Source organism: Crocodylus siamensis, chromosome 2 (assembly GCF_052110815.1).
Source record: "Crocodylus siamensis isolate JL-2025a chromosome 2, ASM5211081v1, whole genome shotgun sequence".
NCBI lineage: Eukaryota > Metazoa > Chordata > Crocodylia > Crocodylidae > Crocodylus > Crocodylus siamensis.
The window spans coordinates 151245673-152399105 of record NC_143396.1 but is presented as its reverse complement, the minus strand read 5'-3'; the positions used below and the strand labels follow the sequence as shown (position 1 = coordinate 152399105).

The window sequence follows — 1153433 nt, the reverse complement described above, 5'->3', positions numbered from 1 at the left end:
CTACAAGAGTGTAGGGCCGCCCCCCGCATGCTCGGTGGAGAACCCAGCAGTGGACTGGAAGTACTGGGTCCACTGCCGAGTGTGCTAGGGAACCAACCCCACGCCCCACGGCTCAGCATTCAGCCATGGGGAGACACCAGCTGCCCCGCAGACTAAGAAGGCACCAGTTGTTGAGTCAGGGAGGGGGGGATCAGGGCCACCCCCATGTGCTTCCTGGTGAAGTGTATCTGGTAGACTTCCGGGTATGCTGCCAAGCATGCTGGGAACCCCTCTCCCCCAGCATCTCAGCATTCATGAGCCACCTGGTACATTGAAGCATGTAGAAAAAACATTTAAAGCTGTGTCTATGTCTGAATCATTGAATCTTTCTGAATCTCTCTGAATCAAGTCAGAGGGTTCTGATTCAATTCAGAGAAGGGTAATGGGTCTCCTGATTCAGTTTGGATTTGAAAATTCAGCCACTGAATCAGGCCAAATGTCCGCTGAATTGAATCAGCAACCAAAGCTTTGCACAGCCCTAGTAGGCAGGTGGTTGGGCTCTGAATCTGGCCCTGAGCTTGGGTTGGGGCCAGAGTCAGACCTACAGCAATCTCTTGCCCCTCCCTCCACTTGTCCTCTGCAGCTTCTGTCCCCCCTCCCCACTATGTCTCCTTCCCTCCCTTACTGTCAAGAGCAGCTCAGCTTTGGCTGGGGCTGGATTCCCTGTCCCCTGCTCAACTAGTGAATAGCACTGATGCTGCTGCATGGCCAGCCGGGGCTAAGCTTCCACATGCTGTGCTCTGGAAGGGAACAGCAGCCCAGTGGTCCAACAGTGTCTGACAGTGAGGGAAAGGAACAGGGGAGCTAAGGGGGAAGGGCAAAAATTATGGGGAGTGGAAGGGGTGGGGCAGAGGTTGCAGGAAGCGGATGACAGGTTGTCAGTGGTGCCAGGGCAGGAAAGCTGCAAGGGAAAGAAGTTGGGGAGGCAGAGCGCAAGGGTTCCACCTGACTTCCCCTCCTTCCCAGCACTGCTTTCCCTGTTGTAACAATGGGTGGGAGAGGGGTGCGGATGAATTTTGGACAACCCTCCAATAATTATATTCTATATCTGGAAAGTTATAACACATTTATACATTTTCCAGATGTAGAATCTAATTACTGTGGGGGGTCATCTTAAATCCAGGGTCAATTTAGATTTGAATAAATATGATACTTAAATCATTAAAAAAATGAATGTGAACAGTATGTGACAGTACTACATGAAATATACATCTGGACCTGATTCTCCAGTGATGTAAATCAATTTAACTTTACTAGAGTCAGTGGAGCCAAATGATTTACAACTGGAAAATTTGGCCCACATCCTGTACTATTTGTTGGTAGTTAGATGGAGTTTTTTATTTTTGTAATTTCTTCTTTCAGTGTCTGCCTCAAAGATGTTCAAATTTTAAAACAAACTAAAAGCAACAACCTTTTCCTGCATTTATTGTATTTATTACATATCTCAAAAGAATAGCTAATAAACTGATGTTAAGAGTCCTAGTTCCAGAAAATCTTTTACCAAAAGTATATTTTATATAACATGCAAGAAAATAAATCTTTCAGAATCTGATATTTTATACTCTGTATACAGATGTGAAACAAAGAATTAGGGAAGATCTGTAGATTGAGAGCAGAATGCACTAGGCAAAAGTTTTATCATATCATTTTCAGGAAATAAGTAAGATCAGCAAACCAAAAGCAAAAAGAAATGTCTTCTGACACTTGGTATAGTAGCAGAATGTCAGTCAGGATTACTGCTAAACATTTTAAGATAAAGTTCTCCCTATTTCTTTCCCATTGTTTTTGGAGACTATTTTTCAGGTTACAAGGGATAGTTCCACCTTGGAAATTGGTGTTTTATCTATCAAAGACTGTGCTTTATTAATATACCAAGCACCTATTGTAATAACACTATATTAAAAATGCTTGGAGCTTAACATATTTAAGTTCTCATAAAATTAACTAATTCATTCTTGCCATTCTACTCTGAAATACAAATATTATCATCACCATCTTGCACTTGGGAAAACGGAGACACAGACATGGCAAACATTTAAATGCCTTTTACATTGCCACATTGAAAATAAGTGCTAAAGTAAGAATAAACACTCAGGAGATTCTTATGACTTTGCTCAGCATATAGTAAAAGGAGTCCAAAACACTTTAAACAGACACTACCATTATTATGTAGACTTTTTCTGGGGATTAGGTAGGTAACCAGCAAAGTTGCAGCACACTTGCACAGCAGCACAGGGATATGAAAATGTTGGTCAAAGAAGCCATGGCAAACATGAAAAGTTCCATGGGAGTTTTAATGGCTTTGCAGGACAGACAGGACTTCAGTTTTAAATATCTGATCTGTAATCATCCATTGGATGCTGGGGGACTTTGTTTCTTCTAATTTGTTTCCAGACCCTCTATGTCTAGCAGCAAAAGCATGCATGCATTACTGAGCTGTCTATCATTACCTATTCATAGGAAGCTGTGGGAGTCAGCTGCTCAGTCCTCTGTGTATTCTTACCTTTCATTAATGTATTCTTAAATTGCTTGGAAGTTTATTTGCAGCTGCCGTGTCCTTGTGCTTTTCCAATTTTTGTCAGTGGGTTTGTAAAATTATATGACAGTGGTCACCAAAGTTAAAATTCTTTGTAACGCATTTCATTAGAGCATTTTGATATTGTTAAAGGCTGTTAAGAAAATCAACAGCCTCGGCTTAATGCAATTAAGGTTTCATAGGTATGGTGATTTTTATGAACATCGCTTGCTTAATGCGATTCAGAACATTTTATAAATGTTATTAAAGTGTAAGTTACCAGTGAACAATTCAAGGAAAACATTGACATTAAAGCACACACCAAGTTCTGCTAAGTACTGTTGATTACGTAAATCCCCAAATACTTCACAAATGCTGAGATGTGTTTTTGCTAAATAAATTGTAGTAATTGCACTACAGTGTGAGAGACTAGTTTGTTCCCCTTCAGAATGCTACTGATATATGGCCCATGTGATATTCCTGACCGCCTGAGGTTTTAAAATCAATGTAGAAATGTGTATGTATTTCTAGAGCTCATGCGCATTCTAGAAATAGTCCCAATGAGAACCCAGTTTCCAGTTAAATGGTTAATGTTTTTTGGAGCAGATTACTCAAGTATGTTTTTAAGGTTCTTCTATACTCAGAAAATTTACAAGATGGTCCTAGCTGATCCAGAGTTAGCACTGGTAGAACCTTATTACATACAACAAGATTTGTTTTCAGTCCTTTTTCACCCAGATCTACTAAAAATCTAATTGCTATAGAGGGGGAAATGTGTTATGCTGCCAGAGCTTTGTCTACACAAGGACTCCTACTAGTTTTCTCTGTGCTAGGGAAGATGGACATTTTGGTTTTTGTTAATTCCCCAGACAAGATTTTTGAGAGTCAGGACTGCAAGATTTTTAATTCCCATTACTTTTAATAATTTATGTGAAACAGCTTGTAACAAGCCTTCCATTTAATATAGGCCAGTATCCTGAAGTCTTTACTCAGGCAGGATTTCCCCTCTTCCCCCCCTCCCATTTTTCTGTAATATACATTTTTTTAAAACTTTAATACAAGCAGATTACCTCCTTGTTGTGGAATTATTATTTCTATTATTGTACCACCTAAGAGCATCAGTCATGTCAAGAACCACCTGGCATATCTACACATGTATTAAGGTGCTTTTCCTAATGCACATTAAATTTAGTACTTCCAGTGTGAGGTACTAAACAAATGTGCATTAAGCTGCCTTATGTTGGCACTGGATATATGACCCAGATACCTTGTTCTGGGCTGACCCAAATCCTCAGACCAACTATGACCTCTCCATTTGATAGTAGGAAAATTTTACTGATACACAAAGATAACAGGTAAGAATAATGCAAACAATTCTATATCTACCAGTCCTAAAGTTGTCATCAAATGGAGTACATTTGGCCAGTACACAAGCTTCACCCTGAGGTTCTCTCTTGAATGTCAGATGTCAGTAGGTTGGAGGCAGAGGCCCACTTCTACCCCGCAGTAGGGTGGGTGAGACAGGCCAGCGGTATGCCTTCTGTCCATGGTGGCCTCAGGTTCTTCCCTCAGGGACCCTTTGCCGCTCGAAAATCCCTCCTTTTTGTGTCCTTTTTTGTCCTCTGATGACTCTTCATCCCTGGGCATTGTTAACTTGTTTTGCTGTGACCATCATACTATCCATGTTCTGTTCTGTCAGTATATTCCTTTGTTTCACAAACGCATCACATGCACACATCCTAATTTGGTTGTTTACTGGTTTCTCTTAATTTGGTTCATCTCCCAAAACTCAAAATCCCAAGGACTGTGCAGTTGGGCAGTATGACCTGGAGCTAATGCTGCAGTCCTCTGGTATGGAACAGTGCAGTACATGTCTCTAATTTCCCAGCCTGTGTCTGCTTGCTGCCTGCCTGTCAGACACACTGGGCCTTGAAGGAAACTTTGTCACAAACAGGCTTTTAGAAATCAAGTAACCATTGCCATTCCCCTGGTCCATTGTTCATATCTACTTTACCTATAAGCCAATTCCCAGAAGCACACCTCTAAATACCATTTTCTAGCCATCATCTTAATGTGCAGTAACAAAAGTACACAGTTTTTAAGTGACACTTAATTCACAGTGGCGTATTTTACTGCACATTACCGTAATAGCAGGTATATTTACGTGACACTTTAATGCAGAGTAAAATAGACTACTGCACATTAAAGCACCCATGTTGATGTACCCACTGTATTCCAGACACTGTGCAGATGGAACAGATTGACAGTCCCTGCCCCAGGGAGTTTACAGTTTAAGAGTAAGACAAGAAAATGTGGATGCAGACAAACGGGATTACAAGAAAACCTAATTTGTCTTGTTTAATTTGTCTTGTCAACCTAATTTGTGACAGTCTCAGCATACCAGCCATAACTGAGGGGCAGGAGGTTGACCCGGGCAGTAGCCTCTGATATTGTCTTTGGGGGAAAGACAAAAATGCCACAGCTGGTGATTACCTGTGCTAACAGCAGTACAGCAGCCACCACTGTCAGTGGTGTGGAGCTGTTCTGTTATGCCTTTGATTCCAGTACCCTACGTGTTATTGGTGTGTGTATCACAGCCAGGGCAAGCTTTTAAATAGGGATTTGTAAGAGAACAATGAGCTGAATAGTTCTTAATGAGGGAGAAACCTGAAAGAAGGTGCGGGGGGGACTGTTTGAATATTTATCAAGTAGCTGAGGATGACTGGCATCATGGGCCAAGTAGAGGTGCAAGTTGATCAAAGTACTGAATGAGAGGGGAAAAGCCTAGAAGGGCCTGGAAAATGAAATGGGAAAAAAAAAACCAACAAGAAACTTATTTGATGTGATAGAGATGGTGGAGCCAATGGACGGATGGTCTGGGCTATCCAATTTATTTGGCCAAGTGAGCTGGATGTGGACCATGGGGCTTCTTATGGGCCAGATGACCCACCTCTGAGTAGTGGTAGCATGACTTCTTGAGCTTCTGTGCTGGCATGTCTCAAACTCAGGAGTGAACACTAATGCTTCTCATACCCCCTCTCCCCCACCTCTTTTTCCCCTGCTGCTGATTTTATTCACCAAAGGAGACTGAAGACCCCAAATTTGGTTTTGAGCTAAAAGGTGCAGGTGTGAACAGTAAAAAGTGTTCAGCTGCCATGTTCTGGAGGTGTGCCAACACAGCAGCTTCAGCAGCCATGCCAACAAGCCCCGTGGGTCACAGATTTAACCCCTTGTACCACATGAAGCCTGTGGGACAACCCTTGTCTAAGTCATGGGGTCTCTGGGGTAAGTGGTAGTGAAAGATCCCATATTTTCATCATTGGAGATTGAAGGAATCTACACAAGTAGGACACGGGAAATGGTGTTTCAAGCTTCCCTAATTTGTCCCTTAATCTCTCTGTGCCAGACCTAGAGAGAAAACTAGGATGGTGATGAAAGCTTGGTCTTTTCACTCGTTCAGTTGTCATCCTATTTGCTCAGATTGGCATTTTTACTTCGGAGGCTGAGGACTTTTAAGAGCTAAAAACTACTTGAGATCTAACTCATTGTACATGCAGTCAGTCCAAAGACTACTCACCAGATGGGACTGACTTAGAGTCACTTACTAATGTAGGCTAATGTGGGTCAAATTTGAACCAGTGACCTAAGGTGAAAATATTCTAGCAACAGTCCCCTGAGACATGCATTGCTCTTTCCTTTGCTCATAGTCATTAACCAGAAATCACATTTTTTTCATCTCCTCAGTTCATTCATTGTGTTCTAGGATAAATACTGGAACGAGGAGAAACAGCTAACTAAAAGTGCCCGAATTTACTCTCATTGCCTGAAGCTTCATATTAGTTTTTCAAGTTTGCTTTGTTGCTTATCTAAATGCTAGAAGAGGTTTGTTACTTTTAACCAAAATGGGAAATTGCTACCAAAGAGCAATTAATGTTATTGCTAGTTTTTCACCAGCTCAACAGAAATTACAATTAGCCAGATTCACTGTGTGAGAAAATGTCCTTGAAGCCATTCTAGATTTGCTGTTGGGTAAGCCTGGTTTTACCTTCAAAAACCCAGAACTTCTCATGTGCTGCTAGAGCTGTCACTGAATGTGTCCCGTGCAGAAAGATGAGGACAAAATTGAAGTTTCAAAGTTCCCTCTCTGTTTTGCATTTTCCCTCACTTTTTACTGGAATTGCTCCATACTGTTATGCAAATACTGCCTTCCACCCCAGAGGGGGCTGTACTTCAGTGGCAAGTCAATTCCTGAGCAGACAGGAAAAATTATGGCTTTGCCCCGAAGGGCATGCAGTTGCTCTGGATGTTTTTGTCCTAGCAGCAGTCATGGCTTTTTCTCTGTACTCACTCTTCAATGTATTTTCACCCATTTGAAGATGGCAGAGATGCCAGTGAATTGTGTTGCCTTGAAACCATGCTGTATCAGCAGCTTGGTGCAACCCCTGTGTACCCAATGCACCCATATGCATAAACCACTGCACTGTTATGCCTTAAAGCACAAACTAATCCACAGTCAGTAAATTGCTTTGAGATTGTAAATTGCTTTTGGATCCTTTGGGATGAAAAGTTCTTTAAAAATATATTATTATTAATAACAATAAATTATTGTTAAGGTAGCTTTGTTGTATTGCTTCTTGTGGAGTGAGGTGAGTAAGCAGTTTTCTGTGATTAAATCCAACACAATGTAAAGAAACAGCTAATGACTTTATCACTGGCTCAGCTGACATGCCTAAATAGGACATTTTGCAATTGTGTATGTCAGCACACATGTGCATATGCATATGTGTACACTTGCCTGCTTTACTTCCTTAAAAGATAATGTCACAAACTGTCCAGAACAAAAGATGTTTGTGAAGCGCCTGCTGTACAAGTAGGAAGCAAATTCCTGAGCTGCATAGCTAACTCTGCAGCAGGGTCTGAGCAGTGTCGTTTCTGAGGCTGAATTGTGGTCTTTGATGAGAGCAGGCTATAACAATGCACTCTTTGAGAGCCTTGCTAAATCTCAGTTTAGTTGCTGAAATGTTTCCACAGTTTATTTTTCTAGGATCTCTTCCATGGCTGCTTGCTCATAAAGACCTGGCTGGGGAAGGAAACTGGGTAGGAACTTTTGAATTGGCCTCTTGTTTTCCCAGCTCTGTTGACCCGTAGAAGGGGTTGTGGCACTTTTGGGGCCTCCAGTTGTTCATTTGCAACAGCTTAATCGATAAATTGTTCCCAGTTAATGAATAATTAAAAAATCAAATTCTGATAATGGATAAGACAGCCCTGCTCAGGAAGTGAAAATCCAGAAGCTGGACTGGTGAGAAATTGAACATGTAGCTCCCTCCCTGCCATGCCTTAGCTTTGTCTCTTCATGCTGTGGAGCTGAATTGTTTTCAGGAGGAAGCTGATATACAACTTCTTAAGTGTAGTATCCTGAGGTAGAAACCAAACAAGGCTGTAGCTAAACTAATGATGTGAGTTTTCTTCTGAGACGTTCTTCCGCCCCCTCCCCACCCTTAACAGAAGACAGAAGCTGCTTAGAAAAAAAAAACCCTATGTACCTCTGTCTTTCCCCGCTTCCTCCTAGTCTTTAAATTGCAGGCATATAAAAAAGTGGCTGACAGATTTTTGGATGCAAAACTCCCTTTATGATGAGCCAAAATCTGCCTAAGTCCTCTCTTTAACTACATAAGAGCAATTATGCTATTGTAATAGAGAGTATACTTTAGTTCATTGAATTTAGAAACACAAGAAAGTTGCAAACTTGACCATGATCTTCTTTATACCAGTACAAATCCCTAAAGTTAGTGGAGTTGCATTTGTCAAACCCTGTGAGATCAGAATCAGGCCCTGTAACTACTACAGTATAAAGTGAAATTCACTTTGTCCCATTAAGAGGGAGAGCACTATTTTAGGGGCTTAAAGGGTACAGACATCCTCTGTAGCGGGATACAATTTATCCACAGTGTTTCTTAAACAGCTGTGTTCTGATTCTGAAGCAGTTACATAGTCAGGAGTTGTACAGAATCCTCTTTTTGCAATTTCATAAAAAACAATCAACTAAGTCTTTAACTTTTGTACCAAAAAGATGCTTGCCTCCTTTTTCAGTCAGAATAGCTTGAGCTTGTTATTGCCATTTTAAAAGAAGAGGGACTAGCCATTATCCTGTAATTATTGCCTTTATAGCAGCATGTGATTTTTCTTAAACTATTTTTTTCTTTCCTGTCGTTGACCTTTAAATATTAAAGAATGCAGTATGTCAAAAGACTCCCTGTATAACCCAGAAGCCTCGGTGATACTTAAAATTCATTCCAGGTATTTTAGAACACAGTTATAAAGTGAGCATAGCAAAGGTGTATTTCCACCATCAACAGCAAAAATATTTACCTAATACATTTATTACAGCAAGGTAAAAGAAGCTGATCTACTTAAAACTTAAGATTCAGGAAAATAGAAAAGCAAGGGATAAAGCAATGGTAGATTGTTTATTTTCATTCAGCATTTATTTTCATTCTGTTTTTACAGTGAACAAAGACTACACGGGATCTAGAAGTCTTGTTTTCTGACACAGAAATGGAATGAGCAGGGTAGTATAGAGAGAAAGAAGAATGGAAATTGTGGTAAAAAATTGTAAAATGCATTAGTTCCAAGTTTTCCAGATTAGACTAATCCTGAATCATATAAGCAATGTTGACAAAATCCTGCAGTTGGTGCAAAAGTTGTATTCACAGGGCTGTAAGGTATAATAATAGGGCTTGGGTCAATTGATAAGGCTGAGAAAAGAATTCCCCCTTTTTTTGTTTTTCAAACAAGTTAAAATATGAGACTGGCCACACTCTCAAGTGAAAAGGAGAAAAGGAGTAGCTGGAGGGTCCAAAGAAATGAGCATGTGTTTGCATAGTGCCTACCAAAGGGGTCCTCAACATGATCATGCTGAAGATAATGCCAGTACTACAGATATGGTAACTGTGAAAAGGAAGGAGAATACTTCATTGTGGACTTATCTGTTTGATGAAAATGTTCAATAGAAAGTGAGAAAAAATAGATAAGCTACAGCAGAAGTTTAAGAAAGTCTGGAAAATGAAAAATGTTGGCATAATATCAGTTATTTTTGGTGTGTTGGGATCTTGTGCTGGCAATATTAAAGCAGGATTGTGTTAGAGATTTGAATCTCTGAAGGACCAGGAGTCTTTCAAAAAGCAATATTGATGGACTCCTCTTAAGTACCAAGGAAAGTTTAAACTCACTGATGTCTTGGTCTAGTCTTGGTAGACTTACATTAGTGATTATGTTCCCTTCAAGATTTTACATGGCTGAGGATATAGGTTATAACAACAATAACAACTACAATCTCCACCATTATCCATACCTTGACATGCAAACTAACAAATGAATGTGCAAAACTGGTAGTTGCAAACTTATGCTCCTAGGTAGTACAAATACCTCTTTTTCATGTTTAAAAAATTCCTGTACATTTTTGCTGGTGCAGTTATATAGCCCAAAGGTATTAATAGTTCTTGTCTAGATGACTCACTTCCTATTGGACCTCATAAAATGTGTGAAATTAGTATTCACATTATTTTTCTTTTTCCAAAAAAGGAGTGGGCTGAGCTGAATTGTGTAGGGTATAGCCAGAGTCATCTCTAGGGTGCAGCAAATCGGGGTAAGTGCCTCAGGCCCCACGGAGCGGGGTGGAGTGACCGTGGTCCCTCCCGCGGGGCCTGCCTGGAACTGGAAGCTCAGCCCCACGTTGCGGAAGAAGTACAGAGACATCCCCTCCTTGCGGGGGTACCACAGCCCTGCGCAGTGTTAAGGGGGCCCTGCACAAGCTTATTTGCTCCAGGCCCCACACCCACTTAAGGTGAGCTCTGGGTATGGCAATGATAGTCTGATTTGTTTAGCATCAGAAATGTGTAAATTATGAGGGTTGGGGTTTTTTTGCAGAATTAATGGATGGAATCGCACACTGAAATATGTCATTCTATTAAAATAAAAGGGTTAAAGAATGATGAAAGGAAAGTCTTCCTTAACTAGACCATGTACCTATTCGAAGATTCATAAGAAGAAAGCTTTATGCATCTTTTACATAACGATTTTTATAAACTTTCAGACAGCAGCTTGATTCATCACCTATAGTCTTAAATCCTTCCTGTTGCTGCTACACTTATCTGCTAATGTGAAAGGATAGGGATGTAAAGGAAGAGTGGGGAGAGCATTTTTGCCTCATACAAGGCACGGGAAGCCCCTTCCATGCATAAATACACTGAGATGGGAGTTTGACTAGCTGGCAAGCCTTCCAACCACATCTCCAAGGGGAAAGAGTATGCATATGATACTCAGGGGAGCAGTTAGAAATTCTGCTGAATCTATTTTGAATTACTTGAGGCATACGCAGAAGGTAGTAATAGTTGCCTAGAGCTTAGATGCAGTACTCAGATGATAGACACCTTAGAAATACCATAGGCAGACAGGCAGGCAGATAGGTCCAGTCATAGAGTCATTAAACACAATCATATGCTTGCATTGGCAAAGCTATATAAAGGAATATGCCTAAATAAGCAAAACTGCTACTCATTTACCTCTTGAATGGCAGAGCTTCTATATTCAGCTTCATCAAGCTGTTTGTTTGCTTGGAGAGCAGTTCACATAGACAACATAAGAGCTTTCTTGCATTCTACTGACTTTTGATGTAAAAAACAGAGAGAAAAGGCAAAAAGCGGTTAATAAACTTCCTCACTGCAGTTGTTTGGTTAATGTCAAGTACCACAGTATAAGCAAGGGAGTAACTGATTAGGTAGGTTGTCTGAAAAACAGGAAACAGCGTGCTTTTTAAGTTGCATGTTTTGAAAGATGATGTCAATAAGAGTAACAAATGCTTAGTTTAAGAAAAACTTCCTTATAAACAGGTATAAATAATCTGGATAGCAAGGTCACATGTAGTAACCATTATTTGTGGGTAATAACAGGAATAATATAGAAAAATAAAAGCAGCAAGAACCAGCAGAATTTCAATTTTGCAGGTCAGATTCTCTGTTAGGGTAAATCAGCATATCTGCATGCATGTCAGCGGGGCTATGCTTTCATTACACTAGTTTAAATGTGTAATAAGTCCCTTAAATTGCACCAGGCAAATAGAAAATACAATTTAATGTAACATGCAATGGGGAACTTAATAATGGGGAAAGGTTGCAGTAATAAATAAACAACTCAATAAATGTAGCAATTGTGGTACAAAACCCCCCCAAATAACCCAGAATTGTACTGTGGGGTTGTGACAGAAAAAATCCTTAAAGCCATCCGATTAGAGCCACTGGATAAAAGTAAAAAATGGTAAGGGGACTTACTGATGGAGTAGGAGAGTCCAAATTAAAAGAAACAATGTTGTTATTAAAGACACCGATATTAGACTTTGTCTACAATATAAGGTTTGGGTTTGCTCAATTTTGCATAGGCAGGCAATTATTACCCTAGGCTATGGACAGAAGTTACACACAAACCGGTTTAAATTATTGGAAACTGGTTTAAACCTGTAACAGAACAGAAGTTCAATGCACATAAACTGCTTTCAAAATGACCAAGACCAGTTTAAGATAAACCTGGTTGGCTGTAGTATCAGACTTAACTGATTTAGGTCAAACTGGTTTATGAAACTTCTATCCCAGATCACTTCCTGGTTCAAGTTAACTCACAGTCCCCCAGCATCCCAGGATGCTTGGCAGCCCTGGACTATGCTATCTGCTCCAGTGGAGCAGGGACTGCCTTGCCCCTCTGCTCCCCTATGCACCTGCCTGCATCTGTCAGAGGCTGGGGGTGGGGGAGGGGAATAGACCCCCCCAGAACCCCCTAGCCAGGTACACAGCACATGGGGGAGGGAAAGCCCTTGTGGTGGGAGCTTTGTTACCCTTGGCAGCCCTCTCCCTTTCCTCCTACCCTTTCCCAGCTGGTGATTGCTTCTGTGGCTGCCATAGGAGGGAGGGAAAAGGAGTTGCCCCAGCTGGGAACCTGCCCATGTAGCCCAGCATGGGAGCACCAGGGAAGCCCCCACCTTCTGGCGGGCTTCCTCTCACCCCTGCTCAGGGTCCCCCAGTGTGGGGCAGCCCTAGGAAGCTAAGGGGAATCTTCCCTTCCTGAATGTCAGAGCTGCTTGCCTTGGCCCCTGTGAGTCTGGCAGCCTCAGAGACCAGGGGGAAGAATTTTTCTCCACTCCCTGAGGTTGCCCTGGGGCTATCCCTGAGACTCACAGCAGCTAAGGCAAGCAGCACTGGGGTTCAGGTGGGGAAGAATTCCCCTCGGCTGGGAAACCCTGGTTAGGGGTGAGGAGAAGCCTCTAAGGCAGGTGCTCCCTGGTGCCCCCATGCTGGGCTGCAAGGGCAGGCATCTGGCCTGGAGAACTGGTTCGTGCTCCTGTGGCAGCCACTGAAACAATCAGTGGCTGGGAAGGGGGGTGGATTCTCCTCTGTTCCTCAGGGATGTCTGGATTGGGGGCTCCTTAACATCCTATGGGGGGACAGCAGGAGGTTGGGAACATATAGTGGGGAGCCAGTAGAGCTCACTTGGCTGGGCTGGCAATGGCCAACAGGCTGGGAGACATGCTGTAGCATCTGCTGCCTACTGGCCTGAGTCAACGCAGACCTCCCCCTGCCTTTCCCAACTGAAAACTGGATGTCTGTTCAGTTGGTTATTGGTTCAACCTATGCAGCTTAAAGGAAGCTGCCTATATTGAATTGATTTGCCCTAAGGCTTTTGACTGTATGTACTTAGCCCTAGAGACAGTGTAACACATAGCATCCAGGACATATTTTAAGCCTGTTTTTTTAAAAAAGAGAAAAACTAAGGAAGAGTGTTTTCCTCACTGAAGAACAATTTAACGTGATCTAAAAAATAATAAAAAACTGATAAAGTTGAACCAAATAATCTGGTCACAGTGTCTTTGGGTTAAAAAACAATTCAAGTACACAGGTAATGCCTAATTGTTGAGAAATTAAGAACAAACAAATTAAGAACAGATCTGTTCTAATCAAAGGAATAAACATGGAAAAAATGCTGAGCAAAGCTATCAAAGACAATAGTATAAATGAGTCTGAGGGAGACGAAGAAATGCAGAAAGAGACATTTATGGTGAGAGGGGGGAATTGAAGAACACAGTAACAAAGCAATGCAGTGAAAATAAGATAAAAATGAAGAAGACAGAATTTTGTAATCCCAGTGGTCTTTCCCCAAGAGGTAAGACCCGGAATATAATTTTGACTCAAAATTATAATTCTGGGTGCAAGAAACTCTTTTAAGAAAATTATGGTGAAGGCTAAATAGTTATTTTTTCTTTTTACATTTAACTACCATTTTATTTCACTTTATTTCATGTATATACAGACCTCATGCTAAAAAGTAGTCCATTTGCAGATGCCCAGTTTATACATATTGCTGTTGCCCCATTGACTTGAATAGAGCTATGACAATTTACAGTAGCTATTTGGCTGCTTGCATGCACATAACTCCCACTAAAGTCGGTAAAAGTATGATAGGTTGTGCCCTAAGAATAGATACGCTGTTATTGTGGTGATTGGGCCAGCCATATCAATAATAACAGAAGCAGAGTTTTTGGTTGTAGCTGTGTTGGTGTAAGGATTTTAGCAGGCAATGTTCTTTGGGTAGATGTGACATCTTTTTATTAGACCAACCTTGGAGAACACACATCACCAGCAGAGTCTCCCTATGCCTGATGAAGGATGTTTGTGCCCGAAAGCTTGCAAAGAACTTTTTCCCAACTATTTAGTTAGTTTAATAAAAGCACATCTACCCAAAGAACCTTGCCTGCCAATAATAACAGAACACACACAAGGTAGCATTCATTGTCCACACACTTTATAAATACTAGGTTAAATCTTTCCCACTCATCACATGAGAGTAAATCCATTTATTTCAGTGAGCCTGCACACCAGAAATGTTACTCACTTGAAAATTTATCCTCTCAAAGAAGGAAATGGAAGCGGTCTCATTTTGATACCACAGCTGTGTACTTCAGAAGCAGCTGTTTTGCCCACTGGAGCCCCACAGGTGTAGGACAGATGAGAATCAAGCCCTGACCAATATTAACCTATCTGAGGCCACACAGGCTTCATTATATAATTGGGTCATATAAAGCCCATAGCAGCAGGCTGACTTGCTGTGGTATTTCATCCCAGTATGTGCAGCCCCCCAACTGAAATCAGGTGTAGTCTTCTGCACTGAACAGCAGCAGGTGCCAGTCCCTTTGCACACTTACTACATTGCTTCTAATAATTCAGGGTGAAAAATAAAGCTAAATGTGGCTGCAGAATTAGGTGATCAATAAAGGACTTTTGGCACCTGGTCCCAGATGGGAATCCAGAATCCTAAACCATGTGGCTTAGCTCCCAGTACAGTACAGTGGGAGAGCCAGAAACCTTGGCAAATTGATTCATAATAGTCAGTACATTGAGCAGGGAGCTATCTGAAGTTGGCAAAGTTAACATACAGATCCCTGCAGCTAGTCAGGATAATCTCTGAGCTTCGGTGACTTTTTATATCCCCACTCTTCAGGTGCCTCACTCAGGGCTCTGAGTGGGGTGCCTTCATCTACTGGATCCATAGACATGAACCTCTTCTAAAAGGAGGTGCCTATGCTCCTTTTGCCAGAGAACTGGGAAGGGCGTATTCCTTTCTTTCGATACATGTGGGAATGAGGCAGATGGGGTGCTTTTATTTTAAACAATAACCACATAGAGTAGTCACCAAAAACATGGGAGAATGAGGGAATTCAGGGAATTTTCACCTCCTAGGAACATGCTTTCTAACCACCAAGCTACAGACTATCTGGGGTGGGTGGCTGGGGGGGCATACATTCCAAATTTCCTGTTATCATTATGTAGAAAAGGATTCAGTATTCATTGGCCCAGAGAGAGAGAGAGAGAGAGTACAGAAGGGATGATTCTGTAGCATGCTTGTTATGGTGTTCCCTTAGGAGGGAGGAGTTCAACTCTCTGCTTCCTGGGCTGTTTCTCTATTTTACATGAAACACTGGGCTAAATACAGAAACAGTCCTGTAAGTGGAGTCCTGGGTATGATAATTAACTTGCAATTGGACAGTTTAGCAAGTGTGTGCTATAGGACAGGAGCAGTTCTATCGTAGTCCATCAGCAGTCTTTTTAATTAGTTCATATGTGTAATGTTTCATCCCTAGGCTGTGCAGTTATCAAGCATACATTGAGTCACTTTTAGGACCTAGAAATTGCTGGCTCTTGGCCTCATTTTCCAAACATTGAGGCTTCCATGGGGCAATGCCCTGTTTTATTTGCAGCCATGGTGTAGGCCATTACTTAATTTATTTACATGGTCCATATAATAAACAGAATATCAACAAGAGTAAGTCCTATATTGGGAAAATCAAGCATAAATATCAGCTGCTCCAACCTTCAGAAGAAAGCAAACACAAATCTGTGGTTTAAAAGAGCCATTATTTTCCTCATAAGTTTTAATTTAATCAATACTCAGATGATTTCTAAATCTTCTTTTTTCAGTCATTTTCTAGTAAATTAGAGGCAGGGGGTACAGAAATACCAAGGAACTACTCTGTTTTTAAGATCTGTACAAATGACATTGGATGGAAGTAGTTATAAGCTGGTACTTTGCCAGACGTTGTCATTCATGTAACAGACATTTCCATCACCAGTAGAAGGTCTTATAATAATATATTTCGAAATTTAAAAAAAAGTGATTAGGAGGACATTCATCACTTTGAGAGCATTTTCAAAGGAAGTGTCAGACTTGTAATTCTAGACAGCTTCAAAGAAGGATTCCTGAAAGAGGGATTAATAGGAGAGAAAAACACAGTCAACACTGTTTATGTTCTGTCCTTGCTCCTGTTAACTCTTTTCTTTTCCTTGCATTGTAATTGTACTCAGTCCCTGTGATTATGCAACCTGGGTCCAGTTTTGCAGTCCTTATTCAAGCAAATTTGTCAGTTAACCTTAATAGGAATGTTGCCTTAGTAAGACTGTGGAATCAGGTTCACTCCTCTCACCCTTCTGATTTTAATTTCATTAACACTAGTTTTATACTTGAAGAAGTTCCACTCACACGAAGTTACAGCTGTATAAAGCTGGAGATCAAAACTGGGTCCCTACTATACTTTCAAGTTAATGTTTGATGCATCCTATCTGTAATGGAGGACAGTGGACTTCCCCATTGAGCTGAAGCTGCTTTAAAATCTATCACTGAATTCTTAAAGAGCTGTTGTATGTAGAAAAAATCTGACCCTGCTCCTGTTGAAACCAGAGGTCAAAACTGCCATGCTCCAATGTACAAGCTTATACCAGCACAGATTTTGAAAACAAAAACTGTGTATCTGCATTACATTTTTAAGGCCCAGTTCTATTGCTGTTGAAGTCAATGGGAGTATTACTGGCAACTTCCCTAGAAGGGTGATTGAGACAAGTATATGGAGCTATTCTTAAATATGTGATCCTTAGGATAAAGTGTAGTTGCACAGAGGTATTCACCTTCTGAGAATATGACCCATAAATGTACTTGCTTCTTGCTTCTTCTGTACTTGTTTTTCCAGCTACTCAGTTGGTCTAATAAAAGATATCACATCTACTCAAAGAATTTTGCCTGCCTATGTCCTTAGACAAACACGGCTACAATAAAAAACCCTTGCTTCGTCAGTTTACATCAGTGTAAGGAAGGAGTCAAGGTCCTTAAATATGTAATGGAATCTGTCACTTTTTTCTGGATAAAACATTTGCACTGAATTTTGTTCATACTAAGTAGCTATTATTGCTAGTTAGCAACACTTTCCTCCTATGGCTCTACCAGTGGACCTCAATCATGATCTGTAGCATGCATGCCACTTCAGATACAGGCCTCTCAAGTGTGCTTTCCAGTTATACAGTGACAAATGTCCCATAGAAACAGAAATGAGACTCTTGGACCCATTTGCATTCAGGAACAAAGGCAGGTTTTGAACCCAGGTTTCCTTTGGTCTTAGATACAGTAATGCACTAACTCACTGTACCTTCAGTTGAATGGAATATCTAACACTCATTTTCTTGTCACTTTTTGGTACTTCAGAGTTGTATGTAATGCTTGTTGGTGTCACAAAAAGAGTGGAAAACTAGTTCAAGTTTATAATACAGATACCAGTTATTAGAAATGTATGATGCCTGGAGACAACCTGACCCAGGGTACTATCGGTAAGACTACATTATGTTTTTAACTTTAGATAACTGGTAAATGAAAATTGCTCTCCAGCATTTCAAAGAGGAACATGTTAGAAACTATCAGCTAAAAGCTTTCTGCCTGACAGCATTAATTTCCTATTCACTTCATTAAAAGGACATTTTTGGTGGGGCTTGTAAATTACAGCATGCTCCTAGCAAACTAATAGCTTCAGGAAAAAACATGTAATAGCTCTCCTTAATCAAAATAAGGGCAAGTTGTTGTTTATCCAGCTGAAGAGCTGGGGATTACTGAAGCTTGCTTTTCAGTTTTTAATGCCAAAAAATTCCACGGTTTTTGAAGTGTGTAGAAGATAAGCAAGAATATATTTCAGTTAAAAGCATACATAGCCAGTTGTTTGTTCCTAACTTGTTTACGCTCTTCTTTCCTAGTTGCTTTCTATGCCAGCATCCCTTTTGATGTGTGTTCACCTGCCTTTCTAGTTTGACACATGCCAGCCAAAAGGAAGCAATCAATAGCTAGATAAAACTCTGCTCATGTATGACACTGTACAAGTTAATATAGTTTATTTGGTTAAAGGTGGCATTTAATCCCTCCCTCCTGAAACAATTCTTCCTTATCTTGCTCTCTGGATCTGTCCAGTTATGGCTGATGCTATATCTGTGCTAAGTGACAACTATTCGATTTGGCTTCGGCCAATTCAGAGGGACAGTGATTTCATTTGGTGATTCGAGTCACTGTTCCGATTCGATATGGCCAAATTGGATCTGAAGATGTGGCGCTGATTGGGAGATTTAGCCATAAACTAAATAGGCAGCAGTCCTCGACCGCAGTGGACACAGCGGTCCAGCTGGTAAATCTGTGTTGTGGGGGAGGGGGCAGATCAGTGCCCCCACAGAGAGGAAGGGATTGGGGCTGGGGCTGGGGCTTGGAAAAGCTGCCTAGCCAGGTTGGGGAACATGGAGAGGGGGGCTCCTGCCACTGCATGCCTCTGCATGCCGCTGCTCTGGGAAGGCATGGGAGCAGGCTTGTGCCCCCAGACCTGCACAGGGTGAGCTGGGCCGTGCTGCACTCCAGGAAGCTAGCCCCCAGCTGCCTGCTACTGGAGTGCAGCCTGGGCTGTACCCGCCCTGCACAGTGCATTGGAGCAGGGGTTATGGAGGGGCTGCAGCCACCCTAAAATTCCCCATAGCCCCTGCCGCTGGCCTCTCCCGATCCAGGTACATGTGCCCACTACCGTGCCCTGCCAATGCTCATTCTTCCAGGACACGGCAGCATAAAGCCAAGTCTTGTCCAGGAGGCACGGGGAGGCTGGACCAGCTTCTGCCACTGAGCACCACTTGTCTGAGGCAGTGCAGCCATTTTGTCCCATGCCTCCCTGCCCCAGCTGGGCGGGCAGCAGGAGGGCATAGCCCCTGCTCCCAGTGCCTTCCACCCAGAGTAGACTGCACCTGCATCATGCTACGCCCTCTCCTCCCCTGCCTTGGCTGGGCAATCGGCAGCAGGGCATAGCCCCTGCTCCCAGTGCTGCAGCACCTGCATCCCATGCCCCATCACCCTGGCTGAACAAGTATCAGCTTGTCTCACCTCCAACCCCAATCCCTTCTTCACTGTAGGGGTGTTGATCTGCCTCCCCCCACACCCCTTCCCTCCCCCCTCCACCCACCACAACAGACTTACCAGCTGGAGGCATCTGTGTCCAGCGTGGTTGAGGACTGCTTCCTGTTTAGTCATACTTAATGTACAGTAGCCTATTTTACTGTGTATTACTGTATCTGCATAGTTTTTTGCACAACACTAAAGCACAGTAAAATAGCTACTGCACATTAAAGCACATGTGTAAATGTACTCACTGAAACCAAAATGGGTGTTAGATACATAAATATTTGAGTGTCTTGGTATTCCTGAGGGGATTTCAGGTTCCCTAAGTCCTTTAGCATACATTTTATAAATCTGTCCCTTCTTCCTGGTACCATTTTTCTGTTCAGTTTGGCCCTAACTGTTTTTCAGCAGGTTCTACATATGTGACTTGGAGAATCTCTTTATATTGTATTGTCTCTGTGCTTTGCAGCTCAGAGTAATATTGCTTTGCATTTATATTGTACTTGAAGTTATCATAGCACTTTAAAAGCATTAATTAAGTCTCCCAAGACCCATTTATTACAAAAGTGTTATTTTCTTAATTTTAGAGATAGGTAAAAATAAAGCACAGTGAGGTTAAATAGCTTTCCTAAGATCACACAGCAAATTAGTAGCTTAGAAATTGGTATTCTTGCCTCCCTGTCCCTTCCTTTGTATTTCTGTATTGGGTTATTTTGTCTCTCAGTTCCATGCTATGTGAACACCTCACAATATATAAAGTTGTTATGCAGACAATACCCTTGTGAGGTAAAGGTTATCCCCATTTCATGGAGGGATAATTGAGGTACAGAAAGGCCCAGAGTGGATTTCTTTTAAAAGGGTTAGATGTCTAAGGCTATAAATAGAAATAACCAAATGAAGCAGATCAGCTGTGTTGGGATATGTCCTGGGGCAAAACATGTCACCCATTTTTTCTGCCCATTAATCTTGTGGGATAATGGGCAATGTCTTTTTCATTTCCAGAAATAAACCGCCCCCCCCTGGAATCTCTGTGGTGCATCTCCATCAGCAGAGAAAGTTGGACTCCCCATGTCCACAGACGTATCCTGGAAATTGCCACTTACAGAGACATGCCCCTAGAGATCCTACAGGCGGGTCTTTTTAACTGGGGGGGGAGCCAGACAGGTGTTCCTGAACCTTGGGGGACCTGATCCTGTGCACCGGTTCCTGGGGCATACAGTACCAAGTCCCTGAGAGTAACTGCCTGGGGTAGTTGGAGCATGTGGGCAGCTCTGGACTTCCTGCACTCTCCTGCCTTAAAGAAAATAGAAGTCTGTTGCAATAAAGCAGCACAAAATATTACTACCTTTTGTTGTGACCAATTGACACAACAAAGGGTATAGATGTCTATTCGCTTTTGCTTTGTGCTGCCATAAATATTTTTATGGCAGAACAAAAGTGACAAAACACAATGGCTGTTTCTACTCTGAGTGTGCCAGTAAGAATCCACAAGGCATTTTTGACAAGTTAGTATGGCTATTACATTTTGATTTCACTTGACTAAGGTCAAGCAGATAGTCTATAGAAAAGGAGGACTTGAACCCTGGTGTTCCAAGGCCCAGGCAAATACCCTAATTAGTGGGCCAGGCTTCTTCACTTTAACCATTTATCAACACTTCTGCCATATTTACAGAAACTCATAATGAAAGCCCCCAAAATAAAAATGTATACCCTGATAAATGAGAAGTGGTGAGCACATTTGGAGAGGACTGAGGGGGAGAGGGCTTTGAAAGGCTATAACTTTCCCCAGTAGTAGCTTTTGTCTCAGACAGGTGGAGTGTAACATGTAGTATTCTTGTCTACATTGCATTCTGCATCTGGCTAGTTACTTCAGTTACTTCTGGTTTAGAGTCTCCTGGGCTTTCCTGAATTATTTACTTTAATGTTCCTTCTTTTATTGAAAAAGATTATCTTACAAACTAGATTATATATTATGGATAGATTTTAGTTTAATCTATTTTTGATATTTAATTCTTATTTTTTTCACTTAAATTTTAATATCAATTCCCCTGACCACATAAACACACATGGGATTTCTCCTTTTATTTTTATGGTTGCATCTCAAGCACAGATTCTTTCTTTGTCCCCATTTGATTGAAAGAATGGAACAATTCTGCAAACTATTTCTCAGTCTTGGAATGAGCTTTTATTCCCCACAAACCCCATTCCTTTTAGATGGGGCCAGATCCAAAACCCAGTTAAAACAGTGGGACTGCTTCCGGTGACTACAGTGAGCTTTGGATCTGGCCATTTATATTATTTTCTTACCATGTTATTTGGACACATCACAGTCTTTAATGTATATATCCTCACTATTCTCTATGAGGTAAGGAAGTACTATAATCCCCATTTTAGGGTCTCTAGATTAACCTATACTAAGCTGCTTTAAAAGGAAAAGGAAAACTGCTAAATCATCCAAAATTTGACCCTGATTTAAGAACAGTTAAAGTTAGAACATTTTTTCTACAATTATCACTGCTGAATCAAGCAGAAGTAAGTTGCATGGTAACATCTTGTATAACTACATTTGATATTAATTTGATTGTTATGTCTGTCTGTACCAGTGGTATTCAACTTTTCTAGACTTAAGGCACCCCTCTATAACTTTTGTGAACTATGCAGGACTCTATTAAAAAAACTAATTTATGCTTATCTCCTTGCAGAAGGGCCAGGCAGTGGGGGTAGATGTGCAGGAATTGCCAGTTGAGGAAAAAACCCGAGCCTGCCCTTATCTGCTTATCTCCTCACACCACCTGTGGCACCCTTCAAAGGATCTGGATGAAGGGGTGGGAAACACCGTGTCCAAATTCGTGGATGACACAAAAATATGGGGTGAAGCTAACAGCCTGGATCTGGTTCCTCCTCTCCAGGGTGACCTAGACAGGTTGGAGAAGTGAGCAGAGAGCAACAGGATGCAATTCAATAAGGACAAGTGCAAGGTGCTGCATCTAAGGAGAAAGAACTGCCATCATACCTATAGGCTAGGGGGCAACCTTTTCTGCTCCACTGAGGCAGAAAGAGATCTTGGAGTCACTGTTGACTCTAGGATGAACATGAGTTGTCAATGTGATGAAGTAGTCAGCAGAGCCAATCGCACCTTGTCATACATCCATAGGTGCTTCACAAACAGGTCCAGGGAGGTGATTTTCCCTCTCTACATGGCACTGGTCAGGCTGCAGCTGGAGTACTGTGTCCCGTTCTAGACACTGCAGTTCAAGCGGGATATGGACAACCTGGAGAAGGTCCTAAGAAGAGCCACTTGTCTGATTAGAGGCCTGCAGGGAAGGCCCTACGAGGAAAGGCTAAGGGACCTTAACCTCTTCAGCCTCTCCAAGAGAAGGCTGAGAGGGGACCTTGGAGCAGCATGCAAATTTATAAGGGGAGAGCAACATGAAGTAGGCGACGATCTGTTTACCCAGGCACCCCCTGGAACAACAAGGAACAATGGCCATAAGCTACTGAAGAGTAAGTTTAGACTGGGCATCAGAAAAATGTTTTTCATGGTCAGGGTTGCCAGGATCTGGAATGGGCTTCCAAGGGAGGTGGAGCCCGGTGCTCACCCCATCCTTGGGGGTCTTCAAGAGGAGACTGAAGAGGCACCTGCCTGGGATCACATGATCCCTGGTTTGGTGACCCTTTTCTTGCATGCCAGGGGCAGGGAGTCGGACTAGATGGCCCACTGAGGTCCCTTCTGACCCTAGAATCTATGAATCTATGAATCTCATGGCACATCAAGACACAGTGGCACCTGGTTGAGAATCACTGATCTATACCCTTACTGGTGAGGAGCTAAAGTACAGAGGTGAGGGCTAGATTCATAAAATATTTAAATGCTTGAAGTTGAACACAAGCAGGATTTAGGCTCCTATGTCCAAAAAGTGTGGTAGTAAAAATTGTTTTCTAACCTTGAAGACAACTGAAGTCCCTAGAGACCTGAGTGTCTGCATTGTACAATGCAGTATTGTGTACAGATATCTGAGTTAGCTCCAGAACTGGAAATCGTATAGCCCTGGCAATAGTCCTAGGCCCAGCCAAATTACATAGAAAGCTACTTTGATGTTGGCTACACTGATTTGGGGATCCAAGCTAGTATCTGTGAATGGCCGTTCACCGTAGCAGGCAGACATACCAGCTTGCTTGGAACTAGCATGGGTATTTCTGTGCAGCACTTCAGTGTGCCGTGTGGGTGTGCCCTCAGTTTTCACCACTAAAATTCCTCCCATTCTGAACACAGAGACATGCTGGCAAGGAGGAGGGGGACATTGCTAGGTGAAACCAGCTGCAAGCTCCCAGCCAGGAGCTAGATTCCCTTCCCCCACTGGAGCCAACAGTGAAGTTCTGTTTAGTCCAGGGGATCATTGTAAATCAAACCTTCCTGCAAAGTGTTCTGTTTACAGCAGGGAGGTGCATTTCTTTCTGTGCCATAGGTGTTTGTTGTCTACATCAGCTGGGGGACCTGATCTGGTAGGTGTAGTCAGGGCATACTTATAGGGTGAGATTCCACACAAGCACCTATAATGCTTAAAGTGAAAGGAAATGCTCACTTTTAGTAAGTATCCTATTAGTTAGAGCTTTCACCCAGAATGTAGGAGACCCAGGTTAAATCCTAGTTTCTCTCTGCAGGATTTAAAATCTCTACCACCAGGCTGTAGACTGTTCTGGGTGGGGCACACTCAACTCTCCCTTATGCAGAAAAGTAACAATTAATTGATCCCAAGAAAGGGAGCCCAACCCTATAGGCTGTAGTCGGGGCACTTACCTAGGAGAGGAAGACCTGGGTTCCAGTCCTTGCTCCAAAGCCAGTTTATGCATTTGACATGAAACAATCATTGGCTAAAATACATTCCTTAGACAACTAAGGTGGTATCTATGTTAGCCGATGCATCTGGTTGCATTATAGGATGTGTTTATGCTGCCAGAACTATCATGTACAGTTCTAGGGCCCACATACAGCTTTAAAATGTTCCTAAGCTTTACCACCCATGGGATCAGTAGGCCTGATCTTATATCAGGTGTAATTGTAGAATTCCAGCACAGCCCATGAATCAGCAGGTCCAGCTTGCTTTTTTGTGCAAGACGGATTTAGTCCCTCACTTTTCTAAGGATTTAATTTCCTGCAGGAAAATTACTATTTTTCTTTCTCTTTTATTTTTTGTATGTTCTGTCAGTAAAAGGCCACTTAATGTCCTCAACAAATCACTGCAAGAGTTCAGGCAAAAAGCTTATGAACGTATGTTTAGTCTTTCTGCTAGACTGAAAGGGGTTTAGGTTTCCACTGATTGACCACTGAGCCCCTCCCCTTCTCCCCCCTACTCCACTTCTCTAGCCCAGATCAATGTCAGTAGTTAAATGGATCAGTTATTTGAAAGCTGCCTGTTGACCTTTCCTTCATGATTGATTGCATGAAAAGTGCACAGGAGTGAAGTTTCCAGCAAGAAGAACGGTTGCTGCTGACTGCTTTCTCTCACCACTCCCAGTAGGCCACTAGGGTTTCCCACAGAGGAATAGGCTGCTAGCATACAAGTAGGACCTGAGTGTGCTCTCAAGTAACCATAATGAAGCTGAAAGCCACATGTAGTCTTCCTCAATGGCCTAGAGGAATTATTTATGAAGAGAAGCAAGGGTTGAGTGGTTTACTGGCCTTCAAAACACTTCCTGACCTGATGTCTGGAATTGGAGGAGAGTCACAAGAGCCCTGTGTGAGAGTTGCCTCAGGGTGCTGGCCTGTATATTGCCGAAGTGAGGAAAAGTGGCTGGAGAGGGGAAAACTCAGGGCATCAAATGTGATCCCTAACCTTCACAGTTACATTTACATCCTTAAACGCACATAAAATGCCTTCAAGCCCTCAGAAAGAATTACCTTTTCTAGCTTTCAATGGGGATTTAACATATATAAACAGCCTACAGTGTCAGGTGCATAGAATGGTCTTCGTAAAACTCTTCTCCATTATGCTTTCTCTGCCTCAAACTAATTTTGTCAGAGCCTTAATTTGCTTTAAATCTCCTGTAACCAATTCCATGGTAACAGGTTTTGATTAGTGGCATACGGAATGCTGTAGCTGCTGGGGATTGTTAGCATTATGAATAATAAACCTACCTCTTAACTCTTAAAATAAAGTTTGATAATGCAGTAAGCGACGTTCTGTTTGCATAGATGCAAGGAATAGAAATTACTCTAAATCGAGAAAAAGGAAGCTGACGGATGGTGATTATGTTCTTTGTATCGCCCAGTTTTAGGTTCTCCTGCTGGATCGGTATCTCAGTTCATGATCTCCTTTTTCAATCACTCACTTAATAAACATGTGACAACACCAACCTATTGTAGGGCAAGGTGTAACAATGGCCTCTATGCTTAATCCATATTTTACAACCTGGCAATGAACTTTGAGTAATGAAAAGGTTCATAACGTCATGTTTGATTCTGATTATCGGAGAACTGCTCTGGAAAGAGCACAGTGCAGAATGGAGAGCTAAAGATGAAATAGATTAGGGGGAAATATTTCTGTCAGCCATGGACAAAGTATAAACACCTTGACCCAACAGATAAGGTTGATAATAAAGGCTAGACAATTGGCAGATATGGAGGTGTCAGATGACTTAACAGTTGGAAGGCAGGTATTTCATTTCCTACCATTAGTTGGCAGGTCCACTTCCTTCTCACATGACCTGATTGTAACTTCTTGGTACTGTCAGCCCTCTTTTCAGTGGGGTGATCATAAGTATTTGCAATAACCAGAGACAAATGGAGGAGGGATCTTAGGCAGACTTCTGTAAATAATGTGTGAAATATCTGGTGCAGAAAGAAGAGTTTGGCAGCCAGGCAAGTCTCAAAAGGGCTTTGTCATCTTGGGTAAAAAATAACCTGTCCTATGATAGAGGGACTGAAGAGGGTTGGGGGAAGTGAGTGAGTCCTGGGGTACACTTTTTCCACATGAGTGAGGAGGAGGTCATAGTGGGGTGTATGCTGGGAGGAAATGAAGACGAAGTCAGGGTCCTTAACCACGTGGGGTCTCTGGGTCAGAGGCAGGCCCTGCTTTTCAATTTCTGGCCATTTAAACCAATGTAACCTGGGTTTTACTCAATGTGAAAAGTTTCCTATATAAAGCTTTGCTGAATTGGTTAAGCAAGGATAATTTTTGTGTATGGGTAAACCTTTGATTACCCTCTTTTCTCATTTTCAGGAAAGGAGGAGGTTGGCAGATATTGCTTTAGGCAGGTTTTCTACTCCCCATACTCTCTGGTCCAACTTCCAGAATCCCTATCAGGACTGTTATAACAGGGATCCGAGTTTTCCATTTCCCACAGAGAAATAGGGAAAAACACAGATTTTATCTTTTAACCAAAAGCAAAATGGGGATTTTTTCATTTTAACAGAAAAATACACAGATTTTCCTCTTTTGCAAATATTTCTCTTCGGGCTGGCAGAGTTCCAGCCTGCAAGAGGCTGTGGGGAGCAGGGCGGTCAGATAGGGAGTGCCATGTGCATGTGCTCACTCACACATGCACATGACCACTAGGCAGCCTGGAAAGCAGCTTCTGCAGGTACGTCTAGCAGGGACAGGGATCGAGGCCCCCATAGGAAGGGGGCGAGGGAGTGAGATGGGCAGGGCTGGGGCTGGGTCTCCTGCCTAGTTCAGATAGTGTGTAGGGCTTCAGGCCCGGGGCTGGAATGTGCAGCCACAGGACCTCGCTGGGGAGCAGGATGGAGCTGCAGGTGCTTCACCGGGGAGGTGGGAGTGGGACAGCTCCTTGCCGCTGAGCACACCTCCCATTGAGGCGGGGGGACATGTGCCCCCCAGATTTGTGCACAGGGCAGGGGGGTATCCAGGTTGCCCACTGCAGGCTTGGGGCTTCCCACCCTGCTGTCCTCCCCCTGAGGCTGCCACGGTCCAGAGGGCAGGACCTCATGTGGCAGGGCAGAGCAGGGTTCTGTGGGGAAGGTCCTTGCCACCGTAAGCCCCATGCCACCCTGGCGAGGTATCCCCTGCCTACACAGCAGCAGGAGGAGTGGCAGCATGGAGTTGTGCCCCTCGCTGCTGCTGCTGCCCCTCCCTCACCATGGAAATGCAGAGCTCCCAGTGGTGGCACTGAGCTTCCCCATCCAGCCCCATATTGCCCTGCCACTCTGGGTCCTGGCCACTGGGGAGCTGGGCAGTGCTGGGACGGCAGGGAGCTGCTGGGAGGGGGCAGGAAGTTGTGGACCCAGGTCCCTGACCCTATAGCCTTGACATCTGGGGGCCTCCTCCAGCAGGATTGAGAAGTGGGGGACTGTGTGTGGGGTGTGAGGGGCACCAGCAGGGGTGGGGAGGTGTGAGGGGTGCCCATGGGGCCGGACATGGGAGGTGGAGTGGGACAGGACACGGGGGTCGGAGTGGGGGCGCATGACCCCCACCCCCCGCAGAGCAGTGGCACCAGGGAGCATTGGGTGGTGGCACTCTGTCCCTGCCCACCACCCCCCTACCCCTGGCGTTCATGACAGGCAATTTGCTAGCGTGTGTGTGTGTGTGTGTGTGTGTGTGTGTGTGTGTGTGTGTGTGTGTGTGTGTGGATATAGATATATAGATACAGTGGTATTTCATTTTAATTATGGATTTTGGGGGTTTAAATCAGAGAGTTTGTGGGGTTTATCAGAGATTTTGTGATTTTTAAACAGTAAACCAGGATCCCTGCCTATAACTCATGCTCTGCTCCTCTATGAACTGAAAAATAGCTATAGCTATTCTTATAGCATATTTTTTCCCGCCATGCTTCCCTTTAAGTCTGGCCCATGTTTAGCCTGTCCTTGATGCAGTGGTTTGTCGTAGGTCCAATACAGAGCTCCTCCACTACCATTATACTACTGGGAGAGGCCCAATATGCAGGTGCAGTTCCTAGTGGTTTCTTCCAGTCCATTAACATCTACTTTAGGATGTCAGAGTGACATAAAGGGGGGACTCAGTCTAAGAGCTGGGCCAGCCAAATTATAGAAAGACCATACATTTGTTTATACATCTGAAAGACATTTATACCAGGTTGCAGCCACTTATTCCCCTTCTTTCCCCATCACTGAACAAGTTAATAGCACCATGCACCAGTGGAATTCTTTCGCAGTTCCTTGAGGCAGATATTACCCTGATTAGTTGTTGTAGTCTTCTAATTAAGAGTAAGCTGCTGCCAGCTTGGAGCTTGCATTGGCACACTTCCACTCTGGTGCCATTTGTAGATGGCATATCATGACAATGAGCTACTGGTTGCCAATCTGAGTGAACCACTGGTGCTGTTAAGCAGTGTCTAGGGCCTGTTGTCCCTTCCATATCATCCACTAAATGAGCTAATAAGAGACCAGGAAGAGCTGTTGCAGAGTTAATAAAAAAGAATTGAAGAGATCCTAGTGGGTGGTAGCACTTCTCCTGGTCTGATTCCAGCCTAGATTGATAACTGAGCTGTTACAGAAGAGTAAAGGATCAAATAGTGCATTACTGAACTAGAGGGAAGTAAAATTATTTCTATGAGATAAGCTCTTTCTCTATTACAATAGAACTGAAGGAGCTTCATCTTCCCCTACCCAGGGAAAACAAAACAAAACAAAACAAAAACCAGCCCTGGCAGCTGGTCAGCTTGCTTGCAAATACAATTTAAACCACCTGTATGCTAAGTATGCACAGCTGTATGTTTCTGTGCCCTGCTGATCCATCTGGAGTAACACATCACATGACAATTGCTTTACTTAGAGCGGGTTGGTTGAGAAATGCATTAGACAAAGCAAGTACTTAGTGTGGTTAGGAAACAGTTCATCAGCCAGCCTCACCAAGAGAATCTTGAGTGTGGAAAAAGATACTGGTACCAACTCTACATGCATCCTGCTGTAGGACAAAAAAAAAACCTCACAGAGAAAGCTGTTGTTATTTAATGTGACTTTTTAAATATTGAGGAAATCTAGGCAATGTAATGTTCTATTAACACTCAGTGACTGGATTCATGCTACAGAACAGCAAACATGGCTTTTAGCCATTCTGCCTGGGTCACTGTGCCAATGTTAGATTACACAGGAGAGTGTCTCTGATCTAAATTAGTTTAATAACCAAAAAGAAAATTACTTCCTCCCTCAAGACTCTCCATTTTTTTTGCAGCCTTTCTTGTAGTTCATGAGATCTGTTGTTTTATTCCTTTTTTACTTTGTCCTGTAGAAGAAGAATATGGCATTCTGCTAAAATCTGTATGATGAATACTAACGTGCTCAAGGCCGTTCATCTTGTCAATTAGCAAAAAGGTACAAGGAAGTTTTGTAACTACTCACTGTCCATGAGCAGCATGTTCAATACAGAGCCAGACCAGCATTCTTAGGTGGGGCTACTTGTTTTGGAAAGATGGCGCTGAAGAATTAGCTGGGCATGATCTTGGCATTCCTGTTCTGTGAAAATGTCAAAATTTCAAAAGTGTCCCTTTTTTGCAGGGTGATGGGATGGGTTACAAGACCATTCCATATTTTTAGTGTAAATGACAAGTATGAGTCACTCCAAATTAGCACCATGGTTAGGGCACTCATATGGGACATGGGAGTCCTAGATTCACATTTCTACTCTGTCTTGTTTAGATCAGGAACTTGCAAGAAAACCGAGGGTTAGAAGCAGTATCCTGGGCCACTGAGTCTAGTCCTTTGCATTCATAGGTAACCATTTATTTCAAGGGTCTTAAAAATTGTCCACTGTAACCCTTTTTGCCATAACATAGTCAGAAAGTATGATATAAAACCAAAACAGTAAGTACCCAACAACATGCTACTGTTTAAAAAAAAGGGGGGGGGGTAGAAGACAAGAGTGGTACGAATGCCCTGCCCCTGCAATGGCAAAGTTAATTCATGTTCAGATGATCCTAGGAAGAAACCCAGGCTTTATACCTGACCCTCATCTCTTCTGTCCCCCATGACAGCCTTAATAGGCTATTGCCTGTTCTAATGTGGGTTTCTCTCTTTAAGCCTGAACTTGAGAAACTATTTATCCCATGACAGTTTAGGCAAAATAGTAATATCCCTATAAAAAAGTTTTGGTTTAAAGGAACCAGCACTTCCAATTAAAAAGGAAAAAAATCATCTGACCATTTCTAACCACACTCTACAGAGAATGATATGATGTGCTCCTTCTGCATCAGGGGCTGCTAAAAGCATTGCCAAGCCAGGGACATGGAGCTACATTTATACCTGAATATATATTTCCCTGCAAGACAAAACACTGTCACTGAAAAAAATGCTGTACTACAGACAGCAGACATTGGGGAGCAATCCTGATCACTTAACTTTCAGCTCATAGCCACCTTCCACTCCACCTAAGAACTCTTCTGGGCAGCAGCAATAGTGAAGCTTTGCCAATCACAAGTAGAGTTATATTTAAGACCTGCCTCTCTACTATATTCCTAGAGTTTTTCTTCTTTGCTGTAGGAAGTTAAACAAATATTAGTGGCGCTCGTGCTCAAAACATGGATACTATAGTTTTTCATGATGAAGACACTAGTATCTATGCCAATGGCGGTATCCTAATGTCACATAACATCTACAAACTTGGCGGCCACATACTTCTACACTATTAGAGGCTGTACAGCAGGGGCAGAGAAAATATGGCCCAGGGGCTGGATCTGGCCTGCAGTGCCCCCCAGAGAATTGTACCCTGCCCAGCTCTTCTGCCCACGAGGGTGGGAGCGAGGCACCTATATCCAACCTAACATACACTGTTATGGTTCATTCCTACCTTCATGGGCAGAAGGGCATGGCCCAGCTAGCACCAGGAGGGGCTGCTGCTGTTGCAGGATTCCCCAGTGTCTTGCTCCCTCTGGGCAGGGGGCGGAGATAGGGGCAGGGCTGCAGCTGGGCAGGAGTGTGGAGCTGGGCCTAGCAGCAGTGCAGAGCCCATGCCCAAGGGGTGGGGGCAGTGTGGACCTTGGCTGGGTAGCATGTGGGTGCAAGGGAGGGTGTGAGGGCCAAATACAATGGCTCTGAGGGCCACATTTGGCCTGTGGACCAGAAGTTGAACACCTGTGATTTAAGGGAACTAAAGGCTAAGTGAGTAAGGCTCCAAAAGATGCAAGAAAGCACTCTCTCTTGCAGAATTACATCTGACTTGAATTCAGTTCTCTGTTCCCCTTTAAATTTACTGGGATCACACGTGATTTAATGGAGGGTATAATTTAGCTTTATTTACTTAAAATCACTTGGGGGGAGGGGTCTTTTTTTAATCTGAAGAGAAGGTGCCACCCCAGAAATACTTTCAAGACTTGAAATATGGATAAAAGGTTACTGTTTAGAGTGCAGAGAACCAACACGAGGTGCTGCTAATCTATCGGCTTTGTCAATGTATTTATCATAAGCATTTGAATTTTAATAATTAATCATGATAAAACAAAGGAGAGTTAATAATTTAAAGTCTACTAATGCAGGGTGGTACAGCTACTTGGAAACACAGTTTCTCTTAAGTTTCGCTTATGTTAATTTTAACCAAATGTAATGTCAGCTCTTTTAATTATCAAAAATGCTCTGGTACTGCTACTGCTGGCGAAGACAGGGTTAGTTCCAATAAACCCTTAACACTTCAAGAAAAACAAGTGGGGAAGGAAATAAAATCCGTCAGTCTAATCATAGTTTGTGGTACCTCATACTACGCATATCTGATACTACTTCAGGGCTTTATTGAAGAAAAAAGAATCATCAAAATCATAAAATAATGAATATGTAGGAAATACATATTGTGACTTTGGGTCTTCAGTTTACAAAAAAAATGGTGTAAAATCCTGATCCACTTGAAGTCAACAACAAAATTCCCCTTGACTTTGGTCCAAGATTTTACCTACTATGTATTTTTAAGCTTGGAGATTCTTATTAACACTGCAGCAGACCATATTTTTTCTTCCTTTTATTTCATAGTAAGACTGATAATATTTTTCTCTCATTTTTCTTTTACAGTGGTGATACCCATGTTATATTTTCGCAGAGTTTAATGTACACAACTAGGACACAGTAATGTTCATTCTTTACAGAAGTTTGGAAGTAAGTCATTTGATAAAGTTATTACAGTGTCCACTGTGCTCCCCAACATTACTTATTAGCAGAAATTCCTAGAATATTGGAAATATTGAAGTATCTGTTTAGTTATCAGAGGTACTTGGAAAGTTTTTAAGGGTCACCACAGTCGTTAAATTGTTATTTTAGCAATTTTATAAAGCTCCTTGATAAACAGAGGTTGACATTTCTAAACAGCACTGTTCTATTCACCATTATTGCAGTTGAAGGCAGCCATTGGAGAGGAAACACCTCTGGTGCTACTGCTCAGGTTACACAAATCAGATGATTTAACAGACTTTCCAGTGTTAGCTGTTTAAAGAGCTGGTTTTGTTCCATGGTTGGCTGAGGTTTCAGAAGGGTAAAGTTCTCGACTTGGGGGGGGTTGTTTGTTTGTTTGTTTGTTTGTTTTTTGGGTGTTTTCTTTTCAAAAGTTGGGCATTCATATTGAAAAGCACAACATGTTTTTAAAGGAGAAAAAAAAGAAGAATGGTAGGTAGTGAAGCCTACTGTATGCTGTATTCACATTTCAGTGCGTCTCAGTACTATATTAATTTTAAAAATTGATTTTTTATTTTTTTTTAAGAACATGCAGAAGATTTTTAAGGAGAACTCTGAACAGTGCGCTTCTAGCCACTCTCGTATCTAAAAGCATGTGTGATCTCTTTTGTGTGTATGGCTTTTGTTTGGCCAGACCCCAGAGGATTTTTACTTTAGGGTATTTTGTCACCATAATTACCATATCTCACTGTATTTTCCTTGGTATTTTTCCCTACTGCTATTTATATTTGTCATCCAGCATGAATGTTTGTCATAACATTTCTAGCTTTGTATTGTGTGTGGTTATGGTGCGTATTCCTATCATGATTTCGTGTCATTATATGGCAACAACTTCATTACACATTGACACAACACTGTTGTGATGTAAGCATGTGTCAGCCTATACCATGGTGAATTTTCATTATGGTTTCATGATGGCAAGATGCCCAAAGTTGATTAAGAATCTAATTGTAATCTGGGGTAGGCTTGCAAAATGGGAGACAGTCTCATGAAAATTTCCAATGAATTTATTTCTACACCACCTACCTTTGCCGAATTTCCCAGGCTGAGGCTGTTGTTAATACTTGGGCATGAACTAACCAGCCAACATGTGTATTGAATTATAGTGTATTTAAACATCTATCCAAGTACAGACAAAATATGTCACACTTTACTTCTCATCCACTCAAGGAATCTCGCATCTATTATCTGGTAGTACAGTATTCTGTCACATCTAGACAGTATATTTGAATGACAGCCCACAACCCAAAAATCCAGTGTGCAGTCCAGTTTAGTGGGATGCAAGCTAGTATGCTTATTTTTTCAACCTACTCTAAGAAACATAATGCTTCTGATATGAACAGAATGTGTTTAATAGGAGAGGAAAAAAACTGTATCTATCTTACAGTAAATCACTTCTAGCTTCTGGCCACCTTCTGAATAAAAAATATCAACATTTCCAAAAATATATACTCTTTTTCTTTCTTTGTGCATTTAATGATAGACCAGTGCTTAAGGCTAAGTACAGACATTGAAAATGCCTGAGCCTGAATTGATTAAATCTTTGCAGGTTAGTCTAACCTGCATAGAGTGAACCAATTTGCAAGTGAATAGACATTCAATTTGATTTTGGAAATACAGGCACATGCTGCAGTGGCTCAGGTCAGAAGCCGAGTGGTGCTAAAGCAAGCCCTTCCTTCCCTTCTGCAATGGGCAAGGGAAGCTGAGCTTGAGCGGTAGGGGGAACGTAGCCAGGCCCCAGCAGGCCTGTTCATGGATTCAGACTGGCCATGTGGGATGTGTCTGCTGCTTCCCAGGCTGGCTCAGAGGTGCTGGCAGGCCCACAGCCCAGCAGCCTTCCACTGCAGGGGCTTGTGTGACTGCAGCTGCTGCCACTGTCACATCCCCTGCACAGTACTTGCTTGTCACAGGCACCATGCAGGGGACATGGCAGCAGCACCTGCAGGCACATGAGGCCCCGTGGCAGGTGGGTGCTGGGCTCCAGGCCCATTGGTGCCTCTGAGCTAGCCTGGGAAGTTGCAGGCACATCCCACACCACCAGTCTGGCTCCCAAGTTGCTCGCCTGCAGCTGCAGCAGTGTCATCTCTGCGCCAGTACCTGGCCATGCTCCCGCCCCAACTTGGGTTAGAGAGCATAGGGGTTGGCCCAGCCCTGCTCTCTGGAGCAGAAAACACACCCCAGCCCAGGGCTGCAGAGCATGCTGGGATTCTGGGGGACTCTGACTTAAACCAGGAAGGGGTCTGGGACAGAAGTTCCATAAACCGGTTTGACCAAAATCAGTTAAGTCTGATACTATATTCAACCGGGTTTATCTTAAACCAGTTTCAGCCATTTTGAAACTGGTTTATGTGCACTGAGCTCCTGTTCTGTTACAGGTTTAAACCAGTTTCTGATCACTTACACCAGTTTGTGTGTAACTTCTGTCTCTAGCCTAAATGAGAATGTCAGACGTTTGTTAAATGCACTAAGAACTCAAATTTTATTTGAAACGGGTTTCTAGACCTCTATCTTTTTCCTTTGGATCACCAAATCCTTATGTTAACTGTAACACTAAGTGATTCCGATTTGTCTGCAGAGGTAATTACACATGTTATTTTCCTGTCATTATAGTTTATATTGTAATTTATTCACCTATCTATAAGGTCACGTATGGGTCTGAAGCAAGATTGTTGATCAGATAATACCTTCTATCTGATGGCTACAAGAATAAATAGCTTGATAAGTCTCTCATAAACTGTGGTTCTTATTAATGGTTGTTAGCTTCTTTTCTTACAGCTAGAAAGCAATATTTCCTCTTCATTTGAAGAGCTAAACATTTTTTGTATCAGATTCTAGATAAATCCACATAACTTGTGGAGGGTGTTGTGTATTTATTTTTCAAAAATTGAGATTAGTTTTGGAGCTGATACAATTAGTTGAAAAGTATAAATTCTATGGAGAAACAAGAAGTCACCTTTATTGTCAACCATTTGTCACTGTAATGTATATAAAACTCCAGATTTTTTTCTATCCAGCCTTCAACTTACTTCATAATGTCAATAACTCTACATATATCTTCTATACAATATACAGACAGGAAGAGAAATCAAGTCTAGCTATTTCATGATTTATTGTAAAAGAAGTAGCTATTACAGTTTGATTTCTGGCCAGCAGAAAGCCCTTATAGTTTAACTGTCTGTACCTAGTAAATAATATAAGCATTCTCAAGACAGTCTACCATTACGAATACATAAAGTGAGCAGCATCCTAAAAGCTTGCCTTGCTGTTGATCAGTTAAAATTGCATCTTGTATTTCAGCTTTGATCACTTTTTAACTATTAAACACTGTATTTATTCCTATTCTAAGACAGCAAAGCAATAAAATAACCTATTGAACATGGCTTAAAAAAATGACCAGCCTTGTGTTTAGTAACTGACACACTCACTTTAGAATTCAGATGAATCATAGCCCCAAAGCATATATGATAATGTTTCTTTTTTTCCATTTACCTTTGTGGGTTATTCAGTGAAGCACTACCAGTTCGTCCCCTGGGAGGTGCAGTACATATAATACCATCACTCCTGTTCCTTCTGCAGCAATAGAAAATACACCCTAAAATCTCCGGCAGTGGGCATGATAGGAGAAAAGGAAAATCACCCAATTCTTCAAATTAGCATAATTGCTTAGTGCTCCTATGATTTCCTGCCTAGTGCAGGGGGGCTGGACCCAATGATCTTCCAAGGTCCCTTCCAGCCTTACAATCTATTTGTTCAGTGTTTGTTTCCCTCTGATTCTGGAATTCAGGATTTGTCTTTTGTATATCAAGTACTATAATTGTATGAAGTTATAAAGATATCTTTCCTTTTTCATGCTTTAAGCTAGCAGTTTTGTTCTGCTTCATTTAGTTATTGTGTGGTAGATGGGTACAGAATAACCATGAAACATAGCAATTAAATGAGTCAGATAAAAAAAAAATCAATTCATTCCTTTTGAGAGTTCATCTATTTTATTTTCATATGGCAAATAATGTGCAACAGGTATTATAATAATAATAACACTAGTAATACTATTACAAATAAAACTGTCCCCGTCAATGTACATTTTATGTTAATAGCCAAGAACAATATACTGCTCTTTGCTCAGAAAGAGCAAAGTTTCCCTTGACATTATTGGGCGCTGCATTCATGGATTCATCATTGAGGTCTGATGAATACAGATAATAAAACACAGTTAGTGTTTTCTAACAAGGATGTACAGCTACCCTTAATGCAACTATAAGTGTTTACCAGTAATCTGTAGTAAACCACCATTTTGCCTTTCTGTGAAATAAGGAATTTTTTTTTTAATTTGTAAAGACTATGATAGGATTTGTTTTGGGGGAAGCAAGAGCAAAAAGGATTCTAATATTCTGCACTATTGGAAAATCAAAGCTTAACAACATGATATACTAGTGTATTAATGTTATTTCTCATTGTTCAAGGCCTCACTCAGCATCCCACATTTTCACATATAGGACATCCCTGAACATCAAATGCAATCTGTTTTTGATATGCTTACTTTGCAATATGGTAAAAAATAGATCTGACATACCAGGTCTGGAACTACATGCTAGGTCTGGAGCCATGGCTTGATCCCACCTGCTGGCCTGAACTGGCATGTTGGATTTAGGGTTGTGCACCAGGCCCAACTCTGTATGCCAGTGCTATCTTGGGCACTGGGTGTAGGGCAGTGTTCAGGTCCTGCTGAGGCCTGACCTTACATGCTGGCCTGAAATGGCACACTGGGTCTAAAGGCTGCATTTCATAGTTTCATAGTTTCTAGGGTTGGAAGGGACCTGAGCAGATCATCGAGCCCAACCCCCTGCCATGGCAGGAGAGAGTACTGGGGCCAAACAGCCGAAGCATGTGCTTAACTTTAAGCCTGTACTTAAATCATGACTTATGCAGCAAGGCATCTGAGTATGTGAATGGTATTTAAGAACAAAGCCTCAGTGCTGTAAAACGCTTAGAGACGTACTCAAATTTAAACAAAGATTGAAGTGCTTTCCTGAGTAAGCATATTTTCTTGAAATAGGGCATATATGCTTTTCTGAATTGGGATGGGCTTGAGTGTGGTTGATATTAGGTACATCCAATATATTGGGTATGTGCTTTGAGGAACTGGGACCTAATAGAGCACATAAGCTAAATTATGTAAAGTAAACCATTTTGTAAAATTTCTTTAGCTTTAATAATTTAGACTGATAGAAAAACAGGTAAGAAATTTAAAATACATATGGTAGAACAAGTGCTCAGCAGGTTTACATATTCCTAGTTCAACTGACTTCTCTGGCTGAGGATTCAGCTCATTATATTTATTTTGACAATGTCACTTCAGCTTGGTTATCTTATGTTATTCAAGCTGGATAATACATTCCAAAGTACAATTTCTGCTACATCCTCTTTCTCCATGTGCATGGTGATTAAGAAGAAATTTAATAAATCAATGCAACTCCCACTGAAATCAGTTTGTCAGTAAAAAAAAAAAACTTACTGAATTAGACTCAGTAAAGGAATCATAGTTTCATTATTCATAAGGCAAATCCTTCCATTTTGGATTTGTGATAAGGTAGAACTTGGGGTGCTCCTTGCTAAGTATTACATTGTCCTTCAAGCAGAGTGTAGGTAACATCAACTGTTCTTTGCATCCTAGATCAATAGATATCAAAGACAAATGTAAGGCTATCTGTGTATAATTATTTGCCCTCTTGTGCCCTTCTGTGAGCTCAACTCGGTATTTTCTCTGTGTGTCACAGAAGAAGTATAATTTCTAGGATATATAAGATGCTGTTTATGGTACATTAGACAACTGATGATGATAAGAAATGTACTGATACTTATGTTTTAGGCTGCTTGGTCTAGTTCAGTCCTTGTGATTTTCCTTATTGTAGAAACACCATAATTTAAATGATAGAGTATGGTACAATAGTAAATTCTTATTTATATATTTTCTATGAAAAGAATTAACTTGTTCATATCCCCCCCATACCCCTTCATATGATTCATATGCATTCACCTCTTTTGAAAATTCTCTGTGCCCAGAAAATGGAGTCATTTCTAATGTGGGTTAGGGACAGTTAATAAATTTCTGCTTCTTTCCATGAACATTTTTATTAGAGACACTTCCCTAATAAGATATATTCCAATTTAAATTCAGTACTATAAATTTTTCATGGTAAAATGTCTGAACTGATGATGGGGAGATAGAATTAAAAATGCCAGGTATTCCAAAATGCATCTATTTTAGGAGTACTGAAGTCCGTTGGAGATGTTACACCAGTGTAGAGAAACTGTTTAGGGTAAGTTTTATCTTGTTTACCTATTGACACATTCTTTCCATAGTTGTCTGTCTCCACGAACACTGTAAGTACCAAAGTTTAAAAAACAGACAAGTCAGATCTGTCACAGTCTTTCACATGATTTACTGAAATTTCCCAGCCTGTCAGTAAAAGTAGGAAATGTATCAGTGCTAAATTCATCTTATGTGTAGTTTGTCCCCTGCACAAGTTAATTGAAGTGTTTACTAACTTGCATGGGAAAGAAGAAATTCCTCCCACACAGCACGGAAGAAATAAGGTCCTTCCCTTTGTCCTTTGACACTTAAGATCTACTGGGATCTTGGAACTCTACAACATCACTGTTGCCTTAAATGTTGACCCAAGGGAAACATAGGATACATCTGCACTGCAGTCATAGAAATGTACCAAAGGAGTAGAGTGAATTAGCATGTGAGTTCTGTACTGCCATTGCTAGACTGCTACTGATACCTGGGATGGCTAGTTTGACATTAGCTTAAGTCACTCTATTTTATATCACAAAGGACTAATTGCAGTGCAGACATACCAACAGCTGCTGTAGGTGCTATGGCTACAGTAAAATTGAGATCTTATATGATGAAGGAGATGGAATGGGTATTGTGTATTCTAAATATTAATTATATATTACCTTGTGGAGTTTTTCCCTGGGGTCTTTTTAGATGGCGGAGGGAAAAAGAACATAGAGGAGCCACACAGTTTCCTCTCCGCCTACACTGCACTAGAGTACCACACAAGCCCCACACCAGGTCTTCAGCGGAACAGGGTGGGGATAGCATATGTGCAAGGAGAAGATTGTGGAACATCTCACATCTACTGGGTAAATGCCCCTTGATACTAAAAGAGACAAAAGGAACATCAGGATTTTTCTTGGGATGCAAATACTTCAGCACTAGTCTGTTTATTTAAAGAGAAGTTTCATATAGTCCTGGATGCAAATTGCACTCTTTCCTGCCCATGCAGGGGGTTGGACTCAATGATCTGTTGAGGTCCCTTCTGTTGAGGTCCCTTCTGACCCTAGCATCTATGAATCTATGAAGCATTTTTTCACTCATCTGTGGCAGAGATAGTAAATAAAATCCACTTACGTGGAGATATCACTACAGAAAACAATATGCTATGAGCTCCTATGGTCTCTCTGTTATTATCATTCTTTTAAACTAATTTTCTTTTCTTTGTCCTCCTTCTGAAGATCACAGTGAAACTACTGGTGCTGTGTATTTTTCTGATTCAGAGTGCTTTCTCATCAGCTTTTCTCTGTCTCACTGTCACCCATATACCCTGCTTTAAGCCTCAGAGTAAATGATATGAAAGAGGAGAGAATGCATGATTCCCTGTTGTAGTATTGTTTATTATGATTTATTATTTTTGTTACAGTAGTGCTTAGAGGATAGGTCAAAGACCAGGGACTAATTGTACGACATGACATACAAACATGTAGTAGAAAGGCAGCTCCTTCTCCCAAAGTCTTGGTTAATAAAATGCATCTAATGGAAAATACAGACACATGTTTGTCTTTAGGGGGAAAGGGACAAGGTTTTATACAGACTACCATGTACACCATTGATATTAAGATTAATTTATTTCCCCCAGATTCCAATTTCTTATTTTATTTCAGCTGGATGGTAGCCCAGGTGCCAAAGCAAAGATGTTCTGTCTGGTTTATGGTTCAGGTTGCTGTGCTTCCTTCCAAGCTTTTCTACTTTTTCCTCCAGGCAGGCACCAATTTTTCTGCCTTTCATTTCTCTTAGTATAAGTGTACCCATGACTTGGGGCAGCCTTGGCTTTATTGATTCTTCATGACTTGTTCAATGGTGATTATAAAACAGCATCATGCTGTTCTATGGAAACCTTTCTTGGCTCAAACTACAGCAGACATGTCCAGGCATTGGTTGAATTTGCCATACTGCTATCCAATGAGCAGTATGGCAAACTCAACATGGCTGTCTGCCACTGTGCCATTGGAGCGACTGGAGTGTAGGGTGAGGAAAGGCTGTAAAGCAAAGAATGAACTGGAGACCCAATGACATACAATGTGAGGAGAATGAAGCCTTGGGACCTTGCCTTAGAACAGAGAGAAATAGGTAGCCATGTTAGTCTGAAGGTAGGCAAAAGGCATATTAAAGGTACACCTTATAGGCTAATGGAATCAGAGATGCATAAACTTTTGTGAACCATAGGACCTATATTCCTATTTGAAGAAGGTGAAATGTAAGAGGGGTGCCTGTACTTGGATGCAAATTGCAGGAGAAAAAAAGAGGAGAAGCAAAAGAAAGAGTCCTTTCTGAAGCCTTGGGCATATTGCTTTCCTTGGGAATGCAGTAGCCTGAGTTATTTTTCAGGGTAAGGAGCACAGGCTTTTGCAATCAGTGATAATGTATCCAAAGTGAACCCCTTAAATTATGATTTTACTTCGAACTCCTATAAAGCAGCTGTCTCATGAACTCAGTGATAAATCACAGTCAGAAGCCCACAGTGGTGATGAGGTGAGGAACAAAAAAATCTGGAAAAGAGAAGATGAAGACAATGGAGGAAGCGCTGATTTGATTTTGATAGCTGCTAAACAAAGTGGGCTGACAAAAAGCATTAATGCCCCTTTCAGCTCACTCGACAGGAGGTCAACTGCCAAACAAGAGAGGAAAGGGCCTGGGTGAGTTATTTGCTGGCTAAAAGACTGATGACTTATTATGCCTGAATGGAAGCAGAGTTGCCTGCCAGTGGATATCTTAGTGTACCAGAACAGAGGCCTGGGCATTTACTCCCTGCAGGAGGTCATGAAAGGAAAGCAGCAAAGGAGTGTTGTTTGCAGTGGACTGGCAACAGTTGGCATGTGGGAACCGCTACAGCTCCCTGCTGATGCTCCAGTAGATTTCATTGTGGTCATCAGAAAACACACTATTCTTGTCTGGGGCACGGCAAGGGGGTGTTTACAGCTGCTGTGTGCAATAGCAGAGATGTGGTCAAGAGCTTAGTGAAAGTAATTCTGACATGGCCTGTTGAGCAGATATTTAGCACAACAATATCTCCCCATCACAACTGCATTTTTTTGATGATGTCTTGAGTCTATGGGGAGTGGAGAGGGAAGAATCTGTTTCTAAGGAACTTGCTAATGGTTTTGGTGATTGATCATTGTTTTTCTTACACAATGAACATGAAAACTGGTCGAGATATAGTTTGCCTTATATTAAATCATGTTAAAAAGCAAGGGGAGGTAAGAGGTGAAGGCTAAGGAAAGAGATCAGTAACATAGGTGGTAGGTAGGCCTGGAAAGAGAAGTAACTGCCAATTGATGGCACTTGTGTGAATTAAGTGTTTATGTCTTTCTCTTTCTTTACACATAAAAATACTCATGCTTGGTTTTTCCTGCTTTACCTTGTATACCCATGCAATAACTGCATCTGATCCAAGTCTTTGAAAAAAGTCTCCATTTTGCCTATCATTTTTTTTAAATTGGGTCATCATTGGTCTATAAAGGCAATTCAACAGGAAAACACTGCCCAAGGATCATGGTGTCAATTTGGACAAGGTATAGCTGTCCCTTTATAATACAGGGAACAGAGAGCTGTGTATTCAACGTTTTATTTTCAACAATGGCCATTTGAGACCACTAAAACTGGATGCCTTCTGCAGTGCCAGTTCTTTCTTCTGTTTTAGAATTTCTGTAGTTTTTGACTTGGTCACATGAAAACTGCATCCAAATGTTGTAGTTACTAACATGTGAAACTCAATTACAAGACATTAGACAACCTAGCTGATGTTAAGTGGCACTCAACTGATGGGCACAGGAAAACCTAAAAGAAGAATGGTATTTCCTTTTCATTTTTACATCTTATTCCCTCACTGGATGCTTTCACATTATACACTATGGAAAATTGTTGGCAAGCTGTTATATGTGAGCCACATTATCTTAAGGAAAATACTAAGTATTTCAGCAGGGAGGAGAGTCAAACCGCTGACTCAAATATTACAGGGGTCAGTGTGGATTCAAATTACTCTGGCCCCAAAATAAGCTCTGTCCTTCAAACTTTGCCTCTTAGAAAAGAAGTTGTTTCTGGTTTTTGTAGGAGAAGCAAATGTGTAAGTTACAGTATATAGTTGCTGTTTGCACATGGATTGCATGCGTCATATGGGGGGGGGTCCAAGGACTTTCAGGGACAGAAACTGTTCTTAGGTTTGCCGTTAAAACCCATAAGGTTCTGACAGCTCTTGTGTACATACCTGCCTCAGATCATTTGAATATGACAGCTACGAGCACTGAGGAAAAAAAACCTGGATGGATCTTCTATCACCACCTGCGCTCACCAAAATAAAACAAAATACAGGTGCTCTTATTGTGAGCTATATGAATGCCAACCAGAAAATGTGACTCAGACAGCACCTGCACTTCAAAAACATAAATGATGCTGGTCCTAATTTCCTATTAGAATTGTTTTTATAGAGTTACACTCGCCCTACAACCTGCCTTATCATCTCCCCTTCAGTCTTCAGCACCTTTTTAGGAGTATGATAGACAAATAGGTTCCACATATGTGCAGAATTGTTGGCTCTCAAGACTTATTTCCATTACTTGTGTCAGGACAGCACCTAATGATGTATGAAATCATCCTGGCCATGAGACATTTTCTAAGCAGTCTCTTCCAAAACAAGCAAGTATTCTGGGCCTGACAGGGTAGTGAAAGCTGCATAGCATGAGGAAGGCCTTAGCAAATCATATATTTGAAGGCTATTAGTGGCATTTCTGTTTTTTCTTCTCATATTTGGTCCATTACTACTGTTTGTTTTTTAATTACTCTCCCTAGCTGAGGTATGTGGCTTTTTGCTTGTTGTAAAATATGCAAAGCAATGCATAGAATACAAGGAAATACAAGGAAAAACAAGATACTATATTGCATTGTTGAATTGTTACAATTGTAAAGATATGAAAAATGGATAGCTGAAGGTACAGATTTAAGGAAGCATTTTTGAGCATGCTTTAGAAAATTCCTGGGTATCAGCCCATTACCCAACATTGAACCAAGTCTTGAAATTTTCTACCTTCAATCCATTATTACTGTGAGTTATTATTTGTATTACAGAAGCACCTTCAGGATACAGCTAAGATCAAGAACTTACGGTGTGAGGCATTATGCGTACAAATAGTAAAAGATGGTTCCCATTTGGAAGAGCTTAAAAGGACAACATACAGAAAGGGTGGGAGGAAGGAAGTATTTTTATCATTCTATAGATGGAGAACCTGAGAGGCACAGAGATTAACTGATGTGCCTGAAGCCTCACAGGATTTCTGTGGGAAGCTGGGAATGGATCACCTGACTCCTAGTTCACTGTCTTAGACACACCTTTTGAAACAATCAGTGACAATGCACTAATTTGTCATACCAAAAAACTGAAGCAGTATTTTGCTAAATACCTTGTAGTGTTCTTAAACGAGGATGCTTGAGAATTGTCACATGGACAGTACCCTGAAGCTCTCTAAAGAAAATAAATAGGAGAGTAACAGGACAGCTGAGCACCCAAAGTGACCACTCAACAATGCAAAATGGGAATCTTTACTGTAGCGAAAAAGTCAGCAGCTTCAATAAGCACTTAAATAACATTTTTACCCAACGTATCTCAATACCTTATCTTTGCAACTAGGCTGCATAGTTTTTTAGCGTAAACTTACTTATGAGATTTCTGGTATTTCCTGCCTATTGATTACCAAGAACAGTATCTAATTAATGGCATGTGACAGGGGCACAAGCCTATGGTGTTGACTTATAGGAGGTGCTAACAATGCTCTAGTGAGGTTGGAGTGGCACTTAGAGCAACATGCAGGGGTCAGGAAGGGGGCAGGTAGGTACCTCCAAATCCATTGTTGCCAGGTTGATGACACTGGATGCATCTACACAAGATAATAACTGTGCAGTAGCCTAATAACACTGTGTAGTAGCATGCCAGGCAAAAACTGCTAATATGCTACTGCAGAACAGTATTAGGCTACTGAACAGTAAGCATCACTAAAAGCCTGTGCAGTGGCCCTACTGCACCATAACGCAAGTTGCTGTACATTGATTTAGTACTTGGTTATCCACTTAATGTGCAGTAACTATGATGCATTGTCTAGACATGCCCACTAAGTCAGGGAAGTGGCTGTAAAGGGCAGCATTTACCTGAAGCATCTCTCACAGGGCTACTGAGGCTTGTGCTCAGGGTGCAGATCTTATCAGTAATACCTCTGGGTAGGAAATATCCTGAAAATAGAGTTTTACATTTTATTTTGACATAACTACATCTGGCTGAACTTTAGAAAAGGAATACATGTAAATAAAATAAATATGATGATGAAAGGCAACTCAGTTGTTTTGAATCTTGTTTAAGGTTTAGGTGTAGTTCTGGGGAGAATTGCAACTTAGCTGTTATATTATCAAACCTGTTCTGTACATCTAAAAAACATGTCCTAGTTCTTCTCTTATATAAGTTGGCAAATCAGAACAACTCCGCTGAAAGTCAATTAAATTCCCCAGTTGTAAAACCAGTAAGAAGTTAGAAAAGAATCATCTTCATTATCATTGTGTGACCTCTCTGGTTATAATCCATAGCAAAATAAAAATGGACTCAACATGAAATGTGCACATGTACAAATATGTTTCACTTGAAATGTAGTAATTTAATCTGGGGGAAGAAAATAATTTAATTACAGGTGCAGTCCTTACTGGGCATGTCTACACATGCTATTACTTCGCATGAATAAACTCTTATTCTTACTCTTACTTTAATTTCTTCTTACTCTTATGAATAAACACTTATTGCTCCATAGTTTATTCATGCACAGCACATTGAGCCGGGTTAGAGCAGCTCTGGCTGGCAGGAGGCCTGGGGGTCAGCCAGCCAGCCCAGGGCCACTCCCCACAGCATAACATGTTGCAGAGCAGCTGGCAGGGGCAGAATATACGTCTGTACAGAGCTAGCCAGCAGGTAGTCCCCACACTGAATCACCTTTATGCCCCAGCCAGCTGGGAAGTGTATAGTCATGCACTGCTGCAGAGTTTTTTACTTCACAGCAGGATAGTACTTGTATTTACAAGTGTTACAAGTACTATCCTGCTGCAGAGTAAATTTGTTTACTGTGGCGTAATAGGGGTGCATGTGTAGACACTGAGGCATTTACCGTGCAGTTAATCAGTCCACTGTGCAGTAAATGTCTCATGTAGACATGCCTTCTAAGAAGGAATAGTATACCATAGAAAAGGCAATACAGAATAGATCATGAAATGATACCATGACGGGTCTTAAATAAGTTCTACAGAAAAGTACTAAACTGAGTTCAAACTTCAGCTGAGCCATTCCATGGTCTGGTACATTACACAACTGCTGATACACTATTCATTAAAAACTACTGAAGAAATCTCAAGGACACTAAGTGAGAACTAATTTCTCTGGAAGGCAAACTTTTTTTCCCCTCTAAATGTTGACATGAATTATTACTTGACTATGATTCTTGGCCACAGATACGTCACCACAGGACATGATAAAGGTCAAAATGCCAGTGTTCAAACGGGACTAGAATCTGTACCTGAGGTAAAGTTTCAAGGTGCTACAGTTCAAGTGCTTTATAGTGCCTCACAAAGGCGGCATGGTGCAGCCCCAGTGTCAGTTTAATAGCTTGTATTTACTACCAGAGTCCAGACAGAAATAGAAAGCATGCATACCTGGGTGGAGGAGTTCCTAGCTTTGTGCTTTGGAGCATGATGATTTCACCTATTTACCTTTAGGCACAGCATGGAAGATTAAACAGACTGCAAGTTGCTTGTAAGTGTCAGGGAGAAAGCTCTGCTGAATGTATCTAAGCAATGACAATGCAGACTACTGAGATTCTAATGGCTCAGTGTGAGAATGTGGTATATTGCCTAGAAAATCCCAATAGGTGGCCAATGCAATGAAGAGGACATGCCTAAAGCGATCAGTACTGAGGCATCTGTTGAACAGGAAATCAAATTCATTCCTCTCTCTTTGGAAACCTCCCAATAACCCCAAAAAACAGTGGAGGAGATTTGGGGAAATAGGCAACAGAGCAGATCACATTACAGGATAGAGACAGATACTCACTCCTAACCATAATGCTAACTGGAATCAAAGAATCATGGAAAATTAGATTTGGAAGGGATCTTGGGCAGTCATCTAGTTCAACCTCCTGCTCAGACCAGGACCATCCCCACGTAGCTCATCCCACCCAAGGCTTTGTCTAACTGGGTCTTTAAAAACTCCATGGATAGAGAGTCCACAATCTCTCTGGGTAACCTGTTCCAGTGTTTTAGTACCCTCCTAGTGAGAAAATTCTTCCTAATATCTAACCTAAACTTCCCTTACTGCAACTTCAGAATATTGCTCCTTGTTCTGTCATCTGCCACCACTGAGAACAGTCTAGTTGCATCCTCTTTTGAACCCTCAGATAGCTAAAGGCTGCTATTAAATCCCTTCTCAATCTTCTCTTCTCTAGACTAAATTAATCCAGTTCCCTCAGCCTCTCCTCATATGTCATATACCCTGGCATCCTCACCATTTTTGTTGCCCTCCACTGGACACTCTCCAATTTGTCCACATCCTTTCTGTAGCGGGGGGTCCAAAACTGAACACAGTACTCCAGATGTGGCCTCACCAGTGCTAAATAGAGGGGAATAATCACTTCGTTTGACCTACTGGCAACACTCTTACCGATGCAGCCCAATATGCTGTTAGCCTTCTTGGCAACAAAGGCAGTCACTACTTAGCCACTCAGGGGCACAACTTGAAGTAAAGTAAGACTTTCCAGCTGAGCGCTGCTGAGGTTGTGACTCCAGCTGCAGGAGAAAGAGCAAGGCCACTCACCTAGTAAGCCTTTCTTTGAACAAGGTCATAGGAACATAGGGCAAGGAGTGGACATAGTTCTAGATTCACTCTTCTTTACCACATTCATGGCCAGAGCTGCTTTGGGGTAAATGGCTTTACACAGAAGGATGTAGTTACTTCTTGGTTCTGCTGTTCTCCTCAGAGGAATCCCGCTTCTTCCGGAATAGGAGGAAAAAGAAGTAACTTTTCTAGTCACAATTCACTGTGTGGTCTGTTTCTTGGTGGAGGCAGGCATGTGTTAGTCCTTACTCAGGGCAGAGCATAGTTAACTATCCAACATTGTGATGGCTTAGTTGGGGGTGGGGGAAGGGGGGCTGGTTTAGCCTTGAGCAGAGGGCTGGACTAGAGAGGTCCCATTCCAGCCCTACTTTCCTGTGATTCTAACACTGAAAACAGGAATTGCATGTGTAACATACAGCCTTAGTCTTAGTCGAATAAGACTGACCAGCAACCATGAATATTTAAAGTCAGATATTGTGAAGCATACTTTATGTACCTCTAGAAATAGAGGCATGCTTGATGTGAACAAGAGTATGCATCTGCTATCTTGGCACGCACACCTAGATGATAACATGTTGTATGAGGTGCACAATGAGTACAGAAAAAGGAACTACAGCCCCAAGAAATTAATAGCTTATTCATGTTTAATGAGATGAACAACCTGACCACAAGAGACTAGTTCTCTAATTTCTTGAAAGTGGACTAACTCAAGGACACCTAAATAGATCTCACATTAGGAATCTCTGCACATTCTCCCAGATGTGGCATATCAGGTAGATTATGATCAAACAACAGAACACAGCATACCCTCACCAGATTGAAACAAATCCATCCAAAATAAGCACAAAGCATGCTCCTTGGGTGCATACAATATAAAAGGAAATGGATGCCCAGCTCTTCCTGCTGGAAGCCATAATATTTTTGTAAGGAATGAATAGTAGATAATTATGAGTTCTGATATGTAAGAGAATCAGAATACTAATTCCAGTGAGGAATAAATTAAAAAAACCCAACAAATCAAGGCCTAAGGAACAGCAGTCTACCTCCCCCCCACCCCTCCAGTCTTTTATTTATTTATTAAAGAAGAAGAAGCAAAACTGAACTGAGAGCCAAAGACTGCAGTCCATTAAATTAGGATAGTTAAGGCTGTGAAGTTAATTGAATTACATTTATTTACATTTTAATTATTTTGAATATTATTTTTTCTGTATTAGCCTCTCCTACTCTTCACCCTCTCCCCACCCCCTCCACAGCCCTGCTTAGTTATCAACACCCTGGTGATAAAGGTCATGATTCAACAACAGACAAGGTTCTTGGGTAAATCCAATATCTTTTATTAGACCGACTCAAATAGTTGGAAAAATTCTTCTTAGCAAGCTTTTGAGCACAAACACCCTTCATCAGGCTGATGAAGTGTCTCTGTGCTTGAGACCTTGCTGAGAAAAATTTTTTCCAACTATTTGAATTGGTCTAATAAAAAATACCAGATTTACCCGAAGAACCTTGTCTGCCTATGTCCTTAGACCAACACGGCTACAACCTACACCCATGATTGAACAGCTTGTCACACAGTAACTATTTCCAGTCACAGTGATTGTAGCCTCTGTTGCCCTGACACCGACATGCATAACTAACATATATAAAAAGGAGGATATATCAAGTGACATGAGGAAGAGAGAGGCATGTGCAAGGTTCACTAGGGAACTGTTTCATAGAAATGCAAGAAAATGGAAACTGAGGGAGAGGCCAGATTGTGAGGTGAGAACTTTAAGAACTGAACTCAGTTATTCATGTCACACTGTAAGAGCACACCAAATGAAAACATTATTTCTTTATAACCCAGTGTACGGGCTTCTTTTTTATTACAGCCATGTGCTAGGTGCATGAAGCAATTAGTACAAGTATAGACAACATTACTGAACACAAGCATATATTTTTTTTTTAATTTTAATACAATAGAACAGACCAAATATCATTATATATTACATTAATGAGATAGATTGCTACTTTTAATGGAACCTCTGTGCTCTGCTCTGCACTGTATGCAGATTTGCTAGTTAATAAGCCCTAACAGTGTTTCTGTTCATGGAAAATGAATCTGAAACGATTGTCAGATTATCTGTTTGGCATGCCTGACTGGTGTCTGGAGTGGCACTTTGCTAATGTGCTATTACTCAGTGTCATTAACCCATAGAAGTGATTGAAAGGTGAATTTATATTTGCATCATGCTGCTCAGAGCAGGCAGCACTGTGGATTAATACAGTGTCCTGTGAAATGACGCCGCACAGGATAAAATGAACCATTCATTTCAGAAAGCACATGTCCCTAAATCGGCAGGTTTCCTTCAGAGGTGTGTGGTATTCCGACTGTGGTCAATTTAGAACCTGAATACACGTAAGTTTCTGGAAAAAGAGGGAGGGTTTTGTTTGTTTGATTACTTACTTTTTTGCTGCCTTCCTTGGCAGTCTATTTAGATTTACAGTTCTCAAGAAAAGGTTTCCTCATCAGTAACAAAAACCACATTAAATAATTTGGAAGCAGCATTATGTAGAACATTTATAAAATATCCCATTAAAAAGTAGGCTTGATGAAACAAAATTAAAAGGGGGGGGGTGTTTTGGGGGGGGTTACTTTTTTTCACAAGGGAATTGAATTCACATACAAGTGGATTAATTATACCTTATAACATTTTGCCCCAGTTCTGTTAAAATGTGTATGTTTCTTTATTTCTTTTTAAGATAAACTATCAGTGTCAGCATGATTTAAGCTAAATTACCAGTTGAAGGCATTTTAATGCTTTTCATCCCATATTATTTTTTAAAAACCTTCCTTTTCTAGAAGAGTACTTACTCAGTATGCACCATTCTACGCACCATTTCAGTTGGATGTTTCTTGTAAATTAAGGCGGTCTGCAAGTATTCATCCAGGCTTGTTAAAAAAAAAGAGGAGGAATATTCTGTTGCTTATTAAAACAAACAGAATATGGGTAGGGACAGGGAATGTATGTATTTTGGAGGTTTCCTGATACCAACTTCTCATTTTTTATTTTACTACGATGTTTGAAGTCCAACATGATTAACATTCTGCCTGTTCCAGTATTTTAGTAACATTTGGAAATTAAAAAGAAAATTCCATTTGTCACATACCTCACAAAGGCATTAGAGTCTTATAGATCATGATAATCTCTCTTGACAAACAACAGTATTTTAATGCTTGCAAAGGCTCAGTGATGGACATTGGCTTTATAACATTAGAAGCCCACTCAGTTCTTGCACACAATGCTCCTATTACCACTATAATCATGTGGTAGCATTCACTGAAATGAAAAGTTTAAAGATCTTATGCGTAAGTGAAGATTGTGACACTAACAAATTATAGTAAAGCAAACTGCAAGGGGGAAAAGTTGATCTTAAATGAGAGGTGTCATGGTAATAAATGATGTCTGAGGGTCATGTTGGCAGGATAGTGTGTCTTGGATCAGGGTGTAGAAGACTGCATGTGAACAGTGTAGAGACACCTCTGTGCCATATACTTTTTAGGACATTTCTCTGCCTATGTATGTTTCCTAAAAGTATGTATTTTACTGAATGACCACTTTTCAAATAGTTTAGATTAATGGCTTTATAATCAGGCTATAAAATATATCCTAAAATTAGGGCAATACTTCACAGACACAAAGAATAGACGACCATGTTTTCTATTCTTCTCAATTAGTATTTTATTTTGCTTAGCTAGAGGGGGACAGTTTTTTGTTGTCATTTCTCAAACATAATAAAAGCACTAATGAGCATAATTGTTATTGTAAGAAGAACTGAAATCTTAACAACAGTAACCCCCAAATTATCTTGTACAAAAAGAAATATATAGAGAACAACCTTAAATTTTCTTGCTCATGTTAGTTATCATTGCAGCTTAAAATAGGGCATTAATTTGTGTGTGATTTGATGGCAAAACAAAGAAAAAATATCCTAAGAAGTGCATCCATGTTGACATGATAGCTTTCAACAGCTTCTCCAGGGCATTCATTAAGCACATATAGATAAATTTAATCTCCTATTTTTTTTAAGAGAAAGTCCATCAGAATATATAAATTTAATTAGCAGTGCTGGTCTTGAAAAGAGTTGAGGATATGCTGCAATCAGTTTTCAAACATCAATTTATTCAATCTAAATAGAGATATTGAGTGAGCCACATACAGGACCTGGACAAACTGGTTCTAGAGCATAATTATAGAACCAAAAAATGCCATTCCACTCTCACTCTGTAAACATTATGCACTGGTTGGATTTTTTTATGCTAACCTATAAAATGCCATTGTGCACACTGTCTTGGCATATTCAATGGCAGGTATACAAGTGATGTGCTCTACTATAACCAAATGCAAGCAGGAAAGCATAAGAGATGATCATCTAGTTCTGTAAAGTGGTAAAGTAAGCTTAGAATTGTAATGTAACCCTTCTGTTGTAATGTTACACTGCTGGGGATGTGGGGAGACAAAAAGCAACCAAACAAAAGTATGGCAATAGTACTTAGAAGTGAAGACAAAGCTACTTGAGTTCAAGTTTGATAGGCTTTAGTTCTGGGGCAGGGGAGAGGTGTTGTAAAGAGTGAGAAATATTTCAGTTCTTGTATCTGTTTCTGGTCCCAGGAAAGCCAGTGCTATTGGCTTAAATTAGAACAGAATTAGCCCTTCGGCTGTTCAGCTTCCTGGTTTCTAGACAGGTTTGGTTTCTGCTTCTCATTCACTAACCAAAATCTGTTGTAGCTAGTGTCTGATTCTGCCTTTAACACATGTAATTTTCTTTTACAAACTCATTGATCCATATTAATTATGGAAAATAAAAATAGAAATCCCTGGTTTGATTCAATTGATATCACAGCTTTCCTAAAACATTTATGTGAAATCTTTTTTCTTCAGAATCTAAATGATTTTGCCAAAAAATAAGCTAAGATCATTCTTTTGAGTTATAACAAGCCATTTTTTTTTACAAAAAGTATAAATATTAGAAAACCTTTGAATTCTTCAAAGATAATAAATAAGTTTCTGAAAGTCTTAAATAGGCTGTATTTTTCTTAAATCCTTGTAATTTTTTAGTAACTGATTTGGGGAGGGGCTGGAGGGACTAAGCTTCAAAATCAACCTAAATTTTAAGTGTTCACAACAGAAACATTTTGGTTCTGTAAAATGATGTCTTTATAATTCACATTTTGTAGCTGCTTTATAATCTTCTGATCAGGGAGACCCTAACGGATGATGAGAACAGTGTATGTCTTAATTATTTCTGAGGTCTCTTCCAACCCTAATTTTCTATGATTCTTTGGTTCTATGATTTTATTGCCTGAATACATCCCTCAAGCTAAACTGGATACCTTAAGTGAAACTTAAGGTTTGGGATGAGCGAGGAGGTTTGGATAAAATTAGGCTGCAGGAAACTAATAAACTCCCACAGCAGGGTAGTACTTTTAATACAAGGACTATCCTGCTGCTGAGTTTTTTCATGTGCAACAACAAACGTGTAGACAGTGATGGAGCTGGCTGGGGCACAAGGGTGCTTCAGTGTGGAGGCTGCCTGCCAGCTAGCCCCACACTGGAGCACTCTCATGTCCCAGCCAGCCCCTCCGCAGCACACTGAGCCAGGGCAGAGCAACCCTAGGCTGGCAGGTTGGCCCTCTGGGTTCCCTGCCAGCTGGGGCTGCTTCGACCTGGCTCAACATGCTGCAGTCCTGGGCGCACATATAAATGCGGTGCCCAGGAGTAATAAATGCTGGTGTGATAAGTGCCAGAGTTTATTGTGTAGCATTAATATGCACGTGTATATGCACCCCCTGTCTTATAGAATGTGCCAAATCTTATAAGTAATCTTTTAAATATGAAAATAATAGAAGTAATGAGAGTCTTTGTGTATTAACCATGGTGCTAGAAGGGGCTAAGAAGTGAAATGACCAGGGCTTTGAAGGGTAACCTACACAAATAGGGGAGCAGACCTTTTATTCTCATTGCAGCGTTTCAGGAAGGAGAACCTGGCTTGTTATTAAAGAATGTGTAAAGTGTGTAGTGGTGAAGAGATATTGAGAAAGTATTACCCAAGAGTAGTAGTTCACCAAAGGTTCGCATTATTAAACTTTGGTTAATCACGTGAACCATGATTATGTGAACCGTGCTTCAAAAGTTTATGGGGTGAAAGCTCCCTTGTCAGTAAAATCCAGGATCACTGACAATTTTCAATGTAGGCACTGTGGTAGAACCCACCGAGGGCAAGTGTCTCACTCCAACTTGGAAAACAAGGATTAATTTTACCTCAGTCTGAAAGGCCAGAACTTGGGAGAGGCTGGAATTGATTAGCATGTCTACATGAGAAACCACCCATCACTTTCTTTTGAGTACTCTGGGGGCTTTGTGATTGTTACATTTTAATTTTTTATTGTTTTGTTAGCTTAACCTGCAGTTGACCCATACAGATTTCATTTGGAGTGGTGCCATTTAGTAGTAATGCATTTTCTGACACCCTGTAGAAATTATGCTGCCAGTCTCATGGTTTCAACCATCAACACAGGCATAAATTCTGACTGGCGTGTCCCCCTGTGAGGACCCTGGTACAGGATTTCTTTTCCATTATTTAGCACTCCACTTATGGCATTACAGTTGAACTTTAGAACCCCTCTAGTCCACGTTCCTTGAGTTTGATGGATGATTGTTAACCCATAGAGTGCCACTCAAGTCAAACATGTCAGAATTTAGCATCATTATATGCATAAATGGGCAATGGTGAATACTTTTAAAACAAGAATGTGGGGGTTATTTCTCTCTCTTCTCCTCCATCTGACATAGAGATACCACATGTATACACACAAGCAAGTAAAGGAAAGGAAGTTCTTTGTCATAGAAAAGGATGAACATAAGTCAAATATGCAGACCTGTGATCACATTCAGCCTTCACTGACTATGAACATATGAAATGTTACAGTGAGCAGTAAACCAAATCTAACCATAGCTGCTGATATGTTACCTTTCCCTGCCTCACCCAAAATCCTCACTACATTTCTGATTCTGCATTGAGAATCTTGCAGATAGATTTGAGGAGCTGAGGAACAGTGTGGGCTGGACCCCATTTCAGGTACCACTGGGCACCTCTGCCCACATGCCAGCCATGACCTGAGCCCATGGAGCCCAAGGGCAGCCCCTGCTTCCCACCCAACCTCCGGCTGCCACAGGGGGAGACGTTGGTGCCAAGGGACACACCCTCTTCCTCTTTTTCCCTTTTTTTGTCCCCTTTTTCTTTCTCCCTCTCCTCTTTTCCTTTCTCTCTCTCCTTTTCTGTTTCTTTTTTCTCTTTTTTCCTTTTTTCTCTCTTCCCTCTTTTTCTTTCTTTTCTCTTGTTTTTTCTTTCTCTTATTTCTTTCCCTCTTTCTTTTTTCTCTTTCTTGCTTTTTCTCTCTCTCCTGTCTACTTTTTTCTCTCTTATCTCTCCTTTTTTCTATTTCTTCTTTTTTCTTTCTCTTTTTCGTCTTCTTTTTCTTTCTCTTTTCTTTTTTCTTTCTTTACCTCTTTCTCTTTCTTTTCCTCTTCTCTTTTTTCTCTTTTTTCTTTCTCTTCTTTTGTTCTCTTTTTTCTTCTCTTTCCTCCTCTTTCTCTCCTTCTCTAGTTTCCCTCTTTCTCGTTGTTTTCCCTCTCTCATCACAACATGCTTAACCAAAAAGAATGCACAAGAACAAAGGTAGTATATTAAATTGTATTTATTGTCACCAGGTTTAGGATTTTTAGAAAACCTGGTATTTGCCGTAAAAAAAACAACCAAAAAACCCCCAAACCCAACATTTATGATGATTAACTATATTATATAACTATATTATATGCAGTGTGTCCTGCCATATACTCCCTGGCCCAGTTTTGTTTTTCTGGCATGCAAGCACACTGGCACTTTACAAGGTAGACGTGTTTTTTTTGGTACTCCAACCAAAAACATTGCCTACCCCTGAGCTAGGAGCTCTCTGAAGGCAGCCAATATGAAGTATAGAATGTGTGGCCAGTAGCCTATTAGTTAAAACCTGCAGTCATGGGAAAAGTTCATGAAAAATGTAACTAGTCAAAGTTAAAAGTTAGCAGCCTTTAAAATTAACTTGAGTTAAGTTAATAAAAGTTAAATATCTCTACTTTCAACTAGTTAAAAGGTAAGTTAAAAAGATAGTAACCAGTTAAAAGTTAAGTTGATTTGTGACAAATGCGCGAAACACAGTGAATTGCCTCTTAGCATTTCATTTGCAAATTCAGTGAGTGGGTTTCTTTTCCGTAAGCCCACAGAAGCACCCTAATTTATGTGGAACTGACCCTGCTTTACCTGAAAACAATGTTATACTTATCATACAGTTTTCACAATAACAATGTACGAATACCTGTGTAATGTTAGCTCCTTCTCACCCTGTCCATGTGAAGTACTTTTAAAAAATCAATGCATCATATATACCAGAATAACAGAAAGGAGATATTCATAGCCAGGTGACAAATGAAAGCTGTTTCCACAAGAAACCTCTGTTGTTACAATTTTTATTGCTCGAAAGGTAACAAAGGGTATGAAATGCGTCTGAATTACAAATAATGAAAGTGCCTGAAAATCAAGATTAGATTGAAATGAGAAAATCAGTTTAAATGAGAAACAGAACATTCAGTTGCATAGCAGAAACTGTTTAAACATGATTACTGAACTTCAGTAAAAGCTGCATTTCAAAATTTACATCTGACAATTTTCCTCTTCTGTCTTGCAAAACTATCCCCCACTACTGAACAATTACTCTACATGGGCAGATGAGGGAATGCTTGTGTTATAAAAGATGAATAGTTTTTTCATAGTAGGTGACATCTCAGATAAGTTTCTCACAGATGAGAGGTAATGCTCAACTTCTTGGGCCCTGGGCTGCTGGTATTGATCTTCATTAAAATTTTAAAAAGACATCATCTGCCTCACCCTCACTACTTGCTCCCACTCTTACTGGGAGCAAAGTCTCTGCTTGCTTGTTCTTGTTCCCTTTCCTGCCCTGTTGACTTCTGCAAATGTACAGAAAATGCCAGTATGAACTAAGGAACTCTGGGACTTGTAGTTCTTAAGAGACCATAGCTCAGGAAGGCACACTACTCTCTGTCTCTCAGACAAGAAATCCTAGAGTTTCAATAAAGAGATATTGTTCCATGTAAGTCCTAGAGACTGGCTGTGTCAGGAAAAGCTCTGGGAAAGCCGGATTTCAAATTTTTTTTAAACTTTTAACTTATACTTTTAAAAAAGTTGAAGTTAACCTTTTTTTTTAACTAGTTAAAGTTAAAAGTTGACAGCTGAAAAATTTAACTTTCTTTTAATTTCCGTGACTGAAAGCTTGCATGAGTATTAGGTGACCTGGATTCTAGGCCTCTTGAAGTCACAGGGAATTTGAATCTGCCCCTTCCCCCCTACCAGGTAAATGCCCTAACAGTTAAGCTATGGGGTCAGCAGGGTGGAACACATCTACTACCTATTAAAGCTGCACAGATAAAAATGCAAGTCTCATGGGGCTAAAAGAAGAGTATGCAAGATAGAGCTTGACTTCAGTTCTAGTTTCTGTTCCCAAATCTGTTTATGCATTTTGTATTAGAGGTAATTAAATAAAATGCATAAGAAGTATTGCCTCCAGCTGAGTGTAGCCTAGATCTTGTGAATTTTTTTAGGATTTATCGCGGGACAATGGACATGGATATCTGAATGATTGTACTTTGTCCCAGGATAAACTGATTTATCCTGGAATAAATACAACATTGGTTTGTAGCCCTTAGTTGTCAGTAATCAAAGGTAGATGCAGGGGTGCGGAGGTATGGTTGCACTCCCCTTTACCAGTGTAGAACGTGCAGAGAGCTCTCTGCTCTGATAGTTCTGATCTTAGCCTTATGTCACATCCCTTGCCCCAGTGATATCTCTTCTGCACCCCCTTTAAAAATTGTAGACCCACTCCTGTCTATAATTATGTCATCAGGTAAAGAAGGAAAACATCTAGAGCCAAGAAGAAGGATGGCTGTGTTTGAGTAAGAACCTGCACCATTGAACCGTAGTTGCCTAGAAGCTGTCCAGACAAGGATTCCTTTAGTACTTCAGTCTTGTGCAAACAATGGCAACAGGAGCAGAAAAGATTTCTATTTATTAAAAATAAATAGAGTAAGGACAGAATGACATATCATACAGCATCTCTAAGTTGGTGAGTGATTGAACTTCAACAAGATTGCTATCAGGCAAGCAGTCTCATTCTGCTACCCAGGCTACCTTCCAAACAAAAGAGGCATATGATTTCAAATGGAATCAGCTAAGTGTCTCTAAAACCATCCCGTGCAGAGCTGCTTGAATGAAAATAAGCTTTGTTTCAAATGTGCTTCATTTATATTTGGTATACTTTAGCCCCATTTACACAGTGAAGAAATGTGTTCTGCTCTTCTGAATATTTTTGAATCTGCCAGTTTATCTGGGGGTCAGTGTGACAAACACCTCATTCAAGGAGATAGTCTTGCTTGTATGAGTGCTCCACCTGTCCTCCTCCCTAGATGGAAAAGGAGAGCTATGGTAGAGCTCAAATGATGTGGAAGACCTGAGGAGTTGTGTCTAAATAGAGGTGCTGTTATGTTAGGTATTTTTTAATAGTGACCAGTGAGATAAAGTATAATGTTGTAAATGGTTATGCAAAATCAATGGCAATAAAGTGTTATTTAATTAAGTGAATTTGGAGTTATACTGCGCAACTAGACCTGCACAGCAAATAAACTCCTAAGCTTATGAGGAGCTGGAGAAATTTTAGTGAGTCTCTGGACAGGCAGAGTTGTGAATTGCAGGATCAAAGACATAATATTAAGGGGGGAAACCTAAATCCCTAAAGTTTACCTTTTTTTAGGCAAAGTTACAGCTGGGAAATATTTTATATAGTCAGGTTATAACTGCTTCAGAAAAAGATAACTGCATGAACACAAGAAATGATTGCACTGTTTTAGTATAGTGTAAGGAGATTATTTTACAGTGGGTATAATTTTAATCTTACCAAGCTAATTATCCTAGAAAGATAATATGGTATCCCTGATGATTGCAGAGCATTACTTTAAGTGTTTGGAATTTTGTGGTTTTTATTACTATTTTTAAATAGATGGAACACCTTTTTCAGGCAATGCTGTAGGTGCTAATCATCCTTTCCAAACTCTTCAGACTAATAGAAATGAATTGTGGTTTTTATGACAATAGAAAAAGGCTTTTGACTTTGTTTGATTTTTTAATAAAAAAGCAAATGAACAATTCTTGTTAGCATTTGAAATTCAGTCAGGAGGCTATAGAAATGGCTATGAATAGAAGTGAAGCTGACATCTACTCAGAGAAATTCAAAGAGAACATCTTTAGCAATGAAAAATGAATAGATTTTAAGAAAGTCTTTTGGCTTTAATCATTTTAAGCAAGTGCATCTATTTCTTCTGTGGTACAGAATTCTGCTTTTTTTTACTATAACATTTTAAACTTAATTTATCCTGTTATCATGAGCAAGTGCTTTGTGTTTCTGTCAAGCTGACAATTTCTTATCCATCCACATCATAAAACTCCCTAGCAAATTGGGGGGAATCAATTGGGAAAGTAAAAATCAATATTTAGCCCACTGCCAGACACAGAACCACAAAAATGGAAACGAGAAAATCAAAAGTATGCCCTTTTGGGCATTTTTTTTGGTTGAATTTACAAGTTAGTGTTTCCACTTGATTGGTTAAATAGCTCACTGATCATACCTGCTGTGCCATCCCATGGAGTTTCTCAGGGTCAACTGACAGGAGCAATTTGCACTTCTGATTTACCCCATGGCTTGTGCTGCAGTCTCACAGATGCTTTCGAACCAGTTTAGGCTGAGTTTCTAATCAAGAGGATCACAGCTTTGGAGAAGGGAGGGGAAACTTTCTAGCTTGCCAATCAGATCATTTTATTCCCTGAACTTGCCACTCTTCCACTTCAAGAAGTAATTTCCCATGTTTCAAATGTGAAAATAAAAAGCTAGAATGTTTATTAGAGCAGTGCCCACATACGCATGATGAGGAATAGAAAAGGACGTGCCTCTTTTTTCCCCCATGTTGTCCAGTTTGCCATAAAAGGCAGCTTCTCTCAGCCAACCTGCATTTTACAGTGCTTGCTTTTAAATAAGTTTGAGTTTGACTTTTTTTTTACTTTCCAGGAGTGTTTAGTGAATATAGGTATTAGTGTTTATTTTTTAAAATGTTATCTTTTATCCTTAACTTCTAACATTTGTTTAATACAGTATTTCCATAACTATACCTACTGCAATAGAGAAAATAAGGAGGAGTTCCCCATTCTGGAAATCTGTTGGCTAAAGTCAAAGCTAACCCACACCCATGAGTAATTATAGTTTACACAGCTCAGGGACAAATCAAACCCATAAGTGTAACAGTAATGTAGCACACTGTCCATTATGGGTTGCTGAAGAATTTCTAGTATATAGTGGATGTGTCTACATATGCATTTGATGCAACATGAGTTTACTTGTGAGTAAATTACTTAAGAGTAAATGGTCCCAGGCATGCGTCTACATGCGCTGGGAACTGGGAGCAGGTTTGCTGCCAATCTGCTCCCTCTTTCTGGAGCCCTGCAATGGGCCCCTGCCACCAAGGGGGAGCTCCAAGTTTTGGCTGCAGCCCAAAGCCCTCTTCAAAAGCCAGCTGCTCGCTGCTCCCTGGCCAGCCACAGCCCTTGCCAGGAACAGTGTGCGCAGCACAGGGACAGCATGGGGCAGTGCTCTCCTCACTGCCTGCGCCTGCCCGCACCATGGCTGCTCTAACCCCTGCCCCTGGCAACAACAACCATTCCCTGTGCTCCTGCTGGCTGCTGTGTTGGCCCTGCTGGCCCACCATGTCAACCATCAGCTAGCCTATGGCCATCTTGCCCCTCCCAGCTCCCCCATGCACAGTGACTGCCTACCTACCCGCTGTGTGCCCTCCCAAGGACACCTCCGTACACCTGCCACCTTGACCCCATCCACCTGACAGGACCCTGACAAGGACCCCAACAATGGGCTCCAGGAAGCTATCATTGAAACCACCATCACCGTCTTGGGCCTCGGGCCCTGCCACCTCTGAGCCCAGTGGGCCAGCCAGGACTGGTGGATGCATGTTGTCCAGCACACCTAGGATGATGAGCAGTGGCTAGAGGCATTCAGGATGACCTGAGCCATTTTCTGGGGTATTCTGGAGCAGATTCAGCCATACCTACAGTGGCCAGACACCTGCATGTGGCTGCTTCTCCCTGTGAATACCTGGCTGGCCCTTGCCCTGCTTAAGATGGCCATGCCTGCCAATCTGCAGTATGTGGGCCAGCTATTTGGCATGGGCAAACCCACAGCTGGGGAGGCTGTCCTGGAGGTGTATGGTGCCCTCCAGGGTGTGCTGGAGAAAACTGTTCTGTGTGCACACACCCCTGGCTGTGATGGCGAGGTTCTATACCCTGGAATTCCCCCAGTGCATTTGGAGCCCTGGATGGGACCCACATCCCTGCCGCCTGCTTGTCCCACAGAGACCACCCCTATTACAGCTAGAAGGGCATTCACTCCGTGATGCTCCAGGCCATCCTGGACCACTGTAGGGCCATTACACATGAGTGTCATCTGGGCAGGCAGTGCACATGATGCCTGCTCTAGGCCACCTGCACTGGACCCACCCCTTCCACTCACCCTTAGCAACTCGCTCACTGCAGAAATGTCTCAGAAGAACAAGTTTTATTCCCCTTGAATTAAACAGAGTCCTCCTCTCTCTCTAACAAACAGAGCCCCCTCCACCACCCACCACATCAACCAACAAGAAAACACCATACCTTTGAAAATCTGTACAATGTCCTTTGTGTGCCATCCTGGAATGTGGGGGTTGGTGGGTGGGGGCACTGAGGAGGCAGATCCTGGAGACAGTTGGCCAGCACCTGGCCTCTGGTTGCTCCCCCATGGCTGCATACACCACGGTAAGTGTGGTGGGTGGGGAGCTCATGCAGGGACAATGGCGGCCAGTGTTCCCATGGCACAGGTGGCTCCCCCTCTGGCAGGTGGAATCCAGGGCCAGCAGAGCTGGAGTGTGGCCTTGGCCTCCTGCACGCAGCTTCAACTCTACTCCTGCGTGGAGCCAGGATGAGCAGTAGGTCTGGACCCGGGAGGGGGGGCTGGGTGGAGGCTGGGCCAGGGGCTCCTCACTGTTGGAGGTGGCATAAGACCTCCTGCCAAGCCCAGGTGGGGGCCTACTACTGGATGGCGGGTGGCTGCCAGGGGGCAGGCAGGGCTAGGGTTGGAGGCCAGGTAGCAGGCAGCATGAAAGCAAACCAGGGCCAGAATGTTATTCAGCATCTGGCGACCATCATCTATGGCTTGCAGTGCCCTGGCCAGGGTTGTGCCTCCACCTGCTTGCATGGGTCCAGGGCCAGGAGTTGTGCCTAGCACTCCCAGTCCACCCAGTCCTGTGCCTTCTTGTGCTGGTCCTGTGCCTTCTTGCGCTGGTCCTGTGCATCCTCACAGGCTACATCCTCTTCCTACCACCTATTCTGGCAGGCCAAATCCTCCATCTGCCAGGCCCAAGTGTCTGCCAGCCAGTCCTTTGACACTCTGACCTGGCAGTCCAGGAAGAGTGTCCTGTCCAGGGTCTTCCTCTGGCAGAGTTGGTGCATCTGTAGGGGTCCCAGCTGTGTATGGCAGTGACCCTGAGGTCGTATCCTGGCTGCCAAGTGTGGCTTCTCCCCCACACGCAGCTTCAGGCCCTGTAGAGCCATGAAAAGGAACCTGTTTATGCAAGTTTGCAACATTTCAAAGATAATATGCTCAGTACCAGCACCATGCACCGCCTGGCCTCAGATTGGGGTTTGGGCATGCACGGTTGCATGGTAAATTGGCTGGTGGGCCCAGGACCAGGCAGCCACCAGCCAAACCCTCCATCCCCTCTTGCTTCCCTGTGGCTGGAGGGCTGCTGGGTGCTGGCTGCAGGCAATTTACCTCCCCTGCCTCACTCCTGGCAGCGTCTCTTGCCTCCGCTCCAGACCCCAAGGCTCCTCTCTTCCTGCAGGCCAAAAGCTCTGCTGCGCTGCTGCCCAGGTCATGTTGGCCAGACTCAGGGGGCACAGGGCTCCCAGATGACTGGGTATGAGGCTTTCAGTCTCCAGGTCCCTAGTGGACAGAAATATCCCCTTACTACCCTGAGGCAGGTGCTTAAGCTTTGGAGTTGGGTGGGCTTCCAGGTGACACAGGCTACTATGGGAGTGGTTATGAAAGTTAGGTTACTCCCAAATTCTGTAGTAAGCATCCTAAATTTTATGCACTTATGTTTGCACATTTTGCCTGGAGTGACTAGAATACTACCTTATTTTTGTAACTGGTGTTTTGAGTTCCCTCAACATTTTTCTTTTAATTACCACTTTTGGCCTTGATATTACAGTTGTCAAGCTAAAACTCCCACAGTCATATGCTAATCTTGCCTGAGTACTGATGACAATATTCAGCCCTTGAGTTCTTTATGGGGGTGATAGAACTAAAAAGGTCCAGCATTGTAAATGCATTTAATCCAATGAAGGCAAATTATCAAGTGTTTGTCACCATTTTCACTGTGAAGCACTCATGTTCAGGAGGAATATTATCTGTGATAAACTCTAGATTGCTCTATATCAGGGGTGCTCAACCATGAGCCCACAGGTCAGATCTGGTCCCCAGAGCTGTGTCATTCAGCCCACAGAGCGCTGAAAATTTGGGGTGGGGAAGCCCCACAGGCCAGATAGCATATCCCTGCACTCTAGATTATGTGGGCCTGGGCAAGAGTGACATGGGACTCAATCCCAGTGTGCAGAGGCGGGTCCAAATGGCATGGGGCCGGGCAGGGGCAGCACAGGGTACCAGGGCCTGATCCTGGAGCATGGGGCATGTGGGGTTGGTGCAGGACCCATTCCTGGAACTCAAGGACAGGTGGGGGGCAGTTCAAGGTCATGAGACGCCCTATCTTAGCATCTGGGGACAGCTGAACGTGGTGTGGGACCTAATCATGGTGCATTGATGTAGTATTTTACCCAGTTGCAGCATGATGGGACGGGTGCTGGCAGTACAGGGCAAAATGGGGCCTGATCTTGGGACCTGGGGCTGCGCAAAGCAGGGATCTAGGGCCTGAGTCTCCCACATTGGTTCTAGTACAGGGTCTGATCTTGGCTTACACAGGCTAAGGACACAAGGTCCAATCCAGCCTGCAAGCCAGCCCCCACATCACTCATTTTGCTCATGAGGCTAAAAGGTTGCTCTTCATAATATACAAGATTGTGTCTAGGTTGTCTTTGTAAAATCAGTGCAGCTGTTTTCGTAATACAGGGAAGCTGAATGTCTGTTCCCACAGATATTTACAGAATGTGTGCCCAGATAGATTTGTATATGTGTACTCACACATGCACATGCACCAATCCATTTCAGGAATGACAAAATGTATAGATATATAAATAAATACATGCTCTTTGTCATTCCCAGAACTGAGATATGACTTTTTTTTCACCTCTTTTTACATCTGTGAAAGTCCATGCCAAAATTAACACTTCCTAAATGAACTGATTACAAACAAATAATAAAAGGGATCATATATTTCTTTTCCCTGTGAGCTAACTTATTTTGCTTGTCCGTAGCATGGCCCTGAAATGCCAGTTGCTCAGTGACTAACTTCATTTCAATGTACGCTCCCAGAGCAGAGGAGAGTCCTCATGGAACACATTTCCTACCCCCATATAGAGGTGAAACCTCAAGATGTGCCGCACTTCCAGTAAAACCCATCTATGCCCCTGTCCTCTTTCATTGTGTCATGGCAATAATTCACCGGGTACAGATCACATAATTTTCTTTTAACTATACATGATAAGGGATCTTTTGCAGGTTTAACAAAAAAAATCTCAAAACAAAACAAAACTCCTGAATTACTCAGACATGTATGGAATGCGGATTGAGGAAGTGGTGCATCTTTGGTTCCTTTAAAGGAAGTAGAATTTTTAATAAGGTCAGTTAAACAAATTGTATGGCTTGTTCATCTCTATTTCATTATGTCAGTAAAATGATTTTGTGATGTTTGCCAGTCTGTGTTAATTGTAGTTTCAAATATGTATAAAAAATGGCTAGAACCTAGAAAAAGTACTTTTACATGTTCTCATATAAATCTGAATAAATAGCATTACAACCAACAGAGAGGTATGGGATCTTGCAGGCAAATTACTTGTAGTTGAAAAAGACAAGATACAGTAGAGTCTGTAAGGGCTCATAATTCATCAGTCTGTAAATCAAATTCATTTAGAAACTCCCTAATGTGGAACAAGTATTTCTGCTGAAATGTGGGGGATTTTATCATAACCATTCCCTTTTAAAATTGCCATTGTAGAAAATGAAATCTTCTACAATATGTGTTAGAAATAATCATATTTGTTAAATGAATTAATATATATTATACTAAATCAGACATCTGCCTATCATGCCAGGCCTCTCTTTGTCTTTCATCTGGTATCACAGAAACCAGTACAGCCTGTTCCATGGCTGGGTTGTCAGTGACTAAACCGGTGCCCCCACCTGAGCTAGCTTGGTTGAGGAAGGTGTGTAGACACCCAGCAGTCCTGACAAAAAGTGGATGAAATGAGACCTGTTAAAGGGCGAATGAGCTCCCTGTGAGCCAATGAGCATCCAGACCTGGAGAAGAGATGGGCACCACCAGGTCACTTTGCTCAAAGAATCACCGATGATGAACAGCATGTAAGGTGCCCCAACGGTCAAAGCAGCCTAAGGACTGACTTGACTTGAAATCAGACATTTACAAATACTAATGTTTTGACAGTCTCAGTGTGTCAGCTGAGATGGTAAAAGTTGAATGGATATGGACATAGAAATACTGTGTCACTCCTAGAATTGGTCCTTGCTGCTGAGGGTTCAGGAACATTAAGCTATATCCAACAGTCACCACAGTCAGTAAAAAGACAACTGCAGTATTCAGGACTTGATTGTGCAGTCTTATTTGACCTTTATAGGCATTTGCCTTTATTAAATATTCAGGATTGGGTCCATATTTTGTACATTCCTGCAAGCACCCAACCAACTGAAATAATCCCATAATAGAAAATGCTAACATAATATTTGCAGGATCAAGCCATTCTTCTCTTTATGGTTCTAGGCATACAACACTTAGTTTCTGTGCCATACAGAAAGTTAGGAACAGTGGGCCAAATTCATCCCCAAAGTGACTCCAGTGACTTAAGTTTAGTTACAACTGAGATGCTCTTAGCTGAGCATTTAAAACCCTGAATTTCCTAGTATTTGTATAAATCAAAATATTGACCATAATTTTCAGAGTGAAGATACTCCATTCATATACACAGCTCCTCCACAGAGTGATATTCAGTAAGCTTTGAATTAGATTCCTTTTGTTCCTCAATTACATACTCTATTATTACTTAAATACTTAGAAGGAAAGGAACCATAACACCTTTTTTCCCCTTGTTCCTCATTGGATTACAGGATAGGGTAGTCACTGATGCATCCCCAGAATACAGGCCATCCCCTTGGTGAGGGGTGGCCGCCATCAGCACATCAGCAACGAGAGCTGCGGCCACTGCCCCCTCTGGCCGGTCAGCAGCAAGGGGGAGGGGGGGAAACCACAAAAAGGTCACCTTCCTCCCTGGCTGGGAACCCTGCTTCTCCTGACTGTACTGCCCTAATTTAGGCACAGCCAATAGAATCATGAGGACAAGTGATTGACATGTATTTCTACCAGTGAACTGAAAAACAGGACTTTTTAAAATCCATTCCTCATTGAGAAACACACAGGGGACACAATGTTAAAAACAGGATGGTCTGATATAAAACAGGACCAATGGCCCTCCTATTACAGGATGTCCTAATCACTACTTTACATGATGGCGGCTGATTCAAAGCTACCCATTGGCTACTCATCAGTCCAGCTTAGCTGGAAGACTCAGTCCCACACCCACTCGTCATGCATGGATATATTAGTCTTTACCAGTGCAGTGACCCTTTAGAGTGACATAAAGGGGCTGTAATGGGGACTAGATTTTGCCCCTTTATATTGGACCTTTATTTAGGGATCTAAATGAGAATCAAGTTGTGAGATTCCCCTTATTTTTCACTCTCTCAACCTGTGGGGAGGGTGCTGTGGCCCCTTTGGCTTTTCACTAAATACTGGCATAACCTGATCTGCCACAGAGACCCGCTAAGCAGTCTGCCAAGGTTTTAGGAGTTCCTCTCAATCAGCCATTCTAGCTGTGAACTGTCATGGGTCATAAGCAGCATGGAGAGCTTTATGCCTACCCTCTACATAAAGTGAACCTTGACCTTCAAAAAGAAGGGTAGATGCTACAGCACTGCCAGTCACACATTTCCTACTGAATGCCTGGGAAATTCAAGTGGTGAAAGAGTGTATTTAGCTTGCTTAGCAACATCTAAACTGCACCCCACAAAGGCAAGGATTGTGACCTCTTTTGTAAATTTCTGCCTGCGTGCTCATTTTTTATATCCTTCATTCACCATTGTTTCAAAAAAAAAAAAAGATTCAACAGAAGGTCTGTGACTGACATTTCCGAATGAAACAGAGAGTGCCAAATTTCAGTTTGACCCTGGCACCACAGCTGCTAAAATATTAACAGCACTAAATGCAGGTGAATCAGAAGTGTGTGTGCAGGCCAAAGATTCCTCCAGGCAGTTTATTCTAGCTTGCTTGTGTCCTCACTCATTGCCGCAAGAGTAGAATCTCATCTGCCTCTGTCACCCAAATGAAGTGTGACAGGGGTGATGAGGATCGTGGATATTGCAACAGCATTTCTTTGATAGCAAAAGCTGTCTGTCTGATAAGATTTAACAGGCAATATGGTTTTTTTCGGGAAATACAAAGCCACCTTTGAAAAGTGCTGAGAAACTCCATGGAGAGATGTTTGTACAGTTTCTGGCTGGTACATTTCTCTCTGCCTGCTTCTGTCTCTCTCTCCTTAGTCCTTTATTATTTGTATAAAGTATCTATAATTAATGCCTAGATTCATTTTTAAATTAAAATGTCCCATTGAAGTGGTCTCTTCAGTCTCCTCTAATGATCCAGCCTTTCAGCAGATTATCTGTGAAATAATAGATCTTAATCTCTTGAGACTCTGTAAATGATGGACAGAAGCACAATGTGCCAGTTTTGTCTTTGGTGTAACTCCATTCACCAAAGATTAATTTGACCCAGTAAATTTTACTTTCTTATCTGACAAGGCCACATTTTTCAAAAGCACCCTTCCTACGCAGGCATAAAATGACTATATTTGTGTGTGGATATCTGGTTCCTGAGTACGAAGCAGCACAATCTGACCAAGCAGATGCCCATACCCAGAGGCATGGATTGTGTGCATTAAAGAGGTGTATTTGGGAATTCTAAGCACAGTCCCATGAAGATTTTGCAAAGAGTAACTTCATTCATAAGAAACAGGATCTGTGCTTTCATAATAGATAAGTTCATTATCAAATTTGACCCTTAAAATTAGTATTTTTTTCCTAGAAGAATAGTTTACCTGTCTGGTGGTGATGGTTTAGGTCTGGCTTGTCCATCATATGGCCCACAGGCTGCCATGTGCCCTGCCAAGCCATTTTCTGAGGCCCAAGGTGCTGTGTTGGGAAATGAAAGTAAACACTGTTTACTTTCATTCCCATCCCTTGTCCCTCCCCCAGCCCCTCAGCAGGTGACCGGCAAACGTGGACTATGAGGCAGTTGGCTGCCCAGTGACTGCTGACCCTCTCCCCGGGGGGAGCAGGGCCCCTCTCTCAGCTCCCCTGACTACAGCCATGGAGGCCAGGGTGGGTGAGCTTGCACGAGGCAGGTCCCAGGGCCCAGGCCAAGGTGCCCCTCTGCGCCCATCATGCGGCTCCTTTAAGCCCTGTGCCAGGGGCAGTCCACGCTGCATCGGCGGGGAAGGCATGGCGCAAGGCATGGCGGCATGGTCTGGTGTGGGGATGAGTGCGCAAGCGTGAAACATGGCTGCCCGGCTATCAGCAGGGCCATGTCTCCAGGCAAGATGCTGAAGAGCCTGCGCGGGGGTGCCACATGCATGCATGCAGTCATGAGGAGGAAGCACAAGGTCATGCTCGCGCCTTCCTCCTCCTCCTTTTCCTCCTCCTCCATGGGAGCCAAGGGCAAGGAGGGAGGCAGGCTGCACATGTGTGGCCATGTGTGAAGACCGGGCTCCTCATCCCTGATGGAGCAGGGCAACGTCCTGAGGCGCTGCTTCTTCTCCTCCTCCTCCTCTTCGCTGCTGCTGCTGGAGCCCAACAGCCGGCTAGCTGCTCCTCCACGGCTTCCTCTACCTCGTGCTGTACATCCAGGTATCCCAGGGCAAGCCTGAATTATGCTTGTTTCATTCACTGAGAAGTGAGTAGAAGCAGAAGTGTTTATTTTAGTCAAGTGTTTGGTATTATTTCATTCTTGCTTTTATATTGTTTTTATTTTGTATTTTAAACCACATTTCCAGACCCATTTCATTGTCACTTCCTGCAACTTCATTGGTGTCAAAGGTCATGTGACATCACTTCCTGATGTGATACTGCTTCCTGTGAGGTCTTTGAGTATGACTCGCCGGCCCACTGGGTGATAAAAAGTTCATGATCCGGCCCCACATTCAAAAAGGTTGGACACCCCTGATTTAGGTGGTAAGGGACATTTTTGTGGGCTAAGAATCAGGGGAATTTTCTTTTGAAATTATTTTTTGAAACACTCTCAGCCACAAGCCCTAAAAAAGGAAATATTGGGATACGTTTATTGTTTATTTAAAAGTATCTTAATTTGCATACTTCAAACAAGAATAAAGGTACTCTTACTACATAAATATCAGACGCTAAGTTCTTGTAACTGATATATTTTAGGGCTGCTATGAAAATTAATATTTTCATAACACCCCTTCCACAACCATTAGGACTGTTAATTTTCATGAATGTCATATAGGCTTTCTTGCAGAACCAGTTAATGAGGTGAAGCAGTCATCTTGGCATTATCACATTTAGATCACCAGAAAGTCTGCTGTGTACATAAACAGACCTTTTTTCCTTTTAATTTCTTTAATTAGCCTGAATTCTTTTCAGCAACGTAAAATGCTAAAATTAGCACTTCAGTGACCAGTGTCTAAGTCAGTGGTCTCCAAAGTGGGGTGCGTGCAAGACGATCCATTGGAGTGCGTGAAGAAAATACTAGAACTTCTATTTCTATTTCTATTTATATAAATATACATATACTGGGGATGCATGCTCAAAAATTTTTTACTGATAGGGGTGCATGATCAAAAAAGTTTGCAGACCACTGGTCTAAGTCATGGATTTCGATACTGATTCCAAACCACACATTAAGAGAAAGACAAAAGCCAGCAGTTTCTACAAAGTTAGCTACACAAAGAGTTTATTTTCCAATTTTTGTTTGACTTCTCCCTACTTCCTGATGCCATCCTTCTTCCCTCCCCCAATGACTACCAGCACACATAAGCCACTCTTGCTAGCTTTCTTGCACAGCTGCCAAGAAACTGTGAGCAAATTTAATGTCTGAATAACTGCTTGGTCTCCCAGTGACCTTGAAAAAATTACTTTGCATCATTAAAAATTCATAGAAATGAAATTTTTGTGAGGAGACTGGCACATGCAAAATTAGTACTTGTTGAAATGCAGCTGGAGTAATCCAACCTAGTGAACTTGGAAAATTGTAATTCTTCTGGGAGCTAATTGCAGCCATCTTACAACTTGGATCAAGTGTTGCTGTTTGACTCTTTAAAATAATATCATCCTGTGTATCATATGTATGTAAGCACAGGTAGAATGTATATGCCATTTCACAGGAGCAGCGTGTTTAAAGATTAAGCAGTGGTAAGATAACATGCACTGTAACAGAATGTAGTACACGTGCAATTAATGGGCATGTCCCCATGAGTGGGAGCATGCGTTTTCCCAGGGACAAACAGCACCAGCACATGCACCACTGCTACTTGTCCCCGGGGAGTACCCATGCCACACATACTTTGGTATGTGGCACATTATCCTGGGTGGGGTAACAGAGGCTGGGGCCAACCACCTTATCTAGGATCCCGGGGGTCTGGGAGATGCAGCCGCAGTGATCCTGCAGTAGGGAGCCTGGCCAGGCTCCCGTTTTGGGTGGTGCATGTTGCTGCCATGTGCACCATACCTACTTCATTTTAGGTACAGGTTTTTGACCCCTGAATCTCCCAGGGTCAACCCCCATCCACACACACACACACACACACTGCAAATTAACAGTGTGGGGAACACTTGCATGTGCAGCGTGTGGTGCATGGCAGCTCAGATGGGTCTGTTGCACCACATACTGCACATCCACATTTATCTGGATGTGCCAAGTGTAGAATTAGTGATGCAACGCTACTGTGCTGTAGTTACAAGCTACTGTGCAGTCAGCATCACGAAAAAGCCACTTCTCATCATGACTGCACAGTAACTCCAGTTACTGCGCAGTAATTTAGTACTTGTTTATGAATTACTTGTTTAGTACTTGTTCATAACTAATGACGTAAGTACTAAATTATTACACAGTAACGACTGTGCGGTTGGTGTCTAATGTAGACACAGCCAGTTTGCACGTCTACATGTGATGTTTATTGACGAGCTGACTAACTAACTCCACAGTAAAACATCACTGTGTACACGTGCAGCCCTATTAGGTCACAGTAATAGACTGTACTCTCTCTCTCTCTTTCTCTCTAAACTGTACTCTCTCTCTCTCTCTCTCTCTCTCTCTCTCTCTCTCTTTACATGCCATCTTACAAATAATACTTGCTTGTGTTAAATGCTGACCACTACTTGGAAACCAACATAAATAGGATTAAAAACTGACCTTTGAACATACACTCTTCCCTCCCATCAAATGAATGCCAAGGCAAATCTAGGAAAAATGCCACTTATAGCTTGTCCAGAGAAACAAAGCACTGTGTTCATAGATATCAAGCAGCTGGCATTTGGCCCCCATACACAAAGTTTTCCAATTTTTTTCAGTCATTAGGGAAAACTCTCCTTGAAGTTGTTGGTTAACTAAGTATCCCTAAGGGACCCGATGATCTAGCCCTCTATTTTAATCTAATATTTTATTGCTTTAAGAATGGTCCTAAATCCACAAATACATTAATATATGCTGGGTTTAATCCAGTTCTCATTGATAGCTGTAGGGAACTTTCTGTTGATTTCACTGGGGTTTGGATTAAGCTCACTCAGCCCATTAGAAAAGAAAATGCTCCTTTTTGCAAAGGCTAGATCCTGCTAGCATTCACACTGATGTAAATCAGAAGCAAGACCACTGACTTCAGTAGAGCTACTGCAGATGTAAATCAACATCATTCAGATTAAAATGAAACTCTAAACAGAATTAAACTGAGGGCACTTTCATGCCAGTGCTTTACTTTCACTTGGAGAAGCAAAGCACGTGGCAGGATAGTGCTGTTCTGGCAGTCTCTATCCCAGTCACTTATGGAGAATTGGAAATTTCTTGTAAAAAGCAGTCGGATGTGTGAACATTTCATTTTAACTTGCATGTGTGTGACCAGCTTTGAGCTCTGCCTTGAGCTCTGCCCTTGAACCCAGCTGATATATTTGAATGCCAGCTCCAACTCTGTCAAGGACTGCACCATGGTCCATTTTGCTGTCACATCCTAATTAAAAAATCATTGCTCTCAGTAATGTTTACCACCATGGCAGAACTGAAGTAGGAGGCGGTTTAGGTTCAATGTGATGAAATAAAAATGTGTTGGCTGCTTAGGGTATTTTCAGTTGAAGTCTCCTGTTAGCATAACAATGCAAGCATCATTTTGGGGAGCACAGCTCATTCTTCATTGATTTTTGTTTTGTTTTTTGGGATTTGATTTTTTCCTTTTTCATACAGAATGTGCTTATTTCCTTTTAAATACATGTTGTATTCAATGGCTGCCTTGCTGCTTGATGACATATATCTGGGCCACTCCTTATGCAGAAGTGTCCCCAGGTAAAACCCCTAGTGGTCTGGGATGGAAAGAGGCTGCAATTTACTGAGTCCATTATCACCTCCGGACGTGTAGAATGATAATGGAAGTGACAGAGGTGCAGCTGAAAATTGGCTCTTAATATTTTATGTGTTAAAGCTGTGGATTGGAAATCTCACACTGCTCTTCAGGGAAAATGAAGTATATGCGTATTTTCCCCCTTCTATCAGAAACACAAATTCAACCACCAGACAAATCAACCGTCGTATTACAAAGGGCAAGCTATCCAAGTTGTTAGAAATATCATGTTCCATCAATGATTTAAAAAAAAAAGATAATTGCATGAAATATTATGAGGAATGGAGAAAATTATTCAGCATGTCTAGGATGGTGGCATCACTATAATTACTGCAGTGAAGCTTTTGAAAATGTACATAGACAGTGTTGCTTTCTATTCACCAACATGTTCAATTTAGGGACAAACCAAAATGTTTGCCCTTAAGCAGCAGCAGCAAATTGTTTTCTTTAAAATCTTCTTCATTGCTTGTAGTTTTGTGACCTTGTGCTTGCAAATTATACTCTTACATCAAGGCAAAAAAACCTCACCAAACTATTAAACACGATTACCATGCATCTATTCATATGCAATGTGAAACCAATAAGATTTACAACAGGGTTGTTTTTTTTTAAACAACTTCTTATGCAAATAGCAAATTAGCTCCCTGGCCTTTCACCAAACCCTGCCCACAGATCTTCTTCATCTTCCTTTGTCCTTATTGCAAGTGATATCTGAGCATATTGGTTCCTGCAGATTGGATATATTAATTTCACATATAATACCATCAGATTTGGATGCTACTGTTCTTAATGTTGGATGCTGCTCTGGTCATGCAGAGACTGCCATTGATATAGACATTTCCTGAGTGAACCGAAGGATGGCCACTCTGTGATAAGCTGTATCTCCAGAATGTATCTTCTACCAAAATAGTTACCAGTAATCTTTACCTTGCTCAACTAAATAATTAATATCATGTTCACAGAGAGAACTTGTTTTCAACAGACTTGCTTCCTGTCAAAGAAAGGTTCACTGTAGCCAGAATTGTGATTTACCAAGCTGTAATGTGCTGATCCAGTTTAACACATCTGTCGGCTTAATTCTAAAATGAGCCAGTGTTACATGATTCCCAAAATACAGTCACATTCAAGGTTACATGGTAGATTTCCTTCCTAACAGCTTACCAAGTCCTAGCTTTGAAACTGCATGTCCTACTCATTGCCTGTAAATTCTGTATCAGAGATGGACTTGAACCAAAAACTTGAATGCAAACCACCATTCCAAATGTAATATTACTTTAAAGTGTGATACATTGAATCAGGATTAGGGAGACTTGATTTATATTCCCAGCTCTGCCACAGATTTCCTGTGTGACCTCAGGCAAGATGCATAAAAACTGTGTGTGTCAATTGTCTACCCATAATCTAGAAATGATAGTACTTCACAGGGTTTTGTGAGAATATGCTCATTGGTTCATAGATTCATAGATTCATAGATGCTAGGGTCGGAAGGGACCTCAATAGATCATCGAGTCCGACCCCCTGCATAAGCAGGAAAGAGTGCTGGGCCTACATTACCCCAGCTAGATACACATCCAACCTTCTCTTGAATACCCCCAGGGTAGGGGAGAGCACCACCTCCCTTGGGAGCCCGTTCCAGACCTTGGCCACTCGAACTGTGAAGAAGTTCCTCCTAATATCTAATCTAAATCTGCTCTCCTCCAGCTTGTGGCCATTATTTCTTGTAACCCCCGGGGGCGCCTTGGTGAATAAATACTCACCAATTCCCTTCTGTGCCCCCCTGACGAACTTATAGGCAGCCACCAGGTCGCCTCTCAACCTTCTCTTGCGGAGGCTGAAAAGGTCCAGTTTCTCTAATCTCTCCTCATAGGGCTTGGCCTGCAGGCCCTTAACCATACGAGTGGCCCTTCTCTGGACCCTCTCCAGGTTATCCGCATCTTTCTTGAAGTGCGGCGCCCAGAATTGCACGCAGTACTCCAGCTGCGGTCTGACCAGCGCCCGATAGAGGGGAAGTATCACCTCCTTGGACCTATTTGTCATGCATCTGCTGATGCACGATAAAGTGCCATTGGCTTTTCTGATGGTTTCGTCACACTGCCGACTCATGTTCATCTTGGAGTCTACTAGGACTCCAAGATCCCTTTCCACTTCCGTGCCACCCAGCAGGTCATTTCCTAGGCTGTAAGTGTGCTGGACATTTTTCCTCCCTAGATGCAGCACTTTGCATTTCTCCTTGTTGAACTGCATCCTGTTGTTTTCTGCCCACTTGTCTAACCTGTCCAGGTCTGCTTGCAGCTGTTCCCTGCCCTCCGGCGTGTCCACTTCGCCCCATAGCTTAGTGTCATCTGCAAACTTGGACAGAGTACATTTCACCCCCTCGTCCAAGTCGCTGATGAAGACATTAAAGAGTATCGGTCCAAGCACCGAGCCCTGCGGGACCCCACTGCCCACACTCTTCCAGGTCGAAACCGACCCATCCACCACAACTCTCTGGGTGCGACCCTCCAGCCAATTCTCCACCCACCGGACTGTGCAGTCATCCAAGTCACAGCCCCTTAACTTGTTCACCAGTATGGGGTGGGATACCGTGTCAAAGGCCTTCCTGAAGTCCAAGTATACGACATCCACCCCTCCTCCTGCGTCGAGGCGTTTTGTGACCTGGTCATAAAAAGAGACTAGATTGGTCAGGCACGATCTACCTGCCACGAACCCGTGCTGGTTTCCCCTCAGCATAATTTGTCCTGCCGGGCTCTCACAAATGTGAGCCTTGATGATTTTCTCAAAGATTTTGCCAAGGATGGAGGTGAGACTGACTGGCCTATAGTTACCCGGGTCCTCCTTCCTCCCCTTCTTGAAAATGGGAACCACATTGGCCCTTTTCCAGTCCTCCGGGACTTGACCCGTGCGCCACGAGCGTTCAAATATCCCCGCCAGTGGCTCTGCAATGATGTCGGCCAGTGCCTTCAGTACCCTCGGATGGAGCTCATCCGGGCCTGCCGACTTAAAGGCATCCAGTTCCTCCAAGTGACCCTGCACCACCTCAGGGTCCACGCATGGAAGTCTGGTGCCTTGTTGCTGCCTCCCTACACTCCCAGTGAGAGACTTGTCATGCCTCTCACTTAGGAACACTGAGGCGAAGAACTCGTTGAGGAGTTCAGCCTTGTCCCCTCTGTCCGTCACCAATTGTTTCTGCCCATTTAGCAGGGGTCCTATTCCTCCCTGGGCCTTCCTTTTACTCCCTATATATCTAAAAAACAATTTCTTATTGTCTTTTACTTGGGTTGCCATCCTCAGCTCCATGGTAGCTTTGGCCTGTCTAACTGCCTCCCTACAAGCACGAGCAGAAGAGGTATATTCCTCTTTGGTGATCTCTCCCTGTTTCCACTTTTTATGTGCTCCCCTTTTGGCCCTTAGTCTGCCCAGGATTTCTCTGGTCAGCCAGGGAAGCCTCCTGGCCCCTTTCCCTCTTTTACCTCGCACGGGGATCGTCTCGCTTTGTGCGAGAAGGATAGCTTCCTTAAGGCACAGCCACCCTTCTTGGGCTCCCATCATTTCAAAACTACTACTCTGCAGTGCATCCTTCACTAATCGCCTGAGTTTGCTGAAATCAGCTTTCCTAAAGTCCAGCACGTTCACCCTACTGGTTACCTTACCCACTCGACGCCTTATGTTGAATTGTACTTTTAGGTGATCACTGTCCCCCAGATGGCTACCGATCTGTAGGTCCCCTACTATGTCATCCCCCGTTGCCAATACCAGATCCAGTAAGGCATTCCCCCTAGTGGGACCATGTACCTCCTGCGTCAGGTGGAGGTCCTGTACACAGGTTAGAAACCTGCGTGAGCGGTGGGACTTTGCTGTCTGTGTCTCCCAGCAGATGTCCGGGTAGTTTAGGTCCCCCATGACCACCACCTCTTTAGCTTTTATGGTCTCTGAGAGTTGCCTCAGGAGCCCCAAATCTATTTCTTCCCCTTGATGTGGGGGTCTGTAGCAGACCCCTACCACCAAATCCTTTTCTCCTTGCCCCCCATGTAGCCTAACCCACAGTCCTTCTACTTCCTCATCCTTTGATTCTGTCTTGATGAGGGTTGATGTATATTGCTCCTTAACATAGAGCGCAACCCCTCCCCCGCTTTTCCCCACTCTGTCCTTTCTGTACAGGTGTTTCAGATGTTCAGATAAAATGGTAAGGAAGCTGGTTATTTCTTACCTGTCACACTTGTTGTTTCATGGATAAAAAAATACAACCCAAGATAGCATACAGTAGAAGTGGTGGTGAGTATCTGAAATTGAATTAAGATGCAGATGGCCCTATGTCTATGATGGTCTGGATTAATTTCACTAAATCACAACACCTTCATCCGCTGCTGCTGGCTTGCTGTCTCTGTCCTCAGCAAAGAGAATTTCAGTTCCCTACGATCACCATTTGGTATAGCTGGCTCCAACTGGATCACAGTGCTAGGACTGCCAGTTTAAGAAACAGGGCAAATCGCCAGTGTAATAAACATCTCCTCTTCAGTGGCTCCCAGATGACAGTTATGGAAGTTATAGAGGGTTTTTTTTTTAATTAAAATTTGTTATTATTGAAGTGAACAGTTCTGTATGCCATATGGGGACAAATAAAATCTCAAGTCCACCCCTTCCATACCATTCATAATTTGTTTTTAGTTGGTTTTCTTTTAGATGCAAAACTGAAGAATCAAACAATTAACATTTTAATTGACTTCATGGGGTAGCGGGGAGGGGGAATCAACAAAGAAAAAGAATCAAATAACTACTTGAATCCCAGAAGGATTTTTTTCAATGTACAACTAAACTATTTGGTTTAGATTTATTATATTTAATGAATACACATGTGCTTAATATGCATGTCCTATTTCAAGCCAATTGCAAATGCACAGTGAGTTTTCTTCTGAGGCAGATTCAAGCAGGTGTCAAAAGAAGCAAAAAAGTAGGGCCATCAGCCAAAGAAAGAAGAGAAAATATAAATGGACCAAAGTTTGGGATGGTGCTTGAGAGAAAAGCAGGATTAGAAATGAAAACCCTTCCTCCTTTAGTATTCCTATGCCACTAGAATGTGTTTTAAAGGAAATAAGCTTTGCAGACAAAGATATAAGTGACTTTTCTCCCAGTTAGAAGTTTAAGATAGGCAAGCCACAAAGCCACAACATTAAAATCCAGATTTTGATCCCCCTCAAACTCTGGGCATTTTTCGATCTAGGCTTGGCTCCTATCTTGCTGCCAATAGTAAATCATGTTGGATTATTTTCCTTTTCCCAAACATGAATTCTTGACAAGCTTTTGAATTCTTTCATTTCATTCACTTCTTTCTTAAAATGAAAACATAGTATGTATGGATGCACGTAATATACCACATAAGATATTATACTTTTAGGGACTACAAAGATGAGAATTTTAAAATCTTACCCAGCTGGAATTTGGGCCAGGTACAGACATTACATATAAACTGGTATAAGTAACTGAAAACTGGCCTAAATGTGTAACAAAACAAAAGTTCAGTGTACATAGACTAGTTTAAAAATGGTGGAACCTGGTCTAAGTTAGACCTGGATGGATGTAGACTTAATTGGTTTAGGCTGGACCAGTCAGTTGAACTTCTATACCAGATCCCTTATCGATTCATATTATGTCGCTATATGCTAGCATCCCAGGGGCCTTTGTGCCCCCCCCCCTTACAGAGACATGCTAGCATTTGCTGAATGCTCAGCTGCTCTGGTTTGTCACAGACCCGAACCAATACCGATGCAGATGTGGGGGTGAGAAGGCCTGGAAGCCTAGGGCTAGAGTGACGGGTCTGCAGTAATGGCAGGAGGATGGGGCATGCCCTGCAGCCAAGATAGGAGCCAAGCCAAGATAGGAGCCAAGCCTAGTGGCCAGGTCACTCTGTATAAGACAGGATCGTGCCTCTCAGACCTCAGCACCAGTGGCAGCTGAGGGGTCTGATCCTTCTACAGAGTGCTCCTGTCCCTGCTGCCCTGCATAAGCTTCCAGGACTGTGCCAGCATGTCCTGCCGGTTGCTGCTGGTGCCAGACTCTGGCAAGATGTGCCAGGCAGCCCAGGAGGCTCCATAGAAGGAAGGATCAGGCCACTCAGAGCTGGGCACCAGTAGTAGCCAAACAGCCCGATCCTCCCTTCTATAAAGTACAACTATCTCCACTGCCTGGCGCAAGCCTCCTGGGCTGCCTGGCATGTCTTGCTGGAGCTCAGGACCAGTGGCAGCTGGTAGGACATGTTGGCACAGTCCAGAATGCTTATGCCAGGCAGCAGGGAAAGGAGCACTCCATAGATGAAGAATCAGGCCCATCAGCTGCCAGTACTGCCAAGATGTCAGGGGCCCAATCCTTGCTTCTACAAAGCGGCCAGGCCACCCCTCATTGGTTGCAAGGCTTATGTCCCAACCCTCTGGCTTCACCACAGACCCCTTCCACGCACCTAGCCGTAAGCTTCCAGGAGAGCTCCAGAGCGGGTCACCATGGCATGCCCAACTGCCCAGATGGCAGTATCGGGGGGGCTTTGCCACGGTGACCCACTCTGGTGCTCTCCTGGAAGCCTAGAGCTGGGCGCAGGGGAGGGTCCATGGTGACAGCAAGGGGTTGGGAGCTTATGCCTGACAGCCAGTCAGGGATGGCCCCCCACTCAGCTGTGCTCAGCTGCCCTCGGCAATCTCCGGCACTCTGGGAGGGATGTGGGAGCGCCCCACACCTTCTAGCTTTGGCCATTGCAGGCCTCTGTGTGCCACTCCCTTCCCTTCCCCTCAGTGGAGTCCATTCACTCCCAATCCAATCTACACAGGTTAGAGAAACATGCATAGGTTGTATTGATTCTGCTTCAAGCCTTTTGAATGTTTGTGCTTAGCCTTCATGTTGGACTAGCCATAATTGAGGAACAGTCAGTGTTAGTTTTGATTTGATCAAGATGCAAATATTAGAAATCATGTGCTATAAACAGAGTAAATTCCACATACTTCTCCTCACTAACCTTGTAGACGGCCTGATTGGCACATACATACACAGATAACTTAAATTACTAACTACCTGCTAAATTCCACTGTCATTTGAGTTAGTCTTAGCTGATTAGGATTCAGTTCCAGATATTTCAGGGAAATACAGGTTCTCATAACAAAGCTTCTGCTCCTAAATTGTGTCCCTCTGCCTTGGTGAATGTGTACAGGGCTGGGAGCCAGATGATTCTGAGTTCTCTTCTCCACTGCTTGCCCTGACTAGCTTGAAATCTCTATGCTTCCCAACTTTAAAAAGACTCCTTGAGTTTTCCATTGCTGTTAGTACCCAGGCAAAACAACTGAAGCACAAGTAAATGAAATGACTATCTTAAGATACATCAGGAAGCCAGTTAAAAGAACAAGACAAAAAACTTCAATCTCATCTGTGATTAAGCAGAACCTCATCCTTCAGAGATTTTGTTTCGAATCTGTGTGCTTATCCATATGTCATGTTATTTATGACATTATTCATGCTTGTTTTTCTCAGTTGAGAACTACAAGTAAAACGCCGTCTATGCGGCGTTTGCGCAGGGGAGGGCATGGGAGGGCACGAGACCCTGCCTGCGACCCCCCCAGAGTAGTTGGTCCCAGCCGTAGCCAGCCTACCAGAGGCATGACACGGATAGGCACGTGCCGCACCCCGAGGGTCCCCGAGGGCTCTGCAGCCCCCCTATTGGGCACTTCAGAGACGGCCGCCCAGACGGAGCCCATGGTTCCGGGCTCCATGCAGATGGAGCCCCTGGCTCTTGGCTGCGGGGGCTGCCTGTCCCTTTTTCAGGCTCTGGGGCCTGGGAGCATGGCCACCTCCCCTTGCAGGGTCTGCTCCCTACTGGGGTCTCTGGCGCACCAGCTGGAGGAGCTCCAGGCCACAGTCCAGAGACTGCGTGCCATCAGGGACTGCGAGCAAGAGATAGACTCCTACTGCCAGGCCCTTCTCCCCTGGGAGCCGCAGGGTAGAGCACAGTCTCCCTCCAGGACTAAGGAGGACTCTGGGACCTCCTGCTCTGCCCAGTCAAGGGCATGGACCAAGGTGGTCGAGGGCCCGAAGTACCCGCCGCACCAAGGCCCCTGCCCCGCCGGAGCTTAGCAACAGGTTCGCACCTCTTGCAGCCCCAGCAGAGCCTGCTGAGTTGCCAGCTCCCTCAGGGAACCCAGGCTCAACCACAGCTACTGGCCCTGCTCTCCCCAAGTCAAAGCGAAAGGTGTTTGTTGTGGGAGACTCCATCCTGCAGGGCACTGAGGGGGCAATCTGCCGCCCTGACCCCTTAGCCCGGGAAGTCTGCTGCTTCCCAGGGGCCCGCATCCGAGACATTGCGGAAAGGATCCCACAGCTCCTCCGGCCCACAGACCACTACCCCATGCTCCTTATTCACGTGGGCACCAATGACACAGCTCGGAGCACCCCCAGCCAGGTCATGAGGCGCTACAGGGAGTTGGGAGCGGGGCTTAGGGGTCTGGGAGCTCAGGTGGTGTTTTCGTCGAACCTCCCAGTCTTGGACTATGGGCTGAGGAGGGAGAGGAGGATCCATGCAGTGAACCAAAGACTGCGGAGCTGGTGTCATCGGGAAGGATTTAGCTTCCATGACCACAGCCCGCTCTTTGGCAAGAGAGGCACCGAGCTGCTGGGAAGAGATGGCCTCCATCTCTCTCCCCTGGGGAGAAGGCTCTTGTCAGCCAGGCTGGCTGACCTGCTCCACCGGGCTTTAAACTAAGCCTGCTGGGGGATGGGGGGACTACTGCCACTGCTGGCGCACTGAGCGACTCTTGCAAAGTCAGCAGACCAAGGCACTTAAGGGAGTCCACCCCTGCCCCAGCCCTGGCACAATCTGTGGGCAAGGCAAGAGCCCCTAAGGGCACACTTGCCTGTCTGTACACTAATGCCAGGAGCCTGGGAAATAAGCAGGACGAGCTTGTCCTCCTGCTCCATGCAAAGAATTATGACATCATTGGGATAACGGAGACCTGGTGGGACTCCACCCATGACTGGACCACGGGTATAGAGGGCTATACCCTGTACAGGAGGGATTGTGTTGTCAGAAGGGGCGGGGGTGTAGCTCTCTATGTGAAGGAAAGCTACATGTCCCTGCAAGCTGATGTTGGCGACCGGCACGGACAGCTAGAGACCCTCTGGGTAAAAATTCGTGGGGAAAATGGCACAGGGGACACAACGGTGGGAGTCTACTACAGACCTCCCACTCAAAGTCCTGAGCTTGACCAGGAATTCGCCTGGGAACTGACTGAGGCCGCTTGCTCCAGGACCTTGGTTGTCATGGGTGACTTCAATTACCCGGACATCTCGTGGGAAGATCACTCAGCAAAATCCGAGCGGTCGCAAAGCTTTCTCTCGTGCGTGGATGACCTCTACCTGACTCAAGAAGTCTATGGGTCAACGAGAAGCAAAGCGCTGCTCGACCTGGTACTGGCTCTGGGGGACGACCTAATCGGTGACCTAGTGATCGATGGGAAGCTGGGTGACAGCGACCACGAGCTGATCACCTTCACCATCCGCCGTAAAGCTGGCAAGTCAGTCAGCAACACAGAAGTCCTTGACTTCAGAAAAGCCGACTTTGACAAGCTCAGGAGGCTTATCAGTCAGGCCCTCAGGGACCATGACCCCAGGGAGATGGGAGTTCAAGAACAGTGGTTGCTTCTCAAGGAAGCAATCCTCTAGGCACAAGCTAAATCTATTCCAACACGGAGGAAAGGCAGCAAGAAGGCACAGCAGCCCTCCTGGCTCTCTAGGGATCTAGCGGACCTTCTGCGGCTAAAAAGGAAAGCCTACAAAGGATGGAGGACGGGATTCACCTCCAAGGAGAATTATTCTGCGCTGGTCCAGTCCTGCAGGGAGCAAACCAGTAAAGCCAAGGCTGCAACTGAACTCCAACTAGCTTCAAGCATCAAGGACAACAAAAAGTCCTTTTTCAGATATGTGGGGAGCCGGAGGAAAAGCAAGGGCAATGTTGGACCCCTGCTAAACCAGATGGGGCAACTGACAACTGACGCCCAGGAAAAAGCCAACCTATTAAATAGGTACTTTGCATCAGTCTTTCATCAGTCCCATGAGACGCCCATTCCTGCTATGGGACAGGGAGATCCGGGTGATGGGGATCTCCTACCCTCCATAAATGCTGACCTCGTGAAGGAACACCTTGAGAAGCTGGATACCTTCAAGTCAGCCGGCCCTGATAATGTGCACCCCAGGGTACTCAAGGAGCTGGCGAGTGTCATAGCCCAGCCCCTGGCACGGATCTTTGAAAACTCCTGGCGCTCTGGTGTAGTGCCCGAAGACTGGAAGAAGGCCAATGTGGTGCCAATCTTCAAGAAAGGGAAGAGAGTGGATCCGGCTAACTACAGGCCCATTAGCCTGACTTCTATCTTGGGGAAGATCTTAGAAAAGTTTATTAAGGAGGCCGTCCTTGATGGACTGGCCCAGGCTAACATTCTAAGGGATAGCCAGCACGGGTTTGTTGCGGGTAGGTCTTGTTTGACCAATCTCATTTCCTTCTATGACCAGGTGACCTATCACCTGGACAAGGGAGAAGAGATTGATGTCATATATCTTGACTTCAAAAAAGCCTTTGATCTGGTTTCCCATGATCACCTCTTGGCCAAACTGGCCAGTTGTGGCCTTGGCTCCACCACGATCCGCTGGCTGGGAAACTGGCTCCGTGGTCGGACCCAGAGGGTTGTAATTGATGGCAGTCACTCATCATGGTGCCCTGTGACCAGTGGGGTCCCTCAAGGCTCTGTCCTGGGACCCATCCTGTTCAACATCTTTATTAACGATGTGGACATTGGAGTCAGGAGTGGACTGGCCAAGCTCGCCGATGACACCAAACTTTGGGGCAAAGCATCCACGCCAGAAGATAGGCAGGTGATCCAGGCTGACCTGGACAAGCTCAGCAAATGGGCGGACGAGAACCTGATGGTGTTTAACACCAAAAAATGCAAGGTTCTCCACCTTGGGAGGAAAAACCTGCAGCAACCTTATAGGCTCGGCAGTGCTATGTTGGATAGCACTACAGAAGAAAGAGACTTGGGGGTCGTCATTGACCACAAGATGAACATGAGCCTGGAACGCGATGCTGCGGCTAGTAAAGCGACCAAAACGCTGGGTTGCATCCATAGATGCTTCTCGAGCAAATCCCGGGACGTCATTCTCCCCTTGTACTCAGCCTTGGTGAGGCCGCAGCTGGAGTACTGCGTCCAGTTTTGGGCTCCACAATTCAAAAAGGATGTGGAGAAGCTTGAGAGAGTCCAGAGGAGAGCCACGCGCATGATCAGAGGTCAGGAAAACAGATCTTACGATGACAGGCTGAGAGCCATGGGACTCTTTAGCCTGGAAAAGCGTAGGCTCAGGGGTGATCTGATGGCCACCTATAAGTTTATCGGGGTGACCACCAGGATCTGGGGGAACGTTTGTTCACCAGAGCGCCCCAAGGGATGACGAGGTTGAACGGTCACAAATCCCTGCAAGACCGTTTCAGGCTAGACATAAGGAAGAATTTCTTTACTGTCCGAGCCCCCAAGGTCTGGAACAGTCTGCCAGCGGAGGTGGTTCAAGCACCTACATTGAACAGCTTCAAGAGTAAATTGGATGCTTATCTTGCTGGGATCCTATGACCCCAGCTGACTTCCTGCCCTTTGGGCAGGGGGCTGGACTCGATGATCTCCCGAGGTCCCTTCCAGCCCTAATGTCTATGAAATCTATGAAATCTATGAAATCTAAGTCTATTACTATGAGCCCAAGCCGAATGGAAATATTCACAGGAATATAAACATATGTTTACTTCATAGGGCAGCTACCTAGAGGTGGCTGAATAATTTAAAAACACAGATTATAAGTGCTGGATTGTGTTGGCTGTGAATGATGGAGTCAAAATTTGGTTGTTTGTTACTATTAGGCTATCTTGGAAAATTAATTTGAGAGTTCCCCAATTTTCTTCAATTTTAGCCGTCCATGTGTGATGTTTCTTTCTTATTACTAGTTTATTATTATAATTATTTTTCTGTTTTAAAATCAGTAATGTAATGAGGAAGGAGGAAAATGACATTGCAACTACAGTGATCAGCAAATAGAAATAGTAAACAACTTGTGGTGTAAAAAAAAATCCTCCAAACCATTTACATATAACATTTACAAATAGCAAATTATTTAAAATTCATTCAGGAGCAATTTACAAATGATTCCCATTTGAAAAATAGGGGGAGAGCAGATGGGAGTCTACATTCATAACAAATAATTTGACAAGGTTCTGTGGGCAGATTAATTATGAATATTTGTCTGATTCATTGAAATATACAACTCTATATAGGTAATTGCTACCTGCCCCATACAGCTTGGAGGAACAGAAGATGCTGCATGGTGGAAATTAAGCAACTTTCCCTCTATTGTCAATCTGTCACCTTACTCAGAGTCCAGAATTAGTTGGAAATCCTCAGGATTTATAATCAAGGAAGGAGTTGGGATAGGGAGATTGTCAGTAGAACCACTTTGTGTGCTAATTTAAAAAAGAAAGAGAGAGGGAGACTGTACCCTGTGTAGCAGTTGAGTTTTCAGGTTCCTCTGGAGCAGATGGCTTAATAGCCTAAACATCTGGTTTGAAATATTTACTTTCCCTAGAGCCATCAGCTCAAATTTAGGCAAGCTTGGTTTACAGCTTCAGTCTTATGACAGAAATGCTGGACCTGAGTCTCTACTCGTTTACATTCTTTTTATAACCATGCAGCCCTATCGACATTGGCTCACAGTGTTTCATGCAACTTACAGTGAAGAGTTTTTCAACCCAGCCTTCAAAATGGAAGTTTGGAGGGTTACCTCTGATTTCTGCAGAACCCAAGAAACTTTGTAGAAGTGGACAGGTTTGCCCTAACGTCACTGTACTAAATTCCCCTCATCTCGCCAACATGTCCTACACTGGTTGGATATTGCTGCAGCATTTATTTGGTGCTCTAATTATGTAGTCTGTAAAATAGCTCATCATGGAAATCACATCTGAATTCAGACTGAAAATTTATGCATGAGACCAGGTAGCTCTGGTCAGAGAAAGAAAATCACACCTACAAAGAAAAACAGTATAAAGCCTAATCCTAAAGTTCTCTTTATCCCCTCATACTGGGTCATAAATGGATAGCCTTTACGCTGGTCCACAGAGTGAGGTACATGATTGCTATGGGTAGTGACTAAGAAAATATTTTTTTTCATGAAATAGAGACTGAAACTCAGATAACAAATAAGCAGCAGGTTGGATGCCTGTTAGACACTGAATATATTACTTTATATTTCTTTGTGCTGAAAGAAATAGTCATAGGTTTCTTGCAGATTTTATTTTTATACTATAGTACAGCTGAGTACATAATGTTATCACCTGCATGGAGGGTTGCATAAGGTATTACAGTTATACTGTATTTTTAAAGAAATGAGATCAAATGGGTAACGGAAGTCACAGATCAAATCTGACGCACAATTTAGTCTACACGGAGAATAAAGAAACCAATTCCAACTGTTGAAAAGAGCTCCAAAAGAGTAAACAAAACACAGACAAGGGTACTTGCTTGTAGCAGTTCCAGGAACAGTTCAGGACAGATTCCAAATAGACTTAATCCCTTCAAATTACTAAGAAACTCTGGGATTTCAAGTTATCATATGAAGAGTTAGAGTCAGTAAATCAGTTATAATCAGTATACCAGATTGTGGCGTGTTCTGTTTGTTTTACAAATGAAAAACTACACTGTTTGTAATTTTCTAATTAAAATTTTCTTATCTGTTATGATGCTAAGGGCCAGATTCCCAGCTGTATTGTGTGCTGCTATCGGCCATCTCTGTGCTCTTCAGTTCCTGTCTCATCCCACGCAGGCCAGTAACCCTGAAGAAATTATATTACTGGACATCGAAAGCTGCTGTAATGTGCACTGTTGTTGTTACCCAGACAGAACATTGTTGTAAATGGAAGGTTCTATGGCATAGGGAGGCTCTAATTATACCAAATTTCTTACTTACTGAGCTGGTCACAAGGTAGCTTGTTTCAAGGCCACTTTGATGACTGAAACTCACCAAAGGACTTTCAAGTACTAGAACAGTGATTCTTCTTTAGCCATCTTATTTGGCTCTAGGCCACCTGGCGTATAGTGCACCAGAGTTTATTGCTCCTCAGCACCCCAACTTCATGTGTCCCAGGATCTGCAGCATGTTGACCCAGGTTGGAGCAGCCCTGGCTGGAAGGGCACCTGGGTGGGTCAGCATGCCACCCTTCGGCTGCTCCAACCTGGCTCATTATGCTGCAGGGGGTCTGGCAGGGGCACCAGGGTGCTCCAGTGTGAGGTCTGCTGACACACTAAAGAACGCTGCACACTAAAGAACCGAAGAACACTGTACACTAAAGAACACTGATGCAAATTAGTACTTGTATTAAAAAATACTAATTTGCTGTGGAATTAATTAGTTTCTTGGGCTTCTTGTACATGTCACAGGGGCACTGGCACTTGACCTGCGTGGTCCCAGGGGGGAATGCCACAGTCATGGAGGGAAGCACCAGGCCCCTGCGCAGCTCAGGCAGGCAGGCTCCAGGGGGGAAAAAAAAAGATCAGCCTCTCGCTTTTTTTTTTAATTCAGTGGAGCCTGCCTGCTGAGATGTGCAGGGCCCACTAAGCCCCAAGCACATTGGCTTCCAGCACCCTGTTCACTTTTGCACTTTGTTAGGTAGCAAACTAAAACACCTCGGAAGTATTTTGTCTTGCTACGTACCAAAGTTATTTAAAGTGGAATATGCCAACTCACCCACTTGCCATGTGTGCAAACAACAACACCATTAAAACAGTGCAAAAGGGCATTTAAGCCACTTTAAAGGCCAATTTTGTGGTATGTATAAAGGCCCCTGCAGCCTAATAGGGTCATATGTGTAGACATTGAAGTTAAGTATAGGCAGTCAAAAAGCCCAAGGCTGAATGATTCAGTCTTTGCAAGTTAGTCTAAGCTCTGTAGATTGAACTGGTAAGCAAGTGAATAGACATTCAGTTTTGATTCTGGACGCCCAAGCCAGAAGCCGCAAGGTGCTACAGCATGCCTCCCTGCTTGGCTGGATCAGACAGCTTGGGCCAAAGCTAGCCTGCCCAACCTACAAGGGTGGTATGTCAGGCAAAGCATTCTAGGATGCCAGGGGACTGTGAGTTACCTTGGGAAGGGATCAAGGACAGAATTTCAATAAACTGATTTAACCTATATCAGTTAAGTCTGATACTACATCTATCCAGGTTTATCTTCAACTGGTTTCAGCCATTTTGAAAGCAGTTTCTGTCCCTAGCCTGAGACTTTACTGCAGAGCTAATTAGGCAATAAAGGTCTTGTATACATTGACCACAAGATGAACATGAGCCTGCAATGCGATGCTGCGGCTAATAAAGCGACCAAAACACTGGCTTGCATCCATAGATGCTTCTCGAGCAAATCCCGGGACGTCGTTCTCCCCTTGTACTCGGCCTTGGTGAGGCCGCAGCTGGAGTACTGCGTCCAGTTTTGGGCTCCACAATTCAAAAAGGATGTGGAGAAGCTTGAGAGAGTCCAGAGGAGAGCCACGCGCCATGATCAGAGGTCAGGAAAACAGATCTTACGATGACAGGCTGAGAGCCATGGGACTCTTTAGTCTGGAAAAGCGCAGGCTCAGGGGTGATCTGATGGCCACCTATAAGTTTATCAGGGGTGAACACCAGGATCTGGGGGAACATCTGTTCACCAGAGCGCCCCAAGGGATGACGAGGTCGAACGGTCACAAACTCCTGCAAGACCGTTTCAGGCTGGACATAAGGAAGAATTTCTTTACTGTCTGAGCCCCCAAGGTCTGGAACAGTCTGCCAGCGAAGGTGGTTCAAGCACCTGCATTGAACACCTTCAAGAGTAAATTGGATGCTTATCTTGCTGGGATCCTATGACCCCAGCTGACTTCCTGCCCTTTGGGCAGGGGGCTGGACTCGATGATCTCCCGAGGTCCCTTCCAGCCCTAATGTCTATGAAATCTATGAAATCTATACATGCGCTCACTGAGTGCTAAAAAGCCTCCCTGGTGCAGTAGATGCTTTGTCCCATGGTTTTGTTTTCTGGATTTCAGAAAAGTACAATAAGTTCTTGTGTAGCTGTATGGATAGTACAACTGTTTGGCTTACAAGATACAACTCTGTGAGCCTTGAATTGCCATCAAAGAAGGTGGGTCATTTGTTTACAAAATAGATGTCCAATGTTTTCCCACTGTAGTATGTAGCATGCAAAATTCCTGTTGTGGTTCAGATTCAAAAACATTGTACTTCTGAAAAGTGATTTCTTCTGGGTTCTCTATAATCAAAGAGATTTGGATATATATGATCTGAGAAGAAGAAGGAAAATGGACATCATATACAATTCATTTCAGAGAGATCTTAACCTCAGATTACTTTCATACTGCAAGGAGAAAGCAGTAGAAAAACAAATGAAAATGTCACTAAAATTTGGGATGTTGGTCACCTTTATACTCTTTCCAGTGGTAAAATAATAAGTAAACTTATGCAGGGGAGAAACCAGTAAGCTACAATTTTGCTTTTGGTTGACATATTGTAATCTATTCTTTCATCTATTGTGAAATGTTGTTTTTGCCTGCCTAATGTCTCTATTGATAGTGAAGACCAATAACATATAAGTAGGGATCCTGTCTTTTTTCTGTTTAAAAATCACAAATTCTCTGATAAAAAAATGCAAATTCTCTGATTAAAATCCCCAAAATTTGTGATTAAAATGAAATGCTACTATATATATAGGTATCAGTTGAACACAAAGTTTTATTGATATATTTATAGATGTAAAGCAATTTGGAAGCCTGCTAGTGCCTCAATCACTATAGTAAAATAAATTCTAAATACCTATACATTTTGGTGTTTGATCTGAGGTTTTCTATCATGGAAAATCAGAGCTCTCCCTTACCCTTTGGCTTACCAGAATACAGGTGCAGCTGTAGCTGCCCCCCACACTGCTTTGTGGTGCTGAGCAGCCCTGATGTGCCAGTGCCCTGCCCGTGCCATTGCCCCTCGGTCCTGACCGACAGCTCCCTGGCCCTGCTGGTGCCCCTCAGTCCCAGCTCTGTTGGAGGGGGCCCCCAGCTGCCAGGGCTATGGGGCCAAGGACCTGGGTCTGCAGCCCTGCCCCCCACAGCAGTGTCCGAACCCTGGCTGCCACCTACAGGAGGCAGCAGGTGCTGCAACCCCAGCAGGGAGCAGTGTGTGGAGTCTGGCTCCCTCTCCCCCACAGGTGGTATGGCCAGAGCAGAGCCTGTTGAGGGGGGCAGGGGCAGGTGCAGGTTTGGGCTCCCTACCCTGCTGCCGTCCCTGTGGAGCCTCCACAGCTCACCAGGCAGGACCCGGCACAGCAGGAGGGCAAAGCAGAGCGGGGAGGCTCATTGCCACCACCGCAGCAAAACCTGAGCTGCTATGGTGAATGCCCCTTGCCCATCTAGCAGCAGTGGGGGTGGTGATGCAGGGTTGTGTCCCACACTGCTGTAGGGTAGGCAGGGGGCACTTTGCCATGGCAGCAAGGGGCTCACATTGGTGGCACCAAGCCTCCCCACCCTACTGTGCCCTGCTATGCCAGGTCCTGGCCACTGGGCTGGGGAGGGTGGCAGGGCAGAGAGCCTAAGCCAGCAGCAGCCAGCCCATATCTGCCCCGTCCTTGCCCTGCACACAAATATGGGGAGCACGTGGCCCCCATGTCACCTAGGAGTGCATGCAGTGATGGGGAGCTGGCTTTCCGTAAAAAAAGAAAATCTGGGTTTTACTGCATTTTTCTGTCATGATTGAAAAACCTGGAACCCTGCATTTAAGTAACCCCACTGATACTGATTCATTATCAAATAAACTGATTAATTGCATCCAATATCTGATAGCATGAGTTTGTGTTTTATAAAACTGTCTGCCATATACAATAGTTATCATTTTTAATCACTGCTCATTTCCCCTCAGCAAATTTTGGGAAAAATAAGTAGTTAAAATTTGAGCAACCTTAAGTAAAGTCCCATTGCTCTTCATGGTAAGAGAATTCAAATGTAACAGTAACAGTATAGGCAACAGGTACAGGGATGGATCTGTTATATTTCCAAGCTTCCCATATGGAGTATAGTGTGGTTTGTTTTTTGACATAGGCCAAACTTAAGCTTGGATTTGTCAAAAGGATTTTGGCTGAATTGAGATAGATTTATGTGAACTAGGTCCTTGGATTCCTTTTGGATCCAAGACAGAATAAAGCTTTCACATTTCATATGGAGCATGTTAGCTGTAGAATAGTAATTATATTTAACATATGCTTTCTGTTTAAAGAGTTCTACAGTCTGTTCCTTATGGTAGTAGCATAGAAGTGCTTTATATTTTGGTATTCTTGTAATATTTTGCTGAACTTCTCAATGAAAAATACCCTGCTTAAGTCCTTGTTTGCCATGAAGTTTTGAAATGATTAGGAGTATGACTTATGCAAACACTTAGTTTTGACTGATGATTATTTTGTCTCACGTCACATAAAGGAATTCCAGTTGGTTGTAAGATTTTGAGCTGGAAAGGAGGTGCATGGAAGAAATGAGAAATATCAAATACTATTTTTTTATGGAAAAGGAAGTTAGAAAAAATGTCTGTAATGACAAGGAAGAATGAAGGTAGAAATACAAGGGAATATCATGTCTTCCTACCACAACTTGCTTGAAGACATTTCTTACAGACAGAGAGGAGTGGAAAAGCGAGGAGTGGAAAAGCAGCTGCTGGGATCATGAGTTGGGGGGATGTCTATAGACATTGTCAAACTATCATCCTTGATTAAATAATGTATAATAAAAAGATATTTCACTGATAACATATACCTGCACAAAAATGGGAACTGCTCTAGGAAGCTAGAGCAGTTCTGTTCATTTCAGTGGGCTTAACACTAAATGTCTGGCAATATTTGTGATATCAATAACTGCATCTTTTCAGTAGTACAAGGTAAAAGTAAATAAGGGCAATGCCCAAGTGTCAACAGAGAGGAATAAAACCGCTGCACAGATGGGGCCACATTGAGGGGACCAATCTTTATAAACACAGCTTACTTTGACTATAAAGGTGGCAGAACTGGGGCTTTGGGCTTCCATACACTCTTTCTATTGCCATTTGAATTTGCTTCAGCTGCATATTTTGATATGGTTCATTAACAAACTGACTTTTGCAAACACCTGCAGTTTTGTTTGCTTTGCACATTTGGTGTCAGCATCCCAAGTAGTCAAAATAAGATGGAATAGTTGATTTGATTACTTGCCTTGGGTGAAAGATACTAGAAAGAATTTCCTTAGCATAGGGCAACGGGCTGATGGCCAGGCTACATGCCCCATTTTTATCATGCAATTTCACATGAAAATGCCATGTAAAATATTAGAGATCGGCCATAGGCCAATGGAAATGGAATATGCAGTGTTTAAATAAGTTATATACTCTTTTCCTTCATCCTCTGAAAGTGAGGAAAACCACAGATGCAGGCAAGGAGCTGTGACAGGGTAGACACCAGTTCTGCACCTCCTTTTTCTATTTAGGTGGTTACATCTTTGTGGCATGGATTCTCCCTATGAATGGGTATGTATAGTTGTTTGCCAAACCCAGTTTACATTCACACAGCTTACTGAATGTACAGCAGTACTGAAGCAAATTGTTGCCAAGTGACTGTAGACTGGGAGCCTCATGTGCAGCCTCTCACTGATCCTGGGAGCCACATAGGGAAATTGGTGCAAATAACTCAGGGTACTGGAAGGGGTGGGTAGGATCAGAGGAGCGGGCAAAAGGTGTGCCAAAACAGGAGATCCATACTGGGTGTTGTCTAGCTGGGGGGTGAATGTCAGGGGGCTAAAAAATGCCTAGTTGGGGTCAGGAGGGAATACCACAGCCCTGAGCTGGAACAAGCAACTTGGCTTTCCTAGCCTCACAGCTGCGCTGCATACACATGTGGGTGTTTATGAGATGAGGTTAACCTAATCTTAGGAAGTAATTTAGATAAGGTGCACCTTTTTTTTTTTTTTGGGGGGGGGGGGAGGGAGGGGTTTAAGCCTTCTGTATGCCTGTACAGTTGGGTATTTAGGTCAGCATAACCCTGGTTAGGTCAATCGAATGTAACGACTGTACATAGTTTATATGTGCGGCTCCTGAGCATAACAGCAACACCACCATAGTTGGGACATACAAGTGGTGCAAGTTGTTACACATTTCCCCTATTGAATGGTGCTGTCAGAACTAATAAATGCTTGTTTTCATGCTGACACTTGGGTTCCATTTGATTTTAATAGAGCAAAACATGAATGTTAATAGTAGAGATGCAGGCAGGGATAGCATTTTCTGTGGCTCTTTAGTATCTTTCATGCTGTCTTTTCATTATATTTTTAACTGTCCCTTTCCAAAACTGAAGGGAACAAACTGGGGCTGGTTGGCATGATAAATCTGATTTTACCTGCAGTGCTGACAAAAACTACTGCAGAGCATTTCTTTGGTAGGGAGAGGGCAGCAAAACGAAACGTTGTTACTATAAAGCAAAGCTCCTTTGTCACATTTGTTTTGTTTTGTTTTGGTGAGTGAATAAGATCCACATGGATTATTAATGGAGTTAGGAGTACAAGTAAGCTGGCTTTTACCCACGGCCCCAGTGTTATCTCTAACGCACAAATAAACTATAGCTAAATTGCAGAATTAATCACACTAAAGTCCTGGGCCCTGATAAGGATCCTGCCACTCTATTTTTATTTATTCTAAGCCTGGAAAACAATTTAGCTGAGTTCCTCTTGATGTGTCTTTTGCTTCCATTGCAGTATCATGTGACATTACATTAGATCGTATCATTACTACTGCATTAGTGTGACAGAGCAGCATTCCAGTGATTATATCCACCTTATTCAACTCCACTGCTAAACGAACTAGGATAGGAAAGCTAATTATATCTTTGCTATGGAGGAAGGTTTCTTATTATCTAGTCTACTCATTGCAAGAGAAATGTATTCTATGTGCTGCAATCCGTGATTATTTTAAAAATGCATAGCTTGTCTGTGTTACTAAATTGAATGTAGCATTTGCTGTTTGGAGTTTTCAGATTTCTCAAGATTCTGGTGAAAATGATGATAGGAAACGATTCGTTAAAGGTCTTTTGTGTGAACCCTTTTGAAACTAAAAAAGGCCTTTATTCTAGTTTTACTTCAGGGGTAACTTAGATTTCATAGGAGAGGCTTATCTTCAGAGAATTCACCATTCATGGTGGAATTCTAGGCTGTCCGTCTCAGTTGTTGCAAGGCTAGTGAATGAGAACACCTGTATTCCCTGACTGTCTCTGACTCACTTATTACCCCTCATCCACATGGACTGCTGAATCGGAGATCGGTCTTGGAATCTACCTGCTGTGGAGGTGTCTGTTATGGAGGTAACTGAGTCACCCCTTAAGTGAAGAAGCCTGAAGAAATCCATGTGCAATAGGTACTCTCCGTGTTAGAAAGACGACTGTGCAAATGGTGGAGTTGGGATTGGGCATTACCCAGATTTGGCAAAGTTGGAGTGATGGTTTAGGAATTATACGAGAGTTGGAGTGATGGTTTAGGAATTATACGAGAGGCAGGGAGGGTTTTTTTTGTGGGGGTGACGTCTTTTATTGGAGCAACTGCATAGTTGGAATAAAGCTAGACAAGCTTTTGAATGCAAGATATTCTTGGACAATGTATGCAAATTGTATGCAATTTTTGTACAAATTAGAAAAAGATTTCAGCTGAACTGAAAGTGCATTTATCAGTGAATAAACCATTTGTCAAAGAAAAAATGCCGAGCTCTGTAAGGCATACTCTTTAGAGCAGGGGCCAGCAGTCTTCTGCTGGCATGGGCCAGAAATCTCTGCTCCCTGGAGCAGCCAGCTGATTACATTCACACTTGCTGCAGATTTCCTACCCTTCTGCAGTGTGGGAAGCAAGAGTGCGGCAGAGCAGCAGGCTCTGCAGCAGAGGGGAGCACTGCAGAGGGAAGGGGAGAGGAGGCATGATTGCAGCTCTGACCCCTGGGCTAGGGACAGAAGTTGCACATAAACCAGTTTAAGTGATCAGAAACTGGTTTAAACCTGTAACAGAACATAAGTTCAGTGCACATAAACCAGTTTCAAAAATGGCTGAAACTGGTTTAAGATAAATCTGGTTGAAGATAGTACATAACTGATTTGGGTCAAAACAGTTAATGCAACTTCTGCCCCAGACCACTTCCTGGTTTAAATTAAACCAGAGTCCTCCAGCATACTCTGCAGCTCTGGGCTGGGCTGTGCTTTCTGCTCCAGAAAGCAGGGCTGGGCGCGCCCCTATGCTCTCTAGCCTGAGCAGGGGCAGGGGCATGGCCTCATTAAGGCAAAGTGGACAGGAAAGGGGTTAATTCTTCCCTCCTCCTCTCCCCCTGCAGTGTGGTCTATCTGTCTGCTGGTGAGTGGTGGAGGCAGAGGCAGAGGCAATGGCTGAGACTAAGGCTGGCAGACCCCAGCTGCGGTCTCCCGTGCCAGAAGAGATGGAGGGAGGAATTAACCATCTTGTTGACCCTTCACATTAACGGACCCAGGTCCCCCCTGCCCCTGCCACTAGCGCAGCAATGGGAAGGGGAGGGAAAGCAGCCTCTGTCAGGGTCTCCAGGAAGGGGTTTATTCCCCGCTCTGTGTCCCAGCAGCAGGGACCACAGCAGTCTTATCGTGGTCCAGTTAAGGCTAAAGGGGCAGGGAGGGGTTTAATCCTACACCCCCAACAGGAGGCCTGTAGCTGGGGTAGAGCACCCCACCCCACCCTGCCACCACAGGGCAGGGAGGGGGGCTGTGTGCAGAGCTGGAGGGGGGCTCTTCCTCCACTCAATCTGCCATTACAGAGCAGAGAGTGGAGCTCTGTGCAGTGCTGGAGAGGGACTCTTACCCTTCTTCCCCTCCCCAGCCTGGGTGTGGGGAGCAGCTGTCACTGAGTTGGAGCTGCTGAAGAGGGCCATGCCCCCACGGCCTGGTCCAGCCCTGCTCAGCCCGGGTCCAGGCAGCTGCACAGTGGGGCCACAGGCCCTCCCCAGTAGCTGCAGCTCAGTAACAGCCGCTTCCCATGCCCAGGCTGGGCAGTGCTGCACAGAGCTCCCCTCCCTGCAGTGATAGCAGTAGTGGGGGCCAAGGAGCAAAAAGAGTCCCCCTCCACCACCACACAGAGCCCCTTTCCCCACCCTGTGGCAGAAGGGGGGACAGGAAGGGAAAGAGTCTCCCTCCAGCACCACACAGAGTCCCCTTCCCCACCCTCCAGGGTGAGGCAGCCAAACTCTGTGCCCAGATTGCTTCCAGCTGTCAGGGAGCTGCTGTGGTGGGCAGGGCTCTCCCTCTTCTCCCCCACCACAAGGGTCTGGCCATGTCCCTGTCTGGCCATACTCCCTCTTCTCCCACCTTCTGAACCCTGCAGGTCAAAGTTGGGGTTTAAACCACTTCTCAGTCTTACTCTGACCTGCCCAGGTCTGGCCATGCCCCCCCACCTTAGCTCATCTTCCCTGTGGAAGGGAAGGGAGGACTGCTCAAGCATCCCCAGGCTTCTGGCCTGAGCCACTGCAGGCTTGTGCCTGCATTTCTGGAATGAAAAGTGGATATCTATCCACTTGCAAATCAGTTCAATCTCTGCAGGTTAGACTAACTCCCAAAGATAGAATCAATTTTTGAATGAATGTCCCTAGTCCTGATGCCAGGATCAGACCTCTTCATGGGCTGGATCCTGTCTGCAGGTTGTAGGTTGCCAACCCCTGCTTTAGAGAGTGTTTGTGGGTGTGCCATCCACAGACAAAGCTAACTTTGATACAATATATTTATAGAAAATAATGAACAAATCTGATGAAATCATGACCTAGCCATGAGAAACATGCTTAATTCACTGAGTAAACTATTTTCTAAAAATTATTCATTCAATTGCAGTAATAACTGATTAAAGGTCTCAGTCACTGAACCTGAGTAATTCATGAGTCTAGGCTTCAGCATTGGGCCTATTAAATTCTTGTGTTGGAAAATGTTTGTCACTACTCCTCTGCACAATGTTTATTTAGAAGGTTTGCATTTAAATGGATTTTTTTTTCTTGGATTTCAATTGAAGTAGCAAACTTTGCGAATATTTCACAGTAAAAATGTAGAAGATAAAGTATCAAACTAACGTGTTTCAGATCTATGCAGTATTGTGGCAGTTATTCTGGGATTAAGTTATGGTTTCAGTGAAAACTAAAAAAGGAAGATAATCCATTTAAGCCCCCAGTCCATTCTTAATTCATGTTGTTGTACCCAAATATGGTGGCTGATGAGGATACAAGACTGCTCACTGATCTATTTCTGCATGAGAGAAGACCATGTTAAGTGCCATATCTTGTATAACAGGGTTTGTTAAGAATAGAATGGAGGACTTAACTCTGCATTTCACTGCCTTTGTGGATTTACATCAGCCCACTCTTGTTATTTTAATGCAATTTAAACAAATAATCCATGTTTTAAAATTGTAATTGTTGCGCTTCCCTTTAAAGGGAATAGGGAGCTTTTGTATATTAGTACCATATATGGTGTGGCAAGAGCCAAAGCACAAGATCACAACAAACCTGAACTTTGGAAAAATTCAAACTTAAATCTGCATCAAACCTAACAACCTCTGAAATCTATATCTAGGTATTGAATCTCAGTGGTTCTTATATTCAAAAGTAAAATGTATGATTTAAGACTGTAACTTCAGATTTTTTACCCCAGACTTTGCCTTATGACCCATTCATCCTGTGTGGTAAAAAATATAGTAAAGACACTGTCAGCAAAACTTGCATGTTCCCAAACATTCAGATACTATCATACATTAAATATTTTGAGTTAATTGTCTTATCTTTGGCTCTTGCATTTGTATAGTGTCTTTTATACTTGTATTCAACTCCCCTACACAGTTACTTAATAGTTTAATAGAATAATGTGCAGCATCCTTTTAGCATGACACTGTCATAGCTAATAAGATCAAAATATGCCTTTTTTATTTCTTTTTTCATACCTTGCTTGCAAATGTCCATTATGTTCTTTCATAGGTTTAAAAAAGAACTGTACTTCAAAGATCTGTGTTCCTAAAGAAATAATGCAGAAAAGCCTTGCAGCCAATATACCCCCCGAGTAACCCTGCAGTAACAATAGGTGTTTATTATGTGAAGTAAAAAACATTCAGTAAAGGAACAGATTATGGTTACTGTTGATGAGTCTAAGGAAATTTTAAATGATCAGAAATACAGACCTTGATTATATACTTTCAGATATTATAATTCTAAGCCAATTCTGAACTGTTCATAGTAATCAAACTCCCTTTAACATAAATTAGAGATATAAAATAATAGTACCTTTGTATAATCGGTGTTTTTAGACCAATGATACTTAACAGATCAAGAATATTCTACAGTTCTGAAAGGTAGCTACAATGTATGTTTTTCCTTGTATTGGGAAAAAAATTATCACTACCTTTTTCCAAAAAGTGAAAAAGGATGTAGAATTGATTAAAACCCTGGTCTTGTATGGGCTTAACGGTACAAACTGCAAGTAGTTTCTTATACATCAGTGAAACTATTCAGGGGATAAAATCCTGGCTTCATTGAAGCCAACAGCAAAATTCCCCTTCACTCTGATGGGGCCAGCTAGAATTTCAGTCAGAAAACATGAAGTTAATTGTGATTAACTTGTGCAGGTATTCCTGCCAAAGCCTTTTCAAGTCATTGAGATAGCATCTCTCTGACACCGCTGCAATCTAGGGGGAAAATGTTTGTTTTTTTAGAATCTGGTGATGTGAGAACCTCCACAGGTTTGGTTTTGGACCTAGAAGATGTTTTTAAATTAGAAAGCGTTGAGGGGAAAAAAATCTTATTTGATATCTTCTGACATTTGACTTTTGCACCATGTTAAGTTAAAAAACAGATGAGACCAAATTTTCAAACTTGGCACCTGAGATCAAACACCTATTTCTGTATCTAAGCACCAGAAAAGTCCCTCTGCCTTTTTGGAGAGATAAGCACCTTCAAGTACCATTTATAAGTCAGAGGAAGCATCAGTTAATCCTCACACCACCAGGAGTTTGGCCTCTTTTATTTAGGTGCTGAGGTGCAGATAAGTATCTGACTTTAGACAACTGGGCTTGAAAATTTGGACATAAACAACTTTTTAAGCTAACACTGTCTAGAAGGAGATGGTTACATTTCTCTAATCTGCTCATGTGAAGAAAGTTCATCACAGAAATATGATTTGAGTACCACAGCTTTAGTTAAATGTGAACCCCAGTATATAGAGATTAGTGCTCTAGTCCACCGTATATTTTAAGCTAACACTATGCAGAAGCTGAATGTCAGGACTATCAAATAGAGATTTTATTTTACAACAGCAGCAGTAATAACTGTCTACTTTTAAACATGATTTAAATAATACTGTTAAAATAGAATTTGCATCTGGACTGATATCACTTACATTCCAAGTTCAGGCCTGATGCTATGCAGAATGATTCACTTATACTTCTGGAAGAAAAGGGTGCATTATGGAAAGAGTGACAAAACCTTAATTGCAGCTGTCTTAAACCTGCTGACAGACTTAATTGAAAGTAATGATCTCATGCTTCCCCGAAAACTTTGAAAGTTCAGCCATTGCTTTGTGTCTACATACCAATGAGGTGGAAGAGTTAATTTTGTTTTCAGCACACTTTTAATCATGTTTCATGGGTTTTTTTATGGTGCTTTCTACCTGCCTGTAAAGAGCTAGGGTGATACGCTCCCCTTGATCTTAGCACAAAACTTCCATTGACTACAATATGAATTCTGCATGTGTAGTAGGACAGGACTGTGAATCAGCAGATAGAATCAACTCCGCATGTGTAGTAAGACAGGACGGTGACCCAGAGCATATTGCTAAACCAATGCAGTTTTTTTCCTTTCTTCTTTTCTTCTGCCGCCTTTCTGACAGTCTGAAGCAGTGGTATTCAACCTCTGGCCTACAGGCCAAATCTGACTTGTGGACCCATGTCATCCAGTTTGCAGGGCTCCCCATGGGTCTGGAAATCAGGCAGTGGGGAAGCAGTAGCAATTAACACTGGCACCGCTACGCCATCACCAAATTTCCAAGCCCTATGGCTAAGGACAGACACTCAAAAAGCCTGAGCCTGAATGGATTCAATCTTTGCAAGTTAGTCTAACCTGGTTAGGCTAAATCAATTTTGTAACCAGACAGACATCCCAGAACTGCAGGGACATGCCTGCAGTGGCTCAGACTAGAAGTGCTGGGGCACTAGAGCAGCCCTCTCTTCCCTTTCACAGGACTGAGCTGGGGTGGGGGGGTGCGGCCAGGCACCAGCAGGATGCTTTAATTTGCCCAGCAGAAAATTGATAACAGTGTTTATTACCCCTAATTCAGTGTTTGTAACCCAATTAAGAAAACAACAGAGGGACATTACCAGCTACTGGTTGATTCTGCCTGTTGATTCTACCTCTGATTCAGCATGGACCATAGCCAGCATGTTGTCTGCTAGCTAATACACAGACACCTCTCCACAAGGCAGAGGGGAAGGGGAATTCCTGCTTAGCAGGGAGTGGTGAGGAGAGGGGGGAAGCAGACCACAGTCTCTGGAGCTGCAGCCAGGGAGCAGAGGGGTGGGTCCAGCCCTGCTGTGCAGCTGAGAGCCCCGCCCAGACCAGAGAGCATGCAGGGATGCTGCAGATGTCTGGTTTATTTTAAACCAGCAGGGGGTCTGAGACAGACATTGCATAAACTAGTTTGAGCTAAATCAATTAAGTTTGATACTACATTCAACCAGGTTTATCTCAAACCGGTTTCAGCCATTTTCAAACTGATTTGTGTGCACTGAACACCTATTCTGTTACAGGTTTAAACCAGTTTCTTAGCACTTAAACTGGTTTATGAGCAATGTCTGCCCCTAGCTTATGGGTTAAATGATGTGGGCCTGTATGTGAGGCCAGGGCCATGGGTATAATCTGGCATGGAGCCCTATCCTGTGTACAGCTTAAGTCAGTGTGGGGTCTGACAGAGACATTTTGTGTGTGTGTGTGTGTGTGTGTGTGTGTGTGTGTGTGTGTGTGAGAGAGAGAAAGAGAGAGAGAGAGAGAGAGAGAGTTTACAACTTTGTAAGCAATATTTTTTTGGGCTGGCTTCTGCTCTCAATCACAGCAGTGTAAAGCCAGAGTAATTGAATCTCAAGTAGTTCCAATAATGCCAGAGGCATTACCCTGGATTTACACCAATATAGCTTTGTGCAAAATTTGGCCCTTACACTTTTTTTCATAGAACAACAGCTGCAAAAGTTTGAACAGTTTTCCTGTTTCCCCTTTGCAGCATCAGGGCCAATGCAGTGACCTGTGCACACAGGCAAGTGAAAAAATACAGACTCATCAGCAGTAGGTCTGGCTTCTACATCTCATGTCACTGAACTTACCAGAAAGCAGAGACCAATTTGTTAGACCACAGTCCTACTCCTTTGTTCACATGAATAATCCTTGTTCTTGATAGCCTTTCCATTGAAATGAATGAAAATACTCACAAAAGTCAGATTTAATAGGATAAGAACACCTGGCCAATGCCCAGCATATGAAGTTCTCCTCTTTACTTGCTGGCATACAAATATCAGAAAATTATATGGAGCCTCTGGGGAGTATGCTATAGACACACTGTTAAAAAAAATAGGGAATCTTCATTTTTATGCAGTGTATGGATTGATAAATCTTTAATAAACAAAGATCAGCATGACACGTTTACAGAAATTTTAACAATGGCAGATGCATAATTTATTAATATCGATAGTTGAAATCAGTGATAAGTGAAGGAGCTATATAGAACGTTCAACTAAGGTTGAATTAACTTAAGAAATTGGTTTTCTTACAGGATTGCCTGATTGGTTTGGATATTTATATCAAATGATTTCCTCCCCCTTTATTTCATTAGGAAAAATGCTATAACCTGCTGAGTACTGACTTTTTAAATAGGTCTGAAGACAGAAGAAAGGAAAAGCCAAGCAAATAACCAACTACCATTAGACTTGGTTTATCCAGTATTTTCACACATTTTAAAGCAGGGTTAGGCAGTTATTTGGAGTGGAGGAAATTGGGAAATCTGATGAGATTCATGGTCCAGGTCAGCACCTCTCCATCATCTAGACCCACAACAGCTCACCAAAACTCCCTAAGTGGCTCTGCCCTGGGGCCCATCCCCATGTTGTCACCACCTGGCGATCTGGGCCCTGCCCTGGGGTCTGCATGGAGATTGGCCCACAACACGCACAGATGGGATGGGGCCATGGGCGGAGGGTAGCAGCATCTGGGAGTGGGATAGCCAAGCGGGTGGGGTTGAAGCTGGGGCTGGGATTGTGGGGCAAGATTGCAGGACAGGGGCTGGGGCTAGGGCTGGGGGTCAGGGACTGCAGCAGAGCTGCAATCCTCTCCCAACATGCCAGTGAAACCAGCACCTGTCTAAGGGACATGTGGGCAGCAGATCATAGCTCTGCCCCAGGTCCTGGCCCCACTTTGTCACCACCCCATGATCCTAGCCCCAACCCCAGCTTTGGCCCCAGCCCTAGCCCTACCCACCCGTCCTGCTCCCAGATGTTGCTCCTCGTCTGCAGCTCCATCCCATTCATCCAACTGAACATGTCCTGCCTGCAGGGGTCCCAGCTGATCTCCATGGATACCCTGGCTGCCCACTGTATCCAGCACATCCAATGGTGGCTGCGAAGCAATCGGCCTGGGGTACCTGGGCAGTGGGGCTGGGGGGGCAGAGACTGGCAGCAGCTGGAAAGAGCTGATGCTGCTGGGAAGTGAGTCCAGCCACCATATCACTCCAGCCCCACTGTATGCCCAGGGGCAGCAAGACTTGCCACACATATCACAGCCCAAACTGCCCCCTTCACCTGGGCTGGGTGGGGCCAAGGGACCCAACACGGGCCTTATAAAATCCCTTGGTGGACTGCATCTGGCTCACAGGCTGTATTTTGTTTACCCCTACTTTAAACAGAGCTTTGTTCTCCTTGCTTGAAATGATATTTGCCTATGTCACTTCTGGTTCAGGTATGAACTAAAAGATGTATTAGAAAATGAGGGTTTAAGAAGAAATTGATTGACTACCTTGCTTAAAACCTAGTTGTGTATATTCACTAATATAGAGCATGGGGAGCAGATCAGGCCTGTGGACCTACCTTCTGCCTCCAACCACATCTTGGATTCAGTACATGCAGTGCCTGTTCTGGCTGGTCTGGGACCCATGCTGTATATGGACCAGCTGTGCACAGGCACCACACTTGGTGCAGGACCTAGGGTAGCCAGAGCTCATACCTTCTGTGTCCTGGGCCCTGTGTGTGGTGCTGGTCCAGTGTGTGCCACATACAATGTGCAACTCAACTCTGTATCCCCAGGGCAGCACTGGGAGCTGGAGGTAGCCTGAGAGTTAGATCTTTGACACCCCTGCACCAATATAAATCCAGTCTGGTTTAATAGTGATTTCATGGGCACATCTACACAAGGTGTAGTTGACTAATTAGCTGTGCAGTAAACACCTTGGTTTCTGCACATGTGCCCCTGTTAAGCTGGAGTAAGCTGACTCCCCAGCAGGATTACTTGTAAATACTCCTATACTCCACAGCAGAGCAGGTGTAGATGCTGCCTGGCTCGGTGCATCAGCATGGCTGAAGCCTGCTGGCTAGCCATGCACAGAAGTGCCCTTGTGCCCTGGTCAGGGGAGCAGCTGTGGGCTGGCAGACTGACCCCTGGGCCACCCTGGCAGCCACAGCTGCTCCACCTGGGCTCCACATGCTCCACCTGAATAAATTGAGCAGTTTATTGCTCTGGAGTTAGTTGCTTCTGGGTGCATGTTCAAATGGCCAGCCAGGAACAATTAACTCCAGAGCAATAAACTCCACAGTTTATTCAGGGGCAGTAATTGCACATGTAGACACACTCCACCAATAGCAAAATAATGCTTCTGTGTGCCTAATTGAAACTAATCTGATTTGCTTTTTCCTTGAGATAGACTTGAATTTAAACCTCAGATTTATAGATACTCAAATTTACTTCCGTTTGGATTCAAATCCAAATTTCTGGAAGGGCTCTGGGTTAAGCAAAACCTTGGAGATGACAACTCTTAACCTTTGCCAACATCCAGATACACATTTTGAGTTTCAGGCCTTCCTCTAGTGTCTTTATGGTGCAGAATTTACTTATAGTTTCCTTATCATTATTTCTGGAGCAGGTGGCTTACAAACTGTTAAAATGAACTTGCATACTGCCCATGTCAAATAGTGTGGGTGAAATCCCAGCTCTCATTTAGGTCAATGGGATTTTTATCATCGATTTCAATTAAACCAGGATTTTCCTCTATCTTTTTCTCTCCCTTACGTAGAGACAGACACCTAGCATAAACTGGAAGAGCCGGACTTCTTGAGGTCCAAGAATAATGCTGTGTGTGGCCATAAGCAGGTCTCTGTTTTCCCCAATAAGCTACCTAGATATAAAATTATACCATTACATTCCCCAAAGAGATGTAAAGAGGCTTAGCTACTTAGTGGATTTAAAATGCTTTGAGGAGTAAAAGAAACCCAGCACTACAAAGTGCTAAGTATTACTACTTTTCGTCAAGATGGCCGCCACTAGCTGCAGTCTCCGAGTTGCCAGTTTTAATAATTAAAAGGTTTATTCTGTGACACAATTCATTGTCCTCCCACACAGACTTTCTGTTGCTCGTAAAATGGCTGCATCTTTGTTTTCAGGCAATAGCCTGCTGCCCATCAGGCAATAATGTGGATTGTGATGCTGGCAGGTGGAAATGTGAATTTCACTGAAGGGCACAAAGAGCACTGGGGACAAGCAAAGATTGCTCTGCCTGCTGAGGCTTGTCCCTGTACATTTCTTGGCAAGTGGGCAAATCTGCTGTGATGTGTTAAGACAGCCTAGCAGAACATAGCCCAGAGTTTCTGGGAACGGGAGTTCCTGCAGGGCCCTGCACAAAGCCACAGCCGGGCAGCCAGCACCGGCAGTTAGGCTGGGCTTTTATGTTTTAGAAATAGACTGCACAGGATCACGCATAAGGGGAGGAAGATAAATAAATAACTTCTTTGAGCTGAAACTTCATAGTCACAGTGGGAAACCTGAGTGGAGAGTGGCTAAGGGGGGGCAGATATGTAGCCAGTGCTTTCAACTTTATGGCACTCTGCAGCACCGACAGGAGTCTGAAGCCAGAAAGTGGGAGTCGCTCTGACATCTTATTTCAGCCAACTCTCCTTCCATGTAAGGAGATGCCTCCCATGACATGGTGAGAAAATGAAAGGGCGGAAGAGGTCTGAGGGTGGGAGAGACAATGAAAGAAAAGCTTGGATTTGGGCATGAAAGAGGAACCATGGCTGCGGAGCCGAGTGGTTGACAGAGCAGTCATAATTTTTCCTCGCTGCGTACATATTGTCATTTATGCTGTTATGATTTATTTGATTTCTTTTATGAATTTATACAGTGCCTCCTGCCCTAGTGAGTTGGTGCTTATTTACAAAGTTAAACAAAACAATAAATTACCTTAACTCACCCACTACTGCTATCTTTTCCAGGAAATAGAAGCAGATAACGGGACCAAAGCTAAGCGAAGTATAAATGCCTTTACTGTGGTCCCTGGATTTAAACTCTGATGGTTTTCCATGAATAGTGAATTCCAAAGTTAGCTTCTTTCATCTGAGGAAGACCTGTTGTTCATCCCAGAGGGCTGAATCCCAGGGGCCTCTCAGCTGATAAGTAGTCATTGATTTTTCCTCTTACCAGCAGCCAAGCATGTCCAAACTGCAGGAGAAGTTGAATCACTACTTACTTACATGGTTAGAAAACTGTCATTCAGACACACAACGGGAAGTTGCGTTCTGCCTGTAGTTGATAGCTGAGAGCACTTTTTGCTGTTAATATTGCACTAATGTTCTCAATCTCTGAAACCCCTACCAAACTCTCATCTAGTCTGAGGGCTTCCCCCATCCATTGGTTTTGGTGTCCACAGTTTTTTTTAATCATTTTTCTCTCACAAAATCACTTCTAGTCGACTGAAAATGCAAAATATCAACATGGCAATCAATGGAGCTAAAAAAAAACACCCTAGCCTACTGCTGGCAAAAGGGAAGAACATGTAGAGATTGACCTCCAGTTTAAGTGTAGAGAAGCACAAGGAGTTGCAGTGAAGATAACTTTTCTTCTTTTAATCTGCATTGTTGGATAGATATTAGGCTGAGATGCAAGAGTTTTGTGGCTCGTTCCACAGCTGGCCCTTTTCCACTGAGTCCATTACTGCTGTTAGGATACCATGCTGGCTGAGATTATTATACTTTATCAACATATTTCCTTTAAATATTTACAGCTAGTGTGGGATTAAATTATATATGTAAAGGTGATTATACATCGAGTGCTTGGTAAATGTTCACATGAGTCTTGGTCCATTTCATAGGTTAGCTTTTAAAATGCCTCTACTAACATTTACATGTTGATTGCTAGAGAAAAAGCAGGGATCATTTGCTCTTTTGATAAGTTATTTCCTGCTAGGAGCAAAACAGTTACGTGTTTAGATGAGAGCATCACGTAATCATGCTGGGTCACAGGCATTTGGTTGTTTACAATCCCCATACATTTTCAGTGAAAACATTTTCCCTTCCCTGATGTTTGTTTTCACAGACCCTCTCCTGTCAAGAGACAGGGTTCCTTTATTAATCTGTAAATCAGGAGCATTTAATTGGCTCCTGCAATTTCACTATGGATTTGGTCCTGTTCCAGTTGAAATATGTAGCTTTGACCAACCACTGTGATGTCTGCTTTTCCAAATATGGGACACTAAAGAGAAGTACAGATAGTATATAGTCAAAGAGAATGAAGTCCTTTGTAATTTCAAAGTGCATTTTCTTCGGGTGTAGGGGAAAAGGCCAAACTCAATACATTACATATAATGGTGCTCTCATACACACACACAAGTATTTATTTAAGCTAATGTTAAATATATGTATAGCTGTATAATGATAAATTTATAATATATATTTCTATTGATATATTTATATGTGTAAATATATACATATAGATTTAACATGAGAGAAAAAAAATTACATTTGAAGTATCCTGAGTAGAATGGAAAGTAGACCAGATTTTCAACTAAAATATAAATTAGGTTTTTAAAAGGTAGATGCTTTTTCCTCCCCTTCCTTCAAATTAGACTTAAACTCAGAAAGTGCTTAGACTGCTGTTTACATTTAGAGCTAAACTCAGATCAATGGTACTTGGAAACTGATGATGGTAGGCTCCTCTAATGATATCAAATGGCCCAAAATATATCAGAAATTGCTGAGAACCTTCCTTGAGTGCACTGTTGCTAATTAAAATCAAGGAATCAACAACAAACAAAAAACCTTGAGGAAGTGCAAGTACCGATTACAGAACTAACCTTAAGGGCTGTTCTGATTTCTAGACTGTCTTCATTAGAATCTAATTTGAGAAAAGCCTCCATAGCTCCACAACCTCATTTATTTCCATTTGCTTTTACATCTCTTTCACCTACGCAGTATTGGTTTCTCAAGTTCTGTGTGTTTGGCATTCACAGTGTATGGCTCAGAGGGTTGAGAGCCAAATAACAGCTGCATGTTGGTTACGTACTTTGGGCCACCTCCATGCTTGTGAATCTTGGTTTTCTTTTTTCTTTGCTTTTAGACAGTTCTTACAGTATTATTCTTGCAAATCTCTATTCTCCTTCTAGAAGTTGTCTACCTATGGAAAGTCAGACACCTGACTAAATTTATATTTAGTTATTTTCTGAGGTTTCCTGTGTGCAGTGGAACTCCACAGGCTGTACCAGACACTAGTATAGCCAAGCCTACTCCTCCAAAGTGGGCTGAGATTTGTCACCACTGCCAGTAGTACAGACAGAAGCATATCCAGCATTCTACAAAGGAGGGTGCAAGAGCAGCAACTGCAAGGCAGGGGTGGCTACACCTGCTGCTCCCAGCTTCTTCCTCTCCCTTCTCCTCGCTGGGGTGGGCAGATCATGCCACAGGGGCAGTAGTCTGGGACTTTTTAAACTTAAGTCCCAAAGAAGGTAAAAATTTCCCCTGCCACTCTTCCCCTCCTCTCCTCTCACCGTCTCCTCCACTCCCATGTCCCCTCCCCTGCCTGCCACTTCCAGGGTTCCCACTGTCCTGTACTGCTCCATCCTGGCTCCTTCTGGGGGGCTGGGTCAGCCCCGGATGATATGGGGAGGGTTCCCCTCCCCACCCCTATTCCTGGGCTCAGGAAACACCCATGGGGAACAGGTACGGAGGGGGAACTCACCCTCTACTACCAGTGTGTTGCTATCCTGGACTGAGCCCAGCCCTCACACAACTTGGCTGGGGGCAGTGGGGACATTGGCAGTGGCAGGTGAGGGAGGGGAAATGGATGGATAGGGTGACATGCCTCTGAGCATGGAGGGGAAGGAAGGAGAGAATTCTTACCTTCTTCTGGATTTAAGAGTCGCTGGCTGCTGCTTCTGCAACATGATCAGAAAGGGAGTTGTGGCCGTGACACCGCACAGAGGGTGTGCTAGGATCTACCTTCCCCCAGTCTCCACTGTGGTAGCATACAACTCTATGAGCAGTTGCGAGAACATAAGGCTGAAAGTTCCTTGGTACCTGTCATGTCTGTTCATGATCTTTATTTAACCTCTGTGTGCCATTTCTTTTCAAAAAAGACACCTAAAGTGAGAGAACTAGACTCTTTCTCCCTCCCTTGCCCCCACACCCCTCAATGGACCTTCCTGGAAGAAGTCAGTGCGACTCCACCACCTTGTTCCAATGCACAGGCAACACTTATTTTCATCGTGTTTCTTTCTTAGCATTAAAAATTATAGAACAAAACATGCCAAAGAGAAAACTTGGACAATCTGCTGAAGTAATGTCTGACTGTTGCTTAATAATCCCTGACTGTGTTGGTGATTGAGTACTGATAAGAAATGCTAGCATAGGGACAAGAGCTCATTTGAGAAATGGCAGTGTAGCAACAAAAATAAAACACCAGCAACAACCCTCTCCCTCCCCCCCTCCCCGCTCCCACTTGAAGACCCACAGGCAGCTTTAGTGCCATTTGCATTTCCCTAATGAAATCTCGTCAGTGGGCAGTAAAACAAGTGTTTGCTTTTACCATCCCTAACAGCTCTTTTCAAAGCAAGTAAACAGAAGGAGCAGGTCAGAATAGCTGGGTGTAAGTTATCTTTAGGTCAAAGAAATGACAGTATGATATTTTATAGCTCATGCAGGTGATTCTAATTTCTAATAACCTTTCAGTGTTCCTCCTGTATAGTGTATGTCCTCCAAAGGATTTGTGACTAAACTATCAGACCAAACATGTAGGAGAAACCTGTAAATGGAGGGCACCTGAATTTATTTGAGAAACATGTTGACTCTACTGCTAAAAGCTGAGTGCTTGGCCCTGCTCTGATTCATATCAGTGAACAAACAACCAGCTAAACAGAGCCTGACAGAAGTGGGCTGGAAGGGAAAGAGCCTTTTTACTTTGCAAGTGGGTGGCTTTGATATTAATCAGCACCTAAGAGCTGTCATCTCAATGAGCAACTGGATTTCATTTCTTTTTTATCTGAATTCTCAATCTGGATTAACTCGAAAGGGAATGGTCTGCCACTTAGTACAGGTAATAGACAGAAAAAGGCTTTTCATTGGTCATGTGCTTGATGTAATCCAGACAGTCCACCCAAAATGATTAAACAATACAACCCACCCCATCATTAAGGAATCAGTAACATTTGTTATCTGGATGGAAAGATAAGCTCAGGCTGCTTCAGGAAGAAAAAAAAAAGGTTCTTTGAGACTCTTCAAAGGAAAAGTTTGAGAAATGTCACTGCAATGCTATCAGTAACATGGCACCTAATGAACTAGGAGGGGATGACTTAGCTGGTGAATTTACTTTCCGTGTTTCTGCCTCCATTGAAAGGCTTGCTTGGGCCCCTTGACTACTACTGCTTATATTACACTGCTTAAATAAACAGCAAGAGGAGAAAGCTTTTAGATGTCTTACAAGAAGTCATTACAAGGGGCTGAAAGTGCAGCCCATGAAAGAAAAGAACTGTTATGGAGGGGTTTAGAGCTAAAGATCAGGGTGGTGCTGAAACAGAATGGAGGATAATAGACTTTTAGTGGACAGGCTTTACACGAGACAGAAAACTGTAGCGGCTTTGTCAGAAAATAAAATTGCTGGGTTTACCCACTTGACCTTTAGTCTGAATAGATGGGCTTAGGAGTTCACAGAAAGCTTTGCAGAAAAGTGGTCTGCTCAGTTCCATCAGTGCCCGAAGCTCCTTTGTGCATGTAGGAGGCAAAAGGCTTCTGTTTCTTTAGGCCTTTCTTTGTTTATTTGTCTTCATGGATTCTTTGAAATCATTATATCAAAGCAGAAATAAATATTAAAAAAATTAAACAGCCTGATGGAAAAATCAAGAAACCTCTGTGGACCTGTAATTGCTGACCTTTCTTTCTCCCCATTAAAGGATATTTTCTTTTAAATAATAAATAAAGTATGTGTATTTAATGAAGAATTAAATATGGGCTATATTTAAAGCTAGCTACAATGGAAGTTTGTTTGGGTAAATGGAATCTTTGGCTGAGTGTTAGGATTGTAAGAACAACCTTCCCCATCCTCCCTCCCTTCTCTCCCTCCTTCCCCCCTCTGCCTGCTGATGTGTTTAAAGCAAAAGGGAAGAAGCAGGCTTCTGACAACCCAACAGCACACACAAAAATAAAAATCCCATAGCTTCAAAACTGAACTGTTCACATGAGTTCAGCTCTGAGAAAGACAGGTAAAAAAAGTCGTTATATTCAGATCAGAACTTTCTGTGAATTATGATTTTTTTTTAAAGCAAGGTGCTCATGCTCAAATAATACTGGGATTAGTGATAGCAGTAGTTGAAATTTTTAGTGTGAAATCTTTTTTTCTCAATGGAAAATGTCCCTGTGTCAAAACTAGAAACATATCAGGAAAAAAATTGAACCCGGAGGAATGGAAACAACTTCACCATTCTTCACAAAATGTTTTTCTGTTGTTCAGCAATCTTTGACTACCAAGTCTACCTTGGTTTTTCTGGTTTACTCATACCTATCTTGGATTTCCCCCTGTCTTTAATTCACAGCAAATTTCAAAATATTTAAGGATTCCATTCTTCCCCTGGCCATGTAGGTATAACTCTCACTGACAATAACACACAGATCAAAGATGGAATATTTATTGTTTTCCCTATAAGAGAGATTTTATTTTTATTTTTAATGCTAACTTGGGTGTTAAAAAGGTACAGCGGTGGTTTATGTCTTCCAGTAATGACAAGTAGAATTTCCTTCTAAAGTCTCACCTTTCATCATATAGAAGCAAGTTCCTAGCTCGTTTTATAGTAGAAAAAGTTCTGGGAATATAAACTGATACAAAGGGCAGCTGAAAGTTGGTCACTGATTTTTTTTTTGTCTTCATCCCAGTCAAAGCTTCTCTGGAGTAGCCTTTGAAGCGCATGAACCTCACAGCCACAGGTACACTCATATGTATTTAGACTCACCACTAACCACCTTACACTTCCAACACTGATATGCAGACGTCTCTGAGCAACCTCTGGTCATCAGCCAGCTACTGCAGCTCAAATGTCTCCTCCACTGAGCTGCTAGTTTGGTTTCTGACCACAAGGTGGGAAAACAGCTCATTTGTACCATCCAGATAGGAAAAAGGAAGGGAAATCATGGGTTTAAAAGAGTGACCAGATTTTGTGAAAATGTGAGCTGGGTTATTGCCTCAGCTTCTCATTTTTTTTAAAGGTAGTTCCTAGCCTTCACTGTTTTAGAGGCAAGAAAATATAAGCCCTAAATATTCCAAGGCAGAAAACATATATGCCATCTTCCCTCTACTCCCCAATAGATCCTTCTTAAAACCTCCTGGGTTTTAAGTCAATCCCATTATAATAGTAAGGGAGGAGGTTGACTCTGTTTTTGAAAACTAGGCCTGGCAATGCTGCATGTGGTGCTTTAGGAGGTACAAGAAAATAGAAAATGAGTTTGTGGGAGAAAGAGAGACAGACATTCACAGTTACCTCCCATTGATTTGAAGTCTTAGCCATACTTGCCTGGTTGCTGATGTACCCAATCAGGAGAGGAGGGGAACAACCACAAAGTATTGCTCAGTTTTCTGCTGTCTGGGAATTCTCTTCTTCGGCAATCTCTTGCAGTTGAGGATAATTGTCTTCTATGATTGTCTGATCTGTGGATCCTAAAATGGCTGAGGAGGCCAATCTGGGATCAACAGACTCTGTTGGAAGTGGGCATGTGTTTCCATGCAGCGTGGGTGGCTTCAGTTTCTTGATTCAGGCCATTACTTGCTGTTTCTGCTGCTCCTGCTTTTTGATCTCCTTTTGTCATCATAAGGTTTCAAAGTAGTGAGATCTTTTCAGAAGACTTTCTCCATTTGGGCCAATCCAGAGCAATAATCTCCCATGAGTTGATGTTTAATTTTTTCAAGTTGGCCTTGAGGACGTCCTTGCCCTTCAGACAAAAGGGTGCAGGGGTGATTCCACCTTACCTCTCTGCTAGCCCAACCTAGAGGCTACTTTTCTTTTTTCCCTGATAATGTTGGTGTTCTTGTATTGTGTTTTGTTGTAAGGTTGTTGTAGCTGTGGTGGTCCAGGAAATGTAAGAGATGAAGGAGTTTTTTGTGACATTTTTGCTGAACCAACATTATAGCTGAGAGCACTACAGATGAGCTTGGATGAACTTTTGGCATTAAATGTCCTTCCTCAGGTCTAAACAAGAGGCAGAGAGGGAGGGATCCTTGAATGATGGAAACTGATAGTATCAAGCCTGAACTCTGAAGGTTCATTTCTTCTAGTTCTGACTTTTAACAAAAAATATATCAGACATACACTGTGCCATTGTGCAGTGCTTTTGTTTTTGTACAAATTACAGAGAAGTGTTCACTTTTAAGGTTATTAGAGCTTGGCTTTTAATCCCTGCAACCCCATTATTAATCCTCTTGTTATAACAAGTACCTCACTGACATGTATGCAAATGCATTATCTCCTGAGAACAGCCAGGCACAGAGGGTACTGTCTACCGAGCACTTAAAGAAATGTGCTGAGATCTTTCATGTTTCTCCTTGTGCAAGTCTATCCCAAAAGGAATCTAGAACAATCAATAATTCTATATTTGTCCATGAGTTGTTGTTTGTTTAGTCTCAGCTTCAGAATATCTAAACAGTTATGTTACTGAAGCAGGAAAATAAATTTTTCATCTTCCTACGCAACAGTGTTTTGTTACTCAAGATTTAAGGGTCCAGAGAAAGAGCAGAGGGAACTGCTTTAGTCTGTATACAATCTATCTTGCCTGTTATGAAGGTGATGAAGGTCTGTGTCCTTGTTAAAAAATATTTTTAAAGTACTAATTACCTCTTGTTAAAATTGCATAAGTTTTTCATACTATCAGCATGTGTGTAGTTTATCTGGAGTATGCAATGAGCCCATAGTAACGAGCCCATAGTATTTAGTTGTGTGACCTTTTGTTAAAGAGGATCTTTATTCCTTTCCAGCAATAGCAATTTAAACCTCTGCATTTTTTACTGTGTACCTTACAGTATCCTTTTGGGAACTGATTTACTAGCATCCTGCTTTTCGGGACCCTTTTAGTCAGCTATTGATAATCTTTGTTTTTCTTTATTCAACTGGTGGGGAAAAAATGAACCCAATAAATCATCAGTGGGCCTCACTTTGAAACTAATCACTTTGAAACTAATTTAGGAGACTGGTGTATTAACATGCACAATGTAAAGTCAGATTGTATCCTCTCCTGAGAAATCTTTTGAGACAGAGATACTTGGACTTTATCTTAGGCATGCTTAGTCCGACTGTGGACTAATTGAGCTGTCATAAATAGTAAATCAGTTAAGAAGGTCAGATATGTCTCTGCTACAAAATCCACAATTTACAAAGCAGCATTCTTCAGAGTAAATCTTAAATTGCTAGGCCTTTGACATAGGGGCAGGGGGAGGGATAAGAAAGGCAGTTTACAAAGAGGAAAGAAAGAACAGAAAACAAGAAAATCTAGAGTCTAACTGAAATTAGAAGTGCTCTCATCTTAGAAAATGTTTTCTTAACAGATTGCTGCAACCCTCTGCCTTAAGGTTTTTGATTAAATTAATGATGGTAGAGATAAGCCCCATTAGTGTTGCCATTTCCGGAGGGAAATTTTCCGCAGCCTCTACTCTCCTTTCCTTCCCCAAATCTCAGGTACGATGATAGAATCATTAATTGGGGCCAGAATAGGCCAAGAGGATGAACTTTTTATTACTATGCAAATGTGGACATTCTAGGGAATTAATATTTCATGTGTGCCTATCTTAACGAGGAGTGTTTCGATTACAGGCTTCTTGTCACTCAGCTGGGAGGCTGGTTGAGAGGTCTGTTGTCATAAGCAGGGTCTTGAACTTATTTTTGTTTCATGCTGACTGTTGTCTTGGGACCAGTCAGCAAATCCAACATGTTGTGTTAGGATGACTGCCTCTGGGGCTGCATTAGCAGTACTATAAAAGGAGCATCTGGAGGTACACAGTGCATTATGAATTGCCACTTTCTAACCTAGTAGCAGAGTGTTGTACAGAGTGACAGTACCTCATATCAAAGAAGCAAGCCAGGGAAAGGAAGGTATACAATAATTGTACAAGTAGTGAAATATTTTTCTTTACAACTCACCTAACAGGTATCTACCCAGTGCTACAAGTGGAGGTAGCTGTTAATTTGGGGTTATATTTGACAGATTTCCACCCAGCTTCACAAGACCATGTTTTAAACACTGCATATTTATATAGTACCTTTCATGAAAGGATCACAAAACACCTAGCCAACTTCTTGCTATATTCCTCACTGAAGTGATATGGTAATAGTGGTGCAACCTGGAATTGCAGCAACATTTTGTACAGTGTTTAAAACAGCCTGTCTGCATGGAACAGATGAAAATGCAGATTGCCTCAGGGCATGCTGTGGGTAACATGCTATATAGCATTTCTTACACCTGCTTTGGAAAGGAACAGCATGCCTGTCCCCAACACCTGCGGCCAGATGCTATGCACTAGCATTTTGCTAGAGTCCCTTAAGACCACGGAGTGCTGATGGCCAGGCTAAGCTGACCAGACAGCCTACTGTTCTCAGGAAAACATAAGTCTGTGTTATGGTTGGGTCCTGTGCTGTTTCTTTCCTCCTACTATAGCACTGTAAGAGACAGCTGTAATTTTGCCCTAATTAACTAATAAGCCTTACCTAATGTAAGCGAACACTGTTGCACCAATTATTAAGAAGGCAGACAGTTGATAATTGTCCAAGGTCACAAGAATCAGTAGCAGAGGTGAGAATAGAACCCAGGACAAAAAGTGCCTAGTTTCTGCATTTTTGGCAATATTTTCAATGAGTATTAATATTATATGCAAGCTGAAAGGATGAAACAATGCATAATCACGCCTGAGAACACACACGGTGGATTCTGCCCTCAGACCTTCTTAGCTGAGAAGTAAAAGCCTTTTAATGTGTTCAGACCATTATTAGACTTTGAGCTGAATTGAAGGAAAGGTGAGAGAATAGTAAGTTAGATATCGATCCTGGTATTTCATTGTTAAATCACTGACATCAAATTGTTCATGGATTATTCTACTGTAGAATCATAGCAGTTAGAGACAGGAAAGCCTTACAATTATCCCATCCATCTCTTTGCCAGTGGAAGAGTGTTCCCAACAGTACATTCTTTCAGTGGTTCAAGTTGATTACTTAATCCCAATTACTGACAGACTACTAATTGCTTAGGCTGAATTCCAATTTTCGTCAACGCTCCTATCATGTTAACTCTATATAAAAAGACCTGTCCTGCCTTCTGTAGGTATGATAATTTCAATGTTTGTGATCTGCAAAAATGAAAAATAATTCTATAATATATTATAGTATTTGTCCTGTTCTGGGCTGGTGATTGTTCCTTTTGCTTCCAGCTTCAAACTGCTTAAATCTACATTCTTCTTTACTAACCTTACCAAAAATCTATGTGCTTCCTTTCCATTTGCCCTGGTCACTCTCCCCTTACAAAACATGCTTCTGACTTCTCAAATTATAAATTAAGATAAAAATCTCTTTTTCAAAATCTTTAGTTTCTGGTCCACATTTTTTTCTGGCATCAGTCAGTTAATCCCAGAGCAGCTATTGGTTTTAGAATGTATTCTTGTTTAAAACAAAATAATAACTTTCCCTTTCACTCATTAGCAAATTTGCTCCCTATAAACCCTCAATCTCCTCCCCCATCCTCTTTCCCCAAAGTACTCACCTGTTTTGAATGTCAGAGGAAAATCTTAGACTTGCCTTGGCAAGCAATCTAGGCAAAGGACAGTTTTCTGAGTGCCACCATTCCTTTTCATCATTTATTTATTCAGTTATATATTTGGCTGGAAAGTTCATGACAACAAAGATGCTTGATGGATTTGGGCAGCTAGAAAGGTAACAGATGGGAAGGGCAGTGGCTGGCAGAGACGTGAGTCACAAAAGAGTATGAACCAGTCTGTGAACTTTTTTTAGAAAGAAAGTGCTAGTAGTAGTGGTGCCTGGGGGAAAGGCCAGCAGAGTTTTGTGTGGAAGATGAAAAGGTTGAGACCAGAAAAAAGGATTCGCCTTTATTTCACTTGCATATGTGCACTTGCAGTGTGGGGCAGCTTTGAAAAGCCAGGTGGGGCAGGGCAAGTAGCTGGGCAAGAGTTAAAACACTTTATTTGTAAGTCAGGTGAGGTGACACAGCAGCTGATGCAGGGCTTCAGTTGGAATTTTGTCCATATAATGAATCTCGGGTCAGACCCTTTTGTTATTACCATGTACATGAAAGGCAGCCACAGAACTCCTGCTCCTTTAGCAGAAATATATTTTGGAAATCTGATGGTAGAGACTGGATATTGATGGGAAAGTTCTTTAGCACCTTCTACTGGCAAACCATGGAACGGTCAATCCTGTTTGACTCCTTAAATTAAGCATACCATATGCAAAGTGATAGACAAGCTGTGTAGTTTTTCAGAGCTCTCTAGACTCAAGTAATGATCTGTGTATTATAGACCCCTCCCCTTTTACTGCATTATTAGAAAGTCTCTAAAGATCTTGTAGAAAAGAGGTTTAATTCCGACACGTGAGCTACGGGAGAGAACACAGTACTCCAAGGAGGAAATGACACCAGATAAATTACTGTCATTTTCAGCAACATCCCTGGCATGGAGGTTTGTGAAGGAAGATTTGTGATCACAAAGAGGGGAGTTTTGATTATTACTTGGGAATTGCAAGGGGGAAAAAAACAGCAGAAGAAAGTCCTCTTTTTAAGAAGTTTATAGGTGGCAGACAGCTGCATCCACATGAAAGCAAATCTATCGGACCTCCAGACGCATAAAACTAAAGCATTCTGCTCAGTCAGTAGATGACACAGAGATATGTTAAACTTTCAGTTTGAGAGCTTATCAAATGGCTTAAACTCTTGGCTTCAGCTTGACTAAGTATCTCAACTGAGTGCTGAAAGAAAGAATAGCTAGGGAGGAAATAAGCTAAAATGAAGCAAGTTCAGTAAAGCCTCTGCAGTGGGGTCTACATTCTTTCACCAATCCAAAGTGCTATCATCTAAGGCTATCTGACATGGAGTCTTTATCTCCTAAAATAAATGAAGCATAGGAATAATGTGTGGGCTGAAGGGAAAATGGCCATCTAGCTGAAGGGCAGTGATTTGTCAACAGATCAGTGGGTTGTTATCTAGCCTGTGGAGCTACTGGATGCAACCCATGGAGCCAAGGCTCTTTGGCAGTGGGAGACTTCTCCCATACCCATGCCACACTGCCAGGGAGTGGCAGGTGCGGGAGAAATGGCAGCAGCATGTAGACTGGAAAACCGCTTAGACTGAGCCAGATGGTTCCAGCCTGTAGCTCTAAAATTCTGCTGGCCACTGGTCCAAGATTTAGGTAAGAGACTGAATGAAGGCAAGAGCTCAAAACCACATCAATTTTTTTTTTTATCATTCCTAGACATCCAATCAACACCAATCAGTATAATTGGCACTGTCATAGTCTCTACCCTGTACCCTTCTTCTAAGACAAAGAAGTTAATTCTTCAAAACTGTGACTTTAAAGGGGCTGAGCATGACAGCAGAGAACCATATCACCTGAATAAATCTCAGTGCAGCTTTCCACTCTTCCTCCTCTTTATTGATTTTAATTCCCTGCCCTTTAGTGTTATAAATGGCAACACTGTCAGGCCACGGGTGCATTGGACAGAGAAGTGAAGCTAGAGCAAATGGCACTATGGCAGCTGCAGCCCAGTGAGCAAGCTTTGCAAATGAAATTGTAACACAGAAGCATAGAAAGGCAGGAAGTTGTAGGCAGGATAAAGTTACAAATGAGCCCTACTTCATCCCATGGTAAATTTGCCACTGTTGTTTCAAGCTCAGTGAACTGTAGGAGCTGTATCATGTACTCACAGCATTTTTAATCAGAGGAGCTTGAATTGCCACATGTTGATCTGTTTGTGGGTCTGTGTCCTTAGAGTGGTTTTTTTTCCTGCTCCCAGGAGAGGCGTATATCTCAACACTGGACACTTCTCTTCTTGCATTCTGTCTTTCTCTTACATAATTAGCCCTTATCTTTGCTGGAGTAACACACCATTGCTTAATGAAGGACTTAATCCTAAAGCAGTGGGGGCCAAAGTTTGTGGCCATAAGGTAAACCCCACACGCCGCACAAGTGCTACTTCAATTCCTTTCCCTGCCCCCTCTGTTTCTCTGCTTTCTGCTCTATACCCTACCTGTCTCTTTCCATGCTCCCTCCCTGATATGCTGTGTGGCACACACAGAGGCTGCCTGCGGGAGCCCTGTACTAGAGGGATTTTAAAACTGTCTGTCTCTTGCTGTACACAAATTTTCTTGCCATACTTGATTATGGGATATTTATATTTAAACAGGAGCTTAACCTATCCATCATAATTTATCATTCAGAACGCACTGGCAGGTACTTCTGTGTACCTTCTTGCAGGATCCTCCTCAAACCCCAGTGTACAGCAGAGGAGAATGACCACCACCTGGTTGCTGCTGTTCCTCCAGGAGTTGGGAAAATGTAGGGCACCTATACACCCTATACATATGCCCAGTGCCTGCTCTAACATGCTCTAATTAGAATTCATTGGAGCAGATTCAGTTAATCAAGTCTTCTGAAGTGTGCTAATGAGCATGCTCCAACAGCCTTAACATCATGTGTATTCAGCACCCTACATTTCAAAATGGCAACAGGGGCACTTTAACTAAAGCTCGTCAAATGAGCTTTAGCTAAAGCTCCCCCCATGAGCATGTGTAAAGATGTCCATAGAGCCCTGGTTTGTCTCTCATTCCCATCAGCGTAGTAGCCTGTGCACTAGAGCTGCTGCAGAGGAGGAAGTTATCTATACCAGAAAAAAAGGTGTGGCACAGATGGCTAAAGTATGAGGAAACAGGAGCAGCATGTGACTTGGGTAGTCCCAAACAGGTTTCTGCCAAATTTCTGAAGGAGCTCTACACGCTGCTCTTTCTTGGGCTGAATCATGGGGTAAAAAATAAGTTGCTTTCCATGATAAAAATATCACTTTTTTATTTTGAGGACAAAGTATAACTAAGAAAAGCTTGTAACTACACTCCGTGATTACACAGAAAGAGAAGATCTATGGAAGAGTAAGATTTAGCCAAATGAAAAAGAATCAGAAAATAGAAACAAAGTACATAGAAAATGAATGGTGAAGCCAATGTCTCTTTTTTTAATGATCTTCTCTTTCAAGTTTGTTCCATCTGACCTTCAAGCAGCTGAGAGCAGTTATTTTGAAATCTCATTGCAAATTACATTATGTATTTTTTAAATAACAACAAACAAAATTCTAACTTGTAGTGTGTGATTAAAGGCTGATGGTGATGGGTGGGTGCCTAATCCTAAAGCTCCTTCTTATCGGGTAGTGTTCTTGAGCCACTACAACCACCAGAAGGTAAAAAAGTCTACAAGGTGAGGTTCTAGATTGTCTTATCAGCACAGTGCTTGGTTCTGCAACCCTGGCAGGTACCAGGAATTCTGCTGGCGGCAAAGGACCATGCATGTCTGGTTCTTTTACCTGCCAATCATTAGTTGCCTTCTTATGAAATAGTTCATAAGTTAGCCCTCTGATATAAACAAGTTTCTAGAAATTCAGAAGTCAGCCATAAGTGGACAGAACTGCTGATGGGGAAAGGGTGTCAATGACCTCCAGTTCCCCAAAGGCAACAGGTTGTCCCCCAGGGCATCAGTTTTGAGCTGTTCTAATGGATTAACCACTCTCTTCCATGCTCTAGAACTCCAGAGTGAATCTCTTCATATAAACAGTGGATGTGTTCAGATGAGAATGCAGCATTGTCTTTTCAAATGAATTGCACATTTTTCTCAGATTTCAACTTAAAAGGAAAGTCTTTCAGAAACAGGGAGAGGAGATTGAAATGACCTGAGCAGAAGGGTATATGCCTGTGTGTTTGTTCTAGAAATGACTGTACTTGTTTCTAGTGTTGTTTCTTTGGTGAAACAGGATAAGTCTTCCATTCCGTGTTGCCCACCAGCTATGACAGATTGGTGTAATGTGCTCACAAAGAAAATAAATATTTGTCTAAAAATTATTTCCCATAACTTTGGGAGGAACAAGTCATATTATTTTTTCCTCTTTTTCTTAGCACTGAAAGCTTTACTTTCACTCCTTAATAGATTTCTGTGTTTGATGAAGCTTTTTTGAACTGCCTAAATGGTCAGGTGCCAGAGATATATGGGCAGCTGGTGTTTGTTTAGTAAATGATGTTCATGTTATTGTAGTAAAAGGCAGGCCTCAGTAGGCTATAAATATACTCCGTCCCATGCATCATGCCACTGTCCGAAGGTTTATTTCAGACCTTGGTTGTTCGCTTTCTAATGTGTTTCTTCTTCATAACACTTCTTCTTTTCCCCTCTAACCTAATTATTTTGCTGAAATAAGACCCACACCAAATAGCAATGGCAGGTTTATATCCATTTTCCAGTGGTTGAATTTCTGTTTCAGAAGGGTAGAAGGTAAAACTCAAATATTTAGGTTTTGATGGGATGTTGTAATCAGGTGAGCTAACAAACCTTAAGCAACACAGTATGTCTTGCCATCTAAATTTTCATAACATGCTGTTCATCATGACATCTGAGGAACATTATGGCTGAATCTCAAATAGGTTACAGGCTCACTTCTGAAAAGCCAACCCTTCCCATTCACCTCCCCACCTCCCAAAAAAGTCTAGTTTCTTATACAAAATTAATCTGCATATATAGGCATTTCATTTCTGAAAAGTTGTTTTGTGAATTACAGATGACACATTCTAACATGAAATAGTCTATTCTTTTGACTCCAGGTGGGTGGGTGGGAAATACTGTGAAAATAGCTCTATTATCAGGTCTTGATCATTTGGTTTCTGGGTCTACAGGATTTAGAAGCCTATGAAACTAAAAATAGATATATTTTGGTGGCAGGTAGGTTGAAGGACAGAATTTGGGATGAAAATCTGGAATAAAAGTGTGCGTGTGCAGAATCTTATTTTTATCTAAACTGTTAGAATTTTCTCACAGAAGAGAGGAAGTCTTTCTGTCATCCTTCCATTGATACTACATGATCTTACCCCTTCAGTAAAGTGGAGTCTGAACCCATGTTTTATCTCTTTAGTTTTTGTCTGACTCATTTTTAAACATCACCAGCCTGAACTGATACATTTTGCTAATCCCTACTGTACAATTGGCAATAAGTGTGAACAAATTCAGCATTTCATGGGAAAAACATTGTAACCAGTGATGGACCTGCAGTAGAACCCCAAATCTGAATTTGGCCTTACATTTTGGAAAATCTGTATCCAGGAGAAGATTGGGATTTGAATTTTCCTTCTTGGTCTCCCTCTATATAACAGGTGAAAGAGAAACACAAAATGTAGGGGGGAAAAGCCATGAATCGTGGGGAAGTTTCAGATTCTGATCCAATTCTGGGCCCAAACTTCATAATGAGGACCCATCTTTGCTTCTAACTCTCTGGACAGTAAATCTGAAAAAATGATGGTTTCATGTTGGCATAAAGCCTATGCAACACATAAATTCCACTTCTGCTGTTTCCCCACTTAAGCTCTGTGAGGGTATTCAGTGATCCATTGGCCTTATATAGCACACAGGGGCTAATGTGACCAAGAATTAATGAAGCATACTTTTCATGTTAAAAATTATATAAGAGGGTGTGTGTGTATTCAAAAACATATCTGGTGAAAGTTGAATGTTCTTACTGTATAACAGAAGTAGTTTATACTGTTGCCATATGTGAAGGCCACCATGATTTGGAAGAAGAGGGTGATATTGAGAAGGTTTCATGGATGCTATTTTGGATCTGGAAAAAAAAAAGAGCACAAATAACCCAGTGACTGGAAAAAAAGGGATGTCTGTTTTTTTAAAACCAAAATATATCCTTCCTTCAAATGTACCTGGCTGTTTTAGAACTGTAATACAACTATCCTAACTATTATGCAGATTTGCTATGGAGTTGGAGCTCACTTTGAAAAGCCTTTTGCATTTGTTTTGTTTCTTTTTCTTAGTTGTGGAAGCTGCTGTGTTCAAAACCCCAAAGCAGCAGTTCATGGAAAAAGACATCCACTCACTTTTTTTCTGCATGAGGTTTCCATCCTCCTCATTGATGTTCCAAACAAAAAGCTTTGAGGGAACCAAATAATTGGGATCTTCAGGGTTCTGATTGCTTATTTTCCATCAAATATGAAACTCATCATGGTGAACTGTGAATACAGCAGGAAACACTTAGAGGGTGCATAAAAATGGAAATAAAAGGACACTGATTGCAAAAAAGAAAAAGCAGCATCATAAAAGTGACACTTTCTCAGCTCTTCCTAAATATACAAAACTATTTTAACAGCTTTCATAACAGATATCATGCAAGGAGATGCAATTAATTTTATCTTCATGCTGCTATACAATCTGTATAATTCTTTTGGTCACTAAATGTCTTTAGTACATTATGTTATTCACACAGACTTTACTCCTTAGAAAAGGAAATCAAATTTAATCTCTCTCTCTCTTTATCTATGGTTTGATCTGTCTGTGAACAGCACCAAATCTTAGCTGAGGAAGAGTGTTGGTAATAACAACCTGATAAGTTCTGGAAGAAACTGTAAAGAGAAAGCAAGTTCACATCAGACACAGATTGACATATAAATAGAGGAGTACATGCTGTGTGAAGATAATTGTGTCTACAGAGATAATGTGTCCTAACTATTACTACATTGAAGAGATGAAATTTATCGGCATGAGATTGCAATGACCATACAATTCAAATGCGAATAATAAAAGGCAACTTCAACAATAGAAGATGAAATCCAAATTCTGTGCAGTTATTATATATTGAACATAATCAATTTCTGCACCTCCATGGGTCAGGTTCACTCTCAGCCCTTGTTGGTACAAATCAGAGTACGCTGGTAGCATAATATTTTCCCAGACACTATGGTGATAGCAACTCCAACTCCATTAGAAGGTCTGGAGCACACAAGCAACTCCCAAGAAGTATGCAGCGTTAGCAAGGAATGGGATATATGAAGAGAAGTATTATTTCAGTTCATTAGCAGAGCCTCTATGGTGTCTTCTCTGGAGATACACTTGGGACAGTGTGGCAGTGCGCCCTAGGGGTGCCGTGAACTCCCCTAGCGCCCCACTACCGTGCCAAATCAGTCTTAGATGCACCTTCTTTATCTCATCCGCCATGTCTTGCTGGTAAAATATTGTTAAAGGGAGGCTGCCTTGCCCTCCTTGGCACAGCACCCTGAGGTATCTTGGCTAATCTAATTGCCCAGTGCACTCCGACCTTTGGGGCTGCACGCGAGTCCCACAGTTGCCCGTGCCCTCACGTCCCCGGACTCGTCTCTGCGCCCGTCTGTCTTGCCTCGTGGCCCTCGCCGCCCACACCGGGGCCTGTCTCCCATGGCCCTCGCCGCCCACACCGGGGCCTTGCCTTTATACCGTCACTCGCACTGGGGCCTCCCACAATTGGGGCTCAGGTGGCCTTCGCCTTACCTGGCCCCCAGACCCGCCTTCTTGGGTCTTATGCCCCACTGGGGCTTCTTGCCTGCACCCACACTGGGCTCCTCCCAATACTGCCCACACTGGGGCTGGGGTCAGGACACCCCAAAACAGCACCCTGTCCAGCACCAGGAACGCCCCCACTACTGGGAAGCTCCCATGAGGCCTCTTCCACCCCTACAACCTCACCCAGTCCTCTGGTCTTATACAACAACCAAAACAGAAAACTCACACCCCTGGGCTACAACACAAATTCCAAGCCAAACTGACTAACCTTCATTCATATCCCTGCTAGGGTTTCCTCCACCCAGTATCATCACACTGCAACTGCTCAGGCCATCCGGCTTCCCCACTCTGCTTACTCCGGCAGAGCTCCCACTTCCTCACTACCAGAGGGGAACTGACTCTAGCCTCAGCCTCGCTGTTTATAGAGGCCAGGCCCTGCCCTCTTCTGGTCAGCTGATCAGACTGGTTGTCTCAGCAACCCACACCTGTGCTGCCCTGGTAAGTGGCACCTGAGCCCATACTACTGTTATCAGTAGCAGGCACCCTAGCGCCCTGCGACAGACTGTAACACTGACTTGCTCTTACAGTATGGAAATCTAACTAAAACCAATCTAATTAAAACCAAGTTTCAAACTAACACAAATGTTAGGAAATTGAATTTGGGATTTAGATTTTGGAGAGCAGGCCCAGATTATAATTTAAATTTAAGGAGGCAAAGCTCAGAGTTTTGCTTTCTGTTTTGGTATGCCATTTATCTCATATAACGTGAAGCCATTAAAAGTATTTCTAAAAAACTCAATGGATCGAATCTGCTGAGTTTCTCTGTCTGAGCTATGATGAATTGGCCCTTTGGAAGCAGTACATAGTACAGTTTTTGAAACTTTTGATAACTGGGCACATTTTTTCTGGATTAAAATTGACAGCATGCTTGTCTGAATTTCACAACACCCCAATTGAAAATCACTGAGATAGACCTACATTCTGAAAAGACATGGAGAAGGATCTTGCGGCAAAAAAAAGTTGAGAATAATGTAGCTGCTGCCATTTGAGGGCAGCAGGGGCAGTATCTCACCCTGCTGCGCCCTCATCTTTCCACTGTTTGTCCCCTCCCAACTCCTGGCCTGTACCCAAGGGGGTAAGGGCAGCCTGTGCTGATAAGGCTGCTCCTTCAGGGTCTTACACACCAGTGAATACCACTGCAGCCTCTCTTGCCAACCCAGAAAGCTGTGGAGGGGACAAGCCAGGCTTCAGAGTGCAGTTCCGTCTGTATATCTGCCCACATGCAGCAGAGTGTGCTGCTGGGAGTGTCAAGCGGGGTGGCACAGGGGCTGCCTAGGGGTGAGGAAAGGCAGAGGAAGGCAGCAGCAGTGGGAGCAGTCCCCAGGGGAGCAGTCACAGGGACTGCTGAAGTAGCTGGAGAAGATGCAGGATGCCAGACAGGGAAGAGAGTATTTATTCCCAACAGGCAATTGTAGCACACTTCTGTTGCTCTGCATAGGAGACTCTGTGGCAATCACTGCCATAGTTTATCTATGGTCATTGAATCTTAAAAGCCAATGAGGAGAGTTTTGACTAGACAGAGTCTAATCCTAGGTGGGAACTGGGGTATCTGTTTGACTAGGGACAGACATTACACATAAACCAGTTTAAGTAATCAGAAACTGGTTTAAACCTGTAACAGAACAGGTCTTCAGTGCACATGCAAGAGTTTGAAATGGCTGAAACCAGTCTGAGATAAGCCTGGCTGAATGTAGTATCAGACTTAACTGATTTGGGTCCAATCAGTTTATGCAATGTCTGTCACAGACCCCTTTCTGGTTTAAGTTAACCAGATTCCCCAAGCATCCTGGTATGCTCTCTGGGCTGGGCAGGACTCTCTGCTCCACAGCAGAGCTGGCCCCTCCCATCTGCTTCCTGGCTGCATCTCAGCAGAAACTGCAAGCATCGACCTGGTTTCCCCCTGCTCCTTCCCCTCCCCTCCCCACTCCCTGTTAAGCAGGGATTTCCCCCTCCCCTCTGCCTTACACAGGCACCCCTCAGCATTAGCTAGCATAACACATGTTGGCTACAATCCCTGCTGTGGGAAACTGGACTGTGTCTGCTTAGGGCTTTTTGCAGCTAATCAAATGCCCCTCTGTTCCTTCTTTGAAACAAGTTGTTTAAGAAGAGTTTGAACTAATGAGAGAGACTGTTGTTTTCTGATGGGGTGATAAACGCTGATAACAGAGTTGATAAATGTTCTGTTATCAAGGGACAGGACACTCCTCCCTAATCAGAGTGCCCTGCTGGGGCCTGGCCACACCCCCACCTCAGCTCAGCACTATAGAAGGGGAGAGAGAACTGCTCTGGTGCCCCCCAGCTTCTAGCCTGAGATACTGAAGGTATGTGCCTGCATTTCTGGGATGTCTTTATAGTTACGAAGTGATACAGCCTAGCCAGCTTAGACTAACCTGCAATGATTGAATCAATTCAGGCTCAGGCTTTGTGAATGTTTGTCCCAAGCCTTTATGAACATTTAGCGAATGTAAAATTCTAAGGGCTTTGTGACATTCAGATATGGAGAATGTTTTCTGTGTTCTTACTGTTTATTCAGTGCCATCTTTTTTAAAGCAATCTGTTGTCATCTTGCAGAGTTCAACTGCCCTACATTGTTGTAAAGGCAGAACCTCATCATCCAAACCTAGTGCATCTATCCAACCTCTCCCAGCCCGATTATTCTCTGCTCTGCTTGTGATACTGGCAATAGGAAAAGTGCAAAATACCCACTGTACACTCCTCACTACTGAAAAATAGTGGGAATGAGTAGTAGATCTAACTCTTCACACCTTCTTCAGTGGATACCTACAGAGGAAGAAGCAAGCTGCTCCTCAAAGTGGACTGTTAGTTTATTAACATTGCAGAACAAGGAGGGATTGGATGAGGAATAATGATTTCTGACTCACCATTCTTTCTCTAGTCTGTTTCTTGGGCAGTTCAGTTTCTTGCTGCCCTCACTCAAAACATTTTAAAGTTACAACCTAGCCCACTATGTTCTTTAGCACCATCTCCTCCAAGCTGGCCTACTGTTTGCCACATACTAAGTATGTGTTAAAGATGGGTGGGAAAACATGTTGGAATATAGGACAGAGACTGCCATACATACTACTTTACTTTTATTTAAAAAGCACTCATATATCAAGCTGCTCAGAGAGAAAATGTGGTTCTTTCTATAACTGTCCTAGAACTGTATATCCTCTGAGATAGTTGTAAATGAAGAACCCTGAAAACAAGGTCATTATAATGGTGCAAAATGGTGTAAAAGGGGAATGAGACATATCTGTTAATCATCTTCGACCTGTCAGATATTCTGATGCAGCTCTTCAGAATTGCACATACTTTACATATGCTTCACACTGCATTTATTTATGATAAAAATATAAAACGCAACTGGAGTTACTCCTTCAGGATACATTTTTCATCATGAAGGATTCAATCATGTCCTATATTTGTTTAGAGCAGTGTTTCTCAACCCGTGGATCTCAAGAATATATGAAAGAGTTGTGAACAAACTTGAAAAATGGAGAAAAAAGTGGGAAATTGTGGCTTTTTTCTTGCAGGCAGTTCTAGTCTGCAAGGAGCTGCTTTGGGCCTCCCTTGCCCCACACACTGAGGGGCTGGGGCCTGGGAGGCAGTGGGTTGGCAGTGAGGGGCAGTGGGTTGGGACTGGCCATTGACATTTACAAATTGGGTCTGTTATAAAAAAGGTTGAGAACCACTGCCTTAGAAGTTCTAAAAAGAATGAAAGTCAAATGAATTGCAAGCAACAGCGATGTTCTTGCTACCCCAAGATAGATAGTTTATTTATCTTTAATCTTCCTGACTTCTTGGTATCGGACCCAATAGGCTGGTTGAAAGGAGATACACACGCGTATGCACACACACATATTTGTACAGATCAAAGTTCTTCTTGCCCCCCCAACCCAGAAACATAAATCTTGTTTCTTTAATAAAGACATTTAAAGCAGAAAGTTATGATAATATTCTCTGTATTTTTAAGTTAGATATGTCACTGGCAGTAGGAGACATTTATCTTCCCTGTCACTTGGTCTCTTTGCTTATGCCTCTAGGGACACCAACATTTGGTTTTCCTGAAATTTTCAATAAAGGACAGGCAAATAATGTCTTTCTCAACTACACTTTTCCAAGCTTAACTCTAGTGAGGGTGTCTTGCAGGGACAATTAAACTGAGCTGTTGCCCGAGTTTAGGTGGACATTGTTATTGCAGCATTTGTCCCCTTCCTGACAAATCACATTATTCCTGCGCCCTCAGACCATTAGTGGGCCCACAGGGAGCCAGGTGGTGATCGTGAGTGGCTGATCTTGCATTCCTCAGCCCTGAGGCAGATGAAGGCTGTCTTAGAGAGATCCTTTGATTCTGTATATTAGTGAAGGGGGGGTGAATAGGAGAAGGACAGAAAGTAACTATTTTGAGTGCTGTCCTGTACCTCTGAGCAGACAGCTGTCATCTACTTAATGTTTAGAGTGTATTTGATGCCCTCAGACACGTTCAATAAGTGCCCCGCTTTTATGCCTCAGGCTTGACTTTCTTTTAGCTGAAGGTTGCAGTGGTATATCCTCTGCCCCCCTTCTCCTTCCATCAGGGAAGTATCCTTTATCATTTTTTTCTCTTTCCTTAGCAGCAGTTAGAATTACAGGGTTGCTTTAACATGAACAACACTTCACAAACCTCTCCAGTTGTGTCTGAAACCACTTTTTCATTTCTTGCTCTCTTATATACTTGCTCTCGCTCTCTCTCTCTCTCTCTCTCTCTCTCTCTCTCATATTTTGCTCATGAAAAGCATCAGATCAACAGCTTTAAAGATGGATATGATCTAGATATATGGAGAATAGATAGTTTTAGCCTCAAGAGCCTCCAACAGCTTCCTTGTACTGCCCCAGCAATGTGCCTCAGTCCTACCCTAGAGCTTCCACCTTTATAGAAGTTCACTTATTCCTGGCATAGACTTAGCCACTCCATAAACATTGCCAGAAAGGATGCTGTGGACCCTTGACCAATAAGAGAGGAATTAATGGAATCAACCACACTTCAAAGATTGAAGCCGTCAGATAGCAAGCTGTTTAGGGCATTATTGGGCTTGGGCCCTCAGAGGCAAACTCAACCCTTAATACAACTACATGAAAAGTAACTCAAAATAGTTCCATTTTGTTTTTCTCCCATTCACCTCCTTTCACTAAGATACACAAATGAAGTTACACTTGAGATTAATTTCACCTTCATGTAGTACAGTGATGAGGCCCATAAAGGTAAAAAGAGACAAATAATTAAAGCAGTAATCTCAAAGTAAAAGTTTCTTCAGTTCTCTGAACCATCCAGCCACCAAGTCCCATTCTAGGCCAGTCCTTGAAACACTTTCTTAATATAACATATAATAGTTTCTTAATATAATAGTTTTCTTATAATATAATATTTGCTTAATATAACATTGTTTGTGTAACCCATTAGTCAGCATGTGTTCCATTATCTCCCCGTATGTAAAGGACATGGCTCTGTGGTACATCATGGGTATAAGAGTCTGGTAGACCAAACAGCTTGACCAACAGTTCTTGAATGCATATAGATCTTGTGTGTGGTCAGTTATATGTGCCTTTATTTCATTTATCTCAACTGATTTCCTAAGGGACCAACCATCATCTTGGGGGAAAGCGTACATTAATCTATGGACTCTTTTTGCAGCTATCGGGTGCTTAAGAAACATTAGTGAAACTCAATATTTTTTCATGTGTAAAGTAATTGTTTTCTTTTATATTTGTTTTAACTGTCTCAGATGCACCATAGCGTTTTAGATGGAGATATCTTTACACAGTTTGTATTAGTAAGCCTCAGAGATATACCTTCTGCTGTACTGGTGTGCAGATGATTTCTAGCTAGTTCTTCTTCCCCTTCATCAGCTCAGTCTAGTGTCTAGATTTCAAAACACTATATTTTTTAATTGAGATATGTTGAATGAATTTATGATTTAAATGGCAACTTTTTAATTCTTCTCCTTCACTGGTATTCAGAATGAAGAGCATTAACATAAATATTCCTTCAGCTGACATCATAGTTTTAAGTATCATGTTGAGCTTTGATTATAGATAGATGATATGGTGCTTAAAATGGGGGTCACCTGATAACCATTTGTCAACAGGACTCCCAGAATTATGAATGGTGCAAGACTTAAACATCTCCCTACCATGAGCCTGAATCATTCTATGAAGTACAATATCTATAATCTGTGATTCTATCTTTCAAGTGCTTATCTACCTAAGAAGACCTTACTTCCTAAGAAGTGCATCCCACATTTCTGTGGGATTGCTTGTGTAGGTAAAAGTTAAAAGGTGGAGCTCTTAACAGGTTTTTTTTAACAGTAAGACAAAAAATTTCCTTTCCTTATGCATTTAAAAAGAAGCAGCTGTGTTTCAGAACAGAACTAGTTTTAAAAAGTGGAGCTTCTAAAGAAGTGATGCTTTTTCTAAACAATTGTTTTCAGACATAGGACCTGAATCTACTCCCCCTGAAGTCGACAGTAGCTGCATCTACACAAGATGCTGACTGCACAGTTGTTACTATGCAGACATTTAGTAGTTGTTTATACCAGAATTACTGCTCAGTAGTGTCATTGAACAGCTTTTAGGTAGTACTAACTGTGCAGTAGCTTGTTACTACTGGGCAGTAGTGTCGCATCACACTTCGTGCCATGCAATGCTACTGTGCAGTAGTAAAGAACTATTGCATAGTCAGTCTCATGTAGATTCAGCCAGTAATCATTAATTTACTTTAATGGCCACTGGACTAAGTCCTTAATGTACCTGTATCCTACAAATTCAGTTTGCACTTATGAATATATCATATATTTTTCTTCCATATTTTGTGCTGTCATAATGATTTAAGGAGTTCTTACCTCAAAAAAAAGTGAGATGGTAAACTCTTTAACCTTGAAGCTATAGGTTTTGGTGTGTTTTTAGAGCACTACAATAAGATCTTGATTTAATTAGAGAACCTTAAGAACTACTATACCATAAATATTTAAAATTCTCAAAGAATTAGTTGCACAGGAGTGGCTGGCTGGTCTGGGCTGAGTATACCATCAAAAATTAACATTAACACAAGGATGTCCTCTTTTTCTTTATCTGAATTCATTATTTTAAAAAAAGAAAAATTTTGAGGAAGTGAAACAATAATGTGACAGGTTGGAAAGCAGGTATAAAAATATTGCATATCTGAATACGATCCAGAAAGATTTGAGGCTATTGCCTCCTGCTGCAGTGCGCTTAATTAATACAAATTAATTTGTGTGACATGTATTATCAACAAATGAAAAAGGCTAGTCTATTTTCACTGGCTGGTTGCAATGAGTACAGTGCAAATACTAGACAAACAACATTAACAATAAAAAAAAAATTGATTTTGAAAATAGTTTCTGTTTCTAAAAAGCTGGGTTAATTTGCTCATGCCTCATTAAACTCAAAGGATTCTTTTCATAAATAAATTGACCAGAATTTAATCCCTCTGGTTTCATTAGAAACACTAAGACATTTAAAAATAAATAAAAATATGTATCTTCTCAGTGTTGTCATATTATAAGATTTGAAATCAAATCCACATAAGATTTAAACATAAATTCATTAAAGCAAGTCAGTTAAGTAATCTGCATCGAGTTTCACATTCTGAAGGTCACTTATTGTATTCTTCCTCCCCCTGCCTATTAACTCCTTGGCCCGACGAGTCTAAAAACTCAATCCTGCAAACAAATGTACATGGTTATAGTGTCACTGAATGGCAGGTATTGAAATAAGCTGAGATACAAATGCTAAATAGCTTTGCAGGTCCTTGCCCTTAGTAAGTTGTAATAATATTTACATACTTCAAGGGCAGGGTCAGGTGGCAGAATGATTTAAGGCTTCTTGCTATGTCTCTTGATGTGGTAATTCAAACCCTGCTCAGAACACATACCAAAAAAGCCTACCTATAGTTAACTTGGCTGGAAATGAGTACCTGGTCATTCGGGCTGGGCAGCTAAAGATGGCTGGATGTGACACTAGCTGCATTGGTTCCTTGTGTGCTGATGTTACAGAAGCAAGTGTGCCTTAACCACAGTAGCCTGGTGGGCCATTACGTTTGGGAAGGGTTTGGGACATGACTAGGGACTAAACAAAATCGAGGAGGTAGGTAGCTGATTTTGTGACCTGATCACAGTGCTCGCTACCATTTTTGTAGGCTTATCACACTGGGCTTACCCCCATCCCTCTGATTGGCTATGGGGCTGTGGTGGCCCCATCCCTTGTTGCTGATTGGCTGAGAGGGTTGTCCATCATGTGGCCCCACCCCTTGCCACTGATTTGTTGAGAGGGTGTCCATCATGCAGCCTTTCCCCTTTTCACTGATTGGCCAATAGGGCTGTTTGACATGTGGCTCCACTCTTTGCCACTGATTTGGAGGGCGGGGTGGGGCTGCATGACAGGCAAATTGTTCAGCCAGTCAGTGGCGAGGGCTGGGGGGGTGGCCACCATCTTGTCTGCACCCCTTCATGCTGGTGGCTTGCTTCCTCCCCACGCCCTTTTGGCTGTCTGTGAGGCTGGGGAGCCAGCATTTTATTTTTAGTAAGTTTTCTTTTCAGTTAGCGGATTTAGTTGACAATGCCAAATTTGCAGACTTTGTGGGCAATGCCTGATTTCATGGTTTTCGTGAAATCTATAAAATGGTGAATTGAGTAAGTCCCTAGACATGACTTCAAGGGCAATTGTAACAGTTACTAAACTTGAACTTGAAAACTGTTATTATTAAATTCACAATCTAATCCAACACCCAAATTCTCATGCTTTTTTCCTTCTTCCCAGTCCTGAAAGTGAGTTCATGTGAGCAGATGACTGTGCTTGGTTAGGACCCCCATGACTTCTGCTCATATGAAGTCACTTGCAAGACACTATTCTTCCCTAGGCATATATATCCTACTACTTGAAATAAAAGTGTTACCATGAAAATTTGATATAGTATAGAAAATGATATGTTTTCACTCCTGCTCTATTAGAAAAATGTGTCAAGTAATCTTGAGAGGGATTTTTGTGTATCAAGGCATTCTCTACAGTGGACTACACCCTTAGTTCAAGAAAACACCTAGATGTATACAGAAAGGCCAGTGCAAAACAGCAAGTATTCAATTCAGATTCAGCTGATTTGGAGGGACAGTGATTGATTTGGTGATTTGAGTCACTGTCCCAATTTGATTCAGCCTAATCGTACTTGGAGATTCGGCCCTGATTCAGAGATTCGGCCATAGACTATAATGGGGAATCAGTAAAATACCTATAGCTTTGTCATTTTTTGCTGATGAAAATGAAAACAGCAGGGATGGTAGCCCCTTCTGAGGGCATGAAGCCTGCCAAGTTTCAAGGAGATAGGTGCAGGGGTTTCTGTGAAATTGCCCCTCAAACTGTTGAAAGCAAAACTCATATCACTTGTGTTAAGGAGTGTAGGTTTTAGACATGTTGGTCTAAGCACATAGGCAGACAAGGTTCTTTGGATCAATCTGATATCTTTTATTAGACCAACTCAAGTAGTTGGAGAAATATATCTTAGCAAGCTTTCGGGTTTAAAAACCCTTCATCAGGCTGAGGAAGTATCTGCAGTTGGTGTGTGTGCTCTCCTTGGATGAAATGAATAGTAAAGAAGCCAGAGGCTGGGCTGCCAACAATAAAGCCAGTCAGTGAAAATGGACAGGAGGCTGCCCATTTAGGCCCCTGATGTCCATTCTGCAGCTCCGTACCTTCCCTACATGGCAGCCCGTACCTCACAGATTGCATCTTCACCCCGTCCAGCTGTTGTCCAAGGTGGTGCGGTGGGGTGTTACAACATCCCCAGCAATGCTGAACACCCTCTCACTTGAAACAATTGGTCGGTGGACAGGACAGGTGTTCCTGGGCAACTGTGGTCAGATCCTGCCACACCTGGCTGCAGCTTGCTCAGTAGGCCAAGGAGTCGCAGTGCTCGGCAAAATAGGCAGCCACCAAGGCCTCTACACTACCTGCTGGATGGTGGGGTCTGGTGCCTTTGGACCCCAACATTGAAGCCATGCCCTTGGCCCACATTGGCAGCAGCTGTGGTGGAGGAGATTGGCTGGTGCTTAGAGTGCTGGCATGGGAAAGTGGATCCCCCTCTTCCACATCCCCCTGCCTCTGCCCTTCTGCCTCCCTGACTCTGTTCACCAGCACCTTTGTCCACTGATTGAGGGTTTTGTTGCTGCAGATGATCCCCTTCACCGTTGGGTTGCATATACCTACCAGCACGTGGACCTTACTAGACCACAACAGATCCAGCTGTTTCTTGATGCCCTCCTTCAGCTGCTTCACCAGTGCCTGCACCTCTGAAGAAAGCGGCTTGCCCCAGCCAGGAACATTGATCCCCTGGAACTTCCCCATTTGATCCTCAAGCTCCTTCACCATGGAGATCACCTGTCTAAAGAGGGCATCACCAGCACTGAGGCTCTCGGTGGCCTCAAAGAATGTCTATCCTTGCGCTGCATCTAAGGAAAATCAATGGCACAAGAGAAAGTAGTAACAGAATCTGCCTGTGTGTCAGGGCAGACATCTATTAGCTCTGTGATGATACAGTACAGGTAGCTTGAGCTGCTTGCACTCTCCAGACAGGTGCTCTAGAGCCCATCGTGCCCCCGAAGCACCTGCCCACTTTTCCCCTTACAGAAAGGCAACCCAAGGAATCTCATGGTGCCTCTCTAAACAGGAGCCCCCCTATCTTATGCAGGAGAAGGTCTGCTTGAGCAGGAAAAAGCCACATTTCCCTGCCCAGTGAGTGTGGGACACAGTGCAACGTCTTTTGCCGAAAGAAGTGGATTGGCTATGCTGCATTACAATGGTGATGTGTATTTCTACCCAGAGTCAGAGGGTGTAGAATAGCCTAAAATTAAAGAAGAGAAAAGTTGATAAACAATATAGAGACTTACTGAGCCCAAAAAACATCTTCAGAAACTGAGCATGCAGCTAAAGTGATACTTTGATGCATACAGAATAAAGTAAAATGTATTGGCAGGCAAGATGAGAGAGAGATTTAGGTCTATGAGGTAATGTGAAGAGCTAAATAGCCAAAAGTATAAAGAGAATTATCAGGAAAATATGCAAGTATGTCAGAAATAGGAACCCTACAGAAATCAGTGGCTTCTCCAAGATATCAAGGGGTAATCAAAGAAGATAGAGATTACAGAGACTTTGCATGATGTCTCTTCATTGGCCTTCACCACAGAGAATGATGAGGAAATACTCAGCACGAGTTTGCTCTTTATAGATACTGAAGGTGAGATACCTCCATTGATAAAGACATCAAAAATAGGACTGGAACAACTTGGGAAATTAAATTCCAATAAGTCATTAAGCATTCACCTGAGTTTTGAAAAAGCCAAACACCAAGGTAGCTGAACTGCTATAAAAATATATGTAAGTTATAACTGAAAACAACTTATCTTTAAAATAATTTACTGTTTCTCATCTTTTAAATAATATACTGTTACTAATATTATAGTAATTCTTTCAAGACAGGAATGGTTCCAGGAATTAGGTGAAAACCAATGGTTTTGGCATTAATTTCAGGAACACAGATTTGTAAGTACATTTCTGAGCTCTTGGAATTCTTTAACAGACCTATTAAAAAGTGGGTAGAGTGAATGTAACCTATTCAGTCTTTCAAAAGATTTTCTGTAAAGGTTTTTAAAAAAATAAACTCCGTTAAGAAAATGTGCTAATTGAAGGGTGAAAGATAAAGTGAAGTTCTATGATAGATTAACAGATTGCTGAAAGATAGGAAACAAAGAGTAGAGGAACAAATGCTCAAATCTCAGCATAGGAGGAGGCTAATAACATGTCCACAGGGAATAGAACAAGAACAGGTGTTGTTAAATATATTTAGTAATGCTTTAGAAAAGGAAAAGAGTAATGAGGTGCCTGATGACACAATATTGTTCAGCTTAGTGGGAATTGTGAGGTATACTAAAATGCCTAGGAAAATGAGATAAGCGGGAAAAATAATTTAAGATGGAGAGGTGCAAAACAATCTACATTGGAAGAAACAATTTAGCAATACCCATAAATGCTAATTCTGAATTAATTGTACTTTATTAAGGGTAAGGGAAAGGAGAAATGGCTATTCCATCATAGCTACATGTGATCCTTTCTCTTTAATGTGAAAAAGATGATCATTTACACCCAAGAATCCTTTCTTCCAGAGCACACTCTTGTAGGGAACAGTCATATTTTGGCTGGAAATCTTGGTGGACCATGGAGGAAGAGCCATCAAACTAGTAGTCCTGAGAGAAGGGAAGAGAGTCTGTGGGGAGGGGGAAGGGGGAAGTTATAAAATGGCTGCACCAAAGGAGCATAAGCCAGTGTTTTCTGCATGTGTACTTAGAACACCTGCAGAACACTTGTGTCTGGGACTGTGTCCCCTGAAATCTTTATCCAGTACTTCAGTTCCAGCTATTCAGGCAGCTATCTAGCAAAATTCTTGGTTGTAAGAAGTGCACTGAGCCTGAGAAGCTAAGTGCTATCACTGCAGCAAATAAATGGAAAATGTCTACTCAGGAGGCAATGAGGTATGTCAGAAGCTGAGACAATAGACTGGTATTAAAAAGAAAATGTTATAATGGCACCATATAAGTCTGTGGTATGTTCCCATCTTTAATAGTTGTGCTCATTTCATTCCAAAACTATTAAGTAAATGAGGGAGGGGGCAGCAGGAGGACAGGAAAAAAATGCAGAGAAAAGTAATCAAAGAGAAGAAGTGAAAACAGAAAAGAGAAAAAATGAGGATGCCATAATATAAAATGAAGAGATGTTCTGTGAAATTCATTCATTTCAACTATTATCATACCCCTATGTTCAAGTCCAGGCCAAGGATTTGGGGAATGGATAATGAAATGGTAATGTGGCATACATCCCAAGCTTAACTTGGTTATTTTTACCTGAAACATGTGATGAGGGCCATGGAGAAAAAGGAGAGGTATCTTTATCGTACCTGCAGTAAGGAGGGGAGACCAAGTTCGTATTATTTTTATTCATTCCAGTGTATTGCCATCATTTCCCCTTTCAAGTCCAGCTTTACCAAAAAGAAGACTAGAGACTGTATTTCTGGCTTTGGTTTGGTTTTGTTTTAGGTAGAAGCTGAGATTCAGCTGAATAGGATCCAAAGGTTGTTTTTTTAACAAGGGGCTCATGGGAATCTCTCTTAAACTGTCAAGGCTTGGTTTAACACAAAAACTGCTCTTTGAAAGAGTTCGATGAGTAACTTTCTGCAGTCATTGGCAAGTTTTTGCTTCATTTTGTTGCTGCTTAAATTTGGGACTGGGTCAAAATTCAGAATTAAATAGGAAAGAAAACTCTTAGAATCCTATTTAATTCTGAATTTTTGTAGCAGAAATCCTAAATAAATTCCATGCCAATTTTACAAAACATGTCTCTAAAATGAATGTCTTAGATTTTGGAATTTCATGGTGAGACAAATTTTTTTCCTGTATGTTGCAAGAAGGAATTTGAGAAGTCAGTGAGAGACTCTTTTTTTGGTTCCTCCTTGTTATAAATTGGATTTTCCCTCCTCTGATATCTTCTAATTAAATATAAACCAACTTTTCATCAGATGGACCATGTGCCTTCTGCAGCTCCCTCATTCCCACTTAGCATGCATGCATTGTTGGCAGAAAATAGACTTACTGCTGAAATTGTTGCTACCAATTATATACCAAAATCATTCCACTGAGAAAGTGTGGACCAAACTTTTTTCTCATTAAGACAAAGTCCAGATGCTCTGTTTATGTGCAGTTTAAAATCAATGCAGTAAAATCTTCCAGATACATGTAATTTGCAATAGAAACAGGGTACAGAAGGGTAATAGTGCCACTCTTGTTTTAAATTAATGTGTGTAAAGCTAATTTCTCTTCCAAATACAAAAAAAATATTCATAGGCAGAGGTTGCTGGGAAGATGAAAAAGGACTCTGACAAGCAAGAAGGTATTATGAACACTGTTTAAGACTAGATAGTTTTGGAAAGAAAACAAAATGCCAAAAACCTGAGGAATTATGTCAAACATTTGAGTTGGGGTAGGTTTTTGTGTTGTTTGGGTTTCAGGGGGAATATATCTCCCTATAAGATGAGGGTGAAAAATAATTTATTTTGGTTAACTTAACTGTCTAAGTAGCTCCAGGTTTGATTATAGACAACAGAATCCTTTGTTTCAATTTACATATCCTCAGTAGTACAAATTTGCTTCCTGCCCTGTGGGAGCAAGCTTGCAGGTAATCGAGAGTAGCATTTTGCACAGGAAGGGGAAAAAAGCATCATTTAGACTATTCTTGTTGGAAAATTGCAGCTCAGGGGTATAATAAAGATGCCAATTTTATGAAACTGAAACAGGCCTTGGCTACATTGAATTATGAAGTGTGAGAAGAACGTGGGCAATTAATAGTAAAACTGCTTTTAAATATAAATGAGAATTTAGGATAAGGTCTTTGATGATAATCTTTTGTAATAGTATAATAAAGCAATCTGTAGTCTTTTGCCTTGCACAAAAGAGCTTATTTAAATGTCCTCTGTTCCCTTAAGACTAAGCTTAGGTATTTGAAGTGCACCATAATGTCAGTCATTATTTCCTGAGCACATTGACAAAGTTTAACTTCATTTGTCCTAAGTGCCAAATTTAGCTGGGGGCTCTCTTGGCACCACATTGTACCAGCATGCCTGTGAAATGTAAACTAATATGAAACACCTAAGTGCTCTTGCTGGTGAAGCTTCTGCTTTCACTGTCTGTGCATGCCAGATGTACTTTTCCAGTCTGGAAGATACTTCTACTATTTATTAATCAGAAATATACCTCAGATCTACGGAAAATGAGAGGGAGAGAGACCTCTTAGCAAAACCAGCTCTTCAAAAGATATCTGTTTGTAGGGCAAACTCTCAACAGAATCCTTTAGGGCTGTGTTTTGGATCATTGACATAAAGATGTCTTGATTTGGGGTGGCTTGAAATCATAATCTTAAAATTATGCATAGCAACAAAGAATGCCCAAGGTCAGTCCCATTCTTCTAAGTGCTGCATCTACACCAATGCACAATGAAATGTAGATCTCAAATGTGTTTCCCATTGGAGGACTATTTATAGGCTATCAAGAATGCAACTCTATGTCCCTGAAGTTTATAATTCATTATTTTCTTTTCCTAGGACCAATTCAAGCTCTCACTGGCAAAACCCATACTGAAATTAAAGAAAGCAGGAGCTGGCCTATTTAAGTGGTATATAAGAATGAGCTTTGGTCCCAATGAAAAGAGCTCCTTATGGAAATCTGTTTGTGTGCACCTTGAATGCAATCCCATACAGATAGTAGAGGCATCTAGTCTCCTTAAATACTTTTAAAGGGACAGTTTGGGAACCAGACATCTCAGAAACCTCATGCTTCTCCTCCCTGCTTATAAAAGAAGAGTGAGTCTTGTGCCTGCTTGAGCAATGAATGGAAGCACTGTTTGTTGTGGAAAAGAATAACTTAATACATTTTACTTTCAAGGTGTTTCAAATCTATTTGTTTTCTAACTGGTTGTGTTTCCAGTCTGCTTCTTGCAGCACAGTCTCACAAACCGGAAATCAGGGCAGAATGTGGACTCTGGCTTCTACTCTACATTTGCCATAATTGGCAGTGTCGAGAAAGCAGCACATCTTTATTATATCAGCAGGATGTGCTTTTTCTAGGGATAGGGTTAATTAGCTTTGTTAGGGCAGAGGGAGAGAAAAGACTTAAACTGGGACAGCTGTTTCATTAGACAAGCCATGGAAGAAAACAGTTGAGGTAGTGCACCCTCCAGAGTTAACCTCTCCTGTCTGAATTTGGCAAGTTTTAAAGCAAGCTTATGTGGGAAAATGCTGGTTTTTATTTTTAATGATAGAATTCTATTGCAGCCAATGAAGAGAAAAAATATATAGAAACCTTACTTTGATGGTGACCTGTGTTTTTTCTCTTGATATAAATGAGAGAATGGTTCACCTGGGAAAAGAGAGAGGGGATTTAAAACAAAATTGTAATTTATAAAACACATTACCACAGGACAGATAAGTTTCTAAGCACATCTAGTAATCTACAGCATTGCAAGGTCCAAAAAGCTTATAGCTGAAATCCATTAAGGGAATTAATATTATACAGTACATCAGAGCTACTTCACTTCGACAGAAGGGAAGTCCAGAATGAATGACCTCTCAACCAGACCGATTTACTCTAGCGTAGAAACCACCTCTGTCTCACTGCTCGGCCACCGCAATTGGAAACAAGAGATGAGTTTTTACTGAACTGTCCTGATTTGTACGGTGCTGGATGGCCTTTCTTGTTCAGACCTGCCTCAGAGAATTTACTTTCAGGATTGATCTGATAGAGCCAGATTCTTAGCCTTCAGGGCCTGGTACAAAATTCTCCTAGCTTTAGCTTTTAGACTGGATTAGGGATGAGTTTTTAAACATGTTTGATGAGGCATCTGTATTTTTAGATTTTGTTATATTTGGTGTTGTTTACATTTGCTTCTGCCTCTGGAGACATGTCACCTGATGACAACTTAGCTGTGCTAGTTTGTCTCTAAGGAGCCCCCTTGCCCTGCTTTCTGCCTAGTCATGCTGGTGTAAATCTGAAATAACACCATTGACATCTGAAAACAAGAAGTGGCCCATTCCAATGAGCGCGTTGTTTAAAAGTAAGTAATAAGTCGGCTCTCTCCTTGGCCTTGTCAGAGGCAGGGGGTGGAATATGCAATGGGTGGCTGCTGTGAGGTGGGGGCAGGGTGCAGGATGGCAAGCTCACTTTGAATGTTTGCCCTTTGAATTAATTCTAGTTGACCTACTTGAGCAGTGATTGAAGAATTTTTTATTCCGTTTGCCCCGATCTATCCCCTGGTGAGCATGTGCTTGTTATTTTTTAATGAAACCATTTTCACAGCCTGTTGTTTTAGGTGTTGAGAATGTAGGAGAGTGAGGTTATTTTGTGGTTCACAGTCTATTTTTTGTTTCTTCAGGGTTGCCTGTGCCACAAAGTTGCTTTTAACTGTGTGCTTGCAACTTCACTTTACGTTCTATCAAAACAGCAGGATTGTTTTCACAGCAGATAAAAATAGAGTGAAAAAAATCAATGATAAAAACCTCTGCCTTATAGGAATCAGAGCTGAATATTTTTCTCTTTTCCTGCGATTTCATAACTGAGTGTTTCTACCCTTTTCTGTGACTCTTACAAAAGTTTACTTGAGGAACAGCTTATTCTAGCAGTAATCTTTGCTGATGGACCTCATTTCCACCTCTCTAGATTAAGAGACTAGACATTGGATGTTCTAGGCTGAGGAAACTGTAGGAAATACATATTAATAATTAACACCTTACCTCCTGAGGCCAGGAATTTGCCATACTTGAAAAGTTCATTGATCCATCTAGTCGTCCATCCTGTTCATGATCAAAATCCTATCCCTTGCCCTTTCAACACTGGAAGTACATATGGATGCCCCAAAGCAGCAGGAAAGTCTGATTCCATTGTGCATTGAACACAGATTTCAGAGAGCCCACAGCCCCTGTGCATTTTGAAAGAGCTATTATTTACTCCACCATGCTAGCAGTTTTGTGGGAAAGGTGACATAAAAGAGAGGTCAGAACACACCCGCTGTCTTGATGACTGTTTGGATCTGTAGAGTAAGTCCCTCTTCTGAAGCAGCCAATGGCTCTGAAGCGATAGATACTGCAGAGAGAAATGGCTTTTTCCTTGTGGCAGTGGCCAGTATCCTAGCTGAAGACAAAAAGTTTACAAAGCGCAAGAAATTAGGTAACAGAGAAGCTCTGTTTAGTTTCTAACCATCATGATTTTAAAGAATAGCTGAAACAGTTGAACCCCAAAATGTCAAATAACCATGTGACTGCTATCCTGTAAATAGGATAATCTGCTGTTTTCCCTTGGGGCCAGAGTCATCTGTCACAATCTTCCCCAGTCCCCACTTCAGCTCCTTATCTTACCTGCCACGACTTGATCTTAGAAATTTGTATTTGAGAGGTGGTTAGCAGCTCTGGGGTCAGTCTCACATTATGAATATTTTCAGGACTTCTTGCTTTTGCAGACAGCCAGTCACCCATGCATTAGAAAGTCTGGTCAGGGTTCACCTTCACCCATCCAGCTCCCCTGCTTTCAGGCCTTCCTGGGGACTAGGGTCACTGGCCCTGTTTCCTCCCTGTTTCAACATGGCTGGGACCATCTCCACCTCTCTGATAGTTCCAAAACCAAATCTTCAGTTTTCAGTTCATAAGAAAGGAAGAATAAAATGACCAAGCATCCACTTAGTAATTTAAAGACCTCCCCCCCCCCACCTCTCCTGCAGTGCAAAGGTAATAAAAAAAGCAAACAGTTCTGTACTTTAAAATAAAGGTCTCCCTCTTCCTCAGTACTTTGGTCTCACCAGCTGGTTGTTTTCCCTTCTTGGCAGTCTCTCTCTACTTCCCTGCAACCAAATCTTTTTGATACAGCTTCAGGGCTTCTCACCACTGCTTCACCTGCCTTCCATTGATGTTCACTCAAATACTTCATGGACAGATGCACTTCTCTGCTCTCTTCCAGTCCCTGGTCAGGGATTTAAGTATCCAGGTGTCATGCTCAGTCCCAACTCTTGGCACATGTGAAGGAGCTGCAGTTTTTTCTGATTTATAAGCCATTTTACTGCCCAGTGTCTTATAAAGCAGGGGTGAGGAATTATTTGGGCTGGAGGGCCACTTAGATTCATAGATGCATAAATGTAAGGTAGGAAGGGACCTAAGTAGATCATCAAGTCTGACCCCCTGGCCTGGGCAGGAGAGAATACTGGGCACATATGATGCCAGCTAGGTAATTGTCAAGCCTCCTCTTAAAGACCTCCAGGGTAGGAGCCAGCACCACTTTCCCTGGAAGTTGGTTCTAGACCCTAGCCGCCCTGACAGTGAAGCAGCGCCTCCTGATGTCTAGTCTGAATCTACTCTCAAACAACTTATTCCTTGTTACTCTGGGAGGTGCACAGATGAACAGGGTCTCTTCGATTCCCCACTGGTGCCCCCGGTAAGTTTGTAGATGGCCACCAGATCCCCTCTCAGCCTTCTCTTGTGAAGGCTGAACAGGTTCAGGTCCCATAGCCTCTCCTCTTAGGGTCTGCCCTTCTGTCCCCAGATCATGTGAGTGGCCCTCCTGTGGACCCTCTCCATGCTGGCCACATCTCTCCTAAAGTGCAGCGCCCAGAACTGGATGCAGTACTCCAGCTGTGGCCTGACCAGTGTTGCATAGAGGGGGAGGATCACCTCCTTGGACCTGCTTGAGATGCATCTGTGGATGCATGACAAGGTATGGTTAGCCTTACTGACCACATCCTCGCATTGGTGGCCCATATTCATCTTGGAATCAATAACGACTCCAAAATCTCTTTCTGCCACTGTGCTTTCAAGAAGAGAGTTCCCCAGCCTATAAATATGCTGCTGGTTCTTACTGCCCAAGTGCAGTACCCTGCACTTGTCCGTATTGAATCCCATCCTATTCTCATTCGCCCACTCCTGTAACCTGTCCAGGTCTAGTTGTATTCTGCCCCTCCTCTGTGACCCTATCCTGTTAGTTGAGGACGTGTATTGCTCTTTGATGTAGAGCGCCACACCCCCACCTTTCCTCCCCATTCTATCCCACCAGAATAGTCTGTAGCCCCTAATATTTACCACCCAGTCACGGAATGAATCCCACCAGGTTTCTGTGAGCCCTACTATGTCTAGGTTTGTACTAGCTATCTGGAGGGCGAGTTCCTCCTGCTTATTTCCCATGCTATGAGCATTAGCATAGAGGCATTTAAGGCCTTGTATTGGTGCCTGCATCACCCCTTGAGTCTTAGGACCATCCGGACCCCTGTCACTTACCTGGGTACTCCTTGTGCTTCTCACCCATCTTGGTTGGGATGTGTCCTCCTGTCCTCCTGTAATCCCATCCCCAGCAAAGCTAGTTTAAAGCACACCGTATGAGATCAGCCAACCTGGAAGAAAAGACATGCTTGTCTTTAGGGGAGAGATGTAGCCCATCCCTCCCAAGCATGTCTCCTGTGCAAAAGTGTGGATCATTGTCCAGGAACCCAAGGCCTGCCTGGGCGCACGAGCTCCGTAGCTGCCAGTTAACCTTGCCGATGCAGGCCTCATATTGCTGTCTGCATCTACTTACCAGGAGAATAGAGAAGAATACCACCTGTGCCCCCAAGGCCTCAAAGTCCTTCATGATGCAGTCTGGTTTCCCCCTAGCTGCATCATTTGTTCCCACGTGGATAAGAACCATGAGGTACTGGTCTGAGGGTCGAATGAAGGCTGGGATCCTCTCTGTGATATCTTGGATCCAAGCCCTGGGCATGTAGCAGACCTCATTTGCCATGGGGTTGGGTCGGCAGATGGGACCCTCCATTCCTCTTAGGATGGAATCCCCAGTGACAAGGACCCAGTGTTTCTTCCTCCTTGTGCTCCCTCTCTGCACCATCTATGTCAGGCGTGAAGTGGCACCTTCCCCAGTGGAGGAATCCCCTTTGTCCTTCTCCTCCAGGGCTGCCAGGGCCTCGTATCTGTTCCCAAGTTGTACCTGGGGAACCTCTATCATGCTAGCCCAAGCAGCCCTGGTTCTGGTGGGTACCTTCCGCCACACCTCTGTTGTGTGTCTCTCCTGGGGGGTCTATATGCTGGACGTCTGGTCCTGCAGTGAACTGAAATAGGTGTCAATCTTGTCCTCTGCAGCTCTGATCTCCTTCAGCCTGCTCACCTCAGCCTGGAGCTCCCTCACTTGCTTCTCCAACGCCCTAAGCCAGTCACAGGAGGGACAGGCAAGAGAATCATCCGATCCCTCCCCTACCACCAGCTGCTGTGTCCCCACCAGGCCACCCTCACAAACAGGAGGGGAGGGGGTCACCAACCCTGCCATGAGCTTCATCTGGGCAGAGGCCCCAGAGGAGCCCAGGGCAGACGACAACACCGAGGCGGGGCCCCTAGCAGCTGCACTCCACGTCTGTACCATGTCTGCAGAGCTGTAAGTCTACTTCCCTCACCTGTTGGAGGCCCCTTGTTGTGGGGGTAAGTGCCGACCAGTGGTTGGCGACCACCCACAGGCACTGGTGGCGGTGTCGGCAGCAGGGTGGCAAACGGTGAGCACCCTCAGGCACCACCAACAGCCTTGGCGATATCTTTTTGTAGGAGGTGCACTGCCATGCTCGGGGGTGCACATGCACCCCCTACGTGTCACCCCTGCTGAGCTCCCTTCAATCCCAGTGCTCTGTGGGTGGCATGTTAAAACAGCATAAAAAGAATTGTCTGAACTGAGCTTTCTCTGTGCCTTCACAATTACAAGTGACATGAGTTTTGCTCTGAACAGTTTGAGGTGCAGTTTCCCAAAAACCCCTGCACTTATCTTCTTGAAAACTGACAGGCTTCATGACCTCAACAGGGGCTACCATTCCTGCAGTTTTTACCCTGCTCTGGCTTAACACACATACAAAGTCACACATCACAAGCTTTGCTTGTCAGCAGTTTGAGGTGCAGTTTCCAAGAAACCCCTATACCTATCTCCTTGAAACCTGGCAGACTTCATGGCCCCAGCAAGGGCTACCATCCCTGCTCTTTTCATTTGATGTAGGAAAGAAATGACAAAGTTATAGGCATTTTTGTGATTCCCCATTATTGCCTAAGGGCAAAATGTCAAAATGCGCTGAAACAGTGTTGAAACAGTGAAACAGTTTTGATTAAATGAAATGGAACAGTGCTTGGAAACAGCAAAATGAAACACTATCCCTTCGAAACAGTGACATGGAAGTCAAATGAAATGGTGCTGTTTTGCACAGCCCTAATGGGCCCCAGTTCCCCTTCTCTCATCCCAGCCAGGGCCTGGAAGCCACAGTACCTCTCACCTCTGTGCAGACACAGCCTAGAGAACAAGGCCAACACACCTCAGGCCCAGGGGATGCAGCAGAACATGTGATCCATCAATCCCCACCAAGCCCTCCTTGCTGCTCCTGCTGCTTTCTTCTTCCCTGCTGCTTCCATATGCTACCCTGGAAACATTCCTTTCCCCCTCTCCTCCCTGGAGTTACCATGGGGCATTTTGGGACCTTGCAGGGATGTGGGGTGGGAGCGGGCAGTGTGGCTTTATTCATACTTTCCTTCCCAGCCTAGCCTGACCTATCCACAGCTCCCCACCCCATTCCCCCTGCACCCACTCCTCTGTCCATGATTCTTCGGTGTGGGCAGAGGGAAGAAGCCTAGCCAGGAGGAGCTTCCAGCTTCTTATCCTCAGTGCCCCCTTCGGGAAGGGAATGGCTTCATGGCCACTCAGTCTGGAGCTGCTGCTGCAGCAGCAGCCAGCTCCTACTGCATAGGGGTAGTCAGATTGCTGCTGGCTTTCTGAGGCAGCTGTAGGCTGGATAGAATCACTTGCTAAGCCAGATCTTGCCTACAAGCTGTATTTTGCCCATCCCTGCCTTAAAGGGAGCTGTATTCTTTCACCTGTCTCCCTTTCATTTGTCTCTTATCTTTAACCCCTCCAACCCCTGTCCCTCTGTTCCTTTTTCTTCTCCATCCAGTAATAGGATGAGCGTTCCCTGTTACAAACCACAAGATAAATTAAGAAAAAAAGAAGAAAAACCCAAGTGAAGTGGATGGTTTAATTTTTTCCCCCTTTTTCTTTGTTTGTTTTGTTTTAAGTCTCACATTTTTAGTCAATCTGCAATGACCACAGTTGAGAAAACTCTAGGCAGCCAATGTTTTCCTTACAGAATAGAAAACAGAAACACTCCCTGGAAAAGAGCAACTGTGTTATTCCCTTATAGCAGTGTGAACCACCATAGCTGTTAAATACGCAAATTAGATGACTTGCTGGTTATTTAATGCAAGTTTAAGGAAGAAAAAGGAGTCCTTATAGCAGACAAATGAAGACATACTGCCTTATTCCTGCTTCTCGATATAACTAGGCTAGAACAGATTTTGTAATGGCACACTATTATCATAACTTTAATCTTGTTTAAATTCAAAACTCTACCTACAAGCCTTGAGGCCGAGAGGAAAGACCTTTAGTAAGTTATCTTTAGAAGGCAGATTGCATGGGAATCACTTCTCATAGTCTATAAAATCTTTTGTAATTTACACAACAGCTGTCCATAATAAAACATCAGGGGGAAAAAACCTCTTATTTGAGTCTTTACATTGAAAGAAATAAACAAATGCTACAGAAAATTGCCAGAACACCACTTACCAGCAGAAAAGTGCAAGTGCCAATTACAAGATTTTTATCATTTTACTACTAAATTGTCCCTGATGTACCCACGTTGGGAAGCAGTATGTCAAATCAAATAATTACCAACAAAAATCATATCAGAAGTATATAAGAGCCCAAACATGATTCACTAGGGTTGGTAGAAAGGTCACCAGTTGTTAGGGGGAGGGAAGAAAGACTGTTTCTAAGCATAGGTTTTGCTGGGTGACTGAACCTAATAATTTTCTGTTATTCTTCTACTGTTTATCCAGACAAGTCTCAGCACATTTTCAAGGTTAATGGGAAAGCTGGTGTAATATTACAATGTAATGGGTATTCATTTAGTTCTTGTTGGCCATGATGTGTGAACAGCAAAAACTGCCTTTGGCCATTTATCCTTTGCCCATGTAGTATACTTATCCTATGGATGTATCTTCACTAACTTAGTTTCTTAAAGTGAAATATCCCATTAGGGAAATTACAAGTTTAAGTAGCCTTGATGCCCATATCCATACATACTAGGGGTGTGCAAAACAGGCTGTATTCAATTCAGATTCAGATTCGGCCCAAATTGGGGACAGTGATTCAATTTGTTGATTTGGATCACTGTCCCCAGTTTGATTTGTCTGAACCCAAATCTGAAGATTCAGTACTGATTCAGAGAATCAGCAATTCGCCATAGACACAGCTTTACATGTTTTTCTAAATACCTTAAGGTACCAGGTGTGGCTTGTGAGCACTGAGATGGTGGGGTGCATGGAACATCCCACAGGAAAGCAGGGGTCCCCCTCATGTTCAGCAGCGAACACTGAAGCGGATTGGAAGACTTGAACAACACCACATTGAAAAAAAATGATTTATTTATTGCAGCCTTTACCTCCTTGCAGAGGCCAGAAAATGGCGGTAGGGCAGGAACTAGGCAGGGAGGAACTACAGTCTGCATTTATCTCCTCACACCTTGCAGCATCCCAAAGTGCTCTGGCACCCTGGTTGATAATCGCTGCTCCAAGAAAATGATTTTCAACCAGGGCAAACCAAGACCCTTTTAAAGGTGTCATGGTGCCGGCACCACTGCTGCTGGCATTGCACCACAACTGGATGAAATTGCCCCATGTGACTTATGTAAAGCCTAACTAGGACATGGCTATGGCAGGAAGCCGATGCTCCTGCCTGCATTAGGTTTATCAGATAAACTTAATGCAGGCAGGAGCACCTCCGTCCTGCCACAGCCACATTGTGGTTAGGCTGTACGCTTTACAGAAGGCACACCCTTGTTGAGAACCACTGAGGTAAGCTGAGGCAGTACAACAGTGTTGCTTGCCTGGGGTATTGCTACATTCATAACAGTTATGGAGGGGTTCTCTGAACCCACAAAGGTTGAGGATCACCACTCTAGGGTTTTGTTATGTATCCCTCATTGGTGAACTCGCTGGGAGTGACAGGAGGTAGGTGAATTCACAAACAATAGGAGTCAGGACAAAGCAAAAACGAAAGACTTCTAAGAAAGCCGCACTCTGTTCTTTGGTTATTTTTCCAAGTAAATGGGTTACCATAGATCTTAATTAGATCTAACATGTGTGTGTGGGGGGGGGGCGGGGTTCCTACCATTTTCAAAAAACACAGCTCTTGTGGAATTCACTCTTTATTGAGCTGGACAAGTTGCAACACATTCAGCACCTGCCCATGCCCTGATGCCATGCCATATTGCCTTGATAATGAACCAATGGCTCCAGTTCATGGCTCCAACTCTCTAACAGGTTTGGAAGTATGATATGAAGTTATTCTTTAAATCTAATTTGTCATTATGTATTTAAATATTAATAATAAGTAGGGCTGCTTGATTATTATTTTAATTTTACATATGAAATGTCAAGTTTTAAAAGAAAAAAAAACTCTAAATTTTCTCCCCTTTTTTACCCTATCAGCTCTAGTAATTGGAGAAAATTGTCTGTAAGTTGATATTTTATGTGGCATTTAATGTGACTTTACAATAGTAGAAGCCAGCAAAGACTCTGGCACAGAGATCCCAATGGCAGAAAGTCTTCAAGAGGGAAGGAAGTAGCAGCAAAAGCTGTCTGCAACTGCTCCTGGGCTGAGATCTTGCAAGTAGTAAGTTCATTGACAGTGCAGGCTAGGGCACAAGGGGAAACCAAGGCACATGCTCATCCTAAGAATCCTGAGCAGTTTTTTACTAAACTGTCAAGGGTGTTTAAAGCAGTGGCAGATCTAAAGATTAAAGATGAAAATACAAAGTGCCACATATGAAATCCCATGAATTACAGGAGGCAGATGAACTAACTTATTAGGGTGTAATTTATAAATCCATAGGGCAAATCTGGGCTATTGGTGTTGCGATAATCTCATATCCAGTATTGTCATATACCTATGAAATTCAGTGAACTTGGCTATCAAGTTTTCCTTTTTGTATAGAAAGACAGCAACCATCTTTCCCCATCATCCTCAGCAACATCTGTTTCAAGTTATCAGCTAATTTCCTCATTAATTAGAAGGCTTTAGTCTACTCTAAGTGAAGGCACTCCAGACAACAGGTGAAAATGGAGCCTGTTCCTTGGACCATCACACACCTTTATTCAAAAGGTACTTGGCTTATTTATATAGCTCACCTGAATTTGGTAGGTGCAAAGGCCAGGCAGGAAAAAAATAGAGCTTGTGTCAATAGTGATAGCAAGACACAGCTTAAAAATTATCTCAGCCATCACTAAAGTCCTCATTTCTCCAAAGCTGATCTTTGTCAAGCGTCAGCCTTATAATATTCTCCTTATGTCTTGTCTCATACCACCAGCTCAGCCATGCATTGTGCCTACCTTCATCTTTAACAGCCTACTCTTTCAAAGTGACTGCTCAAGCGTGGCAAAGTTGAAGTGCTTAGGTGTAATAGCACTCTATTGCAAACAGATCAGCTGTTTGTGAGCCCTTCAGAATCCACTTGTGGTGATTTTTAGTGACTTTTTCTGGGTTTGGTAATAGACTGAGAAAAAGTAAAACTATTGCATTGCACAGTCTAAACTGAAGTTATCAGAGCTTGGAAAAAGCTGCAAGTCAGCAACATCTATGTCTTGTGTAGCCCGGGTGTACACAGGGCATCTACCCCTCCACCCCTTCTCTGAACTGAAGAGCATCCATGCGTCAGCAGGCAGAGGTGCTGTGGGAGAGAACTGTCAACCGCACACAGTTTCCCCTCAGTTCCCTATAGAATTGGGCCAGGACCCCACTGCTTAACTATATACATGTTTATTAATATATAGATAACAATATTTACAAACTCATGAGAGAAAAAGGGTAAATACATACAATATTCAGATCACTAAATACTGTTATGTTCTACAGTCGAAGGACCCAGGCGTCCCCCACCTCAAAGGGCAAGGGTTCCTATGCAGATAGGCATCTATCGGCAACAGGCAAGTACAACAAAGGCAGATAAACAACAGGTATCAATAAGTAAGTTCAGGCCAAACAACAACAAGTAGATACAGATAAACCTCAAATAGATGACAAAACCCAGGTCACATTAAAAGATAACAAATATATATAACTATGTACAAAAATATGAAGCCTCGCCCCCCCCTTCATGTACCCACATGGCCGAGATCACCGGGTGTTCCCCTAGGGTGCCAAACCCTGGCACTGCTCCTACGGGGAGTAGGGGGAGGGTCTCAGTACCTCCTCAGCCCCTGATGCCCCCCCCCCGGACTTCTTCTCCTGTGGGGACCTGCTCCCCAGGTACTCACGAATCCAGGGAAGGAGACCGAGAGAGGCTCCCGGGGCCAAGGGGTGCCTTGTCAGGGCCATCCAGGACCCTACTTTATGCCCTCCATTGGGTCTTGGGCCATCTTGAGGGGGTCCCAAAACCCAGGCTCCACCTTATGCCCTCCACTGGGGTTCGGGCCACCTTGTGCAGGTTCCAAAACCCAGGCTCTGCAGGACCTCTGCCGCACCATGCTGGTGCCTCCCAGGTGCCTGGCCTCACGCCAGAGGGGGATAGGAAACCCGAGTAGCCTGACACTGCTCCTAGGGTTTGGGATGCTATGCACCGCTGCATGCACCAAGCCCTCAGCTGCATGCCGAGGGTAGCAGACTCAAGCCACCACTTGCGGCTCCCAGAATCTGGCGGCCCCCTTCACCACTCTGTGCACCAAGTGTCCAGGGACCTAAGCTGTCTCCCACAGCTCCCAGGGTCTGCCCCTTGCACTGCCTCCTGCAGCTCCCAAGGTCTGCTCCATGCATCACTCTGTGCACTGCTGAGGCTATAGCTGAAACCACTTGCTGCTCCAGTCCCACCAAGGGCTCTTCTAGGCTACTGCTTCTATCCACTAGGCAGCTCTCCCCAGCTCTTCTTAGGCCTGCCTGCTTCTTTGTTCCTCAATGCATCTGCCACATGCTGGGCACACAGCTCCTTTGATTCACTCCAGAGGCTCCACCTCTAAAGCCTTGCCAGACCTGCAGAACACAGGCTTCATTCAGGTCCGGGAGATTCTTTGCCCACTCCCACTTCATGTTACAGGCAGGGCTGGTCCCACCCACCCCTTACCTGATTGCTGGATAGACTCCATCAATCAAAATAAAGATCTTCCAAGCCTGTTCGAGCTGGGCTGTATAGGTAAGTCCACCACACTTGTAGTTCTTTATTAAAACCAAGGAGGAAAAAAAGCCATCCAAGCTCATGAGCATGAGGAGGACAACATTATATTTCTTTGCTGTTGTTTTTTTAAAAATATGTCCACTCGTGCTTTGATGCATCCTAAAGTGACAAGTTTAAAGTAAACTGTTCTCCTTGTGTCCTCCCTTTCCAGCTGCAAAATAACATCTTATTCCTGTTCTGAACTCCAGTAAGCACATATACAGAATAAAATACTGATTTCACTTAACTCTCTCATCTGCAGATTGCTCCCCATATGTTACATTTTGAGATGTAATTTAATAACTGGAAGAAACTAATACAGCAAAAATATTGTGGAGGTGATTTTTTGTTAGTGGTCGTAGGATGTGCCAGATTGGCAAGCAGTAGAAAGTGAAGACCTCTCCTTTTTGCAAAAGATGTGAAACATAGGTAAGCTGTAGGGTTGTGCGAAACACCATTGTTTCATTTTGACGTCCGTTTCAGCGTTTCAGAGGGAGAGTGTTTTGTTTTGTTTTATTGTTTTGTTTTGTTTCAAAACACTATCCTATTTCATTTCATCAAAACTGTTTTACTGTTTCGACAAGTTTCGATGTTTTGCCCGTAGGCTATAATGAGGAATCATACAAATGCCTAAAACTTTGTCATCTCTTGCCTGATATGGATGAAAGTGGCAGAGATGTTAGCTCCTTCTGAGGGCATGAAGTCTGCCAAGGTTCAAGGAGATAGGTGCAGAGGTTTTGGGGAAACTGCACCTCAAAGCAGTCAAAGTAAAAGTCCTCATGCTTGCTGGCAGCGGCAGCCTCCTTTCATCCCTGGTGCAGATCCAGGGGCTTGCACCCCTGGGATGGATGCAGAGCTGTCCTCCCAGGGGTGCAGGCCCCTGGAGCTGTGCTGTGGATGAGGGGAAGCTGCCACTGCTGCCTGGGACCAGCACTGGGTGCAGCCCGCACCCAGCACCAGAGAAGATTGCTGCTGCTGTCTGACCCTCCTCTCATCCAGCCTAGATCTGGGGGCTCGCACCCCTGGAAGGAGTCCCTCACAGCCTGGTAGCCCCTCCAGGGCTCTGAGCCCCTGGATCTGTGCCCCAGTAAAAGAAAACTCATCCTGCTTGTCCCACTGGGAACAGAACCCCCCGTTTGCTTCCCTACCCGGCTGCAGCCCCCCCATGTGCTCCCCACCCAGCTCCAGCCACCTCCACACACCCCCACCTGGCTCCAGCTCCCCCTCCCCTGCAGCTTACCAGCAACAGTAGCCATGCTCTTGTCCCCTTGCACAGTGGGGGGCAGTGCAGCACACCCCAGCCACCAGATATCCGCTGCCTCTGCCATAGTGCGCTGCTGCTGCCAGAGGTGGCAGATACCTGGTGGCTGGGGCTGAGCTGCACTGCTCCTCCACTCTGCAGGAGTCCAGGAGCATGGCTGATGTTTCTGGTAAGCTGCAGGGGGGCTGGAGCTGTGCAGGGGGGTATACGGGGGGGGTGCAGCCAGGCAGGGGGGTGCAGGGTGCTGTAGCCAAGCAGGGAGGCAAGTGGTGGGTGCCGGTCCCAGATAGGATAAGCAGACTGAGCTTCCTCTCACTGGGGCACAGGTCCAGGGGCTCGTACCCCTTGGAGGGATGCTGGGCTGTGCCAGACTCCTGTTGGGGGTGCAAGCCTTCAGATCCATGCTGGATGAGAGGAGACTTAGGCTGCTGCCTGGGACAGCTCTGGGTGCAGCCCGCACCCAGTGCCGTGGATGATTGCTGTTGCCACTGGTCCCAGGTGGCAGCAGCAGCCTCCTATCATCCAGCGTGCAGATTCAGGGGCTCTCAACCCCTGTAGGAGTCCAGCACAGCCCTGCTGCCCTCCCAGGGATGTGAGCCCCCAGATCTGGGCACCGGGTGACAGGAAGCTGCTGCTGCTGCCTGGGACCAGCACTGAAGCCAAGTAAGCCCAGCTTCGAAACTCAAAACGTTTCGAAATTTGAATGTTTTGAACTTCCATTTCAAATTGTTTTCAAAGCCTTTTATTTCATTTTATTTTGCTGTTTTGAGCTCAAAACACATCGAAACAGCTTCAAAATGAAATACCTGATGAAATTTCACACAGCCCTAGTAGGCAGCAGTTCAAAATTCCTCATGTTCCCAGTTAATATGTCTTAATCACAACCTGGAAGAATCATGTGAAGAAGGCATTTCAGTCATTATACTAATTATCTCTATGGCATGTATATTGTTACTGCCAATAAGCACAGACTCAACCAACAGGGAATTTGGTAATAGAATTGAATTACCAGTGAAGTTAAGAGATGGTTGTCCTGTATCCAGTGCTTATGCTTAGAAGCCCTCCTCTTCTGATCCTGGGCATAGGGGTTATTTTAGGTATATTTAAGGATTGTTTCTGACTAGTGCTGATATACACCTAGGGGAAGAAATGTGGCTTTGGTCCTATCCTTCTTTCTAGGCCCTTCTAGCCAGGCTGGATGACTGAAGTAAGTGGTACCCTTTGAGGAGTTTAGGTGCTGCAAGGCTCAAGAACTTGTTGCCTTTAATAGATGCTGAAGTCATGCCATTCTTCACCACGCCATTATATGCCATTGGCTATGTTGTGGTTAAAAGTATGTAAGTAGCCCCACTAATCAGAATCACATTCCACTTTTCCTCCTTGATTTATAAACTTATTTCATAGAAAAAAATCAGCCTTTTTCTCAGTCCCTTCCAAACTGATCACTACTGTTCAGCTTTTTTTTTTTTAGGATTATCATTATTCTCTCTGTTACTCTGTGTCTGAAGTTGTGAGATCAGTTTGATACTCAAAGCAAAAATATGGACAGATGGAGAAGCACACTTCACTTCACTACTACTTTATTAAAGAGTCTAGGTGTTTGTTAAAAAAGGTGGTGAAAAAGCTGACAGTATCTGAATTCATTACTGTGGGGTGTTTGTGTCTGTGTGTGTGTATAAGCATGTAGGAGCAAATGAAAATAGAAAATCAGAGCTGGTGTTTTAGGCATTTAGTCTTCACTGACACTATGCATAGATCACTTTTATATTGAGCAGAGTAGTATATAGAAGAAGTGTTTCAAACCTGGGCTTGTAAACTAATCTGCTAAAATAATAATATGAATAATAGATTGGGTTTTTAATTAAGGATTTGTTTTTTGAATCTAGAAACTGATTACAAGAAGCCAGTGTTACATAATGCAGCTGCAGACTTAATAAATCAGCAGCTTGGTACCTTATTTTAGTTCCTGCTATCTAATTATTTTGCCTTTTAAATCTATATTATTCTCTGCACTGCCTAGAATGATGTTTCTCAGAACATGATTTTAAATAAGTCCATGCATGAGATTTATGGTGTTTGTTTAAAAATAGGTCACTAACAGTAGGTCCTCTCAGTTGCAAAAGTAACTGCTTACTTACTATGACTTTTCAGTTGCATTAGGATAAATCCATCACCTTGCCGTACTGAAGCTGAAGTCTTATGGGTTCTGTTTACCTGTTTAACTCTCATGTTATCATTGCTTCAGTACCTGAGGTATTTTTTATATAAATTACCTACTGCTCTAAGATCCAATGAGCTATAATATTCCTTTAGTTAATTCAGGTGCTTTTTCGCACATGCACACATGCGCACATGCGCGCGCACACACACGCACACACACACACACACACACAGATGATATATAGAGAGCATTCCCAGGAATAGCATGTAACACGAATGCCTGTAAAAAATTATACTTCTCTTGGCATCTAGTGCCACTGCAGCAAAAAGTGAATCCCTCAGCCTAAGTCCCAGAAGTGCTTCTAGTCAAGAGCTGTGATTGCAAGCATATGTATTTCACATGCAGGGTAAGGTTCATAGCCAGGTCAGCTATGGAGGAAGCATATGTTTGTGACATGTTATAGGTATTATTTTTAAAACCACTTGGACAGTTTTTAACACTTACGTAGAGCAGATATAACATTCTTGAAGCATTCTTGCTGGTCTGAAGAACTAAATAAGGCAGGAGTCAGCAGTGTTTTTGGGCAGAGTGCCAGAAACAACCACAACCTCAACTTGTAAGATTTTAGTGTGCCAGGGGCAGATGGCAGGGGACCTGCAAAGGACCTATTCCTTGTTGTGGCAGTGCAGTCCTGGCCACTTCTCTGCCATCTGCCCCAAGGCCTTCATGTGCCACACTCTGGAATGAATTCTGGGGGTTGCCTACCCCTGGAATAAGGTATTAGGTCAGAAAAAGATTGGAATGACTGTGTGGAGTTTGAAAAGATTTTCTTCTATTTTAGTGTACCTTTTCCCCTTGGTTAAAAAATATAATTAATGCTACAAAGAAATATGTAAGATATGTAGGACATTTGATGAAACAACACGGAAACAGGAAATGAGCATAGTTAGTAGTGCAAGGGGGAACAATTGCAAACAGATGTAAACCAGCATAGTATTTTATCTTTAAATTTAAGAAAATCCTCCTTTGTCTTCAAGATTATAGTATGTTGTTGCACACAACAAATCTGTTGCTGCCTCTCAAGATTTTAGGATAATTCCTACCTGGAGTTTGTAATTCTGTCAGATGCCAATAAACCCTCAGGTGGCCCCAAGCACTAAAGTGAAATATGTGGCACACAATGACTTTAACTTCCCAGTCATGATGCATGTTCTTCAGGAATAACATTGAAGGGTTTTTTCCTAAGAATCTACTGACCTTCATACCATTTGCCCATTTTTTTTAACAATAACATGTTATACCTGCGATATATAAGGTTTTCAGTTGATGGATCCCTAAGTGCTTTATAAACATTAATTAAATCTCTGAAGACCCCAGCAAAGTCGGCACGTGTTGTTATACCAATTATGAAGATGAGCAAACTGAGGCTAGAGAGTCTAAGGGTGGGATTTCACATTGCCTTCAAGGACGTCTGAAAATGTCTTTCTTGATGATTTGCCCAGGGCTGTACAAGAAGGCCCACTTCAACTGCTCAAGGTAATGGGAAGTTCTGGGTACTTGCTGTGACCCAGTAGTAATCATACATTATGTATTCCCCTCTGAACTTCTTGATCCACAGAGAAGGTGAGACTTACAACCGTCAGCTATTGAGGAGGTGAATGTGGCTCGAGTTGTGAAAACCTGGAATAAGTTCTGGAGGTTCCTGGTATAGGTCCCAGTGTGTTGACTGAAAGAGCAACTAATAGTCTAATACAAAGCATTTTTATATAATCAGACCACTTACTTGGTCTGATTCTAAAAAATATATGGATTTAGGAACCTAAGTTTAGGCAGACTTTATTAGAGAACTCTTGAACAATATGTATGGATTTTTTTTTTAATTTCATCCCTAATGACTAAGTATGAAAGATATTTATTGTTAAAATGATGGCAGACAGGGTATGCTTATTGTCTAGGGGAAAAAACCTTCAAAGTTTAAGTTTGTTACTAACTTTTTTTTTCTAATTGTCATCTGTTCATAACTCTAGCTTTGATGTAGCACTATTTTAGATGTGTTGTTATCTGTATGCTAAGTTTGGTTCATATCATATGCTGCCATTATCATGTCCCACTGACAACACAGTGAATAGAAATTTAGGTAAATATGTGACAGCAGCATGGAGGAAAGTACTCGTATGTCTCCAGTAAGTTAATCAGCTTTTGATACCTGAAAACTAACTGTAACACAGCCCACAAGACTGATGGCACAATGCTGCAGTAAATTGTTTCTTAGCAGGAAATCTACAGTAGCAGTGTAATTTGGACAATGGAGCGTTTGACAGCTAACCCATCAAGAGCAGTGCACCCTGGGGAAGCAGCTCAGTTTCGGTTTTACATTCAGCCAAGCATTGATGAAGCAGTGGCTAAATAGGAGAATCATTTTCCAATCAAATAACAGAATGGCTATTTATTCCATTGCCAAAAGGGTCTCTGTCAGATACCACTCTGTCTGAGGGCCACGCAGCTGGCATGCTTATTCAAGACAGCCCTGTGCTTGACTAGTTATTCTTTATGCATCAGATACTGTAGGCTTTTTTTCTATGGCCGAGGAGTTCGTGAAGATGATGAAAAGATTTACTTTTATGTGATATCTTCAGATTCATTAGTTCAAGGGGGCATATTGACAGGCACAGTGAAAATGTTATGGGGTCTGTGCAGATGGGCAAAGATCTTGCCTGTATTTGATAAAGAAAGAGAATGATGAGACAAAGACTATGCATATGCAGACTGACCTGGTTAATCAGTGTTTGGTTCATCCAGATGTCTGGATATCCAGATAGCTTAAACAATTTTATGGGTGTACTGTTGACTGCTTAATCTTAAAGTTTAATAAGAGATTGGGATTATCTAGATATTTCTTTTGCATAAACACATGATCTCTGAACAATACACAATGAGGAGATGAAGAATGCTGCAGCAGTTCTCTTCGAGAAGCTGGGATGCTCCTAGAAATACATATTTAAACCTTACATTTTAAAGGGAATAAATGTTATGATATCTAAACTGTCTATAAAATGAAGATGTATAGCAGAAATACTTGTCTCATTTTTATATCCCTTTACATGAATCACCCAACTTTTCCTTCTCTCTCAGTTTTTTGTGCTTTCCATTGCTGCACCACCATATTGTTTACCTTCAGGACAAGCTAGGAATTTTTTTAAAGAATGCATTATTTCCAAAATATAGATCATTTACAGTCTGTGATGTGATAACCCAGCAATTCATGGCCAGTCAGAGCCTTTAATCCTCCTGCTGTTCCACTAAAAGTTCAGCAGACTTCTGAGCTTCTAATAGTACTAAAGTTTCATAGCGGGCTACTGACACTTTTACCTAATCTTACATTTGCTTCAACAACCATAATTTTTTAGATTAATTGGATTAAAAATTCTTCTTGCACTTGCAATGACATAAATTGCAAGTATTTCTACTGACGTTAATGGCACTATTTTGGATTTATATCATTGTAAATGAGAATAGAATTTGGCCTACTATGTATGTACATACACTATTTTTGAAATCCTTCATTAGCAGGTTATGTATTACTGACATCTTTGAGGCAATGTGTTCCAGAATGATTAGGATTCAGACTTCACAGTTGAACACCCAACTAAATCATAGTCTTTTAAATAGAATCACTTTTTTTTTTTTTTTTTTTACCTATTCAGTACAATAGCTGTGTTACTTTACAGTTAAACAGTTCTTGTGAACTGGTCATTAAGGCCTCCAAACTGTCTTTATTTTCCACATCCCAAAGTGCAAATTGTGTTCAGTGTTAAAACATGCAACTGTTTTAGACCAGATTTCTTTTAGGAGCTGCGAACCAGCAGGATGGATTTCTGAATTTATGTTTAAATTTCTGTTTCACTCTTCACTTTGTCTGTGGGAAGCAAGTATGCTCTAGAAATGAGGCTCAAATCAAAATCTATAAATATGGATCTGGCATACTTAAGAGGGTTGGCCCAGATGACCCCCGAGGTCTGTGCCAACCAGGGTTGCCAACTGTCCATAAATTTTTGGACAGCCTGTAACAAAATCAATGGCTAAAAGCACTTGTCCATAAAAATATATAAATGCCTGTAAAATTTGCAGATGGTCTGTAACCCTGCTCCCCCTACTGCTGCCTACTGGGACCTTGGGGTGTTTCCAGAAATGCTTTGGATATTGTGTGCATGGGAGGGGGGGATTCTTTCTTACTTGCTCCAGAAGTGGGGGCAGGGCAAGTGAGGGAAGGCTTGACTGGCAGGGAAAGTGTCCTGAGCACAGACGGTGGGGCTTGAAGTGCCCCAATCCAGGGTTCAGGCTACCCCATGACTCCTGTCCACCTTGTGGAGCACACATGTTCACTGTCCAGTCTACTGCCTCCCTTCAGCTTCTCTGCAGAGTTTTGTAGGAGTAATGGGGAGGGGTGGATCAGAGTGTTGCTGCAGCAGGTCAGGGAGCAGCAGCTGCAGCAAAGGGTGGGAGGGTGCTACTCGCAGCCCATTTATAGCAGCAGCAGGCTTTTATCTCCCATCACCTGCAAAGAGAGGAGTGGTCAGGAGACACTTTGCACCTCAGCACTCCACTTTGGGGGGTGTGCAGTGATTGGCAAAGGTGGTGCACTGTTAGGAGAGGCATGGAACAGATGTCTGCCTCTCCTGCTTCTTCAACTGATAGAGGAAGCTTGTTTTGGGGAGAGCAGCTAGTGCCTGCAGCAGTTTCTAGAGCAAATAAACAGGTAGGCAGGTGATTACCAGTTAGACTCATTGAGAAAATTGTCTCTGTGAGTTTAACCCTGGATCTTCCTGCCCCCACTGTCTTGTGCCCAGGGATGCTTTAACTGTCATTGCTGGAGGAAGGATTTTGCTTTACAAAAACACAGCCAGAAATTAGGTGTGACAGGAAATACTATGAACTGCTGTATTTAATGATACTGGGAATTTTTAAAAGTCTGCAGCTTCTGGGGGTGTAGGAGTTTAAAGTGCTTTGGAGCCTATGAAGTATACAAGTAAACTGTGTGTATACGTTCTACTTCACAGATTAGCCCCACGTCCTCCCAAAATGCCATTCGTATCTCCTTCCCCTGCCCAACTGGCTGCTCTGGTTTCTGTTCCCTGCCCTGTGCCCCCTGCTCAACTTTCTGCTGTTTTCTGCTTCTTGCCCTATCTGTCACTATGCTGCCTGTTCTCACCCTGGTCTGCCATTTGCCAGACACAGAGGCTGCCCATGCCACCTGTGGAATGTGTGCCACAGATTGATCACCCATGCTTTACATTATGTTAAAAAACATGTCACTAAAAAGTTTTGTTGTCCATAAATTTTGCAGATTGTCAGTAAAAAAAAAAAAAAAAAAAAAATCTTGAGTTGTAAACCAATACTGAATGAAGACCTCCAACACGTGAGAGAATTTAGGAGTGACTGTGGTTTTGATCTTGCCCAGGGGGTTTTGATTTTGCCCATGATAGAGAGATGAAGTTGATTACTCTCCCATCTAGCACCTTACGCAGCCATTTACAGCCATGTATTCTAAGTGGGTCATGTTTGGTCTGAAGGTGCAAGACAAGGGAGAATCAAGACCATGACACTCATTTCCAGGAGTTAGGTTTGTGCTACTCTCTTAAGCATTTTCTATACCAAGTTGGATTGGAGCTTTTCATTTCTGTTGTAACTAATAATATTAAACTTAAGAATAGAAATGCAGAGAAGAGAAATCAATGATAAATACTGCTTCCTGTGTTCTTAAATATCGTGCAACTCTTTGTGCCGTCTACACTGTGATAGTGACCAAGCAAAGCACTATTGTTTCACACAGGGGAGAATCATACTCTACCATAGCCTGTATTGAAAATTAAGCTGTAAGGACTGTCTGCATGAGCGAAAACATGTCATTAGGGGACCCCATCAAGATATGCCAGGGACACTTGTACTTTTTGGATGTCATAACTCTACAGAGAGATGAGCATGATTGTGTGTGTGGCATTATAGAAACCTAAGCTAAATGTGGAAAGCATCTGCTTGGACTCCCTGGCCTGGATGACCAACTGACCATTTACAGCTGAGTCAGTGGAGACAGTAGCCTTCAATTTAAGCTTATGGTAAGGATCATAGATCTAGATCTGTTGCATCTAGATCTATAACAAGGTGCTTTAACTTCTCTGATCCAGTATCAACGATTTAATTAGGTACAGTTTCCACGTTTATTGAAGTTCAAGATTATGACTGTTAAGTAATGTAATAAGAAAGTTATGTGAAAGAAGGTGATCTCCTAGTGTTCTCATCCTCACCACTCCAGTTTAAGACTCTGTGTTCATTTATGTTTCAGTTGCAGTATCTCAAGAGCTGGTATTAAGTAAGCTTCACGTCTCACAATTCAAGGTGGATTGTTGCCAAAGGGAACCAAAAAATTGACTTGAGTCTGAGCGAAGTAACATTTTTTCATGGGAAATCATGGTGCATGTCCATTAAAGTATTATGGTTTGATGTGGGGACAAAAATCTGCTGAGCTATTTCACATAAACATCTTAGCAAGCTTACCTAGGTATGCAGTGATTTTAGAAAACAAGCACACACAACCAGAATATCCACGTTTTCTGGCCACATTGGGTCGTGCTGGCTTTTAACAACCTCTGAAAGAAAAGTTATTGATTTGAAAAATCTTCACATGCTTCCAAAGACATTTGTATTTTATGAAACTCTTGTGGTTTTTTTATTATTTTTTAAAAACACAGATAGGTTTATCTAAACCACTTCTGCATGCTATTTGCTGTATGTCATAACCTTATCTTCTTAGCGGATTTTCCAATAGTGCACCGTGTGCATCTGTGACTGAGACAAAATCAATGCTTATAGATTTAGCTGTGTAATCCTATCACTTGTCCTGCTAGATATGATTTGAAATGTAAAGTTCGTTAAGGCTTAAATGAACTTGAAGACTCAGAGTCTCTAAAGGAGTTTTTAGTTTCTTAGAGAGTGATCCATTTCTTATCCTTTTCCCACTTGTCATGCTGTCTGTCTTTTTTGTCTCCTTCCTCCAAAAGCACTCTGCCACAGTATTTATGTATAACATTATTTTTAAAAAAACAACAGCTACCATGCTTCTAATCATGTTTCTGTTAGTTACAAAAAGATGTGGGCCACACCTAATTTGCCTGCAAGAGTGAACTTAGAGAAAAAGAAAATCCTTTACCGCTTTTTATCATAAAATCAGTTATAAATAAATGGTGGGATATCACAGTATAGATTCCCACTGTCCCCTTCTTCAGAATGGCGCTCTCTTCCCAGTTGTTGTGTTATGCTAAAATATTTTATTTTATATTTGTTGGCATTGATTTTTTTTTGGAAGGCAGAGGGGTTTTTTTTAACTTTTAAAAGTTTTATTTTCGTTAGATTGTTATATTGATATTATTTCTTTCCCTTAAATTGGGGTAAAATATGTATGTCATAAAATATTGAACTATGATATTTAAAGCCAGCACTGCTGTTTACTTAAGAGGAAGAAATATAAACTTTGTGCCAGTTGCAAGATTTGCTAGCCCAGCATTTGTAACTAGGTGTTACTTACTGGGATTGACTTGGCAAGAACTCAGACTTATTTGCATAAGTAGAAAAGTGGAATACTATGTTTTGGGCCCTTCTAAAAACGTTAACCTGGCACTGGCCTTAGGACATTCAGAGCAATAACTAATTATTCATTCATGTGTCAGTTCCTTAAAACCAGCTGAACATTGAGATGGAGTGCTGTCTCATTCAGCTAATGTTTGCTGCTTTAATGGATTAAGATTCTGGATAGGCCTCTGAATTCTAATGTGCATGTTACAAGCTAAATTTCACCCTGTGCCTGTGAGGAGCTTGCTGCATAGCTGGAAAGTAAAGCTTTCCTAATAGGAGATGGTGACCCCTTCTTCCCTGTAGAAAGGGGGTACCTGGCAGAAATGCATCACATCTACTCAGACTGAATCTATACTTTGTGTTGTATGAATGTAGACTGAGTTCAGTCTTATCATCCTCCAGCAGCAGACTCCAAACAATTATGTCACCTCTCATGATATCAATACCTTGGCTGGGGGGAAGGGAAGCAGGATGGGTGCAGCTACATAACTTGTACAGTAGCGGTTAGGAGACCATGAAGGGATTGGCTATGGAAGAGTCCTTTTTGGAGTTCTTGAACTCAAATCTGTAAACGAGTCTAAAAGGTTCGGTATGCTTCCATCCACCAGATAATGAGCCAAAGGGTTCAGTTCCCAAACTCCTTTCAAACTGAACCCACAGAACTCCACATACTTAATCCCTATGTCTCACTAAACATCTTGGCTATAAAAAGCAATCTAATCTTGGTTTACCCCTAGGGTCTGTCAAGGAGTTGCAGGGTAATGTGAAAAGGAAACTGAGAGTGACTTAGCAGTTTATTTTTAGTTTTCTTGAGGATCCAAGTTCCATGCCTTAAATCAAGGCTAATTCTAACGTTGTTATGGGTACTTTTGCTTACTTAGCTGGAAGACAGGCTTAACACGTCATCTTTGTGGCAATGTTTGTGACTTAAACCTGTTGATCCAGCCAGGATGACTTGATTAGGAGCTGTCCAACCAGCAAGGATAATTTAATCTGTATATACATAGGAGACTTCTTCCAGCTGGTTTATTTTTATAACCCAACTATACTAGAATAGCAGCAGAAAAGATAAGTGTGTTTGATCCTGGTAAGTGTCTTAGATCATTCATATAACACTCCCGTCTAGCTCCCAAGTGATATAGCAATTGCAAAAAGATTGCTAATAGGGTGATTTTTGTCTCTGAGAAAGATAGCTCAATAGAAAAATCTTACTTTGAAAAACATTATCAATGTGGGCACTTGCCTGCTTACATATATTACAGCCTCTGGGTTGAGCTTTGATGTAAAATTTTTGACTGGCAAAAATAATTTCCCAGAATGACCTTTGGCCACAGTTCACCAGTTTAAATACACATCCTGTAAACCGAATGTATCTGCCAACACGCAAAAAAGGTTCAGCCTTTGGATGAAGTCATGGTGTGTTGGGAGATCACTAGGTGTTGGGAGACAGCCTTCTCTGCTGTTGGGGAGGTAATTAATTTCAACCAATCACAAAAGCCAATATTTGTATGCAGTGTATACATTTCTAGAAAGGCGTTGGGATCTGTTGCTGATTTATTAATAGGGACAAACCCAAAGTATATGTTCTGATTGTAGAACTGACTGTTGAAGCAATCATGGTTCAGAGGTGAGAGGTACTATGTTGGGAATTGTTTGATATACTTGGGGCTAACTGAGAAATATGGGCCTGGGTTTCCATTTCAATTGGCAAATTTCAGGAAAGTTCACACTAGTGGGTTTCTTATTTGGGGGTACTTCCAGTTAATAATGATAATTAGCAGCCATGAAGATACTGCTTTAATATATAACTTATCTTCACATCCTGCTTATGAGGTAGGTTTGATTCTCACTTTGCAGACGTGAAATTAAGGCAGAAAGGAATTATGTGACCTGCCCCAGACCAAAAAACATTTCAGTGAGACATCCAGAAGAACCCTTGTCTTTACTGCTATGCTCAGTCAAGTGCAAGTGCAAGTGCTGCCTCTGCTAGGCAACACTTTAGAATGCAAGATGCAGTTAGTGGAAATGAGGAGTCCATCCATTGACATGAGGGACTGAAGATTGTACCACATCTTTGCTCTCAAGCCAAACAAGGGACTGAGTTCTATTGGAAGCTTTCTCCAGCACATTATTCTGAAAAATTAAAGTAGCTGCTACTGCAGCACCAGCTGTAGAAGAAGCAGTGTCTTGGGCTTAAGTGCTATTTAAGATGACAGTGAAAATCATCTATTTTAATAATTGATTGTTCAATTAGTAAAGCAAATGTTAAAAAATTAGACAACTTTTTCTATCAGTGGTGGCATGGAACAGTTGGCTGCAGATCATTAGCAGTCTGAGACTAAAAAACAGAGTTTAAGAAAATCTTACTTGGTATTCCTGTTGCTTGCTTTTTTTCCTCCTCCTCCACTTTTTAAAATTGTGTGATATAATCAGACAGCCAAGAACATGCCATGAATAATTTTAGCTGGGATTATCATAAGGTAGTCTGAAATCGTTAGATGGCAGAGTGGTTTTGTACCTTGTAGACCAGGGGGTCAACTGGGGGTACGCATATCCCTGGGGGTGCGTAGACCAGTCCTAGATAGGGTATGTGGAAGCAGACAGGGAGGTAGCGCTGCTGCCTCCCAGGAGCAGGGCCAGGGTGGGATGAGGGCAGCGACGCCCCTCTGTGGGGAGGGAAAGCTCAAAAGCAGTGGCCGGTGCTGCCATATACCAGCCCAGTGAGCTTCCCCACCCTGCAGAGGCTGCTGCCCTCACCCCAGTCTAGTGAGCTTCCCTGCCCCACCCTGGCCTTGCTTCTAGGAGGTGGTGGCACCCCATCCCTGCCTATCTGCTCTGTGTCCAGCTGCATGCCACCCGCACTCAGCATTCAGCTGCACAATAACCCTCCCTGCCCCCCACTCATTGCTCGGCCACATGCTACCCTTCCCTCCACACACACTTGGCATCCGGTCTCATGCTACCCCCCTCCCACCCCACTTGGCGTCCAATTGCCAGGGGGTACTTAGACTAAAAAAGGTTGAAAATCCCTGTTGATAGAACACCCAAAGTAGATATATATCACAAGCTTTCTTGAGCCGAAGCTTACTTCATCAGATGCTGTAAAAGGACTGTGGAAAGCAGAGTATACAGAAAGAGAAATTAGAATACAAAAGCCATGGAAGAGGGGAGAGGGGCTGTGTTGGTAGAGGCAAACAAACAAGCAGTACACCCATACAGACAAAGGAGTAAAATAAACCCTAATTCAGGTCATTTGGATAAGAATCCATAGTCCCTGTTTAGACAATACTTGACACAGTCCAGTATCTGGATGATTTGTTCTGCAACTTCCCATTCAAATTGGTTTTTAAAAGTTTGCCTTCTGAGACCAGCCACCCTTAGGTCATCAGTGGAGTGGTGGCCATGGAAGTTAAACTGTTCTGCCACACGCTTGTGGGTGTGGGCAGTGGAGTCCCTCAGGACCCCTGTGGGCTGGTGCTGTTCAACATAGTTTCATAGTTTCATAGTAGCTAGAGTCTTATGACCCCTGCCACCCCCAGTGCTGCTTCCTGCCCATGGCAGGGGGTCGGACTAGATGATCTGTCTAGGTCCCTTCCAACCCATTGATTCTATGATTCTATGATACACTTGCATGTCTTTCTGCAGCCAGTGTCAGGCCAGTGTTCATTCATTCTGTCACGTAGGGCTGTCCCAGTCTGTCCAATGTAGACAGCAGAGGGGCACTGTAAGCGAGTGATGTATACATGACATTGATGGAATTGAAAGTGAATGAACCTTGGATGTTAGAATTAGTGTTTTTTGGTTCAGTGATGATAAAGTCAGTATTGATGCTGAGGCACAGAAGGTATCTGTGTCTGTTGCAAAGCCTGGTGCCTGAGTGAGACTGGGAGTTAGGTGGCCTATTACTTGAGAAATGCCATTTGAGGTTGGGGGGCTGCCTGTAAGCCAAGACTTGTTTGTCCCCCATGATTACTTTGAGACAGTCATCCTTTTCCATGGGGGGTTGGAGGTCATTAATGATATGTCTAGAGTGTACAAGCCAAGGGCTGTAGCTGACAACCAGAGGGACTCTGTCCTTCTTGCCAGGTTGATACTGTAGCAGGTCAGAGCAAGGCCCAGAACTGGCTTTGTTGATTTGAGTGGCTCCAGTTTTGGATCTGTATTATAATTGTAGGAATCCTTGTTCCTGATACTTAAGTGTACATCCTAGTTGGTAGGATCAGAGCTGATGTGGTTGTAACATAGAGCTTGGCTATAGACAGTGTATTGAATGGTGCATTTAGAAAGAAAGGTGGTGGCATGAAGGTAGCTGTGGCAGTCAGTTGGTTTCCAGTAGAAGGTGGTGGCAATGTGGCTATTGCAAACTTTCACTGTAGTGTTTAGAGATGAATTTGCTGGGTGGAGCATTCCAGAGTTAGTTTGTTGGAGTGGTAGAAGTTGTTTAGGTTCTGGTGAAATTGCTCTAAAGATTCCTTCCCATGTGTCCATACAATAAAGATGTGGTCTATGTACCTTAGGTAGATAATGGGAATTAGAACACGAAATTGCAGAACAATAAAATCATCCACAGACTAGATTGTGTTTGTATGTGGTTTAAACAAGGACTATAGATGCTTATCCTCCCTGTCCTCCCCCCTCCCTTTCTTTCGTATTGTGATTTCTCTGCCCTTCCTACACTCTGATTTCTGCACATCCTGTCATGGCATCTGATGAAGTAAGCTTAAGCTCATGAAAGATTGAGATGGATGGATGGATATAAAATACACACACACTTTAGCTAGCCTATAAGGTGCAAAATTTACCCTGCCTTCAGATCACCGGTAATAGAGTCCACAAACCAATATACTCTGAGTAACATTGGAGCATCAAACTCTTGCAAACTTTAAGAAAGAAAAGCAGGAAAACTGGAATTCTTGGGAAGGAGCATTGAAAGACCTTTTTCTTCAGCTGTTTCCTATTTGACTTCACAGTGTCATTGGTATTGTATTTTTGCAAAAGACCTCCAGAAAGGAAACTGAGTGATTTTTTTTTTTTAAATAAGGTACACAGACCAATTCATTGTTCATTACAAACTTGCCTGTGACTATGTTTTTTCCTTAAAAATGTAAATTTGAAAATGTTCAAGCAAATTGCTTTTGTTTTACCTTGTACAAAAGCACATAGCATAGACTTTCAAAGGTTATCTACATCAGTTGCAAGAGTTTTAATGTTGTGGCTGAAAGGGTTGCACAATTCCTTATCAGAAGTTATATAACAGCTGGACCTCTTCTGAGTACTTCATTACACTCTAGAAAGTTAATGTTAAAATCAGCATTGTAAATAATGTGCCAGCAATCTTTCTTCCACACTATCATTCACTGTTCTCTATAGTACTTCCAAACAAGGTTCTCAACATAGCTCATAAACATCAATTGATTAAACCTCACTATACTCCTGGCAGTTATGCATAATAGGTATCATGTTGTTACTCCCATTTTTCAAGCAAACACTCCAATTGAAAAGAGGCAGTTTATTAAATGGATGTACCCATATATTAGGCTCTTTTCTTTTTGAGAGAGTTGTGACTGTCATGCAGTAGTGTTTGTGCTGTCAGTGTCTTTCAGTCGGTAGCCCAAAGATGTGGGAATTTAAACTAACACTTTTTTCTGTATCTCTAATTTGGGGAGCAGGAAGACGAGAAAGTTAAGACAAGCCAGTGGGGTGGGGAGGAAGAACATATATATGAACACAAATGCATGACAGGCATGAACATATGTGCACACACAATAACCCTTGGAGACCATCTTCAGTTTGACCTTGGTGTTGACATCACAGGACATAGACAACAAAATCCTCAATAAGGATCTTAACTTACTACCAAACCATGAATGACTTCAGAGGCAGAGGATCAGAATGGGATGCTTCTATGAAAATAAATGTGAGGAAGGTGGGGCATGATTAAGGAAGTAGTTGAGTGACTTGATAAGAATCTGTGGTGGTAAAAAGGACACCAGGATTCATTTTAGCTTCCTGGCAGCTTTTTAATAGGTTGGGGAAGGAAAAATAGCATGAGGCCAGAGTTAAATATAAAGAAAATAATAACAGCAAAAGTCAAAAAATATAATTATGAAATGGAAAATAAGGGAGGCATCTAAGTAAAAGTTAAATTAAAGAATCGGTGGAGAAAAGATTGACTAAAAGAAGGAAAAGGCAGGAGATTCTGCAGGAAAAAAAGAGGCAACTAAAAAGGTTAATCATTTTGCTTGTGTATTGCATCCAATTCCTTCTCTTCTCATCATCTTTTGCCTTTTTTCTAGATTCTAAGCTTTTCAGTGCAGGAACTTTTAATATGTGTTTTTATAAAGCCCACAGGCTGAGACCTTGTTCTGACTGTGGGCTTTGAAAACAAACTCCATAGCAATAATACATGATTATTATATTAGTAATAGAAACACAGAGAGACATGTATGTTTGTAATGTTGGAAGAAATCTTAATAAGATGAATTTGTGGGCAGGTTATGCAGTCAAGCACATGGTAAATTGCACATGTATACTAATACAACCTGCTTCTCTGGTTATCGCCAAAAATCACCTCACCATATCTGGAATTAGTAGATAGTACAAACAAGCTGGTTAAAAATATGTAATACACGATCACATGGCTCTCTTACATTTTATATTATGCTTTCGTATTTCGTGCATGAGTATCACTACTACAGCTACCTTTGTCTATCTATTTTAAATAGATACACATTCAGAAATGTTTAACTATACTTTATTTGGGGGGGGGGGGGGCAAGGAAAGATTGGAACATTTTCCTGGGAAGCTAATTTTAAAGTGCAGCACCTCAAAAGCTGTTCAGGGGTTTCAAGAGCTCATAGATGTCTAAGGAGAAAGATTTTTGGCAGAATGCAAGTGAACTGATCAAAGGTGTGAGATAAATGTATTTATCACATGGCTCTGCAAGTTACTACAGAAGTATTCTCCTCGCATATGGGGTCAGTTCCTCATTCAAGCTCAGCTGGCAACTGCAGTGTTACTTCAGTATGTATTAGTAAATATAATCTTTTATTTTTACTCTTGGTTTGAAATAAATATACAGAGAGGCTGTGCAGAGAGCGTGGTATCATTCAAGATAGGGATAGCTTTCTGCTGTTTTTGCTCTCTCTCTCTCTCTCTCTGTATCTCTCTCTATATATATCTATCTATGTATCTACACACACACACACACACACACACACACACACACACACACACACACACACACACACACACACTAGCTAATTGCCCATCAAGAATGACAGGGAGTGTTAACATCCCCCCCCTTCACCTCCCACTCACCCTTCGGGACCAGCCTTGTAAAGACTCATACCGCCTCCGCCTCCAGCGTGGGGGCTTCCTCCACTCACCCACCTCAGCCTCGCAGAAGGGCTTCCCTGTACCTCCCCTCCCTCCCCACTGCCTCCCCCTCCCTGCCAGCTGGTGTTGGGGCTCCCTTCCTGCTCCCCTTCCTCCCTCCCCACCACCCAGCCCTGACAGCAGCCGCCACTGTGACCCCCTGCTTCACCTCTCCCTGCCCATTGCCTCCCCCCCTGCCAGCTGTTCTGGGAGGTGCTGTCACCGTGACCTCCCATTCGCCCTCAGGCAGGGAGGCGTGGGGAAGCCCCGCTGCTTGGGCGGCTGGGGCGTGTTCACCTCCGCCACCAACTTCTGTGGCAGCAGCTCAAACTTGTGCCCGTGCAACCCAGACCCGCATAGCCAATTGCTGCCCAACCTCACAGCAGCACATGCACAGCTGCCCAAAAGCATTACAGACAGACACACAGACAGACATATGGACAGACGGACTAAGCCCTTTATTATATTAAAATATTACTGAGGCATTGGGCTCAGTGGGAGTTCTAGTCATAATTTATGCCTGAAGTATAGCCGTGGGTTCCATGCAAAAGGCAGGGCAGGGAGGCACCTTAAAGACCAGCTTTTTCAGAAAGATGTAAGCTTTCATAGGCTACTTCAGATTGTATAAATATGGTTATCCATCTACAAATTTTGGTATTTTTCAATATAGCTCCAAATTTTCAATTAGCTCCAAAATAGAACAAATAGCTAATACCTATTTATCTAATGCTTGTCTTGTCAGTGTCATGTAGCATGTGTAGAATAAATTGTTCCTGAAGGAAAAATACATTAGGATGAAGAGGGGAGTCTTTCCCTGTGTTAAAAGGACATGTGAAAAGCTACAGTTTCTTTGAACCTGAATGTTGGATATAGTGGATATAGCATCCATTATAGTGTAGAGGTTTGTCATGTTAGCAATGATGTTCTGTTGTTTCGCTTCACGTAGGCCTAAAAAATATGGAAGCCAAATACTTAAAAAGCAGCTGTTCTTCTAAATGTATTAATCAATTTACTTTAGGTAATGTAGCCTATAAAATTTTAATTTTGGATTAAATAAACCATATCCTTCAGCATGACTATTGCACCTTGACATTCAAAAGATGAAATATGGGCACATTTAGTGAATTTCTTCTTCGGGATGCTCCAGTAGAGAAGGGTCAATAGTTTCCTAATGAAAGCAGTCAATAGCAATTTCTCTTAGTAAGCACAAAGAAATTAGCATTAAACAACAGGCATCAGTGGCTGGTGTTTATGCAATTATGTGGTCGGATTGCTACATGCGTTAGGAAATAGGTCTAGCAGGGGAAGATATTGGCTAGTCAATTGATAGGAAAATGTTTAATTATATTGCCACTAGTTAGGGGTGTAGTGTCAAAAAAAGGAGTGCAGACAACTTGACAACAAGCGTACAAATATTTGTCTATGTTTTCACACACCAGTATGATTTCTACAGTGCTTAAATTTTGCATTTTAATTCTAAAGATGTGAAATTGAACAGATGTTTTGCACTGCTAGGATGAGATTGAACCCCTAACCCCGCAGGAATGAGTTATTTCACAAGTTCAAAGCTCACCTTAAAAACTTGGCAACTCTGTCTCAGACAGACTGATAAGGCTACATCAGTATTTTTTTACACTTCTGCAGGGACCAGATCCTCAGGCAGGTGTAAATAAATGTTGTTCTACTGATGGTAACTGAACTATCCTGTTTAAAGTAGTTGGATCTTGCCCTGCTATCTGCAATGAAAGGCATTCTTAGAATACTGCTATCCTGATGGAGAGCTAGCTAGAGAAATAAGTGAAGCAATTTTCCCCTGTCAAAGGAATATTACACTTGGAAGTCAGATCCAGGTCCCACTGAAGTAAATGACATTCTTTTCATTGATTTAGAGAATTTCTGGTTCAGGTCCTAAGATGATACAGTAGTGTTTTTCAGGGAGAAATATAGGTAGTTACAGAAGCTGCAATTCAGAAAGTATCCAACCTTTCCAGACTGATTTTTTTTAAGTTTTACAAATCCTAATTAAAGTTTGTGAAGCAATCTATTAAACAGAGAAAGGTCACCTGCGTAATGTATAACATTTTAATAAAGGCACATAAAAACCTAAAAAAAAAAATCAATGAACACCTGCTAGCTCTTGCTTACTCGTGTTTATTTTGGCATCAAATTAACTTTTGACTTACAGTGCAGTGTCAGATGTAGTGCTCAGATGTGAGAGATCGGAATTCGAAAGTTTTCATTATTTTGTGTATGAAATGTAAACAGCCTTGTAGGTGTTCTTTAATTTTTAATCCCTACAACTTGTTTCTTTTAAAGCTTTTCTCTACCCCTATAGACAAAATCTTCTGAGAAAGCCCTGTGTCACCCATTTGTAAGCTGGCAAAATCTATACTATATTGATTTGAAATAGGCCAGGAACAGAACTACTGGCATACAGGAGAATGAACTAGCTTTTAAATGCACCTGAGGTGAGAGGAGCCCTTCATTCAGCTAGAGTTCAGAGCATTTCTTCATGGGATCAGAATGAGAACAATAAAAAAGCTGAAACTGATATGTAGAAAAACATTCAAAATCTTACAAATGAGTCTCTTTCAAGATGGAAAGACATTTATGACTATCACTTGGTGGTTTTGTTAGTTTTTCATTTTAGTTTATCTAGTCCTAGTAGAAATTACAGCATTGTCATTCCTGGGGATAGAATCCCTTCAATTTGCCCACAGAACAAATCCAACATGGGTAGTCCACAGAACAAATGCATCATAATGTTAGCTTGTCCCTGTGGCTTGCTACCAACATACTTCATTTCCAGGCTGGAGGAGATATTTTTAAGAGTGAAAGGATTGGTTTCAATATAATTTGAAGTTTATTGGTGAAAAGCTCTGGAATATACTTCTACCAAAACAGCAGTAGGCCTGTTGAAACTTAATTGTATCTATTGTATTGTGTAAACCATGACATAAACCCAAATATCTGTAGTTTTTTATATATGTGGTTAGATGGTGTGTTTCTGAGAAGTGTTTTGAAATTCACTGGGAAGTAATCTGGAGAACATTTCCTTCCTGTTTGGATCACCAAACTTGTCACCAAAAAGTTTGTTGTTAGAATAGAATTCATGTGCACCAAAAACTCTTATAAAATTGTGAGCCAAAATTAGAAATTTGCTGTGAGGCATTAAAAAAGAGGTTCCATCAACTCTCCTTAGAAGAAGTTAGCATCAATTAAATGTGTTTTAACTAAAAACTGTAAACTGCACCTGTATCACTGCCTGTTCCAAACATGGAAAAGAAGGTGTGTTTTCAAGTGTGTTTTCAGGTTTACTATTAATTTCAAATGAATGACTCAGTTCCCATGATGAAGAGCACACAATACTAAAGATAAACAAAATGCAGTATATAAATACCTAGATACATGGGTGTAAGCTACTAGTAGAAAGATATAAACCGTACAGAAATGACCTCTTGCCAAAATAATCTACTTTTGCTCAAAAGTTACCTAGGGGGAAAATATTCCTTCTTAATCTTCCCATCTGCTTATTAAGACAATTGAACTTTTGGGGAAGAGATTGGGGGATGGAATAAAACAGGACAAATACACTACGTGTTTGTTATTGACTTAGATACCAACTATACAGTCTATTGATTAGATATTAAATTGAAAGATGTATGAGATCATGAGGCTAATATCAACTATGTGTGTTCCTTCTTGCTTGGATGGCTTAAAGATTAACCTATTGTCTAATAACATCTCAAGAAATTCTAAGTGTTGAACAATGTTAAAATAAACCCACGAGGCAGCATAAATTTGGGATGAAGAGAGAATAGAAATTGCTTTTATTTTTATAATACTGCAGTATTCAGTCAAGGTTTTTTGATAGTTACCAAGACCCATTTATTTACGCGCTCACTGCTCACTACTTTAATGGGCAAAGTAGAGTAACACTTGTGTCTGATGTGTATGATATACTTTCAGAGCAGTTGTTTGATGAATACAGAAATTCAAAGACACGGGTAGGCTCTGAAGTGCTGATTTCATTCTTGATAGCCTACTGATTCACCCAGCAAAAGAAACTGTTAGGGCAAAATTCTTCTGGCTGATTCATTCCATGGGTCTTTAATTCACAGGGCACATTTCTATTACATATTCTGCTCTCATTTTCTGCTGATGTTAATGAAAGCTCTACGCAGAGGATTGTGCCGTGGAGATCTGCTTTGGCTATCAGAGAGAATTTTCTTTTAGTCGGTCATGATTTTATGAATAACAAGACAGAAAATTAATAAAGCCCATGCTTCACATGGTACTCTTGTGGTGATCTAGTTCAAATGCAGTTAAGTCAGAGTTAAGTTCAAAACCATGCTCTGGGCTATACTTGTCATAGGAGTACTAAGAAAAATGCCGTTTTCATGATTCCATGCCCACACACCTTGACTGTCTTCTGCTGCACTGTGTTCCCTGTGAATGAGAACTTCAGGAAGCATGAGCAGAGCTAGAAACACAGGTTCCTATTATCAAAGCAGGAAATGAATACCTGTTAACAGCATTGCTTAATTTTATTTTATCATTGAGCCTAAGGCCTCTAGCTACTTAATTTTTAAATGTCACATAATATATAACTTTCGGTATAACTTACATTTTAGATGCAGGACTCTAAAAGGCAAGCCCCCTACTCTCTGCACTTGGGCAGCGGCTGCTGTAGCTCCTACTGGAGCATTGTGAGTGGTTGCTGTTGCTGAGCCCAGGCTCACTGCACGCTGCTGCAATACTCTGACCAGTGTGGATGCCATGAGGCCACTCCTGGTGCCCTGTGTGCACCCCCTCCCCTGACATATGCTTTTGGGCTCTGAGCTATGCCTCCCATGGCCTTAGGGAGTTCATTTCACTCACCTTGCTCACCCCCATCCCCCACAGATAGACTACGGGGCATGGAGCTGTGCCTGCCCAGCCCCCTATGCCTGGGTTGCACAGAGATATTCCTGCTGAGGAAAAGACTCCTGGGTGTGGGGAAAGGGCCCCACCAGCACCCCCTCCAAGTCAGCACCTGGGGCTGATGCCCCCTTGCCCTGCCCTAGTTACACTCCTACCTAGAATCTCTTCTTTCTAGGCCAACTACCACCTCACTGAGCTTCTGGCTTGCTCTCTTCCCCCTTGACCCATGTATCTCTTTCTTGTGGCTGCTCAGGGCCTGGGTAATGGCTGATCTGGGGTACAGCAGCTACTGTTGTGCTGGCAAATCAGAGAGACACAGGTTTAAACCTCTTCTAAGTGAGAGGGGGTCTATAATCCAGGTTGTCTGGCTTCCCAGGTGAGTGCCCTAGCCACTCAGTTTCTGGGGCTGGGAACAATGAGAAATCTATGCCCCCTGTTTCTGAAACTAAATCCAGTAGTCACGCATTTTGAGTTTCTACAGCTACTGCATATCCCCCAAAGTGTTTGTATGCTGTACACCTATGTAGTTGACCATGTGTACAAGGCTGCAGCCCCAGAAATAGAATTCGTCTGGGTGTATAAGTGCCAAAAATGCTATGTAGGGCACCAAGAAGGGAACAGAATGCCACACTTTATCCTTACTTAGGCTACTTCTGAATACAGGGGATACATATAAGGAATTCCCATCATATTCAAAGGCATGATCCACCTGTCTGACACATCATTATGCTGAATTTATTTATTATTGTGATATCATCACAGAAGGGACACAGCTGTGAGAGAACTCGTGGTAACTGTAATACAGTGCCCTCTCAAATTTCCTGACAAATTTGATATATTCAGAACACAGCATACTTTACAGCTATGATATTCAGATGCTATATAATGATGTGTGATTTCAAAATTCTGCCATAACTACCAGCCCACCCACCCCTACCACGACAAGTGAAGATGCCTGTGTTATATAGAAATTCATCCAAGCACCTGGCTTGTGTTCATTTTTGAACACCTCTCAATCTACTCTACTTACTCTAGGGCAAAAAGCCTGACAATGACATGCATTCACTGCAGGAGTCTCAAATCATTCCAGAAATACTCAGTCCCTGGTGCAGCCTCAATTGCTATTAGAACAAACCACCAAAAGATTCCAGTCTTAAGTGCAACTGGAGCAATAGTGACATGTAATGCTGTGATCACATGAAGGCTGCATTCCTGCTTCTCTCTCCTCTTCTCCACTTATGTCGAAATGAAACAAGAACTGTCCTCCGCACAGTCACTGGAAAGATAAATAATAGGCAGTTCACAAAGTATGCTGGTATTATTCTGTTGATATTGACTGGCAGTACCAGGATGTTGCAGAATTCATTTTCTTTAGTAGACAGCTGATCATCAGTGACAGCCCTAATAATGTTTATGTCATAAGACAGGCAAAGAAATACCACAAATGGATCAGACACATATATAAGTGCTTTGAAAACAAATCTGTTAATAGAAGGATAAGAGAAAATTGGCAGGAAGATGTGGTTTATTGAATGGAGATTTCTTTTCCCAGTTTTTAATTCTCTTTTTAATAGGGGTAGTCCCTCTCTGGAGAACCACGTTCAGAAATTTGTGGGGAGAAATACTTTATTAATACGAATTATGATGATATGTTTTGCCTAAGTGAGGACTGAGGTCAGAGAGCAGGATTTGATTCAGGTCAGTAGTGGTTGAAGGTTGCTATGCAGCTGGTGGCTGCTTGGAATTTTTTTATATACATAGTGCCATAGAACAGTGCATTGCAATTTATAAGCAAATGAGATTGCAAGGTCATTGCCCCAGAGGCATAAAATCTAAGGGCCAAATTTGATCCTACAACAGTTATTTTTGTGTAGGGGACTGGAAATGCTGCAATTTTCTGCTCAGTGGGGTTCTTCCATCAGGTTGGAGTGTTAGTGAACTGGAAGGATTCTGTCCTCTTGGCCTTTGACCCCTGAAGATCCTTGTGGGCGTTGTCGTAGCAGGAAGAATCAAGGCACACTTATGCAGAGGCACTTTGCTTTCTACCCTCTCTAATCATCAAAGCTGAAGGGTTACTTATTTGAGTATGGCTTTGCAAAAATGGACATTTATTCAGGATCTAAGAAGGGTGTTAAAGCTGTATGCCAATTGGAAATGGTATTATCACAGCAATAACATAGGGGAAAAGTAAAAAGAAAGAAAGGCCTAAAATCAAGAGGTATGTCATAGTTTTAACTGGTGAGAGAATAAGGCAAAAAAGTAAATATCATGAGGCAGGCTATACCAAACAGTGGGCTCGCTTCTGCTTTCATTGATATCAAGGGGATTTTCAAACTGATGTCTATGGAAATAAGACCAAGTTCAATATATACAAGACACAAGAGCTAGTATTTGGTGTGAATTTTAGTCCTATAATAATTTGCTTCACTGGAAGTAGTTTAACAAAGTGTAATTTTTGTTGGGGGGCGGGATGAGCAGGGGAGAGGAAGGAAGGGGCTAAATTATATATAAATTCTGTTTTTCCCCAAGATCCAGAATAAACACAGAATCATGAGGTAATAAAGTGTTGTCCTCATTACTGCAGAATCATGCAGTAATGAATGCTAATGCACAAGCTCATATATTAGGACAAATTGAAAAAAAATGGAAAAAATATATAGAGGATATGGAGCATTGGCCTCTTGGCTAATGGTTCATGTCTGGCCCAAGGTAAGCCAAAGGAAAATTGTCACCAACATTACCATCTGAAAAATATTTGATAGCCTTCGTGAAATGAGTCTCAGTGTCATTTCTAGTGGATGCTTACCCACACACAGAATCAGCATCTAAACTGGCAATTTTCTGCAGTGTTAGCACTGAGGCCAAATATTAAATTGGTGCAGAGACAGGCTGAGATTTTGCATAAAAATCTAGTGGGGTTATTAGACTGGTTGATTTTAATGGAAGATCTGGGTCTAAATCACCTTAGGATGCTTTGAAACAGTCAGTCAGAAGGGCAGATACCCCTAGAAATCTTCCACCCAGTTAGTAGCTAAGGATGGTCTAGTAAATAGGTCATTTCAGTGCAGCCCCCAGAGACAGGATTTTATTCTTGGCTCAGTTGCAGACTTTCTGGTTTTAAACAAAGTCTTCAATCTTCTCTGTGCCTCTCTTCTGAAGATTCTCTCTCACAGGTACGTTGGGAAGTTAAAACCTAGTAGTGACTGTTAGATACTTGGGCTGTACAGCGGACAGTTCTGTATGAAAATATAGAGAAGCATCTCTGCAGCCAGGGTGGAAGGGGATTATTCTGCTGCATTGAATGTACCTGTTTCATGGATAAATAGAGGATTCTGGAGTCATCAAACTGATGTTTTTGACAGTATTTTGTTTATACTAAAAAGAAGGGAATAATGATGGTGTTAAGGGAACAATTGTTGACAAGCTTCTAAGAGGATATTAAAAATAACAAATAAGAGAAATATTACAATAAATGGAAAGTGGAAAGAGCACAGTATTTCTTGACATTGTTCTTTCAACAGGAACTAAGCTAGAAAGTAATTATCTCCATAGATGACTGCTATGATCTGAGCTGCAATAATTTATGGTTGAATCAGTTCTCACACTCATCATCAACTTGTTTAAGGACTTAGCATTTACAGTGCATTTTTTAAACCCAAGGTAAAGCTTCATATTCATGATTACCTTAATGATTCTGTTCCATGACTTGGGGTTCAGCAGAGCAGTTACTGCCTGAGCCTTCTCTGCTTGAGCAGTGAAGAACAAGTTGCTGTACATGACAGCATTTCATCTCTGTATGGCTAGGGACAGTAATGCATGAGCTGCAGGTGAAGGCATTAATCTCCTTAGCTATCCAGAAATGAACTGTCATGTACAGCAACTTGTTCTTTGCTGCTGCTCCTACATCTTCCCCTCCTCTTGTTCCTAGGATTCCTTTCATATACATTAAACACATACTTGTGGAATTGACATTTTCCATTTGAGAGTCGCTTAGTGGCTCTTTCTGTACTGGCAGGGGCATATTAAGACTGAATATAGCTGCGTGTTGCAGTCTGGGGGAAACCAACAGTGGGTGGTTTTGTCATACAGCTAGTTGCTTTTGGTGCAGTAAGAAAAGATAAGTCATAGATCTGAGGCATTCCCCAGCCAGTTTCTAGGTCATGTCGCCTGGGGGAAACTATGGGGAGGGTGTTCCTGATGGCAAAGAACTCATCATGTATTTGCATATTACGTATACTTCAGCTGTCTTTGAGCTGGGGATATTACATTCAGGGAAGTATCCCATTATAATCTTTGCCAAGCTGATTGGTCAGTTTCCAGGTAAATGATTTCTTTTCACAGACAACATGAAGGCTTCACTTGTCTTCCCTGGTTTCTGATCGCCTTTGTTCAGGTTTTAGGATACTACAGTGTGTGTGAATGAGAGAGAGTATGTTCAGAAAGCCGGGCACTCAAAATCTCCATTCACAAGTGAACAATGGGTGAATTCCAGCTTAACTTTAGCATGTCAGAAAGATTCCCAGTATAATGCCATAGCATTGTAAATAGGGCCCTACCCAAATCATGATTCCAGAGATTTTGTGAAATCTGGCATAACTCACAAAAGCTGCAAAATAAATATGCTGGGGGGGTGGGAGGAGAGAAAATTTACTGAAAATAAAATGATGGCTCCTTAGAGGCAGGGGGGGCTGCCAACAAGATGGCTGCTACCACCACCACCCCCTGCCCCTTGGTTCTGGTTGGCTGTGAGAGCTGCCACATAACAATGTGTAGGCAATCAGTGGCAAGAGGGTGCAGGGGCATATGACAGGCAACCCTTGAAGCCAATCAGTGATGAAGGGCAGGGCCACTGGAGCCCCTCAGCCAGTCAGAGATGTGGGGGGCCCACCACACTCCAGCCATGAAATGGCTGTGGGCCCCATGTTCTGCCCACAAAATCAGTGAGAGATCGCCCTGAATTTGAGAGGTCCCTAATAATAAGAAAACAATATGTGACCAGGAATAATGGTCACAAGCTGGCGGAGGGTAGGTTTAGATTAGATATTAGGAGGTGCTACTTCACAGTCAGGGCGGCTAGGGCCTGGAACCGGCTTCCAGGGGAAGTGGTGCAGGCTCCTAGCCTAGGGATTTTTAAAAGGAAGTTAGATGAGCACCTTGCCGGGGTCATCTGACACCGGTGCTCTTTCCTGCCAAGGCAGGGGGTCGGACTAGATGATCTTCCTAGGTCCCTTCCGACTCTAGCTACTATGAAACTATGAAACTATATACTTGGCTATGTGCTTTTCAGTGTGGACAGGGTTCTGTTAATATATATTATACTTTATTAAGTGATGCACTGGGAAAGGGCATACCCAACTGACAGAGAGATTGTTTATTAATCGGAATGCTACAGCTCAGCTTCCTGAGGCAAAATACTGAGCACTCTGCTCTTACCGTACCTGGTTCCAGCTGCACTATAACGTGTCTTGGCAGCAACTTAGAGTACGGTGGGAATTGAACAAAAATACTCCCTTTGCCTTAAGTATTAACAGCAAGCATGTGCGGTTTCTTGCATACAGTGTATGCTAATTACTAAATCAAATGCACAGCTGCTGTTTTAATTTAGATATTAATTTGCTTGTACGCTGTGATTTTTGCCACTTAAAAGTGAAGTGTGGTTCAGAGTGTAAAATCAAACTGTTGTCAGTGACCTTTTTTGGTGTAAAACTTTCAGTGAATAATAATTAATGTTATCCATGTTGTGCCAGTTCTGGTCCAGCACTTATACAGTCACAAGCATGTGAGCTTTTACAAATGTTCGATTTAATACTACTATACACTGCTACCCTGTATCTGCTGAATGCGACCAGCTAAGCTCACATTAGGTCTGTGCTGTTTAAGGCTGTTTTTGCCAAAGACCTGGCAGAAAAGCTGCCCAAAAGGATTGAGTATAAATCAGCATCAAGTCTATGTGAATCAGTAACATTTTATGTTGATGCAGCTGTGGCTGGTAAGATTAGAATTAGACTTTTGTTTGATATTTTTGAAAGTCACAGAACCATATAGAGCAAATCAGGATATTAGTTGTTGGCTACTGCAGTAGGGGCACATCCCTAATCATTACCTTTTTCTTTTTATAGGTTGTATATCTTCATTCCACTTCCACAATGTAGGAAGATTTCTAAATAAGTAGCATATGCCTGAAATCAAAGGGAAAAGGGAAAACAGAGGTAGATTTTTGTGAGACAAATGATAAGGAATGGAGAGGATGGCACAAAAGAGAACAAATTAAAAAAAAAGGGGGGGAGAATTGGGGATAGTAAAAATAATCAGAAAGTAGAAAAAACAGGAAGAGATAAGAGAACAAGCCTAGAAGAGAAAGGAAATAGAATTGAGTAAAGAAAGACAGGCAGTAAGAGGAGAATAAAAGAAAGATGGGAAAACAAGAGGGGAAAGAAATGAGAGAAGCCTGTCAGGCTGGCTAGCTCCGAGTGGATTGTTTTAAATAAAGAGTTTTTCTTGCTTATCAGGCATATTTATCCAGTCTTTATGTGTCAGGTAAGATTTCACTCACCAGTTTGGATCAAATTTGCTGATGAGATAATAGAAAAATATCCATGATTTATTCTTAAATCAGCAAGACAAAATTGTCTCAGTACTTATGTAATGCAGCAGCTTAGCTCTGACCTAGTGGGAAGCAAGAAAAAAATGAACAAGGACCGAGCACTTCAGAACTAGTCTAATCAAATCCTTGAATTAATTAGATCTCTGTCATTCCTCTTCTACATTTATTTTTCTTTTATTTTCTTATCATTTAAGTCCCTGCATTGCCTTTTCTCATGCCAGTCCACAGTTCAGAAAAACAAGGGTAACCCATTCCTTTCTGCATATTGTTATGCTGGAAGTTTGGATCAGATCAAGACTCAAGCGAGGCAATTTGTCTTGTCTAAGCACTGTGTTTTCAGAATGTGGGCTATAATTTTCAGGCATGCAGTAGTGAACAATTGCTCATTTGCAGACACAGTGGAGACAACTAGAGGCATAACTGGGTATGTGCATACAATTTATGCATGCATCTACAGAGGCAAGTTTACAGCTGGATAAGAAATATGTCCCTGGACACTTCTACAAACGCTTTCTAAGTATCTGAGCTCGGCACAAATAAGATTGACTTTCTGGAGTCCTGCTGCTAGATACAGTCTTGCTAGAAGTTCCTCAAGCAGCCCGTCTCTCTCATTTAACATGCTTGCATTCAGTTGCAACTAGTGAAATGGACATAAAATATCTCTATGTTGTTGCCATTGTCTAAACCTGAAACATGTTTTCGTTGAGTTTAGGGTTGCCTCTGGTTTTGATTACATGGGGGTTCTCTCACCTAGTGATTAGAGCCCAAAACATAAAATCCTGTACTACTGTGTTTGTGATAAGTGTCTGCATTAAGCTTAAGCATTGGCCTGGTTCCAGATTTGGTCCAGCTGTGCCTGATTGTCCAGCTTCAAGATGTAACCAGGTATTCCCACAGAAATATTATCTGCTCTATGCTTCATGAGCTTACAGCTCTCCTTGGTCTCTGATTGCCAACAGACATCTTCACATTAAGGGACAGCTACTCCTGCTGACGATTGACTTCTGGCCTTGCCTCCCTGTTTTGCCCTGGCTCTTGCTTCTATCCTGGACTTTCAGCTCCTGCCCTACAACCTGCTGTAGCTTGTTCCCCAGGTCCTATCCTGGACTGTACCATAGCCTTGTGTCCTGTCCAGTTTCTAGCCTAGCCATCTTCCCTGTCCATTGCCTTGGACCTTCTGCCTTCTGGCTCCTAGCATAGTATTTTGACTCTGGTGCCTGGCTCTGGACTCTTGGCTTTATTCCTAATGCTGCTTCTTAGCTCTGCTCTCCAGATCTGCAACATCTGAGGTCAAGTTGGAACACACAGTCCACTAGGGCTGTGAAAAGCTTTGGTTGCTGATTCAATTCGGCAGAGATTCGGCCCAATTCGGTGGCCGAATCTCCAAATCTGAATCTAATCAGGAGACCCTTTAATCTCTCTGAATTGAATCAGAACCCTTTAAATCAATTCAGAAAGATTTGGAAAGATTCAATGACTTGGACATAGACACAGCTTTAAATGTTTTTTCTGTGTACCTCAAGGCACCAGGCAGCTCGTGAATGCTGCAGTGCTGGGGCAGATGAAGCATCCCACAGGAGCATGGGGGCTCCCCAGCATGCATGGCATCAGACCCAGAAGCGGACTAGAAGCACTTCCAGTCCACTTCCAGCACAGCAACTGGTGCCTCCTGCATCTGGGGGGGCACCCAGGGTCCCCCTGTGACTGATCACTGATGTGTGTTGGGGGGACCCCTATATGCTCAGTGGCAGACCTAAAAGTACTTCCAGTCCACTTCTGACCCCCTCCCCCCACCAATGCTCCTGTGGCATGCTCCATCTGCCCCACCATTGCAGCGTTCACAAACCATGCCTGGTACCTCGAGGTATATAGAAAAAACATTTAAAGCCATGTCTATGTCTCAATCACTGACACTCTGAATCAGTGTCAAATCTTCAGATTCGGCCGAATCAAATTGGGACAGTGATCCAAATCAACAAATTGAATCACTGTCTCCAGTTCGGGCCAAATCTGAATTTAGCATGGCCCATTTCAGCACCCTACCATCCACACCCTGCTCTGCCCCATGTTAAGGGCTGAAGTTTTTTCATGTTTATATGCCATTAGGCAAGTATGAGTACGTAGGTAGTTTCTATGGAGGAGCAGATGCACAGTAAATCCTTGCCCTCTTTTACCTCATGGTAATGAATTTGTTCATGAACATATCCAAAGTATGGGGACCTTTTCCTACAGCTTGTTCAGTGCAAGCAGACTTCTGTCTCAACATTCCATCATCTATAGAATGTTGAGGTTTTTGGATGAAAACTGCTATATAAAATATAGTATTTTTTATTCATTTATCCCTTTCTTTGAAGTTCTAGCAGTTACAAATGTTGTAAATGTGACAGTACTAATACTGCATTGTTGCTGCAGCATTTTGTTTAAGCAGTGCCTGGAGGCCCTGACTAAGATTGGGGCCCTGTCATCAGCATCATTGTCAATAGATATAACAACAGATGGTCTCACTCTAAGGAGCTTAAATTAAAAATAAACAGGGGAGACAAAGGAAAGATTTTTAACTCCAGTTTGGATGAGGAACTGAAGGACCAGTAAGTGGGTTTCAAAGCCAGGAACTGAACCCAGACTTAGTTTCTGAATGTGGACACACATATGACCTACCATGAAGAAAAAAGGGGGCTGCCAGAGAGTAACTGCTCTTACCTCACCATAAATGAAAACTAAAATATGGTGACTTATTCCTCAGTTAAAGATGGTTAGGAAGAAAAGATGATATGTGCACAAATACCTAGTATCTGAAAGTAAAAGCATACACACTGGTAGTTACCCCAAAGAAGCTTACTGTAAATTCACACCTCCTTTTTTACCTTACAGTAACTAGGTATTGTGTACATACCATCTCTCTTTCCTCAACACAGAAGTGCTGGGGCTTTTCTCAGCTGCTTGAGCTCTGCTCTTAGGATATGCTCTCTAATTTGTTTATTTTAGTTTTACATTTGGAGTCAGCAGCCATTTTACATTGATTGGAAGAGCTGTTTGTAAATAAATACAGTATCACTATTCCGTGAATCCATCTCTTTCCAGGGCTGTATCCTATCAATGCCAACAACTTCTTTTTGAGCCAGCTTACATGTAAGACCCACATGAGATAAAAAAGAGAATGCTGTACAAGAACTCTAGTTGAACCCTTGCATGGGGTGAGGGGTAAACATGAATCAGAAGTCCATTGGCAGAAGTTGCTCTCCTAGTTTTAAGTCTTTTTAATGGAGTTTGAGTGTAACAAATCAGCAAAACTTAGCAAGGGGGAGTGGATGACATGAGTCACTGTAGGGGGAAAATTTTGATCTGTAACCAAATACTGTTACATGTCAGGCTTTTTATGAACTTCTGAAATATCTCCATGAATGTATATTGTTTCTGAAAGTCATGTGAGCTATATTGTACTGCACTATCCCACTGAGAGTCCTGAAATCAATCCATTGCTGTTTCCAGCTTTGGAAAATGAGAGGGTCTTGATATCAATGGACTAGCTGTATTCTTCAAACATATAAATGGACTGGGAGAGAAAAGAATATGCCTCCTGCAAATTAGCATAATGGGTGAGTTATTTATGTCTCCTCAAATACACAAGTTGGGTTAGTCATTTAGATCATTGTATGTATTCTCACGATTCACTTCTTCCATTTCCCCCTATGGATTTGGGGAGTTTTTATATGAAAATGTTGGATGCATTCTTCTCCTCCTTCCTTTTTGCAATGAAAGCCACAGGCTGATTCCAAGTCTGCCTAAAGGTCTTCTGTAGTTGCAAAATCAGTTGGTAGTAAAACTAAATAAAGAATAACTTAACCATATTTCTGATTCAAGGCTGTAGTCCATACTTTCGATCTAGTTGCCTAAGTGCCTCGATGTCTAATTCAATAAAGAAATACTTATCATTTTTTAAGATTCCTCCCCCCACCAACGAGTCTGACAGGCAGAAACTATTCCCCCTCATTCTGTTTAGAATTTAGCTAATGGATTTCTAATGCAATTTGAACTTCTAGGATAAATCAATCACAAAAGAATTTATGGTTCTTAAAAAACTGGCTGTGGATGATCAGATAACCAATGCAGGGCAAATAATGGTGGCCATTAAAATCCCAGGAAGAAAATAATGAATTAGTGTCTCCATATAATACTTGTTCATAGGAAAGGCATAACTGTATATCCACCATTTTGACCTGTGGTATTAGCAGCTGTCTACAGTGCACTTGAGTACTAGGACTGAAATCCTGATGTCACTGAAGTCCAATAGCGATATTCCCATTGGCCAGAAAATGGCCAGGATTTTTGTGTCCTTAATAATTTCTTCAGTTTTTTGTCTTGATTTCTTTGTTAAGCCTTCTGCATATTGAAGGGTCTAAATTCAAGAGTTAGTTTACTTTTTCACATTTAGAATGGGTTTGAGGATTATTTATCACATTATTTACATAGCCCCAGCCACCATAGTATCTGATGGCTTCACATGACCCCTGCCCAGTAAAGACATATCTTCACTTTGTACAGGGGCTCCTGAATTATGATTTCCCTAATATCAAGATACATAAAAAGATATCATGAACAAGGTTCCCTCTAAGGTGTGCGTGTGCACAGCCGCACACAACTAAAAGATTGGCTGCGCACAGCCTTTTCAAGGCCACTCATTGGGAGAGGAACTGAAGGTAAGCTCCAAGGGGAGGTGAGGGCAGGAGTCTGGCGCAGGCTCCACCAGCTCTGGGAAACTGCTCCACTCCTCCGCTTCACCACGGGGAGTGAGGAGGCACGTGGCATCAGGGCTGAGGAGTGGAGCACTGTCCTGAAGCCAGTGGATACTGCACCATCCCCCCACCCCAGCCTCCATCCCTTCCTTGCCACATCTCAGTGAGGAGCCACTGCCTGCCCCAAGTGAGGCTCCGCTGGGTCCAGGACACTACTCTGCTCCCTGACCCTGACTCCTCACTCCCTGAGGCAATGTGGGGGAGCGGAGGAGTGTCCCAGAGCTGGCAGAGCCTCACTTGGGGCAGACAGTGGCTCCTCCCTGAGATGTGGCAAGGCAGGGATGGAGGCTGGGGTGGGGGGCTGGCATGGGCTCCGCTAGCTCCGAGCAACTGCTTCATTCCCCGGCCCTGAAGACATAGGGGAAGCGGGGGAGCGGAGCAGTTCCCTGGAGCTGCCGGAGCCTGCACCAGCCCCCAGCTCCAGCCTTTGGTGCCCAGTCTCCGGGTCCAGCCCCCAGCCTCTCAGCCCCAGCCTCTTGGCTCCAGCCCCAGCTTCTGGCTCCCAGCCTCCTGGTTCCAGCCCCAAGCTCCAGCCTCCGGCCCTCAGCCCCCAGCTCCAGCCTCTTGGCCCCCAGCCTCCAGCCCCCAGCCCTCAGCCCCCTTCAGTAAGTGTCCTACACCGGACCGCCACAGCGCACTCACAGACCGATGCAGTGCACTCACAGACCACTGCTCCTTAGAGGGAACGTTGATCATGAATCCAAGTTCAGTCTTATGAGACTAGTCTCATTGACACAGCCTTCTGGGCACAGGGAAGTGTCCCAAGTTTTTCTGGGATTGATTGATTTTTCCCCTAAGTAGATCACTATCCACTGCAAATAGCAGATAAAAGCAAGATCTACACTGTCACTCCAGACTTCAGTTTTATTAATGAGGAAAAAAATTATCATGAGGCCGCACACAGAAAAATACAGGGATTGAGGGTTGCAGAAACTTTCTGAGTGGAAATATATTGATGAATCTGTGAAGAATTTTTAAGGGTCAGGGTGAAATATCTTTATTTTTGGCAGAGTAAGATGACAAAACATATACCTCTAAAAGCTGTACTCTATCCATTAGTTGAAATATTAATACTGTTTTGTTGCTGTTGATGCTGGCAGATCAACAGCAACAAAACTCATGGAATTAGACATAAGCAAAAAAGTGTCTAAATTTACACAAATATATTTAAGCGTCCTCTGGCTTGGAGGATAATATGGAACTTCATTTAGTGTGCAGTTTCTCTTGACCACAGGCACTTCCATATAGTGAGATGCCAAACTACGTTCTGCTGTGAGGCATGATTTTACCACTGTGCCAGAAGTCCACATGTGCACAGATGTGAAGTGTAGCAGACTTACCTTTTGAGCTCTGGATGAGTTCTAGGCTTGAGATTCCGCAATTCTGACTGGTAGAGCCCATCCACCAATTAGAAGCAAGCCAGAGTAAGCAAGGTCACGCTCTTTTCCCATAGGGAGGGGGCAAGGAGCAGTCTGCATCTGGTCCAAGACTGCGCCCTGCCAGGGGGTGGAGCCCCTGAAGCGTATAAAAGGAGCGCATGCTTGGCACACTGGGAGGAAAGAGCCACGGTGAGGAAAGAGGAGCTGTAGAGACGACCATCCTTGGGACCCTGCCTGAGCCTCAATAGCGCGTGGAGCGGCACATAGTGATCAGGCCACTCGAGGTGGCTTAAGCCTGTGAACCCAGCAAGCGGGAAGCCATGCATGGATCAGTGCACAGATTGCTGGCCCTGGGAGCAGCTCGAGGCTGCTCGGCCCCCACACAGTGCACAGGTTGGCACACGGAGAGTTGGCCCTGGGAGCAGCTCAAGGCTGCTCAGTTTCCACTCATTGCACAGGTTGGTGCACAGAGAGCTGGCAATGGGAGCAGCTCGAGGCTGCTCAAATTAGCCCCGTCTCTAGGCTGAATAGCCAGAGACCCGCAGTATGGCTCCACATTAAACTAAAAGAGTCCCCGTGTCCAGAGCGGGGCCCGGGAAAGGGAAGGACCCCTAGTTTGTGGCTGGGGAACCAGAGCCACTAAGGGCTCGGCTCCCATGGGAGCGCCCTGGGTGCCCAGTGTGGGGCACCAGGCCATTGAGAGGAGCCAGAGGCACTGCTGGAGAGAGGCCCTCATAAAACTGGCCACCTGGGAATAAGCCTTGGCTGCTTCAGAGCAGAAGCATGAGTTGCTGGGGAAGTGGGTCCTGCAGGGGAGATGGGCTTGGGAGAGGAGGGTCTGCAGCCTCCACCCTCCTCCATTGTCCTCAAAGGAGAGGGGCTCCAGGGAACACCCTGTAGGGTGCCCAGTGCACCCCCATATTTTGTGATTGTTGTTGTTTTGTACTGTAGAAGGTAATATAGTTATGGATACTCCTTAAGGGAGTTTTTATGGGTTTAGCTGTCTTTATTGCCTATATATGTTTATTGCCTATTATCAGAACTTACCTGTATTGTTGCCTGTATATGTCTATGGTATTGCTACCTCAACTTCCCTGGTTTTATTTAAGTTGATGCTCATATGTGTTTATTGTGTTGATGCCTTGACTTACCTGTTCCAAAGTGTTAATGTTTATTCTGTGCAGGGGGGTTAATTACTGCATATGCTGTGAATCACCTGGTTTATGTTTTTGCAGTCCCTCGAAGTGGTGCAATATATTATTGATTGCAGGTTATTGTATATAGTGTTGCAGACTAATTTTACTATAAAATGTAATGTTTCTTATTCATATTTATTTATTGTAGCAATCTGTTTGTATATAGTTAAGCTCTTTGTCTTGGCCTGAGCTCTATAGAGAAGAAAGAGGGCTGCTCTGAGCTGGCAGGCCCCCCTCACAGCACTCTTGCCTGACCACCCCATCCCTTCCACTGGCAGACAGAGCACACCCCTGGGTGCACCCAGACTACATGAAGAATATAGTTCAAACTTCTGCACTGCTTCTACTCTGTGGGTGTGCCTTGGAAAATTGTGTAAAAGGCCAAGATCACTCCTTTGTTTTCTGGTGTTACTCAGTGTAACACATTTGTTTTGTTGATACAGCACTGAGATGAAAAACATGGATCTGAATTTTTAAAAGTACAGACTGAGTTAATTGTCCTCAAGTTCTGCCTGAGTTGTTTTCTTTGGAATATGCCTACGAAATCTGTTTCCAGTGCATGTTGAGAGTATATTTTGTATGTTATAAAATGCATCCTACCTTCTAACCCCAAAGGTTAAGATAGGTCTTGTTAAAAGAGATTTTTTGTATTTATAATAACAGGCACCTACTTTCTTCTTCATGTAAATATGGGAGTCTGCATTCTAAGTGACAAAGTGTGCCTGAAGGGGACTTTAGAATGAATAGGTTTAACAAAAACTATTTTAGCTTAAGTCTTGTCCATCTTTAATTAGTTATCAGGGTTAAAGGAAGGGTCAAGAGCCTGAAGCTGCTTCAGGACTAATGTGTCAAAGAAAAGTGACGCCTAACACTGGAAAGGAAATGATGCTCCTTGGAGGTTTAATAATTTTTTGACCCTGTGTCAACCATTATGACTGCTAATGGCAACTGGGGCAGAAATGTTTCAAATTAAACTTTGCTTTGCAGGTGGTAAAGAATGAATCCCATGCCATCCTGTAGCTTCTTCAAGGTCTTCAGTGGAAAAATACAACTAAGTTTTAAAAGCTTCCCATAAAGGTGGAAATCCCATGCTGGGACCCTAAAATCCTATTACTGTTCATACACTTTATTGTATGTATTCTTTCCTCCTAATCAGATATGCAGTATTTTTAAGGGGAAAGAACAAAAATATTAATGAAATAGAACTAAATAGTTCTGGCACAACTGCATCTAACTTGAATGGTGTCAGTTTTCTAATGGAAGGGTGTGCGTGTGTCTCGTAAACTAAATACTTGTATGTTGTTTTATGTGTTTTGTGCATGAGACAACAAGGGAGATAAAGTTTCAGACACAATTTGTGACCCACTTTCTCTTTTTTCTTTCCAAACTTAAATATTTTATTAGTGCTAAAGAAGGACAAAGAGGTGACAGGTCAATGGAAAGTAATCTATAGCACTGTAATAATTAGAAGAGAATTTCACCACAATTTGTTCTAGTTAGCTCGAGCTTTGTTGCTTTTTTCCACATACTGTACTTTTGATAACCTTACTCAGTGTTAACCTACACAGCAGTTCTGTGAAGGTAGACTCCAGTTAAGTTCTATTCAGAGCAAGTCAATTGCACGTTCAACACATAATCCTGAGTTAAAAGTTTAATTGTGACTATAACCTACTGCCTTACAACTTGATTAGTCCTTTTATACTTATGAAAAGTGGAAGAAAATATGACTTAAGATGTGAGTAAGCAGAGAATTCTGTTCAGCATTATTTTATACTTACTTCCTCCTCTTCTGATAAATAACTACAGAGAATGGAATACAGTGAAAAATCAGAATATACATTGTGTCTTGGAAGTCATCCCATTTATATTTTAAAAAACAGAACACCCCAAAATATTTTGGATATTGAAATCCTCAGATACCTGGGATCAGCTGGTGTAAATCACGCAGATCAGGGGTAGGCAACATTTTAGATCAGTGGGCTGGGCATTTGCTAGCTGCCAATCACCCACCCCTGCCACCCCAGGGGACTCAGCCCCTGCTAGCTACCAATTCCCTACCCCTGCTGCCAGTCCTCTGTTGCTCCAGTCCCTTCTTTGTTAGTGCCCTACTCTGCTTCCAAGTGCTGCCAAAAGTCATGTCAAGCGTTAACAAGGAATGGCAAATTCTGTGTCAAGCATTTTAAGGAGGCTTTTAAGTGACTACTTTTAATGCAGCTTCTTTATTCCTTGCCCAACTCGGGCCTTTGTAGGGCAGATCCAAGCTCTCTGTGAGCTGGATCTGGTCTGTGAACTATAGGTTGCCAGCCTCTCCCTTAGATTCATTAGTGATCTGACTCCACTGTTTGATATTTGTAAGGCAACTATACCAAAAAGAAAAGTTTCGGTTAACTCCTTTAGATGCCCCACAAAGATTAAAAACTATTCTTCATCCACTGCCTAAATGAGCAGCTGATTCCCCTACTGTAGTACAGGATAGATTTTCCTTCCTTCATATGCAGCTGCATTACATGTTAGTATTTACCTAAGCTGAATAAAGTACTAACATGTAGAGTTAGGCCTGTCCGTTCCATCTCTTGTTTGTGTGGGCCACAGCATCATGTCTCGTGTAATTTGTCTTAAGCCAGCAGTTAAATCTGTCAGCACATCTGCTTAATTTACATATTTGTTTCCACATGTATGACAGCAAATCTGTCTTGCATTACCATTAGCTTAGGCTGAGAAATCTCTCCCTCTCAGATGTCTGTGAGGATCTTTTAGAAAGGTTACTGTTGTTTCTGCTTTTGTTCCTGATCTCACTAATGACAACTCCATTTGGCCACAGTGGGAGAAAAATCTTGCCTTTATTCCTACTTATTAATTAAGTATGGCAATATTACATGGTCTCTGAGCATTAATAAAACCTATATTGCTTTTTTTTGCCCTATACAATTAGGATGTATAAAATAATTTCTAAAGACTTTTTTCTTCTTCATCTAGAACTGTTTATCCTCTCTCTTATACTGATATAAATCAGGCATAAAAAACTGAAGAGTCAAATCAGAGCTATGCCAATAGTAACTGGTACAGGTGAGAATGTGATCTGGCTCTTTGAGTTATTGAAATGAAGCAGTAAGTCCAATCATCTATCACCTTGAATCTTATACAGTGTGAAATGCGTGTGAAATATAATGCCTGGGGAATGGAGCCTCATTTTCCCAGCATGGAAGCAGATCTGCTGAAAACTGGGACCACCAAGTTTTGCTTCTGCAAGTTGTAAGTCTTACTTTTGAGCTCAGGCTCTCAGTCCTATGTAATGTTGTGGAGCTACTGCAGGAGCAAGTATAGTGTTTCCTTGGATGCCCTTAGACTTTGGTATTAACAACCCTGTCACTGGGTCATCCCTGGAAACTGCTTCCCCTTACACGCTTGTTGACCTAGCTCCCAATACGCATCTTCCACTTAAAGCATTCTGAAGGTGTCTGCATGAGGACCTCTGCTTTCAAGTGTAGCCCTTGTAACTACATAAGTCTGCATTTTTCTGGCAGATTGACAACCCTGTTGCTTGGTGAGACTCTATGAGAGTTATCAATGCCAGAATGTGTCTGATGCCTGATACCTTAGATTGCCTTCAGGAGTTTTCAGAGGTATCCAGGTCATTGCCCTTCAGCTACCAAGAGGTCATGTGGAAGGGATGCATTGGTTCCCAGTCTTGTGCTGAGTTTTTTAGTTAGTTTTGGCTAAAGAGACCCCTGAACCATATCATTGCTTATTCAGTGGCTTTGTCCCTCATTTTCTAGGCGTTCACAGGTCCCCTTCATAGATCTCTAGGGAACTCCCCTCAAACTGCTATATTTTAAGGGCATTCTTTTACTGACATCTGCCTGAGAGATGAAAGAATTCAGGATATTGACTATAGGAAAGGAAACTTAGTTTCCTGCATGTTCGAATGAATGTGAGTTTAAAATTTTACTGCCTTGGTTTCAAGAGTTTAGAAAGTTTCAGTAAGTGTCTGTTTTATGAGGTGCCAGACAACTGTCACATCATGACAAATAATAGACTGCATTATACCCGTCCTCTAGGAATCAGATAGCAGCCCCCTCTCCTGCCTACTCCACCTAGATGACATAAATATTGCTGTTATAGATTTAATAAATTCCTGGGTTCCTTGGGTGGTAACTTTGACTTCCAAGGCATGAAAGGCCACTGTGTACTTTCTCAGCACATGATCACCATGCTGTCAAGAGGCAACATCCTATGTTAGTCACAGCACAGCTCAGTGTATCCACTTTTTGCCCATGATGTGTCCCAAAGGGTAGGATGGGAGAACACTAAGAAACAAAAGGAACATTTCTCACTGGTATTTCCTTTAGCAAAGTCCTCTCCTCACCTGATTCCTTCTGGGAAGACATCTCTCTTTCTGCACTTCTGCTGCATTCCTTTCTCACTTTGTAAGGCCTAATTCTCATCTATACAGAAACTGACTCTGTTCTTCAATGTAAAGGGGCACTGCAGTGGGTGCAAATTACATTGTGTGTACACTAATTGATAGACAAATTCTTTGCCTCTTTGCTTCCCATTTGGTGGCACCATAATATTATATTGTCCTTGATAAGCTGGAAGAAAGGACTACAACCAAAGGAATTGCAAGTGAGTAATTTTCCCTTGCAGAAAATGTACACACTGTAAAACAAACCATTACCCCCCACCCTGATAAAGTTATCTTATGGAGCTAACACCTGCTGTTAATTTCACAGTAAATAAGACTTGTTGCTCTAGAAAGCTTTTTAATCATAATATTATAAACTAAACAGAAATCCCATACATACCGTTAACTCCAGTTGCCTTTGTTGTAATGCATCATGAATGATCTGACTGAGTGATGGGCATCCAAATGCAAATGGAATTAGCTTTTGCAGCCATTCATTTTAAATTGCTCTTGAATCATTCTGAAGTAAATTCCATTTGAGAAGAACTTGCTTCAGGTCTCAGACAAAGAGATAATTTTCCTATATATTATGATATGAGCAATAATAGTTTAAATCTTGTAGTTCAGAAATGTAGTGAGTTATATGTTGTGCTGATGAGAATTAAAGTTTGCTATATAGCAATAAAACTAGTGATCTAAGGATGAATAGATTGGTGTGCAGAGTACAATATTTTCCTGCCATAACTTAAAGCTGGATACTAGTCCATAAAAAGTAAAAGATATTATAAAATCTTCCTTTCTTACTTCTTACTGCAGCATGTATAGTTTCACAAACAAACATAAAAGCAGTAGTGCTCAACCTTTCAGGCTGGCAGGCCAGATGGGCAGTGCCCATTTCCTCCATGGGCCGGATCCAGTGGGGCCCCAATCCAGCCATGCAGTAGAAGGGTCTCGGGCCGACCCTTCTGGGGAGGAGCAGGTGTGGCCCAGCCCTGATCCAGGCACATGAGGGAGGGGGTATGTCCTGGCCCTGTAAAAGGAAGGGGGCATGGCATGGTCCAGCCCCAACCTGGCCGGGTGGAAGGAAAGGGGCAGAGCCTGGCCTCATGGGTGGATGGAAGAAGGAGGAGGGGTGTGGCCTGGCCCTCCCATAGGGGGAAGGATCACAGTTTGGCCTCACGGGAGGAAGGGGGCATGGCCTAGCCCAGCAGGCAGGGCAGGAACGGGTAGCTAGTAGACTCCAAACCAGCCACACAGGGGAAGGAGGCATGGCCTGGCCCTGTAGAGAGCAGAAAGGGGTGCAGACCAGCCCCAAACTAGCCACCTGGAGGAAAAGTGGTGTAGTCTGGCTCTGATCTGGCTGTGCAGGGGAAGGGTACTGGTCCAGCTCTGTCCCTCCCCATGGGGCTTGGAATTCTGGCAGCAGGGAGAGATGGCAGTTCTGCCACTAATTTTCCCAACCCCTGCGGAGCCCTGAGGGCCAGATTTCTTGGCTCCCCCAGCTACATTTGGCTGGTGGGCCAGAGGTTGGACACCTCTGGTATAAAGCATACAAGCACTTCTTAAAAAGCAAGCAAGTCTTGACTAGAACAAGGGTATTTTACTGAAAAGAAAGATTAAAATGTAATTCACACAGACGCATTCTGTGCCAAGTTGTCAACTGGTGTAAACTAATGCAGCCCTGTTGACTTTGACTGAGTTTCACTCATTTGAATTAGCTTTTGATATGACCAAAGTGTTTAAAAGCACTATTGTAGGATCTTGAATGCAGGAGGTAAAATAGCACTTCTAAATTCAAGCTATTAAAGAATGCATTCAGAATTAAAGATTATAGATGAAAATTGCTTTGGTAAATTTACTTTCTTAACATGAATGAATTGCATTTGTAAAACCAGTTTAGTGGTTTCATTAAGAAGTTCCTTTGTCTTGGTAGTACAGAGCAGTCAATAACAACAGCTGGGATATGCATTTTATTATATTAAAATAAAAATGAATGTGACATTTTACAAAAATAAACTTACAGTCTGATGATATTGCATTCCAATGAGAGTTAGTTATTGTATGGGAGAGCACTTGGGTCTCTATATATTTGAGTTTCTATCAGTGTGGGACACATTACTAGTTGGCAGCTGGTATCAAATGGAGTACCCCATGGTTGTTCCTGGGGCAGGTTTTGTTCTATATCTTCATCAACGACATGGAAGAAGGCATAGAGTGTAGCCTCAAAAAGTCTGCAGCTGGGGGAAGTGAAAGATATGCTGGAGGGTAGGGTTAGGATACAGAGAGACCTAGACAAGTTGAAGGATTGGACCAAAAAACTGTCATGAATTTCAATAAGAACAAGTGCAAAGGTCCAGCACTTAGGGCAAAACAATCCCATACACCAGTACAGACTGGGGGCTGACTGGCTGGACAGCAGCTCTGCAAAAAAGAACCTGGGGGTTACAGTGGACAATAAGCTGAATATGAGCCAACAGCGTGCCCTTGCTGCCAAGAAGGCTACCGGCATACTGGGTTGCATTGGTAGGAGTGTTGCCAGCAGGTCAAGGGAAGTGATTATTCTCCTCTATTTAGCACTGATGAAGCCACATCTGGAGTACTGTGCTGAGTTTGGGCCCCCCACTCCAAAAAGGATGTAGACAAATTGAAGAGAGTCCAGCAGAGGGCAATGAAAATGGTGAGAGGGCTGGGGCCCATGACTTCTGAGGAGAGGCTGAGGAAACTGGAGTTTACATAGTATAGAGAAGAGAAAGCTGAGAAGAGACTTAATAGCAGCCTTCAAACTACCTAACAGTGGGGTACAAAACAGGATGGAGCTAGACTGTTCTCAATGGTGGCAGATGACAGAACAATGGTCTCAAATAGGAGCAAGGGAAGTTTAGGATATTACAAAGAACTTTCTCCCTAGGAGGGTAGTAAAACACTGGAATAGGTTACCCAGAGAGGTTGTGGAATCTCCATCCTTGGGGGTTTTTAAGACCCAGCTAGGGTCTTAAGCCTTGGCTGGGATGCTGTAGTTGGGGATGGTCTTGCATTGAGCAGAGGGTTGGATTGGATGACCTTCTGAGGTCTCTTCCAACCCTCATTTTCTATTCTATGATTACATGGGAGACTGAGACCATAAGGGAAAGTCAAGAATATACATTTTTAAGGGATATATTTTTATATACTATTGTCAAATGTTTAATTTTCCTGGCATTGAAGTAAAATAAGAGATTATACAAAGCTTGCTTCTTCTTTGCATTTTCATGAGGTACAAGTTTTCAAAAAGTCAGTGGTGGACTTTTGGAAGGTTCAAGTCAAAGCACTAGGCAAAGTTTACAGCCCTTCATACCTTCAGGGTATGTACAGACATTCAGGGAGGTCAGGGGAATGTTAAATTCATCTAAGGCTACCTGGTCTAAGGTGAATCAGGAAGGGAGGAATCAGGGGACAAGCAGCCTCCCAGCAGGTGATAGGGGTGGGTTTGGCAGCAAGCAAGCTAGAGAGGGGGTGGGGAGCAGAATCATGGGATAAGGTAGCAGGCAGGGTCTGTGAGAAGGATTGTGGGGCAGGCACAGCCAGTGGGGTCTTTGAGGCTCACCTGGGGGGTGGGGGGCTGTCTCCTTACCCCAAGGGATCAGAGGCTATTTTTAGCCACCCTCTCCCAGCCAAATAACCCCCTTATCCCACAAAAGCCAGTAAATGTCACACCAGGAGTAGCTTATAGGATGGGTGGAGGTTGGCAGACTGGGCGGGGGGGAGCTGGCTGGTCCACGGTCGGGAGCATGAATGACACGTTCTTCCAGAGGCTGGGGGAGCATGGCAACCACCCACAAACAGTAGTAGGGGGTGTAGTGGTGGCCAGGGAGGAGCTCCCACAGGCAGCCATGTCAGTGGTGATGGCAGGAGTGGGCTGAACAGGGAGTTCCTGCAGGTAGCCATGCCAGTGTCGGTGGTGGTGGGGAGGGGAGGGTGGTGAGTGGCAACTGCCCATAGGCATTGGCAGCACTTTTCTCAGGGGCTGCACCACTAATCTCAGGGAGTGCACATGCACCCGCATACACCCCTAATGCATTGCCAGTTGTTGGGAAGGATGGTCCATCTTGTAGTGAGGGGCTAAAATTAGCTGTGTGCCAGGGAGAGGGTAAGAAAAGCACAGCCTAGGAGCTGGGGCCAGCAGTTGGGTTTCCCCACCCTGGGATTGCACTGGGAACTATGCAGAAGTTCAGGACAGTTATATCAGTCTAAAAATTGGCCGACCTGACCTAAGTTAGGTGTATCTCATAGGTAGGGTTAACTTAGATTGAGTCAGCCATTTTTAGACCATTCTAACTGGCCTAAATTTCTGTATAGTTTGCACTTAGATTAACTTAACTAATGTAAGGTGTGAAGTAAGTTAGATTGACTGGCTATTTTGAATGTAATCTAACCTCCCCAGTGTCTGTGTGCACCCTCAGAGATGCACACAGTGTTTTATAGAATATTCAAATGATAACAACAACCATATCGGAAGACCTGGAGACAAAGTAGTCTCCAAGATGATTAAAACAGTTTTGTCTTATTGTAGATTTAGGGGTGAACTGTGTTCTGACTAGGCCTATTCATAAAAACTGTGTTGGAAACAACTTTCTTTCAGAAAAATTCAAATTAAAAAAAACAATTCCATCAGTGTGAAAATATTTCAGAAAATTGTCTATTTTGCCAAAATTACCTCCTTTGAGGTAACTTTTTTGCTTTGAATCTTTATTTTTATAAGTGAATGAAAAACACTCAAAATGGAAATGAAACTTTTACCAAAATACATATTTTAAATTTTTTGTTTTAATTTTCTTTTTGAATATTCCTATTTTTCCACAGATGCAGCCTCATCAGACTTTTATTTATTTGGGTCCACATTGCATCTGCCTCAAAGGAGTTTTTCTCCTCCTGCTTTGAGCTCCTTTTCTCCTCCTTCCTAACCTTAAGGCTAGGAACAAAAATTACACAGAAACCAGTATGAGTGATCAGAAACTGGTTCAAATCTGTGACACAACAGAAGTTCAGTGCACATAAACCACTTTCAAAAAGATTGAAACCACTTTAAGATAAACCTGGATGGATGTAGTATCAGAATTAACTTATTTAGGTTAAATCCATTGACCTGTCCCAGATCCTCTCCAGATTAAAATGAACTCACAGTCCCTGAGCATCCCAGGATGCTTTGCACCTCCACTCCAAACCTCCCCTTGCAGAGTGGGCAGGCTAACCTTGGCTCAAGCTATCTACTGTAGCTGAGCAGGGAAACATGCTTTAGCATCCTCCAGCTTCTGGTCTGTTCCACTGCAGGCACGTGGCTGCATTTCTAGAATCAAAAGTGAATGTCTGTTTACTTGCTAGGAGCCCACTACAACTGCCAGCCATAGCTTGGAGAGTGAGTAGAGCTACTCTTAAGTGTCAACTTGTGGTGGCTCAAACTTACAGATTTTGTGAACCAGATAATTACTTTTCCAAGTTTGCATCAGATCCCAACATAAAGTGGTGTCAAAACAGTAGCATAGCTGAGGGGAAGCAACAAAAGCGGCAGCCTTTGGCACCACCTTTGGGGCTGAAGAGTACACAAAAATAGCACCATTTCAGCTGGCATTTTGCTCTTTGCCACCACCAATAACACAACAGCCAGTCCTGCTCTTTACACCATTGCTGTTCAGGGAACAGAGCTGCCAAATCTCTAGGATTTTAGGGGAGCTGTGGCATGATTCTGCAGTATCTTGGAAATTTGGTCCACAATATCCTGCAAGACCAGACTGTGCTTTAACTGTGTTATGGACTGCCATATTGTAACCTGAGTAGTTTTTCCCATGTATCTATGTAGGGCTTGTCTTAATTTGTCTGTCTGGGAAAGAGCGGAACAATGGTTTGTTTTCATGCAGCACCAGATCTAATCACTGTTGGAACCCAGGAAGCATTAACTGAATTCCAGCTCTGATTCAGACAGCCTGATAAGGCTACCTATTACTTTTTAGCAGTGTGTAGCAGATGCATGGATTAGAGACCTGAATGTTGATGGAGATGAGGCTGGCTTTGCAATATCATTATTTACCTTCGTCAAATATAGGAGAATCCAATCATGCTTGTATTGTAGATGTTCCTCTTAAGTTTTTGTTCCCTAGAATATTAACTTACTCAATGATGATGATAATAACAAAACATTGAGACCAGGAAGTGAATAAAGATGCTCTTATATAGAAAGCCAGCTCATATCTGTCTTTTCTTTTTTTCCCTAAAGATACAGATATTTTAGAAAAAGCCAGAATCTTAGTATATACTGGAGCTGCTATAGGAATCCTTTATCTGCTTATGTATAAAATGCAGGAAGCATAATGAGAAAATAAAATTGGATTTGATGCACCTTTCTTTAACATATAACAGTAGAAAGGAATTCTATCATTTAATATGGCTAAATAAGAAAACTGCAGCATGTAAGGCTTCTAAATGGGTGTGCATAGCAAGCCCTTCCCCATTTTCAAAGGATCAAAGATAGAGGCTGTGCTTGTAAAAAAAAAAAAAAAAACAAAAACTGTATTACAAAATGCGCTTGAAAATAAAAATAATACTCATACATTATAATTGTTTACACTCAGTAGAGAATCCAAAACATGTTCTTGAGACTGATCAATCAGACTTTAGGCAATAATGAAGGAAATATTTTTTCTTCCACCCAAGTTTTCTGACTCCCCTGTCTTTTGGAGTTATATCTTTGATAAGATTTAGCAAATTGTTCAAACAGTATAAACGTTGTTTTCAATAATGTTCTGAGATGCATCAGTGAAAATAAATACATTTGTTCTTCCAGTCACCAGAAATTAGTGAAGCAATACTTGTTTAATTATGAAACATGTGTGTGTTGTTAGTTTCCATCTGTCTGCTTGCTGATTTACAATTAAATGACCAGAAGAAAAAGATACATCCTATGGCAATTCTGGGGAAATGATTCATCTCTAATGTCTCTGTTCTACGTATATATATGTGGAGACAGGGCTTGTGTATTATGGGTAGATGAATATTAGGGGTAGACAAATTACTCTTGGCTTAAATACACTTGGTCACTGTGAATTCCAAACTTTGACTCAAAGTTTCACATCGCACCTTGGGGAAAAAGGGAAACAGAAGAAAATCTAATGTGGAAGATGGAAAGAGCATTAAAAATTAAGTACAAGGTGATTACAGTGAAAACAAATACAGAAGAACCAAGAAAAATGGAAGATGAAAGATGAAAAAAAAGTCTAATGAAAACTAAATCTGGTTTTCATACTGTGTCCAGAATATTTGTTTTTGCTGATTGGTTCAGGAAGGGAATGGAGTTCTTCTGTCCTTGTTTTTAAATATCAGCCTTTCCTTTTGCTAGAAAAACACTGGGGCATTATACCACTGTTATGTATGTCCAACTACATTAACAGTAATGGAGTAATGCAGTGGTGAATCAGAGACATTTTTGTTTTTAAACTGAAACGTTACAGGGAAAAAATGGATTTAGAATTAAGAAAAAAAGTTTGGCAAACTCATGCTATGTTTGTGATGTTCATAAAAAGTTCAAGAGGTTCACAGAACCTTGCATTCTGACAGGTGTTCTCATCCCTAATAAAAATGTATAGTGCAACTCTATGGCTATGTAGATAGGTACCACATTATCCATTTCTCCAGTTTCTTTCATCTTTCATTGTTTTTTCTTCTCTTGCTGTGGCAGCAGCGGCAAGAAGGCAAGGCTTTTAAACCCTTTGTAATTCTGGACATAGAAAATATAGGTATACCTAGAGTATAGGTGGGGAGCTGTCTGACATTTAATCTTCATGAAGACTGACAAAGAGAAGATAGCTAGCCTTCCACAGTATTTTTAGTTTGATATTCCATGGTTCTTTATTGATCATCACCAACGTCCGTCACGGTGTATAATGATAACTGCTTCAGAGGCAGAAAAGAGGAGGTTGAATAAGGCCTTCAGGACTGTCAGCTTCTTGCTGATGAATTTGTCAATAGTTACTGCTCCCTCATTCCTTTGTCACTGTGAGCATCTTGAATAGTCCTGCATGTGGACAGGAGTAGTCACAGTTGATGGGAAGAAGACTGTTCTCCTGGGAACTGGCATTTTCCAGTCTTAATTTCTACTGTAAGAGGGGAAGAGGAATGAAGCCCATCAAAAGGGGCTTTATGGAGGAAGCTACCAGTTAATTGGACTGTTTTTTCCTGTTTTATTTTATGTTTTGTTTTAATAGAGATGTTTTAGTGAATTTAGGCCTGGTAAAAAGTCTTGACAGGACTGGAGAAAACTAAACCTCTTTTCTTAATCCATAAAAGTATTCACCAGAAGTGTTTGACATTTCATAGGTATTGTGTGATCTGTGAAATGCATTTGTGGTATCAATTCACTTACTTTTTGAGCACCATGTGTATGTCTGCTTTTGGATATGAGAGAGTATTGGCATCCTTGTTAAAGTTCCCAGAGAAATGAAAAGCTGAATGGAAGAGGTGTGGACAGGAGACTTAATTAATCTGAGTCAGTCTCAAACTGATGACTGAGAGATAAAAGGCTCTATATCCACCAAGTAGCTTTTTAAGCTATGTGCATAAACTTGATTTAGCTGCAAAACTGTATAGGAAAGATCTTGCAGTTTGTCTTTTGAAAATTTTAACCTTGAAGTCTCAAATGTAACATAATTTTATACTGAGATTCAAAAAGTGACACCTCCATGCATTAATATTGTTTTTTATCATTATGCTTGCCACTGATAAGAAAGCATTTATAAACTTATACCTTGCACATGAGTAAGTATAAATACTTGTTTAAGGCTTGAAACACCTTCTAAATCGAAAACAACTACGTATTTAAGCTCCAAACCAATGATGTTTCTGTTGTAACTTTTCATTTGAAAAAAACTCACCTTCTTTCTTGAGCTTTGTAGAAACACCCAGTCTCTGACAACCAGAATTTCAGTTGCTGTAATTTGCTGACCTTTTTCTTTCCCCCTTATGTTTCTGTGTTACAGATGATGATTTTTTCCATGAACTTCCAGAAACCTTTCCATCTGATCCTCCAGAGCCTTTACCCCATTTTCTTATTGAACCTGAAGAAGCCTACATTGTAAAGAACAAGCCTGTGAATCTGTATTGCAAGGCCAGCCCTGCCACCCAGATCTATTTCAAGTGCAACAGTGAATGGGTTCATCAGAAGGACCATGTGGTGGATGAGAGAGTAGATGAAACTTCTGGTGAGATTTTGTTGTTTTTGTTGCAGCTGCTGTTTTCTCTTTTGCCAATATAGGCTCTGACAGATGTGCAGGCCCCTGCTCTAACTAATGGTGCTTTACGTATTGCATTGTAGTTGGTTGGTAGGGTTGGAGGGGACCTGAGCAGATCATCAATTCCGACCCCCTGCCATGGGCAGGAAAAGATGCTGGGGTCTATCTAGCCATGAATTAGAGCACACCTCCCTCCCCACCCCCAACCCAGCACACAGTCACCTGTTGGGTTGAGGGGGGAGTTGTGGGGAGGAAGATAGAGCCTGGCTGCATCCAAGGAACCCAGCCCCACCCCACCCCACCCAGCCCTGGTGTCTGCACGAAGGTGGGGTTGGGGAGGGGAGAGGAGCGGAGCAAGCTGTAGGCTGTGGTTTGCCTCACCTGAGCTAGAGGGTAAGAGGCTCCAGTCCCCGCCTTCTCCACCCCCCACCTAGCTCAAGCTGGGAAAACCCTAGCCTTCAGCTTGGTCCTCTTCGTCTCTCCCCTGTCCTTTCCTGCAGACAGCACTGATTGCATGACCAATTAATCCCAGGGAACAGAAATTCCCTAGGACAGTGGTTCTCAACATTCTTCCTACTGGGGCCCATTTGCCAAGATAAGTGGCTTGTCCCAAACCACACCCCCGGCCGTGCTGGTGCACGACCCACAGTCCTGCTGCCCCCTGCCCTGCTGCAGCCTAGGTGCCCGACCACTTTTTCCCCAATGCTAGCAGGCACTTGCCTTCCCTCTCCCCGCCACCACATATGCATGACTCATGCATCCTCCCCCACTCCCACAGTCTCCAAGCCCTGACCCTCTAACACCTCTGCTCCTCATACACTTACCTTCATCCGGCTGCTGGGGCTGCTCCCACAGCCCTGCCTGGCTGTGTGCTGGCCAAACTCCCAGCAGCCGCTTGCAGGCTGGAACACTGCAGAAATGTGGGTTTCCCCTTACAGGCTGGACTGCTTCCAGTCTGCAAGGGGAAGCCCATGCTTTCATGTGTTTCTGTGGCACAGGCTCACAACTCTTAGAAATATACTTGCAACCCACTTTTGAGTTGTGACCTACAGGTTGAGAAACACTGCCCTAAGGCACTCCAAAATGGAGCACTTTCATCTGATCCCTCATTTAAACAGAGTTAATTTCTTGCGTGATTGGCTGCTTTTAAAGCACTCTGCAGCCATGTACATGTGTCATGGCACAGCTATAGAATGCTTTAAGGGGACCGATCATGCAACAAATGTAACTTCTGTCTGTGCCTATGTTTTGCTTAAGACATCTCAGGTCTAATGAATTTTCACTGAATCTAAGGCAAGGTTGGATTCTTAATCAGTGTTTCCCAGGCCAGGGATGCGGACAGTCCCCTGCTGCTGCTCAGTAGAATTTGACATTCAATGGCATTTGTGATGAAACTGACAAGAATGTCAATTTGAAGCAAAATAGTTTTAAAAGAGAAAAATTTCCTGTGAAATCCTGCTTTCATCCACATCTGTTTCCTACTTGGTTCTTTCCTGCCATGTATTCCAAGCTACTTTCAATGTAATCATAGTAATAATGCTGTGGGAACAAATTATCAGTGCTAAGTTCTGATGAGCTTTTGGATAGTTTTTAGTCCTCGATATAATATTCCTTCAATCAGGAACACTGTATTGACTTCAGAGCAAGCAACTGACTCCTATTCCTTTATACTCTGCTGCCTGCTTCATAGAGGTCATATTGAGGAGACCTACAGTAAGTTACTAGGAAGAAAAAGAAAGAGGATAAGAGCCAAGTCTTACTCTAATCAATGCCAGAATGTGCTAACTTCCACAGAAGATGAATAGGGCCCTCAAAGTGTAAGGAAAATAAAGAGACTTGAGCTGCAAACAAGCCTATCTTGAAGGTCTGATTGTTCCAGTTTAGAAAGACTGGTAATCAATAGAGTTTGAGTCACGTGCAGGGGAGAGAAGTGGGACTTATTGCCATCTTGACGGCTATGAAAAATAACTGGATATCAAGCAAGAAGGTAGTTTTCATTTGGGAATTGCACCACCACTTGGTCTAATTACTCAGAAAAATAACTCCACCAGATGTCTTGGAAGTCTCTTGTGAACTGAGTTTTATTTGTTTCAGCTCATTTATTTGCACAGAGATCAAAAGCATACGCTTTTAACAGTACTGTGGTGCTCTCAGCTTGAGGGAAAGACTCATGGGGGGGTGTGGAGAAGAATGACTACAGAAAGAAGAATCTGAAGGAAACCTCGGATCTGTTTAAATGCCAGTGATAGGATTTTCCGGCATGTTTGAAAGTGTCTGTAATAGAAAGAAGACGGGTGAGGGAAATTATTCTGTTAGCACACCTCCTATTTTCATCATTATTATAAAAGAGTAGCACCTCACCAGAATAAACTTCCCCTTGCCTGTGGCAGGGGATTGGTTACCCATGCATTCATTCTTCTCTCAGCATTACTGTTCAGGAGCTGATTGATGCCTAAACTGGCTACTACTCACAGCCAAAAATCACCATTTAAAATTATGGGCCTAATTCTTTTTTCAGTTAATTTCTGCTCTTATTCATTTTTCACTTGCGAAGGAGGAAGGCCATTCCACATAAATATACTAGAAAACCTGGATTTGCTATCTCAATGTAGCCTTGAGGAAAACAGCCATCAATCGTCTACCTCAGAAGATAAAACCTTGGTGACAAATTATTTCCTTACCTTGATTGCAAGGCATGGTATGGAAGAGCACAAAAGAGTAACCACATTCATTTGTGCTTACTCAATAAACCACCCCAGTTAGCGGTGTCAGAATACATTTTTCTGAGGACTCTATTACTCAAGGCTCCAGATTTAGCGTTGGCACAGCATATAAAGGTAGAAATAACATCTGCTTGTACTAGCTTGGTCTCCTAAGTCATGACAAAAAAATGGAGGATATCTTTTAATCCAGGGGTGTCAAACTCACCTGGCCCCATGGGGCCAGTCTGCAGAGCAAACAGGGACCACAAGCCAGACCTGCATACCACATCCAGAGGATGTTCTGGAGTGATTGGAGCAGGTGCCGCATGCAGTGTGTGTCCTGGACTAACTGCTTGGGAACCGTGCTGCATGTGGCACCCACATCCACTCAGTGATGGATCCAGTGCATGTCAAGGAATGGCCAGAGCAGGTACCACATGCAGCATGGCCCCAGAGCAGCTGGAGCAGGTGCTGCATGCGGCATGGTCCTGGCCCAGCCACTCTAGGACTACACTGAACATTGTGCCCTCTCTGGCTGCTCCAGGACTGTCCTGCGTGCAGTGCCTGCTCCAATTCCTGTCCACTCCATGGCAAATCCAGCTCATGCCCCAAAGCAGCAGGTCTGGGACTGTGCTGTACATGGAAGTCATAAGGCTTGGTCTGGTCACTCCAGGATGCGTGCTGGATCTGGTGTGGAGCAGATGTGTATTGGAGTGCATGTTTTATGCAGTATGGTCCCAGAGCAGCCGGAGCAGGTATTGCATATGGCTCACAAGGCCATCAAGCATGTGCTACATGCTGCATGTGGGTCCTTTCAAGACCCTCAGGCAGTACCAGGGGTCAGATGATAGAGCTCTGTGGGCTGCATCTTTGACACCCCTGCTTTAACTATTTGAGTTATGCCCCCTTTAGGATATCACTGTCTACTTGAATTTAAAATGAGATATGAAACTGGTTACTTAAACAGGCAAAGAAGTCACTGTTATCTGAAAAGTTCTAGGTACATGTTGATCTGTTACACAACCCAGAAGAAAAGAAAATGGATATGAAAATCCCCCTCCCAAATTGGTAAGAATATTCAAGGTATTAATAAAAAAATCCCTTATATAATTAGCAGTGGGGACTCATGTCAACCTGATTCCTGAGCAAGGACAATCATATCAGCTACAAGTAAGTGCCAGATGGTGAAAAATAGCCTGACCCCTTCACTCTCAAAACTTTAATTAAAACAAATATGACCAGACAGAAAAACAAGGCTCTGAAATATCTTGAATGAAAACATTCTGTAACTTTTGGTACAGGAGGATGTTCACATCAGCCATGTCTAAACAAGATGCTGACTGTGCAGTAGCTTATTATTACTGCAGTAGCTTGTTACTGCTGTGCAGTAGCATTGCATGGCATGAAGCAAGATGCGATGCTACTGTGCAGTAGTAACAGGCTAGCAACTGTGTAGTCAGCATCACCAAAAAGCTGATCAGGGACACTACTGTGTATGCAACTACTCATAAACGGTGCATACTCATGAACAAAGCAAGGACAAGGAAAACAAGACAGGTAATAAAATGTGAAAGAAAAATAGTAAAATCTGATCAAGCATTCTTTCCTAAAACATAGGTGATAGAGATTACAGGGAAGGGGAAAAACTATGAAACAAAGATCTGATGCTAAGGGCATTTGGTACTGTAACTCATCTTGTAATTGTACCAGGTAAAGTGAAGGAGTGTGAAAGGGTGGAATAAATTTGGGGCTGTCAAGGATTATGTGTCCATGAACTCTGAACTTTTGGAAGCACAGAGTGCAAACAACTTGTGCAGAAACAGTTGTCTCTCTCTCTAATAAGGTAAATGTGTTTCCACCATTGATAAATACTGAGACTACACAGGCGGTATGTCAGTTGTGATACAAGATAGAGAATAAGGGTGTGTGCACACATGCAAGCACATGTGCTTGTAGCAGCTCAAATAGAAGCAGTGCAAATTAGAGCTGGGGCTTTTTGCCTCAGTGCAAGTGCCCAGGCATGCACTTTGTTGTGGAGCAAATAATGGCACTTGGGGCAAAATAACCCTGCCTGGCTCCTCCCAGATCTGCAGCCAGGGGGGCATCTGTGCTGGCCCCAGCAGTATAAAAACCTGCCCTGGCCAGCAGCTCAGGGCTATTAGTCCTCAGGAGCTTCTAGGGCCTAGGTAATTAGTATCTGGGGACACTACCCCTTGTGTTAGCTAAACTGCTTAAGCAGCATCCCAAATTCACTTTTTAAAATACACTAAAATCCACATTCTTCCACAATTAGAACAAAAGAGAGAGAGAGGGATCAGATGGGCAATGTTTTATTGCTATATTTACAATGTTAAAGTAATTTGGAAGCCTACCAGTCTGTCTAGCATCACAATAAATAAATCTTGAATATCTATATATTTTAATGTTTGCTTTTGGTTTCCTTATCACATGGTAGGTGTGTGATGGGGGGATGTGGGGTTTGCAGGAGGGGGTGGAAAGTAAGGTGGGGGCAAGTGGGTGCGTGTAGAGGGATGTGGGGTGATGCGAGTCAGTGTGTGGGTAGGTGTGGGGAGGGACTGTGGGTGTGGAGGCTGCTTAGGAGGGGTGGGTCCCCTGCCCCCCACAGGGCAGAGCCCCCCAACACAGCACACAGACTACCCTGCCTTCAGGGTCCTGGACCCCCAGAGGCTACAGCTCCCCCCCAGCCCTCCCACTGGTCTACAGCCCCCTGCTCATTTCCCTGCTCTTCTCCCGTCTCCAGAGGCTAGAAATGAGCAGGAGAATGAGTAGGGGGCTGGAGACAGCAGGGGTCTCAAGCTCATCTCCAGGGGCTTGTCTCCAGCCTCCTGCTCATCTCCAGCCCCCTGCTCATTTTCCTTCTCATCTCCAGTCCCCTGCTTATTCCCTTGCCTTGGAAGGCTGGAGATGAGCAAGAGAATGAGAAGGAGTCTGGAGATGAGCAGGGGAGTGAGCAGGAGGCTGGAGACAAGCCCCTAGAGATAAGCTAGAGACATTCCCCTGCTGTCTCCAGCCTCCTGCTCATCTCCAGGCTCGGGGAACTTCTCCAGGTAATCTCCAGGGGCTTGTCTCCATCCCCCTACTCATCTTCAGCCCACTGCTCATTCTTCTTCTGTGCCTCCAGTCCTCTGGAGGCTGAAGACAAGCAGAAGAGTGAGCAGGAGGCTGGAGATGAGTAGGAGCGCAGTCAGGAGGCTGAAGATAATTTGGTGATTCCCCAGTGGACTCCAGGCTCCTAATCACTTCCCTACCTGGTTCCAGCCTCCCACACTGCACGCAGCTTACCAGCAACAGTGGTGGGGGCCACTCGGGGCCTCATGGCACAGCCCTCTGTCTAGAAGCTCGGGGGTGCTGAGACTGTCACCTGGGGCTCAGCACCACTCAGCCTGACCAGCTGGAGCTCTGAGACAGTGTGGTGTCCTGCTGAGCGACCTGTGCAACGTGTTAGCAGGGGTGCCAGGTAGCTTGGGACGAGCCCCGCTACCCCCCACATGGGGGGTGTGCCATGAAGCAATCACTACTGCTACTGCCAGTGAGTATGGTGGGGTTGGGAGAGCAAGTGGGGAGCTGGAGGAATGAACAGGGGGTGGAGAGAATGAACGGGGGTGAGGGGAATGAACAGGGAGCCGGGGAAGTTAATTGGGGGTGAACAAATAGGGGAGTTAGGAAAATGAATGGTGGCTGGGGCTGGGGCTGGGGCTGGGCGGGGCAAATTTGCAGCATGGGGAATGTCTTTTTGTTTCCGCACATGCCTCTTGCAGCGTCCCAAAGGGGTTTGAGACGCTGCAAGAGGCATGTGCATGCTCGCCTGGATCGCCCATAAGGATGCAGTCCTGCTCCCATTAAGATGCTTGTTGGAAAGAAATATTAATGTTTAGCGGGACTAATTTTATAAGAAGGGGAAAAAGTATCTCTCTTCAGCTTAACATGGAAGTTATGGTTATGAATTAGGGTGTTCTATCTTTGTGCTTTGCACAGTAGAATATTTAAAGAGTATATAAAGCATTGTTTTAGGCCTCAGATTATGTGAAAGCAAATTCCATGGGAGTTATTGACCACTATTTAAAGGAGCTGCAAATAGTAAAAGGTGACTAAGTGGTCCAGTCTAACCTTTTATTAAACTAAGTTGACGTGAAAAGAGAACCTTACGAAAAAGCTTAGAGTCAAAATTAGAAGGCAGAAGCATCTATCTGGAAGATTATTAAACTCTGTTTTTGATCTTCAAACTCTTTGGAATTTTCTTTATTAAAAAAAACAACTGTAAGTGTTTTCTTAAGGAAGTCTAAATGGGGGCTTTGTTACTCTTCAAGGCACAGCACCTCTGGCTGCCTCATTTCCTGCACAAATAGAATGGCAAGCCAGAATGTGGTCCTTTTTATGTTCTTACTAAAGTATTTTGACATTAACGCAGGAAAAATATATATAAAGAATGTGAGGATTGGCAATATTTTTTTTTAAAGAGAGAAGATGAAAGTACTTATAAGGGAACATATTTGATTTTATGAGTGACTATCATAAAAGATAACAGCAAAGAAAGGAAACAAAACTGCAAGACTAATGCTTTTTCAGCCAAGAGAATTTCATTGACACAGAGCAGGAAGCTTAAGAGCATCAATAATTATAAGTGCAATTTGTGCACATTTTTCAAATTACCAGGCCTCTGAAAATGGTTGTGGAAAAGGGCTTTCCTTGTATATATGTTCTTAAGCAAAAAACATTTCCCAAATAGCCCTATTGCAATACTGATAGTGTTCTAGATATATACATGTTATGCCTCCACTGCCTTGTCCTGTGATCAGAAAGACATACACAGGAGCACTTCTGAATCAGAAAGGACTTTGCAGTAGTGTAAGTCAAAGAATGAGAAAATCAGAAGAATCAGGGAACCTATTTCTGCCCTTTCATATCTGATGTGTTTTTGAATGGTTTCCCCAGAGAACTAAAAAAACAAGATACCTTATTAAATAGATTATTAAATAGATGTATTAGTCAATTTAGCCAATACTGTTGTTTGCCTAAAATTTCTGGGTCCTCCTGTTCAAGGAGAAGAGGCCATAAGAAATCTGCTTACCTCCTCTCTGTATTTATTAGCAGAAAATGTGTATGCAGAGGATTGAATGAACAAAGGCATGAGGCAGGCTAGAGGGTCTGAGGCAGGGGTCGGCAACCCCCGGCACACATGCTGAGCATGGCACACGAGGCCATTTTGCTCAGCATGCCACAGCCAGCCACGACTCTGGGTAGCTGCTGCCAGGGCTTGCGGAGTCCCAGCTGCCTGCTGGGAGCAGCCCAGGCTCCCAGCTGGCAGCAGCTACCCAGAGCTGGGGCCGGCTGCAGCCGGGAGGCTCCAAACAGCTGTGCCAGGCACTGGAGCCCAGGCATCAGCTCTGTACCGGTGTGTGCACCCATGCCTCAGAGCCAGCAGTGTGGGAGGAATCTGAGGCTGCACAGCCCCAGTCTCTCCCCTGCTCCTGGCACAGAGCTGGTGACTGGGCTCCAGAGCCTGGCGCAGCTGTTTGTAGCCAGCCTGGGCTTTTGGCAGCTGCAGCAAACACCTTGCAGGCTGCAAACAGCTGCGCCGGGCTCCGCAGCTCCAGCATCAGCTCCATGCTGGCGGTGACTGTGCGCCCTCTCTGCTGCCCCTCTGGCTTTCTCCACTCACCATTTGTAGGATCCTGGCCTTCCTCTTCCTGTCACCTGACTGGCTGACAGGGCTTGAGCGTTAACCCCTACTTGACCAGCCAGCCATGACTGGAAGGTTCTGGATTTAAAGGGACCACCCTGTCTCTTAGTAAGAGGGCTAGGGTTCCCTGTTACAGACCCCCAAGGTAGGGAAGAGTACCACCTCCTTTGGAAGCTTGTTTGAAATTGAGGCCACCCTTACCAGGAAGAAGTTCTTCCTGAGGTCTAGCCTAAATCTGCTCTCTGTCAGTTTGTGACTATTGTTCCTTGTTACCCCAAGAGGCACCCTGTTGAACAGAGCATCTCTGATCCTTTGCTGTGTCCCCCTAATAAATTTGTAGGTGGCCACAAAATCACCTCTCATCCTTCTGTCGAGGAGACTGAAGAGGTCCAGGTCCCTCAGGCTGTCCTCATAGGGCTGTAACCATACAAGTGGCCCTCCTCTGGGCCCTCTTGAGTCTATCAACATCCTTCTTGAAGTACGGCACCCAAAACTGGACACAGTACTCCAACTGCGGTCTGACCAATGCCGCATAGAGGGGAAGTATCACCTCCTTGGTTCTATTTGTCATGCATCTGCTGATGCATGATAAAGTGCGGTTAGCTTTGCTGATGATTTCGTCACACTGATGACTCATGTTCATCTTGGAGTCCTCTATGACTCCAAGATCCCTTTCCGATTCTGTGCTGCTGAGAGGGTCACTTCCCAGCCAGTAAATGTGCTGGATATTTTTGCACCCTAGGTGCAGCACTCCGCACTTGTCCTTGTTGTACTGCATCCTATTGTGTACTGCCCACTTTTCTAACCTGTCCAGTTCTGCCTGCAATCGTTCCCTACCCTGTGCAGTGTGCACTTCACCCCACAATTTAGTATCATCCGCAGACTTGGACAGAGTACACTTCACACCCACATCCAAGTCACTGATGAAGATATTGAAGTGTACAGGTCCAAGGCCCAAACCCTGCAGGACTCCACTACCCACATCCTTCCAGTTCGATATCAATCCATCTACTACCACTCTCTGGGTGCAACCACTAAACCAATTTGCCAGCCACCAGACCATGTAAACATCTATGTCATAGCTTCTTAATTTATTTATGAGAATGGGATGAGATACCATAACAAAGTCCTTCCTAAAATCCAAGTCTACGACATCCACCTCTACTCCTGTGTCTAAGCATTTTGTGACCTGGTCATAAAAAGAAATCAGATTAGTCGGGGATGATCCACCTGCTGCATCTGGAGGTAGAGCAACCCTACATGCTGGTGTAATCTAGCATGTGGGCCCCTGTCATTGAACCTAGAGGGCTTCTCACAGATCCAGAAACCTCGAGGCAGGGGAGAGGTGGTGGTATTAATTGCTGCAGAAGTCATGCCAATTAATACTGCCACCACTTCCCCAGTGATAAATTTCCAGACCTGTGGGGAGCCCCTTTGGCAGGATGATATAGATCTATGAGGCCAATTTGGCTTGTGGGCCAAAGGTTGAGCACCACTGCTCTAGAACAGGTCTTTACTAGTCCTTGTGGTGGTACACTGCCAGGCCAACATGCACACCTGCTGGGTGTGCTGTTCCCATTCCACAGGTAAAAACAGGAAACCTTCAGGGCTTACTTTTCATAAGCACTAGTTGTAACTGTTTATTTGGCTGTTCATACCCCAGCATTTGGGGAGATTGGGGAAATCTTTGTCATTGCCTTAAAGGCACAATGCCTTTCAGTTAGGCTAACACAACTACCTTTTGGCACCTTAGTTTGCTTGCTTTAAGACTGGTCATGAATTTTGAATATAGGAGAAGGATAACCTGTCACATATGCTCTTGACCTTTAACATATTTCATAAATAAGGACAATTCTTCCTAGATTTGAAATAAATCATTTAGATTAATTCCATTCTGGAAATATAACCAGCTTCATAACCCTGTTTCCAGTGTGAAAATAGCTCTAAGGTGGAGTAACTACAAATAGAAAATGAGAGTACATAAGAGAGTATATAAGAGTACAAGGGTGTAATTCCATTGCAACATTATCATCTCTAAGAACACCACTTAAAGTGGTTTGTCATAATACAGGCCCAAAACAAACTTATATAACAGTTTGCTTATCACTCATGATACACAGATGTCACTTTTCTGTCATTTCCCTATCACCACCCGCATATCATTTCAAGCTTCTCTTCCCTCTTCAGTCTTTTTTATCTGCTCTTGTTCTTGCATCACATCTCAATTCATTTTAGTTTTAGTTAGGTGTCTGAAGCAAATTCATTTTCTTGTACTAAATATTAAAATGTTCTTCTACAAGGATGGTCCTAAATGAGAGATTACTGTTGTTTTGGCTAGTAATTGTTTGGATCATTAGGATAGAATACTGTTGGATTGTTTTAGTAAGGTTTGCCACAGATTATTAAAAAAATTATATTTGTTCCTTTAGATTCCATTAATTCCATACATAAGTTGATTTACTTTTGATATAGTGTCAAATCAAAAGCACTGGAAACACTACTTTTCCATATTTAACTTTTTTCCAGCAAAATATTGCTAGTTCTCATTGCCAGTTCCTCCAATAAACTTTCCTAGCCCAAGTCATCTCAAAGCAGTTTAAAAATGTGTCCTTATATTTCTTCCCAAATGTTCTTATTAATAGTTTTCAAATGTTGGCAAGTATGAATATTATGTGCAAACTGTTTATGGCACTTCAGTAGTAATTCAAAATTCTATCCAGATTGCAGTCTAAATGGAGGCTGTTATAATTGAATTCTATTTAAAATGTAAACAAACATACATGGCCCAAAACACTGCCTATGAGTGATTTAAAAAAAACCCTTCAATGATTTTATTTCTGTATAGGACTATAACTCTCAAATAAGATACACAGTGTTTATTTCAGTTTCTTCTTAGAATGTGAAAAGACATGTGTGAAGTTACTCAATTCTTTTTTGTTAGTTCATATCTAGACTGCTGTCACTCATATCTTCCTCTTCCTGCTCATCACTCCCAGTGGCCATATAGGAACCTCCCATGAGGATAAGAACCCCATAAGCATCACTAAAGCTCTTTCTGCTTACAGCTATTACGATTTCTAAACCAGGGAATCTCGATCCTGAACTGGTCAAGACCAAGAGAACAGCCAACAGCAAAATCCTGCAGTTATTTTTAAAGATGAAAAAAACCCTTTCCTTTTTATTTGCACACAACGAACTATTGCCAGTTTACAGAAAAATAAATCTTTAAACCTACACAGTAGAGTGTAAAGAACTGGTATATTTGGATACACAAAATCAAGGTGGTAGCTGTTTTTGCAGATTTAAGTTGGCAGAAAAAACCTGCTAATGCTGTCCAAATGTGAAAAATATCCTAATAAATCACTTCACTGATGATATCAGATAAGATTGTATTAGCTTAGATGAAGTAAAATGTGGTTGAGAGAAAATGTGCATATAATTTAAAGCATACACATTCTGTTCATTGACTTCCAGAAAGCCTATGATAGTATGCATGGAGAAAGTCTGTGGGCTACATTAGTTGAATTAGGAATCCCCAACAAACCAGTTGAACTCATTAAAGTTTGCATAAATGAATGAAGAAAAAGAATTAGTGCCTATAGAAGTAAATTGGACTCCACCCCTACTAGAACTGCACTGAAGCAGGCAGATGGTCTGCTTGTGATCCTATTCAACTTAGGAGTGGAAAAAGTAAACAGGAGCATAAATAACAAGAGGGTGAGGAATTCAACTGAACGGAGAGCATAAAGTCTTTGTACCTGTCAATGATATTACTCTGTAACAGAGAGCCAGGAACTCTCTGCTACTTTAAAGAGAAACCCCAGGTGGGGGGGAGACTGCAGGGAGGAAGCCTAATGCTGTGCTAGTTGCTCCACAGTAGGGCTGCAGGCTGGAGCCCTGCAGGAAAGATAAGGAACTGCTACAGATAGGCTGCCATGGTGACCAGGCAGTGAAGGTAAACAGGGGGCGCCTGCAGCCAACCCTGTGGAGTCACCTGACCAGAAAAGGACCAGATCTGGGAGAAATATAAGCCAGGGCCTTAGCAAGAGGAGGTTGGGCTGGCCCTGGAAGCTGCAGAGGAAAGAGCTCCTGACCTGAGAGCTGCAGAGGAGAACCTGGCTGACAGCAGAGCTACCTGGATGAAGAGCTGGCAAGGTGTGCTGCTAGGCCAAGGTTTGAACCCAGTTGAGCTAATTTGCGTTATAGCTAGGGAGCTTATCCTTTTGGTTACAGTTTGTACTAATGGTTGTGTTAGAGACTGTGAGAGATGGGTTTCTTGGAGTTCCCATTAGTGCTGTTGCAGCTACCGCCTGGGATGAACACTTTGTTACAAGCTCTCGTAAGTGAAAATATGAATGATACAGAAGCTCTGTATATCTAACAGATGAAGCAAAATAAAGAAATAAATAAAAATCGGAATACAAGTATACTTGGATAAAATACGGTATCTACCGTTAAATAGGACAACAGTAAGTTTGGGACCTCACATAATAAACAACACCGATTTCAAGCAAGTGACCCAATTTAAGTATTTAGGTTCAATCATAGCACAGGATACTAATATAATGGAAGAAATTTAAAGAAGAATGCAAAACAGGAAATATAGCCTGCTTTGCATTATACAAGCTCCTGTCATCCAATCTCCCCTCAAGGAAAACTAGGCTTCAGTTTTATAAACCCATAGGGAATTTTTACAGGTTCTCCAGGGATGTGGGCAATGGACTGGAGGGTGCTTTAATTAGAGCGGATCCAAGAGTCACCCTAATTAAAACGGCTAGAGCGTCTTGTGTACTAGCATCCCCATGCTTCAAAATGGCAACCCTGCCACAGTTTTGAAGTTCAGGTATGCTGATACATGAGACATGGAGGCTGTCTGTAATTACCACATTGTGGTAATTACTAATGCACTGTAATTACAGTGCATCAGAGCAGCCTCCCAACTCCTATACAGATACCTATAGTCAAGCTATATGGTAGTCACACCTAGGTTCTGTCACAAGATGCTACTAAATCATTTTGAAAGCGAGATTTTACGTGAAATCTTTGATGCACAGGATGATACTGTAATATAAGAATGGCACACTGAAAACAATAATGAGTTATATCCATTGTACAAAGACCCAACCCTGATGCAGGAAATCAGAGCACAACTACAGCGGGCCACTTTGAAAGAATGGAAGCCATCTGGACACCAAAGAGAGTGCTCATTTGGGTACCAGAGGGGAGGACGACTCCTGGACAACAAAGATGAAGATGGCTACATGACATAGTATCAGATTAACAGAAATTAAACATGGACAACTGGAGGATGAAGGCACACAACAGATGGGAATGAATGTAGATTAGTGGAGGTAGCCAAAGACCTTTAGGAGCCACAGTGCTAAATTATTTTTGTTGCTGTTCTTATTAATGCAGATGAAGAACATTGGGTAGATGATGTTCTTCTCCTGTGGAAGAATGTCACAAATAAGCTTCTCTGAAAATTCTCCAAGAAAGAAGTGTGTTCATTTCTGGGGTGGAAAAGGGCTCAAGCAGGGACAGTGTTAGGACACAGTTGGGACAGAGTTGGCTGAGAGGGAGTGGTGTTGGATCTGGGCCCAATCCCAGTGTGAACGGGTTTGGAGGGGGGGCAGCACCAGGCCTTGGGACCCAATCCTGGTGCACTAAGTAGAAGAGGGAGAAATCACACCCCCTAGTCCAAATCTTGATATATGGGAGCAGGAGGAGGTAGTGCCAGGCCCCCAAAGACTAATTTCAGTGTAAAGGTGCAGGAGGGGGCAGTGCCAAATTGTAAAGAAGAAATAAAACAAGCAGAAATAACCCACAAAAAATAAGAATATGGGCTGTTCTTTGTCCATTTGTCATTATTCATTCGTGATGTGGAAACATGGTGCTAGGTGGTGTGCTACAGTTGTCTATCTGATTGGTGCTTTTGGCTTATTTTTGCTACTGGTTTGAGTAGTGGTGTTTTTAAGTGCTGATTTAGTATCTTGAATGTGTCTGTGGGGTAAGTGGGGTAGTGTCTAGAGCAGGGGCAGGCAATAATTTCGGGCAGAGGGCCGCTTACCCAGTTTTGACAGGCTGTCGAGGGCCGCATGGGTAGCACCACCCCTTGACAGGTGCCCCTCTCCTTGACAGGTGCCCCACCCTGTGGTCATCATCTTGGGAACATTGGTCCCATGTCCCAGGGCCAGCACCAGTGGGGCCCAAAGCAGGGCACAGGCTGGCAAGGGTCTATGGAGCCAGGCTGGGCTGCACCAGCAGGGAGTGGGGGAGCTGGCCCAGCTCCATAGAGCCCCTGCCATCTGAGACCCTGAACTCCTGCCACCCTGCCCTGGCCCCCACTGCCACTGGCCCTTGGACACTGGTGTGGGCCCTATGCTCCTGCTGGCTCCCAACCTACTCACTCCCAGTGCCCCCCAGCCCTGCAGTACAGCTGGGGAGAAATGCACTGCCCCGAACCCCTGCTCACCGGCAGGGAAGAAGCTGGTGCTGAGCATGGGGAAAAGCAGCCCCTCACCTGCCCCATGGCCAGCGCTCCCTGCTGCAGTCACTCACAGCCCACGCAGGGCTGTCTGGAGAAGGCACAAGCAGCCCCACTCAGGCTGCAAGCGGCTACAGCATGGGGCGCCAGCCACAGAATGAGTGGGGGGCCGCTTTTCCCCATGCTCAGCACCAGCTTGTAACCTGGCCCCACTGCCAACCTAGGCTCTGTGATGGCTCTGGGCTCACCTGTCAGGACTGTGTGCAGCAGCAGCAGCCGTGGGCCCCCTGCTTGCCACACTGGGCAATGTTAGCTGCTGCTGCCCACCCGGAGCTTGCGTGCTGGGCAGCCCAGAGGCAACAGTGGCACTGCCCAGCGCAGCAAGCAGGGGGGGCCGCAGCTACTGTTGTTATGGGCAGCCCTGACGGGCAAGCCCGGAGCTGCACAGTGTGCAGTCTGGCAGTGGGGCTGGGATACAAGGTGGTGCTGAGTGCGGGGGTGGAAAAGTGGCCCCTCACACACCCAGTGGCCAGTGCCCCACACTGCAGTCACTTCCAGCCCACCTGGGGTTGCCTGTGCCTGCTCCAGACAGCCCCGTGCGGGCTGCGAGTGGCTGCATCAGGGAGTGCCAGCCACGGGGTGGGGAAGTGCCGCTTTCCTCGACACCAGGAAGGAGCAGCAAAGGAGCCCAGGTAAAGCTGAGCGGGGGCGGGGGGGGGGGGCAGTGGCCCCTCCCCTGCCCTGTGGCCAGCAAGCACTTCCTGCTACAGCCACCCAGGCAGACAGCAAGCAGCTATAGCACAGGGCGCCGGACACGTGGCAGGCAAGGGGCCGCTTCCTCCCACCCTGCACTTAGCTTTTCCCCGGGCTCCTTCCCTGTCCTGGGTCCTCCCCTGTCCACCCCACCCCCCTTACCTGAGCTTCCTGTGCCAGGGCAGCCACGTGCTCCCAGGCCAGAAGCCCCAGCTGGGGCTTCCGGCTGGCGGGGCAGAGCTGGCGCTGGGGCTGGGTGGGCCCTGCTCTTGTGGGCTCTGCTCTTCCCTTGGGTCCTGCTGCCCTTGGTTCTTGTCATTTTTGACAGGAACCCAGGGCAGAGAAATATTAATTTTCTAAATTTTTTAGGGGCCCTGCAGGCTGGATAGAATGGCCTCGCAAGCCGGATCTAGACCAAGGGACGTATTTTGCCCACCCCTGGTCTAGAGCGCTGAGTTGTCAGGCTCAAGGAGCAATGATGTTAAGAAGTGGATCATGTTTTCATTTGGATTTATTTTTTGATCTTCCAGAGCTTTGAGATAAAGGGAAGATGTATTGTTTTAACTAAAATGGAAAGCTACAACTGGTAGACTGGGTTTCAATCTGGGCATCCAGAAAAAAATGCAGTAACCAAATTCACTGCATGCTTTTGAGCATTTCCCCCCCAAAACCAAAATGACCTTTTTCAAAATCAAAGTGCTATGTTCAGGTGAACTAAATTCTGCCCTTACATCCCATGGAATTCCAGTAAAATCAGCAGGGATTGTGACCAATATCTAGACACACATACACACAAATGACTTCTGGAACCATTATGCTGTTTTTTCATACCCTAACTGTTATAATTCGTTTATGTACTACAATCTAAGAAATATGTCTGGGTGTTCAGAGCTGGTGTCCTAACTGTTGGCCTAGCAGAAACCTGAGAACACACAGGATGTGGGAACAGACAGTAAATTCCCAGAGCCACTACATATCTATCTGGTGAAAGTCACTTAACTTGACAGTGCAGTGGACAAAAGAACCTTTGAAAGCAGCTGCCTGTCTTTTCTCTTTTTTTAAAAAATTGTCAAAATATCTAAGTCGCCTGTGAAATGTAATACCTACCAGGTCAAAAGGAAAAGGTGGGGGGTTTGCACTTCTCCCTGCCATCCAGCACATCATGGATTAAGAAAAAGGAAAACAACTACTCAGCAAGGCTCCCTAGTGACCCCTTGTGTCACTTTCTTGATTGTCCTTATTCCGACAATATCTGTATCATCCACTGATCTGTGACACTGAATTAAGAACATGGAAATAAGATATTTTTACATTGTCTCAATTCTCAATAGCACTTAGCTTAAATAATGCACACGTGCTTGCACACACACCAAAACCCAAATTGAAAGAAACTTTCAATATATATATACCTTTTTAAAAAAATATGAATCTATTTTAACTTTTCCACCCTTGGTCACACAAAGGAAATGTAAACTTAATGTTCCCAATGTAGATACTGTCTTTTGGGTTTCCACACTGATGACATTCAATAGGTGTGGTAGTGGTATTATTATTATTACTATTATTTATAATGTGCGCAGCTTCATTTAGCAGAGTGCTAAATAGTTGTTTTCCTTTTGTCTTTACATTGAGATTCATCTGCAAGCTTTAAACTGCTTCCAAAGTGCTTCAATTTTACATGAGCACTAAGCTGGGGACTGGGAAGCATTACCCAGTGCTGAAGGCTCAGATCATTCGAAAGAGCATGTAAATTCTCTGAACCAGAAATAAAAAGTGCACAGCTTTTCATTGTGAAGTCTCAACTGCAGGTTTATGTAAAACATGAATGTCTGGCAGGTTTTTTCAGGCCTCTTTATTTAAAAAAAAGAAAGAAAAAGATTTCTTCCTTATTCGGTCACATGTAGCTCAATCAAAGAAAAAGCTCTGGGCTTCCTGTCAAGAGTGAGAGTAACACATGCACTCACTCTTTGTCATGTTTCTCTATTTGGACACTCCTTTCCCTCCCACTCCCTTTTCATGGTCCCAGTCCTTCAAAGTACTGCCAACGGACCACCAAATGTGACTGCAAAGACTGCTGTATGACAGAAAGCCTTGAGACGGCTCCACACAAATACAGATATGTTCATGGACCTGAGCTGATATTGTTTCAGGAATGAGAAACTCCAGTGGTAAGTAGATACTCATTCTTCTACTGGGGCTTCTAGAAGCATAGGCTGCACTAGGCTTATTATTTCTAGCAAGGTAAAAGCAGGTAGCACCAAATGTGTCAGTATAAATCACTAAATTTAGTGCAATTTCTGTACATTTATCAAAACAATCTAAACACCATCTTCATAAAAATATCTCTGTTCTATAGTTCCTTTGTCTGTGCATGTATTTTTACAACAAAAATAATAATTTCCATATTGCTGTAAAGGTATTTGAATTCAAAGAGAAGGTATTTTCCTGTGACACTTCTGCAGATGCCACATTTGGAAATACTCAGTAAAACCCAACCCTTCAAAAATCCTACCTCTGCCTGCCTTGGCAGTCCCCTAGCTGCTCATCTGGTGCATTTGGAAGGGGTGGCACAAACAAAAAAGGGAGACACCTACTAATCCATATAAGCAAGAGCCTGAGAATCTGTTACTATGATCTCCAGTGGTGGTGGCTGTTTACAGTAGGCTGCTGAGTATGCCCATGTGCCTGGAGTTTCTATAGCAGAAAGAGGAGGATATATACATATTGATCTGTATGCAAAGTCTTCCTGTGCTTCATGTGATGATGTGGAAGTAGCTAAATGTCAGGGTAGGGGTAGAAAAACTATTAGACCAGTGGTGGCCAACTCTTTTGGCTAGCATGCCACAAAGTTAAGCTATACCCACTCCCCAAGTGCTACTCTGATCCCCACCTGATAGCTAGCACCTTGCAGCACACAAATGGAGGCAAGGGCCTCAAGTAGAACCAAAGCACAAGTGAAGCAGTGGCATAAGGCTGCTGCAAGAAGAGATGCCACTGCCATGAACCAGGTTAACCCCGTCCTGGCGACACAACCACTGCAGTTTTACATAGTGAGCAAGAATCCAAAGCCCTGTATTATGCAGCAGCTGCAGAGCCAGGGAAGGGTTAACACATCTCTTGATGGTGACACTTACCACCTCCCTTCCCAACAGCATCCTGCCCCTGCTCCAGTCTTTGTGGGTTGGAGGCTGGAGTCCCCATTGGGCCCTGCCCCACCTCTCCTTCCCCCCACCTCCATTTTGGTGCCTCACTTTACTGAGCACCCAGGGATTGCGGGCACACAGCAACTCCATGTGGCACTCATGACCCATTTACCATGGGTTGGTGATCCCTGTATTACATCTGCCCACTGTGGTTTAAGGTGATAAGATTCCTCTCTGCCCACGTGTCCAGAACCCACGCCCCAGGCAGCTGGACTCTGCATGGAGCTTGGAGTTTGCCCCTTTGTACAACAGGTGCCTCCTTATTCTGGGGAGTGCTCCAGTGGCTGATCGCCGACTGGGGCGGGGGTCCCCCAGTGGCCAATCGCCAAGCCCAGAGCTGCCAGCAGTGAAACCAGAAGTGCCAACAGCACTTCCTTCAGGATTTCCCCCCTACGCATCACCAACATATGTCTGCATTAACATCATAAGGAATAATCCACTCCTCTCCCTGATCTTGTGGCAGTCCAGATTTATGATTATAATCTGAGCTGCCAGCAGATGAAGATAACAAAGGATCTTTGGAAATAGCATCCCTATCACACAAAGGCTTCCTGGGCCTCAGTCCTCTTGTCTCATGTGGCACCTCACTACGTGTTTAGGTGAAGGAAAGGCTAGAAAAAAAATGTGGCATAGCTCTAGTAGGTTTTCTACTCCTAACCTGGCTTTCAGCCACTACCACCTCAACACCTGGAGCACTAGCAGACTTTGTACACAAAACAAAATGCATGCTGCCTCTTTTTTCAACCACCCATGCCCCTGGCATTAGAAGCATTCCTTTCTAATGCTCCTCCCAATTATATGACAGGGGAAAGACTGCACAGACAACCAGTTGCTTTCCAAAATCCTCCAGAGGGATTTTGGACTAAGCCCTGCTTCAGATTTTGTGGGCTTTTAAACAAAGGCTGACTATACATGTGCTTGGATGTGGAGAGGGCTTTTTAATGATAGTGGTTCCCAGGCAGCCACACTAAAATGCCTCACTGTTACATGTATTAAGCCCTCACACATTTAAAAATGGCCGTGGGATGCTTTAACTAAGTCTCATTTAACAAGGTTTAGTTAAAGTGACCCCATGGCCATTTTAAAACAAATGGGGACTGACATGTGACACTGTGGCGATGCTGCAGTGCTCTAATTAGAATGCGGAGCAGACTCTGTTAATCGAATCTGCTCCACCATGTTGTAATTAGAACAGCAACAAGCACATATATCGGCAGCCAAAGTGTTCAAAAAGGAAGGAGCAAGGTTAAGAAAAGAACAAAGACAAGTCGCTTTCTTTTGGGAGTCTCCCACCTTCCATGAAAATCAGATGAGGACCACCTCTATTCCAGGACCTGGAATTTTCAGGGTACTCCAGTTAAAAATGAGTCCCTAGGGGCTAAAAAGAAAAAAGAGAGACATATGGTGATGTGGAAAAGCAGAGGCCAAGCAGGAAATACCTGATACCTCCTCCAAGGGAAATCAGAATTCAGACTCTTCCAAGCAGTCAGCTTCATCATGAGCAGCCGAGTGCTCTGCACTTTGGAAAATCAGTCCTTCCACTTATTCAGCATAGGGGTAGGGGTCAATCTGCATGGAACAACTTGCAGATCGGGACTTTACCTCAAAGCCTAAATAGGCATCAGTGGGCTCAGCTTTAGGAGCCCATTGTTGGAAAATCGTGGTCTTGGTGTAAATATGAATACTTGATTTCAGGGAATATTCACATAGTTTGGAAACCTTTCCCCAAATGTTCCCTACAACTTGATCCTTCTGTTGGAAAGAGATCATAAAAGACATCACAAGAAAAAAAAATGTGTTCCTTAGTTGAATTGGCTAAAGTAGGGTAAAATCCTCATAAAGACAAGACAGATCATAGTTTTCTTGTGACTTACTAAGTCAATGAAAAAATAGTGGAGGAGCCTACAGCTTGTATCAACCTGCTGATTTGTGTGAAAACTACAAACCATGTTGATTTCATGAGGATTTTACCTCATACTCATTACCCTGAGGTAAAAACTCAGTTCATTGCCTATAAAGGGAACAAAAATAGCTGGAAGACTTTCATTTAAATATCTGAGATAATAATTGTGGAAAATTGTTAGTAATTTTCATCCAATCCTTCCATGTGTCGTGAGCCAAGCAGAAATTAATGGGAAGCCACAATGAAACAAGAGCAACATATGCCTCTAATCAGAGTGTGCTGCATTTTTAAGTCACTTTGCTGTTTTTTTCAATTTATTTCTTTCCAATGATTTTTTTTTATTGGGATTACAGTTGTGTATACAAAATGAAGTGCACATGAGGTGTGCCATTATGCTATCATCTCTGTCCCTTTGGGATGCAGAGTGAACATTTTTCTCAGCAAGAACTTTAATATTTGAAGTAGACCTGCTTGTGCTCAAACCTATTTATTAGTTTTTGAAACACCATATCATAAGTGCCTTGAAATATTTGTACAGAATTATTCTAAGGCTGTAAGAGATCCATCTCTGAAAGACGGTAAACAAATTTCCACACTGACATAACACTGATTTAACTATTACCTTTGTAAAAAGAATGTTTCCTTGAAAAAAGTATTCAACCCACTTTCATCACCCCAGAGGGAGATTGTTTACAAGGCCTCTGACTGAGCAGTTCCTTACACTTACTGAATAGTAAATTAGGTGGGTATTTGGGGTCACCTTTAACTTAAAATATTCTGTTCTGTGCTTGAGTCACTAAGTTTTGCCATCAAAGACAAAATATAATGATGAGAGCTATGTGATACTTTTATCAAGTGTATCTGCAGTCAGACCATTTTTATATGTGATGTGATATTGGCCAGTTTCATAAGAATAGGGGAAACTTATATTTTGTTTTAAGTGAAGTGTAAAGTAGAGTCTAATTCACCATGGCAATTAAAAATGCTAACGTGCTTTTATTTCAGCTTAGACTACTGAGACATTCATTTAAAGGCATAATGGAATCTGAATTATGCCTGATATGTGCAGGGTAGGATGTGTGATTTTGGGATTAGATCCCCGTCACACCTTATTTGCCAATGCAGGGGGAGCCTGGGATCATGATCCTGTACTAGCAAGCAAATGCCCACAGTCAGATGATTGCCAGATGGGGCTGGGGGCTGAATCGGCATCTGGAATCGGCCTCAATGAGATCCCCAGGCCCAACCAACAATCAGCTAATTGTCAAAACCCTGAGATGGGTGGCACACTTGGGGTTTTATTCATCCTGAAACATGGGGGGCCCAAGTTTGGGCTGCTAAAGCCTGATCCCAGGCTCTCTTTGTGCCAGAATGAGAAAAAATGCAGTGCTACCTAGCTGAGCAGCACATGTGGTCTTATAGGTCCTGGAGCACGAGGACCCTACTATTGGGCTGTCTCAGTCTGATGCCAAGGTCACTATGTGTTGTGGTGAGTGAAAGCCACTTCTGCAGCCCATCTGGGCTTCATATGTGTATTTTACAGGTAGGTCCCAGTCCATGGGGATCTCTGGATTGGGAAGGCTCTCCATGATCCCAGGGTCTTGTCATGGTAGGACCTTTAAAAACTGTGTGTGCAGCTGGGTTGCACATGCAGTTTTCTGGCATCCCTGGTGCACAGAGACCACAGGATTGGGGAAAGTGCCCTTGATCTTGGAGACTCTGAGTACTGGGGATGTCATAAAACCATGTGTTCAGGTCAGCTGCACACATCATTTTGTGTGGGGGTGAATGCAGGATTCAGGAACTAGTTCTGCCTCCATCCTGATTAGGTAAGGGACACTAGTGTCCCAGACAGTAAGGCTGCCCCATGCTAGATCCTGACATGCAGCTAAGCATTGGCATCTGTCATAGCCCATCCCCAACTGGGCACACATTCAATTTAAGGCATGATACAAACGAGCCACAAAGTTGTTACACATCACATGTGGAATAACTTTGTGACTTATTTACCATTCACCTTAAACAGACTTGAGTGTGGGGCTAGGTTACTATTTAAGACATGATTTACAGATTAATCATATCTTAAATGTATGTTTGCCAGGGGCCCTAGACAGATACCTTGTCTGAAAACCTGGTCCAATTGCCATTGACTTCAGCAGAGTCAGGATTTCAACCCATCTCAGACTTCATGTCCTTTTTATTGGGAAAGGGATTAAGGAATCAGTTTGATTTCAGGCTCTGACCCTGATTTATTTTGTGACCAGGGACAAGTCACTTCACCTCTCTCTGTCTTATTCTCTCCATTTGTGAAATAGGGGTGTGAATGCTTTCCCACCTTGGTAATATGATTTAAATCTTTGGAAGGAAGGCATTGTGTAAGTGCAGGGTTTTATTACCAGAGTTATTTACAGTAAATGAGACTTGCAAGCATTCCTTATATGCATATCACAACATTTCTTTGTTTCAGACTGGGAAGGGCCAAAGGTTTATTTTTCTTGGGAAATACGTTCTCTGGCATATGTGTGTACTTGTTAGAAAATATCTCTTGGCAAATGAGAGCTCAAAAATATACTTTGAGCCCTCATTTACAGAGGAAATAACAAAGAAATTACATATCCAAATTCTCAGAATTTGGAACCTTGGTTCATACTTGTAGCTAACTAGTTTCTGTTTTGTTCTCTGCCAGATAATCAAGCACATACTCATGTAATGTTTTCCCAAAATTGGTCTATTAAAGGCCTAAGGAACATTCACACATGCTGACTATAAATATCAAATTTTCAACGTTTATGGTAGCCTAAATACCATCAAAATATTTTTTGGCACAAAGAGGCCCAGTGGAGTGTAGATACTAATCCTCCTGATCAGGACACATTCCAAGCTGGATAATTAAATTCTACTAAATGAGGGCTTTTTATACTTTTAAATGAATACTGTATATTTCCTGTGCTAAGCTGTTGTGTAAGGCTGCAGTGCCCAATAAAACAGTGGTTGGGTTTTAATTCAAAAGGGAGTGAATTTGGTGGGTAAGGTGATATACTGTGTGTGTGAATGTGTGTGCATGTGTACCTATGAGTCTGTTTGGCTGTCTACTCGTATGTGAAAGCATGTGAGTTTTGTCATGAACTTCATTGCCAGCAAGACAGATTCCATTAATTATTGTTGCATCTGCTAGTAATATGCAGTAATATTATATAGTTATACAGCATTTACATGCATTTGAAAAAAAGAGAAAATTTCAATCTCTGACTAGTGCATAACTAATATGTTATATGCATAGCTAATACTTTTGGATCATATGAGTGCATTGTGTCTCTGCTCAGTTTTGTCTTTAGGGGTAGGAATAAACATCACCAAATGAAGTAAATCAGCTCTTCTGGGATATGGCCCAGCTCAGGTGATGCGCTTTGTTAGATGAAACATCACCTGTTGTCCTTCCTATTGATCTGGTGGGAAAACGGGTGATATGTTACCCTTAGCAAAAATGGCTCTCCAGCAATCTCTGCAAGCAGACAACTCGGACTTTCCCCACTACCACTGGCACACCCCAGGGATGCTGAAAGTGCATCTCTCCAAGTGAGGAAAGCTGGGTCTCTCCAATGTAGTACATGGTCCCAGAGGTGGGGATGTCAGTCAGCTGGCCCAGGATCAGCACATTGGAGCCAATTCAGGACTCCAGTCCAGCCCCAGGGCTGGGTGTCCCAGCTTTCCCTACTTTCAGAGACTCCCACCTGGAATCACTGGGTTATGTGTCTGGAAACAGGGAACCCTGACTTTCCCCGCTTCCAGAGTTGTGCCAGGGAGATTTCTGGGACCACATCTTTGGAAGCAGGGAAAGCCAGGCAGGCTTTTTTCATAGATTTCGTAGACATTAGGGCTGGAAGGGACCTCAGGAGATCATCGAGTCCAGCCCCCTGCCCAAAGGGCAGGAAGTCAGCTGGGGTCATAGGATCCCAGCAAGATAAGCATCCAATTTACTCTTGAAGCTGTTCAGTGTAGCTGCTTGAACCACCTCTGCTGGCAGACTGTTCCAGACCTTGGGGGCTTGGACAGTAAAGAAGTTCTTCCTTATGTCCAGCCTGAAATGGTCTTGCAGGAGTTTGTGACCGTTCGACCTCGTCATCCCTTGGGGCGCTCTGGTGAACAAACGTTCCCCCAGATCCTGGTGGTCACCCCTGATAAACTTATAGGTGGCCATCAGATCACCCCTGAGCCTGCGCTTTTCCAGACTAAAGAGTCCCATGGCTCTCAGCCTGTCATCGTAAGATCTGTTTTCCTGACCTCTGATCATGCGCGTGGCTCTCCTCTGGACTCTCTCAAGCTTCTCCACATCCTTTTTGAATTGTGGAGCCCAAAACTGGACGCAGTACTCCAGCTGCGGCCTCACCAAGGCCGAGTACAAGGGGAGAATGACGTCCCGGGATTTGCTCGAGAAGCATCTATGGATGCAAGCCAGCGTTTTGGTCGCTTTACTAGCCGCAGCGTTGCATTGCAGGCTCGTGTTCATCTTGTGGTCAATGATGACCCCCAAGTCTCTTTCTTCTGTAGCGCTATCCAACGTAGCACTGCTGAGCCCATAAGGATGCTGCAGGTTTTTCCTCCCAAGGTGGAGAACCTTGCATTTATCGGTGTTAAACACCATGAGGTTCTCATCTGCCCATTTGCTGAGCTTGTCCAGGTCAGCCTGGATCACCCACCTATCTTCTGGCGTGGATGCTTTGCCCCAAAGTTTGGTGTCATCGGCGAACTTAGCCAGTCCACTCCTGACTCCAATGTCCACATCATTAATAAAAATGTTGAACAGTATGGGTCCCAGGACAGAGCCTTGAGGGACCCCACTGGTCACAGGGCACCACGATGAGTGACTGCCATCAATTACAACCCTCTGGGTCCGACCACGGAGCCAGTTTCCCAGCCAGCGGATCATGGTGGAGCCAAGGCCACAACTGGCCAGTTTGGCCAAGAGGTGATCATGGGATACCAGATCAAAAGCTTTTTTGAAGTCAAGATATATGACATTAATCTCTTCTCCCTTGTCCAGGTGATAGGTCACCTGGTCATAGAAGGAAATGAGATTGGTCAAACAAGACCTACCCGCAACAAACCCGTGCTGACTATCCCTTAGGATGTTAGCTTGGGCCAGTCCACAAGGATGGCCTCCTTAATAAACTTTTCTAAGATCTTCCCCAGGATAGAAGTCAGGCTAATGGGCCTGTAGTTAGCCGGATCTACTCTCCTCCCTTTCTTGAAGATCGGCACCATATTGGCCTTCTTCCAGTCTTCAGGCACTACACCAGAGCGCCAGGAGTTTTCAAAGATCCGTGCCAGGGGCTGGGCTATGACGCTCGCCAGCTCCTTGAGTACCCTGGGGTGCAGGTTGTCAGGGCCGGCTGACTTGAAGGTATCCAGCTTCTCAAGGTGTTCCTTCACGAGGTCAGCATTTATGGAGGGTAGGGGATCCCCATCACCCGGATCTCCCTGTCCCATAGCAGGCATGGGCGTCCCATGGGACTGATGAAAGACTGACGCAAAGTACCTATTTAATAGGTTGGCTTTTTCCTGGGCGTCAGTTGTCAGTTGCCCCATCTGGTTTAGCAGGGGTCCAGCATTGCCCTTGCTTTTCCTCTGGCTCCCCACATATCTGAAAAAGGACTTTTTGTTGTCCTTGATGCTTGAAGCTAGTTGGAGTTCAGTTGTTGAGGGGCCCAGGGCATACTCGAGGCCACTCGAGACCATGTGGCACAGCAGGAGAGTGTGGACAGCTCCAGGCTACCCATACTCTCCTGCCATGATAAAGCAAATATACATCCGCCACAATAAGGAGGCACAATATATTACTACCTTTTGTCATGGTTACATTGTGATGTGACAAAAGGTATAGACACCTATTTGCTGTTGCTTTGTGTCACCACAAAAACTGTTATGGTGGCATAAAGGTGATGAAAACAATGTCTGTTTCTTACCTAGGATACAGCTCATAGAGAAGTTCTGTCTGTGTATGATTTTCCTCTGTCAGTAGGGTGGTAGTAATAATCAGCAGTAACTGACTTCCATTTCATATAACATGCTCACTAAGCTGCATCAGTTTTTAAAGATGCTTACACAAGCTACAATTTTGTGTGATCTGGCCCCTGAAAGCACTCTACAACTGTGATATCACACACATACATGGCTGCAGGGTGCTTTTAAAATTGCTAATCACACAAAAAATTAACCCTCAATACATCAGCTATTAGCTGAAGGCACTCTAAAGCAGAGTGACTTAGAGAAATTCTTCAGCTTCAGATTCCCTTGAGTGTTAATTTTTCACATGCACAAGGCTTCCCTGTGCAGTGGGGCAAGGAGCAAGATGAAGAAGGGGCAGGATGTAGCTGCCAGCTAAGCTTTGCCATGGCCAGAGCGAGGGGTGGGGCTGGGCTGGAATGGAGCCCCCTCACCTCATGCCTCCCCACCCCCCAGCTACCCTGGATGGGGTATAGGAAGCCAGGGCAGGCCCATGGGGCAAGGGGACTCTGTTCCACCCTGCCATCCCCCCCAGCTCTGGCTGTGGCAAAGCTCTGAGCTGGCAGTTGCATGCTGCCACTGTTAAGAGGTTTGGGTTGGGGGTGGGGAAAGGAAGCCCGCTTTCCCTTGCCCCCTGCCCAAGACTTTTGACAGGGGCAGCACAGCTTTGCCATGGCTGGAGCTATGGAGGGGGGCGTGGGTCTGGGTAGAGGGTCGGTTTGGCAGGTTTTGGGGAGGCTTGAGCCCCCCGACCCAACAGGCAAATGTCTGTTGGGTCAGGAGGTAGGCGGGAGGTCAAACTCATGGCACTTCTTTAAAGTGCCATGAGTTAGAGTGCCTTCCTTAAATGTCTGTAGATACCCTAAGTTGTCAGACTGGGTCAAGGCCAGTCCATCCTTGCTTCTCCCTATTCAGTCCCCACTTAGCCACAAATATCCAGGTAACAAGCACAGGGAATTAGAGGGAGTTCTAATTCCATATTGCTTCCTTGCACTCATGTGTAGTACAAAGGAAATGCAATTTTCTGTGAAAAATGAATTAAGATGTAAACAGTGCTAGTAAGTGGTACTAGATTGACAGTTGTAGAGATTGAGGCCGTATATCAACAGAAATGGTGTGTCACAGAGAAACTCCGAGTAAGTTTCCCTGAAGCTCCCTGGTGGTGGGCATGTCAGGAGCTCATCCTCCTGCTCAGTGCAAAGAATTATGACATCATTGGGATAACGGAGACCTGGAGGGACTCCACCCATGACTGGACCACGGGTATAGAGGACTATACCCTGTACAGGAGGGATCGTGTTGACAAAAGGGGTGGGGGTGTAGCTCTCTATGTGAAGGAAAGCTACATGTCCCTGCAAGCTGATGTTGGCGACCGGCATGGACAGCTAGAGACCCTCTGGGTAAAAATTCATGGGGAATATGGCACAGGGGACACAACGGTGGGAGTCTACTACAGACCTCCCACTCAAAGTCCTGAGCTTGACCAGAAGTTCACCCGGGAACGGACAGAGGCCGCTTGCTCCAGGACCTTGGTTGTCATGGGTGACTTCAATTACCCGGATATCTCGTGGGAAGATCACTCAGCAAAATCCAAGCAGTCGCAAAGCTTTCTCTCGTGCGTGGATGACCTCTACCTGACTCAAGAAGTCTACGGGCCAACGAGAGGCAAAGCACTGCTCGACCTGGTACTGGCTATGGGGGACGACCTAATCGGCGACCTAGTGATCGATGGGAAGCTGTGTGACAGCGACCATGAGCTGATCACCTTCACCATCCGCCGTAAAGCTGGCAAGTCAGTCAGCAACACAGAAGTCCTTGACTTCAGAAAAGCCGACTTCGACAAGCTCAAGAGGCTTGTCGGTCAGGCCCTTAGGGAACATGACCCCAGGGAGATGGGAGTTCGAGAAGAGTGGTTGCCTCTCAAGGAAGCAATCCTCAATGCACAAGCTAAATCTATTCCAACACGGAGGAAAGGCAGCAAGAAGGCACAGCAGCCCTCCTGGCTCTCCAGGGACCTAGCGGACCTCCTGCGGCTAAAAAGGAAAGCCTACAAAGGATGGAGGACGGGATTCACCTCCAAGGAGGATTATTCTGCACTGGTCCGGTCCTGCAGGGAGCAAACCAGGAAAGCCAAGGCTGCAACTGAACTCCAACTAGCTTCAAGCATCAAGGACAACAAAAAGTCCTTTTTCAGATATGTGGGGAGCTGGAGGAAAAGCAAGGGCAACGTTGGACCCCTGCTAAACCAGATGGGGCAACTGACAACTGATGCCCAGGAAAAAGCCAACCTATTAAATAGGTACTTTGCGTCAGTCTTTCATCAGTCCCATGGGACGCCCATGCCTGCTATGGGACAGGGAGTTCCGGGTGATGGGGATGCCCTACCCTCCATAAATACTGACCTCGTGAAGGAACATCTTGAGAAGCTGGATACCTTCAAGTCAGCCGGCCCTGACAACCTGCACCCCAGGGTACTCAAGGAGCTGGCGAGCGTCATAGCCCAGCCCCTGGCACGGATCTTTGAAAACTCCTGGCGCTCTGGTGTAGAGCCTGAAGACTGGAAGAAGGCCAATGTGGTGCCGATCTTCAAGAAAGGGAGGAGAGTGGATCCAGCTAACTACAGGCCCATTAGCCTGACTTCTATCCTGGGGAAGATCTTAGAAAAGTTTATTAAGGAGGCCATCCTTGTGGACTGGCCCAGGCTAACATTCTAAGGGATAGTCAGCACGGGTTTGTTGCGGGTAGGTCTTGTTTGACCAATCTCATTTCCTTCTATGACCAGGTGACCTATCACCTGGACAAGGGAGAAGAGATTAATGTCATATATCTTGACTTCAAAAAAGCTTTTGATCTGGTATCCCATGATCACCTCTTGGCCAAACTGGCCAGTTGTGGCCTTGGCTCCACCATGATCCGCTGGCTGGGAAACTGGCTCCGTGGTCGGACCCAGAGGGTTGTAATTGATGGCAGTCACTCATCGTGGTGCCCTGTGACCAGTGGGGTCCCTCAAGGCTCTGTCCTGGGACCCATACTGTTCAACATTTTTATTAATGATGTGGACATTGGAGTCAGGAGTGGACTGGCTAAGTTCGCCGATGACACCAAACTTTGGGGCAAAGCATCCACGCCAGAAGATAGGTGGGTGATCCAGGCTGACCTGGACAAGCTCAGCAAATGGGCAGATGAGAACCTCATGGTGTTTAACACCGATAAATGCAAGGTTCTCCACCTTGGGAGGAAAAACCTGCAGCATCCTTATGGGCTCAGCAGTGCTACGTTGGATAGCGCTACAGAAGAAAGAGACTTGGGGGTCATCATTGACCACAAGATGAACACGAGCCTGCAATGCAACGCTGCGGCTAGTAAAGCGACCAAAACGCTGGCTTGCATCCATAGATGCTTCTCGAGCAAATCCCGGGACGTCATTCTCCCCTTGTACTCGGCCTTGGTGAGGCCGCAGCTGGAGTACTGCGTCCAGTTTTGGGCTCCACAATTCAAAAAGGATGTGGAGAAGCTTGAGAGAGTCCAGAGGAGAGCCACGCGCATGATCAGAGGTCAGGAAAACAGATCTTACGATGACAGGCTGAGAGCCATGGGACTCTTTAGTCTGGAAAAGCGCAGGCTCAGGGGTGATCTGATGGCCACCTATAAGTTTATCAGGGGTGACCACCAGGATCTGGGGGAACGTTTGTTCACCAGAGCGCCCCAAGGGATGACGAGGTCGAACGGTCACAAACTCCTGCAAGACCATTTCAGGCTGGACATAAGGAAGAACTTCTTTACTGTCCAAGCCCCCAAGGTCTGGAACAGTCTGCCAGCAGAGATGGTTCAAGCAGCTACATTGAACACCTTCAAGAGTAAATTGGATGCTTATCTTGCTGGGATCCTATGACCCCAGCTGACTTCCTGCCCTTTGGGCAGGGGGCTGGACTCGATGATCTCCTGAGGTCCCTTCCAGCCCTGATGTCTATGAAATCTATGAAATCTATGTCATGCCTGGCCAGCCTGGTTGCCTTCTACGATGAGATGACTGGTTCTGTGGACATGGGGAGACCAGTGAATGTAGTATACCTCAATTTTAGCAAGGCTTTTGGTAGTCTCCCACAACATTCTCACAGGCAAGATAAGGAAGTATGGGCTGGATGAATGAACAGTGAATAGAAAACTGGCTGGAGCATCGAGCTCAGAGGGTAGTAAACAATAGTTTGATGTCTAGTTGGCAGCAGGTATCATGTGAAGTTAAGAGGTTGGTTGTGAGGCCAAATTTGTTCAATGTCTTCATGAATGACCTGGAAGATGGCATAGAGTAACCCTCAGTTAGCTGATGACACCAAGCTGGGGGGAGTGGTAGATACGCTGAAGAGTAGTGCTAGGATTCAGAGCGACCTAGACAAATTGGAGGGCTGGGCCAAAATAAATCGCATGAGGTTCAACAAGGATAACTGCAATGTCCTGCACTTAGGATGGAACAATCCTGTGCACGGGTACAGGCTGGGGGCTGACTGCAGCAGCTTGGCAGAAAAGGACCTGGGGGTTAGAGTGGATAATAAGCTGAATATGAGCCAGCAGTGTGCCCTTGTTGCCAAGAAGGCTAATGGCATACTAGGCTGCATTTGTAGGAGTATTGCCAGTAGGTCAAGGGAAGTGATTATTCCCTTCTATTCAGTACTGGTGAGGCCACATCTGGAGTACTGTGTTGCGTTTTGGGTCCCCCACTACATGAAGGATGTGATCAAATTGGAGAGAGTCCAGTGGAGGGTAACAAAAATGGTTAGGGGGCTGGGGCCCATGACTTATGAGGAGAGGCTGAGGGAACTAAAGTTTATTTAATCTAAATAAAAGACTGAGAGGGGATCTAATAGCAGCCTTCAGCTACCTGAAGCAGGATTCAAAAAAGGATGGAACTAGACTGTTCTCAGTGGTGGCAGATGACAGAACAAGGAACAGTGGTCTCAAGTTGCAGCAAGGGAAGTTTAGGTTAGATATAAAGAAGGTTTTTCTTACTACGTGGGTAGTAAAACACTAGAACACGTTACCCAGAGAGGTTGTGGAATCTCCATCTTTGGAGGTTTTTAAGACCCGGCTAGACAAAGCCTTGGCTGGGATGCTGTAGTTGGGAATGGTCCTGCTTTGAGCAAGAGGTTGGACTAGATGACCTCCTGAGGTCCTTTCCAACCCTAATTTTCTATAATTCTATGAGTCTATGTCTATATGTGTGTTTTAATGCACAGTAGCCTATTTTACTGTCCATTAAAGTGTCATGTAAAAAAATGTGCTATTATGCTCATGCGCAGTAAAATGGGCTACTGCGCATTAAGCATCACTTAAAAACCATGTGCATTCATTACTGCACATCAAGGCAGCCTAATACTCATCTTCCTTGTTTAGTACCTCCCACTGGAGGCACTAAATTTAATGCACATTAGGGAAAACACTGTAACGCACATGTAGACACGCCCAGTATGTCACAGTCCTTACATAGAGGGACTCTCCGATGAAAGTGCCCAAAAGCTCCCTATTTGCCAAGTGCACATTTTTTCACTGCAGGCTACAGGTTTTTGGATCTTTCTACAGGGAAGCTCCAGCAGCATTCCTATGGCAGGCTTAGCATTGTGTGTTGGGAGATCTTAAAAATGAAACTAGACTGATTGGTATGTGTAAATAGCTTTGGCACAGAACAGCCCCCCTGACTTTTTTTTTATAATTTATGATCCAAATATGCATACCCCAGACTCTCACAAGACAGAATACTAAGAAAGCATTTTTGTCTTTTTCTTTCCAGTGTCCATACTTCTGAGCTTTCTTACTATATTTTACTCAACTTTTAAAACTTAGTATGAGAAATTCTTGGTGAAACCTTGAAGATGTTAAGGGAGAAAGCAAATACTTGGTAGGACAAAAAAACAGGACTGTATTTTTTTTATAGATCCCTGTCTTTCTAGTGTACAATTTTAAAATATCGTTATCAAATCTTATAGGGAGTTGCTTCAAATTATTTGGGTTTTTTTTCTGTACTCCCTGTTCACATTAAAGCTTTACCTTCCACCCAGTCATCTGCTGTAAATAATGGAATGGGATGGCCTAGGAATAATGGCCATGGTTCTCACTGAATGCTGTGTGCCTACCCCAAAGATCTGTAACATTTGTGTGGGTGTATAAGAGGTACCACCACCTCATGTGCAGCATACAAGTCATAGGACAAGTCCCAAGCTAGCCTTAGTTCAGGCAAATGCCCTTCCCCCATCGTATTCTTACTATATGTCATTGTGAAAGAGAGTAATAGCTATATAGTAACCACAACACAGAGCTTTTTAATAAATAAGGTATCTTACTGGATTTATATGTAGAAGTATATGTAGGGTGACCATACATCCCAGTATGGCCTGGACTGTCCTGGATGTCTTAGGTTGGTCCTGGCTGGTTAGTGAAAAATCCCAGAACCAGGCACGGGGCAGGGTTACAGGGTACAGTTCAGGAGGGAGGTGGAGCAGCATGGTATCCCTGACAGATGGGCAAACAGGCACTGCTGCTGCTTTGTGTGAGCAAGGTGGGCAGACTGGAGCAGTACCCAGCCCAGCCCTCCCCCTGCCTCCAGCCACTGCTCAGGAGGATCCAGGTCAGGCATGCACCATGCCGCTCCGCCTCCCTGCCAGACTGTATCCCACACCCCTGCCCGCCTGCCTCTGCCTGCAGCAGCACTGCTGACTTGGGGTATGGAGGGAGACAGTGTCCCAGATTTCCTTTAAAAGAATATGGTTACCCAAAATATAGGGCACCTATCAAGCATTCAGGCTGTCTACAAATCTGTTCAATTATCTCCCTGCAATTGGGTTTGTTACGGCATAACTTTAAAATTGAAAGACGTTCGCTTCTTACAGTTTGTGTCTGAAATTATGCAAATATATTAATTCATGCAAATTTGCAATTTACTGGATTTCTGTCAGAGGCTGTTGAGTGGTATACAGTTATGAATGGGGTTTTATTTCTATGATACAGATATCTGTAAATGTGGAACTAGAATGAAACTATCAACTCATTTCACAGTTGAAATGAAACATCTGTGAGATGGTAACATCTTTCAGTTATAACTAATGCAGGGTGGATTTGCACTGGTGCTCTATAGGTTACGTGCTCTATAACATATTACCAACCTATTTCACCGTCCTTCTCCTCCTTCTTTTCTATCTCTCTCTCTCTGTCTCCATACACATACAAAGGCACAGGGGCACCTTTTAAGAAGCGGTTTCTAATTTTTCACTCATGAGTTTATCCATCCATCGAACAGTTAAATGAACAATAGCCTGAACTATATGGCTGAGCAGGCACACTCTCAATCTTTGTATGAAAACATAGAGGCGTATTTAAAAAGAAAGAAAAAACCCTCTGGACTATAACAGAAGAAATTCTATACTGTCTTATAGTCCATGAACTCAGTAGGGATTGCATGTCAGTGCTGGAGCTTGTCTGATGCAAGTTTTGAGTTTAGGAGTTTAAACCTGGCCATGTGTAGTTCTGTCAGCCCAAAGTACTGAAGCATAGTGAGAAGATAAGAGGAAAAAGTTATTCAGTGATTTTGTTCAGGCTCTTACTCTCAGACTGCATTCTATGTAAAAATTTCAGGGTTTAAGACCCATGTGTTTACTTACCTTAAAAATTACTGTGCAAATCAACTGAATCCTCAGTTTTAAGCTCTTAATGTAAAGGTGGCTAATAAGGAACACTAAGATATTAATGCAGCCAGGGTTCTTTGATAGAGTAGCAAAAGCAGCTTCAGAAGTGTTAAGATCAAGATCTCTCTTAGAAATAATTCTTTCAAGGTTATCCTGCTGTTATTCCCCATGTAAGGTTTATAAGCAGTATAGTACTGGATAAATCCAGAGAACCTGTATCAGCTCTTCTGTGAATCTATTGTACTGCATTATATCAGCTGATAACAGGCTAGTTGTTCTCAGACAGTATCTCAGCAATTTTTTTTTTCCTAAGACACCTAGAAAGTGTTGTGATATTAGGCAGTGTTGGAGCCTAATGCTGGAGCTGTGATGATTCAGGATATATGTAAAAGGCAAGGATTTCTGTGGGTAATCTCTTTTATTAGACTGACTGTATGGTTGGGATAGACCTTGTGGGCACATTCATACATGCAAGCACCTGCATTTGTAGTAGCTCAAATAGAAGTGGTGCAAATTTGAGCTGGGCCTTTTTGCCTCAGCACATGTGCCTGGACATGCATTTTGGTGTGGGGCAAATTGTGCTACCTGGGGCAAAATAACCCTGCCTGACTCCTCCCAGATCTGCAGCCAGGGGGGAGCTAGAGCACCTGTGCTGTTCCCAGCAGCATAACAGCAACACCTGTGCTGTTCCCAGCAGCCCTGTCAAGTAGCTCAGGGCTACTCACTTTCAGGAGCTTCTGGGGCCCAGCCACTGGGTACATGGGGACATGACCCCTTGTGCCAGCTGTACTGTTGAAGCAGCCCTGAGAGTTCCCTGCACCCTTTACCCACTGCAGCAGTCTGGCTGTAACCTGCTGTGAACCTGCCAGACCCAGATGGGGACTGCACAGCCAGTAGAGACATCTGCCCCTCTGAGCCAGCTGCTAGTAGACAGTAGCTGCAAAGCTGGCCTTTGTGTGGCACTATTGATATGTGTGCCCTCTGCCTGGCCATCTGGGCAGCTATCGCCTGGAAGATGTTCCAGGTGTGGTGGCCTTCTTTGCACTGTCAAAGCATGTCCTCCTGGCCAGGAGATCAGCCATCTCTAGCTGGGTCCAAGGTACCAGCTCTAAGCAGACACAGTCCTGCCATTTGCCTCCCTAGCAGGAATTCTGGTGTTCCCTATTTGAACACTGAAAAATCCCTGATAAAAAAAAAAATCCCGAAGTCACTGTGTAAAACACCCTGAAATTCATGTTCCTCCACAATTAAAACAAAAAACCACTATATATAGATATAGATAGATATCTATATCTATATATAGAGAGAGAGAGAGAGCAATCAGTTGGGCAATATTTTATTGATATACGTACAGTGTTAAAGCAATTTGGAAGCCTACCAGTGTCTCTATTATCATAATGAAGTAAATTCTAAATACCTATATGTTTTGCTGCCCCCCTCAGGGGCAACAGCCACCCCCCCAATAGGGGTTACAGCCCCCCCCAACAGGGGCCAAATGGCCCCTGCAGGAGCTACCCCCCACAGGACCAGCATGCCCCATCCCCACTTGCTACCCCAGCCCCCCAGATTGCTGCCCTGCCTGGCTCCATCCCCTGCTGGATCCTGTAGCCCCCCCGATGGCTGCCCCACCCAGCCCCCCTGCCTGCTCCCCCAGTTCCCCCAACAACTGCCCTACCTGGCCCCATCCTCTGCTTTCACCCCCAGCTCCCCAATGGCTGCCCCCCCCCCCAGCCTCTGGCACTTTAAAAAAAAAAAGAAAGAAAGAAAAAGCCTCTACTCACCACAGAAGCAGGGGTTGTTGGGGCTCTGGGGCCTCTTGGCAGAGCCTCCCCACCATGCAGCATGGGGCAGCAAGGGGCAGAAGAGCCCAGGCTGGGGCTGTTGGGGCTGTCACTCAGCCCCACACTGTGCTGGGGGGGATCCCAGTGACCCCAATGGCAGCTGGGTTCTTTCTTTTTTAATGGCCAGGATGCTGGGGGGTGGGGGAATGGGACCAAGCAGAGCAGAGATCAGGGAGGCTGGGGGCCTGGGGCCAGGCAGGGCAGGGGGTGGGGGAGATGGGGATGGGTGGGGCAGGGATCGGGGGTGCAGGGATCGGGGGCAGGCAGGGTTGGGGCTGGGTAGTGCAGGGATCCAGGGGGCTGGGGGGATGGGTAGGGCCAGTGGGAGTCTCTCCCGCGGTCCCATCCCCCCTCTTCTAGCCTCCCCACCCCTTACTTACCTGCAGTAGAGCCTGGGTCCAGCTCCCTGCACCTGGCATGTTGCCTGCCTTGCACGGGCAGGCAGCGTGCTTCAGCACCAGGGTGTGGGCCAACCACAGAGATGCTCTGGCTGCTACCAGAGTGTCTCTGTGGAGGATCCAGCCTCAGGTAGCCTCAGGGTACAGCCCGCTTTTTTTCTCTTCAGTTTTTTTGACCCCTAGATATCCAGGGGCCTAATTTTGCCCCTGCACTGCAAATTTGCAGCACGGGGAACATTTTCTTATTCCTACACGTGCCTCTTGCAACATCTCAAAGGAGTTTAAGACGCTGCAAGAGGCACGTGCAGGCTCGTCTGGACATGCCCAATGATATTATGAATATTTTTAGTGTTATTGAACACTAGTAGGATTTTGACCTGCTATAACTTGGAGGAAAATTAGCCCATTCCATTCTCTTGAAGAGAAAATCTTTTTAAAGCAATGGGACTGCTTGTGTATGAGGTAGTCCTGAGAGAACCTGAGTGAGATTGCAGAATTAGCTCTGTAGGGTTCCTTTATGTGCAGGGAAGAACTGTGAATGGTCAGCTTTTTCTATCCTTAGTAATACTAAATGAGATTTTTTTCCATACATAATCACTGCAGTCCTTTATAGGGTAAGTTATTGTTGAACAAATGTAAAGGTGTCAAAATCTGGCTCATAAATGTCTGTATTTGTCATCTTAAACCTTCCTCATAGATCTTTTTTTCTCAGATGACCTTTTACCAGCAGCAACAGATGTGATATATTGTGTGTTCTAGAAAAAAATGTTTAGCCTAGAGAAAAAGATAGCCATATGGTGATACTGTACATATAATCATATTGCTTTTAAGCAATAAGGCACAAGAGCAGAAGGTATGTTGCAAGATGACTATTGAACAATTTGTTCCTTTTATCCTAAGACCAAAGACCAAATGACTTAAAGAAACCTGAAACCTGTGAGCATTTCATTATGCCATAGAAAAACAGAACTTAGACCAGCTTGTTATTATGAAATAGGAAGCATATTGAAGTAGAAAACTAAGTCATCACAGGATTGGGAGAAAGGTTCTTTTGTACACCCATGTCTTGAATACTGTGAGTGGTTCTGGTCTCCACATCGCAAAAAGAATGTAGTAGAATTAGAAAAGGTACAGAACATGATCACGGGTATGGAGCAGTTGCCATACCAAGAGAGACAAAAAAGGCTATGACTCTTTAGTTTGGAAAGGAGAAAGCTGGGGGGAGTCTATAAAATCATCATGGGTGTGGACAAAATGAACAGGAAACAGTTGCTCATCAAGTCCCAGAATACTAGAACTAGGGGGAACCCACTGAAATTAATAGGTCACAGTTTTAAAACTAACCAGAGAAAATACTTTTAAATGTAAAGTATAATTATCTTGTGGAATTTATTGCCATAGGAGGTGGAGGAGGCAGACAGCATTGCCAGGTTCAAAAAGGTACTGGATAAATTAATGGATTATAGATTTATTGATAGCTGTTGAACAGAATGGAGATGTTTTCTCTGGCATCTCTAAACCAATAATGGTGGATCTGCCCAGGGAACACTCTAAATATATCTAGTTAAAAGCTCTTCCTCTAAAGTATCCTCTCCTGCCACTGTCAGAGACAAGGTACTGGAGTAGGTGGACATGTGGTCTGACCCATTATTAGTGCCATAGCAATGAAGATTGACACTCGAGGCAAAACCTGCTGCGGCAGCCTGCCCTCACCCCCACGCACAGATCTGGAGGACACATGCCCCCCATGCTTGCCCAGGAATGCATGCAATGGGGGGAGTTGCCCTTCCCCCATCCCCCATCCCCTCCAATGAGCTGCTCGCAGCTCTGTCACGTGCCTTGCCCCGGCTGGACAGCACCTTTTGATGCCCCTTCACTTTGGCTCCCAGGGCTCCCTGCCACTGCCCATTATGGTACTTCTTATGTTCTTATGTTTTAGGAACGCAGAGATAAAGGTTTCCTGGAGCAACTGGTGAATGCTGTTGGCATACTTGTATCTTCAAAAGACAATCAGAAAACTGTATCTGTGCCTAGAATTTAAAGTCTGTTTCATAATCATAAAGAGCTCTCATTATACATCTGCTTGCATTAGTCCTTTAGTACCATACTGTACTTACCTGAAACTAAAACAGCCATGAAGTTAAGACACCCCCCCAATAATTTGTTATAAAAATATAAATTTATAAAATTACAAACTTATAAATTTGTTATAATATTCCATGTATTGTATGCAATTATTAGAGAGATGTCTTAAGTTCATCCCCCCTGCTCCTCTACCACTGTGGTACAACAAGGTGGGGAAGGTCGGGGAGCCACCAGGAAGGAAGACAGTAGAGGACAGGCCATGAATGATGCGTGCCCCCTGCGGCTGGGGGGGCATGGCGGCAGCAGCAGGAGCATGGTAGCAGTAAGTGGGGGAGCTATTGGCGGTGCGGGGGGGGAGTGGTGAGCACTGACCAGGGGTCAGCGACCACCCACAGGCACTACCAGCAGCATTGGTGGTGGCCAGCGGAGATCACAGACTGCCCACAGATGCTGCTGCTGGTGGTGGCAATGGGGTAGCGAGTGGCAACCAACCACAGGTGCCATTGACAGTGTTGAAAGTGCCTTTTTGTAGGGGATGCACTACCACACTCAGGGGGTGCATGTGCACCGCATGCACCCCCTACCCGTCGCCCCTGGAACAGACAGTGTGGGGGGACAGGCAGTGGTAGTGGGTAGAGAGGCAGATTTTAAGGGAACAGTGTTGGGGAAGGTGAGGGGGGTTCAGGAGCTTGACCTCTGCTCCTTGTCCCTCCACACCTTGCCCCTGCCACCTCTCCACCCCCTTTGTGCCTGCTACCCCTCATCCTCAGGACCCCCTTGCCTTTGCCCCCCACACACACATTGGCCCACCTGCTGCTGGTCACCCTTGCTCAAGCTCCAGCAGGCTCCAGCCCTGCTCCAGCCTTGGGCAAAAACCATGTGTTTGCTCCTGTCTAACACTTCTATTGCTTCCAGGAGAGCTTGGATCAGAGCAAATACTGAAGCCAGGCTTCAGTGGGGCCAGAGCTAAAACCTGAGCAAGAATAGGCAGCTTGGATGGGAAGGGCAGAGGCAGTGGGAGGGCAGGCAACAGCTGTAGCCATGACTTCAGCCTTGAGCCCTACCCTTCTCTGTCCCCATCCCCACCTCATACTTGAATCCAAGACAAGGGGCTTTTTTCCCCATGTTAAATTCAGGATAGGGGGACAAGTCTTGGTTTTGAGTAAATAAAAAAGTTTGCTGCTCCATTAAATTATTTTATAATCAGCTTTATTATGAAAACATAATACTGTACCCTTCAAACTGTTCGATTCCCAGGGCCAGTGCTACAAAGAATGGGTTTGAGCTGAAGGAAGATGTTTAGCAGCAGTTGCCGTACAAAAACATGATCATTCTTGAGCATAGTCTGTTCAGATAAGCATGTTTTCTCCTCCTACTTCGCAGAGGACAAAGAGCAACGCTGAAACCACTTTTGGAACAAAATTACCTTCTCAAAAGCAGAGCAGAGTTAAGAGCTGGCGATCGCTACATTTTCATATATCTATACTATCTTTTGATTTTAGTTCTTTGGAGTACAGTACATGTAGTTTGAGTATTTAATTTCAAAGACAAATGCTAGTATGTGTTTTCTCCAAAGTAGCTAATAATTTGATGGGCAAAGATGTCAACGATAATGAAACCAAAAACGTGATAGGCTATCCAGCCTTTAGCAAGAAAATGCATCTCATTATAAAGTGTTCTCACCAGAAATCCCTCTGATATTTTACATGCTTCGATTCCTTTTTGTCGTTATGTTGTTAACCAAGTTTTGAATGCAAACAGCATGCAGCATAAATGACAGTATACAACTGTGCACAAACAGTAATTAATCGTTGGCTTCCTGAATGGAGATGCTGTGAACTGAAGGCAAAATCAAAGGGCCTGCTTGGTTTCCAGAGCTTGCAAGGCACTTCGTGCTGTACAATTGGGAACATTCACGTTATGAATATCACCTTGTAATCCATGTGGCAGGAGGCTAGAAGTAGCTGGCTTGAAAGTGCTTAATTTTGTGTTCAGTTGAAAGACTCAGAACCAAGTGTTAGTGTTCATGATGGGGACAAACTGTGCATGCTGAAATCTAAGTATCTTTTAATTAAGTTTCCTGGCATGACTGCAAGGAAGAAGAAAATCAGTCACACTACAAAGAGTATTTATGTGTGGGGTTTATATACTTAAGGCTCTTTGTTGGACAGAGTTTTTGAAATAGTGATAGCATTTTCTGTGGATGTACCTTTGCTACAAGTTTTTTGAGACTGGCATCAGCAATGCAGTGTAGATGCCTTAACAACTGGTATGTGCCTATTTCCCCTCTACCTTGTCTGTCCCTTTAAAAATGAAGACCATTTTCATGGAGGCTGTGAATTCTGAGCCTGGGGATGGGGTCTTTCAAAACACCACCTATTATCATTGCTATGAAATAATCAGGATCTTACCAACATTTATCACAGTGGCATCTGAGATACCACAATATTTCTTTGTAGGTAGATTAGGGAATAGTGCTGCCTGTCAGATAGCATCATGGGGTAACTGTGGGTAATCATTGGCCTTGTAATGATGGTGACTATGTTATCATCATGGTGGATATGTGAGAGGCACATTTAAAAATTGTATGGAGGGTCTGTGACAGGCCATGTTTGGAGGTAATTTAGAGGACAGAGCTGTACCATATAGTACTGTAGGCACTTCTGAAAGAAACACTAGCACTCCACAGTAATGGTCCAAAATACTACAGCTTGTAATGAATATACAGCAATCTTGAAGATTGAAACAGAAGAAAACAGCTGTTCTTTTCCAATGAAAGAAACTACTGCACTGTGAACAAGAATTGTCCCATCAACGTTCCAGACCAACCATCCAAATTCCAAAATGTGTGTTTTGGAACATAAAAAAATGTTTTTAAAAGAGGAGCCTTATACTCTTAGACAGTCCTTATGGTGTGATAAGGAACCATGCTTCATTTTCAAAAGTGTAAGCTGTATTGTACTTTGATATAAATTGTCATATGATGTGAGGCTGCTAGTAAAATTTCATAACAATTTGAAATGCTGAATTATATACATAAACAGAGAAAGAGAATAAAAATAAATTAAAACAATAATAAAATAAATAAATTACATTTATAAAATGCTTTGAATAATAGCTTCACCAACTCTAATGCACTTGGGGTTATTAATTATATCCCAACAGGTTTGATTGTTCGAGAAGTCAGCATTGAGATTTCCCGTCAGCAGGTGGAGGAACTCTTTGGACCTGAAGATTACTGGTGCCAATGTGTTGCTTGGAGCTCTGCGGGCACTACCAAAAGCCGAAAGGCCTATGTTCGCATTGCATGTGAGTAGCTGTTGTTTAGAGGTGGAATGTTTCTGCATTTGTTTGAATGAAAGATTTAGTTTTTGTCTACATATTTTCACAAGGCCTGGAAGCACCTGTAGTTGCTGAGGCAGATAAGAAAAACTTGCCTCCTATTTCAGGGTTTAAGAACTAAAACAACAACAATAAAAAAAAATCTTCTAGCAATTAACCATACAAATTTTTAATGATTAGAAATTTTCAAGACAGGTTTGTCTTTGTAAGAGAATATTCACATTATTGTAGATGAAATTCTATTTTGTGCAATGGAAGCAAATCCAAAATTGTATTTCCAGTGGCTTTGGAAAAGCAAAGAACCATATTTTGGTGAATGCTCACTAGAAAGTGGATATTCAGCTGGTTTGCATATAAAGCCAACCAGTTTAGAATAAGAAAATTTTTTCCCAGTAAAATAGATGTTTTCTCCCATGAAGAAAGGAGACTAAGGAGACACAATTTGCTCATCATTTTAAAGTGAAAAAATGCTATCTAAGCCACTACTAGATGTCTCCATAGGATTCCTGCTTTCATGGAAATCACTGGGAGTTGAAAGTATTCATCGTCTCTAAAAATCAGGTCACTTTTCTATAAGTATCTAAATATGGATTTAGAAGACTAAATGTAAGTACCCAGTTTGAACACTGTGGCCTAATTGATTTCTTACAAATGAATTTAACCATATATTTTGAATATTGAATTGGATCTGGAAAAAATTTTCTCCACGTTCAGTATTTAGATGCAGGGTTTTGTTTAGTCCATCAAGCTTATATAAATTCAAAAGTTCAGAACTGCGTCAAATAGATATCAGGTAGGCTCTAAATCAGTGGTCACCAACTGGTCAATCCCAGTTGACTGGTCAATAGTGGAGCCTCTGACCGTTGATCTCAGTCTGCGGGGGCTGAGATCCCCCATGCCCTCCTGGACTGCCTAGCTGTGCAGGGCCTGCCCCTGCTCCACTCCCTCACTCACTGCTGTGGTGGGGTAGGGGGCCAGGGGGCAGATCAAAGCCCCAGTAGTGAGGGAAGGAGCAGGGCACAGGTAAGAGCAGGTCCTGGGGTGAGCAGGTGACAAACAGAGGTCTGGGGGGCATGTGTCCCACCACCCGGTCCAGCCAGGCCCACTCCCCCCAGCCCCTGCTCCTGTCTGTGCCCTGCTCCCTTCCTCAATGCTGGGGCCTAGATCTGCGCCCCCCCACAGCCCTTTCCCCTTCCCCCACCCCTTCCCCTGCTGGGGGAGGGGGAAACCCCCCCAAAATGTTTTCTCCATTCACCTCAATATGCCCCCTTCCCTGCCCACAGACTGACCAAGGGGGGGGGGGAGGGAGGGGAGTGAGCAGCAGCATTGGGTAGATCTTGGGTTGCTTTTTAATTCAAAAAGTGATCTCCTACCCAGAAAGGTTGGAAACTACTGCTCTAAATGAAAGATATTTTTTTCCCATCCTGTAAAACTTTTTCAGGTGTCAAAATTTTTCACATTTTCTATCAGGAAACAAAATAAAGCCTTCTGTAATTTTTCACAAGGGTTAGTTCTTCCCAGAGCCTTAGCAGTGTTCAGTCTTTTTAAAACTACATGACTGATGTTAAATTACTACATAGATTTTGGTGTCTTGCCCATTGCATGACAAGAGGCGCAATTATGGTATCCTGCATTAGCTCCCATCACACCTTATTGCTGGTGCAGGAGGAGCCTGATCCCAGGCTAGCCCTGTACCAGCAAGAAACAAGCTCCCACAGCTGAGAGCCCCCCTCAGTTAAGGAGTTCCCAGTTGCAGAGGCACCCAATGTGTCCCTAAGGGTGGAGGATCCCACTGTGGTGATCTCCCTGCCACTGCAGGGATCCTTTGGCCCCAGTGGTTTCACACAGCCCAAGCCCTAAGGATTATGGCAGCCAGGATCCTTGCCCCAGGGATTTCATGCATTCCTGAGCCCTAGGGATCATGGCAGCCATGATCCCCAGGGTCCAGGTGTTTCCCACACCCCTGGACTCTGGGGATCATGGCTGCTGTGATTCCTAAAGCTGAGGGGTTTTACACTGAGTATCAGCTAATGGGCTCCTAACCACTGGGGAGATTCTGCTACGTGTGCAAATTAAAGCTTGATAGCAACCAGCTAAAGTTAGTACACGTTTTTGAGGTCTAACTTTATAGCTGGTTGAAGCTTTTTTTTACATGATAGCTACTTTGTGTGTGTAACAGCTCTCTAGATAATGGCAAAGTTAAACAGTTAATTTCACAAGACCTATAATGTACAGAGTCCAAAATATGTATCTCAGATGAAAAGTAAGGGGCAAAATTGTATGTGAAATTACTTTTCATGAAAGATATATATATAAGTACTTTGTAAATATTATATATTGAATGAAATATGTGATCTGTGGACCTCTCCCCAGTCCATAAAATCTCATATATTGATATATGATATCAAATGCATTTCTTTAGTTCAGAGTCTATCAGGGATGAAAGCTCTGATGAACTTCTATTTTCAGAGGTTTCTAACTTAGTTTAAAAACTCTTTGTTCATGTGTTATATTATTTTACTCCATTTTTACTATATTACTAAAAGGGTAGGCAAGAGGGAGAAAGAGCAAGGATAATAATTGTTTCATGGAGAGCATGGGGGTATGTTAAATAGTGGAGTAGTAGGACTGTAAGACTGGAAGGGGTCTCTCAGGTATTTTATTCTAGTCCTCTGTGTTCACAGGCAACCATTTGCTCTAAGATTCCTAAAGATCATTCACTTCCAATTTTGACACACCACAATCACAAGACACAAAGTTAGAAACACTGAGATAACTTACTACATACTACAAGTAAACACGCAGAAGGGACAAGGGCTGTACCAATGCCCTGCCAATGCAATGGCAGAAAAGTATTATGTTGATAACATATGTTCAGAGGATCCTAGGTAAAGGACTGTGCTCCACATTACAGAAGAAGGCAACATTTCTGCCCTGCTGCCTTCCCCCGCACCTCCTTATCAATCTGTTGAGTACAGATTCCTTCCTGATCCTAAATTTGGTGAACATTTAGATTCTGAGCAGGAAAACAAAGCCATTTAGCAAGGTACTTGAAAGGTTTATAAGTAACAAGAAGAGCAGTGGTGCTCCCCAGTCAAAGCCCCCAGCCTTAGCTGTGGGCAGTGTCTAGTGCTACAGAGTAATGTTCAGGGAAAGGGGAGAACAGGAGTAGAAGCCAATAAACCATTCATGAGACGAAAAAAATCCTCCTAGTCCCTGCAGAGAATCTGCAGAAACCCTGCAGCAGGTTTGCAGGCACCTACCACACTTTAAAAAAGCTCCATATAACTTCGGATAGCATTTATAATATTCCCATAATTCAAAAAAGCTTTCTTAAATGAAATATACAAATTATTTTCCTTGATTTTGGGTTTCTTGTACAAAAATGGACCAGGCCAGCAGCCTTATCTCACAAGCATAGAAGCTATAGTCAGCAGCGGTGGCAGTCCCTCGAAATCAAGGATGACATCCATCAGGCTTGATGAGTCCAGAGGAGGGCCACTCGTATGACATGGGGACAGCAGGGCAGGCCCTATGAGGAGAGGCTTCAGGACCTGAACCTGTTCAGCCTCCAAAAGAGAAGGCTGAGGGGGGATCTTGTGGCCTGTTATAAACTAGTCAGGGGGGATCAGCAGGCATTGCGGGAGTCACTGTTCCCCCAAGCACCGCCAGGAGTGACCAGGAATAACAGTCACAAGCTGGCAGAGGGTAGGTTTAGGTTAGATATCAGGAGGCGCTACTTCACGGTCAGGGCGGCTAGGGTCTGGAACCAACGTCCAAGAGAAGTGGTGCTGGCTTCTACCCTGGGGGTGTTTAAGAGGAGGTTAGATGCAAATCTTGCTGGGGTCGTTTGACCCCAGTACTCTTTCCTGCCATGGCGGGGGGTTGGACTAGATGATCTGCTCAGGTCCCTTCCGACCCTAGAAACTATGAAACTATGAACACGGAGGTTTAAAAGGCCCTAAATTTAAGTGGTGTTTTTAAAAACCCACCACTTCAATTTAGGGCCCCAGTTTCATCTACACATACCCAGTTATGCCAGTGGTAAGTACACATCTACTCTGTCTTCTATTTGACTTCAGACTACCACAGCTAATTCCCTGTCCCCAGACCAAAATCACTCAATTGATCTTTTAATGGATTTTCTCTGGAATAATTGTGACCTCAGTTCAGCATGATACTTTAGGGGTATGTACACATTTGTAGGACCAATCAAGATTGTGTGTCTCACTTTAAGCCACGTGATCATAGACCAGGTCCCACGTGTGCAGACATTATCTGGTGCCAGTAGGCATGCAAAGGAACCCAATCTAAGTGAGGGGGAGGAGCAGGAAAGATGAAGGAGGCTAGCAGGTCCATGTGGGAAAAGGACTGGCAGGTTCAGGGAGGATTTGGTGCGACTGGGAAGGCTGGCACATCTGTGAGGGGAAGTGTTGTTGTGTCCCCAGAAGGGTTGTCCTTCTGGGCTTTGGGAGCACTGGGGAGCTAAAAATAGGTTGGTCAGGGTTGGAATGGGTAGGAAAAGGGCTAGAGTGAGGAGCTGGGTTTTTTCAACTTGGGGCTGCACTCTGAACATGTACAGACAGTCCTTAGATCAAGCTAAACTATTCCCAATATAACTTAGTTCACCTGAAGAGGTGAACTAAGTTAGATCAGAAAAACTATTTTTTCCCCAACCCAGTATCCCTCACTCCCAAATCAATCGCCCCTACCCCCAAGCCCGAGGTCCCCAGTGTGTGGAGCAGGGGGGGCCCAAGTAGCCTCTTGCAGGCTAGAACTCTGCCAGCCTGCAAGAGAAAAGCCATGGTTTCCTACGTTTTACTCGGTTAAAGGAGAATCCATTTTTAAAGTTTGTTGTTATTTTTTTTCAGTTTGTTTGCAATCCTTTCATATATTCCTCCTACCCACTTTTGGGTCATGACCCATGGGTTGAGAAACACTGTACTAGCAGTTTATATCTTAATGAGCCCCATAATAATTGTGACCCCAGTTCAGTATGATAGGTTAGCAGGTCAAATTGGACTATTTTCTATTTAAAACTGAGAATATGATTAAGTATCTTGTTGATTCAAGGCCTGAGAACAGAATTTGGCATGATGTATGTTTCACCGAATTTTCAAATACATATTTGGGATCCAGTTGTACAAATACGTATTCATTTATAGGTCATTTAAAGTGAATGAGATTACTCCCTCTGTTGCCCTGTGGGGTCAGGCCAACTCTCAGGATCTCAATATTGCGCTGTTAGGCAGTAGGGTGTAACACAATTGCACATATACAAACACACAAATCAATCAGGGTCATACGCACACACACTACCAATTCAAGCACATACACTATACACCCCAAAAGTTAGACACAGATCACTAATTCGTATATCATGCACACAATGCCATTTATATATACACACACACACCCCACTCACACTAGCAACTCAGATACACACACATTCAAAATAACTAGTCTAGGTTCATGCACACCTATCACCAGTTTAAGCCCATACACACTACACACACCAAATTTAGACAGAATCAGTTACCAGTTACCAACACCTGCACATACAATACACATACGCAGATTATTAATTTATATATCTCACACACACACAATTATATATATATATATATATATATATATATATATATGTATATATGTGTATATATATATGTGTATTCACTAATTAACACACATACCACCCACCTACACGTACACATAGGTGAGTTCCTAAGTTGGGTGTTGTGATGTGTATGTATGTATGTGCTTGGTGTGCTTGGGATACCTGGGGAAAGGTTAAGGTAAGAAAGTAGAAGTGTAGGGAGTTAAAAATTACCAGGACCGGGCTTAGAACCGGTAGACTACAGGGGCCTGGGCTGAAGAACTGAGGCTCAAGGGTAACTTTAAAACAGATCTTAATTGATTAAAAGACAGTGCCCAAAGCCTACAGAACAGGGAAGCAGTGCCAGACTGGAGCCAGAGCTACGGGGGAGCTGAAAAAGTAGGTAGGGAGAGGGAAAAATGGGACTAAGGGAAAGTGTGGGTGTTAAAGAGGGGCTCTGGATGTGGGTAGCCAGAGGATGGCTCCAGGGCAGCTAGAGAAGTTGCAGAGAGCGGAAGTAGGTGCTGGGAGCTGGAGAAAGGTTCCAGCTGCTGGAAAAAAGGGCAGGGCAGGAAGCTGGGGGGGGGGAGGAGGATTACAGAAGGTGCAGGGAAAGCCTGAAAACAGAGAGATGGGAAGCAGAAAATTAAAAGCAGCAGGTGGGAGAGTAGCAAGAAAGCAAAGAAAGGTAGCAGAAAGTCACAGGGAAAAGGCAGTAGGAGCAGAGAAGGCTGAGAGGTGGTAGAAAAGGAGAGATGGAATTGGGAGGAGATCGGGAAACTTGCAGAGAAGGTGGGGACTAGAGCTGAGAGAGATAGAGAGAATGAGGCTGGAATTTAAGATAAGGAAGGGACTGGGATTTAGTAAAACATGACCCAACTCAGGGTTGCAAATTGCAGTGGTTTTATTGAACAGGGGAGATGGTGACACAATGTCTTATTGGTTCCCTTGCACCCACCCACACCCCCCCACACCCCCCCCCCCACACACACATTCACACACAATGGCAGCAGGGGTTAGAGAGGCTTGGTGCAGGGCTGAAGTCCACTGAAGTCCAGGAAGAGAGAGAGAGAAACAGAGAGAGAGAGACAGAGTCCAAATTGTATGAGGAGGTGTGCAGGTAATATCTACCTATCCAGGCTGGAAAGGGGTCCTTGTCCAGTAGATGTTGTCCAGACGGGGGTCGCTGGCAGGACCTCTGGGTGGATAGGTGGTGTGGCATGGTGCTGGTCCAGATGAAGAGGGCATCCCACTGTGTCTGTCTTCACTGCCCCTATAGGGGCAGACCTTGTGTGACCCTAGTGACAGGAGGCATGCCCAGGCAAGGGTCTGCCCCTGGTATACTGAGCATGTGTGCTCCATGCAGGGATGTGCAGTTTCGGGTGTCTGTAATGGTGAGAGTTGCTGGTTCTGCAGGGTCTTTTGCCTTTCAAATGTTGGTCTTGTCTCTGTTCCTGGTTGAGGTCCGTGGTTCCTGGATGGATCAATGTGAGGTGATGGCCCAGTCCTTACAGGCCTTTCAGTAGAGGCCTGCTACCATTGTATTTCAATCATTCCCAATCACTCTCATTCATTGGGGAACCAATTTACATGGGAGGGTTACATCACTTGTAGAGTTGTGACACACAGGGGATGCCCCGGGCAGAGGACACAAGATGAAGACTTGACATATAAAACGGAAACTTGACATGACTTTGGTTCACTTGCAAGCAAGCACAGGCCTAAACCATACAATATCCATATGAAACAATAAAAATCAGTACAAAAATGATAATAATACAATATACAACAGTAAAGATAAATACAAACTTAATAATAATACAATATAAAACAGTGGATATCCAAAACCAAAAACTTGCTACCAAAATTAAAATGTTAAAAACTTGTCCTACATCTTGGCTTACTTATCTATAGGGAATAGAGAGGGAGAGAAAAAGTCATATATGTTTGAGGAAGGGGAGTGAATGCAATAAAAAAAAAAAGAAAAGAAAAACTGGGGGTTTTGCTACACCTCTTTGGGTATGAACTGTGTGAATCAATAAAATTTTTGAGGACAGGACGTTTATTGATCATGTTCAAGCCATAAGACCCAAAGCTTTGATTTTTGGCTCACATACTCCAATATGAATTCTATTTAAATCAACAGTCTGTGTCGGGGAAGGAGGGAGGGGTTGGGGGAAGAAGCATAGAACAACAGCTCAAACCTTTGTGCATTTCTTTTCAAACCAGTTCTTTATTTTGGTCGCTATTTGCCAAGCCACACTTCTGCGGCAGCCTGCTCTGGTATTTTTCCAGTCCTACGACACAAGGATACAGATGTGTTCCTGTTTTGTTTTAGTTGTTTAACATAGCTTGCCTAATATGATTGGAAACCCTAGTACCAAGATATGCTGGAAGTATTTGTATTTGCTTAAAATTATTTACTTCAGTTGCAAATTTTAATAGAGCCATTACACAGATGTTTGTTCCAGGACATAAACATTTGATCCTATTCATGTTTAACCTTATAGTTTCAAATCCCATTAAAATTAACTGGAGATAGCTGTGGAACCTCAAATCCTGTGTGTTCTGGTGTTGTCAAGGGAGGCTTTCAAATCAGGAAGACTATCACTTCCTAACCACAATTTTAAATATTCAGCCAGAGGGTCCAGTGTCCCTACCTAGAGTTGATACAGGAACCCACAAAGAGATGTGGGGTGCAGGTTACTGCTGAGCAAGACTGATTTTGGAGACAGCAGTCCTTGCAGTCTTCTACCACTATATGGGAGAAGCAATAAATCACAGGCCTCTTTCTCAGTCTCATTAGGGACCTACTGAAATTGTGATTTCATTATTTTCATGGAAACCGTGATTTCAGGTAGGCTCCATGAAAAAGCTCAGGATCCATGCTTATGGCAGACTCTCTGGGGAAAAAAAATTACCAAAAATAAAGTGGGGCTGGCAGTCTTCGTGACTCCCTGGGGGGAGAAAAGGGGGAGGGGAATGCTAGCATGTCAAGATGGCTACCGGCCCCACACCTTGTTGCTTATTGGCTGCAAGAGCTGTCTGTCATACAGCCCTGCCCCTCTCCACTGATTGGCAGTGAGGGGTGGGGCCACTGGGGCCACTTGACCAATCAGAGGCATTGGGGCCCACTACACTTGGGCCATGAAAATGGTTCATGGGCCCACAGTCCAGGTGCAAAATCAGCCAGCAACCACCTTGATCCCAGTAGACCCCTAGTCATTATGCACCTGCATAGGATCTTGGCAGAATCCAGCCTCCAAATTAGCTATCAGTAAGCACACCAAGCTTCATCAAAGGAAGAAAGCATAGCAATACAGCTGCCTGTATCTTTATGACACTAGGGCAGTTATTTTTCATTTTTAGTAAGTACAAAAAAACTGAAGACTAATATATCTGAGAGAAAAAAAATCTAAAGTGCTGTGCTTGAAGCAGTTACTTCATGTTAATAGCTATGGCTGGTGATTTCAACACGTTGTACTGTAGCATGATGACATAATTAGCCCTTTCTGGCACAATCAAAAGATAGATCCATTTTTTTCTTTCTGACCACCAGTGTTATTGCTTTTTGGGTTTGTAGAATTATTGTATCCTCTCGAGGACCAGTTATGAAGTCCATTAAAACAAAAAAAATTGCATTCTACATTTCTGTTCATTGAGCATGTAATAGAATTAACTGAAAAGTAATTTGAACGTGTGAAAAATGTGCATCCTGGAAAAGCAGCTTGTATTTGTTTAGTGCAGGGTCAGGCATGTGTCAGAAAGCACCTAACAACATAGTCAATGAAAGTTTTCTGAAAAAAATCAATTGAAAAATTGCTTCAGCCAGGTAGAGAACATCATTTACTCAAAAAGGAAGGCATGTTTACATCTGGAGTGAAGATCCTGCTGTTTTTCAGAGAATGTGTAAGTTGGCACTGTAAAGTGAACTGTAATGCAATATGGCAACTCCCTTGAATACAGAGGGCAGGGTGTAAACCCTGCATTTTCAGTCTGAATAATTAAGGGGCTCATTCTGACCTCTGCAGGTTATTCCTAAGTAAAGATTGGAAACTTTGTGATTCTCAGCTTCTTAGTTTCCATGGAGAGTTTGGTTTCCTCAGGAGGAAGAGGCTGAGGCTTTCACCCTCATTAATTGACAGGTCTCCTGGGATCATTTTTGGACCTTAAAATCCTTGATATATTAATAAATCAGAAAATTGAAAAATATGAGAAATAATGGTGGAACAGGGCAAACATAATTATTTATTTCTGGAAACAGGACATTACTTGTGCTAACAAAATTATTATAGACATAAAGCAAATCCTGACCATACTGACTCTTAAAAGGTGCTAGATTACTGGACACTGGACCTGATATATCATCTCCTTACAGAAAGAAGGGGCTGCTCATTTTTTGATAATATGCAGCAGGGTTAGGATAGCTTCTTTTGTTGTTTAAAAAATAATCCATTGCAGCATTTTAAGTCAAAACTTTCTGTATGAAAAATGTGAATCTAATGAAGTTGCTAAAATCCTACAACCTCTCCTTGAATAAAATATATGGTGAAAGATCTGTTCTAGGGGTAGAATTAAACCCAGTAGGAGTGACACCTGATAAGGACTAATTAAGGGCTGCTAGACTTGACCTAAATTATGGGTCAGATCCTAAGTGCATGACATTGTCAGTGACCTCAGTAGAGCTTTGGCAGTTTACCCCAGCTGGGGATCTTATCATCTCAGTCAAGAGCCCAAACATGTAACTTAGAATTGATCTAATATTTTCTTCTCACTCTCACTTCTTTTACTTTGGCATTTATCCAGTGAATCTAGATAAGTTACTCCCAATGTACACCAGAGAAAGTACAAGCAGAGTAGGGCTCATTAGCAGTACTGACAACTTGTGAGTTGCTGAAAAATTGCTGGAAGAAGTGAACAGATTTACCCAATTTCTGAGGAATAAGTGTTTTTTTTGAGAATGAATCTGAACATTTCTTTTTTGTGTCTAACTAGTATATTGAAAACAAATGGTTTTTTAATTGCCCTTTTTCAGTAAGAAATCAGTATTGAATAAAAAATTGTGCTTCTTAAAATTTTGTATAATTTCATATTAGTTTCCCATGTACTTAATTAAAATCCTTTTCTCTAGATTTTTTTTGAGAAGGCCATTAAATCATAGTTAATATGCATGTGTCCAGTATTGGTATACAGGTGAGACAAATGTAGTACAGAAAAGTGAACTGTTTCACCAGATGGATTCCGTCCACTTATTTGGCACACAGTCATACAGAAAAACAGATCTGAAAGTAATTGCTGTTTAATTACTGCCACTCACATAGCTAATCTTTTAGTGTTGAGATCCAGTACTCATATATTCAGTTGCCAATACATATTTTCACCTTGTTTTTCTGTGACAGTGTTCTGTAATCCAGACAACACTGTGAAAGCAATATTCTGCTGCCACCAAAATATTACAGCAATGAAATTCAATGGACATTCAGGAGAATGTTGGGAAGAGTACAGCTAGGCTGGAACACTTAACAGGAAGTCAAAGATTCACAGTAGTGTTAAATATACAAAAATGAAGGGGTTTGGTTACATCTGGTAAGTGTGCATTTGGTATTTCTAAAGAAGGGGTTTTTTTCTCCACATACAAGCTCCAAGATTAAGTAATGGCACTCACTTATAGCCTGTGAGGGGGAAATGACTATTCAGTCTTAAACTGAAATTACTCTTGGCTCAAAAACAGGCTTTTAGAATCACAGGTCATAGACAGAGAGAAGGCATTTTAGAACTTGCCTTATCAATTTGCACATTTTAATTATCACTACACTAGAATCATTCTAGCTAGTCTGTTCCTATGCTTGACCACCCACACAGTCAGTTAGGAAATTTCTTCCTAATTGCCAACCTAAATTTCCTGTTACAGTTTGAGGCCATTTCTCCCTGTCCTGTCCCCACCAGCCACAAAGAATAGTCTATCTCCATCCTCTCTATAATCACCCTTCAGGTATTTGAAGACTGTTATCAAATCCACTCTGAGTCTTCTTTTCTCCAGATTAAATAACCCTAGTTCCTTCAGCTAGGGTTTCTATATTTTCAGTTTCAAAAAAGAGGACATATGTGGGGGGGTATATGATTGGGGGGTCAGTGATATGCCTGTGTCCTTCCCCTGCCCCTCACTTCCAAGCTACAGCCACCCCCCCGCCTGTGCCCCGTGCTCCCGACCCACAACCTCCCACCCCACTGGTGCCCCTCACTCCCAAGCCACATTCCCCCCAGCCCTGCCAGTGCCCCTTACTCCCAAACTGCAGCCCTGCCCCCCCAACTCTGCTGCCCATGCAGCTCCCTGCTGCCCTCAAAGAACCTCCCCACCTCCTTCCCCCACCTCCCCACCCTGCTGCAGCCCCAGAGCTGGCACGTACCTGCCTCCCTTGCATGCCAATCCACAGATACACATGCATGCATGCATGCACACACCCACCCCTAGACAGTCCCCAGCCCTACAACGCCTGCCACCCCCTGAAGTCTGCAGCTGCCAGGGCACATGTCTACAGCTGCCAGGGCACACACAGAGGCATGTGATGCCCCAATCTCCAATCACCTTCCCTTGCTCTCCCCAGCCCCAAGCATCTCCTTTCTGAGGCAGGCCAGAAAGTGCCAGGAAAGCAGAGGCACAGCAAAATCCTGGACATTTGCAGATATTTAAAAGAAATTGCCCAGATGGCAATGTGAAGACCCAAAAAGAGGACATGTCCAGGAAAACCTGGCCATATGATAACCCTGATTCAGGCTTTCTTCTTAAATCATGCTTCCAAGGCCTCTAATCATCTTTGTCACTGTCTGCTGACTTCTAATCTGTCCACATTTTTCAAAGTGTGAAGTGTGACACCCACAGCCAGGCATACTATTCCAGGCAAGCCTCAACAATGCTGAATTGAGTAGAAAAATAATTTTCCTTGACTTGCAAGAGATACTTCTGTTATTACAACCCAGTATGCTTTTGGTTTTTATGACACAAAAGTACCCTGTTCATATTCAGCTTATGGTCTATTGTAACCTCCAGATCCTTCTTGAAGTACTGAAGCCTAGACACTCATTCCCCAGTCTCTGTTTGTGCATGCGTTTATTCCATCCCAAGTGCAGGGGCCAATTTAAAAGAAAGTTGTTGACTACATGTATTCCCATTATAGTAAATGTAAAAAACTACTAAAACTATTACCTGCTTTCCATTGTCTTTGGCTGCTACTTCTACATAATGTTATTGGTATGTGTAAGTATACAGTGTGTGCCAGTTACTAGAACCTTGCTTAATAGAATCAGCTGCATATTAGCATAAAACCCCCAAAGTCCAATACCAAAACCATTCAGCACTGGTGAAGCCACATCTGGAGTACTGTGTTCAGTTTTGGGCTCCCTGCTACAGAAAGAATGTGGACAAATTGGAGAGAGTCCAGGAGAAGGCAACAAAAATGTTGAGGGGGCTGGGGCCCATGACTTCTGAGGAGAGGCTGAGAAAACTAAAGTTTATTTAATCTAAATAAAAGACTAAATAGCAGCCTTCAGCACCTGAAGCAGGATTCAGAAGAGGATGGAACTAGACTGTTCTCAGTGGTGGCAGATGACGAAACAAGGAGCAATGGTCTCAAGTTGCAGCAAGGGAAGTTTAGGTTAGATATTAGGAAAACCTTTCTCACTAGGAGGGCAGTAAAGCTCTAGAACAGGTTACCCAGAGAGGTAGTAGAATCTCCATCCTTAGAGGTTTTTATGACCCAGCTAGACAAAGCCTTGGGTGGGATGATCCAGTTTAGGATGGTCCTGCTTTGAGCAGAGGGTTGGACTAGATGACCTTCTGAGGTCCCTTCCGACTCTAATTTTCTTTGTTCTATGACTTTTTAACATCAAGATCTGAATGCACATAAGTCTGTGCACATAAGTATTATCTTTTTGCTGGCTATAAGAACTGAATCTGCATGTTTACTACAGAGCTAGGTTGCTGTGAGATGGCTCATAGCTACTGAACATGCATGATCATTCTGTCTTCACAGGCTTTTTATTTTTTTCTCTTTACTTTGAAGGCACGTATTGGAATCCCCCGATACTAAAATCATAGGTACTTGGTTTGATGGGCTTCTAATAAGCAGCATGCACTGTGGGTGCATCTACATATGTGGTTTACTGTGGAATAGACTAATTAACAGAGTAAAGTGTCACTGTCTACAGGTGTGCTGGTATTAGGGCACAGTAAACTAACTAAGACAGTGCTGTCAGGGACAGTACTAGCTTACAGCAGAGTAACTAACTGGGATGAAACACATGCGTAAATGTTGACTGAAGGCATAAATTGTGCCTAGTCAGCCCGGCTAGCCAGGGGCCAGACTCCTGCCTGCCTCTTAACCACACAGCTCTGCAGATTCAGAACCCTTGTGCCCCAGCCAACCGCTCTGCTACCCAACGCCACTACCCAGAACCCAGGGCTGACTCCTGTGCTCTCTGCCAGTCCAGGTCTGTTCCACCCCAGCTCAGATTGCTGCTGTACTGGGCACACGTATAAATTCTTTGTCCAGAACCAGTTTACTCCATCTTAAACTGCTCTGAAATTTATTGCTTCACATTAATTGCACATGCAGATGCACCCTGTGTGTCTTACGTAGAAATCAACAGTTACAGAAAATGATGAGTATTTAGTAAAGGATTTACATGCTTATAAAACTGTATCTCTCCAAATGCCTATCTCAGAAAAAAATGCTTCTCTTAAATAACAGTAGCTCATCCTAAATCAAAGCTGAGGGAAAAACGAATGCATTTTTTAAAAAGCACTGTTCATTTTCTGAGGACACTGCTTTGTTTGTTTTAGAGGGAAAGTACAAGTTAGTTACTAGAAAGAGCTTGGAAAAGAAGTGAGGAGTCTTTAAGGTCTACCAAGGGCAGAAATCCATCTTTTCATGACAGTAATACTACACTGTTCTGTACGTTTCTGGTTTACATCTAATTCCTGGCTGACAAGTGTCCGTTTTTCATGCTTATTCATTAGTCACCCTTGCATTAGAACTGCCTTGAAGGTGTCTGCCTGCCTCTTATCACATTGCTTGGAAATGATAAAGGATATCCTCAAAGTTTTACCCACCCACCCATCACAGCAAAACCCAGAACAACAGAGGAGAGAGAAAATACATTTTATTAATAGGAAAAAAAAGAAAGAAAGCTGTTCCTTTCTGACTTTAAAATGACAACTGAAAAAGGAAGTGGCCTCATGCCATGAAAAATTATTAGCTCTGATAGATTACAAATACAGCATTTGAGTTATTTTTAGACTAAGGATGCATTAAATTTTGAACTTAAAATTAAATAATTTAACAATACATCAAAATAAGGTTTTACAAAAAAGCAAAGAAATTTAAAGGTGAAACTAAATATATTGGCTTTCACTCTAAAAGATTTGTCCCTGTTTTATGCCACTAGAAATCCACTGATGTCAGAGCAGTTCTTAATGAGATTTCTCTGCCCATAATGCAGAGTATTGTTCATAGGTTTTCAGGTCTCTGAATGATGTTCAGTCTTATGTCTCCTCTGGATGTGTTTTGCCATGCCTGGCATAAGAAAACCTTTTAATTCACTGGCACTACATATGACTATAGAAAAGAAATTTTGGTTCAGATTTTCAGCCTAGAATTTTAATGCTTTACCCTGTTTGTTTCCTCAATAAAATCATAACTTTGAGAAGAGATAGGATGAAGGGAGCAATACTGATGATGGTATTACCTAGGGCTGTGTGAAGCTTAGTTGACCTGTGGGGTCAGGCCAACTCTCAGGATCTCATTATTGCGTTGTTAGACAGGAGGGTGTAACACAACTGCACATATACAAACACACAATTGCACATATACATACACACACACACTACCAGCTCAGGCACATACACATCCAAAACAGCCTAGGCACATGCATACCTATTACCAATTCAAGCACATACACTGTACACCCCAGAAGTTAGACACAGATCACTAATTCATATATCATGCAAACAATGCCATATATATACACACACACACACACACCACTCACACTACCAACTCAGATACACGCACGTTCAAAATAACTAGTTTAGGTTCATGCACACCTATCACCAGTTTAAGCCCATATATGCTACACACACCAAATTTAGATAGAATCACTTACTAGTTACCAACACCTGCTCATCTACCAGCTCAGGCATATACACATCCAAACCAGCCTAGAACATGAGTCGTCAGTGTGACGAAGTCATCAGAAAAGCTAACTGCACTTTATCCTGCATCAGCAGATGCATGACAAACAGCACCAAGGAGGTGATACTTCCCCTCTACTGGGCACAGGTCAGACAGCAGGTGGAATACTGCATCTAGTTTTGGGCGCCACACTTCAAGAGGGATGTGGATAACCTGGAGAGGGTCCAGAGAAGGGCTACTCATATGGTTAAGGGCTTGCAGGCCAAGCCCTGTGAGGAGAGACTAGGGCACCTGGACCTCTTCATCCTTGGCAAGAGAAGGTTGAGTGGCGACCTTGTGGCTGCCTATAAATTCATCATGGGGGCACAGAAGGGAATTGGTGAGGCTCTACTCACCAAGGCACCCATGGGGGTCACAAGAAATAATGTCCATAAGCTAGCAGAGAGCAGATTTAGATTGGACATTAGGAAGAACTTCTTCACAGTTAGAGTGGCCAAAATCTGGAATGGGCTCCCAAGAGAGGTGGTGCTCTCCTCTACCGTGGGGGTCTTCAAGAGGAAGTTGAATGGGTATCTGGCTGAACCCAGCACTCTTTCCTGTCTATGGAGGGGGTCGGACGTAATGATCTATTAAGGTCCCTTCCAAACCTAACATCTATGAATCCAATACACATACGTGGATTACTAATTCACACACAATGATACCTATATATGTATATTCACTAATTTACACACATACCACCCACCTACACATATACACAGATGAGTTCCTAAGTTGGGTGTTGTGATGTGTATGTATGTATGTGTTTGGTATACTTGGGATACCTGGGGAAAGGTTAAGGTAAGAAAGTAGAAGTGTAGGGAGTTAAAGTTACCAGGACCAGGGTTAGAACCTGTAGACTACAGGGGCCTGGGCTGAAGAACTGAGGCTCAAGGGTAACTTTAGGTTAATTGATCTTAATTAATTAAAAGACAATGCCCAAAGCCTGCAGAACAGGGGAGCAATACCAGACTGGGGCCAGAGCTATGGGGGAGCTGAAAAGGTAGGTAGGGAGTGGGGAAAATGGGACTAAGGGAAAGTGTGGGTGTTAAAGAGGGGCTCTGGATGTGGGGAGCCAGAGGATGGCTCTGGAATAGCTAGCCAAGTTGCAGGGAGCAGCAGTAGGTGCTGGGACCTGGAGAAAGGCTCCAGCTGCTGGAGAAAACTGCAGGACCGCTAAGAGGAGCTAGGAAGCTGTGGTGGGGGGCGTGGGGGATGACTACAGAAGGTGCCGGGGAAGCCTGAAAACAGAAGAAAATCACAGAAAAAGCAGCAGATGGCAGGGCAGCAGGAAAGCAGAGAAAGGAAGCAGAAAGTCACAGGGAAAAGGCAGTGGGAGCAGGGGAGGCTGAGAGGTGGCAGAAAAGGGGAGATGGAATTGGGAGGAGATCGGGAAACTTGCAGAGAAGGTGGGGACTAGAGCTGAGAGAGATAGAGAGAATGAGGCTGGAATTTAAGATAAGGAAGGGACTGGGATTTAGTAAAACATGACCCAACTTGGGTTTGCGAATGACAGTGTTTTTGTTTTGAACAGGAGAGATGGTGACACAATGTCTTATTGGTCCCCTGGCACCCACCCACCCACCCACACAATGGCAGCAGGGGTTAGAGAGGCTTGGTGCAGGGGCTAAAGTCCACTGAAGTCCAGGAGGAGAGACAGAGACAGAGACAGAGAGAGTTCAGATTGTAGGAGGAGGTGTGCAGGTAATGTCTACCTATCCAGGCTGAAAAGGGGTGCTTGTTCAATAGATGTTGTCCAGACGGGGGGTCGCTGGCAGGGCCTCTGGGTAGATAGGTGGTGTGGCATGGTGCTGGTCCAGATGGAGAGGGCATCCCAGTGGGTCTTTCTTCACTGTCTCTTTTTATAGGGGCAGTCCTTGTGTGATCCTAGTGACAGGAGACATGCCCAGGCAAGGATCTGCCCCGGTATACTGAGCATGTGTGCTCCATGCAGGGATGTGCAGTTTCGGGTGTCTGTAATGGTGAGAGTTGCTGGTTCTGCAGGGTCCTTTGCCTTTCAAATGCTGGTCTTGTCTCTGTTCCTGGTTGAGGTCTGTGGTTCCTGGATGGATCAATGCAAGATGATGGCCCAGTCGTTACAGGCCATTCAGTAGAGGCCTGCTATCATTGTATTTCAATCATTCCCAATCACACTCATTCATCGGGGAACCAATTTACATGGGAGGGGTACATCACTCATACAGTTGCGACACACAGGGGATGCCCCGGGCAGAGGACACAAGATGAAGACTTGACATATAAAACGGAAACTTGACATGACTTTGGTTCACTTGCAAGCACAAGCCTAAACCATACAATATCCATATGAAACAATAAAAATCAGTACAAAAATGATAATAATACAATATACAACAGTAAAAATAAATACAAACTTAATCGTAATACAATATAAAACAGTGGATATCCAAAACCAAAAACTTACTACCAAAATAAAAATGTTTAAAGGTTATCCTACATCTTAGCTTACTTATACTTATCTATAATGAATAGAGAGGGAGAGAAAAAGTCAGAAATGGTTGGGGAAGGGGAGTGAACGCAATTATAAAAAAAAAAGAAAAACTGGGGGTTTCGCTACAGCTTCAGTTGCTGATTCGATTCAGAGGAGATTTGCCCCGATTCGGTGGCCGAATCTCTGACTCCAAATCAAATCAGGAAACCCATTAATCTCTCCAAATCGAATCAGAAGCCTCCAATTTCAGTCGGAGAGATTCAGAGAGATTCAATGATTCAGCCATAGACATAGATTGATATGTTTTTTCTACATACCTCAAGGTACCAGGTGCAGCTCCTGAATGCTGAGATGGTAGGGCTGATGGAGCATCCCCCACATGGTCAGCAGCAGACCCAGAAGTGGGCCAGAAGTACTTCCGGTCCAGTTCTGGGTCTGCCACAGAGTGTGTGGGATACTCCTCACCCCAACTCAGCATCTAGTGCTTCTTGGGTTTGGGGGAGCACCCCGGGTCCCCCCACAGTCAATTGCCTAGCTGGAGGGATGCAGGTGGGGGTCCACTGCTCCTGTGGGATGCTCCATCTGCCCTACCATCTCGGCGCTCACAAGCCACACCTGGTACCTCAAAGTATGTAGAAAAAACATAAAGCTGTGTCTATGGCTGAGTCGCTGATTCTTCAAATCAGTATTGAATCTTCAGATTCAGCAGAATCAAATCAGGACAGTGATCTGATTCAGTGAATTAAATCACCGTCCCCAAATCGCCAAATCTGAATCAAATACTTCCCGCTTTGCAACCCCTAGTATTAACCAAACCAACCCCCCCAAAAGCTCAGAGATAAATTGTTGAGTGTAGCTATGAATGCCACCTAAGCTCAGTTAGTTGAGAAGGCTCTCCCTGGATGAAAATTATCCTGAGCTCTAGCAATAAGACAAAGTTAGCTGTTGCTCACAAATGCTTATGCATCTCCAATTCAGTTAATCTCTGAGGTGCAACTCTATCCTGCCTTCTGTCTAGGGTGGCCATTGGTCCCATTTTATACAGGGCTCTCCTTTGTTTTTAAATTGCAAAATTCCTGTTTTCACTTCACTGATGGAGATACATGTCAATTATTTGTTCTTGCAATTCTGTTAGTTATCCCTAGAGGTAGGGCGTTGCACAGCCAGGAGGAGCACAGAGGAACAGTGGCCAGGGGAGAGGGAGGTGACCCTTTTGTGGTGTCCCTGCCCCTTGCTGCTGATTGGCCAGTCAGCAGGCCCTCCTCCCACCATGGGGATCCACCTTGCACTTCTCACCAAGGGGATGTGTCAGTGGCCACACTACTTCTGTCTGACAGTAAGTGAGAATACCATACTACTAAAGTAGGGTATTACTACCCCTTTCTCTTAATTCTGTCATTCCCAGGGTCAGGGCAGAAGAGGCCAAACACAGTATTTTTTAAAAGACAATAACCAATTTCTGTCACCCTCTTAAAATTACATATAGGGGCTATTACTGAACTTGAACTATAATGATGCCTACAGTTTCTTCACAGGCAAAAAGGTTGTAAATAGGGTAGATCTATTTTTTTTAATATAACAACATTCTTTGTAGATTATTTCATTTCCCTTTTGGAAATGGACCAAAGATTTCAATTTAGGACATTTTCAAAGAGTATTTGCCTTTTTGCTCCTCTTTTTAAATGGTAGGAAATCTAGTTTTTAAAATGAAAAAATAGGCTTGTTATTTTTTGGGGGGGTTAAAATAAATATTAAGTCCAATCAGCATTGACCGTGGGGGGTATAAAAACCTCCAGAGTATTAATTTTTGTGTACAGCAACATATACAAACTGGAAATGATAAATAGCAAATCTGAAAATTGGTACATTCAAAACAACGATCATGTTCTCACAGCAACTTTTCTTTTACAAAGTCCATTTTCATTAGAAATCAAAACAACAGGAAAAAACAAATTTACTTGAAAACTGGTTTATCATCCCTACCCTACAATGATGGATATAGTTACATATATAGGGGAGCCATTTCAACAAGCAGTCTCCCTGTTCTGCATTTCCAAAAACCCTTTTGTTTTGCTTGTTTGTTTGCATTTTGCAGGAAGCCAACCTTCTGTTTGGCTAGATAAATATACTGCAGAGCCCGCTTCTGCAGCTATCTGGTGGCTATATAGCTTCAAGGGAGGTGTAACGTTCTGACTGCTTAATGCTCTAATGACACAGGATGAAGGGTTCCTTATCTTATAAATACACAGTTATGTACTTTTTTCCCCAAATTACTATTATTTACTAAATAGTCTTTAATAGCTCCTTTGAGGACATTATCGTGTATTATGTCAGGGCCTGTACTTGGAGAATTTTTAGCTTGTGGATCATTGACCCAATAAAATTCAATAGCGCCTTTAAAGTGTTACAGCATATCAGGTCATTGAGAGATTGGAGAGGGAAGGGGGAGGGAATAAGAGTCTCGTGCATTAGTACCACTTGTTAAAAACCCTGCTGAAATGTTTGATGGAGAAAATGTATTGTTCATACCCATCTGTCCCAGCTGGTTCTAATGAAGAGAGTAAAGCTCATTTGTATAGGACATGAGGTTATTGCTTTTTATGAGCTAATAGAATTTCCTTTTGTATAAATAAAATGTTATTTAAAAGTAACAAAAGATTTTGTGAGTGTGACTGTTTATATAAATATATAATGCGTATTAAGTTAACTTCAGATCTATGCTTAGGTTTTGGAAGAGGAGTGGGAAAAAGTAAAACAATATTCCAGGAAGGATCTAGAATTATTATCTAGTCTAGCTGTATTGCACGCATCACTCTGGTACCTGAGCACTTGAGGTTTATTACTACTGAATATTGGTTACTATTACCATATGCTGCTATTCAGGTGTAGCATATACCATATGCTACATTATATCTTCCCTGTTATCTCCCAGCCTAATATTAAGGAACGTTAAACCTAGGGCAGTTGTTCCTAAAAGTCATTTATACATGCAAGGATGACACATTAAGAATGGTTTCTATACAGCAGTGATTCTCCTTTGGAATCTTCTTTATAGATCCATTAGATATAAAATTGTTTCTTTTTTTACCCTTCCAAATTAATTTTTGTTCGAGAGAAAATTAGACAATGCATCGTGCTTCTGTAGCACCTTTGCTTTGATGGATTTGAAATTTCTTAACAACGTGAGCTGATTAAAGTTCACACACCCTTTTTGAGATGGATGATCCTTTTCTCTTTATTTTGAGCCACACTAAATGTGAAACATCTTTGTGGTTGGTTTGCCCTATGTATTGCATGATGAATTGGTTGAATCCCTCACATGCTAAATTTATCATGCAATTCACATGTTAATCATGCAATAACTGAAGCATCTACCAGGGCTTTAAGAATATGTACTTGCTGCATTGTAAACTCAACCAGTATATTGAATTTTGCCCCCAGGCTGACTCCCATACAAAGGCAGAAATCTCTGGGTGGTTGAGATAAAGCTCCAGTGCTGCAGACACTAGACACTGGAGCTAGGAATTCAGCAAGGACACAGCAACTCAGAGTCACAGCAACTCTCCAACAGCTAAACAGTCACTTTGGGCGTGTCTACATATGCACTTTAATATGCATTAGCCTATTTTAATGTGCATTAAAGCATCACAAAAAACCTGTGCCCTTTAGCTAATGCGTGTTAAAATTGGATCATGCACATTTTTCTAGTATCTCACAATGAAGATATTAGATTTAAAGCACATTACTTAAAGTTCATTAATGAATGTGTAAAAGCATCCTTTGTGCTGCTAATCTGGTTTGTGCAGCTCCAGTGTTGTTTTTTGATGTGGTCACTCCCATTTGGATTAGCCTAGCTCCTATCTACGAACACCCATGTGCTATCTGTAGCCATCTGTTACAGTGAATATATAAAAGTCCTTTATGTCCTGGAAAGTGTTTCTCAGCCACACTTCTCTGGGCTGAATAGAGAAGAAGCCTGTGGCCTGGTTTTCTTTTCTTCTAGCCTTCTAAGTAGAGGTTGGATAACATTGCTGAATAGCTGTTTAACTAAATGTTATCAACTTGGTTAGCAACTTAAGCTAAACTGATAAAACTCTGAAGCTATACTGGCTTATATTTATCATTAATAAAGCTTTGAAGGAGCTTAACTTGATTTTTAAATCCACTTAGTTAAACCAGCACACATTCTTAATATAGACAAGACCTTGGCCCTAAAGAGTTATCACGTTTCTTGAGTTCAAGAACTCTCATTTTGTGATTAATAGGTTAAGGATTGAGAGAGAGGCTTCTTGTGCCCTTTCTTGCCGTCTCCGTTGCAAAGCCACTCAGGGGCCAAAAGAAATCCTGATGCAAGTGGCAATATTGCAAATCTACTTAAAACTTGCCTACTCCAGGACAGTCAGGAAAGAGAAAACTAATTAGCTAAAGCTGTGAAATTCATGCACAGAAATTAAAAGTAGGTTAAAGCTCTGTGTGGACACTCTCATACATTAATTTTACATCTATGGTTGGTTAATTTGTCATACATTTCCAGAGTGCCTACAGGTGTACAAAGCCCTATTTTGTAAGTACTTTTGAGGCAGGAATTTTCTTTTTGCTCTGTATTTGTACAGTACCTGGCACAATAAGGCCCTGATTCTCAGCCAGGGTTTCTAAGTAGTGCTGCCATCCAAATAATAAATCTGCTCAGAAATGATTTCTTAATAACATTCTCTGGAATAATCAACAGAAGTGAAAATAAGTTCCAGTTTTTTTAGGCTATGTTGTTTGTAAGGCAGGAAAAGGGGGCTTCCTTTCTGCTTAGAAAGATGTTTATGTGTTTTGCATACCACTACAGTCCATCTGCCTAAAATTTAACAGTTTGATTTGGGTTTTATTTTTCATTAGATCTTCGGAAGACTTTTGAACAGGAACCCCTGGGGAAAGAAGTGTCTTTGGAACAGGAAGTCCTGCTCCAGTGCCGTCCACCCGAGGGCATCCCGGTAGCTGAGGTGAGTGACAGCAGATTCCAGCACTAGCAACTGACATTTAGTTATCCTAACTGAAGCCTAATCCATGGCTAATGGTGCAGTGAATTAGGGCATGGCATGATGAATGGGTAGTAATGGAGACCTAACTGCCTGCTGCTAGTAGAAGAGATTGATTGAAAACTGATTAATGACGGTGGAGTCAATTAGAATGCGCCACTGGACAGAGCCACGGCAGTTCGGTTTTATTTGTTGTTCCCTTTCAAAAAACACAGCAGTTTTATATCTGGCATCCATGGGATAAAATACCTGTGGGGATTTATGAATGCAATCCCGTTATCTTTTTTTTTTTTCTCCCTGAAGAGAAGGCAGTTGTTGTTATTGAGGCAACTGGCTTTCAAGTGTGTTATTAAAGCATCTATTTTTAATTTGCAGGATTTAACTTTTCTCACAGGCTTGTGCACATGCTCACAGACTAACTGTGTAGCACAGAACCAGGGGCCTGCCATGATCTGATAAGGGACTTCCCAAAGTTGATGAAGGAGGGGTGGCAGATGTGAAATAATCCAGCTTCTAACATGGCTTATCCTCTTTATTTAACAGCAATTAAAAACACAGGAGAGGGTGCTGTCTGACTGGCAGGACTGACCTTCTCATTTAGCTAAATCTGCATCCACAGGCAGTGACAGTCTCTTCTGTGAAAGGGAACTTACCTCAGCATGGTGGAGGTGCCTGTTGAATGAGGCTTCAAACTCATTCCTCACAGGAGGGAGGTTTCTGAATCACAGGGGGACTCTGAAATTCAAAATCCACCTCTGCTGATTAAGAGAAAAATTGATCGTTAATGATGGTAATTCCCCCATCAGAATTCTGCTCATTTTTCTCTGCCATGCAAAGAAGAAGCTGTTGCCAATTTGCATTAGGATAAGTTAGTCTGTCATAGTTAAGCAGCATTGTGGTTGTCATTCACTGTTGATGACTGATTTCTCAGGAGATCATGCTTAAAGTGTTGCCTCTCTGTCAGACTGGAGCTGGGATTTAATCAGCATTGCAGAAAAGTGTCCACAAAAGACAGAAGGAATAATTAATGTAATAGATTTCCCTTTCTGCCTTGCTTGTGAGGCTGTTTTATTTCCCCATTAAGATCCCCCAATGTGCAAAGAACTGTTTGGGTCTGGCAAGCCAGTTCTGTGACAGCTATGATATTATCAGCAAGGTTTTTCTCTGAGAAGTTATCAGCTTTTTTTTTTCCTTTTGCTTCTTAGTGTGCTCTCAACCTGCCGTTGTGCCATGACAAGAGTATTTATAACAGAGCATGTCATATCGCAGATGCACAGTGGTACTCGGGGACTTCATTACCTTCACAGGGAACTGAGATTGCTCATGCCTTGCAGTTTGTGTGTGCACAGCATTTACACACTACTCTGCACCTCTCAGTGACTTAACAAGTCCAACTTTCCTGTCAAAAAAAAAAAAAGATAAAGCTGGATCAGGTGAAGGAAAGATGCACAGCAAGATTTAGCATCAAAACTAGAAAGCGAAGTCTCTGTGATAAACACTGGGTGCATCTACACAAGATGCTAACTGGACAGTATACCAATTCTACTGTGCATTCACATGTCACAAATGTGCATTTCTCAACTGCGCATTAGTCTCACTAAAAAACCGTGTGCTGGTACTACTGTGCAGTAGTGCTAGTTACTGCATATTGAGTTAATAGCTGTTATTACAGGCACTAAATGCATAATAACAATGGTGCATTCACTTCTTTTTTCTTAAATCTAATTTAATCTGTCCTCCTCCTATGGAATTGCTTTGAAAGCAAAAAACCCACTCCCCAGTTGTTAGGAACAGTTTATAGTACAGCATATGCCAACAAAGTGAGCTCTGAAAAGATTGTCTGTGCACTGGCCTAATAATAATGGCATTTCTTTCATGCTCTGTAATGTAATGGTTCATTTTGTCAAGTAGATTCAAAGATTCATAACTACAAGCTAATTGGCTGTGAATCTTATTTGTACCACAGTCGGGGCAGACACCAATTAATACTTGGCAGACTCAAAAAAAACATACAGCCCTTCTGACACTCAGAAGACACTATTCTTAAATTTTTTTTTTAATTCTCTTTTCATTTTTGAAGTCGAGAGAGAGATCAAACACCCAGATTGGACAGGAGACTAATACAGCTTCTTTGTAGACTCTCAACAAGCCTATTTAAAGAACAAAGCCTGAACACTAATGAATATGAATACCTTAATATGACACTTTATTACTGCCATTTGCTGAAGCTGGTAAGATAAATTTAAAAAATAGAAAGATGAAAGGTAACTTGGTGGGTTGAAGAATTACACGATTGTTTTAATTTAGAGATGAATTAGTACTTTGTTTAAGACTTTCTGATATGGTGATATAGGTAACTGAGGAAGAAGGGACACAAGAAAAGCAGGCAATAAGCTGTTAGGCTCTTTTACATTACAGAAGAACTGATTTGATTCCTGATAACCTGAGTCAAGCAGATAATGTAAACACAGCAGGTACTAGCAATACATCAGATGCTCTGGCGACACAGACAAACATATCTCAAACTATTCCTTACTGCAGCAATTCCTCCCGTGCCCTAGATGAGATAACCCACTGGCCCTCACAGACTGGTGGCCTTCATTTTCTTGCAAGTTGTCAGTTTTCAAAGTAGTGAATAAAATAATTAAAATTCATATACTGTAGAAAAAATGTGATTCACACTAAAGTGCGAATCTCCCCCACCCAGGCATTTCCTCCCTTGTTTTTGCTTATTCCCTTGTTTTAACTTGTTTACAAAATGCTGGCAACTACCCACACTTAGGGATCTATTCCATTTACTCCTGTCAATGAAGAAAGATTTAAACACATGACTTCCAGTGTGGTCAATGGCAGTTAACCACATTGAGCCCCTATGGATGAATCCTGGATGACAAATCCCTTTATTTTCAGTAGGTGAATCATGTAGCAATATAAGGTCTTTTTCCTTCAGAGTGGAAGAAAAGCCAAGATAAGGATGGGGAACCAAAGCTTTTAAAGCAGCGCTTCAGCTCTATGCTGGTTTCATGGGCAGTAGAGCAGGTTGCAACTGATTTGTATCATCACAGATCCTCACAGACCAGGAGGTGAGGCTCCATACCAGCTACGAACTGATGGCCCAGAGGAGTTTTCCATCTATTGACTGTGAAATCCTATGAAATATGAGCTTTCATTTCTACCCAGGAGAACTTTTACAATCTTTTCTCCCATGCCTGATGAAGGGTGTTTGTACCTGAAAGCTTGCAATTAAAGAATTTTTTTTGCAAAAATCTTGTTGGTCTAATAAAAGATATCATCTCTACTACGAGTCCCAATTGCCTTTTCCTCTAAACCAATGTGGCTACAACCTGGATACTTGAAACTGTAGACACTTGAAAAGTCTAGCATCCAAATACAAGGCTGTATATTATGACACTTTTCTCTGATGGCCTGGGGTCAAATCGCAATTCATCCTGCTTGCTCACTTCGTGCCAGGTGAGGCAACGAATGATTTGTTCAGTCACTAGGAAAATCAAATTGGCTGCTCTGTGGCTGTATACCATGACCACCATCTAAGGTTAGAGAAGGAGAAAGAAATGGCAACAATAGTACAAAAACACTACAGGTTTGGCTCTTCCTAGATTTCCAGAGCATTTGGAGACTAGATGAAAAAAAGCAGCAGCAAGGTGCTTTGCTTCATATTTATGCCGTATTACTTCTTGCATTTCTTCAGTGAAGGCACTCAGGTTATATGGGGTTTTTCAGAAAATAATGGCAACTTTGAAATAAAACCACTTTGGGTGTTATAGTCATATACTGGCCACATTATTGCTTGACATAATCATAAACAATAGATGTGTTTGACAGTGCCACCACCACCAGTGTTCCCTGCTCTGTGGCTTCCTGCTTTGTCACAGACATACACCATAGGCAGTCATTCTGCCCTTAGTTTCTGAAACACCCTTGTATAAGAAATAGGTTGATCAGATAAGCAGTATCTGAATTCCTGGGACCTTAATTGAATCAGTCAAATTCCAAACCTTCTGAGATTTGAATTTTCAAAGATGCAGAGCCCCCTGAACCCAAGCCAAAAAAGAGGGAGAGCTGCAGGTACTTAGAATTCCTGTGATCAGACAGCTCCAGTTCTCTGGGGTCCATCAGAATCTCAGCAGCGATTTCCTTTTCCTCTGACCCAGGAAATCTTTTATGCAACCCTGGTGGAAAGCCACGAAAGAAACATATTCTTAAAAGGGGCACATGCTGGGATGCTCCCAGGGTAACACAGCAGAATTATTAGCAATTAATCCCTTTGCTCATTTCATTTGTTGTTTAAAGGATGTCAGCATCATATTGTGAGTGAGAAATGTACTCAGAGACACACAGCCTCATCAAATTAGTTCCTTGCAATAGGTTATAGATCAAAACATCAGTGAGATGTAAGATTAGTTAATATGCCATAAGCAGCTAAATGAAGTTTTGCATTGAAATGTGTGATTTGCTGCACCTTAAACAAGGGGATAATTGCTTCTCTAATTATAATTGAGCTGTTTCTCATGGGAGTTTAATTGGAGAACAGGGCAGAGCATACAACTTAGTGACCCAGTTGAGCTTTAAAAATGCCCTTTTATTTATCCACATTTTTGTCTTTAATCAGGAGGGAGGAAAAAACCCATGAAGGAGTCAAATGGTGAAAGAAGTTGTTTTGCCAAGATGAGTGTAGCACAGATTTTATTCAGTTGCTGTAGCCTGGGCAAAAAGCTGGTGGCAGCTGGGGACTTCTCCAAATAGGTAGCATCAGGTGGCTGCTCCATCTAATTGATTATTAATATGACTGCTGTTTGCTTTGTTTCATGAGAGCAGCTTATGTTTTGCTGCAGTTATCCCTTAATTGGAACTTCATGTGTATGCATTTCCATGTAGGTATATTGTCACCCAGGCAATGTTTTAAATTCCCTGCAGGAAAAGAAGCTTTTAAAGAGGAGATCAGAGGAGTTGAATACTAATAAACTGAGAAATGGCATTGTCATTTGTGGTGCCTTGTGACATGTACTAGAATTACTTGCTGGTGAGGTATCAGTGGGTGGGTGGGTGGGTAGGTGGCTGGAAAAGATCATGTAGATTTGAACATGTATGGAAGTACATCTCTCTCTCTTTCTTTCAGTATCACATTCCAACACAGACTATTTTTCAGTTCCCTGGCTTTCCCAGTGTCTAGAGATTGGGCGCTTTAGTAGGGCTTTGTTGGCGCTTTTATCTAATAGCTGACTGAATCAGCTATTAACTAGAAGCACCAAAAAGCCCCGCTGAAGCACCTAATCTATACAGACACTGCAGAGCTGAGTTGAAGTAATGCACTGGTGCTTCTAGTAGAGCGCATTTTTTTTCCTCCACATCTGTCAATGGCTCTATAGTACCTTTCTGGATCTTGCACTTTGTGCTCAAGCCAAGGTGGGGAATTATGGTACTTCATATTCTAACACTGAAATTCCCAAGCTATAGTCCATGGAGTAGTCATTAGCAGCTGGTGGTGAGCTTGCTGGTTAAATTGTACTGTGTCCTCTTTTTTTGCAGCGGGTGCTAGGCCTGCCTAGGTGTTTTATATTGAAAAAGAACTTTTTTAAATGGCGGTATACAAGGAAGAGAATTCAACATGGCTGCCACCATTAGGTGGCTGCAACATAGCTCGGGCAAGGAATAAATACTACCTTCAGGGATCAAATGTAGATGTCATCCTTCCTGTGAAATTAGAAAAATCAATCTCATGTGTCGCTCTGGAGGACAAACTCTTCTGGAGCATGGACAGGACCGTAGCATCTACAGCATGGACAGATTTCACTGCCTTCACAATCTGTCTAAAGCAGTTCTGAAGAAACCAATTCTTTGAGTTTAATTGTAGCGCAGTCTCCATACTCATTTGAAGACTTACCTTTCTACTGAAAATGCCAAAACACATGCCTAACAGATTATAGTTATGGACACCATTCTCCACTAGGAAACGGACAGAAGTAACTGATATATTTCATATAGGCCACCTGGTAACCACCAGACAGTTATTATTTTTGGTCAGTGCTGTCATGATCCAACAATCTAATGGTATCCCATTACCTGAGCCTTCTAGTCCATCTTCAGTCATGAGGTTTTAATAAAGGTTCACCTCCAAGTGGTATAAAAAAACACAAGGGTGTAACATCCTCAGACACAGCTAGCATTTGTATAGCTTTCACAACACACTCGGCATAGATTTTAGTACTCAAGCAGTGAGCTGGACATATGTGCAATTAAGGAAGTGTTTCCACAGCATGAAGACAAATTCCCCTTATTGGCAGCAGAAATAAAAGTAACAAAAACTGAGCAAACTGTCACTGTGGTTTGTGTTGCCCTTAGAATGTGGGTTTTTAAACCTAGTGCCCCAAGAATTGATGCAACACCCGGTTGATCAATAGCAGAAAGGCTTTAATAACAGTACCACAAGCAAGCTATAAAACTAAGTGAGAGAAAAAGACTTCTTCCCAATAAAATGAGCTACTCCACAAAGTCCTAGTACATATTTAGCTGCAGTAGTGTTTTCTCACCAGTGCAAGCAGAGGAAGCTGGCTCAGCCTTGCAGCCTTCACCAAACAGGATCCCTTGCTGTTTAAGCTGAGTTCAATGTTGCAGTGATCTTTCTCCTGGAGTGTACACCTTACTGGCAAATTTGCTCAGTTCTTATACTGTTTAACTGAATAGCTTCAAAGTATTTTTCCTTGATAGTTGGCCGATTAGAGCCCAAACAAAACAGGGAGGAAAAGGGTGACTATCATATTACAATTGTTAAATTGCCTGGCTCTTGTTTTTGGATTTCTCCAGGTATGAAGACTTGTGATTTTCATAGCTTAGCAATTAATTGTGATGGGCTTTGAGTGGTCAAACAGGATACCTAGAGGCATTGGTTAGTGGACCTATTTTTGGGTATTCATTTACCACTGGGGTAAATTTGCAATAGCTTGTAATGGTGATGGTCTATTTACAAAACACCAGACATACATGGAATGATTTGAGACATTTGTAATACCTTAGACATTGAATACCTGTTTTGAGAAATGTGAGCAAGGTGCACTTGTCACCTACAGGGCATCTTTCGTGCACCTTTTACAGGTTTTTCTAGTTGCTAGTTCAATTGAAATGCATATGTAGTTTACTTGCCTTTACTGGCTCAGCCTTTTTTTTTTGGCTTTCTTACATATACACGTGATGAGTGTGTCAGGTCTCTGTTAACAATTTTCTTGATTTGACACAATCTAGCACAGAGAATAAAACCAGTTGAGGTTGCTGTATTTTGTATGGCCCCAGCTGCCACCTTGCATTTTTGTGCAAGATGCACTGCATTTCAACTTGGTCATAAAGATTTTATGTGTAGGCCTGGCCAAGCTGTTACTGTTTTCACCATCATCAGTTTCCACTTGCTGTTTCATTCCCAGTGTGTGTTTAGTAATCCCTCATAGCTATAGTTTCAACCTTGCTGGAGGCTAGCTTTTTTTTTTAAGAAAAGGCATAGAAATTCATTTCCAGCTACTAGCATGCAAAGGACAGAGCACCCCACTTCTTGAACACTTGCAAGAAAGACTGCATTTGAAACTAAATGCAAACAAATCATATAACATACAAAAAAGCATGCCATTCAGAAGGTACCAGAGGTTTTCTTACTCTTATTTGGGCATCTAGTATGACACTTCTGTACATTCCAATTATTGTAGTAATTTGTAGCTATTGTAGCACTTTCTCAGAAGACCTGTTCAATAGGTGGGTGCCAAGCTGTGATGAAAATAAGCACTGGAAAACATACAAGTGTATCAGGGCAGGTAATTAGGAGAACAGTGCAACTTTAATCAATGAGTGATGTCATGGAATGTGAGCCCTATGCTAGCAAAGAAATTAGACAGTTATGGTTAATCCTGATAGTGCTAAGAAGCCAAAGTTCAAATGTTGCCAAATCCTCAGGTGCTTTCTCAGTTGTGTCTCAAGGAAATCTCTGCCCAGTACATATATTTAGGGCAAAAAATACTATCCCCTGACCAGCTGTCCCTAGAGAAGTCACCACAAGGAGCAATTCTACACTGGCAGAAGAAGAGTATCTTGATGTCCTGGATGCCCCATGTCCCAACTTCTACCAGTTTCTAAACAAGTCAAAAATTGCTTGCAAAGGGATTTATGCATCTCAATAATTCTCGTAGCTTGACATGGCTCAGTTTGCATCAGTAATTGGTTCCTATAATAGCTTTCCCATTTCTATAATCACTTGTTTGATTAATGTACTCTCCATTCAGTCTGTGCTAAAATCTTGTCCTGCCTTGTATGCTTTCATTTCTGTGCATTGCACTATTCTACGTTGCTGCTGAAAACATCTTATGGTGACATAGACCCGATTAGGACTTGTAGAAATAGCCATTGTGATGATTTTGGGTTTTTCTTTCTTGCTGATAGTCTCACATTTCATGTTGGGTGGCATGTGGCAGGTTCCCTCTGTTAATTAGAACAAATATGCCAATTATGTTAATGTATCTCCTGATACCAATCAGTGAATAATTAGAAACAACACATCTGTCTCTCACTAGGGAGTAGAATGAGAAAGAAGAAGCTGCAAGGTGCATTGCTCTAAATTACTTCAACATCAGATTGTGCGTTTCTTCAGCCAATCACTGTGATAGCACAGTCTCATGACAGGCTTGCAAATGCTTTAGCAATGCAATACACATGGAGACAGTGCAATCGGAAGAATTCATGTGGCTCAGTGCTTTGCCAATTGAATCCATAGAACATAAGGAAATTTGACCAAAATCAGGTCATCCCATTATATCCTCTTCATCATACCTATCTTTTCAGCATTAACTATTATTAACATTTGATACTATAGTGGCACATACCAGCCTCAAACTGTGCATGGTCTTATTTTGTTAGGCATCATATAAACACATAGTAAATAATGCCAGAAAACTTACGAGCTCAAACAGCCTTGTGAATTTCATATTTTTGTTGCTCTGTGTGGATGATACGTAAGAATAACTAGTTATATATCATTTAAAATTTTTCATCACTGTCATTTCCATGAGGGAAAATCTGTTTATGATGGTTATGTCTCAAATCAAAAAATTTCTAGTCTGCTGGACATGGATGCCAGAGTGTGTGTGTTTGTAATTTGTGGTGTTAGAGGCATATCCTTATTTACTAAAATAAAAATAGCCAGATATTTGTTTAATACTTTTTGTGACACCCAGTAAATATATTTTATCAGTATAGCTACAGACAAATGTCCACACTGGAAATATGGTTCATAAGAATAAACCTGGAGAAACAAAATTGTTTTCTATACATTGTAGGTTAACAATCTAATGCTGAGGAAAGATTGACCTATTGGAATAGCATGATTAAAACAAAATATTTCAGTAACTTTTATAACAATAATATACATACGTGCTGTCACCCATATATTACACTGTCTTAAATCTACTCTGTTCTCTTATCTTGCATATTTGACACAAGCTCAATTGCTGCTTACATGAGAAAATAACTTGTGCTTTCATCAATTCTGTTTACCTCTGATAAAAAAGAAAAAATAGTGGCCTAATTTTCAGAGGTGCTGAGTACTAAAGTCAGTGGCAGCTGCAGCTGCTCAGCAACTCCGGAAAAAATTAGGCCATTAGTAACTAAAAATGTGTGCTAACAAAACCTCATTTAAGTTTATAATATGTTTTTAATTAGTTAACGTTTGTACAAGAGTTTGAAGAAAACACAAGCAGGGCTAATTATCATTGCAACAGTGTGCATTCTCCCTTTTATATTACTTATTTTCGCTGTTTGCTAAAGTGTGCAAGTCAAAAATATCCATCTTCTAGCCAAACATCTTCAGCTCATTTTCTACACACTGATGTAATTGTGATGTCACAAACAGTGGATTATAGCAAGCTTGTCTAATTGGCAGCCTATGAGCTGCACGCAACACAAAAAAAGGCTAAAAGTTGGTGTGGCTGATGGAGCTGCTGCATTGGGGCAGCTCTAGAACCCAGGGGGTGAATCCAAGCTTATTCTTGCACCCTCTTACCTATTGCCAAGTTTGGAGACTTTGGTTGCCACTGGTGACTGAAATTGGCAGCGGGGGGAAGGAGAATGGGTGATGGTGGCTTCTCCCCCTGGATTCCAAAACTGAACCAATGTTGCGACTCTGGCAGCTGCACCAACCCCTGCCACCCCACTACTGGAGGTGGGTCTTCTGGCCAGTGAGAAGCCCTGTGGTCTGGACCTGAAGTCAAGAGTAGTTTCATTCTCACGTTTTTCAAATGCAGCCCACAGAAAGAAGTGCTGTAGGTTTAAAAAAGGGATTACTTTCTTTAGCATCAGTAGCGTTTTCTAGAATCTCAGCTATGCAATCTTTTATTGTACCACAGGGAAAACAAATATTAAAAAGCAGAAAGAATGCTGTCTGCATGAGCCCCAGAGGTTAAACTGAGGTCTAAAATGAAGAGGATGAAGAAACAAGTTTCTGGCTTGTTTCTTAGTCTGGATGCATGCAGCCTTGACCTCTGGGTAATGCAGGAAATAAACATTGCCATTGACTGAATGGGAAACTGTCCATCTTGATTATACCTAATTTCTATTAGGACTCATTTTGGCTGAGCACTACTCAAGAAAGAAAGGAAGGGAAAATAATTTTAGGCTTCTTGCCAGGGAAACACAGATTATTGACTAAAAGCTTATGTCTTCCCTGGCAAATAAAATATAAATCCTGCTGTGATAGAAGCACAGTTTCCAAAGTTTTATGTCTCTTTCTCTCTATACTCTTTTCCATGTGTCCAGCACTTTTGGCATCACCCAAGTTTTAAATCATCAATAGCTATAAAAACATAAATACCTACGTATATGTGCAAGTTTACACGATGTGCTGTGAAAGATGGGCAAGTCCTCAACAGGATGGTGACTTTGTACTAGTGGATGTTTCCTTGGAAACAGATGGACAAAAGATGGCCAAACTTTCATACCACTAAGTTTGCCAAGGATCGCTAGCCTAATGTAGCCAACATCTGCGGCCTATAATGGTATTGCAGCTGGGGAGCTAAAACTCTTCAGTGCTTACTGTATTTATTTCAATCTAAGATGACTTGGAGTTTAATACAACCCCTCAATAATTAGATGTTATACATGGAAAATTATAAATCTGTTATAATCCTCCATGTATAGAATCTAATTATTGGCGGGTTGACTTAAACTTGTCATCAAACACAGGAGAGGCAGGTAGCCTGACCCTCGCACCTTGCTTTCCTGCCCCTTGATCCTTTCATGCCTGAGCCCCTGCCACCTGTCCCCCACCCGCGCTGCCACTTGCCGCCCCTGAGCCCTGCTGCCTGATCCCCTATTCCTACTCCTTCCCCATCATCCACCTGAGCAACAAGTGCTGCTGTTCCATCCATCCCCAAATGTGCTGCTGTGGCATCCCTGAATATGCACTGTTGCCTGATTCCCTACATGTGCTGCTGCTGCTGCTGACCCTGCACTGTTACCCAATCCCTACCTGACCCCCAACCTCCATTGACATCTGATCTTCTGTCCAGTCACTCAGCCATGTTGTTGCCCATCCCTCACCCAATCCTTCACCTGATCACTGACTGATTCTGCTGCCCACCCACCTCATCCTCCACCATTCAGTCCCTGACACATGCTGCCACCCATTCTCAGTCTGATTTTCCTCAGAATCCTCCACCAAATCCCTGACCTGCACTCCACCAAATCCCAGACCCTAGCCCTGACCCCAGCCCACACTCATAATATTGCTGCTGATTCCATGGATTTAAGTGACAGCTTGAGCTCTGGCCTAGCTGAACTCACGGCCAGAGCAGAGCCAGACTGCTGATAGTCAAATCCATGACAAAATTGTTTTCCCCCTGTTGCCTGAGCCAAAAAACTTATCTTGGATTCAAGTAAATATGGTAATATTAGACTGTTGCAATCATCCTCCTTGTGCTATATACTATCTTGGAATTGGAATAACAAATGATGTTGGAGTCAAGAGCTGTTTCAAGCACAAGAAAATGTATTTACTACACCTTGTGATCCATTTAACCTCCCTGTTCCTAATAAAATAACAATTATATGTTTCAAGGAGTTTATGACCAGCATTGGGTGGGCAGGGGGAGGGGGGGGCAGATCTGATAAGTATATTTTTCAATATTTTTAAAGATTTTTTTTATTTTGTTTGAACTTTTCCATTACAGTTTTCTTTGGTTAAAAGAAAAATTTGTTTAGTTTTAGTTGGGAAGGGAGGAGACAAATTGCTTCTTCTCATGTTATCACCCTTTTTTTCCCTTTGGAAAAAGGGGAGGAGGGCAGAAATTACAGTGTCAGAGGCCTTTGATACACATTTATTCATAGCACTACAAAGTTCCTGGCATCCTTGGAGTTAGGAGAGATAGTGAAGCACTCTGGGATGCCAGAGGTCTCCTGTAGCACTACATGTACCAGTGCACATTATATATAAAACTACAAAATGTAGCACTGCAAAGAAGTTATTGTTTGAAGCATTACAAGTAATTCGAATGTGTGGACATGCCTTTTTGAGGGCACTGTAAAGGTGTTTATAGTGCTACAAAAGTAATATGTCCAAGACCAGAGAATGTTTTATTCATACAGGGTATGTCTACATGTGCAAATGCTGTGGGATGGGTTTACTGTAGAATAACTTAAACCCACCCTGGGCAGGTGTCTACATGTGCAGGGATGTGGGATTTGATTTGCTACTCCTGGAAGGGCCCCCCCTTGTCTGCCCAGCTTGGCAACTGGGTCTGGAAGTCACCCAGGGTCCCAGCACCCTCCTGCGATCCCAGCACCCTGCCCCTTACCGGCGGCTCTTTCCAAGCCTCCCACCAAAATGGGACAGCCACCTCCAGGCCGTATAAGCAGACTTCCTCATGCAGCCCAGGGCTGTTTGAGAACTGTCCCGGTCAGGGCCAGGCCCCAACCAGCTTTAGGCTGAGTGGGAAATTCTCTCCATGCAGGGAGCTCCCAGCCCCCACTCTGAAATTGCAGAGTAGAGGCTGGGAACAGGCTGGGAACTTGTTCTCTGTCCCCATTTTGCAGTTGCAGAGCGGGGGCTGGGAGATCCATGCTTCTGGGGCAGGGGAACCAATAGTGGAGCCCACCCCAGCAGCTGGCAGCTATGGGATTGCAGGGAGCAATCTTCAGCCCCGTGCTGCCTGCCTGCCTGACCAGAAACAAATTTGCTCCCAGTCGGCCATCTACATGTGCTGTACTGTGCAGTAATTAGTCCTGAGTAAATTTGCTACTTGTATTTTATAGGTGTGTGTAATGGGCCTATTCAATTTGGATTGAGACCAAATGAGGGACAGTGATGCGATCTGTTGATTCGGATCACTGTCCCCGATTCAATTCGGCCAAATCCAAATCTGACAAGTCGATGCTGATTTGGCGAATCAGCAATTCAGACACAGGCATAGCTTTGAAAGTTTTTCCTACATACCTTGAGGTATCAGCATGGCTTGTGATCACTGCAGTGCTGGGGCAGATGGAGTGCCCCACAGGAGCACGGGGGGCTCTCCAGCATGCTCAGCAGCAAACCCAGAAGTAGACTAGTGGTACTTCCGGTACACTTCTGGGTCTACCAGGGAGTGCACAGGGCCGCCCCCACCCCCTGCACCCACTTGGCCCAGGGATTGGCTGCAGGGGGACCCTGGGTGACTCCCAGACCCAGTTGCCAAGTTTGGCGGACACGGGGGGGCCCTTCCAGCATGCTCCCCGGTGGACCCAGAAGTGCTTCTGGTCCACTTCCAGGTTTGCTAGTGAGTGCACTGGAGAGTCCCCTGTGCTTCTGTGGGACAGTGCATCTGCCCTAGCACCACAGCATTCAGAGTCCCTGCTACCTAGAGGTATGTAGAAAAAAACATTTAAAGCTGTATCTACGTCTGAATCACCAAATCTGTCCGAATCTCTCTGAGTCAATTCGGAGGGTTCCAAATCAATTTGGAGAGATTAAAGGGTACTCTGATTCGAATTGGATTCAGAGATTCAGCCACTGAATTGGGCCAAATCTCCACTGAATTGAATCAGGGACCAAACCTTTGCACAGCTTTATTGTATTCACATGTTGCAAATTTACTCATGATTACAGCAAATTACTGTGCAGTAAGCATCTGCATGTGTAGATAGTGATACTTACTGGACAGTAATTTGCTCTAATTTCAAGTAAACTGTCTCATGTAGATGCGCTCACAGTAAAGCAAGTTTTTAACAAAATTTTCATTTTTCACTTTTAAAATGTTTCAACAAAAATTTGTCAGTTGGTCCAGTCCAGGCAATTCTACTACAAAACATGAATAAGACATTGGAGAACCTTTCCAAAACTGAAGGTAGGATTGTGGATCTGAAGTTCAGCATAGTTTTGAGAAAGTAGTAGTTTGAAGAAGGCCTTGACAAAAAAAATATGCATCTGTTTTAAGAATATGCATTGTTGGAAAAGGAGATTAAAAAGTAAAAGCAGGAGAGGAAATGCAGAGCAGTTTGAAGGGCTGTATTTAAACAGAAGAGGGATTAATGGTTGAAATGTGGATGAACATGTGCAACAGCAGCAGTTAGAACTCGGGAATATTTTTAAAGAAATTGTTGAGTAGGGACTACATCAGGTGAAATAATCATTTTTAAATGATGAAATGTGTGATCCTTTACATACAAAGCAAAGACATTTGGTGCATGATACATTGTACATGTACAGCCTCAGATGCACTTCTTACTTTTTCTTTTCAACTTAAATAAAAATTACAACAGAAAAACCTGCAGAATTTAAAATGAGTTGTGATCTGATTCAACTTGTTTTAGCCATTTATAGAAATACAAATATATTTTGAATCTCACATTTTTCCTGAGAAATCTGCTGATAGAGGAGAGTGCTCTCTCTCACATACACTCTCATTCATTTATTTTATGAACTAAAATATGATTATTCATAGTTAAAAACCCTGAGATGCCTGTAGGTAGAACAATATATTTGCCCAAAGAATTATAGCAGCTCTCTAAATTTCACCCCTCCCTGTGCATTTCACTCTGCTACACATAGTATGGAATATCTTTAGGAAGCATATTTCCTGCCCCTCTTGTAGTATACTCAGGCAACACTGAAAAATTATAGTATGTGTTAGACTTCATGTATGTTTTCCAACCAAGTAAAATGTCTGTTTTTTTCTTGATTATACTGTAAGGCCTGTTTAAGTACTTCCAGTACTCAAGCTAGCTTGTTTAAAGGTGACTCAGGTCCTCAATACTATACAAGAGAGTAGCTAGCCGTGTTAGTCTGAAATTAGGTAGAAGACAATTTTTGGCAGAGTGGCACCTTAGAGACTAATTGGTTCAGTGAGGTATAAGCTTTCATATGCAAAAGTCTGCTGCATCAGATGCTACAAACAACGCTGCAATCTTCTACATAGACCCTTAGACTGAGAATGACAAATGATGAACAGCAAACACTCTTGCTTGTATAAGCTGTTCATGTTTGTATATCATCCAGATATTTGTGTGGGGAATGGAGATTCCCTTAAAATTAACAAAGACAAAAGCCTCATTTGTGCTAATGCCTGCACACGGCAAGCAGAAGCGAACACGAATGTGTTCCATCTGAGCAACCAGTCAGGATTCAGACCAACACACAAATCGGTTTTTTGCAATAGTTGACCACGTTGTGAATTGAGCACTCTAGCTTTCAGCCAAGAAAACCTCCAGTCACCCACATCACTGCTCACAGTGGTTGGTATGACTCTCTTAAGCCAGCAGAGTTGGGTTTTTTTGTTGGTTTCTAGTCTCATTGATGGTTGGGCAGTTGTTCAAATACCGTTAGAAAAGCAGGGTTTGTCAGAACAAATCAGGCCTGTCTTGGCAGTTAGCACCTTCTAGTTCCAGTGGGTTGATTTTTGTTTTTATTTTTCTTCTTTTCATTAAATCCTGGGCACAAGCTGAAATGACCCAGTGACGTGAAGGTGCTGTTTGATCCATCAACAGCCCCAGCCCCTTCCTCTAGAGCACGCTCAGTTCAAATGAAAACAAGCCACTGAATGTTCAGCCAAGTAATGCTAGGTGGCTCCCAGCAGTCAGCTCTGGGATAATAGGGGATTTCTGTGAGGGGGCAATAAAAGGAACATTGTCTAGATTTAAAAAAAATCCCCATAGCCCAGGGCACCATGCATTAGTAAACAGAAATTCAGAGAAATGGGTAAAATAGCATTTATATTTTCTACACTATTCTTCTGTTCTCAGATAACTTCCCTTATTTTTTTGCAGTCAAGATGAATAAATACATATTACTATCTACTATTACTACTACTAAAAACTCTTATAATTGACTTCACATTTGGGGTCTGTTTGAAAATCTTTAGCATTGCCTATTAGACTAGCACTCAGAAAACCCAAGCAAAATCAGACTCCCATTGTGCTGGGCACTCTCCATATGCAAGATACTTTCCCTACTTCAAACAGAAAAGACACATGTCATAGTTCCTGATAATATAAGTGATTTCCTTCCCCCCCCCCACCTCACTCACATTCCCTTTCTTAGCTATCCTTTTAAGGAATACATAACATTTACTTTTTGTGTACTGTGTATCAGATCCTGAAAGTCTGCATGAGCTACTTGGTTGCATGCAATAGGAGGCAGTCTTTCAAAATTTTGTATATTTTGAAGGCAGGAAAAGCTGATGATTGTGTGAGGTGAGGGTGGGGTGTGAACAGTGTTCGCTAGAATTGTTACCTTGGCATTTCAGTGCAACGTGGTGCAAGCAGCATAGGCAACACATGCAAATGGAACCTTCCTGGTGTACCTTGAGTTATAACAGTTTCTGGCATGAATAAAATAGTCAGATATTGAACACATGCAAAGCTGAAAGCCTCTGTGGATTGGCATGGGAATGACTCATGACCTTTGTTGTGGCTGTTCAAAACTTTTAGGTGGAGTGGCTGAAAAATGAAGAGGTGATTGATCCTGTTGAAGACCGGAATTTTTACATTACCATTGATCACAACCTAATCATCAAGCAGGCACGTCTTTCTGACACGGCCAATTATACCTGTGTAGCCAAAAATATTGTTGCCAAGAGGAAAAGCACTACTGCTACTGTCATTGTCTATGGTAAGTGAAGTGCAGTCCTGCAGCATATAGATTAAAGTATAGCCTGCACATCAAAGGTAATTTTTGGAGTTCTCAGCCTGCTGCTGCCATCATATTTGATATAGAGGAACCACTTGTAGAGACCAGGAGCCTCTGCTTTAATCAGTGAACAAACTGGCTGTCAGCTGGACGCAGTTTGAACGGCCCTGATGTCCTTATTCCACTCATTGACATATACCCAGTACATATCAGCTACAGCCAGGAGTCAACATTAAAGATACTCAGACTTCCAAGCAGACAATCTCAATTACTTTTTCAGTAAAAGACAATAACAGAACTTAACCATAAAAGGCATATTACTTCACTGGAGAGCTGAAGAGTCTCAGCTCTTCCCTCACAATGGAGAACTAGTTTAAATGGATGCTCAAATGTTCCTATGTTTATATAGATGACCTATTTACAGCATACGAATTAGTTGGATATTTTGTACATCATCAGAACTTCACAGACCAATTTCATCTAGGTTCATATCACATTCTGAACAAAACATTCTAAAAGCTCAATAAAACTCAAAGACATCTTATATGGTCCAGACCCTGCATATGATATGGACATCAGTAGGGTCCCCATGCTATTGTGTCATTTTGGTCTGCTTCAATGCCCAGCAGCAAGGAGTGTTATAATTGCAGTACCAGATGAATATAAGAGGCATTCTGAGAATATAGTTCACAGATCTTTAATCTAGGTTACAGAAAAACATTCTGGGAAAATAAGACAACAGCTAGCACATTATTCTACATTTGCATATTCTGTACCACCATAAAATAGGCCTCATCAGGAAGACCTCCATGAAGACCTTTATCTGTCTCCCATGAAATTATTTTCCTTGTGATACCTAAAGCAGGGGATACCCAGAAGGAAAGGACTTATTCTGGTGTCTGCCAGCTAACTTTCCTGGTGTTCCTTACAATCAGTTTAATTACAGGATAGAGAAGTGGGGGAAACATGTCTATCATTATCCTAAACATTAATTTCATAGTCAGGGTAGCAGTTATGTTTAATTGTAAGCAGTTGCCTCCCTGAAGTTACAATGAGGGCTTTTAGTTCACTTTGTATAGCAGACTGTCTAAATGGAGTTGAACAGCCATGTTTATGATGCTGAAGAAGGCCATGGCATGCTTACTGTGTGTTTGGACTGTTGTGAATACAGCAATGCACAGACATAGGTAGATTTCAACGTATCTTATCTATCCTGTCCAAGTCATAGGGAGTAGGCCATGCAGTTTAAGATTACAGGCAACAGACCTGTGTTGAGAAGCAGCCATTGGCTTGGAGTTGTGTTGTGACAGTGATAAAATTGAAAAATGTGGGATTAGGAAATTTGGGGAGCTAAAATGGTTTTCAGGACCCAGACCTTGAGACTATGATATGTACCAGCACCGGCCTTTTTCCATACTGTTCTCCAAGTATGTCACACTGAAGTGCATAACAGAGAAGGTAATCAATAGGTTAGCCGCATCCACACAAGCATAGACATTTGGTTCCCCGGGGACAACTAGCAGTGGGATACCTTGTGCTGCCGCTAGTTGTCCCTGGGAAACGCTTGTGCCACATGCCCTCTGGCATGCAACAGGTTACCCTGGGTAGGGGACACTGGGGTCAGCCTTACCTGGGATTCTGAGGGCCTCCCAGAACTGTAGCAGTGGTGATCCTAACTCTTGGAGCCTGGCTGGCAGTCCAAGTGTAGCTCCATTCAGCCAGGCTCCGGTTTTAAGTAGCACGCGTTATCCCAGAGTGTGCCACTCTGCTTTTTTTGTGCAGATTTTTTTTTACCCTGGATATCCCCCCCACACTCCTTTGCAGCATGGAGAACAGCTGAACGTGCAGTGTGCAGTGCCGCAGACAGATCTGTGGTATCACATACCTCAGGCCATTCTCACCTGAATGCAGCCCTTTAGTTCATTCTGAGCTGCATGGCAAGCTGAGTACGCATTATAGAGATGCCTGGGCTTCCAGAGATGCAGATTGTTTTCAGGGAGAGGTCATTGCTGTAGCTCTCTGGGAACCTTTGCAGCAAAGACAGAAAAGAAATACAAGAGAAATAAATGAAAGGAAAGCATGTCAAGGTGGGTAGAAGTTGCTTACATCTGAAAACAAACTGTAGTATGGTCTCCATACACAGTGAATTATCTTATCTATAAATAATGCATTCTCAGTATGCATGTATGTTGCCTTACAGAGCTCTAGATGCATTATTCATCCTTACAGTGACTGCCATTGTAGGTAGATAGGTAAGTGCTTATTGCTAACTATATTTGGTTTCAGAAAGAAGCTGTCCATCTTGCATGCAGTATGTATCATTTACAAAATGCAGCCACATCTCACTCAATGGGAGGGAGTATTTATAGGACTTTGACAAAATCTTTGGTGTTTTCTGAGAGGCAGATTTATCTTTATTTAATGCTCTTTGTTATTTATCACTTTTCAGTCAATGGTGGTTGGTCTATATGGACTGAGTGGTCAGTGTGTAACAGTCGCTGTGGGAGAGGTTATCAAAAGCGCACAAGGACCTGCACCAATCCTGCCCCACTCAATGGTGGTGCCTTCTGTGAGGGCCAAAGTGTCCAGAAAATAGCTTGCACCACTCTCTGTCCAGGTACAGTATAAAAGACTCAGAGCCCTTGGTGCAATTATTTCATTTTTTCCAACTTCAGACATTTTAAGAAGTGACTATTAGTCACACACACTTGTTTACTGAATCCAGTATTTCAGTAAATAAAAAGTATATTGTGTTATATAAGTAGATAAAGTAGTGCACGCACATTAGATCAAACAGCAATGGATTAAATCCCACTGATGCACAAAGCATGCACCATTATCTCAGTGCCAGTAATTCAGGGGATTTGCGTTACATTGAAAGCTTCAAATTTTAGGAGCTAAAGCTCTTGATCTGTTGAAAGCTGTGGAAATAAACTAGAAATTAAGCACAGAAAATTATTTTGACCAAAACACATTAGTAACCTTCTCTTTGCTGTATATAAACTTCTTGGTTCACACTGTAAAGATAAGGGCATTTGAAATGCCTGAATTGTGTGTGTGAACTTGGTGGATGCCTCTGCCTGTCAATACATTCATACCTGAAGTGTTTATGCCTTAACATAATCTAAAATGAGTCAAATTGTCAGAAAAAAAATTATCATTAATACAGCACTATTTAAAAGCTGTCTAAACAACACACTGATTAAAAGAGTGAGTAGCTTTTACAGGGCCAAATTCTGGCAGCTTTGCATGTAGTGCTTTCTTATGTCAGTAGTCCCATCAAAATCTGTGCACTACTGATATATTGCTGAAATAAGATATTATTGGGTATGTGAAGGGGGCATGAAAACCCAGATCTTGGTGCTGGATGACACTTGGAGCACTGAAAGTTCATTTCCAAACATTATTCCAAACTCTAGATATTAGCTGAGCTTATAAATTCTGACTATTGAAGTCAACGCTTTTGAAAATATTGGGAATTTAAAGCACTAAGCATCTGGGTCTTCAGCTCATACAAAGATCAAGGAAGTAACAGTACTGATTTGACTGGGGACGGTGAGACCAATATTCAGTCATTGTGAAAATCCCTGTTTAGACCATTTATTTAAGTACTTAATGGTGAATTTGGGAGCCTAACTTTAGACTCACATTTTAAAAATCATGACCATGACTTTCATTTTCACAGTATTCCTTTAAATATGTAAATATCAAATTCATAAATATAGATGGTAGCAATGGTAATAAATTACACATACAGAATACATATTCTTGGGAGGCTGGCTAAGTGTACTCAGTTATTCCAGTAACTCCTATTTCATTGGCTTGAGTTATTTCTTAGAATATCTAAAATAATGTTCTATTGCAGACTCATTTCATCTTTATGCCTGCTTGCAGACGTTAAGAAAAATGTGCTTTACCAGAAGCTGCAGCACATTAGTTCGATCCAGCTCTGCAGTGTCTGTGTAGATCGGATGCTCCAGTGGGGCTTTTTCGTGCTTTTAGCTAAAGCTGATTCAATTAGCCATTAGATAAAAGCACCAAGAAAGCCCTACTGAAGCACCCAATCTGTACAGACACTGTAGAGCTGGGTCGAACTAACATGTAGCCTCTTCTGGGCATGCACTGGGCTTGGCATGGGAATGCGCTGAGTTTAAAGTAAAGCACCATTTTTTTTTAATTTCTTTTTTAATGTCTGCAAGCAACCTATGTTATAAAGGGACGAACAAGGATACCTTTCTGGTTTCTTTTTTTTTTTCTTCTTATGTCACTTTTCCATGGATAAATTTCTTATTGCTTCAGTTCTAGAAAGGAAGAAAGGAGAAGAGGGGGAAGAGTGGATAGAAAGCAATAGAGAGAGTCTTTATCTATACTCTAGGGCAGGAGAAATACTGACTGCCTCCTTTTCATGGGTCATGTCTATATATGGCTCAATGTCTTAGACCCTTTTAATTGGGATAGAAAGACTTAAAGGTCTAAGTCAGCTCTTGGAATTCAACACAGGTAGGTGGTGACTGAGAAATGTAAGTATCTAATGGACATTTTGGATGGATGTCAAAATCACAGAAACCACCACTGTAGTTCACACAAATTATTACCATGTTGGCAGTCTCAACACATGGACTTATGAGTAAATGCATCTGGAGACTGAACTGCTCCATCCCTCTGACAGATTTAAGACAGGCTTGAGGCAAATTTTCAGAGCAGTTTGTGGAAGCTTGCTTTCCCACAGTCTATTTGTCTTTTCATGCTGTCAGATAGGCAGCTGTCTTTTCATGATAAACAGAGGATTTCAGTGCATGTTGCTCTTTTAAAAACAACTTCTTTCTCTGTTTTGTGTGTGTGTGTGTGTACTTGCAGCTCTCTCTCTCTGATCTTCCTAAGTTATGGCATTTTCTTATTACAGTGGACGGCAGATGGACATCATGGAGTAAGTGGTCTACCTGTGGGACGGAGTGTACACATTGGCGCAGGAGAGAATGCACAGCACCAGCACCAAAGAATGGTGGAAAGGACTGCGAGGGTCTTGTCCTGCAATCCAAGAACTGCACAGATGGCCTCTGTATGCAGAGTAAGTGGAAGTACATTAATGCTGTAGTATTGACTTTGGAGTTAGAAAAATATATAGCCTTTGAAAAACAAATGAAAGCATCAGTAATCTTCTGTTATAAAAACCTCCTGTAAGCAGAAGCTGGAGTACATCTGAAGAGAGTATTCAGCACTATAATAGCACTGGGGAAAAAATACTTTGAAATCATATGGCACAAACTGCTAGAAACAAACCACACACAGTGCTACACAATTTTGCTGTGCAGGCATTGTCTGGATTGGAGGTGATGTAGTTATGACCCCATGGGAAAAGTGATGGAAGGTGGGGAATGGTCCCATAGGAAAAATAAGGATTTTTGTGCGTGATTCCTTTTATTGGATCAACCCCTATAGCTAGGAGGGACATAGGCAAGTTTTGAGATATAACAGCACACTTGATAGACACTTATTCTAATTCTGTGAGTTACTGTTATTTTTCCAAGGGTTCTCTGAAGGCATTCTGCCCGCCCCTTGGTTTGAAAGTGATATGCTGAAGCCAAAAAGTGCTTGATCCTTACTTTTTCAATAAGTTCTAGTGCAGAGATGTGTAGTTGCCTCCTATAGTTCCTATAGTCTGTAAGGATTTTGCTGGGAAAACCCATCCTGATGAAAATCAATAAAAGGTCATTAGTTAATGTGTCTCCTTCCAGAGAGAACAGAGCCACAGCCTTTAGGCAGCAACTAGCATAATTTACTACAACAAATACATATTTCATTCCTGACTGGATTATATTGTTAAAAGTCCATGATATATCTAGGAATAATTTGAAAAGGTCTCAGGTTTGGTTTATCTCAGACCCTTAGTACCCTGTGGAGGAATCTCAGGGCTTGTGGTACAGTTTTAATGGAACAGCTTGGACTTTGTGTGCTATACCCCAAGAAAAGGCATCATGTATCAAGACCTATAGCTTCTGAAACATCAATAACTGTCTCCATATATCCCCAAGTTTCAGTCTTCCCCAGGAGAGTTCATTCTCTGTAAATGAGTCCCTGAATTCCTCATTCAAGAGCATTTAGAGAGTTGGTGTCAGCTTCTCCAAGGACGGGGGGAGTGGGGTCAAACTGTTGCTCCTTTTGTAACTCAGCATTTGGGGTAGGAAGAGTTGCATCTTCTTTTTAACTTTCCATGCCTACCTCAGTTTCCTTCCCCCAACTGGAATTTCATCTGCAATAGTACACAACTACCTCAGTCTTTCGCCTTCTGGATGGACGTCTCCATTAGGGCTGTGTGAAGTTTCAGTCTCTGATTCGATTTGGAGGAGATTCAGCCCGATTCGGCGGCTGAATCTCCAAATCCGAATCAAATCAGGAGACCCATTAATCTCTCTGAATCGAATCGAAAGCCTTCAATTCGATTCAGAGAGATTTGATAATATGATAACATAGACACAGCTTTATATGTTTTTTCTACATATCTCAAGATACCACATGGCTCATGAATGCTGAGATGGTAGGGCAGATGGAGCATCCCACAGGAGTGTGGGGGTCCCCAGCGTGCTTGACGGCAGGCCCAGAAATGCACTAGAAGCACTTCCAGTGCACTTCCAAGTCCACTGTGGAGAGTGTGGGGGACACCCCCCACCCCCCTGGCTCAGTGACTGGTGCCTCCTGAGTTTGGGGGGGTACCTGGGGTCCCACTGCGGCCATCCACTTCAGGGTCTGCTGCCAAGCATGCGGACCCCTCCCACCTCCCCACCCCCCACTCTCCTGTGGGTTGCTTCATCTACCCCACCATCTCATGAGCTGCGCTTTATACCTCGAGGTATGTGGAGAATAATACATAAAGCTGTGTCTATGGCCAAATCGCTGATTCTCCAAATTAGAATTGAATCTTCAGATTCGGATTTGGCCAAATCAAATTGGGACAGTGATCTGAATCAGCAAATTGAATCACTGTGCCCTGAATCAGGCTGAATCCAAATCCAAATTGAATACAGCCCACTTCACAAACCCCTAGTCTCCATCATCCTGGTTGCATACTTTTCCAAATGCATTCTCACAAACTAGTAACAGATGCTCAGTGTCAGCTTTTTTGGTTGTGTCCCTGTTCTAAGGCTCTCTAGCTCTAACTCTGCATAGGAACCAAGGGTATACAGGCATGGCTATATGACCACTCCTTATTGTTGCTAACATTTGCCAGGCATCATTGTTAGGTTTCTCCTCTGCACCCCATCTCTGGACTATCCAAACTACAGCTTGATGCCTGTAAGACTTTCCTTCCAGGAGCCTGTGCAATGACACAGAAGCCATTTCTTAAAAATGAAGTGTGAGTTATTTAACCAAAGATGCCTGGCACACAGAGAAATATGTATATACGCTGTCTTACCTATCCTTGGCATTCCCTTCCTGCCCCTTATTAAGCATGGCTTAGCCTTCATGGCCCATTTTCTTCAGTATCTGTGGCAGCCTGCTTGCTACAGAAACTGGTTGCCAGTGAGTCTGGGATCCTTGGCTCCTTTTAGCATTCGCTAACATTCCCTGGGCAGCTTCTCTTTACCCATTTAAACCACTTCCCTTTTCTAGCCTTGGCTTAGCATCCTAGGTTCACTGGGGATGGAGACCAAAGCCCTGAAGTAAGTGGGGAAGTGGGTGAAGGAACCACGAGCAGGAGGGGGCAACAAAGGAGGCCTTCTCATTCTTCCTCAGGTAGCAGGGCAGTCAGCTAGTTTCTGCAGTTGTCCATACATGAATGCATGGAGCCTGGGAAACAAGCAGGAAGAATTGGAAGTCCCTGCAGAGTTCCAGACCTATGACATGATTGGAATAACAGAGACTTGGTGGGATAGCTCTCATGACTGGAACACTGTCATGGATGGGTATAAACTGTTTAGGAAGGACAGGCCAGGGAGAGGAGGAGGAAGAAGAGTTTACACTGTATGTTAAAAAGCTGTATGTTTGCTCAGAGTGCTAGTATGAAACTGGAGACAGTCATGTTGAAAGTCTCCGGGTTAGCATCAGAAGAGAGAGCAACAAGGGTGATGTCAAGGTGGGGGTCTGCTATAGACCACCAGACCAGGATGAAGTAGATGAAGCTTTCTTCAGAAGTTAGTAGAAGTTTCCCAATCACAGGCCCTGGTCTTCATGGGGGACTTCAATCACCCTGACATCTGCTGGGAGGGCAATTCAGCAATGCACAAGCAATCCAGGAAGCATTTGGAGAGCATTGGAAACAACTCCCTTATACAAGTGCTGGAGAGATGAACTAGGGGCCATGGTCTTCTTGACCTGCTGCTCACAAACAGGGTAGAATTGGTGGGAGATGTAGAAGTGGATGGCAACTTGGGCAGCAGCAACCATGAGATGATTGAGTTCAGGATCCTGAGGAAAGGAAGGATGGAGAGCAACTGAGTAAAGACCCTGGACTTCAGAAAAGCAGACTTTAATTCCCTCAGGGAACTGATGGGCAGGATCACCTGGAAGGGAAGTCTGAGGGAGAGAGGAGTACAGGAGAGGAGTCTGGCTGTACTTTAAATAGTCCTCACTGGGGGTGCAGGAAGACTAGCAAGTATGGCAAAAGACTAGCTTGGCTTAGCAGGAAACTCTTCAATTAGCTAAAACACAAAAAGGAAGCTTACAAGAAGTGGAAACTTGAGCAAACTACTAGGGAGGAGTAGAAGAGTATTGCTCGGCCATACAGGGATGAAATCCAAAGTGCAATTAGAGTTGCAACAACAAGGGATGTGAAGAGTGACAAGAAGGGTATCTACAAGTATGTTAGCAACAAAAGGAAGATCAGGGAAAATATGGGTTCCTTACATAATGGGGGAGGCAACCTAGTGACAGATGATGCAGAAAAGGCTGAAAAACTCAATGATGTTTGTACCTCCACAGACTACTGCACCTGGCAACACAGTCTGGGGAAGAGGTAAGCAGCCAACAGTGATGAAAGAACAAGTTAGGGACTATTTAGAAAAGCTGAATGTGTACAAGTCCATGGGGCCAAACATGATGCAGCCAAGGGTACTGAGTTGGCTGATGTGATTGCAGAGCCACTGGCCATTATTTCTGAAAACTCAAGGCAATTAGGAGAGGTTCCAGATGATGGGGAAAAGGACAAATCCAGTGTCTGTCTTTAAGAAAGGAAGAAAGGAAGATCCAGGGATCTACAGACCAGTCAGCTTTGCCTCAGTCCCTGGAAAAGTCCTTAAGGAACCCATTTCTGAGCACTTGGAGGAAAAGAAGGTCAGTAGGTACAGTCAGCCTGTATTCACCAAGGGCAAGTCATGCTTGACCAACTTGATTACCTTCTCTGATGAGATGACTGACTCTGTAGATGTAGAAGGAGCAGTGGATGTGATTTACCTTGACTTTAGCAAGGCTTTTGATATGGTCTTCCGCACCATTCTTGCAGGCAAGCTAGGGAAATATGGGATGGATGAATGGATTGTAAGGTGGACAGAAAACTAGCTGGATTGTTGGGCTCAAGGGTAGTAATCAATGGTTTGATGTCTAGTGGACATCTGGTATCAAGTGGAGTGCCCCTGGAGTCAGTCCTCGAGCCAGCTTTGTTCAATATCTTTATCAACAATCTGGGATGGAGTGTACCCCTAACAAGCCTGTGGATGACATCAAGCTAGATAGAATAATTGATAAGCTGGAGGGTAGGGCTAGGATTTAGAGTGACCTAGACATACTGGAGGATTGGACCAAAAAGAAATGTCATGAAGTTTAGTAAAGACAAGTGCAAAGTCCTGCACTTAGGATGGGACAATCCCATGTACCAGTACAGGCTGGGGACTAAATGGCTAAGCAGCAGCTCTGCAGAAAAGGACCTGGGAGTTATAGTGGACAGTAAGCAGAATATGTGCCAATAGTGTGCCTTTATTGTAAAGAAGGCTAACAGCATATTGGGCTGTTGCCAGCAGAATGAGGGAAGTGATTATTCCCCTCTGTTTGTCACTGGTGAGGCCACAGCTGGAATACTGTGTCCAGTTATGGGCCCCCACTATAGAAAGGATGTGGATAAATTGGAGAGAATCCAGTGGAGTGTAACTAAAAGTTTAGTGGGGTGGGGCACATGACTTCTGAGGAGAGTTTGTGGGAACTCATCTTATTTAGTCTGGAGAAGAAAAGACTGACATGGGATTTAATAGCGGCCTTCAAGTACCTGAAGGGTGGTTCCAAAGAAGATGCAGCTAGATTATTCTCAGTGGTGGCAGATGACACAACAAGGAACAATGGCCTGAAGTTTTCAGCAAGGAAGTTTAGGTTAGATATAAGGGGGAAAATGTCACTAGTAAAGCACTGGAATAAGCTGCTGAGAAAGGTTGTGGAATCTCCCTCTTCGGAGGTTTTTAAGACCTGGCTAGACAAAGCCTTGGCTGGGATGATGTAGTTGGGGATGCTTTGAGCAGGGGGTTGGACTTCATGGCCTCCTGAGGTCTTTTCCAACCCTAATTTTCTGTGATACTATGGTCCTTTTCTGACTGTAGATTTGGATGTGGGAAGAATAAATAGGTCTAGGCTGGATGCAGTCAAGTAGCAGGTTTTTCCCAGTTATCAGCTTCCCCATTTTTTCATACCAAGGTTTTTGTGCCATGGTTTTTGCCTTTTCTGCTTGGCCCATCTATCTTCTCCCACTCCACAGCAAGTGACCTATATGAGCAGGTGTGCATGACATTCAGAAGAGTCTCCAGTCTTCCACACACATGCCCTTTAATACCTTTCTTGGGGGTAATTCTGTAACTCCAGAGGTAAAGGAGGGAGGAGTTTCTGCATCTTTCTAGATGAAGGGACTTCAGTTACCCTTGGTGCAAGTATAAAGTGCTCAGGGGGAAGAAGGAAGGCTCCTTCTGTTATTCCTTCCCATTTGCACACCCACGCAAATGCCAAGGGCCATGTAGCCTAGAGTACATATAATTACATGCTGGAAAGATACACCTACAAAGTAAATTAATTCCTTTACAGGAAATTCTGTTCCCTGTGCCAACACCATGTGCACAAACTTGGGACAGAGGATCTGCTTTGAGACTTAGGGAAAGAATTCCTGCCTCAAGGTCCTCAGTGAATTAACAGCCTCTGCAGCTGTCATATCCCTCTCCCTCACCATGCATGGATCCAGAAGGGGGGAGGGATGTACCCCTCTTTTAGACCACTCTGCTGGAGTAGCAGCAGAGATATTTTAAGTCCCCAAATCAGGTAAGAATCCTGACTCCTTCCATCCCTCCTTCACTTTCAGCACCCCTTCCCTGCATTCTCAGCAGCACATCTCCTCCCCTTCCATTCATCCCCTTCCCCACCTGCTGCGGCCACTGTCCCTGGCTGATTAGGTTTGGTGGTGCTCCAGAGCTACTCCTTCCTCGTTCCAATGAGGGGTGGTAGCATTAGTGGCAGCAATGGTCAGGTTCCTCCTCCCTGCCTCATTCTTCTGGGTGTTTCCTGCCAAGCACAGGACAGGCAAACTACTGTGCTGCCACCATTGTTGCTCTCCCATGCTGAAATCAATTGGGAAAGTTGTGGTTTGGGAGGTTTGTTGGGGGAGGGGCTCCAGAGCCACTACAGCTGGGCTCAGCAGGAGACAGCAGCAGTGACAAGGGGGTTGCCCTGCCCCATTTTACTTCTGAGCTGGCAGAAAAACCTGAAGGAACTTTCACCACTGCTGCCCCCTGCTAAGCCTAGCTGGAACAAAGCAGGAGTGGCTCCACAGCCCTCCTGACATCAACTGGGGACAGCAAGCACAGTGGCAGCACCACATGGGGGAAGGGTGTTAACAGGAGAAGAGGGGATACAATGCTGAAGATGGAGGTGGTGGGTGCCAAGAGTGGAAAAGGGATGGTGGGGCAGGTTTCTTACCTGATTTGGAGACTTAAAGAAAAGTCTCTGCTTCTGCGTCTGTAGTATGGACGGCTTACCTGGGAAAGAAAGGAGCTGGAAGAGGGGGTGTAGCCACTTCTGCAGGTCTGGTTGTTGCTCCTTTACAAAGTACTGCATCTGCCTATACCCTGTAATGAGGGGATTCACAAGATGTATACTTAGCCCTCTGTTAGTATACCCTTTGTCGTACTTAAATTTCTTCTGCAGTGGTGTAGAAACCAGTCATTGTGTTACAGTGATTTTGGGAGCGTATCAGTCCCCATGCATCCAGGACTCTTCCTATTTTCAAATGTGTAGGTAAGATTTGCCCTTTGCATAGTTAGATGTAAGATTATATATTCAATAAAACTTCACCTGAAAAGTCCTATGGAAACAGCCAATTATTTAGTTATTCATTTGGATTTTTACTGCCCTGCAATAAAAACACATCCATCTAGCACTCTGGATGCTCCGGACAAGTTTTTTAAAAATACATATATTAAACAAGTAGTCCCATCAATTACTTCAAGCTAAAGCAAATAAACTTGCAGGAACACAAATACAAGATGAATTAATAAACCAGCCTGCACAGGCCTCACTAGAGCCACAGCCTTAATCATATTTTTTACAAGCCCAGCAGAAAGATGGGCATTGTGCCACTCCCTGACGGTTAACAAACTTGAGCTGTTGCATATCCAGGGGAGAATCAAGTTCAAGTGGTATTTGGGACCTACCAGAGAATGTCCTGCCAGCAGATTCCTCTCTGATAACAATGGAGTCCCCACTCCAGGGACTTTTCCACTGTGGTAGATGATACAGGAGGAAGATAGTATCATCTCTCTCAGGACATTGGAGGTCAAAACTATCAGCAAAAAATCACCTGGTCAAAATAGATCTTTACATTGCATAGTAGCTTATGTGTATTTATACTAGTATACCTAAGGCTTTTGAGTTGAAAGGAAGCATTGTTCATATGCCTACACACAATTTTTCTGAATGCTCAGTTTGCTTCCTTTTTATCTTTAGGTGAGGTTAGACTCCATCGTGCTTCAGTTTTATTATGGAAGGGCCACCTCTAAGTCTCAGATGACAGTTCAGATTCCATTTCTATCCTGTCCTTAGCCATGGACCCAAGAGAGGTTCAGCCAAGAGTTAAGATGTGTTTGGCTGGGAGGAGGGACTTTTGACACCTCTTCACAAGGAACTAGACTATCATACCCAAATACTCCAAAGATAATTTCAAATCAAGATCTTGAGGTTTTGCCCACTCTTATTATTTATTTGTGGTACTTTTTAGTCAAGAGAGGAGCACATGCCAATGGCTGTGGCCAAAAATTCCCTCCTTCACTCATGTGTGCTGCTTGCTGTTCTCCACTTGACTGAAACTTTTCATTACCTCAATAGCAGTAGTAATAACTACAATGTTGCTATATATATCCAATTGATAATGCACATTTGCTTGATAAAAGCCATTACAGAAAAGTCAGGAATTTGTATTATTTTAAATAGGCCACAGAAATGCCATTCCCTTGCATGTAATGATTTTCAATTGCTACCAAACAGGGCTAAGATTTAAGCAAGTGACCTAGAAAAAGAAGATTCTGTGTTCCATTGGTGACATTGTGAGGTATCCACTCTGAAACATGATTATTTTTCTTAAACTCTCCAAGTTAACTAAAACTCAGTTCACCAACAATGCCTGCTCAAATATCACTTTAAAAAACAGTATTCCTTACAGTGACAGCAGCATAAAATCATCTGTAATTCTTCAGTTTTTATTTCTGTGGGGGAGGGATATGGAATAGTTCAGACATCTATGCTCTTTTCAAAAACTAAAAGAAAAAAATTTTGCTAAAGCCTCATTATATGACACCCTGCAAATATGTGTTTGTGTGTGAAAAAGCTGGTGTACCTTTAGCTCCAGTGGTGTGAATGAGCCATTATGGTAAATTAGCAAGAAAAGAAATATACTCCATTCGGAAGAGCTCTTTATTACCAGATTATATTTAGACAGGTGTGTGTCATCTGTGCATATGTGCAGAAGCAGAGCCATTTAAGCAGAAATCTAGTGGAAAAAATTGTAATGCTACTACAGAATAAAAGCCCTGTAGGGATCCCATTTTTATGTAGATGGTATATTGCATTTTATTTGTGAAAGTGACTGCTGAGTGTAAAGCAGAGATCTTCAACAGGAGAAAAGGCAATGCTAATGTAATGTACTCCACTTCATATATATGGAAAAAGTGATAATGAGGAAAAATATACAGTTTCATATTGACCTTCTTAGCTCAAGGGGTTGTGATCATCCCTCACTTGAAGTTGAATGGGAATGTTTTATTGGTGTCTTTATACTCATGGGATTCATATACCTGTAAAACTTATAATCCTGCTCCGTGATCCATCACTGCTGAACAGATTGATTTGCCATACTTTATAGTTTTGTACCTTCTATTCTCTCTCTCTCTCTCTCTCTCTTTCTCTCTCTCCCTTTCTGTCTATGTAAATCCATCTAGAACACTTTTACTTCTGTGTGGAGTTGGTTTCCTCCAGATAAACTCTTTTGGCATCTCTGTACTGAGCTGGGAGTGAACACAAGACGCTTTTCATTCCTGGAACAAACTGAAATTCATTCTGAATTATTAGATTTTAGTGTGGAATGAGCTGAAATTGGAATTTAATCATAACTTGGGGGCTTTTGAATCCAGATCACACATTTTCGAAAGATTCCTGACAGTTTTTCTTTATTAGTATGTGGATGAGCCAGGGGTGCGAGGGCTGGACAAGTCCCCTTTGTGTTTGGGGCTTTAAAAAAAAATCTACTTGCCTGGATGCTTAATTGTATAGTATGCAAATTCTGCTCAAGGCAGCAGTTTTTCCCTTCCTTTCCAGTATCAGTCTTGATCACAAACAGGCAGGTTACCAGTTACATGTAGTAATATGGATACTGTGAAGGTCTAAGAATACTAAACAACTTCTCCCCACAGGTGCAAGTAAGTCACTGATTTGACAAAACTCGTTCGTAAAAAATATAAAAAGGATAGCCTAGGAAATACTGGATTGAATCAGTATAATTTACAAGCCTTTTTTCTTCTAGTCTGTTATTCACTACAGTAACATCACTTGGGTAAATCAATAAGCTTTTTCATCAGAGAGCTTCTGCCCAAGCATATAGCAATAGTCTGCACCATTATCGATTTCTGAGGGGATAAAAACTGTGCAGCCTTCTCTATCCCTTGTAATTACAGTATTTTACACCCAAAGCTGCAGTTTCTGCTTACCACTAACTGTGGTATTTCTAGTGCAACTCTGCTGTCACATTTATTCAGACTAATGATCTTGGTAGTACACACACACTTCCTTATTCAGTAGTTAGTATTTTTCCCTTAACATGAAAGGATGAATAGTCATTAAACTAGCACGCCTGCAGAGAGACAGGAGACTGGATTGAAAAAGAAAAGTAGCTGTAGTGAAAATCTAGAATGGCTGTTATTACTGGAAGCCTCCAAATACACAATATTGCCTAGCAGGAATCCCTACAATAATTTAATAAGTATTGTAATGGCATTAATAAGCCCCCAGGAACAGCATATAGTGTGGGTGTAATAAAAAGTAGCCAGTTACCATGCACAGTAGTTAAATAATTTACCTTTCTATTTGCAGTATTTCCCATTCGAAGCACAGAAACTGTGGTAAATACCATAGAGCAGTAAATGTCCATTTTTAATAGCACACTCTGCATCTCACAGGAGATTTATTTTAATTTATAATCCTGCAATTAAACCCCACTAAAAACTCCTATTGACTTTCCTGGGCATTCCACACAAAGACTCGAGCCAGGAAAACACTTAAGCATATGCTGAAAGTTAAGTATATGAGTAGTTCCTATGTCTGCAGTGGGGCTTCATCATATGCTTACAGTCAAGAGTTTGCTCATATAGTTTTTTGGTTCAGGTCCCGAATGATTGTAGGATCATAGCCATAATATTTAGCATACCATTAAAAGTACCAACAGAGTCTGTTTGCAAAATTGTCCAATAGGAACCAAGTTCCGCCCTGTATCATCAACAACATCCTGCCATTATTACTGAGGGAAGGGTGCCCTATGTGAAGAGAATTACCTCTTCTGGTAAATTACAGTGAAGGCCTGCTACTAATAAAGTTTTGAAACTGATTATTTAAAGCTTCATTTGGCCTTTTCTCTAGGAACAACATGATATTTCCCTCATATCAAGCATGTTCATCACCAGAGGATTGTAGCCTACAAGTTCTCTACATAAAGCTCTTGTTTATTAGTGATGAACTGAAGAGAGGGCTTTCAGATCTGGGTTAGGTTTAAGGTAACGTTCTGTTCCAGATTTTATCTGTACCTGAATCAAACCTGAAAAGTTGAGTTTGGATCCAGAAATTTTAAATCTGAAACAAACCCAGCCTGAAATTTGAAAGGTTTTGATTTTAACATTGTTTTCTTTCGCCTCTGGTTTAATCACTGATGATCTATTTCAGCTCTCAATTAGCTGGGTGAGAATGAACTTCAATAGAAGTTGGACTGGGCTCTATGATCCTGGTGCATCCCTCTGTGATAGACATTAATCCTTTCCTCTTCTTCCTGAGTAATCAGTGGTAGTTTAGAAAAGTATGCCATTTAGGGACTATGCCCGTATCAAGGGGAAAGGCTGATTGTTTCTATGAAGTTATGCTCACATCTGGAATTAGCATGAATAGAAATGTGGTCACACAGCAGTAGAAACAACCTTCTCACCTGAAACAGTCATGGCATTGCATAAAAATCTAGCTAAGTTTGTTTTGGACTTTTCAGATTTCATAGATTTCATAGACATTAGGGCTGGAAGGGACCTCGGGAGATCATCGAGTCCAGCCCCCTGCCCAAAGGGCAGGAAGTCAGCTGGGGTCATAGGGTCCCAGCAAGATAAGCATCCAATTTACTCTTGAAGGTGTTCAATGTAGGTGCTAGAACCACCTTCGCTGGCAGACTGTTCCAGACCTTGGGGGCTCGGACAGTAAAGAAATTCTTCCTTATGTCCAGCCTGAAACGGTCTTGCAGGAGTTTGTGACCATTTGACCTCGTCATCCCTTGGGGCGCTCTGGTGAACAGACATTCCCCCAGATCCTGGTGGTCATCCCTGATAAACTTATAGGTGGCCATCAGATCACCCCTGAGCCTGCGCTTTTCCAGGCTAAAGAGTCCCCTGGCTCTCAGCCTGTCATCGTAAGATCTGTTTTCCTGACCTCTGATCATGCGCGTGGCTCTCCTCTGGACTCTCTCAAGCTTCTCCACATCCTTTTTGAATTGTGGAGCCCAAAACTGGACGCAGTACTCCAGCTGCGGCCTCACCAAGGCCAAGTACAAGAGGAGAATGACGTCCCAGGATTTGCTCGAGAAGCATCTATGGATGCACGCCAGCATTTTGGTCGCTTTACTAGCTGCAGCATCGCATTGCAAGCTCATGTTCATCTTGTGGTCAATGATGACCCCCAAGTCTCTTTCTTCTGTAGTGCTAACCAACGTAGCACTGCCGAGCCTATAAGGGTGCTGCAGGTTTTTCCTCCCAAGGTGGAGAACCTTGCATTTATCGGTGTTAAACACCATGAGGTTCTCATCTGCCCATTTGCTGAGCTTGTCCAGGTCAGCCTGGATCACCCACCTATCTTCTGGCGTGGATGCTTTGCCCCAAAGTTTGGTGTCATCGGCGAACTTGGCCAGTCCACTCCTGACTCCAGTCTCCACATCGTTAATGAAGATGTTGAACAGGATGGGTCCCAGGACAGAGCCTTGAGGGACCCCACTGGTCACAGGGCACCATGATGAGTGACTGCCATCAATCACAACCCTCTGGGTCTGACCACGAAGCCAATTTCCCAGCCAGCGGATCGTGGTGGAGCCAAGGCCACAACTGGCCAGTTTGGCCAAGAGGTGATCATGGGATACCAGATCAAAAGCTTTTTTGAAGTCAAGATATATGACATCAATCTCTTCTCCCTTGTCCAGGTGATAGGTCACCTGGTCATAGAAGGAAATGAGATTGGTCAAACAAGACCTACCCGCAACAAACCCGTGCTGACTATCCCTTAGGATGTTAGCCTGGGCCAGTCCCTCAAGGATGGCCTCCTTAATAAACTTTTCCAAGATCTTCCCCAGGATAGAAGTCAGGCTAATGGGCCTGTAGTTAGCCGGATCCACTCTCCTCCCTTTCTTGAAGATCGGCACCACATTGGCCTTCTTCCAGTCTTCGGGCACTACACCAGAGCGCCAGGAGTTTTCAAAGATCCATGCCAGGGGCTGGGCTATGACGCTCGCCAGCTCCTTGAGTACCCTGGGGTGCAGATTGTCAGGGCCAGCTGACTTGAAGGTATCCAGCTTCTCAAGGTGTTCCTTCACAAGGTCAGCATTGAAAATATATATGAGTTATCTGTTTCACTGTTCAGAAATATTTTGATGAAAAGGTAGCAAATATTTTCACAAGTAATTCCTGTATTTTGGTGAGTGGGGAAAAGATTATAAGGCTTATCACATCTCATGGTTTGGGCTACATATTGATCATCAAGGAAGGTGGAGAAGAAGTTTGCTATTCAGCATGATAGCAATGTATAGTCAGATCTTTTATTGGCATTTCAATTTAATAGGGTTTTTTGGATTTAAGTAAATTAGCATAAGAGGGTTTGTGTATCCTTGCTATGAGTCAAAAAGAAAATGGAAAAAATAAAAACCCTATCATGGATGGCTCACTAACCTGGTTCTTAGAGTTTCTGAGTTTTATTCCTTGACCTGCTGCTGATCTGATGGCAAGTTGTGTCTGTATCTCAGTTTCCCCATCTCTAAAAATGGGAAGAAAGATATTTACCTCCTTTGTCAAGCCTTTTGAGACCAACTGATGGAAAGAACTAGGTATTGTTATCAGTTGTCATCCTTAAGTGAGAAATGTGACTGTAACACAGAAGGCCCCTAGCTATGTAATATCATATCATCCACCATTTTTCTTCCTAGAAGATACTACACATTTTTCAAGGGGAGAGCAATTCCTCAATAACCCTTATCTAAGTTGGCTTAGAATGAGTGAAAAAGATTTATTAGTTAATTCTTATACAGTGCTTTGTGATACTTTCCCCGGAGGCCCTATTGAAGTTGGAAATGTTTATTATTATTCATTTTTATTATAATAGTAATAGCAGACTATTGAGATGATATAATTTGTCATCTTTGTTCATTAGACAATTAACACCTCTCCATTTTTTTCAAGTACCTATTGTATAAGTTGCTTCTTGAAAAGGAGGAAAGGTTAACTTAACATTAATGCATGCCTTGCTTTCTGTTGTGGCAGTGTTCTTGCCTGTGTGCTCTGCACATGCCCTGCTTGTTTGATGTAGCACATCAAAATCATTGAGTGACGTAAGCTAGTTTTTTGGCTATCTGAGAAAGAATTACAGCCTAGGGTAACCTGAGGAAACCCTATGGAAGTTCTGAACAAATGGGTGTGCAAAGAGCAAGTGAATGCTTTTCAGAATCAAGCAGAGCTCTCATGGGAGATCACAGTAAGAGCTTATGTATGTGCAAAAGAATAAAATAATATCCTTTATTAAAAGCACATGGATCAAGAGGTAACTTTTAATAAATTCAATCTCTCTGCAAAATACTGTACCCACCTGGCCAGGCTTGCTGAGTCTTTTCAGGGAAACTGCCTTGTTATAAAGGATCCAGTTTTCCTTTCTTCCAACTGTCCGCTGTGGCAGGATTTCTATATGATTGCTATTTGGAAATCTGTATCAAGATCTATATTTCCTTTTGTTGAGCTCTGAAGGACAATGGTTGATATTTACAGAGTAGCCAAGGGAATGTAGACACTCATCCTATCATCACTGTTATTTATCTGTATTACAGTAACACAGAGATCTCTCTCTAGTAAGCATTCCAATGAAAGATAATCCTTCCCCTGAACAACCTATAATCTAAATAGACAAAAGGCTGGAGAGGCAGCAGAGAGACTGAGCAGTGAAGTGATTTACCCAAGGTCAGACAACAGGTTAGTGGCAAAGCTCACTACACCTCACTACACTATACCTCAGAGCTTGCCATTAATTTTGATGGAAGATTATCCCCCTTTTCTCCCCCTAAAGCTAGAATACTGATTTGAAATTTTCAACCACTATAAAGAATAGAAGGATGCATGTATGAAGAGAAAACCTGTCTCCACACACAACTTTAACCATTGAAATATATCTTTCCTCTCCCTTTTGTTTTTCCTTCAAATCTTCTGAACAAAATGAATGTCTTCCTATAGATGAGAAGAAATGGGGGGTGGGCAGAAATCTTCCATCAAAATTAATGGCAAGCTCTGAGGTGTAGTGAGAATGGCCATGGCCTGGGATTCAGAAGTCCTAGATTCTTGTCCTAGCTTTGCTGCTAACCTGTTGTTTGACCTTGGGTAAATCATTTCACCTCTCAGATCCCCTCTATAGTTAACTCAAGTTAACTCACAGTCCCCCAGCATCCCAGAATGCTTTGCGCCTCCCCCACAAAGCCCCTACTTTACAGGGTGGCTGGGCCAGCCTTGGCCTAAGCTGTCTGCTCCAGCCAAGCAGGGTGGCATGCATTAGTGCCCCCCTTCCCCCTCCTCCCCAGCTTCTGGCCTGAGCCACTGCACGCATGTGGCCGCATTTTTGGAATCAAAAATGAATATCTCCTCATTTGCTTATTAGTTCAAACTATGCAATTTTGACTACCCTGTGAAGATTGAACTAATTCAGCTTTGGGCTTTTTGACTGTCTGTACTTAGCCCCTGTATCAGAGGAAACCTCTTCTCCAGTAGGCCTAATTAATGAATTCACTTCTTTCAAATCTCATTCATCTGGCTATTTGCTACTCATATTCACCTGTTCTCTTATCACTATTTCTGCTCCTGACCATGCTACCATTACAAAACAAAGCAAATCCCAAAAAAGATTTCACATGTTTAACATGACAAATGACTGTAATCCTTTGTACAGGTGTACTTGTGCTCTACCAGCTTTTCAAACTAAACCCAATCTTGGATTTTGAGAAATGACCTGACAAAAATGTGTAAGAATTAAAAGCATTGACCTATTCATAATCTCACATTTCAGGATTACCTAGGCTAATTAATATCAAATGTTAATAAAAAGTTAACTTTCTTTAATATCCATTTCCTTATGTACACACAGAATGTGCATTTGAACTGAAAAAGGACCTTTTCTAATTATTTTAGTGAAAGGTCAGGAATAGAAGTTATGATTAAAACACTGTCATGGCCTTAATTGGAGAACATCATAAACTCCCTTTCAACACCATAAATAGAGATACTTCCCATTTAACCTATCCTTCAGTAAAAACCTGAGTCAATAGATGAGTAAATAAATGGAGAGATTTATAAAACCTCAAATTCCATGTCGGTTGGCCCACCCTGAATTCTGTCAATAATTAGACCTTCAGAAGAAAGATAAATTATTGTGAATTATCTCTAGGATGTCTGATGTAAGGTCTGACCTTTGACATCATTAGTTCAGGCATGAAAGGCTTTCTTTGTAACAGCAAGTGTCTTGGTAATAGGCAGAGATGACATATTTCTTCTGATTGGCTCTTAGGAACTCTAGGGACTTTTTACCCCAAAAAATAATGTGCTCTTGTGGATCATATCATGGTTTTTATGTGCTAGAGCTTCTGGGAAACAGCAGTGTAGGAAAAAGTTTATGAACTGCTAATGTAAGCCAGAAATTCTTCTTAGTATTTTTGTTTATTCTATAGAACATCTACACTAGTAATATATTAAGTAACCATGAAAGATAAGCACTCAAAAATTGAATGAATCCCTTTATTTTAAGGTCACACTCATGCCCGAAATTCTTCCTTCTTGCATAGGTGCATTATATGACAAGGCTAGATGTTTGTGCTTACAAAGCATCCATTTGGGTGGCTGTGGTGTTACAAAGAGGCATTAAAGGAGGCTACCCCTGATGTGGATGAATCCCTGGTATATACCTTTTGCCCCCTGAGATTTCTCTCTATCCTGACAAAAGGAGAAATGTTAGTTGAGTACTCAAAGTGGAAAGGAGCATAATTGGGCTGTATTGGTTAAAAGCTTTGTGATGCACATAGATCCCTGTAAGTGGTTGTCTAGCCTGCTGGCTTCTATAAGCAGGTTTTGCCTCCTGAGGTGCTCCTTAGCCAGTCATCCCCAATAAAACACACAGTCTTTAAGCAAAAAACAAGAAAATAAATAAAGAAAATCAGACCCTTCTGCCCTGTCTCAGGGACTAGGAGGGGAGGCCCTTTGGCTCAGGCCTCAACCCAGAAGCGTGGCCCTTTCTGGTAGCAAGCTGTTCTGCTCATAGTTTGCTTCCTGTTTACTCCTCTGGGAACTTTATAAGCTTCTAGCCTCTGCCTGTCCAAATGGCCCACAGTTTCCTTTCTTAATAGGGCTGACTGTTTCCTTTTAAAGGAACAGACAGCCCTGTTATAGGCAATTGCAACCAGCTGCCTCCAGGTTCAGGAGGACAGAGCAGTCGAAGGAATCTACCTTTTCCCCTACTCTCTTCAAATACAGAAGGCCCACCCCACGATAATGCCCATGGTTTTTTGCTTTGCCTCTTATAATACCATTTATAAACACTCCTAGATGCAAGTGAGCTTTAGCACAAATGGGAAAGGACATGCTTTACAACCAGATACAAAGTATAAAGGCTGCAGTGTACAGATTCTCAAATAGATGCTGATAGGGCAGTGCAGCTTAGTACTGCAAGATTCATGGCTTCAAGAATTTAGACCCTGAACATTTATTGTTTGTATGGAGGTTGTTTTAATGCAGTATGTATTTCAGAGTAAAAAAAAAATTAATTGAGCACTGTACCTACATCTTGGCTTCTCAACTAATTTATAACAGAGATACCAATCACTATTCTCATGCACTGTTCCACAATTTTTTCATGCTGCAGGTCAGAATGACTCAACTTGGGTCATAGATGGGTGGGCAGAAGGTTGTAAGGACCTGACCACAACCATGGCTTCTCCCTGTCACAGCACAGGGGAAGCCCCTGCCCCACTGAATGCTGCTGAAGCCCCAAGTCCCTGGCCAGATCCAGTGGTTGTGCAGGCCAAGCCCTGTTTTAATGCATTCATTTGATACCTGTTTTATTCAATAAACAGATGGAGGACAAAAAACTGGGCTAGAAATTTCTATTTCATTATTTTACAGCTCTTGTCACATGTAAGATTTTATAAAGAAGAGTAAAGAAAAAGTAACATTCTTAAAGGAAAAGTTGTAGAATTAAAAAAATCGGACCTGATTCAGAGCCCATGGCAGCCCTCACACTGAAGCACCCTCATGCCCCAGCCAGCCAGGGCAGCACCTAAACATGCACTGCTACAGAGTTTTTTACAAGTACTATCCTGCTATATAAATTACTTTACTCCAGCCTAATAGAGGTGTACATGTAGACCCCAAGATATTTACTGTGGAGCTGGACATACTCTTGCTCCACTTCCACATCTGCATGATACTTTCAAAACAAAGGAAGAAACATTAATGATTGAATACCCATTTTCCTCTTGCCTGAGGTAAAATTAAAGAGCAGTAACTTTGGAACCAAGTGAAAGAAATATTGTTAACTACAACTTCAGTCAGCCTGTTGAGTTTGCTGCCATGGAATGTCATTAAGCCAGATAGTGCCTTCATATTTTCAAAAAGCCCACATAATTTTATGGCTATTCGTTACATTTGTGACCACTGAATGCAAAGTAAAATACAGAGTATTTAGATCTTAAAATCAACTAATCACAGCTCAAAATAGAGTGGATTAAAGAGAACAGGCATACATCACGCACTTTATTCAGGCTTGCAGTCCATCTCATACTAAACTTCAGCTGACCTTGACAAGCTCTTAAATACGTGTAATAAAAATAAAAAACCCAATAGTACCTGCAGAGAGCACTCCGTGGCAGCAGCATCAGTATGATTGCAGTCTAAAAAGTCCCATAAACAAAAGCACTTCAGAAGCTCCTTTCAACCACTCCCCAGTCTTGGCCATCTTGCAGCCAGGGAGGAAAGATAGACTTTGTGGCATGGCTTGGAAGTTTATCACAGATCAGAACCGGTTTGATTATGCATCAAAGATGGAAGTTACAAAGGTACTGTCAGAGAATGTTGTGAAAGAAGCTGCCTCTGTTTTAAACCATGGGGAAAGAGGCAGTGCCATTCAAGATTTTATTAATTTAAAAAAATCAACCCATAAACCATTAGGCAGCCATTCCATCTATTCCAACCCCCACTGCTCAGTGCAGGATCATCCCTAACTAAACCATCTCTATCAAGAGTCTTCCTAATCTGCTCTGAAAAAATGTCCAAAGATTTCACAACCTTTCTGGGCAGTCCATTCTAATGCTTAACCATTAAGAAAGTTCTTTTTAGGATCCAGTCTAGATTTCCCTTACCACAGTTGAAGACTCTAGCTCCTTGTTCTATGCCTTGCAGTCACAGAAAATCATTTATCTCTGTCCTCCATATAATCACCTTTCATGTATGTAATGATGCTGACTTGTACTACCTGTAGGTTCCAGATGCATTTAAGTTATAACCCTACAATCACAGTGGTCTATTACTGAGGTAGCAAAGGTTAAGAATGATTAGGGTTACCATATATCTGGGTTTTCTCAGACATGTCCTCTTTTGGGGTTCTCCAATCTCCATTTGAGCAGTTTTTTGAAATATGAACAAATGTCCGGGATCTTTCTAGTAGAACTCCATTTCCTGGCTTGCCGTAGTGGCATGCATATTTACTAGGGATCTGAGTTTTCTATTTGTTGATGAAAAATGCAGCTTTTCCACTTTAAAGGAGGAAACCATTGGTTTCCCCTTGCAGGCTGACAGCTTTCCAGCCTACAAAGAGCTTCTTGGGGTGATCAGAGGCAGGGGGTGCCATGTGCAACTGTACACACCCACATACATAGCTGGTATGCAGCCAGGCTGGGTGGTCAAGCAGAACTAGCAGCTACATGCAGGGGTGTGGGTGGCAGGGGTTGGAGGGCCAGAGCTTGGAGACTGTCTGGGGGACTGCGGGGGGAGAGGCAGGTGAGTCTGTGTGTGCGGCAGGGGTGTGTGGAGGGGATGAGTGTGTGTGTGGTGGGGTGGGGGGGTGCCTGCCAGCACTGGGGAATGGTGTCCAGGCACTGGGGCTGGGGCAGGGCATGTGGGGCAGGAAGAGGCACCTGCCCCCCTGTTGTCAAAGGGAGAGTGGGGGCCCTTCAGTGGTGGCAAGGAGCTGTGCAACCAGGGCAGCAGCACTGGGACTAGTGCCCAAGCTTGCAGAGGTGGGGCACCTGGAAGATACATGGCACTGGCAGCACCAGGGGCCTGCGGACTGGAAGTGATGGGCACCAGCAGGGACGGAGGCTGCAGGCTGGGAGTGAGGGGCACCAGCATGGCCTGGGAGGGTGGAGGACTGTGGGTTGGGAGTGAGAGTCACCAAGAAAGGCGGGGAGCTATGGGGCAGGAGTGTGGGGCACTGGCAGCACCAGGGGGCTGCAAGTCAGGAGTGAGGAGCACCGCTCCCCCAACAGGTGTCCTCTTTTTTGGAACTTGAAATATGGTATCCCTAAGAATGATATACCAGTACATATGTGTAAAATTTATCCCGTTAACAAGTTGTGACGAAAAAGGATGTAAAAAACAAAGCTGGTTTAGCGACCATAGACTTCTCTGCAGATTTCCAAAAAATGCCTTCAAGGAGTTAGCACAATAACCTTTGCATAATTATCTTGAAGAGGTTTGAGTTTTAGCATTTTATCTCTGAATTTTTTTTATTGCTTTTCTCTTTCAGAGGCAAACTGCAGATGAGGAATTCTTGCCACAATAGAGAAATCCTATCTGCTTATTAACTCTGCTACTTTTCCAGGATACAGAAACTTGTAGGTTCAGATTGCCCACATACCTGTACCTTAGTGTCACTTATCTATGGCCTTCAGAATGAGTCTGTTACCAGGATGTCAGGTTTCTTTTGGGGCTGTGTTATCGTCACAAATTGCACAGATTTAATCTAATTGGTTTCTAAATCTATTTAGTTACATCAGTGTAACCCCTAAAATCAGTTTAACAATGACTAGCACTAAAATTGAATTAAGCCAAATGGATACAAGGCACTCTACTACTTAAGATGTGATTAACTAGTTAATCACTTCTGAAATGTAATGTGTGTCAGGAACCTTCTACAAACCAGAGTTGCACTGATTTAACTACACTAGTATAGTTAAAGTTGTACAACTATGTTCCCTTTCGGTAGTATGGATGTGATTATGACATTATAAAAGTGTTTTTATTGCTATAGTTATTCTCATGTGGAAAGGGAATAAAGGAAATAAACTAGGCCAATGTAAGGCCCCTTTTATAATGACATACTTACATTCACAGTGAGGGTTATGGCAATTCAAATACCTTGGTTATGAAAAAAATCCCTCATAGTAGAAATTGAAATAGTCTCATTGGTACAAAAGTTGTGCATAGACATAAAGGGGTAGCACCAATTTAATTAAATCTGTTTAGTTACAATGGATGTATTTAGTTACAAAGGGATAAGTATGGGCCAGACTTCAGACTGGTTCAGTGCCCAGGATTTGGGAAAACTCATTTAACCTCCCAGGTTAACAGTTTCCCATGTGTAAAATGATGATAACAAATACATATCCTTAAAAAGTATCTGCAGTGTCCAGTTATAAGGGACCAATATAAGTGAGAAGCATGACTGGTAGTATTTTACTGTTGCAGCTGTAACCCAGGCAAGAAATAAGTAACAAAGCTTCAAAAGAATCTTTGAAAATGTTACCATTTGTAAGAAGCTGTATGAAGAGCCTTAAATTGCTGTTCTTAAAGCAAGTTACTGACGGTGAAACCAGCTGCTCAGTGTATGAGTCAGCAGCTCCAGTAACTATCTTAGAGTTAAATCCAGCACCACCTTTCTAAGTTCAGACTAGATAAAAAAAAATGTGATGATACTAATAGAAATCCCTTAGGTATCTGCCAAGCAACCCTACTGACACAGCCAGTTTTTTTAAACAGAAGAAATACTTTGTACCGTACTCACTTTGTAGGAAGCAAAGAAGTCATTTTTCATCATTGCAAGTCCTAATCTCAGCAGATTTTCTTCATTGTCTGAAGAAAAGGTCCTTTCTCATTTTTTTCAGTGTCATCAAAGAGGTTAGCACAGTGATTCTCAACCAGATGCCACAGCATGCTGTAGTGTCACCAGTTCCTTTGAAGAGTGCCTTGATGTATGAATTGATAAGTGCAGACTCAGGCTTGTCCCTGCCTGGTCAATCCCCTGCTCCCACTGCCTGACCCCTCTGCAAGGAAATAAGCACAGTAATACATACATTTGTTTTTGAAATTGAGGTACCTGTCTATTCACAAAAATTATGGAGGGGTGCCTCAAGTCCAATTTGGTGATGCTCAAAAAGGTTGAAGGCCACTGAGTTAATGTGAGAACTGACTTCCTAAAAAGAACATCATCTATATCAGGGGTTGTCAACCAGAGGTACACATACCCCCAGGGTACTTAGAAAGGACATGGGGGGGTACACGCGGGTGGGCAGGTAGGTGAGGATGGAGCGCGCCCCAGGGTGTGGTGTCAGCGTCTCCCCCAGCACCTTCCCATACTTTGCTTCTTATCCAAGGGAGGGGGAGGGGCGTGCTGGGCACCACTGGCCCCATGTGGCACACCGCACTTTCCCGCCCACCACCTCAGCTCACTTTCTGTGCCCACTCCCAGTAGAAGGGCTGGGGGGGTGAGGGCAGCGGTGCCACTCTGCGGGCTGCACACATGCCACCTGGCCAGCCAGGAGGGGCAGGACTTGCATACAGCAACCACCACCACCACCACTCCATCCTGCTTTCCTGCAGTGGGTTGCACGTGCAGCTCCATGGGCTGCTGACCCATCTCACACCTCGCACACCGCCTGTCAGTAGCCCGCAAAGTCGCACATGCAGAAAGCAGTGCAGGATGCAGCAGTGCCCCCTCTGCAAGCCCTGCCCAACCCAGCTGGCCGAATTGTGTGAGTGCGGCTTGCAGAGGGACACTGCTGCCTTCACTCCCCATGCCCTACTCCTGGGAGCAAGCACAGAGACATTCTTCCCCCCACCATTCTTGATCTGGCTCCCACCCTGCCCTGTCCCCCAACACAAACTTACCTGCTGGGGGGGAGGTGGATGTATGTGGTCTGCATCCCTGTTCCTGTGTGTGTCTGTGCCTGCATGTGTGTGTCTGTGTATATTTGTGTGTGTGTGTGTGTGTGTGTGTCTGTCCCCTGCCTGCCAGGCCACAGCAGACACATGGCATTGTGTGGCTTTTGGTGCAGTGGGGTGCAGAGTCTAGCCTTCAGCAGCATGCACAGATCTGCAGGGCACATACCTCCTGGACCTCCACTGGGTGTGCTCAGTGGTAGGAACTGTCCCCCCCTCCCCGCGCCTCCCAGACGTACTGCACTCGCAGCTCTGTCCCACACTCCACCCCGGCTATGCAGCACCTGCCACTGCCACTGCCCCTGCCTCTGCCCCACTCCCTCCCTCAACACAGGAGCCTGGAGCTGTCCCCGCCCCTCTTTAAAACCAAGAAAAAATATAAAAGAGTACATGAGCTGAAACTTGGAGGCAGAAGGGGTACGTACCCTTGTTAAAAAAGTTTGAAAACCCCTGATCCGTATTGTCATTTTGACATGGAAATAGTAACTGTTTATCCCCAGAACCACCACTGACAAATTGTGTCCTTAACCCTTCCATTTACCCTGCTGTTGTAATTCTCCACCTTCATTAGCAGCAAAGGGGGGGGAAAGCTTTAAAAAGCTTGTTTCAGTTTTATTCTGAAAAGTGACTCTTTAAAAATGGCACAGGAGGTTTCCATGTTTGTCATGTCTCAATGAACTCCAGATCAGTTGTGCTTGATTTGCAAGTACAAATATATCTGGATTGCTTAGTTGTTTTTAAATAGACTCTAGACCCACTCTTGTTAGTCCTGCAAACTCAGGCTGGGCTTGGAAATCAGTGTTATTAGGGCCTGCTTGTGCTTTATCACTGGAAACATTTTGCACACCACAGTATGCCCTTAGTAAAACACAGAGAAGTCACGTTAGATTTGCACAGATGCAACAGATTGAACTTTAGCAACTAATTCTGTTGGCGATCCTTAGGAAAGAATAGAACCATCTTGTCTATCTTTGGCTAACAGGACTAACACAACATACACATGCTCACCACTTTCTAAAACATGTTAACAAATTCGTATCACACAGTTCAAATCAAATTTAAAATCTAATTAAGGGTTAATAAATGATCATTGACCATCAGCTCCTTAACAGACCCCATTCGCAGCCTCTCCGCATGGGTTTATGCGCTAAACACTTGGGATTAGAAGTAATTAGAAGGCTGTAATAAGCCTGTTTAAGCACTGCTACATTGTTGCAAACCTACTAACAGTTATCTAAAGTGCTGTTCCAGAAGCCCTAATAGGTGCAACTGACCTTAGTGTTGATGACCCCACTAAGGGTTTGCCCCCTTCTTCACAGACCAGTAGCCCATGTGTTTGGGCAGGGCTGAAGGCTTAGTCAAGATGCTGATAGGTAGTCACAGTCAGGCGTTGTTGTCACATTTGGCTTTGTAAATGTGTTACTTTGTGCCAGATAGACTCTGGTGTGTTGCAGAATCCCAACTGAGTTTCTCTTGCAGGAATTGATATTTGCATTGCTTACCATCTGAGTTCCTAAGTACTGTTTTTCCTAAAAACATTGTTGTATATACATGTTAATTAATACAGTTTAAATTGCCTAGTTTAGACTGCCCTAGTCTGCATTAATTTTAATCCTCATTCAATGAAGATTAATTCATTTGTCCACATATATATACTGACAGCTGTAGTCCAGATTAAACCTAAAAAAAATGTGACTCCTATAAACAGCCAAAGCTGCTATTTTTCCACTTAAGTTAATACCCATCATTTTGAACAGATACATAAAATAGATCTGTTGAATAGGATGGGGCCATTTTTACACAGTTGCCTTTGCAGAGGAGATCTGAGGTTATCAGTACAATGTATGTGGAGTTAGAACTTGTAAATATGTGCTTTTATAGTGCTCTTTGGTGAGGTCACACTGTGGGTAAATCTGGCACTGACTATTTTAAGATCATGCCCTTGATCACTTCATTGCCAGAATCTGAATTCAAGTGTCCACGTTTCCTCTACCACAGATAACGTTATCAACATCATCTAAAATAATGCAAGTAGTACAGCTTCCTGCTCTCTTTTACTGCATGTTATCAAACAGGATAGGATAACAGAGAACTCTGAACTTGAGACCTGCCAGCTTGAAAAATAAAGGTGACCAGAAGAATAGCTTCTCAGTTCCCATGTAATGTTACATGTATCAAGGTTTTTAGGGAGTTTTCATGCTGTAAGTATAATGTATGGTTGGGTTTCCAGAACCCATCTTTATCCATAAGTAGTAGAGTTTGGATTAGTGTCTCCTCTGTGACTCCAAAAAATATGTAACAATGCCACTGCAGTCATTTTGAACTCATACCACAGAAGGCAAAATCCATCCTCTAGCTGCTGCCTGCAAGATTAGGATATAGTCTGATTTTCACCAAATCTCTGAAGTCTGTTTATTGCATAGTGAAACTGTTTGCTGCTGCGCCACTTGCCTCAGGCTAGGGTTCCTCTATTATACACACACAAATATACACAGACACACACATGCAGGCACAGACATGCAGACACACATACACCCACCTCCCCCCCCAGCAGGTAAGTTTGTGTTGGGGAAGGAGCAGGGTGGGGGCCAGATCAAGAAGTGTGTAGGGGGTGGGAAGGGGGAGCATGTCTCTGTGCTTTCTCCCAGGAGCAGGGCATGGGGCATGAAGGCAGCAGTGCCCCTCTGCAAGCCACACTCACACAACCCGGCCAGCTGGGTCAGGCAGGGCTTGCACACAGAGGCTGCCATCACCACTAAATGTGCTCTTACTGTCACTGATTTTCAGGCTTCTTTACACCAGACTTAGGAAACACTAAGATTATTCACGTGGGGAGTTATTGTAGAAGGGCTGGAGACCTGTAAATTCAAAGCTTATCTTGCTTGCACACTAACCTACCCATCTACACAAGCCCTCAGAAGTAGCTTCCCTGACTTTCCTCCTTACGTTCTTTTTTGCATTCTCAGATGCAAAAGGAAGCATACAAATGAGTGAGGACTATAATATTTATAGAAGGGAGTGCAAGGCTGGAATCATTGCTGTGAAATAAGGCGTTAAATATGCATTATGAGTAAACTTGTCTTTCCCATGGTGCCATAGCAAAATACCTCCATCACAAAAGACAGCTTTGCTTGTCTCCATTATCTCTGTTAAGATGGTGTTAAAGTCACAAGCAGTTAGTTTGCATAAATACTTTTCATAGAATGTCTGTAAAGAGCAGCCCAATTTGAGGAAAGGACCAGGAACAAGGATCCATATGTTCTAATTCCAGTTTTAGAAATGCCCTGGTTCACTTTTGCCCGGTGTGTGTCATTTACCTTTCCTGACTGACTTCAAAAGAATCAGCCTTGGAGACTGTCTCTCAACTTGCGTGCCATGGAACCCCTGTTAGCACTATTAGTTGTAGGATCACCTGCACATGCTTCACAAAAGAAACCCAGCAATTTCAAATAGGAATCCACAGCATCAAAACGTTCTGCTCTGTCATGCTCTGTCTGGGTTCCTTGCAACAGAAGAATTGCTCTATTATTCCTCCATAGTCACAAAACAAGTGAAAGATAAGAGCTGGTATTTTATGAAAGGTGCCTGGATTCTTAACAAGGAGTGCCTTGAGTCTAAAAAGTTTGAGAACTCTGGCCTAGCACCCTCTTAAATCTTTTTTTTTTTTTCTGTATTGAAAAGAAGAGAAATAAAAGTATTTACCAAATCTGTAGGTGATGGTGCAAACGAAGGAGAGCAACTGGAAAAGGAAAATGCCAAGTATTATATTACTGATGGAGGTGAAGGAAGGACAGATGGACCACTTATTGTTATTTATCTGTTTTGATATAAAACTAGATCGTGTTAAGATTTTGTTGATATTATACTATGCCTTCAAAGATTTAAAATAAATAACCTCCTGACCTCAGAGGTCCTATTGATTTTATAATGATTTCAAATAGGTGCCATTTAGTTTCCAGTTCACTGAAAAATTGCTTGCTCCCTGAGGAATTCCTATTGGATTCCTATTAAATGCAGGATAAAATAATTTCAAAGGAATCCTAAAAAGGGGTTTTCGGCAAGAGCTCTGCTCAGCAAATGGGTATTTAACCTTTGACCAATGACGACAAGCCTTCTTTAGCTCTATTAGATCAACAGCAAGCCATGATAATTAAATAAAAAAACTGTTTAGAGCCCTACTGAACGTGTCCTGGGAATTAAAGCATATGGTAGGAATAGGGAAAAAAGACTTTCCATATGCTAATGACCCTTGATGTCTGAAATAAATTAGATCCATTAGAGTTTATGCTCAATAAAAGAAAGACTTTAAGCACTCCAAAGTTAGTGACTCGAGACCGATTTTGGCTCAGAAATTCAATCTGCCTACTTATTAATTCTTAGTAAGACTCTAGAGCAGACAGGAGATGCAAAATCATAATTCTGTGCTGAATCTGAATTTTAAAGTACCATGGTTTCTTTTCCTTCTTTTTTAATTAAACCATTTTTCATTCTTTCCTTTTTTGTTCCACTCATTAATTTGATTTTGTTGCCATTTTTGTTTAATTTCGTTCTTTTTAAGGTTTCATTTATCCTATTTCAACTGAACAGAGAACCCAGAATGAATATGGATTTTCTTGTAAGTTGAATGTTTGATTTTATGTTCCTGGAAACTGATGTAACACTAGACTGTTCCTTGAGTTAAGATTTACCTTTGACCTTACTGCATGTGTATAGGGAAACATGGGTGTAATGTGGAGAATGAGTTGAGTAGCTTCCTACTTGCTTGATAGGAGAGGAGGAGTGACAGTGTTACACTGTCAAAGGGCTGATGTGGCATCACAATTGTCCTGATGGATAAAGAGCAAAAGAAAACAGAATGAGGAGCTGTTTGGAAGATAGAAATCCAAGGGTAAAGCCTTTTCAAGTTGGCGGTAGATTAGAAAACTGTCAAATATGAAATGATTATAAAACATTTAGTTATAAAATCAAAGAAAAAAAATGGAAGAGAGGGATAGCATCTTAGACTGAAAATCAGAGTTCTGCTTCCTGACCTCTCTTAGAACCAAGTAGTGGAAAAAAGCAGTCGAATTTTGAAGACAGAGCATTACAGCGCTGGTAGCCAAGAGCTTGTAGAGTTTGTTCCGTTCTTTTCACTATGTGCCAGCTCTTACCTGCACAGCTGGAAGACAGGCTGGCTTATGCTTGCAAAAGCAGAAAGCAAAGCAAATTCTTTCACATTCTGTACAATAAACCAACCAGGGCATTAAAAAGATCTGATTTGTTTGCAGTTTCTTTGCTCAATATGCTTCTTTTAATAGTGGAATCACTACACACAGGGCACATCAAATTTGATCATGTATTCAGGCCTTCGGTAGATAGTGACACTAGGTACTACCCTGGGATTAGTGCAGAAGATATGGTACAAGCAGGTAGTGAAAATTTCATAGCAGGTCATGTTCCCATGGGAGAGCTCCAATGAGTCTGGTTCCTTTCATAAGTTACAGAACTCCTTGCTGAATTTTGCTTTTATAGATGGTATTTGTTTCAGCCATTGTCTGACTGAATATATTATCATACCAGTGATAAGATCCTAGGGTTTGCTTATTCTGTTGTGCTGTATTTTTCATTTCAGATGGGGTGTAAAATAAGGAAGTAAATGATCTCTGGGTGAAAAAGTAGTTGCTTAGAATATTCCACTTAGAAGTTTCTAAATAAAACACATGAATTGAGGGCATGTCAGACATTCTCACAGAAAGTCTGTTTTATTTTTTCTTTAAAGAAGACATATTAATAGTAAAAAAATATACCCTTTTCTTATTAGATACTACACAAAATTAACATTATATTTTTCACAAGTCGCTATGGTGTATCTACGTCTTTTGGCTAGAGTTACTTTAGAAGCCTGGTTATAAATGGGTTGTATGCTGCCTAGTTACTAGATAAATAGGTAGATAGATAAAGAATAAGAACATGGCTAAGAGAGAAACATAAGATCATTTTCACATAGGTAGGGCACAGCTTTCTTCTATAACTTTGGAAATGGATTTTAAATTAACTTATAAAAAAGGTAATAAATATTTGAAGGAAACGATAGTAATATGGATGTATACTCTTGAAATTCTTGCAATCAGTTACTGTTGTTCAGTGTCCCATTCTTGTCTCCTTTCAGCTGCTCCTGACTCAGATGATGTAGCTCTCTATGTAGGCATTGTGATAGCCGTCATCGTGTGCCTGGCTATTTCCGTGATTGTGGCACTGTTTGTATACCGGAAGAACCACCGTGACTTTGAGTCAGACATTATAGATTCCTCAGCATTAAATGGTGGATTTCAGCCTGTTAATATCAAGGCTGCAAGGCAAGGTTAGTTGTCAGTTTATTTCATGTTGACCAACTCAGGTAGATATTATAAGGAAATAATTTCCAGAGCTACATGAATTGTGCGTTTGTTGGCACTTTATAAAGAAAAGATTATGCTCACTTGTTTATGATAGCCAAGTCCTAAAACCTCATGTTAGTCTTTTTGCAACATACTCTAGAACATAAAACAGAGGAATGTAAACTTCTGTAGAATGAGAATGAGCCAAAAATCGAGAACCACATAGGCTAGCATAAGAATACAGATCCTGTTCAGATTTTAAGGCAATAGTCCAATGGTAACCAAGAAGCATCCAGCATGGATATGAAGTTATATTTTAATACTGCAATTCCATCAAATGACATTTTCCCCTGGTTTCACCCACTGGGCACATCCCCATGAGTGGGAACCTGTGTTTTCTGGGACAACCAGCAGCAGCACATATTTCTTATCTCGTCTCTTATTTGGAGACTGGGCATTTCACATTTGGAGTCTGACTGAATGCTGGCTGAAAAAGAATACAAGATTAAAATCTTAAAAGCAAGAATGTTCTTTAATTTGCATAAAGGTATATTCCATAGTCACAGGGCTTCATAAACTCCTAGAAATGGCTGGCTGAATGGATGGATGGATGGATGGATGGATGGATGGATGGAAAAGCAGATGCAGGTCAGTCTGGGAGGACTTTGTCCATCAGACCCTTAAATATGAAGGAATGAGAAGTACAGTAAAGTTTATTCTTCACCTGGAAGAGTGAGCAGAATGTAGCCATACATAATACTTTCTGTTGTTATTCCTTTTCATTTTGAACACAGACCTCCTGGCAGTGCCACCAGACCTCACATCTGCTGCAGCCATGTACAGAGGTCCTGTCTATGCTTTACACGATGTCTCTGATAAAATTCCCATGACCAATTCTCCAATCCTTGATCCACTGCCTAATCTGAAGATCAAGGTCTATAATACCTCAGGTGCAGTCACCCCACAGGATGACCTGTCTGACTTCTCATCCAAGCTGTCCCCACAAATTTCTCAGTCTCTGCTGGAGAATGAGACACTGAACATGAAGAACCAGAGCCTTGCTCGACAAACAGACCCATCATGCACTGCTTTTGGGACCTTCAACTCCCTAGGGGGTCACCTGATTGTTCCCAATTCAGGTAAGTGCTGGTTTAAACATGCCTTGCAAGGTATTGAAAGTTGGAATTGTTTGGTGGCTTTAAGTAAAGCTGTCTGTCTGTTCTTTTAAGCAGAAAAAAACAAGGTCACTCCTGGGAATCTGCCTTTTCGATGTTTAGAGTAAACAGGATTTTTGTTCTCCATTCAGGTTTACTCAACTATTTTATATATCCTTTCCCCAAAGTCTTGGCCTTCTTTAACAGCAAACTGTAAGTCTCTGAGCTGCTTCTTTCAGATATGTTAGACCTCAGAACTTTCCTGTGCACAGTGGGATTCGACACCCTTGACCTTTCCTTTCATACAGCTCCAAAAAACCAACTTCAAGGCAGAAAACCTCACTGTTGTCATCACACATATAAAGGACAAATTAATTAGAAAACAAATCAGTTGTTCCAGTTCCAATTTGCTGCAGACTGCACAGTGCTGAAGAAAGATAGCAGAATATTAATTTCCTGCAGGTGAACAAATAATTTCTCTGACCTGGTTTTCCTGCAAAGCAAGGCAGGGCGGAGGCGCACCTTTTCCCCATTCTGTTCCTTATTGTATATTTTTCATTACTACACAGGTTAGGAAAGGGGAGAAAAAAAAACAAACAAACCAACAAAGACCAGTTTTATAGACTGGGAAACTGTTATGCTGTTGTTCTGCTGTGGTAGAACCCCAGTTAGCTAAACCACCAGTTAATTGAAATTTCCAGTTAACCAAATTCTAGTGATGGCCCACTGAAAAGAGTGCTGATGTTTGAGCCTGCTTGCATGCATTCAGGCAGGTTTTTTAAAGGGGTTAGCACTTGCAACTGGGAGCAGGGTTTTTCTTTCATTTTTGTTTTTTTTTAAAAAGCCCCATTCCTGTGTAAACACTAATTTAAGTGGTCAGACTTTCAAGAAATCTGGCCCTAGACATTCCTACCCGTCTCAGCGGGAGCTATGGAGTGTGGAACTATTTTGAAAATCTAACCATTTAATCTTAGAGTCCCAATGAGAGTTGAGCTTTGGAGGGAGGTGGGGGGGAGTTCTGACCATGGTTGTAATTTGCTGAGTTTTGTTGAAAATATGCACTGTAGGATCAGATGTTTGTGCTTCTCTGGCTAAAGATCTAAATGGATAGTCATTCTCCAGTTAATTTGTACTGACACTCACTGCAAAATCTGTTAGTTACATTTAAATCATGTATATTAGCATCAATTTGGAGGGGGAAATGCTCATCTGTTGTTATGGTCACTTTAAAGATAATTAAAACAAGCAGTGTCAACTGCATCCATCAGCAATAAAACTCTATAATGATCTGCCCATTCAGCTTTCAGTAATATATCCCTTCCTATTAACTATAATTAAAATCCCTCATTTACTCTATACCCCTCCCTATATATACGAAAAAATGCATGGGTTAGGCCACATATCTAAAAACTTGATGTATCTGTGCTGTAACTAATCCTGTGAGAAATAAGTTCAGGAATCAAAGGCATTCATTAAACATGCCCTGTCAGCTGCTCCCTCCCATTCAGAACAAGAATCTGGAGCTGCAGGTCAAACACATCCACTGATAACAGCTGGATATGTACTGCATGGGGAGAGAGAGTCTTTCAGATACCAAAGTCCCCAGCCGTTCACATACTTACAAGAAAGGACAGCCTGTCTGGCAACATTTTGTAAGGTACTTGCTTTACACATGCACACATGTACACTCACATGTGCAGATTTTGCTTCAGCTGCCACATTATACATGTATGTAGGAGGAATTAAAATCCCTGCCTTTATTTTCTGATTGTTCCTGTTCTGCAGTGACAGCGGATCCACAGCTGTCCAGCTGCACAGCCTGCTGAGTTTTCTGTCCCATTGTTTTGGTCATAAAAGCTTGGAAGATCACTCTATCTGTTACCTGGCGGGTCAGTCACTAACTGTATGAAACAGCAATCACAGAAGTACAGTGAGTTCTAATTAAACTCCAAGCTGACTGCCACTAAGTAAGGCATCGTACAGTGCTTATTTGACCTGCCAAGGAAAACTGGATATTGGAATTCTAGATTACTCTTTTATATTGGTCATGGAGAGGTTGTGAAATAACCCAATTTTGTCATAATTATTGGTAATTTAGAAGTGAGGTACATCTGATCACAGGTTAGTGACCACCTAACCAGGCCCTCCCAGAAATAAATGGCTCTTGTTGCTCCCTGGGACAGTATTCCACTATCTCTCTTTCCTTTTTAATTAAATAAGCAATGCCTGGGGGTAGCTGTCCCATTACAGCTGTCTGAAATTTTAGATGCAGTGGTTGCTTTTCCCCTCATTTTACAAGGTAAGCAACAGAGTAACCATCTGTTTGTTCCTAAAATAAAACAAGAGAGGGGGGAAGAAATATCCATTTCTCCATTCTGATAAGTCAGGACAGACTCGAAGGAGGCAGCAGCAGCAGCCAATCAGCTGACAGGTAGAGAAGCCAGATTGGCAGTAAATATTCCCTTTCTCCTTGAGAGTTGGGTGAAAACCTGGCATGTGGGGCTTCATCGTCAAAATCTCCTGTCATTCTTGTGCACAGGGCTGGTTTCCTTTCTTCCTCTGTTTTATTTTATTTGTGTATCTTCTGTTCTGCAGGAGTAAGTCTGCTGATCCCTGCAGGAGCCGTTCCCCAGGGGAGGGTTTATGAAATGTATGTGACAGTTCACAGGAAGGAGAACATGAGGTAAAAGACTCCACTTACGGTGTGTTTGCTTGAGCACTAAAATTATGGGGAAAGTGTCAGGAGAAAATGTATTATCTAAAAACTCTCATCAGATATTTATGCAAAACCAGTTGTGTTGAAACTGCTCCCTGGGTTGAAGACCGATATGGGTAAGGGCTGCCAGTAACCCAACCACAGCTCCAACTCTGATTTTTGATTTTATAATACAGTTAAATTCTGCAGCAAGCTCTCTAGCTTAGGAAATGCTTAATCATGTTAAATATGGGCCCTTACACAGCTGAGTGCATGGGGTTGGAAGAGCAAAGGCAATATGTGCATCCAGGGGGCATAAATCATCCCAAAGCGAGGGGTGCATACAGTGGCTGGGAAAAGACAAGAAAGCACCATGGGCCTTCCACAGAGGTACTGTAGTCTATGCATTCCCTCTCACTATCTAGGAAGGAGGGACTGAAGCACAGCTTTGAGCAATGGCTGCCCCCGACTTGCCATTATGTCCTTGCAAGTAGCCTTTTTGCTACAACTAAATACCACATGGAGCCATTGGTAGACAGGCTTGCCAATGTCATGGGCCCTATTGCCCCACATCCCAGAATCCCCCTTAGCTTTGACCCACTGTTTTCCATGGTGACTTTATTTCCAGCTACATAAAGCCCTGCCCTCTAGGATCCTGTCCCCAGTACTCATACTGGGGGCATCTACTAGAGACACTTTACTGCAGAGTTGACTAATTATTTTTGCAGTAAATTGTCATCATCTACATGCGTGCCCCTATTAAGCCGAAGTAAACTAATTAACTATGCCATAGTACTGCTTGATACAAATACTATCCTATGGTGGAGTTATTTATTCTGCCACAATGTACATGTAGACAGTAACCAAGGCTGTCTGGGGCATGAGGATGCTAGCTGGAGCACCCTTGAGCTGGTGGGGGAGCAGTTCTGAGCTGGCAGGATAACCCCCCTGGCCCTCTGCTAGCTGGGGTTGCACCACCCCAGCTCTGTGTACTGCAGTCCCAGGCACACATGTAAACACTGTACATGGGAGCAATAAACTCCCGTGCAAACAGTGCTGGCATTTATTGAGTTACATTAATATCGTGTGTAGACATGCCCACTGGTTTCAAGATACTTCGTGAGCAGATCTGCTCTCTAGAATCCCCTACTGCTTTCTTTAGCCAAGCCATAATGGAGGCACTGTCCAGCAATGGAAATCCCCCACAAGTGTTCACTAGGTCCATGGGAAAATCCAGGATTTAGTAAATGGTGGTGTGGAACATTGCCCCTCAAACCATGGGGACATAAGAACTAGGTGTGGCTGGAACCCCCAGATTGGTGGGAGAAACCAGGGAGCTGGGGGGAGTCCACCCCTCCCTCCACACACACCACTGCTGTAGTCCCCAATGGATCCAGGCATGAGGGGAATCCCAAAGCTGCTCCTGCTGTACTGAGTGCACACTTCAGCAAGGGACAGCAGTGGCAGCATGCAGGTCTCTCCTTCCAGTGTCTGTTCCCTGCCACTCCCAGTGTCCTCTGCTAGCCTGGGAGCAGGGACTGGAGAGAGAAACCTGAGCTGCTGTAGTTGTCCCCAGCTGAGCCAAGCTGTCTACACAGCACCTCCCTGCAGCCTGGGGCAGGAACAGCTGTGGGGTTCCCCCATGCCTGATGCAACCAGGGACAGCAACAGTGGTGAGTGGGTTCCTACTTCCAGTGCCTGCTCCTGGCCAGCAGGGGACATGTGTGGAAGGGAGCAGCAGGGAGCATGCGCTAAAGGAGTAACCTAAGCACCACTGCCACTGTCCCTTGCTGAGCCTGGCACCCTGCATAGCCACAGCCCATGGCTGGTGTGGGGCAGGAGTGGGTCTGGGGCATCCTCTGCACCTGGGTCATCCAGGGGCAGTAGAGGCAGAAGTGGGGAGCCTCCATACCCTTGTATCACCCCTGGATCTGCCCCGACCATACCCATCTCTTATCATCTTCTTTGAGAGTCTCATTCAACCAATGCTGAAAGAAATGCTTTCCTTCTACAACTTCTGAGTCATTCTCAATCCTGACACAAGCCTCTGAAAAGCAAGTTTAAAGCTCAGATGTACAGTGCTAATACACTACTGCATAGCATTATTAAGCTACTGCGCAGTATCATCACTAAAAAGAAGTGCACTGGTGCTACTACACAGTGACTCCAGTTTCTGTACATTTATTTAGTACTCGAGTATACAAGTACTAAATAAATGTGTAGTAACCACTGCACAGTCGCATCTCGTATAGATGAGCCCACTGTGGGGTAATCCTAGATTCTCTAAGCAACCCATAATGGCCTTCTCAAAGTGTTATTTTTAGCTAACTGGCATTTCGTTCACCAAAAGCCTGTTCTAATACAGGAATGTTTTAAAAAATATTTGAAGTTAATGCCCACAAACTGAAATGTGTTTCGTAACTTGGAGTAAGCCTGATACATGGTTAGGACATTTAGGACCAGATTTTATTCCATCTATGAGGTGTATAAGCAGATGTAGGTGTCTATGTGTGATTATGTTCCTGTCCAGCAGGGGACCATGCATGTAGGGGCTTGAGTCCCTGAAAAACTGTTAACATAAAGGGAGAGTGTGTCCCCCTCCTTGCTGCTTTTTGTCTTTCAGTCTTAAGGGTAAGATGGTAATTGGTTACCGAGAGGTTGTGGCAACTCCATCCTTGAAGATTTTTAAGACCCAGGTAGACAGAATGTTGGTGGGGATGATCTCGTTGGGTCTGGTCCTGCTTTGAGCAGGGGGGTTGGACTAGATGACCTCCTGAGGTCCTGTCCAACCTTAATTTTCTATGATTCTATGAATTGTTTCAAAAGTAGCTGCATTACTGTATTTTCAAGCCTACTTACATACCTAATGGGTTAAATAGAATCTGACCCTAAGTGACTAAAATGACTAATCCTATTTTGAAAAGTGACTTAGGCAATTAGAAACTTAAGATGAAGGTTTCCAAATGTACAAATGACACTTAAATCCCATTGACAAATGTGTCTAGGTGAATACATGCCTTTTGTGACTTTGAAAGTCACTCCTTAAGTCCTGATGATAGCTAATGAGACTTTGGCTTATAAGTGCCTATATCATTTTTAAAAAGGGGATTTAGATACATAAGTCAATGAGGGCTAGATAGTCAGAGGTGCTTCAGTGTCCAAACATGCAGATACTTGCTTAGTGGGATTTGCAGACTACCTAAATGGATCCTGAGTATATGCATAGCCACTTCTGTAAATCCTACTACCTACCTTCCTGCATCAGAAGGATTCTAAATACCTTTTGAAATGTGAGCATATGGTCACTTTTGAACTGTTTATCCTTAATACCTCATCATTACAGTAGGTTTAGTTTAAGACTTGAGAGCTTTATATTCCTGTCTCTTCATCTGATCCATTGTAGGACCTTGGACAGGTAATTTAGGGATACAATATGACTTGAGGCACAAAATCTAAGCCAGGGAGCAGATCTCATGTCTGGGAGAGTGATTTAGAGACACAGCACCAAATCACAATGCTTGTTCCTTGTCACTCTCATCCATGGGCATGTAGTCCAAATCACAATGTAGCCCTTAATATTTGTTAAGTGTTCTGAAAGCCTTGGCAAGAAAAGTGTTCCAAAAGGCCAAAGTATTCTTAGCAGCAATTTGAGAAAACCAGCTAGAGAGAGAAAAGAAATCTTAAGTCTTTAGGTTGGAATTATGTGCACAAACCCTGAATGACAAATGTAAAACTAGGTAATCATTACACGGTATTGTGCCTCTATCTCCTCCTCATAGCTAGATGCATTTTGACTCAGCCCTTTAATAGCTTTTGTTATGCATTTTGCTGTGGCTCTTTATGTGCTGGGTGATGTTCAGCACTTTTGTCTAGGTTGGTAGTCTTCCATCCATGCTAAAAATAATCTGCTTAAAGGAAAAAAAAAAAGTAAAAAGACTTTTTTTTGCTGTCATTTGCATGCCCTACATTTTGAAAATGCCTAATTAAAATAAAACCTTAATTCACATCTAATATTGATTTTGGTGTGCATTCCTGTGCTCTGTATTTTAGGAGAGAGTTGCAAACCCACCTGGAAAAATGTCTGTCTCTTGCAGAGTGAACTAATAGCCAAGATAAGGAAAGTGTCCCTGCTATTCCCTTCATTTGAATGAATGGGCTAAAAATATCACAAAATATCTCAGCACTTCTATGCTGTCTTTTACTCTCTTTTTGAGCTCTACATACAGGTGAATCAGCTAGAAATTATTACCACTTCTTCTGATTATTATTTGGAGAGGCTCTCCATCTTTTTTCCCAACCAGTGGTGGCTACCCAGCATGACAGATCAGGTCTTGATTTTACTTTCTTTTAAGCACCGTAATATCTGCTCTGTGTTATTCACAACAGTAGTTATCCTGCAGGTAGTACTGGATATAAAAAGGCAAGCTAACCATCCTAAGAGAAGGCATGCTTGATACAGTGGTTCCTGACAAACACAATGAATGAGGGAGAGTATGTATGCAGAAAAAAAATGGAGGACAAGGTCTCATGGTTGGGAGAAGATTTTATAAGGAGATTTCTATCACTAGAATGGAAAAATTATCAAGGAGCTCAAATATATCATGTAGGCAGGAAAGCATGGAGTTGGTGTAGAGTTGCTAGCTAACTCAAGATAGTGTTGACACAAACTTGTTTTACAAGTTGATAGAAATCACTGAGTTCCAGTCCCCACTGTTCACCTTTCTACAGGGTGGATGAGAGCCAGCCAAGCAACCACTCACAGAATCCCCCTATATTTCTGGAATACAGAACAGTCTGGTGATGCCCACTGATGTCTATGCAACATGATGAATTTTATTGGTGCTTTCTAGAATTCCTAATAAAGAGATCACTGAGAGAAAAAACAGAAGATGCAGTTACTCATTTCATATTTAGATTTTTTTTAGTACCTCTTTAGAACTCCAGGCTCTTCACACTTTCTACAATTAACCATGGAAATGCAGAATGACATACAGCATTTAAAATTAGACACTTGGGACCAGATCCCATTCAATCTATTAAGCACATAAGCATGTTCCTATTCCTCTCTTCAATTCCCTGAGAAAATAATCATACAAAAGGAATGGTGAATCCTCCTTCTCTTTTTGCTTTTTGCTAGTACTTGTGACTTAGCTTTGAGACTAAGGACCTGGTTACGCATTGTACTTTGAGCAGCTCAAATGTTGATCAGTGTTAGTGCTAGTTTGAATTTGGAGCAGTCACACCTTAAGGCTAAAAACCTTCTGACTGTCCCCTATCTGCACAAGTATGACTTGTCACTAGAGCACTGCCAAGCAGGGGCCTGACCAGGAGCTACAGCTGTGAGTTGCCACTATAAGGCTACTGATCCAGGACAGGTTTCCATCCCTGCTCTAGGTGGGGGAGTGTGAGGGAGGGTTTGGAGGAGGTGGTGAGAACATGAAGCTGGGAGGAAGAAAGTTAATGGGATGGAGTGGATAAAGAAATGGGAGATGGAAAAGAAATGGGGGTGGAGGAAGGGTGGTGAAATGAAGGGAATCAGTCACTGAAGGATAAAATAAAAAACAAAAATAAATATGGAGGAAGTAAATTTAAAATGCCACATGTTTTATTCAAGTGGGATGTTGGTGTGCTGGCCATGCTTTTCAGGGTGGCTGGGAGGTAGGAGCAGTGAGGAGAAGTGCTTCTGGGGGAGCCACTACCCCTGCCCCAAGAAGGAAGCCCCAGTTCATGGGGACCTGATCCAGAGCCCTACTTTTTCCCCTGCCACCTTTCCTAAACTCCTGGACCCATCCATGCCCTGCAATCCAACTAACTGAGATGTGCTCTGCAGGCTGTTTGGATGGGGGTACAAAGGTCACATCTCTAAGGGCAAGAGATGGAGTTGTATAGTGCTTTTCCTGTCTCATGTCCTTATGGCAAGGTATTAAGCAGAATTAATAGATTATTGGAAATATGACAGGCTGTGCCATGAGTGCTTCTGCTATGGTATTGAACTTCCAGCCTCTGGGCTGTTTAGGCATGCCACAGTCCCCAGTTTAGTGCAGGAACCACCCCAGGGCCAATAGAGTTCAGAGGCTGGCAAGTTTGTCCACACAGAGCACGAGGTGGGGGAAAGGACATTGCATCCTGGGATGCTGGAGGACTGTAACTTGGGTAGCTCATCTGTAGGGAGTGGCCACACGTTAGTAGAACACAAGCTGGGTAACACAGTTCAGAGATAAACCTGCCCTGGAGTGGCATATTTTTTAAGTCACCTAAATTGTGCTTAAAACTAGTTTCAGGTGTTAAGGTGTGGACAATCCAGGGGGTAAGAGCTCCAAGAACCACCTAAAATTAATGTGTAACATGACTGTAAGATGATACAGCACATTGCAAGGATAAGATACATTATCACTTTTTCAGGGACTTTGGCAGGATAGAATAGGATCACACTTACACACCAACGTCTACTTAGGTACCTAATAGGTAGATTAGGATCTGGCCCTTACTGTAAAAATACTCCAAGTAGAGCATTTAGAACTGCTCTTTCCTCAGTAAGTTCCTCAGCCTGCTTGAACTATAATACCAGCACCAGAATAACATCCAGGATCTGACCAACCACCAATCCCTTAACTTGCTCCCTTTCTTGATACCCTGCAAGAGAAATGAGCTAAATGGTGTCTGGGACCTGACACTTACTTCCAGATCTCATGTGGTTGAGTTGTATTTACTTTTTTCCTACAACACTGTATGGTTACAACTTACATGTCCCATAGGAGAACTATGTATTGGTTAAAAGGTACTGAATTTAATTGGGTACAAGTTAGCTGTAGTTAGTTGATTGATCCTGCGTAGCTGCTTTTTAAGTCTACTATTGCAGTGTTACAGAACTCCAGAAAAGTAAAAGTGTCCAGATTAAGCTGTCAGAGCAGATATTCACATGTTCTAGTAAAGCAGGGAGTAAAGTTTGGTACATAAAATCTCTGGAATCGTGGGTTTATCTTTATGTGCACGATATATCCCAGGCACAAAGGGATCAAAATAACTTATAAGAACTGGCTGTACCTGTGTTGAAAAGTCATTTGGAGAGTTGCCAACTGAGGTAGTTTGAAAGTGTCCAAATATGAACCTATAAAGTGGGATTTATAATAGAGACTCTGCTTTCTGATACCTGGGTGGAACTGAGAACAGAGTTTGATCTTCTTAACTTTATATTAGTAGTTTAGTTGGAGCAACACAGTTTCAGCATCATGAATTCCATGCTTGGTGACATCTCTGCAATAATCTGAGATTTAGTTCACTCTTGTTTCAGGAAAACATGATGCAAGCCCTAATACATCAAGGTAAAACAGGAAATCTATTATTCCTGCGTCTTGCAAGTTCCCTCCCTCTCTTGCTTCATGTGCTCTCCTAAGCCCATTTCCCTGTTTATCCCCTTTCACCTGCTTTATAGAAAACTTCTAGCAACTAGTATTTGACAGAATTCCCACCCCAATATAATAAAGCTGTTCCTACAGTCAACTGGAGAGTTCGAATGTCAGAGCACTAATACTCTTTTTTTCATTTCATACCCATTAAAACGTGCGAATTCTGGAGGGTCGCTCTGAAAGCATCACCTTTCCTGCAGTGTAGTAGGGATCTAATGACTTGTAGTAAATGCCACTGCAACTACAGTGCACTTCAAGTCACAGGGTAGTTGTTTAATGGGTTAGTGTGAGGATGGAAATGTAAGTTCAATGGCATTTGTGGTTTTCTCTTTGAATGTAATACTATTTACTGTTCTGTAGTAGTATATTTTTCTATCGCTCTGCTGTAAGCTCAGATGCTTTCTTTCTCTTGCTTTGAGGAGGGTGAGTAGGCAGTTGGAATCCTCCTGGGTGATAGTAAAGAAAAGTGAAACTTTTATGTTTACCTTGAACCCACTTTATCTGAGCCAGAATTGACTGTTTGATGTATTTTGTCAACTGATTGAGGTGGCAAATAGGATGTTTGTATAGTGTAGCAATGTACTAAGCCCATAGGAATGTCCTATAATCAAGTGCTCTCTTTCCTACCAGCAGCCAGACTCCCTACATACCATAGCTTCTTCCTTGTTCACTTCTTAGAGAGAAAGATCACATCTTCCCTACATCTATGGAAGTGTCATGTATACATCCCTGCTTTGTCAGGATGGGTAGCATACCTACCCTGGGTACTGACTATGAAGGGGCACTAGGATCTCCCCCACTTCAAGTCTTTGCCACAGCAGTGTATCTGGGAAGTAGGGGGTGAGTGGATTGAGTGAAATGGTGCTTCAAGGGGGCCTTTGCCAGCAGAGGCACAGCCCTGCACCTGATAAACATTAGGTGGTGTGAAGCGGGCCATATTCAATTCAGATTTGGCCCAAATCGGAGACAGTGATTCAATTCATTGATTCAGCTCACTGTCCCCGATGAATCCGAATCTGAAGATTCAATGCCAATTCAGAGAATCAGCGATTTGACCGTAGACACAGCTTTAAATGTTTTTTCTACATACCTGGAGGTACCAGTGTGGCTCATGAACACTGCAATGCTGGGGTGGATGGACTGTCCCACAGGAGCATGGGGGAAGTGGGGAATATGTGAACGGGGCACGAGAATCAGCTAACAGGAAGCTCAGCCACAGCAAAGCTTAAGGAAGTAAGCCTTCCTTTCTCTTCACCTATCTCTGTTCTCTATCCTCTCACCACCTCCCTTTCCTCCTGCCTCTCCCACTTCCCCTCCCAGGCACTCAGTGACCTCCATATACCTCTGCTGCTTTGAGTACTCTGAGGAAGGGTTTCCTGTCATCTTAAATGTCTTCTAGATAAGCAAATATTTCACAGCCACCCCCTAGAATTGCAGCAAAGGGAAACTCATAAGTTGCTGCTTCAGTAGGAAGTGGAAGCTTTGCCATGACCGAACAGATGGAAGAATCAGAAAACATCATGTTATGGAACGAGGACACAAATTTGCTCCTTCCTCCTAAAAGGAGAGGAGGTAGATCAGAGTGTCGGCAGTTTTCTTGGATATGTGCATGCAACAGCTTGCACAACAGCTTTGAAGGTTATGGGGAGAGGCTGGGCTCACTGCTAATCCTTTGTGAACAAAACTGCAGGGTTCCATTTGCAAACACTGTTATGAATTGACCTGGAGAATTCAAGTTGTTATTGAGGCCAAAACCTGTTAGGATTTTTTTAAAAAGGTTTAGACATTGCCACAAGAAGTCAGAATACTACACAGCTCACACTGTCAAGGATTAAAATGCATACAAGCTGTAAACCCTCAGATTTCAGATTTTTTCTCACTAACTGCCTGTGGTTAAAAGAAACTTCACTTGTGAGCATGTTATTGCATAATTATCAGCTACTGGGGCTTTGTGCTTTCTTATGAAACATCTGGTCCTGATCACTGCTAGAGACAGGGCATTGTTCTTGATGGACCATTGGGTTGATTCTGGATGTCAGTTCTTGTGTTCCTGTGTGAACCCCTGCAGGGTTTGCACAAGATTTAGGTAGCAGCTAGCATTGCATAATATACTCAGAGGCAAGATTTTTATTAAATATGGCACAATGAACTCCATCAGGATTTAGTTGCTGCACCAGGAACTACTGTATAATACATATAAAAGGAGATGGGGCTGAGACACAAATGAGAACAGATGTCACCAACAAAAGCGGTCTTTAGAAGAGCTGCACGAAAGTCCCAATTTTTGCTTCTGAGTGCGGAATAGCAACTCACGTTAATGCAGCACCTTTACCTCCAAAACCCTGTACAACATTACTGATATGTGGCTGCCATGCTGTTAGAAAAATAAGTATTTACCAGGGACCTTGCAAAGGGTTCTTACACCCATGAAATGCTATGGAAACTTTGACATCTGTGAAAAGAGAGGGGGCCTCACTTCAGAAGATCACACTGGAGGATCCATGCAAAGTAAACTGAACTTGGATTTGTCCATTTCAAAAAAATGAAGAGCTGAATCAGCCCTGTCAGGACTTGGACCTGTGGCTTCAAGGAATGTGAGAAGTTCAGGCCTTTAATTAGAATGATTAAGCCATCTCCCCTCATCTGAAAGCAGAAAGATACTGAGAAATTTGAGCTAGGGTGTATTTTTACCAGTAAACTCTAAGTTTGGTAGCCAAAACCAAAAAAAAAAAATCTCTTAAGCTCTTTTGACCCATGCTCTTCATCTCTATCTTTCCCTGCTGTCAAATATCAAAGGACTTTCCTGAACTCAAGAGAAAAAACCTTGACAGTTTCTTTCAGTGAAAACTAAAATGTACCAGGAGCTAGCAAAGGAAGAAAGGAATGCTAAGTCTTCGTTCCTTCTTTTCGCTTCTTTTATTCTTGCCTCTCCTTTCATTCCCGAAAACAAGTCAGAAGAGCCCTAAAGTTAAGCAAGAATCATGTGTGCAAGATGCCTATGTGCTGAGAATAATGTTAGGCACATTTCAAATAGGAGATACATCTCATAGGTCAGTTTTAATTTGAAAAGGAATAGAATGTAATAAAAATAACTTTATAGCCGAGAGAATATAACATTACGTTTTCCTCAACCTGTTGGAAAACCTAAGTAGACGGGTCAACATTTGTTGCTCTTAAGTTATTCATTCTTCTCTTCTCCTCTATCCAGTTCTTCCTGTACTTTGAGTACAACTATCTTTACCTGTAAAATCTGTAGGTAGGACCACTGTGAGTAATGTGTGCCTACTGAAAAGTGGAAGTTTTCCTATTCGTGTTCCCATCTGGAACCAGAATGGAAGACACTGGGAAGACAGTTATTACTGCCTTCTACGGTCTCCCATCCAAGATCCTGTCTATTATGTTGATCAGTACCAGCTGCTTCAGAAAGAGGTTGAATACTCCCCATAATGGACAATTATAGGATATCCCACTTGCAGGGGAAGTTTTTTCCTAATCCCTGTCAATTAGTGGTTGGTTTATGCCCTGCAGTAGGAGGATCTATATCCCTTAAATACAGAATCATATTTAAAGCAATAGTATCTGTTCACATTAACAATATTAATGTTTATTCCTTTTTTAGGATGGAAATTAGAGACCATTAGAAATGAAAAAGATCTGTTGGGTCATTTTTTGCCCATGGTTTGGCAACTGCAGGAGGTTTCGTCTGCCAGGTTCTCCAGTGTGTTTTTCACACTAGTTTTAAATGATTAATTCTTCAAGGTTTAAACCAGTTTGCCTCTTCATATGTAGCCCAGACTCATATTAGTTAATTTTTCCTACCATATCACATTGCAAACTGACATCCAGCTTGTTATATACTGTCATGTTAGGTTTTTTTTTCACTTTTACCACTTTTCTTCCTGCTAAATAACTCTTTTGTATTATTTCCCTCCAGAAGTTTTACTTTGCATTTTTGAGGCACTCATATAATTTTATATAATAGCACAATATAATTTCCTGCCCACATAATTACCTTCCCTATGTCCCTCTGCATTACTTCCCTGTTCTCAGTGCTGTGCACAATAACTGCCAATTTATTATTATTATCTGCAGATTTAATTGGTGTGCTGCTCTGTATATCTTCTGTATGGTCATTAAAAGTGTTGGCTGAAATCTTGGCCTCACTGAAGTCAGTGAAAAAGTTGCTGTTGATTTCAGTGGTGCCTCAGTGAAAGAAGTGTTAGTTGCCTAACATTTGCCATAGATAAGACATGCACAGAGGCAGTTACTTCCAAGTAGCTGACCTGCTGTGAGATCACATCCTAACCTACCCCTCAGTAATTATGAGGCAGTACTCTAAATGTGCTCTTGATTGGCACATAGAGAGCATGACATTGGCTGTCCCCATGTTGTCATGTGTTCAGTTCTTTTGGGGACGTGATGATGCTGAGGGGAGATGCCTATGTATTAAGAACAAATGTTAGGCACATTTTAAATGAGAAATGCATCTCAAAAGTTGGTTTTCTCTTAACATTTCTTGGGTCTATCAATATAGCCAATATGGGAACACTGCTGTCTCACCAGTATTGGGCCATATTGCCTCCGTGCAGGTTGATACAGACAGCCAGTCCTCACTGGGTGCATCTACACAAGAAGCTTTACTGTACAGCAGACCAATTTGCTACGCAGTAAAGCATCACCATCTACACGTGCACAGCTATTAGGGTATGCAAAACTAATTTAAAGTCTGCAGCTGGGTAGGCTTCTAAAAGACAAGTACTACCATGCTGCGGGGGGGGGAGTGTTGTGCACAGCAGCCCTCTTGTAGACATTGCCCTGGCTGGCTGAGGTATTCACCCAATACCTCAGCCAGCCAGGGCACCCTGGCTTCATCACCCTCCACCCCAGCCAACTGCCTAGCAGCATGTGGAGGCAGGGGAGCAGCCAACCCAGAGCTACTCCCCCATCCCTGTGCACTGTAGAGCCCCTATGCTGAGGCACCCTGTGCCCCAGCCAGCTGGGGAGTGGCACGTGCAGTTGGGGGAGCAGCCAGTCCAGGGCTGTTTCCTTGTCTCTACGTGCTGCAGAACACCTGCACTGGGGCACACTGAGCCCCAGCCAGCTGTTCTGCGCGCTGTGGCTGGCTGGGATGCAGTGTGCTTAGCACAGGGGCTCAGCAGAGCATGTTTAAACAGTTTGCCTGGGAGCAAAAAACTGTGGAGCAATAAGCTCCACAGTTTATTGGTCCACATTAATTGCATGTATAGACTGCACTGACTACCATAGTCTATTTTACCTTTCTGCTTTAGTAACAATATTTCATATGTTTCTCATCTCACTATCTTGTACCTTTTATAGTCTTTTGCATAGATATAAAATGTTAACATTAGGAGTTTATAGTTCTTTCTACATTGCTCTTGACTCACACAAGTATGACTGCATGTATTTGAATGTCTCTGTCAAAAGTCCTAAAATTTGTTACTAGCCCACAAATTCTGTCATTGAGCAATCCCTGAATTTAATAGTTCTTTGAGACCATTTTAATCCCTCTCATTAATCAATACCATTTTATGACCTTTCAGCCTATATTTTGCAAGCGTACTCAGGCCTTTTTAAATTCACTTTCATGTAAGATTTTCTGATGCACTGTATGTGAGATTTTATGAAAGTCAAGATCCCAACGAGGATCAAAGGGAGCAGGAGAGCACACAAGCCTCTGTGGCTCACCAAAAGAATCCGGGAAGGTCTCCTTGCTAAAAAGGAGGCTTATACCCAGTGGAAAGAAGGGGTCATCACCAGGGAGGGCTATTCTGTAGTTGCTCGGGGATGTAGGGGGGCAGTTAGGAAGGCCAAGGCAGAGATGGAACTGGGACTGGCTTCCCAGATTAAGGACAATAAGAAGTCTTTTTTTAAATACGTAGGGGGTAAAAAGAAGGTCCCGGGTAATGTGGGGCCCTTGCAGGATGACATGGGTAATGTGGTCGTCACACCAGACGGCAAAGCTAACATATTTAACGATTTCTTTGCCTCTGTCTTCCTAAGTAGGGACCAAAACAGCCACCTCCCTGCTGGGCCCCCCTCGGGCCCCGGGAGAGGCACACCTGGGCCACGGGTTAGCGAGGATTTAGTTAGGGAGCTTCTGGAGGGGTTGGATGTATTCAAGTCAGCCGGCCCAGATGATCTCCACCCTAGAGTTCTAAAGGAACTGACCGAGGTCATTGCAAGTCCCTTGGCACAACTTTACGAGCACTCGTGGTGCTCTGGTGAGGTACCGGAGGACTGGAAGAGGGCCAACGTGGTCCCCATGTTCAAAAAAGGCAGGAAGGAAGACCCAGGAAACTATAGGCCGGTTAGTCTCACCTAGATCCTAGGCAAGCTGTTCGAAAAAATTATGCTGGTACACATCCAGGAGGGGCCAGCAGGAGACTGCATGCTTAGGGGCAACCAACATGGGTTCATCAGTGGCAGGTCCTGTCAGACCAACCTGGTGGCCTTTTACAATCAGATCACCAGATCATTAGATGCAGGGGTAGCAGTGGACATAGTCCTCCTGGACTTCCGGAAGGCTTTTGACACTGTCTCTCACCCTGTTCTCATTAAGAAACTGGGGGGCTGTGGTGTAGACACCCACACAGTCAAATGGGTTGCCAACTGGCTGGAGGGCCATACCCAGAGGGTGGTAGTGGATGGGTCCTTCTCAACCTGGAAGGACGTGGGCAGTGGGGTTCCGCAGGGCTTGGTCCTCGGGCCCGCACTGTTCAACATCTTCATCAGCGATTTGGACGAGGGGGTGAAAAGCACCCTGTTCAAATTTGCTGATGACACTAAGATGTGGGGGGAAGTGGGAACATTGGAAGGATGCAACAGGCTACAATCTGACCTAGACAGGTTACAAGGGTGGGCGGACGAGAAAAGGATGGGTTTCAACACAGACAAGTGCAAGGTGATGCACCTTGGGAGGAACAACCGGCACCATACCTACAGGTTGGGGAACTCCCCTCTTGTCAGCACAGAGGCGGAAAGGGATCTGGGAGTGATCATTGACTCCAAGATGAACATGGGCCAGCAGTGTGGAGAGGCAGTAAGGAAGGCCAACCGCACCTTGGCATGCGTCCACAGATGCATCTCGAGCAGGTCCAAGGAGGTGATCCTCCCCCTCTATGCGGCATTGGTCAGGCCACAGCTGGAGTACTGCATCCAGTTCTGGGCGCCGCACTTCAAGAGGGATGTCGACGGCATCGAGAGGGTCCAGAGGAGGGCCACTCGTATGATCAGGGGACAGCAGGGCAGGCCCTATGAGGAGAGGCTACAGGACCTGAACCTGTTCAGCCTCCAAAAGAGAAGGCTGAGGGGGGATCTTGTGGCCTGTTATAAACTAGTCAGGGGGGATCAGCAGGCATTGGGGAAGTCACTGTTCCCCCGAGCACCGCCAGGAGTGACCAGGAATAACGGTCACAAGCTGGCAGAGGGTAGGTTTAGGTTAGATATCAGGAGGTGCTACTTCACCGTCAGGGCGGCTAGGGTCTGGAACCAGCTTCCAAAAGAAGTGGTGCAGGCTCGTACCCTGGGGGTGTTTAAGAGGAGGTTAGATGCACATCTAGCTGGGGTCATTTGACCCCAGTACTCTTTCCTGCCATGGCAGGGGTTTGGACTAGATGATCTGCTCAGGTCCCTTCCGACCCTACAAACTATGAAACTATGAAACATTACACCTGCTGCATTCTTTTTGTCCACTAATTTCATAATTCAATCCAAAAGGCTATCTGAGTTCTCAGGCAGAGTTTTTCTATTTCCTTTCCCCTTCCCACTCCCACCCATGATTCTCTTGTTTTTTCAATGGAGCTAAATTAACCGGAGTATTAAATCTGTGGGTTTGCCATGCCTGTGACTTTCAGCACAAAAATGGTGATTTTAAATGTTTTCTCATAACAAGTCACGGTAATCTCCTGACTTCTCTAGGAGTTTTACTTGATCAGTAAATGGGGTTGTGAAGTATAAGGGAATGATGAGAGTTTGTGAAAGGTTTTGATCTATTGTTTATTTGCAATTAAATTGTTTTTAAATATAGTTATTAAAAATGCGGAGTATTTTTTGAGTTTTGTTTTTATAAAGGACTGATCTTGCTCCCACTGAAGCAATTTCAGACACCTCTATATAATTCAATAGGAGTTACAAGATCTCCCAAATCTGTGCATTTTGAATGTTGTGCCTTGCAGTTTCTTTTCTTTCCCTCCTGCCCTCCCCTATAATAGAATTTAGTTGCCAGGGCTGCTATACTTGTTTTTCTTCTAAAAATGGTACCACAGTTGGGTTTTTCCAGCTACACAACTTTCACAAATAATTACCAATAGCTGAGTCAATTCATTAGTTAATTTATTTTAGGAACCACATATGCTTGTCATCAGGACTTGCTGATTTACAGAGATTTCAGCTTTTTTATGCCAGCCGTTTTTTACCTGTTTTTATCAATAGTTATGCTGACATAGGATAGAATTTTTGAAAGCACAAAAGTCTCATTTTCATTTTTAAAACCACATCTTTCAATGAGACTTGCCATTTGTCTACACAATAAATTAAGACACAGTTCTAAGCATATGTTGGTAAATCAAAGCTACTACAGATAGCAGTAGCAGTAAATACAAGCTAACACAAATTTCAGCATGGGTTAGGAACATAAGCTTGTACCAAAGGTCTGTGACTTCAGTTCCTCATAGATTTTATGCATCTTCTTCATTACTTCTTGATTTTTTTTTCTTGTTGTGACAGACACCCCATTTCCACAGGCCCTTACGTGTAAAAGTTAATCCTATGAATAGTCCCAATGAACTCAGTGGTACTGACATGAATACAGGTATGCATGTAATAATGGATTTATAGAATCAGACAAAAAATTCAAATGTGAGCCAGTAAGTGTCCTGTGCAGGTAGCTGAGCCACACTTAGGCCTCCCTATATGTGAAAATCCAGGATGTCTTTCCCTACCATTGGATATTGTGGTTTCTGGATCATGAGTTTGTCCTCTATATAATTTAGGGATGTCTTTGATGATCCATGCTCAGCTATATTTGTTATCCACCAGATGTCTGGGTAGTTAAACTCACTCATGAATACAGTATCCTGTGGTTTTGAACTCTTCAGTAGTTGGTCTGGGATTTTTTTTTTCCCCTTCTCATTTTCGTCCCTTCTCCTGGTCCACTGCAATCTCTTGTTTGTTTTTAATTTACTACATCCTCATGCCAAAGATTTTACTGCCACCCTCTGCATTATCATATGGTATGCCACTAGTTTCGATGTATGTCTGACTATACTATAGTGTGTGTGTGTGCAATTGATTTCCCAGAGACCATTTTCTTACACTGTAAGTTAAGAAAAGCCTTTTACTCTGGCTGTGTGTGGGTCCCTTTAAATTCACCTAACAACCCCGCTTTTCTGTAATCTTGTCAGGCCACCAGTGGAAGACAGTCAAACCCTTTTGACCCCAGTGGTGAGCTGTGGGCCCCCAGGAGCACTGCTGACACGGCCTGTCATTCTAACCATGCACCATTGCGCAGAGCCAAACACAGAGGACTGGAAGATACAGCTGAAAAACCAAGCAGCTCAGGGCCAGTGGGAGGTAAGTTCATGATAGGATCACACCCGTCCAACCATATTTATCTTAAAGATGCCTTTTAAAATAACCAAACATCTAAATACCATATCTTCTCATACATAACACCCCATCTGTGCCCTCCCTGCCCTTGTTTTTGAAAGATAGAATGAAGAAAAATATCTTTCCTTGAAAATACTGGTAAGGAGCAGTAAGTAACTGAGTAGCAGGAGCTAAGATCCCAGCATGTCATTGTGCTGCTCTCTGGGCACATCTACACGTGCTATTAAGGTGAAGAAATAACCTCCGGTGCTTATCGCATAATAATTCCCTGGTGTAGTCTCTTCTTTGCATAGGCCATTCACATTGTTGGAGAGTACAGTTCAGCTGTAATTCAGAGAAAGAGTGGAATAAACTTGGGGATGCAAACCAGTCTTTTGTGGATATTTATGCCAAAAAATGAATATAGTCACACAATTCAGCATGACAGGCCATGTACACCCAGAAGAGGCTCACAGATGCATCTGTGTGGGGGAGATTGCAGAGTGCCATCTGCCTGGTTCTTGTTTCTTAGAACAGGATTCTGTTTACCTACTGGATGACCAAACTACAGCTTTATGACCTGACTGTATGTTACCCAACTGAAGAGTAGAAGCAATTTTGTTACCCCGCTGTGGGCATGTATGTGCCCCTCTTATAAGAACAAAGAGACATCTGCATGTCTCTGAAGGGTAATCCTATTCCTATAATAATAGGGGCATTTACATTTGCAGAGGGGGTAATAGAAATGTTCTTACACTTTCAGTCCCAGACCTGAAGAAGGACTTTGTTCCTGAAAGCTTGTCCAGCATCTCTCCCAACTTTCTGATAAAAAAATATCAAAAAAACCCCTAACCTCTTGCACACATCCTGGACCATCTTAGCTATCATAGCACTCACCAGGTTTTAGTCAGGTAACCTGGAGTCAGTCAAAAGCTGCACTCTGGTCATCCTCTAGGGGAACAGAATACTACCCTAAATGTTGATGCCAGCCTACCATTCCAGAATGAGACTTTCACCTGGTCTTTTGCCTGGTCTTAAGTTTGGGATAAACAGATAAACCTAAGCTGCCCAGCCTGCTACAGAATTTAAGAATAGTGGGTTTGATCAAGAATCTTCAAGGAAAGTTCCCTGCCTTTTTTATCTCCTCTATCTGTCTTCCTCAATCTGTTCTATTCCTCCCCACCCCACCATGAGGAGTACCCCTGATTGCCTGAGTACTGGTCCAATTTCATGTATGTGCACTTGGTCAGCAGGGATGGAATTAGAGCACTCACTTTGAATTTTTGCCAACATACTTTTCTCCATCTACCAACCACTGAAGATACCCTACAATAAAGAAAGAGCTCATGACACTACAGTGGTGCATGCATGCTGATAAAGGGTATTTGGTACTATATATGAGCTATAAGGACTGGTTTCTAAAACTATGGTCTTCCTCTTATATTAAAACTCTGTGCTAGATCTTCAAAATTGTAAATATAAATGCCATTTGGAGATTCCAGTTCAGTGGCAGGCAAACTATACACTACCTGTTGCAGCTGTCCCTTCACTCCTTAATGGAGAACAGGTGCAGATTTGGCTAGCAGTTTTATAAAGATGTGTATTCTTGGGAGTTTTTTTTAATGCCTCCTGCTTCTGGTTTGGCTAAGTACAGTAAAATAATAACCTTCCCTGTGTGATTTTGGCACTTCAATCCTGGCTGGCAACAAAGTTGAAGTGAAGTGGGAAGGAGGACAAGGGAAAAGCTTCAGTAGTATCTATTGAATGCTACTGAAGTTTAGTTCCTGTAAAGTTTTAGAAAAGGGAAGCTGTTTTCCCAACTGGTTCATACTTCCCTAATTTGTACTGTTTTCAGTGGATCAACAGCTGCTGACTACTGCAAAACAATCTGCAGCTTTACAACCTAGATAAGTGAGCCAATTTCATCTTGAATATAGTCTCTGTCTTTTCCTTGTTATTCTCAGAGGTGCAACCCACTACTGAGAGTCCTAGTGTGTCACTGCCACCTGTTCTGAAGCAAGAAATCAGAAGGCAACATTACAGGCTCTTAAAGAAGTAGGCCAAAGCACACATTGATGAACTTGATGGGAGGCTTGAAATCAGTGCTGGTAGTATTGAGGTGCCTGAATCCCATTGTGAGGCAGTGGTAGGATGACCCTTTCCCAAGATTTTCATCATCGTAACAGGAAAAAACGCAGCTTCCTACAAGCTTTGTTCATTGTCAAAATCCTTCTCCCCTGTCCCTGTTCTTGGCAGGCTTGCTTGCTCTTGACAAAGCTTATAATGCTGCTGCCACCTGTGCTTGTCTCCTATATTTAATTTGGTACCCTGCACCTTCCTCCTCTGAGTAGGTTTTAATGAGGAAATCATAACTGAAAAGACTTCTGGGCTGACAGCAGCAAGAGCACCATTTTCAGGGTTATCCTTGAAAGAATTCTCCTTTTTGTCACCCTGCCTGTGGTACCAGCTCTCACCCCACTGGGATTGTACATGCACCCTGATGGAGTATCTCTTGGCACTGTATGTATGTTTCATATTTGTTTTCTGTTCATTACTGGCATCCCCTTGACTTTTCCTCCATTCCACTCCTGACCTTGAAAGCACAGTTGCCCTGCTGGAGGTGCCCATGCTGACTCCAGACTAGTGCTTATATACCATCTGCAGAGTCTACCAGGTCTTTTAGCACAGTGAGTCTTCTCTTCTGCTCTCTTCTGGAACACTTCTTCCATCTCTAATCCCCTCTAACAGATGCTTGGATTGCCATTGGCTATCACTTTGTGCCCTGGACGGCATAAATTTTCATAGCGTGGCAAGTAAAGGGTGTGTAATCACCACTGCATACTTCACTCTTGCTATTGAGAAAGATTATGTAACCTTTGCAGATATCCTGCATTCATCCTTCCTCAGCCAGAGGTCCTGAATCTGTTCCCAACCTGACTTCTTGCCCCACTGCAAGTGGTATTCTCCTCACCTCAAGGCAGCTGAGATAAGGTGGAAGAACTCTACAGAGCCCTGTGCATCCCAAAGGCAGACAATAAAAAGGCATTGTCTGCCTTTGCAATAGCCCTGTCTATTATTGCTGCTACATTTTTTTCAGTTAAAACCTCTTGCTGCATGATCAGGACTATACAGTGCTGTGGTGAATGGGGAACTTAACCAAACTGTTCTTTTCTGCTAAGCACAAGGAAAAAGTGGATCAAAATATTCTGTGTGTGTTTGGTTTGCATGTATTTTGTCTTTGCCTTGCAGCCTTGTAATGGAAGATTATACTGATTTACAGTTGAAGCAACAGGTGGTACTCTATGTACGGTGACTCAGCTATCATTGAAGTTACCTCTTCTGTCTCAGTTCTAGCCACTACTGATTATGGAACTGGTCACATAATATTCATCAAAAGGTTCATTCAACAATTTGCATTACATTTTTCTTACAAAATAGTAGCGATACTTTTCATTATTTGCTCAGCTCTGCCCATCATTTTAAGAGCAGCAACATGCAGTACCAAAAATAATGATGCATTAACTAGATGGAACAAGCCCCCAGCACTCAGTTTCCTCTCCCTGTTCCTACTCAGAGAGAAAGCTAGAAGTAGGAAAATTTTAAGTGTTGAGTAAGAGGGAAAGATTTAGAGCAACTTCTGTGACATTGAAGTAAGGCTGGCAATGTTAATCTGCAGTCAAGGCCCCGTCTTGGAGTAGACTTTGGCCATCCTAGCTCAGTCCTCAGTCCTGTGGGTTCTCTAGAGCTCTAACTGTGCCTGTTTACCCCTTAGGATGTGGTGGTGGTTGGGGAAGAAAACTTCACTACCCCATGCTATATTCAGCTGGACTCAGAAGCTTGCCATATCCTGACAGAAACACTCAGCACCTATGCCTTGGTGGGACAGTCGATCACGAAAGCAGCAGCAAAGCGGCTCAAACTGGCCATCTTTGGGCCAGTGTCCTGCTCATCACTGGAATACAGCATCCGAGTCTACTGCCTAGATGACACTCAGGATGCCCTTAAGGTAATGGCCTCCCTCTTTAATCAGCTAGATGTGTCTGGATCGCAGTAATAGCAGTGAATAGACCCTTCAGTAGCATGCTGTTTATTGTAATTTCTATTCCCTAGTCTATATTTTTTGATTAGGGGAAGAGCTTGACAACAAGCCACTATTTTATAGAAAGAAAAAGGAAAAAAACCCACAAGTTGTCCTTTGCATAATGATTCCACTCAAATGCTGAACTATTTTCCACCCATCATTCTTTGTTCCTTTGTTTACCTGTATCATAACCTGAATTCTGAGATTTTTGCATTATTAAAAGGCCATAAGGTGCACCAGGGCTTCATTCGTTATTCATGTATTTTTAATGCTAAGTGCCAGCTCCCCAGAGAGGAGGAAATGTATAAATGCCTCTTTGTAAATAGTTGATAATGATAAAAGAAGCTTCTGGGTTGTTAATCACTGCCTGCTCTTATATTGCTTTATTATACCTCTTTGTGTGCATTTTTGTGCTGGGAATTTGCAATTGAAATAAACCAAAGCTGTTGCTTTTTACAGCTATATATACCTAATTCTTGCTGCATATAATACCAGCACATATATAAGTAAGTATGCTCCCTGCATACTTAAGAGCATACACACACACTGTATTTGTATTTATACATTTTTGTGCATATAAATGCATAGCCTATGATGGGTAGGTGGTCATTTTAATCAATTCATGCGTATCTTTATATGAATGCAAGTTATACAAAGATTTTCTGTAAGTTATTGTAAGATTTTCTGTAAACAAGCTTGATGCTAAGTACCTGCACTGCCAGTATCTATGCACTGTCATTTTTATGTTGCATACAGATGATTCTTAATGGCTTTACTTGGAGAACAAGCCTTAGACATGTCTGTGTATGTAAACTACGTAGGAAATGTTTGTATTTCTCAGAGCACTGAGTTTCATTGTCACTGGTACATTCCATTTTTATATCAAATACTTTTTGGTGTCATATATTTTAGGGTATTACAGTTTAGTATCTCTGCCACATGGGTACTGAGAGCCCTTTCTATAGGTACCACCATTTCAACAAAGTGATGGGCTGAAGGTAGAGGAAAGAATAGCTTTCCATGGGTGGCTGCTCAGCATTGGGCTTTGTTTCTACAGTCTTGGAGCTTGGTACAGGGAATTATGGTTTGCCAGGACTTCAGTTGTCCTTATCTCAGTATGATTTTCCCCAAATTGGGAAGAGGGGCTTCTATACCAAGCACCGTCTTTCAAAAGCTAAGGTCCCTTCTATGCCTGCACTTCTTTGGGTACATGTGGGATTTTCTACATATTTGTTAAGACCTGAGATGAACGTAAGTAATTCAAAGCAACCTGAAGCAAGCACTGGGGTTGTCTGAATGCTGCTATGAGTTTCAGAGTAGAAAACATGAGCAATCAAAGATGAATTCAAATAGGCCTCGTCTTTACTACTGTCCTTGAACATTTTCAGTATTTCTACATTCAGAGGTTTATTGCATTAGCCCCTGTATCAGGATCTCTCTCCTGCTTTCTACCATCAGACTTATCTCTCTAACTGAAAAAAGGCTTATGCCACTACCCAGCAGCTGGCAGAGGTCACATTTTGACACTTCTGTGCCTACTGTCAACTCCTGGGACTCATTGTCCCACCGCTTCATGTGCTGAAAGGGGGTGCTGGCTGGGGCACAAGGTCCAGGGGGTGCTGGCTGGGACCCCAGCCAGCCAAGGAGTGACACATGGAGATCCTCCTCCATCTCCGCATACTACAGTCCCCACACTGAGGCACCCTGCACCCAAGCCAGCCACTCCCTGCACCATACAGGAATTTCTTCTGGACTGAAGTAATGCAGTCCCTGGCTGACTGGAGTGCAGGGTGCCTCAGTGTATGGGGGTGGTCCATGTGCCACCATGCAGGAGCTGCTTAGTGGAGCCCCCATGCTGAAGCACACAGAAACAGTGGAGCAGCCAGTTCAGGGCTGCCTGCTTCCCTGTCTTGAGGTACATTGCACCTCAGCCAGCCAGGAAATGGTAAATCCTGGTACCAGTTATTCCCCCCCAACACTGCAAATTAGCAGCACCACACACAGTTTAATGTGCAATGTGCGTGGTTTGTGGTTCTGCAAAGAGGTGTGTAGTGCACAGACCACACGTGCCTGCCCATCTGATTCCAGCCCCAGGGTCTACTTTGCCTGTAGCACGTGACAATGGAGTCACATAGAGTTAAATGGGAGCCACCAGAAACCATACAGACATGAAGCCATACACACTAGCAGCTTTCTTGTGGTGTCTGCTTTTGCTGCTAGAAGTTATGGTGGCTGAAGCACCCATATGCTCTGTGCCCTCCCCAAAAATGCAGTGGCATCTCCTGCTTTCTCCTACTTTCTCATACAAAAGATAAACACTTCATTTTCCAGTCAAAAAGCCTGAGGCTGATTCAATTCAATCTTTGCAGGTTAGTCTAAGCTGTGTAGATTGATCTGATAAGCAAGTAAACAGACATTCACTTTAAATTCTGGAAATGCAGCCACATGCCTGCAGTGGCTCAAGCCAAAAGCCAGAGGGTGCTAGAACATGCCTCCCTGCTTGGCTGCAGCAGACAGCCTGGGCAAGGCCAGCACATCCACCCTGTGAGGGAGGGGTTTCAGGGGATGTGCAAAGCATCCTGGGATGTGGGGGGGACTGTGAGTTAACTTGAATCTGGAGGGGATCTGGAACAGAAGTTAATAAACTGATTAATCAGTTAAGTCTGATACTGTATCCATACAGGTTTATCTTCAACTGGTTCCAGCCATTTTGAAAGTGGTTTATGTGCACTGAACTTCTGGGCTAGGGACAGACATTTTAAAAGCCTGAGCCTGAAATGATTCAGTCTTTGCAGGTTAGTTTAACCTGGCTAGACTGAGCCAGTTTGTAACTGTACAGACATTTTTTCTGGACTGAAGAAATGCAGGCAAATGGGGGAGGGGAGGGGCATGGCCAGGCCCCAGGAGGCTGCTCTGATTAGGGAGAGATTGTCTCCACCCCTCGCTGCTCCTGATCAGCTAGGGAGCTAGCAGGGAGTTACATGGCATTTAGTTACACAGCAGGAAGTTACACAGGGAGTAACATAGCATTTAGCACCCCATCAAAACAAACAAAAGCCTCTCATTAGTTCAAGCTCTTTTTGAACAACTTTTTCCCTGGAAGGAACAGAGGGACATTACCAGCTACCTGTTGATTAGTTCCAAAAAGTGCTAAGCAGACACTGTCCTGTCTGCCTTTGTCCTGTCTGCCTTACACAGATACCTTTCAGCATTAGCTAGCATACCACATGCTGGCTTCGGCCCATCCTGTGGGAGGGGGGAGTGGGGAATTCTTGATTGAGCAGTGAGTGGTGAGAGGGACTCAGGAGGAAGCCAGGGAGATGCCACTGTGCCTGCAGTCTCTGCCAGACCTCCAGCAAGGGAGCAGAGAGGTGGAGCAGCCCTGCTGTGGAACAGAGAGCCCTGCCCAAGACTGCAAAACATCTGGGATTCTGGGGGACTCTTGTTTAATTTAAACCAGGAAGGGGTCTAAAACAGACATTGCATAAACCAGTTTCACACAAATCAGTTAAGTCTGATACTACATTCAACCAGGTTTATCTCAAACCAGTTCCAGTCATTTTCAAACTGGTTTATGTGCACAGAATGTCTGTTCTGTTGCAGGGCTCTGATCACTTAAACCAGTTTGTCAAATGTCTGTCCCTAGCCCTGTTGTGTTACAGATTTGAACTGGTTTCCCATCGCATATACCAGTCTATATGTAATTTCTGTCCCTAATCTTGATGTCTTCAGCTCAAGAATGGGTCCCATTGTGGAAGGTGCGCTTTAACCAAACCAAAATTATCCAGTAGTAAACTTAATTTATTAGACTTAGCACAGTGTTAACTGCATGAAATTTAAAGGGCTATGATATATAGGAGTTAAGACTCCTAAACGATCTCCTGGCCTTAAACTCTGTGAATCAGCATCCTCAAAAATAAAGAGGTTGTATAAGAGAAAAATGGGCTAGCTACTAAATGAATACAATAAGATTTATAGCATTCATAGAACTGACAAGGCCCTATGTGACAAGGCCCCATTGCTGCAATGTTCTACCACAATGAGTAGAAATGAAAGTAATTAAATATGACTAAAATACATGTTGTATACTTGGTTTGATGCTATCATTTTTTACTGCCATCTCTGAGACCTAAATTTGAGTTTGGACTCCAGTCTCTTGCACTGTAGAATGATGGGACTGGGAATGTGTTGCTTATGGCAGCTCTTCTGGCCAACTGTTGAGCATCACTGTTGGGCTGCAGAAAGATTTTATGTTTTTTATCCATATTTGAACAGTGCCTGGCATAGCGGGCCCGAAGTGCATGACTGAGGCCCTTTGGCACTATGACAGTGTAAATAGTAAGAGGAGATTTAGAACATAATGGGAAAGATGGCAGTTGTTTCCTGGTACCTTAATGGATGGGGTGAAAAGTTGGAGGGTGGGAATAAGGGCAGCTCAGAGCTTTGACAGATTTTAAAAAATCTCAAATCTAAAAAAACAATTTGTGGCTTGGGAACCTTAGAACAGTGGTAGCCACATTTGAGATACAGGGTGGAATTCCTTAACTTCCCTGGGGAGAGGTTGTTGAACCTGCATCCTTCACAGTGGTGTGACTGAAATTATGTTATATTAAATGCGAGTTGAGTAGCAAATAAAAGGGTTGGGGTTTGGAGACGAAGGGGTAAGATCATCTATTTTTTTCTCCTTACACCTTTTGTTGAGAGCCAAGGTTGTGTCAATAGACCAATTTCTCTGACTTGATGACTAAGGCAATTGTTTTCACATTGAGACATCTGAAGTTTGGCATAGCCTTTGATGGGGTTATGCATTTATTTTAATAGGTAATCAAATGCATTCCATTATTATTTATAAAGAAGAGGTAGTCTGACACTTGCTATACCCTGACTAGCAACCACCAAAGGCAGTTGAGTGGTTGCTATATAAGCATATGCTGTATGCTCCAACAGGCTTTCCCCTCTAATCATGCAGAGTAAGCTCTCTCTCCAGAATCAGCTAAGCCTTTGGTACTGTAAGAGAGTCTAATGACTTGTCATAAATAATGGTATGGTTATTGTGAAGCCTGCTTGTTTCTCTTCTCTGCGTTTGTGAAGCAGAATTGCTTACTCTTGCTTTAACACCGATCAGTAGTGCAGTTTTCTTCATGCTACATGTTCTCAGGCAGGAAGTTGTGACTCTTGGGGGCTGCAAAGAGGTTTCAGGGGCATCATAATTACCATCTGTTCCTTTATGATTAGATGGGTAAGTGCCCTTTAATTTTTCTGTTGTTATGTAGGGTCACAGTATAGAAAAGTTTGAGTAGTAGTGCTTTGTTTCTAATTATCCATCTATCCATCATGTACTCATATGGCTTTATTGCAGTAATATCTGAGCTCATTTAGTCAATAAGATAATCACTGGAGAGACTGATCCACAAGTCTTCTGTCACACTAGATCAATGAAGCAGATCACAGTTAACAGATCTGCTTTTACTCCAGTCCTTCTGTCTCTGCATGATATTTGGATTTCTCAGAGCAGATTATTGTACATTGTTTGAGTTTAAGTTTATGCACATTCCTTCATCTAATTGAGAAAAGTAAATCAGATCTTTCAGAAGCAAAAAAAAGCATATATTAAATGTTATTGGTTCTTAGTATGCCTTTAATTAAGAGGCAACTTCAGAATAATGGTAGCAATTACCTCACCTACATGGTCTGTCTGAGCTCACTGAATTAGAGCTGTTATTGAAAGATGAATGTCACTAGGCCCTTACCTATAACGACATGAGATAATGTCCTGTTGCTGGCATCATGACCGTTCTTATACAGTAAGGTGGGAATTAATTCTTCAGTGGAAGGGCAGACTACATGGCCAGGGTTTGGAACTAAAAAGGGACAAGCCCATGCCTTGTGTTTCTTCTGCTGGATAAGTTGGAATGTTGTTGCAGTATTTGTGGGCAAAGAAATGTCTGAGAGAGAATGATTTCTGTGATATCTTTTATTGGATGAGTTGTGTATTTGGGAGAGCTCTGACCTTCCTCAAGTCTGAGCTAGAGAAGAAAATGAAGGCTGAGCTACATATCAGAGAACAGAGTCCAGGTGAATTCAAACAGCCTGCTTGGAGGGATGCAGGAGGGCTGTGAAGTACGAATGAAGAGGCACTATCAGGAGCCATTATAAGACAAAAAAAGGTGCAATAGAACATGCAATCCAGTCAGTAGCAGAGCAAAACCATTCAAGAAGGGGGCAGCTACTACCTGTGAAGTTCAGGGAAATTATTGGCAGTATTTGCTAAGCTGTAACGAGCCATGAATCCATCGCCTGTTATAAGTTCAGATTTTTATTGCCTTGTAGAGTTATAAAGTTCTGTTCCCAGGTTTGTCTTCTGGAGGTGTTTTATAAATCCCTTTCAGCATGAGAATTGTGAGATTGAAGAGGGAGCAAGTGTTCTGTGAAAACTGTGCTTCTACCAGTGTCTGTGCATCTTTGTCCTTTTACAAGGTCTTCATAAAGTCCTTGTGCACTTTTAAACTTTAATAACTTAGGTTGTAGGTATGATAGAAACAATCTGTAAATGGCACTTTAAAAGCAAATTTATTAGAGTTTTTGGACAACTAGAGTACACAATGCTAGACTTCAATATAGCCACCATCCATCATGATACAATGCTCAATCCGATTTTCCAACTCCTTGAAAACGTTTCCCAGTTGCTCTTGAGTTACTGCACTAATTGCATTGGTGATCCTAGTCCTAAATTCCACCAAAGAACATGGTTTTGACAAGTAAACTACACTTTTAACATGTCCCCATAAAAAGAAGTCCAATGGCAACAGGTCCGGTGAACAAGGTGGCCAAGCAATGGATCCACATCTGCCTATCCACTTCTCTGGGAAAATGTCATTTAGGAACTGTTGTACATTCAGAGCATAGTGGCATGGAGCTCCATATTATTTAAGAACAAATTTAATAGATTTCATAGATTTATAGGGTTGGAAGGGACCTTGGTAGATCATTGAGTCCAACCCCCTGCCCTGGGCAGAAAAGGGCGCTGGGGTCAAATGACCCCAGCCTGGTGCTTGTCCAGTGTCCTCTTAAAGACCTCCAAGGTATGGAAGAGCACCACCTCCCCTGGAAACCCATTCTGGAATCTAGTCACCCTTACCATAAAGAAGTTCTTCCTGATGTCTAATCTAAATTTGTTCTTACTTATGAAGTCTAGCATTGTATACTCTAGTTATCCTATGACTTCAGTAAATTTGCTTTTAAATGCCATTTACAGATTGTTTCTATCATACCTACAACCTAAGATATTAACGTATTAACGTTTAAAAGTGCACACAGACTTTATGAAGACCCTGTATTTTTTCTGTGAGAGAGTTCATTTTGATGCATAGTTCCTGTCTAGTTTCACTCACATAGTTTCCATGAGGGACTCTGGTAGACTGGATGAGACATACCATGTTCTGTGATGTACATGTGTGGGATCCATGGAATTTTATGATTTTGTTATGAGGAGCATTCACTGTTGCAAAGCTGGAGATGGCTTAACAGGTTGTGCATTTATTGTTGAGGCCTGGTTGTGGTCCATCTGGAGTCTGTTGATTGAAGGGGAGCTTGGCTCAGGTTTGGGCGTTGCTTAAAGGCCCAGAGTGGGGGATTTGGGAATATTTCCCTCCAGTCTATTTTTTAATTATGGGATGTAATTGCTTGATGATCCTTCTTCTAGGTTCCAGTATGTAACGCTATGTAACAACCAGGGAAGTGTGATTGGTGAGAGTTTTATTTTTGTATTGTGGTAAGTTATTGCAGAGTATTTGTGTGGCTCATTCAAATACACAATCTGTGGTGTTTGCTGGAGAGTCCTTGCTGGGTAAAAGTATCTTTCTGGAAGGTCATTGCAACCTGAAAGACCGTCACTATCTTAGAAGGGCATTGTAGTGTACACTAGGCAGACAAAGAGACAGTACCATAAAAGTAGAATGGATAAAGTCTTAAGGCCAAGAGGCATGCCTGGATCAGCGTTCTGAAAGTTAGGTGACTAAGTGAACCTATCATTAATTTTCTATTTCTATCTATTAGCATTCATTTTACTCCAATCCTTTTTAAATGGAAGCTTACACATGGTTTTTCTCTTCACATACACACACATCATACTTTAAGACTAACATTTTATACTCAAATGCCTAAAGTTCCACACCTATAACTGTTATACTTTCTGTTTTCACGAATACTAAACATTTGCAGTTCCTTTTGTTGTCACAACTCAAATGTTGCAGAAAGTAGATATGCGCTCTCCGGGCTGCTCAATACGCACAGTGTCTGTTGTTTAAATCTATACACCAGTACAGTATGTTTGTTTGATTACATGGGTAGGTTCAATTATCTCATGGAATACCATGAATCTTCTTTTAGGCATCCCAGGGAGATAATTTGGACTTAATGAAGATCTATAGTAATCAGATAATTACTATCGATTGCTCTTTAGACATCTTGATGAGGTAATTAGGGTGCACTGGAAAGAAGCTGGAACTGATTGATTGGCAAAACCTTAATCTAAAAGGTTTCTAATTATGTTTCTTTTCTTCTAATGGGTAATGAACAAACATCATTTTAGCTTTAGAATTTGTCAGGTGCCAGGTTTGTTGGGGACATTGGCTTTCTCTATTATGTTAACTAGATACCGAACGTGTTCAACAGTAGCTCATTAGGACTCACTGTTGATGTGGAAGCAACTTCAGTTTCTCTGGACTTTACTTTCTGTTCTTAATTTCCAGAGTCTCTGTCTGGCACATGGAACTGCGTGTGTGTGTATGTCTCTGCAGGCATGAAGTATTTTGTATGTATGGTAATGATTATGCCTGTGTGTGATTGCCTTTCTGGCTGTGTTTATATAGGAAAAGAACATAAATACTTTTGTCTTTCGTGCATGCTTCAGTTGGCCTAAATATCATTGTGGTGATATGCTGAGATGATGAGGAGATTCACTATCCACCGTGCATGTTAATAGACCTAAGCATATATTATACTTTTCTGTAGCAGAGCAATGGCCTTTTTCAGTCTCATCAGTCACTGTGTGACCTGCACTTTTATGCTTAAGTACATCCTTCTCTAGCACTGTTCTCTCTCATGTTTTGCATTTGTTTTCAGAAGTATTTTGTTTGCAAAATAGCCCTCTGAAGGTGTATCATTTCTTTTGCATATCCTGCTTCATAGTATGTTTTAAAACGGGCCAAAATCTGATTGGCCAGTAGTACTTATCTGATGTGAGCTAATGGGATCACATCTTCTTATATAGGGGCTCTTTAAGGGAAAATATAAAGGATGCTATTAAAAGGCTTTTCAGGGGGGCAAACTGTCCAAGGTGACACTTGATCAATATGCAAGGGCTACTTCTATGCACAGGCTTTGAATCTCACAGCAATTAAGCAAGCCTCATATGGGACCCAGCACATCATGTAATGCTGCATTTTCCAAATGGAAATATACATGTGTGAAGTTCTGCTGGCTAATGCAGGCCATGTTTGTGCTCTTGGAATGCCAATGTATAGTATTAGGAGTGCTGTATGTGATTTTGCTTAGGCAGCTTAGTACAAATGAGGTTCCTATAATTATGTACGTGCACATTGGGCACATCTTCATGAAACAGTACTGTGCAGGGGTTTCTGTGCATTTATTTAGTACATGTATAATCAAGTACTAAATAAATGTGCAGTAACTGGAATTACTGTGCAGTAGCACCAGCAAATGTCATTTAGTTGCACTACTGTGCAGTAGCCTAATAATACTGCACAATAAAGTATTAATATTGTGCTGTGATGTGCTACTGCACAGTATTTTTAAGCTACTGCACAGTCAGTGTCTCGTGTAGATGCACCCACTGAGATGTGGTTCTTTCCAGTAGATAAGTAGGTAGGTAGACAGGCAGACAAGACAGATAGATAGGTTGGTTGGTTGGTCTGGGTGCCTGTATTCCCTGTTACACAGAACGTATCTGTAGTAGTTAATCTTCCAGAAGCAGAAGTACAGCATGCCATTTTATAACACATTTGTAAATAACGTCTCTGATCACAAGGTGACTACTTTGTGTCTATAACAGGAAGTTCTACAGCTGGAGAGGCAGATGGGAGGACAGTTACTGGAAGAACCAAAGGCTCTGCATTTTAAGGGAAGCACCCACAACCTCCGTTTGTCTATTCATGATATTGCTCACTCTCTCTGGAAGAGCAAATTGCTTGCTAAATACCAGGTAAGAATTACAGATTGTTTAAACAGTGATGGACAAGCATGGGCCACATTAGAAGGGCCTGAAGTTATGCAGTAGTACACAAGTGTACACTGATTTTTTTTTAAGTACACACTGTCTGTTTAGGTTTCTGCCCTCTAATACGCCTGCCTATACAGTCTTCTGTATTGAATACCAGTCCTCTCCATTGTATTATGCATTGTCTAGTTTTAATATCTTTAATAAGTTCAGTTGAGTAGACTATTCAGGTTCTATTAACCATCTTCATTATTGCTAAACCGAGCAATAACAGCCTGGAATTTGTTTGTTTTTTAAAATGAAAATCAAAATTTCATCTTAACACACCAGAAAAGAAATTTTGGTCAGTGTGATTAGAAAATCTACTACATGTAGGAATATTCAGTGCAAAGAGAGTGAGAATTAGAACGGAGTATTTGTGCACAGGGGCTGCTACTGCCAAAATACATGCACCCTTTTGGCTGTTTCTAGAATATGGCCCACTCTTGGCAAGTGAAGGCTTCATGGAGATATTAGGGTGACCAGGCCTTTTGTATTCAATTAGGGTTTGGTCTTAAGAAAGGATAAAATACTTGTGCACAAACACACACATCTCTTTGTAAAGTTTGAGAGAGAACAGTGGAACACCCTTGGATATATTAAGGATTTTCCTCACTGAAGGATCAAGTAAAGAGTAACTTCTTTTTTTCCTTTCCATCTCATCCTTCACTTGCTAGGGCTCCAGTGCAATGCACACTTGTTCATGGAGAGTGTAGCAGGGCCCTAAGACTTGCCTGATCCTTTAAGACTGAAGCAGCCTGCCATGGGAACTCTGCAGGCTAATCAGAGCTCCACAGCTGTGGGTTGCTGGGGGTAACAGCCTATGGGGGTAATTGGGCAGCACCTACAAGTGTCACATGACCAGAAGGAGGCAGGGTTTGGGGGTATATGCGTCCAGGGCTGGAGCTTGCAGGAAGACTCTCTGGCAACTGCCAGGGAAGGAGCTCCTGTATGAGGAAGCTACCTGAGACCTGGTGCTGCTTGCTTTGCTACCCAATGCTGCAAGACTTTAGGAGCCTTCCAGGTACTTAGGCTGGGAAGCATGCTGTACTAAGGGTTGAAGTTTGTCCCCTTAAGGGGACACAGCATGGTTGTCACTTATAATGTTTAAGTTATAGCCTAGGGCTTATGCTTGTGTTTACGTTTGCACCAGAGAACTGGGATGAGGCTATAAGGGGAGCTTTGGAGGCCTCATTAGTGCCTGGAGAAGGGGGTCACATGATTTGGGTAAAGCCCAGTGTTAGGCACAGAGACAGACAGAGGCACAGCTGCAGGGGTGCAGACAGCCCTACCGCCCAGAGGGTGTAGCTACTAGGGCACAGAGCCCAGCACCAGAGGAGGACAGAAGTGAAAGATAGTAGTATAACACCTGAAAGTTGGGACATGATATAGGGGCGATTGGAGTCATGTATTACTTGGTATTAGGGCATAAAAGGGTAGCCTCCCTCCTAGAAACAACTTCTTAAGTACGTCAAAAGGTGTGGCAGGCGAGACAGGTGGGTGAATTGCCCTGGCTAGGCAGGCAGGCTGACGGAGTAATCGGCCTCAGGCCCCTGTCACAGAATGTTTAGAATAGTGCTAGAATGTAGGTGACCATTCAGAATGGCAGAGGTAAGTTCTTCTTCTTTGTGAGACTCGTGAGTCCATTTGCTGTATTCACACTTTCTGATGCTTTCTGAGAGCTGAGTTGAAAACCTGATGAGATATACCATGACTGTTGATGAGCATATTTAAACCGTTCCTTACTTTTCCTCCTGCAGGAAATTCCCTTTTACCACATCTGGAGTGGGTGTCAAAGAAACCTACACTGTACCTTTACTCTGGAAAGGTTCAGCCTGACCACGGTGGAGCTTGTTTGTAAACTCTGTGTACGGCAGGTCGAAGGAGAAGGACAGATCTTCCAGCTCAACTGTACGGTATCAGAGGTAAAGATCCAGCTATCTCCACACTAAGCAATGAGGGAAAAGGAGGTGACACATCACTTGACATGTCCACATACCCAGTGATTCTTGCTTGGTACATCCTTTAATTTTCTTTCTTTCCTGATGCTGGGAGGCTATAGGCTTTCCAATCTTTCTCCTTCCTAAGGAGAGCTGAACGTACTTTTCTTTTTCATTGAAGCTAGGTAAAAGGATGGATTTAACTGTCATCTTTTCTCTTCCCTTATGGCTCTCCGTACTGCTTTGCCGGCTTTTCTTTTCACGCTTTTATGGAAGCTAGCACCCTTCCTTTAAAAGAGTCAAGAAAGCAATGATGGAAATGTGCCTTGTCTTTTTCCTTTCTGTGTGTGGTTTCTTCTTTCACCCACTCACATGGAGAAGATCTACCTCATGAAGCATACAGTGTCTAGGTCCTCCAGCAGTCTACTCACTGGGCATGTTTACACTTGTAATTAATGCACATTAAGGTTACTGTGCAGTACTGTACCTTAAGGTGCATTAATATATGGCCAGGAATGCATCTACAGCTGCTCCAGATGGGAGCAGTTCAGCGCAGGGCTGTTGCAGCCCAGGTCTGGCCCTCTGCAAGAGCCAGGGTGAGGTCCAGACCTCCTTGGGTACCAGCCCCAGGCTGGCAGGGGGGAAAGGTGTCAGGTTTTGTCTCCAGCATGGGAGGACCTGTGTCACTTCTGGGGCTGACTGGTACTGCACAGTTAATCTAGAACTTTTTTTGTTGGTATTAGGCCTAATTTACTGCACAGTAAATGCTGCATACGTATAGTCACTTTCACTTTAGGTGCACATGTAGATGCACGTACTCAGCCTAAATATGCTGTATCAATGCAAACCAATGTGTTCTGACCCTACAATAACTGCTATGAAATCAGTAATATCAGATATTAGATCTTCAATAAGCTTGCCTTTCATCTGTTACTGCCAGGCATAAGTAACTTGGTTTTAAATAAGGTCTTGCAATTTCAACAATGACAACAATTTGGTCAAAATAATTCTGACCACCTTAATTTAGGACTTGAAGGATTGCGCTTCTCTAGAAGAAAAAATACTCTCAGATGTAACAATAAATAATACATTGAGGATGAGGAAGGAGAAGGTCAGACACTGCCAATTCTTTCACAGAATGTCACTGGTAGTAACTGTGAGCAAGTGGGAGCACATAGCCAGAGCACAGGGAGTCGCACACAAGAAAAGGGTTACCATTCACACTGATTTTCATGAGCTTGTCTCAAGTCATTGAAACTAGGGGTACAGGGCAGCATATCCTGAAATAATTTGAGCAACGATGACATATGAGTCACAGCATCAAAGTCATGAAGTGACCTCAGGAACTCAGAAAATAATTATACAAGAGGAAGAATGCTGCTGTTTGTCTTGGAGACCATTATTCCTAGCAATAACAGAAAATAGAGAATTAGATTAATAGATTCATAGATGCTAGGGTCAGAAGGCACCTCAACAGATCATTGAGTCTTACCCCCTGCCTGGGCAGGAAAGAGTGCTGGGGTCAGATTACCCCAGCCAAATGCCTATCCAGCCTTTTCTTAAAGACCCCCAAGGTAGGGGAGAGCACCACCTCCCTCGGAAGCCCATTCCAAATTGTGGCCACTCTTAACATAAAGAAGTTCTTCCTGATGTCTAGCCTAAATCTGCTCTCTGTCCACTTGTGACCATTGCTCCTTGTTACCCCAAGAGGCCCCTTGGTGAACAAAGCATCTCTGATTCCTTGCTGCGCCCCACTAATAAATTTGTAGGAGGCCACAAAATCAAATGCAGAAGCTGAAGAGGTCCCGGTCCCTTACTCTCTTCTCAAAGGTCTTGGCCTACAAACCCTTAACCATATAAGTGGCCCTCCTCTGGACCATCTACAGGGTATCCACATCCTTCTTAAAGTACGGTGCCCAAAACTGGACGCAATACTCCAACTGCATTCTGACCAAAGTCGCATAGAGGGGAAGTATCACCTCCTGATGCATGATAAAGTGTAGTTAGCTTTGCTGATGATTTCATCACACTGATGACTCATGTTCATCTTGGAGTCCTCTATGATTCTGAGACCCTTTCCACTTCTGTGCTGCTGAGAGAGTCACGTCCCAGCCAGTTAGGTGTGCTGGATATTTTTATACCCTAGGTGCAGCACTCTGCATTTGCCTTTGTTGAACTGCATCCTATTTTGTTCTGCCCACTTTTCCAACCTCTCCGGGTCTGCCTGCAATCATTCCCTACCCTCCGGTGTGTTCATCTCACTTCACAATTTAGTATCATCTGCAAACTTGGACAGAGTACACTTCATGCCCACATCCAAGTCACTGATAAAGACATTGACAACTACAGGTCCAAGGACTGAGCCCTTCAGGACCCCACTGCCCACATCCTTCCAGGTTGATACCAACCTATCCACTAGCACTCTCTGGGTGCAATCCCCAAGCTAATTTGCCAGCCACTGGACTGTGTAATCATCTAAGTCACAGCTTCTTAATTTATTTATGAGAATAGGATGAGATACCATATCGAAGGCCTTCCTAAAATTCAAGTATATGACATCCACCTCTACTTCTGGGTCTAAGTGTTTTGTGACCTGGTCTTAAAAAGGAATCAGAGTAGTCAGGCATGATCTACCTGCTACGAATCCATGCTAGTTGTCCTGCTGCATTATTTTTCCTGCTGGGCTCACACAAATATGATTCCTAATAATCTTTTCAAAGACTTTTCCAAGTATTAGGTCAGAGAGTGGCTGTGAAGTACTGATGTAAATAAAGTTGCAAGGTATCCTTGTATTGAAGTAGACATTAGTCTGGCAGATGAGGTTCAGTTACAGGGTAGGGGTGAGGGCACCCGTTGTAACAAATCTGATTTTTTGGAAAGGTACTTAAACTGTTTGTCTCCCATGCAGCATGCAAATGACACATGAAAAGTAAATTGTTCTGTCTTGTTTTCCTGCCTCATATGCAAGGAGAGTCTTCATCCATCAAGCAGCAACCTTGGCCCACACAGACCCTTTTCTCTCTTTCCCACAGCCCACTGCAGTGCGGTCACCATTTCCTCCCAGAGTTTCACAAGGCTTTCAACTTACAAACAACTTCAGTCAAAGGCCCTACTGACATTAATAAGGAATGATCCTAGTGTCACGATGCCATAGCAACCGCCAGCGCTTTCCGTTCTGCAAGCCGTATCTCTGAGCCACACAGCTCCACCCCTGCTGGCTCTAGATGGCGTTTTCACTTTCCAGGCCCAGCAGGTCTGCAAAGTTCAATAACTTGCAAAGCTCCAACAACAACAGAAGGAGCAGAATTTTGGAGGAGGGGGGCTATCCCTTTGATGACTGCCTTCTGCTTGGGCTGCACGTACATCAACTGATGAAAAGGAAGGTGGATCAGACTTAGAAACAAGTGACAAGGAGACTAAAATACACCCTTTGTGGAGACATGATCCTTCAAATAGTGTTGATGCAACTTAAAGACTTTCTGTCAGTTACCCCAGGATAATGAAATTGATTTCTTTCATGGTTCTGCTGCAGCATGAACCTTCCAGATCGGATGGATGGGAGAAATGTCAGCGAGGTTTCTTCATAAGCAGCTGACAACTTAGGCAAATAAATAAATCAGTGTAAACTGGGTAGCTTTGAGAGATAGTAAAGAGAATCCACTACCAAGTCCTGGTCACAATAGGCTGTAGTGACCAAAAAAGTCAGCAAGGGGCTACTGATCTGTGTGAAAATGTTGGATGTGCCTGATTTCTAATGATTTCTAATGAGCCCGGATTATATGGGCATTGGCACTCTATATGTATGTCATTATATCAGGTGGAGGAATATCACGAAAAAGGATAATAGCAAAGGCACTTATTCCATCCCAGCTGGCAAAGACTGAAAGGCCCAGAGAAACAACTATCATCTACTTCCAAAATTAACTTCCTTCCACTGCTAAGGAATAAATCATGTGAGCAAGGTGGTTGTATCGGGTCTGCTGGATAGAGGGCTTAGGTTCCCACAATGGACAAGCTGAAACCTTTTAAAAATCATTGAATTTGGTTATTTTTTAACTTAAAAAATCCCTACCATCTTCTTCAATTATTTTGCAGTTCCTTTTCTATATTCCAGCTGTAAATCCCTGTAAAAGAATTGGCCCCAGGGACAAGACTAGCCAGGCACAGCTACAATAGAGGAGGCATCATTATTACATTGTTAAGAGGAAGCTACTCAATTACAACCATCATTTTGGCAGATATGAAAGAGCAGTCATACTTTCAGCCATGAAATCATAAGAAGGGGGAGTTTCTGGGTGACTTTTGGAAGGACTGTGAGACGACAATCAAAAGTTACTTGTTCTGCAGAGCCCTGACAATGTATGCCATTACCCATAACATCTGTTTGGTTATCGGATGTAGTTATATATTCAGCTGGGGACAACACAACATTAAAGACAGATGGTAAAGGAACTATCATAAACAATTATTGTAATAAGTGCTGCATTGAGGTAATCTCTAATTTAACATAGCACTGGTAGTAGCTTTAATGAAACTCAAGTACACACTGTAATCATCTTCATGTAATAGAATCTGGTAATAGATTTAGAAGGAACAGAAATAATACCATTGTCTTGTGGTGTCATCCCATCCATCGGGGATGAAGGCAGTAAGAAAATAATATTATCATTATCAAAGTTACAGATCATGAGAGTTGTTCATTGAGGTTGGTTCATGGTGACATTTTCACACCCACCATATAAGGGGCAGAAAGAGCATTAGATGTTGAGAGCTGACATGCACAACTGTGTTAGCACATTCATTAGTTAATAGTCTCTCTCTCTCTTTTTACTGCACTAGTATAATGGCAAGGACACCTTTTAAGAACAGGATAATCTGCCTTACTCCAACTAAATTGAGAAAGACCCTGGAGTGAAGGATTGAGAGAGCTTGCATGCCTCTAGGTATGGGAGGAAAAATGTATGATTAAGGCACTGGTCTGAGGGAAAAGGGAAAACTAAATTCAATTGTTGGCCTGGTCAATAAGATTCCCCTGTGGGCTTTGGTATTTCAATTATGGCATGATAATGCCAATTATGGCTTCCACCATGTGAGTAGGTATTGTGGCAAAACACGCCACATTTTCTCTGCAAATACTAAACCCCTCCCTGCAAATGTACTGTAGCTACCTTTAGAGCAATGCTAAGTGCCCGTGAGAAAGCCCACTATGGAGACAGATAGCAAATGCCCAAGAGAACAACCATTTCTTGTCACGTAGGAGCTTAAGTTCTGCCTAAAGCTTGTTCAGATACCAACCAGGTTGATTAAAATCTGGCCCTTAAGCATATATAATTTAGGAGCCCAGCACCTTGGAGTGTTTTCAGGCCATGTTGACACTGATTATTTTCTGGTCATTGAGCACAAATGATTTGAATTGCTCCTTTTGACTTAGGTGCCTAAATTTTGCCTAAGTACTCTTTAGGTGCCTACAGATGGATTTGAATCTAGGTCTTAATCACATAAAATATAGGTTCCCTGAACCGCAGAATCACTGCAGGCCAATTGAGGGTACGTAGGTGCTGATGTAGATTTTCTGCTAAGCAGAGTCACTCTGGATCACTGTTGGCTTGACTTAGGTGCCTAATAAGTTCAGAGGTACCAAAGTTTAGTGTTTTCTATTGGTGAGCTTTAGGCAGCTCTGAATTCTACAGATTGATCTAAACTTCTTCCCCTTCTGTTTTGACATTGGCGCTCCTATAGTATATGTGCTTTGTCTCAGGAAAGTGATTCAAATAGGTAAGATTAGATGAGTGTCTAAGTCCCCTGTAGAGTTAACAGAGGCAGGTGCCATCAAAGGATGGTCCGAGGGACCTAAGTCCTGAGCAGAATGGTGTCTAGGCTCTAGAGCTAGCTGTGTCTTGCCCCTTTCCATCTGACTCAGGCCTATCTTTAGGCACCACCCTCAACTAAAGACCCAGCGAGACAACATGTAATGACTGTGGGTGGTAACGCCAACTTTTCCATAATTGCCGGCTATCCAGGAAGTGGAAGAGCTGAGTCCTAGGCCTGTAAATAATTAAACTTCCTATTCTAACCACTAGGCTTTAGGCAAAAGATGGGATGTCCTGGAAGCAGTGTTGTTGGTATGAGTTAAGTGTCCCCTCTGAGTATTTAAGAGATAAGGGATATATAGGCAGACTTTCAGTGATGTGAACTGATGTGAATCTCAGCTGAGCTTATGTGGGGTCCCAGGCACCTAAATGTTTATACTGAATCACTTCTGAAGATGCCTTAAGCCTACACCCCTCCTTGGGCTTTTCAGGCCCCCAAGTTTACATCAAATGTATTTAGTCACCTCAGAGGTGTTGCAGCCATGGTTGAGCTGCACTTTTTTTTGTGACTTAGGGTGCAGGCAGTTATGACATTGATGCCAATATAAGCTGCTGTGATATAACTGTTACATCTGCATGCTCCTATAGTGATACAGATGCAGTAAAACCCATTTTGGCTTCATCCCTGTTTCATTCAGTCTTAAATTTACAGTGATTTAACTAACTTATTTCACATAGAAGAATGCAGAATATAACCTCATAATAGCTGATGCAAACCACTCAGTGGAAACTCCCCCTCCCTGTTTAAAGTATTTTAAATTATACTTGTGCGCAGCTGTAGATGCCTGGATTCCACCAAAGCCTGTTTAGGTGCTTAGTCCTGTCTGTTTGAATCACTTTTTTTAGTCAAGCCCCTAATTTTTAGGTGTTACAATGGATAGGTGTATGTGTTGGCCCTGGAGTTGTAATCTACCTATACTGTACAAAGAGGACTATACCTACCTTTCTCCTGTCTTTTTCTTCTAAAAAGGAACCCCTTGGTAAAGGGACTTTCACAGTAGATATCCATACAGTGTCTTCTACCCTGGGTCATCTGGGTGCTGTTGCATAATAAGTGATAATAAATGCAAGTATGAGAAGGATAAGGAAATTTGAATGAGAAGGAGATCTTCTGTCTTTGCCTGACCTAAACCCTAATATTCTAAGGCATTTATACACATACATTTTTCTTCAGCAATTCTTCAGCAACACACCAGAGATCCAGCACTTCTGTGCAGGCTTGAGTAAATGAGTCTGCTCTACATGCAAGCTGACGCAGACTGTGCTGCGTTGTGTCCCATTGTATAAGTGGTGAAATGCATGTCAGCGCGCAGAAAATGGCAGTGGTGTGCTTTTGAACTAAAGCACCTCTGAGGTGTTTTAGTTCAAAAGCACACCCCTGCCACCAGTACTGACATGCATGTCACCACTTATACAACTGAAAGTGTTGCAGCAGTGCAGTGCTGCAGTGCTTCAGCATGTAAAAATGCCCTTAATTCACACAAAAAAGGATAAACAGTTTCCAATGCATCCCCATACAAAAATCTATATACACCCTACAATAATCTTGAGTTTTGGATATCAAACAGCCAACTTTAGAGCTATAGTCGGACTTTCAGTGTTCTCTGTCCATGTCAGTCATTTGTTTTGGCCTGGAAAATGAGAGAAAGTACCAAATCTATTATGCTATCAATCACCAGTGCCCTGAAGAACTTGTATTCAGTGTCTGCCATATTCCAAGATGACCATCCCTATTACAGGGTTATTAGCTCCAGCATAATGGATGTTATCGAACTCATATGCCTTTTACCAAACACTATAGCTGGTACATACATTAGAAAGACCATAATCCATGCTTCTTAAAACATACTACTTCAAGGATATTCTGGCATGACACAGAACTGTTCCACTTAGGAGTGTCTATCTTAAAGTGTCTTTATGTAACATTTTGGAAAAAAAGCATGTATGAAATAGACATGATACTAAATGGACTACATAGAGGATAGGAGATAAGAGCAATACATGTTGATAATAATTCTAGCCAGAGATACATTCTTTACTAGTGCTTAGGAAAACCTAAAAATAGACAACTTGCTGCCAGTGTGAGGCAAATGAAAGCAAGCCTTTCTCGAAACTTTGTGATGACAACTTGAAATAAGCATTGTAAAGTTCTTGAGATAGTTCTTACCAGGTTTCACAGGCCTTTCCAGGAACCAGTTATGCAGAGCAACAAATAGAAAAACAAATAAATTTACATTTAATGTTGACTTTTCTTATGACCCTTGTAATTCCCAGGCTTTCGATTCAGCTGCAGTGATGCCTAAATTCACCGCCTTTTTGCTGCTTCAGATTGATGTTAGATCATCAGCTCATGATTTTTCTTTTGTCTGCATATAGATATGCATACACATACACCATATATATATATATAGTGTGTGTGTGTATATTAAATAATATTTTGTGTGAGTTAAGGGCATTGTATACACCACACATATAATATATATACATGTAATCCCAATTTATTTATTTTTCCCTTTTTTATGTTTGGGTTTTTAGACATTTCTGGTAATTTTTTTTAAAATGGGACACACCACCCATTTCTCAGCTAAGCTGCTCAGCACTTACTCTTTCATTTTCTTTGGAGCATGGTCTGTTTTCAGTTTTTGATCACAGGCAAAACTAGTTTTTCTGGGCTAATGAAAAGATTTATACTGTGTTCTCGCTTGTACTACTCCCTTTTATATGGCCTTAGGCAAGCCACTTGGACTCAATAACCCCATCTGTAAAATGGGAATAATCTATACTTAGCTTTCTGTGTTATGTGCTTTGAAATCTCTGCTAGGTGTGGCTGTTAATATTATCAGACAGTCTTTTGACATGGGTTGCTTTTGATTTGGCTTTCAACGAACCTGCATAGTCTGGCCAGTATATTTTATATATCTTAAGCTGTCAACTCTGAATTCCCTTTTCTGAAAGACAGCTCCCAACACCTCAGTCATCACCGTGCTGAAGATAAATGACTCACACTTTGAAGGCCCACACTAGCACCAGTTACCTTGCATTCCTGTTGGTGCAGAAGTAACTAGGACCACTTGGCCTCTTCGTAGAATAAGATCCAAATCTGAAAATGTGGAAGGAACCCTCACACCCTTTGCAAAACTGAGCTGATTTGGATTATTCAGAGCATTAACCTAGATAAGCCATGGCTGGAATATCTGGAAAAGTTTGGCTCATTATTTCATTGCTCACCTCTTTTTACTATTGTGTCCTGCTCTTCTGGGTTGTGATTGGGCTAGAAAGCTGAAGAGCCAGAGTGCCTGCACTCCCTTAAAAAGGGAGGTTTTAAGATGCTTCTGGACAGAGAACATCAGAGTTCACAGGACAGCCTCTTCCTCTGCAATCAGGAGCCAGAATTTACATGCTTACAATGGGCAAGTCTACATGTGCAATTGATGTGAACAAATAAATTCAGGAGCTTATTGCTTCAGAGTTTTTTGCTCCGGAGTGCACCATTTGAATGTGTGCCCAAGAGCAAAAAACTCCAGAGTTTATTTGTACCCAGTATATTGGGCCTGGTCAGAGCAGCCACAGCTGGCAGTAGCCCAGGGCTGCTCCAACCAGGCTCAGTGTGCTGCAGAGGGGCTGGCTGGGGCATAAAGGTGCTAGCCTGTGGGCAGCCCCCACATTGAAGCACCCTCATGCCCCAGCCAGCTGGGCAGCATCTACACATACAATAGTAGCTCCAATAGTAGTTCCATGTGCTCTAATAGGGGCACACATGTAGACACAGACATTTACTAGGTAAAGTAGCTCAGCAGTAAACATCTCATGTAGATACACCCAATGTCTTTGAATAAATTCCACAGCTCCAAGGGTTATCCGCAGTTACTATTGTTATTGCTGTTCACCCAAAGCATGATAAGACTTTGCAGACAAAGAGAAGAACAACTAGACACTTGTCTTTCATGGCTAATTCAGTTATGTATATCAGATATATACTACTCAAAGTTTAAAATGCAGGCTCCCTTCCTCTCCCCTCACCATTTCTGCCAGCAGGATGGCACAGAGGGGAGCAGGATTTCAGAGCAATCCGGGAGGGTTCAGGTGGCTGCCCAGGGAGCTCCCTTCTCTGTTGAACCATCTCTGTTACCTTTAACCCCAGTGAACTGAAAGTGAGGTCTGAAAAGTAGGCTGGTAGCAGGAGATGGCAAACAACCACTATAAATTGCTCGTTCCATCTCTTAAGATAGATTTAGGTCAGCATAAAAATAAGAGATCAGTTAATGCCTGGAGCAGTATTAACTGTCTCCCCATGGTTTGTCCTCCATTAAAGTGAGCAGAGAGCACAAGTACTCCTGGAAAGATAAGAGCCATAAACCCACAAAGCTGGCCCTGCTGCTTTTGTTCTGTGCCTGGGATGGGAAAGAGGACAGAGAGAAGGGCTCCCCCTCATAACTGATCAGAAGATGTCCTCACAGGTACTCCTATACCACTGCTGGCCACACATAAATGTGATGTTGCTTCAGATATAAATGCTCCCTGGTCTCATGCATCTTACAGGATAAGTGCTTTCCCCTGAATTACACATCCCTTTGCACAAGAAGGGAACATAAGATCCTTACTGCTTTTCTGTCATCTCATTCCAAATGCTCTTTTGCATAAAATTGCTCTCTGAAAATCCTTTTTTGCATGTGCACGACTCCTCCCTTTTGTATCAGTGAGATTTCCACTTGTGTAGTGGGAGCTGAGCTCTGCTGTATGGACCTGGGAGTAGAATTTTACCCTAATAGAGAGCTTTGTCCTTCTTCTCAGTTCATCAGAGTAATGAAGTTTCCAGCTAAAAATTCTGCTGTATATTCGTGGGATGTTGCTCCCTTACTAATACAAGTAATAGCATTCTGTTGTTGCCCCCTTAGAGGATTCACATTATGGCGACTGCTCCTGTGTTCATTAGGGTACTATTTTATTTTTTCTTCTCTCCAAAATTCAGGAGCCTACTGGAATTGAGTATCCTCTCATGGATGCAGCAAGTACCATCACCACCATAATGGGACCCGGTGCTTTCAGTATCCCTCTCCCAATCAGGCAGAAGTTGTGTAGCAGCCTCGATGCCCCTCAGACTAGGGGCCATGACTGGAGGATGCTGGCCCACAAACTGAAATTGGACAGGTGAGTGTGTTGTGAACTCAAAAGTATGCTGTTGATGTCAGGGATGTCATCACAGGCAGGCTCAGGGGTATGCACAGGAAAATGGCTCACTTGTTCTTCTTAAAGGTCCAGTTCCATTCCCACCGATATCAGTGGGACTTCAACAGGATAAATATGCCTCAAACAGCACTTGGACTGGCCTGCAGAGAACCTGGGTTTGGCTGAAGTACACAGGCAATAGTCAACACCAGCTATAAACAGGGAAACCAGAGCCTCAGATGGTCTAATTCAGAACAGCTTCACTGAGGCCAGCTTAATGCCTGGCCCAGAAGGCCAAAGCATGTATACCTAGTGCAGGGAAACATCAGCTAATCAAGTTGAACTCTCCAGCAGAATACACAATCTGGAGGCCTTAGAAACTTTGTGTGCTTTGGAAATCATTTGAATGAGTGAATGGGGCAACTCATCTTACAAAGCCATTTCCTTTTATTCTGCTACAGGTACCTAAATTATTTTGCCACAAAATCGAGTCCTACTGGTGTGATTCTAGATCTCTGGGAAGCCCAGAATTTCCCTGATGGCAACCTGAGCATGCTGGCATCAGTCCTCGAAGAAATGGGAAGGCATGAGACAGTTGTTTCTTTGGCAGCAGAAGGAAATTACTGATGCAGGAGTGGGATGAACAGGAAGGAATGGAAACAGGGAGTGGTATTGCCCTGTCACCTACAAATAAGAAACAAAATAAAAACCCGCACCAATGAGTTTCACAAGACATATTTCAAAGAAGAAAAAGCAGCCCTGACTCTCGCATATGTTCTTCTTGTACATTATCACAGGATTTAAAAAAAAAACATGCAAAATTGTACCTTGAAAATATAAATCAACCTAACGTTCCTCTCAGCTTGGCTGTACGCTGCTTGGTACAGGATTTTACAGTTTCCTAGGAAACGCTTTTTATTGCTATCCAGATATATGGATAAACTTTCTTAACAGTCCCAGTTTCTATGGACGTTGTTTACATCAAATACTGGACAGGGGTAAAGAGACTGTCCATGGCTCTCTATATTTTTGTTTAAAGCCATTCTAGACAAAGCTGTGGACAGTCAGTTGTGGCTATCTCAGATGATGAATTAGTCAATTTCCAGTCACATTCAGACTTTGGCTACAAATCCATGCATCAAGTATCTCAAGATAATCCTCCCATCAGCGTTCTGTTTCCTAGACCTAGACCTAGTTGTAAAGCCAGAATTTTAAATGCGTGCATCTGGAAAGCAGATAATCTGGGTGCTAAGCAGGAACACACATACCTCTCCCTGCTTTCCCCAGGGGAATCCCTTGGGTCCTTTGTGGGAAATAGCTGTAGGTTGGCAGGGAAGAAAGGGATCCATTTCCAAATCACAGTATAACCCCTACCCCATTAAAGCGCACGTGTGCGTGTGTTTGTGTATGCGTGTGTGCGTGTGCAAGATACGTAATTTGGAGTGGTGGAAAAAATACATGCAAAAATATTGCTATGATGCTTAATTACTGATTAGTATCTAGTGCAAGGATTATTATTATTATTATTGCTATTATTATTTTAATTTAGAATTTTGTTGGCAGCAGGATGACTCATTCAATTGTTGGCAGAACCTGTTCTCTCTGTTCTTGGGCTGCTGAGGTTCTCATAAAACACTTCTCTTCCAATGCCTTTCTCCTTCCCTTTTTCAGCTCTAGTACTCACTTTCTGAGCCCTTTGATAGCCAGTCAGAAGTGCTCACGTGATGTCAGATCCAAAGCTGATAGCAATTGGTGTAGCTTCTTTGAAGTCAGTGATGATTTATACCACCTAGGGGTTTAGTCCCATGTGCACCAGTTACAGTAAGGTATAAGTTCTTGCAATAAACCTGAAGGCCGTTTGCTTGGACAGTAAGTAGCCCATGGGCACTCTGAATGCCAGCTCTGCCCCATGTCAGTGCTGTGAGTGCACTCTCCCAACACAGTCCCTCTACTTTTCAAAAGCTTTTGTGCAGGAGTACATAGAGCACTGTTAGTTTCTGCTGGCTTGTGCATTCATGCATGACATTAGGCAGCATACATGTGCAAACCTGCTCTTTCAAAAGGCTCTTCAGAAAGTTAAGGCTTTAGGGTGTAATTTAGTTAAGAGGCCTTGAGCATCTGCATTGCCTGTTGACACCACATGGAATTGTGAGTGCCCAGCCCTGCTGAAACTCAGCCCCTACATTTAAACCTGTACAATAATCAAGGACAATAACGGGAACAGAGAAGCCACTCCATTTATATTTCCGGGCAAAACTGTACCCTGGTCTGCATGGTCACCAAGTGGGACAGGGCAGTACAACTAACTGAGTCAAACTCTGCTCCGCTTTGTCCAGCCTATAAATACTCCTCTAGGTTTTCTTAGGAGTTCTTGCTGGAACTCATTTCCCATGTAGTTGAACAGACACACTTGTTTTCATCCCGTGTCCCTCTTGGCCATTTTGATGCATGTAAACAGCTGATGTGGAGAACTTGGCAAGTGAAACTTGTTTTCCCAGTTGTTGTTTCTTTGCAGACTTGTTTTGCTTTGTGCTTAGTGTAAAGAGTGACTCCATAATACAATGCTGAGCATATCATTTCAGAAGCTTTCTAGCCTTTCCTGTCTTTTGCTTCTCATGGCAGAAGAGCTTTCTCCCCCATATAAAGCCCCATAGATAAATGCAAATTATCTATCTATCTTCAATTTACATTTGTCTTTTTTTCTCCTGAAGTTTTCAAGTATGTATTTTTAAAAGAAACCTTAAAATGTCATTGGTTAAAATGGAAGGTGAATTTCAACGGTCCTGTCTCCCATTTTGACATTTCCATAGGCTTTTTATTCTCAGCTCAGTGACTGTTCTCAGCAGTGTATTTATTAAACAGTAGTGTTCACAAAACGTTCCCTGTGTAGACGGCAGTCAGTCAGCCACAGACAAGCAGCCAAATCAGTGTTCAGATTAGATCAAAAGGCACAGGTTCTTACTTTCAAAGTGTAACTATGTTCAAGATTCAGCTGTTCATGTGAGTGCAGTCTTTGCCTATATGATCCTGGCCTGCCTGTCCTTTTCAAACGCAGCTTTGTCTTATGAGTGATACAAAATCCTGTGAAGCCAATGGGAGTTTTTCCACTGAGTTAAGCAGGCTTTGGCTCATGATCTTAGCCTTTCACTTGGCCTGCAGCCTTCTGAATCTTTTTGCTTCAGTTTGTCCTCTTTACCCACTTTTCTGACACCTTCATTTCTTGCTTGTTTGGTGGCCTCTCTGCACAGCAGCAACATTTTTACCATTTTTTCTTACTCTGTTCTTCCCCCAGTTCTCACAGAAAAGTGTGCCATACCAGAGTTAACAGAGGAACAGCTTTTGGATCCAAACAAGTACCTCTCTTTCATGCTTCTCCACACTTCTTTCCCACTCCCCTGCTTCAATACGCTTCCAGATCTGATGATTTGTTGTCTCTCAGATCCTTGCCTTTCACTGCTAGGATCCATCCTTTATATATAACCTCTAAAATCATTGGTACACTCTACAGAGGGGTGTTTGCATGGGGGAGAAGATGTGCAGCCTTCTCATGTGGGTCATAAGCAGAAGCTTCTGCTATTCATAGGTTATGCTGCATTATGCATACTCTTGGTGCTGGTGCTCCCTTTACCAGCTGTTTCTTCTCAGTTGCTTGAGACCTCTTTCAACAAAGAGAGAGGAAAAGGATTTTTGTAAGAGATTCTGTTACTGGGTCAGAATCATCCATCAACTGCTTCGACATTGATCAGTATGAAAAACTTAGCTCAAAGTTTGCTAGGTGCGGAGGGTGGGTATCTCTCCAAAGAAGGTTGTCACTTGTTGGGAAAGGAGACAGTGCCCTAGGCAAGAACTACAGTTGTTTTTATTCCAACCCATTTGTCTGGGTATTTAGCAATTGGAAAAGACCTTAAATAAAATCCAGTTTGAGGAAGATGGGCCTGTTTTACTGTCAAGCACTAGGATTCACATGATTGTCAAGGTTACTACCATGCTTCTGGTTTTGGGCCACCCCAAATGTTTTACATGCCATCATGAAAAGGGGAGAGGAGCAACAGTAGAGATCTATGGGCAACATTAGTAGTGGGTAATCAGTCATAGGGCAGCTAGACCTCCTTAGATAACTGGGGACGCAAAGGCCTCCAGGGTCTCACCCAGGCCAGATTGTTTCTCACTTTAGTTTCCACCTCAGTTTACACTTCTGCCTATATTACTTTAGTTGTGCCCTTTTTTCTCTTTTTTATCAAGCAAGATATAGTGAGAAAATTTTCCTCTCCCTACTTGAAAGACCTAAGTGGGTCTTCAGTGCCAGAACATTGTGATAACAGGTGCAGCTCAAAGACATCTTTCCAAACCCTGCTAGGACTGCTCCATGTTCCACATGGGATATATTGGAAAATGGGAGAGGAGGGAAAGGCGAGCAAGAAATAGAAATTTCTTTACTAAATTACTTGGTTATGTGAAGCTAGAAACAGTTCTTTCCTTTTACTGCTTGTACACACTGCCATCTCGTGGTAAAGTGCATGAACTTTAGTACTGATACCACTAGGCCAGTTGAAGAATAATAAAGATGATCTTAAGTACTACTTGATGGAAATACTTTTTTATGAGGTGGCTGTTTAGAATGGCAATGAAGTTTTGCAGACAGCACGACTCTCAAAAATTGCCATAAGACTTTCGTCAGGTAATCAACTTGTTTAAAAAAATGACTGCAGGCTTCTATTCTCCACTTCTTCACTTTTATTAACTGCTTCATATTTTAGTTGCCCACCGCAGAATTATATGTTAGTACTGCCCATCACACCATCTCCTCATTACATGTCAGTTGCTGGTGATATAAATAATATATATATTATATATAAATATATATAAAAATATCTACAGACTACAAAGAAAATCTTTAATTTCTGATTTAAGATCACTATTGGACAGAGTTTTTTTAGCTTAACGTCATTAAGTTGTTTTGTGTTGTTTGCTTTGTAAAGGTGACTATCAGTGTATTTGATCAGTCCTTTTATTAGTTTCACATGCACATGAGCTGGATCATACTGAACAGTAAGAGAGCTGAAGCTTATTACAAATGTTGATATGTCTGAAGTCAGCAAGGCCTCGTTAGACAGTATTTGCCTTTGTAGGTGACAGGGGTTGACAAAGACTCTTCTTTCACATCACCGGCAGAGATGCAAACACTCACAGGCCATGTAGCAGTTCAGGATGCACACAGAGCAAAGATATATTAGCTTTGGTTTCTTGCTGTTTCTGTTGCTCACGCATAAAATGGATGTACTTATGCACTGTAAGCCTGTCATCATGGCCAGTGTCCTAGTGGGATTCTTGTCTTGCTACCTGAAATAGTTTATTTTCTCTTTTTCCAGGCCCTTCAGGGCGTTAGAATTCATTCTATGTTTTAGCCAAGTATTGACTACAGCACTTAGGTTACTTTTATATAAGATAATACTGTTGAGTCTGTTTGATCCTATGTTCAGGGCACTTTGTAAACTACTTTACTGAGAATTTGGAAGTCTTTTCAGGTATTTTTCTGAACAGTCAGCTGGCCCTGAAGTGACTAGTCACTCGCAGACTTGCCTAGTTCATGTCAGACTCTTTGCGGGTGCAGGAGGCTTATGAATGGAAACTGAGCCATTGGCCTTTTCCCTGCAAGGGACCACACACAATAAGGTATTCCCTTCAGGGTCACCTTTGCAGCTATTTCTAGTCTCTCCTTTGAACCTTAGTTTGCAAAACTTTGTAAGCCACACCAACTTTTTAAACATTGAACCACATGATATTCCCTTCAAAGTGGGGCTTTCACATGAACACTTGCTTGAAAAGGGGCTTGGAGGTAATTAAAGGAAAGCTACTGTTGGAGGCCTTTAGCTATTGCTGACAGAGTTGTAGTAGGTTAAGTGATTCCTCCCTCCATCCGTACAGCCTAGCTGCTGCTATGAAGATGATGGCCAGTATTCAGGGCTGTACCACCAATGTAAACTCAGGTGGGCAAAACTGTGGAAGCAGGGAAAACAGCAATATTGATAATTAACCAGCAAGGAAATGTATGAGCTTCTGCCAAACCCACAGAACTGAATACTCTGTCTGGTAGTTTGCACTCATCACTGGAAACAAACTAATTTACCTATTGTATAACCTCAGTAGGAGGCAAAAGGTTTTCATGTGAAAGTCCTTCTTTTAGCTATGCCTGTACAAAAGTATAGATATTCCAGAGATTTCACTCACTCTACTGCTGAAAGGTTATTTAGCATTTTCTATAATGTTGGTGAAATTATATATTAGTGTTTTAGCTCAGCTGCTCTTTACAGAGAAGTTAATTGTTATGTGTGTATTGTACTATGGACTTGGCCTTCTCATTGAAGGATGTTCTATAGTTGTGTCATCTAGTTAACTTCTTGGTTTCTTTTAAGAAGCAGGATGCTACATTTAACATCACAGGGACATCATTCAAAGCAAGACAAAGATGTCTGGATAGATTCATTCTAAGCTATGGTTGCCATGCTGTGGTAGAATTACAGGTCATAGCCGAGAGAAGCCTGCAATTGTATGCTGGAGTTTGTGTAGTATCCTTGTGACTATTTCTACAAATCTATGGTAAACCTCAGATATTGAAAGGAATAATAAAAATAAAAAAAACCACAACCACCCTGTGAAGTATACTTAAAGAGAAAATGTGAGCTACAATACACACCCTCTCTCATTTTCTACAGCCTTAGTAAATCATCCCTTCCAACAATAAATTCCATATCATGCTTCAACTACTAACTGCCTCAAAGCAGGGCACATAACACAATTAGTATCAGGACTAATTATTCTCCTAGGGATATAATTCGTATGTTGAACACATATGTATGACTTAATTTACTGATACACACACCTTCCATTTAATACAGAACAGTTATAATGTCAAGATCACCCTTTCAATACCTTTCTAAAGCAGGGAGAGGCTTATAACAAGAAATGCTCACGCAACCCAGGCTTAGAAGGTGTATCACAATTACTGTTTGTGTGTCCCGGCTCCACTACAGAAGTGTTACTTAGGGTTTCTTCTTTCTTTTTTTTTTAAATTTTTTCTGCTGTTCAGAAATGGAAAAATATTTTTCTTCAGTTTTAATTTTCCTATCGCTGTATCTTCTATGCAATTCCTTTTCTAAAAACTTACTAACAGAGAAGTGCTAGCCATTGCATTATTTGTATTGCTGTACAGTGGAGGTGTGGTTTACTAGTTGAGTGTGCCTCTTATTCCCTCTCCCTTTTTTCTCCTTCCCTCTGTTTGTAAATGCCTGCATTTATTCTGTCAGCCTGACATGTACAAAGTGTAAGAAAGAATTTTTAAACAGGTAATAAATTATATTTATAAGCAACTAGAAAAAAATCTAACTTTGTGTCCAATTGTTCAGAAAGAAGCCTGTCTCTTCCCCTTCCTTGAACATGTTGCCAGGAATGTTGCTTTTTCATTTCATTTATTTGCAACTGGGTACCCTCAAGGGATTCATTCTAGCATATGAATCTATGCGGTGGCCCAGTCTCACTTGTAAGATGCTGCACAGGACAGCAGGGATCGCACCACAAATACATGAAGAGTGACAGATCCATTTCCAGCAATTTAAATCAAACTACATTTGTATGGAAAATGGCAATGATGAGCTGCTATGTGACAGAGGAAAGATTGGTGAAGCATTTTTATTTGACCTATCAAGGGTAATACAACTTTGGGTAGTCTGATGTTTCAGATACGAGCTATACTAGCGATACCTAAGCTAGCATAACATGAACTAGTTCATGGTAGTCTGGAACTCAGCAAGTGAGTTAATCGACCAACCTACTTGTTCAGACTTTGCAGTGAACACTAAGCTCTATGCAGACTACTAGTGGTGTCCAAGATGACTGGGACATTTCCGGACTGCCCTGCAGTCACTGTGTGCAATCATATTGCTCTCAAATCTCACTCCTTGTCACCTGCAGGCATGTTTCTAACCCAATGGTCACAACAAAATAAAGAATGACCATAATCACAACTGTGTGATTTCCATTACTGTTTGGAGACCTCCTGTGTTTAACATGAGCATTTTAAGGGATTTATAGTCAGCCAAAAGCCCAGGGCCTGGCTGGACTGTGAGTGGGCTCCAGGCCAAGACGTGTGTTGGGGTCCTGTGGGCAGCAGTGGCTGGTCTAGCTGGGTGCCTGAGGCTCCAGCCCATTTCCCTTGCCAGCCAAAGAAGGGGTAGAGCAGGAGGGAGCCAGGGCAGTTGTGACTATAGCCTGGTGGTTGGTTTGCCCCCTGAAAGCAAGGTACTGGGCTTGCTGGGAAGGGCCCTTCTGGCCGCTTGGGGCTCCCCTCATCAGTGCCTCAGGAATACCAAATAAAGAGCCCAATGGGCGGGCCAGCCACTGTTGCACAGAGACTAGGCTCAGGGAGAGGAAAAGTATCAGTTCAGAAGTGGGCGGAGGTGCCTGCTTTGCTGTGGGGAGGCCTTGTTGCTGGATTGCCAAGATGCTTTCCTCCCCGGACCTGAACAGAGGTTGAGCCCACCTGCCTAATGGTACTGTTCTGGGTCACAAGTGTCCAAACCCCCTGAGGCACCTGGCTTTCTGGGGAGCAAAAGTTACCTCTTCTTCTTGGCTGTATGGGAGAAGGTAAGATTTCAAAAATTAGACTTCTGCACTGAGGCCAGCACACCAGGCCTTTGGATTGTGCACGAGCCATGATTTATGTTGGCTGAGCATGATTTCATGCTTCTCATCCCATAGGCAGCAGTGCCTGTAGGCCAGCCAAAAAAATCATCCTATGGCACTGAGCTGTACCCAAACCTTGGCCCAATTCCCCACAATGGGACCATGTGGCTGGCATCCTGGGTACATGGGCCATGGGCCAGTCTGGCTAGGCTAAGTAAAGGTGAAGTTCCCCATCTGGCTGGGAGTTTATCTTGAAGGGATCCTGCGAGGTGCCCTAGACTATCCTGATTGTAACTTGGTGGCAGTAGAAAACCATGGAACTGGTAGAGGGTGTTGGGATGCAGAAGAGGGAGAGAGGGCACTACATGTCAGTTATGTCTGTAGTTCAGCACAGATATCTTTGATGACACCAGGGCATAGCCCCATGCTCACTCCTCAGCCATCTGGCAGCAGCTGTCTATGAAGTGTCCTGAGACGAGGCTGAAGAAGACCCCTGCCAGAACATGCACTGGCTGGTTACTTCTTTCCTGCTGAGTCTGTGGGGAACATGAGAGGCAAGACCATGCTGTAGTGATATGTGGTGAGCAGCTGCTGCTTCCCCATTGCAGGTAGCTCCTCCCTCCAGCAGTGGTTCAGCATAAGCAACTATGTGGCATCAGGCAGCTATTTTTAAATGATCATCCATGGTGTGATAGGCTGGTGAAGCAGTTCTTGCAGTACCCCCACACCTGTCTGCTTTAGTGCCGTGGGAAGTGTGAAGAGCTTTTCCAAGAGGACACACCCATATATGATGGCCAATGGAGCAGGTATGGAGGGGAAGATAGGGGAGAGGTGGGGGTGACCAGAGCACCAGCCCCTAGCTCTGACCCTCTGGTCAGGAACAGCAGCCTCTGAGGCTGCCCCGTGGATTGCAGCCTGGGACACGTGAGTGTCTAGTTAATCCGCTGTGTCCTTGTGCACAAGTCCTGCTGAATCTTGCCAGCGGATGTGTTATGGTTGTAAGTAGCACACACACACACACACACACACACACACACACACACACACACACACACACACACACACACACACACACACCCACCCCCCCCCACTACCCCTCCAGCAGAGCCATAAATTTAAAAAAGGGTTAGGGTGAAGGAGATGTCGCGAACGTTGGAGAGGAAGTTGCACCCCTCCCACCCCACCTCCCAGTGGGCAGGCTGTTTTTTGGCAGCAGCTGCTAGAAACTTTTTGGAGGCTCTGAAGCAGGTGAGGCTCCCTCCTCCCCTGCCACCTGCCCTCTTCAGAGCAGGCATGTCCCCTCCCCTCTCATTCTGCTCACCCTCTCCTGCAGGGCTTGCCGTGGGATTTGCTTCTAGGTGCAAGAAGTGTTCGGGGGGAGGGAACCTGCCCACTGCTGCTTCTATCCTTAGCTGACTGGAGGGTGGGGGAGCTCCAGGGCTGCTCCTTCCCTCCTCCAGCTGTGGGCTCTGATAAGGGGCAGCATGGGATGCCTCACTCTGCTAGGGACAATGACAGCAGTGGGTGGGGGTCCCCCCCCTTCCATTGCCCACACCCTGCCTAGAGGACACCTGACAGTTTGGCTGGACAGGGAGCGGGAGCAGAGAATCCTGCTGCCACTGCTGTCCCTGGGGGTGGGGAATGCCCCCGGACACTTCCAGCCAAGTGTTGAGGGAAGCGCCTGCACACGGAAGAGCCTACACACTGCCACCACCACCTCCCCCCGCTGAACTGTGCTCCCCTTGCACTTGCTCCTGGCAGTCACCACTGGAGTGAGGCAGAAGTATTTCTCAGCTTCCCTCTGTGCCTGTCAGCCATGGAGAGCAGTGGTGCCAGGTAGGGTCTTCCTTCCAGTGCATTCCCCCAGCCAGCAGGATATATGGTCGTGGAAGCAGAGCCAGGGAGGGTGCATGGGCAGAGGCAGGCTGTTTTCAGTCAAACATGCCACAGAGCAGCAGCCAGGAACATTTTTAAAAGTCCCCTCACCAGGTCAGAGTCCCCTCTTTGCCTCCTCCTCCGTGTTCAATGGCACCTCCCTTCCCTGCCCAATCCACTGCTGCCGCTATCCCTGGCTGCCTTGAGGGTGGGGGAGGTGGGGGAGCTGCTCCTGCCCACTCCAGGTTTGCAGAGCTGGGCTCAGTCAGGGATAGTGGCAACAGTGGTGTTACCTGTCAGCTCCATGTTCTTGGGGAACCCTGACACAGGACACAGACTGTCCGTCTCACAAAGACCCGCGCCCCCACCTAAACAGAAACTGATTAAGATGCAGTGAGAGACACACCTAAAACCCTCCAGATAAGGGTGACAAGAGTGAAACAACTGCCCTAGGTCTCATTTGCATCTGAGATGGGAACAGATGACCATTCATTTACATGAGAGATGGAGAACAGAAAGCCTGAAGCAGAGACTGCAGTGAATTCTGGGATCAGCAAAGCAGGGGAGCACTGCATGATGGGGAAGCTGTGTTCCAAATGCTAATCAACCCTCACACCCAGCTCAGCATTTATCAGACCAGCTCTAATCTGGATTTACAAAGGACTTCCCCCCCCCTCACCCCAACACTTCTAAGCAGAAGTAAGTTTATTAGGTATCCTGGGCCACACATTCCCCAGTCCCACTATGGGAGGCCTATGTAAACTTAATTGGCTAAAACTCGGTTGCTGGGTTAGGGAATGCTGAGGCAAGACACCGAGTCGGGGGTACGGGCAACATTTGAACAATGGTAAAGGCTTCATCACAGCATCCAGCCCATTGGAGCCCTGACCACAAGTGTTGTCATACTTTTCCTGGGACGACTGGTGGAAGTCCTCTCCGCAACAGGTTATGAACACTCCAATAATTGCCTTAAGTCTGTTAAAAGACTGTAGTAAGAGCTGGAAAAGTCATGCCAAGCTGAGACTCGTTCACAACAAGTAAAAATCCAAAACCCTGATGCTGCAAGATATCTATTGTTTCTAAAGACACCAGAAGACATCCCATCAGTATATCTGCTATCCATAGGACTGTCAAGCTGGCTCCTAAGTATGTGTTTCCTGAGTATCAATCAGTTTCCTGAGATGTTCCAACCAGATAACCCCTTGTCAGTAGAAAAGACAATTTGATTTACACTGTTGAGAATGCTTGAAAGAAGCTGAACTGAGGGTATAAAAATCTGTAAAAAGCAGCAGTGTGTGTGCCACCCGCTTTCTTCTGGAGAGGCTGAAGGAGGCAGATCATCTCCCTTCGAGGATCGTGCTGAGAACTTTAACCTGTCAGCTTTACAACCCGAGTGCCTTGGACTGGTGAGATCCCAGCTCTCTCTTTCCTCTTCTCTCTCTAAGCATAGATTTCTGAACCTGAACCGTATTAGTTAAGGTTGAGCTAAGTTTCCCCAAATACTTAGTGAAACCAAGGTATACTGTGATTGTTTGTGTTTGTTTTTCCTTTGCATGTCTATTACTACTAGTGCCGTTGTATATTTCATATACTTAGCGATAAATAACTTTTATAGTCAAACTGATGGTAACTGGGTATATTTTTCCTTCTTTACTTCTCCTTCCCCACTTGCTTTGCGGCAACGCTTCTTTTTCCTAAGCTAAAGATCTCTGTGAAGCCCAAAAGTACTGTGGGGTCTGCTCATCAAGAGGCTAAAAGATTGGGACGTGCTGAGTTTGAAACACATAAGGGGATCAGGTTGTACAGGCTGATTGACCCAGTTTGGCTCAGATGTGCCCTAATGAACTGAATGCTGGCCCATGAGGGTGTCATCTGGACACCCGGCCAGATTCAGAGGTATTCTGTTTAACTGTGTGCTTGTGTCTGACTGTAGTTATTGTTGCTCTGATGAACTGATTCTTGGCATATGAGGGTGTCAGCCTGTCCATGCTGATCAACCCGGCCAGGTCAGACGTGTCACGTTAATTTGTGTGTGTTTGTGTGTGTGACTGATTTGGGACTGGAGGAACCCAGCCCCACTGAACTGAGTCCTGCAAGATAGCCCCACTGGGGGTGAGGGCTTGCAGGGGGAGAGATACAGCTCCCTATAGAAACACAAGTAACACATGCAGCACAGTAATAGACTTACCAAGACGCTAGCCCTAATAAATGAGCACATGTCAAAGTAGTGGGAAAATCTGGTAACAGTGGGCAGTCCCTCCTTTCTCCTTGGTCCCACCAGTATTTCCTGCCAGGCCAGGAAGGTATCGAAGCAGAATGGTGTCAGGGCAACCCGACTGCTGCAGTCACTGCCTCTAGCAGAGCTTGGCTGGAATGCTATATAAGTGGTGCTGGAAACTGACCCTGCCCTCCCTCCCCAAATCACCTCCAGGTTAAATGAAGCCAGCAACAGCAGTGGGCAAGTAGTGGAGGGAAATAGGAGGGGAGGGGAAGGGAGGGCATAAGTCACTGTTCACAGAAGGGAAGGATCATTCTTACCTGATTAAGGGCCTTGTAGCTATTCCCATATTGCAGTCTGCCTGCCCTAGTGTGTGATGGCTAGAAAATGGTATTTAGAAGTTTGTTTTTGGGAATTGGCTTGTAGATCAAGTAGACATTGCATTAGAACAATGGTCTAGGGGAATGGCAAGGGTTAACTGGTTTCTAAAAGCCTGCTTGTGACAAAGTTAACTTCAAGGCCCCCTGTGCCTGCAACCAGCAGACACTGTGTCTGAGGCCAGTGGACAAGAGGGCGGACACACAGGCTAGGAAACTGAAGTCATGTACCACACTGTTCCATAACAAGAGATAAGGGGCTCTGCCGCATTGGCCAGATCACAGTGCCCAGCTGCAGGCCCCTTGGGCTTTCCAGTTTTGATGGATAGACCAAACTAGGAGAAGACCGGTAAAGGCCAAATAGCCAAATGGAAGTACTGTAGTTAGTGCCTTAATAAAGAAGAAGAAGAATAAAAAAGTCATCTAAGAAGCACTACTGACAAATGCCCTGAGAACAATGAACATCAACTGTTTGGGTAAAGGCTCAGTGGCATTGCTTGAGTTGACTGGTAGGGGTGCACCATATTCAGAGCTCATGTACTCAGGAGCTATATAGAAGTGTTATTGCTATTTGCTAAGTCACAGAGGCAAGAAAGCCTCTTGAGATAGGAACTGTACTACTGAAGCAAGGCTAGCCATCTGGCATCTATTTTCCTTCAGTTATTTGCTGAGTTGTTTGACCCCTTTCTGGATGAGGAAAAATACAGAGTATGGCCCTGAAAAAGAAAAAAAAAAGCTGTCTTTGGAGGGTATAAATTTACCTTGCATCTAGAAAGTAGTAAGGTCATTTAGCACTCTCCTGCATTTAAGAGCAAACGATGGATAATTGGATAGAGGACTTTTGGGCAGTTTTGCTCCTTGATTGGAAGAAGCAACCTGTTATATAACTTCCTCTTTACCTACTTGTCAATAGTGATTACAGCCTGGATTTGTGAGCAGTGGGAATCTCCTTCTCAATATATGTTGTCATTGTCATAGTTTAGTCATTGAAATGTCACTGCCACCTGTTTTTTCTTTATTTATTTTTGCTCCCTGGTCTCAAGTCTCTCATTTTCTATACTGTCCATGTCAGTGAACAGCAAAACAAGTGCTTCTGCCTACCACTATGAATGTAATTCCTGTCCTTGAGGTATTGTATGAGGAAAGAAGGAGCTGCATGGTCCTGTGTGCTGGCTAAATGGTGTTGTGCTCATCTCCAAACTTCTCTTTGAAATGTGTAGAAGCTCCCAATCTGTGTTTTCTACCTTTGAGTCACTCACAGCTTTTTGAGAAAGGGATGTATCTATGAGCCTGATGTCCTTCACAGAGCAAGGTTTGGCTGGCTGTGAAAAGATGCAGTTTAAAGCACCCTTCAGGGAACCTGTAAACACTGGTTTATGAAAAGACCTTTGTACATTAATACCAGCTTGGATTCAGGATGGTGTTTACAAGACAGCTCTGAATATAGACAAAGGAACCAAGGCAGAGAGGTGCAGCAATAACAGAGGCAAATGGCTGAAACCAACTCTGCTGCTAAATATCCCAGCAAGGGCAGGGGGAGAGGAGGAAAGAGGAAGTGTTGCTGGGCACTGTCCAAAATATGCACAGGCAAAGGAAATGGTTTGGGGCAATGCAAAGAAGCATATAACTGCTGCTGCAAAAATAGAAGTTATGGAGGCAAACCACAGAGGGGGACACAGCCAGGACAGGGGACATTGAAACACCTCCAGAACTGTGGTGAGAGGAGGAAGAGGAAGAGCCCCTTCTCTTTCTTCCCATCTCAGAATAGTGGGAGACACTGGGCAGCTCGACACATGCCTATTAATGTGCAGCAATAAGCTCCAGAGCAATAAGCTTCTTGCTCCAGGGCTTATTGCTGCTGGGCATGTATCTGCACATGTGCACAGACCACAGCCAGGCAGCCAGACAGCACACTGAGCCAGGTGGCCGCAGCCCTGGCTGGTAGGGGGCTTAGGGGTGTCAACCGCCTTGCTCGAAGCTGCTCTGACCCAACTTAGTGTGCTGTGGAGGGACTGGCTGGGGCACGAGGGTGATTCAGTGCGGGGATAGCCAGCAGGCAGCCCCCACACTGAAGCACCCTCATACCCCAGCCAGCTCCATCACTGTTTACATGTGTGCTGCTGAGCATGAGAAAACTCCGCAGCAGAGGGTTGTTTTTTCCCCTGCGGCCTAATAGAGACACATGTGTAGATGCTGAGATGTTTACTGTGCAGTTAATTAGGCAACTGCACAGTAAATGTCCCATGTAGATGTGGGGTGTAGAAAACCAGAGGCAGACAGTACATATACAATAGTTCCATGAAACTGGCATGGAGGAGACCTACAGTCACTGCCAGAGGGAAAGGGGTGAATGACAGAAGTAGTGCAATTGTGGAGGACGACTTGCTAATCATGTCACTGTAAAATTTCTCTCCAAATGTAGGATCACAGAAAAGTAGGTGTGGAAGGGGCCTCACAAGGTCATCTAAGTCCAGCCTCCTGGCTCAAGGAAAGATCCTAACCCAGTGTCCACCCACCCTTCTCTTGTTCCCGAGATGGAGATTGCACAAGGTGTGCTCCTTGTGAACTGAAAAACAATTCTGAATATAGGCTAAGCACAAAATTCTCCATGGTTGCTTGAGGGTAACTGAAGGAAATTACTAACACACTCTTGCCAGTTTGTGTAGAAAGAGAATATATGGGGCAAAATAATGTTGTTGCAAGGTTGTTAATCAAGGACCAGATTTGGTTCAATATTCGGTGAAACAGAAAAGCATATTTTATATATTTTGCAGTGAATAATCTTCGAGAGAATTATGGATAAATGAAAGTTCAGCTGACTGTTGCACACTGAAATATGGAGAAATATGCTGAAATGTTGCAAACTGAGATACACAAAATAGGAGCAGATCTAGAGCCATGCATCTACTCTGATGTCCTTGAATCATGCTCACCAGGGGCTATCGTAAATGATGAAATATTTCAGCATTTCCAGTGTTTCTAGGCTAGAGAGATAACACATTATTTTTCCTCTCCCACTCAGAATGCTATGCAAAAAATTCTCTACCTACATTTCCTTAAGTATCTTTACATTTGAAAAACAAAGTCCTAATCCTGCTTGCACAGGGCTGGGGGATCTGGATTCTATTCCATTTTCTGGTGACCTTGGAGAAAATATGTAACCCTTTGATGCCCATTGTCCTAGTTGTAAAATATGAATAATATTTAGCCTGCAGGGATGCTTGAATGCTTAACTCACTAATGCTTGGAAAGAAAATGGCTGGGAGGCCCCATAGAAATATTATAGATGCACTACACTTCTGTGAATTTCCAACAGAATCAACATAAATTCAAGTGAGTCCCTCACAAGCCATATCTTTTTGTTAATGTTTCCTCATGAAACTACCTCTTTTCATTAATTATGAAAAGACGTGATGCTTTTTTGGTGCTGGTGGAAAGCAGATGTGAAATTTTATACAGTTTACTCTCAGCTGTTCAAGCGAATGAGCCTTTTACAAAGCAAATGTGACATCAAAAACAGTTAAAATCGTCTTGCAAGTTAAAAGAAACACAAAGCCGATACTTTTCATATAGGTAAGAATAAATCAGAAGGAAAGGATTGTCTTTTAAGGGGAGGTTGAAACATTTTATTAGGGGAATGTTAAAATTGCTGTATACAATTTGAACAAGTACAATATAACAGTTTGCTCCCTAGTTCTTATAATTACAGTATTTACAGGTTTAATAAGGCACTGGTTCCCAAAAAAGAACACAAATTAGTCTTTTGTAAAAATCTTTACATTGTCAAACTTTCTTCAAAAGAAATAACATTGTGCTAGAGAAGGGAAAGCAGTTGTTAAACATTATTTTTTCTTGAATTTTTCCTCTCCCACTCTGACTGCTATGCAAAGAATTCTCTACCTACATTTCCTTCAGTGTCTTTACATTTGAAAAACAGAGTCTCAATCCTGTTTGCACTGAAATCCTTATCACTGAAATCTATGGGAGCAAAGTCAGCCGTAATCAAGGTGGGCTTTGAACTCACTAAAACTAGAAGTTACATTCTGAACAATTTACGGCTGCACATGTGGCAACATAAATGTAACAACGTGAACTCACTGTACATGCTGGCAGCTTAGCAATCACGGTTTGAGTGTTGCATAAAATTAACCATGCACATGGGAACTCAAATGCCACACTTCTAAAACAAACTGCTTACAAAAGAATGATCTGAACCATTTTCTGTCCTTAAGGACATCATCCTCTATAACAGCACTGACGTGAATTGGGTTAGTGTGAGATTGAGGTCAAAATTTGGCCTCTCGAGTCAGAGGGAAAAGTGAGACAGACATCAGCTACCTTATAGCAGAGCCTTTGTAAATTCAGCTGTGTCACCTCATATCCTTTTTTCTCTATATGGCACTGCTGCTGTGATTTGTCAGTTTCTGTATTTTCATAAATAAATACTTTGTTTCATTTAGTGCTTTATCTTCCATAATATTTTACTCTTAAACGACATACTGGAGTTATTCCAGACTCCCAACTGAATATATATATATATATATATATATATAATATAATATATAATTATATATATATATAAAACATATAAACCTGAACATCTTAACATACAAACGTTATATGACCTACCAACTGTTATCTTAGAATCCCTTTATTTCAGGAACAAAACATTAACATCCATGCATCTAAAACACATTAGGACCATCAACAACTGACTGAAATAATGCCTTCTTTCTGACATGTACGAAGGGCATCTGTTTCAGTATGCTCTGAAGATTTAAACCTGCTAAACAGTGAGCTGGCACTGCACCAAAACAAATGTACTTTAGATCTTCCAAAATGTGTTTGAGGAAAATAAATAAGGGGCAAAAGTGATCTAGAGAGCTTTTAAAAAAAAACAAGTGAGGATACCTTAATATAAGAGGGATGCACATGTCCCTCTATTGGAGAAAACTGGAGAAGGAAAACCTCTGAACTATGACTGCTAGAAAATGTGATCTTCCAGCTTTCATCTCTGCAATACAGGGTTTACCTGCTAGAAACCCACAGTGGTAACGAGTGAAACATGCAGAAATTGACCCCAGGAATTTGCCCTCCTTCAAAAAGGAAAGAAATATGCAGGCACTAAGAGACGTTTACATGGCAGAAGAGACATCTACTAAGGAAATAGCTGAGCAGAGACTACTGGGATGAACCCCCCTGAGTTTTAAGAATAAGAGTGTTCAGCTTCATCACCCCTGATCATCTTCTAATCCCTTTTCCAGGGAGCATCTGAGGTGGTTCTTACTGAAGTGTAAAATTGGGAATAACTTGTTCCACTTCACTAGAGTTACACCACAATTGCAGAAGTGGCAGGGAAAGAACTTGACACTCAGGTATTTGCTCATTCTGTAACAAGTTCCCTTCATACTTCATTGGAATAAGCTCTTCAGGATTGCTGTGATTTGGTAAGGCACAGCACTATGAGGATTTGTTGTCCACCAGTCAATGTGGGGACTCCCACCTATAATGTGGGTAGTTACAAATTCATCTCCTTTCTCTTTTCACTCCCTCAAATGTGGAAGATATTCATAAAGGGGTTGCATTTTTAACTCCATTATCTAATCACCAAAAAAGGGATGATTTATAGTAGAAGTCTCCAGTCTCAGTGCACTGGGGACCTTTAAAGTATGGCTGCTGAAGTCAACAAGAGGCATGTGTCTAATTATGGTCAGAAATTAATTATTAATTCCTGGAGAATCTCTTCCGTGTTTATTACTATTCCTGGGTGAGAGTTCCCTACTCTGTATAGAGGCACAGCCAGAGAAACTTCAGAAGAAGCTTACCATTTTTTAAATTCCTCTGCTCAAACTTTTAAACACCTAGTCTGGACGTTTCACTGACTATCTTGAACCGTGCACATTTTTCTGTATCAGCCTGAAAGTATAAAATGGTAATTTTTCAACCTATAAATACCTTCAAGAGAGCAGTGAAGCTGAACACCAATTACATTTGCCTAGGTACCATAAATAAATCAGTTTTGTCTAGAAAAGGGAGAAAAAAAGTTCTACATGAATGGTGAGGATACATCTAGCATGTCAATTATTTTGACTCTGAAGAAGGCTTAGTACAATCAAAGCAGTGCTTGCAACAATTATTTCAAAACAAAACTGAACACAGCCTAAGAAAACAAGAGACAAAAAGGAAAACAGGCAAAAAAGAGGGGTCAGGAAGTTTCCCCTTTTTCAGCTGAGCTTTGCCCAAATTCTGAGGAAAAATAGAAGAATCAGTAACTGTCCCAACTAAAATGTTTCACACAGGGTATTGCACCCTTGTGTAATCTATCATCTCCCAACTAATGAATTTCAAGCATTCCTATAACCCCTATATCCATGGAAAGAAATCAGTAAGTAAGTCTGGTGAATATATGTCAAACTACAGTCATGCTTTAGAAAGTCCTCTCCCCATGAATTTACCATGACTGGTGAGTCCCACAGTCCTGTGGCAGTCCTATGACTAAACACGGTCTCCTAAAGCCTGAGGGGTGACTGCAAAAGCATTTAAACTAAAGAGCTGGCTAACACTTCATGTCAAGATTTTCAGAAACAGATGTCTAAATGGCTCTTAAAAGCTAAATGGTGGGTTCCAAAGGTGCTGACCACCTAATGACACCAAAAATATAATGGAAACTGTTGGGTGCACAACAATTTTGGTTAAGGATCTAAAATACAGATTTAGGAACCTAATTTTAGGCATTCACATTTTTTAAAACATCACCTTTGGGTTTTTTTGTTAATTTTCTTCCAATGCCTTCAGTTACCCATATCAACGTAAAAAAAATAGCAAAAGCCACAACATTTCCAGACTTTCCTAATGTCAGAAATTTCAACTTTTAGTTGAATGTTAGGAACGTATCGAAGTACTAGAGAGCAGTATTGGAGGCTGCGATAGGGGGCACTAGAGTATAGTTTCATATGCATATAAAGCTGGGGAGGTCAGGGGGTAGTGATAGCACCTGATAATGGTCAGAGTAAAACAGTGATTTCAACAGTCTTTTATGTATGACACCAAGAAAGAATCCAAAGCAAAAATATTATCCCAATGGTCTAGTGTTCCTTTGAGTAGTAATCACAGAATATTTCTTCATTAACAACTGTAAAAGGCAACATTCTCCATTTAGGTAGACAAAAAACAACTCTCACTATAATGGGAGAAATCTTGGACCAAATTCTTCATCCCTCACTCATCCCGCTGACCTCAGTGGGAGTTTTGGTTGAAAGAGGAATGCAGCATGAAGCCCAATAGTGCATACATAAATCTCAACCACAAGATTTGAAAACTATCAGCAGCTCCTTCTTTTCAGTCTTTATCATCAAGAGGTAATTAAGTAAACCCAATAAATTTAAAGAAGGATAAATCCCACTATAGGTGGGCCTTCTTCTTCCTCCCTCAAAACGTTCATGTTTCGTTCACTTGCTAAAAAGAACCCAGAATACACGAAACACAAACCTGAGTGAAAATGTCTTCTTTTTTCATGAATGGAAGAACTCAAATCCTTCCTTATGTTCATTTTACAATGCAACATCTTTCTGCTAGGCAACGTTTTCATATGTGGTTTCTAGCAGTTTCATTCTCCAGTGATTTCTCTGGTAAATAAAAAACTAACAAGAAGTTCTAAACTCGTGCTTTAGCAAGCCTGTTCCTTTCGTTCCCATCAATACAAAAATTCTTTATTTTTCAGTGAAAAAAATGCTAGAAAACTGTGTGCTTTTTTTAACCATCCTATAGCCTTGTCCAAGACAGCCCCACAACAGAACCAGAAGCACGAAGAATGTTAAAAAAAGTGACACAAAACTGCTTTTGCTCTATGGCTTCTGATCATCAGAAATACAGTAAGTTCTGCCTGTAAAAGGCCACCTGCAGTAATTCAGGAGAGTGGTCTTTCTACACAGGCAATCTTTCTAACCAGGCTATAGCTACAATTTGAGATCAAAACTCAGATACGTGCAGCTTTGAAAGTGGTCTCTGTATGTAGGTGGCTTTTAAGACAGTTTTCATTACAGCTTTTTTTAACTTCACAGCCTGTTCTCTGTTGGTTTGTTGGAGTGCAATAGTTTCCAAAAATGGGGGAAAAAATAGTCTCTTTGTTTTAATTTTCAGGCAGTTTCTTCTGAATTTTTAATGTAATAATATAAGTCTTTTTTAATTCTAACCAAAAGTTTTATTTTCATAAAATTTAAAGCAGTATCTTTTTTAAACAATCAAAAAATAATAATAATAATAAAATAATAATTATCATGAGCTTTCACAGAAAGCAACATGCATAATCTTGAACCAGTTATTCAAACTGTATTTCCCAAAGTAAACAAGGGCACATGAGCCTCTTGTGATCTTGTATATCACAAACTCTGCTGATTTTGCAGAGGATACTCTCCTCAAAAGCTATCAGCCAAAACCTATAGTTGTTCTGAAGTACGATTGTGTGCAAGGAACATATTACTGAGGTCTTTTGATTCTTTTTTTCTGTCCTGTGACTGTAAAAGAAAGTCCATGGTATGGGCTTTTGCAAGACATGTCTTTTGTGGAATCAGAGTTTAATGTCCTGTGATTCTGACATTTTGGCAAGTGTTTTCTTTACTCGCAGGGCTGTGAGTCGGGAAGCAGGGTTGTGAGCCCAACACTCTGTCATGAGTTTTCCCATTTGTCGTAGGCACTATGGAAAGAAAAGATGACAAAGAATCATATCTGGGTCAGCTGGAGGCAAGACTAGTGTTGATGACTATCCTAAAAAATCAAAGAAAACCAAATCTATTTTAAAGGTAATGCTGGGTGCCAGGAAGCAAAAGAGCCCACAAACACCTTGGGTGACATTTATTTTCTGTATATTAATTGCCATCCTCAGCACATGCTGATGTGTTTAAATGTTTATGACAAACTGGATGCCATATTTTGCTAACAGATAAAATCATCACAGGTGCACTTTTTCCACCTCCCATGCTCAAGCCAGTGAGGAAAACTTCTCCGATAATTTCCCCATAACAAGGATTACATAAACTTGCAGAATAGGGATTCATGATGGGTGTGTAGGGGGTGAGAATTCGCCCTTCTTACTCTGCGCTAGGACCCCATGGCTTCAGCACAACCCAAAAGTAGTAACTTTTCCAACCTTTAAGCTGGAATGGCAGCTGGTCCTCAGAGCCCTCGTGCAGAATTTCTGTGTCATGCAAGTCTATCCCATTCAGTGCTCATTACCGTAGTATAATTGGATTTGAGAGACGCTCTCCTACCTGCTACAGTGATTTCCTCTATGACAGCCTATTTGGGGCAAGCTACAGCTTCTACTATGGTAAAGGGAGATGCAGAGAAATGATGCAAAGCTATTCTACCTACCTTTTCCTCCCAGATACAAAGGACTCATGTAGGCCAGGGATTTTCAACCTTTTTGGGTCAAAGTAGCCCCGGCAGCCAAACAGAGTAGGGGGATGGGGTGGTGTACAGCTGAACGTGGAACAACGACACCCACCGTGTGCAACCTTCCCCTGGCCCTCATGTCCAGCAGGGCAGGTGGCACCTGCACGGGATGATGCATAGCAGTGCTATGTCCCCACCTGCCCACATGTACACGCTAGGATCCTTTCAAGTACCCCCGGGGTTACGCCTACCCCCGGTTGACAACCCCTATGTAGGCCATTTCACCAGAGTGAAGATCATTGTGTTTGCATAAGGTCCCTCAGAATTTAAACTTGTGGAAAACTGTATTGCTGTAGCATAAACAAGTATTTTTTTAAACAAACTCCCTGATACATGTTAGGGCTATAAAGGATTTTCAGGGGAAAATCATTATGGATTTAAAAGATTTAGCCTGGGAGAAAGTTAGGGAGTGTGTTCTCTATCATAGTGTTTTTCACCACCTTCATGTATCTTTTCTCTAAGATATTAGGAAGAATGGAACGAAACAAATATGAGCATAAAAATCACAACAGCTTTCATTAACTATTCATCTGAACCCAACTAGCCTACCTAAAACCAGCCAAGCAGTCTTTTTTTTGAAACTGACTTAGCTAAAAGGTATTAGTAACATACGGCTATGTGCAATAATGTACTGGTTTTGCCGCTTGCTAAACAGCCAACTCAAAAACCTGCCAAGCACCCCACATGCCACAATACAGCCAGAATATAGTTATTCCCTATGCTTTAGTTTCTAAGCATCTGCACTAAAACAGAGCTCTTTGGGTACATTCACATGGGACACAAAATGAAGTTTCCTTTAGGTTGTGGTCAGTGGCAGTGAAAGACAGGTATGGGGTTCTCAGATAGTTCCCCCACTACATTAAACAAATGCTCTTATTTCCAAGGGTAGGGGGAAGGGAAGAGAGAGAAAGAGAGAGTTTGTGCGTGTATGTGCATGTGTGCTTTTCATCTGACACTCCCAGATTGTTTACAATTCTTGTAGCTTAAATCTTTTATTTAATTGCAGAATACTCATGCAAACATTGCTATTCCCAAATCACAGCTGTCTGCTACAGTAATAGCATTACACGGTACCACTTAACAAGATTAATGACCTCTGTACAGCATCACTAAAGCAGTTGGCAAGTTGGTTTGTGGTTCATCAATTATTGGTCTACTGATTCCAAAACACAGTTTTCCTTCATTATAAATTTTCAGTGGAAAGAGCACAGACCTTCTCCTGCCTTCAAAACTTTATTTCGTTAAAAAAATGCTAGTTTACCTTGGAAAGCAGTTTCATCTTTTGAATAAGACACATATTCTCACTCCTATATTTAGGTGCAGAGGGAGGTATTTGATATTGTAGGAGTGAGTTACGTGTAACACTTTTCTTTTACTATGCTGTAGTCTTGCATGCAAATAGCAAAGTGAAGCTTACTAGAATCATGCTTCTAGGTCTGTACACCTGTGATTACAGGCAAATGCTATACACCGATTTGCTTCCATAGCAACAGAAGCAATGTTCTTGAAAAAAAGGGCTAATGAGAATTGTAGCTCTGATTTAAAACAAACACATGCTGATGTTGTCACTAGTACCCTGCATATAGATCAATTTAACAAAATTGATCCTGACACAAAAGGGAAGAGAAGTGTAAGAGAAGAACAGAGATATAACATACAGACTGAGTGCATTCAGCTTCTGCTATGTTCTTCCGGTAGGTAATATAAACATAACGCACCTTTCTGCAAATACTTCAAGCCAGCTCCTCAGGGGCTTCAGGTTTTTGGAATTTAGCCCACTATCCCAAATATTTGGTACAGAAGTAAAAATCAATGATAAGATTTCCATTGCCTCTAACAGTAATGGTGTAAAGCCAAAAGATAACATTTTGGGAATTTCTTCTTTTAGCCCATTTATTCTTACCTAAATCTTCACAGCCTTTGGCCCAAACTGATCATACGCATATAAGCCACTGTATTTTAAAGGATATCTTACCTCATCGCTACTCCATCTATTTGGGAATGAGGGACGAAGCCTCTTGCTGCACACAATCTCACGCATGTCCTCATATGAGGGGTCACTAGGCACCAGATCGTGGTATGGAAGCTGGTACTCTTCAACAATCCCTGAAAGACACATTTTCCAGCTGCATTATAACTACAAGAGGCCATGTGTTCTACTACCCCATTTCTCTCCATTTTAACTGTTCATAACATTTTGCACTTTCTTTATGCAGACAACAGCTGTGCAATATCACGTATGTTAATGGTTTTCATTTTAGTTCCATTCTCCTCTTAGCCATGGGAGTTCCTTCAGATATTCAAGCAGGAGAATAGAGAGTGCAGCACTTCATTCTGGAATTGGAGTTAATTTTGGCCCTTTCCTGTTGCTGTTTGTTGTCATGTGGCTGAACCTCCACACACCAAGCACAGAATGACTCCCCCATCTTTCAGTTCTTCACTGGAATCAATTAACTGCTGCTTCTACTTTCCAGACCTTCTGTCTTCAGACACTCATCTTTCTAAGGTGGTTCTTAGTGTATTTCATAAGTGCTGTGGCAAGAGGTACAATGGGAGGCAAGATACTCATATATTTCCATCCAAGATGAAAAGCATCTCCTCCGAAAGAACTCCCAAATCCCCACTGTCCCAGAATGGGAATCCAAAATTCACTCCGTTATCAAGCTCCAAGATTAGAATTTTTATTGCTAGGTTAAAACAAGTGTCTAAATTTGAACGATTACATTCACCTTCTCACTTGAGAAAATACCTATCTTTCTCCCAACTGATGATGAAACCACCCCATAAGCAATGTGGCTGCCTATACATGTGCTTGGAGGTGGGCCATTTTAAGAACAGTTCCCAGACATGTATTATGTTACTTTGCATTTCAAAATGACTGTGGGCTGCATTAACTAAAGCTCATTCGATGAGCTTTAGTTAGAGTGCCCCTGCAGCCATTTTGGAAAGCATGGGGGCTTAATGCTTGTGATGCTAGAACATTGTATTTAGAAAGTGGAGCAGATTTGATTGAGTTTGTTCATTTGCATTTTAATTAGAACATGAAAAAGCACATCTATTGGCAGCCACATATTAGTTGTATATGCAATATAACTGTCCATATAGGAGCAGACAGAGAGCTAATCTAGCAGCCACTGAGAATATCACTGTACTACTTATTAATGTCAGCTATATCAACGGGTTAAGGCTAGGTGAATTCTGGACTTTTTGGTTCTGTGGCCAAACACAAAAAGTAGAAACAAATAGTTTCAGGGAAAAAAACAAAAACAAAAACAAAACACATTTTAATTGAACCTGACACATTTTCTTCGACTGTCTCTACTCAAAATGTTTTGTTTTGTTTTTATGCTGTTTAAACTTTTCTAACCTTTTTAAAAATTTGGGACATTTTCCCATTTAAGTTAACAACATTTTCATTTTGAAAATAGCAAAGTAATATAGTAAAATCAGGTTTGTCATTCCCAGGAGACTGATGGTGATAATTATTTATCCATCACTATCAGTTGTTAGTTTTGCATGCCAAATCGAGATAAAGTAAGAATTATTTTTGACATTTATAATGAAGGAAAAAAAAATTGAAGATGCAGAGTGCAAATTGTATGCACTCTAGTTTCCTCCTTGAGAACCACATGATTATACAGGTAAATGCTTAATGTATAATTTCTTACTATAAAAATTTGGTGCTCACCATATAATAATTACAAGATTATGACAGAAGATAACCAAGAGTGCATCCGTTCACTCAGCAGTAAAGTAGAAAATATTTCTGCAACATGTCTGCTCAGTGTCTATGTTTTGTTGAACCAAGAAAAGGTGGTAACTATCCAATGCTTAGCAAACATCAGTTTGCTCAACAGGTGCCATGAAGGGCATAAATCAGTAACTTCGAAGCCAACTAATTATCTGGAGAAAACTGCTTTATGATTTAGTGTTTGTATAAAGAATTACATGGTACCAGATGATGAATTAGCCAAAGTGTGTCATATACAAATCAATAAGACTCTGGTGGGGATGCAGTGCACTGACCAATAAGATGATATGATGATGAGTTATCCCAGTGAATAACTGTAACAGGGTACTGCCCCAGGGATGGCTGTGATGCCCCTGGAGCCAGGCCCTAGCCTTGCAGATGTTATCAGTCATTGGGCATTAAGCCCCATTTGTCCAATCCAGTCAATCGCTCATCCATAAGCCTTTAGCCCCAGTGTCAACTGCAGTCAATGTGGGCCCCTAAACATAGAACGGTCTCTGCTGTTCTGCGTGCACACGCACGCGCGCGCGCACACACACACACGTAATACTAGGGAGAAGCAGCTGGTCATGGTTCATGGGGGTACCAAGGACACTGGAAAGTGCAGGAGAGAGGTCCTAAAGCTAGGAAGGAGGTTAAAGTCCAGGACCTCCACAGTGGCATTTTCTGAAATGCTTTCTATTCTACACACAGGGCTAGATGTGATAGCTAGAAAATGGTATTTCGAGGTTTGCTTTTGGGAATTGGCTTGTAGGTAAAGTAGATACTGCATTAGAACAATGGTTCTGGGGAACAGCAAAGGTTAATTCATTTCTAAAGCCTGTTTGTAACAAAGTTTCCTTCAAGGCCTACTGTGATTGACACAGGCAAGCAGCAAGCAGACACACACACAGGCTGGGAAATTGAAGACATGGACCACAGTGTTTCATAAGGGACTCTTATGCATTGGCTAGGTAACAGTGCCCAACTGCAGGGCCGTTGGGATTTCCAGTTTTGGTAAATGGACTGAATTAGAAGGACACTAGTAAAAGCCCAAATTAGGATGTGTACATGTGATGGGTTTGTGAAACAAAGGAATATACTGACAGGACAGAATGTAGACAGTATTATGACCACAGAGAGACCAATCAATAATGCCCAGAGATACAGAGTCATCGGAGGGGAGAAAGTATATAAAAGAAGGGATTTCAGAGCAGTAAAGGGTCCCTGAGAGGGAAACCTGAGACCACCATGGACAGAGGGCACACCACCAGCCCATCTCACCCATGCCACTGTGGGGCGTGGGTCTTGGCCTTTGACCTCTAGGCTGCTGACATGTGACATTCAAGAGAACCTCAGAGCGAAGCTTGCAGGCTGGCCAGCTGTACCTTAACTCTGTGAAGCCTGGGGCTGGTAGATACAGAATTGTTTGCATGTATCTGTTATTACTGTGTATCAATAAAATTCACCTATTATTGAATGGAGAGGTCATGGCCAGTCTGACAGTTTGGGTATGCCTGGAGCAAGATGTTTGGGTCATAAATCCAGTGTCAACATAGATGTTACCCATCATTGGTTGTTAAGTCTTATTGTCCAATCCAATCAATCTCTCATCCATGAGAACTTTAGTTCCAGTGTCAACTCCAGTCAGTGCAGACCCCTAAATGTAGAGTGGTCTCTGCCACTCTTCACACACACAAAATACTGGGGAGGAGCTGCTGGTCATGGTTCATGTGAGTACCAATGACATGGGGAAGTGTAGGAGAGAGGTCCTAGAGCTAGGCAGGAAGTTAAAGTCCAGAACCTCCGTAGTAGTATTTTCTGAAATGCTTCCCATTCCACATGCAGGGTCCAAGAGACAGGCAGAACTCTACAGTCTCAATGCATACAAGAGATGATGGTGTCAGGAGAAGAGGTTTAGGTTTATCAGGAACTGAGGAACTCTTGAGACAGCAGGAATCTATGCAGAAAAGATGGGCTCCACCTGAACCAGAACGGAACCAGACTACTGGCACTAAAGATTAAAAAGGCCATAGAGCAGTTTTTAAACTAAAAAGTGGAGGAAAGCTGATGGGTATGGAAGAGCACACAGAGTGGGTTGATGTAACCCCAAAAGGGGGGCATCATGTAGACTCTGTACTGTGTTGAGAAGGACAGTAGGGGAATAAAAAGTACAACTGTAGATAATAGTGAGGATAAATTATATTTTTATAGTGTCAAACAAATAGCATGAGCAGTAACAGGCAGCTGAGCAAAGACAAAATGTATAGACTGGGCAAACCACTCTAATACATAACTTTAGGAAGGAAAATTATACAAAAATGAAGAAGTTAGGTAAAAAGAAGTTTAAAAGAGCAGACAAAAGCTTAGAAGACCTGCAAGCAGCTTGGAAGCTGTTTAAAAATACCATATTAGAGGCTTAGGAAAAGAGTATCACACAAATAAAAAAGGATACAAAACAGTCCAATAAAACCCATGCATGGTTTAATAGCAGAGGTAAGGAGGGCAATCAAGGCAGAAAGGGATCCTTTAAAAAATGGAAGGCATACCCAAATGAGGGAAATAGGAAAGTTCCCAAACTCTGGCAGGTCAAGTATAAAAGTGAAATAAGGCAGGCTAAAAAAGAATTTGAGGAGCATTTAGTAAAAGATGATAAAGTTAATTATAAAAACTTTAAAAAGATACACCAGAAGCAGGAAGCCAGCTAGAGAATCAGTGGAATGGCCAGGGTGTAAAAGGTGAATTCAGGGATGATAAGGCAACAGCAGACAGCTAAACAAACTCCCCTTTGCATTGGTGTATATTACAGAAGATACTGGGGAAATCCCCATGCCAAATCAATCCTTTCTAGTAAACAGGTCTGAAGAGTTCGACCACGTTGAAGTAACAACAGAGGACATTTTGGAACAAACTGATAAATGAATGAATTTTATTAGTAGATGTTAAGAATCATGAACCAAAAAAGATGACAAAGCCAGAAGGGTAATACAGAGTGCCCGAGCAAGGGCCTAACATAAGAGGGATGGGGGTGAGGAGGGGAACTCAAATAGGTTACAGAAAATACAATCTTAGCAACTGAGTATGGCTAAAATGAAAATACAATGTTAGCCTGGTGACTAGTAAGACGCTAGGACCAGATGGCAATCAACCAAGAGTTCTGAAGTGAAATTTCAGAACTGCTGGCAACATGTAATTTATTGTTACAAACAGCACCCCCCCCACCCCAGTCAGAGGATTGGCAGGTTGCCAACACAACACCCATCCTCAATAAGGGCACTCCTGGGAACTACGGAGTAGCAAGTCTCATTTCCTTCCCTGGTAAGTTGGTAGAAACTATAATAAAGAATAAAATCAACAGTCACAGACAAATATGATCTGCTGGGAAGAGTCAACACGGTTTTTGTAAAGGGAAATCCTGCCTTACCAACCTGTTGGAGTTCTTTGAAGGTGTCATCAAGCACATGGACAAGGGGGATCCAGTTGACATAATATACCTGGACTTTCAAAAAGCAATTTTCAAGGTTCTTCACCAAAGGCTTTTAAAAATCCTGCACTGCCATGGGATTGCATGGAAAGTTCTTTTGTAAAGTAAGAGCTGATTAAAAGATAGGAAGCAAAGGGTTACTTTTCAAGACAGAGGGATATCAAAAGTGGAATCCTGCAGGGATTTGTGCTGGGCCCTATTTTGTTTAACATTTTCATCAATGATCTGGAAATGAGGCTGCACAGGGAAATCTCCAAGCCTGCAGATAATATCAAATTATTCTAGGTAGTCAAGTCTCAAGCTGATGAAGAGGCGATGCAAAAAGATCTCACCAAACTGAGTGGGCAAAAAAATGGCAGATGAGTGTCAGTGTTGACAAGTGCAACATAACGCATCCGGGGAAAAATAACCTCAAATATATGTATACAACACTGGGTCCTGAACTAGCTGTTACAATGCAGGAAAGAGACTTTGGGGTCATTTAGAGTTTTATAAAAATGTCAGCTCACTGTTCAGCAGTGACCAAAGAAGCCAGTAAAATATTGGGCATCATTAAGGAGGGAATTAAAAACAAAATAGACAACATCATTATGCTGTTATACAAATCCCTGGTGCACCCACATCTTGAATATTGTTTGCAGTTCTGGTCTCAAAAGGGATGTAGTAAAATTAGAAAAATAGCAGAGAAGGGCAACCAAAATGACCAGGGATATGAAGCAGTTGCAGTACAATGAGAGACTAAGAAGGCTAGGACTCTTCAATTTGGAAAGGAGTAGGCTGAGGAAGGATATGATAGAGGTCTATAAAGGAATGAAGGGTGTGGACGAAGAGAACAGGGGACTGTTATTTACCAAGTCCCAGAATCCTAGAAGTAGAGGATATCTGCTGAAATTAGTAGGTGGTAGTTAAAGCCAGAAGATAAAGCACTTTTTTATGCAATATGTGTTTGATTTGTAGAAATTACTGCCACAGGATGTGGTGGAGGCAGACAGCATAGCCAGGTTCAAAAAGGGACTGGATTAATTCATGGATGATATTCCTCAGTGGCTATTGAACAAAATGATTGGAGATGTTTCCTCTGCCATCCCTAACCTAATAAATGGTGGATGCCAGGGAGGATACTGAATGGGGGATAAATCTCTCAAGAAATTTCCAATTCAGTGCTCTCCCTGTATAGCATCTGCTTCTGCCACTTTTGGAGATAGAATACTGGGCTAGATAGACCATTGGTCTGACCCAGTATTGCACTTCTTATACTCTTTATACATATAATCATTTTATTGATTACATACACCCCTTTTTCCCTCCAAACCATAAGAATTAACAAACTGAAGTGTGCCTAATTCTCCTATAAGAAAAATACACAGCGGGTACATCTACATGCCCTGTTAATGCACAGCAATAAACTCTGGTGCATATTGCAGAGTTTATTGCACCTGAGCACTGCATTTGAATGTGCAACCTGGGACCACAACACACTGAGCCAGGTTGGAGCAGCCTCGGCTGGAAGGGAGCCCAGGGGGTCAGCCTGCCAGCCCTGGTCCACTCCAACCTGGCTCAAAGTGCTGAAGAGGGGCTGGCTGGGGCATGAGGGTGCTCTAGTGAGGAGCTAGCCAGCAGATAGCCCCTGCACTGAAGCACTCTCATGCTCCAGTCATCCCTGTACATGTCTAAACACGTGTTGCTGTGCGCTAAAAAACTCCACTGCCGCATACTGCTTGTATTTACAAGAACTAACCTGCGGCAGAGTTTATTAATTTACTGCATCCTAATAAATGGTGCACATGTAGATGCGGAAACATTTACTGTGGAGCTAATTAGTTAGCTCTGCAGTAAACATCTTGTGTAGACATACCCAGTAATTACAGTAGCCCAGATGCTGTAATTGCTTGCAGATTATTGCTCTTTAATAGTGATCACTAGGTGCTAAACCTTAATAATACTTTTTATTATATTTATCAATATTATCATCAAGAATAGTACTTACTTCCCTCCACTCATAATTGGGGAATAAATATACTATCTCAGATATTCCAATGTTGTAGTAGAGCATGCTGTACTTCTCATCAAGAAAGTACTTTGCAAACAATTAATGGTTGCATCCTTGTACCATTTCCCTTACATAAATAATGTTGGTTTACATTACTATAATTGCTTTCATAAAAAAGCAATGCAATGGGCTTTATATACTATAAATACAGAGATCAGTTCACCCACCACTGAAATATAGCTCTTCTTCTAGGGTGAAAATACAGCAGGCATTCTACACCAGTAATGATGCACTGTATTTCTTCTGGAAGCAGTGTGATGGGTGGAGCAGTGAATCGTGACATACTCTACTCTTACTCGGCTCCTAAACTGCTGTGTGACTATGGGTAAATTACTTCACTTCTGTGTCTCAGCTTTCTACTGAAAGATAATGTTATTTAAATTCCTGTGTATTGCCCTTTCCGATCTACAGTATAAAGTGTTCTATAGGAGCTAAATATTACTGTAATTTTAGGTGGAGAAGCAAAACTATTTCTATAAAAGAACACCAGGATGAGTGTAAGAAGGTAAATGTAATTGAAGTTACTACACTAAAAATTATATTATTACTAAATCATTTGAGAGAAATATGTAACAAAAGCAAAAGAAACCTAAATCACTATAATAAAATCAGGAATTGATGGGGAACTGTTGATGTGTTTTCTCGTTTACTGGCCAGCAATCTATCTGGGATTTGGACCTCACAACATACACATAAATGGACTTAAGCCCTGATCTTTCGATTGGACAGATCTTATGGCCCACAGAAAGCCTTACTGTCTTCCTATAGCAACTAATTGTAAGGCTGTAGCTTCCTTCAGTAAGTAGTTTGCTTATAGGATTAGGGCATATTAATTACACTTAAAACATGAGCCTCTGCACATTCAAGCAGGAAAATGTGCTAAGTGTGATCAGCAGACAAGGTTCTTTGGGGAAATCCAATATCTTTTATTAGACCAAATAAGAGAGTTGGGAAAATCCTTCTTTGCAAGCTTTCAGGTACAAACACCCTTTTTCAGGCTCTAAGTGTGATTGTGTCATAGCAGAGATACAACTTTTAGTGGGAGGAGTATCTGCAGATTGTACTATGTAACACGTTTGCCATCATATGACTGGTCTATGGAGATAACATAAGTTCAAAACAGGTGCTGTGTGGGGGCTGGGACCAATAATCAGCTGACTGTCAGTTCTAGCCCTGGCACCACAGCAGAGCTGGTTGAAGACTTGTGTGTGATGCTGTAGCTGGGGCTGCACTAGCGCTGATTCAAGACTGGTTTGGTGCCAGGGCTGGGACTGACAATCAGCTGGTTGTTGGCTCCAGCCCAAGCACTGCATCAGCTCTGGTTCAAGATTTTGGTGCAGTGCTGTGGCTGGTACTGACAAACAGTGAGCTGTGCATGTTAGAGACCATAGCAAACATACTGTGCAACTGCTCAGAACACATTCTAAGTTTAATACTGCACAGCTTTATCATGTATTAAGTGTCCCATGCAACAAGGCCCTTAGGCATAAGCTTTACCAGAAAGTAAGTCATAACCAGGTAGGATCAAGGTATGTACTTTGGCTACCATAAGGCTGTAGCTTGATGCAGGTGACAGATGGGTAACTCCGAGTTGCAATACTATAGAACAAGTGGTAAACAAGTGTAGGAAAGCAGCTGATAGAAAACAAAATAGAAACACTGCAAACAATTGTTCAGGAAGTAGAGGATGTTGTTTTGAATGGAAAAATAGAATTTTAGGTGGCATGGTGAACAACGAAGTGGAACTTGTACTAATGACTGTGAAGTAAATTGGATGATTACCTGTGTAAGATGGGGACCCTAAAAAGGTAAGGGTTAGAAGTCAACTTAAGGAAAAGGGGATGTCATCATCTTCATCTATATTTACATATCCCAATGCAAATACAAAGTACACATTAATGAAATATGAAAGAAATAAGACTTCTGGTGCTGCACATTTCAAGAGGACATTTCTAACTGGAGAAAACACCACCTGTCTCACCTGCTCCAAGTCTTTCCCTCACATGGTATAACATAAGTCACATGAACGCTAGATGTTCTATATTGGTTTTCTCTCCCTTGTCTGTTCACAGCTGTGCTGTTTTACTCAGGCTTGCTATAAAGTGTGTTATCATGGAATGCTCTGTTTAATGACAACCTTGCAATTACTGCAATCAGGAAGGTGGACTCTTGCATGCTAAATTTTAACTGACACACAATTCAATTCCAGATTAGGCTACAAATACTTGGCTGGCAGATGTCAGAAAAGAAGAAGTATGCTGTGGGTATGGCAGGATTTAATAGGTGCCACTTGTTCCCTTTGTTGATTCCTGGGTCTTGGGTTTGTTTCTGTCAATCTTGGAAGCAATGTGTGGGCTTTTTTCAAAGAGGACATGCAAGGAACAAGAGTCATTTTCATAATGTTTGTTTCCTCTTTGCACTTAAACCTTAATCATGTGTTAACCACAAAAACAAACAAATCCTCCTGTTTTCTTTCTGCTTAAACAACAGAGTGTCCCTGTTCTAGCAGAAATGTTTACTGCTTTGAAAGAGCCAGTAAATGAGCTGCAAATTCCCACCACAGTGATGAACCACTGCATCTTTAAAGAGCCTATTAAAATACAGTGTAAATCTTTGCTGTTAAACTAGGACTGATTGAGATTAAAAAACCCCCCAAAAAACAAAAAAACTCTGCCTCAATGGAAACCTAATAGGTGTTTATCCAAGTTAGTTTATTACAACAACAGCTATTACCCAGAAAGAAAGGTTGGAATAGAAGCTTTTGATTATAAATGAAAGTAGTGAGAAGCCATGCCTTAGTGAGAAACAATGAATTTGCCATTTACCTCCTGATACACATCTCCTTGCTATCTCCCAGAGGATAAGGCCAAAACTATACATGTCAGCCATGATGTAAGACTGAAAGTGATTTCTGTTCAAGCTTTCATCCAGCACCTCAGGAGGCATATAGCGTTTTGTTCCTACGCGGGTGTTTGGTGGGATGTCGACCTCGTTAGTATCACTAAAAGAAAAAAAAAGAAGATTCAAACATGTAATTATGCAGCTTGAAATGATCACCTCTGAAAATCCATTTGGATGTGAAAAAAAGGAAAATCCAAACCAAATCCATTCTTCGTTAAGGTCAAAAGTAATACATAATGTTAATGGAACAATTCTTATAGGGAAAGCTTCTTAGTGTGAACAACGATACATCTTAAAAGGCTTACTTGCCTGAGGCTATATTAAGCATTCAAATGCAGAATCACAACAGAGATAAGACTCAACAGGGATGCAGTAACATTTGCAAGATTTCATTAGCATCTGACTAAACTCTACTGCTGGTGATAACAATCAAATCTTCATTAAATGTTATTTTCTTAACTTATTCCACCACCTAATGCTTTCCTCTTAACAATTAATGGAGGAAACTAAGTAGCTGGGGCAATATCATTTAACTCTGCTGAATCAGGCCTGTGAGAGGGGCACTATCTTATTCATTACCCTTGATCTCACCTAAACTTTCCTTGCATAGGTGTAAAACACTTGGCTATAATGCCCAACCTCGCTAGACAGACAAGGTTTCAGGTTCAAAAACCCTTCAAAAAAGGGGGTTTGAACCCGAAAGCTTGCTTAAAAATTGTTCTCCAACTATTTAGTTGGTCTAATAAAAGATCAGATTCCCCCAAAGAACCTGGTCTGCCTATGTCCTTAGAACAACATGGCTACAACCTATGCACCCCTGCAACTCGCTAGAAAAACACATCTTGTGTCACACTGACAAAACAGCAAACAGTGGGGATCTAATACATAAGAAAATACAGATGCTTTTAACACACACGACTGGATTTTTTTCTCTCATTCACCCTGCTTCAGCTGTGTCAGATGTAATGGTTTTGAGAAAGAGTAATTTGTGGATTATTTAAAAAAAAAAGCCAGTTGCACTTTCCAGCTTTTGAAACTAAATATTTTACATTGATTTGAAATGACAAAATCTATAGAGTACTACCCACAGATATTAAAATGCCAATCTAATGGAACCTTAAAGAGATGAAAAATTGGTCGCTTACACCGATATTAATGTGTGTGCCATTTGGGACACCTGCATACTTCCTAAAGAAAATGTGATGTAAATCCAGCAGCCTTCATTATTTTAAAAATTCTAAGAAAATCAGTAAACAAGTAGCTGTACTGAAGTCATTTCTTTCTCTCAATACAGTCCTGATTATGCTTTGTTTGAGTGTTGCAAAATTTAGGACTCAACAGCAGAAATAGTTAAACATGTGAAATGAATTTTAGTGCATTTGCAATTAGGGAATTATATTACTGTGTTTTATTCTAAAACAACAAATCATTCGTTCTAATTCTGATTCATACCTTCTGGGCCCATTACAGCAGATAGACTGAGCAACATATATTTGTAAATGGTAAACTGGCTTCCCTGAAAGCACTGAATAGCATCTTTCTAATAAGTGTTGTATTCTATGTACTTGTTCCCTGAAGTATCATTATTACTTTTATCTTCCTTAAAGAAATGCATTCATAAAAGTAAAACCTAACTACATTGATGGGAAAAGCAGATAAGGCTGTATCTGTACTATTAACAAATTCTGTTCAAGATCTTGATTAGAATCTTTGAATATAAGTAAAGGGAGTCACGTTTTGAAACTTAACTTTTTAAGATGCAACTTGCAGATCACACCCATATTTTTATGCTAATTTCCCCCCCCCCCGGTATTATGAACATGCATTTCTACTAGGATCAGGACTGCAAACTCAACCTGCTTGCAAAGAGTCTGAACAAGTGTCAGATGGCAATGAGTGACTTACTCATGGGATTTGTAAAGAAGTCCTACTTGTCTGTTCACCATGTTTAGAAATTGAATTTAAAAGCCATTTCAAAAATCAAATCTATACCTTAGCAGTTTGATTTGTAGGAAATGAAACAAAGAACAGCTCAGAAGAGTGCTTTTCAATAAATTCCTATTAGTTACATGTGCAAATGATCTGCATTAATTTGGCAGTTATTTAGACATTGGAAAGCCTTAAAGGTTTACATATTAGGCTACTCCTTCAACCTGTCTTGGGGCTCTTCAATTTAATATGCAGTTACATGGATCAGTTTGCTACTAAGCAGCATCAATGTGTATACCAGTGCAACTAGCATGCCCATTTAGCTACACAACAGCTCCTTATAAATGAATCATGTTATATGCTGGCTACACCCATCTATATTACACACATTCATATATAGGATAGACTGTAGATTGTAGGGATGTCTCAAATATATAATAGGTACACAAACAATGCACTCACAAATATGCACAGCCACACAAAGAACCTTGGTATATCTCTTTATTGTCCCTTTAACTAAGTAGAAGAAAAGAAAAAAAATTGAAATTTCTGCTCACGTTAGCTAATCTAAGACAGGACAGAATTCTCACGCAAAGCAATGCGCTTCATTTTACTCACCTAATAAACTTAACTGCCAAGCCCAGGTCTGCAATACAGCAGGTTCCATTCTTTTTCACTAAAATGTTCTTACTTTTCAGATCACGGTGGGCAATAGCTGGTTTGCCTTGAGTACTGAAGATCTCAGTGTGCAAGTGGCACAAGCCACTAACAGAGGAATAGGCCAATTTTAGCATAGCTTTTGTATCTAAGGTAGTAGATTTCAGATAATCATAGAGGGAACCATTCTCATGGTAGTCAGTAATAAGATACAACTGAGTCCAAGATCCTGTACCTTTAATATCTGCAGCAATAAACCCTGAAGAAAAAAAAGAGACAAGATTTCAAGGTTTTCAGGGCTTTAATCACCACCTGCAATCTTAAATTGTATGCCTGCCGCTTTGCATTGTTAATTTAGCTACAAGCTCAACTTCCTTCATCACTCCTACATGTAGCCATGCTACATCAGCACATTAAAAATATGCACTATGCTTCATGAAGAAAGAGCCATATAACTGTTACTATCAACAATGCGTCTGAGTGAAGAATGTTTTATGCTAAAGTTTGTCACTGCTTGTTTGTCTAATCTCCAGTGTAATGGTTAACTTGTGATCTGGTTGCTCAGGATGAGAAAAGACTTCATAGAAAGACATTCTCTGCCCCTTGCTTGTGTCAGGGAAGAATACAACAGTAAGTCCTACTTAGTCCTAGGTCTTTCCAGGGATGGAATCATTTGGGGATGGGTGAGGAGGCACTGGATTTTCATGTTGTGGAGAAAACAATTTTTCACTATCCTAATGGAGGGAGCAGATGTCCAAGCTCATGTACAGGAATACATGCACGACTCTCCTCCCCTTACCCACACCCCTCCACACATGCAGCAGCTTGGGGAAAAACAGGCCTCTTGAATATAATCCCACCAGGGCTCCTCTTAGAGCAGTATAGTACCACATTTCCCCCTAGGGAGAGCTCTGCGAAGTGTAAAACCGAGCCTTAAGAAGCAAACAGGATGCAAGCATCCTCAAGCTACCTTCGAAGTTTTACACTGGCAATGCTTTGTGTCAATTTAGTGGTCTTAAGTTTCCTTTTAAGTTTTAAATCCTAGATACATGTGGCAGAACTGGATGTGTGGTTGCTGGGACAACACCTTCTCAAATACAATCATTTTCTATTGCACATAGAACTTTAAAACAGCTTGCTTTGAGACCGTTTGCCCAAAATGAGAAATGTTTTATGGTAACTGAAGAGTGGGGCAGGTACCAAAGAAAAGGACATGAGGTAGTGAATGCAAAGTGACTAAACTAAAAAAATTGCACAACTACATGAGCTCTACTTTTAATGATACTTACCCAAAATGTTTTCATGCCTCATGAGGACAGTTTGATAGATTTCTGTCTCTCTGAACCAGCTGGCCTCCTCTGTGGTGAAGAACACTTTCACAGCTACCTTTTCTCCACGCCACTTTCCCATCCAAACTTCTCCGTAGCGACCTTTACCAATCTGCTTTACCATCTGAATTTGTTTTGCTATAGTTCTTTGGACCTGTTGAGACGCATAATAATTAAAATTCCTCTACAAGAAATGTGTCTCCTTTATCTTTGTTTCTCTTACCTACCCACCCCAAATATAAAAACATAAGGATTTTTGCACAAAGCAGCAAGACACAGACTTGCAGAGTAAATGTCATCAGAGGTGTGAGAGCTGCTTCTCATAGAAATGACTACTAGTGAAATTTTTCTTGCAGTTTTGAGGCTCTCGAAGAATCCAGCTGTACATATATACACAGTCCTTCAAGCCTGTGCATGTCCACAGTGAACAGTATAACAAAAGATTCATATCTAGCCTAATAACATAACATAGGCCAAAAGTGCCAAACAAAGGATGTCATGGTCAGGCTTGTAAATCCATGGTGGATACCTAAATAACCCATAACATTTCCATGCTGTGGGAACCATTTATGTTTTCTTCCCAAGTTGGAGAGAACAGAAAAGAAATCTAATGTGTTTGTGACATGAAAAATTTAAAAAAATGCGCAACACAGAATTGCTTAAATGCAAAATTTTAATATCCCTAAACTGAAAAAAAAAATCATTTTGGTTTATCAAACTAAAACAAAACATTTTGATTGAGGTCAATTTAGTTGGACATTAATCTGCACTAGTTTAGACTGCTGTACTACTGCATTTTCCTGACATTTTAAAACAGCACCCTCTCCCCTTTCTTTCTGACTCCCTACTGAACATCTCCCAGGATAGTCCAGGATCACTGAAGTACTGTGATATGTTGTAGTGGATGGGCTGTAGGGGAGATCATAACACACTATGGAAGATGCAGACAGGTTAGGGAGCTTAGGCCAAAGGAAAATGATTGATTTTGCTGAAGTATTTAATTTTCTCATGGAAAATTCTGACTTTGTGGAAGCTCTATTTTCTGTTAAAAACACTTGCTTGTTATCCCACATCATGTCTACTAGCCATGCCAATCTATGTGATATAATAACCATGCCCAAGTGTTATATGCCCAATAGTTCTCACTACTGTGAAAAAGAGCTTTTGTAGGATACTCAGCACTTTTGAGAATGAGGGTTTAAAAAGGGAGTCACTGCTAAGCACACCTGAATTTAGCAAGAGTGGTCATCTACCTCCCTTTAGTTCTTGTGAAACTCCTATCACCATTAATTTAAGTACATAAATATGGATCAAAAAGCCTAACTCTGGGCTATTTTTTAAAAATTCAGCCACAACTTTTTAAGCAACTGTTTGCTAAGGTTTGCTAAAGTTTTTTATTTGTAGCTTAGGGATCTGGAAGCTACAAATATATCATTTTCCCAAAGACCACATTTTGGAGTCAGACAGTTTTGCCATTTTGCAAAGTGGTTGTATTAAAGCTAAATTAAAACACCTCTTGACATTTATCAAAAATGTCATGCAATCAACAACACTTCAGAGAAATCTAAGTCTAAGGTGATAGAGAACATACTGAGTTTTAGGAGGAATGATCAACTATTCCCACATTAAACTAAAATGTGGCTAATATTGCCTTGGGCTAGTGCAGAACAATTTATACCAATAGAAATGGCAGGTGTCTGGAGGGCACATATTCCTAATCACTCATAGAAGAAACACTAAAGTAAAAGCTGTGACAGTATTTGCAAAAGTATTAACTTTCATGGTTAAACAATCAGCCCCTTTTCCCCAGTCATTAGCCTGTGTAACAGAATGTTAAAATGGCACCCTCTACTGTCTCCGTATTATCATTTCAACTATAGCTACAGCTTCCTTGATTTTATTGCAATTGTTAAAAAATATTTTAAACAGATAAAATACTCCACAGCCTCCAGAAGAGCCTCACCATCTTACTTCATTTCTAAATTTGGCCCAGAGTAATTAGTTACAATTCTTCTAAACATTTAACTCTAGATTTGCTATTCCTTACCAATGTACAATTCTTAAGGAATTCAATGCCCCACAAAAACCTATGTTATCTTAGTATTTAATGAGATCTATATTCATTTTATACTATCCATAACAGTCTAAAAACCAAAGTTGCTAAAATAAATCTTCATTTCCTGAAACAGTCCAGAGAAAGTTCTCACTTTATTTATGCTTCTCAGTAGCAGGAGACTCATTTTGATACCGTAAAAGAAAATGGACACACCTCAGTTCAGCCTGAATGCATATACAAAAAGAGAATTCCACATCTCTTAGGTAAGGCCTATATATATATTCTCAGTAAGCAACTATTTTTGAAGTGACTGAAATGAAATAAGAACAACACTGACATAAAAAATAACTGAAAGTTCCTACTTTTTTTTCTAGACACCTGATGAAGAATGCTTTGTATTCATAAGCTTGTCTAACTGTATTCCAACCATGCAGCTGGGTTCAGTAAAAGATGTTGCCCAAGAAAGTCCTCACCTACTTTTGTTAGCTATTAACTATGAGCTAATTTTTTTAGCCCTATTATTTTTCAAACCCTATTATGAGACTGTCAAGATGGTGCTGTTCAGTGCTGTTACTTGATTTACACCAATGAAAGCCTGGCTTAATTTTTATTGATTTATCCTTTTATATTCTCATGTAGTGATTAACAAACAGTTGTATTACACAGTTATATTACTTTTCTTTAGCATTTTGTAATGTAATTTTAACATTGTTACTTTCTGTTTTGCCCAATTTAAAAATGTATCCTGAACAGTAATAACATTACATAAAATAACTGGATTTTTATAAACTTATGTAATGACATCATAAAGTATATGAAATTACAGTATTTAATGATGAAAAGTGTCTTATTAAATTACATTAAGAAAATGAAAAAACACATTTCTGTTATGAATGCTAAGGCAGTTCAATACTCTGTAAAGACCCTTAACTTGGTTTCCTCCTACAAAGGCTAGTCAAGTTATTTACTATGAAAAATTTGTTTTATTTAATAAATATATAAATAATGTCTTTATTCATGAACTGATGCTGATTTTTTTAAATGGTTGCCACAAAGTATTTTATGAGCAGATTTTACACATTTTTAATCTCTGGATTCCTTGCGACAATTAATAGCTTGCTGATTCTTCAACATCCAGAATTTATTCTTTGAGCTTTATGACTAGTCAGCGAAGGTGACATAGCATTTTTTTCTCTCTTCCATGGCTGGATGACCTAAACATTTACAGACAACTCCCACTTTTCCTCCAACAGAATTCTGTTTTGTCACAGAATTAATTCTAATTTTGACTGAAAAGAGCTTAGCCCAAGGCAAATTTGCTGTTTTTAAGATGCATACAAAGCCTTGCTCATATGAACTTTTGTCAACAGTCTTGGAACAAAATTATTTTCTGAATGGAATTAGAAAAATGCATGAGCAGTCTGAGTTGAGCAGCCCACACCTAATTGAGTAAACTGTTTAACAAACTCAAAAATGGATTGCTTTGTTATATTGGCCACAATTTTGCAAAATGACCCAAAGGCCAGACAATGAGCAATGTCTCCTATTTAAGTCAACAGGATTCTGGTTGGTGTACAGGTTAGCCCAAGCAGTGATTGTATGCAAGGCAAAAGCCTTTACTTATAAGTTCAGAAAATGCTTTGGGAATTAATATTTGACTGACAACATTTAACCTTTCACTAACTTGTGATGCATCTCAGGTGGTACACAGGATGCACCTCTACCCCGTCTTCTGCTGAGCTTAGGGGTAGGCAAAGTACAGCCTGCAGGCTGGATCCAGCCTCCCAAGTGATTTTACGCAGCCCATGGTGGGCTCCTCAGCCCTGCCTGGCCCAGGCATCAGAGACAGCCTTGCGGCTGGTCCCAGAGAGCCTGAGCATGGAGGTGCCACCTGGTGTGGAGCACAGCCTTCCTTATCCCTACATGCAGCTCTCAGACACACCGGGAGTTGTATTCTGCCAGGTGTGTGGTGTGGCAGCAGGTGGGGTGGTGCAGCGGCCAGACTCAGCTTCCCAGAAACCCCTGCAGCGATGCTGGATGGAGCAGGTGGGCAGGGTCTCCATGGAGACCAGCCCAGGACCCCCGCAGACAGGGCACACTTAGTGGGGGCAGACAGGATGGGGCCACAAGCAGGCGGGGAGCAGCATTCAGGAGCAGAATGAGTGGGCAGGGACAGGGCCAAGGACAGGATCATGGGGTGACGATAGTGTGGGGCGGGAGCCTGAGGCAGAGCCATGATCAGCTCCCTGCATGTTCCTGTGACAGGCACCAGTTCTGTGGGCAGGGGCTGGCCACTACCTGCAAAACAGGTGCCCATCACAGGGACATGTGGGGAGCAGCTTGCAGCTCTGCCCTCTGCCCCAGCCCCATGCTGCCACCACCTTGTGATCTCAGCCCCAGTCACCCATCCTACTCCTGGACCCTTCCTCCTCCCCTGCCACTGCCCCATCCCATCTGCCTGGCTGAGTGCACCCTGCACATGATGGTCCTGGGCTGGTCTCTCTCCTACGAGGAGAGACTGAGGGACCTGAACCTGTTCAGCCTCAGCAAGAGGAGGCTGAGGGGGGACCTGATGGCTGCTTACAAACTCATCAGGGGAGATCAACAGTAAATAGGTTAGAGCCCTTTTCTCCCCAGCACCACCTGGGGTGACAATAAACAATGGTAATAAGCTGATGGAGAACAGGTTTAGGTTAGAGATCAGAAAGCAATATTTTACAGTTAGGGTGGCCAAAATCTGGAACCAACTTCCCAGGGAAGTGGTCCTCGCCCCTACCTTCGGCAAACTCAAGAGGAGGTTGGATGACCACCTGTCTGTGGTCTTGTGAACCCAGCATTCATTCCTGCCTGTGGCAGGGGGTCAGGCTAGATGATCTGTTCAGGTCCCTCCTGACCCTAGCTACTATGAAACTATGAGACCCCGTCCACTCTATCCAGCACCCCAGCGGTGGGTGCAGGACGGATGGGGCTAGATAGGATAAACTGGCATCTCCCCATCCCCCACCTCACCAGGCAGGGTAAACAACTGTGACAAGGGGCTGAGGCTGGGTCAGTACCCCCCGTCCCTCAACATCTCACCAAAACTCCATGAGTGACCCTACAGCCGAAATAATTTTCCACCCCTGGCCTAACTTGTGTGCGAGAGAGATGCTAACTTCTGGGAGGAAAAAAAAGAAGCCAGAAACCCAGAGTGGCACTATTTATATCACCTTAAATATATGAGCGTGACTGAGGGCTATGATATTATTACAAGAGAGGAAATTGGCATTGTTCAGTAACAGATAAGGGATAGTATCTTGCTTAAGGTTTAGATTTGCTGCAATATTTTTATCCAATATAATAAATGGGCTGCTGAAGACAGTATTGTTTATGATAAACTGACATTTTATAAGTTTTGCAAAATGAAACTATGGTTCATTTTTTTCTGAAGCATCAGCTTTATATCTTTATTTGGGAAATAAATAATAAAGAAGCTGAAAACAAAGAGTTTTGCCATTTTGTTGTTGTACACATTTGTTACTGGTCTGGGGCTACAGCTATGAAGATATACCTGTTCACTAACACATTTTAAACATCCTGATTACATTTACCCTGGTCAGGGCACACTGGGCATTTTTACACATGCTCTGTGGGTGAAGGGGCTAATTAAAGCACCCACAGTGTCTCATGTAAAGGCATCTCCACATTTCAAAATGGTGGTGGAGGTGCTTGAACTAAAGCTTGTCAAATGAGCTTTAGTTCAAGTGCCCCAGCAACCATTTTGAGGTGTGGGGATGCTGATACATGAGATGTGGAGACTGCTGGAGGCTGCACAAATTACCATGCTCCAGCAGACTCAATTAATTGCAGCGCATGTAATCACAGCATGTCGGAGCAGCCTCCCCACATGTGTACAGGCATGCACTGTTTAAAAGCCATGTTAGGTGATCAGGATGAACTCTAAACTCCTCCAAATTTCGATTCATTATGAGACTAATCAAGTGATGTCCTCTTAAGTCTGTTTTATGTTCTTGGAAGTTGCTCAAACAGTATGGCGATGGGGAAACTGTAGAATATGCCAATAGATATGAAGGATATACAACTCTTGGGCATATATAAGGAAAATGCTAAGGAAATAGCAGCTTTCAGAGGCAGTATCTATAATAACTCATTTTGAGTCTCTGTGGTGCCATGAAGTCCAGGACCTCCAAGGTAGGAAGGTAGAACTATCAAAAAACCCAAACTCTGATAAACAGAAAAGCCATGCTTTTTCTCTGAAATATAAACCTACTAATGGAAACACTCTCCCCTTATATACAGGCATTTGGGTCTCAGCCACAGCTACTTGTGATACAACTCAGAAATGATGATACACTGTATTGAATTGATGTGCATTCAACCTATAAGGCTGCTACGGCCAGAGGAAAGTGAAGTGAAGGATGCTGCTCTTAGCTTGTTAATATAACGTAACACAACAGTGTATAAAGGTTCCAAGTTTAACAGTTTCACAATCCTCCTTTTATAAAAATAATATAGCAGTGTTTGAACTGTGCTTGTATGTTGCATATAGAAGGTACTGCATTTGAAATTCTGCACCAGATTCTGATCTCATTTACACTGTCGTAAATCCATATGAATTCCATGGAAGTCAGTTATTCTGCATTTGCACTGCTGTGTGTCAGATGAAAAGCAAACCCTCTCCTGAGCATGAAAGAAAGACCTCTGATTTTCCAACTGATACCCTTGTTACCTCTGCCAAAAAAAGACATACAGGGTCCAATTTTGCCTTCAGCAATGACTCCCTGGTTTATTTATATTGCTGTCTTTATCTTGGTGTTATTAGTATCTAAATAATATTCCTTTCTTACCAGCAGAGGGAGCCCAGAACCACTCCCTGAGCTCTGAGACTGTTCAATCAAGTCTTTCAAGGATTCTCCTGGAGGAATGTAAGTCTCATCCTGTTCAAGTCCGATGCTGTAACGCGGTCTCGTTTCTTGTCTTCTGTACCTAACATTTCAGATGAATACTAGATTAGTTGACAGTACAATGAATAAGACACGCTGTGTAGAAAATGCCAGTAACATGCCAGTCTTATACGAATTCTTAGCATCTACTAGAAGAATATTCTAGATTTATTATCTTTTATTTTCTGATCCATTTTCAGCATACTAAACCGTTCAATTTTTAGTGTCAGAACACCACATGAGTAAAAAGAAAAAGAAAATGGGCTCTGGAAGCCACAGTTTATTTATTCGTAGCTATATTAAAGTTTTCATTCAAAGAATAGTGCTTAAAAAAAGAAAACTGACGTTTTGGTAATGGATATAATGATCTCTTATGATCAAAAAGACACTGAGATTTGTGTTATTTTAAGATTTTAATAATTATTTAATAATCATTTGTGAATAATCATTTAAGAATCATATGTCCCATACCTATTTACCTGCATTTCTTAATCTCTCTCCCTTTTGGATTCAGTTTATGAGGTTATGTGCAAGCCTGCATAGTGTTAAGAGACTTAGAGCTGTGCAAAGCTTCAGCAGTTGATTTGATTTGGAGGAGTTTCAGCCTGATTTAGTGGCTGAATCTCTGAATTCAAACTGAATCAGGAGACCAATTAAAAAGTCCGTATCGAATCGGAAGCCTCCAAATCGTTTCGGAAAAGATTCAGTGCTAATTTGGACATTCAGTCATAGACTAAACAGGCAGCAGTCCTCACCACACCGTGCACAGCTGCATCCAGCTGGTAAGTCTGTTGTGGTGGGCAGAGGAGAGAGGGAGGGATGGGACGTGGTGGGTGGGGGGACAGATTAACACCTCCACAGCGAGAGAGGGATTGGGGATGGGGCTGAGTCAAGCTGCACAGCCAGGGCGGGGGGAGGACAACTTGGGGAGGGAGGCTCCTGCCACTGCGTGCTGCTGATCTGGGAGGGCAAGGGAGCAGGCATGTGCTCCTGTATGTGCAAAGGGCGGGCTGAGCCAGGCTGCACTGCAGGAGGCTAGCCTCAGCCGCCTGCCACTGGGCAGCACTTCGTGGGGCGGGTGGAGCCAGGGCTGTGCTCCTGGCGGCTAGCCCCAGCTGCAGCCCAGAGCACAGCCCTGGCTCCGCCTGCCCTACAGAGTGCAGTGGAGCAGGGACTATGGGGGGGCTGCAGCCACCCTAAAATTCCCCATAGCCCCTGCCACTGGCCCCACCCTGATCCAGATGCACATGCCCACCGCCATGCCCTGCTGCTGCTCACCCAGCTGGGGTGAAGCCACAGCATGTCTGGGACGCGTGGGGAGGCTGCGCGAGTGGCAGGAGGGCATAGACCCCATTCCCAGCGTCTTCCGCTGCCTGTCTAGAGTGCAGCCTGGCCCAGCCTGGCCCACAAATGTCTGGGAGCACACTCCCGCTCCCATGCCCTCACAGACCAGCGGCACGTGGTGGTGTGCAGTGGCAGAAGTCCACTCCCCGGCACCCCGCACAACCCCACCCTGGCTGAGCAGCTTGATCCAGCCCCAAACCCAATCCCTGCCTCACTATGGGGGTGTTGATCTGCCCCCATCCATTCCCCTTCCCTCCCCACTCTGCCCACCACAGCAGACTTACCAGCTGGAGGCAGCTGTGTCCAGCGTGGTGAGGACTGCTGCCTGTTCAGTCTATGGTTAAATTTCCGAATCGGTGCCAAATCTTTGGATCCAAACTGGCCAAATCGAATCGGGACAGTGATTCAAATCACCAAATTGAAACACCGTCCCTCCGAATCAGCTGAATCTGAAGTGAATATTTGCCACTTCGCACAGGCCTACTTAGAAGCTTATATTTATTTTCTATACAAAGTCTTTGCACTACTGTTCCTATCTGTTTTCATCATTTATTATTTTATTTCCCAGTGAAGAACTTTTTAATGATATACTTTTCATGAAAAATATATGAATGAAAGTTGTGTTAAATAGCATAATGATGATATCTCTATGATTTTACCATAAGATACAGAGTAGCTACTTTTTTGTATTTGACTAACTGGAATACAAGGCAAGGTTTCCCCCCCCCGCTCCTCCTTCCCCCCAATCAGCATGGAGGAAAAAGCCCCTAGTTTTACATTCACATACCTCACTAAATACATTGTTTATCATTTAACTGCTGCCAAAAGCAGCATATGCTTAGTAATGGAAAACAACTATGAAGCTGATTAAACAAAGCCAACACAGAGCATGACTCTAAAGTACATACATGGTCCATATTGGGCAAACATGCTGATTTTTTTTCAATTTTGTTTCAAGGGCCAAATCAGTTCTGAATGCTATTGGTCAAAGCTGAATAGTAAAGTTCCAAGTTTCGACTCAACAGACCTCGATCATTCAAGTCTGTGTGGCTCTACCATTGGGTAAGTAGCCCCACTCCCAGACCCTTCAGTCTGTGGCTTTGGATGCTCCCCAAATCCAGGCAGGCATCCTATGTGCAAGCCTCAAGCCTGGAGGCCTTGGAGTTTGAATGCCCTTAACGTTGCTTACTCCTAGTCAAAAGGCCGAGGAGCAAACGTCTCAGGGAAAGCAAAAACTCAGTCCTGAATTACCACAAAATCAGGGAAGCATGCAGTTATTAGTCTGCCCAGAGTGCAAGGGCAGGCTTCACTCTACACCTGATCAGCTGAGAGGATCATGGGATCTCTTGCACCAAGTAAAGTTTTACTGTTTTTTGAAATTTCATGTCTTGGGACAACTCAGCCAAATCAGTTCTGAATTCTTCTGACTGAGCAGAGCTCATTCATTCAAGTCTGTGTGCTGCTACCACCAGCAAGTATTCTACCTCCCAGACTCATCAGTTTGGGGCTTCAAATACTCCCAAATCCATGGCAGACACCCCAAGTCCAAGCTCGAAGCCTGGAGGTCTTGGAGTTTAGATACCCCCTAGTCTTGCCTGCCTTTAAAAAGGAACATACCTTTTTTCAAATTTCCATGTACCAGGTCAAATTAGCCAGATCAGCTCCAAATCCTTTGAATCATTCAAAAACCATACGTGGCCCTACTACCAGCAAGTATCCCCCACCCCAGACTTTTCAGGTGGTTGCCCTGCACCTCACCTTCATCAAAAAAAACTGAGGAGTCCAGGACTTGTGACAACAGCATGCAGTTCCAGTCATGAGTGAGGGGCTAATTAGCACGTGGATCTTTTGTGGGTGGTGGGGGATATTTGGAGTACATACACAAACTGAGCAACTGCTTGAAATGCTGTTGTTTTTGCTGAGGCCCAGCCCAATGAACAATATGGTAAACCATGGTATTTCTGGCTTTGGACTACTATCAAGCACAGTGGCAGGAAAATACCATGACCAAAGTAGTAACATTAAAATGGCACTCTGTAGTGGAGGGTACACCCTTGTCTGCTTGTGGACAGGATTCCCTACAGTTAGCTTCCCACTGGCTAGCTTCCAGTAGGAGGATCTCAGCTAAATGCCAACTTTATGGAAATGGGAGATTCTTTTCTACCTTGCTCCTGCCGCAATATGGCTGAGGGCAAGTGAAACCTGGGGGCATCCAAACCCCAAGGCTCCGGGCTTGGGCCTGGACGTAGGATGCCTGCCAAAAGATTTGGAAGTATCCGAAGTCCAAGGCTGAAAAGTCTGGGGTGGAGGATACTTGCTAGTAGTAAGGCTACATATGGTTCTTGTACAATTCAAAGGATTTGGAATTGACCTTAGTATGACCAAGTATAGTAGAGTGAGGCTGTCCCTTGCACTCTGGACAGGTTGACCCCTGTGAGTTTCCCCAAATGCAGGAAACTCAGCTGCACAATTTTGTGGCAATGGAGGACTGCTTTCTTGCTTCCCCCTGGAAAGCGAGACAAGGGGTTAATCATACCGCAGGGTCCCTGAGCCCTGTGTTTGCATGTAGGATGTCTGTGACAGATTTGGGAAGTATCTGAAGCCCCAGACTGATTGGTCTGAGAAGGAGGATACTTGCCCAGAGGTACAGTCACACAGACGCGAATGACTGAGCTCTGCTCAGTCAAAACTTGGAACTTGACTATTAGGTTTTGCCAAACAGAATTTGGAACTGATTTGGCCCCTGAAAGGGGGAAAAAAGGTTGTTTACTTCACTGCCTTTTGGAGACAAGGAGACAGGGGGGTCTAAACCCCAGGGCCTTTCATACAGGATGCCTGCCTAGATTTGGGGAGTATGCAAAGCCCCAGACTGATGGGTCTGGGATGGAAGATATTTGCCCAGTGGTAGAGGTACACAGACTTGACAACTGAACCATTTTCAGTCAAATTTTGGAACTTGACTATTGGGCTTTCCCCAACAGAATTTGGAACTTACGTGGCCTTGAAAAATTTGAAAAGTTTGTACTATATATAAGTAAATACAAAAGTGCTGCTTAAAAGTACGCTTATGGAGTGCTTGTGCTAAAACTTGCAGCAGTTTCAAAAAAAGGTATGATCCATCATTTCTTCATGAATTACGTCTATTGGTACTATATGCAAATTACCACAGGTCCGTTTATTTTGAGGTTAGCATTTTCATATTTGCTTCTCATTTCCATGTGCTCAGGAAGAGCAGGGTCTGACAGTAAGGAGCGGGGAAGGGGTTAGGGTTAGGGAAGAAGGCAAGATGCCTCAAATTTGTTTTCCCTGCTGTAGCAGTGGGAGGGGGATAAATTCAAAGCAAACCTCCAATAATTAGATTCTATTCCTGGAAAATTATAACAAAGTTATGAATTTTCCACATATAAAGTGCAATTATTGGGGTGGGGTCATCTTGTCCTCGAGTAGATGCATAGCATAAGCAGTTTTAAACAGCAGGCTTACTTCATCATGAGATAACATAAATTACATCAGATGCATCGTTCACTGTGTACGAAAGCTTCTGTTATGTATTGATTTAGTTAGTCTACAAGGTGCAAATCCACCCTGCCTTTTACCTTACTGAAGACCAATAGGGCTATATACCTTTCTCTTCTCTAACTGAATCACAGTTTTGTTTCAATTAAATCTTTCATCTTTCCACAAAAAAAATACTCTTGTTTGTAATGGGGGGGGACTCTTAGGGGAGAGACAGAAGTGATATTAGGAACAAATGTGCAGCACACAACTCTTCGATATTGCTGACTTAACTTACCTGAAGTAGCAGAATATGATGATAAGCACCAGGAGTATACTGCACACAGTTACAGAGATCAGCAAGGCTTTATGGTGAATGTTTCCTTCAACAAAATCTGAAATAGGGGTTTTTTTTAATTAAAAAAAAAAGGAAAGGCCACTGTAAAATGACTTTATTTTTGCCTTAGAAGTCACTGCTATGTTAGAATTCCTCAGAGATCTTTAACACTAGGGTCAGGTCTAAATTGTATCCTGCCTCTCTGAGTTCAGTTTCACATGTAAGACAGAACACAAGAATTCACAGATATATTAAAAAACAGAACTGTTTCCTTTCTCTTTTTTGAAGTTTATTGTAGAATACCGCCCTGGATTTCAGAGCCATTTTATGTGCTTGTTCTTTGGCCTTCTGCATTGCTTGAGAACTCTCTGATTCTGCAGTTTTCACTCAGGCAGCAGTCTTATGGTAACAATGACTGTGTTTGTAGTATTATATTTGGCCCTTAATGAAAAAAAATCAAGAAAAACCCATAGCACCTGCAGTCTTCTATCTTACATATCTTGTCAGCCAGGACAGACATCAGATCTGAGCTCCCTTTCTCTTAATTCACTTTTATGTACTAATACACTCAGTTAAAATAGAAGGGAAGCATGACTGTATTCATGCTAACAGAGGAGACAGGTATATATTTAAAAATGTGAGTGATATTTACAACAATTTAAGGTCTTCTGCCTCTTTGTCTCTCTCTGCCTCTCTGTTAGAACACTTCAGCAATTCCCTCCCTCCCCCTTCACTCTGTATATTGGGTGAAAATTATAAAATCTTACATTTATGGCTAAAAATATCCATACCATACTAAACAGCCCTTCAAAAACCCTCTGCAAGTGCAACATGTAAAACAGCTGGTTAGAAATTAGATGATGTGAAAGTGCCTGAAGTGTTCAAATTAATGCTGCATGAATCGTATATTCTGTTTTAAAACTTAACTGTAACCTCAAATTTGTATTCCTGTTTCAAACATGTGTGTTTGTGCATATTTTCATGCAAAAAACTGGACAAGTCTTGTCCCATCCTCCTTTAAACTACTTCATTCACATGCTCCCTCTCCCTATGTTGGTGCTCATTGTAATGCAGATTAGGATGAGGTTTTCTGAAGCCCTCTCAGACTGATTGTCTTGCTGAACATGCAGTAAACTGCAAGAACTCTATCCTTATCGACTCATCCTGGAATAGCACTATTACATTTCAGATTTACTAGGGTAATGAGACAAGGAGGTTCCTATGGGACTCTTGACTTACTGTCAGGCACTTTTATTTTAAAGATCTAGTTCCTTCTCTTATTTTTGCCCCCAACTATTTCTTTTCTTCTCCTTTCTAACAGGAACAGAGATTACCTACCAATATGCCTTTTGATCACATTGGTCATGTTTTAACCTGCCATTACCTGCTCTTGGAACATTGACAATGTAAACATTCAAGACATGGCCATTGCCTTTGAAAGGAGACACTGACATGATGCCTATCAGGAAAACACTAGAGCACATCATTCTCACCATAGCAGCAGATTTCTACCTGGGCTGTCACTCCAAGTGTGATGGGAGCTGAAATAGAGAACTCACTGGGGAGCTCAGTCCTCTCTGTCAAGGAGGTGGTTGTTCAGGGAGGCAAAAGGCTCTATTTCCTGGTATATAAGCAGTCTAGGTCTGCCAGTCATTTCCCTCTAAAATGTGTGGTTTGTAACAGTTTAAGATGTCACAGCCTACCAGCCCATGAGAGGATAAATAGAGCATGCAGATCATAGAGGGAGTATTTTTTATACTCTGGAGAACAGGGAGATTTGTTCACAGCAAGGGATCCAATTTCACAGAACATTTGACAACAGAAGTTGGGCTGGCAGTTTTTGCAGATGCTAAACACAATGAGCATTGCATGCTGCACATAGGAAACCCAATTCTGACTTTGCCTCCTGGGCTAGCATAATTCATACACAGTAACTCTGATGGAAGTCAATGAAATTACACCCATGAGAAACTTGCAAGTTGACAATTAGGGCTCCCTGCCCTTTGGTATTCATGTGTGCATGTGTGTGCGTGTGTGCGTGCATGTGTGCATGCTTGTTTGAAAGAACTGTATAAACCATGGTATTTTTAAATAATTCCAAAGATAATTCTCCCAAGAACAGTGTTTAGAATTCTATATATTGTGGCCAACATATTTAAACTCAGGTAGCTGAAGTTCAGGATCTTCACATTCCTATTTAGGTCCCTATATATAAGTGGCCAAATTTGCACAGGTGCTAATTGTGCCAGAATGTATACAGCAGTCAGCAGGCCTCTAAGTACTGTGCACCTCTTGAAATCTGGATGCTTATTATTTGGTGCTTCTTGTTAGACACACCCTCCCCCACCCTTCTGAAGGATTAGGATGTGTCTTGGGACATCACATCACTTTATTAATGACTTACTATACACACAGTGGTTAGGAAATGGGTCCTACTACTATAGCAAGGTAGCAGACATCTTTCTTAAGCCCTTTTGTAAAGAAATAATGTCGGTGGGACAACAACTGAGCCATCACCAGCCCATGCTTCTAATTATCCTGGAGGGATTTCATTTCCTTAGTCTGAAGCTTTGTAAACTATCTGATGAATGATCAACAAAATATAAAGAAATGCAGCCTGATTTCCCAACTTTTTAATGTCTGTGAAGTCAAAGGAATGGTGCCGACATTCCTGGGCAATTAAGTCCTCTATCCATCTACAGAATAGAAACCACACACAGAGCAGTAGTGAAAACTTTTCCCTCTACCTCCTCTCCCTCAGTTCTAACCTGGTACGGCTGTTCTTTAGGGGTGGCAGAGGAGCAGGCTAGTTCAGCCCTCAAGATCGCTCAGTCATTGGTGTGACTGTAAAGGGTGCCAATTAGCACTGAGAGTCTGTGCTTTGCTTTCTAATGTTTTGTTACTTGGTAACTACAGTTATGCCAAGCAGTGAGGTTATAAAAATAAGCAGAAAAGCTTGAGGACGCCACAGTGAGTTATTAACTGTGGGATACAAAATAAACCAGCAGCTGGTTACTGAAGCTCCTTTATATATTCTGGTTAAAAGGGGATGTTAGCCATCATCTAGCAATTCAAATGCAAGGATTCTACTTTGTATGACCAACATAGTGATGCTATTTATAGGCACCACACACAGGTGTCACTGTTGTCTTCAGTACAGGGAGGGAGAGATGATAATGAAAGAAAGCAGAAAGAAAGTGCCTTGGAAAAAACTTTTCTAATAGTTCTGGTGCTTTTCTGACCCCCATCACTTGTTCAACTCACCCTGTTATGTATGATGCTCTGCTGAAATCCGCCTTTGAAACTCACCACAGTGAGTTCAAGGTAGTGTCAGCATATTAAAAAGATGGGAAGAGTCCCATCCCTCCCCAATTTCCTCCACTGCACAGCGTTTAGATTATCCTGGTAAGAACTGCAGTAAAATCCAAGGCTTGGAAACTGTGTGCAAATATCAAACCCCATCATTCCTCCAATCATTCCCTGGCCCATTCATCACTAGGTGTACAGGCAGGGAGCCAGACATGGTGGCACCAGCACTTCTGCTTATAAAGGCTTTAAATCAGTAAAGACATATTTCTTCTCTCAACTGCTTTCAGCCTGCACTTTTGCTGGGATTTCCAGTAATAAGTTTTATTGTTCAAAATAGAGGTGTTGTATCAGACTTGATTAGTATTCTCATTTCCTTAATAAGGCAGATGCATGACTGCCAAGAGGACAACATGTTATCTCCAAGGTCCTATATTCTACTTCTACTTCAGTAGAATGTATTCTAACACTACCCAGAAATAGGTTTAGCTGCTGTTGTGTTTTGCCTTCCTGCTTGACTAATGTTAATTCTTCCATCTGATACTTTTATGTATATGGTGCTTCATTTCTTGTCACGGTAAAAGGAGTGAACTCCTTCCAATAAATGCTAAGCCTGGAAATACACTTTCAGAACACACACTGCATGCATTTGTAGATGTTGTTTCTGTGCATGTGTTAATTTGTAGTTCAGCAACCTCTGACCTGCAGCTGGAAGACCTTGGTAGACCCAAAGTTCCCCTGAGATATGACCTTGGCTATAAATTCCTGATCAGAATCAAACTTTTTTGTTTCTTTTCAAATGCAAAACAACATCCATTCTTTTTGTGTGTAATCCAATGGGGCTTTGTTTCTACAAGTCCATCTTTAATTTATTTTTTAACATCATTATTTATATTAAGGCCTAATAACAACTTTCAGAGCATTCACTGCATCATATACTAAACAAAAATCCCAGACAGGAAGAATGGTTATAAACACAGCACTCCTCAGTAGTTATACCAACTAAACAATTTTATATAAGGCTACTGGAAGGATTCACTATCTAAATTACTACCCCGTGCTGCGATTGTGATGGGGCGATAGAAAGTTCTACCAGTCACTGGCACCAAGAATTCCAACTGACCATATTAGCATGCGACTTTTAAAAAGGTGCTGACTTCAGAATTGCCAAACAATTGTACACAAGTCCCAGATAACTACATTTTCTAAGGCAGTCTCTAAAGTTACAGCCACAATTTTCCCTCTTAAGTTAGTGCCAGATGACATATTTTTCAAAGAAAGTCTTAAATGAATATAAAATCATAGACCAGAAGGGACCTGTAAGCTCGTCAAGTCCAATCCCATGCCATAGGCAGGAGGTTAATGAACTCACACTAGCTCAACAAAGTGCCTGTCCAGCTTGCTCTTGAATGCCTCTAAGGATGGCAACCACATCACCTCTGCCAGGAGTATGTTCTAGGTTCTCGTTACCTTTACGGAGAAGTTCTTTCTTATGTCCAGTCTAAATCTTCCCTCTGTTAGTTTGTGCCCATTGGTCCTTGCCCTCCCTAGGGGTGCCTTCTTGAAAAGTTGCTCCCCCAGATCCTGACACTGCCTCCTGACATACTTGTAGGCAGCTATCAAGTGATCTCACAGCCTCCTGTTACTCAGACTGAACAAGCCCAGCTACTGGAGTCTCTCCTCATGGGACCCATCCTTCAGGCCCCTAATCATATGAGTGGCCCTCCTCTGCACCCTCTCGAGGTTATCCACATCTTTCTTGAAGTGCAGTGCTGAAAACCACATTATAACTGCTATGTTTTCCAAGATTTTTTTATATCACCTTTTGTTTGTCAAATAATAATTCTGGGAGTACCCCAGCAGCAGAAATGCTGTTTAAACTTTATTTAGTTATATAATTTATTCAATAGATATTCTCTCTGTTATTTGGTCAATTTATCCCTCTAGCTGGCACCTGGTATCTAAATACCATTCCTTTCTTCCTCTGCATTCTCCCCTCCTAAAAGCAAACAAATAAAAAAGCAAATATGTTTTGACATTAATAAAAACTTGCTTTGGTGGGCTATTTTTGCATAAGCAGCAGATAGCACAGGCAGAACTCTAGCTGCTGGGTTTTTCTAGGTTGGTGGTTCCCAACGTTTATGTGCCCAGGGGCACATTCAAATTGAAAAGAAAAACCAGCAGGCTCCAATATGCCAGCATTTTTTGTCGGAATAATGATTTTTACTGATCATGAAAATGTGCATGGGCACCTGAATAAACCTCGGGAGCCACCATGGCACCCACAGGCACCAAGTTGGAAACTGCTTTTCTAGGCCAATTCATCTTATGTGCACAAATCTAGAGATCTGAATGACTTTTTGTGAAGTGTTTGCCTTCATGTGGAATTTAGCCCAAAATGTTTAGGATAGAAAGGAAAATTATTTTGAAGACAGAAGAAAGAACAGTTAGGCAAAGATCACTTCATTTCAACTCTGCAGAGTTATCTCAACAAGCTGTAGGGGAAATGGATTTATTTTCTGAATTAAAATATTATTGCATATACTAATCCAGCCTGAATAATTTGCACTTAAGATTCTCCCTCTCCAATAACCATTTTTTTTTTACTAGAGACCAACAAAATCACATTAAACTATTATACTAGGAGTCAGAATTTTATGAGGTTTCATTGCTTTTATGGTTCACCAGTCATTTGTGAACTATTTACTTTATCTATTGCCCTCTGTGTCTCAATCCAGTATCCTTTCTGTGAAGAATCCCATTGAAAAAAAATGAAACTGCTGAGTGTCATACTTAAACTATTATGCAGCTACAGACTACAGTCATTTGTAATGGAGGAGGCCATTCATTATCATTACCATTATCATTATTGTCATCACCATCATTTAACATTAATATGGCAGTTGCAAAGAGAGGCCCTAATAAGGTTAAGGCTCTGCACAAATTTAGTCAGACATTTTCTGCCCCTGCCTAACATGGATTGAGAGCTTTTTGGGAAAGGATCTATTATTTCACTACAGGCCTGTACATCACCAGTGGGACTCCCCTTGACTCGACAATACAAATAATACTAAATATCAGGAGCAGTTAAACAGAACTTTTATGCAGTTCTTCCAATTCTCTTTACTTTGGGTTTTCTAGGGGGAAAAAAGTATGAGGTCCAGGCCAGATTTACCTCCTCCACTTACCTCGATTTTTCAGTGGAGGCAATGTAGGGTGAAGGTGTTTGTTACAGTAATCTTGCCCCGTGCAACATTCAATAGATCTTCTTTGGTGTGATATAGGAGTATCCTGCAATAAAAGAATTCACAAAACTGAGCACTTTCAGTACTTGAGAAGCAAAAAGATCTGCATGGTATAGAGGAGCAGCACCTCAAACGTGAGAGCAGTAATGATTTTTGCCATCCTAATAAATCCACAGAGCACTGGAGTTAAACATTAAGAGACAAATTAATCCTTTATACACTTCCACTGTAGCAACTGTTATTATATAAAGGAAGTATTAGTACTAGACAAATCAGAAAGATGCATGTGTGTGAGTGATTATACAAGCATTATTTTCCATATCCAGTGCAAAGCACCCAGAAGTTTACCCTGCAGGACAATATTTCCAAAAAAGTAAGTGAATAAAGTCACAGCAGATTGCTGTTGGTGCTAGGTACTTCAGAAAATCTGGCCATGCCTTTAGAATGGATTTGGGAACCTCATTTTCTTAGAAAATTATTGGCATTGGGGCATTTGCTGATTCCTTTGGTATAAGAGAATCCCCACCAATAAAAGAAGCTTCTGAAGGGCATGACAGGAAGCAGAGTTGGAGAGGCCTGTGGTGATATTTACTGGTATCCTAGGGGGTTTATTATAAACTGGATTGATTTCAACAACCTTTAGGTTGCTCTAATTTGGTCTGCAAGCTATAGATTTGTGAATGGGAGTAGAAAGAAGATGTCTACATTGCAGGCTGCCATGCAGATCAGAATATCTCAGATCTCTTTAAAAGATCTAGCTTGAGTATGAGAAGCAGTCTGGCTATAGAGATTCACATACTGCTTTGGCTAAACTGCTTCCAGTACCTGAGCTAGTCTCTTTGGCTGCCTATACATGTGCTAGTTCATGTTCTAATTAGAATTCGTCACAGCAAGCTTGATTAATTGAGTCTGTTCCAAGTTCTAATTAGAATGCTCCAGCATGGCCTCACCATCATGTGTACTAAGCCTCTGAGCATTTTAAAATAGCCACAGGGTCGCTTTATCTAAACCTCACTGAATGAGGTTTAGATAAAGCACCCCATGGCCATTTTTATAAGGGTAAGGGGCTTAATACACATGGTGGTGAGGTGTTTTAATTATAATGGCTCTCCAGGAACTGCTCTATTTAAAACCCTGAGGACATGTATAAGCAGCTTTTAAAGCTACCTCAGGCTTCTCTGTATTATATTGCAGCATCATAGACATACCTTGAAAGCCCTCTCTATTTCATTTGCTGCCCTGACTGCCATCCTCCTATCACAGCTAAGGATTTAGCTTCTAGAGATGTCTTTGCTTTAAACATCCAAGCATAGCAAAGAATTGCTCCGCAGGATGAACAGTTTATTGCAGTACATAAAATGGAATCTGATGTATTTCTATACAGAATAACTTCTTCAGCCAGGGAGAGTCATAACTTTTGCTGTCTAAATATGCAGGACTCAGTTGCTCATCACTAATGTGTTACAACCTGGGGGCGGAGGGATAACAAGTATGCACCATACAGCAGTCTAAGGGAGGAAATTAAAAATGCCCTATATAATTTTAACTGCAGCATGAACTTATAGAGAAGGAGAATGTATTTATGCATATTACAATTTCATCAGGACGCTAAGGTTTGACTCTCACTAATTTACCTAGTAATGCAAGGTCCTGTACATAAGTAATTTGGTATACAAATGGCATACCCTCAGCCAGATTTTATATGGGCAAAGGACCCATTTCCCCAGTGAACAGAAATCAAAGCTGATGATGTAGTCATTCTTTCTGACAGCACTTGAGTCAACTGGAAGCTAGCACAGTGGTCAAACCAAATTTTGATCATAAAAACTTTCTTACCCGGCACTGGAAGTCTGAGCCCTCTAGTCCTAGACATCCCTTGGTGATTAAATGCCCACCAGCCTCATCTTCTTCTATTATGGTGAAACAATAGCCATCAGTGCTGGGGATTTGAAAGAACAGAGCAGAATTAGTCTTTTATAAATCAGAGATGGGCTGTTGGTAACAGCCTGAATGCTGCACCTAGGTTTATAAATGTACCATTAATAAATTAATGCATCTTAAGTAACAATGCAACAAAATGCTTATATGACCGAACTTTTACTCTGTGCATAAAAACTCTCAACCTAGAAAACAATGGGTACCACAGGCTGTAGGCACTCATGGCAAACAGTTAAAACGCAAGTCAACAAAGGGTGACAGCAATAGCCTGCAATAACTTTCGTCTGCACAAAGGGTGCCAATCTGCAAAGCTAAAATGCCTTCTCTTTCAAATCCCCAAAGTCATAACTCCAAAGTTCAGTTGGACCCCACTGCCAGTGCATAAATTCCCATCCTTAACAGAAAGCCTTTCCTAAAGCACTATCCATCTTGCGCAAGAGCACACTGCACAGAGATTTACACTATGGTGCAAACCAGAAGAGGCCAGTGTCATTTGAATGAACTGTGAAAAACTATTGAGAAAAAGACAGGATAGAGATGCACATTATGGACTAAAAGCAGAGATGCACAACCTTCTGCCTGATTTCAAACTAACATGTCTAACTACCTCACACTATTAAGAGTGATTTGTGGTTCTTGCTTTAACCATATCAGAAACTGCAACACTCTGTTGTGTATGAGTCCTTGAGTTATCATCAACACCCTTCATAACTGTTTACTTGGTTTTAAGCCTGAAGTGATCCATGATACTTCAGTTTACAAGAAGATGTACAGGAGAGGACAAGTATACTAACAGATGGTTAGATGGCGCTGGTGATAAATGTCCTTCCCTGATGAAGGTCAAATACATGAATGTTATCAGGAGAAGAAAAAAGGAGAGGGCCCGCATCTTAATGAAAGTCTTTTCCATTAATTTTTCAGCAATTTGGGGCCTCATCATGTTATCAAAAATAAAAAACCAAGATTTGTTTGTTAGAAAACCAATATACAAAAATAAAGAGTAAACCTCTTTAAAACTAACCAATTAAGCCATGCAGCGATAAAATATTAGCCTTGTTTGGCTTCTTTCTTCTTTCTAAATTTATACTTGTTAAATATTTTCTCAAAGGGATTTTAGACAAAGCAAGTAAAAGGAAAAGGAATGAAAGGACCAATTAAAGGGCTTCAAGAAAGCAGAATATCATATTATTCTCTCCTTTCTTGAGTGAAAGAAAAAATTAACAAAAAAGACAATAAAGAAGTTGAAAGAAGTTGTAGGAAAAAAAAGTATTCCTTTATACACTGAATACATCAACTTAGTCTGTATACACTGGCTAGAGCAGAGATGGATACCAGATAGGCTAGCACCAAATATTTGCTGCAGCAGGTTTAAATTAATTGTGTGGGCTCAAGTTAAAGCAAGTTCATTATTTTGAATGTGGGTGGATCTAGAATTTTGAAAGGGTACAGGTGGTGCGGTACAATATCCCACATAAAACAGCATACATTTTTATCCAGGTAAAAAGAAACTAGACGCTTTAACAATATCCTAGGAACCTAGCGCTATATTATTCAGTAATTTTATTGGAATGTGCCTTAATTTACTATACCACATATTATGTATAAAACACAAACAACTAAGCAAAAAATGCTGCTTTAGTTCTGTTGTCATTAGAATTATGTCTACATTTCTTACAAAATCAAGCCTTCTTGTACGTGTTGACAGTGCACCCACTGCTTCATTGAAAGTTATTTCCACAGGCAGAAACGACCTGACAAGGGTCTGGGACCCAGGGCAAATCAGCCCATGTGGAGCTCTGCCCCCACTCCAATCCTAGACTTGAAGAAGCTGCTGCCGCCATCGGCATGAGCGGCGTCAGTGATGGGGGAGAAGGGAGGGCAGCAAGTAGCTGGATACGGTGCCACCGCTCCGCCTAGCTTCATGCCGCCACTGTTCCGCCTGGCTCCGTGGGGCCCCCCAAAGTGTGGGGCCCAGGGCGGCTGCCCTGATTCGTGCCCCCTAGGGACAGCCCTGTCCACAGCTGAGTTAGTATTTCATAGATTTCATAGACATTAGGGCTGGAAGGGACCTTGGAAGATCATTGAGTCCAGGCCCCTGCCCAGGGGCAGGAAGTCAGCAGGGATCATAGGATCCCAGCAAGATAAACATCCAGATGTCTGTTGAAGGTATTCAGAGTAGGTGTAGCTAGAGTTAAAAACAATAGGGCTGTGTGAAGCTTCAGTAGCCAATCTGATTTGGAGGATATTTGGCCCAATTCAGGGACCAAATTTCCAAATCCAAATCGAATTGGGAGACCAATTAAAAACTCTGAATCAATTCGAAGCATCCAAATCAATTCAGACAAAGATTCAGAAAAGATTTGGCAATTCAGCCATAGACTAAACAAGCAGCTGACATAGCTGCCTCCATCTGGTAAGTCTTTTGGGGTTGGGGAGGACAGGGGTGTGAGGGAGGGAGGGATTTGGGCTGGGACAAGTTGCCCAGCCAGGGCAGGGGGGTGCGTTACTCAGGGAGGGAGGCAGGGGGGTTTGGATGCAGGCATGGCACTTCTTGGAGCTGGGACTCTGCCCTGAAGCTGCTTGCCCAGCCAATGCGGCCGGGGGGGGGGGGGGCGTGATGCAGGCATGGCTTGCTCCAGGAGTAAGGGGGCAAGTGGCAGCAGGGCACAGCCACCACTCCCAGCACTGCTGTGCCCGCATCTGTGCTGGGAGTGGGGACTCTACCTTGCTGCCCCTTGCCACCCAGCGCAGGGGGAGGGGAGGTGGGATGCAGGCGCAGCAGCGCTGGTAACAGGGTTATGCCCTGCTGCCGCTTGGCCACTTCCGCCCAGAGTGAGCTGTGCCTGCACTGCACCCCCACCCCGCGCCAGTTGGGCAAGCAGCAGCAGGGCAGAGCCCCCACTCCCAGCACTGCTGTGCCCGCATCCTGTGCCCCCATGTCCCTCTCTCTGAGTAACGTGCCCCCTGCCCTGGCTTCCCCAGCCCCAATCCCTCCCTGCCCCATGCTCCTTCCCTACCCAACCCCAACAGACTTACTAGCTGGAGGCAGCTGTGTTAGCTGCCTGTTTAGTCTATAGCCAAATCTCCAAAGTGGCACCAAATCTTTCGGATCCGATTCGGCTGAGTCATATCGGGGCAGTGATTTGAATCTCCGAATCGAATTACTGTCCTCTAAATTGGCTGAATCCGAAGCGATACTTGCTGCTTCACACAGGCCTAAAACACAGGGATGTGAAAAAGGAGGTACATTATCAGGCAAAGCTAACAGATAGCAATATTGCAACAAAAAAGAGGGGAGGGAAGGAAAAAAAATCAAAACCATTAAAGAAGGATAGAAAATCATTAACACCTGTAGAACAAAGAGTTTAGAAGGAGATAATGAGCTGTAAGTGAAATGATTTCCTCACTGCTACTTGAATAGAAATGCTGCTGTTACTGCCAGGCAGTTGGTTTTAAACTGGGTGGCACAGGAAGCAAAGGGAGCACATATGACTGCATACCTTTATCCCCCTTGGATCTACCCCCATCTTTGAATAATAATCTATTATAAATTCTGACTGCTGAGTCTGAAAGTGCTTAGCTGTAACATTACAAGTTACTTTGTCACTGAAGTGAAGGCTAACTTCTGTACTTGTTTGATGTCATTCATGAGGCTAAGGCAAAAGAGACAATGACTCTTCTGAGCAACAACTATCTTCATTCCATTGTTCATGATCAAGATAGGAATGACAGGATTCCTAAGAGAGACTGAGAAGAACCCATTAGTGTAGAGTATTATATCATATTACATTTTATTTGTGTACACAATGCCTTTGATTCAACACAATGAAGCACGGATAACTCTAGGGACAAGGCAACAGAACAGTAATTGCAATTATTTGAAAAACAAATAAACATAAAAATGTAGCAAGTGATAGCCCTCTCAAAAAATCAAGATAGTGGGTTCATAAAAGGAGAAGCAATAAAAGAGTTAAGTTGTCAGAAGTAGTAGTAGTAGGAAGGGGGAAAACAACACCGAGAAATCTCAAGTTTTATTTGATTTTCTATTGACTTTCAGTGGAACATATGCTTCTAAACCAGTTCACAAAAAGGAAAGCAATAGGAGAAATACCATGATATGAATTGTTTGCTATGGAATTAAATAAAAATGGGGCTGCAGTGGAGGGAGAGGAGTGGTAATTTTAAAGGGAAACATCAAAAAGGAAAGATCAAGTTTTAAATGGAAAAACTGCCACCTCCTTGCACTGTAAAGGGCTTTAGGTAGGAGAGGTTCTATGTCCTTCAGCACCTGGAAGTTCTCCTCTCTGATGTGACAAACAGATCCTAAGACAACAATATGACAGATCATAAATGCAGAGGAGTACATAGCATATTCCAGCTACCTGGCATCTCCCCAGGTCAGAAATGGAAATAACTCCACCTTCAATAACTAGCTGGAAACAAATTTCAAGAAGCATTTATGATATACATTGTTTATTTTGTGTCTGTACATAGGCATGTGTAACATGGATAATTTATGCATGTAAAGTAGAATAAAAATGAACTCTTATTCTCAATATTGAATAGGTATAGAATTTTAAATTAACACATTCAAAATATTTAAAAACTTTTTGTTATGTAATTATGGATTAAAATGAGATAATACTGAAAAATCAAGCCATGTATATATTCTATTAACTTTTCCTAGTGAAACATCATCTGATACTACAGTATCAAAAAGTTATTAAGCAGATTTTGGATGTAATAGCTCACAGAGATGTGGCATGTCATATAACTGCCAAGACTAGATTTTTACAGCCAAGTCAAATGCCCCCTCAAAAAAACATAGGTTTATAACTGAAACGCTGACAGGCCCTGAACTGGAAGGTGCTGCTATAATTAATGATTACCAGAATGAAAGAGGTGATCTTAACTGAGACCTTTACTAAATGTCAGACGACAGGGAGAGAGGCCAAGGGTTTTGCAGCTGTTCAAGCAGATGTCCTTACTGGACAATGGCCATGTCTCACAAAAGATGCAATACCTTAGTTACCAAACTTTGATTGTTTAAGATTTTCTTCTATTTTACACAGCAGCATGACACCTAGAGCTATTTTCTACGTACCACACCAATGTTCTCTTTTAAGTACAAAACCAGAACTACTTTAAATAACTATTCACCTCAAAAGAAGCTTAGAGATTCCACACACAATCATGCCATAACCTCTTTTTAATTCCTACTCTAAGTAGTCGGAATGACAAAAACTGATTTGTACAAATGATATCATGCCTCACTTCTTGTGTACAAAAATTCTCAGGGACTCAGCTTGAACCTCATTTTTGGTCAGTACCTTGCCAAATATTTACTTTTTCTGCCATGAAACCTATAATATCGTTTCTTAAACTGTGCCTCTTGAGCACATTTCTGGACACTGCTAGCATAAGTTATATAATCCACAGAGTCTGTTCAGATGAACAAGACATCTTCTGCACTGGCTCTCAGCGATGATAGTAGAACTGCACAGTATGGCTTGTACAGATCCCGGAAGATCAAGTGCTTTTGGGAACATTCCATGAATGTCTCTGGTTTGGAAATGGGGCTGAAATTCTCAATTCACTTAACACACTTTGTCACAATAATCACCCAAGAAATATGATCAGAAAGGCCAAATCTAGCTGAACACTGTCTTTGGATACTGTCCATAAAACAAATAGCCACTGTAATTTTGTTCAACATAGACTTGTTTTCCAGAGAAAATTTGTTAAGTGACTTTGCATCAGAGTAGTAACATAAAACCCAGCTAGAAGAAGAGCATTACCTTACTGCTGAGCCAAATTCATCTTTCACGTGTGTGTGTGTGTATAAATACTTTTAAGTCAGCGGGAGCCATGCAGATGCAACAAAACACAGAATTTGGCTCATAATGGGCCAAGTCCTCTAGCATGTAAAAAGACCACACAGGCCTCAAAGACAGTAGAACTGCTCATGTTCAGCTGTGTGTGGTATTTCTCAGCTGCCAAGAGGCCGTAGAGCCTGCATTCCTCTCCCAAGTTCAGAGCTGTGCTCTATGATGGGTCTCTCTATAACACTGCCTAATGAGATAGGATTTAAATTTTTACCGCAACAGTTTGGATTTTAAGGGTGCTGTGTAGGCTGGAATAGAGGATTCTCACAACTCCCATAGGAAATCCTTTCATGAAGTCCATGAACTATATTAAATACAGACTATAATTAAATACAGACCCTACACATACATATGGATACATACACTCACACATGTATATACACACACACACTGGCTAAGTAAACACAGTCCAAAAGCCCAAGGATGAACAGATTCAATCTTTACAGGTTACTCTAAGCTGCACAGACTGAACCATTAAGCGAGTGAATACTCACTTTTAATTCCAGAAATGCATTCACATGCCTGCAGAGGCTCAGGCCAGAAGCTTGGGTGGGGGGCAGGGGGAGGGCATTAGAGCCTGCTGCCCTGCTTGGCCCACCCACCCTGCAAGGAGGTTTTACCCACCCTGACCCACCCACCCTGCAAGGAGGGCTTGCGGGGGAGGTGCAAAGCATCCTGGGATACTGGGGGTGTGAGTTAATTTGAATCCGGAGGGGATCTGGAACAGAAGTTCAATCAAATGATTTAACATAAATCAGTTAAGTCTGATACTGCTTCCATCCAGGTTTATCGTAAACTGGTTTCAGCCATTTTGAAAGCAGTTTATGTGCACTGAACTTCTGTTGTGTTACAGATTTGAACCGTTTCTGATCACTTATACTGGTTTGTGTATAATTTCTGTTCCTAGCCATATACACCAAGCACTGAAATGATTTACTTTGTATTTCTGCACAGACCTTCTGCCAGCTGGAGGCAGTTGTGTCAGCTGACCTTCTGTTTCTGCTCCTATATGCAACAACATTCATTTTAATAGATTGTAAGGTTATTCTTTGTCTTTGCTTTAGTAAAGCTGAATTTACTGTAGGAATCTCAGATATTTTGGGGCTTCCTGTCTGATCAAGTAACAGAAATACTGCAAGTGCAAAATTGCAGCAATCCATGTTATGGGATTCAGTAGATAAACTGGACTATTATCAGCAGTTATATACAAGCATATAGAATGGACCATAAATATACATGGCCTGCATTTTCACAAGTGATTTGTGATTTTGAGTGGTCAGCTGGAGACAGCTTAACAAGGCCTGCTTTTCAGAAAGTACAGTCCATTTGCACACTGAAAATCAAGTTGAACACCTGAAAATCACTAGATGCCTTTGCAAACTGTAAGCCACAACCCTTTACAGAGCAAACTGATACAATTCCCTTCTGCCCTCTCCCACCTTCCTCCAACCTCTAAAACTGAGGTAAGAATAAAAAGACAAGCAGGTTGATGCCAGAGATTATACTAGTTTTGCAAGTAAGGTTTGGGTTACGTTAATAGAGGGAAAGAAAAGTTTGGTACAAGGTCTCGTTTTGCTGGAATCACTCAGCCTCGTACAAATCCTTGCTCTATTGATACAAAACATTTTTAGCCTAGGCTGTGCTGGATTTCAGCGAATTGCAAAATATTTTTTTCATGTAATAAAAACTTTAGAATGATTCAGACTGCCCTTTTAAACATATCAGAAGTCAGCTTCTGACAAGCAGATAGCATCTTAATTTGGAATTTTAGTCTAAGTGTTTTTCCTATACTCCTAGCTCCTTAGCTTAGTGGCAAAATGAGAACATCATTGGCATGTCGTATCGAGAACATCACTTCCAGTAATGCTGGCAGGGAAACTCAATCCTCTTATTACATTTGATAATCAAAGCTACTTTAAAATATTGCTATGAATGATGTAACAGAGAGCCTCAAACTCTCTTCTGCTTTAATGGAGAAAGGGCCCAGGTAGAGCCAGGTTGGGGAAACTGAGAGGGAGAAAGAAGCAGAAGAGCTGACCCAGGGAAACAGCAACTATGAGTGCTTACTGCGGAGTGAGTTGCTCTGCAGCACAACAATAGGATGATGCCTGCATTGGCAGTAGGAAGCCTACTGCAAGTGCTAGTTGCTCCACAGTGAGCTCATCTACACATGCATTTACTCCATCCCAAATTTACTCTGGTGTAAACTACTCCAGATTAAGGGGTTAGGGAGAAGATTTGCACCCAGTTCCCTGCAGCCCTGCAATGGGCCCCTGCTGCCACCAGGAACTCCAGGCTCCCCCTGGGTCCTAGCCCAGGGGCTGGCAGGGAGCACTGGCCCCCGGGGTTGCCTGCTGCTAGGGAGGGTGGGGAACAATGGTCTCAGGGGAGGGGGGGCAGGGACAAGCTCCTGGCCCTGGCTCCCTGATCAAGGGCATAGGGCTTGGGAAGAGTTGCAGGGGAGGGGCAGATCCCATCCCCCTGCCCTGATCCAGCAGTGGGAGCTAGCAACTAGCTGGTTGCTAGCTGCCCCACCAGAAGATTGGGGCAGGAAGCTGGGAAGTACCCCACCCCTGCAGCTCCTTCCAAGCCCTGTACCTCAACTACCCAATTGAGTCACAGGGTTGGGAACTGCACCTGACTGGGACAGTTCCTGGCCAACCCTCGGCTGTGCAAGGAAGTCTGCATGTGGAGCCTGGAGCTGGCTGGGGACTGCCCAAAATGAGAACAGTCCCCAGCCACCTCCAGGCTGTATGTGCTTCCCCGTACAGCCTGGGACTAGCTGGGAACTGTCCTTGTCAGGAGCAAGTCCCAGCCATCTCCAGGCTGGGCAGGGAACGGTCCCCATGCAGTGAGCTCCCAGTCCCCGCTCCGCAACTGCAATTGTGATCATGGAGTGGGAACTCAGGAGCTTGTTCCCAGCCCCTGCTGTGCAATAGCAAAGTGGGCGCTGGGAACAAGCTCCCAACCTATTCCAAGCACTATGTCCACAATTGCAGAGCTGCAGCTGGGAAAAAGCTCCCAGGCCCCACCCTGCGATCGGGGAGTCAGGGCTGAAAGCTCCCTGCTGCCAGGGCAGGGGAACATTGTCTCCACCCAGGCATGCAGGGAGGGGACAGGGGAGTTTGTTTCGCACCCAGCTCTGTAAGTATGAAGCTGGGGGTAGAACAGTTTGGGGAGCTTGTTCCCAGCCCCTGCCCTATGCTTGTGGAGTTGGGTTGGAAGAAGCTCCCCAACCTGTTCCCCCCCAGCTCTGTGCTCATGGAGCTCAGTGGAGAACAAGCTCCCAAGGTCTCACCAGCAGGGAACTCCCAGCACCGGCTTCGTGCCCATGCAGCCACTGCTGGGAGACCCTGAACTTCCAGCCTGAGCTCCGTGGTCACGGGGCTCAGGCTGGAAGACCCTTATAGTTATCCATGGAGCTCAGGCTGGGAGATAAGGATCTCACAACCCCTGACTCCCTAATCATGATGGTGGAGTGGGGGCTGGTAGATAAGGATGTCCCAGCCCCTTCCTGATCGCAGTCTGGGAGCAGTGGGCTTGCAATTCTCTGCTGTTGGGACAGAGGAACACAGTTCTTGCCTGGGCTCCAGTGGCAGAGCTTGCCCCAGCAGCAGACAGCTCCCCAGCTCCCAGGAGCAGATTTTCCTCCCAGTGAGGTGTCTACATGGTGCCTTTAAAAACCCCAGGTAAATTTGCTACTTGCCAAAATGGGGGAGGTTTTCCCTTTTAAAGTGATAGTGTGCTGTTTTCCTTTTTGTTGATGTTGGTGTGCCCAGAAGATAGAGTTTGTGTTATAGTTAGGGTGCTTATCTTTTGGTTATAGTTCATACTGGTTGTTGTGGAAGGGACTGTGAGGGGTATCTTTTAGAGGTCCCATTAGTGGCCTAGAGGCATGTGTGATTTGAGCCTGCTAGGGGCAGGCTTATATCAGGTAGCAAATAAACCATGGAGCAGACCAATTTACTACACAGTAGTAAGCATCAGCATGTGTAGACAGTGATGCTTACTGCACAGTAAATTAGACTACTGCGCAGTAAAGCCTCTAGTATAGATGCGCCTTTTCAATCTAATAAGTATATCAAGGCATGGTAGGTAAGAAAGAGGGAAGAGGGTGTCCTAAAGACAGAGTAGAGCACAGGTTATGGGGCCACCAGGGGGCATCATGGCTATCTCTGGAGCTCAATGATGTTACAATGAACTAATCCAGAGGTTGCCAACCCCGGGGCCATGGCCTGGTACCAAGTGTAAAACAGGGTTGGCTGCCACTCCGCAGTATGCCGGTCACTTCTGGTCCATGGACAGGTCCAGAGTTTGCTGGTCTGTGATCTAAAAAGGTTGGGAACCACTAAACTAGTCAACCAAGGCCATCACATAATATAGAAAAAAACAGATTGCCTCAGAAAGCTGTCTAAAAATGCTATGGGACTGTGAGCCACACTTTAAAACTGCAGGCATTCTAACTGTGCATGGAAAACTGTGTATATGATTGTGCATCTAACTGGCATAAACAGTTACTGTGATTGCACTGTGTGTACAGCCAAATTAAATCCAAAAGTGCTTTTAACATAAAATTAACTACAGGTATGCATAATTTATATGTTATTCTGCTCATGTAAGTAAAATATAGGACTTTTTTTTAAGTAAGCCCTGTTTGTCTTGAAAGGATGGTTAAGTTTCTTTATTGGAAGTCTATTTTGAGCCCTGCAGCAACATAACTACGTTCAGAAAGAGGATTAAAGTTTCAACAGGTTGCAGGTTAACATAACCTTTACAAATTTAGGATTACGAAGCTCTTACAAATACTTTCACCTCTTCTTGAGAAAGGTCCCTGTTAATCAATCAGTCTTACAAACACCTGTGTGCATGGCCACTGCCTCCCTTAGTTTGACTGACACCATTTGCATATCTTTTGTGATAATGTAAGGTAACAAGGACATATAATACTCTTAGTCTGGAAAACCTATCAGAGTCTGGGGAATTCATGCTGAAGCCCCAAAACAAACATGAAACTAAGCACTCCATCCTGCCTCTGAAATCTAGTGCAAAGCTTGGGTGCAGGGCTTGGGCTTTCAGGACCCATTTATTAGTTAACTACTTGGTATAGTTGTGACCTTTGAAAGTTTGCAGGTCGGTTTAGATAACTAATTTAAATATTTGTTGTTGGATAACCTCACTGCTTTTAGTATTAAAGACCTTTCCTCTACTAAGTATAGGCAAGGATGGAGTGAATACTGACGATAATAAGTCACTCCTGGACATTTATCTTAAGTAAAACTGCCAAGAGCTTAAAGGGTTGACACTATACCTATAAATGACAGGGCATATTTATTTTAAAAGAGAAAACAATCAACAGTTTAAGCTGCAATTTTGTCCTCCGCTAACCTGGAGGGCCAAAGTATTGCAAATTACTTACTACATAAAATCCGGTATTGTCTGTTGAACTAGAGAGTCATTATGAACCCATAGGGTACCTGAAAGACTTGATACATATTTGATTTTGGAATGCTGCCTTTAAACTAAAGCAGAATTAAAGAAATATCATAGGAGGGAGTTTTAAAGTGTCCATAAGATGTCCTCATTTTATATGAGCATCTAGATAGATAATAGTACATTTAAGTGGCTGTCAGTAGTAGCATGCCACTCTAAATAGAGCCTTGCCAAAGTGGGCCAAAATGTTATGAGAAGGTACCAGCTTGCTTTTTGAGGAGAATGTTCAATACTGTACCTTACCAACTGGTGCTAGAGGGATGTACTTTATATCCGAGTCTGAATATGAATGTACCTGGAAATACTTTCCATCTGAACTTTTAGAAAACTCCCCATTTCCTGATGTGTGAGAGGTCTTGAACTCTTGGTATTGCTCCAGCAGGAGACGTTTCAAACTTGACACCTCTGTAGGGCTTGGGCCAAATGCTCTGGTTGAATTTCACTTGCTCCAGGGCTTTGTCAGGTCAGGGGTGCCCCAGAATGCACTGTTCCATATCTGTGCCCAGTGATCTCATAACTCATGAGCTCTAAAGACAGCAAACAACTTTAGAAATGGCTATAGTTGCAGAGAGATTGAGATACATTTTATAAAAGGTAAAAAATCCCTGTTGGTGATATGGGAATGGGAATGCATATATTAAATTGGGTTTGTGCAATCTGATTTCACGTTAACCAACATACTTATGCTTCCTATAAGTGCCGTGGAATCTACTTGAACACCGATATGATAAAATGTCCCTGACTGAAAGATCTTGTTTCAAAGCAACATACACAAACAGTAAATCACCAGCCTACAAAGATCAGTGAAAATAAAGATCTCAGAATTAAAAGGAGAGCCAATGTCCCAGGTGAGCAACTCAGTTTTGGCCAAACTTCTTGAAACTTGATTTTACAGTCACCAGTCAGATGACCTAGGAACTGTTCCAGCTCCATTTCTTCTATCCCTTATTCACTCCTTCCCAGTATTGGAAGGAACAGCCCTCACAGAGGAAGGGTCTCTGTGAATTCTCTCTGATTATTTATGTTTTATGTACTGAACAAGTTAAGAAAAAAACATATGAAATAATAAAATGTTGCAAATTAAGAAAAAGATAAGTGCCACTTGGGCACTACAATTCAGGACCCATTCCTATGACCCCCTTTTAAATTCTATTTTTTTACACATTGAAGAAAAATAATAGGTTAAGGTTTGTTCTTTATTTTCTTTTCTCTAAAGAAATATATCATAAACTTCCACTTTCTAGGCAGTTGCTCAGTAATTTTTATTTTATGCCACCCTTCAGTACGAAGCTAACAAGGAAGCCAGTGTTAAGATTATCACTAGTGGGGCAAAACGGAAGTTTTTTCAGGAGGAGGACTAGAGGGCTAAAATCTAGTTAAATGAAACCCCTGACGTAAATGAAAATGGGAAAAGCAGCTCCAGAGTGGCATGGTTCCCATTACCTTGACTCCCCGACTGGGGTACTTTACAGCTTGAGAACCATGTTAACAGAACATAAATGTCTAGTATGAATTGATCCTCCTGTTTGGCTTCAAATAAGATCATTACTTTTGTATTTTACATTTTTAACTTTCATATAAGACTATCTTCAAGCACATAATGTTGAAAACATTGGCAGTTTAAACTGCAAGTGTCCAGGTGTACAAGCCAGTTTAGAATGGTTTAAACCTCCTAACGCATTTCAAAAGCATACCTCAATAATCAAATATTATTTTGAACTGGTTCTCCATGAACCGGTTATGTATTATGTGCGGACACCTCATGACTATTGTCTCGTTGACCCTCTGGGCATCCCATGCTGCACTGCTCCTCATTCCCTGTCCCTCCCACCCCAACCCCCATATGGCAGCTGACTGGTTTGGTACATAGTCAGAACACTACTGCCCCAAACTGTACTGCCTGTACTTGACCACGAGGCTGGGGGTTCTCAGGACAGCACTCTGCTGCTTTTAAAGAGCTGGTCAATTTCCTTCCATTCCTTCCAAGGCTGTATGCATCCCAGGCTTATTTCGGATGGGAGGTGGCCAGGTGGGGAAGGCTAAGTGCCTGGGAGCTGTTGGGGGCTGCCCAAGGACTCCAATTCCACTAATGAAAGGAAAATGACCAGGTCTTTAAAAGCAACAGGGATCTGCCACATAAGCCCCCAGGCACAAAGAAACAGGAGTCCATTCAGCCTAGCATCTCCCCCCCCAACCTGGTCACGACTCCATCCCCTAAAAGCCTGTTTGTGACAAAGTTTCCTTCAAGGCCCACTGTGTCTGAAGCCAGTGGACACACAGGCTGGGAAATTGAAAACATGTACCACACTGTTCCATAACATGGAAAGCAGCACTAGGTCGTGGTGCCCAACTGCAGAGCCCTTGGGATTTCTGGTTTTGGTGAACAAACTAAATTAAGAGGCCTGGTAAATGACCAGAATAAGCTGTGTGCATGTGATGGGTTTGTTGGAACAAAGGAATATGTTGACACAACAGAATATGGACAGTCTGATGACCACTGGGAGACCAACCAATTATGCCTCGGAATGAAGAGTCATCAGATGTATTTCCCCTTCATTCTCCTTTACCTACCAGCCAATTCCTAAAACCAAACCTCTAATTACCGTTTTTTAGCCATCATCAGCCAGCTCCCATGTAGCACATGAAGGAGAGGGGAGAAAGAATTCAAAAGGAGCAATTTCAGAGCAGCAAGGGGACCCCAATGAGGGAACTCAAGGCTACCACGGACAGACGACACATCACCAGCCCATCTCACCTAGCCCACTGGGGATGGAGGGGCTCATCGCTCAACCTCCAGTCTGCTGATATCTGACATTCAAGAAAGAACCTAAGGGTGAAGCTTGTGCAATGGCCAGGTGTACCTTGTCTCTGTGACAGCCCCAGGACTTGTAGATACAGAATCAGGATGGGGAGGGGGTATTTTCTTTATCTTGCTTACATTATTCTTATCTGCTATCACTGCTTGCTTGCTAGCCCTGCACCAAAGCACCCTGTGCCCCCAGCCAGATGGGGCACTGTCTACACGTGCACTGTTACACATGAAAATACTTGTATTTTACAAGACTACCCTGCTGTGGAGTTTATGAGTTTCATGTACCATAACAGGGGCACATATGTAGACACTGAGATGTTTACTGCATAGTTAATTGGTCAACTGCACAGTAAACATCCCATATAGACACACTCACAGAGACTGTTACAGAAAGTAGTCTGTGCACATCTGCATGGGGGGGAAGGGGAAATACATTTTGTTCCTTCTTTCAGAGCCATGCAATGGCTCTTAATTCACTTTGACTCTTATGCGTAAATTCCAACATGGTTAGTAAAAAAAAAAAAAGTTTGTCAGAAATCTATAACCAAAAAATATTAAATAAAAACAGATAAATACAGCAAATATGTTAAGAAAAAATACTGGTATTTAATACTGAGAAAAGAAAAACAACGAAAGAGAAGCAAACGCAAAATGATTCTTGAAAGATTCCCTAAAGTTTTTCCAAACATTTTATAAATACTAGGGGTGCACCAACAGAGATTTTTTTGGTTAACACTGATGGTTGATTTTTAAGGAGCCATATGGGCCAATACCAATCTGATTCTGATATATAGCTGGGCAACATGGAGACCAGCATCAGGCTGATAAGTGTGGTGTGGGGGGCAGATCAAGGCCCCTGTGGTGAGGAAGGAAATGGGGCAGGGGCAGGTGCTTCCCAGCTGGGGTGGGGCAGAGCATGGGGCAGAGCTGCAAGCAGCTCATTTGAGGAGTGCAGGGAGTGGGGGACGGCTCCTGTTGCTGCGCCCACCCCAGAAGGGAATGGGGGGCATGTGTCCCTGAATCTGTGTGCAAAGCAGGGTGGGTTGGGGCTGGGCTATGCTTAAGGTGGGTGGTGGTGACACTGGGAGCGAGGCTACAGGAGGGGGCTGCAGCCACCCCAAAATTTGCCATAGCCCCGCCAAATCCTGAGTGCCACTGCTGCCCAACCCGAGCATAGCCCGGCACAACCCCCCTGTTGAGAGGAACCCAGTGCAGCCCCAGCCCAGCCCACAGTGGCAGCCTGCCCTCACCCCATGCACAGATCTGGGGGCACATGCACCCCTTCCCCCACACCAGACTTACCAGCCCGATGTTGCTCTCCAAGCTGCTGGGCTGTGCTCCTGGCCATGTGCATGCTGCGGCTGCATGCATTCACGGGGCATTTATTGGACACATTATCAGCCACATCAGGCAAAAAAAAGTCAATTGCTGATACTGTTAATTTTCCCTATATCATAATGAATGCAGGAACTTATGATACCTGATGGTGTGTGTTAATCTCAAATGATCAGTTTATGCAGAAATGTACATATACACATGCCCTATATATGTATTTATAAATATAGATGTAACTACATAAGCAATTTCTTGTACTTTGTTGCAAACCCATACCATGTTCAAATAGCATTGTGCGCGAATAATTAATAAAAGTATTGGCCACCATTTTTAAATTTGAATCCTCACATTATAGAAGCTAAATAGCTACAAAAAAAAAAAAAGCTGTCTTCCAGATAACTTGAACACACACACATTAATTTTACGTAGCTTAAATACAGACTGAAGAATTACATTACTACTGTACATTCATTAAGAAAACCCCTTAGACATGATCTGTTCCACAAACCTGCAGGTGCTGTTGACTGAATCTTCAGGACAGTGGTGATGGCACTGACAAGACAGCTTCTTCTGGGGAGGAGCAGAGGCTGTACTCTCACCATCTTCCTTCCTGTTCTCTATGCTTAGCTTGCCAGAACTCCTCAAAGGCATGTTGTCTAGAAAATTGGCTAGAAAAGTAAAGGAAGGAAGAAACATAAGTTTCCACGCTGGATTGCCAGACTCTTGAATACTTCCTCAAAAGTCATTCTTACTGCCCAAAATTTGAGATAATTCTTTGCCTTGTGTGAAGCAAACTATATTAGAAATCCATTAAAGGCTATTTCTTATTAAAATGTGACTCACATTATTCTTCTTGTGTATTGTATTTGTTGAGAACCAATGACTTCAGATCAAATGTGGTAGTGTGGCAAAACTAATATACCGTATTTTTTGGACCATAAGACGCACCTGACCATAAGACGCACCCAGTTTTTATGGCAGGAGAGACTATGTGTGCCGGTGGCAGGCCATTTTTATTGCCGGCTCCCGGCCACCAGCACGGGCGCCGGCTTCCAGTGTAAACAAGCGGCGCATGTCCCGCTCGGGCTCCGCCGCCTCCGCGGGCAAGCTCCGCCCCGTCTCCCTGGGACACGGCATAAACAAGCGGCGGGTGTCCCGCTCGGGCTCCGCCGCCTCCGCGGGCAAGCTCCGCCCCATCTCCCCGGGACACACACCTTCGGACCATAAGACGCACCCTCGTTTTCCCCCCACTTTTGGGGGGGAAAAAGTGCGTCTTATGCTCCGAAAAATACGGTAACTTCAAGCTGAAATCTGATAATCAAACTGGCTTTTTTCCTTGCCATCATTTATAATTTCTTTCCAAACTGGTATCATTACCATTAACGGATTCTAAGTTAAATTTTACCTTTGGTTATACCTTAACATCACCTTGCCCTCAGTTATATTTGTATTCATTGGGATTTGCACAACTGTAATGGAGGACAGGGCCTGGTGCTGTTATGGAAATAAGTTCTTTGCTGGCATTTAGGGAATAAGCAGAATTTAGCTCCATCTCTCAATACTATGCTACCTTTTCAAATACTAACATCAGTGAGACGAGAAGATAGTTAAACAACTCATTTCAATCAAAAAAGCCAGCAGATGTTACTTTGAGGACATACGCTGATCAATATGAAGCCCCAGGAAGTTTGTCAATGCTTTATAAAAGTTGGGGTCTTAGGGTTCTGTCTCCTTGGAGTACAAAGAAGGGGAGGGAGAAGTGTCCAATTATTCACCTTTTTTCAGGACCACTCATGGAAACTTTGACAACCAATGTATATGCAAATCTTAGAAACAAAACTGAGCCTGACACTCATTTTCTCCCTTTTCATTTCACTTCCTTCGAGTAATGTACCTTTAAAGGATCAAAATGCGTGGCCTGGACAGCATGGAAATAACTGACATTTCTTTTTACTATTGTAACCACAGCCTCTAGAAACAATGCACATTTTCTTATTTTTGATTCCTAGCTTCTTTCACGCGCTCAAACTATACTCTCCTCAAGTGCCCAACACTTTTGCAGGTTGCAATGAGGATTGTTTCCCAACCATTGGAACTGTTCTGATGCTGACACTGAAGATTGGGAGACTGCTTCCTCCACTACTCCCTTTAAGGGGAACAGATTGAAGAAGAGACAAGAGTAGTAGGGCTGTGTGAAGCTTTAGTTGCTGATTCGAATCGGAGGAGATTTGGCCTGATTTGGCAGCCAAATCTCCAAACCCGAATCAAATCAGGAGACCCATTAATCTCTCCAGATCAAACTGGAAGCCTCCAATTTGATTTGTAGAAATTCAGGAAGGCTTATATGTTTTTTCTATGTACCTGGAGGTACCAGGCACAGTTTGTGAATGCTGAGATGATGAGGCAGATGGAACGCCCCATGCAAGCGCAGGGGGGTCCCTCATATGCTCAGCATATATACAGTAAACAGTAAACGTTCTGTTATCTGGCATCCTCTGGGAATGGGGGATGCCAGATAACAAAATATGCTGGTTAATTGAGCGGCCCCAGCCGCCACTTTTCCCGCTGTGTCTGGGGCGTCCCTCCGCCCTTCCTACCACATCGCCGACCATACTGCGGGCCCTGTGAGACAGGGAAGTGGGCCCCACACAGCCCTGCGCAGCCTGTTATGCCCCTGGGCCATGGGGGCTCAGGAAAACCAGAAGTGCTGGGGTGGACACTTCCTGTTTCACTTTATCTTACAAGTCAGCATGCCAGTTAGTAGAGCATGCCAGCTTGCAAGATGCCGGATAGTGCAGCTTTTAGTGTACTTAAAAAAAATTTTTTTTTTCCCATCTCAGTGAAACTTGCCCAGGAAATGGCTATAATTAGTTGACACAGTAAAATGGGGTAAAGGGGTCTGCATTTATTAGTTCTGACAAAAGTCAGGCCTTTTTCAGTAAAGATTTTGATAGCCACCGTTCTGGAAAGAAGTCCTTTGGATTTGGGTCAATTATAGCCATAACACACTGAATTCACTAACAATGACTATGAAAGAAAACATACAAACCTGATCATGAAAAGGTATCAATAATACCAATACAATGCATGTCACATGCCAACAAAATGCCACAGAACACACATTGTAGAGCATTTATAATTTTTATTAATGGTCTGTTCACTATCTATAGATCTCCTGAAAATCAGGAGTGTTTCAAAAATCATCACTTCATTAAATATAAATGCTAGATACCTAGGATTAGGGTCTGCTACTCCAGCTCTAACAAGATTATGATATTTTTAAATCCAGTCTATGTACATCAAATTAACATCAACAGATGTTCATTTTTTGGGTCAATGGAACATAGATCTTTAAACTAAGTCCTCTTTCAGCAAGCAGTCATAAAGCAGGTTTTGTGACTATATTACATTGTTAGTCATGGATAGGGAACGAACTATTAAAATTGTTCCAGTCAAAGATTTTCAGAAATCTGGCTCATGGGCCAGCAGAGTTAAATAAAAATATTAATAATAATACTGAGTGAAAATGCTAGGCTCTGTTTTCATTTACCATGACATTTTCTGGATGTAACTGAAAGCTATCCAATATTCCAGCTGGGACTTTTATTTAGGGAAAGGAGAAAGCTAAAATCATAAATTACTAAATCTAGCATAAACAATGGGGAAAGGACACTTAAACATCAGAGTATGTCTGAAGCTATCAAATTTAGACAAGTAAATGCCCTTTTCATGATATATTCAGCTGTATGCCTTTTTCTTGCAAATATCTGAAGACAGACCAATGGGTGGAGACAGCGTTATCGTTATCATATTGGTCAACAGGAATTTGATCTCAAATGGCTTCTGCTGAAATCAAAAATATGAACACAGCAATGATGCACATCCATGGGTCATTAGATGTTCAGTTATGACTAAGACGAGTCATAAAATAGCGTTATGGTTATCGTATTGGTCAACAGGAATTTGATCTCAAATGGCTTCTGCTGAAATCAAAAATATGAACACAGCAATGATGCGCATCCATGGGTCATTAGATGTTCAGTTATGACTAAGACGAGTCATAAAATAGGATTTGAAATCCAAATTATTCTAACTGTCACAGGCACACAAATACAGACTTTTGGTTTGGCCCCAAAGAATAAGGGCAAAACAGAAGCTGAAGTCCAGATCTGGGATTTCCCAAAACTCCAGGGTAGGGATACAGACCTGATCTCTTGTTGTGGATTCAGGTCTAGTTTCAAAATGAAAGGAAAACCAGTGTAGTTTAATAATTGATATGAAATATGCTTAAATTACAGAACAGCGTGTGGGTTAGGATTAAATATCAAAATGTCAAGGCTTCCTCAAAAATTATGACCCTCCCTCTATTCTCTTTTTTTCTCAGCCCCCTAGTTCTTGGTGTCCTGGATGCCTGCTGAAAGAATACTACTCTTAGCTCTAAACAGTGAGTTGCCCAACTCCTGGGTTAAGCCTCTATCTTCATAGCAAGGATGTGGAACATTTTGTGAGTTTTCCTCCTTGCCCCACTCAACTGGAGTTGTGTCAGTACTGCGTTTTTCCCCCCCTCTTCACTTACTTTTTAGGTTAGAAAACTTAGGTAGCACTTATCACTGCACTCTGTAGGATGCAGCGGTCATATAGTATGTATGTCAATACTCCCACTTTGGTGAAAGTATCATGGGTCTTGAAGACTGTTCCAGGAAACTATAGTCTTAGCCTGTGTGGAAGCAGTTAATGATTTTAACTAAGTTGTCTCTTCTAGCTCTCCCATTCCTACTAAGCTGAATATATCTGCACACTAGACACAGCTGCAGTGGGATAATGGTGTTATAAATGGCAGCTGGTTGCATTAATCTAAGAGGTAGCTACCAGGGGCCAAGAGAAGGCCTTCTCAGCAACTGAGACAGAAGCAAGCTTACAGGTGGAGGGGTCAGTGGTGGTGGCGAGGAGGGGAAATCCATTCGGAGAGATACAGGGAAAGCTCTTGAAAGCAGAGGTAACAGAGACAGAGGGAAATGCAAGTTTGTGCAAAAAAGGGAGAAAGGATGGATGAAACAAAGGAGGGGGCTGGGAGGAATATAAGAGGAGGATTTAATTTTATGAGCAGATTACTCAAACTAATTGGGACTGTGGGGGACTACAAGAGGATTTCATATGCATTTTGATAAATTTTAATTATACATAATTTTCTCTGCCTTTTCTAATAAGGTAGCTAAACTTTACCACAATGTACTTACGCTTTTCCACTGTATGCAAGAGAGTAACAGGCCACCATGCCTCCAGCGCCCTTAGCCTATTTGAAGAATTGCCCCTGACGATTTTTTTCATGTGTCAGCAACAAGGCTTTGGCTACTCCAACGTCTCATCGTGTGTGCACTGGTATTTGGAAAGCTCTGAAGCCCACCATCGGACAACCCAAGTTGATCTTTGTGAGTATGGGAAGGGGTCATCACAAAAATCCAGAGGCCGAGAGAGTGACAGCTGGAAACTATGCTATGGAACACCAGTAGAAAGGGAGAATTGACAAAAAGAATGACCAAAACCCTCCTCTTCAGATGCCAACTACCAAATCCTTCTATGCTCCTTAGAAGTTGGCTTTTTTATTTCAGCTTCTCTCTTATGTTGAACTTTTCTGTATCCCCCAAAGACAAGCCCTCCAGGCTCCATGCACATAATTTCCCACACATACACATGTGACATACTTGCATCAATCTGTCTCTCTTCCCTAGAGAGGAGTTTAGGAAAGCATCATAGCAGCCTACTTAAAAAAATCCTACATGTGGGACTACATATCAAGTAGTCTGTAATTAGTCTTAGAAAATATTAAGTTTGGATTTAAAATACTGTTGTTGCCTTCTTTTGATTTGAAAGCCCTAGAGAATGAAGTGCCCTGGGTACAGAAAAGAAGCATCACCCATAAAAACTGCTCTGTACTAACCCACCAATATTGCTACATTTGATGTACAGGAATCATCTTTTAATTTGTATTTAATCCTCAGGCTCTCTCCTGAGATTGCAAATAAGGATTTTTGCTCCTTCTGTAGAAGCAGTGATGTGATGTGGACAAGAATTTCTTCACCACAATCTGGACAAAAACCAACAACTCATTTCACTGAGATCAACAGCCATTAAATGGTAACACCCTTTTGGGCACTGCTCTGATTCAAACAAGTCTGGTAATGTAAGAGATGAAAAGCTCTATAGTTTCTTACCAGGTTCCAATACCCAAGCCATGAAGTTCCCCAGGAAGGAGTAATTAGTAACAGTTTTCACACAAGATCATGGTTTCAGGACCACATAAGTTAAAACAAAAAACAAAAAAACACAACAGATTTTCAGTGACATTGTATTGGTTTCTGCTGAGGGCAAAACTCGGCTTTGTTCTATACTGAATCTCAATGGCTGAAAGCAAGTACATAAATCATTTAATACTTGAGTGAGGATACTTCTCATGCATCTTTCTAGGAAGGGACCCAGAATATCCCTAATTACCATAATGTCATCCATGTTAATTTTGCCATTATACTGTCATTGCTTTTGCCAGCCTGAACACTGGTTAATTAAGCACAGTATTCTCTAGCACCAGCCAGTATTTGATGCTCTAGAAGAGGTATCTCTAGACAGTTTTGCAATAACGTACACGGTGTAATAATGCATTAGACAGAGAATAAGAATATTTATGAAGAGGTACCTGAATATTTATAAGAAATAAAAACTTGAAATCTGCAATTTTGTATCAGAATGTACAATGTAGTCAAGTTGAAGGGTTCAGTAAAAAACAAAACACAAGTTCTTTTGAGTTGTCTACAAACCACACTTGTCCATTGATCTACTGTGTTATCTTTAGCTGCACTGGTATCAAACATCTATGGATAATAAAACATGAAATAAAGTAACATCACTTCCTATATTGTCATACACAAGCATGAACTATGGATAGATAGTATCTCAACAGGCTGCAATTACAGCACATATATGATTGTTTTATGGGAAAGGGAAATAGTAAACTGCTAACTCCTATTTTACAATCAAACAAAAGAATTTCCACAAGATATTTTCTGGCAAATAATCAACATGAAAATGTAGCACACTTAAAGTTATAATAAATTGTGCTTCAACTCAGATTGGTCTACTGAAAAAAAAACACCCAAGAAGTAAGAATAAAAATATAGCTTTTGTTGGTGATGGCCATATGTTAAAGAAGAAAACCTGAATGACAACAAAAATTCCCATCATCCAATTATCAATGTTACCATAAAACTAAAAAAGGTTGCGTGCCGTTTGTACAATATTATTACTTCAATATTATCATCAACATTAGAGTGATCCAAATTCAGCTGACATCATATTTTGCTTGACAATAAATTTAATCTGGTACACATCTGAGGAATACTGATGTGCTTGAATACTGAAGGAAATGTGGTATTATAGGTTTAATACTATGTATGCTATATTTTGTTTTCAAGGTTCTTGTAGCTGTATTGGGCACCAGATTTTGCAGTCCTTGCTAGGTTAAAATTCTCACTGAAATAATTGAGTATAGATTTTTCTCCCTTTGTAGATTTAAATGTGTTTATTTAAAAAAGTCATGACAAACATGCATTCTGAAGTGCTTAATAGTCAAGGTATCTAATATCTTTTATAGAGGTATAAAAATACAAAAATCATATTATAAAGAAATATTTCCAGCCCCTATTTACCCAAGTGTAAGAGGACCCTGATTATATGATGATTCCCACCCCCCAATAATTATATGATATATATGGAAATTTTATATATTTGTTATAATTTTCCAGGTATAGAATTTAATTATTGGAGGTCTGCCTTGAACCTTTCCCACTCCCCCTGCTAAGCAGGGAAAATAAATCTTGAGGGTCAGGTAGCTTCCTTGCCCACTGGCCCCCACAACTTCTTCCTGCTACAGCTCCTTTGCCTTTCTTACTGTCAGATCCTGCTCTCCCTGGGCACATAGAAGTGAGAAGCAAATTTGAAAACAATGACCTAGGAATAAACATACCTATAGTAACTTACATATAAGGAAGTTACTAAAAGTACCCATAGACTTCGTTCATCCAGAATTTGATGCAGGGAGTGGGCATGGGGGGTGCACCCTGCCCCACGGATATATGCTGCTGCCAGCAGGCTCTGCCTGCACACCCCCCACACTGGCTCCCTATGCACCCTGAGTCCCATGGCTGCAGCTGGCAGGCAATCACTGCACGGGGGGGCCTGGCACATGGCTGCAAGGTGCTGTGTGGGAAGCAGAGGGCATGCCCCTCCCTCCCCCCATGGCCACATGCTGCAACCAGTAGGTGCTGCCCATGCACCCTATGTCCTCACCCACTCCCTGTGTGGCACCCTGTGGCTGTGCACCACCCCACCCTGCAGGGCTAAAAGCCATGCACCTCCCCTCCCCTCCCCCCTATGCAGTAAAGCACAACTTGATCTCCACTGCCTCCGCCTCCATCTCACCTGTGTGTCTGTCAATAAGGCTCTGAGCAACATATGCACAGTTAGCCCAGAGCATTACGGACAGACAGACAAACAGCTGGAAGTGCAATGGCTTTTGTTATTAGAATATTTTTTATATATTTTTTTCAAAAAAATAAAAACGTGTACTAAGTATATACAATATTTACACCTTTATATTTTTTATAAATATTATTTAATGATATATAAAATATATATATTTAAAAATTTAAAAAATCATATTATATGCAATATCTACACCTTTCTGTCTCCTAACCAACACAGTTCACTTGACAGTCTGTAATATACAGTTAACCATCATCATCCTCATGACAATAACTGCAACCACACACCAACGTGCTGGTTGGCATCTTCTTCAATTACTACAACCGCACAAAACTGACTATGTCCCTTACCCTCTCCTCCACCCCCACAACCCCTCTGTTTCTTTCCCTGGTCCATAGTCCACATCATCTTTGTCATCCTCTTCCTCCTTACTGTCCTAACCACTCTCCCCCTCTTTGTTGCCATCACTGTCCTCCTCCCCATCTTCACTGTTGCCCGCACTTTCGCTGGTGGTCTTGTTTTTGAACACACTGTGCCATTCTTTCCTCTTCCATGCATATTCTGCCATCTTCTCCTCATCATTTTCTTCCAGTGTGCCTGTAGCTCACTATGCATGACATTAGTCCAAAGCCAAAAGACTCATAATTTACTCAGTTCATTGGACTGGGCCCCACCAGAGTCAACAGCATTTCAAGCCATGGTGACCTCACAGGTCAATATGTGTGTGTACTCCAGATACCCCCTACAAAGGATCCATGTGCTAATTAGTCCCCCACTCATGACGAACCAGGTGCTTTTGTCACATGTACTGGTATCCTTCAAACTTCTATGAGAAGATAAGGCACAAAGCAACCTTGTTTGGCTGAGAGAGGCAGGTGAAACTAGGATTCTGGGTGAATTGTTTGGAGCTCTGTTTGGTTATGTTTGCCAGACATTTAAGGCTGGTTACTAAACAGGAATCATTGGAAATGGGAAAGAAAGGTGTAGCTTAGCTGTGGGAGTGAAGAGGAAGTCAGTATGTACTCAATGTAGTGGTTTACCATGACTTGGAAAAGAATGAGTGCTGAGGGGGACAGCACAATAACCACTACCATATATCTTATTCAGACAGATTACTCTATCCTGTCCTCATGGCAGGTTCCCATCAGTATGTTGTCACACACATGGGCCATGTATTTTATAGTATTGCTCAGTGTTGGCTCAGTTTAATCAGCTTCATACTTGGTTTCCATTACTGAGCACGTATTGCTTTTTCCAGCAGTTTAATAATAGATAAAATATTCAGTGAAGTTTCCTTGTATGCAAATGTAAAACAAGAGGCTTTTTCCATCCATGTTGTTTGGGAGTAAAAAAGCCTTGTCTTATATTTGAGTAAATATGGTATAAACTGGTAGCAAAAACTTGAAAATGTACTTTTTTGCAATACAGAATTTATATATTTTTTGTGTTACTCTTATTTTTGTGTTACTTTTACATTTGTTTAGAAAAAGAAAAGCCACAAAGTAATTTCAGTCTTCTTTAGGAAGGCACAATTGGCAAATCTTTCTGATACTGTTGGTATTCCTGACACAGCTGCAATGGAGCCACACAGAGAAGAACCTTTATCTCCCTGCTGCATACTATACAACACAAAGCATAAAACTGAAATGGTCTTACATATTATTTACTATTTACCACTACCTTGATTTTTTTTTCCATTTGGGAAAAGGCAGGAAGGAGGACCCACTCACTGCTATCACTACTAGACACAAGGGGAGCTTAAGAATGCTCCTTCCTGCTCCATTTGTGCAGGTGCTAGGCTTCACCAGTGAGAGTGGCAGTGGCAGGCAGGTCCCTCTTTTTCTATCCCTGCTCCCTAACTGGTTGTCTCTCCCCCATGGCCCCTGCTGGCCCAAGGACTCCAGCCATGCCTTGTCCCAGGCCCCATGATCTGAGAGGCAGTGATGGTGGCATCTATTGCAGCTCCCTTTCCTTAATCCTGGATCTGCCACAGACTACAGTAACTAAGTCTCATCCTATTCCACCCTCTGCAAGATTCTCACAAATAGTTAAATCCTTCTCCTGAACCATGCTTTGTTACTACATACATTGACATATTTTCAGGGACATAAGCAGAGTGGAATAGCACAACACTTAGGGTGAAGCTACACATTACCCTTAGACCATACTAAACCTATGGAATGTTAGAACGTGCTGTAAGCAGTTCCATGTTAAGGGTTAATGTTGTTTACTGCCTGCACAGCTCTTGCCATGAGAGGCCTGGTAAGCAAGGATGTGGCTAAAAGCCAGGACACCTGGGCTCTAGTTCTGCTCTGGGTGAGGGGCTGAGATCAGTGCATCCTAGGATGCTGGAGGACTGCAAATGCCTAGTTTTATCTCTGTGGAGCAGGCTGAAGTTATTCAGACATAAGCTAGGTAGCACAGCCCTGAGTCAACCCTTGCTTGAAGTGGCATAACTCTGAAATGCTCAAAGGGCACTAAGAACAAGTTAATTAACTTTAAGGTGCAGATGCTCGTATTTTAAGTGCCTTTAGTAGGGTCTAAGTGTAATGTATAACTTCAACCTTTGGTGTTTAAATCCACTTAGCACTTGATAGGTGGATTAGGATCTGGCCTTATATCTCGTAGACTCTCTTTTACAAATCAGCTCTCCTCAGCAAAAGTGTTCTCAAAAGTATGTTTAAGGGAACATATTATAAATCAGAAATGATACTCCTGAGGGTTATCCTATGACTTATATCACATTTCAGGCACATAAATATCTAGAGTCAAATAACTTGATGACTTGCACCTTGCACTGTATTCACCAGACTGCCTCAAATAGATAGCTAAACATAGCTTGGTTAAATTACTTCATATTATTTTGTATATAAATATTTATATTTCCTTGATAAGATAGCTTCATAAGAAAATCAGGCCCCTTAGAATGTACAATGTAAGAGAATATTATCTAATGTACTAATTCAACATACTTCCTAATTATATTATAAAAATGTGAAGTCTCCCATATACTGAAGGACATATAACAGAAACTTCACAGTGGAACACAGCGTCAGTCCTTCTCCAGCATTCTGTCTCCCAAAGCAACCAATAATTGATACTTCATGTAACCCATAAAACTTCATAATGCAACCGCCTGTGCAGCACTACACAGTGCCCAAATATACTTAGAAATAAGTATGCTTTCACAAGAGCTACAGTGTTCTTTATCCATAGAAACTATCTTCATAGATTTCACAGACATTAGGGCTGGAAGGAACCTCAGAAGATCATCGAGTCCAGCCCCCTGCCCCAAGGGCAGGAAGTCCACTAGGGTCAAAGGATCCCAGCAAGATAAGTATCCAAATGCTTCTTAAAGCAGTTCAGAGTAGGTGCTTGCACCACCTCCGGAGGGAGCCTATTCCAGGCCTTGGGGCTCAGACAGTAAAGAAGTTTTTCCTTAGGTCCAGCCTAAAATGGTCTTGGAGGAGTTCATGACTGTTGGACCTTGACATTCCTTGGGGTGCTCAGACATTCTCCCAGATCCTGATGCACACCCCTTATCTACTTATAGGCTGCCACTAGGTCACCCCTGAACCTGCGCTTTTCCAGGCTGAAGTCCCATCGCTCTCAGCCTCTCTTCATAAGGCCTATTCTCTTGTCCTCTGATCATACGCATGGCTCTCTCCTGGACTCTCTCAAGCTTCTCCACATACTTCTTGAATTGTAGAGCCCAGAATTGGATGCAGTACTCTACCTACAGCCTCACCAAGGCCGAGTACAATGGGAAGATGATATGCTGGGATTTACTTGAGAAGCATCTATGGATGGAAGCCAGAGTTGTATTTGCTTTACCAGCTGCAACATCACATTGCTCTTTGATGATTTTTTCAATGAATTCTGTTTGTATTCTCGTTTCTTCATATTCTAGCCTCAGCTCCCATTCCTAATCAGTTAATCCTGGGCAACACAATATCTGTTTCCAGCTTCTTTGGAGCTGCACTAGTCCATAGTACTTTTACTTCCATCCCCCAAAATATTATCCCAAGATGTAGATGAAGAAAAATGTGTTCAACCTGTAGCTACGTGTGTGGGAGATAATCTTTTTGTCTGAAAAGATGATTCTCCCACAGAAATTATCAATTTTCCTTCAGAATATGTATCAGCATTTCCACCTCGCTTCACTGAGGAGGAAGCTCTTCTCAGCCAGAATGGATGAGCTGCTTGACCGGGCTTTAAACTAAGCCTGCCAAGGGATGGGTGGACAACCACCAAAGCAAGCCTGTTAGGCAATACCTACAAAACCAACAGGTCAGGGCACCCAAGGATTCCACTCCTACTCCAGCCCTGGAACAGTGTCCTTCTGGGAAGGTCGTGCATGGATGAGCTCTACCTGGCCAAAGAAGTCTATGGATCAACAAGAGGTAAAGCACTGCTGGACCTGGTACTGGAGTACTGAGTCCAGTTTTGGGCTCCACAATTCAAAAAGGATGTGGAGAAGCTTGAGAGAATCCAGAGAAGATCCATGCGCATGAACAGAAGTCAGGAAAACAGACCTTATGACGACAAGTTGAGAGCAATGGGGCTCTTTAGCCTGGAAAAGCGCAGGCTCAGGGGTGATCTGATGGCCATCTATAAGTTTATCAGGGGTGACTACCAGGATCTGGGGGAATGTTTGTTCACCAGAGTGCCTCAAGGGATGATGAGGTTGAATGGTCACAAACTACTACAAGACATAAGGCTGGACATAAGGAAGAATTTCTTTACTATCCGAGTCCCCAAGATCTAGAACAGCCTGCCATCAGAGGTGGTTCAAGCACCTACATTGAACACCTTCAAGAACAAACTGGATGCTTATCTTGCTGGGATCCTATGACCTCAGCTGACTTCCTGCCCTTTGGGCGGGGGGGGTGGACTCGCTCTTCCGAGGTCCCTTCCAGCCCTAATGTCTGTGAATCTATGAATCTAAAGGGGATGATCTAGTCAGCAACCTAAAAATCAAAGGAACTCTGGGAGACAGTGACCACGAACTAATCACTTTTACTATCCATCACAAAGCTTTCAAGTCAGTCAGCAATGCAGAAGTCTTCAGCTTCAGGAAAGCCAACTCTGATAAGCTAAGGAGGCTTGTTGTCCGGCCCTAAGGGGCCATGACTCAACAGGGAGAAGAGTGTAAGAGGAGTGGTCAGTCCTTCAGGGAGCAATCCTGAAAGCACAAGGGATGTCCATCCCATCAAAGAGGAAAGGTAGCAAAAAGGCACAGCAACCCCCTTGGCTCAGTAGGGAACTCATGGACTTCCTATGCCAAAAAAGAGAGGCTTATAAAGGATGGAAGATGGGAATCAGCACAAAGGAGGAGTACTCTGAACTGGTCTGTACCTGTAGACAGTGAACCAGGAAAGCCAAGGCTGCAACCAAACTCCACCTGGCTACACGTATCAAGGTTAATAACAGTCCTTTTTCAGATATGTGGGGAGTCAGAAGAAAAACAAGGGTAACGTTGGACCCCTGCTAAACCCAATGGGACAACTGAAAACTGACAGCCAGGAAAAAGCCAACCTGCTTAATGGGTATTTCATGTCGGTTTTTCATCAACCCAAAGGGACCATGCTGCCTAGCATGATGCGGGATGGCCAGGGTGAGGGTGAATTTATACCCAGCATTGGTGTAGACCTTTTAAAGGAACACCTTGAGAGGCAGAACACATTCAAGTTAGCGGATCCTGACAGATTGTCCAATGTCGTGCCCATCTTCAAGAAAGGAAGGAAAGTAGATCCAGGGAACTACAGGCCACTCACCTTGACCTTAGTCTCTGGAAAGATTCTAGAATGGGATTAGGAATGGGAGCTGAGGCTAGAATATGAAGAAACAAGAATACAAACAGAATTCAGAAGTTAAACTGCACGTGTGCAGAAGTTATACTCTTCAGGGGTTATTATGCTCTTATTTTAGCTTTCCAAAGAAGACTCAAGTCAAAGCTCAAAGTTGTAGTTATTTCTATTTTCAGGTTGTAACTCTTAATACTATTCAATGTGCACTTTAAGGGTCACACAGCAAACACTAAATGTTACCATCTCTACATTAAATAAATATCACTACAAGCAGCAATCTGAAGACTTTCCTGAACATCAGCAAGTGAAGAAAATATGGACTGAGAAACAATGAAACCTGATGCTCTCACTACTAAATTATTCTTTGATATCTGACCTTTAGAAAGCCATCAAAGATTGCAATAAGCACATCATAGCTTTTTACTGATTATCATTTCAGATGATGATATGCAGATTGGCAATGGCATTAATAGAATGGCATTTAAGTGTAAAAGTAATATAGGACTTGTAATCTTTGCTCTTTTTAGATACAAGTTATAAATTGTCATTGCTCCACTTCCCTTTTCCAATGAAAAGTGATCTAGAAGCATCTCACTAATTAGTGGTCAAGATAAAACACTGCCTACAGAGCCAAAATTTTAAAAATATCAACTTGAGTTTATTCCAGACAGCACAGGCTACAGCTGCATATTAAAATATATTTAGGAAATAAATATGCCAAGCTTGCAAACACTGTGCCAAAATTATTCATAACTACCAGAACCCTTCTATCCAACTTTGTTTTGGCTGTTCATGCCTAGAACTAACACAGCATCAGTACAATCTGCACAGTAAACTAGATTTTTATTTTTTCAGTTGTAGGACACCTTATCCTTTGGAAAGACAAATTTTCAAGTGAGCTCCGACCCACTGAAATTAACATATGCAAAATGTATTTGCAAAACTGCCCAAGGGCACAAAGTTTCCATGTTTTTCCCCCTCGTGCAAATGGTTATATACAGATAATCATCATTACAGATTTGCAGGATTTATATATTCATCAGAAACCTTGTGGTTTCCATCACTCTCCCTTTTTCTTGTGACTACATGTCCATTGAGTGGACAGAAAAGATAGTATCACCAGAAAACACCAATTCAGTTGCTAAGGCATTATTTCATGGAAATTGATACCCAGCACCCAAAACACTCATGGACTTTTGTGACACACTCAAGTTCCCAGATGTCACTGAATGAACTACTCAGCTAACCAGAATAATTTTACTGCCCTGAGGCAAATGCCACTCTACCAGGTCACCAGGCCAACTAGCCAGTCAGTATTTTAAGTAACTGAAAAAGTGACAGTTTAAATTCTTGTACTGTTTAGCTGCCAAAGTAGGAAGTAAACTGAACTGACTATTGCTTCTGTTGGACTAACCACACGCATGATGAAAGGGAAGTTGAACTACATGTGAAGAGAACCATTGAGTTAGTTGGTAAATATTCAGGTTCAAAATATATTTCCTGAAAACACTGTTGAATTCAAGAGAAAGTGCTATTCTCTTACTCAATTTGACAGGAAGCAAGTAAACATCATGTTTCAACTGTGGGGAATCTTCTCTATTACACACCAAAATTAATTGCATGCACGAAACAACAGTCAGTCTTAACCACAGATAGCAGGGGCATGATTTGCGAGAAGTGTTCAAGTAGTCTAAAAGCATTTCTGTGTTTGAAAAGCTTGCTCCAAATGGTTGCTCGGCTGTGCTGGAGTAGAAGCACATTCTCTTCTGATCTACATCTTCTGATAATAATGTCAGGGAATCAACTAGTCCTTTTGGCAGACTGCCAAATTTGGTTCTGGCTTTATTCAGCAGAGGATGCTGTATCAATTGTCTGTTTCACAGATTTTTTTTAACCAATGGGGATAAGTCTTTTAAGGTATACAATGCAACAGCATTTTTACTCTAGGAGCTTACGATGGAAAAAGCAAGTTACAAAGGCATTTTTAAAAAACCCATAAAACAGTCTATACAAAATAAAGCATAAAACTGTTTTGAAAGGACACTGCTAAGGGTCAAAAGGAATACTTAGTACCAAAGTTTACATGGATTAAATTTATTCTATTTTGCAGGACACAGTGGACTAAGTATAAAGCCCCGTGTTTTCTAAAAAAAATGTCAATGCCTGCAGCTTCTTTGGAATATAAATATTCCTAACATTTGGAATATAATGCACTGCATAAGAACCAAAAAGTGAAATATTTCATAAAATGCTTAATGTATATGTGCCTAAGCTGAATCGCCTATAACAAATATACCCACCTACAACATGGGCATATTTACATTCACCTATTTCAGAGCGCCTAGAGAAGCCTAATTCACTAGACAGTTATCCAGTTCTAAGAACTACGCGGTAAATATTTCAGTTTCCAGAACTGTTAACTGAGATTTTATCAATGACCAAACGGAAAAATAAAGGGAAAAACATTTACCAAAAACCATATCAAACAACCTGGCCAAAAGAACCGGAGATATGGTAGGATAATTGACTCTGTGTTATTTATCAGAATTTATACAATACGGGTGTGTCTACATGTGCAATTAATCCATACAAATAAACTCGCTCCCATACAAACTGCTCCCAGATGTGCCATTTGAACATGCACCCAGAAGCAAAAATCTCTGGAACATATTGCTCCAGAGTTTATTCATGGGCAGCACGTGGAGCTCGGTCGGAGCAGTCTGAGTTGGCAGGGGGCATGAAGGCTCAGCCTACCAGCCAGGGCTGCTACAACCAAGCTCCAGATGCTGCAGAGGAGCTGGCTGGAGTACAAGGGTGTTTCAGTGCAGTTGTAGCTGGCAGGCAGCCCCCAGCCTTGTGCCTCAGCCAGCCCCATCACCATCTATATGTGCGCTATGGCACACAAAACACCACTGAAGAGTACTACTTGTGTTTAGCCGGACTGCCTGGCGATGGCATTAGTCTACTGTGACCTAATAGGGTCACATGTGTATATGGTGATATTTTACTGCAGAGCTAATTAGATAGCTCTGCAGTAAACATCTCATGTAGATGCACCTGGATATAATGTGTTACACTGATAAACGATTAAACTATTCTTGTTCCCTCTGAGATTAATAGAATTTTGCTATAAACTTCACAAGAAACAGGTTTATTCCTACTGACTAGGAATTTGCATTTTTATTATTATTGTTGTTATTATTATACAACATTGACTATTTTTGTAATATTTATAAATGAACATTACAATAAAAATGCCTGATTTTTGGCAATGTTATTTCCTGATTCATTTATTTGTTTGCTTATAATTGAATAAACTTAAATGTTGTGTTGATATTTTCTTATTTTTTTCATGTCATTCATTTCCTTTTGCCTCAAGTGATGAGAACCAGCCTGAAACCAAATCCAGTAATTCAGCTCTACCAAATTCTTGACAAATTCCTAAATGACTTTATGCAACTGAAAATTATAGAACTGTACAGGAGAGACAGATCTAAATGTGCTGTGTTCTTTTGATTCCCATGTTCTGCTCCACGTGCAGATCTCCATCTCCCACTGCTATCAACTCAGATTTCCATCCTATTTTTAAAAAACAACAAAGGACTCGGTTTCATTTTGGTTTATAATCAGTTTTTAGAAACAACTGTACCTTGCTTACTTGTTATAAGTGGCAAGTGCACACTTTCACTGTAATTATGCCACAGAGAAGAGGGCAGAATCTCAGAACTGGGGGAGGAGGGCATGTAGAACACATGGGGCATGTCCACATATGCAAGCACATGCACTTGCAGCAGCTCAACTGTACAAGTGGTGCAAATATGAGCTGGGGTTGTTGCCTCAGCGCACATGCCTGTACATGCACTTTGGTGTGGGGCAAATTGTGCCACTTGGGGCAAAATAACCTTGCCTGGCTCCTCCTGGATCTGCAGCCAGGGAAGCTAGAGCCCAGGGCCAGCACCTGTGCTGTTCCCAGCAGTATAAAAAGTTGCCCTGTCCTGGCCCCATCAGCACAAAAAGCTGCCCTGTCAGGTAGCTCATGGCTATTCACTTTCGGGAACTTCTGAGGCCCAGCCAATTGGTACCAGGGCATACTACCCCTTGTGCCACCTGGACTGCTGAAGCAGCCCTGAGAGTCCCCTGCACCTTTTACCCACTGCAGAAGTCTGGCATTGGGGGCTGCTGCCTGGCTGGGGGCTGCTGCGCACCTGCCAGACCTGGATGGGGACTGCACAGCCAGTAGAGGCATCTGCCCCTCTGGGCCAGCTCCCAGTGGGCTGTGGCTGCAGAGTTGGCCTTTGTGTGGTACTATTGCCATGCATGCCCTTGCTGTGTGTGCCCTCCACCCAGCCATCTGGACAGCTATCACTTGGAAGATGTTCCCAGCACGGTGGCCTGCTTTGAACTGTCAAAGCATGTCCTCCCAGCCCCATTTGGCCAGGAGGTCAGCAACTTCCAGCTGGGTCCAAGGTGCCAGCTCTGGGCAGGCTCCTCTGCCTAGGTCCTGCCACTTGCCTCACTAGTAGGAATTCTGGTGTTACCTATTTGAAAACTGAAAAATCCCCAATAAAAAATCCCAGAGTCACTCTGTAAAATACTCCAAAATCCATGTTCCTCCACAATTAAAACAAAAGACCACTACATAGATAAAGAGAGTGAGAGACAGAGACAGCAATCAGTTGGGCAATGTTTGATTGATATATCTAGTCTTAAAGCAATCTGGAAGCCTACCAGTGTCTCTATCATAATAATAAAATAATTCTAAATACCTATATGTTTTGCTGTTTGCCTTTGGTTTTCTTACCATAGAGCAGTTAGAGCTCCATGTGACCTCTTGACTAACCAGGATGTGGGGACAGCTGCCCTTGCAGCCACAGCTCCTGCCAGCAGGTCTCATCCTGTCTGGCAGCTGGGCACACAGAGTGTGTGCTGTGGGGATGTGGGGTTTGCAGAATGGGGCAGGAAGGGGGGTGGGTGGGCTGTGGGTGGACTGTGCGTGGGGGCTGCTCAGGTGGGGTGGATCTCCTGCCTCCTGCAGGGTGCAGCCCCCCTGCACAGCTCATGAGAGACTGCCCCCCACAAGGCTACAGGCTCCCCAAAGGGGCCACAGCCACCCAAAGGGGTTACAGCCCCCCCCAACAGGGGCTACATGGCCCTGCAGGGGCTATCCGCCCAGGAGGGCCCACATGACCCCCCCCACTTGCTGCCCCAGGCCCCCAGATTGCTGCCTCACCTGGTCCCATCCCCTGCCAGCTCCTACTGCGCCCCCCACTTGCACCCCCTATGGCTGCCTCACCCCTGCCCACTCCCCCAGACCCCCCAATGGCTGCCCTGCCCAGCTCCAGCCCCTGCTTGCACCCCCAGATTCCCTTCCAATGGCTGTCCCTCTGGCCCCAGCCTCCTGGTACTTTAAAATAAATAAATAAATAAATAAATAAAGCCTTACACTCACTGGCAGTAGCAGGGGCTGTGGGGCTCTGGGGACATGTGGCAGAGCCCCCCCCCCCCATGAGTGTGGGGCTTTTTTTTTTTAAATTGCCAGGATGCTGGGGCCAGGTGAGGCAGTGATCAGGAGGCTTGGGGGTAGGTGAGGGAAGGGGCCAGGTGGGTCAGCCATCAGGGAAGGGCTCAGGGGGCAGGCAGGGGATGGGACCAAGCAGGGCAGCAATCAAGGGGTCTCAGGGGGCAGGTGGGGCAGTGATCAGGAAGGCTTGGGGGCAGGTGGGGGGGATGGGGCTGGGTGGGGCAGGGGGCTGGGGGAGCGGGCAGGGCCGGCGGGGGTCCCCTCCCCCCTCTTCCCCACCTGCTACTTCCCATCAGGTGCCTGGGTCCAGCTCCCTGCAGCTGGCATGCTGCCTGCCCTGCACAGGCAGGTGGCATGCTTCAGCACTGGGGCGAGCACCAGCCATAGAGACACACCAACTACCAGTGCATCTCTGTGGAGGACTGAGGCTCTGGTTGCAGCAGGGCATGGTCCAGGACTGTACTCTGTCCTGTTTTTTTCCCCTCACGGTTTTTTTGACCCCTGGATATGGGGTCTAATTTTGCCCCCATGCTGCAAATTTGCAGCACATGGAACATTTTTTTGTTCCTGCACATGCCTCTTGAAGCGTCTCAAGGGGCTTTGAGATTCTACAAGACACACGTACACGCTTGTGTGGCTACGCCCATGGAGGTCAGCCAAACTGCTTTACTTGATAAAGTACTTGACTAAGTCAGGATAGCTGAATTCAGCTTAAGCCTCTGCCACTGATTTCCTCCATGAACAGCAGCAAATCATTTATCCTCTCTATAGACTGAGAATAAAACCCATCTTCATTAGGACTTTGAGATTTTAGTGTCTCAAGGATAACATAAAGGATTGCTGATACTGTCCCAGCATTATTACTCACACAAAATACAGATAAGAAACAAAAGTTATATAACTGGCCTATTTTGCATTAGCCAGTTTTAGAGAAACGAGGAAGGAGAAAACAGACAGCTTTAAGAGAAGAAACTAAGAATTTTAAATTATTTAATTTTGTAACACAGGGTGGATAACTTTTAATATATGTATATATTCATATAATTAGTAATATACACATTCTAGATTAAATCAAATTCCTTTAAAATAAAAAAATGCATCTGCCTGTTACTAAGGCTTAAAAACAGTAATTCCAACCTCTATACAACTTCAACTATATGCAATTATCACACCAACCCAAAGGCTAACAAGTACTCTTAATAAACATTTTATTCTAGAAAGAATTTTTTTCACTTTCAAAAACAGAGGTGGGAAATAAAAAGAACCCTTTTGTGAAAAATAAGACAGCTTAATTTCTTGCCAGCCTGCGTTCCAGTTTTGATGTCTTTTAAAAGTCCCTGGCTCCTTCCACATCAGAAAGGAGAAGACATGACTTTGTGATTTCTTCAGGATTCTTGCTTGAAACTGACCTCCTCCCTTTAGACAAGCTGTGCTAATGAAAGTGTAAGTGAATATTTTGCCTTGTTACTGAATGTTTATGAATTCTTAGTGGCCTGACATACCTCCTAAGAAAATACAAAAATCAGGAAAAAAGGTCATATAAACTCTTTAAAATAGATCCCCACAGAATTATATTTGAATTCTGGACAGAGCACACTAATACACTTAAAACAGCACTGTTTGGGAAAGACAGCAGAGGAAGTACAGAAAAAGTTGTAAGAATACATGCATAATAAGAACTAGTCTACCAGTTGCCCCACAGGACAGCTCTGCATTTACACACCACTTATTAACAGGGAAACATATGATTGGAGAATGCAGTTTAACCTTTCGTTAAAAACCACTGAACTTTATTCTCTTTTTTAAAAGCGGCCAAACACTGAAAACTGCTTTAGAATTCAGCTTAAACTCTGCTTGATTTTTTTCCTTCTAAATAAAGGTGCTTTGTAAGATTAAAAAAAACACAAAACAAAAAACAAAGCTGACCCTTCTACTTGCATTTGATTTCTGTCAGTTTGTTCAAGCATTGCCAGATTCTCCCAAGTTGACAGTCATCTGAGGAGGCACAGAGCTTCTACGGGGTTCTACTAACAAAACATAGTATCCTATGCTGGGCTAATTCCTAACCTGTGATGTGTTATTCAGCAGTTAAGAAATACAGTCCAGACTGGTTGCCCAATACAACTCGGCTGTTTTTATTAGTCCTCTCTGGCTAGGGACAGAAATTACATATAAACCGGTTTAAGTGAACAGAAACTGGTTTAAACCTTAATAGAACAGATGTTCAGTGTACATAAACCAGTTTGAGAATGGTAGAAAATGGTTCGAGATCAGCCTGGCTGAATGTAGTATCAAACTTAACTGATTTGGCTCAAACCAGTTTATGCACTGTCTGTCCTAGACTCCTTGCTGGTTTAAATTAAATCAGACTCACCCAGCATCCCAGCATGCTCCCTGGGCTGAGAAGGGCTCTCTGCTCCACAGCAGAACTGGGCTCTCCCCTCTGCTCCCTGGCTGCAGCTTCAGCAGAGGAAGGACAGCAGCATTTGCCCGCTCCCCTCATCTCCTCTCTACTCTCTGCTAAGCAGGCATTTCCTGGTCCCTCACAAACTCCTCTCAGTATTAGCTAGCAGACCACATGCTGGCTACCTCCAAGCTGTGGCACACAGGACAAAGGCAAAATCAACAGGTAGCTGGTCATGTCCTTCTGTTGTTTTCTTAATGGAGTTATAAACCCTGAGTTAGGGGTGATAAACATTCCCTGCTGGGTGGTGGTGGAGAGGTGTTCCCTAATCAGAGCCTCCTGCTGGGGCCTGGCCACTCCCCACCTCAGCTCAGTGCTGTACAAGGAAGTGAGGGCTGCTCTAGCGCTCTCCGGCTTCTAGCCTAAGCCACTGCAGATGTGTGCTTACATTTGTAGGATGTCTGTCTAGTGTAGCCAGGTAGGACTAACCTGCAAAGATTGAATCAATTCAAACTCATGCTTTTTGAATGTCTGTCCTGAGCCTTTTTGATTGCAAGCTGGCAAGCAATATTATTCCAGCTAGGCACAAAGCAGTACTCAGGATATGCAGCATATGACAGTAAAAGGTGAAAGAAAGAGAAAACCTTAGAAATTTTTAAAAGTTTTGTGACCAATACAGTATTCATTATCATTTCCAGATGGTTAAAGCTGCCTGCTTCTGAAGTCTGTGGGTGAAATGAGTATTGGAGTTCACGGTGGTAATCTGCATGTGATATAGAATATAATTCATCATTTTGGCTCTCATTGTATTAACTTTCTTTTTCGGTAATATTAGAAATAAAAGTTGAAAATGGAGTGTGGTTTATTTAACATGGCAAGCATATAAGCAGATTTATCTGTGATTTTTTCAGAGGAGGAAGAGCCACCAAAAAGATTTTCAAGGTATGAACTAAAGATATACAATACATCATAGTATATAGAGCAAATGATAAAGCTAATAGAAGAAAAATATTTGATGCCGAGGAGAATACAATGCCTTGCTGGAGAGCTGGAGTGTCTAGACCCAAGAGAAAGATTCTGGAAAGATTCTGTTGGTTAGGATAAAGGTTTTTGAAAAAATTATAAAATAGTCTTTTTCACAGAAAGTCTTGAAATCATTTAGCTTGGAAAAATATAGTTCTAATTCAAGAGCTAGTATGCTTGGAAACACATTTACATTAAAGATAATTATACAGTCATTTTACATATTGCATCCCTTAAATCCAACAAACTGCATGGACCACAGCAAGCTACTCATAAATACATAGACTGTTATTAATCAACATTTTCCTTTACATTTGTGAACATCTGACATTTCATCTAGAGCAAACTGCTTGCAGAACTTTGCATTTAAACTTCATACTCCAGAAATGACATTTTGATTTCTGCACTATAAGTATCTAAACTAATTCCAAGCTTGGAAAATAATTATTAAAACAACAAATATCTACACATTCTGAAAATACATATTCAATCTCTTCTTGCTAACATTAATGGTCTTACTAACCAGTAAGAGCATTACCCAGGGGAGCATTTCCAAAGAAACATTTTAAGATTATTTCCTTTCTATAATGTATGTAACAGAGTTGTTAATTTTCTCAAGGGAGCTTGTTTTGTCCTTATCTAAAAACAAATAACATGGAACTAGAGCAAGAAGAAAAGGTAGAAGCTGTATATTTGACAAATCCAGTGTGGAGGAGGTGATTCTTTGTGGTATCAAGCCTCCTGTTGTGAGATGCTTCATGCCCTTCTTTATTTACTTTGTTGAGTGTTATTCAACCTTAATACCTAACTGGATCAGTCCTGCTCTACCTACTCACCTACTAATTTCATAATAATTTAAGGCCCAAGTATAATAATTTTACATGCCACATCTAGAAGTACATCAGTAATATAAATGAAACCAAGAAGTGAATATGGACCAGGAAGTTTATTTATTAAGGTTTATTTCATTTTCTTCCTTCTTCTACTCCTTCCTGATCAAGAAAGCTTGCTTAGTTTATTTTAATTTCTTAGAAAATTGCATGTCCAATACTCACGGTGCATGTTACACCCTAAAAACTATTTTGAAGTCAAATCTTCCTTGGACAAGATAACTTTACCTTTTAAGAACAGATCTTTTAAGAACTGTACTAGATCTCAGGTCTTTTTCAGGATCAGTCTCGTACTTGTTTATGAATTTGGAAATAAGGAGACCCTGAGCCTCATCAGTGGTATGAAGCTATTTGCAGTCTCCCATCAAGAATCTTCACATCTAATTACTTTCCATCCAAACCTTTCCTACTGCTGCCTTTTCCACACAAATCTATTGAAGCATCCAGATTCATGACTGTATAGTTACCATGCATGCCTGCCTCCAACTTTTCTTCCATTTCAGGGAGAATAGTTCTTCACTTGCCATTGAAGACTCATAATACTAAACATCTATCTTAGTGCATGAACATAGGTGTACAGTGCAGTCTTTGAGTCTTCAAGCACTGAAACATTTCTCTTCTTCAGAAATGGAAGTAGAGATCTCTCTTGCCTCCCTCCTTCCTACAAAGGCAAACCAATACAAAAAGAAGAAGTAAAGAACCACCATCCCTTTCCATAGTAGACATAATGCTGAGCAGACTGCAGGGATGCTTGCTGGCGTGTTAGCAGAAGGGGAGCCAGTCCTCACAGCCAATGGAAGCTCAAGGGCAGGAAAGGGAGCTTGACAGAAAGGGAACAAGGAGGTTGCTAGGAACAGAATGAGAGCATCAATATCAGGTTGGATTAGTATTCAAACTTCTGGTTTCTTATCCAAAGCTACTGTTCTGAGGGTTAGTTATTTCTAATACAAAGTCCCTATAAGCAAGGTATTGATACCAAACAAATCTAGAACTACTATTATCACCATGCACATTGCTCTGGTTCTCATTACCAAAATGGATTTGTGAAAAATTAATTGCCATTAAATGTAAGTTTCCAGCTATATTTCATATTGGGTGGATTTACATGTGAAATTAATGTGACACAATAAATTCTGGTGCATATTGTGCCAGAGTTTATTGCTCCCAGGCAACACATCTTCACACGTTCCCAGGACTGCAGCATGTTGAGCCAGATCAGAGCATCCTCAGCTGGCAGGTAATCTGGGGGGGTCAGCTGCCACCCCAGGGTTGCTCCAACCTGGCTCAGTGTGCTACAGAGGGACTCGCTGGAGCACGAGGTTGTTCCAGGGTGGGGCTAGCCAGCAAGTAGCCCCTTCACTGAAGCACCCTTGTGCTCCAGGCAAGCTCTGTCAGCATCTATATGTGCATTCCTGCACACTAAAGAATGCTGCCATAAGATAGTACTTGTGTTTACAAGTACTAACCTATGGCAGAATTGGTTAGCTTACTCTGGCCCAATAGGGCCACCTGTGCAGACGTTGAGACTTTACAGAGGAGGTAATTAGGCAGCTCCGCAATAAAAGTCTTGTGTTGATCCACCCATTCTGAGCCTAAAAGAACTGGAGTAGGGTTGCCTATACTAGTACAAAAAAGATGTACTGTGATACATGTTAATTAAAGCATCAAAATCTGGCTTCCTCTCTATCACCACACATAAAACCAGTCCTAATTTCTTAGCTACCTGGAACAAAAAAGGATCTCTGGGTACTGTCAACTGAGTCAACAGATCAATTTACACTAGTAGAAGATATGATTCAATTTGACATATTTAGGAGATGGCAAGAAACGAGAACATTACACTGAAACATCAGCATCAAGGAACTTTTGGTCTTTTTGCAAACTGACCTATTCAAACAATGCACATGCATTCATCTGTAATTACATATGTAATGACATGTGTACATGCACATACACATGCATATTTGCTTTTCTCTTTTATGAATAGTCTTAGACTCTAGGCAGATGTAATGTTTGAAAGCTCCTAATGTCTCTAAAGTGCTCCAAATATCAAACATACAAACCTATATAAACAAATGTTTCAAAAAGGGCTGAAGACCTTCAAAAATGCCTCAAAAATTATGAACATCTTTGTTATGCTTCTACCTTTTTAAACACTTTCTGAATTGTTCATATGCCTCATCAACAGAATGGGGGATGTCTCAGTCCTCCTGGTGGAGAAAGAGGGGTGGACATCCAGTGAGCACTCTCCTGGCCTCGGTAGTCTTTTAGAGGCCAAAGGCACAGAACAACTCCTTCTTTCCAGCACTCTGTCTAGAGAACAGAAATCTCTGCAGGCTGTTTAGGCGCCACTCTGCCAAGGCCCCAGTCTCTCTGGGACAGTAGTAAACTCACTTGCTGTTTACCATGCTCTCCTCTTCCACCTCTGCAGCATACAGGGAAGGAGCAGAGCACTAACAGATGCCAGAGGACCTTTACCATGCTGCTTGGCTGGAGCACTATCACCTACAAGCTGTCATGGAGATTTGGGAGCAGTTTGGTGAGAGCGCATGGTTGGGGAGATTATACATCTGTATAGTACTTAAGTGCTATACATTTGAAATGCTCCAAATTAGAACAGAATTTGGAGCACTTCAAAGTTATGTCTGTTCATGGCCTTAAGTCACCCTTTCTAAAGCACCTCTATGACAATGGCAGTATTTCTTTTATTTCCAACAGCAGATACTTTAATTTGCACTCTTTCATTCTGTCTTTTCTGCTTTTGGCTAGCTTACTATCTGATTCCTCAACTATGACCATGCGGTAGGGTGTTCAATTGGCTAACTAGACATGTCTACCACTGACCAAAGATGCTGAGTTACCAAGGCATTTTATCCTTCCCAACATGACGGCATAGAAAATTCAAACAGATTTACTGTTATATATTAATTAAAGCATCAAACTACTCTATCCTCTCTATCATCACACAGGAAACCAATTCCAAGTTCTTTGCAACCTGGAACAAAAAGGATCTCTGAGTGGTGAGTTACATGTTAATTTCATTTCTCCTTTTTACTCTTTCCTAACCATTCTGTATACTGCTTGCTTCATCTATTTTGGGTTACTGTATTACTCTTCTTGAGTGGATGGAAATGGAAGTGGTATTTCTTTCCTCCTCCAATTTCTTCCTTGTTTCTCACCAGTAGGAATGCAGCTACCAATAGCAGAGTCATGAGGTAGTCCATCTACTCCTGCTCTCCATACTCTGCTATTATAGGACAAGCTTCTTAATCTAGCTGAGCATCACCCCACATCAGTCATAAAATGTAGTGGTATATGGCATATCTCAATCAGGAAGTGGAAGAGCAAAAATAGTGAGAAATTTGAAAGCCCAGAAAGAACAGTTTGATGGATGACCAGAAAAGAAAAGTATGGGAAATGCAACTTCAAGATCAAATCAGGTGACCAAAAAGTTCTGTTTAATATTAGGAAGCATCATCAGACCAATTTTTTTATGTTACAGAAATCGCCCTAAACACTGTTTCATTTGCTCTGAACCCTGATTTTTTGTCATTGTGGTTATGTGCCAAAGTCTTTGCATCTTTCTATGTCCATCCACAATACAGTGAGGGTTATGTTACAGAAATAGGATATAAATGATGAAAGGAAAAGAAACAGTCAATTAAATCATTCCAAACTCCATGAAAAATTTGGTTTGGACTTATCTTGAAGGATTTGGATGAGTTCCAAACTTATATGTAATATGTTACAGGGTAAAGGAATTGCAATGATACGTTAAAACAAACAAGCAATAGTCCTTCTTTTCTTTTCTCAACCTACCATAGGTTCTTTCATGAACACTATTATTGTAATAACTGATCGCCTCATTAACTTTAATACATTTATTCTCAGAGAATCCCTGTGAAGTAGGTTTGTGCTCTAATCCCCAGAGAGAGACTTGGTGATTTTCCCATGCATCATGCCAGAAGACTGGGGAAGAGCAAAGACTTGCATCTTGGTCTTCCAGGATAGGTATCATTAGCACAAATAATCCATCTACCCTCTTCCACCCATTTGTTCAAACAGAAGTCAAAGGGATATTTTCAGAATTATAAACAGAATCTCTAAATTCTTTTTCTTTACACAATGAAGCATTTTGATGTATTAACACACAGTTTACTGCCATGTAGATAGTGTGCTGTGCTGCACCTGTCTCCTGAATTCCAACCAATACTAAGCTTTGACTTCCCATGTTTTAAAACTCTTTTAAGAAATAATCATTCGAAATATGGGAATACAGACATTTACTCTATTAACTTGAACCACATCAAAGGTTTAAGGCTTATCAATCAGCAGGGATCCTGGTTTTCTCTGATTTAAAAAAATCCCCGATTTTCAGTTTAAAAAAAGTAACCCCAAATCCACATTTTTCCGTGATTTAAATGAAACAGCATCAATATATAGATATTATATAGATATAGATATATAGTGGTGCTTCATTTTAACCATGGAAAAATACAGATTTGGGGTTACTTTTTTATTTTTAACCAAAAATTGGGGATTTTTTTAAATCAGAGAAAACCAGGATCCCTGCTTAGCAGCGTGGGCTGTATGACAGTTGTGTTGCCTATGGTATACATATTCTGTGGATAAACAGAGAACTTGGCTGCAGAGCTAACAATAAAGCACATCTCACGTGCTAAATCTACTTTTATTTTTTTTAAATAAGGATCTGGAATAGGGCTAATGTTTAAGCAGCTTTCACAGAAAAGCCCCTGCCCCACACTCTATAATCAAGCAAAGGGAGTGGGCAGAGAAAATGAAAAAAACATGTTCTGTTTATGAATATATTGAAATGTCATTAAAGAAAACCTAGCACAAAATGCAGCCTCTGGCAGCCATCTAATTATTCTCTCTTCAACTCCTAGCACTCAGCCTAATGCATCCTTCGGGATCATTGCCAACACTGGTCAAAGCATTAAAATGATCCTCAATTCTTGTGGATATTAAGCAGCAAAATGTGCACTGGCAAACAAAACTGAATCAAATTTAAAGAAAATTTTAGGTTATTTACTTTAAAATAAATAAAATAATCAAGCTGCTGGTTCAACTTAGCCTTGTACACATATTGATAGGAGGTTAGAGGTGGCTGAGGACAATTTTCTGTTCCCAATTAACATCAATGAGAAATGAAAGCCTTGTCTACCAGGCGCCATCACATACAAACTATCCTCCCATTGTACAGGGCCCTTGCTCTCTGCAGAGTTCAGTGTCTCCTCACTTGCTCAACAGTATAAGCAGAGGGATCATTAGTTATGACTGGTAGAGTCTAGCAGATAATGTTGACTCTTATTTCAGGAACTATTAAGCTATAAACACTGCTCTGAAAGCCATTTATCTGCATTTTAAGATAAACAGTAGAAGCTACTCAATTAAGTAGATTGCGAGAAATAAGCTATATAGATGCCAAAGTGAGTGACATTTAAATTTTGAAAAGGAAAATCTGTGCATTTAATAAGCACAATCTTAGACCACAAAATTAATGACACAGAGTATAGATGTTATTGCAGCTCTCACCAGTTTGAGATATATAATAAAGAAATCAAGATTAACTTGTAATTATGAAATAGTTCATTGAAAGCTCTGCAACCTGGGCACATCTAACATTTGCAAAAGCTGTCACTATACATCAGACTTTTGAAGCTTATAATTATAAAAATCAGAATGTTTGTAGAATAGTACTACATGTGCATATTACTATCATTTGAAAACAGTTACAGAATTGTGCAAATGAGATACATGCTAAAAAAAGCATGCCTGCACTTGCATTTATTATGAAAAATATTCTTGTTTACAAGCAATAACGTGAAATTAGTTTCAGGAGAATGTGATCGAAACAGGAATTTGCCAAATGCTTATTTCATCAGCCAGATCTCCAAGAATCTGCATTGACACAGTAATCCATCTATCTAGAAACGTCAACCCAAAAGCTTACTTCCAAATAAAGTGATTTATTGTAATGCAGTTCTTAAAACTTCTTGAAAAAAGTTGTAAAATACAAGGATACCCAGATAGCACGAAGTGGAAAAAATGGGTAGTGTTTTCTTTACTTGTCACAAAAATGAAAAACCTGCTTTTCTCTTGACACTTCTGGATGTCAGGAGGTTTTCAAAACAGTTTAGAAGTCAGAAAAGAGAACATACAGGTGTGTGTGTTATGCCAGTAACTGAAAGCAAGCAAGGTTAGTCTGGAATCTGATCCTGCCACCAACACATTCCTGCAGGCATTATAAACACCCCCTGAAGGAATATTACCCTAATGCCGACTAATTTTCACAGACATCCCAGATCTCATTAAACCTCCTCTTTATCAGCATTGTTCAAAGCTGCTTTACTGGTAATACTGAACTCAGTTCTATCCATCTAAAAAAAGATCCTTTTATGTTGTCTCCAGTGTTATTTCTTCTATTCATTTCCACTGACAATACACCATGGGATTAATAAAAATATTCAGTTTCATCATACACAAGTCTTTCAACTATGTTCGAAAGACTATGACACAGAGATTAAGAGAGAGCTTATGTTTTCATAAATAAATACTCAGTAGGAAGGCTGTTCTCCAATCTTTGTGTGATAGATTTATATGTGTGATTCTGGATAGCTATCAGCTAAGCATAGTTCTGCAGTGAATTAATTGGATGGTGCTCCTAAATATGGAGGGGGTTCTCCTAGTGCTGTAATTTTATGCATGCTTAAGATGATCCTACATTATTTCCATGGGAAAATCTCCCTTCCACTTAAGTGGGACATGGGCCTACACACACACATATGGACTGTTAAATACGGACTAAGGAAACTTCTACAAGTTACATCTTTTGTGCAATAAGGCCCCTGAAAGCACTCTACAGTCATGGCATAACAGACATTCAGTGCTGCACAGCACTTTTAAAGTGGCTGATCATGCGAAAAATTAACCCTTGTGAAATCGGATATTAGCTGAAGGCACTCTAGAGCAGAGAACCTGAGGGAACTTACTTCAGGTTCTGTGTGAGGCTTAAGTGCAGGCGATTCTGCCCACATCCCATGCACGTTTGTGTGGCTGTCACAGAGAGCAGAGAATTTCCTTCCTGTGCAGCAGGTGAGGCAAGGAAAGGGACATGAGGGTGGGGATGGGAGAAGGTACCCCTGCTGGGATCTTGGGAGGAGTCGGCCCAGGCCTGCGAGGCAAGGGGATTCCATTCCACAAAGTCAAGCCGGCAGCTGCATGCTGCTACTGTCAGGAGGCTCAAATGGGGGATTGCAGGAACAGAGCCCCCCACCTCACAGGCCTGACCTGGCTCATCCCAAGATCCCAGAAGGGGTTCCTTCCCCCACCTACCAGCTAAGCCTCTTGACAGTGGCAGCATGCAGCTGCCACCTAGCAGTTGCCAGCTTGGATTTGCCACAGGGCTGGGGCAGAGAAGCAGGGTGGAATGGAGCCTGCTGCTTCATGCCTGACCACATACACAATTACCCCAGCTGGCGTACTGGGGGGAACCCAGGCCAGGCCCATGAGATGAGGGGGCTCCGTTCCAAAACCTGCCCCAGCTCTATCTGCAGTAAAGCCAAGCTGGCAGCTGTGTGATGCCACTGTCAAGAAGCAAAGAGGTGGGAGAAGGGAGCCCGCCCCCCACCTTGAGGTTCCTGCCTGGCTGGAGTATTGGGAGGGCTCCCCTCCCCACCTCTCCCCTACCTTAACTTCTTGACAGGGGCAGCACACAGCTGCTGGTCATGGCTGGGGTGGCAGGGGGAGGGAAGCGAAGCTGAAGAGAAGGGCACTTTGGTAGCGTTCTGGGAGATTGCTGGAACAATTCCATCTGCTGGCCAGGATCAGTGCAGGCATGCTCCTGTCGGGTTGCTCTAACTCACAGCACTGTATAAAGTGCCATAAGTTAGAGTGCCTCCCCGACAGGCTGCCTAAACATCTGTAGACACCCGTAGTCATTCAAAATCACAAATTAAAGCACAAATTAAAGTGAATAGGTTTTAACATATATTTAAAACTTAATGACAATGTTTGGTTATCATGTACTTTTCCTAGAAAAAGAGCTGTTCATCAGAACAGGTTTTTGTTGTTTAAGACATCTACAAATGTTTTCCTGTGACCTGTTTTGTGTCCATAAGAACTGCACCTCTATAACTCTAAAGTGGAAGTAGTAGGATTCAGCCTACATTCACATACTTGGGATAGTGAGAATTGTGAGGGAGGAACAATACAGCCCAAAAGTAATACCAGGGAATGGAGAAATCAAAAGAATAAAGTTCTGTTCTAGATTTGACCATAGTTTATGTAATCATATGCAGTAATCTCTGTTTCTTCATCTACACATTCAGGGCAAAACCTGTGTGTACTTTTAAAAGTTCTTTTAATATTAAGGTGAAATATTTACTATATTAATATTTAATATTAAAATTAAGAAATTCCTCCCTCCCCCCACAAATTTACCTTATACACTGCCAAACCCCACATGCAACATGGGATCATCATATAATCATGGTACAAGGATAAAGCACATCTGAGTAACATACCCATAAAGAAAAAAAATCTGAAATTATTATGGTTGAACTGTATTTCTCTTGCCACTGAGGAAAATATTAAAATAAATTATTTTATTATTAATTATTACATTATTATTTTAATGCATTTTTAACCGATTCGTCTAAGTATTGCTCAGTGTGCAATCAGACAAGAAACGCTGCTGGGATTAACGGCAGAATCAAATACAGTAATGCAGGCAAGAGCAAGCTAGAAGGGTCCTGCCTAGCATCAACTGACTTTGGTCATGTCACTTGGGATGTTAAAAAGCTTTTTGCTAATAACTAAAAATATAAGTCAAGACCTATTAGTGGAGTACATTTAGACTTAACTATGGGGGTGCTAAGAGCTAGTTACACCACACAACTGCAGCTCCTGCTCCTGTCTACTACAGTTTTTTACTCTTTCTTCATGAATTATTTTAACAGTTCCTAGGCAGCTGAAGCCACCCCCTCATGCAATGAGATATTAATAATTCCATCACCAGTTGGAGTTTCTTTTATCCTGTAGAGTAGGGGTCTTAACCTCATTTGGCCCCATGGTCCAAATCTGGACCTTGGGGCTTCCTGCAGGTCAGGCAACCCAGAAGTGATGACAGCACTGTGTTAAACCCTGCAGCTTCTGGAGCTGCTGTTTTAATGAGGCTGCTTACCAACTTGTCAGTACGGTCCTGTCAGAGCAGTTGCACTGATACGGATGCCTAACCCAGGGGTAATCACACTGCCTTTTCTCCTACTGCCAAATTCAGCAGTGGGCAATGGAGTGGGAGTGTGAGCAGCAGTGGTGATCACCCCCAGCTTTTGGAGCCATACCAATGTAACAGCTCTGAGAGGACCACACCGACTAGCTAATGGGTCCAGAAAGCTCAACAGAGTTTCAACCACACCCCTGCATTCTCCTAGATCTGCCCTTCCACTCTCCCTTGTTGCCCCTTGAAGCTTACTGCCTCAACTTGGTGAGTTCAGAGAGCCCACTGCATGTGTGGCAACCCCCTCCAGGATCCGCCCATGGGAGTGTCTGCAACTGAAAAGGAGATTGCAGTGTAGCATTTAGGGTGACCACTCATCCCTAATAGGATGGGACAGTCCCAAAAAGTATATATCGACTCCTGGTCCTGGGCTGAATGACTCCAGGACAGCATTTGTCCCAGATTCCCAGTATCGTGAAGGGATTGGGTTTTCCATTCACCACAGAAAAATGTGGGAAATAGTGGTTTTCCCCTTCAGGCTGACAAAGTTCCAGCCTTCAAGGGGATGCTTGGGGCAGGGGAGAGTGGGATGCAGGAGGCGCCACATGCACGAGTGTGCACACACACATGCACGTGGCTGGGAATACAACCAAGCAGTGGTGGGGAGCAGCTCCCTGCAGGTAAATGTATGAAGGAGAAAAAGTATACGGGGCAGATTAAGGCCCCCCCAATGGTGAAGGAGGGAGTGGGGCAGGGGCTGGGAGTACTGCCCAGCTGAGGTGGTGCATGGGACCTGGGGTCAAAATGTGCCACCACAGGTCCCAGCCACAGAACGACACAGAGGCATGGGAGGTTTGTCCAGGTGGAAGGGGACGGGCTGGCTCCTCACTGATGCATTCATTCCCAGGGAGGAAGGTATGGAGGGGGGGGCATGTGCTGCCCCCCAGATTTGTGTGAGGGGTGGGGGCAGATGCAGGTTGCCCACTGTAGGTTTGGGACTCCCCGCCCTGCTGCCCTCCCCACAGGGCCACCAGGGCTCAGTGGGCAGGCCCCAGCAGGGGAGAGTGGAAAGGTTCGGTGCCACCACTGCCAGAAGCCCCATGCCACCCACACCGCCATGACAAGGCACCTCCTGCCTGCCTAGCAACAGTGGAGGTGGCAGCAGTGGCACAGAGTTTTGCCCCTCACATCTGCTGGGCATGGGTTGCCTCACCATGATTGTGCAGCTGGCATGGGACTCCTGGGGCAAGCGCAGCAGGGCAGGAAGTCCTGACCCTCCATCCTGCACCTGCCTGTGCCCTCCAAGGGCTCTGCTTTGCTTTGGCCATGCTGCTGGGGGGGGGAAGGCGGGGGACAGGGGAGGTGGGCATGTGTCCTGTTCTTCTGTTTTCAAAAGGTGATAACCCTACCTAGCATAGATGCAAAGTTGGGTTCTACCAGAGGAGGGATTTATATAGACTAGGCTTAAAATCTGGCCTTTTCCTTCATGAGAAAGGTATAACTGTTATTATCATCTGACATGTTTTCAACTGCAAATTCTCTGTGATACTGCTATGAAATCACTTCATTTTGTTCCCAACTCAACTGCTACAGTTATTTTCTCTGCTTTAATCATGCCACTACTATTTTAAATCCCTCCCCTTTTGCTTTGGAGTCAAATTCAGCTTTGTTTCCTTCCCCTTGCCCCTCATTACTTTTTTTATCTTTGTCACTAATAATCCACTTGTGACTTTCTTTACGCATCCGCTTCTCTCACATCCATGTTCATGCTTTCCTTCACATGCTTTCCTAACGTACGGAATTTCCCCAAATGTTTCACAGACACTAATCTCACTTTTAAGTTGCTTAAGACCCACTTCTAACACCAGACTCACAAGATATTGGCTCACTCCCATCACGTAAGTAGAGGGATGGTGATACATTTTTTATTTCTATTTTTGAAATGGATTAAATCACATCTGCTTTGATTATATCCCTGCCTCCTAACCCATGGCATATGGCTTGTCCAATTGGATTATACACTGCTTGGGGCAGGTGTTTTTTCTTAATGTGCTAAGCATTTTCCATGTACACACACCATAAACTGCCTACTATTAATACATACATACATTTTTACATTACAAAGTGATTAAATAAATTTAACTCCATAAAAATAACCTTTATGACAACCAATGCTTGTGAACAGGGATTTTATATACAAGTACATGACTAGATTGGACACAGATCTGAGTATTATATGGTATACAGTCTCTTGGGGAACTCATGGAAAGACTGTACCGCAGGGAGTTGGCAAGAGTACAGACTGCAATGTTCTAAAGTGGGGATCAGCAACCTACAGCCTTCATGGAAGATCTGGTCTGCAGAGCCATTTTATTTAGTCCACAGACTTGGGCTTCCACAATGTTTTGGCAGCAGGGACCTTCAGTGGCATTTCTGGAGCAAAGGGTCGTGCCTGGAAGGTGGGGAGAAGAGGTGACTGAGGCTCTGGATTTAGAGACAGCAAAATAGGTCAGTATGGAAGCAGCCCAGCTCAGAACTAAGTTCCATTATAGAAAACCCCCTGTTTATAAAACATGCTGATTCCTATCCTAAAGCATAACCAGAACCATGGAGCTTCTGGCCACAGCTGCTGGTGCTGCTGTGTTGACACCAAAGCAAAAAGTTAACACCACTACTGCTCAACCTCTAGAGTCGCAGCTGCAAGAGCCTTAGCATGAGAAATCTGTACTTGGTTCTTGAACTAGCAGTAAGAAGAATGGCTTTTTGCAATCTTCATCTCTCCTCAACATTCACAACAGAAAGGAACCATCTGGTTATAATATTTTGCCTCCTTTTTTTCTCTCTCTCTTTACCTCGTTTTTTGGTGCATCTTTTCTTTAAAGGTTTGGTTTTCCTCAGTCTGACTTTACCATGGCATTTTAAAATTGTTTTTCTCTTCATTCTTTTTCATTTTTATCTCCATAAAAATTAAAAATCCAACTTCTGTCTAAGAGCGTTATGGGTTTTCCTATTCATTTTTTCCTTGGCTGTTGTTTCCTTCACTTGCTCTGCTTTTAGTCTCCTTTGTATTCCTCCTCCGTTCTACATCATCTAAACTGCTCCTCACTCTTTCCCACATTCCTAAAAATGTGTCTTCAAACTTCCAATTCTTTTTCTTCTGAGTTCCCTCCCCTTGTATCTGTTTAATAAGTGCTTGATTTCACTTATTTCAAGTTAATTTATTCCCTTTCTCTGCTCCTCCATCTTATTCAGTCTCATATCCTTGGCTCCCTCAAAACACATGCCAGGGGAGCACCAGAACCAATACTTGCCATCGCGTCTCGCCCAAAGATATATGCAAAGTACTCTGTACTATTCACAACCTTCCCAGGTCTTTCCCAGCTTTAGGTATTCTCTTCCCATATTCCTTTTGATTCCCCAGGAGCTTTGAACTTTCCATGCCATTCCCATGGGAGATCAACTGGATCCCTCTACTTTGCCACCTTTCTCTTTTCAGTCATGACCAACAAGGAGCACACCATGAACCAGCAAAGCACCTCATGGTTTCCTCCCAGCCCTGAGGGCCCCAAAAGAGGAGACAGCAGTGTTGTGAAGCACTTTAGACTGAAGGGCTCTTGGAAGCATGTAGAAGAATGGGTAATGCCCAGTTTGCTTTTTCCTGTTAATAACAAGCAAGAAAGAACAAGATAAAATCTTGAATTGGTTAATGAAAATTGTTACACAGTATACAAGAAAATCTTGGTTTACTGCTGAACTGGTAAGTGCTAGGTGACACGTTAATAAATAACTTCTGCAGGCTCACTTATTCTGACAGCAGTTTTCAACCTCAACAGATCATCAAGTCCAACACCCGGCCTAGGCACTCTTAACATGAAGAAGTTCTTCCTGATGTCTAGCCTAAATCTGCTCTCTGTCCACTCGTAACCACTGCTCCTTGCTACCCCAAGAGGCACCCTGGTGAATATCTCTCTGATTCCTTGCTGTGCCCCCCTAATGAATTTCAAGGAGGCCACAAATTCAAATGCAGAAGCTGAAGAGGTCCCGGTCCTTTACTCTTGGCCTGCAAACCCTTACCATGAAGAAGTTTTTCCTGATATCTAGCTTAAATCTGCTCTCTGTCAGTTTGTGCCCATTGTTGCTTGTTACCCCAAGAAGCGCCCTGGTGAACATCTCTCTGATCCCTTGCTGCATCGCCCTAATGAATTTGTAGGCGGCCACAAGATCACCTCTCAGCCTTCTCTTGCGGAGGCTGAAGAGGTCCGGGTCCCTCAGTCTCTCCTCATAAGGCTTGTCCTGTAAGCCCCTAACCATATGAGTGGCCCTCCTCTGGACCCTCTTGAGTCTATCAACATCCTTCTTGAAGTACGGCACCCAAAACTGGACACAGTACTCCAACTGCGGTCTGACCAATGCCGCATAGAGGGGAAGTATCACCTCCCTGGATCTATTTGTCATGCATCTGCTGATGCATGATAAAGTATGGTTAGCTTTGCTGATGATTTTATCACACTGACGGCTCATGTTCATTTTGGAATCTACTATGACTCCCAGATCCCTTTCCACTTCTGTGCTGCTGAGAGGGTCACTTCCCAGCCAGTAGATGTGCTGGATATTTTTGCGCCCTAGGTGTAGCACTCCATACTTGTCCTTGTTGAACTGCATCTTATTGTGTATTGCCCACTTTTCTAACCTGTCCAGGTTTACCTGCAATCATCCCTTACCCTCCAGAGTGTGCACTTCACTCCACAATTTAGTATCGTCTGTAAACTTGGACAGAGTACACTTCACACCCACATCCAAGTTACTGATGAAGATATTGAAGAGTACAAGTCCAAGGACCAAACCCTGCAGGACCCCACTGCCCACATCCTTCCAGGTTGATCCCAACCCATCTACTACCACTCTCTGGGTGTGACCGCTAAGCCAATTTGCCACCCACCGGACCATGTAAACATCTCTGTCACAGCCTCTTTATTTGTAAGAATGGGATGAGATACCATATTGAAGACCTTGCTAAAATCCAAGAAAAGGATATCCACCTCTACTCCTGCATCTAAGCATTTTGTGACCCTGTCATAAAACAAAACCAGACTGGTCAAGCATGATCTACCTGCTATTAATCCATGCTGGTTTTCCTGCTACATTATTTTTCCTGCTGGACTCCCACAAATATGATCCTTCATAATCTTTTCAAAGACTTTTCCAAGGATGGAGGTGAGACTGACTGGCCTATAATTACTCGGATCCTCCTTCCTCCTCTGCTTGAAAATAGGGACCACATTGGCCCTTTTCCAGTCCTCCGAGACCTGACCCGAGCGTCACAAGCGCTCTAACAACCGTGCCAGTGGTTCTGCTATGACACCAGCCAATTCCTTCATTACCCTCAATGCAACTCATCCGGGCCTGCTGACTTGAACAAATCCAGTCCATGCAAGTGACTCTGCACCAAGGCAGCGTCGACAGTTGGTGGGCTGGTGTCCCTCTGATGTTCATCTAAGAACTTATTAAGAGACTTATCTTGATCCCTGTTCAGGAACACTGAGGCAAAAAACTCATTGAATAGCTCAGCCTTGTCCCACTTCTCTGTCACTAATTGCTCCTCCTTGTTCAGTTGAGGTCCTATGCTGCCTTGCGCCTTCCTTTTACTCCCTACATACCTAAAAATAGACTTTTTGATGTCTTTAATTATTATTCCAATAATTGCTATTCCAATTATTTGTCTTTAAATACTTTTTTATTTCACTTTTATACAGGCTGTGGCTGTTTTCCCTACCTGCTTCCTCACTCGCCAAGTTCTTCTGTTTGTGTTAGAGGGAAAACAAGACACCTTTACTACTGATAAACATTGACAATTCTTAGTATACAGCCCAACTGAAGCTGACATATTTACAGATTTGTGGCAGGTTTACTCAGAAATAATAGTAAAATATGCAAATCCTTGCACTTCATTAACCAATAAGTGTAAGGTAGAATATAGTCATTAATATGTTGAATGGTTCTTGAAAAACAACATTAGAGTGATTATACAGGTCAGCTATCTATGATCTATTAAAGCAAAGATAACTATATTATTATGTAAGATACTGCTTTGACAAACTTCAATTACTTGGACTGAAATTTTTCCTGCTGAGCACCTGCCTGAGGCTGTTTTTACTTCTTTGAAAATTCCAACCAAATTGTTTCAGCAATTTTTGATTTGCACGTGTTAAGCTGTTCTTCAATCTCTTTTATTTATTTATTTATTTAGAAAGGCTCCATCTGTTCCATACTTTAGAGCAGGGGCTTGAACGTGAAAAAGTGGGAACTGTCACAGTCATAAGAATGCTAAATAAGGGTAGAATTTTTAGAGAAACATAACTGCTAAAAAGTTTGCAGAGAAGGTGAATAGCTTGACCAAATTTGGGCAGATTTTCACAGGCACAGAAATGGTACATCCCTGAAACACAACCCAGCTATTTCCTACTTCTAAGTACCATCCATCCTGTCCTCTGAAAGAGACAGGGGCACTACAGAATTAAACCATAAGATATGCGCACAAACAAATGGAACTGGGGCTGGACAAGCAATCTTTTGATGCTATCAGTTACTTCGCTGGGTCAAGGGGATAGGTTAGCACGGTGAACCTGATGATTTACATGAGCATTAATACTGATGCCACAGCACAGAATCTCTACAGTTATGATGACATAATCACATGATTTTTGTTTCAACAGTGTTTCCATCTCATCCTACATACAGTATGCATACACAACTAATGAGCATTTTGTCAATCTGCTTTCTTTTCCTCATTGTTCAATGTGTAGTCCCAAGCCTTATTTACTGCATACATTTCAAATTCTCTGGGGGACAGATATACACCGAATGCAATCAGAATTATATTATGCAGATACACATATCTAATCATACTGGACACAGTATAACATACTGTATTGGAGGACAGGCAATCTTAATTCTTGCCTCTGGTAACGTTTGAGGGCTTGAATTCACAACCTTAATCATGTTCTTCTGACACAGTTTTTTCCCTGTAATGTAATTACACTTTAATAATATTAAGCATCCCTGCCCTGAGATAATTTACCACACCATTAATGTAAACAGCTGTTATAAATATGTGAACGTGTACCACATAGAAAAATGTGTTAAACTGCCCCTTTTAAATAAGGTTCATTCTGTATTTTTCACACAGTTGGCTTTTATTTTCTTGAAACATAGCAGCTCTCCTTTTTGGAGAACATTTAGCAATACATATTTAAAACGAACTACAAATAGGAGCAATATACTGCTCTCTAAGTACTTCAGCTGAGATCCAATCTCCTGGTTAACTGAGCCTAAAGAAGAATAGCTTTCATTTGCTTCCCAGCACCTGGCTTTTAATCCTTGACCCAACTGAAGTCAACACATGCCTGCAGCGTGCACCACTTGAAACCAGAGCCTTGGCAGCCAGGCTCTGCACACGGAGACAACCACCACTGCAGCCCAGGTGCTGGCCCTAGCCTCTGCTACCCCACCTGGGGCAACTTGCTGCGTGCCAGAGCATGCATGCAGGGATATTCCCCAGGGACATCTACCCCAGGTGGGGTAGCAGAGGCTGGGGCCAGTACCTGGGCTGCAGTGGTGGTTGTCTGCATGTGCAGAGCCTGGCTGCCCAGGTTCTGGTTTTGAGTGGTGCATGCTGAAGGCATGTGCACTGCTCTGTCTTCTTTTGGACGGTTTCTTTTAAATACTGAGATTTCTGTACTGGGGTTTTTAGTTTTTTTTACTTTTAAACTTATTAGACATTTTTAAAGATGATCCTTGTCAATGAATAACAGTTCCACTTAAAACATCCAGTCAAACTCTAAAAATACACTGAATAATAAGAACTAGGTGTCTAACCCAAATCTGTTTCATGTTTGGATGCCATGTAATTTCTAAGAGAAAGAAAAATATTTTCCCAAACTTTTAACTTTCCATTGTATAAAATAGTTTATTTTATAGCTAGGCAAAGTTGTTAAATTAGAGTAAATTTCTTCATTAGTGTAATGTACTGTATTTTACTATAAATACTGTAAGCACAAGTAAATGAATTAATTGTACACTATTTTCCATCATAATATATAAAGAAATAAATGCCAAATATAGGGTAAGATTATAATGAGTTCATTTTCTTCTGCAAAATATTAAAATTCCTGAAAAATGTGTTGGTGGTCAAATCTCTGACAAACAAGAGGTTCTTTCAGAGCTACACAGCTCTATTATTGGCTTGATCAGTCATTTACTGGGAAACAAGAAAGTGGATAGTCTGTATATATGCACAGGGATTATTTTTCCTAAAAGCACAATTTCTTCTTCTCAACTGTTTTGTGTATTTCAGTTGTTTTTAAGCCAACGAAGCTTATTCATTCTCTACTGAGGTAGGCATCAAGCTCCTTCCCAGGCAGAGAACATGCTGGAGGAGCAGAACCAGTACCACTTTATCCCAGCCCAGGGCAAGTCAAGTTTTGTCTGTGATGATGCAGCTGTACAAGCTATCTTTCAGACAGATAATAGTTTATGCTGCTATACTGCATTCCTTTGCAAAGTAGCTTCTCTGTGGACCACAGATGGTGGACAGTACATTTCATGTACTGAGCGGCTGGGGCTGAATTCCTTTTTTGAGTGCTTCTTTATGCAAAGAAACTGTGCATAAAATCCAGGAGTGAATCCAAGGGGATGTGGCTGCACTGGCCCATTTGCAGTATGTGCCAAAGCCAGCTTCTGGAAGGCATACCAGCTGGTTCCAGGTCCCCATGGTCCCAGATGCCTGTGACCGCTGATACCAGGCAGAAAGGGAGGACAAGACATGACTGGCAAGGGACACCTGCGGGGTGGCAGGAAGCATGGGAAGGTTGAACTCAATAGCAAAGCTGAGGGAGAGGGAGTGGGGCACCGAAGGGCACCAGCTTAGTAGGGGTACCAAAATGGTTCCTTCACCCCCAAGGAATTAATGCCCCAACAGAAACAGCAGCCCCATCACGTTGCTGTTGCAGCAGCAGCCAGGTGCACACATACCATGATACTGCTACTGGAGCAACAATTAAATCAAGTTGCAGAAGCTGCAGCAGCTGGAGACTCTTTTTGAGTCCTCAAAGTAGTTAACTCCTCAGGCACTCAGTGGCACCTCCCCATCCATCCTTACAGGGTTTGTCCATGGTGCAAACCCTACTCACTGAGCACAGGGGTAAGGGAAGTCCCAGAGCCACTCCTGCCCCACTCCAGCTGTGGAACGTGTGCATGGGGCCTGGGCATGGCTGAGGACAGTGGCAGGCAAGTTCTTTCTTTCTACCCCTGCTCCCTGTCAGATGAGAACAAAGGGGGACAGACAAGGAACAGGCACAGGAAGGTGGGCTAAAGCAGATAGGAATTTCTCCTTCCCCTCCACTCTCAGAGGCACTCCCCCACCTGCTGCTGTCTCTGCTGTCCCAGGGGCAGGGGGAGCTCCAGATTACTTCTGGCCTGCGGCAGCTAGGCAGCATTGGAACTGGGCCCAGCGGGGGTAGGCAAGGGAGGTGGGAAGGGGACATGCCCCTGAGCGTGGAGGGGAAGGAGGGGGCGCTTTTTGCCTGCTTTGGGGATTAAAAAATCCCCATGGCTGTCTCCACAGTGCAGTTCAATCAGAAACAGGGGTGCAGTTGTACCACTTCACTCCCCCTGGACCCACTCTTGGTGGGTCCCTCTTTCCTGCCCTCTGTTCCCTAAGTGGGATCCTGTTGACACAGGGCTCTAGCCATGTCTCACCCCAGTCTTCCCAAAGTCTAAGGGGCAGCCAGTGGTATCTACTGGACCCTGCTTTTCTTAATCCTGGATTTGCCCATGATTAAAAGCCCATTTCCTTTGACATGGTACAGAGTATTAATTAAATGATTGTAAATTATATACATATCAGTAGAAAAACCCCAAATAATAAATTGTTGTAAATTACACATTAATTTCCACTGAATCATATTTTAAAATGTAAACTTCTCAATGGCTTTGGAAAAGCTGTGATAAAAATAATGAATGGTAAAACTTATGGCCCATATATTTATGTAAGCTTTGCATGAAACATTTTACCCATGGTAAGAGGTAATTTGCCAGATTTACTATAAAAGTAAGCAAGCAATTGGGCTAAAAACAGACAGTCAAAAAGCCTGAGGCTGAACTTATCCGTCTTTGCAGGTTAGTCTAAACTGCAGAGATTAAACTGAAACAGAAGTGAACAGACATTCAAGAAATCCACCCAATATGCCTGCAGTGGCTCAAGTCAGAAGCCGGGGGCTCTCCCACCCGCTTGTCAGCCAGCCCTCACTGCTCCAGCATGCTGGGCTGCTGGGAGACTCTGATTTAAGTTGAACTAGGAAGGGGACTGGGACAAAAGTTTCATAAACTGGTTTCAACCAAATCAGTTAAATCTGATACTACATTCAATCAGATTTATTTTAAACCAGTTTCAGCCATCTTGGTACTGGTTAATGCGCACTGATCTTTTGTTCTGTTACAGGTTTAAAACAGTTTCTGATGACTTAAAACTGTTTTATGTGTAACTTCTGTCCCTAGCCTTGGAACTTAAATCCAAAATTTTCACCAGTAGCTCATACTGGTATTATCCTGCAACAACTGTAGAGTGCTTAAGTGAACATATTAGTCAATGGCTGTCACAAGTCGTTATATATAAATTCAAAGTAAATCCCTTAAATATATATGACATCAGAAAATGATAGGACTTGATGATTCTCTTCTGCAAAACATAACAGTTGTCTGAAGGTAACTAACCATTAGGGTTGTGCAAAGCTTCAGTCCCTGGTTCAATTCAGTGGAGATTCAGCCCGATTTGGTGGACGAATCTCCAAATCCAAATCAAATCAGGAGACCCTTTAATCTCTCCGAATTGAATCAGAACACTCCAAATTGATTTGGAAAGATTCAATGATTCAGATATAGATGCAGCTTTAATGTTTTTTCTACATACCTGAAGGTACCAGGAAGCTCATGAATGCTGAGATGCTGGGGCAAATGGTGCATCTCACAGGAGTGTGGGGAGCTCCCCAGCATGCTCAGCAGCAGACCCGGAAGTTGACCAGAAGCATGGGTCCACTTCTGGGTCTGCCAGGGAGCATGTGAGGGGCTCCTACCGCAGCTCCCCGGCTCAGCAACTGGTGCCTCCTGGGTCTGGGGAGGCACCCGGGGTCCCCTGGCAGCCGATTGCCAAGCCAGGGGAGAGCACGGGGGGGGGGGGGGTGCCAAGCATGCTCTGCAGCAGACCTGGAAGTGGACTAGAAGTACTTCCAGTCCATTTCTGGGTTTGCTGCCAAGTACATGGCCCCCCTCCTCGTGGTCCTGTGCACTGCAGCATTCACTAGCCGCACCTGGTACCTCAAGGTATGTAGAAAAAACATTTAAATCCGTGTCTATGGCCGAATTGCTGATTCTCCAAATCAGCATTGAATTTTCAGCTTTGGATTCAGCCAAATCTAATCGGGGACAGTGATCTGAATCAACACATTGAATCACTGTGCCTGATTCGGGCTGAATCCAAATCCCAATAGAATACAAGCCATTTTGCACACTCCCTACTAATCATTCGTATGTAGTATTCACCTCTCTGTAAGTCTGTTTACAGAATATCATACATGCATATGTATACATACAAGACTTAGTTTGTTTGACCCACAAAATACACAAGAATAACACATGTGAAACTCCACAGAAAGTGTGCCAACCCTTCACCAAACACAGAAGGGGCTGTGTTTCTAAGCTACTATTTAGGAAGCAAGTGATGAATACTGTAACCAAGTTATTTCATTTTCTGATTTGTATCAAAGCACCCAGTAGGTAGTATGGTTTGGGGGAAACTGAAGACACACTTTTCTTATAGCTGTGTCTTCACAGTCAGCTTGAAGTTTAAGGTAGGTGTAATGTGAACTTCATTGGCAATCCTACAGATTGTGGAGGTTCCAACTGTACAATTTGAACGTGTCTACAGGAGATGCTGATTGCACAGCAGCCAAATAATACTGTGCAGTAGGGAATCACAGCATCAACAGTACTAATATGCTACTGTGCAGTATGATTAGGCTACTGAGCAGTAGTGTCACTGAAAAGGCGCTTGTCACTGCTACTGCGCAGTAACTCCAGTTATGGCGCATTTTAGTATTTTATTATATAAGTGCTGAATAAATGTGTAGTAACCATTGCACAGTAGCATCTTGTATAGTCTAACTAATAATTACTTCAAAGAGTGAGCCTAAAAAACCTATTTCCAGAAAAGCCTAATATAGATCTTTTGGGAGAGAAATATCTTCTTGAACTAGCTGCAACTGTGTTACTTAGCAACATAATTTTCTACTAGAAAAGGAAGTAAAAATGAAAAAGCTCTCAGGGATGCAATAAGAAGGGAGCATCATAACAATCAGAATACTATGTATCTACAAAAAAAAAATACTGCATCTTTAAGTATGTTAAAACTTCATAATCTAAATAGCCAAAACGAAGAACCAAACACTGAAATAACTAATTTGATACCGCATAAACTGTAATACAGTCTGCTTCCTGGAATTTCAAGAGAACAAATGATACTACTTCAGTTTTTCTCCTAACCAGTTGTATTAGAAATGCAGAGTCGATGACAATCTGAAGGGTCCAATCTCCTGCATGAATGCAGGATAAACTATTCTGAAATCACACCTGTCCAAAGCTTAATTGTTTCTACATGTTATTAACTGCAATACTTATATAACACTAAGGTTGTAGCATTTGGGGTAAAATAAGGAGATTACTAAATAATTGTCTGTGTACTGTAAGGGCTGAACCAAAAATCTTTTTCTCTGGTAAAAATCTTGAACTTACAGAGGAAAAACCTGACTCCACTGAAATCAGTGCAGGTTTTGCACTCTACTCCAAGGATTTTACTCAAGTTTTTAATCATATAATATTCCCATTGACTTCACTCTGACTGTACATTTAAAGTAAACCAAGATTATAAATATAAATATTGGGTTCACCTTCCCCCTCAGTCATATGGTATTACTGCTCCCACTGAAGGCACATGGAATTGTGCCCTTGACAAAGACAGAATGTTGGTCAATATGTATTGTTTACAAATCTGTCCCAAGGGCTTTCACAACTGTCACAATACTGTATCACTTGGCATACAATGTGTCCTAGCAATAGTATGGAGGTGAGAAGTCATAATCTTTTACTTAAACACCAGCAGCCCCAGCCACATCAACTATGGGAAGTAAAAAGCAATGCTGCTCTAGCTATAGCCAGTTCATTATAGCATTTGTCTTATTTGCTTTACTATTACAGAACAGCAGGTTTTTAAATTTGGCTGTAATGTTAATAAAGGGTTTTCTTTCCAACACAACAGCACTCTTAGCATTACTAAGTGCTAGGAGTACCCTTTAAGTGTAGATTAGATACACTCAACATGGATTACTTTATTAGAATAGCTTGAGCCAGCTATGACAGGCCAAAATACTGCTAAATTAAAACCTGAAAAAATAGGCTGTTTAGGCACGGTTATAAACAATCTTCTCCTAAATGGATAATCAAAATAAAGTACTCTGTCTCTATTCTGCAATTGTATACTATCCAGAAAAGTCCAGTAAATTTGATTATTAGTATGATTTCTCTAAATTCATCTGAAAAGAAATGTACAAACTATTAACTATATGTAGAAGAAAAAAGAAGCAGTCCTGTCTGCAAATATATTTTATAACAATGACCACACCGTAAATCATGAAGCATATGCTGAAGAAGGACATTTTGGGCAGCACAACCTAGAATACTTGCATAATAAACCACAACTTTTTCAAAAAACCTAGGATATGCACAGGTGTTACAGTTGTGCCAAGAGAAATCCTTTTCTCTCAGAAGAAAGAGAGAGTATGCAGCTGTTCAAGAGGTTTTTTTTTCATGGGAAAAAACCATTCCTTACATGAAACACTTCCAGTCAGGAAGTGTTTGTTCTCCTGGGCCAAGCTAAATAGCAAGGCTGTGAGAAGTTTCAGATGCTGATTCAATTCGGTGGAGATTCAGCGGCCAAATCTCCAAATCCAAATTGAATCAGGAGACCCTTTAATCTCTCTGAATTGAGTTGGAACCCTCCCAATCAATTCGGAGAGATTCGATGATTCAGCCATAGACACAGCTTTAAATGTTTTTTCTACATGCCTCAAGGTATCAGGTGAATGCTGAGATGCTGCGGCAGATGGAGTATCTCACGGGAACACAGGGGAGTCCCCAGCGTGCATGGCAGCGGACCTGGAAATGGATCAGAAGCACTTCTTGTCCACTGCATGGTCTGCCAGGGAGCGTGTGGGGGACCCCTCCCCCCACCCCCGGCTCAGCAACTGGTGCCTCTTGGGTCTGGGAGGACACGCAGGGTCCCCCTGTGGCCTGTCACCGAGCTGGAGGGATGTGGGGTGTCCCCCGTGTGCTCAGCAGCAGACCCGGAGGTGGACTGGAAATACTTCTAGTCCACTTCCAAGTTCGCTGCTAAGCATGCAGGGCCCCCCCACGGTCCTGTGGGACGCTCCATCTGCCCCACCATCACAGTGTTCACGAGCCGTGTCTAGTACCATGAGGTATGTAGAAAAAACTTTTAAAGCTGTGTCTATAGCTGAATTGCTGATTCTCCAAATCAGCAGCGAATTTTCAGAGTTGGATTTGGCCGAATCGAATCAGGACAGTGATCTGAATCAACAAATCCAATCACCGTTTCTGATTCAGGCCGAATCCAAATCCAAATTGAATATGGCCCATTTCACACACCGCTGCTAAATAGCTCTATGCTTACCTCATACCATCCATACTGATAAGCCCAGTCTGTGAAAGGCACAAAGGAATACATCCCTGTAGCCTGATTTGTACCAGGGAATGGGGACCAGGAAAAGCTGAGCTCCTGCTGCCTTCCACAGACCAGGCTTACCCTGATCAGCAGAAAGTGCTGGAGGTATTTCCCTCCACTCAAATCTTCCTGGAGACGAGAAGACGACAAACTGCAGCTGCTGCCTTGTACCTTCCATGGACTAGAGTGGTCCTGGTCTGTGGAAGAGGGGGGTCAGGACATAACCCTGCTGCTTGACTCTTCAAGGTCCTGCGATGAGTCAAGCTGCTTCCTCCCCACAACAGCCCCTTGCCTTCCACAGTCCTGAGTTACTCCAGTCTGTGGCAGCCATCGGGGCATTTCCCTTAGGTGATCATGGTGCAATCAGCAGCAGCTCAGGGTGAGAGAAATGTGCAGTGCTAGAACTGAATGCCTGTCCTCAGCACTAGTAAAAATTTCATTCAACTTATTTATCCTATTATTTTATTTTATAATGGAGAGTGACAGATAAATCTACCAGTTCCACAATACCCTTTTGGAGTACATGTGGACTTCCACATTGAACAGCCTATTTGTAACTTTAACACATTAACCTTTTCATAAGAAACAAGGCATGGTATTTTCTTCAACTCTACAGTAATATAGGGCCACCCAACTCCCATGAAAAACATCAAGCGACTACACCAAGGCAGGTGGGGAGAGATCCTTTCTTTAATCGAGTCAGCTGAAGATGTCATAAGCAGCTGATGCTTGGTTTCATCCAAATGACAGATTTGCACACGTTTGCTCAAGGACAAGGAACGAAACAATGCAGTTCACCAATAACCCTTGTTACTCGCTTCCACAAATCTACCAATTAGAGTGAGGACAGAGGATTCTACTTCTATCGACCTAGGGCAGGGAGCCCATTAGGGTCAACAAAATGATGTAAAAAATAAAACAAAACAAAACCATTTCTGTGAAGTTCGGAAATTCCTTGGCAATAAGGAATGAACAGTTACCTTTTAATTCCAGTAATACCTACGTGATTGGCTAATTAAATAATTCATATCCCAATCCTAATTAGCATGTAATGGGGCTCACTGAGAGGATTCTAGGTACAGTACTGGAGTCAAAGACTGAAATCACAAATTAAATGATCCCATGAAGTAAGTTTTTCTTTTTGATCTCATACCTGGCACCAAAAACAAAAACATTTATCTTTAGGCTCTAACAGACTACATACATTGATCATTATTTCCACTGACATGAGAGAGACATGGAGATTTGAAAGAAAAAGAAAAGACTAATTTCCTGTTAACATTTTGAAACTAAACTAGCAAATTCTATTTTTACAATCCCCTAAAATCTGTCACTGTTCTGAAGCTCACTGCCAAAAAATAATATAACAACTGCCCCTTTGCCATTACATTCAGTCAGATAATCAGTAAGACATTTGCAGATATGTGCTTTTACAGCAAGAGAAACTTTTAAGACTAAATTTCCTCTCACGAGAAGAATCTGCCTTCCCATTGCCAAGATTCAGAAATATGTGCCTCACAACATGGCACATTTGTTTGTTTTAACTAGCAGTGCCATGAGAAAACGCAGGGTCTTAAGAAGACATAAACTATTTACTATGCATTTTAGCGTAAATTATTTTTAGGACAGGCAGGCAGACTTCGATGGATCCTTGTTTATTTATAATTTAAATATTCTACTGCTCCTTCAGAGGCACTAAAAAAAGAAGTAGTCTGAAAGTTTCTATTTGAGGAAAATCTCTGGCTAATTTATATTTCCACTGTAAAAAATACCTTTTTAATTTAAAAATAGTTTTGAAAGGTAGTAGCAATCCAAACACAGCAATGAAGCTCACCTCATGAAATTGCCTATGATTTCTTTAAAAATAATCTCATGTTTTATTAGTAATAGATTCTGGCTCCATAGTCATAGGGCTTACTACAAATCAGTCTCTCTCTCCTACATAACCTACATCCATGGTTATATTCCAAATGTGAAACAAGGATTTCAGCAACAGCTGGGGCCAACCCTGCCAACTAAGAAGCAGCACAAAGAAGACTCAAAATAATGCTTTTCCATGATTCCATGGAAAAATATTTTGCAAGATGGAGAGGAAGTATTTCCTCATAAGTTTGCTTCTGTAAGAAACCCACACCTTCACCCTCTTAATAGGCCTCCTCAAAAAAACGTGGTAGGAGAGAGTTGACTTTACCTCTCCTGAATATAAATATAAAAGAGAAAAAAAAGTAAAGAGTAACAGTCAAAATCAAACTAAGTTACATAAGAAATGCAATTAAGCTAAGGATATCCTTTCCCCCCTCTCTGTCTTTGCTGCTTGTGTTCTGCATCGTTTCACTTAGCTTGCCAAATTACTGCTAATTTCACTCTTGTTTCTAAGCCAGCTTCACTTTCTGGTTCACTTGTATTGCTATAACATTGTTCAGGTTTAGATTTTACATTGCAGAACATTCAAATCTGCCAAATCATGTACAGCTCTGTGTGACATTTTATGCAAATTATGTATTGAGCTGATTAGTATCAAGTGTGAGTAATTTCCCTGTAGCCATAAACTTCAGCTTCAAATGCTGTTTATTTAATGCCAGCAAAAGGACAGCCATAGATGCAGAGCCAGAGGCAGCAAGAAAAGCTTCCTATACAATTACACACTGCTTTTGTAGCAAATGTTTTTTCTTCATCCAGGTGGATCTAAGTAGTTGAGTCCCCGTGTCTCACATGGTATTTGGCCATTCTGCTAAACACAGTGTTGGACTGGTGATGTGAGAGATGGAACCAAGATCCAATAAACATATCCTGGAAGGGCAATGGGGCTTATTGAACTCTCCCATCCTGCTCAAGCTTCCCATTAGCTTCCCCCAGTCAATCAGCTAGCTTTTACCCATTTATCCTGTCTCTTTATTAGAGACTGTCAACCTTCCCTCCACAATTTTCCTTTCTCCTTTCTCCATATTACATTTAGTGGCTCTCTGTCCTAGCTGCATTCAGCTCCCCTAATACAGCAACCTCCTTTTCTCTCTGCAGGACTCCATGCTGTCCAAGAACCAGGAGGGAGAGAGGAGGATAGTCAGAGGGGAAACAGAGTCCACCTAGTTTGCCTGCACACCTGATGCCACAGCTCTTCACAGCAACCAGTCTTCAAGTGCTGCACAAGCACTGCTTAAAACATGAAGTCCAACTAAATATGTAACAGTCAGACCAGGGAAATAGTGGGGGAACTTGCAAGCTTGAGTGTCATGTGACATATTTGACACTTCTTAGGCTAGTTAAATTAACAACAACATTGTTTTAGAAAAAAAAAATTATCCATAAAGCCTTTCAAATGCGCAGACTGTCAGCAAGCTCCCTAAGGCACCTCTTAGTCAAACTGCTATGTGCATATTTATATTTCTACTCTTCACTTTTATCATCTTGGTCTTGCAATAAATTCCACAAGAACAAGGCTGCACACACATATTTATCGATCTGGATTTCTTTGTAGGATTGGGGGCGATGCCCATTTCCACAGGAGTATGGCTTATTTTGATACTTTCTCCTGAATTCCTTTAACTTTATCAAAATATTTCTGATAATACACCATATTTACTTGAATATAAGATAACCTTGACATCTTGAGTATAAGATGGTGCCAAATATAAGATGCCCCCCTCCCCCATAATTAGACTGTGTATATGGAAAATGTATGAATTTATTATAATTTTCCAGGTATAAAATCTAATTATTGGAGATTTGCCTTGAATTTGTCCCCTTCCCATTGCTACAGCAGGGAATACAAATCTGGGGGTGGGGACGGAGGGTCAGGTGGCTCCGTTGCTCTTTGTGTCCCCAACCTCTTCTCCCTTACCCTTTACTGTCAGATCCTACTCTCCCTAAGCATATGGAAGTGCGAAACAAACTTGAAAATAAACATAGCAATATTAAATTAGTTCATCCAGAATCAATACATTTTACCTTTTTTGAAACTACTACAAGTTTTAGCACATATATTCCATAAACACACTGTTAAGTAGCAGTTCTTTACCTACTTCTATATAGTACAAACTATGAATGATATTAGACCAAAGCAAAAAGCCTCATGATTTACCATCTAGTTCATTGGGCTGGGCCCCACCAGAGTCAACAGCATTTCAAACCACGGTGACCTCACAGCTCAGCACTGCTCAGTGGTATGTGGTTACTCCAAATACCCCACCACAAAGGAACCACGTACTAATTAGCCCCCACTCAGGGCTAGAGCCAGGTGTTTTTGTCATGAGTCTTCCAAATATTTATATGCAGATGAGATGCAGGGCAACCTGGCATGGCTCCACCTCATGGTGGACAGGACTACACTTTTTATATGCAACAGGTTGAAAGGTAGGGCATGACAGGGTTTCTGGGTAAATGGTTTGGAGCTATGTTTGGTGGTGTTTGCCAGGCATTTAAGGCTGATGAAGAAACAGAAGTAATTGGGATTGTCAAAGAACACCACAGCTCAGCACATGGGAGTGAAAAGTCATACTGTTTGCAATGTGGTAGAGATGTGCAAAGTTAAATGATTATTCATTTAACCAATAAGCCCAGTGATCACTGGCTAGTTTACCAGTTTTTGGTTAGCATGCAGCTGGACACAGCTTGACGGGGAAGGGAAGCCATGAAGTGCTCTGGCAGGTACCAGAAGGCGGCAGGGTATGCAGGAGGGAGAGGGAAAGGGGAAGGGGCAGGGGCAAGGGGGGAATAACACCCACAGCTTATGATTTAGAAGACAGTGGGAAACGTAATGACACATTAATTAAGTAAATAGCTGCTCTTTCACATGTGCTTGCTCCCTCCCTCCCAGCATGGGGCTGATCTATGTTGCCTGGCTTGCCACTGCCTCCCCCAACACCTCCTATCAAAGGGCCCACAAAAAAGCTGCCATCAGCAGCTGTGTCTGAGATTCTGTGGTTTTGGTTAACCTTTTAATTAATAGAATTAGAAGAGATTAAATGGATGATTTTTTTAATTATATTTACATCCCTACAATGTAGTGGCTCACCCTGACTTGAAAAGGAGTCTGTGCTGAGGGGGACGGAGAACAATGGGCACTACCATATATCTTATTCAGATGGGCCATACTAACCTGTTCTTGTGGAAGGTTCCCATCAGCATCTCAGCCTTTTTATCTTCAATCAAATTTAGCACTTTTGGTACGGGGGGGAAGGGAGGACAGGGCTAGCTCTGGTCCTTCCAGGGCCTGCCTGGTATTGTGGTACATCCAGGCCCAGTGCTAGTTCCCTGTGGAGGGAACACCTTCCTGTTTTTTAAGAGACACACACATACACACACACACACACACACACACACAAGTTCCCATCAGCCTAGGACTTTGAACACTCCACAAATCCATGGCAAGCATCCAATGTGCAGGCCCCAAGCTCAAAGGCACTGGAGTTCAGATGCCTCCTAGTCTTACTTGATCCTAGCCAAAAGGCCAAAAGAGCAAGTCAGACGGAAGGTACAAATGCAGTCCCCCATTACCACAAAATTGTGTAGTCGAGTCATGGTCAGTCTTGACTGCGTTTAATTAGCTTCATAGTTGGTTTCCATTACTGAACACGTGCAACTTTGGCAGCAGTTTAATGAAAGATAATGTATTTAATGAGGTGTCATTGTATGTGATGGTAAGACAAGGAGCTTTTTCCCATATACAGGCTGGGGGGGTAGGGAGGAGGGGGTACAGGATAGGGCCTTGTCTTATGTTTGAGTAAATAGAGTAATTCCCAGCTTTTTTTTTTTTTTTTTTTAATGTGAGCCCTCTTGGCATACAACCCACCTTTTTCACTACTATATCATGTTGAAAAATTTGCACCAATATTAGGCAGTTTTTTATTACTGTATTTATTACACTGCATTTTTAAACCAAATCTTTTTTTTAATTTTTTCATGTTTCTATACAATAGTTGTCTTTATTCGTGTTCAAAATACAATGCTTAACTATAAATTCACTGATGTGTTATTTACTCCCTTTATTAGGTTGCTAATCAAGGAGCTAACTAAAACAGGACCCAACACTAAACTCTGAAGTACCCAACTAGCCACCTGCCCCAACATGGTACATTGCTGTTAATAATTACCTTTTGTTTCTAGTCCGTTAGCCAGCTTTCAGTCCACATGATAGAGTTCATATTCAAGTTAATTTGAACTGAATTTATCATTAAGATTTTGTAAGATAGTATCAAATGCCTTATTAAGATTGAAATATATTGCATTTAAGGCATTCTTTCATTCACTCATTTTGTAATTCTATCAAACTCTGAAACACCACTAAGGTAACATGGAACAAAGGTAAGTTTGTACATGGAATGTAAAAAAATTTATTGGATGAAAAGTTCACTGCCAATGAAGTTAACAAAATTATTCACACTAATATGTACTATTCCTAGTAGTAAATGGTTGTTGTGCCGATTAGCTCTATTATTTAACTGGCTCATTTATATCAGATAGGTGTGGACGTGGATTACAGGTTGCTTTATTTTGTTTGAATAAGAACCTGAATTCTACAATAAATGCTACAATGCTGCTGAAGGGCATTGAACCTACCTACCACTATCAGAAAATAAACAGCTTCAGACAGTACCTTTATATAACACATTTGCTCATCCCAATCCAAACCTTAGATATAATGCATATATCCATATTTAATTTAATGGAAGTTACTGTTTTTAAAAATCACGTAAAGGAACTCTGTTTATATGACACGGATTTATTGACTGGTATTACATTTTTTATGATTAAACTTGCTTAGAGTAATATATATATAAAACTTACATTAACTTTTTTTACTTTTATTTTTGTATTGCCCACATTATGAGGAGTGATAACAAAGGATGACTCTAGATAAAAGGACTTTAATAGCAGATTAATTGTAAATGCTTCTGGTGGTAGGGTTTTTTCCATGCTCTAGAGGTCAGAGGTGACATAACTGTCAGGATTCTCTTCCCCTTTCATGCCACCTTTCTGTCACTGGAAACTTTGCCAATATTCATAGAGGGAAAGAAAGGATGAAAGTGCGGACTTTTGAAATGACTAGAGGCAAAACTCTGCCCTCAGTTACTTACAACACACATTGGAGCATGTGTGTTTGAGGGCAGAATGTTGCTCTTTGTTGAGAGGATAAAGGCCTCACTTTATGATCATAAAAAGTTTACATAAATGTATTACATTCTTTTGGGAGAGAAACCATGGACTCTAATTCTTTGAGCTTTCAGCTCTTACGTGTGTTCATTCTCATAAACAGTAGTTTCTGTCTAAAACTTTAATGTACTGATGGAAGTCTGATTTCCTAATCAAATGCTCTTTTCTAACTTCTGGAGGTTGAATGAATGTATGGATGTTTTTATCTGCCTAGCAACAGTGAGATCTGCTATGAGGGGCACTACATATTTAACTCAAACCTCTGGAATTCACTTTAGAATGGATAAAACACCACAAAGGTTTTAGCAAGTGCTATTGTAAAGAGGCTATTACAACAGGCTGTGTGAAGGCTTTAGACAGATTGGCAGTGATCATTTAAAATGAGATACAATGGACCTGATTCACTTTTAAGTTAGTTTGGTAATAAGACCCCTTTGCAAATCCAGAACAGGGGTTTTCGGGAAAATGAAAATCAGGTTCAATACATAGTACAATCCTCAAATAAATTATTTAGTGAGTCCAGATTCAGTATTAAGATGGTAGCTGGGTGGGCTTTGTCTGACTGTGCAAATGAACTAATATGCATATATTCCTTAATAACATCTCCTGAGCAACCGAATGTCTAAGCGTGAATAAAGCAGTGGAACTGATTTCTCACTGTCCTCTGCTTACTGCGCAAATTTTGATGTGGCAGATGTAAATGGAAGAGAACTTTATGTGCTGCTCAAGCAAGTAGCTAGACAGAACTTCATGCAGATTGTATTGAACTGATCGGACACATTTCTGATTGTGACTGTCCTGCAGTCATTTTCTTAAGGGCCTCTCTCAAGCCACTTAGATGACCCACTAACTCCTGGCAGAAAACCTACAGAAATAACTGAAAAGGCTCTTCTGAATATTATTTCCAATTAAAGCACTGCACCATTTCCTTTTGCAGACTGTTAAGGATATCTGTTTTGTGCTCATATTCCAGGGAGAGAACAACTGCTGTTTTTCTAGTCTGCTTGCAGGCCAGGGAAGCTTGCAAGACAAATTACACTGATAAAAAGCAGGTGATTTTCCTCCTACATTAGCTGTATCACTGCTTCTTGAGTCAGTTTTCTGACCTAGGTGTTACTTCAACCACAAACTATTTATGGGTTTAGGAATCCACTGCCACCATATCCAAGATGACGAGTAGGATGCTTAACAGTTTTATTCTTTAAAAACAAACAACAAAGTTAATAAACCAGATCTCATACAAAGTTTTCCTTTCCCACATTCTCATGTGACAAGGTATTTAGCAGAATTCGCAGATTCTTTGGAATCTGACAGGGCTATGCCGTGAGCACTTTTGCTATGGCCTCAAACTCTTGACCTCTGGGCTTCTTGATTGGTGGGCACCCTAGATGAAACACATATTATCCAGAATTCTGGTTTTTTTTAAATTAAGATATTTAACAGATGAATATGGTCAAGAACCAGAATTGCCTGCACTAGTTTAAGAATAAGCACTCCACCCAAACAGTATTAATGTGTCACTCTGTATAATAAATACATGACTTACTGTACAAAGGCACATAGTTGAATGCCTTTGGTGTTGTCCAAGGCTAATTTATTATAAGTCTAAATATAACAAGTTCCTTTGACAATGAATTGTGTAATGTCTACAAGACAAAAACCGGCACACTTTGTTAGCTACAGAAAGACAGGTGGACCGACAGAAACTTCCATTTAGTGCTTTATTGGCTGCCTGCCATTCTCTGAATGGGGGCAATTATGAAAAAATTGAGCACATGACTTTAATAAGGTTCAATATGGATTGCTGTCTGGTAAAAACAGACAATAATTTACAAGGAGTCTAGTCCTTGCTACTGAGAACAAATGTGTTATTCCAGGAGATGTCAATCATATATTGAAACAGGTTGAGAGAGTACTGGCACGTGAAAATGGGTGTGATACAAAACACTGAAAGAATATATTATTTCTTCTAAAGTATGGTGGATATGAGCTTGGATCTTGATTCACCTGCCTGCATAAAGTATTATATCATTCCACTCCAGGACTTTAGCAGGGAAGGCAGTTACATTTTATAGCTAGGGCTCAATCTCAATCTCTTGCTTCATGTATTGGGCATTAAGAGCTAAAACTTTCTAAAATTAAAAATCAAGCTCCGTAGAAAACTTGTATTTTCTATCCCTCTCTCATTCTTTCCCATTTCTGACTAACCAATCACATCCCTTCAGAGGGGCATGGCTCATGCTTTGGGAAACACTGAACAGGGCGTCTCCAAAGCACCAATCATTTTTGGAGCTGTGCTTGCTGGGACTTGGTCTATATGACAGTAGGACACCTTTCATTTTTACAATGTTAGTAAATTAAGAGCAAGGGATTATTTACTGTCATTATCTACTCTTCCTGTGGGCTCAGTTTCCTCTGCCATCCTGAAGCATGGGCTGACAATTACAGGAACAGATCTGGGGTGGGGAGTGAAGTGGTGCAGTCACCCACTCTCCCCCTCCTCCCCCCCACCCCGTTTGAGTCATAGTCCACCAAAAGTTTAAACCGATTGCCTGTCAGTAGCAGCAGCCAGAGACTCAACTGACTTCATGGCTCATTATAATCTTTCCAATTTCTTCTAAACACTTCACTCCAAAGGTTTTAATGACCCTCCTTTTTAATGGTCTTGATGTTTCACTAATCAAGCTATCTTTTCTTCTGCAATTAGAAAATTAATATTTACCTACCCCTAGCTGCCTGTCAAAGATGATAGGAGACAGGGGCAGTAGGACCAAGGGGAAGACACAGCAGGATCCTGCAATAGCAAGGCCCACCCAGCCAGAAGCCCCTGCCTAGCAGAGTCTTCTGGCCTGGGACCATCAGGTTGTTTGTGCCTCCCTGTGCCTCAGCAGAAAATTCAGGTAAGAAGGGCGGGGGGCTATCACTCCAGTCTTTGGGGCTGGGCTGGCTCCTGTGAGTCCCACAGTTTGGCCATGTAGCCGGGAGCCATGTAGTGCAGAGCAGCTGGCGGGCGGGCAGGAAAGGGAAGAAAGTGGTGGCAGGGCTCAGGGGGAGTGGCAGCGAGCAGACATGCAGGGCCTGCACCAGTGTCCTGGGGCCAGCACCAGTGGGGCACAGAGCAGGGCAGAAGGAACATGGGGTGCAGGCTGGCAGGGGTCTACAGAGTCAGGCTGGGCTGCACCAGCAGGGAGAGAGGGGACCTGGCCTGGCTCCATAGAGCCCTGCTGGCTGGGACCCATTCTCCTGCCGCCCCACTCTGAGTCCCGCTGGCACTCACCCTAGGACACTGCATGGGTCCTGCACTCCTGTCCAGCTGTTGCTGGCTCCTGCACACTTGCTTACTCCTAATCCCCTCCCCACCCCACATTGTACAGGCAGGGACAGCACGCACAGTCCCGACCCCATGCACCCTGTGCTCACCCATCTGAGCTAAGCAGTGGCGACGTGGAACAAACTGCTGCTCAGCATACAGGGAAAGTGGCTCCTCCCCGTGGCCAACCCTTCCTGGTGCAGCCACTCGTAGGCTGCACAGGGTTGTCTTGCGTCTTCACCATGTCAATGCTGACTCTGGGCTGCCCTGTGGGGCAGTGGTGGCAGTGCAGAGAAAACATAGTGCAGTCCTGCATGGGCTTTGAGTGGCTGCACCAGAAAGCACCAGCAACAGGAGGGGAGCAGCAGTTTGTCCCACACCACAGCTACACTGAGCAGCAGTTTGTCCCATGCCGCTGCTGCTCAGCCTGGGTCCCAGTGCCAGCTCCAGGCTCGCCCACTGGGGATGAGCAGTGGCAGCTGCACCTAGGCAGAAACTGCTGCTCAGCATGGTGGAAACCGGTTCTATCCCCTCACTGGTGCTGGGCAGTTTTTACTGCAGCTACCTGGAGCCTGTATCAGCTAGGCTGTTGTGCTGCTCTTTTACCACCAACTGTGAGCTGCCCTACAGCTGCTCCACACTGTCAGTGCTGCCATCCTGAGCAGTCCAGAGGTGACGGTGAAGGAGCCCCAAGGCAGGCTGGAGCAGCACTGACTCTGGGTGGCCACAGCAAAAACTGTCTGGTGGTAGTGAGGAAGAGAAGCCACTTTCCCCCACGCTGAGCAGCAGTTTGTTGAGCAGCTGCTGCTGCTGCTGCTGCTGCTGCTCAGTCTTGATGGGCAAGGCCGTAGCTAGCATGAGGTGTGCAGAGTCACAGTTGCGCACACTGGTCTCCACCGCTACTACAGCATGCCCACGGGTGGCAGGACAGTCAGGTAGTGTAGAGTGGGTGTGGCACATTCTGGGGCTGCACACTGCTGGCGGTGGCACGGAGGTGCTGCAACGCACTTGGGCTCTGGGCTATTGTGGGGTGGGGGCAGGTGTTGACTGGCAAACGAGGAATGTGCACAAGGCGGCTCACACTCCACATACCCTCAAACCCTTCACATAAACCCTTCCCACGAACAATCATACACCACACAAATACAGTACCCACACACAAACACACATTCCCACAAACAGTTGGATGGGTCAAAAATTGGCTGATGGGGCGCACCCAGAGAGTGGTGGTGGATAGGTCGTACTCAACCTGGTGCGATGTGAATAGTGGGGTCCCCCAGGGCTCCATCCTGGGGCCTACACTGTTCAACATCTTCATCAGCGACTTGGACGAGGGAGTGGAAAACATGTTGTCTAAGTTTGCCGATGACACCAAGTTGTGGGGAGAGGTAGGCACGCTTGAAGGGAGAGAGGCTTCAATTAGATTTAGACAGACTACAGAAGTGGGCGGATAGTAACAGGATAGGGTTCAATGCAGATAAATGCAGGGTGCTGCACCTGGGGAGAAGGAATCCACAGCATATATACAAACTGGGGAGCTCCCCCCTTGTGAGCACAGAGGCTGAAAGGGATCTTGGAGTCATTACTCACTCCAAGAAGAACATGAGCCACCAATGACAGACGCAGCCAGCAAAGCCAACTGCACCTTCTCGTGTATCCAAAGATGCATCTCAAGCCGGTCCAGAGAGGTGATACTTCCCCTCTATGTGACATTGGAGTACTGCGTCCAGTTCTGGGCACCACACTTTAAGAAGGATGTGGCCTGCCTTGAGAGGGTTCAGAGGAGGGCCACCTGCTTGGCTGGAAGGCAACTGGGCAGGCCCTATGAGGACAGACTGAGGGACCTGAACCTGTTCAGCCTCAGCAAGTGGAGGCTGAGGGGGGATTTGGTGGCTGCCTACAAACTAGTTAGGGGAGATCAGCAGCAAATAGGAAGGGCCCTATTCCTCACAGCAGCACCTGGGGTGATGAGGAACAATGGCCAGAAGCTGCTGGAAAATAGGCTCAGATTAGAGATTAGGAGGCACTATTTCACTGTTAGGGTGGCTAGGATCTGGAACCAACTTCCTAGGGAAGTGGTCCTCACTCCTACCTTGGGTAAATTCAAAAAGAGGTTGGACGAACACCTGTCTGGGGTCGTGTGATCCCAGCGTGTACTCCTACCAGTGGCAGGGGGTCAGACTAGATGATCTGTTCAGGTCCCTTCTGACCCCAAACTACTATGAAACCCCCCATACCCACCCACAACTCCCTACAAGCCCCACACCCACCCACCAATACCCCCTAACACCCCACCACACTGCACAAACTATACAAGAGTAAGACTACATTTTGAGCTATTATGCAATCACTTTTACATAGACTGCACAAACACAAACAAATCAGGGCAGAAATATTTTATTTAAAATAAATTAAAATATATTATTATGGATGTTTGATTTTTAGTATGGAATTTGTTTTGTGTTTTTTTCTGTTCTAAGATGGCAAACCTCTTGCCCAAAGGAGTACTTCCAGGTGCAAGGGGATGGATGTCTGGTGGCAAAGGTCAGAGGTTAGGGGAGGGACTTCTGGTCCCAAAATGGTGACCAGGGGGCAGAGCACCTGTAAAGGGGTGGGGCTACCCATGTGGCCAAAACTTGGTAAGCGGGCCTCTGCCCAAAATAACTGCTTGCCCCTGCCCTAGCTCTACTGGTGCCCCTTACTCCCAACCTGCAGCCCTCCCATCCCTGGTGCTGCTCCTCATTACAAACTGGCAGAATCCTGGACCTGCTGGTGCCCCTCCCCTTACCAACAGTTTTCTGCCCCTCCCCCGAACTATGCTGGTACCCCTCACTCCTGACCCACAGCCCTTGGAGCTGCAGGTGCCCCACAGCACCCATCCCCCAGTGTCCCTCACTCTCTACCGAAAGCCTCCCTCATCCCTGCAACCCACCTATGCCCTGCAGTCTTGCCGGAGGGGGCTCCCAAGTGCCCCCATCCTGACTGGTCCAGGACACAGTGACTGCAGCAGCTCCAGCTCATGTGAGTGGCACTGGAGCAAGTCCAGTGTGGGCTGGAGGGAGGAGGAGGGGGCGCCTGTAGTACTCTTCATCCCAGGTTGGGGCTCCTGCACTATGCCAGGTGGTCTCGTTATGCCCTCCCCACCCAGGCAACATTTCCCAGGTGCCTTGAGCCTGCAAGTACAGGCACTGGCCCCTGGTGCTGCTAGCCCAGCCATGCAGCATCCCACTGCCCCTGAAGGCCCCTTCTGCCCCTTCCCCTGCTGAAGGGGCAGGCACCTGCTCCCTGCCACAGCCCTCACATCTAGACACCATTCCCCAGTACCGGCAGGCACCCGTTGATCCTCACATACCCATCCCCTCCACTGTCCTCCCCGACAGTCCCCAAACTGTGGCCCTCAATTCCAGTTCCCCATAGACTTACTTGCATCCAGTTGCCAAGGCTGCTCCCACCACCCTGCCTGGCTGCATGCTGGCCATATACATGTATGTATGCACAAACAAATGGTACCCCTGCCTCTAATCACTCACCCCCTGCTCCCACCAGTGAAGCAGAGCAAAATCCCAGACATTTGTTCAGATTTCAAAAAGCTACCTGGATGGAGATGGGAGCACCCAAAAAGAGGGCATGTCTGGGAAAACCGGGATGTATGGTAACCCTAGCCCTAGGCCCTTAGCATATTAGTAAACCTTCTAGTTTCTTTTTAACTGGAAAAAACATGAATTGTGTAATAAGTGGTATTGTACAGCATGCTCTATATGCCCCTTTCCAAAAGTTATGTAAATAAATAGCAGATCACTGAGTCTTAGAATATTTCCAGTTTGGGCTGCATTTCAAAATGCTATATAATTTAAACTTTCATTAAAATAAAAAGTTTCTACCATTTCCTATTGCTATGATGCAGGTGCTGAAATATAAACAAGCTCTGTTATTGCTGTCCTGCATACTCAGATCTTCAGGTAGCTTTCTTTATTGTCTGGACCAGTGATTCTCATCCAGGTTTCTGGGGCACCATGACATCCTTTCAGGGGTGCTGCAGAGCCCCATGTAACATTAGCACTGTTAGATATGCAAACATGATTCAGAGGTTAAACCCAGAAACTTCAAATAGGTATTCATAGTTTTAAAAGTCGTTTTTGTTTTTTCTGAATTCTTTGCTAGAAAATAATTACTCTATTTCTCTGTAGTCAAAAATCAAGTGAAAATTTAGAGCTGACATTTTCCAAGAGGTGCCTTGAGTCTAAAATGTTGAGAACTACTGCTCTACCATCACTAGTATAAACAAATGTGAAAACAAACTTTCTTCAGTTTACTTCACCCCACAATTTGACCTTCAAATTCTTTTAACAATGGGTATCACATGAATATGGATATATTAAACACACAACATTTCTCATTACTTGCTCCTACACATATTTGATACAAATAAGGCAAGTAAACATGAAATACTAAGTGAATGCAAGCTAAAAGTTACATATTTAAAAATGCTAAAGTTGAAGAAACACAAAAGGTCCACTATGGTAGTTCACTATGCAATATAGTAAATGTAAAATTTATGTTAATACAATACTAAAGTTAATCTGCATTTTATATATGCGCCCTATATTTAAGATTGCCTAACATGTTCAGTCATAAGATTTTGATTTCATCTTTTTATAATTCTGGTAGACCATGAACAATTAGTCTGATTTCCCTTCCTCTTCCCTTATCAGGTTAGAGAAATACACATCATTTGTGTCAAATTAAAAAATTCTTACAATTGAAATACTGCATCACAATAAATATGCATAATTGAGACAAACGAAGGCTGCAGAAACAATTTTAATACCAGCATTTCCTAACTTTTGAGTTCTTGACTTTGTAACCTCAGTATGCTTTTTATTAATTCTCCCCATGCATTCTGTGTATACACACAGACAATGCTAACTCATATATTAATGTACATTCATACATAAATCTGCATGTGTGTACATATGCACATGCGCGTGCACACACACACATATTCAGGCATATTCTTTCTTTAAAAGATGCACTAAAAAAGGTCATATCTATATCAGCAGCTAATTATAGCTATTTCCAAGCCAATGCAACATGTAGCACAATCCCTGAAACCATGGGAAAAAGTTACTAGAATTCCTTAAAAATAAAGCAAAGAGGAAGATAAAAAATCTTGCTGCATTCAAAGGGAAACATAAAACTTCACGTACTTACACTTCTTAGAGTGGAAAGCACACAAGATTGTAAGGTATTCTGAATGACCTTGGCCTTAAATATGCTTATATCATTAGGAGAAGTTGCATTGCTTAATTTACTCAGTGATAATAAAATTATTCTTCATTTCAAGTTTCAATTTCAGGCCACTCAGTGCATAATGCTTCCAGTTAAAGGTGAATTTTTCCTGTTTGCATGTATCCTTTTCTCTTTCATGTGTCTGATGGATAATAGGCTTCTAAGTAGTTTCATGCCAGATATTCTAACATAATGAAAGTATACAAATCACAACTTCCGAAAAATAAAAATATAGAGTATATTGAAACCATGGGGCTAAGAGTAACTTGCATATCAAAAGGAACATATATTGCTTGCTATATTATTTAATTTTTATTGGTAACTGTTACAAACTATGCCAATCTAGTTCCAAAGCATCTAATTTTATATTAAAAATATAGGTGATTAGGGACAAAGGTATATAAAATTATTTCTGACAAGAATAAACTGATAAAAATGCATTGTGATGGTTGGGGGCAAAACTGTTTTCAAGTTACAGTCAAATTAAGCAACTAGCTTCATTCAAACCTTGCCCCCCACCCCAAATAACTCCAAAGCAAAATAATTCCATTTACCTCAACAATGAAAACTTTAAAAAAAATCCAAAAACAATTTCCACTTTGTTTTGACCCATCTTTATTTATTTAGTTAGTTCACAGAACTGCTATGTGCATAGTGATTCCAATTCCTTCTAATTAGGAAAATGTATGACTTTTATATTGTGTTCAGATACAAAGATAAAAAATGATTAAGTAAAAAATTGACTTGGGTGGTACTTTGCAGTTAAGTCTCAAATAGTTAATTCACTGTATAGCTCACAGCCAATGCAAAAGCAAGGTGAAGTAATAGCTAAAACAATTCTAAGAAAAACATCTTGTAAAAAAGTATTTGTTTGTCTTTTCTGAAAAGGCACTGAAGTACTTAACTTCTGGAAATAAGAGATTGCAAATTTAGTTTTTTCCTTAACTTTGGAACCTGAGAGTAGAGAAAATAGCAAACAACTGGCAGAGTCAAAATAAACTTTGCTGGTTAAATTCCTTTTTGGTACAAGCTGAGCCTGATTTACTGCTCTGTTAATCTAGTTCTGTGATGATGTATAAAAAGTTGTGTTTGAACCAGCACTATGCCTTAATACATAAGATTTCTTGTTGACATTTGGATATTTTTAATGGAGGATAAAATATTGTTTTTCAGAAGTTTCCAGAATTTAGATCATTCAACAGAATTTGTAAGCGTTGCTATCCTTGAAGGTGCTCAGTTCCATAAATAATTGTGTGTTTTTTTAAGGACCAATCTTTAAATAACACTTTGAAGGTCAAAAGACACAAATTGGTTTGATTATTCAAATAATTAGAAGCAAAATATTGACAAACAAGTAAATTTACTAGCATCTTATATGCATAGTTATTTGTGAGAGTTAGCTTCTGCCTCATATTGGGTTAGGAACATAACACTGAAAGGGGACTTCAGGGCCATCAAGTGCAGTCCCCTGCATTCATATGCAACCATTTGTCTAAAACAGTCCACAAAAACATCTACTCTGGCCCCTCTCACACACTACCATTAAACACAAAGGCTAGGGACAGACACTCAAAAAGCCTGAGCCTGAATTGATTCAGTCTTTGCAGGTTAGTCTAACTTGGCTAGGCTAAACTGGTTTGTAGCTGCACAGACATCCCCTCTGGGATAAATACAGTGTTTATCAGCTCATTAAGAACACAACAGCCTCTCTCCATTAATTCAAACTCTTCTTAAACAGCTTTTCCAAGGAAGGAAGAGAGGGACATTACCAGCTACCTGTTGATTACCTTCAAAGAGCCCTAAACTGACACAGTCCTGTCTGCCTTTGTCCTGTTTCCCACAGCACAGACCTAGCCAGCATGTGGTATGCTTGCTAATGGTGAGATGTCTCTGTGTAAAGCAGAGGGGAGGGGAGGAGCAGGAGGAAGCCAGACAGACCCCACCGTACGTGCAGTCTCTACCAGAGCTGCATCCAGGGCGCAGAAGGGAGGGGCCAGCCTAGCTCCCTGGAACAGAGAGCCCTGCCCAGTCCAGAGAGCATGCTGGGGTGCTGGGGGACTCCGATTTAACTTAAACCAGGAAGGGGTCTGAGACCGACATTGCATAAACTGGTTTGACCCAAATCATTTAAATCTGATACTACATTCAACCTGCTTTATCTCAAACTGGTTTCAGCCATTTTCAAACTTGTTTATGTGCACTGAACTTCTGTCCTGTTATAGATTTAAACCAGTTTCTGATCACTTAAACCAGTTTATGTGTAATGCCTGTCCCTAGCCAAAGAGGTATGCTGTATACTGTGTTGAACTGTTGACTTTTGAGGAGAAGGCTCAAAGTATTTTTTTTATATTATTTAAAAAAACAGAACATCTGTCATAGTAACTGTGGACAAATTGTGTGTAGGAAAGTAAAAATAAGTGTAAGACAAGAATAGGGGACTGGCAGAAATCACAGTAAAGAGAGATAAATCACATTAGGTATGGTTGAGCAAGCGATAGCCTTCTCTTATCAAGGACCAAACTGTTATATCCAAGCAGGTAAATCAGTATAATCAAAGGTTTAAAAAAATCTGTTAAAATGAGAAATAAAATGCTATTTGCAACTTGTCATTCATACCTACTCTCAAAGGTTTAAGGCAATGATTTTCAACCACAGTGCCATGACAATGTTAGCAGCACAAACAAAATTCACAAGATAAATCCAGAGAGTTCAAATAAAAATTCTGAGAGTTAAAATATTTTGACTTGTTTTTGATTTCTTTGCAAAAAAAAAAAAAGAAAAAAGAAAACTAGGAGCTGCCATTTTCCAAGGGGTATCTTATATCTTATCTTGAGTAATTTAAGGAAAGAGACACCATGGGCACATCTATACATGCAATTAACATACCGAGCCAGAGTTTATTGCTCCCAAGCTCCATGTTTGAACATGCACCCAGGAATGCAGCACACTGAGCCGAGTTAGAGCAGTCCCAGATTGTAAGCACCCCAAGGGGTCAGTACTTGCAAGTACTTGCACCCCAAGGTACTGCAATACTTACAGTACTTGCAAGTATTTACAAGTACTAACCTATGGCAGAGTTTATTAGTTTACTGTAGCCTAATAGGGCTGCACGTGTAGATGCTGAGACATTTACTGTGGAGCTAATTAGTCAGCTCTGCAGCAAACCTCTCCTGTACGTCTAGTGCAGAAGGGATGGATCCGATGATCTTGTAAGGTCCCTCATAGCCCCTTACAATCTATGTCCTATATGTTTTCAGCTTTGCAGAAATATCTTGAATTTTTTTCTGATTATGTGTCTAAAAGGTTTCAGTGAAAATTCCAAACAGTAAGCTCCTGGTAACCTGTTAAAGTGTTTTACATGAAGGACATTGCATTCAACTTTATGCTTTGGGAAGAACACACAGGTGTTTTGGAGGAACGCTCAGCCAAAAACCTGTATTTTCATTATACTGGCTTTAGAAAGCTTTTGAAGAGAGAGATCTGAAAACAGTCCTGGGCTTTGTTTAGAGAATTTAATCCACATTCCCCTAGCTGCTGACAGGAAGAGACCATGTTTTGCTTAACTTCAAATTCCTCTCAGAATCAGGGACAAGAGAGTACAAAACAGCAGAAAGAATTTTCTCCCTATCCAGCTGAGTTAAAAACACTGTACAAATACAACTTGTGCTTACTTCTGATTTCCTGTTTCCATCTAAACTGGAAGCAACATAAAAAATATCTTGTTCTCTTCTTTCACTTTCATCAAATCTGGAAGTCTCTAATAAAACAATTGATAGCCTGGAGATTTTAGAGTGAAAGGAACAAAAAGCTTCCATTTGACACATCCTGATTCTATAGCTTATTGAGCATCCTCAATTCCTGTCAAAATGAATGTGGTTTGACAGCGGGTGCATCTACATATGTAATTCATGTGACTGAATATACTCCAGATCAATTTGACCTGGAGTAAACTAATTAAAATGTCACCATCTACAAGTGTGTTTAAGCACAATAATTTACTGTGGTGCCAGATACCACTCGTATTTGACAGGACTATTTGGCAATGCAGTAAATTAGTCTACTATGCCCCAATTCCTGCTCATGTGTAGATGATGATGGCTTTACTGCACAGAAAATTAGTCTGCTATGCAGCAAACATCTTGTGTAGATGTGCCCAGTATTAATCAATTTGCAAAAACCAGACACTGACTGTTACAAATCATAGATCATCTTCATGCTGTTTTTGAGGATTATTTTCAACCTTTGAGAAAAACTGGCATTATCTTGTTTAGATAGGTAGTTCACACAGTACCATAAGGCTCAAATTACTACTACTGTACTGACAGATGCTGGTTCTGGGAAGCAGATTTTTCAAGGTACATCTCACACTATGATTTTTTTGTTTTAAAGATTAGTATGTATTGTGTCTAGCATATTAGGCAGTTCTGAAATTTTCCACTTTAGTCTTTGTTAAAACATTCTGGTGACCTTTTCTCTACTGGACCCATGCTTTGGAGAAGAAACTTGAAATCCGGCAAAGTCTGAGTAGACTTTGTGCCAGAGAGAGATCTTTTGCCTTTTCTTTGAAAATCCACCCGAACTGGACTAATAATACAAGTATGAAAAATCACAGTTTGCTAGTGCTCATTAGATACTTAGATTTTAGCAGTTAAATTCCCTCAAAATTCTGCCCACATTGGCTATATCACTGCCTAAAGCTGAGAAGGACTTTCCTTCAACTATAACTACAGCTGTCTTAGGCCATACCAGGCACCAGAATCAAGAACAAAAAGCTTGTTCTGCTTCTCCTGCTTCCTTGGTAACTGTTGCCTTTTCTGGGCAATATGAAGCTGCACAAATTGAATGAAGAGGGGATAAGACCTATACCTTGGGCAAGGGATGGGAAGGCATACTGAGACAAGAAGCCAGGGGTGGGGGGAAAGAAGAAAGGAAAATAGGCACTGGGACGTGTTAAGAAAGCTGGGACAGGATGGAAATAAGAGTGCAGATGAGAAGCCAAGTGTGGGGAACTGGGACAGATATAGAAGAGAATTGGAAGGAAGTTCAGTAGAAAGGTAGACTGTGAATAGTCTAGTCAAAAATACTGAGACAAGACACCAAATTAATGGAGAGAGAAAATGACTGGAGATAGCTAGGAAAGAAAAAGTCACTGGGATGAAAAACACAGGAAGTAAAGACTGGGATCTGCTAGGTGAGGAGAATGGACTGGAACCAAGGACCAGGAGGGTGAGAGACTGCTATGAAATAGGTTGTAGACAAAGGGGGAAAGGAGTTAAGCAGGGCAGAAATGTGCAGAAGTCTGTGCACCTAGAAACAGACCACTCCAGAGCCTTGGTTACGAAGTCCAGCATTCAACAGCTGGAAAATTAAGACTGAATTGAGTTGTATGTGCAGACTTAATTCAGCTCCAATGTGAGTAAGCATTGTGATGCATGTTTAACTACATAATCATATATTGTTCTTTTCAGCAGGATCTCTGCCTCAATCAGCACACCGAATGAACATACTCCAGGATAGAGCTGTGCGAAATTTCACCACCAGTTTTGTTTCAATGCTGTTTCAACCTGTTTTGAGGTCAAAACAGCAACATCGAAACAAAACAGATATGGTTGAAACAGCCTCGAAACAAAACCAGGCAAGTCAAAACGTTTCGCCATTTCGACTATAGGTGTAATAGGGAAGGTTGAAACAGCCTATAACTTTGTCATTTCTGGCCAGATATGGATACAACTTGCAGAAATGGTAGCCCCTTCTGAGGGCATACAGTGTGCCAAGCTTCAGGAAGATAGGTGCAGGGGGTTTGGAGAAACTGCACCCCAGAATCCTGAAAGCAAAACTTATGTCACGTGTACGTGTTAAGACACAGGCAAAGACAGGGGTTAAGACAGGGGTCAAAACTACAGGCAAGCTACCCCTGTGGAGGCCACAAAGCGTGCTATGTTTCAAGGAGATAGGTGCAGGGGTTTGGGGGAAACTGCACCTCAAGCTGTGGACAAGCAAAACTCGTAACATGGGTGACACTGTGTGTGTTAAGGCGCAGCAGGGTGAAAGCTGTAGACCCGCTAGCCCCTGCTGAGGCCCCGAAGCCAGCCAGCTATCGAGGAGACAGGTGCAGGGGTTCTGGGTTTTGGGGCCCTGCACCTCTAGCTGCTGACAGGCAAAACTTGTGACATGGGTGTGTTAGAAATATTATTAAAATAGAAATATTATTAAAAATGTATAGTGAATAGAGTGTTGTTAAAACTGCACAGTTTGTATCTCGTACCTGATAAGCAGAAACACCACCAAGGACATCTCGCTAATTTACTATCTCTTTGTAACACTAAATCACACATACCTTCAAACTCCTCTGCCTCTACTCTTGTAAACTACAAAGGCTATGATTTAATTGACTGTGTCCTTGAGAAAGGGGGGGGTTTGAACTTTTGGTAACCTGGAGAGCTTTTCTAAGCATGCGTAATTAGCTAATGCATATAAGCCTATCCGCCCCACATACTTAAGTAGTTAATTATAATGCACATGCGACGGATGACGTGACGTCATTTCATAGATGTTTGTATGAACCGGAAATGAGTTGTAAGAGTTCCTGCTTCTGCACACGTGCTCAGGAGAGAGAGGATAAAACCCAGCTGAGAGTTTTCCCTGAGGGCAGAGTGTGGTCTTTTGTCTTCACTCTGACCCTATTTGCAAATATATCTTTTGTGTTGCTAATATTGTGTCTGAGAGTTCTTCGCCTCCTGAGAAACGAACCGCAGCATTTTTGCTTCAGGTGCTTGTGCAACTGTGTCTATCTTGGGGCACAGGGGAGGGGAAACTACTGAAGGCCTGGCTGCCAGGCCCTGCTACAGCCACTAAGCCTGCCACCTGTCGAGAAGATCAGTGCAGGGGTTCTGGGGCCCTGCACACCTAGCTGTTCACAGGCAAAACTCATGACATGGGTTCTTGTGCAACTGCTGCCTCTCATCAGGCAGCAGGACTGAAGATCCCCCATCACTTGCCACCACAGACCTGGAGGTAATAACTGACCACAGTATGAACAGGAGCCGGCAGTGCAATGCTGTAGACAGCAGGGCCAACAATACGCTGGTATGCATCAGTTGATGGTCACAGTCTGGACACACTAGCTGTGAAGTAGTTTTTCCTAATGTTGAACCTGAAAAGAGCCTGAAACAATCTTCCAGGCGTTTGTGACCATTACTCCTAGTTTTCCCCAAGGGTGCCCTGGTAAACAGTTTTTCACTGAGCTCTAGATGTATGGTTATGATGTAGCAGTAAGCTGCTACCAAGTCCCCTCTCAGCCTTCTCTTTTTCAGGCTGAAGAGTCCCAGGTCCCTCAGCCTTTCCTCGTATGGCTTGCCGTGCAAGTCTCTTACCGTATGGGTAGCCCTTTTCTGGACTCTCTCAAGCTTTACCACCTCCTTGTTACAGTGCAGAGCCCAGAACTGGATGCAGTACTCCAGCTGCGGTATCACCAGTGCTAAGTAAAGGCGAGTAGAGCAGGAGAATCACTTCTTTGCAATGGTTTTGCTGGAGATGCATCAACTGATGCCAGCATATTGTTGGCCTTACTGGTTTCAGCATTACACTGCCGGCTCATATTCATACTGTGGTATATTATTACCCTCAGGTCTTGGCAACAAGTGATGACGGATTTTCAGTCCTGCTGCCTGATGAGAGGCAGCAGTTGCACAAGCACCTCTGACATGAGTTTTGCCTGTGAGCAGCTAGGGGTGCAGGGCCCCAGAACCTCCCTGCACTGATCTCCTCGACAGCTGGCAGGCTTTGTGGCCGCAGCAGGGACTAGCAGCCAGGCTTGCAGTGGTTCCCCTCCCACTTCCCCAAGACAGACACAGTTGCACAGTCACCCATGACACGAGTTTTGCTTGCCTGTGGCCAGGGGTGCAGGGCCCCAAAACCCAGAACCCCTGCACCTATCTCACTGACAGCTGGCAGTCTTTGTGACCTCAGCAGGGGCTACCATCCATGCAGCTTTCACCCTGCTGCACCTTAACACACACGGTGTCACCCATGTCACAAGTTTTGTTTGTCCGCAGCTTGAGTTGAAGTTTCCCCCAAACCCCTGCACCTATCGCCTTGAAATCTGGCAGCCTTCATGGCCTCCGCAGGGACTAGCAAGCCTGCACTTTTGACCCTGCTGTGGCTTAACACATACATGTGACATGAATTTTGCTTTCAAGATTTTGGGATGCAGTTTCCACAAACCCCTGCACCTGTCTCCTTGAAACTTAGCAGGCTTTGTTGCCTCAGCAGGGGCTACCATCCCTGAAGTTTTGACCCCACTGTGGCTTAACACGTACATGTGACATGAGTTTTTCTCTCGACTTTGGGGTGCAGTTTCTCTGAACCCCCTATACCTATCTTCTTGAAACATGGCATGTGTCATGCCCTCAGAAGGGGCTACCATTCCTGTAAGTTTAATCCAAATGTGGCCAGAAATGACAAAGTTATAACCTTTTTCAACCTTCCCCATTATATCCTATGGGCGAAACATTGAAATGTTTTGCCGTTTTGACCCTGTTTCAACGGAATGAAACTAAACAGCCATTTTGAAAGAAAAGTCTAAACAAAACACTGTTCTGTCGGAACGCTGGTTGAAACGGAACGCTACCTTTTTGCACAGTCCTAGTCCAGGACTCAATCATGCTTGTCTACTGAAGAAGATTTTGGTCTGTAGGCTCCCTGAGTTATTTTTTGTAGAAGTCAGGAGGCATGCAGGAAAGGAGGATGAGGGCTACTGACAGGAGATAACTGAATGCAGTCCTGGATAATAAGATTACATCATTATATGATTCTAGGCAAGTCACTTAAATTAAACTGGTCACTTGTTTGTCATTTTTCATTTTCTGGGTGCCCAACTTGAGTCCCTGGGATCTGCTCTGCAGACACACTGAACACTCTCAGTTGCAACTAAAATCCTGGGAAGTATACTTTGAGTATATTAAGTGTTTTACGGTGCTAAGTAGTCTGAACAATTAGGTCTGAGAAATCTCAAATTGGGCATACTTTTGACTTAATTGCTTTACGTCTCTGTTCTCTATTTGTGAAATAGGAATAATAGTGCCTCTTTGTCTCCAGGGAAGATAGTAAAAATAAATTATTCTTTATGAACCACTCAGATACTATTAGAATGATGGGAACTATTAGAATGTTTGTTCACTGGAGCGCCCCAAGGGATGACTAGGTCAAACGGTCATAAACTCCTAGAAGACCATGTCAGGCTGGACATAAGGAAGAATTTCTTTACTGTCCAAGCCCCCAAGGTCTGGAACAGTCTGCCAGCGGAGGTGGTTCAAGCACTTACATTGAACACCTTCAAGAGTAAATTGGATGCTTATCTTGCTGGGATGCTATGACCCCAGCTGACTTCCTGCCCTTTGGGCAGGGGGCTGGACTCGATGATCACCCGAGGTCCCTTCCAGCCCTGATGTCTATGAAATCTATGAAACCAACAAAAAAAAAACCATGAGAAAATTAATAATTTTGCCTTCAGAACAAAGTTTGAATAGCATGCAGTAGATAAGGCACAGGACACTCAATGAGCAAGGAAGATAAAACAAAATACTGAACAGCTGTGGAAAAAATGCATGATCATGTAATTAAAGACTATCATGTAATGCATTTGCACAAGAATTTAAATTAAGGTGGCATAGAAAATTAATTTGGACACTTCCTTACTTTTGAGTGCTTGCCTTTGCACTAAAAATATTAAGGGATATGTGTGTGAGAGATGAGAGAGAGAAAGAGAGAGAGATACTAGAGTGTTATTAATTATACAGCTTATTAAAGGATGCAGCAGACTGTCCATCACCTGCAGCCTGCAAATAGCCTTTCTAAAAGATATGGTCTATTTTCATTTCTCAAAGAATCACTGAATGAAATTTTATGGCCTACAATATACAGGTCAGACTAGACTGTAATTGTCTTCCCCGGCTTAATAATGTAGTTTAATTATTTATGTTGTTATGGCAGCTTGTTTCCATCAAATCCCTCCCTTTGCTTTTTGGGATAGGACCAGAACACTTGTTCTCACTTTCCAAATGGAGTAGACTTGGGAGGCACGTGAGGAAGGGTCTCAGTGGAAGGTTTAGCAAATAAAAAAGCAAAAGGCTCCTTCTAATTCCCTAGGGAGAGATGTATCTGATTTGATTTTAGGACAAGCTCCAGTTTGAGTTGTCAAGAATAGAGAGGGACACCTAACAAGAAACAATTTAAGAGAAAAACTCCGAAGTCTGAATAAATGGGCTATCACAAGCTTGCAAAGCTGCTGACAAGCAGGCTAGTCAAACTATCTCAATGAGAGATGACTAAAAGGCACAGCATATTAGATTTGGACTCTTTGTTTACTCCTGTTTGTCACCAGACTATGTAGGCACATCACAATTAATGAATTTATTACATAATAAACATATGAGATTGAGACATTAGATTTACTTTCCAGATGGGAAAATGAAGCAGGGAAAGATTAAGAGCAAGCCTAATTCCTGCTGAAATCAAAGGAAGTTATATGCCTAAATATCTTTATGGGTCTGGGTCTAAGTCACTTTCCCAAAGAAACACAGGAAGTCTCCTGCAAATTGAACCTAAGGCTCCTACTTCCATTCTTGAACCAAAGACATCTTTTCCAAGGTCACTAGGGGAGTGAGAGTACAAATTTATGTACTCAGAAGCGTGGCTGAAAGAAGATTTATTTCTGTTAATCATAGTAGGGTAACAAGAAGCCAGCAAATGAAATTCAAAAAACATTAGTATTGTTCAACTTCAGGAATCTGATTCTTGATTCAAAATGGTCACAACAATAGGCATGACACTTCTTTTCCCACTCTTTATCCCTTTTTTATAGTGCCCCATATACTAGAAGCAATAGCACATCTAAAACCACAGGAGCATGAAATACAAGGAAATCTTCAAGACTGACATATAATAAGAAAAAAAATGCTTGTCATTTTAGCCAACAGCTTCATAAGCAGATTGCTACGAAGCATTCATACCACATCTTTAATTAGTTCTTTAAAACCCTTAGGTATCAAATACAAGATTGAAAGCTAAACCACAGAACCAACAAGAACACACTCTTCCAACTGTTCAAATCAAAGGCTGGAACTTGCATGCCCATTAGAAGCAATGTATAGTTTGAAGTGGCAGTGAAAATAAAATAATATACCATCTAGGGAAGGCTTCTTTAACATGCAGCCCGTGGACCGCCATGCGGCCTGCCAAGTCATTTTCTCTGGCCTGAGGTCCCTCACTTGGGACAGATGAGGAGTCCTGGCACCTGCTCCACGGCGGCGGTGGCGAGGCAAGGTGGGATGAGCTGGGGACAGCATCTGCTACTTCTCTGGCTCTGCCCCTTGCCCCTGGCATTCAGCTTGCCTCCTGGGACCCACATGCAGCTGAAGCCAGATTCCCAAGTGCTGCTGGGGATGGCAGGAACCTGGCCAGGTCTGCACTGGCCAGCAGAGGCAGAGCCGTGTGCCGCTCGGGACTGACCAATGCAGTCAGGGGAAAATGCAACTGAGCCCCTGCTGCTCCGGTCGGGCTCGTCCCATCCTGAGCGGTGCACGGCTCCGCCACTGCTTCTGCTGGCAGGTGCAGACCCAGCCAGGCTCCTCCCATCCCCAGCAGCTTGTGGAAAGCTGGCTTCAGCTGCATGCCACTTTTCCTGGCTGGTGCTGACCCGGCTGGGTCCATCCCATCTGGAGCAGCATGCAGCTGAAGCTGGCTTCCCACAAGCTGCTGGGGATGGGAGGAGCCCGGCCGGGTCTGCACCGGCGGGCAGCAGCAGCAGAGCCCTGTGCCAATTGGGATGGCATGAGCCCGGCCGGAGCAGCAGGGGCTAAGCAGCGTTTTCCCCCTGCCTGCACTGGTCAGTCCCGAGTGGCACACGGCTCCACTACCGCTTCTGCTGGCCAATGCTGACCTGGCCGGCCTCCTCCCATCCCCAGTAGCATGTGGGCTGACAGGGCTGCACCAGGAAGGGAAGGTGTGGCCGAGTCCCCTGCAGCTGTGCTGTATGCTCATTTAAGACTGAACAATATGCTCAAGAATTGAGCATGAATGATCTGGGCTCCAATGTAAATTTGGAGCAGGTAAAACTCTTTGTAAAAATCCTGTCCAGTGTTTGGATTGTGCTTGCTTCTGCTTCTCTTTGTGTGGGACTGAGGGTTCAACTTGTTGCTACTTGTTAAAGATGTGTTACTAACAAGTTATTAATTCAATAAATCTTCTTGAAGATTATTCTCAAAAATGCCCATATTCTGTTGCTTTGATTAGTTTCCTCTCTGGCTGATATCTTTTCCACATTTGATCTGTCACCTTGCATTATGCTTCTTTCATTCATTGAGAAGTGAGTAGAAGTGAAAATGTTTATTTTAGTCAAGTGTTTGGTATTATTTCATTCTTGCTTTTACAATTGTTTTTATTTTGGATTTTAAACCACATTTCCAGACCCATTTCATTGTCACTTCCTGCAACTTCACTGGTGTCAAATGTCATGTGACATCACTTCCGCATGTGATACCACTTCCTGTGACATCTTTGAATATGGCTCGCTGGCCCACTAGGTGATAAAAAGTTTGTGATCTGGCCCCACATTCAAAAAGGCTGGACACCCCTGATCTAGGGTAATTTACTCACTAAAGCCATTTGCTACATATTCATGAACATGTCTGTAGCAAGTGCACAAAACTTCTAAAAGCTACCTGAATATATCTGAGAGATCCAAAACTCCCAAGATACTCAACAAAGAACATTTAACTCTGCAGTTTTTAGCATTACAAAAATTATGTTGTAGCAATACAATACGAAGCTGCACGAATCTGTTGAGAAAGACACCACAATCTGCTCTAAGACTGTAGTGTGGAAGACATTCCTTGCTTGCACTCTTAATAGTCAGAAGGTCTTACAAATAATTTTCCTTCATTCTTACAGTACTTTCAGGAAAACAAAGGTTCCTTCTTTTTTAAACAAATGTGTTTTAGCAACAGACGGTTGTGGTTTGTTTCCTCCCCACCACCCAGCCCATATTTCATTATATTAAACTAAAATAAAATGCAGAGTTATTTTTGGCAGAGAAGGATAGCACTGAATGGCATTGAGCTGCATTTTAATACACCCATACTAGCAGAATGATAGCACAATAAATATTCAGGTGAAATGCTTTGTGGCACAATTTTTATGAGGCTGAAACAAGGCTAATTAAAACAGAACCTGTACATAAGGAACTGGCTGTGCACATTATGAACTCCTATAATACCATGACATTGTGTTTTATTCTTGATGGAAGCTTATTCTTCTTTATTAGCACTACTTAGTTAAGTGTACAACATTTAAATCAATACAAATCCAATACATACAAAGCAATGAACAGACTGAATTTTTGCTGTCTGTCCAAAGGAACTCATTGGAATAATTCATGTAACAGGCACAAAACCTGATTTTAGGAGTTTTACCATTGGAGTTTGAGTTTTACCATTGACTTTGATAGTCTTAGACTTCTCACAAATGCTTTCAAAAGTCCCAACCTAAGACCTTGTTTCCAAGCCATAATGGACTATCAAAACGATATAGTTACAGTACTATGGGTGTGTCTACAGGAGATGCTTTACTGCACAGTAGTGTACTTGGATGAAGCAGGCCAGGGTTAAAGTTGGAGCAGTTCTGGTACAGTTGTACTGATGCAGGCTCATGCAGACTTGTGCAGTTATAGTTGTGCTATCTTGAGCAGTAGCATGCCCTCCCCTTTGGAAGCTAAAAGTGTACATCTGTCTATGCCCTAAGATTAAACTATACCAAAAAAAGGGGAAGTAAATTGAAAACATAAAAATTGAAAGATATCATGCTCAGAATTACTTCCAAGAAAAGACAGTAAATAAACTTCCCCAAAGTGAATTAATAAGAATGGAGTTTAAGTCAAACGAGCTCAAAAAAGCATTTGTAAAGCAGACATAAAATATCTATAAAAGAAGAAGTCAGAAAAGGGAAGGAAACACTATGGTGGAATGAAAAGGTACAAAAACAGTTTGAGATCACAGCATCTGATGAAGCAGGCTGTTACCTATGTTCTCTGAACCATAGTCTCTTCTCTAAGATGCTTCCCTGCCTTGCCTTCTGCCAAACTTCTTAATGTGATTATGAAAGGAACTCTCAGCTGGGTGAATGAATGGGAAGGGAAAGAAGTGTTCACTGACAGTGTGAGGGACTGGGATGAAAGTAGAGAAGTGCAATGCTATCTTGAAGCATGGACTGTAAGTATAATAAAATTTGGGTGCAGAATCAGTAAAGATCAGACTGAAACAATAGCTGCAGCAAGAAAAAGGCATAGATGGAAGAGTTACCTTAATAGGAGAAAAATTAAATGACCTTGGTTAATGTAAATGTCTTGTTAAAGTCATCACAAGTGATGGAAGGACTAGAGAGGAATTGACAAGAATGTTGCAGGGAACACTTGTTGAAACATGCTAAAGGTTCATGCGGGGCAGAAATGTCCCTACAGAAGCCAAGTTACCAATGTACAGGGTTTACTACATCCCACCCATGTTGTATGGTAACGGACTTGGAATTTAATGTCCAGGAATTTTATTTGGTTACAAACTGGTTGCTAGTTGATTGCAAGCTGCAGAAATAAGCTGTTCAGGACAGCTGTGGGAAGTTGAGAAGAGGTTGCAAGAAGAATGATTGTATAAGAAGTACATTAAATCAGGAGAGCTGGAACACACACATGGAAGGACAAAGGCTGATGAAGTTTGGAAAAGTAAAAGAATACATAAGAACAGACTAGCACACAGAATGTTGAAGATGTGTGTCAAGGGCAAGAAGATCAAGGAAAAGACCACAGAAAAGGTGGTTCCTTGGAGAAAACTACAGGAGAGATGGTGGGAAGACAGGAGGAGATAGGTTAACATTTCATGAAACACAATGAAAGGCTGAAATCAGCAATTTAGAACAACGATACTTGAATGTGCAATAAAACCAAACTACAGGAAGGGAATAAATTAGGCTACAGATACTGTGGGCATATTCTGCTCAGGAGATGGGAAGAAACTCAACCTGAGTACAAGCAGTTATCTTTATTTTTGAGAAGTGTGTTAATAACATATAGGACCCCTCTACATGTTAGATTTAGGCCTCAATTAATATATTAACAGTGGCAAAAATGGCAAAGGTGCTACACCTGCACCCAGTTGAAGGCACCAAACAGGCAGTGTTTAATGGGAGGCGGGCGGGGGGGGAGGAGGCACAGAATCATGATTGTGCACTGGCAAGCAGAAGGGGCACAATTGGGATCTAACACCTAGCCCCAAAATTATGCCTCCTGCCAGTTGTGTGTGTCATGGCAGGAGGCACAATTGGTAGGATCAGGGATCAAATCCCATGGCGCATTTAAATGAGCCACAGAAAATAGAATCAACTTGAAACTGCATTTCAGAGGTTCTTTTTGTCATGGCTGAACATTCACAATCATGGATGATGAACTAGACTTAGTGATTTTGTCCCTTTCTATTTCAGATCATTTGAAGGCCAGTGCAAGAAGATTATTAGGGATAATCCACAGTTTAATCTGCAGTTATACCATTTCTTTTAATGAGCCGCAGATGCCCACAATCATCAAGAAATCAAAAGACTACTGTTCCTTTTACTGTCCAGAAGGCATTGCCAACATGTAGCTATTCTGCTGCCTATGCTGATCTAGGAGAGTGGATGTCAATTGGCGGTATGCATACCCCTTGGGGTACTTAAAAAGGTTGTAGGGGGTACACCATAGGTGGGGGGAGAAAAAATTATTTGGGGGGACTGAGTGCATGCGCACATGTACCCTGCCCCCCAATAGGTAAGTCTTTGGGGGAAGGGCTGCGGGGAGGGAGGGGACAGATCGAGGCCCCAGCAGTGACAGAGGGAGAGGGGCAGGGGTAGGGGCTGGAGTGACTGGGGCGCCAGCCAGGCTGGGTCATAGGATTATCAGAGCCTAGGTAGCTTGTTCAGGGGTGTGTGTGTGTGTGTGTGTGTGTGTGTGTGTGGAGGGGAGTTTTCTGCCACTGTGTGCACCCCAGTGGGGGCCCAGGGGAAATGCACCCTTGGGTCTGTGGGTGGGGCAGAGGCAGCTGTTGCTGCATGCTGGGCTTTGTTCCCTGCCACCACTGCCTCCAAGCTACGCAACACCACATATGTCGTGCCACAGGGAGGGCAGGGGCCATGGCACAGCCCAGCAGGCACATGGTGTTGTGCCACTCCCAGGACAGCTGCAGTGGCATGCAAAGCCCTGAGCACAGATTGAGGGGAGCCTCTGTTGGGGTGTACACAGCAGTGGAAGTGGCCCCCCTGCCACACACACACCCCTGGACGAGCCACTGGGCTCCAACTGTCCTACCACCCTGCCTGGCCAGGGCTCCATTCACCCCAGACCCTGACCCTGCCTCTGCCCTGTTCCCTCCCTCATCACTGGGGCTTCAATCTGCTCCCCCCCCAAGAAAAAATATAAAGGGGTACATAAGCTGAAACTTTGAGACAGAAGGTACACTTGTTAAAAAAGGCTGAAAACTCCTAACCTAGGACACTCTATCATAAACTTAACACTTATCATTCCACTTAATGAAAAGAACTACAACCACTTGTTCCCAAACCCAGGCTTCATGTGCTGCACTCCCAATGTTCCTGCAAAGCCACCAAGCAATTCTGCTGTTGGCACAGAAATTTGCTAGAAAGCCTTAGCAAATGAAACCCAGCTGCTTAAGCAGAATCCCAGATGTCTCCTACACTATGTAGCTTTGATAGATTAAATTGAGCATAAGAAAAAGATGAAATATTTATGAAAATTAAATTTACAGGATGTATGTTTGTAAGTCTGGAAAACACTTTTTCAAATGAAGACAGGAAACCACATTTTTCACCTCAACAAGTTAGGTTATAGCAATGGTATTCACATTAGCCTCTGAGATGCTTATGTTTCATGGAGGATGATTAGCTTTCATTCAGACCATGCATTGCAGAAATGGCAACCAAGAATACAGACTTTGATGCTAGCATATCAAGCATTTTTAAACTACATGCATAAATGAAATTTTATGGTTACTTTTTTTTCTCTTACTTTTTGTAAGAGTTTAGTATTTTGGGGATTGGCACAAAGCCACCATCATATACAGTACTATACATGGAATGATACTCTAACATTTGGCATCTAACACTAATGGAATGAAAAAATGAACTATTATAAATTTTGAGGCACTGTACTGGATAAGCACCCATCTAATTCAAAATAAATACTTTTGACTTTTAGATGATTCTTCAGATTACATAATAGCTTTCCTTTGGTGACTTGTTCAAAAATACCAATGGAACCAAAAAATGTTAGGAAAAAAACAGTAATAAAATTACCATATCGATTTAAAATAAATTTGGGATTGAACAGCTTAGAGGAATGATAATGGTTTCACAGCTTTGTATAATCAGATCACCAAATACAGCTACGGGCAATTATTTACTATTTCATGGCTTTAAGGTAGCACATTTGTAAAAACTTGCAAAAGTATCAGCTGATTTTGCAATGAGAAATGTCCACACGAAAGCCACCAGCCCAGCTGGCAGCCCTCAATGGTCTAAACCTAGCTGACACACAAGCACTCTTCCTTATGCAACATGTAGTCAGTGGAGAGGGACTAGAATTCATCTGCTAATTGTTCCTAATTTGATCTTGGACTACTCATGGGGTTTTCTCGTTAAAAGATTTTAAAAGATGCAATTAACTTTTTCTATTGGATTGAAAAAGCCCAGAACATACAGTGTCAGTGTACAGTGCAAAGGTTATTTCTTTACTCAGAACTATATTTGAGTTCCAAGTTAATTCAACAGAATGAGCTAATGTTGCGTCTTGGGAGTAATTTTTTGTGGCTCTTCAGCCATCTGTTATTTTGAAAAGTCTGCTTGATATAATTGTCCATATGCTGAGGGATTAGACAATGTATGTGGTTTTTATCATATAATAATAATAATAGATATAAAATGAAACAGAACTCCATAACTGAAAGGAAGAACAGAGACAATATAACAATCTCACCTTCCAGTGGGCCTTTAGAGCTAAAGAACACTAAGTAGGCAACTGGAGTAAACCTGCACCGATACTGCTAACATTATACCTGTTCTGTGGACTAACAGAGGGCTGCCAGTCCAGTATTTTCTCACAGAAATTAAAAGTTCCCAGACCTCAATGAACTAAGAAAAATAAAATTCATTCACTTCTGCTTGTACTTGTACTGTAAAAACTACTTCTGTCAACATAACTGGGTCATTGGAAGGACCAGGCTGATGGAACTGTTTGACAGTTCTCTCCACAAAGATGTCAACAATTTATATCAAGAAACACCATAAGAATGTAAGAAGTGCCATAATGGGTCAGATTATTAATCCATTTAGCCCAATATCCTGTCTCCAAATGTGGCAGGAGTGGATGCTATACAGGGAGAACACCTAACCAGATACATCTAGAGTGATCTATTTCTCCATCCATTACCCTCCTAGACGTCTACCCACATTGGTTTTGAGATGCCTGAGGAGATTTATCTGACTATTCTGTTCAACAGTTATTAATAGATGTATCATCTATAAATTTTTGAGTCCCTTTCTGAACCTGGCTATGCTATCTTTCTCTGCTACTTCCTGTATCAATGAATTTCACAAGTTAACTATGTGTTGCATAAAAAAGTACTTTCAATTTTTAGTGTTAAACCTGGCTCTGACTAATTTCAGCAGGTACCCCCTAGTTCTAGTATTCTGGGACTTGGTGAACAACAGTTCCCTGTTCACTTGGTTCACACCTTTCAGGATTTTATAGACTTCCAGCATATCCTTCCAGACCCTTCTCCTTTTCAGACTGAAGAGTCTTAGGCTTTTTAGTCTCTCCTCATATAGCATCAAATCCATATCTCTGATCATTTTGGTTGTCTTTCTCTGCATTTTTTAAATTTTGCGACATCCTTTTTCAGACCACAGCTGTACAAGATTCAAGATGTGGGCACACCATGGATCTGATGGCATGGTGATAACATCTCTTTTTGTTTTCAATTCCCTCCTTAATGACACCCAACATAGTATTGGCTTTTTGGTCACTCCTGCACATTGAGCTGATGTTTCTAGATAATTATTTATGATGACCAGGGATCCTGGTTTTCTCTGACTTAAAAAAAAATCCTCAATTTTTGGTTAAAAATAAATAACCCCAAATCCACATTTTCCCATGATTAAATGAAACACCACTATCTATCTATTAGTGGACAAAGATGGATTTGGGGTTACTTTTTTTTTTAACCAAAAATTGTCAATTTTTTTAAATCAAAGAAAACCAGGATCCCCAAGGTCTCTTTCCTGAGTCATAACAGCTAGTTCAAAACCTAGCACTGTGTACATGTAGTTGAGCTTATTTTTTCCCAGGTGCACTACCTTGTACTTGCCTGCACTGAAGTTTATCTGCCATTTGCCCATTCGTTTATCCTGGTGAGATATTTCCGCAGCTCCTCTCAGTAATCTTGGGATTCGACTACCTGGAATCATTTGACAATCTCCAAACTTGGAGACTTCACTGTACACCGCCATTTCCAGATCATTGATGAAAAAGTTAAACAAAATTGAGCCCAACGATCCTTGTAGGGCCTTTGATTTCCTCCATCCTGAAAAGTGACCATTTAAATGCCCTACCCTTTTTCTCCTGTCTTTTAACTTGCTTTTAATCCACATAGGAACCTTCCCTCCAATCCCAAGGCAAAACAGGTTTTCTAAAAGTCTCTGGTGAGGGATCTTGTTGAAAGAGTTTTAGAAGTCCAAATGTATTGTCAACTGGATCCCCCTTGTCCAGATACTTGCTGACACCCTAAAGAACTCAAGCAAAATTTCCCTTTACAAGACCCATGTTGAATCTTCCCCAGCAGTCCGTGTGACTGATGATTTTAGTTTTTATTAAAGTTTCTACCAACTTGAGGAACTCTATAGACTATAGACTCACTGGTCTATAGTTTCCAGGATTAATTATCTCTGGAGCCCTTTTTGAAGATGGGTATTATGTTGACAACCTACCAACCCACTGGCGCACAGGCTGCCTGTAACAATGGGTTACATATTATTGCCAGCAATTCTACAATTTCACCTTTTGAGTTCCTTCAGAACTCTTAGGGGAATGCCATCTAGCCCTAGTGACTTATTAGTATTTAATTTATTGATTAAGTTGAGCATATTTTGCTACACAATCATCAACATTCTTTCTTAACCTGCCTTATTTCACTTTTACACTTGACCTGCCAGACTCTGTGAGTTCTCCATCTTTCGGCATGCCTTCCATTTTTGAAGAATATCTTTTTGGCTTGAATGGCCTCTTAAACTTTGTGTAATGGGGTCCCTGCCCCATTACTGAGAGGAGGAGGGAGTCTAGGGCCTGCTGGCCAGCCCAGGTCTTTGAACAAACTTAATGGTAAAAAGAGACCTTAAATAAGATGGCCACCCATTCCAGGTGTAGGCAGTGATTGGCAGGCCTGGAGCAGAAGTAAAGAGTCAGGTGACCCAGAGAGAGGCTCAAAAGCCCAGGGCTTGGCCCAGAAGGGGTACTCTGGCTGTAGGAGCCACAGGAAGCAGAGCTCTAGAAAAAAGCCAGCCCAGACTTTGTGTTACAGAAGAGCAGAAGGGACCCCTGAAGAGGTTGGAGTCCAGTGATGAGCCAAGCCAGGAACCTTGTTATGCCAGCAACTAACATTTAGGTTACATTTTGGTATTAAACTTTGCAGGGGTTTTAATGGTCCACTTAGCGCCCTTTCTAATCTATGGCACAAACTTTTCCTGAGATTCTAATACATTTTTAAACAGCTTCCAAACTGCCTTGCAGACTTTTGAGATTTTTGACTGCTCCTTTAAACTTTTAACTTCCTTAGTTTTGTGTAATTTCCATTCCTAAAGTGGTATTTTCAGCTGATTCCCTCCCTTTAGAATGTTAAACATGACTGTGTTGTGGTCATTATTATCTCATAGCTCCTGAAGTAGGTCCTGTGTGTTATTCAGCATCAGGTCTAGAATTGCTTCTTCTGTTGTGGGTTCCAAGATGAGTTGTTCCAGGAAGCAGTCATGTATCACATCCAGAAATTTTAGTTCCACATCCTGTAGCTATGAGCAGTTTCTCTAACCCCCCTGGAATCAGAACTCATGGTAGAGGTGGTATCTTTTATTAGACCAACTGGATTTTTGCAACAAAAAATTCCTTAATCTAATTTCCCTGAGCCTTTCATAATTACATTTGCCTTCCTGATCAGGTGGTCAGTAGTACCATTCTAGTACTATATTCTTTTTATTCAAGTATGGAATTTCTATGCACAGGAGTTCTATAGTAGTTTTTCCTGTTAGATTAAATTGCTATGCTGTTACCGTCTATACCAACCCTAGATGTTCTGACTTATCCTCACCATTTGTAACATATTCCAAAATCTTTTTTTTTTAAAGGTACAAATATTTATTTCTCTTTAATGGGATGTTTGTATAGTCAGAATAGAGAATGTTTACTCTGCCAAGCCAACAGGGTGTCAGGATTCAGCAGAGAACATAATATGCATTCATATTGCACATTTGTCTGTTCTGTTTGCATTAGCATTTTGTGTTTGAAGCAGTATTGTAAGAAATTGCTGATATAACATCATTGCCTTTCTAATGATATCACAGTGGCTCCACAGTCCAACAGATGTCACTGAAATCAATAAGGTTAGAAAATAACTCTTTGTAGTTAGTATCTACTGCAGAATACTGACGTGTATTAAATGGTATGAGTAGAAGCCAGCAAGCATACTCATTTGCTTTCTATCCTCAAACGCAGGAGTCTATTCTGCTCTTTCTAAGTGGTAGTACACATTATTCCTATTACTTTTAATGAGGGCAAGGGCCCCAGTTCAGCCAAGTATTTAATCAAGGGAGTAGTTCCATTGTTTTCATGGGGATTACTTAGACTTAAGTACCCTTTAATCAAGGCCACTCAGATACTTAGGTTAACTACTTGTGCAACCGATTTCAGTCCACTTAAATTATTCATGTGCAAGCTCTGAATATGTAACAATTGAGACTTAAGTAGAAATTCTACAAATATAGGGCTTGTCATGTCAGCACACACCTCTAGGCCTCAAATCCAGATCCAGCACTTGGCAGGATTAGTAAAGGCTAGACTCTGAAGGCAGAATCCAATTTTGCCAGATGCAAAAAGAGCTGCTTATAAACCACTTGTCTAACTAGCTGCTTAAGTACAATTCAATTTCCCTTTTTTCCAGAACTGAATTGCACTTACTCAGCTAAATGCCTTACCCAGTTACAACAGTGACCGCTGAGTATGCCCCGTAGAGATCCTGTTCATCTCAGGAGGGATGCAGTGGCCACTTGGACCCCAAAGCAATTCCACTTCACTCCTCTGGGCATCAAGGGGCTGCTCAGAGCCCAAACAAGTTCAGGAATAGGCAGTAGGACTAGGTAGCCCAACCAGCAGGACTAGGCAGTACATAGCTACTCACAGGTGCAGCTGCTGCACTGCTTTGCAGAAAATCTGAACCTAGACTACAAACAAGGGGTAAGGCAATGAGCAGGCAGAGTAAACATGAGCCAGGCTACATAAGAGACGTTAACTGAGAGTGACCCTAATGGCTAGGGACAGACATTCAAAAAGCCTGAGCCTGAATTGATTCAATAATTACAGGTTAGTTTAACCTGGCTAGGCTACATCACTTTATAACTGCACAGACATCCCAGACATGCAGGCACATGTCTGCAGTGGCTCAGGCTAAAAGGTGGGGGCGCTAGAGCAGCCCTCTCGTCCCTTCTACAGGACTGAGCGGGGGGTGGAGGGGCATGGCCAGGCCCCAGCAGGATGCTCTGATTAGCCCAGCAGGGAGATGATAATAGTGTTTATCACCCTAACTCAGTGTTTATCATCCCATTAAGAAAACAACAGAGGGACATTACCAGCTACCTGCTGATTCGGCACAGACCATATCCAGCATGTGGTCTGCTAGCTAATACACAGATATCTCTCCAAAAGGTGGAGGGGAGGGCGGAATTCCTGCTTAGCAGGGAGTGGTGAGGGGGAGGAGGGGAGCAGCTCAGGTCTCTGCTACAACTGCAGCCAGGGAGCAGAAGGGTGGGCCCAGCCCTGCTGTGAAGCAGAGAGCCCTGCCCAGCCCAGAGAGCATGCTGGGATGCTGGGGGAGTCTGGCTTATCTTAAACCAGCAGGGGGTCTGTGACAGACATTGCATAAACTGGTTTGAGCCAAATCAGTTAATATTACATTCAACCAGGTTTATCTCAAATCGGTTTCAGCCATTTTCAAACTGGTTTATGTGCACTGAACATATGTTTCATTACAGGTTTAAACCAGTTTATGATCACTTAAACTGGTGTATGTGTAATGTCTACCCCTAGACAAAGAGAGCAGACAGCTAGATACAGGACATGCAGGGATTGGGAGGCAAGGGAATCAACTAGGCAGTAAAGTGGACTAGGGGGTGCCATGTAGGACACAGAGACAGTTTAGGGACAGCTCAGGTAGGAAACTAAGGTCAGGGAACAGAATGCACCTATCCAGACAGGGCTGGGGCCCCTAGGGCATCAATGAATGACTGGATACCAGCATAGGGAGCAGAGTGGGACTCTTGAAAGAGGACTGGGTCACAGAATGAAGAGGGATATCATCCTGCACACCATGGTGCTGGTCATTCAGTGGCACTGGCTTGTCTAGGGGAAATCTCAGCTGCATGCAAACAGTCAACATCGGGCAAGTCCTGGACACGGTGGATAGGACATATGTTAACATCAAGAACCCCATGCAACACTCTCCCTTGTCCATGAGCACATACTGTATGAACGAATATGATGCTGGTCAGCAGTGTCCACCTCGAGTTATACCCCACCAACTTCATGGTCAGGTTTCCTGGGTCCAGTAATGATGTCTCCATGTGGTCCCAATGATTCCTCCTCCAGTAGCTTCACCACAGCAGGTTTGCACCTTGAACGGTTCACCTTTTTACTCCTGACCACAGCTGCCTGGCCCCTGCAGCTGGGCTCCTTTGGCTCTTGGAATATTTGTTAAACTGACCTACAGCAAGAAGTCAGCTCTCATGAGGCTTCATTCTCAAGGCCATCTCTCTTTTGTCTCTGCACAACTGATTGTTAATGGTTCCTTTCCTTCCTGTTGCATTCTCAGAATCAATGCCAAAATGCTGCAAAACTGTTCACACCAATGCATCAAATCACTTGAAGAAAGGGCTGTCAGCCCACTCAGCGTATGCTAGTCATTCCTGCATGCATCCAGTGGCACATTATAAGTGAGCCCAGAAAAGGTAAGTGGGATTTTTATGGCTTGTTGTATTCACAGAATGTAGCCATAAGTCACAGAATTCCTTTACCTGAAGGTCAGGAGGTAGACAAAGGAAGTACGGCTGAAACGACAGCGGAGGAGGCAGCAGAGTAGAGCAGTATCAACCCTACAGCCTACAAGGACATGGGCCTGAAAAGCTAAGATGGAAAAGGAGGCATATGGGGCTGCACCACTGGCCGGGGGCAGTAGGGCATGCCTCCTTGCTCAGCTGGAGCAGAGCTTGGGCCAAAACTACCCTGCCCACTCTGTGGGAGATCTGCAGGAAGGTACAAAGCATCCCGGGATGCTGGAGGACTGTGAGTTAACTTGAATCTGGAGGGGACATGGTAACTCACCACCTGGATAAGGGAGATGAGGTTAGTTAGGGATGAGGTTAGTTAAATCTGATACTTCATCATCCATCCAGGCTTACCTTAAACCAGTTTCAACCATCTTTCAAGCAGTTTATGTGCACTGAACTTGTGTTGTGTTACAGATTTGAACCCATTTCCAATCACTGTTTCTGGTTTACGTGTAATTTCTGTCCCTAGCCTGCATGCATCACATGTCCCAGGAACTGAACATGCCATGTGTGGGTCAACTTGAGATCCAGAGTCACTGCCAGATGTTAGATGATGCATCTCCAGCCTGTGGACTGTATCTTCGATACCCCTGCTTTACTGCATTGGCTCCAGGGATACTTTGCATCTACTGACATATTCACCCAGGACTGGCCTGGGATCTCTACAGAGCACTGTTATAAAAAGAATATTTCTAAACTGGAAAATGTCATTCTAATTATTCAGAACATTGTTTTGCATCTGACTACAGCCTTTCATTTGTGGACTGCAAAATAAGTCTCACAATGTTCCTGAGAATCAGAGAAAAAATAAGTGACGTGGCTAAGGTCAGCCCATCAGTGGAAGAGACAGAAACAGAACTTCACAGGTGGCTCATTTTACATCACCAACACCAAATTTCCTTTACACTTAAAGCAACCTATCTTCTTACATTTGAAATATCTTGAATTATTTACGGTAAAGAGAGGTTACATACAGTGGTCTTTATACCTCACCAAAATTAATCCTAAATAATTCCATTTCAGGTTATCACAACCACTTTTTTTTTTTTTTTACACCTACATTTTGGTGTGTACATGTATGGTCCTTGTGGACCTGATTATTTTAATTTAGACACACAAATATTTAAATCTGTCTGCAGATACAGTAAGCTACCTGGGCTGTAAAAATATGACCTAATTAGAATCCTGCACTACTACTTTTTCTGTCATTTATTTGAGTCTGTGTCCCACGTTAGATTTGGATTTAAGAAGTTAGGAAGCACTTAACATATGCAATCTAGAGAAAATGAAAGTTGGGACAATCTGAAAATTAATCTGAAAATTTTCTTGCCAGGTGTATAGTAATTGATACTACCATATAGTGAAACACACCGATTAGAAATGTTTTCTTTGTTTAGTTTATATCTGGAAGAAAAATAAATAGAAACCTGACCAGCCTGAAGGATTAATTACAAAAACATTCTTTTTCAAGTAAACAGCTGCTGCTTCAAAATGGAACACAATTATAAATAAATAAATAAAATACCAAATCCTGTAGTTAAAACAAACAACAAACACACATTAAATTCACTACCTTAATTTATACATTTCATGTAACCTTATCAAATTATTTGCATACTAAAGGTACTAGTTTAAGTAATGGATGCCATGTGGATATTTTCCTTGTAGCAAATAGTTTAAACAATGCTACCTTTTGACCTGTTTGCACTGAACTGTTTTTGGAATGTTACACCTGTGTATAATATAACACCGAAAGAAAGAAAAAAGTTGAGACACCAAAATTTTGCCATTTTCCCCTCAGGTACAATGCAAGAGAGATCAAATTTCGAGCATCTGTGATGCTTACCACAAGTTGCTTTTTACTGCTGATTAATAGTGGGAGATTAATAGCTGGGAATGCCACATAATAGCTGTAGTATAAAACTCTTAAACACACGATCTTACTTATGCATTTAGCAGCTGTGTGATCCTTAACCATTCAAACTTTCAGTATATTTTGCCATATGGTAACTAGGATCATTTTACACTTAAAAATTATTACTTTAAATGCATGTCATAACTATATTGCCTATGAACTTCTACAGCAACATATTCTAGCGTCATTTATACTCAAGTTCCCTGACACAGTTATTAGTTTTTACATTACCTAATAATGTTGATTTGTATCTTATAACTAAGATTTTTCTGAGTTTATATCCTAAGATAGAGCTACAATATATTGGTGTGAAGCAAATACCACAGTTTGGAAGAAGAGGCCTGGAACTCTGCCAGATGACAGTTTGACCAGCAGGTGAACATGAATTTTTTGAGGTCAAACTATAGTACCACCTGCTAAATCCCTTGGGCAGTGAACTGCATAACAAGTAATTACATCAAAGATTTCTGTTACATCAGGTTTATATATTTACCAGATTGCAACTGCAATTAACAACTTGGTCCTATGCAAAGACCCTGTGCATTTAACACATGTGCAACACAGAACGATTAATTCTGAAGGCAGTCCTTCTACAAGCCAAGGAAGGTTAAAGCACACAACAGGGTGCACAATCTATAAAGACTTATGTACTCTCCCACAAGGTGCTTGCCTCCCAGGCTATTCAATCCGAACACTTTTAACAAACACTGAATTCACCTGAAATGCCGAGAAAACACAAATGCCTACACAGTTAACAGATAATGATTTAAGACTAGGTTATGCCATAACCATTGTACCCCTAAAGGGAAGGATGGAGGGTCACTTATGGCTGTGTGCCAGCTACTTTCATCAGAGGAACCACAGAAAGAGAAAACATATCATGGAGGTGGATGTGTATTGAGCAACCTTGATGCCATTATTACAATGTGGTGTGCAATGTATACATGTCCAGATATAGGACTCATGCAGAACCTCTCCTCTGCAATGCTGGAGGGCAGGTAGAAGCGGGATGACCAGAAAAGAAAACTTCAAATCTGGTCAAAATAAGCTTCCTGGCCTACTCCTGGGGAGCTCCAACTATACATGTGGTTTTCCCAAAGCAATAATTTACCCGTATATCATTCATGTATCTTTACAGCTCAGCCTCCTTTGCTGCATTTTTTTTTTTTAACTATTTTTCATTTCTATAATGAACTTGGCTTTGCTGGGATAATTGTGGCCTGCAGTTTTCTCTTAAATATGAGGTGGTTTCAAGGAGATGACTTTTCATTATTTTCCCTTCATTCATCTCAGTATGTGTTTTCTCCAGTTTTGTCCAATTAGAAAAGCTACATGCTCATTTCTTATGCCTGAACTTTCAACCAGTAAATATATTTCCTAAGCCTGTTTTTGAAAAGTGAAGTATTCCTTACAAATTAGTCTCCTGAAACTTTAAATGTCAGCTCAAATATCTGTTGCTGAAAATTTGTCATAACACTTGAAAATTTTAAGTATCATTCAGTATGTATCCTAGAAAATAAGTTCTGCAATTTAATTTGATATGTCACTTTATTCTCCTCTCCTCAATTCAAAATGACATGATGGGCCTAAGTTAAAAGAAGATGAAACTTCAGCTGCTCTCTGACTCATGGCACAGCTGCCTCTGAAATTAGCATGTGAGAAGTGCATATATACGTTTACAGGTAAAAATTACCTATCCGACTACAGAATAATCACTCAAGGGAATCAATGGAAACACACTCTCTTAAGCCATTTTAAATTAGATTGGACAATGTCTAGAAAATGTGTTGCAAGAAAGAACATTACACACTTGGAGGCACAGACCACACAGTTTCAAACATCTTTTTGCATAGACTGCACTGTCTTTTTGTCCTGTGCTTGTACATTGACTAGATAAGTGGGGCACAGCCGTACTACCACAATATGTGTTATTTTTTAATAACCATCACTTCCTAGAATTTTGTTTTTTCCTGAAAGTCTCTGATCCTAAGATACTTTAAAGCATCCATAACTTTCCTGCGTGTAACTCTGTTTTTTATTCACCTAGAATCAACAGATTTTAGCCCAACAGATTCCAGGGCTGGCAGGCTTTTCTGGGTACATACCAGAATCACTTAGGTCAGAGAAGGCTGGGTGCTAGGACCCAGCCACTGCTTGCCTCCACAGTGGCACAGGATCATCTGCAGCAGAAGCCCCCTCTTGGGCTGGATTCAGTGGTTCAACAGGCTGGATCTTTGCACTGCTGCACTATCCTTTGTTTTAATATTTAAAAACAGGCCAACTTTTCACATGTAAAAGCGTCAAGTTTTGCTTTAAAATCCATATTTAGATACCTTACAAAAATAATGCAGGTACAACATCAACAACAAAGGCCTGGGCTAATCTCTGGTTGCACAATACAAGAAATAAAGAAGAATAAAGAAACATCACAACAGACAAGGAAAATGGAACACATGCAGCATGCATAAATGTGCCAGTACCTCTGCCATGCAAAGATATGCATCAAGGGTTATTCAGACACGGTGCGCTGGACCATTTAAGTAGTGTTTAGGAGGATTTGAGACAGGTGAAGGTACCTACTTCAATGTGGGTGAGCAAAGATTGGTTACGATATCCAGAGGCATGCTGCTCTTGCTCAGAGAAACAGTGATAACTAACATACACGTCCTAGGACAGCAAGAAGCCTCCCGGTGAACAAATTACCAATCATTACAAGCTTTGTCTAGCTGTTCATCATTCAAGGCACGATTTGACTCATAAATGATATATGTTGAAAGACAGTTCCAAATCAAACATATGAATTCATAAGCATTTGTAGCTGAGGGTAAAGTATGGCACAGACTCCTGCTAACACATGTAGTTACACGGTTGATAAGTTGTATGAATCTAGTTTTTAATTTTCTTTTAGATTTATTTTTTTCTATTTGACATATTTTATTTATTTTAATGCAATTAAAATTACCAAGACAAGCAACCTGGATCTCTTATGGTAAAAATATATATATATTGTATGTGCACATCTTTTACAAACTCCCTACATGTTTCTTCTATAAATTGATCTATACCCTTACAGATGCTCATATCTCACTGACCTGAAGGTCAGGTATGCCATTGAGACCCTATGTCTTTGTGGTGAAGCAAACTGTAGACTAGGTGCTATGCTTAGTTTTTAACAGGATCTCATACACACATAGGAACTCATAAGCCTAGCAACTAGTCTACAGTTTTGCTTCACCCACAGTAAATTATGTTTTGAAAACTTCCTAAACCTCTGAAGTAACACAAAAACAATCTTTTTCCAAGTAGCCATGTGAGATAAAGAAAGGGGAATTTGCATCCATGCATCCAAACTTTCAAAAGAAAAGAAGGATAAATAAAATTTGAACTAGAAACAGTCTTTAAATACTCAGGAGCCTGTCAGAAGAGCTGATGGAGATCTTCATGAGAAGCTGAGTAGAATTAAACTCCCTTAGCAGGCAGCAGAGGGTGCTGAAGGAGTAGTGAGCTTTCCCTATAAACGCACACACTGAAAATCAAGTGTGACACCTCCAATTTATCTACAAAAGCCTGCTTCCTTGCTCAGGTATCATGTTGTCCAAACAGTCTTAAACTGAAGAGTTTTAAACTGGATTTAGTGCTTCATCTTAACTATGCAAGATTTTTTCACATTATTCCTATGCAGAAACTTAAGAAAGGAGAAGCCTTTATGCTACATATATATGACACAGAAACCTATTATATATACAAAAGCTTTTATATATATATATATATAAAAAGCATGTATGTGCACACACACATATACCATTCATATAATATAAATTTAATTTTGTGGGTCTAAGCATCTCACCTAAGAACCAGATTCTAAACTTTAAAGGGTAAAGGGGGTCACTAATTTGGGGAGATAATTAACTGGGGAGCAGGAAGATCAGTTCTGGATCTAAAATTCAGAAAACTCTAGAGAGGTTTGGATGCAAGGTTTTATTTGACTTCACAGTGCTACAGTTAGTACAGACTCAATGAAGTTACTTTTCTCCTACCCTTTCCATTCCTACCCTCCTACTACACTAAACCTTTCAGAGCAAATTGACTAAACAAGTGTGCTGCTGCTGTTTCTTCAGGTCATTAGGTTTAACTGTATCATGTCCTATTAGGGAACAGTAAGATTCTCTAAAGAATCAGAAAAACCTATGTTCAGTACTGAGGGATTTTAGGTGAGGTCATTGAAAGTTTAGCTGTTTAATAAACGGAATCAACTAATTTATGGGAAGAAAGAAAATCCTTCCTTGCAGTGCATATTTATTTTTCTTTTGTGATGTAAAATTAGCTTGATAACTAATTGCTACATGATGAAAATAAGCAAGTGAAAAGACAAAGAATGTCTCCAGAAATTATTTGTAAACTTTTCTGAAAATACATTACTTTAAAAAATAACCCCTTGCAAATTACTATAAGCAAATTCATCTATTAAAAACATTCCTTTTCAATTAGTGCATACTCAATTTGTTTTCAATTATAGTGGTATTGGAAAGACACTTCAAAGTCATTATATAGATTCCTATTTTCACACTCTCCCTAACTTACAAAGCAACTATATTTTTGTTGTCAGTCAGAGCTCTCTCTTGCTAATAAATCTCTGTATTTTTTGATTATGTCAAAATGTTGCTTTCTGACTGTAGAACACAGTGGTATTATCTATAGTTAAAACTATTCATCACTTTCTGCTTTTTAAAGTGAAGTATGGTCAAAATCCTCTTACTAAATCAGTATACCATTTTTTCAATCCGTAATTATTGATAAATAAAGCTTTGCTGTTACACTGGATGATGTTAATGAACAATCTGTTAAAGCTATGAAGTGCATAAAACTAAAACTGAATCTATATATTTCATAATCTTTAACAGTTTTAATTTAAGGTGGCTGTTAAGTGATCTTTCTTTAACCATATAAAAAGCTCAAATAATCATATCAAAAAGAAAACATCACTTGGAGCTATCATTTACTGTATCCATAAATATGTTGGCTGATTGTACCAACTTTATGTATCAAGAGAATCATTTACATATTTAGTCCAAACTGTTTGAAAAGTGCCTCAGATGACTCCTGATTTAATGAAAAGCTTCTACTGTACCCTTCTGATAACATCTTTGCAATTCAGTCATGCTACCTAAATATGTAACGTATATACAGTAGTTAATACTGTACTTTCACACAGTGCACTGTGGTTTGGAAATTCTTAAGTTCTGAGCCACCCTTCTAAGCTTTTCCTTTCATTAATATAATTGAACAGTGAGCTGTTATCTTAAGCTCATCCCCCCCTGCCATAACTACATTGCCAAATACTTTTTCTTCTTACCCCTGGTATGCATGGATAGCAGCATGATCAAGGAAATGTGAAGATGCCAGTAAGGTTCTTCTAGCCAACCCATTGCAGCAGGAGAGGAGTGATTCTGATTTGCCTGTGTTAGTCTCCTGTTTCTTTTCTTTCCGTATTTCACGACAGTCCTTTGCTACAGCTCTGTCAGGTCCTCAGACAAGTCTGCCAGCAAGCCTAAGATGAGAATGTGAAAGACAAGCCTGTTACAAACTGGTTCTGTCACCACATAGACCTCAATTGATCACCTCGTGGGGAGGACAACAAAAGGGCAGCAAGGATCCCAAGCTGGACTGGATTCCTGACACAGGAGCATGGATTGACTGCCCGCACAGGGATTTGTGTAAACTTAGAAGCTGCAGCCGGACAAGAGTCTTTAACTCCCTCTTTACTTTACACATACAAAAAACAAAGCCTTGAAATTTCACTGGAGGTTTTCAAGTGGGTGCAAGCAAAAGCCTCCTGACAGACTACTTGTAAACTGTTTACTTTATAAAATTAAGCACTGCCTATATGCCTTTTACTTTAAAATCACACCACAGTTTTCTTGTGAATTCCCAATATTAAGAATTGCTCTGAAACAATAACAGGGAATGGCTAGGAACAATAAGGGAGATTCAGAATGGCTGTGTCTGCACATTGTGAGTGTAAGATAAAGTTTCCATTTTTGGGTATTCATTGTTATTTATAGGAAAACAGTAAATACACTTTTTAAAAAGTCTGTGAGATTCTGTACATATGTATAAGTTATATGAAACTGCAGTAAACTTATATAAATTGGAAATGCATACAGAACTCATTAAATTAAATCTACCAAAACTATGTATTTGGTCACTGTAGTTTCCAGAAATGAGGTGGGGGGGGGGGGGTAAAAAAAAAAAAAAAGAAAAGGAAGGAGGGGAATGGTGGGGGTGGGGAGAGATGAGTTTTACAATGATAAAGTTAGAAAGAATACAGCACGGTCAGAGTTCTAAATTCCTGTTCTTTTCATTTTATACAGATATAAAGGTTTATTGCACTTTATCTGTTATCTTACACTCTGCTATAGCTTTTGAGATGCATCCACAGCTAGTGTAAACTGACATAGGTCCAATGGATCTATCAGAATTTAACACCAGCTAGGATTAGCTCTCCCTACACCCCCACCTGGTCTTGATATACTGAGAAGGAAAAAGAAGAGGCTGCACAAATTATCATTGCAATAAAAAAACCCCTAAATACTGAATAACCTTATTAATCCACCTACAAAAATGGATTGACAGCCTCACCACCTCTGAGCAAGATTTAATAGCACTGAGAGTTCATATTACTCATGTATAGTCACAAATATACTACAGTACTGTACATTTATTACTACCTATTGATATATTATCATTAATAATTAAAATACATTACAATTGTCTCAATAAATAAGGAAAATACATTTTGTGATGCATTAGTCTTGCTTTTTTGTTATGTTTGTTCAATTAAGATACTATACCACTGTAGTCATTGAGAGCTTTGGCGTCTCAGTGGGTAAGGTTCTCTTACTCTTACTTGAATAGTCCAGTACTCTAAAAGTAGACACACTGAAGTTCTCCAGAGCAGAGATCACCTCTTTGTTATATTTTTACACATCACCTGGGAAAATGATATATAACCCCCCCAATCCAAGCCTTCAGTAATACTACTGTACAAATAAACAATAAACAACAATGGAATAAAGATTTACTTATTGTAAGAATAATCAGATATAAGCCTGGTAGAAACAGGACTTCACAAGCTATTTGGGAATTGTGTAATGTTACCTTTGGATTCCCAGACATTAGCACAAATTACTTGTAGCCCATGAACTAATTACATTTTTATTACATTTTTATTTAACTTTTTAAACATTTGTTTTAATTCTTTACTTTCTAACTCATCACTATTACCTTATAAAGCAACTGTACTGCAGATCTGCATATTCCTCCTCCACATAAAACACATAATGTCACTTCAAGCCATTCACATACAGAAATGGAAAGTACAGAAATAAAGTAACATGTATGTTTCTAGCCTAAACAGTGTCTACTCTGAGCTGCAAACTTTTCACCATTTAGTGGAAAAATGTGATCCTAGCTGCTAATTTATTTGAATTAATTAATTTTTATGTATATGTTTTCTTCCAAAGGTGCCATCCAAGTTTCTTTACACAGCTCACAAGCAGAGCTTAGGATGGAATTTAATCAAATACTAATGCCAATTTAAACTTGTTCCTGATACACAAATACACACACACACAATCATCTCATGAAGAAACCATATCCTTTATCAATCAAAATCTACTGGACAGGCCATTCTAATCAGCAGGGATCGGGGGTTTGTCATGAAAATATGCAGTGAACCTGGATTTTCTCATTTTAAGGAGAAAAACCCAGCTTTTCTCTTTTAAAGGAGAAAAATGCAGGAAATGGTGTTTCCCCTGCAACCTGGCAGAGTTACAGCATGCAAGTGGCCAAGGGGAGTGGGAGAAGGGCGATCAACAGGGGGTGCCATGTGCACGTCTGCATGTACACATGCATGTGGCTGCCAGGCAACATACAGAACAGCTCCCCGTAGTTAAGTTGGGGAGGAGGCATAGAATTGAGGTCCCCATAGTGAGGGAGGGAGTTGGGCAAGGCTGGGGTTGGGGTAGGGCCGCTGCCCAGCCAGGGCAGTGCATGAGGCTTGAGGCCCAGGACCTGGAGCCATATGTAGCTGCAGTGCCCACATGGGGAGTGGGACAGAGCCACAGACAGCTTGTCCAGGGGGTAGCAGTGGGGCTGGCTCCCTGCTGCTGTGCATACTCCCAGGAGGGGCATGTGCCCCCCTGATTTGTGTGCAAGGTAGGGAGCAGGGACAGCCTGCCCACTGTGAGCTTAGGCTTCCTGCCCTGCTCCCCTCCCCCCAGGCCTCTGCAGCCCAGCAGGTGAGACCCAGCGCAGCAAGACAGAGTGGGGCGGGGAAACTCAGTGCCACCACTGCGAGACATGCACCACCACTACAAAGTGCCTCTGCCCGCCCAGCAGCAGCAGGTGGCACAACCCCACACTGCCACTCCTGCTGCTGCTGGGAGGGCAGGGGGAGCCTCGCCAGGACAGCACATGGCTGCCAGTGATGATACTGAGCTTCCCCACCTGGTCCTGCTCTGCTCTGCTGTCCTGGGTCCCTCCCACTGGGCTGTGGAGGCCCCACAGGGAGGGCAGCAGGATGGGAGCCCAAGCCTGCAGTGGGCAGCCTGCACCCGCCCCGACAAGCTCCACTCTGGCGATGCTACCCATGGGGGAGGGGGAGCCAGGCTCCATGTTCTGCTCCACTGGAGCAGCTGTCACCTCTCACGGGTGGCAGCCATGGCTCCTTTACTGTCGTGGGGGGATGGGAGCTGTGGACCCAAGTCCCTGGCCCTGTAGCCTGTAGCCCTGGCAGCTGAGTGCCCCCTCCAGCAGGCTGGTGGGGCAGGGGCTGGGGAGTGAGGGGCATCAGCAGGGTCCAGGGGGCTGTGGGTGGGAGTGATGGGCACCAAAAGGGCTGCAAGACTGTGGGTCAGGAGTGAGGAGCAATGGCATGGGCAGGGCACCAGCATATCAGGGCTGCTGAGAGCCACAAAGCTGCAGTGGGAAAGCCATGGCTAGACACCCTAGTGAGAGAAGGGTGCTCTGGGGGAGCTCTGATTTTCCATGATAAAAAACCCAAAATCAAATGCCAAAAATGTATAGATTTAATTAATTAGATTTAATTAAATAGATTTAATTAATCAGAATTAATTTATTGTGGTGATTGAGGCACTGATAGGTTTCCAAACCACTTTAAAATTGTAAATATATCAATAAAACATTATGTTCAACCGATGCCTTTATACATAGTGGCATTTCATTTTAATCATGGAAAAATGAAGACTGGGGGGTTTTAATAAGAGAATTTGTGATTTTTATTAGAGAGTTGATGATTTTTAAACAAAGAAAACCAGGATCCCTTGTAATCAGTATGGTATTCTGTTATTTTCTGCATGCTTAGGTGACCAGATTTAGTCACACTACATCGCCATCCAAGTCCCCAAAATGCCAGTTATCTCACAAGCAGGCACTTTATTCCTGTGTTCATAGCCCTACACATGTGAATGGCTATGTATGTACTCAGAAACTGAATCTGAACCTGGCATAAGAAAAGAACAGAATGTGCCCCTAAATGCTTGACTGCCTGGGAAGGAGTGCTGTATGTTGTTCTATACCAATCTCTGACTAAGATGGCTATCCCAGCACAAGTCCTTGTGAGTGAAGAAGATATTTAAAGTGAAAAGCAGAGGATGACAGGATGGGAGATAGTACGAGCAGAGAGTACTCTGTTAGCCTATAAGTCTGCAATTGTAGCTTTGAATCTAAAAAATGCTTTCACAGGAGATAAAAAAGCTAATCAGAGTACTCTGAAACCAAGGAGACTACACTTTGCTCTGAGCTCCACCATCACCAGAAAGGAGGCTAGTGTGAGTACCAAAGGGAGTATGTGTTTCTCAGATCAAGTTTAAAATCTTGTGTGACTATGTCAACAGATATCAATTGCCAGAGATGTGCTACATACTAGTACTAGTGAAAAATTCTTAAAAACAAAACATGTGGTAGAAGTAATATTAGATGATGCCACAAAGCTCAGCTACAGATGGGGCTGCAAGAGAGTGTCTATCAGGGGTACTCAACCCTCTGCTCACAGAGCTGTGACATCTAGCCTACAAGGCTCCCGAGAGGTTAGGAAATTTGGTAGCAGGGCAGCAGTGGCAATTAATACCGCCACCCTCCCCTGCTGCCAAACTCCCAAGCCCCCTGCATCTGGGTCAGGAGCTAGGCCATTCCCCCTTCTCCTCCAACCATGCAGCTGGATCTGGGCGGAGCCATGCCCCCTCTCCCTTTGTGTGTGGCTAGATAGGGACTGGGCAGACTCTCTCTCCCCTCTGTGCAGCTGTATTGGGCCCACTGGTCAGATCCAGCCTGTGGAGGGAACAGGTATTGCCTATCCAACCCAAAGGGCAAAAGATTAAGCACCGGTGTTCTCTTGCAGTTGGTAACCTATTCAAATGACTTTGGGCTACAGATACTGGTTCACTAAGGAGAGAGATTAAAGATACAGAAGTATGGAAACTACAAACACTGAGAGAGGCAGACTTGGAGCCAAAACCTATATACTGTAGAACACCCACAAAATCATGATCTACACAAGCATTAACTCACTATTACCAAGTCCTTTTCTATACTAATTACCACTATGAAACTACAAGGCTGTTAATGCATTAGCAGTAGAGATTTCTTTTTTGTCTGTGGCTAACACATAAGATGGGGAGTCAATAACTTCTCCATCTAAATCAGATTTTACTAGTACTGTATGTCCATCATTGTATTATGTCGATCAGTGGTGGTCAACCTGCAGTACAAGAGCACCAAGTGCATTGGACATCCTGTGTGTGTGGCATGTGGCAGATTAGGGAGGGGGCAGGCAGCACAGTGGCAGATTGAGCAGAAAGCAGAAAGCCAAGCAGTAGGTCAGGCCAGGAGCACGAGGATGCAGAAAACAAAGCAGCAAATCCAAGAGAGAAAGGGGAGCAGAGTGGCACTTGGGGAAGGTGCAAGGCTGATTTGCATATGCCTGCCAAAAAGCTAATAGATATAGCCACTGATTTTTCCTTGTGCTCATGAAGGATCCAGATGACTAAAGGAAATGACTATTTTTGGGATGGAGCTTAATGAGTGTATGACAGATTTAACATTATGATTATCTGCAATAGTAGGGGACTGGACTCAATAACATAAGGGCTAAGTATATACAGTCAAAAATCCCAAGCCTAAATCAACTTAAGCTTCACAGGTTAGTCTAAGATGTGCAGATTGAACTGATGAACAAATGGGCAGACAATCACTTTTGCTTCTGGAAATGCAGCCACATGCTTGCAAATGGCTGAGGCAAGAGACTTGGGAGAGCTGGAGCATGCTTCCTTGCCTGGCTGGAGGAGACAACTTGGGCCCCCTGCCCAAGGCTAGCCTGTCCACCATGCAAAGTGGGGATTTGCAGGGAAGGTGCAAAGCATCCTGGAATGGTGGGGGACTTTGAGTTAATGCGAATCTGGACAGGATCTGGGACAGAAATTCAATAAACTGATTTAACCTAAATCAGTTACGTCTGATATTAAATCCATCTAGGTTTATCTTAAACCAGTTTAGGCCATTTTGCAAACAGTTTCTGTGCACTAAGCTTTTGTTGTTTACAGATTTGAACTGGTTTCTGATTACTTATACCAGTTTATGCGTAATTTCTGTCCCTATCCAAGAGATTCCTTCCAGCTTCATGATCCTAAACTATTCTGATGGGGGCTTAAATAACACTGTACAGTACTGGGCAATTTGCACATGTGATGGGGGTTTAGTCCTTTAAATTTAAACGGTGGGTTTTTAATTGTGACCCGTTTCAATTTTGAGATTTCCATCAGTGTTATGATGAGGGGCCCCATCATTTTCCTTTTTTGCAGAGCCTGCCTGCATCTTCCACGGCCCGGATCGAACTGCCAGCAGGCTAAGCAGCCCCTGAGCTGTGGGGGGCCCAGTTCTTTTCCTCCGTGGTGGCGGCACCCCCTGGGGCCACCTGGGTGGGTTGCTAGTGGGTGGGTGCCACCTGGGGGGCTCTGCTGCCATGGAGGGAAGGTCTGGGCCCCCCTGCAGCTCGGTCTACCGGCAGCTTGCCCCCACGCTGCAGAAGAGGCGGGAAGGCTCTGAAGGAAAAAAAAAGATCAGCCAGCTTTCTGCTTTCTCTTTTCTCAGCAGAGCCTGCCCACACAAGCAGCCATGGGCCCTGAGCTGCAGGGGCCCCTGGACCTTCCCTTCATGGTGGTGGCCCCCACAGGGTGACAAGGGTGGGCAGCCAGTGGGTGGGTGCTTCCCCAGGTCACCAGCAGCACCCAGCCAAATCCAACTTTCCCTGAGCCCCAGCTGGGACAGCACCTGCCCGCTAGCAGCCCACCTGGGTGGCACCCAGGGGTGTTGCCACAATGAAAGGAAGTATTTGGACCCCCCACAGCTCAGTGGCCACTTGGGCCACTGGTGGCTCACCCCCAGCCAGCTGAGGGAGACATGGGCAGGCTCCACAAAAAAAAAAAAGATCAGGCCCCTTGCTGCTTCTACCTTGAGCCCGCCTCTCCCGTGGCAGGGTCGGGCAGGGCAGGGGGTGAGCTGTCAAAGGATGCAACATTACAAATAACTACACTGCAAACTAAACTACATGAGGATGTGGTTTAGTTTGTAATGCAACAAACTCACTTAAGTCATAAAAAATCCAGCACACATACAGTGTGACAATTAAACTGCAAAAACAGCCATTTTTTATCACATGTACCCCCTCAGACTAGAGTTATGATAGCTGAGGTATGGGGGGAAAAAGAGAAAGGCCTCTGAATTGCCCTTATTTTGTTTAATTTTTTCCTGTTTGAAGTACATTAAGTGTTTGTACTATATGAAGAATCTGTTTACTTTATTATTTATTTTTAAATCAGTGCCAATTGTGCCATCTTTGGTATCAATGTCAAAATCACAATAAATACACTGAATAATAAATTTTTATAATTATAGGATTTGTAGACAGACTCTTAGGGTTTATGGATCTTCCACTCAGTACTGGATATTAAATTGGCATTGTACAATACACAAAGAAGCAAAACCACTTCAAAATGCTGCGTGGGTGGGGTCCTTATATTTCAGAGAATGGAAATAAAATTTTCAAGATATCATAAATGTGGAAAAAATCTCAATTATTTCCACCACTTGGAGAATGACATCATTGTTTCCATAGTTGTTAATGTCACCAATGGTGTAACTCTAGTCTTGATTCCTTTAGTACTAATTACCCTATTTTATTCTTAAAAGCTCTTTACCCTGCTCCCTCCAACTGAATATGTCACAGTTGCAACATTTCATGGAAAGAGAAAGAAAAACATTTTCTCCTCTCCTGGTTTAGGAAACAATTGAGCAGCTAAACTAGAAGAGCTCAGTAAGGTACATAGCTGGGAAAGCACCATGCATAATATTAAACTTTGGTCATGGTTGGGTTTTTGCTCAGAAAAAGATGGTGAGCAAATTTTTTATTTTTAAAAGCTACTAATTACTTGTATTGTGGTGACACACAGCAACCACGTCATAGACGACACACCGGTGAGCTAGACACTGATCAAACACAGAACCAAAAATGAGGTTCCTGACCCAAAGAGCTGACAACCCATGTTAAAAGTTCTGCCAGATCAGGATAAACTGACTCGAAAAATATATAATATACACAAATAACTGTTCACAATGGCAGCACATATGAGAGCGCAAATGCTCTGGTGATGGAGGTTAAGTAAGCTCCTAGCCACAAAAAGTGTAAGCAATGAGATTTTTTCATTATATTTTGAAAATAAAATACGGGTGGTCATCTTTGTCAAGATACCCTAAACGTTTCCAGTACCACCTTTAACTCTTGACCAACCTTATATAAAGACTGGGTTTATAACGTCTGAAAATCAAACAACTTGGCGTTCAACAATTTTGAAGGGATTTAGAGAGACTTAAATAGTATAAAAGTGAGTTCAACATGTTTCCCTCAGATTCTTTTCTTCCCACTCCATTCCCAACTTGCAGCATTCCACATCACTAGTCACCAGCAACCCTAAGAAGAGAAGTTCACTTCAGCCTTTCAGGGAAGAGACTATCACTTTGTTACAAATAAACAATTCCCATCCCCCTACTCAACTGAACGAGCAGTGTAGTATTCTGAGCACGTACTTCTTTGGCTTTCGAGAGATCTGCCAAAGTTTTCCCCCTTCCCCCTGAACAGAAGGGGTAGAACAGGAGAAGGAAGAAAATCCCACAACTTGTCCAAAGCATGCAGATGATGATTTGTGTTCTCACTTATGGGGTATGACTGTCACTGTTGATCTGCTTTCAGGCCTAGATTACATGTGATAAGGGCTGACCTTATTTGAGTATTCACACATTATGCACTCATGGAGAGCAAGCTGGACACAAAAGTCCCTCAGATGTTCTGGGCATCAATCAAGCTCACAGCATGGAGGCTGCCAAACTTTTCTTCCATTTAACTCAGGAGAGGAAAGGGTAGTTCAAGGCAGACTTAATAAAGTTTAAAGCTGTGCCACAGTATATTTGGGGCCCATTGTCTTCTAAAAGTGTGCTTTTCAACAAATTCCCAGCAGTTGCCATTGGCAACAATTTGTTTTTAACAAATTTGAGAGGGAGAGGGGGCCAGGAAACAAAGGACTAACTAAAAGCTTAAAAACAACTAAAATCCTCTCTTCTACTTTCTTATTTGTAACTGTTTACAAACAACATTTCTTTATATATAAAGCCTGTTGTTTTACACATGACTCTAATCCCACATTTCTAAAGCTATGAATCACTGCGTGCTTTTGAAAAAAAAATTGCATCACATATATAACTAAATTTAACACAAAAAGCTCTTATAGCAAGAAAGACCAAAACCTATGATTGGCATTTTTCCTGCTTTCACAAAAGCAATAGCTAGCTTTTGTCAACTCTTATTCTCAGTACTAGTATTCATTTAAAAACAAGGTACATAGACAGTAGGCAATATGGCACACAGAGCAGGATATAAAATGCATATAACAGCCATACTCAAAGGGAGTCTGAACAAGCTAGAATGTTATTTCAGTATTCCTTTTGCAGCCACAACTGCAGAATTCAAACTTCTACTTACCTAAAATAATTAAAAAAAAAAAAAAATCTAGCCTATATATGTTTAATTCCCTGAGCAGATAACTGCAAAAACACCTATAAGAGAAAGTATGAACTGCTCTGCCAATCACAAGAATGTTAACTGAAGCCTAATTATGATAGGTTAGTGCTGCCGGCTCTCCCACTGCTAATTATTTCAACAATACTATCCAGCTAAGAACATGTTCTAAAGGTGTAGAAATAATATAAGAGGTGGAAAAATCCCATCCCTCAAGAGTTAATGTTGGCTTGTTCCATACTGTATCTTTTCTTATGCTTTCACCAATCTAGTTTTAGATGTCATAAGGGATGTATCCTACACCATTTTCCTCAGGAAATTAGACCATGTGTCAGTGGATCTTCTCATCTACTCCTCCTCCTCTGCTTTTTAATAACATACCATTACCTTAAAGTGTCACCCCAGGGCTAGGGACAGAAATGACATATAAACCAGATATGAACCAGTATAAGGGATCCGAAACTGGTTCAAATCTGTAACACAACAGTTCAAGGCACATAAACCACTTTCAAAATGGCCAAAACAGGTTTAAGATAAACCTATATGGATATAATATCAAACTTAACTGATTTAGGTTAAATCAGTTTATTGAACTTCTATCCCAGATCCCTTCCAGATTCAAGTTAACCCTCAGTCTCCCAGCATCCCAGGATGCTTTGCACCTCATTCACAACGCCCCTCCCCCACCTTGCATAGTGGGTGGGCTAGCCTTGGCCCACACTGTCTGCTCCAGTCAAGCAGGAAGGCATGTTCTAGCACTCCAAAGCTTCCAGCTGGACCACTGCAGGCATGTGATTGCATTTCTGGAATCAAAAGTGATTGTCTGTTCATTTGCTTATCAATTTAATCTGTGTAACTTAGACTAACCTGTTAAGATTGAATCACACCAGCCTTGGGTTTTTTGACTGTCTGTACTTAGCCCAGGGGTTTGAATGGGCTATAGGAAAAGGAGGGAATATGACAGGGAAGAGAGGGTCGCAAGCCACTGGGAGAGGTGAAGAGAGAACTGATATACTTCTGGAGAAAGTGCATAGAGAGGGAGGTTGCCCTAAGGTACAAGAAGAGCTGGTGGCTTCCAAGAGAGAAGAAAAGAAAGAGATGGTACCCAACCAGATAAAGAGTAGGGATATTTAAAAAGTAGGAAACTGATGCTGATTTCCACCAGGTTATCTTGACTTGATATTGTTTTTACATGGTATATAACACTACAATTCAGAAATGTAAATGTTATAGTATTTGTAGGAACTTTAAAAGTGTACATGTAGTGCAATGTAACTGAGAGCTAACCACTGATAGAACGAAAACAATTTTTTAAATTCATGGATACATGTGTGTGGTTATGCACATACTCAAACACAACCCTTGCTCACAGTTTTACCCTCCCTCTTGTAAAATGCGATTCATTCATACAAAAATATTTGATAAATATTAAAAAAAAAAAGAAATATTAACGATATTTCCTATGAACAATAAAGAAAACTTATTACATGAGAAGAATATTTTAAAACAGATACACTTTACTTAAATATAAGTGAGGGATGAAACTAAATAAAGTTAATCTGTAATTTCTAAAATAGTGCTGTACATAATCCTCTGTTCTCTAAGTTCACATCTAAATCATTTAAACGCTGGTTCAAGAGCTGGCACAAATTGTCAGCAACAGGTAAATGTCCTAATGTAGACATAGTGTGGCTGTGTTTCCTGTATTGCAATGCATTCTTTCCCAAACACAAATAGCTATTCATCACTTTCCTCACGAGTTTAGAGCAGGATACTGTAGGCTAGTTTGTAAAGAAAGTCTAAGTCCAAGTCTTCTACCTACAAAACAAACTCCAGCTTTTAACTAATTCTTTTTAAAAACGTATAGTACTGGATCATGACATTTTTAAGGAAAATTAAGTCAAGTAAAATGCTCTGCAATATGCTTATTTTCTTCTTGTTTTAACCTAAAGGAAAGGTCATTTGAATCTTGGCCTCCACTTTCAATATTTGCAGTGAAATATCTGCAATGAAAATAAATCCCCAAACATTTGTATATGCATGTATCCAGACACACACATACACAGTGAGGGTTTTCAAAATTAATTTGCCAGTTTCAAAAGCATGACTTTTACAGAATAAAAACACATCTTTGAGGCAAGGTTGAACTATAATCTAAACTTGCAAGAAAAGAAATTGTCTTTTACTTTATATAAGTGCTAAAGCTTTTCACTAAGGTGAATGCATTTCAGTAAGACACGAAAATCATTAAACAGTATCTGACGAGTAACAGCTAAATGAATTCAGAAATGTGTTGACTTGAGAGACTAGAGCCATAAGTGTTTGCAAGATTTTGTAGTATTGTGTAAAAACATTAAATATATGTATAACTATGGAAGCCGTGATGCTGCAATGAGATTTGTCTGCACAGAGCTCAGTGTAGGTTTAAGAGCTAAATTTGTTCATCTCTGATTAGAGCAGATTAGAACATTTAATTTTTTTATGGTAAAAAAATACCAAATGAACAAGACCGGTGATCCTAAGGCCCACAGGAGTGGCTAAGGCTCCTGAAGTGACTGGACCTGGCCTACAGGATGGGGAGCCAAGCAGCTCATCCAGTGCATCCCTTTCCTTGCCCTGCTGATCCTGTCTGCAGACCTCCCTTCTCAGTGCCTTTCCCATCACCCTCCTCCTGCCCCCGCCCCCCATACACACACATTGGCAGCTATTTCCTTCCCCCTTTTCTCACTCCCTCTCTCCCCTGCCAGCAGTGGAGTGGTGGTCTGCAGTGTAGCCAGGTCACAAGCACCCAGCCCCACCTCTAAGGCTAGGCACAGACAGTCAAAAGTCCCGAGACTAAAGTGATTCAGTCTTTGAATCTAGTCTAAACTGCAGAGATTAAAATGAAACAGAAGTGAACAGACATTCAGGGTATGCAGCCACATGCCTGCACTAGCTCAGGCCAGACAGTAGGAGGCAACAGAGCACAGTTATCTGGCACAGCCAGCATGGGCTGTGTGTTTGCTTCCTCTTTGTGCTGCACCTGAGGTCAGTGGGATTTGTAGTACAAAATCACAACAACATAACTCTGCAGGGTTGCTCATCATTTCCTCTTCCTGCTCCCACATGCCTCTGGGATTTGTAGTCCACAGCTGCAGCCAGCAGTAAGTTTGAGTGGGGAAAGGGTGTTTAACCCCACTCCCTGGTCCTAGATCCAAGCCAGGGTTTGCCCCTGCCCCCTACAGACTGGGTTGCATCCCCAGCCAGGCCTGACTCCCCTCCACTGCCTTGTCAGCCAGCCCTCACTACTCTAGTGAGGGAGCAGCGGGGTGGGGCCAGCCCAGCTCTCTGGAGCAGACAGCCCAGCCCAGCCAAACATGCTGGAATGCTGGAGGACTATGATTTAACTTGACCAGGAAGGGGTCTGGGACAGAAGTTTCATAAACCAGTTTGATCCAAATCAATTAAGTCTGATACTATATTCAATCAGGTTTATCTTAAACCAGTCTCAGACATTTTGAAACTGGTTTATGTGCACCAAGCTTCGTTTCTGTTACAGGTTTAAACCAATTTCTGATCACCTGAACTGGTTTATGTGTAATTTCTGTCTCTGTCCCTAGCCTAAAAGGTTGAGTTCCTCTGATCAAGACCAGAACTTTTCATGGAAATGCATCAGTGTCAAAGAAGCTTTCATCAGAAGGTTTTCTAAGAACAGGACTAGAGGAGACCCAGCCACACCCTATCCAGAGTAGCAGAAATGTGACCTAATCTCTAGGTTGTTGGCTATTCTGTACTGGCTTGGTCCTGTGCTCTCTCACTAGTTTTTTACAAAGAAATTTTAAAGGTCTCAATTTCCTGGTCACTAACTAGAATTTAAGAGAAAAAAAATCTATTTCCATTTCAACTTAGCAAAGGTGTTGAACTGACTGACTAGAGAAAGGTATACTTTATTCGTCCACAATAAAAGAAAAATTGGTGGAAGGAATACAGTTTTTCCTTCAAAGCTATATCAATGTGCTCACACACACACACTATACATTTATTTGGGAAAAGATATCTAATTCAATTATCCTCCTCATTCACTGACCTTTGAGCAGTTCTTGAAGAAGACTGAACAAGATACAGAGCTCCCTTTGCTACAGCCAAGAAGGAGGGGGAGCTAACAGGTGGGTGTTACTTGCTGAAGTTGAAAAAAAATACAACTCCCCTGTACTTTTAGCAGACATGGAGCTGTTCTCTTCAATCACCCTCTTGCATTAACCTCTGTTGTTGAGACTGTCAAGAGTAAGAGTTGTGTTGGAATCTGTGGTGATTTTGTAAATGTTTTCCACTGGGAGCTGAACCAAAATTTAAAAAGCAGAAACAAAAAAAAAAAGTAACAGTTTTTAACATCTAGCAAGCTAATTTGTCCATCCAGTCAAATTTAGCCCACGCTGGTAGCTAGTTGGTTCTCTTACAGTCATGAGAACTAGCCCCTGCCATTGTGACTCAGTTTCTCAAAATATATCACTACACTACACTCTGTCTATCATCGCTGAGCGAATTAGAAAACAAATCTCTCATCAAGGGCAGATGTGTCCTTATGCTTCCTTGTAATGCAGAGTGGACACAAGACCTGGAATCTAAGCAGGGAGGATGGTCTAATGGACAGAGTCTGGGAATAATACTTAAATTCAATTCTCAGATTAACTGTGGACTCTGTCATCTGCTCTGGCCCAATCTGTTAAATAGGGCTAAACACTTCCCTGTTTTAAGGATATTGTGGAAAATGGGTGGAAGACAAAATCCATTCATGACCGGAAGGTATATAGATACTATAGGAATACATGTTATGTAAGAAAATAGGTAGGAGCTTCAAAACTGACACTGGATCAGACCAACATAGTCTGTATGTCTCCAAGAAATAGACTAGAGACTCCATAGCCTGTGTGTTTCCTGTCACCAGGAAAAAGGTATTTTCTTTTATTAACATGAACTTGAATTCCATTCAGAATATCTCCTGGCTTGTATTATGTGAAAAGTTAAATAGGAGAATCCACTTTACATCTTCTTTCCATATATATCATTTTATATATCATGTCTCCTCTTACTTAAATGCTATCTAAACAATCCCAATAGTTTAAATACCTCCTCATGGGATAGTCCTGACTTTTTGTCACTCATCTCTGCCTTTATTCTATTTCTGTTGTATCTTTTTCAGAATTTATGACATTCAGATATTTGCTGTATCTGCCCAAATATGTATATACTTTTTCTGTTCTTTTGACCGTGCTGCACAGAAAACAGATGTTTTCATTAAATGTTCACAAGGTTTTTGAGCACTTACCCTTAAATTATAATTTAGGAACGCATGTGCAAATTTCATAGTCTTCTTTTTCAACATGCTTTAACTTGCATTTTTTTCCTATTCACTTAGCTTTGCCCAGTCCCTGCAATCCTCCTCATTTTCTCTGAACCAGTCCAACTTAAGCAAATTTGCTCATCTGCAATATTTGTTCACCTCACCATTAAGCCTCATTTTCTAAACCATTCAGTTCCAGAACAGATCATCAGGCCCACCCTGAATAGATATGGGCCTCCTTAGCTTCCTACACCAAAAACTAACTTCTATTAGAAGCTACAAAAGGAAAGGGCACCACCAGCAATACCACAAAAAGGTAATGTGAATTAGCAGAATTGGTGATTTTTTGTAACCATGCTTCTGACGTGGCTGGAATTACATATGAACAGTGACTCACATAGTTTGGTTCAAATAGCTGCCCTAAGTTTCAAAATTTTGACTTTTTTAAAGGTTTACTTCCTTCAGAAGTATAATTTAGATCAAGGGTGCAAGTCCACGGGTCTGTATGATATGAGCTACGAGTCTTCGACTGAGCTTGCATGTGATATGCAGAGCCAGTTTGGTATGTGGACTGGAGTGAGCACTGCAGACACTGCTCAGAGTACAGGGGATTGGTTTGGGGCATGCGTCATACGCAGTACCTGCTCTGGACCGACCCTGTGCGTTGCCTCTGGGGTCAGTCAGGATTGACCTATTCCAGAGCCAGTATGCAGGGACAGTCTGGTGGTACACCACATACACAATGTGCCCCGGATCTAACCCCTGAAGTACTCACTCCACAACTTGTGCTGTCTGCAATATGCGAACTGGACCTAGCAGTGCAGACCCTTCTCAGGACATAGGGGGGGCAGCACAGGGAGCATGTTGTATGCAGAACCTCACTAGATCAGCCCTGTGCACTGGCTTTGGTGTGCATAGACAGCTGAAGCCTGATCCAGACTGGCCCCAGAGCCAGTGCACAAAGCCAGTCCAGAAGTGTGCTGTATACAGTGCACACCCCCTGCTGGTCCTCTGTAATACCTTTGATGCTAGGCTCAGCCTATGAGCCATGTGCAGTGCAAGTCCTGGAGAAGAGCTGGTGTGTGCTGCCTGCAGCACAGGGGGTCAGCACAGGGATAATGTTGCATGTGATGCATCACTGGACCAGCCCTGTGTGCTAGCTCCTGCATGGCCAAATCTAGCCTGCAGACTGGCCTAGAGACCCTCACCCAGTCTGCAGGGCAAGATGGGTTTGATACTCTAGATTTAAATCATTGTCAACAAGATTTTCCGTGTACACGTTATACATTTGGCCAACATTAAATGAGAGTTTTTCAACCCCAACTAAGTATGCTGTTAGTTGCAAGATATTAGCCTGGCTGTGTACCACCAGGAAAGCCTTATTGCATATACTGAGGAACCAAAACTCTCACAGCCTGCTTCTGCTGAACGAAAGCAGCCCTAAAATGGCACAAGACAACCGTTATCTAAGCATACCACCTGCTTCCATACGGTAGGGAAATCTGCAGCTGCTGTCCGCTCCCCCTCCTCCTTCTCCCTTTACATCTTTCACCACCTGGGCACCTCAGTTCAGCCCTCTGCTCTGGCAGAGGTAAAAGCTCTAGTGGGGAGGACTAGGTATAAGTTATCTCTGCCTTGTTTGGAGGTGTAATCAGAACATACATGTCCCCGGGTGATACTGTCCATTCTTTCCTCATTCCGCCCATGTGCTCTCTATCCCACTGTCTTTTTTCCACAGGACAGAATTGCTAAAGACTGCTATAATAGGATGGCACAAAATTATGAAAGTTAGAAATGTCAAGGCTTATTTGGATTTGGTAAATTAATCTGCGAGCGGGTTTTGATGCCTTCAGAATTTTAGAAAAAATGAGGTTTCATGTGCATGAAGTAAATCAGTAAAAGATTTTTTTAAAATATAATCATTTTTATCAAGTCTTACATGGGTTGGGGGTGGGATATTTTGATATGTCAATTAATAGAACAAGTTTCTATATTTAACAACTTATCTTAGACATAAAATGTATATTTTAGTGTCCAAACTATTTTTCCGTTCGATAAAAATCAAAAAGAGGAATCCATTCAGTCACACATTTATTTATTTGTGTATTGAGGGTGCTTTATGGTAAAAGATAAAATAACTTATAAGTATGATACCAATATTGAAAACACATGGCTAAAAATATTAGAGTATTTTTACAAAACAGCCCTAGTTCCTCACTGGGAATAAATATTACTTTATGGCTTGGGCTACGCAGGAACCTTGTGGTCCCTTTGAGTCTATGGAAGTCAACTGCATGACAGAAAGTACTGTTGATCACATTCCCATAATGAAAGTACTATGATGGAATTTTACATTAAAAAAGATATCCAAACAAGGAAGTGGAAATGCAATTCGTGCAATACTCTGCACTCCCTCCACAGTAGCATGAGTTGTATTTAGCCAGACTAAAATAAGTATTTCTGTCTGGCTCCAGATACTAAAACTGTTTAAAAACATTTTTTCCTCTAGGATCAGAGAAAGACTTTTGTAGTCAAATTCGGTATGAATCAAAATCAAAAACTAAGACCAAACTCTAACCTGATCTGGGACTTACCACCACTTCTTTCCCTCTATTTCATGAATGGATTCAACTTTTAAGCAAAAAGACTACTATACTGTCTGTTGGCTACTAAACACCAAGATACAAATCTCAGTACTATCTGTCTGTTCCAAATAAATGGACAAAAATACCACATAGAATTATTTCAATGTCTGCAGCATAACAGCATTCACTATACCTAACACAGTTAATTTTTACTACAACAAAATCTGAAACTATCTCTTTACAAAAAGGGACTGTTTCTTTATTCCTTCAAATTCCTTCACCTGTCCCCTATTACATAGTGCAGCTGCTTAGGGTCTTGAGTTTTTTTGTGAAGTAACAGTTCATGATAATCTCATTAAATCCTTCTAACGCTTTCCAGTTCATACAGGATTTCCTCAGCCTGTGCGACTGCAGCTCGGATTGGTTGTTTAAACAATCTCCTTGCAAAAGAAAGTAAAACAAAACCCTCCTTACAGAACAAACCATAGCAGTGACTGACACAGTGCAGAGAAAACAGAGCTTAGCTGAAAGTGTGAAACTAAAACAAACACTGAGATGCAGGAGCTCTTTTCAGCAGCTCAATTATAATATAGCATTAAAGACCTAATCCCTGATATCTTCAGTGTGAAACAAATCAAGTGATAACAGTAAGATTCCTTCCCCTGTAAATCATTTGGTTTTAAAATGGGAAAAAGACTTGATTTGTTAATGTATGAAGCACTTGTTTCAAAGTAACAATGGGGGGCCTCCATAAAGGGAAAAAGATCTACAATTGTACTCACTGCTCAGAGAAAACAGACAGAGACATCCATGTTTAACTGGGCAAGGAAAAAAAATGCTCTTTAGAGAAAGAGATGGTGAAACAAGGCAGGTCAAAACAATCAAAGACCTGACCTGAATAGAAATGCTTTGTATAAAACCTTGAAGGCTGTCCCAGAGGAGCTCCTGTGGTTATTTTCAGGGACAGAGTCCCACAGACAGATTTCTGGGCCCTGAAAGCCCTCCTAGGTGAGCGTATTCGTCTAAGACATTTGGTAGAGAAAGCAAGAAAAACCAAAGCGTCTTTTAATAACTCTGACATTTTCAGGATCCATCAGAAAACCAATTTAGAGGTAACTACTTCTATTACAATTAGGCATATTTTTCATCCCATAATAGCACAGTCTCTTCCATTTAAGAGTTTAATGGAGTTTGCTCTATTAATATGCACTTTAGTGGCAAACATATTTCCTGCTTCAATTGTCAAGATTTTTTTTTCTAGTTTGACTGTTTAAGATTATCTGAAAGAACAATGCAAAATGTGTAGTTCACTATCTAAAACAAAAGCAGGCAAGGACAGGGCCAGACAGCTCAGGGATCTGGTCACAAGATAAAGAACATTTTCACCAGCTCAAATCCAGCAGAGCTCAGTAGCGAGCAAAAATTCTCTTTTCCAGCAACATTTTAGTGGCACATGTAAAAATCAACTGCTAGTCTCAGTCCAGTTTTAGTGCACACTTCTTAGGTTACAGCAACTAATACCTGGCATTATGTAGCGACAAACTCAGAAAAACAGGCCAAGGGCTGATGGTGCAGGTAGACCAGGGCAAAATAGGCCAGGCCATTCTATCTGGCTGGCGGGGTCCCTCTAATATTTACAAAATGATTACCTGCCAGAGGCTGCCTGTCTAAAAGCTGACGAGGCGCCAGCAGCAGGAGGAGCTGGCAGCAGGACCCAGTGCGGCGTGGACCCAGTGACAGTAGCAGCAAGGACTGCCTGGCTCCAACCCACCCCCAGCCCCCAACTGGAAGCTTCTGCCTAGCAAAGATTTCTGGGCTGGTGACCATGCGCCTGTTCTCCCGCCCTCCCTCCATCTAAGAGTGGTAACTTAGATACGAACAGGTAGACGGAAGGAGGGGGATGATCGCTAACACAGCAGGAGCCAGCCCAGCCAGCACCACGTGGTACCCAGCTCCATGGCCAGGACTGCACGGCACAGCATGGAGCCAGACAGGAATCACAGGGGCCAGGCTGGGTCAGGGTGGCTCCTGCGGCATTCTGCTGTCCTGGCCATTAGCTGGAAACCATTCACTGCCGGCCAGCAGATAGGCAGGGTGAAGCAGCGGCGGGTGGCAAGGTAGGCAAGTGGCAGGGGAAGGACAGCAGGCCGGAGAAGTGGCAGTGGCAGCAGGACAGGGGGAGTGAGTAGGCAGGTGGGAGTGTAGAGCCTGCACCAGCACCCCGGGGCCAGGGTTGGTGGGGGCCCAGGGTGGGGCAACACTAGCACAGAGCCTGAGCTGGTAGGGGCTCTATAGAGCCAGGCCAGCTCCACCCCTCTCTCTGCTGGCAGCCCAGCCACATGCAGTCCTGGGAACTGCGCACCACCGGGGGTCTCTGTCTGCTGCGGGCCATGAGCATCCTGAGGCCTTACCATCTGCTGCTGTCACTGGTGGCAGGGGCTGTGCGCAATGAGGGAGGGGAGCGTGTGGGGGATGGCACTTGTAGGGGGGCTCCCACACACACACGTACCCACACCCTCCTCTTGCACCGCCGTACACATGCACCCGATTCCTCAAACACTCCAGCCACCCTCTCCCTCTACACATGCCACAACCCTCATAGCCACCCTCCCGCACATACTCACAGCTCCCCACAAAGCCCATACCCACCTACACACACCCCCACAAATCCTATGTACCCATCCACATACACAACCGCACCCACCCACACACAGTCCCCTACAAACCCTGCATCCATCCACCCACACCCCCCACGTCCCATCATACCCCACAATATACAAAAGTAAGACTTAATTTGAAGCTATTATGCAATCACCTCTATGCATACTATGCAAATACATATTACCATATACCCAGTGGAAGGAAAGGGCTATCACCAAGGAGGAATATGCCTCGTTGGCCCGTGAGTGTAGGAGGGTTACTAGAAAGGTGAAGGCGGGGGTGGAGCTGAAGCTAGTGACCAGGATTAAGGACAACTAAAAGTCCTTCTTCAAATACATTGGGAGTAAGAAGAGGACACCGGGTAATGTAAGGCTTCTGCTAGACTCAAATGGTAATCTTGTGGCTACACCAGATGAGAAAGCCAAAATTTTTAACAAGTTCTTTGCCTCTGTTTTCTTGGACAGGGACAAGGACAGCTCTCCCACCACTGGTAGGAGCAATCTTGGGGATAGCACTGCCAGGCCTCAGGTCTGCACAGATGTAATTAGGGATCTTCTGGAACAGCTGGATGTTTTTAAATCTGCAGGCCCTGATGCCCTCCATCCATGGGTGTTGAGAGAGCTGGCGGGGGTCACTGCTGTGCCCTTGGCCTGGCTGTCCGAGTGATCGTGGTCCATGGGGCAGGTGCCCAGACTGGAAACTAGCTAATGTGGTCCCCATTTATAAGAAAGAGAAAAAGGAGGACCCAGCAAACTATAGGCCCATAAGCCTCACACTGGTCTTGGGGAAAATCCTTGAAAAAATTATCAAGGATCACATCTGTGAGGGGCCAGCAGGGGAGATCATGCGCAAGGGAAATCAACATGGGTTCATCAAAGGCAGGTCCTGCCAGACCAATCTCATGGCCTTTTATGACCAGGTAACTAAATCCCTGGATGATGGTGTCGCCATGGACATAGTCTTTCTGGACTTTAAGAAGGCCTTTGACAACGTCTCTCACCCCATGCTCATTAATAAATTGAGTGACTGTGGCATTAATGCCTACACAGTTGGCTGGGTCAAAATTGGTTGACAGGGTGCACCCAGAGAGTGGTGGTGGATGGGTTGTACTCGACCTGGCGGGATGTGATTAGCAGGGTCCCCCAGGGCTCCATCCTGGGCCTCCACTGTTCAACATCTTCATCAGTGACTTGGACGAGGGTGTGGAAAACACGTTGTCTAAGTCTGCCGATGACACCAAGATGTGGGGAGAGGTAGGCATGCTCGAAGGGAGAGAGAGGCTGCAATTAGATTTAGACAGACTACAGAAGTGGGTGGATGGTAACAGGATGGGTTTCGATGTAGATAAATGCAGGGTGCTGCCACTGGGGAGAAGGAATCCACAGCATACATACAAGCTGGGGAGCTCCCCCCTTGTGAGCACGGAGGCTGAAAGGGATCTTGGAGTCATTACTCACTCCAAGATGGACGTGAGCTGCCAATGCCAGACAGCAGCCAGCAAAGCCAACCGCACCTTCTCATGCATCCAAAGATGCATCTCAAGCTGGTCCAGAGAGGTGACACTTTCCCTCTATGTGATGTTGGTCAGGCCACAATTGAAGTTCTGGGCACCGCACTTTAAGAAGGATGTGGCCTGCCTTGAGAAGGTTCAGAGGAGGGTCACCTGCTTGGCTGGAGGGCAACAGGGCAGGCCCTATGAGGACAGACTGAGGGACCTGAACCTGTTCAGCCTCAGCAAGTGGAGGCTGAGGGGGGATTTGGTGGCTGCCTACAAACTAGTTAGGGGAGATCAGCAGCAAATAGGAAGGGCCCTATTCCTCACAGCAGCACCTGGGGTGATGAGGAACAATGGCCAGAAGCTGCTGGAGAATAGGTTCAGGTTAGAGATTAGGAGGCACTATTTCACTGTTAGGGTGGCTAGGATCTGGAACCAACTTCCTAAGGAAGTGGTCCTCGCTCCTACCTTGGGTAAATTCAAAAAGAGGTTGGGCGAACACCTGTCTGGGGTCATGTGATCCCAGCGTGTGCTCCTGCCAGTGGGGGGGGGGTCAGACTAGATGATCTGTTCAGGTCCCTTCTGAACCCAAACTACTGTGAAACTATGAATATAAATTAGGACAACATTTTTTTTTTGAAATCCAATTGATGTATTTTGTAATATGTGTTTGATTTTTAGAATATAATTTGTTTTTTTTTCCAGTTCCAAGATGAATAACCCCCTTGCCACTGATAGTATGGTCTGCTAGCTGAACATCTTTTTCTGGGGTTGTCTGAAAAAAATGGTTGTTATGAATTTCATAGGATGACACAATAAAACAAGAGCCTTTGTCTAATGGGAAACCTTCAGTCTAACTGAAGGAAATTGTAGGAACAGCACCTCTCATTCAGAATCCAAAAAAACAGATTCATCAAACCATAAGAGCTTATTGTTGTTCAAATTACATGTTTTTGACCAACCTAAAAGAATGGTGATTCATATTGGGTGTATTTACATGCACAATTAAGGCAGAGCAATAAACTCCGGCACAGTTCATGCCAGAGTCAACTGCTTCCAGGCACAGAGTCTACACACGTGCCCTTTATAGCACTTTGAAGCAGGGTCAAACAATGCCAGGCTGGCATGGATAGATGCTTGCAGTAGCTCTTTGTTAAAATTCCACCACAAAACCTCAAATTGTAGGCGAAGGTGGAATGATTTCCCCTCTCTCATAGTGCTCATCCCATCATTGGAAACTGTGTATTCATCTAACTAAGGCAGAGAATAAAGCATAAGAAGCAAAGTATTATTTGATTTCAACATTTGTTGACTCCAAATAAAGTCCATGATAATGAGCAAATCACAGGATTGCATTCAATAACTTTATCTTCTTTAATTTGGATGAATTTACTTGTTTTTGCTTGTGTAAGTGCATACATCTATTTTTAGATATACCAAATTATTGCTTTGAATCCAAGAATAAAAAGAAATATATTAATCTAAGCAAATACTTAAATGGAAAATAAGGAATAAGCATTAACTACTAGAAGCTACCAGGTTACTTAAATGTACAACTGGACAGTGTCACTATGACATAAGGTTAGTAGATTAAAATTAACCTGCAATCCTATAATAACTAATATCATTAAATAAATAGCACTCCAAATAAAAGGAAACACATTTCCATAAGATATGAGTGGTCTCCAAGTACCAGTTCCACAATGATACATTTTCAATTACAGAATTACTATAGAACCCTCTTATTTTTCTCTCTAATGCTAGGTTGTAATTCGCTATTGGACAGGCAGCTGAATATTATTAACTTAAAGCTCCTGTTCTTTATCTTCATAGAAACTAGGAAATGTTTTCAAGGTCAAATCCTGATTGTATTATAGAGGTATTTGCAAACAAAATTTCAAAAGTTCAAATCTGTTTCCCTATATCTGGTTGTCTGACGTAAAGCTTGTTTCATAATACACCAATATTGTTGAGTACAGTGTAGAAGCCCAAATGCTAGACTGGCCAGGGCATAGAAGAATGTACCTATAGTAGCACAGACGTAAAAATCATTCTTGATTTAAAAGGCAAGCAAATTAGATACTTTAAATGTGACAGCCTGCATAAGTAGCTCATTTCATATTTTGGCACCTGAGTAGACGGATTATGATGGTTTCCATCCTACACCATGACGATATGCAGCCTGAACACACAGGCGAGGAAGAAGGTCTGAGAGGACTTTAAGCTATCTTGTTCATTTTCCATTATCAGCTGCTCTGTAGCCACAGGGGCCTAAGTTGTGCCAGCCAGTAAGCCATAACACTGTCTGAACTGGCCTCAGAACAATGTTTTGTGACCCTAACTAGTTCATCTTTTATGCCAGTGCTTGTGAAATGCTTTTCAGAAAACAGTTGTTCTCTTCTATGTCTCTACTGATAAAAACTTTTGTGGTGCCCAGAGGTTGTATAGGTGGATTCAAAGATGTTGCACATTCACAAGTCCAACAAATTTCAATCAGAATTTAAAGTGCTCGGCATCCTTGAAGACCAAGTCTCTAACTTGAGCTTTTGTCAATTTAGGTGCCACCTTTAGGCATAAAAAGTATGAAAATCTGGTCACTTAGTTTTTTAATGAAATTTTATAAAATTTCTATCCCTATAGCTGGCACTGAAAAGGCATGAAATTCCAATTAAATTGTTACATTAAAAATGACTTCTTACATGTACTAAATTTCCATTGCTATAATCACATTAATGACATTTTTAGTTGAACTGAAGCTGAACAGCTTCTAGGAAATATGCCTCAATGTGTATTCCTTTCCTAAAAGAAAGCAAACAATACATTATATCAGTAAAACCTTCATAGAAGTTCAAAAATTGCTCAGCCTAAGGTTAAAAAAATTCTGGATTTGAGCTAATGATTTAGTACTAAATACATTAGGAGAAAGAACTCAGAAGAAAGAGAAAAAGATAGAACCAAAGAGCTATTTCTATAATACAGTAGCTAGGAAAGGATTACTCGTGAAATTAGAAGACTACCAATGTATGCAAAAATATTATATGTTGAATGATATTTCTTCCTTTGAAAGGCTTTATGCATGTACATAGTTTAAAAGACATTCCCAGAATTGTGTCAAAGGAATCGCCACTAAAGTTACAGAAATATAAACTCTCTTTATGTTCGCGGGGGGGGGGAGGGGTGGTCCAAAGGCATGTATAGTGCACATAGCATTGCTGCCATGGTAAATACTTAACAGGATTTTCTCATGTTCACAGTATTTTCGGAGGACTGAAGTTCCAGAAGGGTTATCACTGGAAATACTCTGAATTCACAGTTCTTGCAATACACGTCACTTGGGGCTTTCTGCTCCTTTTAATGCAAAATGGCATCATCATCATCACCCTCCTTTTCCTTTTGCATAGCTGTGTGTTTATTACATAGCCAGCAAACCTTGCTGCTAATGCCTTATCCACTCATTGTGAGTTTTGACATTGCTGACTTTAAATAGAACAGGATAGGATCACGTTTTAAGTAAATATTCTATTCCACTTTCATTCTTAAACTCAACCAAATATACATGGAGGATAAAAGGAATCTAAGTTTAGAACCATAATGAGTAATGTTTCAATAAGAATTAATATCCTACCTGCCAGTCCAGCATTTTAACACTCCCTACTCTACTGCATGAGCAACTTCAGATTGCAATTATTTTTCCTAGGGACCAATTAAATACTGCTACCAAGGTTAAGAATAAGCACAATTCCAGCTACAAGCAACACTCAGATGACCAGTTCAGGTTCAAGGGTTCACTGCACATGAATAGCCATAAATACCACTGACAGCTTTAGCAGTATAATGAACCTTGCACAAACCCATGCAGTCAATTTACACAATACATGAAACATAATGCCTCTAACGTGAAACAAGTTATATCCAAAAAGTAATTCAGCGCAAGTTTTATATCTTATGTAGTGTTGTTACGAAACATTTAAGAATTGCCACACTGTTTTTAAAATCTTTGAATTTGCTTCATTATTGTATTTTCATTTTGAAAACAACTCTGTGGAAACCCTGTGAAAATCAATGTGATATATACTGTATGTCTTGATGTTCAGTTCAAATGAATTGTTATACTAAATAGCATCACATTCTCACACCAATTAACTGAAGTGTTTAATTATGTTATTGGCTTTTTATATAAATGTATATTTTAACTTTTAAAATATTTACATTTTTTATACAAATATGCAATGGTACACTTTCCATTCACTCTCAGCTCCAAAATCAGGTCTTTGTTGAAACTTTAAAAAACAGACTTAAAACTTGGAGCTGTGGATAAACCTGTATGTCTTTGAATTCTCAAGAAAAACAGGTAGTTTTAAAATAATACTCTATTTTTTTAATGTTTTCCTCTATTATTATGCAAAAGATGCACATAAACAAGAGAGGAAAACTGATCTGATTATAAATGTGCTAAACTGAAATCAGCTCTACTGAGTTATGTCAAATCTATAAAGTAACGAAATCGAAAACAGCGATTCTTCTCAGCTTCAGTAATCGTAGGTGTTCCTTGAAACAACTATAAACTGTTCTAAATTCAGACAGAAGTGTGATTGTTAAGTTAGTGGTATCCTTTTATAGTGCATTCAAGCTGGCCTTACTTGAGTAGTATAACATTGTCCTGTCTGTTCCCTGTGCTATCCTGTAGTTCAGCACTATTTAAGGACTGAATACCATCTATCATGTGTTAATGAAGATGAAGAATTCCAGGGCTTAGATTAGGACAGGGGTAGGCAACATTTTTTGGCCGGAGTGCCGAAAAACACTTCTGTGGCGGGAGTGGGGGAAAGACAAGGGCTGCGCTGCCTCAGGCTCCTCCCCCACCGCCCACTCCAAGGCTCTGAGGCCCAGCCTGGAGAGGTTTCTGAGAAGAAGCCAATCTGACACCCCGAAGTGGTGGAACTACTTCGGAGAGGACAAAGCTAAAGACCTGATAAAGGGTGGGGTTCCCGAGACCTGTCCTTTCCTTCAGCCCGATGCACTTGCGGCTCAAAGGCTTGTTATAATATTATCCATGAGTGTTATTTTCTTTTGCAATAAAGAGAAGCATTTAAATTTTACCTAGCGTGTGACTTGTGGGTTACTCATCTACCCCTGTTGGGAAGGAAGAAAACCCCTAACAGAGGTGCGCCTGCACGCGCCAGTGTAGAGCTGATGCTGGAACCCAGCACAGCTGTTTGGAGCCTCCCAACTGCAGCCAGCCCTGGCTCTGGGGAGCTGCTGCCAGTCAGGATCCCAACAGGCAGCTGGGAAGCAGCAAGCCCTGCTGGGAGCAGCTTGGACTCCACTGCTGGCAGCAGCTACCCGGAGCCAGGGCCAGCTGCAACTGGGAGGCTCCAGACAGCTGTGCTGTGGCATGCCATGCAAAATGGCCTCACGTGCCATGCTTGGCACACGTGCCAGGCGTTGCCAATCCCTTGTTTAGGAGATCATGGGCCCATCTACACAAAATCTTTACTATGAGCTGCATAATTACCTCCACAGTAAAGTCTCAATGCCTACACATGCGGCCCTATTAGATTGCTGGAAACAAATTAAGTCTGTTGCAGGTTAGTACTTGTAAATAGAAGTACCATCCTGCGGCAGAGTTCTTTAGTATGCAGCAATGCACATGTAGATGGGGCTGGCTGGGGCATGGGGTGCTTTAGTGTGGAGGGTGCCTGCTGGTTAGTCCCCCACTGGAGCACCCTTGTGCCCTAGCCAGCCCCTCCATAGCATGTTGAACCAGGTCAGAGCAGCCCCAGGTTGTCAGGGTGACCCCCAGGCATCGTGCCAGCCGGGTCTGCTCCAACCCAGCTCAAAGTGTTGCAGTCCCAGGCACACATTCAAATGCAGTGCCTGGGTGCAATAAACTCTGGCACATTATAGATCACATCATTATGGCTCTGTACTAATAGCACATGTAGGTGCACCCCATATGGCCCAAAATGCTTTAATGCATATAAATAACCTTATTTTATTATATATAAGACATAACTTTTCCCCCAAAATTGGGGTGTGTGGATTAAGTAGAGAAGCTGATTTTCTGCCCAGAACAGAAGCACTCTTCTTTGATGTATGCACTATAGTGCAGCAGCTATTGCATTACCATTCAGGCAGCTGATTTAATGGCTACTTGGTCTTCACTCTAGAAGTGTTAACAATTGTGTCTCCTTTTTAATGGTGTTGATGTTCCACTAATCAGGCTAACCCTTTCTTAGGGCAATACTGTCATCTGCTAGATACTTCTAATCTCTTTCCTCTTATTTTGCAGCTTTGAAGACTTTTTAGCTTTTTTGAAAATCATACCTGTACCCTGTGATGGAGCAGCTTTAGTGCTTCGTCACTTTAAGGGCTGGAGCAGGCAGCCACCAGGTGGCTAATGAGGGCAGCCATTTTAGAGCCCAGCTCTCCTGGGTAGGGGGACAGTTTCTGATCAGCAGATCTAGGAGTAACATCTCCCAGTAGAGCTCCTGCTCCAGGAACAGCGTGGAGGTAAGGGTGAGGCTATGCAGAAGAAGGTGGCCTCATGGTCCTGGGCATGACCATAAACTGCACCCTGCTGGGGTAGGGAAGCCTGGTGGGACTGCCTGTGGGAGGGCATTGCCATGTAAATACCAGGACTGAGAACTTCCCCAGTGAAAAGTGGATAGGGGTGTTTTAACCCTAGCTCTCACCTTTGGGTGGGTGAGTTAACTAGAGTGGTGGGACAGGCATGCAGAGTGCGGCACCTGAGCCTAAGGGGATATATGATCCCATGCCCTAGGGAGAGGGTACAATGGTGGGCCAGGCACATCAAGCAGAGTGCTACCTGAGCCTATTGGGGCGTTTGAGTCTGTGCCCAAATGTGAGGGCATTGCTGAGAGGCCCGGAGAGAGGGTGGAGAGTGGGGCCTCGGAATGGTAGGGCTGGAGTAGTGGCCTGGTGAAGGTCTAGGGACAAAGTCAGCCCACAATTCTGTGAATTGCCCAGCATCAGATGAGGGCTGTGGGAGAGGCCCAAAAGGCTGCACATCTGCTGGCTGAGGCAAGAAGAGATAAGCCTGATGGTCCTCCAGGGTCACTCAAAGGGAGCTAAGTAGGGTGTGTGTGGCCCAAGAGGGCAGTATGAGAGTGGCCCAAGACAGGTAGCATGAGAGCCACAGTGAGAGCGGGGGGGTGAAAGAGCCCCCAATGAGAGGGAGGTGGTATGTGTGTGGCCCAGAAGGGGGCAGGAACTGTGCGTTGAGTTTGCTCTGGCCTCAAACCGGAGTAAATGCCAAAACAGAGTGTGTTATCTGCAAGTCATGGGGCACATAAAGGTGTGGTCAGAGTGTGTATATTTGGCCCTTGTCAGGGCAGTCAAAGGGCAGCTTCTTGCTTATTAACAACTGGAACAATTTACAAGGCGTGGCAACAAACAAGGTGAGTGGTGTGCCCAAGGCCAAAGGAGTGGGCCAGTCTCGCGACTGGGCCTGGGAGTTGGTTCCTTTTTGTCTCACACCCATTGAGACCAGTTTCAGCAACAGTTAGGGTTTCAGCTTTAGATACGCTGGAAAGGGAAGGTGAGTCAGCTAAAGATTTGGCTCTGGCCCTGCTCTATGCAGTTCTAAGTATAGAAACATCTTTTTTTTTTCCTTTATTTTGCCTTTCAAAGCCATGTTGAGTGTGGTTGAGATTTCACTAGTGGTTTTCATCATTTGTTGCATCAACTGGCCCTCAGTTAATTGCCTCCATATAGAAAGCAGCAAAGATAAGTTATTGGATCCTTTTCATGTTGAGACTTCACTGTGCAATGGAAGACAGGTAAACTTTTCAGACTACTGTATTTGCAAAATTATAAAATGCCACTGTATTCTTCACCTCAACCCTGACAAAACAGCAAAGTGGAGAATTTTTTTAAATGTATAATGTTTTTATAATTACAAACGTCACTCAGATTTCAGGGAAAAATAATTCAATCTGAAAAAGAGAAAAGAAGAAATTAAGGGAAACTAATCTCTTACCCATTTCCAGAGAGGAAAAACAGGGATAGGATACACAATCACTGAATTGCCTTTACTTAATACAAGTACATTTTTTTTTCTATAAACCTTTAAGTGAGATTGGTACTTCCAAGGGGAAATGGCAATCTGGACTAGAAAAGCAAATCAGCCATTATGAAGGGCAACTAGGTACATCTACTTTTTATACACTTGAATTCAGAGAAAGTTACTGTTTTCCTGATATATTAAAACTACAAAAGGTGCTTCTTGTTCAAAACGCTTCATCAGCTTCTTACAATGTAAAGCTATGTGTCTAAAAAAAGGCAGGGGGGATATTTTTAGCTCTGTTTTGAAAATGTTTATATGCATATTCTTCTATGTGCCTCAGAACTAAATTGGCAGTTCTGCTTGAGGAGGGGGCAGACTAGGCAGGGACAAAGTGGGTCATCTTGGTTAATACGCCCCCATTACCCTGACTGTGGAACAGTTTTCAGAATGTGGAAGGTCTACAATGAAGTCTACTGAAAGCATTGACTATGACAGTAGTGCAGGTATGGCTAATGGCTGGAGAAGCCCATCTAGCCTGGTTTGAGATTTATTGGTTTGGGCACAGGTTGCACATGAGTAGATTTGCTGTTTAACCTTAAGCCCCATCTGAGGCCACCATAATTTGTGTGTAGGCTAGGAGCTGGGTTTTAGTATGACCAAAGTAACCTGCAAGAAGTGAGTCATAACAGAGCCTTAATATTCTTGATCTTGCTGGGCCCCTGCAATATACAGATCCTGTCAGAACCAAAATCTCCTGAGCCATTGGAAGTTGGTTTGAAGTAGCTCTGCCAGATGGCGCAGTTTTGTGGTAAGGGACTCATTTATGAAGGCCATTTGGATTGCTGAGAGGAGGCTCTGCTGATTGGTTTCCTGAATGAAGTCCTTAGGCTGGAGAATGGTGGAGGATGGCACTGGGTCTAGCATAGAGTTCCTTATGGGATAGGGCATCTGCCTTCTGGTTCTGGACTACCAGACAATGTGATTATGAAATTAAAATGGGGGGGGGGAAAAAAGTATCCAGCGGACCTGTCCTAAGTTCCTTTTTTAGCTCATCTAAAGGTATTCTAAGTTCTTATGGTGCATGATTTATTTGGACAGGGTGACAAGCCCCATCCAGGAGGTGCCACCACTCCCCAAAGGCTACTTTGCTTGTAAGAAATTCCTGTCGCAAATGTTAATTTTTTGCAGGGGGACTGTCAGGGCCCAAGAATAAAAGGCACAAGAGTGCAACTTGGTCAGTGTTTCTGAAGCTTGGGACAGACTAGTTCCCATAGTGCAACTTGAGGAGTTTACTTTCCATGTAAAAGGACTTATGAGGTCCAGGCGCACAAGAATGAGGCAGAGATAAAAGCTCTTTTTAGGGTTTCAAAGACCATTTGGGCCTCTTGGGAACATTTAAATAGTACCTCTCTTTTAAGAAGGGTGGTCGGTGGGGTGCTAAGTGTGAGAATCCATTGATAAAGTGTGCAAAAATTAGCAAAGCCCAGGCACCATTAGACTCCATTTACATCCCATGGAGCAGCTCATTCAGTGAGGGTGATTAACTTACATTTACATGGTTCCATGTTAGGCCCTTGAGGGAAACAATGTAATCTAAAAATTCAATTGATGTTTTATCGAATTCACATTTTTCCAACTTAACATATAAATGGTTCTCTCAGAGCTTGAACAGGACCTGGTGCACATGTTCTGAGTGCTGGGTTGAATCATTGGAAAAAATCAAAATGTCATTGAGGTAAATCATAATGAATTGGTTCAGCATGTCCTGAAACATGTCAGTAAAAAAGGGTTGGAAGGTAATGGGAGTATAAGTTGTAGCTGTGTTGGTCTAAGGACAAGGTTGGTCTAAGGCAGACAAGGTTCTTTGGGTAAATCTGATATCTTTTATTAGACCAACTTAAATAGTTGGAAAAAAACCCTCTTCTTTGCAAGCTTTTGGGTACAAATACTTTCTCAGCCTAACAAAGGGTATCTGCAGCTGATCTGTGCTCTTCCTGCATGCAATGAATAGTAAAGAAGCCAGAGGCTGGTATGCGTGCAAGAAAGCCAGTCAGTGAAGATGTAAACTGAGGAGTCAGTAGGTGAAAATAGTGTGGGCAGTAGGGGCATTGCAGAGTTGAAAGGGTATGACCAGGCATTCAAAATGTGCATGGAGGGACTGAAACATGGTCTTCCCCTTGTCCCCCTCCCATATACAGACTAGATTGTAGGCCCATTGTAAATCTAATTTTAAAAAAATCTTGGCCTGACCAAGCTTCTAGAATAATTTGTTCACTAAGGCAGCAGGTAACTGTTATGACCTGTTACTCTGTATAAAGCTCTGTATTCAACATGGTGGGGAGGGGAGGGGAGAGGAGAGGAGCCACAAAGAATATCGTAGCCCTGGCTGATGAATTCTTTACGGAGGTTCTCTGTACTGAATTCTTTGAGAACCTTGAGCTCTGGTTTGGAAAGGGACTAAATACACCCAAAAAGAATCTGTGCTCCTGGCAAAGGGCCAACAGGACAATCATAGGAAGCTGGTTGGCGCCTTTTTTATCAAAGATGTCTGCCAAGGCATGATATTTATCAGGGAGCAATGAATGGGTCAGAGTCTGTTAGGCAGATATCTCCCATTAATGCCCGGTATGAGGCATCTACAGTCAGTGCAAAGGGCTTGGTATCTTCGACCCATGCTAAGCACCAGCTTCTTCCCTGCAAGTTTGTGGCTGCACAGGGCTGAGGCAGGGGCCACTTACAGATTCATAGATGCTAGGGTCGGAAGGGACCTCAATAGATCATCGAGTCCGACCCCCTGCATGAGCAGGAAAGAGTGCTGGGCCTACATTACCCCAGCTAGATACACATCTAGCCTTCGCTTGAAGACCCCCAGGGTAGGGGAGAGCACCACCTCCCTTGGGAGCCCGTTCCAGACCTTGGCCACTCGAACTGTGAAGAAGTTCCTCCCAATATCCAATCTAAATCTGCTCTCTTCTAGCTTGTGGCCATTATTTCTTGTAACCCCCGGGGGGGCCTTGGTGAATAAATACTCACCAATTCCCTTCTGTGCACCCCTGATGAACTTATAGGCAGCCACCAGGTCGCCTCTCAACCTTCTCTTGTGGAGGCTGAAAAGGTCCAGTTTCCCCAGTCTCTCCTCGTAGGGCTTGGCCTGCAGGCCCTTAACCATACGAGTGGCCCTTCTCTGGACCCTCTCCAGATTATCTGCATCCTTCTTGAAGTGCGGCGCCCAGAATTGCACACAGTACTCCAGCTGCGGTCTGACCAGCGCCCGATAGAGGGGAAGTATCACCTCCTTGGACCTATTTGTCATGCATCTGCTGATGCACGATAAAGTGCCATTGGCTTTTCTGATGGCTTCGTCAGAGAGCAGCCACGAACAGCCCTATAGTCCCAGGCCAGAAGCCCCTGCTAAGCAGGGGCTTCCAGCTGGGGGTGGTAGTGCCAGGTGGGCCCTGCTGTTACAGGAGCCTGCTGGTGCTTCCCCTGGGTCCTACCGCCTCTGGTTCCTGTCATCCTTGACAGGAGCAAGGGCAGATGAATATTAATTTTCTAAATTTTTTAGGGGCCCTGCGGGCCAAATAGAATGGCCTGGTGGGCCGGATGCAGCCTGCAGGATGTATTTTTCCCACCCCTGCTCTAACCCTAAGAAAAACAGCACCTCGATAATGGGATAGCTTTGGTTATATTAACTATGGAGAAAAAATATCATGTCTAATAAATAAACTGTGTTTAATATTTTAAAAGTAATTAGGTTGATTAACTCCTTATCTTACTCTTTACCATTTATGCTGTTGATTTAGACCCTGATTCTGCAGACCCAAGAACACCCTACACTGTACACATAACTGTCTCACTGTAAAGTACCAGTGGCACAGGTAGAGTTAGACATATGCATACATTTTTGCAGGATTGGGACTGGGTTTCTTTGTTTGTTTGTTTTTTGTTTTTTATAGTATACATCTCCTCTTGAACCATGTCCATAAAATAGTTAACTAGAACTTTTACTCTCTAGTCTAAAACTGCCCATAAAAATTGTTCAAAAACATGAATCAGGTTATTCCTCTCCTCCCCACCCCACAACCCGAACAACCCTCAAAGCAAAATTAGTTTTAAAATAGTAAAAAATAAAAATAAGAACTCCTGCATAAATTTTTACCTATCATCTGGTTTTGAAGTCCTTAGGGTCCACGTTTTCAAGCTTTTTTTTCTGGCTCCATGAGGGTTCAGAATTTACTTTCCTTTTTTAAATGAAAGCTGAGAGTCTCATGTGACCATCCAGCTATAAGTGCTGGGGCTTTAAGAAAAACACCAATTAACATGAGACATTTGAAAAAATTGCAAGAACTGACAATACTGTGTTTGGGCTCACAACACTTCAGGGGAATGTTTATATGCTGTCTGCTTATTCCTCAGCCCCCACATTGGAAACATTTTGTTTGCATTTCAAAACACTTCATGGAAGTAAATTGCATTCCAATTAGACTTCCTAAAACACTGTTAACCATCTGTGACCTTTATTTATTTATTTATTTATTTATATCTGTGGACTTCTTTCTACAATGCAACTACTGCCAACACAGATATACTAACTAGTGTGTTTTAGGATCCCAGGCATCTTCACTTGAGGTACCAGTTATTTCTTTAGCATGACATCTCATGGAGAAATTGGGGAGGGAGTTTAGAAAGGAAACACAAAAGCAAAGGAGGTACTGTGCAGTAAAAAAATCCAGTATATCCTGGTTGGGTGCTGCTTTCCTTATATATAGAACAGTGGAGACTTTTCAATCATTTGTACCACTGGCAATCAAGCTTGAAGGGAATTTTCTGAGCTTCAACAGAAAATGAGAGAGAGAGTTCAATTTAATGAAAAAGCAAGAAATAAAATGAAAGTGTTATAATGTTAAAAAAAAAAAAAAAAAAAAAAAAAAAGGGTTGAAATGTGTGCTACTGAAAGGTGCTTCATGCCCTCCTATTAAAAGAAGCGTCAAGAGTACCGCATGTGTACATTTTGTTTTCATTCTGTGGATGGTCTCTGATGAGATGGAATGTTGCAATTCTGTTGTACCCATGACAGTACAGGGAATATGCAAGAAGCATGGTTTGTTTAGTTGTATCTTTTATGGGACCACCTTTATAGCTTAGAGGGATGTTAAAAAAAATGGGGGCACAGAAGGCCCTTCCCTCAGTTCTGAGAAAAAGACAGATACAGCTTAAGCTAAATACCAGTTAGAACAAGTGTCAGCAACCTACAGCTAGCAGGTGAGATACAGCCTGTGAAAGTTTCATCTGGCATGCAGTGGTGGTGGTAGGACACAAATCAGTGGATCATGGCAGCACCTGAGTCGCATGTCGTGGCCCACTATTGGTAAAAGGTTGCTAACCCTTGAATTGGGGTATTTACTTCTGTTTAACCCCACTATATAAATTAAAGGGATTGTTGAAAAAAAAGGGAAGTGACCTGAAAAGAAAAAAAAAAAAAAAATTACCAGAAGTAGTTACAGGCCAAGTATAAAACAGTTAAAACCCATACATTTAATTATGTTTTAAAAAAAATTAAATGAGCCCATTCAAAGGAAAGAGGACCATTATCACCTGGTGGAGCAATGAATGGTAAAAACAGGTAGCAGGTAAGTTGTAATATGCCATAAGCTTGTTGTCTATTTAAGGTAATTATTTTTGATGTCCAGGAAAATTATGAATTTTTGTTTCCAGATTTATCTTTTTTAAAGTAGTGGATAGTTTCACTGGAGGACAGGACTAGTGAGATTAGACAGGGAGACTGTTCTGTAAAAACGTGTTCTTTCACTGGTCACTATATATTTCTGTCTTCTTTCATTTTTTGTGTCGGGGTACAACCAAGGTTGCAAGTCAGGGTTCACAAGATGAGGATCGATAATATCTAAATCCAGAAGCCAAAGCTGGGGATCACAATACCAGGTGTCAGTCTGAGTCTGATGCATCACACCAGAGGTCAAGCGGGTCTGTGGTCAAGGCTAGGCTACAGAGGTCAGGACCCAGAGAACCAATAAGCAGGAGTGAGGTAATGGAGTCCAAGACACGAACAAGGCTGGAGGGCTGGCAAGAAAATCTAAGGAAGAGGTGGAGAGAGAGGTTCAGAACCAGGAGATCCAAGACAGGAACAGGAGTCAGGCAAGGAGGTTCACAGCAGGGACAACGGGAGAAGCACTGCAGGGACAAAGCTCTACATAAAGTAGAGCTCCCAGGTCACTTGATCCCTTGTTAGGAACCTCAAAGGAGGGCCCAAACTGAGCTGGAGCAGGTACATGTCTAGTTTCCTGGCAGCACCATAGCCTAGTTCTCTGTCTGCAGGTGCCATGGAGTGGGGCTTGAATTCCAGGGACCTTGAGAGTTCATTCTGAAGTATGTGGTTTAATTTCACCCACATGGCTTTCATGACCAGACTGGATTAAATTAATCTTACCACATCATTGTACACTGTATGCATGATGAATTATGAGGCTTTTTAGTAATATTTCTGTTTTAACTGCATTCATGTTGTAGTAATATTGAAGTGCCTTAGTTTTCCTGACTAGCTTCTAAATAAGCAAAGAAGGGTTAAGAGAGTTCCTGCCTTCCTAAAGTCAGCCTTTTGGATGAGAGGAGATGGATCTCCAGCATCAACAGAGAATCAATAACCTTGTTGACACTTCAACAAGGTGGGATTACAGGTGACACCCAGGCAGCCTCTAGGGAAGAAAAAGAAATAAAGATAATGATCTGATGGACAGAACAGCTTGTAAAGGAGGGCCACTGGCTAATGATGGGAGAGTCAGAAGTAAGGGAACAGCCAGGCTACTTTGGGGTACTCTGGCTGTGCAGACTAGAGAAAGAACAGCGGAGATAGCTTTGGGGTGCTTGGGGCTTTCGTGGGCTAGACTGGAGACCAAGGACTGCCTAACCCTTTGGGTGGGATCTTTTTGGTCTGTGGCCTCTTTCCAACTAAAAGCCCTCACTGCAAAGAAACTGTCTGCTCTGATGCTCTGACCTTAAGGGTGGAATTCTCCCTGTGCACTGCTCCCTATCAAGGGATTAAGTTATTTTCTCAGGAGCTAAACTAGAAGGAAGCTCTCTAAAACAGGGGTACAGAGAAGCCAAGGGAGTGTCTGGGATTAAAAGACCAACCTCAGAGTCTGACTATGCTTCCAGGGAACTGTCAGAGTGAACAGACAAGGCTGTAGAGGCAATTAAATGGTGAGCTGACCACCGCTTTGGAATCCAATTCATTTACAATACTTGAGCGTGGAATCCGGTGCATACAGACATTTCAGGGCTCAGTGTTTTACCAAAATAGAGGTTCTCTCTCGTGGACAGTTCCAGCTTGCCTTTAGCATGTGCTAAAAGAGGTTATATTATAATATATAACTTTGTTTTACAATGGGTAATAATAGCAGCCAATGATAAGACCTATCAGACTACTGAAGAAGCAAAGCTCTAAGTCAGATGAGTGCAAGATGTGAGATCTTGACAGTGTATCTCTATAAAATGTTTGTAAAACAAAAGACGTGTTTTGTTCGGACTTAAGCATATTTTTGTTCCCTATCCTAGAATGTCAAGATTTACTAGACAAAACAATATTGTGAGCCTCCATGAAAGCAGAACTTTTACATCCTATGATGTTTGTAGCCTGTGAAAAAATACACATAAATGCAACTAATCCAAATTTTAGATTAAAAAAACTCATATGAAAATATTTGTGTTATTAATTTTTCCCAGAAAAAAGATTTGTTTACATAATAATACTTTCCTTCATATTCCCCCTACTGTTATTGAAAGTATTTGAATTTTATACATGGTTTCTCACACTTTAGCACCACATCCCAAATCATCTTTCTGCTTGATCATGCAGTAAAGGCAAAGTTTATACTTATGAGACATGGGAATAAAATTGTAGTAATTTTCATAGTATTAACAAGTTTCAACCTCGTATGAGTAACCACAATACCAATAACTTTTAAACAGCAAAGGAAGGGAACAACCTTTCATTTAAGAAAATATAGGTAGCAGGGTTACGGCTTTGCTGCACACATTGCTTCTCTAGCTCCCATTTCACTATCCAGTCCTCATCTTTAAACTCCCCAGCCTCATGACTCCCACTCACCCCAACCTAGAAGCCTGTCTTAGCTCACCAGTCCTCTACTGCAAGTCACAGTTGTGCAGGTCTGGGACAGTCAGAGAAGGCTTTTAGCTTGAACATGTGACTGCTCTAAACTGGTGTGAACATTAACATCAATCAACATTTGAGGACGTTAAAGTGTAATGTGTAACAAAGCCCTTAGGTGTTAAGAAACATATCAAGACATAAGAAATACATGCAAGTTGTATTTACCTCAGCCTGGATTTAAATTTTTAAGTTTTGTGTATTTGAAAATCTCTCTTCACAGAGCAAATGTAAAGAAAGGTAACTATGAATTCTAATAAATTGACTTACATATCCAAAACTGATAGTGTTTCATAAGAGAAAGAGGCTTTTTATTTTGTTATTCAATTTTAAATAAATCCTTTCCTACAGTATGGAAATCTCAACAAGACATGCACAGTATAATTTATGGTCTAGGGCAGATTTGTCTAACTTTTGTGTGGCCAGGAGCAGCATGCCCACCAACCACGTCACGTGGAGCCATATGCCCCCCAGACTGCATGCCACTCAGGCTGCACACTGAGCTGCACCATGTGGGCCCACTCCCCTCTGCCATGCTGTGTGGTGGGCACCACTACCCCCATGTCACACCATGCCCGTACCCACAGGCCCCCCAAAACTTTCCTCTTGGGGATGTCTGCAAAAGAAATTAAATCCGGTTCACTGATTAACAAGTCTACCTAAGTGAAGGAGCAATCTGGTCAGACCCCCCTCACCCCCAGTTATGATTTTCAAATCTTACAGAGCGGCTCTCGTCTCTTATGGAGAGGCTCAGTTCCCACCCCCCGCCCCAAGCTCCTCCTTAATTCGCACCCTGGGAGTAGAAGCAGGAAGCAGAAGCTGAAGGAAGGAGGGAGAGCTCAGAGACCCCAGTAGAAGTAGCAGGAGAATGATTCACAGATGTTACAGTTGAAAGGGACCTCAGTTGGTCATGGAGTCTGACCCCCTGCTCTGGGCAGGAAAGAGCACTGGGGTCAGACAACCCCAGCTAGGTGCTTGTCCAGTCTCCTCTGGAAGACCCCCAAGGTAAGGGAAAGCACCTCCTCCCTTGGAAGCCCATTCCAGATTCTGGCAACCCCTACTGTGAAAAAGTTCTTTCTAATGGCCAACCTAAATCTGCTCTGTCAATTTGTGACCATTGTTCCTAGTTACTCCAGGGGCTGCCCTAGTAAATAGAGCATCTCCTATTCCCTGCTGCCCTCCCAATGAATTTATAGGCAGCCACAAAATCTCCTCTCAGCCTTCTCTTGCAAAGGCTGAAGAGATCTAGGTCCCTCAGTCTCTCCTCATAGGGCCTTGCCTGCAGACCTGTGAACATAGGAGTGGCCCTCCTTTGAACCTCTCAAGATTCTCCACATCCCTCTTGAAGTGCTATGGCCAAAACTGGACGTGGTACTCCAACTGTGGCCTGACCAGTGCTGCATACAGGGGGAGTATCACCTCTCTGGACCTGTTCATCATGCATCTGCTAATGCATGATCAAGTGCAGTTAGCCTTGTTGATCACTTCATCACATTGACTCATGTTCATCTTGGAGTCAACTATGACTCTGAGATCCCTTTTTGCTGCTGTGTTGCTGAGAAGGTCATCCCCCAGCCTGTAAGTGTGTTGGTGGTTCTTTTTGCCCAGGTGCAGCATGTTGCACTTGTCTTTACTGAACTGCATCCTATTTCGTTCTGCCCATTTTTCCAACCTGTCCAGATCTGACTGGATCCATTTCCCTACTCTCTGGTGTGTTAATTTTACCCCATAATTGGTATCAAATGATGTGGGGAGCACAGCCTAGACTGGGAGCCTTGGAACCGCAGAGAGGGTGCAGTGGATCATATGCATCCCCCTTCAAGATCACACAAGAATCAGCCAGGACTTTAAAATCCATCCCCCACTCAAACCAGGCTCAGCAGGGATAGAAGCAGTGGCACTGGATGGGTTGCCTTTTCCTGTGTTGTCCCAGCTCCAGTGTTCTCTGACAACCTGGGGCCAGGGGCAGGGAAATGGAACAGTTCCTCATACAGCCACATAGAGTGAGGCAGGAGCAGCTGGGACATCAGATCTCCCTGACCCATTCCATATTCCCAGAGGAGTGAATGGGGGGTGGGGGAGGGAGTAGGAAGGGAGGGGATGTGTCGTGAGCACAGATTGCAAGGTAGGGGTGCCGAGAGTAGGGGAGGGGGGAGATTCTTACTTGAGTCAGGGACTTAAAAGTATCCCCCCACATCACCTGCTGCTCCCGCAACATGATCTGCCCATAGAGGGGCAGGGGACAAGGCTGGGAATTAGGGGAGGGGATGCAGCTACCGCTGCAGTACCAGTCCCTGCTCTTCCATCACACCCTTCCTCATCCCCCTCTCCCTTTTAAAATCTCGGATCAACCCATGACAGCAGGTTAACCCCTTGGGGGCTGTATCTAAATCAGCCTTTTCGATAGCCCTGATCTAAGGAAAACAAGTCAGTGTTGCACATATGGACTGGATCATTCTGTAAATGGATCACTACTTTTAATCCAGAATTTAAGGCTTTAGCAAAAATGATGACGATCATGATTTGATGACTAAATTAATTAATTTACATTTCTCAAAAAAAAAAGTGAAGTTCTTTACTTCCTAAGCCTTGGAAGTATGCTAAAATTGAGAGAGCAAGTCTTTTCATTAGGTCTACTTTCATACATGTTATTTTAGCTAGCGAGTATATAAGTTAAACCTTAAAATTCTTATATCACTTTATGGTTTTACTTCCTGTGTAAGATCGTCCTCTTAGATAAAACTTCATGGCAGTGTTTCTAAGTCATGTAATTTTCATTTTCGCTTTCATTTAACACCCTTCTCCTCCCTTCCTGATTGTGAAAAATGTTTATTTTATCCTTTTAAGGGCATACAGGAGGACTTTCATTTAAAAGAGACAGTTGTAAAATAAATGGCTTACATTTTTGGAGTGTTAATGAGTGCAGACATATACACAGAGGCTCTAGACTGGCAACAGTATTTAGTGTGTAGTGGTGTTATGGAGGTTACAATTGCAGAACTGTCCCTGACCAGTGAACTCCTACTGGAACAAAAAAAAAAAAGGAAAGAAAAAGAACTGTTGAAAGTTCATGCACCCCTATTACACATTCATTTTAATTAAACAAAGAGATTATACAGACTTTGCTGACAAGGATTATCAAAATAGAATGGCACCACCTGCCCCTTGCAACCCCATTAATTAGCAGAGATCTGAGGTGCCAATTAACACAAAGAAATGGGAGGGATGAGTAAACACAGTTTCTGGCAAATTTGAGAATTAACTCTTTCAGCTCAAGTCCCACAACTTTATGAACAACCCTGATGCATTTGCTATAGTAATCAAGTGATCTTCCACATAAAAAGACTAAATTACATTCTGCTTCTTCGGGCTTCCTTGAATTTTCTAAAGAATGATAACTGTGACCCTATTTTAAGTAACTCGCAGAATAAACATGGTGTAAAAAATTGTGTGGTCCTTGTCTAGTGCCCAGAGTTACATAAACTATGCGAAAAACTGCCCAAAGGGATAAATGGATTTGTTACCAATTCATAGTACAATATTTTCCTTGCTCTCTTACAGACTTTATATGAACTTAACCTAGTTATTTCACACTGATCCAGTTTTAGACTGAAGTGAACAGAAAGACACTCACTAAGTGTATGTACATGAGACACTTTATGGCAAAGTAGCATAGTTTACTGCACAGTAAGCATGTGCATCTACACATGCTTAATGCACAGTAAACCTTACTAATCACGAGTACATTTGTTAGCAGCAAATGCAAGTAGCAAATTTACTTGCAGTTACTAACTGTGCAGTAGTGCTCACGTAGACACCTGACCGGGAGCAAATCTGCTCCCGGTCAGCCACCCACCAGGGGGTGGGAGATTGCTGGTGGAGCCTGCAGCAGGTAGCTCCCAGGGGCAGGAAGCAGAGCCCAGGTGGGGACTATGCCCACCTCCCCACACACACACTCTGGCAGCAGGGCGCTCCAAGCCCCCTGCTCCAAGATTGCAATTGTGGAGCAGAGGCTGAGAGATCCCAGAGTTAGCTTTGTGGTTGTGGTGACCCGTGCTGGGAGATCCTTATCTCACAGCACTGACTCCATGGCCACAGGGACAGTGCCAGGAGATAAGAATATCTCCCAGTGCCAACCCTGCACCCATGGAGCTGGCCCTGGGAGCTCCCTGCTGGTAAGCCTGGAAAGTCTGATCCACACACAGCTCCACAATCACAGAACTGAGCAGGGAACAAGCTCTCCAGCCCCTGCCCCAGATCATGGAGTGGAGGCTGGAAACTGTCCCAGTCAGGGCGTGGCCTCTGCCCTGGACTGTGATCAGGCAACTGAGATGCAGGGTTTGGAAAGAGCTGCAGGAGAGGGGCAGGTGCCAGCCCCCTTCCCTTGTGACTAAACTGCTCCTGGATATAATGCACATGTAGACATACCCACTGGGTGCATCTACAAGTGCAGTTGACTATAGAGTAGATTAATTTGCTGTGCAGTGAAGTGTCACCACCTACACGTGCAGCAGTATTAGACCTAGTTAACTCTGCTGGAAGACAGTACTGTCAGTGATAGTACTATCTAATAATTGTGATTAAACACACATGTAGATGCTGACCGCAGATGCAATTTATGCCCAGTCAGCTCAGGCAGCTGAAAGCCAGATTCCTGCCTCCTGCCTAGCCATTCAGCTCTGCACTTCTGATATCCTCGTGCCCTAGCCAGCCTCTCTACTGCCCAATGCTACCATCCAGAGCCCGGGGCTGACCCTCTGTGCCCCCTGCCAGTCTTCCTCTGTCCCAACTCAAATTGTTGCTGTTCCAGGCACACATGTAGATCCTGTGCCTAAGAGCAGTTGACTCCAGCTTAAACTACTGCAGAGTTTATTGCTTCATATTAATTGTACATGTAGATGCACCAAGTTTACTGAGAGTTGATTCAGGCCCTTAACCTCTGTTATAGTGTCCTGCCATTACAAGCACAGAGATAAAAGGCCTGATTCAGAACTCTGGGCTGATCCCAGGTGAAAGGCCTCCAAGACACTTAAAACAGAAAATAGGAAAGAAGGGTACAACAGTACAAGTTCTCTGCTAAGGGATCTCAGTCTTCTTGCTATCCATGGAGGAGAGTCAAGCTCTCTCAGTATTTTGCAGGTTAATTAACTACTATTGTAAATGTGGTTTTAAACCTCTGAATGGTAGACACTAGGCCTTGTCGTCATTATTATAGTATAGGTTAGATTATCACACAGTCAAAATACAACTCTGCTTCACAGTTGCATGGGGGTCATTCAGCACACGTGAAACAACAAAAAAGGTAACTGCTTGCTTATATATACCCAGTTAAGACCCATGTGAATGACACCTTTTCCAAGGTCAACAGTTCTTATCTAATTAACTGCCTTCCACCACCACACACATTATACAGCAGTTAAGTAAAGGGCATGGAATGAAATACTGACTTATTTTTATTAAAATAAATGGAGAAGTTGGGTCAATTTTTGTTGTCAGTTTCAATGTAGGCTAAATTTGGTGTCACTGTTGTTTTTGTAAAGTGACTCCTGAATTATGCTGCCATTGTAGCAAAGCTCTCAGTTTTTCTCTTTTGTGTTTATTTTAAAATGCATTCCCTTCCCTTCCCCAACCATTTCTGACTTTTTCTCTCACTCTCTATTCCCTAGATAAGTGAGCTAAGATATAGGAAAAGCTTTAACATTTTATTTTAGGTAGTAAGTTTCATTTTTCTCTCCCCTCCTTGCAAATAACTGCCCTGCTATTTTGACATAGATATCCACTGTTTTATAAGTGATAATTACTATGTTTGTATTGATTTATTTTTACTGCTTTTATATTGTGTGATTACTGTTTTAGGCCTATATATGTAAATTAGCATAAGTCATGTCAGGTTTCCATTTTGTTTGTCAAGTCTCCATCCTGTCCCCAGGCCCGGCTACGTAACCCATGATTCACACCTATCTCTCCTATGTAACTTGGTTCCTGAATGAATGGGGACGAATGAGGGTGCTTGAGACACAATGGCAGTAGGTCTACAAATATCTCCCTCTGAACGAGCAAACCATCAACACCAATACTTGGACCAATGACCTACCCTTGGAACCACCCTCAGTATTTAAGAAACAAAAGATGAGGCAACTCCCCATTGTGCCAAGCTGCACATGATCAGTAAGAACACCTGGATCCCCCTGGAACAGGACCGACTTTGCCTGGACAGGCCCTCCCATAGGAGATCAGAGGTAGTCTGCGTCATAAAAGGGGTAAAGACTGACTCCTTGGGACACCCTTTCTATCTGGACCAGCACCATGCCACACTACATATACACCCAGAGGCCCTGCCAGCGACTCCCCTCTGAACAACACTTACTGGACAAGGACCCCTTTCCAGCCCAGACAGATGGCTATCACTCCCCACCCCCTCTTCAACCAAGGACTTGGACTCTGCTTCTCTTTCCTACCTGGACTCAGCCTTTTCACTGAGTCTCTTTCTCCTGGTGTGGGTGTCTCCAATAACTTCATGGGGCTGTTAGTGTGTTGTCTGTGTAATAAAACTGTTATTTGGACCCCTAAATTGGGTTTTGCTTTACTGTGGTTTGGCCCTGTTCCAATCTTTGCTCCTCACCCCTCTAACTTCTGTCTCATTTCTCCCTCTCCTACTTCTGGCTTACTGCCACCTCCAACACCTGTCCTGAGCTCCTCTCTGCCTCCAAACCCCCTGTTTCTTTGCCACTGTCTTATCCCCACTGCCTTTTCCTTTTCCTGAGCAACCAGGTTTCTGCCTCAGTTTCTTTCCTGGCTGTATCCTCCTTGCCACCACATATCTGCTCCTGCCCCCCGCCCCCCACATATCTCAGCTGTCTGCCTCAGTTTCTAGCCCCAGTCTACCTTAAGTAAACCCAAGCCTCACTTCCTCAGTCAGCTTCTCTGTAGTCCACTGGTACTAATTGTGCTTCTGGCAACTTTCATTCCGTATACTTTAACTCTCTCTCTTTCACCTGAACATTCCTCCAAGTATCCCAGGTACCCCAAGCACACATATACACAGTGTACCATCCAAGTTAGGAACTTACCTGTGTGTATGTGTATGAATTGGTGCGTGTGAGCGTGTGTGTGTGTGGCATTGTGTGCAAGATATATGAATTAGTGATCTGTGTCTAACTTGGGGGTGTATAGTGTATGTGCTTGAACTGGTGATAGGTATGGATGTGTATGTGCCTAGGATGGTTTGGATGTGTATCTGCCTGAGCTGGTAGTGCGTGTGTGTGTATGTACCTAATTGATTTTTGTGTTTGTATATGTGCAATTGTGTTACATCCTCCTGTCTAACAGTACAATATTGAGATCCTGAGAGTTGGCCATGGGGAAACACCATAACCAAGTGTAGAATTTGGTTCCTTACCTAGTCCTGTGTCTTCTTTGTAAATATTAAAATGTCTATGAAAAAAATACTTTCCATGACAGTACAGTAACATACTGATTGCAAGGGCAGATAGGTGACAATTTAGTTGATGAAATAAACAGTGATGCTATTCATCTGCAAGTGTCAGAAGCCTGAACAGAAAAGCTTTCAATTCACGTCCTCATTGTAAATTTCTATTTAAATTCCCAGTGAGTGCATCTACACTTGCCATTAAGGTGATATGATAAACTCTAGTGCAGCTTGCACTGCAGTCAGCTGCTTTTGGGTGCACCGTCTGCACATGCGCCCAGGACCACAGGAGTATAAACTGGGCTGGAACAACGCCAGGCATCTGGCAGTGGATGGGGGTGTCTGGGGAACAAGGGTGCTAAAGTGTGGGGCTAGACAGCAGGCAGCCCCCACACTTTAACACCCTCATGCCCCAGCCAGCCCTGGTCACTGACCAGATTCAGTCCATGTAATTACTTTGCTGTAGGGTAGTATGGCTGTGGGTAACCCCTACCAGTACTCCTGTATGGTGGAGTTAATTAATTTACTATGCTGTAATACCAGCACACGTGTAGATGGTGATGCTTTACTGTGAAGCTTGGCAGTAGAGCGTACGTGTAGATGCACCTAGTACCAACGCAGTTACATAAGTCATAGATTTCATAGACATTAGGGCTGGAAGGGACCTCGGGAGATCGAGTCCAGCCCCCTGCCCAAAGGGCAGGAAGTCAGCTGGGGTCATAGGACCCCAGCAAGATAAGCATCCAATTTACTCTTGAAGGTGTTCAATGTAGGTGCTTGAACCACCTCCACTGGCAGACTGTTCCAGACCTTGGGGGCTCGGACAGTAAAGAAATTCTTCCTTATGTCCAGCCTGAAACGGTCTTGCAGGAGTTTTTGACAGTTTGACCTCGTCATCCCTTGGGGCGCTCTGGTGAACAAACGTTCCCCCAGATCCTGGTGGTCACCCTTGATAAATTTATAGGTGGCCATCAGATCACCCCTGAGCCTACGCTTTTCCAGGCTAAAGAGTCCCATGGCTCTCAGCCTATCATCATAAGATCTGTTTTCCTGACCTCTGATCATGCGCGTGGCTCTCCTCTGGACTCTCTCAAGCTTCTCCACATCCTTTTTGAATTGTGGAGCCCAGAACTGGACACAGTACTCCAGCTGCGGCCTTACCAAGGCCGAGCACAAGGGGAAAATGACGTCCTGGGATTTGCTCGAGAAGCATCTATGGATGCAAGCCAGCGTTTTGGTCGCTTTACTAGCCGCAGCATCGCATTGCAGGCTCATGTTCATCTTGTGGTCAATGATGACCCCCAAGTCTCTTTCTTCTGTAGTGCTAATCAACGTAGCGCTGCCGAGCCTATAAGGGTGCTGCAGCTTTTTCCTCCCAAGGTGGAGAACCTTGCATTTTTCGGTGTTAAACACCATCAGGTTCTTGTCTGCCCATTTGCTGAGCTGTCCAGGTAAGCCTGGATCACCCACCTGTCCTCTGGCATGGATGCTTTGCCCCAAAGTTTGGTGTCATCGGTGAACTTGGCCAGTCCACTCCTGACTCCAATGTCCACATCGTTAATGAAGATGTTGAACAGTATGGGTCCCAGGACAGAGCCTTGAGGGACCCCACTGGTTACAGGGCACCACGATGAGTGACTGCCATCAATCACAACCCTCTGGGTCCGACCACGGAGCCAATTTCCCAGCCAGCGGATCGTGGTGGAGCCAAGGCCACAACTGGCCAGTTTGGCCAAGAGGTGATCATGGGATACCAGATTGAAGGCTTTTTTGAAGTCAACATATATGACATCAATCTCTTCTCCCTTGTCCAGGTGATAGGTCACCTGGTCATAGAAGGAAATGAGATTTGGTCAAACAAGACCTACCGACAACAATCCCGTGCTGACTATCCCTTAGGATGTTAGCCTGGGCCAGTCCATCAAGGATGGCCTCCTTAATAAACTTTTCCAAGATCTTCCCCAGGATAGAAGTCAGGCTAATGGGCCTGTAGTTAGCCGGATCCACTCTCCTCCCTTTCTTGAAGACCGGCACCACATTGGCCTTCTTCCAGTCTTCGGGCACTATACCAGAGCGCCAGGAGTTTTCAAAGATCCGTGCCAGGGGCTGGGCTATGTCGCTCGCCAGCTCCTAGAGTACCCTGGGGTGCAGATTGTCAGGGCCGGCTGACTTGAAGATATCCAGCTTCTCAAGGTGTTCCTTCACGAGGTCAGCGTTGATGGAGGGTAGGGGATCCCCCTCACCCAGATTTCCGTCCCATAGCAGGCATGGGCACCCCATGGGACTGATGAAAGACTGACGCAAAGTACCTATTTAATAGGTTGGCTTTTTCCTGGGCGTCAGTTGCCCCATCTGGTTTAGCAGGGGTCCAACATTGCCTTTCCTTTTCCTCTGGCTCCCCACATATCTGAAAAAGGACTTTTTGTTGTCCTTGATGCCTGAAGCTAGTTGGAGTTCAGTTGCAGCCTTGGCTTTCCTGGTTTGCTCCCTGCAGGACCAGACCAGTGCAGAATAATCCTCCTTGGAGGTGAATCCCGTCCTCCATCCTTTGTAGGCTTTCCTTTTTAGCCACAGGAGGTCCGCTAGGTCCCTGGAGAGCCAGGGGGGCTGCTGTGCCTTCTTGCTGCCTTTCCTCCATGTTGGGATAGATTTAGCTTGTGCATTGAGGATCGCTTCCTTGAGAAGCAACCACTCTTCTTGAACTCCCATCTCCCTGGGGTCATGGTCCCTGAGGGCCTGACTGACTAGCCTCTTGAGCTTGTCAAAGTCGGCTTTTCTGAAGTCAAGGACTTCTGTGTTGCTGACTGACTTGCCAGCTTTACGGTGGATGGTGAAGGTGATCAGCTCGTGGTCGCTGTCACACAGCTTCCCATCGATCACTAGGTCGCCGATTAGGTCGTCCCCCATAGCCAGTACCAGGTCGAGCAGCGCTTTGCCTCTCGTTGGCCCATAGACTTCTTGAGTCAGGTAGAGGTCATCCACGCACGAGAGAAAGCTTTGCGACCGCTCGGATTTTGCTGAGTGATCTTCCCAGGAGATGTCTGGGTAAGTGAAGTCACCCATGACCACCAAGGTCCTGGAGCAAGCGGCCTCAGTCAGTTCCCGGGCGAACTCCTGTCAAGCTCAGGACTTTGAGTGGGAGGTCTGTAGTAGACTCCCACCGTTGTGTCCCCTGTACCGCATTCCCCACGAATTTTTACCCAGAGGGTCTCTAGCTGTCCATGCCGGTTGCCAACATCAGCTTGCAGGGACATGTAGCTTTTCTTCACATAGAGAGCTACACCCCCGCCCCTTTTGTCAACACGATCCCTCCTGTACAGGGTATAGCCCTCTATACCCGTGGTCCAGTCATGGGTGGAGTCCCACCAGGTCTCCGTTATCCCAATGACATCATATTTCTTTGCACTGAGCAGGAGGATGAGCTTCTCCTGCTTGTTGCCCAGGCTCCTGGCATTAGTGTACAGGCAGGCAAGTGTGCCCTTGGGGGCTCTTGCCTTGCCCACAGATTGTGCCAGGGCTGGGGCAGGGGTGGGCTCCCTTAAGTGCCTTGGTCCGCTGGCTTTGCAAGGGTTGCTCAGCGGGCCAGCAGTGGCAGTCGTCCCCCCATCCCCCAGCGGGCTTAGTTCAAAATTGCAATTTCTGTTTCAACCATTACATAAACACAAAACAAGTTTTCTGAAGTTTCACTGCATGCAGTGTATTAACTTTCAGTTACAAAATGCTGTTTGAGGAGGCGGCATTCAACAGCTTTTATTGCCTGGCAGTCAGGGGTTAGAGGTTCAGTTCCACATCATAAGATTTCTCTTCTGCTGTACAATGCCTGGAGAAGAGAAATAAACCAGAGGAGGAACACATTTGCATCCAAAGAACTAGCAGCATACTAGCAGTGCTCTGAATTGCTGAAATAAAAACTCATCACAACAGTTAACTCAGTAAGGTCTCCACATACCTGTGAGGTGTGAAAAGTCCAGTATAGCTCATCATAATACATCAGGATTGAGTTCATCTTATCAAATGGGTCTTTGAGTGTATTGTGAAGTAATTTACCAAGTGAAAAAATTATAACCATTTTCCACATCATTTACTTCAACAGTAGCTATGTGATGTCAATAGTTTTAAACATTTAATTAGAAACACCACGTGTTTTATGCTCTACTAATTACATAAAATTGTATGCAATAATTTTCTTCCCATTGAAAGAAAGCTTAAACAGCTGTTAAAACTCTAATTGGACGAATGCTTTCACACAGTGCATTTGATTCAGAGCCAAGTAAGTCTTTCCCCAATGGCGAACAGAGTTTTCCAATATTCATAAAGGGATTGTAAACACATGTCAATCTGTAGACTAGAATTTAGCCAAGGAAAGAATTTAAAACATTTATTTTGTCCGTCACCTTTAGAAAGCAAAAAAAAAGTATAAAATAGAATTCAGAAGATGTTTAATTATATTAGGCTTTTAATTTTTGCCACTCCAATATTTACCTCAAAAAGTTGACTTTAATATGATAGAGGTTGTGCATGTCCAAACATTTTTTTTTTATAGTCATTTACAACCTGATTCCTAGACATTAGGGCTGGAAGGGACCTTGAAGATCATCAAGTCCAGCCCCTTGCCCCAGGGGCAGGACAAATCAACACATTTTCTGATATCAAAACTGCACTACAAATGTTATCATATGTGGTTACACACAGGTACTTGCTGCCTGCTGCTTCATGCAAACTGTTTCCTGGGATGCCACATTTCCTGGACACATGGAAGGAGCCACCCCAGCCCCAGTGCGTGTTCAGGGGGGCAGCAGGATATGCCATGGTGAGTGGCATGGAGCAGGTACAGGGCACACTGGAGCTGTGAGCTAGTGGTGAGGAGGTGCAACAGAGCGCACAGGCTCTGGGCTGTTGCGGACCAGGGGTGGTTGTCGACCAGCTCAAGGTGGTGTGTGCAGGGCCTCCCATGAGCACCCCACGATGCCTTCAAACCCTCTCTCACAAACCCCCCAATCACACTCTTCCCCACACACGATCACAAACCCCACAAACAACACACCCGCCCACATCCTCCCCCCACGCTCACACCTGCGTGCCTCTGGTGAGAGCCCCACTCACTGTTACTCACACCTCCACCACACATATACACCCACCACACATACACACCCATACACACACCTCCAGCCACCCTCCCCTCCACATACCTCCCCAACCCCCATACCCATCCACACATACATGCACACATCCCCACAACCCCCCATACCCACCCACCCATATCCACAGATACCCTTACATCCCCCCATATCCCACATACATGCACATCTACACACACATATCGGCAGCCCCCACCAGACCCCATACCCTCCCGCCCATACCTAGAGGGGGTGGAAGGCGGGGGCTAACAGGGCTCAGCGCCCCAAACACAGGACAGCAGCAGGCAATTGCTTTAGGACATCCTGGCCGCAGGGAGCAGTGGGGGAGGGGCGGGCCTGCTGAGCTACCGTACACACTTGCAACCAGGATTGCAACCGGCCCAGCCACAGGCAGGTAAGTTTCTTTTAATTTGTTTTTTTCATTTCCATGGGCTTGGGGGGAGGGCAGATCAAGACCCCCACAGTGTAGGAGAGTGCCGGGTAAGGGAAGGATGAATCATTCGCCCCTGCCCCTGGCCAGGTCCAGGGGGCAGCTGGAGCTGGGAGGCAGCCAAGGCAGGTGCGGCATCTAGGGCTGGCATGGTCAGGGCCAGGAGGTGGCTGGGACAGTGCACTGCGGCACCCGGCACTGCTGCTCTCCACCTTGGCCCTTTCCCCTCCCCCCTTTGACTTTCCCACGGGGGGGCCTTGTATGCGTGCATGTGTGCACACGCACACACACAGCCCCCACAAATTTTCTTCTTCCTCTGCCTATGCCTGTACCCCACTCCCCAACAACGTACAACAGTAAGACTTCATTTTGAGTTATTATGGAATCACTTCTATATACACAGTGCCAATGCACACAAATCAAGGCAAAAATATTTTTTGATAGTAAAATTTAAATATATTATAGAACAGAGGTCGGCAACCCTTGGCACATGTGCGACGGAGCCCAGGCAGCTCCCAGCAGGGCTCGCAGTGTCCCAGCTGCCTGCTTGGAGCAGCCCAGGATCCTGGCTGGCAGCAGTTCCCCAGAGCCAGGGCCAGCTGGAGCCAGGAGGCTCAAAACAGCTGTGCTGGGCTCCTGCATCAGCTCCGCACCAGCGTGTGCAGGCACACCTCGGAGCGGGCAGTGGGGGAGGGGCCTGAGGCAGCACTGCGCCGTTCTCTCCCCAGTTCCTGGCATGGAGGTGATGAGCCCGGCACAGCTGTTTGTAGCCAGCCTGAGCTCTGGGCAGCTGCAGCAAGCAGCGGGCAGAGTGCAAACAGCTGCACCAAGCTGCACAGCTCCGGCATCAGCTCCATGCCAGTGGCCACTGCACACGCACCTCAGGGCGGACTGCACTGTTCCACTGCCCGCTCCAAGGTGCGCCTGCTGCGCCGGTGCGGAGCTGATGCCCAACACAGCCGTTTTGAGCCTCCCAGCTCCAGCTGGCCCCGGCTCTAAGGAGCTGCTGCCAGCCAGGATCCTGGGCTCCTTCCAGCAGGCAGCCGGGACACTACAAGCCCTGCTGGGAGCAGCCCAGGCTCCAGCAGCTACCCAAAGCCAGGGTAGCTGCTGGCAGCCACAGAGCCTGGGCTGTGGGGTGGGGGGCAGGGACTTTGGGTGGTGGGCAAGGGGCACAAGCAGGGCATCCTACCAGGTATCCCTTGCTCTCATTTTGTTTTTTTGTCATGCTGGCACTCCAGCACCTTCTGAGATAGGCATTGTGATGTTTTTCGGCACTCCAGCCAAAAAAAGTTGCATACCCCTGTTATAGAAGTTTAATTTTTACTATACAATTTTTTTTTCCTGGTTCCAAGATGGCGAACCCCCTTCCCAAAAAGAGTACTTCTGGGGGCAAGGCAAGGGACTTGCAGTGGCAAAGCTCACAGATTAGGGGCTGGGACTTCTGGTACCAAGATGGCAACCAGGGAGCATGATGCTTGTCAAGGGGTGGGGCTACCCTTGCAGCCCTCCACAGTTCACCAAACCTTAAGTGGTCATGCACCAGAAATAATTGTCCGCCCCTGCCCCAGACCCTTGCAAAGGCAGTAGTAAGACTGTTACTTCATTACTATAAGTAGATCCTTATATAAGTTCTTGTAAATAAAGTATTGTTTTCATATCACACGCCTCAAACTACTGCCAGCAGTTAATTTGCTGCTTCAGGTACAAGTTACAGTGCTCAATCAATACCTATGGCTGCGCAGACAGTGAACATGGAATTCTGCCATTTAAGGTTTCTTCACCCAGACGCAAGGAGTGCCATCTTGGTAGTTATATGGTATGAACTATGTCTCCAAGTGTGCTTCTTTTCCAGTGAAGAAAAGAGTTTCCCACCTTGAGGCATGAACCCGGGGCGGGGAGGGCGTGACTTTTGGGAGGAAAGGTGCATGTTGTGCAAGAAAATACAGTAGTTATTTAGCACGTTCAGCAATGAATTATTCAACTTGTTAACTGAGTATTTATGAAAATATACAATTGTATAATTTTAAAATGCAAGGAGTTTACTTGTTCACAAAACAATTGTAATATACCAATCTGATCATCAATTTTAATTTTAAAAATAATTACTTCATTCACTTATCCTGTGCCTATTTTTGTACAGTCGTTACCCATCATTAGATTTGCACCTGCTTTCCCTAATAACCCTTTCTCCCAAGACAAGCACGTTTTCTCACATAAATTCTTATAACATCATTGGGGCAACTCTCTGTACATGTTGGAAAGGTGCTACGGGATCTAATACATGATCATATGTGCACGGCAGAAAGTGTGATTGTATGAATCATGCATTAGATCCCATTCCACCTTGTTGCCGAGGGGGGAGGGGGAGCAAATCCAGGCTCCAGGAGTTTCGTGAACCCATGAGCCTAGGGATCACAGCTGCCTCAATTCCTGGACATCATGCACCCCCACAGTTGGGAGCCCTGTCAATTGGCAGGGCTCCCAGCCACAGGTGCAAACTAAAGCTTGATAGCAACTGGCTATAAAGTTAGTACACAGTATCAAGGTCTAACTTTACAGCTGGTTGGAGCCTTTTAATGTGTGATCTGTGATTTAGTTACATATTTACTTGTAAGTGCGGGTACTATAGTGCACATATGTACAGACTTGCTTAGAAACTGGATATAAATTGAAACAACGGAGGCTGAAACAGTAATAACAAGTACATAAAGATATTTAACTTACTAATTTTCCTGGTGCAATGTCACAGTTTACAGAAGTCTTGGCTCTGAATGGTAACCAGTCATACAATTTTCCACTAAGATTTAAATTATGAAGTGGCAATCTTTCTAAAAAACACATATGGAGTGAAATGGATGTCTCAGCAACCTTATCTTATGCCTGGTAACTGAGGACAGTGTTCTAATATTAGTTTTTATGTTATGTTAAACTTGTATACCCCCAAATTAGGCATTTAAAGAAGACTGGCCTTAATTTCACCCATACGCCACTGAAGCCAGTCAAAATAGCGTTCAGTAGTTACAGAAATTAATCCAATTTTCACAAATGCTGAATATTAGCAATCCTACTGACATAAGTGGAAATTAGTAGGTTGAAAACAGGCATTAAAATATGCATTTAGAACTCTAAATTCAGGCACCTACTATAGTTTCATAGTTGACAGAGTCCAAAGTGACCTAAGCAGATCATCAAGTCTGACCACCTGCCATGGGCAGGAAAGGATGCTGGGGTCAAATGACCCCAGCGAGGTGACTGTCTAGCTTCCTTTTGAAGACCCCCAGGGTAGGGGCGAGCACCGCTTCTATTGGAAGTTGATTCCAGCTCCTAGCCGCTCTGACTGTGAAGTAGCGCCTCCTGATGTCTAGCCTGAATCTACTCTGAGTCAACTTATGGCCGTTATTCCTTGTAACTCCTGGTAGTGCTCAGGGGAACAGTGTCTCTCCCACTGCCTGCTGGTCCCCCTTGGCAAGTTTATAAGCAGCCACCAGATCCCCTCTCAGCCTTCTCTTGTGGAAGCTGAACAGGTTCAGGTCCCATACCCTCTCCTCATAGGGTGTACCTTGCTGCCCCTTGATCACGCAAGTGGCCCTCCTCTGGCCCCTCTCGATGCTATCCACATCCTTCCTGAAGTGTGGCACCCAGAACTGGATGCAGTACTCCAACTGCAGCCTGACCAATGTCACATAGAGGGGGAGGATCACCTCCCTGGACCTGCTCGTAATGCATCTATGGATGCATGACAAGGTGTGGTTAGCCTTCCTAACTGTGTCCCCACATTGGTGGCCCATGTTCATCCTGGAATCAATAGCAACTCCAAGATCCTTTTCTGCCTCTGTGCTGACAAGAAGGGAGTTCACCATCCCCTATCTTCCCATTCTCCATTCCATCATCAAACTACACCAGATATAAATATTGCTGTAAATTTTTCAGGTATCACCATTAATCTAGATATCAAGTGTGGATCACCTTCGGTAAGTAATGTGGGAACTTAAGAAAATTAAATATGAAGCTAGCATTCAATATACAGAGCAAAGTTTACTGAGTTACCCAACAAATTATGAGAATTCAGTGCAAAAAATTATGCACCTAAAAACAAACAAACAAACAAAGCACCTTTCCTGAAACATCTTTGGTAACAGTAATAATTGGTAAAATTGGAAAGGAAAGGCCCAACTAAACTGATGGCACTCACACAAGTACTTTTCTGAGAGTAGTAATCAGAGAAGACAAGAGCCATCAATACAATAGCACTTGGAGAATGAGTACAGCAGCACTGCACAATTCTTCAAACTAAATCCTCTACTCCTCTAGTCCAAAAAGCTAAAGTAGACTTAGAAAAATAGGTTAGCATTAACAACAACAAGGAAGATATGTCAGTCTGCATGATTTGGTAAACATTTCAGGCATGCTAGTGTCTATAGTAGTGGCATTCAGGGAAAGTCAAGAACTCAAAAATTAGGATAAAATGCCAGAATTACATTTGTTTCTGAAACCTCAATTTGCCCACTCTTATGCCCTCTGTACATATGAATTATCATATAGTCTTTCATTATATGTCCATAATAATGATTTTTCCAAAGATGTACGCTTTATTCATTGCGCAGAATGAATTGGGTCTGTATAGTGAAGAAGACTGTTCTCTGAAGACCTTGGATTCATTGATTATATAAAAAAACAAAAAAACAAAAAAAACCAGAAGTTGTGTATTAAATGAGGTGGTAAAGAATGGTAAGAAAGGAAAGGATGGTCTTCTGATGATGACTGTTGAATGCTGCCTGGGGGAACCTGATTTTCTCTCTGCCTCTGGCACAGAGTTCTGTGTGATGCTAGATACATCAGAAACGTTTCTGAACTACTACAAAAATAGACATTCTGTGAAAAAAAATTACCCACACTTTCTCAAAAAATTTGTGAAAGCTTCTCAACTTTCAGCTCTCTGCATCTCAGTTCTCCAAATGTTAATGACAATATAATCTTGCCTCACAGAAGTATTGTGAAGACAAATGCAATAATACATGTAAAGTACCAAGACCTTAGAATGAAATTTCCATAGAAATGATTAAATTAATAATTCTGTATAAATGCAAAGTTTGGATGGTATACAATAAAAAACATATGGGCCAAACACTAAATGAATGGGTTTAAAAGAAGTATGGAATAGTTACCCTTTCAAGGAAAAATGCTCATCCTTTTCACTAAATGAGGCCATATTTCTATGGCAAAAAATATGATATTTTCATTTAATTAAAGATTGTGTCTTTAATACAAATACACACCAAGCAAAAATAATGCTGGCATTTCCTAATTTGGGGTATTTGACTTTGCATTCTTCTTTTTTCACTGAACTATAATTTAATAGAAAAATAACTAACATAATATTGCAAAATTGTAATTAAGCAGAAAGTAAATCTGTAGTTCCTGGACACTGCAATTACAGATTTATAAAACCAAACATGCCACCGCATTGTCTGTTTCACTTTTTTGCATAGCAGAACATGATTCTCTTAAATAAACCCCCCAAAAATTACAAACAAAACATAAATGTGAACCATACATGTTCATTCAGACACAGAAGGAAAAATTCAGGTCAGTTTACAAGAACTATATTCAACAATTACTGCAACCTGCATGAAATCTGCAGAGAGGAGCAAAAGGTGCATGAACTAAGAGTTTGGAGAAGAGACCAGCAAGCCAGTCAGCTTGCAAATGGCTAGGATGCTGGATGCAGTTGCAGCATCTCTGGAAATACTTCTCGTTATACAGAAAGCAAGTCTGTAAATACTTCTCTTCATATAGAAACAGCTGAGTTTGAGGAATATAGAGTCTTTTCCTGTTATAACCTAGAGTACAATACAGAAAACAGGATACAGAGTCCGTGAAAAAACGTTATTTTCTGTGACCATCTGAACTAATGGAAATTGTTTGGTTGGTTGGTTTACATACTATATTCTGAAATTTTCCATACTATGTTCTTTGTGCCACGCTGTAGATTTAGTAGAAGAAACACAGAAATGTAAGGCTAGACTCAAGCACTGAAAAACTCACTGATTAGTGTACACAGTGGCCCTGAAGTAGTATCAGCCAGTAATAACTAATGTGTGAGAATGTCTGCTAATTATTAATTAGTTATAAGGGACACATCTAGTAGTTTCAAATGACCTAGCACAGACATCCATGATGAATCTCATAACAATTAATTTAATGTGAGAGCATAAATAGAAAAATGTATAGGCAAGATTTCAGTCCATGTCTCACAGCTTTTAACGCTCAACTGACAAAATGCCCTGGTATTATGCATTGTGATAAAGGCAGTTCCGAAGCAAATTCAGAAGCAAAACGAGCCATGCTAGCATGTCAATTTTCTACTTTGTCAATATTTGGAGAGTTCAGAACAGTTAAATCTTACAGAATACTTCCTTTTAGCAAAACTGATGTCAGGGACAACATTGACAAAGATTAGAGCCAGTGATTTGTACACATAGGATAGTGACAGAAATTACATATAAACTGGCATAAGTGATCAGGAACGAGTTCAAATCCGTAACATGACAAAAGTTCAGTGCACATAAACTGCTTTCAAAATGGCCAAAACCAGTTTAAGATAAAACTGAACGGATGTAGTATCAGACTTCACTGATTTAGGTTAAATTGGTTTATTGAACTTCTGCTCCAAATCCCCTCCAAATTCAAGTTAACTCACAGCCCCCAGCATCCCAGGATGCTTTGCATCTGCCCTGCAAACCCCACTGTCCCCTTGCAGGGTAGGTGGGCTAGCCTTGGCTCAATCTGTCTGTTCCAGGTGAGTGGGGATTCCCAAGCTCCTGGTCTGGGCCACTGCAGGCATGTGGCTACATTTTCAGTATCAAACGTGTATGTCTGTTCACTTGCTTATTAGTTCAACCTCTGCATCTTAAACTAACCTGCAAAAATTGACTCAATTTAGCCTTGGGCTTTTTGACTGTCTATACTTAGCCATAGTGGCTCACTGATACAGAGAACAACCACCATATTTCACATTTTACACTGTCCTATGTCCTTCCAGTCTTGGTCACATACAGACTGCCAATTCATATTGGCTAGCAGTGAGGCAGACATTTGCCCCTGTGTGTTCCAGCCTCATTGTGTCCACGTATGGTCTTCTTGGGAACGTTTACATTTGCACAGCCTGTTAGAATCAGGCCCTTAGTTCCTGTCAGGGAAAACTAACTTCCTAATTCTTTTAATTTACTGCACATTTCTCCCTATAGCACTGCCCTTTTTTTAAAGCACATTCTATGCATAATGTATAAGAAAAGCCAGAGGCCGCACCGTCATTCTCCCTTTTCAGGTTTCTCTACTACTCCCATATTTACTTTAAGTTCAGTTTCCTCTATCAGCACATTAATATTCTTATAAATGTGTTCTTGGCAAGAGCACCAGCAACAGTAATCTTGATAGGATGGCTCCATGATTTTATGGGAGTTGCAGGGTTAATGACCCAAACCCCATGTAAATACTTTTTCTTGTAGAAATTTGTGATGATTTTTTTCTCAGTAGCAGAGACAACACCTCTTTATACATAGTTACATTTTGACTACACTAAAAATCTTTATTTAAAATATGGTAAATGAGGGACAGATGTTTAAAATAGTGGTTCTACAATGAAGTATTAAAAATTGTTGGCACAGTGAGCCTTTTGGTACAGTTTAGTCTGTTTTTGCAACAGGCATGTTTTCACAGCTGCAACAGAACTAAAAATTACTATCTTTGCTCCAATATTAATGTAAAATCAAAGAAAATATATGTCAAACTGCTGAACAGGTTAGACTATTGTTCACATACTATGCTCTTAAAATCATTTAATTTTAAAAATTAAGTCTGAGCTAGAACCATCAAACAGTTAAATCTTATATGGTTGTACAAAAAGAATACTGTCAATTAAACAGAGGTCCATGTATTTCCTTTATAAACTTTTCAATGCAACTCTTTGTTGAAACAAAATTGTGACCCTAACAAATTAAACTAATTACAACTAACTTTGTGTTGTTACTAATCTTACCTGTGACAGCACAGAAGTCTGGCAGCATATAAGAGTCTCCTCCAAACTTGCACAGAAAAACTATGTAATGGTAAGATTCAAGCTCTTCTCACTAATACATGCAAACTTTTCAGCTCTGTAGCATCAATGACTGTTTCTGCAATAAGCTTGGATCTAGCATGAAAAGAGCAGATTCACTAGCATCAGGAAGTGTCTCAGTTGTCCATTACTTCTGAGATACTACTAGAGGAGGGAATAAAGAAGATGGCTAAAGAGCAACCTCTTTTTCCTTTCCATGTGTCCATATTATGAAGATGTCACTGATGCACCTGAGCTATACCAAGGGGATGAGAGGGTAGCTGTAGACAAAACAGATTTCAAGGGTCTGTGATAAATATACGGGCATACTGGGGGGGCCATATCTGAATAATAAGGACACATGGGAAGGAATCTCTAGAGAAATTTCACCAGAGCTTAAACAACTTCCACCCCTCCTTCTAGAATACTACACCCAGCAAACTCATTTTCTAGACACCACAGTGAAGGTTTTCAATGGCCACATTACCATTATATTGTATCAGAAACTAGCCAACTGCCACAGCTACCTTCACACCACCATTTTTCATCCTAAGTACACTACTAGATACATCATTCACAGCCAAGCTCAACATTGGCTGATCCTACTGACCAGGATGGACACTATAAGGATCTGGAGCAGGGATTTCTACAGTTAGAATATAATCCCCAAACTAGCCATTCAAATCAGCGAAGCCAAACTCAGACCCTGCTCCAACCTGCTACAATACCAACCCTAGGACAAGGACAAGAGAACCCCTCTGTTTGTCACCTACAGTACCCCAGCTTGAACACCTCAGAGACATCATTAATGACCTCATCCCTCCTGCAAAAGGATAATCATCTCAAGGTAGTCATGGGGAACAAACCTGTCCTGGTTTACAGATGGTTCCCCAACCTCAAACAGCATCTTTCAAGCAAAAGACCAACTACCTCCCATCATCAGCAAGACACCAGGCTTTGCAATAGACCCAAATGCCTGCTGTGTCCTCACATCAACACAGACTGAATAACAGGGAGTGTAACATTCAAGATTAATTTACCTGTAACAATACCAACTCTACCCAAGCATCACTTGCTGACAGTGCCCCTTTGCTGTCTACATTGGATAGACAGGCAATCTCTACATCTGAGAACGAATGAACACCAATCTGACATCAGCTACAGAAAGAAACAAAGGCCTGTGAAAGAACACTTTAGCCTTCTTCCATTGCTCACCTTAGGATTGGTGTTCTCAGGCAGCAAAATTTATAAAAACAGCTTGAACAGGAAATTGCAGAACAAGAAATCATCCACAGACTGATTGTGCTAAGTGTGGTTTAAACAAGGACTGTGGATTCTTATCCCATTATCTGGATTGCCTTTTGTGACCCCTTTGTTCCTATGGGTTCTTTTCTTGCTTGCTGTTCCTCCACCTTCATGCCTCTGGCCGTGCCACCTTTTGTACTGAAATTACGCACAACACTTTACACAGCATCTGATGAAGTGAGCTCAAGTTCACAAAAGCTTGTGCTCTATTTATAATCTTAGTTAGTCTATAAGATGCATAATTGCCGTGCCTTCTGCCTAACCTCAGACTAACATGGCTACCATGAACAATACTGACATTTAAACAAGTTCATTGCTCAAAAGATGCAAGAACAGCACATATTTCACAGACACATCTACATGAGATGTTTACTGCACAGTAGGGTAATTAGCTGTGCAATGAATGTTATATGTCCAGACGTGCACCCCTATTAGGCTGAAGTAAACTAACTCCATAGCAATACAATACAAAACTCCACAGCAGTGCATGTATAGATGCGGCCTTGGCTGCCTGGGCCACAAGGGTGCTTCAGTGTGGAAGCTGCATGCTGGCTAGCCCCATACTGAAGTACTTTCATGCCCCAGCCAGCTCCTCTGCAGCATGCTGAATCAGGGGAGCAGCTCTGGGCTGGTAGGTTGACCCCCCCGGGCCCTCTGCCAACTGAGGCTGCTCCAACCCAGTTGCGGTTTCAGGCACACGTAGATGGCATACCTAGGAGCAATAAACTCTGGAGCAATACGCTCTAGAGTTTATTAATGAGTATTAATATGCACATATAGATGTTTCCAGTACTACACAAAGTGGAAAGCATGAAGAACTACCTGGCAGCTGTGGGGGTGTGTGAGGGAACTGGAGAAAATTATATATTACCATGTGTAGGAACCTAACAACTCAGGATGATGCTTGGGGGAGGGAGCACGGGCTTGAAGAGTTTGGGGAGATGATAAAGGAAACTTGAGCTTTCAGAACTTTTACGAAACATTCTCCTGAAGACAACAGAACTAAAAGATAATAATAATAATCTTAAAAATAATAATTATAATAATAAGCACAGCAGAAAGTAGGTGAGTGGAATCTTGTGCAGGATAAGTCTGCAGAGACTGTGTGTGTCCTAAGGTGAAGGAAGGTAAAACTGACCATGGGGGATTTCTAGTTAGGTCTATAAGCATTGTGGGCCAAAAAACCAGCGGTAATGGTACAGCCATGAGGCTTTGTTGCTTCTTTTCTCCATTGCCTGACTGATGTTTCCCAAACTCTTACAGATATCCTCAGCATGCAAGAAAAAGGATTTCTGTGGGATCTTTTATTGGACCAACTACATGAAGATCATTTACTTAACCGCAGCACAGCTAAGAATGTGCGGTGTTCTGGAAAGGGGTGAATGGCTTGTTTTTTATAGACACTCTCTCCGAAGCACAGAATGCTGACTATTCAGTAGTGTTTACAAGAAAAGGAGAGATGTATTTATATATTTTTATTCTTTTATCCATATAAAATGGTATAAATTTGCAGGTGTAATTCTACGTAAAATGTTATTTTTAATCTTCTACAAGCTATTATCTTTTTTCAGTCTCAAGTCAGATTGTCATGGGTTCCATTAGAGGATGAGTTATTTCTTCCCTTTAAAGTATGGTTATCTTGGCATCCCCATTAAATTGTTGGCATTTGCTAAAGATAGGGAATAGCCACAATACAATGATAATACCAATACTTATAGTTCCAGTTCTTATGAATTGACCCTGGGTACATGCATCCCTACAGAGAACCTTATGGAAACATCAGTGACCCTCACATAAACCAACTGGCTTCAAGTGGCTCCACAAAGGTATAAGGATAAGGTCACCCAGAGTGCGGTAACTGTCAACATTGTCATGGAGACCGGTACAACATAGTTCGCTTGTAAAACAAATAAATACACCACTTCCTCCAACTTCTTATGATGACAGAAAAAGATTGGGACTTAAAACATGTAAAAAAAATTGTAATAATTTTTTTAAATGCAAAGATAGGCTTAATTCATTGAATAAATATTTTATTCAAATGTTTCACTTACCTTTAATTACAACCCACTCATTCTATCTACCACCGTTAAATAAGAATAAATTACTCTCTTAGATGTACCAGTGCATGCCTTGATCTAGCTTGGTGCTTGCTGATTTTGACAATATATTTATTGAGAAAACAAAAGCCCAGTGCCATGTAACCTTTTCCTGAAGTTAAATTTCTGTCCCAGAAAGCAAATAATTGGATGGTGACTTTTTGAAAAATGTACTTACACGTTAAAGAGAAAGCATGTGTGTGTACGCACATACATGTGTATGTGTGTATGTGCATAGGTGCGTGTGTGCACATACGACGGGCAGGAAGGGAGAGGGCAACGGGTGTGTGCATGCATGCCCGTGTGTGCACATGCATGTACACAAGAGAGATAACTTGCAACAACTTGCAAAAGGCTTCAGATTATGAGAAGGGTCCTAAGCAACAATCAGATTTTGCAGGTTTCCTGTATAGTTTGGCAAATGTCTTCTACTAAATATCCAGATGCAGTTCTGAAAAGATACAAACTCCCTCCTCTAAAAATTATTAGACAGATGTTTTAGGATTGCTTTGAATGAAAAATGTCTTATTGTACTTTAGTAATTGTACTTTAGTATAAGCTGTCTTTGGCCTACATGTATTACAAGGCTGTACACCAGAAAATTAATTGTAGCCATAAAAAATAAAAACAAATGAGGTTCCTTTTTTATATAATATAAAAAAAACAATGTTGAGTTTTTTATAGCAAGCCAAGAGAATGACTATTTAATAGGAATCCCACAATTTTCTGATATGATAAAATGGCTGTAGAAAACAAGATTGAGACTAATCATTGTCATATGTTGTGGCAGCACTGGAAGAACAGCAAGGCAAGTGTGCTACTAAGACTATAGATAGGCTTTCATTTCTTATGCATTCTGAAGCATACGTGTGTTGTAGCTCCCTAGCTAGAGAGACATGCATGCAATCTCGCGAGCCAAGTACCACAAGAGAACTGCTCTTCGGGTCACTCCTTCACTTAGGGGAGCCATTATTTGACAGCCTGTCCTTTCCCCTCCTGGGAAGGGGGTAAGCTGTCAAAAGGTAAACCCCTGGCTTTTAAGCCACCCCATGTGTTAACCAACTGGGCAGCACATGAGGTACTGAAAACCAGAGGTGCTGGGAACTAGAATGGGAAGAGCCGCCCCAAGTCCAGATCCCGGCACTCCTGGCTTCCCATTGCTGATTGTGCTTCGCAGTTGGCAGTCCTCTTCTCCAGGGAAGAGGTGGGGAGCAGCTGCTCTGGTCCCCTTAGGCTAGGGACAGACATTACTCATAAACCAGTTTAAGTGATCAGAAACTGGTTTAAACTTGTAACAGAACAGATGTTCAGTGGACAGAAACCAGTTTGAAAATGACTGAAGCCAGTTTGAAATAAATTTGGTTAAATGTAGTATCAGACTTAATTGATTTGGCTCAAACCAATTTATGCAATGTCTGTCCCAGACCCCTTCCTCGTTTAAGACAAATCAGACTCCCCAGCATACCAGCACACTCTTGGGCTGCTCAGGGCTCTCTGCTCCATAGCAGGGCTGGCCTCTCCTCTCTAGCCAGAGCAGGTGCAGGGTGTGGCCAGACGCTGGCTTGCCATGACCCCCAAGGCAAATTTCTCCCTTTGTTCACTCTCCCCACTACTTCCTCTGGCAAACTATAGGGACCGCAGCTGCTGTTTGTCAGCCCCAGCCATACCTCCATGGCTTGCCCTCAAAGAGGCAGGGATGGAATTAATCCCTCCATCTGTCCCCTCTCCTCAGGAATGCCAAGGCTTTGGCTGCAGTCTGTGTGGCTTGCACAGCAGTCCTAGAGTAGGGGAGAGAAGCAAGAGGATCATGTGCAGATCCAAGCCCTGCTGCAGCTCTAAGCCCAGAGCTAAGACTTGCCGGACCAGACTGAGAGGTGGAAAGTGTTGGCAAAGACCTGACAATCATCAGTGATGACACATGGTGGAGAATTAATTAAGAGAAGCTGCACCAAAGAATGCAGAGAACTACATTTACATTATAAAGCACAAGATGTAAACAAAGCCTCTCTGAATGCCTGTCTGCAAGGAGACACTCTGCCCTCAGGATTAGTAAAATGAACTCTTGTCTTTCTGGTTCACATTTTAAGTTGGACTAAGTTGTGTATGCTGTGTTTTACAGGGCTGTATCTTAGCTTAGACAAAGATTGTTGGTAGTTCCCTGCTGTATGTTTTGCAAATTCCTGTGTTCAATACCTGGCTGCATAGGAAGAACTTTTCCTCATCCCCTCGTGCCTGGTCACGCCCACTCTGCTCCAACAGAGACGGGTCAGAGCCTTGGAGGGCGTCTCTCTTTCCTCCCCTTTGGCAGTTGCTGGCACGGTCTAGCACCCCCTGGCTTCTGGCTTGAGCCACTGTGGGTGTATGCCTGCATTTTCTGGTTTAACAGAGCATGTCTGTCCAGCTATTAATCAGTTTCAGCTGCATCACTTAGACTAACCTGCAAAAAGTGAATCAATTCAGGCTTGGGCTTTTTGAATGTCTGTCCCTAGCCTCCCAAACCAATCCAGGAGGTGTCTGGAGCAAAGGGGCAAAGCCCCCACCTCACCCCCCAACCTATTCCCCATGTCAGGCAGTCCCTGGTTTGGGGAAGTATGGGGTAACACCACCCTACTACAAGCTCTCTCCCAGAAGATCTGTCTACCAGAGGGGGGATGTTTTCCCAGGAAGAACTTGAATGAATACCAGTACTTTTAGGTTCATATTTCTACTGAGAGAGCAGCCATTCTCTTAGAAGAAACATAACTCCTATAAATAAGACAGTCCTGCACCTTCCAACTCTGAACACTATTTTAGCACATGAAACTAATTGCAGTCCACTTCAACACTGTCCTATTAATGTTATTAATTGCCTACAGATTGCAATTTTTACATCTCAGACCTTGAGAAAAGTTACAGTTAAATGGCAAGCAATGCACCAAAACTGGAATCCCCTAAAACAGTGGAGCTGAACTTTTTAGAGTGGCAGGCAAGGGTCTTGTGATCCAGCTGTACTGTAGACCACTCTCCCCTTCATTAGGGAAAGGGGTGTCTGCCAATGTCTGAGGGAAGGGAGGAAGAAAGGAAGAGAGCTTACCTCTGGTAAACAGCAGTTGCTGCAAGGGAAACAGAAAGGAGAGTGTAGGGAGGGCTGCGGAGGGTATCAGTGGCGTGGCAAAGGGAAGGGTCTGTACCAGGCCAAGTGGTTTGCTACTGATTCCCCAAGCCGCAAGACAGGTCTAGTCCCTTTGAGGGCTGGATCCAGCCTGTGGGCCATAGGTAGAGCAGCAATCCACTAAAATGAATGGGACAATTTACTGCTCTGTGCTATTGTTTCAATGTCTGTGAAAATCTAGGGTATGACTGTCTAAGTTACAGTAAAGTAAGGTAGGATGCAAATTTACAGTGCCTTAGCTACTCTGCAGTAACTGCTCTTGTACAAACCCTTATCCTGAGGTATATGAAAGCTATCTTGTACTTACCATGATGTAAAACCCTGGGTACACAGTCAGTGTACTGCAGGGCAGCTAATATACCACAAGTTTACACCCTAGCTCACGTTGCAATAACGTGCTTGCTTGTGTAACCATACCCTTATGAACACAGTGATGTACCTGGAACATGTAAATCATGCTTTAAAGTTTTCTTTCCAAAATAAAAGAAGACAGATAAAAATAAAATAGAGACAGATAAAAAACAAACAAACAAAACCCAGGCACAGCACAAAGTGGATGCTAGAGAACAAATGATAAGCTCCCTTAAAATATTCTTCTGTGCTGTCCCTGGGATTCATGTAGGATTTGGAAAACACTGTTTTCACTCATCACTCATACAGTATTCAGTAGCAGTGCTCTTATACTTCAAAAGCTATAATTCACGTAGCTAGCTACCAGAATAAGTATTATGTGGATAAGCCTAAAATTGCCCCTAACCTACCAAAAACAATTTACAGAATCTAATAAATTAAAAATGAATTGTCTTCAGCAGTCATAAATTTTACAATAAATATATGCTCTTTGATCACAACTGAGTGTGCTTTGTTTTAATTAATTTTTCTACAGTAACTGTTATTGCTTCTAAATAGGTTTGCTACACAAGACTAGTCAGCTAATACTTTTACCTTTACCTTTTGTCTTTTCATCTTCCACTCAAGTTAAAAATTTGCAGCAACCTAGTATTTATGGCATAACATTCTCTGTATGCGCCATTTCACTTCATGGGAGCAATGCAAAGCTCCATATTTCTTTGGTTACTTCACCTCTAAAAGCATATATTGAAGCCATATGCATCATTATGATTTTAGTGCTAAACACATGCATCTAAATAAGTGATTCTTAACCTTTTTAAACTCAAGGCACCCTTTGTTAGATTCAAGGCAACCCTTGAAAAAACCACCAGCTCTTACCTTTCACTCATTGTTTTGACTATGGAAAAAGAAATAGATCAATTCTGTTGTTACACAGAACTCAGAGACCACAGCAGGTCAGAATGGATGGATTCCTATTTGAAATCTTTGGGTTTATCTTGTGAATCATGTGTAGGTGTTTGAACACCTAACAGTTCTAATAGTGAGTGTCAGTAACCCTGCAACACTCTTAAAAGGATCTTGTGACACCTTTTTTGAGAATCACTTATCTAGATCGATGTGCCAAAGATCTGAGTCACAGACCCCTATCATCTGGCTCGTCATGCTGCTCATGGGTCTCAGACTGGACCTGCACACTACATGGGGCTGATCCAGTGCATGCACTACACGCAGAATATGGGGCTAGTCCAGTACACTTCATGTGGCATCCCCACTGAACCAGCCCTGCAGACTGGACCAGGCACACAGGAGTGGACTGAAGGCCCAATATGGCACATGGACCAGCCCTATGCCATTCAATCAGACTGTGGACTAGCCACCCACGGGGCCTAATGAGTTTGATGCCCCTGTTCCAGATCAACAGGTGGTGGAATCAAGTTCCAGTCCAGATACAGATTAATTTTTACCTACTAGAAATAGTACTACAGGCTGTTACAGCATTCCAGTCATTAGATCAGTAATAAATATGAAGCAGGTGCCTCTCCTCCTCCAATGTTTTCAATGTACAGAAAAACACTAATTCTTCTCTTCTTGGTAAGCTTTGACTGAATTATTGTTTTATGTTTTTAAACAGGTGACAATTCTCCCTTTTGCTTACTCTGTAGCACCTCACTTTCTCAAATGCCTCCATGTCATATTTGCTCTTATGTAACTTCTAAATGCCTTCTGTTTCATTCTATGCCTGTCAGAGAAATTGTCTGCTTACAAACTAAATATACACCCTCCTACACAGATGGTCACAGGTTTATGAGACTTGCCCAGAATGTGTTGTATACTTGCCCTTTGGAGTCCAAGATCTCTGTAGTGCTACATGCCAGACTTCAGGGAAGAAAATACTACAAGATACTCAATAAAATGGACATGATTAGATTGGAGAGGAAAGAGAGAAAAAAAGCTGGAGATCCAGATGGGTTTTAGAATTTACCACCAGCCAGTAAATACATTTTCTTAGCATATAAACTGGAACTCAGTTTTGTTGGTATGAGGTCCATTCTGACAAGTCATGGGAGTCATAGAAACAATTAAAGAGTCAAACTGAACAGTATAAAATAGCACCAGTGTCATGACCAGAATTCCCTCCCTTATTAAAAATTCATATAGAAAGACATGTTGCTGCTTGCATATTATTGCACAGAACAATGTTTGTAACATCTGCACAAATGTTTGCATGCACAAAAGAAATAAAAAGACATGTTTTAAACAAAGTGAAAGAAGCAACACCTCACTGGCCTCACAATAAAAAGTGGAACAGGATCTCTCAGGTTAGGCAACATTACTCAATATGCATTATTAAAAGTCATTATATAAATTCTTGTTGCATATGGCATGGTCTAGATGTATCAGTATAAGCAATCAGGTCTTAGGAGTATTATTATTGTAGCTACTGTTGATGACAATGATGATGATTTACTTTTGCTTCTTGTGATTTCTTTTATGTTCCAGAGGAAGTAATATGTATAGAGACATTCAATAGCACTGATGTTTGGCCTCCCAAAGACTAGAACTGCAAATAGTATGGGGTTATGCATGAAGTAAGCAACTATGAACTTTTTATTTTGGACTACGGCCATAATAGACTGTCTCAGTTAAAAAATCAAAAATTAAAATCAATTCTGTTACTACCCACAGGAAGCCAGTGCAATGGGAACCAAATGAGAGTAATGTGACCCAGCTGGTTGGAATGGGTACAAAAAAAGCACATGGACGGCTGTGTATTGTACAAATTGAGGCCTGGAGATGATTATTCCTGAACCCTCCAAAATGAAGAACGGCTGTAAACTAGTGTAAAAGAGTAAACTGTATCAATCGAAATACCTTAGTTTCAGAGGTGTTAAGAAAAAGGAACATAATTGAATTTTCTAATACCAGAAGTGTTCACGCTATAAATAAATTACATTTAGGAATAAATATAAAATTAGTACATTTACAATATTTTTACTCTAAATTGAAATAAGACTAAACACCAAGGAACTGAGTCTCCTAAACACCATGGAAATGATTCTCCTCTAACATACAGCAGTTTTTCACTAGTGTAAATGGAATGTAATTTGGATTTCCTCTACTGAAGGTAGACAGCCAGACTTAGTTTCCTTCCCACCTATCTGCATCATTCCCTAATAGAAAGTTTAGGTGGAAAGCTAAATATAGCTCTTTAACCTCAAGAACAGGAAATAGTCAGGCTTCCTATAATGTGAATGATGATACGCAACTCAGCTAACATGTTATACATAACATGCAAGGATAAATACCCTTTAAGAGCCAGCATTATAATATAACTTGGGGTACATCAGTTCAACCTTTTCAAAGGTCAAGGTCTTACATCCATATGCAAATAAAGCACATATGGAAAGTACACATCTGGCACAAAATGCTCAGTCCTCTTGAAAGACAATAAATATCTAAGACAGCAAGTGGGCTAGTTACCTGGATAAAAAAGACACAACGATGCCAGCAAATAAGCCAACTAAAGTTGAAGAAAAGGCATTTGCCTTGAAGTTTCAATCCTGGACATGTAACTTGCACAAATATTTAACTGTATGCATTGAGAGTAGCGGTGTTGACTACAGAGAGTGCTTATAGGGCATACACATGGTAACAGGGTGGCCTGTCTCTTTAAGAGAGAACAATCAGCCCTGTTGAAAGAATCCAGTTATAGGACATTCGCCTAATTCATAGATTTCATAGACATTAGGGCTGGAAAGGACCTCGGGAGATCATCGAGTCCAGCCCCCTGCCCCCTGCCCAAAGTGCAGGAAGTCACCTGAGGTCATAGGATCCCAGCAAGATAAGCATCCAATTTACTCTTGAAGGTGTTCAATGTAGCTGCTTGAACCACCTCCGCTGGCAGACTGTTCCAGACCTTGGGGGCTCGGACAGTAAAGAAATTCTTCCTTATGTCCAGCTTGAAACGGTCTTGCAGGAGTTTGTGACCGTTCGACCTTGTCATCCCTTGGGGCGCTCTGGTGAACAAACGTTCCCCCAGATCCTGGTGGTCACCCTTGATAAATTTATAGGTGGCCATCAGATCACCCCTGAGCCTGCGCTTTTCCAGGCTAAAGAGTCCCCTGGCTCTCAGCCTATCATCATAAGATCTGTTTTCCTGACCTCTGATCATGCGCGTGGCTCTCCTCTGGACTCTCTCAAGCTTCTCCACATCCTTTTTGAATTGTGGAGCCCAGAACTGGACACAGTACTCCAGCTGCGGCCTCACCAAGGCCAAGTACAAGGGGAGAATGACGTCCCGGGATTTCCTCGAGAAGCATCTATGGATGCAAGCCAGCGTTTTGGTCGCTTTACTAGCCGCAGCATCACATTGCAGGCTCATGTTCATCTTGTGGTCAATGATGACCCCCAAGTCTCTTTTTTCTGTAGTGCTAACCAACGTAGCACTGCTGAGCCTATAAGGGTGCTGCAGGTTTTTCCTCCCAAGGTGGAGAACCTTGCATTTTTCGGTGTTAAACACCATCAGGTTCTCGTCTGCCCATTTGCTGAGCTTGTCCAGGTCAGCCTGGATCACCCACCTGTCCTCTGGCGTGGATGCTTTGCCCCAAAGTTTGGTGTCATCGGTGAACTTGGCCAGTCCACTCCTGACTCCAATGTCCACAACGTTAATGAAGATGTTGAACAGTATGGGTCCCAGGACAGAGCCTTGAGGGACCCCACTGGTCACAGGGCACCACGATGAGTGACTGCCATCAATTACAACCCTCTGGGTCCGACCACGGAGCCAGTTTCCCAGCCAGCGGATCGTGGTGGAGCCATGGCCACAACTGGCCAGTTTGGCCAAGAGGTGATCATGGGATACCAGATTGAAGGCTTTTTTGAAGTCAACATATATGACATCAATCTCTTCTCCCTTGTCCAGGTGATAGGTTACCTGGTCATAGAAGGAAATGAGATTGGTCAAACAAGACCTACCCGCAACAAACCCATGCTGACTATCCCTTAGGATGTTAGCCTGGGCCAGTCCACAAGGATGGCCTCCTTAATAAACTTTTCTAAGATCTTCCCCAGGATAGAAGTCAGGCTGATGGGCCTGTAGTTAGCCAGATCCACTCTCCTCCCTTTCTTGAAGATCGGCACCACATTGGCCTTCTTCCAGTCTTCAGGCACTACACCAGAGCGCCAGGAGTTTTCAAAGATCCGTGCCAGGGGCTGGGCTATGATGCTCACCACCTCCTTGAGTACCCTGGGGTGCAGATTGTCAGGGCCGGCTGACTTGAAGGTATCCAGCTTCTCAAGGTGTTCCTTCACGAGGTCAGCATTGATGGAGGGTAGGGGATCCCCCTCACCCAGATTTCCCTGTCCCATAGCAGGCATGGGCATCCCATGTGACTGATGAAAGACTGACACAAAGTACCTGTTTAATAGGTTGGCTTTTTCCTGGGCGTCAGTTGCCCCATCTGGTTTAGCAGGGGTCCAACATTGCCTTTCCTTTTCCTCTGGCTCCCCACATATCTGAAAAAGGACTTTTTGTTGTCCTTGATGCCTGAAGCTAGTTGGAGTTCAGTTGCAGCCTTGGCTTTCCTGGTTTGCTCCCTGCAGGACCGGACCAGTGAGGAGTAATCCTCCTTGGAGGTGAATCCCATCCTCCATCCTTTGTAGGCTTTCCTTTTTAGCCACAGGAGGTCCACTAGGTCCCTGGAGAGCCAGGGGGGGCTGCTGTGCCTTCTTGCTGCCTTTCCTCCATGTTGGGATAGATTTAGCTTGTGCATTGAGGATCGCTTCCTTGAGAAGCAACCACTCTTCTTGAACTCCCATCTCCCTGGGGTCATGGTCCCTGAGGGCCTGACTGACTAGCCTCTTGAGCTTGTCAAAGTCGGCTTTTCTGAAGTCAAGGACTTCTGTGTTGCTGACTGACTTGCCAGCTTTACGGCGGATGGTGAAGGTGATCAGCTCATGGTCGCTGTCACACAGCTTCCCATCGATCACTAGGTCGCCGATTAGGTCGTCCCCCATAGCCAGTACCAGGTCGAGCAGCGCTTTGCCTCTCGTTGGCCCATAGACTTCTTGAGTCAGGTAGAGGTCATCCACGCACGAGAGAAAGCTTTGCGACCGCTCGGATTTTGCTGAGTAATCTTCCCAGGAGATGTCTGGGTAAGTGAAGTCACCCATGACCACCAAGGTCCTGGAGCAAGCGGCCTCAGTCAGTTCCCGGGCGAACTCCTGTCAAGCTCAGGACTTTTGAGTGGGAGGTCTGTAGTAGACTCCCACCATTGTGTCCCCTGTGCCGTATTCCCCACGAATTTTTACGCAGAGGGTCTCTAGCTGTCCATGCCAGTTGCCAACATCAGCTTGCAGGGACATGTAGCTTTCCTTCACATAGAGAGCTACACCCCCGCCCCTTTTGTCAACACGATCCCTCCTGTACAGGGTATAGCCCTCTATACCCGTGGTCCAGTCATGGGTGGAGTCCCACCAGGTCTCCGTTATCCCAATGACATCATATTTCTTTGCACTGAGCAGGAGGACAAGCTCGTCCTGCTTGTTACCCAGGCTCCTGGCATTAGTGTACAGGCAGGCAAGTGTGCCCTTGGGGCTCTTGCCTTGCCCACAGATTGTGCCAGGGCTGGGGCAGGGGTGGGCTCCCTTAAGTGCCTTGGTCCGCTGGCTTTGCAAGGGTTGCTCAGCGGGCCAGCAGTGGCAGTAGTCCCCCCATCCCCCAGCGGGCTTAGTTTAAAGCCCGGTGGAGCAGGTCAGCCAGCCTGGCTGAGAAGAGCCTCCTCCCCAGGGGAGAGAGGTGGAGGCCATCTCTTCCCAGCAGCTCGCTGCCTCTCTCTCCAAAGAGCAGGCTGTGGTCATGGAAGCCAAAGCCTTCCCGATGACACCAGCGCCGCAGTCTTTGGTTGATTACGTGGATCCTCCTCTCCCTCCTCAGCCCATAGCCCGAGACTGGGAGGATGGATGAAAACACCACCTGAGCTCCCAGACCCCTAAGCCCCGCTCCCAACTCCCTGTAGCGCCTCATGACCTGGCTGGGGGTGCTCCGAACCGTGTCACTGGTGCCCACGTGAATAAGGAGCATGGGGTAGTGGTCTGTGGGCCGGAGGAGCTGCGGGATCCTCTCCGCAATGTCTCGGATGCGGGCCCCCGGGAAGCAGCAGACTTCCCGGGCTAAGGGGTCGGGGCGGCAGATTGCCCCCTCGGTCCCCCGCAGGATGGAGTCTCCCACAACAAACACCTTTCGCTTTGTCTTGGGGAGAGCGGGGGCAGTAGCTGCGGTCAAGCCTGGGTTGCCTGCGGGAGCCGGCAACTGAGCAGGCTCTGCCAGGGCTGCAAGAGGTGCGAACCTGTTGCTAAGCTTCGGCGAGGGAGGGGCCTTGGTGCGGCGGGCCTTGGGGACCTTGACCACCTTGCTCCATGCCCCTGACTGGGCAGAGCGGGAGGTCCCAGAGTCCTCCTTAGTCGTGGAGAGAGACGGAGCTCTCCCCTGCGGCTCCCGGGGGAGAAGGGCCTGGCAGTAGGAGTCTATGTCCTGCTCGCAGTCCCTGATGGCACGCAGTCTCTGGACTGTGGCCTGGAGCTCCTCCAGCTGGCGCGCCAGAGACCCCAGTAGGGAGCAGACCCCGCAAGGGTTTAAAACTACTGGGGAAAGAGCAGAAAGCAGCAAAAGGTGAGGGAACAGTTTGCAAGCAGGAGGCAAACTGTGAGAAATACAAACGTGCTATGATGGAGGGGCCAAGCTGACGTGCTGTCATCAGAGCCCCTCCTAGTGCCTGAACTAGGACAGAAGGATTTGGCCTTGTTGTTTATTTGTTCTTTTGTTTGCTGTTCAAAGGCAATGAATTATTTAGGAGTTCTGCCCGAGGTGCTCCCCAGGGGGTAAAACCCGCAAGGTAAGCAACCCATTTACAGTGGGCATCAGTCTCTATGATCAGAGCTTTAGTAGGCTATCTAGCAGTGTATATGACACCGTGATGGAGTACTGCTCTTATAGACCCAAAAAAGTATTTTAGAATCCTTAGCAAAGTCCTGAAGAAACTATGAAAATAGAAATAATGTGAGATATAGCATCCAACAGGACTCTGCTCCTTTATGATCCTGGGGTTTTAGGGATGTAAGAGGCATAATGGGGCAGTGGCAATGCACAGAGTAGTGGCGTGGCTGGTTAGCAGCAGCAGCAGGAGGTTTTTTTGCATACCCAAGCTGACACCCAGGACTGCTTTTCCAGTCACCCCCCACTTAGCTATGCTACTGGGAATTCATCTGAATGACAGGGCAAGAAGTAGGTGTCAGCCTAGGTGGAAAACTGTTCTTGTATCTCATATTTCTGAGAGTCAACAGCAAGTTTCAGTGTGAAAACTTTACATAAAAAAAACAGTATATCTGTCTAAAAGTTATGCATGGTAAAAGCACTGCATGGATTTTAGCAATGCAGTTTCCATTACAAGGACTGGAGAACCAAAAAATTAAACAAACAAACAAATTCAGACCCAAATAATGAGGAATTCTTTAATTTCTTCAACTCTAACTTGGCATTGAAAAAATACCACAAAGGATGAATTTATACTTTTGTTTATTTCTATTTTCTGAGCCAACCAGCCATTTATTCAGGTGACCTGGCTCATTTGTTAATTTAGCTAACAAGAATGAACGTCTTTGCAACATGTGGCACAAGAAAGATATTGTGAGGGAGATGTAAGCCAGCTGCCAAATGTCTAGAAATCCCATGGAGCTAAATGCAAAAGATGAAATATCAAAGGAAACAGACTGGGTAGCAAACAAAACACTGAAAGGCTCTTGGTGCTGAAAAACACTAAGACCAAACAGAATAAAACCAACAGTAAATTTATGTTGCTATCATAGTAAGAACAAAAGCAGAACAAAGACAAAGGAATCAAGAAAGAATGGCTTTCTCTTACTGATCATATTTTTTAAAAATTCCCTATTATACAATACCAATTTACAATCATGGGGAACCCCCAAGAATCAATTATAGCATAGAAGAACTTGGCTTGAATTGACAGACATCTTACTGCTCAAAGATACTGAGCAAGTATGTAGTTCCAAATACTACAGAAGTATTTTCCACATATGGGATAAAGTAATCACATTTCTTTGCCTATCTGTAGGCAAATTTTTGAATCTGAAGAATTCTACCTTAGTCATAATATCAAAGTTATTTCGATGTTAAGGCTCATAATTCATGGCAGGACAATAGGTATATTTGTGTATGCTTAAAAACGTAACTATTTTTCATTCAATACCTCAACTGGCCCCATGCTTTGGAGACAAAAAACAAGTAAGTCAGACTATTGTGTTTCAAAAATAGCAGACACTCTCTTTGCTTCAAGTGAGCACAGAAGGGACACAGCTTGTAGGAAGTCCTCCCTGATTTTGTTGATCTATGCAGACAAGAAATATTGTAGGTAAGATCAGCATAAAACAAGTGAATGCTGGGGTCAAGACAGTGCTGACATAGCAAAAATATATTGTATCAAAGTACTTCAGAGTGAGTTAGTGAGGAAAAGGGAAGAGAGCTTACAGAACATAAGATGTGAGTAAATAACCTTTAAAAGTTCAGTGCCATAAAACCAATACTATACATTGTTTGTGGTGCTAAACAGCCTGGGAGATGGCTAGCATTTCCTTTAATGAGAGAACAGGTCTAAGTAAATCCTATGTGAAATAGAAATCAAAAACATCTGCTAAAGACACAAATGGTGCGCTAGCTGACATCAACCATGGGAAAGTCTCCAGTACGTTAGGTCTCCACTCACCAGCAGGTGTTGCTGCAATTATTTGGAATAATTAGAGGTGACATTTCCAAAATCAAGAAGACTCTAGGATCAATGAATGAAGTGAGCAAGGCACTGTCAGCGACTGAAATCTTAATACATCTTATATACCTCTTATGCAGTTATACAGAAACCACTCTTATCCAGAACATTGTTTCTAAATCTTGCATCATGGCCTAACACTTTCAAACCCTTTAGCATGCCTCACTCCACTGAAATCAGCAGGAGTATGTGTGAAAAAGATACTACTCAATATGCTTAATATAACAGTAAAACTTCAGCCTGGCAAAGAGAAACACTATGAAGAGATTTTTATTTGGACACTACATTTTCCTGCTTTTAACAGTGGGCCAATAGTGCAGGAGTGTTAAAGTTATGGCCCAAAAGCCAAATCCAGACTACAGAGCCCCATCATCTAGTCTCCAGTGCTGCCCCTCAGTCTTGAGTTGACCCAGCGATATGTGTTACATGTGACACCTGCTCTGGCCACTCCTGGACCCATGCTGCATGAAGGGCCTACCCTGGCCAATCTGCAACATGCACCATGCCTGCTCTGGCCAGTCCAGGACTTGCACTGCATGCAGTGCCTACTCTGACCAGTCTGAGATGCTTATTGCACACACTGTGCATTGCAGACTAGCCTCACATGGATGCCACAGACAATATAGTCCCAAACCAGCCAGAGCAGGTGCCACATGCATTAGATCTGGCGTGCGGGAGAGAAGGTCCATGGGGCCAGTAGCTCACCATTCATCTGCCCCATGGACTCATCTCATGCCACTCATCTGGCCCACAGGGCAAAACAAGTTCAATACCCCTATAATACAGTAAGGATTTACAATTATTTCACCACACACCACTGACTACTTAATATACATGATGTTTGTTTAGTGCCAAAGTTCATACTTGATAAATTGTCTCATCATATTTTCCCTTTTATCTGGATCTCTGGTGAAAAGCCCTGTAGTTCCTACCACATATTTTCTTTGACTACATCTGTCCTTGACCTGATGATTGGTATATATGTGGATACTAAGATTTCCCCCACAGCTTCCTTTTAATGGCCCTTCTTCCCTTTCCCGGAGTACTTAACAAAATGTACCATATATACAGTACCCTCTACCTTGACTACAAAGTACGTGCCCCTTTGGAGATCAGCAGCAACACAGCATAACCAATTGTAAGACCTTACCTTTCTCCCACCGGCCACGTGCATTACTTGTATCCAATATCTGAAACAAGGCCTCTAACTGTTCTGAGAATTATGAGGTTTTCATCAGATGTTGAGCTTACCCAACTGGACATCACATATATTCAAATCCCACTTTTGATTCCTAATCTGCATCCAGACTCAGACAAATAAGAAGGTTGTAAGCAATACAGTTGTTTAATGAACTAGCAGTCTTGACAAAAATAAGCCTGCTACCAGTGGGACTGCTACCAAATCAGTCATCAGTAGGACAGATTTGTACAAGCTTTACGTCACAGAACCATGTCATTACACCACAGTTATAACCACTATCTTGTGATTGTAATAGGCCTGATTGTAACCTATCTTTACCACTGACTCCAATGGGCTCACAAACATTAGGTGAAGCATGTCATAGATTTTGTGACTGATCAGGACTGAACAAAGAACACTGGACTCTGTTTTGCAACGAGCTGAGCAGAAGCCTCCAAAATGAAAGACTATCCTTACATGGACAGTAATTTATATTTGTAAATAGTTTGTAGAGCCTCTCAAAAGACATTTCTAATAAAAGCACAATGGACGTTATCTGGAAACTTGAGCAAAAAACTGACAGGCAATCACTCCTCTGATGTACAATCAGAGTAAGACACACTTTACAAGAAAGGAAGTATTACATTGTAATCACTTTGTGATTAAACTTTTTTTATGATTTCCAGTCATTCATATGGTAAGAAATGAAATTTAATTACGTAGCTAAAAATACCTTTCTGGTCCCAGGTGAAACAGACTTTGTGCCCTTTACCATGTTAATGAATCCCTTCTATCCCAAAATGGACATACTACTATTTCCCTGCCTCACAGAAACATTAAGAAGGTGCTTTGAAGATTAAAAATACTATTTAAGCGATAGACATTAAATAACTTTTAAATATCTGAAGATGGAAAAGAATTAAATCTCTTGATTGGCACACGTGTTCAGAAAGCAACAGCAGCAAAGGAATGATCCCTGAAAGTGCAAATATACTCTGAAATGTGGCTTGGCAAAAATGACATAATGAAATTTAATATTTGCCGTTGAAGGACTTGAGTAAATTTTCTTACTTTACAAGTTTAAAAAAAAGTTGTTCTTTAACTGCCTGCTCTACAAACTCCACCTGAAATCTGACCTGACGTCAAGCTGAGCTCTTTCTGACTCAAAGTTAGAATTTAATTAGCAACTGTGTTGATGATCAACAAACCAAAATAGAATCCAGCTCATTTGCTTCTCATGCTATAGAGCCATCAAGACTAAAAAGTCATCAACATTTATTTTTGAACTAAGGAAAATAGACAAAAGCCTGGAAACACATGGATCAGTGAAGAAAAATTATAACATTTTGACAGTCCTTTTTCTAAATTTAAGTGTATTTTAAGAAGAATTCCCACATGCTACAATACCTACACTAACTTAGTTAGGTACCAGAAAGACAAATGCATATGCAAATAACAGCCCCTTTCCTTTACATGCAGGATGATATGCCATTTCCTTTCCTAAAACTTCTAAAAGTATTTGAGGAAAACAATGGCCTTTCTACAGACAAAGAGCACTCAGATACCTTAATATAATGAGTAAGGCTAAAGAATCAGAGTTATCTCCTAGCATATTACTTATTTATAGTATTCATCAAGAAATATTTTACTTTTTAAACCTCAAAATTCATTAAGGATTTTGTATATAAGTATTATTTTCCATTTCATTGCAATATAAAGTTTTAATAATAACAACCCTCCGACACTATGCTGGGACCTTTTTTGCTGTCCTTTACTCCTCTTTACTCTCCTCCTGCTGCTCTGTACACCAGCCATATTACATTCAACAGAATAGACAGTAGAGCAAAGCAACATAGTAGGGAAGGCCCAAAGACATACAGCTGGGAAAGCACATGGTAAACACTCGGCACATCGCTGAGATTAGCACTAGCTGGAGACTGGTGTTAGAAACTGCTTAGGGCAAGGCAGCCCAGAAGCATTTTGCATGGGAATAATCCTGCCAGTTTAGGGTCTCATTGATGCAGAGACACTAAATTAGGTCCATGCTTGAATCAGCAGTGGCTCAGATCAATATACATGCAACACGTTCAGTGAGTGTGAGAGAGAGAAAGTAATGGGGTGAGCACTTTGTACCATGTGAGTAACCCCTATGTTATTAGTGCAAGTTACTCAGAGGAGCTATGACTAAAGCAAATCAGACACCTAAAGCCACATCCAGATGAGTGCAGATGTGCAGTATGTGGTACCACATACCTGCCTGCAGTGCCATTCACAATACATGCAGGCATTCCCCACACTGCTACCTTGCATTGTGGAGCAGGGGGAGGTTAACTCTGGGAGATCCTGGGGTCAAAAAAGCCCATGTTAAAAAAAGTGAGGTGTCACATGTGGCGGCAGCACGTGCCACCCAAAACCAGAGCCTGGCTGGCTGGAGCAATGCTTTGGCTGCTGGCCAGGCTCCCAGCTGCAGGAGCACCACAGCTGCAGGCCCCCCCCCAGGTGAGGCTGCTGGGGCCACAACAGCTGCTGGCCCCAGCCTCTCCCACCCCATCCAAAGTAACCTGTTGTATGCCAGATTGCATGTGGCATGGACACTGCCCAGGGACAAGTAGCAGTGGCACAAGGTGTGCCACTGCCACTTGTCCCCAGGGGAAAAAACATCCCCACTTGGGTGGACATGGGCCTGAGAGCCCATCTATATCATTAACATTTTATAAGAAAAAGAATAGGCTGTATCCAGCAACCTGTTTCTTCCTAATTTCTTAACACCTTTTAGCATGATAGTTTATATACCAGCTCATACACAATGAATAAAGTTATTCTTTTGCTTCATTCTAATCTAGCTTAAGTGAACATTTCAGTTTGAGCATAAGTCTTCAGTACTAGAGGCCTAAAAGCAATTTTGATTGTAATACTCAGCAACTTGTCTCAGATTAAGCAAAAAGGGCAGAGAGGCAACACATCCTGAACATAAAATTTTAAATTTTTCACTAACCACTAGAGGGTGCATTTAGAATGACCTTACTCCCACTCAGGAGACTGACTTGTATTCAGTTACCATAGCAAGGATCAAATCAATATCAATGCACCCAATTTTTAAATTTTCATGTCCTTAGGTACTACCAGGTGATATTAGGAGAGAGAAAAAGTTACATACATATAAAAAATTACATATACTAACCACAGAAAGGGTTACACACCCAACAATTCAGGTTCCACATTAATAATTAGCTAACAAAATGAGTTGCACAGTTTGTAATTTGATACATTGAAAATGAAAAAGTATTCCGAGAGCCCTGAATGATTTTAACAGAACTGTGCGTCCTAGGTCACCCTGCTTCCCCTAGCCTTCCCATCTTATTGTCAAGCTCAATTTGGCAGCACGGTTCTGACAATAAACACTGAGATACATTCAAGTTTAGTAGACAAAACTGCTACTAGATGTAATGATAATGATAAACTATTGTAGTGATGAAGTTAAGGAGATGCTGCAATGGAAAAAGAAGTTATTTTTACTTAGAGAAGATATCACCTTCTTTGATTGCTGCCTGTCATGTATTGTAACTTTGCAATTAATACCACCTATGCGTATAACTACTTTACTTTTTGGAAGTAAAGTATTTAAAAAATGTCTGGGCAAGGGTATTATTTATAGTTGGTTAAGAGAAAAGAACAGTCTGCTAAACAGTGCACAAACTGATATGTAATTTTCCAAGTCAAAGCACTGGGACAATGTGCTTGTTAATTAAAAATCACATTTCAACTTTCTGGGGTAGCATGAAATACAGTAAATAACTACAATTCCTTGGTTTATTTTAATTTCCACAAAAACAGTAGGTCCTGCTTCAGTGCTCTGGCACACAGAAAAGTCCAAGCAAAGGGTATGCTGACCTCAAGAGAAAGATTTCAAGCATATGGCCTGTGGGGCCAAGTAACATAACCTGAACTGCTAAAGATTAAGAAGAATCACTGTATTTTGTCCCCTGCTGAGGGAATGCTTTCTAGAGTGCCAGTTTAACATGGCAAACAGCAGGCCTTTCATCAAATTTATGATCTAGAATGCAAAGATATCTGTCTCCCTCTTCCTCTGGTTTGCTAATTTCTAAAGAATCAGAGATGTTTCAGCTACAGAATAAACCTCTCCCTTCCAATCCATTCACATGCAGAAATCAGCAGGTAGAAGGTACATCATCCCAAACTAATGACTAAATTCCAAACAGACAACCAGCGATCTCATCACTTCCCCAAACACTATTGCTTGAATTAAAGCAAGTTGTCTGTAATCCTGGTGGTTCATATGGTTTACGAGAACTTAATTTTATGTCATATTTGCATTGGTTTCTCAGGCCAGCAGTACTACTTAGCACTGGTACAGGACCAAATATTAGAAAACACTTTCGACAAATGCAATTTTTAATCTCTACAAAGGGTAAACCAAAATCAGCAACAGGATAAAGCTTCACATTTCTCCAAAACAGAATTAAAACTTGTGTTTTTAACTTCTAAGTACTTGAATTCTGTACTACAGAGTAAAACTCAATGGGATATTTGACAATGCATACATTATTTCAGAACCAGAGAGCATTAATAAGTGAGCATGTGTTATTCTGTGCATTCCTGATCTGATGGAAAAGCACTGCTTAAGTGAATGAGGCTTAATCAAATAAGGCTGGACTTTTTGTGTGCAGTAAAAACGATAAAGTTCAATCAATAATCAAGGAAACTTGGTGCCCACACATACAGTTTTCTGCAAACACATACTCCATTAAATGCACACCTGCCTGAATGCTAAGTAACGTTTAAATCAGCCTTTACAGCCTCTTGTGGTAGCTGCAAATGTTATGTTGTTGTTACAGCTTAATCCAAGCAAAGTTTCCATTTATTTTCTCCCTGAAAAAAATAACTCTAATTAGTGTTTGTGGTGATATCTGAACATAAATTTGACACATTTAAAAAAAAATTCTAGTATTAATTCAAGTTACAGAAATTTCTAAATCCATTCAGGAACACTTGCAGATGAGTTATAATCCAGAACTCCAGTGCACATGCTGAAGCAGGGCTTTACTTCAGCAGGTCTTAGCAACTTTGCAAGAGGAGAGCACTTCTGGAATAAATGGCCAGCTGGTAACACAGAAGCAAAGGAACAGAATAGGGTAAAAAAGTGTCTTGGAGGGAGAAAGGAGAAGTGGTTTGCCATGCTGGGAATGTATACCACGCAGGAACAGGGCTTTGAAGGCCACAAGGTAAGCTCTTCTTCCTGTGATGTGCAACTATATGAGATCTTCCTGCCTTTTTTTCTTTCTTTTTTTTCTTGGGGGGGGGGGGGGAGGGGGGAGTGCTCCATTTGTTCCCACCTAGAAGAGCCTGATTTTAAAGAACTCTCAAATTAGACATGTAAGTAGAAGACATGGAAACAGACACATGTATATAGATAGCTCTTTCTCAGGAAGTAGGCCGCACTGAAATGTATGTGGCAGATTTGTAAAAGAAATGACATTGTTTTAATGTTACTACATACCACATGAGCTGCTTAAAATGTATTTATAAGTGAAATAAAACACAGATGTATGGAAAAATACTGGAATTTAAATTACTGGGAGACTATTGGGCAGAAGGTTAAGCAGGATGGTACCCCATGCTTAAAATACACATTCAAGCCTGAACAGACATTCAAATAGTGAAACCCTGAAGAGCCAAGAGCTTGCAGCACTGATGCTGCACAGCCAGGGGGACCCTGTGCACACATTTCAACATGCTCTGTGGACTCCCTCCCTGTACCTGGAGACAAAATAGCAGCAGTGCACAGGGCAGTGCTAACTGGGTGATCCAAGCTGCCTATGTCTCCCTGCAGCACAATGTGGTTCTGTTCTCTGCTCACCTGGAAAAGCAGAATCCAGAGAGGAGAGACACATATCTCCCCGACGGCTGAGGAATGAAAGCAAAGCAGCCTGGGATGCTGAAGCACTGCTGTAGTTTCTCTCAGAAGAGAACATGTATCAACAGTCTCTCATCCAGGAGAAACTCTCATGGGAGTACTTTAATACTGGTTATTTTGAGGTTATTTTTTTTTCCTGGAGCAGCCATTTTTGCTTTGGAGAAAAAATACTGAGCATCTATATGCAGTACTTGTCGTTCCTCCGGGGCGAGCAAAGACTCTTCCGAGAGAAAACAAACACCTGTATGTGGCTTGAGAGAGTTACTGGCTCAGAAAGGCATGAGCGTTCTCACAAAGTAGGCTGCTGTCTACAAAAGCTTATGCCCCTGAACCAATTAGTCTGAAGCCAGGCGAAAGGTAGGACAGGGTGGCACTTTAGAGACCAACACAAGTAACCACCTCTCTGCTCTATAACATAGTTTTAAGCTAAAATGAAATATGAAAAAGGAAAGAGTCTTTGACAGTTCAGTTGGCCCAGAATGAGTTTTTTCATCCCAGAGAACCTTCAAAAGGTCAAGGCAAAAAATACCATTCTGAGTTGGAATGGAACAAACACCTTTCAAAGCTTTTTGAGAAAAGAGATCTAGAAAGCCATCCCACAACAAATAACAACATGCTCTGAATCAGGCACTTTGCTTAAATGATTAAACTTAAATATTCATTAGCCCAGAGAGAGGAAGAGGTTCTATAGTCCAATATTTAATGAACTCACCTGGAATATGTGGGACCTACTCCCCTGTGGGAGTTCTCCTCCCCTGGTTATTATTCTCAGCACTATTTTCCAATCTACATCTTGAAACTTTTCTTTCATAAAAACATAAGGAAAATATATGAGCCAACTTATTTTCAGGGGACATTTTCCCTATTTTGACCCTGATTTTGCAGAAAAGCAAAACAATTTATTAGGTGAAAGGCAAATTGCAAGTTCTTACAAATCCTTAAATATCTATTAGAGATGGTTCTCAAAAATGACAGCCACAGGAACCTGCATGTTATTTTTCTGCAGGTGTTATGGGTGATTAACACAAAAGGACCACGCTGAATAGTAACAGAATGTAAAACAGTAAAAATAGATAATGTAATGTAAAATTATTATCATTAATAATAATAATAATAATAATAATAATAATATCTACCTCTCACATCTTAAGGCAGAAGGAAGTAGGCTGCTGCCTACAAAAGCTTATGCCAATCTGAACCAGTTAGTTTCTAAAGTTACATGTTGCACTTAGACCATATTAAGAGCACCTAAAATGTGAGCATCCTACACATTTAAGATTGTTAACTCATGCTAAATACCCTCTAGTGTCTCCAAGATACAATATTCCAGGTAAGGGTTAATTCTGGGCCATGCCATCCAAATTGTGTTAGGGTACAAGTGTTGTTACACAGCAACTTAAATATGCATTAATGGCCATTAAAGCAGGGCTGTCCACACATTATGGCAGGAACACACATGTTAAAAGGCCCTCTCAGAGGCTTAAAGACCATCTTCCATCATAGGTTTACTTTAACTGGTTTTGGGAAGCTTGTGTTCCAGATGTGTATGACTGTTCCACAGGGCTAAAACAAGTTGGGAGTGACCCTCCATCGTCCCAGGAGACACTGCTCCCAGCTGTGATATCTTCTCCCACAGTGACAGTGGGGAAGCACCTAAGGGTAAGAATCCCTCCTCCCCTCTACTCCCATTCTGCACTCTTCCAAGCCTCTGGAGCTCCCCTGAACACTTCAGAGCTCATCCAGGCTCTCCATGTCCTCCAGCTCACCTGTGGCTGCTGGCACTGACCTGAGGGAGCAAGCAAGGAAGGAGAACCTACCTGCTCGCCTGCCACCTCCACTATACCTCCCTGGGCTGGGCTCAGCCCTGAGAACAGCAGTAGCCAGGCAGACAGGTTCCCCTTCCCTGCTTGTTCCCCTGGGACAGCACTGGCAGCCACAAGTAAGTCAGGGGATATGGAGGGCAGAGGCAAGCCCCATGGAGGCAGAGGTAGGGCAGATGAGGAGGTCTGGGGGCAGAGGGGGGGAAGCAGAGACAAGAGTGGGTCAATCCAGACCAGCAAGGACAGGTGGCAGCAGGGACCCTGACTGCAGGCAGGTAGAGGCTGGTAAGCCTGATGGGAGCCCACCAGCCCTTAGCTACACACAAACCTGGGCCACCTACCCTGATCATGAAAGCAGGTAAGCTAGGCAGGCACAAAGCCAGCTTGACTATTAGCCGCACCCATTTGCCAGCCCCCTAAAAGCTGGTTAGAGCAGTGAATGTTATAGGGACTATTAACCCTTAACATGGAACTGCTCAAAGCATGTGCTAATTTTAACACCAACTAAAATTAACACATGCTAACTGTAAGGTTTAACTACACCCTAACTTCAGTCTGCTCCACAAAGATAAAATGAGCATTTTGCAGTCCTCCAGCATCCTAGGATGCACCATTCCCAGGACACCCACCCAGAACAAAGATAGAGCCCAGGAGTCCTGGCTCCTAGCTATGCTTCTGCTTACCAGACCTTTAATCAACAGCTCAGAGCTGTGCAGGCAAGACACAGTATTAAAGTTTGATGCGTGACTGCTCACAGCATGTTCTCATTGTAACACTGCGTAACATTCCACAGATTAAGGTATGCTCTAAGTGTAACATATAAGTTCATCCTAAGGCCAAAAACAAGACAAAGCCCTTTGTTCTTGAATCCTATAGACATACAAGCCCACTGTTCCATTTTAAATATCTGTAAAGTATGCAAGATAAAACATGCTAACCCTTTTTCTGGAACAATCATGGCTCATTAGAGTTAACTGCCAGGGTCAAGCTATGTGTATAAGGGGCTGTGCTGCTTTTCTTTTGTCCAAGGTTTTGACTTGGATGAATCAGAATAGCCTCAAATGCAACATCTGTTTTTATCCTATGGTGCCATCCTGCCCTGCCTCCTGTCTGGCCTTAGACTAAACCAGCTAATTACCTCCGCCTCTTCCCTTAAGATACTACTTCCTCATTTTACTCTAGGTCCTTGGGACAGGGACTGCTTCTTGATTTGTGCTGATACACTGCCTACTACACTGTGGGCACGTCTGCACATGCATTTGATCCGGCCTAAATTTACTCTGGTGTAAACTATTTTGGCGTAAGTGTTTTTGGGCAGACATCTACGCATCCTGGGATTAAGGAGCAGATTTGCTGCTTTGCACCAAGTTCCCTGCAGCCCTGGAACAGGCCTCTGCCGCCACCAGGGAGAGCTCAGTGCTCCCCCTGGGTGCTAGCCTTGATCACCCAATTGGGGTACAGGGCTGGGACCTGTCCCTGACCAAGACAGGTCCCAGCCCCCACCCTGTATGCCATGAGCCCAGAGCTGGGGTGGGGGAACAGGCCTGGGGGCTTGTTCCCCGCCCAGCTCCATGAGTTCAGAGCTTAGCAGGGAACAAACTCCCCAGCCTGTCCCTGCACCCTCCCTCCCCACACTCATGGCACTGGGAGACCCTTATCTCCCACTGCTGGCTCTGTGACCTTGGGGCTGGTGCTGGGAGACCCTTATCTCCCAACACTGGCTCCATGTCACAGAGCCAATGCCATTACTAATCTTCAGTAAATTTTCTACTTGCATTTGAAGTTAGTAAATTTACTCGGGATTAGTGAAGTTTACCGTGTAGTAAATGTGCATGTGTAGATGAACATGCTTATTTTGCAGTAAACTATACTAATGCGCAGTTAAGCATCTCGAGTAGATGCACCCTGTGGGTGCTAATGGAATACAAATACTACTAAAAGTAATATCCAATCCAGTCTGACTGAATCCCAAATTCTGAGTATGCTTGGAAAAAGAGCTCTAGTGTGCTTGGGTCATTTTAAGCCAATTAAAACAAAGCACAAAATTATCAGCAATCACAGTTAATTACCAGGAGGATCTGCATTTAGCACCAGATTGGCAGTAAATAACCACAAGGCTAACCTCTGACATCAGAAATCTGCCTTAACAAAACAAACATGAGAAACAGCCCAGCAGTGTCTAACCTACTGAGTTATAAAAGCTGTTGAAGCATGGCCAATATTTAATATTTTCTTGGAGTCACAATCACAGGCAGACCTAAACATATACCCAGGAGCAGATTAAAATTTGGGATATTTATAAAAATTATTGTGAAGAAAAGTATTTTTCCACTAGATACTGTCAGCACGTGTATGGTGTCAGTGGAACTGCAAATTCTTCCCAATCACCTGGCTATACAGAATGACAGTGAAAAGCACAGATGGATCATAGAAGTAACTTGAACTGTGAATTTATATATTAAAATCAACACAGATAACTTGCAAAATCCTGGGGGGAAAAGGTACTAAAGCTCTGTGTACTCCTTGAATAGTAGGCATGGAAGATCAGACTTGGCCTGATGTTCCATCAGCAACAAAGATAACCTAGATATACACCTCAAAACTGCATTGTAAAGCAATACTGCAACTCCTGATGTTACCAACTCTTAGGAATTAGTTTTATGTTTTATAGTATTTGGAGTTTATCTTAGTCTCTTGCAGACAATTTTTAATGACAATTGAGATTTCCACAAAATGAAGTTTCTGACCCTCATCTTTAGAGAGGAAAGTTTGATACCATAAACCCGAAAGTGTTCAAAGGACAGAAGACAAACAAAAGGGCCTTTACTATTTGTAGAGTGCCTTGATTTTTCAGCCAGCCTCATGATGTTGGGGACTTGAATCATGGTAAGTAACTGCTTATGGTCGATAAATAATGAACTGGCTGTGGTGGGTCCCCCCCTCAACCACCCACATTTTCTGGGGCCACAGCTATAGTGCAGGGGGCAGGATACAGCCCACAAGCAAGATCTGGCTTGTCAACTGACCAGATCTGGCCCACCCACTGGCTAAGGCCCTGACCAGTATGCACAGCTTCCGATGGGCTATTCCTGGTCCTGCTCTGCTCCCCTCACCTCCAGCGGGAGATGTCTTGCTGAAGCGTCTTCCCCTCCACCCACCTGCCGGAGGTGAGAGAAGCAGAGCAGCACCCGGCTAGCTGCAGCTGCACTGCAAACAGCCGCACTAGAAGCTATGCATACTGGCTGGGGCTTGGACTGGCAGGGCTGTTCTACTCCCCTCACCTCCAGAGCCGGCTCCTCCACCTGGTACTGCCCCTGCTGCAGTACTCCAAGCAGGGGGGGAGTTTCAGCTGGGCATCTCCTATCTCAGCATGCAGGGCTTCACCTCCAGGCTGCTTCCACCTGCTCACCCGTAGGTGACTGCTCATCACGCTCTGCTGCATGCACCTCCCACTTCCCCCTCCCTTCTCTCATCCTCCACTGGCTCCTGGGACCCAGTGCTAGGCAGCCCCCCCGCCCCCCCCCCCCCCACACACCGTCACAAAGCAGAGCAGGCAGGGAGCAGATTGACCTCACCCACCCATTACGCTCCCAAACTCTCTTGCAGTCCACCCAAAGCCCCAGATGGGGTTTTGGTGAGTTGGGAAGGCAACAGAGCATGCTGACTCAGCCCATGACAGCACATCAAAACTTCCTATAGTGGATACTACAGTTCTATCAATAAAATAAGTATATATGCGGCATTAGCAGAGAGCAGGAGGGTCTACTTCAAAAGTATAAAAGAGGAGATTGTGATGTGCAGATGTTATACTCTCCTGCTCATTCCCTGATCAGCAGAGGCATGTGGGAACACAGCCATTACAAAAAAGTTCTTTCCTTTCCCCATCCTCCCATTGCCATCAATTTGGTAAAACCATGGGAAGCAAACTTTAATCCTGATTGACCCCACCCTGTTGCATCCATTTCAATAAGCAATCTCCTTTTAGAGTTGTCTGAGAGACTCTGTCAGGTAAGAATCTACTCTTGCACGAGAACAGCCAAGCAGAACCCATCTACCACATTACACACGTAGAGTTTCTGACTCTTCCTATTCCTATTCCTCTACCTACTCTTCCTGCACAAATGCCAGCATTCTTGGTAAAGCCAATGACAGCAATATTGAGTTGGACTGGGTGTGGATGCCTGGCTCTCGACTCCCAAAACAAGTAATTACTCCCGGTTCAGCAATGGCCTGAACTCTCGCAGTGGCCAGAGGAAATGCTACAAGCATATTTTGAAGGGAGGAGCTGGCTGCCAAATGACTCCAATGGTACCACAATCTCAACCAAACAGCAGCATGTTTTGAGGTAAAGTGGCTTGTCCCTTAAAGCACAGAAGAGAAAGCAAAGCAAGGAAAAGGAGAGGAATCTTAACCTGCAGCCTACTCTCCCCGTTGAATGACCTGCAACTTTTGCAGGTGGATCTGTGGCTCAAGGATTGGACGCAAGTCACCTCGAGACCCTATAAGCTGCAGTAGAGATCATCCTCAAATTGAGGGATTGCTGACAATGATGATATATTAGTTGTCACAGGTAACCTTAAGGTTGTCCTCCCTTCCACACTGCCCAGGACAGCTCTGTCTGACTGCAACCAAAAAACAACTGGCTAACATGATATAGTAAAAGCTGTGTTATCCAGCATCCATGGGGAACAGGGAGTGCTGGTTACTCAAATATGTCGGTTATCTCAAAGACGTCCTTGCCTGTTCGGGCCACCGCCCCTCCTGCTGAGTCAAGTCTGCCAGGGCTTTCACTCCCTGGTGTCACTGTGCTAGAGGACAGGGAGGGAGGGCCCCACGCAGGCTGCTTTGCCCCGGGCTGTGGTCCAAAGTCAGTGAAGTGGGACTTGGCAAAGCCAGCAGTGCCACGGCCCCAAAGGAGCGGTGCTGGCTTTGCGCAATTGCTGCTACAGAGCCAGGATAGAGCAGCAGGACTTGGTGGCATCTGGGAGATGGGAAGAAGTGGGGGACAGGGACCTGAGACTGCAGTGTGGAGCTTGTGGGGGAAGGAGGAGCAGGAAACAGGGCAGCATCAGGCTGCAGGGGGCAACCTGCCTGCCCCTCTCACTGCCCTGCCCACTGCCAACCTCTACCACTTGCCCCCCCATCACCGCCCACTATTTCTGCCATTACTGGCCTCCTATCTACCCTACCACATTCCCCCTCTACTGTCTTCCACACTGCCTGCCCCATTACTGCCCCCTTCATCACCTTTCCATCCACCAACTGTGAGGGGGGAGGGGAATTTAAGATGATCCTCCAATATTTAGATGCCATACACAGAAAATTATTAAAAATATATATATAATCTTTCCATGTGTAAAATCTAATTACTGGGGGAGGGGGGAGGTTGTCTTACATTCAGGGTTGTTTTGTATTCAAGTAAATATGGTACTTTTCATTTTGTTCATTGCTTTTTTTTTTTCAAACAAGTATATTCCTCCCTTCTCTGCTAGATTTTCCAATACAGCCTCTTAATGTTTCTACCACATGTGATGTCAACAAGTGCAAAATACAGAATGCTCTGGCAATGGCATCTGGTATAAATAAGAGCAAATGATTATTAACTATATATCTTTCTCTCTAACATACTGTCTTGTAACCTGCTTTCTTAAATAGAATTCTTGAAAACCATTATAGTTCACTGTTACCTGAACATGCTTTCCTTCAAGCAGGAGGTGGCATTATTATTTTCCCCATTCTCATTTCCACTCCCTTCCAACTTATTTTTAAAGAAACATAAAATTTAAACTAGCATTGCAACTTAAAAAAACAAATTTCCGAACAAGCAAATGTATATTCAATGATGCTGTTCCATCTTTAATTCATTGTGTAATGTTTGGGAGGTCTCAGCACGGTGGACAGTGGCTGATGTTACATTCCCTACAGTTGCAAAATGTTGGTGTTAACAGGTCAAGTTACAGAATCCTAACACTGCATTTCCTTTATTTGTTAAAAGCCTCAACCTTAAAGTTATTTGAACATACTTTTTTCAACATTGAGTCAGTGTATATATCTAAATCCTCCTGGAGTTGCAAACCACCCTCCCACCCAGCCCCAAAATTTTCAAATAGTGCCAAAGCATATATTTTTTTAACTTAAGGAAATAATTCCAGGGCTGTCAACTGATAAATTTTATTCAGGAAAATGCCATGTTCTTTAAGCAACACATTAATCTTTTCTGTGCTAAGCACAGTAAACTTACAGGTTAAATTGTAAAGATTGCACATGTTTTTGCCTTTAAGAATGAGTTTCAATAGAAATGTCCTCTTTTTAGTTAGGTAACTCAGGTTTTAAAATTCTCCCCCCTAAAACATGCAAACTATGACAACTAATGAATTCAGCAGATGGTACACATGATGGAAACTGTTTGTAAGATATTGTTTGTAATGGGGAAAAAAGTTCATTTTTCAAATGCCGTATAGAATTGCCTGTCCAGAGTAGCGGAAGGACAAACTTTCTCCCACCTTGTATATAATAGTTGTTATGATCCCTCATTTCCTTTCTACTATCAAGGAACATCTTGCAAAAGGGTGTGTGTTAGATGTTTAAGCATCACCCAAACAGTAGATTTTCAACCTCCTTGAAGGATATGCATTTTTGGTGACATTTCTGAGCCTATTAGCTACCATCTTGTTCATCACAAGGTATGTAGCATAGCCGTCCTTGACAGTGATTTTTGCTGTCCATACAACAGCAGACAACAGTCACTGAATGGGGCTTATCCAGCATTTTTAGTTTGCTTTTGTCCAAGAAAAGGAAGATCGCAGGATGATATTGGTACACCTTAAGGTGCAACTCGTAGCATCCAGATTCTGCGACAAATTGATCCTTTAATAATTAGCAAATAACACATTAGTCATAAGTAGCATTCTCATTCCCAAACTACTAGTTTCTGCTTTGAAATGACAGTAGACTTAGATTACAATATCCCCAACAGAAACTGATATTTTCAAGCAAGTTGCTAAGTGAAGTATCAATATGATATTTCTCTATAATAGTACATAAAATTACCATTTGCCACAAAATGTTCTTAAACAATGGGTAACGCTATTTATTAGCCAGAACATGTACCCAAGGACTTGTTTGATTGATGCACTGCCCTCACAGGCTAAAAAATAGGCAAGGACTCCGGAGGTAAAAGTGACACTAGAATAACTACTTACCTTCAAACTTCTTGTTTTAATGTTGCTTCCCCTTTCTCATAGCTTGGAGCAAGACTGTTGCAAGTCACCAAGAGAAGATTTAACCTGATGATGAAAAAAAGAGTTTGATTTAAAAAACAAAAATATTAAAAAGAATTGCCTTCAGTTCTGCCAATGATTTCTCTTTCACTCTCCTCTGCATGTCTTTCTCTCTCTCCAGGCCTGCTACGTAGTGGTCTATAAATATTGGCCCTAACACTTGCTCAGTGCTTTACTTGCTCGTGGCACAGGTCTGTGTTACTGTACACCATGGTATTACTCAGATGAAGTTCTCAGCTGCTCAGACAAAGCCATGGATTGGCTCTCTACCCTGCAGCACTCTGCCTGCCTGGAAATACCATTTTGCTGCCAGCTTTACAGATGCTATGGGCCGTTCCTGGAGGCCCAAATCTGGCACAGAAGGGTAATTATGAGCCTTGTCTGAAGAAATATAGCTTTCTGCAAGCAGGTGGAAAAAAGAGGAGGGGGAAGAAAGAGGAACTACCTTTGTTTTGGCCAAACAGCATAATCTCAAATCCCCTTTACAGTGCCTTATATCAAAATATTATTCAGCTAGGATCATAAAATTTAATTACCACATAATATGGATGTCAAAAAATTCTGGAAAAGAATTTGCTATAAAACTAGCTTCTTGAATTTAAAAAAAGTGGTTTCATACACTTAAAGGAATGCAGATTTCATAATTGGAAGTAAAATAGCAAAAGAGCATGAAGAGTATATTTTCAGCATGACTGAAATACACACCTTAAAGGTGCCTCTGAAAATGTCTGCCAGCCTTGGTCAGTTGCTTGGTACTCCAAATTCAAATATGAACAGAAATCAGCAATTCTGTTTCCTAAAGAATTTTGAGTTTCCAGAGTTCTAAACAAGCACGAAAACCATCTTTTTAAAAATTCACGCAAAAAAAAGGAATTCCCCAGAGCTCTACATCTGGGGGGGGGGGGGGGGTTGCCAGAAAAACAGCCTTCCAGCTGGGGATCTCGGTACCAAGAACCCAGATTTTGGAGAATCCATGAGTCTGGGAGCTGAGCCATCATGCCTCCTGGTTCCCTGTCAGCCAGTTCAGTGAACTGTCTGGAAATCAGGTTGGGAAGGGAGGGGGAAGATTTTGTGAGGCCCTTCCAACGCTGCAAGCAGAACTAAGCACTAGAAAAATGCTATGCTGTATGCCCAAAAGTGCCAGGATCTAGAAGGCTGGGGCACAGATCGCTACACATTCGTAGGACATGGAAGCGGACATTAGAAAACTCACATGATGTACTTTACGGGTACAGCAGCAAACCTGCTGTATTTGGACCTATTTCTGAGCTTCCAGTACCTTTAGCAACATTATCCCTGAATTCCTAGAGGCTAGCAGGATGTTTCTAACAAGGACAGAATCACTACTATACGTATGTCCCCATACCTTTGTGGTCCGGAATCATAGTAGGGTCTTCAAATTGAAATTCTACAATATTATATGTGATCATGGATTAAAATAGTCTATGGTGTCATTCTATTTTTTAACAACATAGGCATGAAAAACAAGTAATCATTGCTCATTTTCTGATATAGATATTGATTTTGTCCTTATAAAATTCTGTTTGAGAAACTCACTGATATCACAACATCATCTTCCTTTATTTTTTAAATGAAAATATATTTTGTTTCCATGTATAATTGCTAAGCCTTGGTGAGCTGCCAGATGCAAAGTCTTCAAACTAATTTACTCATTACAAGGTCTTCAGTGATAAAACTCCTGCACAGAACTCTCATCCTAAATGCATTTGACTGTACATGATGGTATCATTATAGCATGCAGTCAACTTTAAGCAACCACAAATAACTCCCTGGATAACCAGAAAACAAACAGAGTGGCTTAATAAAATTGAGCAAGCAATTTAACTCCGTAGCAAAGCTTGCTGTGCAGTATACAGCTGAAAACATATTCCTGAACGTCTGTAGTTTTAGCATTATAATTTGAATTTTTAGAAAGCAACAAACATTTGCACACAGAGAAAGCACACAAGATATCCATGCTTCTTTACCCCTGGAAATCAAAACACAATAAGATTAGCCTTTAGACATTCAAAAGCTAAAACAGGCATGTAAAGAAATTTAAGAGTAGGGTACCATAAAAGCAATGGAAATAATTTCATTAGAGGCAGCTTGCCTTTTAATAATACATTTCAGTAGCATCTTCTCATATTGAAGGGTCCTAATACAGTTCAGGAACTGCAAAAACATCACCACTGAGGAACAATCATTACTGAGGGGCATTAGCCAAGCAAACAAAGGAAAAGCATGATACACAAAAATGATGGAGGGGGAGGGGCTGAATAGAAGAAGGAGCTTGTGCAGCATTTTAACCAAAAGTACTGAGTCAGACCACTACTTCTTTTACAGAAGTACAGTGGGATCTTTGAAACCCATGTAAGAACACACAAGATCTCTCCTTCAGACAGTAATTAATCAATTCCCTTTAAATCTAAAGTTCATTCAAACAACGACAATGGGCTTGACCAACCCAAAGTCCTTTCCTTTCTAATATAGGACCTACAAGCCTGAGCAGTAGGGCTTTCCCTAATTCCCCACTTCTATTTGGCACTCAAGTAACTGACAATCCCATTACTTTCAGCAGAAAACTTAAATCCTACAAAGAGAGAACTCATGATCACCCCTTTTGTCAAGAATATCAAGGCTTCTCTTCTTCCTTTTACTAACTGAAAACCTCACTAGCTTTAATGACTTCTCTTTTATCATTCAAAAATCATAGACACTGAATGGACAGAATATAAACTGCACAGTATGATACCAGGAGAATGCCTCCTCAAACTACTGATTATCTCAGGAAAATCAACAGTAACAAGAGAATCTTGACACTCTCACAGAATGATAAGGAAAGCAAAAACATGGACAGATTCATAGAAAATTAAGGTTGGACAGGACCTCAGGAGGTCATCTAGTCCAACCTCCTGGACCATCCCCAACTAGATCATTCCAGCCAAGGCTCTGTCAAGCCAGGCCTTAAAAACCTCCAAGGATGGAGATTCCACCACCTCTCTGAGTAACCTGTTCTAGTGCTTCACCACTTTCCTAGCGAGAAACTTTTTCCTAATATCCAACCTAAACCTCCCTTACCGCAACTTGAGACCATTGCTCCTTGTTCTGTCATCTGTCACCACTGAGAACAGTTTAGCTCCATCCTTTTTGGAACCACCCTTCAGGTAGTTAAAGGCTGCTATCAAATCCCCTCCCCTCTTCTTTTCTCCAAACTAAATAAACCGAGTTCCCTCAGCTGTTGGCTTAAAAACGGTATTTTGGGGGAATTGGCTTATAGGTATAGACATATACATTATAAATGTTCAAGATGTGTATCAGGGGTTAACTGATTTCTAAAGAGCCTGCTTCTCTTCATCCATTCATCCCACCCATACTTCCTTAACTTGAAAGAATGACATGGGAGACTGTAATAAAAGTCAAGGTATATCACATCCAGTGCTTTCCCCGCATTCACAGAGCCAGTTATCTCATCATAGAAGACAATCAGGTTGGTCAGGCATGACTTGCCCTTGGTGAATCCATGCTGACTGTTCCTGATCACTTTCTTCTCCTTCAAATACTTAGGAATGGATTTTTTGAGGACCTGCTCCATGATTTTTCTCGGGACTGAGGTGAGGCTGACTAGTCTGTAGTTCTCTGGATCCTCCTTCTTCCCGTTCTTAAAGATGAGCACTATACTTTCCCTTTTCCAGTCATCCAGGACCTCCCCCGGTTGCCATTAATTTTCAAAGATAATGGCCAGAGGCTCTGAAGTCACATTGGTCAACTCCCTCCTCACCCTCGGATAGACTGCACACCCCATGGACCTGTACATGTCCAGCTTTTCTAAATAGTTGCTAACCTGTTATTTTACCACTGAGGACTGCTTACCTTCTCCCCAGACTGTGCTGCCCAGTGCAGTAGTCTGGGAGTTGACCTTGCTTGTGAAGACCAAGGTGAAAAAGGCATTAAGCCTTTTCCTCATCATCTGTCACTAGGTTGCCAACCCCATTTAATAAGGGACCCACACTTTCCCTGACCTTCTTCTTGTTGCTAATATACTTGTATAAACCCTTCTTGCTACTCTTCATGCCCCTTGCTGGCTGCAATTCCAATTGCAATTTGGCCTTCCTGACTTCATCCCTGTATGCCTGAACAATATTCTTATACAAGTTGTTTGTCCAAGCTTCCACTTCTTGTAAGCTTCCTTTTTTGTGTTTATGTTCACTGAAGAGACCTCTGATAAGCCAAGCTGGTCACTTGCCACATTTGCTGTTCTTCCTGCACATCTGAACGGTTTGCTCCTGCACACTCATGAAGGTTTCTTTAAAGTACAACCAGCTCTGCTGGGCTCCTTGTCCCCTCAGACTAGCCTCTCAGGTGATCCTGCTCATCAGCTCCCTGAGGAAGACAAAGTCTGCTTTTCTCAAGTCCAGGGTCCATACTCTGCTGCTCTCCTTTCTTCCTTTTGTCAGGATCGTGAACTCAATTATCTCATGGTCACTGCTACCCAACTTGCCATCCACTTCTACATACCTCACCAATTCTCCCGTTTGTGAGCAGTAGATTACGAAAAGCACAACCTGTAGGAAGTCACTCCGGCACTTGCGCCACAAAGTTGTCTCTAATGCTCTCCAAAAACTTTCTGGATTGCCTGTGCACTGCTGTATAGCCCTCTGAGGAGATGTCAGGGTGACTGAAGTCCCCATGAGAACCAGGGCCTGTGATCTGGAAACTTCTGCTACTAGTCTGAAGAGACTCACCTACCTCATCCTCCTGGTGTGGTAGTTTATAGCAGACCCCACCACAACATCACCCTTGCTGCTCTAACCCAACCCAGAGGCTCTCAACTGGCCTATCTCCCATTTTATTCTGGAGCTCTGGCAATCATATAGCTCTTTTCCATACAGTGAATCTCCTCTTCTCTCCTGCCTGTGCTTCCTGAACAGTTTGTACAGATCCATGACAGTGCTCCAGTCATGCAAGCTATCCTACCAAGTCTCTGTTATTCCAGTCATGTTATTCCTTGACTATGTGAGGACTTCTGATTCTTCCTACTTGTTTCCCAGGCTCTATGCATTTGTGTACAGGCAGCTGAGGTCACCAGCCAATTGTCCTACTTTCTCAAGAAGAATTAAGCCTTTCTTGCTGCCTGCTCCTGCTTTCTCCAGGTCTCCCACTTACCTCAGGGCTTTGTTCTCTAATCCCCTGGTGAACCTAGTATGAAGCCCTTTTCACTAGGTTAGCAAGTGTGTTTGCGAAGATGCTCTTCCCTCTCTTCATCAGGTTGATCCTGTCTCTTCCAAGCAATCCTACTTCTTGGAACAACATCCCATGGTCAAAGCCAAGTTCCTGCTGGCAACACCACCCATGGAGCCACACACTGATCTGCAGGATACAACCACTCTTGCTAGGGCCCTTCACCTTGACTGGAAGGATTGAGAAGAACACAACCTGTGCCCCCGTCCCCTGCACTCTTGCACCCAGAGCCCTGTAGTCACTTTTGATCTATTTAGGGTCACCGTTGGCAGCACCTTGGTGCACACATGAATTAGAAGCATGGGGTAGTAGTCAGAGGGTTGGAAGCATCTCAGTAATCCTTCCATGACATCTCAGATCCGGGTTGCAGGCAAGAAGCAGACCTCCCATGAAGACAGGTCAGGCCAGCAGATGGAACCCTCCATCCCCCACAAAAAAGTCTCTAAACATCACCACCCATCACTTCCTCTTTGTGGTCTCAAACCTCCCCACCTTGTGGATTTCTGGCCTGGCCTTGCCCCTTCTACCAATGGAATGTGCTCCATTGGAAGACTGTTAGAAGCAGCTGTGTAGGCCGCTGGAGTAGTGCTCAGTGCCTGAGGCTGCATCGGTGGAGCCTGATGGCATGGAGTAAAGTAAGTGGGGGGAGGGAGAGGGGCAGGCAGGGAAGCAGAGGCTATGTAGGTGATGGACATGTGGAGAATGTCAATATCTCCCCAAATCACAGAGGGTGACATGAAAGCAGGATGGCTTTGCAAATCCCCTAGTTATGTATTCCTTTTCTACTACTTGTTAGCCTCTTAAGAGATTGTACAATGTCAAAATGATTTTTTTTTTTTACTTTTAAAAATAAAGGTCTTGAAAGTCTTGGCCTTATTTTGATGAACAACACTGAAAATTTGTAATGGTCTAAAATTATGTAACTTTTTAAGATGGAAACATAGTGCCATAAAGGCTTCATATGGGAGAAAAGAAGCATATCATTAAGAGAAAAAACGTAAGATTTTTTTTTTCCAGTAGTGTTATAAAATCAGAATACTGTATCAGACAATAAAAACTGAATTAAACCAATGAGCCAAGATTTTGCAATAATAAAAAATTAATGTAATAAAAATACTGCAAATATTCTTTGTATTTTTTAATATTTCATTCCTCATTCATTTCTTTTATTACATTTTTAGTATACAGGAAATCCATGCTAAAAATGTCATGACTTGGCAAAAATTATTTTTTTCTTCCCCCACTGGAAACAATCTTTACTGATTCCACTTCCAGAGACAATCAAATACCCCTGAGTTAAACACCTCTACACTCTGACTCACTTGCCTTCAGAATGTACACTGTCACTTTGGTTGTCTTATTCTCTATAATAAGCTGAGAAAAATAGAGGGTTATTTGTCCAACTGTCACACCCACAGGCCCCAACTTCCACCCAAAGATTCCCATTAAACAATAAGAATATCACCGAATGAAATCCAAATACAGAATACAAGTCTGATTCTGTAGGCATCTGAAAAGGGTTATAGAGCTTCTTGCTTTGAGTTGTCCCATTAGATTAGAGAACTAGATCCTTGGCCTCAGACAAGCTGTGCAAAGGTAGCTATGAGCTACTTTTCAAGTATCCTAGTCCTAGGACATAGACAGTTAGGCCTGTGGAACAAAGCCAGAGTAGCCCTAGAGACAAGGCAATTTTACATATGCTCCAAGCACTAGATTGGGAGTAGATGCATCAGCGGCGCAGCATGCATCAGCACTGAGAAAATGGTGGCAGTGCACTTTGAACTAAAGCACATCAAACTTTGTATTTTAGTTCAAAGGGCACCACTGCCATTTTCTCAGTGCTGACGCATGCTGCGCTGCTATCATATGCCACGCAAGTCTGCCAGCATGTGTCAATTTCTGTGCTTAAGCAGATTCCCCACGTTTGTAAATGCCTTAAGTTACACCAGCAATGGTACCCACCTAGAGACAATTCTTCCCCTCCTATGCTAGCTTGTTCATAAAAGACCTTCAGAATGAGGGACAATCATCATAGTGTGGTTATTAAGGTTTTGGCACTACTGCAGATGTCACTCTGCACATCCTGTATTTTCTCTGATATACGTTTAGGGTAGGACCCTATAAATAGGGCCTGGTTTAAAATGTGTGCTCAACTCACTAGTATTGTGGCCCGATCATGGCGGGGGCTGCCATTTTCCTGTCAGAGCAAAATTTTGATTAGATGCTGCCAACACAGAAGATTGAGACTGACATGCATATTGGACTCTGTGAGTGGAAAGTTCCAGGGCTCACCCAGCCCTTGCCCGCTGGGTGACCTGCGGACCTGTCAATCATTGTTGACCTACTTTCCCCACAGACGCACGCTCAGACTGTGTCAGCTTCTGGCTGAGAGCATGCTCAGTCAGAACCTGACATGAGGTAATCTGCCTAGAAATTTTTCTATGGAGAACATTCTGATTGGCCACTAAATTCATATAAAAGTTCAGTGAGCCCCTCCCTTGGGGGGAGATCGTGGTAGCTGGAGACAGAGGCTGGTGCTGCAGGGACTGTCGTCTAGTCAGGCTTTAGGGCCTATCGATCTCTTCCCTTGAGCGACTGGCACTTCGTGTCCCCTGATTTCTGGTGATTGCTTTCGGATCACCGTCGGTACCTCAACGTGACTCTGCTTACCTGACTCTCGACCTCGGCTTCCATCATCAACCATCCGTTTGTCCATTGGACTGGCATCACGACCCCGGTTATCGACCTACATGTTACAGTTTTGTCTGTTTGATTACTCCCATTTATGAGCTGTTGACCAGCCCTGGGACTAACAACGGGGGGGGGGGGGGGGGGGGGGCGGCCGCTCGTTGTGAACCTCATGGGCCAACAGATCCCTCTGTTGTTTATTGTTTACATCTGTTACTGTAACTGAAGATCCTACCTATGCCATCAAAGTGTAAGTGTAATAAACCATTAATTTGGAACTATAAGCGTGCGTGCCACTCAGACTCAACCGCCGCTAATCCCAACCTGTCCGTTTCCAAATTGCCACCACTCGACCAACCAACCGTGATCGAGACTGTGAGCTTGGCTCGCCAGCCGCGGCTCCGGATCCTCGCACATTTCCCACCCAGATCATAGTGTCCCACCACTTCCCCTGATTGGCTGGGTTGGGGTGTGGGGTCAGGTTTAATTGCAACAGCTTCCAAGCTCTCTGGTTGCTGCTGAAAAGCTTCCCCCCATCCCTGCCTCACTGAAATGGGTTGCAAAAGGGACAGGGGAGAAGCAAGCTTGGGGATGCATAAGGGAGGAGCTGTTTGCTCCTCTGGGTAGAAAAACTAGGTTGAAAGGGTTGGGGGTGGCTAGGAGTTGCCTTAGCAGACAGCCCTGGACAGGGTGAGGGAGAGGCTGCTCGCTCTTCCGCATGTGTTCTCTCCCCCCACCTCCAAGCCCCAGTGCCCGTTTTCCTGCCCAGAGGAGCAAACAGCCCCTCCCCTACCTGGTGCCAAGGCTGTCTACCAACGCAGCCCCCACATGCCCTCAACCACCCACTTCCTAGTTTTCCCACCAGGAGGAGCAAACAGCCTCTCCCTTACCCCTCCCCAAGGTCTCTCTTCCCCCTGTCCATTTTGCAACTCCTTCCCAACTCCCCTGAGTTGCTAGGCTTTTGCTTCTGTCTGGGGAATGCTTTCCCCAGCCTGCAGCAGCCATTTTGTTGCAATGAAATGACATGATATGGCTTGCTGAGGAACTCTAGCAAGTGGCCATATTGTAGCGTTTCATTGCAAATTGCATTTTACATGAAAAATGTGTGATCACGATTTAAACCAGGCCCTACCTATAAAATATTTCAACAGCTCTAGAAAATTTCTCAGAGCACTCAATTCCTACAGATGTCATAATGATAAACTCCAAAATTTAGAAAGTCAGTTCGTAATACTTTTCATCCACCTCAAGAATTTTTTCCTGCTCCATGTTTTTCTTACACATGAAGCAAGGTACAAGTAAGCATTCAGTTGTTTAAACAAGTTTCATATTACAATTAACACACTAGCTACAATCCGTGGATCCCATATTTCAGATTTTAACTTTGTGCAGTCACTAATTTCTAGACAAAGTCAGAATATACTGTTATCAAATGAAAATGGTAACTGAAAATGCTAGCATTTTGCATCCATTTTGCAGAGAAATAAATGACCAAGTAAGATACAAAGCTGTAGACAATCAAATCCAGCCTGTCTTCAACTGATGACTGGGCAAGTATGTTAGGGATGAAAATGGAGGTGGTTAAAATATAACCTGCCAGTTACTTACCACTGCATGAATCACTCCTTAAAAAATAGCAAGAGCTTTGCTAAGAAAGGTGTAACTTATTTCAGAGTAGAATCCATCTCAGGGTGAACTACAAGCCTGTACAATGCAGTAGGTCCTTCATTTTATTTGCAAAATAATTAGAATTTATTGTTAGACATCTGATTTATTGATTGTTACACCAGGGTGAAGAACTGTGTTAGCATCTATCAGCCACTCATGGCCTTTGATAATGTAACCACTACTTGTAGATTTTTTTTTTAATCACCTTCCACGCAATTGTTCTTTGTTTCTGTAATTTGTACAAGCCAAAATTTGTCTCCTCCCTCTCCTACTAGCATTCTCAATTTACCAAGAAAAATAAAATAAAATTAGGATATCCCATAACATCCTTTTGGAATCAGGATGTACCTGCACTAATCAGCAGCCACATCTCTTGCCTAAAACCCTACAGATGCCTTTGCAAAATTTGGTCATCGTTGTTTGTATAAAACAGGGGTGTTCAACTGGCAGCCCCCAATGGGTTAGCATGTGGCCCACAGCCTCACATAAGGCTGCCACTCCACACCCCCTCCCTCCCACTGTTGCTTCTGCCATTGAAACAGGGGTTTTCAGGTTATCCTTCCCTCTTCCAGCTTCTCTCTCCTGGCCCTGCTCCTGGGGACAGGGCAGCACAGCGAGAGAGAGTGGGGGAGCCCATGCTGCATCTATGGTAGAGGAAAGGGTTTGGCTGCTTGTGTTATGCCCAACAAAGGAAGGAATCAGGCTGCCCATGCTGCAAGCGGGCAACACACCTCGCTGGGAGGGGAGGGGTACTGTGTGTGTGCCAGGAAGAAGCCGGCCTGACTACGAGGCCCGGCAGAAGAGGTATGGCCTGCCCACACTGTACACACAGTGGGGTGGAAAGGGTGTGCTCAAGTCTGCTCCATGCAGTGGGAGAGAACCTGGGGGAGGCTGCCCATGCACCGTGCAGACCCTAAAAATGTGGCCTGTATGGCTTGTGGCCCCCGGCAGCCCAGAAGTTGGACAGCCCTGGTATAAGATAACTGCCATTCTCTTGCATATGTGTAGCCAAGCGATAAAACTTCCATAAGCCCTTCTGCTGTTTTCCCTGATTAATACATGTTGCGGAAACTCCAGGAGAGTTCCCTTGACAGCCTCTGAAGTAAAATAAACCAAATGCTATGATATTCCCTCATGTTAGCTTGCAACAATCCAAGAAAAATAAATAAAAAGGTGCTTTCTCAGTGTTTTCATACTGTAGCAAAAATTTAGCCAAACATTTCAACCACAAAAACATAACATCTGTCATCCAAAACTGGATGCATGTAAAAAGGTAGGGAATGCAAAACTGTGGTCAGACCAAGTCCTCATAATCTTCAACATGGGCTAATCTTGTGTACATACTATATGATAAGAAGTTGCATGAGACATGGATGAATATTTTAGGAATGACATTGGTTATTCTGGAGATCTGGGGAATTTAAAGGCAAATACAAAAACTGTCATCGCAAGGAGCCAAAACAATTGGTACATGCAGTCAATTCTCCTACTCTTTCAGTAGCTTAATACAAGATATACAAGGTTGCAAATTGTGTCTCGCATGCAAAAAGTAGTTCTGGTCATCCACCCTTGTCAAATTATTATTTGTTTTAATTATCCCATTTGTTGACTGATCACCCAAGAATTTTCAGTTTAGAGAGTCCAGTAACTGGGAATAGCTATGTTTTCTCTTTCCCCCACTGGCTCAGTAGTTACAGCATCTAGCCTGGATAGGAAGAAGGTGAAAATTACCCTCCAAACTGCATGAGAAATGTAAGTGGGAGTCTGTGTGAGACAGCACTGACGTTAGGAACAGAATTAAGCTGGGCCCTACACAGTTTATGCTGGGGAGGAAGTAAGGCAAAGACTGGCAAAGAGCTGAGGTGAGAGAGTGGCCGAGTTAATTGCTGAGCAAGTGACAGGCTCACATGGGAGGAAGTTTCTAGAGTGGGGGTCAAAATGATTTGTGAGCATGGGCATCCTTGTCTGTCTCGCACACAATGAGAATGCATAGGAAGTGTCACACAAAAGTAAAAGGAAAGACCAAATAACAATTCAAAAATTCTCATGATTTTGTGTCAGTTTGACCCATGATTAGTTTTTACCTTAGCAACTGGCAATCAGGGTGGATAAAAATCAACAATTTAAAAAAAAAAAAAAATCGTATTTTTAATTTAATCCTATTTTTAAAAATTTTTTGTTAAGATGCTTTTAAAAAATAATAAACTTATATAAAGATAGCTTTAATTTATGTTAAAGCTCAAAGATATAATTATGGAATAGGGATTATAACTTCTAATTATATACTCTTGGAGACAATATATTCATGTAACTTTTTTTTAGTAGTTTTTATAGGTAAGCCACAACAGGCCATGGACTATATTAAGGGCCCAATCTTATGGGGTCCCCAAAGGCTCCTCTGTAGAGCAGTAAAGAAAACCACTCTATCCAGTGGGACTCAGTGCTCAGTCTAGAATATCCCATTAAGCATCTCTGTGATCCTTAGCTTCAGTTTTCAATCTGTGGATTTATGCCTCCAGAGATCATACACAGACAAGGGTCTCTGAATAGACATGATATCTTTTATCAGACAAACTAAGTAGTTGGAAAAATTATTCTTTACAAGCTCTTGGGCACAAATGTCCTTCTTCAGGAATATGGAGTTTGTTGTCTCCAGAGATAACATCTTTGTTAACAGCAGTATATATGGAGATGAGAGGTAACAGACCTGATTACCCACCCCTCAGCCCTATTGTCTCTCTGCAAGTTTGTGTACGCACAGCCTTATTAAGGCAATACTGAAAGTGCAAATTTTCTCTAAAAGTGCAAAGTTTCAAGAAGTTAAATGAATAAAGGATATCAAACAACAAGAACAGACTTTTTTTTTTTCCAAAAATATTAAATCCAGGCTACTTGACCAATGATTTAAATTGATTTGATTTAAATCAAATTCATGCTGCTGGCAGTACTGGGTAAACTAAACTGGAATCTGCTACAACTCACAATTTGTCTTGACCCCACAGTGGACTCAAATTTTAATGTTTTGGATCACGTTCAAAGTGCTTTTTGTTTTTATTTTAAAATATTTTACTTCAATTGAATAATAATATGTGCCATAACACATATTATAACATAGCTTAAAGTCTGTGTTAACACATTTTATATACACATATAGCTACATGCACACAAACCAACATATATTGTCTGTGTTTGTTCATGTGTTAATTTTTATGTCAGCAAGAGATGTTGGAGAGAAAGGTGAAGAGACAAGCCAAAGAAAAACAGCATGAACAGAGTATAGGGACAAAAGGAAAAACATAAAAAAATAAGGGCAATGAAAGAAAAGTTTAGTCAACTGATCTTACCCAATCTTACTGAAAGAATATAAAGCATGCAACACTGACAAGAAAAAAACAGCTTTCTCTTTTTGCATTGGTCATCCTCATTTGTGTCACAATATAAATCTAATAACAAAAAGTTAACAGTGCGCTAGGACAGGACAGAATGCATTAAAGTGTTTCTCAAATCTCCAAACAACACTAAACCGTGAGCTTCTCCAACTATAAAAAAAAAATTACCATTTCTACCCTCCTCAAAAAATTATCAGAAGTCTCACATGAGCCAGGAGATATTAAAGCACAATGATTATCATGGTTATCAGCAGTGAAGAGGTGGACTGGGGATTCACATTCCAAAATCAAGGGCCCAAGCCATGTAGACTTTCATAAGCTAAAAAAAAAAGGGACCAGTCAACATAGTTCTGCTGAACTGATCCATCAACGAATAACACATTTTTCTACTGCATATTCCTACATGCAGCTTCTCTCTAGTAGTGTATATGCTTGTACATATTTCTTTTAAGAATCTTGCTCAGAAATTTTAGCTGGTCTATAAATAATTCCTATAGTACACGTAAACTTAAAAATACTGAAGGTAAATTATGTTATGATTTTTAAAGAGAACAGCTTGAAAAGGGGCAAGCTAGAAATAATCTTTTGGGTTTTGTTTATATTATTCCTTCACCCTATTGGATACCAAAGTTTGTGGAGGTTATAGCAGGGATTTTCTCACATAATATATTTATGAACATTTATTTCTGCTTCATGGATTCATTCCCTCTTAAGAAAATTAAGATTAATGTAAGCTTGGTGATCTCACACTGAAAGAAACTACATCTCCGTCTCCCTTTTCTTTATGACCAGATAGATCAGGAATTCATGTTTGTTTAATCAAAGCGGGAAATGGGCATGACTGTAATGAACCAGTTGGGCAGTGAAGCATAACTTGTGACAACACTGTTAAGCAGGATTTAGGGAGAGGAGCTGGTAGAGACCATTCAAACAAGCATTCAGTGCTTATTTTCATTAGGGAGTCTGTTTAATAGAGAGCATATCATAGGAAATACATTTAGCTTCCCAGATAGCAGAAAAGATATAAAAACTACTTTTCCTGTGATTGCTTATTAAGGCAATACTGATAAAAATGAATGTATTAAATTATTTAACTACTAACACCTAAATCAGTTCTAATCAAAGTCAGTTCTGCCACCGACATTGAGAGGAACAGGAATGGGTTCTATGGGGGTTTTTTTTGGGGGGGGGGTGTTTTTGGGGGGTGGGTTGTTTTGGGGGTTTTTTGTTTTGGTTTTTGGGGGGGGGTTTGTTTTTTACAGACCTCAATCTTGTATACATTCCAAACAAATTATTCAATTTAGCGTTAAGTTTAAATAACTTAACAACTCACTAACAATTCAGCCATAAAACATGACAATGTTATAATTTTCCAAGGAGAAATGCATTAAGAAGCCTAAAAATGTTAATTTAGAGATCAACTTTTTCCAAAAAAAAAAAGGACCTCAAATATTTAAGAAGAATGAAAATGCATAATTAAGATGACATAAGTAATCTAAACTTAGTCCTGACAAGGATACTCTGAGAGTTACCAGAAATTCAAGTGTCTGGGTCCATGAGCCATAGGCTTCTAGGAATATAAATGAAGCACATAGAAAATATATGGTACCAAATTTCCGTATTTAGGCAGCAAATTAAGTTACATGATTCCTGAAACTGATGATCAACCAGCAACCCCCACAGAAGCCAACACATTCCACATAAGAAATTTTGTCTCTGGCATCTTAGAATTCAATCACGCATTCAGATGACCATGGTGAAACAAAAATTAAGGCTATAGATTGCCCATATCTCTGCTGCTTAGATAAATTTCAAACACTAAATTGAAGATTTAAGATAGTACAAGCATGATGAGGAAAGTTAAACTTAGCCGGTCATGTAGATAACAATATGGAAAGATTTCCTGGAGATTAAGGAGGTACATCCCTGTAATATGATAACATTGTGCTCAAGAGAAACATGATAGCTTTACGATTATATAATGCTTCTCTAAACAGAAACTACTGTATACGGCAACTATCTGTAAACTTGTGAATACTTCCTAAGCAGTTATAAAAACACAAACAAATAAACTAAGGAATTTTAAATGACAAATTATTTAAGCACTATATATTAAGTTTATATTTTAACTGTGTTTGCATCACTACTTTCTCATTTTCTTAATATAAAATCTTTACCTAAAAACAAAATAAACAGGCAACTGGAACCCACTGTCACTAAAATAGTGGTGACATTTCTATTTATTTTCTTGGGAACTCTCTCAGAAAAAGTAGAACTTTTATTCTCCAGAAAAATCTTAAAAGAGTCTTTCCAGTTCCTGCTTAAGTCGTTAGACACAGTGTAAGAAAGGTTTGGATGTAACCATGTGCACTAAATTCTGAATTATAACTGGTGAGTGAAAAGGAATGCTAGTGTATATTAAAAGCACTTATGCTTGAGATGTTGTTAGCTATCACTGTAAATTAGTTATTTTAACTGATTTTATGGAATCTGTAACATTCCATCTATTAATTGATTTTAAGGCTAGAAAAGACCATTAAAAATTATCTTTGGCCTGTGACCTCCTGCATAAAAAAGGCAAGAGAACGTAACAGGAATTTAACAAAGTGATTCCTGTATTTATTCTGGTAGCTTGTGGTTGATACGGAGTACATATTTTCAAAACCACTTCAATCTTGATTTAAATATCCTGAGATTCCATACTGTATATCTGAAATGTGCAGGACAGAGCTCAGAGACTAGCACACATGGTGGGATGGGGTGCTGGAACTATAAACCACCTTTATGTTTTATTATTCTGAGCCACACTGCAGACCCTACCATAATATAGACAGAGCTAGGGTGCTGTCTCTGTTACAAGAGCCTCACAATGATGCCTGAACAGTCTCATGCTGCCATAATGTCCCTTCCCCTGCCCATTATCAGCTTCTGGCAGCAGGAGATGGGGAGAGCCAGGGCTGCGCTCCCTGCTGGTACCCTGGTTCTCCTCTGTCTCTCGCTGCTGATTTCGAAACTCAAAACATTTCAACTAGCCTCGTTTTGTTTTGAGGCTGTTTCGAAGCCCTTCGTTTCGATTCGATTTCACTGTTCTGAGCTTAAAATAAGGCAGCAGGAAAAAGTGGCAGCATTATAAGCGTAGTGCAACTTTCAGCTGCACTACAGGCTGGATTTAGCTGTGAGCTGTATGTTGCTGACCTCTGGCTTAAACTACTCTGTTATGAATTACTACTTTCATCATCAGTCGCATTGCTGTGACATGATGCACCTTATCCTGCAATGCAGCTGTATACTCTACATAGACACAGGAACATGTTTCTAAGAGAACACGTAGGTAGATCTATCCGAGACACTGAAGGAATAAACAAATTAATATAGTCACAAGACAAAAGAAACAGAGACTTTCTTTCTAAGAATCTAGCCACTTCAGTACTATTCTCTGATAAACATACATGCATTATGGACATCAATGAAACCAAAAGGAGTTTACCACTGATTTGAACAGGAACAGTCTGAACACTTACATAACTCATGTCAGTTGGCAAACTCCTAGTCATCATTATAACCATGAATGATCACCTGCACTGTATCACCATTTTAGAATGCTAAATATACTTAATTTTAAAAGGAAAGGGACATAAAACAAAACCTCTCAAGGCGGTACTTTGTTCAGGAAAGAACTGAAACAGAGAAACATTTTGAGTACAAAGAATGGGTTTATGGCATCTGGTATAAAAAGTTTTTGTGAACTGGAAGGATAGAAGCCTGTACACACCTGAGCTTTTATGGCCTGAGGTCACACATAAGGAACAGTTTTTGCTACATCTCATTACAACAGGGATAGCTTTTTACATTTCTCAGAAGTTACTTCCTCCTCTCTCAAAACTGGAGAACAGCAAGTCAGTGGCTTAGTGTTGGCTTAATGTAATAATGTTTTCTGATTTACTTACTCAGCTTAACAGTCTTGGAAAGACTAATCTATAAAAAAAAAAACAAGTTAGTCATAACATATACTGCTGTACTTTCTTTTAATCAAAAATTAATTTAGCTCCTTAAACAAAGATTCCAAGAAATTCAACAGTATTATCTCAACTACATAACTGTACTTCCTAAAAACAGGGGCTAAAAACAGCAGCAACAAGTAAGACACAGCTGAACCAAACAGACAAAGCAGTATATTGCTAGCTTGGAAGCCACTGTGGAAATTATCATCATCCTATCTGCTGACTCACTGCCTATAAAAGGAAATATCTTTAAACATTTTTAATTGTTGAGATTAATACTTGAATATTGTATTCACTGTAAGAAAATGTATTTTATACTTGTTTTTTGGTGTTCCTCCCTTTCATCTCTTGATCTTTGATCCTGTACGGCTATATCAGTACTACTTACTTATTCCTAAGCAACATCCAGTTTCAAACTGTTATATGGAAGGTAACAAACTCTTACCATGGAGAACCAGGTACAGTGGTAGTTCTCTTCCAGTGAACAAATCAAACCTCCAGTGTCCAGCATTTACAGGAGTGACTGGCTCACATAGATTTATTGACTGAAATTTGCTGCAAGTTAACTTTATGCACTCTATTTAATAATGACTTCTTCTAATAAAATGAGTTTTAGGATGTCATGGGACCAAGCACTAAAGTAAAAACCAACGGATCAAGACGTTTTTAGGGTTAAATTTGATCAGACACACATTGCTAGTCCTAACATTTCTGTGAAAGTTAAAAAAACAGTACCAAAAAACAGCTGGAAAGACTGGGAAAGAAATGGGGTGCTGCAGGCCTATTACAGAAATCTAAACATACAGAACAATATAGTTCATATAACTTATTTTCTACACACCATATTTAAATTGCACATCCCTGCATAACCCTTCTGAAAATGCTACATGTTCACTGCAGCCCAGTAGAAAAGCAGCTGACAGATAAGGGAAGGGAAGATTACTAATTCCTCCTTCCAAAATGAAAGATATTGCTATGGAAGGGCATTCTGCAGTAACTAGATGTCTGAGCACTTCCTACTCCAACCCAGCAATAGAAACCAGCTGTTCCCCTCCCACAATGAAGATTATAAAACTTACTTAAGCACCCCATCAGACTTCTGACCTATGGATTCATCTACTAGTCAAATATAATAAAGTCAAGAGATCAGGTTACAATACAGCTAAAATGTCAAGTCATTCAGCCAAGTGAAGGGGAAATAGTTAAATTCCAACTATATACAAAATTAAATCCGTGTTAACTGGGTACTAGCTATATTTATAGTTGACATGAATCCAAAACGCATAGAGGAGCTCAGAAAAGTAAGTATTTGCCCAGCTTAAAAATCACGTTGAATTGCTCAGCCCCAGGGCAGGGTATCTACCTGGGCAAAATGGCCAATCCAGCTGGCAGCCGGATTCCATTTCCCAGCCGCCCCTGCCTGCATGGCTTGTGTTGGTCTCTGTGGAGACCCCAGCCACACCTGCACAGGAAAGCTCAGGCTGGGCTTGCCATGGAGACCAGCTTCAGCCACACCAGCAGCCCAGGGTGCATATCCAGAGCCACTGGGAACTTGGGACAGGGGTAGCTTGCTCTGGAGCCAGGGCAGAGCCACGATCTGTAGCCTGCATGCTCCGGCCAGGGGCACACAAGCAGGGGATCACAGCTCTGCCCCAGCTCCTTGCAGTGGTGACAGCCTGGTCCTGAGCCAAAGCAGATCTGCAGCCCTGCGCACACCTGGGGAAAAGGAAATAATTTTCTCATCTGAGTGGGGCAAGGGTGCAAAAGAGCTATGTGCACAAACAAGCTACCCCGAGACATTTCGTTGCTTGATCTGCTGCCTGCAAGACTAATAAGGCTCCAGAAGCACATAAAATACCCAGGGCTAGGAGGCATACTATCCTAGGGAAGAATTTTGACTTTCTGAAGGGGCAGAGTGAGGCTTTCACAGTTATTCTGTTATAGCCCAGGGGCTTATGTTTGTGTTGTTGTCTGTTGCAGTGGTTTGGGTTGAGGCTGTAAGGCAGGGGCAGGCAAAGTTCAGCCCACTGGCCAGATCTGGCTGGCAGTAGACTCCATTTCCTAGCAGCCCCTGCTTACATGGCCCTTCAGAAAGTCAAAATTCTTCCCTAGGATAGTATGCCTCCTAGCCCTGGGTATTTTATGTGCTTCTGGAGCCTTATTAGTCTTGCAGGCAGCAGATCAAGCAACGAAATGTCTCGGGGTAGCTTTTTTGTGCACATAGCTCTTTTGCACCCTTGCCCCACTCAGATGAGAAAATTATTTCCTTTTCCTCAGGTGTGTGCAGGGTTGCAGATCTGCTTTGGCTCAGGACCAGGCTGTCACCACTGCAAGGGGCTGGGGCAGAGCTGCAGGGTGCACAGCAGGGCAAGGCAGGGGGCTGCCCTGAAGCCACTGGGATCTTGCAGCACAAGCAGCTTAGTCAGAACCCAGGCAGAGCCGTGAACTTCAGCCTGCATGCTCAAGACCTGGGATGTGCAGGCAGCAGATCACAGCTCTGCCCCAGCTCCTTGCAGCAGTGATAGCATGGTCCCAAGCTGGGGCACAGCCACAATCTGCTGCCTGCATGCCCCAGCCTGGAGCGTACAGGCTACAGATTGCAGCTCTGCCCTGGCCCTGACCAAGTTGCCCCCACCACAAAAGCCTAGTGGCTCCAGAGCAGCCCGCTGCCCTGCCCTGCCCTGCCCTAGCTTTCTGGGCCAGTCTCCATGGTAATTGCAGCCTTGTGATATTAAAGTGCAACTGAGGCTGAGGTCTCCATGGAGACCAGCCCCAGCACTGTGGGCAGGGGCTGCTGGCAAATGGAGTCTGGCTGCCAGCCAATTCCACCATTTTGCCCACCCCTGCTGTAAGGAGAGGTACAGAGGCCTCATTAGTGCCCAGAGAGGCATGCGATCGCCCAAAGCCCTGCCAGCAGCCGGCTTGGGGCTCATGTAGTTAGAGAGCCCATAGCAGGTAGAGTGTGTGCAAAGCAGATCACACAAGGGGCCAGAGAGCCCAGCACCAGAGGGGCGCAGCAGACTTGGGCCAGTAGGCACACACCAGAGGGGCCGGTGCCAGAGGGAAGCAACAGTTGAGGGCCAGGTGCTAGAGAGGCACAGCTACACACACTCAAGGCAGGGATATGCAGGCGCACATGAAGTACACAGGCACTAGGGGCGCACAGTGAGACAGGGGCCAGGGGCCCAGTACACAGGGGCTGTGGGCCCTGCGACAGTAAGAGACCAATTGGAGCTAGTGCCTCAGAGCCAGGTCCTACATCATGGGCCTAGGCTAGAAGGCCTAGCCAGATTAAAGGGGTGGAGGCCAAGTAGACCAAGGACCAACAGAGTGGAAAACATGCATGTAACACCTACAAGGCATGGGGCATGGTATAGGGAAGGTTTGGAGCCACGTATTTACCTCATAAGGCTTGAGATGCCCTGTGCAGCACAGTACTGGAGTGAGGTCTGGCGAAGGGCCCAAGGACCACTGAGTTCTTGTGGGGTTCAGCAGACTGAGGCCACAAGAAGGCCCACAGGCACCCTCCTGATTCATTATTTTACCATCAAGACATGGCAGGTGAAACCAAAAGGTGCCCTCAGGGTGGAGCTTGTATGGTTGTGGAGCCACCAGGGGCATCACCACCAACCCTGGGGACCCTGACCTATGACACAACCATATCTAATATAGAATAAGATTCATCAAGTGTCTTAGAGGAACAATAAAGAGTAAACATGACAAGGAAAATCAGCATATCCAAAAATAAAACCATCTGATTAGCTGTGCAGGTAAGCTGCAACTTGACAACATCATATAATTAATGACCATCAACTCCATAGACACAAATTATCATTAGTTGGCTTGCTTACAGGCAGTATAGCAGAGCTGGGTTATACAAATAATGATGGGGGCTTTGTAGGATGTGGAGTGTCAGGATAGAAAGATAAGAATGCGGTGGGGAAGCTGACTAATAGGCAGGTGAGATGTCTAGGTTGGATACTGAAACAAAACTCCAAAAAAACAAGTGTATATAGCTTTTACTTAGGCACATTTTAAAGGCCCAACCGACAAAACACTGGTTTTACTCACAACAGTCAAGTATGACACTCAAAAACAGCCATTTCCTAAATTGATCCCTATATATTTGGTCAAAATCATCATGCAATGGTGTTACATTCCTTACAAACTAATGAACACATGTATAATATATGTGATGTATGAATTTACTCTTTAAGAAGATGGGCTCAGGGAACTGTGAATTTTAGCTAAAATATCTTACAGAGGAATGGGTGGAAAGAGAACACTGAGTACACAGACCGTTTATCCATTATAAAGTGTTTTCTCCCATACTCCAATTTATAGGCATGCTCTTACTCTTTCAGCACACAGTTGCGTACCTTTAACTCTAAGGTTCTTTGTTTCCAAGTAATAAATACTGTGGGCTCTTGGGACTAACCAGGAAGATCATACACGACTCCAAAAAAAACTTTACTGTTGACAGATTATTGTAAGTACTTATTCATTATTAGCTGAAACAGTATGAATGAACACTTAATAAATAGGCCGTTTGTTATTTTCAACTGGAGCAGTACTATAACATAGCTTCTGAAGAAACAAAAACATTAACCAAAATGCATACACAGCAGAAAGTAAGCTGTGGAATATGTTTTCAGTTTCCCATATATCCTCATAAAATTAATAAATATTGCATCAATTAAGATAGTTGTTATAAAATTAAATGCTTATTGGACATGCATAACGGTAATGATCAAAATGTTTGCATACAAAGGAAGCCCATATATAAAATCAACACATTCTGGTTCAGTGTTGTAGATAATGCAACATCAATAATTCTGCTCCTCCATGAACAACATAATAGCCTCATCTTTGCCAGGAAACAAACTCCACTATGTAGATTTTGCTTCAGAAGGATTGCTAGCCTCTCAACCTCACAATACTCTGTGGGGCAACCAGTTCAGTACCTCCATTAACCACTTTCCCTTTAATTATTCACTTAAGGGGCTGAAGGATTTGACCTGACAGAAATTAATCCTGGGCTAACACAGACTGAGTCAAGATAATACCAACTATGTGCCCATGTAGTTACCATGTGTGGGGTCCTCTCTTCTCTTCCAAATCTATACATCTTCTACAGATCTATGTAAATAACCTCGATTTTTAACATTTTCTAAGCAAGTCTTAAATGTATCAAGTCATGACTCTATTTGTGCTCAAAATGATTGAAGGTACTTTATATTTCATTTACAAACCCAATCTTTCTATGATATTTACAACATACAGGTCATGATCCCATTACTGAGTTTCTATGGACTGAATAAAGAAAAGAATTACATCTGCCACCAGACAGACCAATACATTTTAAGGCCAGAAGAGACTCCTGTGATCACCTTGACCTGACCTATTGCATCACAGCCATAAAATGTCATGCTATAATTCTTGCATCAAACCCAGGGTGGCTGAATTACAGGATAGTTTTTAGAAAGACATCCAGTCTTGATTTAAATACTTTGAGGTAATGTAGAACCTACCACGTCCGTTAGTAAATTGTTTCATGGTTAAATTACCATGCCTGTCCCAATTCTTGGATACAAATATATTTTGCCCTGTGCCAAAGGTGAACAACTAATGAACTAAGGTCAATTTTCAATCAGGAGGATCAGATATGTTATTGTAGTTCTGTAACCTCTGTATGCCATATTTGATATTTATTTTTAAAATCTAATGACTGCAAATTAAAAGGAAAAATGGGACATGCTATATATGAATACTTTCCAACAAATGGTGACTTGGAGTAACCTGTTACACAGTTAACTACCATATGTTATATTTGCCACATACATCTTGTTTTAGCTGATATAAACAGGAAGTTTTACTGTAGCATTTCAAGCAGAATTCCATAGACCAATCTGACAGTTACTAAACAAATTGCACAGAGGACTGATCTGAACACAGCACCTATCAAATCATTGCCATTAAAATCTGACATCTGCTCAATGTGCTAAATGAAATCAGTACATATCACAAAAACTAAAACAGTTAAATACAACTGTCATTACTGTTGGTAAGACTGTGAAGAGAAGCCAACAACTAAACTGACTTAGAGATTTACTTCTCTTCACATCCCTAGAAGAAGTGCTTCCAAGTCAGGGCAAGGTAAGGTAGCAGAACAGCACCAGAACACTTACACTGCCCACACTGAACTTCTTTGTGAACAGGGAAGGGAGTTCCATCCATCTCCAGTGCCACAAATACAGCACCATTAAGGAGCAGTAACTTAATACACTTAGAAGGAAAGGAGCAAAAATGTATCTTACATGGCACACTTAAATATTCAGAACTGTGGCTATCCCACAGAAGTTCAGATAAGATGAACTCTACATAGCACGTATGAACCAATAAAATAGTCATGTGTGCATGTGAGTCATGTCTATTTCATCAAAAATGCCAAAAAAAATACTTGATGACAGCCACCCAACACGAGAAGAAAAAGTGGAATCAGCTATCACAACAGGAGCCCACCTCACAGGCAGCCCACCAGCAATAAAGGGGAGAATCAAGACAACAGTACTCAGAACACCATCATGATCACCTTGTCACAGCACAGACTATCCCATTCTGAAATATCTGTTCTCTCCAAAGGCTTGAACTTCTGCCTAGAGAATAAACCTGACAAAATATGAATATGTGGAGAATTAAAATAATTCTGCAGACTTTGCTTGAAAAAAAATACTTCTACAACCAGGACAGTACCACCACTAACAACTCTCCTGTCACAACTGAGAAAACAATGATAAAACATTGGACTGGACAACTTCCAACTCACAGAACAACTACTCCTTCTCTGAACTCACTATCCTCATGATCAGGGGAAATCTACTTAACACCTTTAGAAGGTAAACTTGGGAACAAAAGTTCATAAGCTGGCAGGACAATAAGAATCAAGGACTAAAGATTGATATTGGGTTTATGGCACATTATAATTTATTCAAGTCCTAACTTCTTTTCACACAAGGAAGGTGAGACTGACCTTCCACCCCTTGGATAGGCCTTGATTTCTCAGTAATCAGCTTCTTTTTTTCCTGCTAATTGTGTGTGCGCTAAGCCTACGAGTTTCTCTCAGAACCTCTCCTTTGCTGTGTTTCACTATGCTGTGCCTGGCTTCCTGTGATCAGACACATGATGAAGGAATGTCTTGCACTGAAAACTTTTCTATCTTTATACCAACTACACAGTTTGTCCAATAAAAGATATCACCTTGCATAATTTATGGGCCATAACATTGCTACCATCTGTAATGTGTACTCTTTTGATTATATGCTTGTCATCTGCAGTTCCTTGACACATGGATGACAGTCTTCCAGTAAATAGGGGAGTCATTGGTGAGTCCACAGATGACTGAGGAAGCCAATCTGAAATCCACATATTTGACTGCAGAGACAGAAAATAGTTCTGGGAGAAAAGAGTATAACCTGTTGATGTTGGGTCATGATTCTTTTCTTTTGTTTGCCTCATCTCACCCATCATCATCGTTATAGTGAGGCAAGTCTGCTTAAAATAACTGATGCCTTGTCATACAAAATGACAACACACTGGAGAGGACTCAGTGATTGAGGCTCCCAAGTACTGATGTTAATATCACATTTCTTCAGATTGGTCTTCAAGGTGCTCTTGGTTCTCCTGTTTTGTCCACCTCTAAAGCACTGAACACTGGAAGTATAAGACCTGTTTCTGGAGCCAGTTGTCAGGCATCTTTATGGCATGTCCTATCCAACAAAGCTGGTGTTATAGAAACATGGCTTCAATGTTGGTGGTGCTTGGTTGAGCCAGAATGCTCTTTCAGTTGATACGGAGGATGGGAATATCCAAAAGCTTTCATGTGTTTCTGATACACTGTCCAGTGTCACACCCATACAACAAGGAACAGATGGTAACAGTAGATGAGGAGTTTGGTTTCAGTCCTGATGTCATGGTCATCAAAGACAAGATTTTGGAGACATCCGAAGGCAGCACTGGGAGATTTTATCTGGTGTTGAATATCATCAAGAAGCCATGCCTGGGTTGGCTTCAAAGGGTAACTAAAGAGACAAGACAAGGCTGGGGGTCCTGAGCAAGAGCTCCCCTGGGAGATTACAGGATGTCACCAAACACAAATACCTGAACACAAGTTCAATCCCCAATCCATCCAGAAATCACTGCTCTATAGACTTCAGTGGGATAGCATGGCCTTAGATCTGCTGTGCATTATAAATTCTACTTTGCTGACTATATTATAGATTCTTTTTTCCAGTACATCAGATCCGAGTTTGGACCACAAAATCTGGATGTTCTTTCAGTTTTCAAGAAAACATTTTTTATGTTTTAATGAGGAAAGCCCCTGCTCTCCACAGTACATTTCTCCGAAGATCCTTTTCTGAATTCCCAAATACCCAAATAAACATTTCTTTAGCACTCTATCACCGTCATAACACACTCCAGACAAAAGCTGTTAAGTTGTAGGGTTTTCAAAGGTACACGGGTTACTTTAGTTTTGTGCTTCCATGACAATTTTGAAAATCTAATCTCTGGTTTCTATGCAAAAGTGATCCAAAAGTGGTATTTAATTGAATCTATTAGGCAGTCATTCACTTTCAGGGCTAAATCAACCAGGAAGAATCTTGCCTCATGACTCTTACCATTTGAATTCTAAAATAAGTGCTGTAGTGATGAGAATCTATAACAATCTTACACTGATAAGCTGTTTTTCATTCTGAAGGATATTCATATTCTCCATAACATACTCAGACACACACTGTATCCAGGAATCATTTCACTGACCTCCAAAGTACAGCCACCTTTAGGACACAGCACAGCAACTATTCAACAGTGTGCTGTAATGCTTACTTTTAGCATTTGGGCAAAAATAGCATCCACCTAGAAAAGCAACACCATGTTCCAGCAAATACGTTGTAAACACTTCTTCACATTATTTTTCTCCCTCTCTATGCTCTGCTTTTCCAACACCTCCTTTCCTGTTAGTGTTTCCTTTTCACAAAAGCTCCGGTTTTCTCCCTAAATATTTCTAGGCCAAAAATAGCCCACACAAGTTACTGTCTTTCTTTGATTTTGCACCACGCAATTGTTCATCACTTCTCACAAGAAGAACTCAAGTTAAAGTAACTAAAACAACTGCCACACTAGCAGCATTTACTTATTTGTTGTTTTCCACAATAGTGTCACCACAGCCTCAGAGATGTGTGCTATCCTAAAGTAAATTATACAAATGAGGATCATGCTTAGGAGGCTTTGGTTTATCTATTTTTTACTGTTTAACACAATTCATCTTTTTACTTCATAATTAAGTAAAACACCAATACTTCCAATTGCATTAAATTGTAGTCTGGCCAGAAAACAAAATACATTTTGGTTATATTTATTTTATGCAGGTTAATTGCTTATAACCATATAATAAATTAGGAAATTGTTTTAGAATCCAGACATTTTGTCACTGGTAAAGGATGAGTGCACTCAGTATGAGTGAATGATGCCACTTATCTAGAGATACTCAAACCTCCCACAGGTAGCTCATTTTATTTCTGACTTTTGACTTCCCCAGACAGCTGCATGCCTGCCCTCCCAGCTGGATGAATACTGCTGGACAGCTACAGTACTCAGCTGTAGGGAAAAATCAGGAGTAATGATATGCAGTGAATGGGGTTCATTTGAAACAGACTAAATATTTGGGTTAGAGTCAAATTCCTTCTAAAACACATATTGCCAGCATATGTACTGACAGTCAGAAGATGGTTTAATTGGTGGGAAAGCATAAAATAAAGCAGTAATTAAAAGTTCAGTTTCTGGAAAAGTTAACTCCTTAGGGCCTTGCCACTTCTTAAATAGATTTATTTGATTGATTTCTTGTTCCACTCCTCTACTAATTGCTATTGAAATATTTTTGGTCACAGGATTCTGGCATAAACTTAAATGCATATGTATGGTAACAAATAACTCATTCTTTTTCCTCCATCCATACTCTTCCCACTTGTCCTCCTGTTCTATAACCTCAAAATTCAATTATTTAATAATTAACATAGTACAGTCAACAGTGATTGAGACAACTAAGTTCAGGATTTGTAGCTCCTGAGGCAGATGTCATTCCTGCTGAAACTAAAGAAGCTACATTGCTGATGATAATTCGAGTTGATCTGAGTTAACATTCATTTAACAAAGAGCAGAATATGGCCTCAGAACTGAGTCCTAATTTTAACTCTCATGATGATTCCTCCTTTGGCCTTGGAGCCACTCTGTGTAACAAAAGAATATAAACTTAATTTACAAGAATGTTGGGAGGGTTAAGCTACTATAGTTACCCAAATCCAAGATGATTTCAAATTGAAAACAACCCTACCAATAATTAGATTCTGGACATGGAAAATTTTCAGGGCAAGCAGTTGCAGGGGGCCAGGTGAGGGGGCAGGCAGTGGGAGAGTCAAGTGGCCTGGCCTCTGCCACTTGCCCACAGTCCCGCCACCCCACCACCAGCCTTCCCCAGTGCCTGTGTGCCCCAAGCCTTCCCCCTGGGGTGTCTGTAACCCATGTTGCTTGCCGCCCACTGTCTGCTCTCCGACCAGCATCTTTCCCCCTGCTGTCTCTCCCTCCACTTGCACCCCTCCCACCTATTCCCTCAGTGCCTGCCCCCCATGCCTACACTCCCTCTCCCCATGGTGCCTGCATCACCTGGCTCATGCCTTTACTTGCACCCTCACCCCTCTGCCCTACTGCTTACCTTTCCTTTGCAGCTCCAGCAGGGGCCCTCCTTCAGCCTGACACAGAGTACAGAGTACATGCTGCCCCCATGCCATCCTGGCCATGCAGTAGCTGTTGAGAAGATAGCAGCTTCACCTTCTCAACTTCTCCCCTGACTTGTACTTGAATCTAAGATGAGGGGGGGCCCCCGTTCAATACGGGGGAAAACTCATTTTCAATTTGAGTAAATACAGTAACTAGAAATTTTAAAAAATCATTATCTAAGAGGTTTTGGGGGGAAAATACATTGTCACCCACTTTCAATTATAATACTATTTAACATTTTTTTCCTTCAGGAATAATTCCAGTAGGGTTTAAACTATGATGCTGTCAGGCCAAGCTTCTCTTGGTCTGCTATCAAGTAAACCAGTACAGCCTGTTCCATGGCTGGGTTATCAGCAACTACATTGGTAGTCCCACCTAAGCTAGCCTGGGTGAGGAGGGTGTGAGGGCACCCAGCAGGACTAAAAAATGACCTGTCGAAGGAGCTTCTTGTGAGCCAACAGCCATCTATACCTGGAGAGATGGATGCCACCACTTTGCCACCTAAAGAATCACCAATGATGCAAAACAACTCACCTAATTTCATACCAGATGAGTCGAGGCCCAGGTCTACAACTACCACATCCAAACACAGGGAGAAATGGAGGAGGGTTGTTACAGCATCTACAGTGCCCCAACAGTCGCACTGGCCTCAGGACTGACTTGAGTTAGACTATGATACTTCCACATAGAAAAATAATTTCTGATCTAAAGAGCACTATTTTAATTCATTCAGTCAGTCAATGCACATTGTACAATCAGTCATACAATAGGGGAAAATGAAGGATCTATTGTATTCCAGGTCTGGTGCTGGCAACAATTAAATAGGCTCTAATCCTCTTTTAATTAATAAATGAATACTACTTATTCATCAAGGACACATACATGCTATACTAATTCCTTAAAGACTTCTGTTATTGTGAATTATTTTTAATTAATACTTAGAGATATTTAAATAGGTTGCTTAGCAAAACTGAACACAATTCATATAAAGGAGCTCTTTTAATTTAGAAAGACTGCTACAGACTACACGCACAGAAGTTCACTGAATTGCTCAACAGACTCTAAAGCTAGAGTATCAATCATTCTAGGAAAAACACAATGCACTTATGTAGTATTTGTTTACTGATCTATCTCCTTGACTTGTCTTTACGCTACCACTGCCTATAAGATTATCAAGTCTTCGATTTTAACTATATATTTGCATATTTTATCTTGGATTTGGTGCAGAGTTCTGTTATTAATCAATCATAATTATAATTCCAATTCCAAGATATAGCAAGATAAAAGATTCTTTGAATTTATGGCTGTAGTTCTTGCTACATATTTGATTTATGTATCTAGACTTAGACTATCTAGATCTGAATAGCAAGATTCTTTGGGCAGAAGTGAATGAAATTATTGCAGATACAATTAGCAAAAAGAAGCAACAAAGAAGTTCGAAGCATATGTAGCAAATGCATGCATTTCAGAGGCAGCACCATAATACAGCTGATTTTTAGTGTCAGCCCTGAGATCACACCAGAGCAAGTTTAAGGCTCTAGTGCAGTTTGATTAAAAAGAGAGAAGCAAGATAAAAACTATTTTAAGAAATGGAGGGAGAAATTTTAAATGCATATATAGCCATTCTTTAGTTGACCAAGAAACATCATTTGTTCAGAGCCGAGCAGAAAAATTTCAACAATTATTCACAGTCTCAGGCTCCTTTTCTGTCACTCTTCTCCACATGCCTTTTGGAAAGTGTTAATATTTAATGATAAAAATCCCTTGTATCACAGTACTATATTATTTAAAATGAAACTTAAAAGTTTGAGGAACCACTGGTTATTTCCTTGAAAAAGCAGTCTTGTTTAAAACTTCCCTGGTCTATACCTAAATTGGTTCCAAATCTTAGATCTGCTGGCTGGTAGCTAAAAAGAAAACAAAAAAAGGAAAGTCTGTTCTAAACTGTGTTCCATGCAGTTGAAAACTGATTTTATGACTACACAGCAAGGGTGCACACTATGGGGCCAAAAGGCCAATTATGGACACAGGTTTGTAAAATTCAGCATCAGCCACTCCTCTCCCTGTAACTATATAACTAATTAAAAGCTGATTAACTGCATGTTATTGCTTCTTAACACTAGCAAGCAAGCAAATTATATTTTCAGGTATTCAGGAATCCATTAGCATAGGAAAATGTGGTTGTGTGGCTTTCTTATGATAAAAATATGTAAACGTAAATGGAAGTCAGGGCCTCAGTCCAAGTCCCGTATTTTGAGTTTTTATAGAATCAGGCCCCGTTTGTGACCCTCCACTTGCCAGACACCTTAGGGTCCTATTACACATTATACTTGGCACTTGTTATATTTAGACCATAATAAGCATTAATATGACTTAGAAAGTTTTCTAAGTAGTTGCATGTTAATTATTACTATAAACGAAATATAAATTGTAGTAATGCAATCTAAATACTGTACTACAGATGATTTTTGGTCTCAGTCCTGAGATCACACCAGAGATGGCTCAAGGCTCTGGTGCAGTGTGGGGGGGTGCAGTGTGGGGGCTGGGAGCGACACCAGTACAGCACAGGAGCTGGGCCCAGCCCCCTTCACCACACCAGAGCCTAAAACCAGCCCCATGCAGGGCAGGGGCATGGTGCTAGTGTCATTCTCAGCTCCTGCACCACACTGGAACTTTGAACTAGCTCCCATTTGGTGCAGGATCTGGATACCATTTGTTTTTTTGCATCAGCATGGTCTACAAGACTGGGTCCACTAATAGACATGTGCAACAGGATCAGACTAATCTAATCTTATGTTTACAGATACAGTATAATATCACCATCTGCAGGAGTCAGGAAAGAATTTCTCTGTTTTACACAGCACTGATCCATTCTAAGACTTCCTTTAAACTAGCAGATATTGGCCAATGTTGTACTTTTGAGACAATCCACATACAGACTGAATAAACAAACTAAACTCTATGTAGATTTGCATCATTTCATTGCTTGCTATTTTTTAAAAATAATATAATCTACTGATTTAGTTAGTTTTATTTTGCTGCCCAACAACACAGTATGTGATCACCTCCCATTCAAATCAATAGCACCATTTCTGGAAGAATTTATGCAATGTGGCCATGTATGTGATCATCTGCATATTTACAAACACTATGCATATTTATTTCTCTTATTAAAGAAAGTACTTGAATAAATTCTCCCTCCATATCACAGGTTTGAAAATGTGCTGCCCCAGGTTAGGGTGAGTTTTGAATTAGTCTACCTGCATCGCTTTTAGGTATGTTTCACAGGGATCCTGGTTTTCTTTGTTTAAAAAAAAAAAAAGAATCACAAAAAATATTCTCTGATTAAAACCCCCAAAATCCATCACTCCCTACCCACAGCCCCACAACCCCTGCTGGTGTCCCTCACTCCCGAGGGAGACCCCAGCTACCAGGGCTACAGCCCCCTGTCCTCCTCAGCAGTGCCCAAGCTCCAGGGGCTGCCCATGGGAGGCAGCAGCTGTTGCGGAGCAGAGCATGAAGCTCAGCTCCTTCCTCCTCACACGTGGCACAGCCAGAGCAGAGCCAATGCAGGGGCTGGGGGGAAGCTGTGTACTGCAGGCTCAGGCTACCCACCCTGCTGCCTTCCCCCTGGGGCCTCCGCAGCCCAGTGAGCGAAACCCTGCATGGCAGTGCAGAGCAGTGTTGGAAATCTTGACTCCAATGCCATGAGCCCCATGCTGCCAAGTTGAGTAGGATTGCCAACTCTCCCAGATTGGCCAGGAGTCTATCAGAATCAGCATCTATCTCCTGGTGACTATTGAAAGCAAATAGGTTGAACAGTGCAATTAATGACTAGAGGTGCACCAATACATCAGTCCCATAATGATCGGCATTGATATAAGGAAAATTGACATTATCGGCAACCAGCTTTTTTTGGCTGATACAGCCAATCATGTCACCGTTAAATGCCCCATGCATGCGTGCAACTGCAGCACAGCACATAGGCAGCCAGGAACGCAGCCCAACAGTGTGAAGAGCAACTGGATCTAGCTGGTAAGTCTGTTGTGAGGGAAGGGGCATGGGGGGAACAGATAAAGGCCCCAGGGTTGAGGGAGGGAGTGGGGCTGGGGCAGGTGCTGCATAGCCAGGGCAGGGCATGGGATGGAGCCGCAAATGGCTCATCCAGGGTGCGAGGCAAGGGGGTGGCAGCTCCTGCTGATGCACACACCCGGGGGGGGGGGGGGGGGGGGGGGGGTCAGGGAGCAAGTGTCCCTGGATCTCTGCATGAGGTGAAAGCAGGCTGCCGCTGTGGGCTGGGGGCAGCACTGAGCCCTTACCAGTGGGGTGTTGGGTTGGGGCTGCACTCATGGTAGGGAGCAGTGGCCCTGGGAGGCGGGCTATGGTAAATTTTGGGGTGGCTACAGCCCCCCCATAGACTTCCTCCCAGTGCTACTATCACCTGCCTCAAGCCCAGCCCAGCCCAGCCCCCCACCAGGAAGAGCTTGGCACCACCCCAGCCCATAGTGGAAGCCCACCCTCACCCTGCATGCAGATCCAGGGGCACATGCCCCCCATGCCCTTCCAGGGGGCACGTAGCAGCAGGAGCCACCCCCACCCCCTCACTTCTGCCCCTTGGACAAGCTACTCGCGACTCCATCCTGCACTCTGCCCCAGCCCCACTCCCTCTCTCACTACAGAGGCCTTGATCTACCCCCCCATGCCCTTTCCCTCCCCCTTCTCTCCTTCCCCCACTTACTAGCCAGATGCTTCTCTCCAAGCTTCCCAGCTGCATATCGGTAATCAGATTGATATCAGCCAATATGGCTTGTTAAAAATCAGCCATCAGTATCAGCCCAAATCCATATTATTGCATCCCTATTAATAACATTACATCATGTTGGGAAAAATCTATCCTGGAATAGCTTCAGTCAGAATTGGCAATCCTAATGGTGAGGCACACCCTGACCCCACAGCAGCAGCAGCAGCAGCGGTAAAGAATTGTGCCTCCTGCTGCTACCAGGCAGTGGATACAGGGTGGGGAGGAGGGGAACCAGCTCACATGCTGTGAACCTGGTGGCCTTCTCCACCTGGCCTCTCTCTGACCTGCCACACCAGGTCCCATCCACTGGGCCACGGAGGCCCAAAGGGGAGGGCAGCAGGGCAAGGACCTGCACCCGCCCTGCATTCAAACCTGTGGGGCACATGCCCCCCCAGGAGTGTGTAGTGGCAGGGAGCAAGGCCCTATCCCACCCCCCTAGAAGAGCTGCCCTCAGTTCTGTCCCACTTCTCACTCAGGCCCTGCAGCCACACATTCTGGCCTGGATCCCTGTTCATGACAGTGTCTGTATGAGATTCTGGGTAAAGCTGATCGCTAATAAAGGGTGTCATGCCACAGCAGATGGCAAGCTGACTTTACGCCTCAAGTTAATGTCTTCTTTGTTTCTCATGCAGCATTTGAGAGTAACACTCACTAATATTAATTCAAAGCACAACATATATACTGTAATGTTTACTAAATGACAAATCACTTGTTTTTTAAATTATACATCTTGAAGCTATTCAGAGAATATTCTTAACCCAGAGAAGCTTTTGAATGTACTAGTAGAGCAGGAAATATTATCTAGATTTCTGGACTCCCAAATTCTAATGGAATTTTACACCCAATGAAACCATTCTACTAATGTTTCTCAATATTTTTTGTGCATGCCCCAGGGCCTCTTTACTTTATTCCCTCTCAAAAAATTCTGGACCTCTCCATTTCTACACCCCTTTCTTCCACAGTACGTGAAACGATGAGCAGACCACAGTCCTGGAATCCTAAAATAATAGCCAGTGCCAACTTTTTAGGTCAATCTGCGATATGCTGACCCTTCCAACTCTGCCTACACCCACTTTTTACTACGGGAGAAGAAAGGCAAGGCTGAAACTAGACAGATGGGTCTTTGCTTACTTATTGATGAATGGAAGGAGACAGAGCAGCAACCCAGTTTCCCTTAACCCAGAGGCCGCACAGCCTGCTTACATGCATCGCTAAACCGAGGCCCAAACGGGCACTGGTAAGTGCAGTGCTGTAGATTCCCCAAAGGGAAAATCTTTAAGGAACCAAAAAAATGCCAGGATTCTTTCTATGCTGTCCTTAATTACACAATTAGGTTTTGTTAAATAACATTCTTATAATAATGGTTCTGACATCAGATGCATTAGGTTATCACTCATTCCAGTTTAACTGGAAATAGATTTTACCACACTTGCTTACAGTGATTAAGTGACCAACTCCATGGGTAGAACTTCTGAAGCCAGTACGTGACTACTGAGATGCCATTTATTGTGCTATGAAGATCTGTAGAGTCAAATTCTACCAGCCCAAGAGTGGGAGATGCACATGTATATTCAATATTATAATACGGCCTTTCCTTATCTTCTAGATTCTAAGAAAAACAATCTTCAGCAGAAGAGAGAAAAAATGAGACTTTAACTACACTGAACAAGTGTGTTCAAAGTAGAGCCTACCTCAAAAGGAAGCAATGAACTTCAAAAAGAGTATAAAAGGTTTGATTTACTTTTTATCAACATAATGCAACATTATTTTCTATCTTCATAATGTGGCCAGAAGGTAATCTAAGCAATAAAGCATCTGCCTGACTTTCCAGAGAGCCTGAAACAAGAGCTCAGAAGTACAAGATGCCTCATTTATTCCATTGGGAGCCCTAATGCAGACACTAATCACAATACCCTAAATGCCAAAATTAAGTTTCACTGCTCACGAAGTCATGAAAAAAAGAACAGAAATAAACTATGACAATCTATATAATCAACTCTGAATGGCTGCTTGTTTTTGGGAAAAACTTTAAGAACATATAGCGATGCTGAAGACGACATGAATGGTTTCATTTTCCCGTTCAACTTTAAAGGGCTCAGCTTTCAAAATGTTGCAAAATGCTGCCTTAGTAGACTTCACCCAAGCCACAGAAGGAGGCGTCAATAAATAAATATATAAACAAAACACAAAACACACAGTACCTCAAAGATGACTTCCCATATTCAGTTACTTAACTCAGGGGTTTTCAACCTTTTTTGGTTGGTGTACCCCCTGCAGGCAATGGAGAAGCAGGGAGTCCCCCAACCAGTCAACAAGCGGGGGGGCAGGGGCAGAAGTGCCAAAAGCAAAACCAGAGGTGCCCCTGCTTCTCCATGCTGCTGCTCCATACCCCATGGGGCCTTCCCAGGTACAACTGGGTGACAACCCCTGACTTAACTCATTGCCATTAATTACATGTGGAATGAGGAATTTCTCCATACGGCAGAAGTAGTAGAATTTGACCAACAGTTAAGTTTGATGATCTTTGCTTAGGAAAGACTCAGGATTAGCTCGATGTTTGGAGTGTTACATTTAAGCTAAGTACAGAGAGTTAAAAAGTGCAAGGCTGAATCAATTCAATTTTCCCACGTTAGTGTAAGCTGTGTAGACTGAACTATTAAGCAAGTGAAGACGTTAATTTTGATTCTGGAAAAGCAGGCGCATGCCTGCAGTGGTTCAGGCCAGAAGCTGGAGACTGCTCAAGCATGATTCTCTGCTCGGCTGGAGTAGACAGTTTGGGCCAAGGCTAGCCTGCCCACCCTTCAAGGTGGGTCCCGGTTGGGGAGGTGCAAAGCATCTCAGGATCCTGGGGGACTGTGCGTTAACTTGAATCTGGAGGGGATCTGGTAAAGAAGTTCAATAAACAATTTAACCTACATCAGTTAAATCCAGTACTACATCCATCCAGGTTTATCTTCAACCAGTTTTGCGTATTTTGAAAGAGGTTTATGTGCACTGAACTTCAGTTGTGTTACAGATTTGAACCAGTTTCCAATCACTTACAGTGGCTTATGTGTAATTTCTGCCCCTATCCTTCATGTACATTAATTTGCAGCTCTTATAAGATATATAGTAAGGTGCATTAGATTCTTTAGAATACCTTATTGAGACTTTTTTTTGCACTCCTTACATATTAAAACGATTCCTTTGCCTTTATTAAAGAAGCCAGACTGAACTAATTTAATTCCATTTACCCAAGTGACCCTAGCAAACCCTGGCCTCTGATTTTATCCTTTTTAAGATAGTCTTTTAAGATAATCCTCTTTAACATAACCATTTTACCCTCTTTAACATAACCTTTTAAGTCAAGCCAAAATGAGGAAGCAGCATATTCTGTCCTTGGATGCATCTGAATTTGGCTCCTTCACTGCAGTATTATAGACATGTAAGCATAATAAAGCAGAATTTGGCTTTATAAATACAGGATAAAGCCAAGGGTGGAGTTTAGGAGAAGCTGATGGAAAGGAACTGATATACTGATATAAAGATTCCACTTCACCTCTAATGACTCGGGTTTTTCCCCCAACATTACTCAACTCAAGGGCTCAGCTTCTTATCATCACTACAGTGCAAGGTATTAACATCATTCATAATTAATGCACTTGAGTAGGCAAAAAAAACAAATCAGTCTACATTGCAAGTTAAAATTTAAAAGTCAGATAGGCTAGAAGACCTTCTCTGAGTTCCCTCCAAGTGTGCCTCACAAAACCTTAAACAAATGCAAAACTCTGGAGCTCTTGGTTCAGAGATGATACCTTTTATTAGACCAACTGAAAAAAATCAGAAAAAAATTATCTTTTCACAAAATCTTAGCTCACTGTACACAAGAAGTTAACTTACTGCAGTGTACTTTACATGATATCTTTGTACCTGTCCCTGGGGTAGGCAACCTTTTCCGGCTGTGGGCCGGAATGAACCACCCTAGGTCAGAGGCAGGCAAGCAGGTGCTAGGACACTGCCACCACCTGTCTCCACAGATGCCATGGGAAAAGCACCTGCAACTGGCAGTTCTTCCCATGGAGGCAATAGGCAGAACGTCCACAGTGACATCTGTCCCCAGGACAGAACAGGGAGAGTGCCTGCAGAGGTGTCACCTACCACCTGAATGTTGGTGAACCATCAGGCCCGTGGGTTGGATCTAAAGGTTCCACAAGCCATAGGTTACCAACCCCTGTCCTAGCCTTTTACAGTCAGCAACTCAGCTTTCTTTTCATTTAAGAACAGAAATGAATGCACTGACCTCTCCCCTACATGTTTTCATCTTGCTGAGACTGGGGATATAAATACCAACTTAAAAAGTATCCATTTAACCTGTTATAGTTATAATGGTTAAACAATTAATCGATATGGCAACCCCCGGCCTGGCCCACATAAGGCTGCTCTGGCCTGACCTGCAGGGTACCCCTTACCAGTCCAGCACCAGCAGTGTGCTTCCAGCCTGCCCAAGGCGCAGTAGGGCCTCCTTGGGGCCCCAGCTCCCTAGGGCTGTGCCTCAAGACAAACCGGGCAGGTGGGTGGGTCCTCTCAGAGCCTGGTTCTAGGCCCAGGCGCAGACAGGACAGCAGACAGAGCACACTGGGAGCTGAGCCACAGGCCCAAGAGAGTTTACCCATGCCCCTTTGCCTCCACCTTGCCCCTGCCAGTCTGCTGTAGGTCTGGCTGAGGGGTGCATGCAGGTGCTGCCAGCAGCAGCAGCTGCAGCAACATAAGGTGCTGCATGCAACCAAGCACAGGGATAGAGACAAGTGCTCGGGAACTGGGCTTCAGCCCACAGCTCTATAAAGACAGACTGGGAGGGGTGCTGAGGCCTGAGGCGGTGCCTGCCCAGACTTGACCATTGGCAACTGGTAAGGGGGGAGTGGGGGGTGGGGTACATACACCCCCCCCCCCCGAGATTGGTCCCCAATTTGGTATCATTCTAGATGGGGCAGTTTTTGTGCCACGCAGGCTGGCAGTGTATTGGGGGGGGGGCACTAAGGCACTACACAGAAGTATAGAAGTGGATATGGGGCTTTTGGCCTACCCACAAACTGTGTCCCCCCCCCCCAGACTCAGGAGGAACCAGTCACCCCTAATAGGTACTAGTCATGTCTCCCCCTCCTCCCTACGTCCCTCCTGCCCTGCAGTCTCCCAGTTCCTGCTGGGGCACTGCATGGCTTCCCTTTCGCCTCTTCTCTCCAGACTGCACCCTGCCCTGCACTAAATAATAACTGGTAAGTTAGAACTGGTTATCACTGGGCGCATTGATTAAGGGTTTTCAACTTTTTTTTAAGGAATGTACCCCTTCTGGCTACACTTCTGATGGAGCTGGGATAGCGGGGTGGGGCTGGCAGCAGCAGGACACAGAGCAAGGGGGGATTTCACAAGGCAGTGGTGGTGGTATGGGGTGGTGGATGGCGGTGGCAGCCTTGTGTGACCTCCCCCTCCTCCCCATGTCCGACTGGCCGAGCAGCACCTGTGCAGCTCACAAAAGGGAGCTGCTGTCTTCGCTCCCCACCCTGGGCCTGCTCCTGGGATGCAGTGGCATGGGGTGGTAGGTGGTGGCACTCCATCTCCTCCTGCCCGCAAGTACCCCCTAGCGCCTTCCACATACCCTCAGCTGACCCCTGTATTAAATGATTACTCATTTAACCATTCACATCCCTAGCTGAGAATATACCTGGGTTACTTTCTTGGTACTCTATTTATGTAGGCTATATGATTTTCTTCTACTCTATTTGCAGCTCTAACAGAGTCATCCTCAGTCACAGCTATTCACTTACTTTTCATTTTACTTTTCCATTTTCTTGTGGCCTCATACAACGGTTTCCATAGTGGGCCAACAAACTTGCCCTCACTACCTATCTTTGCTTCTTTTCACTTTGGCTCCCAGATATGTTTCCATGATTCTACTTCAAACAAAAGTGAAGACAAAAGTGAAGAGAAAATGAAGCATTGCTGGCTTCATTTTGCAAAAAATCCATTCTGTTGTCTCTTCAGTTGTGCATAGTTTCACCAAATTAAAGTAAAGCACAGCTGATACTAAGAATCCTCTGGAAATCACTGAAGCCAACAAGTATCAAGTCAGGGAGGATTTCTGAAAAACATGATTCTCTGGGGGAATTGAGCAAGGAAAACATCACTTTACTTCTCCTTGCAAAAGTCTCCTATCTCAGAAAGGGTTAGGCAGCTTTAAATTTACATAACTGCTAGCCCTAAGCCAATATCAAAGACAGATCCTCTCATGCCCGGCTCTCACCACCAAGGGCCGCTGGAAAATCCTAGTATTTTTCCTGAAGGTTGATTAGCTTCCCACCTGCGTTCTGATCTATGGGCAGTTAGCTTTGATTTTTGGCTAGGAGGTGTAGTCCTTTGGCTATGAGGTTTCAAATAACGCTTCCAGGTCCTACATGGAGAAGTGCAATAGGTTAAAAGAAGAGAATTCAAAATTGAAACAACAAAATTTGGGGATTTCAGAAAAGAACACAAGACAGTTAAGGAAGGAAGGAAGACTGTAGACAACAGTAAAGCATTTACAGGAAAGAAAAAAATGGAGGTGAAGCCAGGAAGGGAGGGGAGCCAGATCTAAAAAAAGCAGGAGAGCAGTAAGTGAAAACATTATAAAAATGTTTGATTGGCACCATGTGAACAATAAAATACAGCGCACAGCTTTTCATTCTTTGCATTTCAGTGAGGCTGCCTCCGGGTAGGATAGCAGCACTAGTATCTTTCACCCTGGCTATTAGGCACTGGGTACATTTTTCAGTCCCTGGTCTCAACCTAACAGAGTTCCCTGTTCCAACGTCTCAGCAACACACAACAGCTCATTCTCACCTCGTTCTGCAATATGCTGAGAGAACGTTTTGTTCTCTTGTTCCAGCAGCTTCAAAGACTGAACTATTTCAAGATTCTACTATAGCCTTAACTTCACTCCACAGTCTCTTTAGCAAGAGACTACCACTGAAAAAGAATAGAGGGAGCCAGAAGATGTGTCAGCAGGCTTGCTGTTAGATATAATTCTTTTAATATAATATAAAAATAGTTTCTCCACAAGACCAGTTGTCACCAAGAAGTGTCCAAATGGAGTTATGATACCTGGGCCCCACCTGTGACAGGAAGAAATAATCCCACAGCACATACTAACTGTGCTTTTTATTAAGCCAATAAATGTGATTTCACAAGAGAACTTGGAGATATTATCTCCTGCCTGCCACCACCATGGACAAGGCCCAAGTAGACATGTTCTGCATCAGGGATTTACTAGGTTTGGGTGAGATGAAAAGGACAACTTTGTGCAAGTACTCCCCTGCTACCACTATAGCATGTTACAGAAGTGCCTCTGCAAAACATTAAGTCTAAGGATCCACAGGTTATGCTCCACACCAAAGGTCTTCTGGACAAGTAACATGGCAGAGAGGGATGCAGCATAAAGCAGAGTGCCATTGTTTCTATACAGTTCGTTCATGCACTGCCCCTTGTGCAACCTGTTTTCTAGTTGTGCAGCCCACTTCAGAAGTGCAGCCACTTCACTGTGTTTAGGACCGTCAGTGCTGACAAGTACTTGGCCCACAGTATGCAGTTATTGAAATCTATGACAGTGGTTCCCAAACCCTTCCTCAGCACGACCCCATGTATTGCCCCATTTTCTAAGCATGATCCCATCTCCTCAGCATGGCCCCTCACTCCCAACTCACAGATACCCACCCCCACATCCCCATCCACTGATGTTGCAACCCCATCTGCTGGAGTCGCAGCCCACAGTTTCAGAACTGCTGATCTATGAACTCTCCACAAACGTCTCCTGCAGTGGACAGCTTTCTTATCCACTGTTTGATAGTCAACCTGTACAAAATCTCTTAGTCCCTGAAAGTCATTCAATAAACTGTTTTCTTTCAGTCTGTAGTAATAAAACTATACAACACTATAAACATTTTTCCACATTTGACTCCAAATATTTCACTCTCAGTTTGGTAACACTATTTTTTTTGTTTTTAAATTACAGCAGATCCCTTCAGACCTCAGGATGGCAAATATTTTTGTCCTCTGTTTAACACTATTGCACACATTTCTAAAAACTATGCACCAGACTCATAAACATATATTCGACCACAACTATCCAGTTAGAGCTGAACACGTAACAGATGAAGTACGTAAGAAAATAAAGAAATGCCCACAAAACAATTTCCTTTTGTGTATCCATCCCAACACATAGGCTACCACATAAATAAGATTAGCATTAACAGGAGGCATGCACCCAAATCTCTCAAGTAATAAGAGAAAACCAGATCCCACAAAGGAAAACGCTTCTTTTCATGTAAAGTTCAATTTAAACTTACTAAAAGTGTTTAGAGAACTGAAAAAAGTCAGTGTGTTTGGTCCTTCAAGCTGAAGGATTCACTTTTGGGACTCTACAGACACATATTCCTTCTAAAACAAATACTAATCGCTCAGTCATCCTGACCTTGCAAAAAGCACATTTGCACCCTGACAAATTGTACCACCATATAAAATGTTTAGTAGGGCTGTGTGCAATTTTGCCATCCATTTCGTTCTGATGCTGTTTCGACTCATTTCAAGCTCAAAACAGCGAAATCAAAACAAAATGGAGGGCTTCGAACAGCCTCAAAATGAAACAAGGGCAGTCAAAACATTTCAAAAGTTTAGAAACATTTCGAGCTTCAAAGCTCAAGCTGGGCTTGCCTGTAGGGAAACAGAAGGTAAGGAGAGCGAGGGGGAAGAGGAGGGAAGGGGGGGAAGGACTGCTCTCATACTGACTGTGTAGCTGGCTAGTGACTGTGACCCTTCTCTGAGGCCCCTTCCAATCCCAGTTCTCTGGCGGAGGGATGGAAAAACAGCACAAAACGCAGCATTGTTTGAACTGGCCTGCTTTCTGCCTTGGGATCCGACAGTTACTGAGCTATCTTCCAACAGCTCAGGAGCATTAGACAATGAAGGATACTACTAGCATTGATCTGAATGATTTGCTACTTGCTAGCCTAGCCTAGCAAGAGGGATTCCAGAATATCTTTTTCTTTCTTCTAGATGCTTTTATTTTATTATTATATTCATTGATTTATTCTTTTCAATTCTGTAATTATTTTGGATAGGATATTACACTACAGAATTTAATTTATATAGGAAGGGAGATGCATTTATATTTTATTTCTATACATTTATACCTTGCGGCATAGAAGACTACACACCTTAGAGAATTTGTACAGGAACGCAGATACATTTATACCTTGCAGCATAAAAAAACTACACACCTTAGAGAATTTATATATAAACATGGATACATTTACATATTTGTACAAAAGCAAGACACCATGAAACACAGTATGAAGTGTGGTGGAAAGGCAGCTGACAAGCCTTCAGGGAGGGGTGGAAGAGGGGGTAGAGGGAGAGGTGTAAGTTCCCCCCCTCTACCAAACAGAGATGCAGCTTTTTTCCTCCAACTAGCAGGGATCCCCTCCAAGAGCATCAGCCATAACCCCCTGCACCACCACCATGACAACAAGCAGCAGCACCAGCATGACAGTTTCCTCCACCCGTATTTCACTTCCCATGCTGAGCCTTCCAGTGCCAGAGGAAAAGCTGGAGCTGGAGCTGAGTGCCATAGGAAGGGAAACTCTGGGGAAGGAGGGTGAATCAGCTGAGTTTGTGCTGCACACCCCTCAAGTTTCCCCTAGGGCCAGGTCTCCTTCTCCAGAAGGCACTTCAAAAGTTGCTGAGGTAGAGGTTGCGGAGGCAAGTGGCTCAGCTGAGTCTAGTCCTCATGTTGCTGCGCCTCTGCCTGCTGAGGAGGAGAAAAGTGCAGCATCCACACATGCACCCGCACCCCAGAAGTGAGCGGGTAGTGTGGTCTGGGATCATTTTGAGTTGGCAAATGATCCCACGTACGCCATCTGCCTGCACTGTCAAGCCAAAACCAGCTGGGGCAAGGGAACAAAACACATGAGCAAGCACCAGGAGGATGCTAATGCATCTCCACAGGCACCACCCTCTTGTCCTTGCTCCTCCTCAGCCTGGTACCAGTGGGAGCATGCCCAAAGGGAAGTCCCCCTCTCACTCCAAAGCCCCCATCCCCTCAACGCAGAGGCAGGCCACCCTGGAAGAGTGGGAGAAACGTGGACAGAAAAGGGGGCATGTTGCAAGGGCGAGCAAGATCATCCAGAGCAAGGGAGATACTTGCTGTTGATGGCCAGCCCTTCTCCTTAGTTCAGCGGCCAGGGTTCAGGTGGCTCATGGTCCCATCCTACCAAGTGCCCGTAAGTACCACCTTCAGCAAGATGGCAGTACCTTCCCTGTATGAGACATTCAGAGAGTACTTGAGGGCTGAGCTGTGCGAGGCAGGTCCACAGGTAGCTTTATACTTCACCTCGAACATCTACACCAGCCAGGGTGGAGATCATCCCTACATGTCCTTCACAGGGCACTGGTATGACCAGTCAGGCTGTTGGTGAGGCTCTCCTTCAAGCAAAGGTGATGGATGAGTCGCACATGGCAACAGAGATCATAGGGGCCATGAAATGCTTGGTGCAGGGGTGGCTTATTGGGGAGGATGAGCTCATCCACAGGTTCATGGTCACTGACAATGAGGCCAATATGGTCGAGGGAGTCTGTGATGCCAACTTTGCTGGCATCCGCTGTGTGGCATGTAAGTTCCACCTCATTGTCAGGGATGCCTTGGAGGGGGACACGGCTGCCGGTGATGGCGCCAGCACCACCAGCAAGCTCATTTCCAAATGCAGGAAGGTGGCAGGTACTTCCACCGGAGCATGAAGGGGGGCAAGATGCTGCAAGATAAGCAAGCAGAGCTGAATGTCCCACAGCACAAAATCATGCAGGATGTGAAGACTCAGTGGAACTCCACATACTTGATACTTGAAAGGCTGGTGGAGCAACAGAAGGCATCCATGAGATGGCCTTGCTAGGGGAGATTGGGATCAGCAGCCCCCTTACCAGAGCTGAGTGGGATTGTAAATTCCCTTTCAGGATCAGGCCTAAGAGACTGAAGACAGGGTGTTTTTTTGTGAGGAATGTGCCCCCACAGGTACCTGGGTATTTTTGTATTTGATAGATTCTGGTGTGCAGTTTGTGGGGGTACTGGAGATTGTTGGCAGGTTTTGTTTTCAGCTGTAGGGAGTTGGCTTCAGTTCTGTGATGAGGTTAGGTTAGCAAGGTTCAGAACCATTTTTCAGAGCCAGGCCTATGAACTTTACTTCATCAGCCTCCTATGTACAGAAACTCATGGACTCAATATAGACATTCAATTTATGACACACTATAACCTGCTGGACATATGACCTCCCCGGTACCTCTCCACTTTTACCTGCACTGCTACACCCCCTTCCCACCCTCCCCAGCCTGTCCCTCACTCCCTGACACCTCCATTTCCATTTTCACTGACTGGCTTTCTTGCCTGCATTGCATGCCAGGCTCTGACTTTACTATTCCTTCCATCCAGTAACAGCACACGCACAGACCAACTGCAGGTGCTTCCTCAGCTTGACAAAGGGTTTTTCAACCTGAAAGCTTGTTAAGATAATTTCTGTAACTAACTATTCAGTTGATCTGTTAAAACATACCAAATTAGATTGAGCCAAAGAAAAGAACCTTGTCTGCCTTGGCACATCTAAGTTCCAGAGCTCGGGCTGGCAGGGAGAGTTCTCTGGCCACTGCTGGAGAAGAAGCTCCTGCAAAAAAGGAGAGACAGGCTCTAGTCTGTGGCAGTTTGGCTGCCTGAAATACTGCTGGTGCTACTGTGCTGGTGCTCACTAAGTAATTTGATTACCTGTTGCTATTTGAAGTGGTGGACCGGACTGAGGCTGTGAGGGAGGAGGAATCCTCACTGGAGCAAACTACCATGTCATGTAGAGGCCCCACCGCCAGTGAGGGGGCACCTTAACATACACACACACAGTGTCACCCATGTCACTAGTTTTGCTTGTCTGCAGCCTGAGCCGCAGTTTCTCCAGAAACCCCTGCACCTATCTCCTTGAAACTTGGCAGGCCTCATGGCCTCAGAAGAGGCTACCATCCTGCAAGTTCCATCTTAATCATGCAAGAAATGACAAAGTAACAGGCAGTTACATGATTCCTCATTATAGCTTACGAGCAAAACGTCAAAACAGCATCAAGTCAGCAAAACAGTTTCGATGAAACAAAACGGAACAGCTTTTTCAAAATGAAACAAAACTCAAAATGAAACACCGTTCTGTGTCAAAACGGAAGTCGAAATGGAATGGTGCTGTTTTGCACAGCCCTAATGTTTACCAACACTGCATGCCCATCAACTCTTGGCCTTTTGCTTTCTACCCAAGGAAAGCATGCTTCAGTAGCAATGGTAGTTTGCAGTGCAGACTTCTGTCCCCTAAAAATAAACTGAAAGCCACTCATTTGTTTCAGACAAAGCAGACTACCGGTTGTCAAGTAGGCAGCCCATAATAAATTGTATTCAATGCCAACCTACGCCAACTTGAAACCAATGACCTGAGGTTAAAAAAACCCTACCATTATGAGTCACCTGGACTTCCAAGTATTTTTAACAAACTCAACAGCATTAAGAAATACAAACACAAAATTCTCAACTTTCAAACAAATGGCTGATAAATAAAAGTACAATAACAAATTATAGTTAGAAATAAACTTCAAGTATAAACAGACGTAATAACTGTTTTAAGTTGTTAGGATGCAACTGTTATATCTGTAATATTCTATAGTGATCCAAGTGCAGAAAAACAGCTCCAGCTTTAACCCCAAGGAGCAGCTCCTTCCCCACCTTTTAAAACAGTTGTAACGTGCATTTGTGTGTAACTTCAAGTACAGGGCAGCAATACCGCCACCCTGATATAAAGTCACCTTAGCAGGTGCTGTTTCAACATACACTGCAAATGAAAAAATGCTGCTCTGTTAACCTTCAGGTTGATTGTACTGTAAATGTTTTATCATTGGAGACATGGATTTATATGTAAGTGTGAAACATGTTCAAGCAAAATGATCTCTGGAAAATGTGGGCCTCAGTAATGCCTCTGCATGTGTCTTGTATAATCTGGAGTTCAAATTTATTAGTTTTTGAGGTACAGTTTAGGTTGTTAACTGAACTCTTTGTAGTATGTGCCCACTCTAGCAACAGAACTAGAAGGAAATATAATAAATATCTGAAATTTCACTTTCAATTAACTAAAATGTGGGACTTCCCCCCACCCCCAATTTTTTCTCTTACCATTAATAATGCTTCTTATAGAGTAGACCTGGTGAAAAACATTCATAGTGTAACAAGTACACAATTTCCCAGTGTTTATTTATACAACATACAGGATTTCATTATCCTCCACTACAGATTGTCTCAATCAGAGATCACTGGTTTCACCAGCATAAACATTTCGATTTAATTATGTTAAGGAATGTTTCATTAAAAATCTCAACTGGGTAATTTTTACAGAATTACATTATCCACATTTACACCATCATAAAGAAGATCCTATAAATATTTTAGAAATTGAACTATGAAGCGATACATAAAACCAGTTACATGAAGCCAAATCTGTAGAAGCTTGGAAAGTTCATGTTCCAGTTCTCTTGGTACATGAATTGGAGATCTGTAGTACAACTTGTACAAACATACGGATCAATTTACAATTTAAATATGAATTAAGGTTGTCAAATTATTTAAAAAGTTGATGGCGATTGCTTGTGCAATTAAAAAAATAGGTCACAATTAATTGCAATTTTAATCACACAGCTAAAAACTCAAACTTATGCACAGAAAAACTCAAATTATGCAAAATTATGCACATACTTTGTATGGTTGAGGTGGGGGTGGGGCATGTGTGAGAATTTGTGAAGGTGTGGGGGGCTGTGGGTATGTGCATGTGGTGTTTGAAACCTGGAGAGGGGAGTTCCCACATGCCCTGGCATGATGCAGGGTATTGTGGGTAAGGAGTGAGGGGCAGCAGCAGGGCTGGGGGGCTGTGGTTGAGGGGCAGACACATAGACAGGCACAGGCAAACATTGCCCAGCAAGTAAGACTGTGGAAAGGAAGGGGCATGGAGGAAGTGGGGCAGGGGCAGCAGCTGGGGTGAATGGGGCCCCAGGGCTGGGGTGGGTCATGGGATAAAGCCACAGGTGGCTTGCCCAGGTATGGGAGGGGCATGGCTCCCACCACTGAGCACACCTCCACAGGAGGAACAGGGGCACATGCCTCCCAGATTTGTGCACAGGAGGAAGGTGAGCTGTGGACTTGGGAATCTGTGCCCTGCTGTCATTGCCCCAGGAGCTGCATGACACCATGCTGTGCCCCCCACTGCTGGACAGGCAAGAGATGCACAGCATAGCCAGTGCACAGCTCTCAGGGCAAAGGCAGCAGGGCACAGGGCCCCAGCCCATAGCTGCAGCCCACCTCCACCCCACACACAAATCCAGGGGGCACATGCCCCCCATGCCTCCCCTGGGGGTGTGCGCAGTGGCAGGAGCCATACCCTCCCATACTCCTGGACAAGCCTATGTCTCCATCCCATGACCTGCCACTGCCCTAAGGCCCCATTCACCCCAGTCCCTGCCCCTGCTGCTACCCAACTCCCTCTCTCATTGTGGGGGCTTCAATCTTCCCCCCTGCTCCTTTCCTCTCCCACGCCCCTTCTCCCCCACAGACATACCTGCTGGGTGGTGCTTTACATGCCACCAGGCTGCATTCTTGTCCGTGTGCATGCTGTGGCTGTTTATCTGTGTCTGTGCATGCGTGTGTCCCCCCCCTGCTGCAACAGCCTGGAGCCCACACCCAGGCTGCCCTATGGTCCTCTGCACTGTCACTGCCTCCCCACGGGGCAGTCCAAAGGTGGCAGGGGTGGCAGCAAAGCAGAGCTCAGGTGCAGGCTCCAAAACCACGTGCGCAATTAATGCATTAAAAAAATTAACCCGAACACTGATTACTGCATTAATCATACACGTTAACCACGATGGTTAGTCCTAATATTAATATATTATTCTGATTTCAGTTGAATTACCCCAGATTTTAACAACTGAAATATAGATGACAATATCTGCCTTCATCGGTAAATTACTTGGTATTATATATACTAAGGATTATGAAAATAAAAACTGTGAGTCATATTGCTTACTCCTGTGTTCATTGTCAGCAAATAGTTGAGATTTGCCATGTTTCTTTTACAGAATCATAGATCTACTGCAATATTTTTATGGGCTTCTTAATGACTGTTTATATTTTCCAATGAATACTTTCTTAAAAATCTATTAAGATGAACTTTATACAAATATAAATTTCTCTCAAACTAAAACAAAGAAAATAGGTCATTTTTTTGGGAAAGGGAATAAAAAACCCAGGTTATTTTGAATCATTATTTAAATAGGGCAATAAAATACCCCACAGCCTATTTACACAGAACAAAGTTGCCAAAACTACTAGAAATAAACATTGCTAGTGATCCATAATTTGTATAATAAGGAAAAATGCTTATTCATACACAGTTTTGTATAGCTGACTTGATCAGGCAAGTCCTAATCCTACAGTTTGCACCTTACAGATGGATTACAGAATGACAACATACAAACACAGGAAATGAAACAACACAAACACAGGTCTGCCCTCATGAAATGACCTGCACTTATTTGTGCCAAAGCCTTATAAATAAATATTAGAGGACTATTAAAAAATGACCTAAGGAAATAATTAATAATAACTGAACTGAGAGTTATTCCTGTGCACCCACCAAAAACTGTAAGAATGTTGATATTGGCTTTAATGGAAACATCATTAGGACTACAAAATGAATTACATAAAAATATTTAAAGGATGAACTTAGTTACATGTGTAATTCTAAGGATAATTGAGATCTGATGTTTTGGACACAGTTAGATGATGCAGCTAGATCAAAATGTGACACTGGAAGCCCAGTGGACTTTGAGGTCTCACGCATACTAAATAAGAACAATAGCTTCCATATGTATTCACTCAAATCTGGCACTCCATCACCCCCTCTCTTCTTCCCCCGACTTCAGATAGTTGAAGTTATAAGGAAGGGATGCTCAACCCCCAGCCCAGGGGCCAGATCCAGGTGGGCCTCACTATGGTTCTGAAAACTTGGCAGCAGGGGAACAGTGGCTGCTGCCAAATTTCCAGACCTGTGGGAACAGGCCAGGCAGCATAGCCTTAAGTGCTAGATTGGGCATACAAGGTGGGAAGATGGGGGCCCAATCCTAGTGCAATAGGGCCCTTGTGCACTGATCCTGGCACACAGGGCCCTATCCTGCTACAGGGACTGAGCAGAGGCAGCATGGGGTGCCAGGACCCAATCACAACGTCTAGAGGGGTAGTGTGGGGCCCGATCCCAACATGGACAGCCAGAGGCGGGAAGTGCTAGGTGCCAGGTCCCAATCCCAGTGCTCAGGGCCTGATTCTGTGGGGGCAAAATGTTAAGCACAACTATTATAAGACAATACAGAATGTTTGCTCATTGTGTTTAGTCAGGTAGTACAATTCAGGTAGGGGAATGAAATGTCACATGCGATGCAGAAAAGATCAATCATGCTTTCTGATGATTCCATGCTAGCTGAATCTAAGGACTGATACTTAACATATCACAAAGATATTTGTTAATTCTTTTATGAAGGATCACATCTGTAGCCACAGACTGGGCCTAAGCTTGGGTACAATATTATTATAGCATAGCCCTGTTCTCCATCCAAGGCTAGCATTAAAATCACCATCTTTTCAGTTTAGCTCACTGTAATCTAACTGGAACCCAGCCAGCTTTCCGAAATGCAAAAGTCATCGGAGACTTTGAGCCTTTCCTCATCGGGGACTATACAGAATCTATCATTAATCAAAAGAGAATGAATGGTGAAAGGAACACAAGGCATAGGATTATGGCCCATCCACATTCACTGCTACCAATTCCTTTGCTCCTCTGGGGACTTTAGTGTTACCACTAGCACTAGGCTTCCTCAATCTTTGCATGCTAGAAGCACAGGGATTGTGCACCGTGGCACCAGTGGTGCCATGCAGCCTCCCTCCTTCCATGCTCTCCCAACTTTCTCAAACCTGCACAGGTCTGGGAACATCTATTTCTATACTCTGACTAAATGGCTCCTTATTTTCTGTGCCCAAATTAAGTGGCCTATAGAAGTAGAAGAAAAATACTAAGTTTTCCTGCATAATTAATATAAGATTTACTGTTTAGTGTCAGGTATTTATATACTGAAGGCTCATTACTTCTCCCTCTGAAACTGAAAATCCCACTGAGTAAAATATTATACATGCATTACAAAAGAAATAAAACCACACCCTGGCATAAGGTGATCCTTCTCAATTCCTATCACAAAATTTCCAAGAGAAACACAAGTTGGCTTTAAAAGTTTAAATTTTCAATGTCTACCCTAAGAATCACCTAGGAGAAAGACTAGAAGAAATAAGGCTACATTAATATAGTATTTTTAGGGGCACATTATAGAGTTGGATGATCACATAGCTTTCAGATGCCTCTGAAACACCTTTGCTATTTCTAACCCCACGCTGAGACTCCTTAAGTGGCCAAGATGCATGACAATTCTGTGGGGTTCATAGGGTGCCTGTACACGAGTGTGGAGGCTGCTCCAATGCCATGTCATTACAGCGTGTCAGAGCAGCCCCCGTGCTTGTGCACAGGCATCCTGAGCCCTGCAGAATTAAAGTGCATTGCAGCAGACTTAATTGAGTCTGCTGGAGTGTGGCAATTGCCATGCTCCAACCAGCCTCCGCATCTCAGTGTCCCTGCGCTTCAAAATGGTGCAAGAGGCCCTTGAACTAAAGTCCACTTAATGATCCTTAGCTCAAATGACCCTGCTGCCATTTTGAAGCATGGGGACACTGATACACGAGATGTTGTGGCTCTTTAATTAGAGCAGCTCTTGGAGCCACTCTAATTAAAATGCTGCCCTCCTCCCCAACCCCCAGAGCATGCCAATAGGGTCCACCAGGCAACAGCATAAAACCACCAAATCAATTTTCACCTGCAGTGTCTATCCTTTGAAAATTGCTTAATTCAAAATTATTTCAGAAGCATAAGGTATTCCCCACTCAAGATGGTATAACTCACCATTCCTAAGCTCCTTTGATCTGTAGCCAAGAGTGTGCTGGATGGTAACATGTTTTTACACATACTGAATATCTGTTACTATAAATGAACCAAGGCAAAGAACAGTACTCGGAACATTAGACCAACTTGGGAAAATACCTGGATGAAAGAAATATTTTCGCAGCTTCTAATAGGTATCATCTGGTTCCCAGTGTCTTCATAGTACTGAAACAGAGAAAAAAGCTTATCTACTTACTCCAGACCACCTTGATCAAGTTTCATACTACAGATTCACAAGAGCCTCCAGGAAGAAACACTGATCATATGAAAATTATCTGACTTGTTTTGCAACTTCACTTTTCTCAACAAACAAAATAGGTAATTTTCTTTTTCTTCTGCCAGACATTAAAACAAACACAGAAGGATAAGGCAAATGGTGATACTGTACAGTCACATGAGCTCTTAAATTAAGCATATGTGTATCTGGATGATTGTATTAACATATATTTCAAATAGAGAACAAAGATACCAAGTTGCTGCATATGAAGTGTAAGCTTTTTTTTATTCTGAGGAAGGATTTAAATGAGACCAAAGTGTTGGTAGACTAGTGCAAAGGGCAGGGACTGAGGCACAAAGAAATACATTTATGTAAGACATGCACAAGAATGACATTGTGGTTAACATCACTAGCAGTGCAAACCAGATGGGAAATAAGGCAGTAAGATGCTCCTAAAAGGACAAAGCCAACCAGCTTAGTAGCATACCAAAGATTCCATCCTCCTCCTTGATGCAACAGGTAGGTGTGCATATGCTACATCTTTTTTACAATGTAGCACCTTTGTAAAATGTGCTCCTTAGCCTGTTCACAAGATCATGGGGCATTTTGCCTCCCTCTATCACAAAATAGGGAAAAATTTCCAATGAACACCTGCTTTCACTAACGGTACATGCAGATGTTTCCAACAACTAATCTATAATCATGCAGCTTAGTTTAAGCTGCATGATCATAGATTGGGACCAGCTTGTGTACATGTTTGCCATTGCTGGGAGTTGCACCGGGAACCCGATCTAAGTCAGTGTCATGAGCTAGTGGGTCTCTGCAAGGGGATTTTGTGGGTCTGGGTGGAGTCTGGCAGTATGACTGGGGAAGGGGGGGGGGGGAGTGCTAAAAATAGCCCAGTCAGGGTGTGTGTAGGGACGGGGAACCTTGGACAATAAAAATGCAGCCCTACAGCTGGGGGCAAGTAGCTGGGCTTTCCCAACCCACATACCTGTGTTCCAAGCATGTGAAGACGTTCAGTACATTGGGCTAACCTGGTCCCCACCAATTTAGTTCACTTCCTCAGGTGATCTAATTTAGATTAGGCTGGCCATTTTTGCCCCATCTAACCCCCCCACTAAGTGCCAAACGTCTGTACAGATAGGCACTTAGACCAGCCCAACTTCACCACATACCCTAAGGTAGTGGTTCTCAACCTTTTTGTACCAGGACTCTTTGGTAAACATCAATGACCAGTACCGACTCAGTGGCCCACCCTCCCAACCCGCTGCCCTGAGGTCCCAGTTCCTTGTTGTGTGGGGCAGGGGGGATGTCTGTGGGTCATAGGGGGCCCCACGCAGCCCCTTGCAGGCTGAACTCTGCCAGCCTGCAAGAGAAAACCCATGGTTTCCCATGCTTTTCATCTTTAAAGAAGAATCCATTTTTAAAGCATGTTGATCCATTTTTTAAAGTTTGTTCATGACCCTTTCATATATTTTTGTGACCCACTTTTGGTTTGTGACCCATGGGTTAAGAAACACTGCCCTAACGTTCTTCACAAGAGTCATAAGCATGATTTAGAAGTAGAAGGCAGCTTTTATTTTAGTACTTTCTGGTAATTTTGAGCACATGATTAGGTTCAGTGTTAATTACTCCAACCTGAACATGTGTAGGAACAGAGACAGGTGTGAACTCTTTGCTTACTGTTTGCCAACAGGAATGATACAAGCCATTAAAAGAACATACTTTCTATTCATCTAAAGTAAGGCACTGAAATTCTTTATGTAACATATGGAATATTCTACATTCTTTTTAAGATTTTTGCTAGAATCAAATACAGTAAAAACCTCACTTATCTGGCATCTTACAAGCCTGCATGTTCTATTAACCAGCATGCCAGCTTGTAAGGTAAAGTGAAACCGGAAGTGCCCACCATGATACTTCTGGTTTCTCCAAGACCCCACGGCCCAGGGGAAAGCAGCCTGTGCTGCCGAGCCCCCAAAACCCAGGGCATAGCAGGCTGCATGGGGCCTGTCTTGCTGGGGCCCCACGGGAGGGTCAGTGATGCCACAGGAGGGTGGGTGATGCCACAGGAGGGGCAGCGACACCCCGGACGTGGCGGGAGAAGAGGAGGCCCGAACAGGCAAGGATGCCTGTAACAGAGCTTTTACTGTAGGTTTATTTGTCGTGCCTGCATTTGACACATAAGACCTTACGCTCCAATATTCAAATACTATACCAAAGTGTTGAAATTCCAAGGCTAAGTACAGACAATCAAAAAGCCTGAGGTTGAATTGTCATAGGTTAGTCTAAGCTGCATAGATTGAACTGACAAGCAAGTTAACAGGCATTCACTTTTGATTCTGGAAATGCAGCCGCATGCCTGCAGTGGCCCAGGACAGAAGCTGGGAGGCACTAGAGCATGCTTCCCTGTTTGGCTGGAGCAGACAGCTTGAATCAAGGCTAGCCTGCTCACCCTGCAAGAGGGGTCTTGCAGGGCAGGTACAAAACATCCTGGGATGCCAGGGAACTGTGAGTTAACTTGAATCTGGAGGGGATCTGGGACAGAATGTCAATAAACTGCTTTAACCAGTTCAGTCAGATACTACATCCATCCACGTTTATCTTGAAGCAGTTTCAGCCATTTTGAAAGACGTTTATGTGCACTGAACTTCTGTTGTGTTACTGATTTGTGGTTTCCAATCACTTATATCCATTTAAGTGTAATTTCTGTCCCTAACCCAACAGAACTAGATCAGGACAAAACTGGTGGAACAAAATGGTCTAGCAGTGCACATCCCTTCTCATCTTTCCAACTATGTGAACCTGTAATTCTATCAATTTTACAGGCGAACCTCCAGTTCTATCTATCTTACATTGATACTTTTTTGTTGTGAACCCCAGGATCTGCCCAAAAAACAAGGAAGTTTCCATAAATAGATCTCTAAGGACTTAAAGGAATGGACCTTGCAAGGCTGAACAATAATGATACTGTAAATACTACAATAAAATACTAATTTGCATTGCCATCTGTGCCAGGAAGCTGACTGTAACATGGCTTTCTTCTTAAATTATGCATCTTAGTGCACAGGGGTGAAGAGAGAACAGAAAGAACCTTTGACTAATGGGACTACAGCAGTATCCCCTACTGCATTATGAACTACTCCTTACACAACATTACCAGTCTATTAACAGCTTCACCACTGTAATTTTGGCTGCATTTACTTTGTTTTGCATTGCCATCATTTGTGAAGAACTGAAAAGCTGCTTTAGTTTGTAGCATAAAACACAGGGAGAAAATATACACAGCAGCTGTTCATATTTTCAAGGAAATCTGCTATAATAGTGATGTCATGGAAAAAGGCCAGAATCTATTAAAACGTATCAGACAGGCAAGCCATTCAATACCTTTAAACAATATGTGTATACATGTTGCACGATGTGCATTACATTACAGTGTAAAAAGGCAAAGACTAGAACTCTCTACAAAATATTATTGAGCACGGGCAATTAGGGTATTATCATACATTTACTTTACTGAACTCTGTTTACTGCTGTAAATACCCCTCCAAAAAACATGTAAAAAATCTAGATTACCAGTTTGCTGTTAACCAAGTTCAATTTGATCCATAAAAGCTTTTAAAACAATACTTAAACAAGTATCTGGGACTACTGGCAATTCAGTAAGTCTTCCATTGATAGAAACTCTACAGACATATTCAACTAAAATATCAATAGGAGCATTTTGTTAAGAGGTAATATGGGTTGTGGTTCAAATTTCACCTCAAACACAAGTGATGTTCTTGCAGCAGTCACCAGGAGCCTGTCACATACATCCACAGTGTCCGTGCATACATCTAAGTCAACTTAAAATAAGGCAACTTAACTAAGTCCACTTAAATTAAGCCATGTCAGAACATATACATGTAAAGCTCCTGGACATAGTGACAGTCATTTTGTGAGCCCTCCCCTGCAGTCGGCTTAACTAATGCAACTCAAGATAGTATACCTCGGAGATGTATTTTCTTGTACCGTGTTTAAGTTGATTCTGCTTCACATAAGTGTGCATGCTCTGACAGTTGAACTGACTTTGAAAAGTTAAGTCGACTCAACTGTCAGAAAGTTAGTACATGTGTATGCACCCACTGTTGCTTTCTGTATTCCTGTTGTACTTAATTAGTCTCTTACTCTTATGGCAGCTTATTTACATACCACTTTCTGAGCTCAAGCACATTATTTTAATGGCTACTCCACCCACTACACTATTCTCCATGCTGCACAGAACTTATGTATATTTGTCCCAAAGACTGTTAAAAGAGAAAGAGTTTGTAGACAGAAGCGAGTCAGAAGCAAGGAGAGGCACACTATACATCAGATGCCCAAACGATCTCTGACAGTTAACTGGCAACCTGCAATAGTAGTCCTTAAAAACATTTTGCTGCTGGGGATCTTAAAATGTTTAAATGATGGCATTAGGTAGGATTACTGTATGTTTTTGCTAAAATGAGATCATGTTTTGATCCTAATTTGATTGAGAGAATTTAAACATTCAAGCTGCCTCCTTTGCATATATTCAGCAACTGAAAAGTAAAACAAGACTGACCTTGTTTAAGGCTTGTAGCCACAACATAGGTCATTTGTACATAGGCCAAAGGGAAACATTTCATAGATTTCACAGACATTTGGGCTGGAAGGGACCTTGGAAGACCACTGAGTCCAGCCCCCTGCCCCAGAGGCAGGAACTCAGTGGGGGTCATAGGATCCCAGCAAGATAAGATAGGATCCCAGCAAGATATACATACTCAATTACAGATTAACTTATATTATACAGGATATATATCTTGGAATATACTTGACAACTGGAATAAAAAGCAAATAAAAATGCAGTAAAAATGATATATGGATTCAAACTTAAATCTTGTACTTGGCACCTTAAATCTTGTACCTGGCACCTTTTAAATCTGAATCGGGTCTTCTTATTTCCTGTTGCATTATAAAGTGATTGGATACTATGATACTGGCTACTGTCTGAATGAGCCTTTCAAGCCAACCTAATTTTAAATGACAATGTGAAGCCAAATGGGAAAGCCTGTATACCATTTCTACCTAGTACAAATGAGTTATCCCCGTGCCTTTCTCTTGATTTCATATTTCAGTTTTACTCTCAAACTGAGGAAAATATTTAGGGCCAATGTTGACATATGCAATTCCTGGCCACTTCTTGGAAGTGAAAGGGTTAACTTATCTATATCCAAAGGCAGCACCACCTGCCTGCCCCAAGAGCTGAGGTTTCAGGGAAGCAGAGCTGGGCCAGCTGAGGGAAATTAATTACCTGCTTTGCGGGAATTCCTTCAAGAGGAAAATGTTGGGAGGACTTGGGGGGTGCTAGATCTGCCAACAAGAGTCAGAGAAGAAAAGACAGATCTTTCAAAAGAGGCCTGGGGCTTGAGGGAGACCCAAGCACTTATATTTTCTGTAGCTGGAACTTGGCCAAAATGAGTAACCTTAGGGGTCAGCAACATTATGCAGCCGGCAGTTGCTTTAATGGAGCTTAGCTCCAACCATAGAGCGCTTCTGATCTGGCCCATGATGTCAGAAATGAAGCTGGAGCCAGAGCTGCAATCACATCTCTTCCCTGCAGTGCCACCACTGTGGCGCAGAAGACACTCCTCACCACTAAAATGCTACAGAAACAGCCTGGCTCCATGGGGTCAGATAAAATGACTCTGCAGCCCAGATTTGACCCACAGGCTTTAGGCTGAAGGCCCTTACTTAGAGCTATGCTTTTCAGCAGTGGCTAAAGTACAGTATAAAGTTTGACTGACATTTTCCTTCACTAATGGTTTGAGGAAAGCGCTGTTTTATTTTTATTTAGGATTTTACAGCTCTGAGAAACTCCTTCTTAGTAGTATAAAATTCACTACAAAAGTAGGGTTCATACACAGGTCTGGAAGACTCTGCTGCTCTTGCCTGGCCGCATGGAAATTCACCTGTGGAAACTGTCACCATCAAAGAAATGTTACAGCAGGGTGGATTTTTTTTCCCCCCATTATTTCAACTGTCGTGGTAACAATGGCAGTCAAAGGAAAGGATACAAGTGGGAAGGAGGTCAAACAATTAAATAAGTTTAACTCAACAGTTCCATGTCTGGTAATTTTAGGTTAAAGGCTTAGGATTTAAACCCACATAAACTTAAAGAGGGGATTCCAACTACTGCCCTGTGCCTACTTCCTGATTCAACTCAGAGTTTTGCCAGAGCTTTTCTTCACAGAAACTGCAATCAAGCACAACTTCACTAATTGTAATTTTCTCTTTTAGTTATTTGGATGCATGTCTTTTGTTGATGCTTATGTCAAAATAGGGCATTTATTCCAAAATAATTTAAATGGGCATCAAATAAAATAAAAAATGACATATTCTCTTTTTTCTCTAAAGCCTCATCTGAAAGATATCCTCACTAAACTTCACATTTGAATCAGTTGTAAATTATCTGTCAGTTACATTAGATGTTACCCTTGCCCTTGTTTTGGAAAAAGTTAAACCATTATGTATGTGATTTGTGTGCGCTGTACTATATATTTTATGCATGTATATCACATGTACACTGTGGGCCTGTCTACACATACAATTAATACAAATTAATAAACTCCAGACCCTATTGCTCTGTTTATTGCTCTTGGATGCACTGTTTGAATGTGTGCCCAGGAACACAACACGTTGAGCCAGGTTGGAGCAGCCCTAGTTGGCACAGGGCCCTGGGAGTCAGCCTACCAGCCCAGGGCTGCTTCTCCCAGCTCAGTAAGGTGCAGAGAGGCTAAGCTGGAATACAAGGGTGCTCCAGTACAGGGCTAGCCAGCATGCAACCCCTGCAATGAAGCACCCGTGTGCCCCAGTCAGCCAGGGCAGTGTCTACATGTGCGCTGCTGTGGAGTAAAAAGCTCTGCAGCAGGATAGTACTTGTAAATAACAGTAAATACAAGTAAAACTTATAAATAGTAAAAACAAATAATACAAGTATTATCTTGCTGAGGAGTTAGTTTACTCCAGCCTAATAGAGCACGTCTGGAGGAGTGTGCACATGAGGTATGCAGCGCACAGACCTGTCTGTGGTGCCACACACACTGCACATGCAGGCATTCCCCACCCTGCTAATTTGCACCGCAGGAGGTGGGGTGAAGGGGTTGACACCAGTGTCTCACTGCTAGGAAAAAGCAGGGCAGCACACGTGGTGGCAAAGTGCACCACCTGAAACTGAAGCCTGACTGGTCAGAGCCAAACTCCAACTGCCAGCCAGGCTGCCTGCGCAGGCCCCCCGGACCCCAGGTTATGCTGCTGGGGCCACCCCAAGTGCTGGCCCCAGCCTCCCCTTCCCCACCCGGAGCAACCTACCACATGCCAGAGTGCGTATGCACAGACATTCTCCAGGGACAATTAGCAGCAGCACAACCATGTGGCACTCCTATTTGCCCTGGTAAAATGCACATGCATGTTCGTCTGAAGACACCCATAGGGTCCCATAGGGGCGTGTGTGTAGACATGCAATGCTTATTGTAAAGCTAATTAGTCTACTCCACAGTAAACATCTCATGTAGACACACACTGTAAACATGGAAATCCTGACATCAGTTTCTCCTCAGGGATTTTTTTTCCACGCTGCTACTTATTTATTTTGCCTGTATCTACCAATATCAAGGTTCTGCTCTAAATGTCTGTAGCTTGTGTAATCAGAATTGAACACACAAAACTAGGTTAGGTCATAGTATCTTTCTGAATGGCACTGGCATTTTTATTGTCATTCATCAGCCATTCTAAGGAGCTTTCTACTTTATTGACTAGCACTGAACGAAGAGCTGAAGTTTATATGAACTCTCCACTGTGATACCAACGTCTATTCTCTGAGGGGTTACATTTAATTTAGACCAAAGTAATGTATATCCAAGTAGTACCCATTATTGTTTTGATATGCATCCCTATGCTACAGTGCTTCATTACAATGAGAGATGGTCATTAGATTTTTTTTTCTTAGACACTCAGCTATCTCTAAGGTTTTTCATGCATACGGTTACCAGAAGACAATACCAAAGCAATTCATAGCTTGGTCCAACACTGTTAAAATTAATTAAGTAAGAGTGAGCAGGTTTAAGCTCTAAATGTTCAACATCAGTCTAAAACTAGTTCCCTGAATATCACCAGTACAACCCTATTACATAGGTGTAACTGATTGGTCATGTAACTGGAACTAGATAAACAATTCCGTTGATGGTGCAGAAAGAGTAACGGCTCACTTTCTTTCAGCTGCACTGGCTCCACAGGACTAACTAAATATTAGTATAAAGTTATTTTAGTTGCTGAAGTCATTAGGTCTAACCCTGAATTCACACAGAGAGAGTTATCACTTGCATGAGAAGGTCATGCTTTTAAAAGTATCTTTTTAAAAGCAGAACCATAGTTTAAATGTAATTTTCAGGTGGGCCTCCCCTCCACAGCCTGCAATAAATGATGACACAGACATATAATAAAATACTTGAACTGGACTCATTATCCAATTCTCCTGTGTTGGTTGTCTGAAGAAACTAGTACAAATCATTGGAGTGACTTCAAACATCAATGAGGCACTCTTTTAAAAATTGAGCAGTCATTAAAATTTCAAACAAAGGCTTTTCCTAAATTATATAAACCTGTTCTAAAATCATTTAAAGGTTGAATCCTATATGTCAATGTATGACATGCACATATTTTTATGATGCAGGTATAAATATAGTACTATGTGGACATATCTACACGAGACGCTGACTACACAGTCATAAATGTGCAGTCATTTAGTACTTGTATAACTAAGAACTAAATGACTGCACAGTAACCCAACTTACTGTGCAGTAGCACCAATGAATGGCTTTTTTGTGACAGTACTGCACAGTAGCATGAGGCACAGTAGCAGTTGGGCTACTGAGCAGTCAGCATTTCATGTAGATACAGCCTATATATAGTAAAATAATGCTCATGTGGACTGTATACATGCACATATATACTCACAATGTATTTCACTTTAAAGGGAATTATCATAAAATTCTTCTACCAGCTCAAGACGTTATAAATTAACCAAGGTAAACACTGTTTTAACAAAGTACTTTAAAAGTAGGATAAATCCAACTGATTTCAACAGGACATAAAACATGTGCTTAACAGCACTCATGTACATAAATTAACCTGTGAGCTGATTTACCTGGATGATCCACTTGATTTCATTAAATTAATTTAACAATTTGGGTAGAAAAGCAAAACTTTCTAAGTGTTCTTAAAAACAACAGACCTGTTATGCCAGCTTGCCCATTCCCCTGATAACACTAGAATGTTTCCTACACCATGACTCTGTTTTTTATGTCCCCCGATCTCAGGCCTACTGAAAGAAATGAAAAAACTACAGATTTTTGTAGTGCACGATCAAACCCTGTTTCCCTTAGTTTCATACAATATTCTTGGTTGCCTTGACCCTCTAATGAGGCCCATAGAGCAGTGCTCCTCCATTTTTTTAGATGCAATTTTTTTGGGAAGCTCTTAGCTTTTACTTGATTTCTGACTATGGAAAAATAGTAGAACAGTTATTCTGTTGTAAAGAACTCAAACACCACAACATGTTAGAACATGTTTGAAACTATGGATTCCTATCTGAAATCTTTGGAGTTTATCCTGTGAATAAAGTGGAGGTGTCTACACACCTAACAGAGCAGCACCCCACGGTGCCACAGAATCAAACACCAGTTCCCTAGCTCCCCACACTGTTCCTCAAAGATTGCTGAAGGATAACTTTGTAGTCTTTGTAGTATACCACTCTGGAATATACCATTGTCTAGCATTTTAAGAAATTAATCTTCTCTTTGTTTATACTCTTCATATACTTGTAGGCAGTTAATGCACAACTGCTTCTTGAGTAAGCAAATAAAAATTAACTCAATGCAAAATGATACAATTAAAGCTTGTGTAGATTAAAATAAACTTATATATCTTGACAAGATTCCACATAAATATTTTACAGCAGGTCAAATTTTGAAAAAAATACACTACCTAAACTACTAGAAGTCTGTACAAAAGCAAAATAATAACGCTGGCACACTTAACAGAAAGAAAAAAAGGGAAAAAAAGAGGACCCGGGAAATTACAGGCCAGTTAGTCTTACCTCAATCCCGGGTAAGCTCTTTGAAAAAATTATCCTGGCACACATCCAGGAGGGCCTTGCGGGGGAATGCATGCTCAGGGGCAACCAACATGGGTTCATCAGTGGCAGGTCTTGTCAGACCAACCTGGTGGCCTTTTACGATCAGGTCACCAAATCATTAGACGCAGGGGTTGCTGTGGATGTAGTCTTTCTGGACTTCCGGAAGGCTTTCGACACTGTCTCTCACCCTGTCCTCATCAAAAAGCTGGGAGACTGTGGTGTCGATGCCCACACGGTCAAATGGGTCGCCAACTGGTTGGAGGGCCGCACCCAGAGGGTGGTAGTGGATGGGTTCTTCTCGACCTGGAAGGACGTGGGCAGTGGGGTTCCGCAGGGCTCGGTCCTCGGGCCCGCACTGTTCAACATCTTCATCAGTGACTTGGATGAGGGGGTAGAAAGCACCCTGTTCAAGTTTGCTGATGACACTAAGATGTGGGGGGATGTGGGTGCACTAGAAGGGTGCAATAGGCTACAAGCTGACCTTGACAGGTTGCAACGGTGGGCGGATGAGAATAGGATGGGGTTTAACACTGATAAGTGCAAGGTGTTGCACATGGGGAGGAAGAACCGGCACCACACTTACAGGTTGGGGAACTCCCCTCTTGCCAGCACGGAGATGGAAAAGGATCTTGGAGTCGTCATTGACTCCACGATGAACATGGGCTGGCAGTGTGGGGAGGCAGTCAAGAAGGCCGACCGTACCCTGTCATGCATCCACAGATGCATCTCGAGCAGGTCCAGGGAGGTGATCCTCCCCCTCTATGCGGCACTGGTCAGGCCGCAGCTGGAGTACTGCGTCCAGTTCTGGGCGCCACACTTCAAGAGGGACGTGGACGATATGGAAAGAGTTCAGAGGAGGGCCACTCGTATGATCAAGGGTCAGCAGGGCAGGCCTTATGAGGAGAGGCTACGGGACCTGAACCTGTTTAGCCTCCACAAGAGAAGGTTAAGGGGGGACCTTGTGGCCTGCTACAAACTGGTCAGGGGGGATCAGCAGGTATTGGGGGAGCCCCTGTTCCCCCGTGCGCTGCCAGGAGTGACCAGGAATAACGGTCACAAGCTGGCGGAGGGTAAGTTTAGATTAGATATTAGGAGGCGCTACTTCACAGTCAGGGCGGCTAGGGCCTGGAACCAGCTTCCAGGGGAAGTGGCGCAGGCTCCTAGCCTGGGGATTTTTAAAAGGAAGTTAGATGAGCACCTTGCCGGGGTCATCTGACCCCGGTGCTCTTTCCTGCCAAGGCAGGGGGTCGGACTAGATGATCTACCTAGGTCCCTTCCGACTCTAGCTACTATGAAACTATGAAACTATGAAAAGCAAATGAGCGGCAGCCATGTTGCCATCATTTTACTAGAAACCTATCAGCAGACTATGGTCCTGATTCACCTATGCCTGCCACTTAGCTATTATCATTTATACCTGGGCAAAGCATGTTTAAAATGCTGACAAATGAGAATTCTCAAAAGCAAATGGTAGTAGCATTTTTTTTCTCCTTTTTAAAACCAGGGTCCTGGTAACAAAGCACCATTGGGTGCATCTACACATGCAGTTAATACGACTGAATATATTCCAGCTCAATTTGAACCAAAGTGAACTAATCCCAACATCACTGTCTACACATGCATTTAAGTGCAGTAATTTATTGTAGTGCTGGATACTATTTGTACCCGACAGGACTATCCAGCAGCATAGTAAATTTAACTACTGCACCTTCATTTCCATGCATACATAGATGACAAAGAAGTTTGCTGTGTAGTAAAGCATCTCACGTAGATGAGCCCAGTGTCTTATAAACTTTTTAGCACCAAATGCAAATTAAACAGTGAAATTGCTGTAGGAAAAGTTCCAAGAAAGCAAACCGAATGGAATCTCAACATAATTTCTGTATCTCAGGTTTTGATTGTGCATCACTGGGCATGTCTACATGAGACACTTTCCTGTACAGCAAACTTATTTGCTTTACAGTAAAGCAAAGAGTAAAGCATCAACATCTACATGTGCACTGCAATTATGGTGCAGTAGACTGTGTTGCCAGATAGTCCCATCAGATACAAGTGGTATCTGGCAGCACAGTAAATTACTGCGCTGAAACATTTGTGTAGATGGTGATGTTGGGATTTGTTCACTCTGGGTCGAACTGAACTGGAGTATAGTCAATCGCATTAGTTGCATGTACAGATGTGCCCACACTCAAACAACATAGTACTGTCAAGACGTATTTCTCCAATAGAGATTTTCAATTATTACCCCAGGTTGAAACAAATTTGTGGTCTTTGCTTGTAAGCGCTAAAATGAAATATACCGTAAAAAAGAAATGGGGGCCATGGCAAAAGTTATCTTGATAGAAATTGCTCAATTGTTTGAAAAATTGAACTCTCAATTCCTATTTCATAAAACATTTCTACATATACTGTAAACTATCATGCAATTAATAGCTGCATGTCCTGTTACTAGGAATGCATCTACAATGCTTATCTCCATGGTACCTTCCGGCATAAAAAACTGTCTCTCTTTTTTTTTTTTTGCATTTTCAAATACTAACTTAAATTCCATTTTTAACCCCAACTATGATTACCGATGTTATGTTAATATTTCCAGGAAGTACAGGACCTTCCCAGAAATAACCTAAAGCAGGGTTATCCAACTTCTTAGTGGCCAGGGCTGAATGCCCCATGGCCATATGTTATGGCTGCTTCACAGTCCTGCCACATGAGCGCCCCCTGCTGCACTCTGAGGCAGGTTCCTCTACCTACCCATCACTGCAGCACACCAATGCCCCTGCTGCACAATCCCACCCTAGGTTCCCTCCAACCCCTATGAGCTGCACTATATTATCCCATCTCCAGGGGCAAGGACAAGCAGTGGAAGCCGGGGGATGGAGGGGAGCCTTGAAACTCTGACATCTGTAACAAGAGAGTGAGGGGGGAGCGGTGCCTATACTGGGAGCCTGGGGTGCATATTTCAACCACCCAGGGGCCACATGTGGCCCACAAACCTCTAGTTAGACAGCCCTGACCTAGAATAATAATTTAATCTTTCAACAACCTCAAAGAAAACCCTCAAAACCCTCATCTATAGAACCTGCTTTCTTTTACTATAGAGCTATGGCTGTCTTAACCCACACAGAAAGATAAAAAAAATGACAGCCTAGTTCTGTATGTATGGTATTATATACAGAGTGGCATAGTTAGCCAATGTACCCTGCCTTCTACCTGTTATTACACAGCAATACTACCAAGGAAGTGGATGAACATTTTCTAAATACTAAGAGTTGGGCCACCAATCCGTCTCTGAAAATCTAAAATGGACAGGTCTAATCTAATCTAAATTACAGCAGACTGTGTTCTGCTGGAAGTCACAGTGCCACAGTGCTGATATTTGCTCTTTGAACATTAAAAAATATAAATTTAACTGGTTCCTACTACTGTACCAAACAGAGCACTCTATACTTCATGCTTTGGATGGCATCACATACCTAATGATATGAACCATTAGGGGGGTGTGAAACGGGCTCATTCGATTTGGATTTGGATTCAGCCAAAATCAGGGACAGCGATTTGATTCGGCTCACTGTCCCCAATTTGGCCAACTCTGAATCTGAAGATTTAATGCTGATTCAGAGAATCAGTGATTCGAACACAGACACAGCTTTACATGTTTTTTCTATATACCTCAAGGTACCAGTGCGGCTCGTGAACACTGCTTGACACCTCCTCCCAACTGGATAGTGATTTTTCATGAGCATGAAATCATGTGAATTTTCAGCATGTATGCTCAGACACAGTGATATAAATGTTTTGATTGCCCTCTATACTCTACATATAAGATTATGTTGCAGTTATACAAATTAAATAATTAAGATCATGGTAATATTAAAATATAGCATTTCTTACTCCTAAAACATATTATTTCTGATTCCTATCAACAGAACTGGTCATTTGGGTAAGAGCTGCATGACCGCACCCAAAAAATTCTGATTTCTATCAAATTCTACTGAGTTTTATAGAATAAACAAAAAACACTATTTTCCTTGAAATCTAGATCTGACTAAATTTTACTGAACACTGTTTTCCTTGAAATCTAGATCTGACTAAATTTTACTGAATGCTGATTGAAGCCTAAATATTATTTGGCAGTCTGAAATCCATTTAACAAAACAGTATTAGTGCCAGTACTACTGCCTATACTGCCTCCTCCACCCACCACAAAAACAAAAAAAAACACATTGCAAATAGCAGGCTTTGAAATGAAAGTTACATATGAAGGTTTTGTGTGTTTCTATTAATAATGGGAGCTGGGAGTTGAGTCTTTCACATGACTTGCTTCCCTCGGTATCTCAGTCACTTTCATTTACTGCTATTTACTATACATTTTATGCAGGGCTAGTGCTAAGTATATTTCCATAGATTTTCAATTATAGTTTACAAGTACTTTAGGGAAATTATAGTGGACACTGCTGTTCACTGTATGTATTTCCCAGCCCTCTGGTTCATGAGACAAATTAATTAGGCTGTTAAAACACCAGTTGTGTCCTGGCATTACAATTCAGGTTAGCACCTTCAGCATTCAAGTTCTCACTATAAATATTCTGGCATTTGTCCATGGGAAGTATGGAAAACTGTTCTACCAAGTTCCAGTTGACCTGAAGGCAAAAAAGAAAAAAATAACTTAACTCCAAAGCAGTTTGACAATTAAGAAACAGGATGCCAGGTCTAGTCAGTTATCTCAACCCTGCCCACCAAGTGACATGAGAAGGAACACAAAAAAAAGCTGGAAAATGGCCAGACAAGTTGAAGAAAGGTGATTATTCATCCCTAATATGCTTCAAATAGAAATAAGCATTCCCATGAATCCAGATATATACTTATTTTGGTGATATGTGATAGCTATAAATGTGATTAAGTGTCTCCTAGAAACTATGGGATTTTAAGCAAAATAAAACTATTATATTCACACCAGTTAACTACCTAGGAATGCACCACCACATCTTTTTCAGAATGAACCGGTGCTTTTCATATTTAACATGTCTAACATATTGTCATATAATGAGAGAAAGGTCTACTTTTTCTTCTGAATAGATAATTTGGCTTCCTTTGCAGCAAGACAATAACCTATCAGCATGTTATGCTATGATGCTCTAATATTTCGGAAGAATCCGCCAAACTTCTTATAACTATGCACCAAATACATATAGGAACTGCGCAAACTTATAAATGTTATATTAAGTAGTCAAAAATGACTGAATGCAGAACTATCAATATGAGTAACTGTGGGCACTAATGACATGGAAGATGTTAACTGAGCAGTTAGTTTTTATATTGAAGCCCTTTTAATTTTAAGAGTAGAGAACAGATTAAACTGGCAAATGAACACAGTATATAGGAACATGTCTTCTTTCACTTCTTTTCATTCAGTATTAGGAAAAGGTGCAGGGTTAACAACTCCAGAGACTACAGTCCTATATCCCAGGGACAAACACGATACAGGGAGTGGTAGTGAAAACATCTCATTACTTTGCCTTATCTGTACCCCTCAATACTGTTCACTTCTACAAATGGAAACAGTTACATTTTCTTACACCTTTTTAATTCTCAACATTTTTACAGAAAGCACCAATAAGCATAAATGTCTCGAAGGATTAGCAATGGGATTCAGAGACTTTCCCCACTAAAGCACCACTTCCCATCCAACCTGGCTTGCTAGCGACTTTCTAATGGTCATTTACTGATGCATACAGAATGAATTCAACTCTAAGTAGACAGCATCTATGCCACAAAATTCATTGTCACAACTGGCATTAACCTTCACCCTTATTGGAATACAGAGAACGAAAATTATGTTAAAAAAAGAACTGACATGATCTTCCACACAATTTCCAAAGAGGTGGCTTCAGGTCAGCATTCAGCAGAGATAAGAGCTTGTTATGGGAAAAGTGGGAGGAAAAAATGTCATTTTCCTATCAGTTTTTAAGATTGTTTTTAGTTTCTCCTAATTTTAAATTCCTGCACTCAACTCTTTTGGGCTCAGAATATTCTAAAGTGAAAACAAAAGGAAGCTGAGCATCAAAAAGGAGGTGATTTCAGCAAATTCAATAGATGTTAGCTGTAGCACTGAAGCACTCTTGTAGCTCTGATGGTCCAGATAATGTCTGAGAGGTAAGGATTTTTTTGTGGTATCTTTTAGTGGGTGTGGCAAAGTGGGAACTCCCTGACTAGCCACAGTGCTAGTCTCTCCACCTGCTTCTGGGCACACTGCCCACCTTTCTCACCTGCCATGCCTTCTTGTTCAAAAATGAAGGTATTAATCAGGTGGGAGACTGCCCTTCAGATGCCCTGTTCTCCTGGGCCTATGTATGCAGCTCCAACTACCCCTATACTGCATCCCAAGCCTCGCAGATGTTCTTAACAGCTGCGGTCTGCTCTGCCTTGGGGCCAGGCTCAACTCATCCCAGCGTTAGGCTTCTCACTTTCTGTCCTATTATGGGCCACACTCATACCACCGTCCTCTCACTGGGGCCTCTCCCACTCCACTGCCTCTCATGTGATCTCTCTCATACTGCCCCTCTGCAGGGTCACTCTCATACCACACCTCTTTTCCTGGGGCCACACTCACCCTGCCCTCTCCCAGAGAGTCCTAGGGCTTGTTTCCCTGCACTCCCCGGCCAGCAAGCACATGGCCTCTTGGGACACTCCTGTGACCCTCATCTGAGCAAGCACTGGGCAGTTTGCAGACCACTGGAGTAACTCTGCCTCTAGTCCCTCACTGGGTTCCTCACCCAGCTGCTCTGAATCAGGGGCTCCTGACTCGCCCTATTGTCTATTTGCACCACTTCCTCAGCCACCCCCACCCAATCATGACATTCAAGGGCTTCACTTGGCTGCCTTCTCTGCTGGCTTTGTCCCAGTCTAGTGCAGACCCCTGCCACATGGTGCCCCAACTGTGCCCCGCCACAGTGAGCCAACCACATTAGGGGTAAAGATAACCTTTTTTTGGCCAATACCGAAAGCTGATTATTAAAATCGGCCATATCAGCTGATACAAATACGATTGCCAATATGCAGCCCAGCAGCTTGGACAGCAGCATTCAGCCAATAAGGCTGCGGAGGGGAAGGAGCATGGAGGGGGCAGATCAAGGCGGGGGTAGGGAGGGAGTGGGGCTGAGGTAGCAGCAGGCATTGCCCAGCCAGGGCGGGGCAGGGCGCAGGACAGAGTCTCAGGTGGCTTGCCCGGGGAGGCAGTAGGGGTAGTTCCTGCCAATGTGTACACCCCTGGGGGAGACATGGGGGGCATGTGTCCCCTGGATTTTTGTCCACTATGGGCTCAGGACAGGAGCTGTGCTGGTCTCTTCCTGGTGGGAGGCTGGGCCGGGGCCCAGGACAATCTCTTCCCAGCAGTCGGCCTGAGCTTGAGACAGGCAGGGGCGGGGTGGGCACTGGCAGCACTGGGGGGGGGGGGGGGGGGCTCTGGGGCGGGTTATAGCCACCCACAAATTTGCTATAGCCACCTTGTAGCCCCCCCTCTCAGAACCGCTACTGCCCACCCCTGCCCACAGCCCCGGCTCAGCTCCCTGACCAGGGAAAGGCTAGTGGAGGCCTTGGCTCTGAAGCGTAGTGTGCAGCCTGCCCTCACTCTGCACACAAATCTGGGGGGGCATGTTCCTCCCATGCCTCCCCCAGGGATGCACATAGTAGTGGGAGCTGCCTCCCCACTGTGGCACTTCTCTCTGCCCTGCCTCAGACCCACTCCCTCCCTCACTATGGGGGCCTTGATCTGCCCCTCTATGCCTCTTCTCTACCCCATATCCTTCCCCCCACCACAGACTTACTGGCCAGACACTGCTCTCCAAGCTGCTGGGCTGCATTCCTGGCCGTACGCATGCTGCAGCTGCACACATGCACACACATTTATCAGTGACATTATTGGCCACATGGGCCAAAAAAGCGGATTGCCGATACTGTCAAATTTTCCTTTTATCAGTGGCTAGGAAGGCTAGAAAATTAGAGTCCTACACATGGTGGGCACCACATACACCTATTGTAACACAGTCACTGCCCAAAAATTGACATAGTAGACACATCTACACATACAGATAGTGCTATATGGGCTTACTGTGTAGTAATTTACCCTGGACAAGCATCAATACATACAGCCATTTGGGAGCAGGTTTGCTGCTCATGGCAGTAGCGAGCTCATAGCCTGCTCAGCCCACAGCTGTCTGGGGCCAGAGGTCCCTTTTAAAAGCCAACCCCGTGTGGTGCTCCCTTGCCACCTACATATCTGGCCCGGAGCAGTCTGCAGTGTACTGGAACAGACATCTATGACTCTGTTACCACAGCCAGTGCCCACCATGCAATGGCTGCTCTACCCCAAGGCCCCAGAAGTGACAGCCCACTCCCCAGGCTCCCACTTGCTACCTTGCTCACCATGCTTCACCACTGCAGTGAACACTGCCTGGCTCAAGTCAGCCACACTCCTGCCTGCCCCACTGTGCTGCATGCCCATGTGGCTTAGGCTCATCCCTGCATCTGAGGCCCTCTGCCCCCATGCTGATGCCACCCAGTCCCTGGGCTGCCACCTAGAGCCCAACAGGGATACTGACAATGCACATATGGATGCACTGTGTCCACAATGGAGCTGTCCACAAGTTCCTGGGGATCCAGCCACACCACCTGTGGACCTGCCTGGCCAGCCAGGACTGGTGCCTGCATGCCATTCAGTGCATCTGGGACGATGAACAGTGCCTGGAGTCCCTTCGGATGACCTGAACCACCTTTCAAGAGCTCTGCCTGCACCCAAAGTGGCAGACCACCACCATGCGGTGTCTCTCCCTGCTCAAGATAGCCATGCCCGCTAGTCCACACTGTCAGCCACCTCTTCGGTGCAAGTAAGGCGACCACTGGGGACGCCATCTTGGAGGTCTGCAGTGCCCTCCAAGACGTGCTGGGGCACACTGTGCACTGGGTCTATGACCTCCTGGAGGTGGTGGCGAGTTTCCACACCCTGGGCTTCCTCCAGTGCATCACGGCCCTAGACAGGAACCACATCCCCATCACCTACCCCCTACTACCGCTAGCAGGGCTTTCATTAGGTCATGCTGTAGGCCATCATTGACCACCGTGCCATGTTCACCAACATGAGACCTGGCTGGGTTGGCAATACCACAATGCCCCACATCTTACAGGACTCTGCCCTGCAAGCCCTAGTGGAGAGCAGGTGCCTCATGCCAGGGGTGCCAAACCTCCAGCTGAGTGAAATGATGGTCCTGCCCCTCATCAAGGACGCCAAATACCTGCTCCTCCTTGGCTCATGCAGCCCTATACCAGCCAGCTGGACCCCCGCCAGGCAAGCTTCAACTGGGGCCTGGACTGAAGTGCACCTTCGGCCACCTGAAGGGACATTGGTGCAAGGCCACCTCAAGGTCAGAGGCTAACATCCCCTAGGTCATCTTTGCAGCTTTTATGTTGCATAACATATACAAGGCCCAGGGAGAGGACTCTTCCTCAAGGCCTGGGCAGAGGACATCTGGCACCAGGAATGCCAGCTATGACAGCAACAAGAGCAATACCCCCGCCCCCCCCCCCCCCAAAGCCCTGGGGAAGCTGCACCTGGCAGTGGGAGCCAGGGCACTGGATGCGAGACGCACCTGTTCGTGCACTCCCTGCTGTAGGCCACCTAGACAGCCAGCCATGGACCCCAGCCCCACCACACTATGCTCACTGTGGGCAGTTTTCTGGAAAGCACTTTATTCCCCTCCATAAACACAGAACCTGTCCCCGCACTCCCTAACAGACCCTCACACCCAAACAACTGACTGCTTCACCCCGTCTCTGAAACAGAGTTTCTCCCTCTTACCACACAACCCACAGAGCTCCACCACCAACCCCCCCTACTCACCATCAATACAGCACCCTCTTTCTTGTGCCGACTATGTACAGTGCTCTGTTTGCCTTTCTGGGGCAGGGAACAGTGAGATGGGGCCATCTACAGGGCAGAGCCTGGAGACAGACACCCAGCGTGCTGGCCTCTGGCCACACTACTACAGGTGCTCATGCCACAGCAAGGCCGGGGGGTTGGGGGTTCATTGGAGGCCCAGGGCAGCTGCTGCTGTGCTGGCATGACCAACTCCCCTTTCTGCAGCCTGGGGCCAGGGCAAGCAGGAGTGCCATATGCCATACTGGTCCCACTTCAGGCAGCTCCTGCCACGGGACTGCATGGAGCCCAGATGAGCAGTGGGGCTAGGCCCATCCAGAGGGGCTGGTTGGGGGGGGACCTGGACAGATGCCACAGCAGGGGAACCTAGCTGAAAAAGGTGCCACTGCACCGCAGCCTGAGCCCTCTGGGGGAGCTTCAGGCTGCACAGTGGGTCACTGCTAGGTGGGATGAAGGTGACAGGCCCTGAACGGTGTCCAGCACCCAACTGTCCTCCTCCATGGCATCCGCTCCCAGGCTACCATAGCAGCCTGCTGCTCCTGGACCTCCACCATCCTCTCAAGGGGGATGAGGTGTTGTCCTTGAGAGCCAGGAGCCTGTCCCAGAATGCCTGAACCCTCTCCCACTTGTACATGACATCTTCCATGAACTAGGCTCAAGAGTCCACCCACCACTCCTCCATCACAGTGACCAGCTAGATCTGGTTCTGGGTCTACTGCTGCCAGAGCCAACACAAGCAGAAGGCCTTGGCTGAGACTGGCAGTGACCCTGAAGGCACATCCCCACACACAGCTGTTGCCTTTCCCCCACATGCACTTGCTAGACCTGGAGAGCCACCATAAATGCTGACCTCATGAAGGAACACCTTGAGAAGCTGGATACCTTCAAGTCAGCCGGCCCTGGCAGTCTGCACCCCAGGGTACTCAAGGAGCTGGCGAGTGTCATAGCCCAGACTCTGGCACGGATCTTTGAAAACTCCTGGCGCTCTGGTGTAGTGCCCGAAGACTGGAAGAAGGCCAATGTGGTGCCGATCTTCAAGAAAGGGAGGAGAGTGGATCCGGCTAACTACAGGCCCATTAGCCTGACTTCTATCCTGGGGAAGATCCTAGAAAAGTTTATTAAGGAGGCCAACCTTGAGGGACTGGCCCAGGCTAACATTCTAAGGGATAGCCAGCACGGGTTTGTTGTGGGTAGGTCTTGTTTGACCAATCTCATTTCCTTCTATGACCAGGTGACCTATCACCTAGACAAGGGAGAAGAGGTTGATGTCATATATCTTGACTTCAAAAAAGCTTTTGATCTGGTATCCCACGATCACCTCTTGGCCAAACTGGCCAGTTGTGGCCTTGGCTCCACCACGATCCGCTGGCTGGGAAATTGGCTCCGTGGTTGGACCCGGAGGGTTATAATTGATGGCAGTTACTCATCATGGTGCCCTGTGACCAGTGGAGTCCCTCAAGGCTTTGTCCTGGGACCCATACTGTTCAACATCTTCATTAACGATGTGGACATTGGAGTCAGGAGTGGAGTGGCCAAGTTCGCCGATGACACCAAACTTTGGGGCAAAGCATCCATGCCAGAAGATAGGCGGGTGATCCAGGCTGACCTGGACAAGCTCAGCCAATGGGCAGATGAGAACCTCATGGTGTTTAACACCGAAAAATGCAAGGTTCTCCACCTTGGGAGGAAAAACCTGCAGCACCCTTATACACTCGACAGTGCTACGTTGGCTAGCACTACAGAAGAAAGAGACTTGGGGGTCATCATTGACCACAAGATGAACATGAGCCTGCAATGCGATGCTGCGGCTAGTAAAGCGACCAAAACGCTGGCTTGCATCCATAGATGCTTCTCGAGCAAATCCCGGGACGTCATTCTCCCCTCGTACTCGGCCTTGGTGAGGCCGCAGCTGGAGTACTGCATCCAGTTTTGGGCTCCACAATTCAAAAAGGATGTGGAGAAGCTTGAGAGAGTCCAGAGGAGAGCCACGCGCATGATCAGAGGTCAGGAAAACAGATCTTACGATGACAGGCTGAGAGCCATGGGACTCTTTAGCCTGGAAAAGCGCAGGCTCAGGGGTGATCTGATGGCCACCTATAAGTTTATCGGGGTGACCACCAGGATCTGGGGGAACGTCTGTTCACCAGAGCGCCCCAAGGGATGACGAGGTCGAACGGTCACAAACTCCTGCAAGACCGTTTCAGACTGGACATAAGGAAGAATTTCTTTCCTGTCCAAGCCCCCAAGGTCTGGAACAGTCTGCTAGCGGAGGTGGTTCAAGCACCTACATTGAACACCTTCAAGAGTAAATGGGATGCTTATCTTGCTGGGATCCTATGACCCCAGCTGACTTCCTGCCCTTTGGGCAGGGGCCGGGACTCGATCTCCCGAGGTCCCTTCCAGCCCTGATGTCTATGAAATCTATGAAAGAGGTTGTTTATGAGAGTTTGAAACATTTCTAAGATAACATGCACTACAGCAGGGGGTTGTGTCCTGCCCAGCTTCAGACTGGTGGTCACACATGCACCGGTGCCCAGGGACCATTTTAAGTTGGCCAGGAAGGCCCTGGCACAGACGGCCTCCAGCTGAGGCCCTGATCCCCACTGGCTCTGCAGGAACAGCTGGGCCACTGGGTGGTTGCCTTCCCCATCCTCTTCTCAGGCTGAGACAGGCCTGGCTCCTGGCAGCATTTGCTGTAGGTGCTCCAAACCCAACTCCCATTCTCCTCCTGCAAACCAGGCTGTCTCCTCCATTGCTGCTAGGCTCATGGGGTGAGGGGCTCCCAGCCCACTGGTACATGGAGCTGGTGGTGCCCTCACCCTCCCCATAGCGAGGCTCTCCAGAGAGGCACCCCGGGCAGCCTCTCTCTCCTCTGTGCATGACCTGTACCCTGAGCATACCCCTGGTGAAAGTGTCCAGGGTGTGCCATGATGAGCTGCTTGTATGGACCAGATGTCCATGGCCCAGTATGCCCTGCTGATAATTGTCATGATGCCCCAGGCATACCTGAGAATGTGGCATAGGACCCTGAGCTTTGAGTGTGCAGTGGGTAAGTCTGCACTTCTCTGCAACATTCACTGCTGCCTAGAGGGGTATCTGTGCTTAACCTACGCACCCCTGCCCCCACCAGCGGAGGACATTGCTGCCAGCATCGATGCATTTCTTTGTGTGAGAAGCCTATGCCTACCTAGCTGAGGGAACACTGGTTGCTTCAGAAAATTTTTGCACTGCCACCCGCCTCCCTGAATGCTGTGGGAGATCTCCAGGGGGAGCTTGCCCAGGGTGGGTGGGGAGGGGGATCAGGGAAAGGGAAGGGCCCACCTCCCAGTGCAGGGCTTGCCCAGTAGCCGGAGACTGTCTCTGCTGGCAGTGATGATGTGCAGCTCCCAGTGGCATCCTGGGGTGCAGCACAGGACTGGCCAGGCAGGGGCCCCCTCCAGGGAAGAGCTGGAACTTGAGAGGGTGGATGGTGCAAGCCCTGGGCTGGCCTCCTGGGTGGTACTGTGCATCTGGAGCTGTTGGAACAGGTGGTGACCCAGGCTGCTGGAGTTTCTGTATGATGCATGGGGCAGGGACCACAGCAAGACAGTCTCCTGGTGCCCTGAGGGGTCCTCCCCCACTGACATCTTGTCAGTGCTGCCAGGCCATGGAGAAGGATAACACCAGCATGGCTCTTTCAATGGTCCTCAGGAGCTCCAAGTGAGAGTCCAAGTGCTGTCAGGCCTAGGCAGGTCCCTGCAGCATGGCACCAGGGCATAGCACAGGACAGGCAGGCAAGCAGTGTGGCTGGGTCAAGGGCTAGCATCGCAGTCCAGGCAAGCTGCTGCAGCTGGCTCAGGGACACTGCTGCAGGACCTGGTGGCCAGAGGTAGGCAGTCACAACAGAGCTTGACTGGAGGGCAGGGTCACCAGAGTTTTAAAGGGCAGGCTGGAGAAGACAAAGAACTGCTCCAGCACCAGCTGAAGAAGTTCCAAGCCCCATGGCCCTGGAGCTACCTCAAGGGTGGCCCCCTATTGGTGGGGCTGACTGGGAGCAAATTTGCTCCCAGTCAGCATCTACACATGTGCTACTGCATTGTTACTACAGTGCAGTTAATTTGCTACCATACAGTAATCTAATTTACTTTGCAGTAAGTGTCTGCATGTGTAGAGGGTGACATTTTACTGTGCAGTCAATTAGTCAACTGCATGATAAAGCGTCTCATGTAGATATGCCCACTGAGTAGGTTATACAGGCAGATGGTAGGTAGAAGGAAGGAAGGGTTATTCCCTTCCACTTTATTTTCAGGATGGAGAACTGTGTCAGAGATAGGTTAAGTGACCTTCCCAAAGCCATACATGAAATTTATATACGCAGACTTGAATCAAGTTCATCTAAGTTCCAAACTAGTGTTTCACCTACAAGGCACATAACACTATCACACCTCCTCCTCTGCTAAGAAAAGATGCTTTTGCAGGTGTATAATTTGTTTGGATGCAATCTTGCTCCACTGTTTTTAGTACCATGTTGTCATCTGTTAGGCTGTCTAGTCAAAAACTATTGGTCAATGCTTCTCATTTGCATTCAGAGTACACATGCAACTTGAATGAAAAGTATGTTACTTCCAAAACTTGTGGTTTGTAAATCTCCATTTTTTTCAGCAACTGAGTAAAACCTGATAATTTATGTATCAAGATTTTTAAAACAAATTGATTAGTTCTGCTTAATATACCATATTTGATTTGTTTTCGTCTAAACTACTAAACTTTAATATAGATATGATCAATGGAAATCATGGCTTCTTGTTTTTCATACCAGTCCCCAACCATCCATGGTTCTTTTTATCCAGCAACATCATGCCTCATAATTGCACATTAAAGATAAAGACTACAGTGATCACTGTTCAACATCCCAAATTGCCAAAGTACACCATAAGCTTTCTATATTTATTTGGATTCCAAACATAAGGAAAACAAGGCACTACTGGCCTGCCTTCTAGTGTAGGGATACAGAGTATATTTATACTAAAAACAGCTGATTGCTTGCTTTCCCATTAGCAGAAAGGAGTTTCCCAAGTTGAAGTGCCAAATTTCCTTTTATTTGACATCTCCAGCCAAATAAGGATAGTTCAAGTAGCTTTATTTTGTACATGATGACTAAGCAATAACATTTTACTGTTCCTTAACAGAAGAAATATGTGAATGGAGAATAAAGTCCTCTGGGCCCCAATTTGGCATGCAGACAGTACAGAAGTAGGAGCAGACAGTGGGAACAGGTCACTGCAGAACAGACAGAAGCATGAGAAAAATCACACTGGGATGTGGTCTCCTTTTAAAGAGTCTACAATTCAATAACTATAAAAACATAATCATTTTGTCTTGTTATTACAAGATATGTGTTCACGCAAATTCTGAGCTCACTCTCATTTTATATCAACACAAGCTGCTTAGCTTCAGTGGGGCTGCAGCCATCTGCCTGCTCTATACTAGTTCAAATCATGCCAGAATCTGACTTTACATCTCACCTTTGAAGTCTGCACAGAAAGGCTACTGCGAGACATCTCATAAAATGTTTGCACAAACTGAAGTCAGTTACTAATGCATAACTTCACAGTTACATAAGATTTATTTAGTCCTTTCCACTCCCACCTACCCACTGTCAATCTTAACAATGCAAGTAAAAGGGGTAAGAATTCTATGTACAAGCTTGCTACTTTAAATCTAGCTCAAGTCTTCAGTGATATCCATTTGGTATGGTGATATCCCCAAGAATGATGGATTAAATACATGTCTTGTATAAGTCACTATAGGGCTAGGTATATGTATTTGCTTACACATTTTGAATGGGTGCTAACTAAATACTGCATTTGTTACACAGCACAAGCATATGGGCTAGGTAGACAACTGAACAGCACACACACATTCCTCTTCTACTGGTGCAGTTATTTACTTCAGTTTTCAAAATATGTCCATATGCATCTGTTCTCAGTCAAATGTATTAAATCACTAGAACATTTTAAAAAGCAATACAATATACCAGGCAGATATATTTTCATGAATTTTTATCATAAATTTCATGATCATCATTTACCAGCAGCTACCATACTATTATCCTACTGTAATGGGGCCCCTACTCCATCACTGAAGAGGAAGGAGCCAATAAGCAGGGCCCTGGAGGAACCAGTAAGAACAGAGACATCTTTAAGAAAAATGGCTGCTTGCCCCAGGTATAGGAAGCACAATCACAGCTATGATTGACAGGCCAGGTTGGGAAGTGGTGGGTCAGGTGACCCACAGAGGTGCAGCTACAGCCTTTATAAGGCGTGGACCATGGCTGAGGTGACAGACCAGCTCTGGCTTGCATAAGCAAAGGAGCTCCATATCACAGAGGACTAAAAGGAAGCCCTAGAGCACCAGACATCGAAACAAACTATTTAGGGTTGTGTGTTTATTTGGTACCATCACAGTGCAACAGCGACCCAGGCTGGGGAAGGATTTTAGTTTGGAAGCAGTTTTGCTTATACCTGAGGAGAAGGTAGTTTGCTGGAGGATTAGACTGAAGATTGAGGGTGAGAACCTGCAACTAAAGCAGGCTGTGGGTGCAGGCCCAAACCCCAAGGTAACAGAGGGCAAGACCCAGGGCTGGCGTCAGGAGCCAAGGTCTGGGGAGTGGACGGGAGGTGAGGGGCACAGCCAGAGTAAGAGGGCCAATGCCAGAAGCCGAAGACCAAACAAAGATTTAAGGCTTGAAGGGTCAAATGCTGCATTGGTGGCCAGGAGGGAACCCCTGTGGGTCAATAATAGGGGTGGGCAAAACGTGGCCCACAGGCTAGATGTGGCCCACCAGGCCATTCTATCCAGTCCGTGGGGCTCCTAAAAATTTTAAAAAATTAATATTTATCTGCCCCTGGCTGCCTGTCATGCGACCCTCAATGGCTTGTCAAAACTCAGTAAGCAGCCCTCCACTTGTCAAAACTCAGTAAGCAGCCCTCTGCCCTCCCCTGGTCAATACCCTGAAGATTGCACATTGGGGTCAGGGTTCTGAATTGAGGAAGGCAAGCTGAGCCTGAGGAGAACTAGGGCTGGAAGACCATCCTGAACTCAGTGACCTCTGAGGGCCGCCTCCCCGCTTTACTTTAACATCAAAGCATGGCAGGTAACACAACAGGGTGGGCTCCTGAGATGTCAGAGTGGGTAAGTAGGGCAGGCTTCAGGCAGCCACTAGTGGGGGCAACAACACAACTGCCCTCAGGGCCTGACTTCTTACACCTACACTTAAATAGAAAATCATTGGTATTTCAAGAATCCTTGCATTTCAAGTATCATTCAAGTTTCTATCTATAAAGTATTACTTTTATTAGTAACCATTGCATATTACTTGTGATTGGTAATATTTTTGCATTACTAATCTGAGAACTCAATCAAATCTCTGATGATTTGTCTATAACATGTCCATGTAATAATGCCAACATACAGATACTGTGTATTCTGTAAGGGCATACAATGGTCTGAAAAAGGGTAGATTTATTTACCCCATATGCCAAATTAAGTGATCTTCTCTTGGAGCCCAAAGATATACATACAATCATAACAGTAGCCACCAAATGTGACCCTTTAAACAAGTCATAACAGGAAGGATAATTCAATAATGCCAGTAACTCAGCATGGATTGCTGACTCTGGACATGATCATCAGGGTTAACAAGGTGTCCATGACCAAAAAATAACAAAATGAATCCTTCAGCTTGCATACTAATTGGCAGATGATTCTGAATTTGAGACAAGACAGACACCAGAAATGTTCACATTCTGCATTTGTCTGTCGAGCATGGTTTAAATAAAGATGTTTTCCGCAAATATAATCAAATCCTGTTCAGGTAACAGTGAATACTAATGCATGCATAGATATATGCCCACCTGGATTACTAGACTTAGTTGAGTCAGGGTACCCAGTCATGTAATATAATTTTGATCTAGACAGTTCAGGCTCAGCTCAGCACAAATGCCAATATAGCAACTGATTGAAATTTAAAATTGGATTTAATGTTACATGCAAAGTCTGCATAGTTCCAAAAAACTTAAAATGCAGTCCACGTACACATATGCACCCTAGGGTTACATCTAATACCTGAACTCAATCTACCTTCAGTATAGTATGTGGCACATTGGTTTGTTCCTCTCCTTCATTTAGTTTTCACCATCACACTTATAACCAAGTATAAAGGAAACTGTAGTAGTTTAAATAAAGTTTTCATGACATCTATGGAACCTGCGTCTTTTCTTCTTTTGTCCTCCCTTTAAATTCCATACAATTTAACTATTTAGGATACACTTGATAATTACTGTACACAGAGAATATATATACACATATACACAACATATTATGAGACAGCACAAACAAAAACATGTAACTCCCTTCAAGCTATTTCAAATTTCAATTATTATTTCCAAGGCCCCCCAGATTTGCATGTTACCCAATAGCTTATCCTTATCCTTAGGCGCTTACAAGCTAAGGGGCTCATTCTGCAAAAACTTACTTCCTGCAATTCTCTCTCATGTGAGTAGTGCCAATTTACTCAACAAAGCATATCACATAGGGCCAGAAAGAAAACCCATTACTACTGTTATGCCAGAGGCTGGATGGCTCCTAGCAAGCAGGCCTTTGATCTACAGGCAATCATAAACCAACTGAAGCTGAAGGTTATGATAGCCATCTTCCATTCAGGTTACATGAAGAAACACTCAAATGATCCCTGTTGAGTGATAGCTGAAACAATGAAAGCCACCACCCAAACACTAGAGTGCATGCAAATGTAGGGAAAGCTGTCTGTTTGTTGGAACCAGAAAGCAAATGACAAGAATAGCAGGAAAGCTAGAAAACAGTAAGAAAAGTGCTCATAGTGTGTCTGACAAAAAGCCTAGAAAGAGAACACTGTTCTTGGACCAACCGCTGGCTGCAAGGATAGGAAGAGCCATAAAAAACCTTCCTCCTGTTACTGTAGCCTCTTATGTTAAAAAAACCCCAGGGCTCTGTATACATACCTTTAAAATAAACCTATTTATAGCAAAGAAACACCTGATCTTGTCATTAGTTTCACCTCACCAGAAACAACATTGAAGGATATAAATGTCATAGTTTGGTCCCAACAAAATAACACTATTACTGGTTTGCAATTGCTGCTGTAAGTTCCTCTCGTTTTTCTGGAGCTATTCATGTGAAAAACTGTTCAACAGTGGAAGCAAGGAATTCACAGTATGACCCATTAAGATGTGCATATGCAAATAAGTACATAAATAAGTTTGACCAGGGGTACTCAACCCCCAGAATGTGGGCCATAGGAGTGTGCGAAACAGGCCCTTTTCAATTCGGATTCGGCCTGAATCAGGGACAGTGACTCAATTAGTTGATTCAGTTCACTGTCCCCAGTTCGATTCGGCTGAATCCGAATCTGAAGATTCAATGCTGATTCAGAGAATCAGTGATTCGGCCATACACACAGCTTTAAATATTTTCTCTACGTACCTTGAGATGCTAGGCACATCTTGTGAACACTGCAGTGCTGGGGTGGATGGAGAGGCCCACAGGAGCATGGTGGGGGGGACCCCGCATGCTTGGTGACGAACCCGAAAGTAATCTGGAAGTACTTCCGGTCCACTTCTGGGTCCGCCCAGCTCAGTGATCAGACATGGGGGGACCCAGGAGGCACCAACCGTGGAGCCAGGCGGGGGTTCAGGAGGCCTGCCTTGCACTCCCCAGCGGACCCGGAAGTGGACTGGAAGTGCTTCTGATGCAGCCCTGACATAGTAGGGATCACAGAAACGTGGTGGGACTCATCGCATGACTGGGCGGTGAGTGTCAAGGGCTATAGGCTATACAGGAGGGACAGGATAGGAAGGAAAGGTGGAGGAGTAGCACTCTACATCAAGGAGGAATATACTTCCTTGTTAATTAGCAAGGGGGTAGAGGGGGGGCACTCTGAGGTGCTCTGGGTTAGAGTAAAAGGCAGTCCAGGGGAGAGAGACTTAACGGTGGGAGTCTACTATAGACCTCCCAACCAGGGAGAAGAGCTCGACCAGGAATTCTTAGGTCAGCTCACAGAGGCAGTGAGGGCTAAGGATGTGGTCATCATGGGGGACCTGAACTTCCCAGACATCTGCTGGGAGGAGCAGTCAGCCAAGTCTGATCGCTCACGTCGGTTCTTAGCCAGAGTGCAGGACCTCCATCCAACCCAGGAGGTGCACAGTCCCACCAGGGGAGACGCCTTGTTGGACCTGGTGCTGGCCACGGGTGATGACCTGGTGAGGGGGCTGCGGGTGATGGGCCACCTGGGAGACAGTGATCATCGCTTGCTGGAATTCACCATCCAGCGTAAGGTGGCAAAGGGCTGCAGCAAGGCAACAGTCCTAGACTTTAGGAGGGCTGACTTCAACAAGCTAAGGAGGATCGTTGGGGAAGCGCTGAGGACCCAGAGGGGAAGGGAACCAGATGTCGAAGGTGAGTGGTTGCTCCTTAAGGAGACGATCCTCCATGCCCAAAGGAAGGTAATCCCAACAAGGGTCAAAGGGAGCAGGAGGGCACATAAACCCCCATGGCTCACTAAGAGCATCCGGGAATGTCTCCTTGCTAAAAGGGAGGCATACACCCAATGGAGAGATGGGGTCATCACCAAGAAGGACTATGTTACAGTCCCCCAAGGATGTAGGGGGGCAGTCAGGAGGGCCAAGGCAGAGATGGAGATAGGACTAGCTTCCCAGATTAAGGACAATAAGAAGTCCTTCTTCAAATACATAGGGGGTAAAAAGAGGGTCCCGAGTAATGTGGGGCCCCTGCAGGACACGATGGGCAACTTAGTCATCACGCCAGATGATAAAGCTAACATATTTAACGATTTCTTTGCCTCTGTCTTCCTAAGTAGGGACCAGTTCAGCCACCTCCCTGCTGGGCCCCCCTCAGGCCCCGGGAGAGACACGCCTGGGCCAGGGGTTAGCGAGGAGTTAGTTAGGGTACTTCTGGAGAGGCTGGACGTGTTCAAGTCCGCTGGTCCGGACAATCTTCACCCTAGGGTTCTACAGGAACTGGCCGAGGTCATTGCAGGACCCCTGGCGCGGCTCTATGAGCACTCGTGGTGCTCTGGCGAGGTGCCGGAGGACTGGAAGAGGGCCAATGTGGTCCCTATCTTCAAAAAGGGAAAAAAAGAGGACCCGGGAAATTACAGGCCAGTTAGTCTTACCTCAATCCCGGGTAAGCTCTTTGAAAAAATTATCCTGGCACACATCCAGGAGGGCCTTGCGGGGGAATGCATGCTCAGGGGCAACCAACATGGGTTCATCACTGGCAGGTCTTGTCAGACCAACCTGGTGGCCTTTTACGATCAGGTCACCAAATCATTAGACACAGGGGTTGCTGTGGATGTAGTCTTTCTGGACTTCCGGAAGGCTTTCGACACTGTCTCTCACCCTGTCCTCATCAAAAAGCTGGGAGACTGTGGTGTCGATGCCCACACGGTCAAATGGGTCGCCAACTGGTTGGAGGGCCGCACCCAGAGGGTGGTAGTGGATGGGTTCTTCTCGACCTGGAAGGACGTGGGCAGTGGGGTTCCGCAGGGCTCGGTCCTCGGGCCCGCACTGTTCAACATCTTCATCAGTGACTTGGATGACGGGGTAGAAAGCACCCTGTTCAAGTTTGCTGATGACACTAAGATGTGGGGGGGATGTGGGTGCACTAGAAGGGTGCAATAGGCTACAAGCTGACCTTGACAGGTTGCAACGGTGGGCGGATGAGAATAGGATGGGGTTTAACACTGATAAGTGCAAGGTGTTGCACATGGGGAGGAAGAACCGGCACCACACTTACAGGTTGGGGAACTCCCCTCTTGCCAGCACGGAGACAGAAAAGGATCTTGGAGTCGTCATTGACTCCACGATGAACATGGGCCGGCAGTGTGGGGAGGCAGTCAAGAAGGCCGACCGTACCCTGTCATGCATCCACAGATGCATCTCGAGCAGGTCCAGGGAGGTGATCCTCCCCCTCTATGCGGCACTGGTCAGGCCGCAGCTGGAGTACTGCGTCCAGTTCTGGGCGCCACACTTCAAGAGGGACGTGGACGATATGGAAAGAGTTCAGAGGAGGGCCACTCGTATGATCAAGGGTCAGCAGGGCAGGCCTTATGAGGAGAGGCTACGGGACCTGAACCTGTTTAGCCTCCACAAGAGAAGGTTAAGGGGGGACCTTGTGGCCTGCTACAAACTGGTCAGGGGGGATCAGCAGGTATTGGGGGAGTCCCTGTTCCCCCGTGCGCTGCCAGGAGTGACCAGGAATAACGGTCACAAGCTGGCGGAGGGTAAGTTTAGATTAGATATTAGGAGGCGCTACTTCACAGTCAGGGCGGCTAGGGCCTGGAACCAGCTTCCAGGGGAAGTGGTGCAGGCTCCTAGCCTGGGGATTTTTAAAAGGAAGTTAGATGAGCACCTTACCGGGGTCATCTGACCCCGGTGCTCTTTCCTGCCAAGGCAGGGGGTCAGACTAGATGATCTACCTAGGTCCCTTCCGACTCTAGCTACTATGAAACTATCTGGCTGCTATGTTATGTACAAAAAACATTTAAAGCTGTGTCTATGTCCAAATCACCAAATCTTTCCAAATCTCTGAATCAGTTCGGAGGGTTCTGATTCAATTCAGAAAGATTAAAAGGTCTCCTGATTCAATTCAGAGATTTGGCCACCGAATCAGGCCGAATCTCTGCCAAATCAAATCAGCGACCGAAGCTTCTCACAGCCCTATTGGGCCAGATGCAGCTTGCAGTGTTATGCCATCTGGCCCACGTGGCTCCCCACAGGTTTGGAAATTAGGCAGCAGGGAAGCGGTGGCACCGTGCCCCAGCTACCGTATTTCCAGATACATGGGGAGCCTTGGGCCCTGCATGCTGGATCACAAAATCCTAGACAATGAGGGTGGGAGGGACCTCAGGAGGTCATCTAGTCCAACCCCCTGCTCAAAGCAGGACCATCTCCAGCTACATCATTCCAGCCAAGGCTTTGTCTATCCGGGTCTTAAAAACCTTCAAGGATGGAGATACCCAGATTCCACAACCTTTCTAGGTAACCTGTTCCAGTGGTTTACAATTCTCTTAGTGAGAAAGTTTGCCTAATTTCTAACTTAAACTTCCATTCCAGCAACTTGAGACCATTGCTCCTTGTTCTGTCATCTGCAAACAGTAAGAACAGTCTAGCTCCATCCTCTTTGGAACCACCCTTCAGGTAGTTGAAAGCTGCTATTAAATCCCCCTTACTTGTTTCTTCCACAGACTAAATAAGCCCAGTTCTCTCAGCATCTGTCATAAGTCATGTGCCCCAGCCCCCTCACCATTTGTGTTACCCTCTCCAATTTGTCCACATCCTTTCTATAGTGGGGAGCCCAAAACTGGACATGGTACTCCAGAGGTAGCCTCACTAGTGCCAAATAGAGAAAAATAATCATTTCCCTGGGTCCTCTAGCAACACTCCTACCAATGCAACCCAGTATGGTGTTAGCCTTCTTTGCAGTAACAGCACACTGCTGGTTCATATTTAGCTTACTATCTACTATAAGCCCCAGGTCCTTTTCTGCAGAGTTGTTGCTTAGCCACTCAGTCCCCAGCCTGGACAGTTGTCCTATCCCAGTGCACAGGGCCAGGCAAGGGCAAACCAGGCCTGCAGTCTCCAATCCCAGAATGCAGGGCAGGAAAGGGTAGTGCCAGGCCCTCTAGATCCAATCCCAGCAGAAGGGGGCAGTGATGGGCCCCCCAGGATCCAATTCCAGTGTATGAGGTATGAAGGAAGAAGTGCTGGGCCCCACAGACTGGCACGTGCGGCTTGATCCAGTATGCATATTGGCCCTGGGCTACTCATCTGGCCGAAAGTTAACCACCACTGTGCTAGGCTATATACCCTAAATTATGCCTAGCTTTGTTTTCTTTATAACACATTAAAGTTAGTCTTCCATTTTACGTTCCAAATTTAGAATCTCCCCAAGGATCCCCAGGGCACATGAACAGTTACAAAAGAAAGTGTCCCGTACCCCCCACATCTACATATTCTGCTGTGGCTTTCCTGTAATTTGGTAAAGCCTTTAGCAAAAAGCAGATACGTTCTTCAGCACTGATCCTATAAATGAATATCACCTTTGAGAAATATTATTTTCTTAATTTTTATATGATTTTATAGGTGAGACTAAAATGTATTTGGAAACTGGCAGCAATTAATTTCAAAGTAGTCAACTGAGGTTACATTAAGAAACAAAAAAGGTAAAAAGAAACTCTGAAGCAATTCGGACAAATAGAACCTTGAAGCTATTGCAGAGACCAGTTGAAAGGATGTCTTTTACCTTGGGAGATGGTTACTTTTCAGTTATATTTACATGAATAATAATAAATCCAATACCATATGTTGCCCATATCTTTCTTAAAGACTCTACTATCAAATTTTACAAACTGCCTGTATTGACAAAACTTCTAGAAAAATCTGCCAAATTTATTCCATGAACTATAGCAAAAAAATTGTGTTCCTGTTATGGCAAAGATCACTAAAAACTAGGAAAAGAAAAACTGGGCAAGTCAACAATAAAATCATTCCACTATGTAATTTGCACCGTATGATCCTAGTTACCTAGAAATGGCATCCACTATATGCTTGCTTGAAAATTCTTGAATTTTCATGGTACGGTTAAGGCCATAAGCAGCTTACTCCTGTTTCACAAGCTTGGCAAGCAGCTGTTTCACAAGCTTGGCAAGCCCATATATCACTGCATAAAAAAAATAATGTGTGCAAAATTAAAGAGAAATTAAAAATAGAACTGGAAAATACTTATTAGCCATAAAATCTGTGACCTCATGTCCCTTTCACCATTTTATTTAATCCCACAATGTTCAAATATGTACAATTTCACTATGTTCTCCAAAAGTCTCCCTACACCACCTGTTCTACAGCATATGATCTAGAATCTCTTTTAAGTGCATTAAAGTTAGGTATTTCACCTCTATTGGTGCACAGATCAACTAGGAGTCTGAGGGCCAGATCCACAGTTAACATACAGCCTGCAGGCTCCCTGTCCAGAAGCCACTTACCCCCCATTGCTCCTGCTATAGCTGTGGAGGCCACAGTCTCTGGTATAAATGGAAGTGTCATCACTAATATTCCCTTGCTTGCTAGGAGCAAAAAGAACTATTGAGTACCCACAACATGATTTTTAAAAAATGAAAGAACACAGCATAAGAAAAGAAATAAACAGTTATCCACTTATTGACAAGCATGTTGGAAAGCAGACAGCTACCTAAAGCCACAAAGGTGAACACATCTACATAGTGCAAATGAATGTGCCCGAACTTTCTGCGTACAAAATACAGGTGCAATAAACTACTCCCAAGTGCATGTCTATACATGTGCCCGAGTTGGAAGCAAACTGAGCCCGACAGGAACAGGTTACTCCAGGGCTGCTCCTGCCCTGATCTGCCCCCCTGCAGCAGCTTGGGGGAGCTTCAGGCTCCATCGGGTGCCAGTCCCAAGCTGGCAGGGGGCTTTGGTGGTCAGCCCGGAGCTTTGCAAGGCAGGGAAGGAGCTCCAGGGCCAGCTCTGAGTGGTGGGGAGCTCAGGGCCAGGCAGACAGGGAAGGACAATGACAGCCCAGTGTCCCAGGTTGGTGGTGGGGAACTATGCCCCCTGCTCCGTGCCTCTGAGATCTTGCACTTATGCTGCCCCATGTGCTTTGGAGCATTGTGGCAGGGGAAGAGGGTGCTAAGGGGGTAGTGGGTTGCAGGTGGCCGGTGCAAAGGCAAGGGAAAGTTTGCCTGGCTTTCCTTGCTCGATCCCTGGGAGCCAGTGGGCTGCCTTCCACCTCTGCCCAGCTGTTTCCTTCTACTATGCACCCCTGGGGGTGAGGGTCATGATGCACCAAGGCACCTGGGGAAGCACAAGGACAAGCCCCCCCGGAGATATGGAGCAGGGGGCACGTGCCACCGACCTAGGACTCCAGGTGTTACCGCCTTGCCCTGCCTACCTGGCTCCAAACTCCCTGCCACTTGGAGCTGCCTCCAGAGCCAGAGACAGCTCTTCCGCCTCCCCTCCCCCAAGAGCTCACACTACTGCAATAATTATTATATTAGATTACATTAGGTTACAGCACACAACATTTCAACGATGTAGGCCTTGCTGGAACACTAATCAATATGTACAAATTGAATCTGAGATCTGGGCGTAAGCTTTAGGGTGAGACACCCAAGGGGTCTGAGAGCCCAGAGGGGCCTGTGTGGGACCATAGAGGGTCAAGGAGCCTGTAAAGAGGCTGGAGTGTGTGGAGTTGAGATCTTGGAGGCTACCAAGGCAACATCTCCTAAACAGGATAGCTGCAGCTCCTGAGTGCCAGCACAGACAGAAGCCTGCAGCAGTCTGGAGGTTTGGGAAGGAACTAAAAGGGTGGAGGAGGTACCTAGGGATGCAGCAATGGGTCCTGATATCAGAAGGATGGCCAGACCTGGAGAGCCGGGAAGTAGACCCCAATGGGCAAGTATGGCCAGAGCTGGAGAGCCTGGAGTTTGGTTCTGGGTAAGACCTAAAACTGCACCCTACTGGGGCTGGTCAGCATAGTAGTGCTGACTGTGGTGAGCCAGCCTTCACAAAATGCCAAGCATTGCCACTCCAGGGAAAGGCAAGTATGGGACACCTGAAAACCTCAGTTCCCACTGCCTTGTGGGTGAACCCATGGAGGGCAAAGGCTAAGGGACCAAACTCTAACAGAAAAGGAATACTAGCAGGCCCTGCAGGTATAGCAAAGGAGTGATTAAATAACAGGCTACTCAGTGAGCCTGCCACAGTAAAAGGAAAGGCAGCCTAGAAAGCTCTCTGCAGATGTAACAGGGAACTGATACAGCTCCTGGCAGCAGGGCTGTATCAGAACAATGGAGAACAGGAAAAGGGGATAAGCAGCAGAAATCCCAGGAATAAGACAGGGCCTTGGAAGTGATAGGTTGGAAAGTGAAGGGCCTTGGAATAAATGGACCAGGGGGAGGCCAGGCGCTGGAGGCAACAGGCCTGGGGATAGGGGCCATGGACCCGTAGCACAGACAGGGCTGAGACCATAATATAAGAAGAACAATGAGTGATGACACCTGCAAGGCTTGGGGCATGTGCAGGGGCAGAACGGAGCCATGCAATTAGCCCTTAAGGAGAGAACCACAGACCACCGGTGGCCATTCGTGAGAGCAGCTTGGGAAGCCTGGGGGCAGCCTCCTTCATACAAAACATAACAACAAGGTGTGGCAGATGACTGATGGGGTGATTGCCTATGGAGAGCAATAGCTGAAGGGACTTCAGGGGTTTCCCAGCCACCCCTGGAAACGGTACCCCCTTACACTCACAAAAAGGCTTTGCTAAAGCAGTGGCCAAAGCAGGCCTAACCAGAAAATCTGACCAATGCATGAACTTATTATGGAAGCAAAACTTGGTATATGGGCCAGATGGGCACTTCTGCCAGAAGATAGGAGAGATGTCTGTACAAGGGGCAGGAGATGGCTAGTGCCTGCATGACAAGCCTGGAACCAAAACACCCACGTTAGGACGTGAAACAAGTCCATAATACAGGATGGTTTTGGACATTCAAGAAACAGATTGAATGCAATACATAATTTGTTTTGATCATAGCCTAAAAGGAGGGTTCAAAAGTATGGGAACTTTGTAGTGGTTTAGGGGAGCACTGTATGGTGTTATCCTTGTCATCGGTACAACTGCCTTAACTCCTGTGCCTTAACTCATGTACTTCTACATCACATGTACCAAAATGTATTAGGGCTGTGCTTGTAGACAGTAAACCTGGCGAGACCTTTACCACTGAACTGAGCTTGTGGTCATTCTTTAAGACAATACTGGTGTTAGGATCTCTTGGCTGCGACTTTTGCTGGCACTGAAGTTCCCAAGACTTCAACACTAACACATCAAGAACACCTTGACAGCAGCAATGACAACACTGATAACATCTGACAACAGGCAATACTGCAAAAATATGAAGTGCTAACTGTTCTTTCCAAAATTCTTAGTAAAATAATAGGATGAGACCTAAGGGGGTTGATATGGGAAGCAGATATTTAGAGCAGCCTGGGAAAGTACATCAGCTTTAAGGCTCCACAAATAAGCTATTCATAAAAAGAAAACACCTTAGCAGTCACTTGAACGTGCAAGGATCCGGTAAATAGCAAATCCAGTGTACAGCAAATCTAGACTCCAACTTGCCACCCAGAGATGGGCCAGAGTCAGAGTTCCAATTCCACATTGGAGTAAAAAATTCAAATATGGGTCAAATGCATCTTTAATCCCATTATGATCTGTACTTCTCCTTCACTTTCTACCTGTTCCCCTCCAGTCAGTTTTCAGGTTTCCCATTTCATACAGCAGTAAAAAAAAAAAAAAAAAAAAAACTTTAAAAACTAGGAAAACATGATAGTAAAACCACAAACACTGAAAAGGTTGAAGTCTGAAGCCTGGGTGCACACCAAGTCAGTAGCGAATCACAGCAGACTTTGCACTAGAACTTACTATCTGCTATATGACTTGTTGGAAACCTTTCCATGCTTCAGCCAAACACCCTCTCCACCAAGTAAGCATGGGTAGAGCTAGGCCAGTACTGATGTTGTCAGAAGTCACTTTCTACCTCAAAAATATCCTGTTACCAACCCTGGAGATCAGGAGGTTGACAGTGGCAGGAAGCAGCTTTTCCAGTACTAAAACAACAATGTCACATCTCACACAAGAGCTGGAGAAAAACCTGCTGTAGACTTATGTCCTTCTCCAAAAAACCTCGAAGCATTTTCATTCATGTTAAAGGCCTTTGTTTGAATTTTTAAAAAAAATTTAAAAGGAAATAATAATGAAATACATGTTCTGAACATACTAGACTTAATCTGTGTGTTCAGGGGCACTAATTAATTGTATACTTCTTTATAAACTCTTTGGTTTTATGATGGTTTTATACACGTGAAGAATCTGGAAGCTTCAGAACCTACCTCCATGAAGCAGTATTTTACTGTAGTTCACATTTAGAGACCAAATGTAGAAGTCTCTGTTCAGGCAAAACTCCCATTGAAACAAGATACAGGCACTGCTCAGATGTGTGCTTTAGATTATTTCCAGTCTTTCCTGCATGTGGGGGTCTTTGGAACAAGAACTTACGAAGCTTTGTAAAGTTCATGCTTTAGTCAGCATAGGAGCCATGTTTAATTAAACTAGTCAAAACAAATGCCTCACTGTTAATAGGAAAATCCCTAACCCAGACCCTACTAGCATACAACTAGCTAAACAGGGGGTTCATGGGTTATAGAGAACCTGTAAAGTTGTTACTGGGGGGGGCCTGGCATTGTACTCAAAGTTATTTTTAAGAGCCAATATGGTAGACCGTGTAAGATACGATGTCTGAAGAGTCCTATAAAACTGTTTAAGACCCTTCAGCTGGCCTCTACTGAATGAAAAGTTTCCAAAAACTTTACATACTACTAAGTACAATACAGGTCACCAATCAGCTATAAACACACAGACCAAGAAAAGTAGCTATAAAACTAGGCAGACCTGTATGTTACTATTTTGAATAAAAGGATATGACATTTTAAGTAGTTATAATTCAAACAAATTAAGTGTCTCTTTTTCCCTTGGCTTTTTCCCCTAAAGCAAAGGAGGCAAGGTAGGCAGGTTAAAAACAACAACATAAGCATAGTCTTGCTCCTCTGTCTTGCTCATCCCCATTTTATTATTGAAGAATACAGTCTGTTGATCACTATAAAGGAACATGATCAAAAATGTGAATGGCATACTGCAAAACAGGCAGGGGACATGGCATTTAAAGAACACTCAATAATAAATCAGACCAACATGTAGGGTAGGATGGATCACCTCAGTGATTTTTCAGCACTATGGGCCAGACCACCTCAGATTGAATCTAAGGAAGACTAGCATTCTGATGTGCCCACTGCTGTTGCTGCTCCTTGCTGCTTAGCTCCAGTGTGGGTGAAGGCCCAACTGACAGAATGCCCCCAAAACCCCTTCATCTGCATAATTGGGGTCAGGAAGTAATTTTACCCCGTGGTCAGACTGGCATGGACTGTGGGGGTTTCTAAATTCCTCTGTAGTGGGGGAACATGGCCTTCTTCCTGGGATCTCTTGAGCATATATTAGCAACCTTTACTGCAGCGGGATGCTGGCTGCTTTACTTGTGGTAGGTTACGGTGTTATGTCTTGTGTTGTGTCAGGGTTGACAATGGTTTTATTAAGAGGTTAGATTTATGGACTTGTATAAGCTGGTTTGGATAGGGATGATCCTGCCTCAGGCCAGGGGCTGGACTACATGACCTATGGAGGTCCCTTCCAGCCCTACTTCTCTATGATTCCATGGGCTGGATCTAGTGGCTCCATGAGCTATATGTTGCCAATCTCTGTCCTGGGATACACACTGGAGAAAGAAATCAAATCTAATGGGGATGCGTGGATTGCTGCCAGGTACACTACTACTCAACACTCTCAATAAATTACTCTTGAGGAAAAAGCTATCAATTATAATTAGCATGCTGCCTGGATAAAAGATGGCCTCAGGCTGTCTTTAGAAATAAAACAAGCTGCACTTAAACAGGATTGCACATGCTTTGAACTAAGCATCTTACACAAGGAAGCCCATAATGAACAAGAGATCTGAACACACTGGCAATATTCTTTTCCATTACTGTGTAATAGAAATACATTTTTTATGATACTCAAAGCTAAAAAGTTTTCTACTAACTATCCTTCATCTAAGTGCAGCTGCACTCACAGTGTGGTAATTACTTTCCAGAGGTCTCCACTAGATGTGCAGGTAAAGAGGCAATGGGATCTAACATGGGATTCAAATAATCATGCTCCTGCCATGCCATATATGCAAGGCAGGAGGTGCGACTATGGGATACCACATTAGAGCCCATCATCGTGCCCTATTCTTGGTGCAGGGGAAGCCTGATTACAGGCTTCCCCTGCATTGGCAACAAGCAAGCTCCTATAGCTAGGAGCCCCATGCACCCCAGTTGAGGGGCTCCTCACCCTGAGGATGCAGGAAACCCCTGGAGCCTGGGGATTATGACTGCCATGATCACTACAGCTCAAGGGTCTTTCACTGGGCATGGTACATGCCTGCAGCTGGGAAGACCCTCTTACATGTGTAAATTAAAGTTTGATAATAACCAGCTATAGAGTTAGTACACATTTTCAAGGTCTATCTTTATACCTGGTTGAAGTTTTTATGGCATGATAACTACTATGCACATGTAGCTGGTCTTCAGGTAATTGCCTAATTAACTAGTTAATTCTATAATACATGTAATATGTAGAGGGGCTCTAATGGAGGGGAAGATACAAACCGTGTTCCACAGAATATAAACATTCATATGAGGCAGACCCAGCTGGTTGATTCCCATTTCTGATGAAGCAGCGTTTTAAGCTTGAGAACAATAGCAAAACTGGAGCATCAAAAAGTATCATTTCAACTAATGTAATTTTGGTATAGTATCTTTGTATACTTTCTATAGCAACTGTACTTTCATTCATACTTTGAAAGCTAGGGAGTGATTACCCAGTCATGAAGGAAGTAACTTGATTCAAAACCAGAAATAATCACGGTCTACATAGCAAGCAAGGAATCAACTTTCCTTGTTGATTTTTGTGTGTCAGCCCAAAACATTTCCTACTGTTCCACTGCTACTGACTTTACATGGAGGATATAAATTGTGTATTTTAAAAATATTTAAGAACATATCATGGCTGAGCAGACTTCTTATACGTGCAAATTTGGAAAATAGATTCTTCTTTAAGAATTCTTCCCTATTGCTCCCCCAACTGTAATTCCCTGCAAATCCTACATTAATGTCATATGGACAGAAACTAAATGTAGAAGAATGAGGAAATTAAAAAAAATAAGACTCCCACTGGAACGTTAGCTCATCCTACAGACTTTACATGCTAGAGCCCTCTCTAGTGTAGTCATTTCTTTCCACAGTACATTATTATAAAACTTATGGTAAACTCAAGAATTTCAGTTTACAAGTTTGAAGAAAACAATGACATTTCTCTATCAATAACGAGAATATTATATTGAAGTTATGGGCCAGTTTTGATCCAGATAAAACCTAAGGAAAAATACTTGTGACAACTTCACTGATAGCTAAATCTCACCCTTCCATTATGCCTGAAGATATAACTCATCTGAAACTGTCCAGCAAGAAACTGTGCTTACTTTAGGACTGTAATCGATATTAAATTGACTTAAGAAGAAAAAAAACCTGGCCACTGACAAAGGTCACAACTGACAGGTGAATGACCCATTAACTGTAATTCTTTGGTTACAACCTAGCCCCATGGGGAGTGAGAAACACTAATATGCAAATGAACTACACTTTCATTTGGGGTACAGTATAATGAGATCAAACGAATATTTAAAAGTTCTGGTTTTGATAAAGGAAATTAAGAAATAATTCTAAGTCTTGAAAAGACGGTAGGCGGTTATCAAATTTACAGTGTAAAATGCTTATTGTACAGAAACAAGGCAGAAGTCATTCGTTTCTTAAGGACACCTAAACAAACATTCATTATCTTGACATGAATGCAATTGAAGAATTGCATAGTTTATATGCTAAATGTATCTTACTTCAAAGGCATCTTTCAGATTTATCAAGAGGAGGATGCCCTGAGAGAAGAAGGGGGATTGGGGGCAGGGAGGAGGCTCTGACACCAAGGACATTCAGTGCCAAGAAATACAGGGCTGATAACCTGTGATGCTAGCAGAAGGAAGACTTTCAGAAACTGAAAGAAACAGTAATCCAAAGATGTTATTTGCTCTTTAACTGACACGGACTCTTTTCTGCAACTGTATGAACCATGCTTTATTCAGCTACACTACAGCAAGAGGAAATAGAAATTATTTCCAATCCACTTTCCTATAATTCTCTTGTGACGGGCTAGCTGGCAGTGACCTAGCCCAGGGGTTTTGAAAGGGAAAAAGATGATTGGAGGACTTGGGATTCCCTTTCTGCACCAATCAGGCCCCAGAGACTCACCTCCCTGGGTCCCGATTGGCCCCTTGGGTCATCTGGAGGGGGATAAAAGGGGCAGTGTGGCCTGACTCAGAGAGAGACCAGCCAGGGACAACAAGGAAGGGACTTCACAGAGCTGGTAAGAGCAGTGCCCTGGAAGAGCCTGAAAGAGCAGGACCTGCAGGCATCAGTGGGACCCTCAGCAGCACAGCGTGCAGCCGGCAGGAGAGGCTCCCCAGCTCCAGCAAGAATATGAGCAGCGACATGAGAGGTTCCCAGCTCCGATTCCAGCTCCTCCAATCAGAGGGCAGGCAGCTTGACATGAGGGCAGGGCTCCGAGCAGGTCAAGACCCCTAGCAGACTACAGCTGCACTACCAGTAGTGGCTGTTTGGCAGTGTTCCTGCCTGCCACATGGGAGATCCGGGTTCAAGTCCCAGCTGGGGTGACTGAGGTAAGAAAAAAAATCTTCTTGCAGTGAAAAGGGGCCATTGTGTTTTTCTCCCCCTCCAGGTACCAAGGCCCTATGTTTCCTTGTGATTTGACATTTTGTGCTTTTTTATATTTCACCAACCTGTATTGTTCATTCTGCTGTTTGGGTTTTGTATTTTGTTAACCCTGTTTTTGTCAATGATTGTAAGTGTCTAACCTTTGTTGAATCCTGCCCCCTTGGGGCACTGTAGTGTCCACTATACCCTCTGATTTATGCCTCTTATGTTCCCAGTATTAAAAGGTATATGATTAAGTCCCCATTGGTGGTCTGGCTCTGCTCTATAGGGGAGGAGAGTCCCTACACCTCCCACAGCGCTTGTGCACCTGCTTTGATCCGTTCAACTGGAGAGGGGGTACTTCTTGGAGTACCGCCCGGGGTTACACTCTCATAAACCTCAGTTCCCTGCTCATAACCACTTAATTTGTTTAAAAGACAGATACGTCTGATATCATTTTGGGGTACTTCCTGGCAGTTCCTCCTTGAAAACAAGGAAAATGAACTTCTGATCAAAAGGGGAACTCAGTCAAGGGTGAAGGTTTAGGAAACAGAGAGGGTAAGAGAGGTACAAGTGGGGAGGGCGTGTTCTTTGCATTAAACTCCTTTATGTGTTTTAGAAGCCCAGGATCTTGAGCATAGATACATCAGTGTGGGAAGCATTTTCTAAGCAGGTCTGCACAAAAATCCCCTGAGGGGATTTTGAGGCAGCTCTCCTAGTTTCTGGATACCAGTGAAGGCTCAGATAGAAGACAGGCATCCAGCTACACAGACCAAACATGAACATAATTAGAACTACAGGCATCTAGGGGACTTTCAGACTTAACACTGAAGTAGTATGGTCAGGCAGATGTTGTAGGGAGGGAACGGTTTAGATTTGAATTTAGGTTTCTGAAGCGTGCACGCATTCTTTTTTAACTTAACCTTTAGTCTAACAGTTCATCTGTCCTGGTTCAGTGGCAAAGTAACAGCAGCAATTAGAAATAAAAAAGCAATCAATCGCTAATAAGCAGAAGAGGGAGGAAAGAGGAGGAGCAATAAATAATAATAAGGACTAGGCATTCCGATAAATATAACTGGACCCCTTAAATACTCTGATTCCATTCAGATAGAACATTTTAAGTTAGCCAAATCCCAGGAACAAGTTTTATCCAAGAAACTTTGAAAATTACATCTAAGAAACATGCCATAACTACAGAATAGAGGAAAAGAGGATAAATTCCACCTCCCTGGGTGCATCTACAGGAGACGCTTACTATGCAGTAGACTAGTTAGCTGTGCAGTAAGTATCTCAGAGTCCACACGTGCATCCCTATTAGGATGGAATAAACTAATTAACTCCTCACCAGGGCAGTGTCTATGTGTGCTGCTGCAGAATGTGTTTGTTTGTTTTATTCTGCAGCAGCATACACATAGACACTGCCTTGGCAGGCTAGGGTACAAGGCTACTTCAGTACAGGGGCTGCCTGCTGGCTAACCCCGCACCAAAAAACTCTCATGCTCCAGCTAGCCCCTCCACAGCACACTGAGCTGGGAGGAGCAGCTCTAGGCTGGCAGGCTGTGCCCCAGGACCTCCTACCAGTTGGGGCTGCTCCAACCCAGCTCAATGTGCCATGGTTCCGGGCACAATAAGTAAAATTCCAGAGTTTATTCATGAGCATTAAAATTCACATGTAGACATGCCCACTGACTATGAAAAATATTAGCATCCAGAAGCAACAAATTATTCTACAGTGTCCCTCCCCCAGGGACTTAAATCCTCAGTGCAATGCTGTGGCAAAAAGGACTAATGCAATCCTTGAATGTATAAATAAAGTAGTAGTAAATTGGATTAGGGAGACGTTCTTCCTTGTGCTTTGGCATTGGTGAGCCTCATTGTTGAATACTGTATTCAGTTCGTCTGGCTACATTTTAAAATTGTTGCTTCAAAATTGTTAAGGATGCAGAAGAGTAATAAAACAATCTGCAAGTTGGGGAAGGTATTTAACTATGACGCTAAAAATATTCAATTTGTTTAGCTTATCAGAAGGAAGACTCAGAGATCACTGATTTAGAACATACAAATACTTTCAAAAGAAGAAAAATACAAGGTAGTATAGTGCTCTTTAATCTAGTAGAGATGAAATAATAAGAACCAATGGCTGGCAGCTGAAGCCAGATGAATTCAAATTAGAGATGAAGCGCTCAAGAAAAAAGAAAAAAAAAAAAATCAGGGTGATTAAATGGAAGTGGTGTCTTCAAATGAAGACTGGACGCCTGCCCTGGAAATAGGCATTTTCTTAGCACAAGCTATGCGATAGCCAAAAATCAATTTACTGGGCTCAATACAGGACTGACTAATTGTGTGAAATGTTACAGCCTGTAATGTTCATGAAGTCAGACTAATGACCTAATGGTCCCTTTTGGCATTATTTTCTATAATGGATGACAAACTATGAAACAAAGAATATCATTTTTTTTTTTTTATAATTAGAGTGGCATAATTCAGTTGTGATACCAACATACTGATCTTTACAGAAGCATAAGAATATAAAAAAGGTAAAAAAATAAAAGAACCTTATTTCATTTTGCATAATTAAGTTCTCTCAAATTGTTGTGGATTGGTTAAATTGCTGTAACTGACAGGAGGAAATGAAATAACATATTATGTACAGTACAGTACAGTACAACATGAAACCAATAATTATCTTACTTGAACATCAAGTTTATTTTGGTACTGACTGAATGATATGAAGCAGAGAACAAAAGCCTGAGACACTAAAAAATGCTTTACAGAATCATTAATACACAAGCACTCTCTCTAAAGCAAGATAATGAGCATGATATAATCATATGTTAAGCAAATGCAAGTATGGCTTAAATGAATTATAGGGTTGGAGTTTTACTTTTAGTCATAATAGTCCAGGAAAATATGCAACAAGCAAGGGAGTTTTTTTACATATCTTTTATTGGACCAACTGTTATGAGAGATGTCCCAACTATGGATATCATAAAAGATATCAACAAAAAGCCCTTGCTTTTCAAAGCAAATTGGATCTACTTTGCAAATGAGTTGACAATAAGAGGCAAATTTACTCGTTTGCTTTTATACTTGATGATGGAGAGTGCAGCTAAAAAAAGGACAAGAGAAGAGTCAATTAAAAGATATGGAAGATGGCTCAAGGAGGGAAGGCCACGAAAAGAAAAAGACGACCAGGCAGCCGGACGAACTAAAAGGAATGACTGTACTGACAAGAGATGAGAAACAACACACCAGGGACCCTGAAAGTCAACAGAGGGAGTAAATTATGGCAATAGATTAAAAGGGAAAACACCAAAAACAGAACTCTTAGGGAATAAGCAGATATTACCAAACTAAGCAGTTCAGTTGCGGTGAGATGGTCTTGACATATGTCTCCCTCTGTTCCGTATCAGGCAGGGGCCTGAACCTCCAAGATGATGAGCGACACGTTCCCCGATTAGAAAGACACGCTTTGAAGACTTCCCAGGGCATGTGTCTGTAAGAGGGGAAAGGCAGGAGTTCCCACTTGCAGAAACATCAGTAGTACAGCTGTGTAAAGCTTCGGTAGCTGACTCGAATCAGATCGAATTTCCTCTGAATCGACACCTGAATCTCTGAATCCGAATCGAATCAGAAGACCCATTAAAAGGTCTGAATTCATTGGAAGCATCTGAATCAATTCAAAAAAGATTTGGAAAGATTCAGAGATTTGGAAGGCAGGCTTGCAGGAAACTGAGAACAGGAAGGGAAAGACTGCTTTGATATTGGTATCTGTAGCTGGTCAGTGACTGTGATCTTTCCCTGAGTTCCCTTCCAATCACAGTGCTCTGGGGGAGGGACACAGAAACAACATATAAGGCTGTGTATGAAGTGATCTGTCTCTGCACCTTTTGTAAGCTGTGGCTGTCTTGCAGCAGCAGCAGCAGCATTTGAAAAGTTCTGGCTTGGTGGCACTAGCTAGTCTCTTGCTAGCAAGTTGTATCCAATCTTTTCCCACTTACCCTTGCCTACTATCCCTATTGTTATCCCTTTCAATATATTCTTGCCCCAAAATCCTCTTACTTGTTTTTGTTAGTTTGTCTTCCCCACCTCCCCACACGCAAAAATAAATCCGTTTCCCCTGATAGTGTGTCATCACTGTGCAGGAAAGCAGAACATGTATACACACACACAAATCCACACACATATACACACACATTTTGCAGCACACCAAACATTATGAAGCATGCTGGAAAGGTAGGTACCAGGTCTTTGGCAGGGTAGGGAGAGGGGGCAGAGGGATTGCTGCAAGTTCTCCCCACCCTACCAAATGTGGATGCATCCTCTTTCTTGGCAGCAATAAGTGCTGCTAGTGGGAGCAAGGAGGTGGGAGCAGTGTCTGCACCTTCACCACCTTCAGTAGCACCAGTAATAACCACCAGCACCACCATATCAGTCTCCACCCCAATTTCAGTTCCCAGCATGAGGCTTCCAGTGCCAGAGACGGAGGCTAGAAGCAGCAGAGCTGAGTGCCATAGCTAAGGAAATTCTGGGGAAGGAGGGAAAATCTGAGTTTGTGCTCCACACTCCTGAAAGTTCCACTAGAGGCAGGACTCTTCTGGATGGGACTTCGGAGGAGGTTGCAGGGGCAGGTGGCTCAGCTCCTCCTGTTGCTGTGCCTCTGCCTCATAAGGAAGGGGATAAGGCAGGATCCCCACCCTCAACCCAGAAGTGGGTGGGTAGTGTAGTGTGGGATCATTTTGAGCTGGCAGATGATCCTAGGTATGTTACCTGCCAGCACTGCCAAAAGCAGATCAGCCAGAGCAAGGACAAGAAACACTTCATCGCCACGGCAATGTAACTGTATCTCAGGAGGCAGCACCCCCTGGCCCTTGTTCCTCCTCAGCCTGGCACCAGTGGGAACATGCCCCAAAAGAAGTCCCCCTCTCTCTCCAAAGCCCCTGTCCCCAAGAAGCAGAGGCAGGCCACCCCGGAACAGTGAGACAAAAGCGGAGACGGGGGGAGGGGGGGGCGTCCATTTCCAAGGCAAGCGAGGTCACCCAGAACTTTGAGGAGACGCATGCTCTGGATTCCCAGCCCTTCTCCCTTTGTTGAGCATCCAGGGTTCAAGCAGCTCATGGTGCTCGTGGCCCCCTCCTACCAAATGCCCGTATGTACCACCTTTAGCAGGACGGTGATACCCTCCCTGTATGAGGCATGCAGGGAGTACTTGAGGGAGACGCTGCGGCAGGCAGGGCCACAAGTAGCTTTGCATTTCACCTTGGACATCTGAAGCAGCCAGAGTGGAGATGATGCCTACCTCTCTCTCACAGGGCACTGATGGACTCTCCTTCAAGTGGAAGTGGCCTAGCTCCCAAGTTGACAGATAATGTATTTTAATTCTGAATTCCCACTCAAACACTGACAGGTGCACAGACAACACTGCACTGACAGCAGAACAGACCTAGAAATCATTGTAAACTTCTAAGACAATATGAGGGGAAACACAGATCATCTTGCACAGACCGGTGCAGAACGGAGAGATGAGAGTGGAATCTTTCAGCTACCTACTCTCAGGTATTTGATATTCTCCACATGTGCCTCCCCAGTTTCTCATAGGTGGGAGAAGGTCACCAGCCATGAAGCTCCCACCATAATAATATGGCTGTCCCTATCTCCCAACTTCTCTTGCCAATATTTCCCTGGCAAAAAAGTGTCTCATTAGTGCAGTGGAGATCTTTGAGCTTGCAGGTGGCAATCCTACATGATATGCCCTGCCACTTCTGCAAGCACTCATGCCAGAGCAATCCAAGAGTCATGAAAGACAATCACTTGTTATGACAGCTCTCCAGTAAGGCTGGCAATTCCATGGAATGTGTGTGAGGCTCTGGAAACCATCCTATGCTTGTGTTACAGCTTCACAGCTCTGCCAGACCTCCCAGCAGTAAAAGCAGCGATCAATCATGCCCTGAACTAGGATCACACTCCCCTACAAGTTCTTCTCTGAAGAATGATGTTCCATCCCATGCCCTGCCCAAATACTCCAAGCCTGCTATCGCCATGATCCTAAGGTGTAACTCCTTGTGGTACAGGACCAGTCCTCATGGTGCTTAAGACCCTGTTGGCATCTGTGCCCTGAACGTACTGTGATTTCATGCATTTAATTTCAGTGAAGATCTGCAGTCAGTCCCATTGTTGCCCTCCAAGCAACCATCTAGCTGCAATGCACTTGCAGATCACCTACTGCTGTCAGCTGCCTTTTGTGCCCATGACAGTAGTGGTGATGGTTCTCTCCTTGCCACAGATTGCCAGGAAGTCCAGCGCTTTGCCATGACTCCAGTTCAAGGTCCACCTGCTAGAGTCTGAGGAGGGCATTCTCTGGTCTGGTTCAGGTCATAAAGCTACATGATCACTGTTTGTACTGAAGCACTCAAGCAGAAGTTGCAGGCCTCAGTGAATCTTGAGGGGATCAATGGGTGCTTGGGATGATACCACGTGGACTGAGGTCACATACCCTGGGCATGGGTAGGGATGTCGCCTTGGGGCCTGTACTACCCCTAGGGGGGCTGGTATCACCCTTCTTCACAGTCAAGTTCAGGAAGGTGGACAGACTATCCCATGAAGCAGGAGTGCAGGGACTGAGTGTGGTGCATCCTGAGATTCTGAAGGTCCAGAAATTGTTTCCAATATCTCCAGGTAGTAGCCTGATGATAGCTGACCATGTTACTTAATAAGATCTGGATATACTCACATGAAAAGTTGTATGCTTTCCACAATATGAACACATGTAGCATGCATTTTGCTGCTTGAACACAGTTGCCCACATTTAAGTGTACTTAACATATACTTAGTTTAACATGGCCTGAACTCTCCCACACCCCATGTTCAATCCTGTTTGCAAGTCCAGAGGTTTCTGAGGTATGCTATTGACTGTTGCTTTCCATACAGACTAAATATTTCTTCAGGGCAGTGTCTGAGCACAACAAAGCTCTAACTTGCAGTGTCTGTTGCCAGTGACAGAAGCTAGAAATTTTACATTCAGAAATAATAGCAAAACAATCTTAATATAATATAAAGTTTACACATTTTCTATTAATTGGGGAACTAGAAACAGGAGGCTGATGCTGGAAAAAGTTCATTTCTGTAGTGTCACAAATGTTATATTTCTGCATTTACCCTACAAAAATGAAATTAAATATTTCCACTTGATGTATCACATACACATCTATATTATCTGTGGAAGTACATCCGCATGCGCGCACATGCGCACAACCCCCCCCCCCCCCCCCCCCCCCCGCAGGAATGAGATAATTCACTCCAGAGATAAAATAAAAGCATGATCAGTTTGGACACCATTTTATATTCCATTTCATGAAAAAAAAATGCTTGTCTGCCTATCTTTAAAATTTATTTTATTTTAAAGTCCCTGAGGTGATCTGCCATTGTCTTAAATCTCTCTCTCCACGACCTTTGTGGAACACTTAAAGTCTTTGCATCGCAGACCAAATTGTAGTGCTACCTTTCCTTTGAGATATAAGCCAAGGGCTTGACTACTTATAGTCATTAAGTAACTTCTTAATGACTATAAGTAACTTCTTATTTCTAGGGTGTTAAGTCCCCTGTTTTGACCAGCTGTTTACTCAGATAATTAACTTTCTATATATTTAAATTTCTTCTAGACTTTTTGTTGGATAGAATTTTCTTTTCCACTTTCTGAATTAAATTACTCCCTAAAATTATTATTTTACATTGAGTGCAAGTATGGGACTATCACTTATTTTGTTTGCTTGTTACCAAACATTAGTTTCTTGTTGAATAAGGTCTTTGTGGCAATGAATCTAAGCTGTGAAAAACAGGAATGCTTTTGGTCAGTCAACTTCTGGGCAATTAACTCAGCAAGCAGATACTATGATGCCAGAAGAGACTCGATGGAAGGCCAAAAGGCAAATAAGAAGCACACCAAATATGTCAAATGTAATTTTTATAACTCCATAAAGACATAAGAACAGATGTGAACAAACTAAGAAACTGTTTTGGATCCTTATATAATAGCCGTAACTTCGTAGGATTCTCTTACCTTAGTTACGTATCACTGTGGGAAGCCCATAGATCGCAACAACCCTCTTTACTAAAACAAAGCCATTTTCTCTGCCCCACATTTCTCAAAAAAGATGCTTGAAGCTAGAACTGTCACCAGATCCTCCAGTATGCCTCATATCTGGTTTGTTATATATACATAATCGGCATGCAGAAGAAAAACTTAAGTTTTACAAAACCTAATTTGGGGGTCACTATTCCTTTAAAGCAACGTACAAAGTGCAAAATATGGCTTTGATAAATCAGTATTGCAGATTTTCTCTCTTAGCACGCATACAAAATATCATCATTTTGTACTTTTAAGATAAATCACAACGAACAGTACATATATTATTCCCAGTGTTCTCCCTGACCAGTTTCCAGCGATTAAGAGGTTAGTTTGTTCTAACCTCTAATAACATTCCATATGTTACAGAATTTGGTAAACATGGTGAAAATCTGGATAATTTCACTCTATGACTGTGTTCAGCAAGTTGCAAAGAATTCATTTTTACTTCTATCTTTTGGGTAAAGTAAGATTAAGAGGAATTTTGAGGCAGATGAAGGACCTCCCAGTTTATAATTCACATATATTAAGTAGGACCTCCTGCTTTGAGCAACTATTCCACAAATGTTGATTTAACAAAATTTATCACTTTACGTGCAAGGATTACAATGTTTGCATCAATATAAACGGCTCTCACTGTAAAAGCTGCCACTTTTGATGAAATATGAGGGCACGTGTTTTTATATGAAAACAAAATATTATGGAACACTTAAAACAATGAGAAAACTACAGATATTTCACATTAAAAATCAGAAACCTGCAGAAGCCAAGGAATAGGCCTGCTGCCAATGACATGTTTCCCCAAAAAGTGAAACAAATTCCAGAATAACCTAGCAATCCTCAGGAAAAAAAATGCTATTTTAATTATTCATTTTTAAAAGAATCTATTTCACAGCTATCTTTTATTCTTGGTGGTTTTCAGGTTGAAATTTATCACTATGAAAAAAAAGTGTTGCCAGTTTACCTGAAAATGATAAAACCTCAACAATTTTCCCAGATTAAACATAATATGTTCACGTGACACCAGGTCCTTCTAGGTGCTAAATCTTTAAAAAGTCCACTGACTTCAATGAGACTTTAAGGACAGTCGGTGCCTTACAAAACAGTGCTCAACATTTGGCAGAACTGCACAGTCAAAAAGTATGTTTAAGAGTAAATTTAGATTTTTCTGTAGATCACTGGATTATATAGAACAGCAGCGCAGAATAAATCTGTGTAAATTTAAATAATCCAAAATAGTTAATGTGTCAATAAAGACTAACCCTGACTGATCTTTGTGTTTAAATAGGGGAAGGAAAGGGAAGAAGGAGGAAGGAGGCAAGAACTTTCTTCCTTGTATATCAAAATAGAACGCAGAGCTCCAAATTCCTGGGAAATGCAAACAGTAAGAAGCAGGTGGACCACAGATTGCATACCAGTGTTTAAGTGAGGGCAGGGACAGTGGTAAGGGGCTGGGCATGGGCAGATCCAGGATTGAGGTGACATGGGTCTGGGCCACATCCCCTTCACCAGTGGGGTGCATATACAGTGAAGATTGCTCTTAGCGCACATGCTAAACAGCTGAAAGGGATGTGGCTGCAACCCCTCACTGCTCCTGAATGTCAGTGAGCTCTCAGTATGGGGTCTGCCCAGTCCCTGCTTTCAAGCAGTTTTGGCACCTGTTCCTCTTCACTCTTCCCCACCCTCTGCCCCTTTCCCCTATCTGAATGCAGCAGTGGGAAAGGAGGAGATGGGAGGACCACTGGCAGCAGGGAGCCTGTAGAGCTGAGTAAAAGCAGAGGCTGCCATAGCACTGGCCTACTCCTCCAATCCTTTCTCCTCCTGCTTTTTTCAGGGGAAGGGAGGAAGGGGAAAGATAGGAGCAAATGTAAGAGAGAAAATCAGCAGGATCTAGAGCTATTTGAAAGCAGGGAGTACAGGCACGGGTGGCACCAACCAGCAATGAGCTCACAGCACGTGCAGAACTCTTAGCAGGGGCTCTACTGAAATGCTGGTGAGCAACACACATATCAAGCTCAGGCAAAGGGAAGTGTGACTGTGGTGCTACACCAGCCCTGGATCCAGTCCTCAGATTGGGTGAAGAAAGCAACAGCTTTCTTACTAATGCTCTCCTCCACTCCAGCATCAGGCTATTAGTTAAGCAGAGCATTTACTGAACACTTCTCTCTTTCTTTTAACAAGTTTTGACAATAATCCTAAAGTTTGCCATTTTATTGCCACCTATTGGGAGCCAAGACAGTAGGCTACCTAAACTGTCCCCAGCTAGCCCTGGCTACCTGAGTGGTAACTACCTCTAGTTGGGCCCAGATGGATCCAGCTGCCATGGACAGAAGCCTTTCTATAAACCTGGGCTTTTGACTCCTGGTCCTTAAGTTTCTAGGTTCCTTCCTTCGATTCCTAGCTTCCCAGTCCCTAGGTCCTGCCTGTTCACTCCTAGAGTACTAGGTCCTGATTGATTCATAGATAGATGTTTGGATCGAAAGGGACCTTACCAGATCATCGAGTCCGACCCCCTGCCCTGGGCAGGAAAGAGCGCTGTGGTCAGAGGACCCCAGCCCGATACATGTCTAGCCTCCTCTTAAGACCCCAAGGTAGGGGAGAGCACTTCCTGATGTCTAACCTATATCTGCTCATCAGCTTGAGGCCGCTGTTCCTAGTTACTGCAAGGGGTGCCTTAGTAAACAGAGCATCTCCTATTCCTTGCTGTCCCCCTGATGAATTTGTAGGCCACCACAAGATCACCTCTCAGCCTTCTCCTGTGGAGGCTGAAGAGCTCCAGAGCCCTCAATCTCTCCTCATAGGGCTTTGCCTGGAGGCCCCTAACCAAATGAGTGGCTCTTCCCTGAACCCTCTCGAGGTTGTCCACTTCCCTCTTGAAGTGTGGCACCCAAAACTGGACACAGTACTCCAACTGCGGCCTGACCAATGCCGCATAAAGGGGAAGTATCACCTCCCTGGATCTGTTTGTCATGCACCTGCTAATGCATGATAAAGTGTGGTTAGCTTTACTGATTACTTTTTCACATCGATGATGCATGTTCATTTTGGAGTCAACAGTGACTCCAAAATCCCTTTCCGCTGCTGTGCTGCTGAGAAGGTCCTCCCCCAGCCTGTAAGCATGCTAGGTGATTCCTTCTCCCTAGGTGAAGCACCTTGCATTTGTCCTTACTGGACTGCATACTATTCTCTTCTGTCCACATTTCCAACTTGTCCAGATCTGCCTGGATTCATCCCCTACCCTCTGGTGTGTTAACTTTACCCCATAATTTGATATCCTCTGCAAATCTGGACAGAGTGCTCTCCACGCCCTCATTCAAGTCACCGACGAAGACATTGAACAGCACTAGTCCAAGGACCGAGCCTTGTGGGACTCGACCACCCACATCTTTCCAGGTCGATACCAACCCATTGGTTAGTCTTGGTTTCCTGTTACTTGGGTCCTATTTCTTGGCTACACCCTTGTTCCTGATTCCCACCTGCTGACTTTTTTCCAGACTCCAACCCAGACCCCATGTGCTCCAGACTGCCTTGTTGGCTTCTTGACCTCTTGTGCTCTAGACTCCAATCCAGAACTCTGTCCTCTGACAGCCAGTTCTTGGCTTGTGGCTAGTCTTGACAACTGCCCATGCCCCAGTTCCATACAGCTATAGTTGCCAGTTCCAGACCCACTTGGCTACTGGCTCTGGTCAAGAATGCTGTTCCTATTCCCCCCGACTCTGGCTCATGTGATTGCCTACATCCCGGTCCCTTAAAGAACTCAGCCTCCTGATTCACCTCCTGACCCTCTGACTCCAGCTGGAACCTTGCCTCCCAGATCCCCTGGGTTCTCCAAGCACCTACATCACAGTCATATCTTTGACACCACCCTCAAGATCAACTTGCTTCAATTGATTTGAAAATGTTAATGAGATAATAGAAATTGGATAGTCTGCTGTTTTTACACCAATCTTTTCTTTAAATATGATTACAATTAACACGAGTAAAAAGATTAATTCAAATAAAATAGATTTACTTCAACCTGCTAAAAGACAACAAAATCCCTTATTGCCTCAATCATGGTTTTAATCTTTTAATTATTTCTGTTTCTAGGGTTTAAAAACAATGCCCTCCACCACCACCTATTAAAACAGGCTAGCTTATTGAGATGTACGGCATTTGTCATCGTCTACAGGGCTCCATCAAATTAGCCCTTCATTAAAAGACTGGGCTTTCCAAACATGACCACGACCATATAAGAATGACTACGTTGCTCCTGTTACAATATTTGTTACAGCATGAGGTCCCTTGAGAAAGTAAAGAAAATTTCTTTGCTACTAGGGGTCTCAATACTAGCAAAGTTGACATCTTCCACCTCACACGTCAAACGCTCCAATAAGCAACATATTTCCCAATTAAATAACTACCGAGGAAAAGATCTGAAGTCTTCTTTAAGCCTTCATGTAACTGATTACATGGTATTATAAAGCACTGGGTTACTCAGAGGTCAAATTCTAAGTTACATTCCTTAACTAATTAAAATAAAAAAAAAATGAAATAAAGTCTGATGATAGAAGCTGATTGCTGAACTGTAGGGAGATATTCTGGTTGCTTTAAATTAAGATTAGTGTTTTCCCTCCTGTGCCCCATCTAATCCAAGATGGAATACTGCTAGCCACAGTAATTAAAATTGCTTAATAGCATTCCTACCATAAAATTTCATCACTGAGTCTCTTAGATTAAGAGATCACATATCAAAACTATAATGACAAGATCATAAAATATAACAATGTGCTAAAAATAAGAATGTGAATTTTATTTATGTACTGTATTTACTACGCCAGAGAGTACACAATAAGCCTTGAATTCATGAAACTCCAACTTGGTTCCCTTACAGGAAATGAATGGTTTTACTTGAGAAAAGTCATCCAAACTGTACCATTTTCTAATTTACAAGTAATTTACATTTGGAGAATTTCAAAACTAACCCTGGTAATTAAGACCAATGAAAGACAATGCAACTTGGAAACTAAGACTCTGTTTTGCTAATGGTAATATTTTCAAGAGCATCTACCTGAAAATGTATGCTGGAGAAGACAAAAGATTAATTTGATTTCTAACAGAATAAAGTCTTCAGGTTCTGAGGCTACATTAAAAATAAAAGGAAAAATATCTGTATAAAAGAAGGGAAGTACTGCATTCCAGGCATCACCTGAGTTAAAGGTGTATTCATTTCCATTTCAACTCTTCTTTCAAGTGCTCTGAAATTTTAACAACACGAGTGTTTAATATCTCAACCCAAAGTAAACAATTTTTCAAAGGTCCTGTAGCACTGACTTACGTGTCACCGTAAAATGAAAACCACACATTTTCACAGGTCCTAACCAGATAATCTGTAGTTAGAGCAGACCTCAAATGTGATATTTTTAATTTGGTGTGTTTTTTAGATATCAGCGAAATTAGAAGTCAATTCAGGTTTGAAGAAAATAAGTTTAGATAATTTTAAAATGACTACAGTTTCAATTGAGAAACAACCTGATAACTGCAGCAATTTTTTTTAGTTGAAATATTCTGTGACCTGTTTCACAATGTGTATCATATAAACGTTATACATAAACACACACTCATAAAACTTAAAAGCAAAACTAGGTAAAAAACAAGCCAACCAACCCCCAAACCAATGTTATCAAATGCAACTTCCCTACTATATATTCTTAATACGTTAGATGACTAACTCTGAAAAAATATTATAATTTGGTAATTTATTACAATCCATTTTCATTATTTGTGCTCTTTTATGTGGCAAAGCACTAGAATTCAGAGTTCCTGACAGACTGCCCTACCTTAGGAGGAAGTAATACTCAATGAGGAAGTGGTCTCAGGAATCTGGGACTTAAAAAATAAAGTCTCACTGGGCACATCTACATGAGATGCTTAACTGCGCAACAGCCTAGTTTACTGCACAGTAAGCACATGCAAGTTTCTACACATGTGCACACTTACTATGCTGTTAAAAATCACTAATCGCGAGCAAATTTACTCATGATTTGTTACTACACAGTAACACGCATGTAGACACAACCTGGGTCAGCCCTGTCACTGGGGGACCAGCTTGAGGCTAGCCCCAGGGCTCCAGGCTGGGAGCCTCTCCTGCCCCAGGGCTGAGCTGCCTCTGTGGTAGTCCCTGCCTCAGGCCCTTAAAAGCCTGCAGGCATTTTGAGCCCTGGGACACGCATGCAGGGAGCCTGAGGGCACTTGAGGTCCCTGTCTACCCTTGGGCAGGATGCAGCCTAGCTGTGCCAAACCTGCTGGCACCTTGGTGCTGCACACCTGCCAGGCCTGCACTGTCCAGGCCTGCTGTAGGAAGCTTCTAGCTGCCAGGTCCAGCTCCAGCTGTCTGCAGCCCAACCTCAACAGCCTGCCCTGAGCCTGCAGTTGTATGACTGTCTGTCCCACGCTAGGCACCTGCACTGTGTGTTGCAGGGAGCTGCTCAGGCCCAGCAGCACAGGAGCAGCCGTGCAGAGGCCAACACAGGACATCCAATGGTGTCGTCTTCACCCACGCCTGCCACCTGCAGCCCCAACTGATCCATGGAGAAGACTTGTGACCTTATGGTGCTGTGGGATAAGGCAGAGGTGCACCACCAGTTCATACCTGGTAGGCGTTTCAACACCCATGTCCATGAGGGGCTGTTAGGCTGGATGCAGAAGTGTGGGCACAACTGCTCGGCATGGCAGCGCTACATAAAGGTCAAGGCCTTGTGGGCGTAATGGGTCACTGTGACCGACCAAAATAGTCAGTTAGGGAGTGCCCACAAGTCCATGCCCTTTATGTGGCAACTGACAGATAACCTCACGCCCGAGGACCCAGGCCTCAGCCATTATATCTACAGCAGCAAGGACAGCCTGCCCAGGACCCCACCTGACCTAGCACCCCCATTGACATGCCACCAGGAGAGAGCCCCTTGGGTATCTAGCAGCCTGTCCCATCAAGCTCCCCAGCTGCAGTCTCCACCAGCAGCTTGGGGAGCCTGGACCAGTACCTACTCCAACAGCTCTGCAGCCTCAGCCACAGGGCATGGCCAACCATGACACCGCTGGCTGGCTGCCAGCAGCACCAGCTTCTCTTGGGGGAGGGGGCAGTCCCCCAACCAGGCACCTACACATTGTGCCCTGCCATCCAGGGACGCCGCTTAGAGCCACACACCATCACCATCAGCCAGAACCGAGCGGAGCCACCAGCCGTCCAATAAGGCCTGCACTGGGAGGAGGACCCTCCCCACCCATGCCCCGACTCCCTATTCCTGCCCCACTCCCTACCTGACATGGCCAAATTCCCCTGGCCCCAGGTTCCCACCCTACAGCTGATAGCCCACAGGAAGGCAGGAGACAGTGCAAAATTTTATTGAGCAGCCCATGCCCCAAGGAACGTGTTGATGCCAGCAGTGATGTCTTCCTTGGCTGTGGAGGGCAAGGACACATAGCACTGCCACAGGTACCCCTCCAGGTGGAAGTGGAGGTTGCAGGGCAGCCCAGGCTTGCCCTGTATGCCATTGAACTTTAGGGTCGCATGTCAGGTACACAGGTGTAGCCAGGACACCATGGTCATTAGTAGCAGCAGGACATAGCAGGTTAGGCACCCCTCAGTGTGTGCAAACAGCTCCTCACAAACCACCTGCAACATGCAGCAGGGGCATGCTCAGGGTGCAGTGCTGGCATGGGGCAGAGCTGGTCCTGGGGCACCTGCCCGAAGAGGCCCCCTGCAGAGAGGACGGGGGTGTGGGCAGTTCCTTGTACCAGTTGTCAGGGAGTCCCACACCCCAGAAGGTCAGGAACTGTGGGTTGGATGGCAGCAGAGAGTGGGTGGCCTGAAGGAGGAAGGTGGGGACCAGGTCCTGGATGCACAGCAGCATATACTGCAGGAGCAACTGATGGCTGCCAGAAGCCTGTCCTGTCCTGCCCTGGGAATGGGGCTGGGGGCAGGTTGCCTGCAGCTAGCACCCACCAGCCCTCGGGAGCAAGTGGAAACAGGGGGGCTCAGCCAGCAGCCACCTGGGCCCAGGCCTGGCCTCCTGACTTATCATAGTCCCTGGGTACTAATGCATGCCCAACCCCTAATCTGAGGCCAGGCAGTATACAGCTCCGGTACAAAGCATCTTATCTGAGAAATGTTGCAAACTGTCATAAACAGCTTCTGTCTCATGACTCTAAAGGGCCGCAGCTGCACATGGAGTAGAGTCTGCCCTTGGCAGCTGGAATGCAGCCTTAGGGTCACTGCCATCCACAACCAGGGCCCTGTGGATGCGCCGGCTCTGCCAGAGGAGGATGCACGACTGCACCGTCCTCCTGCAACAACTGGTGGTGGCATCACAGGACTAACTGGAGGACTCACAGGCCTGGCAGGTGGAGGACACTGCCTGCAAGGATTCATGGGACCAGATACATGATGAGTTCCAGGCAGTGCTCCTGGCCCTAGAGTGCAAGTGGCTCCAACTGCTGCAGGAGCAGAATGCCATCGTGGGACAGGCAGTGCAAGCACGGATGATGACTGATGAATGCTGGACACCGTCCTGGCTCTAGTGGTCACCTTCGTGCCACCCATTGCCTGACCTCTGGCAGATGCCTGCCACCCAGCAGCAGGCCCCCCATGGGGCTGGGAGGAGGTCCTGTACCACCTTCAGCAGCCAAAAGCCCCTGGTCTGGCCCCCATCCCAGGTGCCCTGCCACCCAGCCCCCCCACCTGGACGGGTCAGATGGCCATGTAGCACTGGTCACCACTGCCAGGGGCGGGGGTTGGAGCAGCCATACATAGCACAGGGAGGCAGAGCTGGCAAAGGGAGAGCTGCTGTGTGCTGCTCCTGCGCTGTGCATGCTGGTCCTGGGCAGGGATGTGGCTGGCCAGAAAGCAAAGAGTGGGGCTGCCTTTTCAGGCAGGCTTCTGACTACTAGCAGCTGCAGCCAGAGTCTGGAGCTCCCCCACTGGCAGCAGAGGCCCATTGCAGGGCTTCAGGAAGTGGGATCAGTTTGGTGCTAAGAGCAGCAAATCTGCTCCCTAGTCCCTCCATGTGTAGATGCCTGACCAGAAACTTGCAAGTAGTTTACTTGCCAGTAAACTGATCTGGGATCAAATGCATGTTTAGATGCATCCACTGACAGCTAAAGGAGGTAGTCCCAAGTATGAGCTAACTATGTGCTGCTAAGCTTACACTTGAACAGTAACTGATCTTTTCCCATGAGTAGGCAGACAGGGATTTATTGATAAGAAACTGAGAAAAGAAGCTGTGAGGGGAAATAAGCAAAACATAAGAATAAATCCATTATTTTGTAGGGCTTTGCTTTGATCTCTCCATTTGGCTTCTGGAGTTTACTAAATGTGAGGCTGCTTTGAAGGAACATACTAAGAAACTCGGCATTATTTCGGTTAAAAGAGAACTATCTAAATGAACCAAAACGTCCAGAAACTTGGTTTTGTTTTGTCTGTCTACATAAACCAGATGTCCAGCCACAGAGAATTTGATTCAGCCATTGTTTACTATTTGTATTTCTTTCAGGGTAGGCAAAGGGTAGTGTTCAATCTTTTGGTCCTGAGAGCCCTATGCTGCTCCCACAGGCAGGGATCAAGTCCTGAGGCCACATGATGCCTCCACGTGACTCAATGCACCAGGATAAGGCCCTGGGTCCCTATGCTCCAAGATAGGGCCCCATGCTTGCTTGTAGCAGGGAGGAGGCCAGGAGAGAGAGAACCGTGAAAAATCAGCCCTGTAAACAAGATAAACCCATACATTTCAAGTAAAAATCCACCGTGTCATTCTGACCTGTTGTGATCTGAGTTGTTGCAACAAGAGAATTACTCTGTTATTACTCTATTGAAAGCCAAGAGCTGGCATTGTCAGAGTGATCCCTTGAGTTGAATGAGGAATGACCTGAGTCTAACAGGGTTGAGAACCAGTGGTCCAGAGAAAACTTCATTGACTGGAGTACTATATGCTAGGTTATGGCCAAAGGAAACTTGGAGAAGCAGTATTTAATTTTTTTAAATGTATAATCATTACAGATAAAGATTTCACAATTAAATCAACAGATATTTTAGGTAGCTATTTATGGATTATTAAGTGCCGTATGCCATTTTATTCTTCTGATCCATAATAATCCTATTTTCCTAATGTACATGGATTTTTTTTCCTCAGCACAAAAGGATATCATTTCATACACTCAACTTTAAGCAGCATCTTAAAGCATTGACTAATTAACCACCCTTAGCATACTGGGATGCATTAGCCAATATGTTGCAAGCAAGGCTAAGGAAGTGATACTTCCTCTCTACTCAGCATTGATGAGACCCCAGCTGGAGTAGTGTCCAGTTCTGGGTGCCGCCCTTGAAAAAAGTCATGGAGAATCTTGTAAGGGTCCAGAGAAGGGCCACAAGAATGATTAAGGGCCTGGAGGACAAACCTTATGAGGAAAAACTAAGGGATCTGGGCTTGTTCAGCCTGAGGAAGAGAAGACTGAGGGGAGAGGGAAGAGAAGATTGAGGGGAGAGTTGGTGGCTGTCTGTGAGTATGTAAGGGGTGAATGTCAGGAGCTCAGAGAAAAGCTGTTCACGAGGGCACCCCAGGGGAGGACAAGGAGCAACTGTAAGATGACGGTTTCAGGTTGGATGCAAGGAAGAACTTCTTTATGGTAAAGGTGACCAGAATCTGGGATAGATTTCCCAAGGAGGTAGTACACTCCACAACCTTAAGTCTTCAAGGGAAGACTGAACAGACACCTTGCTGGGATCATTTGATCTCAGCAGTATTCCTGCCCAGAGCAGGCGGGTTGGACTGGATGATAGTTCAAGATCCCTTCCAGCCCTTATTTTCTACAATTTCTATGATACTTTATTGTTCAATTTAGGTGTGCACAGTGAGAGGGAACTGAGCCGCCCACACAGCATGCATGGCCAGGAGGGAGGCACAGTGGGGGAACCTGGGAGGTGAGCAGCTCCCTTTGGGAAGGCATGCAACCCCCAAGCCTGAGACCCATGCGGTGCACAGCCCCTGGCTGTCCAGAAGTTGGACAGCTCTGAACTAATACATTGCTTTTGATGTGCTCATTACACCCTTTGCTACTAGTTTATGTACCACACCTGAGGAGAAAATTAAACATGTCTGTAGTGAACATGAATCACAGGTTTTCTGGAAATATAGCTTGCCTAGTAATGAACAGAGGTTGCTCCTAGAGAAAGATGGGGGAGGGGAAGAAAGCCTGGAGCTATTCCATATTATTAAAAAAACAACAACAAAACAGATGCATGCTTGCTAAGTCAAGAGCATCTCTGACAAGCACCTGCTATGAAAGACACTCACACTTTTGGGTGTCATTTCTAGAGAGGAATTCATAAGAGATTTTTTTTTTTTTTTAACCAAAGCAAGCTCTGCTAGTATCTTCTAAATAGGGAGCTTATTTTTAGAATTTCTAAAGAGAACAAAGTAGTTCCAAACACTTGGAAATGGATTCTCTAATTTACAATGTTTGCTTTTTCCCCTGACATTCAATCGCTTACACATGCAGGATTGTTTTCTTCTTTCTTTTGAAGTGCAGAAAAAATAACAAGAGGAAAATACACATTTTACAGTTCACTTTTTCTTGAAATGTAGCCCATAAGTGCCAAGTGTTAAATTCTGGAGAAAAAACAAACCAATTCTGTAAAAATGGCTGATTTCAGGCTGTATAATATGTTTCTCAGAGTTCCAAATGGCTTCATACAATTACCACTAATCCAACATTTCTGCTAAATATGAAGGTCTTTTTTTTTATCCAAATATTCTTGCAGGTTACCATATAACTATATGGTAATATCAATTTGGCTACAGCTAGCATATCGCACTTATTTCATTTCTTAGAGAAACTGATTTTGTTCCATGCTCAAACAAGCTTCACTAGGAACAATGCTCACAGCACTGCTAGCTACAAACTTATTGCAGGTAGTCTAACTGAAGCCTAAAATGTGAAAAACCCTAACCTAAAAGAAAATCTGCTGAAAACAGGAACTTTCACATTAACAGAGGTGGTACAGTGGTCCAATGATCCATAAGGTCCCTTCTAGCCCCTAACAACTATAAAACAACAGACCAGCATTTAGTTTTCATGCTCAGTAAAACCATTCAGGTATAATAATAGGTCACTGGTTGGTTTATAAACCAATGGAATTTTATGATACTAGTCAATACAGTGTGCAATCAAGAAAAATAAAAGTATGCATCACAGGCTGCGTCCATATGCATCTATATGAATAGCAGCCACAAGTTTCTCTGGGAAATCCTACTTTTAAAAAAAAATGTATCCTCTAACTCAAGAACAATTAGATTATTACGATTAGATTAGTTCTCTCTACCTTCTGTTTTTCAGAAAGAGAAAAAAAAAGTAAGAAAATATTTTTTTTTCCCTTTAGAATAACTTTACTTGTAAAGACCTGCTAAGCTTCCACATTACTTACCATCTCTATTGGACGCCTTTGAGTTACACAGCTTAGGGAGCTACAAGTGAGGTAAAACATTTAAACACGTTGTCATAACCTCAAAAGTCTAGGGTGTCAAACTCACCTAGTGCCCCAGGCTGGGTTTGGAGCACAGGGCCCCTCAGTGGACAGAATCTGCAAGGCCAGTGGCGGCAACAACCACAGCAGTAGCAGTACGGCAAGCAGCCAAAGGCGAGAGACTCATGGCCTTGATTTGCCTCCCTGCCATTGAAGACCATGTCCACTGGGGTCCCAAGGCCCTGCTTTCAATGGCAGGCCCCATGTACTGCTGACCACCCCCACAAATTCCATGGCCCACTGGTAGCTTGGTAACAGTCCTATCTTAAGAAAAGAAACATTTTCATTCCTCTTGCAGAAGTGCTGCTGTGCTCCTTATTTGCTGCCCCAGCCCTATTGAGAAAGCAATAGGACTTTACCTGTGGGCTTCCCCTTCCTTCATGACTAAACTTCCTTCTTCTTAAAGATACTCAGAGGTAGAGATGTAAAGATTATTTTTAAAATTATGCATTTAACCTCCTCTAATTATATCAGTTAAACAGTTCCATGACAGAAGGTCAGGGAAGCATGGGGAGCCGGGGCTAAGGGTGATATGCAAGACTGTGGCGAGTTCTGCTGCCAGCTGGGACTGAAGCCCATGAACACAGCAGGCTCCACACAGTGTGTCTAAGGGAGCAGGCAGGCAGTGGCACCAGCAGCAACAGCGCAGGGCAGCAGGGTCTGGTGGGAACCCCGGCTCAGTACTGCCCAATGCTGGGGGAGCAGCCTTGGTTGGGGCTGCCCAGGAGGCAGCGCAGATCCAGGCTGCAGCATTGTGCATGCACCCCCTGAGAGTGCTGGTGCACCCCATCAGGTCGCACTCCCCACTTAGGCAACGGATGGAGGAGGGCAGGCAGGAGTGCCGGTGAACCCCCTGCGACTGCTGGACAGGGAGTGCAAGTGCTGAATGTAGGCTGCGGCCACTTCCGGGAGTGCCGCAGCTGCTCACCAGTTGGTAAGTTTTGCCACAGGGGGACCCCCGCCCCAGTCAGCAAGATTGGCCGCGAGGGGGGGGGTGAGGACTCTCCTTGGTCAGCGAGAGCAGCGGCAGGAGAACCCCCCCCACCCCATAGTTGATGACTGGACACTGGGGGGGCACGTACCCCTCAGACTAAGGCAGCACCAGTCACCTATGGCAGCAGGGAAGTAACTAGCAATTACATGGGGGAGCAGAGCTGGGCAAAATTGTGCGGCATCACTGGCAAAGCTTAAAATGGGAGTGAGCACAGTGGCAGGGCTGTCATCAGCTGCTGTAGAGGTGGGCTGCAATGAGCTAGGCTCAGAGGCTCAAGCCCATCAGGACAGCTATGCTGCACCATGCCCATGCAGTGCTTCTAGCCTATGCATACCTGCTCCGTTCCCCATCTGGATACACAGGCCAGCACTGTGCTCCTCCTACTCAGCTGAGGGCTTGCCCTAGTGCCATGGTTCCTAGCAGAGGGCCCTCAGTCCACAGGTAGATACCTCGGGTGGAACCCTGCATGGTACCATTCACCACATACTCCCGGGCTGGAAAAGCTCCTACAAGTCCCGGCTGAGTGGCAGCTGCTGGAGCCCAGTGGTTTGGTAGGCAGGCAGGTGGGAGGGAGGTGCCACCTGGAGCTTTGGGTGCCTGCAGGCTGGAAGAACTGTCTGGGCATGCCACAGTGCACCATGGAGCAGCTTTTCTGGCAGGCAGGAGCTCTTGTGGGTGCTATGGGAGTGAGGGCACCTGGTTCCACGCAGCCTACCCCTGTAGTACCAGATGACACTTCTAATTAAGCCCTGCCAGCTCTACCACACAACTTGGAATGGCTCTTCTCCCCCAGATAACTGCTAGTTACCCCTTGCTTCAGCAACTGTGTGATGCTGCAGCCGGAATCTGGGCTGCCTCCTGGGCAGCACCTGCTGGAGCCACTCCGCAGACAGTAGGCAGCACTGAACAGGGAGGTAAATGATAAACATTAACTAGTATAAATATAAATTAACATTTAACTGTTAATTTTACATCCTTACTCAGGGATAGCTTTAATTTCTCACTCTCTGTCACTCCCAGTAACAAGGCAATGGCCTAGCAATTTTGCTCCTACATTCCTCCCCCTGTTTTGAAAACTGACCACCTGCTCCTTTCCCTCTAACCTTTCCCGTTAAAGAAGAAGGGATCCTAGTCTGCTAAGTTTCCTGTCTTCTTTTGCTTAAATGGGGGGATGAACAGATTATATGGAGGTTTTAGTAAACTGAGATGAAACCATAATTTTACTAGCTTTTACCTGGACAACCAGACCATCCTTCCAAACTAGGAAAATACCAGAGTCTTTGATCTCCCTTTGCAAAGACAGACCCTGAAAGTTGATCCTCACCTGGGCCTTGATAGAGATCTACTCTGAGTTTTCTCAAGGACACAGATGTCTCTCTATTCTAAGCAGTTTCCAGGACCAGATCATAAGATTCACAGGAAGGACCACTTTAAGTGCCCCACAAGGGCTAAAATAAAACTTTCATCCCTCCACTAATTGGATGAATCTAATCACCCACTCTACATACTCAAGCAATGATTAGATAAAGAATTCTGGAACAAGTTTCCAACTACTACGGTCTTAAATGGAAATAATGTCCCAGATGAACACACTGACCTTTACCGGAGTTCAGAGGGTTAAACAACTCATAGGACTCATCCCAAAACAGCTGAAGCACCTAGGGACAACAGTGCCTGGGATCACAGGTGCATAGTGCAGTGGTGGGGCAGCTGTATGGATGCATGGTGTAGTGGTCAGGGGAGGGTCACGGGCACATAGGTAGCTGTGGGGTGAGCATTGCAGGCATTCACTATAGAGGTAGGAAGATCACAGACATGCTGTGCACAGAGGGAGAAGGCATGTTGTGTGGTTTCATAGTTTCATAGTAGCTAGAGTCGGAAGGGACCTAGGTAGATCATCTAGTCCGACCCCCTGCCTTGGCAGGAAAGAGCACCGGGGTCAGATGACCCCGGCAAGGTGCTCATCTAACTTCCTTTTAAAAATCCCCAGGCTAGGAGCCTGCACCACTTCCCCTGGAAGCTGGTTCCAGGCCCTAGCCGCCCTGACTGTGAAGTAGCGCCTCCTAATATCTAATCTAAACTTACCCTCCGCCAGCTTGTGACCGTTATTCCTGGTCACTCCTGGCAGCGCACGGGGGAACAGGGACTCCCCCAATACCTGCTGATCCCCCCTGACCAGTTTGTAGCAGACGACAAGGTCCCCCCTTAACCTTCTCTTGTGGAGGCTAAACAGGTTCAGGTCCCGTAGCCTCTCCTCATAAGGCCTGCCCTGCTGACCCCTGATCATACGAGTGGCCCTCCTCTGGACTCTCTCCATATCGTCCACGTCCCTCTTGAAGTGTGGCGCCCAGAACTGGATGCAGTACTCCAGCTGCAGCCTGACCAGTGCCGCATAGACGGGGAGGATCACCTCCCTGGACCTGCTCGAGATGCATCTGTGGATGCATGACAGGGTACGGTCGGCCTTCTTGACTGCCTCCCCACACTGCCGGCCCATGTTCATCGTGGAGTCAATGACGACTCCAAGATCCTTTTCCGTCTCCGTGCTGGCAAGAGGGGAGTTCCCCAACCTGTAAGTGTGGTGCCGGTTCTTCCTCCCCATGTGCAACACCTTGCACTTATCAGTGTTAAACCCCATCCTATTCTCATCCGCCCACCGTTGCAACCTGTCAAGGTCAGCTTGTAGCCTATTGCACCCTTCTAGTGCACCTACATCCCCCCACATCTTAGTGTCATCAGCAAACTTGAACAGGGTGCTTTCTACCCCCTCATCCAAGTCACTGATGAAGATGTTGAACAGTGCGGGCCCGAGGACCGAGCCCTGCGGAACCCCACTGCCCACGTCCTTCCAGGTCGAGAAGAACCCATCCACTACCACCCTCTGGGTGCGGCTCTCCAACCAGTTGGCGACCCATTTGACCGTGTGGGCATCGACACCACAGTCTCCCAGCTTTTTGATGAGGACAGGGTGAGAGACAGTGTCGAAAGCCTTCCGGAAGTCCAGAAAGACTACATCCACAGCAACCCCTGCGTCTAATGATTTGGTGACCTGATCGTAAAAGGCCACCAGGTTGGTCTGACAAGACCTGCCAGTGATGAACCCATGTTGGTTGCCCCTGAGCATGCATTCCCCCGCAAGGCCCTCCTGGATGTGTGCCAGGATAATTTTTTCAAAGAGCTTACCCGGGATTGAGGTAAGACTAACTGGCCTGTAATTTCCCGGGTCCTCTTTTTTTCCCTTTTTGAAGATAGGGACCACATTGGCCCTCTTCCAGTCCTCCGGCACCTCGCCAGAGCACCACGAGTGCTCATAGAGCCGCGCCAGGGGTCCCGCAATGACCTCGGCCAGTTCCTGTAGAACCCTAGGGTGAAGATTGTCCAGACCAGCGGACTTGAACACGTCCAGCCTCTCCAGAAGTACCCTAACTCCTCGCTAACCCCTGGCCCAGGCGTGTCTCTCCCGGGGCCCGAGGGGAGCCCAGCAGGGAGGTGGCTGAACTGGTCCCTACTTAGGAAGACAGAGGCAAAGAAATCGTTAAATATGTTAGCTTTGTCATCTGGCGTGACGACTAAGTTGCCCATCGTGTCCTGCAGGGGCCCCACATTACCCGGGACCCTCTTTTTACCCCCTATGTATTTGAAGAAGGACTTCTTATTGTCCTTAATCCGGGAAGCTAGTCCTATCTCCATCTCTGCCTTGGCCTTCCTAACTGCCCCCCTACATCCTCGGGCGACTGTAACATAGTCCTTCTTGGTGATGACCCCATCCCTCCATTGGGTGTATGCCTCCCTTTTAGCAAGGAGACATTCCCGGATGCTCCTAGTGAGCCATGGGGGTTTATGTGCCTTCCTGCTCCCTTTGACCCTTGTTGGGATTACCTCCCTTTGGGCATGGAGGATCGTCTCCTTAAGGAGCAACCACTCACCTTCGACATCTGGTTCCCTTCCCCTCTGGGTCCTCAGCGCTTCCCCAACGATCCTCCTTAGCTTGTTGAAGTCAGCCCTCCTAAAGTCTAGGGCTGTTGCCTTGCTGCAGCCCTTTGCCACCTTACGCTGGATAGTGAATTCCAGCAAGCGATGATCACTGTCTCCCAGGTGGCCCATCACCCGCAGCCCCCTCACCAGGTCATCACCCGTGGCCAGCACCAGGTCCAACAAGGCGTTTCCCCTGGTTGTGGTAGAGGAGAGCATCCAGGGAGTACGTGGCCTCGGGGTCAAAGCTTGCCCTGGTGCAGCACACAAGGAGTGCAGCCCTGCCTTAAACTATGGATTAAAGTGGTCAGTAGTTGGTATTAATCTGCAACCGTATCATGGCTGTAAACTTTTCAAAATGTTTTCTCCTTCCCAGCAGCCTAATTCACCCTACTTGAATTCAACTTCAACCAGCTTCCCTTCATCCATGAGTCAACATTCTTCAAACATAAGGTCACCTTGGTGGTAGTATTATGTGATTAGGTGTGGTGCAGGATACATAAAGCTATATGCCATAAGTTTAACACTGTTACTTGAGTCATGTCATCTGACCAGTTCATCTTGTGGTTGCATGTAGGTGTTGTAAAGAAAACAGAGAAAGAGTTGTTCCTTGAAGTAGCCCACAAAGTGTTTAGTGGTAGGAGTACAATTTGTCATCCCTATTCAACAGGTACATGGAATACTACTCCTAAAACAGAATCTAAACACGAGTGGTCTCTAGCTTTTTTAAGGTGAAGATCACTCTTTGAAGTAAAGGGCACTCCAGGATCTACTGCAAACTCCCCACGCCACCTGAACCCACCAGGTTAGTCTGTGGAGGGAGGGCAGGGGAAGCATATCTAGGGCCCTGCAGTGAGGAAGGGAATGGGCTGGGCTGAGGAAGGGTCAGAACACGGGAGGCTCATCCAGGGTGCCAGGTGAGTAGGACATTCCTCCTCCATGCCTCCTGCCCCCAGATGAGTTGGGTTTCCAATACTGTGCCCAGTCTGGCTGGGCCAGGGGAAGGTTGTCCAGTTGCATGGGAGGGAGATCCCACCACTGCACACACCCCAGCAGAGGCCTGGGGGGCACATGCCCCCCCCGATCTGTGGGTGGGGCAAAGCGGCTACAGCTGCGTGCTGGGCTTTGTGCCCCAAGCTGCAGCAGGGCTCAGGATGCAAAGCCTAGTGTGCAGTGGCAACTGCCTCACCCTGTGCACAGATCAGGTGGGCATGTGTCCCCCAGACCTCCGCCACGGTGCATGCAGAGGCAGGAGCACTCCCGTGTGTCTGGGACGAGCTGCCCAGGCTCCGACCTTCCCCTGGACCAGCCCAGCCAAGGGCGCAGTCACCTGGTGGCAGTGTGCACAGAGGGAGATTGTCCCACTCACCCAGCCCGGCCCCGACAGCAGGGAGTGTGGCTCAGCCCAACCACGTGCATCCCGCTGGTCATATGTCCTGCTGCTCCCGGACTGGATCCTGGCCACTCCCACATGCATCCTGCTGTGCCCAACTGCAGAGCCTCTCACAGTCTCTCTCAGTCTGGGCTAAACCCCCAGACAGAAATCGACTGTCAGGGGCTCCCCGACTGACCAGTCAAGCGTGATCAACCAGTTGATGACAACTGATCTAAACTGACAAATTGCCAGTGAATCCTTCCCAAAACTCTTAGTATGCTAACACTCCTGCTACCTATCAGAGATTCAGAGTTAAAGCTGAAGATATTTTTTCCTTATCTAGATAATCTCTATAAAGGTGTCTGCCAGCTTAAAATTTTTGTGAAGACTGAGGCGAAGTAGTGGTTGAGTACACCTTCTTTGCATCTTCTGTGCTTGTTTACAGCTTCCTTGGCCCTTCATTTCTGGCCAACATACCTATAGAACATCTTCTTGTTGTCCTTAACCTTTGTTAGGCGCAGCCCACATTCTTTATATTTGCCCTCCTGATTTTGTCCCTGTAGATTCTTGCTATTTCCTGGTATGCATCCTCAGTGGCCTACCCATTCTTCCACTGCCTGTATGCTTTCCTTTGGCATTTGAGGCATTTTAGAAACTTTGTGCAGCCACATTGGTCTCTTGCCATTCTTTCTGTGCTTCCATTGTGTCAGGACAGTTTCTTGTTGGGTTTCCAATACTGTGCCCCTTATAAACTCCCAGCTCTCCTGGACACCTTTATCCTTCAATCTATCTTCCCATTACACCATGCCTATTAGCTCCTTGAGTCAAATTAAATCCTCCTAATTTTGCTGACCTCATACTTTCCCTGTCCCAGAATCTGAAATTCTATCACATCATGATCACTTCCTCCCAAGTGTAGCTCTTAACCCCAAGGTTTCCCTTGCCTCACCACCACCGAGGTGCTGCTCCATCGCTGCTGTTGCCACTCCCACCAATGCTGTGGGGTGCAGCTCCCTGTTGCTCCTTGCCACTGCTAGGGGCACTGATCAAAATCTCTTATCTGCATCTGGGTCAAAACCACCTACTCAATGACGTTATCTCCCCTGCCAAGCCCCTAGGGTAGCTCCAGCAGTCTGGAACCTCTCTTCCCTTTCTATGATTCCTGAGCTGGGGTCCCTTCACTTTAGACTTCCACATACGCCATGGTAAGTATTGACACTCCCCCCCCGCCCAGCTACATTTACTCAAGCTTTTCTTACAATATTAGTCCCCTTATGAACTCTACAATTTTAAAAGGGTGGGCCAGTGAACACAAACCTGACTTCCCTGGCTTCTTATATTCAAAATGTTCAAAGCAGTTAAAACATGTCATCACAGTCAAAACAAGCACAAGACAGTTTTTCACTCCCTTGCCCATGCCTACCGATTGGGGATATGCAGATAAGTCCCCATAATATGACCTTGCATACCAATGGCAGTATGCAAATAACTACCAAAGAGAGGCTGTCACACAGATACAGTAGCAACAGGGTCACATAAGATATAGTTAAGATGCATATTAAAAAAATAAAATGAAAAGTAAAGAGTTAAAACTACAAAACTGAGACACAGACATGTCTCAACCCCTGCCTGGGAAAAGGATGACAGGACAAATATGTACAGCATGGACAATTCCTGGATTATCACAGCTACAACACCACCTCACCAATAACATAACTAATTTAAAGTCAGTGTGTTTATTCCACTATTGCTAACACCCCAGAAAACTGCAGCAATTAAAACTACACTAAATCCTCAATACAGCAGAAAGAACACACTGTTAGGTGCTGACAGACCGGGGGGGGGAATAGTGCTTTACCGGAGAAGGAATCGCATCAGTTTGACCCATCTCCACAGCATCTGCATAGCAAGCACGCTTCAAACAGGACTTTTTGGCACTTTTAGCCCATAGCTGATACAATCAGCTAGTAGACAGTAGTGCCAAAAAGCCCTCCAAAGTATATGAGTGTGAGCTATACAGATGCTAGGTGAACTAGGTCAAACTGACACTATTCCTCTTCTGGACATCCAGTGCCCTTGGCACAGGGACACGGCAAGCTGAAAGTAAAGCGCAAGCTTTTTTTGGTGTGTGTCCATGTCTGTAACCACTCATTGATAGTATTTTAAGCAGTGTTGTTCTGTATTCTATGCAGTTAAAACAGAATATGTGACTTATAAAATATTATTCTGGAGATGCGAAAAGCATGAGTTATATTTTTTGACCATCACCAAAGAGGCCCTATCATTCATATTAAATATACATGCGCTTATACCAATTTACTACTGTTATGTTAGCTATTTTTTCCCCTACAACTGCTACCCTTTTTTTCCCTCTCTTGCTGGAGTGTAAAAATACACCACCAAGCTGACTGACGTAAAATGTTCAAGCTGTACACAAAGCATGCACTGAATCAGATCTGGGGGCCTGATCTATTACACTGTGGTGTCTTTCTAAAACTGTGCATGTAGCTCAGCATGGAATGTTATGGTTGGATATGTTACAGGTTTCCAAATAAAAAACTGTTTTCCTTCCAATCTTGTTTACATAAAGTTTCTGAAGATTACAACTGGCAAGGTATTTCTAACCCCCACCTTTCCTCTTCCCCCAAACCCATGTTCCTACCAGCCAGCCCATACTATGAGCCTCAAAAGTAACAACCTGTCATTCTGTGGAGCTGTTACAGTAAAACATCTGGTAATAAATCACCAGTACTGTATGTGTGAAGTTGTAACTGGACTGAGAGGGAAAGAGTAGTTAATCATATGGAGTCCCTAATACAACTGGGAAAAGCAAATTTAGTTACCATATCATCATTCAGCTTCCAAAAGAAACTGCCCAACAAGCCCAGCTAAACTTTAGTTTAAGTAACGTTTGCAATAAATTACCCAGTAATTGCTCAACCAAATCTATTAGAGGTCACTGAATGTAAAGCAACTTTTCTTACCTTTCCTTACTTTCTTGTATTGCTAAACATTGTCACTTCTGACAGTCTACCTAGTTCTAAAGTTCTACCTAGTTCTAAAGTCTACCTAGTTCTACACAAATTAGAAGTAAAACATGCAGTCGGACTCGATGATCTAAAAAGTCCCTTCTGACCCTAACATATATGAAATTGGAAACAATTAAATTTCTTTTGCCCTTGCGTTCAAACAAGCACTCAGAATAATGAAATCCTCAGCCATGGCTATAGCTCTGAGGTGCATAAAAAAAAATTATATGCAAGATACAAATATCAATATTTTCTTGTCTGGTCACATAATTTTGTGGAAGAATCTTTATTAAAACTTAACAGGCAGAAGACTTAGAACAGAAAGTTTTGCAAGAGCAGCCTTCAGGTTAGGACATCACTTTGTTCCTCTAAAATCAGAAGGATCTGGATATCCAGCCTGCAGAGCCAGACATGCTTCTGAAGGTAGATGTGAAGAGGTACAAAGTGAGTATATGTGAAGGGAGATAGTATTCTCGGTCTGGGTTGATTTTATTTTGTGTTTTACACATTTAGTGAAAACAACTTGGGAGATTACTATAAAGAAATCTAAATTCATTAAGGTAAAATCTTTTAAAACTATTTTCTATCCAGAATTTTAGAAACTGAAAATACTTCCCAATGTGAGCTCTAAATATGAAAATAACAGCATGTGCAAGAAATTGCTTTTTTCCCCCCACTTTTAATTTCAATAGAGATAAAAACAACATGGCAAATTTTGTTTAATTCACATTCTAAGCAAGGTTGGATGTAATCCAGTTTTAAACAACTGAGTAACTGGAAGTTACCTCCCACCCAAGCACCATCTATGTAAGAACCAATTGGAACTGCAGTCCACCAGTCCTACAAGCCTAGAACAAAGTCAAAACAATCTTACAACATAGAGAAATGAGAAGTGGGAGTCCTCGAAAGGGTATTGGGTCAGCTAAGTCACTGAACTTAAATTAATCAACTGAGAACCAGATACACAGAGATGCTGAAAATATCAGAGAAGCAAATCACAATGGGATATTGAATCTTTTTCCCATTAAAATAATGACTTATTACAATATAGTTTAGTGCTTTCTTATAAAAAAGTAGAAAATTTATTTTTCTTTTGCACAAGACTAGCAGAGATTTCATTCCTCCTTCGTGGCCTATCAAAAAATAGATTTCTGAATAATTCTGACCCCTGTACATATGCGCATCTTAGAAGAGACCTCATACACAAAAGAATATGAAACATTACAACACTATTTCCATTCCACATTTTCAATTCAGCGCTCCTTTGAAGTTACTTATAATTTATATTTTTATAAATAGTATTAAAGAAAGATTAATGCATATGAGCTTGGTGGTAGCCTATTTAAGAAATGTGGGAGAGCCATTTTGAGCTATTTGCATAAATGGCTCTTAATTTTTTCAACTCTAATTCAAATGCTTCATCTACACACCAAAAACATACATGGTTTAAAAGTGAGTTTGTAGAACCAGAACTGTCCTCCTGTGTCATCTGTGCTCTTCTACAAGGGTATTTAATTTGTAAACACGTCAGGGCAGGGACTTCTGTAAAAGTTCTCCTGTACAAACTTGCACTACTTCACTAACTAGCAATGATAAACACACTGGAAATGCTTTAAGGGGCTCAAAACTGCACCACTACCCATATACAATAGTATAGTTGTTTTGCAAACCACCACAAAATGGACATCTAGACTTTTGTCAAAGAGCCAACAGCTGGGTAGCCAACACTTAACTCTCTTTACTCTCGATCATGACTTTTCAGGGAACCTTTACGTTCTTTAAGGATTTCTGGGACAATTCTAGGTTGTTTAGTCTGACTTAACAGAACACAAAAAGAATTTCTGGATTTTTCTACCGCTTAGTTAGCTCTCATAACAGCTTGTATATGACAACACCCCTGTTAATTATTATTTTTGGCTGGGTTACAGAATTACCTTTATGCTTCTCTTTTTTATATGCCTATCAGGATTATGAAGTAAGCAAGGAAGCCATTTCCTTAGTGGAAAGCTCTAAAATTGGGCAGTGTATCTAACATCAAACTCCAGCTCCAAAATCTTTTGATGCATCTTCTGCTGGGGGCAGGTACATGGACAACCCTCATAAGGCTATCACAAATGATTCAAGCTTACTTATTAGGGTCCACACTTCAGTACACCATTTCCTTTTGTTAGCTCAATAAGACTGTAGCATGCATACATGTAAATACTAGGAAGATGGTTCACTTTTCATGTCAGGATTCTTATTTGACTTGCATTAATTGCTTATGCAGTGCACTCTTAACAAAAGTTTTTGTGCTCCACGGCCAGACAATTTTTTTTACATTAATATATACAAGCATTAGAAACGCGGCAAATAAATATAGCTGTTCCTCTAATGCTTTCACTTAATTTTCATGTTATGAAATTGCTTTTTTTCCCCTACAACACAGCTAATTTTGTTTAATTCAGATTATAAAAAGGCTATATACATACACATCATGCTATATACATTATCTATATTTATATAATTATACGATTATATAAATTTAGCAATAGAGACACAGCTGCAATCTCCAAAATGTTCAGAGGCAAAACCTAGGGACAGGTGAAATCTACTTGGAGATTGCACAGGTGCATCAAGAAGGTGTTTTATGATGCCCAGGGAAAATAGTCCAGAAAGCATAAGATTCAGCACAGAAAAAATGAGAGAGAGTATATTTAGATGGCAAAGAAACCAAAAAGCACAGACAAAAAAAAAAAAAAAAAACTAAAAGAAGGTTAGAGAAGACTGAAGTGGCACACCATATTCAATGACAGCTGAGGTTTCCCAAGCAAATGTTGCTCTTGTGGGAATCAAGGGAGTCTTTATTTAACGTATGTTCTTGCATATAACCTACACCTTTTCCCCCAAAACCAGCTGCGGAAAACACTATTCCTTTCTATCCTCACTGCCCAGCATGAGGACCTTAGTCATTATACACCATAAACACTGCACTAAAATCAAGATGATTATGATGATGATGATGCTCATCTCTGTGGTATCTGTGTATACCACAAACATTAACACATCTATCCTGGCAATTCTCCTATGATGCTGTGATGTTGCTCATCAAAAAACGAGCAAAGTCACACATAAAGTCAGCAGAGCAGAATCTTCTGTGTCCCAACCTGATGACATCACCATAAGGGCAGTCCTGTTTTTGTCTGTCTCATTCACCATGCTCTATCTATAATAAATGAGGCATGAATTCTTTAAACCAGCAGTCAGCAAGCTTTTCTGGCTGCAAGCCAGAATGACTCAGCTCAGGTCAGAGGGGGCATGGGTCAGAAGGGGCACCTAGGTGCTGCTGCTCCAGGTCATGGCAATGGGGGGAAGCGCATGCTGCTGTCACTTCTCCCTGTCCCGACATGGGGAAGTATCCACTGTAGCTGTTTTTCCCCACTTACTGCATTGGCTGAACTTCTTGCTGCTCAAGCCCCATGTCTACAGGCTGGATCCAGCCTATGGACCATAGGTTCCACCTCTTGCTCTAGACCCCAAACTAGATCATTACAGGTCAATACTTCAATTCTCAGTTCATTCTATGAACTGAATGAAGCAGAAGTCCTAGTTAAAAAAGAAGAATGATATATGGACATATAATAAACATACATTACATGCAGAAAGAAGCAGAATTAAGGCTGGGCATGCAGCCTTTTTAGTTTGTCATGACTGATTTGGTAGGATTCTACTTTTTCATTCTTCATATTGTTTCAGTGCAGGCATTTTTAATGGAATTCCTTTCATAAAGGCAGAGATACAGAAAGAAAGAGAAAAAAAAAAAGAACAAGCAGAAGTTGTCCAGGGGGTTACTACTGGCTAAATAACAGCAGAATGTTCTGTCCTATGTTTTGCGGGCAACAGGTCAGACCAGAGTTCTCAGATCCCTTATGCATATTCTATTTATGCATGCACAATCATCAGAATGCTGGCAGAGTGTTGAGACTACATTAAAAGAAACAATGAACAGGATGAAAGGGTTTTTTCCCCCCACAAATGCTTACAACCTTCAAAAGTCAAAACCAGTCCAGTATGTCACACAGGGGTGCTACACAGAAATTCTCTGAAGTTGTATTTAAAAGAAAGAAGGCACTACAGTTATTGAAAAATAGTTCACAACACATCTATATCATCCTTCAAAATATATTTTTCACTGTTTATCAGAAAACAAATTAAATCCTTTCTACTCAGGTTCACTAAGTACTGGCTCTTGGGTTGAAATCAAACCTGCCAAACTTCAGCTTGAAATGTAGAAAATTAAAAAAGTCAGGTCATAAGTCACAATTTAGAATGAAAAACACTTACAACTTTAATTACAACAAAGAATCCACCTTTAATAAAAGGAACTAATAATTAAAATAACAAAAAGCAAAGTAAGTACATCACAAAAGCACACAAAAACTTCTGCAAAGCCAGGAAACTCCACAAAAATGACTTTAGCAACTAAATCCAAATAAGAAGTACAGACCAAGGCACGAAGTACAGACCAAGGCACCTTGATTAAGTGTTCCTACAGTACAATATAAAACATTGCGTTTAAAAAGAAACCAAACTCAATCTCAGCCCTCCTTCCAATTCTTACTACATCAGACAGTCAAGCTATCAGTTGCTAAGGAAGTCCCGTGCCTTGCTAACCTGAAACAATATTTCATTTAAAAAAAAAGGCATCAAAAGCTGCACAGCAGTGAGGAGCAATTTATCAATTTCTAGATGCTTGATTTCAATATGCTCTCACACTGTTTTTGCAGAGAAATCAGGCATGTAATTATCTCTATAATCTTATGCTTTACAGGAATATCTACTTTATCCTGGACGGAAACTTCCCAAGGCCAGATCATACTTCTTGTCACTTCTGACCACAGTGGTTAAAACTGCAATCATCATAGTGAAAAAGCCCAAATAGGTAATAAAGGGTTTGATCCAAGTAGAAATAATGGGTGCATGGCAAGTAACAATATTTAAACTCATAGGTAGCCCTTTTTAGAAAGAGTTCTCAAAAATATCTGCTTTACAAATAAAGGGTAATGCATTGGTGTCTTGGAAAAAATTGTCAATAATTGGATTAACATTGAGAGCAATTCTAAAACATTGACATGCCTATTTTCTCAAACTTGCCCAGAAATGGGGCAGGTTAAAGACATGACAGCCAGTAAAAAAAATCATCATCAAGAGGTCCACTCATCATTTGTTGCAAGCACCCTGCCATCCTTAAGGAAGGTCCCAACCACTTCCACACCTCCTCTTACTACTCATGAAGAGCATGGACTCAACCCAAAGATCTCTCCAGTATTCCCCTAGCACTTATGAAGACTTTCTGATAGGAAATGAGGCTGGAAACAGATGGTGCCTTTCTATTGCTGTAAAAAAAGTTTATGACAGTACAAAGAACAAGCAAGGTCAGGGACTCGAGCCTGAATGCACTGGGAACTCCGGTTCTCAAGGCACACATAGATCAAGCCCCTAAAGCCCCCAGAACACCTGCCTAGGTTCTCCCATTTGCAGAAGTGTGCCCTGGGAGCCCCCAAAAGGCATTCCCTGGGCACACGTTATACTGCTATGCAATGACTCTGGACATGCCTCTGTAAATGGGGGAACCTCAGTTTCCTCCCCTACAGACACCAACCACGGGAAACCCCCACCAAGGGGTTCCCCATATGCACTTACTGTGATGCCATATCTCTAGTCAGGACACACCTCTGCAAATGAGGCTATCCTGAAGTTCCCCCATTTGCAGAGATGTGGCCCTTGTCAGGGAACAACAAGGCAACCCAGAGAATCCTCTGCAGGTGCACATCTGCAAGTAAGGAAACCTGGAGTTCCCTTGCAGATCCACCTCATTTGGCAACGTCTGTTTATAAATTGAGGGCACACCTACATGAGACTTTATCGTGCAATAGAGCAAATCACTGCATAGTAAGAATCACTGTCTACCCATGCAGACTTTTACTGCACAGTGATTTGCTCTACTCAGCAGTTAATTTGCTATCTGCAAGTGCAACTAGCAAACAAACTGCTGAATAATTACTGCACAGTAACACATGTAGATGGCTGACCAGGAACAATTTGCTCCTGGTCAGCCAGGCAGCAGGAGATTGCTTCCTGTCCCCAGGAGTTGCCTGCTGCTGGGGTTAGCTCTGTCACCGGAGCCTGAGTGGGGACAAATGTCCCCCTGCTCCAGCAACAGGGAACTATCTGCACTGGAGGCAGCCCAGCATCCCGCCATACTCTCTGGGCTGGGTAGGACTTTCTGCTCTACTCCAGAGCTGGCCCCTCCCTTCTGCTCCCTGGCTGGAGCTTGCCACAAACTTCCAGGCACAGAGCATCTGCCTGGCTCCTCCCTGCTAAACAGGGATTATTCCCCCCTCCCCTCTGCCTTACACAAACACCTCAGCATTAGCTAGAAGACCACACACTGGCTAAGGTACCTGCTGTAGGAGAGGACAGAGGCAGACAGGCTTTTTGGAGCTAATCAACAGGTAGTTTAATACCCTTCCTCACAAGAGAAAGTTCTTTGGGTGAATCTGGTATCTTTTAATAGACCAACTATATTTATTATATAGTTGGGGGAAAATTTATTAGCAAGCTTTTGGGTTTAAAAACCCACAAGAAAACCACTCTCTCTCCACTCTCTCAGTTCTAATCCTCAAAGGAAACTTACAAAACACTTCTCAGAGATGAGCCTATGAACTTCACTTCATCAACCTCCTAGATACAAAAAATCATGGACTAAATATTTTTACTGGATTTATGACGCATTATAACCTGCCTGCCACTGGACTCCCCACGTACCTCTCCACCACTTAACTGCTACAATTCATCCCCATTCTCCCACACACACAGCCTGTCTCTCACTCAGTGACTCCTCAGTTTACATCTTCACAGGCTGCTTGTCTTGCATGCATACAAGCCTAGCCTCTGGCTTCTTTACTATTCATTCCATTCAAGAAGAGCACACACCAACTGCAGAGACTTCCTTAGCTTGATGAAGGGTTTTTAAACCCAAAAGCTGGCTAAATTTGTTTTCCAACTATTTAAGGTGGTCTAATTAAAGGTATCAGATTCAGTCACAGAACCTTGTCCTTAGACCAACACAGCTACAACCTACAGCCCTGCTTCCTTGGAAGAGCTGTTTAAGAAGAGTTCCATTAATTAATGGAGAGAAGCTTTGTTTTCTTAATGAGCTGATAAACACTGAGTTATGGGTGATAAACATTCCCTGCTGGGCAGCTCGGGGGGGGGGGGGGGGGGGGGGGGGGGGGGGGGGGGGGGGGGGGGGAATAATCAGAGCATCCTGTCAGGGCCTAGCCATGCCCTGCCTCAGCAATTCCCTGTGGAAGCAAAGGGAGAGCTGCTCTACCACCCCCCAACTTCTAGCCTGGGCCACTGCAGGCACATCTCTGCATTTCTGGTACGTCTGTCTGGGTTACAAATGGATTTAGCCTAGGCAGGTTGCACTAACCTGCAAAGACTGAATCAATTCAGGCTCAGTCTTTTTGAATATCTGTCCCTACGCTGGAAGGGAATCAAAGACCTATATACCCTCCAGAGCCAGACACAGGCATGCATGAATCAGGCAGCCACCCAGGGCCTGGACAGAAAGGGGGCCCAAAAATGGCAAGTTTTTTCTGTTGTCCAATTATTATCATCATTTTCTCTGGCTAAGCTGGGCCCAATAGTAAAAGTTCACCCAGAGCCACCAGGAGTCTTGGTACAGTAGTTATACCCTCACAGAAAATTATTCAACAACTGGGAAAATTTGCCTGTTTTACCTAGCTGAGTATCCAGAACTCTCATTATTAGGCGAGTGACCTGAAGATCATACAATGAAGATCTTTATGATGAGGTTGAAGAGATAAATTCAGTAGGACTCAACTCTTTTAAATTACAAGCTTCAGAAAAGAGCCACAAATGAGAGAAAGGATAAACCCTTCTTCTAAAGATGAACTAGAAGTGATGCAGTCAAGGTACAACAGAAATAAGCTAAAAGAAGTGTTAAATGATATACAAGGCCTTTACTGTAAGCTTATGACTTAAGCTTAATGTTTAAACCTAAAGTCCTAGAAACTGTATTGTAGGACCTTCAATAGCAAAAAAAGATGCAACATAATATTTAACTCTTTAATTTTTCCCCTCCTAACTTCTGTGAAGGAAGGGTTTCAAAAGTGCCAAAGGGTGTCTGTACATGAGTGCAGAGGCTGCTCTGATGCACTGTAATTACAGAGCATCGGAGCAGACTGGATTAATCAGGCTGCTGGAGTGTGGCAATTACTGTGCTCCAGCAGCCTCCTGCATCTCATATATTAGCATTCCCATAATTCACAATGGTGGCTCATCTGATGAGCTATAGTTCAAGTGCCACCCTCCCCCCCCCCCCAATTTTGAAGCATGGGGAAGCTGATACATGAGATGCTACGGTACTTGGAATAGAGCTGCTCTAATTAAAGCACACGTCATCCCCCCCCAGCATATGTAAACGTGCCCAATGGATTTGGAAGCATCTCCCCTCTGGAAGGGTAATGGGACTTTAAAATTTTAAAACAGTGTGATGGTGCATATATTTCTTTACTACATATAATTTTCTTCTGGTCTGACTAAAAAATATGAACATTAGAACTACTATCCAAATTCTTTTCTTTTAAAAATTGATGCTGCCAACTCCGTGCCAAACTATTATATCACCAAAGCATTTATATTTTTCCTCACTGCAATCTTACCCACACCTTACTCACCGTGCTCTTTTAAGTATTCATTTTTAATAAATGGTGGTTATTCAGATAGGCTTACATGCCTCTTTTGATACAAGCAATGTGTATTCTCTATGCTTAAAGGACGGTTTAAACTTTAAAGCCATGTCACATTTTCAGTTTTCTACACTTCTTAATTCTCTCTCAAAATAATTCTGCCTTTTGGTTTCATATATTTTGACCATCCAATGGCTTTAGGAGTTGCATGCTGAACTCAAGAGAAGGGAATATTTCGCACCTTGGTGTGGCCAGAGAAAAATTAACCATGTCTAACAGATCAAGACAAATATCAATAAATAGGGTTTTTTTCTTTAAAAGAAAAAAAAAAAAAGCTACAACTATAAATACTATGAACAAGAACATGAAAAGGTAGAAAAAAATGAAAGACAACCTGTTCTTTGATTGTTAAATAGTTACTAAGTTCCAGCAATTCTTATCATGTGTATAAGTGATGAACACCAGGAAATAAGCATAAGTATTATAAGTCTGTGTCAGAGCCTTTAACATTTAAAATCTTCACAAATATCACTCTTCCCAGAAATATTTGCGTCTCTGTTCTTTTAAAAATATTTATGCTTTAAATGACAGCAAATCTCTCTCCCAAGGCTTTCTGTTTCATTTTCTGTATCTTTTGAACATTTCTATTCAGTCCTGAATTTTACAGCTTGCATATTTGAAAATGTTAGAATCTAACAATACACCTTTCTATTCTTCCCTCTCACTTTGAAAATGAGCAGCAATACTAGGAACATCTCCTGAACATTTCCTTACAGGACTTGAAGTGGTCTAACTATGTTATGATTACTCTTTCATTGTTGGCTGTGAAATAAAAATCCAAAACAGGAAACTTCATTTATCTCAACTGAGTTAACAACAAGAAAGCATGCAGTTATGTTTAGGTGCTCATTAGCAAAAAGCACAGACATACAAACATTTTCGTACACAAAACCTCTTTTACCAGCATCAGATATAGAATATTTTCTGCATTTGTCACCTTTCAAAACTGAGTTTCCAGCACGCTTCTTGTTATACACAATTAGCTCCATGCCAGGGTATGGTACATTTTGTAATAAATCCTTTGACCACATTTGCTGCGGGCCTGGCAGCTATGGAAAGGCTCTATTCATTAAGACAGTAACCAAGCCACAGAACTCACCGCACAGCACAGCTCACTTGTAGAATTCCAACATGCTACAAATTTCAACAGCCATCACTCCCTCCCTTCTTGTTTGAAAAAGCCTGACATATGACTGTGATTAAGTAGGATATGAAAATGCACCAATCAACTTTTCTCTTTTTCATGCTTCACCACCCCCCCTCCCCAGCTCTCCTCCCCCCCAAAACCCCCAAATTCCCCTCCTCTCAGAACTTTACATATTAGGTAAGAACCAGGGTTTCGCCTGCATTAAAACAGTAACCATTTGTTACATGCAGGAAGACTGTGTCTGCTTCTCATGTTTCTTCAGTGTTGGAACACTAACATTATGGTACAATATAAAGCTAGCTCTAGGCTGGGAAAGTTCTCTGTGAGGCACATAAGAAGAACAGCAGCAGGAGCAACCACTGGCCATGTGGCCATGTGTTCACAGACAAAGCAAACAGACAAATCTTACATTTTTCCAGCTGCTGCTTTCCAGAAATCCAACAGTTACCACCACGGAAGCCAGTGGAGAGAGGCAGTATGAGCACAGAGAAGTGCGTTTCAGAATTCTGTTAAAGAAAGTAAGGAAATGACAATCTTTGCCTATATGTGATATTTGGGGGGGAGAGCTTATGTAGCAAAGTCATTACCTTGCAGGCCATACTGAGAAAATCCAGCCCTGGTGCCAAAGGATTAATAAAGCAGCAGACAGCTAGTGACCTCTATAAAGCAGTCGGATTTTATCATGAATATATTTCAAAGTATCTGGTAGCATCAATGAGACTGAGTGTTTTCTGTTATTACTGAGGGATAGCTAAATGTTGGGAAAAAAACCCTAAACTTGAATTCCAACATTCTCCCATCATTTGAATCCCATCAAACCTTCAGGTTTCAGGACTGCTCAGTTAAGGAGACATCTAGAAGGTGACTGCATCCCCCAAAGCAGCAGCAGGCACTGGAGGCACATTGCCAGGGCAGAGGGGGGTGAGAAGCGGCAAGATCCCTGTAAAGCCTCATGTCCTTAGCTGCACTAGGTTGGGCCTGCAGGGTGGCAGAGGCCCTAGAGGAACAAAGCAGGGCAAGAGCCCATGCCCACAATCTGCGCCTGCCCCGTGTACAGATGTAGGGGACGCAGATCTCCCCCCCCCCACCCCCGAAGTACATGCCGTAGCAGGGAGCCAGCCCTCCCGCTCCCCCAGATGAGCCATCCGTGGCCCTGTCCAGCTCTTCACTGGGGCCCTACAGCCACTCATTGAGGCCCCAAGCCCCAAGCACTGTCTGGCTGGGCAGCAGCCCCAGCCCTGCCAAGCTCCCTCCCTACAGGGGCCTCAGTCCCCCTCTCCCCTCCACTTACATGGTGGAGCTGCTCCGCAGGCTCCAGGGGCCATGTGCATGTATGGTATATGCATGTGGCACCCCTCGTCTCGCAGCCTTCCGTCCACTCCCTCCGAGCTCCCTGCAGGCTGGAGCTCACATTCAAGTCCCTCACCCCATTTTTCCCATAAGTCTTTTGTCTTACCAACCATGGTTTTGCCAACCACGGGAACTTTCAGAAACCTAACCCCTGCGGTTGGCGAGGGAAACCTGTACAGCAATGGGCAAGTGTAAGATGGTGGAGTCCCCACCAACTCCAAACAAAAGAAGTGTACCTACAGAACCAGGGAAGAAATCAAGGGGAGACCTTTTATTAATAAAAGGTTTAGTAACTAACAAGTAGCCAGCGTATATCATAGATAATGGAAAGAAAATATGCTACTGAGCCCCCTACTTAATAAAGAATGCCGCTGCATTCCATAGTAGCCCACGGTAACTTAAGTACCTAGACAGATGTCAAGTATATACCCATGGAGTACACTGGCAATGAAGTGAATGTTGTTGGCTAGATCCACATCAGAGAAAAACACTGCAGTCAGTCTTCTAGTCAGGAATGCAGTGTCATTCTTGGACATTACTCTTATATGATCACAATATAGTGACTTTTAATATTAAAACCACCTCCAAAATGTGCATCATTTAAAAAAATATCATAGGCACACACTTATAATAAAAGGGAGAGGCATCAGCTTGAGCTCAGTTTCCAATTGTTTCCTCCAACCCACCAGCACTAATCATCCTTCTTAGTCCTGAAGAAACTGAGCTTCAGGCTTAAAATCTGGTAACTGAAAGCTAAAACTAAACTAATTCATGCTGGAAATAAAGACACGCATTTTATTTTTGTTGGGAGCAAATTAATTCCTAGAACAGATTACCTAGGACTGATTTCATAGATTTCATAGACATGAGGTAAATTCTCCATCACTGAGACTTTATATCAAGAATACACATCTAAAAAGTATTGCTTCAGGCAACAAATTGCTCGGCTACATGCAGGAATCACTGTGTAAAAGCTGCTAGCTACATTATACAGAGGTCAGGTAAGACAATGTTCCTTTCTGCACTTGAATCCTCCTACAACCACTTCTGGTTGTTCTCTTCATGGAAAGAATGGAGCCATCCAAGTGTTCCCCAATCCATTTATGATCAATGGTACGGATGGGTTGCTGTTAGGTCTAAATATCAGAGCATACACATTCCACACTGCCAAGTCACTTGCTGTGACAGAGTGAAAAATGACCAAATTCGCTATTTTATTTCCTATTTTCTTATTATATTGCCAAGAGCCAGTGAAAAATATCAGAAATTTCAGTTTTTAGATTTCCTCGCCACTTTCATAGGATCTGTCATTAAACAAATAAAAGCCTTCTTTTAAAAATAATGGATCAACTATTCATACTACAAAAATTAGTCTTTAGGACAATGGAATAGAATACAAATGGAATCTTCCTGTTTTTAGTGTTCACTACTACTATCTTTTCTTTTATTTCACTATATACTCTACTTTGTTTTAATTTTGCATATATTTGTAGAATCAATAATCTGATTGTACAGTTTTAGCAAAAAAGTGTAAGTTATAAAATGTTATTTTATAGCATATAATTTTTATTGCTCATTTTATTGTATTGCTTTGATGAAAGCTGTAAACAAACTACCACTACTCTCAGTAGAATGCCTAGTGGCAAAAAATAGCAGCAGTAGGATATTTACTATTCACCCAAATGACAAATCAAATGTAAAAGATTAGCTGAAAAATATTTCAACAGCTATCAAACGATTGATTAAATCAGGGCTGTCCAACTAGGAGCCCATGGGCCACATGTGGCCTGCAAGGAATTACCATAGGGCCCCTGGGCCCCACCTAGCTGCTGCTGCCCCTATTGCTCTAGCTGCAGCAGTAAGTAGGGTCTTAGGGCTCCCTCCACTTCCCCCAGCTTCTGCTACATGCTCCCACTGTGGGGGGGGGAGGGGGGGGAGCGCAGCCAAAGGAGCAAGCAGCCCAAAGTGTCCATGCAGTTACAAGAGAACTCACAGGGGCTTAGGAGAGACACTCAAAAAGCCTGAGCCTGAATTGATTGAATCTGGTTAGGATAAATCAGTTTTGTAATCAGACAGACATCCCAGAAATGCAGCCACATGCCTTCAGTGGCTCAGGCTAGAAGCTGGGGGGTCACTAGAACAGCCTTCCCTTGCACAAAGCTGAGGGAGGGCGTGGTCAGCCCCTTCCCTCCCCCGCAGGACACTGATACCACATGCTGGCTACAATCTGTGCTGTGGGAGACAGAAGGAAGGGATCGCTGCTTACGCAGTGAGGGTGAGAGAGGAAAGGGAGCACAGAGAAGCCAGGCAGACCCTGCTGTGCCTGCAAGCCTCTGTAGGAACTCCAGCCAGGGAGCAGAGGGGATGGGCTGGCTTTGCTGTGGAGCAGAGAGCCTCGTCCAGCCCAGAGAGCATGGTGGGATGCTGGGGGTGCCTGGTTTAGCTTAAACCAGAAAAGCATCTGGGACAGACATTGCATAAACCAGTTTGTGCCAAATCAGTTAAGTCTAGTATTACATTCAGTCAGGTTGATCTAAAACCTGCTTCAGCCATTTTCAAATTAGTCTATGTGCACTGAACATCTATTCTGTTACAAGTTTAAACAAGTTTCTGATCACTTAAACCAGTTTATGTGCAATGTCTGTCCCTAGCCAGGGATCTGAAGGCGAGGTGGGGTGCCATGCTTTATGAAAGAGTACTTGCCTGCCTGTGCATAGTGCACCAGGGTGGAGGAGTGCCCACCTGTGCATGCAGTGCAGCATGGTAGAGTGCCCACCTACACACACGTGTATGGGTCATACCCCAGAGTCCAGCCCCCTGCCCAAGGGGGTCATGGCACAGCTGAGACACAGATCCTGTCACAGGCCCACAAAGCCCATAGCTCTGACATCCAAAGGCATGCAGCCATCTGGACTGTCCTGGTTTACAACATTAGAATATGAGCTGAAAACATGGCTTAAGTATTAAAGGTGACCAAGACAGAGCAATTACTTCAGCACTGATCAAAAAACAGGAATCACTACAGTTGTTTTATCATCTACTATTAACCTTGCTTTTTATTATTTCGGTTGTTTTTTGAAAAAAAAATACAGGCCTGGCCACTGAAGAAGTGTCTTGTTTGTTTGTCTTACTGAAATATATGACTGGTACCAGAGACAAGCTTTAACCAAGATGTAAATCTACCTGAAGGTGAAATCTATCAAGTTTTATAAATGTGTACACTTAACTTTTACCCAAGCATTAGCCACAAAGATATATGCATCTATCCACACACACACACACGAACACATAAGAGTTTCTAATACATTGATACACTTTGTAAGAGGCAGAAATGAAGGATGATAGATCTTGCTCTCCTTTCCAATGAGCTAATACAAGAGAATGCCATAGATATAATTATGATGCCCCTCTGTGTTTCTGTTAAGTTCTTGTGAAACCAAAACTTCGGTATATTCTAGAGTGTCTGTGTGATGTTCTGCAGCTGGAAGATATAAGCTTTCCTAAACACTGAGAGCTCTAAAGTGACCTTGCAGCCTTCATCTTTTTGTACCCAGACAGGGATACTTTTGTTAGCCAATATTGTGTTTATCTTTTCTATAAAGTAGGCCTGCCTGAACATTGATGCGGCCTATTTATGATCATATCATAAACAGATTCTTCAGAAACCTCTCCTGTAATCTGACTCATGTTTACGGACTGATGGTCAGTATTACTCTGAAGGGCTATTGTGCAAATCCTCCATTGGTGGTTGCTACATAGTTAAAAGAGGCTGAAAGCAGAAAACCAAAACATCTTTGTCCAAAATGTAATGACCCAAGGTCTGACCCTGTAATCTTTACTGGAGCAAAACTTCCTGCTAAGGTTATAAGCTGAATCAATGAACAAGCAAGCTTGTATAAGCATCGGTTAGATGTTTTCTCAGGTAAGGACAGTTCTTTTAAACAGCCTGCAAGAAATATCTTTGCAAAACCATTACCATCAGACATCAAGCCTCATCTGTGAAGAACTAAGTTAATTTAAGTACGTGCATTTATTGATATGGAAAGGTTTGATGAGCATGTAATACAATTGAGGCTTTACACTATCACTTCTTCCAAACAAACCTGACCAGAGCACAAAAGAGCCAATTCTCCCCTATGCTGTATGGCAGGAATTCAGGCTCACTTGGTAATTTTTTTTTTTCAGCTTGTCCAGTGATATTTATTTTCTCCCAACACTGTCATCTCTGTCCTGCCTCACTTTTTCCAAATTTGATTCTCATGAAAACTATCCTTTCCTTTCAATATATGTGTGTTGTGTCTAAGTGTAAACAAGTGTTTGGAAGACCCCTCTCAGATTATGTGACTTATTCCTAGTAATACAGAGACCCAGATATATCTGGAAAGAAAAGCCCTTAAAACAAACTTAGTGAGCATCATAAGAGACTGTTTACAACCTTATTAGCTGTTTGTAAATTTATTTAAAAGTCGCATATAATTTCAAAACCCAAGGCATTCTGGAAACAGTTTTCCAGATCTCCATGTTTGCTACCTCTGATTGCTTACAACTACCATTTTTATTTTAAAACAGTGGTATTTAAGTTGGTGTTCCAAATCAGAGCAAAAGCTAACTGGACTCTCTGGCAACTGTTGTTCTTTTTTATAAGACACCCTAACCAGAGGATTCCTGCAATGCTGTGACTCTTCAGGTAGACAGTTTAGCCAATATTTACAATTGTGAATGTTTTGTATTTCCAAGCAAGTAGAACATGCTACATGGCCTCAAATGCCCAAAACTAAGAACTTCTGTAAAAATTTGATTACATTGTCACTTGGGTTTTTAAAAAGGTGGTGATAATTTTTTTCCTAAGTATACCACTTGAATGTTTCAATTTTAATATACTCACAGTACTGCATTTTCTCCCATATGACATGCCTCTAAATAAGACAAGCACCTTGATTCTGGAAGTTGAAATAAAGAATAAAATATCTTTATTTAAAAATACCGAGTGGCAGGGAAGAGTGGGGATCAAAAACTATTGCCTGCTCAGTTAACTCTCTAGCTACAGGATGTGGTGCCTACCCAACTCAAGAAGAGGTGCTGGGTAGTTCAGCTCCAGGAAGACTGAACCCTCTGCTGACACTGTTGGCTAAGCTGAATTGCCAGGTTCCGTCACTCAGAGTTGGTTTGAAATCTCACTTGTCAGCACAGCATTCTAACCACCACACTACAGATCAGCCATGATTCACTGGCCTGTGGCATGGTGGCTAGAGTACAATCCTGGAAAGTCAGGCCCCCACGTTCAAACCCCTCTGGGTAAGGGAAGGGGGACAGAAGTCAGCTCCTTGGGCTTCCCAGTTGAGTGCCCTAGCTACTGAATTATTTTGGGAAGAACTCATATGTTTTGTTTCCAAAGCATATGAATAGTCTGGGCATGCATATAGGAATGAGTATACAGGAACAAAATTACCATTTGTAAGTGGCATTTTGAGAAATTAGACAAGCACAGAGACAACCTAAATCTAGGCATTGTATTTTGCTCCTCAGTGTCACCCAAAATGCCTAATTCTCCTCTAACACAGGAGCAAATTCAGAAGTAATGTAATTTAAAAGGGTGGAATTATACCAGTATATGGCTGGTCAAAGAAAAAGTGAATCCATTTATGCATACATAAGCAACCCAGTTATGCATACACAAGCAACCTTATATGGATACACTTAAAAGTTATGCCTGGTTTTGCAGATTATACATTTTTCAGAAACATTTCTTACTATACCTAAAATGGACCATTCTGCTGAAGTGTGTAGTGACGCTGCCACTCTATAAGTGGAAAGCAAAACTACTCCCAGGGCAATACTGAAAATAGACATTATGCAAGGCCTTCAGGTCAATGAAATTTTACAGCATCTGTTAAATTAAAGTTTGCCTGGTTATTAAAGTTTGTCAAAAAGTAAATAGAATTATAAATTAAATGATTTTTATGGCCCCTGGCAGCCTCAATTAAAGGCATGGCAGGATCTGATGTGTGATCCCAAAAGTCATGCCCTCCACCATGCTATACCTGGCATGGCAAGAAGCACAACTGTGGGATCAGAGATGAGATCTCAATTGAGCTATATACTGCTGGTGCAGAGGGGACCCAGGACAGCCATTCCCAGTCTTGGGGATGCATCAGAGTCCTTGGCTCCAATGTGGCCCCATGGCTACAAGCCGCAATCAACTAACTACTGCTCCCAGGCTTGGGACCACAGACCCAAAGTGATCAGGGCTCTGAGCCTCAGGAGCACTCTGGAGTCAAAGTCTTCCAATTGCCCCAAGGAAGGTAGGGAGCCCCATTAAGCTGATACCTAGCGTTACATTCAATATAAGGTATGATGGTAAGCAGCCACAAAGTTATGATACATTTTGTGTAATAACTTTGTGGCTCATTCCTTGTTTTATTGTGCCATCAAATGCATTAATGTATGGCCGGTTAACTGTTAATCATGTCTTAAATGTAACGTGTGCCAGGGCCTATATGTATGAAGTTGTCTCACTAATATATCTTTATTAAATGCAAGACACTATTCCTGTGAACCATTACCACAACTAAAATGTTACTATTCTTTACATATAAGATGTGCAAAGGACCTTGAAGATTTTATATCGTATCCAGCAAAACAATTACTACAGTTATACTAGTGCTTTGTGTGTAAAATTAGGTATTTTAATTTGTCTATGAACCGAAAACTGAAGTAAGTTTATTGTTACCTGTATTCTGAGGGTGAAAACAGACATTGCTTTTGGGCTGCCATTTTATGACAGAACAAAGGCCAAACAAACAGATGTCCATAACCTTGCTGTGCCACAAAACACCCAATGTGTGTGACCATGACACAGATGGTATCAGTTTGTGCCCCTCTATTGCTGCAGACACCTGTTAGTTTATGGTGGGAGTGCACAGTCAGCATAAAGCTGCCTGCACTCTCTAGCCACCTTGGGTAGGCACTCCCAGGGCTCAAGAGTAGGGTGGCCACTTACCCATCCCCAGAATACAGGATATCCTCTTGGTGGGGAGGAGGCAGGCAGGGTGGACCACAAAAAATGTCACCTCCCTCCATGGCTTGCTCAGAACCCTCTTTCTCCTGGCTGTGCACCACACCACCTCTAAGCACAGACAACAGACTCGTGAGAACCAACTATTGACATTATTTCCACCAGTGAACTAAGCAATGGGACTTTTTACAATCTGTTCCTCATTCAGAAGTGGGCAGGGAACAAAGGGTTTAAAAACAGGATGGTCCAGTATAAAACACAACCAATAACCAGCCTACTCAAGAAGCTCGACCCTACATGCCCTGGAAACTCCTGTGCAGGATCCTGTCCCTCAAACCCCAGGAATGCCAGAGCACTCCTCTGTAAGAAGGTAACCATGTCCTCCCCTTCTTAGAGACGCACCTTTGAGATTTTTCTGGGGCATCTCTGTAAGAAGGGAATGCCAGGGTTCCCTGCTTAGAAAATCATGCCCTGGGGAATGTCTGAGGTGTTTTCTCAGTCAGCAGGGAACCCATCATCGATTGTCCCACAGAATCAGGCCTGATAGTGGGACAATGGGCAAAATGCATTTGACTCAAGGAAGCAGATCAGCTGTAGAGCCTGTGTTGTCTATATATTAAAGTGAAATATGCATAATAAGCATATGCAAAACTTTATGCATTTTTAAATATTTTAAGGTTATGTGCTGGCTCATTTTTAAAACCGTAATATTTTGTGTTTCTTTTGTGAACGTTTATGTTATGGCAGCAACTTTAAAATGAGCAAATATTTTTCTATTCAATAACAAAGGCAGTGCTGTCCTTCAGTCTTATCAAATGACATGACAGTTTCTGTATTAAAAGTATTGAACTAATCTGCAATTATTTTAATTTAATTTACCAGTTATTCAACTAGTATTAATCAAATACTTTTTTATCCAAATGAATAAATAAATAAATAAAAAGTCTGGGATAAATAATATATTAAACATTCATTCTCCATTTACCTCAGCCATTATTCACAACATTTAAGCCTAAACTTCTACATTTAATTGATTATTACAAAACAGTAACATTTGGTAGTGGTATAAAACTTGACAACAAGACAATACTGCAAAATCCATGCTCCAGTGAAGTATAGAAACAAATTTTAAAAAAAGAAAACAAACACAAACTAATGCCAGTCTTTCTTTAATCCCTCCAAAGCTCTCCGCCCTTTTCGATTGAAGGCACCACTAGGAAAATGCCAGCTCTTAATTTTCACTCATTTTTTACTATGAAAATGCAATAAGTTAATTTTCCTGTCTCTCAGAACTCAGAAAGAACACAACAGCTCAGTGTTTTTGACACTACAGATTCCTTTTTGAAACCTCTGGGTTTTATCTTGCACATCATGTAAAGGTGCTTGCACAGCTGACAGTACTGATATTTAGCAGCACTCAGGGACACCCTTAAAAGTTTCTCAGGACACCCTGGCTGAGAACCACTGCTTTAAAGTAACCACAGAGAACAAAAACAAGAACATAAAATGTGGCTGACCCTTTACAACTATATATGATATGAAATACTAAACTAAAATAACGAAACTCAAAAAAAAAAAAAATTAAACTGAACTTTAAAAATCCTAAATTGATATTGTCACCAGTTGAACCATTTTAAACCAGTTGCGCTCAACCTTTTTATACAAGTGGGCCTAACCTTAAAATCAGAAATAAACTATGAGCTGCACAGAAAAGCCATACCAGATTTCCACATGGACAGCGACATTTTGCATGGCACCAACCAGAGCCCACACTGATATGCCAATCAGGCAGGTACACGGTGGTAGACATCTAGCCCGCAGTGTGTAGGTTAAGCACTACTGGCTCAAACTAACATGGACTGGTGTCACACATTCAACTTAATATTTACTAAGTGCAGTTAAAATGCAAGCAGACACACGTTCAAGAATTTTAGCCATGTTTGTGCCTCTGTGGTACTGCAAATTTGCTCCTTTTCAGGGAAGTGTTATCTCCTAACATATACTAACTGTAACAGTTCACTACACTCCAATTATTTGCAACTGTAGCATGGGAACATGTAACAAGGCCCTAACTATGACCATGGACAGGCGTTATATTCGTACCGAGAAATATGTCCTTTTCCTGGTACAGGGATTTGTTGCAGTAAAATCAGTGATTCCACCTCAAGCTCTTTCAAATAGCAACTTCACCAGTGAACCAAGTTTTCTAGCACCAAATGCAATGCCCATTTCACTTTCTTGTAGCATGATGGTAGTCCCTAGCACCTCCCATATCCCAAAGTTCTCCACTCTCCCTCCTTCTACTCCAAGGGGAAGGGAGAGAGAGCATCTGGTTCCCTCCTAGCGTGTCAAGGGCAAGCTGTCAGAAAGCACTGCAAGGATCTTCCTGCTATGGCTGCTTAAACAGCCTCAGCTCTCTCCGCAATTGATTCCCACCATGCCTTTGAACAGTCCAGGGACCAACAGCAACAAGCAGTGACAGGAATTCTCCCTTCCCCATAGCCAATCAGCATATACGATCTAATTTTAATGAATTATGGACCAGATGCATACTGAACATCATCTTTATCTTCTCCGTGAGATCCTCTAGTTTTGGACAGACCATTTAAAAACAATACAAAAAGATATTCTTACAGGAAATTTACGTATCTAAAAGCAGCAAATAAAGAGAATCACAACTGTAACTTTAGCCAAAGTACAATAAAAATTCTGCAGTTACTGTCTTTACAGGACTAATCCCAGAAAGGAAGCTAGAAGAGTGATCAGACAACAAGCACGGAAACATTCTTTTGGGGAGAAATTCATCCATTGTAACAAGGAGCATGGCGCTCCTGTTATTTTGAGAGAGAGTGAGTGTAAGTACAGCAACTAGACCCAAGCAGCTAAACAGGGGCCAGTTGTAGAAAGGGAAGCAGAAAGGAAATACTGCTGCCTAGACAATAAGCTGCCCAGCAAGGTAAAACGAAGCACCTGTAGCAAGTCAAGGGAAGGCTGCCCAGAACAAGTTGGCTGCCAGAGAAGCCAGCCAGGAACCAAAGGCTAGGGATTGCCTATTGAAAGGCTACTTGCTCTGCAGTAGTGCAACAGGGAAGAGCTCTGCTATAGGGAAGAGCTGCCTTGGATATCAGCAGTAAGGCCCTCATGAGAAATCCCTGCAGGTGGCTGGGGGAGTTACCAGACCAGAAAGAGGTAGGGCTTGGGCACCATATAAATCCAGTGCCTGAGCCAGGACAGGCAGGCAGACCATGGAAAGAGAGAAAACAAATCAATACCACTACTGGGACCTACGAAGGAAGGAGCTCCAGAACAGGAGAGATGCAGAGGAGCTCCTGATAGACACTTGAGCTACCTTATGCCAGGTAGGTAGGATGCTACCAACTTAAAGGAACACGTGATTCAGGGTAGGGAGAAGTTATATGAGGAGTCAGCTGAGAAGCTGCTGTTTGGGTGAAGGCACAGTGAGGAATCTGTGTTATAGGCAAGAGGGCATACTCTTTTGTTAGTTATAACCAGTGGTTTGGGTTAGGAATAGCAGGGGTGGTAGGAGGTCCCACTAGTGCCAGAGAGGTACGAGGCCTCTCAGCCTGCTGGCAGCAGGGAGCCAACTGTGGCATAGCCCAAGAGGACAGAAACCAGGCCAAGGGCCCAGAGAATGAGAGAAACAGACAGAGACAGAGAGACATGGAGATACGGTCAAGGACCCCGTGCCCAAGAGGGACAGAGACACAACCAAGGACACAATGCCTGAGAGAGGCAGAGCCAGGGTCAGGGACCCATAACCCAAGAGGAGCAGAGACTAGAGCCTTGGAGCCCAGCAGAGACTGACTAGGGCATAAGCCCGCCATGGTATAAGATTAGACTGGGGCCGAGTGCTCGCTAAGCTGATTTCATAGATTTCATAGACATTAGGGCTGGAAGGGACCTCAGGAGATCATCGAGTCCAGCCCCCTGCCCAAAGGGCAGGAAGTCAGCTGGGGTCATAGGATCCCAGCAAGATAAGCATCCCATTTACTCTTGAAGGTGTTCAATGTAGGCGCTTGAACCACCTCCGCTGGCAGACTGTTCCAGACCTTGGGGGCTCGGACAGGAAAGAAATTCTTCCTTATGTCCAGCCTGAAACAGTCTTGCAGGAGTTTGTGACCGTTCAACCTCGTTATCCCTTGGGGCGCTCTGGTGAACAGATGTTCCCCCAGATCCTGGTGGTAACCCCTGATAAACTTGTAGGTGGCCATCAGATCACCCCTGAGCCTGCGCTTTTCCAGGCTAAAGAGTCCCATGGCTCTCAGCCTGTCATCGTAAGATCTGTTTTCCTGACCTCTGATCATGCGCGTGGCTCTCCTCTGGACTCTCTCAAGCTTCTCCACATCCTTTTTGAATTGTGGAGCCCAAAACTGGACGCAATACTCCAGCTGCGGCCTCACCAAGGCCGAGTACAAGGGGAGAATGACATCCCGGGATTTCCTCGAGAAGCATCTATGGATGCAAGCCAGCGTTTTGGTCGCTTTACTAGCCGCAGCATCGCATTGCTCATGTTCATCTTGTGGTCAATGATGACCCCCAAGTCTTTTTCTTCTGTAGTGCTAACCAACGTAGCACTGCCGAGCCTATAAGGGTGCTGCAGGTTTTTCCTCCCAAGGTGGAGAACCTTGCATTTTTTGGTGTTAAACACCATCAGGTTCTCGTCTGCCCATTTGCTGAGCTTGTCCAGGTCAGCCTGGATCACCCGCCTATCTTCTGGCATGGATGCTTTGCCCCAAAGTTTGGTGTCATCGGCAAACTTGGCCAGTCCACTCCTGACTCCAATGTCCACATCATTAATGAAGATGTTGAACAGGATGGGTCCCAGGACAGAGCCTTGAGGGACCCCACTGGTCACAGGGCACCACGATGAGTGACTGCCATCAATTACAACCCTCCGGGTCCGACCACGAAGCCAAATTTCCCAGCCAGCGGATCGTGGTGGAGCCAAAGCCACAACTGGCCAGTTTGGCCAAGAGGTGATCATGGGATACCAGATCAAAGGCTTTTTTGAAGTCAAGATATATGACATCAATCTCTTCTCCCTTGTCCAGGTGATAGGTCACCTGGTCATAGAAGGAAATGAGATTGGTCAAACAAGACCCACCCGCAACAAACCCATGCTGGCTGTCCCTTAGAATGTTAGCCTGGGCCAGTCCCTCAAGGATGGCCTCCTTAATAAACTTTTCTAAGATCTTCCCCAGGATAGAAGTCAGGCTAATGGGCCTGTAGTTAGCCGGATCCACTCTCCTCCCTTTCTTGAAGATCGGCACCACATTGGCCTTCTTCCAGTCTTCGGGCACTACACCAGAGCGCCAGGAGTTTTCAAAGATCTGTGCCAGGGGCTGGGCTATGACGCTCGCCAGCTCCTTGAGCACCCTGGGGTGCAGGTTGTCAGGGCCAGCTGACTTGAAGGTATCCAGCTTCTCAAGGTGTTCCTTCACGAGGTCAGCATTGATGGAGGGTAGGGGATCCCCCTCACCCAGATTTCCCTGTCCCATAGCAGGCATGGGCATCCCGTGGGACTGATGAAAGACTGACGCAAAGTACCTATTTAATAGGTTGGCTTTTTCCTGGGCGTCAGTTGTCAGTTGCCCCATCTGGTTTAGCAGGGGTCCAACATTGCCCTTGCTTTTCCTCTGGCTCCCCACATACCTGAAAAAGGACTTTTTGTTGTCCTTGATGCCTGAAGCTAGTTGGAGTTCAGTTGCAGCCTTGGCTTTCCTGGTTTGCTCCCTGCAGGACCGGACCAGCGCGGAGTAATCCTCCTTGGAGGTGAATCCCGTCCTCCATCCTTTGTAGGCTTTCCTTTTTAGCCACAGTAGGTCCGTTAGGTCTCTGGAGAGCCAGGGGGGCTGCTGTGCCTTCTTGCTGCCTTTCCTCCGCGTTGGAATAGATTTAGCTTGTGCACTGAGGATCGCTTCCTTGAGAAGCAACCACTCTTCTTGAACTCCCAACTCCCTGTGGTCATGGTCCCTGAGGGCCTGACTGACTAGCCTCTTGAGCTTGTGAAAGTCAGCTTTTCTGAAGTCAAGGACTTCTGTGTTGCTGACTGACTTGCCAGCTTTACGGCGGATGGTGAAGGTGATCAGCTCGTGGTCGCTGTCACCCAACTTCCCATCAATCACTAGGTTGCCGATTAGGTCGTCCCCCGTAGCCAGTACCAGGTCAATCAGCGCTTTGCCTCTCGTTGGCCCATAGACTTCTTGAGTCACGTAGAGGTCATCCACGCACGAGGGAAAGCTTTGCGCCCGCTCAGATTTAGCTGAGTGATCTTCCCACGAGATGTCCGGGTAATTGAAGTCACCCATGACAACCAAGGTCCTGGAGCAAGCGGCCTCAGTTCCCGGGCAAACTCCTGGTCAAGCTCGGGACTTTGAGTGGGAGGTCTGTAGTGGACTCCCACCGTTGTGTCCCCTGTGCCAAATTCCCCACGAATTTTTACCCAGAGGGTCTCTAGCTGTCCATGCCGGTCGCCAACATCAGCTTGCAGGGTCATGTAGCTTTCCTTCACATAGAGAGCTACACCCCCACCCCTTTTGTCAACACGATCCCTCCTGTACAGGGTATAGCCCTCTATACCCGTGGTCCAGTCATGGGTGGAGTCCCACCAGGTCTCCGTTATCCCAATGACATTGTATTTCTTTGCACTGAGCAGGAGGACGAGCTCGTCCTGCTTGTTGCCCAGGCTCCTGGCATTAGTGTACAGGCAGGCAAGTGTGCCCTTGGGGGCTCTTGCCTTGCCCACAGATTGTGCCAGGGCTGGGGCAGGGGTGGGCTCCCTTAAGTGCCCCTTTAAGTGCCTTGGTCCGCTGGCTTTGCAAGGGCCGTTCAGCGGGCCAGCAGGAGCAGTAGTCCCCCCATCCCCCAGCGGGCTTAGTTTAAAGCCCGGTGGAGCAGGTCAGCCAGCCTGGCTGAGAAGAGCCTCCTCCCCAGCGGAGAGAGGTGGAGGCCATCTCTTCCCAGCAGCTCCCTCCCTCTCTCTCCAAAGAGCGGGCTGTGGTCATGGAAGCCAAAGCCTGCAAGGCACATGCATGGCTGTAAGGAAGGTCAGAGGACAGGAATAGCTCATAAGGCAAGACTGCCCTGAGGCACATACAGGCCAGCAGGGCCAACTGGAGGACTGAACTGGGCCCAGCAGGGACTGGGGGGAATCCACTGGTGGGAGGACAGGCTGGAACTCACTGTAGGGCCCTTGGGCAGTCTCCCTTTCAAAATTACTTAAGAACATAATGGGTGCATCTACACATGATGCTACATTGCCATAGGAACACACTATGGCAGCATAGCATCTGGGGGCAAAACACATGACGCCACAGCTATATCACCATAGCAACATGTTTCCCCATTATAGTGTTGCTATGGCAATGCAGTACCTAAAAATAACATGGCACACACAGCACAGTATGGGCTGTTACAGCACTGTCTTTTAGTACTTCCAAAAGGAAGTAAGAATGCAGTAACAATGGTGCCATAGCAGCATGTGTAGATGCACCCAAAGGCATGGAAGGCAGGAAGAAAGGGAAGGTACACTAGAGCCAGAACAGGGCAGGAGCTGCAGGTCCACCAGGATGCCAATGCTGCCCCTGGGGACGCAGTCCTATTACACCCATGTAGGAAGTTAGTACAAAGGCTAAGCACCAAATGAGTCCCACTTCAGAAATCAGACACGTATGCAAATGCAGATCTACCATAACTAAAACCACATTTTTCATGGAAGCAGTAACTCTGGTAGATTTTATATATGAAGTTTGTGATTAAACATTATCAAGAAAGTTGGATAGGACTTACCGCAAAACTGAATGTTATATACACACACACACATATCCACATGCATACATTACACACACACACACACACACACACACACACACACACACACACACACACACACACACACTTCTTATGGCCTGAATACACATGCTTTACTTATACTTGAGTACGTTTTGTCAGGAAGGAAAATGAAGGTTCAAATGCAAAATCCTTTGAAATTTCTGGTTTTTGCTTCTACTAATTGACCGTTATGTAAAGTTCACGTCCATTCTTATCCTAGAAGACATGAGAAATTGCATTATCTTAAATTATACGCAAAAATAACCCAAGAATGACAGCCACACTTATTTACTGATCCATGCTGAATAACTGTTCTCTCAATATTACTGATTCATTCTAAAACATTTTCAAAGCAGCCTAAAGGGAGTTTTGTGCCGATTTCCCATAAAAGTGCCATTTGTATTCGATATCCGACTCCTTTAGGCCCTTTTCAGCAATCCAGTAAAAGTATCCATGTGACTAAAATCACAACAACATGAACCACTCTCAAGATGCATTTCAGAAGAGGAAAAAAGCAAAGATGAGCAAATATAATAATGGTTGCACTGCCCAACTAAGAACTAGTTGTTTAACACAACAAACTGTGACCAAAAGGTAAGAAATCCTCATCATTGTTTAGCGTAATAAAACATTCTTATAGCACCTGGATTCTGTGCTTCAGAAAATAAAACAAAGGTTGCTTTGAAAAGAACAAACTTGAACAGTTATAAATCAGACCATATATGTTTAGCTACACCAGATGAACTGTGAAGGTCCTTTTCCAAGTTAATGCTTGTCAAGAGAAAAAACCCCTGCATCCATAATAAGTTTCTAACATTAAATATAATTGCACTTAACAAAAAAAACCTTTGAAATCTTTAAAACACAAAGTATGTTAAAACTTAACTTTGAAGACTGATTACATCCAAGATAAAGTTGTGTATTTAGCCTTTTCAACTAAAATAAGTAAATATTAACTATTCAATAAAGGCTCTCAGACAGCACAATATTTTGAGGCTATTTAGCACCTGCACTACAATGGTTACTATTTTTTTTCCAAAACTGTATATACACCTATTAAAGCATCTAAATTCTGCTATGTCCAGTATTTTCTCCATTTGATATTAGGTTGAAATGACTTTAAATGCATTAATCATGCTATATCCTGGCTATTTTGTGTTGCCATTTATGAATTAATTCATTGTGAAAACTATGAACCATTTTTTAGTATCTTTCATTGATATGACCACCTTTTCTTGCATATAATACATCCCAAATAAGACATGCAAATTAAATAGTTTTTTTATACACATTCCTATAAATAAAGTATAGTTTCCATTCAAAAGCCTCCTCAAGATATTACCAGTAGTTCACTTGCTGCTTCAGGCACAGGCTACAGTGCTCAGACAATAGCTACAGCTCTAAGAGAGGTAACACAGGACTCTACTTCTTCAGTTTCCTAAGCCAAACACAAGCAACAACCATCTTGGCAGCTGCATGGCAAGTACACCATCTCCAGGTGTGTTTCTTTTCCAGTGAAGAAAATAGCTCCCCTGCTTAGTATGAAACTCCAATTTTGGGGAGCTGATTTTATGGAGGGAAAAGATCCATGTTATACATAAATCCCTGCTGAGGTGAAAGGAAAATGGCAGGATCTTTTCACAGTCATTTTTGGTGGTCCACTCCTGCCCCCGATTGGCTATGGGGCCCTGGCAGCCCCACCCTTTGCTGCTGATTGACAGAAATAGGCAGGGCCACACGAAAGTTGTTTATATTAGTTGAAATATCAAGGACAAATCTATCTAAGTAATAGTTCAAAAATGAAGTCATGTTCCCTAGCCAATACTGGAAAACTTGCATGTTTAAAGCCAGCATTTTATTTTTTAAATGGGGGAGGGTTTTATGGTCAATTCCATGCCAAAATTGCAGATATTCACATTAGTGCAGGGTTAAAATTGTGAATAGGGTACATCCCTCGTTTCATGCAAGAAATTATGGTATATTTTTGTCTTCTTTTAAAGCAATTATGAAGGTATGTGCTTGTCTCTACAGAATGCGCTGACAGTATTTCTTCTGAATTCTGACAAGATCCTCTTCACACTAACAAATGTTTCTGGAGTTTCAAGGAAGGATCATAAAATTTCTCCCCCCTACTCTTTTAGGAATTAATGCCAAATAGCAACATCAGAATTAGCCTCCCTAGCCAATACTGGAAAAGTAACTTGTATGTTTAAAGGAACATGACTTCATTTTTTAACTATTACTTAAATAGATTTGTTCTTGAAATTTCAAGTAATATAAACAAAAATATAAAAGCACTGTTTACTCTTAATTTTTTTAACGACCATGACAAAAAAAGGCTGAAAGACTGCAATACTCAGAACACTGTAAATGACTTATGAACAAAGATAGCTTCATTTTAAAATGCTTACATTTCACAAAGGTTCTAAGCCCCTATTGCTCCAACCACTTGTGGTTTCTGAAAACTCCTCACCAGAATGATTGTTTTAGAAAATAAACAGATTTGAGACTGAATTACTTATGCATCTATTGGGAATAATTATACAATTAGCTCGATCCAATTCACACTTGTAGGGTTTAAAAGATAACAAAATGTCATAGTATGCCTCCTGGTGTAGTAAGTCTGAAATGTCAAACATAGTTTAGCTCATGTACAAAGGAACTTTAGTTTTCGCAATCCAACAACTGAATCTCTATGAACAACCTGGTCCTCTATTTTTGTTCCATAACTTTGTAAATAAATATCCCTATTTTTCACTCTCCCATATTGCCTTTATTTATTAGCATGCCAACAGATTCTTCAAATAATCACGCTAAAAGAAACATAAACCTGCAGTTATCAGAATGTAAAATCTTGAAGGACAGGGCAATTCTTAATTTAATTAATTTACAACATTCTGTTCACACTGGATAGTTATGCCCCAGTGATCACATGCACACACACAGTTTAGGCTGTCCTGGAATTATCAGCAAGTTTGCTACTATTTTAAGGCCTCAAGTTGAAAAAACACAACAGCACATCAACAATCATTTCACTTGAAGCACGTACTTCAGACTTATTGATTCCAATAAATCCAGATCCAAATCAGGTCTTCCACACACTTCAGACTTTGATACAGCAAATCAGTTACTTCCAGGTAAGACACTCAGAGTCAATGAGCTTCAATGAGTGCTAGTGACCAGGTTATTTCCAATGATTTCTGTTATTCTAATAAAAATGAATATTTGGCAAAGTCATTTCTTTAATATTAACAAGCCGAAGTCAGTAAAATGGTCTTATCAATTAATGAAAATAAATGCTGGAAAAGGAGTCTCTTATTCAACTTCTCTCTCATGTTCTCAACCTGCCACACTTTTTCAGCAGCTGGCTCAAAGCCATATGACCTCAGAAGATGTATGTTTTCTAAATGATTGTTTGGTGAAAAGCCACATTTGTTATCGCTTCTGTTACAAAGTGCATTACTGCTAGTTACTCTTCTTTTTGGCTCAGTTCAGGAAATAAACAAATCATTCTTTCTGTATTGAGAAAAGATTCTTAGTTGCTGTGTTTCCATCTTGCTCTTTATTCTGTAAGTCCATGAAGGTTGACAACACAGCGTTCTTCTTCATGACAAAGGCTTTTTTCTCCTTCTGTTTCATCTTATATGGCTTTTCTTCACACAGAGTGGCTCATTTTTATATTTATATTGAACCCTCTGGATCACAGCTTTCTTATGAGTGTTCCATGTCTGAGACTTTTCCTCTTTACTACAAGGCCCAGAATAGGTATGGTGGGCAGATCCTGCTTACTGATGCAACATTTAAAACTTTTCAGCATGAAAATGTTTCTAAATTAGAGATGAGCCATGTTTAAGAAAATGTGATTCCCATTATCAGATCAGATGAGTTTGTTCTTTGTTCCACCTTATTTCGCCCCAGGGTGCTCATTGTAATTGATGTTTGTCTTAGGCTTTATTGGTCTTTTCCAGACTTAAGGAGACACCTTTTTGTATCGGAATGCTTGTCTAATATCTCTCCCCAGTATAAAACTGACCCAACGATATTACTAAACAAATCTTGCTTTTTGTATATTCCTTAGACCATCATGGCAACAGCACCACGACAACACTATAACAACCATGAAGAGGGAATGGTGTCTGCTCATTGTCAGTAAAGGGATTCCATGTTCCTTTCAGAATCAACAGGTTCACAATTATTCTACCAAAGCCCCTCTGTCTTTTTATAACAAGGTAACTACATGTTATAAAAATAACATGATACAAGACTGCTGCAAAGTAGTCTTATATCGAATTTAAAATTTATGATGCTCTTTTAAATCTCCCCTAGGTAAGGAGTAGAAAAAGAAGAAATTTAATCATACACATAGTTAGCCTGAATCCCTATACAGAGGGGTACAGAGCAACAGCACTATTTGGCTACCCATAACACCCAAAAAAGGAAACAGTCTAACTCCTTCACTATTAAAACACCTGAACAGTCATACATATCTGTTAAAATAATTAAATTAGCTGTCAAAGGAGCATGAAATCTAAACTTCAATTACTGCACGTTTGGAAGCAGTGGTAACCACTTCAAAGAGAAGTAGGAATGATACACACACATTTTTATTCTTGGAATAAATGCAAGTTGTCATTTTTAGTGCAATTTCAAATGTTTACATGCTGAATGTGTATGTAGGACTAAGTTATGGAACTTAAAAACCCCACATATTTTAAGAAAAGTATTAAATCTTTCTTGGAAGCAATACAACCTACTGCATATGTGGAGAGAAAATTCTCATTAGCAACACCATGGGTGTGTCTACACATGCATTAAACTCAGGAGCAGTTCACTTGCAAGTAAACTACACATGCTGCCGTTACTAAGAAATCTGCTCCCACTTCACTGCAAACCGCTCGCGCTTCCTGGGGCTCTGCAATGGGCCCCTGCCACCACCAAGAGGAGCTCCAGGGGCTAGCAGAAAACACCAAGCCAGGACACAACTGTCTCCTGGCTGGGGCAAGGACATCACTCCCTACCCCGGGGGGCTGCCTGTTGCCGGGCAGGGATGGCCTTGGCTCCCTAATTGGGGGCAGGGAACTTGGAAAGAGCTGCAAAGGAGGGGCAGATCCCAGCTCCCTGCCCTGATCCGCCAGTGGGGCAGCTAGCAGAAAGAGATCATGGAGCTGGCCACCCAGCCCCACCAGCAGGGAGCTCCCAGCCCCGACTCTGGGGAGATAAGATGCTCCCAGCACCAGCCCTGCAACTGCAGCGCTCAAGCTGGGAGATAAGGATCTCAGAGCAGGGTGTTGGAGTTCCCTGCTATCAGGGTAAGAGGACATGGTCCCTGTCCAGGCTCCAGTGGTGGAGCCTGCACCAGCAGCTGGTAGCTCCCAGGGGCAGGGAGCAATCTCCCACTTCCTGCTGGCCAGCACACTGGGAGAATATTTGCTTCTGGTCGGGCATCTACACAAGCACTACTGCACAGTAACTTATCTCAAGTAAACCTACTACTCGCATTCTCAGGTACCAATTTATTTGCGATTAGAGCAGTTTGCTGAGCACTAAGCATGTGCATATGTGAACTGCTCTACTGCACAGTAAATCATCTCATGTAGATGCACCCAAATATGTAAATTAAAAACATGAAGTAATAGCCATTCACCTTAATGTCTGCACTAGAGTTCATGGAATAAACAATATACTGGGTATATCAAATAGAAGAAGAAATCAGTTAAAGATAGGGGAGCTTCAAATCAATTCTGCTCAAATTATGATAGCACTAAACTATTATAAATACTGTTATGGAGTAAGAAAAGATTTAAACACGGCTTTTTTCTCCAATTTCATATGTTCGCCCCCTCCCTCTATTCTTTCTTTTTGTCTTCCAGGCAGAGAGTAGAGTTAAACATTTAAAAAGCGCAGCCAGATAGGGTACTGTATGTAGTTCAGGTTCCAAAATGCAATTCTTAGGAACAAAATTTGGGGTGAGGTTAAGAGTCACATCAGTTATCCGGAGTGTGATGAAAAATTCTGCCTGTAGAATGCAATAGCAAACTCTAAAGAATTGACTATATATTTACCTTATGTAGTCACTTAAACCTATACAAAACAAAAAACTGTAAAACCCTGACCACGTAAGGCATGTCCACGCATGCAAGTATGCGTGCTTGCAGCAGCTCAAATAGAAGTGGTGCAAATATGAGCCGGGGCTTTTTGCCTCAGCACACGTGCCTGAACATGCACTTTGTTGTGGTGCAAACTGCGCCACTTGGGGCAAAATAACCCTGCCTGGCTCCTCCCTATTTAAAAACTGAAAAATCCCTGATAAAAAAAAATCCCAAAGTCACTCTGGAAAATACCTCAAAATCCATGTTCCTCCACAACTAAAACAAAAGACCACGACAGAGACAGAGAGAGATAAGTTCAGTAATGTTTTATTGATCTATCTACCAGGTTAAAGCAATTTGGAAGACTACCAGTGTCTCTATCACAATAACAAAGTTAATTCTAAATACATGCTTCATGAATTCATGAATACATGCTTTGCTGCCCCCCACGGGGGCTACATCCCCCCCTCAGGGGCTATGGCCCCCCTGCAGGGCCCACATGCCCCACCCCCGCTTGCTCCCCCAGGCCCCTGGATTGCTGCCCTGCCTAGCCCCATCACCTGCTGGCTCCTGCAGCCCCTGTGATGGCTTCTCCACCCAGTCCCACCCACCCCCACTCCTCCAGACCCCTCCCCCCAATGGCTGCACTGCCTGGTCCTATTCCCCACTTGCACCCCCAACCCCACAATGACTACCCCTCCCACCCCAGCCTCCAGCACCTGGGCGGCGGGGAGCCTCTACTCACCCCAGAAGCAGGGGCTCTGGGGCCACCTGGCAGAGCACCCACACACAAAGTGCAGGACAGCTAGGGGTGGCAGGGCCAGGGCTGCTGGGATTGTCACCCTCCCCTGCACTGTGCAAGGGGTCCCCAGTGACCTCGAAGGCAGCTGGAATTGCGGTGAGTGCTAGGGATTTATTTTTTGGGGGGTGGGGGGTTCAGGGGGCTGGAGGGGGCAGCGCCAGGTGGGGCAGGGATCAGGGCAGCTCAGGGCAGCTATTAGGGGACTCGGGACAGGCCAGAGCAGAAATACAGGGAGCTGGGAGAGTGAGCAGGGCCAATGGGGGACCCCCCCCCATAGTCCCCCCCCGTCCTCTTCCAGCCCCCCGACCCCTTACTTACCAGCTCTGGAGCAGGGGCAGGCAGCAGGCTTCAGCACCAGGGTGAGGGCCAACCACAGAGACGCTCTGGAAGCCAAAGCATCTCTGTGGAGGACCCAGCCTCCAGTTGCCTCGGGTATTTTTCTTTGCAGGGTTTTCTTTTGCCCTGGTTTTGGTCTCTGCAGGGTTTTTTGACCCCCTGGATAAGTGTCTAATTTTGCCCCCGCACTGCAAATTTGCAGTGCAGGGAACTTTTTCTCGTTCCTGCACGTGCCTCTTGCAGCATCTCAAAGGGGTTTGAGATGCTACAAGAGGCATGCACGGGCTTGTCTGGACATGCCCATATAGGTATTACATATCAACTATTGTTGATATGCAGGAGAATCACAGGTCTCCTGGTAGAAATCACAAGTGTATACGCTTCCATACAGTTTATATTGGAACAAAAATGGCAGCTCTGGGAGAAAAATAATCCATCTCCAACCATGTAAAATTTGCTTCCAGGAGAGTTTCACCTGAAGAAAAAACACCTATATACTTCCTCAACCATGGAGTCCTTCAGGAGACCAGGAGGCACTGAGCAGTAGGGAAATGTTCCCCATGTCTTCCTATATTGAGATGAGCCCCAGTCTACAAAGGCAGGGGAAAAGTGCTGCTTGCCTACTCCAGGTCCCAAGAACAGTTGAACAGCAGGGGGCACAGAGGGCAGCTGCTCCTGTCCCTCCCATAGACTGGGAGGGAAGGGGAAGGGAGGAACAATTGCCTGCTGCTTCTCACACCAGATACCTTGGTGTGAAAATGCGCTGGGGCTTTGCCATACTGCTTAGTCTACCTGGCTCCCAGGCACTGAGAGCTGAGCAGAGGAGCAGCTGCTACTTGTCCCCCACCTGCTCATTACACCAAGGTCCCTAGTCTGAGGAGAAGGCAATGTGCTCTGCCCCATTGTTCTAGGCCCCCTGAAAATGAGAGAACTGGAACAACTGCTGGTTCCCACACTTTCCCCAGACTGGGATCAGTTTGGACTGTGGAAGGTGCAAAGAGTAGGGAATATGGGGCAATGATAAGCTGAATGCATTCTCCTAACCTTGATACATATTAATATGCAGACAGTCAACAGTTTAAAACAGAGTTTACATTTGTGAGATATACTTATGCTTTAATTTTTTTTCTGTTTAATCTTCCCCATCTGCTGGCAGTTGAAATGGTCAAGACATGGCTGAACATAAATGGAATATACATCAAAACAACTTAAAAGCACTATTTGAATACACCTGTAGGCCACATACAAACGAGCACGGATGTTTGTTTTCCCAGGCACAAGTGCGCTGCTGCTACTTGTCCCCGGGGAATGCCCATGCCATGTACACAGCAGGTTACCTAATGTGGGGGAGGCTGTAGCCAGCAACTGTGCTGGCCCCACCAGCCTTACTTGGGTTCCTGGGGACTCAGGGAGCTGCAGCTGCTGCGCTCCTACAGCAGGGAGCCTGATTGGCAGCTGGAATGTGGCTCTGGCCAGCCAGGTTTTGGGCAGTGCACATTACTGCCATGGGCATTGCCCTGTTTTTTTTTGGCAAAGGTTTTTCTGACCCCAGTTCTCCCAGAGTCAAAAAGACCCCCCACACTGCAAGGTAGTAGCACGGGCCCTGCACTTGTCTGGACACAGCTGAACCTGTTCACTCTGCAATTGAATATAATCTCCTAACTCTCCCACAACTGCACAGCAGCACACCACATACTGCTCCACAATTTTGATACCTACAATATACTCTCTCTGTGTACCCCAAGGAAATCAAGACACTCCAAAGGGGAAAAACAGAACCCAGGGGCCTGGATTTACCAGGATACCAAGGAGAGATTTTGCTGCATCCTCTTAAAAGGAGTGACTTCAATTCTACATCTGGACAATGTAGGCCTCCAGGGGTGACCTGTGCTTTAAAAAGTGTAATGAAGTCATACACAGGTAAGAAAATACCTGCTAGACATGTGCTCAATGAATATTCATTGGGTACAAATAATTTAGCACACTACATAGTAAGTACAGTTACTACACCAGGCAACAGGATAGTAATTGTATAATTTCGTAATCCATTGTAAACAAGTATTCCAAGGCTACAAACAATCATATCATGCACTGTAGCAAGTATATAATACAGAGTCAATTAAAACCAGTTTTAACAGGAGTTTTGGCAGCATGAGATTAATTTTTAGCCTTGGTACTTTGTTCATAGATTATTAGGATCATATTTTCCTAAACAGAAGTAGAGCTGCTTTCTCCCCTTCAATGACCTAGTCTGTGAACATAAGGATTTATAATCAATAGTTAAAAAAATGTATAGGTTGAAAAAGCACTTTCGTTGCCTTGAATTCTATGTCATTAACAAGAACTTTTTTCCCCTCTATTACATATAATTTAAATTTTATTAAATATAAATTTAACTCTGAAGATTTGGGACTACTACAAATTTAATTAACACAGGTGAGTAACTTCTTAAAATTATAAATGCAGAGTAAAAGCTACTGGTTTTGCTAATTATAAATCAGGGGAAGTCTGCAAAACAGAATCCAATTTCTGATCTCAGAACACCTGAGTACATATGGGGTATTCTATTGAATTCAGCAAAATTATCTGGATTTAACTTGTAAATTAAAAGGGCAAAACTAAGGCCCACTGCTCAAAGTCAACTGAAAGATTTCAGTGGGTTTTGGATCAAGGACTTAGGGCATTTTACATGTGCTCCAAGAGCCGCTCTAATTAAAGCACCTGGAGCATCTCATATATCAGCATCCCCATCCCATGTTTCAAAATGGTGGGAGGAATGCTTTATCTAAAGCTTGTCAAAGGAGCTTCAGTTAAAAGCGCCCACACCACCATTTGGAAGTATACGGATGCTAATACGTGGAGGCTGGCTGAAGCACGCTAAGTAGCATGCTACAGAAGACTCAATTAATCGAGTCTGCTCCAACGCTGTATTTACAGCATGTCGTAGCAGGCTCCAGACATGTATGGGAACCCCTAGTGCCCAAGCAACCTATGTTTTTTTTCACTACAGTTTGAGATCTCAGAACTTCTCCACAAACAATTTTTGTCAAGATTTATTCTGGTGTGATTTTTTTCTAGCAAGCAAAATAAATTGATGTAATTCCTACTGTTCTTGCACTTAAAGCTGCATGAGAGGCAGTCTTCTGCAGATATATTAATTATGCCTATGGGTATAAGTTAACAGTAAAGCAATATAACTCTCCTATATAAATCCACACTCTTGGAATACACTGCTTTAAATATACTGAAATAGTTAAAGTAGTACAGTGGGTATACACAAACCTAAGACTTTAAAAGTCATCTCTGCATACAAATCAATTTTTTTTTGTCCATTCCCAGGTTCTGTACTGTTTTGAGGTACTGTGTTTTATGTTTTAAAGATATACTAATGTTTAAGATTACGATTGTAGGGATGAAATCAGGAAGGCCAAAGTGCAACTGGAGCTGCAGCTACCAAGGGGCATGAAGGGTAACAAGAAGGGTTTCTACAAGTATGTCAGCAGAGGAAGATCAGGGAAAGTGTGGGTCCCTTACTGACTGGGGGAGGCAACCTAGCGACAAATGAGGAGGAAAAGGCTAAAGTACTCAATATCTTTTCTACCTCAGTCTTCACAGGCAAGGTCAGCTCCCAGACCGCTGCACTGGGCAGCACATATTGGAGAGGAGGTAAGCAACCAACAGCAGCAAAAGAACAGGTAAGAGACTATTTAGAAAAGCTGGACATGTACAAGTCCACAGGGCTGGATGCAATCCATCCAAGGGTGCTGAGGGAGTTGGCTGATGCGACTTCAAGAGCTGCTGGTCATTATCTTTGAAAACTCATGGCAAATGTGGGAGGTGCTGGATGACTGGAAAAGGGGAAGTATAGTGCCCATCTTTAAGAAAGGGAAGAAGGAGGATCCAGAGAACTACACATCAGTCAGCCTCACCTCAGTCCCCAGAAAAATCATGAAGCAGGTCCTCAAGGAATCCATTTCTAAGCATTTGAAGGAGAAGAAAGTGATCAGGAACAGTCAGCATGGATTCACCAAGGGCAAATCATGCCTGACCAATCCGATGGTCTTCCATGTCAAGACAACTGGCTCTGTAAATGCGGGGAAAGCATTTATACCAAGTATATACCTTGGTTTTAGCACGGCTTGTACTACAGTCTCCCACAGCATTCTTGAAACCAACTTAAGGAAGTATGGGTTGGATGAATGGACTGTAAGGTGGACAAAAAGCTGGTTGGATCATGAGGTTCAACACGTAGTGGTCAATGGCTCAAAGTCTAGTTGGTGGGCTACTGGTATCAAGTGCTGTGCCCCTGGGGCCAGTTTTCTTCAATATCTTCATTAACACACTTGCTCCCAGTCCCCCCTGCCCCACAGTACAAGTGAGGACCAGCTCATGCAGCCCTTGACCCCACAAGCAACATGCTCACCCATCTGAACTGAGCAGTGGTGGTGCGGGACACACTGCTGCTCAGTGTTGGGGAAAAGCAGCCCTTCCCCCTCCTGCTGCCGGCACTTCCTGGTACAGCAACTCAGAGCATGTGCAGGGCTATCCAGCATGCCCACCGCATCACCGCCACCTCTGGGATACCCCACAGGGCAGCAGTGGCAGTGCAGAGCAGACACAGGGCAGCACCACATGGGCTCTGAACAGCAGCACCCGGAAGCACCAGCAGTGGGAGGGGAAGGGGCCTCTTTTCCTGAGCAGCAGTTTGTCCTGCACCACCACTGCTCAGCCTGGGCCCCAGCACTGGCTCTGGTCTCACCCTTCAGGGCTGAGCAGTGGCAGCAGCAGCTGGGCAGAAAACGCTGCTCACTGTGGGGGAAAGCCGCCCCTCCTTCTCGCTGCCGCTGAGCAGTTTTTGCTGCAGCCACCCAGAGCCCGCACTGCACCGGGCTGCGGTGCAGCTCCTTCACCACCATCTGTGAGCTGCCCCGCAGCTGCTCCACACCATCATTTCTGCCATGCTGGGCAGCCCAGAGGCAGTGATGTAGGAGCTAAAGCACAGGCTGGTGCAGCACGGGCTCCCAGTGGGCACAGCAAAAACTGCCCAGCAGCAGTGAGGGGGAGGGGCTGACTTCCCCCATGCCAAGCAGCAATTTCTGCCCAGCTGCTGCTGCTACTGTTGCTGTTCAGCCCTAACAGGCAAGCCCAGAGACAGCGTGGAGAACACAGGGTTGCAGCTACACACACTGGTCCCCACAGCTACTGCTGCATGCCCTGGGGTGGCAGGCATGCCATGGCTGGGCCAGGCAGCACAGGCACTGGGGCTGTGTCCTGTTGGTGGTGGCGGGGAGATGCTGCAAGGCGCTTGGGCTCTGCACTGTTGCAGGGTGGGGGCAGGTGCTGACCGGCACACTAGCAGAGAAATAGCCCTGGCAGGCACTGTCTCTCGGATGTACTTTGCTGAGGCACAGTCCCCTCTCTGTCTCCTATTTGTCACAGAGGGAAAAGGCAAGAGTATGCTGCTGCTGCTGCTTAGTGCTCTAATGCAGAAGGAAACATTTCATAGAGAAACTCAGTGCAGCCACCCAAGAGGACACATGGCACAACCCTTTCCAAGCTAGCTATTTGAGCAGTACACACGGCAGTTTCATCTGGAGACAGCAAAGGCCAGGTGAGAAGCACTGAGATAAACTAAGGAAGCACCAACAGTGGTCCTCATCCAGGGATACCTCCATATTCAAAAAAGTGGCGGTGGACTGCCGCACCTGAGCAAGTTGAAGACCACTGGTGTGTACATGTTGGATGAAGAGATCCACAGCGGAACAAGTCAGTATTTTAAATTCACGAGAGGGCAGATAATGCCACAAGTTACTAATATAACAAATTGATATCTACTTTGTCATGTTGTCATGTTGATCCACACCTACTTTCTTATCTTCTGAGGTTTTACTGACACCTGAACTACACAGTCCATTCATTATGTTAGCACATATTTAACTCACCGCAAGGCACAAAAGTAGGGAAGAAAAAAAAAAACCCTCTCAACTGACAAACTTTCTATAATTGAATAATAATGAATGTTATCATCTTCATTGTTAGATGCTGTGTTACCTTTATCAAGTAAACCTGAAATGCCCTTTTCTCTTCTTCTGTTCCAGGAACAAAATAAATGAACTCCAACCTGTGAAGAAAGAACATTTTGAAAATAATTAGTTATATACTGAAAATAGTTTCCATCTTCTGCTACTACTATGGGAAAGACTTTCTATATAGTCCTACTGAGTAACGTGAAACAATGTTATCTGGAGGGAAAACACTCTAATGATTACAACATATGGTTAGTTAAATATTCACTACAGTATTTTGATATGTGACACTGTGAACATTCAATTCAATGAACTCAGCATTGTGATAGTGAAGTATCAAAGAATTTTAAAAGTACAGCATCAACTATGGGGAGGAATTCCTTCACATTTGGCAATTTACACTGTAACATCAACTTCATAGGAATATTGGCAGCATGCATGTACTGCAACTTATCAGACATTCTTTGAATGGATTAGGTGCCTAAGAAAGCAAGATGGCTACAACAGGGCCAAAGTAAAGCAGGATATATGCCGCTAAAAATAATTCCTGTAGCAAGATAATTCAACCATGCTTTAAAACAAACATGCTCCTTTTGAAACAAATGAAAAAACATGCACAAACTTCACGTCAGCGATGCTATACATGGCACATATACGGTAACACTAGCTGTTAGCCTCAAATGGCAGAGTGATTATAGGCTAAATTCACAGAGGGGACTTAAGCTGCACGTTGCAAGACCTAATACTTCGGCGCTCTGCCACTTACTGTAATTCACAACCCCAAGTTAGGCACCTATGTTCCTTATACAATAGGGGAAAACTAGACACCTGAAAATAGTATTCACTGGAGCCAGCATACCAAGGGGAAGGCGGGAAAGGAGTGGACAGAATCTGCCAATGACAGCCAGGTGGAGGGGTGCTTGCAGTGTGAGAAGTACCTGCTGGTGGATTCTCTCAGGAATCAGGTAATGGAGGTCCAGGAAGAGGTAGACTGGCTCAGAAGCACAAAAATACTGCCAGCATTATGGTAAAGGGACAGATAGAAAAGGCATTGAGAGACACAGGTTCTCAGGAGAATGAAAGCTGGCTGCTTGCTACCTATGGCAAGAAACAGCATACGAGAAGAGGTATGAAGCCATGGCATTGGCAAGAAGGAGCCCATTCAGTGGCAGGAGAGGCCAAGTCATATACCCTTAAGGAGGAAAGGATCAAGACCTCTGTTGCCAAGAAACAACAGATGGTAGTGGTTAGGCACTCCTTCCTGCAGGGCAAAGAGGCACCCATCTTCCAGTCCAACGGGTTAATTCAGGAGATCTGCCATCTCCTAGGAGCCTGCTGCTTAGACATCACAGGAAGGTCACTCGGACTCATTCAGCCCTTTGACTATTATCCTATGTTGCTCATCCATGTGGGCACTTCTGATATGGCAGAGGCGATCTGGAGCAAATCAAAAGCAACTACCAGCAGGGCTTTGGCTTTGTTGACCATGGAGAGCTGTTCCAGGAAGATGGAGTTCTGAGAAGAAATGGGGTCCAGCTGACAAACAGACAGGAGAGTGTCTTTGCATATAATCTTGTTAACCCTAATGAAGAGGGCTTTAAACTAGGTTTCCCAGGGGATGGAGACAAAAGCCAAGATATAAGTAAAGAGCCAGGGGACTTGGATTATAAAAAAAAGGGCAATAGCAAAAGCCTTAACAATGTTCTCAGGGAGAAGTCAAGACAATCAATTTGATACCTGAAATGTTTATATACTGATGAGAGAAGTATATGGAACAAACAAGAAAAACTGAAGGTCCTACTCCTAGGACCTATTCAAGTAAACATGGTAATACAAGCACTTCATTACAGAGACCTGTTAAATCACGGATCTAGCAAACAGGAGAGATGCGTTATAGCGAGTAGTTCCAGTTGGCTACCAGCCTAACCAGTATAAACTGGCAGGCTATAATAGCACTGGGCCTTAAACTGGGATATGGAGGGAAGACGCATGACTTTACATCACTGGGGAAATTGAGTTTAGTGAGATGAATATCAGGAAGCTCAAAATGAGTGAGAGTTCTTGGGAAAAAAAGGGACATCTCAGAAACAGTATAGAAAAAGCATTAGCAAGTTTTGCATACAACATGATTACACAGGGCTAATAAGGACAGATTAAAGAGGGCACCACCCAGATTTACTGCTGTCAACAATGACTGAAAGACAGAAGTGGGAAGGGAAGATGAGACAACGGGTTCTTGACACACTGCAAATGTCAGCTGACAGCAGAGAATCTACATAAGCTCCAAAGCATGGAAAACAATCATGTCAAAGGAGGAAAATATTTAAAATAATTAAGGTGAGATCTAAATTCTCAACAAAAATGAGAAGTAAGGAAAGTGAGAATTATGTAGGGATCCTAGGATTTGCCCATAAAGAAGTTCCTGGAAACCTCAATGAGAGCAGTTTTAGTCAACAAGAAAACAGGAAATCTCATCTGGAGAGAACCAAGGACAAAGCTGAAGAACTGTATTGGGCAGACTGCCTAATGAGTTCGTAAGTGTAAGGAAGAAAGGAAGATAAGCCAGCAAATGTTTGAGGTAGCGTCAAAGATACAAGGTTCTGGATGGAGAGGCCATTTCTGAATTGTGAGTGAAAGCTTCTACATGAGAACACAGAGTTAAGGAAAGGGAGGAAGAAAGAGTAGGGGGCAAAGGAGGTCAGGAACTGCAGTAAGACTATAACTTTCACTTGTCATTCATAAGTATTTTATTATCCAGTGCACCATCACCTGCAAATGTCAAGCTATAATCACTCATTTAGCTTCTCTGAAACGTTTCACAATGCCTCTACTTATCTTATCGTTAAGTAGTACTACACATATCAACAGCTATTCAAAATGTGGTGACTGGTTCTACCTCATTCCTACCCAAACAGCAGCCAGATATTAGTTTCCTTCAGAATACTGGAAAAGCTAGAACTATCACAAAGACATGGAAAGAAGCAACATTCTGATAACAGTCTGATTCAAACAGCATATCCGTGTTTGAATATGTAGATCTGTTACTTGGGCAATCTACGGTTCTAGTTCATTGGTCAAATAAGAAATTAATTTTGTCTTCTATTTTTAAGAAGTTAAAAAAATAAAAATCCAGCTAACATTTTATTTTTAAAATACCTACCACTGACATGCAGAAATTTAAGAATGTTACAAGTTTATAATGACAGTTAATTCACAGAGCCCATGACTGGTTTCTATGTTGTACGTTGGGTGATTTAAAAAGAAACAAAATTATTAATTCTATCTTGCCAGCTGACAGAAAATTAAATTATAAAAAACTCATCTTACTGCTATGTATAGAGAATAAAACTGTTATAATGAACATCAAAGGATTTTGTAAAAATCATTCATGCAAGTAACTGACAGTAACCCTATCTTGAAAAAATGTAGCCCCATTTTTATCATTCTAGGAGCCTCTGCACTGCCCCAGCCCTCATTCCTGTTTCTGGGGTAAAGAAGATGCATGTGTCTTGCAACGTGCCCAAAAGATTATCAAATTCAGATTTTCTAGATGAATTCCAGAGCTCCATTGGAAACATTCACACAATCGTCTCAACAGTGAAGGGCAAAACTACTTGGATTTAGAGTGTGCAATGGAAGATGCAGCACCATTAGAAAAAGAGCTACATCAGAAGGGCCAAATGAAATCCTGTTCCAAAATTACAAGGAGGTCAAGTCAGAAATGAAAAATGCTAAGACATTCCTCAACATGTAATCAGGAAAGACATGTACAAACTGTACGTAAGAACAAAAAATACCACTGATTGGAACAACTGGAGTAGGAAGATCCAAGTGGCTGACCTTGAGTGCGACTAAAGCCAAAATGATAGACAGACCCTGGTTTTCAGAATACGGGAGAAACTACTATCCTTTAGGCTAATCAAGATCTTTCTTCAGAGTATGATAAGACTTCAAGCACACAGCTTTTAACTTGAAAGGGCAATCATTTTGCACTACAAGCCTAGAATGCAGCCAATTTTACATACATAAATAAGTTTTCACAGAAAGTTTACAGCAGGGAAAGGCAGTCCTACCTTAAATCTCATGAGATTTAACCCTGCATTTTGCTACATATTCTCTTCTGGAGTGGGTGGCAGCTGCAAGGAGGAGACCAAAGGCACAAACACTTTGTGCTATAGAAAGCATGAACTGTGCTGAAAATCTTACTCCCTACAAGAAAGGTATTTGGGGTCAAGTTCTCAGGAGATCTACTCCATTCTCCTTCCTGACTTCTTTAGTCTCTACGGCTAACATGGCTTGCCAAACAACCATTGATATTACTGACATGGCTATGTCCTTTCAACCTCCAGAATGAGGAGAGGACATAATACTTAAGTGATAATTTATGTAAGCAGTGTAATTTCTACCAGCTTTTCTAGATTTAAACCAGGTTACTAAGAAGGCATACTGCATAAAAAGCCACAACATTTCACTTTATTTCCCCACATAGGTCTCCAGTTATATATTGTTCATATGCAGCATGGTACCACAGGCTCAGAAGCAGGAAATAAAAGCGTGAACAAATTTCAACCACCCCCTGTGGCTGATCGTTTCTAGGATCTTTCTGCTCCTTTGGTCCTTTCATGCAGCAGAGCTCCATCACTTGCTCCATGGGTGTATACAATAGAAGAGAATATACACAGTAGATAAGGTGCTGTTATAGGGTGGGGAAGCAGATCTCCAGAATTAAGGGGTGACATCAAAACTCTGAAGTGGTGAGACTAAGCAGACCATGTGTTGACTCTTAAGTCATCTATAGTAAGTATACCTCTTTCCACTGTGAACACAGAATCCGCTGCTTATTTGTTTATACAATGCTAGTTTAATAGATTTAATTTGAAGATAAACAGTTAAAGTTTAGACATTTTTCTCCAGTAAAACAAAACATAAATGAATGCATACATACCTTGATATCAGACTGTTTGGAAACTAATGGAAAGTTACAGATTGTTCATCTTGATAGAGGCCACCCATTTAAAGTGCTGAAATAATAGGTTCTACATGCAGAGAAAGTTCATACCATTTCCTCACTTTTTAGGTCAATTAGATAAAAAGGATTCTCCAAGGAGAATTTACCCATGCTAAACTTGCATAAAATACATAAACAGTTATGGTTATTCTGCATAAGCCAAGGCAGACAGAGCAGTAACTTAGTTCTGTAATCTTTCAGTAACCTTGATGCTGGATATTCCATATAAGAGCTTTTAAAATAGATAGTTTACAAAGAATGTTTAGAATTTTTTTTTTTTTAAACAGAGCTCTTTATAGCTCCAAACTATAGTGTGTCATTTGTAACATGCAGGACAATGTATTGTAATCGAGGATCTGCAGGTGAAGGGGTTTCCTAATAACAAAACATCACTTAGGTCAGCATGCCTTTTACAACGGATTGCAAAACTAGACCAAGTGGACTCTTAGGCTAGGGACAGAAATTAAACAAAAAACAGTATAAGTGATCAGAATCTGTTTCTAATCTGTAATACAAGAGAAATTCAGTGCACATAAACCACTTTCAAACTGGCCAAAACAGGTTTAAGATAAACCTGGATGGATGTAGTATTAGACTTAACCATTAGCGCTCATGGCGCTCAGGTCAGGTCCCGGAGGACTGGAAAAGGGCCAATGTGGTCCCTATTTTAAAGAAGGGACAGTTTTGCGTGCCATACTTCAAGAAGGATGTTGATAGACTCAAGAGGGTCTAGACGAGGGCCACTGGTATGGTTAGGGGTTTACAGGACAAGCCCTATGAGGACAGACTGAGGGACATGGACCTCTTCAGCCTCCACAAGAGAAGGCTAAGAGATGATCTCGTGGCTGCCTACAAATTCATTAGGGGGACGCAGCAAGGGATCAGAGATGCTCTGTTCACCAGGATGCCTCTTGGGGTAACAAGGAACAATGGTCACAAACCGACGAGAGTAGATTTAGGCTAGGTATCAGGAAAAGCTTATTCATGGTAAGGGTGCCCTCAATTTGGAATGGGCTTCCAAGGGAGATGGTGCTCTCCCCTACCTTGGGGGTCTTTAAGAGAAGGCTGGATAGGCGTCTGGCTGAGGTCATCTGACCCCAGCACTCCTTCCTGCCTAGGGGGTCGGACTCAACGATCTGTTGAGGTCCCTTCTGACCCTAGCATCTACGAATTAGGTTAAATCAGTTTATTGCACTTCTGTCTCAGATCCCCCCAGATTCAAGCTGTCTGCTCCAGCTGAGCAGGGAGATGTACTAGAACTAGGCCACTGCAGATATTTGGCTGCATTTCCAGAATCAAATGTGAATGCCCATTCACTTGCTTATCAGTTCAATCTACACAGCTTAGGCTAATCCACAGAGCCTAAACTGATTCAGCCTTGGGCTTTTTGACCATCTGTACTTGACCATAAGGATCCTTCTTCCCTTTCCCCTTAAAGCTGTACAACTCAGAAAAGTAATGATATTTATGTGCACAAAAAAGGGCAGGGTTGCTGGGCTTTGATATCTATGTGTTTGGCCAAATACAAAGACTGCACAACAGACAGAGAAGCCAAAGAGTCTACTGACTATAAGGACTTCAGCTAGATTCCATTAGCATTTATTGCAGATTGCATGTAGAACACTCGCTGCCTTGACCTAATTTATCATTCCACACCACAAAAAGAGACAAGTGTAAATACTAGTTGATACAGTCAATAACTTAGTGTGGCTAAACTAATACAGCTGCATCAAAAAGTTGGGAAAACACTGCCTGAACTGTTAAAAATGTTCCATTTCAAAAGATAAGGAAGCTACATTCTGCCTCAGTTAATATTCATTGTGTATTTAATTTCTCAATGCAGTTGAATAATATTTTCATAATTTTCTTACGCTGTACTTCACAACACCTCTTTCAAAAGGATTCCAGTTATTCAAAAAAGCATGCATTGTGCGCCAGACTGTAGGACCAAAGATGCGTCAGCTCATAACAGGAAGTTACCCTTTCCCCTCTTATGCCACATAGCAGCCTTCCAGGCAAATACTGAAAAGGGGCACAGCTTGGAATAATTACAGAGATAGCTTTAAGATAATTAAACAAATTACTTGGAATCAATGGTGCTTAAAATCTATTGAGAAAATGAACGGAACCCATCAGAAACCTTCTGAGACTAAGGCAAATTACAGAAAAGTGCTACAACATGAGGGAGATGAAATTTCATTTGATGTCTTTGTGATGTAAAAACATTTTGCCCTCAATGAGGAGGTTTGTGAAAAAATATTAGCCATTTTAAAAATGCTATATATGTATACAAATACATAATGACTTCACAAAAACTCAACTGCAGTCTTTTGAAGAAAGAAAGCTTAGTTTTCAGTAATTTCAACAGTTCTGGGTTTGGTAAAGAAAAATGGATTAATATTTTTTGTTTAATGGCCAGCATGTGTTTGTGTTCTCCTAGAGAGAAAAGAAATCACATCATAGGGAAAGGAACAGAAGCAGACAAGTGAGTCTCATTGAGATTGGAAAGGCCAGTTTGCTTAAAGAGGAACTGCAATGAGAAGTGTAGTAATACCTTAATTTCCATGAGATTACCTGCTCTCAAAGAAAAGACAAAACGATTTCACAACACTGACATACAACTTGGGACCTAAGTTCCAGTGGGACCAGCAAAAGGTTCACTGGGCCCTGAAAGAAAATGATATGAGGCACAGCTGCCTGGTCATTTGGGATGGTAAGAATTTAACCAGTGAAAAGAAATGAATCTAGTGAGGAGTTAGCTATCCTAGAATAAACACAGCACAAAAACTTTCAACTTTCAGACCAACAACCAGACAGGCTGAGAAGCCACAGCCCAATGAGTAAAAGTCTGTACAGCAGTACAGAAAAGGGTGCCTGAGAAACGTGGGTAATTCTCTCTCATCTCTCTTCCTAGCTTCTCTGAAGCTGTCAACACTTTGATTATCACCACAAATGCAGCTGCCCTTTCCAAGATTATGAAAATCCTTATAGATTTACATAAACTGACACTTACTGTTCCTGTTGTACTATACAATTCTGGCAGATCTTTTACATGCATTTCTAAGGTGCTTACAGCTGTAGTGTATACCCTGAGGTTCATTTATTATGGGTTTGCACAGCAGCATTGTGTGATTCGCAGGTGATTGTCTATGGAAACTTCAGTCCCCTCCCCTTACGCACTCAGTCTTGCACACAGATACTGTTTTCCCTGCACATGCTATTTTACTTCATTCAGGCTCTCAGACACTGAAACCTTCCTGATCACAGCCAAGTTAATTTTTTTCTTCACTTGGTTAGACTGACAAGTACCTGTTTGAAATACACAGAGTGAAAAGTGAATATTCTGTTTTCAACTGAAAATTGCCTACAAGACTCTCTTTCAAATTAATAAATTCAATTTTCTCTTCAATATGAAAGAAAAACGCAAAGCTCCCCCTACCAGTGCATTCTGAAAAGAGTCTATTGGGGGGGAAAAAAACAACAGAATTCTATTCCAAGTGTTAAAGAGAATATTTGGTACTTTATTTTCAATATTTTTTGTGAATACTCCAGGGACACTGAGTGAGAAGGCCTTCAGACTAGCTGCTTCACAAAAGATTTGGAAGACATGGTGCTCACCCTGAATAGCCTGAAATATCATTTGAAACGACATACTAGACATAACAATTAGAGGAGAGGGGAGGAGGAGTGAACTTACACTATGCTACTCCAACCAGTCTAGAATTAAGGCAGCCCAAAAAGATATCAAACCACCTGTACTCATTTGGCCTGTGCTGGACTTCCTAAGATACTCAGCACAGAATCTGGCATGTTGTCTTAGAAACTTTGTGTGCCCACCCATTTTCATACAACAGCAGCTCTTGTTCAAACAGTAATCAAGTTTGATCCAAAGCCCACAAGAGACAACAGGATTTTTTCCATTAACTTTAATGGACTTTACACATCAGACCTCAAGAAAGGAAGAACTGTCAACAAGCAAAGTTCAATTAATCAGAGCACGTCAGCTGAGCAGGTTCAATTATGATTGGGTCCATAGGAGATGGACCCAATCATAATTTAATGAGACAACATTCATTCCAATTGTTTGGGTTTGCACCTTTTTTCTTATTCTCAATTTTTTTTTGTTGTTTAATAAAATTGTACACCATTACATACAATTGTATTAAATTGTGTGTACATATATTTGTAATGTAGAGATAATCTCCTGTTTGATGAGACTTGTAAGCAACACCTACCACCTGATACTAATAATCCATTTAGTATAAAATGACTTACATGGCCCTTCACACAAATATTGATGAACACTGTCAGTTGATACATGATCCCATTGTACATTACCAGATATACTTACTTCCAGAAAAAAGGTCAAACATAGATAAGAGACCAGCTGCTCAAAGGAAAGTCAAATTTTAAATGCATTAGAGTTATAGATAATACAAACATCACTTAAGTTCATAAAGTTTGGCTGTGATTAACCAGTGTAGCTACTACTATATTTCATCCACAATCATCAAAGTGATATTACAAAAGTTTTACTATTTCCCTATACTTGCAACTGAAAAAAAGAGGCTTCTTAAATTTCAGGAGTGATAACTGAACTTGCATTTAATGGCAACTACTATTTTGATGTTTAAAATCAGCTTGGGTAGGTCTTAAAGTGTGCTTCTCTGCTGCAGAATAGTAGTGTCACCAGGACAGGGCAAATGAAGCAACCACACCAGAAGCCAATTTGGTGGGGGAGAGAGCTCAACAAGGGGGAGGAGGAAAGGGGGGGGGGGCAAAAAACTGGCTGCTGCTGGCAGTTGCATGATCACAACTGTTATAGTAGCAGCCACCAGAAGTTGCAACCATCCCCGTGCCCTAGATGCCCAGCCATATCCCTCAAGTACTGCTGGAGGATAATTTCAATAAGCATTGTAAAGTACCATGTTTATTTTATCTCAATTCCAGATCAATTCTGCAGAATGTAAAAGATCAGAATGTTTTTCCCCTCTGACTGTCATGCCTATTTAGCCCAAGATATGAGAGGTCAAGCAGTGTCTTCTGCGTCATCCATAACTGACCTGAGTCAATTTAGATATATTAATTAATACTCCAATGAAATTGCAAATCAGATGTAAACCTCCAAAAATCTAGAGTTTCAAGTTGAATCTTAAGTAGTTAATAAGTCTGTTAATGATGCATGAGTCAGAACGGAACATTCTCTTGGCTGTGTTGGCCCTGAAGTGCTGACAGAGTTATACTATCTATTAGTGAAATATTTACATTTCACTGACCATATATGATCCTGGAACACACACACACAGATCAGCCTGGAAAAAAGAGTATCTATGAATGTAATACTCCCATTTCTGACTAGTACACTGCCTGTCAAGTTCAGGGACAAGACAAATGGAAAGTCAAGAGAAAACAAAACATATGCTAAAATGTATCAGAAAGAAAGGAGACAGGAGGCAAAAGAATACAGCTTTCAACTATGAGCTACAAAAGGGCTGTTTGATACTATCAGATTTAAAGCCTGGTGACCAAACAAGAACACATAGGCACAGGAGTTAAGAAGGATGAATCCAAGTGGAATATTTCACTGATGGAGTACCCGCCAAAAAAAGAGACAACTACATTAATAAATATTGATAAAAAAAATTCTTAACCTTCTGTGAGCCAGGAATCCACAGGGGAAAATAAATCTTGTTATTGTCCTCAACAAAGTCTGGTATTTTAAGTATAAGGTAACAGTCCCCAGCACTGGTGAGACTGAGTATTTGCTGTTGTTTTAGAATGCCAGGATTTAGCACAGAGTGAAAAAGGATACATTCCATGAGTGATGTGGAAAGATGCAGCTGCAGAATGGAAAGAAACCTCAACAGACAATAAAAGAAAGTCATCCCCCACAGAAGTTTAATTAGGTCCTAAAACAGCAATGACTACTCCATTTACCCACAGGTTTATCTGATTAATGGGCCTGGGTCACCTTTAAGGGAAAAGGGTAATATTAGAGTGAATGGTCAGACACTCCTGTTGGTCCATCACGTCCAAAACGTTATCAAACACTCAGGAAAAATATTCCATGATTCAGTGGTGGGGCACGACATCCTGATGCAGGAAAAAAACAAAACAAAACCTGGCAGTATGTCCCTTACACATTTCTGAACATAGAATCCTCCCTAAAATGAAGGTGAAATTCAACAATCCAAGCAACTGCTACAAATACGTCACTTTCATAAGGAAGCAGCAATGCCTTCATAAGGAGGAACCAATAAATTCCAAGACCAGGAGAACATAATGAACACATCAAGACAAGCACACACATGCAGGGGCACACATTTCCCATGGGACATAGAGCAGTGGCACATAGTTGTGCCGCAGGTCTTTGTACCAGGGCATGCATGCCCCTTCACACATGCACCAGCACGAAGCAAAATGACCTAGGTGGGGTAGGGGAGGCTGGAGACAGGTCCTGGACCTTACATGGGGTCCACCAGGGCAGCAGCAGCACCAAGCCAGCCTCTTGGAGCCTAGCCAGTAGGGTTATGCAAAACAGCTATGTTTATTTTCCATTTCAGATTCGGCCATTTGGGAGAGACAGTGATTCGTTTCAGTGTTTCAGATCACCATTTTGTTTCAGTTTGGCCAAATCTATTTTGGAGTTTCAATTCCAATTTAGAGACTCAGATCAGACAGGGAGAGCCACTGGAGAACCCCCCATGGCTGCTCTGCCCAGCCTCCTAGCACTTAAAAAAAAAAAAAAGCCCTGCACTCACCAGATGTAGCAGCAGCAATTGGGTTGTCTGAGGGCTCATAGGGCAGTGGACAGCAGTAAGGATCGCCCCACCCCCTTGCCTGGCACCCACACAGCAGCTGCCCCAGAGCATGGGTGCAGCACGGCTCAGCAGGGTGCTACGCACTGTATGGGAGCTGGAGCCACTGGGGTTGAGCGCTGCCAGGCTCCAGCTGACAGGTGGAGCCACCCCAGCTCCCAAACAGTGCACGGCACCCTACTGAGCCACACTGCACCCATGAGATGTGACAGGTGCCGCATGAGTGCCAGGCTTGGGCGGGGGGAGGGGGGAGCTTCTTTCGCAGCTCCTCCAGCTATGCCTGCCTCTGCCCTGGTGGGAAAAGTCACAGAAGAAATCCCCATGGCTGCCCAGCCCAGTCCCATCCCCCGACCAGTCCCAGCATCTAGGCACTTAAAAAAAAGCCCTACTCAGCAGCTGTATCAGCAGCAATCAGGGCCTCTGAGGGCTCATGGCAGAACCTACCTGTGCAGCACAGGGCAGCAGGAATCACACCCCTCCCCACCCCCAGCTTGGCATCCATGTGGCAGCTGCCCCATGGCACAGATGCACTGCAGCTCAGCAGGGCACTGTGCATTGTCTGGGAGCTGGGGCCACTGAAGCCAAGTGGTGCCGGGCTCTAGCCAACTGCTAGAGCCACCCCAGCTCCCAGCCAGTGTGAGGTGTCCTGCCAAAGCACACTGCACCCATGCAATGTGACAGCTGCTGCGTGGGTACCAAGAGGGGGGAGTAATCTGCACTGCTCCCCACTGCCCTGTGTTGCATGGAGGGGGGCTCTGCCATGAGACCCCAGAGCCCCTGATCACCACTGTTACAGCCAGTGAGCACTGGGATTTTATTTTACTTTTGTTTTGTTTTTTTAAGTCCCAGGAGGCTGGGCCAGTCAAAGGATGGGGCCAAGCAGGACAGCCACAGGGGCTTCACCCACAGCTCCTCCGGCTATGCTTGGCTTGGCCTTCGGGTGCTGGCATTGGACCTAGTCAGCAGCTGCAGCATGCTGTCATTCTGCATGCAGATCCAGGGGCTGCGGGGCTGTGCTGGACTCTTCCTGGTGGGCATGGGCCTTGGGGTCTGCACACAGGATGACAGCAGGCTGCCATCCCTCCCCAAGAGCACTGGGCTTGGAAGGGGCCTCAGGGACAGATCACAGACACTGGCCAGCTACAGATAGCAATATCAGAGCAGTCCTTATGCCCCTCTTCCCCCTCCCTCTTCTTAGTTTCCGTTTCCTTGTAAGCCTACCTCTGAAACGTTTCTGAAGGTCTGACTTTGTTTCAGAGATGTTTCAGAACCTTCCATTTCATTTTGGATTCGGTGTTTTGGGTGCTGAAACGGGCCAAAACACCTCCAAAACAAAATGGCTGCAGAAATCCTGCGCAGCCCTACTGACCAGCAGTCAGACTACGTTTCTGGTGGCACACAGCCCTACTTTATAGCAGTAGGTTTTTTTTTACACCAGGATCTCGGATGCAAGTTTGCAGCGCAGCAAATATATGCATGTGCGCAACATGCACTTTGAGGCACCACAAACCACATGTGCACGCTTGTCTAGATGCACCCAATAGTATGAGAAAGACACCTCAATTTCTCCTGATTTCTTTGGGCATCACTACTAACAGAAAGTTAAAGAATTGAATGCACTAATAACCAAAGCCTTCTGTGTATTGCTCCAGGCATGTTTGTTGATGGTGGGGTCAGCTACTGGATAGCAAAAGTCAAGCAGACTAATTTTAGCAAAGAGGAGCAGGTCCCAAAGAACAGCAGGCTGACACCACCGAACTCTGTCTCATTTCCATTAATGATAACAGGGAAATGAAAGCTAATAAGATCTGCTTGGCCCTATATGCCTTCTGTTGGGGAAGTGGGAGAAAAGTGAGGCCAAGGCAACATGCAAAAGTAGGCCACAGCATCAGTGCATCTTATTGATCAGAAATATGTCTCACAAGGTACATGTGCACAAGTCAGATCCTCAGCGAGAAACATTTCAAAAAGAACCATAAGTCTTCTTCCTTACTCCCTTCATAAAATTCAGCCTCTCTCCTACCTAGTGACATCAGTTTACAATATCAATTATGCTGCACTGAAAGTCTCTTAACAGGAGCACCTTCTTAGCTTAATATCTTTTTTACCTGGTTCTTGATATAGAGAGTAAAGAGCACAGTGTATCTATTATAAAAACATATACAGCTATTCAATAAAGCAACTCCTAAATCTCTCTTACATTAAACAAATTATCAAGCTAATAGTAAAATATGCTAAAATATCCATGAATTCAAATCATACCATAAAGAAAAGCAAAACAAAACTGTAACAAAAATGTTGAGAGAAGCTCACTTGGGCTTTGCCCTGTTTGTGACTAATTAGAAAAAATGTAATAGATTAGGGAAGGGAAAAACATTTCAAGAGAGAGAATTACAAGTACTTTCATTCTGATACATTGAAAAAAAAATGGAAGTTAGAAAGATCACCATAAAATTAGAGTACTCTGAAAATCCTTCCCTCCTTTACTTAATTAGAACACCCTAAGCTTCAACTACTACCTTAAACAAGGGCAGAGACTATTTCTTTGTTCTCTTCATAGTAAATCCTTTTCATTTTACTTTAGAACTAACAAACTGACCAACTATGGCACAAAATCTGCCGCATCGTGTTTGATAGTTGAAAAAACCAAATAGAATTATTCCACATTATGCATCCAAACTGCTGCACTGATCAGGCAGCCTCTACATGAGAAAAAGGAGGCATGCCAACAGTACATATACCCAGACTTCATCAGCCTGAACAAAGACCATAAAACAAAACTTAATATCAGAAAATTCAGTGTAGAACAAATCTGGAAATTAGCTGGTCAGAACAAATAATGATTTCTTTGTTCTTTTTAAAATGCTTTTAAGTCAACAATTGCTGACTTCACATTTGTGGTGTGCTTTATAAAATGTAATTATATGGAGAAAGTTCATCATCCATTGTAGTAGAATATTTGTAGATTGAGTTCTACTGATAGACAAAATGTTCCTAGCCTACCATTTCTGGTTTATTTTTACACTTGATGGTTCTTGAATTTTAAGGGCTCCAGACAAAAAAGCAATCGTTAGAAATCACAGTGAGAATACATACAGAGTTTATTTTAAGGTTGGGAAGGATCAGAACTATTCTCTCACTAAAATTCTGGATGGGCATGAGCAGTACGGTATATAGCAATTCTACTGAATAACCTTGGTCAATTACACGCATGTCACTGTTCTTCAGAGAATGGTTATAGAAATGACCTATTCTAAACTTCCTGCCTCTTAATGTTTTTTATCCCTCTGTGTCTACTCCAGAGGTTTCCCATATAGCTGCAACTCCACACATGGTCTCCATATCCCCGAAGAAATACTCTTTCCAAATGAGTTTCCCAGAACAGGACAATATTTTTAAGTAATCAAAAGACTATTTCTCAAAATACATTATCTCTGAGGTTAAATCAACCAGCTAATACAGAATACATAATAATTCTATAATCTGACAAAAATCTGGTGGCTGTTTAAAAACAATTTGAGTAGGCTGTGATCCTAAAACAAAGATTTGTGGATCCTGCATGGTCAACATTTAATATTTGCAATTAAAGGGCTTTGTATTTGTTATCTCATTTTGTTTTAATATTTTGTCTTTGTGTAGATTTTATATATTTAAATAAAATTTATGCTAATTTACAACCTTTGACGATTTTTTTTTAACTTGACTTTCTAATGTCCCATAATAAATGCCCAGAATGGCCCTTTTGTTGATGTTTTATTATATTTGTTGATGTTAATGATTTGCTAGTTTTATTCCCTTTCTTGTTTCTCCAAGTTCTTTAAAAGGAGCACTTACCTAACCTCAGGCATTAGCCTACAAAATGCATTTTGACACAAAGATGAAAGGAAAGATAATTTACCAATTGAAGGGTCACACCTCAGCAAACACAACCATGATCAAAACCTCATATCTATTAGACCTGTGCGAAGTGGCTATTATTCGCTTCAGATTCAGCCAATTTGGGAGACAGTGATTCGATTCAGCTGAATCTGATTCAGAGATTCAGCCACCGCCAAAATGGCAGAATCTCCACATCAAATAGGCCCCAACCCCCGCCTGCTTTCCCAGCCCCGTCAATGGCTGCCCCGCCCAGTCCCAGCCTCCCAACTCTTTAAAAAAAAGCCCAGCATTCACCATGCTGCAGCAGCCTCAGGGCTTCTGGGGGCTCTAGGCAGAGCCCCACACACAGTATGGGGCAGTGGAGGAGGAGGGCAGCAGGGATCGTCCCCCTGCCTGGCAGGAGCTAGTGAATGGGCGTTTTTTGTTTTGTTTTGTTTTTTTAAAGAACTGGGAGCTGGGGCTGGGAGGGGCAGCCAGAGGGGAGGGGGCTAAGAGAGAGGGTGGGAGTCCCCCCATGGTTCTCTTCCCCCGTCCTTCAGCCCCTCCCCCCACCCCCCGCTCCCTACTTAGCAGCATGGAGACCAGGTCCAGCTCCCTGGAGCAGCAAGCAAGGACAGCCCAAATCTCAGAAGCTCTCTGAATTGATTCAGATAACTTCAAATCAATTTGGACCTTTATACTGGTCTCCCAATTTGATTCAGATTCAGCGATTCAGCCACTGAATTGGGACAAATCTCCTCTCAATCGATTTAGCACCTGAAGCTTTGCACAACCCTAATATCTATCTTCCTAGAGCAGCAATACCACATACAGTTCCATACAAGTGATGTGCTTTATTTGGCAAAGTGATACCAGTCCATTTCAAAACTGTGGTTTAATTTTATTGAAGTTATATTTTTACTGGTCTCTCTTCAGCATTATACTTGTCCTACTTTTCAAATTCTATCACCCATGTTTTGTCTGTATAACTAGAGACTGCTTTATTTACAAATGGAAGAACCATATTTTTTTCTTAAAGCTTCAAAACATTAAAATTAGAACTTTAAAAAGAAAAAATAATGCCCTCATTGCACAGCCATAATTCATTTTAATGCTGATGAAAATCATGAAACAACATTTTCAAACATGAAAATCAACAGAAGGCTATTCTGCAAAATCATGCAAGCAAAAATGAAAAGAAAAAGAAAAAAGCAAAAAAAAAGGGTACAATTTAAAATGTGCCTATTCAAACTAGTAACAGAGAAAACATTTTTAGGGATATTTGTCAAAAGAGGTAAGTGGAAGTTAAGACAGGCTGATTTAAGTCAAACTTATTTAAATCGCCATTTTAACTAGCAAACAGGGAACCTTGATTTAATAGATTTTTTCCGGTTGTACTTTACTTATTTTCCTAAAGAAAAGTTATTTTACTTGTTTTCTTAAATGAAATGTTATTTTTACTTGATATAACGATTAAAACATGTTGACTTGCAACCAAATTATATATAGCTTTCAATTAAATTTGGTACTAAATACTAAGTTTACTAAATAGGGGGAAACACACGCACACCACAGAATCATAGAAAATTAGGTTTGGAAGGGACCTCAGGAGGTCATCTATTCCAACCCCCTGCTCAAAACAGGACCATTCCCAACTAGATCATACCAGCCAAGGCTTTGTCTAGCCAGGTCTTAAAAGCCTCCAAGGATGCAGATTCAAGTATGTATTTACTTAAACAATTATGTAGCTCAACACTCCTTGATTCATATGCTTAATTTTTATATTAAGGTAACAACAAATCCTGCACTTTTAGCTCACAGGAATTATTCTGGATTTGTTGAGATGAATTTGGATAATTAAAATTAAATTTAAAAAATCATTTTAAAAAATAATTTGGATTAAATAAGATTACCTTATTTCACTGGATATTAAACAGTAAGTTTATCAAAGTATGTTTTATATTTAAAATTCCTTTCTTTAAGAACTCAATTATTAACGATAGTTTGTGAAAAGAGATTGCTTTTAAATCACCATGAATCAGATTTTCCAAACTACCTAAAAGCAGATCGTATGCCAAACGGCCACTGATAGTAATAGGGTTAGGTGCCTACCCAGCTTAACTGATTTGAGAAGTCCTACTAGGCTCTTCTTTTTGTCTTTAAGTTTCTAAAGCAGAGGTGCTCAATCTCTCCAGCCCCATGGGCCAGATAAGTGGCATGGTGCCAGTACACAGGACAGATCCTTGAATAGGATCAGCCTGTGAGCCTAATCCAACACAGGATTGGTGCACGGGGTTGGTCTGTGCATGCAATTCAATGACCAGTTCAACTGGATCCACCTGCAAGATGACCCCTAGCAGCAGCATGACCCAGATCCAGCCTGTGGAACTGTGTCAATCAGACTATGAGGCAGGGGAATGATGACAGCATGAATTGCTGTGGCTCTGGAAGCAATAAACACTGCCACCACTTCCCCACAACCAAAGTTCCAGACCCACAAGGGGTCTCACAGGCTGAAAGACACGACTCCACAGGATGGATCCAGCCCCACAGGCCAGAGGATGAAGACCACTGGTCTAAAGCCATCTCTACAGAGCAAACTTGACATACTGCAGAGTAACACTTCCCAGCAAATTCCACTTCTCTAAAATTGGCTGCCTCCTAAACCAGAAGCAGTTTGGCCACCTTTATTGCACCATAAGCAGTCTGATTAGAATAGAGGAACCCAAGCAGCAGGCCTGTGCGAAGCAGCAAGTATTTGCTTCATATTCGGCTGATTTGGAGGGGCAGCGATTCGATTTGGTGATTCGAATCACTGTCCGAATTTGAGTCAGTCAATGTGGATTCGAAGATTGCAGCACTGATTTGGAGATTCAGCCATAGACTATACAGGCAGCCCTCGACAGTGCTGGACACAGATGCCCTGCCCCGCGGAGTGCAGCCCAGAAGTAGGCTGTTGGGGCTAGCCTCCCAGAGCACAGCCCAGCCCACCCCACACAGATCCAGGGGCACACGCTCGCTCCCACGTCCTGCCAGACTGGCGGTGAGAGCCGCCAGAAGAGCCACCAGAACAGCAGCTCCGGGAATGGCGGCACGCAGTGCCAGGAGCCCCTCTTCCTGAGTCCCGCTCCCCCACCCTGGCTGAGCAGCTTGTCCCAGCCCCAATCCCTCCCTCACTGCAGGGGCATTGATCTGCTCCCCCTCATGCCCCTTCCCTCCCCCCTCTACTCACTACAACAGACTTATATATTTTTAATTTAGAGCCTAAGTGAGAGTGTTTCTATCAGTTAGGCCTCTAAAGGTCACCATGTATCAGGGCTGTCCAATTTCTAAATGGCCAGGAACTATATGCCCTGCAGGCCATACAGGTGCCACCTCCTTTCCCCAGCTGCAACATGCAACACAGGCATCCTGGCCCCACGTTTAACTTCCTCACTATAGCACACTGCATAGTCCCCCTAGGCTGTGGGCTCCCCCAGCACTGCAGACTAGGGCAACACCATGCCACACTGCCCCCTTGGGCAGGGACAGGAATTAGAAGCATGAGGAAGAAGAGGGAGGTTCAGAGCTGCAGCCAGAGGTATGATGGGGAAAGGGCACAATGGGTGGGAACCCAGAGGCCACAAATTAACCACAGTTAGACAGCCCTGCCATATAATATACAGGTTGTCTGAGAGAGAGAAAAAAACAGAAATCAAGTTTACTGAAGTCAAATAGTTAATATTTCTAAAGCTTTTTGTGCTCTTGGACATAAGGTGGACTATAAACTGTATGCCTCTGCAAACATTTACATGTGGGGTAGAAATTGAATAGTTAAAAAAAAAAAAAACCCCAAAAAGGTAAAGTACTATAAGAATCAGTAACAAGTATATTTATTTGGCATGTACTAAGATTATAACAAAGCTCCAAGAAGGTCAATCCCTCTGCAAAAAACAACAACAACAACAAAAAATCATCACCTTACATTTTCAGCAGCTGAAGAACAAATGTTGCTTTTGATACAAGTTTAATGAAGAGGACTACTAAAGGTTCCTTTGAGTGTTACACAGCATAGCAGAAATTACTTATAAACAGCAGTGTCCCACTAGCTAAAATGAAATCCCACCAATTCGCCTGTATGTTAGATTAAATATGAAGTTTTCTTCTAGTTCTAAGATTCAATTTAAAAGCATGACTATTACGTTTCTGACAATCAAGACAATTGTTCAATATTTGTTTTTCTTCAGACCAGACCTGTTTATTGTTAGCTATAACAGAAAAATTAAGTACTCCTCCCTTGAAGATAATGTAGTAAGTGTAAGTAGGAGGAACAGTTCCAGAACAAAGTTTTAAAAACTCCTGTTGTGCCCATGAAGCATTATAGCTCATTGAACTTTCTTTTTTTAGACTATGCTTTTTACCATCTATGTGGGCAATTTCCCTCTGTCAACCGCATTAATGGTGGTTGGGGAATGGGGAACGAGTTAATTTTTGCATTCATGCAACAAAGATAATGTAACAGACTTGTGAATTTTACTTTGTTTATAATGTAGTCCATTTGGGTTTCTTATTTCATGCATTAGCACAATGCTCAAGTGTCTGAGGTAAGAACACTGGAATATTTTTTTAAAGAAACAAACTGTTTTCCTAGAAAATAATGGAGACAGGTTTACAACTGTTAGTTTCTGAAAATAAAAAACAAAACAAAAAAAGGAAAGGAAGAGGCAAACCAACTACCACTTTTTTTGTTTTGGTTTAAACAGAACTAGGTCTTGAAAATGTTCTCTCAAATAGGTCCCTATTTAACAGATCACATTGTGGCCTTACTGTGGTTATTAACATGGGGGGGGCGGTTCTGAAAGGAAAACTTTACGCAGTGAAAATTACATACCAAAAAAAATTATGCTATTAAATCCTGTGTCCATGCTTGAACATACTGGGGAATAAAAAAAAAACAAGGTAAAAGGTAGGTGAAAATAATTCTGTTAATGTCTATGAATAAGCTTTTCATTTGGCATTTTCACATCCTGTAATTATTCCAAAGGAAACTCAGGTTAAGGGTTCAACTAGCACTTGAAGTATCCTAAAGTGAAATTATATCTACAAGATTTACCCTTAAGGATAAAACTTTGTAATCTAACATGCATAACACTTACTCTTTTTAAACATTCAATGAAGCCTGGTGTATCAATGCATATTTTGACTATTAATAATATTCAAGAACCTGTGACAACTTTAAACAAAAGATACATTTTACCATGAAAGGGAAGCCTATATTCTAAAAGCTGGTATAGCAACATTATTTGTATCTTAAATAGTTAAAATAGTATCACACTTACTCCAAAAGAAGATTGGATTTTAGGTAAATTACCAAGTAACAAGATTGCAGTTTTGCCCCTCCTCACCTCCAGAATCCACTAAAATTTTCAATTTCCCAATACCAAATTTAATTTTAAAATCCCCAAAACAAAGATCTGAAAGACCACAGTGGATTTTATTTATGCATGCCAGCATAGGTATATCTAGGCACCATGCATTTAAAAGGCTCAATAACTATCAATAATTATCAGTAATTTGAAACAAGGCTTGATTTATAGTTACAGCTTGAATAACTGTAATAATTCTTTATCAATTATCAGCCACAGATTAAAACAAAAAACACAAACACACATGCCCCTCAGAGAATGGCTATTATGAACTCACCTGTAGACCATATACAGGGGAAAAATTTCTACCAGCTATACTTCACGAAAAGATATGCATTAAGTTAAATTATGTACTTAAGAATTAGGCATTTCTGTGGAGTGGAACTGCCAATTAGGAAAGACTGAAATCAAGTAAGTGCCCATAAGACTGAACTTAACAACCAGACATAACAATCAAATCTGATAAGAAGCCAAGCTTCAAATTTTTACCAATTAGGGGGGCAAGGGCACAGAAGAACAAAACTCTGCCTCTGATTAATAGTGCCTGCATTAATTGACACAATGCTTCCCTCCCAACGCCCCCCCACACAAATACATAAACTTTCTATCCCTTCTTTTTTTGTTTTGTTAAATTTCTACTCTGAATCAAGTTAATTTAAAACAAGCCAACATACAACAGATGTGATTACATGAATGTGTGCTGACTATTCTTTCAACCAGCAGGGCTGAACCTTTTGTCCTTGTGAGCCGGATGAGTGGGGCAGGGCCAGTCTCCAGACTGGATCGATCCCTGCACACCAGGGGGCCCAGCATCACCCCCTCCCTATCCCCAGACCTAAAAGTGGGCCCTAAGAGCCAGGCCCCATCCCCTCCTGCCCTAGCACTTTGGTATTGGGTTCCAGGGACCCCACATACCTCCTCTTAGCCCCACATGCCAGGATTGATCCCCAGGGGCTTGGCACCACACACTCCCATCAGGATTGATTCCAAAGGACCTGGTACAACCCCCTTCCACCTCAGTGCAACAGGACTGGTCCTCAAGAGCCGGGCACTACCCACTACTGCCTCAGCACACTGGGCTTGGGTCCCAAGGGCCCAGGATCACCTACTCCCACACTCCCCATGTGTTGGAACTGGGCATGCCTCCACCACTGCCTGACCTTGTGCACTAGGACTAGGTGTCTGATCCAATGTGCAGGGCGTGGGCTCCAAATAGGTCCAGAAATTTGGTGATGAAGGAGCAGTGCCATTGATCTCCCACTGCCAAACTTCCAGATCCAAGGAGAGCCCTGCAGACTGGAAGCAAGCTGGATCTCTCCCCCATAGCCTGGAGGGTCAGCACCCCTGTTTTACACAGTGGTTCTCACAACCTTTTTGAACTCAAGGAACCTTTCATTCGGCTCTAGGCATCCCTTGGAAAATACCAAATCTTCCCTTTCGCTCTTTTTTAACTACAGATAAATAACAAAGCAATTCTTATGCTGCAAAGAACCCAGAAAGATCACAGCAAGTCACACTTTAGGTTCCTATTTGTCTGGGTTTATCTTATGAATCACAACATTTGCACATCTAACAATGATAACATTACATGGCACCCTGCAGGCACTCTTAAGAGGATCTCAAAGCACCCCAGAGAGCCACAGAACAATCAGTGTTAAGATTAGTAGGGTTTTGATTTTGTTCAGTTAAGACTTGGAGAACTCACTGAATTGGATGTACAGAATCACTAGGAGATATTTCGATTTGTTTTATAAGTAAGACTTGCAGGTGTAAACTCAAAAAGTGTGCACGTTGGAAAAAATAACCTCTTCATTACTAAATAGAAGAAGCAAAGAGGAATACAGACTCTCTTTTTATGAGCAGTTTGATAGTTTTACACAACATTAGATGCAAAACCTTCAGCAATATCAAGAAAAAATAATGGAACAGAGCCTACTTCTCTTATGTCCCAATGCAGTGCTTTAAATAAAAGTTTCCCTTGTCTTACAATCCTTTGCTTTATCCATTGTCCATCTTGCATATCAACTGATCTTATTCTCTAAACGCTGTACCATAACATATGTATGAGGACTGGATGCACAAGATCTGCATCCAACTCTGAATTTGGATCCAAATCTGAATGATCTTGGGCATGGACCAAGAAATTTGGTTCATTTCAGATTCCTATGTACTTACTTTTAAGTCATTTCAGTTTTGATTTAGAAGAACACTTTGTCTAACTGATTTTGACCAGTTTTAGACAGTTGCCCCAGCTAGCTGTTTCCTTGGCAGTTTTTCTTAGAAGCTGCATTAACAACTCACTCATCACCATGGATAGCTAATGGACCCATGAAGGCCTTTGCCAAGACAGGCAAGCACTAACCTATACATCACATGACAATCCAAGATGTTTACTGTTTCAAACATTACTGCTAAATATCTAGATCTTCAAAAATCCAGAGCAACAGTGAACCCAGTCAATATCTTAAAAGGATTCCTCATGTGGCTAAGGAAATATACCCTTGTGGCATAAAATCAGTTTTAGGATGACCTCACTGATTTCCATTTATATTGATAGCAGTTGGGAAAAACCAGGCACAGAAAATTATTGCTTTTAGAATTCTTTTGGTCAGGAAATGTTGTCCGTCAGCTCATAAAGCAGCCAATGTCTTCAAGGTCTCCCTGACCTCTGCAACACTATGGGACAATCTTTACACAAGGACAAACTGTTCTTAAAAAATTCCTCCAATGTACAAGGTACTGATCTCTTTGTCAACATTTGGCATGCAGGTCTTCTTATTCTACTTTTTTTCCTGAATAAACTGTTTTTTATGGACAGAATCCCAGCATGGTGATGCAGTACAGAATCCTGTTCCAAAGTCCAGTTTTTTGGATTCCCTCTTCAAAAATTTACTGTCACAGGGATTGCTAATGTATACTGGCTTTCTGCACAAGTAATTTCTTTTGTTTTAATAAAACTGATCCTCCTGTTTTGTAATACGTGAAAGTGCAGAGGAAGGCCCTACCTACTGATATGACTGACAATATAAGTGCCATCAGCAACAAAATAAAAGTACAAGCAAAACTGTTGTTTAGACACTTGGGAAGACAGTGAAAGACATCTCCTTTCTTTACTCCACTTTTAACACCAGTGAATTTTTGTGCACACAGACAACTCATTGTTTAGCCAAAACTGTGACGGTCCATAGGCAGCATTAGAAAGCTTAGTTTTCCCCTTTTAGGTCAAAAGAGAACAACTCTCTAGCCACACTGGAGCTTACAGAGGGTCAGCCAAAGTCCACCTTGCTGTTGTCAACCATTCAAGTATTTTTAAATGTTCTTCTTGCCAGAACACCACACAATTTAGACACCTCTCTTTCTGAGGCCATGATGCACACAAAGGAAAAGATGTGTGCCCACAATCAGGGCTGGACCTACTAATTTCCTGCATCTGATCTTGTATGGCAGGCAATTTATTTTTACTTTCTTTATAATGGTCTTATGGTAAAAAAAGAAGAGGAAGACAACAAGGGTTATATTTTTCCTTTTTTATAAACTGTAAATAAACAACAAGTTAATAGAATTTATTTGAAAAAGGTGACGGAGTGAAAGACAGAGAGCCTATCAAGATTGACAATTTAGCTTATTCAAAGCACAAGAAGCAAGCTCTGAAATCAAATTACCATATTCCCATCAAGACTTGGATAAATATGTTCATTTGGTCAAAAATAAAACTAAACAATAAACAGAAGGGGGGGGGGAAATCAAGCGTTTTCAATTTTAATCTATTTTAATTAAAAGTCAAATACCTAAACGACAACATGTGAACTCTTCATGGCATTGTGTGACAGCAAATTAAAGGCTTCAGTCCTTAAGAGCATCTATTCACATGTATATGCCCCGTGAAGTGAATGACAGGAAGTTTATGAATCTGCTTGAGCATCTGCAGATTTGAGGATAAAACATTTCCTAAAAATTTATCTTATATGTGGTTACTGATATAATGTAGGCTTTCAACTGGAGTTTAAGCAGAATAAAGTTCCTTGATGCCACTCACTTATCCTTTCTTTTTAACATTACACATCTAGAAGGAGAAGCATATCAAAATTTATATAATTATCAAGAACTACAAATCCCAGTAGCACTTTACTGAATTTTGAAATTACCGCAGGGACAGGAATGTCACCAACTTCTTACTATGCAGCCACCATTTCTAATAATTAACCTCTGCTATATTGTACTCTTCATACAGATCCACCACTCAAACAGATGAGAACAAGTTCAGGATAATTTGCTGTTTAGTTTTGGGCAAAAATATGTAAGAATGAGAAATCGTATCTGCAAATGAAACGTGCAAACATTACTCTAAGTTTAACTACTGTATCTAGAGAAAAAAGAAAACCTTTTAAGAACTTGCACATAAATTATGCTTTGGCCACCTGAACTTTTCTATGTCTTTAACATGTCAAAGTACTTTGGGACTCTACAGGAAAACCTAGTTCTTAAATTTTACCTCCAGCTCTGACTTAAAGGCAAAATCCAGCCTTACGTGGGTTAGGTTTTGAATAACCTAAGATGCAATGAACCTCCATATGAACCAACAGGTTATCTGTCATAAACCTACCTCTTTATTCTAGAACTCTACCGTCCAAAGCTGTGAGCCTAGTTACTGTAACAAGTCTTCTAATGCATTTGGGCCATGGAAATTAGGTAATGAAAATGCATGTGTTAAGCAAGGAAAATAGAAACCTGTTCAACATGTTCACTCTCATTTTTATTTTAAATCCCGTCGCATCAGTGACAGCATATCTAATTTCTTATAAAAAGTTCTTTTTAAAAATGATATGTGGAACTAGTAATTCTTCAATTTTCTTTTTACAATTATCAAATAAAAAAGATTTAAGAAGTTAATTTTATGATACAATAAAAACAAGGATCTGATTATTTTGTTCTTTTAGAAAACTGGCCATCTGTGATGGAAGGAACTCCCTGTAATTTTTTCCATGGCAAGAAATTTAAAATATCAAGATATACAGGGATTGTCTAAAACTATCTCAACCATCCAGATGATCCAATAGAACATATCACTCACAAGAATCCTTGCCTCTTACATATTTCCTGAACCGCAAAGCTACAACAATCACTACCATAAACAAACACTGCATACACATTACAGGTAAAATATTTTACATTTTAAAAATATCAAGTATTCCAAGTTTAAAATCTAACTGATATGAGTATTTGGCATGCAAGAGAAATAACACAGAACTGAGAATAAAGACAAATTGATGAACTCTTTCAACTCACACTCTGCTCAGTTTCCAAACAGCTGAATCACGCTACATAAAATAATCAGCAACATTATAATTAAAAATTCTGATGTTTAGATTAACATCATTAGACTTGAATATTAAACTCCCCACTTCAATGAACAGGGATAGTTTCTACCTGTTTAAGCTATATCACCATGGCTTATTTTTAGAATTTTTTTTGCAACCAGAATGATTAAACATTTTCATAAGCCACAAGCCAAATTTCTGCAAGAACTGGTGATAACACCAGGGAAATCACAGCACAGCATACTAAAAAGTACTGGACCATTCAACCCTTAACAATAGTTCATTAATATTACAGCACCCCTCCCTGCCCCAAGCTATTTCTTCCCTTTATTATGCACATTATACTATTTTCTACTTTTTCTGTCTCTCTCAAAGTTATGACTAACCTTCAATGCATCTGAAAACTAATTTTAGATTATTTAATAACTAATATTGTACCCAGTTCTTCTACTCACATTGAGCAAAGCCTCACTCTGCAGGTAGTAAAAGAATCTGACTGTACATTATCTGCTACAGACATGTCCTAAAGCAGCAAGGATTTTCTAAAACAGAGAAGCTTCTATTAGGAGATGAGCTGTATTACTCATCACTTTCCACTTGTTTTTATTTATCCTAGCAAGTTTTCCAGATATTGCATTCCTTAGCTTTTTGCCCCATGGAATTATACAGTATGCTCTCCTCATAAGTTCTTTATATCTATCATCACATTTAACTACTTAAAATTATTTTAATGAGAAATGTGGTAAATCCTTTTTTTTTTAAATAGGTAAAGAATTCCAAACCAGTATGCTCCAAATCCCCTACGCAAACCACTAATAAACAAGAAAATTGGAGGAGTGGGAGAGAAGAGTATATTTTCAGGAGATGTGTGGGAAGGGGACAACAAGAGGTGAAGTTAGCAAAAAAAATCAATTCAGTGTTAGTTCTGGTTTCAGCAGGTGCTTACGTGTACTGAAGGAAAAAGAGACAAGAATAATTTCCAGACATGCAAGTGTGTTAACAAATTAAAAATGAAACAAAAAAAAATCTGCAGTACCCCTTCAACCTCTGCTTCACCTCGGCATTTTAGATTACTGAAGCCCCAAAGCTGCTCTAACCTAATGTTGGATGAAATGAGGAAGAGAACCAAGCTAGCTAGCTCCTACTGGCCCATAAATGCTAAAGAGGGAATTCTTAGTATAGTGACTAACAGTATGACCATAAAATAGGCTGCTCATAAAAGAAGTTTCTAAAACTATAAAGGTTCTTTCCATCTGAAAAAGCTACTGATGCTCTATATGCTTTCCATGCCTGAATTTCACTGGCACTCTGTGCGTCTCTCTACAGATATGATTTCTTCTTAGCTGTACTGCCCTCATGTATTGGAAAACAGAATGGATATTTGTAACCCTGAAGCATACTTTATGGTAAATTTACTTTCTAAAGCTGGAAATTCAGAAGTTTTTTTTTTTAAATCTCCAATATACTTTTGTACATAATAACCTCTTCTTTTGTACATAGGTCCTTGAAGTCCATTTTCCAGTTGTAACTATTCTTTAGTTCCTTCAAACATATAAAACAATACTATCATAATGTTTTCTTATTTATTTTCTGTAAAAAATCTCTTAAGACCGCTACTTCCAAAGGCCAGAAATCATTGTTTTTTCTGGTGCAAAAAGAGTAGACTTTGTAAAAAATAATAATAATAATAATTTTTTAATTGTATAATGTGCAAATGTAACTGATTTTTTTTTTTTTTTAGTGACTCATGCCCAGGTATATTTGGATCATTATGGAGTAAGCACGCCTGAATTTCTAGCAAAAAAAAAACCACCTGAAAAATGAAATCCACTTCACGAAGCTCTTGCACTTGACAAAAGCTGATGTTCACAGTGATCCAGAGGGAAATGATCCAGTAGTGAAAAGTTCATTTAAACCTTAGAATGAGAAATAACACAATAATATTACTCAGAGACAGAAATTTCATATTAGCCCCATGACCTGCAAGTGCTTCTTTAACATGAAATGTTTAGAGAGACTATCCAAGGCCAAACTCAACAAAAAGCTTTTATCGCCAAGGATTAAATTCCTCCCTCCCATAATAACCTCTTAGTAAACTTCCCTGTACTTTGAATTTGGTGCCATAATAATTTCTGCCAAAATTATAGGAAAACACATTCAGATGCTTCATAGGAACTGCATGGTTTTAAAAGAGAAAAACACAGAGTAAAATGAAATAAAGTAATAGCTGCCTTGGTCTCTATATAGCAAGGTCAAAATACTTTTAGTGAGTAAGGAGGCTGTGTTGCATATAACCTGCATGCAAAATTTCTCTTTAAATAAAAAGTTGTTTTAATTCTGGTAAAAAATGCATTTTCAGCAGCCCTGGGAAGTAAAAGCAGCTAGTCACTGAAAGAACCTAGGGGCGGACTGTGTCTTTCTGATGGAGACATGAAAAGGACCTCCTCTTCCCCTAATATAGAGATTTCTCCCAACCCCTTTTTCCTAAGGAAGCCATCCAGTTCTGCAAATGTGCATATACAAAACTTATATAAGTGTGTATTAATATATGTAACACAAATGTACAATCCAAATTCATATTCCACCTTCCCTCAAAAATTATGTATCATAATTACAGAGACTTGCCTCTTTCTCGTTTCTCAAATTCAGTCCTATGCCTTTTCCTGCCTTGAGGTGCACCTCTCCTTTCTTCTACTGTCAAACCAAACCTTGGACCAGGGCCCTTGACATGACAAGGCTTATACTACAGGTCTGATTTGAGAACCATATTCATGGGTCTATCCCCCAAGAGTCTGTGACCAATGGTGTATATAAAGGCCAATCAGGTTCTTCAAAAACAAAGTATTGGTCATTTTATTTGACTGCCTTTTTTGTTAATGTCTCCTATTAAGCCAAACCACTCTATTATTGCAATAAACATCCCCAAACCCAAATTAACAAACAGTATTCCCAATTTATTACAGAGCAACTCCACTTCCATCACAGCATGCTCTTTCTAGCTTGCTGAAACAATAGACTTCTGGCTTGACTCTCAGCTTGTGTAGTCAAATGTTGACTTTACGCCGGCTAAGCAGCAGACACTTTGAGTTTTAGGGCCTGATCCCCAGCAGAAGTAAGTCTGCTACGTCAATTCACACCCAACTAAGGATTTGGCCTGCAGTATCAGTTTGAGTGCACAGAGTGAAAGGTTTCTGGCTTCAAGAATGACCTCCATAAAACCAGGGCGTAGGAGGTAATGTCTGCTACTATACAAGACAGCATTATTTTCAAAAGACCGCAAATGCTGTTTCAACTCCATTCCACACTCTATAAACCATTTCACCATGACATAAAATAGATATCTTATTAGAAAAAGCAATTAAGTTTAAAAGGCAACTAAAACATTTTTATCATACTTTCAGGTCCCAGCTAGACATTACACTTAAGGCATGATTAACCAGGTAGTCGTGATGTAAGGTTAAGTGGTCTCCCAGCCAGTGGTCACACATGCAATAACTTAATGGCATGATAAAAAGAGGAATAAACTACAAAATTATTCCACAAAATGTGTAATAACTTTGTAGCTGCTTCCTATTCCACCATTAATCGAACATGTGGCCAGGGGTCCTGTCAGCTACTCAGAGCTCCCAGCTACAGGGGCCCATGTGTACTCCTGAGCCTGGGAGCTCTCAGCTGACAGGGTTCCTAGCCACCAGGGCACCCCATACACACCAGCAAATGGGAGACCACAGCTGAGGTGGTATCACAACCATGGGTGCACTCCATGCACCCCCATTGCTGGAAAATCATATCAGTTCCAGCCTCCCAGCTGTGGGGGTGCATGAGGCTGCATCAGCTTCTGTCTCCCAGCCATGGGGACACCTGGTGCACCCCCATGGCCAGGACTCTCATCAGCTGAGGTTTCTAGCCACAGAGTGCCTACATGTTGGTGCAGGGAATCATGATCCCAGGATCCCTTTGCACTAGCAATCAGTAGAGTGATCATAGTTCCTGGTTTGGCCGGGACAGTCCCATAGTCCTGGATTTCATAATCTGCCCCAGCATCCTAGCTAGTTAGTGAAAATTTAGTAAAAAAATCCTGGATTGGCAGGGATTGGTTGGGTCAGGGCCGGGTGAAGGGAGAGTACTGCTGTGAGCACAGGCTGCTCACACGTGTGCACGTGTGTGTGCATGTCGCATCCCAGGAAGGGACAGGGTGGGGAGACTCAGATCCCCGCCCTGAAGGAAGCAGAGCTCCCTCTCCCCCTCCCCCCATCTCGCATATCTGGATACCAACAGAGATCCATGTTGAAGGGCAGCTCCAAGCTCTGCCCTAGGACTGTGGTCCCAGGTAGTCCAGGCCGAATCAACAGCTGCAGTAGCAGCAAGAGGCAGGCTGCCCAGCTACAGCCACTGCTGCACCAGGTGCCTGCATATGCTTCCCATGCAGGATGGGCATGAGGGTGGTGGAACCATATGCCTGGCCATGCTGACCATGGGGGTGCGGTGCACCTAAGTCTGTGTGGAGCCCAGTGGTGCCCCTTGCACAAGCAGCCCTTCCAGGTGCTGCAGCCACAAGCCAAGGGGGTGCTGGACAGCCCCTTGCCAGGTGAGAGGGCACATGTATTAGGCTGAGGGGGCAGCGGGGAGAATCACAAGGGCATGAGGCACTGTCTAGCAGGGAGACAAAGCAGCATGGCACACCAGGCAGGCACCACTGCTTCCCAACTGCCTAGTGCACCATGTCACTGCCCCTGCTTGCAGCAGTGCCGCTGACTTGGGAGAGGTGGGCATGGGGGCAGCGTCCCAGATTTCCCACAGTCCCATATGATCACCCTCACAATAAGCATGATGGGATCTAATCACAATCCCACAATTGTGCTCCCTGCCATGCATGTGTGGCCATGACAGGAAGTGCAATTGTGAGGAGTGTGCATCAGATCCTGTTGTGCTTTTACTGGCATGTCTAAAGGGGCCTTGAGATCACAACAAGATTCATTAAAATAGCTAGAGGCCAGTGTCTTTTTAACCTGCTCTGTAACTTGGCAAGTAAATGTTTAGGTCAACACACCAGCCCACTGTGATTTGGCAAAGCTTACTATATTCCCCCAGCAGCAGGGAGAAATGACCCAATGTGTAGCAGCTGCTCATTTAAAATTGTAGTAGCACATTTTCTCACTGGCTTCCAACCAGAGTAATAATGCATGACCTCAGCATAACAGGCAAGATCACACATTGAGAAACCACTAGCAAAAGGGGAATAATCAACCAACAGAAGGAATACTGAAATATATAATCACATGCTCACACAGACTACACTCATGTAAGGTTACAAGTTACTTTTTTTTCTCTCCGAGATCGCTGCAGTTTGGGTGGTCCTTCAACAAAACATTAAATCACACCTCTTACCTACATAGCAAGCCAGCCATAAAATTACTCAGCTTTGGAAAATGGAAAGGATGCTAACCAACATTGTACAAGACCACCAGCAGCTCCAAAAAGAATGTTTCTGGGCAAGATAATAGTCTTGCCCACCTTGACTGAAGTGCCATTGATCAGCGCACCTCCTCCTTCCATATTAGAGACCACTATATACTTCCTATATATACACCATATTATGCCTATTACAGCAGTGTGTTTTTTCCTTTTCCTGTCCTGCAAAAGCCATCATGGAGCTTCGAGTAATGCTAACAGCAAAGTCACCCATAGTAAGCAATCTGGCAATCAACATCAAACCACCACAGAACACTGACACTAATCCTTAGGTTTTCTAACAAGCACAGGTATAGTTAAGTTGGACTAAAACAAATGAAGTCATCCCACACAAACTGTACAATCTCCAGGCATGAAGAAATTCAATAGCAAGGCATAGTCTTTCTAGTAAATCTTCATGAACACACCTAATAGAAAAGATGGATTTTCAGAAATTCTTTAAAGAGTACTGAGGAGAATGAATGACGTATTCTTATAAGTAGAGGTGCTCAACCTCTGGCGTGCAGGAGTCTTGGCACCCAGTCATTGGGCTCCTTGCCAGGTGGGGAAATTTGTCAACAGAGGAGCAGTATCAGTTAATACAGCCATGCTCCCTACCCCACCCAATTCCCAAACCCCAAGCCCTGCATAGCTTGTTGGAGCTGGGCTGCACCCCATTCTCTGCATGGGGCTGGACCACACTTCTCCCTCCACATCTGGATGGGGGCCAGGCAACACCCACATTCCCCCAACATGGGGTTGGGTTCGGGCAAGGCCACAGCCCTCCCCCGTGTTGGCCCATGGCCCCTTCTCCATCTCCAGCCTGGCTCCCATTTCCACCCCCCCGGATACAATCTGTGGGCAAGGCAAGAGCCCCCAAGGAGACATTTGCCTGCCTGTACACAAATGCCTTGAGCTTGTGGAACAAGCAGGAGGAGCTTGCCCTTCTGCTCAACGCAAATAATTATGATGTCATAGGGATAACAGAGACCTGGTGGGACTCCACCTATGACTGGACCATGGGTATTGATGGCTATACCCTGTACAGGAGAGATCATGTAGCTAAAAGGGGTGGGGGCATAGCTGTCTATGTTAAGGAAAGCTACACATCCCTGCAAGCTGATCTTGGTGATCAGGGTGGATGACTGGAGACTCTCTGGGTTAAAATCTATGGGGAACACGGCACAGGGGACACAACGGTGGAAGTCTATTACAGACCTCCCACCCAAAGTCCTGAGCTTGACCAGGAGTTCGCCCGGGAACTGGCCGCATGCTCCAGGACCATGGTTGTCATGGGTGACTTCAATTACCCGGACATCTCCTGGGAGGATCACTCAGCAAAATCTGAGCGGTCGCAAAGCTTCCTCTCATTCGTGTATGGCCTCTACCTGACTCAAGAAGTCTATGGGCCAACGAGAGGCAAAGCGCTGCTCGACCTGGTACTGGCTACTGGGGATGACCTAATCGGCGACCTAGTAATCGATGGGAAGCTGGATGACAGCGACCACAAGTTGATCACCTTCAGCATCTGCCGTAAAGCTAGTAAGTCAGTCAGCAGCACGGAAGTCCTTGACTTCAGGAAAGCCGACTTTGACAAGCTCACGACGCTTGTCAGTCAGGCCCTAAGGGACCATGACCACAGGGAGAGGGGAGTTCAACAAGAGTGGTTGCTCCTCAAGGGAGTGATCCTCAACGCACAAGCTAAGTACACTCCATCTTGGAGGAAAGGCAGCAAGAGAGCACAACAGCCCACCTGGCTCTCCAGGGACCTAGCAGACCTCCTGAGGCCAAAAAGAAAAGCCTACAAAGGCTGGAGGATGGGATTCACCTCCAAGGAGGATTATTCTACACTGGTCCGGTCCTGCAGGGAGAAAACCAGGAAAGCCAAGGCTACAACTGAACTCCAACTAGCTTCGAGCAACAAGGACAATAAAAAGTCCTTTTTCAGATACGTGGGGAGCTAGAGGAAAAGCAAGGGCAACACTGGAGCCCTGCTCAACCAAATGGGGCAACTGACAAGTGACACCCAGGAAAAAGCCAGCCTATTAAATGGGTACTTTGCATCAGTCTTTCATCGGTCCCATGGGACACCCATGCCCGCTATGGGATGGGGAGGTCTGGGTGAGGGAGATCCCCTGCCCTCCATTAATGCTGACCTCATGAAGGAACACCTTGAGAAGCTGGATACCTTCAAGTCAGCCGGCCCTGACAATCTACACCCCAGGGTACTCAAGGAGCTGGCGAGCATCATAGCCCAACCTCTGGCACATATCTTTGAAAACTCCTGGCACTCTGGTGTAACACCTGAAGACTGGAAGAAGGCCAATGTGGTGCCAATCTTCAAGAAAGGGAGAAAAGTGGATCCTGCTAACTATAGGCCCATCAGCCTGACTTGTATCCCGTGGAAGATCTTAGAAAAATTTATTAAAGAGGCCATCCTTAATGGGCTGGCCGACGCCAACATCCTAAGGGATAGCCAGCACGGGTTTGTTGTGGGTAGGTCTTGCTTGACCAATTTCATTTCCTTCTACAATCAGGTGACCTATCACCTGGACAAGGGAGAAGAAATTGATGTCATATATCTTGACTTCAAAAAAGCCTTCGATCTGGTATCCCATGATCACCTCTTGGCAAAACTGTCAATTGTGGCCTTGGGTCTACCATGATCCGCTGGCTGGAAAATTGTCTCCAGAGGGTAGTAACTGATGGAAGTCACTCATCATGGTGTCCTGTGACCAGTGGGGTCCCCCAAGGCTCTGTCTTTGGACCCATATTGTTTATCATCTTCATTAATGATGTGGACATCGGAGTCAGAAGCGGACTGGTCAAGTTCACCGATGACACCAAACTTTGGGGCAAAGCATCCACACCAGAAGACAGGCGGGTGATCCAGGCTGACCTGAACAGGCTCAGCAAATGGGCAGATGAGAACCTGATGGCGTTTTACACCGAAAAAATGCAAGGTTCTCTACCTTGGATAGAAAAACCTGCAGCATCCTTACAGGCTCAGCACTGCTACACTGGCTAGTACTATGGAAGAAAGAGACTTGGGGGTCATCACTGACCGCAAGATGAACATGAGCCTGCAATGCCATGCTGCGACTACTAACATGACCAAAATGCTGGCTTGCATCCATAGATGCTTCTCAAGCAAATCCTGGGACGTCATTCTCCCCTTGTACTCGGCATTGGTGAGGCAGCAGCTGGAGTACTGCATCCAGTTTTGGGCTCCACAATTCATAAAGGATGTGGAGAAGCTTGAGAGTGTCCAGAAAAGAGCCACGCGCATGATCAGAGGTCAGGAAAACAGACCTTACAACGACAGGCTGAGCGTCATGGGGCTCTTTAGCCTAAAAAAGAGCAGGCTAAGGGGTGATCTGATGGCCACCTATAAGTTTATCAGGGGTGACCACCAGGATCTGGGGGAACGTTTTTTCACCAGAGTGCCCAAAGGGACGACGAGGTCAAACTGTCATAAACTACTGCGAGACCGTTTCAAGCTGGACGTAAGGAAGAACTTCTTTACTGTCCGAGCCCCCAAGGTCTGGAACAGCCTGCCAGCGGAGGTGGTTCAAGCACCTAAACTGAACACCTTCAAGAGCAAATTGGATGCTTATCTTGCTGGGATCCTATGACCCCAGCTGACTTCCTGCCCTTTGGGGGGGGGGGGGAGGGGGGAGGCTGGACTCGATGATCTTCCAAGGTCCCTTCCAGCCCTACTGTCTATGAAATCTTCAGGGCTGGGCTTGGGCCAGGGCAGGCCCCCTACTCCTCCATGGTGCTGAGCCACACACCCCTACCCACAAGCTGGGTTGGAACTGGACCATGCCCTCTTTCCTCACAGTACCAAGCCAAGCCCCCTTTCACACACAGGGCCAAGCCATTCCCCATCCCCTGTGGGGCTGGCTCCCTCCCCTCTGTATGGCAGAATGTTGCCCTAAGCACCAGATAGGAACTATGAGCTCGATCCAAATCCACTGTCCTTCCAGCCCACACAGGAAAAAGGTTGAGCACCACTGAAGTACAGGATACGTTCAGGAAGTTGAATAGTTTATAGAAGACAGATAATGACAACAAAACACAGAGAAGAGCAAAGTTAAAGCTGCTTTAAGACAACCTCCATTAAAAAAGAGGCTGAGAAGAGACTGTAGGAGAAAGAAGACAATGGAAAGAGAGGATGATTTTGGCAATCACACTTTGGCTTTCTTTCCTCCAGTCCATCCAAAGGAGAGAAATTCACAGGCCAGCTCTTAATTGCAAGTTTCAAATGTCATATCTCAATATTATAGAAATAATCAAAAAGTAACAGAAGACTGAAAGGAAAAAATGCCAGCTCTTCTGCCAAATGCATACTCAACATATGATTTTAGAATATCTGGTAACCATACATTATTTATATTGTCAATTGGCTTGTGTGTTTTATAGCTTCTTAGGTAATAGTCAAGTGAATTGAACAGGCAACATAGATTTGTTAAGAATGTTTACGGGGATAGTTTCAAGATTTCTGAGGAATGCTAGGAGTCAAAGGCATTTTTTTTTTATTTAGTAGTTAAAATACCATTTTTCTTCATTTTTTCTGAGCTTCTCTGACATGATAAATTTACACAAATAAAACACAAAGTGTAGCTCATACAATTCATAACAGGCAAAAAAATTAAATAAGCTGTTCGAAAAGAAATGCAGCTGTAAAGGGTTTGGGCAAACATGGAATTTTATAGTGCATCTACCATACTTCAGCCAAATTTTCAAAAGTGGATACCTAAAATTAGGCTCTTAAATCTATCTTTACACACCTAAATAAAATTACCTGATTTTCAGAAGAACTGAGTAGCCCAGCTTCCCGTCTACAGACTCCTATTTCCAAATCACCACCCATATAAAGATCTACAAAAGGGGTGGGCAAAATACGGCCCACCAGGCCATCATATCTGGCCCATGGGGCCCGTAACAAATTGAGCAAATTAATATTTATTTGCTCCTGGTTGCCTGTCAAAGATGACGTTCATGGAGGGAACCAACAGGACCGAGCAGCCTAGCCCCACCCCACCCTCATCCATTTCCCTGCCCCTGCACTGCTCCAATACCACATGGCCCTGGGCTTCATGGCCAAACTGGGGAGCACAGGCCATGCCAGGACCCTGGGGCCAGAAATGGGAGGGGGGGTGTAGGCAGGGGGAGAGAGAGAATGTGTGCGCACGTGCTGAGTCCCACACACCCCCACCACACACATACACCCACACCCCCCCCCCATATTGCCATACATACAAACTCCCACACCCCCTCACACACTCCCGCCACCCTCCCCTACAAACAGCCCCTCACAAACCCCATAAGCATCTATACCCACATACCTACACACAGACCCACATACTCCCTCACCCCACACAGCTATCCAACCCCACAGACACCCCCACACCTCACATACCCACAGCCCCCCACACAAGCCTATACCCCCCCACAACATACAAGAGCAGGACTTCATTTTAATTTATCATGCAATCACCTCTACATACATTACACAAACACATGTAAATCAGTGTGGCAGGTTACTAGTGGTGCCTGACACTTGCTTGATTGCGGTGGCCATTTTGAGATCAGAGTATAAATAGAGGAAGCAACAGTTTACTGCTGGTAGCCACGGGAGAGATATCAGTCAACTGAGCTGAAGCTCAGGAACATCTTCTTGGAGGTATGAGCTGGGTCTATGGCGATGAAGGAGGCTCCAGGTCCTGGGCATGACCTAAAACTGCACCCCTGCAAGGGTAGGGAGGACCAGTGGGACTGCCAGTGGTATGGCAGACCCAGGAAAAGCCAGGACCATGAACCTCCCAGGTAAAAGGCAGGGCAGAGGCACCTAATGACCTCCAGCCTCCACACAGTCCTAGCTGGGTAATGCCCAGACCTATGAGAGCTAAGAAAGGACTGCAGCTCAAATGACAGCAGAATGTGAGGGTAAAAGCGGGCAAGCCACTTAAGCTTGTTCCGAGGGACCCCAACTGGTCTATGCTGGGACCGGGACCCAGAGAGGGGTCGTAGGGCCAAGCTCCTACCACAAGGAATGAATGCCCAAAGAGCAAGAGGCTCAGGATCCCAAGAGGCCTGAGACAGGGACAGAGTCTAAGGGGGAGCCAAAGGGGACCACAGCTAATGGAGTGAAGGGTACAGCTAAATTTAGCTAGCTGAGATGCCATCTGCAAAGCTTGGGCTGCAGTGTAGGGGTGGGACAGAGCCGCAGAGATTCCCCTAAACATCAGGGTTCAAAATGGGCAGCCCCCTGCCTAATAAACATTGTACTCATGCATCATCTAGTTGTGGCAGGAGAGAGAGGTGGGTGGTTAGCCCAGAGACAGGTAGGCAAGCCATCATCAAACTGACCCCAGGAAGGCCCGCTGTTACTATCAAGATAAAAATGTTTTTTTAAACCAAATGAATGAATGTCGTAGATGTTTTCTTTTAGAACATAATTTGGTATTTTTCTGGTTCCAAGGTGGCAAAATCCCTTGCTGGAAGAAGTACTTCTGGGGCAAGGGGAGGGACTCATGGCGGCAAAGGTCAGGGGTTAGAGGCCAGGACTTCTGGTCACAAGATGGTGATCAGGGGGCACATACCTGTCAAAGGGCAGGGCTACCCATGCGGCCCTCAACATCTTGCCCAAACTTGGTAAGCAGCCCTCTAAGTGTTAACATGAGCCTGGTTGTTAAAGAGAGTATTTTAAGTTAGCTGCCTATATCTGAACACTGGACTGGCAGTATGCACAGCCTCAAAAGATTCTATTACACCACACTGTCAGGAACCTCCATTCCCACTAAAATTAATGGAATGGAGGGTGTTTATATGCAAAAAGTACCAGGCTTTCAAGGCTGGCTTTCAACAGAAGTTGACATCCAATTTTCTTATGGCCTTTTGAAAATCCCAGCTGAAATGAGTAAGTAGATTATTTAAAATAAAACTCTTCCCTACTTTGTGTGAAAGAGTGCTTAAAATGTGTTGATTACCCAAGAAGAATGATTATTCTTTCGAAAATTCAATTAGACCACCTTTTTCCAAGAGATGCTTAACAAATAGTCAAAAATCTTCAAAACAGGCCCCTGCAGGTCATCCCCTGAAATAGTATTTTGCACTTCTGTACAAGCAGCCTGACATTTAGACAGTCCCGAGCAATCTCAGCTTCCTCTGAAGCCAAATTTGGCTTTTTTCAAAATCTGGTTGACAACAAACATGAAAATCATTTTTTTGGATTGGTCTCGGTCTAGTATTTCTCTAGCACCCTTTTCTTAGATAATCCCTTAAACTAGGATAACTGGTGATTGTAAGTCAGTATAGAGGGGCTTTTAAGTGGTCTCTGTGAGGAAGCTTGCACACCATACCGACTATATGGACATAAGGTAGTGCCCACTGAATTCAAAGTTCATGAAATTCTCACATTGACTTCAATGAAGTGGATCAGTGCTTAAGTTCATAAATAACAAATGACCTGAGAGAGAATGTCCTGTATTCAAAAGCTTATCTAATGATATTCCAACTCCACAGTTAGTCTAATACAAGATACCGCTCCTGCCCCTTGCACAAATGACCCAATAAGGATGTCAAGTTTGCCCTCCTTTTCTTTATGCACTAACTTTCTATTCTGTTCCAATAAAAGAAAAGCACTAGACCAATTTATTTCAGTAACATTGAAAAGTGTCCCCCTATTCTTTCCTCCTCAGTACACCCATGTATAACTTTGGATGTTGGCAGTGATGTAAATACTGTCTCAAGCCACTTCCACAAATATTGCAAGCATATATACAATTTTAGGATTAATTATTAAACTTCTTACATGCAAATTTTGGCCTTTTAACAATGAATTTTGGGGTGTCCAATTTGGACTGAACAGAAATTGAAGCAGATTTGGCAGAGTAGTTAAGAATTTATTTGGTCTACTCTTAATCAGTAAATTTTTTTTAAAAGTTGTGGTGCGTTTTCTTCCTTTCAGCTCTTGTTCAAGGCTAAGCCACCAAATACTTTTACAGTTGTCCCAAAAGAAAAAATGTGCATTAGATCATAATGACAGTATTTATATGATCTGTATTTTGAAACTATATCTTAAAAGTCACTGTCTACTTTACTTCTAACTCTTTATTCCCCATGATGAAAAAATATAATTTGTTTTATACTGAATGCGACTGCTCAAAGAGGTATTGATAGTGTGCTTTAAACTTCTAACAGCCATATGTCCAAAGACAAAATATCAGAAAGATGTGAGGATAAAAGTGAAGAGAGTGAACCATGAGGGAAAAAAGAAGGATCAGTTGATGAAAGATAAAAGGGCAGCAAAGAAAACAAATAAGATAATGTGAAAAAGGGTAGTAACATAAAATAAGAATGTAGACAAATTCTAGCCTGTTTTTCAAATAGAAATGTTCAAGGAAAGGGAAAAGACAACACTGACTAGATGTAAAGGAGAAAGAAGAGACAATAACAGTTAAATAGAAAAAAAAAACCCCAAAAATGACACTAGAAAGAGCCAAGTTCCACTCTGTCATGCCCAGAATATAAGTTAGTTGAAATGTATTTGTTCATATATCTTACTTTCCACATTATGATGTATTAATTCATAGATAATCTATAGAGAAGTAATGCTGAATGGTTGCAGGCACTGGTAACAAGTTAGTTCTGATCCTAAATAATGCTGGCACCAGGATGACTTGCATGAATGGAGCTGGAGTGAGCCATTTAGTTGCTGAAATCTAGGCTGACATCTTGTTAGAGAAGGTTAACTGGGGGAAAATGTCTAAAAGCAGACAGGCATTAAGACAGCTAATTATTTCTCTGACTTTGAAACTCTGGTAGTAGCTTCTTTAAAAACCAAACTAAACATAGCGTAATAAAATAAATGGGTGAAAAACCTGTGAGCGAGATAAGATAGGATAGGATAAAACAGAACAGAACACTTACCTACTAATACAGAGTGGCTAATTAAACTGACTCCTTTTTTTAAAATCAAGTACAGAATAATAATCCTGAATTTTATAACAGAATCATAGAAACTTAGGTTTGGAAGGGACCTCAGGAGGTTATCTAATACAATCCCTTGCTTAAAACAGGACCAGACCCAACTACACCATCCCAGTCAAAGCTTGGTCTAGCTTGGTCCTAAAAACCTCCGGGCTAGGACAGATATTGCCCATAAACTTTAAGTGATCAGAAACTGGTTTCTACCTATAACAGAACAGACATTCAGTGCACATAATCCATTTTAAAAATGGATGAAACCAATTTGAGATGAACATGGTTGAACATATTATCAGACTTAACCAATTTGGGTCAATCCAATTTATGTAATGTCTGTCCCAGGCCCCATCCAGGGTTTAACTTAAACCAGAGTCCCCCAGCATCCCAGATGCTTTGCAACCCTGGGTAGGGCTCTGCTCTCTGCTCTCTGCTCCAGCCCAGTAGGGCTGGCCCTGCCCCTCTGCTCCCTGGAGCTCCAGCAGAGACTGCAGGTACAGCAGCGTCTGCCTGGCTTCCTCCTCCTCCACCCCTGCCCCCACACTCCCTGCGCAAGCAGGGATTTCCCCACCACCGCCAACCTTACACAGACACGGCTTAGCATTAGCAACATGCTGGCTACCGTCTGTTTTGTGGGAGACAGGACTACGGCTGACAGAACAGAGTTGGCTTAGGGCTTTTTCGAACTAATCAACAGATAGCTGGTAATGTCCCTGTGTTCCTTCCTTGGAAAATGTTGTTTAAAAAGAGCTTGAACTAATGAGTGAGGCTTTTCTTTTGTTTGATGGGCTGATAAATGCTAACAACTCCCTGCTGTGTAACTAAATGCTCTGTTATCAACTCCCTGCTGGCTCCCTTCCTGGTCAGGAGTGGGAAGGGGAAGGGGAAGGGGGGACCCCTCCTTAATTACAGCATCCTGCCAGGGCCTGGCCGTATCCCCCCACCCCCCTCTGCTCTATAGAAGGGAAGGGAGGGCTGCCCTAGTGCCCCCTGGCTTCTAACCTGAGCCACTGCAGGCATGTGCCTGCATTTCTTCAGTTCAGAGGGGATGCCTGTGTGGTTACAAACCGATTCAGTCTAGCCAAGTTAGACTGCTGGACTCTCTCCAACTTGTCCACATCCTTTCTATAGTGGGTGGCCCAAAACTGGACACACCACTCCAGATGTGGCCTCACCAGTGCAAAACAGAGCAAAATATTTACTTCCCTCAATCTGCTAGCAACACTCCAACCAATGCAGCCCAGCATGCTCTTAGCCTTCTTGGCAACAACGGCACACTGCTTACTCATATCCATCTTCTTTTCCACATTAACCCCCAGGTCCTTTTCTGCAGAGCTACTGCTTACCCTGTCAGTCCCCAAGCTGTAGCAGTACATGGGATTCTTCCATCCTAAGTGCAGGACTTTGCACTTGTCCTTACTGAACCTCATGACATTTCTTTTGCCCCAATCCTCCCATTTGTGCAGGCCACTTTGAATCCCAGCCCTACTCTCTAGCATATCTACTACATGCTTCAGCTTGGTGTCATCCACAAATTTGATGACGGTGCAATCCATCCCAGCTTCCAAAACATTAATAAAGATATTGAACAAAACCAACCCCATTAGTGACCCCTGGGACATTTGACTTGATATCAGCTGCCAACTAGATACTGAGCCATTGATTACTACCTGTTGAGTATGACAAACCAGCCAGCTTTCTATCCACCTTACAGCCCATTCATCCATTGCTGTGGGAGATGGTATCAAAAGCCTTGCTAAACTCAAGGTATATTACATCCACTGCTTTCCCCGCTTCCACAAAGCTAGTTATCTCATCATAGAAGGCAATCAGGTTGTTCAAGCATGACTTCCCTTTGGTGAATACATACTGACTGTTCCTAATCACTTTCATCTCCTCCAATTATTTAGAAATGGATTTTTTGAGTACCTGCTCCATGATTTTTCCAGTGATTGAGGTGAGGCTGGCTGGTCTGTAGTTCTCTAGATCCTCTTTCTTCCTTTTCTTAAAGATGGGAACTATATATACCCTTTCCAATTGTCCAGGACCTCCCCCAATCACCACAAGTTTTCAAAGATAACGGCCAGCAATCACATCAGCAACTTGCACACATCCAGCTTTTTTAAACAGTTCCTAACCTGTTATTTCACCACTAGAGGGCTGCTCACCTTCTCCCCAAAACTGTGCTGCCTGGCGCAGTTCTCTGGAGCTGACCTTGCTTGCAAAGACCAAGGTAAAAAAAGGCACCAAATATTTGAGCTTTTTTCTCATCATCTGTTACTAGGTTGCCTCCCCCATTCAGTAAGGAACCCAAAGTTTCCCTGATCTTCCTCTTGTTGCTGACACCCTTTTAGAAACCCTTCTTGTTACCCTCCATATCCCTTGCTACCTGCAACTCCACCTGTGCTTTGGCCTTCCCACTACAAGGGGAAAAATCTGACAGAATTCTATTACTTTTTTTTTCTGAGCTTTACCTTTTAAAGGTTTACAACACTGAGTTTTCCAAAACTGCATTAAATGATGCATACAAATTTCTAGGTGGGATGAAGGAGAAATTGCAAAACGTATGTTGCCTTAGAAAAAAGGATCAGCCTGAGATAATGGTAATTAGTTGGGTAGGAGACTTCAGTTTCAATCAGTGAATGGAATTGAGAACATTGATTTGAGAGCTGAGGGATTCTATGGAAGAGGCCTGGTGTGTTCAGTTTTCCATACAGATTTTAAACCCACTGTGAGGCTGATTTCATATCCAGAGCAGAGCCTACTCCATGTATTCCAAAGGGTTTGGTTTTAAATCTTGAAGACTTACAACCACCTTGGCTACATTCCTAACTACAGAAAGCCCATCCTCCCCTGTTTTGTTTTTAAGGAGCAAAGTCTCCAGACAGCTTCTTCCTAGTTCTCATAGGTGATGGTTTTACCTTGAAGGGGTAGGTACTATGTGGTAGTGTAGCAACAAACCAGACATGGGATTTAGTTTCTATACTAGCTATGTTAATTCCCTTATGGTGCCTATTCTAGTGCCTAAGGCCCTTGCATAGGTAACTGAACTGACTTAAATGATTTTGATTGACAAACATCTTTCATTGCCTGCTTCTTCTCCTTTAAACTGACCTCTCATTTATCATAAGAATCTAATTTTCTTCTCCTCACTTGTTGTCTCAAATGATGTCTAAGAAGAATCAATTAATCCTAAAAGCAACCCTCCTAATACTTAGGACACTGTATCTGCAAGTTCATGAATCAGTACTATTTTCAAAACTTGCTGTTCTAGCAGCTTTTCCAGTCATATGAAGAGATCTTCCTCTTCTGTTGGAAGATCTGTGGTAGAGATTTCCAGCACCCATCAGACAATCAAAATGTATTATCCAGAGCAACAGAAGCTACACATGCTGAACCTCAAGGTTTGAAGAATATCTGATACAGGACTCCAGAGACTTTTCACTCACTACCTTGCGGACACCTGACACTCGCACATCAGCTCAGCAATATGGTGTTGCTTTTTTCAAGCAGTGCCACTCATCTACCAAAAACTTAGATAGAGCTCTTTGGAAGGGGTTTTGCATGGGCTTTATTAATACCTGCTCAGAATTTTGTCAACACAGCAGGCAATAAAACAGCTGCAAGAATGGTTTCTGAAGAATGGTTTTCACCAAGACTTTCATGTCAATTTATGTCCTTCCCTCTTTTTCCAGGAAAGCTGATATTTTCATGCTTTATTTAATACAATTTATCAAAATAGATGGCTACCAAAGGCCAGACAATATGCTATTATATAAAACTGTATCATGATTCAATTATAAATATGTAAACTAAGCCTGTAAGAGCTAATTTTTCCCTTTCCTCTCATATAGGAAAGCCCAGAGTTCTTTTCCACTAAACCTTCTAGCTCTGGGGCTTGCAAGTATGATTTAAAGAAAACCATAAAAAACACAAAAACCACACAGAAGAAATCACGTGGAAGGATAAACAAAATTTGCTTTCTATTTGCCTTAAGAAAATACAGCCAAAAATCATAGCAAACTTAAACTATGCATCACCTCCCTGTACTTACTGCTGCTGTAATTTAAACTAGTGAAAATAAAAATGATATTTTGTTCACGCAAAGTGTCTAATGTGTATTCTACTCAGCCACATTAGTGTGGTGGTCTACCACAAATCAAGACCTCAGCGATTTAAGAACACCCAAAAACACTTTTACTCCTTGCCCAAAAGACAGAAGCCACTGTACACTAACAGCAGATATAAACAGCAGAGCAGTGAAGCAGTGCTCCTATTTTGTAGCCCACTTCTGAAACCAGAGGCTGCTTTCCAGAACCAGCTTTCCTTCCATCCTTTTCTCCTCAAAAAATCAATTTTTTTAGCAAACAACATAAGATAGAAATAAGGAGTCACAAGAAAGTTAACTTTCTTAATGTGATGGGGGTTATTCTTTTGTTACTCACTCACCATTAGGTATCTACTGTTTACATGGCATGTTACAAACCCACAAATATAGTATTTTATGCTTCATAAGGTATATATTTCAGAACAAAAAGTACAGGGTGCAAGATCATGGCAATATGAGAAGTGATCTGCATCTGAAAGCACAAGTTTACCTGCAAGTTAAATGCTATATTACATGGAACTACATAATAAAACTAAAACAGTTCAATGTATGGTAAACAAATACATTTTAAAACCCACCAATGAAACAACATGGAAGTGACAATGCCATTTCTTATGAGAAAAAGAAAAAGCACACAAAAAGCCTGCAGCAGGCCAACTGTTGGACATGGGATTTATCTTCTCACCCCACCCCACCTCCCTCAAAAAAAAGTCTATGGTGAGGACGCTGAAATGTGATTGTAAACAATATACAAGAAGTTTTTAAGAGAGCAAGTTACCTCTTTATAAATGACAAAAAATATGGAATTATAATAAATTGGCAAAATAACACACTGTGTAGTTCATACCCAGTGTAACTGTGGGAATAAGCTTCAAAGGGACTTCATTGCAACCTTATTCCTCATGTCAGAATTTTGTTGCCTACATTGAAAAAAAAACTTTTGTGCATATATGTAGCTAAGCACACACAAGCAGGTAAACTTACACTTTTTGCTGATGCCTATTTGCAGAGCAGCGTGAGGTTAATCCTTGGCTGAAAACCACAAAATCAAAGCAATATTAGTAACAAAGAAACCTTCCAAATATACATGTTCAAAGTCAGGTGCCCTAATACATATTTGCACAACTAAGTCATGAGACAGATAAGTGTATCAGCTCACTATTTGAGTGGACTTTTATGACTGCCTCCTCCGATAATCATAGTAAGTATTATTCTAAACCTTTTTATGGAATCTAGATGCTACTGACAAATAGGTGTAGAGTCTGCACTATTGGGCAAACTGGTTTTGGTTTCTGCTTAGGAAGATCTTGGCCAACTGGAACACCTCTGGAGCAGGAAGGTGCTTGCAAAGCTTAAGGAAGTTCAGGAATACACACATGCTTTCCTGTCAAATGCTGATAAGAACCATGAGGATATAACTCCTTCGGAGAAGCACGTAAATTTCCACAACACAACTTCTAATCTGCCAGAAAGGGAGAAGAAAATGGGGTGCTGACACCTCCACAAAACTCTAGTTGACCTCTGTGGTGAACAAGGAAGAGCCTCATTTTTGGGGATGACAGACTGCACTTGCTGTCTCTGACAGCACATTTAACCACCAGGGTTTTGATAATGGTCCCGTGATGGGAACACACCTGATACTGAACCACAGAGGGATGGCATTAGTAATTTAGGCTGGAGACAGGAAATAGGATTCTCTGCTATGGCCAACCTGCACTCAGTGCAGGAAGAAAAAGGCTGGACAAGGGTCACCTTTGGTATATGGTCATAGCCACAAACCACATTAGCTTTGACCCTGCAGCCATCAGCTGGAGGACAGCACAGCTTCTCATTTCTCTTCCTACTCTAAACAAGTTTTATGCCACATGCTCACACCCCACATCTGGGTACACTCCACCCGCACTCCACATTCGACTGGTGTGACATGGGATGGGAGAGGCCATGTAAGTGTGCCATGGGATGGGAAAGCTTGGGAAACACTGGCATAAGACACTGCAGAATTGTTCCAACCAACCCTGTCAAATCATAGAACCGTCCTACATAAGGGGCATTTTCTTCGTGTCCTTCCTACCTGGTTTATGGCTCCTTCACAAAGAGCAACATAGAAGAGTTGCAACATAACTAGCAACATGCCCCAGGGTCCAAAATTGCCCTCATTCCCTAGCAGCTGCCTAAAATGTCAAGAGTAAAATGAAAGCCCTCCAGTTTAAAATAAACAATCAGTAAAGCAGAGCAATATAAAAGGAGAGGATTCAGACCTTACAGGCTGTTTTGCCAAAGGCAAAATACATCACTTCTAGATTCAGAGAAGTGGATTCACAAGGCCTAATGACTACAGCCAGCCTTTCCTATGGTCCCAGTCCTTTCTTAGGCAGTATAACACAGCAATCAGGAATCTAGTCAACTAAAAACCTTGGTGTGTTTGAACATTTGGCAAGTGAAATGATAATGGAAATATGTTGACAAGGAAATTCCTCCATGGGATTTTGTTTCTCCCAGTCCTTCTTCACATACTTTGACCAGTGGGTAAGAGGTCATTAATGGTTCCTTTATAAGGAAAGTGGGTTCAGGGAATGACAAGAAAATAGCCGCCTTATTTCTTGGTTAAACAATGTTCTAAAGAGGAATGCATGGTCACCTAAGAAACCTTGATTTTTTTTTCTAATTATTTTACCTCAGTGATTATTTCACCTTGGTATATGGTGATTATCTAAGCAAACTGCCAATTTTAAAAGGGTAATAAGCATAGAATAAATTCAAATTCATTGTTACATGTCTATTGACAGTTAGTGTTTGGCCAATAAGCTAGCACCTATTTTTTTCCGTTAAATAATAAATCCAAAACAATTGTTGCATTATGTATTTCCCCATACTTTCAGCATGATATAAAAGAAACTGAAGTCTTTTTGGGAAGTTACATATACCATTCAATTTTTCCTATCCTTGCATTGCAACAATTCAGCTTCAGCTACTACAGACACAATTAACGGTTTTCTAGGACTCAAAAAGCAAGTTATTTTCAACCATCAACTTTTCTTTTATTTCAGAGATTAAAAATGCGTATTAGCAATCTAGTGTCAGTCCTTGAACAGGTTAAACAAGACAGCAAGAACTGTTAAGAACACACTATAACCAAATGTTTTAAACAAAACATTTGTATCTGAAAATGTTTTACTTCTTTAGTAGTTCATGCAACTTCTGTCATTACAATCAGGAAGTTTCCCATGTTAGTGAGTCTTCCATAAAAAGGAGAGGTTTCTGTTTGATTTTACTTTCTTTTTAAAATAAAGAAATAGAATTGTAAACCAAACAACACGAACTAGACATTCAACAGGCAAGCATCAACTATGTAATGTCTGTACTTTTAACTCACTTCTTAAAATGTGACGGGGTGTGAAGCTGTCAGCATTCCTTTAAATAACAGCAACTTAGAATTTTTTATATCATGACTCAAAATAAAGATAAATTTTCCCAACTCCGAGTAAAAAGAATCGAACGGTTTTATGAAAAGTTTAATAATAAGCACTCGGGGGAAGAGTTTTAAATGTATATTAAGATACATAAATACAAACAGACCTACTCAAAATCCAGCTAGCATACCTAGATACCTTGGAAAATCTGATGCCTGGTCCAGGATAGTCAGAGAAATTTGGACTGGGCTTGAATTATACCCATCTTCCTACCCATCTTCCTTAGCACACAAGCTGCTAGATAAGCATCCAAATAAGCACACCAATTTAACTCTCACTTTGATTTCTTTAACATGGTAATTGCATTTTAAAGAAAACCACTAACAGTGAGACTTTAAAGTACTTTAACTCTTAAAACTTGAAAATGCAGTGCATGTTTTTATAAGAGGACTTAGGAACACCACTTCAAGAAAACTTCAAATAAGATCCCTATTTTTTCCTTAAATATCATACTAAATTCCTAATAAACTGAATACAGAATAGCAAGAAATGAAAGAACCCTTTTTTCTTGAAAGATTGGCGCAAAACATTACACACACAGGTTACTGAAATTTTAAGGACTTCTGTAAGCAATTCTTTTAATAAGCCTGTACATCAAATAAAAAGTATCTGCATCTTTATCCTCATGGTCTCTTTACTACACAGATAGTGACTAAATTATTTTGTGGGAAAAAGTACTGTTGTACAGTAGCTAATGCACAGTGGCTAATGCACAATATTCTTGAATGCAACATATTATGTCACACAAATGTCTTGGTTATTTCTGCTTGTATTGAATTCCAGGTCTGTAGTATGTAAACATAAAACACAAATATCAGTGGCACTATACCTTCAAGCTAATGTTGGGAGTCCCAGGTGACAGGATTAATTCCGTCTGCAGCCAAGTATAACAACATTTTAGAGTCTCTGTTCTACCAAGGGAGAATATTCTAATTGGATCTAACAAAAGACTCACTACTTAAGCACGTGTGAGAAAATAGTTTCAACATCATATAGTAATATATTTTAAGAAGAGTTATAAAGAAACACATTTTCAGAGCTATGGAGTAATGATGCAAGACAAAATATATATTGCTTACAAATATGCTGCCTTCAACAATGTATAGTTAAAATGCAGTAAACAGTTCATTTACAAAGAGATCGTTATGTTTGCTGCAAGCTTGAGGCCAGATTCTGACCCTTTTACTCACATTAATGCTTTACTTATCATGGGGCTACTTTGTAAAATAAGATGCTATAGACACAAGTAAAGGTGACAGAATCTGAATCTTAAAAGTATCTGTTTCAAAAAAAACATACAGCTGGAGGAGGAGACATAAGGAAGTATAGATAAGGATGATAAGAAATAGAGGAGCCATGAAGGAGAAAATACAGGGACAGAAATATATCCCTCATCTCCATCACAAAAAAACATGTTTTGTGTCCTTGCCTATGACCAGATCTAGGATTTTGAAAAGGGGGTTGCAAATAGTGTGGCATATCATCATATATAACAAAACACATTTTTCTCCAGTCAAATACAAACTAGAAGCTTTACCAATAGGCTAGGGAGCTAGAAATATATTGTTCAGCTTAAGATCAGAGAAAACACAAATATAACTATTGGAATGTAAACTAATTTGCTAAATTATATATAGTTTTAAAAAACACAACAAACAAACAAACAGTCAATGTAGTCAAATGATATTGTATCATTAGGCCTGAATTCATTACAGTTAAAAGTACATTTCTTATTCTGATTCATAAAACAAAATCTAGCCTTCGTGAACATCTTGACAGTGCCTTCACTGTCAGTCATTTCTACACACAGGTTAATATTATCACAGCCAAATTAAGCTTTTTAGCTAGAGCTGAAAAGTCTGCAGGGCTATGAAGAACCAGAAAGGCATTACCAGGAGTAGCTAACAGACAACAAAACTGCATAGGAAAAGTTTGAATAGTGGAACATCAAGACCATTAAAAAGGAAAGAGGGTCATTAACATCTGTGGAATGAAGAGAATCAGGGAGATAATGAGCCATGAAGTCAACTGACTCTCTCAGCACTGCCCGAGCAGAAATACCACTGCCCCTCTCAGGCAATGTTCCCTCTAAGGAGCAGTGGTCCATGGCGCACCACCTCAATCCTGCGTGGGACGCTTACTGAATGGGGCTGAAGGCTGGGGGCCAGAGGCTGGAGCTGGGCCCGGGAGCCAGGGACCGGTGCCTGGAGGCTGGGGCCGAGGGCCAGGTTGTCCATGGCTGGAGGCTGGGGCCGGGGGACAGGGGCTGAAGCCGGAGCCTGGCACAGGCTTCACCAGCTCTGGGCAAGTGCTTCGGCTCCCCTGCATCAGGGCTGGGGAGTGGAGCATTTCCCCAGAGCCAGCAGAGCCCACACCAGCCACTGGCCCCAGCCTCCATCCCTGCCTTGCCTCACCTTGGGAAGGAGCCGCTGCCTGCCCCGAATGAGACTCTGCCAGCTCCGGGACACACCTCCAGAGGCCATTAAAGACAGGAGAAAACTGCTGGGTATTCCTGGCCAAAGATTCCCCAAGTTAAATTGAACTGCCAGCAGCCATAGAGCAACTGGCTTCTTACAATTACTTGCACTGACCATGACATAGGGGCTGCTTAGGAACCAGGTTAATGTATACAGGTTTCTCTGGCTTTATGCAAGTCACGTATGTGCGAATTCACTCTTATGTGATAATACTTTGTATACCAAAAATTCATTATATGTGAGGTAAATTCATTCTTATGCGATTGATGTGGTGGAAGCCCGTAATCAGCTGCTGTGTGGTGCATTGTGAGAGTGACATGCAGCAAAATATAGTATCCTGTATGGATCTATGCTCCTCGCTTGCTGTCTGCGACATTTTTCTTTAGTTGTCATCCCCATTACAATAGTACCCTGTGCTTGCGTCTACTGTCTGCTGTTGGCAAGTACCAAACTTGTCTTGTAAAACTGGTAGGAATGGGTCTGGGGGTCAGTATAGTTGAGGTCTTCAAATGTATCCCTATTTGTTACATTGTAAAGTGGGTTCCCTTTATGATTTTGAGTTATGTGCCTTTTCCCAGGAACACTTGTACAGCATAAAGTAAGGGAAACCTGTACTGTACTCCAGCTAGTTTAACAGATAGAGAGTTCCTGGGGTTTTAGCCATTAGGACTTTTCTCATTACTATGTCACACTGTCTTGTCAGCTACACTTCAAAGCAGATGACAACTGAAAATGAGACCCAATGTGTTTTGGAGGCTAGGCTCTCTCATGGCACTAAGTTCTAATGGGAAGCAAAAGTGTGGTTGACTGAATCACAAGCAAAATCTTTAAATTTCTTTGTCCCAGAGAAAAGCCTTGAAAAAGTGAAAACAACTGGAACCTGTAAGAGCAACTCTCATTTTAAAGGGGGGAAAAAGGAAATGGTTGTTGCATTATAATAGTTCGTTTTAGTATGGCCATATTTTTCTAAAATAGTGTCTGATTTAAAATGGTCATGCATTACACAACCTGAAAAGTGTGACTTCAGTGAGGAGAATCAGGTATTATTATAATGACAGTTTGAGAAGTAGGTAGTATGCGCACACACAAAAAATTCCGGGAAAGCTTGATGTGAATACCTCTATGACTCTCTACACCAGTGGTTTTCCATCTTCCTTTTATAGTTTCAGAGATGATAAGGCCAGAACGGACCTCAGAAAATCATCGGGTCCACCCACCTGCACCAAGCAGGAAAAGAACTGGGAGTCAGGTGACCCCAGCAAGGTGAGTGTCCAGTCTCCTCTTGAAGATTTCCAGGATAGGTGATTGCACCACATCTGCAGGGAGTTTATTCCAGTCTGCACACCCTGACTATGAAGAGGTTTTTCCTAATGTCGAGCCTGAATCAATCATTGCAGCCATTACTCCTGGTTTTCCCCTTAGGGACCTTGGTGAACAGTTGCTCACCAAGTGCTTGATGTACTCCCCTAGTATCGCCATAATCTGCTACCAGGTCACCTCTCAGCCTTCTTTTCCTTAAGCTGAAGAGTCCCAGATCTCTCAGCCTTTCCTTGTATGGCTTGCCTTTTAAGACTGATTATACAAGTGGCTCTTCTTTGGACTCTCTCAAGCTTGTCCATGTCCTTGTTAAAGTGTGGTGCCCAGAACTGGATGCAGTATACCACCTGCAGTCTCACCAGTGCCGAGTACAGAGGAAGAATCACTTCCCTGGTTTTGCTGGAGATGCATCAATTGATGCATGCCAAAGTATTATTTGCCCTTTTGGCAACAGCATCGCACTGTCAGCTCATATTCATACTGTGGTCTATTATTACCCCCAGGTCCCTTTCATTCGTGGTGCTAGTCAGTTTGGTGCCACCCAGCCTATAGGTGTGTCATAACTTGGTGTCATCCATGAACTTGGCCAGTGAGCTCTTCACCCCCACATCCAAATCAGTAATAAAGATGTTAAAAAGTACTGAACCAAGCACCAACCCCTTGGGGACACCACTGCCCACTTCTTGCCAGGATGACACAGATCCATTCTCTATGACTCTCTGGATTCTATCTTGCAACCAGTTTCTCACGCACCTGACTGTCTCGGAGTTACGCCCACAATCCTCCAATTTTCTCGCAAGGACATTGTGGGACACTAGATCATATTGCTGCTTCTGCTGTGGAACTCCTACCTCTAGCTCCGTGGACCAAGTGAGTTGACATGAAGTCAGGCAACTTGGCTCACTCCACCATTATCCCTAGTCTCTTTGTGGAACCACTGATAACCTATTGTGGAACCCCAGGAATCCATGGAGCACAGTTGAAAAATCACCTATCACCTTGTTTGAGAATTACTGCAGTACTCCATAACAGCCTCTGTTGCTGCTGCTGGAATGCTGATGATGGGACACAACCACAGAGACCAATTAACCTTTTAGAGAGGGGCAGGAGGGAACATACAAATTCTGTGATTTGGCTGTGGCTTGAGGATAATAGCCTTACAAAATAAATCAAATCTTTGACTTGCAGTGTCTCTCCATCTTGTCAACACTATGCTTTACCAACTGCCTCATTTGCTTTCCTCACAACACCACTGACAATGACAAACAAATGTTGCTAAAAAAGTTCACACTTTAGTGGACTGCAGTAGCAAATGCTGCCAAGAGCCAATCAGTAAGTAAAAACATATGTAAAGAGTGATGCTGGCCTCATCTGTCAAGAAAAGACTAAAGCAGCAGTACAATAGATAGGGAACACAATAATGGCAATTGAGGGCTGTGACAAAGAGAGAAGGGCAACCAGATTGATATTTCCTTCTTTCAATATTACTGGCTTTAACCCAGGTTTCCAGTCAAATTCACCATAGGAAAGGAAACTGAATACCAGATGGTATAATTGGTGCAAAAGGGAAAATATTTATCCTAGCTCTTCTTTTGAGGATAGGGAAACCAAATCACAGCCAAACATCTAGTCCACAGCTACTTTCCCATGCCAATCCTTCATATATATGTTTGAGAGAGACAGAGAGAGACTGTCAGGAATCTGGCCAAGAGTTGCATACTCAGACACTTGCCTAAGTTGGTTATGGTAAACCAGGGAATTGAAAGTTAAAAAAATTTAGATCTCTCCTTTTTCAAACCAAATTTCAATATTCACAGCTACTAAAAAGGGGTCATGAAGTGTTAATACTTCTGCGCACAATGGGCCCCCACTTTCTGCTGTCGGGACTGAAATGCTAGGCTTTGCTGAAGTCAGTGAGAGCTTTGGCATCAGCTTCACTGGGGTCAGGATTTCACTTGTATTGGCTTTAAGTAAGTCACAATTAAAAATGCTGCTGCTATACACTGTATACCCTGAATGGTATTTCTTAGCAAATATTGTTTTGAGATCATGTTTTTCTACTGTATTTCTCCAAATAAAAATTTATTCAAATCTATTTGTTCCTAAAACAATTCATGTCAGAGTTACTCAAAATCACAAAACTATTTTGGCTTCCCCAAGTCAGAAGTTACCTTGTATGCAGCTATAAAAAAAGATTTTGCAAAATTCTAAAGTCTTTAGGAATCTAGGAACGTTCATGGAAATATAACAGCAGGCTTCGGAAAAAGGCTTATTTAAGTTTGTTTGCTTGTTTTCTTTTATTGCACATCATCGTCACACTATTAGTACCCAGGCCTGGAGACTACTTTAAAATGTACGTTATGGGCTTCCAAATACTTTATGTAAGCTGAATAGCTCTTTAAATGAGCTTTGGGACATGATGATTGCTTTGTGGGCTTTACTGATATTTAAACCTGATAGAAGCATTTATGTTCTATAAATTGCACAGCTGCAGTACAGGGGGCGGGAAACTATTTTGTATAAAGCAGCCAACTAAGCATTTCACCTACAGAAACTACATGCTGGCAGTGAGAAAAAAAATAAGATACATCATCATCATCATGTTGTTTTAGATTTATATCCCACCCTATCCAGGAAGGCTTGGAGACTTTTACAAGGATAAGCAAAAAAAACTGACAAAATAAGAAATTGCAGCAAGTTTTTAAAGCTCTTGCATTAAAATGTTTTTAAAGCTCTTGCATTAAAATGGTACAAAAAAGGTCGTTGCCTCCAACCTGTTCTACCAAACAATGAGTTCCAAATTCTGTTTCATTTCAAGATAACCACAAATAATGCCCAAGGATATTTACAGAGTTTACAGATTACAATTAAAAATGGTTAATTCCACCAAATTAATTTTAATTCACTTTCTTTGTTATCCAAGAAATTATTTCACACTGCAATACTGACTCCATGCAGAAGAAACTCAGAAATTTAAAATAAAGTATGAGCACTAGCTTTGATAGGCAAATTGTTCCCAAAGAGTAGATCTGAATAGAAAAAATATCTTGGATAATAAACCTTCCTGTAGCAGGCTGCAACTCAGGAGGACTGAGCCTGCTTGGGAGGGTTGAATCAGTTGATGAAGATAATTAGCTGTCTCTGTGGGAATTAGGACTCTGAGAAAAGGCCCAGGGGAGAGACTGAGGCTGAAGGCCATGGGGCTGAAGACAGAAGTCTGAGCCTGGACACTCTCCATGGGTCTGAGAGTCTGAAAAAACCCGAAAAGATGCCAAGAGATTGAGTTTACAGAGGCTGGGACTTGCTAGTCTGAAACTTTCACAAGTAAGAGTGCAGAGCTAGCTAGCACTGGCAGACCCAAGCCTGGGCACTCACAATGGTCCAGGAAAAAGACCACATGCTACTTGTTTGTTTGTGTTGTTAATGGTCTGTGTTGATTCTTGCCAGGAGGGAGCATGGCCCAGGAAACAGTGACAATAAACCAGGACCACAAGCAAACAAAAATGATTTGAGCTAAACAAATTCCCAACCTCCTACACTTCCATTCTCCCTGTCAGTAATAAAGTCATGAACCTTACACATACTCTTTACAGATGACCTGAAAACACCCAAGTAAAGCTGGGGGAGTTTTTTTGGTTTTTTAATTAATACTGTTCAAGCAATATAGTATAGGATTACTAGAAAACATTAGAAGAGGAGTTTGTTTCCTGTTCCTTAGTGATTGGCATGTCAAGTCTGGTCTCCCTTGGTTTTGACACAGGAAGCAAAGGTCTCAAAATGCATATTATGAATTTTTGCAGCTTTTAATTGAACAAGTTGGAGCCTCACTCTTACATAAATATTTGCTATTAATATTTCTCAGGACACCATCCAAGATGTGGCATATCTGCGACTCGCTTTAATTCAATACCACTGGAACCAGCACCACCACTGCTCTACACTTTGAGTGATATAAACAGCAGTTTTTCCAATGTACCAATTTTTAATTATGCTGACTGACTCTTGAAAAAGGCAGAGTCTCAAAACAAGATGGAAAGCAAGCTTATTTGATTTAAACAAAACTGCTCTTCAACTGACTACTGGTGGGGGAAAGTGAACAACAAAGAATTCCCAACCTAGGGAGCGAGCATTTTACACCTACAGTTGTTAATCCTTTTCATTTCTTTATTTTTCCAACATAAAGAGTAAATGTGGCTTTAATGCATATATTTTTAGAAAAGCAAAAGTGGTTAAGATATAGACTCTGCACAGTACTCCAAAGAGTTATGTGGCCCTTGGAAATGAATCAGGCTGAAGAGAAGGAAGGAGCAGTATGTAAGGCTGCAGACAGACCTTCATAGTTTGACTGCCCAACTGAATTATTACCTGCTTTTAAAAATTATATTAATACATATAAAAAGAAGCCAGCAACAATGCATGTCTTCTGTAGTAGATTAAAGGACATTCTTACATGAACTCCTAAAACAACAAAATAGAAACATACACCTTCTAAAGCATTTTAGAAGTCATGTTAATATTGATTTTTCTTCTTGGAGCAAATCATAAATCATCTATAAAAAGAGCATAACTTGGATAACATAAATAGCATTCTAAAGTAGTAATTAAGTACTATGCACAGCAATATGGGACCACTCAAACCAGCACCAAAATTTAACATCATTTACACTGTATAAAGAGTTCATTTTCCCTTTGATACTTATACATTCCTCCCCTGTGCTGGTTCTTGGGAGAAAATAATCTACGCTAAGCAGCTAATAAATAGGGTTTGCTGACTAGAAATTTCCCCCTAGATTATATGGGAAGCAGCCAAAAATGTCAGTGAATGGCATGACCTTTCAAACACTGAAACTCCTTGAGAGTTTACAGTAGATAAAAGAATAGTCAGTTAAATGTGGATTGTACAGCCAAACAGAATACTAGTAATAAAAAGCAAAGTTGTGGAGCCATTTGCAGTTTACTCAGATATAGTAAAGTTCAACTTTATAATATCTGAGGAGCAAACTCTGAATACAACTTTCTCAGAAAAATTTCATGAGAAAGTCATGTAATTTTCCTTGCAGGATAAAGCTTTTGTGATAACTATTCCATAGTACATAATCTAGGTCTCAGGAAGCCCCCAAAACCCACAGACAACTGAACTAAATGAAATTTATAATAAATACACTTGAGAGTGTAAGCACAGCAGAAAGCTGCCATTTTAACACTCTCTGCAGGGAAATGCTACTAAATCTTCCTGGATCAAGAAGAACTTTTGAATGTCATACCAACAGTATGTTTATCAAGACTGTATTTTCTGTCAAAGAAAAACATATATATGGAGGTAAAAAGTCATCTTGAAATTCAGAATCCCTAAAGTAAGAGGAACAAAATTCTTGGCTGATGATGCAAAACTTAAATCCACCATATTTACCTGAACATAAAACAAGGCTTTTTTGCCCCCCAGTAAGCATGACGGAAAAGGCTCCTCATCTTACATCTGTATACAAGAAAACCTCATTAAATACACTGTCTATCATTAAACTGCTGCCAAAAGTAGCATATGTTCAGTAATGGAAACCAACTATGAATTTGATTAAATGCAGGCAACAATAAGCACATATGGGCAAACATATTTATGGGAACCTACCACTAAGTTATGTTAGTGCAGCCCATCTGAATAAGATATATGGTAGCAGTCATTGAGCTCAGTCCTCACCAGCACTGACTCATTCAAGTCATAGTAAACCACTACACTGAATATATTTTTACTTCCTCGTCACTCCTACAGCGGAGCTGTGCCTTTCTTCCCTGTTTCTAATTATTCTCATTTCCTGCCTTAAATGTCTGGCAAACATCATCAAATGGGCCCCAAACAGTTCACCCAGAATCCCTCTATTGTCACCTCTCTCAGCTGGTTAGATATGATTAGCGTGGCCCCCCCCCTCCATAATGTAGTGCCAAACCAGGCTGCTCTGTACCTCATCTGCATATAATTTTTTAGACACTCCCAGGACTCATGACAAGAGCACCCATTCCAGTCTTGAGTGGAGGGCTAACTAGCACATTGATCTTTTTTTTTTTGGGGGGGGGGGGGGGGCAGCAATTTCAAAAAAGGTAAAATGCATCAATTCTGGATGAACTAAGTCCATGGGTACCCATGGTAATTTCTCTATATGAAATAAACTTATCTGTAGTTTGCAGAGTCAGTGTTTTCAAGTTTGCCCTTCACTTCTACGTGCTCAGGGAGAGCATGGTCTAACAGTTTTAGGGCAGCAAGGGAACAGATGGCAACCTGACCCCCTCAGGATGCAATTTTCCCTGGTGTAGCAGTGGGAAGGTGACAAATTCAAGGCAAACCTTAAATAATTATATTCTATACCTTGAAAACTATAGCAAGCTTATCAAGTTTCCATATATAGACTCTAATTATTGGGAGGTCGTTTTATATTCTGGGTCATCTTGTATATGAATACAGTATTTGTTTGACAGCATTACTGGATTAGCAGGATACTGCCCTCTGGTTCCCTCCTGCCATGACTTGGATCTTCTGAGGGGAGGAAAGAGATTGATTGGATGTTAATTGATACCCATGAAATGACTACTCCCAACCCATCACATTATTCTAGGTATTTTTTTTTTTTTCCTTATCTTTTCTTTTACAGTGGCCTGGATTGGAGGCAGCAGCTCATTCAAGTTGCCCCCAGATCATCCTTGGGCTCAAGAGGGGATCTCCAGCGGCGAAATCCTCAAGGTAAGTGCCGGCCGGTGTCTTGCAGGGTTAATTACCTTATTAGTAGTCCGCACATATGGCAGCTTCTGTTCCGCAACGACTACTCACATGGAGAATGTCCCCAGCTATTTCCCCTCAGTACAGGGTAACAATTCACAATCCTGCCTCAGTCACTGAGTCAGAGGGGGATAAGGAATTCCTCCTGCCCATGTTTTTGGCTTACTGTCACTAATTACCTCATTAGCAGCTTGTTAGGGGCACTTCCCAGTCTCTCCCCATGATCTGTGCTGGCACAACTCGGAGTTCTCTCGCCATCAAAGCCGGGAAATCATCTTCCCCCCTGAGCTCTAGGGTTGTTGCCAGCGTCCCTTCCCGGGTCTTGCCCTGCGACCCCCTTTCAAATTAGGGATGCCTTGCCTTGTCCCAGCACAGAGCCTCAGCTTTTCCCCAGACTTACCGCAGCCTCTGGAGTTCCACCGTAAATAGCTGATGGTGTTGCTGGCCAGCTGTCTCCGCAATACCTCGGTCTCAGTGCTTCTCTCAGGCCTCGGATCCCTCCACCGGCTACTCTACCTTTGGGGTTTCAAGCAGCCCCTTTTTCCATCTGCGGTGCCCGAAGGCATTTTCTTCAGGACTTCCCCTTTCTTTCATTCCTGGAACGGCGTCCCATTGGCCAACCTCATGGGGTGTGGGAGTCTTCCCCCAGCTGTCCAGGATTTTCCCAAGTAACAAGGACCCTGTTACACACAGTATTCCTCACAGAAGGTTCATGCATGCTGATTCCACGGTCTTTTAGCCAACCAGTGCAAAACATCCATCCACACTCACTACCACTTGAATCAAATATCTGTCAATGGCTGCACTCATTCTGGACAGCAAATACTTTTGTATAAGACTTGTTATCAAGTCTCCCTCTGCAAAAAAGGGTCAAATCCTGTACTCTGCACAAAGCTCAAGTATGGGTGCTGCATATTTGGTACACAACTTCAGAGAAAATGGCCAGCAACATTTTCTCCTCAAAGAAATATTTTGTATGTGGAAGAGTTGAAGAAAGAAAATCAGACGGCATCCAACCCAGCTGCTCTCTGTAGCCTTTAACTGGTTTATAGCACTAGCTAGTTCTGACTCTTGTAAAGAAAAACCGAATAGATCTAAAAGCATGAACATAAGAAAAGAAGTATCCACCCTGGTGATCTTCAAAAACCATCTTGATGCCCATCTTGCTGGGGTCATCTGATCCCAAAGATCTCTCCTGCCCAAGTGAAGGGGGCTGGACCTGATGATCTGTAAGGTCCCTTCCAGCCCCTAACAACTACGAAACTATTAAATATGCATTTTATATGAATATAAGTTCAGAAGGAAGTACATTACATATGCATTTTTGTACACCACTGGATGGGGTACATTAAAAACAATTCTTTCCTTCTAGCTAATCTAACTATATTTTGTGGGTGCTATGAAAGAACAATAAATTTAAAAAGAAAAAATGGAGTATGTGTCCTGTTTCTTTTATCTAGATGTTTCTTTGCACTTTAAGTAAGTTGTTAAACACCCACACTGAATTGTCTTTCATAACGCTGTGGAGGGGAGAGTATGTATGTAGAGTTATACATGTATGCTATAAGAACTGATGCAATATAAATCTTGCCATTAATAGCAAACAAAGCTACAAACCTGCAATAAAATCAGCCAGTATAAAAATCACTTTACAGTTGATGAGAGGAAACTGAACACTTTATTAACTCTGCTTTAATAAAACTCCAAAATTAATGTCACTGATTCTTGAGAGAAAGTTCTTATAAACCCATTTATGCCACTGACAGACTGGCCAACAAATTGGCCCACCTCCCCCAAGAACAGAAGTGTAAGTTACCACAGGCTGTGGACAGATGTATATTTGTAGTATTGCAAGTGCCACGGCACTCTGAAATTCTACAAAAATGAAGCAGTGTTACATGGGGAAGCAGGGGCAAACAAAGCTGCCATTTTTCTAGCACTACAGGGAGCATGGAGTTCTTTTGTTTGGTGATCACTGTACATTTCACACACAATTCTGAGGTTGCAAATCTGTTCTGTGGTGAAAAGTACAGTGACCACCAAAAAGAATTCCATCATAATTTCATAGGATTCTAAAAAAGCTTTTGACAAGTGTGTCGAAAAGCACTTTGGCCGATCATGAAGAAACATAACATCAGACCCACTAGACTTATAGAAGAGCTCTACAACAATACAAGTAATTGGGTCCTGCTTGACAATCTTGTAGAGTGTTTTTGCAGTATCAGCAGGAGTGCACCAAAGCTGTCTTCTCACCTTGCTTGTTTAAATTTATACCTGGAGGCATGTCAGATGCCTTAGAGAACTTTACTGGAACAGTGTCAGTTGGTGGATGAGAAATTAACAACCTTCATTTTGCTGATGACAGGGATCTAATAGCTGGAACTCCAGAAGAGCTTAAGGAAATAACAGAAAGGCTGCATAAGGATACAAAGAGACTTGGAAAGGAAATTAGTGGAGAAAAGCAATGTAATGATAATATCATCCAGTAGCAATGATGATGCATCAGTAAAAATTGGTACTGAGAAGCTAGAAAAAGTAAACACACTTTAAATACCTTGGAGCAACCATCACAGGGGATACTATATCAGAAAAAGTAAAAAACAAAACAAAATAAAACAGCCATGGCCACTGGACAGCTAGCAAAGCTGAAAAAAAAATCTGGACTGGCAGCAACATGAAAATGAAAACAAAACTCCCCCTACTATACGCTGTTATCATTTCAATAACTGTATGGCTGCGAGACCTAGACACTCACTAAGGCACTGGAAAAGCAAATTGAGACCTTTGAAATGTTCTGCTTTAGGGCTAGGGACATATGTTATATGTAAACCGGCTTAAGTGATCAGAACTGGTTTAAAACGCTGTAACAGAACAGACGTTCAATGCACATAAACCAGTTTGAAAATGGCTCGACTAGGTTTACCTTGAGCCAGTTTCAATGTGGTATCAGACTTAACAGATTAGGCTCAAACCGGTTTATAAAAAGTCTGTCCCAGAACCCTTGCTTGTTTAAAATATGCCAGAGACACCCAGCATCCTGGTATGCTCTCTGAGCTGGGCTATTTCCTCCAGCCAAGCCAAGCTGGCCCCTCCCCTCTGCTCCCCAACCAGGGCAGGGACAGACAGGCGCAGAGGTCTGGCCAGGGAGGGGCTTAATTCCCCCTCTATTACACCAGCAGGAACCCAAGCCGGGGCTGCTGGGTGCTCCTCGCTTGCTGCTACAGTAGTGGGTACCACGGCCCCGGAGACAGAGGGGGGCGGGGAGGAAAGTTAGGCTTCCCTCTACAGAGCCACGTCTGCCCACCCTCACTGCTGCACTCCCTTTCCCCTCCCAGGGGCCCTGCATGGCTGTGCCCCACCTCTGGCACTGCAGCGGGAGGGGGCAGGGCCCTTGCTAGGGGCAGCAGGAGAATGAACACCTTCCCGGCAGGGGACGCTGCACTGCGGGGCTGACAGAGCTGCAGCAACACCAGGGTCCAGAGTGGGCCAGAGCCCTGCAAGCCCCCTGCAGTGCTGCTGTACTCCCCAGCAGCTCTGCCAGCCCCACAAAGTGGCCCCCACTGGGAAAGGGCTCACACTCTGGGAAGCAGTGCTGGGCTGCTGCCTGTCATCCTTAGTCACTTGCCACTCCAGGTGCTGGGCGGGAGTGGGGCCCAGCCCCCACCGCTCGGTCTGTGCTTGGGATAAGCCCCATCTGGGCCGGATATTTATTCAGCCACTGGCCCTGACCACAGGCCCAGCGGCAGCTGCTGCTGGGCCAGGCAGATCTTGATGCAGTGCCTGTGGCCAGCGTCCAAATAAGCCTTCTCCTGCCCAGAGGGGGCTTTCCCCAAGCACAGAGCAGCTGCCAGCACTGCAGCGGAGTCTGCCCGGCCAGCCACCACCGCTGTGTGCTCAGGCCAGCCCCCTCCCAGCAAGAGGAGACTTATTTGGATGCTGGTCCAGAGCACAGAGCGGCAGCTGCAGCCATGCCAAGCAGACCCCACAGGGATGCCAGCAGCCGCTCAGTGCTTGGGGTAAGCCCGCTCCAGATGAAGTGGAAGACCTAGGACATGTTGGATCACCAACATCAAAGACTGGATGGGGTTAAAACTGGCTGATTCTACAAGGATTTCAAAAGACCAAGACAAATGGAAGAAAGCTTGGCCACCTACATCAAAGGTGCCCCAATGGACAGTGTGGCTTCAGGATTGGCTTGGCTTGACTTGACAGAAGGCTTGCATATTGTTGCCTCAGTTTCCATAGCACTAAGATGATGTTTGCAGTGCTCTTAATGTAATAATGTCTGTCTCCGGCCTTAGCTACTATTAACTTTTGTGGGAGATGTGGCTACCTCTGTATATAGATTACAGTTTTGAGGGATAAAAATACAGTCACAAAGCATTTGTAACTTTTTCTACAGCTTCATACCACCCCAATACATCTGGTTTCATATACCAGGAATTGATAAAATCTGGTAAAGACCAATTAGACCAGGGCCTGGGGAGGTCCCCCCAATTTGCCCCCCCCCCAAATTAGCGGGGGCAGAATATCAGGGTTCCTCTCTGCCTTTCTTATATGCATCTCTTGAGTAGTGAAGATCTTCATAGGTCCATCTATATCTCAAATGTGAATTCAGGATAAATCATGAAAGAGAAGGTAAGAGCATGACTACCTGCCATTCAGCAAGGTTTCTGAGCACAGAAGAAATGGAGGAAATCCAGGGCTCTAGATAACAATGCAGACACTTCTGGTTCTTAAATCAGTGTAAAAGGAAGGATATTCTAGCCAAATATTCCAGAATACTAAAGAAGTATATAGGTAAAAGTTTCCCATCACATTTTTGTTTTTTCTAAAGACAAAACCCTTTCAGAAACATTTGCCTTTTTATCACTACACTTCTGTGAAGGACTAGCCTCTAAGTAACAAAGCACTTTTGTTGATATGGCAATTTTTTATCCCATATCTGCCTACCTTCCACTTCTATGCAGCCTGACTTTGTATCTGATGGAAAAATGAGTATGTTTATGAGTTATTGAAGGGTAGTTGGGCGCATCTACAGGAGATGCTTCCTGTTGAGCTGCCTAATTAGCTCCACAGTAAAGATTCAGCATCTACACGTGTGGCCCTATTAGGCAGCTGTAAACAAATTAACTCTACTGTAGGTTAGTACTTGTAAGGACAAGTACTATCCTTCAACAGCTTTATTTAGTGCACCGCAATGTACGTGTAGACTCAGACAGGCCTGGCTGGGGCAAGAGGGTGCTTCAATCCAAGGGCTGTTTTCTGGCTAGCCCCATACTGGAGCATTCTTATGCCCCAGCCAGCCCCTCCAAAGCATGCCAAGCCTGGTCAGAGGAGCCCCAGCTGACAGGATGATCCCCTGGCCTCTTACCACTTGGAGCTGCTCAAACCCAGCTCAACATGCTGTGGTCCCAGGCACACATGTAAACGCAGAACCTGAGAGCAATAAACTCTGATGTAAACTGCATGGGAGTTTATTCAGTCAAGTTAATTGTATGTGTAGATGTACCCAGCATAATAAAGTCAAATGCTAGTGTACTCTAGCAGGCTCTGGAAATCGCTGCCCAGAGAAATTATGTAATCCCTGTTTCAGCCACACTGGAAAAAAAAGCATTAAGGAAATATAGCATCAGACCATTTGAGCAGTGGCAGAGAAGGGAATTGGGCGATATACACCCATGTAAGATTGTACAGTACACCATAAACAGTTTTGATGGTTATTCAATTCACTGGATATTGCTTCTCATGAAATATCTGAATTTGTGTTTTCATCATCTCGGGTTATCAGCATATTTTCAAGACATCATATCTACAGAATTACAGCAACAAACAGTAACCTTGCAGGTTGTGATATCATCATTTCTTTGGCAGGGTCACTTTGAACTAAAAAACAGCTACATTTCCATTCAGAAGCCTCCCCCCAACTCTCCAACACAGCACTTGTAACTTGAGTTAAGCACCAAGCCTTTCTCTCCTACGGAAGGCAAAGGAAATCTTAGATTTGACTTCTGAGGGAACAGGTCCTAAATCTGAACAAATAAATGTACATTACCAGAACTCCTCTAAAACTGTCATGTGATTCATCAAGTTGGTAAATTTTTGTTTGGTCTGTGATGTGTTATCACATTTATTGTAATATTTCTATGTTTATATGGTAATAAAAAAGTCACACACTTCAGTTTTCTTGTATAACTAGTACACACCAGAGGAAAAATGTAAATAGAGTTCTTTCTAGGTCCTGGTTGTTAAGAAAAAAAACTCTTTAGCTGTAGGAAGAGACAAGATGAACCACCAAGATATTTTAAATAACTATTTAATTGTGCGTTTCTTTTCAACAAGAGTAATAGAAGTATTTTTAATTCGTAAGAAATCTGCTTTCTGAAAAACTTAAGTTATTATCTGTATTCATCAATTCCAGACATGCTGAAGGTGTAAGACAGTGGCCTCTCGCATGCAGAAATCTGCCAGTACACCTCATTCTAACATTTCTGTTATTCCATGCCTACACCTTTTATATGGGGACTCTTAATCCCAAATTTCATACAATGGAAGCATTGTTATTTCTATTTGTGAAAGAAGAAAAACTGAAGAAAGGGAGGGGGGGAAACCCTGAGCAAATTAGCAGTTCAACTCTTCTAGGCTGATGACAACATATAGGGCACTGACAGACATGGGGAAAAAACAAAACGCTACAATGGAAGCAGCAGTGAGTTAGTTCGACCCAACTCTGCAGTCTCTGTATAGATGGGGCGCTTCAGCGGGGCTTTTTGGAGCTTTTATCTAGTAGCTGATTCATCTAGTAGCTGATTCATTTAGCACTTTTATCTAATAGCTGCCAGCTAGCCCCACAGTGAAGCATACTCTGCCCTAGCCAGTCCTTCCACAGCATGTTGAACTAGGTCAGAACAGCCCCAGGGTGGCAGGCTGACCTCTCTGGGCCTCCTGCCAGCCAGAGCTTCTCTGACCCGACTCAATGAGCTGCAGTCCTCAGCGCACATGTAACCACAACTCTCAAGAGCCATAAACTTCTGTGTGAACCATGCTGGAATTTATTCATTCGTATTAACAGCACCTGTAGATGCCCCTAGAATGAAGAGAACTTAGGAGGTTCCAGTCCTACGTTCCAAATGCTGCATCACTTGCATCTTATAAATCAAATGATGTAAGAAACACACTCATATTTAGATTTGACTCTCTGTTTAACTCAACTTTTTATACTGTGTCATCCTACGTACTGAATTTTACATTGAAAATTTTCAGTGCTTCGATCTGCACCTATGTATTGGTCCTAAATTATCATGCAGTTGCCCCTGTTTGGTGTGAGAAAACCTGCAACTGTATCCTGCTTTGTGCATTGATAGTTCAGGTATTCTCACTGTCACTTAATTATGAAAACATAGATAAAATGAAGACTATTTCCACCTTAAAGAAAAACTGAAATTACATATTGCAATTATAGAAGTTCCAAATAATCCGATTATACAAAATAGCTTTACCTTAATATTTTTAATGAAATACCAACTGTGTGTGTTATAGTAAAATCTTCAGAAAAAGAAATTGAAATCTTTGAGTTTTCTGATATTATCAAGCAGTGGTGCTCTCAATGTTAATGGAGTACATTTTATAAATTAGTACACATAATGGTTTATAATTGTATTTGGATCCAACATAAACATTTATTTGTATTCACCAAAGAATTTAGCTGCATCAGAATAAAAGCCCACAGCTGAATCATCTGAAGTACCAAAACACAAAAAGAAAAAAAATACTGAATCAGACACTCAGAACAACCTTGGTACCATTTTCTTCATAAAAGACAACTTTTAACTCCAGCACTATTTTGAAGAGCTGCTTACCCCATTACAAATCCAAACTGAATGCTGGTTTACACAATTTCAATAAAATTTTAATTATATTTCTTCAAGAGTGTAAACTGATCGTGTCACGCAACTAAACACTTGTTGTTAATATTAATATATCTTCTGCTTCCACTACAGCTAAGGTTAACTTATCTTCCTTAAGCAAAGAGTGAAAACAAATGCAGAACCAACACTTTAAAATTAAAGAAAAGGCAAGGAACAACGTATTTCTATTTCATTAAGTATTGTGTCTTCAATGCTTTTGAAGATATAAGGCTTCCTCCTGGAAGATTTTTCCCTGACTTTGTAACGTAACATCTTTTAGTTCTTAGCAGTAAGAAAGAAATAAAGGAAGGAGCACAAAGGAGTAGAGATGAGAACCTAACAAACCAGGAGACATATGTTGCCTTCCCCTTGATAAACACAACTGAAGGCAGGCTCCCATTTAAAAAGGTCTCCTATACCAATATGTTCAGAAACTGTCCTACCTCATACTCTTCAATCTCTGCACTAAGTCATCTTCTAGAAAAGGAAATTATCCATGGCCAGGACACTGGTGTGTAAGCTGAAAGGCTGTATTGAAAAATGCATCAAAGTCCCAGAGTGATAACTTCACACATGCATTTCTTGTGGCCCTGCCCAGAACTGTATCCAGCCTACTACTATGCAGCCCACTGCTAAGGAATACATGGATTTACTTATCTGATGTCTTCTATACATTATATATAGTACAATAAACCAACCTTCAGTAGCATAATTTGTGAGAAAAAAATTTACCCTCTCATGGTCAAACATAGGTAGGTACAAGCATATGGCATAAGGCTCCATGGGTCTGATTCCTCCCGCATCTAAACATTTCCACAGATAATACTATGATTTTAGAGTTGTACTGTTGAGCCATGCTGCTTAGACAATATTGATCTGGTCAAGGAGATCCCTTAACAGTAATATCTTGCTTCTAGGATTTTATTTGACATTATGACAAATCTCGTAACCTGTTGTTCTTCCTTGGTTAATTTTTAAGTAGTTGCTATGTGACATTCATAGATGCTAGGGTGGGAAGGGACCTCAACAGCTCCTCGAGTCCAACCCCCTGCCTAGTCATTCCAATAGCCATAGAAAAGATGTCACTACTTATATTGATTACTTCATCATATCTTTGTATCCAGTATGATTATATAACTGGATAAGCCTACATTTAATTTGCCAAAAGAACCCCAAAAACCAAAGGGTCAGCTCCTCAGTTGATTTAAAAAGATAACATTCCACTGATTTTGCTGGAACTATGCTCAACACTATGCCAGGCAATAGCATAGTACTTCTTTCAAGCATGAGCCTTCAATGAGCCTCTGTATTCTCTTGCCTTCAACATGATTAGTTACTAGTGCCATTTTTTTGAATTACCAAAAGATGCTGCAAGACATTCAACTCATATCCATCAAAAGGATGCTAAATCTCCTCTGCCAAGTTTTTTTTGGCATACCTACACAGTAAATTTTCTCTGCACCAATATCAAGCAGCTTTGGACATATGGTAGCTCTTACCTTTCATGCTAGATACTTGAAGTACGTCACAAAGCTTTATTAAAACTTTTCACTACTCAAGCAATGCTTTTCACTACTCAAGCAAAGCCTGCTGTTAATTGAAACATTTGTACAAGTGCTCAACACTCAAGTTGCTCGAAGTCTCTGGGATTTAAGGATATTCATCCTCTTTGGAAAAAAACACATACACCCCACCCCTTCCCATGACTTGCCCCTGATCACAAAGCTTAGGACTATCCTGTAAACTTTGCTAAAAACACAGCGTCAATGAGGCAATGCCCAAGCGATCCTTGGGCAGTCCTATGCCAAAATCATGTTACCCTTCTGTCAGACCCTAGTGCGAGTACAAGAGCCAGGTTTGAATGGTAAGGGGCTTGGCTTGAGCCCCCACCCAGAAACCTAGGAAAAATCTACCTTTCTGGGAGTCCTAAAAGAACAACTTCCTCAATCACAAGTAATTTAGATACGAAAAATGAATATAACAATTTATTAAATGGAAAAAAGAAAACAACTAAACCTTATGAAACATAACAACTACAAAATACCCCAACTATTAAACAACATCCCAGATAAACATGCCAAATAAGAGCAACATTTCAAAATATGAAATACCTCAAATATTAAATTCCCCGAAGTATCACATCCCCTAAAAGGTTAAACTTGTTAAAATATGACAAACTTTAAAGTATTAACACCCAAACACCAAATGTCTTAACACAACACATTAAGCTCCCTTGAATTTTTTGGTCACATTTTTAACTGCAAACCCCACTCACCCTAGAAGTTGCCATCTTACCCACCCTAGGGAGAACACGGGATTTCTTTCTGGGTCACAAAGGAAGACTGTCACCACCTGCTGGCTCTCAAGATCACCAACCTCCCGCTGCTTGGACCTGCTGCTCTGTAACTGCAGTTCAGTCACTGTTGAGGTGTGCTGCTGGGGTCTCCCCTGCCTCTCACCATTGGGAATCACTACCATACAGAGTCGGTGCCGCTGCTTTAAGCAAAGCTGCTCTGCTGCCTCAGAGGGAATGTCAAATGGGGTTTCTGTCATCTCACAGTGCTTCTGGAAGTGCCATGGGGGTAGTCTCTGCTGCCAAGGGTCAGCACCAATTGTGCTCCATCTAGGGCTTCAGCTCTGAGGCTCATGAGTGAGACAACTTCATCTGTCTTACTAGGGAGAATTAACCAACCTCAGTGAGACCACTCTTAATGAGCAACCTCAGTCAGGAGGCTCCCTGAGGTCCCCGCACTCTCCAATCACAGCCACAAATCTTTCCTTCCTTGGCCCCTCAGGGTCCCAACCCCTCCCATGCCATCCCTTCTCCCCCTCCCAAAATTGTCACAACTGCCACAGACCCTCTGACCCCACATACCCGATGTGGGCATGAACATTAATGAACACCCACAGCAGGCCACCATAACCCATCGTTAGGCACCCACCAAATCTGAGGCAGCCACCCACCAATTACGCAGTCCAAATGCGGGGCCTGGCATCATTTTCACAGTCTGAGCCCAGTGGGCCCCCTACACCACCGACTGACCAAAGGGCCCCAGAAGTCCCAACTCTCCCTACAAATTGGCAGATGGCCCCAAACCAGGGCTTGCTAGTGTGTCAATTAATGGCTTCCCTGGGCTTAATCCCCCAATTAAATCCATGGAAGTCATTAATTGATATGTTATTAAGCAGTCTAAGCACCTAATTAAGCTCTAAAATGAATTATCTTATTAAAATAAAGCAACAGATACCATGAATTGTAGCAAATACCAACTATGTACACTTTATTAACTAATACCATTTAAGCACTTAAACTACAAATTGAAATATCTTATCAAAATAAAGCTATACTATGCACAACATGAATCATAATTAATACCAACTACATACACTTTATTAAAGGACATTATAAACAGGAGTTTACCAAAACTGAATGCTAACCTTAAGCCAGGCAGTCCATACATTGAGATGGCACACTCACCATCCACCGGGTTCATTGCAGTGGCAAGGCAGCATCTTGCCAGGGTGTACAGATGTGGAAGTGATAAGTCATGCTGGTTGTAATGGTGCAGCTTCACCACTATTACTTGGAATAGGTCCCTGGGTGCACATGCTGGTGCAGAGCCGATGCCAGAGCCCAGAGCCTGGCACAGCTGTTTGGAGCTTCCTGGCTGCAGCTGGCTCCGGCTCTGGGTAGCTGCTGCCAGCCAGGAGCCCAGGCTGCTCCCAACAGGCAGCTGGGATGCTGCAAGCCCTGCTGGTAGCAGCCCGGACTTCAGCAGCTACCCAGAGCTGAGTAGCTGCTTACAGCCACAGAGCCTGGGCTGGGGGGCAGGGGCACAAACAAGGCATCCTGCCATGTACCCCTTGCCCTCATTTTGTTTTTTTGCCATGCTGGCACTCTGGCACCTTCAGGAGGTAGGCACTGTGGTGTTTTTCAGCACTCCGACCAAAAAATGTTGCCTACCTCTGCGATGCTCAAAGGCAGCCTTCATGCGCTGTACATGTGAAGCAATCACTACAGGGGGATATTCCTGATGAAGCTTGTTTGTACATGGAGAACTGCCAGCATTTGCCATGCTTTGTTTCAGGTAGTCCCTTAACTTAAGATGATCAAATTTCACCAGCAGGATGTTAGCCACTGTGAAAACCTGCATGAGGAAAAGTGCCATCCCTCACCTTGCCAAGCTGCTTTCTGTAGCCCTTTTATGACAGGGAGGAAACAGTAACTTACTTCTCTCTCTGACCTTCGACCTCTGCAGTAGACTTCCTCTTGATGTGTGCCTCAGATTCCAAACAACAATCGATGCTGCTTTTCTGGACACATGCAGAGTTACACTGCAAGCAATACAGAAAAGTATGCCTCCATCTACATGCAAGGTCCCTGCAGGATACTGTCTTGCATATTTTGACGCTGAAATGCATTTAGTGGTCTTGGAAGACTTCTTGGAGTTCATTTATGCTCTCTCAGGCTGGAGTGAGCACGCATGTGGGTGCTTTAAAAGCTGGCACCAAAACCCTCCTAAGTTCCCTGGCTGGCCCCGAACTGGCTCCTGGACTGAGCCTATGACAGGGAATCAGCCTTTGATTTGCCCCCTCTCCCATCCTTTCCCTCCTCCTGTTCTTGAAGAGGGCAGGGCTTCCTGGCCTTTTCTGTTTTTGCAGTTCTTTCTCTACCTCAACCCCCACTCCCACTTGCCAATGTTGTGCCATTTCACAATATCCATGCTTCTTCATGGAGGCCACCCAAATTTGCAGTTTCTGCAAAAATTGGTAGGTCCCTACCCATCATATATGCAAGCAGGGTTACACATCTATATAGGTTTCCCTCACTCTATGCAGGTTCTGCATGTGCAAATTTTCCCTTATGCGATGACCCTTTTTATACCCAGAACTGGTTACGAGAGGTAAATTTACTCTTTTGCACAGGCATGTTCCCCACTCCCCCAAGCAGGTAAGCCTGTGGGGGGAGGGAAAAGGGCCATGGGGCAGCAGCCCCACTTACCCCAGCCCCCTGCTGCAGTGGCCCCAGGAGTAGCTGATGTCAGCTACCTGCAGCCACTGGGCTGCACTGCACCCCCCGGGGCTCCACATGTCCCCCCTCACCCCAGCCCCTGGGCTATGCCGTGTCATGTTGCAGGCAGCTGGCATCTGCTGCTCCCAGAGACAGAGCTGGGGTGAGTGGAGACAAGCAGAGGCCCAGGGGGCACAAGGCACAGTGCAACTTGCCCCCTGCTCACCCCAGTCCCTGCTGCAGTGGCCCCAGGAACGGCTAATGCCAGCTGCCTCCAGCTGCTGGGCTGTGCTGTGCCCCAAACCACTCAGGGCTCCACTTATCCCTACTCATCCCAGCCCCTGCTGAAGCAACCCTGGAAGCAGCTGACACCACCTCCCTGCACCACAGCATGGCACAGCCCAGCAGCTGCAGGCAGCTGGCACTGGCCATTCCTGGGGCTGTTGCAGCATGGGCAAGTTGCACTGCGCCCCATGCCCCCGGGCCTCCACTTACTCCCACTCACCCCAGCCCCTGATGCAGCAGCCCCAGGAACAGCCAACACCAGCTTCGGAGGGAACTGGCAGTGGGTGCGGGAGGTGGGGGAGAGTGCAGCTCTTGCTGCTACATGCACCCCGGGAGGGCTGCAGTCTTCGGGGGGGGGAGGAGGGGGGAGATGTGCCGGGCTTTTCCTGGGGGGCGCACAGCAGCAAGTGGGTGCAGCAAGAGTGGCACCCCACCCCCCCGCACTTGCTGACAGTTCCCCCCATTTTGCTCCCTGCTGCAGCCCTGGGAGCAGCCGACACCACCTCGCTGCATCCCTTAGGCTATGCTGCACCCCTCTCCCCGCCCCTTACCTAGCCCCAGCCTCACTCCCTCCCTACCTCAATGCCATGGGAATGTATCCTTATTTGTTACCTTATAAACTGGGATCCCTTTATGCAAATTTGATTTACGTGCAGTTTTCCAGGAACACGTGTACCACATTAAGCAAGGGAAACCTGTATAGGCAAAAAAACTTCCAGTATAACTGTCTTTATACAAGACACATTTTGCCATTATGACTATGTCAGCAAATCTTTAAACATAGGTTAGGCTAAAGTCACTGGGGGAGCCAAGAAAGGAAAAAAGGATGCTGTGTGACATGCCTATAGATTTTATTGTAATCCATTCATATTTTACCATCTATAGAACATTATGCACTGCTATTGTCCTGACCTGGCCACTACTGGAATCCTCACAGAATGTATAACAAAGAGGTGGTGGCAGTAGGTAACACTTTGTTCAAAACTCTCCATCTCTCTTACATTCTAGACTTCAGCATCTGCAACTTATCCAACACCTCTCACATACAAAAAAGCTAGACGACACATTCAAAACACTCCAAGGATTCATGTTGGGCATAGAAACTAACCCCTTTGGCCAGTCATGCAAAGAGTTACGCATGTGTTTCAACTCTGTTACCATGAATAGCCCCTTTGAAATGAATGAAACTACTCTCACATGTGCTTGCTTTACTAGCTGTTATTTCAGTGAGTGACACTACTCGCAGCAGCAAAGTCAAATACATGGCGAAGTCTTCACATGACCAGACCCTTATTTGTAAAGTCTTCTTTAGACCTTCCTCCTTTACTTCAAAAATAAATTCTTCAGACTCCCTCAGAATAGAGGGGTTTTTTCTTTCCCAGAGAACACTGGAGCTGCAGGTAAAGGGCCTTCTTAAAATTTTGTATACACATTCTTTATTTACACCTTACTTCTTATGTCATATTAAACTACACTTTAATTTGTTTATTCTATAATTAGCACTATATTCGTATGGTAAAAGTTCTGTTATTCAGCATCTTACAAGCCGGCATACTCTACTAACCGGCATGCCGGCTTGTAAAGTGAAACCGGAAGTGCCCACCACGACACATCCGGTTTCTCCGAGCCCCCACGAACTAGGGTGAAGCAGCTTGCGCTGCCAAGCCCTCATGGCCCAGGGGCATAACAGGCTGCGTGGAGCCTGCCTCCCCACTCCGCAGGGCCCGCAGGGCCTGCAAGAGGGTTGGCGATGCCCCGGAAGTGGCAGAAGTGGCAGCCTGAACAAGCAAGGACGTGTGTTCAGGCCACTCAATTAACCAGCATATTTTGTTATCCGGCATCCCCCATTCCAGGGGGATACCAGATAACAGAGCTTTTACTGTAGTAGGCAACCACTGATCCTCTGGATCATGGTGTACATGGAAGAGGTCTAGTCAGAAGCCTGATAAATTCAAATGTGCTTCTTCTATAAAAATCAGTATTATATACAAGAGTGTTTCTAAATAATTATTTCAAAATGTATAGAAGTATCTTTAAGGCAACTATTTTCAAACAGGGTAGACTTGCATGTTATAGACTAACTAGAGTAAATATGCATCTGAGATTTGTGCTATATACAGACACACACACGGTATATGTATACACTAACGTGTGCACATGTATACATATAGCACATGTGTGCACGCTGTCTCTCTCTCATACACACATACCCCCAGCAGCTTTTATAAGCTGAAGCTTGCTTCATCAGATGCTTTCTGTAAAAGAATATGCAGAGTATAAAAAACAGAGACATCAGAATACAAAAAACAAAGGGGAGTGCTGGGAGAGACGAGCAAACAAGCAGTACACCCATAGGAACAAAAGACTCAAAGCCAACCCAGGTAATGAGATAAGAATCAGTACTCCCTATTTAAAATCATACTTTCTGCAGCCAACGTCCAAGCAGTATTCATTCACTCTGCTATGTAGGGTTCTCCCAGTCTGTTCAATGTAGACAGCAGAGGCACTAAAAGCAGGTGATGGTATATATGACACTGATGGAGTTGCAAGTGAATGAAGCTCAGATGTTATAATCTATCTTATTAGGTCCAGTGGTGATGTGGCCTGTATTGATGTTGGGGAACAAAAGGCATTTGGGCCCAGGTATATTATCACATAGCAGCATGAGTGACTGGTACCTACTGAATCGGGGGGGGGGGGGGGGGCACCAGCCCTACCAACAGCATCAGTGTCAGCCGTCGGGGGGGTGGGGGCACGTGCAACCCCTACCCAGTCGCCTATGCATAGCAGGCTGATAAGACTGTTGTCATGGACAAAACAGCATATAGACAGGAAGCTGAGAGACAACTTTACAACAGAGTTTCACAAACTCCTTTCAAAGGACCACATGGCACAATACCAGGAGGAACTGGGTAAACTCTTACAGGGTCTACCTCCGGAAACACATGAGACGATTGCTGGCTTCTACCTCCTAGGAGCCCAGGTCAGGCAATTTTTACTTATTACCCAAGATTCACAAACCTGGCAACCCAGGATGTCCCATTATCTCTCGCACTGGCAGCATCCAGAGGAGTTTCTGGTTATATGGACTCTATCTTACCACCAAATGCCACTGGAGCTGCCAGCTGTTTGAAAGACACCACAGATTTCATATAGAAACTGGCCTCTACTGACAAGCTTCCACCTAACATATTAGCTACCATGGATATCACATCTTTACCTTACCTTCTACTTGACTTCAAACTAACATGGCTAGCTATATCTCCATTTTCAAAAAATCATCCTCGCTATAGTCTCCCTCTTCTTCTTAGTGCCTTGCAATTTAAGGTGTTTGGTGCTTAAGCAGTTATAAAAAGTCTTGCAATCTCAACTGCATGGGTAGACCACTACAGACTTGTACAACCCAATAACTTCGGAGGAATGCACTTAAAAAGGCAAGACTTGAAGTTGTACCATACCTTTTTTTAAAGTTGCTCAGCAGTAAGAGGAATGACATGCCCAAAAGGTTTATATAAATAAGTTTACATGCTACAAAGGGCAGGAATTACATCAAGGTAAATACATCAAATTTATGTAGAGTATCTGAAAGAACAAGAGAAGCGTGGAAAAAAGATCAGGCACTTATAATACCATTTTTATCTACCATCCCAAGTCAAGTTACATGAACTGACATGGTGCAAACAACATTTCAATTGTCTGCAAAGCATGAAACCCACCCTCTGTAGACAGGCAGCAAAACACCTTATATACCAACACTTAAGCCAAAGAAATAATTTAAATAGTACTTAGAAAGCTAAGTGACCAAAGAGCATGATGATTTTCAGGCCTCAGGAAGGCATAATTGGTTTAAATACATTTCAGTTTAATTTTTCATCATTTCATGGGGAGCTGGAGCAGAAGTGGTGGAGGGCTCCCCCTCAACCAAGGGGTAAGCTTGTAAGGTATACCAGGTATTCTGTTCAAGACATTCCATATATCTTGTAAGATAATACAAGCCAGATTTGTTGTGTTTTGTTTTAATGAGAGATCAATTTCTTAAGCAATCATATGCCTCTATGAACATTAACAAGAAAACAGAAGCCTGAACAAAATCATTTGAGTTGACAACATTTCTTAAGCTTTGCTTAGAACTTGTGTTAATTTTCTAGTGCGCAGCTAAATTTCACTCTAAATGTGAAGGCCCTGGTAACACCGTTGTCTACCTTTCAAAAAGGACCAACTATTCTTTAATAATATTTTGAGAAAAATTTATTCTTTTCCAATTCTGACTTGTCAAACTGTTGATCTTTTTTATGTTATTGACTCATACCAATAATGCCGATTTCTCATTAGAATAACAAGGCAGTATACTTCCCATTGCCAACGAGTCTGAATTGAGGTTTGAGAACCCCCTTAAGTTAAATCAGGTTACTTTGTTTGATCATCTCCTATTTTAGGATTTGTAAGATAGAGCTCAGAGTCTCATGTTGGTTTATTTTGCTAGAGGCAGAGAAAACAAATAGGAAACTTGTGATGGCATTAATTCTGCCAAAATCTGGAATTTCCAGTCTCTTGCTTTCTTGCAGGGAACAGCGGGGGGTGTTGAGAGACAAATCCCACGTCATAGTATGGAAGGACTCAAGAAATTAGCACACAGCTTTAAATGTACCCATTCTCTATGATTTTCTAACATACAAACATAGATCTGCCTGCTTCTTTGGCCGCTGTTTAAATAAAATCCAGCCATGCTATAGAATATGATATTATATATACCATTACATCTTGTGCACTGCTAATGGATAGCTAACATAAATTTCCCCAGAAACCCAACTAGAATTCATATACGTACTACTGAAGCCAAAATCCTCACTAAAAATGCCTTTACTAGTATAGCTAAAGTAACCCCATTTGCAAATAAGCCAAAGCAAACTTGGAACAGGAGATTAAAATCTACGGCAGAAAGGCATCCTGCCATAAAGAACTTAGTACAACCAACAGTTATACTATAATGATAGGTATCCTATAAAAAAAACAAAACACATATTTATACTAAGTGAATGCACACATTCACAGCATAGCATAGTAGCAATGACATTCAGTTCTATGATAGGGATGTTAATTTGCTTGTTTCCTTCTCCTAAGCAGAAATAAAGCCACAATTATATATTAAAATCCAAACTTACAACACAAGGTAAAATTGTATTTCTATAAGAATCATACTGCAATGAACTCAATGGAATTTGTTGATCAATAAAGGTATTATTTCATAAGCACGGACATCCCAATATGGCAATTAAATCATTATCCAACAGCTTGAAAATATTCCCCATATTGAGAACAACAGTAGGTTTTCACGCTATGAATGATATAGTCTGATACCAGCAATATCTTGCGCTTGGACATCACTCTTGATCCAAGGATCTAAAAAGGTTGTACAAATAGTTAAAAGGTATATCCTATTATACAAAAAGTTCAAAGTTCAAAGAACAATATGACTCAAATCTGCACTGTCTGAATAAAGGCAAAGAGTGGTGCTTAAGGGTTTCACATGCTCCACATGTGCTTAAGGGTTTCCTGCATGAACCTTCCTTGTAAAATTATGCCCCAGCAGGCTTGTCTAGGGACAAAGTGAACACAGGAAGTGAGTATATACTTAATGATATTTGTGTTGGCTAAAAATTAATAATTCATGCATTTCAGACTACCAAAGATACTGATCTTCATTCATAAAAGTCTTTCTAGAAAAACCTGCACCTCAACTTCAGTAGCCAAAACAGATAGCTAATTAACTTAAACTCAGTTACTATATATTGTTCCAACTTTTCAATACATCTGACAAAAGCAGATTTTATTTGCTTTATGCAAATCTTCCTGCATGTACCGAGACAAAGCCAACAAGCAATAGATTTTGAACTAATTTAGCAAAGGAATATTGAAAAAACATTTCTGCTGTTGTTGCACTGTTGTGTTAGCCCATACATGCATGTAACTCATCAGCTCTTCAAGGGGAAAGAAGAGTCCCCAATCCAACACCTGGCAAACACACAAAGAAGGAAATGATTTTTAAATATCTGGTTAGAAATAAAACTTTATTTGTATGCTTAAGTTCCATAAATACAAATAAACTAATACTGTTCACTCTTTACAAACAATCCTACTCCAATATGCATATGAATAATGGACGCAGTTTAGCCCACATTGTATGCCTTGAGATTAAAATTTTAAAAATTGTTGTAGTTAAGAGTATAACAGCTGCAACAAAAATATGTACATCTATTTCTATTTGGAAAAAAAAATATTGAAGCTCAGATTACAGAGATTTAATCAATTTTTTGCAAGAAAGAAAGACACAAAAAAAAAAAAATTAAAAGACCTTCTAAAACCAGAACTACTAAAACAGCTATTTTCAGTAAGCAAGTTAATCACAGCATTACAAACCACTCTCTCTCACTTTATGAACCTTGATTGAGCCAAATGGGTAAAAATTAAAATGGAACTAATTTAAGTCCCGAAGCTGCAAACTTGTATGTAGATAATTTTATTCACGAGTAGTCTCCACTGAAGTTTGAAATAATCAATGTGCTTGTAGCTTCAAGGAATAAGCTTTGACTAACAATCTTCTTAGGAGCTCTTTTGTCACAAACAAATCTTAAGTGGCGGAGGCTGACTTTTTCTGTCACTTGGATTGTATTACGTGAAATTTTTAGAGGTGCACTGATACATCAGTCTGATATAGGATCAGTACCAATATAAAGAAAATTGGCTGCATCGGAAATCAGCACAACGTGGCCAATAATTTGGCTGATAAATGCCTGTGCGTGCACACAGCTGCAATGCAGAACACAGGCAGCAAAGAGCACAGCCTGGCAGCTTGGAGAGCTGCGTGCAGCTGGTAAGTCTGTTGTGGTGGAAGAAGGGGGAGGGAACTGGCATGGGGGGGCAGATCAACATCCACCATGGTGAGGGAAGGAGTGGGGCAGGGACTGGGATAGACGCTGCCCAGCTGGGGCAGAGTGGGGCATGGGACACGGGATTGGGGTGGGGCATGTGCCCCCAGGATCTGCATGGGGAGACTGGGCTGAAGCTGCAGGCTGAAACCCATACCCCCTCTCTTCCACCACAGACTTACCAGCTGGATGCAGCTGTATAGGAAACAGGATCAGTATCAGCAGATATGCCTCCTTAGAAATCAGCTATCAGTATCAGCCCCCAAAAACGTGTCAGTGCACCCCTAGAAATTTTTCGATCACCTACTTTTTTTTTTTGTTTCTTTAGGAAAGTAGCAATTGATTAATTTATCATTTGAGTTCTGGAAAAAGCTAACAGAAAATGTAAGAGTTATCACTATCTTTGCAATACTAGCCATAAACAAGTCACTTCAGTATACTGCCTTTCATTTTATATTATGCAAGTTTAGAGGTATTCTTTTATGCCATATGCCCACCAAAGGATTAGGGAAAACAGTGGCAATTACAATCTTAAAAAAAAAAAAAAAAAATTAAATGAATGCAATAAAAACCAAAAATAACAAAAAAACACCCAAACAAAATGCCCCAACTCATACCCGGGTCATACTACAGATCCTTTATTACTAAAATATACTCTTACTCTGTGTGTATTGTCTTGAACAATTTGAAGGGAACCTAACTAAACATTTTCCATAAACAGGGCACCTTTTGAATTATTTTCTCATTGAGAGAAAATCATTGCAATCATTAGGCCTTATACAAAACTGCCGAACACTAACCGTATGAGGAAACACTCCCTTTGTTGCATAGACTAATAAAATAAATAATTGTTACTACTGCTACTACAAGTTAATCAGAAGCAAAAAGACATTTAAGAAAAAGAACAAAGATAACTGTACATTCTGTTATGTTGATGCATGTGTTCCTTCTGAAGGAATATGACAATCCCAAGGCTAGAAATGCAAGAAAATGAAGTTCACCTTGTTGAAAATACTAACAATTAAATAATTTATTTTAGGACATGACAAAAAAGTGTGTGGGGCGGGGGAAAATACCTTATGTTCAGGTTTGGGGGCTGGTAGATCATTAATTGACAGTGAAAAGGTTAACTGAATTGGAATTTACATATGATGCTTGGCTACACTTTCAAAAGAAAATGTTGTTGATCTATATCCATTACTCAATTCATGTATTTAAATGGACAAAGTTTTCTCTGTTGTTACGCTTTAGATGCAATAGCCAACAAACAGTTAACAAGGGTCTGTTCTGATTCTCTATAGCCCTTAGTATTTAAGAAGTACCTAGGACTACACTACCTCATGGCTTCTGGAATCAACAAAATTAGTGGGCTATGGTTGCAGAATCCAACAGCAAAGAAAACTAATGGATTTTCAGGCTTTTGACTTCTAAATTGAACAAATTTGATTTGGAGTCAAAGAAAGAATAACTGTGGAAACCCAAGGTGACATTTTTATAAGCCCTTTCCTGACTATAACCACAATTTCACTCATGTCTTGGTCTCTTACACATGTGAATAGTTCCCTTGACTTCAGCAGGACTAATAACGTGAAAAGGGAACAGAATTTGAATCTTTAAAATTAAATGCATTCCATAGTTAAAATGTATTAACTCTAATAATTTGAATACATCATTTAACTTCTCTTGGAGTTACTATTTCTTGTTACCAGGGTGGAAACTCAACAGGACAAGAACAAGAAAGGCTAATTTTTATTTAAAATACTAAAGCAAGGTTATAAGAAGGAAAAAAAGACTCAAAGGAGGCATCCCATAGAGACACAAATACCTATTTCATGAGAATTAAATCTCCCATTTTTTAAATGGCTATAGTTACATTAATTTAATGGAGTTACATGGATACAAATCAAATTCAGACAACCTGACACTATACATCAAGGGATTTTAATGACATTGAGTTAGCACTGGCACAAATCTCGAGTGGTTTATGAATCCCAGAAAAGTTTAGCATACCAGGCAGGGAGAGCTTGCTTCTTCTAAAGAAAATGTGAATAAAGTGTTGAACTACAAAAGGTATTATTCTAAATTGTTCCTCTTCAGGAAGCAACAAGATTAAATATTTATAGTCAGAGTCCAATGTAAACTGGAAAAAAAAATCATGATGAATATACACACTTACAGATTTTAAAATTAAGAAGAGGTCATGGTTTCTATATTCTGATCACAAAGCAGTATTCAATTTAAGTATTTTCTTGAATTATTCCATGAGTCCAACTATTTCTCAGGGGGCACTTCTATATGTGCCTATTAATGCACAGCAATAAGTTCCAGAGCTTATCACTCCAGTTTATTGCTGCACATGCACCCAGGATCACAGCCCTGGCTGGCAGGGCATCCAGAGGGTCAGCCTGCCAGCCCAGGACTGCTCCCCCTGGCTCAACGTGCTGACGGGGGCACAAGGGTGCTTCAGCACAGGGCTACCCAGCAGGCAGCCCCCACACTGAAGCACCCTCATGCACAGACTGCAACTTTGGTTTTTGCCAGTGGGTACTTTTTTTTTTTCCTTTGCATTCCTGTGCTGAGCCCCAGACATACCCAGAAGAGGCAATGACTTACTTCAGCCTTGCTCATGGGTGCTGAGTAGCCACTATTTTTTTTCTGTGGGTGCTAGAGCCCCAGAGCATCCACAGAATCAGCACCTACGCTCTCATGCCCCAGCCAGCCAGGCCAACACCTACACATGTGCTGCTTCTGAGTTATTTACTCCATAGCAGAATAGTACTTGTATTTATTTACAAGTATAAATTATAAATTAGTTCATGCCCAGGGACATGCCCAGGGAAGCCTAATACAGTGTGGCAGTGGGCTAAACACTACAGTTACTTACCAAAAGAAAGAAAAAGAAAAAAAAAAACACTCACAAAAAAGGGGGGGGCTTAAGTAGATTATAAACAGTAACTGATTATCCCATAGGAATTTCTAAATAACTTAATGAAGTAATGTAATTTCAAACAGAAATGCATGAAAGGTCAGAGTAAACATGCACCAGTGTTTATTATTTTTCAAAAACGTCTTGGTTCCATTAACAGCATTTTCTTTTTTTAAAAAAATTAGAACATACTTCACAACAGCGCCAGTACATAAATCCATTGCATCTCACCTGAACTCAGGAGAACTAAGACAATGGATACAAGACTTGTATGTATAATGGAGATATGAGAGGATATTGAGGGCGGGGCGCCTAATTCCTTTGTAAAAATCTTAAACTATTTCATCTCTTGGTATATTTCTCCTCCTACAACCAGAGAGCTGTCTAGTAGAAAGAGTACAGTACTTCTCATCAGGGCCAAGAGTGCTTTGGAACTCACACTAGGAGAGAAATAAGATTGCACATGCAAAATCTAGAACGGCTTCCAGACAGTTCTGTCAGAGTTTTGCTTATCAGGGTCAAAATATTTAAGTTATTTCAGACAATACAAACATAGCAGCTTATCTATATAAAAAGGAGCTACCGTATTAGGAGGTCAATGTGTTTCAGAGTCAGCTCTAAATGTGTTACTATTAGATCACTATCATTCATTTCTGTCAGCAGTCCATATTATAGCCAAAGAAAATGACATCTCAGATGCTCTTTCTACAGTCACAAATAGAGGTGGCGTATTCTATGGACATGTGGTAAAACAAGATTCTCACACTCGCAGCCAGGTATGAAACATACCCAAATCCGGTGAACACGTTGCATGTAACTTATGCAAACATCCCATGCATACTTTATAGCAAGTTACTTGTAAATAGCCTCTCTGAACTCAAAGCAACTACTCACAGGTAGAAATTTAGCAACTTGCAGGCCAAGGCCCAAGTTTCTCTCAGATGTGTGAATATGGAATAGGAGCATTCTGGTCCCAACCCAGTACAACACCTAAGCAGATGCTTAACTAATTATACAAATAAACCAATTACACCAAACTTTATCTGTCCCTGTGCTTAAAGTTAGACATACACTTCCCTGGCTTTGAGCCAAAACACTCAGTCCATTGTATCATGTACAGTCCCACACAAGGAACTCCAAGTACATGTAGTGGGGAACTACGAGTGTTGGAAGGAGCAACCCAGAAGTCAAACCGCAAGTTCCTGATATGCCCACCACTTCCACAGATGAGAAGCAGAAGGAGCATGACTGACTGAGGTCAATGGCATTAAAAGAATGGAGAAAGCAGGATTCCTTGTTTTAAAACAACTACCAGGGTTTTAATAATACATTCTAAATACAATTATAGTAAACCACATAACACTAACTGAATTATACAATACTAATGACAAAAAGATTATACTAATTTATGATCCATTTCATCAGGCTTTTAAGTTGATTAGCTGCAAGCTATGAATAGGCTGTTTTCCCCACCAGGAATTCAACAAAATCTACCGCTGTAAACTACAAATCCACTGGTAGATTGGCATAGCTTGTATGGGTTAAGAGGCAGGAAGGAAGGGAGGAGAAAGAGAAAATGTATTGGTAAACAAACAGGAGAGCACTGCCTAAAAAGAGAGAGAAAAACTACTTTTTCCATAAAGTCACAGTTCTCCTTTATAAAACAAGACTGATATGGACAAAATGACATTTTGATTTAAAAGCACATTTTAGTGTCATTAAGAATTCATCAACAGCTTTTGACACGTGAGTAATGAGATTATATCAACCTGTAACAGGTGACCACAAAGAAAGGTCCAATGGCTTACTAAACAGCTTATCAAATTAGACAAATAACACACTGTATCAAATTTTCTAGGACTAAGTTACACTTAAAAAAAAAGTTATAAGGACTATTTGTACTACTCCTAGAACATGTCTAAAGTCGCGGAAAAGTGACATTTTGGAAAATTAAGTGCATTTTACCTGTCAAAACATCCCCACAATATGGAAAGACTATATAAAAAAAAGCAAGCAGTGGTTTTGAATGATTATACAATGAACTTGAAGAAAAGCACTAGCAGCTACAAAGCAATGCCCTCACTCAACATCTCTATAGCGAATGTTTCTGAAGAAGGAAAAGGATCCTCTTCAGATGCAAAAGTAACAGACAACAGTGTGACCCCCGAAAACACTCAATGGTGCAAAATGCAGCAGGAACAGCATGCAACCAAGCCTGTGAAGGCTCAAAGGGATGTTATTCCAGACGGTCCCTTTCTTTCTAAATAATGAAGGGCAAGTAGGCTCTTTAGAGTCCACCTGTGTCGGAAGCAAAATTAAAGCATGCACTATATATCGGGGCTTGACTTAAAGAAGGGCAGTTTAAGATTGCTGCGGGAGGGTCCAGGAAGAGGCTCAAATTCACCCCCAAGTGCCTGACTGCAGACCAGGGGAGTTGCTCTCTGCAAGGCGCCGCTTCCCCCCTGGCCCCGCGCGCAGAGGCCAGGACAGGTGCGAGGGGCGAGGGCAGGGGCAGTGCCCGGGGGGGTGGGACCCGCCGAGGCTCCCCCCGACCTCCCTCCCTCCCAGCCCTCGGCTCCTCTCTGCCCCACACGGGCCCCGGCCCCCGGCCCCGCTCCCTGCAGAGCCCCGGGGCGCCCCGCTAGGACCCGCCGCGTCGCCCCCTCCTCCCCTCAGCGCGGGCAAACTTCCCGCCCCCTCGCTCACCCCCGGCCCGGCCGCGCCGCCTCGCCTCGCCTCGCCTCGCCTCACCCTCTGCGGCTCCTGCCGCCGACTGAGCCGGAGCCAGAAAGTCCCGGGCTTCACCTCCTCCCAGCGCAGCCCAGCAGCTCCACCAGTTGAGCGCTGCTGCCGCTAAGCCATACCAGGGCCCAGCACCGCCTCCTGCGCGCACGGGACTCGCCGCGCATCCATGGGCTTCCCTGGTGCGCCGGGGGGGGAGGGGATGCTGAACAAGAAGCCCCCGCTGCCGCTCAGCAAGCGAGCCGCCAACCCAGTCTCAAGCTGCAGCCTCAAAGCCTCAGCCCATGTCCCCCAGCCCGAGAGCCTCGAGGAGAGGTGGAGCAAAGGGGCCGCCAGCGCCGGGGAAGAGCCGAGACCCCCCCGCAGCGGAACGGCCCCGGGGGGAGGGGGGCTGCAAGCACCCGCCCGCTAACGCAGGAGGTCAGCCGCCTGCCTGGGCTGCGAAGTGCAGGGCAGCGGGGCTCCGGCACCCGGGTCCTTGCCGGGGTGAGTGCGGTTAGGCGCCCAAACGTGATTCACAAATTAAATCCAAGGTGTGAAAGAGCCGCCTGCCTTGTTGCGGGCTTCCTGAGCGATTTGCAACAGAAGAACTGTTCTGTTAGCTTCCTGTGGTTCAAACGAGGAGGAGTGCAAGCTTAGGGCTGGGGGGTGCCTCCCATCTACAAAGGTCGGGAACCCCTGGGTGCACCTGCACAGTGCCGTAGCAAGAGGGGCGATGAGCAGGGCGACCAAAGCGAAGGGGCACCGCAGTCGGGGTGGGGCAGGCGTGTGCCTGCCGGGTCTGTGCGCAGGGCGAGCTGCTGCGCGCTTTGCCCTGGGCGCCAAACTTGGGTGCTACAGCACTGCCTCTACAAGATGCTTACTGTGCATTAGCCTAATAAACACTGCATGGTAGCATGTCAGCAAAAAAACATGCTCATAGCCTACTGTGCTGTATTAGGTGAATGCACAGTAAGGTCAGTAAATAACAGCACACAGGTGCTACTGTGCATAACTTTAGTCAGTACTTTATTAAGGAAGTACTAAATGAGACGCATAGTATCTAAGGCGCGTTAATGAACATGTAGATGCGCCCACCGTCAGAGTATATACTGCCTCCTCTCTGCTGCAGTGCCTTACTGTTTTGTGGACTGAAATAACACCTAGAGGCCAAGAACCCACAGTGCGACTGTATAACATGACAAAGCCTTCTCAGTTTTTTTACTATCCCGTTTTTTTCTATTACCCATTTAGGAAAATGACTAATGCTGTCAAAAGTTCCATTTAGCCTTTGAACCACTGCACTAGAGTGAAGGCCAAAAGCAAGAACAGAAATGGTATGTCAGACAGGGAGAGGTTACAAAGAACAATAATAATAGCAGCAGCAACAAACAACAGTAATTTATTTCCCTGTAACATCACATGTGCTGTTATAGTCCTCCCAAAAGACAGAGCCTCGTTTGAGTTTTCTTTCCATTTAGCCAAAATATTTTGTCATTTGCAGGACAGAAAGAGACTGCCTCAGTATTATGGGATCTGCATACACATGGGTGTTTCCAAAAGTAATGGCAATTTTTTAAATAAAACCATAGTGTGCGCAATGAGTGGGGCATGACACAGCAGCAGGGAACACTGATGGCAGCACTGCCAAAACCCCACATCGTTTATGACTGAGTAGGGAAGTGTTGTGGTCCAGTAAGTGATCATTACATGCAAAGTGGTATTCTTTCAAAATTGCTGTTACTTTCTGAAACACACTCATACAAACAAACACGAGTGGGCAAACCAGTTTTGAAAAACAAAAAGAACCTCCTGCACCTGACCTGTCACCTATTTCCAGGGCTGAACCTGTCTCTACGTTCCTGACTTGTTTGTTTTCTCTTTTACACGCACCTTTGCACTTCCAGACTGTAGTTGGAACCAGAAATGCTGAAATAAATGCAAGGAAAGCTGGAAATCTTGCAAAAAAGCTAATTCTTGTTCTCCAACTCACTTTTGTGATTTATGTTCATGATTACCCCATATACATCTTAAATTTTAAAATGTTTGGCTAGCCAAGTCAATGCCACAACTAGATCATCTCTCACAAACCTGCAGTCCCCACATCAGTGGAGGTACTTCACTCACTCCTACTGGCACACTCCTCACTTTTCCCATCCACCCACATGCTGGACGCAAAGGAAGCAAGGCAATGACTAAAAGGAGTGCAGCAGATAGGCCATTATGGGCAATACATGAAAAGCTCTTCGATGCTGCAAAGAATATGGGAGACTTTAAGCAGGGAAAAAAGACAGAAGAGAAAACAGAGAGAGAGGAAGAAAAAAGACTGGGGGAGGCGGGAAGAATAGAAATGAAATATATGGAATGGAAAAAGAGATGTAGGTAGATCCAGAAAGGACTAAGGAGAAAAACTGACATAAAGGAAAATACTTGAGACTAAGAGGGAGAATGATATACTGCAATATAGCACTGTGAGAGCTGGTTCTCCTTAAGCTGTATAGGTAATTACATGTCTGCATGACAACTGGCAGGTAAGATCAAGGATTTTGCATTGAAATAGGCTAAATATAATAGTCCTAATTAAATTGTGCAACCCCCTCCCCTTTTTTTTTTTTTTTTTTTGGTAAACATTTGTGATTCTTATCTGCTGAAAACATAGGACTAATCTCCTTAGGAAAGAAGACCAATTGGTTTGACCTGCAAAACTGCTATGAATCAGCAGCCACAGACACTATTCATTACCAAATTGAGCTATAAGAAAGAAGGATGACAGGGTTTTTTTTCCCTCATTAGATTTTCTGACTAGTCTTTTCTGAGGGGATTACTTCAGACATCATTCAGTGACTCCCAATTATAACAGACCTCATTATAACAACACTTATAAAAAACACGCAAATTCTCAGCTAACACTGGCAATGTTATTACGGAGCAGAAGTATATTTGACAAGGCATTGTTTGGGGTGGTCAGCTATACCAGCAGCAGATAGCAATTATCCAAATCTTCTATCACTGCTAGGGTAAACAGACAAAACCACAAAAATGTTCTAGACTTATGGCAAAGTTTTCAGCATTCTCTCACCTCCATGACCTCAGAGTGTTGAGGTCCAGGCTGATCCCTCAGATACTGTGTATGTTAGTGTAGGAGTTTCCAGTAATCACCAGGGATCCTAGTTTTCCATGGGAAAAAAGCAAAACAAACAAACAAACAAAACTTTAAAACTCACAAAAATCTGTGGGTTTTTTGCAACCCACGAAAAATGCAGCGACATCCCACAGAGTGTGCCACCATTTCTGCTCTCTTATTTTTGCTGCAGTATTTGCATCTCGGCCGATCAAGGGCAAACCCTCCACCCCCTGGTAATGGCTGGCCAAGAGGCAAAAACTGCAGCAAAAGTAAGAAAGCAGAAATGGTGTTGCTCACTGCAGAATGCCTCCATGCTTTCGGTAGATTACAGAAAGAGGTGGATTCTGCATTCTTCCATGGTGAATGAAAATCTAGGATCCCTAGTAATCATATGAATAAACCTTCCATAGGGGACAAAAATATTGTGGAATCTCTTCCTTTTTAGCCCATGCTTACAAATGTCATTCACTTTCGCAGAAGCTAATGATAGGCAGTATTTTTCCCATTCTTTCAGCTAAAGAGGTAAATGTTTTGAGGTGCCTGGAAGATATTAAAATAATGGTGTGATGGCATCCAAACCCCTATCAGGAGTTGATCAAGGCAGGCACCATGCTGGCTTAGTTGATGGGCTCCCTGAAAACCGGTGTAGGGCTGACAGGCTGATGGCTCCTGTCTAAATCCCCAAGATGCAGGCCCATGGAGGACTATGCCACATCGCTGTTAACAAGGCCCCACCACGCAGCCAGCTTTAGGTTGCAAAGCAGGGCTACCCTGCTACACGTTCAATTTAAGGTACAATGGAAACATATTTTGTGTAACATTTTTGTAGTGGGTTTCTTGTTTTGTCATGCTGTTAATTCCCTGAACATGCTATACATTCCCTGAAGGGTTACTATTTATAACTTGATTAACAGGTTCATCACATCCTAAGCATAACATCTGCCAGGGCCCTGAGACTTGCACATTTCATACAAATATGCTTGTGCTTCTGTAGCCTTACTTACTTCATAATAGGAAGTAAGGCTGTACAGCCAACTTACTCATTTATTTTCAACTCCGAAATGGGGATGTTGCTTTTATCTTGCTCTGCTAGCAAAGTAGAATTTAATTCTGCTAGCAAAGTAGAATTTAATTCTGCTGTGAATTAAAAAAAAAAAATCAAATCAATCAATCATAATGCTCTCTGGTTTTTCTTTTGTAGGGCAGGACCATGCTGAATTACCATGTTACAAAACATGTTCCATGGCTGTCTTAATGATTCTAAAACATGGTTTCATCCCATCTTTAAGAGTCAATACCAGGTTGTATTTGCTTCTTTTAACCATGCTGAAGTGAACACCAAAATGTGTTCTTTAGCCACCCTACCCTGCCTTCTATCTGCTTAACAGATTTGGAGTACTGCCATAGCAAAGTTATCTGAAACAATGAATTTTGCTGTTTAGACTAGCTGTCAGTTCCAAGTGAGCAGAAAATAAAGATGCATCATGAGGCAGTTAGTATAACTTCTCTGCTTGGAGAAATGACAGTTATGATGCACACTTTGTCAAATGTTCTTTGGTTTAGTAAAAATACTGATCACCTCCTTACGTAACTTCTGTTAAATCAGCTAATTAAAGTTTGACTAAAATATTTTAATGTCAAAGATTTGGAGCTACGAAATCTAAGTTCTTGCTTATACCATGACTGTTTGGGACTGCATGTTATTGCAGGACATAATTACTGAGGTATCTTCTACACAATTCCACAGTTCCGAGATCAAACTTCCCGTCTTGTAACTCTTGTTTCCATATTATGCCATATGTTGCACATCTGTGTGTCTGCCTGAGTATATGTATAATATGTTAATACTTTATTTAAAAAATATAAAAACCCGACGTGCACACTTGTTAGGTGGGAGGGGAAAGGAGGGAGTAGATTGTATGCTTTGACCTTTGAATTAGCACAATGATTGTGAAATGGACAGAGAGGCATATAAAACAATAAGTGATACTATATTAAACCAGAATTATTTAAGTCAAAGTTTCCCAAATTGAAGTCCAGAGACTCACTTCCCTTCTGGGTATAGCAGCTGGCTGGCTGCCCAAGCCACATCTAGCAGCCAGAGAAGTCGGCAGGCAGCCATGACATCTTCTGCAACCTTTAATGCACCGGGGTCCTCTCCTTGTAAATTTCTGGCACACTCAATTCCAGTTGATTTCAGTGAAAATTGAAAGCACTCAGAGTTGGGCCATATAAATACTTCATCACATAAGAAAGTTTACTGTTCAGAAATCTTCAAACACAAGTCCAAAAATATAAATAAAAAATAAGTGACCATCTCCAGGACAATAATAGCAACAAATATAACATTCTTGGATAAAAGTAGCTTTTTCATTTTCTACAATAGTGATGTTCAACCTCTAGCCTGCAGGCTAAAAATCCAACCCATGGAGCATTTCACCTGGCCCTGTGGCTGCTGCCACCTCTCCCCTGCCAACAAAATGTCCAGATCCATGGCAAACCCTGTAAGGTGGATGATTTAGCCCTGCATGCCATGGTCATTCTGTGGCCAGATCAGTTGCATGGAGTCAGGTCCATGGGTCACTTCATGGCTAGATCTAGCTGCATAGGGCTTGGCCGACATACTCATGAATCCATCCTGCCTATAGGATCTAGCCCTCAGACTGCACCCACATGACTCATCCAGCCCATGGGACCAGAAGTTTGAGCACCACTGGTTTACAGCATTCTCAGTCTTTGGTTCCAGGCACCATACCACACATTTAGGACACCCTAGGCTTTTGCATATGATTAGCCCTACTGAAAAGAGCAGCACATTTGAGTACACTTTGATTGCTCATATGTGTAATATTATGTTGCCTTGACTTCTACCATGAGCCAGATGATTGCTCACATGGGTAATAATATGAGTAAAAACCTGCCTAACTGTTCAATACAATTTGGCCCTTAGAAACTATTTTAACCTCAGAGCAACATTCAAGTCCTTTTGCCCTCTGAGCTGCTCACTATTTGCAGAATGTGGACTAATCCCTTTTTCAGTTTAAGGGAACAGCTGAGATATCAAACTTTAGCAATTTCATGTTCTGATCTCCAATTAGCTTAATGTAATTTTATTTGTTCAGGAGTGCTGGTTCTTTAGTCAGGTTTCAATATAATCCAAACATAATCCCCAGTATTTTTTCCCTTTCAGATTTCATACTTCTTTGAAACATTTTAAATGTTTTGATCTACTGTATAAACACTTACAATGCTTTCTTTGATCGTTTATTTGTAATTCAACCCAACAGATGTGATTTGAATTAAAAATAAAGCTATCATCATTACACCACTATATATAAATTGTTACTAAGCATAATTTGTGGTATGCAAAGTATTTTCTATCTCCCATCATTCTTTAATTTAGGATAAAAATAACAACAATTACACTTTCTATTTCCCTATGCAGTGGCCATAGAAATATATCACTTTCTTCCCAGCACCTGAACCCCTTTCATATTGAAATGTTATTTAATATAAATGGAACTCCCCCTTGGGTTATATCTTTTGAGCAGTGGTTCACTTTTGGAATTGAATCGTTAATGCAATTAAAATAAATTGAGCTATATATTTAGTATGGGTGGAATTCACTCCTTTGAGGGCCAGGAGTCCTAGTCCTATCTTAGCTATCAAAATGAGGCAAGTCTAGTGCCAAACATGTTTTAAAACAAGGGCTGCTTTACCATGCTACCAAGGTGAACAGCAAAGGAGCCAAATAAGCTGAATACCAATTCTGACAAGGGGACTCAGAGCACGTGGGGCACAGGCTACTTCAATCCTACAACAGAGTGAAACTTCTGGTGAAATTTGTATGTAGCAGGCTTACCTTTTTCATGGCTTGGGCAGAGTCCCAGGCTTGAGAGTTTGCGGTTTGATTGGTGGAGCTCATCCACCAATCCAGAGACAGCAAAGGGAAGAACTACCACACCCTTTTCCAAAGGGAGGGGGCAAGGAGCAGCTGAACCTGATTCAACACTGCACCAGCCAGGTCCAGAGGACTTCAGGGGTAGAGCCCCTGAAGAGTGTAGAAGGGGAGCATGCTCGGCATGCTAAAGGGAGATGACGAGGAACAGCATGGAAAGAGGAGCTTCAGAGACAGCCATCCTTGGGATCCTGCTTAACCTTCAGCAGTGCACAAATCAATGTGTGGGGAGCTGGCTCTGGGAACAGCTCACAGCTGCTTGGGCCTCACCTGGTGTGCAGGTTGGCTCATGGAGAAACCGCCTTGGAAGCAGCTTGTGGCTGCTCACATTAGCCCCGGCCCTAGGCTGAATGGCCAGAGCCTCTCAGTGAGGCTCCACCTTTAACTAAAAGAGCAGGGCCTCGGAAAGGGGAGAACCCCCCGTGTGAGACCAGGAGTCAGAACCTGCAAGGACTTGGCTCCCACGAGAGAGAGAGAGCAAGTCCTGGGTGCCCAGTGCGGGGCACTGAGCCGTTGAGAGCTGAAGGCGCCACTGGGGAGAGGCTCTTGCGGGATCGGCCACCAGGGGACAAGCCTTGACTTCTCCAGAGAGGAAGCACGAGTTACTGGGGAAGCGGGCCCTGCAGGGGAGGCAGGCATGGGTGAGGAGGGTCTGCCACCTCCACCCTCCATTGCGGAAGGGGCGTGTCCACATCGCAGGGCTGTGATGGCCAGAACCAGAAGGGTTAAGGAGCAACTTACAGCAAAAAGAAAATGCTTTTTGAATGTCTGAAATAGAGCTTATGAAACTGTTTCCTGCCTGTCTGAAGTATAACCCGTAAGAATATATATATAGCTGTTTGCACTAATCATGAGACAGCATGAGTTTTAAAAAACAGAACTAAAGAATATAACTGCAATTTATAAAATTTTTGCTTAGAGTCATTAAAATTAATTACTCTAACCACAAGGTATAATTAACATAGTGGGTTGTACTTGGGTGGGGACATGTTAATCTCAGACCCCAAAGTGATGTGGTATGATTTGTTTATTGGGTAAACCCAAGCCTGGGCAGTAACCTATTATAATGATTTCTAACACCTTTTAACCCCATAGGATAACAGCTATAGAATAAGATTGTGAATGGCTCTGAAGCCAACAGATTAGCATAAACAGGATATAAAAGAACACGCACGTTAAGTGACCAGCAGGAAGGATGGAACAGAATGGTCATTGCTATCCCATGCCCTCACGGATCTCTTACTCCCAGTGTGAGCAAGGACCAAATCCTGACTGAAGGACCTTCCCCCATTTTTTCTTCTGACAGCATGGATCCGGGACACCTAACTTTGCCGAATCAACTTGATGTGTACCTGACACTGAGAGACTATCAATAAGTTACTGACCAAGTGGGAACTCTTGGTTGATTTGTCTGTCTGTTTTTATTATCATTGCCAATTTTACCTTTTATTGTTATGTTGTCTGTTTATTAGCTTAACCTTTTTACTAACTGTTATTTGTGTAAACTATATCTTTTGTCATTACAAGTAAAATCTATTTTTACTGTCATAAGTGAAACTTGTTATTGCTTCCTTCCCAACATCACCGCCTCGATCCCGAACCAAACAGCCCAGTGGCTAATACAGTTGCAGTACTTAATCAGCCTGCAACTAAATTAATATACTCACAGTGCCCAGCTGGCCTGTGACACAGGGCCAGCTAAAGGGGAGGGACTCCAGGGAAACCCCTTGGGGAGGTGCTGAGTGGGCACCTCCCTTATTTGAGGTTGTCGTTGTGTTAAGGGCGACATAGCTAGGGGTATTCTTTAAGGCAGTTTATATGGTTTGTGTGTTTTAATGCCTCAGTGTGTATATTGGTATTGTTATTTGTGAAGGTTTCAAGAAATATTGTTGTTAATTTACTTGGGCTATGTAGGTTAATATCCCTATGTGTTAACTGTGTTGTATAGGTTGTAAGTTATTTGGTATTATATGTGAATTGTGGAATATTATATATAGTATTGAAATATTTACAAGGCTTAACATATGTTTTATATTAAGTGTCTGTATTTATTCTTGTAATAAATTGTACATATTTAAGCACTTGGTTTCAGCCTAGCTCTATGGAGAGGGGAGGAAGCCACTCTAGTACCTGACCCTTTCCTTGGCACCCTGCCTGACCACCACCACTGTCATTGGAGGACAGGCCACATACCCCCAGGTGTACCCAGGCTACACTTAGATAAGATATTTTTAAATCTTTTAAATTTTAATTTCCCACTCTGAAACAATCCTGCATAGGTTTGATATTGGACTTATTTTGAAGACCCATAATGAGAAAGAAAAGACTTGGTTTCTATTCCAGTGAACTTGCCAGAGCAAAGAAGCCCCATTCTAGGAGACAGAAATGTCAAAGATGAAGTGGTCTATTTTATTTTGGCGGTTTTTCCTTTATTTTGGGGCATGCCCTAACTTGGGCCACTTGTACAATTTATTTTTCTTATAACTAGAATGGAATAAGAAATATTTCTTATAAAAGGTTTGCTTACATTTCTTCAGTTCTGTATGTTGTAGCAAAGCATAAGGGAGGGGAAGAAACAAGCTACAGGACACAAAAGAAAGATGACACATAACACAGTATGTCAGACAGAAGACATACAACAGAAAGCCAGGGAACTGTCATCACAGAGCAGTGACATCAGCCCATACTGTTTCTAGCACTGTATACACATCACTGCTCCACAGATATCTGTCAATCATGCAACACTAAAAATAAAAATCTAAATGTCATTGTATTTATGGAGTTCTTCTGTTCCTCTATACACTCCTCTTAAGGGCTGCCACGTCACATAATTCACTGGATGGTTGTGCACTACATTCTAGTGTTTTAGAATAAATTAGTTTGCTCCCATTTATGCTTCTAGGAGTCAGCCTTCTTATGAATTAAGCAAAGAGCTTTGTGTCAGGTGATCCCCAATGTAAACAATTAAGTCCCAAAAAAGTAAGAGAGAAGGTTCTTAGCATAAGAGACCCTGACATAAGTTGTCAGGAGTCCTGCAGAGACCCGCTACCTCCACTCTAGCTGCCAGAGTACATATCGCTCACTGCTGCCAGAACACTGGCAAGACCTGGCGTTCTGGCAGTCATGGCAGCACTGTAGCCATGGAAAGCACGTGACTGGCCACTGCCACTGCAGGTGGCCTGTGAGCAACTGGGCTGGGCAAGCCTCTTAGTAAGCCTGTCCCACTCAAAGTCAGCCTCTTTTGAGGGTGGAAAGGGCTAAGAATCAGCCCCTGTAACCTTCTAGGCATGCTTTTGTGGTGACTTTTGTCACACTCCAGCCAGTGTGAAGCTTTTAAGACATCTGCAAAAAAACACACATTTTCTTCGTTAGTCCAGCAGAGTAAATCTTGAAGCAATTCTACTTCATATGGACACTTAAAGCAAAGTGAATGAAAATGCCCCCATCTAAGAATACCTGATAGTCTGTTGACTCATACACTCCAAGAATACGGGTTTGAACTCCCTGATGCAGAATAGGAAATTAAATGTGGGTCTCCCACATCCTGAAAATACATTAGTAATGCAGAGCTGCCTATTCTCTCCCCTCCACTCCAGAAAATGGCTGCTAATTCCTTCTACCTCCTCTATCATCAGCAGGTTTCTCTCAAAGCCTTTACTCCTCCACAGAGAAGGGAGGAGTCAAACTTAAAGTACAAGGAGGAGTGTATTTCCTTCCTTCCTTCCCTCACAAAAAAACAGCTTCTCCCCAAACATTTTCTGAGAACATGTTGCAATAAAACAGGAAGGCTAAGAGTGGTAATTCACCATGTATTCATAATACAACACATTTGCATGTAGCCTAGGGATGAACTTAAGAAACTGTGTGCATGTTGGGGATCTTAGCAACAGAGAACTGTAAAAATATGAATGCAGAGCTACCTCTCCTTCCACTAATAAGCCAAACAAAAAAGCTGCTTCAGTGATCCACCCAGAATGAACTGGATGATGGTTTCAGAACAGATGGGTCAAGAATGACATTTTGTACATATTGGCACAGATGAAAGATGGCAGAAGAATAGCAGAAATTGTGAAGCTAAGATATTCCATATGGCCACCAGCAGCATCACATCCCTATGGCACATCTCCAGCACTGTCAGGGACTATTCTCCCTATAAACCTCTGATCCTTTTGTTTTAGCTGTCTGACAGCAAATTACCCATATGCTTTTCTCTCCTTGCTCAGCCCTCACAAGTAGAACCAATCTTATGCCAGTCCATTGCATGAAGAGCTCAAGATAGAAAGAGGTACAGGTTACCAATGAAGACAGCTTTAACAGAAAAATGCAAGCCAAATAGTTTATGTTATATTCATCTTTTTGGAAACGCCTAGAAATACATGTCTCTGATTTTCTGAATCACTCTTACTATGTCCCTGTGCCCAGGTCTTCATACTATATTGATTATTTAATTGGTTGTAAGTCAGCTGATTTTTCCCTCCTACATATTTAGCTGTGAAGCTATTCCTAATGGCTGATTATTGCTTCACAATAACAATAACTGTTTATGGTGAAGCTGAAAGGGCTCTTCTATCCCTGCCAAAAATATGTTAGGAATGAAAGCTTTCCCAAGGATTCCCAATTTCCCTGAATCCTTTCAACTGAAATGGAGAGACATATGTCTCTATGCAATAGTGTCCCACAAAGATTTATGACATGCCCCAAGTTTGCCTCTCACTTTGGATCTAATTCTATTTTGCATGTTTTTTGCAGGCAAGCTGGACATCTATAGCGCACAGCCTCTATAACAGAGGTGGCCCATTGCTACAATGCCCTAGAACCAAAGCAGAGAAGAAACAGTGGCTTCAAGAGCCTCGCTTGTGTCTCATATTTCTTGCAAAAAAGAGCGGTTTGCTTCTGGCCTCCATCAGCGGTAAATCACTGCCTTCCCCATATCAGCTTATCTCTAGCTATAACCACCACCCTTTGCTCTCATTCATTCTGCCCTCTCCCTCTCAAGATCTGGATTCTCCTGAGTTCTTAGTGCTCATGATACCTTTGCATAGCCCACGATGAAATCTAGCATCTTTCCCTTTACTATATTATGCAATATTAGAGAAACAACTCTTTCTCTTCCCTTGCATCTGTCACTGCTTCTGTTATCATAATGGCAACTTCTGTCCTTAGTATTTACTGACCTTGAGTAGGTGGAAAGTTTAAGAAGGCTTTATTACAATTCTGTGATAAACATGCATGAAATAATAGAGAACTTATTATCAGCAGAGATCCTGGTTTTCTCTGTTTAAAAAAAAATTCACAAATTCTCTGATTTAAAAAACCTACAAATTATCCAATTAAAACCCCCAAAATCTGCATTCTTCCACGATTAAAATAAAGCACTGCTCTCTATATAGGTGGCAGTTGAAAAAAAAATGTTTTATTGATATATTTACCATTTTAAAGCAATTTGGAAGCCTACTAGTGCTTCAGTCATGATAATAAAATAAATTCTAAATACCTATCTATTTCAGCATTTGATTTTGAGTTTATCATGGAAAAAAGTCAGAGCTCCCCCTGCCCCCTTTGCTCACCAGGACACAGGTCCAGCTCTGGCTTTCCCCACCCCTCACTGCTTTGTGGCGCTGAGCAGCCCCAATATGCTGGTGCCCTGCCCATGCCATTGCCCCTCACTCCTGCCTCAGCCCCCCAACCTTGCTGGAGCCCCTCACTCCCCACCCACAGTCCCCCTGGTCCTGCCCGTGCCCCTCACACCCCACCCACAGCCATGCTGCCACAGCTATGGGGTTAAGGACCTCGATCCACAGCCCTCTGCTCCCCCACACTCCACAGCAGTGCCCAAGCCATGGCTGCTGCATGTGGGAGGTAGCAGCTGCTGTGGTAGAGCAGAACATGGAGCCCCGCTCCCCCTCACCAGCGAGCAGCACTGCCCAAGCAGAGCCCAAGGAAGAGAGGGTGGATGTGGGCTACCCACTGCAAGCTTGGGCTTCCCACCCTGCTGCCCTCCCACCAGGGCCTTAAAATCTCAACGGGTGAGACCCGGTGTGGCAGGACAGAGCAAGGATGCTTAATGCTGCTACTGTGAGCCCCACACCACCATGAAGAAGCACCCCCTGCCCACCTGGCAGCAGTGGACATGGCAGTGCAGAGTTGTGCCTCTCACAGGTGGGCAGGGGGTGCTTTGCCATGATGGTGCAGGGCTCTCAGCAGCAGCATTGAACTTCCCCAGCCCTCTCTGTGCCTCCCATACTGCCCCCAGGAGTGCATGCAACAGCAGGGAGCCAGCACCCCTCTGCCACCCGGACAAGCTGCCCAGGGCCCCGTCCCACTCCCTGCCTGGGCCCTGTGGGCACATATTCTGACCCTAGGCCCCATGCTCCAAGCACTGCCCACATTGGGCAGCACTCCCAGCCCTGCCCAACTCACTTCCTCCCTCACTATGGAGGCCTCAATCCCCTCCCTGGCCAGACTTACCTGCAGCGAACTGCTCTCCAGGCTGCCCGGCGACCATGTGCATGTGTATATATGCATGTCCACATGATGCCCCCTGTCTAACCTCCCTCCTCCCAGTCCTGCCAGCCCTTTGCACGCTGGAACTCTGCCAGCCTGCCCTGCAAGGGGAAACCCACTGTTTTTCTCCTTAAAATGAGAAAATCTAGGTTTTACCAATTTTTCTGTCATGAATGGAAAACCCGGATCTCTGATCATCACGTAGCTGATATTTTGCATGCAAAAGATTACAGTATGGAGATACATTACATGTCACTGAAACAATCACCTCTATAGCGGAATACAGACAAGAGCTTTTATCTTTCTATCCTTTTTTTTCTTGCTGTTCCTTAGATTTTTCTTGTTACTTTCGCTACAGTAATGTAAACTACAGGACCTGAGAGGGCTCTCCACGTCATCCATCATAAAAGATAATCAAATATTTTCTATTTTTTCTTATCTCCATCTCTGAAACAAAGTAGTTGTTTTATGAAAGAATAAATGACTTGCCAAATTTACATGGTGTTTTGCTGTATTACTAGCTATGTTTTCCTCACTACCAATCCAGCTAACAAACCCCGTTTTCTCAGTATTTGTGTGGCTGAAATTCAGCCTGATGGAGACAAGCCAATACAAAGCCTAGGCACCATTTAAGTCCTACTGAAAACCCTGTTTGGAGGATTGGAGTAGGACTTAAATGGTGCAAAGGATATTCTGCATCATTTAAGTTATCTTAGAAAAGGTGAGTTTTGTTTCATGCAAATTACCTTCAAAAAAGCAAATTTCAGTTTGTGTGAACAGGATTGATCACAACTGGTAAAACTCAGCAAATAAAAAATGCTAAAACAAGCAAAATCTCTCTGCTGACCTAGCTGTGCCCTTCACTGAGACCCACAGCTTCAATTTCACTGTTGAAAACTGATACACTTTTGGTGAAAACATAAATCTTGGGGGAAAATATTTCTTCTCCTTCAAACCTCATACCAGTTGTCCTTTATGCAGAAAACATTTTTGCATAGCTCTTTTTGGAAATAAATGTCCAATGTTCCACCCAGGTCTATGAATAAAACACTTAATGTCCTAGAGAATACAAGTACATTGGGACTGTAAATCCTGAAAGAACAAACTTTGTGCCAGATTTATTTCATTTTTTAAAAACTTGTCATCAATTGGCAAAACTATGGATGTGCCTTCCATTTTCATATTGAGATTTCTTTGAAGAGTGGCAACACATCACAGAGAATACAATCTTAAAGCCTGGACTTACTTGTCCACAAAAAAAGGGTTCTTTTTGTTTTGGTTGCCTGTTTTGTTTTGCTTTGTTTTTTGGTGGTGGTGGCAGCTCACTTTTGTCTTGTCAGACTAGACTAGTAAAAGATACAATTGCTTTCTGGTCTGTAGTACTTTCCAGAACAATAATAACACCTAGTAATAAGAGAAAAAATATCCTAACTTTAATATGCAAATATTCTAGCCATACGGCTTATACCAATAATTGCTATTCTATTTTAATGTATCATCCGGATGCAGTCAGCTATGGGTAAATACTTTATTTCTATAACCCTTTGATTGCAACCTCTTACATTCTTTCTGAATGAGGTGATGTGCTATTGGGATAGCTACTTTATTTTCCAATTGTTATTTTCCGAATAAGGGTATTCACTGAGCTTTTGACTGTAGATGTATTATTTAAAACAATGTTTATCTGACACCTGGAAAATCACTCTCTCTCTCGCTTTTTTAAAATTTTGCAATGGAAAAGCAATTACCTTTTACACAGTGTTTAAGAGTCACTTCTCAAGAATCCTTTGGAAGCAAACCTGAGCTTTCCCTGCTGTTTAACAACCTTCACCAAACCATAATTTTATTTTTTTAAGGGTTTAAACAACATCTGATTATGAAAAAAATGTTTTGAACAATCTGCTTTGCGATTGAAACCCCAAAACAGATTAAGATGTGGTTAGTATCAGATTTATATTGTCAAGATTAATAATGCATGGTATAGACAAGTACGGAACCAGATGTTATGCCTTTCCATACTCAAATGCGAAAAAAGAGAAACATTCAGATAAAGTGACCTTGAAATATTTAGATGGAGGGAACAAAAAGTAAGGGTTTCAATTAAAACAAAAAAACCTGTCTGAAGCAGCTTCCATGCCCAACGCAGGGTTGCCAACCTATCACAAATTTACAGACAATCCATGAAAGTGGTTAAAAACCCTTGTCCATAAAAATATTTCAATGTCCATATAATTTATGGATGCTTGCCAACCCTGATTCCCCCCACTCCCCATCAAAGACCTTTGGAAAGTGGAAATCCTTCTGTATTACATGCGTGTCAGGCAGGATTCCTCCTCACTTGCTCTCAGGGGATCGGTGGCAAGCAAGGCCAGGTCCGGCTGGCAGAGAGCATGTCCGAGCACAGGGGACAGGGCTTTCAGTGGACCCATCCTGTACTCAATTTCCCAGCTTCCTGTTCACCTTGTGCTGCACACATCCCCTGTATATTCCCTGGAGTGGCACAGGTAGCATGAAGCTGACTGGATGGAGGACTCCTTGGTTTCTTTCACATCAGCTTCCTCAGAGACCCTCTGCAGTACATCCCCTCTAGGGAAACAGGGGGCAAACCCCTCCACAGAGTGCAGGCGATGCACACTTACTGACTGGATTACATTATGTAAAAAAAAATTTCAGTAATTATTTTTTGTTATCTGTCAAAAGTTTTCAGATTGTCAGTTAAAAAAAATTCTGGGGTTGACAAACCCGGGCTGATGACAAAAGAACAGCTTTGACAGCTGGTAGTTCCCTTTCTTCTAACACTAGACCTATTCCTCTATGCTTTCTATTCTCCAGCATATTTATTTTCCTTCCATAATAGAGTCCCATCCCGGGGGTAGTCATGGCACCCCCCCCCAATCACCTTTATTTTATTTAAACTATCTCCCCTTCAACTTGCCTTCCACACCTTGATATAATTATGGTTTTAGGAAAATGGGAAGCTGCCCCAGGTCTTCCCAAGTGAGATCTCATATTCATTAACACAGGGGCCACTGCTTATCACCTTAAGGGCTAATTACTTGGCCTTCTCATCTCCCCTTAAAGCCATGCCCAAGCCTCCCAGGTGTTACTAATCATTGGACATTAAGCCCCATCATCCAATCCAGTCAATCCTTCATCCATGGGCCTTCAGCCCCAATATCAACTCCAATCAATGCAGGCCCCTAAACCTGGAATAGTCTCTGCCGCTGTTGGGACCTCCAGCCCTGGTGTATTTAAACCTCCCAGCCCTGTCTGGGCTTGGGCTTCTGTACCTTGAACAACCGCTGACCCTCTTGGGCTTAGGCCTGCATTTTCTGCCCCTCCTGGCCTCAGGCTTCTGTCTCTTCTAACACACTCTGCTGCTCCCGGGGTATGGGCTCCCTGGCCCTGCTTGTTCTTGTCCCTCACCATGCTTCTTGCCCCTTGTGGGCTACAGGTCCCTGACCCTACCTTCTCTCCTTGCTCTGTGGCTGTGACCTTGTTCCTTGGCTTGGCCCCTATCCCTTGGGCCCTGGCCCCACTCCTGGGCCAGCTGAGACCTCCACTGTCCCTAGTCTCAAACCCTAAGCCATCCACGCTTCTCCAGCCCTAAAGTTGCCTTACCCCAAGCAGTTGGGATGCTTTACTAGAGGCTCCCTGCTATCATCAGCTCAGGAACAATTCCCTCCATGGGCCCCAGGGCTAGGCTGCCTGTCCAGCACAAGCCCGGGGCTTATATCCTCCATGCTCAGTCCCTTTTCAGTCATTTTCTCTTGCCTGACATGCAGCCTGCATCCTGTATTTCCTTAAAGTAGCAGGAGCACCAAACTCCCTGCAATACCCTTTAAAGAAAGAGAAAAACAAAATGAGGAAAAAGGAGAAGAAAATTCCCATCAAATTCTGCTCTCATCTAAATTCGATTTTCCATTTCACTTCTCTTTAAAAAAATGTCCTAAAATGCCAGAAACTGTACCAGCCTTTCAACATTTTCAGGGGAAAGAATCTCTGGACCTTTTCTTTGTTGTTATAAAAACCAACACAACAACCACAGATTCTCCAGACTTGCAAATATGAGGGCAGAAACACAGAAGATGTGCCAATACTTAGATTCACAACTGTGCACAGAATTGCTTGGCTAGGAAACAGCCTCTTTGGGAATATGAATTGCTTTCAGATGCACTTCTCTGGTCCCTGTTCTTTTCCCCTTATTGCATCCCATCAGCACAAAATAATTGTGTTGCATTACCATAACATAGGAAGATATGGCTACAGCCACCAGCATTTTTGTGAGAAAAGATTAATGTTAAAGAAAGAGTTAAGGTACTGGGCACCAAAACTGTATAAAATATAAATAGCACAAAGTTAAGTAAATAAGTACCTCACTTCCCCCCTTATGGACACAATCTTATGGTTCATCTGGTCAAAGGTTAGATTATTTTGGCCAATAGCATAATTAGGGGTGCGCGACAGGGGCACTGATCCCAGGTGCCAGCTTTGAGTAGACACAAGAATTGTAGCAACTAGGGCTGTGAGAAATGGCGCCACTCCATTTCAATGAAACAGTGTTTCATTTTGATTTGAAAACGCTGTTCCATTTCATCAAAACAACTTTGCTGTTTCGACAGTTTCAATGTTTTTCCCATAGGCTATAATGGGGAAGCTTGAAACAGCCTATAACTTTGTCATTTCTGGCCTGATTTGGATGAAACTTGCAGGAATGCTAGCCACTTCTGAGGGCATGAAGCCTGCCAAGTTTCAAGGAGATGAGGTGCAGTTTCCCCAAAACCCCTGCACCTAAGCTGTGGAGAAGCTAAATTCATGACATGGGTGACACTGTGTGTGTGTTAAGGCGCAGCAGGATGAAAGCTGCAGGCTTGCTAGATCCTGCTGAGGCCATGAAGCCTGCCAGCTGTCAAGGAGATAAGTGCAGGGCTTCTGGGTTCTGGCGCCCTGCACCCCTAGCTGCTGACAGGCAAAAATTGCAACACACAGCTCAGTAACTGACCCCAAGGCAAGAAGCAGGGCCGTTCAAACAATGCTGCCTCTTATGCAGTTTTTCCATCCCTCCCCCAGAGCAGTGGGATTGGAAGGGACCTCAGGGAAAGGCGACTGTGTAGCTGGCCAGTGACTGTCAAGAATGAGAGCAGTCCTTCCCCCCTGCTTCCCCCCTCCCTCTCCTTACTTTAGTTCCTGTTTCCCTGCAGGCAAGCCCATCTTGAGCTTTAAAATGGTTCAACATTTTCAAAACGTTTCGACGTGCCTCGTTTCATTTCAAGGCCATTTCAAAGCTCTTCATTTCATTTCAATTTCGCTGTTTTGAGCTTGAAACAAATCAAAACTGTGGCAACATAAAACTGCCAGCAAAATTTTGCACAGCCCTAGTGGCCACTGCCAACTAATCTAGCTGCTGCTGCTGGCCAGGATACAGAAACTGCTTGTTACACCTGGGCCTATAGCACAGTCTTCAGATGCAACTATTATATAACCAGCTGTCTGCAAGGCAATACTTTCATTTTCTTCTTGTGAAAATGGAAGCAACACCTATCAAGCAACTGAGTTTTGAAAATCTATGTCAGGGCTGTCCAACTGGTGGCCTGGATATGGCTTCTAATGGGTTAGCATACTTTCCACAGGCTCCCCCCCAGCTGCCACTTCACACCCTCCTCCCTCCCTCCCACCATTGCTTACATCTTCAGGCTCCCCTTCCGTCTTCCAGTTTCTACTTCCTGAACTTACTCCTGGGGGCAGGGCAGCACAGTGGGAGCGGGTGCCCATGCTGTGTGCATGGTGGAGAAGAAGCTTGAGTTCCTCACAACGGGAGAAAGAACCAGGGTGCCTACACTGCAGGTGTGCAGCTCACACGGCTGGAACGGGAGGGGCAAGGCAGAGAACTGGGCTGCCTACACTGTATACACAGCAGGAGGGCAGGGGCAACCTGTGACACAGGGTAGCTCAGAAATTGGACAGCCCTAATCTATGTCAAGGGGAAGCAAACCTTGGAATGGCTTTCTGAAAGCAAATGGACACATTGCACTGGAGCAGTAGAAAGAACGGAGTGTACTATGTGGACTGGTAAAAATACACTTGGGTATTTTACAAAAGACATGAGACAAATTCCAAATAGTAAGTTATAGCAGGTGCAGAATTCATAGCCAATTTCTGTGGTTTATCAAATCTCTTTTACAGGGATTAAAGAAATAAAAACTAAAAGCTGTGATTTGATCAAGGTTAAATACTTTTGTAGTACATTTTAGAACTGTTTAGCATTCAAATTCAGAGTTACTGCGTGAATAAACCACAAAATTACCTTCAGGATAAGCCAGTTAGCCAAAATAATTTTTACTCTGTGCCAGTGGCGTTTAGCAAACCTAAGACCATATATCCATTAGATATTACTGTTAATAATAACAAAAAAGCTGAGGACTGTGTTAGTCTACTGGGATGCTCTTTTTGCAGATGTGTGTCTTCCATCAAAGTCCTATTAATCCCTAAGAGGAGTAGGAATTAAACAGATAAATACATTTGTACATAAATTACCACAGATATTTGCAGTAATGGTCCAAAATTCTACAGTTTACAATAGTAATAATGTAAAAGCTTAACGTCTCCAAGATGCCTGTTATATCTTCCTATTGAGAACAGTTTTTTGGACAAGTTACAGTGCCAGCTATTATATGCTATCACATTGGCACCCTGTGGGACCCTGACACATCTTCAGCACTTGTAGGCTCTATGCAACGACAGAACAAAAACAAAGGGGACAGTGGAATTCAAGATTTTGTAAGTTATAAAACCTGGCTGCAGGGTATTATATTGTTTCCAGCCATAGTTCTGCTTGTAAATGATGTTATTTTAAGTAAATGCATTTTTTGATCCAGCACAGTTCTATAGGAAAAGGGGCTTGGTATTTGTCAGAAAAGGTCGTAAATGAGTCATGTGCACTTGAGATATTTATTAGTAATCCATTTGCTCAGAACTAACGCACTGGATACATCTGTGACTAAATCCTGCCCCACATATGTAAGGAACGTTAATCTTTAGAAACACTAATAAATTAAATAAGCTATTTAGTAAGCAAACAGGATTCTTAGGTAGCAGAAACAGTGTTCCGGAAATAACATGTACTGAATCCAATGAGGAAACTCTCATGTCTCAGAGTCCTAGATCAGAAGCAGGAAAGGTGAGGAGCAAAACCAAAAAGAGGACAATCAACCTTGATAGAAGCCTTGTGAAAGGATCCAGCTTCAGAATATCTTGAGAACTTGCCATCAATTGGATCAGGGAAACAGCCTCTTTTAAAGGCTGAGATCCATGAGATCAGAGGGTCTGCAAGGGAATTGCCATGATAAAGATCACTTAAAAGCATGCAGATGATAACCTTCCAGGAAAAGGCTGATGCCACACAGTATATGTAACGGGGAAGAGAAGTAGCGAGCGGTAGAGAAGCTCTCCAGACGAGAGTGCTCAGATGCTTTGGTGATGGGCACTCTAAAGAAACCAAAAAGTAAACTTACAGTTTACTTGGATCTATTTCACAGGTTGGAAAAGAGCTTTAGCCACATATTGGCACAACTGAAAAACAATGGACTAGTCAGTATATATGCAAAGGGGCAAGTCAAAAAAGTCAAACTGGAAGCAGGTGAAACAGAAAAGAGAAAATAGAGAGAGGTGCCTTGCAGTGGGCCTTACTGGGAATACAGAAAAGGTTCATAAGATTACAAGCCTCAGACACAACAGGGGATCTGGCCACACAATATTTATAAAAACAAAAACAAGACAGTTACAAACTTCCTTTTTTATTCCATAAAGGTGTTCAGCAAGCTGTTCTGAATCTGCATAGTCGCATAGTCTGCTATAGCACTCCATGTACTGCCACCAGGCCGGCAGAAAAGCTGTCTGGCAATGTTAAGAGTCTGAGGCCTTCAGTACACTGAGGAATTCTACATCCATTCTCCAGGATCAATGCAACTATACTAGTTCCAGAATGAATGTAAGCACGAGGATGAATAGGTTCAACTCTGTACCACAGTGTAGAGAACATGCTTAGAATAGGGACAGATTTTCAACATTGGGAATGTGCAATTACAGTACTTGTGCTCTCTAATTTATACTTATAAATATCTAATGTGTATGTGCAAAGCACTTAGTAGTGGGTCATACGGAGCAGACAGCTACAGAGTAGCCAGAGGGGCAAAACTAAACATAACGTATCACAGCATTAGACGCACCTGATTTCCTTTTACATTAGTCCTTATTGTTTTGCTAACAGCAGCCAAACTATTCTGATACTGAAAAGTGAATACAAAATCCTGTGGTATAGAAATAACTGAGAAGAGTCTCTTGGCCACATAAGTTATTAGGTCCACAAGGGCATTTTCTAGGCTTGAGTACCATGAAAATGACACCTTTTATCGTGAGTAGCAAGAGACAGGAGCATCAGGAAAACTACGGTCCTGCCAAGTTTCACTCATCTGGAAGGAGACTCCCTCACACTGGATTAAGTTTTAAGGCTGTTTTGGAATCCTTTTGCTTTTATGAGGAAGGATATGGGTGTGTTTCAAGGAGACATTTTTTCAAATCTGCCTATAATTGTCACAGATTCAAAGCCCTGTGCATATCTGGGATAAAAAGAAGGATAAACTCAAAGACAGATTGCTTCATCCTCAGTACTATAGATCAGATAATTCATATAACGTATTGCAACAAATGCACAGATATCACAATCAACAATTCCAGCTGCCTAGACAAAACTCATACCTCTGCAAGTTAGGAAAAATACTTCTGTTGCCAACAATAACACTCTCCCCCTACCAAAACCACCCTCTATCCCCCAAATGATATCAGTCTCTATCACATAAAGTAAATGAGAGCTTCTATTAATTGACATAAATGAAAATTCTGTGTGTTTTACCTTTTCAGTAGATATTTTCACATGCATTAATGCAACCCTGACCTTATTAGAAAATACACAGATGCTTGCTAATACATTAAAATAATGTAATCCTAAAACTCTACCAAGTTGTTTGAAATCCCTTTCTCAGACTTTGAAAAAGTCTCAGTGGCTTACTTTTGTCACCCTGTCTATCACTGGTCTTTCTAACATAATGTAGGCCCAGGTGCACAGTCATTGAAGGAAGTAGAGTAGGTTTGAAACTACAGTTATTTTTAATTTACTCCAAATTCCTCCAAATAGAACCTCATTTACTCCCCTCTGTACTAGAAAGTTATCAACTATTTCATTGTATGTAATTGTACTATACTCTTAGTAATGATATTTCTAAATTTTATAACAAAAAGCACCTGAGAAGCCATGGAAAATATGTAATATTAATTTCTAAAATACGTTTTTCAGTCTAAGATTTTACTTTCCAGACAAAAACTGTGTTCATTAAAGTGCTCTGAAAGCAGCTGCTTGCCTGCATGTAAGCAGCTGGCCTCTTTCCTCTGTCCAGAAAGGACTTACTGACACACCCAGAGTTTTCCAGGGCACAATTTTATCCTTCAATCATAACACTTACAGCAAAATGTCAAACAGTTCTACTTACTCCGGATAACTACTCCCAGAGGCTCCTTCCTTTTGGTCATTCTGCCCCAGGAGATCATCCCCTCCCTGCCTCTTTCTACACCTTTTTCAAGTCCTTGGTAGGGGCCACTAGGCAACAATCAGCTAGGCACAAGGTCAGCTATCACCAGACCCACTTCACCTTTAAAAAGGACAGTCCACCATGTTATATGGTCTTTGACAAGGAACCACCTCATGAAAAAGTCTAAATTTAATATGAAAAAATATTTTCTTTAGACATGACTATAATCAATTTTCATGCTTTGGGGCAACAGGGGTCAGGAAGAAATCTTCTGGTTTTTTTTCCTCTTGTCTTCCTCTGATGGATCTATCATTAGTCACTGCAGCACACTAAAGTCCACACTATTTCTTGCTTCTAGGTGCTTTGCTAATTAATCTTGCTCAGTACCAAAGGATTAGATCTGAGGATGGGAAGGGATTTTCACCCAATCTTGTTTGCCTTACCTTTCTCTGCAGTATGGGGAGTTGATCCCCAACCAGGTTTATTTGGGTATACCTTACCTAATCAAGTTTGTGCCATGCCAGGGACCTCAAGGATTCAAGGCACCCTTAATCTACCCTGTTTTCCGCCCTGTAACGCACAACAATTACATTTGTCAAGAACTAAAGTTGTTTACTTTTCCCCAAATTACTGGGCTCAGTATAGAGAATGAGATGAAATCCGAAGACCTGAAAAATATAGCAGGACTAACTAGTGGTCCCCTTCTCGTCCTCAAATATATGACACTATGGCATTTTTGAACCATTCTATAGGATTTAATAGAGAACCTCTAACCTTCTTTAGGCTGGTAAACTCAACTAGAAAACATTCAGTATTTTCTCAATTAAATTCTAGTTATTTTAAAGCACGCTTGTTTGAATGAAGCACACCCCTCTGTCCTCACATACCCTTCAGAGGGAGCCAACATGAATTTCCCCAAATTCAGCATTTTCTGACTGTCTAAGCATTATGTCTAACCAAAATCAGATAACCCTTTGGGGCAGGCACACAGCAAAATGGGTTAATATCACATTTGAATCATTAAATAGGTAACAGGCAATCTGCTCTGCCTATTTGTTTACCCAGTTTTAGACTTTGCAACCCCTTGTGGCAAAGACTGTCCCTTCTTGAATGTCTGGAAAGCACCTAGCTTTTTCTGGGCACTACTGCAAATGGCAATGGCAATGCCCATGATAATAAGGCACATTTTCTATTCCAAAGTTGAATAATTTGCTATTGCAATGATGCCTTGAATTGGATTTTAACAGAGAAATACACATTTTCCTAGGTATAGCAACTTCCTGGCACTACATTTCAAAGCTTCATGATTTATACCTTCTTCCTTCCATCCCAAGCCCCCAAAATCATAGAATAATTGAAACATGTGTTTGGAAGGGACCTCAGAGGACATCTACTGCAACCCACTGCATGGATACCCTATGCCCTAGTCCTAAACCAACCAAAACAAATGCTTATCCAGATTCTTCTTGGAGACCTCCAATGAAGGAGATACTACAACTTCTCTGGGCAGCTTCTTCCATTGTTCTACAGTTATGACAGTAAGGATTTTTTCCCTGAGATTTAATCTAAATCCGTTTGTGCCTTTCCTTCTGGAGTAAGGGGAAGACAGTTGTTATTCATCTTCTTTATGGCAACATTTCAAGAATTTGAAAATTGGTATCACATCCCCGCCTTCATCTCCTACTTTTCTTAACTTTTCCTTGCTTGAATTCTAATTCCTTTATCATTTTTGTCACCCACTAGGTTCTCTACATGCTTTCTAAAATGCAGAGCCCAGAACCTGCTGACACCTACTCAACGTCAAGTAGAATGGTACAATCACCTCCCTTGTTTTCCATACACACCTTCTGTTATTGCAGTCCAAATTGCATTTCCTTTATTCACAACTGTCTCATACAGCTTGTATTGTAGCTGTGATCTACCAAAACCTCATCTCCTTCCTAGGAATGCTACTGCCTAGCCCAAGGGTTGGCAACCTTTTGCCACTACAGGACACAGCTTGAGACCCAGCCCATTGGGTCTTCACTTCTAAAACACCCAAGCTGCCTGCACTTAGTTTTACCACTGATGCAAGTGGTCAAAGGACATGGAAGGGTTGCAGTTTGGTGGTGCTTCAGGAATACAGCAGGAAGGGCTGAGCAATCAGCAGATACCAGGGAGGGAACAGACAGAATTCAGCAGTAGGTAGGACCTTAGGGATACCCACTCCGCTGCCCTGGTTCTGAGCTGCTGTGGGCCAGATCCAATCTCTTTGTGGGCTGGATCTGGCCCACACATCCTAGAGTTGTCAACTCCTGGCCTAGCCAATTATCTCCCATTCTGTATTTATGTATTTGATTTTTCTGCCATAATGTAAAATGCTACATCTTACCTTTGTTGAAGTCCACTGTGTTGTCTATAGAGCAGTTCTTCAATTAATCAGTATCCTTCTGAATTCTACTCAGGTCCCCCAAACTTGTGGGATCTTGTGGCCTGTTATAAACTAGTCAGGGGGGATCAGCAGGCATTGGGGGAGTCCCTGTTCCCCTGAGCACCGCCAGGAGTGACCAGGAATAACGGTCACAAGCTGGCAGAGGGTAGGTTTAGGTTAGATATCAGGAGGCGCTACTTCACAGTCAGGGTGGCTAGGGTCTGGAACCAGCTTCCAAGAGAAGTGGCGCTGGCTCCTATCCTGGGGGTGTTTAAGAGGAGGTTAGATGAACACCTTGCTGGAGTCATTTGACCCCAGTACTCTTTCCTGCCATGGCAGGGGGTCGGACTAGATGATCTGCTCAGGTCCCTTCAGACCCTAGAAACTATGAAACTGTTTACAGCCTCCCAGTTTTGTTTCAATAAGCTCTTTATTCTGCTATCAACATCATTAATAAAAGTGTTAAAACAGAAGTAAATCCAGAACATCCCCTGTAAGACACCATTGGAAACTTCTTACCATCTGACATCAATCCATTTATAGTTACACTTTGCTTGTGGTTACTCAGCCAATTATGTATCCACCTAACAGTAATTCTATCCAGACCTCATTTCTCCGATTTACTTAGGAGAATGCCATGTGGGATGTACCAAAAGTCTCTCTAAATTCCAAGTATATTATTTCCACTGCATTCCCTTCATCCACCAAGCTAGTTAACCTGTCTAAGAAGGATATCAAGTTGCTTGGTATGATTTGTTCTTAAATTAATTTTGATTGCTACTGAGCACCCTTTCCTCTTCCAGCTGTTTACAAATGGATTATTTTACTGAAGCAAATTATAAAATTCTTCTGGGCCTCCTTTTTCCTCAGGCACTACATTCACTCATCTCCAGTCATCTGAAGTCTCCCCTGTCATCCTGTATTTTACATGTATTACTATCAATGGCCAAGAGGTTTCTTTATCCAGTTCCTTCAGCACCCTAGAATTGATGTAAATTCATTCCAGTTTGGCAAAAGCTCTGACACGCTTTTTAGTCATCATCATCCCTCAACCTTTTATCTATTTTAATTTTGCAGGCTACTGATTGCAGTCTATATATTTATTTTGTGGAGACTGAGGCAAAGTTGTCATTGAGCTGTTCTGCTTCCTTGGCATTTTCCATTACTAATTCCCCCTGGTTATTGAGAAATGGATCCACAGTTTCCTTGGTCTTCCTTTTTTGTCAAAACACATGTATATAACCTCTTCCTTTTGTTTTTAATAGCCTTTGCCAGTTTTTGCCTTATCTTCCCTGATTTTGTCCCTTCAAGTTCTTACTATGCTTTGATATACTTAGTGACTGTCCCTTTCTTCCACTAATGGTGCATTTCTTGAGATTTTGGAGAAGCTTAAAAGCACCTTGTGAAGTCAAATCAGTCTGCCGCTAGGTCTTTTGTGAAAGGCCAGCCCTCCTGGACCACCTTATTCTCCACTCTATCCCCTGACCAGCACTTTGTGTTCCCAGCTTTCTGTTCTCAACATAGCACAAAATGGGACAGATATAAATTATTCTTTCCTACCCAGTGAAATCCCTCAATCCAGTAGTGTAGGGTGCAGTAAGCTGGACACTAACTCCAGGTGCTGACCTGGAAGGGGTGCCAGTATGGCCTCCTCCCTACCAGGAGCCTTTTTTATGACAGAGGGAGGCACTGTGGTGTATCTGTAGGGAATGAAACGAGTGGGGAACAAGGAGTGGCCCCCATGGCATCCACCTTGGCTGGGCTGCTGCAACAGCATGCAGTGGGCTTGTTCCTCAGCTACAGCAGGAGTCATAGCAGCTGCTGCCTGAGTGCAGAGAGCAGGGTCAGGTGAGATTCTGCTTCTCTCTCCCCTCACCCTGCTTTCCAGCAGTCAACATAGCCTATTTACTCAAACAAAAGACAAAGTTTTTCCCCCCAGTTGGCATGGGGGGTGGGAAAAAAGCTGCTCACCTTATAATTGCATCCAAGAAAATTTCACTAAATACATTGCCCATCCCCCCATTCCAATGATTCCCATTTCTTCACTAGCCTTAAATATCTGGCAAATATCACCAAATGGGGCCCTCAAACAGTTCACCTGGAATCCCTCTGTCACCCCCTCTCTCAGTCTGGTGCATATGCTTAGTGTGACCTCATGGATGAGATGAAGCTGGACCAGGTTGCCCTGCGCTTCATCTGAATATAAATTTTTTGAGCATCTGAAGACTCATGACAAGAACACCCAGTTCCAGTCATGACTGGGGGACTAATTAACATGTGGATCCTTTGGTGGGAGTGGGGGAGGATCTGAGTACGCACATATATACAGAGTACGACTCGAAATGCTGTCATCTATTCTGTAGCCCAGCCCAATGAACTCTATGGCAAATCATGAGCCTTTTGGTTTTGGACTAACATCATGCATAGTTGCATTACAGACAAGTAGGTACCAAAGTGCTGCACAAATGTGTGTTTATGGAGTACCTGTGCTAAATCAGGTTTCAGCAGTTTTAAAATAAGATGATTTATCCAGAATTGATGTATGCTAAGCATATGGTACTATATGCAAATTGCTACTGCTGTGTTTAATTTCAAGGTTATTGTTTACAGATTTGCTCTTCATTTCCATGTGCTCAGAGAGCAGGGTCTGACAGTAAGGAGAAGAGGACAGGGCTATCAGGGGGGAGGGGGAAGTTGGGGAGAGAGCAAAGGGGCTACTTGACCCCCCAAATTTATTTGCTTGGCTGTAGCAGTGAGAAGGGGACAAATTCATGGAAAACCTCCAATAGTTAAGATTCAATACCTGGAAAATTATAACACAACTATAAATTGTCCATGTGTAGAAAGTAATTATTGGGGAGTCATCTTATAACCAGGGTCATCTTTTATTCAAATAAATATGTTAACCTCCCCACTGCTGCCCCCAGCATTGAAATATCTCATGCCTCTGACTCAACCTCAACAGGATTCATTGTAATGGAGATCAGGCACTGTTTCTACCAGACACTTTCTGGAGGTGTACTGCTACAACTGAAGTGCAGCTTTAGTTTTTACCATGGGCCCAATAGGAATTTGCCAGCAGAAAAAATTGGTTTCCCGGCCAACATCCCTTTCTTAGTCCCCATTTTATCCCAGAGACAGGAAGTAGCAGCTAGTTTATGCCACTGAAGCTTCCTCCTGTGGCAGACTTTCGACAGCACAGAACTGCACTGGATTGCATACTAGAAGATGCAATGGTAAAGGCAGGATGGTCAGACTCAAAGGTTATGTATATATTATACAGAGTTTCTCACAAACCTTTAACGGCTTCAACTTCTATCAAGCAGCAGCACTTTTATAGAATAAGAGGGAAATCTGTATTTGGTTGAAATATTCCTGATATTTCCAGCTGGAAAAACTAAGAGAAAAATGTTTATATTAAACCTGTTTATAGTTATAGGATACAATGGTAGTATGTGTGACTCCTGAATTCAGCCTAGAGAATATGGGAAGATGCCTCAGGCTAGCCCTGCACTACTCCAGCAGGCCACAAGAAGCATTGGTGCCATTTTCCGTTTCATAGTTTGGCAGTGCTATGCATCTCCAAAGCAGCTGGAAAACTGTGTCCAAGTGAGACTTTAATTTCCAGTCCACAAGGACATTTTTAGGGTTTAAGGAATGGTACTATATTTCACTTCATAAGAACTGAAGCATTCATGTAAAATTGTGTCATAAAACCTGCATGTGGACTTTCCCAGTTCAGTTAAAATACCCGGAGGTGGCAGGCTCTTACAGCCCTTATCAGGAAATCTAAATGCTGGAACAGCTGAGCTGTCCTTGGATATTTCATCTTGATAAATCCACCGTGATATTTATGATGTAGGCAATTCTTTTCTAAATGGACAAACCATGAAAGATGTGCATGCCAAACTGGAAAATAATACCCTAGCCATTCCCATTTAAAAAGAGGCATCCAACCAAAACGATAAAAGGGAGGCAATTCAACATGAGAATTTTGATGGGTCTAAGAAATAAGATGGCATGAAAAAAGGGCAGCCTTTTAGCACTTAAATAGTCTCTTCAGAATCCAATGAAGTGATGAAGGATGCCTGCACTTCCTGTGCCACACACCATTTCCACACCTAAACACTGTAGTAGGCTCAGGGGTCCAAACCCAGCATCTGAGGCCCCCTGGCAGTTAACTCTGCCTGCTATACTCTCTGGCCTCCCTAACCTCATCTGTCATGCTTTGATGTTAATAGGATTACCTTGGCAAGTTGCTTCTAGAAGTTTGTGTAGTTCCTTTGAGGCCTTCTCCACCCCCAGACTCAGTTCTTGGGGAGTCTTCCTAGCACTGCTTCTCTAGGCTGGACTTCCCCTTTAGTCCTCAAGGCTTTTCTACCTTACCGACACCAGTGGTGGCCCTACGGACCCTAACCATGCATTAGGGGCTATAACCATGGCCTCTAACCACACGCCTACCTCATGCATATTGTTTTAATTTCATTTATTGGCCCTCCCTGGCCCTGTATGCCATCTTATCTAGCCCAAAGACCCCTGCCTCTTGCAAGGCTGCTCTTCCACTGTCTTTGTCCCTTGCAGAGCTCAAAGCACAGAATGCCTTCCCACCCCCTCCCTGTGGCCTCCAATCACTCCCCATAGCTACTCCCACTTTTCTCATCAGCAAAAACCCAAAAAGAAATCAATTCCATACCATAACTTTCTTATCTCTGTAAAGGCTCTCAGTTGAACTCCTTTCCCTTTTGAGGATCTGGGGTAGTTTGGGGCTCTCACCCCGGGCTCAGGTTTATGTAGCCCCTTTCTCTTCCTCCTCAGGATCCTCTGCCCTGGCTCTTCATTAACAGTGCCCAGATACCACCAACCTCCTAATCAAGAACCCAGCCCATTTCACGTTACTGCTCACACCTCCTGTCCCTTACAGCTAGGTTCCCTGGAAGTTGTACATGCTTTGCTGACTTTATCTTGCTCTTCTCTCTTTCTTCTCAGTCTGGCATGATTCACTAGCATTGGTTTTTTTTTTAAGTTAGCAAATATTACTCAGCCACTCATCTTTTACATAATATGCATGAATAAATACAAGATTAACTGCATGAGGTAAGAGTGAAATATCAGCATTTTCTTCAGTTTGTCTCACCAAAACCCCAGCATTTTATGCAATTACTCTTCCTTTTTTTTTTTGTTTATCTGTTTTAAAGATATAATAAATTATATAAAGGATTTTTAGGTAGTTTAATAGGACTTCTATAAAATGATGGCCTGTTGTACCAGTCATGTCACTTAGCTGTAAGACATGCTCAAAAAAATAATGATAATAAAAATAAAAACCAAGATGTTTTTGTGGTAACATTTTTAGATACATGAAACACTCATTCAAAAGTTAAAAGCTGATGCCGCTACTGCCAACTTCTGGCTCATGTATATGTGCATATTATCTGAATGGAGATGTTTTTGTCCAGTAACAGAGTTCTGATGAGGATAAGTCTTGTTAAGATACAGTTGAACAAAAAAACCTTAACCAAGTATTCTGCCTTTTCACTCCCAGTTCTGCTCATCATACTGAATACTCATCCCCTAGGATAGTTTATTACTGTTAAAAATAGGATATGCCACTTGTTTAAATCAAACAGTATAGCCATAAATGAAAAGTTTGGGACCACAGAAGTGTCATGTTCTCAGGTTGTTCTCTGAGTTCTTAGATATCAAATGGAATCTCTCCCAAGAAAGCTGTGAAACTTTACCCAGCTGCTTCTTTCTGAATTAGAGGTGTTGGGTTAGGGATGTCCCAGAGACCTGTACCTTGATATCAGTCCAGCATCAGTTCAACTGTTGAGGAAAGGAGCTCATAAAACCCCATGTCTTGATATCACTCCAGCAAGCTAATGAGGCACTGACTTTACAAACTGGAAAATTAATAACATATGACCAGGAGTGCAGAGACAAAGATATCAATCCAGCATGCCTGAGTTGCAAAACCACTGATCTCGTGGGAAATAAAATATGAGGGATGGGGAGAGACTAGAGGTTGGACATTAGGGCTGTGGAAAGCTTCAGTCACTGATTCAATCTGGAGGAGATTTGGCTCGATTCGGCAGCCGAATCTCCAAATCTGAATTGAATCAGGAGACCCATTAAAAGATCTGAATCTAATCCAAAGCCTCTGAATTGATTTGGTAAAGATTTGGAGAGATTTGGAGATTCAGATTGGCTGGGGAGAGGCAGGCACAGCCAGGCGGCTGCAGGTTCACTCGCAGCTCCTCCAGCTGTGTCTGCCTCTCCCCGGGTGGGGAAGCCCCCATGGCTGCCTTGCCCAGCCCTATCCCTTGCCTGGCGCCAGCATCCCAGCACTTAAAAAAAAAAAGCCCCACACTCACCAGCTGTAGCAGCAGTGACCAGGGCCTCTGGGGGCTCATGGCAGAGGCCCCCGTGCAGCACAGGGTGGTGAGGGACAGTGAGGATCATCCCTCCCCCCCACAGCTGGCTGTCTGGGAGCTGGGGCCACTGGGGCTGAGTGGTTCCAGGCTCTAGCTGACAAATGGAGCTGCCCCAGCTCCCAGACAGCGTGCAGCACTCTGCCGAGCCACAGTGTACCCATGCGAAGTGACACCTGCTGCACAAGTGCCAAACAAGGGAAGCAATCCCTGCTGCTGCCCATTGCCTTGCGCTACACAGGGGGGCTCTGCCATGAGCCCTCAGAGGCCCTGATCACTGCTGCTACAGCCAGTGGGTGCGGGGCTTTTTTTTTTTAAAGTGCTGGGAGGCTGGGGCCAGGTGGGGGATGGAACCAGGCACGGCAGCCATGAGGACTTCTCCCACAGCTCCCTCCACCTGGGGAGATGCGGGCACAGGCAGAGGAGCTGTGGAAGAACATGCAACCGCCCAGCTGTGCCTGCCTCTTCCCAGCTGATCCGAATCTCTGAATCAGTGTTGAAACACTGTCAAAACTGTGAAACAGATTCAGCCAAATCAAAATGAAACAGTGATCTGTTACACCAAAATGAATCACTTGCCCTCCAAAATGGCTGAATCCGAAATGAAAATGAAACATAGCCATTTCACACAGATCTATTGGACATCATCACTAGGTAGCTATATGTGTCTTTGGTAATTTCACATCCCTATACTACATGGCCAATTCCCTCCACAGTGTGAGGCCTTTTTTCAGAGAGTAGCATAAGTGTAGTTGTAATGGAGAAGCCCTAGTAGCAGGGCTTCAATGTAGTCAGATAGGCAAAAAATGGGCAGTGGTTCCTCAGAGATGTAGGTATGGCAGGAAAGCTTCAATTAATACATTCTGGAGAGATCTATTACATCCCCTCTTTATTCTTTATTTGTCTAGACTAAATTATCCCAATGTTCCAACATTTCTTCAAATGACATATTTCACCTCCCACAGTGGAAGAATACAGAAAGAGTCACAAGGAAAATTTTCACATGTGGCTTGCCTCAGGTTGTTAACATAGAAATGTTAACCACCAGGGGCTCAACAAATATTCTCAGTGGTTACAAGAGAAAACCCTTACCTGCATATGGACAACTAACAATAATGTACTTATTACTGGGAATGCAAACTTAATTTATGAACTGATTGCTTGTCCCAAAACATTACTGCCTATGGCAGGAACTTAGACACATTGGATGAAGAATAGCATACTTGCCTTTTCTTACATATGATAAGAAATTGATACTGTGTGTTGTTTTTCTTTCTTAAATTTTGCAGGAATTGGTCCCTTACCTAGAAGATGAGGCTGAAATGATTAAAAAAATTATGGATAAACATGAAGCAAGTCAAAGTTCTTGTGCTTTAAGAACTAATTGATGTCCCAGGCAACTGGAAAAGCACAAATTTCTTAGTCTTTTGCATCTGTGATGAGCTAGTTCTGTGTACTTTATGTCTTGTGCAATACTCATTCCTTGATTGTTGTTAATAAACCCACACTTATTCAACTTGCTCATGGCACTCATCATTATAGGCACTGTCTGAAGCACAGATTCAGATTGCCAGAGTGGTCATCAGAAGTTAGGAAAGCCTTAAAATCCTGTTGCACTTAATAGATGCACGACAAAAAAGCTACACATCTAGTTGCCATAACACTAGTTATTCATAGAAAAAAATCAAAGATTGTGACATGTTGTAAAAGCACCAGTATTGCAGTATTTAATTATTTTATCTAATAACCAGAAAAAGCCTTGACTTCCCCAGTGACTTCCAAGTAGTCATCGGGTTATTAACTTTTTCAGTTGCTTAAGAAATCAGAAAACACAAGTCCTTTATAATGTACCTCATTTCATATCTGTGGAATGTGAATAATTTCTGAAGGGAAAAAATATTAAAAACAGATGTTCTTTCATTTATTATCCTTGAGACAATGAGTAAAAAATACTAATCAAGTTTTGAAAAACTTCTTAAAAACTGCTGACATACAACATAAGCAAATACTGTGCATAGATTTGTAATAGCAGTGGTTTTCAAGCTTTCTGAAATCATGGAACCATATCATATCACTTCTTCTGCCCTATCCTAAAGGCTGATGCAAAGCCAGGTGACCTGACCCAGCAATGGCATTGCACTGCCTCCTAGCCAGCTCCACCATTACCCCCAAACTCCTTGTGGGACCCCTGATGAGCTATTTTGGAATCCCCAGGTTCCTTGGAAGACAGTTTGAAAAACACTGTGTTATAGAGCTACTAATCCATTTGACATCCATCTTTTGCAGAATAGTTACTTGGCAGGCACAGGCAGATCTAAAGGCTAAATTATGTCTGGTGGGAACAGGAAAAGAAGCTGCCCAGAGCCATATGGTTCAGAGAGGTTACACAAGAAGGTGTAATGATTGGGCCCTGGGCAAGAAATGTGCATGGGAGCTCCAAGTGCAAAACACAGATCACTATCACTTGAACAGAAGTAAGGTCCAGGTCCAGTAAAGCATTTAGGCCCGGCCACATGACCCAGACTGAGCTGCAGAATCCTGTGTTAAGCACCACTGTTCCTGTACTGTGAGTAGGTTAGGTACCTCAGCATGGGATCAAAAGGCACCTTAAAGCAACAGCTCTAGGATAGCCAATAAAGAAAGTCCAGGCTGCAGGGGGAGAGTTCAGTCTTGCGTCTTACTCAGGCACCTTACTCAATGGTGTAAGGAAATGCCTCAATTTACTCTGAATACATAGGCTTGATACCTCTCTTAAAGGGAGGTACATACTTCTGTTTCTCTCAAGGACCTGAGCTGGGCATGGTGGCTAGGTTGCTGCTCTTTTGGCTGACAGAGAAGTAGGTAGAGCTCTAATCTAGGACAAGGCAGGGTAGATCTGCACCTTATAGATTACCAAAGAGCTTCATGTTCATCCAAGACTTGGGTGCTTAAGTTCATGAAAGCTTGTACTGTATATATATTTACTTTGGTTAGCCTATAAGATGCCTTCTACTGGATTTCAGACTAACATGGCTTACTACATCTTATTAGCCCAGGAAACAGGAGGCTTTCCTCCACTTCACCAATTGACTGTTTTGTGAAACCAGAAACAGTTCTGGAAACACGGAGTGGAAGCCTCCCTCCCAGATGAGCACCCTACACTTCACTGCCCCACACATACAGTCATGCTCTCTTTTGTGATAACTCTGGCCCTATTGACCCTTAATTATTTTTGTACAGTAGCAGAGATTCAACCAGAAAAGCAGAGAATACTGCCATGCAGTCAAACATATAGCCTCCTTCTTAAAAAAGGACACACATTGTGGAGGTGATGAGAACAATCTCCTAGGAGTTAAATTGTGGTGATTTTAAACCCCGTCAGGAGAGGAAGTATTTGAACCTGGGTATCCGACTTTCTGAGTGATCCATCTAACAATCATTCCATTGTACAAATGTGGCACCATCCCTCTTTGGCTGGAAATGTAAAAGAAAGTAGCAGCAGCCACTTGAGGAGCCAGCTTCTATGGATGTGTTGGTGTGCTCTGAGAACGTCCGCTGAATTCAGCTCCTTAGAAGACTTTGGTGGAGAAACAAAATGCTTACCTTCAGGACTGTAGTCAGACTTAGGGATGTAGGCTGGGTGCCAAGTTGATTGAGTATTGCATTCGGAGTATGCATAGAGCTGCAACTCCATGCACCTTGGGAATTTTAAAGTCCAACACTTTGGTGCCTCAGGATGTTAGGAACCTCGAGGTGTAGGTAACAGCTGAGTGGGGTTTCAGAATCTCACTGTTGGTCTTGGATGCCCAAATCACACCTGTGTCACACTTCTGGCATGTCAGTCCTTTTGGATCTGGTCCGAGATCCACATGCTCAGAGCAGTAGCAAACAGCTGTCCATTCCAAATTATCCCACAAAAAAACATAAAACGTGTTGCCAGTTTCCCATGGTCATTCCAATTTTTTGAATGCACTGCATTTTGTACCTCAGTATGTGCTACCACTTGTAAATTACTTTTAGTTGTGTCATCAATGGGAATAGAACCCAGGACTTCTTCAAAACTCATATTCTACTACTGGAACTAAAAGACCAAGTCCATTAACGTAGGTTAGTAGCAGGTGGCTAGCCTTTGCGGATTAGCCAAAGAGGGGCATGGTCATATTTTAGCAGTGTGTAAGATAGACATAATTAATCTTACAACTCTTCAATGTACAAATGGAAATATTGCTAATATTGACAATACAATACATATGGCTGGGTTCAGAGAGGAGACTGAATGAGGCTTCTGCTTGCTAAGATGATTCACTGGGAAAAGTGCTTGCTACATCATTATTAAAACAAGAGAATGCCAGTTTTGCATTATACTCCATTAGGGGTTCAGAGGGTATTATGTTTTGGGGGGGTTGTTTGGTTGTGGGGTTTTTTGCTTGGTTGGGTTTTTTTTAATTTTACATGTATAATTCCCTAGACACTGGTTTCTCTGAACTGCATCAGTGATCACTACCAAGCTTTCTGCAATAAAGTTCAGACTGCTGCAAAGAAATCCATGTCTCTGGGGGTTTGTCTGCATTCAATCCTGGATGGTCATCTGATGCTGCCAAACTATAGACTGGATTTAAGTCTGCCAAGAATGATCCAGAGTCTAAAAACAAAAATTGAGATCTTTTTTACATGCTAGATCAAACAAGACAAGAATGATGGAAACAAACTATTTCCAAACTGAACATCACACATTCCAGGCGGAGAACTTGGCAGACTACCAAGAGACTGAATGAAGACTCTAGTCTGGGAAAGAGGGAGTACCCAGTCACAGCAAGCTCCATAGCATCACAGCTGGCAGACTATGGCAGAGCCCCTAATCGAGATAAAGCTTTCAGTTATGCAGTTATAGTAATGGTTTCTGAGAAGCGTCAGATGCTAAACTTACACAAGAAGCTGATGGCTCCCTTTAACTCATCTATTGCTTGACCTGATTATATAGCAGATGCAGCCTGAGAAGGTTTCTGGTCTAGGTAATATCAGCAACGGGTTCATGTCTTGCCTTAGAGCTGTCATCAGAGGCCGGTTGCTTTGATTTCTGAATCTTTGTATCCACAACTGCCACATCTCAAGGAATTAACACAGAACAACAAATGCTAATTTTGCAGGCAAGAAAATCATGGACAGACTCAAATAGCTACTAACCTAGTACTCTGCTAGGTTAGAAGAATTAACTACAAGTTGATGGAGAAAGTAATACTTCTGTGAATTAATGAGGAAACTCATCTTCAACTGCTTTGGATTTAGGATGAATTCAGCAGGGAACACTGCACCCAAGATCAGGTACTTTGCCCAATGTTATGGACAGCATACTGAGCCAGAGAATAAGGTTGGTGCAGTCCATACTGATCTGATAACACAGCATGTTGGATTAGCTTCTAAGATAATGTGCATTATTTCTTGCAGTGCTGTGGTGCAGTTTATCCCAGAAATAGTATGCAACCAGTGCTTTATTTTACCAGTTCTTGGTGATGGGGCAGGGAGCAGTCTTGAGTATCTATGCCAGGTATGGGCAATATAGGGCTGCCTGCCTAGGGCTGCACTCAGGGTGGGCAGCAGTGGTGCTGGGAGGAGGCTATGGAGGGGTACAGCCACCCCAAATTTCTCCGTAGCCCCCACCATAGCCCCCTCCCAGCACTGCCCACCTCAAGAGCAGCGCAGCACAGTGCAGCACAGCACTTCCCTCATACCCAGCCCACAGCTGCAGCCCGCCCTGCCCTGCCCTGCCCTGCCCCATGCAGATCTGGGGGCATTCCCCCCCTCCCGCTCCGTGCCCTCCCAGATGAGAGGCAAGAGTAGTGGCGGGAGCCACCAGATGAGCTGCCAAATGAGTGCCACACCCCCTGAGATGAGCCATGACTCCGTCCCATGCCCACCTCACCTGGGCAGTACATACCCCAGCCTCAGCCCTACTCCCTTCTTTACCACAGGGCCCCCAAGCCCCTTCCTTCCCCCCTCCCCTTCCACCACAACAGACTTACCAGCTGCACGCAGCTCTCCACACTGCTGGGCTGTGCTTCTTGCTGCCTGCATGCTGTGTTTCAGCTGCACACAGGCACAGCATTTATCAGCCAAATTATCGGCCACTTCAGGCCGATTTCCAATATAGTCAATTTTCTTTATAGCGGTGCCAACCTGATATTGGACCAATGTATTGGTGCACCCCTAATGTGAATCAGGACAAAAACATTACTTTGATTTTAAAAAATAGATGTTGTATAGATGTTTGATTGTTTAAATATAATTTTTTTTTTTTCTGGTTGCAAGATGGCAACCCCATTGCTGAAAAGAGTACTTCTGGTGGCAAAGGTCAGGGGCTCAGGGGCAGGGCTTCTGATCCCAAGGTGGCAACCAGGAGGAGGGGCACTTGTCAAGGGGTGGGGCTACCCATGTGGCCCTTCACAGCTCGTCAAAACTTCTTTAGAGGCTCTCCAGCCAAAAAAATTCCTAAATAATTAGTTCTGTGTGTAAATATACCTATAGCCTTCATGAAACACTGATCTGGAAACACAAACCCTGATATATGCATTGTTGACCCCGGAAACAACTTTCACATTATCAAGGGGAATCTCATCCTGGACCTGCATATTTTGATTAAATACTCCAGCTTTGGAGACTAATTCTTGGTACACCAAAGCAAAACATATTTTACCTAAACAATTTTCTTGTCAGTAAACCAATCTCAATTCACATCCAAGATTAGCTGCTCCCATTCCAACCAGTATCTTCCTTGGGAGTGAAACTTCAACCATGGTCAAACATGCTGGCCTCACTTGGAACACTTGAAAAGTAGAAGTCTTTCCTATTTAGCCTTATTACAAAAAAATCTGGGAAAACTCCAGGGGAGAAGATCCTTCATTTCCTTGCACATCTTTGTTGGATCTGGTCTTTATACCTGCTGAATGCAGTTCTGTGGTCTGGTACCACAGCCATCACTGATATGTTGAATTTAGGCACTTAACTTATTAGCGGCTGCTTGAACTATATGCCAACCTTTAAGCTATGTCCTAGCATACAGCTTCTGCAAAACTTTGACAAGAGGCCATCACTCATAAATCTTCCTGGGAAGACTTAACAGATGAGATCAGCCTATTACATCTTTGGTTGATCAGTGCTTCAGTTTCAGACACTACTCAACATGTAGTGCCAATTCAAAGGTTTTTTCATATTCAGGAAAGGAACTTTACTTCTGTGGGCTTGGATGCATCACAGATGACCTTTTGGCATCCCCTTGCAAAAGGCAACTCAGGCATTACTGAACATAAATATTACAGATCTTTTGTCATGCACAGATAACCAGCTCTGCCAACAAGCCAAAAATCAAATCAAATCATTGTCATGGAAGAGAAGTATTAGTGGGAAGGAGTCTCTTACACACTAACTCATTTCAGGCATTTGCATTGTCTCTGCCTCTTTGCCCATGTGACTGACCATAAATGTGGGTTAGGCACAACAGGTTGCTTTCTCATTCAATTAGAATTGCCTCAGGCATATGGAAACTTGCATGAAACAGTCCAGTTGGGCCTTGTTTCTTTCCCATATTGTGGCTGTGGAGCAGTGCCCCTGATTATCTCATATGATGGAAGGGCACCTGATTACACATTTGGAACAAGATCTAAAATACCTGGACAACCTTCTTAGATATAAGAGCCATTCATTACATACAGAGCTTGGGTAGAGCTTTGACTTCTGCATAAGTTCATTGCTGTGTGAACACGCTTCATCCTTGTAGGAAACAATGAAATACTAAATACTGATGTTGTTCAAAAGCTTATTGTTGACTGAAGATAGTTTAAGTCAAAAAATATGCAAGCCACATGGTACAAATAGGCATGCAATCTATCTGAATGCTTCATTAGTTTAAATTTAGAGGACAAATTATAGTTTAATTTTTAAGTACTGAAAATGTTTTCTAGCTATAGAATAAACTGTAGCATGTAAGACAACTACCTGAAGTTTCCAGATCTCAGGTCCTTGGTTCTCAAGGGGGACTGCAATCTACTGGGAGGGCAATACTGCAGTGCACAGGCAATCCAGGAAGTCTTTGGAAAGTGTTGGAAGCAACTTCCTGATACAAGTGAACTAGGAGCCATGGTATTCTTGACCTGCTGCTCACAAGCAGGAAAGAATTGGTGGGAGATGTAAGAGTGGATGGCAGCTTGGGCACCAGTGTCCATAAGATGATCAAATTCAGGAACATGATAAAAGAAAGGAACAAGAGCAGCAGAGCATGGACTTCAGAAAAGCAGACTCTGACTGCCTTAGGGAACTAATGGGCAGGATCCCCTGGGAGGCCAGTCTGAAGGGGAAAGGAGTTCAGGAGAGCTGGTTGTATTTTAAAGAAACCTTACTGAGGGAGCAGGAAGAAGCCATCCTGATGTGTAGGGAGAATAGCAACTATGGCAGGTGACCATCTTGGCTTAGCAAAGACCTGTTTGATGAATGAAAACACAAAAAGGAAGCTTACAAGAAGTGGAAGCTTGGACAGAAAACTAGGGAGGGGTATAAGAATATTTCTTGGGCATGTAGGGATAAAAGAAGCCTTAGAGCCAGAGCAATCCTCACCTCCTTGTAACTTCCAACAAAGAGAATGCTGCAATCAAACTCCTGGTCCCACAAGGAAGCCTCAGACCTTCATGGGGTAGGCCATTTCTTCTCCAGGCCCAAAGTCCCCCCCTGTATCCATGCAATGGAAAAATCAGGAAGTAAAAGGGAAAAAAAACAAACCACTGCTTCTTTTGCAGTCCTCTGACTATGCCTTGCTCAGGCTGAATTGTTCCTGTGTCAGGCTGAGTCAGTTCAGGTTCACTATAACTTGATGAAACTCAACCAGCTGTCTGGTGAGCTTTATGATCCTGCCATGAGTTGGCTTATTGCTGCTGAACGGTGATTCTCTGATCACTTATGCTCTGCAGGCTTTTCTCCCCTGCCTGCTGGAGAACTGATACTTCCGGCATCCACAGAACCTGGAAGCATTTCCTGGCTCTATCTTCTGACATCCTCCCCTAACAGCTCCTCCCCAGGGCCTGTAGTAACTAGTCCTAAGCTCTTCCCTCCAACCCAGAGTAAGTACTGGCTTTTAGGGGTGTGCAAAACGGGCTGTATTTGATTCAGGCTTGGATTCAGCCCAAATCAGGGACAGTGATTTGATTGGTTGATTCAGATCACTGTCCCTGATTTGATTCAGCTGAATCCAAATCTGAAGATTCAATGCTGATTCGGAGAATCAGTGATTTGGCCATAGACACAGCTTTAAATCTTTTTTCTACATACCTCATGGTACCAGGTGCAGCTTACAATTGCTGCGATGGTGGGGTGAATTGAGAACCCCACAGGAGCGCAGGGATTTGAAGATTCGGCCTCCGAATTGGGCCAAATCTCCACCAGATCGAATCAGCAACCAAAGCTTCACGCAGCCCTACTGACTTTGAAACTGCTGCTGCTCCTGCGTGGCACAATTTGAGATCATGGAGCTAGACTCTTCTCAGTGGTGACAGATGACAGAACAAGGAGCAATGGTCTCAAGTGGCAGTATCGGAGGTTAGGTTGGCTATAAGGAAAAACCTTCTCACTAGGTGCATGGTGAAGGACTGAATGGGTTACCTAGAGAGATGGTGGAACCTATCCTTGGAGATTTTTGAGGCCCACCTCAACAAAGCCCTGGCTGGAATGCTCTAGTTAGGGGTGGTCCTGCTTTGAGCAGGGGGGTGGGCTAGATGACCTCCTGAGGTCCCATCAAACCTAGTTTTCTATGATTCTATGGATAATTAGACCTTTAAATTGCTTAAATAAAATGTGTTTTTCCCAATCATATTTGCAAAAGTGCATACAAATATTCATAGCCAGGTCACATGCCATTTAGAATTAGCCAAACTGATTTATTTTAAATGTAATTAAGCAAATATTAATCTACACTTAACTAGAGAATATGTATAAGGAGATTCAGTTGAGAATTAAGTTTCATGCGCAAGTCATGAACCCCTAAAATAGGGACATATTATGGAATTACTGAAATATCTATAACTGTAGGGATATGGCAGTGCCAAAGAATAATATCCAACGCTGAAAGTTATAATCTTAAATAAAAAAAATATATATAAAAAAAGAACAAATTGAGAAATTATGCAGAAACAGTTAAACAATTTAAAGCATAATAAAAATGATTTTTTTGCCCATTAAATATACTCTACTAACTGTAAGAGCCAGTGCTAAATAGGATGGGAGCTTTACAGTAAAAACATCTTTTTTGTAAAAGTAAATAAAATAAAGATCTACACTGCATAGATTCCTGTTGAATAATTAACAAAATGTTTTGGACAAAGTTCAGGAAAAAATATCTGTATAGTTTCATCTCATACATAGCACATTATGGAAGTGCAGGTGATAATCTTGTGGTAATTTGGGAGGAAGAATTTATGGTTATTTATACCTCTTCTAGACCCTGCTCAATAATGTATTTTCCTGGGAACTGAAAACTTTCAAGTAAACAGAACTCCTTAAAAACTCAATCTGCCTTATTCTTCCCTTGAATTTCTACCCCTAAGTTACACCTATGGCACTTGGGCAATTACCAGACACTGAGAGTTTTACTAGAGATCACTGAATAGCCAGCATCTCACAGCTATATGAGACTACAAATGGAAACACTTAGGTTCATAGGAAAGGTTGACATACAAGGTCATGTAGCCCAGCCTCCTGCTCAAGGCAGGGTCATCCCTGACTAAACTGTTTCAGCCATATGTCTGCCCAACCTGCTCTTCAAATGTTCCAACAATGAAGACTCCACAACTTCCCTGCTGCAACCAAGCCAGTCAGCTCCCAGTCTTTATTTGTTCACATTTTTCTAATTTATCCAGGTCATTCTGGATCCTAGCCCTGCCCTCAGAGCCTCCCCACCCTAGTCAGGAGGAGCAGTGCCCAGCCCACCACAACTTCCTGGCTTCCAGCTGCTGTAAAAGCTTCCATACTATTTCATAGTTAGTAGGGTCAGAAGGGACCTGAGCAAATCTTCAAGTCTGACCCCCTGCCATGGCAGGAAAGAGTACTGGGGTCAAACGACCCCAGCAAGGTGTACATCTAGCCTCCTCTTAAAGACCCCCAGGGTAGGAGCCAGCACAACTTCTCTTGGAAGTTGGTTCCAGATCCTATCTGCCCTGACAGTGAAGTAGCGCCTCCTGATATCTAGTCTGAATCTACCCTTTGCCAGCTTGTGACCGTTATTCCTGGTCACTCCTGGTAGTGCTTGGGGGAACAGGGATCCCCCAATGCCTGCTGATCCCCTCTGACTGGTTTGTAACAAGCAGCTAGATCCCCCCTCAGCCTTCTCTTGTGGAGGCTGAACAGGTTCAGGTCCCGTAGCCTGTCCTCGTAGGGCTGCCCTGCTGCCCCCCAACCATGCGAGTGGCCCTCCTCTGGACCTTCTCCATGTTGTCCACATCCCTCTTGAAGTGCGACGCCCAGAACTGGACACAGTACTCCAACTGCGGCCTGACCAGTGCTGCAGACAGGGGGAGGATCACCTCCTTGGACCTGCTTGAGATACATCTGTGAATGCATGACAAGGTATGGTTGGCCTTTCTGACCACTTCCCCATGTTGTCGGCCCATGTTCATTGTGGTGTCAATGATGACTCTTAGGTCCTTTTCTGCCTCAGCACTGATGAGAAGGGAGTTCCCCAGTCTGTAGGTATGCTGTTGGTTCTTCCTCCCCAGGTGCATTACCTTGCACTTGTCAGTGTTGAACCCCATCCTGTTCCCATTGGCCCACCCATGTAACCTGTCTAGATCCAATTGCAGCCTATTCCTCCCTTCTAGTGTGGCTGCTTCCCCCCACATCTTGGTGTCATCTGTGAATTTGAACAGGGTGCTTTTTACCCCCTCGTCCAAGTCGCTGATGAAGAAGTTGAGCAGTGCAGGCACTGGCTACTATTTAGCACTGGCTCTTACATTTAGTAGGGTATATTTAATGGGCAAAAAACATTTTTATTATGCTTTAAATTGTTTAACGGTTTCTGCATAATTTATCAATTTGTTCTTTTTTTAGATACAAAGCCGAGCTGGGTACATGAGCACAGGGTGGTGCCTGCTCCAGTGTGCCCATCTTGCTCCCACACAGCAGCAGCAGTGCCTGCCTACCTGCCTGCCTGACACACCATGCTGCTCCACCACCCCACCAGACTGGACCTTGTGCCCCTCCCTGCCTGTTTGCCTCTACCTGCAGCAGTACCACTGACTTTGGAGGGAAAGGGGGACAAGTTCACCTAGGGCACCATTTTCCCTAAGACTGGCTCTGGTCTGCAACTTCATCCAACTTGGTGTCATCTGTAAATTAGTTAACCATACGCTCAATCCTATTGTCCAAATCATTAATTCAGATATTAAACAATACTGGACCCAGGACAGACCCTTGGGGAACCCTATGTAATACCTCCCTCCAGCTAGACATTAAGCCATTGATGACTACTCATTGAGCATGATGATCCAACCAGTTATGTATTTACATTACAATACTTTCATCTAGTCTGCATTTCCTTAACTTATTAATGAGAATGTTTTGGGAGTCTGTGTCAGAAGCTTTACTAAAGTCAATGTACATCATTATCCACTGCTGTCTCAGCGATCCACAGAGCCTATTACCTTCTCAGAGAAGGAAGTCAGGTTGGTCATATATGATTTACTCTTGATGAATCCTCAATGAATCAAAATGCAATATTGTTATTTCCTGAGTCACTCTATGGTCATATCATGTGGGACTTACTACTGGATTTACTTGAATATAAGATGATCCTGATTATAAGATGAGTCCCAATACTTAGATTCTACATATGGAAAGTGTATAAATTTGTTATAACATTCTAGCTATAGAAGCTAATTATTTGAGTTTTGCCTTTATTTGATCCCCTCCCACTGCTACAACAAGGAAAATAAATCTAGGGGGTCAGATAGCCCTCTTGCCCTCTGCCCCAACTTGACTTGAAAGAGTCATCACCAAGGGGAACTGAGCACAATGGGCACTACCATATATCTCATTCAGATGGGTTATACTAACCTATCCTTGTGGTAGGTTCCCATCAGTATGTTTGTCCCATATAGACCATGTATTTTATAGTCATGCTTAGTGTTGGCTGTATTTAATAACTTTCATAGTTGGTTTCTAATGACTGAGCACATGCTACTTTTGGCAGCAGTTTAATGATAGACAATGTATTTAGTGAGGTTTACTTGTAAGATGAGGGACCTTTTCCCCCCCAGTGTTGATTGGGGGGGGTGAGCCTTGTCTTATTTTCAATTAAATACAGTATTAGTTTGTTTCTCTCTCTGAAGCTGAGGGGGAGTTAGTGTCCTACTAAGAAAAGCCATGCTTAAAAACAAGAAAAAAACCAGTTGACTTGAGGTTTGTGTTCCATTGTTATTTTAAGTTATAGAAAAAAACTAGTCCTAGGAAATAAGTAAATTTGGCCCTTCTCCCAATATAATTCTCTTTATAGCAGTGGCCTATAACTTGTAGTGGCCCATATTGTAATCAGTAGCATAAGAGGCGGAGGGTGACTCTGGCACCAGTCCCAGGTGCCGATTCCGAGGCGTAGGGTGGGCGGAGGACAAAAATAGCAGCAGCTTCACTGCTGGTTGGGTTACTACTACACTGCCAGCAGCACAGCCACTGACACTGCTTCTTGCGAAGCTGCTGTCCAGGTTACTCAAGCACCCAGTTATGCCTCTGATTGTGATCTCGGAGTATGAATGATACTTCATAATGAACTCACAAAGGATCTATGAAAATCTCTTTTGAAAAATTAGCTGCTATCCAAATGGCTAAAAGTTTGGCTTCCTGTTTTGATGAAATCTTCTGCAGCTGGAAGAGATTTTACATGAAACCTATCACATTTCATTTTCTGAATTTAAATCAGAAACAGCTGAATTCTAAGGTAGTTAGGTCAAAAACACTGCCTGCTCAGTTTTCTTTTTTAACCTAACTTCATGCTTCCCCTCAGTATTAAGCATGCACACCTTTTGATTGTTAAGAGGTGTATTAGCTCTATCATAGAAATACTTTAATAGAAAACCAGACAATGTTAGTGTGCATTGCTGAGTTTAAGAGAAGCAAAATATGTACATAAAGTCAAGAATATAAAACTTTTCTACTTATGGTAACGAACACTATTTTGTGGAGGACTTTGAAATGTTATGAATGAAATAAATAGACTTAGTATTATCTCTAGGATATTTTAATTAGCTATATTCTCAGAGCTTTGTATCAATAATAGTACCACATAAAGTCATTGATGGCAAACATCCTGCAGTGGGCTTTCAAGCTATGTGAAATTAGTCTCCTAAGCTAAACCAAAGATAAAAGGAAAATAAGAAAAAAGTGGGAATTTGGAAGGGAACATCTGGTAACAAGCTTAAGTCCTAGGCAGAATGAATTAAGTCTTCCTATGACTGGTCCACATCAAACTTATATCCCTTGCTATAATCCCAGAGTCCTCAATGATTATCCTACACAGAATTTTATCAATGATACACATACTCACAGTTTAACTTAAATTGGCCAAACTGATCTGTTACTGCATTTGCCAAACTACTCAGTGATTAAAGGTTCTTCCACACCAGAAGACAGGAGGGCGATCCAGGCTGATCTGGACAGACTCAGCAAATGGGCAGACAAGAACCTGATGGTGTTTAACACCGAAAAATGCAAGGTTCTCCACCTTGGGAGGGAAAACCTGTAGCATCCTTATAGGCTCGGCAGTGCTACGTTGGATAGCACTACAGAAGAAAGAGACTTGGGGGTCATCACTGACCACAAGATGAACATGAGCCTGCAATGCGATGCTGCAACTACTAAAGCGACCAAAATGCTGGCTTGCATCCATAGATGCTTCTCGAGCAAATCCCGGGACGTCATTTTCTCCTTGTACTCGGTCTCGATAAGGCCACAGCTGGAATACTGCATCCAGTTTTGGGCTCCACAATTCAAAAAGGATGTGGAGAAGCTTGAGAGAGTCCAGAGGAGAGCCACGCGCATGATCAGAGGTCAGGAAAACAGATCTTACGATGACAGGCTGAGAGCCATGGGACTCTTTAGCCTGGAAAAGCGTAGGCTCAGGGGTGATCTGATGGCCACCTATAAGTTTATCAGGGGTGACCACCAGGATCTGGGGGAACGTCTGTTCACCAGAGTGCCCCAAGGGATGACGAGGTCGAACGGTCACAAACTCCTGCAAGACCGTTTCAGGCTGGACATAAGGAAGAATTTCTTTACTGTCCGAGCCGCCAAGGTCTGGAACAGTCTGCCAGCGGAGGTGGTTCAAGCACCTACATTGAACACCTTCAAGAGTAAATTGGATGCTTATCTTGCTGGGATCCTATGACCCCAGCTGACTTCCTGCCCTTTGGGTGGGGGGCTGGACTGGATGAACTTCCGAGGTCCCTTCCAGCCCTAATGTCTATGAAATCTATGTTTTCATCATTTATTTAATTTCCATTTTGCACAATATTTTCATTCACACCTAAAGTCATACATATTTATTAATAAAACTCAGAGTGGTTTAATATGCTGTTTACAATATTTCCTAGAAAAGTATGTATGTTATCTAGATGACACCACTGAGGCTCTTGCTTTTCATAGAAAAAAAATTACCCAGATTTGACCAAAAATAATTTACTATAATCTTATCTATACATATGGAGGAAAAAAATGAGACTTGATTATATGAAAAATAAATATATTAAAACAATTTTAGCACACAAAAGAAAACTCAGAATTGAGAAGAAAAATAAAAGATAGTACATCTTTTAACTGTCCCTAGCTATTACAATTTCTGCATTATTCATTGAGCAAAACAAAGGATATATAGACCTACAGTCTGTGGAAGCAGAAGATGAAATTTGCCTACTAGTCCAAATTCCTATTATGTTCCCTTGAAGGTCAGGAAAAAGGTGGAAACAAACATTTTTCCTCTCAGAACTTTGGTTGTTGCTTGAATTAGCACATAGTTAACTCATCAAAGTCATTGCCACAGGAGGCTGTAAGGACTGATGATATAGCCAATTTCAAAAAAGGAACAAATTCATGGATTATTTAATAACCATTAAAACGAACAGTTGGGGTGCTTCTTCTGGCACCTATAAACCACTGATGGTGGATGCCAGCGATTGTATGACAGGGATATATCTCTCTAGATATACCCTGTTCACACACTCTTCCTCTAAAGGCATCTACTGCTGCTGCTATGGGAGCCAGGATACTAGATTAAATGGGCTATTGGTCTGACCCAGTATTGCACTTCTTATGCTCAGCTACTGAATCTTAATTACAAAACTTTTATCTAACTGAAAAAAACACTGATTGATTTTTAATCTGTTTGCCACTCCAGTATGTTCAAAACTAGCCAATATTGTTTCTTAGCAGATCTGAGCTCTAGGATTGAGCGGCAAAAGTTTATGGTTCTAAGAGACCCAGAGCATTTCTGGGTACCAGTGCTTCTGAGTGCTGCCAAGTACAAAGTACTCCAAGCACCAAGGGCCCTATTCATAGACGCTACGGCTAAATACAGACATTCTAAAATCCTTTGGTGAAAGCACTCGATAGCGCTTTACTTAATGTGCTATAACTTAGAGTGGGAATGAGCTGAACAGCCGTTTGCTATTGGATGAGGGGAGAGGTTGGAGCCTGCTTGCACCAGCCGAGGCCAGTAGGTAGGGGTGCTCTCACGCACCTCCCAGGATGTCCTACAAATTCCCCAGGCGGCTGAAGACTCCTGAGCAGAGCTGAATAGGTGAGTCACCCCTGGTTGGCTGCTGGGCACAGGCATGCTGCCTGTCACCATAGTCCCACACCCAGCCCTAGGTCTCAAGAAATGCCCTAGGGTAAATGCGAGCACCCGCCAATGTGACTTGCACATGCCTCTGTGTCCCGGCTTTCCCGCATCCCACCCTGGTGTTCCCCCACTCACGCACAAGTAGGGAGACCCAGGAGTTATTCTGGGACCTGGTGGTTGCCCTGTGTGGCTATTGCCAGAGGCTATGGGACATTATGTGTGCCTATTTGGACCTGATGCAGCAATGGCTCATCATGGCACATGTCCTTATGCCCACAATCCACCCACCAGCCATTCCATACATGACCTCAATGGATCTTGCGCCTTCCAAGTGTCCTGGACTGGGCCACTGACTTTCATGTAGCCAATGAGGATCACCACTGAGCACAAGTTATGGGACCGCAACACCAGCACCAACTGCTGGGAGCAGATCGATCTAGACACCTGAGATGCTGAACAGTGGCTCCACACCTTCCACATGTGCTAGGACACCTTCATGGACATTATCACACAGGTGACCCACCACATTGCATGCCAGGATTTCAACATGCAGCCACCCCTTATTCTGGAGAAGTGGGTGGCTATTGCCATCATGAAACTACCTGCCCCAGGCAGTTACTGCTGTGTCACCAAACAGCTCAGCATGGGCAAGACCACAGTTGGAGAGGGTGTCTGGGAGGTGTGCCCAGTCACCCAGGAGGTGGTTGTCAACTCCTGCAGTGTGGACTTCCCCAACTGTGTGGGGGCCAGGGATAGCACCCACATCCCCATCCTCCACGCATCTTAGGTGTTCATTAACTGCAAGGGATACTTCTCCATTGTCTTGCAGGGCATCATCAACCACCAGGGTCACTTCACATACATCTTTGCCAGTTGCGTGGGCAGCGCCCATGATACCTGTGTCTTTTGCAACTTCCCACTCTTTGGGCCGATGTAGAGTGGGCACTACACTTCCAGGATCCCTGATTTCATCAGTGGCAATGTCATCATCCCTCCACTCCTCATTGGGGACCCAGTAGAGCTGTGTGAAGCTTTGATAGTTGACTTGATTTGGAGGAGATCCGAATCCGAATTGAATCAGGAGACCAATTAAAAGGTCCAAACTGAATCAGAAGCTTCCAAATTGATTCAGAAAGATTTGGAGATTCAGAGGGCTTGCAGCAAACAGAAACTGAGAAGATGGAGGGGGATGGGGTGATCTTCCATATAAAGGCTGGGTGTGGGGGAGAGGGAAAGAATGCTCTGATATTGACTTCTGTTGTTGTGCCTCCGCCTGGTGAGGAAGGGGATAAGGCAGGATCCCCACCCTCAACCCAGAAGCAGGTGGGTAGTGTAGTCTGGGATCATTTTGAGGTGACAGATGATCCTAAGTATGCTATCTGCAAGGACTGCCGAAAGCAGATCAGCCAGAGCAAGGATGTGAAACATATTGCCACCACCGAAATGCTGCTACATCTCAGGAGGTAGCACCCCCTTGCCCTTGTTCCTCCTCAGCCTGGCACCAATGGGAGCATGCCCCAAAATAAGTCCCCCTCTTGCTCCAACGCCCCGGTCCCCAAGAAGCAGAGTCAGGCCACCCTGGACCAGTGGGGGAAAGGCGGAGACAAAGGGGGGCACGTTCCCAAGGTGAGTGAAGCCACCCAGAGCACTGGGGAGATGTTTTCTCTGCATGGCCAGCCCTTCTCCTTCATTGAGCACCCAGGGTTCAGATGGCTCATGGCGCTTGTGGCCTCATCCTACCTCATCCTACCAAGTGCCCACGCGAACCACCTTTAGCAGGACAGTGGTGCCCTCCCTGTATGAGGCATGCAGGGAGTACTTGAGGGAGGAGCTGCAGAAAGCAGAGTGCAGGTAGCCTTGCACTTCACCTCGGACATCTGGAGCAGCTGGGGTGGAGATCATGACTACCTTTCCCTCACAGGGCACTCGTGTGATCAGTCAGGGCCTTGGTCGGCAATCCTTCAAGCAGAGGTGATGGATAAGTGTCATACGGCAAGGGAGATCATGGTGGCCATGAACCACATGGTGCAGGGGTGGCTCATTAGGCAGGGCAAGCTCACCCGCAGGTTCATGGTCACCAGAAACAGGGCTAGGTGGTGTGTGATGCCAACTTTGTTTGCATCTGCTGTATGGCACACAAGTTCCACCTCATAGTGAGGGATGCCCTGGAGGGGGACAGGACTCCCGGTGATGGCACCATCGCTACCACTACCAGCCAGCTCATTTTGAAATGTAGGAATGTGTTGGGCTACTTCCACCAGAGCATGAAGGGGGCAAGATGCTGCAAGACAAACAGGCAAAGCTGAGCATCCCGCAGGACAAAATCATGCAGGATGTGGACACTCAGTGGATACCTGATGCTTGAAAGGCTGGTTGAGCAACAGAAGGCCTTGGTTAGGGAGATTGGGATCAGCTGCCCCCTTAACAAAATGGAGTGGTATACCATCTCCCAGATCTTTGTGATCCTCAAGCTGTTCCTCAAGGCCACAGAAAGCCCCAGCACTGGCAATGCTCTACTTAGCTAGGTGATCCCCATAGTGGAGACGGAGTGGGTACTACTCTCCTCTCTACACCTATTTGCTTTTTTTATTAGCTTTCAGAAACTTGAGGTGCACATTCACAGGAACTCCTGCACCACTCTACCTGAAATCTGGCAGGCCTCATGTCGCCTCTTGCCCACATGAGGGTCTACCATCCCTACTGTTTTCATCCTTCTCTGCTTTTACACACACAAAAGTGATATGAGTTTTGCTTTCAACAGTTTGAAGTGCACTCTCACCGAAACTGCTGCACCTATCTCCTTGAAACCTGGAAAGCTTCATGGCTCAGAAGTAGCTACTATCCCTGCTATTTTCATCCAAATTTGCAAAAGAATGACAAAGATATAGGTATTTTAGTAATTCCCCATTATAGTCTATGGCCAAATCTCCAAATCGGTGCTGAATCTCCAAATACGAATTGGCCAAATTGAATTGGGACAGTGATTTGAATCACCAAATCAAATTGCTGTCCCTCTGAATTGGCCAAATCCAAAGCAAATATTTGTTGCTTCGCACAGGCCTAGGACCCAGCCTACCTCCACCTGCTCTGGCTGATGAAGCCCTAGGGGGAGCAGTTAGATCACTGGAAGGAGCACTTCAACTACTGCCTGAGCAGGTGCAGCATGACAATGGAGTGTGCCTTTGGCCATCTCAAGGTGCGCTGTTGGGCTCTCAGTGCATACCATCAAGATGGATGAGGAGAACCTGTTGCAAATCATTTTTACTGCATGTGTCTGCCATAACTTCTGCAAAATGGGGGTGGGAGGGAAATGGGGAGGTCTTCTGTGAAACCTGGGCCAAGGAGACAGTGCATGGACCATACAGTGGCAGGCTGTCTAGATTCATGAAGCCCTGGCTGAGTACTTCCTCACCCACATGGACTATAAGCCCTCCCTGTATGAGTAGGGCTGGAGGTCTTTGAGTGCCCTTGAGCTTGCACCAAGCCATGGGTCTCCTACCCCAGGTTCCTCTGACCCTTCATTCTGGGCAGCACTGCCCACAACCCAGGCTGCCTGGACACTATTTCCCTTCCAGTCCGCCACCCCAAACCCTGACAGGGGTGCACACTGAGGTTTGAGGGAATGTGGCATGAAGAAGAGAAGTACCTTGGCCTATTAAAATGTTGCAGCTGCCATACTTTTCATGCATTTAATAAAGAAAATCTGTCAGCTGTTGTCTGTGGCAGAACATGGTGCTTTTTCCCAAGTAACACAAACCTTTGGCAGGAGGGGGGAGGGGGTTAAGAAAGGGGTGAAAGCACCTGGATGGAAGGTGTGGTTAGGATGGGGAGGGTGGGAGAAAGAGGTTGGGTCTGGTGGAATGCCACAGGGCCTGAACTCAGTAAACATGAAACCTTGGAGGGGAGGCATGGGGTAGGGGGCTTTTGACCTGACACCCTATTCTCAGGGTTTGGGAACAAAGAACAGGGACTTTTCTATGTAGAAGGTGGACAGGTGTATGATCTTGGAGCCACTGGTCAGCTGAGAGAGCTGTGGGGTGGGGAGTGGCTGTTGGGCTGGCAGAGGAAGAGGCTGCAAGCCAGGAGGCATTGTTACAGAGTGCAGTGTGGATTCCTGGCTCTCCCTCAAGGGACCCTTGGTCCCTCAGCTCACGCCTCTGGGACCCAGTCGCACCCTTCAAGGACCCCAGACCTGTGGCCCTTGCCCATGCCTGGGGCTTGTGTCATGCAAATAGCCCAAGCCTGGGGGCAGCCTGTCCCCACCAAGGCTGTGCCCCTTCCCTGCAGCAGGATCCAGGCCAGGAGTTGGTCCATGGGGAGCTGAAGAGCTCTTTTGCATGGATGGATGAGCTGGGGCTTGTGGATTCTGGTTCCAGATGTACCAGCAACAACCTGGCCCAGGGGACTGGTGGGCTATGCTCTTCTCCCCATTCCAAGCACTCCTGCACCCCTTTGGTGCTGGCCTGGAACCACTTTGGGAACCTGCACATACAAGGCAACCACCATATAGGTCAGGGGTAGTGAGTTGGGCCTGGAAGGAGGCAGTGCCCTTGACAGCCCTGTCCCATGGGAACCCCTTTCCTCTCTCCGCAGGAAGAGTCCCTGGAGCAGGGCTCACCATGCTGTGGGGGTCTGTCCCACCACTTCTACCTAGGAGGGCTACAGGCACTTTGTGAGAGGCAACACTGATGCCAGTCAGGGATAGATGGACCCCAAACAGATGGACGGCAACCAATCCAGTATCCTGCAGAGCCCAATAAACACTTTTAGTGCCTTTTGAGGGGAGGGAGCGATGACTGCTTGGAGCAGCCACGGTTAGGCTGACTTCTCCCAGGAGTCAGCATGGTCCTGAGAGATAGGGCAGGAAGGTGTCAATTAAGCAGATTTATGATCCTAATGAATAAAATATGGGCTGCTAAGCACCTGAGGCTGGTGGGGGAAGGGAACTTAGCACCTTAGCTGTGCTGAAGGACAGGAGGGCGGGGTGGAGGGAAAGCCACAGCTTCCCCCCATTTCCTTTGGCTCCCTGTCATGGCTGCATGGAGTGGGAGTGAACTGTGCAGCCATGAGTCATCAGAAGTGGAGGGAGCGCTTGCCATTGATCATGTGGGTCACGCTTGTGCAGCAGCTGGTACATGCTCTGTGCTTTGGCGAGGAGGGCAGCAAGGTGTTGAAGGAGTGGGTCTGGAAGAGCTGTGGCCCCTGTATGGGGACCAGTGTCCAAGGGCCCGCAAGCTTGGTTGTGGTCTGCAGGGTTGAGGTCTGGGGTGGAGGGCTCTTGAAAGGTAGATGGCATGTACCCTCCAGGTCCTGGAGCTGAATATCTGTAGCTCTGAAGCTCTCTTCCCCATCTTGCATGCCATGTTCTGTGCTCTCAGTCATGGGTGAGAAGATGTCCTGGGAGCATACTTCCAGCTGCAGGTGCACCTTGGGTCCCACATCCTGTGGTGATGTAGGGACCAGCAGCAATGCACCAGACTCAGCAGGGGACAGCTCCAGCAGCAGTGCTTTTGTCCGGCTGCTCCTGGTGACCTGCTCCAAGGCCACCCGGTTGTCCCACCATCTCGGGGCCTCCCTACACATCCCCCTTCTCTAGAGAGGTCCCTGCTGGTGACTCTTCTCAGCCCTCTGTGATGCCATAGGTGTGGGAGGTGTCTATGGCCCTGTCCCTGGTGAGGAAGTGGGAAAGCTTCTTGTAAAAGGGCATGGTCTGCCTCCTGCCCCCAGACCTCTTGTTGGAATCAAATACACAGTGATGCTGACTTCTCATCATCTTGGTCTTGGCAGGACACTAACCACTCCCTATTATGGCCTCAGACCTGCATCTGCTGCACAATGTACTTGAAGACATCTCTGCTGCAGTGCTCTTGCCAGAGCTGGGGCTGGATTTCTTCCTTGCTCCAAATGTTAATGAGATCCTGCAGCTTCCTATACTCCCAGTTGTGTTCCTAGGTTTGGCTGGTAGAGGAGGATGGGGTGGTGCTTGTGGGGTCTTGGCATCCACAGGTGGGTGAGGGTCTGGCTGCGATGCAGTGGATGGAAGGCTGGGAGGGTGAATGTCTGGAAGAAGTGGAGGATGCATGATGGTGCAGGTCCAGCATGTGCCTCTCCCGCTCACTGCATCTGGGTGTAGCTCAGGACCCCACTGGTCAGGCCACTCCTGCAACCTCAACTTTCTTAAAGCACACCACACGATTCTGTCAATGCCCTTCGCCCCAGGCTGGAAGTTTCCACTGTCCACTACCTGCTACACAGAGGGAGCTGGCCAAGCCAAACATGGTCCTGAAGTTTCTAGGGCCATCTAGTTGCTTGTCCCGACTTGTACGCTCAGTGCCCTCCCCCCCACCCCTATCCTATTACTCCAGGACCCTGTAGCTGCAGGCCAAAAAAGCCTTGTATCACATTAGGTGCCAATGGGCTGGGCAGCCAGCACTGCAGAGGCCACAAGGTTGTATCGGTGCAGGCCCAGTTCTGATATTTTGCCCCTGTCACCTTGACCCAGCAGAGGCAAGCTGCCCCCATTGACTCCTTCTGGGGACAGAGGGGAGGAGGGACCATGCTGGGGTCTGGGTGGCAGGCCTTGGGACTCCCTGGCAGGGTGTGCTGGTCCCAGGGATGGGCTCCTGTGGGGCCCTGGGGCTGCCTGGGAGGGTGTGCAGGTGCCAGGGCTGGGCTCCCACAGGGCTGTACCCACGTGTGGGGGGCTCGCTGTGGTTCTGTGTCAGGTCTGTGGCATGATTTGTGATGGGATTTGTGGGGGCAAGGCCCAGTGCTGGGCTGGTACAGGGACACAGACACCTTCCCCACCAGCAGCCTGGCTGTGACTCAGTTGACTGAGGGAAGACGTGGGGCTGGGGACAGAGGCTTCTCTGACTCTTGTCAGTGCCAGCCAAGAGAGAGGGTTGGCCCGGCACTTGGGCAGACCAGATGAGCTGCACAGTTCTCTGCACCTCAGGAAATGAGTTTCATTTTCTCTTAATCATTTGGGTGACAGTTCTTTTGCAATACCAGAAGTATTTTTACCTCATCATTAGAGAGGAATCCAACTGGCACGTGGAAATCTAGGCATGAAACTCTCATACATTTTAGATACTCAGGCTTTTGATTCAGACCTATCACTAGTTGTTTACAATATACACAATGACAGTTGTCCCATATATGGCCTATGAGCACTGAATGTATGCCTGAATAAGATCAAATTATAAATGTAAGTGTATGAATGATACTTGTCTCTCCTTGTGTGTGCAGACATGTGAATGCACTTATATCTGTTCCAGTCAAGCAGTGAGCCACTATTGTTGGTTGAGAGCAATAGTGTACCTCAATTTTTTTTTTCATTCCAGTAGAATGACATTTGGTCAAATTTGGTATCTACATTTTTTCAGTCATTCCTAAATGTTTAGTACTGTATGTTACTCCCTACTCCATTAAATGGTTTAGGGTCAGTCCACAGACAAGGGATGTGCAACTGCTCTAGGGGTACTGCTGTAATTTTTATCTAAGAAAGGTCCTGAGAGTTGAGGTTTTTTGGCATTATTAGAGACCTGGAAAAGTGCCTGAAAAATGAAGCCTGCCTCTATTGACTCTAGAAATTGTTATGTATTCGCCTGAAAGCTGCTTCCCTTGCTCTTTAAAACAATGGAGTTTCTCAAGCTTCTTTTTTAAACATTCTGATGGCTCTAAAACAATCAAGTCCACAGAAGTTGCCAGGCTTCCCTAAACTGCAACAAAACATGACAACTTTCACATGAAGGAAGCAATTTTTATAGAAACTAATTTAAAACATTATAGAATGTAGATATTTATATTTAGAATTCAAGTGTGATTTTCCTCTTAACCAAGTGTAAGTGTGCTTGAAAGCAAAATCAAGGGCATTTTTTACATAGAGAACATTTTTTTCATTAATTGATCTAGTTACATAGAAACTCCCATTAAATCCAATTTAATTTCCAACCTCTGTGGAAAAAATTCATCTCTGTGCTCAGATCAGTGCAAGAATGTTTCTAGGCATCCAGCTGGTGCCTCTTCTTGCTCATGTCTCATCGCTTCAAGGGCACATTTGTTGGCAGAACTCTTTCATGTTGCATGCAAATACAATCACTTCAAGTCAGCTAATGAACATCTCTGGGGACAACAGCAAGTGTTGAAATGTGTGTGACAGAACTCATTGTTATGTCCAGTCACTGCCTCTTTATCCTATATAGCCCAACAGCATTAACTTCCTTTGCTGGTGTGAACAAAATACTGTGACTATACACTTAGCAAATCGAGTTGTATAAGGATGTGGCTACAGCCAGAAACAACAATGAAGAGCTGGTAACCCGCTATATCAGTGGAAGGTAAAAACAGTATTTCTCCCTCTCTGTTTTTATGAAAACCATTCTGTATTCCAAGGAAATCACATACGTCCCAAAATATGAGCAACAAGTGAAATGATCTTTTCTGCCTTTGGGGCAACTTCAGTCTTGCCTGTAAGTCCTAATTTAGCAGATATTGGGCTAGGCAGGAGGCCAGGAGAATAAAGACAGACTAACCTGGGGTCAAGAACACTCTGCAGTAATTACATGGATGAGGTGGGAGGGGAGACAGGGAAAGGTTCTGCTTCTTAGGAATTTGAGTGTGGGTCTGAAAATAAAATAATGGTGTTGTAATATCCATTACTTGCAAATAGCAGTTTTAATAATTTTAATGGTACTAATTATATGGTTATTGCATTTTCATAGTTTGTAGTCTTTAAATAGCTTGGGGGATAACAGTGCCCAGGAAGACTGGGCAATTTTAAAGGGCACAATATTGGAAGCCCAACAAAAACCTCTTCCAACATGATGGAGACAAAACAAAAATGACAACAGACCAATGTGGCTGCACAAAGAGCTTGTAGGATGCCTCATATACAAAAGCGCCCCCTACTCTGGGCAGGAAAGACTGCTGGGGTCAAATAACCACAGCAAGGTGTGCGTCCAACCTCCTTTTGAACATCTCCAGGGTAGGTGCCTGCACCACCCCTACTGGGAGTTTATTCCAGAGTCTGGTCGCATGAATCACGAAGAAGTTTTTCCTTGTATCCAGTTTGAAACCTTCTTCTAGGTGTTTATGACCATTGCTGCTGGTTTTCCCCTGGGTTGATTTGGTGAATAGTTGATCACCTAGCCCCTGATGCTCACCCCTGATATATTTGTAAGCTGCCACCAAATCCCCACAAAATCTTCTCTTTTCCAGACTGAACAGTACCATATCTGTCAGCCTTTCCTTGTCTGGTTTGCTCTTCAGGCCTCTAGTCATATGAGTGGCTCTTCTCTGGACTCTCTCAAGCTTCTCCACATCCCTCCTGAAGGGCGGCACCCAGAACTGGACACAGTACTCCAGCTGTGGCCTCACCAATGCTGAGTAGAGCGGGAGAATAAAGACAGCAAGGCAAGGCTCCGTAAGTATGCTGTCCAGCAAACAAAGACCAAGGAAGCTGTAGGTCCGCTGTTAACTAGCTAGGGGGAACACTTAAGAGAAGATGCAAAGAAGGCAGAGCTACTCAAAAGCTACTTTGCTTCACGCTTCACAAAAAAATAAACTGCAATCAGCATCTAATAAAGATTATTTGGATAAGTAGGAGGCAAGCTGAGGGATGAAATAACAGAAGAGACAGATAACTTTTGATGGGTCTGAATGAATTCAGCAGGCCCTGATGGACTTCAATCCCCTGGTACCAAATTAACTGGCAGAGAAGATCTTGGAGTCCTTGGCAATGAGATTCATGGCATTTGGGGAGATGGGTGAGGTGCCAAAGAACTGGAAAAGGGCTAACATAGTATCCCTCTTTTAAAAAGGCAAAAAGAAGGACCTGGAGAACTACAGACTAGTTAGCCGTACCTCTATAGCCAGGAATTTACTAGAGCACATTCCAATGAAGCTCATTTGTAAGCATGTGGAGGAGGAAAGGCTGATCACAGCCACCCAGCATGGATTTACTAAAAACAAATGGTGTCAAACAGATGTGATCTCCTTCTCTGACAAAATAGCTAAGGCATATGAAGGGAATGCTGTGAATATAGTGCATCTGGACTTCACTAAGGCTTTTGACAAGGTTTTACATGATCTTCTCATAAATAAATTGGAGAAAAGTGGGCTGGACAAAACTACTATGAGACAGATAGATAACTGGCTCATTAGCTGCAAGCAAAGGGTAATTAATGGATCCATGTCAGAACGGAAGGAGGTTTTGAGTGGAGTCCCACAATACTATTCAAAGTATTTATTAATGATTTGGATGCTGGCATGAAAAGATTCTTGAGCAGACTGGCAGATGACCTGAAACTGGGAAGGACTGTGAACACATTGGAGGATGGGAACACAACTAAGAAGGATCTCAACAGATTGGAAAGTTGGATGAAGATTGGAAAGCTAACAGGAGAAGTTCAATGCAGACAAATACAAGGTGCTATACCTCAGGAAGAATAATCATAAATACAAATACAAAATGGGTGACACCTGGTTGGGTGGTAGCACTATGGAGAGAGATCTGCAACTCTCAGTAAATCATGGACTCACTGAAAGTCTGCAGTGTGCTTCAGCTGCACAGAAGGCAAATGCAGTTTTGGGATGCATCAATAGATGCATTAGGTACAAGACGTAGGAAGTGATTGTGCCTCTACTTGGCACTGTTCAGGCCCCTTCTAGAGTACTGTATGTTTGGCTTGTGGAAAAGTTGCCTAAGAGGGAACATGACAGCAGTCTTCAAATATCTTAAGGGCTGCCATAAAGAAGAAGGAAAAGCACCTGTACTGCAGAGAGTAGGGTGCAGACCAAAGGCTTGAAGTTGCAGCAAAGTAGGTTTATATTGGATATCAGGAAAAAACATCTTCAGTGAGAACAGTGAGGCAGTGGAAAAACTGCCTAGGAAAGTTGTGGACTCTCCATCATCAAAGGTGTTTAAGAAAAGGCTGGACAGGTACTGGTCAGGGATGATCTAGGCATAGCTATGCCTATGTTTTACTTTAAGTATTTCCCTTGCTTCTAGGCTTTGCTGGTTGCTGCATGGGGCTGGTTTGACAGGGGTGTGCAAATGTTACTCTGGGACTGATATCCCAAGGTTCCTGGTGAGTCATATTTGGGGTCAGGAAGGACTTTTACACCATGTCAGATTTGTATGGACTGTGAGAAGTTTTGCCTTTCCCTGTAGTGGGGGGCCTGGCCCTCTTCCTGGGATTGCATATACATATATTAACAACTTTTACAGTAGCAGGAATTTACTCACTGTGGTCTCTGCTTTACTGCAGCAGGTTAGGATGTTATGTCAGGGTTGACTGTGTAGTTTTGCTAGGAGCTTAGACAATGGATTTGTATAGGATGGTTTGGATAGGGATGATCCTGCCTCAGGCAGGGGGTTGGACTAGATGAACTCTGGAGGTCCCTTCCAGCCCTACTTCTCTATGATTTTATGGTCTACTGGAAACATAATACATGGGATTCTATCTAGCTTGATCCCACTCTCTGAAGGGGGTTCTACACTCAGTATTTGAAGGACCTCCACCACAGATTATTCTGGTCAATCAAAACAAGGACAAACAGAGTCGAATGATGGTCACGTTCCATGTCCATAAGCAGGAAATACAGAGGGTCCCAGAGGAGATGATCTGGGGGTGACTGGCTGTGCTCCAATCTAAATAGATGAAGGTGGGTATGTTTACATGAGAAGTTTACTGCACAGTACATTAATTAATTGTACAATAAATGTTGCATGTCTACACATGCACCCCTATTAGGTTAGAGTAAACTAATTTACTCCACAGCCTGATAGTAATTGTAAATACAAGGACTGCTGTGCTCTGGCAGAGTTTTTTCATGCACAGCACTGCATGTGTAGACGATGCCCCAGCTGGCTAGGGCATGAGGGTGCTTCAGTGTGGGGGCTGCCTGCCAGCTAGCTTTGCACTGAAGCACTCTTGCATCCCAGCCAGCCCCTCTACAGCACATTGAGTCAGAGGGAAGCATCCCTCAGGGCTGGTAGCACTGATCCATCTGACTGCCTGGCACCTGGAACGGCTCCAACCTGGCTCAATGTACTGTGCATGCATAAACTGTGGAGTTTATTGCTCCAGAGTTAATTGCTCCCAGGTGCACATGCAAACAGCACACCTGAGAGCAATAGACTCCAGAGCAATAAGGTCCGTAGTTTATTCGTGTATACTATTAGCATGTATAGATGCACCCAGAAATTTGGAGAGTATGTCTCCTATCCCTAACACACAGTCAAAGAAGTTTTTTTTGTTACACATTGTCAAATTCTTTTTTTTTTCCTTTAGAATTATTTTTTTGGGATTGTTAATAATAAGAACAACCCCAGCAACAGTTACTGTGTCTCAGATTTATTTTGCATTACAGGACAACAAGAAGACAGGATTAATTTTGTCTTCTTGTTAGGAGACATCTTCAAAACTTGAATGTTTGCTTCACAGGCATTTGACAAACATGTAGCAAAAGCTTTGTCCTCTCTTATTTTCCATATAAAACTAGACTCAGCTATTTTTTTTAATGAAAGGACACACCACTTATAATCATATTTATATCTGCCATCTCAGTAATATCCACCAAGGACTATACAGGTGGACAATTAATAATATCAAGATCTGCAGAAAAGCACCCTTAATCTCAGCCCACTTGGGTAAACTCACAATATCCAGACATGAACTATACATGTAATATTGGCTGCAAACCTCTGCTGAAACTTATTTGTAAAGGCTAATTTCAACCATAAACAGGCACTGAATATACTGCAAGTGAAATCTGCTTGAAAGTCCTATTACATTTATGAATTAAACAGACAGTATAAATTATAGACAATTACAAGCCTGGGAGAATTATCAGATAATTTTATATAATATTTTCCCCTTTACGCAACTATTTTTCACAGTTCTTTGGTTGCCTTTTAAAAATTGTTACCTGGCTTTGTATCTAAATCATGCTGCCTGCATATTGCTTTGGTATTCCTAATCCTGTTTAAAAGGGAAATATAGGGAATATTGTTGTAATGTTATTTTATTACCTGAGGCATGTTTGTAAAATTTTAAGGATATCATCTAATGCTAGGCATTACAGGACTTGTGTCTGTTCTCACTTTAAGAGGGGAACCATGGCTTCTACCTAGTGGAAAGAAAGGAGAACATGAACTGGGACAAGGAGAAAAAGTTAGTCCTACAGATGGCTGTCATGCTCCCATGTTAATGTTCTTCTAAAAACACTGAAGGTGGCCTAAACCCAAAGGACCTGATAAGCAGGGATCCTGGTTTTCTCCAATTAAAAAAAAAATCCCCAATTTTTGGATTAAAAAAATAACCCTAAATCCACATTTCCCCATAATTTAAATGAAACACCACTACATATATATAGATATCTACATATAGAGATATATGTAGTGGTGTTTCATTTAAATCCTGGGAAAATGTGGATTTTGGGGTTACTTTTTTTTAACTGAAAATTGGGGATTTTCTTAAATCAGAGAAAGCCAGGATCCCTGCTGATAAGAGATGGGAATTAAAGACTGTAACTGGCTGGTGGACACTCATGTGTAAATGAATCGTGAACCACAGGAGATTAAGTGTGTCTGAGGAACCGACATCACGGGGTGTTAACAAGAACCTACAGCCGAAGTGCTGACAAGAAGCACATACCATATTCAAATCTGAGATTTTTTTTCCCCATTCGGCATGGGGGGAAAAGGCCCTCATTTTAGATTTCCATACAAAGCAGAGGGGAGGCAGGCAGCTGCTGTGACTCTGACTCTAGCCCTGAGCCCTGGCCAGGGCTAGAGTCAGACCCTGAGTAACCTACTTCCCCCACCTCTGCTTCCCCTCTGCACGTCAGCCTCCCCATCCCATTCCTGTAAGGTACAGCTTGGCTCCAGCTCAGGTTGGGCTCCCTCCTGAGCACAGAGCATACGATGGAAACTCTGTTCCCTTCCTAGCCAACACTGCTGCGCTGCCTAGCTAACCAGTCAGCAGCACTGGCACAGCTGCATGGCTCTGCAAGAGCTGAGCTTCCACCTGCTGTGATCCGGGAGGGGACAGAGCCCAGCAGCATCTGACAGTAAAGGGGAGAGGGGAGGAGGCAGGGACTGCAGGGAGTGGAGAGGCAGAGGCTGTGGGGAGTTGGGGGCCATGGGGTGTCAAGGAAGCTATACCTGGAAAATTATAATAAAATTATACATTTTCTGTATACAGAACCTAATTATTAGAGGTCATCTTAAGTTCAGGATTGACTTGGTTGCAGGTAAATATGGTACATCCCAGCAAGCAATATAGTTATTTTCTGAGCATTTTCTGTACTAGTTTAAAGAGATAAGCACTGCAATATATAAATTAGGTTTTGAAATTGGGTGCCACTCAGATGACAAAAGTTATGAAGGGGTGCCTTGAGGCCAATGAAGAGTGCCTTGAGTCCAGAAGGGTTGAGGACCACTGCTCTAACTTCACTGGTCTCTCTGGCTGTGCGGTGGCTCCATCCCACTGCGCCCCAAACTGTTGCAGAGCTTCTCCTAGTTTTTGGATCCTTGGTGCTGGGCTCATCCTTTGCTCCCTTAGACCTCTGACCTTTGCAGGCTCTACCTGGACCTCTGTCAGCTTCAGCCAACTCAGCCTGCCGGACACCCCATCCTTTCAGACAACTCTTGTCTTGGCTTCAGTCCACAAAGCACACCAAGTCCTTGCAAGTCTCATCTTGGCTTCAGTCTCTTATGGTGCTGGGAGTCCCCATTTGTAGCCTCCAAAACTGTCCCTTTCAATCACTCTGAAGCCACCAATCAGCACGTACACTTTAAAGATAAGCAGCTATAATACAAAACCACATATCTCTCTGAGGTGTTCAGCAGAGCTTCCCCTCTCTTGCAGGATCAAGGCCAGTCTGAACCTCTAACCATATCCTCAGGCTTCTAACCATATCCTCCCACTTCTGGTCACCTGACTGGACTGTCAGGTAATATGGGCGAAGTGCTGCTAACTCCCGAGCCAGCAGCTCAGGTTCTGCTGCCTGTAGTCTACAGGCTGGGTTCTGTAGCCGACTTAGTGGTGCTACTTGTACCTGCCATCTCTTGCAGCTAGACCCCTTGCAAGCTACACTTGCTTTACCTCAAAAACAGGGTTTCTTTATCCCTTTGTTAGCAGCCTATCTTTGGCTATACTGCTCTTACTTAATTCTAACAGCAGGAGTACGAAGGTGGGGGTTCTTTGTGGGATCCCTCTTTGCCCTCATGCTGTCTTCCAGAGCAGGTTTGCGGATCTTATCCACTGCAACCATGGAGTGACTATGCACTTTCTCATTTGCTAAGGTGGCATAATTCCACCCCCCACCCCAGCGGGCCAACAATTCTCTTCCAGTTCTCCCTACTCAATAATGCACAGCCCATACCCATCATTCCTGAGTGTGTTAAACGTAACTGGCTCCCACTGATAGGGGGCCAATGTCTTCCAATGGCCCCCTAGCTGACAGTGCCATCATGGCATGTTAGGGGCCACTGATTGGGTGTCCCTAGGCATTGCCAACTTGGTACCTCTTTTTACCCACATGAGTCTATCATACTGTACCTGTTTGCTTGGCACAGACATTGCTTGACTGGCTTCAATAGGTCTTTCATATGTGATTGTTCCTATGCCTCTCCTCTGGCCATCTGGGTTTACTGAGATGTTGGCCCACTTCACAGCTCCAGCCATCCCAAACTTCTCTAGCCAACCTTGAAGTTTGGATTACTAACAAACACAGCAGATGGTCATTTGTCAGACTTCTTGTTCCCACTACTTCAGGGAGAGATTTGGACCATTTCCCACAGCAGGCCACAATTCCCCTTAAGCAAGTGCCCCCAAGTCTCACAAATAAAATAAAGTTCTGTCATTTATAGTGAGAATTGTTAAGCATGCAAGTGTTATAAACTTCTGAAAAGAAATAGGCCATCCATACTGAAATTTAAAATGAAGACATTTTAAAATACTAAAACTATAAAACAATAAATCTTGTTACAGTTCTTTTTCTATAAAATTAAGTTGGGGGTATGATTATTAAGGTCCCAAGTCAGCAAAGCACCTACCCTTAGCCTATGGGATAAGTTTATTTGTAGTGGGATTACCCACAAGTTTTAAGTTCTGGTTCTAGCTCTTGGTGTATTATGACCAACCCCATCAGCCATCTTTCATCGCTCATTTATTTCTTTAGTCTCTCTCCATTATTTTGCTTACCATAGTCTAATTGCTACAGATTACTGAGAATATAGGATGTAGAAACTAATTATTTTTCAATAGCTCTTCTCAGAGGTTATGGTACTTTGAAAAATTCTGCATAAAAATATCCAAACAACAGTTGTAATAAAAACAAGATAATTTAAAGCAGAGAAAGGAATTAATATTAAATAAATGGTTTGCTTAGCATCTCTACATGTATTATTCTCATAAGAGAAATTAGGTAAAACCCCTCAGCTTAGTGACAGAGGAAAAATAAATAAATTGCTTGCATCACTTGAAATCAAACCTCCACCCTACTCTGCTTTTGATCAAACCATCAACATTGTTCATTATATGGGGATCCTCAACTCTTTTCCCTGTCCCCAGGTGTATGTCAAGACCCTAAATTAAGTTGGTTGCCATGTTCAGACATTCCTATTCTTCTAGAATCGTAGAAAATTAGGGTTTGAAGGGACCTCAGGAGGTCGTCTAGTCCAACCCCCTGCTCAAAGCAGGACCAGCCCCAGTTAGATCATCCCAGCTAAAGCTTTGTCTAGCCAGGTCACAAAAGCCTCCAAGGTTGGAGGTTCTACAACTTCTCTGGGTAGCCTGTTCCAGTGCTTTACTGCCTTCCTTGTGAGAATTTTTTCCCTAATATCTAACTTAAACTTCCCTTGCTGGAACTTGAAACCGTTGCTTCTTGTTCTGTCATCTGCTACTACTGAGAACAGTCTAGCTCCATCCCCTTCAGGTATTTGAAGGCTGCTGCTAAGTCTCCCTTCAGTCTTCCATTCTCCAGACTGAATATGCCCAGTTCTCTCTGTCTTTCATTTATTAGACTCCATTAAGATATTGAGGTGAAGTTCCATTAAAATTAATCTAAACCTTCGATTCAGAATTCCCTTGAGGAACTCTTGTAAGTTTCATCCCATCTTCCTCGTCTCCACGGTTGGTATAGCAAAAATTCCTGTGATTGCCATATCTTTAGCTTACATATACTGCTTACTGTAGCAGGGCACTAAGGTGCCTGCTACCTGGAGAGCTGGGATAACCACCCAGGTGCAGGTTGCCAGGGCAATGTGAGGGAGATAAGGACCCACACCTGCCCAGTCAGCTGGCTGGAAGGGGCAGGGCCTGGCTTCTATATAAATCCCAGGCTAAGGCCAGGCAGGGGGTTCCCTGCCGGCAGCCAAAGAGGAAGAAACTCTGCCAGAGTAAGAACAGAGAAGAGGCCAGAATGCATGACCAGTTAGTACGGGTGAAGGATGGAGCACCCTTGGGGGTGGCTTGAGTCATGCTGTAGTCAATTGGCAGAGACTTATGTTATAGCCTAGGGGCTTGTGTTTCATCTGTGTTTATGACCAGTGGTTTGGATGAGGCTATTAGGCATTGGAGGAGGCTTCCTAAAGGGGACCAACAGCAGAGTGGGAACCCCAGCCCCAGTGAAGAGGAGGCAGCAATTCTAGAGGGCCCAGGAAGGCGCAGAGAGAGAGACAGGGCTGCAGAAAGCCAAAGAGAATATAAGACTAAACAACGTCTGGTACATCAGCGAGGCTTGGGGCGTGGTACAGGGGTGGTTGGAGCCATGCATAGCCCATAAGGCTGGGGTGTGCAGGAACACCCATTAGTGCAACAGGGCTAATGTACAGGATGACAACCGTGTCCAGGGAGACAAAATGGCATCCTCCCTATAACATATATATAAGATCAAAAACATGGTGGGTGAGAATTAAGGGTGGTTTGTAAATAACCTGGACACAGTAAGGGGCACTAGGGGAAGGCACGGCAACCCTAGGACTCCCCTCCTGGTACACTTACCTTTTGATTTGATAGGAGTTTGTTTTGAGCTCCCTGTAAAATTCAACCCAACGTCATCTCTGTTCAACAAACTTTGTGTGTGAACTTGTAAACACTTTTTTACAATTTCTCTTACCACAAAACAAATTGTTGACAAGTCCTATTCCTTTTATCCCAGGCAGATGTATATAAGTAATCTGTCAATATTCATGGAAAAAGGAGCCTTGGATACTGATTTAAGCAAAGAAATCTAGTGGATCCAATGGGATGCCTTCTCTGTAGATACACAGAGACCATATATTTGATTTTGATGAACCTGTTAAATTTAAAATATACCCCCAGCTGCTTCACTTGGATGCTATCCTCCAATTAATCTCTCCTGGGACTTATTCTTTCCTCCAAAACTTTGAGCACCACAAGGGCTACTATATAGATACCATACCAGCCTTTGCCACTCATATGTCATGAAAAGATTAATGTCATTAAGATACTGTTTTTCAACCAGTTTGCCACGACACTCTGGAGCATCTTGAGATCCTTTCAAGGGTGCCATAGGCTACCATGCATTTAGCACTGTTAGATAAACCCAGAGATTTCAAATAAGAATCCATAATGTTAAAAATATTCTGACCTGCAGTGGTCTTTCTGAGTTTTTGTAACAGGAAAATCATTCTGTTATTTTTCTGTAATCAAAAAAGGAGTGAAAACTAAGAGCTGGCATTTTCTGTGGGGTGCCTTGAATTTAACAAGAACCACTCCATTAAAGGAACATTGATAATCTTGTAAAGTCAAGGGCTGAAACTCAGGAAGTGGGAAGTCTTAATTACACCCCCATTATGCAGATGACATTATGATTACATGAACACATACTATTGTTTCTACAGGAAATCAGTCTCATTCAGTGCAATGAACAGACAGTGCTAACTAAAAGAGAATCTTGTCCCTTGAACCTTGCTTTACTGGTTGAAAGAAATGGCAGGTATGCAGTAAATGAGGTAAGAGGATTTATAGTTTCGTAGTTTCTAGGGTCGGAAGGGACCTGAGCAGATCATCAAGTCCGACCCCCTGCCATGGCAGGAAAGAGTACTTCGGTCAAATGACCCCAGCAAGGTGTACATCTAGCCTCCTCTTAAAGACCCCCAGGGTAGGGGCCAGCACCACTTCTCTTGGAAGCTGGTTCCAGACCCTAGCCGCCCTGACCGTGAAGTAGCGCCTCCTGATATCTAACCTAAACCTGCCCTCTGCCAGCTTGTGACTGTTATTCCTGGTCACTCCTGGCGGTGCTCGGGGAAACAGTGACTTCCCCAGTGCTTGCTGATCCCCCCTGACTAGTTTGTAACAAGCCACTAGATTTCCCTTCAGCCTTCTCTTGTGGAGGCTGAACAGGTTCAGGTCCCAGAGCCTCTCCTCATAGGGCCTTCCCTGCTGCCCCCTGATCATGTGAGTGGCCCTCCTCTGGACCCTCTCCATGCTGTCCATATCCCTCCTGAAGTGCGGCTCCCAGAACTGGACGCAGTACTCCAACTGCGGCCTGACCAGTGCCGCATGGGGGGGAGGATCACCTCCTTAGACCTGCTTGGGATGCGTCTGTGGATGCATGACAAGGTATGGTTGGCCTTCCTGACCACTTCCTCACACTACTGGTCCACATTCATCTTGGCATCAATGATGACTCCAAGATCCTTTTCTGCCTCTGTAATTTAGGAAGAAGAGATTTGTGGTGAAGACTAGAGAGGGACCTAAGAGAAAAATTATCCCAGAGAGTTGCATGTAAAATTTTTTCAAAAATATTGTTTAGATACATGACCAAAGAATTGAAAATAGGGTCTTCTATTATTTAAGGGTAACCCTATCAGATCCACTTGCAACAAATTTGGCCTTCTGTTTATTTCTTTCAGCAAGTAGTCCTTACCTCAGTAAGCTCTCTAATTCATATTCTTTTCAACTGAATATGGAGGATTTGTTTTAAACTATTGTATTAAGAAATGTACATTGTACATTTAAATTAACAGGATACTTGTAGCAGACAGCAATCATGGCAATGTTTTGTTCAGCAAGTGGTATAATAGCCAATAAAGAATTCCCAGATTAATTCCCCATCTGTAGTATATCTCCCCCAAATAAAGGGAGAGCTTTATCTATTAGAGTTGGCTCATTCAGTTATAAGGACTATGTATTGAAATAGTGTGAGATATGACTAAAAATATACTCTATAAAAATCTATACTCTATAAAAATATACTCTATAAAAAACTATAAAAATCCTCCCCTAAAGATTTGTGAGAATAAAGGGCATATTCCCAGAAGGGACAAGCAGTACCCTCTGGCACAATATATTCCAAGATGTCAAGTATGAGATTTATTAACACCAAACAAGCTCTCATACCACAAAGAGAAAGTGATCTTGAAACCGAGGCACAGAGGAGAAAAGCTTCAGGATTATGATGATGGATGATTTATCACAGCAGGCACTAATGCAGAGAGCACTTCAATTGCCTCTGCTTGCTTTCTTGTTCTGTCTCTGAATGAATGAATGCATCACTCCTATTTAAACTATGCCTTTCATCCACAAGGACCTCAAAGAGCTTTACAAATTAGATATGTTGTACATTAATCATTTACTCTCTGCAAAGAAATGATCTCCTCACTTAGTATCATCATAGCTGCGAAGAGCGGAATGTTCTTTTGGGCCAACAAGAGAAAGACAATCCCCAGTGTTGTGAGAAGAGACGAGACAAGGACTGGAAAGGGGATGAGGAGGCTGGCTTGATCACTGCATTCTCCCCCCTATCTTCTGCTCAGAACATGTGGAAATCATGTGTACGTGGATAAGGATTAAGGACTAAAAAAAGAATTCTCTGTTTCTCCCTGATGTTCTTGGATAGGATGCGGGCATAAAAGAGCAGCCTAGTTATCTCTTCATCCTACCATGCTTGATCTTTTTGGAGAAGACTACCAAACTTTAGCCTTCTTGATGTTGAGAGGTGCCCAAAGTGCTATATCTGTCTGTCCCGGGTATACCATAGATTCATAGATTGTAAGGGCTGGAAGGGACCAAGATCATGAGGTCCAGTCCCCCTGCACTAGGCAGGAAAGAAAACTGGGGTCAGGTGACCCCAGCAAGGTGACCGTCCAGTTTCCTCTTGAAGATTTCTAGGATAGGTGATTGCACCATTGAGGGAAAGACCCTGAAAGTAGTTAAGCACTTCCTCAGTAGCCGCCTCACTCAGAAGATGAACATTGATGAGATCAAGCAGAGGAAACAGTGTGCAAGTGTCTCCTTTGGGAAGTTGCTTTGGCATGTCTTTATTTATCATGACTTTCAGAAAGACACCAAGATCCAGGTCTACAATGCAGTCATCACTCCACTCTTCTTTGTGGATGTGAAAAGTGGGTGACTTGCTAAGATCCTGGAGAGGTACCACCAGTGATGCCTCTGGACAATCCTCCACATCAAATGGGTAGATTGCTATCCCAGAAAATATTACTTTACACCCAATAGTCTGAACACTAAATCTGGTACTCAGTCATTAACAAATGTTACTGTATTATGCTTTATGATATTGTGAAGTATAACAAGGCATTTTAATATTGTCTCCTGTTCTGGTGAAACATTTAATGTGGATCTGGAGTGAATATGGAGTTCATTTGGAAAGAATATGACCTGGGGAAAACCAGTGCAGAAACTAACAGTGACTGGAATGCCACCTGGGATGTGTGAAGATACAACTGAGGCAACAACACCTCTAAGAGCTCTGGGTTTCTTGGGTATCTGTCTTTGGGGCTCTATGTATGTTATATATACCAATGTACATTTAGGTTTTGGTAGTATCATTTATCAGTATATTATCAGTGAACAATCAGTATGTCACCTGTTATACTCATATATGGCTTGTTATCATTGCATAGATGAAGTGTTCCAAGCAGGCCACTCCTTTTGACTTAAGTCCTGGACCTGACATTCCCAGGCCCAAGCAATGGCACAAACAGTTGGAAAAAAACTTGTCTGCAGGTCATATGAGGGAACATGCAGACCAGTGGTAGGGCATGAATATATACAGATGGGTATAACAAGGTAACCTCAAAACACTGTCTAGCTCACTGGGTTACTTTTTACTTTCTATCTGTACATTACACTTTTCCAGGATGATGGGCAGACTTCCTCCCTTATAAAAAACAAAAAGGAGGGGACTGTAGGCCTTACTGGAACATTGATCAATATATACTGCTCACACAAAGGCTTTGCTAAAGCATTGCTCAGAGTAGGCCTTAAAAAGCAAACTTTACTAATGTATGAACTCCACACACAAACAAAACTTGGCATGTGAGCCAGCTGTGCGTTCCTACCAAGAGATAGGAGGGGGAGATGATGGTATTAAGGTAGGAGAGTCCAGTACCAAGATAATAAAGCTGGAACAGGAACACCCAGGTCAGAATGTGAAACAAACCCACAGTACAGGACAGTTTGAGCTGTTCAAGATACAGCTGGAATGCAATACGTAATTTATTTTGATCATTGTATAAAAGGAGAATTGGAAAGCAGAAACATTTTGTAGTGGCCTGGGGGAGACTGCATGGTTTTGAGCTGGCTACTTTGTCCCAAGCACAAATGCCTTAGCTTCTAGTCTGATGTACTTGTTAGGCCAAGACTTGTTAGGGCTGTGCTTGTCAACAATAAACCTGGCTGAATCTTTGCCACCGAACCAAGCCTGTGGTTGTCCTTTAGGACAAGACCAGTGTTGGACTTGGCCGAGGCTTTTGCTGGCACTACAGTTCCTGAGACTTCAACACTAACACACATGAGGCATGAACGTTGTGTGCCCCCAGAGGCTGGGGGGCAAAGCAACTGCCTGCAGGCGGTGTTGGCGTGGTGGCGGAGAGCAGGGAGCTCCCACAGGCAGCCCTGGTATTGTCGGGGGGGTGGGGTGGGGGCCAATGCCATGAGGACGACAGCAATAACACTAATAACCCCAGATCACAAAGCCAACATCTTTGCTGAAGCTAGTGTTATCAACACTTAGTTGGTGATCCTCAAGCACCAACTTCATAGATTTCATAGACATTAGGGCTGGAAGGGACCTCGGGAGATCATCGAGTCCAGCCCCCTGCCCAAAGGGCAGGAAGTCAGCTGGGGTCATAGGATCCCAGCAAGATAAGCATCCAATTTGCTCTTGAAGGTGTTCAATGTAAGTGCTTGAACCACCTCCGCTGGCAGACTGTTCCAGACCTGGGGGGCTTGGACAGTAAAGAAATTCTTCCTTATGTCCAGCCTGAAACGGTCTTGCAGGAGTTTGTGACCGTTCGACCTCGTCATCCCTTGGGGCGCTCTGGTGAACAGACGTTCCCCCAGATCCTGGTGGTCACTCACCCCTGATAAACTTATAGGTGGCCATCAGATCACCCCTGAGCCTGTGCTTTTCCAGGCTAAAGAGTCCCATGGCTCTCAGCCTGTCATCGTAAGATCTGTTTTCCTGACCTCTGATCATGCGCGTGGCTCTCCTCTGGACTCTCTCAAGCTTCTCCACATCCTTTTTGAATTGTGGAGCCCAAAACTGGACGCAGTACTCCAGCTGCGGCCTCACCAAGTCCGAGTACAAGGGGAGAATGACGTCCCGGGATTTGCTCGAGAAGCATCTATGGATGCACGCCAGCATTTTGGTCGCTTTACTAGCCGCAGCATCGCATTGCAGGCTCATGTTCATCTTGTGGTCAATGATGACCCCCAAGTCTTTTTCTTCTGTAGTGCTAACCAACGTAGCACTGCCGAGCCTATAAGGGTGCTGCAGGTTTTTCCTCCCAAGGTGGAGAACCTTGCATTTTTCGGTGTTAAACACCATCAGGTTCTCGTCTGCCCATTTGCTGAGCTTGTCCAGGTCAGCCTGGATCACCCACCTATCTTCTGGCGTGGATGCTTTGCCCCAAAGTTTGGTGTCATCGGCGAACTTGGCCAGTCCACTCCTGACTCCAATGTCCACATCATTAATAAAGATGTTGAACAGGATGGGTCCCAGGACAGAGCCTTGAGGGACCCCACCGGTCACAGGGCACCATGATGAGTGACTGCCATCAATCACAACCCTCTGGGTCCGACCACGGAGCCAGTTTCCCAGCCAGCGGATCGTGGTGGAGCCAAGGCCACAACTGGCCAGTTTGGCCAAGAGGTGATCAAGGGGTACCAGATCAAAAGCTTTTTTGAAGTCAAGATATATGACCTCAATCTCTTCTCCCTTGTCCAGGTGATAGGTCACCTGGTCATAGAAGGAAATGAGATTGGTCAAACAAGACCTACCCGCAACAAACCCATGCTGGCTGTCCCTTAGGATGTTAGCCTGGGCCAGTCCCTCAAGGATGGCCTCCTTAATAAACTTTTCTAGGATCTTCCCCAGGATAGAAGTCAGGCTAATGGGCCTGTAGTTAGCCGGATCCACTCTCCTCCCTTTCTTGAAGATCGGCACCACATTGGCCTTCTTCCAGTCTTCAGGCGCTACACCAGAGCGCCAGGAGTTTTCAAAGATCCGTGCCAGGGGCTGGGCTTTGACGCTCGCCAACTTCACTGGATCAGACATTTTGCATGGATACCCAGCTCTCGACTACCAAAACAAACGCTTTACTCCCAGCTCACTAACAGCCTGAGATCTTGTGGTGGATAAAGGAAATTCTACAAGGACACTTGGAATGCATACCTCAAGAAAATGGATGCTAACATCAAGGGTTGGGAGAAGCCAGCTACCAACTGACTCCAATGGAGCTGCAATCTCAACCAAGCAGCAGCCCATTTCAAGGTAAAGTGCCTTGCCCTCAAATCAGAGAAGGGAATGCGGAGGAAGGAAAAGGAGGAGTCCCAGCTTACAGCCTACTTTCCCCTGAGGGAAGACCTGTGGATATGAAATCTATACAACGGGTAGTACTGGATGAACAACATAATCCCCATTCCAAAACAAGCAGTGATGGCAACAAGCTTTCAGATACTCATCAAATCTCAGAGCGCTGTATCACACATATGAGGGCATGTTGTGAGCTCAAGTTTAGGACTCTGTGGTGCTATATTTTAAATATTAGCATTTCTGTTCTTTTTACAGAGAATAAAAATAAAAGTAGCCCAAACCCTTGCATATGACCACAGATAAAACTCTACTTAAAATGTATGGGTGAGATTTTTCAACCCATTCCAGCCCCAGTGTGGTACTGTACAGCTGTATGGAGGCCAGACTCTCCAAACTGCATCCCAAAATGACGAGGGCTTTTCAATCCATTCAGAAAGTTTGGTTTTATTTTTTGTTGTAGGAGCTCAGCCTCTTCCATTGTGATTACTGAGGACTATCCCACACTTTTTTCTGACCTTGACAAATGTAATCTTCCCTTATTTATAGCCCTGTAGAATGTGCCACAAAGATACTTCACGATCACCACTTCAAGCATGCATCCCTTGACTGGCTCCCCACTTTCTACCCCAGGACTGACCAACTGGCAGCTTGCAGGCTACATACAGGCCATAGGCCCCTGCAGTTGTCTCTCCTACTGCTTCTTGGTGGGGGAGGGATCAGAGAGAGCAGTATGCTATTGGCAGAGTAAGGTGGCGGAGGGCCATGTACTGCGCACATAGCCAGTGCAGTGGTCTGTGTATATGTCCTGGGGGCCCACACCCATGGCATGTGGCCCATGTGGTGTGTGGCCCCAAGCTGCACTGAAGTTGGATAGCCATGTTCTACCACATCAAACAATATCTGTGTTTCTTCTCTTTCAAAGTTCTTCATGGCTATCTCATTCACAAAAGCATCAACAGCCTACCTCTGATTAAACAATGTTGCCATTCTTTATTCCCTCCCGCCCCCCGGTTAAATTTCTACCATACAGCCCCTTTGTTTTCTCCCCTGATCTCCTGAATACTTAGGAGGATTTGCCTGTAAATAGCTGCAAAATTACCTCATTAACCTCCTTAATTTGGGCTGCTCAGAAAACAAGAATTCAATACTTCATAATTTATTCAAAATTCCAAAGTTTATTTTCATATCAATACAGAACAAAAATAAGATATTCTGAAATTTGTAATGGGAGTGTGGGAGGACAAAATCAGGAGATGCAATCTGGGTTAGCTGATAGCTGAGTAATTAGAACAATTGCGTGGGATGTAGGCGCATGTCCCTGCTCTGCCCCATTCTGTCCAGGAACACTCAAGTCTAGGTGTCCCATATTTCAAGCAAGTGCCTCAACAGCTATTGACTATCTTGGGTTGGGGGTCCTTCTTTTTCATATGTGCTAGGTATCGACATTTTGTGGATACAAATATGTTTTTATTTAAAGCTGACAAACGGTTTCTCAAAAATATTCCTAACTACTTCCATGTTGCACAGCCAGTCATTCTGCATTTATATGGGACACCTAGACTTGAGTGTTCCTCAGAAGTGTGTTACTCTGTCCTGTATAAATTGGTTTGTTGTAATCACTCGTCTGCATCCTTCTGTTGTTTCTTGTTACAACTGCCAGCTCTGTGGGGCAGGGATAGTCTTTTCATTAGGTATTTATACAGGACAGAGTAACACAGTTCTGGCCCCCAGCATGATGTTCCAATTGTTTTTGCCACTGAAGTGTTGACCAATTTTAGTTATAGGTGGTACTACCATTCTACCTTACAGAACCAGGTCCCACGTGGGTCAAGTTATAAATGGAAGTATTGTTTTCAATAAATTCCAACAGATATTTGTCTCTATCACAAAACAACATACAATTTGTCACAATTAGGCAAGCCCAACACTTTTTCTGAGACTGTGGAGAGAAGTAGAAAGAACATCGTCATGGTGATGTTCAACGGCTGTATGAAAAATCCTGTGCAGTACCTGCACTTGCAGTCTATACTCCCTTACAGGAGTAATTCAGACTGATAACACAGGGAACCTCTTAACATATTTGTTACCCTATTAACTCACATATTGGTAGAAGAGATCCACACATGGCACAAAGTGGTGCCTAAGTGTTAAACTTAAATTTCAAAATCTCAACCTCATGAAATTATTTTTGTGCACTTTTCAGAGGCAGACGAGGGCAGGTTGAATGAGCCAAAGTGACCATAGTTTTACAGAGCGAGGAGGTGGGTCTGAACTGCAATGAGTCAGAAGCAGAAGCATCTAGTAGCTGCAATAGGTTTATTCGCTGGGATGGATTACACTGTCTGGGTTGCCTCATTTGGAAGGCAGATCTTGAGTACACAGTTGCCTTAAATAAAGGTTACTGCTTTTATTCAATAGTTTGCATCACTTATGGTGTGCAAAATTATTGCCATTAAAAAGTCAACATTTACCCCCAGTCACCATGTACTGAAGCTATTTCCTGTTCTAATTACAGTGAAATCTGATTAAATACTTCTTCATGGTCTGCATCGTGTTTGATTTACAAATGGCTCATCTGGACATTCGTGAAGAGGCTTTCCAAGCATTTGAAAACAAACCAAACAAACCAAAAAAAAATCAAATAATTCAGACCGAAATCCCTTCAAAATGCTTTACCTTATTGCTTTACTTTTTAAACAAAGTAAATTAGTCTATCAAGTTGAGGTGATGTATCCTGTTCCAGTATATTAACCTATTATTACACACATCATACTACTAAGTACATAAAATGTGTGTGTGTGTGTGTGTAAAGTTGTGCTGCTCAATTTTTATCATGTAATTCCCACTCCTCCCAAATGATGCCCCGTAGTAATGCCTCTCTAGCATATGTAGCACTACCATATTGTCTGATCTTGCATCTAGTGTCTTTACTGTACACTATAATTTACCAACATAATTACACATAATAATAGTGATATTAATGAGTGATTATCATGGTAAGCCAAATAGTAATGCACAGTAAGGAGTGAATATCCTTTCACCAATCTTCCTCTTTCTGGGATTCCCTTTTGTAGGACAGCCTCTTGAGCCCCGCCTGCAGTGTTCCAGTGGTCCTTAGCTACAATCCAGGCTGTTGTAAGCTGAAAAAGTCACTGGTCATCCTTAGCCACCTGGTGATTTCCCCTCAGTAGAGCTGCTGTTTCTTCAGGGATGCCCTCTCATGTGATTACTCACAACATGGGTACACCCCTGCCTCTGCCAGTGATTGAATTATCTCTTTGCCTGTGGGCGACTGCTGCTTGCCAGTTAGTCTTCCCCAGCCAGGGTTCTCAGCACCTCAGTCATGTCTCGCCCTGTGCCCAGAGCTTAGCTTTTTACTTATGGTTTCTGCCCAAAACCACCACTTTCGGTTTCCTTGCCTCTCTTCTCACAGGTCTGGAGAGTCTTGTGCCATCAGTGCCCTGGGAAGCTTCTGCAAGCTGCCCTTGTCTCGTATCTCCTGCTGAGCTTGCTGCTCTGGCTTTGACCCACCAGTGCCTCCGCACTTACACCGGTAAGTGTCGCCCCCACCATCCTGACCCCTGCCCTGGGATCCATCCTCTGCTCCCAATGGTTGAGAGTCTTCCTCCATTCCCCGGAGTCTGTGTCCCTTTTAATTTTTGTGTGCCCAAACATCACTTTCTTGCGTCTGGTTAAAAGGGCCCATGCTTGTTTATTTTAGCCTTGCTGCTCACTTTCTAGCATCAGCTTGTCTGACAGGTGATCATAGCAGGGATGGATTCCAACTTTTTGCTACATAAGCCATTATGATGACTTCCCTATCAAAGGCTCTTTAGGCTTGCAATGTCAACTAAGTTTAAAGCAAAAGAGTGCAGTGTTGCTATGTGTTTTTATACACATCACTGGACTATTATCAAGCAACACAACATCATCTAAACTGCAGCACTATCAAGAGCCATTCAGAAATATTCCATTTAGAAAACAAAACCTCAATACTTTGCCCAAATGTCATCTGATGAGTGCCAAACTAGTGGGTTGGGGGCTGCTTGCTCAGTCTTTTCTTACAATCTTTGTTTCCCTGGGGCAAACTCCCTCCTAGCAGGAATCAACATAAACAAACACAGAATTAGGCCGGGGTCTTTTTCCAGACCCAGAGAGTGTGTCCAGGCTTAGTGTTGCTGTCACTAGCCCGCACTCATCCCTCTCTCTCCCTCTAGCCCCTCCTGCAAACTCACGGTACCTCAGCTTCCCTCAGTCTTTCTGTAAATCCTGAGAGACAACCCCGACATGGTGCTCGGGGCCTGTCCAGGCACCTATCTGCATGCTCCCTCTCTGCTACGTGCACTCTGCTCTCAGCTTTACACTTCTCTCTAACCCAGGGAGAGCACTCTGGCTTGGGCTTCTGTCTCCAGCCCCACAGCCTTCCTGTCTTCCTTCCCTGGTCTCTCTCTGGGAGCTTTCTAACTCCTATGGGGCCAGCCAGTTATCACTGTCAGCTGGCCCAGTTCTTCAAGGTAGGCTTGGAATCATCTTCTGTCTGCTTCCAGCTGGGCTGCAGCCCTTGAGGCATGTAGCTTGCTACATAAACATACAAAAGGCTTCTAGTAAAATGGTAGATGAACTATAAGATCTGAAAAGCATCAGAAAAGCATGGGGATTACAGCCTGAAGTCCATCTGATAGCCACAATCACTTTTATTATCACTGATTTTAATGATGTTACTTTACTTCTAATTTAGAAGACTGTCTGTGGATTCTGGAGAAATATATCTGCATATTCTCTAGCCCATATACAAACAGGCAAAGCCACCCAAGAGTTGTTAATAATTCAGAGAGGATCCTTGCAGGAGAAAATACTGTAGTTACTCAAATACAAGGGTTCCCCCAACTGACCTCAACTGACATGGGGGAAAAAAGCCCTTTGTCTTATAACTGTATACAAGGAAATCTCACTAAATACATCATCTATCATTAAACTGCTGCCAAAAGCAGCATGTGCTCAGCAATGGAAACCAACTATAAGTTGATTAAATGCAGCTAATGCTGACCATGACTACAGAACATGACACGTATTGGGTAAACATACTGATGGAAATCTATCACATTAGGTTTGTGCAGCCCATCTGAATAAGGTATATGATAGTGCCCATTAAGAACAGACTCCTTCAGTGCTGAATCTTTTGCAAGTCTGGGTGAACCACTACATTGTATCCATTTTGACTTCTTCTTCACTCCCACAAGTTGAACTGATCCTTTCCTTCTCATTTTCAATGATTGCCATTTCTTCACCAGCCTTAAACACCTGGAAAACATCATGAAATGGGGCTCCCAAGTCCCTCTATCACTCCTTCTCTCAGCCTGGTGCATATAATTAGTGTGGCCCCCACTCTGTGAAGTGAAGCCAGACCAGGTTCCTCTGTGCCTCATCTGCATATACATTTTTGAAGCAACCCAGGACTCACAACAAGAACTGGTTCCAGTCATGAGCGGGGGACTAATTAGCACATGATCCTTTGTATGGTATTTCTGGAATACACACACATACTGAATATTGTTGAGCTGTGAGGTCTCCCCAGCTTGGTCCTTTGGCTCTTGGGATAAGGGCAAGCAAGACTCAGGGACATGTGAGCCCCAAGACCTCTGGATTGCCTGCAAATGGACTTGAGAGTATCTGAAGCCCCAGGCCAAAGAGTTTGGGATGGAGGATACTTGCCAGTAGTAGCATCATATGGACTTGAATGACTGAATTCTGCTCAGATGATAGGATTTGGAACTGATTTGGGATAATTCGACCTGGAACATGAATTTAAAAAAAAAAAAAAAAAAATCTATCTATAGAAATGTATTTTTTTTTTTTTAAAAAAGGCTTTTACTACATATTAGTAGCTGCCAAAGTACTGTTCAAATGTACGTAACATGCATCGATTCTGGATGAACTAAATGTATGGGTACCATATGCAAAGGACTCCCTGTACTCCCTAGATTTATTGTCTTTGCTGTAGCACTGGAAGGGGGACAAATTCAAGGCAAACCTCCAATAATTAGATTCTACACCTGGAAAATTATAATAAATTTATACATTTTCCATATTTTGAACTTAATTATTGGGGGGAAGGTGTTATTTTATAATCAGGGCTGTTTTCTTTTCCAGTAAATATGGTATATAGCACTTTTGATTGTTCAGTTTTTTCCAAACATCAATTTCCACAATTAATTAATGTCCAAAAATGGACACTGCTGATGCAAGTAGAAAAGCAGCATATACTGAACGCTGTCCAGTGGTATCTTATGCTGTCCAGTGATAAGAATACCCCTTACCGACAATAGGATATAATCAACATCTTGTTAAATATGGTGACTGGGAGACTACATCACACTTTTATAAGTTGTTACTATTATCTCCATTATGCAGATGATAAATTGGAGAAGGAAAATACCTTTTCCAAGGCCACACAGAGTAAGCTGATAGAACTTGGGGGTGATAAACTGCTAAAATTTGTGTACTTCCTTGCAGACCATCTGGGAGAGTTAAAGTACTCTGCACTTTTGATTAAGGAACACTTGATCATCTCTGATTGTTAGGGTATGCTATATCAACTCTATATGTTAAAAAAATCTGTTATCTTATTGTGAGAATAATATTGAAGTTAAATATAAAACTGAATCAGCTTCTCTCAAACAGTTGCAATAGTCACTTTAATACGTTTTGTCATCACGTACTTATGTATTAGAAATAACCTAACATGCCTGTTCTTTTATGTTATTTTCTGACTTGTCTAGTCAGCTATTAATTCAGAAAATACATTTCATTAAATGTGCTTATTAAGTGAAGTTATATCTGTGTAGATCATTCTAAAAAACAATTCTACAGCAAGTATAAGTTTGCTTTATCTCTACTTTAAATTGGACTTGATCCAGACAAAGTGCAATTCTGATCTGAGTTTACCCATACATAAAACCAGCATGACTTCAGTACAATTACTTGTTATTTACAGATGTGTAAATCAAAATTGATGGGGTTTCATCTTATGCATAAATTCAACCCTTCACAAACATTTGTGTGCTCTTTTGCTGCAGAATGTACTTCGATAGGACCCCAAACTTGTAGGAGGCCATGTCTATTGCCATTGGATGTCGGAGGGGCTGACACACCTGTGGAAACTTCCCAGTGGAAAGGTACTCTGAAATGATTCATCAATGCTCAGTTCATATTTATATTTACCATATGAACCTTTGACATTTCACTGTTGCGTTGAGAAGAGAAATAGACACACCTGATGGGATTTTTTTTCCTGAAGTACTTTAAAACAAATAAAAAACAACAGTCAGTGCTTTTTATTAGAAGGACAAGTAAAGCAAAGGTGTGAATGTTTAAATAAGATTGCGTTTCACTGGAAACTGTGAAGGTAGCTCAGAACACAATGCTGCAGACATTGCTTCTATCCTAATACAATAGAAGCCTTTTAAAGCATGCAGTATAAAGGGTAGGAGTTCTGAAGTGCCTACATATTTAGAAGACAAGTTCAAATGACTCTCAGTCAAAACTTGTGCCTCTTAATTCCAAGGCACTCTAAAAAATCTTACTGAAATATTTTACTAAGTGCGTCTCCTCATTTATTAGTTATTTTTTATTCTTTAGTTTTTCAGGAGCTAGGCAATGGTTTGGTGGCACTCCGTTGCATTATAATATACCATTCAGATGTCAGTAAAATATATTCCCTAAATATTATTCCCACTAAACTACAATGAATGCCAATAACTCTCCCCAAACTAAGTATATGCTATGTACCCGGGTATGTAAGAGATCTAGAAACTGCATCTTTCTCATCAGCCATTGATATCTATTTGCCACCTAGTCTGAGCTTTAACTTTTCAACCAAATAAATGCAAAGGGTACTTTTAAAATGTGAATAAAATAAAATAATAGTTATTTCTAAAGCCCCGTTAATAAATTTACAAGCCGTAACGTATGATATATACAGGAAAAACAGAAAATTTAAACTTGAGAACACCACGTGAGATTTTTTTGTCTGTGAAAGAGGACAACCAATTCTCTCATAAGCCTAGGAACCAAGCTAAATCCTTCCATTTATAAATGTAAGAAAGAGCCAGCCATTTTTGAGACTTCTGCTGGGCAGCAATTTTTCCTCCTCCCTCTTTTCCTGTTTTAAATTTTAAATACTGCATAGGAACCATTTGCCCTGTGAGGTTCCCATAGTTGGGACCAAACCCTTCTCAGAGGAATTTTGGCACCTTATTAATTAGTTAGTTATGAGTAGAAGCTGCACTCTTTCAGTGACTCCTATTCTGCCATCAGTAAAGTGTGATCCCATAATAAATTTCCATCAAGCAAACTATTTCTGGTAATTCCCCCTAATTAACACCAGACTGTTAATAATAAATTAGCTCCTATGTGTTTCTGATATAACCAAGATCTTTACTGAGCAAAAGATATTATCCCATGTCCTGAGAAAGTAAAACGCAAACCTAAATTAAGCTTTTGCTGGTAAAAGGATTTATATGCAATTTTGCAAGAGAACCTTTGAAGATCTTATACAGAGCATTATGACCAGCAAACATTTTGACTGACAGAGATTTGTTCTGGCTTGAGCAGTGAAAAGGGATTTATTGTGAAAACACACTGTTGAGTTCTAAGCCTATAAATCTTACACTGGATTACAGTGTCTTAATGAATGAATGACAGATCTCTTATTTTTTGTCGGTGCATTTTAACGCTAAATGACATTGTGATTGATAGAAACCAAAGCTTTGCCATTAAAATGTCAAAGGTAGACTTGATGCCTTTAAAAGTTTGGCTTCTGGAGTTTAATATACTGTTTGCAAATAGATTTGCTTTTGTCTTATTTATAGCCTAAACATTGAAGGAGAGGCAAATTTTCTGTAAAATTGCCTCTAAATTTTATAGAGCCATGTGCAATTTTCTCCTCTGCTTGTACAAATAACAGTAAAAAAAACAACAACAGGGCCTTTGCCTAGTTAGGAGATACCCAGCTTGTGAGAACTGGGAGTAACCGCCCACATTACATCAGATGGTTAAGTATTCCCAGGTGAAAGCAGAGAAAGCTTTGTGCTGTGGCTAAATACAGTGTCAGATAATGCTCCTCTTAAGAGATAGGATTGCTATGAATGGTGTCAGTCCAACAAAAATATCAACTGCATTCAAATATACACTACAGAATAGTCTGGTTTTGGCTAATGTTGTGGAACAAAGAATGCTACATCAATAGGAATGGACTTGTGTTATTGTTGTGTGCTACCTTGTGGAAATGTTGACAACAAACAAGCAAACAAACATTAAAATAAATACAACTCCAGAGCTATTTATTAATATGCGTACATCAGGATATTGCTTGGTTGTTTGTGCTTTTTATAGACATTTATTCAAAAACAAAACTAAGACCTTGAACAAAGATTTGTTTTATGAACTTTGCAAAGGTGAACAGACAAAATTAGAAGCCAAAGAATAACAAATACAAGTGAACAAATCAGAAAAATTCTTTAGCTGTTGATTGAAGTAAAGCAAGATGAAAAAAAACTATAATCTGTGAACTGAAATATTTTTCCTTTACTGCTCTTAACCAAGCCGTTTGTATTACCAGAAAACACTAGCAGCTTAGCAAATGCAGCCAGAAATGACTGCTCAATATATAAGCACATACTGTACCACTAACCATCTTTTGCCTTTATATTTGCAACAGTGTTATATTAAAATGTAATTGTTATTTACTACTAATTCTATATCATGAATTAGTTAGAACATGCAAAATCTGCCATCTTGGTTCAGTTATACATCTTTAAATCCCTTTTACCTCAGACACAGAGTTTAGTCTTGTAGTCTTGTCCTCCAACAGGCCTAGTTTGAGAAATCAGTGACTGTATATGTATGCAGAGACTGATTTTCCAAAAAATGCACATCTACAGGCACACCTGATGTTTACTGCAAGGCAGGTTTAAGCCCCTAAATTCTAACATGTGTTCAAAGTCTGGACCCTCCTCAATGAAGCCAGTTCTGGTGAAAAATAGTTGAGAAAATTGTGAAAACTCTAGTTTTCAGCACGGCTAGTTGAGCAGTGCTGATTTGCTACATCAAGTCTATCATCAGAAAAAAAATTGTGTGTGTATGTATGTGTATACACACACACACACACACACACACACACACATGCACGCACGCACATAAATCTAATGATTTTGGAGGTAAATAAGCAAGGTTTCCTTAAAAATAAAATTGAAGATATTAATATGAAATACTTCTAACCACAATAATAAATATTCAGTGAGATACTCAGCATTATAATAAAGTGCCCTACTAGAATCTCACCTCTTAAAAACATTTATATATTGACATACTGATCCTTTGGGTTTGTGCTGTAATTATAAAATGTGTTACCTCCCTTTAATATTAAAATAGATATCAGTGATTTTAAGTTATTAAAAAGAAAAGAAAACACGCCCAGAAATAGAGCACAAATTAAAAGGTGAACCAGCTGGTTAAAGAAATGCTATTAAGCCTTTCCAGGCTATGTTCTTAGCAACTGGGATAATTCTAAATCCTGGTTCACAAGGATTAAGAAAGATGATTCCAATAAATGATTCAAGTGAAATAATTTTAGTACAACCCCAAGCAGAAAAAATGTGTTACCTCTTGAAACCTATTGCATCCCTCCACTTTTCATATATTTTTTTAATTGCAGAAAGTGCAGTGCACTTCTAGCCTAGCCATTTTAATCTCCTTCCCAAACATGTGCTATGAATTTCTGTTGGAAGTATTTATTTGAGCCCCAGCTTTGAACGTTCTAGTTGTCTCAAAGGCAATCTTGGTCTTCTTGCTCAAAATTATTCTTGATTCCTATATATTACCTGGCCTGCCTCTCTGTTCAAAAAGCTACTCATCTCTTGATTGTTCCATTTTGTTTACTGGGGGTTTTTTTTGGCCTATCCACATCAACCATATCTAGAAGACTGTAAACATTTTAAGTTGCTTTACAATATTTCTCCCATATCATTGGAAGTTAAAGTGTAGTAGCGTTGAGAAAAAAATACCCTCAGGAAATACAAATTAAATACTACCTATTGCACAGCCCTGTCTCAGTGAATTCTTCTGAATACTAAGGATCCTTTTAGAGTTCAATACAATAGGTTTGTCTTTGTATATATTCTACACAAATATTTTCTTTACTGAACCATGGCAAACAAGAGTACATGTCAATTCTTTTCATTTTATTTTCCTCATATCATTACTAATAAACTTTTCCTTAGTACCAATTCTAAAATGTAAATGTGTACTTAACAGAAAGGCAACAAAGACTATCTATCTAACTTCCCCATTTAAATAGGCAGTATATAAACCTGGCTTCAAGCAGGATTCTCATTTGGGACAGAAAGGACCCCTTCTCTGTTGTCCAACTCTCCTGGAGTGAAATTCACTCTCTGGAGAGAGTCAGTACCTCTTTCTTATACGTCTACAATTGCTACTTCACTGGTGTCTAGGCTTTATTCCGGCTCTGCACAGGGGTGATTTTCACATTAATCCAGAAAAGATGTCGGCAAAGTCTGTTGGTTTGCGATATGTGCATAATGACAGTATTATCTCTGTTGCTTTTCAAGAACTGAGAGATACTGAACTGCCTAACTCAATATTATATTATCCAACAATCCATTCTTTATGACTAGAGGAAGACTGAAAGAGAGATTGAGCTAAACAAATCCTAGCATATAAGCAAGAAAATAGCTTGCACTAAACAAACAAATATCATATATAAATATATTCATGAGCTACATGACAGAGGCAGTGTTGGGAGAAAACAAAGTCCTGAGTTGTACTTCAGAACCTTCCCTCCTAACAGAAGGAAGAAGCCTCATCTTCTGGATACAAAACGTTGTTACATGCAGACTTAACATAGTTTCTTTCCCTTTCTTCCTCCCCCAAGCACTTCTAACTGCTGAACTGTGAACATACAAGTAGAGAAAATATTAAGTTTAAGATCTGATTAGACAGTTCCTGTCAGATGCAATTTCATACTCTGACACTTTTGGCTAGCCTTTTGGTGATAATGCCACATCTGAAAGAACAGTGTTCCATGTGTCATCTCCAAGGCTTGAGGGGCACTTCTTAAATCATTACTTTCCATTCGAATAGCTATCCCATAATTTGGACACATATAAATCTCCACACTGTTCTTTGTGGGTCTATTAAAATTTGATTACCAGGGGCTTCATGCAATCCCATGAGAGTGGACGACAAGCATGGACCATATGAGAGTGTTATCCAAAGTGAAGATTTCACGCATTAAAACATGTTCCAGATATCTTAATCCTTATCTTTAAGATTCTTTATCAGTGTTAATACTGGATTTTAGTTTTAACGTTTTTAGATGCGTTTTTAGAAAAACATTCATACCTCTAATATGATTTGGATATCTAAGCCAATAACCCCTTTCTTTCTGAATAGCAGCAAAATCAGGTTTTATGATAGCAGGTCTGAATTTGTAACTGCTTCATTAGTAATATTTAAACAAATATATATTTACCCATATAAATAATGAGACCAGTACAGGAACATGCTGGGTGTGAAAATACGATCATCCTAAAAATTAACTCTTAGCATTTAGGCTACCCACCCTCTTTTTACTGAAAGAAAACTGTTCTTTGAGAAACACTCTCATGTCTTGCTTCTATTTCTAAAAAGATGCATATAGGTAACAAACAATTCATGGAAAATGGACAGCCAATGAATTCCAATCTTCCTCTCAACTCCTTAAGTTTGTTAAGATGTGGCCTAAGAATCAGAAGTTCACAGAGCGAGCATGTTTCTTGCATAGTGGCTTATCCTTCTTGGAGAAGAAAGTCTGACCCTCCAGACTGTCACAACACACCTGAAAGGAGATTGAACAAAAAAAAGTGCCCAATACATTATTTAGGATGCCAAATCAGGGTCAACACACATGGAACAAGGAATGTTATTCATTATTCAGGAATATGCATTGTGGGTGGAATATTAAGCAGTAGTGGTCAGTGTCAGCTTAACCGTTCCCCTAATGAAGTCGCTAGAATTTTTTCAGCCCAATGGAAGCACAGTGAAATCAATACTGAAAATTTTAAAATCCCATTGTCAGGTACTGTTTTTCCTCCTCATGAACTATAAATTGAAGTATAACAGCCCAATGTTCTAAATCAATCTAAAAGATGTTCACGTCACTTGATGTGAATACAAGCAACACTTTTGACATTCTAGATGCACACATTTCTTTACAGACTTTTAATGCTACCTTCAAGCAGTAAACATGAAAGGTTAAATGCTAGTACATGTGGCCATGGACCAAACCAAATGATCTGTACAGGTTCCAAAATTTCACAATTGCAATGCACCTTCCAAATAACTGTGAAAGTGTTTTTTTGTTTAGGTTATGAGGATAAAAGACATTTCAAGCTGTTACTCCCGTATTGTTCAGGTTAGCATAAGCACTGCTGCCACTGATATGTTTAAAACGCAGAACAGTTTTACTTACCGAGCACACAAAGCAGGTGTCATGCCAGGTGTGGCCCAGGGCTTCAAGAAATTTGTCACCAGCTTCAATGGGAAATTCACAGCCATGGCACATGGTACCAAAGAGGGAATAGTAATCTGTACCATACAAAAATAGTTTTATAGTATGAAGCATTAGTGGGAAACTGAGACTTGCAAATCATTTTGTTTTTCAATAGATGGCACTGTGTTTTGCCTTTGACCTGCCAAGTTTCATAACGTCAGGAACAAACCTTCAGGGGATGGGTACACTAAGTTGGGAGTTCCTAGGCTGATAGACATGGAAAGTCTTTCTAACTCATAGCCTGATTCTTTTTGCAGATTCCTTTTCCTTCCACAAAAGGCCAGCACAAGATCTATGGACTACTTGGGACCCATGCAAGTGTTATTTTGAGACTTGACCTGGTCCATGCTCACCCTCCACAGGGAGTAAGTCTTCCTTTGAAGGGAATATCTTTAATCTACACTCAGGTATAAAGGTAGTTGCCTTGTTTAGCTTTGTTACTGCTTAGTATCATAAAGTTTTCTGGTTTTCCTTTTGAGGCATCAGCAGTAAGAGAGACAATTTAAAGCAGGTGTTGGCAACCCCCCACACATGCCAGAGTAGCACGCAAAGGCATTTTGCTTGGCACATGTGCCTTGGGGTGGAAGGTGAGAGAGCTGCGAGGGACCCCATCTTTGTTGTGGCAGTGCAAATCCAGCTCCTTCCCCACTGTCCGCTGGGAGGCATGTGTGCACCCACTCCCACCAATGACCTGGACCGCCGCTCCCCAGACCCCAGTGCAACTGCTTGTAGCCTCGCTGCCACCTGCTGCAAGCAGCCTGGGCTCTGTGGCAGGCAGCAGGGGCCTGCCTAGAGCCAGGCCAGCTGTGATGGACAGCCAGGAAGCTGCAAGCAGCTGCGTCGGAGTCCATGGAACCCCAACCTGGGTTGCTGCTGGTGGCGGATGCTCGTGTGCCTTGGGGCAGATGGCTGCCACAGCAAGGATCAGGCCCCTCACAGCTCCCTTGCTATCTGCCTCTGGCATGCCAACATTTTACAAGAGGAAGTTGCAGGTGCTTTTGGCACTCTGCCCCAAAAATGTTTCTAACCCCTGATTTAAAGGCTTCAGTTCTTTTTCTCCTTCATGCCTTGGATACTGTGGCATAACAATTTTTTTCTCTGTTTTGTGTTTCACATAAGACTATCACAATGTGCCCTTCTGTTCAACCTCTTAATGCTGACAGACCAGTTAGAACACAATGCTTGGACATCCAGCATTTTAGGTGACTGTGAAGCTGACTGTTTAATCTAGGCATCTACACTTGAAAGCTGGACACTCTGTAGGCTAAAAGTACAACTTTTACATTTTCTAATAAAACCCTTAAAAAACTGGGAAGAAAGAAAGATAGGTAGGGCATGTACTCTGTGCCTCTCAGAAGCGTGCCATGGGCTCCTTAACCACATTAATAGAGAGGGCATGTGAAGGGGAATTGCCACTTTCCAGTGGATGAAGTTCCCTCAAATTTATATCTTATTAGAAAGCTGGCACCTGTACAAGAGATGACTGCCACCAGTGCCATGCATTATGAACATATGCATGGCATATGTTAGCAAGTTAATACGTTAAGTCAACTTGTACAAGCAACCTTCTGACCCAGAAACAAGCATACTACAAGGATACTATGTATGGAAAATGTATAATTTGTCATAATTTTCCATGCACAGAATCTAATTATTGACTTAGGGCGATCTTAAATTCTTTGTTCAAGCCCCTGTTCAAAGCATGATTGTCACTACCTAACCCATCCTCAGCCAGGTGTCTGTTCAACATGCTCTTGAAAATTTCCAACAATGGTGATTTCACAACTTCTCTAGGTCACCTGTTCCAATACTTGGCCACCCTCATAGTCAAAAAGTTCTTCCTACTCTCCAGCTAAACTTCCTCTGCTGCAGATTGAGAGGCCATTGCTTCTACTCCTGGCCCTAGGGCCACAGAGAAAAACCTATCTCCATCCTGTCTATAATTCATCTTCAATTATTGGAAGACCGTTATCAAATCCCTTCTTGGTGTTCTCTTTTCTAGACCCAATAATCTGAGATCTTTCAGCCTTTCCTCATAGTCTTGCTCTCTCCTGGACTCTTTCCAATCTACCCTTATCTTTTTTGAAGTGTAGGGCCCAAAACTGGACACTCCTAGTTAGGCCTCACCAGTGCCAAATAAAGGGGAAGAATCACTTCCCTTGAATTGCAAGTGACTTCTTTTGATGCAACCCAGGGTACTGTTGTTTTTTGGCAACAAGAGTACTGCAAGAGTACTGTTGACTCATTTTCAGCTTATGACCTACTGTAACCCCCAGGTCCTTCTCTGTAGTACTGCAGCCTACCCAGTCATTTTTCAGTTTTTATTTGTGCATGAAAATATTTTGTCTCAGGTGCAGGTCTTTGCACGTGTCCTTGCTGAATCTCATCTGATTGATTGTGGACCATTTTTCCAGTCTATGCAGGTCATTCTGGATCCTAGCCCTGCTATCCAGTGTGTGCACAGCAGTACCCAACTTGGTGTCATAAGAAAATTTGCTAAGTATGCTTTCAATTCTATCATCGAAATCATTAATGGTGGTGTTGAACAATACCAAACCTAGGACAAATCCCTGGGGAACCCCACTTGATGACTCCTCTGAATTACAAATTGAGCCACTGATAACTACTCCCTGAGCAGAATGATCCAATCAGTTAGTGGCATCTGATCCAACAAGTTCTCCAGAAGAATAGCTAATGGCTCTGCAATTACCTCAGCCAATTATTCCAGTATGCTAGGGTGCATCCTATCTGACTTGAAAGCATCTAACATTCCTAAGTAATCCCTAAACTGTTTTTCTACTACTCTAGACTGTTTGTCTCCCTATCTCTATCCTTATCTCTGTTCGCAAATACACTGGTCATTTGGTAGCTGCCCCTATATATGAAGGATGACATAAAAAAGGCATTAAATACTTCAGCTTTCTCTGCATCATTTATAACTAGATTACCTTCTGCATTCCATAAGGAAACTATAGTTTCTTTGCTCTTCCTTTTACTTTTCACATACTTGTAGGATCCCTTTTTATTGCCTCTTATGTTCCTTGAAAGTTGCATCTCAAATCATGACTTGGGCTTCCTAATCATCTCCCTACATGCCTGTGCACTTGTCTTATATTCTTCCTTAGTACTACGGCCAGGTTTCTACTTCTTATAGGATTTCTTTTTTGAGTTTCAACTGGTTAAAGAGATTGCTGAGTAATCAGTCTGGTGTACTGTTGTGACAAAAATGGGAAGGGCGTTGAGGTAGCTTGTTCCTGTGTCCTTAAAAAGGCCACCTTAATGTCTAGCTTCCTTAAAGTATAGGTCAGAGACATAGTGAACTCATTCAGCACCCAGGTCAGTTGGTGGGAGTATGCTAAGCCTTGTAGATGGAGGAATGCAGGGAAGGGAATCTTACATGCCTAGGCTGCTACTGCTGCCACTGTTTCTGCAGTAGCAGTTTGGACTCTGGCAGCAGCAGCACCATGGCATGGGCACTCTGGGAGCTGCGTCTGGAAGTTTAGCAGCAGGGAGTGGCAATTAATAGGGCTGTGCAAAACTTCAGTCGGTGATTAGATTTGGAAAGATTTGATGATTCAGACATAGACACAACTTTAAATGTTTTTTCTATATAACACAAGGAACGAGGTGGCTCATGAATGCTGAGATGCTGGGGGCAGATGGAGTGTCCCATGGGAGCACGGGGAGGTCCCCAGAGCACTTGGCAGTGGATCCAGAAGTGGACCAGAAACACTTCCAGTCCACTTCCTGGTCCATGGGGGAACATACAAGGGACCCCACCCCAGCTTGGTGACTGGTGCCTTCTGGGTGTGGGGGGATACCTGGGGTCACCCTGTGGCCAACTGCCGATTTACTGATTGCCAGGGGGTGTAGAGGGACCCCCTGTGCACTCATCAGCAGTCCTGGAAGTGGCACAGAGTACTTCCAAGTTTGCTGCAGAGCAGGCAGCCCCCCCACCCCATTGCTCCTGTGGGACGCTCCATCTGCCCCACCATCTCAGCGTTCATGAGCCATTTAAAGCTGTGTCTATGGCCAAATCACTGATTCTCTGAATCAGGATTGAATCTTCAGAATCACCAGATTCAGATTTGGCCAAATCGAATCATGACAGTGATCCGAATGAAATCATTATCCCCAATTTGGGCCAAATCTTAATCTGAATAAAATACTGCACACCCCTAACAATTAATGCTGCCACCATTCCCCTGCCACCAGATTTCTGGATCTTGGGGAACCCCATGGGCTGGATGACATAGTTCCTTGGGCCAGGGGTTAAGCACCTCTGGGCTACACTGAATAGTTAACAAGGGCTAGTTGGAAAATATCTGTCAAAGTGAAGGAGAGAAAAACAAATACCTGGATAGATATATATTTTTAAAAACCCTAGCAGCAATCTTAGCTACGAATTTCCAGGAATTAATTGTTGTTTTTTAATAGCTCACCTGTTTCACAGTACGGATCCCCATCTTCCAAATGAAAGACATTATTGCGGATGGGATTATGACAGGCCACACACACAAAACAGGAAACATGCCAAGTTTGTTTCAAAGCATTGATGACTTCCTGTTGGTGGTTAAAAAATAGACATTAATAAGGTAACCTTGCTGCAATGAGTGAATTGGGATAATCATGTTCTGAACTTGGTGTTTTGCTTATCAAAATACTTTGGTTTTGTACTCTCCTGTACAAGCTGACTCTAGAATCAATGAACATTTACACATCTTGGTATGTGTGTCTCTATCTGTGAGTAAGGACTGGCTGAAAATTCTTTGGGTGACATGTGGGGAGCTGAAATCTAACGGTACCAGTTCTCTTTGCAATAGGTTTCCATCTGTGGCAGTAAGCAGATGCTGGGGAAGTTTGTCACTTACTCATATTGAGCAGTACACACCTCTGAAAGCAACCCCACTGATTTCAGACAGTATGTCTCAAATTTCACAAAGTCTGGGAATAATTAATCAGAACATGTTAAAGAATTATGACCATGTTGTTCTGTTTTGAAAGACGATATAATACTGAATGGGACTTAAGGCCTGCAGTGCCAAGGCCACAAGTTTGCACTTTGAGATGAAAAGAATTTTTCTACCCAATTTGGTTGGGAATATTTCACTGCCCCTCAAGGCCAGCCAAAACATACATCCCACAGTGTCCAGCAAAATGTGATCATTTCTCCTTGTTTTACATTTTTCTCTTTAAATTCTGTAAGAATCTGCCAATTAAAGCTCTTTTCCTAAGAACATCTAAGAACTAGGAGAAAAAGCTGAACTCTGGAAAGAGAAAATTACAGATTCTCTTCTTCAATAATGCCAGAGATAAAAAAAGGGCAGACGGATATTGGCATGGATAGAACTGTATACCCTACAGTCTTATTTACATAATGTCAGCTTTAATGGAGCTAAACTAGTTACAGAAGAAGCAAAATTAGCTATAGAAAGGGCATCTAAATTCTGACAGGACCATGGTAAACATCCTGCAATATACATATATGTCCCATCTAAATACCTTCTCTCTCTCTCTCTCCACACACCTATACATACATACATATATGTGTGTGTATTTAGATGAGATATATATGTATATTACAGGATGTTTAACTACCACTGTTGAATAATTCTGTGCCTATATATATATTCTACAATCCCAGATTAACATAGCTGATGTACCAAGGCCACCTTAATGTCCATATATATGGGCACAGAATTATTCAACAGTGGTAGTACTGGTAGTACCATGGTTAAACATCGTGTGTGTGTGTGTGAGAGAGAGAGAGAGAGAGAGAGAGAGAGAGAGAGAGATTGTGGTTCCCTACTTCTGCATCTTAACCCAATGTATTGTAAATGGAAAAGATCTTCAATGGACTTGCTACTGAAAAAGAACAAAATGTAATGATCTGTAATAAAGTTTTTCAGGCAGGCAAATATTTTCCATTACACATAGAGAAACATGTTGTCATTAATATTCACCATAATTTTATGTAAGCCATGCATGGCACTGATAACTTACTCCAAGTATCTTCCTCTGGCATCGAGAACACTCAGGAGCAAAGAACTTTTCATAACAGACCTCACAGTAGAGGGCCCCTTTCTCTTCCACAAACCCAATATAAGCCATGGAGGTTTTGCAGTGGGCACAATTAAACTCCTCTGGATGCCATGATTTTCCCAAAGCCACCAAAAAAGGTCCTCTGGTTAAAACAGAACAGACTAGTTTAGACAATGTTATGCCACTGTAGTGACAGCAATGGGAAGTTTAAATAACTGATTTATGTAAATCACTGCTAATGACTTTGTAATATGAATTACAAACCTTTATCAATCAATATCTTTTGCACTGTTGAATAATTCTGTGCCCATTTTAACACATTTCAAATTATGCCTAAAATGATTTTTGGTCATAATGTGTGCTAGTGGCTTTTTGTTACACTGCATTTCAGAGTTTTATTTTTGAACACTATAAAACACAGTGCTAGAGTGCTGGTCATTGTTCAGGAAGAAAAAAATGTCTCTTTGCATTCCAAACTATTTCCATCCATTGCAAAAAAAGAAAGATACTTAATTTAATTATACTTTCCTTCAGTGTACATTTGTATCAAGGTTACTAATGTTAAAATAGATTTAGCTCCATTAAGACCTAATAAGATCAGTTCCCCTGGAGAAAAAGAAAAATTCAATAGAGGTTTTCATGCAGCAAGTTTGTTACAGGGACTAACCATACCAGGTGAGACATGGCAGTTTTCTACCATCATCAAAAGTTAGGCAAGTATATTCCACACCCAGAATAAAAGAAAAAGTCAAGCTATCATAATTTATTTAATATATGCAAAATGCTGAAGCTTCTAAAACACTAATTTTGGTACATCAACTGTGTTAATCTGGGATTATAGAATCATAGAAATTAAGGGCTGGAAGGGACCTTGAAAGATCATAGTCCAATCCCCCTGCTCTAGGCAGGAATATTGCTGAGATCAAATGATCCCAGCAAGTCTGGTTTTCTCTGTTTAAAAATCCAAACTTCTTTGATTAAAACTCCCTAAAATCCCCATTTTTCTGTGGTTAAAATGAAACACCACTACATATATACGTATCAGTTGGACATAATGCTTTATTGATATATTTACAATTTTAAAGCAGACTGCTGGTGCCCTTCACTCCTGCCCCTCTGCCCCTCACCCACAGTCTCCCAGTGTGTGGGACAGGGAGGGGTGGGTGGAGTAAGGCAGAGATGTGTGAGGTAGCAGGGGTGCCCCCCCAAGATTTGTGCACCCATAGCAGGGTTTAGGGCTACAGCCTGGCTAAACTGGCATGGGCAGGAGCCACCTCCATGGCCCAGCTGGGGGGACCTGGTGCAGGAAGACAGGGTGGGGCAGCAAGTCTTGTTGCCACTGCCACCAGGAACCCTACACCAGCCAGGCTACCAGCAGCACATGGAATAACAGACTAAGGGGGTACGACTGCACTGCCCTCACCTCTTCCCACTGCCAGCTGCTCACATGCTGGGCTGCAGCTCTATCCTGCTACCATGGCCTGGCCACTGCTGCCACTCCCCTTAGGCCAACTGCACTGCTCCCCACCCCAGCCCACTTCACCTCCACGGTAGAGCCACAGCTGAGTGAGTGAGCAGCTGGCAATGGGAGGAGGTGAGGGCAGTGCCTTCCCCCTGGTCTGTTACTTAGTGCATTGCTGTTGGCACAGCTTGTGCAGGGGTCCCAGTGGTGGTGGCAGCAGCAACAAGTCCCACTACCCTGCTCCATCCTCCCCTGCTGGGCCATAGAGGTGACTCCTACCTGTACTTGTCCAGCTGGGCTGCAGTCCTGTGCCCACTGTGGGAGCAGAAATTTGCAGGGCACTTGCCCCACAATACCCTGCCCTACCCCCCCAAAGATTTACCTGTGGGGAGCTGTGGGAGCTGCTCTCCACCATGCTGCCTAACTGCTACAAGCACATGTGCATGTGTACATGAATGTGGTGTCCCCTACCTGTGGTCACACTCCTCCTGCTCCCCCCAGCCCCAAGCAGCCCCCTTCAGGCTGGAAGAGTTCCAGCCTGCAAGGGGAAACCTATGGTTTCCCATGTTTTTCTCCTTTGAAGGAGAATATCCATGTTTTTCTGTGGCAAATGGAATACCTGGATCCATGGTTATCAGGCAATATGAATCAATCTAGTGCATTAGCATCCACCATATTACCAAATGAAAAAAGAAATAATGTAAGGACTCAGAACATTTCTGGAGTAAGACAGCAATTTTTTCTTACTACTAAAACAGCTGGAGAAGGGAAAGAGAAGGAGATGTATTTTTGCAATTAATTTCCAGGGAAAAGTGGGGTGAGGAGATTGGAGGTAGCCACAGGATTGGAAAGTAAGTGGGCAGAAGACAGTGGGAAATTTTACTGAAGGAAGGTGTGGATAATTCTTCTTTTCCACACCTATTTGTTAATTTGATGGAATACCTGCCTTAAAAAATAGGAGAGGACAGCAAAACAAAACAGGATAAAAACAAACTTAAAATTGCTCGGGTTTCATCTTGTAAGAAGAACAGAATTTATTTACAAAATAGTATCTGATCACATTTGACCACTGGCAAATGTAGTTAAACAGTTTTAAGAAAACTGTTCTTGTACCTTTGAGAAATCAGTCCAGAATTACTGTAGCCAAACTCCAGACTTCCTTGTGGATGCCTGAACAGTGCAAACACTGACTTAACTTGATACCCTTCAGCCTCTGTACAAGCACCTTTTTACATCAATGCCCTTTCAGTTATGTACAGATCAAACAATACAAGTCCTTATGTACAACAAAATGCGCTCTTCTCACAGTGTCAGCACAGGCTAATTTAATGGATTAATTAGCACAGGACTGACACTGAGGCAGTTCTCTTAGCTACAGTAGGATCATGTTTCTTGTCATCTGTACCAAAATAACAGGCCTGAATAGCTGCAAAGTGGAAGGAAAGTACTCTAGTAAAGGGAAAGGAAGGACTTTTTACAACATCTTTTACATTTAGCTCCCCACAACTTACAGTTTAACATTTTGAGGCTAGCTTTTCAAGACAGCATGTTGGAATACCGGTGGAGAGGAAATGGTATAACACTGTATCTAAGCACTTTTCCTTTCCAACAGTTCCAAGTCAAATGTGGTAGCAATATCTCCTAGGATCAAAGCTGCATGCCTGCACTCACATGTTCACAAACGTGCAACTGCTTAAATTGTGCAAATGCTTAAACATGTAAGCCTGAGTCAAAAACTTAATCACATCCACAATTTCAAGAAGCAATCACATTCAGCTAAGTTGCCATGTGGACTGTATCATGATACCAAACCAAGAATGTAACTTAGTGGTAAGAAAATTGGAAATATCTAAATCTGCTCACTTGGTAAAAACACTTCATATTTAACTAAATAGAGCACTTAAAAAAAGAAAAAAAAAAAAAAGCAGGTTAGGACCAATTTTCTCCTTTTTCAGTCACAGGCAGACTATGACATGCAATTTTTATATGAGAAAAATGGCATTTCTAATATTTACCTGTTGCACCATTAAAATAATTCAACTACATGAAGTTATCTTAAAAAATAAATCACCTATCATGCACACATACACAGAACTACATTCCTAATAGAGACCCTGGGAACACAAATTTGGGTTTCAAAGTGCCAGCCAGTTCCATATTTCAGCATTCAGAGACTTACTGAGTTTCACAAACTTTTAGGAACTATCAGTTACCAGTCTTTCAGATCCTCATTACAGATATTTCATAGAACACAGTTTGACTTTGGTTTCAATACTGCCACCAAAAGAAAGAAAAGTGAAGTAAAGTGAAACTCTAGGAAAACTTTGAAGCCTTTAGATTATTAGCATATGAATAATTAAGGCTATATTAAAAAGTTGTAAGATGTGTTTAAGAAATTTTTCTTTGGCTCAACAGGCCTGGGTTATTCTACGCCTTAGTGTAAAGTAACCCACTCTACAGTGCATTTTGGCTGCAAAACAGGTGTACAATGGAATGTCACTTGATCCTGATCCTACCTTTTCATAGGTAATACTACCATTAAGGGCATGAACTGTAATTATGCTAAAACTTGAACTCCAAAACCTAGCCTTGTCTTCCGAACCACTGTTATATAGAAGTAGCAAGCCAGTTTAGTACATTGATTAATGTACTGTCAGTTGATCATCAAATGAAATCATTCTTGTTTTTAATAACTGTGCTTGCATTTACAAGATATAAAAATGTAACCTATGGAAAGGACTGGGATAATTTGAAGCAATATAAAAATAGACTACTGAAAGGCAGATAAGTCATCATATGAGACACTATTCTCTTTACATGCATAACATGTAGACTTCTTTTAGAAAAGAAGCAGTAGTAATCTTAAAATTGAATACGGTATGCAAATTTTACTGCAGCTGTCATTTTTATTTGTGTTCAAAAGGTTGTTCAATCCAATATTATAGGCATAAATTCTCGTATAAGAGTTTATACGATTTATGTAGGAAATAGTTAGAATTAATGGGAAAACGAATCAGCATGCAGGTCCTCTAACATTTCTAAGTGTTCATTAACGATATGCCAGCAATTCTAGAGCAAATGACAGAATTGTAGGTACTGTTAGTCAGGACATCACACTTTTTGAACATATGGACCACATACTCCCCTGTTCACAATTAGGCAGCCCCCCTCCCACCTCATGGAGTGATAAAAAGCATCTATGTAGTAACAATAATAGCTGATTTTACGGAAGTGTGCGTGCGCATGTGTGCACGTGTGCATGTGATTTAAAGCCTAGGCTTTCTGATCATATACCAGAGCCTCACTCAGTTAGATGCTGCAAACACAAAGAAAGACAGTGCCTCCACCAAGGAGCTTACAATCTAGAGTAATAAAGGGAGCAAATATTTAGTATATTTAGATCCATTTAAAGTTTACATTGGAATGACTGCATGGCTACATTTGGAATTTAGATCATACCATCAATATCTTGATATTTAATTGAAATAACAGAAAAATTTAAATTAAATCTTTCCAATATATCTTCTCTCAGATCAGTTACCAGTCAGAAGTCTAAAGTTAACCTAATGTTAATTGACCTGATAGGGAACTATCATAATGAAAATCTAATGAAGGCAGAAAAAAGCTGAGTTCAATTCAGCTGTGTATATCGTGTGGCTACAGAGTTGGCTCAGTTTGTATGACTTGGATTGCAAAACATGGCTGCTATGCTGTAATAAAGTTGATTGCTTACTATGTTTGGAAACATTAATGCATGTAATACACGTATGGTAATTTTTACGAAAAGTGAATCTTAAGAACAGTTTCCAATTCTGATCAAGGCAGCTTGTTTTCTCAACTGCAGGGAAAATTATCGTGCATTGCCAATTCCATTCTCTTTTATAGCTGAAAAAGGTTAATAAACGTTACAGAACACAAAAGGAAATGTTACCATAATTTATTTTGCTATGAGATAACGAACCTGAACAATCCAGGTATGCCATGTCTGCTTTTCTCTGTTTTTATACTTTAAAAAAAATTGACCATGAGAACAAAAGATGATTCAAAAATATATTTCCAAACTACAACAAAGCTGTGAGGAGATGCATCTTTTCCCAAAAGACAGGGAACTAAGCATCTGGAATGATCACCCAGTCATAAAATGCATTCACAATCCCTTTGATGTGCGGTCCAAAAACTACTTGTCAGAAGTCACTGGCTATGCTGTATACGCAGGACACCCTTCCTTTTGGATTTCTGATGAAACAAGGAGAGCACTGTTGTACAATGGGATGTATTTAGCACAATCTCAGTCACAGAATATTTATCTAATTTAACTTCAGTCAACTTTTAAACTTTTTTAGGTAAGTCGAAGTCATGGGACACTAATATCCTTGGATGAAGGACAACCTTGGATGATGATGGCATGGATACTGAGATCACGCATGTCAGGATACAAAGTTGTAATACAGTGTTAGCTATGATTAAAACTGTTTTTTTTTTTTAAAATGTATGATTGGGACTAGAAGATTTCCTCCTTTTTTTTCCACTTACCCACTCTTGCTTAAAGTATACTTTGTTATTGCTTATATGATTTCCGTATTATCTATTTGCCTTTCAATCTATTAACTCCTAAGTGACTGGACTGGAAATTGTGATTTACTCAAAGCTGGCTTAGTTGTTTTAGGTTTTATTTTTTTTGCTTCCTGGCCAACACTTCCATTCATTAAAACAGGTTCTAAAATTGCTCATGACTATTGAGAGAGAATAGTGGCCTCTACACTTGCTACCTGTATTACCAGTTTCAGACTCAATCTGTTAGGTAAATCATACATGAAAATGGTGTGCTGTTTAAATGAAATGGAGCCTTAATGCGTATTATGAAGTAATAATAAACAACGGAACAAAGCTAGTCTTTCAAAATGAATTTGGCATAAGATGTTCATTGATGGATACAAACCTAATGACCTGATCACACTGGGCACACATCGGGGTACGCTTTCCTGCTGGAATATGCTCTGCTCTTTGAATTAAAGTGTCCTGCTCTGTTAGCTGAGGTTGCATTAAAGACTTAGTACTTGCTGCAGCAGCTCCAGATGGTGCAATACTGTTTGATGTCCATCCTTGTGCTGGAAAACAATGTACAAAAATATATCTCATTAGCTTCAAGGAAGTACAGTAATAAGTATGTTCAGTGTTTGGTTAATGTACATATACGCTGTTTACAGACGTAAAAAAGAAAATCGGGCTTTACTTTAAACTCGATGTGCTCCTGCACCAAGCCTGGCATACGACCAAAACAGGTACTGCGTTAGTTATACCCAGCTCACCCAATGTCTGTGTACACTGAGTACTTTAGTGAGGATTTTTTGGGTGCTTTTAGCTAACAGGCAGTCGAATCAACTTTAGATCAGAGCCAAAAAGTGCTGCAAATGTCCCTGATCTATGTAGATACTGCAGAACCAGGTTGAACTAATGTGGTGTTTCCCCCCAGTAAAGAGCTTTTTTTTTTAAACTTCTGTAAGCAACCATAAATTATATGTAGTATGTAGATTATTCAGGAAGAAGAGCAGTATGGTACAATGATTTGAGATTTATATTTCCACCCAACATGGCTGATAAATGCCCACTAAAGGCACACCAAAAGCCCCCTACATATCTTCTGAAATTTCTGCAAAAAGGTATTAAATGGTTTTCAGTCAACTGGGAGAAAGGAGTGTACAGAAATGGATATAAAAAAGAACAAAGATGACAGACCATACAGCACAATGATCTCACCATGCTTTGAATGGGTTAGGCTAAAATGGGAAATATGTAATATTTTTGGGGCTATTTCCATGGTGCCTTAAATAGAACATGTGGCAGAGTTAAGCCCACCCAGGGTCTCCCACCATCTCAGTGTGGTTTCCATCAGCCAACAATTAGGTGATCATTGATTGGATTGGGACCACGCCACAGCTGATTGAGCACCAGTGGTGGACTGTCCGTAATGCTTGCAACTTGCTGGTGCGGGGGGAGCTGGGATTATGATCCCAGGTTCCCCCCTGCACTGGCAAGTAGCACGCAATTGGGATCTGATCCTTGATCCGAAAGAGCATGTCCTACCAGCACACGTGGCATGCCAGGAAGTGCTACCACTGGGAGCAGGGATTGGATCCCATTGGGCACCTATACACAGCAGCGAGGTTGCTCTGATGCACTGTAATTAAAATCCATTGGAGCAGACTCAATTAATCAAGTCTGCTGGAACGTGGTAATTACTGTACTCCAGCATCTCTTGCATCAGCATCCCCATGTTTAAAAATGGCGGCAGGGGCACTTTATCTAAAGCTCAGTGAATGAGCTTTAGATAAAGTGCCCCGCCACCATTTTTAAGCGCAGGGACACTAATACACGAGACGCTCCAGGCGCTTTAATTAGAGCAGCTCTTTGAGTCACACTAATTAAAGTACTCACTCCCCCCCCCCATTGTGCCTTTAAATGAATGGCTGTCAGTGGCCTTAATTAGTTTCAAGTCTTCAATACTTTGTTCAGGCAACATCGATCAATGTGATCTGGGTCTTGTTCCATCAGGTGGCTAGATAGTGAATCTGAAGTTTGATTTAATTACTTGAAATATGTTGAATTACTTGGTAAGGAACTCTACAGACTAGGTCTCTCCCAAGAGACACAATAATCTCAATCAAATGAAATAACCAGTTCTTTAGGGTTTGTCTATATTAGTAAATAGGCTACAGCAGATGTTCTTAAAATGAAAAAGGACTGCCCACACAGAGGCAGTGCAGAGTAGCTACTGTGCATAAATTCACACACTTATTTCCCAATAGATTCCCATATAGACAAGCCTTTAATCTCATTTTTCTCATCAATGGAATGAAAAAACAACCGTACGCATTCCTGAATAACTAGTCACTGAAATATAAAGTTAATGAGTTTTCAAAATGGTCTAAAAATGCATTTTTTATTACTTGAAAGAAATTAAAAGGTGACATTAATTAAATCAAGTAAGAACAAACATGAAAAGTACATTATAAAGCCATATCCACTAGTCACCCAATATGATTTGCTAAACTGTTTTCTGTTGTAAGAATACTTAGAAGCAAAAGAGAGTCAATTCCTAGAATGTGAAGTAAAAGTGAGAGGAGGGAGGAACAACACTTTAGAGTCAGAGAACTGCATCATCCAGCAATGACATGAACCTGGCCTCCTTCGGCATTGCTTAACCACTCTCAGGAATTTACACCAGAATTCAGTTGATAAAGATAAATTTTCAGAAGGATTCCTGTACGTTTAACTGAGCAATCACTTCAAGAGCTCCAGAAGTTATATTGCCTGTATGTCTATGTATTAAAAACTTCAAATTTAGATACTGCATTGCTTTTGATCTCAACAGTATGAAAACGCACACTCAGAGGTGTGAGATGATCACTTTGAAGTTGTGTTAACAAATCACTCAAATGCTATACAACACTTGGGCTCATATACCAAAGGACATTCACAGCTAAACACCTTGAGCAAAAGTGCAGTAGATCAAAAAAGTCAACTTTCTCCCCACCACCCCTTGAATAGACATAGCCTAAAATACCAAATACCAGTGCCATATAAAATAGATGTGCTTCACACAGAAGAGGAAACCATGACTAATGGGTCTTAATAAAGATGCAGGATTTTTTTTTTTTGTCAGTCATTTTAATTTCATTACCACTGAGAAGCACCAGTATGTGGAAAAGCTTAATATTCTGTATTAAGCTTCCTCAAGTGCTTCCCTCTTGGTTTTCTTAGCTATAGATTCTTTAGCTCTTTTATATCCTAAACTAGCCTATGAATCAGTATGACATTGGAGACAGAATCTTTCCTGCCAACCTGTTAGGGAGAAGGTTGGGGGGGGGGGGAAGAGAGCGCGAGAGAGAGCTCTTTCTTTCTTTTTCCAGCCAGCAGTGGGCTTCACATTTTGTCCCCAAATAGTAGATGGGGATTGAAGTGAAAATTTGAACAGGATTACAGAAAAAACAAGTATTGGCATATTGTACACAGATATCAGTCATTTTTTACTTATTTAATCTGTTAGATAGCTATGCCTAAATTACTATATTTTAAAAAGGAAAGAAGTCCTAAATAAAGGCTTTCAACTCTACTTCCATAATGATCTGTGCTACAAGTTGTCATCCACGACTCTCCAAGGTACCCTACGATTTCCCAAAAGTTTTACATTTAAGTATTTCCTAACTTTTAATTCTTTGCTGAGGACTTTTACCTGGAAACATTGGGGGAAGCTAAGTCTAGGTTTAAAGTAACAAAGCATGCTTATCTCCTTGGTTCTAATGAAGCCTAGATATAGAATCCTGCAGTGATTTAGTCAAAGAGAAAAGGAGACAAAGAGCTGGGTATAAAACTAACAATTTACTGAGAAGAAAAATCAAAGCAAGAAAACTGGAATATGAAACACAAAGAAGATACTGTTGCTAAAGGAAGGAGGAAACAAACAACTTTCTGTTTCACTCCCATTCTTGCTATTATTAGATGCACCTTGGTAACACACAAGCTATGACAAGGTATGTTTTTGGAAGTAGTTACTCTTCAATGTTAGGAATCTGTGCGAGAGAGAGCGAGCGAGCTACGAACTGACAAAAAGTGGTACACAATCAGATACGGGAAAAAATAAATCATTGGCTTTGGGCTCTATCTTTAGTGAAGCAGTACTCAGCCCTACTACCTGGAGAGCCACTCAAGCATGAGTTAAGCGAAAGAGTGACACCCTGAGATTTGTATCGTACATATGTATGTATTCATGCATGTATCTATTGTATTTATTTATATTTGCATTGTGAAGACAAAGTGCCCTGACACAAGGTCATTACATGTGGACGTAGTTTTGTCAAGACATTTTAATGTGGCTAATTTCTGCAGTCCCTGGATCCCTCTAATAATCTCCTCTCATATTCTACAACAGCCTCGAGACAAAGGGAGGGTTTTTCCTTTCTCTGACCTGGTAGACAGGTATGCTAAGCAAACCTCTAGACTGCAAGAACTGCACATAGTTTTAGAGTCAAAAGGTGGTGACCACTATTTGTGTCTTTAGGTGGCAAATGGCTCTCACTTATGTGAAAACACATTGTGATACCACAGCGATATTACAAGAAAGCTGAACAGAAGTAGTACTAACTCTAAAAGGGAGGTAATGCAATCTGCTCCACTGAACAAAAAACTATGCACACATGTGGGAGATAAAGGAATACACCCAAATTAGAAATCTTTTTTTGGCATTGGTGATCTTGTACCACAGTATTTTCTGGTTATTAATCAATAATGTGGCTTCGTTACCTACTTTGCTTTCTCCCTCCCCATCTGAAGAACAATGCAGTCGCACACATTTTCTAATTAACTGTAAAGCTGGACAAACCAAGAAGAGCCAGGGCACTTGGAGATAAAGGCTGACATCATTTTGGATCCTTTCTAGCCTCTTGAAGCAGTAAAAGTGTATCCATTTGTCAGCTTTTTTCACATGAGGGCATTACTGTTTTTTGCGTAGAATGCAATTAGAGCAAGAGCAGGACAGATGACAGTTGGTGATTTTTTTTAACAATGCGATATCTTTAACAAAAATTACTTCTTACTCCTTGATCACTTGAACCTTCAGTACTGTTGGGAATTGGCTATCTTGAGAAAGCTAACCCCGAGGCACTTAGTTCGACCAAGTCACTTTTTCTATTATGTTCATCTTAGATTATTAATGCCAGTGGAGACTGTAAATAAGGGCAGAGAAAAGACAGGTGTGTGAGTTCGGCGGGGGAGAAAAGGAGGGAGGTGAACGAGGGGGAGAAGGGGGGATGGAGACTTACTGGAAATATGAAAGAAAAATATTTTGATTAATGGTGCTTTCCATTTCTCTCCTCATATTTTGCCTTATAATTTTCAGGTATCAGCTAGGGAGAAGACACATGCACACTAAAATCTAATCTCTTTGAACAGTTTCTTTCACAAATCAAATTCCAGAACAGCTTCTGATATACCGCTAATGGATGTTTGAGTTACCTGTTGAATACCAATGCCAATTCAAACACATTTGTTAACTCTGTTTTCCTTGTGTATTTAAGACAAGCCATTTGATTTGATATGTTAAACTTCATGCACTAGCACAAACACCTCTTGACTTTATCTTACTGCCCTGAATAGTCAATATGGAGTCTTTTAAGGGGTATGAAGTAAATTTTAAAACTTATACGGGATCAGAAGCAGGATTTTTACATATAAAAGGAAATCAATAAAAAATATGGTACATCATACCCAAGTTATTTAAATCTTTGAAGGAGAGAAATATTTTTATTTCTAAAGAGTACCATCAATTCTGGAAACAATTATTGTTTGAAAATAATCTTATGTTAATCATAATCTTTAACATACAGACAAAAAGTTCACTTAAAGTAAAATAAAATACAATGTAGAACACTTGAGTGTTCAAGCCATAATCCAAACAAAAGAAATGGGGGCATACAATGGAAAAGCAGTTGCTCTGTTCTTCATTTTTCAGCAACGCGAGAGGAAGAGAAAGAACAGCAGCCTGGTTCCATTGAAAGTAATAGCAAAATATCCTTTGGGCATCAATAAGAGTAGGGTTTGGCTTCTAGCTATGATACAAGTCGAAAAACTAATATTTTATCTTGGATCCAGCAATACCAAATCCTAGTCTTCCCCCAAAGGAATCTGCAGGGATGCAGAGTCCCTGCCAGCAGGTCCTATTGCAGGATCAAGGTCTAAGTATAATGTTTTAAGGGAATTTAAAATCATAGTTCAGAAATTCCCATCACTCTTTCAGTGTCTAGTACTTTTTGTCTCTCCCTGTGGAGTGGATATCTAATGATAGAAGTCCTACCTAAGGATGCAAACTAAGACAGAAAAAAAATTGCTCTCCCACTCAAAATCACTGGAAAGCCAAATCTAATAATACTGTACCTTGGTAAATATTCCAATATGTGAAAGTGTTATGTTTTACTCTCCTTTACCTAACAGAAAGAAAATTTAAAGTGTTCAATTTGTATTACAAAGAACCTTATTTGGAGCCAGATCAAAAAACTTGGTACAGACCCTTTGAACTCACTCATCTCAAGAATTTCACAATGATAATACAAAATGTGTGTGTCAACCTCATAATTTTTCAAAGATTTCAAACTCTCTTTTTGGCCCTAGAGATCACCTTTCAATATACTATCATACACTTTTATAAAATCTCTCATGTCTTTGCTCACAGACCTATTAAAAGATCTGAATGCAAAGGAGAAAAGAAGCATCTCAGCCAAACCATGGCTGCCTCCCAAGGTAGTTGATACATTAACACAGCGATTCTAAGGGCTTTACCTAGTTTTTATCAAATGGATGAGACTGCAGTAACTTTCATCTATACTATGAAAGGATCATAAAACCCTCTGTATAATACTCAAATGACCTGGATGCAGCGCATGCAGGGATCCAGCTACCCTCATGACTTGGAGAAGATCTGTTGGACTGCATTTCATACTTCTAAAGGTTTTTCTTGCCCTTCACTGGTATTTTTACTAACCCGTAATTGAAGTTCTTGATTCTCATTGTGGGGGATAGCCTTTCTAAAATGAAAAACACTGCATACTAGGTTATGTTTGGCCCTCACTGTTTACTTTCATTACTTTCACAAAACTCCTTGGCATGACTAGTTTAATATTTAACTGGGTTTGAAGCAAGGTAAAGAACTGACTTTTTCTTTCTGAAAATCCCAATGTGACTTTGCCCTTGTTATTCTAACAATAGCATGTTCCAATGCTAAACACATGGATGACTACAAACACTAGTGAAAGATTTCTAAGACAAAGGGGAAAAGGCGGATATGTAGCATTGCCAAAGTCACTTTGACAGAGGTTCTCTGGTGCATAGCAACAATACAACAGTCTGAACTGTTTAACGCTCACTTAAACATAACATCAGACTTCATGTAATATCTATAAATAACAATGCTACTTTAACTGGTGGGAGTGCCAGGATTACATTTTAAAGTGTTGTAATCCAATGATTTATTTCCTACTATCAAACTACCAAATGATAAATGGAGAATATAAAAGTTCATATGTACAATTATCCGAGTCCTGGTAACATATGGTACAGTAAGAACTCTTTCAGTTCCTTTCCCTCAAACCCAAACAGATGGCCGGATAAAGCAAAGTGTCTGCTGCTTACTTGTTATGGTAAATGTAGACAACACCCTACCCTTATGAGCCCTGTGTGAAATTGCACAGGCTAAAAGGATGGAACTTCAAGATATTCAAGAGGAAAAAAAGGCTCTTTTTGGTTCATGCAAAATTTGTAGGCTGTAATCAAAGCTAAGAAAACCCCCACTGATGAAAGGCAGAACAGGAAGGATTAAACCATTATCATTTCTTCAAATGACTAAGAATGCTGGTATGTGCACCATGAAAAATCAGAACAGGTGCAACTGAGGCCCAATTTCAAGAACCTCTGCAACTTCAGGGGGTTAGTTTCCTGTGTTAGCAACTAGTCTTTCAACTCTAAGAAGTCAGATTAAATTGGCTGTAAAGTATCTTAATTAAAATGAGCATGGTGGTTTTGGCTGGGTTCAGTTTGTCTCCCTGTGATTTCTTACATCATATACCATCACAAATTTGGCACAACTGGTATTGGTTTTACTGAAAATGGGCCCTGGAATGAAAGACAGCATAGAGACTGCCATACTCCCCTGCACAATGGAGTCCAGGTCTGTTTTTCTAGAGCACTAAAACCCACTTTGCTCTTTCATGCAGAGAAGTTTTGTTTTCTAATGTGCTCAGCTTATATTTTTGATCTCAAGAGATAAATGACTATGCCAGTGTGACAACATTAATATATTGTTATTTAGAACATTATTATGTCTAAGCAATTAAAATGCATGCAACATATCTTTTTATTATGCTGATTAATGAAGTTGAATAATGATAAGGGTAATATTTTACAAATGTATTTCTTTTAATATAAGCACTGGTTATAATACTCTAATGCATGGCACTTTGTGCCTGCATACACCTTAAACAAGTGTAATACAATACCATTTTGACATGTTGTAAATGACTGCATATGGTGTAAGGGGAGAATTAGGCCTATTAACCAGTAATCCTCAACAGCTCTGTGATATTATTCAAATTTTAAAGAAACCACAGGAAGTGAATTTGATTTTCAAAATCACGTGGTAAAGTGGGTAGGCATTTAGGCAACTCATGTTCCAACTCATACAATTTCAACACTAAGTGCAAATAAGGTATTTGTGTTTGAGTGGCAATAGAAATGCATTGCTTCCATTTGAACATGCATGCAAGATAAGCTCAACCATGGATAATTTCACCCTTTCTCCCCACCAATACTGTGTCATAAGTAACTTGTCAAAGGTCATAGCAGATTAGTAGTGTTTCTGTTCAGGTGTTTTAATGAAGCACACTGTCTCCAGTAAGGACTTTGTATATTTTTGTGATGCATTCTGCAATATTCAAACTTTTTAAAATACATATTGTTTCTTGTCATGTTGGAAAGTTATAATTTCATACTCCAAGTAAATAGCTTAATTTTGAATGGCTGACACTTGCAAATTATATGACTCTGCCTGCACCATGGGTTTTGCTTGGCTAAGTCCAGGTTTGTATTAAGTTAACTTTTAAAGGAATACATTCTTGTGGTTTGCTGGCACATGGTAGTATAAACATTTAGATTAAGAGGGTGGAGAAAAAGTCCACAAACCAGGAAGCATTGGTGCTTTGGCCTGTCAGTCTTCCCACTCTATGCATAACTGGTTGGACAAGGCTTTATGTATATTTTAACTAAAGAAGACTAATGTTACACAATGGCCAGTTTCAATTAACTTATTTTCATGCGTGTAAAGAGCAAGAACTATTGGATTCAAAGACTCACTTAGCAGAGTTATCCCCAGGCCCTTTTCCCAATTCACTGCACAGTTCTCACTGTGCACAGGAGACTAATCCCTTTTAATTAAGTGCACCATTAACCATAACTTCCTGTTCCACAAGGGGAGTGGAGAGAGATGAAGTGAACTGATTTGTCACACTTATAAGTACAGAACAGTATAAACATAGCAGGGGCTAATGGTGTGGTAGATTATATTTTCCAGCATAAACCATTCCTAAAAACTGTAAGCCATTTGGTTAGCTACACGTCTGGAAAGGTTGTAGCATTAATAGACATGACAATGGAGAAAAACACAAGAGGAAAGAAGACAAGTCACCATGGTTGATTGCTGTATGGCTCTTAAGCAAAAATAATCTTGCTCCAAGGATTAATAGTTGCAGCATGATATCCCTTCATGGGCTCTCATCAGTAAGGACTGAACCCAGGTTCTCTAGATCTGTCCCTGTATTATAGGAGTTAATAGCAAAACTCCCATGGACCTCGAAGACAAGATTTTTCCCCGGGATTCTTAGCCAAAAGGCTATCATTCATTTAAACCTCTACCTGTGTTATAGTTGTTAAAAGGGAGAAGAGAGTCACTGTGTTAATATGGGTTATGCTGTCAACCATAGAACAGAAGGTCACAGCATGGCTAGTGGCTAGTTTAAATTTTCTCCCACGCTAGAATTTCTGCCTAAAGATGCCAAGGGAACAAACAAGAAGCAAAAAAGTCACAGAACATCTATGCTAAGAACAATTCCATATACAGAAAGTTTATGCTTAAAAATGTGCAAAGACAACTGTAAAAAATAAAATAATTTTTCAGACAAAGGCCTCTGGGGATCATTTCTTCTACACTTAAAGCCAACTTCCAAAGTACTCTCTTTGCTGAACAGAGCATGTGCTTAACACATGTTGCTGGCTCAGGATTAGGCAACTGACAGTTGTGGCTATTGAAGAATATGCTGACATTCCAATCTTGCTTCTATTGAAAAGGGATTGTATAACTTAGTAGCAAGCTGAAAAATAAGATGGGAATAAGATATGGTACAAATGGGGAAAACTAAATGAACGCACTCTGGTAGCTGTTCATTTAGCATTATAAACTTGGGAACTGCCTTTTGAACATTCCATCATAAACTTTCTGTATACCATTCTATTACACAACCACAAAGTCTAAGAAGCCAGAGGACTGCTGACTAAAATGAAATGGTCTTTCCCCAGAGGAAAAATTGATTTTTATTGCCTGCAGCTGTACCACCTCACTTCAGGCTCTGATCTTGTCTGAGCCCTCAAATGAAGCAGAATTGTGCCTGCTTGGATGAGAGACCACAAGAAGGCCACTTTAATTCAAGGGGAATGCCTACTTCCTTCTGAGTCAGCACCAACAGTGAATTCTACTAAATTCTGTGCGTGTTGTGTATGACAGAGAACTTCTGTAAGAAATGCTGACGAAAGTCCTGACCATTTATGATGACTGAGCACCCACTACACCTTCCGATGGATTAGTTTGTGCCCTGGCGAAAATCCAATTAGAGTAACTAAGATAATTCTACCTTTTTACACTGGCCCAGCAGATCCAATTTGATACAGTACTAGTCTTCATTTCCTTTCAAGATGCTATGGAGTGTAACTGTGTGTTGTGAAACAGCTGCTACATGTCACCAAACAAGTGGCTGCATGTCAGTGGTGCACAAAAGCAATATCTGTGCGTGTAGAATATGGAATTGTAATGCGCTTTGGGATTCTTCAGAGATGAATGGTGTTACATAAATGCAAGCTAACATTTAGCTACTGAATGGGACAAAAAAAACAATACACAGCAATGTAGTAAGGATTTTGATGAGCAACTGCTTTACAGGTTGACTCTTGTCTAAAAATGTCTCCCTTTGGTGGACATGGAAAAAATTAAAAGCTCATCAGTTAGAACTTATATCAGTGCTTATTCAACCTAACAGTAGCTACCATTTTATTTACTGCCTCAGCAGAAATAGTTGCAAGTAAATAGAACAAAAGAACAGTTATTTACCTTACCTGACTTAGTATAGCATTGTATATGCAACAATAAACTCTGCTGAGCGACCTTATTGGCACTTCACTAAGGTGGCTACACTCCTTTCAGCTTGGATGTGGACTTGTAAATAGGCTTCACAGAATTCTCATACAGATTTCACAAGTCAACAAGATCTTCAAAGAGGCAGCAGATGCTGCCTGAACTTTTATGGAATGAGCTTCAATGTGGTTAATGCACTGCCCTTACGCAGCTGGTGGCCCACAAAGAAAACCTCTGAGAGGATATAGCCTGACTTTTAACCTACTCCCTGCGAAGGCCAGACAGTCTAAACAAGTAAAGTTTAGCTTCTTCCAAGGCTGAGTTAGACTTGGGAAGAAAAATCAACATTCAAGTCCAGAAAAACCTTCCTGAGATTTTCAGGATGGGGAGGGGCTTTCAAGGGAGCTGAGAAATCTTACCTATAACTTGAATGGGAGTACTTGTTGATGCTACAGTAGGATTGGTGAGCGTGCCAAAGTAGAGAATGATGGTGAGAGTTCAACTTTATTTATAGTCACTATGAGACTGCTCTGCACAGAGACATTGTGGGGTTCAGGGCTCTAAACATCTGCATTACAGAAGCTGACATTAGAGTAACAGGTACTGAGGTTTGTAGTACTGTGGAGTCAGAAAACACAGAAGTATGTATGTACTGTGGTTTCAGACCAGCTTGGTGACCAGCTGGTGCTGAAGCACCAGCAGGACCTGACCTGGGCTGTAAACTATTCATTATCTGACGTACAGGTCTATTTCTTCATCATATAAATTGCATTCCTTCACAACCCTTTTTCATGAGTGGGCAGAGATCTTGATTGCTCTGTCGAACCTGACAGTAAAAGGGTTTAGTCTGATTAAGAATAAACACACAAGGTGAATGTAAAGCTGCAACTCACACACATGACAGGCAAAGATCAATATTCAAGTTTGACTGGATTTTTGTTCTCAGGACCTGAAGCGGCTTTTGTTGAGTTTTCTAAAAGAAAACCTTGCGGTGGACTTCCATCCCTTTGTATCCTCTGTGGAAGCTATACCATATCAAGCATCTGACAGATATATAGCCTTTGCTAGTGGAAAACAGGCACTTACAGACTGTGACAGCATTTTTTGATGAATGGCAGAGACATGGCCAGGGTAGAGTTTTGGCAACTAGACAGCAGGGGAGGAAGAAGAATTAGTACCTACTTCATTCTCTCTCCTTTCACTGATAAATGGCATTCACATCTGATCTGACACTTTAGTGGGGAGGAGGGATACGGAAAAGACTTCAGGATTCAAACCAAAAAGACATTTTTTGTATTAGACTAGTTAAGTTCTTCAGAAGGCTAAATAGGAGGTTACTGTAAAAGGATTGTCAGGATACGGGGTTATTTTTTGTAAAGCAAACAAGATTATTGTTAAAAATCTTAACAGAGATTGATGGGTTTTCTAACAAATAGTCTTTAGTCCATACACACAATATGGTCTCTGCATTTCTATTAATGACCGGGAAAAGAAAAAAAATCAGGGAAAGGAAAAAGGAAGCCACCTTCTAGTCAAATTTTGCCTCTGAATAGAAAACAGAACTGTTGGTTTACTAGATGAATGCTGATGAATATCAGTTTTTAGATGACCATCATATACTTCACAAATTCAAACAAAACCTGGACTTCACCTTATCTGAGGCCTGCTCATCTAAAATTCATGATCATTATAGCACCTGGATCACAAGCAAAAGAAAACACACAGGGAAAAGTTCCTCAGAAGATTTTGGTAACATCTCTCCCATATAGAACGTGTGATAGTGTAGCATAAACATATATTTTTTTGACTGGGATGAGCAGAATAGTCCAATTTTGGCTTCACCTCAGCTGAATTCTGCTATTCCAAATTTAGGGTGCTTTCATATTAAGGTAGACATGACAAATATGAACACAGCCTACAACTTCACCCTTGTAAATACTTGCAAGTTTTGTCAATACAATTTGGTATCAAATTGAGGCAGCACATTATTTGATATGGAATACAAACTGGACACACTTTTCACCACAGTTTTTTAGACCCATTTACCATGCCTAAGGAAGCAAAAATAGAACTCTTCACATAACAGGACATCTTTCATTCCATACAATTTATTGTACTAGTTCTCTGAGTAAACTACCAATGAAATGGAGATCATATCAAACTCACTGCTCAGTCAAAAACTTAGTGTTGCCAATTTGAGAGCATCTTTGAAAGGGTTAGCAACACTGGACTTGATCCTTTTGGCTTGCTTGCCCCAGGTGGTGTGGGAAGAGGGAGGGAACCCCAAAGAACCTGCTGGTTGTCTTGCAGTACTGCCAGCCCATGAAAAAGCCAATTTTTAGGTCATGACTCTGGGAAAATCTCTCTCTTTGCATTCTGCCTTTAAAAAACAAGGTGTGTTTTATTTTGGGGGAGTGTGGTATGTGATAAAATATGGTATGTGCATGAACATTTTCACACTTGTAGGTACTTCTGCCATTATGTTTAAGGAAAGCAAACTGCATTAATTATTAACAGAGAAGCAAGAAAAGGTGGACTATTCAAGAAACAGAGATTCTGCCTAACTGCAGGCAGGCTAAAAGTTGTCAACCTATCTAAAGGGTGCATCTGTGTAGTCTGAAGTTGTATTAATTAAACTGCAAGCAATATTCAAGCTATGCATGTGGGGTATGTGCCTAGTCATCGGTGTTTGCAGCTTCTCTAAATGGCATGCAAAATCTTAGTACTTTTTTGCTTCATTATGGATACAATATAATATAAATATTTAATATATATTGTCCAAAATGCTAGTACCACAAGCTGGGGTTCAAATAATGTCTAATGCAATGATTCTGCTATTTATTTCTACTTTTTTATTATTTCCTAAGATGGACTTTCATTTTTCTGAACAGCAAAGGTACTGTTTAAAAGCATGAAGTGTAATATATTAGCTTTAACTGCTATTTGGTCAAAAAGCCTAAAAAAAGTATACCTGGGTTTTCTCTTAATAAATTAAGAGAATATGTCTCTAAGTGACAAATAATTCAGAACAATATTTTCAAACTTGTGTGCCTATAGTAAGGTTCCTAAATCTATGTCTAGTCCTTTGGTAGACCACATAAAAGTGGCCCAAAACATAGATTTAATTTGGGGATTCAGGTTTGAAAATTTTGGCCTGAAATTTTTGTCACCAATTGAAGTAGCAAAATGTCCTTGTAAGAAAGCCAGTTCTTATACTTTTATTTGATACATGTGGCAGCATTTGTTGTATTATAACTTGTTTTTATAATACTAAGTATTCTTTGAAATTCAGATGGACTTGAACAGTCTTTCTAAGCATGCCTCATTTTAAGCACCCAAGTTCATAAATAAGTATGTCAACTGTAAAACCAAACTGCTCATCTATGTGGTTTTGCAAAACACCAAGCAGGTACTTATCTGTCTTCTTAGACAACAAAATACATTAAAAATCCAGCTAAAATATTTTTGGACTGGGAATTATCAGGGATTTTCACTTATCAAAAACACAGGCAAAGCTTACTCTACTGCAGTAAGACAGTAGAAATAGTAACTAAATACAAAAGATGCCTTGAAGCCTTTGCAGTTCTTTGTCCTGTTTCTCAAGCTCTTGATTATGTTAACCGCCCCCCCCCCCCCAAACAGTTAACCAATGATCAGCTGTGCTTGTCAGAGAAAAACTGCTGGTTTCAACTCCAGGGAGCAGTAGTATAACTGGAGAGGGGTGAGGACCAGTTGTCCCATGGGGCAACATGGCCTCCTTCTCTCCAGGAGTGTTTTTCATGGCAGGCACAGCCCTACATGGCCTGGCAATAGGACCTGTGCAGGTGCAACCCCATGCCCAGTAGTGTATTTGGAGGAAGGGGGTGGAATGATGTTTCCCCTGACCCCAGGGGTAGACCGGGGTGGGGGGTTGGTGAATACCAGAATAGCTCCTAGGTAGCCCATGCTGCTACCCGTCCCCCAGCAACAGCAGCCCAAGCCCATGTTGCTGCAGCAAGCATAACCATACCCACCCTTCCCCTGGGGCACTGAAATACCTTGATATACACCTCTATCAGTGTGTTTAGATGAAGGGAAACCTTGAAGGTTTTTATTTTGTAAAATATATGCCTGAGAAAAAGAAGAAGATCCAATCTCTGCTCTAGTGCTGTTGTAACCATGCCTAGATCCCTTTCATCTGTTGGTGTTGCATTACTACTTTCTGGGGACTGCATGCTATATAAAACCACAGGTGAGTTTATGTCATGTTTGAAGGCCAGATCTGCAATGAAACCTGTAATATAAACTCTGGTCAAGCCTGAAATACCTTGGCAGCTGTTACAATTCCAATCAAAATGTAAGATGCCTCTCATAGCCAGGTATATAAGATACTTTGTAACCCAAATTCTTCATTTTTCCCCCTCAGCCCAGTGACAGGCAAACCTACAATATACTATGGCCATCTCCAGACATGCAAGCTCAGCTAGTTTTTTTTAAAAAAAATGCATTTAGAGCACTAATTTTTGTGTGCTTGAAAACCAGACTACAGTCAATGGCTCGCACTCTAGAGGACACCAGACTAAGTTAAACAACATGACAATACATGTAAAGCTAGAATAACTTTCCTCTTATGTTATCTTTACCCATAATCTTCATGACACTTTTACTGGAAGAAAGATAATGACTCAAGTTGTTACTCCCAAGGAAACTGGGTGAATTCAGGGCAACCAGTTTTCAATTCTCCTAATGTAACTACCTCAGGATTCTACAAAAAAGCAATAGATTGAACATGATCATTGTCAGTGCCTGGAGATAAACTACTCTATCTTAACAGCATGTGTCATCTTGAACTAGGATAAGGAAGCTTTCTTTGTTTTTTCAGTCTTTTGTCCAAAGGGCTTAGAGGCTGGTTATTTAGCACAACACTTTACCGTATTGGCTTCTCTTTCATGCCTGCTGGCATCCAGAATGAAGTTTCTTTCACTCAAATGAAGTCTTTAATTCAAACAGTCTTGCCTGGTTCAAACTAATAGGTTTTTTTTTTGATCTGCCAGACTTGCACTGTTAGTGCAACTCTTCAGAGTATTAAATGTTAACATGGACACTGTCAAGGTTGACTGATATAAGACTACAACACTTATACACAGATTGCCCTCTACATATATACAAACTTGCAAATGTAGCCTCAAACATGAAAAACTACCAATAGTAATGAGTAATTGGCTTACATTCAGCCTGAATTTCAAACTTTATATGTAATTTATTTTTCTTATGTAAAGAAAAATCCTAATACAAAACCTACCCAAAATCAAACCAAACTAACCAACCGAGATCACATTTTCCTGATCTATTTGCTTTGTACCAAATAGGCAATATTAATTTTGTCAGTACATGAAGCTGGTCTATATATTTATCGAGATGTTTGGTAAAAAAGGTGATTTAATCCTTATATCTTTCTAGCTCACTGCTTCCATGGCAGTCAGTTGTGAAAAAAAAAATCTCTTAAGCACTAGATTTATATTTACACTGAGGTTATTTATGTGATTTCTCTATGTAACACCCGTTCACATATTGTTAATGAATGGTGTTCTGCTGAAACCTCAAGTTTTTTAAAGGGTCTTTGCTAGTGAAATAAATCAACTAGGTTGTGGAAAAAGCACTAACAAAACTGTAATAGAATTCAGAAAACAGATGAATATTTTTATATGACATGTCCCTATGTTATGGATTTTCATTTCAGATTCAGCTAATGAGGAAAAAGGCACTAAAAATACACTTGTTTAAATTTACGTAACTCTTAACTGTACCAGTCAAATAGCTGCTGCCTTCCCATGCTTTTTACAAGACAGTTTTAACAAGTATACAAGTGTCAGTTTATTGCCATCTTGAGGATGTTTGGTAGTATTGCATGTCCAGTACAAAATACATTTCATTTTTATTCAACAGATACAATTGTAATTTGACCATATGGTCCAAAGAGGCCTTTATAAAACATATTGCATTAACACCATATGTTCACTTTCATTTTACATTGAACTGACTGGGTACTGATTTATTTCTGGCCTTTAAGGGGTTTTTTCTAAGAGGGAAATCCCTTAATAGTAGGATAAAAAAAAGGTTACTTAAGAGCTCAGGCATGATCAGAAGTAGAACTGAGGAAATCCATCGTATTCTCATAAGAAACTTGATGGTTAAGACAGTAAAAATAATTAAGACAAAATCCCCTGGGTACCTAGAAATGAATGTTCAAGTTCATCACAGGGCCAAAGACGAGAGTTCAGTTTAGGAACCAAGTAATTTTAAAAGGGTTATAACAACTCAACTTACTATTACATCATTAATACAGGTACGGTCCATTTCTTAGAGTAACTATGAATTAAAAAGCAGCACCTTCTCTCAGGCTAAACCACTATTTGCTTTTATCATACTTAAGCGAATCAAAGTACATTTTCCACAAGAAATAAATGCAAGTGTTGATACATAAGGATAAGAATTATAAAATCATATTCAAAGTGAATAGTCTTTCAAATTATCCTTACAGGAGATAGCTTTTAATTAAATATTGCATAGTTAGAATTGAATACTCAAGTGAAAGCCAGAAATACCAAAGACTTAAACTTATCTCTACATGCTGCTGAATGATTTCAAATCCCACTTGAACAAAAGCAAGGAACCAACATGTTAAATGTATTTTTCTTCCAATATTTTTCTCAATAAGCTTATAAGCATTTAGGAAATATCTATTTAGAGCATTTTAGTATCAGCTAATTTGATATTATCTGACTTTTATTAAATACGTTAATAAATAGTTGAAGATCACAAGCTTCAAGATTTTATTCATGAGAAAAATCAACTAAATTATAGGGATTACTCATAAAAAGGCTAAAGGATAAGTTTTACTAGTTGACAAAAAAAACAGAGAAAGTAACAACAATAAATATTTTTAAAACAAACGTGGATGAGACAAACGATGTCAATATTAGTTTCTAGCATCATTTTAATAATAACATTTTAGTAGGTTTGAATAATTTAATAAAGATTCAAAAGCCCCTAAATGAACAAGAAAAAGACTCCTTTTAAAGTTACCTGCTTGGTTTGAAGGTTGCCAGCCTGAGTATTTGACAGCACTCTGAGGTTCGGTTGGTTTAAAGGCTGTAGCAGAAGTGATGTTGGCTGCAGATGATTTGGTGTCAGGACTGTCTGGACTCATGGGCATGTTCTTTACTGAGGCAGCATAAGCAACAGGCTGTGTGGCCTCCAGGGAATCACTGTTCAAAGAGAGAGAGAGAGAATGTATTTTTTGCCTGAACAATAACACACTGAAATAGCACACACTGAAATACTACGGGTAAACTGTTTTCCATTCATACCAAAGCGCTAGCTGCATAAGCTGTTCTATCACCATTGCTTTGTTAGCCTTGAAATGATTTTACCCAACCCAAAAAGTATACACAAATATTGAAAAGCAGCTACAAAGATAACAGAGTCTGCACTTGGATTGTTTAAAAAAGAAGAAAGAAAATCAAAAAGCTTCAGTGTATATGCACTCTCATTCTTTTTTTTTAATATACTGCGTATTTAGAAGATAAAGTACAACTAATACAAAATATTTATACTGTACTGTTCTATACTATATATAGCTGTTCCCTTATAATTTTGAGGAAAAGGAACTTCTGCAAAATAAAAAAGAAATTTGATGCTCAACATTTCTAGCTGGAGGGGCCAGATGGATGTTGCAGGGCCAGTCAATGGGGTGGATCCAACATGTGGGATGGGTGGGGCTAGCTACATATGCCAGTTGGGACCCTCTGGGTCCACTTCTAGAGGCACTGTAATTAATGTTGTCACTACTTCCCCCTCCACCAAATTTCTGGATCCAAGGGGAATCCAGCAAGTGGACTGACTCAAGATGAGTGGGTTAGAGCCTTTTACTGGATTCTTATTTTTAAGAGTTATTATCAATAATAGGTTCTTGGTTAGTAGGTAAGTACTCATATATTCAGATTCTATTCATAGTTCTCCATTAACACGTCAGCACAGAAATGACTCTGATGCATTCCATATGATTTGCTGTTACAGGCAACTACATTCACACACCTGATAAATTTAACATTTGAAATGAGATATAGTTGTTTCATTCCACAACTCATATTAATATTGTAGAGTTTAAAGATGTCTCCTTTTCTGAAGAATTAGTGCAGCTCTCTTCTTTTTAAAAATGTATTATCCATTGACATTTGCAGTTAATTAGAAATTGTGTGCAGTATAAGTGGCAACTACTTAAGGTGCTGGAAGGAGATTCTTCATTTCTTATTTCCACAGGCTTGAAAGGGGAGACTTTTCATTAAAGAAGAATTTGTGCCACATTACTGCTACTTTTTTTTTTTTTTTTTTACACTAGTATTTGTCTTTGGGAGATGGAAAACAAATATTGTTTCACAAAATTCTTTCAAAGTAGTGCAGTTATGTGCTAACAAGTTTAATTTGTAAATCAAAATACAAATTGATGTTTTGTCCCTTAAAAACATATCAGCTGATGACTTGCTTGAAGACCTATAATTCTTTACTATGGAAAAATATGTAAATTTAATACTGTTTATACACTGATTGCTACATACTGCTGCATAGTCTTTCATGGCATTAACATAAAAGTTTTCATAGTAACAATTTAAGTGATTTTTATTGGAAAATAGTTCTTATGTATGTACTGACGTGGCTTTTCTACCAAAAATTAGGGGATTTTTATACATCAAGGCCTAAGTTCATATTATGAGCTAATAACATTTTTTTGTAAGCCATGCTAAAAAGTATAAAAATGTAATGCATCTACAAGCTGCAACAAATTCACAAAGAACCTCGGTCTTAAAACTGAATCTTCAGGTTGTTCAATGTGATTTTCAATAGAATACAGTTATTGCAATCATAAGCTTTTACCCATAGAAATAATTGTGATTAAATACTATTATGATTTATTTGATAAGCTGGCTGATGGCAAAATCCTGAGGGACAGCCAGCACATTTGTTGCGGGTAGATCTTGCCTGACCAATCTCATCTCCATCTATGACCAGGCGACGTATCACCTGGACAAGGGAAAAGAGATTGACATCATATATCTGGACTTCAAAAAAGCCTTCGATGTGGTGTCCCATGATCTCCTCATGGAAAAATTGGCCAACTGTGGCCTTGGCTACACCACAGTCCAATGGCTGGGAAATTGGCTCTGAGGTCAGACCCAGAAAGTAGTAGTTGATGGAAGAAAATCATTATGGCGCTCTGTGACCAGTGGTGTGCCCAAAGGCTCTGTCCCTGGACCAGTTCTGTTTAACATCTTTAGCAACAATGTGGACATTGGTGTCAGAAGCGCACTGGCCAAGTTCGCCGATGACACTAAACTTTGGGGCACACATGAAGATAGGCCAGTGACCCAGGCTGACTTGGATAAGCTTAGTAAGTGGGCAGATATAAACCTGATGACATTCAATACTGAAAAATGCAAGGTTCTCCACTTCGGGAAAAAAAAACCCTGCAGCCCACTTATAGGCTCGGCAGTGCTACGCTCACTAGCACCATGGCTGAAAGAGACTTGGGGGTCATGACTGACCACAGGATGAACATAAGCCACCAATGCGATGTCGCAGCTGGTAAAGCAAACAAAACTCTGGCTTGCATGCAGAGATGCTTCTCAAGTAAATCTCAGGATGTCATCCTCCCACTGCACTCGGCCTTGGTGAGGCTGCAGCTGGAAGACTGCGTCCAGTTTTGGTTTTCACAATTCAAGAAGGATGTCAAGAAGCTTGAGAGAGTCCAGAGGAGAGCCACGCACATGATCAGAGGGCAAGAAAATAGGCCTTATAATGAGAGGCTGAGAGCCATGGGACTGTTCTGCCTGGAAAAACACAGGCTTGGGGGGACCTGGTGGCTGCCTATAAGTACATAAGGGGTGTGCATCAGGATCTGGGGGAACGTCTGTACACCAGAGCGCCCCAAGGGATAACAAGGACTGATGGTCATAAATTCTTCCATGACCGGTTTAGGCTGGACATAAGGAAAAACTTTACTGCCTGAGCCCCCAAGGCCTGGAATAGACTCCCTCCAGAAGTGGTGCAGGCACCTACTCTGGATTAATTCAAGGAACATTTGGATGCTTATCATACTGGGATCCTTTGACCTTAGCTGGTTTTCCTGCCCCTGGGGCAGGGGAGCTGGACTCAATGATCTCTTGAGGTCCCTTCCAGCCCTAATGTCTATGAAATCCACAAAATTTACTATAGTGAATGTGTGTGTGCCTATGTGCACACAGTAACAACAGAGAACCACAAAGCAAGTTCTCATTTAATTTCATGAATGTGGAAGCATTAATTCACAGATTACTGGCTAAAAAGGCTTAGAATATGACCTTTAAACCAAACAAACGAATAAATGACCAAGGTTGTGTTATATCAAAATATAATTTTAAATCAAATTTGTTATGTAGGGTACCTCAATGGATTCAGTAACTAGAAGACCATCTAATAATATAGGCTAGGTACAGACATTTGGAGAGGTTGGGGGAGCTTAGATCAGGTTAAATATGGTCAGTTGATCTAAACCCAGGTTGATCTGAGTAAGAATTATACAGAAGTTCAGGAAGGTTAGGTCAGTCTAAAACTGGCCAACCTGATCTGAGTTCAGTGTACCTCTGAGGTAATCAAACTTAGATTGGGTCTGGTACGACTGATTGAACTTCTGATGGATCATCATGGCCCTGAGGCTGGGAGAGCCCAGCTGCTGGCACCAGGCTATTTTTAGCTCCCTGGCTCTTCCCCCTTTCCCCAGATGGACAACGCCCACAGCAGACCATGCATTCCCCCCCCTCCCCCCTTGCCCCCGAGCCCACCAAACCCCCATGTCTCAAGCCGCTCCTGGGGCCAGTTTTACTGGTGTTCACTGGTGCTGAGAGCCAAGGAAGTAAGTCAGGGTGGGGGAAGGGGGGAGCAGAATCTGGCAACTGGTTCACTGGGGGGAGGATTTCAGGGAGCTAAAAATAGCCCCTGGGCCTGGGAGAGGTAGATAGCCCCCCCTTCCCCCCAGCACCTCCACAGATCCCACTTGCTTCCCAGTTCTGCCCAAGACCCAACTTCCCCCAGGACCCCACCCTGGCTTACCTTAGATCGTGTGGCTGTTTTTAACTCAATCTAACCCCCTCTAACCTCCCCAAATATCTGTAGGTATCCTACGACAGTCTTCACTGTGATAAAAGTCAGGTTCTTTACTACAGTTAGTTAAGAGGAGGTCAAATCCTACTGAAGAGAACAACATTTATAGTCTTTGCATTAACCAGATGATCAAGTTAAACGCTAGGTTCTTAAAGCAACCTTAAATAAAACTGAGAGGGAAATGGTTTTCTTGTCTAGCAAGAACTTTCACAATTTCATCTCTGGGGAGGATTTTATGAAAATACTATGTTCTGGCACAATGTTCTCATGGATCAACATTTCCTGACAAAAGCACATCTCAACCACCTCTTTCTAGTCCTTAAACCCAACCTCCAATACATATGAAAAGCTGTAATAATCATATTTTCAATAGAGTTTTACCTTGGCTTAGCAAGAACTTGAGAACATGCCTTTTTTGATCATGAAGGCAAGACCTGAGGACTAGATTTGTATCCTTTTGTCCTTGCTACTTAGATCTATGAAAATAGAGTAGACTATACATCTCCCAAAAGCCCATGTTCTGCCCATGGAGGATTCTGCGTGTAGGACTAGAAAGACAGATGAACATATCTTTCAGGGACTCCCTCACAAGTCCTGGCATAGGGCAATCTCATGGATGGGACTGTGGGGACTGGAATGCAACAAGGGACAGTTTGGGAAGGCAGCTATAATTTAGATACTCACTCAGGCAATAGTGGAACAGGTTAAGGTGGGCAGGGGGATCTCCCACTTTGGTTGCCCAATGAGCATAGGCTCCTGCCAGAGCTCTGGGCTCACCAGCTGATCAGGGCAGGGTCAGCCAGAGCCCCTATTTTTGGTGGCTCTGGATCTTAGATCATGAATGCTCCTGTTTGCTGTTCCCTCTTCTCCTCCCTCCCCTTTCCTACTGAATTTAGAAGTAATAAAAAAAGGGAGATGGGTGGTGGTGGCAGCACCGAAAGCAGGGGTTCTGGCCAGACTCCATGCTGACAGCTAACATGGGTGGCACAGTCGGCCACATGACTGTACAACCCCAGCCCCTTGAATCCACCTTAATTGTGCCAGGGTCTTTGCAAATCCCCAAAACATACCAGGATTTGTAGGGTACAAAATGGCTTAAATGGCTTCCCTTTATTCTGGAGGGGCAACACAGATTCCACCCCAAGAGCAGATCACAATAGTGATTTACATCAGACCCTTGATCAGAGGCTCACTCATTCAAAGCTTCCATTGAGCATTTAAAATGTTTAATTTTAGACAGGACTAAAGCAACTCTCATTTTACTACCCTTTTGAGTTCTGAATCTTCAGAAACTGAGGAGAAGGCATTTTTAGTGCTGGGAAAACCCTACCAGAGAAAAATCACAGTATTTTCTAGTCCAACAATTTTCAGGGGTCAGAGGGGGGAAAGTTTTAACACCTGCCATCTGCTACAGAAACTATGGAAGCAACAGGAAAAGGAAGAAGATAGTTCCAAGAGTGAGAAAAAGTTGCAGGTATAATTCAAACAAACCTCCAGGGATGCAAAAAGAAGAACTGAGATGTGGTTAAGGCTGCTAAAAAATGTGCATCAACATAGGAGGTTTAGGGTTAACCTAAAATCTCCTGAAATCAATAGGAGCTTTTCTATTCACTGGGTGCATCTACATGTGTGCTTTACTGTAGAGTAGATTAATTAGCTGCGCATTAAAGCATCACCATCTACACATTTCAGGCTGCAGAAAACTAATCAACTCCATATAAGATAGTACTGTTGGAGAAAGTACCATCTTATGACGGAGTAGTTTACTGCGATTAAAAGTATGTGAATTGTGCCCATGTAGCTGGGAGCCAGATTCCTGCTTACTGCCTAGCCATATGGCTCTGTTCTTTCAGCACCCCTGTGCCCCAGCCAGCCACTCTGCCACCTGAACTAAATACAGACATTCAAAAAGTCCAAGGCTCAATTGATTCAGACTTTGCAGGTTAGCCTTAATTTCAGAGACTAAACTGAGAAACAACTGGATACACATTTACTTTTGATTCAGCAAATGCAGCCACATGCCTGCAGTGGCTCAGGCCAGAAACTGAGGAGTGCTAAAACACACCTCTCTATACATAGCCAGCATGGGCTGTGTGTTTCCTTCCTCTTCCTGCTGCCCCGAGGTCTCTGGGATTCGCAGCCCAGAATCACAGGAGCAGGACTCTGCAGGGTTGCTCATGGCTTTCTTTTCCTGCTTCTAAGTACCGCTGGGATTTGTACTCCACAGTTGGAGTCAGCAGTAAGTTTCAGTAAGTTTAGCAGCATGGCAGTTCTGTACTCAGGGAAGATGGGTTTAACCCCACTCCCTGTCCCCTGACTGGGGTTTGCTGGGGGCGGGGGGGAGAGGGGGCAGTCCCTGGTCTCCCCTCCCCCACAAACATTCTCTGCTTAAGCAGACAGCACAGTCCAACCTAAGGCTAGAAAGCATGCTGGGGGATTGTAATTTAACCAGGAAGGGGCCTGGGACAGAAGTTTCATAAATTAGTTTGACTCAAATCGGTTAGGTCTGATACTTCTTTCAATCAGGTTTATTTTAAACCAGTTTCAGCCATTTTGAAACTGGTTTATGTGCACTGAGCTTCTGTTCTGTTACAGGTTTAAATCAGTTTCTGATTACTTAAACTGGTTTATGTGTAACCTCTGTCACTACCCCTGGAGCACAGGACCCTCTGCCAGCCCAGGCCTGTTCTGTCCTGGCTCAAATTGCTGTTGTCCCACATGCACATGTAGACACTAAGTCCAAGAGTAGTTTACTCGGGCTCAAACTGCTCTGGAGATTATTACTTTGCATCAATTGCACATGTAAACATTTAGTTTACCAATTTCTTCAGAAATCAGTAAATTATTACTTTTATGAAGTCTTTATAAAATGAGAGTTACTCCAGCAAAAAAATGTGGGGGATTTCCCAGCATTTATTTCTCTCCCACTTCCTCCAAAGATTTCTCCATGAGTAGTTTTTCATAATGCCCAACTTTTCCTAGGAACTCAGTCAGTATGAAAACTGTAGTCTTACCAGTGCTATTTTCCCCAGAAACTCCTTTTCTGATCTGAGTGATGTTTAAGTCCATGACTAATTAATTGGTTGTGTAGTTTCAGAAACTTCTGGAATGCTGATTTAGATTGGACATAAGGAAAAAAATTCTTTACAGTCCAAGTGTCCAGGGTCTGGAACAGACTCCCCACAGAGGTGGTGCAAGGACCTACTCTGGATTCATTCAAATGGCATTTGGACGCATATCTTGCTGGGATCATTTGACCGCAGCAGACTTCCTGCCTATGACAGCAGGGCTGACTATGATCTTGCGAGGTCCCTTCCAGTCCCCAATGTCTATGAAATATAGTGAAAGAAGAAATTTCACATTAATACCTGCAACCTCTCTCGTGAGAGTACTTTAACATACACCTCCTAGAATGTCAAGTTCATTTGACATATTTCTCCATCAAAGCTTTGAGCATAACTGATTATATTTTGAAGACTTCCTCAAGAAGTTGCCTGTATTCCTCCTTTAAAAAGAGCAGCTTATTCTACTTCCACCTTCAGGACCAAACACCTGACAAACTGCCATTAACGTGTATTCTTCCTGTGTGCCCTTGTACAAGAGCAAGAATAAGAGAATTCTTCTGGATTATCAGCTCTTCTTATACAAAGCAAGCTTTATTAACTACAACATTAGCAAAGTAGAGCCAGTTTTTCACATAGTGCCAATAAGTACAACTGATTTCAGTCTGTTAGACCCCAACTTGCTACAGCTCAGAATCTAGCTCAGAAATGTTAAAAAAAAAATATATCTTTTCAAAGTAAAAAATCAATAGGAGCTGAAAACAATGCATCTTTCTTTATTATAATACGTGGTGTCTAACTGGGGCCATGTGCTGCTGGTGGAGTGGTGAGAAAAGGGGGTACATGCCAGTTTAACTAGCAGGGACAGGATCCTGGGGACTGCACCCCAGTGTGTGCCTCAAGTGGTATGTGAGGTGCCACGTTTAGGCCCTGGCATCACCTGCAGCCCCCAGCCACACTGAAGTTAGACAATCCTGTTATAATATCCTATCTTGAGGATGTATCAGATAGAAAAGAGAAAAGATCCACTGGAAAAACTTCAAAGCTGCCTTTCAGCTGCTGCTTTCTGTTTGTTTATTGTGGTCAAAAGTACGGTGACAGATAAGGTCCAGGGTAGTGACACTCTCAGTGTTGCAACTGTAATTTTTGAACACATATTTTGTGATAACTGGTGTTTTTGCCAAAGCTTTAATTCCTAAAATTACATGAGATTTACTACTTCCATTTAAAATGTTTCTAGTTCTCATGGTTCCAGGAAAAAGCCTGTAAAGGACAACAATAAAGCTAAAAAAATCCTGGCATTTAAAAAAATCTCCTGATAGTTAAGCCAGTTCTATGAATGCCTGAGTTAGGAGTATTGCACCTGGGATGAATATTTTGTGTATGCATGCATGAATGTGTGTGTGGAGAGACAAAGCGTGCAATGGTGGCACACACAAAGCATGTGCATGCGCAATGGTAAAAATTTGCCAAGAGGAAAGTTTTAAAGTAATTGAATCCAGCAGAGGGAGCCTTATAGCCAATCCTCAAGACAGAACTGAGTATATATAGAGAGTTTAGTTTTTGTCTGAGAGAACATGAAATCATTACCACATATATTTTTAATTTGGTATAATTTGTGTGTCCATACCTTTAGGCACCCCTTCTTGTCTATTCCTATCAAATTGGAATTAAATATGCTCCTGTATGTTCTTAGAACTGCCAAAACCCTTCCTTTTCAACTGTTTATTTGACATGCTACTGCTGTCTGCCGATGCTCTCCATCTTAGGTTTCCCACTTAGGGTAGGGACAGGCATTCAAAAAGCCAAAGCCTGAACTGGTTCAATCTTTGCAAGGTATTCTTTAATCTTTCTGGGCAACAAACAGGAAAAGCTGGCTCCACTCCTAAACAGTAATGATTATGGGATAACAGAGACCTGGTGGGACTCCACCTATGACTGGACCGCAGGTATAGATGGCTACACCTTGTACAGGAGAGACAGTGTTGCTAGAAAAGGTGGGGTATAGCTCTCTATGTGAAAGAATGTGAATCCCATCAAAATCTGATGGCATTCAATGCCAAGAAATGCAAGGTGCTCTACTTTGGGAGAAAGAACCCACACCCACTTATAGGCTTGGCAGCACTACGCTAGCACTGCGTCTGAAAGACACTTGGGAGTTATGATTGACCACAAGATGAACATGAGCCACCAATGTGACGCTGCAGCTGGCTAAGCAAACAAAACTCTGGCTTGCATCCTCCAATGCATCTCAAACAAGACCCGGGAAGTCATCCTTCCACTTTACTCAGCCTTGATGAGACCACAGCTGGAATACTGTGGCTAGTTCTGGGCTCCACAATTAAGAAAGGATGTGGAGAAGCTCGAGACAGTCCACAGGAGAGCCACGTGAATGATGAGGACAAGAGAGCAGGCGTTACGAGGAGAGGCTGAGAGACATGGGACTTTTCAGCCTGGAAAAGCGTAGGCTCAGGGGTGACTTGGTGGCAGCCTATAAGTATATAAGGGCTGCACATCAGGAACTAGGTGAACATCTGTTCACCAGGACACCACATGGAAAGACTAGGTCTAATGGTTACAAACTCTTGGAAGACCATTTTAGGCTGGACATAAGGAAAAACTATACTATTTGAGTCCTCAGGGCCTGGAATAGACTGCCCCCAGGAGGTGGTGCAGGTACCTATTCTGGATTCCTTTAAGAAACACTTGGATGCCTATCTTGCTGGGATCATTTGACCCCTGCTGACTGACTGCTCTTTAGGCAGGGAGCTGAACCCGATGATCTTGCTAGGTCTCTTCTGGCCTTAATGTCTATGACATCTAGTTTAACCTGCAAAAACTGAACCGATTTGGAAGTGAATAGACATTCACTTTTGATTCTGGAAATGCAGGCACATGGCTGCAGTGCCTCAGACTAGATGCCAGGGGGGCACTAGAGCCCCCTTCCCTTCCTTAGTAGCCAAGTATGATTGTAGAAGGGTTTAAACCTCAACTCTGGCCTGCAGGGACTCCAGTCAGGCTGGGCCGGGGGGGGGGGGGGAGGGGGAAGTAGCTCTTGCCAGGCTTGTCCCCAAGGCCAGACACTGGCCAGGGCAGTGCCTCAGGTGAAGGGGGCTGGGGTGGGCATGGAACCCCACGCTGGGGTCTGCCCCGCTTTCACCCTGCTCCTGCTCCTGCTCGGGTGCCAGTGGGCCTGGCTAGAACTGGCCAGCATGGCCCTGTTATGTGCCCAGGGATAGAGGTGAGGCTGCAGTTGCAGCTGGAGGGCTGAGCTAAGCCAGCCTGCACATGCTGTTCAGGGCAGATGCAGATGGGCCAGCCTGAGCTGGGCCCTTCCCAGCATGCTGCAGCTTGGGGTAGGGCCATGGAGGCTATGATGCTCCTAGTTCCCTGTGCGCAGGCCGGGTGGGGCTGTCATGGAGCCACAGCTGGTGTGGGCTGGGCCATGAGGGCAGGGCCCTTCCCTGCCAGCTGTGGCTCCATGAAAGCCTGCCCTGGCAGGATGGGCAGGGGCTGGCCAGACAGCGGGCTGCCCAGGACAGCTTGGAGGTGCTGGTGGGCCCTGAGCCTGTCAGCTGCACTCTACACCCCCGGTCCTGTGCAGCACCTGGCGACTGCAGCCACATCACAAGCTGTGGGCTGGCCAGGGCCAGGCAGGCTGTCTTGCCCCTCCCTGCTCCTTTTGCCTCAGAGGGCCATGCCACGTCCACATCTGCTGTCTGAAGGAGGCAGAGCAGCTCAGCCCAGGGCTGAAAAACATGCTGAGATGCTCGGGGACTCAGGTTTAACTTAACCCAGGAAGGGGTCTGGGACAGAAGTTGCATAAACCAGTGTGACCCAAATCAGTTAAGTCTGATATTACATTAAACCAAGTTTATCTTAAATCATTTTGGCCATTTTGAAACTGGTTTATGTGTACTGAACTTATGTTCTGTTAAAAGTTTAAACCAGTTTCTGATTACTTAAACTGGCTGATATGTAACTTCTATCCCTAGGCTTAAAGGTTTCCTGAGGGGACATTTTCAGCTGCACCCTTCCCAAGAAGATCCCACTGCCACTTACTAAGGACTCCCAAACAAGGAAAAGAAAGGACATGTAAAGTTTGTCACCAATATACTCTATTTTGTCTCTTTATAAGAGTTGGTAGTGGTCATTTAGGATTAAATACTTTTTAAAGTTTGACACCAACTTCCACTTTTCATACAACCCCTTTTCTTCCTATCATGTAACTGTAATTATTTGGATCCTTTATTATTGACTCATACCTTGCAGGATACCATGGGTCTCTTACAGCCAAAAATCAGTAAAAATTAATACTTGGATAACTTATTAAAATATTGTATGGTGGTGTGTATTAAATTTATTTTTTCTACAATATTACTTCATTTTCCATTGCCCAAAGACCTATTTCCATCCCTTTGTTTAAATAAATAAATAAATAAAAAATAAAAAATAAAATAAAAATCTGCTGCCCAAATACCACTACCAAAATGATTTTAAGGCATCCTTAGAGAAGTATACTTCTAAAAACTACAGTGAGATGAAGGTATAAAGAGGTTTCACCCTTCCTTTATTTACTGTAGGGCCCAATATCACCACTGTTCACAACTTTACTGCTACAGCTAACTTTAAGTTGACATGGAGAATTTTTTTTTTTAGCAATACATGACTTAGAAATCTTATTTCACATATTTAAAAATAAGATCAATTTACTATTTGTTAAAATGCCAGAGCTGGACACACACATACTTATAAAAAATACTAAATGGGGTTCAAAGGAAAGGAGTAACTAGTGACACTAGCAAGGAAAGTACCACACTAATGATCAGTGTTCTAATTATAGACATTGTACTGATGAATGATGAACCTTTCAGTTTTTCTTTTTACAAGATCTAAACCAGGACTGCCAACAACGTTGAGGATGATTTACCATATAATCCTACATAAAAATATTTGAATCATCAGTTTTAATCCCATTTTTCATATAAATAACTTATTTTTATCCCTTAGGAAAATAATTCTCCCCTTTTCAGTGCTTTCAGTAATATCTATTATATGTAAGGGAGTTTTCCATGGTCTACAGTTGATATGGTTATTGAACTTACCATATACCAGCCCTGGAAAAAAACCTCCTTTTCAAAACAGAGACACATTTCTAGAAGTAAAAAAGAATCACATCCCTTCAGAGAAAGATGCCATTGCATTTAAAACCTGATTGATTTGCTTTAATCAGGGTATTTTCAACACTTAATACAAGAGCATGCAGTCTTACTGCTTTTCTGTGAGGCTGGTGTATCTAAAACAAATTAGTTGAAAAACTAAATAAATTGAAGGCTGTTAAGAAACAGATAGCTACTGTAAAATTAAGTTCAAGGCCTCTGTCATTATCTTTAAGGTGCTCAGTGACCTGGGTCAACCTACAAAAAGGTAACCCTAAAGCCCTCTGCATGTGCAAAGGAGTGATGGATGGGATCTAATGCATGATCCACACAGTCACTCCTCCTGCCATGACACACATGGCAGGAGGTGTGACTACTGGATCACACACTGGATCCCATCATGCCATATTGCCAGTACAGGGGGAAGCCCAATCCTGCACTGGCAAGAAGCAAGCTCCTGCAGCTGGGAGCTCTCTCAGTTGGGTCCCCCAACAAGGCTGGGGACAGCAGCTGCAATCCCCAGTTTCATGCACCCCTGAGGCATCTGCACGTCCCAGCATGGTGCACTGGTGCAGCTGGGAGCCCTTTCAGGTGACAGGGCTCCAAGTTGCAGAGGAGACACTGCTACATGTGCAAAATAAAGCTCAATAGTAGCTAGCTATAAAGTCAATATACATTTTTGAGGTTTAACTGTATATCTGGTTGGGGCTTTTAATGGCGTGACAGCTACTTTGCTGGTCTCAAGGTAACTGAGCAATTAACAAATTAACTGCATGATACCCATAATGTGTATAGGGGGCCAAAAGCTCAGATGAAGATTGTGAGCAATTACCCCAACAGAATGTTTTACTATAAGGGTGAAGTTAGTCGGTGCAGGAGACAAAACAAGCTATCAAAAAACTCAACCACTACAAACCAAATACTACACCATGCACACAATTCTTTTAGGGGTAAGAGCAAAGACAGAACTCACTACATTTGACAGGTACTAGTTGTACTGCATAAACCACTAGAAAGTGATATTATGCTAGTAAACAATGCATATGAATTTAAAGAGAAGAGAAAAGAACAGTTTAACAGAACTGATTAAGTGCCAAACAAGCAGAAGCTTCTTCAGAATTGCTTTTGGATCTCTGCCATGAAAGATTAGACAAATGAAGAAAAAGCTGAGAAAGGGCCAAAAGCTATTTAACCAGGACTTAAAACCACTTAACATTGGTAAATTTTTATAAACTTGAACTACAGTAGACGGACTGAGAAGTTTAGCTGAAAACTATAAAAACAAATAAGCACCCAGGCATTAAGGATGGAGACTGCTTTCACATATCTTCCTCAGTGGAAGTGATTCTCTCTACCTGCACAGGGGTTGGCAACCTAATGTCTATGGGACAGATCAGGCCTGCAGAGCCAATGGATACAGCCTGAGGAGTGGGTTTTGCCCATGCCACAGCTAGGAGATTGGGGATTTGGTAGCAAGGTGCTGTATGAGTGTCTGTCAGGTCTTAGCACTGGCTTGCCTCAAACCTGGACTGCGTTATTCTGGTCTGCTGTCAGAAAACATTGCTGACCACTCCCAGTATGCAGGCAGCAATTGCTACCTGTATGAGAAACATTTTGAAAATGATACTCAAATCCAATCTTTTTTTTTTTTTAAATTAAAAGCATGTACAATGGTCCTAGACAAAAGTGAAATGTGTTTGTACAACTCCTAGATGATAAGGAAGTGCATAAACCTAAATTAGAACTGCACATGCTTCTCTGCACAAACCACTGTGGCTTGATTCAACTTGCACAAAATATTTGTTACAAGCCTCAAGGGAGAACACACCATAAAAGGCACTTGATACAAGGCTCCTTTCACTGAAAGTTCTACCATTGGGGTTAGCTGTTTTGATAATCATTGCTGCAAAAATAAGATATTTATTTATGTGCAAACACAGTAGTAACTAAAAGTGCCTATGACTTCATTTTTTCCCCAGTTATGCACGTAACTGTATTACCAACCAATTTTCCAAAGGAGACAGCTAATTTAAAAAAGCCCTAACAATTTCATAGAATGAAAACAAAACTGCCTTCTGATATCATGTCATTTAAGTTTGCTCTAGTATTTTCAGTCACAAAGTCGAGGTTTCTAACACTGCAGTAGCTATTTCATGATGCAGAGGGATGTTACAAAATCTGAAAAAGTTGTCTCCTTTACCACCAGCAGTTTACTTTTTAATAATTAACGCTTTCTCCCCCTGCCACTCCCCAAACCTGCCATTTTACCTTACTCCTGAAGAAATGGTTTCTTCATGAGTAGCATTTTCAAGGGAGTGAACACTCTTTTAAAATATGAACATTTCAGATATATGCCTGTTCCTCTACTACAACCGGTCTTCCACTTTTCTACATCCTTATTCCCTCCTGCACTGAGCTTGGTTAGATTTTCTGGATCTTTGTTTCTTACATTCAGCTGGAACAGGGCCCAACCTCTGGTCTGTGAGCCAGAACCATCCTGTGGGGTTCCCTATGCAACCAGAAATTCAGTGACAAGGGAGCAGTGGCAGCATGAATTGCCACAGCTTCCAGATCCAGTGCACAGAGCGAGGCTGGAACCCAGTAAATGGAGTTGCTCTGCGGCTGGATCTGGTGTGGCAGACTGTACTCACAAACCAACCCTGGGTGCTGGCTGCATACTAGATCCGGCCTGCAGACCTGCTCTGCATCACTTATCCAATCCATAGGGCTGGAAGGGTGAACACTAGGGTTGTGCGAAACACCATTGTTTCATTTCAATGTCCATTTCGCTGGTTCAAAGGGACAGTGTTTTGTTTTGTTTCATTTCATTTTGAAGCACTATTCCATTTCGTTTGGTCAAAACTGTTTTATTGTTTCAATGCTTTTTGATGGTTTGCCCATAGGCTATAATGGGGAATCATGAAAATGCCTAAATCGTTTTAATTTCTTGCTTGATTTAGATGAAAATTGTAGGGAAGGTAGCCCTTTCTGAGGGCACAAAGCCTGCCAAGTTTCAAGGAAATAGGTGCAGAAGTTTCTCAGAAATCACACCTCAAACTGGAAAAAGCCAAACTCGTGACACGTGCTGGCAGTAGCATCTGGCATTCAGATCTGGGGGCCTGCACCCCCGGGAGGGCTGTGGGGTTGTGCTAGACCCTTCCTGGGGTGTGGGCCCCTGGATCTGTGCGCCAGATGATGTGAGGTTGCTGCTGCCACTTGGAACCAGCGCTGGGTGCACCCTGCACCCAGCACCAAGGAAGACTGATGCTGCCACTGGCAGCAGTGGCAGCCTCCTGTCATCTGGCCCGATGGCGGGAGGCAGGGAAAAGCCAGGGCTGTGCTTCAATTGGCTCTGCAGCCCCATGGAGCTCAGCCTGGCTGCCATGGGGCTGCAGAGCCGCTCGGAGCGCAGTCGTGGCTCTCCCCTGCCTCCTGCCATTGGGCTACTTGAAACTTTCGAAATGTTTCAAGTGCCCTCGTTTCGTTTCAAAGCTGTTTCAATTTTTTTATTTCACTTAGATTTCACTGTTCCTAGCTCAAAACACCATGAAACAGCTTTGAAATGAAACACTCAGTGAACTTTTGCATAGACCTAGTGAACACCGCAAAGTTCAAACAGCAATTCCCAACTACGGTGGTGTGGCGTGCCAGGGCACCACAAGAACCCCTCATGGATGCCACAAGGCAATTCAACTGCCTTATGCATAGGGCTGTGCCACTCATGCTCTTTATGCTTTACGGTTCTTCCTGATTTAGAATGATCAGAGGAGAGATGGATTGTGCTGTAGCCCAGTGCAGTTCTGTTTCTAGGAGATGTTATGCAAGGTCAGACTGACAAGGGCTGCAGAGAATCCTGATGGAGGAAGAGTTTGTGTACATCCCACACTCCTTACTGGACTGGCTGTGCAGAGGATACATGGGGAGTTTACCTGGAGGCAGCATCACCCAGCTGAGAAATTCTAAGCATATTGAGCACAATGGTGGTTCTCAGCTGGGGATACTGCCACATTCAGAGAAGTGGTGGAGGGGTGCTTTGACTCTGCTCTGAAAAGGTTGAGAACCACTGCGTTAGAAGATAAAAGCAGCAAGTTGGTTAAAGACCTAAGTGTACTTCTAATGAGTTCCCAAGGACAGTCTTCAGGAATTCTGCATTAGTAGGCACCAAAGAAGGGACAAAAACCAGAACAAAACAAAAATACCTTTTTAGTTAAATCAATTAGAAATCAAATCCATCTCTTTTGGAGAAGACCTATACAGAAATTGTACTGTTACTTATTCCCAGTTGAAGAAATTATTGTGAATCAAACTAATTTCTTTAGCAGTGCTCACCAGAGGACCATATAACAAGCAGCATGGGGTAGAAAACTCACTTGAATTTTAACTGAGATGGAGTTCACATGCTTATAGTAACAAATAAAAGTTTTTTGTATCATACATAGTACTCCTAGACTGACACATTTGACTAACCACAATGTTCTAGGCTTGGATAGCAGCTGCCTTCATTAAAAGACAATGCATGTACAAAGGTTATTGGCACAGTCTTCATACTGTATCTGAACTCTTCAAATGACTGAGCATATTTTGCTTGCTGTTCTTTGTTAGCATGATTTGTTGAAATCCAGTGCATTTGGTGCATTATATATCTCATCCAGTGCATTTGGTGCACTGGATGAGATATATAAAGTTTCTGGAGGTGCAACTGTAAGATCCAGGAATGGTGATGGTTCTGTTGTGGGGTGCAGTAATTGTGGGGGTACTGGAGATATGTTGGCAGCTTTTGCATTTTTTGTCACGGCATGGTCTGGATCCATTCAGAGTGTTTTGGGCTGTAGGAAGTTTGCTTCTGGTGATAAGGTTAGCGAGGTTCAGTGCTTGTTTGAATTTACAAAACACTTCTCACAAATGAGCCTATGAACCTCACTTCATGAAACTCCTAGGTACAAAAACTCATGGACTCAACATAGACATTGGATTTATGACACACTATAACCTGCCTGACATCTGACGCCCCAGGTACCTCTCCACTTTTACCTGCTACATTCCCCCCTCCCCCTCCAGCCTGTCTCTCACCCCTGACACCCCAACTTACATTTTCACTGACTAGCTTTCTTGCATGCATACCAGCCTCTGGCTTCTTTACTATTCATTCCATCCAGGACGAGCACATACACCAACTGTAGATGCTTCCTCAGCCTGATGAAGGGATATTTAAACCTCAAACCTTGCTAAGATTTATTAGACCAACTGAATAGTTGGAGAAATATAAGATATCAGGCTGACCCAAATAACCTTGCTTGCTATGTCCTTAGACCAACATAGCTACAATCTACACCCCTTAACACACACAAAAGATACAAGTTTTGCTTTTAACAGTTTGAGGGCTGCACAGAAAACCCTGCACCTATCTTCTTGAAACTTAGCAAGCTTCATGCCCTCAGAATGGGCTACCATCTCTGCTATTTTCATCCAAATCTGCAAAAAAACCCAAACTGACAGTTATAGGTATTTTGGCGATTCCCCATTATAGTCTACGGATGAATCACCAAATTGGTTTCGAATCTTTGAATCTGATTCTCCCAAATCGAATTGGGACAGTGACTTGAATCACCAAATTGAATCACTGCCTCCGAATCAGCCAAATCTGAAACTGAATTGATTGAATACTTGCTGCTTTGCACAGGCCTAAAGGGCAGGACCAAGGCTGTGGGGAAGGGCAGGCACAAACAGGGGATGAGCTGTTTGATCTCTCCACATCACCTGTCTCCACACTGCCTGTCCCCCTGCAGTGCAGGGGGTGCTAGTGAAATAAGATGACCCTCCAGTGATTAGATTCCATACATGGAAAAGTATAACAAATTTATAAATTTTCCATGTGTAGAATCTAATTATTGAGGGGGTCATCTTAGATTCAAGTTAATATTGTAATTTAATAAAGAAGTAGATCTTCCATTGTAACATGCCTTTACTGCTTAATATTTAATTATGAATCTAAAATACAATGCAGACAATGTTATAAGCAGATGTAAGAAACACTTCATAAAATACTACTAGTGCTTTATAGTTAGAGGGATACTTATATTAATATAGAGATGGAAAGAAAGATGTCCAATAATGGGATGTTATCAAAGCACTTGCCTTAAATATTCTTTGCAATGTCCGTTTCAAATAAGTATTATTTTACAGCCGAGTAATCTGAAATACAGATATCTGCAATGACTCATCTGAAACCACACAGCAAAATTTGGTTGTTGAGAACAGCCCTAGGACCCTGACTCTCTAACATCTGTTCCAATTACTAGATGAAAGCAGGTAAGAAATAGTATCATGGAAGACATTTTTTACCAGCGGGGATATATACATAAACTAAACACATAAAGAACAGGATTAAAGGAAAAAGGCAGGATGCTGAACAGGGTGACCATACATTTCAGTTTGGCCAGGAAAGTCCCAGATTTTGTTGGCTGTCCTGGTGCCCTAGCCAGTTGCTGATAATGGAGAATGAATTCCTGGACTGGCACCACCCTGCCCTCACTGCTCAGCTTGGCTTGGTTCTACTTGAGCAGCAGATGGGAGGCAGGGCTGGAGGGAAGGTGCAGCATCTGAGATTTCCTTAAAAAAATATAGGCACCCTACCTATGAATCTTAGTAAAATGAGAAGGGAAAGAGGCATTGCTTAATATAGGCAGGTGAAACGTGTGTGTTTATTATACACTTGAAAGAAAATTAGCTGCATGTTGTGTGGTTTCAAGAACTTGGAGCAAAACATGGGAGAAATAACTGAGACAGGTTTTGTCCCCCTTCTTGCCTCCCCACCAAAACTCCATTTCATTTCTTAGGAAAGTGTTCACATTTCAGATTAAAATTAAGTGTTTCTGTGTTGCTAAAGGTAACAACATTCCAACGAATTTTAAGGGAAAAGAACCTGGAGGATTAAAAAATAGGGTGGGTGGAGCAATATTATTCATTCTCTGCTTTTCAAATCAAATTCCATTAACAGCACACATAATCCATATGTAAGCAGTAGTATAAATAGTGTTAAAGCTATTTTTCCCCACAATAAATGTAAACATACCCCCCCAATAAAGCACTACTTTTTATCCTAAAATGGAAAGTTACATTCCTTTCAACTGATAAACACTGGGTGTGCTAGACAAAGGGCACCTACATTGCTGTGACATCACATTTTTGTAGTGTTCTCTTTGAAATGTTGATATTTAGCAAGAGACCCTGCGTACAAGTTCGTTTTAGGAAAAACTCTATTGCTGGGGGTTAAATTCACATCACATTTATGCTGCAAATACCTGGTACATTAAGGAAAAATATATATTTTGGCACTGCTGCATGTGCCAATGGAATTCCAGCACTCTAAAGAGAAGCCACTTAAATATTGATATAAACTTTATGTAACAGTGCTACAGCAACAGAGCACTTCATAGCTGGGGAAACAAGAGAGGAATAGTTGGGAAGAAAGTATTGGGATATTAAGGAATGACCTAGGGCTGGGTGAAAATTGGATGTTTTTCTTGCTGGGGTGATCTGACCCCAGCTGACTTCCTGCTCCTTGGGCAGGGGGATTGGACCCGACGATCTCATGAGGTGCCTTCCAGCTCTAATGTCTATGGATCTATGAAAAGTAATATTAACACTGGATGAAAGGAAGTTGGATCCTCCTACCTTGCTATAGGTATACCATATAGTAAAGTTTAACAGTGTGATCCTTTTGGGGAGTAAAACTAGAATTACAGGGATAAAATAGAGATCCCAAAGCAACCCTATTTTAAAAGAAAACAGCAACATAAGACAAAGCTCTGATTTTGCTACAATCACAACCAGGTTGATCTGCTCCTCAATTATAGGGCTGCAATTACCAAAACAGAGAAAATGTATTCCTTCCATGAAGTAAATGAATTTAAGATGGATCCAAGAAACACAAAACAAAGCTCTGGAAGCTTATCCACATAACTAAGTTGCAACTATTCCTTTCCTTTCTCCTTGGTTAAAGACATACTGTTTCTATTACGGCTGAATGTTGCACAATAATCATCCATATATGATTACAATATATATAGTCTTGACAGTGCTGTTTATGTTTTCAAAGTTAATTACTCAGATCTGCTGATTTATTTCCTTAAAAATCTAATGACATGGTTAAATCCTCTATCACAAATCACTGCTTCTACAATAGTTTAGCCTAAAGAAGGAAATGTCTTTAATGACAGTAATTTGATCTGAATAATTGTTCCTTCTTCTCCATTATTCCTGCTCTTCCAAAATGTTTTGTGAAATGTAGGACTGTCTTATGTGACCTTTTCCTTTCCAAAAAGTGATAATGTTTTGTTTCCATCTACTGCCTCATTATCCATGTTGGCCCAACTTTTTTAGGAATGCAGAAAAAATTCAGGGCAAGACACAAGTGCTCAAAAAGTTCTGTATTCTTATTAGGCTAATGATCAATTTTTCTTTTCATTATGCTGAACTAGCCCTCAAGGTTATAGATTTTGTACACTGTTCAGAGGTATAATCCTGTTAACTTATATTTTGAAAATATTTTGATTTGTGTACAATCTGGGACATTTGTAAGAAACTCTTCGTAAGCAAATTATACAATAAAATAGTACCTAAAAACCACACTACTGTCAGTCAGCACACATCAAAATCTGTTTGCATACCTCAGAACTGCCAGTCTTAAAACAATATTATTAATTACAGCTTACTTCAAATTAAAAAATAAACAAACACAAAGAATGGTCTAACTCTTTAAAAAACTGAAAATTTTCTTTAAGTTGTTTTAATCAGGATTCCCTGCTCCCTTGACTTAATTTGAATCTTTTTTGGGGGACAGGCCACTAGTCTTGGGGACAAAAGTAGTGCCATGCCTCTCCATAACCTTTGCCTCCCTCACTGAGTGGCTTCCTAGGTTGCATCTCTTAAGGTTTTTCGGTTACTCAGCAACATAACATTCAAACACGCTTTCAACCTCAATACCTACTCTAAAGACTTCAATACTTAAGCATTACAGTATCTCTGTATAGCTACTACAGTAATGGGGGAGGAGAAGCTAACCTAAGACTCGACTGGAGGCAAGGGAACAAAGCTTCTTTGAAAGAGAGAATACCAGGGTATTCACCCAAGATGACTGACCACAGTCAAGTTCAGATGTCTAACGGGAACATGGACTATGTCTCTGTGAGAAAAGTTAAGACAGACTTTTAAAAGGAGAGAGTCTTCCACGTTCATTAATAAGAAAAAAACCCTAACAAACTTTCAGTGTCTGCAACTTGAGTTATCTTGAGTTTACATTCCTCTTCATATCTGTTTAAAGCTTACAATAACCAAAACTCACTTGCTGACATGGGAGAGTGGAGAGCCTCACAGGCTACCCTTAAAGGGGAGATTTCTTTGTACAATTAGGGATTCTTTCTCCACTAAGCCTGCCTCTTATCTTTGATGAAGAAAACCACTGTGCCCCATTGCCCCTATACCACCCCCAACAGATAACTCCATCAGACTTGCCAACCAGAATAAAAGGGGGGAAAAAAGGATGGGGGGAACAAGGCAGGTGTTTTGATTTTACTGTAGTCAGTGAATTATCTATGAACAACTTAACTTCTGTCTTCATAATTTATCCTGGTAAAACATCCTGCAAGAAGGAAATACAGACATAGGAAGAAATCCAGGCTGTGCAAACACCAATGAAGACACTCTCATTGTCTTCAGTAAGGTAACAGCTCAACCCCTAGCATAAAGATATGACAAGAATACTGGGGAACTTTCAGTGTTTCTGAAAGGCTCTCTCTTTTGGTATACATAAAGAGCACTTCTCCAGGGAGTCAGTCAAAAGGAAAAGTTGTTGTTGATCCTTAATATTAGCTGAGTTACCTTCAGTTCGTCATAATACAGAAAAAACACAATGCTTTAACATATGAAAACTTAAAATAAGCAGTTTCAGGATCTTTTCCCTCCCTCACAGGCCCACAATTTTTACAACCTCCCAAAAGCTGAGTACGCTTCAACCACTGCTCAGGTCTGAATGGACTTTACCCCTCTTCACAACATTTTTGCAGAGATTCTTGAAGAGCTTCATTTCATCTAAAATTTGTCTCTTACGTGTATTCTATCCAAGAACAACACCACAAATAAGTGTAAACTATTTGCAACTCAACTGGAGGCTCCCCTCTAAGATGCTGGCTGAACAGAACTAACAAATCACTCCCATTTAAGGCACCAAAACAGATTTCTGGCTTTGAGAATGAAGTCAGTTACAGACGGAGCCTTTTTCATATGCAAGGAACTACATAGCTGTGGTCAGGAAATGAGAACAAAAAGTCCTGGCACACCTAACAGTTGAACAAAGGGTCTAGACGGAAAAAAACATTTAAATACATTTGCTGCACCCATGCCCATTCTTAGGTTTTACATGTTGAAAGTGAATATTTACAAAAAACAAGCTCTTTGTTCCAACAGCATTTGTAGCATAACATACAGCTTTCTTACTCAAAGGAACACTGTTGTCAATACCTTATTCACACTAAAGATTTCAAGTCAGAGAATATTGTTTCTCCTACAATAAATTAGTGTTCCTTTCTCCATAAGGTTCATTACAAACAGGACTATATATCTTAAAGGCAATCATGACATCACTTAAGAAATATTTGCTTAGTTGGTAAGACTTCATAACTGTTTCAGCAAGACCAAAATGCAGATTAGTTCTACAAAGTGGTTTTAGTAGTAAACCATAATGCTAATACTATACAAAAAATAACATATAATTAAGAACAGGAAGCCAACAGAAAATTTATTTATATATAAAAAATGGTGTTTTATTAGCCACACATTAGTGTCACACATGTCAGACAATACCTCTTATTACTTTTCAACTCCAAAGCACTTGTTGATTTCCTGGAGGGCTTGATAGTTTGCAGAGGAGGAGGTTTACTGATAGGGGTGATGAGCAGGGCATCCAAGAGTGAGCGGTAGACATTAGGATTGGAGAGTCTATCAAGCATTTAGAAAGACCTTGTAAATAGCCAAACAACACTGAAAATTGAAAGGAACTACTACGAACAAGAAGCCTAAGCTTTAAAATGGTTTCCATAATAGTATGGCAAGAGCCAAAAAGTGATATAACAACTTGAATGACCTAAATTTGAAATTATAGTATTTGTAAAATCATGTATTAAAAAAAAATTACAAAAACAATTTAACAATATATCCTAATATAGCCCTCCGCATCCAAGACTCTAAGAACCGTTCACAAATGTCAGGTAATCCTCCCTTCCTATGTAAGGTCAATATTGGCTTTGTTTTTTAGTTTTCTTAGAAGTAAAAGGGAGTAAAAAGTGAAAATGTTATTTGTCCAAAAGTCATGCACCAAATCACCAGCAGAACTAGGAACACAGCACAGCCATCTTGGCTAAACTTTGTACGCTCCTTGGGCACTGTATACATGCTTGTGCTGCCAAAGGTGTTTTAATTCAAAAGCGCACAACCATTTTCTGTGCACTGATGTGCATTTCACTGCTTATAAAACTGCATGTGATGCAGCAGTGTGCATCAGCTTGTGCGTGGAGCAGACCTGTTTAATTGAGTCTGCTCCGACCTGCCAGATCTCCAGAGTGTCACAGGATGAAGAGGTCTGTGTGTAAATGTCTCTTCATTCTGCCACATGTGAAAGCTATCTATTGCCTATTTTGCATCTCAGTCAAACACGTATTTTTGAGCACGAGTTTTATTAACTTAATTTATAAAAATTAAAAAGTCACCATTTTACAGCTGATTTCTACCTGGCCCGTACAGCAACAGCAGCAGATACAGCAGCAGCAGCAGCAGCAGCACTGCTCTTAATTTTTGAGCTCTGTGTGGAAGAAGGAAGAGGAGCAGGACTGGGAGCAAATTTTGGTAGACTCTGCAGTGGATTTTCTGGAAGAACTTTTCTAGTGTGAAAGCTTAATCCCCAAGGGAGACAGACAGAAAAAAAGGAGAGATCTCAACAAAGCAATAGCACAAGAAAAACACTGAACTAACCATTTGAAAATTTTAACATAAGTAATATCCCATATCAATACAAACTAAAATTGATGGGATGATTTCTGTTGCCATCAGTGGGCAATGCATCAAGCTCTCAATGTTACCACAGACAAAATTATTTTTCTTAAACAAAAAAAAATTATCAGCTTTCAGTAAAAGCTCTGAACTTCTTATATCTCACAAGTTTAAATCCCCATCATGCAATCAGCTTAACAAGGGTGAAGGATTGATTTGAACAGAGCTCATTGAAGGAATGGCATGCAGAACATAGATTGGTTTTCCATAACAGCATCAACGTGTATTAAAAGCTTTTCTGTGGTCCACTTCAGGATCAGAATCATATACTATTAACAAAAACACTTTAAAAGACATAGTAAGATAGTGAGTTGGTCAACATCATATGGATTCTCTCCCCCAGTATTTTCCAATTTACATTTTTGTACTCCCTACTCCTAATGTTTTTTTTCCTCCTAATCACTGTATCACATGGGAGATGCATGAGGGGAAAAAAGGAAGAGAAAAAAGGTCCCTCTTGGCCCCCAAACTATGATTTTTAAATGAGAGCCAATAATGTTAATGGTACAACAGAATCCTGCAAAAATATTTGAAAAAAAGAGTGTGACCTGTCAAGATTTTCTACATGACTTTTTCTATTTTTAACCTTTTCCCAGAAATAACCAAACAAAGCATTACAAGGTGCACAATAATACCCTTTTCCTGAACAGCTTGGATTTAGATATGGAACAATAGTCTGAAGTCATGCTTACACCCAACAGTCTGATATACTCATACAATAAACTTTACCTTGTTTGACTGACAGATGATTTAGACTGAAAGCTTGAGACATTAATAAAGGAACGTGTTTCAGAAGTTGGCACTATTGTACCATGCCTGCCCAAAAAGCAGTAAGAGAACAAAGTCAGTATAAGAAAAATGTCGCTATATAAACGTGTAGCATGTTTTCGGCAACACTAGTTTTGACTAGAAGTTGTTTAACCAAATGAGCCTGCCAAGTTTCAAGGAGATAGGCACAGTGGTTTCTGGGAAACTGCACACCTCAAACTGCAAAAAGCAAAACTTGTGTCACTTGCTGGCAGTGGCAGTCTCCTTTCATCCTGCATGCAGATCTGGGGGCTTGCACCCCCAGGAGGGCTGTGGGGTTGTGCCCGACTCCTCCCAGGGGTACGGACCCCTGGATCTGCACTTGGGATGACAGGAGGCTGCCACTGCTGCCTGAGACCAGCGCTGGGCTCAGCCTGCACCCAGTGCCGGGAAGACTGGTGCTGCCACTGGTCCCAGGCAGCAGCAGCAGCAGCCTCCTGTCATCCCGCATGCAGATCTGGGGGCCCACACCCCCAGGAGAGTCCAGCAGTGCTGGGATGGCAGGTTGAGCTCCATAGGGCTGGTGAAGCCTCTTGGAGTGCAGCCCTGGCCAGTGGCTCTCCCCCACCTCTAACTGTGAAGCGAAGCTCCGTGCAGCTGGCGGAGCCACTTGGAGTGCTGCCCACTGGTAGGAGGTGGAGGAGAGCCAGGGCTGCACCCCAACCGGCTCTGCCAGCCCCACGGAGCTCAGCCTGGTGGCAGGACATGGAGGACGAGCCAGTGGCGGAACCACTCAGAGCACAGCCCTGGCCAGTGGCTCTCCCTTGCCTCCCACCACCAGGCTGTGCTCTGAGTGCCTCCGCCACTGGCTCTCACCACCGGGCTAAGCTCCATGGGACTGGCGGAGACGCTCGGTGTGCAGCTCTGGTGAGCACAGCCCAGCACCTGGAGGCTTCGCAGCTCCACGGAGCTGAGCCTGGCAGTGGGAGACAGCCACTGGCCATGGCTGTGCTCAGAGCCAGGGCTGGACTCGGAGCAGCTCCGCCACTGCCTCTTCACCTCCTCTCACCCCCCAAATTCATTTTTCCTGCTACAGCAGTGGGAATGAGACAAATTCAAGCCTCCAATAATTAGATTTGATACCTGGAAAATTATAAGCAATTTATAGATTTGCCATATATAGAATCTAATTATTGGAAGGGGGGGGGGTCATCTAGTAACCCTAGTCAGGTTTATCTTATATTTGAGTAAACACAGTGCATATGCTACATCAGCAGGACTCAGTCATGATTCAAGTGTAGAAACCCTGTTTCATTCAGAGTTAAAGCTGCAACCATTTTGCTACATTTATCACAATAGGAGCACGCAGATCTAACAGATAGACTGTAAAAGCTGATGTGTAATCTTGAGCAGTAACTCTCCCTTCCCTTTCAAAAACAGTAAAGTTAGGTTCGTGCATCTATTTTTTTTTAACGATGTGTGTACCTGTCAGGAAGAGGAGACACCAAAGGTCTGGGTTCCACAGGTTGGATGGAAAAAGGTTGCTCCACTGGCACGACTGCAGGTAACAATGGCTCAGAGGTCTGTGTAGCTACTGTGCACTTATCAGGCAAATACCTCTCCTTTTCAGCTTCTTCTACCAACACGTTTGCTACATATGGAGCACTTGATTCTGCGGAATCAGTTATTTCCCTAGTTGATGTTGATTTGAAAAGAAGTTACTACTAAAGGCCTAAATATGCAGAATTACATGAGATTTGTAGTATTACAATAGGAATTATTTGTTAAATAAAAGGAACACCAAAACCAATAGTTGATACATGTTTCTGATACCTCTGTTTTGTGTTACTGGCAAGGGCAACCAGTGGGGAATCCCTACACTAACAAGATTCACCCAGACTGAAAATGGTTGTGTGAGACAGTTGTTCCAAAGGTTCAACATAGCTTAAAACTAGCCTTATTTAATAATAATGGCAAATTATGGGGATAAGTAAGTAAATAAATCAGCATTCTTCCAGCTTATGATATGCACGAAATACCATACAAACTGTATATTAAAAATACTACCTAGCATAAAATGATGCCGTTTTAGACACTGTAGCTACTCCACTACTGACACTGAAAATCTGAACAAAAGCAGGTGGATGAGGTGCACCCTTAGGTAAGGCTTCCAAAGGACTGTCAAACAAAAGTTTTCTGAAGTAAAAGAAAGCAGAAGCGTAAGTATATACAAGGTATAGGCACAAGGTATAGCTTCTAACTTCATCTGAATACAAATAATTACTTTTAAGTTTCTTAGGTATCAAAAATCAGTCAGAAATCACATACATAAGTATCTGTTAAAGATTTAAATTTGATCTGGTCCTCGGTAATCAGGAACCTGCCACTACCTTCCCAACCCATATACATACATTACATTATATTATGATTATATGATAATATATTATGATCATATCATATTGTATTGTATTAGTATACACATAATTTATAGAAAATTATATTCTTTCCCAAAATTAAATGGGGCACCCTTCCCTAGCAAGTTCCCTGAGCATGACATCTACAGCTACCTTAAGTGCTGTGAATTTAGAAAATTCCGAAGACAGCTTAAGTTTGGGAAAAAGTAAATTAGGGAAATTTTTATCTATTTTCCCCTCATTCTTCAACAAACTATAGAGATGACTGAACTTAAAAATAAGGCAGAAAAATATTTTTATACTCCCATTCCAGTGGTTTTGACCAGCCCTAACAGCCATGAAATATGGAAGGGGAGATGATGCTGTTTATAGTTATAATACTCTGAAAAACATCAAGTGCACTTGTTTTTCTTTGATATAGCTTTTTAACTATGTTTGGATTTATGATCTCATTCTTGGTGGCTTGTCAAATGAAGCAGGTCAGCACAAAAAGGTAAGATGTTTCTATTTCAAAATGTCAGTTTCCCATGACATAGACACTTGCTTTAACCACTTCTCCTTGTGAGGCTATTAAACTTTTCTCATGCGTAAATGAAACAATCTAAGTTTGTTGCTTATAGGTGTGATTTATATTATTTCTTTTACCCAATACATTAGTTACATATTTTTGTGGTTTTCACAGTCTGAAGTTACCAGGGCAACTATTGTGTGTGTGCATGAGGGGTGACCTCTGTGATTTATTTAATAATGCCAAATTTAAACTAATTTCTAAATTAGCTATAAACAGTTTAGCATTAGGAAACTTATATTTATATATTTAAGTAAAAGACCAAAAAATGGCAGCAATTTGGTTTACTGCAACACAACTAATTTAAGATTTTATTAAAGAAGTGAAACTACCACTAAAAAGCCTTATACTTAATCCTATGTTTTAGGCAGCAAGTCTGGCTTTAATTCAGTAATCAATTCCAGATTCTGCATAACCTGTTTAAAAATTTTAAAAAAGCAATCACAGAAGGCTCTTTCCCATTTCGGGTTCAGCAGTGATGCATGCCACTAGTTTCAGCCAAGAAAAAATCAAGTCCAGTAAAAAAAAAAAAAAAAAAAAAAAAAAAAGAATTTATGGCAATCTTTGATAACAAATGCAGGATGCAAATGGCAAAGTTGAGCCTACTGACCCTTGGATGGCTTCTTTCTGCATAGTGAAGTATATAACAGGACACATATCACTTACTCATTGACTTAAGATACTCATGTTTTCTGAAAGACTTTTTGGAAATCAAGATGTATTTTCCTTAAGTGGTGTTTGAGGGAACACCATTATAATGAATACCTTAACAAAAACTGTGAGCTCACTTCAATATGGAACCTGGGTGCCTGTCTCAGCTTGGCCTATGGATTCTAGTAGTACAGACAGTCAAAAAGCCTTAAGCAGGCTGAAGTGATAACCAACTGAACAGACATTCAGTTTTCAATTGGGAAAGGCGGGGGAGGCCTACACTGACCAAGGCCAGTAGGCAGGGGCACTAGAGCATGTCTTCCAGCTTGCTGGCCAATGCCATCCCCTTGCGGTCCCCCCACAGGGGGTTGAGGAGCCCCCTGTCCAGATGCTAGCCCACGTTGGGGGAGCCTCCCTATCCCTGCCACAGACGGGACGGAGAAGGAGTTCTGTGGGCAGGTACCTGCCCATGCAGCCCAACATGGGGCACTGGGGAGCCCCTGCCCTGGGGAGCTTCCCCTTACATAAGCCCAGTGTCCCCCAGCCCAAAGAGGCCCCAGGGAGCCCAGGGGAATTTTCCCCCTTCCAAACCCCAGAGCTGCATGTCTTAGTACCTTTGAGTGGCCTCATGTCCCCGGTCCCCCATGCTGGGCTGCATGGGCGAGCACTCAGCCCAGAGGACTCCTTCTTCCTCCCTCCTGTGGCAGTGGCTGAAGCAATCAGCAGCTGGGAATGGGGGGGATGGGGAGGGAAGAAGGCTGCTGAGGGTCAGAAAGCCTCCACAAGGGCTTCCCCCCACATCCCCACATACTGTGTAGACCCAGGCTAGGGAGGTCTGGGTGTCTGTCCCCTTGACCCCCACTGTCCCTACGAGCTGACAGACACAAGCAGGAGGCAGGCTAACAAGCAAAGGGGCAAGGCAGTCCCTACTCCACTGGAGCAGGCAGAATAGCCCAGGGTTGCAAAACATCCTGGGATGCTAGGGGACTGAGTTAACTTGAATCAGGAAGGGATCTGGGACAGAAATTCAATGAACTAGTTTGACCTAAATCAGTTAAAGTCTGAAACTACATCCAAACAGGTTTGTCTTAAATTGGTTTTGGCTATTTTGGAAGTGGTTTATGTACAATGAGCTTCTGTTCCGTTACAGGTTTAAACTAGTTTCCAATTGCTTAAACCAGTTATGTGTACTTTTGTCCCTAGCCTAGGTCGCAAGGTGTCCCAAAATTAATAGTCACTAAGGTGAACCTGAACCTTTCTTCTTAATCTAGCCCTAAGTGCCAAAGTCACGTTTGAAAATGGGACATAGTCATCTAAATTTTTCAACGGAAGAATTCAAGAACCCAATGAGAGGGAAGGACACTTACACACACATATATATATATATATATATATATATATATATGATAAAATACGAAATCACAGCTCTAGACACAGAATTTTTAATTTCTGGATCTCAAAGTGCTTTAAGAAGGAGTTTAAGGATTTTCCATCTTGCAGTTGGGGAAACTGAGTCAGAGGGAGAAATGACTTGCCCAAGGTTACTCTAACAGGCTAGCAGCATTACCAAGAATTGAACCCAGGATTCTGTAGGGTCTCATTCAATTCCTAAGCAACACTTCCTTGCTAAGAGAAGGCTCCATCATTATGCATCAAACACAAAAGCAACCCCAAACTCACACTGACAATTCTTTCAGTGCTTTCCTCTGAAAGACTTGGACAGATGCCCCCATTTGAAAAGGCAGTCATGCTAGGATTTTTAAAACTTGTATGCATCTGAATGTACAAGGGAAAGAAAGGGGAAGATAGGAGAAGTAAATACCAAAGATTAACAGCTAAAGATTATTTTGCATTATAAATAAATGCTGGACAGGACACTCAGCAATTTGCTCTGAGCTGGAATAGTTTATTAAAAGGTTATATGAAGGGCTTGTGTGCCATAGCAGGGTTCTGGATTCCATGACCAAACTTCAATTTCACCACTTATGTGCCTAGGCAGAATCTTATTCTACTATGCTCGAGTCTCTGGAAAAATGTTAATGCAAAAGGTGGGTAAAGTCTTCCTTGTGGCTTTTTGTGACAATCATAAAGCTGAGAGGAAAGCAAGTTACAGAATCTGATCTGTTAATATTTTTTTCCAGGTTAGAATAGGATTGCACTTAAACATCTTGTAGGTGAAATAGGATTTGAGCCCATGAATCTGGAGGTACCTTTCAGTTCATGTTTCTCCAGATCACAGGTGGGCAACATGATGGATCTAACCAGCAGCCCGACTCCATTTTCCAGAAGCCCCTGCCTGCGTGGCTGGGGCCAGTTTCCATGGAGACCCCAGCAGCAGTTGCACTGTGACAGTATGGGACCAGGGTTTCCATGGAGACCAGCCCCAGCAGTGCTGTCAGGGCTCATTGCAGGGTGCTGAGCTGCTCTGCAGCCAGGCTATGATCTTGTGGTGGTGACAGCATGGTCTGGAGCTGGGGCAGAACTGTGACCCCAAAATTCCATGTAGCCCCCTGTAGCCACCCCTTACAGTGCCACCACGGCACACTGCCTTCCCTGTTCCCAACCACAGCACTAGCCCCCTTAGCCCCGCCCCAGGAAGAGGCTGGCACTGCTGTTACCTGCCAGCACTGCTGGGGTCAGTCTCCACAGAAACCCCAGCCCCCACTATCACAGAGCAGCTGCTGCTGCTCCATGGAAACCAACCCCAGGCGCATGGGCAGGGCCTGCTGGGAAATGGATTCCACTGCTGGCTGGATTTGGCCTGCAGGCTGGATTTTGCCTGCCCCTGCTCCACATGCTCATGATCAGGAATCTAAGCTTTTCATCTGATGCAGAAAAACATGGATTTTTCTCCTTTAAAAGGAGAAAAATCACAGGTTTTCCCTTTTAAAAGAGAAAAATGCAAGAAACCATAGGTTTACCCTTGAAGGCTGGCAGAGTTCGAAGGTGATCAGAGGCAGGGGAGGGGGGTGCCACGTGCATATGGGCATGTGCACATGCACGTGGCCAGCAATACAATCCCAGGCAGTATGGTAGAAAGCATCTCCTGCAACTGGCTGCAGGTAAGCCTGTGGTGGGGCAGGCATAGGGGCAAAACTTGTGGGGAGCTCGAGGTGGTGGCTTGTGCTGAGCCTGCATGGTGAGGGAAGGAGTAGGGCAGGGTTAGCAGCTAGGGCTGGGGGCGCTACCCAGCTGGGGAGGAGCCCAGGGCCTGGGCAGGAATGCACAGCTATGGTGACCAGCTGGGGAGTGAGATGGAGCCATGGGTGGCTGGCTGGGGGAGTCGGAGGTCTGGCTCCCCACTGCTGTGTGAACTCCTGTGGAAGGGTCAGGTGCCAGAGATAACACATTGGTGGGCCACGTGCTCCCCCCAGATTTCTGCACCCACAGGGGGCATGGAACTGCAGCTTGGCTGGACTGGCACCAGGCATGAGCCTCCTCCATGGCCCAGCAGGTGGAATGCAGCATGGGAAGGCAAGGTGAGGTGTCAAGACTCACTACTGCTGCTGATGCCAACAAGCCTCAAACCAGCCACACTACCTTGGTGGTCAAGGTGAGGTGTTCCCTGCCTGCTGCTGTAGTGGGTATGGCTTGTGCTCACACTGCAGTGACAGGCAGGGGGTGCCTCACTATGGTGGCACAACTAGTGTGGGGCTTGTGGGGGCAGGAGCGAGTCTCACAGCTCCACTCTGCCCTCTTGTGCCAGGTCCCATCCACTGGGCTGAGGAGGTGGCTCCTGCCTGGTGCTGATCTTGCCAGGTTGCAGTACTGTGCCCTATGATGGGCAGAGAAAATTGGGGGGGTGGAGGGGGGGAAACGGCGGGGAAGGATGTGATCCTCCATACCTCCCTGACGTATTGCCTCTGGTGTCTCCTAAGGTTGAACACCCCTCTCCCTCACACACTCGGGAACTGGTGACTGGGGGCAGCTGGGGAAGGGGATGTGGATCAGCAATGAGAGGCAACCCAGGCTCAATGCCTCCTCTGCCTCCACTCCAACTGAGATAGGGCCCTGCCCTGGGGTGCCATGATGCCCTCACCACAACCTCAGTGCCCTGGGCAGTTGCCCTCACTGCCCACCCTTAGGGCTGGGTCTGCCTGCAGGTCATGCTGGCAGGGCGGGTGGTGGCAGGGCAGGGGGACATAGGTCATGTTGGCAGGGCTGGGGAGGGCTGTGTCTTGGGAGTGAGATGCACCAGTATATCAGGGCTGCTCAGTGCCACAGTGGCGGGGGACACAGCCATAGCTTGTCCTGTGTCCTGGGGAGCATAGAGGGCAAGGGGAGTTCTGATTTTCATGATAAAAAAACCAATATCACACACAAAATTATATAGGTATTTGGAATTGAATTTATTATAATTAGGGCTGCACCAATGGAGATTTTTTGGGCTGATACTGATGGCCAATTTTTAACAAGCCATATTGGCCAATACCGATCTGATTCTGATACGCAGTCCCAGCGTGGAGTGCAGGTTGGACTGGTAAGTCTGTTGTGGGGGGAGGGGTGGTGGTGATGGGGGGAGATCAAGGCCTCTGTAGTGAAGGAGGGAGCAGGGCTGGCTCTGGGACTGGGGCAGGGCAGGGGCAGGGGCAGGTCCTGCCCAGTTGCAGCAGGTTGGGGCATGGGAAGGAGCTATGGCTTGTCCAGAGAGTGCGGATGGTGGAGGGGAGTAGGTGGTGGCGGCAGCCCTCAACTTCCAGCTGAGAATTAGGTTGCTTTCAAATGAATTGAAATCTAATGGAATTAATTTAGGATAGATAAATCTATATATAAGTAGAATATATGAAAGATAATTTGGTTTAGTTTTTGTTTACTTTTCCAGGTAACTGGTGTTGGTTGCAAAGCCACATATTTGTTCACACGCCTAGTTTACACATCGCTAAAGAAAGAACAAGCTAAATAATAAAGAAAAACTTTAAACATCTATTAATTTTAAACCCATATTTGACCTCTAAAAGGAGTCTATAGTCTGCTAAGAAAACATGACCTAGATCATACCAGTGAAGATATCCAAGGTCAGTGACAGGAAATTTGCCATCTAACTTTGTATTTCAATCTTATTTCATCACTTAACAGTATTGGGGTCCTTTAGGGACACACTGTAAATTTCCAGTGTATTAATGCAGTTTTGCCTAAGTGGAAACAAATATTAGAATTAAGTCTTGCACAGAAACACTTCATTATTCTCAACATTGACCTTTCTAAAGCGTTTCACTGCAGGCTATATTATTTCTTCTAACATAGACCCATGACATGCTCATCAATCTGATTGGCATATTTTTGTTCCTCCTTTTCCTCCTCTATCAGAAAGACTGGTGGTTGATATATTGGTGACACCCAGTTTAAGTGGGTGATGGACAAAACCAATAAGAGAAACAAACTAGTACATATCTTCCCATGATCACTGGGCTGAGGATCACAAGCAAATCATTTACCTCTCAGGAGATAAAGTCATGAGAACATGTCCAGACAGTTTAGGAGAGAGAACACTGACAGATGAAGGCTCTGCTAAGGGAGAAGTGACTGAAGCAGATTCTGGTCTTGTTGAATTCCGTTCAATGATAATAAAATCAAATTAAACACAAAAAAAGTGTGTTATCAATATTTTAGTGGTATTCTGAATTGTTTAAAAATGCATGCAGAAATATTCCAGACCTCTGGGATAGTGGAATAATGTGCATATAAGACTATTCATACTTTGGGTGAAGGTTGAGAAGTAAACTGCTGCTTACAAACTCTATAGCAGGCTATCTACTGCAATGCATTAGCAAAGATGAGGCTGATGGAAAATGAAGTCTCAGCTGTATGTGAGCTTCATCTCAATGTTTTATATACTTTCCATTGTGATACCTTTATTCATGAAAATTAGCATGGTAATTTTTTCCCTGTATGCTGTGTATTTTGGATGCTATAGAATTGTATTTGTTAGGTCTTGACACTTTCTCTTGATATCATACCACTTCCTCAATTATGACTGGAATAATTCTGCATAGTATCACAATAAATAAGACAACATTCTTCTGATATACAGCTTTCTCCAAACAAAATTCTAAGAGAAATGTGATAGGACAGTGAGAGGCTGTCTTCCATTAGATTCCATCAATTTTAGTTAGCTATGCAGAAGTGTATGCCTTATATTTTTTTAGTATCATGCAGATATACATCTTTTATTTTAAGTTTCCAGTCTGAAGTGATGCCAGTGTACTTAAGTGATTTAAAAGACAGAAAAGCAGACCTCATAGCTGGTAATGGTGTTGATGGAACAGCTGACCCAGGTGGCGTCTCAAAAGTCTGAGTAGCGACTGTATGTTTACTTGGATCTAAGGAGGCATTCTGAGTTCCTATTCCATTAAGCAGATCTGTAGACATACTTTACAGATATTTATGATAAAGAAAATACACAGGGATTATGCCATAATACATGTGTGAGAATTTAGAATCAACTTAAGGTGGGATCCACCATTTCACAGTGGCCATGAATATGTTAACATCTAGAAAGTCTCTGCACTAACCTACTTACAGCTACTTAGTTGGTCTAATAAAAGATATCACATCTACCCAAAGAACCTTGCCAACCCACTCAAGACTAACTACAAGTTGAAAAGCAAACAACTCAAAATGATCTGAGACTGTGTATGATTTAAAAGATTTATAATCATATAGATATACACATACACACACATATATACACATATATTTGTGTATGCATGCACACACAGAGGATAAAGTACAAATAAGGCACACACATGTACCATATTTACCTGAATCCAAAATGACCTTGAATTCAAGATGACCCTCTAATAATTAAATTACATACATAGAAAATCATAACAAATTATACATTTTCCACTTATAGATTCTATTTATTAGAGGGTAATTTTAAATTAGTCCCCACCATTGTAGAGGGGAAAGAAGTGACAGAGGGGCAGGCAGTGGGGGAGTCAAGCTGCCTGATCCTTGCCCTCTAATCTCCCTACCAACAGCTCCCCCCCATGCCTGCAACCCCTGACACTTGTCCCCTATCCCACAACTGTGCTGCTGCCTCTCTGCCCTTCCCCTGCTACCCTTACTGTTGTTCTGTAAGGCTTCTGGCCCCAACCCAGCCTGAGGCACAGAGCACATATTTACTTGGAGCAAACATGTGCTCCATGGCCTAGGATGGAGCTAGAGCCCTGCTGGAGTGCGGCTAAGCCCTGCTGGGCGCAAGGGTAAGCAGCAAGGAGAGGGGGTGATGGCTGCAGGGCAGGCATGGGGGAGGTCAGGCAGAAGCTGCAGCTCCAACCTCAACCCTGGGTTGAGGCTGGAGCTGGAGCCATGGCTGGAGCCGGTGCCCTCACCACCTTGTATTGAATCCAAGGTGAGGGGCTCCCCACTATGTTAAAACCCTGTCTTGGATTCGAATAAATACAGTACACATGTTGGGAACAGCAGTTCATAGACAACAATGAACTCTAAAATATGCCTGGAAGTAAAAATTGATTTCTCTGTAGGTATTGTGTATTCACTCTGCTTTGCTTATTTTATGGCCATTTCTTTTAAAATGTTGAAAAAGAAATACACATTTATCCATACTAAAATTTCCAGAAAGAGCTTTAGATGCTGTTGGCTGAAACTCAAAATACTGAAAGTTTGTTTCTGAGATAGTTTGAACAGCTTGGACATTTTATTGGCAGAACATTCATAACATCTGAGATTTCTTCTTCCTTCTCGAAATACATCTAATCTTTTCCCTAGTAGGCCCTTAAATATTTGTCCTACTGCTACCTATGATTACAGTCAATTAAAAGTAAGGTGAGATACTTTCTAAATAAGTGCATAAAAAGGAATCAAATGCAATGAGACCCTAATTAATGGAGACAGTGATTATAGGTCCTAGGTTCTAGTCCTAAGAGTAGAAACAGATTTATAGGTTTGAAGTCTAATCAGATAGAGAATAAGATGCATTATTCACATTTAGAAATAAAAAGAAGTAGCTGGATGTTTCTCCCAACTGTTTTTGCTCATTTCTTCTCTCTCTCTGGTATAGAGGGAGGAGGAAAGCCACTTTGAAATTAATAATTATAACATTAAAGTCAGTGAGCAAAGTATCTTCCAATTTATTTGAGAAGGTGATGTGGGAAAAGAGAAGATAAATAAGTTATATCGAAACATCCTGAAGAGCTTTTAGGGAAGCAGAAGATGGACTTCTATTAAGGCTGGGGGTAGCCTTCTATTAGGGTACATACTTTGATTAATTTGGTATGCCAATAAACAATTAGCTGTCTGGTTTACATGAAGATGAGGCCTCCTATATATTCATCAGCTGATGGAAAAACAGTTAGCAAGAGGTAACATGAGAGATGATTTAAAAATATTAGATAAAAAAAAATTATTTGCTTGTTTGTACAGGTATAATTCTAACGTGGCAAGTCTGAAAGTTATATGCTAGAACATTTAGGAAATAAAGGTAAAGTTGTTAAAAAAGGAAGAAAAAATACACTTATTTTTATTAAAATAACTAATATAGTAACCACCACCAGAGGGCCATAACACATGGTTCTAATATCCAGTTTGTTTTCTGGAAATCCCCTTAGTCTAACTGTATACCAACTGTACAGTTGGTCTAATAACAGATACCACCTTAAGAAATCCTTGCCTCTTATAGAATTTTTGGATGATCACAGCAACAACATCACTCTTATACTACTTTAGTCCTGAATTTATTTTACTAGAATATTTATTGTTTTAATAATCTGTCACTCACATATTGTGACACCACAAAATACTCCCAGGAGACAAGCAATGCCTCAAATATTCCTGTGCTTTAGAAAGCTCTTGTTGAATTTAGACGTGCCTTCAATTTTAAATCTCCTGGTCGTTGTATATTTATTTTCGCTAATGGCAAATGCTTTATATTTTTGAACAGGATTTCAATTCTATTCCTCACTGAAACAATTCATTTTGTGAAAAGCCAAGTGTTGCAACACTGTTCATCTTTCTTGCTAAGATAAATAACAAAAGGGAAAAAAATTATCCAATAATACCTCCAGAAACACATACATATTTTAAGATTAAACAATAATTTTCATGATAAACAATGGACTATAGGAAATAGAAGTAGCAACTATATTGTATTGTGTCAAAAAAGTATAAAATAATTCTCTTCCTCCATATGTAAAAATTATTTAAACCTTGCAAAGCAAATTTAAGGTACTTTGTAATATTCAACACGAGTTGCCACTTGAAAAGCAAGTTGCAATATGCTACATGTGCACTGAATAACGTACTTAGTTTTAGTAAATGTGGCACAAGCATTTGAGTTATTTGATACAGAAGATATATTCTAAAGTTATGGAAACAAGCTGAAAAGATCAAGTCAAATTAAAGACTGTGTCTGAGGCGAAATTGTTAGCAAATATTTCCCCCTAATTATCATTTTGTACTTTAATGTAAAAGGTATCAAACTGCAACCATATATTTTTAGCTACTGTATTTGATGACCATTCTTATGCTGTTTTAATTGCACTTTATACTGTGAACTTTTCAGTTTACACACAAAGTGGCTGTTAGTATTAGACAACTTGGCTGTTACCTGAGGTCCTCATTTTCTGTTTGACTTTCCCTAAAGATAAGATGACAAAGACAGTGAGCTATAGTACTACAGAACGTTTATTTCTGGAATTTAAAACCCCTGAGGAGGAAATGCAAATGTTTATAGGTATCTTTAGCTTTTAAGATACTAAAAACAAGCAAACAATCCGCTCCTTAAACAAAGTGTTCTTCACTAGTTTTCCCCCAAAGGAATGATCAAGTTCTGTTAAAGAAAATCTTTAAGTGCTATACAAATTCAAGTGAAGTGCAAGATTTCTTAGGAAAACCTTACAAATTAAGTCTAAATTTGCTCTATACCTAACCCTTTATATAGTCTAATATATAATAAAAACTGACACAATGCATTTTGCTAAATGAAATGTTCTGAACTTCTGTGTAGCATACTTCAGGTTGTCTCATCAAAAAAAAAAGATTAGCGATTCCATAGCTTGCTATAAAACTTGCATAAAACCAAAAAAAGCAAAAAAAAATACAAAAAACCCCATGTTGAATTATTAGAGGGGACTCAGGGAAAGCTATTGCATATATTGTATGTGGGTGTTCAAGTTGTTCCTATTAAGCACTAGGATGACAATTGTTTTTTCCTTTGCTTCATGAGACTGAAATATATATACAGTAGTCTGTATGAGAAGCTTAAGTAAAAACGCCTCAAAGAAAAACCAGACCAAACTAAGTTAAAAGCAAGTTTTATTAAAATACTCTTCAAACTTCAAAAAGCATAAATTAATGAGTGTGTCTACTATAATACATTATATTACAGGACAATATGCACCATCATATCTTTGGGCATTGAAGCTTCTATAAACACAAAACCCCTTACAGTTTCACCCTACAATAAATACCATTGCCTTTGACTATCTTATGAGAACATATGCTGCAGGTCTCATATATAAGCAGGATCATTAAGCTCATTCTTTTTCTATAGTCTTTTCCTGATGCTGACATAATACCTATTTAAGCAGAATCCTCCTTGCAACAAGATCGGCAATACTGGCGAAATTCCTTTGGGTGGAGAAGTGGTTTGTATTTTCCCTCTACTTTTTAAAACATTTACAACCCACTCTAAAGTATGCCTGCTGAACTGTACTTAATTTGAAGAAAAACTCTCTCAGAAAATACAAATCTATTGAAATAACTGTTTACAGTCTCTTCCCCAACCCACAAAATAAAGCAATATGCTATTTCGTATGCTATTCTTGTACTCATCTTCCTCTGTATTCTATCAATCTACAAGAACTCAAACTCAGCAATACAAATTAGTCTGTCATGGAAAACGAACCCTAATAGCTCTTCTCTACCCACTTAGGAAGATTCAGTAACCCAAGTTGCTCTGTGTTAAATAAGTATTTCTGTGAACTACTGATTAGCAGAAAAACATTTTCATCTCATTCTTTACACATCAGTAGGAAATTGATAGAAAAGTATGGAAAAAGCTAGAGTTCCATTTGTAATAAGGCTAATAAAATACTTTTTTTTTTTTGCGCAAAGCAGTTGAAAAAAAGAAAGAAAAGGTTTGCATTTTGTGTCTTTTTCAACTTGGGTAAAATCACTGGACATTAAGGACACGTGCTGAGACATCATGGTGCCAGTCACGTAATTTTGTATATTTGGGGGTAAAGATGTGGATGGGAATCTTTTCCCTGTGGAAAGAAGTAACAGAAGAAAGGTAAGAAAGGAAGGAAGCTTATTATTCAATTTATTTCACAGAAACTGAAACATGCAGTCTCCAAGTACTACTCACAGCCCTGCATCATATATATATTTATACGCACACACACACACCTATAACGTGTGTGTATACATATACAGACATGCACACAAACACACAACAGGTAGACAGCCAGCCAGACAAGAAGATATGGACAGACAAAGATGCAGATATTTACTATCAGTACAGACAGTCAAAAAGCCTGAGGCTGAATTGATTCAATCTAGGCAGCTTCCTTCAAGCTGCATAGGTTGAAGTGATGACCAACTGAACTGACATTTAGTTTTCATTTGGAAGTAGGGGGCAGGGGGGCAGACCCTGCACTGACCCAGGCCAGGTGGCAGGGAGCGCTAGAGCACATCTCAGCCTGTTGGCCATTGCCAGCCCAGCCAAGTGTCTCCAACCCCTGCTGTTCCCCCACAGGGGGGTAAGGAGCCCCCTGTCCAGATGCTGGCCCACCTCGGGAGAGCCTCCCCCTCAGGGGGATTCCTCCAGCCAGGCAGCCCTGGGGAGTTCCCCCCTTCCGCTTCCCCAGGTGTTGATTTCTTCAGTGGCTGCCACAGGAAGGAGGGAGAAGCAGTCCTTCAGACCGGGTGTCTGCCCGAGTAGCACAGCACAAGGGGCACTGGGAAGCCCCCACCTTGGAGGCCTGCCCCCCCCCTCACCCCAGGGTCTCCCCACCCCGGGCAGCCCTAGGGAGCTGGGGGGAATTCTTCCTCTCCCAACCCCTTGCCTGAACTGCAGAGAGTCTCAGGAATAGCCCAGGGAGCAGAGGGACATTCCTTTGTTCCCCTGCATTAGTTTTGCCTTAGACTCACAGCAGCTAAGGCAAAACAAGCTCTGGAGGAACAGGAACATTTTTCTCTGACACTGCCAGACTCACAGGAGCCAAGCAAGCAGCTCTGTCCTTCATGGAGGGAAGATTCCCCTCAGCTCCCTAGGGCTGCCCTGGGCTGGGGTAGGAGGAAGCCCCCCAAGGTGGGGGCTCCCAGATGCCCCCATGGTGGGCTGCATGGGCAGGCACCTGGCCCAAAGGACTCCTCCTCTCTCCCTCCTGTGGCAGTGGCTGAAGCAATCAGCAGCTGGAAAGGGGGAGGGGGAAAGAGGTCTGAAAAGCCCTTACCACAGGGCTCTCTCTCCCCCCCATGTGCTGTGTAGATCCTGGCTAGGGTAGTCTGGGGGTCTGTTCCCCTGCCCCACATCCCTATGGGCTGATGGACACAGGCAGGAAGCACGCTAAGTAGCAGAGTGGCAAATCAGTCCCTGCTCCACTGGAGCAGGCAGCATAGCCCAGGACTGCAAAGCATCCTGGGATGCTGGGGGACTGGGAGTTAACTTGAACCGGGAAGGAAGCTGGGACAGAAGTTCCCATAAACTGGTTTGACCTCAATCAGTTAAAGTCTGAAACTACATCCAACCAGATTTATCTTAAACCAGTTTTGGTCATTCTGAAAGCGGTTTATGTGCACTGAACTTCTGTTCTCTTACAGGTTTAAACCAGTTTCTGATCACTTAAACTGGTTTATGTAACTTCTGTCCCTAGTCTTAAGGTTTGATCCAATGCAGGTTAAGTCAGTAGAAAGACTCCCATTGACTTCAGCAGGTATTAAATTGGACACTTAGTCACCACTTTGATTAGTAAAAATTTTTCCAGAACAACTATTCATCCAAGTTCCATAAAGCTGATTCTCTATTACAAGACAGAAATGCCAGGTTATATGTGAAGGAAAAAATACCAGTGTAGTGACAGAATGCATAACCAAAAGCTTAAACTCCTGCAGAAACCTGTATATAGTAGACTCTACAAAACAAAGTTCTTCAAAGCCAATCTCAGCAGACAAAGATCTTGATTTTTACATGCTTTTACATGTTTACATGATTAATATACTAATACATAATCCATGTGCAACAGAAACATAACTTAAAAACTTCAACAGCTTAACAGGCACAAACTATAACATATTGCCAATTAAAAATAAAAGCCATGCAAAAAATTAAGATCACTCCAAATCTAGATATCAGTAAAAGAAAACATAACTTACTTTGTCTTCTTTGTAGAGTCAGTTTCTGGTTCTTTCACTGCAATGAAATTTTTAAATTTCTAAAACCTTATTCCTTTGAAAGACATCATACATACATTTTAAATATCAAAGAAAAACTATTTTAGATTTTAAAAATTGCCACTTCGAAAACACCTACAAACGAATGTAAAAACATGAAGTACCCAATAAGATTTTCAGAAGTATGGAACTTCCATTTGATTTCAGTGGGAGTTTAGTTCCTCAGCACTTTTTGAAAACAATCTGGACACTTAAAGGCACTTAAAAACTTTTAAAATTCTGGCCTAGGCTGCCTTAATTAAAAAAATCCATCTAAAAAATGAAAAGGTATTAATTGAGAAGGAAAAAAAAATGAAGAAAGAGAAAAAAGGGAACAAAAATGGTTACTATTTTATAATTACCTAGATCACTAGTTTCCACAGTGGATCTTAAAATCAGAATATGATTGTGCATATCTCGTTATGCCAATACAAAAGTAAGTGCTTTTAACGGCTGGAAAACAGGAATCCTCCAATTTTCAACCCTCGGAAATTCTCACACCTAGTCCTGGTGGAGCCCAAGGTATCAGATATCAAAACCCATTTTTGTCCTATCCTCTGGGGCTCAGAATAAGGCAATCTTTAAATAGAAGTGTCCCTTTCTGTGTAGAGACAGTGAAGGAAAAAAACATTTTTTTCTGGCATTCAGATAGGGGGTGGAAAATGCAAGTTAACATTTCTACTTGGAATCTTGCTAATTAACAAATTAAAAAGTTGTTTCTAGTATTACACTGGCCCCAAGTCTCCCATCCATTGCTGAGGTTTACATAAAATATGTATGTATATATAGCCTTCTTTTGCTTCATGCAAAACATGCACAAAAAACAGTAGAAACTGACTACTGGATTTACTTTTTACTCAGGGAATAACATTTTACTCTTCTAATATCTGCCATCACAGAATATAGAAATTCAATATATTTATTTAACCACATTTAATTCTACAGCTCCAAAAAGATGCTCACTATGATCAGTGCCGGTGATTTGGGCCAGGATACGAAAAGAACGAGATTGAGTAGTCCCTGTCCTGGGGTGCCAGTCCTCAGTATCTTCAATCAGTCGTTTCTTGCTGGCATCTCTGTGAGTGGGCATGTGATAAAACTCCGTGTAGGTATCCACAACGTGTTTTCTTGGTGGACTGTTTCAACAAAGAATAGTTGTGAAAGCAAAGACATGAGATTTCATCTGTAAATCATGACAAAATTATCACTATTACATTTGAAGTTGAAACAAATTACAAAAGCAGCTTCTGACTGAACTCAGATATTCAGAAGTGAACATAACAACATACACAGTAATATGCATTCACATATTACATGTTCACATAAACTTGCTTTGCTTGCAAAGTAATGCCATGAAGTAATACACTGTAACAATCTCGAAATAGTTAAAACACCAAAGAGTCAACATTATCAAGTTATATATATTAAAATATTTACCGTTTAGGTGGGTTTTTCCTTGTATTGACAGAATAAGAAAGCAGAAGAAATTGGAAACAGGAATGAAAGAGAGAAAAAAGAAAAAGAAAAAAAAGTCAGAAAACGTAAGCAAAAGATAAGCAGTTCTTAAAAAATGTGAAAAGGTACACAGAAACCCACCTACATTATTCATATCTTGCCATAAAAATTACCCCTTTCTAGAATGACCATGATTATTTTCCATATACTTAGTAAAAATTACTAAAAATGGCATATTTAGTGTGGGTAAAAGAACATTTGAGTGACAGTCTGGAGAATTAAGTCTTTCCTTTATTCACAGAATAGAGCACTAATTGAAGTAATGCAAATTTTCCAATGCTATCTGTTAGCATAACTCTGTTCTGCTCTGGAACCTCTTGTGCTTCAGTCATAAGGATGAAAGCATAAATTAAAGTCTAGGTTCCCAACAGAATCTATTGACAATCGTATCCATTATAGTGGCAGATCCTGAGATGTGGACAACTGTTACTTAGAAAGTAGACTAAGGCTACAAATTAATTTTACATATGTGTCACCCAACAGCCACCACTTATGAAGTCAAGATCAATCAGGACTGGAATGGACCTGGATATCCTAACAACTGTAGGTGGAGATCTTTAAAAGAGCTATTATAAGAAGCCTGACTTGCACTGAAAGATAAGAGACTATAGTGACTACATGTGACTTGGAAAATCCTGTCTAGAATATTTCACATACAGTCAGTCTTCCAAGGAAATTTGCATTTTGAAGGTAGGCTTAGGTACTAGGACAAACGGCAGCAATATTTCCTAGTTTGGAAAAGGAAAGCAGAGAGTAGGTACTATACATCTTATCCCTAACCTCTGCACTCATGCTCTCAAAGCATCTGCTTTTGGGAGTCTGCCTGTGTTCATTTATTTTTGTTTTACATGTTATCTAGAAGGGTGGGCCATGTATAGCCCATGGGCTGGATCCAGTCATTGGTGATTATCAGCACTGTGGAGGTAGGGGGTGCAGAACCTGGCTGCACATACATGGTGACTAGAGGGCCAGAGCAGAGGGCTCTGGAATCTGCACCACTCTAACTGCACCTGCCCTTTTTCTCACCACCATTGTCTGGTGGCACGAATGATTGGAGCAGCGGCTAGAAAGGAGGGAAGGGGATCATGAGATTGCTCACTCGGTGACATTCAGTGGCATACAACTGCAAGGGAAGCAGGGCCATAAGTGGCACCCTGCCTTAGGGCCAAACCCTGTTATTTCAGCCCACTCTTTGTACATGGTAGCCAGCCAACGCTTGACCTAGAAGAGGTATTCTGATAAACTCACTCTTAGAGATTTCCCCCACACCCATGTAATTCCTATGTAAACAAATTTATTTTTTCTCACCAAATATAACTCCTAATTTGTTTCATAGAAAGAAAGCTGCAAGATAGTGTATAAGAACAGTTGTTACTAACCTGCCAACAAGTTACAGGCTATTAAACAAAGCCCAATGAAGTAATAGTTAAGTTACAGTAGCAAAAAGGTATGGGAAAGACATAATACAAAACTATATATAAAGGCAGTATTCAAAGAAAGTGACAAATACTATTAGTGAAGTACTTACACATCCTCAAGATTACTGAAGGAGGGAGGGGCACAGGAAAGAAAACAAAAAAGAATGGCGTTTCCAGGAGGATGGAATACAGGTAAGATACACAGACAAAATGAGGTGAAGCAACAAAAAAGAGAGTTAATAGAAATTATTAAACTGAAAAAAGAAGACTGTATCAATGTGTAAATTTAGGTACAGGAATTAATATGCAGCAACATATTAAAATACATTCTAATGCAATTAATTATATTAATGAATGCAAGCAAGTAAACAGTTGCTAACATTAATTAAAAGCTACATCACAAACCAAGTATTTTACTGGGTAGTTTCTCTTCGCTTTGTACCAGATTATGTTTTTAAAGTCTGAGGCTCTTAGTGGTAATTACTCAGGAGGCAGCAAGATGGTGCCAGAGCCAAGGAAGAAAAAAGAAAACCCGTATACTGAGATAGTTGGAGGGAATGACTAACACAGAATAACATTTACATTTAGTTGGAGATGAAGTGCAGGAAACAAGGTGAGGTAGAAAGAAAGAACAGAGGGCAATATTGGTTGGAAAGATGGGGAATGAAAAAAAAAATATTAAGATTGATTGCATCTAATATTAAGAACTGAAATATTTTTAAGTTATGCTGATTTAGCAACAGAATGCCTGTCAGTCCCCAAATCACATAATTTACCCTCCCTAAACATTAAATTGGCATTAAATATATAGGGATAACAATAACTTATCAGTACACACAAAAATATTTTGTAAATAAGTACATAAATGCTCAGTACTTAATACTGTGAAAAGCCAAATCACACCATGTCCAAGGCAGAAACAAAAACAATTTATTATATTAAAATGTGGTTATTTATAAAGCTGAAGCTGTTTTACAAAATACAGATTTTGCAAAACAGTCATACATGCTGGTTATTCCAACAACACGAACCACGATAATTCAGCACCAGTGCTGTTGATACTAACTTTGTCACTGTTGTTACCTGCAAAGGAAAAGAAGTTTTTAATGCATTATTGCTATGATTTCCATTCTCAGTATTTCCTATGATCTAGAGTCTTCCAAATCCAGTTCTGGCAAAAGGTCAGATTTCTTTTAGTGCTGAGTTGAGTTCATCAGGAACCTATAAGTGAAAATTTCAGCCCTGTCTTTTGGGAACAAGTGAGAATCTGTAGCAGTCTTACCTGTTTTAAGCAGCAAGCATGTTCCCATGCAGAAGTAATTTGGCAAGAAGGTTTTGGTAAAGGCACAATTAAACTCAGCCAGGTGAATTCGATTAGCTCTTTCCTTAACCCATCTCCTAAGGAATGGAAAATAAATCGCTTTCCCACCCTACAGGGATAGCAAATCTTTCATCTCTTGAAGAAAGAAGGTTTTTGTAGGGCTGCAGTCTTCATGTTTAATAAGGTTTCAGCATGATGAAATGTCATATTTTGGAATAACTATGCCACTTTAACATTCTCAGCATGAGAAGTTCATTATATGTGGCACGACACTTTATTACATGAGAGCTCCAAACAGCTACATGATAAATCAATTAGTGTGAGTATCATTCAGAAACCATCCAGAGCTTAATAGAGATGTGTTGTTAGCTTTGTTCAGTGAACTAGAGCTGACAAGTTTTGAAATAAATTTTGTAATAGTGGCAGTGATTTACACATGCTCAAAATGATAGCAGCAGTCAGGACCTTTCCTTTCTAGCTGTCAATTCATCACAGATCCTAACTGCCAGGGTGCTAAGACTTACTCTCACTAGTTATTTCCCCTCAGACAGCTCCCCTCCTACTTTTAATCTTATATATTTTGTTACAGATATGCATATATAGTTATATTAATTAAGATTTTCATCTGCTGTAGAATGTTCAGACATCTCTCTTTTTAATTAAAGACAAGAAATCATTTTTAAACTCAGAAACAATTTTACCCTACTTTAAAGAGCACTACACTAGATTCAGCTCGTTCATACCTGCATAAAATTCTGAGGCTGCTCCATTGACTTGAGTGGAATGAAATACGACTTACAGGGAGAGCAGAATGGTCTGTAAAAGTATTCTGTTCTTCAGCTATAAAAGCTAAAAAGTATCGCTTGTTCACAGATATTCCCAAAGTACACTAGACGTAAGAGTGTGATGTGCTACTACTTAGGTCTTCTGTAAACAGATTGAATTACACCAGTCTAAATATATTTATAAAAAGGGCAGTGTAACTTGTCCTAGCATTTAATCAGCTCTGCATCTCCTTCATGGGTAAGCAAATTCCGTTATACTAATAAGGGTTCGATCAACATTTGAAAACAAAATATTTTGAGTACTGCAAAACCTAGAGACTTCTTTTGCTCAATAATGCTGTTTTAAACTAGAGGTACCTCACCTTTTTTTATCCTCAGAAAACAAAATAGCTTAATATGTACATAAGAAGGGAACTTTTTTTCAGACTGTCCAGTTCTTCCAAAAATAATCCACCAATCCTGTGCTAAGTCAGGAAGAACTTCATTTACTAATTACCACTATGACTGTGCAGACTGCAATCAGTTTTACATAGACAGATGCACATCCATGTGGCTTTATCATTTTTTGTTTTAAATCTAAGACAAAAGATTTTAAAGGGGTGCTCAACCAAGTTGTAGGCCCAGCATGCTATTTTGTCACCCTAGTTATAAAGTCTAATTGAACAACCCCAAACCTTTTCCAAGTTCTCAGACCAGAACTATCCGTTAAGACTGGCAGGAAGACAGGAATTTCTTAATCCATCATCCAGCATTTTCTTCATACAGTATTATTTTTTCACTAAACATCTTATTATGCATATATGGTCTTTATCCAGCCATCCTTCCTTTCTTTCTGAAGTGCCAGTTTTCTGCCTTGAGCAGTCCCAGCAGGAGCCCCAGTTCTGGTACTGGCTTTCTCCCCCTGATCCTCAATACACAGCGCTAATTACTGTAGCTAAAAGCCAGGTCCCCATTTGCAAAAGCAGCTTTCCTGGAAGGATATGCATGATTTGCCAAAGCATATTTAAGTCTCCCAGTACTGAGCAAGTCTTTAGGACCTCCTGCTTTCTCTCTTTTGCAGCAGTGTGGAATCTTGCCATCATCTGTTTGAGAGAGTCTTAAAAGTTACCATGACAACAGTGATATAAAATGCATAAGTACTGCATTATATGAATGAACACGAGGAAGAGATTTGTTCCGATACATAACAGGAATGTTTCAGACAAAGTTCGTTTTTGATTTTTTTTAACGTTAAGCGGTCTAACTAAAACCACAAGTTTATTTTGTGTTTTTTAGTTCAGATAAAGATGTTTATCTCTTTGCAGGTTTCTACTCATGTTCAGCATCAAAACCAACATACATTGAAAAAGATATATGTAGCAGGACTACATTTTTCTTGTTTTTCAGATGACCTTTAAACAGAAGAAATGGAAGAATATTGACAATAGCTCACTTTTTAAATCCCTATTAATGAAAATGTAGTTTTTGGGCTTCAGAAATCTAGTTAAAAGAAAGCCACAAGACGGACAATAAAAGCAAACAATTATACTTTAAAACATGCTTCTACAGGATTTAATGCTCAGTGAATCTTTGAATTTACAGTGCTAAAACTCAAGCCCTTTTTTGTCTCAAGATGATTTCAAATGATAAGATATCCAGAATTTTCTCTTTGACATACCTGGACTGCTAAGATATTTTAAGATATTACTTCACTTTTGTGCTGACTTTAGACATTTCAATGTACCTGAATTTCACTAAGAGTTTCATTTATATTACTGAAAAATTAGAATCAGTTCAAATTTGAGACACTTCCTATACATATATCAGGACTTCCAAATTCCCTGCCCAAAATTTAATATTCTCTCTTCCCCACAATTATGTACATCATACTCAAGAGCAAGGTTATTCTGTTTTTTATTCCTGGCTTTAAAAATCCCATATGATGCTTCTTGACAAATAACTTCCCATTTTTGGGTGCTTGCTGCTTTCTTAACCATGTTAAGACTTGAAAAAAAGAGTTTGTTGTAAAGTTCAAAACGCATCAAATGAATGATTACAACTGATATTTTTAAAAGTGGAATTAGATAGTAGAGATTACATGGCAAAAAGAAGTGGGCTAAACTCATCCAATAAGCTGGTCCCTATATACTTAAAACTGTCCTCTAATAGTATCACTTACCTTATTTAGAGGCGGCACCTGAAAACCACATAACTTATTCACGATGCGTTTTATCCCTTTAAACAAAGCTCACAAACCATCCTGGAAAAGAAGTCCCTTACAGCAAACAGTGCCCTGAAGCCACCTACCCATTTTGCTGTTTACTGTCACCCTGGTTCTCTTTGAATCCTCTTCTTTGCCCTTCTGTCACATCCTGGACATTCCCGGTGGAAAGCGCATTCAGGGCTGTATTGTATGTGGTAGGCTGCCGTGGGATATTAACTGCAGTTTTAACAGCGCTCAGTGCAGGTGAACGCTGATCAGTACTAGATTTTGCATTAGCATGCAGTCCAGATGCAGCAAATGGGGGAGGGGTGACAGTGGCCAGTGGAGGAGGGGAAGCATGTGATGATGGAACAGTCACATGGGCTGGGGTAAAGGCAGACGACGATGATGGAATGGATGTGACTTTTGAGGAAGTGATAGCTCCAAATGGCCTCGGTGCCTTATTGTAGGCAACATTCACTGTGGAAGTTACTTTGGGTGCAACAGCAGATGCAATGGGCACAGGTTTGACTACTTCTTTAAGTTCTCCCTATGCAAAAAAAAAAAAGAAATACACAAAAACACCAACCACATGCAAAATCCTGAATAGACATTTTCATTGGAAGCAGAGGAGATAATCCCACTGGCTTGAAATAAAAGACAGAAACTGTTGTTACAGCTGCAAACTTCACCTCCATTTTGCTTTAAAAAGGACAGGACATGCATTCAAGGGAAGCAAGGATACAACCACATGCAAGCAACTCAAAATCAAGTCACTGATTTCTCTTTTCTCATTCAAGATTCACTTGCCTCAAATCACATTTAATAGTTAAGGAACAGACCCACTCAGATGTGAAACCCAGCAGATGATTCACGCAAATAATATTTGGTTACTATATTCCACAGGTTTTCTTCTTTAATTTTTAACTTCAAATTCTACTTGTCAAAAACAATCAAAATATATTTGGGTACATGCACCCAAATAATACAATTTTCTTAATGTTGCAGTCTGCCACTTGGATGCTAATTGGGGAAATTAATCAAGGACCTTGATTTCCAAAGGCTTCTAGCATAAAGGACTAAAGGTAGAGACAGATATAACAACTCTATCATGATCAAGAACTACTGATTCAGGCTATGATGATGAAAGTGTTGTGCCTGTACAATTCTATAGGGATGCCAGTGTAAAAAAAAAAAATCATTCAAACTTGAAGCTTGCTTCAGAGAAGATCAAGGGTGAAACAATTTAGCTAATCTGTATTCCTACAGGATGTATGTATTCCTACATAACAGCCAATCCATGCTCCTGAGAGGCAGCTCCCCCCTTCCTTTTTTATTCGGATAAGTGCATTTGTCCATACCCTAAGGCTATCACTGCAAGTATTAGCACATAATATTTCACTGATGTAAATCCAAATGCTAGACAAGAAGAAAGGTGTACTTGGCTATTAATAACATCCATTTTGTTTGGGGAAGCAGCTGAAATCCCTACACATTACATTTGTAAAGATCTGGTGAAAAGAAGAGCCAACACCAGGTAACGAACTGAGGAATTTACAATTTGCGGGGAAAGCGGGGAGAGAGAAAGGTTGTGATGTGCAAGAATTTCAATTAGGAGCTAGAAGCACAAGAAAACCAATAAGCTGGTTACATAGTTTAGCTACCACAGGGAACAGAAATTTAGACCTATGTGTTGCATGTATTTCAACATTTTGTTAAGTGTGTGTGTGGGGAGGCAGGGGGGGTGGGGAGGGAGATCTTTTTAACTTCCCCCTGCCATCCCATAACCAGTGGAAGTGGGAAAATGTTTCTTTTTTCTATATGTATTTCCATAACACTAAGCTGATAATTTTCTTATTTATATCTGCTGAGGAAACTAATCTTCATGTCTACCCTCCCCGAAAATATTTTAACCAAATACTTGTGTTTTAAAAAGGGAACCTAACGCATGTAATATTGCCTATATACTCTACTCTACCCTACCATGACAAAGTGGGGGATAGAGCAATGCTCAAAGCACTGCCCAAAACTAGATCAACGCCGAAGGGAAAGAAATGCTTTCTCTACAACTTTTTTCACATACAAAGAAAGGTCATGGTCTTTGCTTGGAAAAACAAAACAAAACTACAGTACTTTCTTTGGGGATGGATGAAGGCTACCTTAGAGCCTGTCACTAAGCTAAGAAAAGATGGTCAGGTAATAGAAGCGTGGTGACCAAAAGCTAAGAGTCAATGCATTTATTTACAGCTTTTAAAAAATGTCATGTTTTCTGTAAATACACAAATATCACCCTAACAAGAGCAATGTGATTTTTTGTTCTTTGTACATGTAGAAAAACCCTAAAGCAGGTGCTAAGAGCACAGTCTGAATGAGTCATGTCAAGATTAGGGCTTGATGGAAGTTAGTGGTATACAGTACTTATTTCAGTTACAAAGAGGAACATACCTTTTGCACAGTAACAGGTTCAGGTTTTGTTGTAGAAGCCACTCTACAACAGAAATAAAAAAAAAAATTACAAATTAAAAAATATATGTACTTCATTTGTTGGCAACTTCTTTACTCATATTTTTTTCTTTTTAAGTTCCCCCCCCACTCGCATGTATGAATTGTTTTATTTACATTATGCTTAGAGCAGTGAGTCTCAACCAGGGTGATGCAGTGTCCCAGGCTGCCATGAGATGCTTGCAAGGGTGCCATTCAATGTTAGCACAGTTCGGTGTGCAAACTTGATTATATATCCAATACGTGACAAAGTTGAAGCCATTTTCAGTACAGTTCAAGTTTTAGATTAACTATAATTTTTAATGGCTATGAGCCATTAGCTCAACAGTTTGCTTACTGTTATGCATTTATGAAGAAAAAAGAAATTTCATTTAACTTAGCGCTAACAGAGAGACAGACTGTGTTTTAACAGAACACTACCCTCTACACAGACTTTCTCTTCGATGCGAAAACAACAGCTCTGCTTTTAAAGGAATTCAGCCAAATGAAATGACTATAGGTGCTTTTATATAGTCTCATCTTTAGAGACCTACCAAATTCATGATTTCATGGATTCCATGAAATCTGCTGAATCCATGAAATCCATGGGGAAAAAACAAAACAAACAAACAAACAAAAAAAACTTACAGAGCACTGCATTAGCTCGCTGGGGCAGGAAAAAATGGCAAGGAAGGGGGGGGGAACTGCTCCTTCAAAGGGTTGCCAGCAAAATGGCTGCTGCCCCCACCCTTCGCCACTGGTTGGCTGTAAAGGCTGCTTGTTATGTGGCCCAGTCCCTCTCCACCAATCAGCAGCAAGGGGTGGGGTTGCATGACAGATAGCCCTCAGCCAACCAGCAGCAAGGAGCAGGGCCAACAGGCCCCCTTGGTCAATCAGGGGGGTGAGGGGGTGCTGCACTCCACTCACAAAATGACTGAACCCATATTCTGCCTATGAAATTTTGGGGCAACCCCATCCCTAGTCATGTTGTACGGGCATTTCATAGGGTCTCACATCCTCAAAGGCAAATTTAACATAATTTGCAAATTATTGGTAGATAATAACAAGCAACAGCAGTATCTTTGGGGAAATATTTGGGGAGGATAGAGAAAGGAAGTCATAATGGTAGCAATGAAGTAGACAAAAGACTCGCAAATTATTCAACACCATGGCTATGCTAGCAATATATCATGGGTACAATGGCCTTAACTAAAATGCATGCATTTTAAAATGTAAAGTTTATATCTATATCGATATAGATCACACACACACAGATATATATAGAGAGATATATATCTCTAGACACACACACACACACACTCTTGCATTTACATACAGAACAGTTTTGTTTATAAAAAACAGTGTCCGAGTTCACAGACATTGCTGCTGATCAGTTTTAGCCTCTTCTTGAAGCACCAGGGAAAGAATGGCTATGTGACATTTTTCAGTAGTCACTGGCTACATTAGGTACTTGCTCTGAAATCTAGTATCCCAAGAATTAAGTCAGGAAGAAGCAATTATATGCTATTTTAAACCATACAGGTCCGATTTTCCAGAGGTACTTTAGCTTGCATGTTTTGAATAGGTGAATAAGTGAGGTGCAAAAATACTGCAAAATATTGAATTGTTTCAGTTAATCTTTTACCAGATAAATGAGGTTACAATTTATGTAAGTAGGTGTGTTAGGCTGCCCAGATTAGCACTATGATCACTAGCACAAAAGCATGAAAGTGAGAATTGGTTTCTAATGCTATTCAAACATTCTCAACTTTAATACCATCAAAATGTTTACCCTTCCAATAAAGGCCACTTAGTTTCAGAACAGACTAGATTCTACTAATAAAACTACTGTGTGCCAGGAAAGTCTAATGCAACAAGTGTAGATATTAATTGCTAATTCACAAAAGTGAATGTGTGTAATGCATATAATATGATGGCTAAACAAATATGCAACCTGCATAAAGATCATTTACACTTTGTCTTAGATATTTTGTTCATCATGGTTGACACATCATGTACACATCAACAATAATCCTGAAAAGAGAGAGGTTTTTTGTTCCTTGTAAGGAACAGATCTGTTCTCCAGTTTCCCACAGAATTTCTAGCCTATGAGACTACTGACCTCAAGACCCATGAAGCACAGGGGTATGTCATTAATCACTTCTAGTCACAGAGTTGTCAATTTACAGGAGTAAAAGCAACAAGGGAAAAAAGCAACAAAAATAAGATTCCTTTTATGACTACAGTTATCAGGAAACATGCCATTCCAAAGTTAAATATATTTATAAAAAAAGTATTGTTCAAAATCTGTTGGCTCAACAGTTAGTTTTCATTTTTAACTCATACTATTGCCCCTAAAAATTCATCAAGAAATTTACATTTTGCTATTTGCTATTACTGGACCTGGGAGTATTACTTACTTAACAAGGAAGGAGACAACCGAATCACCAGCTGTTACGTTTCCTAAAATCTCTGTAATGGGGGTGGGTAGACTAAAAAGAATATTTGGGAAGAGAAGAAAGTGAGGTGTGTAGAGATGCATAAAATAGTTAAGTCTGTGTCACTCTTTTCTAAATAGTGCTGTTGTGATATTGTCAGGTGATTAGAATTTGATGTTTGGCATGATAGCCAAAGTTTCTTTAACAGTAAAACTACAAGATTGGAGACTAAAAATCATTTATTTATTTGTATTTTGCCAATATGCACAGACTAGCATTTCTTTAAAATTTGCAAACCTACTTTGTAGTCTAAATTAAATGTTTTAAAATACTGTTCCTAAAAAGAAATAAAGTTGATTTAACTTCTGAAAAAAAACCCTAGAATGTTCATAATGTTCTTTTCACATCTGGAGTCAGATTGCACGCTATTATTTTATTTTCCCCCCAAATATACTTGAGACTTGGAAATAAATGTGTGTGCCCAGACATTTTTTAAAGTTTGTCTTGGCTTTGTTGACTTCAAACTATAATATGCAATTTATGCATAAAAATGCTCACCCAGAAACCTGAGCCACTAAGACATGTGAAAAACATTATGGTGGTTATGCAAAACAGTACAAAAAGAAATGCACTGTTCAGGCTGAAATGCAAAATGCATCCAGACCTCTATAGAATGCTTCCTCAAACATAGGTAGGACACAGTCTTTTTAGGACTAGGATGGATATTAATACAGTTTTAAAAGAAAACCTCTGCCCTCAGTATCCCAAGCATCTCTGTAGGCATTGGTGATCTGCCTCCTGCCCCAATATGTCAAAACTTAACATTGATTTGAGGATGCCAATTTAGCAATGGGATCAGTGGACTGAGTGAAAGAATCAAGGGTCTTGGTTGGAGGAACCCTCCCCTTTTTTGTATGCATATCTACAGACATTTTCTCACTGTTACTTTCTCCTCTGCTCCCTCCCCTCCCCCAAGTTTAGAGTCATGGGCTGTGTGTAGATGAAAGGAGAGGTATGTGCATACGACATTTCAAAGCGGGCTAAATGCTTTTGCACTGCTTTAATGGTGTCGGTGTTTGCACACCTTGGCAGCATATCACGCATCAGTTCCAGCTGCTGTAGGAAATTTGGTGGCGTAATGCACCTTAAATGACTTGGGGTGCAGCAAACTGCCTCTACAGCTGCAGAACAAAGCACCAGGCTCCATGCAGTTCCATGGCTCTGCAGGAAGCCCTACAGGCAGCCTGGCAGCTGCCCAGAAAAACAGGCTCTGACCATGAAAAGCAGTTAACCTGATCTCCGCCCCCCCCCCCCCCCCCCCCCAGCCTGGAGCCTACCTGCCTGCCCGAGCTGCATGGGCTTCCCTCCACAGCTGCAGTGGCCCCCCAGGACCGCCCGAGCCAAGGAGGGAAGAACCAGCCCTCCCCACCTCCCTGCAGCCCAGGGATGGTTCCACCTGCCGGCAGCTTGCTCTCCTATCTCATCTCCTCCCCACTGGAGAGGCAGGTAAGTCCGTGAGGTGCGTGCATGACGTGGGGATTTAATCAGTCCTAAATTGAAATGGTGTTTTTTAAAACCCACTGCTTCAATTTAGGGCCCCGTTTCATCTGCTCATGCCCATAGATCCAAGTTGCCAACTATCTGAAAGATGCACCAGACCCACAACAGCAACACACAAAATATTGACTCTTCAGTGGAATCTAATACAGGATCATCAAACCTATAGTAAATAATAGTTATATTATTAGAATAGCAAAACATTTTTTTCCCCCCAAGAGTTTTGTTCATGAAACTTCCTGTTCTTCAATTGACAGAAAATGCCTTTGACCAACTTGGAAAAGTATACCAAGCAATTGTCTAATTTACATGCATCAGAAATTAAATCTCAAAAACACACTTTGGTAAGTATTTATATCTAACATAGCAGATTTCAAATTCACGATAAACCAAGTTAGGCCTAACAAATTTCTGTACTGTAAAACTACTGTTACTAGACTGACAAAGGTCTTCCTTTGGATTTCCCTTGACAGATATCATTTAAATTAACCCTTAGTCTTAGTATTTAATCTAAAAATCAGGTTTACCTTCCTTACCTCTTTTAGTATGCTACTGTTTTATGAAACAAATCAAAATTAGACTTCAGTCTACATTCCTATAAATGCATGCAAGCCAGTTTTAACATTTATACATACCTTTGGATACAACAGACATTGACAGATCTATTTCCATTTGCTGTTTAGGAAATTAAAACTGCAACTATAAAGTTCAGAAAAATCCTATACAAAAATTACAAGCCCAAATCAAGAATTTACAGACTAAGTAAACCTACCTTATGCTTCCAAAATTACAATGAAGCAACACCTGTTAACCAGATACAAGACATATCCAATATTTATTTTATCAACAGTATATTCATACTTAAGAGGGGGAAAGTCTGGTGCTAATGAATACTCTCACCCTGCATTCTTCTTTCAGGCATCTTCATTTTGGCCATGTACAAGCACCACATTTGTGTTGGGAGAAAAGCTTTTCTCCTGGCTCAGAGAGAGAATGTACTGCAATTCAAGAAATTTCTTGAGTAAGAGAACCAGCTCTTCTGCAAGAAAGTTAGAAGGATTCCTAAAGGGAAAACTGCTCTCCTCCCCATCTAATTTGAACGGTTGTCTGTTTCTCTCAGGTATGGAGTCCACCCAATATCCTATAGTCCTCTGCTCTCCCTTCCACCCTCCATCCCTCCCTCCAAAAGAAATGGAGGGAGAGCAGTGTCTCCCTCGTAGCCCACCTAGGGAGTGAGTTGTCAGGGAGTCCTGTGGGAACCCCGCAAGGAAAACCTCTCCCACCTCCCACCAACCAGCTGAACAGAGGAGGGGGGCATTCTCCTACAGTGGGAACTTTCCCTAAACAAGTTCCCACTATGGGAGAATGGCTTTCCTGTCCTGTCAATCAGCTGACTGGTGAGGGGGAAAGTGCAGGAATTTTCCCTGCCGAGTGATTTCAAACCCAGTGGGGCTGGAATTTAGGCCTGAGGAGTCTCTCTCTACCCAGGTTCCCAGTCCCAGGGGCTTTTAAATGTTGTGTGGACTGCCAGCTGGGATATTTAAAAGCTGGCAGGGCAGGGGACAGGGTCCAAGAAGACTCTCAAGAAGCCATTTCCCTTGCACCATTGGCTTTAAATCATACTGCATTCAGCCCATCTGTGCTGCTCATGTGGTGATTTAAAAACCAGGGGTTGTCTATTGACTGCCTGCCCTCTTCCCAGGCAGGGGAGAGGATGAGCTGTCAATTAATCAGCTTTTTCCCTAAGGGTGGGGTAGCTCAGGGAGCAGCCCTCTCATGTCCGGTGGCTGGAGAGCTGCCCTGTATAGCTTCCCAACTAGGGGTCTGGGATGCATGCACACTCCAACTCCCAGGATAATTTTTCTAGCTGTAAGAATTTCAGAGAAATTTCAGGGCATTCTTATCCCTAGAAATGAATGCCTATCTGCATCCTTAATATAATGTTGTAGTCTCTATGACTAGCTAGACAAAAGTTGTAGCCCTAGGATGAAAAAAAAAAGTGGTTCATACATGTAAAACAAACAAGCTACTATCCCCATCCAGTTATACTACCTAAGCCACATATGGCCAGCTCCCTTCTGGCAATCTGGAAATTGCCCAACAGGCTGAGTGAACAGTTTAATCATTCCAGTCCATCATTACCTATGCCAGTGCCATGCTTTTATAAGCAGCCCTGAAAGCAATTAAGCCCTGCCATTTTCAGGGCTGCTATTAAATGCAAGGTGGCGGGGAACAACTTGGTGATGTGTGAACATAAGACTACTCCCACAAAAATTCTTACCCCTAATATTGAAATCAATAGGATTCTGCAAATGGGTACTGCTGTTTACATGTTTTAAATGGCCATCTGTTTTACCCATGGATAGCTGTATTGGTTTATAGCATATTTCCATACCAGAGCACATAGCAGAATTGCTTGATTCAGAAAAACCCGCATATAAATTGAATAAACAAACAAATACTTTTAGGAAGATGTTGCCATTTGGTACATCCAACTTTACCAGAATGCTCTGGAGATTTTATAGGTAAGAGTTTTTTGCAGACCCAATCTAGGGTTTACGTGGCAATGAGTGCCAAAACATTAACATAGTCCATTTTTCCCCAAGTCCCTGAAAAGCCCGAAGTGTGAGAAGTGGGCAGGTCCTCCTCCTTACTGTTTAATCACTGCCTTACTTGAAGATGAGAGCATGTTACTACAGTAGAGGCAATAATATTTTTTCAGAAACTCTAATAGGGTGAGACAGACAGGATTAGGGAAGAAAAGGCCTGGGGCACAGACAGTATAGACACATGGGCTGCTTTCAGACATTTGAAAAAAACAAATCAATAAAATGGTGCTTTGCTTTAAATTCTGCATGCCCCTCTGCTGAGTCTGGCACAAGCCCAGAAGAGGCAGCCCATTAGTTGGATCCAGGCTTGTCCAGTGTCTGTATAGTTCAGGCGCTTTAGTGGGGCTTTTTTGGAGCTTTTACCTAAAGCTGATTCAACCAGCTATTAGCTAAAAACAACAAAAAACTCCACTGAAGCACCCAATCTATACAGATGCTGCAGAGCCGGGTCAAGGTAATGCACTGCTTCTTCTGGTAAAACATGTATTTTTTTTGTTTTGTTAACGTCTGCAAACAGCCATGATGCCTTCTTCCCAGGGAGATAAACATCTGAAAAAATCTGTATGGGGGCTGGACAGGGGTGGGATCCACAGATGAATCTGTTCATTACTAACAGCCCTTACACTAAATTGAGGTACCGTGTTGTATAAAGATTTTCTTCAAGCTCAGTTAAGAGACAATTGTAAATGTAAATGTAAATTGTAAACAAGTAAATGTCCGTCTAAAGAGGGAAAATATGAAAAGCTGAAAAACCCAAAGCTGAATATATGTTCTAAATTTTCAGGGGAACTTGGTGGCTCTTCAGGACAAAATGGAGAGAGAATGTTCAATTTAATGGTAGTTTCACATCACTTAAAAGCCAATAGTTTGCATTTACTTGCAAACCAACATGCAAAAGCAAAGTGTTTTTATGTCAAATTTATTCTTCAGTTTTAAGCTTCCTAAAAGTTTGTGTAATACTGTCTATGCAAGTAGTCATCATCATCATTTACAGACAGCAGAAATGCCATAAGGAATACACAAAATACACAGGAAACTGAAACCCATCTGTTCTTTTTTAGATTAAACTATAATTTAACCTGCATAAATAATCCACCCATTTAGCCCAAACAAACACAATCAGATATGATCTATAAACACACTGTTCCTGTGTGATGAATTTTTGTGATGTTTAATGCAATTCAAGACATTCCAACTTCCAGCATAGCCTTATGAGGGAAATGAATTAGTCTGTTCCTTACTGTAGGCAATATATCCGGCAAACATTATTCTTTGGATTCTAATTTTAATCCATTTTCACTCTTAAAAATATGTTAAAATTGTATTAAGGTTTGGCTGTTGTCAGAAAACACTTAATGAAAGTTGAAACTATATTTTCACATGCTACTGTCACTGTAGACAGGATAAAATTCTGGATGAGGCTACCAAAGAATAGGCTTCATTAATTATTCATTTATAAATTTCAACAATATGGTACAAATAATTGAGTTAAGGATTAAATTTATCTTAAAAACATTGTCTATGGTCTTTGAACATTATATATCTGCCTTTAACCCATCAAGTACATTTATTGTTCATTACGTTTACCCTACTTGCTACCGTGTTCAAAATTCATGACTGGCTGGACTTAAGAGAATCAAACATCCTGAAGACAGAACATCAAAATGCAGAAAAGCAAGTCCTCAGCTGATAGATTTGCAAAGGTCAATTAAATCAGAGACTCGAACATAGGGAAGCTTGGCAGCTAGTTAGGTTTACTTGGGATTTTTAGCTATTTCCATATTTTCCAAAATTATTTATAAAGTATAAATTGAAGTGCAATATGAAATGACAATACAATCATTTTTAAACTGATTTAAAAAATGAAGTATGTGCTTCTAGTCAAAATCTGTCATATTTAAGGTCACAGAGAATTTTATTGTGAAATTCTTAATTGTTGAAAAAAAATGGGATGGAAATACAATGCTAACTTGCTGGTGGCCTTGTTCTAATAATGGCCTCTTCTACCACCACCTTTAAAACAGATCAGGCTGGAAAGCTTTCCCCTAAATTGTAGGTATTTTGTTTCAAACATTTTTTTAAGGCAAGGAATTGGAGTGCTTTCAAATTTACTCCTCTTTTGACTGACTAAATAAAAAGTTAAACTTTGAATCCTTCAGGTCAGCTCATCCTTTTCTGACTACTCATCTATGAAGGACAACAGCCTTAGTACTACAGATTATACTACATGGGTGATCAGCCATGGAACAGATCCTCACGCAACTGAGAAAAACAAAATACTTTAATGGCTTTCCATTTTGGCCTATGATATTTTCTTTCCCTCCATTTTTTTTTTTCAGGACAGCACTCAGTCTGCTGATGAAGTGAAAAAAGCCAAATGTGTTCACATTTCACAACTGGCCAACTTACAGTACTGTAGCTTCCAGAAAAACAAAAAAAACTGAGACAGGCAGACATTTTTTAATGTGCATATGCCAAACTATGGTTTGTTAGGGGTTATCTGAACAAAAACAAAATCAGACAATTTAAAGCAAAGAAAAATGAGAATTATTACAAACATTTCTCTCTCCCCTTCCTAACTAACTCCATTGACATTATACATATACTTTATTTTTATCTATCATTATAACAGATGTAATTACTGACCACATAAAAATAAAGGGCAAAGAAAATATTTACGTTATGTTTGCTTTCTGTAACATGCACTGTACTTGAAATAGTGGTTTGTGGTCACAAGCTGATGGTTTGAGTTGTCTACCATGTAGTTGTGAAATAAGTCAACTTTTTTATAGGCACACACAACACCCCAAAGGCAACACAATGCACTGTTCCAGTAATCTCATGAAGACTAGCTCTAATGGATTAAAACTGGAAACTGTGTAGATGTGATATGATACAAGGCCAAAGGGCTGGTGGCTAAACCATTTGCATATACTGCTGTTATACTACGGTGAATATTTCAGAGTCCTTTCCAACATTTATTAAGTAGAGCTCTATTTTTTAAAACACTGCTTACACACTTTTTTACAGAAAACTTCAACCAACCAATGCAGTTTTATTTCCTATAACCCCTGTCCGTATGCCAATATTTTTTAAACAAATAGGTTAAATGACATTAAAATAAATATTTATTCCTTGCTGCAATAAACTTCAGAAAAACAGATTGCTATTGAGGTACATTTACTGCTGAAAATAATACAAGTTTGAAGTTATGGTGTTTATGAGGTATAATGTATGCAAATTTATATCTTACACTTGAACATTTTATCATTTTGAAAACAGTCAATTTCTAAAAGTGTAAGACAGTAATTTCTGAACGTGTAAAATAGCTTCTCCTATTGTGTATAAGCTGTTAACACAAACAGAAAGGGATTAAAGATTGACAGTACAAAGTTAAAAGTGAAATCAACACTACACAAGACAGTGCACCAATTACAAACACCTACATTTTAACCAAAATGTCCTCTAAACTTTCTCAGTTTTTTAAAACAGATACTATTTCTTTCAGAGAGACGTATGATTTTCATATAACTTTGGCTTTAAAAGTTTAAAAAAATAAAGAACTCCTGTCGAGACTCCTATTCTAATCCTAGGAAGATTCCTCTCTCAACAACGTGAGTATATAAATCTGCAGGCTGAGTAATACATTTGCATATTTCAGAAAAGAATACAGTGCCCACAACATTTAGTGCCTCTATACAACGTATTTCTTTGTTGTATTTAGCACAGCAATGCACCATTCTCGTAATTTTAAATATTCACTAGCTGTAATTTTCATGACGGCAATTATTATAATGTGTTGCCCTAATAGCTGACATTCTGTAAATGTTATATGGGTGTGTTTACACGAGATGCGTTAATAAGCATTAGCCTAAGTTAATGCGCATTACAGATGTGCATCTACACGTGCCCACCCTTATTGTGCATTAAGTTAGGCTAATCATGCCTAAATTTGATCCCAATGAAAGCACATTAATGCACATGTAGACATGACCTGGCACTAACTTAATCTGCCCAGCCACTAGGGGGCCAACTTGAGCCCAGCCCCAGGGCTTCTGGCTGGCCACCTCTGCTGGCATCAATTTGGGGCTAGTTAGTTCCAAGTGCTGGCAGCTGGCTCTGGCTTCAGTTTGGGACTAAAATTAGTCCCAAGTGCTGGGAGCCATGTGAAGGGAGGCTGGAGCTCTCCACAGGGACACATGGCTGGACTGGAGGAACTTGGGACTAACTTTAGGCCTAAGTCCCTGCACATGTAGACACCTGCCAAAAATAGCTTAATACACATTAACTTAATGAACATTAAATGTAGTTGCGCTTATCTGCATGTGCAGATGCCCTATGATATGTTCATATTCTCACATAACATGCTTCCTTAAATTAATGCACTAGGTCAGGTAAACAAACAAAGAAGCAAGCAAGCAAACAAACAGAAGCAGCCCTTTTAGGCTCCTGGTATGATCTGCAGCCAAACCAAATATTACTCTTTTTATACTTAAATAAAGTCTGAGCCTTAAGTGACATGCTTTAAAACAAATAACACTCGACATTTTAAAGGAAGAAGCAGCAGCAGCTTTTTTGGGTATTCCCACATGTAAAAGGACTGGTTGTTTTCAAGACCTCCCAAAGGTAGCCACTGCTCATAGTTCCATTCCTGTGGTCTATAGCAATCCCACTGGACACATTTGTAAAGAAAAAAAAGTCCAGTTAAGTAAGATTTTATCTTATTAAAACTCTTAAAAATCAATTTAAAAATACAGAGTACTGAGGATAAATACAGTCTTTCTACTCTGGGGAAGGATTTTTTAAAATTCTGTATCTGTTTGGGCTGATAATTCAGAAATCTAGAGCTTCTTTACAAGTAATTTAACAGCCTACTGATCCCCTATTCACCTGAACATGATTAGGAGCAGCAGTGTAACTAGGAATGGGCAAGAGAGGAACCTACCCCGGGTGCCAAGTTAGGATGGGTGCTGGAATTACTCCTTATCCCTACAGAGTCTGTGCCCCAGTGTAGGGCTTTGACTAACAGCAGGGCAGCCAGCAGGATGTAATCCAGTGAGGGTCATGTGACTGGAGGAGAGAGCTGAGCAGACTATTTTAGCTCAGGCACTCAGGGCTGGACTGACTGCTGGTAACTAGCAGAACAACATCCAGCTGAGCGGCTGCTTAGGAACACCTTGGAGGTAAGGCCAGGAGCTATGGGGATGGCAGGAGGCTCCTGGCCCTGGGTATGACTTGAAACTGCATCCTGCTGGGGAAGGATGGCCTGGTGGGGCAGCTCCCCAGAAATTCCAGGCTTGTTGCCTCCCCAGTGAAAGGCAGGTAGGATCCCCTTACAACCCTAGCTAGAACAGCTAGTGGGGCCAGGCATGCTGAGGGAAAGGCATGAGTCCCGGGGGATGCAAGACCTGAAGCCCCAGGAAAGGAGCATAGGATTTGGCCCAAATGAGGGGGTAGAGAATTTCGCCTGGAAGGGGGACAGGAAGAACCTGTGTCTAGTGAGGGGCTAGAGGCTGGAATTGGCCTAGTGTTAGGCTGCAGGAAACACCTGAAGGGCTGCAGGGGGATCTCCCAGAGTGGAAGTAGGCAAGCCTGATAGTCTGAAGGGTCTGCTCAAGAAGAGCAGGGTAGGTTGGTAGTGGCTGTGTGAGAGGGGGAAGAGTGTATGTGTAGTGTGCGAGAGGCCCAGCAAGGGGAAGAGTTTGGCTTAGCTTCTGTCCGGAGCAACTACTAATGTTGGATGCCATCTGCGAGGCATGGGACACTGTAAGAAGAGTTCAGAGCCGTGTGCAGTCTGCATGGCATTGGGGCATTAAATGGGCAGCCTCCTGCTCATTTCCTCTTGTATTAATGAATAGCACACCGTGGCAGGGAAGACAGGGTGGACTGCCCTAGACAGAGAGGTGGGCCGGCACTGCGACTAGCCACGTGATCTTCCCCACCACACCCAGCAACAAGGTAGCCTTGCAGCTTCTCCATGCCAGGAACTCCAAAACAGTCCCTGACTCTAGAATACATCTCTATGCAGTATAGTACTCTCAGGTATGCGTCAACAGTTAGTTAAGCAAAAGTAAACACAGAGCATCCCTTACCATTTCACACACAGTCCAGAGTGTCTCCCTGGCTAGGGACAGAAATTGTATGTAAACTGGTATAAATGATCAGAAATGGGTTCAAATCTGTAACAGAATAGAAATTCAGTGCATATAAACTGCTTTTAAAATGGCTGAAACTGGTTTACGATGAACTTGGATAGAAGTAATATCAGACTTAACAGATCTAAGTTATATTGGTTTAATGAACTTCTGTCCCAGATCCCCTCCAGGTTCAAGTCAACTCATCAGTTTCCCAGCATCCCAGGATGCTTTGCATCTGCCCAGCAACCCCCCCCCTCCCTTTTCACGGTGGGCTAGACTTGGCCCAAGCGGTCTGCTTCAGCCTGGCAGGGAGGCATGCTCTAGCACACCCCAGGTTCTAGCCTGGGCCACTGTAGCCACGTGGCTGCATTTCTGAAATCAAAAGAGAGTATCTATCTGTTCACTTGCTGATTGGTTCAATCTATGCAGCCCAGACTAACCTGCAAATATCTAATTGATTCAGCCATGGGCTTTTTGACTGTTATGCCTTAATGTCTCAATCCTCCAAATTAACGTACTTCTGGCTCACTTGCTGAAGCAAATGATGGGACTGCCAGTTCCTCATCTATAAGCCCTACTTATTAATTATCTTCAACAACGGGAGTTATATCTGACCAATTTATGTCCATTTCTTTTCTTTACGGTAAATCCTCACTACTACTAGAACAGCTTTTGCCAAACAGCAGTATCTGCATAACTATAAAGGGCACACAGCAAAAAGATTCTGGCAACAAAAAATACCTTTTCCTGAAATCTATAGATGTAGAATCTCTATGGATAATTTTTACCCCAAAGGCCTTCCACCACAGCAGGCTACTTTTTAAAACCCAAAGAAACCTAATAAAAGGCATAGGATAAAACAATTCCTGGACCAAGGAATGCTTTAACAGCCCTCAAAAATCCTAGACATAGTGCTGACGTAAATCTGCCACCAATCCTAGGTTATAATTTAGAGGATTAGATGTCGCAAGCTAAACTGTTTTCTTCAGTGCTTTACCCAGTATGGGTGAATAATATTAAAGTTACCTCATGTGTCTAAAACAGAGTCCGAATAAGTCCATCAGAAAAATCAAACTGACAAATATTTTAACTTGGAATTATCATGACAAGCTGAAAATAACTTCCTCCTTCTCCTGATCATCATATCCTTACTTGGAAATACATGGGCAGGAATGCATACTTTAAATACAGAATTTGTCACGGGCTGGAATAGCGGTATTCCTGCTTTGGCAAAATGAGAGAAGTCAGCTACTACATGGTTAGGGTGATGCACTTTGGGACTATAGCCTACTCGGGAAACTGAAAGTTCCTAGAAACAGAACAAAAATAGCAATATTAGTCTTCTAACAGGGTTTCCAGACAGCATGTTGGGAGATGCACAAAGGAAGTCTGAGTACGAGAGGATAAGGGAACAGACTGGCCAAAACCAGAATAGCTGAGCTAGGGTCAATTGAAAAAGGTCAATGTTTCAGCATACGAACTATGCATGCAAGATTCCAGACATCTTCAGAAGACCCTAATTCCAGCCCAATGAATGTTCTGCATTGCTGGGGAACAAATGATTCTCAATCAGCATGCTGCAGCACCCAGGGGTGCTATGAGATCCTTTTAAGGGTACCACAGGATACTGCACAATATTAGCACTTTAAGTGTGCAAATATGTACCTACGCATGATTCGTAAGATAAATTCAGAGATTTCAAATAGGAGTCTATAGTGTCTAAACATTCTGACCTGTTGTGGACTTTCTGAGTTCTTTGCAACAAGATAATTTCTCTATTCAATTTCCATAGTCAAGAAAGGAGTGAAAGTTAAGAGCTAGCAATTTCTGAAGAGTGCCTTGAGTTAAATGACATGGAGAACCATTGCTGTGGAAACTGAACTATGGAAATTTATATTCTGTACCAGGGTTTTTCTGTATTTCTGCAAAGATATACTTCTCCTTGTACTATTAAAATGGGAACACAGCTGAAAAAGAGTTCTATGAAATGGTTTGCATGCGAGTGTTAGCTTACGCTTACTTTATGGCTCACAAGGGAAGCAACAATAAACCAACAAGTTCATACCTTTGTGTAGAAAGAGTATGTAGAAGCCATGGAGGTAGTCCAAGCAGGAAGATGCCAAAAAAGGTGACTGCACCTTAACACTGTGTTTAAAGATGCTTCTGGTCAGACAGAAGACTTTTTAATGCATCCAACTATTCTGTGGCTGGACTTAGATGATAGCAGTATATTACATTAGAACCCAATCCAGATCAATGTAATAAGTTAAGGCAATAAGTGATTTTTATTCCAATTGCATTTTTATTCCAATGAGTTAATGAATGAATGAATGAATGATTCTTCTAGTCTGAAATGGAAGGAAGTTTAGAAGGAAGATTAATCAAGCATTCTGTCACTCTGCCAAAGGAAATAAGAAGATAATGAACATTAATATATCATGCTAAAATTCAAGGAACTGGTAAAGAAGCCTTTTCCACAGACAGATTCAGTAAATAACTGTATAAAAGAAATGGAAAACTATAATATAATGATGCCCTTGCCACAAAAATTGCTTGTAATTGTATATAAGGCTCAGCCAGTTAGAGAATTATTGGTATATCCTTTCTACTAAGAATAAACATAATTAGAATTGAGTTTCTAGTTAAGTGATTTTCTGTGATTCAAATCTATTGTTGATTCGATGATGTACAATTCTGACCATGACTAAAAAAAACAAAACAAAACTCACCCATCAACAAATAGCGTTCTTCCCTTCTCATCCCAACCAGCCTCGTTAGGTAAGACAGAAAAGCCTCAACGTATGTCCTCAAGGGCAACAAACTATAGCTGGTTGGCCAACTGAATAAAAGATTTATCTTGCATAGTACCTTACACCCTACTTTCCAGCCAGGTTCATCACTAAGAACTGTTAGCTCAAGTTTTTACCTGACCTTGACTCTGCAGCAGTTTCACCATGGGGAATTCTATCATCTCATCTAAGTGGAGCACAAACCAAGGCTCCTGCCCCCTTATGTTTCATTTTTGTTTTCTCTACATGGCAAACAAAACCAGTCTGGTGAGAATAGAGGAAGAAAGCTCCACAAACTACATTATATCTATTTCAGGTATTATATAAATAAATATCATGCATATGTATGCACCTGTTAGCTTTAATACCACATTTCTCTATTTTTTCTTTATTTTTTGGCATTTATTTTAATTGATTATATATAAAGCCATCAGATCAGAAGTACTATATCCAGCACAAATACCACAGAGCAGGACAAGTTATTACATCCTAGTGTACCTAGTATAGGTTTATTAATTCTCTACTTATCTGGAAGAGTCTTGTAGGAAGAAAAAATGTTGTCATTGTTGTAAACACCTTCCCTTAAGTACAGCTGACAGATCCAGCCACATCTTTAAGTGCAATTGAAAAGAAATTCACAATGCTTGCCAGAAACCAGTCAGAAATTCTGCTTACTGCCAAAACTAGGCAATAAAAGAATGCAAAGAAATCTCCACCCTAAACTACAATGAAGCCAAAACTGACCCCTGCCTTTCCAACAAATGGATTTCTGTAGCTAATAAACCAGTTGGGGAATGATTTATAATAGACATTTAGGATACATTAAATTATAAATTGCAATTATAAGTCAGTAATTATCAACTTTGTTAGAATTGAGGCACCCCTCAGAAAACACTGGCTTTTAGTTTTCATTAATTTTACCTATGTGAGAAACTCAGAAAGCCCATAGCAGGTCAAAATATTTTTGTCACCACAGATTCCAATTTTCAAGCTCTGGATTTACGTTGTGAATGACATTTAGGTGTTTCCACTTCTAACAGTGCCAAGACTGAGTGGCAAACCTGAAAGGATCGCACAGCGCGCAGGTTGATAATCATCAGTTAAGTATGGAGGTGTTCAGGTCCCCTTGTGGGGCAGTAATCTGCCTGGCTGGGGGCTACCTAGTAGTGATGACCAGGTAATGAGGGTAGAACCACAAAGAGGGTTAAGAACTATAGGAGGCAGTGCAGGTAGGGAAGAGGGCAGATAGCTGGCCTGGGGATGAGCCAGAGATTAAGTTGCTCCTCTCCTAATGTTTGGAAAGGACACAAGGCTTTGTATTTGTATTGAATTCTAGATAGTATTGGCAAAGAATAAACTGGCCTGAGAAACTGAGAACAGAGCTGGCTCACCTGTTTAAGGTAGTAGGGTAAGCAACCCACTTATGAGGTAAAATAGACCAAAAAAAAGTTAAACCCATCCAACTTAAAGTAGCCCAGTTAAAGCAAACTTGAGACACTGAAAACCACAAGACTTATTTCGTTTTTTCCCCCAACACCACCATGAACATTATTCCTGTAGCAAGACCAAAAACAAAAAACAAAAAAAGAACAGTCCTGCAACTTTGAGTAGGAAAAATAATGGTTTATACCACAACCTTGCCCTTGCCCTGATGGCATAAAGTAAAAAAAACAAACAAACCCAAGTACTGAGTATATAAAAAAAAGATTGCCTACTGAACTTGAGTCTTTTATTCAAACATCCATTTCCAAATGCATTCTCTTATTAAATTTGCCTCCCCTTGGAACTCACAATACAATGCAACAAACTAAGTAGTCACACCACCGTTACTAAGACATCTTATTATCATGTTGGTTGAATGGTGAAGGACAGTTCTGCAGAGATAAGATCACTTTGAAACTAGGTAGGCAATCTGGGTTTATTGACTTCTCCTGTATTTCCAAATGAATACATCTGGTCCTTAGCACAAGCTTGTCTAACACATTCATGGTCGTATTTCATATTCTTTCCCTTTTTTGTTCATGTCTCTAACCTACAGTTTCAGAAATCATTATATGAGGGTCAACATAAGGATTTTAAAGTTACCTGCAGAGACTCCCGTAATTTAGAAATAAGTTACTTTAATGGCTATTAGGGCTGTGTGAAATTTAGGCACCTGTTTCATTTTGGAGGTGTTTTGGCCCATTTCAGTGCCCGAAACACCGAATCTGAAATGAAATAGAAGGCTTCGAAACATAATGAAACCATACAAAATGTTTTGGAAATGTTTCGGAGGCACCCCCTGAGACTAGTACAGCACAGCCCCATAGTCCTCCTTTTAAAGTGCCAGGAGGCTGGGACTGGGCAGGACAGCCATGGGGGCTTCTCCTGTGGCTCCCCCTGCCGGGGCAGTAGCAGGCATAGCTGGAGGAGAACCTGCAGCCCTCTGGCTGTGCCTGCCTCTCCCCGGACGATCCTAATCAGTATCAAAACTCTGAAACAGATTCGGCTGAATCAAAATGTAACGGTGATCCGAAACACTGAAATGAATCACTGTCCTCCAAAACAGACAAATCCGAAACAGAAAAGAAACAAAGCTGTTTCTCACAGCCCTAACGGCTGTTCCTTCTAGTTAAAATGAACTTATTTTCAACATATGAATGAAAGAGCCCATTTTTTAAATATTTAAGCTCCCTTCAGTCTGACACAACTGTTTATTTTCTTTTTGACAGCATGACACATACTCTATTATGTTTAAAGAATGCCTGCAAGTTAGCAGCAAGAAACATGGCATATATGAAAAATGTGTTTCAAAGGAAGCTAACAGGTTCACTGCAAGTGTGGGCAATAATTTTCAGTTTAAAAATAGAAAAGAGAAATAACATCACTTAAGATACTTGCATAGCGAGATGATGAATGCTTATACAAGAAAAGCATTACAAATTATATAGCAGGCTGACAAACTATAGGATTTCATGCAAGTCTGCCAGGTAAACTAAAGTCATATAGACTTTGAATTCTGGGCTATGAGATCAGACAGGCAGTGCAGGGTTGATGGAAAATGATGAATATTTCCCTGGCCCTTATACTTAACATTAGGATTTAAAGGCATAAGATGAGTCACTTTTGAACATAAAACACTGGAACTACTGATTTATAGAACTACAGTATGAAACCTGGTTAAATGCAGCATCTAAAGCAGGTGTCAAACATGGCCTGCAGAGCCACTTTTGTCCAGCCCAACTGGCTACTGAAAGTTGGGGGTGTGGGTAGGAAGGGATGACAAGAGGGTGAGAGAGGGCTGTGCAGATATAGCCCTGCTTGCTCTACAGCTGATTGCCTTACCACTGCTACTGTCACAGACCCCTCCAGTCCTGCAACAACTGCTGTTATCATTACAGCTGCCCTGTGCCCTGGGCCAGATCCAGCCCATGAGGAACCTGCATGGTCTGGATCTGCCCTGGGGCACAAGGTGAGTTTGACATCCTTTAAGTGAAGATAGCCAATTCCTGGAAAAAAGGATCAAATTTTCAATTCCTATTTATCTACAGGTCATTTTGAGCTGTCTGAAAGTTTAAGAATTTCCAATTAATTAGATTTGGACAAAAACACAGGTGGGGAGGCACCACGATTCATGAGTGCCTGCTAGACACTTGCCAAATCCCAAAACTACCTAAGGGCATTTTTACACATGCAAGTGCTGCGGCACCAGGCGCTTTGAAAAGTGTCTGCTGCTGCAATGCTTGGCATTGTATAAGTGACTAAAGGCACATAAATGCTGAGAAAATGGCGACAGAGAGCTTTTGAACGAATACACGTTGGAGGGCTTTCGTTCAAAAGCGCACTGCTGCCATTTTCTGTGCACCAACATGCATTTTACCACTTATACAACTGCACGCAGCACAGCGCAGTTTGCCTCAGCTTGTGTGTAGAGCAGACACAATTAAGTCTCCTTGAAAGCGGCAGATCTCCAGTGGGTCATGGGACAGAAAAGTATGTGTATAAATGACCTAAGTTTCTGAAAAGTAAACCCATGTAGTCTTAAAAGGTCCTTGATCAGAAACCTTCTGGATTTGGATTGAACTTGTTATTATTCATGTTCACTATCTTGCTGGCAGACTAATGAGTTAGTAGACACATGACAACCATTAATATAAGGAAATAAAAATAGTCAATAGAAATAAATTGCCTAATGATTTCCAAGAGTCATTTTTCAACTGCCTGATGCTTTCCCAGTATAACACTTTTACCTAGTGAATAGAGTTGTGGTTTAATATATATTAAGGTTTTAAAAAACAGAACGGTTGCATAGCTGTACTAATACGAACTGATTGAGAATCTGAAGGTAGAAGACTACTTTAGTGACAGTGATGATCAGGGATCTGAGTTTTCTGTTTCCCCTGTTTCCTGGCAGGGCTGATGGGGGTGGGGAGTGTGGGTGGGAAGTAAAGGGCACTGGCAGAGGTGAAGGAGCTGTGGGTAGAGGGTGAGAGACACCAGCAGAGCTGGGGGCTGTGACTTGTGAGTGAGGAGCTTGGACTTGCTTCCTGGTGAGCAAAGGGGGCAGGGAAAGCTCCGATTTTCTATAATAAAAAACCCGAAATCAAATACCAACACTTATACGCATGTAGAACTAATTTTATTATAGTGATTGACACACTGGTAAGCTTCCAAATTGCTTTAAAATATTACATACATCATTAAAACATTGTGTTCAATTGATACCTATATCTATATAGTGGCATTTCATTTTAACTGTGGATTTTAGGTTTTTATAAGAGAATTTGTGATTTTTAAACAGAGAAAACCAGGATCCTGGTGATGATGAAACAATGAAGCTGACGATCCTAAGGAAAGGAAGAAAGGAGACTAGTAAAACAAGAACACTGGACTGCAGAAAAATGGTCTTTAACCAACTGAACTGGTAGGAAAAATACAATGGGAGTCAAGTCTCAGGAAGGGAGGAAGAGACAAAAAGATCTAGTTTCATAGTTGGTAGGGTTGGAAGGGACCTGAGCAGATCATCAAGTCCAACCCCCTGCCATGGCAGGATAGAATGCTGGGGTCAAACGATCCCAGCTAGGCGACTGTCTAGCCTCCTTTTGAAGACCTCCAGGGTAGGAGCGAGCACCACTTCCCTTGGAAGTTGATTCCAGCTCCTAGCTGCCCTGACTGTGAAGTAGTGCTTTCTGATATCCAGCCTGAACCTACTCTCAGTCAACTTATGGCCATTATTCCTAGACTTACGGCCATTATTCCTAGTTGTTCATGTAGTTGTTCATTAAAGAGACAATATTATAGGCACAAAAGTCTGGAAGTGAAGGAAGGTCAGGAAAGATAGCAAGAGACCTTGTTATTTTAATCCTGGGCTGTTTAACAACCAAACTTAAAATGTATCTTTCAAAAAAAATAGAAATTTGGCCTTATTACTAAGGATAAGTATATGATGAACACACAGAAACAAAACCATAAAGGCCAAGACACCTTACTAACAAGGGACATGAAGACAACAAACACAGCATTATTTAAAGATGCTAGAAGCAGGAGGGAGAACTAGGCAGGGGAAAAATGAATAATGATAAATGAACAAGAGGTTGTAAAAGGGCATATGCAGTATAATTCCTATCTGTTAAAAAGTGGGGTGGGGGAGTAGGAAGGAGGAGGACCTAAGAGTAAGAAACTAGTCAGTCAAATTTTGCTACCTTAACAGATACTGTAGCGTAGCATATCATCAAATAATTGATTTATATGCACTTACAGGATAATGAGGTGATTAAAAATAGCCAACATGCATTTGTAAAGAGCAAAGCATGCCTAAACTCTGTCTCAAGGTGATGGGCCACAACAGGATTTCAAAAGGTGAGTAAGATTCACTGCTACTGATCCCCCCTGGCACCTGCCACTGCTTCTACCACCACAGCAACCCCCTTTTAAGCTATTTTGAAGAGAATCAGTTTGACTCTGCCTGTTCCAAGAGAAGCATAAACATTCAACCACATTCCAAAGCTGGTCTTAGTTCAGTTTTAAAGCTAAAATGACTACAAAGTTACTTAAGAGATAACAGGCATCATCTTTAAAAAAATTATGACTATGCCCATTCAGGCTAAAATTACTGTGACAGTATAAGCTCTTTCTCGTAGTAATACTTATATTTCAGATTTATCTTGTTGCTAACACTCTTGATGATGACAGGACTTGATTGAGTGTGTCTAAAGACTTTATCAGAAGCTGGAATTACACTGTGTGAGGTAGCATACAAACAAGTAGTAAAAAGAACAAGCACAGAATGAATCAGTCTTAAAACACCCAGAGCTGTGGGTTGTTTCCCTCCACCCCCTTGCAGTTGTATTATAGTTACATTTTTATTATTTTTGCCTCCAAGTGTCCATATACATTTTCAACCACCTTCATTTAATATAATCCAGAACTTTATTTTCTGTAGTAATCAAACCCCACATGACTTTGGGCATCCAAAGCATAAAGATATCCCAGAGGGTCATTTTTGGCTTAGACAATGAAATAAAAATGAATAACGTCCCTGGATGTGGAACGCTTTACAACAGCTGCATTGTTCTAGTGCGACAGCTCACAATTAGTGGTGTGATTTATGAGATACTGTACTTTGATTAGAGATATTGTTTTAGTTACTCATATACAAATTTATTAGTATTTTGGTTTTCATTTTCAAAAAACATAGACATTTCCTGAGAAAATGAAAAGCTCGAGAACTGAAGTCTAATCTGTGATGTCCCAGCTGACTATATTCAAGCATGCCAACAGAGTTAAAATGTCACTAAAGATCATGCCACTCCATGAGGCATCTGTGTTATTTTAAGAAGTGAAGATAAACTCTAGCCAACTTCACATTGTTTCCTTGTATCCTTCATTCCATGGCCACTGACACAGCCTAAAATAAATGTACAAGAACAATGGCTCCACGTTTTAAATGCCTGCTAATAACTAGTCTCTTAAATTCCAAATCTTTCATGACCTATGTGATCCCTGGGTCATATTGGGAAAGGTTTCGCCAGAGATGAGTGGTAAATCGTATTAGAGGGGGAAAAATACTTAAATTTCTTTTAAAATCAGGGAATGTAAAGTGCTTATGTGGGGATAGGGGTGGGTGACAATTTTTTTAAAGTTCTTTTTCTTCCTTTCTGTAGTCTAGTAACATACTTGAGACTATTACTGACCTCTGGGTGCAGAAACTTCACCTAGTCTTTAAATCAACCTTGTAAGTACATAATACAGCTCAGATTTAGTTGGATACCTGCACATTATGTTTAGATAACTATGGAATTTTCACCACTCTTTGCCAGTGTAACAAACTGTAAGACTAGACTTATTTTCCTTCTAAGCAGCCTAAAATTTTTCATGGTAAACAATCATGTTTTAAGAAGTGATGCACAACAAAAGTATGTATAACAAACATTTCACACGATTCAAAAACTTGATGCTTCACCCAAAAAAGACTGATTACATTATACTGAAAACAACCATAAGCCATCCGGGGTTATCAGGCAATTTAAAATATGATTTTGTTGGCTGGAATTTCATGGAGGCTCATATAAAGGACACAGATCACCAAGCCTCTAATGTCATAGATTATTCTTTGTGGGTGTATCGCTGGGGCAAGCATGGGGATACCAACACCTCTGAATTTTTACTGGACAACAGTAGCACATGACCATGAACCTGGCATCAGTGTATATTTCTCTGATTGTACCTTTTAAGGAGCTCATCTACTCTCCAGAAGGAGTAGCATAAAACTGTCCCAACAGAAAAGGAAATACTACTACTACGCGAGGCTGGGTCCCTGTAGGCTGACACAAAGGAGGGACAATGAACCCTCAGAGTTCCTAAAGACAACAAAACTTTCATCTTCAGTGCAGTTAACGAAAAAGACTGTGTTTGGGAACAATTTAAATAAAGCCAACCTTCTTCCTTACAGTGACCCCGCCCAATTGGCATTCCTAGTATTGCCACCCCCACTATGCCAAAAATCATGCGCTGAATTCTTTAAAAAACCCCAAAACAAACAAACCCCAAGAGACTGGCATGTAAATCATGAAATGCTATTTTTGAAGCGTGTGTGTATGTGTGTGTGTCGGGGGGTGGAAGGTATTTGTGAAGGTGTGTGCGTGTGTTGGGGGGGGAGGGTTGGAGTGCAAGGAGGGAGGTCCCTGCACACCCCGGTAGACTGCAAAGTACTGTGGGTCAGGAGTGAGAGGCAGCAGCTGGGCTGGAGGGACTATGGCCTGAGAATGAGCAGACATAGACAGCACCCAGCTGTTAAGTGAAGGGGAAGACATGGGGGGAGACAGAAGGGGTAGGGAGATTGAGGGCCCCCATGGTGAGGGAGAGAGTGGGGCAGGAGCAGAGGCTCAGGTGAATGGGACCCTGGGGCCAAGGCAGGTCTCCCAGAGGTGCAAAGCCCTGCAGCTATGCACATCCCCAGGGGAGGCATAGACGCACATGCCTCCTGAGGGGAAGAGGCAGGCTGCCTGCTGCAGGCTCAGGCTCTGTGCCCTGCTGCATTTGCTCCAGGAGCTGAGCCGTGTGACGCCAGTGTGCTTCCTGCGTCTGGGCAGACAGGGGACACACCAGATGGCCAGCACACCTTGTGTCCCTGCCTGCCCAGTGGGCAGCAATGACATTGTGTGGCTCTCAGGACAAAGGCAGCAAGGCACAGAGCCCCAGTCTGCCTCTTCCCCACAGAGGACACGTACCCTACATATCTCCCCCAAGGGTGTGCACAGCCAGGGGGCTGCATTCTCCCCTGTGTCTCTGAACAACCCGTCCCAGGCCCAGCGACTCATTCACCCCAGCCCCTGCTTCTGCCCCACTCCCTCCCTCACCATGGGGACTTCAATCTCCCCTCCCTGTGCCCCCTTCTCCTCCACAAACTTACCAGCTGGGAAAATCCATCTATCTGAGGGTTGGATTGGGAGATCGTGAATCCGACTGATTTTGACTTGGGGAATAGCAAGAGAATGCAGTAATGCCAGCTGTCACAAAATCATTGTGAGACTAACTCAGTAGTCCAAAGTCTTAGACCTGGGGGAACCTCTTGCTCCAACTCCATTTCAGAAGCTTTCCTCACTATACTTGCTTGGATCCTCGTTATTTAAGGTGTCACCCTCAAGTTAGACAAGCCTCAGGGGTACAGAGGATTGGAACAGACTATGACCACAGGAGCTGTTTAACCCCAATTCTTGAGTGCCTCGAATGTGGCACAGAATCCTCATAATCCTTTTGAACACAGGGATAACTGATGAATCACAGCCAGCACTACGTAAGTACCCATCTCAGAAGCATTACCCTATTCCCCTGCTGTAGATCATTACAAAATAAATAAATAAATAAAAATATGGCCACCCAGGAGGATTGATTGCAAGGGCTGAGAAGGAGACACTTCAGAATAGAGGGCACTGATGAGGCATTCTGGCCTTTTATTTCCATGTGCTGCTGCTATGCAGAGGGCTGCTCTGAGTAGCAATGGAAGCCTGAAAGACCAGCTGAAGGCAAAACCAAAGTACAGTTAAGCATAGAGTTCTCACATCATTTTAAGAAATAAATACTTTCAAATGTACCAAAAGAAGGACAAAAGATAACTTAAGCGTATACTGAGTCATTATTAAAAGGAAAATCAGAATATAAAATTTGAGGGGACTAGATTTGTCCTAAGGGCAATCAGAAAAATTCTTCACACTTGTTAAATAAAATCACTTGGATGAAACATTCAATTAATAAGATTAACAAGGGGTGAATGTCTGATGTCTGCGGCTGTGCCGGCTTACACTTAACACTTTCTTTTGGTTCAACATTTGCTGTGCAGCTATTGTTCTCTACTTCTCATTTTAAAAGATGAAATTATCTGGCATAAGTCTAGTCTCTTTTTATGACCAGGTTTCAAAAACACCTTGACACAGGAGTAGGGGTTGATATTGTTTACTTAAGACTTCAGGAAGTCTTTCAATACGGTATCCCACCCCATACTGGTGAACAAATTAAGAGGCTGTGACTTGGATGATTACACAGTCCAGTGGGTTGCAAATTGATTAGAGGGTTGTACCCAAAGAGTGAGGTGGATGGGTCGGTATTGACCTGCAAGGGAATGAGTAGTGGGGTCCCGCAGGCCTCGGTTCTGGGACCGATACACTTCAATGTCTTCATCAACGACTTGGACGAGGGAGTGCAATGTACTCTGTCCAAATTTGTGGATGATACAAAACTAAGAGGAGCGGATACACTGGAGGGCAGGGAACAACTACAAGCAGACCTGGACAGGTTGGACAAATGCGCAGAAAACTATAGGGTTTAACAAGGAGAAATGCAGTGCTGTACCTAGAGAGGAAAAATGTCCAGCACACCTACTGCCGAGGAAATGACCTGCTCGGTAGCATGGAAGCGGAAAGGGATCTTGGAATCCTAGTGGACTCCAAGAACACAACTTGTCAGTGTGACAAAGTCATCAGCAAAGCTAACTGCACTTTGTCATGCATCAACAGATGCATGACAAACAGAACCAAGGAGGTGATACTTCCCGTCTATTGGGCACTGGTCAAACCACAGTTGGAATACTGCATCCAGTTTTGGGTGCCACACTTCAAGAGGGATGTGGATAACCTGGAGAGGGTCCAGAGGAAGGCCACTTGTATAGTTAAGGGCTTGCAGCCCTATGAGGAGAGACTAGGGCACCTGGACCTCTTCAGCCTCCGCAAGAGAAGGTTGAGAGGCGACCTTGTGGATGCCTATAAATTCATCCTGGGGGTGCAGAAGGTAATTGATGAGGCTCTACTCACCAAGGCGCCCCTGTGGGTCACAAGAAATAGTGGCCATAAGCTAGGAGAGAGCAGATTTAGACTGGACATTAGGAGGAACTTCTTCACAGTTAGAGTGGCCAAGGTCTGGAATGGGTTCCCATGGGAGGTGGTGCTCTCCCCTACTCTGGGGATCTTCAAGAGGAGGTTGGATGGGCATCTGGCTGGGGTTATCTGAACCCAGCACTCTTCCATGTCTATGCAGGGGGTCAAACTCAATGATCTATTGAGGTCCCTTCCAACCCTAACATCTATGAATCTATGACGTATTTATAAAAATAATAATAATAATAATAAAATAAAAAATAAAAATAAAAAAAATCAGCCAATACTTCAGATAATGCTTCAGAGAAACACAGGATCAAAACAAGATGTGATACAAAGCTTATGAAAAATGCACCTTCATGTAAAAGACCATTGCAAGCTTCTGTTTTCTCAATTCCTCTTAAAAAACAAGTTGTTTCTTTAGGTTAGTTATTTAGTCTTTAAGCAAGTATTAGATGCGTCTGCTGAACACTGGCTAACCAAAGAAGGGATTAAATCCAACCGATAGGGTGTGGAGCTTTCCCAGGGAGGTACTGAATGCCCTTAACTCTCATCAACTACATTAGTAGTTGGAGCTCAGCAGCAACTCTGAGAAAGTCTGCACCTTATAAGAGTTTCACATCCTGTAAACACCACAGGCCAGACTAAGGATCACTGTTGTCTGTAGGCAGCAAGTCACCAGCAGAGCCAAAAAGCAATTTTCAGTATTGTCTCATATAGGATCCACACAATGCTACTGTAATCTTAAAGATTAATTCATAATGCCCAACTAGAGAATTACTAGGGCTATATGTAGCAGAAATAGCATTTTACATTTTTCATAATGTGCTTTGTTGTCAGACCCAGAATCCTTGGTGACAAGAAATAAAACTAGCTTTTCAAAAGTGCATTTTACTTTGTACTTAATGCCATATAAATTAGAGATAGAGAAGTTTATCCTGCCTATTGTGGCAGAAATCCAGTAGTTTAATACTGCCTTACAACAGCAGGTAAGAACTCTCATTTAAAATGCACCAAAGAGAAATCATTATACATGCATGTTAGCAGTAAGTTTGTTTAAACTAATTTTTATAACACAGGTACTGTAAGTGGTACCAGTGTACATACTCTGCAAATTGTGTTTTTCATAGCTGCTACAAACTTAAGCAACACTAAGCTGCAGTTGTCACTGAGATACTGGCCTGCCATCCTTATTTACTTTAGTGAGTATTACACAAATACACCAGTGGACAAGATACATTTTTTACTTCATTATATTTCTATACTTCGCTAGTATGACACTTTACCAGCTAGTGTACAGAATGTACTTACCTGTCCCTTCCTATGAAAGTTCCTGGTAACAAAATTAAGATTTCTTTACTCGCAGGTTAAAAAGTCACAGTGATGGAATAATGTTTAACTAGTCAACAACAAGCCACTTATTCACTAAACTTCAGGGTAATCTAGTTTATGCATGGTGCCTATGAAGTATTTTCACTTAACCTAAATTGTTTTAAATCTCAATATTTTCTTCATTCTCAACATTACCTTCCCCAAACTTGACAGCAGATTTTTGTATTTGCAGGTACCAACGGAATGAGCCAAAAACAAAGTCCTAAAAATGCAGCAACATACTAACAACTCAGTTGTAAAGTAAATCCATGTGACTGTCTGGACCAAATGCAAAAGAAGCTATACATATGTAGCTGAGGGCAGGTTAGAGTCCCAAATACAAGATGAGTATCAGTCAGGATAGGCACAAGCATATTCCCCCTGGATTTTCCCTTATAGCAACAAGGTTAGTGTTATGCAGCGCAAAGACATCTACAGACAAAACAGGATTATGTGAAAGTAAGGACAAAAATCCAAGTCACAATTTAAATAAGGAAAACTAATACAACAGTTGCTCAAAATTACTTGGGGAGAGGTGGGGGGAGAACACATACTAAGCTTAGAGCAAAGTTACTGTGTACGAAACGTATAACATGTCCCCCTCCTGATTCCAACGTTGTGCTGTTGGGGAGACAGGCTGATTCAGTGCGTTATTGTCATGTCTCCAGACAGACTGTGGAAGCATATAGAGCATGATGAGATGCATGTACAGGGGACCCCCTTTGGCTGTGCAGTATCAACACTGAAATATTTCCAGCTCTTCAGGAACTCAGCATTTAAATATCTGTTCAGGCATTTCCAGGCAAGTTTTTCTATCAGGAGAACAAGCCCAGAAGAATTTTTCAAGATTATTTGAATATGCCTATCCAGTGCTAAAGTTATGTCTTCCTTTAGCACAGCAGGACTGAAATTTCCATTCAAGTCTATGAAAGTACCATTATTCATGACATAGCACATTATATTGTTGAAACACATTGCATTTCAAGGTATAGGTCAACAATCAGAGTTCAAATACAGAAAACCAGAAAAAAAAATGACTGCCTTGGGTAAAGGTGTTTAATTATCCCTTTAGGGTTTAATTATTCAAATCACAAACATCAAACATGCTTAGAAACTAATATCCCTGCCGCCAAATTGTCTAGCAAATCTGTGGGCATGCACATCAAACATGTACTGAGAATTATATTCCTTTACATTGGCCTCTGGTTTCAATTTTGGATGACTCAATTCTGGATGCAGACATCCCCAAAACCAAATGATGCTTGATTCTGCCACAAAATGTGAAAGGTTACTCAGCATCTATGATGAAAACTGTTCATTACTTCCTATTCGTCTTATTGTATAACAGATAAAAAGGGAGCTGTAGTACTTGATGAAATTGGAGGCAAATAAGATTAGGATTAACCCAGTTAAATGTTGTTTTTTTCCCCATAAACACAGGACTCTCAACCCATATAATTAGCCACAGATTTGTTTGAGATAATAAATGGTACTGATAATTTTTTATATCCAAGTCTTGTGGGTGTTTATTTTAATTATTGTTTAAGTCTGTCTATGGTAATATTTTTATGTTCCTCTGAATCATCCAAACACTGGCCATAATCACCCTGGATACAAAATTAACTAGTTGATTAATTTGATATGTTCTTCCATAAGAAAACCTAATCTACCTTTTATAGATTCTAACACTTCCTTTCAGACTAGACTATGCTATCATGTAATTTCCTATAAACATCCAAGATCATTTTTTTCTATCAGGGAACAATATCATTAGCTCTTCCAGCAAAAAAGATATAATTTTAGTTTTGAAAACTGAATAGCAGGAATCTTCTTGAATCAAAAAGGTGAAATTGCCATGAATCTCTCAAATGACAATAGAATGTTTTGAGTCACTGTACACTTTCAGGACAGTACTTTATTCTAGTCCTCATGACAAACTGTACTTGGATAAAGGAGGCCCGGGCCTCTAAAAAGCCAATATTATTTAAACAGTACACTAAAAACAATCTAAATACTCTGGTAAATGATTACTTAAAAGGCAGCAATTATTGTGACAATCATCAAGACAAATTGAGAAACCTTGTCAGTTACAAACTAACCTCATTATTCGGCTTAAGATTTCATCCCAGAAACCAGACCAACCAACCAAAAAAAACCCATCAAAAAATTAACGGAAGATATAAAAAGGAAAAACTACTGGCAATATTCTTTCCTAGTTAACTGGCTATATAAATTAGGGCATTTTCATTTCTGGTAGACCTGAATCACCACTTATAGATGAGAAATTAAGACCCCTGGCAGAGTTAAAATGTGTGCAATGAGGTCTGAGATCCCTTATCTGAAAAACCATGCATCCTACTATTCCACACATGCATGGGCACATGTGCTATTTTGGGGATCAGGGGACCTGAACGTGACAGTTATATTCCTCTTTGCTTGATCTCCTACTAACCCCATGAATCTTGGGCTTCATTCCATATAGCGGCTCAGCTATAGCAGGAGGGATGCCAAATGGTACACACAAACTAGGGTATAGTCGTTTAAGGCAGAGCTGGAGATGGGAGACATGGGTTTGAATCTCATAAGGTGGAGGAAGGAACTAAACCCGTATCTCCCACTTCCTGAATACTTTAACCAGTAGGCCACTACAACATTGGTACCAATGTAACATCATTCTCCATCCTGCAGGTGCTTTGTAAATGAGAAGATTGGTCCCTATTCATTTATTTGAAAATATGCTTGGAGGTATTTACTCTCTGAAGCAAATTCCAGGCTCTGGATCCCAAGTAGACCAATGGGACCCTCCAGCCACTGTAAGTACTATCTAACGAAAGAGTCATTAAGTGTGATCAAGTGCACATGTAGATGGTGACTGCTAGGTGCAAATTGTGCCCAGTCAGTCCAGCCAGAAGGGTCCAGAACCCTGGCTGCTGCCAGTCCTGCTGCTGCTGCCACCTGGAGCCCAGGGCTGACCCCCCATGCCTCCTGCCAGCCCAGGGCTGCTTCGCCCTGGCTCAAAATTGCTGTGGTCCTGGGCACATTTGTAGATGCTGCACCCAGGAGCAGTTGACTCTGGCTCGAACTGTTCCAGAGTTTATTGCTGTGCATTACTAGCACTTGTAGATGCACAATGTGTAGCTTACATGGCTAACTATAAATTTCATATTCTGCATCAGGGATCACACACCTGAAAGTTAAGGACTGCAGTACCCACGGCATGGACAAACAGCTTTTGTAGCTGCTTAAAAGGGAAGGGGGAGATGCTGCTACTGCTGCTTGATAGCATGCATCAGCTGTTGTGCTCTAACATCTTGCGGTGCATGACCCTGCAGTGATGAAAGTAAACAAGTTGGAGACATTTTGCACTAGTATAACAAAGTGATTCAACTGCTATATCTGCATAATAACAGCTTATATCAGTCCCCACTGACAGCTATACAACTCCTAAGACCCTCTACACTCTAACATGTATGTGCTTCAGTTTTTTGGATCTAGCCCTGCATCTACTAGAATATACAGGTGTTGACAGTACAATAAGTCCAGTGGCTATGTACAGGAAGTGTGCAGCTACAGAATGGGTAATCTGCTATTCCACAGCTACTAGACAGGAAATATTTTGCTCTTAGAATTAGGAAGCAGCCACTTCTAGGTATAAAGGAGGTTTTGTAGGATTGCTGCGTAGCTGCCATGTGTCACCAGAATGAAGGTTTTTACATTTAACAGTCTGGGAAAAAACTCTACACAGTCAGTTACCCATCTCATTAAAGAGCACTTAGAAAGAAACAAAAGGGCACTAGGAACCTCATAATATTGGTATCATGTGCATGTTTATTATATGCTTTCCTTTGTATCCAAAAAGCAGCAATGAAAGAGCATTCTAAGCAACAAGAATGTAAAGCATCCTCAAAAACAAGTAAACAGGCTGCAGTGCTATGCAAGCTGGAGAACATTATGGGGTAATGGTCACAAAACTAGTAACACTAACTAGACATTTTTTGTATTAAATTTCAGCTTGGTAATATGTTGGTTCTTTCTGTAAGTAGTAAAACATAAATATAACCATGTGGAATATATTAAACGATTCCCTGCTGCCAACTGTGAAATTTCCCCAACTCAGCTTCTTTAGAATTCTAAAACACAGGGGAAAGTCACTGGAATTGCAAAAAGTTAATTCAAACTGCAAACAGAAGTTTATTATTCATATGGCTTCATTCAACTCCCATGCAGCACCTGGAACCCAGGGAGTGCTCTTCCTCAGATGCAGCAAGTCAACACAGCTCTACAGAAGCTAACCAAAGTATGCCAACTAGGATTAAGTGAGTCCCTGCTCCACTTTCTTTATCAACTGTATTAAGACTGTTCTTTATGCAAACAGTCTTATTTTCAAAGCCACAATGCCAGCAGTTCTTCAAACAGCTGTAGCTGCTTCCTTCCAAGTACAATAAAAACAATTATTTACACTCAACTACAAGTCAGAAGATACGTTTTTAAAACTTCTCTAAGCATTATTTTCCACAGCTGATGGCATTCAGGCTAGAAACACATATTGCATTTGTCCCTGGACAAGTTGTGCCTGCATCTGTCCTGGAACACAAATATCCAGGGATTAGTGCACACACACATATCACACTTCTAAGCAGGATTTAGTGAGCAATTGAACAGTGCTTGCCACTTTTCTGCCACTGAGTCAATGATGCAATCCATTCAGTTGTACTTTGTGATTCCCTGGGATAGACTGTTAATACTTCTTATCTTATGATTTATCCAGGGACAATAGACATGGATGTGTGAACAACTGCACTTTTTTCTTGAGATAGAATAGTTAAGCAAATTCAACATCAATTCATAGCCACACAGTATACCAGACAACTTTGTATTTCTCTCTCTCAGAGATAATCCTCCTCATTACCCTGTACTCCAGGTCCTGTGCTCTGTTTTCTGTCCTCTGGGTCTTTTGCAGCTCTGGAAGTTTAGGCATTCAATAATACAATATGACATTGAAAGGCCTATTATCACTTTCCTCACTACCATGCCTGTCCAGTTTTTTTCGCAGATATGCAGAAATATCCCACTGAACAGCTGACCTTTCATTTTCACCCCTTCTTCTCCATATCCAGCCTTTCACTATCAAGCTTCCTTCTGAACTAGACAGCTAGCATATATATTGTCAGGTTCACTTCATTGCAGCGCATCCTGTGGCTTTTCAAATTCCTTGCAGATATGCAACAAAATGCTGTTTGCCACAAAAAGAAACATTTTTAATCCCATCTGGATGCAAGAACTGTGCCCTTCTATTTCATTTGCTGAACAGTTTCTGAATGCATAGTGTTCTTACTAAAACTTGTTCACTTATTGAATCAAGTGCACTAGTTTTACCTAACTCCTCAAGAAAAGACTAGGAATGCACTAGATAAAAGATTTTTACGAATGGCCGATTATTAACCAGCCATATCTCATAGCGATATTGCAGCCCAGCATCTTGGAGAGCAGCATCTGGCTGGTAAGTCTGGGGGGTGGAGGGGAGGAAAGAGGCATGGGAGTGGGGCAGATAGAGGCCCCCATGGTGAGGGAGGGAAGGAGTGGTGCTCACCTCACCTCACACACAAGTCTGGGGGGCCACATGCCCCCCCATGTCTCCCCTGGGGATGTGCACAACTGCTGGGAGCTGCCCTCCCTCCTTGAGCCCATGTCCCCCAGACAAGCTGCCTGCAGCTCCATCATGCATCCTGCCCTGGCTTGGCAGCACCTGTCCGTGCCCCTGCCCCTGCCCCAGCCCCACTCCCTCCCTCACTATGGGGGCCTTAATCTGCCCCCCCATGCTCCTCCCCCCAACAGACTTACCAGCCAGACTCTGCTCTCCACGCTCCTGGGCTGCATTCCTGGTCATGTGCATGCTGCAGCTGTGCAGTTATCAGTAACATTTTTGGCTACACTGGCCAAAAAAGGCTGATTGCCGATAATGTAAATTTTCCTTTTATTGATACGGACCAATATATCAATACACCTCTAGAAGAAACATATAAGCTCATGTGTCAAGATACTTCAGAGTGCAAAAATATGTAATAGAATCAGCTTTCTTCTGAATTTGTACTATTACAACTGGTATTTTATCCAGCTATTTTGGCTTTAATGCCAGGCAAAGTAGGATAGAAAAAAAAGTAACTCAGGTGTTTTGAGTAGTGATGTTCTGAATTTAAAAAAGCCACATACTTCACTGTGAGGGTATTAAAAAAACCATGATGAAAGAAAATCTTGTTACTTTCAGAGGTATTATCTCAACATACATTCAGTCAACTGTCACTCCACTCTACTGTACACTGATAAAAAACAAACTATTTTTTTTCCCAGTTACATGACAGTCAAAAACTTGGGTATGATTTAAAAAGACTTCAGTGTCTGGAGGAACAGTACCTTACTATTTGAAATTAAAAAGAAGTGAGAAGCTACTTCTGCAGCCCAATGATCACTGTTACAAATGCTAGCAAGCTCATTCCCTTGTATCTGGAACGTGATGCATATGAGTCATACAATAGATTAAAGTCTTAGCAGGCTTCCTAGGAATAACACAGAAAGGTGCTTTGTGATATATTCTTCTAAAACAGACACACAACCTTAGTGAAAATACAAGCTACCATATTTTCTCACCTATAACATGCACTCATTTTCTTAATTTTGCCCTTAAAAAGCATGGTTTATATCATATATCAGGATACACGGCATGTGAGAAAATACATCATTTTACAGTATAGTGTGTGTATATATATATATATATATATATATATATTTATTCAACAGATATGCATCTTGCTCTAGTTTAAGCCTTTTTGAAATAAGCAGGCAGGCTGACACACTGACCTAGATTACTTCCTCCTCTTCAGCAACCAGCAGGGATTGGGATCTATTTAATCACCTTAAAAAGAGGCCCAAGGGGACATGAGTTCCACGTGTGTGTTCCTCCCCCAACCCTCACAGCATTAGAGTATCTTATGGATGATATGCATGGATAAGGCCACATGTAGATTCAAGGAAGAGAGTCAATGAGTAGCTCCTCTTTTCTGCATTACACCCTAGTCCAGTGGTAGGTATTCTGTGTTTCCTATTAGGACAGAGATCATTGAACCACTAAGTGTTGGGTTTAGTGGCAGAGAAGTCACAGCATTATATGAGCTGCCATGGGCTTGCAGGAAGAGTACAGATCTTATTTTTTCGCAATTCTAACAGAATTCCTTCTTTACAGAGCACAAACTTCATATTTAGATAAAAATAAGTAACAATTTGTTTAAGTAGGTTAAAACTTTAAAGACAACAAAAGACCCTCAAGTGGGTAGAAACTTTCCAGTGCAACTGAAAACTAAAGAGACCTGTAAGACAGGAGTTTCCCTTGGGGTGCTGGCTTCTATTTTATCTAAAGTCTTGACCGACTCAATTAAGGAATGACCATTTGTAAGTTTCCTTTTGTTTTGAACAGTGCACATTTAAAATTTGGTCTTTGATTTTTTACTAGATTAATATAAATGTAGTATACAAGAATGCTAGGGTCACAACGTTTTTATTAAGATGCTAGCATTCTGTTGAATATTTCTCTGCATTTTGGATTTCCTGCTTGCTCCTAATTGGTGAGTTTTTTTTAATAGTACTCCATCACAATATGAGCACCTGCATAGCAAAAAATACAACAAGGACTGGCAACAGAGTAAGGTTATTATTATTTCCTTCTTTCTTCTCTTTTACTCTCCCCTTACTATTCTTCTCTCTCCACCCCACCTAACACTCTTCCCCCACAGCCTTCTGTTGTCTTTTCAGTGCTGTTAACTTTCCTAATATGGAGTCAGAATAATTGTTTTTAACTTCTGTTGATAAAAAGCATGCATTTATAAATAAATACTGATAAATAAATACTGTAGCTAGCACAGTATCATAAATACTGAGCCTAGCAGCCTGAATAGCATCTATGAAGTACTACTTTTCATCCAAAAGTTATGACACGCCAGACAATATCATACCCCCTACCCCACCCTCTGACTCACAATATATTTTGGGCTTTCTGAAAATGGAAGTTACTTTAGCATAGCTAAGCTTAATTTAAACATTATGAGAAGCTGCATCATACCACAAGGTTGTCTTAAATCATGGTTGTTTTTTTAAAAATGAGTGATATATACCTAACCTTGGAGCCATGAGGGCATACTTGGATCAGATTTTCAAGTACTTTCCAGATCGTGATGGCAAGAAACATGGCCAGTTCCACACACTACTTTGTAATCAACATAGTGCAGCATATTCCACAATATGGCATGTTCAATATTCCATTCATTTTTTAAATAATTATATTTCCTAACTTTTTAAATGCTTGGCCTTGCACCTCCACAGTCCTTTAAAATTACCATTTTCCCAAATAACTTCAGAACACTACACCCAAAAATAAACTGAAACAAAAAAATCCACCTCCCCACCCCTCCACAAAGGACAAATTCTCTCATGCAGAAACACACTGGGTGCATCTACACATGCCTCTTAAGCAGGCTTAGCCTAAAATTGCTATTTTTAAGGTGCATTAAGGGCATGTGTACCCTTAATGTGCCTTAAAAATGGTGATTTAAGGCTATGTGAGCCTAAATTTGATACCTGCATAAAACAGGTAACAAATTAGGTGTGAATAGTTAAGTCACATTAGTGTACATGTAGACATGCTAATGCGTATTAATTTGTCTGAACATGTGCTAATGCAACTTAACTATCCATGTCTAAATTTAATATGCTTTAATGCACATTAACACACGTGTGTGCAGATGCATGCCTAAATCACTTCAATGTGCCTTAACTAAAGGTACATTAAGTTTTGGTTCATATAAATACATGTGTAGACATGATCACTGACTCTTACACAGATCTTCTGCAGGCTGAAATTCTTATCTGCAGCACAAACCTCTATCATTTGATATGACAAATTAACTGGACCAACTGCTAGAGTGAAGAGATGAATACTTTGCCAGTATGTTTCACACAGTTGACAATGTAACCCTATCCTTGTACACTGCCCCCACCCCCACAGCCAGATCCCTGAACCTGCCTTATACACCTACTGCCCCATGCCCTTTAATAAGCAAGTCCAGTAACCTCCTCCTCATGGCTATGAAAAAAATCAAACACACAAAGGAGAGTCTGTCTGTTCTCTTTTCCAATGGATGGTACTCTAGCATCTCTGAGAAGGAACTACAAAAAAGGAATGGTCAGCCTTTTCCTTTGATCAAGTGACCTTGACAATCTCTAGAAAATTATGTTGTCACATAAATCTGTACTGAACAGGTGCATGTTGCGATTTTCAGTGGTTTATTGCTTAGCTAACAATGCTATATTTTAACTGACATTCTGGAAACACCACTTATTTTTATATGACAAATTAATGCAAAACAAAGTCCTAACCAGAAAAGGAGAATACTTCCCTCTCCGTCTGATCAAAATACTAGAGCCCAATCAAATAACTACAATTCTCCCAGGGATTTCAAACTGAATTAGGTACCCAGTTCTCATAACAGCAAACAAGGACTTCTAGATTATCTCTCTGAGTCTACGAACAAGTGGCTCTATGTTAAGAAAAGCTACATGTCCCTACAAGCTGATATTGGCGACCAGGATGGACGACCGGAGACCCTCTGGGTTAAAATCTGTGGGGAACTCGGCACAGGGGACACAACGATGGGACCTCCCACCCAAAGTCCTGAGCTTGACCAGGAGTTCAACCGGCAACTGGCTGAAGCCACATGCCCCAGGACCATGGTTGTCATGGGTGACTTCAATTACTTGGACATCTCGTGGGAGGATCACTCAGCAAAATCCAAGCAGTTGCAAAGCTTCCTCTCGCGCATGGACGACCTCTACCTGACTCAAGAAGTCTATGGGCCAACGAGAGGCAAAGCACTGCTCGACCTGGTACTGGCTACTGGGGATGACCTAATCAGCAACCTAGTGATTGATGGGAAGTTGGGTCACAGTGATCAGGAGCTGATTACCTTCACCATCCACTATAAAGCTGGCAAGTCAGTCAGCAACACGGAAGTCCTTGACTCCAGAAAAGCCGACTTTGAAAAGCTCAGGAGGCTTGTCTGTCAGGCCCTAAGGGACCATAACCCCAGGGATAGGGGAGTTCAAGACGAGTGGTTGCTCCTCAAGGGAATGATCCTCAAAGGAAAGGCAGCAAGAGGACACAGCAGCCCCCCTGGCTCTCCAGGGACCTAGCAGACCTCCTAAGGCTAAAAAGAAAAGTCTACAAAGGATGGGATTCACCTCCAAGGAGGACTATTCTGCACTGGTCTGGTCCTGCAGGGAGCAAACCAGGAAAGCCAAGGCTGCAACTGAACTCCAACTAGCTTTGAGCATCAAGGACAATAAAAAGTCCTTTTTCAGATATGTGGGGAGCCAGGGGAAAAGGAAGGGCAACATTGGACCCCTGCTGAACCAGTTGGGGCAACTGACAACTGACATCCAGGAAAAAGCCAACCTATTAAATGGGTACTTTGCATCGGTCTTTCATCATTTCCATGAGACGCCCATGCCAGTTACGGGACTGGGAGGTCCGGGTGAGGGAGGTCCCCTGCCCTCATGAAGGAACATTTTGAGAAGCTGGATACCTTCAAGTCAGCCAGCCCTGACAATCTACACCCCGGGGTACTCGAGGAGCTGGTGGATCCAACTAACTATAGGCTCATCAGCCTGACTTCTATCCCGGGGAAGATCTTAGAAAAGTTTATTAAAGAGGCCATCCTTAATGGACTGGCCGATGCCAACATCCTAAGGGATACCCAGCATGGGTTTGTTGTGGGTAGATCTTGCTTGACCAATCTCATTTCCTTCTACGACCAGGTGACCTATCACCTGGACAAGGGAGAAGAGATTGATGTCATATATCTTGACTTCAAAAAAGCCTTTGATCTAGTAACCCATGATCACCTCTTGGCCCAACTGGCTAGTTGTGGCCTTGGCTCCACCACGATCCGCTGGCTGGGAAATTGGCTCATGGTTGGGCCCAGAGGGTAGTAATTGATGGCAGTCACTCATCATGGTGTCCTATGACCAGTGGGGTCCCCCAAGGCTCTGTTCTTGGACCCATATTGTTCAACATCTTCAGTAATGATGTGGACATTGGAGTCAGGAGCCGACTGGCAAGTTCACCGATGACACCAAACTTTAGGGCAAAGCATCCGTGCCAGAAGATGGGCAGGTGATTCAGGCCGACCTGGATAGGCTCAGCAAATGGGCGGATGAGAACATGATGGAGTTTAACACTGAAAAATGCAAGGCTCTCCACCTTGGGAAGAAAAACCTGCAGCAGCCTTACAGGCTCGGCAGTGCTACGCTGGCTAGCACTACGGAAGAAAGAGACTTGGGGGTCATCACTGACCACAAGATGAACATGAACCTTCAATGCGATGCTGCAGCTAGTAAAGCAACCAAAATGCTGGCTTGCATCCATAGATGCTTCTCAAGCAAATCCTGGGACGTCATTCTCTCCTTGTACTCAGCCTTGGTGAGGCCACAGCTGGAGTACTGAGTCCAGTTTTGGGCTCCACAATTCAAAAAGGATGTGGAGAAGCTTGAGAGAGAGTCCAGAGGAGAGCCACGCACATGATCAGAGGTCAGGAAAACAGACCTTACGACAATAGGCTGAGAGCCCTGGGGCTCTTTAACCTGGAAAAGTGCAGGCTCAGGGGTGATCTGGTAGCCACCTATAAGTTTATCATCGGGGTAACCACCAGGATCTAGGGGAACATTTGTTCACCAGAGCGCCCCAAGGGATGATGAGGTCAAACGGTCATAAACTATTGTGAGACCATTTCAGGCTGGACATAAGGAAGAATTTCTTTACTGTCCGAGCCCCCAAGGTCTGGAACAGCCTGCCATTGGAGGTGGTTCAAGTACCTACATTGAACACCTTCAAAAGCAAACTGGATGCTTATCTTGCTGGGACCCTATGACCCCAGCTGACTTCCTGCCCTTTGGGCGGGGGGCTGGACTTGATGATCTTCCAAGGTCCCTTCCAGCTCTAATGTGTATGAAATGTTTGAGCTTTAGTGAAGTCCAATAAATTTTCAATGAATCAACCCCTTTTTCACTAGAAGTAGATAGCATTCTTTATAAGAAAAACAAATAAAATGTTTAAAATAAAAGTTGAAAAATACAAGCATCATAATTCCATCAGCATCTGAAACTCAAACATAAAACAAAGCATTCTCCTATGTATACAAGAGATAAAAATATCTATGTATGGAAGTGAAGATACCAATTAACCAAGGTCAGACAAAAAAAGCACTAATGCATTTCTTTTGACATGCTTGAAAGCTGGCCCTTGTTAAAAAAAACAACTAAAAAACAAAACCACACACACAGCAGCTCAAAACACATAAAACTGACAGTAGCACATTTAACAGTCATTTAAAATGAAACAAACTCTTGTTCCTTTTCCATCTCTTCAAAAGCTTGGTTTTTTCTGCAAATCTCTTTTTCTGATTGCTATGTCAGTCCAGTCTCTTGGTTTTGCTGAGCAGTTACAGTACTTTTACACTTTTCTATAGCAAGGGTTGAATCAGAATGGCTTTAAAAATCTAAGATTCCAGTTTGCCAAGGTACATCTAAAAAACTGAAAGCAGTAAAGACAGCATGCATTCATGTGCGCAGAAAATTCAGGCACATTAAACTGCACCTGGGCACACATCTGATCTTGCACCTGTCAGGAGCAAATCTGCTCCCCACAGGAGAAGTTCAGTTCAGGACTGCTCCTGCCCTGCTCCATGCTCCCCCAAGTGCCAGCCCTGGGCTGGAAGGTGTCATGGGGGTAGCTGTCCAGCTCCATGTGGCTGGGAGGGAGCTACCCTGGAGCTAGTTCCCCCGCCTCCCCCAGAGATTGGGGCTTAGCCAATTAGCAGTTGTGGCCGCGTGCTGCCTGGGCTGATCAGGAGTAAATTGCTCCCTGTCAAGGTCTACACATACGCTTCAACGCATTAGTTAATGTACCATTTTTCTAGTACCTATATACTGGTACTAGCTAACAGCACAGTAGGCTAATTTAATGTGCAGTAATTGACATTCACATGTAGATAGTGACCCTTTATGGTGCATTAGATTAGTCCAGGATTTTTGAACTGGGGGTACGTGTACCACTGGGGGTACTTTGGAGGGTGTCAGAGGTTACACGGCAGTGATGCTGAGACACCGTTGACATTTCCAGTTTCACTGCCACGCTGGCTCCCCCTGCTCATGAATTCGCCACCGGGGATTCCCTGCCTCTCGACCAGCCACCAGGGATACCCCGACCAAAAAAGCCTCTCGATTAATCTAATGTGCAATAAAGCATCTTGTGTAGATGCACCCAGTATGTGTACAGTAAATGCAAACATAATACTACTACTTCCTCTCTCCTACACTTTGTTGGAATCATTAACAATGATACCATTAAAATGGTTACCTCTTTTGACTCGGTCAATCTCGTATTGTGCATTTGCTTAGTGAACTAGGGCTCTCAGCACAATTAAAAAAAATAGAGTAGTGACAAAATCTTACTGCAGAAGGGCCTTCCTCAAATGAATTATTGGATGAATGGCCTTAAAAATCATGGTTCAAATTATGATACCTGGCAGAGGGAGCCAACTGATTTTAATACTGACTGCTTGAGCCAAAGGGGCTTTAACAATAGGCCCTTCTCCTAGGATTAGCAGGAATAGGCAAGTGTTCTCTTTTGTCATGGACACCTGATGCTATCAAAGAGGAGTCCAGTCAGAAAGGGCCACACTGCTGTCAATTTTATCATGAATTATTTAACACCGGTATGTTTTCTTAAAACCACGTCTTCCTGGATCACAAGGTTTCACAAATGCACATTTCATTTATGAAGGCTAGGAACTTTGTTATTGTGGAAACATAAGTAATTATATAATAAAGGCACACAAACCCAAAGAAACAATAATAAAAAGAAACCTGCCAGCCAGTGTGTATTTATTAATTACTCCTATGACTTTTTGATGTCTGATTCATTATTTTTGAACACTTGTGACTCAACTGTTGTCTGTCCCATCTCCCAGCATGAACCTGGACTTAGGCTCCATGGGTTCCATCACCGTGATTCTCAAAGACACCCAATTAGTTTGAGGTCTCAAGTTGTTATAATACTAAATATTACTTTAATCCAAGAGCAAGTTAGGGACATTGCACTAAATGCAATAGATATAACTGCTGCCCTGATGTGCACACAAACTATGTTTCACCCTTGATACAATGAAGAATGGAGTTAACAAGGCAAATGAGAGCGGTAAAGTGAAGAAAAAAGTCAAATATCAATATTATGCTGTGATCAATAAAGCACATTACACAACAAAGACTTTTTATTCCCTTATTTTATGCAGGTACACACAAACTTATTTGGCTAGTTTTTTGTGAGTCTTGCACAAGAATGCAGTCTTCAGAAGGGACTGACATGGGGAAAAAAACCTGGAATAGATTGCTTTTGTATAGCCTTGCTATTTTTATTTTTATTTTTATTTTTTTTACTCATCTGTTGTTTCAGTCACTTCCAATACCCTAGCTAGAATGAAGGGGATGTTTATCTATAGAGTTCTGCACACAAAAGTGAAAGATCAATGCCTGTGGCCTGATCAATGGGAGATACAAGTACCCAGAACTTCTTAAATCAGATCTTTGACATTTCTAAAGACTCATCCGTTTGTAGTATGGGAGCTGAGCTCCTCCCCTACATTCTACTGCTGCAATACTTAACTGATTTTGCTGGTTGAATGCACCCATTCAAAAATAGCAATTTACTTAGATCACTTTAAAACTTTGCATATTTTTAAAGGGAAACATGCGGACCATTCCCAGATGTAAGTGTTTATAAGAACAGGGGCTTGGTGGACCAGTACTTTGGCATTTTAACATGAACAGAATTAGTTCCCTTCCCACAACATCATGGCCTACAATGGAAAAATACAACTATTTCAGATGGCAGCTAAGCACTCAGATCTGGCCAACCTCTGGTCTCACTGAAAATAATTAGTTTTTTTACAACGAAATTCAAGGAGAAGAGTTAAATTCTAACTCAAGGTATAGGTTGTAGCCATGTTGGTTTAAGAACATAGGCAGACAAGGTTCTTTGAGTAAATCCCATATCTTTTATTAGACTAACTCAAATAGTTAGAAAAATACTTTGCAAGCTTTTGGGTACAAATCCCCTTTGTCAGGCTGACAAAGTGCCTGCAGCTCGTCTGTGCTCTTCCTGGATGGAATAGTAAGGAAGCCAGAAGCCTGTATGTTTGCAAGAAAGCCAGTCAGTGAAAATGTAAACTGAGGTAGTCAATGGGTGAGAGATAGGTAGGTGTGTACATGTGTGTGTGTGTGGGGGGGGGGGGGAATGAATACAACTGGTAAATAGTAGACAGGTTAGTTTTCTAAAATAACTTCAGCATGATATCACAATTGTATAGACTTCTCTGGTCAGCAGTATCAGTAAATAATAGCTTACTAGACCATGGAGTATTGTAAAGTTTCTTTTCCAATGCTTGCATGTTTGTATTAATAGATTTTTTTCAGATGCTTGATGGGTATGACCTCACGTAACAATAAATATTCAAGATTTTTATCTTTCTGGCTTTTAAGAACTGAAAGCCCATGGAGACAAGATCCTGGAGAAATATTCCCCAAAACATTTAAAACAGGTTCTCCCTAGCTATACACTTCAGTAACCTACAATACTATTTATTGAAGTGTATGCTAAATTACAAAAGGTGAACAGGTGCCTAAAAAAGGGCAGCATCTGGTTTCCATCTGTCCTCATGGAACCAAGAAAAATACTTTTAAGTGAAAAATAAAATATTGGATGTAAAAGAGTAAGATTTTGGGGAAGAATGACACATACCACGAAGGACATTTTCATAATGATGAAATTAATTTCCTAAAATAAGAAGATAAGCAACTGCACTGAAAGTTGCACAAAAGCCAGTTAAGTCTGTGCACAAAAATAAAAAGGTAAATATGAGGAAAAAAATCAGCAAAAGACAACTAAAGGACATTATAAACTTTAAAGAAGAACTTTGAACTAATGCTGTCCTTGGAAAATGATGAAACTCCTTTGAAGAACTAATAGTAGATACCTGAGAAAACTTTTAAATATATGTAGATGTTAGACTCACTATGGTGCACATCTGGAAAATACTAATATATACAGATGTTCTTAAGAAGTCTCCAAGCAAGGTGCCCCTTTTAAAAATGTGGTCGTTGTAAGTCTTTCCTTCCAAAGACAATTAACAATTACATATTTAAACACTATACTGCACTGTTTAATTTAGGGAAAAAGTCCCCCCTCGAATATATCGCCTTCTAATTTTTTTTTGAAGTTGAAAAAACTTCATATGCAGTCAGTTTTCATAGTCAGGCAGCTTTCATTTATCTAATGTAGATTCATTTTATTTGAAGACTTAACAGCATGTCAATAAGCTTTTTCATTTTGGACTGTATGCAGTGCACACATCCTATTAGGTCCAATATCACTGTCAGTCTCACAGATCTCATAAACCTTGATAACATGTCAGAATCTTGCACTGAGATCAAACAAATCATGTTCTTTAGGGACATCAGTGGTCTTTCTATGGGCAAAGGCTTTGTGTAGTGCATCATGAGTGCTACCAAATACAACTAACAAATTAAACTGCATTAATAATTTCACATATATTATCCTGATTATAACTCAGCTATCTAACTGAATAAGAAATGATGGCCTCTCTCCTCATCTTTAACTGCATCATAAAACTACACCAATATATGTCAACTATACCACAACTCAAAGTACCTTTGTAATTAAGAAAAAAAAAAAAAAGCAGAAGCACTATGTTTTCAGTACCATATTAACCACCCCCCCAGTATCTTCTAATTCCTTAAGTTCTACCCTTTCCCGGTTTATTATGGTCTCTCCACCACCATGCATCCTTTTCTGTACAATACAAGGATACCTTGACAGATATTAAAAAAAAAACAAAACAGGGAACCGCTATCTGTGAAATTCCCTCTTCTGTGCAAGCCACATCCTCTCTTATTCAGCTGTATGAATGGGTAGTCTAGCAGTGTATTTGAAAGTCAAACATTTTGGCATTGTATTAATACATAACAAAGAGCAAAAATAAAAACAAATAGAAAAACAACACAGAAGAAAGTTGCTTATAATAAATCTCAGATTTTCCTACATATTTTAAATATCACATTGTTTTAAAACATTCTTTATCCTGAGCTAACATCATACCTTAGCATCTCCCCCATTACTTCAGTCTTTTGGGGAAAATAATCCCTTAAAAAATAGAAGTCTTTTTATAAAGCTCATCTGACTGCCTTAATTTCTCCTGAGAGGAATGCCTCCTACAAGCAGCTAGTATCTGTAGTTATTATGAATCAAACCAATCTTTAAAACATACACACAGAGATGGCTCTCCACCCTTCCCCCTTTGCTTTAAAAAAAAAAAAAAAAAAAAAAATCAAAACAATTCTGTTACTGAACAACCAAAGCTCTGATGTATTCATAGCTAAGGGATCTAGGAGAGAGTTGCCTAATACTTCTTTCTTATGGGATTGGGAAAGGATTGGAAAAAGCTGGAAAACATGGAACTATGAACTGGCATGACCTCAAGGCAGGATATCAGTCCCCCTCACATAGTGAAAAGATGCTGGGACTGGAATGAGAGGATTGTTTCTTTGATCTGCAGCAGGCTAATCCTGAGATAAATGACACATCCTTCAGTTGTCATGTAGCAGACTCCAATGAGTCAGATCCTGTATTGGGCTAAAAGGACTTACTCATTTAATATTAGCTCACTTGAAAGAATAATCCCAAATCTTTTAAGTAAGCATACTCATATCTAGAAAGCAGCAAGCCCAGACAGGCCTGTTGTCTGAATGAGACCTGACTATCAATCCCACCATCTTTCCTTTAGTCTTGCCAGCAATTTGTGACGAAGCAGAGGACAATTAAACCATTTCTCTCCAGAACTGCCTGTAGGAAATTCAGTCAAGAGGACTTCAAAAAATGAGTCATTGGGCTTCCTGACTGTTCTTGGGTGATAAAGATGCTATAAGTGATATAACTAAAATTGAAGGGAAAAATGGCAGGTGGAAATCTGGGCTTCTTGTGACTGGCGGACATGTAATCATAAAAACCATAGAAAATTAGCATGGAAGGGACCTCAGGATGTCATCTAGTCCAACCCCCTGCTCAAAGCAGGACCATCCCCAACATCATCCCAGCCAAGGTTTAGCCAGGTCTTAAAAACTTCAAGGAATGGAGACTCCACCACCTCTCTGGGTAACCTCTTCCACTGTTTTACTATCCTCTGAGTGAGACAGTTTTTCCTTGCATCTAACCTAAACTTTCCATGCTGCAACTTGAGACCATTGCTCTTTGTTGTCATCTGCCACCACTGAGAACAGTCTACCTTCATCCTCTTTGGAGCCACCCTTCAGATAATTGAAGGCTGCTATTAAATCCTCCCTCAATCTTCTCTTTCCTGACTAAATAAAGCCCAGTTCCTTCAGCCTCTCCTTGAAAATCATGTGCCACAGTCCCCTAACCATTTTCAGTGCCCTCCACTGGACTCTCTCCAACTTGTCTACATCCTTTCTGTAGTAAAGGGCCCAAAATGGTACTCCAGATGTGGCCTCACCACTGATGAATACCATGGAAAACTTGCTTCCCTCAATCTGCTGGCAGGGCTCCTGTTAATGCAGCCCAGTATGCTGTTAGGCTTCTTTGCAACAAGGGCACCCTGTTGGTTCATATTCAGCTTATTGTCCACGGTAACCCCCAGGTCCTTTTCTGCAGAGCTGCTGTTTAACCAGTCAGTCCACAAACTACACATAATGACCTTATTTCCCCACACGTGCTTTTAACATCTGGTTTGAGGGTTTCCTCAAATAAGATGCATATACACTGAAGATGAGGACTGTGATTTCCATTTGATTTCCAGCCTGCCCTTCCATCCAGGAACAAAGCCAGAAGGTTCTCCTTGTCTTAGGCACCTGAGGGCCAGTGAAAACCAGAAGAAGGCTATCTCCTGCCATCTTCCTGATACAGTAAATTAATGGGATCATCTGGGTAACAGAATTTACCTAAAGCTCAAGGAGAACAGAGAGAACAAAGAGAAATGACAGTTTGGACTGCTGGAAAATGTATAATCCCTGTAAAAGAGTTCCTTCTGTTTTTACAGTCTGTCCTTCCAATAGAAAAAGGATAATCGTTTTGATAATTCTGCGTAATTCTTGGAAAGTGGTGCATATTCTGTTATGGTCCCAAGCTTGCTTTCCAGGGAAACAAAATGTTTTCTCCTTCAATTTAAAATAAATCTATAATCCAAATACTCAAAATCAGTGGCTCCCAACCTTGGGTTGCAACCCAAATCAGGGCTGTGGGACTGCCCTTCCCACATGACTGCTGCTGCCCGCCCCCATCCCCTGCAATCCTGGCTTGGTCTGTGCTCTGCTGGCACAGCTGGGCATGAGTGAGTCATGGGGGCGTGGGTCACAACCTGGATTTAGGGTCACAGCAAAAAAAAAGGTTGGGAGCCACTGCTCAAAATGGTATGTATTAGCTAGGACAAATAAATATATAGTTTTATAGCCTCTGGTGGCATTGACTTTAACCAGTTCTTACCATCTGCCCTAAATATCAACTTCTGAATCAAACATAGCTCAAATCCCATATCAACATTTTATCTCCTGTCATTTCTTTACAACCTACCTTAAATACTCACTTAAAAGAGAAAAATGTAAAAAAGGGTGACACGTTGTACTAGTGCATGGGGTTAACAGCCTTCTTAGTGTAGTTCTTCACTGAAGAAAGCTTTACTTACATATCTGTTACTGTAATGAACACAGCTGTTGTAAGCCACCCATAACAGGCTGGCAGTGTTTGCCTGAAGCAGTATATCCTGTTAACAGACACTGGACAAGCTGAGACAGTCTTCTCTTAAAATTCTGTTTGTGTTAGCAATCATGAATCCACTCATATTTAGGATATCTTATCTAATTCTATTTGGATATTCTATCAACTCTATTCACAAGAAGTCTAGCAGACATGATGATTATGAAGCTAGTAAACATCAATGCTTTCTTAATATAGCTCTTTAATTGTTACTCTTCCCACTGTCAGCAGCCAAAGGGAAGGGGCAAGCTGGGGACTTCATGATCACTGAATCATTGAAACAAGCAACTTGTTTTATTTAGACAAAGAGGTGGAAAAGTTTTTGAAAAAGAAGCCATAGAGTATGAGCTGAGTAGTCTGAAGGGTGGAACCCCAGAAGCATCCAAGCCTGGGATGGGGGAAGGCAAAAAGTTCAGTTTAAATCTCCTCTGCATTACTCTTTAGTATTAAGAAAACAGATCTCGAAAAGGGGAAACCAGAGTTAAAAGTCTATCCTACACAGGATGGACTAACAGTGGGTTGGAAAAAGCCTTTCTCTGTTCATAGTAGAGTTGTCTGGGGTACAGTACACAGAGATGCATTTCAGGCTACCAAGAAATTACCTTGCAGTTATGGCCATTAACTGCACATAGGTAACCACATTTACAGGTTATCAGCCAGAAAATAATTGAGATTAAAAATTATTAATTTTGTCGATTTTTTAAAAAAGAAAATAACTTTTACCTTTGCAGAGTCATAGTCAAATTTCCTGTGCAGGCCTTAATCTTGTTTTGTGCTTCCAGATGAGTCATCCCATCTGCACTTATGCCATCAATGGTGAGAACCACGTCGCCTATTCCCACATTTGCTCGAGCTGCCTTGCCACCATCACTTAACTGCAACAACATAAAAGCAATAAGTTAATAAGAATTTTCTTTGGGTTACTTTAGTGCTCTTTGAATACAGCAACACAGATTATTGGCACAATTTTGTGCTTATCTGTGTACTCAGTATAGAGTATACATGCACATATCTCTTACATGGATTATTCTGTCCCTCTGTGGTATGTTATTGTATAATTACAGTCTGTCTGGTCAAAGATTTAATAATAAAAGACCTTGTAATTACATTTGTCATGGCCTTTACTTCATCTCTAGATACCTATGTTACAAAGAAAATTGATGAGAGTTTAAAATGTGCTCATTCTTAAAAACAGAATCCAACTTCTGTTTCAGAAGCTAAAAGACCTGCTCATCTACCATTAAAGAAGTGGGAATATAAGTACAAGAGAGGTGGATCACTTCCTTTTGAATTGAAGCTTTTCATCTCTTAAGGTCCAATTCTCTGTCTTTTCTCAGAAGCAGATGAAAAGTTGTATGAAACAGACTTTCTAGTCTAGTTTTAAAATATAAACCATCTTTTTTACCAATATAATTTTATTACAATTGTGCAGGAATGTCCAGGGCTTGAATATGAGTATGGAGTATTTCATCAATAGAGGAACTTTCCCATCCCACTGCCTACTATCACAGTCCAAAATTCAACCTGATAGATATCAGAAGTAAAGGAATTCTCTCTCCCCCACCTCACCACCTCCTTTAAAAAATAATAAGTTTGTTTCTAGTAACCACAGTACGTATTCTAGACAGGATAAGAGAGACTTCTTTAAAAGCTTGCCTCTGATCAAACCCACTATGAAAATTCAGCTTAATCCCCCTTCAGCCTATTTGGATATAAGAGCTAAGCAGAGTCTGTGTTAGACTAGGTTTTATTAACCCCCCTACAGAACAATAATTTTACCTTTCCATTTGATGCCACTAAATTACAAATCGCCTTCATCCTCTCAAACTGAACTAAAATTAAACAAGCACATTGAAGGATTTACAAATTAATTTACATCAGTGGCTTGCAATATCTGGATCATTTTATACTTGCCTGTAGTTTCCTGAACAGACATGGTACAAATTGCTTTACTTCCAGATGTTAACATATTACAACAAATAAACAAACAAAGAAACAGCCAAAGATCCCCCACCCCAAAAGCCAAAATAACTACCACAACCAACTACATGCATTCTTCTGGCATATTGATAGAGACAGTTTTCTTAGTACATAAACAAGATTCAATCTTCAAAAAGGAAATGGCACTGTTGTCAGTTCTGGGATTTAGTTTCTTTATCAGGGAGCTGTTGCTAACTGTACAGAATTTATCCAGTGGGAAATCATTGGGCAAAGCCCTAAAATCTGCACCTGCCTGGATAGAAGGGCAAACACATTAAATATTTTCCTTATAAGTACATTTATATGTCATAGAAATACAGAGACAATATGCGATTGTGAATAGGAGGAACGTGAGCTGCATATTATTAAGTGGGAAGCCAAGGCAGCTGAGCACTAATAAGAAATAGTCGATGATTAATTAAACTCTGTATACATCCCACCTATTGACCAGGGATAATTATCATATATCATGGAAGACACTGGAGGGAGGGTGTTTCAATCTCTGGTGACAAGTATTGTTTTTCTGCCAAGCAATGCATGCTTGGCCCTAGGAGCAGGGCCACACACAGTGTTGTACTTTCACCTTTTTTTTAAAAATTATTATTATAATAAAGGATTTTTTTTAAGTCTCTTTTTCCCCACCACATCCCCCCTTCCCCCAAGCTGCCCCTCAGCTGCAGCTACTCTTTGCTTCCCTAATGAACCTATTTAGCATGTTGGACTTGGACTTCAAGATTGTACATTTTCTCTATTCCTCATCAAGTGGGTGAAGGGAGCATAAGCCACCTGGCAAATTTCCTACTGAGGATGGCAACCTTGAAAAGCTACAGAAACCAGTTTGCAAGCATTGCCTTCAACAGTGCCCCTTAACATTCTGCTGTGGAAGACAGTCGCTAGTCCTAAATGTATAACCCCATGAATTATGTTGGGAGTTTCAAATGAGAGGAGTTTCAAATCTCTGGTAATATGCTTATTTTATTACTGACAAATGTTTCATGTGCAGCTTCTGGGAGTGGAGCCACAAACACTTCTGCACTTTTACTTTTCTATTTTTAATATTTTTATAATAGAGGCTTTAAAAAGTCTCTCACACATACACATGCACAATTACACAACATTTCAGAGATGTAAAACATTAGAACAAGGAAATCAGAAACAGTTAACTCTGGAAGTGAGTCAAGACTGACAATTTTCAGGATACTTAGAACTAGAACTATTAAAATATTTAACAGCAGTATAAAATGGGCAATGAAAAACAGTTATTAAAAAAAATACATAAAAGGACTTTTTCCAAGTATGTTTTAGAATTATTAAATACAGATGAATTGCCATTTGTATAGCACAATATTTGTCATAAGCTATCAGAAAAAGAGCCACAATTCATCACGCAGTTCCTGCACAGATCTAACCTATAATGACATATAAAAATAAAGATGAAATAGACTGATTCTTTTTGCAATGCAGTTTTTGTGATAAATTAAATCCAGTGTCCATAGAACACATACAAGTGGAAATCAAGCTGAAAAAGGCAAAAAAGTATACACAATAACAAGACAGTGAAAGAATGAAAACAGTTAACAGTTCCACTAGCCAAAATACATGTATATGGGAAACATGTTTTTGCTTTGTTTTAAAATAAATGAACCAGAACTTTTTCACCATTAGAAACTCACTCGGGCTTGAAGAATTCACTCTCTGTTCTACCAAGGCAGAAAAAGATTGTAGAGCTGCAAGAATAGTTGCAGAGAGCTTTGTCCAAAATTGTTAAGGACATGGTTCATAAAGAATAAAGACTGGTCTCACAAGTTCAGACACTTTCAAAAACGCTTTTAATGCATCCAACTAGCTAATATTGTCCATGTAGTTTTCATGTCTAATTTGAGGACCAAAAGGAGCTAATTTTCGGAGACTGGAGATCTGGCATTTTCTGGAAATCAGATATGTCAATTCAGGTATTGGTTATTTTTGAAAATTCTGGCCTTCTGTAATAGGCATCTGCTCATTGTGTGCAATAAAAGCACTTAAACAGAAAAAGAAGAGAGCCACTACATAAAGATGCTGATGGAAGCGTAATGGTTTCATTAGCTAATATGTAAAAATAAATTATCATAAATATTTACTGTAACAGTAGGACTAATAACTTCAAAAAGTGAGATGGCAAGTTTCCATCTTATGCCTACTGACTCCCTCTGTACAGGTATGGAAGAAAACATAAGGAACTGAAATGACAAGTCGGATTAGCTATGAATCTAACTTCCAAAACACAACAATCTCTGAACCCTTCAGATTAGTCTCAGTACAACATTTACAAAGCAAACTACTTTTCTACCAATTTGACTTTACAGTGATAAAACCTAGATTTCTTTTCCTTTTGTACATCACACTTCATAAAAAAAAAAATATACCATCCATAAACTGCAGAAAGAATCCAATAAAAAGTTTTCCACTACATAGATTTAGAGTTCCATGTGAACTCTGGAAAACGCTTTTCATCTAGCAGACCTGCAGAGAAATTTCATAATCTATCACCTGCTGAGGCCAATCACTGCTGATGTGAGTCCTCGCCAGCCAGCCTCTCTTTGGCCCTGCAATACCAAATGACTTCATAGCTTACAGTCTCAATTTAGTCTTTGCCATTCAGAGGTGCTCAGACTACTTCAATACACACCAAATCATCCAAATATCAGACTGTATTACACATTGAATTACGAGAGTTAAAAGATTTGGAAAGTCTTTAAATATCTTTACACAAAACCCAAATGTGTGCGCTTTATTCAGCTTTATGTAGTTTACAAACAGCATCTACTTTATTTTGAAAATGAAATAGAAAAGAAAATAGAAATAGAAATTTCCACAGAAATATAAAGTCTTTTCCTGTATGTTTTAATTAGAAGCTTTAAAAAGGTGTCTGCCTTTGTCCTTAGACCAACATGGCTACAACCTACACCCCTTTCATAGCTTCATCGTTGGCAGGGTCAGAAGGGATCTGAGCAGATCATCAACTCTGACCCCCTGCCATGGGTAGGAAAGAGTACTGGGGTCAAACAACCCTGGCAAGGTGATTATCTAGCCTCCTTTTGAATACCCCCAGGGTAGGAGCCAGCACCACTTCTCTTGGAAGCTGGTTCCAGATCCTAGCCGCCCTGACTGTGAAGTAGCGCCTGCCTCCTGATATCTAGCCTGAATCTACCCTCAGTGAACTTATGGCCATTATTCCTCGTTACTCCCGGTTGTGCAATAAACCCCAGAGCAGTTTGAGATGGAGTCAGCTGCTCCCGGGCACTGCATCTATACATGTGCACCTAGGACAGCAGCAGTTTGAACCAGGGTAGAACAGCCCCAAGCTGGCAGCAGGCTTGGAGAGTCAGCTCTGGGCTCCAGAATCCGAGATAAACACATGTAAAAAGGTGAATGGTGATTGGTTAAAAGGCCTCCAGAAGCTTCCAGGCTTTGGTCGAAGTCCGCCCAGTGACCAAAGAAGTGGAGTCAAGGTCTTAGACATGCACTCATAACAAAAAGACATGTAAATAAGTGAAATACATAGGCAATTCCATGCTAATGAAATAAACAGTAAACAGAGGCGGAGCTTGAGATGGGAAGGAATAAGGGTGGAACAAAGGAGGGTACAAAGGTGGAGTAAATGCAAATGAACCTGAACCAAGGTGTATAAAAGTAGAAGGAACTAATGTTTGGGGCAGCTCTCCAAACATTATTGTTGGAGCTGGCCTGAAGTTGTTTCCATTTTGAATAAAACTGTTGTGAGCAATACGTGCTGGTACCTGCTTTCTGAGCAACTGCATCGCTGCTTCCCTAGTTGTTGGGCATTGCATGGAGTTGGGGTCTAACAAGCTCTTCAAAGTTACTCAGCTCTAAGTAAATGTAAAAAAAAGTTAGTGGATCCTATCCAACCTGGAGACAGAAAGTATAATTCATGGATGATACCTTCTTATGCCATTTTTTAAATTGCTTTCCTGGTGCCCTCTTCTCTTAGCATTTCACAACATATACACTAAAACAGGGGTTTTCAAACTGACTAGTTACAGAACTCTTTCATATAAATTTATTCAGCCACAGAACCCCTACCCCTGGCTCCACATGTCATGTGAACTAAAGCAGAGCCAAGCAACCTGGCCCAGTAATGGCGGCACACTGTCTCCTGCCCTACTCCTTCATAGCCCCCCAATCTCTCTGCAGAACTCCTGATGAGCAGGACACCATTTGAAAGCTGCTGTGCTAAGAATTCTTTTGACCTCTTTACTAGTGGGCAAATTATAAAATCACCCCTGAATTTGTCCTAGTGACTGGTAAATACAAAAGTTCTTTGGTTTGTGTCATTTAACAAAAATGTCACAATTTGGCTCAACACTGTTAGCAAGTCAAGAATGCACACACTGAATCGCCAAATACCATTTGCAAGGTTACACAGGCTTACTATATAACCTTGGAAATTCTTATTCAAACACTTATATGGATTTTACTTCATTTGTGAACTCTAATGAGGCAGCCTAAATTAACATGGCTGCAGGAAAATTAACAGTACCATACATTAAAATGACAGTAAATGTGTGTTGCTCAGGATCCTGGCACACGTTCATTAAGGCCACCATGGGTGTGATCTTGGGATCAAGGATCAGGTCACAACTGTGCCCTTTGTACTTGTCAGTGCAGGGAGAGCCTGAGATCAGCTAATTGTCAGCTTCAGCCATGGGAAGTTTAAATCCCATGAGCAGCAGCTCTGGTACGGCTGCTGGGTGCAGGAGGTGGGAGAGGAGGGAAGGATTAAAATCAGAGGCTTCTGGCAGGGATAGCTGAATGGCTTTCCCTGCCAGGGACTTTAAGCCACAGGTGTGCAATTTAAAGTTACTAGTGGGGGAAGTCCTTCAGATCCCCTTGTGCCAAGAAATTAATTGAGGATGATGTTGCCTGATATGGGGAAGTTTGGATGCATGAGTTTAAATTCCTTAGAGTGGGAACCCATTGGTTAAGGTGGAGAACTGCGGCTGCCCTAGAAGCCAGTGTTAACAATCAACTCATTGTTGGGCATCTGCTCTTGGCAGTCATGGTGTGTGGACATGTCATGCATTCAATTTAAGGCTCTATACAAACCAGTCAAATAAATGTTTTATGTGGAACATTTTTATGGTTGGTTTACCATTTTATGGAGTCTTAAAATTGGGTGCAAATTTAATCATGACAAAGATAATGTGCGTCAAGGGTCTGTGGAAAATACTGTACTCTTTGGTGACTGAAAAGTGGGGCTCGACTAACAGAACATTTAACATCCAATGTCCCAATTTAAATTTCAAAGGACACAACAGACTCACTCCAACATGCCAAGGAAACTCTAACCAACATCTGCTGCCACCACAAAGTCTACTTAAGCACATTTATTTTAGATGCAGCACATTTTAGGGAAATGAGCCAATATTAATTTTACAGCTGCACCACAACAGAAGATTCCATTAATATGACCTCTTACAAACAAATAACTTACTGCTGAAAACTAGCTTTATAGAGAAGATCACCCTTGCAAAGTTTATTTTTTATGGTACCGTAAAACTCTCTCTCATGCAGCCAAGCAACTGGGAAACGCATGAACATGATTTTCCAAAATCCCTTACTGGAGGCTGACACACCATAGCATGGCATGTGCCTAATGACATTTACAGTACCCACAGGTGTCACATTTATTTTCTCTTTGGACTGCAAGCAACAGGATTCATGCGAACTCTTTACAAATAGATCTCATACTACTATATTGCTCTCATGCAAAACGTAAAATCTCAATGCCAAAAATAACAAATCTTGCATAAGAAAGCACCTCTCTTCCAGATAAATTTAGATGTGCTTTACCAAATTCACTGACCATATACACATCATACCACTCCTATGCAGCAGTGAAATAAGCAACATCTGCTCTAAAACACAGACTGAAACTAAGGAAGGAAATATTACGTAACAACCACCTTTTGCCTAAATTGAAATTTAGACATGACACTAAGGACACTAAAAGGACACTAAAAGTTCCATTCCTACAGGGTAAAGTGGGAGTTTTGGTGACCAGACATTGCACTGAAAAGCAACAGCATTTTTTGTAAAATGATCAAGTTAATTTTTTCTGAAAGTTGAAAAAGGGACCTGATTCTGCTCCTTATTAAATCCAGGTTACAGGCTATAAGTAGATGTTACAGTTTCACCAAAATCAAGTATTTCATCCCTGGATCCTACAGATGTCCATACTCATTGTCATGTTTCAAGTACCTGTAAAGCATGCTGGATGAAATGTGCTAATGCTCTTTTCCAGGGCATCATTCTGTGTATTTCTTTGAGTACTGTGTGCACTTTTGCTCATCTAACTTAACTGCAATACACTCAAGGGACAAGCCTGTCATGCCGTGTGCACTCCCTGGTCAGTTGCTAGCAGAAAAGCAGCAATGCCATCAGCAATCCCACAATTTGAGGATGATCTCTACCACGGCTCATTCATGGGTTTTGAGGTGACTTAAGAGTCCAATCCTTGAGTTACAGATGCTTCCGCAAAAGTTGCAGGTCTTTCCACAAGGAGAAAAGGCCAAAGTCCAGGATTTTCCCACTTTTTCTTCCTCCATTCTCTCTTCTCAGTTTTGAGAGCAAGATGTTTTACTTCAAAACAGGGTGCTGCTTGGTTGAGGTTGTGGCACCATTAGTCAGGTGGCAGCTAACTCCTCCTAGTTCTTGATGTCAGCATCTGTTTTTCTGAGGTATGCCTTCAGTACATCCTTGTAGTATTTCCTCCGGCCACTACAAAATATTAGGCCATTACTAAGGTAGGAGCAGATTACTTGTTTTGGGAGTCTAAAGTCAGGCATCTACACACAATGTCCGGTCCAAAGAAGTTGGTGCTTGCGGATGACCAATTTCATGCTGGTAATGCTTCAGCAAAGATGCTGGCGTTTGTGCAGTAATCTTCCCATTAGATGTGGAGGATTTTCTGAAGGCATTGTTGGCGATACCTCCCCAGGCTCTTGAGAGGATGGCAGGTCATTCACATTTCACATCCAGAGAGGAGAGTGGGGAGGACTGTATTGTAGACCTGGATCTTTATTTATCGTGTTCTCCAGAAAGAAGCAAAGACATGCTGAAACAATTTCCCAAAGGATGCACTTGCATACCAGATCCTGTGCTGCATCGCTTAAATGTTCACTTTTTGAGAAGTGGCTACCAAGGAAGGGTAAGTGCTCAATTCACTCCAGGGTCTTCCCCTTGATGGTAATTTGGGGAACGAAATCATGGTCCAGAGCAGGCTGATATATTCTTGATATATTCTTGATGTTGACAGAGGGGCCCCCAAAGTTTGCCAGGGTACTTTGAAAAGATCCAGCACAAATCTGGAGGTTTTCCTCAGTGTGCACAAGGACGTAGTATACTGAAGATCAAGGACGTTTGTTTTGAGTACTTTGGTCTTTAACCCAAAACGTCCCAGGTTGAAGAGCCCTCCAATGTACTCGGCATTCTATATCAATTCCAGAAGGAAGGCAGTCCTTAATGAGGACCAAGATTATCAAATAATGCAGACCAGAGTTGAGGCAATGATACAGCCTTGCTTGACCCTGGTTCAGATGATAAAAGGATCTGCCACATAGAACAGTCACAGTCATCTGGTTGTGGAGAAGGCTCAGGACCTTGATATACTGTTCAGAACATTTGCATCTGGCCAGTACTTTCCACAAGGCTTCATGACTGATGGAATCAAAGGCCTTAGTGAAGTCAGTGAAGGTCATATACAGGTCATGATGTTGTTACCCAAATTTTTCTTGGACCTGCTGGGCAGTAAAAGTTATCTCAGGTGCCCCATGGGATGGTCTGAAATCACATGGAGATTCTGGCAGGACTTCCTTGGCAACAGGTTCAGAAGGATGCAGGCAAGGATTTTCCCTGCTGTGATAACTCGATAGCTCCTATGTACAGACTTAAATTCTTTCTTGAAGGTAGTCATGATGTTTGGCATTTCTCAAGTCCCCAGGGATCTCTTTGTTGTTCCAAATTTGTAGAATTCATGGACTCACTACCAGTTTCTCTCCACTAGTCTTGTAAATTTCAGCAAGTCTGTCATCTGTTCCAATAGCTTTGTTGTTCTTTGTTTCCTTGATGGCGTGCCAGGCTTTCTCTACAATAGCACGGTCAGCAGGGATCCCCCTTTGGGGGATGGACTTGATGATGGTATCTGCTACAGCTGACTTGGTTCAGAAGTGCCTCGAAGTGCTCTTTCCATCTAGCTTGAATAGATTCATTGTCTTTCAGGAGCATCAAGCCATCCTGCAATCACAGGAAAGTAGGACCATGGGAAGTTGTGCTGCAAATGGCTTTTCTGGCCTGATTCTCCTTTGAGCTTCGGCTTTAAGGAGCTGATATGTCTCCTCCTTCTGCTGAGATGAGGCATCATCTTGCCAATCAGAATGAGGCCTTCTCTTCCAGGCAACAAGGATGTGGATCTCGTCATTGCTCTCATCAAATCAGTCTTGGTGTTGATGGGTGATATAGCCAATGGATTCAGCAGAGGCCATATGAATGCTGTTTAAACCCCTTCCAGAGTTCGTCAATGCTACCTTCATTTGTGGACAGGGCAGACAGTTTTTCATGGAGACACTGTTGGAGATTCTTACTGTCCTTTGAGTTTTGACAATATTTGGTCCTTCATATTGCTTTTGGCTGTTTTTGGTGTTTTGGAGCAAGCCAGGTGTTCATAAATGATCAGACAAGACGTGATATGTCCAGCAGTCATCAGTTCCTCGCATAGCTTTCATAATACAGACATTAATTTGATCATAGGCTCTAACAATAACATAGCTGTGGAGGTGCCCTTACAGCAAGGGTACCTCCACGTGTTCTTTTATTTGTCTATCTGCCTGAAGATGGTGTTCGTGATGACAAGACCATGCTCTGAACATTTTTTCAGAAGAAGGATGAAGGTGTCACTCTTGTGCTGCCATAAAAATTTTTAAGGAGGCACAAATTGGAATCAAACATATCTTTGCCTTTTGTTGTGCTTCAAGTGCCGAAAATATTTGTGCAACAATATCTAGTCAGTTTGTTGTACCTTATTCCTCAAGGATGTCTGTTTGCTTATTATGTAATCCCCATAGCCTGGGGCAACTTGTGCTCTTCAGCCACACTGGGTAGACAATTCCAGGGCACACATTTCATGCTGCAAACCAAGGAAACCCATAGTTCCTCTGCAGAAGAATTCCTGGGGCACACATTTGCAAGCACTGCATAGGGCACCCCACTGTGTTCTTTTGCTCTGCAGCATGAAACTCATACCTCAAGAATTCCCCCCGCAGGGAGTCTGGGACCCCAGGTTGGAGCCAGGCGCTTAGGGTTGTTGCCCCCTCAGGGGCAAGCCCTGAAGTCCTGGTAATAGCAGGAGCCAGATCCTGTGGAGAATTCTGTACCTGCCAGTCAATCTCGCTGATCATACCTGATGATGCTGCAACAAAAACAATACTTGCTTATAGCCCACAGGAATAGGAAGAGACCCCAAAACCCTACTTGTGCAAGCTCTCACATCTGTACTTAAATTTATTTTATTAAAATTAATGGGGCTGCTATCAGCTTGCAAGTATTTAAAAACTCCTTGATAGAATCAGGGTCAAAGATAGGTTTCACAAATGGAATGAAAACAGCCACTTGGTGTACTCTTGAATTTAAATATTTTGTTACAAGTCTGAAAAACAGTAAAGAAAATACTTACAAATGGTGATCAATTTAGCAGAACAGGGGCAGTCTCAAAGTACACTGGTCTTTTTAGTGTGTTGCCTCTTAGCTTTCCTTGCAAGTGCCTCACTCAAATTCAACCTTAAAGAAGAGGTTCAAATCTGAAGAAGAATGAGAAGCAGCAGCCATGCTGGCTTGCCCTAGGGTGGGTTATGGGACAGTAGGCTTTTGCTCAGTATGTTGGTCTTGGGAATTCTTCTGAACCAGTCCTATCCCCTTGCTAGGCAAGGCCCAATAGATGGACTGGATGCATGTTCAGGCTGCCTTGCTTTTGTTATTATTTCACTGCTGGTTGCATTTGCTCTGTCCTGCACTACTTACAGATGAGCGTCACACAACTCAGCCAGCATCACTCATTTGCCCATCAGTCCTGCATGGGACATAGGGAAGCAGAAAAGCTTACAGTTTTTTCACAATGTGTTGATCTAAGAGCTGTTAACCTTTGAAACAAGGCCAAAGCACTTTGACCACTGGCAACTTCAGCATGATGTTTGGAAACTCAGACCAATCTCCTCTTTTTTTACTTCAACTTCATTGCATAATTTTATAATCTAAAAAACAAGCAGAGTATAGCATTACCTCAGGAACTCTGAATTCTGGTGTGGTTGATATGCTCTACAGACAGTTAAACTTCCATAATGAAATAGAGTTTAATAAGGCTTATAACTGGGGTGAGGAGAGTAATTAGCTCAAAACATACTTCTCTTATTACACATGTATTCCCTCAGATATTCCCAGCTCTACCTATTGCAAGTCAAACATCTATCTACAGTGAAGTGGAGCACCTATTGTTATACCCAACCAAAATATACATGCTGTACATAGTATAAACAGACTATAATAAAGAGACAAAAATGACTGTCTCAGAAGATGAAGTCTGGAATCTGTGGCCACCACAACAACAGGGATGCCTTTTATCCATGTTTAGAAATCACAGAGGAAACAGGTACCCGTAGTTCTGGGGCTCTGAATACTTGACTATTAATTGTATACCAATTCCAATTTTCAAATAAAGTAATTTAGGTACAGAGAAATATATACAGGACAGAACAATATGAAACAAAATGTTAAAATGGTTATGATGTATCAGTTGCTATACATAAGCATTCATATACCCATTCTTACCCCTTATTATGTAAAATCAGAACTAACGCTTGCCACTCAGTAAAATGGGAGTAATGTACACTTCCCACAGAGGAAATGTGGACACATGGACAGTTCCTGCACAGCAGCTACTCTGTAATAAGTCCCTGTCTTTTTTTTTTTTTTTACTTGTAATTTGTCCATTTCATTATACCACAGACTGCCCAAATAACGGACTTTTGAAAATGGGATTTGGATACTTGTGAAAAATGTTGTCCTTCTCAGCACCAGTGATTAAATTGCTTTCTCAAATGCTAAAATTGTTTGCAGATACTAACTTGGGTTTTTTAATAACTTCCATGAAGCCTCCTTTCAGGAAGTCCCCCTGTGTTCACATACCATAGGCATGCCTCAGAGCCCCATTTATTTTAACTGGAAGCCTTCTCTCAAGGTTTTTTGTTTGGAGAGTCGTAAGTAGTAATCCAGGCTTGTCCCTGGGAGACTGTACATTAGTGGTCAAAATATGACTGCCTCATTCATTTCTTAGAGAGGCAACAAAGAGGAAACAGGATGAAACCAAGCTGAAACTGAAATGGGCCTAATCTTCCTAGAAATGCTTTACTTTCTGAGGTGCATGTAAATGGGTACAATTTCTCTCCCTGTTCCTTTTGCAAAACAACACAAAATTACTTGAACCTCAAATGCATGCCAATACTTGAAGTTGCAGGAGAGTCCACTCCTTACCAACTGACTGGCATAAAAAATACATATTTTTAAAAGCTTATCATTTTTCCATCAAAGTGAACAACAAGTACTGTTGTCACACTAGTGTGCACTTGGCAGACCACGTCTATTCAGCTCCATCTAACTATCAACAGGATTAAGAGAGCACATCATTTGCAAGATCAATATTTTTCTTAGGAGACATGAAACTTTCAACCTAATAGTTTATGAAGTTCTGAATGCAAGTTGTATTACCAAAGTTTTTTCCTCAATATCTTCCATCAGCTGGTACGTGACATCCAGAGTAAAATAAGAATATAAAACAGATGTAGACTAAGTTTGACTAATACCAAAGAAAAAGCATGATATAATTACTTCTCTTTGCTCCCCCAAGTGTCGTTTTATTAAACTAGAAGACTGAGGGAAAGGGAGCATAGGTTGGCTTTCTCCAAGGTCAACATGATTCACTTTTGGTTCTAAACAAGCAAAATTAAAACCGTATATGCAGCAAAGTTATATTTTCTGCTTTTCGCTGAAGATTTTTTTTTTTTGCCTTTACAACAGTAACAAATATAGTTCAACTGAATAAATACTGACACAGATTGTTTTGACTCAGTAGCCTAATGTATGCCATCTAAGGCAGGGGTGGGCAAAATACAACCCATGGAGAGGCTTTGTCCAGCCCCTGGTGGATTCCTTGGCCCCACCGGGCCCAGGTGACAGACGGCTGCAACATGCCCTGCTGCCCCCTGGGCATGCACTGGGGCTGGGGTGGCTCCATGGCTGGACTGCCTTTCTAGATAGTGGCAGCTCCTTCCGGCTGTACCACCACTGGCCCTAGGCCACGGTACTGGCAGGTACCTGTGCGAGCAGCCCAGACCCAGCGTGCCCCAACTCTGGACTTATCCAGGCCCAGCAGTAGCCATAGCTGCTGGGCAAAAACTGTTGCTTGGCATGGGGAAAAAGCAGCCCCTCCCCCTCGCCACTGCTGGGCAATTGTTGGTGCAGCTGCCCAGAGCCCATGCTGTGCCGTGCTGGGTTACCCTGCATCACTGCTGCCTGGGCTGCCCTGTAGCTGCTCTATACTGTCAGTGCTACTGCGCTGGGAAGCCCAAAGGTGGTGATAAACATGGCAGAGCTGTAGGGTAGCCTGGTGTGGCATGGGCTCTGGGTGCCTACAGCCAAGAACTACCCAGCAGCAGAGACGGGAAAGGGCTACTTTTCCCCCACGCCAAGCAAGTTTCTGCCCAGTGCCGCCGCCACCGCTGAACCTGGGTGGGCAAGTCTGGAGCAGGTGTGGAGTGTGCTGAGTTGGGGCTGTGTATGCAGGTCCCCACTAGTACCACAGGGTCGGAGCCAGAGGCAGCCAGAAGGAACTGCCTCAGCCCTGTGGTGCGTCCTGAGGCAGCAGAATGCTCCACAGCCAGGTGGTACAAACCATGTGCAGGGTGGGCTGAGGCTGCACGCTGGTGGTGGCGGTGGGGGGGCACATGGGCTCCAGACTGTTGTGGGGCAAGTGCTGACCAGCTCAGCTGGACACACGCATGGGGGCTCCAATGCACACTCCACCATGGCCTCAAACCCTCAAAACAACCACAACCACAATCATACACTCCACAAACACTGCACCTACCCATATCCTTCCTACTACTGTCCCACAACACCCCCCCACACACACACACCCAGCCTCTATAGGGAGCCCTGCTTATGGCCATACACACACACACACACACACACACACACACACACACAGAGCCACCTTCCCCCTCTACATATCTCACAGCCCTCCACAAGTCCCATAGCTACTCACATACCCCCATAAACCCTCATATCCACCCACCCACATCCACACATGCCCCCATACCCTCCCCAACACCCCACATACACACACACACCCCCACAGCTTCCCACAAACCCCATGCTCCCCCATCCCCTGCAATATACAAGGGTAAGACTTCATTTTGGACAATCATCACTATATACACAATGCAAACACACACAAATCAGAACAGAAATATTTTTTTAAATAAAATTAAAATATGTTGTTGTAGATATTTGATTTTTAATATATAAATTTGTCGGGCTTTTTTCCCCTCAGTTCGAAGATAGCAAAACCCCTTCCTGAAAGGACTACTTCTGGGAACAAGGGGAGGGACTTCAGGTGGCAAATGTCAGGGGTTAGGGCATGGGACTTTCGATCCCAAGATGGCAAGCAAGAGCAGGGCACTTGTCAAGGGGCGGGGCTACCCTTGTGGCCCTTGACAGCTCACCAAAATTCATTAAGCAGCCCTTGAGCTGAAATAATTGCCCAGCCCTGATCTAAGAGCTTAAGTGTATTAAAGGGTATGGGGTGATATACTATATGCTATAGCAGTGGTCTCCAACCTTTTTATGTTGAAGATCACTTTTTGTAAGTAAAAGTCACCTCAGGAGTTACTGCCTCCATGCCACCCCACCCCACCCTGGCCCTTGCCCCGCTGGACAAGCTGCCCAGGCTCTGACTCCGCTCACCTAGCCCAGCCCGGGTGGCAGGGGGTGTGGCTCAGCATCCTGCCACTCCCAGTCACAGAACCTCTGACAGGCTGAGGTGATCACTGGGCGATAGGAATGGTTTTTGGTGTGGGCAGGGCCAAAACCGATATTCTTGTAACTTCTTCTGGACTTATCTACTACATGATTGTAAGAGAACAGATTTGATAACACTAGGAGGCCCCTTCTACTTTTATCTTTCCATTTATTCTTACCAGTTAGTGAACTGAAAGACGAGTGGGAGAACTGAGGAGAGGATGTGGGTGGGTGGATATGGGGGTATGTGAGTGGCTATGGGACTTGTGAGGGGAGGTGAGGTATGTGGAAGGGGAGGGTGGCTGTGTGTGGGGGGGCATGAGCAGGGCTCCCTATAGAGAAAGCAGGGGAGACCCCCCTCCCCCCCCGGCAGGGGGTCAGACTTGAAGATCTATAAGGTCCCTTCCGACCCTACTTCTATGATTCTATGAATCGTGTATCAAAAAGAACCAGGTGTGACAATTAGGCAACGTGACCAGAGTGATACCATAACAAATATAAAAGCATTTAGAAACTCATCTGACGGAATTTCACACTAAAATGCTGGTAAAAAAAAATTTAAAAAAAGAAAAGAAATTCAGGCTCATTACTTACAGATACAAACAGTTACTTCATTTCTAGTTTCCCAACATAAACCAGAACGTAGAAACATGCAGGAAAGAAAGTTCTTGCTCCAAAGAACATATTATTTAGGAAATTACAGTATAAGATGCAACAAGATGGATGAGAAACACATGGGCAGAGAAGTGACAGAAATGGAATGAGTAGGCCTGAGTTTCTGCATGGGCTGAATGTAGCCTATCATCTGCCTACACAGTTACCAAACAGAAGTACCTGTAAACTTTGCAGTAGAAGCTAGTCTTAAAAAGCAGACAAATGGAAGATAAGAAGGAAAGGATTTTAACAATTCTGTGAGGTGGGTTGTGGGAAAAGCAGCATGTGTAGTGGGGAAAAAACCACTCAAGGGACATTTTTGCAAGATTTAAAGAAAGGCTAGCACTTCTGGCTAAATGAAGCTGGTGTCATCAAGTCAAAAAAATAATAGATTTGATTCATAACATATGATTAATGCAAGACATGCTATAAAAGGACAAAAGCTTTGTCAAATTAACCAAAGAAGGGGAAACTCTCCAAGAGACTCAAAGGGGTCTATCTAGTTGGGCAAGCTGGAATAGTGAGCGAAAAATACAGTTTTGGAAAGCCTTCGAGGACAAGCCTAAAGGAAAAAAGTAGAGCCTGAGTGACAGCTTCTGCAATCTAGTCTGAAAATGATCAGATGTTGAAGGTGTTATAAGGAAAAAGTTAATCATGAATACAGGGATAATGAAGGCCTATACATAGAATAGGGTAAAAAAACAATGCATGGGTAACAGACCAAAACAGGATGGATCAGTGGTTGGTCACATTTTGCAACAGTGAGTCAAAATGGCTGGGCTCAGGTTATAGACAAATTTGGTGCTAGGACCTGGCAACTATTGCTGCCACTACTTCTTCCTGCTGCTGCTTCTCATCACCACCTTAGGATGATGCAGCAGCACAGAAAAACTCCCTGATGCATGTCTACCCAGCTACAAGATATTCTCCATCTGGCTATTCTTCATTGCTGAATGCTGCCAAGACCCGAGTTCAGCAGGCTGGACCCAATGGATAGATCTGGCCCATGGGTCACATGTCGCTGACCCCTGAATTGGACAACAATGATAACAGTGTTCCAAAATACAGAAAACTAGAAAGGAGTTTTTATGGGGACAGTTTAAATGCTCAGTACTGCCATGCAAAAGACCTAACTACAATTTCTAGAACAAGGAAACAAGTGGTTGGGGCTAGCAGGAAATGGAAGAGATTGAAAAGAAAGTGCTTAAAAACTTCTCCTTCATAAAAATTATTGTTCAATTTACAGTGATTGCACAGCAATTGAGAAATTGCCTATGCACAAAAGCCCTGATTTAGCAAAACATTTAAGCAGTCTTCAGCACTTGAAGTGGATTAATATGTCCTATATGCTAAAATAGATCTAACGTAAGGGGAAATGTAAAAAAAGGTATTTTTATGAACTTTAAGTCCTTAAAGTAATTCAACATGCTAGCTATTTTTAAATTAGAATGGGAAGAAAGGTCTCCACAGAAATTGTATTTTAAAATGTTTCTCTGTATCTTTAGAGAACATGTCAGTAATATTAATCAAGTAGAATGCAGAAGGATACAAAGATTCCCTGATTAACTTTATATTTCACAATATTTCTAAATTCTGAAGGAGGAATGCTGCAGCTCGCCTGGCAATGTTGCAGCCTTTATATACCTGGTTCTCAAAATGGCTGCCACCATCAGGCACCTGCTGGCTGCCTGACGCCGCCCTTAAAAAGTGGCAAGCATCTGAAGGTGCACTGCCACATGGAGGAAGATGAGATGAAAAGGAGACCAACAACAACGCATGTTTTTAAGAGATACAGTATCCCTCATTGTTTAGGAGTGTTCTGTTGAGAGTAAGGGATGATCCATAGAAATAGCCATCATCTAGGTCTGCTTCTTTCTCTGGCCTTTACAACATTCTACATTGGATACCCCAGGTACACATGGGGACTACAAAAAGGCAGGGATTGCCATTCCTTGTTTATAATTAACTGACACCAAGATGCACCTTTTGTCTACCTGCAATACATTTAGCAAAAACATCCTTGAAAAGCTGCTTCTTTCTCCTCAGCATGTCTTAGGAACTGACAAATGGGCTGAAATGTCCAATTATCGGTGGGAAAATGTTATGTGGCTTGAGGGGGAGCAGGGGGACAAATGCTTGCCTTCCTTGATATTAAGTTATTTTCTTTTTTATGTATGTCACATTCCTCCTAAAAGGCACCAGATAGGTTAGAGAGACTTAAGCCATCAGGAGCAATTAGATGCTGGGCCTTCCATGAGGAGGTGGTACTTCAGTGTTTAGGGAAAGTGAACTGGTCTGCAAGGGTGTCCATACTGTGATGTGTTCCAATTACAACACTTTAGCTTTATCGCAGCATCATGTGCGTAAGCCCCATGGTTTTTAAAAAAAGCTTGTTGAATGAGTTTTAGTTAAAGTGCCTGACAGTCATTTTTAAATGCATGGGGGCTTAATACATGCAATACTATTGTGTTTAAGTATGGTGGCTCTCCAGAAACCACTAATTAAAATGCCCCACCCCCAAGTACACGTATAGGCACCCCAAGAGTTCAGCTTCTCTTCAGTCTCAAAGTGGTGTCAGTATGACCTGTACCTCTCTAAACATACTCCAAAATATGTACAAGTTTTCCATATTTTCTCCATGTTGGAGTAAATTTAGTTGGGCTTCTGGCCTACTTAACTAGAAAAACAGACAGAGACCAGAAGTGCTGATATTGCTCATTTCAGTTACACGTTTTGAGATAAGAAATCCTGCATGTCTTATTATCCTGTGCACAAATGTCCAATTAGGTAAACTTGTTTTAGTTTCTCCAAGGTTGTATTTTTTTTCTCTCTTTATCTGTCAAGCATGTATAAAAATGCTTGAAACTGAGAGGAGGAGGATTCCTTTGAAACAGACAAGTGAGTGATTTCCCTTGCAATATGAAATCCTCCCTGTGATCACAGTATAGCCCTAAATAAAAAAAAGCTGGCTCTGTCAGTTCTGATACAACCACAACACGAAGTTTGGTTTCTTCCACATACACTATGGCACTTGAATGCCTATCCATGACAAAGGGCAGCATATCAAAATAAGTATCTGAGATGCACTTCAGTGTTGGAAAAGTAAGAGCTTTACTGTATGGCAGCTAGGAAAGGAATGCTGAAGTGCTGACTTTGCTCAGAAAAGAGTGTTTACAGTGAGTCCCCATTCTCTTCTTGATTCTATTATAGGAATTAATTCAACGTGTTCATGTTTTACATTTACCATTTTTCATTTTATTTTTATGACGGAACAACCACAGCCAAACTAGGGTTCGAATCTTGGTTTTGCTAGAGTCAGAAGAAATTTTGCACTTGGTTTTCATTAGAACTGGATCTGATCGGGGTGGACATGGTCTTTCTGGACTTTAGGAAGGCCCTCAACATGGTCTCTCACTCCATTCTCATTAAAAAATTAGGCAACTGAGGTGTCGATGCCTACACAGTCACATGGGTCGCAAATTGGCTGGAGGGCCGTACCCAGACAGTGGTGGTGGATGGGTCATTTTAGACCTGGAGGGATGTGGGCAGTGGGGTTCCCCAGGGCTCGGGCCTACACCGTTCAACATCTTCATCAGCGACTTGGACAAGAGGGTAAAAAGCACCTTGTTCAAATTAGCAGATGACACTAAGATGTGGGAAGAAGTGGGCATGCTAGAAGAGGGGGACAGGCTGCAACTAGATCTGGACAGGTTACATGGGTGGGTGGATGAGAACAGGATGGGTTTCAACACTGACAAGTGCAAGGTGCTGCAACTGGGGAGGAAGACCCAGCACCATACCTACAGGCTGGGGAACTCCCTTCTCGTCAGCAGAGGCAGAAGAGGATCTTGGCGTTATTATCGATTCCAAGATGAACATGGGCCACCAATGTGAGGATGCGGTCAGGAAGGCCTTGTCATGCATCCACAGATGCATCACAAGCAGGTCCAAGGAGGTGATCCTCCCCCTCTATGTGACATTGGTCAGGCCGCAGTTGGAGTACTGCGTCCAGTTCTGGGTGCTGCACTTCAGGAGGGATGTGGACAACATGGAGAGGGTCCAGAGGAGGGCCACTTGAATGATCAGGGGGCAGCAAGGCAGGCCCTATGAGGAGAGGCTACGGGACCTGAACCTGTTCAGCCTCCACAAGAGAAGGCTGAGAGGGGATCTGGTGGCCATCTATAAACTGGCCAAGGGGGACCAGAAGGCAGTGGGAGAGTCCCTGTTCCCCCGAGCACTACCAGAAGTAACAAGGAGTAACGGCCATAAGTTGACTGAGAGTAGATTCAGGCTGGATATCAGGAGGCACTACTTCACAGTTAGGGTGGCTACGATCTGGAACCAACTTCCAAGGGAAGTGGTGCTCGCTCCTATCCTGGGGTTCATCAAAAGGAGGCTAGATAATCACCTAGCTGGGGTCATTTGACCCCAGCATTCTTTCCTGCCCATGGCAGGGGATCGGACTTGATGAATTGCTCAGGTCCTTTCTGACCCTAGCAACTATGAAACTATGATCCTCTACCTGTGTAATTCTGAACATCTGTAAACATTACTGTAAAATATAATTCATTCATAGAACAAACTGAGACCAGTATTGTATCAAGGGTTATTGTACTGGTTAGGAGACTTCCTCACAGTGCTAGGCAATTCTGTATAAAAGACCATTACTGCAAACAGCATTACTTCCAGCACAGGCCAATATTCTTTCTTCAAGGTACCCATACTGGGAAAAGTATATTGATGTAGTCACATCACAGGAAGAAAGAGTATCCAAACTGAACTCTACAGTGCTTGCATGTGCTTTAAAATAAATGCATTAAAACTGCAAATGGGCATTAAATTGTGCATTAAAAATGCAAAAACATAGTATAAGAGCACTTTACAAGAGCCGCTCTAATTAAAACTATGCAGGGTCAAGCGTATTCAGTATCCCACATTTTAAAATGGCCATGGGGGCATTTTAACTAAAGCTCATTCAATGAGTTTTAGTTAATGTGTCTCCACTGCCATTTTGAAACACAGGATGATGAATACACATAACACTGCAGCTGGAGCATTCTAATTAGAACACTAAATTCTAATAGAAGTCTTAAGTAGAAAGCTTCAGCAGACTTGGAATACATCAGAGCAGGCTCGATTAATCAACTAGAATGAATCAGAAGACGTGTATAAGCACCCCATGTTTTCCATACAAGGACAGCTGCTCAAAGCTGACCCCTGATCAAAGGGACAAAATTAATTTGTGATCCATGTTGGCTTGGTTGCTTATCATAATTTAGTTCAAAGTCTCAATCCAGATGCTAACAGTCCACATCAAAAGAGTATCCTTCACTAGACCTGTCACATCCATTATGCATACTTCGTGAAAATAACTGAAGAGGCATAAGTTTATTCTCTGAGTTATTTGCTATGCTGGCCACAACCTGTGGACCGAGGGTTTCAGTCTTCATTAGCAACACTGACACTTTTCCTAACACTAGGTTCACATAACTATCTAGTTACTTATTATTATTTCACTGTAACTTTGTTTTGCATGTTTATCAGTAGCAACAATTAGTTTTAAACAATAACACAGGCTTAAGTTTTACAAGAGAACTATGCACCAAGTCCAAAACTAAGAAAACTTCACTTTGGTCCTTTAGACTTTTTAGGAAAGTTGAGATGTAGTCTTCTGGCACACTGAGGTTACTGAAGTCATGAAGCTTCTACCCTCAGTCTAAAACATAAAAATCACAGTGGGTACTGCTTAATGCTATGTTGGGGCGGACTGTTCGTGGCACATTCCTCTTCAATTTGGGAAAAACTGTCTTCTTCAAGGGAAACAGAAGCAAAAAGATCATGTTCATCCTGAATTCTTCTTTAAAAACTAGTCAACTCTATAGGTGCAAGCATTCAAAACAAAATTATTACAAACTGGACACAAGAAAATAAATACTGTGGCTGAACACTTTACATATAAATGGCAATATTCAAAGCAACTCATCTGTCCTGAGGCTGCATCAGGCATGAGCATTTCTTTGTAACATTATGAGCAAGTTCTATATATAAATGACTGAGCTCACTGAATCTACAATCTTATCGCTTCTCCCACAAATGACTTCAAAAGGAAGCACAGATGCTTCTTTTCAGTTCTGAAGCTAACATTTCAGTGGCAACTGAATAGCTTCAGAGACTGACTGAAACCACATCTAAGTATAATTTGTTCAGACACTAGAAAAAGTTTGCCACAGTAAACACTTTGCAAATGCTGACCTGGAAGGGTGATAGATGGTGGAAGGAGGGGAAGGGGAGAACTTTTTTTTATACACTGTAGATTGCAGTAGCATTATTTGTATGGGGCAGTGGTTCTCAGGTGCAGGGCTCTTAGCATGTGCAGGGCTCAGCACAGGAACTCAAGAAAGAAAATGCATCAAGTAAAAACAAAAGTTGGGACTTATGTTCTTAGACTTATGGTAGCCCTCCATCACTTTTGTTAACTGAGCAGCACTTCATTTGAAGAAAAGCCAAAAAATACTATTTATTAAAAGTGCTTGCCTCCCCTGTAGAAGGAATGAGGGAGGGGCCCAGGCAGGGATGAGCTTGAGTCTGCACTTACCTCCTCACGCTTTGGTTATTTTTTCACACCTTGTAGTACCCTTCAAAGGATCTCATAGCATCCTGGGGTGCCACAATGTTGTGGTAAAAAAACAAACACTGGTGCAGGCAGCACAAAAGGAAAAATAAATAACTCCTCAAAAGAAGCCATCATTATAAACAAAACTAGTCCCTTCACACCATCTGATGAAGTAAGCTGTTGCTTATGAAAAAACCTATGCATCTCAGATTTACTTAGTCTATAAGGTGCAACTCTGCCCTGCTTTCTAACTGACTTCAGGTTAGCATGGCTAACTTCCTGTCTAATCAAATCTGCCACTAACCAAATAGTTTAATATGTGAGCAGAGTGATATGGCAAATAAAGCTATATGATGAAAAAGCTTGCATTTCCAAACTAAAATCCAGGGAAACAGCAAGTGAAAGCTGTTTTGTTAGGACAGTTGTTTGATGCCCTGTTAGGTATATTGGCAGCCTCTGTCCAGTTCTGTGTAGTGCCTCTATAACAGAAAGATGAAATGCATGCAGAAATAACTTCTAGTCCCTAGAAATTGACTATTTTCTAATGAAATGCATAATATAATAATGCAACTAAATATATATTGCAGCTAAGCTAGGCAAATTTTATTAAATATCCCATTCTTATGGATAAAGTTATTATTAAACTGATTGCTGATAAGGTACATCTAATTATGATTTAATTTTAGTTGCTATGCATAAATAAAATAGTCCTAAAAACATTTATAGTTGGAATTAAAACACTAGCTCCCTCAAATGTGTATGGATTGTGTTCTAGAAGAAGTAGGATAAATAAAGTGGTGATGAAATATTTTCTACTTCACCAATATGTAGGAACTATTAAAGTATTATAATATCTGCAAAACTAGGTAACTTACACCCAAGATCATTAAAAAAGACTCAGAAGTTATTTGCCCGATTGTTGTTGGCTGGCAAATCTTGGAATACTGGTGAACTCCTAAGGGATTTGGGGGGTAGGGGAAAAGTAACAGTAAACCTAACTACCGGCCAACAGTTGGATTCTGTGCATGTTGCTGGAATTAAACTTTTGTGTGTTCATAATTCACAAAGTCCTATGTACCCTACCTGCTTTGAGCCTAACTAAGACATCAGGAGACACTACTTTACAGTTCGGGCTGCCAGGCTCTGGAATGGACTCCCAAGGGAGCTCTGTCCTACCTTGGGGGTCTTCAAGAGGAGGCTGGACAGATATTTCGCTCATGTGTTATGAACCTGGCACTCTTTCCTGCCTGGAGTAGGGGGTTGGACATGATGATCTGTTTAGGGCCCTTCTGACCATAAGAACTACGAAGCTAACTGATCGTAAGCAAAATGCTGACTAATGTGTGACAGTAGCATTTAAATTACAAGGCAGCAACCTAATGCCAATATCAAATCAGCACTGTCTTATGAAAACTGTCTTGCAAAACAAGCTATATACATTTTCTTTCCACAAAATATTAGACGTCTGGTCGATAGGAGTAACTGTGCTGACATAATACACTTTGATTTTTATTAGGCATCTGAGTTTGTTATTCATGATATGCTGATAAAAGTATTGTACAAAAATCATTTTGCCTCATGTTACATAGATTAATACTTGGTTAATTGATACATTATAAAAAACAACTAAAATCGGAAATAGTCAACCATGTTTGCTGGATCTCACTGGGATCTGTTCTTAGCTCACTGCTACTCAGTCAAAGGCCTGCAAGTAAATACACAATCACTGCTGGTCTAACTGACAAATGATACCAACATTAGTGGAGTGACAAGTGATGGGGGCAGGTCAACCAGTATAAATGCAGAAAAGTTTCCACTTGTTTCCCATGCTGTAACTGTTTCATAAGCAAAGGAGATTCTCTCCATGCTATTAGTTATTTGCAAGAACAAAGTTATATTTGAAAACAAAACAAGCAGCAAAAAAATTGGAAAAGTAAGTTGAACTGAATGCAAAAGGAGACCCTTCACAGCTGATATACACATACATAGAAAATGAGTTCTAAACTTCTGTACTATCTGTCAAAAGAAAGACTTAACTTTATATGTACTATGGGGAGGGTGAACATAGGTTATTTAGCATGTTGGCACTCTAAGCTCATAGTTTCATTGTTGTTAGGGTCTGGAAGGGATCTTACAGATCATCGGGTCCAGCCCCCCCTGCACTTGGGCAGAAAAGACTGCTGGGATCAGATGACCCCAGCAAGATGGGCATCAATGTCACTAACATACTGTCCAGTATTAAATTACAGCTCTTCTTTATAAGATTCATTTCTAAGCCTCTAATGAAATAGATTAGAGTACTACTTTTTCTTTTGAAGAGCCAAGTGATATATTTAAAGCTTCTGCCAAACCCATGCGTTTTAAAAATAAATTTGTAAAGTGAAAAATGCTGTATCTGCTTGGCACAAGGTCTCATACTAAATGCATTTTACACAGGAAAATGACCTCCATCTACAACAGATAGTACTAAAATATTTGTGGGAAAAACCTGAAAGTTGCATTTTTTTAGATATTTAATTCTGCAAGCAAAATTCTTATGTTTTTAAGTAGACAATTCCTGACTTCAATTTTAGTTTTAATCTTTTATAATTGTGAGAAGGAATCTATTTTCAAATAAGAAAATAATAAATGCTACCCAGATTTTATATGAAGTATATTTGGCAATAAATATATTTAGGAACCAACTTCTTTGCTTTACTAAACAGGGAAGAGAGAGATAACCACTAACATTAAAAAAATGCAGAGGTCTCATTGCACAGGGACTGCAACTATGCAGACTTTGGAACCTAGATACCAGCATGGTATAGATCACATTCTGTACACATTCCCAGATCAGATGCAGATGCATCCCAGAACGGGGAACAGAATGTTCTATACTGATGATATGACCACTGTGCAAACTTCACAAAGGGCAAAGTCCCAAAACGTAAAAAAACCAAAAACAACACACCCCCTCCACAAAAAAAACCTACAAAACCAATCCCCACCCCTTCAGATTTGCAGTTACAGAAATACCAGTTTTCATCAGGGCAAAATGGGAGAAAGCTGCAGCTGGAATCATAACCAATACTGTAGCAAGGAAGTTTGGTGTCCAGGGCAAGCCTGCAGCAGCAGCCCACCCTTACCCCATACACAGATTCCAGGTGCACACGCTGGCCCCCTATGCTTGCCCGGGAGTGCACATAGTGGCAGGAGCTGTCCTCCCCCAATTCCTGCAACCCCACTCCGCACCCCACCTCACCTGGGCAGTGCCTATTGACATCTCTTCACTTCGGCACCTGGGGTGGTCACCCCACTCGCCTCCCCTTTGCTACAGTACTGATGATTACACCCTGTAAGAAATTACTATTCATGCTGTCCACTTACCTAGAAGTGGTCTTCTGAAAGTGGGAAGAGAAACAAAACCCAACATATGGAATGCAACGTACAAAAAAGTGGTTTATATTTTTGCTGTACCATAAAGAATCAGGGGGAAAAAAAAGACTTAAAAGCACAAATTTATTTAACTACAGGAGCAGATGAAGAAGAGAAGGGGCTCTCTTTAATGTGACAAAAAATTCCCTCCTCTGGGTCTCTTCAAACCTCAGCATAGATGATAATTCAAAGGCCATGAAATACTTTCTGTTTAGCAAATGAAAATATGTTCACTTTCATGTTCATTTCAGATTGCCCTATTTTTTGTGACATCGCCTGCCAAAGGAGGTACTACAGCAGAGGGTGCCAGATAGCACTTTTTCACAAGTCCTCCAAGTTTTCTCACTGTATGTTCATGCTTTTAATTTTAGATTGAATACTTTGTTACTTGTTTGCTAAGGCAAATTATCTGGAGAACTATGTCAAGATAACAAAAGAGTCTGCTGTAAAGGCTGATACTATTTAGAGTAATGAGAAAGCAAGAGTTGGTCATCCAAAATTCATGTTTGGCTAAGAGTTCTGAATAAGGTGATTGCCTACGTGTTATTTGAAACCACTTCTGTTCCAAGACTGGTGTATATAAAGTAAAAAACCCAGGTTATAGTACTAGGCCTTTACTCTGCTTCAGTCATCTTAATGACTCCTTACACGTTAGGTTTCCCAATATCTACTATTCAGTAGATAGTAAAATTAGAAACTGAACTGAAAACTTATTATGACACCTCTCTTCAAAAGGCATAAAAATCACTGACAACCTTCAAAATAGTCTTAGAAAAAAAGGTTTTTGCTGTTTGTTTTGCAAGCCCAAGCTGATATTTTGAAGAGCTGAAATCTGAATTATCCACATGAATATATTATTCAAAGAAAAAGAACATTGTGGTACACAGTGTTCAAAAGTACATTAATAGCCTGAAAAATTTTTAAGAACTGAAATGCGCAGTATCTTAACTGCTTGCAAGCAGGAGTTATGTTGGAACATATATTGTTCCATCTTCCAAACAGGGTGTGGCTGTTTGTATTTTGGTACTTGTATTTGTTTTTCTTTCCCCAACTTTGGCTCTAAGGTAACACTGTTTCCATAAAATATCTGAGGTCTGAGAAGAATCCCAAGGCTTAAGAGGATGGACAGGCTGAGAAGCAATTTATATCTACCATTTCCACTTTTGGAATTATTCTAAAACAACAAGGGATCAAAATGCATTTGAGAAAATAAAATAACTTTATTATTTCAGCTTGGTTTAAAAACAGACAAAAACAAATTTTCAAGGGAGAAGGATGGAAGAATCAAAGGAAGAGAGAAAGTTAAGAAAGACACTTCAAGGCTTTCTTTAAAAAAGTAAATACTGGGCTCATCTACATGAGATACTTTACTGCAGAGCTGACTAGCTCCACAGCAAAGCATCATCATCTACATGTGCAGTACTATCCACTGTAGGATAGTACTGCTCAACACAAGTACTACAGCAGAGTAGTTACAGGTGATGAAATATACATGTAGACCAGGGGTGAGCAAAATGCGACCTGCAGGCCGGATGCAGCCCGCCAGGCCATTCTATGCAGCCCGCAGGGCCCCTAAACAATTTAGAAAATTAACATTAATCTGCCCCAACTCCCTGTCATGCGGCCCCCAATGGCTTGCCAAAACTCAGTAAGCAGCCCTCTGCCCAAAATAATTGCCTGCCCCGGCGTACACGGTGATGGGGCTGGCTTGGGCATGAAGGTGCTGCAGTGTGGGGGCTGCCTGCTGGCTAGCCCTACACTGGAGCATCCTTGGGTCCCAGCCAGCCCCTTGGGGGCACACTGAGCCAGGGTGGGGCAGCCCCAGGTTGGCAAGCTGACCCCAGGACCTCCTGTCAACCAGGGCTGCTTTGCCCGGCTCAACATGCTACAGTACGGACCACACACAAAAATGCTGTGCCTGGGAGCAATAAACTCCAGCATGAACAACACTGGAGTTTACTGCCACATGCTAATTGCATGTGTAGATGTGCCCACTGAGATTATCTTCTTGAATAAACTCTTTGAGTAGACTAGCTAAATAACTGGTTCACTCACTGTTATCAGAAAAGATGTCTATATGCTCTACCTATATTTTCAATCTACACTAGATAGTTCTAGATGTAAACATAATAAGGGAAAAATGAATTAAGTACACAACAGTCTCTTCACCATAGAAACAATGTTGCCAGAATTAATCTGATAAGAATATTTGCACCTGAGGAAAAGATTATTCATTTAACTTCAGGTGACAACAAAATATTCACTGAGGAGCCAAGCCAATGGTATTTTATACCTTTCATGCATGAAACAAAAACATACACCATTATAAAAATTCAATTAAAAATTCTGAAAAAATGTGGATGAACAAGAAAATTATATTTATACAATCTAAGTAATATTTCTGAGGCAGAAAATTATACACACATATCTATATACTAGCAAACTGCCTGTCAAGCATGTTGTAGAAGTGGGGCAGGGACAGAGGCCTGCATTGCTCCCTTCACCCCCCCACCGCCTTGGGTTGGGATCTGGCTTCCCACCCCACCACCTTGGGTCCAGACCTACTCCCTCCCTTCCCTGCCTACCACTTCAGGCTCAGGCTTATTTCCATTCTCCTCCCCCTCTCCCCCACCTGTTATCTCAGGTCTGGGTCCCCCCCCTCCCCCCCCCAGTGCTTTGGGTGTGGGCCTGTGTGCCCCCCCACCCCCTGCCTCCCAGGACGAGGGGGTGGGGAGTGGAGTGGAGAGGAGTTTGAATGCAGCAGGCAGCTGCAAACAGCCACCGGTAACACCCCCTTCGCTCCCTCCCCCCTCCCTGCCAGCTGTTTGGGAGCAAGGGCAGCACTGCTGGCCTTTTCCTCCCACTCTAACCCCTCAGTCTCCATGGTCATGGCAGTGCTCTGCTGTGGGGGGGAGGGTGATGCCAAGGAGAAGGCCTGGGGGGTGGGAGGGTTAAGACCACCCTGCTCTGTCCCCTCCGTCACGGTGGTGCTCCGGTCCCCACTGTCCCCAAGGAGCAGGGCTGAGAGGGGTGAGGGCAGTGCTGCTGGCCCTGCTCCTCGCTCGGGCCTCTCTATCTCTGCTGTCATGGCAGCACTCCGCCACATGTCTCTGTCCATGCAAAGCACTCCGATGGCTGCTGAGACAACCAGAGTGCGAATAAAGCGTTACGGACAGACAGACTAATGCTTTTATAATATTAGAATATTATAAAAGCACTTAGTTTTTCATGTGGAAAATACAGTGGTTAGTCTTCAGCACAATTGTGAACCTTACTTGGCCAGCACAGTCTCCATAAGATAGGGAGCAACTAATGTATTGAAAGAGGAAAAATTAGGAAAAAAAGGGGAAAAAGGACATTATAGCCTGAAATTAGTTGAATTAGTAATTTAGTTTGACTGAGAAGCTATACTATAGTAAGGGTGCTTTTCTTGAAGGTTAATCTGTGGATATATATACAGAAGGTAGCTGTACAAGTTCTCAGAAAAAAGTCTGGCCTTTTCCTATACATTTAATTTACTTATTGGACCTGTAAGACTATAAGGTATTTACATTCACAGTGTTAAATTCTTTCATTCTAGGTGAAAATCTCATAAATATGCTGCATATTTGGGATATTTTTTTCAGTAAAATCTCTTTATTTTGCTCAATTTAACATGAAAAGCCCCTTAATGACTAATGCATCTGAAGCAGTAGTGAAGAAAAATCTGCCCTCAACCTAAATAAAGCTAGTTTGTAAAGTCCAACTCAAATGAGAAATGCCTCACAAGTGTTATAGTCAACACAGCACCGGAAAAGAACAAACAAATGTAGAGCCTAAGTCTGACACAGGAACAAAGTACAGGAAATGCTACAATAAGTTGCAGTCTAGTGGAAGCACAAGTACTAAAATTTTTCTAACTGATGAAAAACAGACCAGGAAAGGCATGAGAAACAGACATGTCACTTCACAGCTTTCTATGTACTTGCAGCTGCCAGAAAGCTAAACTGTGTAATTCAGAAAAAAGGAGCTGGGCATCATGCCAGCTGTCATTCTCATTTACAGAAAGCCAACCAATTTAAGCTGAGGAAGGTAAGTTATTAAGTTCTGGACTTCAGTTTATAGGAACTGTATGAGTTTCATTTCTTTTTTCACAATCAGTTATTTTAGAAGACAGTCCAAGTGTACAGTACAAAAGGTAGTTTAATATAAATTTTGGTTCGAATAAAAATTGTTTGCTTCATACATGATCAAACAAGATTCTAGCACCGTAGCCAACTAGAATATCATAGATATTTACAGTACTGTGTTACGCCTTACTCTGACTTGTTCATTTTTTTAAAAGTTGGGAGTATGATACCTACCACATAAAGTAGTCTTGTTTTTTTGTCTGAGGGAGACAAAAAACAGCTAGTTTATCCATTCCCTAATTGCCACAGCACATGGAGCAGCAGCTCAGTGGTTAGGACACAGAAAGAGGGCAGCCATGACAGATGGGAAATGGGGCACATACCTTTCCACTCACCTTCAAGAGCTAGAGATACCCTGATACAGGAGCCAGGAAAGAAAGAAAACAGCTCAATATGAAGATCTGTACTTTTTTCCCTTAATGTTACAGCTACCTAAGTGGGGCTGGGATTGACAGCATAAAGGTTGACAGAGCAAAGGTTGCAAGTTTGAAGCTGTGACAGAAACACTTACGGCATGGCCTGTCAGATTTTTGTCACAAGGACATAAAAAAGGAAAGGAAGCTGCCTAAAGAAAGCAAAAACAAGAGAGCCAGACATTCTCCTGGCATAAATGAATGGAGCTACATTGTTTTACACTCTGGGAGGGTCTGGTACTGAACATATGAACTTTCTGTAGGGACTGGAACTGAAAAGGGAGATTTAGGAAGCATCCAAGGACTGTTACCAAGAATGGAGTATTTTATTTTCTTCCTTATTAGGAGAAGAGACTGAGGTAGACTGGCAAGTGCTTTTAGACAAATCAACACTATAAATAAAGATATACTCATGGCATCTGGCATGCAGAGTTTAAGTTTTCACTGGTTGCCCCCTGGAGCTTTTTACTATATGTTGAACAAGTATCTCATTTTGTTAGGACATTGTGTAAGAGTAGACTTGTGATCTCCCTTTGTCCTGTCCTGACATACACTTTTGCTTTTCCACTTTTTGTAGAGTAAGAGAATCATGACTTTGAATGGAAACTTTCTCAGGAGAGAGCTAACAGTAAAAACACCTGGTGGATTTCATTTCAACAGTAAGACATTTTTAGCCAGAGGGCTACATTAAGGCAGTACCAATTGTGGCCCTTTATGATTTTACTTCTTTCCCTACTGTATTAAAAACAAATCACAAAGAGGAAAGCAATGAATCATTTGTCAGAAAACTCAAAAGCTCCCAATGGAAATTTATACTGAAATCAGTCTTGGATTCAGCTATTCATTTTGATTTGTTTAGCATTTAAAGTTGTCCATCTAAAGTAAAAAATGTTTTATTTTAAGATTTGTATTATATCACTCAGATTTGATGGTCATTTCTCTCACCAACATTAGTTGTAATTTCTTTTGTGGAGTCTGATAGTAATACTTCCTCTCCCTACTCTAAACTCACTAATAAGTAGTGCATTGTATATTCAAATAAAGTTAATCTTCTGCTTCAATTCGATAAGGAATTAATACCTCACAATTCTGGATAATACTTTTGTTTTGAAAGACTGTCCTTAATACCTGTTCTCCAATCTTTCCCCTTCTTGTTTGATTTAAGTAAGCCGTGTCAAGCTCATCTGTTCCTAGGGCCAGGTGTGTGGCACTGAGCTAGTCCACAGGCCAGACTGAGTCCATGAGGCACCCCTCCTAGAGTGACCGCTCTTGCCATGCTGCATGTGACAGGTCCTGGACCAGCTGGAGTGAGGTGGAGGGGGGCAAGAGGCCATTATTTATAAAACTGATTATTATTACTTATTTGTATTACAGTAGCAGTGAGAGTCAAGTCAGAACAGAACCACATTTTCTTTAGGCACTGTAGAAACACATAGTAACAGGTGAGACCTGCTCCCCACTTCAAAGCAATGTACAACTGGGAGCTATGAAAAAAATGGGAGCAAGGTTCATATGGCTGTTACACTACATAAGCAGTTTTGCCGGGCTCTTTAACAGAGAAGCATATGAAAACAAAATTAATAAAAGCAGAAAGTGTGATGAGGGGCTAATCAGTGTTGCTAAAACTCTATGCCATGCTATTCTACATACAGTTCAAAACTTGGAAGTACTACAGGTGAAGCAGCAGTGGATTTTAGATACGACTTGTCTGTGTAACAGATTATATTCCCATTGTATGCCTGAGTGATCAAGAGGAGGGTGATCTATCAACAGTTATAGAAAAATGTTAGAAAGGAAAAGGGAGGAAAAGATGAAGAGTTCAGTTATGAACATGTTAAGCTGATGAAAAGACATCTACCAAGAGATGCTGGAACCACAAGCAGAGTTGTGGAATTGGACCAAGGAAGAGATATTGGGAATGAGTTAAATACCCAAGTTATAAATATAAAAAAGGGTAGATGAAGCCACACTATTATAGAGTTAAGTGAATATATAGAATATTAAGATTTATAATGAAACATCTTTTTTTTCCTTGTTTTTTTTTGCACCGGTCCTGGAAGCACTGCCATACCAGGTCAATGCATGGAGTGGATGGAGCAAGCTCCGGTTCCACCACCCAACACCAAAAAGAATCTGCTCAATTTATAATGAAACAAATTCAGAGTTTAGTACAGAGCAAATGTGTTAGAGTAACAACAGGAAACCCATAAAAATACTGAAGCCACTGGATGAAGGAAGACGACAAAGACGTGGTGACATCACCTGTTAAGTAGTCCAAGTAAGTATGCTTTTTATGCCCTGCTACATCCACCACTGAGCTGCAAATGGGAGTTAGTTGTTACATGTATGAGTTAGGCCTAACACGTCAAGTGCTCCTATCCAAAAGAGGAAACTTTCAAAGCAACAAGTTAAGACAGGACACTTTTCCTTAAGCCGTCATTATAGTAGAGCATTGCAATTAGTGCTTTCTGTGATTTTTTGCAAGTGGTAGTTATTTAATTCCAGTCCATCCAGCAAAATTATGGAAGTACTCTAGACATTTCCTGAACACTATAACAGCAACGTTTTTTGTCAGGTCAAATATTAAAACAAACTTCTGATACACAGACTTGAAATCAGCCACAGACTTTAAGTTTTGAAGTTCAAACGTACACAAACTGATGAAGGAACATTATCCCAGACAGGTCTAGATGTTTCCACAGGCATGAGGGAGGAGGGGGAAAGATGGACAGAGGAGATCATATTTTATCTGACATGAAGAGATAGTGAGTTATTTGAAAACTTAAATCTATTACAAATTTTACAATCATTTAAGAATTTTAAATGCATTGTTCACATAAATGGGCATTACAAATTTTACAGATTAAAAAAGGCCATTTTTACTTCCAGACCACAGATATCACTTCTGAAGTGCAGAAATTCCCTCTCCTGTTCACAAAAACATGTACTGCTTTAGCCAAAAATGTCAGCTATCACAATTTCAGACTGAAAGTTAGCTATTTTGCCCATGGCTTCAGAGGGGAGAGGCAGTTTTTACAAAATGCCATAAAAGGAAATGTCTTGCTGAATACCATTTCTGCCACTTTAGAGAATTTAGGATTACAAACCACATAAAAATAATTAAGGTATACCAGAGTATGTCCACTACATGTGTAGAACAGGAACTTGTTTAGATAATAAAAACTAGTGTTCAGCACCTTAAGTAAACAGTAGCACCTCTCTCATCCAGGATGTTCCCTGAGCCACATGTCTTTCTGCTACATTGTCAGTAGCAGTGGTGTGATAACTAGAAATGTGATAATATTTAATCACTACATACACAAATTGAGAAGTCAGCTGAAGACAGTAGTTTGTCTACTCTATAGAAGGTAGCATAGTTTACATATGGTCCCAAGATAATTCTTAATTTCTATGGTATCAGAAACAGGCTAGCTATGGCAGCACAGAGCACATCTTGGATTCATTATCCCAGGGCTCACAAGAGGTTAATGTGTAGCACCCAGGCTCCCACTGCTCCAGCTCCTGTGCTGACAATGGTAAGGCTCTGTGAAGCAGGACAAAATTGTGGGAGGCATGTGATTATGTGCTTTGAGAGACCAACACTATAGCACTCAGCACCTTACAAGCTTAAATCCAGTGCATATGCTAGTAAAATAACTGAACCTACCAGTCCAGTGTCCTCTCAAGAGGGCTTTAAATAAACCACTGCTGCATGCAAGTTTGGCTTATATTTGAGACCAGCTGCCAAGAAGGGTAATAGGTGGAAAACAGGGAAGAAGTAACCCCCCTTCCACTGCTGACAAAGAACTTGTATAAATCACCCATGGATATGTTTAAAAAGTATTTAGTTTGGAACATTAACATATAGGTTTGTTGAGCTTAAATCACTTCCATACAATTCTAAGATGTAAAGTTTGAAACGGTTCCTGTAGAAGCAGTTCCCAACCTTGGGGTCACAACAATAAAAAACTGGGTTGCAAAGATACTTGACATTGTTGGCTGATTATGCAGGGATTTGGGTTTTCCGTTCACTGCTGAAAAACGTAGATCTTTTCCTTTAAATGAGGAAATCACAGATTTCCTCCTTTAAAAAGGAGAAAAAAAGTCAGAAACAGTGGGTTCCAGAGTTCCAGCCTGCAAGGGGCTGCTTGTGGCTGGGAGGAGCAAGCAGGGGATGCTATGTGCACACATGCATATGGCAACCAGGCAGCAAGGAGAGCAGCTCCCACAGCTCCCTCCAGTCTGGGTGGGGGAGGGCAGGCGCAGATTGAGATTCTCTCCACAGGGAGAAAGGCAGTGAGTGGGGTAGGTGGCACTGCCCAGCTTAGGGAACAGGATAGAACCACAGGTGGCTTGTTCAGGGGGTGGCCATGTGGCTGGTTCCCCACCACTCCCGGGGATGGAGGCATGGGGGACCACATGCCCTGCAGATTTCTGCACAGAACAGGGACAGACGCAAGCCGTCAGCTACAGGCTTAGAGCTCCCTGCCTTGCTGCTCTGCCCTGGGGCCTCTGTGGCAGAGTGGGGCAGGGAGGCTTGGTGCCATAACTGGGAGTCCCACATCTGCCATAGCAAGGTACCCCCTGCCCACCTGGAGGCAGCGAGGGGCACAACTCTGTGCTGCCACTGCTGCTGCGGGTACCTTGTCATGGTGGTGTGCAGGGGCAATGCATAGAGGGTGCATGTGCGTGCATGGTCACCCCCAAGCATAGCAATGCACCCCCTACAAAAAGGCACCATCAACACAGTCAGCGGCACCCGCAGATGGTCGCCGCTCGCCACCCCACCAACAGCATCTGCGGATGGTCCGTGACCCCCACTGGCTGCTGCTGCTGCTGTTGGTGGCAGTCCAGGTGGTCACTGACCCTTGGTCAGTGCTCGCCACCCCACCAGTCCCGCCACTGATAGCACCTGTGGCATCTGCAGGAGCTCCTCCACTTACTGCTGCCATGCTCCCACTACTGCCGTGCCCCCCCAGCCACTGGGAACACGAGTCGTTCATGGTGGTGTAGTCAACATGGGGCTCCTGGCAGTGGCACTGAACCTCCCCAACTTTCCATGCTGGGTCCCACCCACTGGGTTACAAAGGCCCCCAGGGGGAGGGCATCAGGGTGGGGAGCCCCAAGCCTTCAGCTGGCAGCCTGCGTTTGCCACCCCCTCCCCCCACCCATGGCCTTCACTCTGGCCATGCTGCTCACAAAGGGAGGGGCGGGTGGCAGCTGGGCTCAGATGCTTCTGTGAGGGGCAGTGAGCTGCAGGTCATGAGGATGGGGCACCAGCAGGGCTGGGAGTGAGGGGCACCTGGGTGGGGGAAGGACTGCAGGTTTGGAGTGAGGGGCAATGATAAGAAAATGGGGTCATACTGAGTAAGTGGGGTCATAAATGGCGTTATGCTGAGGAAAAGGTTGGCCCTACAGTCAGACACAAGTAATACAAAAACATAAGATTAAACACAAGAAAGAAAAGCAAAAAAAAATCTAGGAACTAGAGATACTGAGCCTCATTAGAACAGCAACCCCCACACCCAAAAAACAAAACAAAACAAAAAATTAAGCTGCCAGTTTAGCGAAGTGTTAAATACTCTGACACATCTATTGTTTTCTTAGCTAAGCAGTTTTGTGCTATTTAATAATTACTTAGTACTGTACTATTATAAGCATCAATATTCTAGTCAAATAACATGTAAAGCAAGAAAACCTCTCCTCTACATACTATTACCATCATCTGAGGGATAGATATACTCAGTCCTAAATTTGAATGCAGTTCCATGAAGCAGCTTTGCCTAGATAGAGATCAGCTCATTTCTGAATAACTGCTAGTCAACTACCTTAGGCACTGTCAAAAGAAAAATCCTTATATGGCATGGCTATACAACTTTGGGGCATGCTAACTGGAGAAAGCCAGAAGGAAACAATTTTATTTACTTTACAGAAGAAAAGGGTTTGATGTGTCACAGGTTTAGCAGCCTAGACTTTGCCAGCTAGTTTAAATAGGAATTAATTTTACTTCTTCCGCTGGGCTTCTCATCCTCTTTCTACAGATAGCAAAGACCTGAAGTAATAAAGATTACTTTGATACAGTACAGTCCTTCCAAGCCATAAAATTTGTCATAAAATTTTTAAGTAAAAATGGACCCAGAATATCCATTCTCTAAAGGAAAGTACTACAAATATAACTTTGTAAGAAAATTGAAACTTGTCATGCCATAGTAAGCATTTCAAAGATGATTTTGTACTTAAGGTAGTAACAGTCTTTCAAAAGCCCAATTTTTCAGACCACCACCAAAAAAGAAAAAAGTCCCAAGAGAAAAGGAAAAGGAAAAACAAGCAAAAAGCCCTTTTAATTTATAGTTTTACCAACCTTTCTGAATCTTTTTTTATTTTTCATTCATATAATAAGTAAATAAAATAACTATGTCATTGGGTTGGGGAACACTTCCTCTCTAACTTACACTCAATTTCTAGCAACTTCACTGGTGAACTGAACTACCATGGTGCTCAGGACCTTCACATACATAATGCACAGGACTGATGGACAGACACAAAGTATTTCAACTCTCACCCTCAAAAACAGAGGTCAGTATGTGGTCCCTCAGTTCCCAGTCCAAGCCCTGCTGCCCGCTCTGCTCTGCCACTGATGCTGGAGTCTCCAGGGGCATTTTTACATGTGTAAGTGCTGCAGTGCTGGGCACTTTGAAAAGCGCCCGGTGCTGCAATGCTTACAACTGTATAAGCAAGTTCTACAATTGTATAAGTGGCCAAAGAGGCCAAAGCTGCAAGCTGCAATGCTTACAGTTGTATAAGTGGTCAAAAGCGGTCAAAATAGCGGTGGTGCACTTTTGGGAGGTGTTTTAGTTCGAAAGCGCACCACCACCAGTTTCTTCACACTGATGCATATTTTGCAACTTATACAACTGCATGTGGTGCAGTGCAGCATGCATCAGCTCACATGCAGAGCAGACTTGATTAATCAAATCTGCTCAGAAGCAGCAGCTCTCCAGCATGTGCTAAATGAAAAGGTACGTGTGTAAATGCCCTAAGCTCCCTGCTTTTTCTCTAGCTTTCATTGCCTACCTCTGCTCCTAGACACAGGGCAGCGTGGCTTACAGGGCTAAGGGAACAGGTGGCCAAGGAGCTGAAGGACTAGGGGACCCCATGGAATACAGTGGCACTGGTGTGATACAGTACCAGATTTACAGTCCAGACTCAGAGCAGCAGAAATTTTCAGGATTGCTCAATTTTGCCAAAAAGAGTTAATATCATAAATGGTCAATAACTTAAAAGCACTCACACCTGCAACTGGTTAGTGTTAGGATGGTAAACCCTTGCATTTTCCCACTCTTTTCCCCTGCTGATTTATGGTGAGCCTGGACACTGAAAGACTTGGTCTTTGCTTACCTATGCCCAAGTTAGAGATCTGACTGGGCATAAGGCTTACGATGCTAAAGTAAGCAGAAGTGTAATGTTTATTCTAACTAACATCAGGAAAATGACATGTTTGTTTACTTAGTGGAATATAGGACTTTAAATGGTTAATCATTTATCTAATCATTTGACTGTTTGTTTAGTTGTGGAATAGAGGAACCCAAACCAGACAGGGGAGGAAACCAGTGGTATATCAAGAGGGAAAATGCAAAAGTTGGCTTTTAAGATGATTAATCGCAGGTGACCAAAGGTAGTAGGGGTGACGACCTTATGCAGGCACAGAGTGGAAATTTTCATGGTAATGGGCTAATTCATACCCAATCCCAAGTAAATGAAGGGGCGGGGCCATGGGCATAATGGGAGGAGACTGGGCATGGTTTAATGCTAATGAGTATAAACTGGAAGGTATACATCTACAAATGCAAATGCCATGATGTTCTGGGCAGCTCCTCAGTTTGGTGGGGACCCGCCTGAAGTTGTGGGACTTTTATGTTCCCTTCCCCATTTTGTGTTAACCCTCTGCCTTTGGATATACGTATCTTTCTCAGTGTCGTTCTAAAATAACTGGTTTAAAAATCAGACTGCACTATATCACGCTACAAAAAAAAACTATCAAGAAAACATCACAGACAGTACTGAAAGCTAATACCACAAGATCTCCCCCCTCACGTACCCAAACTTCACAAGAAATCATCCCTGGTTACAGAGCCCTGACTCAGTTGCAAACGGCCACAAAGACCTCCATCTCAATACTAATGTAGAATCCACATGCCTCCTACTTATCTTCTTTTATAATCATGCTGCAGAGTACAGAGCAGACTCCTGCTGACAACATGAGGATGCATTTGTTGGTAGACTTTTGTTTTTTGGAACCATGGAAAATATAATATTTTCTTTATTCACATTTGACACAAGATAAAGGAGCTTGATGTGAGATAATTTTATTCTACCATCCAGTTTTGGGCTTTGGTAAACACTGCATGAGAGGATTTTTGTTTTTTTTAATTAAAAAACCAACCAAACAAAAATACAACAACGTTTTATCTCTTGTTTTCTTGATCCCAAAGGCTTAAGTCCTTTATACATACCCACAGACTAAATATAGTTAGTAACATCAGTATAATCCTACCTAGTGTCCCACGGTCCTTTTCTCAGGACCAACCACAGCGAGAAGGTTTTTTTCAATTTTTACATCTAATCAACCCTTAACCTCTCCTGTGAAACTGGCTACAAAGGGTCATATATCATATATAACATGGTGGTAATTTTTGTGGCATGCATATGGTCTTAAAGAAGAGGAAACTGAACACAAGCTTCCTAGCTTACAATAGAACTTGAATTTAAAACAAATTTTAAACTATATTAAAACACTTCGCTTCCAGCGACAGAGGGAATGTCACCATTTCAATATTCCCACCATTTCAGACAAACAAGAGACAGTTTTCTGTCACTCTTTCCCTTAATTGGATATTATAATACGAGTTACTCTTAAAAACCTCAACAAAAACAATGTTATCTCCTGGCTCCACACCAAAAACTAACAAACAAACCTTTCAACCCTATGTCTCTTCTCACAATGCCCTTTGATAACAATCAGAAAATGAATAATGAGAAAGGCAGTTCCACTAAAAATAGTTTCTTGAAATGGTGGGGAAGTTGACAGAAGTTGTGAGGCCTCCAGGGTCTAGCATGGAGCAAGAAAACAGATTGAATTCTTTGCTCCTAATATTCAAAGGCAGATCCTCTTCTATGTCCTTGGGGGGGAGGAATCTACTTCTGCATCTCTTATAAATGCTATTTTTTCCCTTTTCACTATTTCTTAACTTTGAAATGACGACAGTACAAATAAATATTTTTCAAAATGGCTTTGGGGAGCTTGTGCAAACTTCCAAGTGAGTATAGCTTTAGATAAGCACTGCAGTGCCCGGACTGAGGTCTTTTTTATAGGTATGCAGGAAATGCTCAGCACCTGACCGGCAGGTTACCTCCAGCCTATAGAGCAATGTCATCCAGTCTACAGGACTCCCCACAGACCCTAACATTTGGTAGTGGGCAGTAGTGACGGTATTAGTTGCTGCTCCTCTGGTGGGGACCAGACCCATGGGAAGCCCCGTGAGCTAGACAGATTCGCCCTGCATGGAAAACTGGGTGATCAGGCCAGCAGCAAGGAAGTGCAGGGCCTGACATGGCAGCACTGGCCAGCCCTGTGGCTCTCATCTGGCCTGTAGGACCAAAAAGTTGAGCACTACTGGCCTAGAGCAACTGGGCCCCAGGTCACCTGCTATCTAGATACTATTGCCTGTAAGGCTAAGGACAGACCGTCAAAAAGCTTGAGGCTGAATTGATTCAGTCTTTGCAGGTTAATCTAAGCTGCAACGATAGAGTCAAAAAGCAAATAAACAGACATTAACTTCTGAATCAGGAAATGCAGCAACATACCTGCAGTGGCTCAAGCTGGAGGTCAGTGGGTGCTAAACCATGGCTCTCTGGCATGTAGCCAGTATGGGCTGTGGGTTTGTCTCCTCTTCCTGATTCTGCCAAGGTCTCTGGGATTTACAGTCCAGACTCTGAGTAACAGGACCCTGCAGGATTGCTCATCGCTTCCTCTTTCTGCTTCCAGGGGCCTCAGGGATTTGTAGTCTGCAGTCACAGCCAGCACTTCAGTAAACAGGGCGGGGCAGCTTTGTACTCAGGGGAAGGGAAGTTTAATCTCCCCTCCCCAGCCACAGACCCCAGAAGGGGTTTGCCTAGGGGAGCAAGTGAGCCAGCTCTCACCACTCCAACTAGGGAGCAGAGGGGCAGAGCCAGCCCTGTTCTCTGGAGCAGATAGCACAGCCCAGCCCAGGCCTGCAAAATGCTAGGATCCAGGGGGGCTGTGATTTAACTTGAACCAGGAAGGGGTCTGGGACAGAAGTTTCATTAGCCAGTATGACCTAAATCAGTTAAGTCTGATACTATATTCAACCAGGTTTATCTTAAATCCATTTCAGCCATTTTGAAACTGGTTTATGTTCACTGAACTTCTATTCTGTTCCTGGTTTAAACCAATTTCTGATTACTTAAACCAGTTTATGTGCAACTTCTGTTCCTAGCTTAAGTGCTGAAGCAACAAGACCAGCTATTACTGGTTCTGAATATTAGTTGCACTGTTTTAAATGTATAGCCATCAAAAGAGTCACATGAATACTTAGTTTGTAATCATTGTAGCACAAGTGGGCTGTCACTGTGTTGCAAAGACAGTCAGCATTATGACTGGCTTTCCTGGCTAGAAAGAACATGCTCATACCTCATAAATTTGTGTGTCTTAAATGAAAGATTTATTGTCACTTTCTTTTTGTTTGCTCTGCTCCAATCAGCAGCATCCTTATCTGGAATGAGCAATCAGACACTACTATCAGTGCAGACACTATTATCAAATCTGAGAGAGTTGTTAAACAAGTAGGCCTCTTAACAGTAAAAGCAAATTGTCTGGGAAATGAATTCCCCTCACAAAATGGTTAAAAAGAAGGAAGCTTTGAAATATAAGTAGTCAGCCAGTCAACTGTGGCAGTACAAGAGAACTGTCCTCTCTCTCTGTCCTCCTGTACCCTCCCCCTCAATCTTCAAGTTAAACTAAACAGCTCTGTAAGACGGAATATTAATTGCTTCCACCCAACTATGTAAACTCTGAAGCGCTGCCCAATGCTCTTAGGACTTTGGAAAACAACTCACTCAACTCCATTTATATTACTCCAACAGAAATGAAAGTTTAAGCCATTCAGCTTTACGATCACTCACTCACATTAAACTGGCTGTCTAGCTGGAAGCTTTATTACTACCCATATTTCAGTCAGATCCCAATGAAAAATATATTCCTTTAGTACTTCCTGAAGACAGGATATATGGGCTTGTAGTATAAACAACGTAAGAATCCGGCCACAGCCAGTTCACTTCCCACTGAAATTTTTCTAGCGTAAATAAACTATGTCTTGTAAACAGAATTAAACCTAATGAGAGAAAACACTGTACTTATAATAGGTGCTGGAGTGACAGCTCTATAAACGAGCATCTTCCTTTTAGGCACAGACCAGATAGAACAGAAGCAGCAGCCAGTGCAAAGGTCTCACATTATGTCTGGATGGATTAGTGATAAGGGACAGATGCTGAACAAAGATGTATGTTATTCCTTTACACAGTGCTCCCATACTACAGTAACCCATGAGTCAGGGAAAATGAGATTTTAGACATGCCATTTCCTGCGATATTGCTCATGTTATTTTTGTATGTTAAAACAAAAAGTGTTATAAATTGGATTGAAAGTCATTCCCTGCTCTGACAACCCTTTTCTGTCTGTGTAAAGGTGACCTGGAAAATAAACACTGAAAAGACACAATCCAACAATATTTCTAGTCTTCACAGAATTTAAGGAGTGTGGGGGGGGGGGTTGATCAAAGCCTCAGCAGCAAGGGAGGGAGTGGGGCTGGGCCAGGGCTACATAGCTGGTCCAAGGGATCCAGGGAGGGGGTGGTGGCTCTGTCATTGCACACACTCTGGGAGGGCATGTGCCCCTGGATCTGCGCACAGGACAAGGGCAGGCTGTTGCTTGGAGCGGCACTGGGCTCTTCCCAGCGGGGAGTTGGGCTGGGGATGTACATGAGGCAGGCAGCGGCGGTGCTGGGAGGGGGGCTACAGCAAATTTTGGGGTGGTTGCAGCCCCCCCCCCCCCATAGTTCCCCTTCCAGCACTGCCACCTCCTGTCCTGAGCACAGCCTGGCCAAGCTCCCTGATGGAAAGAACTCAGTGCCACCCCAGTCCCAACCTGCAGTGGCAGCTCACCCTTACCTCGCATGCAGATCTGGGGGCACATGCCTCCCATGCCCTCCCAGGGTATGCACAGCAGTGGGAACTGCCCCCCACCCAGTCCCCCAGACAAGCTGCTCGCAGCTCCATCCCACACTCTGCCCCAGCAGAGCAGCACCTGCCCTACTCCCTCCTTCACCACAGGCCTCAATCTGCCCCCCCTCTTCCCCCCACAACAGACTTACAAGCCAGACGCTGCTCTCCAAGCTGCCCAGCTGTACATCACCAATTGGATCAGAACTGACTGACATGTCTCGTTAAAAATCAGCCATCAGTATTGGATCAAAAAATCTCTATCAGCGTATCCCTAGTAAAAAGTTTGAAAGCATGAACCCAAAAGGCTAAAAAACCCAAACCCCAGAACGGGGAAAATAAAGATGGGGGAAGGGAAGCAACCCCCAAAATGTTTAGGTTTTCGTTATTATTGTTACTACTATTAAGAACAAAAACAAACTCCTTGTTTTTTAACTTTTCAAGCAGGTAATAGCCAAAGGTCTTTTAGTTTTGTAATTTTTGAGAACAACTTTCCTATTAGTCTGAATATAGTCTTATTGTTAGGGAACATGAAAGCATATCTTATCAAGGCTCAAAAGGGTTGAGATTCAAATGAGCTTTCTTAGCTCAGATGTTTATATTCCAAAACTGTTAAGGCTTCCCCAACCTCCTAACCTGAAACAATGCTCCCTGTATCTCCTATCCTTAATTTCAGATATCTTAGAGATTCAAAGAGAAGCTAAGTGGTCTGCTACTCCCCTGCCTTGGCAAGCTTTCAAGGGAGGATAACTTGTCCAATTCTTTGTCTTTAGTGACTTCACAATAGCTCTACAAAAGCAAAAATGTAGAGAGCCTCCAAGATAGTTCTCCATGTAAGTTTTATACAGATGTAATAAAACACTCAAAAGCAAGCTACTATACAGTCAAAATATATTTTAAGAGTAGCATTTTGTGGGCATCAGCCAATTCACGGGCCAAAATTGAAGCAGTAAAACAATGCCAGGGGCTGCCACTTGGGATTTTATCAACTACTTCCAGTATCTTGCAGGAAGCATATAGTTTGCAGCACTACTATCAATGAATTTGCAAGGCCACAACACCAGTTGTTCTCTCTCGTTTCACATACATGTAAGAAAGCCTATTTAAAATTTCCTTTGACTTACCCATGCCCAACACCAGCCAAGCCTGGTATTATTTTAATGGGGAGACCTTGCAGCTTGACAAAAATAAATAATCCAGACAAAAAGAAAAACCAGAAGAATGAGGCTCAGGCCAGTGGAAACTCACATTCTCCAGATCCATTTAAGCATCACATTGCTTTCTTCATAATGCTTCAGCATTATTTTCACAGATGTTAGTATGATTTCAAACATGGCTTATTTCAAATATTAAAAAAGAAAAATACCAATGCCAAAACCTTAAATACAAATGGGACAATATCAGCAGATCTCTAGTCATTATCGTATTTCCAATGAAATGGTGTGAATGATTTGGCGCAAAACAAACAAACGAAAATCTGGTTTGCAGTCGGAACACCAGCATTATACTAGTGATCATGTTCATCCCAATCACAGAGGAAGGTAGGGAAAAAGAGATACCATGATTAAGATACGGCATGATTTCTCCTAACAAGGAGCCTCTCACATACAAGGAAAGGCTTACAAATATAGGACTGTTCATCCTAGAAAAGAGAAGATTGTGGGGGGCGGGGATTTGGTGGCAGCTTACAAGTATATCAGGGGTGAGCATCAGGGGGTAAGCAAACAACTATTCACCAAAGCACCCTGGGGGAAACCAGGAGCAACAGTCAAACTTCTAGAAGAAGGTTCAGACTGAATACAAGGAAAAACTTTTTTACAGTATGTGTGGCTCCCAGCAGGGGTGGTGCAGGCACCTACCCTAGAGATCTTCAAAAGGAGACTGAATGTACACCTTGCTGGAGTTATTTGACCCCAGCAGTCTTTCCTGCCCAGCTCAGCAGGGTTGGCCCAAGGATCTCACAAGGCCTCTTCCAGTCCTAAACTTTTGGGAATCTGTGAATCAGCTTTAAGAGTGCAAGGCAGTAAACACTCCACTTCTGATGCATATCTAGGAGTTTTATTAATAAAACCATTTTCTTATAATGGGAATAGTAAACTTTAATCAGTGCAAGGGAACTGAACCCATATCTTCCAAGTTCCCAGTCTAAACCACAGACCACATAAAAATTCTGTCTTTTGGAGTCTGCGGTAATAACAACATATCATCTGGGTTTATACCATGCTACCCAATTACTTCAATGGTATCCTTGGTCTGATTTAGCCATGTTTGATACATTTTGTCATGAGTAGGGACCAGGGTGCGATCGTGCAGTTGCACCCCCCCTTCACCAGCAGGCGCTCCAGTCTGGGCCACCAGACACATGGACAGTGAGCTTGCCACATCCAGGAAAAAGACTACAATGAAAATGTTCCAAATTCCTCAGATTCATTTGCACTTCCTGGCAGCTTTTTCTTGGGGCAGGGAGATAATGGAGGGCAAAGAAGAAGAGAGGGCAGGAAGGAACTTTAAGTAGTGAGAAGAGAAGTCTATTAAATGGTTATTTCCAGACTCAGGTCAAGCAAGCAGTACAAGAAGCTACAATGCTGCAGGTGGAAAAACATACTTAAGACTAACAGATCCTGTATATAACATGTAAAGAGTGCTCTTCACAAAATATTACAGCAGAGAATAGTAAAGCCACACAAAAAGTGTCTTTTGCAGGAACTCCATTGAACAATACTTGTAAAAACCGAAACGTTGAACTTTAAATATTTTATCCATAAAGAGACTTCTGTGTTATGTAACTTGTGATTCAATTTAAAAATCAGGAAAAATGGTTTCCTCAATTTTTCATAATAAGTGTAGCTAATGCAACAGCATTAAGCAATACCCAAAAAATCCCCTGTCACCTTCAAACACAATCCCTATTCTGGCATGCTACAAACATTACAAACTTACATTTAGGATAAGATCCAAACAGTTACAGCTTTCAGGTCATCATAACATAACAAATACATCACTGACACCAAGTAGTCATCATTTCATCATGCAGAGGACAGCAGTTTTGACAGCTCTAATGTTACACTTGTACTTATTGAGTTTATCATGGTTACTTTAGACAAGTGTAGAAGATAAACCAACTGCCAGAATTGAATACTATATCTCAAGAAGTCAGACCATACAGAAGTTTCTTTCACACTTAGAGAAATGTATGTAGGGGACAGTAAGGGGGAGCTTTCCCAAGAGTCCACAATAAAAAGGGATTCAGCAGAAAAAGGCCAAATAGTGGTGGTCAATGCCAGTACCAAATAGTGCACAAAAGAATCGGTCAGATTACCCATGGCCAACAGGATTGCAGAGACATCAATAATTGCACAATTTCTCATGTACAGTAGATCCTTTACAAATAGGGATGGATTTTGTTTCAATTAAAAAGAACCTGATTTGAGTACCACAGTGCAGACCTAGCATGAAAGCGTTAGCACTTAGCAATACATTTCTGAACTTAAAGCCTGGGGCTGAAGCTGAAGCTGAGCCACTGCCTGCCCTGAGCTGGTACTCAAACCTAAAATGCAACTTCACTCTTCCCCTATGTTGTTTGGGGGAGAAACAAAAACAAAACACAAAACTCATCTTGGATTCAAATAAATACAATAAGTAATCTCTACTTTCCTTAACTGCAGACTAATTTTTGCCTCTGATTGGAAGTACTATTACAGCATTATCTAGTTATGATAATTTGTTGGATTTATGTTCCTAGCTATTGACTCAGTGCTGCTATTATTGGAGGTGACCACGAGTGGGATCAGGATCCTATATCGGTCTTCATTAAGGAAGACAGCCACAATGAAACATATGGACACTAGATCAGACAGTCTTTATCTGATTTTTCAACCCCATTATTGGATCCTGCACTCTAATCCTACAAACGCTCCCATGTGGTTAGTCACATACACAAAGTTGAATATGTGCTTGAGCACCTTCCTGGATGAGAGCCAAACAATCAACACCTTGCAGCCTGTGGCATAATTCAGATTTCTCACTTCCAAAATCTCTCTGAGACCCAACCAATATCTCTGTCATCTTTTCCCACAAACTACTCCCACTTCCTACACCCCTCCCAACCTTCTCCCTGACTACTCCCTTTGCATCCTTCCATGCCTAGATTTATTCTTGTTTTGTAGTACTCTGTGGGCTCAGAGCAGACTGTTTAATGCATGCTAGTCAAATTTCTCCCTCTCAAGGGAGGAAAAAAAAAAGTCTACTGGCTCTCTAAAGCCCAGATATATCACTAGAAGCACTATAAAACTGTTTTGAAAGAAAAACCCTATGGTCCTAAAGATATATACAAGTTATAATAATGTTTATATTCTATACATTACAAAATTCAGTATGCAATCAGGGACCTACATGCTATAAAAATTAACTCATTTCTAAGTAGCAACATTTCTGCATTATTTGATAAGATCTCATTCATTTCAACCACTGCTCCTGGTTTACAAGATTAGATGTACAAACATACAAGTAGTGTCAAACATGCTACACATACTTTTGCACTTTTTAACCTGTAGTATCTTAATTCATGAGACTTTGCAAAGATCCCCATGGAAGAACTCACAATGGTCTATCTTGTGACAGCATCAATGAATAATTTCATTAAAACCAAATGAAATTTAAAGGAAAGCATCTGGGATTGCTTCAAAGTTAAGTTGTACAAATAAACACTTTTTACAATGCAACTTTACAGGTTATTTAAACTTTTATGAATAGCATTATTGTACTAAGTATTGTTTAAACTTAATTGCAAGGTTTAAACTTAGTTGCAACTAAATACCAGTATTGTTTAAACTTAATTGCAACTAAATACCAGTTGGATATTAACTTTGGACACAATGACCAAGATTTACCCTCGCCACCTAGAAAGCATTGTATACATGAATGTACAAAAGCCAAAGAGGTCTTAAGCATTAGCAAGACTTTTGTAAGACATCAAAAACAACTTTTCTGTTTTGTTACTCTATAATTTTAAAGCAGCCTGTCCAACTCCCTTCAAATCAGCAGTCTACCTATACATGGAAAGCATTCAGATTTCATCAGGAAGAAAAGGGAAGTGCATAGTACACACTGTTCTAGTGTATCAGGAACACCACACCAGACTTTTCAAGTTATTAGAAGAAAAGAAAGGGGGGGATTAGCATATCAAAGCTAAGTATACTTCAACTCCAGACCAAAGGAAAAAACCCTAGGAAAAGTAAAATGCATTTTCTTGGTGGTACAGAATCACAGAACTGAAACCTGGAGACATGATAGTCTAAACTAAGGCTATCCACCTTCTGAAAAGCTGGGAACCACATCCTACATGGGTCATGGGCTCCTGGCCACCACCTGGCCACACATTGCTCAAGCTCCCTAGGATCCCTACCATGAGCTGCAGATACATTGTACCAGCAGTATGAAATCCCTCTGCCCATTACCACTGTGTGAGCAGCAGGCTGCCTCCGGCTGTGCCCCTGCTTCAGAAACCCCTAGCCACAGCAACTGCAGGAGCAATGCAGCAAGTGGCAGTCAGGCAAAAATTGGCAGGGTGCACATTAACAGCCCTAGCTTAACCCAATTCTTTTCCCTTGTACCAATCCAAAAAACACATTTACCATGCCTAATTTATGTGGTACATTAATCAATGCTAAGTCTATTATACAGACTTAATATTATAATACACAATCTTCACGTTCTCTCTTTCCCTACAATACTCTTGGCATATAGCATATACCACATATATACCATGGCTGCACTCTGGCTCTTGCATATGCTAGAAACCATTACAAATAGTATGTCTGTTTTCCAATATTCAAAGAATATGTGGTTAAGTACATAGTGATGCATAGCAAGTAAGAGTTCCAAAACAAGAATGCCTATGCCACGTGTCTTGACAACCTCTAATTTTGCACCCTGTTTGTCATGAGAACAGCCAGCCATATTTTACTATAGACAATTCCTTGCAGATGTAAAAGTACAACCACTGAATTATAACCTGGATTAAGGGCTGATTTAAAAAAAATCTCAACCCTTTAAGAGCCTGAACACACAGGAGGATATATTAAAGACCAGGCTGACATTCCTGAAGAATTTAGGGAACATTTGAATACAATTCTTGAGTCTAAGAAATGCAATTATTTTTGAAGAGTAGCTCCAAAGAAAACAGTTTAATATGACAAGCCTGAACCTGTATTTATCTCCTCACACCTCCCAACACCCTTCAAAGGATGTAGCAAGGGGTACTCTAGTTGCGAATCACTATTCTAATCCTTAGCAAGCAGAGCTGAGTTAAAAAAACAAAACAAAACAAAAGTTTCCCACTTTCTGATTTGGATATATATTACAATAAAGTTAATTTGTATGCAAGCATACCCACAACACTCCGTTTTGGATTACAGATCCTGCCCTTCCCCCACAACCCAGCACCGCGCACCAATGCACATGCAGAATAAATCTCTGCAAGGCCACAACTTTACCCTGATCTCACCAGCATAACAGTGAGGTAAGTAACATGAGCCACATCTAAATGAACTATCAAAATTTGAACTGCAATTCAAATTAGCTAAGAATATTTTAAATGATGTATAAATACAAATAGAATTCAATACCCTTTCCCAGAACTGATACTTCCCTAACAGGTGTAAGAATTAATTATTCTTGTCACTAACCTAAAAAAACATGTTGAGGGCTGGTAATCTTTTATAGCAGAACTGCAATTTAAAAACTGCTTTATGTAGAAGGAGAAAATAGCTCAGAGGACTAAGATGACTTCACCCATTAGCTAGAAGACTTCTAATGCTGCAAAGTCTGTACAAATGTAATTCATGCCAAAAACAAAATCTTCAGACATTCTAGTAAAGTTTGAAACTCAGCCCAGGTTGAAAGAAAAATATTCACTGAGAATGCTATTTGAGGGCAGTTGTCAATAGCAATGAAGTGTCTGGCTAGAGTCAAGTTTTGACAGACAAAGATTGCATTTGTTGGGACTAGCTCCTCAAATCATTTGAATAGCAGTTAAGAGCACCTATACTGTACAATACCCGTGAGAAACTGGCAAGTTCATTCAAGCATGTTAATGGCACACTGTTTACAGCTACTGTAATTAAACCTTTTTACTGTGAAAAGCAATATATACTTGAAAGGCTTAAGATTTGCCCACATAGCAGCATGGGCTGCTTTTTGTTTAAAAATCCATGAAATCTGCAGCTTGAATGGCATGCAGCTACATCTCTGTCCCTAACATTTAACAGAAAATTGCATTATATTGCCTATAAACTAACAACCTTCCTTCTGTTTCTCTGACATCTATGGAAACATAGATTGCAAGAAAATGTTTCTCAAGAAAGAAAGAAAAACTTCAAAGAATAAATGTATGGTCTCCAAGGCAACTCTATTTGAGGATTCAGTTATTATACAAAGTTAACTTGGCTTATTTTTTAAAAGTATTTTGCTTCTTTCCCCCCCCCCCCAAGAAATAAGTGGACACCCACAGAACAAGTGACCAGTGAACCTTGGCATCCAGAACCCAAAGAACTTTGTCAGTCAGTGAACCTAATTTCATTTAGTCAGCAAATCACATTACAATGATACTCATCTTGCCAGGTTTCAGGTACCAGTGGATATCTGTATAAAGGCTTTAAGAGCAAACCTACTCACCCTAGAGATAGTCAGAGGCATATTGAAGTCTTTGCCACCTTGAAGCCTGAAACCCCAGGGGGCTGGGCCAACCAAAGACACACTGTAGTTACTCATGATGGTTGATGATTATCTTGAACTGGACCTTGATCAATGTCTCTGGAAAATAATTTGATTTTCTTAAAAACATTTTAAATAAATTACAAACACCTTAAATCAAAAAGGCATGGTCAATTATATTCTACATACAGTTTTCTTTATCTGTGCTACAAGACTTTACATAATGAGAAATCACAAGATTTTTCAGTCTAACATTATTATTTGTGCACTGGGGGTTGGGGGCTATCAGTTTAAAAAACATGAAAAAATGGAAACAGACATCTTTTTTTGCTATTAGATTTATATTCTGAATCCTAGTATTGCAATGCTTGATTTTCAAACACTGCATGGGGACAATTAACAGTTATTTTCCTTGGAATTAAATAAGAATATTTCTGTACTTTTTAAGGTTTTTGAAATTGGTTCTTATAACATTTAAATGTTGAAACAATTCAAATTGGCAATGTTCTATTTAAAAATGTTTTAAAAGACTAAGGTATCACAGAGTGGCTTGTTCCTTTCTCACTAAATGCATGCAACATACATTTAGTTTCAGCTACGAATCATCATTACCTCAAAACTCATTTCCAAAAGTATGCATATTTTGGAAACAATTCTGAAACAATGCCAAAACAAGGTTTAAGTGTAAAGTTATTTGGAGGAAAACAAGTTCTCGTTCCCACCCACCTTGTAATGTTTCCCTACAATTACACACCTACTTTCAATTTCATATTAAGACATACATAGGTATTAGAAGGTGAAGAAAAATTCTCCTAGCAGATAAAGTTTTATATCAAGTCCAAACACAAAAGTAATGTTTAAAAAACAAATACTCCCTTTAACCTTCCCCCCCACAATACCCAGGTGGTGGATTACCTTTAAAAGGCAAACCCTGCACTTAATTTTTATTCGGTATCAAAGGTAACAGCTTCACATTTCATCTCAGATACGAAACATTACAATAACATCTTAGGTAGTAGCTGCCTTCTATTTTTATATATTGGAGAGAGATAGAGCACACTAGAGGGTGGATTACTGTAAAACTACACCAAAGCATGGGAAGATTCCATAGTTAATATAACAGATTTAAGGTGGAACTTCAGTCAAATGAAGATTGTGTTTCAAATATTACCAAGCCTTGAAAGGGTTGTTTTTCACCACACTTTCACCACCACTGGTGTTTTTATTTTGGTGGAAATAGATTTATAGGTTCTCTACTTATCAAGCAATTGCATTCCTATGAAAACAACATAGTAATATCTGGGAAGTAATAAAAACTCTCAGAAGTCTTAACAATGCATTAGAGTCACCTGTTAAGAGTCCTAGGCTTCATTAAATGATTTTCCCAATACACCACACTGAAAGAATGGTTGTTCAGCCTTATGCCTTCATTGAGGGCTTGTCTACACAACATAGCCTGACGCCGTAACACTGTAGCAGCACTTTAGCATAGCTATCAGAAAAGTCCTCTAGCAAAGATGGCACTTATGCCAGCAGAAGGAGAGTCTCTGTTGGCATAGTTACACCACCTCCTGCAACAACATAAGCCAAGGCCGTTTACTACTGACAGCTACACCCATGTTTGGTGTTTAGTTGGCATAGCTGTATCACCTAGAGGGTGTGATCTTTACATATTCCATAGCCAACATAGCCACACCAGTAAAACTTTGTAAAGCAAACCAAGCACAAGGGTCAAAACATCCACTTTTTTCATACCAGTAGTACATTTAAAATTAGACTACCATGGTAAATGAGACTGGCAAAATAATATTTTTTAATTAGGACATGGCTGTTCAACATCTAAGTGGTCAGGGACCACACCAGTGGGGGCCACAGGCCTGGGCTGCATACCCCCACCTGATCACACCACCACATGCTTGCTCTCCCCCCTGTTGCAATCACCCCACAAGGGTACCCCCCCTCCACCACTGCAGTGTACCCATGTGGGTGACCCCCACCAGTGCACCACACACCCACACCCTCACTCTAAGCATCCCACACCAAGCCCTACCACATTGCACTGCTCCCTGGGGCAGACACAGAATGCACAAGCCAGAGGGCAGAGGTAGATAGCAGCAGGATACTCTGGCTGCTATATAACCAGAGTGACAGGAGCAGCGGATGCCAGGCAGGGGCCTGGGAGCCACAACTTAACGCTCTCAGGGCTCATGTACTCCATGGGCCAACAGCCCTAAATTAGAATTTTAAGCTAACAATACTTAGCTGATACTTATTATTACTTATATTTGCTTCAGTACTAAGGCAGTACCTGAATTGCTGGTACCTATACACCAGAAGCCATGAAAAGGGCCAATCTTGAACTCTACGAAGACAGAACTTGGCTTAGTTACTCCTCCTCCCTCTTCAAAGTCTGATCAAGCATAAATCCAGAAGTACAAGTTGTGCCTAGTCCTATAGTTTCTTCCTCCACCCTCTCATACATACAGCAGGGAAAGCATCTATAAAAGTGAAGTTATGATCCTTATGGGACTTCCTTATTACTAAAAGTGAGAACCAGCAACTAACTGAATCGCCCTCTCCAGTAACCAACAAATCCCATATAAATACAGGATTTTAACCTATCAGGGATTTCACCTCCATAAGGAAGAGAAGCCTTTCTGTTCCCTCTAAATTAAGCTCACTGAAATTATAGGCTATCAGAAACTTAACGACAGTGGAAAAAGTGAACCTCATCTCATGCTTCAGGACACATGCTAAACACCAATATGCAAGCTTAAGAGAAACTTTTGCTCCTCCTAAAACAAAATGTAAATGAGTGTTGGTTCCTCCTTCTACCCCTTCCCTCTCACGTGGGGAAAAAAAGGCAGTTAAAAGTTAAAATAAATAAAAAAAATCCAGGAAAAGATACAGTTACGACACAAGTACAGTAACTGCAAATACGGGAAAGTCATTCGGTATGCTAAAATAGGGAACCACACGCAGCTCCTTACCCACCCCCTGCGTCAATTCTGCAGGAAAATGTCTGCATCTCATAACCTAGAGCCTTTTTTAAAGATGGAAGGAGACCAAAGAAGGTCCCTATAAAAAACAGATTTGCTGAGCTGCTTAGGCCATCTAGAATACCTTGAAAACTTTCCCATGAATGAAGAAGAGGTACAACCCTTCAGTGTCTCAGTACTGTCTCAAGTAGGAGTGCAGTGCAATGAAATGGCTCCGGGCTAAATTATGAAACCTTAATTCATGCTGGAAAGTACTCAGTAGCCTTAACAGCGGAAACGCTCTCCACCTTCAGCAAGGGTTTCGCAATCTAGTCCTAAACATGATTTGTGCAAGTCAGCCACCAGTTGGATGAAACCAGCACAGCTCAACTGCACGTCATAGGCCTACCCTGCTAATAAGACAACCAAAGGTTTATTCCAACTCAAGGAACTGGTGCCTGTGCTCCAGGGGAAAAGCCTCTTTCCTGACACTACAAACGTGCCAGTGCTCATGTGCTAAATAGCTGGTTCACTGTATTTCAGCAAGACAAATTACTTTCCTCCCTTTACAGTGGCTGTACTTGGTTGTAACTGTCACCCTGAAAGAATCACAGAATCAGAAAGTTAGGTTGGAAAGGACCTCAGGAGATCATCTCATCCAACCCCCTGCTCAAAGCAGGGCTGTCCCCAAATATATCACCCCAGCCAAAGCTTTGTCTCACTGGGTCTTCAAAACCTCCAAGGATGGAGATGCCACCACCTCTCCGGGTGACCTGTTCCAGTGCTTCACCACCCTCCTAGCGAGAAAGTTCTTCCTAATATCCAACCTGAGCTACGCAGGACAGACTTCCCCTTTATGGACCCACTAAATCAGAGATGCATAGCATTCACTTTCAGGAGCTGTGGGCTCTGTGGGATATTTACTCTAGATGTGACACCTCCACAAGCGCATGAGGAGTCAGCGGGTTTGGCTTCCACACCCCAGCCTGGCAGGCGCCAAAGCTGCGGGAACACAAAGCCATATGGCATCAACCCCATCCTGCAGCAGGAGCGAGTTGAAGCTTCCCTGCTCCTGCAGCCACCTGCTCACCTCTAAGTCTGACAAGGAGGGAGGCACACAACCCGGAGCCCTCCTTGGCCCAGCCCAGCAGTCCCCCAGGCCTGCCATACCCGCCCTGTGGCACACACCAGGGTTTGAATTACAAGGGAGAGAGAGGCTGAGCCCTGCCATAAGAGATAAGAGCCCTCCTGTAAGATTTGAAAGTCATAACCTGGGGGGGTCTCCGATTTTATTAGGCCATCGCGATGGGCAGCTCAGTCTTTTTTTGCAGACCCCCAAGAGTCCAAGTGTAATCTGAGCCCTGCGTGCGGCGATCCCCTAAAGGGGGGGAGGGGGGTGCCACCCCACTCTTGCGCTGCCAAGATGAAGTGCGCGGGTGATTTCTCTTCCAATCCCTCCCCCAAAAAATGCAGGCTCGGGCGCTGCACAGGGCAGCCACCTCCCAGCTCCCACACCTCGCCTTCGCCCCGCGGGACTCACCAGGGAGGCGCGGAGCCAGGTGCGGGCCGGCGGCGGCGGCGGGTCTGTGCCGGCTCCCGCGCGCACTTCCTCCCTGCTCCGCGCGCTCCTCCCCCGCCGGGCGGGCCCCGGCGGGGCGGGCGGAGGCGGGCTGCCGCCCTCAGAGGAGGCTGGAGTTGGGCCCCGGATGCACCTCGCTGCCTGGTGCGGCTCTCTGAGACCCAGCAGCCGGGATTAGGAACCAACTTCAGCCTCACCTCCTCGGGGCTTTCAGCGCCACGCTCCGCAGCCTTGAAAACAAGTACATTGCAAAGAAAGATTGTTTTTTTCTTGTTGCAAAAATTTAGCTGGTCTAGACAAAAGCTGTCACCTCTACCACGAGCTCTGAGTGAAGACATACAAACTTCCCGCCCCGCTGTAGGCTTCCTGAAGGCTCTGCAAGGGAAGCAT

The 1153433-nt window shown here is 42.6% G+C and overlaps 3 protein-coding genes, 1 long non-coding RNA gene and 1 pseudogene across 27 annotated transcripts in view; 2 read left to right on the top strand and 3 right to left on the bottom strand.

The window, feature by feature from the left end:
- UNC5C (unc-5 netrin receptor C) overlaps nucleotides 1-376082 on the top strand; it is a 425181-nt gene extending 49099 nt beyond the window's left edge. The window contains exons 2-17 of one of the 4 annotated variants that reach the window (XM_090037107.1): nucleotides 202645-202866; nucleotides 244805-244948; nucleotides 268164-268267; nucleotides 285248-285428; nucleotides 287896-288063; nucleotides 290350-290514; nucleotides 318135-318191; nucleotides 319725-319916; nucleotides 320727-321071; nucleotides 323682-323769; nucleotides 340610-340778; nucleotides 344566-344799; nucleotides 354947-355096; nucleotides 356911-357075; nucleotides 367930-368108; nucleotides 368588-376081. In XM_090037107.1, coding sequence (XP_089893233.1) covers nucleotides 202645-202866; nucleotides 244805-244948; nucleotides 268164-268267; nucleotides 285248-285428; nucleotides 287896-288063; nucleotides 290350-290514; nucleotides 318135-318191; nucleotides 319725-319916; nucleotides 320727-321071; nucleotides 323682-323769; nucleotides 340610-340778; nucleotides 344566-344799; nucleotides 354947-355096; nucleotides 356911-357075; nucleotides 367930-368108; nucleotides 368588-368753 — 2729 coding nt within the window. In that variant the 3' untranslated portion in view covers nucleotides 368754-376081. Of the gene's footprint in view, nucleotides 1-202644; nucleotides 202867-244804; nucleotides 244949-268163; nucleotides 268268-285247; nucleotides 285429-287895; nucleotides 288064-290349; nucleotides 290515-318134; nucleotides 318192-319724; nucleotides 319917-320726; nucleotides 321072-323681; nucleotides 323770-340609; nucleotides 340779-344565; nucleotides 344800-354946; nucleotides 355097-356910; nucleotides 357076-367929; nucleotides 368109-368587 lie in introns of all 4 variants that reach the window. The other 3 variants (XM_090037109.1, XM_090037108.1, XM_090037110.1) reach the window with 3 other exon arrangements.
- An 8803-nt stretch (nucleotides 376083-384885) lies between these two features.
- Nucleotides 384886-880043, bottom strand: BMPR1B (bone morphogenetic protein receptor type 1B). Of its 8 annotated transcripts, XM_090037100.1 has the most exons (16): nucleotides 879713-880043; nucleotides 794990-795059; nucleotides 681717-681782; nucleotides 675075-675182; nucleotides 630773-630856; nucleotides 538732-538926; nucleotides 443499-443658; nucleotides 427367-427469; nucleotides 425474-425576; nucleotides 418941-419037; nucleotides 413708-413846; nucleotides 406766-406958; nucleotides 405438-405735; nucleotides 402815-402990; nucleotides 392701-392831; nucleotides 384886-389967 (listed from the first exon to the last, which is right to left on the bottom strand). In XM_090037100.1, the coding sequence occupies exons 6-16, from the start codon at nucleotides 538802-538804 to the stop codon at nucleotides 389842-389844; spliced, it is 1599 nt and encodes a 532-aa protein (XP_089893226.1). In that variant the 5' UTR covers nucleotides 538805-538926; nucleotides 630773-630856; nucleotides 675075-675182; nucleotides 681717-681782; nucleotides 794990-795059; nucleotides 879713-880043; the 3' UTR covers nucleotides 384886-389841. The 8 variants fall into 8 exon arrangements, with proteins under 8 accessions (XP_089893226.1, XP_089893225.1, XP_089893232.1 ...); XM_090037099.1 differs by lacking the exon at nucleotides 675075-675182; XM_090037106.1 differs by lacking the exons at nucleotides 630773-630856; nucleotides 675075-675182.
- Nucleotides 880044-962699: 82656 nt separating this feature from the next.
- On the bottom strand, nucleotides 962700-1153159 carry PDLIM5 (PDZ and LIM domain 5). 14 transcript variants are annotated; one of them, XM_090037097.1, is made up of 22 exons: nucleotides 1153005-1153159; nucleotides 1148448-1148585; nucleotides 1097833-1097984; nucleotides 1049384-1049426; nucleotides 1047043-1047488; nucleotides 1041155-1041172; nucleotides 1040681-1040853; nucleotides 1039661-1039697; nucleotides 1035891-1035920; nucleotides 1032557-1032689; nucleotides 1031755-1031876; nucleotides 1024754-1024882; nucleotides 1024172-1024378; nucleotides 1022669-1022755; nucleotides 1021621-1021782; nucleotides 1020698-1020832; nucleotides 997507-997688; nucleotides 979438-979606; nucleotides 972998-973178; nucleotides 971437-971557; nucleotides 966914-967029; nucleotides 962700-966280 (listed from the first exon to the last, which is right to left on the bottom strand). In XM_090037097.1, exons 2-22 carry the CDS (start codon nucleotides 1148541-1148543, stop codon nucleotides 966191-966193), a joined length of 2829 nt encoding a protein of 942 aa, XP_089893223.1. In that variant the 5' UTR covers nucleotides 1148544-1148585; nucleotides 1153005-1153159; the 3' UTR covers nucleotides 962700-966190. The 14 variants fall into 14 exon arrangements, with proteins under 14 accessions (XP_089893223.1, XP_089893210.1, XP_089893216.1 ...); XM_090037084.1 differs by lacking the exons at nucleotides 1020698-1020832; nucleotides 1021621-1021782; nucleotides 1022669-1022755; ... (3 more) ...; nucleotides 1032557-1032689; nucleotides 1035891-1035920; XM_090037090.1 differs by lacking the exons at nucleotides 1020698-1020832; nucleotides 1021621-1021782; nucleotides 1022669-1022755; ... (3 more) ...; nucleotides 1032557-1032689; nucleotides 1035891-1035920 and having other exon boundaries at nucleotides 1047043-1047158.
- Nucleotides 1047497-1053487, top strand: LOC149870913 (uncharacterized). Its single transcript, XR_016440868.1, has 3 exons — nucleotides 1047497-1048475; nucleotides 1053183-1053363; nucleotides 1053452-1053487. It is a non-coding gene; the product is annotated as an uncharacterized LOC149870913 (long non-coding RNA).
- On the bottom strand, nucleotides 1130514-1130642 carry LOC149870912 (U2 spliceosomal RNA; annotated as a pseudogene).
- Nucleotides 1153160-1153433: the final 274 nt, after the last annotated feature.

Bases quoted from the DNA above. Each gene is read 5' to 3' on its own strand.
- BMPR1B (XM_090037100.1), bottom strand. From the start codon at position 538,804: ATGGGTTGGCTAGAAGAACCTTACTGGCATCTTCACATTTCCTTGATC. The intron at 425,577-427,366 runs GTAAGAAAGTTT...CTTTTATTGCAG, and splicing joins GCTCAGACTTCCAGTGCCGG to GATACTCCTATATCACACCA. The intron at 406,959-413,707 runs GTAAGAAAGGAA...GCGTCTCAACAG, and splicing joins GTTCTGGGCTCCCTCTGCTG to GTCCAAAGAACTATAGCAAA.
- PDLIM5 (XM_090037097.1), bottom strand. From the start codon at position 1,148,543: ATGAGTAACTACAGTGTGTCTTTGGTTGGCCCAGCCCCCTGGGGTTTC. The intron at 1,020,833-1,021,620 runs GTAGAAATCAGC...AATGCTTGATAG, and splicing joins GCTGTTGCTGTACGGGCCAG to ACTCTCCAATCCTAATGTCT. The intron at 997,689-1,020,697 runs GTATTGTCTGAC...CTCTTTGAACAG, and splicing joins GAGTTGAAAAGTAATAAGAG to TGATTCCCTGGAGGCCACAC.